The sequence below is a fragment of the Rhinolophus sinicus genome, linkage group LG04 (assembly GCF_036562045.2).
Source record: "Rhinolophus sinicus isolate RSC01 linkage group LG04, ASM3656204v1, whole genome shotgun sequence".
NCBI lineage: Eukaryota > Metazoa > Chordata > Mammalia > Chiroptera > Rhinolophidae > Rhinolophus > Rhinolophus sinicus.
In genome coordinates this window covers 181,421,065-182,555,690 of record NC_133754.1, presented here as the reverse complement: position 1 = coordinate 182,555,690, position 1,134,626 = coordinate 181,421,065, and the positions used below count along the sequence as shown (strand labels likewise).

Sequence of the window (1,134,626 nt, the reverse complement as noted above, 5' to 3'; positions counted from 1 at the left end):
GCAGGGTGGGGAGGGAGCTGCTTCTCTCACCTCCTGCCTCTCTACAGTTCTATTGTAGAGAACTGTAGGGGAAGTGCGGGGCGGGGGGGGGGGGGGGCTGATTTTGGCCTTGGAGTGTGTGGACTGGAGTCAAAGTACTGCCAAGAAAAGTCAAAGGCAAGCAACTGGCTGCATCAGCCCCTGTTGAACAGCAAAGCAGGCAAGTGGCCTGGGAGGGGCTGCTGCTTGGTAAGGGCAGGCAGGAAGGGGCGCCAGGTCCTCCCGTGGCGGGAGGGGACCATCTGAAAAGGAATCCTGGGTGAACAGCAGTCTGGATACCCTGAAGGGTCCCCCTCCACCAGACAGCCAGATCTAGCATGAAATAGACTCTTAATGCCCTGCCAGACTCACAGGGGGCCATGTACAGCCTTAAGTATGTGTTTTATGATAAGAAAAGCTGCAAAGTCGAAAGGATAGTGTCCAAAGTAAAAGTTTAGAAAAGAAACCACAGCATAAATCCAAAGAAAATAGAAGGAGAAAATGAAGTTAAGAGCAGAAATTAATAAAATAGAAAGATATAAGTCAAAAGTTGACTCTTGGAAAAGACTAGTAACATAGTTAGAAATTTAGAAAAACTTCTCAAGACATAAAGATATAAGGCACAAATAAACAGAAGAAATAAATAAAAGGGGGGATAGGTGGCTCTAACTATACAATCTATAGACATTAAAAGGGTAAAAGAATGTTGGAGGTAATGAAATGGGAAGCTTCCCAGAAAACTGTAACTTACCAAAATGCATTCAAGAAGTAAAAGAAAGTCTGAGTGGCCTTATAACCACCACAGAAATAGAATCAGTTTTTAACAAATCTTCCCACAAACAGAACACTAGCAATGCGATATAAACTGAACATCTTCAAAGTGCACAATTTGACATTTTAAAAAATAAACTTTTAAAAGTTTCATAGAAAAATTATGAAAATAATTTTTGCAGAGTTCCCATATAGCCTGAACCCAGTTTCCCTTATTATGAACATCTTATATTAGTTTGGTACATTTGTTACAATTTATGAATTACTAGTGATACATTATTATTAACTGAAGTCCATACTTTATTGGATTTCCTTAGTGTTCAGATAACCTCCTTTTTCCTGTTCCAGGATCCTATCTAGGATACCATTTTACATTTAGTCCTCATGTCTCCAGGCTCCTCTGGGCTCTGACAGTTTCTCAGACTTTCCTTGGTTTTGATGACTTTCCTTGACTATTTTGAGTACTGCTCAGATATTTAGTAGAATGTCCCTCTATTGGGACTTGTCAGGTGTTTTTCTCATGATTAGACTGGGGTTATGGGTTTTAGGAGGAAGACCACAGGTAAAGTGCCACTTTCATCACATCACATCGAAGACATACTGTCCACATGACTAATCACGGCTGATGTTGACTTTGATCACCTGGCTGAGGTATGTTGTCAGGTGTTTCCACTGTAAGGTGACTCTTCTTTCCCCTTTGCAAATTGGGACGTCCCCTTGGGAAGGAAGTTACCCTCTGCAGCCCGCATCTATAGAGTGGGAATTTTGCTCCATCTCCTAGAGGGCAGTGTGTCTACATAAATTATTTGGAATTCTTCTGCATGGGAGATTTGTCTTTTCCCCATTTATTTATTAATTCAATCGTTTATTTGTATCAGAATGGGCTCATGGATATTTATCTTATACTTTGGTTTATAATCCAAAACTCTCATTTTGTTGCTCAAATTGTTCCAGCTTTGGCCACCGAGAGCTCCCGGGTCCTTTTGACATACTCCTTTCATTGCGGTTTTTGAGCAATTTGATAAGTCTTGACGTATATAAATAAATGCCGTTGAACCTATCAACGCAAACCTCCTCGCGAGCAGAACTCAGCCCAGGTCCTGCCCACAACCTGTAGCGCCTTCAGATCCCCGCCCACTCGTCGATCCCCGCCCCTCTTCAGGCCGCTGGGCGGGGCCATCCCCGGGCTGCCCGGCGAGAAGCCTAGGTGGTGGTGGTGGAGGCTGGGGCCTTAGCTCCGACTAGTGAGCCCATCAGGGGGCGGGGGCAGTGTGGGACCCCCATTTTGTGCCATCAAGCTGGTGAGAACCTGCGGGTGGGCGAACCTGCGCCTTTGCGTGGGCGAAATTGGAGACACATGGTTTCTAAGGTCCCCAAAGTGTACAGAAGCTTTTATGGTTCGGGTCATAGGAGAAATTTTGCAGCGGTGCGGGAGGGCAGAAAGAGCCGGAGTGCCTGGGTCGGGTTCGGTAGTTTCTGCCCGAACCCGAAGCCATGACCCTTTCCCTGACCCTCCGAAAGGTTCAGTCATTTTCAGCTGTGTACATGAGGTAGAAATTACGCTTATTACGGACGACGTTGAGACTTAAAGGCCACACGTGGAGCTGCGTGGCCCAGCCGGAGCTAGTGCCCAGGCATTCTTCGCATTCGGCCCGGGTCACCACCGAGACCTGTTACGTCTACATATTCAGAAGCAGGGGCATTTAGCGACTCCCGGACATTCCCGGTACGTTGATGTCGGGTGTGTGGAAGCTGGGCGCCGGGTACGCACGCCCCAAGCCGCGAGGGCAGTAGCCCCCTACCCGCGCGGCGTCACTGTCACCCCTGGCAACCTGCGAAGCGCGAGAGACCCTGCCCTTTAAGGGAAGCCTAAGTCCGGCCTTCTTCGTTTCGCGCGCCCGCCCGCGGCGCCGGTACTGCGAACATGGCCCAGGCTGCACGCGCGTTGTGGCCAGGCGGGCGCGCTCTGGCCTGGAGGCTGGGTGGTCGCCTTGCGCCGGGACTCCCAGCACAGAGCCGAACCGGCTTCGCGGGGGCGGCAGGAGGCCGGGGCCCCGCTGCCACCGCCCGCAAGGGAAGCCCACGGCTCCTGGGGGCTGCGGCGCTGGCCCTGGGGGGCGCCGTGGGGTTGTACTACACCGCGCGGTGGCACCTGCATGCGCAGAATCTCCGCGCGAAGCGCCCCGCCACGCAGGTAAGCCTGGGCTGGACCGAGCTACTGGAAGGGGCTGTGGTGTCAGCGCCGAACTACGGGACATCTAACAAGCGACAAGGTCGGGAATCGCCTCCTCGGTCCGCCGGTGACCTTGGGAGAGTGATGGTTTTGTCTCCGTTCCCTCAGCGTCCTCATCTGTGAAATGGGGGCGCTACTGATGCCTGCTAACTAAAATTGTTGTCTTTGTCTTAAAGGCGTTTTGCTAACTTGTTTCAAGACTTTTTAATGGGAAGATTTGCAGATCACAGAAAAGAGAAAGCCTCTTTCACAGTTTATCACTTTTCAAACATTTTTGTCGATCCCCTCCCATCATCCCTAAATCCTAAGGTTGTGTATTTATTAGTATTGTTAGTAGTATTTTCATGCAACCGATGACCCTTAGACTCCAGGCCTCGAGACAGGGAGGGACACGGAAGTGTCCCTCGAGCCAGGGGGTGGCCCAGCTGCCTTTGCAGTGCTTTATACACAGCACTAGCGCAGCCGTTCTCTGCTGGGATCCCCACCACCCACCCACAGGTGCTTTTTTCTGTATCCAGGGTAACGGGTGGGTGGAGTTTTCTGTATCTCCCTGCCCACCTCCAAGGGGCCAGCCTGTTTCCCATCTGAACATTGACTGCAGCTGTGACTTTCAAACATGAATATGTAGCAAGCTCACTTGGGGCTTTCCTGCTGGAGGGAACCAGGATCCAGGCCCATGGCCCAGATACAACCCTCCCCTCTTGGAGATTTGAGGTAGACCCCACTCTGGCCGATGCTGGGCTACTGGCTGGGTTGTAGCCCAACTCTGTTGCCCTCACTCAGAAGTCCCTGGGGTTGGAATGGGGATGGGCACGTTGAGTTGAAACGATTGCTCTGCGTCTGGGAGGGCACACCTGTGGGTGTCTGGTGTCCCTTTGGAACAGGAGGAAGAAGAGAGGTTTTTATCCAGTGTAGGACAGAGATCAGAAGATTTCTCCTACACAGACTTCCTGCCTGGGGAGCGCTCTGGATGGGGGCTGAGCCTGGGCTGTCCACTGCATGAGCCTGCTCCCCACCTCCCCATACCCTCTTTCTCCACGCCACCCCCCATTCCTCCCAATGTTCTCAGGGTCATCTTAGAAGACTTCTCTAGGAAACAAGTTTGCTTGGGGGCAGGGCCTGGGTTGGGGGGCAGCGCTGGGTACCAGGCCTCAGAAGCCCCCCTCCCTCTGCTCCCCACCCAGCTCTCCCTGTCCGGCCGCCTGCAGCTGACTCTGTACCAGTACAAAACATGTCCCTTCTGCAGCAAGGTCCGTGCCTTCCTGGACTTCCATGCCCTGCCCTACCAGGTGGTGGAGGTGAACCCCGTGCTTAGGGCCGAGATCAAGTTCTCCTCCTATAGGAAGGTGCCCATCCTGCTGGCCCAAGAAGGAGACAGCTTGGTGAGCTTCGGGAGCCCCCCACCATGTCCCGGGTTGTCCTGGAGTACCCTCGAGTCGGGCTCTGCACTGCAGCCCTGGAAGGAACTTGGGCTCTTGGCCTCAGCTGAGGGTTATGAAGGGAAAGTAGCTGGTGTGCAGTAGATATTCAACAAATAGAGGCTGCCTTCCTTCCCTACCAACACCAAACACCAGCCTAGTCTAAGAGCACCACAGAGCTTAACAATGTGGGTTCTGAAATCAGGGTGGTCTGGGTTCAAGGTGTGGCTCTGACCCTCTGGCTGTGTGACTTGAGGACAGCCACTTAGGCTCTCTGGGCTTGCTTCCTCGATAATCAACAGAGGACTGTACTCTCTGGGTTGTGGGGAATGCCTGGCACAGTACTTAGCTCCTAGTATGTAGCTTCTGGAGTCCACCCTGTCCCTCAGTGCCCAGAAGGCCAGGTGGGCCCAGACCCTGCTCCCCATTAGCCACACTTGGGTCTCCCTTATGATGGGCCTCCCTGAGAGTGGGTAGTGTATCCTGCGGGGAGGGGAGAGCTCAGTGGGCATTGGTTTTAGGGGGAAGCCCCTAGGGGTGGGTAAACAGTGCCCCAGTTCCTGTGGAATGCCTGGGCACTGGTGTTATTCAGTGGCCCCTGTGATCCTGCCAGGGCCAGTCAGCTCCTGACCCCCTCCTATGATGTAAACCAACCTCTTCTCCTCCAGCAACAACTGAACGACTCCTCTGTCATCATCAGCGCCCTTAAGACCTACCTGGTATCGGGGTAAGGAGCCTGTCGGACACCCAGGCAGGTGTCAGTTTGTCCCTTCTGTCTCCGGGGAGGCCTCACCTGAGTTTGTGCATGGGGAGCAGGCTGGGCTGCTGTTCACGTCTCCAGAATGGGCCATGGGCATCCTGCTCTGAGACCCCCTTCCTCTCTGCACATCTCCCTCTGAGACCCGGGAGATGCCAGGTCTCAGACCGAGTATCTGGGAGCAACTGCTGTGTTCCTCATCTGTCAGGGAAGTGCTCCTGGTGTCTGTCCCAAATGCCTCTTGCTGCAGGAGCTCCTGTGTCACCTACAAGAGGGTGGGGGTGGGGGGGTAATCACCCTAAAGAGGGGAGGGTTCAGTCTCCTGGAGGAGGAAGGAGTTGGGGTGAGGCTCTGGATGTCCCCCAAAGGCAGCCCCTGGAAGACATCATCACCTACTATCCGCCCATGAAGGCCATGAATGACCAGGGCAAGGAGGTGACGGAGTTCTGCAACAAGTACTGGCTCATGCTAGACGAGAAGGAGGCCCAGCGAATGTATGGTGGGAAGGAGGCCAGGACGTGAGTGGGGCTGGGGCCGGCCCTGGGGAGGTGGCGAGGGTGGGGGTCTTCCCCAAAGGGGCCCAGGCTGAGAGGCGATGTGAGGGGAAAGCAGCATGGGAAACCAGGAGGGCTGGGGCCGAGCCCCAGGCCGGGCTGAGTCTCCGTAAGGACCTGCTGCTTGGGCCTCAGCTTCCCATCCATACACTAGGACGTTGAGATAGTGGGTCTGCTCCCCCACCTCCCAGGCCCTGGCTGAGGAAGCCCACCTGGCCCGCCCTCTGTCCCGTTCGCCTGCAGGGAGGAGATGAAGTGGCGGCAGTGGGCAGACGACTGGCTGGTACATCTCATCTCCCCCAATGTGTACCGCACGCCTGCCGAGGCCCTGGCCTCCTTTGACTACATTGTCAGGGAGGGCAAGTTCGGGACCGTGGAGGGTGCCATGGCCAAGTACGTGGGCGCAGCTGCCATGTACCTCATCAGCAAGCGGCTCAAGAGCAGGTGATGGCGCACGTGTGTGCATGTGTGTATGTGTGACAGCTTTCCCGCTGTCCCCACCTGGGCCAGGATAGGAGGCCCCTGATGGACTTCCCTCATCCCTGCCCAGGCACCACCTCCAGGATGACGTGCGTGAGGACCTCTATGAGGCTGCCAATAAGTGGGTGGCAGCGGTGGGCAAAGACCGGCCCTTCATGGGGGGCCAGGAGCCGAACCTTGCTGACCTGGTGAGTGTGGTGGTGATGGTAGGGGGTGCCCAGATTGAGGGGCCTATCTTTGGGGACAGAGAAGCCCAGGTGGGGAAAGCCAAGATGTAGGCAATACCTACATCTCCCAGCTCTCCTACCTCAGCAGCACCTGGCTCCATCTTTTGTCAGGGGCTTAAAGACTGCCTTGGTTCCCATAACTGACAAGTTCAATGGAAGGGTTGGCTTCAGGTCCGGCTGGATCCAGGGGCCCAAGCTGTGTTACCAGGGCTCAGGCTTTCCTGTTGCCTCTCAACTCCTTGCAGTTGGCCTTAGCCTGAGGTCGGCCAGGTCCTGTGCTCCAGCCTTCACCCAGCAAAAGCCCTGGCCTCCACGTCTATCGTGAAGCAGTCCTGTAGTCAGGGTGGAACACATTGATTGGCAGGCCCAGTCTCAGAGCTGGGTGGTGGTGGAGGTCTCAGGACCTGAGAGTGGGGGCAGGCATTGTCCCAAAGGAAACTCTGGTGCAGGGGGTGGCGGGGGTTTGCCTAGTAGGGGAGTGTGGGTGTGGGGCAGGCGAAACCTGCAGCCACCCCATGCACTTCAAAGCCCTGTGTGCAAAATTAGCCCTCTGGTGGGTCTCAGAGCTCTCAGAGAGGGGAGGTGACAGGCCCCAGGGCACACAGCTGGCAGATAATGGGATGGGTCTGGATGTCACCTCTGGACCCACCCTAGGCGGTGTATGGCGTGCTGCGTGTGATGGAGGGCCTGGAGGCCTTTGATGACCTGATGCAACACACTCACATCCAGCCCTGGTACCTGCGGGTAGAGAAGGCCATCGCTGAGGCCCCGCAGTGAGCTGAGCCTCCCTGCTGGGAGGAACAGGGACACAGCAGAAGACACTGGCTGCAGGGACGAGGGTCGCTGAGCCAGCATGCGGCAATGCTGTCCGGGGAGGGGGCAGGATCGTTCACCTCTTGCCCACCCCCATCCCCCCAGCATTCTTTGTTTCTAACACTGGATGCCTGCTAGAGCCCTGGGACATGAGGTGATGAGGCCAGGCTCCATTTCCCATCACAGTCCCCTGTGGGGCACGGAGGGGCTGCCCACCCCCACCCTGGGCCTCCTGCTCGTCTCCTGTTCTCTGGGGCTCTCAGTGGCTGCCCCCTCTACACCCTATAGGTGGGAATTGGGTTGGGCTCCTGCCTTGGACAAAGGAAGTAGGGACACTCCATTTAGGGAGAGCCCCATCCTTGGTTCCCCTGGTTTCTGCTTTTCCCAAGCACCCCCAGGACTCTGTGTCATATTTGAAATAAAAAGATTGCTGCTCCCCTCCTGACGGTGCTGTGGTGAGCTCTGTGGCAGGGGCTGCAAGTGGCTGCCAGTTCGGATGGCTTTGGAATGGGGTCAAGCCCAGCCCTGCTGGTAACTACTGTTTGTCCAGTATTACTAAGTGGCAGGCCTGGGGTCAAAGGCTTAGCAGGCTTCGTGTCACATGAGGCTTGGGACATCAGCAGCGAGGCTCAGAGATGGTCCAGGGTACAGTCTCTGAGGGACTGACTGGGACTCTGGGTGGTGGCTCCCCTCTCTGAGCCTCAGTTTCCTCATCTGCCAAATGGGCGTCATGATAGTCCCCACCTCCTGGGGAAGTTGTGAGGGTTCAGTGACAAGATGCAGGTCAAGTGCACAGAATGATGTCAGGCTCAGAGCAGGAGCCGGGGTTGTTCTAATCCTGCTGTACAGACCAAGGACACCAAGGTCAGAGAGCAGTGCCTTGCAGGGCCCCTGGCAGCAGGTGGCCACCCCCGGCTTCAATCCCAGGCCTGGGATCTTACAGGTATGGACGCTAGGATAGGATCTATAGGGAAAAGCCAGCTCTGAGAATGAGGGGGGCTGTGGGTAGAACCCCCTTCTAAATGGTGCCCTGGGCTGAGGTCTTTGTTTCCCTGCTTTTGGCAGATGAGGGGCATGGTAGTCCACCACGGCAGCCCTCCAGAGGCCAGACGGATGGCCAGTGCGCCCAACTCCCCCCACTGGGCCCTCTCTGTTGGGTGGTGACTGGACAACCCTTCCAGACCCAGCCTGAAGGGTATTTAAATTTTCTTTAGTACTTTGTAAAAACAAAAATAATTCATATTCCCTGTAATAGCAAACATTCAAATAAAGTGGAAGTGTGATGAGTACTCCGGAAGCAGGCAGCACGACATCTGGAATCAGTGGCTTCAGTTTCTCCTGCATGCCTGGTCTGCCACCTGTCGGTCCTCGTGCCATGGTGGCCATCTGTTTTTGTCAGCATGTGTCTCATTGGCTCATTCTGGACGGCTGCAGAGTGCGCCACATACGTACCGTAACCCACTGGCCAGGCCTGTGTTGTGGAGTACCAGGCGAGTTTCCCTTCCTGTCTCCTGGGGGCTGTGGGAGGAAGGAGAGAAGCCAAGGCCTGAGGCCACACCAGCCTGGGACATGAGGAACCATGGAGGCTGCCTCCAAGGGGCCAACAGGTAGCAGGGTCCCGGAGCCAGCACTGTGTCCAGCATGCTCTTCCTGCTCCAGGGGCCTGGGGTGGTGTGTGCCTCCCTCAGGAAAGGACAGGAACTAGGCCTGGAGCGCCATGATGGCCAAGGGACAGCCTTCCCTGCCTCCCTGCTGCGCCCCGCCCCACTTGCTGTGTCCCTTCTCTTCACAGCCAGCCTTTTCCTGCCATCCTCAAACCTCACCTGGAGTTACTTGGTACCTTGCCAGCTGCTCAAGGAGGCAGACTCATCCTTCCTTGTCTTAGTCCCATATTCCCCAAAGGGAGCATCTGATGTGCCCCGGCTTGGTTCAAGGTGTCCACCTTCTGTCCATGACATTGTGTGACCAGGGGAGAATCTCACTGCCGCACCCTACCCTGTGCTCCCTGCCCTGCTCAGCCCAACAATTGGGATTTCCAGCCTCGGCTTCCCCTTGTGACCCAGTCCCACGAAGGAGGCCCTGGGTGCAGGCGGGGCCCCAGCTACTATCCGTTTCCCCTCTCCCTGTTTTCACATAACACAGAGATGTTTGCTTTTGTCTCCACATTTTGCAGAGGAGGATACGGTTGGTGGTGGAACCATGCAGGGGACAGGGGCCTGACTCCTGACTGGGGCTTTTTCCCTGGGGCTGCTGCAGGCACAGAGGAGCATGCCTGTATCCTCGCCCTCCTCTGAAGGGTCACCTTAAGGAAAATTCCAAGGACTGTACTAGCTAGACCCATTCTCTGTGACTTGGGCTGGAGACCGGCTAGTCAACCCAAAGCTACCATGGGACACCAACTGAGCCCTGCTTCTTTCAGCGAGTATCACCCCCGAAGAGGTGACAACCCTGCCTCAGTTTTCCCAAATGTTCCTTGGCCTGGCCCCCTGGCGTGTTTTCCCATAACCACGAGAGGGCGATAGAGGATACGAAACCCTGTGGGAGATGGGACCATGGCCTGCTGCTGCCACCTTGCGGTCACTCTGGAATTGCATCTTGGCAGTCTTCATTATCCGGGGACCCTGTTTGCCCATTGGTAAAATACGGTTTGGCATGCAAGGGTTTGAAGATGGGCAGGTAGGAAAAGCCACACCTCTTAGGGGAAAGTGCCTCAAGCCAGGAACCCTTGCTCCATCTTGGTCATGCTCAGGTCATGGCATATCCCCTATGGCCTTGATGGTAGCAGAAGGCCTGAGGTGGGAACCCTGCCACAGCCCACAGTAACCTTGGGCAAGACCCATCCTTGGGCCAACCCTTGGAGGTCAGTTAACCTCCGTGGGGTTAGTGCCATCAGGGATGAGAAGATTGCACAGAGTCCATGTGCCCAGTCAACACATGGGCGTTTTTATGCAGCTAGTGGGTCTGTTGTCTGTTCTCAGAACACACTCCCTGCTTTGTTCCCAACTGGTCTCCCAGAGCTCAGGAAGTAAGAAGGGAAGAAAATCGTGACAAAGGCGGGGTGTGGGGGGGTGAGGGGGTGGGGGTGGGGGGCCCTCCTCCCTGGGAGTCAGGAGGGCTCTATGGGGATAGCAAGCCACAGCCAGGCTACAAGAATCAGGAGGATTCTGTTTCGTTTTTGTTTGTTAGATTGTTAAATTTTTAAATTTCACCTTGATTATATAAATAATTGATGTTTGTTGTACATAACCACTTAAAACTTTTTTGGAATACAGCCTTCTAGTTTATTTCTGATGTAGCCTACATTACATATAGCTATATCTCCATATATGTATATATCTCTATATATGTGGGCTCACCGCAGCCCAGCTCCAGGGAAAGCTGTTGTTCACAATCTTAGATGTAGAGGGCGCAGCTCACTGGCCCATGTGGGAATCGAACCCGCGACCTCAACGTTAGGAGCACGGTGCTCAAAACACCTGAGCCACTGGGCTGGTGGGCTGGCCCCTCAGACACTGTTCTTCCTCACCATTCCTGATGATTGTGTAGTATTCCGCAGCAGAAAGTGTTCCGTTGGATGACTGTTCCCTGATTCATTTAACCAGTCGAATGGGAAGGATTTTCTCAGGCAGAAGTGTCTAATAGGGAACAGGAGTTGTAGTGAGGGAACGGTGTGGTGCGATAATAATGGGCCCCCAAATATATGCAGGTTCTAATCCCTAGCAGCTGTGAAAGTTATGTGGTAAAGAGAATTTGTCGATGTGATTAAAGTCCTGATTTTGAGATAGAGTGTTCTGGATTATCTAGGTGGGCCCTAAAGGTGGGCCCTAAATATAATCACAAGTGTCCTTAAAAGAGCGAGATTACACTACAGAAGAGGAGACAGGACAACAGAAGCAAGAGCCTGTAGTCATGGGAGGAAGAGGTCGCAAGCTAAGGAATGCAGGTAGCCTCCGGAAGCCCAGAAAGGAGTCTGGAAAAGCAGGACATGGGTTTTCGAGAGAGCCTCCAGGAGGAAACAGCCCTGCCAACACCTTGGTTTCAGCCCAGTGAAATTGATTTGGACTTCTGGCCTCTAGAACTGTAAGAGAATGCTTTTTTTTTTTTAAGATTTTATAGGGGAAGGGGAACAGGACTTCATTGGGGAACAATGTGTACTTCCAAGACTTTTCTAAGTCAAGTTGTTGTCCTTTCTTAGTTGCAGGGGGCACAGCCTACCATCCCTTGCGGGAGTCGAACCACTCCCGGCAACCTTGTGGTTGAGAGCCCGTGCTCTAACCAACTGAGCCATCTGGCCACCTGGGAGCTGAGCTGCAGCTCATTGACTTCATTCTAGTTGTGGAGGGTGCAGCTTGCTGGCCCATGTGGGGATCAAACCGGCATTGCCCAGAACTTACGCTCTAATCAACTGAGCCACCTGTCCGCCCCCATTTGTGTTGTTTTAAGACACCAAGTTTGTGGTAGTAGCAGCCATAGGAGATTAATATAAGTGGTATAAGCCAGTACAGTCAGAGAAGAGAAACTGCTGCAGAGACCTCGGGCAAGTCCCCTGTCCTGTGTCAATGTCCTGCTCTGTAAAATGAGGGGGTGAGGGTTGGGCTCTTTGGTGCAGCAGGGATGCCCCACCTGGCGGGTGTGGGTGGAGCCAGAGCCCTTTCTCATCAGCCCCAAGAACTGCTGTGGGGAGATAATGATTCCTCCTGGGCCACAGGGGCTGTGCTCATGGGCGATGGCAAATGGCCAAAAGAGATCATTCCTTTGTGGCCCCTACCCTGCCCGCCTGCCGGGAGCAGGAGGCCTATGTTTATCTTACTCCCTAAGGGCACTGGGGCAGGCCTCTGGTTCTCCCTGGCCTCAGTTTCCTCATTCTTGGCTCCTCCCGGCCCTACTCCATCACTCCCCTCCTGCTGGCCCCGCCCCTCCATCCCTGGGCGACCTCTTCAGCCACTGTGAGCGGGCCTTGCTGGTCCGCTCCAGCTTCCTTGTCAGCCCTGGAGGCCAGGGACCAAAGTCCACCTGTGGGCAGCTGGGCCCAGCATGCAACTGCTCCTCCTCTCACCCTTGCCCTACATTCTAACCCGATCAGACCAGTGAGATCAGGACTAGGGGCAGCCCAGCCAGGAGCCAAGGTTGAGAACATGGCCTCAGAGGCAGCAAAGCTGGTTTGAATCCCAGCTCAGCATTCACCTTGTATGAACCTGGACGAGTCCTTCCCCTCTGAGCTGAAGGAAGGTACCGTGCCCACCTTGCTCGTGAGAAAACAGGCTCAGAGAGGCATGAGATTGGCCTAAGATCATACTGTCTGGTGCCAGGATTCAAGCACAGTGGCCTGCCCCCCATCTCCCAAGTTCTCTGTGGCCTCTTAGACCATGAGAGCATCCAGGGACCAGGTGCCCCTCGGTGAAGTTCCTCACAAGTGGGTCATGGCTTGCTTCCGGCCCCAGCACAGCCCACCCTATCTTCACCCCCAGGCATGCAGCACACCAGGGGTCCACTGGTCTGCATTTGAAGCCCTTACTTATGGTGAGGTCCTAGACAAGTCCATTCCCCTCCCAGAGCTTTAATTTCCACCTCTGTAAATGGAGACATTGTGGCAGCAGTACCTCGCAGAACTGCTGAGGGCTAAGTGAGGTCCTGCATGGCTAGCGTGCCATCTGGTGCTCAATAAATGTCACTGTCGGCATTTAGAGATGAAAGGCTCTAGTTTCAGGAAAGAGGGCGAAGACCCCCCTTCACCCCCACCCACCCTCGGGGTTGGACTTCCTCTCAGATGATGCAGAGCCCAGGCCAGCAATGAGCCTCCTCACTGGCAGGCTGGAATGAAAAGCATTCAGGCGGAACTTACACTATGTGTTTGGAATCCTGGATGGGGAATGGAGCTGGGAGATAAAACTGTTTATTAAGGACCAGCCATTTCCATTTCCTGTCTTATTTGACTTCCCAACAGCCCTTCTAGGCAGATCTGGAGGTCGGAAATCTGAAATGGGGCTCACTGGGCTCGGATCCAGGTGTCAGCAGGACTGGTTCCTTCCAGAGGCCTCAGGGGAGAATCTGTTCCTGGCCTTTTCCAGCTCCTAGAGGCCACCTGCATTCCTGAATTTGTGGCCCCTTCCTCCATCTTCAAAGCCAGCGACCTCGGGCTGAGTCCTCGCAAACCGGCTCTTTTTCCCTGCCTCCCTCTCCCACATGGAAAGATCTTGCGATTATTTGGGGCTACTCAGGTAAACCAGGATCATGTCCCTATTTTGAGGTCAGCTGATTAGCAATCTTAATTCCATCTGCAACCTTAACCCCCTTTGCCATGTAACCTAATTCATAGGTCCTGGGGATTAGGAAGAGGATATCCTTGGGAGGAAGGGTAATTCTGCCTACCACACCAGGAAAGGTTTGGATGGGCTTCATTCAACTAGTAACTATTTATTAAGCTCCGAGTGGGTGCCCAGCACCTGCTGGGAACAGCAGTGAAGAAAGCCAAATACCTTCCTCTCACAGGGGAAACATGATAAACCAAGGACTGAAAGCAAGCGGTAGAGTTGATGGTGAAAAGTGCTAGAGAGAAAAATAAGATGGCATGAGAAATGGGCTGGGTTGGGTGGGGGAACAGGTTGCCATTTTAAATAGGGTGGTCAGGGAAGGACTTGGTGACATTCCAGGAGAGACTGGAGGGATGAAAGAACAAAGGAGGCAACTGGAGGAAGGTAGGCTTGTGTGGGGACAGAGCCAGGAGTGCAGTTTCCAGGCTCTCGGCCTCATGTGGAAAGGTGCTGGCTCGGGTAGTAAATGGACATCAGCTGTGGCTGGTCGGCCATCAGCTGTAACCAGTGAGCCATTGGCCATTAATATAACTGCCATGGCTACGCTAGCTAGCAGCCATCAGCTCTAATGCGTCTTTTGGAGCAAAAATTAATATAAGACCCGGTCTTATTTTACTATAAGACCGGGTCTTATATAATATAATGTAATATAAGACCAGGTCTTATATTAATTTTTGCTCCAAAAGACGCATGAGAGCTGATGGTCCGGCTAGGTCTTATTTTCAGGGAAACACAGTAGCAAGAGCCAATTGCAGTTAGCAGGGCAGATTGCACCTAGCAAGCGAAGTTGGTTGACAGAGAAGCAGACGGCAGGTTGCAGATCGTGTGGATCCTGTTTGCTGTGACTCTAACTCAGCCGCCAGCGAGACTATAGTGGCATGACTCCTCTACCTATGGCTCCGTGGGTGTTCCTTTTTGGCCTCACCATGTGCTGCATTCCTATGTGGGGAGCAGGAGCTGAGACCCCGCATGACACCCTGCGTGACAGCTTGCGAGGTTCCGCGCTTCAGCCACCTCAGAACACCTTCCCAGGTTAACTTCTGTGTGGAGAAGCCCCTTGTCATGCAGGGGACCCTGCTCGCTGCGCCATCTGTCATGCAAGGCGTCCGGCGGGGTCTCTGGTCCTGCTCGGTCTCTGGTCCTGCTCCCCACATAAGAACGCAGGACATGGTGAGGCCAAAAAGGAACACCCACGGAGCCATAGGTAGGGGAGTCATACCAATATAGTCTCACTGGAGGCTGGATTCACACGACGTGCGACCTGCTGTCCACTTTTCTGCCAAATGACCGACTCCCCATTTGCTGGCTGCAATACGCCTCTCTGCAATCCGCAATCCACACTCCGCCACTTGCTAGCTCAGCCACCATCTTCTTGCTAGCCCCCATTTTCCTGCTAGCGTAGCCTCGGCAGTTATATTAGTGGCCAATGGCTCACTGGTTACAGCTGACGGCCAACTAGCCACAGCTGATGGCCATCCAATCAGTTGATGGCCATTTATTACCTGAGTGAGCACCTTTCCACGTGAGGCCGAGAGGCTGGAAACTGCACTCCTGGCTCTGTCCCCAAACCCCTCTCCCAGTTGGATGGAAATGAGAACCTGGGAGGGCACCCAGGCCACTGTCCCAAGGGGAATTGTGGATAGGATGAGAGAGCAGGTTCGGAGAGGGGGTGCCAATTTGCCAAGACCCAATGGTTAGGAAATGATTTCTGCCCGTTACCCCAGTGACAAACAGCTGAAGCCAAGTGGCCTATTAGCTTCCTAGGGTTGATAATTCACCACAAACTCAAATGGCCTAAAACAATGGAAATTCACTTCTAATCGTTCTGGACGCCAGCAGTCGGAAATCCAGGTGTTGGCAGGGTGGGTTCCTTCTGGAGGGTCTGAGGGAGAACGTGTTTCCACCTCTCGCCTGCCTTCCTTCAGGTGGCTGCCAGTATGCAATCCTTGGCATTTCTTGACCTGTAGATGCACCCCTCCACCTTTCTGGCTGTCGTCACGTGGCGTTCTCCCTGTCTCTCCTCTGTGCGTGTCTGTGTCCCAATTGTCCTCCTCTGTGACACCAGTCATTGGGTTAGGGCCCGTCCTAATCTGATGTGACCTCAACCGGATTACATCTGCAAAAACTGTTTCCAAACAAAGCAACATTCTGAGGTTCCCAGTGGACACGGATTTTAGGGGGGCACCATTCAACCCAGCACAGGTGGTCTATGCCAATTTCACCGTGGCCACATTCTGTGCCTCCCTATAGCCTTCGAATGGCAGAACCTGGTGGACTCCCCAAACTGCTTCATAATGTCCAGACCCAGGACACCCAGGGCTATCGGGGGACTGGAGTGTGGGTCACTTAATGAACATTTTATGGAACACTTTGTGCATCGGGCACTGTCTTAGGTACAGTCTGTTCACAACTGCAAACAGCCCTGCCCCTGGGGGCCTCATCTTCTGAGGACACAGGTAGAAAGCAAAGAATGTCAGGTGGGGCCCTCCAATATCTAATCACAGGGCTGATGGGGGACCACCAGACCCAGCAATCAGAGAGCCCTGGGGCGTGGTCAGCGCACCCCAAATCCAACAAACACGCATTCTAAGGGAGTGCCTCCGAGAAGCCCAGAGGAAGTGGCTTTCTCGTTTTCTGTGAGAAAATTCAGTTCATTTTCTAACACGTGAATTTCCCCCCACACCACCCGAGCCCAGATCAGCAAAATCACGGCTCTGTGCAGCAGCTTTGAAACAACTTTATTAGAAGGCTCTTTAAATGACAACTTCCAATTTCTCAATTTGCTTTTTCACAAATTCCAGTTATAACTATATTTATATATAACAATAACTTTTGCATTGATCTTTGTATCCTATTTAAATTGTCCTCGTTGGGCCATTCTGGTGGAATGGAAGTACAACTGTGAGGTTGCAGGTTGACCAGCATTACTGAGCAGGGGCAGCAGGTTGGGGTGAGGGGGTGCTGGGAGGGAGGAGCCCACTTCACAGGTGGGGTGGGGATCTGGCTGAACTCTCCTCTAGCCCCACCCCAAACTCACAGTGATTGGCACCTCGCTGCCTTGGAACTCAAAAAGGGTGAAATAAAGAAATCCCCCCAGTCCGAGGAAGGATTTGGACTTCCATCTTCAATGGAACAGACTTCTCCCCCTCTTTCCGCCCCGTCAAACCCTCAGATCCTAAGCTTCCTGGGTGCACGCCTGCCCCCAACTGCCAGAGGACATCTGTCTGTGAGCAGGGACCTCCCCCCTTGCCTTTCTTCTGTCTTTGGACACATGTAACATGGGTGTGGGCAGTGGTGGGAAGCGTTGCTCCCACGGCCCCCCTTCCGCTCCCCACCCCACCTCTCAGGTGTTGGGAAGGTACAATCAACCATGAACATAAATATGAATAAAAAATGAACTTGAAAATGACAGGCTATTAATTAAACAAATCTATAAAAATAGTTAGGACATAACTCTGTTCAAATAAATACAAAATAAATAGGCTCCAAGCAGTGTGATACGTTGCATCAGTGGAATGTGAGGCTGGTCCCACTTTGCCCCAATTGGAACTGGACGTAAGTCCACAGGGGCGTCAGAGACAGACTTTAATGCAGTCAGCCAAGCTTTCTACTCCCTTCGTCTTCCTTCTGGAAGCACAGAACTCACACATTTGTCCAGCTTGTCTTTCTGAACAAAACCCTTTTCTCAACAATACATAATTAAGGCCTTTCCCCCTTTTCCTTCTCACCAAGGCATAGGGGTAGAGACTGCCCTGCCAGTTACAACATCTCGCCCACTGCCCTCATGCCAGAGCGAGGACAGGGCATTGGTTCCGAGCTGGTGCCGTCCTGACAGAGTCCAGGGCCAGCTCAGACCACCAGGAGTGCCCCAGAAGCACGGGGCAGAGGCATCTGGGTTCCAGGACCAGCACTTGCCGTCTGGGAAGCCATATGCATGGACACCAGGCAGCCAACGGGGGGGCTGGGCCCGGCCCCCCGCATGCAGACACACATGCGGGTGCCCTGCTGCCCGTGAGCTCAGATGAAGGTGAGCACACAGCCAGACTCCTCCCTCTTTCCTGCACGACCTCGCCAGAGGAAGTCGGGGTGGTGGACCACCTCTCCCCACGGACTGAAGGGAGAGGAGCGAGAAGGGGTGTGGAGAGTGGGCTGGCAGCCCTCCTACTACATTAAAACAGCAGTGAGGAAGAAGCAAAGTGGGTGCAGGGAAGATGCCCAGCAGGCCAGAGGGCGGGGCCCGCGGCCAATGTTCTGGGTGCGAGGAGGAGATGGAAGAGCTAAGCCGGCTTCTATGCCCTGCTGTTTGGCAGCCACCGCAGGAAACATCCTGTCCCTAATGCACATAAGCCTGTGTCCTGCTGGCCCCTGGCCCCCGAGGAATACCCGTGGGTCCACCCTGGAACAGACACGAGGGCCAGCCAGGGCCAGCAGGACAAAGCCGGTGGGCCCGCCAGCTCTCCCCCTCCCTTGTGGCTGCGTCCCAGGGTTTTCACAGCTTGGCTTAAGTCAGCTTAGTGTTGGCACATTCACAGAATGAGATGACTACACATCCCGGATCTTGCAGGCCCAGGATGAACAAGTCCGCCGGGTGGGGTGGGGCTGCCCTCCATCCCGTCACCGAGACTGCACACCGAGGGTGATCTTCAGGTTCTCGTACACCACGTAGCTGATGCTCACGGCTGGGATCACCTTCATGAAGTTGGGGGCCAGCCCCCGGTACAGCCCAAAGGCCCCCTCGGTCCGCAGGATCTGTTTGAACAGGCTGCTCATGGTCACCTCTGGAGCGCCCTCAATGGAAGCTGCAGGGACAGAGGCCGCACATTAGAGGCCTTTCACCAACTCCTCCCTGGATCCCAACCTGCCCGGGAAGAAGGGCCCCTGGAGCCCGGCCTAGGACCAGCCTTACCTTGGGCCTGCATCCGGGTCCTGACCAGAGCCAGTGGGTAGCTGGCTAGCTGGCCACAGGTGCTGGACATGGTACCACAGGCCAGGAGCACAAACACGCCAGGGTCTGCGCTGTTTACTGCATAGCGCTGCAGCCAGGCATTCTTGAGCGTCTGGAAGGGGGCGGGGGGCCAGGGGTGAGCCACAGTGCCTTGGCGCCCCAGGAAGGGCTTGTGAGGCACTGAGAAGCTGGGGGAGGGAGGTACTGGGGAGACAGTTACTGAATCCCCATCACATGAGATCCCTGACGCCACTGTAACCTGATTCGCTTGGGCCGGGCTGGCTGAGCTCCTGGCCTGCCTGCCCTTTGTTTCTGCTGTCACTGGGGATTCCTGGGTCGGACAGGGAATGGGGATGAGGCAAGGGCAGCACCCTCCCACACAGATGGCCTGACTCCTGTGGTTTAGAGTGTGCTGGAGGCCCAGTGAGCCCCTGGGAGGGGGGCAGAACCTGGGGGCTGTCACGGGCAGGCCGTGTGACAGGAGACCCTTGCAATGAATAGATGAGTCTGGAAGGAGACATTCTTTGTGCTGTTCAGTGGCCTGTCAGACAGGGGCATGGTGAAGAGGGGTTTCTGAATCTCTCCCAGCAGGTTCCTGGGGCCTGGGCCTTCCGGGGCCTCACCTCGTAGACAGCGAGGTCTATCCCAGCGTAGGGGATGATCCCCAGCATGTTGGGCACGTAGCCTTTGTAGAAGGCGGTCACCCCCTCTCTGGCCAGGATCTTCCTGGCACAGTCCAGCATGCCCGAGTACTGGCCTGTCTTGCGCAGGGCCATCCGGGTCTTCAGAACCTGCAGAACCCAATGGGAGCGACACAAGTGTGAGCACGGCCCACTGCCCACCCACACCCCGACATGTGCACCTGCCCCAGGACCACGGTGGCCCCTCACCTCCATTGGATAGATGCTGCTCTGGGCGATGGCCCCTGCCAAGGACCCTGCTACAAGTCTCTCATGGATCCTCAGAGTCTCCGGGTCACTCCCAACAAGGCGCTTGATCTAGAATAGGGAGCAAACACACCGATATGCCCCAGGGACCAGTGCACCCACCCCTGCCCCACCCTTCCTCACGGCCAGTCAGACGCAGCCGAGACTTGGTGTCCCTGGCATATCTGATGCTTCCCAGAAATGGGAGGAACTGGCCCACAGTGGAAATAGCAATAGAGCGGGGCTTGGACCCAGGCCTCCCACTTCCCACCTTGCCCTGCTGTCCCTCAGGGATAATGGCTGGCTCCACGTTCTGGGACATCAGCAGGGCGGCACCTCAGCCCAGGGGGACACTCAGTAGGCAGCTGCCAATTGGCAATTCTCCCTGGGGAGCTGGATTCTCACCTGCTCATAGGCCATGAATTTGATGGCTGACTCGGGGGCAATTTTGAGGACGTTGATGCCGTTGCCCCGCCAGAGTGATTTGGCCCCTCCCTCGCGAATCATCTGGGTGAAGCCGCCCACAATACACATGTTGTTGCTGCGGGACGCGTGGACCTGAGGAGGGAGGGACACGCGGTCAGAAAGGACTCAGCGGCCACAGCGCTGCCACCATCCAACGAAGAGCCTCTTCTCACTGGCCAGCCATCAAGGTCGGCAGGCGGGCTCTTACTGTGTACCTACTGTGTGCCAACACTGTGCTAAACACCTGCAGAAGGATTACTTTATAAAGTTATAAAAAACATTATAACTTTTTATTATGGAAACATTTTAAACATGTACAACAGCACAGAGAATTATATAATGAGCCCACAATCAGCTTCAACAATCATGAAACTACAGCCAGTCTATGTCCCTGTGCTGCCCGATCCCCTCTCCATCACTTTAAATTACATCACAGGATTGTGTCCTTTTACCCAAGGGAAATGCTTTCACTCTACAGCATTCCTGGGAATTCCATGAAGAAAACAAACTGACAAGGCCTTAGGCTCAGAGGAATGAAGTCCTGGGAGACAAGTGACTTGTCCAAGGTCACATAGTGGGACAGGGTCCGAGCCCAGGCCTCGGGCTCTCTTCCCTGAACCGCTCCCCTTTCTTGTTTCAGCACAAGGGGTTTCACATTATCCATCCACAGACTTCAGACAAGCCAGGCCCAGGAGGGCAAAGGGGGGAGGGAAAGGATGACGTCTTTTCTGAGCAGGGCTCCTGGCTCAGAAAGTGCCAGAACACAAGCCAGGGGACAAGGGGGTGACTGGCCACTGTTCAGTCGATGCTGAAGTCCAACAGTGCATCCTCGTACAACCTGATTGTGCAATCCTGCCCCTGACGTTGGTCTAGCTTATCTCTGCCCTGTGGACGTGGAGTCGGGCGTCTGGCCAAAGAAATGGTGTCGGGGCCAGGTGAGCATTTGCTCACACCACCCGTGAGGCGTGAGATGTGCCTAAAGGAAGGTTCCTGCCACACCCCAGTTCTCACTGGGTTCACCTGTCCACACTATGGCTCTGTAACGTGAGTTTATCTGAGGATTAAGGGCCTCAGATAAACTTAGATCAGTGATGTGCAACAGGTTCCCCAGGCCTGGACCTAACGTCACCTTCGTCTGAGCAATAATTCTAGTCTAATTTATCGGGATAGAAAAGCACGGGCCGCAGATAAGGGAGGGGAAAGCAACCCATCGAAGAACCCCAGGAGGTGTGGGGCCTGTTTTCTGCCATACCTGCATGAGCACCTTGAGTCTGTCCAGGGGGGCCGTGCAGGTTCTGGATACGGCCCCGGCCCCACCTCCGGCCACAAGGTGTCTCCACCACATCCCTGTCTGCCTCTCCTCCACTGTGAATTCATCGGGGACTGTCAGATTTTCACCCACATCGAAGATCTACGAGGAAGACCAACAAAGATGAAACAAGCAGGCCCCAGTGCTTGTGGCGAAGCCGCTGGCAGACGGCTAGGTCCATCGCCTTCTACCATCTAGAACGGCCGACACTCCAAGGGATCCCACAGGTGGTGAAAATGCCAAGGGCTCTGGGTGGGAAATGGATGTAACCCCTCCCTTTCACTAAGCAAAGGTGACAAAGCTCTGGTCCCTGTTGGTGGCCTTGGAGAGACCCAGGTACAAAATTTGAGAGCGCAGCTGGAAGAAAGCAGTTCAAAACCACGTGGACAGCCCTTTCAGTTACTGCCAGGGAGCTCCTGCAAGAACAGCGTACAAAGGCCAATTTCAGCTGAGGATTACGAGGCTGGCTGTACGGAAGGATCAAATCAGGGCTGAAAATTCTCCTGAAATCTGATGCGTAACCAGATTTCGCTGGCAGAACACTCCGTGTAAGGCCTCAGCAAACATGAGAGGGCTGCGAGGCCTGCATAAGACCCTCTCTTCTGGGTGGCATCCCGGCTGGTCGGACAGGGCCAGCTCCTCTCCGACCCGGGGGCTGCAGGCCAGACCCACAGGTTAGCTTGCTCCTGCCCTGAGGGCAGTGCACTTAATTTTACCCACAAAGACACCAGGTGTCCCCTGAGGGTGAGGCCCTGGCCTGGGCACTGTGGGAGACAGACCAGGAGGAGCACCTCTGACCTCCGCTCCCAGAGCTGACAGCCAGGGTGGATAAGACTAAAATTGAGGGTGTGCTCAGCAAGGATCAGCTCGAAGGGGGTTTGAGGGCAGGCGGGGGTCAACGTGGCCACTACCAGTGAGGGGGCAGATCTGTATTTCTCCATGACAGCTTTGACGGGTGAAAAAGTAGTTCATATGTGATGGTGCCAGAGAGAGAAAATGACAAAATGGGGTGGTGGGGGAGACACCTAAGACCTGTACCATTTGTTTTCTGTAGAGGGCCCACCCCCGCACCCCACCCGTGCCAGGAAGGCTCACACTGGCTGGGAGGACGAGGAGGCTCAGGGAAGGGGTAGAAGTGGCCTTGAAGGACAGGCAGCTTGTGGGGACAGGAGGGCACCGCTGGCAGAGGAAGCCCGTGTTTGGGTTCAGGCTGCTTAGGTGGGCCAGCGTACGGGAAACGGAGGCCAGCCAGGACCCCCAGCCCCACTCCCGGGCTGGGGACAGATGCGGGGCGAAGGGGACCCTGCGGCTCACCGTGGAATGCTTCCAGTACAGAATGATCTCAGGGATGTTCTCCACAGGATGCAGAAGATGATAGTCTCTCCACTCGTTCCAGTCGATGGTCATCGTGCCGTTCTTATCCATGCTGCGAGAGAAATGCACGGGTGCCACGTGTAAATAGGCCCATCTGTCAGCCACGCTTCCCACCTCCAGGCGAGCCAAGGGCAGGCGTGTGGCCATCGAGGAAACCACAGAAGGTGCCTCTGCCCCCAGGAGAAAAGGCAAGATGGTGCCATACCCCACTTTGTACAAAAATGGATATAATGGCCCACAAGAAACCCGTTCTGATCAGGCACAGCGGTCAAGGAGGGAGGTGGTCACCAGGGGGACATGGATACTTACTAGGTGACAGGGCCCCAGAAGTGGGCCGTTCGTATTCTGACAGACAGACAAAGGAGGATGCAGAGGAGAGAGGAGAAACAACACCAATAAGTGCTTCGAGCGGATGTTACTGACGCAGACACACAGCACAGCACAGCACGAGACGTGCCCTCCGCAGCAGCCGGGAAGCGGGCACAGGAGGCTGCCGGGTCCCAGGGACATGCAGAGGCTCAGCCAGGAGAGGAAGCTGCTGCTCGGGCTGCTCGGTGTAACTTCCCAGCCCAGCAACCACTGCGTTATCCCCCAGGCCTACTGTCGGGCAGCACATCTGATTACAGTGTCACGACCACCTGAAGTGGTGTGAGTCCCTTCCCCTTCAAGACCAGGCAGAGAAGCGTGTTCCTCACTTGCCTTTCACCTACTTGAAATCTCCCCCAACTAGCCTTTACTCTTCGTGGGCCATTGGAACACTTCCAGGTGATTTATAATTTTTCAAACGAGAGCTGCCCTGGAACCTGGGGAGGGGTTACTTATTCATCCCTCCAAACGACCAGAGCCAGAGTTCAGTGAACAGGGTCAGTGCAGTGAGGTGAAGAGTACCAGCGAGTTAGTCCAAGAACTTTTCTTTCGTCACATTGTAATTCATTAAACCAAACACAGAGCCTGGCTAAGCACTCACCTCTTGAGAATTTTTTCTGCCTGCTGTTCGGATATCTTGACTCCCAGGTCCCGCAGGGACTGCATGATCTCCTGAGCATCGATTCTCCCTGTAACAACAGAGGCTGTGAGCCCGGAGCCAGGCCCACGGAGAACCTGAGAGTGAGCCCGCTGCTGGCTCTGGAGGCCACGCTCACCATCATTCTTTTTGTCCAAACTCTTGAACACCAGCCTCAGTTTCTTCTCGTGATCTTGGAGATAGTGGACAAACTCTTCAAAGTCTAGCTGCCCATCGAGGTCTTTATCACCAGCTTGTACAATTTTCTATGAAACAAAAGTAAGATTCCGCCCTTTAGCTCATGCACCCGCTTGTGTCTGGTGGTGCCCTGTACCATCCCCAGGAAACAAGTGCACGAACCCGTGAACAGAGGTGGCCCCAGTGACCGGGACGCTTCCCTTGCTCTACTCCCAAAGTCACCATTTGGATCCCCAAGGGCTGGCCGGAACCCAAGCAAGAGCCCCCCCTGCTTCGCTCACAGGCAAAGAGGAAAAGGAGGCCCTAGAGGAGCCCTGCAGACAGAGGCCAACAGTGGCAGGCTTGGCACATTCCCAAGACCAACGTGTTATACTGCCAGGGTCAGCTGCTTGGCTCCCCTGCAGGCTGTCTGTCCCTGGTGCCGGGCCTCAGCCCACATGCTCCTGCCCAAATGTGCGGATGGCCTTGGAGCTCCGGATTCCATCAGGGACTCTGCAGCTTGCTCTTTTTAATCCTACAAGTGGCAGTGGCCCAAGAACAATTGGGTAGCCAGGGTGAAGATATGGGCAGAGCTGGCCCCTGCCAATGCCTGCTTGGCAGAAACACTGCCAGAGAGAACTCTGGAGGCCAGAGACACAGTAAGAGCCACAAGGAATTATTCACGGGCATGTGCTTGACGGCACAGCAAATGTCTGATCTCAGGGGAGGCTGATGATATAACCAACCTCAGCTCCCTCAACTAGGCACTGAGAAGTAGGGCAGCTCTACTTAGTTTAGTGACCCAAGAAGGCTTGAAGAAACCCTGTTCCTTGGCAGTGAGGTTCCAAGCCACGGATGGGTCCTGCTGAATGCTTTACCTCTAGCAACCCGCTGAATCCTCACAAACAGCTCTAGGAGGCAGGCACTATCATCTCCCCCACTTTACAGAAAAGGAAACAAGCTGGGAGATGGCAAGTCATTTATCCAAGATCACACAGCTAGGGAAGCGGTGGGCGGGATTCAAGTCGAGCCTGTTGGACTCCTGAGCCACCTCCCTAGAGATCCTGCTGCCACCCTACAGGGTCATCTGAAGAAGGTGGGGGACACACATGAGTCAGTCCAACTCAGCCCCACCCCAAAACTAGGGCTGAGAATCTCCTAAGGAAAATGGTTATAGTCTCCTTGTGTTGAACAATTCTCAGTGAGAAATCCATTCACTATCCACAAACCAATATGGGTTTCCAAGCCTTTTGAGCCACTGGGTTTGGAAATTGATGGACCGTTGGTTAGCTGGCGCTCACCGACGATTACAATCACGGTCACTCCCTTCACCACCTGATGATAGCTCCTTGTGACTGCTCAGCCACCAAGGGTGCCAGGAGGAGGCCTGGGCAGATACTGGGTCACCTAAGACGATCCAAAGAGCAATACAGAGGGTGTGGCTGGAATGTGAGACAGATGCTAGTAAGTATTTTATCGAGAATACTATCTGGAGTTGTGTTAACTTCCTGCAGACATTTGTGCTCTCAGCCAAGAATGACACAAATTACGTATAGGGTTATCACTCTAGATTTATGACCGGAGTGGAAATAGAATCTACATGTCATTTAGGGAGGAGGTGAATGACAAGCACGAAGCTCTTTGGTATTCGGCTGCTCTGCCACCAACGCGAGCCATGCACCTTACTGGGGTGGGTGTCCTGTGATACAGACGACCCAAGGATGTGCTTACTGCAGCTGATTTCAAAATATTCTCCAAGTCCTTGCTTGTGCCTCAGACAACTGGGCCCGCTTTCTGTCTCCATCCTAGGATGTGCAAATCACCACCCCTGTCTACCATACACCTCCTCCGCCATCATGAGCACTAGGGGACAGCATGGGATCGGATTCACAGAGAAGTTGGGTGCCCCTTTAGGAGGCAAGCGACCCCCAGTCTGTAGCTATTTCCCCATCTTTAAAATGGTAATGATTTCTGCTCCAAAGGGATCTCTGGGAGGCTCCCCTCACCTCAAACATTGGTTTGTTTCACCCAGGCCACAGCCCTGCCAGATCCAGCGTCGTAGCTATGGTCCCAAGTCTGGACCTCCAATGAGAAACCTCTCTGCCTCTCTCTTCCTCTGTCCCCCAGCTCAGAGAAACAGCCCCGCAGCAGTTGGATTATGCCCCCCTTCTCAGGAACCCCCCCTCGCACCCCGAGCGAGAGAATTCCTTTCCACCTCTCCCACAAGTGCCTTCCCTGTAATTCCAGCATTCCTTGGAAGTCACATGAAAGCCAGTCATTCTTGTGACGTAGCCCTTTTGCCGGCAGAGCCACAAGACAAGTAGGGGAAAAAACTCGCAGATTTCACACGTGTCCCCCTACCAGCACTCATCCATTCACTCAACAAACACTGAGGAAATGCCCACTGCCTTTCACAGCCTGGCGTGGCACCCGGTACAGACCTGCTTCCACTGGCGGAAGGTGGAGAACTCCTGGGAGGGGATAAAGACACTGAGTTTGAAGATGGATTTCAGCTCGGCGGGAAGCCCCTTGGATTCAAAGTACTGGAACTCCGTCTGGGTGTCCCCAGTGACTGGCACATACAGGCACAGGCAGAGCATGCTCACGGGGACAGCCGGGGCTCAGCTGCTATCCGCCACCGGGGCAAGTTCTGGTAGCGTGGAGAATGGGGAATGCTGCCGGACCCGCAAACTTGCGCAAGATATGCTGGGGCGCAGCTGTCATTGGCTGCTCAAGCCCCGCCCTTTTCCTTAATTGAAAAAAGCCCGCCCACTCTAAGTCCAGTCAAGGGCCAATGAGCACAGACGTCTCCTTTGCTCACCAGAGGAGGCAGAAAGATCAGGACTGACGTCATCTCCGAGTTAACTCTTTAGAGGCTTGGTATCCTGCTCAAACAAACCTTCACCCTCTGGCGCCAACCCCTCCAAGTGAACAAACAGCCTTCAGTCTGTTTTTCCACAAGGTCCCCAAACACGTCACACAATACGGTGGTTTTCTCCCCTTAGTCAATCATTCCCAACAGAAAAATAAGTGGATGTAGAGATCGAATCAAGTTCACTGACGAGAGGCCAAGTTTAGCTGTGGGGGTAGAAGCTGGGAGGGGGGGAGCTGAGGGTCCCCAGCGATCCATGAAGTGGCCCCACTCATCCACAGGGGAGCCGCCCCCCACCCCCCTCAGCTGGCTGAGCCCTGGACGCAGGGCTGCCTTGGCCACACAGCCTTCTAGGCACAGTTCTGGCCGGCTCCAGTGATCTTTTCCAGGCCACTCCACAGCGTGAGCACCTCAGAAGCCACCCATTCCCCTGCAGGCTTCCCCTGGGGTTCCCACAGCGCTGAAGAGCTGACATGATAGGGGCAGTACGAGAACACACTAGGCTAAAAGGCTGTTACACGGAGGGCCTCTCTGACCCTGAGGTCATCCAGGGCCTCACTTAAGACCCACAGAGGCAGTCTTCAGAGCCCACATTCTCTCAGAACACTGGACAGCTCAGTGGAATTGTAGCTTTTCCGCCTAGAACTGTGTTTGTTGTTCGACATGGATGCTGTTAAACTTTAAATGAATTGAAATGAAATGAAAATTCAGTTCCTTGGTGGTATGGCCACAGTTAAAGTTCTCCACAGCCGCGGGAACTCACTGAGCACATCCATCATCACAGAAAGTTCTACTGGGCAACGCTGCTCTGGAATGGCCCTCTGAGGTTAGGATGAGAGAAAATCTCAGGTCCTAGAAAGTCAAGATTCGATATTTTCTTCAGGGTGACCCTCTCCAGGACAACCTGCAATCTCTACCTCATTTCCTTCCTGGCAGCAAGTATCAGAGATTCGTGCTGTGGAGGAAGAGAACATGTGACAAAGACGAAAAGGGAATGGGTCTCGCCTTGTTCCTACTACAGTGTAGCACTTCCTAATATAGACCAAGTCGCACAACCAGGAGGCATAAACATGGATGGCTATCATGTGAGGCTCAACAAAAGTAAAAGGAATTTCTTAATTTGATAAAAAGCTTTTTGTGGAGAACTTCAAAAATGGATTTTAAAACAAGATGCTGATGCTTCCGTACAACATTACGAAACAGAGTTTATAAACTTACATGCCACTCCGGCCCTTCTAAAAGAGATCTGATGATGGGTCTGGACAAAGAGGCCCCGGGCTTCACTAGGGAAGGTCCAATGAGGTATCCAGAGGCAGCTCAGGACTGTCCAGGTAGATTCCTGTTCAGCTCCACCTAAATCCCATGACACTCTATGTTGTCCAATCCAGAACTTTCTGCTTTGGGGCTATTTTTACACACATCTTATCTCTACTGTTGGGATCCTTGAAGGAAGGAGGCTCTTGCTCAAACCTTTGTCCTCCTGGTGTGGAAGGAGCCCTTGCCTTGACCATGGAAGGTGCTGCATAGAAGCCGTTTCTGAATGAATGAATCAATGAATGAATGAATTGGGCTTGACAGGCCTCTAAGACCCCGACAAGCAAAGAGACTACTCTTGAGGAAGCCCTCAGGTTTTATTTTATCCACCTCAACCAGATAATTTATTATTTTTTATTTTAAAGGAGGTTCACCTTTACAAATAAAAGAGCTGAATTTTAAAATGCTGATGTTCCTTTGTTAAATTATTCATGTTTGCTTCTGAAATGAAAATAAATTACACAGCTCTGTTGAAATATCTCACTTCAATGATGGCTGTAGTCATTCCAATACAAAATGGGAAATATTTTGACTGAATAAATTAGTTGTCAACTGGAGATATTCATTTCCTAATATAACATATTTTTCAAATAAATTTTGGTAATCATAACTCTACCACTGAGCTTTTTTTCTTTTTGTACCATTGAGTTTTATGATGCATTTACAGGACAAATCTGAGAAGAGATTTGAAAATAATACTAAATAAAACTGAAACCTGTGTTCAATATATAAGGAAAAATTATTAAAATTTTATCAAATAAGAGCAACTATTTTCTAGAAAACACAGCATGGAATCGCCTTGATGATAACAAAGCTCATTACGTTACAGACCAACGGTATCAGATGTTCTCTGAAAAATTCTGCGCGTGCTTGTCCACATGCTATTTCACAACGCTGTTAACTCTATTCCAATGTTAATTTTTGAAAAGGGTTTTAACTCATTTTTATTTTGCAACTGTCACCAAGTCCAATGGAATGTCTTCATTGGACAAACGTAAATTGACGTTTAACCACCCACGCTTCTGAGTTTCACAGGTCACACACAACTCCATTTTCACGTGGGATTCTTCCTACGTAAGCCAATCTCCAGGCACCTAGTGTCCAAAGTAAATGCTTTTTCTCTGGAATTACCGACAGTGGGGCCCAGAGGGGCTCTGGGGCTACCCCTTAATCTCTGAGGTGAGCAAAGAGGCCAGGAGAGGTTGCCTGGTTTGCCCAGGCCCCAGAGCCTGGTGGTGGTGAGGCTGAGCCTCACCCAGGGCCTGAATCTTGGCACAGCAGCCACTTAAAACAGTACCCAGACGTGACGCTGCCAAAAGGAGATTTCAGAATTCAGTTCCCAAAGAACACTTGTAAGGCTGATCCCGAGAATTACAGTAAACTACCTCAAACTGGAAGAAGGCAGGTGTGTGGGAAAAGAGTAACCTGAGCAAGTTTCAGCTTAGCCTTAGCTGAAAAACAAAAGCCCTGTATCTGTGTCACGGCTTCTAAACACATATATAATACAAATAAGGAAGAAGATGAAAGCCGGGCTCAGTTAGGGCCTAATGCTTCCCACCAGCTCAGGCTCTTTAAGATCCCAGAGTAGCGCGCTCTCTCTCTCTCTCTCTCAGTCTCTCTCTCTGCCCCCCTTCTCCCTCCCTCCAGCTGTCTACATTCTTCTCTGCTCTTATTCTAATTTTGTGACCCAGATCTACTTTTGTTTCCTCTCTTCTGATGTCCATTCGTATAATCAGTATTCAGGAACAATGACAGCAACTCTAGATCCCTTAGAATTTAGTGGTATCAGATTTTACTGCATCTGTAAAGCAGCAGTTGGTCTCAGGAGCGTCTTCCCATCCTCCAACCTGCCAATGCCACAAGCTTTCCTCGTTCTACCACTCCGCTTCATGCCAACAAAACAGGAGCTTCCTGTAAGTGCTGCGATACCATGAGTAAGACAGGGCAGGTGGACTACCTGGGGAGCCCAGCATTAGGTCATTGAGTATCTCCCCCTCCTCTGCAATGACTCAGACCAAGCCAGAATACTAATATGCGAAGGAGTCGTGCCAGCATCCGGCTGCTCTAGCCCCACCCACCGGTAAGTCTCTCAAACCTCATTTGTTGCTGTGGCCACAGTGTCATTTGATGATCAGGTTGCCATGACAGCCCAGTGTAGCTGGTTTCCAATGAAACCGGCCTATACTTGGCAATTAGACACACAAGAAGCAAAATTCTCTGAGCTTCTGAAAAGACAGCCCCTCAGGAACTGAAAGCTTGGATGCTGCTGAGGGCACCCCTCCCCACTCCAGGCTAGTGGCTTTCTTCTCTAACTGCAGATTAATTGCAAGAAGAACATAAAGGGGAAAACTGGAACAGTTCCTAGGATAAAAGCTTTCAGGGACCTGACTTACCAGCAGACATATTTAAATGGGGGACGGGAGGCCAAAATAAAGTTAGTGCTGCTGGGAAACTGAGAAGCCTGAGGACCAATGTGAACTTTTCTATAAGGTTTCCACAATGTTTCGGGAGCCTCTTCCTGAGTAATGGAGAGGCCAGGCCCCATCGGCCAGTGATCACAAACCCCAAAGCCTACCTTCAAGAAAAGCTGCACTAGAAAAGAACAGGCTGCAGAAACGTTCCTACCATTCCAATTCTCAGTTTATCTGCTTTTAAAGAGTCCACACTCCCCAGATGTGCTTGCTTTCTTGCTTCAAACCAAACCGGCAGATCCAGCTCCCTTTTGGGGCTCCCGCCACCCCCCAGCCCACTGAGCCGTCTCCCTTCTGAGGAAGAGGGCCGGTGAAAGGTGTGAGTCGAAGGTCCAGCCCCATTGCAGGCCAGGACCTAAACTGTTCAGATCAGAAAGTCCTAATGCGAGGTTACCTGGGGGAGGGCTGACAAGAGGTGTCAGTATGAGTCTAGGAAATGGAGCAGTTTATTATTAAAGTCAAAAGTAGGTGACTTTAAAAGGGAGCCAGCCAACCCCTTAGTCCCTTGGCCACAAGGCAAGCAGGTCTGTAGATAAAAATTCCTCACAAAAAACAGCGCCACCGCCATTTCTGAGCTTGTCTAAAACAATCCAAAGGTAGAAAGTGACACCCCTCGCAACACATCTCAAGCATAACACGGACTCTGAGATCCCTGACGACCAGGATAAGCCCATCACAGACTAACGGTTCTCCTGGATGCTTAATCTTAAATGACTGCAAAAGTTGTTGCCTCAAAAGTCCCTCCTCCCACTTAGCAAAGGAAAAACTGAACATTTATTTCTTAAATGTAGCAATTCAATTCAACGAACATCTTTTAGGAACCTATAGTGTACCAGACGTAGCGCAGAATCTCCGTTAGTTCATTTTTATCCTGAGAAAGGAGAAAAGCGTCAAAATAACCAAAGCTCAGGAGGTGAAAAAGGTCACTCCTACTGCAGGCAAGAGAAATCTCAGCCAGATGGCATTTTCCATTCTAATGCTGAGAACGTACCTGGTCCCATTAAAAACTGCTTTCTTAGGGGAAAGTGAGACAATACAGGGCAAAGTTCCAGACAGATTCGGGTGAAATACCACTTCTACTCCTCCTTAACTGTTTAACCCTGGGCAAATTACTTACCCTCTCTGCACCTCAGTTTCCTCATCTATGAAACGGGGTACCACCACTTACCTTGGCTCTTACAAGGATCAGATGAGATACCCACACTCAGGACATGAGATGGACGGAACGCCCTGGCACTCAACAGTCCCACAGACCCAAGAGAGGCCCCGGCCTCTGCACCTTGAGACTCCAGCCTCTCCTTTGACCCTTCCCTTCCTCCCAGACCCAAAGGCCCTCTGCCCGCCAAGGCAAGGGGTCTGACCTTCGGGATGCAGGACAGGCTGGCCCTGCCCAGCTCCAGGCTGTTGGGTTCAACTTGGAATGTTCACTCTGTTGCCCGCTTAGCTCGGTCCTTTCTGCGTTGTTCAGATACGCTAATACATAAGACAGACTGTAATCGTTTGTCCCTTACTTTCAAATGGCTTTCTGGGGCCAAACTGACAAATCCAAGGCAAGTCTTCTATTGCACTCAACCTTCCTTCCCCAAATGGCCACAGTGAAGTGCTCAGTAGGGTAATAAAGCTGTTACAACGACCATAGAAAGATTTTGGACTGAGGATTTGGCTTCCTCATTGCCTAACCCTTCTCCCGGGTCCCCAACACCAAACTGAATGATTTAAAAGTCTTCTCTTCTTCCCCACACTTCAGTTTTTTTCCAGGAACATGTTCCTAGACCAGCCCCTAAACTAGGAGGTCCTCTTGAAGTTGCCATTACCTTAGGAAACTGGTCTGCAGGTCCGACCACCAGCAAAATAGTCGGTCTCTTTTCCGTGGCCTCAGCCCTTCCATCCTGTTTCCCCAAAAAGCTTGACATCTGGTCTCCGAGAGCAGGAGCTGGGGTGCCTCTGACTTCGTTCTCGTTCCCCTCTCTGGAGCCTTGGCACCCAGCCCCAGGGAAAAAGCTGGACAGAAAATGCCACAGCATCTGCAACATCACGGCTTTCTCCCAACGTCGCCGATGGTGACCGATCACTTTTGAGGAGGGATGTGACCACAATACCAAGGGTCACTGGCTACACAGCTGCTCGCAAGACTAGCCTAGGGAGTTGTAAGGCTGGAAGCTCTGCATGCAGTGGCTGTTTCCTGCTCTTTCAAATTTAGTAGCACTGCTGTCGTGCCTGGCCTGAGAAATAGCTCACTCTAAGAGAGTCCCGCCGGGTTGCTGGCAGTGAGGAGCGAGCAGCTGGAGCTTCTTCAATAAAAACTCTCTTCTGCCGGTAGATGGTGATCAAATGTTTGGCTTTTTTAAAAAAGAAAGAAAGCAATAGCCCAACAGACCTTTCCCAGAGGCAGAAGCAACTTCGAGCTCCTAATTATTCAACTGTCCTCGCTCAACTAATGAGCATCACACAGCGAAGAGCTGAGCATCCAGTCTGCATTCTCACTGCAGCAGGGCGCGGCCAATCACCTCTGCCGACACTACCAAGTTCATAATCCCAGCAACGTCCCTCCAATCACAGGCGGCCGATTCCCTGCCTGCAGCCCTGCACTTCTGCAGGGAGGTGCCGGTGGCAACCTCCAGCTGAGCTCCCGGCTCACCGAATCTACCTGGTGCTGGCTCGTCCGCAGGAGCCCAACTCCCTCCTCTGGATTGTTTCTGGAATGACGTTCACCATCAAGTTTAACATGATCGAGAATCCCTGGCAACACTTCCTAAGACACTTTTCCTTGTTCTGTGATCCCATTCTCTCCAATTATGTGTAACATAACGCAAGCCGTATCATCCCTACTTCTCCTCCCTTGTCTCCCAGGACACGGGGAGCTGCTGGGGGACAGGGACCAAGTGACAGATCTCTACCCCTAGTACCCAGAACCAGGCACAGATAAGTCTGTAGGCTGAATTGAGTAAATGGTTATGAATAAAAGGGAACTAATCTTTGCTCATTTGTTTCTTAATTTACTAGCAGACAAATGCAGGAACAAACTACCATCATCCCTCACAAAGGGACCCTCTGATACCGTGTTTATAACCATTATTCTAAAAACACAAACATGAAAAAGTTTACTAAACTGTGTCAGGAAGAGTATGGGGAACCATCCAGCCTCATATGAGAGTGTACGTCGGTACCTCTCTGAAGAGTCATTTCGTCTTAGCTACCAATATTTCAAAAGCACAGACCTTTGACAGCAATTCCACTTTAAGCAATTTAATCTGTCGACACATTTGCACACGTGAGAAATTGTATGTATATACGCATGATATATACACATGATACACATGTGATCAAATCTAAGGATTTTTTTTGCATCACTGTTTATAATAACACAAGTTTGGAACCAACTCAGTCCTTTAAAAGTGGAGTGGGTACATAAATTATGGCACACCGTACAATGGAACCCTACGAGCACGCAGCTGTTCAAAAGAATAAGGCAGCTCTATATGCAATACTGTAAAAAATAGTATAAATGGAATCACTTCAAAATGGACTCAGAGCTGCTATCCCAGAGGAACTGCCTTGTAGGCCTTACCCCTCCAACCTTTGGAATGTTAAAACTAGGCAAAATAACCTTTGGACTGGGCTGAAAGCAGTACTGTATTCTATGCATGTAATTATTCCCCTTATTTTTCTCATGAATACTCCTTGCTTCTACCTTCTAATCAGAACACTGTTTGGGCTTCTGCCTGCATCAGTGCTTCCCCAATAGCTGTTCTTTTGGATCTCAAATACTCGTTGCCTCTCACTTTGGCCTTTATTTTTAGGTTGACACTATTACGGGATGACTTGTTAAAAATATCTTGTTAAATGAAAAGAGCAAGGTTCAGAAGAAAGGTGATAGGATGCTGTCATTTATTTCTAAGCTTGTACACATGAAGAGTATCTAGGGAAAGGCACACTAAAATTGAAGCGTGCAGGGAGGACACTTGTGGGTTTGAGGGGACAAAGGCAGATGGGAGATTTACTTTCACTGAATGGATATTCATGTCTTGTGAAACTGAATAAGGAGCATGTACGACCACACATACATACAACAATTATTTGAAAAGAAAACACAAGTAGGGATACCAAGACGCCCAAGCTAAGAATAACCTTATTTAGAAGCCGTTTTGTGTGTTGATTACGTAAATGTGCAATCTTTGGAGCTAGACCCCAGGTTCAAGTCCTGGCCACGACTTACTAGCTGTGTGATCTTGGTCAAGTAACTTTAGCTCTCTGTGCTTAATATCTTTACGTGCAAAATGGCAATAGTAAGAGAATCATACTGTTACTTAATAGAATTCTTTGAAGGCTAAATTAGATAATATATAATGTTCTAAGAACAGTATATCGAGCACGCAATACTGGGGCTATATCACATAATCAAAAGGGGCTAAGTAATAAAACTGACAAGCTCAATGACCAAAAGTAACTACACAAAATGGTTTGAACATAAAAATTCCTAAGCGGGCAGGCCATGGGGGCAGTCCCATCCCAGGCCTTCAGCTTCCACAGCAAAGGTCAATCTTACCTTAAATGAGCCTGTCCACTGTTTTTATGCATCTAAGATAACATAGCTTTGAAAGGTCAGAGTAATTTCCTTTCCTAGACTCCTTGAAGGCACAGTCGCTGGTGCCAGAGCACATCACAGAACCCTCGTTATCTGGCTGCCCATATACCATCTCTGTGTGCTGTAAATGTTCATTATTAACTATCCTGCACCCACAAATGTAAAAGAAGTATGTGTTTCTTCAGTTTGCTTTTTATCCAAGCCTAGAGATTTCCCCGCTTTGCTTTCGCCCGCCCCCTTAATCTACCATCAATGGATTTCATGTAACTCTCCTTATGTCTCCTCCTTTGATTCCAGTGTGTAAAATAAGATGCAGATCTGCCATTCTTAGGAGCATTTTCTCAATCTGCCGAGATCTTGCTTCTGGGCATGTCCTCAAAAATCTGGCTCAAATAAACTCTTCTAAAACTTTTCTGTAGGTTTGGATGTTCATTTGTCGACATGACTATTAGCTATTTTATTATCATTATCTAGAAAAAGATTGTGAGTTCATGCAACTAATTAGTTTTTTGTTTTGTTTTCAAATTGGGCACTGTCCCAATTATCCTTTATTTGTAGTCTGCCCTTAACCTGGTAATCGTTTCAGGTTTTTTTCCCTTCAATTTATTAGTGCCTCAGTCAGTGCACTTGAGCCAGCAGAGTCAGGTACACTGAAAACCTAGAGATCAAAAAGCATGGGGTTGGGGGAGGGGCGCTTTGCAACTAAGTAGTTTTAACAATATTAAAGAGAAAGCCACAGGCCCAAAATGGCGTCACTTGTGCTAAACGCCCATGATACCAAACCTAGATTTAATACCTGATCTAATTGCAGTTTCAACCTCTACCAGAACAACAATCTTAGTCAACCAGTCTGGAATTTTCTTGTCAAGCACCAGTAACATTCTGTCGCAGTGGGCCTTCTCCATCCCTCATAGAAAGAAGCAGCAAGAGGTAATCTGCATGGTAAAAACCCTTGCCATTCCCTCCCTATCCCCCCAAAGATGATGTCCTGGTCGGTCTGAAAATAATCCTTTTTCTTTGGTTAACAGCTCCCTTGCCCCACCCTTTTTCCTCTAAAACCTCCCATTTTCTACAACCCCGCGGAGCGCCCTTCTAGTTGTCAGATGGGATATTGCCCAATACATGAATTGCTTGATAAAGCCAATTAGGTCTCCAAATTCACTGGGTGCCAGAGCAGAGACCACAGAACCCTTCGCTGTTATCTTGCTGCCCATATACTATCTCTATGTGCTATAAATGTTAATTATTAACTATCCTGTACCCACAATTTTGTTTTTTAACAACACTAAAGAAGAGCCCATCTGTAGCCAAAAACCCTAACTAAATAAATAAGTCTTTTATAAAAATGAATCTTGTTTTTAGACACTGAAAGTCTGCTGAAATGGAGGAGACTGATGTTTTGGGTCCTCCTCTATAAACATAAGACAAATCCTGTATTTAGCTGGCTACTAGCTTTTAATTAAATGGACTCCTACATACCACAGAACTGAGTTATGAATTCAGGGGGTTCAGCCCAGATGGAGTAACAGGGACCGATTCATCTTCCTGCCAATAACAGTTAAACATCCAGACAAAATATTTGAAACAATGGTTTTTAAGACATTGCACATTGGGCAAGAAAGGGCATTGCCTCCTGGGAGATCTATACAAATGAGGCGAGCCCCACAATTGCCCTAGCTTCCTGGTTGGAGTTTCCAGGCTACGGAGTAGAGAGTGGATACTCAGGCAGAGTCCAGCAGTCTCTCAGGGTTGAAGAGATAAAGCTGGGAGGCCAGGGAGGCCAGGGCAGCTAGAGTTTTCAGGACCCAGTACCAGACAGGAGGGAGCTACAGTGCTGAGGGCCCCCCATGGTCACAGCACATGCACGTGAGGAAACTGCCTGAGGGTGGGAAAAGAACCATCCAAAGGCATCACAGTCCTAACAACTGCTCCTGTCCCCACCAGCCAGAATGGAAACTTCACAATATAGGGGGGTTCAGGAAGGGTATCAGAGGGTTGTTGCCTCAATAGTGAGGCAAAACTACCCCTATACTAAATGCCATTCTTGCCTAACAAAGCTTTAAAAAGCCCTAACAAGCTCAAAACTTAACTACACCCCAGGATAAAGCTCAAGAACATTGATAGGAATACAAAAATCTCCAGGAACCAGAAAGATCAGCTCCAATAAAAATTTAACAGGAATGCAAAGGAGCAGGAAAAGATGACCCATAATGAAGACGGAATTCAATCAATTAAAACTGACCTAGAAATGACATAATGAAATAATTAGTACACAAGGATATTAAAAGACGTAATGGCATTCCATATGCTGAAGAAAATAATGGAAAGATTGCACATGTTACACAGAGACACTGCAGATACTCTAGATGAAAACTAAAACGTCTGAAATAAAAAATACACCAGCTGGCTTTAACAATAGATTAGACAGTACAAAAGAAGAAAAAGATTAACGAACTTGAAGACATAGCGATAGAAACTTTCCAAAATGAAAGAGAGAAAAACAAAACAAAACAGAAAAATGAGCAGAGCATTAGTGACCTGCGGGACAACTGCTAAGAGGCTGATATATACATAATTGGAGTCCATAACGGTAGGGACAGAAAAAAATATTTAAAGAAATAAGGGCCAGATTTCCCCCAAATTTAGCGACAACTACAAATCCACAGATCCAAGAAGCTCAACAAACACCAGGCATAAGAAACATCAAAAAAGAAAAAAACAAAATAAAACAAAACCAAAAAACCTACACTCAGGGACACCACAATTAAATTTCTGAAAATAAAGAGGAAAATCATGAAAGCAGCTAGAGAAAAAAATACCCAATATATACAGAGGAACAAAGAATGACAGGGGACTTCCCAGCAGAAATTGTTAACCCAGAATTCTATACCTAGAAAAATTCCTTCCAAAAGGAAGGTAAAATAAAGACTTTTCAGACATACAAAAACTGTAAAGCAGATTTGCTTTACAAGAAATGTTAGGAATCCTTCACGTAAAAGGAAAATGATATCAGATGAAAATCTAGACGTAAAGGAAGGAATGAAGAGCACCAGAAATGGTAACTGTGTGGGTAAATATAAAAGACTTTTTTCTTATTTAAATTTCTTTAAAAGATAAGCGACTGTTTAAAGCAAAAATAAAATGATGGATTGTGGGTTTATAACACATGTAGAGAAATGTGTGGAAACCACAGCACAGAGGCTGGGAGGAGAGAGATGAAAATATACTGTTTAAAATTCTTAAACTATTTGTGAAGCGGTATAGTTATCAGTTGAGATAGGTGGTAATAAATTAAAGATGTATACTGTGGTATAATTCCTAAAGCAAGCATTAGAGAGAGATAGAAAGCAAACCAACAAGAGAGAAAAAAACGGAATCACAAATAATACTCAGTTGATCAAAAGAAAGGAGAAAGAGATGTTCTTTGACCACGGTGGAATTAAATTAGAAACCAGTGACAGAAATATGTCTGGAAAATACCTAAATATTTGGAAACTAACACAATCCTAAATAATCCATGTGTCAAAAAGGAAATCAAAAGAGAAATTAGAAAGTATTTTGAATGGTGTGAAAGCACACAGATCAAAATTTGTGGGATGCAGCCAAAGCCGTATTTAGAAGGGAAGACATTAGAAAAGAACGGTCTCAAATCGATAGCCTTCAGCTTCTGACCTCAAGAAATCAGAAAAGAACAAATTAAGACGAAAGTAAGCAGAAGAAAGGAAATAATAAACTAGGTGAGGACGAGACCATGGCTTATTTATCCTAAAATCTCCCTTCTTCGGCACCTAAGCCAGAGATCAATGAACATTTGTGCAATTGCATACTTTGCCAATATTTGTATTTTACGGCCTTTTCTTTTGTGCCTTTGATTTCCTTCTGGGTTAACGCAGTGTATCCCTTTCTTTATACCGCAGCAGCACCTGAACCAGCAACATCTGGTAGACCGTTAGTTTCTTTGGCTCCATGCGATTACTATATTCCAGCTCTACCACACTTAGCTTTCTGGGGGATGAGGGACCACCCAGACCCAGACACAGGGCAGGCAAATATAATCCTACTGTTAGCGGAGCTTATAAACTCAACAGAAACTGGTTAAGAGGAGGCGAATGAATCACCTGCAGAAGTAACCCACTCTTCTGAGGATCTAGAAAATAGAGACTTGCTGAATAAAAGTGTGTCACAGGACCTCCCACGCTTGTAGAGAAAACAACAGATTCTAATGGAATGGACCCCCGGTGGGAACCCATTCCAATACCCTGCTGACATGCCCAGATGAGAAGGGCCCCTCGTGCATCACACGAAGGACAGCTGAGGGTTCCTGGGGGAATCTTACACAAAGCAGAGCTGCAGGTCTTACGTCTGTCAGCTGCACCACTTACTACCGATCTATCTTAGAATTCTTATTAACATTCAGAAGACATGTTGTCCGAGGGCTGACTATCAACACTTTTTTTTAAATGGAATAATGAAGCCAGATTTTATTTGACAGACAGCCAGATAGATGTGATTTGAAAGTGAGGACGGGCTGGGCCAGTGAGGTTACATGGAGGGATTTCCCATACATTGAATGAGTCAAATCTGCAAAACTCGTAAGGTTTTGACCAAAACCAGACCCAGAACCCAAACTGACAAAAACATTTAAAGCAGATATACACTATGCCAGAAATTATTTCCTCTGCAGCTATTAAACTGCTGACAAAAATGTTTAGATGTCGACTTAAATACATGCAAGGGCATATGTTGGTTTCTAAATTCTTTAAGGACAATACGGGAGCTAAAGAGTTTGAAGGATCTCTTTTGTACATTGATATATGGCAGTGATTTGTTATTTCAGAGGCATAACTATAGCAGGTGACTATCCCTCTGCTTTGACACGAATCAAATGGAGAATTTAAATGCTTAATCCTACCTGCTGCCCGTGTAGCCATGTGACAGCGGGGTTCCAGAACGTAAGGCAGGACTACTGAACACCTTTCTGCCCTGACTCAGCCTTCAATTAGACAATGAAGAGGAGCAGGCACTCACCTCATTTGGCACAAAAGAAATCAAGGCATCGAAGATGACAAGTGCAGTGATGACAAAGGTGAAAGCCCCTTAATCTATTTCCATTTGAGGAAGTGAAACCAGAAACTAGCGCTGGCAAAAACTCCCTGAAGGGAGCTCCCGTGACTGTGGAAGAGGAAGAGACGTACACCGCAGAGAAAAAGGTCTCTTGGACGGCTTTTGTTTACTTCTGATAAAAAGCCAATCCCCATCGAAGTCCCAAGTTCAAGGTCAATGCCTATTAACAAAGATGTCTTTTTTCTTTTATCTAAAAGCGAGTTAGGAGTATACAAAATTAACGTAATTTTAGTTTGGTTAAGTGTAGCATTTTGAGACGTAACATGAAAATTAAAGTTCTGCAGACACAAGAAAAGACTGCATAGAAACCCCGCATAATTTTTCTTCTTTTTCTGCTCTTATAAGAGCACACCGCTCTTTCCGATTAGACATGTGTCAAGTATAAGGGGGCGAGGAGAATATGGTATTGAGGCTGGCATGTAAAAACCCAATCACCTAAAATGATCAGAAATTTCTCAACCAATCCAAAATGGATCAGTGGGAGCCAAACCACTGGTACAAGTTCAGCCTGCTCGCTGCAGCCACTTTATCCTTATTCATGACTTCCCTTCGCCCACGTGAAGAGGCAAACCAGCAGCTTTATTATTAAAGCAACACTAAATGTTTTCAGTTTCTTAAAAACGATTCCAGGATCACACCTAAAACTGAGACCGTCTGATGGGTACAAACATAGATCTCAGCAGCTGCTTGCTCTATACTCCGGGGAGGACTGTGAGAGAAGAGCCCACACAGGGGTGTGAACCCCACCCAACGGCTGCCTTCTGCAAATACACAGCAGAGCAGCTCAGGATGCGAAGGGCAGCGGGAGAAGTCTGTAACAATAACTGGTTTAAACCAAGCCAGCTCGTAGAAGCAATTCAGGAAAGGCGTATTTTTGCTATAGAACTATTTACACCAGATGCTAGCTTTACTTTTTATAGAGATTAAAGAAGAGACTCTATCAAAAAGAACACACCCAAGAGGTGAATGAAAAAAGTTAACCGTGTCTATAAATGCACCACGAAGGGGTGCAACAGGGGCGTCACCTTTTCCTCTCTGGTTCCTCTATGGGACCCTGGACAAGTCATTCAGCCTCTCTGGGCTGCAAGACGTGGGGACTGAATTGGACAAACCCTGAAAACCTTTCCAGTTCTAATGTCGTGTGGATCCTAAGTCAATCTAAAGGCCTTAAACCCAAGGTGACAGCAGCGCTTTGCCTGTGAGATGGGAGAAAGAACAACAGGTTGACGCAGGTGGGCAGTGTATGTTGCTGGCTGATTTTAACCAACAGGACCATTCAGTTGTGTCAGACCAACAGCCAAGGATTTAACAGTTTGTGCTTACCCTTGGTGATCTAAACTACCCTGTCTCTGCCCACGGCCTCCCTCCCCACCATGGGTATTTCTGTGGTTTTGAGAATTTTCTTACAGGTGGGTTTTTTCTGTTTTAGAGTCACATCAGACTCCAGCCAAGGGGAGGGAGGACGGGAGGAAAGAAGACACGAGGCCTGGGGTTGATGGAATGTGGAAAGCTTCACAAAGCAGGAATAGGGACAGTCACCATCTCCAGTTTCCACTTTGAACCTGGGAAATTCAAGCTTCCTGGAAGCTATGCCAAGAGTTTAAAGCAGATAAGAAGCTCCTTATGTCCAACCGTTGTTATTTACTTATTAACTTCAAAGAAAGGTGCATCTGTAAGGCAACAATATCTTTTTTTTAGGTGTTATGTTGAGTCTTTTATACCTATCATTTCAGTTGCTGCTTTCTGAATACCATCAGGGGTCTTAAAATGCTGAGCTGGTATCACACAGATACGGCAACCTCATAACTGTGAATGTAAAGGTTGTCAAGTTTTAGGGGTTAGTTAAGTATCTACACCCGTAGTAGGAGGCCGTGTATATTGAGCTAAATTGGGCTGAGTCAAAATCCTGGGTTCTGCTACTGGCTTTGCCTTCAACCAGGCTGGCCTCTAAGTCTCAGTCCCACTTCTGCAAAATAACGCGGTGAGTGAGATAATCTCCAAGGGTTTTAACCAAACTCTACGTGAAGCTTCCATTTCCACAATTTGAGAAAAGAGCATCCATGGCTCATGAAATGGGTAGCAAGCTCGCAAGAACCGTGCTCTTAAGGGTCTGTTTCCATCCAGGGAAACATTTGAGCCCAAGACACTGTTATATGTCGTGACTCTACCACTACAGCCACTATTGAGAAAGCTCCTGCGATCAGGGTTTCTTTTTCTGTTTTAATTTTCCTAATATGCACGTGGCCCAGGCTCTACAATCCACAGTCCTCCTCCCAGAACCGCTGCAGGCCCTCTCCGCTGATGGGAGACTATGCACACCCTGTATTCCCGACATCCCCACACGTTCTCCTTCTTCCCGTTCCACTTTTCACCTCACAATCCAGGAAAAATGTGGATGATTAGCACCAATTCTGGGTATCTCATTTTCAAAGACTCAATGAGGGGAAAAAGTCGCTTTGCATTAAACACCTGTGTGTCAGCCACTGTACCCGGCCTTTTATATAATATACTTCATCTAATTTGATCCCCACAACAACTTGATGAGGTCGTTATTCATACCACCATGTTTCTGATAAGGAAACAGACTTGGAGAGGTTGAGTAACTTGCTCAAGGTCACACGGCTAGCACGTGGCAGAAACAATATTTTTGTTTGAACCCAGGTTTATACCACAAAGCCTATATTGTACTGTTTAAAAAAAAAACACAAACAGTTTTGGGGGTGACATCAGCATCATGGAGGAGTGAGAAGACTCCATCCTTTCTCCCCTTACATTTACAAGTCAGACAACTGTAACTCGACAAAGATCCCCTGCTCAGCAAACAAACACGCCTGAAAGATCCACTCATTGGGACACCTGAAGGTGGGTATATTGGAAGGAGTAAGGGAGGCGGGATGGGGAAGGACAGGGAAAATGCCCGCAGACACACTTTGGTGTCCACTGTGGCTCCTGAGAGTCTGGTGGGTGCGGTGGAGAGGTCAGGCTCCAGGCTTCATACTATGGCCTGGAGCAGAAGAAGGGCCGAGTCAGGTTCTCTTCCAGAAAGGGCATCTCCCTTCCCTACTCCCCATCGTAGCCCAGCTGGGTAGAGGTGGCTGGAAACCTTTAGACTACACAATGGTCGGGACAGCCATTATTGGAAGGAGAACAGAGCTGGGAGATCCGAATTCACTTCCTCTCCACCACATTCTCTGGCAGAGCCCAGTGAAGCCAAAAACAGTGGAAAAGGAGGTAGCTCTGGGAGCTTGCCAAACCGGTTCTCCACCACCTGCCACATTCCGCCACCAGAGTGGTGGTGCCCCATAACCGAGGCAAGGGGACACACACAAAGGGGACAGCCACCATACCGGTGGGTATACGGCATTAACCAAAGTGACACCACTCCATGGCAATCCCAGAGGCACAAATAGTGCAGCTAGAACAAGAACTTGCACTGTAACAACATCTACTCAAAAACAAAAGAAAGTACCCTATTAACCTGCTGAATTGTTGAGAGCAAAACAGTATCTGAAAAAGCTCACTACATCAAATGCCCAGAGAAACAATCCATCAAATACCATGAACAACCAAGGTAACTTGGGATCACAGAAAGAAAACGAAAGTCTCTAGACAAAGTCATGGAAGACTGATTTAGATGACAAAGAATTCAAGATTGCAGTCATGAAAAAATTCAACGATATAGAAGAAAACTCAGAAAGTCAGTTCAATGAACTCGGGAATAAAATTAATGAACAAAAGAAGTAGTTTACCAAAGAGATTGAAATGGTAAAAAAGAACCAAACAGAAATTCTGGAGCTGAAAAACTCAATAAATAAGGAAGGCATTAGAGATCATTGGAAATAGAGCAGATCAGGTGGAAGAAAGAATTGGTGAACTCAAAGACAAAAACCTAGAAATAACACAGGAGTAATGGAGAGAACTGAGCTAAAAAAGATGAAAGAACTCTACAAGAAATAACTGGCAACCTAAGGATAACACATATACCCAAAGAAGAGGGGGAGAAGGGAACACTGAGCCTATTCAAAGAAATAATTGATGAGAACTTTCCAAACCTATGGAAAGAACTGGCGTTTAGAAAAGAGGAAGCTAACAGAACACTTAATTACATTAACACAGAAAGACCTTCTCCAAGATAAATTTTATTCAAACTTCTAAAAATTAATAACAAAGGAGGAATTCTCAAGGCAGCCAGGGGAAAAAAGACTGTAACCTATAAAAACCCCACTAGATTATCATAAGATTTTTCAGTAAAAACATTACAAGACAGGAGAGAGTGGAAGGAAATACTCAAAGTATCGAAAGAGAAGAACCACTGATCAAGGATAATATATCCAGCAAAGTTATCCTTAAGGTACATAATGTATGAAGGAGAAATAAAGGTTTTCTCAGACAAACAAAAGCTGAGAGAATTTACCACCACGAGACCTGCGTTACAAGAAATGTTAAAAGGAGCTCTTCTACCAGGAAAAGAAAAAAAGAAAAGAAAAAAGTATACAAAACTTTGAGTGAGGTAATTAACAGATAGACAGAAGCAGTAAACTGCAAATCTAATTCAGAATAGGTTATTAAACACTTAATTATATCATAAAGGTTAACTGTGAAAAAAGGCATTAAAAATAACGTAACTACTGCAATTTGGTAACAAATGCACAACATAAAAAGGGATAATTTGTGACAACAAAATATAAGAAGAGAGGAGAAAAAGGACTGAATAGGAACAGGTGAATGGAGAGAAGAGGCAATCAAAAGAAAAAGGATTATTGTATGTATAAGACATTTTACACAAACGTAATGGCAACCACTAAACAAAAAACCAGAGCTGAGACGTGAAACATAAAAAAGAAAAATGGAGAAAAAACGTCACAGAAAACCACTACACTGAAATAGCAGTCAGAATCACAAGGGAAAAGAAACAATGGAGACACAGAGCAACCAGAACACAAAAGATAAAAGGCTATAGTAAGTTCATCTACCCATAATCACCCTAAATGTAAATAAGCTGAACTCACCAATCAAAAAAAGCACAGAGTAACAGGATGGATTACAAAACAAGTGCAAAAGCAATTGTGATTTAAAAAGTTAAAAATAATTGCAAAAACCGCAATTACTTTTGCACCTACCTAAAATATGTTGCCTGCAGGGCACTCTCCTCAGCTCCAAAGACAAGCATAGGTTCAAAATGAATGGGTGGAAGATGATATACTTCAAGCAAATGGCGTCCAGAGAAAGGTGGGTGTAGCAGTACTTATATCAGACAAAATTGAGTTCAAGATAGGAAAAAAAAAAAGGTAACAAGAGACAAAGATGGACATTTTATAATATTAAGGGGACAATTCATCAAGAAGAGGTTAACAGTTATCAATATATAAGCACCCAATCTGAGAGCACCAAACTATACAAAGCAAGTACTAACAGAACTAAAGGGAGAAACTGACAAAAATGCAAGTACAGGAGGGGGCCTGACTACCCCATTGACAGCAATGGATTCAGCCACAAAATCAATAAGGAACTATCAGCCTTAAGTGACACACTAGAGCAAATGGACACAACAGAGTATTCAGATATCCTATTATAAAGCTGTATACCTGAAGTTTATATGTTATTAACCAATGTTACCCCAATAAATTTAACTTAAAAATAAATTAAAAATAAAAATAAAAGCAGTTTTATTGAATTCACAAACCATACAAATCACCCACTTAAGTGTACAATTCAATGGTCTCTAACATATTTACAGATATGTACAACCATCACCACAGTCAATTTTAGAACATTTTGATCACGTCAAAAAGAAACCCCAAACCCTTTAGTTATCACTTTCCTACCGCTCCATTCCCCTCCCTTCCCAGCGGTATAAATGGATCACATAATATATGGTCTTTTGTGACTGGTTTCTTAGTGTAATGTTTCCAAGGAAAGTCTGTATGTTTCCCATAGTACACTGCCTCGGATGAGGGACCGTGAAAGGTGTGGACAGTTGATGTGAGAAGTGCACGATGGAACCCACTGTTTTCATAGCACAGAGACTACAGTAAGATAAGGTACCTGTTTTCAGATACTTAAAGGGCCCTTGGATCACTTTCGTGTGTTGCTCCTGAAGGTAAAACTTGGGGCAAATGGGAATAGATATAAGCAGACAGACTTCAGTCTGACCTAAGAAAGAACTCACCATGATCCCGGAGGGGTCCACTATGGAATGGGCTGGCTGGCCATCTGTGAAGGATACCCCAGGAGGAGTGCTCCCCAGATGCTGGCCTGTAATGGCCAGTGACCTTTCCAAGATCAAATGCTTTGGTTCTACCAATTCATGTCAGTATAAGAAATGGTTAAGATGAAAAGTCTGCCCTGACTTAATGAGACTAGTCCTCTGTAAGGATAGCTTTGTTTACTGACTCCAATTTGCAGCTGTACTAGAAATGAGTAAATAAGTATCAGCAAAATACAGTGGTACCTCGGTTTTCGAATGTCTCCATTGACGAACATTTCGGTTTACGAATGCCATAAATTTTATGGATCTATGGTATCATTAGATAGTAAAATTCATGCTAATTTGCAGTTTTAGGGGTTGATTTTTAAAGGTGTGGAACGGATTAATCCATATTGCATTACTTTCTATGGGGAAACCGGGCCTCGGTTTTCGAACGTTTTAGAACTGGAACGGTCTCCGGAACGGATTATGTTCGAAAACCGAGGTACCACTGTATTTGTTTCTCTCATTCCTGTTTGGTTTCTGTGAGACATCAAACAATTAATGACTCTGAACATCAAAGGAATTCATCCAACTGAAGCTCCAGAGCAGGCTTCCTCTGCTATATTTGTACATACATATTCCTTGGTCTTCCGATCAAGGTACCTGACTCGACCTTTCCAAATATCAACTAACTAAAAAAAAAAAATCTTATCTTGATGATGGTTACTTCGAGCCAGGAACCAATTCTGCATCAATATAACATAATCAGTTTAATATATGAACTCAATCCAAGCTGCAAAGAGCCTTTTTCTTTTTCTAATTATATTATATCAAATTATGTCTACCCCTTTTCTATGAAAAAGGCTTTTTTTTTTTCCTGTAGACTGTCTTATCTAAGTCCAGCTATTTAGGTAAACACCTTCCCCCCAAATGGCCACACATTTAAAAGGTATAAAGTTTGGGGCAGCCATTAGCTCAGTTGGTTAGAACGTGGTGCTCGTAACACCAAGGTTGCCGGTTCGATCCGAGCACCGGCCACTGTGAGCTGCACCCTCCACAACTAGATTGAAACAACTATTTGACTTGGAGCTGATGGGTCCTGGAAAAACACACTTAAAATAAATAAAAGTTTAAAAGGTATAGAGTTTAACAGAACTGTCTGATTAAGCAATACCAACTTGACCTTAGTGATCTGCCATTCAATGATTTGAAGTCAACAGAGATTGCCTCATGTACACTGCTCAGGTCAAGGAGAGAATTAGGGTAGGGAGGATTCGCATTCTTTGACAGGATAATCTCTGGATAATTTTGAAACCTACTTTGGAAATAGCAGATGTGGTTCTAAATGGTTCTTTCTCAAATTCTCCCAGAAGCCCAGGTTGGAACTCTCTGCATGTTCCTCAGAAACAAATGGTATAGTTAAATGGGAGTGGAGCAGGAATCAGAAGATGGTTCCTGTTCTTTCTCTGGTCTAATTCCTTAGTGGTCAAATGAGTTTTGAAGTTGTTTTATAGTATTTTTGAACCTCTGTAAAATGGGGTGAAAGCACTGTTTTACCTACTACACAAAGTTATTGTGAGGCTTAAACTAGCTGGTGCCTATGCAAGTCTCTAAATCGGCAAACCACACCACCTTCTAGAATCCTCACCCGCATTAAATACCAGCCCCTTAGGAGAGCCCCACAAGACTCAGCTAAAGGGACACTGTTTACATCTAACCCAGCCTGCGTTCTTCCTCTAATTGGCTGCCTGAGTTCCAACCTATGTTTTAAATTTGTTTTAAGACAAAGATTTTGTTTGGGCACAAGAAAATGCCTTAAATAGGCAATGCTATAATTAGCACCAGCTGAAGCCTCATTTCCCAAAGTCACTACCTCTGTCGTCATCTTTTTTCTTTCTTTAACAAACCCTTCCCTTCTTTTGTCCCAGGACCGGCTTCTTGCCCACGTGTCCTTTACAAAGAAAACTGCCCTGGCTGGCTGCCATCAGTTTCTCTGCCCACTTCCATTTGAAGTCATTTTTCCTCGACTACTCCAATTTCTTCTTTAAAAAAAAGGGGGGGGGGTGCCAAAAATTGCTGGTTTGTATCTAAAGAAAACTTGACCCAACCTGTTGTAAGCTAGCAAGGGGCTTTGTATAGGCACATGGCCTGGGTTCACCCATCACCCACTGATAAGCACTCTTAGCTGATTCCTGAGCAAACCCTACCATCTCAGACTGGTCCTAAGGGTCACAGGAAGCAGCCGCCAAAATTTAATGATGTGTCTTTCAACAGCTATTCCTAAGGCAGAGGACCCCTTTCCAACCCATGGGGCCTCAAATTCTCTTTTGGCTTTGCTAGTTCTGCAAAACTACAGGACTGCTTTTTCTGTAGGTGGCTAACATTGATACTATTTCAACAGGAAGTGGTATGGGGGTTCATGAGGCAGAGTGTCTTCCTGTTGCCCAGTTATTTACAAAAAGGCAGATTCCTTCTCTTAATACTTAAACCATTTGCCACAGGACTCACATGTATACCTCTACAGGTAATAAATTAATAAAATAGATCATCCCCAGTCTCAAAGCTGTATAATTTAACTTAGTCAAAAGCTGAAAGAGTTGTAGAAATAGAGCCCATACTAAATCATAACACCAAAAGAATAAAAAAGAACTGTTTCATACAACAGAACTTAGATCAGTCACAGAGTCAAAGATTTTAAAACCAATGTGACCCCCAGCGGCTAGCCTCCCTTTGGTTAATCAAAAAGGTTTCTTTCAACACTGAAAAGAAAAACGATCAGTTTCTCCTTATTTGCCCTTAGAAATTTGCTGCCAAAAAAATGGATTAGGATCAATATCAGATGTGCTGTGAACGGCAAGAACACTGTGACTCTAGGTGAGGCACAAAGCATAGTGTAAACATTTGAATACACTCCCGCAGTCAGATGCCCGCCATGTGTCTGGCAGCATATGCCAAGTGGGTAGGTTCACACAAGCAGAAAGGTAAACCTGGGCCCACACCTCCCTGAGCCCATAAGGCATAGACCCTCTGAGTTTAGCCATACTATCTTTCCAAGTGACTTATTCATCAGATCTGGATGGGAAAATATCAAGCTGTCATTTTGTGTAAAATTAAAAAAAATTTTTTTTTAACTTGTTTCTAAACCTCTTGGACTTTACCCAACGATTGCATCTTGCATATCGTTACCCTTGGTCTTCTTCCTAGGCAGATCCTAAGTAGGTTGAATACCTTGGATGTGGATCCAAGATATCTTGGACATGAGTTAAAAACACCTACCCACCTCACAAACAAATTGGTTTAACTCTCTGGCATTTTACCAGATTTTTTTCATAGTTGGCTCTAATTGTTTTATGTACAAATGGACCAAATGGACTCACTTAAGAGAAACAGGTTACCAAATAAAGTACTCAGTAATCCTCCAGGTCACAAGTAAGGGAAATACTTGGGAAAGGGTAGCTACAGCTACAAAGTCAGATGGGAAAACATACCATGAGAGACAGAAGGGGAAGAAACAGCCTCTGCTTGAGGTTCTTATAAGAAAGGGCAGCACTTCTCTTTCTGGCAGGCCCAGAGATGGACATTCTGTCCCCTCTTTCCCTTGGCCAAGAGCCCACTGCTGAACAAGAGTATCCACATGCCTCCTAGGTGTGCAACACTTTCACTTTTAGAAAGGATTTTCCCCCAGATTCTTTCATGATCTGCCACCCTGCAAGGGTTCACAATCTCACCTTCTGATAAGCATGTCAATGGAGATGTGCCTAAACTATCAGAACTGTCAGTCCTCACCACCCACACCATAGCAGATCTACCCGAAACCCCAATTCCCATTTTTTCCAACGCCCCCTTGATTCTAAGGAACCAGATCAGGGCTGGCATGGAAACGAGAGGGGAAGGGAGGGGTCTGCTGGAGGATGGATGAACCCGTCAATAGTGGGTAACGAAACGCAGACTTCTGAGACTTGGCCTTCTACTTTGGGGAAAGCCAGAGCAAGCTCAGAGGATGCCCACCTGTGCACGAAGTCTTTCCCCCTGGACCAAGCGCCCACAGAAGTCAGGAAAGAGTTCCACTCCCACTAGAGCATAAATTGGGTATCCGTCTGTCAATTGGGGGTCCCACCCAGCTCAAGAGGCCGTCCAGCAGATATGGCACGCTCCAAGGGTCTGCCCTAGAAGCCGGGCCGTTCAGATCTGTCACCCAGAAGCCTAGACCTGTCACTGGACTTCCCCGAGGTGCTGGGGCGTGAAGGGGCCCCCGCACCCCCGGGCGGACAGTGCGCGTCGCCTACCCGGAGTTCGCCCTCGGTGCGGTGCAGACCTAGGCGTCGCAGCCCTACGGCCAGGTCGTTGACACACAAGCCACCGTCGCGGTTGACGTCGAGCGTCTGGAAGAGGCTCCACAGGCGCAGCCGGTGGTCCGGGCCCCCGCAAACTGCGCCGCCGCACGGGTCCACAGATGCTGGCGATGATGCGGGCGACGATGCGGGCGACGAGGAGGCGGCGGCGGCGTCCGGCGGCGGGGAAGCCACGCAGCGGCACAACACACTGCTCACCATCGGGCGCGAGGCACGGGCGCCGGGCGGCGAGGAGAACGCGGAAGACAAGCCGGTGTCCTCAGACTGCGAGCGCGGGATCCGAGACGCCGGCAAACTGGAGGGAGGGGCCGCTTCCGGGAGCCCCGCCCCGCCCCGCCGCTCGTTCCCTCTATGGCCTCGCCCCCAGGCGCGTCGCCGGCCAGTCACAGGCCCGGACTGCCGAGGGGCGGAGCCCCCCCGAAGACTGCCCACACCGCCCAGGACACCCCAGATCAATGGAGAGGGCGGGGCGATTCCGGCTCAGCCTGAAGCGGATTCAAACTGAGAGAGGCGGGCTGAAGAGAGAAATTCATGTCGTGATAGGCAGAAGTCATGTGATTGGCAGATTGGAAGGCACCGTGTCCAATTTCCATTGAGAAACTCTGTTTAGCCTTCAGAACCGAAAGGATCGGAGGAGCGGTCGTTTACGAAGTAGTCTCCGATGGGAAACAGGATTTGTATGAGGAGTAATTGTGAGCTGCGGCTACAAACCAGAGTTTGGGCCCGTGTGTGGAATTAAAAATTAATTGGCCAACGGCTTAAGGCCGAAAGCACTAGGGAATCCTCAGGAGGCCAGGTTTCGATCAACTAACTACCTAAAATCACCAATAAAATAGCTGAATTTAACAGCTTATGCTGTCAAATAATACTGATGATTGAACGACAGGACGATTTTCCAATGGAAGTGAATAAAAGGCTTAGTGGGCGGAGAGCTCTGTAGCGACAGACACACCTTTAGACCAATGATCTGTCCAATTCAATAAGTGGGCGTACTCTGTAGTTGAGCGACAGATCAAAAATCCAGTGAACGACGTGATACTGAGCCGCGACCAATCGGGAGGGCGGATTCCCCTGGAAAAGGACTGGGAGGCGGGAAGAGGGGAAGTGGGCGGATCTCCGCACACCACGGCGGAAGAGGCAGATTCAGGAAGCCATTACGCAGCTGGCTGGCAGCGGCTGGGCCAGTCGGCGCTTGGCCCTACGCACTTTGCGTAGCGAGGGGGGTTACCAAAGGCCTGGTGCTTGGCCTTTGGCAAGCCCGGCCTATCCCCTGTAGGGGGTTGGATGAGGGGCGAGGCGGGGGAAGTAGAGAAGGGGAATTGGGGCGGTTGAGGGGATTATAATTTCTTTAAAAAGGGGGGTGAGGAGAAGCCATGGCCGTCCCAGCCAAGAAGAGGAAGATGAACTTCTCTGAGCGAGAGGTGGAGATCATCGTGGAGGAGCTGGAACTGAAGAAGCACCTGCTGGTGAACCACTTCAACGCCGGAGTCCCTCTAGCTGCCAAGAGCGCGGCCTGGCATGGCATCCTGAGAAGGGTAAACGCTGTGGCCACCTGCCGCAGGGAGCTGCCCGAGGTCAAGAAGAAATGGTCTGACCTCAAGACTGAGGTCCGTCGCAAGGTTGCCCAAGTTCGGGCAGCCGTGGAGGGTGGCGATGTCCCAGGGCCCACTGAGGAAGATGGAGCTGGTGGGCCAGGGTCAGGTGGTAACAGTGGTGGCGGTGGCCCAGCTGTAGCCCCCGTACTGCTCACCCCCATGCAACAGCGCATCTGCAACCTGTTGGGTGAGGCCACCATCATCAGCCTGCCCAGTACCACAGAGATCCACCCTGTGGCCCTCGGACCCACAGCCACTGCAGCCGCAGCCACGGTCACCCTGACGCAGAGTGAGTGACCTCTCCTGCCCAGTCCAGCGCGCCTAAATGGGAAGGGCCAGCAAGAGCTTGGGCAGCCTTGGGAAGCTTGATTATAAAGGGTCAAAGGTCAGACGGGAGTCTTGGAAGACCAAGAGGCCTTCCAAGAGTTCCCCAGACAGAAGTGATCTTGTTCTCTTTGGGAGTTCTTCAGCATGCAGTCTGGACTCCCGATGAGCTGGATTGCTCTCAACTGTGTTTTGTCACCATTTGTGTCCATGACTGAACTGTGTGGTCCTTGACAGAGACCATGTTTCTATCCCCACAGGACTTATCACAGGGCCTGGCACATAGAAGGCAGTCAGGGTATATCTGTTGAATGAGTAGATAGATGGGAATGATAATGCCCAAGTCAGACTCTGGACAAAGATATTCTGGATTTTCAGTCCGACGAACATTGATCGGGTACCACTGAGGACCCTCATGGTTTCTGGTGTTAATCTACTCATTCATCCACTCACCAAACATTAGCACATTTTCTGTGCCAAATCCTGTGCTTGGCACTGGGTTTACCAGGTGTCTAAGACAGGCCAGTTATATTCTAGTAGGACAGATAAGACACATATGTGAGTAATTGCACTGTTAGTTGGGAGAACCTAAGGACTCAGAAGAGAAAGGGGTCTTCCTGGTCGGGGTGAGGACATATAGTTGATGTTGGCATGGAAGGGTGGAGAAGATTAATGTTTCCCCTGTGCATGGAGGCCCAAACAGCCCACCTAGAATCCCTTCAAATGTTCTCAGTTGTGAATAGTGACAAAGCTAGCTTGGGTTGGACTTTTTCGTTCAGATGAGATTTGCATCAGTGACTGTGAACTGCTCCTTTGTGCTGGGTTATGAACTGTACCCATCAGTGGTTCTCAGTGGGGCTTCAGGGAATTGGGTGTATGAACAACATCCCCTGCAGTGGCATATTTCTCAAGGATGTTGAGGTAAGAAAGGGGATTGAACACTGGCCTAAATCAACTGCTATTCTGGGACAGGAAGGGCCTTTAGGTATCCCATTGACCAGGCTGATCAAGGAGACAGGGAAGCATTTATTGGGCACTTTAGCTGCTGCTGCCACACTCCCACCTTTTCTGCTTTGCCATCGAAGTCAAGAAAGCACTGAAGGAGGTAGGATCAGTGTGGCTACAAACAGTTCATATAAAGAGTCCCCCCGTAAGATGCCTGCTTTTTTCTGGCACTATGGGGAGCATGTGGTCCTGCTTTTATGAGCCAGAAGCAGCCCAGTGGGGGGATATTGAGCACGATGGACTCTGGTGTTGGGGAGACCTGGGATTATTTCCTGGACCTGCTGAATAAGCTGTGTGACCTTAAGCAAGTCACTCCAGGTTTCTGACTCTATTTCCTCATTTCTGCCAATCACCATGACAGGACCTCTTGGTGTCATCAAGAGGATTTGTCGAGCAAATGAGTGCAAGGGGCTTAGCACAGTGCATGGCATATAGTAGGTGCTCTACCCTTTTTGCTGGTATTATTATTAGCATCTTTGCTTTTGCCAGATCCGTGACTGACCCTTTGGTTATGAAGTAGATTTAGATTCTAAACCCCTTAGATTCTAGATTGAGGTACGTGAATAACTATAAAGTCAGAGGAGGCCTGAATTCCCCAGAATAAAGCTAAATGGCCTCCTCCCCACTCCACGTGGCCAGCTTCATTCTAGAAAGTGACCTGACACTGCCTTTGCTCTTTCTGTCCACAGTCCCCACAGAGACCACCTATCACACACTTGAGGAGGGGGTGGTAGAGTACTGCACGGCTGAGGCCCCCCCGCCCCTGCCAGCTGAAGCCCCTGTGGAGATGATGGCCCAGCATGCTGACCCCTCAGTCAAGCCACAGGCACTCAAGAGTCGAATCGCCCTCAACTCGGCCAAGCTGATCCAGGAGCAGCGAGTCACCAACCTGCACGTGAAGGAGATCGCCCAGCACCTGGAGCAGCAGAACGACCTGCTGCAAATGATCCGCCGCTCCCAGGAGGTGCAGGCCTGTGCCCAGGAGCGCCAGGCTCAGGCCATGGAGGGCACCCAGGCAGCCCTGAGTGTCCTCATCCAGGTCCTCCGGCCCATGATCAAAGATTTCCGCCGCTACCTGCAGAACAACACGCCCAACCCTGCCCCTGCCTCTGACCCTGGACAGGTGGCCCAGAATGGGCAGCCGGACAGCATCATCCAGTGAGGGCAGGGGTCGAGCCAGCCTTCTGCTGTGATTGGATGACACTGCGGTGGTCTCGTAAGTGGGTTCAGTGACTGGTCTTTGGCTGGGGCCAGCCACGTGGACAGCTCCCTCTCTAGTGGACATTTAGGGGGTCCACTATTTCTGAGAAAAGGAGACTGGGAAGAGGAGTTTTGTGGGGTCCTGGGACCCAACCTCTCCTACCCCCACCGCTTAAGCTGTCTTGTAAGGACCTGAAGACTGGTTAGCTGGGGGTCAGGTGCTGCTGATGGGATATGTGTTGTCATGAACCAGGGCTTGTGACACGCAGGGCTTGTGACATGACCCAAACTCTGTCTAGGACCATTGTAAGAAAGGCTCTCACTGGGGGTTGTCTTACACCCGGGGGTCTGTGCTGAAATGCCCCCACCCGCAGGTGCCATCCTTTTGAGTAAGATACTATCAGTGGTGCTGGAATGCACAGTAATATTTTCTTCCTCCCTTGGGAGGCAGAGTGACTGGGCCTGAGGAGGAAGCCCCACCCCTTTCTCCTCACTGCACCTCAGTTCTCAGGGGACTCTATTTAATGCCATGCTCTCCCCCCACCCACTCCACCCTGTATACAGCAGGGGCCCTTGTTAGTGCCCTGAGCTGCCTCTGAGTTACACCCAGGATGTGCCCCTCTGGGCTCCGGAATGCTGTGTGTGGTGGGGACAGCTTGGCCACCATCTGGTCTTCCACTGCATCCCCGGGCAGCCCTTTAGTGGTTTGTCCCACCCCTTTGACTCAGGTCAAATATTAGGATTTGGGTGCTGTACATTTTAGAGAAAGCAAACCAGTGTGGAAACTTGTCACTGCAGTGACCTGTGGACTCCTTTTAGACCTGTTTCAAGCCAGTTGTATTTATTCTGTCCATGAACCCCTTCTGGGAAGGCCTCCAGGATCTCCAAGGGCTGCTCTGGTCATGCCCTTCCTCCTTTCCTCTCTACTGACTGCACGCTTCCAAAATTCAGTGCATAAAAAAGCCTACTCAGCATCCTGGACTCCCTTCACACATTATCCAGAGCCTCGAGTTCTTTCGAGACCCCTCACTGGCTGGCTAGATGAATCCACAGGCCTGATTGGCCCTGAATATATGAGGTGGGAGCGTCACCCACCTAAGAAGGGGAACCTTTGATTTCTGTGCTGGGGAAGAGCAGACAGACCTGGAGTCCTGAAGGAGGTGGTGGTTCCCTGCTCCATCTTGATGCTTTTTCTTGTTTGTAGGGAGTTTACCCAGATAGCATTTGTCTGTTTCGTTTTCAGAATGAAATCGATTGAATCGATTACCGAGACCCTTGCATCTTCCCAGGTCATTTCCCAAGTTTGCCATCTTACTGCCGGTGCCTTGACCACACGTGACTGATGGTACAACACAAGGCTCCAGATCTCAGCTAAACAATGAAGGTGCTGCCCTTCTGGGCACAGACGTTCAGAATTGCTCAGCTCCACTGTTGCAGTCACGGGAAAGTGCCCCAAAGATGGCTGGGAGGTGACTGCCATGCCATCAACCTCTCTGTGGAGGACATGTGCAGGGCCCGCTACAGAGCGATGGAGAGGACTCAGGCCTGGGAGGGAGTTGGGTGGCGGTGGGGAAAGCTGTTCTCAGCGTGGCTGGAAAGCAGCAGCCCCTGACAACCTGGGGGCCCTCCTGCAGTGGAGTCCGATGGCCCCAGCAAGGTAGCTGCAGGGACGTCCTGAGGATTTTTGATTTGGTTTGGTTTTTCTCTAGTGTTGGTAATCTGAGCCAATATTGTGTCTGTCCCAATTGGTTGTAAAGAGGAAACCTGGATACTTAAACTGACTGGTTCTTTCCAGGTCACAATTTTAAATTAAAGAAATATCACTTTTTTAATACCCATGTCTGTGCCTTTATGGGTTATATATAGAAGAGATATGGGCTGGCAGAAAGCAGGGCTGGCACACTATGGCCCACAGGTCAAGTCAGGCCTCTGCCTATCTTTGTAAATAAAGTTTTATTGGAACACAGACACACCCCTTCATTTACTTAATGTCTTTGGCTGTTTTTGAGCTACAGTGGCAGAGTTGAGCAGTGGTAACTGAGACATCTGGCCCACAAAGCCAAAATATTTATTCTTTGGCCTTTTACAGAAAAAGTCTGCCTAGCCCTGGTTTAGGGCAGTGTTTCAGACTCTGAATGAGAATTACCTAGGGTGTTTGTTAAACATACCCAACCCTTCACCTCCCCAAAACCTGGAAGGTGTCCTGGAAGGAGATCTCTAAGAATATGGATGGTAAACAGGCTCTGGGTGATTCTGGTGAAAGATTAAGAACTTTGGCTCAGAGACTAGAAGAGTCAAACTCAGGTGGAATGGGGATCATAGCCTAGGGAGGGTTGGTTCTCAGGAATTTCTCCAAGCAGAGATTCTCATTTAAGATTGGCCTTCATTCTGGAGGGATCACTGCCTCCCTGGACATAGTTATCGTTCTCTCCAATATTTAGTAATAATAAAAACTGACAATTATGCAGCCCCTGCTCCATCCAGGCCTTATAAGCATTACCTCATTGACTCCTTGCAACAGCCCTGTGAATTACATACTAATATTGTTCTCAGTTTGCAAAAGACAATACTAAGGATCAGAGAGGTTAAACAATTTGCTTAAGGTCACACAGCTACTTTATTCCTGGAGTGGCCCGTGCTCTTAACTACTGCTCTTAACTCAACTAATCAAGTTGTCAGAAGCTGAGCTGCCCCTTTTCACAGTAGTCCATTAAGACAACAAACCAAAATGTAACAGTCAAGCCCGTAATCAGTTACTGTGATGATATAAGCAAGAGGAGAAAGTGCCAGCTCCCCCAGTGTCCCACAGGACAGCACCAGGCAAGGGTCAGATGTGTTGCAGATGGGGAGTCATCTGACTGCTGAGGGAACCCTCCTGCTGTTTTCTGGACTTGTGTGTGTGTTGGGGGTGACGAGAGGGGTGAGGGCTAGGAGTGGAAAAGTACTGAGTACTGAGTCAGAGCAAAGTTTCCCTACTCTTCCCGACAGGGAAGTCTTGGCAGAGGCAGCCGGGGAAATCTTCGGTTGACAGCCCCCAGTAAAGAGGCCTCGCATGGAAGCGCCTGGCCTGGGAAATCAACTATGCATAAGAGCACAAATGGCCGCCAGGGGCCCTGCCTCCTTGACTGCAACTCCCTTTAGAGACTGCAGTGCACTGGCTGTGCCCCAAGTCTGGTAGGGGAAGTCCACGTGCCCCGTGAGGTCTGCCATGGAGAACCTCTATGATGGCCTATGGCTGGGCCTGAATGATCACACATAGGTTTGCAGCCAGTACCTAGATTCCACACAGGTAAGTGCCAGGTCTTTGGCATCTGCCAGCTTCTTGCTGGCTGTGTGCCCTGGCATGGGCTCATTGACTTTCCCCAAGCCAAGGCTTCCTCAGCTAGAAATCCTTCTCTAGTGAGGTTGATGTGAGAAGTCAGCAAATTAGTGCCTATAGAACACTTAGCACAGTGCTTGGCACGTAGTAGGTGCCCAGTGACGGTGGTTGCTTATTTCCGTGAGTTACTGCTGTGTAACAAACTACTCCAAAACTTAATAGCTTAAAACAACTTATTTGCTCCTGATTTTGCAGTTTGACCAGGGCTCAGAAAGAACAGCTCTCAGAGTGTTCATTGGGGCGGCTCACTGGGCCTGGGGGATCCGCTTCCCAAATGGCTCACTCACATGCCTTGCAAGTTGGTGCTGCCCAATGAAAGTCTGCTGGGCCTCATCTGGGGCAGGGAGTTGGGGCAGACCCCTCGGTTCTCCTGGACACGGGTCTCTCCATGCCGCAGCTTGGGCTCTTGGGGTGGGGTTCTGAGAACAAGGAAGTAGAAACTGCCAGTCCTCTTAAAGGTTAGGCTTAGATCTGGCACAGCATCGCTTTGGCATATTCTGTTGGTCATGCACTCGCAGGCCAGCCCAGATTCACGGGGATAGACGCAGGATGGAGGCATGGCTTGGGTACACAGGGAGAACTGGAACTGACGGTGGCCATCTTTGGAGACAAGCTAACATGCTGCTTTTATTACAAATTGGGATCAAGACCTCAGACCCGTGACAGATAGCCTCTCTCCCACATTCCTAGGGGAGCTGAGGACTCCCTCCAGCCCACCAATTAGGAGGCAAAGAAAATATAGGTACACACCCAAATTTTGAAAGAACCTATTGCAGCTACTTTCCATTGCCAGTAGTTTTGAGTCAAGAGATTAAAAGGAGAAAAAGCACGTTAGAAAGGGGCCCATCTGTGCAGACCTGCTTGGAAATCTGTCTGAAAAGACTTCCTGACCCCTGGAGAAATTCCAGACAATAGGTAGAGAGTGGCAAGGTGGTTGCTGAGAGCAACAGGCAGGGACACACCCACTCTTTTGCTTAGAGCTGATGAGCTAAACTTGGTGTGAATATTTAGAGAGAGGGGTGTAGTTCTTGAAATGGCCTGTCCAGTGTGGAGGTCATCCTGGAATGTGCCAGATTTCTGCCAACTCAGGTCACTGTCTCTGTTCCTCTTCTTCCCCCAACCCCACGCCCCAACTCCTGGGCAGCCTTCAGGGGTTTGCCTGGATGTCACCTCCTCAAGGTGCCCTTCCCAGCTACCCAGGATGGAGGCGTGGCTCGTGTACACAGGGAGTACCCACCAGCCCAGGTAGACCCTCCCCTGCTGTGCATTCCCACAGCTCCCTGAACAGAGTCTCTAACGCATCCCACATGGACTTCCTTGTGTTCTAACTGATCCCCTCACTGGGAGCCCCTAGGCGTCAGTGACCTTGTTCAGGACTTTAGCCCAGCTCTGTGAATGACACTTCTATTCCCTAGTTGCCCAAGCTGGAAGCCTAGGTGACATCCTGGACTCTTCCCATTACCTCACCCCTCACATCCACTGAAGATTCCTGCTCCTGACATCCCTCAAATCTATCCACGCTTTCCTTCTCCTAGTCCAATCCTGCCTTCTCTCTCACCTGGTCACCTGGTTTACCCACAGCATCCCCCTCACTGGCCCCCCTGCCTCCAGGCCCTTCGGAGGAGGTTCTTCAGAAGCAAATCTAATCAGGTTGCTCTCTGTGTCATTCCTTGAGTGACTTCCTTTATCCCTCAGGGTGAAGTATAAGCTCCTAAATGTGACCTACAGAGGCCTTTCATGGTCAGATGCTGCTTCCCACCTTGTACTCCATTCCAGCCACACTGAACGTTTATTTCCTTGTCCGTTATATCTCAATAAAACTGGGGAAATTTTTCTTAAAAAAGGAAAGTTTACTTACTTAAAAATGCCAGGCTCTTTTTCTACCCGCCAAACTTTTGCCTTGCTATTCCTCTTACTGAGAACAACTTTCTTCCTCATCACTTTCCTAACTCCTATTAATCCTTCACACCCAGCTTGAGTGTCGCTTCCTCCAGGAAGCCTTCTTGGGTCACACCCTGTGTTTTCTCTCTCGTATGTTCATTACACTGTCCTGTCATCACATGTTTAAATGTCCGGGTCCTGCTCTAAGAGGGTTTCTCAGCCTCAGCATGATGAATATCTGGGGCTGGATGGCTCCCTGTTGTGGGGGAACTGTCCTGTGCACTGTAGGATATTTAGCAGCATCCCTAACCCCTACACACTGGATGCCTGTAACACTTCCTCTCTAGTTGTGACGATCAGAAATGTCCCCCGAGGGGTGGGCAAAATCATCCTCAATAAAGAACAACAGTCCTATAGCAAAAGCATCTGTTTTATTCAGTTACTTTTCAAGTGCAGAGCACAGTCCATGAACAGGTATTTTATACACTGTTCATTGTAGTGTTGGTTGAACTGAATGCCTGTAAAATGTTTTACATTTACCCCAATTGATAGACAAAGAGACTACAGGCAAGACTCGGCTGGTGGCACGTCATTTGTAAGTGGCAGAACTGGCAGTCTACTCTAGGTGTGCCTGGGTGTGCAGCTTTCTCTTTGTGAGTCAACCTGCTGCGAGAGTGTGAGCATGAATCAGCCTTCCGGAGCTGGGCCCCTGGACCTGTGACAGGTGCCTCAGGAGCCCCACCTTGAGTGGCCCTGCCCCACCTGAATGCTGTGACCTTGGGCAAGTCACATCTCCCTGCTAGGCTGTGGGGTATCCCCTCCTGTGCAGCCCCCGCCTCTGAGGGGGCTGAGGATTAAATGAGATCAATGAATGACGTGAGGGGGTGTGAAGCCCCGAAGTCCCACACAGGGCCTGGCTCAGGAAGGTAATGCACATGAAGAAATGAAGAGGCAGGAACGGGCCCACCTGGGGAGCCCTCGGCAGGATTCTCCCAGGATCCTGCTAATCCTGAAGTCACAGCCTCTCAGCTCAGAGTCCTTTGGATTTAGGGGGTCGATGTGTGATACCCCACTCAAGGCTCTGCCAGCATCTGCATGGGGTTGGCTAGGTGGAGGCTGAACGAGGCTTCGGGAAATGTTGACAGTGAGGAATGGGGGTTCATCCTGCCAGATATTCCCTTTTTTACAAAAGCAGCCAGAAGCCTGGGCTTTTATGTCAAATCTCCCAGTTTAAACATATTGACTACTATATACTTGTAAACATTGTGTAAGCCAAACAAAACACACCTGGGGGCTAGAGTCAGTCTGTGGAAGTTAGTTTGCAAGCTCTGTACTTCAGCCTTTGTGGGTCAGTTTATACCCCTTGGGAGGAGCTAGAGGAAGGCAGTTGGAGGCAGCGGTTTGTAGGCAGGAGGCCTGGGTGCCAGATCTCTCTTTCTCTTGTACCTCAGTTTCCCAGTCTATATGATGGGGGTTGGCTACCTGGAAGGGTCCCTAGTAAGGATGCCCCTTCAGATTCCCTTCCTTTGCCCATGTTAGGCCTGACTCCTTGGGAGGAACTGGGCGGGCCTTTTTGCTTTTCTCAAAGCTGAGTCAGTCTTGACAAACGTGGCAATAATACTCACATGCCACCTGCCTGTCAGGAACCAAGCACAAATGGGGACTGGCCACCATAGGGGACTCTCACCGAGGCTGAGGCTGGCAGAAGCACTATGTCTAGGCAGGCCTCTGACAGGGTCCTGTCTGGGAGGGAGTTTGGGCCAAAAGCCTCTATTATCTTTTCTGGCTGTTTTTAGTGCTTACTCAGCACCCAGAGCTCCTTCTGGCTGTGGCACTCTTGTTTTGAGGAACTACCCCTGCTCTACTCTCAGTCCACGCAGTTTCAGGGAGGGATTCCAATTCTGGCTTCAGTGGCAAGTATGTAGCCCAGGACTGGTCCATAGAGTAATGCATCCCTCTGTCCACAGTGATTGGTGAAGCGTGAGCACATGACCCAGATGGACCAATGAGAGTCTACCCTGGGACTTTTGCTCTTTCTGTTGAAGTTTCTAAGCTGATGGGATGAAAACCTGAGGCTCTAGGGAGGTCACGCAGTGGAGAAAGCCCATCTAATAATTAAGCCAACCTAGGAGAGGTTAAATAGAGGATGGAGAAAGATTTCAGCTCTGGGTTTGAGTACTTGAATCCAGCAGTTCCTGAAGTTAGTCTACCTTCCTGGATTTGCTACCGTGAATCTCCGTAAATAAGACCTAACTGAAAAATAAGCCCTAGCATGATTTTTCAGGATGACATCCCCTGAACATAAAGCCTAATGTGTCTTTTGGAGCAAACCTTAATGTAAGACATGGTTTTATTTTGGGGGAAACAGGGTAGTTACAGCACCTGCAAATTTCCAGTGTTGCTTGTGTTATTTTAAGCAAGTGTTTGTCATTAGCAGCTGAAAGAGTCCTAATGCTTTCTCCCCACCTTAAGGATCTGCAATTCAAATTCCAGGTCAAAATATCTTCAGAGTATTTGCCTAGACCAGCTGTTTCTCAAGTTATAACCCAAGGGTCTTTAGCTATAGGACCATTGGGGTTGTTAATGCATATTTCTGAGCCCCACCTTTGACCAATGGAAAGAGATACTGGTGGTATTGGGCATGTGTGTGCACTCCGGTGGCATTTTGAACAAGCTCCCATGTGATTCTGACTAAACCTCAAATTCAAGAACACTGGCCAACCTCTGCTTCTCCTTTCTACTATCCTTCCTCCTTGTTCGAACCACATGATTCCGCCCATCTGGCCACAACTGACTGAACCAGGAGAGGATACCTGGTCCAAGCTGGGCCAGTTGGTTTTCTTTCCCCAAAATTTGCAACTGAGATCCAGAGACCTGCTCAGTCTTTGTGGCTGTTTGAACCTTCTTACACCTCACACACCAAGAAGTAGAAAAGGTTGCTCAGCAGAGGGAGAGGAAGGAGGGAACATGCGAGGAGAGGCAGGACTGAGAGAGTCCGACATAAATGACCTAAATGACCATGGTTCCATAAAGTTTCCAGCCCTGACCCCCATCGTGCGAGCCCTCCTGCCCCACTGCCTGCCCTTATTTTTATGACCCCTTCCACTTTTTGTGGTAACTAACCCAGGTGATTTTTGTTACTTGTTCCCAAGAGACCCTTACCTAAGACGTAGTTTATTTCTCAAGTTCCCAGTTTTCTTATCAGCATTTTGATTCACAACACCCTCCCACCATTTACAGCAGATCTTCACAGAAGAGCCTCTCCCCTTAAACCACTTCTGTCAGGAGGTCTTGGTGGCATGGGGTATTAGTGGCGGGACCTGGGAAACTGGAAACCTGGGTTCCAGATTAGCCCTTGTTCAGCTGTGTGACTCAGGTTCAGCCTGTTCTTTTTTCTAGGCCCTAGTCTCCTCAGCTGGACAGTGAGGAGGTGAATCAGATAGTCAGTCCCCTCTGGCCCCCCCAATGAGGATTTAGAGCTTGGGTGCTGGAACCAGCCAGACCTGACTTCCATTTCTGTCTCCATCACTTTCTGTGACTTGGCACATTATTTAGCCCCTTTGCACCTCAGTTTCTATCTCAACTTAAAGTCCTACAATGGCTTCCCATTGTACTTTGGAAAAAGGCCCTCCTGATCTGCCCTTTCTCACTTCTCCAGCACTGGTTCCTGCCACTCTCCCCCTCATTTATCACATTCCAGCCATACTGGAGCCCCTACACTCCTCCTCCCAACCCCAGGACCTTTGCATATGCTCTTCCCTCTGCCTTGCTTGTCTTCAGCCTCTCTCCCTAGCTAGGACCTAGTCATTCATCAGAGGTCAGATGCCACTTCCTCAGGGAAGCCTTCTGACTCCATATCGTCACCCCTTCTACTGACCTCTCTCTGAGCACAATTGTAGTCATTAAACAATTGTGTCTGCGTGATTATTTGTTTGATGTCTGTCTCCCTGTGGCACTGTGAGCTCCCTGAAAGCAGGGATGAGACAGTTTTTTTTGGAGCTGTGTCTCGTGCCCCTTGCACGGGCCTGGTATAGAGCAGGCACCTCAGTAATTTTGTTAAACAAGCAGTGCTAACAGCATATCCCTCCTAAGGTGTGTTTCCACTCCGCATTTTAACATTTCTGAAACCAGGACATATTTTACAACTGCAGTGACCAGGTAACAACTGTGACATATCCGTCAATACCTGTTACATGCACATCAAAACTTGCAGCTTGGGAGGTCATCCCTGAGACAAGAGTGTCTTGATGACACTGGACAACATTATCTGGAAGAACACAGACCTCAATGACTCTGAATGAAAGAGTGATGCAGAAAAGTCAGACTCTGCACGTGTAAAAATTTCAGGAATACCGTTCACTACATTATTTTGATCACAGTTTCCTTTTTATGTATGCACCATAGTGATACACGATTTTAAAAAATGTCTCAGTTTAAAAGGACACCTTCAATAGCATAAAATAAAATTTCTAAGTGATAAGGAAGTACTGTGTCATATTTCACTGGGTAGTGCTTTTTTCTTTTTTAGTGGCACAAAAATAAATGGTGCATCTTTCAACTGAAGGTGTCCTAGATTTGATTCAATACTTTTTGTGGATTTATGGGGAGCCTCCAACAAGGGACCGACGTCGGACGCGGAGCTCTAAGGGGCCACAAGGGCGCTCCGTCCAGGGGCGCCTTTCCACCCGAGAGTTTCAGGAATAGGGGTTCAGAGAAACTGTGGGGCATGTCGTTCTCCATGTGTCCTGTAGGTGACGCTAGACAACCACAGGCGCAGACCGGGGCACAGCCCAGAGAGCTCCAGGCTGGAGGATGGGGATGGGTGAGGCTGGAGGGAGACCTCAGCAGTATCCCGTCCAGGCGGGGAGCAGGCTCTTCCGTCACCCCTAAGAGAGGACATAGCCAGTTCTACCAGCCCGTCTAGCCCAGAGGCAGTTCTGGGACAGAAGTCAAGGGCCCTGCCCTGCTGTGTGATTCTGCTTCCCTTTCCCTTTCTGGCTTCAGTCTCCCTCCCAAGCAGTGAGGATGTGAGAACCTGTCAAACCTGAGCCCTGATGTAAAGGTCTGAGATGGCTGAAAGTCCTCCCCTAGCTGCCCGGAAGGCCACTGGCTTACCTGCAGAGCCCAAAGCCCTGTGATAACCCTCTCCGTGTCTGACCTTGCCACCTCCACCCAAGGTCATGACATTTCCCTTATTCTCTGGATTGGGCAACTGAGGCCCCAAAAGATGAAAGGACTTTCCCAAGGCTTAGATCTGTGAGTGGTTTGAGCCAAGAGTGAAAGCTAGATCTGTTTACGCCTTCTACCATGTCGGTCTGACCTCCCATGATGGAAGGAGATGCAAATCAAGGTGTGAGAGAATTTCCTACTGAAGAACATGAGCTAAGAGAAGTTCCTTGGTAAGGTATGAATTATTCATACTTGCCAAATTTGTCTTCCTACTGAAACGACAGTCAAGAGATTTTTTTTAAGCCATCGCTTTCTTAGGACACAAAAAGCACAAACTATAAAAGAAAAACTTGATAAGTCAGACTCTATCAAAATTTAAAACTTTTGCTCATCAAAAGTCATCGTTAAGAGAATGAACAAATACATATTTGCAATACGTATGTCTGACAAAGGACTTGTCTCCAGAATATACAGATGTCTACACTCAGTAATAAGGCAAACAACTCCATTTTAAAATGGGCAAAATATTTGAACAGTTTCTTCACAAAAGAAGACATATAATAGCCAATAAGCTCATAAAAAAATGCTCAACAGCATTAGTCATGGGGCAAGTACAAATGAAAACCACAAGGAGATACCACTAAACGCCCACTGGCACAGTTAGACTTTCATCCCAAGTGTTGGTGAGGACACAGAGCAATCGGAACTCTCATATCCTGCTGGTAGGAATGTGAAGTGGAACAACCACTCTAGAAAACAATTTTGTAGTTTTTATCAAGTTATACCTACACTTCCTGCATACCCAACACATCTACTCTTAGGTATTTACCCACAAGGAATGAAAACATATGTCCACATGAAGACTTGTTCAGGAATGTTCATAACCACATTATTCATAACAGGCGAAAAGAGCTCAAATGTCCAGCAGCAGGTGAACGGTTGACAAGTTGTGGTGTGTCCATGCCACAGTACATGGCAATAAAAAGCATTGAGTTATCGACATGTGAACAACACGGATGAATCTCAAAATAATGAGGCTGAGTGAAAGAAGCCAGACAAAAAAGAATTTATACTGTGTGATTGCATTGACATAGAATGCCAGAAAATGCAAGCTGATCTACAGTGACAGAAAGTAGTTCGGTGGTTGCCTTAATGGGGTGGGGCATCCGGGAGGGTAAGAAGGACAGGATTACAAAGAGGTATGAGGAACTCATGGGGGTAAAGGATCTAATCACTGTCTGGATGGTGGTGGCGGTTTCACGGGTGGTCACTTATACCCATAGTTACCAAACTGTACATTTTAAACATGTGCAGTTAATTTTTCATCAGTTATAGTTTAATAAAGCTGTAATAAAAAGTAAGTATTAATTTCAGGAAAAACAAAAAGAAAGAAAGGGATACATGCTAAGCTATGAATAATATTTACGTAAGAAAAATGTAAAGACAGTGATTTTTTTTATTGAGGTATTATATATATTCAGTGAGTTGCACAAAAATGTGTACAAATCTGAAGTGTGACCAGGGATTTAATCTCAGTTGTAACATTTACTTCCACAGTGGATGATGGAGGAGAGGAAATGGGTGGGGGAGGAGAGCTAAGTCCTTTATCAGGTAGATAGTAGGCAGGTAGTAGTTAATGGTTAAAATGAATGTATCAAATAGTGCCAGGTAGATACTAGACTCATGGGGGGGGGAATCACTGCATAAATTATATAAATGTGTAACCACTATGCTGTACACCTGAAACTAATATAAAATGAATGTCAACTGTAACTGAAAAAATAAATAATTTTTAAAAGAAGAGAAAACCCCCAAAAAACCAAATGTATCAAAAGATAGCAGTATGTGCTTATTAGAAATATGAGATGCATAAGTGCTAGGAAAAAAACCCCAAAACTCAAAGAGTCAAAAGTGGTTGTTTCTGGGAAGGTGTCATGAGGACACTAGGGAGGAGCAGACAGGAAACCACCGTGTGTTGTTCTCTTCCTTTTAACACTAGTCTGTTTTGCTTTCCCATGCTCATACCATATTTTATCAATTCTAAGATGCCCATTTGTTCATATTGTAACGTCTTTAAAATTGAGATGCATCTTTTAACAATCCATGGTGCGCCTGACAGCCATAACTGGCAGTGTGTTTAACGATACATGTTACAACTGATGGACTAGAGTCACTGAAGTGTGGCATTATTGCGATACAATAACAATTTTAAAGAAAAATAAAGTGAGCTAATTGGAACAGGTGCTGTTTATTGAACTCCTGTGGCTAAAGCACTGTGCTTCCTGCCCATGTTTTTGTTTAATATTCTAAACAACCCTGGATGATTATTCAGATTTTCGAGACAAGGAAATTGGGGTTCAGAGAGGTTGTGACTTCCTTAATGTCACACAGCCAGTAAGTGATAGACAAGAGTCAAAACCCCGGGGCTATTTACTCCAGAGTGTGTTACCTCTGTTGTGATTAGTTTGAAAGAGTTCCTTTTAGCGTCCCTGTCCCTTCGGTGGTAAGGCCCAGAGAGAGACAGGGCTTTGCTCAAAGTCACACAGCAAGACTAATGCTGAGTTAGACTTAGGCCTGGGCCTTTAACCCCCATCCAGTGTCCTTCTCTTGAACCTAGTCTCTCCCTTCCTTACTGTCACCCCAGGCTCAGGACATCACTGAGAGCTTGGATTGCAGCTCCTAAATGCAGGTCACACTTACGGGGTCCAGGCAGAGCCCTCAGAGGGCAGGGCAGGGCATGGTAGCTGGGGGCTCAGCAGGTCCCGTGAACACAGCTGTGAGTGCCTGGGTCAGCAGCCAGGCCGGGCTGGCCTCAGGACAGGGCAGCCCCACAAGAGGAGTCTGGAGGCATCAATGTGGAAGGAAATTGTGGTGGTGGTGGGGAGGGTCTAGGGACTTGTCTGGAAGCTGTACTTACAGAGCAAGCTCACTCTTTTTACACAACAGTGTGTTTGTTTAGGGTGTCTGCGGTACAGGGCTGCCAGTGGTTATTGTGGTGGGGAGGGGGATAAATCTGGCCAATCCAGTCCATTGGTTTTGCCTCCTCTTTTGGCAAAAGAATTGCTCCCACTTCCTATTATTGCAAAGAGCCCTTGTCACCATTTACTTAGCGGCTATCTCACCAGCCCTTCTAACAGGCCCAGAGAGGTCAAGCCACCTATTGCAGTCACACAGCTAGGAACCTGTCTGACTCCAGACCCTGTGCTCTGACACTTAGTAGCACTGCCTCTCCCACAGTGTTTACATGTATCTGCTGGTACTTGTCCTTTTGGGGCACAGCCCCTTAAAGGGAAACCCACATCCTGTTTCCGGTTCTGCCTCACAGATATGAATTTTCGATAACAGGGTATCAGGAGCTAATCTTTGATGTAAGGCCCTGCCTCCTCCTTCCTTCCTCTCTCCTCTGGCCCTGTTGGAGAGCCCCCAGTAGCCACCAATCTGCACATGGCCATGGCCTGCCTGTGGCTTTTGCAGCATTTTCACACCTCTTGTTTTGGAGCCTCACTTTCCTCTTCTGTCAAATGGGAAGTAGAATAGAGCTGACTTCCTCAGGTTCTTTGGAGCTGATGTGTGTTCCGTGCCTGGCACTGTGCTGGTGGGAATCTGGGAGGAGTCAGGAGACATGGGTATGATCCATGGTTCTGTCACTGACCACCTGTACAGCCTGAGGCTCTCTGCCTCTCTGAGCCTCAGTTTCCTCATCTGTGTGATGGGGTGGTGGCCCTGCTCCACCTTTCATTTACCTAAAGCAGGTGCAGGGCTGCAACTGATGTTATTGTGGTTTATGGTCATCTTCGCTGCTCAGCTTCATTGACTCTCGTCTCCCATCAAAAGAGACTATCTAGAAAACTCATACCGAGGCCCCTGTGTTCCCGAGGGTGCTGAGAATCCTTGTGGGACTGAGCCGAGGAGACTGAGCCCCTGTGGTCATCTACAAAGTGGGCACAGGACTGTCTCTGCTTCCCTGCAGCGTGATGAGAACCCAGTGAGTTGATGCGTGTATATTTCCCAGAGGAATGTATCCCACAGAAAACCTCCCTCCCACAGGTGTGCAAAAGGAAGCAAGCAAAGAGGTTCACGGCAGCAGTATTTGGAACATAGATAAGGGGAAATCTACACGTTTCATTAGCGGCATCTGCAGTGGCAGCTTCCAAGATAGCCCCAGTGTTGTCCCTCGATGCCTGGTATTCAGCCCTGGGACGCCCCTTCCACATGTACCAGAGTCGGTCTGAGTGACCGTGGCAGAGCGGTCTGCTATCATGGTGTGTCACTTCTGACTTGAGGTAATAAAGGACTGTGGCTTCCATCTTGGCCTCTTTCATTATTCATTCTGTGGGAAGCAACGTCACAGCATGGGGACCCCCAGGTGACCTACGGGGAAGCCCGTGGAACTGAAGTCTCCAGCCACAACCAGCAAGGAACCGAGGCCTGTAACACTCACAGGAGTGAGCCCGGAAGCCGATTCTCCAGCCCCTTCAGAAAACGGCAGCCCCAGCCGACAGCTTGACTGCACGTCATAAGACATCCAGAACCAGAAGAACCCACCTGGGCCACTCCCGGATTCCTTACCCTCGGAATCTCTGAGATAATAAATGTTTGTTGTTCTAAGCTGCTGAGCTTTGGGATAATTTGTTATACAGCAGTAAATAACTAACACAGGACCCCATTAGATGCACTCAGTGTACACCTGTTATGGAATGCAGGTCAATGTTAAGAGGCATGAAATAGATCCGTGTCCAAACGTGGAAAGATATCCAAGGTATGCTGCTAAGCGAAAGGAAATCATGCAGAACAATGTGTACTGTGTGATGTTTTTCTGTATAAAAATATGCTGACATTGCAGAGCAAAAAAATCTGGAAGAATACATCCACAGTATTAATAGTGGTTAGCTCTCTGTTGCAGAAACATGGGGTGGGGGGAGCACTGGGGATCTTCATTCATTTCTGTGATGTTTGAACTTTTTACAAAGTATCTGTCTTAGTTTGGTAAACTGGTGGACAAAAACAATATTTTTTAAAAGACTTGACTAAGATGAGCATGATAGGAAAACATAGTAAATTGGCTTCAAAAACCGATAACCCTTGATATTTCAATGTTCAGTCTTGTAAAGTTCAATCAGCTGCAGGGATGGTGGTGAGAAGAGCTTTGCTCCGTGGAGCCATTGGGGGTCTGGCTGACTGAGGCTCTGCTATTGTCACATGTGGCTTCTCAGGTAGCCCTGGGCATAGATATGCAGCTGGCAGATGGGGGATATTAGAGGATAGAGGATGAAGCGAGAGATTTTTCATGGATCAGGTCTGGAAATGAAGCTTGGTCACTTCTGCACACATTTCATTTGGTCAGAACTCAGGCACAGTCTGGCCATGGCTCCTCCTCAATGACCTTGGGACCATCCACCCCACTGCCCCCAGGTTGACTATCCACTTTCATTGTGCTCTCCTATCCGAGACCCTCAGTCACAGGGATATAAGTCACAAGGCCCTTCTGCAGCCCCCAGGCACTGCTGCCACCCAGAGGAAGGAAGTGTTGATATGGCACATTCTAGAAGCATTAACTCTCCACTGAGGCAGGCCCAGCCTGTCTGGGGCGGTAGGTAGGGCCGCCAGTCAGGAACACAGCCTTCTGATCTGGTTCCCCCCACTGCCTTCTCCTCCCAGGGGCAGGACCCATCCCCTAGGGTGGGGCTGTTTGAGGATGAACTCGGGGTCATGGAGCCCCAGGAATTGTTTGCAAACCGCCATGTGCATCCGTGTGTATCTGCAAGCCAGCAGCGCCAAGGTCAAGAAGCATGATGGCTGCTGCGCCCCACGCCCCGCCTGCATACCAGGAACTGCACTGGAGGCCTGCCCCAAAGGAGTGCGGGACGCTCCCATTCACTCTCTGAAGAGGCCCCACACAGGGTGCCTTTAGAGAGGTGCCACCACTCAGCCAAGGTCACACTGCTCCTAAGGGGTCTGCCTGACTCATTAATCCTTACTCCACATTGTTCATGCATTCATTTACATTCAGCAAGTGTTTGTTGACCCCCTACTGTGTGCCAGGCTCTGTGCTAAGGATAGAGTAGTGAGCAAAACCCCCAAATGACCAAGTCCTTTCCCTCATAGAGCTTTTGTTCAGGGAAGGTGGGAGACAGAGAATAATAATAACAACAACAATAATAACAACAGCAAACATATATGGAGGGTGCTTACAACGTGCCAGGCATAGGTCAGGCACTTTATTCTCTGAGTTCCCCCAACAATCCTATGACCCAATGTATTATTATTATTATTATTATTCCTCACAGATATGGAGGCTGAGGCTCAGAGAGGCTAGATAACTTGTTCAAGGTCCGAGCTAGTATGCGGCAGAGGCAGGATTCAAACCAGAACTCAACTGGATTTGAACTCGACTGCCTGTCTAACAACAAAATAAGAAAACATACACAGATAACCAAACAAGGTAATTTCAGATAGCGATCAATGCTAGGAAGAAACTAAAGTAGGAAGATGTGGTTGAGAGAACGAGGGGACACAGGGGGTCGGAGGATGGATGTTCAGGGCAGCCTGTCCCAGTGGGTGACATTTGAACTGAGGCCTGAATCCTAAGGAGCCAGCAGCCATGGAAAGATGTGGGGAAAGACATACCAGGCCGAGAACATGGCATGTGCCCATGCCCTGAGGCAGGCACGGGCAGGGACAGGTAGACAGGTGTGACCAGGGGCCTAGACAACGGGGAGGGGAAGCATGGAAAGGGAGCTCAGAGAGTCGGTGGGGGCACCCTGAGGGCCTTGCAAGCCACAGTAAGGAATCTGGATTCTATGTGAAGAGCAGTGAGACCGTTGTGGGGGCAGAGCCCCAGAAAGAAGTTTCCAGGCTCTCGGCCTCACATAGACAGGTGCTGGCTCAGGTAGTAAATGGCCATCAACTGTGATTGCATGGCCATCAGCTGTGGCTAGTTGGCCGTCAGCTGTAACCAGTGAGCCATTGGCCACTAATATAACTGCTGTGGCTGTGCTAGCAAAGAGAGAAAGAATGGGGGCTAGCAAGAAGGTGGCGGCTGGGCTGGCAAGCAGTGGATGGCGGTTTGCGGACAGTGTGGATCCAGCCTCCAGTGAGAGTATAGTGCCGCCAGAGAGAATATAGTGGTATGACTCCCCTACCTATGGCTCCGTGGGTGTTCCTTTTTGGCCTCACCATATCCTGCGTTCTTGTATGGGGAGCGGGAGCAGAGACCCCGCCGGGTCTCCCGCACGACAACCGTATAGGAGGATTAAAGCAGGGGAGTGGTATTTTTCAAACGGTGTTTCCTGAGGATTTTCAAGTTTTGAATGTTTTATTTCAATAATCTAGTAAAACTGCCAGCCTCCGTAGTGGACCACGTGGACGCTGGAGCCTGGCCTGCCTCAGCGTTTCTGCTTGTGTCTGAGCCAGGTGAGGGCTACGTCAAGGGCTCTAGTCACAAAGAGAAAATAACAAAGACAGGGGAACTGTATGAGTTGTCTATTGCTGCATAACATATTACCCCCCACAACTCAGCAGCAACAAACAACAAAACATTTGTTTTGTTCGGCTCAAGGTCAAGTTCGGCTCAAGGTCTCTCACAAAACTGCAATCAAGGTATCAACATGGCCTGCGGTCCTATCTCAAGGCTTAAATGGGGAGGAATTACTTCCAAGCTTACACACCTGCTTGTGGGCAGCGTTCAGTTCCTGACGGCCCGTTGGACTAAGGGCCTCCGTTCCTCCAGGGTTGTTGGCCTCTCCTGCCACGTGGGTCTTATCAGAGCCAGCAAGTAAAAAAGCAAGAGAGGGCAAGCAAGACAAAAGCCAGAATCGTTCTGTGATCTAATCTCAGAAGTGACACCATTACTTTTTTCTTTTTCACTTACAGTTGACATGCAGTATTATATGAGTTTCAGGTATATAAAAATAACATAGTGATTAGACATTTATATACCTTAGGAAAGGATCCCCACGGCAAGTCTAGTACCCATCTGGCACCATATAGTTATTTCCTTCTCTTTTTTTGGTTTTGTTTTGTACTTGTAATTATTAATATTATTACTTTCATGTCATATATAGTTATTTCAATATTTTTGGCTATATTCCCTATGCTTTACTTTACATCCCCATGGCTATTGTTGTAACTGGCAGTTTGTACTTCTTAATCCCTTCACCTTTTTTGCCCATCCCCTGTCCCCTACCATCTGACAACCATCAATTTGTTTCTGTTTTGTTTTGTTTGTTAATTTTGCTTTTTAGATTCTATATATAAGTGAGATCACATGGTATTTGTCTTTCTCTGCCTGACTTATTTCACTTAGCATAATACCTTCTAGGCCGTCCATGTTGTTGCAAATGGCAAGATTTTATTCTCTTTTATGGCTGAGTAGTATTCCATTGTATGTACTGTGTTTCCCTGAAAATAAGACCAGGTCTTTACCATATTTCCCCGAAAATAAGACCGGGTCTTATATTAATTTTTGCTCCAAAAGACGCATTAGGGCGTATTTTCAGGAGATGTCTTATTTTTTCATGTACAACAATCTACATGTATTCAAATACAGTCATGTCATCTTCTGGAACATTGTCATACATACTAAATGCATTCGTCTGGCTGATGATCTTAACTGGGGCTTATTTTTGGAGTAGGTCTTATTTTCGGGGTAACACGGTGTGCACCACATCTTCCTTATCCATTTCTATTGATAGGCACTTAGGTTGCTTCCACATCTTGGCTATTGCAAAAAATACTGCAATGAACATAGGGGTGCATATATCTTTTTGCATTAGTGTCTTCAATTTCTTCAGATAGTTATCCAGAAGTGGAATTGCTGGGTCATATAGTAGTTCTAGTTTTAATTTTTTGAGGAAGCTCCATATTGTTTTCCATAGCACCAGCAGTGTCCAAGGGTTAATCACTTTTTTTTCTTAGTTTTTTATTGGGGAATATTGGGGGACAGTGTGTTTCTCCAGGGCCCATCAGCTCCAAGTCGTTGTCCTTCAAACTAGTTGTGGAGGGCGCAGCTCAGCTCCAAGTCCAGTCACCATTTTCAATCTTGGTTGCAGGGGACACAGCCCACCACCCATGCAGGAAATGAACCGGCAGCCTTGTTGTTAAGCGCTCACATTCTAACCAAATGAACGACCCGGCCGCCCCTCCTGCAGCTCAGCGGCAGCTCGTTGTCTTCAATCTAGCTGTGGAGGGCGCAGCTCACTGGCCCATGTGGGAATCGAACTGGCAACCCTGTTGTTCGGAGCTCGTGCTCTAACCAACTGAGCCATCCGGTCGCCCCAATCACTTTTTTCTTAATAAACTTTTTTATTTTGGAATAACATTAGATTTACAGAAAAATTGCAAAGATAATACAGAGTTTCTGTATATCCTCACCCACTTTCCCCTAATATTATCATCTTAATTTACTATGGAACATCTGTCCAGGGAAACCAACTTTGGTACATCGTTATTAACCAAACCCCAACCTTTATTCAGATCTCACTCATTTCTACACTAATGTTCCTTGTCTGTTCCAGAATCCAGTCTAGGATATCACATTACATTTTGTCACGCCTCTTTGATTTTTTCTGGTCTGTGACAGTTTCCCCGTCTTTCCTTGCTTTTCGTAACCTTGAGTTTTGAAGCGTACTGGCCAAGTATTTTCTGGAATGTCCCTCAGTTTGGGTTTGTCTTTGTTCTTCTCATAACTATGTTGGGGTTACAGATTTGGGGGGTAGGATACTACAGAAGTGGGTGAAGTGCCCTCTTCATTAGGGGATACATGATGCACATGTGACATCACCTAGGAATGAAATTAACCTCCTCTTGGTTAAGATGGTCTGACAGTTTTCTCCACTGTAAGGTTAAGATTTTTTCCTTCTCCGTACTCTGTTCTTTGGAAGCGTGTCACTAAGTTTAGCCTATACTTAATGGGTACGAAATTAAACTCTACCTCCCAGAGGAGTATCATAAATTATTTGGACTTCTTCTGTAAGGATGATTTGTTTCAATCTCCCATTTATCTATGTATTCAACCATTTACTTATATCAGTATGGATCATATCTATTTTTAATCCTTTGTGGTGTAATCCAATACTACATTATTTATTTTGCTGCTTAAATTGTTCTGTCTTTGGCCATTGGGCGCTCATTCAGGTCAGATCCTGTGTCCCTTTGACATGCTCCTGTCCTTTTGTCTTTTGAGTATTTCTTTGCTTTCTGGCACTACAAGATGCTCCAGGCTCATCGTCTATTTTCCCTGTCTTAGCCTTAGAATCAGCGATTTCTCGAAGGAGCCCTGATTACCTTTATTGGAGAATGGTATTTAGAAACCAGGATCCGGGTGCTGGATGCTGCGTCTTAGTAACCTCTTGCTAGTAGGGTGTCACATAGGCCCTCTAAGCCATCCCATGACTTCCACTGTATCTATTCATTAAGAGCTGGTCCTGAGACCAGGCCCTCTCTCACAGGGCAGGGATCACACAGAGGCATAAATACCAGGAGGTGGGATCACTGGGGGCCATAAAAAGGTTGCTTACCAAAATGGGCAATTGTGAAGGTCAGGACCACCGCTCACATGTATTGGCAAGGGACAGGCAGGGGACACAACGCAACTGTGAAGGGGAATGAGGAAGTCCTTTCCCTACTGATAGGCAACGGTCGCTGAGAGCCTTTGGCGTGGAGACCGGATGTGGTAGCAGACTGTGTTTTGTGTTTTTTTTAATGAGAGATAAAACAGACTATATATTTGTAATCGCGTAAACTACCTCAAGACACACAAGAAGCTCATAAGACTGAATTCTCGAGGAGAGGGGAGGGAACTGTATCTCTGTCTATCCATTGGTATGTAGTGTTTAAGATCTTTGGAACAAAGATCTTAAAGTGAAAGTATTATCTGTTCCAAAAATTAAATTAAAAATTTAAAAAGGTGATGTTATGGCAAGCAAAAGAGAAGATCTGACGATTTCCCTATGGTTTGGAAAAAGAAATGTAGTGGGCAAGCCAGGGCCCCCTGGGGAACACCCAGGCTGAACTCAACACGGTGGAGGGGGCAACCTCATTCCCTCAAAACATCATCTTCTGTCACATTCAGTTTGTGCGGCAGTTTGAATGCTGTGTTCTTGTAGTTTGGTTTGTGCTTAATTTGTAGTGTAGTGGCCAAGAAGACAGGACTCAGGAACCTGACTGCATGTGTCCAAATCCTGGCTCTGCCACTTCCCAGCTGCATCATCTTGGGAAAACAACTCATCTCTCTGAGCCTCAGTTTCCTCTTCTGCAAAATGGGCACAATAATAATGCCTACCTCCTAAGTGGTGGTAAGGATTTGGTGAGTTAATAGATAGCAGGGGCTCAATAAACAGGAATTAGTATGATTATCAAGTTCATACATATTTAGGGAACAGGATAATTGAAATAATCTGTGTCATCTCTGGGGCTCTGAGAGATTTTCCCCTTTTAAATGGGTGTTTGTGTTATTTGAGCTGGAGGATTACTTGCCTCCCATGTGCATATGGCCCATGCCCAGCCCAGTTCACACATGGACTGTCACTGTTTGTCCCTGCCCCTTCCCTTCCCTCTCGCAACCCAGACTGAGATGTGAGCTCCTCAGGGCAGGGAGGGTCTGTTCGTTCTGGCATCCCTGCTGCCCAACCTGGTGCCTGGCACAAACAAGCATCCAATAAACGGTACAAACAAGCATCCAAGAAACATTTGGTGAGTAAATGAATGCAAGCAGGCATGAATGAATGGAAAATCCGGCAGTGCACATGTGACCATGTTATTGATCCTCCCCTTGTGTGATCATGGAAGGCTTCCAGGAGGAAGTGGGGTGGGGGTTGTGGCAAGAGGGGTGTTCTAGGCAGACAGGACAGAGTGTACAAAGGTTCAGAGACCAAGCATCATTTTATTCGTTTGGGGAAGTGAAAGCAGGTTAATCTGGGTGGAAGTCATGGTGAAGGCAGAGGTGGCACGGGAAGAGAGGCAGGCAGGTAAGCAGGGCCCAGCCCACTCACCATCAGGAGGAGGTAGGACTTTGCACTGAGCAAGAGGGGAGGCAGAGCCTGGGGTGGGGCATCAGAGGCTAGATGGGGAGAAAAAAACCCCGGCTGAGCTGGTGTCCCCTGGGCTGCATAGTACTGTGTTGGTTTCGGTAGTGCTTCTTTTTGGGTCTCAGTTCTTTGATCTGTGAAATGGGCACCAAGTTCTTATAAGGGTGGACACCAGACTGGACCACAGTATACATTCCTCTAGACCACTGGTGGACTGGGAGAAGCTGTCTGCCAGTAGGCAGGACGATCTGGCATAAAGTATTACATTCTTAAAATGTTTCTAACCTCCAGCTCAGCAGTTCCTTTCCTTAGAACTTATCCTGAGGCAATAATTTAAAACTTGTGAAAAGATGTGGTTCGGAGGATGTGGCCTGCAATGGCAGAACTGTCAGAAACAGCCTAAGTGTCCAGCATTAGGGGAATGAAGCTGTGCTACCAAAAGTTGTGCTGAAAATTTTTATCTAATGACATGCAGAGGTCTTCACAGCATATTTAAACATTTTTTATTGCAAAAATAATACATGTCATTTTAAAAACATTCAAACCCTAAAGAAAAGTATAAAGTAAAAATTGAAAGGTCCCCCTTTACCTACCCATTTCTATTCCTGAAAGTTAGCCACTGTTAGCAGTTTATTAAATCATCTTTCAGACTCTCATCAATGCATATACATATAGACATACATACATACATATGTATGTTATACGATATATATGTAAGGTGGTGTTTTATTAAGAACATGTATGGTTTCTTAATAAAATATTATCTAATTACATATATTGTGCTAGATTGTTACTATCACGGCCTCCACTGCATATTGCCTCCCAGCACCCAGGCCCCTCTCACGTTGAATTTGGACCTGGCCATGTCACTTGCTTTGGCCAAGGGGACATTAGCAAGCATGATGCAAACAGGGGCGCAATAAAGGCTTGCACTTTAAGGCTTGTCCTCTTACAATTCCCCTCTTGGAATCCAGCTGCCACGCTGTAAGGAAGCGCAGGCTAGACTGCAGAACGAGTAGAGGCCACGTGGAGAGAGGCCCTGGGGGATAAGAGGCCATCTTGGAAGTTCCAGCCCAGCCAAGCTCCCAGTTGAACGCAAGCATATGATTGAGCCAGTTTTGGGGTGGTTTGTTACTCAGCAATAGATAACAGAAACACAGATTGTCCTGAAACTTTAAAAAAATCTTAATACATGCATATATCATGAGCATCCTCCTGTGTCAGTTCATATTGATCAGCTCTCTTTTTTTTTTAGCATAGCTTTCTTTTTTTTTTTTTTTATTGGGGAAGGGGTACAGGACTTTATTGGGGAACAGTGTGTACTTCCAGGACTTTTTTCCAAGTCAAGTTGTTGTCCTTTAAATCTTAGTTGTGGAGGGCGCAGCTCAGCTCCAGTTGCCGTTGCTAGTTGCAGGGGGTGCAGCCCACCATCCCTTGCGGGACTCGAGGAATTGAACTGGCAACCTTGTGGTTGAGAGCCCACTGGCCCATGTGGGAATCGAACGGACAGTCTTTGGAGTTAGGAGCATGGAGCTCTAACCACCTGAGCCACCGGCCCGGCCCCAGCTCATTTGTTTTTAATGACTGCGGTTTTCCATGGAATCACTGAAGCATAATTTACATATCTGTCTCCTACTGACGGACATTGGGTGCCCTGTCGTTCTTTGCCAGGACAAGCAGTGCTACCTCCTTGTGTGAATATCATTGCCTACTGACATTAAAGTGTCTTTAGGATAAATTCCCAGAAGTTAAATTGCTGGGTCAAAAGGTACGCACTCCAAAAGCTTTCACAGATATTGCCAAATCACCCTCCACAATGGTCTTCCCAACTTGCTCTCCCACCTCAGGGGTAAAGGGGGCCAGGCTCCCAACCCTTGTCTATATCTGATGAGACCCAGTTTGAAGAGCCACTTAAACAGCAACATCAGCCAGAGTGAACATGTGAAAATGTTGCAGAAGTGGGCAGGGTAGGGTGAAGGCCCGGATGGGGGGGAAGATCTGCTGTGACTGCAGGGAGCAGGGTCTGGGGCCCCAGCCCCCCACCCCACCCCCATCTCAGTTCCTTCCTCTTCTGCCTGGGCGGCTGTGCTCAGCACATCCTCTTTCAGTGCTGCCTTGAAGGCGCTTCCCAAGCAGACCTGCCTCAAGGATAGGCCCAGTTCCTCCAGCCTTGACCCCACACACAGGGACCCTCTGGCAAAGACGGGCCCCAGCCCCTGGCTCCACCTCCTGCAAACAGAGGAGCCTTCCAGGTTCGCCTTGTGATTTGGACAAACCTCTGATCTTCTGTGAGCCTGTAGCTGCTTTTGAAAAAATGCGGATGATAACATGAACCTCTGGGCTCTGTTTATTCCTTAGCAAACAGTCTTCCTTCCTTCCTTCCTTTCTCTCTTTCTTTTATCTATCTATCATCTCTATCTATCATCTATTATCATCTCTATCTATCTATCTATCTATCTGTCTATCTATCTATCTATCTATCTATCTATCTATCTATCTATCTATCTATCTATCTATCTATCAATTCTTCAGCAAACATCCTGAAGGGGCATCCTGGCAGATTGGCCCCATGGTCTAGTGGGAGGCAGAGGCCAATCTGGAACCGCAGAGATATGTATTTTTATGTACTTCCATATGGGGCTATGTCACCTGAAATGCAGTGTAAGTACACAACCTGAATTCGCTGGAGAGTGGGGTGACTAAATGGCCATTGACTTGACACCTGAGCATGGAGGCGCTACCGAGGGTAGAGGGCAGGTGAACTGCATGGCAATTCGGTGGAATGACTTGTACAAAGGCCCTGAGGTGGGAGTGGCATTTCACATTCCTTCTGGGACTGAAAGAGACTGAAGCAGGGAGTGAAGGGGAGACTAGTCTGAGGTGAGACCTGGAGGAGTCAGCAGGACCATATCTGCAGGGCCTCAGGGCCACCTTGTCGACCTTTAAACTGGGGAGCCATTGACAGGATGGTGAGAAGATTAGATAATATCCTGTGAAGTCGTTAGTGCTCAATAAACGTTGCTTTATGTGTTTGTTTCTTACACTTTCTCCAACCTCCAGGTGTTAGGCTGGAGAATTCCCTTTGATCCACCAAAAGCCTGATTAGTCTGGGCCAGATGTGTTTCTCAATTGGGAAGAACCCCAGAAATAGCCCCAAATCCAGAGAGGGGAGTCCAAATCCAGAGCATGCTGGTAACTTGCCCCAAGGTCAGCAGGGAGGCAATGCTGGGATTTGGACTCTGTTCTCTGACTCCAAGTTCAGTGCTCTTTCATTTCCCTGCTGCTAAAAGCAAGTTTTCATTACCTCCCTGCCTGGATTGAAACCCTCAGTGGCTCCCCTTGCCTCCAGCCTGGCATGATTCTCTCTTTTTGTCCCCTGGCATGAAGCCACATTGAAGCAAAGAACACTGTTCAGTGTTGCCCAGAGGACACAAGGATACCTGCCGCCAAACTTTTACTGCTGCCGTTCCCCCCACCAGGAATTGGGGAGTGGAGGTGCTCCAGTCCCTTTCCCAGTCATTCCTGCAGCCCATAGGGGCCCATTTGTTCTCCTGTATTAGTTTCCTATGGCTGCTGTAACAAATACCACAAACTTAGTAGCTTAAAACACACAAATTTATTATCTTACAGTTCTAGAAGTTAGAAGTCCAAAATGGGTCTCACTGGGGATAAATCGAGGTGTCGGCAGGGCTGTATTCCTTCTGGTGCTTCTAGGGGAGAATCTGCTTCCTTGCCTTTTCTAGATTCTAGGAGCTTCCTGCATTCATTGGTCCGTGGGCCCTCATTCCATCTTCAAAGTCAACAACATAAAGCTGAGTTCTCCCCATGCTGCCATCTCTGTTTTTTCTTCAGTCTCCATCTTTCACATTGAAGGACCCTTGTGATTCCCTGGGGTCACGCAGGTAACCCAGGATCATCTCCCTATTTTGAGGTCAGCTGATTAGCAACCTTAATTCCATCTGCAACCTTAAATGTCGTTGCCATGTAACCTACCATCGTCGCACTAATCCCAGTATTAGGATGTGGACACCTTTGCAGGGGGCCATTTTTCTGATGACCACACCTCCTCTCCCTCCCTCCCTCGGCCTGCCCATCCTCACCATCCTCACCAGGCAGATGTGAGCCCAGGAAGACGTGTATGTCACCCAGATTTCTAGAGAGGAAACAAAGGCTCCTCACAACATACCTTTGTGGAATGTTTCCGAGTTTGAAAGGGGCTTTCACATACGTGGGGGTTAGTATTATTTGTTCTACTCCCCATTTGAGAAAACTGTGGTTAGAAAGGTCAACCATCTGGCCCAAGGTCACTGGCAGGAGTGAACATTGCAGGGCTGACCCCAGGCCTGACCCCAGCTCCGCCACTCCTTCCCCAGCCCTCCCTGCACAGCCTCCCCTCCTGCAGGCCATCTTAACGATTTTCCAAGGCCACTCTGAGGGAGTCTTGTGGCCAATTTGCCCTTATTTCTGGCTTCTGGCCAAAAGTCATGGGGTCATATTTGAAAGACTTCCTCAAACCCTGCCAGTCATCACTCTGGAGGTTTCTGTTGGAATTAAAAGCAGAGACTGTCTCTGACATACTGCCAATGGGCTTTCATGGGTGCAAGTTTCCAGGGGAGCTATTTGGTGATGTGTTTCCAAAGCCTTAAAAATGTGCATTCTTTGTACTGGTCGATGTTACACGAAGGAAACAGACAAATATGCAAATAATGCACACACGAGGTTGTGCACCACAGCATTGTGTAGAACAGCAAAATGTCAAAGCCAACCAAAATGTCCATCAATAGGGTCTTGATGAAATGAGAGGATGGGTGCGATGGCATAGAATTGCACAGTCATTAAAAATGAGGTAGAGCTACATTTAGTGATGTACAAAGATGGCCTCGAAAAGATGCTCTACTCCACAGTCACCAGGGAAACACAAAATAAAGCCACAATGAGACACCACTACACACCTATTAAAATAGATAAAATTAAAGAGACTGATCATATCAAATATTGGCAAAGATGCAGAGTCACTGGAAATCGCACACACTGCTTGTCGCTGGGGATGTAAAATGGTACAACTATCTTAGAAAACAGTTTGGCACTTTCTTAAAAAGTTAAACATACACTTACCATATGATTCCACCATTCCACTCTGAGGTATTCCCCCAAGAGAAATAATAGCATAGGTCCATATGAAAACTTGTACATAAATGTTTACAGCAGCTTTATTTGTAACAGTTTCAAATGGGAAACAACTCAAATGTCCATCAACAGGTGAGTGGATAAATAAACTGTGGTCTATCCACTCAATGAAATCTACTCAGCAATAAAAAGAAATGAACTATTAATCTACACGACATGGATGACTCTCAAAATAATTATGCTAAGTGAAAGAAGCCAGACAAAAAAGAGTGCATACTATATGACTTCATTTATATAAAATTCTAGGAAATGAGAGCTAATCTATAGTGACAAAAAGCAGGATCAGTGATTCCTGGAGTGAGTGAGTGTGTGTGTGTGTGTGTGTGTGTGTGTGTGTGTGTGTCGGTGGGTGGTGGTGGCAGGAAGGATTACAGAATGCCACAAGGAAACTTTCAAGGGTATGGATATGTTTGCCATTTTGAATGCGGTGATGGGCTCATAAGTGTATACCTATGTTGAAACATGCTCTACCCTTAAGTATGTTCAGTTTATTGCATGTCAATTACACCTCAATAAAGCTATTTTTAAGAAAGATGCTCTCTTGCTACATTACTAAATTTTTAAAAAAGGCATGTTCTAACAATATATACAATCTGATTTCCTTTCTGGGGAAAAAAAAGGCATTTGCACGTGTGCATTTTCTGGGTGATGGGATCAGAGGTGAAGTAGACTTTTTTCTTTAAACTTTTCTGTTTGTGTAATTTTTTTTTAACAACCACACACCTGTATTTATAATTATAATGAATAAAAAACAATTTCCATTTTTGCAAGAGGAAAACCAAACAAGCGCCCTAAGAGGGCCTAACTTCCCTCTTCTCTGTCCATCCTCTCCAGCCGGAGGCAGGAGGTGACCCAGACTCTAGGGCTTCCTGTGAGCTTGTCCCTAAGCACAGCGGCTCCCAGGGCAGTGACGAGAGCAGCCCTGCAGATGCTTCCCGGAAGGCCCAGGGGTCAGCATGCGCTAGACCAGTAAGTAAATCACCCACGGAAGGGGCCTGAGCATTTCCTCTGCAGAGTCAGGGCCAGCAAGGAGGGGTAATGTGTACAGGGTTTGCATGAGTAAGGGGCACGCAATCATGTTTGGCTTTTAGGGAATTTAGAAAGAGGAGGAGGTGCAGCCCAGCTCCTAAGGGACCAAAACAAGGACCTGGAAAAAAATAGGACCCTCCTGAGTTATTATTGCCAAGGACTATCTGCTTCATTCTCTGCTTCTTTGGGCATATGGCTACCCCTGAGGGTAGTTCCTGTGCCAATGAAGACTAGTTCTGAGCTAAATTTCCAAGGTAGAATCCAATCGGCCCATCCTGGGTCATGTGGTACCCAGTCAGCCAATGGGGTAGGGTCAAGTATACTACGATGCCTTCTAAGGAGCTCTCAAGGGGTTCTCAGAGAAGGGGTGGGCATGGCCTGGACCTCTAGATAAATATTGTCCACTACATGCTGCAAACAGAGCAAATCTGATTGGCTGGTTTAGCCTGCAGACAGCATAATGCCTCCCTTTGTGGCAGCTATCCCGAGGGGCCCAACATTAGCAAGCCAGCCTGCTCCAGTCCCCCTCCCATGGAGTGGTTCCCTACCTAGGTCTGTGCCATAGCACGTCACTGGTGACACCTGCTCTGACACCTGCCCCAGAGCAGCAAATCTCTGCCCCAACAAGGATGGCAAAAGCCCTCTGAGGAATCTGAACTCGGTTATTTAAGGGAAGGTCAGGCTTTGTCAGTAGGAGCAGTGTGGGAAGATACACACAGAGTAGCACAAAAGAATCAGAATAAAGGTGATTCCCTGGGGCTTTTCATCACCACCGGAGTTCCAGGCCCACAGCTGAAACACGGACACAACCACCACAAGTCACAATTAAAAGCATGCTTTTTATCATAAAAAGACATGCTAAGCAATTTCCATGCAGGAGGATGCTGAGTAGGCAGCATCAATGCCTGCAGACACAGATGGAACATTGGAGAACCTTGTCTAACCACTAGCATTTCATGCTAACATTAGCACTCATCTAGCACCTTCTGTAGGCCAGGAACCCATCCAATCACCTCACATATATCCACTCATGTAACTCTCCTAACAATTCCAAGAGGTAGGTACTATTATTCCCATTTTGTAGATGGGAAGACTAAGGCACAAAGAGGCTCAGTAACTTGCCCTAGTTCACAGAGGTAAGATTCAAATCTGGGCGGCCTGGCTCTGAAGTCATGCTTATAACCACTGCCCCCTGGGCACTAGTGTGTGCCTGATAATGTTCCAGGCACTGGGATACAGACTAAGGCACACATCCCACTTCCCAGGCCTCACTACCTGGGAGGAAATAGCCATAAATAGTAACGACCCACATCATGAGCTGTCACTGTTGTTTTAAGTGCTGCAAGCTTGGTACTCTAAGATTCTCTAGAAAGGGACTGTCCTTGCCTGGAGGAATCAGGGAGGGCTTCCCTGAGGAAGTGACATTGGGGCTGTGGTCCACAGAGCGACAAGAAGTAGGCCAGGTAAAGCGGTGAGGGCAGAGGTCCAGGTGAGAGGGAACAGCATGTACAGCATGCCCCAGATTAGGTACGTGCTTTGCTGAAGGTTACCCAAGGCAAAGGTGACAGGGCATGATAAGGACCCTGCCTGGGCCTCCAGGTGACTGGCCAAGCTCTCTGTGACCCTGCCCTGACTCCCCACTGGGATTCAATCACAGTTGAATCCACACAGCTCTCTGAGGTGGCAGCAGGACAAACCTGTGGATGCAGGAGATGTGTGCTACCAAGTGGCCCGGAAGGGCACTAATCATTTTAGTGCTGGGTTTGAGGGAGTCATGATGATTCAGGGAAAAAGCCACTCACTGGATTCTGGAAGGCAGTTCAGCCAGCCCAGCTACCCATGCGTGGAGATGCTAATCAGAGGCCAGCCTGGGCACTGCTCACCTCAAAACTGGGGCCTGGCGGTTCATGCACACCAGCCCTGGCCTCTCTCCAAGCGCTCACTTGGACATTGGAGTAAAAAAGCAAACACTGGGGTTTTGAGAAGTGCTCTGGCCTCAGCCAACTGATGGATATTGTTCACGAGAATGGTCAATTTCTGGATCCCAATGGCAGCAGCGGGGCTATCACCACAAGAGGCTGGGTCACTCTCGAGGGTCAGGCACCACTCAGCAGGACAAGACAAACAACAGTTGGGGTTCACACGGACTAGCTGGGCACAGATGACAGCAAGGGCGGTGAGGATAGGAGAACTGACTATCTCCTCCTCTCTAAGCAAAGCTGGTTTCGCCTTCCCAGAGAGAATGTTAAAAATGTTCTTGACCTGTGGCCCAGAGGTTCTACTTCTGTAAATTAGCCCCCAGAGACCCTCCCACCAGCGCACAGGGGGGCATTTACCAGGGTACTCACTGTAGAGTGGCTTGAAATAGTTAAAAACTGTGATAACACCCCAAACATACCCTAATGGAATTGGCTAAATCCCGTGTAGATGTCCTTACCACAGAGAATGTTCCAGCAAGGAGCAGCCTCTGGAGTCCCTGTTGGGTAAAACAAAACAACGAAAAAGTGACGTTGTATTATTCCATTTTGTTTTTAAAGATACGATTACTTCAAGCTTGAAAACACTATCTGAAGCATCTTATACCACGCTATTGACAGAAGTTATGTCTTGGGAGGGTCATCATGGGGATTTCTATTTTTTGAACTTTCACTTTGTATAGTATAAAATTGTGCAATGCTTGAATTTTTAAATGAGGAGCATGTGTTAACTTTTGTGTTGAGATCGGTCTTCTCGTTTAATGTAAGCCTTGACTGCTATAAACTTCTCAGACATTTTGGTGTGTTTTCATTTCATTTGTTTTCATTTGTTCTCTGGCTATTCTCTAATTTCCCTGTGATTTCTTTTTTGACCCATCGGTTGCTTACGAGTGCATTGTTTAGTTTCCACATATTTGTGACGTTTCCAGTTTTCCTTCTGTTATTGATTTCTAGTTTCATTCCACTGCAGAGCGTGTGCTGCGCTGCAACCCAGAGACTCCGTGATTCAAGGAGGAGGAGGTTGTCCCAATAGCACGGTGGTTAAGAGTTCAGGCTTGGGATCCAGACTCGAGATTTGAAGTCAGCTCCATCATTCATCCCCCACGTGACCCTGTACGTGGTATCACCTCTCTGTGCCTCAGTTTCCTCAGCTGGGTTTGTTATGAGCATTAAAAGAGTTCCCATGCAGCAAACCGTAGACAAAGTCTGGGGCACATAGAAAGCACCCAGTGAAGGGTCAGCTGGGATGATGGGGGTGGGAGGGAGGAGGAGGAACAGGAGACAGTAGCAACTGAACAGTCTGGGGATGTCTCCACTGAGCCAGCATGGCGACCACAGCACATACGATTGAGCTCTCTGCCTTCCAGGAGGTAATGGGCTCCTGACTCCATGTGTGACCCTCGTGCTGTGGGAGGGTGACTGTCAGTAGTGTTCCTTCCTCCCTCCCCTCCCTCCCCTCCCTCCCTCCCTCCCTCCCTCCCTCCCTCCCTCCCCCCCTCCCTCCCTCCCTTCCTTCTTTCCTTCCTTCCACACTCGCTGTTATGTGCTAGGCCCTGGGTAGGGATAGGAGGGACAGACATAAACTCTTCTGTGAGATGGGGATGATGATTGTCTTAGTCTGTGTGTGCTGCTATAACAAAACACTACAGACAGGGTGGTTTACAAACGACAGAAATTTGTTTCTCACAGTTCTGAGAAGTCCAAGATCAAGAAGCTGACAGATTCGGTATCTAGTGAGAGCTTTCTTCCTGGCTCATAGAGGGCCATCTTCTCACTGTGTCCTCACACGGTGGAAGTGGGGAGGGCACTCCCTGGGATCTCTTTCATAAGGTCACTAATCCCAGGACCTAATGACCTCCCAAAGGCCCCGCTTCCAAATACCTTGTATCAGACTGGGGGTTAGGATTTCCATATATGAATTTTTGGGGGACACAAACATTCAGTCCATAGCAATGACAGAACCACCTGCAGGTGGGTGGCATTTGAGGAGCTCTCAGGAACACAGGAGCACGGACCCCCAGGTCAAGGTCAATACACAGAAGCTGTTGTTTAGAGAAAGAGAAGTGACAGCATCAAGGCCTTCTTTAAAGCCAACCACCTTGCAAGAGAATGGCAGCATCACTTGTCCCAACACAATGTCACTGAGATCAGGACTCTTACCTGCTTGTTCACACTTCTACCCCTAGTTCTTACAACAGTACTTGGATCATAGCGGGCACTCAGTTTTTGTTTTTGTCAAACTGGCACTATTCTAACACTTTACAAATATCTACTCATTCACTACATATAACATCCCTGGAAAAATAGGTAATATATTCCCATTTTAGAGATCAGGAAACTGAGGCATAGAGAGGTTATATAACTTGTCCAAGGCCACACAGCCAGGAAGAAGCAAAGTCAGAATGTGAACCCTGAGTGATGTTTGTTGAAGGAATAAAGGAAGGAAAGGGGGAGGTGCAGGACCTGGGGTTTCTAGATCTGAAACACAGAATCAGAGAGCAGGGCCCTTAGCAAGCATTGTCCTCCACCCTGACTCCCCTGTGGGGAGTCAAGGACTGAGGACTGGGAGGGTGGGACCCAAAGGCTAAACAGGACATTGAAATTCAGGGTTCTCTGCTGGCAACCCTGGGACATCAGGCAGTCAGGAGTTTGGGATTGTCAATGTAAGTGTCCAAACTTGTAGAGAATTTTTATAAGTGTTTATTTGAGCTAAACGGACAATAATTTCTGGGAAGCAAGCTCTCAAAGGCTGTGGAGAATGACAGTTTTGAATTTCTTTTATGCGTTTGGAATTAAGGAGGGAACATAAAGAAGATTAAATGGAAGTGGGAGAAAGCAAGGCAGGCAATGGATTACAGGACAGTTACCCAAACTGTGCTTTCTTAAGGGTGGTTAAGAGCTTCCTTCTGAGGGGCCTGAAAAGAGGTGTTTCAAAGGTGTGTTAACCTAGATGCACAGATACAATGGACATGACTGGCTTGGGGCAAAGATAAGCCTTTTACTAAAAAGTTATATGTCTCAGGCGTGAACACCCACCAGGACCTGCCCAGTTAGGAATTTATGATCAGATCACCCTGTGAGGTTACTTCCCATCACTGGATTTAGTGTCAGTTTCATTACAGAACCCCTTTTTTGTCCACTGGATGCGTCAGAAAGCCCCAAGTGTTAAGTTCCCTACTAGAAAGAGGTTCATAATGAATTGAGTAGAAACAACAGATTACAACACACCGGTATGGTGTTAATAGCCAACATTTGATGAGCGCTTCCTGTGTGCCAGGTAATATACAAAGCCCTTTATATACATTACTACCTCATCCAACCCTCAAAAGAATTTCATGAGGTAAGCATGGCCACTAAACCCATTTTACAGCTGTCAAAACTGAGGCTCAGTGACTCCACGCAACTGGTTCCAGGTCACAGAGCTAAAAGGTGGAGGAAGCTAAGACTTACACCCTGGTCTGATTGCCAGTCCTGGTTGCTGCCGTGTCCCCCTCAGTCCTTCCAATGTCTCATCGCTAAATGGCACCACTGATGATTTTCACGTTTAAAAATAATAGCTGTTGCTGACGGTAAAACCAGGGACTGGGACTAAGAATTCAAAAAATAAGCGGAGCTCAGCAAGGGCTAACGGGCTACGTGTGCCGGTACCTGAGAGACAGGGAGGTGACCTGGAAACACCTCTTCTGGGTAAACATGGCCCTGATCACTGGGTAAAAGGTGTCAGACTCCTGCCCAGTTATGTAAGCTCTGTGTCCACCTGCTGACTCCTGGCCCGCTGGGGGTGTGTGTGGGGGGGAGGGGCAGAAGCGAGGGGGGTGGGACATCTGAGAAGGTCCAGAAGACGGAGTCTAGCTTGGCAGGTCTCCTCGCACACAGTCAGGATGCCTGAGAAAGGCCTCAGTCAACCCTTCCCTTCATGCTGGTCCAGGCCAGTGGGCCAAAGGGACACTTCCCAGAGATGGGACGCCCCCTCAGGAAGGTGTCCTCAGGAAACCCCTCCACAGCTTGGGTTTGACTTTGCACGGAAGGAATTCCACTGGACTCCGTTTCCTAAGTGGCTCTGTGCCATATACTTTTTCCTTGTAATTTGTGTACCTGCGCAAGGTCATTATCAACATGTTATGGGCGAGGACACTGAGGTGAAAGACGTTAATAACTTGCTTGACGTGATAGGGCCAGGGAGTGGCGGGGCTGGGGTTTGAGCCTAGGGCATTTTAGGCAGAAGAAAGGCCCTGGAAACTATGTGCTCATGAGGCATCTTGAGACCCAGGAGGTAGGCAGAGAAGGGAAAGTTGAAGGGGGTAAATTCTTGAATCTTACCAGGAGGCAAAGGTCATGTAGGGATTTGGCCTGGAATAATTACATCGTCCTCTCTTAATACCTTCCATGGCTCCCCATTACCTTTAGGATAAAGCACAATATCACAAACAGGGGCCGCAAAGCCCACCTGTGGGGTTGGGGCCTGCCTACCTATCTAGCCCTGCCCTTGCTTCTCCCAGATCCCGAGCTCCTACATTCTCTCAGCTTAGAGTTTCTCCTCCACCAACTCCCCTCTCTCCCGGCTGACTTCTACCCATTCCTCAAGCTCAGGCTTATGTGCCACTTCCTCAGGAAAGCCTGCCCTGATCACACACACCAGGTCAGTCCCCCTCTGTGTTACCCCCACTCCTTGAACTTCCCCAACCTGCACCATTCTCATCACTTGGGTCACATTGGCGTGCTCACCAGCACAGCCCCAGTCCCAGAGCAGATGGCACGATGAACATCTGTAAGTGAAAAAGGAATGAATGAATGAAGTGAATGAATGAAGTGCTTGGCAGGCCTTGGAAGGCTGGGGGAGAGGGCAGACGTAGGGAAAGGATGGCGAGGCTGCGGGCTGAGTTGCAGGTCATACTAATGGCGGTGCTACAGGAGTAGGGCCAGTGTTCAGAGCCTGGAACACAGGCTGAAGTTTGGACTTTGTGCGGTCAGTGATTTGGAGTCCCGGCTGAATGTGCACGGGGAGATGGAGCCCTGGCTTGGGAAGGTGAAGCCGGCCTCAAAGCAGGAGCAGCAGACGGGCTGCTCTGGGGAAGGCTGCCACGGGTTTCTGGACACGATGGGAATGGGGTAAACACACTCTCATGTTTCAAGCTGGAATCTGGTTTGATTTTGCAGTGTCGGGCCAGGCATTGGGTCTTGGCCTTCACAGACTCCCTAATCAAATCTGCTCAGCAATCCCAGGAGGCAGGCACTGGCCACATGGGGCAATTGAGGCTCAGAGAGGTGGAGTGATTGGCCCAACGTCACATAGGAACTCTCTAGCCCTGCCTTAATTAAGCTGTATCGCAGCTCACTGAGAGGTGGGAGGGATCCAGACCCTTTGGACCCCTCTGGACTGTCCAATATGGTGGTCATTAGCCATGCGTGGCTACTTGAATTTTAAATTTAAATTAAATGGAATTTAAAATTCAGTTCCTCAGTCACACATTTTAAGTGCTCAATAGCTACATGGCTAGCAGTTACCATACTGGACAGTGCAGACAGGGAACATTTCAACCACTGCAGAAAGTTCTATAAATATTGCTGGGCTGGACCATGGAGGTGGACAGGTCCTCAGAGACCTTTTAATTCAATGCTCTTATTTAACAGATAGAGAAAGAGAGGTCAGGAACTGGTTCCAAGTCACACAGTGAGTCCTGACTCCTAATTTAGTGACTGCTCCACAAAAATAGGTTGACTTCTGTCTCTTAGCTGGGGCTTGGTAAGGGGCTTCTCTGAGGCAAAAAGACACCATAAACAAAGTCCAAAGATAATTAAGTGGAAGAAACAGAGGTTGATATCCACAATATGTAATTAGCTACTACAAATAAAAAACAAAAAGATAACTACTCTAATTTAAAAAGTAAACAAAGGATATGGCCAGGCAACGTACAGAGTAAATTCAAACTACTGAAAAATATGAAAATATGCTAGTGAAAGAAATGCAAGCACGGTAGTGTAGGTTTTGGGGGCGGGGGTGGTCCAAAAGGTTGGAAAACATGGAGAAATTGTGGGAATGGGTGCTGTCTTATACTGTTGGTGGGAGTATACACGGGCCCAGCCTTTTTGGAAGGCAGTTTGGCAGCATCTAAATATGTGAATACCCTTTGACTCATAATCCCTAGGCATAAACCCAGGGCCGCCTGACTCCAGATCCCGGGTTCTGAACCATGACTGCCTTCCATGAGTGATGGTCAGGCTTAGGTTGGAAAGAGCAGAGTTGGCTGATCAATGGGGACAATTGTGGACTTGGCTGTGGGAGGTTTAAGCAGGATAGATCACCATGGGTGAGTTCTTTGGAGCCTTTATCTTCGGTGTGACTGGCTCAGATATTAGTGAGGAGCCCGGCACAATTGATACGCCCTTGGTCAGCTGCTGGGGTGGCTCCGCTGCCATTCCAGTTCTGCAAATAATTGGAGTCCAGTCACTGGTGAATCAGCACCGACCGCCCTTGGCAAGCAGGGCTGGGAAGGCAGTTTGGTGTGGCACTCTGTGCTGGGTGTCAGGTGACCGAGAAAGCTGGCCAGCTGGGTAGCTGCCCCTCAGGATGATTTGGACAAGTGGCCGTCTCTACCCCTATCTCAGTTTCCTCTTTCTTTCTGTTTCTTTCCCTTTCTCTCCTTTTTTCCTCTTTCTCTCCTCCCTCCCTCCCTTTCTTCTAATGAGTGCCAAATATGCACCAGGTATTGTGACAGAAAACAGAAGGCCAGGGGCCCTCATTTTCTCTGCACGTAGATGGTTGGTAACTTGGGGGCACAGAGCAGGGAGTAAGCATTGTGCCTGATGTGGGGAGAATGGGGTGCGAGAGGACAGTTGAGCTGAAGCTTGACACATGGTAGGTGTCACCATGTAGCAGGGGGACAAGGCCAGGACCTTTGGGCAGGGCTGCAGGGACCCAAGGGAGGCTGGCAGGGAGAGGCTGAGCAGCTGCTTCCAGAGGGGCCTGCATGGCAGACTAAGAACCTTGGATTTTATCTAGAAAGTGATAGAGAAGCATGGGAGGGCTTTTGTTTATAATATTTTATATGATATATTACTACCTTATAAAAATAATTCATCATACTGAAAAAAATCAAATAATACTCAAGAATATTCATTAAAATAAGAGTAAAAATTTCCCTCCAAACCCTCTCCTCAGGTGGAAGCCTCTGGTAACAGTTTAGTCTGTCTCCTTCAACATTTTTGTCCATGCATACATAAATTACCCATTTTTTCTCCATAAAAGTCAGCTCATCCTGTACATACTGTTCTGACTTGCACTGGCATCATAGCATAAACATCTCCTACCTCAGAACACACACCATCTCCAGCATTCTTCTCAAAAGCAACACAGCATCTCCTTAATGACGGTTCCCTTTGCTCTGCAAATATTTATTGACCCCTATTGCGTACCAGGCACTGTCCCGGGAGCCACGAATGAAGCCAGGAACAAAACACAGTCCTTATTCTCAAGTCCGCCGTCCCCCAGCAGCCAGACATCAGGCTGTTCCTGACATTTTCATATGACATACAACAGTGCAACGACCATCTTGCATGGCTATCTTCTCACGCAGGTGTGAGTATTGCTATTAGGTAACTTACTTTGAAAGGAACTGTGTGCACGTTGAATTTTGATAATTATTGGCAACACTGAGGAGTGTTAAAGTAGGGGGTGACATGATTCAATGTACAACCATCCACCCACCCATCCATCCCTGCATCCTTCCATCCATGTATTCATTTGACAACCATTTATGGAGTGTCTATCACATGGCAGGCCCTAAACTGGGCATAGGGACACCCATGGGTGAGGTCTCTGACCCTGTGAAGTTCATGCTCTAATGAGAAAGAGAAATAAGTAAATAACACGAGAGTTTGTCCAGGTCCAGGTAAGGATTCTCTAGGGCCATCCCACTTTCTCCAGCTATGATTCTGTTCTAGAGGCTGCAGTCCCACTCCATTCCTCTGCTTCCTTCTACTCCTTCCCCACACCTATTGCAGTGCTTATGCTTACTTACCTCCCAACTTCATGAACCTGGTGGCACTGAGTCAAATTCAAAACCCTGGGAATATTCAACACGTTCTAATTGAGTAACTATCATTGCTCATCAAGTGCTGAGTTCTTCCTTGGAAATGTGTTCCCTTTCTCAGAAATGTGTTCCCTTTCTCAGAAATGCGTTCCCTTTCTCTTCCCGTTGTTCTGGCTCCACCCTGGTCTGAGCCACCAGTCTCCCGTTGGGATGGCTGTAATACCCTCCTCACCTGGCAACCTGCTTCTGTTCTCACCCTGACAATCAACCCATTCTCCCCATTGCATCCAGAAGGAACTTCTGAAAAGTATTTTGGATCTTGTCACTAACCTGGTTACATCCTCCAATGGTGTCCCTTTGGGCTTTGAATAAAATCTAAACTCTTCCTAGGCACACAGGGCCCATGTGAGCAGGCTCCTGCCAGACCCCATGCCTCTCTCTCCTCCCTTTACTCACTCCCCTCTGGTTCCCCAAACATGCCAGCTCCTGTCTTTGTCCCCAAAGCTTCCCAGGCTTGGGTCCCCTTTATTATTTAGGTCTAAGCTGAGCTAACACTTCACAGAGACCTTCCTTGACCACCCATCTAAATCGGGACCCCGAATCTGATCACCCTATCTCACATTTCCCTGGGATTCCTTCTCCAGACCACGTGTCTGAATTATCCTGTGGGGTACTGGTTTCTTTGTATGTCTGGTGAGGGACTCAGAGAGGTAAGGCAGGCTATGCTCAGGAATTGGCGGTGGGAGGGGGCAAAAGTGTGGAAGTGCTGGCCTGAAGCTTCCTGCTGACCATTCGCTCAGATCCCCATATCCCTTCAGAACTAAGCCTTCTTCAGGCACAGCCTCTTGAAGCCCTCACAACATTCTGGAAAGGTTGATATTCTTATTCCCATTTTACAGCTGAAGAAACTGTGGCTCAGTGATGGAAAAGTTTAGGGTGCATCCTTCAAGATTCCCTTCTATGCCTGCAAAACTATACCCAAAGTTTGTGTCACCCAGGTGGTCAATGTTGTGTCAGCCAGATTTGGAACCCTGCTGGCTCTAGGGCAAGTAGTCTTAGCATATCATACGGAACTTCTGGAGCCCCCAAGCCTCAGTGTCCTGAACCAAGGCCACACTGCCCATGTGCAGCAGAACCAGGATTCTAATCTGGGCTCGTCTCACCACAAATGGAGCATCCTGTCCTGGCACCACACTCTCTCCCTCCTTCAGGCACGATCTGGCAAATGAAGGAAGGGAAACTTCCTGGGTTCCCAGCCTTGAGGCTGCAGAGATGAATACCCGACCCAAGCTAAGTCTGGCAGCCAGGCCCCCACACTGCTTCCTGTTGGAGTGGCCTAGGGTTACTCATGGTCATAGCTGAGGAGCCTGCCAGGCCTTGGGACATCCTTGGTTGGCTCTCTCCTCTGAAATCCCCTCCTAGGGGCAGGTAGCCACAGGCTCTTTCCCTGTGGAGCAGGCCCAGCCAGGATTAGTGAGGAGAACACGCCCCACAGTGTGGGTAGCACAGCTTAGCACTCTAGAGCCTTTGCTCCAGCGTCAAGACAATACTCAAGTGATATAAACTCCCCAGCCCTCAACTTCCTTGCTGTAAATGGGGATACACAATAGCACTAGGAGTTACTAGTCTTTGTCTTCTTCTATCTGGCTGTGTTTTCTAAATTATGGGACAAACTGGAGAGAGATATAGGTCGTTACCCCTTTTATGGCTGAGAAGCAGGAAGAAATTAGAAATTTGAGTTCTCAGTTACATGTCTGGACCTAACTCATCCCCAAATCCAGTCGATTCTGTCTCTAGAATGCCTCTAAGACCCATCCTCTCATTTTCCGTCAGGGCTGAAGTTCCACTGCCATTATCTTGCCTGGATCACCACAATAGGTCCCTCACCTGTTTCCCATCTTTTCCCCTCTGCGTTACCTGCAGCCAGAGCGAGCGTCTTACAACAAAAAGCAAATCTGTCTGGGTCACATTCCTGCTCAAAATGTGACGGCTCCCTCCTTTGTTTTACAAGACTCTGCAAGATCCAGCCACTGTAGACTTTCCAGCCCCATCTCTTGCCTCATTCCCACCCGTGCCGCCACCACCAATCGCCAAAATGCAGCCAGATGGGAGGTACTCATAGCTTTGGATGGGCACTGCTCTCTCTGGCCTGCGAGGCCTCTGGAGGCTCCTCCTGCCTGAACCCAGCCTAACTCACCACATACACCCTAACTCAGGGTGGCTTAGATAATTTTGTGCCAGAAGCCTTCTGAGTTCTCTTCCCCAACCCCCCCACTGCTTCCACTGGGCTCCCCCAGTCCTCTGTAAGTCCCCTATTACAGTTTTCATCCGCTAGATTTGTCCCTGTCTGCTTCTCTACCTGTTTTTGAGCTTGGAGAGGTTGGAGAGAGTACAGGCCCACTAGACTCACTACTAGGTCCCAGCCTAGCTCAGAGCAGATTGCTCCTAAACATTTGGGGACTGAATGAATGAACTACAATATGTGGAAGGCCTGGTAGGTACGAGGTTACTTAGCGGTCTCTGTACCTGGGGCAGTTAATCTAGTCAAGGCCAGCCTTAACTAGGTAAGAAACTAACCAACAAAAGGTTTAATTAGCAGCTTGGGGTGGAAGAAGCTGGGTCCGTCACAGGTGGTGTGATGAACTGCTCCAAATCACCCCCTTGGCGAAGGCTTTGCAGACACTTCCCTCCTCAGTGCTGAGAACTAGATTCGGAGGGTGTAAGACCTGCTTGATCTAGCACCCGCCAGTTCTCTGAGTGTGTTTTCTGAAAAAAATGGGACTTGCTACCTTACAAGACTGATTTAATGGTCAACGAGCTCGTGTCTGGGAGGATTCTGGAGGGCCATTCCAGCCATAGTGTTCATATTGTTTCGTCTCTTCATTGTTTCTTCTTTTCTTCTGCTCGCGCTCTCTTCCATGCCCCGCCAAACCCGGCTTCCCGCCCCGCGACCTCCCACTGCCTTTCCCGGGCCCCTCTCTCTTTCCCTCTGTTCGGCCGGGACCCAGGAGGCGAGCCCAGCCACGCGGCGCACCAATCCGAGCATCCCGAGCCGCCTCTGCCTCCTCAAGTCCCGCCCCCACGCCACCGTCCACCAATCACGAGCCGCGCCCGTCCCGCTGGGCCACCCAATCGCGGGCGGGCCAGGCCGCCGGCGTCCCGCCCCTCCTGCGCTCGGCGGCGGCTCCGCGGGCGGCGGTGCTGGGCCTCCGCATTCTCGCACCAGCGTTGGGAGCGCCGGCTACGGCGCTGCTGCTCGCGGGGTGCTGGGCAGAGGCGGCGGGCGCCACCGGCCGGCCGGGTGGGCGCCTCAGCTTCTCCGGGGCCCGCGGCGCGGGACCCAGGACTGAGCAGGAGGCGGCGTCCTCGCTGCCCGGGGCCCAGTGCCCGCCGGGAGGGCTCGCGGCCGGACGTTGCCGGCCGGGGGTGTCCCCGACGCGCCTCCCGGAGAGGCCCCCAGAGCTCCCGGCCGTCCTCTGAGGGTGCCCTCAGCCTTCCCAGACTCACCTGCGAAGGCCGCCTGGCACCCAGGTGCGGGGGCGTGTGCGCAGCGAGGGCGCCTCCCCCGGCCGCCAGCGGGGCGGGGGCGGGGCCGCCTGCCGCCCTCGGCCTCACCGGTCAGCGGGTCGCTCTCAGTCTCACCGGTCCGCCCGCCGCGCCCGGTCGCGCGTCGTGAGCTCCGCGGGCACCGCGGCTCGGGATGTTGCCCTCCAGCGCGGCCGCTCGCGCGCTGTCCGCCACCCCTGCCCTTGCCTCCTGGGCCGTGTCCCGCTGTTTACATGCCGGTGAAGCTCTCGGCCACTCCGAGCCCCTCCGAGCCCTGTCTCCCCGAGGGTGAAGCCAGCCGGCCCGCGAACTGGACTGGTCGCTCAGACCTGGGCCCTCCGGACTCAGATCCCGGTCTGTTCTGCTGCCTCCGCCACCATCTGGGCGGGATCCAGCTCTGGTGTTTTGAGGAGGGGGTGTGGTGTAGGGAAAGGAATCCTGGGGATTTCTGGCTCTCCCCTTTTTTGGGCCTTCGGGGCTTCAGACTCAGGGAACTCGCTCATGGCTTTCTTGATGAAGAAGAAGAAATTCAAATTCCAAACCACTTTCACCCTGGAGGAGCTGACAGCGGTTCCCTTCGTGAACGGGGTCCTCTTCTGCAAGGTCCGACTGCTGGATGGCGGGGATTTTGTCAGCTTATCTTCACGGTAGGACCTGGGGCAGTCGTGCTTGCAGAGGAGGGAGGTGATGAGCGAGATGTAGCCACTTGGCGAGTGTGGAAGTGCCCCTTGGGGCCCAGAGAGTCTTGAGGATTATGTGTGTTTGGGGCAGGTTTGCACAAGGCAGGGCTGAGCGATCTGGGAGGTCTGGGCCCGGAGGAAGCTGGCAGGGTGCCAGCACCCATCTGCAGGTGAGCTGCCAGATACCTGGGGGTCTATTTTTTCAGCCCCCCTGTTGGGGCCCTACCCACAACCTGCTGTAAGCCCATTCTGCAGACTTGCACAAAGAGCCCAGCGGGGTTTGTGCCTTGAGGGGCTGAGATGGGGAGGAGTGTTCCAGGCCACCTTGAACCCAGCTGGCCACTAGGGCTGTCATATGATTGAGCACCCTGGCCAGCCACAGGTTCCCAGACGCTCCCTGCTCTGGAAGGCCAGGCCCCAGGCACTCCTGGTCTGTCTGGAGGGAGGTGGCTAGATTTTGACCTGCCCATCCCCTCTGAGTGACTGTCCTCTTCTGGCTGGAGCTGGGCTGCTTTGCATTGCAAATGCCCTTGTCAAAGAGGCTTCAGTCGTCTCTTAAAGAGGCCTGGTCAACTTTGGTTTTGTGTTCGACCCCATCCTGCAGGTCCAGTTGCCCAGCTCATTGCTAAGGGCTACTGAGTTCCCAAGCTACACCCACTGACTGGGCCCACCTGGGATCACATAGTCTTGGCCCCTCAGGGAGAGTGCCTTGGAGTCTGACAGATGGGGGTTTGAGTGCTAGCTCTGTCCCTTTCTGCGCCCAGTACAGGTCTGTGTCTGTTGCGGAGATGTTGATTCAGTAGATAGAAGGCGGTGTAGGGCCTGGCCCTGTGCCTAGGACGTGCAGGTTCCTTTTCCTGCTCTGCCCCTCTGCTCTGTAGGCCTCCCTGTAGGCCCAGATAGCTGGAGCTGCATAACGGTTCTGAGATGGGCTGCCTGTTCAGATGGAGAAACTGAGGCCCAGAAAGAGAAAGTAAGTGGCTTGCCAGGGACCTCTCAGAAGGCAGTTGTCAACTGAACTTGGCCTGTTTGGAGACGTACTGGATGTATCTGGTGGTTGAACGTTCTGTTGGGAGGAGGGGAGGGGAGACACACAGCCTAACCCAGATTTAGGACTCTGATGTGGACAGGGTAGGGTACCTTTTCTGTGCATTTGGGCCTGCTCAGGTCTGGATTCCCCAGTCTACTGGGAGTTGCTTATCTGAGGAATTCAGACAAGGGCTGCCCTTTGCTGTGGGGGTGGTGGGGTGGGAGGTGGTGTTCTTGGTTGCCTAGGAAGCCTGTGATCCAGGGCTACCCACACAGCAGCCCAAGGTTTCAGGGAAAGGGCTGTGCTCATAGCTAGGGCCTGGGTTCAAGCACTCACTGACTAGGTGACTTCAGGCAAGTTACCTAACCTCTCTGATTCCAAGAACCAGCAATTATTGGTGCTATGCTCCCCATTTTACTAGCACCTCTCACTTAGCCCTTTGACTATGCTATGGAGCAGGGTGGAGGTTGGGTGGGTGGGGGGGCTCCTGTAGGATTATTATCCCCATTTTACAGAGTTGAAAACTGAGGCTCAGAGAAGGAGTGATTTGCCTGAGTTAATACAGCAGAGCCCAGATTCAAAGTTAGGATGTGCTTTTAACTACTGTCTGGTTCTGCATTTGAGCCTTAGTTTCGTGTTATGTGAAATGGGAGAGGTCATACCCACCCCTAGAGTTATGAGGGGGAATGGATAATGTATATGCCGCTTCTGGCTCAGACAAATTGTTGCAGCAGTTGTGGTTTTTATGGCAGAGGAGCCCAGCCCCTACCGCTCCCAGGTCTTGAATGGGGGAGGAACAGTTAGAGCCCACAGGGGGCCTACATGTCAGCTAGGGTTGGGGCCAGGATCTTGGATCCCACTGAAGAATTGGTATTCAGCCCCAGGCTGAGGTCTCTCCTGGCATCCCAGGCCCTGGGGCCACTGTCACCCTACCTGTCAGCTTTTTCATTGCCCTAAACCTGCCCCCTCATCTGGGAAAGTCTGGAAAATTCCAGGTCTTGGCCCACAGTGTCTGGATTTCACCTTTGCCTCCCCTCTTCCCTCCTGGCAAGGGGCCATGGATTCCCTGAAGGCAGCCGAGCCCGAACAGCCTTTCCCAGCTCTCATCCTGGATGAAACCTGAGTGGGGCTGGGCGGGGCGGAGCTGACATGAGTCCCCCAAGGCTGGGCACGTAGTGGGTGCTGGGGACCTGTTTGCTGCTGTGCAGTATGACTGGAGGGAGGAGAGACAGCACTTAGGGGGTGCTGGGTACGTGTTTGCTGCTGTGTGGCTGGAGGGAGGAGACAGCACTTAGGGGGTGCTGGGTACCTGTTTGTGCAGTATGGCTGGAGGGAGGAGAGACAGCGATGTTGTGACCTGAGGCTGCTTTAGAACTGCTTTGCATTTTGCTTAGGAGATGGGGGCTCCTGGTATTTTTTTAACCCCCTCAATTCCCATCCCACCCACCCTGGTCTGCAGCCTGGGAGCCCCACCTCACAGCTCACCTGTCCAGATGGCCAAGGCTCCAGTGTTTTGGAGTTGGGGAAGGGGCAGGGGTGACAGACTGTTTAGATCCTGGACTCAGGTTCAGTAGCATACTTACCCCAGCCCCAGGGACCCCGAGATGGCCCAGAGACTGGTGACGTGGGCATGGGTGGTGTCTAAGTGAGGCAGGCCCAAGGCCCCACCCCTGTAACACCCGCCTTCCTAGCTGGAGTGTTTCCTTGTGTGTTGGGTGCCATGGCAACAGCTGGGTACACAGCTCCAGCCTGACCCAGTTTGAGCAGGTAGAACAGGTGGTTCATCGCGCTGTGCCCAGCGTCATCTTTCTCAGGCCTCGTTACGAACCATAATCCTCAAAGCTACCATGTTCTGAGTGCCTGTACCATGCGGCAGACGCCGTGCCTGCAGAGAGTTTTGCGAATGGTATACCTACCAATCCTCTCAGCTATCCAGAGAGGCACTGAGGCCAGAGAGGTGAAGCCACATGCCCTAGGTCACCCAGCTGATAATGCAATTGGGAAAATCACCCTTTTATGATCAGGGTTTCAGCCACCTTTGTGCCCTGACTGTGTGTCAGGCACCTGCTGAGCTTCTCGAATTCAGGATGAGTTGTGTCCTTGAACCACTTCACGAGCTGATGAGGAAACTGAGGTGAGGAGACATAAAGTGATGGGCTGTGTCACTCAGTTAGGGAGTGGCAGAGCTGTGATTTAAATTTGGGCAGGTCCAGCTCTAAAGCCCTGCCTTGCCTTGGTGGCAGAGGGCTGGAAGCAGCTACAGCCCCATGTGATGGCCCCATACCTTTGAAGAAAGTTCTTTCAGTGGTTTGGGTGGCACAGGAAACTCCAGATTTGGATAATTTTGAGGCACCAAGCTAGATCCTGTGAGATCTGAGGATAAGGGGTCCCCGGAACATAGGTGGGGGTGGGGCGGAAGTCACTGGCGTGGATTTGGGGCGAGGCACGGGCTGGCACTGTGGCATAGTGGGCATTTGCCAAGGTCCCTGCCCAGAGGCCTTCTAGGCAGTTGCATCCAAATGGCATCTGGGAGGCCTTCCCAGGGGTCGTGGGAGGTATGCAGGGGTTCCAACCAAGTCTGGTTAGTTGGGCAGCAGGGGGCTGGGCCGTGGTTCCCCTGGTAGGCTGGGAGCAGGCTTTCAGCCTCAACTGGTCTGTCCTTCAGTCAGGAAGAATCTGACATCCCAAAAGGTCTCTGTGCCCAGCTGGCACTGGTCCTGTGGCCTGCCCCGTGCACGTGGCTGGTGGTACCAGGCGAAGGAGCGAGAGGGAGGTGTTGATTTACCTTATAACAAGTGCTCTCTGGAAGAGACAGGCAGAATGTCTCCTCAGCCAATGGATGAAGAAACTGAGGCCCGGGACAGAGAAATCACCTGTTCAGGTCACTTCATGGGAGGAGATGATGGCACAGCTGGGTGGATTCGGGTCTGGCCCTGACCTCTGTCCCCTGTGCCTCTGCATGGAGCGGGCAGGCAGGGCCAAAAAGAGTAGGGGCCCATCAGGGGATCCTGCTGCCCTGGACTTGTGTGCCAGGCTGTCCAAGAAGCAGACTGTGTGACTTGGGGACGCCCTGCCCCCTTCCTTTCTTCTTTGGCAGCTTTGAATTCTCAATTGTCTCTTCAGTGGGATTTTTATGTGGGCAACCGATTGAGAGGGCACGCCTGCTCCCAGTACAGGCACTGCCTTTTCTCCGTGGGCTAGGCCTTGAGCCAGCCAGAATGGGAGGCCTTGGAGAGTTGTTTGAGATTTTGGGGGCATGAAGAAGGTCTTGGACAGGTCAGCTCTGCAGCTGGCAGCCCTGTGCCCGGGCTTGGTGAGGCCAGGTTTTTGCACACACACCCACCACAGGCTTGGCCGGGCCTCTGCTTCCCCAAGGCTCTCTCCCTCCTTCCTTGGCACAGACTGCGGAATGCCACTGGAATCTGCTACCCTGCAAGGCCTGCTGTCACACACGTCTTGGTGTGGAAGGAGGTGGTGTGGAGATGACACGTGGTTCATCCCTTGGGCTCTAGGGGCGGGATGTGAAGGTACCGTGGGACCCCCAAGGCAGGCAGGGCATCCACTTTCCGACACAGAGCAGGAGCTCTGGACACTGAAAGTATGGAGGGAGGAGGAGGCCACACTTACTGAGCACCCCGCTTGGTCCTGGGCTTTCAGCGGTAAGAAGGACCAGGCAATCCGATGTCCATGGAGCCCCCCACAGGGTGGGGGCACGTGCCTGGGGGGCATCACGGAGACGGCAGAGCCAGGCAGGTCTAGAGCGAGTCCTCCCCAGGATTCCATTAGGTCCCAGTGGACCAGTTGGGGAGGGCATTTTTTTTGAGTCTTCTGTCCACTTGTTTGACAGGTGTTGACTGACATATCCCCCCAGGCTAGACATGGCCCTCGACCTCATGGAGCTTATAATCTCGTGATGGGGCACATCATTCCAACAGGGAAGGCTTCCCCGAGGAAGTGACCCCTCACAGGAGCCTTGAAGGCCGACAGGGATTGGATTGGAGAGAGGTGGGAAGAGCCTTTAGGGAGCGGCCCCTGGTTAGACGGCATTTGGTCAGTGGTCTAGGCAAGGGGCTGGCGTGGTTCTGGTGCGAAGAGGGGCGGGGGGGGGGGGTTAGGCTGGACCGGACCGTTCCTGGCCTTCAGGGGCCAGCCGAAGGGCAGGGCAGCGGTGTGGCCTGGTTTGCCAATTAGGCTGATGGCTCTTGGCTGCGGGTGGAGAAGAAGGGGTGCTGACTGGCACCCAATAAGGGACAGTTGGAGTTGGCTGGGCAGTGCCAGCCAGAGGAGGCAGGTGGGTTTCCTCGTCCTGAAGTTCCTGCCCCACACCTAGTGCCTGGTAGGTGCTGAAAGGTGGAAGTTCAGAGCGTGCTCAGTGGCCAACCGTAGCTGGGGTTTTGTTGCCCCATCGTGCTCTAATAGTTTTGACAGCATAAAAATCCAGATTTCCGGAGTCTTTTAAATTGGAAGATCTGGCAACAGTGTTACATGGCAACGTTTGGCCCAAAGGTCTTTGCAGCTGCCTCCTCTATGGGCTGCCTGCTCTAGGCTCCTGCCCCTACTGCCTGCCCTTGGATCCTGACGTGGTCTGTCTCCTTCGTTTTACTCAGGCCAACCTGGTCCCAGGGGGCCCTGTGGAAAGCCCTCCACGTGCAGCCCGGGGTGGGAGTGGGGGGCGGGCATGCGGAGAGAAGTGCTGCTGGCAGGCCACAGAAGCCACCCCTGGCAGCCAGGCAGTGGCACCAGGCCAGCTGCTGGCTTCCCTTGTGGTCAGGCTGTGCTGGTGGGGCCCGTGGTGAAGTCTGAAGCTGCCCAGCCTGTGTCTGGCCTTGGTGTTTGCTCCTTGGACCTCGCCTTTGCAGCCAGCTGGCCACACCATTGGCAGGTGTCACCCTGGCAGCCCCTGCCATCTGCCCGCCAGCCTGGCACCGGCAGAACCCTGACCCCAGGTGATCTGGCTCTGTGGAGCCAAGGCTGTTCCCTGAGGCCTGTTCCTCCCTTCGAGCTATGTCCTGGGAGTCCCTCTGGCCAGGGGTTCTTAGCAGCAACCACAGCGAGTATCTGTGGGCTCTGCTTGGGGGCCCGGGGTACCTTTGAACTCTGCTGGTTCAGTACCTGGGAGTCCTGACTTGCGTTCAGGAAGCCCTGCCTGGGCCTTGTGATAGCTGCTAGCGTGTCTGTTCTTGGATCTCATGAGCCTGGGGACTCAGAGTGTGAAGTCTGGTGACTGCCATGTGGTGACTCTGCGGTCACTTGCCTGCTTCTGGGGCAGGCAGTATAACGCCCAGGGTAACCAGTATAGATTTATCCTTGGCTTGCCTAGACAGCCACAGAAAGGCTTGAGCAGGCGAGAGACGTCAGATTTGCTTAGAAAGAGACCCAGAACTAACATGGGGAGGGGATGAGGGGTGTCTCTCTTCATTATCCACCTTGCCTGGCAAGTGCATTGGGTTTTGGGGAAACCAGACCTGCCTCCTAGGCCGATGTGCTCTGTGACCTAAGGTCTGTCTCCCCTGGGCCTTCTGGCTCGCCATGAGGTCACACTGTGCCATTGGTGGCTTTGGTGAGTAAGGCTTGAAGCTGCCCAGCTTGTGCTGGGCCTTGGTGTCCACCTAGGGCTGTGATTGCAAACCCTTGGTCTCTGCTCTGAGCCCCTTATGGTACCTTGGGCTTGGAACAGCTCTCACATGCTGGCCTGGAACCCCCTGCCCCCCACCCTGCCCAGATGTGAACTGGGAGTGGCCAGCTCGCAGCCCTTGCATCCAACTTGTGCAGCAGCTGGGAGGAAGGCACTCCCCACAGGACTGACTTTCTGCCTGTTTGGTCAGGCTGGTGCCTTGCTCCACACACAGGTCTGGGGAGGACGTTCCCATCCTGCCTCTGCCCTTTGCTGCCTGTGTGACCTTGGGCAAGGGACTTAGTGGCTAAGCTTCAGTGGCCCCCCCACCTAGCAGGGCTGCTGGGGCGGGCCTCACAGTGTTCTTGGGAGGACTCAGTGAGATAATGCCTGTCAGATGTCCAGTTCGGCTCCTGGCACATGGGAGACGCATGGTACTTGCTGCAGTCTGTCCTCTCTTCCCCGGGCTGAGTCATGGCGGTCGGCTGGCTGGTGCACCTCAGTTGCCCCTCTGTGGCAGCTGGCACTTCCCTTTGGCCTAGGACTGACTAGGTTGCTGAGGGGAGAGCATACTTCTCCCCACGAGTGGGGCACTGGCTCTGCCCTCTGGAGGGGTGGGGGCAGGTGAGGAGCACACCTAGTGTCTAAGGGCCAGAGCCTCACTCTGGGGCTCAGGGTCCCCAGTGGAGTCTGTTGACATGAACCGGCCCCACCTTGGGGTGCTTCGCTCTGAGCCAGTGAGAACTGGCGTGCTCCCACTGGGTGGGGCTGAGCTGGGGGAGGTTTCTGCCTGTGGGAAGAGGCTCTCTGCACAGCCAGCTCTGGGACCCACTCTGGCAGCGGAAGACATGAGGTGGAGGGCAGGGGAGCACATGAGAAAGATGAGGGTCCCTCAGTGGGAGTGGGGAGGCCCCTGGCACTCCCGTTGCTTCCACCACACCTTATACTCCTTGTTTTTGGCTTCTGCAGTTGCCTTAGCCTCAAGCTCCCTTTCCCTGCCTCTTCACCTGGCTGAACTGCTCAGCACAAAGGCCACCTCCTCCGGGAAGCCTTCCCTGGCTTCTTTGGGCCTTGCATAACCACTGTGGGCCCTCATCTCAGGATGCTATGATCCCTGTCCACCCTCTTAGCTCCTTCCCCAGACTGTGGGCAGGAGTGGCCTCCTTTGCATCTTAGTCCTGGGGCTTCCTTCCATGGGTTAGCGCTGGCGTAGGGCTTGGACTTTTATTCCTTGGCACTGAACCAGTGTGGGTGCTGATGGTGTTGGGCTATGTGTCGGCCACTGCCAGCTGCTGGGGTCCAGCCCCTCCCCACTGGTCCCAGAAGTATCAGTCCGTGTCAGGAGCAGCCCTCGTCAGCATCCCCGGCAGCTGGGGGAGCCACTAGGTTGTTGGGTGGGCCCTCTGTGGGGGGTGGGAGGCGGGGCTGTGGCTGCCCAGGCTCTGCACTTGGACCTTGGCAGCTGCCCTCTGGCTGTGACCATGGCTAAGTGCCTAGTCCCCTTAGCCTTGGCTTCCTCTTCCATCAAACGGGGTGGGGGTGCTACCTGAGATCAGGACCACCTGCTTCGCACAGGGCTGGGCACCTGGCAGCTGGAAACGGACTAAGCCTGCCTGAGAGCGAAGACAGTGCACAGCCCAGTGTGGGGAGCCGGCTGGGGAGGGCAGAAGTCAGTCCTGTTTGCACGGAAGGCGCCTTCACCTCCCACCACTTCCTCTCTGAGGCTGGACTCCTCTGCAGACACCTGCAACTCCCCCGCCCCCAGCCCCTCAGGGGCAACATCCTGAGTACCTCTGTGTGTCCCTGCAGGGCCCCTCCAGGAAGTAGGTTAGCAGGTGGTGGGAGAAGGGCAGAGGGACAGCAAAGGCAGAATGCTGAGCAGGAAAGAGCCCCGGCCTGAGGGCTTGGGGTCTGGGGGGGAGGGAACATGGGGAGCAGGGGGTGGGGCTGGGACTTCATCTGAGGGACAGCCACAGAAGGCTCTGAATCAGGCAGATTTGTATTTTAGAACCACCCAGGGCAGCCATGGGGGTGACCACTTGGGGCTCCAGGTCGCAGAAGGGGAGGTGGCTCTCAGCTGAGAGGGGTGGCTGTCCACCTTTGTCGTCATGGCAACAATTAAACCTGCAGCCTCCTGTGCAGCAGTGAGAATGAACAAGTGGCTGCTGCTCACAGCAGGGCCAAGTGTCACGAACAATGTTGAGGGAAGGAAGCTGGAGGTGAGAGTGCTGTGATGCCATTTAGACAAAGTTCAGAAGCATTCCGATAAAAACCAGCCATCCTGGTACAAGCCAGCATGCTCTATCTGTGTCGGGGTGCTGGTCATGTCTGAAAGGGGTTCCTGGGGCCTGTGAAGTCCTGCTTTTGGGGGCTGGCTACGCGGGACTGCCCTGCGGATCTGCAGGCTGTGCTCCGACGCTGTTTGCACAAGTCTGTGTCCGAGACAGCCTGAGACGCCCCCACCTGTGCTGGTGCTGGCTGCCAAGGCCCTGTGCGCGTAGTGGGGCACCTTCTTGGCTGCCTGGAGGAAGTCCTTGGGTCTTTCTGGCAGGGTAGCCTGAACCATCCCGACCTGTTCATGAGACCATAACTCATCTTGGCAGCTGCCCACAGTCTTCTTTGGTTGGGGCTTTCCCTTCTGCCTCTTGCAAACCCGGCAGGGGCTTCTGGGCTGGGGGACTTGGCAGTTCAGAGGGAGGGTGGGCTCCTGAGACTGCCAGACCGTGGGCTCTCTCTGAGCCTTGCTTTCCTCATCTGTGAAATGGAACAGTAAGCTGCTTCCTGGTGCTTGGATTAGATGAGTTAACACCCAGCATGGCCTCTGGCACAGAGTAAGTGCTCAGTGAAGGCTGGCGGTGGTTGGTATTTAGGGCAATTATTGGAGAGGATGCAGTGGTGGGTGCAAAAAGGCAAGGTCCACTTTCCTCTCTCCCTCCCTTTAATTCTTTCTCTTCTCTCTTCTTGTGGTTCACCCATTCAGGAAACATTTGTGATTAGAGCCAGGCCACTACCCTGGCCCGGCACTGGCCACTGGGCCTGGCAATGGCCAAGATAGCCATGGTCCCTGACATGGAGCCCATGAGCTGAGGAGACCGTTAGACACACAAGCTCTCAGAAGTGCTGAGCACAGGGGGATGGGGGGTGCTTTGGTCTCTTCTGCATGTTCTGGCCCTGACCCCTCACTTGGGGGTGGGCCTTTGACTGACTGGGTACTCTCCCTGGAGGCCAAGAGAAGGTCTGACCCTGGGCTCCAGCCCGTCCTAAGGGTTTCATGTTGGCTAAAGAGGAATCACATGGACCTGGGAAAGAATGGCCATGCCTATTTTGGATGCAGGCAAGACCGAGACCCAGGCTTGTTCTGGATGCACAGGCCTGGCTTATGGTAAGTGCTCAGTTAATGCGTATGTAGTAAGTGAACGACAGAAGCAGCAATCGTCCGAGGGGTGGTCCGTGGGTCTGCAGAAGAATCAGGTCTCTGGGAGGAGGTGGAGACTGGTAAGTCAGGTCCTCATGATCCCACCTGACCGTGAGCCCTTCTTCCTGTGGTTGAGATCTTGGAAGATGGCTGGAAAAACAGGTCAGAGTCTGTGCCGGCTCTGTGAAGAGATGTGGCTCTGGCTGAGTGGTCGCTCATTATTCCCCAGTCACCTCAGAAGTCCAGGGAGCCATGGGGAGTGCTGTGTGGAGCTGTGGGAACACCTGGGGGTAGATCCAGAGATAGCGATGACCCCTGGCCCCTCAGACTCTGCAGAGAGCAAGACGATGTGGCCTGACCTCAGCTGGGAGGCCCCTTCCCTGGAGGTGGAAATATCTGTGCAAAGAGGTCTAGGGCAGCCCTTACTGGGAGCAGGGCTTTGAAGGTCATTAATCGAGTTATCAAATACTTACTGAGCACCTACTATGTGCCAGGTGCCATCCTCAGACGTGGGAAGCAGCAGCGAGTGAAACAAAGACCTCTAGGACCTGCATGCTCTGGCACGTGGGAGCCTGGTTCCATTTTCCTCGTACCTAAGGCCCAGGCCCAGAAGAGGAAATAATTTGTCCAGCTGCAGTAGTTGGGGGGAGGGTGATTTTAAGAAAGGCTATGGAGTTGGCAAGGGGCTCAGAGGACAGGGACATCCTCGTGACTTGCTTGAATCCAGCCATTCGAGGAAGCAGGCTCCAGGCATGGGGATGCCTCCCTTGTCTCCTTCCCTCCTTGGGTGATTCAAACACCACCCCGGCTTGAGTCAGCCAGGAGCGGCCGTGGCAAGCCTGCGCCACCTGCCAGTCTCCCTCCCAGGACATCCCAGCCAGGGCACGGCCTGGGGAAACGTCCTCATCCAGGGTCCTGGGGTGGGGAAGGGGGCCCTGACAGGGTCTTGCATGCCTGACTTCCTGTGGGACCACCTGTCTCGGAGTCAGTTCTGACGGTGGTAGCCATGACCCCCTGCAGCGTGAGTGCCCTCTGGATAGGTGTCGGGCCCTGTTCTCCCTACACCTTCATAAGAGGGGCAGCATAGTGACTGAGGCCCAGAGAGGGCGGGTCCAGGGGGTGGCAGAGCCTGGCCTGAAACCCCAGCCACTCTGTCTCCCGCACCCATGACTTATGAGCAGACCCACTGGGAGTCTTAAGGGCTCAGGAAGGGAAATTCCCCAAGCACAGCCAACCCTGAAGCTCTGTGTTTTCTGCAGTTGTGGGTCCTGAGACAGGGGAAGTCGCTGATACAGCCCAACTGCGTCTTGCTTTGAATTTCTAGGGCCTCCAGCTTAGCCCAGCTCTGGCATGGGGGCCCAGTGGGAGATTCTGGGGTCAGACAGCCATGGGTTCAGGTTACGGCCTCTCCCAGCCAGACCTGGGGCAGGTGGCTTCTGTGCTCTGGGTCTCAGTTTCCCCACCTGTGACGTGGGGATGATGGTGCCTACCTCCCAGGTTTGGGGTGTGGATTCCAAGAGATCAGGCAGGGAAAGATGTTGGTTCACTCCTCATAACTAGAAAGGGCTCAGGAAACGCTGTGTTATGAACTTCGACAGGAATGTTTCCCATTCTGTCCTCCAACTGGATTGATTTGGCTTGGTCCCCATACCAGCAGGTCTTCATGGGGTTGGCCCAGTGCCATGTCCCACTGCCCGCGCATTTTGCTCCAATCACCACCCTCCTTTAGTGTAAGCCTGGTCTCAAGGCTGCCTCGTTCCTGGTATTGAGACACATGGGGTAGGGTCCGCCCACAGAGCACAGTCCCTGGAGAAAGCCCCAGTCTCCAGCCATCCTACAGGATGGGGTGGGGTAGGGGAGCGTCGGGTAGTACACATCACCCCTCACCTCTTGTGTGACTTGTGGCCTCCCTGAGTGTCACTTTGCTCATCTGTGAAGTGGGTGGTGGCTGTGCCTGCAGAGCAACACCTGGCCTATGGGAGGGTATCCAGGAAGCAGGAGCCAGGCTGGACCACACTGCGTGGTGTGGACCTCTGCCCAGGTGTGTAGGGGTTGGGGGGGCCAGCACTTGCTCACAGCCAGCAGTTTACATTGGATCTCTTCAACGGTCAGCTCCCTCTCAGGCTGTGAGAGCAAGAGGCAGTGCCCACTGGCATCAAGTGAGAAGTGCATCCATGCATTCTCCTGGGTGGTGGGGAAGCTGCCCGAATGGCCTGACTTGGGGGGCAGAGGCTGTGTCCTGTGTCTGTAAAATGGGAGGACAGCACCTGCCTGCGTTAGGTGTGTTTGATCCGTCTCGAGGTGACTCAGCTGGTGAGTGGCAAGATTTGACCCAGGTGCACCTGACTGCAGAATCCTTGCTGCTCAGCCTGAGAGACCTGAGCTTTCCCACCGAGCCTGAGAGACCTGGCTGACCCCCTGCGCCTTTGCTAATGTGGAGTTTCTGAAGCCCCAGTGTACTGTCCACTCTGTACTTCCGAGGGTCACTTGCTGCCACCAGTTTTTATTCCACCTGCCAATCCCAGGGCCACCCTCGGGATTCACGTTTTTGGCAGGAGAGCAGAGAAGGGTGTCGGGGTGCCGGCTGGCTCCAGTGAGTGCTCCCGTGTGGAGCACAGAGTGGTTTGGCTTCTAGGAACTTCTTGTTGCCTCATGGTGTTGCCGGAGGCTGGGCTGGCTGTGTCAGAACTGCTGCGCACGGCCCTGAATTCCTGGCAGGAGCCTGACGCTGCTGGGCTGCCACGCCCGCCACGTTGCTGGGATGAGGCTCTACTGCCCTGCAGCCCCTGGACAGATGCCTCAGCTGGTCCCCGGGGTGGGCCCCTCCCCAGGCGGCTGTGCTCTCTTCTCTTCCGGGAAGCACAGGCATATGTTGTCAATTTAAATTGTTTCCTCATTAGACTCTCGCCTTTCCCTGGCTTCAGCCAGGGACCTTGATTGCATCACCACCGGCCCCTCCAGGAACCTGGCCGAGGCCTGGGGGATCATGGAGTGGGCGGGGCTGGATGCTGGGGCAGCCCCCCCAGGGGCTGCCAGCCAGAGCGTGGGACTCACGTGATGGAGCCTTGATCCCGGTACCTTTCATTACAGGCGCTGGATGGGAGGAATCAGGAACCCAGGGGCACCGCTGGGGTTGGGAGGTCCCGGGGGGCCCACTCAGTTACTGTGGGTATGCCTTCTCTTAGCCCGGTGCCCAGCTCCTGCCTCAATCACTTGGGAGCTTGTTTAAAAAGTCCAGTCCAAGGCCTGCAGCAGTAGTTCTCAGCTGGGGGCAATTTTGCCCCCTTGGGGGGGGACATTTGGCAATGTCTGGAGCCTTTCTTGGTTATCACAGCTGCAGTGGTGCTACTGGCAGGAGCTGCTAAACATCCTACAGTGCACAGGACACCGCTGAAAAAACCAAAACGATCCCGTTCCAAATGTCACTAGTGCCCAGGTTGAGAAACCCTGCCCTACAGTCTGTAGTTCTGGCAGCACCTGGGACTCTTCATTCGTGAGAAGCCAAGGACTTTGCAATGTTGGCTTGAGTCTGAGAAGCCCTGTCCTGCCGGCTTCACCACCCCCAGCCCTTGCTATGGCCGTGATTGAGCTGTTCCCTGCCAGGCCAGGGCTCTGTGCGGGGCATGCCATGGTGACAAAGACATGCAAAGTGCTTGCAGCCAGGCAGCTGGGAAGGTGGAGTGCTGAGGGTGGGCATGGGGTCTCCCTGGAACCCATTCCCTGGGCTGCCCACTAGTGCCCCAGGTTCCCTTCTCCTGACTCTTTTCCTGCAAGGACTGCCAGCCACACTGCCTTTGCTCTCATGTTGGCTTCAGGGGCGGGGCCCTGAATGGTCCCTGTCCACACGGACCTTGGGGGCATGGCAGCCTGTGGTCAGGAGGTGGCTCCCACTGCACTGTCCCCTTGTCACCTGCATGATGGAGCTGGCGGCCAAAGTAAGTGTGGTTGCAGAGTAGAGGCCCTGGTCAGAGTTTGGGGCCACGGGAGCTCTTCCGAGGGAGAACTGGCCTGAGGACACTGGCCTGGTGGGGTGCTCTGCTCTATTTCAGGCCAACCCAGAAATAGCTGAATTCCACCACTGCAATGGCCACTGTGGGCTGCCGTGGGTGGAGGGCTCTCCCTGCCTCCCTGGGATTTGGACGTCTAATTGTATATCTTAAAGCTAAAAACGAGATTCCCCTAAAGCTGCCTTGGAAAGCCAGCCTCTGTAATTACCTGTCCCTGGCAGGCAGTGTGGAGCTGGGGACTCGGGCCCGGAAGCCTCAGGCTCAGGAGAGTCGAGGCCTTCTTCGTCTCTTCCCAAGGGGGCCCGGCCCTGCTGGCAGGGTGAATGTGGGCCCAGCCCTTGAATCAGGTAGATGAGGGTTCGAATCCCTTTTGCCTTTGACCAGCTCTTCTAACCTCACACCCATTTTTCAAGTTAAACTTCAATTACAGAAACACCTTCTTGGACAGAAACAAAAACAATGGCCCTGCTGTCCCCCTCTCCCCACCTTCGTGGCCTCTGCTGATCCTGGGAGTCGGTCCTCACAGTCACTCTGTGGCCTCTGACCTCTTTGCAATCGGAGGACTCCCAGAAGAGGTCATTTTCCCCCCAGGATTGCTTTTTAAAAAAAATCACAACCGATATACTTCCAGTTCAAAAAGAAAAGGACCCAATCCCCTTGCCCTACGCCATACACCCTCATTTCTTCTCTCTGTCCTTCCCTACCCACTAGTGCACGTGGGGTGCCCATGGTTGCGAGCACCTCCACGCGGCACCTTTGTAAGTTTGGGGCCCATATTCCCTCTCCAGTCTCACTTCCCACCCCTCCCCCCCTCACTACTATTTCAGCTGCCTGGCCCACCTCAGGGCCTTTGCACATTCTGTTCCTCATGCCTTGACTGCTCTTTCCTCGGTTTCCTCCTTCAGCTCAGCTCAGAGGTCACGTTCCCCCTTCCTGTTAACTCCTTCCCTGGCCATTTCTTCCTCACTGTCCCCCCATCTGGTCACTTCTTCCTTCCCTGGTTCCTTTCCCCCCATAGCACTTACCCCCATGGGAGGTGTGTTTGCTTCATTTTGTCTGTCTCCCACCCACCCCAGACTCTAAGCCCCTTGGAGGCAGGAATTTCTGTCTGTTTTATTCACTGTTTATGTCCCTAGGGCCTTCAGTAGTACCTGGCACTTAGTAAGTGCTTAATAAAAGGTTTTTGAGTGACTTGAGTCTGACATTTCCTCAAACCTGGCCTGGCAGCTCACACCTTGGGCTCATGGCCTACTGTTTGCCATCCTCATTCCTGCCTTTTTTTATGAACACTTCCCCCAACCCCTGTTCATCTCTCCCATTATCCCTATCCTGGGATAATGCCTGGGACCCCATACCACCTAAGTGGGGGTGCCCAGCTCCCTCTCTCCAGAGGGGCCCTGTAGATGGCTGCAGGGCTGTGCCATCTCTGGCTCTGACATGGATTCTAGACAAAGATGGGCCTGGGGTTGAGACCGGGCTCTGCTCCTCATAGCTCTGTGACTGGGGGTGAATTACTCAGCCTTTCTGAGCCTCCCTTTCCCCATCTGTAAAGTGGGCCATGATAACACCCAACTTTCAATGTGAGAGTTTTAGGTGGCACATAGTAAACTCTCAGGAAATGGCCACTGCTGGGATGTGTATTTCACCTTTGCTATGACTTCCTGGGATGGGCCAGGGCAAGGCTGTGAGCCTCTTCCTGTGGGAGTGGTGGCATTTAATAGTGTGTATTTAGAGCCCTGTGGAAATAAGAGGGAGGCCCAGCACCGATCTCGTGAGCTGCCCAGCTCACCTTCCCGCGGGGGTGGGGGGTGGGGGGGGAGGAAGCCGCCTGTTACCTGAGCCTGGGAGAGCTCCACGTGCCTTTCTCTGGCCTGCTGGAATCACAAGGGGGCCTGAGGCTTCCTGGCTGGGTGTTCCCATGGCAGACACACAAAGGGGAAGGGAGAGAGCCCACAATTTGATATCGGCTTTTGTTCCCAGATACTAATCCTAATTCCTCTGGGTGTTTCAACACGCCCAGCATTGTGAATTGGGTCTCCAGCAGCTGCTTCCAATTCCCCGACTGGCTCAAGCAGAGGGGGTGGGCAGAGATCTGAGGCTTCACAGGGGAGCTGTGGCCACCACCCCCTGCCAGCTTTCCCCACTTTCAAGCTTGGGCCTCTGGCTGCTTGGGAGATATTTCCACTCTTTTTACCCATCCATCCACCTCCACCAGGGCTGCTCTGGCCTGAAGCCAGAATCCATAGTGGCAAGACAGAGCCGCTGTCAGAATCAGATTCAAAATCCTCACCAAGGAAGGCCCTGGAGATCCAGCATGGCCTAAGCGCCTGCTCCCTTGCCGACCACATCCCTTTTGTTCTCCTCTCCAGTCCCATTTAGCCACTGGCCTCCGTGCTGCTTTTCCACTTGCCAAGCATGCCTCTACCTCAGGGCCTGTGCATTTGAAGTTCATGCGTCTGGACAGCTCTTCTGCCAGTCTTTGCTCAGCCCTCAACCTCACTTCACTCGAGGCCTTGCTCAGATGTACCCTCCTGAAGTAGCAACCCCCACCTTCTCATCCCTACCCACCTTCCCTGCTCTGCTTTCTCCATTTTTCTCACTTTATCTGACCTACCAATGTAGGTTTTTTCTTTTCTTTTTCTTTTTTTTCAGTAACAGTTTTATTGATATGTAATTCTCATACACAATTCACCTATTTAAAGTGTACAATTCAGTGGTTTTTAGTATATCGGTGGTTTTTAGTATATTCACAGAATTGTGCAACCATCTCCAACAATCAATTTAAAAAAAAAAAAAGATTTTATTGGGGAAGGGGAACAGGACTTTTTTGGGGAACAGTGTGTACTTCCAGGATTTTTTTTCCCCAAGTCAAGTTGTTGTCCTTTCAGTCTTAGTTGTGGAGGGCGCAGCTCAGCTCCAGGTCCCGTTGCCCTTGCTAGTTGCAGGGGGCGCAGCCCACCATCGCTTGTGGGAGTTGAGGAGTCTAACCAGCAACCCTGTGGTTGAGAGCCCTCGCTCCAGCCATCTGGCCACCTGGGAGCTGAGAGGCAGCTCATTGACTTCATGCTAATTGAAGAGGGTGTAGCTCGCTTGCCCATCTAGGAATCCAACCAACTGAGCCACCCATCCGCCCAACAGTCAATTTTAGAACATTTTCACCACTCCAAAAAGAATGCCCATTAGCAGTCACTCCCCATTTTCTTCCCATTTCCTCCTCCCCTGGCAATCACTACATTCTGTCTGTTATGGATTTGCCTATTCTGGACATTTCATATAAATGGAATCATGTAGTACATAGTTTTTTTGTGATTGGCTTCTTTCACTTAGCATAATGTTTTCAAGGTTAATCAACATTGTAGCAATGTATAAGCACTTAGTTTCTTTTGATTGCTGAATAATGTTCCATTGTATGGATATACCACATTTTATGTATCCATTCATCAGTTGATGGACGTTTGGGTAGCTTTCACTTTCTGGCTGTTATGAATAATTCTATGAACATTTGTGGGCAAGTTTTTTGTGTGGGCATATGCCTCATTTCTCTTGGATAGATACCTAGGAGTGGAATTGCTAGGTCATATGGTAACTCTATGTTTAACCTTTTGAGGAACTGCCAGAATGTTTTCCAAAGCGGTTGTATCATTTTACTTTCCTACCAACAGTGCATGAGGGTTCTAATTTCTCCACATTCTTGCTAACACTTGTTATTATCTGTCTTGATTATAGCCATCCTAGTGGGTGTGAAGTGGTAACTCATAGTTTTGATTTGCATTTCCCTGATGGCTAGTAATGTTGAATATCCTTGCATATGCTTATTGGCGGCCACTACTATATCTTTGGAGAAATGTCTATTCGGATCATTTGTCCATTTTTTAATTCGGTTATTTGTCTTTTATTGAGTTGTAAGTACACTTTATATATTCTAACTACAAGTCCCTTATGATTTGCAAATATTTTCCTTCATGCTGTGGGTTGTCCTTTCATTTTCTTGATGGTGTTCTTTGAATCACAAAAAGTTTTAATTTTGATGAAGTTCAATATATTTTCCTTTTGTTGCTTGTACTTTTGATGTCATAGCTAAGAAACTGCTGCCTAATCCTAGATGACAAAGAGTTACCCCAATGTTTTCATCTAAAAATTTTATAGTGTTAGCTTTTAAACTTAGGTCTTTGATCTATTTTGAGTTAATTATTGTATATGGTATGAGACATGGGTCATACTTCATTCTTTTGCATGTGAATATCCAGTTGTCCCAGCAATTTTTGTTTAAAAGATTTTTCTTTCCCCCATAGGCACCTTTGTTGAAAATCAATTGACCATAAATGTGAAGGTTTATTTCTCAGTTCTATTCCATTGCTCTCTGTGTCTATCCTTATACCACAAGCACACTCTTGATTATTGTTACTTTGTAGAAGTTTTGCAATGAAGACGTGTGAATCCTTTAGTTATGTTCTACTTTTTCTGCATTGTTTTGACTATTCTGGTCCTTCGCATTTCCGAGGTTTAGAATCAACGTGTCAAATTTCTGCAAAGAAGCCAGATGAGATTTTAATAGGGGTGGTGTTGAATTTCTAGATCATTTTGGGAATATTGTCATCTTAATAATACTGAATCTTTCAATCCATGAATTGTGGGATGTCTTTCCATTTATTAGAGCTTGGATTTCTTTCAACAATGTTTTGTAGTTTTCCAGAGTATATATTTTATACTTGTTTTGTGAAATTTTTTCTATATATTTGAGTCTTTTTGATACCATCATAAACAGAATTGTTTTCTTCATTTCATTGTGGAAACTGGCTAGTATATAGAAATAATTAATTTTTATTATGTTGATCTTACATCCTGCAACCTTGCTGAACTCGTGTATTCTAGTTTTTTAGTGGCTTCCTTAGGATTTTCTACATACAACATTGAGTCATTTGCCAAAAGAGATAGTTTTAGTTCTTCCTTTCCACTCCCATGTATTGTCCTCATTTGTTTGATGCTCGTCTTTCTGCTCCCACCAGAATGTAAGCCGCTCACGGCTGTGACGCCAGTGCACAGAACAGGCACGGGTGCACGGGCGATGCTCACTTATTTGAATGAATGAATGGAGCTAGCATGGCTGGGTCAGGTGAGGCCCAGTCCAGGCCTCCCGCTTCCCCTGTGGCACCTGCTTCCTGAGGGCTCCCGCCCGTGTCTGTCAGGTTGGGGACTCTCCCTTCTTCCCCCCATCTCTAGCCCTGCCCTTTTCCGTTCACCCCCAGTCTTAGGGCTGCAGGGCTTGCTGGAGGTCACCTTCCTCACGAGGTTGGAACATTCTGGTGACTGAGTCCACATAGTTCCCTAGTGTCTTCATCAGACGAAACACATCTGGCGGACCTCCCCAGGCCCGGCCCTTGCCGGGCTCAGCTCACTGAATGCCCTCAGGTGCCCATGACTGAGTGGCTGGCACGTCTCTTTTACTGATGAGGGTCAGAGTGAGGGCTGCGAGCCCAGGTCCCGTTGCCCCTTGCCACAGACCTGGCAGAACATGGAGCAAGCCTTGGTCACGTCCTCACAGCCTTGAAGAGCCAGCAGGGAGCTCCTCGCAGAGGCTCTGCCCAGAGGCTTGCATCGGCCAAGGAGACCCAGAGCACAGCTCACTCATGCTCTCCCCTCAGCCTGGCACTGTCCCCCGCTGGCGACGACCCACTCTTCATTTGGGTCTGAGCTTGACTGTCACCTCCCTGTGGCCAGTCACTTTCCCTGACTCACCCCTTCCCTCCACCCTCTCCCGGTGACACTGAGTCATCACTGGGGTGACAGATGTTGTCTGTGAGTAAGTCCACTGCAGTGCTCAGTGTCTGGCACATACTTGGCACTCAGACATGGGTGGGTGCCTCGGGTACATAGCAGGGCACTGCTGGCCCCACAACTTCGGTGGTTTCCACCTGCCAGGCTTCTCGGCTCTGTGGCTGATGAGGAAAGGTGATGGCTAGTGGCTGTGACCCAGCATTCAGACAGCCCTGGCTTCGCAGCCTACTTTATCACTAGGGATGCGATCTGGGCCGGCTCTTGGAGCCTCAGTGCTCTCCGCTGCAGAAAGTGGTAGCACAGAGCCTACCTTCCAAGGTTTCAGTGGGAGGCAAACAAGCCCTGCTCAGGAGATGCTCATCCTGGGCTGACTCTTCCCCCTCAGGCCCACTCTGGCAATGAGCCCGCACTCCTCAGTCCCCGGGTGTGGAGTGGTCACTTCCGCTGTCCCCTTGGCCGTGCCTGTGAGGTGGGATGAGGCTGGAGAGAATGTCTCTCCTGCCGGGCCCTCCCTTCCGTGGCTGAGGGGGGGGAACAGGAAACTGCGCAGGGATGGGAGCTTGTCTCTGCCACGTGCCACTACCACCCCCAGCTTCTGCCAAGGCCCCCGCAGCAGCCAGGAAAGGCTTGGATGAGCTGCTCCCACCGGCTCTCACTCACTCCCAGGGCACAAAAAACGTTTCCCTGTTAAGGGAGTGCTGAATTTGGGGGCTTGGTCATGCTCTCCAGGCCCAGAAGGAACTTGAGGGGATAGAAGGGTAGCGCCCCAATTAGTATCAGGGAGGCTGAGGGCCCCAAATAGTGTCCGCCCTGGAGTGGTGAGTGTTTAGTGTGTGTGTAGCACCCGGAACCAGGCTGCTTGGGCTCCGCTGTTCTGTCCTGCCCCGGGTGGGCCTCAGGGCCGGGGCTCAGCCCCAGAGCTCGGTTTCTGTGCACGTGGAATTGGCCTGGTGGTAGTGACACGTGTGGGAAGGGTTGGCGTGACCGTGGATCCCTGGCATTTGGAGCAGGCTCCAGGGGTGGCTGAGTCTGTCAAGTGCTTGCAGCGGTGCTGGCCCATGGGAAGCCCCGTATGAGCGTCAGCTGTTGCTGTTGTTACTTGTGGTGAAGAAGGGGGCTCTGGAGCCAGGCAGCCCTGGGCTTAGGGCCAGCTGTTTCCTGGCTGGGTGGTACTGGGCCTTGGTCTCTTCATCTGCGAAATGGACTGGTAGTCCAGCCTGGGAAGACTGCTGTGAGGGTCACTTGAGATGGCCAGTGGGAGCTTGGTTGGTGGGAGGTGATGGAAGCAGAAGGAGCCACCCGAGGCCACAGAACGAGATGGGGGACAGCACTGGGAGCCAAGGGAGGGGCAGCTACCTCCAGCCTGACCTCACCCGCCTTGTGTTTTTCATTTTTTATTACATATTTTATGTTTTTACACTTATGCAAGGACTTTCTTGTTACGAAAATAGTCACTTTGTGATACAAAGTGAAAAGCGAGAGCCCCCTTCCCCCCCCCCACCTCCCTAGCCTCCCTGGAGGTGAGCGCTGTCCCTGACATGGGTTTCCGTGGCCTTGACCTGTGTGCTTGTGCTTCTCTGTCCTGTCTGGCCTGCAGGGAGGAGGTGCAGGAGAACTGCGTGCGGTGGCGGAAGAGGTTCACCTTCGTGTGTAAGATGAGCGCCAACCCAGCCACCGGCCTGCTGGACCCCTGCACCTTCCGGGTGTCAGTTCGCAAGGTGAGGCTGGGCTTCTGGCCAGGGCTGGGGGCTGTGAGCTTAAGGCTAAGGAGTGGGTGTGGGGCCCCCACTCTGATGGCTTTAGGCCCATCCCCTGACTTGTCCCCCTGCCCGGGGAAAATGAGATGAGTCATCTGCCCCTTTGCTTGTCCTCCTCCCCTGGCAGTCAGATTCATGGGGAGGGGTTTGGGGGATGTATGAGGTCCCTTGGATCTCGTAGTCACCCTGCTGCTATGTCTCTCTCCCTGTGCAGGAGCTGAAAGGTGGGAAAGCTTATTCCAAGGTGAGTGGGGCTGTGTGAGGGGGTGTGGGATGGGACAGGCGTGAGAGAGGCTCCCAGAAGAATGTCCTGCCCCCTCTCTGTCTGTCCCAAACAGGAGACACTCAGCCATACAGGAGATGTATTATTTTTTGGAAATATCTTTATTGATAGTCTTTGCACTTAACGTAAAGACAGCATATGTTTGTTGCAACACAAATGGTAGACATTCATTGAGTGGAAAGGGGAGTTTCCATCCCCCTTCCTGCTCAGGCCTCCTCCCCAGCCCCCAGCATTGGGATTCATTAGGATCTTTCCAGACCTTTTAAGAAAAAAATATATGAAATGTATCATAGACCCCAAGCAGTGCATAAAACACATGTGCATGACTTAGAGAAATGTAGAGTGAGCACCCTGCATGTATCGTGTACATGCAGACAGGATTTTTAAATACACAACAGGGACTTGTTCTAAATGGTTCTGCAGCTTGGTGTTTTACTTGCCAGTACGTCATGGGTATGTTTTCATGTCATCACACATTTCCTTTTGCTTTAGCAGCAGCAGTGTCCCATTGTGTGGCTGGTGGACGGGTGACTCAGCCGTCCCTGCTGTCAAACATCTGTGTTGTTGCCAGCTTTTCACTGCACCCACAGACAGTTCAGCCCTCCACATTACAACCTTTCCCACTGGGAAAAGTGAGAGAAGACAGCTCTGGAAGGGTTCCTTCTGGCTTTGAGGAAGCCTGCTCTGCCCTTAAACCCCCTTCTCTGTGAGGACTCGGCCCGCCGCTGGGGCCTCTCTGGCGAGATGGCACAGTGGCAGGGCGGTGGGCTTAATCAGTCCAGAGGGGAAACGCCTTCGCCTCTTCACCCTGTGTGCCGGCTGTGTTCCTTCCCACGGACCAGAGCTCAGGAAGCTCAGCGTTCTGCGCTATGCACTCTGCCCTGGCCGGGCGTCGTGTTCCTGTGCAGGAGCAGAGGGCACGGTGGCCAGAACTGCGCTGTGGAAGGTGCTGTCAGAGTGGAAATTTCTCTTCCCATTGATTCACCGCGTTGTGGGTGAGGACAGCTACCCAGCTAGGAAAGAAACTACCAGCAAACAGCTGGAGCATCCCATCTCCACCCAGCAAACATTTATCATGCACCTGGCACGTGTCAGACCTGCCAGGCCCTTCCCTTCTGTTCTCCAATCAAATGTCCACACAGGCTCAGTAACCATGAAACAAAGGCAGAAACTGAGGCCCAAAGAGGTGGCAAGACTTGACACTGATCAGGCCTAGTTTTAGGCCTGGCTCTACCAGTTAAGCCCTGGGCATGTCACTTCCTTTCTCTGAACCTTTGTTTCCCTATCTGTAAACTGGGGTCACTGAGTCACTGATGGCAGGGTTAGGATCTGAACCCGAGTCCCCGACTCTGGCACTTGTGCCCCAAAGTCTGCAATGGAGACTTGCCCGCAGCGAGTGTTCAGTCCACACCCCTGGTTGGTTTGGTTGTTCTCTGAGTCCCTAATCCCAGGCGCCCCTCACCTTCACCTCTGTTGCCCCTCCAGGTCTGCCAGACTTGTCTTCCTTCTAAGAGGACTTCTTAGCTCATGCATCCTGTTCTCGCACTTTCTTCCACTTCCATCCCCATCCCTGCTCCTTTCTCTGCCTCCGAGGAGCATCACCCACTGCCCAACAGACCCTCACTCCAGCCTTCATGAGGGGCTCCTGCCCCCCCTGCAGAGTACCCCCCACCCACCCATCCCAACACCAAGTTCCCACGGGCCTTCCCTCCCCCCTGCCCACTGTCCTGGCGGCTCCCACAGCACAGCCTTGTTTCCCAGGGAACAATGTGTCTGTGTCACAGACAACAATGTCCTTTCATCTCAGGCGCTGCCCCGGTGTACTCTGGGACACGGCACAAAGGGCGCTTTGTGCAGCTCAGGGATGTGAGCTCCTGGCTCTGCCTCATTAGAGCCGCCAACCCAAGCCACCAACCCGGGCCTGTGTCCTTGGGTGCTGGTTATGCAACCAGGCAGTCTGGGCTGTGGTGGCCCAGGGGCTTTGCCGGCCCCCCCCCCCGAGTTAACCCTTGTGCTGCCGGCCCTGCGCCCACGCTCCCTGCAGCCTCCCACAGTCTCCTCTCTTCCTCCCAGCTGGGTTTTGCTGACTTGAACCTGGCTGAGTTTGCAGGCTCAGGCTCCACGGTGCGCTGCTGCCTGCTGGAGGGATATGACACGAAGAACACCCGCCAGGACAACTCCATCCTCAAGGTACTGGGGCCCTGCCCCCTCCTCTGCCCCCTCCCATCAGGGGACAGGGCAACCGTGCTCTTCATCAGAGGCCCTGGAGGGTTGTTAAAAATACAGGTTTTCCCCCTGGACAGGCAGATGTGGGCCCTGGGTCAGGAAACCACCATCTGAAGTCTGGCCTCAGTTTCCCCATCCATAATCGGGGGGCCAAGGAGTGGACCCCATCAGTCTCTCAGGATTTGGTGAGAGCAGCATTGCTGAGGGCCCCTACCTTGTCTTGTGATGCCTGACAACAGCCCCATGGGGCCTGGTGTCTGTTATTAGTCCCAGTTTCGCACAGGAGGCAGTTGAGGCCCAGAGGTTAGATCGTTTGCCTGGGGTCACAGCGGAGCTGGCACGTGAGCCCGCCATTCAGACCTTCATCATTGCCCCACGTGACATGAGGCAGCCTGAGCTCCCAGTGGAGCCTTAGTGACCAAAAGAACCTGCCATCCTCAACCTGGGCACACTGAGTGCAGCTGCTCCGGGGGCCCCACAGTCACATGCAGGGTTCCAATGGCCGGGACAGCTCCCTACCCCTAGGCAGCTGCCTCCCTGGCCTCTTGGAACAGAGGTATCTAGACATCTACCACCCGCACACCTCTCTTCCTTGTCTCCATAGCCTTCCACCTGGCTGAGAAAGCAGTCTCATCCTAACCACACCTTTGCCAGCTGATCCAGTGGGAGTGCCTTGTGCCAGGGCAGAGCCAGGGAGGAGGTGGTGGGCAGAGGTTCTGGAGACTCCCAGGCCTTTTGCAGAGGGAACCGGAGGCACCTGCAAGAGTGCAGGCTGATTGTGGTGGGAGCTGGGACTTGTCAGTCTTGCTCCTTCGGCACAGTGCAGCCTCAAGCCAGGTCAAGGGCATCTGGAGGACAGGTGGCCTGGCTTCAAGGCCAGCTCCATCACATCCTGTCTACAGAACCTTGGGCAGTCACTTCCCCTGAGTTTGAGTTCCCTCGTCTATAACCTGGACCCATCACCTACTTTGTAGGCTGCTACCATGGCCAAGTGAAATAATCCATAAGAAAAGAAAAGAAAAAACAGCCTCAACCTAATGGTCTCCAATTTTTGTTGGTGTGGTTGGAATCTGAGTACCTCTTTGCCACCCCATCACCTGTTGTACCCTCTCAGCCCAGATTTGGGGACCCAAATTTTGCCTCGTTTGCCATTACAAGTCCCTGCCAAGTGTTGGACTATGTGAGTGCCCCACCCCCCATGTCCGGCTCGGTGAACCCCCTCCTCACCAGATGGGCTTCTCGAGCCACCTTCCCTCCTGCCATGTGGGGCTGGTGTTGCCACACCCACCCGAGCAGCGGGGCACTGAGGAGGGAGTGCCCATGCGGCCCCTTCCGTAGGGCTCACTCGGTGTCGTTGTGAAATAACAACAGCGGCTTTTGCCGCTCAGCCGCTTGGAGCCGGTGCCAAGCCAAGGGTGGCCTCATCTGCAGCCTCTCATTGTCCCACAGGGCAGGCATCAGGTGTCAGGAGCAGTCTGTCTTCTGCACGAGGAAACAGGGGTTCAGTGAGGCTTGGTGGCTTCAACAGTGCCAGTGAGGGGGCAGAGACGGGATCAGAGGCCAAGCCCTGTGCAGCCCGAGCAGGGAGGCTGAGGAGGCTGGGCACCGGGGCTGGGTGAGTGGACGCAGTGTGGCCCACTTCTCCCTGTCCCCCAGGTCACCATTGGCATGTTCCTGCTCTCTGGAGACCCGTGCTTCAAGACGTGAGTGTGGGTGCATGAAGCCTGAGGGGTGGGGGCTCCTTTGTCTTCATCTGCCCCCAAGGGTGGGGCACCCCAGTCATATACTTCTTTCCTCCCAAGGCCGCCATCCACTGCCAAGTCCATCTCCATCCCAGGCCAGGATTCCTCACTGCAGCTGACGTGTAAGGGTGGCGGGACCAGCAGCAGTGGCGGCAGCAGCACCAACTCCCTGACGGGGTCCCGGCCCCCCAAGGCCAGGCCCACCATCCTCAGCTCAGGTACATTCCCTACCTGCCCACCCTGCTCTGCCATCAAAGGCTTTTACTTCCAAGGTATCCCCAGGTCCCAAGGGAGATGCGTGCTGAGAAGTGAGGTGGTGGGATGGTGTTTGCGCTGTCCGTGCTTCCCTTAGGCAGACGCTGTTCGAGCCCCTCCCATGTGTCAGGCGCTGTGCCATGCCCTCCGGGTCCAGCAGAAGAGACAGGCGTCAATCAGACAGTAAATAAGTCAAACGCATATCCACCTACAGAGTGCCAAGAGCTGTGAGAGGCAAAACATCCATCTGGGGCCAGGGAAGCCCCCTGAAGAGGTAGCACTTGAGCTGGATCTGGGGTATGGAGTGCAGTGTTCCTGGCAGAGGGACGCGTGCTGTGAGCTCTTGTTCTCCCACTTGCTACGTGACCTTGACTGGTCATTTTGCCTCTTTGGACCTCAGTGTCCTCCTGTAAAATGGGATCAGCAATAGTAACCACGTCCTGGGTTGCTTTGGGGAAGAACTGAGCAAATGTGTGGGCCTTGCCTGCACAGAGATGTACTCTGTGTTTCTAGTCAATTATCATTATTACTAACATTGTGAAAAATTTGAACCAGCCTGAGTCCCCAGAGATGGCACGGCAGTTGGGAGGAGGAGGTGCCACCAGGAGAGGAGGCCCTGGCCTGCCCCCCCCCCATACCTAGTGCTGCGTGGGGTGAAGCAAGGCCGCCAAGTATGAGTCCTGGCACCTGCACCCCTCCTGCGGGTGAGCTCAGAGCTGGGAGGCAGTGCGCCCTCCAGCGCACTAGTGAGTCCGGCAGCACGTGGCAGCCCTCATTTGTGGGATTTGAGCCCTCAGATGCCTCTGTAGCTGCTTTTCTGCACCCCTCCCCTCATATGCGGAAAACCTGTTGGGGACCTGAAAAGCCACCAGGCTCTGGGCGGGACACAGGCAGGCCTGGGGTCCAGCGGGTGGCCTGGCTGTGCTCACCTATGGAGAAGGGATGGGTGAGTCCCACAGGACTGGTGGGTGGGTGGGTGCTCACGCAGCCCTGCATAGATGCGCCTGGTTCCCTTGCTCCTCCCGCTGGGAGCGCTGGGAAGTAGATTTCAAAAGTGGGCTTGTGGGTGACTTGGGACAGGGCTGTCAGCCACTTCCCCTCACCTTTATGCGCTTCACTGCAGCCACACTGACCCAAGCTCACTCAAGCCACAGGGCCTTTGCTTATGCTGTTCCCTCTCTCTGGAAGGCCCTTTCTCTGATGCTCCCTCCCACACCTCCGAAGGTCTGTCCTTAAGGCCACCCCTTCAGAGAAGCCTTCCCTGATCTCAGCCTGAGTCAGACCCCCACATGCACTGCTCCCTGCTCTGCACCACTCACCACAGTTGTGGTTCATTGTGGATCATTTTGTTCACCATTCTTCCTCCCCTATGGCTTGTGACACCCTCTCCCCTGGCCACAGCACCCAGTAGAGCACCTGTGCAGAGGAGGTCCCTGACAGATTTGTGGAAGGAACGAACCTGGGTTCAGAGGGTGAACTGCAGCTTGGAGCAGATCGCTGCTCCTCTGAACCTCAGTTTTTCGGTCTGTTAAATGGAAATACATAGTCTCCCCTGCCAGACTCAGTGAGAGGACAGGCGCCACCAGTAACCCCTGCCCCCGCCCTGCTTTCCAGGGGTGCCTGAAGAGACGGACCAGAACCTGTCCAGCCCTGAGGAGGTGTTCCACTCTGGCCACTCCCGCAACTCTAGCTACGCCAGCCAGCAGTCCAAGATCTCTGGTGAGTGCCCGCCTGGCTCCATGCCCTTGGCCTTCACATGCCCCAGCTCCCCCATCATGAACTGCCGCCTCCTGCCCACTAGGCTACAGCACGGAGCACTCACGGTCCTCCAGCCTCTCGGACTTGACCCACCGTCGCAACACGTCCACCAGCAGCAGTGCCTCTGGCGGCCTCAGCATGACTGTGGAGGGCCCTGAGGGCGGTGAGCGTGAGCACCGGCCCCCCGAGAAGCCCCCACGGCCCCCGCGGCCCCCACATCTGTCCGACCGCTCATTTCGGTGAGTCTCCGCTCAGTGCTTTGCAGTACGGACCCCTCCCAGTAGCTCGTTGAACCTTTGCTTCTTTCCCGGTAACATGGGACAGTAGGGTCCCTGCCTCAGGGTTGGATGGTGACGATTCACCGGTTGATGTTCGTGAGGGTCGTAGCCCCGGCTTAACTGTGCGTGTGACCAGTTCCTTAGCGGTCGCTATGTGGGATTCAGTGTACCGTAGGTCCCCTGCTTAGGCGCTGTGTCCTCATCTATAAGACCAGGTAATAGTGGCACCTGTACCAGAGGGCTGCCATGAAGGCTAGGTGACTCCAACCTGCACAGGCTCTCGCGCGCACTTAGAGCATCCTGAGGGCTGTAGGCACGCGCTGTTGTCATCGTCATGCCTGTCACTGCCCTGACTTGGGACTGCCCACCCTGCTCCAGGCGGAAGAAGGACTCTGTGGAGAGCCACCCGACGTGGGTAGATGACACACGGATTGACGCGGACGACATCGTGGAGAAGATTATGCAGAGCCAGGACTTTACAGACGGCAGCAACACTGAGGGTGAGCTGCCCGTCCGTACCAGTTGGGCGGGGGGATGATGCTGCCTGCCCGTCCCTGCCCTGCTCAGCCCCCACCGTCCCCCGTCTCCCCACAGACAGCAACCTCCGGCTGTTCGTGAGCCGTGATGGCTCCACCACGCTGAGTGGCATCCAGCTGGCCAACAGGTAGGGGTGGAGGTTCAGGGGTGGGTCACTAGGGTGGCCATGGGAGGGGCGGTGCTGAGAGCAAGGTTTCTGCAGCCCACCAACCTGGCTTTGAATGCCAGCTCTTGTCACCACAGTGTGACCAGGGGCCAGTCACTTCTCTCCAAGCCTCAGTTTCCCCATCTCTCAAATGGTGTGGACCACCTCATTTCACCTGGAAACCTGGGACAACGCTCCAGGGTTGGTTTTGAGGGTTCCAAGGGTAACCTTGAACCTTGGAAAGTGCCTAGCAGGGGCTTAGCACACAGCAGGAGCTTCATGCATCTTTATTCTGGACCCTGCTTTCCCTTCCTCTTGGATCTGGGAACCCCTTAAAAATGACGATGACTCATTTATTGAACGGTTATGTGTTGAGCACCAGCCACACACCCGGCACTGAGCTAGGTTCTGGGGACCCAATAGAGAGCAACAGTTTTCTGCCCTCATAATGTTCACAGATGAGGGGGTGGTAGGATCAAACTTGGCCTTGAACTCTCGTTTACAGAGTGCCAGCGCCCTCTCAAGTCATTTGTTTAGTGTTTACCGTGTACCTGGCTGAGTGTGTGTGTGGAGGAGCTTCCCGTGTGCAGGCTTGTTCTGAAGGCTTTTCCCCATGTTTCTGTTGGCCGGGTGGGGTAGTGCCCATGTAACATCTAGAGCCAGAGCTGGAGACTAGCTTGGGCCACCTCAGGGTCCCCAGACTGGCCCTCTGGTGCTGCTATGCTGAACCCTGCTGGCCAAGGCTCGAAATTGCAGCTGCCATCTCCCCACTGCCTCCAGAGTGAGGAGGGCAAAAAGAGAAGTTTTGTAAATACCCATCTCTAGCCTCCCTCTGAAACTGGGATTCAGGGGAGGGGAGAACCCATATTTGTGGCAGCTAGATCATAGCAGAGCAGCTTGCTGCGTTCTGAATGTCTACGGCCTCTTGGGTGGGCCTGGCATCCGTGGGGAGAAGAGCTCCCCAACCTTCTGCTGCCCTCTTGGCAAGCCTCATAATCCTTCTGAGCCTCAGTTTCTTCATCTGTCAAGTGGGGTGGGGTGGCGCAGTCCCTCCCTGTCAGGGTTGCTGTGAGGATGGGCACAGTCCACCCCAGTATGTAAGCCACTGCTGCCCAGAAAGGGCTCGGGCAAAGCCTGTGCCAGCTCTGCAATCCCACAGACTCCGATACGTACACTTGTGTCACCCTGTGCAAATGACTTAACTTCTCTGAGCCTCAGCTTCCTCCTCTGCAGAATGGGCCCGTTAACGGTGCCTGCTTGTGAAGTACTTCCAAGGGCCTGGCCCAGAGGAACGTCGGGGAGGACGAGCTGACCTGTCTCTCCCCACAGGGTCTCCTCTGGGGTCTACGAGCCAGTCGTGATTGAAACCCATTGAGGAGCAAGTATCCAGGCTGGAGAAGGGCCCTGCCTTCATGGGTGGCCAGACCCACGTCATTCCACGAGGGACCTTCCCCTTTGGATCACCATCCACGCCACGTCTCATCTGTGCCTCCTCCATGCACTCCAGCCCCTCTCCTGCCTCAAAGCATCATTCCATTGTCCCCCCATCCGTGCTGGGACCCTCCTGGCCTGGTGGGGCCCGGGCGCCACTGTGAATATTCTCTCTGAACCACTAAAGGGCAGGACACACAGGCCCATGAAGTAGGTGGGCAAGACAAAGATGGCCAGGATGCCCTGCTGGATACCGACCTGCCCCCTGGATGAGGACATGCAGCGGCCGAGGGGCCTCTTGCCCTGTGTCCCTGCTCGCTCCAGGAGCATCCGTTCAGCCATGTCCTGGCCGGGCTTTGTTCCATGGCCCCCTTGCCCTGGGGGGGGGGGGGGCACTTCATCTCCAGAATCCTGCCACCGTGGCCCTCTGCTTAGTGCTTCAGCTATCCCTTCCCTGTGCCCTGGGGGACCCGCTGGCGGCCTCCTCCTGGAAGCCAAGTCCTCAGACCCCACCCACATTCTAGACTGAGACCCCGCCCCCAACGAATGTTCTCCTGCTGCCCTGGCAGCCTGCACTTTGCACACGCTCGTCTTTAGCACAGCCCCGCTGGCCCTCGCCTGCCCTTCCTCTGATCCCTTCCCAGGGGTTCCTGGGTGCTGCCTGCTGTGCAGTCAGCGGCCCAGCTTTAGCAGCCCGGCTGGAACGGGGCACTGCCTCTTCTCCCTCCAGTTAGCTCCAGCTCAGGCCTGAGACCCATGCTGAGAAAGGTTCCCCTCTGCCCGGGGCTGGGTCTTGAGGAGCTGGTTTCCTGTAGGAAGCCTGGAAGGTGCCTCCCAAGCCCGTGGAGGTCGGGGGCCTGACTGGGCTGGGCAAGCACTGCCCCCTTTTCTCCCCTCAGGGTCAGCTGGTCCTGGCCTGGGACCAGTGCTAGAGGGGCAGGTGGGCTGTGACCGGACTAGCTGGAGCTGGCTTCCTGGCCAGAAAAGCCTCAGCCCTCCTCTGAAAGCACCCCTCTCTTTGGGCAAGGGAGAGACAGGCCCTTTAAGGGGGGCTTTTCCAGCAGGGAGCAGTCTGGCTCTGCCCCTGCCCCTTGCTAACGCCTCAGCTCTGAGCACTTTCCTCCCGGTCCTTGTTATTTGCTTGAAGGTGGGTTCTGGCTGCCAGCCAGCCTCTGGACAGACTCCCTTGCCACTCTTAATTTCACTCATCTTTGTATAAGCCCAGCAGGCTGGTGTTTACTTAGCCCTATACTGTTTTTTCCTTTCCTCTTTTTTTTCTCTTTATTTCTTTTTCTTTTCTTTTTTTTTTTTTTTTCAGGGTTCACAGTTTGATATTTTCTCCTCCCCCAGGTGAGGGGAGGTGGTTCTGTTCTCTGCCCTACCCGCTGGCTGGGTCCCAGCAGGGCTGGGGATCTGGATGGAGAGCCAGGATACGGGTTCTCTCTCTCGTAGGGGTTAGGGTGGAGGTGCCCTCCCCAGGGGGGGAGGGGTCCTTTCTGCCCAGCTGACAAGAGTCATGGTCTTGGAGCCTCCTGGCATTGGAGTCAGAGCATTTCTAGGATTTTGTGGTTGTTCTTATTGTTTTTAATCACCTAACTCTTTTAGAAAATGAATGTTAGAAGGTGCCTGCCGAGGCAGGATGGAGCATTTGCTCTGGCTGGAGAAGGCTCTGGTCAGCTCTGTGGGTCCCTTCCTGCCCCGTAGACACCTGGCACTTTAAAAGGGGACCAGCTGCACTGTCCCCAGATGAAGTGACCCCCAGAAGATGGGGGAATGCCGCTCTTCCCTCTGTCTGCATGACCTCAGCCCAGTGGGGAGGTGCATTCAAGGTGTTATTTGGGGTCTGATTCAAGTTCTGGGGCTTTAGGCATAAAGCAGCTGGCTTTGGTGCTGTTGGGGAGACTCCCCCAAACCAGGAACCCCAGCCCCTCTCTAGGCGAGGTCTGAACTTGACAGTCACCCCAGAAGGAGACAGAGCCTGCCACATTCTCCCATGACAGGCCCTGGGCCGGGGTAATTGGACTAACTGAAAATTCGGCCACAACCAAATTGATGGTGGCTGGAGCTGGAGTCCAGAAGCTCCGGCCTCATCCCCATGTGGGAGCTCTTTCTTCAGTCCTCTGGTCCCTTCAAACTCAGTGAATTCGCACTAGGCACCCACAGCTCCTGGACTTAAAAATTCTATATATAGAGAGAGAGATAGAATATATTAGAGATATTTTTGGAAAGGAATTGGTCTATGCAATGCCAGTTTGGAATCTTCTTGGAAGACAGTTTTAACATTTTTACTAGGAGATTTAAAGAAAATAAATACAATATTTTTAGGTTATTTTTTTTTCTAGTCACCCCACAAACTGACCATAGGGCATGATCTGCCAGGATGGAGAATGTCTACGTTTTCCTCTCTTTAGGGAAGTGAGCAGGGAGATGGGGGGGGAAGAAAGGTCTTTTTTTTTTTTTTTAATTCCCCTCTTATCTAACAATGTCGCCACCACCACACCCTAATTCAATGGGCTGTGTTTGTATCCGTCTCAGCTTCTATTGTAGAAAATAACATTGTAAAGGGAAATCAGCCTAGTCAGTGTCTTGGTTTGGGGGACAAAATTAAACGTTGCAGTTTTTGTTTGTTATGGTATGTTGGTTCTTGTTTGTTTGTTTTACCAACTTGACTTTAGGATCAAAGCGTCAGATGGAAGCCAGATGTGTAAGGTGATGGTTGGGGGTGGGGAAGGTGTAGGTGGCCAGGTTTCTCCAAGTCCCGGTGCAGTCACAATTGTGACCACCTTTATTACACCAGAGTCCCGGACAGGAAACGGGCCCTGGAGAGTAGTTTCCTGCCAGTCTCAGACCTCAGAGCCCAAGTTCTAACCACTGCTCTACGGACCTCCCCAGTAGTCAGGTGGCTTCGAACAAGCATGCCTGAAGACAGAAAACTGCCTGTGCCTCAGTTTTCTCAGCTGCGGGCTGTGAGGCTGTGGATCAAATGAGAAAGTGGGTGTACAGCCTGACCTATGGGAGATGCCAAGCTCATTCCCATCCTCTAAAGCCCAAGCCTGCATTGTCTTCAGGCCTAGGCCCATCATCCCTGCCCTGTCTCAAGTTACAGAGCAGCCTGCACCAAGCTCTGGGAAAGGCAAGTCGCCCTGGGCCTTTAATGATCTCAGAAGTGGCAGGAAACCTTAGCGGCTTTGAACAGGCCAGAAGGGACCAGACTACCACGCCTCATCCCTGTCACAGCACTGCATATCCTCACCCCTTCTCAGGGCTGATGTCCAGGCTGATTCTCAGTCCCTGCCTTTGTTCAGTGCACACCTGGGGAGGGAAAAGTTGGCTCCCGACTAAGCCCAAAGTCTCCTGAGACAGAGGGAAGGAATTGGGCTTTAGGCCCAAAAAGGTTGCTCCTTTGGAACACAGTAATGCTAAGTGAAAAAGCAGCATGCCAAAGGGTAGGGAATAAAAAGGTTGCTCCAGCAGTCGTCATACTCAGAGATGGGCTCAGATGACCCAAGGAGGCAGATGCTGCAGGCACGAGTGAACCATGCCAGGTTCAATCTCCACGTGCCCCTCCACCCCCCAAAATGGAGACAGCAGGAGAGCCTCCACACAACCCCTCAGAAGGCCTGGAGTCCCCAGATGCTGAATGCTAGCGTTCTAGGATCTAAAATGTCAATCTTAAAGCCAGTTGGTTGATTCAAAGCTCCTACTTTGTGCCAAGCCCCATTCTGGGCATTGGGGATACAGCAGTGACCACAGACCCTAGGCTCAGGGAGCTCACAGGTGGGCCACATCAAGTAAATCAGCTAATTAAAACGGTGCTGACAAGCGTCATCATGGAGACACACTTGGGGCTGTGGAACACAGAAGAGGGAACCCCTGTCAGGGAAGGTGATTTCCCTGGGATGTGTCGCCCTGATGAGGAACAGCTAGCCCACTAGCTGTGAGGAGACAGTGTTCCAGATTCCAGAGCTGGAGAACACATCAAAGGTGATGAGGCCCAACCTCCCCTTGCTCTCAGAGGAGAGGATCCTCCACGCGGCCTGGAGAGGATCCTGCACACGCGGCCATTCCCAAGACCTGCCTGGACTGGTGCTAGCGCTGCCGCAACACCCAGGGCCCCAGAGGCAGACGATGAGGGAAGAGAGGGTCACCCTGGCCTCATCCCTGCAGTGAAGACAGGACAGGGAAGCCAGGCGCTGGTAAGGGGGCCGCCTACCCTTACAGCCAATCGAAATTAGCCCCATCGCAGCAGGCTTGGGCCAGCCCCTCCTCCTCCCACCCCCAGCTGGGCGGTGAACATTTTTTGCACCCTTCCCTCAACACGCATTAGGGCCTCGGGACCAGGAAATAACTGGCATGCACACGCCAGGTTCTGGTGTCGGCTTCACCACAGACACGAATTGTGATCTCCCGCAAGTCCTCGCCCTTCTCTGAGCCTCATCATTTTCCCCAACCTGAGAAATGAGACTTCCAACTCCCCCCTACCAGATCTCGCTCTGGCTCTGGGACTCTGGGATATTTAGAAATGGGCTTTTCTTCAGGGGCGAGTTCGACAGGACTGAGGCCACGAGTACCAGGCGGTCTGCGTTCCCAACTCGGTCCCATTCTCTATGGAGATTCGGGAACAACTTGTTCCCCAATACCCTTGAGAAACTACATTTCCCGACAAGCAAATGGGGAGGTGGCGCCTGCCTGTCTTGGGCAACGTAGTCCTGGGGCGGCCTTATGTACTACGACTCCCGGCGTGCCCCGCAGCCGAGGGCCCGGATGCGGAACCGGATGTGGCTGGCTGCTCCGGTGAGGAGCGCCGGGGAAATGGTGAGTTGGTGGCAGAGTGCTGGGGTTGGCTCCCTGGTTTGTTTAGGAGCTGGAGCTTGGGCACTCGGAACCAGATTGCTCTCCCGCCCGCTCATTGTACAGATAAAAACGCTGAGGAATCAGACTGCGACGCCGCCCCCTTACCCCATTAGTGCACCTAAATAGAGTCACTTCGTCAATTGAGCCTTCCCTTTTCTCCAGGCCACCGGGACAGACCAGGTGGTGGGACTCGGCCTCGTTGCCGTGAGCCTGATCATCTTCACCTACTACACCACCTGGGTGATTCTCTTGGTATGTGTTCTTCCTCCGCCCTCTCCCACCTTCTCCCATTCCTTGCAGCCGACCCCCACTATGTAGTAGGCACTGTGCCAGGTGCTTTACCTGAATGTCTTATGAAACCTCCGGAACAACACTATGAGGAAGATGCCAGTGGTATCCCCATTTTGTAGATGAGGAAGCTGAGGTTCAGGGAGAAGGGTCGGACTCACGGTCACATTCTTAACCTCTACAGTGTAAAGCCCTGTTCCTGACTTGCTTTCCCTTTGATGGGTCCAGTCCTTCTGGTTATGGGCATGACAGGTGCCAGTGGCTTTTGTGAGGGCATTTAGGATGTGTGTGGAGAAAGGGTTTGTTGGTTAGTACTTGCGTGCAGTGCATTTGGAGGGCAAAGTCTTGCAGAACTTGGTATCGTTTTGGAGAAAATTGTTAGTAAAGAAGATCTTGGAGCCAAAATTGGGAATTAGTTGAGGATTCCTTGTGTACCCTTTGCCCTTGCTAAACTGTGAGGGCATTAGGGCAAGTCCTTCGACTTCTGTTCACTGCCAGGTCCCTAGCACCAACTTAGGGCAGGTACCAGTCAAGTGCACAGTAAACTACTGTGTTTCCCTGAAAGTAAGACTGGGCCTTATGTTAATTTTTACTCCAAAAGACGCATTAGGACGTGTTTTCAGGGGATGTCTTATTTTTTCATGTACAACAATCTATATTCAAATACAGTCATGTCATCTTCTGGAACATCATCATAACGTACTAAGTGCGCCTGTCTGGCTGACAGTCTTAACTGGGGCTTATTTTCGGGGTAGGTCATATTTTCAGGGAAACACAGTATTAAATAAATGAAGGAAGGAAACAAACCAAGGCATCCAAAATGCCGTCTTAAACAAAAGCAAATGCTGTCCCAGTGCTTTGAGTGGGTCAACCCGAGACAGAGGAGGTGGGATGTTGGCTTGAGGGGGCTGTGCAAGGCAGGGAATGCTCACTGGAGCTCTGCCCTCGATGCCAGCCATTCATCGACAGCCAGCATGTCATCCACAAGTACTTCCTGCCCCGAGCCTACGCCGTTGCCATCCCACTGGCCGCCGGCCTCCTGCTGCTCCTGTTTGTAGGTAAGTCATCATGCCCCCAACCCTGGGCAGGGTGTCTCCCACCCCTCAACATGTGGCCACGCTTTGGCACTTGCCGTATGTCTGCTTGAGGTTCTTTGCTCCCAATTCACCCCCAGCATTTTCCTGTTCATGCTTCAGGGCTGTAAGTCAGTCTTCCCATGCCTCAGGCTCTAATGGGATGTCTCCCTTTTTCCGGTTCCCTCCACCAGCATTGCTCTGCTCACACCTCAATCACCTCTCACCCCCTTGTCACCCTGGCTCATGGTTCCTGCACCTCTTTGTCTCCCATGGTTTAGTTTGTGGGCTTCCCAGGACTGTGTCTTTATCATGACTGTGTCCTCAGCTCCTGCACAGGCTGTGGCACTAAGTTGGTGCTCAATAAAGTGGTTTGGATTAGTCAACAATCAGATGACTGGATGATGGAGTCGGTGGGTGGATGCTGGATGTTGCGTGGGCAGGTGGGTGGGTGGATAGGTAGGTGGACAGGTGATTGATTGGGTGAGTAGATGGATAGCTGGGTGCAACTTGTACCCCATAGATTCTGAAACACTAAACGTAGCAAACTGCCTGTGGCAGGCACTCGGTGGTGTGTTTTGAATGAATGTGGGTGGATGTGTGGCTTGATGGATGGCTAGGGAGATGACCAGGTGGTCTGGAGGGTGGTTGGGAGGTGCTTGGTCCCATGTATGTGTCATTGTGCCGTGCCGTGCCCTGCTCTGGCCTTAACAGCAGCCCTGAGCCCCGATCTTACCTGGTCTTTCTGGTCTGTATATTCCAGGAGTGTTCATCACCTATGTGATGCTGAAGAACCAGGTGACCAAAAAGGCTCAGTGAAAGCCCAGCAGGGATGAGGCTGCTGGCCCCTTCTCTGCCTCCCCTCAAGGGCATACCAAGGGCAGGGGCCCACAGGACCTATTCAGGCACTGTGGCGCCCTCAAACCTGGCTGCTCTGCAGACACCCTGAAGGATGGAGCTGTTCAGAACTCACCCCTGACTGACAAGAGCACCCACTCCCCTGCTCACCTTTCCAGAAGCTAGGAGGGAGGAGTACCTGAAGTCTCCCTCTCTCCCCCTTCCGGCCCAGGGCCTGAAAGATGCTGGTCCTCCCTGCCTCACCTTCAGACTCTGTCATTTTTTCCCCTCGGTTCTACCCTCTTGCCTCAGTTTCCCTCCTGTTACCTGCTGATACTGGATTTGGCAGGTTCTAAGATATCACATGACCTCTCCCCACATGTCCTCCATGAAGGCAGCTTTCCCTGGTCTGACATAGCCCCAGATCCCACAGGACTTCTGGACCTGGAACGCCTAGGCGGGGGGACAAACAGGCCCCAGGACCACCGTCAGGCCTCAGGGTGCATTAGAGTGGGCACACTGGGCCCCCAGACCTGCTGCTTGTCTGGAGTCCCAGCCCCTCAGTCCTGACACTGGCCTTGGCCTGCTGGGGAGAACTGAACAATAAACGTTTTGGTGTGTTTGTTTCTGTGCCATCCCTGACCAGGGGAGCTGGGTTGCTTGCAGTCCAGAGAGGGGCTAGGAGCTGGCCTCGCACTAGTCTCAGGTCAAGAGACCCTGGTTTGTGCAATGAGGTGCCTCAGGTGCCTCCTGGATCGTCCCTATGCTGGACACAGGATCAGGAGGGAACTGGGACAGATGTGGTTTCAGCTTGTTGCAGCTCATGGCTGGGGAGTCTGTGGAGGCGTGGCAGGCTGCCAGACCCCGTGTCAGCCTCCACCATGACTCCCCTGTGCCAGCCCAGCCAGCATGCACTAGAACTTTAGGGACCCTCAGGCCAGTTCCCCAAAAGCATAAGCCTGTCCACCCCTTGTACCAGCAGCCGAACTGAGTAGTAGCTATGAGCAGTGAGAGCTGCTATTGAACCAGAGCAAAGTTGGTTCCACTGTATTCAGGTTGACTGGTCTAGTACAGACAGGCCCCAGCCCTAGCCCCCCAGCAATCCCCCTGAGCCTCTCTGGGCAGCCGGCTCTCCCATTCACAGTGCCTAACATAAGCCTCCATCCCATCCCACCTTGGAGTTCTCTCTTCTTCCAGTTAGTGGAGGCGTCACCTTCCCAGAACAGGCCAACTGCAGGCATATCTGCCCTGTCCTCTCCCCATCCTCCAGTCCAGGCAGAACTGCCCACCTGGGCTGTGGGTCCTGTCCTCTCCCACTGCTATAGCAGGAGCCTCCTGTTTCTATGCTCCCCCTCTCATGGGAAGAGCCTCTGCTTCTCAACAAGGTCCTCCCAGCATTTCATGAACATGCACCAGGCTCCCACTTAAAGGATCCTCCATCAACCCAGTAATTCCCTCCAGGTCTCCCCCTCTCCCGCACAGCCAAACTTCCCAAAGGATGTTCACACCTGCTGCCTGCATTTTCTCATTTCCACTCTGCTCAACATCACTCCAGGAGGGCTGCCCCCACTCAGACCACCAGTGACAGCTGGTCTTTAAATCCAGAGCACGTTTCCTTGATCCCTACACCGCATATGGCCTGTAACAAACATCCCGCTGGATGCACCCTCAGAAGCTCTGTTGTGTGTGATGACCCACTCTGCACTTTATGGCTGTCGTGTTTCTCTGTTCTGCCATGAGAGGGTGGGTTCCTCAGGGTTGTCACAGGCTTCCTCGCCCCACACCCTTCCTAGGTGACCTGGTCCTTACTCAGGCTTGCCTCCAGCCTGGCTCTCTCCTGAACCCCAATGTATTGCATATGCACTCGCCACTCATCCCATCGGATGTCATAGTGGCCCCTCAAATTTCATCCTGTCGTGATCTGAGTTCTCCCACCCCCAAGTCTGGCTCTCTCCTCCTTCCCTGCGCCCTTTCATGCTCTGGACACCAGCCAGAAAGCCTGGCAGACATCACTGACCTTAGCTTTCCCACCTCCATCCACAAGTCTCAAATCCTGTCCATTCTCCCTGTCTTCCCCCCAGCCACCTTAGTGATGCAAAACCACCATCCTCTGCCCCAAGTCACCAAAGGCTTCCAAGTGGCTCTCCCCCTGTCCACTCGGGTCCCTTCCAAACTGACTGTAACAACCAGTGATCTTTTAAAAACATCTGGTCATCTTTCTCAAACGTATTGCTTCCCCAGGTCACCACCCCTCTCCCTACCATGGCCTTCAAAAACCTGCGTGCTTGCTTGCTCTGTCCTACTCCAGCCACCACCAGGCTGCCCTTTCGTTTCCTGGGACGCAGCGAGGCCCTTTGCACATCCTACTCACATTGGTTCAACATACACTTATCCAACACTGGTTTGTGCCAGGAAATGAGCCTGGCATGGTTCCTGCCCTCCTGGCACCCCCATTCTAGGGGTAGATGTAATAAATGAACAAGGCAATCTCTGATAGTGTTAAGTGTGATGAAGGAAATCAAACAAAGTGATGTGATCAAGAATGAGAGGAAGGAGCACTTAGAGTCAGCCAAGGTGACAAGAAGAAATACGGCAAATGGAAATCGGGGGGAAAGGACTTCAAACAGAAGGAACAGCACTTGCAAAAGCCCTTAAATGTGAAAGCGTTTTTGATGATTAAGGACCAGCGAGGTGGCTGTGTATTGAGTGGAGCGAGAGCAGTCTGAGGTAGGGCTGGAGAATGGGCAGAAGGGCATGGGCGAAGGCCAGGGGTTTGGGTTTTGTTCCAGTGCTATGGGAAGCTACTGGAGGCTTTAAGCATGAGAGTGACATCACCTGATTTAGCTTTTAAAAGATCACGTTGGCAGCTGTGTTTCTCCCTCATTCACCACTAAATCCTGAGCCTAGCACTGCTCCTGGCCCACAGTGTGTTAAAATATATGTGTTGAATGAATGCATGCCCCTGACTTTCTGTGTAACATAGAGGTAGGCACTTGTCTCTCTAAACCTTAGTTTCCTCACCCGAAAAACAGTCGTTGGGGATTCCATACCAGAATGGGTGGGCGTGACTGGATTTAGGTTACCCACCTCCTCAGCGGCCCTGAGACCCGAGTCCTACACCTCAGGGGAGGAATGGGGGAGGGTCTTACCTCCGGGGGACCCTAACCGATGCGTAACGGCACTGCCCCGCCCTGTACCGCTGTCCGAAAGATGCTGCAGCCGGGGCGGGGAGATCCGCAGGCGATCGCCGGCCACTCCTGCGCGGATTGGTTGTAGCCGTGATCGGCACCGCGCGATTGGTCGATCCAGAAGCAGGGGCGGGGCCTGACTCCTGAGGCTGAGGGGCCGCGGCCAGAGCCGGGGAAGCTGCTGAGGAGGCGATGGCCGCGCCGAGCCCGGGACCCCGCGAGGTAGGTGCGGACCCGAGGGAGGACAGGAGAAGGAAGGGTTGTGGGGCAGGAGTCGGTCTCTCCTCTCCGTGCGGTGCGGACACACCCCCATCCAAGCCCAGGAGAGGTCATGCACTGGGCGGGAACCAGGACACGCCCCACATGGGAACCGCAGGTACGAAGGGATAAATCTGGTGTGTATCCCAGGAGAACTTCCTCAGTTAACTTCCTCGGGAAAATGGAGATGATATGAAGCCCTCCTTCATAGGGCTGTTAGGAGGTCAAGCTCTCAGCCAGTGCTGGGCACGTGGTGGGTGCCCACCACTAAGGGGACAGCAGCTATGATCTCAGCTTGTGCTGACCTTCTGCGCTGGCCTGGAGGAACTCGGCGTAGACAGTGTAATAGGTGACTGAATCCTGGCATCACAGCTCCTATCAAGGGTTCCAGTGCACGGAGCTCAAACTCAACAGTAACAACAGTTAATACCTGCCAGGAAGTTGTTATAGTTCTCATTTTTCAAGTGAGAAAACAGGCACAGAAGGTTAGGTGACTTATCTAAGATCACACAGCTGGTGAGAGACAGTCTTGGGCCAGGTTTGGCTGCAGAACTGCATGCTAATAATAACCATCACTCTATTTTGGGTACTGAATGTATGCCAGGGACTGTGTGGCCCCTCACAGCAACCAGTGAGGTGGCTACCGGCATTATCTGCATTTTACAACTGAGGAAACTGAGGCAGAGAGAGAAAAGAGGAGGGCTCAAAGTAGTGGAGATGGGACTCACACCTGGGTCTTTCTCCTCTGCGATGCTGCCACATGCTCATTGCTTCTTGTGCCTCCTGCCACCAGGTCCTGGCCCCATCCCCAGAGGCTGGACGCAGAGTAGCCACTTCAAGTTCCAGCCGTGGTGGCCTTCTCTGGCGTCTACGAGACAAGCAGCCGCGCCTAGGCCTGTTTGAGATTGACCCGGGGCATGAGCTTCACCGGCTGACATGTATGATGCAGGCAGGGCTGTGGGCTGCCATCCAAGTCTCTATAGACCACCCACTCTTGGTGAGTGGTCAATCTGTCCCACACACCAATGGTAAGATAGGGCTGATGGGCTGTCTTGCTAATACTGCAGAGGTGGGGATCAGAGATGGCTATAAGGGAAGGAACTCAGGGGCTTGGTGCAGGGAGGGAGGGTCATTCTGGAGTGGAGGCTGAGGCCAGGAAGCCAGAAAGCCCAGGATGTGTTGGGGTGTAAGGAACCCCCTGACCTAGGTGGTTGTTGTATGACTCTAGATGGGCCTCTGCCCCTCTTTGGGCCTCAGTGTCCCCATCTATATAATGACTGTGGGGGGTGGGAGTTGTACTCCTTGGTCTCTGAGGCCCTCTCAGCTCTGCCAGGGTGTATGGTGGAGAAGGGACCCTGCCCCCACCCCGCCAGCCCAGCCCATCCTCCCTGGAATTCAGGCTGGGGCCAGGCTGGCTCAGCAGAAAGGGTCACCCAAATGCAAGCTCAGCAGCTGGATGGGCCCCGGTGAGGATATGTGTTGTTTGTGTGTGTGCACATGTATGCACAGTGTGACCTCATCCCACAGGCCAAGCCCTGGCACAGGGACCTAGAGGTCCAGGGAGAGTGTAGGAGCCAGAGGGAGTCCTCTACATCTCATTACCTGCTGAAAATCTTCCATGGCTCCCCAGGAGTCATCATGGCCTCGGCATCCCGCTGGTTCAAGCCCAGGGCCAACTGTCCAGCCTCGTTCACACTCCATCGCTCCCTGGCTCACTTCAGCCACTCTGGTCCTCTTGCCCATCCTGGCAGCCACCAATGCTGTTCCCACTACTATGAGCACCCTGCTCCTCCTCTCCACTACCCTTCAGATTTTAGCTTACAGGTCACCTCCCCCAGGAAGCCTTCTCTGATCTGTCCCTCCCAGGATGAGTCAGGCAGGTCCCTTGGCAGTAAGGCCATCTCCTTTTATTGGGATGGCATCTGGCTTCACTGGGCCAATGTGTGTGTCTAGGCAAATGTGCCAGGCTTTAACTCAGAGACAGGTGCTGGGGACCCAGCTGGGGATGAGACATACTCAGGACCTGCCTCAGGTCACTGTCTCGTCCTCTATCCAGTCCTGGGAGGGTCTGCAGCCCCCATCTACCCAACTCAGGCACCTCCAGGGCAGTCCCTGTTTGCTGGAGGAATCAAATTGGGAGAATGGGATGAGGCCAGGTGCTGGACGTTTGGAGATCCTGGGGCTGGCAGTTGGGGACTGAGGCTTGCTCTGAGCCCCTCTGCCCCTCCCTGCAGGGACCACCCACTGAGGAGGATTTCTCTGAGGTCATGACCCAGGTTCAGGAGGTAGGAAGCCCCAGACTGCTTTGTGGGAGGGGACTGGTACCATCTTTGTTCTCTCTCCTCCTCCGTTTCCCTGTGGGCCGTGGGAGTGATGGCTTGCCTCAGGGCCTTCAGCAAGTGTGTGGTTACCTTGACCCTCCTGCACTAGGGCCAACTGCTCACACCTGGGCCTCCGTGGACACTCTTGGGGGTGCTCTTCCTCCCCTGCAGGGCTTCGAACTGGGCACTCTGGCTGGCCCAGCTTTCGCCTGGCTGCGCCACTCCCTAGGCCTGGCGGAGAAGGACTATCAGGCCTCGTTGGGGCCCGACGGCCCCTACCTGCAGTTCCTCAGCACCTCCAAGAGCAAGGCCAGCTTCTTCCTGTCGTGAGCTGGCAGCAGGGGTGGGGAAGGGTGGGAGTGATGTCCCGGTGGAGGGAGGCATTTGGGGAGAGAACCAGTATGGCCAGGTCAGGGGAAAGTCCCAGCCAGATAGAGGTCAGATGGAGGAGGACAGACAGGGCGGGGGCTGGAGGAGGCGGCGGGAGACAGATCCACACATGGACAGGCTGGATCAGGGAGCCGGGTGGGAGCCTAGTTAGTGACCTCTCCCTTCCACTCCCCCAGCCACGACCAGCGCTTCTTCCTGAAGACCCAGAGGCGCAAGGAGGTGCGGGCCTTGCTCGCCCACCTGCCACGCTATGTGCAGCACCTGCAGCGGCACCCGCACTCGCTGCTCGCGCGGTTGCTGGGTACGCCACCGGCCAGGAATCCGGGACTGCGGGGCATGGGGGAAGGGGTTAAGGAGAGAGCGAGGAGGGGAGAGGGCCAGCGAGTAGGGTGGTTCCAGGAAGGGGGAGTGTGGGGAGCCTGAGCCCAGACAGGACAGGAGACAGTCCGACTGCGGGGAGACTTCGGCGCACGGGGTCCAAGGTGGCAACGTAGGGGGAACCTAGTGGTGTGTGGGCGTGGCCCAAAGGGGCGGGGTTGGGAGTGGACAGTCCTGGGGGAGGGTTGTGGGCGGAGCTATGCCCCAGGACGCTGCCCTTTGGGGGATGAGTCTAGAGGCAGGTGGAGTCCCGACACCGACCCAAGCTGAGGAAGGGTTCTAGGGCCGAGGCTGGAGAGGTGGGCTCCGGATGCAGAGGAACTCGAGAAGGAGGTGTGGCCTGGAGCTGGGACGGGGTGGGAAGGACCCATGGTTGCCTAGTTTGGGGCCCCTCACCTGGCACCCTCTCCCCTTCCAGGAGTGCACAGTCTGCGGGTGGCTCGGGGCAAGAAGGTGGGTGAGGCCGAGGCGAAGAGGCCGGGCCGGAGGGGCAGCTGCAGGATGAGATCTTGTCCTCCCTCACTCCCTTCCCCTGTCCGCAGAAATACTTCGTCATCATGCAGAGCGTCTTCTATCCCGCCAGCCGCATCTCTGAGAGGTGAGCTGGCCTCGCAGGGCCTCCGGCCCCCCCAGAATGTGCCACCGGAAGCACCCACAAGCAGTAGATGGACGCTGAAACTGAGGCCCAGGGAAGAGAAGGGACATTCCCAGGATCTCCTGATGGGTCAGAAACGCCACTCCCACGACCAGCATCTCTTAGACAGTCAGTATGCACTGGGCGTTGTGTGGAGCCATTTGCGTTCATAATCTTCTTTATTCCCATAACAACCCTGAGGAGTAGGCATTGGTATCACCTCCACACTACAGATGAGAAACTGAGGAGGGGGCAGCCCGCACAGGTATTATGTGAGGAGTAAGGGTTCCAGTCTAGCCTTTGACTGCACATTGCCCTCCGCGCCTGCCAGTTCAGACTCTTCCCTCACTGGTGTTCCCCAGGGCCACCAACTTCCCTCTGACCCTCCTGGTGCTATTGCCTAGGGCTGGACCCCGGTGTCTGGGACACCTGCAGGAATGACAACGTGCTGAGAGTCAGGCACAGGCGGGGGTAAAACCTGGACTGGGCTTCCAAAGGCCTGAGTTCAAATCCCTGCTCTGCCCTTTACTTATTGTGTGTTCTTGGGCAAGTCAAAGAAACTGAACCTTTTTCTTCATCTCTAACATGGGGACAATAATGGAATGGGATTGTGCTGAGGATTTGATCAGTCACATGGTGGAAACTCTTGCTTCTTATTATTAACTTGTGAAGGTCCCTGTGTGTCTCAAGTCTGTGTAAAGCTGAATTCTGTCGTGTCCCCCCCACCCCTCGCCAAGCAGGTATGACATCAAAGGCTGTGAGGTGAGCCGATGGGTGGATCCGGCCCCTGAGGGCAGCCCCATCATCCTGGTGCTGAAGGACCTCAACTTTCAGGGCAAGACCATCTACCTGGGTGAGCCATGGTGCACTCACTGCCTGGTCTTCTCCATTCAGGGTGAAGTTAGAAGGGTGTCCCTGGCACTACCCTCTGCCCAAGTCATTAAGAACCCGGATTCTGGAGTCAGGCAGAGCAGAGTTCAAATCCCAGTTCCACAACTTACTAGCTAGTAAATTATTACGCATGAAAATCTGTGAAATGGGACAGTAATGACACCTGCCCTCCTGGGGCAGATGCTTTTGGAGCCCTCAGCACCTTGCCTGGCACACAACGAGCACTCAGGGGGTGCTGATGCTCCAGCAGGGCCCCAGAGGAGCTGGCTCCTCCGCCAGATGGAACTGGACACCGCCTTCCTCCGGGAGCTCAACGTGCTGGATTACAGCCTCCTGGTGGCCTTTCATTGTCTCCACAAGGATGAGAGGGGCCCGGGCAGCAGCCTTGTCTTGCGCACAGCCAGGTGGGCCCCCCACAGGAACAACGGCAAGATGAGGTGATGAGAGCTTGGGAAAGACAGATGTGAGGTGGGCAACCGAATAGGCAAAGCCTTGAAGACTGGAAAATGCAGTGTGTGTGTGTGTGTGTGTGTGTGTGTGTGTGTGTGTAGGGTGGAAGGTGGGAGAAGCCTGGCTGGCAGGGGTAGAGGGTCCAGGTGGACCACAGCAGGGGGACGAGTGGGTAAGATCCAGTTGGACAAGGGCTTCAGTCCAGATTTGAAGAATCCGACCGTTTTCCCAGAAGGGGATATGGAGCCATTGAAGGTTTCAGAGCAGATTTCAGACCCATTTGTTGCCTCAGAAAGAGCTCTTGCCCCTTAACCCCATAATTCCACCTCTAGGACCCTGAGGTCATCACCACTGGCACCACCATCATGTTGTCCTCCCCTTTGTAATGGTAACTGTCACGCCTTGCAAGCTGACCATGAGCTTCATTAAGGTGGGCTCATTCCTATTTTAAAGATGTGAAAACTGAGGCTCAGAGAGGGGAAGTGAAGTTGTAGAATGACTTCTGAGGATTCATGCTAGTACTTGGCTAGTTACTTGGATTTCAATCCTCCAAGACCCACCTCTGTGGTTGAACAGAATTTACATAGGGGTTAAGACAGGTACTTTAAGGAGATACGTCCATCGATTCAGTGCGTGGGAAAGATGAGTGAAAAATGACTTCTACTTCTCCCCCATTCCCACCCCTTAGAGGAAGACCTTGGGATGAGGGAGGCTTGAGCAAAATCCAGGGTAACGGCTCCCTACACCCTGTGGCTGGCCTGGGCTGGGCACATCTTGACCAGAGGTTGGAATTCCTGTCGTGGGCCACAGACCTCCCCAAGTCTGCCTCTCCAAGCTAGCTCAGCTTCTCCCTCGCCCTCTACCCCCAGTTCGTAGTCAGATCTCTGCTGACATTTGGCCAGTAAGCCTGAATTTGCATATAATGGTTGTTGTCATATTGAAATATTTCTGTGCTGGCTGGTAAATAGCCACTGTCCTAGCCCCACCCCCACCAGTTCCCAGCCCCTCATTCAGAACACCCCTCTACACACACACACACACACACACACACACACACACACACACACACTTCACCTCATCCATATGAAATAGGGCACTGCAGGGGGTACTAGCTCGGTGGGGCTTGTCTCTCACTGGCTTATTAAAACCCCTCAGTGACACCCCATTTCCACCTTCCCAGCATCTTCAGGAAGACAAAGGGAACTGAACCTGCTTCAGGCTGGGACTGGGGGCCCAGTCAAAGGCATCTTCTGATTTGGGTTCGTTTTGAGGTTAAAAAAAAATAATCCACACACCATATGCAAACTGCGGTTGGACTTTGTTCCCAAAGTTTAAGCTCTGCCACCCTGAAACTTCCAGGGTTGGACCACCCAAACAGAAGTTTAGGAAATACCCAATGTGGGACTTACCCAAAGTGATGTGGCATGTGAGTGCAGAGCTAGTGTCTGTGTACCCCCAATTCTCTAAACTAGCACTACCCAGTAGAAATGCAATATGAGCCACCTATGTAGTTTTAAATTTCTTAGTATTCTCTTTAAAAAACTAAAGAGAAACAGGTAAAAATAATTTTAATAATATATTTTATTTACTCAGTATGTCCAAAATTTTATCATTTCATCATCTAATCAATATAAACATTTATGAGATCTTTTATATTCTTTTTCTCATCCTGTCTGGGAAATTCAGTAGGTATGTCTTTTACACTCGGCGCATCTCGGTTGGGACTGGCCACATTTAAGAGCTCAAAGGCTACATGTGGCTAGTGGCTACATATTGGACAATGCAGCTCTAGACCATCAACCACACTTCACTCAGCCTCCCAGTTTATCTCACTTCCTAGGCCTGGCACTTAGGAGGTGTGGGGATGAGCGAGGGAAGCACCGCGTTAAGGCAGTGCCTACTAGGGGCAACCTAGCCAGGCTTACAGGGTCAAGGCTGGGGCCCCTTGGAGGACTCACTCCCCCCACCCCCTCCCCTACGGCCCCCAGGTCTGTGCAAGGGGTACAGAGCCAGGAAGAGCCGGGAGCTCAGAACCGACGGCTGCTGCCAGAAGCCCCCAACGCCCTTCACATCCTGGACGGACCCGAACAACGCTACTTCCTGGGCCTCGTGGACCTTGCCACTGTCTACGGGCTCCGCAAGCGGCTAGAGCACCTATGGAAGACGCTGCGTTACCCCGGCCGGACCTTCTCCACCGTCAGCCCAGCTCTCTATGCCCGTCGCCTCTACCAGTGGGTGGAGGCGCACACCGAGTGACCAGCGCCGGCCCGCGTCCTTCCCATCCGGACAATGGGCACACGCAGAGAGCGGGTTCAAGCCTGGGCGGGGCAGCGGGTCGGGCTCCCATTGCCTGCTGTTCCTACTGCTGGCCTCTAGAGGGTAGTATTCCCCAGCTAATACTAGGACAACACAGCCTCATTTGATGGTGATGCTGTGCCGGGCATTGTGTCAGGGACTCCCCACATTAGCTCATTTAATGCTCAAAAAAATGCTATTATTCTCTTTTTACAGACCATGAAATGGAGGCTGAGGGGGTGAAGGGACTGAGCAAGATCCTTCAGCAATAAATGCTGAAACCAAGACTCGACTGTGCCTTTTGGACTCAGGAGCCTGTATTCTTACTCACCAGCTCTCATAGCCCTGTCCGCATGCTCTGGGGAAGAGGGGAGGCTGAAGGCTCCAGCCCTGCCCCCTTGTAGTTCAGATGGGGAAACTGAGGGCCAGAGACTTTAAGGGGCTTATGCGCGGGTATGTGGCAAGGCCAGCCCGAGAACCCAGGCCTCCCTACCTCCTGCTCTAGGAGGACCCACAGGCCTCCCTCTGGGGTGGCCCCCCTCACTCATGCTCCTCTAGGGATGCAGGTGGGATATTGAGGGGCCTGCCGCTCTGGGATGCACTATGCTGTAGTCCACTATTGATCTTGAATAAGCTTTGCCTTCCTTTCAGAGTCATTTTTCTCATCTGAGAAATGCGGGCAGGGGTTGGTGGTCAGACCAAGGACCCTGGCTAAACAGACTCACTAGGAGCAGAGAAGCAAAGTGCCTGCATAGCCCCTCCCTCCTCCAGAAAACTCCAGCCTGGCCTCTGACATCATCCAATCCAGCCATGCCCAAGAGGGCCTTTCCTATAGAGCTGACGGGGGCCTGGTTGTGTGACCAGAGCAAGGTGCTAAACCTCTCTGTGCCTCAGTGGTCTAATCTGTAAGATGGGAAGAATGAAAATGGACCTAATTAACTCATTAAATATTTATTGAGCACCTGCTATGTGACAGGTCCTCTGCTGGGCTTTGGGGACCTGGGGCTGGAGCAAGATGCACAGATTCCACCTTCACAGAAATCACTGTGTGGGGGGCAATGACAAAAGTAACCTGGCGTGACAAAGCCTTGTGAAGGAGCATGGGGCTGTGGAGCTCAAGGAAGGGACCCTCACCTAATTACTTAATGTGTGAGTGGCTCTAACCTCTAAACTGAGACCGGAAGAGTCAGGAGCAGCCCTGGGAGGGTCCCAGGCCAAGGGCACAGCAAAGGGTTGGGATGAGAGAGAGGCTGGCCCTTGAAATAAAGAAACATTTCCCTGTGGTCGGAGTTGAGAGTAGGTGGGGACAGTGTGGTGGGGGGCTGTGTGGGCCAAGAGCTGACCCCCAAAATGGCTCGGGATCTTAGGAAAGCCTCTAACTACACTAAACACTGCCATTCCATTAGTCTTCAAAGAAAAGGAAGAAAAAGGGCTGATGGGGAAGGGAGAGGAAGAGGGAAAGCTTATGCTATGGGGTTGGAGTGTGGGTTCCTGGAGATCCAGATCTAGATATGGATACATAATTCACATCACCCCTCGTTGTCTGGTGCCCTTGGGTGATTACTCAACCTCTCTGGGGTGACACAAACACAGAAAATTTCTAGTCTGGCTCAGCAGGAAGTTGAGACATCGCGTATATTCAGCTCATTTCCCTCACCCCTGGAGGGTAGGTGGGTTGTGAAAACTCAGTGGTGGTAGGGTAACACAGCAGGAAACGGGTTTGCTGTCACATTTCCCAGGAGTCTGGATCCGACAGGGCTGAGTCAGCGCCACAGACTCCTGAGCTCCTAGAAAAGGATGGCTCAGCCCTTCACTCCCTTTGGGTTTCTGGCAATGCTCTGAGGCAGCGCCTATAGCTAAATAAGGAAGTGACTTGTCCAAGATCTCATGGGGTCCAGGACTCCTGGCTCTTCTAACTCACTCATTCATTCAACAGACGTTATCGAGTAACTGGTGTGTGCCAGGCATAGTGCAGGTGCTAGAAATGCCTTGAGAACATGACTGGCCTGACTCTGCCCACACAGAGCTTGGAGTCTAGTGAGCGGGTAGCAAGAAAACCAGTTAATACACAGGGTGATTCCGGACTGTGACAGTACTTGAAAAACAGAAATCAAGGTGTGACAGGAGGGATGGGGGTGCAGTGTTTGATAGAATGGTTAGCGGGGACATGACATTTGAGTGGAATGACAACAAGGAACTGACCATATGAATAGAGTGGTCCAGCAAGTACAAAGGTCCTGAGGTAGGAATGAGTTAAGTGTGACTGGGGGTCAGAAGGGGGGCCAAGGTGGGTAGACGATGATTAAGAGGGAGGCAGGAGTTCAGACCATGCAGAGCCTTGGTCAAAGTAAGGAGAGTGGGCTTTTGCTTCACCTGAGGGTGTGGGACTGTCTGGTGTCAGTCCCATGGTGGATGTAAGAGCCCCATCTGCTCTGAGAGCTCAGGACACTTGGGCATGCCCCCGTCTCTGTGCGGCCCTAGCAAGGAAGGAGTTCCGTCTCTGGAATCGTCACTTCACCAGCCATTGTGGGTGATGGATGAATCCATAGGGAAATTCTCATCATTGTCCCCTTGGGGTTGGGTCTATGAGGAGAGAAACTTGACAAATGAGGACGTGGGGGAGGCAGAAGGACTCTGGCTTTGGGGACCCACTGTGTGCCTTGCCTTGTGAATGAGGGGTCACAGAAGTGACCGAACTTGAACCACCACCCGTGAAGTGTGCCCGGGGTGGGGTAGGGGAGACAACGAGGGCTTGTGCTCAAAGGCGGCCTGGGGGCAGGGCCACTTCAGCAGTGTCCCCTAACAGGATGGGGAGAAGCACAGAGGGCCAGATCACCAGCTTAGGGGACTTGGCTTTGCACCCAGAACAGGGGAGCCTTGGAAAGTTGCTGAGCAGGGAGCACATACCCCACATGGATACCCTGACACTGTGCCCACACCAGAACCTGGAATTTGAAATGGGGCCAGAGCAGAAACACAGGCTGGTTATCCGGCCAGGGCCCTGCAGAGGGAGGTGGTGTGGCAGGGGTGGTCAGATGAGCTTTCTGGCCCACGAACATTTTGTAAAAACACTTTAGGTGGGAAGTACGCTTTCCCTATTGCCTCATATCTGCTCCTTCAACCCCTTCTGACCCCTGAAGCCACTTGAGTTTGAAATCCCTGAGGGACCCCATCTGAGCCTTCAACTAAGGCACATTTCCGCATCTACAAGGGCACTAGACTGGGTTGTCCTGGATTTGGAGGACACTTTGGGAAGGGGGCCTTTGGAAGAGGAAGGCAGGTAGTCAGAGCTCTGGCTCAGGGTTTGAATCATGACTCTGCCACAAGCTTCCTTCTCGGCACTACTTACATTTCACGAGGAGGTGGGCGCTGTTATTATCTCCGCTTCACACAGAAAAACTGAGGCTCAGGTAAAGGTCTTATGGTCAGAGACAGTCCAGGTAGGGTTGCCACAAAAAATAGAGGACGCTCAGCTCCATTGGAATTTCAGATTTTTAATCTAATTATTGATTGTTTATCTGAAATTCCAAAGAAACTGGGTGTCCCATATTTTACTTGCTAAATCTGGCAACCCCACCGGCTTGAAATTCAGGGTTGCCTGAACTCAAGCCCCTGTTTAATTTCCCCCAATTTCAGAAATGGAGAAACTCAAGTCTGGACCGCCAGGCAGTCAGGGTTCAGCGGTACCCTGGGTCTTTCCTTTGCGGGCCGCCCAACCCTAGCCTGGGCGGGAGTTTGGAAGAAATGCTGGAGGACGGAAAAGGTGGAGGAAGATGTTGAGCTCAGACTCCACCCCCGGCTGCTGAGGCCCGCCCGCGGCCTGCAGACCGCGCCCTCTTGCCGAAGGCCTGGCCGCCGGCCGCGCAATTCCGTGTTCAGCTGTGCAGGCGGCGCTCGTAGACCCCGCCCCCGAGCCTGTCTCCTCTAGGTCCTGGCAGATCCCGCCCCCGCTGCCGGCTGCGTGCCTTCGGCTTCCAGCCTCCAGAAGCTGTGGCTTCGGCGCCACTTCTGACCCGCGGCTTCGGCTTCCAGCTCGGCTCACCCGGCCCGCGGGCCATGGAGTTCCGAGCAGCGGATGGAGAGCAGCCGGCGCACCCCAGCCTGCCCAACCCGTTAGCACCCGGCTGGGGGAGGGGGCGGTGGAAACGGGACGAGGGGCAGAAATCTTCCTCCTATCTCGCCCCAGGCCTCTCCAGGTCCTGAGTAGCGAGGTAGTAGGGTGGGTGGGAGTCGGGGCTCCTGGCGCTATCTGATGGAGACTCCCAGGGTGACCTTGAGCCCGGGGCTCCCCATCTCTGCCTCTCCTTCCTCCTCTGCACAGTGGGGTTTGAGTTGGCGGGAGGGTTCGCAAAGGTCACGCATTCCAGCTCCTTAAGGACGGGACAGTGCTGCTTGGTATTTGGGGACTTTAAGGCGTTTGATTCTCGGAAGCCATGTGCCTTGACCCCAGCCTGTATTCTCCCATGCCTCAGTTTCCCTGGGCAGTTTCCTTTGAGGCTTGGGAGCCAGCTCTGAGTTTCTGGGTCTTGACAGGTGCCTGGCTCCTACCCCTTCTCAGCCGGAGCCCTGGAGACAGCAGCCTCACTGCTGCTGAGCGGCAGCGACAGCATGAAGGCTCCGGTAAGTGGGGGTGGGGAGCTTGGAGGTGGCTTCCAGCATAGTAGCCTCAGTAGGCTTGCCCACCCTAGGACTGACTGTCACTTCTGACCCCACTGTCCCTGAGCTGAGGAGAAGGGCAGACTAGCCTCAAAGTCCAGCTCCGATCTGGCAGGCTGTGTGGCCCCAGACAGGTAATGATCCCTCTCTGGTTTTAGTGCCTTGCCCCTCTCCCCTGTAAAATGGAGACAACAGTATCACCTCCTGTGACTATCCTTGAGGTCACCCAGGTGAGGCACCTGCCTGGGAGTGGGCTACGGTGTGACAGTTCGGTTTGGTTGCTCTTGCCGTCACCCAGGAGCCCCTGGTTGTGGGAGAGAGCCCTCGATGTGGGGGGAGTCAACCACAGCTGCCGGAATGGAGGTCTCTGGGTCCCTCCTGCACAGGGCACCAGGTGCCAAGCAGAGCCTGAGGCCTCGGGCTGACCCCCCCCCCCCTCAATCCCACACAGCTGGCCACACAAAGGAGACTTATTTTTAGAAGCTGATGTGGTTTGTGAGCAGAAGAGTGGGCCTCTGGCATGATATGCTTGGGGGGGGGGGGGAATGATGGTGGGGGCTGCTTTTCCACCTCTGGTTTTCAAAGAGCACCAGCCAGATGCCAGGTGGTTCCTGATGGGTGGCTGAGGGACCTGTGCCTTGGGCAGGCTGGGAGAAAATTAGAGCCCAGAGAAACAGGTGGTAACCAGGGTGGCCCCGCACACGATGGCAGCCCCGGGTCATGAACCCCACCAAACCAGGTGGCCCCTCCTTAAAGGCTCGGTGGGGACATTCACAAACTGTGCCAGCAGGGCCAACCTGCCAGGAGAGCTTCCTCGTTCAAATGGCCTTTGTCACATGGTTTCTGGAGGGAGAGCCTCTGGACGGGCACCTTTGAATTATTGAAACCATTTCCTGAATAACACTCCCTGACATCCCCTTCCACTGTCCTTCTTACTCACCTCGACTGCTGACCCAGATCAGGATCATCCGCTAGGCGGACTGCCACTGAGTCAGCTGGGGGAGGGGACGGGATGGTCACACTGCAGCCTCAGTCCAGGGTCTGAAGGGGGCTGATTGCCCTTCCGACGGATGCTCTCCTGTCCTCATGTGCACAGCACTTTGCAGCATACGTAACACTTTCCCCATTGTCCTCACAGTAAGTTCACACTTACTGTGGGCCCCTCCGAGGGCCCAGAGAGGTGGGGAGTCATAAACCAATGCTGCACAACACCTAGGCTTCTGGTGAAGAGCACGGGCTTTGCAGCCTGGATTGGAGGCCCCACCCTGCTATGTGGCCTTGAGTTACACACTTCACCCCAAACTAGTTTTCTTATTTAGAACATGGTGATAATATTGGGCTGATCTCCAGCGCTTCTTGTGCTGTGAGCCTGGTGGTCCACAGGAAGGCCTGCTGAATGGACACTTTGGATTCTGCTGCTGCTCTAGGAGCTTCTGAACCGGAGTTTGGACCCAGGAGGCTGGGGTGCAGCCCCCTTGTAGAAGCTTCGAGGAGCCCCAGGGACTCGCATTGTCCCCCTCACGACTGCTGTCTCCTCAGGGTCGGCTTCTGATCATTACTCTGTGCTCTGTGGGCTTCTCCGTCATCTACACCCTACTGTGCTGCTGGGCCTGCCTGCCCTTCTGCCTGGCCTCCTGCCTGGACTCCCACCTCGCCACCAACTCCAGGCCCACTGTGCCAGGGCCCCTGCACTTCAGCGGGTACAGCAGCGTGCCAGATGGGAAGGTGAGTCGGCCAGGCAGCATGTTGGGGGCAGGCTGAGGCTGCCAGGGTGCCCCCCAACTCTCTGGGGGGGTAGTGCAAACTGGGCTCATTCCAGGTCAGCCCGGACCTCAGGCTAGGCTCCTCTGCTCACCAGCTATGTGACGTTGAACAGTCACTTCACCTCTCTGAGCCCCAAGTTCTAAGAGGAAATGGGTTTTTTAATTCAACAAATATGTATTGCCTGGATGCTGTCAGCTGGGTGCAGGAGGTAAACAAGGTGAGTCAGACAGAGTGGCTGGCCACCTGGCGCTCCCATTCCAGTGGGGGAGACAGACATCATCACATCATGGTGATGTGGGTGCCTCGTGTGTATCTTCAGATTTAACTGTCCACACTCACAATCCATTCGTTCAACAAGTGTGTGTTTGGTCCCTTGAATGGGTCTTGCCTTGTGCTAGTTGCTGCTGGGGAGAGAGAGAACACGTAAAAGTCATGTCCACACAGGCTGTTCCCTCTCATGGGGAGAGGGACGCTGGAGCCCAGGAGTGACAAGGCAGCTGCATCCCTGCCCCATAGCACCTACCACCCCATGTCAGCTCTGCCGGGTGAGCTTTGGAGCACCTACGCCCCTCACCCTGATGTCAGTGGGCCCGTATGGTAGGTTTCTCAGAAGCGTCCCACATCGACACCCAGTGTGGGAAGTCCTGGTTCTGAGTTGGATGGCTCTCGGAGTGTTGGTCAGAGGGAGGTTAGCTCAGGGATCCGGGCTTGGAGGAGACCTCTTTCGGGTCTTCATCCCTCTGAGTCTCAGTTACCTCCTCGTCTGTAAAAGACGGTCCTGCAGCTCCTACCTCTGTAGGGTTGCTATGAAGGTTCAAGGATGATTCATGGATAGTGTTCAGAACAGGTGCAGTGTAAGTATTTGATCAAGATGCAGAAATGAAAGTGGGGGGCACACAAATTCAAGTGCCCCACAGGTTTGGCCAGGTGGGACAAATGTTGGGGTGGGCTGGGTGGATGCTGTCCCATCTTCCAGAGTGGTGGCCAGTATTCGTTTTAGACACTCAGAGCTCATGGGCATGTGGGCTCAGGGTGGCCACATCCTCTGGGGGTGTTAAGAGAAGCGGGATATCCAAGTCCTGAATGTCAAAAGGGCTGATTTTTATAAATTAGGGATTAATTCAATGTTTTAAAGACTTTGTACAGACAAGCAGAACACCTCCTGGGGCTGGTGGTCACTTTGGATCTGAACAGACCCCAGTTGTCAGGACCAGCTCAAACTGAGGGCAGAAGTAGAAAGTCTTGTTCTTTATTGCTGGGATGCAAAATATGGTCCCATGAGTCCTTAAGTCAAAACGATGTTAGATATGAAATGACCCTGAGTCAGACATGACAGTCACAGCCTTTACAGGCTTCCGTAAACCCACCTTCCCCTAGAAGGGCACAGAGGCCTGGGGTGGGGAGCAAGTCTTTTTCTGGGACCCCTGAACTCTGACCCTGAGGGAATATTTGCAGGCTTGTTGGCTCAGCTTCCATCTCTTGGGAATAATGAGATGAGGGTTGGGCCCTCACTGTGCCCTAGGTCTGTGTGGATCACTCTTCAGGCATTTTAAATTAAATCCTCACCACCTAGTCAAGTAGATGCTATTTTTTATCCCCGTTTTACAGATGAGGGAATTGAGACTCAAAGAGGCAAAGTGACTTGCCTAAGGTCACACAGCTAGGGAGGGGCACAGCTAGGATTCAGGCTCAGAATCAGAGGTTCCTAACATTGTCATGGGCACTAAACACTGCTTTTACTTATAAACTGGACACAATGTGAGAGAGGCTTGGATGGAGTGACCTAAGAGTGATTTTGAAGAGATGAAATTCATATATACTTCACACACATATATGACACCCAGCCCATGCCAGATGCGGCTCTAAGCATATTGTAAAAATGTGCTCGTGTAGCTCTAATAAGGAACTCATGATGAACGGCTTGTTAGGGCCTCAGCAGTAAGGGCGGAAGGCCATGAATATGGCTGATGAAGAAGCATGGGGCTCTGAATGTAGAATCTTAGCTCTGCCACTTGCTGTTGGTATGACCTTGGGAAAGTCACTCCAGCTGCCCAGCCTGTTTTCTCACCTGTAAAATGGGTTGATAAAGTATAATACTTGGAGCCGAGACAGGGATCAAGCGAGGTCCGTGGGTGTTACTGGGGGAGGAGCAAGGGGCGGAAGCTGTATGCCCACGTCTTTTCCTTTCTGTCTACCTCCGCCTGCAGCCCCTCGTGCGAGAAACCTGCCGCAGCTGTGCCGTGGTGTCGAGCTCCGGCCAAATGCTGGGCTCAGGCCTGGGCGCCCAGATTGACAGTGCTGAGTGTGTGTTGCGCATGAACCAGGCACCCACCGTGGGCTTTGAGGCGGACGTGGGCCAGCGCAGCACCCTGCGCGTGATCTCGCACACGACTGTACCGCTGCTGCTTCGCAACTACTCACACTATTTCCAGCAGGCCCACGACACACTCTACGTGGTGTGGGGTCAGGGGAAGCACATGGACCGGGCGCTCGGGGGCCGCACGTACCGCACGCTGCTGCAGCTCACCAAGATGTACCCGGGCCTGCAGATGTACACATTCACCGAGCGCATGATGGCCTACTGCGACCAGGTCTTCCAGGACGAGACCGGGAAGAACCGGTGAGCTAGGACCCGCCTGCAGGGGTCTCCCTGGTGGCTGTGGGCCTGCCTTCTCCAGGAGCTTCTTGTCCATCGAGGGTCTGCTCCATCAGGTGCTGGGGATGAGCAGTGATGGAGGCAGACCTGGTCCTGCCCTCTACTGGGGAACAGGAATCAGAGCGACTGTCATTCATCAGATTATCGCATAGGTCAAGGATCCTGAATGGTGGTGAGGGGCATTCGGCCTTAGGAGCACTGACCAGAGTGGGGGAGTGTCAGGGAGCTCTTCCTTCTGGAGGAGATGCTCTGAGATCTGAATTGGTCCCTTCCAGAAAATGAAAGGGACGGTTACAGTACTGACAGCCCTCTTCATGCACCAGACACTGGCTTGCGAGTCTGCCTTCAAGATCTCATTTTATCCGCACCTTCTCCTTGGCTCCTCTCCTGCCTCCCCAGCTCAGGAAATACAGCTGCTAGCTTCCAGTTTTCCAGCCAAACACTTGGGCTTTGTCCCCAATTCCCTTTGTTCTATCACCTACCACACACAATGGACTCTTGCATCTCCTTCTGTGCCCACAGGGGCCACCATCCTCCCCTGCCCTTGCAGCACTCCCCTCACTGGTATCCCTGCTGCCACCCTTGCCCCCTGCCGTCTGAGCTCCAGCTGTCCCAGTAAATTCATCCCATCAGTCACCTGCTCTCAACCCGACAGTAGCTTCACTTCACATGGAGAATAAAGTCCAGACTCCCACATCCTTCCCTCCTCTGGCCTACAGGCCTTGTATGATTTGGCCCCTGCCTGCCTCTGTGACCTCGTCTCCAGCCATATCGGCCGTCTGGGCTTCCTCAGACATCCACACTGGTTCTCACATGCCTTTGCATATGTTGTTTCCTCCACCTAGAACATTCTCCCAAATCTCCCCATAACTGACCCCTTCTTGCTGAATGGCATGGGTGGAATGTCACTTCCTCAGAGAAGCCCTCCCTGACCACCCTATCTGATGATCACCTCCCTTTTTTTTTTTTTTTTTTGGTTTCTTTGTATTTTTTTTTTTTAAAGATTTTATTGGGGAAGGGGAACAGGACTTTATTGGGGAACAGTGTGTGCTTCCAGGCCTTTATTTCCAAGTCAAGTTGTTGTCTTTTCAATCTTAGTTGTGGAGGAGAGTGCCGTTCAGCTTCAAGTTGTCCTTTCAGTCTTAGTTGTGTGCAGCTCAGCTCCAGGTCCAGTTGCCGTTGCTAGTTGCAGGGGGCACAGCCCACCATCCCTTGCGGGAGTCGAACCGGCAACCTTGTGGTTGAGAGGACTCGCTCCAACCAACTGAGCCATTCGGGAGTTCAGCTACAGCTCAGCTCAAGGTGCCATGTTCAATCTTAGTTGCAGGGGGCGGAGCCCACCATCCCTTGCGGGACTCGAGGAATTGAACTGGCAACCTTGTGGTTGAGAGCCCACTGGCCCATGCGGGAATCAAATAGGCAGCCTTCGGAGTTAGGAGCATGGAGCTCCAACCGCCTGAGCCACCGGGCCAGCCCCCATCTGATATTCTTTATCCCCATTCTTTTGTTTCCTTGTCCTCTCAGCTGTTCTCTTCCAGCAGCCTCCTCCGTTCAGGATGTTAGCATTGGGTGTAGCAGGTTCCTGGCCAGAACAGGGTTTGGGAGGTGCTCAATTTGAGTAAATGAATCACCTCATAATGCCTCTGTAGAGGTAGAAATGAGTGGCTCTCAGCTGAGAGAGTAACCAGTGCTGATACCTTGAGAGACTAAAGGCCTGGGGTGGCCACACAGCTCCTTGTTCTGAGTTAGGTGTGGAGCCATGCGAGGGGGAGGGGGTAGGGCTGCTGGGCTGACAGTCTTCCCTCCTCATAACCACCTATAATGATCCCCGTTTCACTGAGGCTTAGAGAGGTTCACGAGCAAATCTGAAACCCCAGAGCAGGTTCAGGGTTTGAATCGAAGACCATTTGACTCCAGGCAACCCCCCTTCCTACTTTCAACCACTGTGCTCTGCTACCTCCCACTATTTCCCCAAGATTGGTCCCTTAGACGCAGAGAGGATGTGGCTAGGGCCCCCGTACCATTGTCCAAAGATTTGCCCAAGCCCTGTGTGGGTGGTGAGGAACTGAACAGAGCTAGGTTTATGTCAAGCTCTACCCCTTGCCTGCTGCTGGGCTCAGGCTGGCTCTGTTCCCTCCTCAGCCTCCCCAAGGGTCCCCTTTGTAGGGGTCAAGTTTAGTGGCCTTTGGCTGGGAGGGTAACCAGTGCTGTGCCTTGAGAGAACTGAGGCTGGGACCCCCACACAGCCCCTTGCTCTGAGTTGAGCGGGGAAAGTGGCCGAGCTGACTGTGTTTTCCCTCCCTGCCAGGAGGCAGTCAGGCTCCTTTCTCAGCACCGGCTGGTTTACCATGATCCTTGCCCTAGAGCTGTGTGAAGAGATCGTGGTCTATGGAATGGTCAGCGACAGCTACTGCAGGTCAGTCCAGCCAGGCCCTGGGCAGAAGGGGAGCTGGGGAGGCTTAGAGGACCAGGGGCCTCACGCCGGAGGGTCTGGGAGCTGTGGAGTGCAGGGTATGTGGGCTTCCGGGTGGGTGGCTAAGGCACAGACACCCCTCAGGCCCGGAGCCCATGGAAAAGGGGCTCAGCCTCTGGGACAGGCTCGATGCCAACCTCCACTCTGCCAGTATGGCCTTAGGCCGGTCGCGCCACCTCCTGGAGCCTCCATTTCCTCCTGTGTGAAAGAGAAAAAATAATTAGACCTTCCTCAGAAGGTTATGGAAACATTTAGAGAGAGATAATCTCCGGAAGTACTTAACATTGGGGCTGATTATATGTTAGTGATATATTACATCGACCTTTTGATGTTATATTTCAATATTATTGTAAGGAAAAAGTTCAGAGAGATCCCATGTTTTCACCCTCTGTTCTCTTTGGAACTTGTTTATTGAGCATGAAGGTGAGATGGCAGGAGCCCGTGCACCCTCTGCTGTGGCACTTGGCCAGACGCTGGCATGCACGGTGCCAGGGCGTAGGTGGGTGTATCACAGGGCACAAAGGGTCCGTCACCATGAGCCCAGCACCAGCAAGGCACTTTGTAGTCTTTACCCTTTTGACCTATGGACTAGGCCTGCATATCACCATTCTCACTTCACAGGTGGGTCATTGAGGTTTACGGGGTACATCTTTAGCCTAGAGTCAACCAGCTTGCAAGAGGCGGAGCTGGGGCTTGAACACTGGCCTTTGGGATCGGCAAGCTGCTCTGTTCCTCTCCTGTCTTTCCTGGCCTCCTCTGGGACCAGGCATGGGGCCTGTAGTGAGGGGTGGCCGAGGTAGTTGCAGGGTCTGGCAGGAGGGGGGCAAGTTCTGGTGCCTCACGCCTGTCCCTGTTCCCCGCCCTGCAGGGAGAAGAGCCACCTCTCAGTGCCTTACCACTACTTCGAAAAGGGCCGTCTGGACGAGTGTCAGATGTACCTGGCCCATGAGCGGGCGCCCCGCAGTGCCCACCGCTTCATTACTGAGAAGGCCGTGTTCTCCCGCTGGGCCAAGAAGAGGCCCATTGTGTTTGCCCACCCATCCTGGAGGACCCAGTAGCCCCATTGCCCAGCCGACCTCAATGCCTTCACCAGGCCTCTGTTCTATTCACACTCCACCAAAAACATTTATTAGTAACTTATGGATCCTGCCTCTGCCACATGTCAAGTGGACCTAGCACTCCTTCCTGTCCAACCCTGGGGACACTTGGAGCCATCTCGGGCCTCCAGACTTGAAGGGGAGAAGGGGTGGCTGTGGTGACCTTTGTGCTCTCCTCCCCACCCCTACTCCCTGAGTAATCTGAATCTTTGTTTGGGGGTTCATCCCACCTCCGGGTCTGTCCAGTGGCCTTTGCCCCCAGGGCTGGTGGTTCCCCACTCACCAGCTTCATGACCTTCAACCTTGCACTAGCCCTGGTCCTTCCTCTCTACACTCCTCCTCCACCCACCTTTGGTGCCACACTTCCCAGGCTGGTTGCCCTGGTCAGGGCAGCCCAGAGTTTGGGGTTCTTTGGGCGAAGGGGCCTTTGAACTGTGACTTCCAGGGCCACTTCAAGTGTACAGGTAAATGTATGTTTTCTGGAAGCCTGTCTCCAGTGTGGTTATGTGTCTAGGGGTGGGCATTGGGGCTCCTGTCCCTGCCACAATCCTGTAACCTATTAACTTGAGGGCAGACCAAGTCTTGGGGCCGCTCCCCAGACCCATGGACTGCTGGGATTCTGGCCACTTAATCTGCCTGCGTGTTTCTTTCTCAAGAGCCTGCCCCCTTCCCAACCAGGTTAGAGAGTCTGGCCTCCATGGCCCAACTCAGAGGCACCCATGGGACTCCGTTTTCTGCTCCCAGTGGGCACTGGGAGGAGGGTCTGGGGCCTAGGAAAAAACGACTCAGTGGGAAGGAAATTCCTCCACCCCACATCACCCCCAGTGGTTCAGGGTCAAATTCCAAGGACTTTGCCAGTTAAATCCCCTATTAACTCTGGAGTTGGTTACACTTCAAGAAAGTAAGGCTGGGAGAAGTGGGGCAGGCCCGAGGCTTGCCTTTTCTGAGCTTGGTTCTTCACCTGTAAAGTGGGAAAAGCCGACTCACCAGCAAACACTTAGCAAGGCCATGCAGCCACCCTGGGAAGGCGGCTGGTGTTAGCCTACTTTACAGATGAGGTGAAAGCACTAGGCTGAGCCAGGATGCAGTCCCAGGTCTGAGAGCTGAGCCTGAGCATCTGCGCCCTGAATCAAGGCGCTGGAAAGAGCCCACAAGGGCTTTACCACCCTCCCTCCTTTCCTCCCATCTTCCTTCATCTGAAGACCAGAGACTGACTAATGGAGGACCAGGGCCCCAGACCTCAGGCTCTCAGCTGGGGTGGAGCCTTGGGGTTCTAGCTTCCAGCTCCAGGAGTCTGCTACTTCACGGGCATGTGACCTGGGCACTTAGTTGCCCTGGGCCCTACGCTTGCTTAGCTTAATGCTCTGCTGACACAAACATGAAATTCTAATCTTTAAAAAAAAAACAGAAAAAACCAAGGGCTGCACATTTTCATCTTGCGCTGGACCCCACAATTGTGTAGCTGGTCGTGCCAGGGAGTCTGGGTGACCTTCTCAAGAGAGGCTGGAGACCTGGCAAATGGCCCACAGCACTGCGTTTTGTGCCTTGCCTCCCCCTACCCAGTGCCAGGGGGACCCAGAAGGCTCTGCAAGAGTGGGAGAAGGGAGGAGAGCCCTGAGCCGGAGAAGGAGGGAGCGCTACTGTGGGAGGGAGAAGGCTGGCAGCGAAACCACAGCTGCTGGCCTGGCAGTGGCGAGTGTCTCTGAGCAGGTGTCAGGCAGAAATAAGTGTGGGATGTAACCTGGCAGGTGGGGGGCTGGTAGGGGAACTTTTGGGTGCAAAGGGAGGGCTCTGGAGTCAGACCTGGCCTCATTCTGGCTCTACTTCCTGCCGTGGGACCCTGGCAGATTAGTGCCTCTCTCTGAGCCTTAGTTTCCTCATCTGTAAAAAAGATATTAAAGTCATCCCTACCTCATGGGATTGTATGAATTCAAAGAGATGACATCTGTAAAGTGCCTGTCCCCAGGGCTGGCACTTGGTATGTGGGAGCCCTTGCTCACCTGGCCTCGCCCTTCTTGGTGGTGACAGATGGGCAGGAAGACCTCCCACCACCATCAGCTCTCCCTGCCCACAGCCTCATCCTTGGGCTCCAAGGCCATGGTCCACTGGTTCTGATGGGATTCAAACTCAACCCCCTCCCAGGTAGTTGCCTCCTCCTCCTCCATCCCCTGGAAGATGCTGGTCCAGCCGTTGGGCCCAGTAGACAGGCGCCTCTGTCCTGGCCCTGCCCCTGGCTATGGTGTTTACTGCTGGGTTGGCCCAAATACTGTCTTTCTGGTGTGGTGACCTGGCAGGAACCATCCACCAGCTACTTCCTCCAGGCAGAAAGATGATCCCTGGCTGGTCTGGTGACAGTTGCCAGGCCTGCCGAAGGCTCTGCCACTGCAGGTCCTATAGCTTCCGGGAGGTGATTGGAGGCAGGAGCTCCTCCGAGAACGGAGGAGTGTGGGAGCGTCTTGGTATGCAGCCCCTCTTTGGGCCTCTGCCCTACCCTGGTTCCTTTGTCCCCTCAGCAGGCCTGCTGGGGACCCACCTACTGCCTCCTGAGGCCACAGGGAAAACCAGGTGAGCCTCACAACCTGGAGGTATCTTAAGTGGCCTCGCCCCTCAAAGGAACTTGGGGCCAGGCCAGGAACTCATACTCAAACCTCATCTAGCCAGGTGAGGGAAGGAACGTCAGTTCTTCTGGGTACTGGTAGGCACCCATGTCCAGTGTCGCCTGACCACTCCAGCCTCTGTCTGTGAAGAACCCCGTACTTCTGGTTCTAGACCCACCGTCCAGGCATGTGCTTATGGAGCAGCTGCTGTGTGCAGGCCCTCACCGGCCAGTGGCTCTCACCGCCTCTTTTCAGAGGCCCATCTGTCTGGCTCCTTCTCTGCCTGGAGGGAGAGAGGCTGGAGTCCCCAGGCCTGGCTCCCATCCTGGCTCTGCCTAGGACTCAATGGGAGTCTTGGGCAAGTCCTGTCCCCTCTAGTTTCAGTCTCTGTAAATTGGGAGCTGGTGTGGCAGATGAGGAGGTCTCTGAGGACTCTTTCCAGGACCCTGTGGAAGGGGAAAATCCTAACAGTGCAGATTGTTAAGGAGCAAGAAGGAGGGTCACACCCAGGACCCCCACCCTGGGGCAGGAAGGGCTGAAGCAGAGGCCATCTTCCCCAGACCACAGGGGAGCAGCTTGGGGAGAGGACCCACTCCAAGTAGGGTCAGGGAGTGGCACCAGTATTGGCCACAGCCACCGACCCATGAAAGTCCTGGTGTGGGTGTGGGCAGGCCTGAGGCTTTGGAGCAGAATGGCCTGTGGTTATTCAGCAGACAGGCCTGGGTGGAATCCAGCTCGGGCACACATGTACGCTGAGTCTCACTTCTCCCTCTAGAACGTTGGGGTAACAGCAGTACCCATCTCATAGGTCAGTTTAAGGATTCAGTGGGGTGAGTTTGCAAAGTGCTTATCACAGGAGAAAACACATGACACATGAGAGCTGTTGCTTTTCTTATCCTCCTTATTATTGAAGTGGTTGTTCTTGTTCTTGGGGCTGTCACAGGAACTCAAAAGGAGTCCGGAGGCTTTGGCTAGAAATAAATGATAAAGATTTATTCAAGGGCTTGCAAACTGGAAAGATAATTAGCCCATACCCAGAGTGTTCAAACAAGAAAGAGAAACTGAGGGTTCTTATAGTACAAAATACATTCTTGAGAACAATCAGTCATGCGTTCTTGGCCTCTGGATTGGTGCCAGATGGTCATGCTCTAGATGACCATCTGAATACTGGATGTCAGGCGGTCCGGATACATGAACATATTTTCCTTAGTCCTTCAGGGGTAGCCAGGGGGTTATCTGGAGGTTTGATGTATATCTAGGCCTTCATGCAGGACTGGAAAGTTCAAAAGTGTAAGTTCCCAGTCAAACAAGAATAGAACCATTTCCTCATACATCAACCTACTTGATTTGAGTAATTTAGCCCCTTGACTCAAGTGACTCTGTTTTATTTCTTCACTCTATTCCTCAGGGAAAGGTAAGCCGCCCTACAGCAGAGCCTCCTGGCATAAGCCAGGGCCCGGGGATGTGGCAGGCCTGAGGGGGGAGCTCCAGGTCCAGATTTGGTCCAGGAACTGGGCTGCTTCACCCTCTTATTTCCAGAGGTCACTGGCCTGGGGTAGGAAGAAGGGCTGGGGACAGGATGCCCCACCCTGGTGTAGCCTCCAACTTGCTGGTGACCTTGGGCAAGAGGCTCCCCTTTTCTGAGCCTCTAGCAGTCAGGTTCATGAGGCTTCCTGCCTGACTGCCCTGGCCCCTGCTCTGTGGTTTTCCATCCCGGCAGGCGGCCAAGAAGGGCCAGGGGTGGGCATGGGGCTGAGGCTCAGGAAGCAGACGGAGGGGGACACCAAAGTGGCAGGAAGCCTCCAATCCACTCGTGGCCCTCCCTACCCTCATCCACTGCCTGGTGGGTGTTGTCTCCACAGCCTGGAAGCTGGACCTTGCCTCCACCACTTTGGCTTTAATTAAAAACAAAGTGGTATTGACTTACCAAATTAGTCTAATGCAAACAACCTGGAAGTTTATAAAGCAAAAAGTGAAGGTAGCACCCATCCCTCCCACCCCACCTCCACTCCCCAGGGACAAGTACTGCCAGTAGTTCCTCATAAATTCTTCCAGACAACTGTGTGCATTTACAAACATATATGTATCGATAGTTGTATTTTTTTAAAAAAAGAAATCATGCTATATATACAGTCCATTTTTTAAAAAAAAATTTAATGGGGAATAGTGTATCTCTCCAGGGCCCATCAGCTCCAAATCATTGTCCTTCGATCTTGTTGTGGAGGGCGCAGCTCAGCTCTAAGTCCAGTTGCTGTTTTCAATCTTTTAGTTGTAGGGGGCACAGCCCACCATCCCATGGAGGAATTGAACCGGCAACCTTGTTGTTAAGAGCTCTATTGCTCTAACCAACTGAGCCATCTGGCCGCCCCTCTAGAAGCTCAGCGGCAGCTGCTTGTCTTCAATCTAGTTGTGGAGGGCGCAGCTCACTGGCCCATGTGGGAATCGAACCGGCAACCCTGTTAGTGCTCACCCTCTAACCAACTGAGCTATCAGGCTGCCCCTATACAGTCCATTTTTTATAAATTAGAAACAAACAAACACGTTTTTAAATATAAAAACATTGTGTAACCATTATTTTAAAATTTTGGAAAATAGTTAAGCCAAAAGAAAAAAAGCAGCCCATAATCTCATCATTCCAGAAATATCCACTATTAACACTTTAATCACCATAATACGCAAAAGATATCTTTCTTTTCATTTGATTTCTTTCCTTTTTTGCCATTTAAAAAAAATATTGTGATACACATAAATGATGGCGTTCATCATACCTGGAAGTTAAACAACATAATGATATAATGAACCTCTTGAACCCATGTCCCAATGAAAGACCAGACAGGTGCTAGAAATTCACACCCCTGGGTTTCCTCCCACATCTCTGCCTCCCTCTCTGAGACAACTGTGTTCTTGAGTTTTGCTTTGAAAACTTTAATCACTCTGATAGGCAAAAGCTATTTCCTGTCCCGGGTTCTGAGAGGTGCCCTACTGCCCACTGTATGCTTAAACAATGTATTGTGTAGTTCATTTGTCTACTGAGTCTTGTCTTTTTCACTCCTTATGTCTCTAAGATTCATCCATGTAATTGCAGCTCATTCATTTCCCCCTGCTATTTAATATTCCACACTGTGAAGGTACCACCATGTAAAAACAGTCAGTTCTACTGTGGGTAGATATATAGGCTGTTCCCAGTTTAGTATTATTTCAAGCAATGCTGCTATGCCCATTGTTGTGTACATGTGCAAGAATTTTTCCCAGGAGGGGAATGCCCATTTTTACCTTTGTTTTGCAAAGGGATTATAGAGATGCAGTTCTTTAACTTGTTTTCTTCACTTAAACATCCGTAAATATCCTGGCCATCCCTTCTGTCAATATGTATTGATCTGCAGCATTCATTTTAGCAGGGCCCCTATCATGGCTATTGTTATTTTTCACTATCACATAAAGTTATGTAAAGAATACCCTGAAAATTATAAGTCAACAACATTTTTAATCTTTACAACGAGGTTGTTGTTCTCCCTATTTTCCAGAGGAAGGCAAGGAAAAGGTAAGTAATGTGCCAGGCCTCACGGCTAGAGAGGGCCGAGCTGGATTTGAATCCAAGGTGGACACTGAGTTCACCCAGAGTGACTACTGGGTGCAGGGCTCGGGAGGCCCTGGGTAGGGAGCCCAGGGAGAAACCCAACTGATTTCAAGCGCAGTGTGCTCCAAGACTCAGTTTCCCCATCTAGGTCATGGTGACAATAAAGCCAGTTAGAAGTGGGCCTGACCCACACCAAAGGGGTCTGGAAGGCTATTTTCTTTGTCACTACGGCGGCTTAAAGGAGTAAGCGAGGCGTTCACGTGGCCGGGCCGGGGGTAGCCAGCCCGTCACCCTTCCCCACCGGCACCGCTCGGGGGCGGAGCCAGTTGCGGCCCCTCGAGGCTCCGCCTGCCTTCCTGGCTTGGGCCTGAGCAGAGTCGGCGGCGGCGGCGCTAGGACCCTGCTGGCCGGGGCTGCGGCGGGGCCTGGGCGGCCGGAGGAGCGGGGACCCCCGGCTCTCCGCACCCGGAGCCATGTGAAGGGGCTCGGGGGCCGCGGGGGGCCGGGCGCTCCCCAGGGGAGGTGAGCAGGTGCTGCGCGGGGGCGGGCAGCGGGAGGGGAGCTGCCTGCTTCTCGGGGGGATGGGAAGTGATGATGCGGGGGCCCGGGTGGCTGCCCTAGACCCACTCTCTAGGCAACCGCCCCCGGAGATCCCGGTCCTCGCGCCCAAGGGCCGTCGTGGGGTTCGCGGGGCCTCCTCCCGCTGACTACACCATTGGAGCTCTGGGACCCTGCCGCCGTTCTGCCTCCCTTCTCTTCCCAGCTGGGACTAGGGCTCTGGACCCCCCAGAGTGCGGGAGTGGGGGAGGTCAGCGCAAAGGGGGCGCAGAGGGTGAGTCGCCCCCACCCCAGGTGGATTCACGGGCTCAGCGCCCCCCATTTAGGAATTAGGTGGCCCCTCCCCCTTCTACCCCGTCCTCCTCCCGCGCAGCTCGTGGGTGCATCCCGACCCTGCGGGAGGACTCCCCGGGCTGGGAGAAGCAAAGCCCCCAAACAGAGGGCAGGGTGTGGCCCTCACCCACAGACTCAGCCCAACTGCACGGCCCACGTTGGGGTTGAGTCCATGCGCCGGGCCCAGCACTCTGGACTGAAGTCTTCCCAGACTGAGCAAGTTGCTCCCCAACAGGCATGCCCTCTGTGCCAGGCTAGGTGACGGGCAAACACTCGGTGGCTTCTGACCCATTCCAGCCCTGGGGGATCTTCGAGGGGGATCCCGTCAGCCTCATCCCTGGGCTGCTCCCTGGAAACAAGGCCCCCCAGTAGGCTCTGCAGAGCACTGTAAGGCATTTTGCCTCTGAACCTCAGTTTTCTCATCGGTGAAATGGGAAATAAGCGCCCCTACCTTGCCGTGTTGCTAGGAAGGTGAGTGAGTGGGTGATGCTTAGCATGGCTTGTGAACACATTCCTGATAGAAGAGGGAAGTCTCTGGGATAGGCATCAGAGGATGGGGGAGTGTTTCGCTGGCAAATGAACATAAATTAACACTGGCCTTGAATAACCCAGTGAGTTACCTACTCATAATTACTCCCATTTCACAGATGAGGACACTGAGGCTCAGGTCACATGGCTTGCCCGAGGACCCTCAGCCAGTAAGTGGTGGAACCAGGATTCACACTTGAACCTGAGATGCTGTACTGACCATGGCCTTCTCCAGAGCAGGATTGTGACAGGGCTGACAAGGTGGACGATCTTCCTGGCTGAGGGCACTGCTCAGGCAAAGGTGGGCAAAAGATGTGGGGGGGAGGGCTGGGAACTGGAGTGCTCTAGTATGTCTGGAGCAAGGGGCATTTGAAGGAAATAGTAGTGAGTGGGGAGGCTCAGTTCAGAGAAGCTCCTGGCTCAGCTGGACCTGTGAGGGCCTGGAATGTCAGAGGCTTCTAGGCTGACGGGGGCGCGACTCTGAGATTCTGGACTCCTGGCTTTTGCCTTAATGGGCTGTGAGTGCAAGGACAGGTCACTCTTCCCTTCTGATGAGCCTCAGTTTTCTGATCTGTAGTTGATTATAGAGTCCCTGGGCCTCCCAGACTGGCTGTGAGGGATGGCCTGGGAGAAACCTGAAACCCGGCTGGCGAGGCGGGGAGCTCCCGTGGAGAGGGGGCGGGGTTGGGCAGTGGGCAGGGTCAGAAGCTAACCAATCAGGAGCGGCGTGGGGGGGAGCCTCCTTTGGCTGGAAGTTCTCTGGCTATTCCCGGTGGCTGTGTAGGAGTAAACGGCAGCTAGGTCAGGGGGCGGAGATAGTAGAGGGAGCTGAGAGGCCCCAGGAGGGGAGGACAAAGCTGGGGAGCCGCGAGCCCAGCTTCTTCTCCCTCTGCACTGTCCCAAACTTAGTGCCCGCTGGACTTGAATCTGCTGGAGGTGGCTGGACACAAGTACTTGTTTCCTTTTGACAGGTGGGGAAAAGGAGAGGAGCTGGGGTCCTATGAGGATGGGGATCGGTTGGGGAGTGAGGAGCAAATCTGGGCTTGTCCCCTCACAGCAGAGGCCACTGGGGCTGGGGCCGAAAGGAAGGGCTGCCCAAGGCTTCATCATCCCCCGAGGCCCCTCACCCACCCTCTGAGGGTAGGGCTGGGATTATAGGCCGTTTGACAGATAAGTCTGTGTCCTTAACCCCCAAGATCTTACTGTTAATTAACGAAGTCATTCAGCGATCCTCCTGCACCCATCTCCAGGGCTCTGGAGGCACAGCAGAGAATTTGAGTGAGGACCTATGTTGGCTGCGCCCTCAGATAACGCTCAGCTTGGCCGCAGATGAGACACGGGAAGTTCATGGCCCACCGCAGGCTTGGAGGATGAGTGGGTGTGTGCAGGAGGGCAGGGTGTTGCAAACAGTTTCTGAGACCTGGAAGCATGCAGTGCAGAGGAGTTTGGGGACCTGTAAGGAATGTTGCTTTATTCCTAGGCCACAGGTACCTAAGGCAAGTTTTAGAGTAGGGGTGTGAATGAGGTTCCTTCTGGGTGGGGGCCAGGACCCCCCAGGTGCGGAACTACTTGCCTAGGACAGCCAGTATATGGAGAGGCCCCTGCTGAGGGAGCAGAGTAGGAGAGAGCAAGGAGCAAGGAAAGAGGCAGGGCTCAGCTACCGCCTGGCTGTGTGACCTCAGGCAGGTTTCTGCCCTTTCTGGACCTCTGTTTCCATCTGCAAAATGGATATAGCCCTGAGCCTTGAAGTCATGGGTGGGTAGGATAGCTGGCAGGGGTGGGAAGGGTGTAGCCTTTGACCAGCTGGACCTAGAGGAGGACACCCAGGCCATAAACCTTTCTGTGGCTTGCAGGTGTAAGTCTGAATCCCTGCCCCCTGGGCCACCTGCAGGACGCTGGCCCCTGCCCCTCAGCAGCCACGAGAGAGAGATGAGTAGCAACAAAGTAAGTCCCCCTTCATTTCCTGTTCTCATCTCAGCCTCTTACATCCCTCTGTAAGATGGGCTCCTTCCGACCTGTCTCAGACGCAGGCCACCACAAGTTTCTCTTTCTCATCAAGAAGCGGCTGATACCTGGCAGGCCCTGATTTTGAGCCCTGCTGTGGCCACTGATCCATGTGGCTTTAGGCAAGATCCTGCCTCTCTCTGGGCCCAGGTCTACCTCTGTCCTCCTAGGCTTGATTGGTCCATATGTGGTAAAGGATTGTCTGAGAAGTTGACTTGGAGTGCTGTGCAGGGGGTGGGGGTGGGGAGGTAGAGGTGAGTGGGAGGCTGGGGATGGGGGCAGTGGTCAAAGATACCACTTTGAGGGAATGTTGTGAGCATCACTCTGGGTGTCAGGATTCCCCATCATCCGTTCATTCATACTTGCCTGAGCATCTACTGTGTGCCTGGCCCTGCACATCCCTTTCCCAGGATCTACTGTACCACAGCCTTGGCAGAGCCTGAGGGTTGGGGGCAGGGTGATATGTGTGTATCAGTCTGGGTCCAATCGGCAGAGAGAAACCACACCGTAATTTGAACAGAGGAAGTTTAATGTAAAGAGCTATTACCTATAATTAGACATTGGAGTAACAAGAAATTGGAACTTTAAACAATACAGGAATAGCAGGTATAAGGAGCAGCCGCCACCTCCAGGCCTGAGGCTCAGGCCTTCCTGGAGAGGGCACAGCTATGGATGGCAGAGAACTCACTGGGGTGCCGTGCTGGTGGAAGCCACAAATCTACCCTCTTAGGCTACAGGGAAGGCTGTTCATGGGAGATAACTCTCTGGAGGCGCCCAAGGTCCATATAAAGTCTGCTCTAGGGAAGGGAAGTTGATGGTATCTGAGTCTTTGCAGGTGGTTGAGTGTACTGCGTGAGCTGAACTCTGGAGAAGCTGTGATCACAGTGAGGCTGACCTAGTCCCAGCCTCAGAGCTCATGGTGGTGTGATCAGTACTGTGATGGGGGTGCACAGGGGGCTGGAGGAGGCCTTCCTGGAGGAGGTGGTGTCTGAACTGGTCTGGAATGAGAAGCAGGAGTTAGGTGTGGTAGGTGGCAAGGAGGCGGGGCACCGAGCCTGCAGGGTCACTGGGCCCTCACCGGCCTCTCCCCTCTCCAGGAGCAGCGGTCAGCAGTGTTCGTGATCCTCTTTGCTCTCATCACCATCCTCATCCTCTACAGCTCCAACAGTGCCAGTGAGGTCTTTCATTACGGCTCCCTAAGAGGCCGCAGCCGCCGGCCCATCAACCTCAGGAAGTGGAGCATCACCGATGGCTATGTCCCCATTCTAGGCAACAAGGTAGGGCAGCCACTCCAGGCAGATCCTCCCCGTAGCCCACCGTCACGGCTCCCTTCTCTTCCTCCCTCCTCTGCTCCACTCCCTCGATCCCTCCTAAAGGAAAGGGTGGACCCTGGGAGTCAAGGCCCTGGCTTGCAGTGCCTTCAGCCCCTTGTATGATGTGTGACCTTGGACAAATGCCCTGCCCCTCTCTGGGCCTCAGTTCTCCAAGTGTCCATGCTTAGCACTAAAATCCTTCCATCTCCTCAGTCAAGGAAAGCTGTCTCTGGTTTTCACTGATCTGTCTCTTCTGGGTTTGGGAGGACACTGGGGTACTTGACAACACAGAAACAGCCCCTGCTCCTGTCACTCTTGGTCCTCTGCCCCTATTTTGTCTTCTTCCTAGCCATTTTACTTACCACCTGGCATTATTTTACCATTTACTTGTTTGCCGTCTGTCTCCCCGACCATGAGTTCTTGAAGGCAAGTGTGGGGTCTCTTGTGCTCATTGCTTTGTCCCAAGTACTTGGCCATTAGCCAGCTTGCTATAAATATTTGTTGAATGTTGAATGAATAGGCTTTGCTTTCTGTCTTTAAAATGGGCATAGTAATTCCAGCCTCCTGGAAGCCTGGATGTATAAAGCACAGGGCCTGGCGTGGAGTGGTTGTGACAGTGTTGACTTTCCTTGCCCCCCCAGACGCTGCCCTCCCGGTGCCACCAGTGTGTGATTGTCACCAGCTCCAGCCACCTGCTGGGCACCAAGCTGGGCCCTGAGATTGACCGGGCTGAGTGCACAATCCGCATGAATGACGCACCCACTACGGGCTACTCAGCAGATGTGGGCAACAAGACCACTTTCCGCGTGGTGGCCCATTCCAGTGTATTCCGTGTGCTGCGGAGACCCCAGGAGTTTGTCAACCGGACCCCCGAAACCGTGTTCATCTTCTGGGGCCCCCCGAACAAGATGCAGAAACCCCAGGGCAGCCTTGTGCGCACCATCCAGCGGGCAGGCCTGGTGTTCCCCAACATGGAGGCCTACACCGTCTCTCCCGGCCGCATGCGCCAATTTGACGACCTCTTCCGGGGTGAGACGGGCAAGGACAGGTACCAGCCTCCTGCCTGCTCCCTCTGGACAGCCCCTGCTCCCCCTCAGTGTGCTCTGCCCAGAGGCCTGTTGCTCCTAGCATGCACTGCTCTCAGGGTGTGGTCATTTCTTGCCATTCTCTGGTCAGGTTTCCTAGAGTTCTCTTCATGTCCGGCTCTTAGCACAAGTCATTTCCAACATGCTCTGCATGGCCTCGTTTCCCAAGGAGGGCTTCCTCCTAGCATGCGTCGTTCTGAGGAAATGAGGGTTCCCAGCATGCTCCGCTGTAAGGTTGCACAGTCTCTGCTGGCATCTTTCTAGGAGAGCTCCCTGAATAGTGTGCCTCTTAGAAAGTGTTGACTGTTCCCAGCACTTCTTGCTTTAAGCATACTGTTGCTCCCAGCATGCTCTATTCTATGCATACATCACTCCCAGCACTGCTCTGACTAATCTCCCTAGAAAAGCTAGGCCAGTGCCATCCAATAGAAATATAATGCAAGCCACATACATAATTTAAATTTTTCTAGTAGCCACATTAAAAAAGTAAAAGAAAAAGGTGAAATTATTTTTAATATGTTTTGTTTAACCCATTATATCCAACATATAGATCATGTACATATTTTGTTTGATTTATACCAAAACATTTGAAGTTTTGGAGCTATTATAAATGGTATTAGAAAAATCTTTTTTGGTTCCTAATTATTCCTTGCAGGTATTTAGAAATATGATTGACCTGTGTGTGTTGACCTTATATCCTGTAATCCTGCTAAACTTACTTATTGGTTCTAGGAGATTTTTGTAGATTCTTTGATGATTTTCTATGCAGATGATTATATAAGGACATGCAAATAAGGACAGTTTTATTTCTTCTTTTACGATATATATGCCTCATTTCTTTCTCTTGCCTTATTGCACTGGGTAGAACTTTTTTTTTTCTTTTAAAGATTTTATTGGGGAAGAGGAACAGGACTTTATTGGGGAACAGTGTGTACTTCTGGGACTTTCCCAAGTCAAGTTGTTTTCCTTTCAATCTTAGTTGTGAAGGGCACAGCTCAGCTGCAGGTCCAGTTGCCATTGTTAGTTGCAGGGGGCGCAGCCCACCATCCCTTGCGGGAGTTGAACCGGCAACCTTGTGGTTGAGAGGACGCGCTCCAACCAACCGAGCCACTCGTTCGCCCCATGGACCTTTAATACAATGTTGAATTGTATTGGAAGTGGTGAGAGTAGACATCTTTGCCTTGGTCCTATGGTCCCTTGGGGGAAGCATTTAGTCCTTCATCATCGAATATGATGTTAGCTATAGGTTTTTGTAGCTGCCCTGTATTATCTAATTTGCTAATATTATGCTACTAATATTATTGTTAAACAATAAAAATATTGTTGATATTTTTGTATCTGTGTTCATGAGAGATATTGATCTATAGTTTATTTTGTTCTGTCTTTGCCTGGTTTTGGTACCAGGGTAATGTTAGCCTCAGAAAATGAATTGGGATATGTTTCCTCTTCTATTTTCCTAAAGAGGTTGTATCGATTTAGTGTTATTTCTTCTTTAAATGGTTGGTAGAATTTGCTAGTGAAACTATCTGGGCCTAAAGAGTTCTTTTTCAGAAGATTTTAACTATGAATTCAATTTATTTAATGGTTACAGGATATGGTTATCTGTTTCATCTTGGGTGAGTTTGGGTAGTTTGTGGTTTTCAAGGCATTGACCCATTTTATTTAAGTTGTCATGTATGTTGTTTTTTTGTGTGGTTTTCTTATTATTCTTTTAATATTTGTAAGGTCTATGGTGATATCCTCTTTTTTTATTCTTGATATTGGTAATTTGTGTCTTTTCTCTCTTGTCAGTCTTGAGAGGTTTATTTTCTTTTAAACTTTTCAGAGAACCACCTTCAATCAAATATATCCAAAATATTTTTTCTTTTTTTCTCCCGTCCCTTGTCCTCCCCTCCCTTCCCTCTTTCTGGAGGGTGCAGCTCACAGTGGTCCATATCGGGATCGAACCAGCAACCTTGGTGTTATTAGCACCACGCTCTAACCAGCTGAGCTAACCGGTCACCCCGTATCCAAAATATTTTCAATTCAACATGTAATCAATGTCAGAAATTATCAATGACATATTCTACATTCTTTTTCTCATACTCTCTAAGAAATCCAGCGTATATTTCACATTGACAACACACCGCAGCCCCTGTCAAGGGCTCACAGGTACCCACATATGTTCCATGTGGCTTCTGTAGTGAGAAGCACAGCTCTAGGCTCTTAGCTCCTTCTTCCATACTTTGCTCTGAACTTGTCACTGTTAACATGACTGTCTCTGATTAGTCACCCCTTGGGAGTTTGCTACTAGAATAGGCACAGCTGCTTCTAGCATGTTCTGTGGTCATGGTCGCTCCCAGCCTGCCCAAGTGTGTCTGGTCTCCCCAGGAGTTTATTCCCAGCATGCCCTCTTCCTACTCTTTCCCTCAAAGGAGCTCTCTCCACACCCCTCACCTCTGCTCAGACAAGCCCTCTGCCGGTATGCCCCTGCTCCCACGGCGGGCAGGATTGGGGGTGACTGCAGTGGGGGGATGAATGGGTGGGTGGAGTTTTTGGAAACTGGGGGGATTGACTGGTTCCCCTGCCTGTCCCACCCCTGCCTGCATGCCCCCTTATCATGCTTGCTCTCTGCCCGCAGGGAAAAGTCCCATTCGTGGTTGAGCACAGGCTGGTTCACTATGGTGATTGCAGTGGAGTTGTGTGACCACGTGCACGTCTATGGCATGGTCCCCCCTGACTACTGCAGGTGAGCGCCCCCCCAGGACAATGCCCAGTCACTGGCTGCGGGACAGAGCTGGGGGCCTGGAAACTGGCTGGAGGGACTGGCTCCTTGGAGCTACCCCAAGCTCAGCCAGAGTCCAGAGTTTGTGTATTAATAATAACTATTATTACTATATGAAAAGCCCACAAGGTGACAGCTATTCTTTACTGAGTGCTGAACATGTCCCAAGCATGTCTATATTTATTATCTCATTCACTCCTCACAGAGACCCTAAGAAAAGTATGTTATTATCCTCATTTCATAGATGAGAAAAACTGAGGAGGACATTTTGCTAGTGCCCTAAGGTCCCACAAACAGTAAAGTGTGGTGGGCAGGCTCTAGAGCCCACAGACCTTACCTCTACCCTACTCTGCCATCCTCTTAGGGACAGGAAAAGGTTTGCATTTTTTTAAAAAAGAAAACATTTGGTGGTCACAAACCTAATCTACTCTGCACCCATTTTACAGATGGGGAAACTGAGGCCCAGGGAGGGGTAGGGATTTTCTCCACTGAGGTCCTACAGCAGGTCAGGGGCTCACAAGGGGAAGGGCCCTGCCAGTGCCCACCCTGCCCTCATGGCCCCCATCTGCTCTGTCCCAGCCAGCGGTCCCGCCTGCAGCGCATGCCCTACCACTACTATGAGCCCAAGGGGCCGGACGAGTGTGTCACCTACATCCAGAATGAGCACAGTCGCAAGGGCAACCACCACCGCTTCATCACCGAGAAGAGGGTCTTCTCATCCTGGGCCCAGCTGTACGGGATCACCTTCTCCCATCCCTCTTGGACCTAGGCTGCCCTGCCTGTGGGGCCGTCACAAGGGATACAAGAGAAGTGGCTCTCCACCCAGCCACTCCACCAAGGGCCATCTCCTGGCCAATCAAGGCTGGCCGGAGTGTCTCCTGTCCAGTCAGGGTCTTGAAGAAGTATATCTTCCAGCCAGTCAGGGCCTAGGGGTAGCTCTTGGCCAATCAGGGATTTGGACTTCTATGTGGTTAATCAGGGGTGTTGAGATTTCTTGTCCAGTCAGGGTCTGAGCATAGTCAATCAGGGTATTTCTGAGTATTGTGAGGCTAAGGACACGTCCTTTCCCATGAGGCCTTGGTTCAAAGCCCCAGGATGGTCCACAAATCACTTCCTGTTGACTGGGACAGTGGGGTCCTGTCCCAGGCTGCTGGGAGCTTTGTGTTGCCCCCTCACTTCCTAGAGCCAGAAAGAGGTTGCATGGGAGGTGGCCACTGTCTAGAAGCCGGCTGGGCATTTGTGGGGTTTTGTGTAGGGGTCCCAGAGGTGGGAGGCCAGCGTCTTGGTCTTGGTTCTGCCCTGAGTGGCCTTGGACAAATCCCTTGACTCCTCTCTGGCACCCTTCTGCCCATGTAAGGTTCTGAGGGTCTGGGGTTCCCTTGATGGGGGGCTCAGCTCCCTGGGGAGTCTCAGATTGTTGGGAGCTCAGCTCCCTGGGGATCTCGGGTTCCTTTCCCCATCTCTTCCTGGAAATTAGGGTATTTTTGTGCAAACTCCCCCAGGTTTGGGGGACTCTGATAAGAATGGGACAAGCCTTCAGCTGTTTCTTAGCCCTCTGCCCAGCTGCCATTAGCTTGGCTCTTAAAGAGCCAGGCCCCGTTTTCTGCCATCCAGCAGCGAGGCTTTCCACCTGTTAGAGGAGCCTTTGGGGCTGAGAAGGAGGGGACCCCAGCCAAACTGGGGTTTCAAGCAGTCCCTTTGCAGTTTCTGGAGTCATCCAAGGTTCTAGCTGGGCTTAGGAGAGCTCAAGGGGGCTGGGAGCTGTGTTGCCTGGGTTCTGTCCCCCCTCACTCTATATCAGGCACTTTATTGCTGGGCCACAGTGGGGTGGGTTTGCCCCTGCTCTTCTGGAGCCTGGAAGGGAAGACTGGAGGGCTTTTCTGGAGGAGGCTGTTGAATGAGAGGGGCCAGGTGGAGGAGGAGGAGACCAGGCAAACGATTGCACATGTGTGTGTGTGTGTGGGGGGCAGTGACTCCCCCAGACTTGGTTTTGTAATGATTTGTACAGGAATAAATGCACCTAAGCTCCGGCTCCATTTCCTGTGTCTCCTGATCGGGCGGGGCTCTCTCTGGCCTGGGGTTTTGGACTTCCTTGGGTCAGTGCCCACACCCTCCAGGTTGGGAACTCACATACAAGCAGGATGGCCAGCTTTTTCAGCTGGCCAGTGAGTCATGCATTTTACAGTTTGGGTGGAGAGCTAGCAGTTCTGGGGGTTGGGGAGGTGTGGGGTTCCCAAACCAAGCCCACCGGGCTTTTCCAGTCCTGCTGCCACCTTGCCTTTGGGCAAGTCATTTACCCTCTCAGAACCCCCGTTCCCTCGCGGCTGAAATGGGACCACACACTGTACTCAAGGAGCTCAGGTTCTGGGGAGGGGAGGGGCCCCATGACGGTTCTGCCCCAGTCTGGCCACTAAGGGCAGTAACGGTTACAAAGACAATACCACAGATGCTATGAGAAGGGCTTTTGAGACCTGAAAGATGAAGAGTCCTGTAGGGGTTGAGGGAAGAGTTTCCTGCAGGGAGAGAAGGAGGGCGGGAGAGAATGACAGCCCTGTCACAGAAAGCATCTGGGGGGATAGGAGGGAGGAGGCCAGAGCAGCCCATTGAGGGGAGCGGGTAGGTGGTGGGATCAGAGGTTGGCTCTAGGGCCTGGGGGCGCTGAGGGCAGGGAGCCAGAATTTCCTGCAGGACCCAGCAGGCAGGAGTCAGGCAGGGCTGCAACCCTGTGAGGGGTGTGGTGAGCTGTGGTTGAGTAAAAGCCCTTGTTTTCGACTCCAGGTTGGCAGAGGGAAGGGGGTCCATGACCTTGGGAGATTACAACCTGTTTAGGCAGATAAGATGCCCTTGGGAGCAGGAGGCATAACAAAGGGTGACTGTGTGAGACAAGGGCAGGCGGCCTGCTGGGAACCCAGAAAGAGCTTTCCCTGGGCGCTGGGCCAGCTGAGATGGTGGTCCATGGAGCTGGGAGGAGAGAATGGCACCCTGCATTTGTCTCTCGGTTCATGGATACATTCTCTCAGTAAGTAGCCACGTGCCATGTGCTGTATTAGGTGCAATTGAAGAGGGAGGGAATGTCAGGTGGGAAGAATGGTCCAAACAATAGCCCATTGGTGGGACCCACAGCCTCGCTGCCCAGCAGGCAGCAAGACTACAGAAGGAAGGAGCAGTGGGAGATGAGAACCCTTGGCACCAGATGGCAAAAGGCCATGAGTGCCAGCCTGAGGGCGACAAAGGCTCAATCCCTCTTGTTTGGAGAGGTCATCCTTGCTCAGACAGCAGGACAGTCAGGAGGCTGGGAGGTTGCTGGGCCTAGAGCCTGAGCCAACCACGCATAGCAATGGTGGTGGTGCTGGGCGTGTTGGAGAAACAGGGACTCCTTGCAGAGACATTATGTGGTGAGCCTAAGGCGCTGCATGGGGATGGGGATACAGGAATGCAGCACCCTCCAGCCCTGTGCAGAGGCTTCTGGGAATCTGCCCACTGGGGGTTATGAAGGGAGATGTGGGAGGGGCTTAAGAGGGGCTAGGTTGCTGGAGGTGGACCCTGGGAAAATTCAGTTTAGCAGCAGCAAGAAGTAGGACTGGTAGAGGATGCTGAGGGCAGGAGGCCTGGGGCCTAGTCCTCAACCCCACAAACTTCCCCCCGCCCTCCCAGAGGGAACTCATGGAGACTGGTACACTCATTGCCAAAATTATCTTCCAGAAGCCACCTTATCACAGTTCTCTTTGCTCGGAAACCTTCACTGTGGCCAGGACCAAACCCACCTCCTCATTTGGGATTCATGTCCCCCTGCATCCCTGTGTATCCTTCTTACCCCTGTGAGCCCCTCCACCCCTGCTCGGGTGTGGGGGCATCTCCCACCAGCTGCAAACCCCACATGTGCTTCCCGGATCAGCCAGTTTCCTGTGGGTGCTCAGTAGTCCAGCTGGGCCCACTTGGGGCAGCCAGCCCCTTAGGGGCCCTGTGTGCTGATGCCTGGATCCAGCTGGGAACCTCAGAGTGAGGCCGGCCCAGATTTAGTCTCCAATGCTGGCTTGTTTTCAAACCTGGGAATTCTTTCTTTAACCATGCTTTTAAAAATTGGTTTCATTTGATATGGTTATGTTTTTAGGTATTTTTAATGTTATAAAATAACTGAAACTATACAAATGATATAAGATAGAAAGTGAGAGCATCACCTATTCTCTGTTAAGAGTCTAAGGTATAACCTTCCAGATTTTTCCTCCATGCAATTTTTTTCTTTCCCTCTCTCCCTCCCCTCTCTCCTTCCTTTCTTTCCTTCCTTCTTTCCTTCCTCCCTCCCTTCCTGCCTCTTTCCTCCCTCCCTGCCTCTCTTCCTCTCTCCTTCCTTTTTTTCTTTCTATAGGTTATATCTGAGAAAAAAAAATCCTGAAATTCTAATATTCCAGCATTGCTGGAAAATCAACAGGTAAAAAATCAATGAAATAGTTAAAACTTAAAATAGGTTTCTTTTTTTCAGTTTTTAAGATTTTTAAATTTATTTTTTTATTGTGGTAAAAAAGGAAGAAAGAAAAGTACATAAGCGTTACCAGTTAACCATTTTTAACCATTTTGTACAGTTCATTAGTGTTAAGTATTTTTACATTGTTGTGAAGCAAATCTCCAGGACTTTTTCATCTTGCAGATCTGAAACTCTATACCCATTAAACAACTCCCATGTCCCCTTGCCCTCAGTCCTGGTAACACCATCCTACTTTCTGTGTCTATGAATTTGACGACTTTAGATGCCCCGTGGAAGTGGAATCATACAGTATTCGTCTTTTTGTGACTGGCTTATTTCATTTAACAGTCTAAGGTATAACCTTCCAGATTTTTCCTCCAGATAACCTTCCAGATAATGTCCTCGAGCTAGTACATCTGTGTTAAAAGTGTTTTATACAAAAAGTGATAGCTGCTTGTTGTATTAAAAAAAAAAAAAAAAACAGAAGAAGGAAGGAAGGAGGGAGGGAAGGAAGGAAAGAGAGAAAGAAAGAAAAGAAAGAAGTGCAAGTCCCACCTCCACCCCATGAGCTCACGCGCACACACACACCCTTCTCAGTTCTGCTTTATTTCATCAACTTGAAGATGCCATTGATTTGATTATAAGACAACACAATTTCAGAGATGTTAAAATGCAAAGAAAAAAAAATGAGGACTAGATTTTACACACACACATCCCTGTCCCTGCATGTTTAGAATTGTTGAAGGTGGGTAAGTCCGAGGCAGCTGGGCTTTTGCCAGTTTTTCTTGCCCTGCCAGCCTCACAGATCTCTGGCTTCCTTTCTCATGTTGACTCTAGGGCAGTCACCACCTCTCCACTCCCTGGCTGTACCACTGTCCCTCCCACCAGTCAGTCCCCACGGGCACTAGGAAACCGTCCTGTACACATTTTGTGCCCGTGTGTGAGATTCCTAAAGGTGAAGGGCACATTTGAAATTTTGATTGACATCTTCAATTTGCTTCCCTCAAAGGTTGTTCCAATGCACACAGCCACCTTTTGGAGAGGGCCTTTCAAACAACTTCTAAGGCAGACCCTCTGACTCAGCACCTGTCCTCCCACAGATGGGGAGACTAAGGTCTTAAGGAGTAAGGACCTTGTCTGATGTCACAGGTGGCAGAGCTGGGACTAGATCCAGGCCTTCTGGTATCTAGACTGCTGCTGTTGCTAAGAAACCACCCACCTAAAGTGGTCTCACTCTCTGGGAAGTCTCACTCTCTTGCTCAAACACCTTCCATGGCTCCCTAGTACCTGTAAGACAAATTCTAAATTTAACCCACCCTATCATCTGAGACTGCTGCCTCCAAGGTCATGGTTTAGTGGTCAAGGGCCGGAGTGCTGAAGCTGCACGGTCCTGGTCTCTGTTCTACTACATTATTGAGCACCTACTGCTATGTGTCAGTCTCCATGGATAAACACATCACTTTCTTCTTGGGAACCGCAGGCAAGCTGTTTTGCAGGTGTGAACCTCACTTTACTCCAGGTTTAAGAACTCACAGACATGGCCTGAGTCTGGTGCGCTGCCCTGTGCCTGGTACTGCAGTAAGTGCTCATTAATGGGGGCTGTTCTTTTTATCAGGCTCGTCAGTTCCGCCATCCGGGTACAGCATTCTGAGTGTCCCACATACTCAGGCTCGCCTCACTGGGAGCTGCCAGGTAGCTTCATGGGGGCAGCGTTGGTTTTTTATAATCTTGTACAGAACCACCAGCTGGCAGAGGATTTCGTGGGTGGTCTTTGGGGTCCTGGAGAGTTTCAGTCCCAGAGGAGTTCTTTGGATCCCTTCCAACAAGGGAGGAGGAATTCCAGGTGGGTCTTGGCCCAGGTGCCTTGGACTGGACCTGAGGAGGGACTGGAGGACTGGTCTGGCCAGCAAAACCCCCTGAATCCGTGCCTTGGTCCCTTCCCTCCCTGGTCTGGCCTCTCTGCCACCAATTTGCTGTGGGATTTTGTACAAAAAGCCTCTTCTATCTGGGCCTCAGTTTCCCCAGCTGTCATATGGGAAGCCTGGTCCTGTCCCCCTGGAGCAATGCGGGCATGGAGGAGGTAACGCTGGAATGGAAAACCCTCAGCAAACTGTAAAGTGCTGTGTGAAGGTGTAGGCACAGCCACCCGGATGGAGGACTCCATCCAGTCTTGCTCTGGTTTCCCATTAAGACTCTGCTCTGGTCCAGTCTCCTCCCTGCCCGGTCTGCTCTCCTTCCCTCCTCCCTCCCTCCTGCCATCGCGAAGCTGGCTCCCGGCATGCCACGCGCTGCTGACAGCCTTATAAATAGTCTCCTTTGCGGGTGGGTGGCTGGCGAGGACAGGCAGGGCACGCACTGGCCCCGGCACCCAGCCGCACCCCACCCCCAGGTCAGTGAGTGCCCCTGTCTGTCTGTGCACGTGGGGGAAGTGCCTTTCCGGGGACTGGGGAAGCCGCAAGCATCTGGGGAGTGCGTGTTTGTGGCGTCGGGATCCTTGGGGTTTGTGTGGCTGTGTGTGTCCATGGTTATGATCTGTGTATATTTGCCTATCTGTTCTCCCCAGGCTCTGCTCTGGGTATTCATGCCACACTGTGCGTGCGTACGTGTGTGTGTGTGTGTGTGTGTGTGTGTGTGTGTGTGTGTGTGTGTGTGTGTGTTGCAGTCCCTCTCAACCTCCTACACAGTCACCCTTTTGTCCTGCCTGGTACTCCTGGAGCTCCAGGTTCCTGTCCTTGGCACATCCCAGCTGGGGCCCAGGGAGGGGGGCTATGGCCTGACTCCCTCTGTCAATGACCTGGGCTGGCAGAGCAGCCTCTGTGATTGGAGGAACTATCCTGTCAGTTTGAGTGCTGGGGGGATGGGATGCCCCCTGGATGTTTGGCCCCTGCCTCAGCCTTCTGAAAGGGCAGGGGCGCTGGGGCCAGCACCTGGGGACTTTCCTGAGCACTGCTCAGCTACCAACCCTGGACTCTTCAGGGCAGCAGGACAGGGCCTGGGGTGCAGGCCCAAAGAAGGGACACCAGCTGCCCAAGGTCACACAGCTGAGTGATAGATTTGGGATTTGAACCCTGGTTGATTGCCAGCCACTGTAAAGGGTGCTCTTGGTTGGGAGACGGGACACCTGGGCCTAAGTTGTCTCTGTCCTTCTGGCCTCTGCTCCTCAGGCTTCTGGGGAGACCACCCTGATCCGGGGGCCGTATAAGGCCTGGGTGCTGAGTATGTAACCCAACTCCATCCTGGACCCCTGGCCTCTGTGAGGCCTCCTCAGGACCCAGGTTATTTTGGACCCAGTAGGTGGCAGATGCCAACAGACAGAGGGGCTTAGGTTACTAGGAGGGAGCGGAGCAGGGTGAGGTCAGAGGCAAATCCTCAGGTGTCACTGCAGGCTGTTCCTGGGCTGGGGACCCTCCCCCTCCCCTGCCAGCTGCTGGACAGTGTTGGCAGCTACTACCGTTCCTTAAGCACACTCAACAGGAAAGAGGCTGTAACTCATGCCTCTCAAGCAGCACAGTCAGCAAAGCTGCTTAAGGACCTACTGAGTGCTGGGCCCAAAGCAGCAGAAAACGGCAGCTCCAGGTTTGACCCCAGCCAGGCCCTGGAGCAAGTTTCTCTTCTCTAAACTTCAGTTCCCTCCGAAGATGGCTGTGAGGATGGAGTGAGGCTCCCCAGCCCTGTGCTCAGCCTGGGCCAGGGGAATGCAGGCCTGCAGTACAACAGAGATATTCAATACAGTGACATTGGGAGAATTTTAGAGGAAATACCTGCCAGTGTGGGAGTGGAGGGCAGAGTCCAGGAAGGCTTCCTGAAGGAGGTGACACCTGAATTGAGTCTTAAACAGTAGCACCTTGGGTAAAGGCACCCAGACATTGGGTGCAACATGAGCTGGGGCCTCGAGGTGAGAAATGGTCACTGTAGGTGAGGGAGCTCCCAGCAGTAGTTCAGACAGCAGCTGATAAAGCTGCAGAGGGGTGGGGGCAAATCGCCAGGCTGTCAGCTACATTTGGGGCCCAGGCTTTATGTTGGGAAATGAGAGGGCCACACATGGAAGAGTTTTAGGCAGGCAAGTGACATAGTCTTATGCTTGTGGGAAAATGCTGCGGATTGCCTGGTGGGGTATGGAGGTAGGGAGGCCACCTGCCTGAAACAAGGAAGTGGCCCTGAGGACACAGACTAGAAAGAAGTTCAGGAACCAGAGGGCTGGGGTCAGCTTATGCAGGGCGGAGATGGGTGTGAGAGAAGGGCATCTAGCTATGGACGCAGGAGGGACTGTTCAGAGCCTGAGGGGTCTCTGCCATATCTGGGGGCTGGCTAGAGAGGCTTGGGCTGGCTAGGTAGGGATGTGGGCTGGGGTCCCTGGGAATCTGAAACCAACAGTGAGAGGGTGGAGTAGAGGCCTGTGGTGAGGGTCCCAGGAGGGAGGAATGCTGAGAGGGTTGAGGGTCAAAGGGCAAGGCAAGATCAGGCTGTGATGGTTGCTAGTAGCCTTGGGGAGGGTGGGTGGAGGCCAACGGTGTATAGGCAGCAGTTCTAAAGAGATTGATGGTAAGGGGAGGTTGAGGGAGGTCCCTGGGCGGCTGTGGAAGCAGAGTGGGGTCCCAGGAGGGGTTGGGGTTGATCTATATGCTGAGGGGATGGGAGGGCAGTGGAGCAAGCTCCTCAAAGGGGTCAGGGGGCAGGAGCCACATGGGGAGTGGAAGTTGGTCCTGCAGGGGGCCAGGGAATGAGAGCCTAGGGACCCCCTTATTTGAAAACTGCAGGACAGTGTCCACAAGAATGGCCCCCGCAGCTTCCACAAGAATGGCCCCCGCAGCTTCCTCCCTTCCGACTTTTGTGTCCTTTTGAGTATCTGCTTCCAAACCACATCCCAGCGGAGGACACACCCAGCTCCCTGTCACTCCTCCTGCCTCCGGCCTCCCCAGCAGCTTTCCTCCCAGCCCTGGGGAGCCCAGCGTTGTCAAGGTGTCAGGCAGATGCAGGACTGCACTGTGTTTTCTGGGATTTGCAAGGGGAGCAGCTGAGCAGTTGCTGGCGTCTCTGTTTATGCCTCTCAGTGGCCAGGAGGAAGCTGCTGTCCTTCTTGACAGGTGAGGCAGCGGAAGCACACAGAAGAAAGATGACTTTCCCAAGGTCATCCAGGCTCTTGGGCCTTCCCTTTACCCAGCAGCCCCCTCCGCCTTCTGAAGGCATGTCAGGGCCTGGCACACACCGGTGGCTTGGCGGAAGCAGAGGCAGGGTGGTGAGAATCTCGCTCACCTTCCCCATCTGTACCCTTGTTTTGCAGAGCGCTGAGTTGGCTCCCCGGACCTTGGCAGAATGGAAGGTATGAAGGCTCCTCTCCTCTCCTTCTCACTGCCTGGGCCTCAGTGTGCCCATCTGTTAAGGAGGTGTGCTTTCGGGAGACGCTCTGGGACTGCCTGAGGGGGCCTGTGTGGGAGCCTTCAGCCTCCTCCTCAGGCCTCTCACGGAATGTGCCAACTTCAAGATTAATTTTAGAAGTGACGAGGCCTCCTTGAGGAGAGCCCCACGGCTCACCTCCTATGCTGGTATTTTTAGAGCTGAATTCCTGCCTCTTTCTGGAGAGGGTGGGCACTGGCAAGGAGAGGCCTGCCCTGTGGAGAAGCCCCAAGTGTGCAAATGCACCTCTGTGGGATGCAGTTTCCTGGTCATCCAGTGGGGGAGGGTCCTGGGGGTGTCTTGGACCCTCCTGGCGCTTATGGGCTGGACTTTGAAGGCGTCATGAGCAGACAGCCTAGTTGGCCTGCCTTCTGTCAGCGCCACCCATCCCATCTCTGGCACTGTGCCTCAGCCTGGGCAGCTCTTAAAGGAGCCCAGTGGGCCTGGCTGCTGCTGCTGCTGCTGCTGCCTGAAACCCGCAGTCACCCTTTCACCCCTGGGGCTCCAAAAGTCAGCTGCCACTGGGCTGTGGCCTCCCCCACACTCAGGCTTGTGCCCATCACACGGTAGGCAGGTGGTGGGAACCCACAGGAGAAGTCATTCTTCTGACAGCTCCTCTAGGCTCTAGCCCCATGGCCAGGAGGGCCCCTGGGAGCTGCCGAGCTCACCTACTCATTAAGACAGTGACAGAGAACCAGAGAGGGGCATGGAAATCTTTCTTAAGGTCTCACAGCAAGGTTCTGCTTCCCCGGAGAAGAAGGGAAGGCCAGCAGCCTGGGAAGAGGCCCTGGCTTCCAGTTCAGGTTCTGGAAGCCCTGGAGCAGGCCCCTGCCTTTCTAGGCTTCAGTTTCCCTCTGTCGGTGGGGCTGTGGTCTAAGTTCTAAGGGTCTGCGAGGCAGAGGCTGGAATGTAAGCTGGCCTCCCTCTGGGCAAGAGTTCCACTACCCACCACAGCCCTCTTCCCCGGCAACTGTCTCCAGGGCAACATATGTTGTGGTTGCCAACTCCACATTTGTACCACCCAGGGAAGGCGGGGGGTATGGGCAGGCCCAGGGCCTGGCAGGGGAAGGGTAGGGGACACAGCAGAACAGGACCATGGGTGCCTGCTGCTCAGCAGGAAGCTCCCGCAGTGAGGAAGACTCTAAGGCTAGAGGTTACCCGCTGCTGCCAGCCAGGGAGGGGGTGTGAGAGTTGGCATTTGAGCCCCTCGGAGTCCCCCCCACGGCCTGTGCCTCTGCTGGTCCCTCTGCCTAGAACACCCTCTCTCCCTCTGACCTGTCCCAGTCTCTGAGTTTTCCTCACCCCATCACCACTCACTCTGGGCTGTGACTTGTCTGCCTCCCTGGCAGGAGCCCGGGCTGTGTCTGTCCCTCTGCCTCTGGCCCAGCACAGGCCTGAGACTCTGGAAGTGCTTCTGGCTATTTGTCAAGCGAGTGACTGAACTCTGCTCCCCTTTTCTCTCCCACAGAGAAGCTGAAGAAAACCAAGATCATCTTTGTGGTGGGTGAGTCCAAGGCAGGCGGGTGAGGCACTAGCAGGGGGGTCTTCACAGGCACTGGGGGGAGCCAGGGCCTGGGGCTGCACCCTGGGCTCTGCCCATCCTTCGCTGGATGTCCCCGGTAGACCCTGTCCCTGCGGGGGCCCCATTTCTTGGGGCTTCTGAATGGGTGGGCGCTTGCAGGCGGGCCTGGCTCAGGGAAGGGCACCCAGTGTGAGAAGATTGTCCAGAAGTACGGCTACACCCACCTCTCCACCGGGGACCTCCTGCGGGCCGAGGTCAGCTCGGGCTCAGCCAGGGGCAAGATGCTGTCGGAAATCATGGAGAAGGGGCAGCTGGTGCCACTGGTGAGTGGGCCCCGGCCGGGTGGGGGGTGGGGGGTGATGGTGGCCTTGAGCAGACGTCAGCCAGCAAAACCCATGACAAACTGGCAAGGCTGACCATGACCTCCCTGACTATGAACCCTTTTGTGGATCCCCATTGCCCTTGGCAGAAAATTCCTTCCAGAAGCTCCCAAGAGTCTCCAGAACCCTGCCTTGCTGACCCCTCCGCCCTCCCACATCCTGGCCTTTCTGTCCCCTCAAACTCATTATACTCCTTCCTGCCTGGAATGCTTTTTTTCCTCTTTAGCTTTCAGACCTTCCTGAAAGGAAGGGCTGATACTGCCCCCTAACTTTATACTCCAGTAGCCCCTTTCTTTACCCATATCACCTGTATCATGCTTGGAAATTGATAAATCAGCTTTGTAATTGTTCCCTCAGCAGACTGTGCATTTCGCAAGGGCAAGGCAGGTCTGCTTTGTTCACAACTGTATCCTTGGGGCCTCAACAGGAGCTGGCTGAGAGGAGGAGCTCAGTTAATATTATTGAATTAATAAGTGATTTGATCCACCAGTCAAGTCTTCTCAGTTCAGAGAAGGCCAGGAGAGGGAGGCTTGCTTGGGACATCTGTGTTAGAGCAGAGGGCTTTCAGCTGTGGGGCAGCACACTCCAGGGCCCAGATGAGGGGGGGAAGAGGGGCTCATGGCCCCTCCTTCTGCTGTGCCCCCAGGAGACAGTGCTGGACATGCTCCGGGACGCCATGATGGCCAAGGTCGATACTTCCAAAGGCTTCCTGATCGACGGCTACCCTCGGGAAGTACAGCAGGGGATAGAGTTTGAGCAGAGGGTAAGGCACCACCTGGTGGGTGGCCTGCGGGGGCTGTGACGTGGGCTGGCCAGGGAGAGGCTGATGTGACGGGCAGAGAGAGAGACTGATCTGTGGGGCTTGGGATAAGGAGCGGAACCAGGGGAGACTTTCTGGGATTCTTTTTGGAAGTCTAGAGGAAAAGTCTAGAATAGGAAGCACCAGGCTGGGGAGTTCACAAGCCTGGGCTCAGGTTCCAGCTCAGCTGCTCAAGGCCTTGGGCCATTATTCTACCTGTGTGAACCTCAGTGTTCCCATCTGCAAAATGGGGAGAGACAGGGCACAGCTGCCTTGAGGGCCATCATGGGGATTAGAGAGTATGTATCCTGCAAAAGTGAGGCTTGGCACCCTGCAAATACGTGGTCAGTGGGGCAGGGAATAGTATAGACAGCTGGAAGGGTCAGGCCAGTGTGGGGAGAACAGAAGCTGTTGGGACAGGACACCTAGGGGGGATGTGGGAGAGGGACATTCAGGCCTGACTGGAGACCTTGAATGCCAGGGAGTGGAGTCCAGTCTCCTTTCAGGGGCCACAGGTGGTCTGGCTGGAGAGTGGGCCTTGAGGATGATGCCTCTGAGCTGTCTGAAATGGGTGCCCACAGGGTGGGAGTGCCTCGCCCCCACACACATGTACAGGCATGTGCATGCACACACAGGCACACAAGCACTCATACATGTGCACACTACATATGTGTGCCCAAGGCCACAGACATACGCATACATGCACACAGGCTGTGTACATGTGTACACACATCTGGCAATGCACACACACGTGCCTCAGGCAATGCACGTACATGAACTCAGTACACCTATACACAGGTATGCACACACATGGGCACACACATATATGCACATATGCCTATACCTCTGGCGTCACACACCATATGGGAAAAACAGATAAAGCTGCAAGTGTCTAAGCGGGAGAGGTCAGCAAGGGTGCTGGGGGGCTCAGGGAGGGCTTCTTGGCAGAGGGACTCCTTCTAGGCCTTGCAGTGGGGACTGAGATGGGCTGGGGACAGAATCAGACCCTCATTCCCACTCCCCATCTCTGTGAGGCTAGGCCCATCTTTAGGCTTCCATAGCGTTGGGCTTCATCCAGAGGTAGGATACTGTATTTCTTGACCTCTAAGTGGCCGCAACACCTCAAGGAAGTATCTACCTTGATTTGGGCCTCAGTTTCCCTATCTGTGAAATGGGGGTTGGCTGGGCTTCCTTCAGACTAGGAGGACATGGACCTAGCCCAGGCATGTCCTGGCCTGGCCCACATGCACCAGCTGTGTCACATCACCTCTGACCCCCAGGGCCACATTCAGAAAATGGGGCTAATGAAAGTCCCCAGCCCTCCTGGGGCTGTTGTGGGTGCTGGTATGGGCGCCAGCTAGGCACAGGGCCCAGCCCTGCTGTGGCCTGCAGGGGTCTAGGCCCTGGTCTTTTTGAGTCTGGACACCAGGGGGCACCAGGTCTTCACCAAAGGAAGACGGGTCGGCCTTATTCCTTCTTGCCCTCCCACGCTTCCTGGTGATGAAACACTCATTCCAATAACAATGACATTGTTCAGAGCCTCCCCGAGCACTGCAGCCCCTCAGCCCTGGTTCCTTTGTCAAGTCCTTACCCAGCCCCACTGGTGTAAGATAGACACCTCTCTGCCCTCAGGGACTTGGGCCAGGCTGGAGAGAGGGACATTAGGAAAATATCCAGAGGCCCTCCTGGCGTTCCTCAGAGGTACTCCAGGCAGAAGTAAAGGGGACTGGAAGAGCATGTCCCAGGGGGCTGGAGATGGTGGTGGGGGTGGCATCCAGGAAGACTGTCCAGAGGAATGAGCGTTTAGGTCAAATCTGAAAGTGAGCACTTGTTATTGGGGGAAAGAGTTCCTGGGAGCTTCCTGGCATGAGCAAAGGCCTGGTATAGGAGGAGGTTGAGAGCCATCCTTCACTGCAGGGAGTCAGTGTGGCTGAAGCAAGGTGAACAAGGGAGAGAGAAGCGGGAAACGAGAAGGGCTGGGGTGGGGGCAGGCCCTTTTAGGTGTGTGCACTTTCTTCTGTGGGCATTGTTTTTAGGAAGGTCTGTCAGGCTGCCTTGGGAAAGGGCTTCAAGGTCTGAGTAGATCTCAAGTGGGGCCCCAGAAGTGGGAAGATGGGGAGGAGATGGCCCCAGGGGGCAGGAATGGGGCCCTTGTGACTAATGCCCCATCTGCAGATCGCAGAGCCCTCGCTGCTGCTGTATGTGGACGCAGGCCCCGAGACCATGACGCAGCGGCTCCTGAAGCGTGGAGAGACCAGTGGACGTGTGGATGACAATGAGGAGACCATTAAGAAGCGGCTGGATACCTACTACAAGGCCACAGAACCTGTCATCGTCTTCTATGAGAAACGTGGCATCGTACGAAAGGTGCGCCCCCTGCAGGCCCAACGGAGCCCTAGGAAGCCCAGCTTTTGCCTGGCTTGGCCTCAAATTGCCGTGTCGTTGGGCCAGCCCTCCTCCCTGGGCCTTGGTTTGTTTCCCCACTGCTTTGATGAGGGGCTGCTGTCCACTGTGGCTGGGCTCAGGAGCCAGGCCCAGCCTCTGGAGGAGGAGCCTGCCTCAGTGGGGCCCACCCAGCATCTCTGTGCTCACGGCCTGTCTCCCTATAGGTCAATGCTGAAGGTTCTGTGGACAGTGTCTTCTCCCAAGTCTGCACCCACCTAGACACTCTCAAGTAGCAATGCTGGAGCCCCTTCTCCAGCTCAGAGCTCCACCCCACCCCTGCCCTGACTCAGGAGTCCTGGCCTGAGCTCAGCGCCTCCACCCTGCACAGCGGGAGCACAGACAGAGGAAGCCACTTTATCCTGTTTTCATGGACAGCTGAGCACTAAAGGAATTTCCGAGGACATTCGGTTTTACTCCTTTTTCTTTGCTTCCATCGGGGTTGATTCGCATGGAATGGCCACCCGGCTTTGAGTCCCCAGCCCCTGCTCCTCCCCATTCTTCCTCAGGCCCCTCAGCTGCCTCAGCCAGCCGCCCCTCCCCTAGCTCACCCTGGGCCCTTCCTCACACAGGGTGTGCTGGGCTCAGGCTGTGCCAGGCCTGGGGACGCAGGGTGACTGAGGCAGCGTCCTTGCTCTCTGGGACTTTGGGTAAGGCAGAGCTGGACCAGAGTCCTCTGGGTCCTTGCTGTGTGGACTTGGTCCTGACCCATCATCTCTCTGAGCCTGTTTTCTGTGCCTAACCCCCACTGGGGACTGAGCTATAGCAGGTAGAGAGGTCATGGGCACTGGAGGGCTCCCTGGTAGTGGGGGCAGCACATGTCAGCTGACCAAGTGGGCAGTGATTGGCCTCCTGATACAAGAAGCTCTGAAGGTCTGAAAGGGCATCAAGATTGGATGCAGGGGTGGTCATGGTCAGGAGTGCCTCCTTGAGGGGTGAGACCTAAAGAGCTTCCTGCCATGTGGCCCTGGACAGGTCACAATCTGTCCTTTCTAAGCCCGGTTCAAAATTTAAATTCAGCTCAGTGCCCCCTTCCCCTCCCAAGGTTAGGAAGAGAACACACTAAGCAAGGGGTGTAGGCTGTTAGTTACTGAGGCCTGTGGGAGCCACAGACCGGAGAGGCCTTGGGGATGTGCCAGGCTGGGGTGCTTTGGGGAGGTCCCAGAATCCACTGGGGAGAACCATCTTCCCTTTTCTTTTCTCTTTCACTCTTTGACCTCATCATGGAGAGAAAGGCTCCATTTGGTGCTCACGTGTCCTTAACACCTGTCTCAGCCCCAGCTGGCTCCCTTTAAAGCCAAGACGGCCCTTGGCGGGCCACACCTGGCTGGAATGAAATGCTGTGTGCGTTGATTGCGCCCATGATGTGTCCCTTCTATTTATGGCAAGTGTGGCTGGTTTTCCATTTACATTAGCTATTTAAACTTTCCTTTAAAATAAACGTATTTAAGTTCTAAAAGGTGAGTCTGTTGAAAGAAGAACATGAAATAAATAAATGATAATTGTCGTGCGGGAGACCCTGCTCGCTGCGCCATTTGTCGTGCAGGGAGGCCTGCTGGGTCTCTGCTCCCGCTCCCCATACAAGAACGCAGGATATGGTGAGGCCAAAAAGGAACACCCACGGAGCCATAGGTAGGGGAGTCATACCACTATATTCTCTCTGGTGGCACTATACTCTCACTAGAGGCTGGATCCACACTGTCTGCAAACCGCCATCCACACTTGCCAGCCCATCCGCCATCTTCTTGCTAGCCCCCATTCTTTCTTCTCTTTCCTCTCTCTCCTAGCGTAGCCACAGCAGTTATATTAGTGGCCAATGGCTCACTGGTTACAGCTGACGGCCAACTAGCCACAGCTGATGGCCATGCAATCACAGTTGGCCATTTACTACCTGAGCCAGCACCTGTCTATGTGAGGCCGAGAGCCTGGAAACTACTTTCTGGGGCTCTGCCCCCACAATAATACAGGGGAGAGAGGAGAAGGCAGGCATGTGGGGTGCGCCATCCTGTCTGGGTGGGGTGCGGAGTGAAGGTCTCTGTGGGGGCAGAGCCCCAGAAAGTAGTTTCTAGGCTCTCGGCCTCACATAGACAGGTGCTGGCTCAGGTAGTAAATGGCCGTCAACTGTGATTGCATGGCCATCAGCTGTGGCTACTTGGCCGTCAGCTGTAACCAGTGAGCCATTGGCCACTAATATAACTGCTGTGGCTACGCTAGGAGAGAGAAGAGAGAGAAGAATGGGGGCTAGCAAGAAGATGGCGGCTGGGCTGGCAAGCGTGGATGGCGGTTTGCGGACAGTGTGGATCCAGCCTCCAGTGAGAGTATAGTGCCGCCAGAGAGAATATAGTGGTATGACTCCCCTACCTATGGCTCCGTGGGTGTTCCTTTTTGGCCTCACCATATCCTGCGTTCTTATGTGGGGAGCGGGACCAGAGACCCCGTATGACTCCCTGCATTACAGTTTCCACAGCTGGTCTCTGTTCCCATGCCAACCCGGATGTGCCAAGGAGCCCTAACTCACTCCTGGGGGTGTCCATGTGGCATCCGTCAAACTGGGCTAACACACACACATGCACACACGCACGCCAACACTAACATGCACACTCCCCTTCTATCTCGGGGCTGTCTGAGGATTTGCATGAGGATGAGTGGGAAAACACGCCAAACATGATAAGGAGATAGAGAAATCCACCTGACAAAATCATCATCTGTGGAGATAGTCCCCGAGAGCAGTTTCCAGGCTGTCAGCCTCATGTGGAAAGGTGCTGGCTCGGTGATTAGATGGCCATCAGCTGTAATCAGATGGCCATCAGCTGTGGCTGGGTGGCCATCAGCTGTTACCAGTTAGCCATTGGCTACTAATATAACTGCCGTGGCTACGCTGGCAAGGCGGTTGGTTGGTTGGCAGAGAAGCAGAAGGCGGATTGCGGCTAGCAAGTGTGGTTAGCAAATGGATTGTGGATCGCGGATCGTGTGGATCCTACTTCCTGTGTCTCGCCCGGCCGCCAGCGAGATTGGGGTACAGGAAGACGCCTTGTTGGGGTACTGGTGGATGTTTGCTTTTGTGTCTCGCCCGGCCGCCATCGAGAATATAGTGTATGACTCCCCTGTCCATGGCTCCGCTGTTCCTTTTTGGATTCCATGTCCTGCGTGACATCATCACTATCTTTATTTTCTTATTACAGTTTCACGAATTCAAGTATGTCCCAGCTTATGAAAAACCTAAGCTGACCCAAATTATTCACCACAGAGTCACTTTGTTCATTAAAAAGAAACCCCAAAAGACTTGAAAAAGTGAAAAAAAACACAACATTTTAAAAGCTCCAGTAACCACCACCCCATCCTTGCCTCTACAAACCTTCCTTGAAAATTTCCTTTGTGCATGTTTGTTCCTTCAGCAATACTCCGGGACACCTGCCATGCTGGCGGGACAGAGGCGCATAAGCCCCGGGCACACTATGATATGGCTCCTGGCACAAGGAGGGGACCCATGTTCACAAAATTCCATCAGACCTACTGAACTGAGACCCGTCTGACCAGCTCAGTGCACAGAGCTCAGAGGGGCCCCTAGTGGCAGGAGGTTCCTTGAGTTGGAGCTCCAGAGTGGGGTCTTGAAGATACCTAGCAGTTCACTTCACTGTGAGACAGAGGCCATGGAAAGGCAAAGGGAACAGCTCTGCAGAGCTGCAGAGGTGGAGAGGACCGGTTGAGTGTGAGAAGGGCGAAGCCTTTAGGACTGCTGGAATGCAGACTAGAGGGAATGCCGTAGCGAGCGACAGGCCTGGTCGGTGCTGGGGGCCAGGCTTGCAGGGCCTTGGATGCCAACCCAGGTAGCTAGGCTTTCCTCTAAGGGCAATGAGAGGTTCAGAGAGTTTTCAATGAAAATTTTCAAATAAACTGAAAATTGGAGGGAATAATAGAATGAACACCCATACGCCCATCACCAACATTTAGTAATTAACATTTTTCCATACTTCCTTCATTGTTGTTTTACTGTTGCCAAACTATTTTAAAGTAAATTACAGAGATGAAAAAATTTCACCCCTGAAGTGTGACTTTAGTGTGACTCTAATAAATAAGGATATTTTTCGATATAACCACAACTCAGAGTTTTGATGACACTAAGGAAACACTAACATCATAATAGATCATCATCAGTCCATATGCAGTTTTTCCCCAAAATGCGTGTTTCAACTGGAGACAATCCAGGACCATGTTTCATTGGGTTGTGATGTTCGTCAAACTTCTTTGACCTTGAAAGGCTCTCCCCCTTTTTTTATGACATTGGCCTGTGAAAGGACTGGTTGTCCTGCAGAAAATTCCTCCTTCCCGATTTGTCTGTTGCTTCCTGTGGTGTCGTTTAACTTGTTCCTCCATCCCCTGAATTTCTTCTAAACTGGAAGTTAGTTGTAAAGGTTTCAGAGATTCAGGCTGAGCCTCTGGGCCAAGAATACCTAATAGGTGAGGCTCATGAAGGGTTTAAAACCGGGCAGGGTGGTCAGATCTGCAGCTCTTCCAGCTTTGAAGTGCACACACAGCTCCTCAGGGTCTTGTTACAAAAGTGATTCTGATTCAGCAGGTCTGGGTTGGGTGGCGAGGCTCTGGCTGCTGGTCCTTGGCCCACAGTTTGGGGAGCTCAGAGGGAACCTGCTCTGTGGAGGAGGCAGCTCCCCTAAGGTCAGCGTGTGCTCCTCCCCTACTGGTGGGCTGAGAGATGGACATGGCATCAGATCCGGGACAGTAGATGCTGTCATACTCTTCATATCTCTAGGGACACTCCAGGAAATGACTTGTTCCATTCTAATCAGCCAGAGGGATGCTATAGTGCCTCTTAACTGCAGGGTCTCAGAGAAGCAGTGCTGCCAGGTAGGCCTTTTGGGGTGGTGGCCTCAGATGCCCCCACTGGACGGCACCCCTAAGTCTTGGCCTCGGGGGCCCTGAGGGCCTGACCGGAGGTCCTGAAGTGGGAGAGGAAGGAAGCAGGGAGCAGAGGAGGCCAAGGCTGTCGCCTCCCAGCCGCGAGAGGGGCCTCGAGTAAACAGGAAGGCCTGGCGGCTCCATGGTGGGGGGGCTTTGGAGGGGTGGGGGCCAGAGCCCTACTGGACCTGCGCAGCCTGCAAGCACACAGATTCCACACTAGGGAAACAGATCCAGAGAGGTTGTATGGCTTGTCCCAGATCACACAGTGAGGCAGGGGAACAGGGATAGACCCTTGCCTACCTTTCCTGCTTCTGCCCTACTCCTGAGTTTCTGGTGCAGGGTGTCCTGCCTGTGTTGCCCACCATGCTTCATGAGGTGCTGGGAGAGTCTCTCCCCTTTTGGGGCCTCAGTTTCCCTATCTATGAATTCAGAGCCCTTACAACTCAGAGGTTCTAGATTCCAGTGGAATCCGGTCCAGTGGAATCCTTCTACCTCTTAGGTGATCTGCAAGGGTCCTTCAGACCGTGAGGATTGGGTTTTATCAGGAAGGCTAATATCACCCAGGAGGCAGCAGGTACCAGAACCATTCCTCGGGGAAAGTGAGGGAGACTTTGAGGGACTTTGCTCTTCTAGAACAGAGTCTGGTGGGATCACAGACCCTGTGACTTCCTTATACCCCTGGGGAGTCATTCCCCCTTTTCAGAGGCCCTGTCCCTGGGCTCAGAATGCCCTCAGCACCCACACTCTGGGGATTAAGAATCAAAACCTATGAGACCTTGAGCTGTGTAGCCCAGTGGTTAATCCCATTCAGTTATTGCATAAGCGCTTATCAAATGCTTATAAGTGCTAGAAGAGTGAGCCAGCACTCTTCTAAGTGATGGGGCCCTTCTATTCTAGAGAGGGAGACACAACATAAACAATGTACAGTATGTGACAGGGTGATGTGTGCCCCAGGGGCCACTTATGGTACAGGGAGAGGACTATTTTAAATGCAATGGGTCAGGGAAGCTCCCACTGACCATATGCCATTTGATCTGCGACTTAAAGAGTGAGGAGCAAGCCCTGTGGTCATCTAGGGGTAGAGTATTTCAGGGAAAGGGAACAGCAAGTGTAAAGGCCCTGAGGTGGACACATGCTTGGCACATTCAAGGAATAGCAAGGAGGCCGCATGGCTGCAGTGGTATGAGCAAGGGGGTAAGCGCAGAAAGTGAGGTTGGTGAGGGGATGAGGTAGCCTCACTACCATTTGAGGGGCCCTGTTTTTTTACACTGAATGAGATGGTTGCCCGCCAGAGGACTCTGAGCAGAGGAGGCAAGGAACTTGACTTAGCTTAACAGGTGCCTTTTATGGTGTGCAGAGTGGGCTAAGGGCAAGGTTGGAAGCAAGGAGAGTTCAGTGAGGAAGTGACTGCAATATTTTGAGGTGCTGGTGGTCACAAGGGTAGTCATAGTGGGGTGGTAAGAACCCCACAAACACTGAGAATTTGGGGGAATACCCAACAGGATTTGCATGTAAGTTGGATGGGGGTGTGAGAGAGAGAGAGTCAAGGTCCACCTCAAGGCTTAAGCAACGAGAGGACGGAGCTGTCACGGTCTGTCATGGAGGGTCTGAGGCAGGAGCAGTTGGCAGAGAAGGAATAGAGCCCAGTTTCGGATGAGTGAAGTCTGAGCTGCTTACTAGACATCCAGGAACCTGGGACCTGGAGAGAGTTCTGGCTGGAATTTTCTATCTGGAATCTATGAAGTTGGGAACCATCAGTATATAAACGATAGTTAAAGCTGTTTGTCTGGATGAGGGCATCCAGAACAGCACTTCTCAAACTTTAATGTGCACCCCCGTGCCCTGGGAGTCTTGATAAAATGCAGGTTCTGACTCACAGGTCTGGGGCAGGGCCTGAGAGACCACACTTGGTACCAGGCTCTAGGGCATTATTTATATTTTACAGACAAGACCCACTGGTGGGTAATGAAATCAATAGAATGGCTGTGATCAGTATTTGAAAGAAATTGCAACAGAATGGATACACATCACGAGGATATATATTGTTTCACAAAACCTTTGTTTCAGTTATTCGAGCCTGAGTCCCAGGGTTTGTACTGGGACGCGAGGTTGTCATGGTCACAAAAGTTTGAGAAAACCTGACTTGGGAGTGAAGGTAAACAGAGAAGGGAAGAGGCTGAGGAGCCAAGTGTGAGAGGATGAGGAAGAACCAGTGAGGAGGCAGATAAGGCGACCAGAGAGGTGGGAGGAAAACCAAGACAGAATGTTCTGGAAGCCAAAGGAGGAAAGAGGTCCAGATTTGATTTATCCTCTGCTTCTCCCAGAGAAGCACATGCGAACCTCAGTTTCCTCCATTGTGAAATGGGGACATGACAGTCTCAGCTCATTGAGGTAACTATGAGGTGGCACTTAGCACCAGGCTGGGCAAGTGTGTGAATGGTGGAGTGATTCCGATTCTGGTCCTGGGTTTTGAGCTCCTCCAGCTTAGCAGGCTGCACTCCCATTGCACAGATGAAGAAACTGAGACCCAGACTATGGAAAGGTCTTGCCTGAGGCCACCCGGCACAGAGCCTGGGTACTCTGCCTCCTGGTCCGGTGCTTTCTTTCCTCTGCACCCACTTTCTCCCTTGCCTGTGTGGGTCTAGCCCTGCTATTCCCACTAGCCCCTGGCTCCAGGCCCATGCTGGAGACGGTCAGCCGCCTGGGGGGGCTCCCTGGGGCCCGCCTGAAATTCCTCCAGTGGACAGCAGCCAGGGTGGACATGCTGTGTCCCTTCCTGGCCAGCCATAAGGAGGAAGCATTGAATCTGTGCACCTGCCTACTGTGGGGTCCAGGCATAGGGGGCTGGCCATCAGCCACATGTCTCTTTGGCGTGTGGCTAGGCGGCACCTGAAAACATCTACATCAGTCGGAGCCCCAGCAGGAAACAGATGGCACGCTCCACTGGGATCAGGAGAGTTTAATATAGGGTCTGTTTACACAGGTGTGGGCAGGGTACAGTGAAACCACAGGGACGGTGCTGAGCCCCCAGGCATGGCAGCAGCGGGGTCATGACCACCCTCGGCCTGAAGGGCCCTGTGGAGAGGGACGGGTCAGGGCTGTGGCCTTCAGTGGAGGGAGGCAGTGACCCTGTAGGGAAGGAGCTGGAGGAATCATTCCCCTCCTCCGCCTTCCTCCCCCTCCTTCCTCTCTCTCGGATCTGTGCAGGGCTGAGGGGCGTGGGACAGGTAGATGTGTCCATTGGGAGGGAAACTGTGTCTGGTGGGCAATGGAAGACAACCACCCCAAGATCTGTACCCCAGCTGTGAAATTGTATGACCACCAAGCTTCCCAGGGACAGGTGACCCAGTCCCGGGACTGGCCTCTTCCACTGGGGAACAGGAGCAGGACTTACCACTTTGTGCCTCAGTTTCCCTATGATTCCATGGCCTCTGCCCCTGCCTTACCTTCCAGGGCACTTTTATGCTTTTGATAAATATATGTCAAAAGTCAAAGGGTCCCAGGCTCTGTCCTGGGGACATAGCAGTGCAGAGGCATTGAGATCCCTACCTTCGAAGGCTTCTAGTCGTGTGGAGATGCTCATACAGCACGACTCCACACAGGCCAGGGGTTGTGGGGAGGCCCAGGTGCTGTGGGAGCTTTAGGGTGATCTCCTGTCCACCCCTGGGGGCCCCTATCTCTTCTTCCGTGGGATCTCTGGGGCCAGGTCCAGGCCCTCGTGTGGCTCCTGTAGGTTTTTCTCTCCCTGGAAGTTTCCCTACCAGTTCTTCCTCATGTCTACCTGCAGCCTCTCCTGCTTTCTGAAGAATCCAATGGGACTTGTTTATAATGTGGGTGGGAATGGATTATGCAGTTTGGAGGGAAGTGGGAGGGAGGAAAGTTTAGGGAAAGCCTCCTACGGGGTCTCTGTTATTCCCCAGATGCTCCAACACCCACTCTGGACAATAATCCCCTTCACCCTGTGAAACTCACAGCCCTGGTGACATCTATCCTCTCCACAGACAGCTCAGGTGGGAGCAGCAGTGAAGGGGGTAAGCGTGGGGCCAGGCAGCCATGGGTCTCCACTTTTCAGCCTGGGGGTCTCTCACTTTTCATAGATACTTGGGTTCCTCCTCTGTAAATGGTTTAATGTCACCGACCTCCAGGGGTGGCTGTGCGGATTCAGAGCTGATAAGGTGAACGCCTAGGGCGGGGCTGGTGCACAGGGAGAGTTCAGCCCTGGGGTGGATTAACTGTCCCTGGTGGGGCCGGGGGAAACCCCATAGCCACCCCATTGTCCTCCACTGAGGCCACCCTTTGCCTTGTGGTGCCCACCTTCCCGTCTCTGAGCCCATAGGAAAAGGCAGAGGACCTGCCACATTTGGGGACCCCTTCCACCCCATCCCAGCCTTCCCAGCTTGCTAGGCCTGAGTGGGTCTCCTGGGACCCCACACTCATGCCTGGCCAGGAACTGGCCTTGTAGCCACAGGACTGGGCAAGCGAACCTTCTTCTAATCCCCACCCAAGGAGCCACACCCAGCCTTCCTGTCTCTCTGTCAGGTCCTGCAGAGACAAACACATCCTGCTGTGCTCCTTCCAGAGGCACCCAGGCCTTCCTCCCAGGCCTCAATTTCCCCATCTGTGACCCAGGACAAGTATAAAGAGAAAAAACACTCCCCAACGCCCCCCTCCCAGCTCCATTCCCTCTGTGGGTCCTGCCAACACACACCAAAATTTGTCTTCTCAAAGCCCGCCTCTGCCAGTACTTTCTGTTCTAGAACCCTCCATGACTCCCACAAGCCTTCAGGATAAAGTCCTGGTATTGGAGGCCCCTCCTTCCAAAGCAGGGCCAGTCTGCCTCTTCAGACTTCCTGTCCTACCACACCCCTGCTGTCCCACAGTGCTCCAACTACTTCCTGCCTCTGTGCCTTTGCTCAGGCTATTCCCCTGCCTGAATGTCCTCCTCACTCCTTTCTTTTACCCCACCCCCACTTACACAGTCTTTCAAAGGCGGCGCCTAAATGCCACCTCCTCCAGGCAGCTCAGGCTTCCTCCTCTGAGCTCCCTTGGGCCTGACCCTAGGTCCTACCCATAACTAGCACCACAGTGGGCACATACTTGGCACTTACTGTTTGCAGAATGAACCAGGAACAGTTCTAGGATTGTCTCCCAAACTCAGGGAGCACTGATGGGAGCATACTTCCTGTGTGCCAGGCCCAGGGCTTAGCACTATAGTGCCCTGACCTCTGGAAATCTCACGAACAGCCTGGCAAGGAAAGCACTGTTATGCCCACTTTACAAACAGGGTGACCAAGGGTTAAGGGAACTATGACCAAGGTCTCATAGCTCAGAACAAGCAGGGAAGCACTCTGAACCCAGGGCCATCTGACTTCAGACATGTCATTAAAGTGTGTCCCCATTTCAATTTGGGGCTGTGTTTTGTCCCCGAAGGATTCTCCGCCCATGGAGGGGGCAGACACAAAGTGTGTGGCTTTGGGCCGCTGCCTTGTCCTCTCTGGGCCCTGAGGTCTCAGCTGTCATACCATGCCAATTTGGGAATGTTCCTTCCCAATCCTGGGCCTCAGTTTCCCTGTCTGAAAAATGAGAGAATGATAGCCAGTGTCATGCTATATATAAGCCAGCTTTGGTGCCCACTGAGATCTGTTCAAATCCCAACTCTACCATCTTCTTGGGACAGTTATCTCACTTCATTAGGCCTCTATTTCCTCATTTGCAAAATGGGAACACTGACTTCATGGGGCTGTGAGCTCCACATGGACTGCCTTGGCCAGCGCTTGACCCCTGAAAGCTCCGCGTGGCTTGGTGGGCTGTTAGGGTGATTGTTTTCATCTGCCCCCTGGGGGATGCCAGATGAACCCCACCAGTCAGCCCTGGAGAGAGAGGATGGGATGAAAAGGTGAGGTGTGTGGGGAGACAAACCTGGAGCCTTGGCCCTCCCACCCCACTGCCTCCCCCCCCCAGGGCCCCCCACCCAGCGACAAAGCTCGTGGCACTTCCTCTCCCGCCTGGCAGGCCGCCTGGCCCAGCCCCTTCTCTAAGGAAGCGCATTTCCTGCCTCCCCGGGCCGGGCTGGATGAGCCAGGAGCTCCCCACCGCTGACGGTCATACCCCAGCCTCCATCTGCAGCCACTGGCCCAGACTGCGGCCACCACTGCTGTCCACCCCAGGGGAGCCCAGCACTCCCTCCCTGCTCATTCCTCGGCCAGCAACCCCCAGCTTGGCCCTGCACCCCTGTGCCCACTTCTCCTGACCCCTCGGCCTACACCTCAGAAGGCTGGAGCAGGGACGCCGTCGCTCCGGCTGCCTGCTCCCTTTGGGTCCCCGCGCGAGCCCACGCCGGCCCCCGCGCCCGCCTGCAGCCCTGCCCCTGGATACCGGATAAGGCCCAGCACACAGACCCCCGAGTGGACAGCATGGACCGAAGCAAGCTCTCCCTGGTCGTGGCCGTACTGCTGGCCGTCTGCAGCCTCAGCCCCACAAGTAGGTGTTCAGGGACCCGGGGTGGGGAGACTCAGCCCCAAGTGTTTCTGGCCCCCTCCCTGTGTCCTGAGGTCATGCGCAGAGCAGCTGACCTAGGGGGTTTGGACAGCCCAAGGCAGACGCCATAGGGTGACCAACCATCCCAGTTTGGCAGGACCAAGAACTTTCAGCTATAAGTCTCAGCACACAGGGGTGAGTTATTTCCCTTAACCCTGACCTCTGGCCCGGTCCTCCCAGTTTCTCCCCTGGAAGCCCAGGTCCCAGAGTGCTGTGCATCCCCCTACTCCCCCACCCTCCTGCCCTCTCTGGGCCTTAAGATCCCTGAGGAAGATGTGGGAAGGAGGACGCAAGACAGTTGGAGCTCAGCTTTAGGTTGTCAGTTACTTCCTTGTGGTGTGATCTTGGGGAACGGCCTTCCTGCCTCTGAGTGAAGTGGGGATGGTAACAGACACACTTCGGGCTGTTGGTAAGGTTGGTGTTGAGGCAATGCTTGTAGAGAAAGCTCTCAGGCAGGCTGGTTGTTTCTGTTGTTATTGTTGTTCTAGGATTAGCTTTAAACCCTCCACCCTTCCCTGGGGCCTGTGAGTGGCTCTCAGACCCTTTCTGAACCCAACACTATCTCCCCTGCCTCTATCCCTCAAGAAGCCGTAGGATGGGGCACAGTCCCAGACCAGGGCTTTTGAGGGGGCTCCTCAGCCTGGGGACTCTTCCAGGCAGGCACTGCCTCTGCTGCCTTCTGAAGCTGATCAGATGATGGGCCGCGAGGAGCCGGGGATTCCCAACCCCTTATCCCACTTACTGCGGCCTCGCTGTGCTCTGTGGACACATCCACTTAAAGTCACAGGATGGCCCTGTGGACACCCCTTCACCCATGGTGCACCCAGGAACTCCCTAAAGGATCTGGGGGAGGTGGTGAGAAGAGGACCAGTAGCAGTAGCCACCTCCTCCCTGCCTTTCCCAACCTTGCAGCAGTTTAAAATCCCTAATCCTTGGTCTCTAAAGCTCTTACCACGGCCTGCTTCACTGACAGACAGGAAGTTGAGCCTCAGACTCTAAGTGACTTAGCAGGGATTTGACCCCAGGCCTGTGGCTCTCTGGAACTCTTGCTCCTAACCACGTGTGATGTGACCACCCCTCTTGATACAGCTCCTGATAACCATGCAAGATGGCTGCCTTGTCACCCCATTTTACAGGACAGGAAGTGAAAGCTGCGGCCTGCCAAGTTCCTATAGCTCAGATAAAAGCCTTACCTGAGCTCCAAGATAGCTACCCTGCTCCCGCATTTCCTCTCTGCCATCTCTCCAGCTGCCCCCGCATTTCCTCTCAGTCATCAGAGAAAGAAAGATTTACGTAGTTCTTTAGGATTTGGTTTTATAGGATCAAAGGCAGTTAGTTGTGTGCTGGCAAATAATTAACAACAAGGATGGGGGGTAGAGTTTGTCAGTTTCTGTGGTGTAAATGTTCCCACACGGCTGATTTCAAGCTTCCAACTCACCACACTTGGAGTCGCCCACAGTGCCCATAGGGACACCCGTATCTAGTGTTTCCATCACACATATACGACAGACATATATAACCTCAAGAGCATAGATAATAGTAAAATGGAGAAAAATCATTACGAAGTAAGGAGTTTGATATTTGTTACCTTTTAAAATATATGTATTTAATTGTAAGCTTATAAAATTTATTTTTTAATAATGGCTGTGTTGAACAGCCAGTTGGAAAAACTCCTGGTAGTTTATCAATGTGCTCCTGAGAGCTGGTACTGGCACCTAGTGATCGCAGGGTTCTAAGGGCATCCCAAACCATCCAGCTCAACTCACCGACAGTCTGGAAGACTGAGGCCCACGGAAGGCAGATGGGGGCCTCGGCCAAGGCTTGGAACCCAGATCTCCATGCAGGGGCAGGGGATGGGAGGGACCCAGGCATCCTTCTTCAGGCTGGAAGAAGGATCCAAATGGCTCCAAAACAGGTTCAAAAACAGGTCCCACCTTCCGTGAACACAGTGGCAGAATCTCTCAAAACAATAACTTATGGAACAACCCAACCTTCGGAAGTCAGACCTAGAGAGTTATTTGACCAGCTCTATAAACGTGTATAGTCCATAGGTACCTGTCACAAAAACCCAACAACTGGAGACCACTCAAATGCCCATCAGCCTGGATCCCATTATGCAGTGGACTATCATGCAGCCATTACCAAGAAAAAGCTAGACCTATGTCTACATGACTGGACAGATGTACGGGACACACTTAGGTGCCCACACAGCAATGATTCATTTCTGCAAGAATAAAATAGTAATAATTCACAATATGCACAGAGAAAATCCCGATGTCACTGTTTTGTTCTGTAGCATCGGGCGGGTTTCTCTAGGGGATTTTCACTTTCTAAGACATACTTTTTTTGTCATGTTGGAAATTTTTGAACAAACATGTAGAGATTTTTAAAAAGCAATTTAACCACATATTACCTTCAGTCCACTCCTCAAAGAAAGGAGATATGAGGGGCAAAAATTGTTAGCATGCTGGTGGCTTGCGTACTGGCGTTTGTCTAGCTTTTTAAGGTACATTTAATGCAGGTGGATCAACGTTTTGGAGTCCTCTGTACCCTTCTTACGTCCCAGAAGTTTCGATATCGTCATGTGGATTCCATAACCATCCCATTGTGGTTCTGAAATGTTCTCTCCTTTAACTGCCAACCATCATTCACCGTAATGAAGCCCCTATTATTGAATATTTGGGTGGTTTTCTCTTTGGGGCTAATTATAAATACTACCTCAGTGCACATTTTTGGTATATGCACCTTTTCCTGTATTTTGGAGTATTTCACTTGGAAAGAGTCTCAGAAGTGGGGGTGCTAGGGTTCATGGCCCACGTTGGGTGGCTGGGATCAAAGAGTGTTTCCTAAGTGTAGATGAATGTAGATGGGCCAGAGGTGTGACTTGGAGTCCCCGAGCCTGCCACCTATGTGGGGGTTTAGGACTCTCTGGAGAGGAGATTATTGACACAGGACAGAGACCACAAATATCCATCTCTTAAAGTCTGCACTCTGGGGCCGATTCCTATTTGCCAGGAGAAAAAAGAGGTTGGAGCAGGAGCTGTGTGAGCCAAAAGAGTCTGGGTCCCTGGGACCAGTGGAGACATGACCTTTAAGATTCTCTCTCACCTCAGCTGGACAGATGGTGACACTAAGAGCCAGAGGGAGAGAGAGTCTTTGTCTCAAGGTCACAGATAGGTCAGTGCTGGGCTCTCTGAGGACAGGCCTGGTCTATTTGCTTAAGCGTCTGAGGGGGAATATGGGCAAGAGGGAAGGAAGCACCTTTTCTGTGTCCATGGTGCATCAGGCAGCTCTATGTCTTTATACCCAGTTTACAGATGAGGAAATCGAGGTTCGGGACAATGGCAGGTCCAGATTTAAACCCTAGGCTGTCTGCTCCCACACCCAGCTTCTTTTCCTGGTACCTTTAATGGCCTGGTGTGGGGGCTTGGAGAGCTGATTGCCCTGGCTTTGGGCCCACCCTCCTAGCTACAGCCCCAGCTTTAGGCATCAGCCCTGGAGGCTGAAGAGGACCCTCATCCAAGGCTGAGCTGACTTCAGTCCCTGTGACAAGGGTACAGAGGGAGAGATAAATGTAACAGTCAATATTTAGAAAGCTTACTGTATGCCAGATGCTGTTCTAGACCTGGTATATGTACTGTCAGACTCAACCTTCACAGAAGCCTGATGACACTCCTGTCACCCCATTTTGCAGCTGAGGAGACTGGGGCACAGGCTGGTGAAGGAATTTGCCCAAGTAACACAGCCCAGGTCTGAGCAGCTGGGGCTTGAGCCCTGGGCTGAACCACTGCCCAAACTGCCTCAGGGGAGATAATGGGGGCCTCTCTGTTGCCAGATCGTCTCACCCTGGGCATTGATCCCTTTCCTGCACTTACCGTGGTTCTCCCACCTAGAGTGCAACTGGGTCAGTTCTGATGAGGAGATTTTTACAACAGTGTTTTGAAGGATGAGTAGAAGCTGACCAAGTTGTCAAATAAAGGAAGACCGCTGGTCTGGGAAAGGGCATGGCAGAGGCAAGGAACCAGGTCTGTTTGAAGGAAAAGCTCACGTCTCCCCACTGACTGGGCATAAATAACTGTGACAGCAGCTGCCAGTTCCTGAGCAATCCTCATGCGTCAGGAGCCTGCTTCGCACTGTGCATGTGTCATCTTACCAACTTGCTCACCAACTTGATGAGAAAGGTGTCATGATTATCCTCATCCCCATTTTACAGATAGTAACACTGAGCCATGGAAAGGAAGCTGGAAGGTGGCAGAATCAGGACGTGAACCTTTGGCATCTGTCAGATCCCTGTACTTTGCAACTCCTCTCTAGGTTGTGGAGCGTTTACAGGCACTGGGGAGTCATGAAAGGCTGGATGGAGAAAGAAGTGTTGAGGCCTCGCTGGCGGTCAGGCCCAGCGGGAGTGGTTGGGCTGGAAGTTAGGGTATCTGTGAGGCTATGATTGGACCCTGAAAGGAGCAAAGGGGGGCTGGGGGGCCCGGTGACTGAAGAAGAAAAAAGCAGAAAAGACCCTTGTCAAAAAAGGATCTGCCCTGGTAATTATGAAATAGTCACAGAAGACTTACTGGGTTACCTCACCAAGCTGACGCACAGCCTGCAAAGTGAGTGTTAGGTGCTGGAGCTGGACTGTCTGGGTTCAAATACAGGCCCTGCCACTTAATAGCTGAGTAACCTTGTGGCCAATTCTTGTACTTTCCTGATCTTCAGTTTTCCCACATGTCAAATGGTTATAGTAGGAGTACCCACCTTGTAGGCTGTGAGGATTAAATGGATCAGCTCAGGCAAAGCCTCAAAACAGTACCTGGTCCTAGTGGGCACAATGGAAGCTGTTTTGCAAATGGGGAAACTGAGGCTCAGAGCAGTTAGGGTTTTGCTCAAGGTGACCAGCTTTTTAAGAGGCAGAACTGGGATTTGACCCAGGACATCTGACTCCAGAGCTGCTTTTCTTGACCATTATCATCTGTGGCCTCCAAAGGTGCTGAGGGTGTCTCTGTGCTGGTAGGACAGGAAGGAGGAGGAAGGGAACAGAGGTGGGAAGGTGGCTCCAGGGTCTCTCTCTAGGCCGGTCACCCAGGCCTCCAGTGGTGCCTCCTTCAACTCTGGTCCCTGGTGGCCCTGGCGTTCCCCTTGGTGCCAGAGGATTGTTTTCAGCTCCGTCTGGGCCCGCCTCCGGCTCCAGGAGACAGGCCCAGGCGTCACACTCCCTCCTGTCTCCCCATTCTCGTCTGCGGGGTGGGGGCGGCCAGGATTCGAAAAGGCCCCAAAATAAATGGACCTCTTATCTGATCTCCCAGCCTGGCCTGTTATCTGATCATTACATAATGGCCAGGCCTGTGGCCTCTCCCGCTGACGCTGACGGCATGGAGGAGGTGGCTCAGGCGGCCCCGGCAATCCGGGAGGAACTGGGGTTCCTGGAAGTCTGGGGAGGGGGCAGGGAAAGTCCGAAGGGAAGGAGGAAGGCGCTGCACTAATCTGCAGGCCAGACCCTGGGTCATATGGGGAGAGGTGGGTCTGATCCCAGCCTGGTCAGCCATGTGCACTGTGACCCTGTATCAACTAGCCTCTCCAGGCCTCAGTATCCCCATCTTTATAGGAGGGGCTGGGACTAGGTAACAGCCAAATGTGTTCACTGATAGGGAAAGGGAGAGGGTGGGGAGCTCTGAGGGGCTTGCTGAATTTACAAGGGGCTGGAACAGCAGGACATTGTGCCAGCCCTTGAGTCTACTGGGGTGAGAGAGTCAGCTGGCCTGAGAATCAGACCCCCTCAGAGATCCCTCACCTGCAGGCTGCCCCATCTCACCACTTCAGCCCAACCTCCCCTGCCCCCCCCATAGACAGTCAATTCTTCTCACGTGACTGAAATCAATCAAATAATTGTGATGAGAAGAGCTACCAGATGCCCTTTCTCATAGAGTCTCCCAAGAACCTCTAAAGGTTGTGTGGGTTCCATTCTTATTGTCCTTGTACAGACAAGGAAACTGAAGCCCAAAGTGGTAAAATCATTCGCTAAAGCCACATAGCTAGTAAGTGTTAGGACTGGGATTCAAATCCAGGTCAGCCTGCCTCCAGAGACCTTGCTTTTAACCAAAATGCCATATGACCCAGGCACTCTGAAGTCCCTGGGACATAGGACAGGACCAGGGCAAGAACTGGTAAGGCCTGGGCCCTCATGGTGGTGAAATGTCCTTGTTCTGAGCTTATCCGTCCCAAGGTGTTGCTGGCGGCTAGTGTTGCATGGCCAGGGCAGCCATCTTACGTCCTTCCCTGACCTCTGGTGGTCCTGATCCCAACAAGGTGGCGGAAAGGTGGGAAAGAAGTCCGGGTTAGGCAAAAGACCGCCCAATAGCCTGGAATTCAGAAGAAGCCTCCCTACCCCCCTTCTCTGAGCTGGCGTCAGCTAGCCATGCAGCCAGTCCCTCCGCACCCATCTTTGATCTCCAAGAAAACAGGAAGTGAGCGCGACAAGATGGAGACACAAACTTCCAAACAGTCTCCCCTTCCCTGTCCTCCTTCCCTCCTCCGGAGCAACCCCCCCCCTTTCCCTGGCACATTCCTTAGGACGAGGTGTAGGGGCCTCATTTCCTCTTCCTCCTCACTGGGTCAGGGTGAAATTCCATTCCCTTCCCTCAGGACCCGCGTTTCCGGGCAGCACAGAGGCCAGCTCCGTGGCCTACTCCGACAGTCGCCCTCCAAACCTGGGCTACCCATTTGGCTCACTGTGTCTCTAAACGCTCCTTGGCCCATTCCTCCCAGCCTCCTTGGGGCTCAAGAGGGGAAGTTTTGTCTCCTGATCTCAGCTGTTGCCTTACTTTGGAGTTAACCAGCTTGGGGGATTGGGTATGTGAATATGTGGGTCCTGCCACACAGTTAAGGCTGCCAGTTGGAGCAAATATAATATAGGATGCCCAGTGTGGGGACAGAGTCTCAGAGAGCAGTTTCCAGGCTCTCGGCCTCATGTGGAAAGGTGCTGGCTCAGTTATTAGATGGCCATCAGCTGTAATCAGATGGCCATCTGCGGTGACTGGGTGGCCATCAGTTGTTACCGGTTAGCCATTAGCCACTAATATAAGTGCCATGGCTACATTGGGGATTGGTTGGTTGGCAAAGAATCAGACAACGGATTGTGCAGCGTGTGGAGCCTGCTTCCTGTGTCTCCAACCCAGCCGCCAGCGAGACTATAGTGATATGACTCCCCTACCTATGGCTCCGTGGGTGTTCCTTTTTGGCCTCACCATATCCTGCATTCTGGTGCCTGGAGCAGGAGCTGAGACCCTGCATGACACACAGTTAAATTTCAATTTCAGATAAACAATGAAAAAAATTTTAGTGTAAGTATGTCCCATGAACTATTTGGGATAAACTTATACTTTAAAAATTATTCATTTTTTATTTATTCATATTTAACTGGCTGTCTGCATTTTATCTCTCAACCTTACACCTAGTAGAACTGTGACTTGGAGCAAGAGATTGTTCCTTTCTGAGTCTCAGTTTCTTCATCTGTGGAATGGATATAATGACATCCACCTCACAAGGTAGCTGTGAAGAGGCAATAAAGCCCTTAGTCAGTGCCAAGCACCCAGTAGGCATTAACAAAGGGAGTAATTGTAACCACCTTGTTCTTACCTGATCCTCTCTCCGGCTGTGTTTCCCCGACAGGTCTTGCAGAAACAGTCCATTGTGACTTACAGCCTGTGGACCCTGAGGTGACATATGTCACAAACCAGGTTTCTGAGGGCTGCGTGGCTCATGTGCCCAATGCTACCGTTGAAGTCCACATCTTGTTCCTGAAGTTCCCAAAGGTGAGTGCCTGATGGCAGGGTCGGGGAGGGACCCAGAGATAGGCCCAGGGCCAACGGGATAAGGGGAGCCTTCTTTGTGGTTGTCCCTGAGCAGCGGGCTAAGGCCTCACCAGGGCTCCTCCCAGGAGGATGACATGGACGACTTACAAGGCCTATAAAGGTTGGCACTTCTGGGGCCAGCATTGGGGCAATCTTCTGGATGCCACCGCAAGTCCCAGGTGGGAAAGGCTGGGTTTGGTTGGCAACCAAGTAGAGCCAGGTGGGGGGTGGAGCAGACCAGGTGAGCTGTTGTGCATGTGTGTCCTATGATGGGGGGCTCGCTGCTTCTCAGGAGACACAGTTCCACTCTAGGCAGCTTTGACTTTGAGAAAGTGCTTCCGTCCGTTTAGTCCAAGTCTCCCTCCCTGGAATGTCCCCTACTGAACATCTGTGACCTGGTCAGCAGCCCCTCAGAGACTGGAAGCCAGCGATGCCAGCCTTGGAGACTATTCTTCCCCCGAGAACCCTCCTGAGGTCCACCACTTAGTTTAAATTCCTCTTTAAAAAAAAACACATTTACTGAGCACTTACTATGTGCTAGGTACTGTGCTATGCTAGGCCTACTATGTGCCAGAAAGTGAGTTAAACACATTAATATATGTTAAGCCTCCCATCTAGCAGCATCTGTTATTACCCCACTTTTCAGAGGAGGAAACTGAGGCCGGCCTAGAGAGGTGAAGCAACACACTCAAGGCCAGAATTCATACTAGATTCCCAGGGTCTCCAAGCCAGGCTGTCACCTGGCTCCCCAGTGAATCTCAGGGTTCAGGCAGCGTCTGGCCCGCCTGGGCTGGTAACCACACCTGGCTGCTATGGACTCGGGTCCTGATAGCGATTTAGTGGTGTCAGCTCAGGGTAAACTTGTGGCCAACTTGCCCCTGAAACTGTTAAGTTGCCCTGTGTTTGTGCAGTGATAAGACAGTGCCCAGACCACCAATATCGGGGGGCCTGCTCCCCACCGCCCTGCCTGCCATGAGGACTGTGGGCCTTGATAATCCCAAAACCACAGATAGCGCCAAACACACGTTATATGGTTTTCATAGCCATTGTAATTTTTTTCAATTTTGGTGATGATCTAGAAAATAAGATTGCCCTCTATAAGTTCATTTTGTTTGCTCTGATGTTCGGGTCTCTGTGCCTCTTCTGGGTGACTGGGATCCCCCACCCTAATCACTCAACTGTGGGCCAGTCAGAGAAAGGCCCCTGCCCAGTACCCCGGTCTGTGGGAGGCTGATGTGTAGACAGACAGCCAGGGTCTAAGTGATTGGTGCCTCTTTAGGCAGCACAGGGCAGGGGTACCCCAGCTGCTGTGGGATTAGGTAGGGCTTCCTGGAGGAAACAACAACAGTGAGGACGGCCAGGAGCTTACTGAGTGAAGGAACAGGATAAAGTGAACGCACAGGTAGGGAAGAGGGCCGCAGTTGGGGTCAGCCTGTGGTTCGCTGGGGCAGGAGCTTACAGGTTACCTTGGGGTAGAGCTGGGGAGATGGAAAAGGCCCCTGTCATCTTATTAAGGAGTTTGGTCTTTATCCTGTAGGCAGTGACAATCATTGGAGGATTTTCAGGGGCATAGCAGGGTGCCACTGTAACTCCATCCTCCTAAAACTCATGACAACAGAATCTCCCTGTCACTCTGCCTCTTCCAGACAACTCAGTCCATGGAACGTCTGGCTTCGCATTCAAGGAGCTAGGCTGCCAGCTCCAGGACTGTCAAGCATGTTTGTTTGAAGGGGTGCTGGAGAGAGCTGGGGTTCAGTAGACTAGGGCTCCAGTCCTGGACCTTTCACTGGCCAGCACCTCGTATAGTGCCTGGCAAGCTGAGGGGGCTTCTTCTCCCCACTCTCCAATAGACACACATTTCTTGCACTCAGGACTCACCAAAGAATTACAGAGTGTCAGAATCTGGGCCAGGGCCTGGCATATACCAAGTAACTATTGAATGTGTGAATGAATGAATGAATGAATGAATGCACTGCTATGTGAGCTGGATGTAGGGGTTAAGAAGATGGGCTCTGGAGGCAGACAGCCTTCACATTGAACTTTGGCTTCCCCACTCATAGCGGCATGACTTTGGGCCACCTCTTCAAGCCTTGGTTTTCCCATAGCAAACATAGAGATGATAGTCCCTGCGTCTCAGGGAACGGTGACAATCCAATGGGATAGTGCAGAAAAAATACTGAGTGCGGGCCTACCCAGAGCGACTGCTCCATGTCTGGTAGCTGTGCTTGTGGTTATTGTAATGGCTCCTCTTTGGGCTCCATGGCTCATCCGTAAATACCCTTATTTCGCCAGGCATGCTACAATGTGTAGAACAACCTCACATCAGTCAACTAATTTGATTTCCAAAGATTATTGCTACCAGGTGATGCAGGGGCTGGGAATGTATTTTCATAGGGGGCAATTGAGGTCCAGCCTGAGGGAGCCCTCCCCCCTCTGCGCCCCCGAGTGCTCCTGGCCGCCCTGCCCTAAGGGTCAAGCCCATGATCTGACCAGACCCTACTGCTATGACACTGAAGGACCTGTGGTCTCCCTGGGAGGCACCTTCCTACCTAGACAGCCCCTAAGAATGGGGTCCATGGCCCAACAGTACCCCTCAACCAGTCATCGCCAGGTGCCTGCTCTGTGTCCAGCCTGTGTTGGGCACTGATGGTGCAGAGAGAAAGCAGACCTGGCCCTGCCCTTGGGCCACTCCCAGGCCAGGGGAGGCAGCCATGGCCATCAGCAGGCCCAGTATTGAATGATGGAATCAGCACTAGGGGGGAAGTAAGTACAGGGGGCCGTCAGCCCTGATTGTGGAGGGAAAGGGGCATTAGGGAAACAGCTCCCAGTGACTAGCTGGATGCAGAGGGGGTCGAGGGCATTCCAGGCAGAGGGCACTCCATGAGCTGGCAGCGGTAGCGTGGGCGGCAGCTGTCTCAGTAATCAGTCCAATCCCTCCCGACATATGTCTGCCTTCTTCAAGTGCTGGCACAGAGACACGGCTTTCCCATCCATCCCTGCGTGGCCTCTGAATCCTCAGATTTCCTGTGAGTGGGCGGCAGATGAGTTGTGGCAGCCAACAGCCTCAAGAAGAGAGGTTCGGGGTGTGTGTGTGTGTGTGTGTGTGTGTGTGTGTGTGTTGGGGAGATTTGCAGACAGAAGAGGGGGCCGCTGGGCCAGAACTCTATCTCACTGGGTCCCCAAAGGGCCAGCTGGAGCCTGGATTCCGGGAGGGGGCTGAGGGTCACATCCTGACCCACAGAGACAGGAAACCGGCCTGGTGTCTCAGTGATTCCCGTCAGGCCGATTGCTCCGATCTGCTTGCTGTCCTTCTAACAAACCCCAGTCAGCTGGGCCAGAGCTGGGGCAGCTGGTGATTCACCCCACTTCTGGGTAAACTCGGGGAGCCGACGATACCCCCACCCAACCATTGGAGCCTGCTGGGCTCTGGCACTGACTCACTCCTGGCCAGAAGGGCAGGCAGGGCTGCTCAGGCAGAGGGAGAGTGGCAGGGGCCCTGGACTCCCCCAGAATGTCCTGAGAGACTGTGAAGAGCTGTGGAAGGCAGTGGTACCCTCAGACTTGGGCAAAGGGGGATCCTGCCCAGAGCCCCACAGTTAGTGGCCCCTCTTTCAGTTGCATCCCTCCCCCAGCGTGCCCTCCTGGAACCTGCACCCTTCCCCCTGGTCCATGCTGTGGGTACTCAGGACTCCAGAGTTCCCTGCCCCAGTGCGCAGAGCCTCCTCCCACAGTGGCCTGGGGCTCTTTCTTGTCCTGTTCTCTAGAGGGAACACTGCAGGGCTGGTGTAAACTCCCCTAGACCTAAAGGGTAGAGAGGTGACTATTTGTGGGGGGTGGGCACAGCAGAGCTTGGGAATCTAGGCTGAGTTCTCACATGAGTGCTTGTGAAGAGAAGGGGGTGGGCTGGGGACCAGGGGCTGCCACTTGTACTCTTGTTCCAGGCCTTGCAAATATTAGGGGTAGGCTTGGTGGAGGGGCATGGCAGTGATTTCATTTGCTCTCTCACTGCTGTATCCCCAGTGTCCAGCTCAGGGTCCGTCTGGCAATAAATATTGGATGGATGGATGGACAGGTGAGTAGATAATGGAAGGAAGGAAGGAAGGAGAAATACATACATGTGTATAAATAAACACTTACTGGTTGGCTATCCCCAAGGGGTTAGTAGTGTTACTTGTTGTTCATCATTGGTTGTTTGGGGGTGTTAGTCTTGTTTTCTGCCAAGTTCATGGAGGACACAGTGTGCCTTCTTCCTCTCCCACTTTGACAACACAGAAGCCCCAGGCTGGGCCCAGTGCTGGCCTCTTGGATAGGCAAACGAAATGGGGATATGGGGAAGGCACGGGCTGGCCCTCAGTTGGGGAAAGTAGTATGTCTCTTCTTGGGGTTTTGGAAGCCCACTCTGTGGCCAGCTGGCTGAAAACCATGATTCCAGGTGCCAAACACTGGGACCCCCAGCAGGCAGGATGGAATCCACGGGCCGCACTGAGCCTAACTCCTCCCTGCACAGATGGGGAGACTGAGGCCCGAGAGGGGATGCCACAGGAGGTGTGTCCCAGTTCCAGCTAAGTGCTGCCCACCTCTATCATCAGCCTCCCCAGCCCCCAAACCATGGCATCTTTGGATGAATGGGCAAGGAGATCGGAGGTCACGAAAGCAGCGCTACTCTGTATTTAGCTGGGCACTGAACCCACTTTGCAGGCAGAATCTCACTGAGTCCTCACAAGTTTATGAAGTGGGCATATTGTTCAGCCCATTTTCCAGCTCAGGAAACTGAGGCCCAAAGAGAGGAAGTGACCACCCAGGGTCACAGGCTAATGACTGAACCCACGTTTGAATTCAGGTCAGTCTGGCTTTGATCCCTTCCCCAGCCACCCTGCCTGGATGTACCATCTTAGTCTGCTGGGGTGGACAGAGGGACGGCTGGCTCCAATCTGGCCGGCTCCAGTCTGGCCCTAGGAGGGTGGCGGCTGCAAGCAGCCCTGAGGCTCCACTCCTAGAAGAATTGCTGGAAGCGACTTTCTATAAGTGGCTACTAGTGCTCAGGACCTCCTCACCGAAATCCCCCTTCCCGCCACTGACCGCTGGGCCAACAATGGCATCTGTGGGACACTGGCACAAAAATAGAAACTAGGTCTCCCGCCCCCCTTCTCAGGGAGGGGGCCTGGGTGACACAAGCTGGCCCAGGTTTCAGAGCTGGGGGTAAGGAGATGGCTGCCTACCTTGGCTAAGCTCTCAGAATTCCCAGGTGCCATTGGGAAGACTGGGAGTTTGGAGGTGGGAGGCAAGGAGGCCCCTTTCCTTGCCTTTGGGCTCCGGGCTGGGAGGGAAGAGGGAAATCAGTGTGCGTGTGAGTGAACGCGTTGATGAGTCAGGGCTACGGGATGGAAATGTTTGCTGTGGAAACCCTGACGAGGTTTTCTGGTAACCAGCTGGCCTCAGCTAGGCCCGGGAGCTGAGACCCCAGAGAACCCCGTTTTCAAGCCTTCCTGAGTGTCCACACTGCCCACTTTCTGTGTGGCCCTGGCCCATGACTGCCCCTCTTTGGGCCTCAGCCCTCCCTCCACTCCAGCCCCCAACTCTACAGGGAGGGACTTGGTGACAATTAAGCGGTGGTTTGGTGTGAAAGCTCTGGGAGAGGAGCTGAGTGTCCTAACAGAGGTCCCAAAGTTCTAGTCTCCTAGTCTCCTCACCCTCTGCATGACCCGACCCTGACCTCCACTTGTCTTTTCACTTCCTTTATCCAGAGCCCTACCTAGTATTGGTTCCCAACTCTGCTACTCCTGTTTCATAGCTAGGGAAACTGAGACACAGAGGAACAGGGACAGTTGCAGGGCACCAGCAGGAATGGATGCTCACAGGGCTTTTGCCTCCCAACTCGGGCTGAGATCCCAGCTGCTCTGTCACCTGTAGCGCTCTCGGCCTGTGGGTGCCCACCAAGGGGCAGGGGATGGATCTCCTCTTCCACTGCAGCCTGTGGTATCTCCAAACCACAGGGCCCATCTGTTTACCATGTGTGGGGTCTCAAAGTCTACTCCCCTGGGTGAGGACACACAGATGGGGCAGACAAGATGCCCACAGGTCCAGGGACTCTGGGCGCCACTCTGGCACGAGGCTAACATGCCCTGGGCCCCTGACTTCCCCACTCCCCAGCAGTTCCCTTGGCAGCTTTCCTCCCTGAGTCTGACTTGCTGCATCTGTAAAATGGGAGAACACCTGACCCTGCTTCGGTGAGAGCACGTGTAACACGCTCAGCACAGGGCCAGGCACGGATTTAGTCGAAACATGTGAAATTACTGACATTTAATGGTTGTGTATTTCACAGTCTTATCGAGACAACATCGGCCCATTTAAAGTGTACAGTTGAGTGTATATATACTTTTTAGTATATATACTTAGTATATAAAGTATATATATACTTTTTAGTATATATACAGAGTTGTGCGGTCATATTATTCAAACTAACAGCATGTACACAATCAAGGTAAAGACGCTGGGGTGTGTCCATTGTCAAAGGTTCTGGTAGGTCGCCTGTCCCCTGGCTTTCCCTGATATCACCAAGGGGGGTCTCCCTTCTCCCCTGTTAATTTCAAGTGGTGATCACAATCCTGGAACAAAATGTCCGTTCTGATATTTAGATGTAGATTTCATATTTTACCAAAATATGATATTAAATCCAGTATTTAATTTTTAAAGTCTTTAGGATGCATAATATTTTAAAAAATTGATGAAACAGGTTTCAAAACGCAAAAGTTATAAACCCATCAGACAACATTAATGAACAAAAAATGTAAACTTATACAAACGTAAATTTCAAATATGTCTTATTCTACTACAAATTAGCATAAAAATAATTATTCAAAAATAAGCAACTTAACTAGCTCACTAAACTGAAAATAAGTTGTGAAACATTGAAAATGGAATATTATTTCCTCTTTTTGTTTTAAAGAACAAACTCACAAACAAAGAGTGATTATGGTGTCATTACGGAGTAACGGAAATATTTCTGGGCAGATTTTTCCAGCAGCTGAAACATTCTCTCTGGCTCTGTGACATCAGTTGGGGAAATGGCCAAGAGAGAATTAGAAGTTAAATCTAAAAACTTTCCACTGATCTCTTCATCTTGAAATCTCTCTCATTTTTGATAAGTTTAAGGAAATTTGGGGGACCAGCTTTTCTCTTTGTCAAGCTTGCCAGCTTTTGAGAGCAGCTGGAGTTTGTGTTTCAGTAAAAGGTTTCCATTCTTTGTCCGTCTGAATTCCTGGCAGAGCTTCTGAGGCCTAAACCTGTTTCAGGTTCAGTAGTAGCTCACACTTCACTGGTTCAGAAAGTCTTTGAGCAGAGCAGATATTCTTTCAATAGAAGCTTTGCCTTTGTGAATCGCTGGATTCTTTTCCTTCTTGGGAATAAGGAGGTATAGAAAAATATGGCTGGGCTGTGGAGTGTCTAGGAGAAGAGGCCTGCCCAGGTCCACATCCTAGCTCCACATTTACTTGCTGCGTGATCATGGGCAAATGACTTCACCTCTCTGTGCCTTGTTTCCTCATCTGTCAGTGAGACTAGTAATGGTGCCTACCTCTTAGGGATTTTGTGAGGATTAAATGAGTCAATATGTAAAGCACTTAGAAGAGTCCTGGCACACAGTAAGCACTATATAAGTGTTAAGTATCGTTGTTGTTCTGGGAGCATTCTAAATGTGTACACTGTGAGCAATTAAAATTTTTAATGCAGTTGGTACCGCTCAAGACATAAATGATCTCAACTTCACATTCTTATAAAATATCAAAATAATGGATTATATCAACAAAAATAAGGGCATTTTAGTACTTTAAAATAGTAAGGCAGGGCGGCTGAATGGCTCAGTCGATTAGAGTGCGAGCTCTGAACAGCAGGGTTGCAGGTTCGATTCCCACATGGGCCAGTGAGCTGCGCCGTCCACAACTAGATTGAAGACAACAAGCTGCTGCTGAGCTTCCGGAGGGGCGGCCAGATGGCTCAGGTGGTTAGAGCGTGAGCTCTTAATAACAAGGTTGCCAGTTCAATTCCCACATGGGATGGTGGGCTGCGCCCCCTGCAACTAAGGTTGAAAACGGCGACTGGACTTGGAGCTGAGCTGCGCCCTCCACAACTAGATTGAAGGACACCGATTTGGAGCTGATGGGCCCTGGAAAAACACACTGTTCCCAATTTAAAAAAAAAATAGTAAGGAAACAGGAATACTATAAACTGGGGGAGCGGTTGAAGCCTTGATCCTGCTTCAGATGGACAGAGAAAGTACACCGGATACTGAGTCACACAGAAGCTTGCAGGCCTGGTACACAGCAAGTGCTCAATAGAAATAACAAAGCTTGATCGACTGTTGGATACAGTTCAGGCTCATCACATGTTTTTCTTTATCTCTTTGGATTTGCTGGGACTAATCACTCTCATTCATTCAACAAATATTTTCTGAGCACCTCCTGGGAAGCAGGGGTGGACAGGCCAGGCAGGAAGAGGGGAGTGAAAGCCGTCAGACGGTACGTGGGCTGTCAGTATTGATGTGGGTGGCACAGTCTGTGCAAGTCTGACTGGTCTCTGTGTGTGTGTCTTTCCCTGCCCCACCCAGGACATATCAGAGCTGGAGCTGACTGTCCAAATACCCAAGCAAAATGGCACCTGGCCCCGAGAGGTGCTTGTGGTCATAAGCACAAAGAAGTCTGTCTTCCTACAGCTGCAAAACCCAGGATTCCCGCTCCACCTGGCCTACGTGAGTGTTACCTCCAAGCCCAGGCTGAGGCACTGACCATGGGAAGGCCCTGCCTGGTGAATCCTGGGGGCCCTGACAGAAAGAACCCCAAAAGCAGCAGGGTCTGGGGTAGAGTCCAAACCTGGAGGTGTGATTCAGATGGATGGCCAACTCCACGCTCTCACATAGCCTCAGTTTTCCCATCTGTCCCGTGGGAGAACTACGGGCAATAGGGGCAGTGATGGACCCGATGACATTCCATAAAATAATCTTGTCACTGTCTTTGAAAAAGTTACATATATTTGAAAATATTTAAGAACAGAGGAAAAGGGTCAGGAGGAAACCTAATAATATGTTAATAGTAGTTATGGCTGTAAAGTAGGATTAGGAGACACAATTATTTTGTAAGATTTGCTCTAATTAATATGGCCTACGTTGGAGAAAAAATATTTTTTAATAATTCAAGTTTTAAGAGAGTAGGTAACTGGCAGGGACCCACAGCAAGGGCACTCAGGGCTGGAGGAAGTAGGGTGGCTGTCAACACTGGCTCCTCTACATGGAGACCCTGGGAGGTGACCCCCAGTTGTGAGCAGCTGTTGTTTACAGCCAGAGAATGTGGGGTGGCGGGGACAGACAACAGCAAAGATAACAAGGGGGAGAGAGACACAGAAAGAAAAATGGAGACTGAAAGAGGGTGGGCCTGTTGTGGGAGAGACAGACAGACACTGAGAGACCAGGGACAGTTGGGGGAGAGGAGCTGGAGACCCCAAGACAGATGGGATCCAGGGCTGCCTGGGAGACAGGCCCAGAGACAGAGATAAATTAGGGGGTGTTTGGGGTGAAGAATCGAGACTGGTGACGGGGACACCACAGACGGAGACGGCCAGCACGAAAGCCCCCAGAGTGAGGGAGCTCCTGAAGCCGACCAGAAGGCAGAGCTGGACGAGCCCAGGCAGTACATTCCTGTTCCCAGTGGGGGATATCGAGGCCCAGTGAGGGACCAGGTCTTGTCAAGGCCTGTCCTCCTCCTCCTTTCCCATCCCAGGCCCTCGGAGGTGACTTAGGCAGGAGAGCTGAGCCCAGAGGGCCCTGGGTGAGGCAGGGAACGTGAAACATGCCCGCCAGGGCTGGAAGGTCACAGCAGCCACGCCTCCTTTGGCCTTCCTCCTGGGGCTAAGAATACTCAGGGTGGGGGGCACCACCCGAGACATGCTAGGCCTTGGCCTGCGCTTCTGGAGCAGGAACGCCACCAGAGAGGCCATGGTCCAGCTGGGGGCACGAGACTCTGGGCCAGATCCAGACAAATGCCTTGCCTTTTAATCCCTGTTACATTCCCATTTTACAGACCATGACTCTGAGGGTTAGACTGGATAAAGTTCCTTGCCTCCGCCACTGCCCCAACCCTTCCATCATGGGGGCTAGGTTCCTCACCCAGGGGCTCATCATTTTGCCGCCTTGTTAAAGTCCTGCCCTATTCAAGGTGGGCCATTCTGTGATGTCTTTCCTATCGCCACTGTCAGGCAGTCCCCTTGAGTATCCAGCCTGAAACCCTTATGCTGCTTCAGCTCAATGCCCCCAGTTTTGGAGATGGAATGCAAGGGAGCTGAATCCAAGGCTCCAACGACTTCCTCTGAATCCTTTGACTTCAACACAGCACCTCTACCAGGAAGGCTTCCTTGTTTCCCTTCCCCCGGCCGACCAGGGTCTCTCCGGGGTGTGGGCAATAGGGGCAGTGAGGCACTGGCACCACCGAAATTCCCATCCCTGTTCACCCAGGGGACCTGTCCTGCTCCTTTGTTTCTTATTAAATAATATTCTTTGTCTTCTATTGTTTCAAATGACGATGCATGGCTAGTTTCTAGATGGTAAGATCCCCAGGGAAGGAACCATTTCTATTTGTCTTTTATGCATTCATTTATTTAGCCATTTCTTCTTTCCTCCCTTCCCATGTGGAGGGAGTACCTGCTGTGTGCCAGGCATCATCCTGACGCCTGTGTTGGGCCTAGAGACAGGTGCAAAGTCAGACAAATATTCCTCAGTCCTACTATGTGTCGAGCATCATGCAGGGATGGGCAAGGCAGACGTTTTCCCTCCCGGACCCATAGAGTGTGAGGGAACCAGATAGCAGCCACCTGCTGTCATGAGTGTGGGTTGAATGAGTATGAGTATGGGGTGGGGGGCGATTTGGGACAGGTGATGAACATGGATATGTATCCACCCAGACCTCCAGGTGTGGAAGGGAGACAGGCAGACCCTAGTTAGGGGGCTCGGGGCTGACTTCAGATCTGCCGGCCTCAGCATTCCCAGCCCTGGCTGCGTCTGCTCAGCCAAACAGCTGCCTCCCCAAATTACCTCCTGACCTCCTGTATGGTACAGGGGACTCAGACCCAGGAACAGTGCCCTGAGCCTCCTTGTCTCTCCTCAGGATCCCGGTCTGGTCATCTTTCAAAAGATCTCAGGAGTCAATGTCACAGAACTGCCAGTCTTCATTAACAAGAGCCAGGTCCTCAACTGGGCACGTACAAAGGGCGCCATTACGTCTACCGCCGAGCTGAATGACCCCCAAAATATCTTTCTCCATCTGGACCAAGGTCAGCTTCCCTGGCAGCCTCTCTGGGCTCAGGACTGGAGGAATCTGAATTCCTCTGGCCCATTCATCAGATGGGGACACTAAGGCTCCAAGAGGGGACGTAATTTGCCCCAAGTCACATATAGCAAGTCAGTGCTTTATTGGAACAGTAGTTACTCCTTCACCAAATATTAGATTGAACCAGGTAAACTTGCTACTTGTCAGTTTTTTTGACCTACAAAAACAGTAATTTCATATTTTTTATTGTGCACATACTATGTGCCAAGCCCTATGCTAGACATTTGGGGACTCTGTGGGCACAGACCCAGACCCTGCCCTCTTGGAGCTGACACTGTGGTGGGGAGATGACAATAAACATATCTACAGATAAATAAATTATGTAAGGTCAGGTTATTAGATACACATGGGAGTGAGGTGCTAGAGGCCTTTGTCCCTAACATGTGCCATGGTTCACACCTTATATAAACCGTGTGTTGACAGATAAGGAAACAGAGGCAGTATGTGGAGGGGTGTGGGGGGGAGGTGGACTTGCGGTGAGCGAGCGACTGGCAGTAAGTGGTGGAGGGGAGATTTGAGCCCAGGTCCTCCCCTGCCCCCCACTTCTTTGCTGCTCCATCCTGCCTGCCCCACCTTTACTGTGGGTAAGGGTGGGCCTCTGTGTTAGGTGCCAGGCTTCTGGAGGAGGGGACTGAGGTGCGCTTGTTTCCGCAGCCCCCAGGTCACCATCCTCCTGCAGTCCCGAACCCCTCATGGACATGGGCCACACTCTCCAATGGACGCCACGCACCAAGGCCTTGGTCCGGGGCTGCCGCTTGGAAGGTGTGGCTGGCCACAAGGAGGTGCACATCCTGAGGGTCCTGCCGAGCCCGGAGCCCAGGTAAGGGGGTACGCCCCCGGGCCAGGCCCCGCCCTCTTCTACTAAGCCACGCCCTGTCCAAAGCTTCAGCCCCGCCCCCGGCCAGATAGTAATAGTATAGTCTCGCCTCCTCTAGGAGCTCAAGCCCTGCTCATTTCCACGCCCATCCCTCAGGCCCACATCTCAGTAAGTAATAGGGCAGCAGCTGCTCTCGGACCCCAGGCCTTGTCCCGGCTGGACCAGTCTCCGTCAGGCCCCGCCCAACCCCGCATTCCCGCCCGCGCTGACGCTGGGGTCTGTTTACCGTCAGGCCCCGGACGGTGACTGTGAAGGTGGATCTGAGATGCCCCGTGGGGGAACCCGGCGCCATGCTCATCCTGCAGGGTCCACCCTACGTGTCGTGGCTCATCAAAGCCAAACACACCATGCAGATCTTGGTGAGTCTTGCTCCGCGATCCCGAAAGTCCCATGCAGGCCTCACCAATGCTCTCCAAAGCCCTGCCCCAGCACCCCTGCCAGGTTGTGTGACCCCTGACGGTGTCTATGGCTCCTTGCTCTACCTCTCTCCCCCTCCTTAGACCACTGGTAAATACTCTTTGGAGAGCATTCCAGTGAGCAACATCCCTGGCGTCGAGCTCCCAGATACACCACAAGGCCTGCTGGCGGAGGCCCGGAGGCTCAACGCCAGCGTGGTAGCGTCCTTCGTGGAACTGCCTGTGGCCAATGAGGTCTCTCTGCGTGCCAGCAGCTGTGGTGAGCACCTGGCTCCCTATCCTTGCCCTCTTGCCTTCCTTTGCCCTCTCTTTGGATCAGTTGCCACAGTGTGGTGAACACCACCACACAGCTGTGTGAGATGGGCAAGTTGCATCAGCCTGTGGGAGCCCCATTTTCCTCATCTGCAACAGGACAGTGAGAGTAGCTAGCTAGAGAAGTGCTTACTGCCTAGTGCACGGTGAGCCCTCAGTGACTGACCACCTGGCCCACCTCTGCTACCCTGCAGGCAGTGGGCTGCAGACCTCACCCCCACCTGTCCAGACCACCCCTCCCAAGGAGAGCTGCAATCAGGAGCTCCTCATGTCCTTGATCCAGCCGAAGTGCTCCGATGACATCATGACTCTGGTACTCAAGAAGAATCTCATCTCGGTAAGGGAACCCCTGTCTCTCTGGCCTGGCTGCCATGGGGAGCTGGTCCCTCCTCTAACCCAAGAAGCTTGGGGTCCTAACGCAGGCAGGGGGACAGATCACATCCCTCTGCAAGCTTCAGTTTTCCCACTTGTAAAATGGAGTCGAAAATGGTACCTACCATGTGGTGAGAATTAAATGAGATCTGACAGGTTGAGCTAGATATTGTGCACAGCAAGTGCTCAAGGAGTAGAAACTAGGTGGTCGTCATTGTTAATCCTAAATGCAGGCTGAGCAGGGTGGTCGTTTAAAATGCTTACACAGTATGATTTCTGCCTGATTCAAGAACAAGGGTATTTATTGTAAAAATAACATAGGCTCTTTACAAAATTAGAAAAGAAGAAAATAATCTCCCCACCCAAAGGCAATGCCTACCAACATTTTGGTGTGTTTCTGTCTAGAATGTTTTCTCTGTGTATTTCTTATATGGTGGAATCATGTCAGAGGCACTTGTTTGTCTCTTGCTATATTCACTTAACGTATTTTTAGAACTTTGACATACGCACTTAGTATCACATTTAATGAGCACATATTATTCCATCATATTGACACACCACTATTAACTCCTCCTCCTTTGTTAGACATTTAGTTTGTTTCCAGTTTTGTAATATTATAAATATGCAGAAAATGTCATTGTACATGAAGCTTTTTTTTTCACATAGGATTATTTTCTTAGGATAGATTTCCACATTAGTGAGGTTGCTGGGTCAAAATGAGTAAACATTCTGGAAGTTTTGATACATGTTGATGACTCATTTTCCAAAAGACGATTCCAATTTTCACTGCTGATTTATGAGAGCACTGTGACTCTTTCTCGACTATTATTTTTGTTTAAAAAAACTTTGCCAGTGTGGGAGGTAGAATGTGGCATTCTTTGATTAGTAGTGAGTACAGGCATGGCTTCACGTGACTGATAATAACCGAAGGCTCTTTATCACTGTGGCTTGGTACTTTTCTTGATGATTTTAATACGATTTTTACATAAAGAAAACATTTTGCCCCTCTGTCCTTCATTCTTATCAAAATCATTTCTCCCAGTTTGTTATAGTTCTTTAAGTTTTGGCTACAGTGGTTTTTAACTTTTTGGACATTTGAAAACATTGGGCCCTCCTAGCTACCCATCTCCTCCTTTGTGATTTCTTCTGGACTTTCTGAGGCAGGAAATCTTGCTGCCAAAGCCTTGACTAATCATTCATGTTCTTAGGGATTTTTAGAATGACATTTAACTGTGGTTAAGTCCATATAGAAGTTTTTTGGGGTGTGAGGTGTAGGGGCCCCTATGGAGCTCTACCTGTTGGCTGCCCATCTCCCCCTCTTCCCCTGCCTGTGCCTGGTCCAGCAGGTAGAGGAGGTGATGCAGTGACCAGCAGTGGCTGGCATTACGGCTGCCCAGTCCCAAGGGGCATGGATGCGTACATTGTTACCCATCAGTCTTTGGAACATTACACTGCACTAAAAAGAATGTGATCTATAAATATGACATAGAAAGACGTACACGTATATGATTTATTATTCAGTGAGAAAATTAAGCGACAGCATGAATGACAGTACTATGCCATTTGTTAAAAGTACCAAAAAATCCACATATTTTCTCTGAGTATATATGTCTGTATAGAAGAAAACACAAAGAAAAGGGTCTGAACAGATTCTGAACCCCCAAACATGGGGCACGCTGCCTCTCATCAACTTATGAAATGTGGTCAGTGTGCAGAGTTTGAATTCCGGGCTCACTGTCACTGCGGCTGCACCCAGTGAGGAGCCATTTTTATTTGGTGGACTGAAGTCCCCTAAAGTGGCGCTGGGCAGCTCGGAACGGCAGCTATCAGGGACAGTATTCTGGAGGAGTGGACGTGAGTGAGCTAGACTCCAGTAGGACCTCTGACAGCCCACTCACCTCTAAGACGCTGAGATTCTTTGATACTGAAAGTGTGAAAAATTCTAAGATTTGATCATTTTAAAACAGGAGCTGACAAATGAGGGCCCACTGTCTGTTTTTGTAAATCAAGTTTTATTGGCACACAGTCACACCCATCTAGGTTGGTGCAAAAATTATTGTGGTTTAGAAGGTTAAAAATAATTGCAAAAAAACACAATTACTCCTGCAGCAACCTATATTTACATATTGTTGTCTATGGTTGCTTTCAGGCTATGAAGGAAAAATTGGGTAGTTACAACAGAAACCTCTTGGTCTGCGAAGCCTAACATATTTACTATCTGGTCCTTTATAGGAAGTTTGCTGACCCTAGGTCTAAGATCCTATGACTCTGACATTGGATTACGCTGGTGGGGTCTGCATGCCCTTGGGGCTGTGAATGATGATTATGTGTAGAATTTGAATGAATTTAAAAATTTTAATAGTTCTGCATTTATTTTAAAATGTTTAAAAAACAATAAGCAAATCAAACTTATGATGTTCCAGATCTTATTGCCTAGGACAAGGCTAAGTATAAAAGCGAGTCAAGTTCAGGAAAAGTATTAAGTCTTAAATGGTGTAGGATGACAAAATCTAATAAAAATGGAGGGGAGCAGAGGAATGGCTGTGATGTGGGGCCCCTGGGTTATGATCAGCCCTTGGTGCTGGGGTGTAATGGACAGGCCCCCAGGAGCCTGGTGCCTCCTGACAGTGCCCCCCACTCCCTAACCCCTGGCTTAGACTTTGAAGTGCAGCATCATGAACCTGACCTTCTGGGACCCCAGCTGCCAGGCTGAGGACAGAGGTGACCAATTTGTCTTACGCAGCGCCTACTCCAACTGTGGCATGGAAGTGACAGAAAATGTGGTCAATAACGAGGTAAGAGCTGGGGTGGGAAAGGTGTCAGAGCCAGCCTCGTTGGTGTCCCCTCCAGGTGCCTCCTTGATCTTCAGGCTGAGGGGCGTTTGGGAAAGTGGGGTGTGGGGCTCAGTAGGAAGACAAGTTCATGTTAGCCATGGTTGGCTCAGTCTCCCCACCTATAGAATGAGCGCATGGGGTGGGATATCCTCTGGGGTCCTTTCTGGCTCTGACCAGCTCCTTGGCTTGTTCTTGCAGGTAGTCGTCAATTTCCTGGCGAGCTCATCACCACAGCGGGTGAGATGATGGTCACCAAGCTAACCCACCTGGTCCGGAGTCCTGGGGGCCCCTTCCTGGCCTGGGAGGGAGCAGGAAACTCAAGCCCTGATGCTGGCGTGCCATTTGTCTCCACAGCCTCCCCTTCTGTACAATGGGAGCAGTACTGTTTAGTTATGTTCTCAGCCTCTCAAGTCAGAGGGTTCTAGCACATATTGGCTGTGTGGCCTTGGGCAAATCACTTAAGCTTTCTGGGCCCCAAGCTCAGGTCTGTAAGTGGTGGCATAAGAAAGGATCCCCCATGGGGGTGCTTATGAGCAGTCACCGAGACGATACATGGAAAGCACTTATTTATTTTTTTTTTAAGATGAGGATGAGGGTCAGGCAACCCCTCCGGACCATGACTCCTGCTCATCCCCCCCACCCCTCACCTTCCTGGCCGGGCGCCTCCAAGACTGACCCAGTCTCCCTCCCAACTCCTACAGAAAAAGGTGCAGTGTATCAGAATGGAAAGCGTCTCCTTACAGCTGGGACTCTACCTCACCCCGAAGTTCCTCCAGGCCTCCAACACCATCGAGCTGGGGCAGCAGGGCTTCGTGCAGGTACTGGACTTGACCTCTCACGCCTGCCAACTCTCGGGGTTTCTTAGAGCCTTTCTTCCCACCATCAGTACAGAGAAGATGAGAATTTAACTTCCTAGAGGAAGGAGGGAGCCAGTATGGTGCATGATAGAGGGAAGAGATAGAAACGGCAGAGCTTAGAGACACTGATTGGAATGTAACCTCCTCCTCCAGGCGGGCCCACTACTGTCCCACCATCAGGGCTCCGGGGCAGGAACTCGAGAATGAATCTAGCTTATTTCATGAGCGCATGCAGGGCGGAGGGTTCAGAGTAACTGTCCATGCCTCGTCCCCCTTCCCAACCCATGCAGGTGAGCATGTCCCCATCGATCCCTGAGCTCATGCTCCAGCTGGACAGCTGCCACCTGGATTTGGGGCCTGAAGCAGAGACCATGGAACTCATCCAGAGCCAGGCAGCCAAGGGCAGCTGTGTGACCCTGTTGTCCCCAAGCCTTCATGGTGATGCGCGCTTCAGCTTCCTTCTCCGTGGTTACATGGTGCCCACGCCCAAGGCTGGCACCCTCAGCTGCACCGTATCTCTGCGTTCCAGGAATTCCCTGGTGAGTGGGGCCTGGGACAGGCCTGGTATCAAGGGTGGGTCTTGGGTCAGGGGTCTCCAGGAAGGGACTTGACAGCCCGGGATGTGAGAGCAGCTGGTGAGGGGCAGAGCCACTTTGGGCTGACCTGTGTAATCTCAGTAAACACGGGACCTCCAAGAAGCGGGATGACAGAGGACTCAATTTCTGCATTTACTAGTCACAACACTTCACCACCCACTCTGAACACACTCACACGGTCATCCCTAGGCCCTTGCACACAGAACAATCCCGGGTGGTATGAACCTAGAGAAGCCTCTGGGGCCACTGCCAAGTGGGCCTCTGGGCTGACCTGGCTCACTCTTCCAAGGTGTTCACAAGAGTAATGGGTGCGGTGCATAGCGCTCCTCGTGGGAGCTGGGGGCCTCCCAGGAACCCACAGGACATTCCAGGAGCAGCCAAGGATTGTCCACCCAACACCCCGCCATATCTCAGATCTCCTAGGACTCACTCAAAGGCTCCCAGCTAGAAAGTGGTCAGATGGGATTCAAAGCCAAGGCCCTGCCAGGGAGTAAACCTGGGAGCTTCCTCCTGAAGGCTGTGCCACTCACCATTCTCTCTTCCTCCCCCAGGAAGCCCACAGGACTGTCTCCATGCGCCTGAATATCGTCAGCCCTGGCGTGCCTGGTAAGCTCTCTCCAGGTTTCTCTGGGGTTCCAGTGGCGGAGATCAGAGTGGGGCACCACGATGGCCCAGAGGGATGGGGCCTAGACACACAGCAGGGAGGACCCCAGAGAGAGCAGCCCTGGGAGGAGGGCAGGACAAGGGCTTCCCAGCAGCCTAGAGTAGGTTCCAGAGCTTTGTCTACTAGATGGACAGCCTTTGCGCGGGACGGCCCTGGGGGACAGCATTCCAGGCCTTTGGCTCTTCTCGATCCCCATGGCTGCTGGTTGCCCTCCCTGGAGGGATGGGGCCTCCAGAATCAGGTCTGGATGGGGTGGTGCTGGCCTCACCTTTCTTAAGGCCCCCAGTGTAGAGGATGCCTTCAGCCCAGAACCCTCCAGCCTCTTTGTTAGTTCCCTCTGGGGCCACGCCCCCACCAGGCAGAAGATTCCCTGACACTGGGGACAGAGGTGCGGGTACAACCCTCTTTACCGCCCTACCTGGGCCAGAATTGAGTCTCCACTCACAACTCACAACCAGGAGAGCAGGGCTAATAACCCCATCACATGGATAGGAACTCAGAGGTCCAAGGGGAGACTGCCTGGCCCATAGTCACACAGGAGTCAGGAGTGTGGAAGAAATGAGGCTTGAGAAAACCCAAGAGCAAAGCTGAAGAGTCCTCAGAGGTGCTCTGGCCGGTCCCTACCATGGTATAAGGCTCAGAGAGAGGCAGGGACTAACCTAAGATCACACAGCGAAGCAGGGCAGGCTCTGGACTCCCAGGCCCCCCTCACTTTTTGCTCAGATTATACCATGCATCTTCCCTAAAATGTATCCCCATCAGCCTTGTGAGGCAGAGGCATGGCCCAGGGGGCCTAGCTAGGCCCTCTGGGTGAACGGTCATAGCAACCATGGCTTAGTCAACACATGGGTGTGATGAACCCATTTACTAGATGAGGAGACTGAGGTTCAGAGAAGTCAGGGCAGTGGCTGAGCTGGGACTCCCACCAAAAGCTGTGCTCCTGGCCAGCACAGCAGGGTAGGGGACAAGGGAGGAGGCAGCAGTGCTGACCGCAGCCATCCCTCCCTTGGCTGCACAGGCAAAACCCTTGTCCTGCCCGCTGTGCTGGGCATCACTTTTGGCGCCTTCCTCATCGGGGCCCTGCTCACCGCCGCACTCTGGTACATCTACTCGCACACGCGTGAGTATCCCAGGCCCCCACCGTGAGTGCTCAGGACCCCTCTACCACCACCTGGGGGAGCCTGACAAAGCCTCTGGGGGAGTGGGGAACCCTGGCCGGGGCCCTGACCTCCGCCCCTGCCCCCAGGTCCCCCCAGCAAGCGGGAGCCCGTGGTGGCAGTGGCTGCCCCGGCCTCCTCAGAGAGCAGTAGCACCAACCACAGCATCGGGAGCACCCAGAGCACCCCCTGCTCCACCAGCAGCATGGCGTAGCACCCAGCCAGGAGCCCTGGGGGCCACCCAGCCAGCCCTTGCCCAGCAGGAGAGACTAAGCAGCCACCAGCTGGAAACTACTGGTCATGAACTCACCCCAGGACCCCAACCCTTCTGCTCGACCAAGGATGGACCGTGCCTTCTGCATCTGCCCCTCCTGCCTCCCTCTCAGAGGCCTGCTGCCAGCGGGGGCACCAGCTTGGAACACCTTGGGGTCCCCCTACCCCATCCTGCAGAACCTTCAAACTCAGTGGGCCTGGGGTACGGCTGCCCAGGACCACGGAGAGACAGACCATTGCCCTGTATGTCCACATTGTTGTAGCAAGTCCCTGTTATTTTCACCCGGATCCTGCACTCAGTGACCTGGGCTGGGCAGGAGGTGAGAACTCAGAACAGACTGCCCAGCCCACCCCGGCCAAAAGCACCTCCTCCATGGCCAGCCCAGAACCGCCAGGATCTGATCCCAGCAGCATCCATACCTGGACGGGCACAACTTTGGGAGGGGGTACTAAAGCCTCGGGGTGCCCACCCTGGGGATGGGGTTGCCTAGCTCCTTCCTGCAACTGTCACATGGAGACCCCACCCTCCTAGCCCAGCAGGAAGGCAGCAGATGGGAGTGGCCAGGCTGCCTGACCTGGGCCCACCCCTATATACTCACCACCAATAAATCAGACCATGAAACCAGTGCTGGGCTGGGCTGGGCTGGGAGAAGGGGAGGAGTCCCTAAAACAGAGGTGTTGGGGACAGCTCTGGGTTCAAATCCTCGACCTGCCACTTAGTGGCTGTGTGACTGTGGGCCGGTCCCATGGCTTCTTTAAACCAGCCAGTTTCCTGATCTGTGAAATAGGTATGCGACTCCTCATTCACAAGGTCTCTGCGAGGAGGTCTGCAAAGCAGTGCCTGGCACATGGTCAACACACATCAGGCCACTCTTCACATTTCACAGACAGGCCACTTGAGGCTCAGAGGGAAGGAGGGACTTGTCACAGGTCACACAGCCCAGGCCCTACACAATCCAGTTACTATACCACTGTAGCCCCCACCCTGATTGTCTGCTGAGCGAGCTAGAGGTCAAAAGTTAAATCAAACATTTTGCTATCTTTTTTTTTTAAAAAAAGGTAAAGGCTTTAATTCAATCCAGCCCCCCTCTGTCCCCAGGACGCCCCAGGCAGGGACCCTCTCCTTTCCCAGAAGGCACTGAGAGGAGGAAATCTGTTGACCAGCACCTGGCAGGACCCCAGGCCTGGCTGCAGCTCACACAATAAGCTGGGCCTGAGGCAGGAAGCAGGGGAGGGGGGAGGGAGATGGACTGGATTGTCAGGCCGACTACCACAGCAGGAGAACTGGGAAGGCCCCAGGCTGTCTCAGCAGGAAGGAGAGGCCAAGGGCACCGCTGGCTCAGAGACAGAGGATGTCTGATCTCAGCCTCCCACCCACCAGCCCTCTATGTCACTGCCCAGAGCCCAGGCCCCTGGGCCAGTCTAGACAGAATCAGCAAAGCAGACAACGAAAGGCACCTAATACAGGAGTTCGTGAAAAGACGCAGGGCAGGTGTGGGAGGCCTTACCGCCAACCCCACTGCCTTGGCTACTGGGACAGGGAGGGCTCCAGCAGTTTCAGGACACCGCCCACCAGGTGCAGGCTTCCTGTGACCAGCACGTGGACGGCAGCCGCCTCACGAAGCACACTGGCCCCGCTGCCTGCCACAGGGTGGGCGAGGAGGCCCTGTGGGGGACTGGGTGGCTGAAAGACAGGGTCCCGGCCTTGGGTGATCCACTGCAAGGCATAGGAGATGCAGCTGAAGACAAGGGAGCCGGAGCTGTGGGTATGGGGCGGGCAGGGTGGCCGCCGCAGGGAGGCAGGCCCACCAGGCTCTGGGCTGGGGGCGCTCCAGAGGTCCGGGCTGGCGTGCTCCTCATCCAGGCGCCTCCAGTGCTGCTGGTGTTCCAGGCAGCGGAGCAGCATCTGGTGCCGTGTCACTGTGAAATTCTGCTGGTCTGCAGGACACAGGGAAAGGCACGTCAACGAGGGGGACAGGACTGGAGGCGGGGGAAGGGCTGGCCCACTGGGAGCGCCTGCTTAATGCCTGGTCCTTTCCATGCATCACCAGTCCTCACAGTGGACGCTATGAGGAAACTGAGGCTCAGAAAGGTTCGGTGACTTGCCCACTAGGACAAAGCAGGTGAGAAGCAGGGCCAGGCAGGTTAGCTTCAAAGCTAGGGCTTTTGCCCACTGAGCACATCTCCCACCCTGGCCTCAACTGTCATCATCTGTAAAATAAATAGGGCCCATCACTAGGTGGACATAAGCATTTCTAGAAACGCAGATTCCGAACTCCCCCGACAGTCTGATGTGGATCCTGAGGAGCTGTATTTTTTACAATACTATTTCAAATGTTTTTCATGTGACCCACAGGAAAAAATACATTTTACAAAGGCAACCCAGTACTCACATATGTGTACATAAATGTCTGGAACAGAATCTTCATAAAACAGTACCTACCCTTACTTTGTCCAAGGCACATAGATATTTTCTATTTCATTTAAAATAAAAAATGCTGGCTGAGACCCACTAAATTGATTTCAAGAAACTTAAAGTAGGTTGTAACCTGCATTTTGAAAAATGTTTTCCCCAGTAATTCTTTTTCAGTATTGCAGTCACATGCAAAGTTCAAAATATACCAAAGGATATTTATATAATAAAACAAATCTAGCTCCTACTTCAGACCTCCAGTTCAGAAGCCCCCACTGTCACCACCAGCGCAGCCCTCCACCCCCTGCCCACCTCCAGGGACCATGCTTGTCAACTCTCACCTGCATTGCCTGTGGGTGACACCTCTGTCAGGTTAGGGCAGAAAACAGCATAGTCAAACTGGCAGGGCTAGAAGGCCAAGGGGTACCTGGTGTCAGAGTCTGAGAGGATGCCCCACCCCCACCCCGACTTCCACACAGCACCCCAGAACCCACATACACGTCCCCATCTCTGGAGATGCACCCCCCCCACCCCAGCTGAACTGCAGTGATGCTGCATAAACCCTGCCCCAGCACTTCAGTGGCCCCTCATCTACCTCAGTAGACCCTGCCTGGCCTGTGGCCTGGGCAGCATGGCCCACTGTACAGATGGGGAAACAGAGGCTTGGGGGGGAGGTACAGCTTTAAGGTCACCCAGCTACTGAGCAGGCTCCAAATTCAGGCTGGGAAAGGCTTTCTGCACCAACGGGAAAGGTTCTGGATATGAAGAACAGCCTCAGCCTCCTGGTCTGTGAAATGGGAAATGACCCCTCGGAACCATTCCAGCCGTGACAGCCTAGGGCCGCCTCAGTTTCCTGAGCAGAGACGGGCCCCTACATGCTTTAGCCCAGTGACTCCTTAAACCAAACTTGAGAAGCAGGTATCCCTAATAGCAAAATGAGGCTCAGGGAAATGCCCTCTCTTGTCCAGGGTCATATGCTAGTGGTTGAAGGGACATGACCAGTAAGGATGAGAACCGTGACCAGGACTAGACTATCCCATGTGCCCTGAAGCTTTTACACTTAATCCTCAGTACAATTCAGGGGAGGGGAATTAGCCTCATTCTACAATTGAGGAAACGGAGGCTCAGGGATGGGGTGGGGTGTCACACAGCCAGAATCAGTGCTGGGCTGCCTGTTGCCCACCCATCAACCAGTCCCTCACCTGCAGCAGCTTCAGCAGGGCGGTGGGATCCCGGTCCCCAATAGAGTTGAAGAGCAAGACACGCACCTCTGGTGCACTGTGGGAGGGGCGAGGAGGGGGTGAAAACCGCGTCTCCCATCCCTTCTCAGCAGGAACCTGCTCCATCCTTCCCCGAGTCCCGCGCCTTCCTCTGGCCCAGTCCCACCGCGACCCCTACCCTGTGCAGCGCTCACCTGCCCCGCCTCTCGCCACGGTGCAGCGCCTGGCGGAACCAGCGCACGCAGGCCTGCATGCTGCTGGAGGTATGCGCGCCGTCCAGGTACCAGGTGAGGTGCCCGTGCCGCAGCATCTGCGAACGGCCCAGCCACTCCGTGTCCCGAAGCCCTGGGGGAGAGGGGCAAGGCAGCTCTCCAGCAGTTGCTGCAGGGCAGCCCTCGCACATCCTCTCCCACCCCAGTCCTCAACTCGCGTACACAACCCATCCACAGGGCCCTCACCTGAGCTCTCTGAGGACCTAGCTGTTCTGCCGCGTATCACTGGAAGCCAATCACTGGCATCAGCTGTTGGGCTGCCTCATCTGGTAGAATCTTCCAGGCAGCCCTCATGGGGCTACTATCATATCAGCCCCATGTTACACGTGGAGAGCCCTTAGCTTAGAGAAACTAGGTCACAGAGGCAGTAAGTCCTGGGGCTAGAATGTGATCTAAGATCTACCAGGCTCTGGGCTGTGTCACGGTCTTGCTGTGGAGCCTGGCACACGATGGGCACATTGGAACCATTTGCTGAAGGGGTTTAACAGCCGTGAGCATCTACTATGTGCTGAAAGCTTAGAGGGAAGTCAGAAGCCTGACAATATCACCGTTCTCAAGAACCTCATAGTCTTATGATGATGACCAAGATGATGGGAATGGCAGCTACCACTGGCGAGGCACTTTCTCCACACCCACCAGGCTCTGGGCTCAGTCCCTTAGTGATGTCACCTCACAGTGGGTCCTATAATCATCTCATTTGGCAAGAGGGGAAACTGAGGAACACAGAGAGCTCACGAACTCAAAGTCAGGGAAACTTACTGACTTCAGAGTCCTTTCTCTTGGGCACCATCTCAAATTGTCCCTACGTCTCAAATAGAAAACCGAAAGAATCACCTGAAGGGACCTGGCTGGACAAGGTCCAACTCACCTTGCCGCATGTGGGATGTGGGCTGGAACACAGGCGCCAGAGGCAGCGGCTGCAGGAGGCTCGGCCTGGATGCCGTCAGCTCCCCGATGCCTGGGGCAAGGGAGGACCGTGTGGGACTGGGTGTGCTCAGAGCCCTCAGGGGCAGGCTTCCCGTATCCCCTGCCCACTTACCTCGGTGGACCTTTTGCTGCAGCCAGCAGCGGGCCAGCTGCAAGGCCAAGGCAGCATTGAACCGCTGGTGCTCTCCTTCCAGGCCAAGGGTCAGAGGTGGCCCCCCTTCCTCCAGGGCTTCCAGTTGTGGGCATAGATAAAGGGGACACTACAGAGGAATCAGGGGAGGTGCTGTTGCCACCTTGGCCAGAAGGCCCTTCCATCTTTCCCCACCAACCAGAACCCACCAAGCCCTGCTCCTAGAACCAAGATGTGCTCCAGCTGGGCGAGCAGCTGGCTCTCACTGCACAGATGAGCAAACTGAGGCCCAAAAGGATAAAACACCTCCCCAGTACATCCAATCAGACTCACCGAGATCTGCTCAGCACGCTCCTTCAGCACTGCTAGGGGACCGTCAGGCTGGGGCACAGTAAAGGCGGGGACACCATGCTGTGGAGGACAGGGAGCATGAGACAGGGGCTGCCAAGGAACCTCCACCTCCAGCTCTGGCTCCCACATCTCTGGGCCTGGCCGTCCCATGTAGTCTCCCCCTATAGGACCTATGGGAACCCCTCGATAGGGAGACTAAGGCCGGAGAGAAGGCTCAACTTGCTCCAGTCACACAAAGAGCTGAGACAAGAACCCATACTCCACTGATGCCCAAAACCTTGCCCTGAATCAGGATACAAAGGACCCTGCCCCAGCTCTCCTTCCCTGAGCATAAGGGCCAGGACGGGGCTGTCCATGTACCTCCCCTCCCTGGGCTGCCTGGTCACCTTGAAGATGCCCCCTTTCTGCCATGCGATCTTCTCCACCGTGTCCCCCAGAAGGCTAGTGTGGTCAATGCCAAGAGATGAGACCCCACATACCACAGGCTTCCTGCAGAAGACAAAAGGGGCATGATGCTGCTGCCCTGGGCCACCTGGGCACCACCTGTCTCCCCAAGCAGCTGCCCTCACCTGATGATATTAGTGCAGTCATAAGCCCCACCAATACCCACTTCCACCACTGCCAGGTCCACCTGCAGAGAACCAGAGGGCATGACAAGGGGGATAGGGGCACGTGGGAGCCCCCAGCCTGCTAAGATTCCCCTCCCCAAGGCCTCAGACACAGGGTTCTGGGGAGTGGGCATGCACCTGCTCTTGGAGGAAGACGTGGAAGGCCATGAGCGTAAGGAAACAGAAGTAGGCGGGCATGGAGACACAGCTTTTGCTATCCTGTGGACAGGAACACATCAGAGCCTGGGGCCCCTGTAGCCTCTGCTCTGGGGAGATGGGATCCTGGGATGTGCAGTGCCTTCTGGGTCCATCCACCCACTCCAGTGCCCTACCCTGCCCACCTACCAGCCCTCCTGCATGGCTACCTTGGTCTCCTCCAGCCGCCGGTAGAGGCGCCAGAAGTGCTTGGTGAAGAGCTCGCGGCTGATGGGCTGCCCATTGATGCGGATCCGCTCACGCACCTGCACCAGGTGGGGAGAGCTGCCAGGAGACCTAAAGTCATCAGAACTCCCTGCCCAAGGCCCCTAGGTCTTCCCCCACCCACCAGTCAGAACTGTCTTTTGTTAACACAAATCTGACCATGTCACTGTCCTGCTGAAAACCCTGCTGCGGCTTCCCCCTGCTCTCAAGAGTCCTAGCTCCTCCCGTCGGCCTCCCAGGCCCCTGTGGGGCTGATGCCACTGGCCTCTGTGCCTCACTTCTCCCAAGTCCTTCGGTAGTTCCCTGTGCCCCAGCCCGTCTGTGCATCCTTGACTGGACCATGAGGCCACAAGGGCTCAAGTCGAGGGCTGGGATTTTACCCAAAAACTTATTTTAGAAGAGAGGTTGTTGGCTTATATTTGAATCCTCAAAGGCCTTCTCATATTATGAGTCCTTCTCTCAATTTCTTTATTTTGAACAACTACTTAGGGAAAATATTAGCCTGAAATAACCTCAGTCAGCTGGTTTCAGATGCGTAGAGGTCACTTGAAGGAACTGGTTATATATAAGGAGGCAAAAATCTTAAATGTCCCAACCCCAAGGACCAAATCCTGAGCAATTAACCACGAGCTTAATCCAACTGCTTTACAGGTGATCGGCTAAGAGGAGACACGTAGAGCCCAGGGAAGAGGGGCCTCCGCCATCGTCTGTTATGAGTCTAGATGCTTGAGTGTGACCAAGAGGGGGGGCTGCCTTGAGGACAGAGCAGCAGCTGAGGCTGGCAGAGTAGAAGGGCTCCCCTCTGCTGCCCATTCAGGATGCAGCACGGACTCACAAACTACCCTTATCATTTAAGCCGTTGTAAGCCATGTTTCCTGCTCCTTACTGCAAAGACATCCTAATTGAAAACTATTTGCATGTGATTTAAAACTGGTATATAGGGGCTGGCCCAGTGGCTCAGGCAGTTAGAGCTCCATGTTCCTAACTCCGAAGGCTGCGGGTTCGATTCCCACATGGGCCAGTGGGCTCTCAACCACAAGGTTGCCAGTTCGATTCCTCGAGTCCCACAAGGGATGGTGGGCAACGCCCCCTGCAACTAAAATTGAACAAGGCACCTTGAGCTGAGTGGCGGTGAGCTCCTGGACAGCTCAGTTGGTTGGAGAGCGTCCTCTCAACCACAAGGTTGCTGGTTCGACTCCCGCAAGGGATGGTGGGCTGTGCCCCCTGCAACTAGCAAGGGCAACTAGACCTGGAGCTGAGCCGCACCCTCTAAAACTAAGACTGAAAGGACAACAACTTGAAGCTGAATGGCACCCTCCACAACTAAGATTTAAAAAGGACAACAACTTGACTTGGAAAAATAAAAGTCCTGAAGTGCACACTGTTCCCCAATAAAGTCCTGTTCCCCTTCCCCAATAATAAAAAAAAAAAAAAAAACACAAAACAAAACAAAAAACAAACAAACTGGTATATAGAATTTTAAAAAAGACATGTGACGATTCTAGATATGTATTTAGTTTGTACAGTCAAATTTTCATTATGAAAATTAAAGACTGCCATAATCTTGAGGCAATGTGGTGAGTGCTAGTTGAATGTTTGTTTAATGAGTAAACATTGGGCAGAAAGACAAGCAGCTCAGTTCTTGGAGGTGACCCTGGCCTCCTCCTTCCACAGCCCCCCAGAGAGTTAGGAGACACCATATCCCTCTGCACCTCAGTACCTAAAGAATCCGGTCTTCAGGCCATAGCTTCGGAGGATACGTTCAGTGAAGGCACAGGTGGAGCCCTAGAAAGAAAAGTTCTTGTCTGGGCAGAGCCCCCCACACCAAGTGGATACCCTCCCCCTGGGTCCCATCCTTCACCTTCCCCTTGGTCCCAGTGATGTGGATGATGTTCAGCCGGTCCAAGTCCTCCACCTGGGATAGACAGACAAGGTCTCCATCTCAGCAACAGGACTCACAGACAGACAGGAGTGGGGGGTGGTCACAGGCCCTACCCACTTTACCTGCAGCCCACTCCGTGCCAAGTACAGCTCCATGGCTTCCAGTTTTGTCTGGGAGTCACCCTTCTGGCTCTTCCTCTGCTTCAGGTAGCAGGCATTGCTTTGCAGGGTGTTGAGTGTGCGTACAGCATCCTGGCAACCACAGTCCCCAGGTAGCAGGTTAAGGCTCACTAGGGGTCCGGTCCATAGGGACAGAGAAACCCAGTGCACCAGTGGCCAGGCCAGGGCACCATCCTGTGTGCCAGCCCTGTTGCCCCAGCCTAGAGATCAAGCCAGCAGTAAGAGAGAAGTGGCATCCATCCTGCTTAGGCAGAGATGGGCACCTAGGGCAATTCAGCCCCACCCAGGGAGTGCCAGGCTGAGCAGATAGCATGACTAACGGGACTAGACTTGCTTCCTGTTCAGGCTTCACCCCTGGGGCCTTTGCCCTCATTCCTTCCAATGGGTCTGCCACTTTATTGGGCCCCTACTGAGGTAGGGCCAGAACCACAGAAGGCTGGGGTCTTAGAACTGGAAGAACTGGAGTGAGGAATTCCTAAAAGCTTCCATGTCCAACCTTGATGATTGGGGTTCCACATTTTGACCCAGAGTAGAGCTGTTTGAAGCCACTAGATGAGAAAAGGAGGGTGCAAGGAAGGGTGTGCCTGCAGTTACCCAATCAGGAAGGAAGGAAGGTCAGTTTTAGGAGAGTCCACACGGGGGGTGGGGAGTGGGGGTGGTGACAGTGAGAATGCCACTTATTTCCCTTCAGGGCCGCAATGGCTAATTGCAGGACCCACCCCCATCAAACTGGCACCACCTGTCTGGCTAGCATCATGTTCTGGTCTCTGGCAACTAGCCTCTGGCATAAAGCCAAGAGGACGATTTCTGTTTCCCAGATTTTCACCCCTTCTCCACCCGATTCCTGTCTGCCCCCCAGTCCCAGGGACTTGGATCTCCATCTCCTGGATCCTAGGGACTACAACCCCAGATCTAGGCTCCTGGATCTCTCGTCTGAATTCCTGAATCCCTTTCCTCTCCCACCCCTCAACTGCTGGTTCAAACTCCCGAGAGTCTGAAACACCAAAACCCCAGCTGAGCCACTGGACCTCTTGGTCCTATCACCGGGCGTCCCTTCCAACTCTAACTGCGGGACACTTCAGCCTCAGAATTCCCAGACCGGCGGCACAGGCTCAACTTTCTAGTCCCAGTTCCCATCCCAGGACTCCAGGATGTCCCGCCCAGTGTCAAGCCCTTGGTACCCTCCCTCGGCTGGCGGAGCCGGATGCTGTGTGGCTCAGGACCGGCCCACGTGTCAACGCACGACCGCAGGCCTGCCGCATACCTGATACTCCATGCCCGGCTTCAGCGGCGCGGGCCTAGCGCTCAACTCTCGCCGCGCGGCGGTCCGGGTCGTTGCACCGCGCGTTGAAACCACTTCCAGGAAGAGAGCCGCGCGTAAATGGCTGCGTGCCCGGGACATTGTCGCCGCGCCGGCGACCTGACGCTGGGCCGGCCTGAGATAGCCCACCCGGCTTCGCCTCGTCCCGCCCGACACGCCCCCGCCCTCCACCAATCAACACCGCCCAAGGAGCCCACGGCCACCAATAAGAATCCGCGGATGCCATCCTTGTGAAGGGCAGGTTCCCAGGCGGAAGGCTTCGCCCATAATTGTGAGGGGCAAGCTCCCGGAGCGGCTGCCGCTTTAGATGAATCTGCACCCATTTTGTCATCCTCCGCCCAAGGATCTGTCCACATCCCCCAAAATAGTCCCAGTCTGTGGCCCTCAGCCTCTGCTCCAGGCCGGAACCTGCTCCAAGAGCAATGGAATGACCTTATGGAGGTCGCTTAACCCCAGCCCCAGATGTCTCAACTCAACGCAGAGACCTCAGGCTGCGGGGATGAGGCTTCTGCCCTCACGAATGGGACAGCCCGATTGCGGGGCAGGAAACCCAAAACAAGGCACCTACTCTATTGGGGACCCTAGCCGACCCTGGGCAGCCTGGAAAGTCTTCCTGGAAGAAAGCAACATACTGGCTGAGTCCCGGGGTAGGGGAAGTCAGCGAGGTGGCAGGGGGGCAGGGAACGATGTGTGAAAAGCAAACGATTGGAGAGAGAGAGAACTAGGCATCCAAGAGAACTACATTTCCAACTGGTTGGGCCTCGTCACCCCAGAGGGCCAGGATCCTAGATTCAACAGGATCTTGTAGCCTGATAAGAAAATTGGATTAAATTTGAATGACAATAAAATGATTTTAAAAGAGATGACAAGATCAGATTTGTACTTGAAGATTTGCTGTGTGGCGAGCACCTTACTATTTTCTAGATGGGATGCTGCCGGGTTCATAAATCATTTAGTAAGCCAATTAGATCTTTAAAAAAAAAGACTGGATTGAAGAGTCATCTGGCGAGGAGGTAGGACAACCTCTATTTGTCTTGGAGTTTTCAGAACTTCCTATTACCTTCTTGGCCCCAACTGCTAGCGTGGAAAAAATAGTTTGGAGATTCCTTTTGCAGCAGAGGCCCAGAAAGCAGGGAAAGGGTGCTGCAAGCTTCCCTCCAAGGAAGTTTCCACAGATGAAAGACAATCCTTCAAACAACTGATGGGACTTCAGTACCTCCCTCCCTCTTTCCTGCAGGAGTTGGGAGTAAATATTTATCAGAGATTGTTTGATTTTGAAATAAACACATGATGTGTTGGGAAGATTCCTTGATTGGCTGGCTGGACTTCCGCTCTTCACATCACAGCTTGGCGCCCCCACCCGGCCCCATGGGAGATAAAGCGGTCCTTTCCTCTCTCCTCTCTTGGTTTCCTTTTTTTAATCTTTGAAACTTTCTCTCCAAATAGACATGTACGTAACTTAATAAATGCATAAAAATGATCATAAAGAAGCTTTAAATGTTTTTCTTTTGCCCCACCCTATCCCACCCCCACCCTCCTCCTTTGGAAATCCTTGACAACCAACTATGTGTCCCATAGTTTTCTATGCTCATGAAATCACAGACACATCTAGACATCTATAAGGCCTTGTCGATGCTGGTGACAATATTTTCTGCATCTTAACTTTCATACTCAACAAAAAGCTTATCGGGATTCCTCTAAGTCAGTGACTTAGCAAATAGTTAAGTAGCGCTTCTCTGGGCCAGACACTGTTCTAAACACTTTCTACATAGTTGCTCATTTAATCATCACAATCCTAGGAAACAGGTATTAGTATTACCATCCTTGTTTCACAGGTGAGGAAACTGAGCCATAAGGGGATAAAGGCATATGGCCAAGTCACAAAATCAAGATTTGAGCTCTGGCCCTGGAGTCCTTCTTCCTAGCCTCTGTGGCTCCTTCCTGCACTCCCATGGGGAGGGGGACACTGCTAACTCAATGGCAGTGGCAGTAACATAATGCACCCTCCATTTGCCTGCTGAAGGGCATTCACATAACCTTCAGTCTTTTGCTGCTGTGGACGACGGCTGCACACCAGGGACTCTCATTCCTGCCGTGAGGTTGCATGCAGTGGGAGGGCTGGGTCATTTCACTCAATGCTGTAACCTTTGCATCTCACCAGCTGTGTGTGAGGAGGGCGCTCCTTTCCCAGAATGTCCCCCAGACTGCTGGGTGTAGAGTCCCTTCTCATTGTCACTCTGCATTTCCCTAGCAGTGGTGAACTTGAGCACCTTTCCATGCATTTGTTTCAATAAACTGCCTACTCACCTGGTCCATTTCTCTAATGTCTGTTTATCCCCTTCTTGTGAAACATAAAAGCACGTTGGGTATCACAGATATTACTCCTCAGGTCTGTCCTCCACATGGCAAGTTGTTTTTTTTTTCTCTCAATCGACTAGTGGTGGCCTCCATTGATTCATGTGTCACAGGGGGCATTGGAACTCTGGGCCATTCCCCTAAGAATAAGGTCCCAGGGAAAATGACCTCTCAGGAGAGATGGAAGGTGGGAAACCCCACTTGTCTATGTTCCTGAATTTTAACTGATTTCTCTCCCTTTGTCCAGAGCAAAGCCATCTGTGTCAACCTTCCCCTCTGACCAGTGACAAGCCATCTCTAGAGTGCAGCGGATTTGCAGTCTGGCAAATGTTGAACTATAGCCCTCAGCTCCAGTGGGAAACAGAAGTAGATGTACAGACACGGAAGGCAAGAAACAGCACAGAAACTTTCAGGGATCCTACCTGGTGTCATCCCAGTTGTATAGGAAATTATAAGTGGTGACTGAGGCCTTGGCAAAGCCACCTAGGGGCCTGGGGCGGGTCACCTGTTCCATAGTCTCTAGGGACAATTTTCATAGCCAGTGATGCTGGGAAATTTATAGGCATAAAATTTAAGGAGGAGAGGATAGAATAAATTTATCTTGTTTTCCTTATCAAAACTTTTCCTTACTTGTAATTTTATTTTTAAATTATAATATTTTTGGATGGATAATACATCATATCATTCAAAAAGTCAGAGGTACATAAAGATATACAGTGAAAAGCTCACCTCTCACCCCAGGTCCCAGCATCCTAATTTCCCCTACAGAAATATTTCATGCATTTACAGAGCTACTTTATGCATTTACAAGCAAATATAAATATACACACAGATTTCCCTTTTATAGTCAGATAGCAGACCATATACGTCAGTCTGCATTGTATTTTTTTCCACGTGCCTTTATACCCTGGACCTTATTCTGGAAGGTGTCATGACGTACATAAGAGCTTCCCCACTGGCTAAATTTTTTTCTAAGCTGTGCAGTGCTCCTTGGTGCGGGAGTACTACTGTGTATTTGGCCAATCTCCTACTGATGGACATTTAGTTTTCTGGTATTTTTTCATCATAAGCAATGTTGCAGTGGGCAACATTTTACCCTCATCGTTTTTTCCATGCGTGAGTATATCCGATGAATTAATTCCAAGTATAACTGCTGGGTCGAAAGGGGTTTGCATTTGACAGTTTCACATTGTCTTCTAGTGGGGTGAGGCTGCTTTCCATCCCCATGTCCCCAGTAGGCCATGAGCCAGCCCTTTCCTCACCAACACTGACCATTAGCCAGATTTGATCCTTGCCAATCGCATAGGTGGAAAAATGGATTCTCAGGGTAGTCATCAGTTGCATTTATTTTATTTGAAGGAGGCTGAGCCCTTTTTCTTATTTTTAAAAACCATTTGTATTTCCTTTACAGTTTGCTCACCTTTGTGTCATTGCTTTTTACTTGAAAAGTCATGAAGGAAATGAAGAAATGTGTAAAGGAGCAAATTAAAGTCACCTTCATCACACCTGGAGAACCACTGTTCTCCAGACCATGAAGGCATTTCCGCTCTCCAGAAAGAATAGAAACAAAGCCATTGTCTGGAGAGAAAAGAAAACAAGGGTGCAGGGAAATTGGCAAGTAGGCCAGTGACCACACCCTGGAGGCAGATCTGCAGGTGTGTGGAGGGTGAGTGAAGGGTCAAGGGATTCTGCTTTAACGCTTACCCTTCCAAAGGGAAAGGATGTTATCTATCCATTCATTCATTCACTCAATCGTTTGATGAGAAATTGTTTCTGTGCCAGATCCTGGGCTGGGTGCTGGGGACACTGGGTTCTAGGGACAGATGACAAATTTCTGCTTGTCCTGTCAGGGTGGTGAGAAGGCAGTAAAGAAGGATATTCACAAATATATATATATATATATATATATATTTGCAAACCCTGATCAGAGCCACCTTTATTGCTATAGGGGCAGGAGGCTAAGGCCCAGAGAGGGACAGAGACAGCTTGGAGTCACACAGCAGGTCAGCAAAGGTACAGTACTGGGTTCCAGAATAGACTTTCTAAACTCAGATCTGCCTAAGTTACTGCCCCTTCTCCTGTCCTCATGCCCACAGGATTAAGAAAGCCCACATGCCCGCTGTGTCCCATCCTCTGCCCACGTCTGGCCTTGTCCACCACTGCAGGGCCCCCATCCCTGCCAGCTGGCAAGGACTTCCAGAATTGGCCTTGGCCTCGTCCACCTCCAAGCTTTTGCTCACATTTGCCTCTGCCTGAAACACCTTTCCCCTGTTCTTTTCTTCTTTGCTTTTTTGGTTGAGCTGCTTTTAGCTAACATTTATTAAGCACTTATCCCTGTACTTGGCATTGCAATCTTTTTTTCTCTTCTTGAGAATTGTGTGAATTCAAGATTATACCCATTTTACAGGTGGAGAAATGGAGACTCATGGAGGTTAAGCAACTCAACCAGAGTGACACAACCAGTATGTAGTAGAGCCCAGATCGAAACCTGGATTTGCTGACTCTAAAGTCTGCCGTTATTCACCACCACCTATCTGGTCATCCTGGCTCTCTGCTGTTGATGTGCTGTGTGACCCTGGGCAATTCGCTTCCCCTCTCTGACCCGTCTGACTCTCAGTCTCTCCTTAGCAGGGTAAGGGCTGAAACGAGCTCTTTACCAGCCCATAATTTCTGGGGATATCTTGGGGCAGTGGGTGGAGTGTCTCAACGAAGGCAAGTCTTCAAAGGCCATCGCACTCTCTGAGAGCCTGGACTAGAGAGGTCCAGCTGTCCCTTCCCTGCCCCACCCAGGGTTCTGTGGAGACCAGCGGAGGGTCAAGCTTTTTGGCAGGTTTGTGCAGAAGCCTAGCATTCAGAACAGAGGGTACACGGTACATTTGGGATAGCCACTCCAGGGCTCTGATCCTCTGATATACAGAAGGACTCCTCCAGCTCCGAATATTATTTACATTCAGTGACCTACAAGGAAACTTCTGTAAAGGGGGGAAGAAAACTTGCCTTAGGCAGATTTATGTATCTTCAGTGGGACAGCTTCTCCTAACCCTTGCCCTGATGCCAGCTGTTAAGATGTTATTTGGCTTATTAGGAGGACAAATGGGCCTCTCTTTGACCCTGCAATTCCACTTCTCAGCATGACCCTGAAAACAATTGGAGCTGTGATCAGAGGCCCACAGGCTCCATCTCAGGTGGTAGGTGACGCAGCTAATGACGCCCGTCTTCCTGAAAGCCTTTGTTCTCGGGCTTCCGGAACCCTCCCTCCCGGCTGTCCTCCTTCCTTGCTGGCTGTACCTTCTCTAACATCTTCCCATTGGCAGGCCCAGGGCTCATACCTCTCGCTCCAAGGTTCTGCTGTCCTGGGTCTGTGATGACATATGACAAATGTCCTTCTTCAGTGACCTACAGCCCTGAGCATCTGATGGCATCTAAACTGGTCACATCTATAACACATGCTCTCTTGCATCGCCACCATGAAACCTGCTCCTCTCCAGGCCTTTCCTGCTTGGAAAACAGCTCCACCATCCACCCAGCTGCCCACGTCTAACGCTGGGCCTCACCCTGGCTTTCCTTCTTCCTCACCCCCAACTCCACCATCCGCAGGCCTGTCCACTCTACACTCCTGCCTTCCCTCCAGGCCACCAGTGCTGTTCTAGCTTATAGGCTCTGCTGCTGCTCTCCTTTACCCTACAACCATTCTCCAGTCACTTTTAAAGAAAATCCAATCCTCATTCTTCACTTTTAAAGAAAATCCGATCTGCATTCTCTTCTGCTTAAGACCCTCCAGTAGATTCCCACTGCACTTGGGATGAAATCCAAACTTTTGATCTTACCATCTTTTACCATCACTCCCAGCCCTGCTGGCCTTTTCTCTGATCCTCAAATATGTCAAACTCATGCCCACCTCCGCCAAAGTCCGCAATTAGTGAGCACTCCTTGTTAAAGGTACTCATGTAATCTTCATGGGAAACTGAGGCACAGAGGGTTACTCAGCCAGCCAAAGGTCACACAGAGTGAATGTAGGACGAAGCCTCAGGGCCTTTGCACTGGTGGTTCCCTCTGCCTGCAACCTCCGTCCCCCAAAAGGTCACATGACCGACTCCTGGTCATTCCAGGTCTCTGCTCCAATGTCTCCTTCTGGCTGCCATCTTTTTACCATCCACCTTTTTACAGTTTTTGAATTTTGAACCACGTAATTAGCATTTCACAATAAATACTTTTTTAAAAGAGTGCTATGAATCACGATAAAGAAAGACTATTAAGGGAACAACCCCAGTGATGAGATGGTATGGACAGTGGGATCCCATTTTTGTTAAAATAATTATAATTTAGAAATAGCCTCAAAGTTATTCCCTAAATGGTAACTGTCATTAGCTCAGGTGGCCAGGCTACAGGTGACTTTTATCTTCCTTTTGCTTATATGTATTTTAGAATTTCCCCCCTAGGAACATGCATAATTAGGGAAACGAACAGACAGTTCCTACCACACTGGGTAGCTGCACCTCAGAGCTCGTCTGGACCAATTCTTGTTTAGCAGCTGGGGACACTGAGGCCAGCAGGGGGTCAGAACTGACCTGGAACCAGGCATGGCTCCCCAGAAGTTCCTGGGGTCCCCACTCGTGGCCATGAGGGGCCTTCGGAGGACACCAGGCATGTGGATGGGGCCTTGTGGTAAGCCAGGCCACAGAGAGACTGACTTTCGGGCCTGCCTCCTCCCTGAGGGGCCTGGAGGCTCTGGGAGCTGGTGAAGGCCCTCTCTGCTCTCAGGTTAAGATTTACCAAGCCTTCTCCTTGCCAGGTGCTGTGCTGAGCCCATTTTATAAGTGACAATTTGACAGAGGAGTCACCCATGCAGGTCACCAGCGAGCAAGTGGCAGAGCAAGGACTCGGCCTTGTCCCAGCTCCAGTTGATTCCTGTGACTACTGACTACTGATTTAGCCCCTCTGACCAAGCTGGGGAATTCCTAGCTAACTTTTTTCATTTGTTACTTGGATTTTCTCAAATAATAGTTAACGTGAGTTCTTTCTAGACATCAGCACTGTACAGAGACCTTTACACGCATCTGTCTCATTGGATCCTCACCCACCCAGTGAGGGAGGTTCTGTTCTGGGACCCATTTCTCAGGAGAGGCAACAAAGTCCTAACAGAGGAAGCGACTTAGTCATTCACAGGGGTCTGTAATATTGGGCCCTGGATTCCACCCCCAGGCCACCCCAGGACCTTGCCCTCACCTGCCCTGTGCCCCGTGAGGTGACCTGGTCACCAGAGCTCAGGCCTGGAGCTGGCTCTTACGTCAAAGGAAGGCCCTGTTGCTGGTGAGGGGCCCTGTGAAATGCCAACACTCCCCAGACCCTTGGGAGGCTGCCCTCAATTCTCTCTCCCCTGGTGAGGGGACCCACACCACATGACCCTGGGCAAGTCACCTCATCTCCCTCAGATCCTGGCTTCTAAAATGAGGAGGCCTAGGTCACCTCAAAGGAGCCACTGCTCCCAAACCCTGGCCTGTGGGGCCACCGGCCCTCTATTATTGGGCAGAAGGTGCCATCTGTCCAGAGAGTCTGGGGAGACATGGCACGACCTGGTGTGCAGCCGCAGGGAACATTGCTGAGCTGCTACAGCCTTGCATTCTTGCCTGGGCTTCTGACTGCAATCTCAGGAGGGAGGGAGGCACTGTCTCGTGGTATCCATTCAATAGACGAGGAAACCGAGGCTTGGTGAGGCGAAGCCACTTGTCTAGTGTCTGTCAGGACGTGAACCTAAATCTCCTGGCCCGTCCCCTAGCAGCCCGACCCGGGGTTGCGATCCCCAGCTCCAGCCAGTCTCTGCTTGAGCTGGGCTGGAAGGCTTCTGCTGCTGGCCTCCTCGGTGAGTCTCCTCACCTCACTGAGCCATGTTGCCTCACCTGTAAAGCGAGGGTCGCAGGTGTGCCCACCTCAGAGGGCTGGATGAGGCTAATTGAGAGGGTGATGGGCCCTGTGAGACAAGGTTAGAAACCTTTCACATGCTAAGTCCCTAACAGCTTGTAACCGCACCTACCAGATCTATAAAATGCAGATAATCGTCTCAGATCTGTGAAATACGATAACAATGGACACCAGGCCCAGCAGGCAGTCAGCACCCAATCAGTGTGGCCATTATTATTATCATTATTAAAATGAGACTGATAGTCCTTCCTCACAGAGAAGTCCGAGAGTTAAATGAGATGAAATCTAGTCTACAGATCATGTAAACAGGCCTGGCACACAGGAAGACCCTCACCGTAGCCTCTGCCACCACCCCAGTTCTGCTCTCAAGACCCTCCTTGAGAGCCTCGCCACAACCCCCCTGGGTGGGGGCTACTGTGGAGCCTCCAGCTGGGTGGGAGGTAGAGCTGTGAAGTCCTGGGGACACCTGACCACCCCAGGCCTTTAGAACAAGGCTTATCAATGACAAGGCTTTTTCCTTGGGGTTCCGCAGTGTGTGGTTATCATCACTGCTGATCGCCTTGGACTCCTGAGGGACATTTCCACTCATATGTACCAAAGAAAGAACTGAGGCTTAGAGAGGCAGAAGTCCAGAGAGTTAAATCAGATGAAATCTAGTCTCCTACCTGCTGTGTTCTCCTACCTGGAAGGAGGCAGATTTAGCGGAGAAGTTCCCCCCAGATGGGCTCAGCCGCTCCACGGTTGCTTCCCGCCACAGCTTCTTGGCCACTGGCCAGGAGGCAGCTAGGGATCTATCACCTTTCATGCCTGGCCTTCCTGCTCCCCAGCCAGGCAGGGCACGAAGGGATCACAGGTGTGGGTACCTCTGCCAAGCCAAGCCCACTCTGCCTATGCTCCAGCTGGGCCAGAGGGGGGAGGGGGAGTTGAGAAGATACCTAAGATCTGCCCTTCTCCCCCTCCCCACCCCCACCCCCAGGCCCTCCACCCTCCTCCAGTGTGCAGGGAGGAAAGTCTTTACCTGTAGGTTCCTGTTCTCACCCTGGGATCTGCCCAGGGAACTCTTATCCTCCCTGGAGGTTTCCAGAATGCAGGACTAGTCAGAATCTCTGTGAGTTAAATAACAACTGGGCAGAGGTTAAAGGTGAGCAGGCAGGGGAGGGGACTCTGAGGAGAGGGCCGCTTGGAAGGCTTCCAGCCCTTGGGCTGATTTGTCAGGCAGATCTTATCACAGCCCATCTCCCCTTACCCTTAGGGCCCTTTTGCCCTGACCATGCCCGGCCAGGATTCCTGGGGAGTGGGGGTAGGATTCAAGGGTGCCCTTGACCTAAGGAGTCTGAGCCTACTGTGGGGAGAGGCTGTGTTTCAGCAAATCATTTGGTTGAAAAGAAGCCAGGACCCATCCAAACAAGCTGGTAGAGCCCGGCAGAGACCTTTCCTGTTTACCCACCTCTTCAGTCCTCTGCTTCAGGTTGTCTGACGTATTTGGGAGATTCACAGGTGCCAGACACAGCTCTAGGTGCCTCAGGTCATGACCCCACAGGTCCTGCCCTCTGGGAGCTTTCGTTTTGGGCCGTGTACTTCCCTCCAGCTGGGATGACACCCCTGTCACATCAGGGCTGGAGGCTGATGCGGGACAGACCCACACCTGCCGCTTGTCCTGGTCTCCTCTCAGGGGTTCTATGGGGAGGTGGGGTGTGGGGGGAGCTCGGAGCCAGAAACTCCAGGGCGTAAGGCCTTCTTTCGTTGTTTTAAAATATGACTTAATCGCATGAATAAAAATATTAATCCAGGAAATCTGAGAAAACACAGAGAGGCGTAAAGGACAGAACCACTCCAAATAACCATGGGTAGTTTAATGCGATTCCTTCCATTCTTCTCATAAAATGAGCTGAAGCGGTAGGTATTTTCCACCTGCTGTGTTTGGAACGTCTTCCTAGCACAGTGCATGTATTTCTACATCCTTTTTCATTGCCCAGCATTCAATCTGCGGGCCCTGCCCTGTCCACGCTGCTCAGATCCCCCCAGCAGCGTGGGCATCGCCCGTCAGCTTATTAGAGGTGCCCCACGCAGACCTTGAGTTAGGGTTTGGAGTGCACTGAAACTGGAGAAGAGCTGCTCTAACTTATTTAAGCTGATGGAGGCTCGTGCTTTTCCAGCTTTTCCACACGCAGGGCTGCCCTGAACGGTGTGGATGCACTGGGCAGAGGTAACAGACAACAGGTGAGGGGTGCAGCCTTTGAGGTTACGGCCTTGGTGTGGCCACTGTACACTCGGCCACATGGGCCTTCTGTCTATGGGATAAGAATCAACATGCGTCTTCCTACTGGATCATTCCGTGACGTCATGGCTCTCATCTTAGACTGTACAAGACTAACTTGATCCCTAATCCTTCTTTTCATGGTGGATGCTACTTATCCTCGGTTCCCCTCCTCCTGTTCTCCTGTGATCCTGCTGCTCCTGGTGGGGTTTCAGTGGCACTCCACCCAGTGGCTCTTGCCAAGGTCACCACTGACCTGGACGCTAAACCCAATGGCCCGTCCTCACTCCCACCCTTTGGACCCACCAGCAGAACTTGTGTTAAGTGACCACTCCTTCCTCCCCAAACACTGTCTCTTCACTTCTGGAACCCTCTCCCTCTAGTCTCTTCATCTGTTGTCTCCCCCCAATTCCTGGATGACATTGGAGTGCCTCAAGGGGCCACGTCCCCCTGTCCCCCTCTTCCGGTGAGGACTCAATGAGGTAACCGAGTGTACAACTGCTCACAAGAAATTTCTGTAAATGGAATTGCTGGTCCAAGAATATGAACCTTTTATAGCTTTTTATCCTTCAGAGAAAACAAATCATACTTTGAACAATTAAACCAGCCCTGTGTTTTCCCACGTCAGTTACCTGTCATTCAAATCCCAATAACTTGATCACCAATGGACACCTTGCTATTTTTGGATTACTAGTTGTACTGAGTTGAATGTCCCCAGGGTTCATGTCCACCTGGAATCTCAGAATGTGACCTTATTTGAAAAGGTCTTTGTAGATACAATTGGTGAAAACGAGGTCGTACTGGATCAAGGCGAATCCTAAACCCAATGACATATCCTCGTGAGACAAGCAGAGGGTAAGAACATCACATGAAGACAGAGTGGGCTGATACATCAGGGCGAGGAACACCGGGACCGCTGGCGGCCTCGGCAGCTGAGAGGCATGCAGCAGATTTTCCCTGAGCCTCCAGAAGGAACCAAGCCTGCCCACATCTAGCTTTCGGACTTCTAGCCTCCAGAACCAACAGAAAGATGTATTTTAAGCCCCATTTGTGGTAATTTGTTATGGCAGCCCTGAAAAACTAATACTCAAGAATTCTTTTTACTTTCACTGGCCTTTTGTGAAGCTGTGATCTGGATCAATTTTCACAAGGACAGAACCTTTCACCCTTTCCTGGACTCCTTCAAGAGGCAGAACATAGAATTTGCTTCAAACATGCCTGTGTGCAACTTTAGACTTGGGGAGCGTTGTTCCTCCAAGGGTCCCAGCTCGGAGCCTTCAAGATCCAACCTTCACACCACCTTCTGTCCTCCTGTCCCACCACCTTAATCCAGGCTACTGTCACCTTCCCAAGCCCCTGAAGATCCTTCAACTCCTGTAGTCATCTCCTCTCTTGGCTCCTGTATGCCACCCCCTACTCAGCAACCTGAAGGACCTTTGCAAGCTACAGACCTCTTGCCATTCCATTGACTGAGGGCCGTCTGCCGCGTCCTGAGCTCATGAGTCAAGTTTGACCACATCTGTCCGCTATAGCACACGGTGCCCACCTAGGTCACCAAGGCAGATGCAGCTTATAGCACACCCTCTCCAGTTCCCTCACTAGGCAACAGGCCCTTTTCTCATCTGTCTTCCCTCTCCCTCTGATACCGAGGGGAGGAGACAGGGAGCTTCATGGCACCTGAACTTTGGGGAGCATGATGGCAAGTGTTCTAGAAAGTACCACAAAAAGGATAAAAAGACACAAGTCCTGCATAATTATGTCGGGCACCTGAACTGGGACGAAGAAACGAGATAAGATTTGATAAATCAAATTTCAACAGTGAAACCCAACCTGTTGGCTGTAGGGTAAGAGCTGGGAGTTGAACACAGAACAGAGCACACGGCCACTTACTGAAAAAAAGAGTCAACTTTAATTGTAACTGGCCAAACTTTGTCCAGGAATGTCTCTAAACAACCGAATATCAGAAACACGATAAAATTCTCCTATCGAAGAAACCAAGTTTTTGCCAGCCCCAGTGCTTCTGAGGGTTGGGCCAAGAGCAGCCCATTTCCGAGGCTGGATGTCCCTCACGCGAGTTTCCCATCCCAAGAGGAAGTCTGGAGATGGGTGAGGGACCTGTGCCCTCTTCCCATCATGCTGAGAACGCTTAGAAAGTCACTGATGGGGTGCACCTCTCCTCCCACCCCATTCCTATCGTAAGGTAAATGGAGACCCTCTGGGCATTATCCAGAAAGCCAGGGAACCAGGTGAGGCAACCCCAGTGCCCTCCTGGACTTTCAGCCAAAGCTTTATTCCAGTCCATTCAGCTGGCATTCCCAGTGCCCAGGGTGGGGATTAAATAAAATACGCACCAGAGAAATAACTCAAATGCCCCATCAGCTCCACAATGTGAGTCACACAGCAGAAGAGAAAATAAAACAAGAGCCCCAATGAAAAGCGACAGTAGCCGGACTTCAGAAGACGCGCTCGAACTCCGTCTGGTTGGTCGTGGTGGGGTTTCGGCTCTGGTTGGTGGACTGCTGGGTGATCTGGCTGCCCTTCCGGCGTGGCGGTGCCAAGTACTCGAACATGGATGTCAGGTGGGTGGACAGCATGCCCTTGAGGTCCGAGGGCATGGGGTCAGACCAGAAGAAGTCATGGTTGAGGGCATCATCGCTGTCAATGCGCTGTGCGGGATCCAGCACCAGCAGCTTGTCAATGAGGTCCAGGGCGTAGGGGTCACGCACGTAGGCCTTCAGCCTGTCCTTCACCTTCCGCTTCTGGCCCTTTACCAGGTCCAGTTTCTCAAACAGCTCGTACTTGTCCACATTTGGCCACACCTGAAGGGGGCATGGAAAGAGGATGAAGTTAATTCAGGGGGTGCGTGGCTTGTCCATTGGTCAAGCACCTGAAGGGACTCAAATGTTTCCATTCAGATGCTCCCAGACCACGTCTAGAAGGTGAACTTGACCCCTCCAAGGTGAAAGCACCAGTGACCCCGTATTTGGCACATCCCAAGTGCTGGGCCCTTTTACATAAAATGCCTGGAATGGGTGTGCCAAGGCTGACACAGGCATAGTTGTTTCACAGAAGAGAAACTCAACTCTGAGATGAAAATTTCAAATGCCTTGCCCAAGACCACAGAACTAAGTGGTGATGGAGCCGAGAGCCTGTGTGGCTTAAAGGGCAGGCCCTGTCCTTCCACCAGCCGCCTCCAGAGGAGCTTTTTGTCTGTTCCACGGCCCACTCCTCCCCTGCCAGGGAGACTTCTGCATCCTACAGGGCCCAGAGGCCCAGGCAGCCTGGCCACCCACCTCAGGGGTGATGGAGCCACAGAGCTGGCTGATGAGGGCGAGCTGGTGCTGCTCCGTGTTGCCCTGCATGATAGGACTGCGGGTCCACATCTCCGCCATGATGCACCCAGCACCCCACAGGTCAATGGGGGGGCCGTAGTCCCGCTCCCCTGGGAAGAAGAGTGCACCAGGAGTGCCCCTTGAGCCCGAGGGCCTCCTGAGACACAATGCCCGGAGGCCGGCGGCTCAAGAAGCCCTGGCAGTGGGGGGCTGAGGCCAGGTTAAGTGCCTAGCCCCTGCCCCCTTCTGCCCACTCGGGAGTCCTCACCAAGCAACAGCTCTGGGGGCCGGTACCAGAGCGTCACCACACGGTTAGTATAGCGGTTAGGCTGACTGTTCTTGGCTAGACTGAAGGCCCGGGCCAGTCCAAAGTCTGCCAGTTTCAGGACCCCGTCCCGGGTGATGAGCACATTCGCTGCCTTCATGTCCCTGTGCAGGATCTGCAAGGGCAAAAGTGAGGGCTCAGTCAGGCTCCCAAGGGTCCTTTAACCCAGCCACCCAGCGGCGGGAGTACAGGCAGACCAAGCCACGGTCTCTCCTCCCCCACCTTGTTCCTGTGGATGTAGTAGAGGCCATTGAGCAACATCTGCATGACCCTCTTGATCTCAGACAGTGTGAACTTGACTAAGACGTTGCTCAGCAGCCCAGCAAGGTCATGCTCGCAGAAGTCAAACACCAGGTATATACTGCCTTTGCAGCGGTTATAGGGGGAAGCTGAGGTGGGAAGAATAGGGAAGGAGGAGCAAGAAGAAGAAAATAAAAAATCCCATATACCACTCATTTTCCCACAACCAGCTCCTACCCCCCTCCAACCCACTGACACCCAGCATCCATTTGTGGGTTCCTTCACTGGTAAAATATTTCCCGAGTGAGTCCTCTGGGCCAGGTGCTGTGGCGGGCCCTGGGGAAGCACCAGCTACGATGAAAGGACCAGAGAAAGCAGTCACAGTTGGTAGGTATGCCTGGGTTAAAAGTGTGTCCAGTTCCAACTTTGCAAACAAAGCCTTAAGTTCTAAGCCTCATTTTCTCCATTTGAAAATGGGAACAAGATCCAAACAACTTACCTTTGGTTCGACAGATCTCAATCAAGTTGACCACATTCTCATGTTTCAGAAGCTGCAGGATCTTGATTTCCCGCAGGGCGGTAATGGGGAACTGGGTGGGATAAAGAAAGGAGGTCAAAAGTGAAAGCGCACTGCAGACCGAGGAACTGGCCACGGGGTCTGTACTAAAGGGAACAGGTTGGGAAGACACAGTAAGATCACAGGCTCTGAAATCAGCTATCTCAGATGCCTTATCTGTAAAATGGGTATAAAGTAGTACGCACTCCTCAAGAAGATGCTTTAAGACAATGAATTGAAATAGTGATACTTAACCACTTCATTATTGGTCACTAAACGCTCCCTAATTTCTTCAACCTTTAAATTTTAGCTCTGTGCCTGTGTTTAACTTGCTGGGGAGTAACACAAATGACCATTAAATTTCCTTGCGAACAAGCACATCTCTGAAAGCTGGACTAGAGCTAAGATGCGGTGGGAGAGGGCACTACTCCTTTTCAGTTGAGTACTAGTCACTCCTTTAAAGCCATTGCATGTATTTTCCTTTTGCATTGAACAAAACTAAATTCTAATGGAAGTGTTTTAACAAAGGCTTTCCAACTTCACAAGCCCAAGCGCATTCAGTGCAAGCGTGAGCTCCCCCTCCTGGCCCCAACCTTGTATTTGCCTAAGAATGAAATACCAAATGCTTTAAAACATTTGAACTAAAAGATTTCATTTGGAAGTCAAATTTACTGGGCTATGGAAATTCTCGAGTTACTATACATAAAGTAAATCTCAACATGTGAGTCCTAGAAGCAGCAGGATGGAAACCCACGTGCCCAGGGGAGATGGCTGGCTGGCTGGCCCACCCGACCCACACTCACCCCCTCCTTCTCGTTCTCCATCAGTACCTTCTTCAGAGCCACTTTTTGGCCGGTCAAGCGGTGCTTTGCCTTAAACACCTCCCTGCAGGCCGAGAGGGGGACCCAAAAAGATTCATCAGGCCGTTTTCACATGGCTCGCCCCTCCCCCTCCAGAGGAGGAGGGCAGAAAAGGGACTCCCGTGCAGGGCTGAGCCTGGTACCTAGGGCAGTGGGCTACCCCACCACCCGCTATCTGCGGTCCCTCTCCCAACCTCTACTTCCTCCCCAGTCTCTTCTCCTCAGCCTGACGTCTCTCGGAGAGATCCTGCTCCCCTCACAAGCTCCTCTGCAATCCTGCCCGTTCCCCACCATGGGCCTCAGGCTCCTCCCCGCCAGCCAGCTCCGTCAGGCCCTGGCGGACTGCAGTGCGGCCTAGCGAGACCAGGGGATAACTCTAGGGCCGGGTGGCTCCCCGACCACCTCTGACCCAGCCCCGGGCGTCCCGACGTCGGCCCTGAGGGGTGCAGGCCCAGGGCACCGGGTCCCTCGGGGCCCATCCTTACCCAAAGGTGCCTTGGCCGATCTTAGCGAGCTTCTCGTATTTGGTCACCTCATCACAAAAGGGACACTCCACCGAGTCGTACTGCTTTGCCATGGCCGCCTCTAGCGCGCCGCCGCCACCCCCAGCCGCCGCCGCCGCCGCCGCTCCCGCTCCGGGTCCCGCCGCCGTGCTCCAGGCCCCTCCGCGGCCGCGCCACTTCCGCCTCCACGGCCACTTCCGGCCTCGAGGCGCCGACCCCGCCTCTTCCGCCCGCCGCCCGCCGCCAGGCCCCCTGGGACTTGTAGTTCCCGGGAGGCCAGGAGGAACCGGAGCTGCAGAGGCGCCTCCGCCGCCACCGCTGCCCCCACCTCCGCCGCCGCCACTGCTGGCGGCGGCCCCGATTGGGGGCGCGGGGAGCCGGGGCGCCGGGGCTGGGGCTCGGGGCGGTGCGTCCCGCTGCATTGGCCCGGGCCGCCGCTGCTGCCGAAGCCGCTGCCGCTCTGGCGCCCGATCCCGGGCCAGCCGCAGTGCCCTGCTCCTCCTCCTCCGACGGCGCCGCCTCCGCCGGGCTGCGCGGGGTGGTGGGCGGGGGGACGGCCCCCAAGCCGCGGCTTGGGGGCTCCCTGGCCGGGCCCGGGCCCGGGGCGGCCGGGCGAGGGGGCGAGACGGGAAGAGCCGACGAGGAGGCGGCCCGAGAGCCCGGGAGGGGGCGCGTTATAAAGGGGGAGGTGCCCGGGCCTCGCCCTCCCCTCCCCCTCCGCCCGCCCCCTCCCTCCGCCCTCCCGTCCTCCGCGGCCGCACCTGCCGCCGCCGCTGCCACCGCCTCCCGCCGGCTGTCCGCCGGCCGCCCTCGGCGCGTCACAGCCCGCGGCCCCTCCTACGCCTTCGGAGGTGGGGCCCCGCACTCGACACCTGGCTGAGGGGCGCCTCGCCGTGTGCCTCAGTTTACCGCGACATGCCAGCTGCCGCAGAGAGCGCCTATCCCCTCCCCCCCGCACTGGCGGGAGGCAGCGAGGGAGCGGCCTAAGGTCCGGGAGGAGAGAACGGCCCCCGCCACCGCCTCCCGGGGCCCCAGCCACCCGCCGTTGACATGGTAACCGACGGCCACCAGGGGGCGCGGCAACACTGGAGGCGGCGAATAAGCAATGCCTGGGCCTTCTAGCGCTGGACCCTGTTCTCTGGGAAGCAGGGATGAAACCTAGAGGACCCCCGCCCCAGCCGAGCTGCGCGAGCCTTGGGTCAGTAATCACAAAAATAGCATTTACTCAGCACCTCTGTGTACTCAGGAAGTACTGGGCGTTTCCTCTGAATCCTGAATCAACAACGTCATAGTAAGGATCACTAACCCATTTTACAGAAGAGGACATTGAGGCTCAGAGAAGTGAGGTCATTTGCCCAAGGTCACACAATGACAAAGCTGGGAATCAAACCTGGTCTGCCTGAAGGGGATTCTCCTGACTCAGGCTGTCCTGGCCAGGAGTATAGCAGTGGTGCTGTTTGAGGCTGCCTCAGCCCTTCCCCAGCATATTTCTGATATCTTCCTGGCTCCAGGGGGCCTCCGGATTCTTTCTCCAGCTCCACTCAACAACCAGCCCCCAGAAAAGCTGTCTTTTACCTCCTCTGTACCCCTTCGATCTGCCCCTCTGCATTCCTTTGCCCATCGATCTTGAGTCCTGGCCTCCCCAGTCCGGCTTCTCCATGTCCCACTCACAGTACCCACCAGAGCATTCTGAAATAGAGTCTGCAGGTATTTCCCACCACTCCCTTGAAGAAAAAAACAAATTGTGACATTTGAGGCTCTTTCCAGCTCGCCTCCTAGGCCACACGAATCTCCTGTTTCCTAACTCCCCAGGGCCTTCCTGTCTTTAGGGCTGGCTGTGCTTCCTAATTGCACCCCAGAACCTCTCTATCTGCATGAAACTCTCCAGCTCTTACCCCACGTGCTTAGCCTTGAAGCCTCCTTGTAGGAGGAGGCAGGAGTGGATCTGTTGACTATCCCAAGAGGCCCTGATCTGAACAAGGCCCTGATCCCTTGTCCCAAGAGGCCCTGATCTGGACAAGGGCTCTGCCAGGGAGGGCCTTGTGGGTCCGATGAGGAGCAGGGAGCCCTCCCTCTCCTGAGGGCAGTGTGGAGCCAGCGAGGAGGGTTTTAGGTAGTGAGTGACATACCAGGGAGTGAGCTGGGATCAGCTTCATGGGTACACTTAGCAGCAGGGAGGCCATTGACTAAAGTGGGAGTGCTGAGGGCAAGGCAGGAGAAAATAATAATTGTGATAATTACAATATATTGAAGGCAAATAAATGGTCCAAGCCCTACACTTAGCACTTTATGGGTATTATCTCAATTCTCACTCAGCCATATAAGTTGAGTACTATTATCACCTCCATTGTATACATAAGGACACTGAAACTCAGAGGTGACATCACCTGGCCAGGGTAAAACAGCTGGCCAATGGCCACACTGGTATTTTGAGCCAGGCCAGTCAGCACTTACCCGTGTCAGGACCCCACCTATCTGGACTGGGCGTGGAGCACAGTCATGGCACAGCACCACTGGATGAGTGCCCTGGATGCTGACAGGAGATGTAGGAGGCGATATCAGCATTGGGGTCTATCATGGGTTTGTGTGGGTGTCACCATCAGTTTCTCAGACCGGGGCCCCTGCCCACTTCCCACGAACACTCCCTAAGTCACATCCTGTGGGCAGAAGCCTCAGCAGAAGTTCCGGTAGTGTCATCACCTCCACCCTACTGTCTCTGACCTGAACCCTAACATTTTACCAGTCACTTCACTTCCCCTCTGGGTCTTGTGTCCCCAGCCTTCCCTGGGGAAAGGGCAGGGAGGAGTGGTCAGAAAGCTGCCCAGGCTGCCTAGGTGGGAGGGAGAAAAAATGAAGCTCTAGCCAGAAACAATTTCTCACTGACTTTGATTTCTGATTCGCTGCTTTGAGGGAAATGCTTCCTTCTTCCCTGGATTGGCTAAGCTAGCCAGGCCGGACATGTGGCCAATACTCAATAAATGTTTGCTGACTGACTACGAGGCTTTGAGAGAGTCTATGGTCCTGCTGCCATTTAACAGTCAGGGAAACTGAGGCACAGGATGGGAAAAGGAGCCACTGGCCTGGACCCTCTTATTTTCTCCCCCAAGCAGGGACAGGGTGGGGAGCGTATGGAGGGATGAGGAAGATGGGCCCGTGGGGTGGGGTGCTCTTGGCTGCTGGTAAGCCTGAGGAGACAAGGGATCCCTGAATGGGGGGTACAGCACAGAGAATGGCTGTGTGATACCTATGGCTGTGTGAATAGCCCTGTAACACCATGGACATTCTGTCCCCACTAGACGGGTACTGACTCTGCCTGGACCTGTATTGATATGTCGTCCCCCTAGAACTTTACAGCACCCCTATTAGGAGGTTGCTAGTATCAGGCCCAAGTTACAGAAGAGGAAACTGAGGCTCAGAGTGTGCCCAAGGCCACACAGCCAGGAAGGTATGGAGCTGGAATTCAAAGCCAGGTCCCTCTGCTCTCAAAGGCTGTCACTATCCTACACTGCCCCCAATACAAGGCAAGTGGGCAAGCTGGGGAAAGGCATCGACTGAGTCCCACAGCAGGCGTGGGTCCAACGTGGATGCGTAAGGCTGCTTCCTCTCAGAGCACAAGGTCTGTTTGGAAGATGCAAAGAAAGACACAGGTGAACATACTATGGATGATACTCTCATATAAATGTTTTATTTCATTGCCACAGGATTGTGTGAAGGATGTGGTATTTGTCCCATTTTACTGATGGGAAAAATGAAGCTCAGAGAGGTGATGTGACTTGCCCAAGATCATGCAGGTGAGGTCTGAACTCAGGTTTGCCTGAGTCCAATGTCTTTGACTATGAAGTTGAAGGCTTCCAGGCCCTAATAGTGCCTGGACCAACTGCAGGCAACTGAGTTTAGACTGGGGAAGAGGGCAAGGGGAGGGGACAGAAATCACAGCAGGGTTCCTGGGGGCACTGTAGCTGAATCTATCCTTGAGGGACTCAACGGAGGCAAAAGATGGAGCCAGTGGAGGGAAGAGCTGCATTCCAGGTATGGGTCCAGCCCAAGGAAAGGCCTGATGGCAGGAGAGCACTTGTGTGTTCAGGGCTGCGGAGCCAAGCGTGGGCAAGGCTGGGCTGGCCTCCAGCACAGGCTGAGGAGGGCCTGTGGGACAGCCAACCACCAGCAGGTCCCCCAGCCGCACTCCCAACGGCCACTTGAGGCAGCACAATGGGGGCTCTGAGCTGGCCAGAGCCGCCACACTGAGTCCCATTCATTCTCCCAGGGATGTGGCAATCGCCCTGGTACCCGGGCCACTGGCAGGGCCCCCAGCGCTGACAAGGCACCTCCACCACACAATATAGTCTCGTTGTGGCCGGTATTCCCGGCGCTCACGCCGTGTGCCTGATGCTGGGGTTTCCTGGCCTGAATCACCCCTATTCTTCCGCAACAACTGCCAGGGCTTGCTGAGGCCATAGTGTACATATGCTCCTTTCATATTCCTCAGGAAGTGGGGGCTACTGTGACCCATTTCACAGATAAGGAAACAGACCCAGAGCAGTAAATTCTCTTATGAAGGATCACATAGTAAGTTGGGAGTGAGCCTGGCCAGGAAGTCAGTGCTGGCCGATGCCACAGCCTCAGCAGTTGGGCCAAGTCCCTGGGACTGCCTCCTGGGACAGAAGCCAGGGACCCACTAGGAAGACCCCCAGCTACCACCAGGCCACAGGCCCGTCTCCCTCTTCCAACAACAACCTGGAGATGAGAGGGGCACCAGCCTGGGAGCTAGGACACCTGGGTGTCTGTCTAGTCTCTGTTCCTCTGTAGCCTCAGTTTCCTCATCTGTGAAATGGGACAATAGCAGGATTTGCTTCACAGGTCTGTTGTAAGGATTCAGTGGATGATCTGTGGAGGCTTCCAGCTCCATGCCTAGCTCTTAGTGCTCGGTAGAAGGAGCTGGAATTGTACCTCCTCTTTTTCTCCCAATTCTATGACCCAGAAACCCCATCCTTTCATTTGAACTTTGAATACTGGTCCCATCCAGCCTGTCTGTGAGCAGGACCCTGGTGTCTAGGTTTCATGGGCTATGTCCCTTTCTCTCTCAAGGCCTCAAGTTCCCCCTCATTCCATCAAGGAGGTTCAGCGGATCCTTCCCCCACCCAGGGCCATCATGTAGCTGCCGGGGGGTTGCAGGAGCCATGGCTGTGGACGTTAGGCCCGCAGCTGGACAAGCAGATTCAAACTCCAGGTAACTTGACTTTTCCACATCTATAGAATGGGGATATTTACCTCTTGGGGCAGAAGGACTGAGCCCTGTAGCTGGAACATACTAAGTGATCAGAAGACCTTAGTCATTATTATTTTTATGGAGGAGGCAAGAAGAGCCCCATTTGACCTTGGACTCCCTCTCTCATAGCCATAGTTGCCAGCCAGCCTCAGAGACCAGGACGATAATGTCAAACTATGCGGGAGCTTCTGTGGGTTGACTGTGTACCTTGCACTTGTGCCCATTCTAGAGATTAGTGACTGAGGCTTCAGAGGCTCCAGTAACTTGTCTGCAGCACACAGAGGTGGGATTTGAAGCCCCTGGTCTTGTGGACCCCCAACCCCAGCAGCTGTTGACAGCGTCTGCAGGTGTCTGGGACAACCTGTGTAGGGGAGGTCTTGTTTCTTCATTTCTGTCCTGCCCATGGGAGTGTACACACACACACATACGTGTACACGTGCGTGTGCATTGTAGGGTGAAAAAGCACCAGGCTGTGGGCTAAAGGACTTGGGAGGGCAAGTTGTAACCGAGTTTGTGCCACCAACCCTGTGTAACCTGGGACAATCCCTCTGTCTGTCTGTGCCTCAGTTTCCCCATCTCTGTACAGTGGGTGTGGTGGACCAAATTATCGCCATTTGTCCCTGGTAGTTTGAAAAGGAATGACCATGCCTTGCTGGGCACCAATTTTGTGCCAGGCTTTGCACCAATCACTGGACACTGTGAGGTGGACGTTGCAAATACCCCTACTCACCGAGAGGAAACTGAGCCTCAGGAAGGTGAGTGCCCTAGCCCAGGATCACACAGTGACAAAGTGGTCAGCCAGGACTCGAACTTGGGTCTGAGCAGTTCCAGGGCCCACAGGCCCAACCACGGCACTCTTCTATAACTGCTGCCAGTCCCTCCCCAGGCAGGCTTAGAATAAACTGCCCTGTGTGCAGGCCTGACTCCCTACACCGTCCCAGCCCAATGGCCAGACCCTCTGACAGCTGTTGACAGGTCCTCAGGGGCCCCTGGCCCAGTGGGCACTGTTCCCAGAGCCTGTGGGTTGTTCCCCAGACCTTCCAGGTTCCACTGGGCTTATGGGACTGCCCCCCCCACCCCCATTGCTGTGGAGGCCAAGGAGGAGGCCCACCACCGGACTGGGGGAGGCCCCATCCCCCGCCCCTGCAGAGATGATGGGGAGGGTGGGGCTGTGGGACTTTCACTGCTTTAAAAATACACAGAGGAAGCGAGTGAGAGGGTGCAAGAAAGGGGAAGGGGAGGTGAGGGAGGCACCTCAACGTCGATATTCAGAGCCTTGAGTGGCCACTTTCCCACAAACCAGGGGCTTTGCACGACTTGCCAAGATGACAGAGGCTCCCAAGAAGCCCAGCAAAAAATTCAGTGAGTGCACTGTCCTTCATCCCTCTGTCCATCTCAGCCTCTCTCTGCATCTGCTTCTTCATGACTGTCTTGTTTCTCTTTCTCTTTCTCTTCGTGTCTGTCTCTATGTGGAGTTCTCTGCTTCTGGATTTCCATGTCACCATCTTTCTGTCACTCTGGCCCAGTATCTACCTCTCTGGCTGGTTTGGCTCTCCATCTCATGCTTCTTTGTCTCTGTCTCTCCCCAGCCTGACTCAGTCTCTCTATTTGTCTATGTATCCTGGTCTCTGGCTCTCTTTGACTTCATGGCTGGGTCAGGGAAGACCACACACTCCACCTTCTGCTTCTGGTCCTGGTTCTCACGGGGTCTCAGACTGGGAGTTGGTGGGGTGGGGTGGGTGTGTATTTGTGTGCCATGGGATGCTGTCCCATGTCCCCACCAGCAGTGACTCTGGGACCCACAGCAACTTAATGAAGGGCCATACCCACCCACTGCTGTTTGTCCAGGTCCGCCCCCTCCTGGCCCTAGCAAACTTCTGCTCCCCCTGGTTCTTTTGATCTGACAGAACGGTGTGTGTGTGTGTGTGTGTGTGTGTGTGTGTGTGTGTGTAACTGCATTCCACAGCTGAAAAGACTGAGGCCCAGAGAACTGCCTGAGCTCATATGGGGCTCTAGACCAGAGCTCAGTCTCATGGCCCTGGACTCTGGGCCTTGGAGTTTCCTGCCCTGCTATTCTTTTCTCCAGATTCCCGGTGCCCAGGGGACAAAACAAATGGTGCTGAGAAAGGAGGCAGTTTATAGTCCTCTCTCTGGCTCTTGGCACAATTTCTGCCCCATGGCATAGCTTTCTGAGAGTAGAGCGTTGGTGTTTTCGGACAGTGTTTGTGAGGAGGCAGAGGCTAGGACGGAGTGAGGGGTGGGCAGGTCTGGGAGGAAAGCACTGACCTAGCAGCCCACAGCCCTGGGAGTCGTCATCCATGCTCAGCCTTGCTGTGTGACCCTGGGCAGGTCTCTTCCGCTCTCTGGGCTTCAGTTTCCTCTCTTGTCAAAGGTGGGCATCTTGCCTATATTCCAGTGTGGTTGTGAAGACCTCAGGAGGCAGAGGATGCCAAGGAAGTGGAAAATGCCAGAGTCTTTTTTTGGTTTTTGCTCTTCTGGATGCTTAAGGAAGTCAGCTGGTAGTGGCCGTGAGGAGGGGCACGCCCACAGCTGGGGACAGGAAGGAAGGAATTTACATGCACCCTTTGCGGAAATGAGATGGTATCACCCAGAGCACTGCTGCCTGAGTCGGGGTGGTGGGCTCGGCTGACAGGAAGGAGAGAACCGCAGGGAGTGGGACCCTCAGACTCCTGACAACCCCCTTCTCATCTAGCCCCTGACCCAGGTGCTCAAACACCGCCTCCCTGCCCCCAACGCGTGCGCACACACACGCATGCATCTTCACTGGCTGGCTGTGTGATCTTGGTGGTTCATTTTCCATCTCTGAACCTCAATTTCCCCATATGGAAATTGGGGGATTACACTTGTGTCATTGAGTTGTGCTGAGCTTTCAGTGAGGTCATATGTGCGGCATGTTTAACAAATGCAGAGGCGTTTTACTATGATTGTCATCATCTTCATTACTTCTTGAGAATGTTCTATGTGCTGGGTACCTATGTAGCTATGTGAAGAAAGTTATTTACATGCTTTCCTTCAATCCTTCCACTGCCTATAGGAGGTGGGTACTATGATCTCTATTTTATTGATGTGGAGAATGGGGCTCAGAGAAGTCAAGTGACTTGCCAAAGGTTGCACAGCTAGGATGTGGAAGAGCAGGGATTCAAATGCAGGGCTGTGTGACTCCCAAGCTGCCAAGTTATACCCTAATAATTAGAGGGACTGTTACTGAGGCCTGACCATCCTTGAGCCCTCAATGAGTTAAACAGCATGTGTTTTTTAAAATTGTTATTACTATTGCAGCTGGCATTGTCGTTAACTCTTTTCCCTCCCCTTCCCTCCTGCCAGAATTCTTCAAGTTCAAGGGCTTTGGGAGTCTCTCCAACCTCCCTCGATCCTTCACTCTGAGACGGTCCTCGGCCCCCGTCAGTATCCGGTCCCATCTAAAGCCTGAAAGTTTTGAGGCCACACAGGATGACATGGTGACGGTCCCCAAGAGCCCCCCGGCCTATGCCCGCTCCAGCGACATGTACAGCCACATGGGCACCATGCCTCGCCCTAGCTTCAAGAAAGCTCATGATCGACAGGCTGCCAAGAAGGCCCGGGAGGTGGACCCTGGGCCCCACTTAGTGTCCCAAGGTCTGCCCGACCCCCCAGGCTTGGAGGCAGCCAAGGAGGTGGTGGTGAAAACCAAGGTCCCCCTGGAGGACACCCCAGCAGTGGGACCGAATCCCTCAGTGGTGGACGTGGGCCCCATGAGAAAGCCTGAAGACCCCAGCACAAATATTGAAGAGGAGAACGCCCCCAAGAATGTGTCCCCAGAAAGGTAGGTACCCACCAGGAGAGGGCAAGGGCGGGACCTGTAAGGATGGTGCCTCTAGTGTCTCCTGCCAATAGTGCCTAGAGGGACCCCCAACATACACATCTGGGTAAACAAACTAACAAATAAACACCATGCCTTAGCCAAGTGCTTATAGACCAGGCACTGTGCTTAGCCGTTCACTTGCAATTAATTCTCAAGAAAAAAAAGAAAAAGAACTAGGGAGGAGATACTGTTATTTCCATATGAGGAATCTGAGATTCAGAGAGGGAAAGTCATCTGCCCCCATCAGGTTCTAGCAAATGAAAACATTAGGATCGGAACTAAGACCCACCTGACTCCAAAGCCCTAAGCAGCCTCCATCCAGCCTGGCCCTTAGCTGCTGCTTGGGCCCCAAGCCCAGTCACTGCATCCCTGCCCTGGGCCCCGAATCACTACCCTTATTTCTGTTGGACAACACTGTTTCACCAGGTCTAGAAAACCATTTGTCACTTAACTTGGTTATAGGGTGAGTTGAGTTCATGCAAAAATACAAATGGTGATGATATAGTCATAGCTCCCATTTAGGAAGCACCCATTTTACTGGGTGTCAAAACAAATGTTACTGAAAATTCTGTAAAATAATCTGTGATTAGCCTCCTTTTACAAATGGAGAAACTGAGACTCAGCCACGGTCTCAGAGCTGTGATTTAAACAGGAAACTGCTGGCCTCCAGTGGCTGCACAGTCATCCATTCCGTTGTACACATTACCTTCTAATCTCTACAAGCCGTGTACTTGATGCCCTTGGGAGACCCCTCAATTCCAACTAAAGGAGCCCTTCAACCCTCAGTCTTTGTGTAAACCACACTGGTCAGATGTGCCTACTGAGATAAAGAGGAAAAAACCTAGCTGAACGAAAGTAACTCTAGGGCTGGTGCTGGGACCTTTCTTGAGTGGCTGTGACCTGAGACACAAGCACAGCTGCTGTGTGCTGAGGTAGGGAGCAGTAGGGAGCAGGACCTTGTAAAGCTGCAGAGTAAATCCAGTCTAGACTCTGCCTCTTACTGACTGTGTACTCTTGGACAAGTCTGTTCCTTTCTTTGAACTTTAGTTTCTTCATCTGATAAATAGGTATAACAATAGCACCGATCTTGTACAGTTGTGGTGAGAATTCCATAACATGTAAAATCTTAGCACAATGCTTGGCACACCACAAACACTCAGTAAACTTATGTTTATGATTAATAAAACTTAACGCTTTCTACCATCCCTCGCTGCCCCACCATCCGGGATGCCCTGCTATTCCCTCCTAAATTCCGCCTCATTCGGGCGTGGAGGAGCAAGGATTGTATGTAGGGGAGAGGGCCTGATAGGCGTTCTGAGCTACCCCAACGTTTGAGATGTACACTGGAAGTTTGAGGGAGCGGGACGGGGCGGGGTGGCGGGGCGTGGTCTTTCCCGGCTGCCCCGGGTACTGTAGAGGCAGCTGGCGTTGGAGCGGGGCAGGGCGAGGCGGAGGGGTGTGTCGGGAGCGTGGCTTTCCTGTCTCGGGACACTGACAGCAAGGGAGAGGGCGGAGCGAGACAGGAGGCGGAGGGGCGTGTCCGAGGCGGGACTTGTCCTTCCCAGCGGGTGGAGCAGCGCCCGATAGAGGGGGGAGGCTGCGGGGGGCGTGGCTTACACCCAGGCCCCGCCCCCGGAGTTCTGCTCTGAGCTCCGCTGTTCGGTGGCCGGAGAAAGGCGGGAGCCGTTGGGGTGAGGAGGTCCCCAGGCTGCAGGCGGTGACCGCGGGAAACCATGACTGCAGTGGGCCGAAGGTACCCAGCATTGGGAACCAGAGGGTGAGTGACCGAGCTGGGCCAGGGAGGGCTAACGGAGACCGTGGTGACCTGAGGGAGAAATCCGTGCCCCCGGGACAACTGACAAATCAGGGGTGCCGGCTTAGCATAAGGGACTTTGAAGGTTTATTTTGGTGTAACTCCATCCCGTTTTGTCCCTGCGCAGGCTGAGCATTGCCTCCTCATAACGGCCCCAGGAGAGAGGCACTATTGTCATTTCCATTTTACAGATGAGGAAAGACCTTTGCTTGCCTGGTTTGACACAGCAAAGATCAGACCCAGAGTTTAATTCCACCTTCCTGGCCTATGTCTTTCAAGGCTCCACAACTCATTTCCCTCCAGCAGAGCCAGGGCCTCCGAGAATGATGTTCTTGAGCTACCTTGAGATGCCTAGTCTAGGACCTAGCCTTCTTCCACTGTGGGCAATGCCTCTGGCATCAGGCGTGGCCCTAAAGCTGTCGGAGGAAATAGACTCTCCCGCCATCCCCTACTTATCTGGAGTGTCCAGGGGTCCTGAAAGGGTGGGTGGGTTAGCAGGTCAGATTGAACTCCCTCCTGGTGCCCTGGGACCCCGCGTTCCACCTGCCCTCCAGGCCAAGTAGGAGGCCAGGATTGTTGACTATTTCCAGGAGCCTTGTGCCCTGGGGTTAGGAGAGCTGCTTTGCCTGTGTGAGCTCAGGCTTGCCCTCCCCTGCTCTGGGCCTCAAGCTCCCCAGCAGCCCAGATGGGTCTGGGATGGCTTCTGAGGATCCATCCAGCTTGGGGAGGAGGGCATTTGAGAACTGCTGCTGAGCGAGACTGGTGGCCTCATTCCCAAGGGGGTTCCAAGGCCGTGGTTTCAGTGGCTGCTCAGGGAGCAGCCTAAGCTGGTTGTCTCTCCCCTACTCCCTGGGAGGCAGGGTGCACCTGGAGCAGAAGGAAGGAAGGGGAAGAGGTGAGGCTGCAGGAGTTTCCTGGTGCCCTGTTCCCTGCTGAGATCATGGGGATGAGGAGGAAGGAGGGAGGAGGGGCCAACCACACAGGGACTGAAAGGAGAATGCCAGCCTGGCCTGCCCTCGCCCCCAGCACCCTCACCCTTGTGCAGGGAAGTAGCCGGTCCAGAGATGCCTGACACCCTTCCCTCTCAGTCCGTCTTACAGAGTTGGAAGCAGAGGCCAGAGGGAAAGGGAGGCTCCCAACACCCCCCACGCACATCCACACAGGAATTGTCAGGTCTGGGTCCTGCCAGAGGTAATCAAGATCCGGCTCACAACCGGCCAGGCCCTGTCTGGCGCTCCCAATGGGCACTGTCCACCACAAGGCCTGTGAGTGGGGGCACCTCTATCTGCAGCATTTTACCAGTGAGGAGAATGAGGTTCAGAAAGGGGAAGGGACTTTCCTGGGGTCACAGATTAAGTGTCAGAGCCTAGATTTGATCCCAGACCTGACCAACTCTCAAGTCCAAGCTCTTAACCACTAGGCCCATTTCAAGTAAAAGCTCAGAGCTGTTTCTACTATTATTTCAAATGACTTTCCATGACCTCCTGGAGAGAGGTATTAGGTGCCTGGTTTGCAGATGAAGACATTGAGGTTTAGTGAGGTTAATAACTTGCATGAGGTCACACAGTCATTTTAGTATTTGTTGAGATGTAACTATGCCCTAGACACTGTTCTGGGTCCCGGGGAAACAGCAGTGAGGACAGCAGCCAAAGCTTCGCTGTCATGGAGCCCCATTCTACTGTGGGGAAGACAGCCGATTCACAAGTTACGGTTAGCTAGAAGAGAAAAGCACTATGGAGAAAGATTTAAATCAAGTTGGGGAATTGGTCTTAGGCAGAAGTGGCTGGTGGTGGCAACTTAGGAAGGTTGTTAGCCAGGAAAAAAGTCTCAGTGAGGAAGTGATGTTTGAACAAAGAAGATGAGGGAACAATACCTCTTGCTATCTGGGGAAGAGTGTACCAGGCCAAGGGAATAGCATGTACAAAGGTCCTCAGGTGGGAGCGTCCTCGGCATGTTTGAAGATTAGCAAAGACCTGAGTGGCTGGAATAGAACACGATGGGGGTCTGGGGAGAGAGGAGTGGTAGGAGTCAGGCCAGAGAGGCCTGATTCTGGCTCCGATACTAGAGGGCCTGGAAGGCCTGGCCAGGACCTGGCTTTGACTCTTAGTAACCGTGGCTGGCCTTGAGCAGAGGGGCGCCCCACTCTGACTTACGTTCACCCGGTTCTCTCCTTTGAGGAGGATTCGCATGCAGTTCTAGTCATTCTAAAGTGTCTTACCCAAGTATCCTTTTCTCCCACCCACAGACCCAGGCTCCTCCACCCCCACTCCCAGGGCTGTTCAGAAGGAAACTGAAACTGGGAGAAGGTGGTACTCTGTAGGAGAGCCGGGGGCACCCTGTGTTGCCTGTGCCCCAGCCTTGGTACCAGGCAGGCACTGGGAACAAGCCAAGACACTCCCCCCCTTTCCTTCTGGAATGTTGATTCTGGTCCAAGAATTCCCAATGCTCCCCAGAGTCCCACGACCCTCTCGGCCCTGCAGAGTGACGTCAGCTGCCGGGCATCTGGTAGTGATTACCCACCGGGGAGGGGGCTGTGGTGGGCCCAGCCTGTTCAGCCTGCTCCGGCTCTGGGCGGCTGGTCCTTGTCTTCCGAAGGGGCCCAGCTGCTCCTGGCTCTCATTTCCTGTGGAGACTTTCTCACAGTCCTTGAGACCCCCGGACGCCTCAGGCTGTGGGAACTGTGCTGTCTGGGGAAAGATGGACTGCCCCGGTACCCCAACCCGAGACACATCCCCCAAACCCTCAAGAGACCCTGTTTGCAGAATGCTGGACCTACATGGGATGAGGGCTGGGGAGGACAGGGGTCAGACATATCAGCAGCTCAGCGCCCCACGGACTGTACAACCTTGAGTAACTCCATTCCCCTCTCTGAGCCTCAGTTTCCCCGTCTGTAAATTGGGGACAATAACAACATCTGCTTCACAGGGTCGTTATGAGGATTGGATGGGATGTGGCAGGTAGAGCATTCATCCTGGACTTGACCTAAGGAAGTACCAGTACAAGGAGCCACTCATGCTACTGCCACGCCCATGTTATAGAAGAGGAAACAGGCCCAATGAGGGGGACTTGCCCACGATCACACAGCTTTCTCTCTCCCAGCCGAGGGCCCTCTCCAGCGCCCCAGAGGCTCTTCTCTCTGTCCAGCCCCACTCCATTTCCTCTTCCTGACATCAGTTCTGGGCTTCTGGTCTGGTTGAAATCTTATTTTTCTTTGCCATCCCCTCCCCACCTTCCTCTCCTCTCCACTCAGGAGCAGTTTCCATTTTCCTGGGGAGGCTGCCTCATGCAAGGAACAGAGCAGAGCCAACCCAGACCTAGTGTGTGCAGCTGTGTTTCTTCAGTCAAGTCATAAGCTTCAGTTTTCTGCCCTGGAACGTGGGGCTTTGTTCGGCACTCAATACATGCCTTTCCTTTTGCTCTTCTTGAGCAGATTTTGAGCCTCAGTTAGCAGATCCCCAGCTCTGCCTGGGGAAGAATGGCCCCCATCTGCCCTCTCCGCACAGGGCTAGCACCCTTTCTGAGCTCCTGCTGGGGAGCTCACCCTGTCAGGAAGACTGAGGGTGCAGAATGGTGAAGAAGGAGCAGGGACGTCTCCAGGACAGGGGTGGCCCATCTTAGAGGCAATGGGGCAGGGCAGGGGCTAAAGCCAAGAGCCTTCCTGGCAGGAAATCCCAAAGGCCCCATGGTGGGGTGTCCCCAGCAAGACGGGGCTTTTGGCCCCAGATCTCTCTCTCTGTCCAGGGCCTTAAGGACTGAGAGGCACAGAGCAGTGTTTCTTCTCTGCCTGGGGTGAGTGAAGGTCAGAGGGAAGGCAGGAAAGAATCTTTAGCCCGCTAGAAGGGGCAGGACAGGAGATCTCCAGGGGGGAGCTGGGGCAGAGAAAGGAACCACATGGGCTAGGGAACCTAGAACCCTTCCCTCTTAGGATCCTCGCGGCCCCTCTGGGAAGACAGTTACCACGTGTCCATTTCACATATGAGGAAGCTGAACCTCAGAGAGGAGAAACAAGGGAAAAGCCAAGTAGCAAGAGGCAGAGGTTGAGGAAGTCTCCATTCAAGGCCATATGACCAGGCCCCGAGGCCCAAGGGAACAAACTGGGGGACAGGTAGAGGGTGACAGGCAGTAGGGCTCTGCTGAGGGCAAAACTGCCTGTGGGGTGAAGGGCCAGGATGAAACAGAATGGCAGCTTCTGTCCACTGCCTCTCCTCCAGGATCCCTGGGAAAGCCTCACCCTTTCTTCTGGGCCAGGATGGAGGCCCTGAAGGTGATGTTCAGATTCAAACCTGCAATGGGGGAAAAAAGATAATGGGCTCTAATTACTGCTCATTAATCCAATTAATTGAGCTAATATATGCAATGAGTGGTATCAGTTATCAGAACAAATCAGTTAATACAGGCAATTAAAGGGGTTGGTTATTTAAATAATTAATGTGGCTGATTAATGTGTCTGATTTAGCAGCATTGTCACTATTATTTATTAATTGATTTCACCACTAATATTAGGGGGGATGTGCCTTTTAAGTCCATAAAATAAGGGATAAGTTAATAAATGAATGGAGCTGAGTTTTTAGAAATGGAAGCTTTGATTCCTGGATTTGATCATTACAACAGGAGGGGGAATGTTCCAGAAATCTCCAAGCAAACTGAGATCTGAAGTCTAAATTGGAATTACTCTGACCCTAAGGGAAACAGGAGGGTCTAGGCAGAGGGAACATCATGTGCAAAGGCCCTGAGGCTGGAGGGAGCTGCACTCTTTGGAGGAAGTGTGAGGTGGCCAGAGTGCAAGGAAGAGGGGAGAGAGGAGGAATGGCTAACAGGGGCCCGGGCACTGAGGGATGAGCCACCATGAGGACTATCCTCAGGGTTGTAGGGGTTGCTGTGACAGTCATTCATTCAAAAAAAATGTATGGGGAGTCTGGCACTGCTCTCGGCCCCTGCCCTGCTCTACCACGTGCCCCTGTGGAGCTGATGGTCTAGTGAGAAGAGACTGTCAGTGCTTGAGATAGGATATATGGTAAGTCAGAAGAAGTGCTACTGAGAGAAACTAATCAGGGAAGGGAGGTAGGGAGCCTTGAGAAGGTCACAGTTTTAGCAGGGTAGCCAGCGAAGCCCTCACTGAGAAGGGGACATTTTCATAAAGACCTAAAGAAGGGAAGGGAGGGAGCTCAATGGATGTCTGGAGGAAAAATATTCCAGCAGAGGGAACAGAAAGGCCCTGAGGTGGGGACCAAAGCCAGCAAGAAGCCCAGCTTGGCTGGAGCAGCGTTGACAACTTGGGGTGGGAGAGGTGGTGAGGCTGTGAAATGTTATGAGGAGAACTTTGGCTCTCACTCTGAGTGACACGGGGGCCACTCTGTTGGGTTGGAGTGGAGAAAGCCGTGCTCTAACTTTCACTTTTATAGGACAGCTCGGGCTGCTGAGGTAACAAGTCACAGGGGGCACAGATGGAGGCCAGTGGCAAAGCAGTGGCCATAGTCTGGGCATGCGATGGCAGTGGGTGTAAGCAGACACGGTCACCTTATGTCTCAGAAATCCTGGAGTGTTGTAGAGGGGCAGGTGAGGGGGGCTGAGTGCCGCCCCAGCCCTCAGCTTCCTAGGCCTCTGCCCTGAGCACCCCCATCCCACCTGATCTGTGGTGCAGCCACCTCCTCCCCAGGCTCTGCTCACGCCCAGAGCCCGAGCCCGAGGGGAAGTGGACAGGAAGCAGGAGGAAATGCTGGGATGATCCCAGTGTCCTGGCCAATCTGTTCCCAGCAGTGGAAGGATTTCCGGGCCTGAATGGCTGGAAACGGAAACGCTGGGATGGGACACCTCACCCAGGAAGAGCGGTGCTGGTGAGCAGGGCAGGGGGCCCGACTCGACCTCACTGTCACTGCTGGACAGAGAGTACCTGAGTGGCCTGGGTAGCCTGCTGTGGCCAAGCTGCAGCGGGAGGGACTATAATTAGAGATCAGTAAGGACTCTGAAGGAGGGAAGGTTAGCAACAGGGACTCTAGAATGTCCGAACAGGGAGGGCTGTCAGACTGCTTTGCAATGAGGAGCCCCTGGCTTCAGGAGCTGGGGAGACCCAGTATGAAATTCTGCCCCGGGGACATACACTTTAACCACATTTTTTTCCCCCAGCTTTTTAAAAAATTGATTTTATTAGATTTATTACATCTGAATTTAAATATTGCATTCCTGTTTGTGAGGAAGCAGTTCCCCAATGTTTGACCGCCCTCCCTATTTGCAGATGGGAATACTGAGGCCTGTTCCAACCAGAGAATAGGGTCCACCCCGACAGAATTAATAATAATTATAGTGATTAACTATCGTTAATAGTGGTTGAATGTTTGCTATTCATGCATTCCTTTAAGCAATAAATATTCCTTGAGCTTCTGCGAGGGAGGTGCCAGACACTGTGCTGGGGGCTGGGGTCTCTACAATGATTAAGACAAAGTAGTGCCCTTGTGGAGATGCCAAGTAATTATCCGTCAACAGATAAATGAGTAGTGATTGTCTTGGGCGGGGACTGAGGCTGTGAGGAAAAAAGGCGGGCAGAAGGAACAGCAAGTGCCGAGGCCCTATGGCAAGAATGAGCTAGGCGAGGAGGCCAGTGTGTCTGGGGCAGAATGAGGGTCAGAATGAGTGAGGGAGCAAGTGGGCGGGGGGTTGGCAAGGTGGGCAACTGGGCACCACCAGGCCACACACAGGGCCCTGTAGGTTGGGGAATATGTGACCCGGTTTATGCCTATTTTTCTGGCACAATAATGGCACCCTCTTGACTCCCACAAGGGAAGAAGCATTCTGGTTTGGTTGGTAAATGGCATGGCCAGCCATCTGCAGGCCATGGAGAGGGGTTTAGATTTTGTTCTTTGAGAGATGGGAGGGTAGGGGGTAGGGTGGGGTGTGCGCCTGATCTGCTTACGTAGGTTTTCACCTTCGTGCTGTCTGGTGGTGGAGTGAAAGCTGGCCAAGGGGTGTGGGAGTGAGCCGGCTCCAGGAGGCCACAGAGGGTGGCCCACGTAAGGCAGAGGGGACACATGGAGAGAAGTGGTCAGGACCTATTTTGAAAGTAGAGCCGCAGGATTTCCTGATGGATTGGGTGTGGAATGTGAGTGAGAGAGGAGGCCCAGATGACCACAGATTGTTGGCCAAACAAAGCAACAAGAAGGATGAAACTGCCATTAACTGAGATGGGGAAGTGGGTGTGGGGATCAGGGGCGAGGTAGGGGAGGATCCAACAGTCCTGCTTTGGATATGACGAGCTCACGATGACGTCAGACATCCAAGAGGAGATGCCAAGGAGGTTATGAGTCTCGTATTGAAGGGGGAGGTCCAGACTGCATCAGAGAAGGGATGGCATTTGAGGCCAAGAGCTGGGGGAAATGATTCATGGTGGCCTTTCTGAGGAAAGATGGTATTTGTTTTGTACCACGGAAAAACAGCCACCCTGGCCTCTGGCTTCTTCAGGCTCCATGCCAGCCACCCCAAAGGCAGAGGGGATCAATTCCTCAGTCCACCGTCACCAGTAGTTGGCACCACAGTATGCGTCTAGGCAGCCGCTGAATGGGTCACTCTGCACTAGGGAGGGAGTGCAGGACCGGAGGGGAAGAGCCTGGGGCCTCTATACAAGTAAGGACAGGGTGGGGAGAGAGCACCCGGAGAGGGCCGTGTCCTACAGCTGAGTGAAGACATTGATTCAGCAAGCAGCCCTGTGTTAAGTACGTATCATCCATCAGCTTCTTGAGTCCTCACAACATCCCGATGAGGCAGAAGCTGTCATTGTTCCCGATTAACAGATAGGAAACCCAGGCTCAGAGAGGTGAAAGGACTTGCCCAGGGTCCCACAGCTGTAAAGTGTGGGAGCAGCCTGGCAGGCAGATTCCAGCAAGAGCTGTCAGCTGCAGTGCCCCCTCCTGCCTTCAGGAGGAGCCTCTGGGGCTCTGAGGGCCAGGTCCTGGCACCAGGCAAGTGGGCGGAGGCTGGCAGCTGGGGAGCCAGGCAGGGGACACTCTGGGGACACTCACCTCTCTTCTCTCCTTCCAGAGCTGCTGGAGAGCTGGACGCTGGCGGGGACTACGTGAAGGTAAGAGGGCTGAGCAGGGGATACTGGAGGGCTGGGAACTTGTTCCATGAAGGGCAGAATCCTTTTCTGAGCCTTGGTAGGAGCCAGATCTCACTGTCTGTCCCCAGGAGGAAAAGGTCTAGGGGTCACGGCAATGTTTGGGGTCTGGTTTCATTCCCAGCATCTTCCCATGCCTGCCGTCATTCTCTCCTGGCTCCACTCGCAGGACATCCCAAGGCTTGTTACCAGCAGACCCCATCCCCCTGCCAGCTGGACAGGACCCCAAGGGTGTCTCTATGCAAAGACCATGGTGCTCTGATGCCACTGAGTCTCTGAGCATGTGCTGTGCTGGGAGGTGGGAGCAGGAAAGGATGACTCAGTTCTTCATCACAGATAATGGGCACAGCTCACATTTGTCACAAGCTTAACCTGTCCTGGGCTCTGCGACTGTTGAAAATGTAGTTTTGAAATAATGATAACAATAATACAACATAACATTGTGAGTGCCTACTGTGTGTAGAGCCCTGTGCTGGCTGCTGGTACTAGAAGGGAGACAGTTTTGATTTCTTTACATGAATGAGGTCTTTGACTTCTCCCCTCATCATTGGGCAGTGAAGGCCTTCCTGTGCCCACTTAACAGATGGGAAACTTGAGGCCCAGAGAAGTGCAGTGAATTTCTCACGGCCACACAGCTACAACGGGGGGAACTGGGGTCGCAGTCCAAATTTACTTGATGCCAAGACCATGGACAAAGCCCTTGGCCTTCCACCTCCAGGGGCAGCCACCCTGAGCCAGGCCTTCTGCTGAGTATGGAACATACAGCAGAGGGTGAGGAGCACCAGGCCCTGTGTTCAAAGGGCTCCCTGTCCATACGGGGACCAGGGCAGAATCACACAATGGTTTGGGCTTGTGTTTTGTAATTCAGCAGATCCTAATTTTAGTCCCAGATCTATCACTTATTTGCCACATGACTCTAGGTGTGTGTGTCACCTCTCTGAGCCTCCGTGTTCACCTATGTGAAATGGGATAATAGTAGCACCTCCAATCCAGGGTTGCTATGGGCTCAATGAATCCAGGGACAGCTGGTTCTGGAACAGAGCAGTCTGGTCTGGCTCTAGACCCCAGGGAGGTTCTATCACCTGCCTGTAAAGTTCTGTGTAAGTAACTAGTAATGAAACGGTATGTGAAGTGTTCAGATTGCTGTCCCCCATCATCACCAGAAGGCTCATGTAAGAAGCCATTGGAGCACTAGAAGTAGGGGATGACCTTTAGCTAAGGAGCTAGTGAGGGGGAGATCAAGGAAGGCTTTCTGGAGGAGGAAGCACTGAATCCAAGCCATTGCAGTTGACCAGGAACATTCACCAACATCCTCTCCCCAAATGAAAAGCTGGAAAGGAGATAAAGATAAAGAGAGATGAGCAGTAAGGTTGGTGGTCTAGGCAGAGGCAAGAGTGTGGGCAAGGTTGGAGAACCAGCTGGATGAGCCCAGAAAGTGCAGCCCAGGGCTGTGGCAAGTGGAGCAGGAGCTGCTCCTGGAGCCTGGGCGCTGGCTCCTTATCCGGATCTTTACACCACAGGGGTACAAGGGCCTCGGCGAGAAGCAGCACCACAGCCAGTGGGTAAAACACACGGCAGCTCCCCACAAATCTCAGCTGTTTGACAAGATACTGAGATCCCCTCACCAATGGTAGTGAAATCCCTGTGAGGAGGATGATCTTTGGATTTTTTCCTTTAGTTTATGGGACTAAAAATGTAATCAAAATATTATAAAAGAAATAGTACCTGCTCACTGGAACTGGTTAAACAATCCCTTAAAGGATGAAGTCAAAGGAATGTTAGTAGTTTTAGCTTCAGGACTCAGAAGAGGGTGGAATCAATACTCAGGTTCCAAAAGTCCATTCCTGCCCTGAGGTACTCAGGTTCCAGACCTCCAGGAACCTCAGACCATGATGTGAATACTGTCATTCTAAGGAAAGGATTTGAAAGTTCCAACACCATAGATTCCAAGCTCCATGCTCAGAGCTTCAGATGTATTTACAGAAAACAAACATACAACTGTGGCCCAGAGAGGTGGATTCGCCTGCCTGAGGTCACACAGCCTGTCAAAAGGATTTGAACCCCTAGACCTGACTGATGCAGAATCAGCAATCACGCTCTTTGCATTGAAGAGTCTATGATTCTCTGACAAAAAGTCCAGATTCTAAGACACTAAGCTTGACAATAATCGCATGCATTTATTGAGTACTTATTTTATGCCTGGAAACTTACAAGCATCAGCTCAGCCAATGCTCACAAGAGTTCTGTGAGGTCAGCACAGGTATATTTTCCAGATGCACACATCTGAGCTCCAAGAGAAGGGGCCGGTGGGGTGGAGGTGGAGACACTGCTGGTAGAACCCAGGTTGCTGCCCTAACCATTGAGTCTTCCTGGCTCTCTGCAACCCACAGGCTATCAGTTGAACATCCGGCGATTCTCAGCAGAGTCCCTGATTCCAAATCAGAGATGAGAAATCCTGGCTCTGGGAGATTTCCTGAGGCCACAAAGGATTTGATCAAATGCACACAGGGATGTTTTCTCGCTTTAGATAGGATATAATTCAAAGTCTCTACCCGCTCCGGGTCAGTGAGGGGTGCAGCGAGTGGGGAAGGTAGGACGCCCCTCGCTGGTTCAGGGGTCCCCACCCTATCCCGCTGCCCCCCGTGACGCCCCTTTTGGCAGTTCCTCTCTTCCGCATCCCCCTACTCCAGGCAGCCCCGGCGCGCGGGGCTGGAGCGCGGGTGGGCGGGGGCCGAGGGGCGAGGGGCGGGCGGAGGGAGGAACAATGGCCCCCTCCCCTCCCCTGGCCGGCTGGAGGGTGGGGTCTCCCCGCCCCGCCTCCCCGCTCCTCCCCCGACAAGGCGATGAGGTAATCGCGCCGCCGAGAGGCACGCGCAGCCGGTGCCCAGCCCGGTCGGTCCCCGCGCCCCTGCCCCGCCGGCCGTCGCCCCCTGCACCGTCCCGGCCCCGGCCGCGGGTCCCCACCATGACCGAGCGCTGCAGCCTGTGGAGCGCCCTGTCGGCCGCCGCCTGCTGCTTCTACCGTGGCTCCTTCGTGCAGGTGCAGGTGAGGGGGCGGCTCGGCCCCCGCCAGGCGCTCCGGGCTGGGACCCCCGGCCGCTTCGCCCCGGGAGCCGCAGCCCCGTGACGCCGCGCAGGGTCTGGTTGGGCAGGGGCTGCGGGCTGCGGGAGGGGGCGGGGTCGCCCCAGCCTCACCTCTGGGCGCCTGACGCTACTCGGGGTGAGGGTCCAGCTGCCACTCCCGGGACTCGGGGTTGCGGGGGCTGCCGTTCTGGTCCTGCCTCCTTCGCAGGAGGGAACTGAGCTGGGGCATTGGGTATCGGGAGATGAGATCCCTGGCGTCCCGTCAGTCCCCCCGCGAGCACTCTGGTCCCTGCAGCTGACCCGGGCAGCCTGGCTCCCCATTGTACCGGGGGCGCTGGGCCGGGTCAGAAAGCTGAGTGAGGGGCAGGAAGCTGAGAGCATGCTGCGGGTGCCCGGGGTTGGGGCCAGAGTGCCTGCCGCCTTCTTGCCCTCTAGGTGAGCTGGGGCAAGCTCTGAGCGCGGGGCTCTTAGCCCCGCTGGCCGGGCAGTGTGGGACGATGCCGTGGCGGTGAGAGGGTTAAACGGAAGGGGGTGGAGGGGAGAACCCGGACCCCGCCTCTCTGCGGAGCATCATCTGGGGATGGCTTTGCTTGGGGTTTCTTGACTAGAAGAACTAGAGGGGGCTTGCTGGGCTCGGGCTGGTGGGAAAGGGTTAAGACCCGGACCGGGGGTCTCCGCGCTTTCGCCTCGCGAGTCCCTGGGGAACGCCGGGCGCGTCACCTCTGCGCTCCTCTAGGCTCACACACACGCCCGTAGCCCGCCTGAATGACGGCCGCGCCGGCGGCGGAGCGCAGCATCCCTGCACCCGCCAATCAGGCGGGCGCAGGCTGGGAGGCGGTGAGATCATCTCTGGCCAATAGCAGAGCTCCGAGATCAGGGATGCTGCATTCGCGCCCCAGCCCTCCCCCTCCTGGGAGCTGGGGACCCCCCAGGTCCAGGGTGAGGAGGAGGGCACAGGCACCCTAGGGTTCCCCACCCGTCGGGTGTATGGGAGGACCAAGTTGGTCCCCCCAGATTCTCCCAGACCATTGATTATGGCTGGAAAAGTGGAGCCTAGTCTCCCACCCATTTACAGATTACGTTCTCCAGGCCCAGAGAGGGAAAGTGACTGATTCAAGGCCACACAGTGGCAGGCAGAATCTTGAGGTCAGGTTCTTTACCACACAGCCCCTTCCCTTTCTTTGTCCCATGTTCCTCTTGCTCCAGCTATGGTACTGGGGCAAGTTCTCAGTTGCTCTTTGTCAAGGAGAAGCACCCAGACGGCTGGTGTCCTCCTCCTGCTCAGAGTGTGGGTATAAGGAGGGACGTCAGGGGCCCTGAAGAATAAGCAAGGCTATGGAGAAGTGCAGGCTTCGTGAAGACTCACATCTCTGCACAGCCCTGGGTCTCTCTGCCTTCCCAGTTATCACTTTCTACTCTGGCAGAGGATGTGCAGAATCCCCGTCCACTCCCTGCCTTTCCTTGAGCACCTGTACATATCACCTACCTCACCATCTGTCCCCAGAGCCCTACCGGCTCCTCAAAGCCCAATTTCCATGGCTTCATCACCAAGCTGCTCCTGCCCCAGCTTTGCCCACCTCAGAGAGGGTCCCATGGTCCTCCCAGGATCTCTGCCTGGAGTCCTCTCTGAGCCCTCTTCACCACCACCTGACCAATGGCTTCCTAAATGCCCTTCCCCCAGCACCCCACTCTGCCCTGCCATTGCCTGGAAAACACTGGACCACTCTCCACATAGCAGATCGAACCTGCCCCAACACTTTAAAAACTTGTGGCTCTGCTGTGGCCTCTGGTAAACCCCAGCCCCCCCAAGGCAGCCTCACAGCGCTGCCACACCTGCCACTGCCACCCCTGGCCCCTTTGAAGCTTCTCACCCTCCCCACCAGGGCCTTGGCTCTTCTCACAGGGCCCTGATTTTGCCACTGTTTTCCTAGAAGCTCTTCCTTGCCCGTCTGCCTGTCTGTCTGTCTTCACCCTGATGCTTTTGCTCAGCTCATCCAGTCCGTCTTCAGGATTCAGTGGAAACATTGCCTCTTCAGGGACTCCACTCTCTGACTAGATGAGGAGGAACACTCTGTCTGCTCCCAGAACTTTCAGGGTGTCTCTGAACGTTCAGAAAACCTAGAATTGCTTTTCAGGGTCTGCATGGCTGTCCCAGGACAGAGACCACCTGTCCTGATGACCGTGTGCCCTCATCCTGTGGCGCAGGACCTGTCCCAGAGTGGGGGCTTAATCAATGTTGAAGTAATGGAGTCAGAGATTCTGGATATCTCTTAAGTTGGGAATCAGGGTTTCTTGGGAGAAGTGTAGATTAAGGTAAACTGAGGCAGTGTGGGAGCAGAGGGGTGGAGAAGGAGCTGCAAATTAGGCTCTGAGATCTGTGGAAGGCCTGAGGAGGCAGGGGCAGGTGGTGGACTGGAAGACCCTCAAACCCTGGTGAGTAGGGGGGTCCTAAGGGAGAGACTGTCACCTGGGCTGAAGCCAGGTCCTTTAGTGCTTCCCTTCATCTGTCCTGCCGTGGCTAGTTCTGGGCCAGATCTAGCTGTCCTGGAGCAGCCATCTTTGAGGCCTGGAATTGGGGGAAGGGAGAGGAAGCAATGTCATATGCCCTCACAGTGATGAAGACATCTGCGGGCTAGTCACAGTACTCTGGAGTATTATCTGCTTTCATCCTTGCAACTCACTCAGTGATGCAGGTTCTATCATCATACCCATTTTACAGAGGAAAAAACGAGGCCCAAGAGCTTACACAGCACAGCCAGGATTGGGCTGGGCTCTGTGGTGGGGGTGCACCTGGCAGCAGGGGCTCCCCTCCCATTGTCCTTGCCTCCACCCCAGGCCACGGTAACCAAGAAACCAGAAATCTCCCCCTGGGCAGGTGGAAGCAAAAAGTCCCGGGCATTATCTCCAGTGAGTGACTTTGGGCTTCCCGCTGGGCTGCGGTTTCTGCATCTGACAAGGATGGCTTGAGATAGCAAGGAGGAAAGAGCTTTGGGAATTGTATAGGACAACACAGATATTTGGGGGAGGGGGACTCTGCCTCCCTTTTTATGTCTGCCTCTTTCACCCTTCCACTGTGTAATTCACTATCCCAAAATGTATCATCGTCGTCCATCCAGCTGTTTTTGTCCATGCCTTTGCCAGGTATCTGCTGCCTTACGTCCCAGATCCACCCATAAAACTCCCCTCTCCCTCCACTTCAAGATCAATTTGGTGTCCTTGGTGCATAACGAGTCTTTTGTTGTTGCTTTCTCATCCAGGAAGCCTTCCTGGACCACTCCACCTCGCTTAGACTTCGTCTCCTCCCTTCTAACCGCCAGCCCGCTCTTTGCCGCTGTCCAGTACTGTGGTGCTGACCGCAGTCTGTTCAAATGCTCATGTGGCTTTTCCTCCCCTCTTAGCGAGGAGCTTCCTTGAGGACGGGGCCTGGTTTATTTATTGCCTCACTTACCCCTGTCACATAGTTTAGGGCCTGGAACACAGTAGGCACTGTTTGGTGGAATTAATTGAGATTTCTTTATTCTTGCCAGGATAGGGACTTCTGGGTAAGGATCGTTTTGGCACCTGTGCCTAAGTGTTTCCAGGGTCCCAGGATGGAAGGAGTTCACCTGGGGTCGGGGGAGGTTGAGAGGGAAGGAGGATGGAGGCTTCAGATTGGATGCCAACTCTTGTTGTTTCCTGCCCAGTTCTCTAAGGAGAAGTACATCCTGGACTCATCGCCTGAGAAACTGCACAAGGAGTTGGAAGAAGAACTCAAACTCAGCAGCACAGATCTCCGCAGTCACGCCTGGTATCATGGCCGCATCCCCCGCGAGGTGAGTGGGCCCTGAGCTGGGACCTCAGCTCTAGACGCTTCCACCCACCGCTCGGCCAGCCCCAGCCCAGAGAGGTTGTGATCTGTTGCTTGGTGGGTTCAATCAGAGTGGACTACTGGGATGAGGTCTAGCTCTTCCATTTACTGACTGTGTGTCCTCGAACAAGTCACTTCACTTCTCTGAGCCTCAGTTTCCTCATCTATAAAATGGAGGATAATGATAGTACCTAACTCAAAGGGCTGTTGTGAGAATTAAATGAAATAATTCATGTAAAGTGCTCAACATGATGTCTGGTGAGCTCAATGAACATCGTCCTTTGTTGTTATTATGTTTGTTTTTTTACTGTTTTGTTAGGGGACTATACACCAGCCTCCTATGTGTTTGGTTGGTGAGTATCAGTCCTTAGACTACTCAGTTGGGGCAAAGTTGAGTTTCCAGACTGACACTCAGACTTGGGCTGATAATCACCTATTTCCTTTTTCATTCATGCTATAAATCTTTGTCAAGTATCAACTCTGCCAGACCCTGTGCTGGGCACCAATGATGCAGAGCTAAAATAGGTGGTGGCTTCCCTTGAGGCTGGTAGTCCAGGGTGGGAGCTGACAGGCGGGCAGGCAGTCCGAGTCCAGTGGGAGAAGTGCAAGAATGGAGTGCCAACAGGGGATGTGGGCGAGCCCTGAGCAGAGGGTGCTGGGGAGAGGGGCCACTGTGAGACTGAGAGGAGTTCACCAGGCGGGCAAGGTGGGCAGGATGTTCCAGGCAGAGAAAGCAGTTTGAGGGTACCCAGGGACGTGCCAGAGTATTGGGTGTTTGGAAGAGTGAGGATTGGAAATTCACTCTGCTCAACATGAGCCCTGAGAAGGAGTAGGTCTGACACCTGAATTTCAGATCATGGGGAACCCAGTTTCCCAGACCCTGTGTCCCTGTGATTTCCATTCCAGGGTATTATGTCCTGCCGTTCCTGAGCCTCTGGCCCCAGACCCAGGGTCTCTGGCTGAGTTACCCCTCCACGTCTGGGTCATTGTGCCCCCTTCCCAAGCTTCTGATATCTCTGTTCACTGTGTCCCCAAGATCCTGAGTGTAGCCCTCTCCTGCCACTGCCCTGCCCTGCCTGCCCCTGCCCTGCCTGCCTGACCACTGCCTCCTGCAGGTCTCGGAGACCCTGGTGCAGCGCAATGGCGACTTCCTCATCCGGGACTCGCTCACCAGCCTAGGAGACTACGTGCTCACATGCCGGTGGCGCAACCAGGCCTTGCACTTTAAGATCAACAAGGTGGTGGTGAAGGCGGGCGAGAGCTACACCCACATCCAGTACCTGTTCGAGCAGGAGAGCTTCGACCACGTGCCCGCCCTCGTGCGCTATCATGTGGGCAGCCGCAAGGCTGTATCAGAGCAGAGTGGAGCCATCATCTACTGCCCTGTCAACCGCACCTTCCCACTGCGCTACCTGGAGGCCTGCTATGGTCTGGGCCAGGGCGGTGGCAAGGCTGCCAGCCCTGCCAGCCCCTCGGGCCCCAAGGGCAGCCACATGAAGCGGCGCAGTGTCACCATGACTGATGGGCTCACCGCTGACAAGGTCACCCGTAGTGATGGCTGCCCCACCAGGTAAGCAAGGATCCCACACTTGGCCTCAGTCTCCCCATTTGTCAAGTGAGGATGTCAGTAATGAGAGTGCTGGTGAGAAAGGGGAGGCCCAGTCACACTGAACTGGGGTGAAATGACTGCCCCGGAGCCTGTGGACCGGGAGCAGGAGGAAGGTCAGGCTGTACTGGTGAGTCTGCACTGGGAGGCAGGCAGACCCAGGGTGCAGTCCCAGCTCTGCTATGACTAGCTGTGTGCCCTGGGCCCTGGCGCTCCTTCTCAGCTTCATGCTCCTACCTATAAAGGGCCCTCACTCAGATAGCCCCCTCTGGCCCAGGGGGTGCCCTGGGTACTGTTCTGTCCCAAACAGGGGGCCTGGTCCCTGCTGCTGGTGCTCCCCCTCCCCACCCCACCTAGGTAGGCCAAGGTGGGCATCTGAGCAGAGGGCTTTGCCCTGTGCACACCACCACACAGGGAATGGGATGTTCTTAGAGACATTTTGCCTCTGGGGCTGGGTGAGGCCAGGCCCTGATCCCAGGAAAAGCCACAGCAGTGAATCATTCCTGAGGCCCTACTATGCGCCTAGCTCTGTGCTGAGTGCTCTCTGTGCCCAATCTCATCAACTTCCATGTCCCCCTGGGCATTGGCTCCTGTTTATACTCCCACTTTATAGATGAAGGAAATAGGCCTAGAGAGACAAAGCTGCTTGTTAGAGAGTGATAAGACAGATTCAAACCCAGGTGTGTGACTCCAAAGTCTGTGCCCCTAATTTCTATGGCTTCCCTGGCTGTTTTCAAAGAGACCTGCCATTCTGTGCCACTAACACTTGGATAGGTCTTATCTCCCTGGGCCTGGGCTGGGTGCTGTCAGCCAAGGAATTGGTGGTTGGATACCCTGTGGGCAGCAGCTACTTGGCCTGTGGTTTGGAGCCGGTGATGGTAATGGTGCCAGCATCCACAGGCCATGTGTGCCCCAGACATCCTGAGCATAGTACGGGAGCAGTGAGGAGGGGCCAAGTTGGCAGGCCTGGCTCCCTGGGGCTTCTCACACTTCCTGCTAGCCACCCTCTCCAGACAGTTCTCCAAGTTGGAGACAAAGTTCCCAGCAGAGAGCAGTTGTACAGGTTGTGGACTGCACAAGCCCTTCCTCCTCTGGGCTGTAGTTTTTGTAGCTGTCAATTGGGAGGTTGGATTTAATAATCACCAAGCCTTTTCTGCCTCTGAAGTTCAGTGGATATAGAATGAAAGCAGAGGTGGGGGTCCAAAGGCTGGGTGAGGACCCCAACCTCTGGTTTCTCTGCTCATGAAGTTGTCTGCTCCACAGCACATCACTGCCCCACCCCCGGGAATCCATCCGCAACTGTGCCCTCAGTATGGACCAGATCCCAGACCTGCACTCGCCCATGTCCCCCATCTCTGAGAGCCCCAGCTCCCCTGCCTACAGTACCGGTATGGCCAGCAGAGGGGATATGGGCAGGTGGGGGGATCTGGTGGCAATAACCTTGTGTGTGTATGTGTTTCTGATGAGTTTTGTTAGAGTGTATGATTATGTGTGTTTCTACCTCTTTTCTGAGAACAAGACACTTCAAGAATTTACAGTAAAAACATGCTAGTGGAACTATTGATATTGACATACAAAACAGACCATGGCTTGCTCATTCGGCAATGATTTATCGAACCCCTACTGGGTACCAGGCACTGTGCATGAAGTAGTTTCCAGTGCTTTCCAGTAGTTTCCAGAATGCAGTAGAGTCTGCTAGAAGCTCACTGTGTTACTAAACCTGGGCTCAAAGGCTGCACAGTGCACTCGCACAGCAACCCAATCCCACTGGTCATGCTCCTACTGCGTGTAGGGTGCACGGAGGGTGCTCTGCTGGGCCCTGCACTGACTGGGAATTAATGGAGTCCTGATTCCAAATGGCTAGCTCAAACCAAGCGAGCCATACTGTGCTTTTTTTTTTCTTTTAAATGGACTTCATTTTTTGGAGCCGTTTTAGGTTCACAGCAGCTTAGGGTGGGAGCGTGCAAACTCCTGGGGGCCAGTGATTTCAGAGTATTGCTGAGGGTTGGTCAGTTTGCTGGAGTCTGCGGGGCCTGGCCTGGGTGGGAATGCAGGCTTGTCATCTGTAGGGTGGGTTGAACGTGTCCTTTGGGAAGGGGGTGGGGGAACCTCACTGGGTGGGAGCCACAGTAACCAGTGCTCTCCCTCTATCTCCTTGCAGTGACCCGTGTTCACGCCACCCCTGCAGCCCCCTCAGCCACAGCGCTGCCTGCCTCCCCCGTCACCCGCCGCTCCAGTGAACCCCAGTTGTGTCCTGGAAGTGCCCCCAAGCCCCCTGGGGAGTCGGACAAGGGCCCCTCCCACACCCTCTGCAAGGCCTCCCCATCACCATCGCTCAGCAGCTACAGTGACCCAGACTCTGGCCATTACTGCCAGCTCCAGCCTCCCGTCCATGGCAGCCGTGAGTGGGCAGCGTCTGAGGCCTCCAGCCGGCAGGCCAAGCACTATGGGGAAAGGCTAGAGGGACTGTCAGAAAATGGAGCCCCTGCGGGGGACAGGTGCAGGGCCTTCATCGTCCCCACTGTGGAATCCACGTCCTCCTTCAAGCCGGTCACCTTCCAGTCACTACTGATCCCCAGTGATAACCGCCCACTGGAAGTGGGCCTCCTGCGCAAGGTCAAGGAGCTGCTGACAGAGGTGGATGCCCGGACATTGGCCCGGCATGTCACCAAGGTTGACTGCCTGGTAGGTGCTGGGTGCCCACTCGGTGCACAATCCAGGGGACATGGGTCAGGGTGGTGAGGAGCTGAGCCCGAAATTTTCCAAGTATAGTCAGTGGGCCTAGATTCTGGCTTCATGGCTGTGCTTTACTTGCTGCGTGACTCTGGGCTGATCACTTTGCCTCTCTGGGCCTCCATTTTCTCCTTTTAAAATAGTAAACGCCAATATATTCTTGCTTCCTCCAGATGTCAGTTTGGCACTGGAACTGGGCAGTCCTGACACCCAATGGTATCTGACTTCCTGGGGCACTTTTTGAGCCTGGTGAAAGTCCGGCGCTGGTCCAGGGAATGGAAAAGACCCGACTCCCGACTCCCCGCCCCCACACCCCCTGGTGGACAAAATAAGCAAAACTCATTACTGTACCTGGGCCCACTAATTGTCAAAGCCCCGGGTGTTTGTTTTGAATGAATCTTTACCCATCTATAGACACCTCACTTTCTCCCTGTGAAGTTTGGAGGGCACTGATGACCTGGTCGCACTGGTCTCTGAATTCAGGAAGCAAGACAAGAGCCAGTGCAGAGATGTTGCTCTGTGAAGAGCACTAAGGTGTGAAGGGAGCAGCCCTGGGTTCTAGGCCCAGTGTGACCTTGGACAAGCCCTTTCTCTCCCTAGGACTCAGGTTTGCCTTCTGGAATAAGGGAGTCCTGGTACTTAACCTTAATTGAATATTTAGCATGTCAGACACCTCTGGGCATTTTTATATTTATCCCCCATTTTACAGATGAGGAAAATTAAGCCTACTTGCTCCATGTTAGAGGGTTAGCAGTAGAGCTGGAATTCAAACCCGGCCTCCCCGCCAGGCTGCCCTCCTAGATAAAGTTCTCTGACTCCCAGATGGCTTGGGCCAGCCACGACAGGAAATTAATCAGCCCTCTTGGCGTCCTTGCAGGTTGCTAGGATACTGGGCGTTACTAAGGAGATGCAGACCCTAATGGGAGTCCATTGGGGCACGGAGTTGCTCACCCTCCCCCATGGCCGGCAGCTACGACTAGACCTGCTGGAAAGGTAAGGCAAGCACCGGCGCACAGGGACTCGCGGGGAACCCGAGGGCTACCTCGCTGTTCTTCTGCTGTGGCCGGTTGGCCAGTCAATCTCCCAGCCCGGCTCCCAGGGGTCCTGGCCATGCCCACTGTCCCATTGACCAATCGCAACTTGTTATCCAGCTCCAAGCAATTCTGGTTTCCCAAAGACTGAATCTTTTCCATCTGGACTCCCCCCTCTGTACCCAACCACTGGACAGTGCAGGGCCCCACCCCTCTGACCTGGCCTCTCTGACAGGTTCCACACCATGTCCATCATGCTGGCTGTGGACATCCTGGGCTGCACCGGCTCTGCTGAGGAGCGGGCAGCGCTTCTGCACAAGACCATCCAACTGGCTGCCGAGCTTCGCGGGACCATGGGCAACATGTTCAGCTTTGCTGCAGTCATGAGCGCCCTGGATATGGCCCAGGTACTGAGGGGCCCATGCAGAGCAGGGCATCATCACGTAGACTGTCTGGAAGAGCCCTGGGATGCGCTCCTTTGGGAGGGCTGTGTGGTGATTCCAGAAGAACTCTGGCACTTTCTCAGCAGTATTGGTGAAAGGGCAACTGGAAGAGCTGAGTTCTCTAAGTGCTGACCTGCTCTGAGACCAAGTCTTTCCTCTTCTCTGGGCCTCAGTTTCCCTACCTGTAAAGCGAATGAGGAGTATTATAGGAATATAAAGAATGAATATGAAGTCGCTATCATTTAGTGAGCGCTTACTGTGTGCTAGGTGCTACACTAAGTACTTTACAAGCACTGATTCTTCAAAACAGTCTCATAAGGGAAACATCTTTATTGTCCCCATTTTACTTATGGAGAAATTGAGGCAGAGAGCTGTACTTGCCTAAGGTCACACAGTCAGAGGCTGAAAAAGTTGGGATTAGAACTAGATCGAATTTCAGAGCCCGAACCTCATCCACACTACACTTCCTTTCCTTTGCCTAGTAAATAGTAACCACTCGGTGCCAAATTCAGTGGTTCAACACCCATCTCTGCCACTTAGTTTTGGAATGACTTGGGGAAGTCATTCCCCTCTCTGAGCCTTAGTTCCTTCATCTGTAAAATGGGTTGTTGTGAGGTCCTCATGAGAGACACTTGAAAAGCAGTCAGTCAGTCACGTCTCTAATACATGAATGGTGACCATAATAATTATTACCCCACATCTGGGTGTCCACTCAGCAGGGTGGCCTGTGGTCCCTGCTGGCCCCTTTCCTGGCTGGTAGCTCACAGTCTGGTCTCCCCAGATTGCCCGGCTGGAGCAGACATGGATGACCCTGCGGCAGCGACACACGGAGGGTGCCATCCTCTATGAGAAGAAGCTCAAGCCATTTCTCAAGAGCCTCAACGAGGGCACAGGTACCTCCCCTACCTTGCTGTGTGACCTTGTACAGGTTCCAGCCCTCTCTGGGCCAGCAAAAACTTTCCTGGTGTGGATGGTGACGAGAGCTTGACTGAGTTCTGTGCAAGCCATTCTCCTTGTACTCTCTGTACCGGGCAACTCCAGGGCTGTCCAAACGTTTTCAACGGTTTTAACCAAGGGCCATATGCGGTAAAATACACAAACAGCTGGGCCACTCACTCGAGGTGAAGTATGTATTGCCTCACCTGGTTTATTTAAGTAAACTAAATATATTTTTGGAATTTGCTGCGGGCCAATTACAATGGATTGCTGACCGCAGTTGGCCGTGGGCCGCAGTTTGGACACCCTGGTGTAAGCCATGTCCAGGTCCAGGCTCGGCCTTTGGGGCTGGGCCAAGGCTGCTGTGGGTTTAGCTGAAGGGAAAGGTCTGTCCCAGGAATCAGGAGCCCTGGGGGCTTTCTGGGACCAAGGGAAGCCCCTTCCCCTCCAGCATCTCAGTTTCTGGGACTACAGTGGACAAGTGGGGCCCTCCAGGTTCTCTAAGTGTCTGCTATCTCCCTCCATGCAGAAGGCCCCCCACTGAGCAACACCACGATTCCTCATGTACTGCCTCTCATCACTCTCCTGGAATGTGATACGGCCCCGGCTGAGGGCCCCGAGCCCTGGGGCAGCACGGAGCATGGCGTGGAGGTGGTGCTGGCCCACCTGGAGGCTGCCCGCATGGTGGCACACCATGGAGGCCTGTACCACACCAATGCCGAGGTCAAGCTTCAGGGTGAGTCACTGGTTGTTATCTGGGGGACGAGACTGTCACTGGTCCCGTGGGCCTGGGCCTCTCTCCCACTGCCTTGCTCTCCCCTTTCCTCCAATTTTCTATTCTCATTTCTCTACCCCTCTTTCCTGTCCTGTCTTCCTGACTCATTTTTCTCATCTATTTTCTTCCTCACTCATCAGTTCAACAAGCAATTGTTAGTGGCAGGCACCAGGTGACACAGAGATGATTCAAAAAGCTGTCTGGCTTAACTTCTCTGAACCTCAGTTTTCTCATCTGTGAAGAGGGCATCCTAACAGGTCTACTTTACAAGTTGTTTGCAAAGTGCTTGGCCTGGGGCCCTGGGGCTGAGACAGACCTGCCCTGCCTTCCAGGAGCTCTCAGTCTAGTTGAAAGGTAGAGAACTCCCTCTCTTGAAAGGAGCAGAGAAAAGTGTCTTCAGACAATCCATCTTTTACTGCTTTAGACATTATTTAAGTCATAAAAGTTTACTGTAGACAAATCAGAAGTTATAGCTGAGCAAAAACAAGATTTAAAAAATCACCCACAGTTACCTGGAGGTAAATGCTGTGAGCATTCTGGTATCTTTCCTGACTTCCTTTTTCAGAAAGAAAAAAAAGATTTTTTTCTTTTGCATGGACTTACCAAATGTATAGATGTTTCTTAGGGAAAATTTTGAAACTTAAACAGAAAAATACAAAAAAGAAAAGAGAAATCACCCAAGATACCCCCAAATTAACATTTTAATCTTCTAGTCATTTAAAAATGATATGTTGTGAATAGTAGGGCAAAGTCTAGGTGTGAAACTGTGGTCATGTCCATCAACAAACCTTGTCAAATGCCTGCCAGAGCTGGGGGGAGGTTACCCCTTGGGGTGGGGCCTGAGGGAAGTGGTGGCTCGGCAGGAGCCCCGGCCTCCCCAGCTGGATGGTGAACACTGTGCCCCACCCTGCAGGGTTTCAGGCCCAGCCCGAGCTCTTGGAAGTGTTCAGCACGGAGTTCCAGATGCGCCTCCTCTGGGGCAGCCAAGGCGCCAGCAGCAGCCAGGCCCGGCGCTATGAGAAGTTCGACAAGGTTCTCACCGCCCTGTCCCACAAACTGGAGCCTGCTGTCCGCTCCAGCGAGCTGTGACCCCCACGGACCCTTCCCCTCTGCAGCTGCAGGCAGCAACGGACACAGAGGGGCAGAGACCTTTCCCCAGAGCACCCCAGGGACACTGTGATCAGCCCAAGAATGTTCTGGGCTCAACGCCAGGAACTCCCTTGCACCTCCAGGGTCCTGTGCGGACTCTGGGCTCCGTCCCACCTGCTACATGCTCACCAAGTCTCCCTTCAGGAAGAACTGGAAGCCCTGTTCCTCCCTCCAGCTTCTGCTTCTTTCCTTCCTGCTGAGGTGCACTGTGTTCCAGCCACGGGAGACTCCTCACGCCTCCTCGCTCTTCTTCAGGCATCTGCTCTCCACCAACACCAAGGCCTCCATCTGGCTGTAAATAAGTCTGTTCTGTAAATAGATGTACAGAGCCATGCTCTTTCTTTCATATAATAAACTTTTATGACTCTTTCTTCTGGCTCTCAGGGGTTTCGGTTGTGGGGAGGAAGCATCTTTTCTCAGGTGAAAGGTGGAAAAATTCATTCAACAAATACTTATTTAGCCCCTGGGACATTCCAGATTGTACCAGGAGCCAGAGTTACAGCCAATACGGAAACCCAGTCCCTGTCCTGGAGGAGCTCACAGCCAGTGGGGGATGTAAGCAGCCAATTCCAACTAGAGGGAGAAACACTGGCCTGCCCCACTCCTACCCCATCCTCTGCCCCGGGAAGCCACAGCTAAGGTTTCCACAAACACAACCGAGGATCCCAGATGTTTGGGGTGGAAGGGCTTTTGAAATCTAAGATTCCACCTCCCTCTGGAAAACTGAGAACTGGAGAAGGGAGTTTCTCTGACAGCAGCAGAATGAGGAAGGCTGGAACCTGGGTGCCCTGACCTGGAGTTCTTTCCATTTCTCTCTCTTCGGTAGTGGGAACTATTAATTTACTTTCAGGCTTTGAAACATGGCCCCAGAAGTCATGTGTATGTATGTATGTGGGGAGCGGAGGGTAGGGGAGCTTTGAAAAGGGCCATAAAGGCAGTTGTCTTGATTCTGTAGGTGGGAGAGGTAGGCAAGGTGGATCAACACGGTTCCAGATCAGGCTGGAGGCTGGGGAGCCCGTTCCCTGAATTTGAAATGTCTGGGGCCCTTTGCCTTCTGAATCCTTTCACTGAGGCTGAGTAACATAGCGCATTAGATCTTTGGTGGCAGCCAGACCTGGGTTCAGTTCTATTGTTTAGTAGCTGGGTAACCTTGGATATGAGGCTTAACCCCTTGGGTCCCAATTTCCACCTCAATAAAACGGGGACAGTAACAGAATTGATCTGTTAGGATTGCTGTTAAATCATTTAGTACATAGTAGCTGCTAGGTAATGGACCACCATGTTTTATGTATAATGGATTATCAATGATCATTTATTACTTTGAGCCAAAACACTTTATGTGCGTACACCTCATTGGAACATCACCATTCCTCGGTATGACAGGTATTGTTATCGTATCATAAGATATATAAGGCACCTGAAACTAATGGCACACAGTAGGTTCTCACCAAAACCTATTAGTGAGCACTCTTATTAAAGAAAAAAAGAGCATAAAAAAAGTCGCTTTTTATGGTATAAGGTGCCGTACAAGTTTTTGCTACAATTGTTACGTCACCCTTGAGGTTATAATCTTTTATTATTCTTTCGGAGCTACTATTACGGTCCCCTAGTTACCGTGGCCATGGAAACGCGGCCAGCTGTCCCGGATTGGACGGTTCGCGGGCTCCCCCTGGAGGCCACCTTCCGGTCCTGCTGCGGGATGACGGGGCGGGCCTTTGAAAGGGACAAGAGGAGAGCCGGGAGTTGTAGGCAATGGGAGGTGGCTGCCGCGGAGCGATGCACGCCGGGAACTGTAGTTCTCGGGAGAGGCGGTTGGAAGCCCCAGACCCAGCTCGGGCCTTACCCGGATGGCTGCTGCCACGCGTGGCTGCCGGCCCTGGCGCTCGCTCCTCCTCGGACTGCTCGGGCTGGTCTCGGCAGCGGCCGCCGCCTGGGACCTAACTTCACTGCGCTGCAACTTCGGCACCTTCTGCGAATGTGACTTCCGGCCCGACTTCCAGGGTGAGGAGTCGCGGGAGCCGTGAGCGAAGGGGTCAGCTGACCTAGGAGCCCACAGACTCCGGCGTTGCGCCGGGGCTGGACCTGGAGGGTAGAACTGAGGGGCAGAACCCCCAAGACTTCCATACGGCCAGGGCCAGAAGTGAGATCCGGGGGCGAGGGTTTAAGGATGACTGTTTGGGATCCAGACAGAGCTCTGCCAGGATGGACAAGAGGCCTTTGACAGCCGGGCCTTGGCGGGGAAGTTTAGGCCTCCACAGTGGACTAGCTGTCAAGGAGGAGCCTGCCTTGAGGATGTGCAGGGGGACCTGGGGGAGACCCTGTGGACCGCTCGCACCCACTTAGGGCTGAGCGCAGTTCATAGGGTGGCCTGGTGTGGGCGCTGCCGAGCTGAATCCGGCCTCAGGGCCTGAAGGCGACTCCTGCAGCCCGAGACCTGATCCCACTCTATTTCCGCAGACATCCTGTAAAATCGCCCAGACCGCAGGGCTCCCTAGACCAGGTTCCAGACATCGCTTTCCCCTTGAACCTCTTCCGTGGTGGGGTGTGTCTTCAGCTCTGACACTGTCTTTCTTGTGGCCCTAGGTCTGGAATGTGACCTGGCCCAGCACCTAGCGGGCCAGCACTTGGCCAGAGCGCTGGTGGTAAAGGCACTGAAGACTTTCGTGCAGGACCCGGCCCCCACCAAGCCGCTGGTCCTCTCCCTGCATGGCTGGACAGGCACTGGCAAGTCCTATGTCAGCTCCCTGCTGGCACACTACCTCTTCCGGGGTGGCCTTCGCAGCCCCCATGTGCACCACTTTTCCCCTGTCATCCACTTTCCCCACCCCAGCCACATGGAGCGCTACAAGGTAAGGCTGGTTGTATACTGGACCATCATTTGCCTGCATCACCCTAGGGAGTGAGTGCCATACCCTAGGGAGTGAGTCTGAAGCCCAGAGAGGGGGATTCACTTGCTCCAGGCCACACAGCCAGTTGGAGCCTCAGCCCTCAGAACCCATCCTGAACAGAGGTTGAGATTGTGCCATTTTACCTGGCAGAGAGTTCTTGCTTTAATTTCTGGGGTGGGGGGACAGTAATGGTACCCACCTGCCAGGGTTGTTGTGAGGGACATGGGATGATAGAATTGCAGGTATGATTTATTGAACACGTACCTTTGCCAGGTAGTCCGCATTATCTTCTCTCTGTAGAGCACTTGGCCCCCATTTGAGGCTCAGAGTAAGTACTCAGTAAACATTAGCTCTTACTACTATTATTGTTGTTGCTGATTGCAAGGTATTTCCATGCTGATCTGTTTCAGCTGTCAGCATTGCTGAGAAAGTTCATGGAGCAGGAAGGAGCTTTTCCCCTTTTATAGAAAGCAGTAGTTGCCAGGGAAGGAGCCCCGAACAGGCAGGTGTCAGGCCTGGATTTGAGTCCCTGTTCTCCTGCTGACTTGCTGTTTGAGCTTGGATAAGTGTCTGCCCCGCTCAGGGCCAGTTTTGCCATCAGTCTCATTAAGGGATTGATGCTCTTTGTGAGACCATATCTTCCTGGGAAGGGGATGCATTCTTGCCTTGGGAAGACGTCTGGGGCTGGGAGAGTGTCTCCAGTCCCCCTCAAACTCCTGCCTCTCTCCTGCAGAAGGATCTTAAGAATTGGGTCCAGGGGAATCTCACTGTTTGCGGCCGCTCCCTCTTCCTCTTTGATGAGATGGACAAGCTGGCCCCAGGCCTGATGGAGGTCCTGCGACCTTTCCTGGGCTCCTCCTGGGTTGTGTATGGGACCAATTATCGCAAAGCCATCTTCATCTTCATCAGGTGAGGCCCAGCTGTGCAGCTGGCATAGTGCGGAGACACTTGTCAGAGAGCTCAGCTATCTAGTCTTAGCCTGTGGTCCCCATGGGCCCACTCGGGCTTTCCTAGATCCTCTCCCAGTCTCACTGGTGACACCGTCATTCAAGGTGGTTGACTTCCCCTTTGACAATCTCAGTGTCCATTCTGGGCTCAATCTTTCTGATCCTCAGCATTTCTTTGCAGAAGCCCTGCTGGGTCGAGTTTTCCCTCTTTTATGGCCAAGAGGACACAGGCCTGGGGAAAACAGGACTAGGGTTCTAATCCCACCTCTAAGAGTCCTCGCTGTTTCCTCAGGCAAATTACTTCACCTCTCTGAGCTCCTATATCCTCTTCTGAACAGCAATAGGAATGCCCCACCATCCTCCTAGAGGCTGGGTGAGGGAAAGTTAGTTAATAGACCCAAAATTGTTTTGTAAACTGTAAAGTGCGTGGCACCTACCTGTGAATTTCCCGGGGTCATGGTTGTGGACACAAGCTCTGGAATGGGGAAGGGGTTCTCGTGGAGTGTTGTCAGTAGGTTTGGCTCCTGCTGGCACTGAGCGGTGCCCCTAGCTCAGGTTATGGTACATGGCATGTGGGAAGCGAGGGCCAAATCCTGCTCCCCACTGAGTCTTGGCCCCGGGTCCACATGGTTTTAGCAACACTGGTGGCGAGCAGATCAACCAGGTGGCACTGGAGGCGTGGCGTAACCACCGGGACCGTGAGGAGATCCGCCTACAGGAGCTAGAACCAGTCATCTCCCGGGCTGTGCTGGACAACCCACAGCGTGAGTTTGGCTCAGGAGCTGCACCCTGGGGAGGTTTCAGCAGGTTGGGGCTTCACACCCAGATCCGCTGATTGGTGCTTCCCAGCCCAGGCTTTGGTGCTCCTGGCTGTCCTCCGACCTCTCCGCGCCCTTCTCCCGGGAGGTGGCTGAGGGGGTTTCGACCAGCAGTAGCAGTGCATCTGCACTGGCACTTCTGTGAAGCACAGCCTCTCTGTCCATTGCTCCTTCCTACAGATGGCTTCTGGCGCTCGGGCATCATGGAAGAGCATCTGCTGGACGCCCTGGTGCCCTTCCTACCGCTGCAGCGGCACCATGTGCGGCACTGCGTGCTCAACGAGCTGGCGCAGCTGGGCCTGGAGCCCTGCGATGAGGTCATCCAGGCCGTGCTGGACAGCACCACCTTCTTCCCGGACGACGAGCAGCTCTTTTCCTCCAACGGCTGCAAGACTGTGGCTTCCCGTATTGCCTTCTTCCTCTGAGTGTCCAGGGGGCATCTACCCTCCTCTACCTGGCCAGGCTGTGCAGGAAAGCCCTGGCGCCTCTGCCAGAGGGATCCTGGTCCCAACCTCCTGGAGAGGGGGACCCAGAACACAAACTGAAGATGAGGAGGAGTGTTGGCTGGGCCATGGGGCAGAGGGCCAGGGCGGGCCCCGGCCTGTGAACTGGTCTTATGGCATCTTGGTCTTTGCTTCCTTCCTCAGGGGAAACCGCTGGTCACCCCAGAACCTCAATGAGCCTTGATCTCGCCCTCCAGCCTGAGCCTTCTGAAAATGTGAATTATAACTCAGGGACTGTGGCTCGTGGCTGCTCCCTCCCTCTTTGGTCTTTTTACCCTTGGCTCCTTGCCCCGGCACCATACCTCAACCCTCCGTCCATACCCTAGGTCCCTCCCAGCTCCCAGCGTTGTAAAGCCAGATGAGACTCCTCAGTCTCCGTGAATGGAGGGACTCAAGCCGCCACTTGGGCCTGGTTTTTAAAGTTTTTAATTTTGTAAAAGAAGAGAACAGATGCAATAAACTTAGGCATGGGACCAGATGAATGTTGGCTGAGGTTTCTAATTGCTGAGTGCCAGTGTGTGTGAAGGTAGTATATTTCCCATCCCCAGCAAGAAGTGAGGGGCTCAGTGGCCCCTTCAGAGAGCAGTGTAACTGCTGGGGCTGGGGTTCTGGCTCAGCCCTCGGTGGCCTCCGTCTTGCTGGAACCTGGGCTTATGCTCTGGGGAGCCTCAGTGTTGCTGGGGCTCAAACTTGGGTCAGAGAAAGTCTTGGTCTTGCTGGAACTTCGGATCAGTCCCCAGCTCTGGCCCTGCATAGCAGCAGCCTTGCTGGGTCCCCCGCTCTGGCCATGAGCAAGCTTGGCCTTTCTGAGCCTCTGCCTTGGGCCCTGGGTGGCCTTGGTCTTGTTGGGCTTTTGCCTTGGGCCTTGGGTGGCCTCAGTTTTGGTGGGCCTCCAGCTCTGGTCCCGGGCAGCCTTGGTTTTTCTGGGGCTCCGGCCCAGGCTTAAGTCTTCCTTGTTTCCTAAGTCTGACGATTGAGTCTTCAGCAGTGAGGAATCGGAGAATGCCACAGTGGAGGCCGAGCTGCTCCTGTATTCCTGGCAGGTAGTGGACGTCTCTGTCTCTGAGGTTGGCCAGGTCCTGTCTGGGAAGGGTGTGCCGAGAGCACCCATCAGGCTGCCTTGCCTGGGCAGCTCCCGGAAAAGGAGGCTTCTAGGCCTTACTCTTGCCTATATCCCGGAGGCCTTGCGTGGCCAACGGGAAGGCATGCCAGACCACGCCAGCCCAGCCCTCCTCAGCAACCTGAATCTCGTAGGTGGGCCAGGGTTATATTTTAGGGGTAGATACTGAGGGTCCCACTTGCCCAGCTGTGGCCTCCACTCTGCTGGCTGCCCCTTGCCCTCTGCATTCCAGACACAAGCAACAGCCTGCAGGGCCCTGGGCCCCCTGCTGCACCCCTCCAAACATGACTAACCCCTACTCTTCCTTCACATCCTGGAAACCCTCTAGGACCCCCCAAAGGGGGCTAAATGCGCCCACAGCCCTGCAATGTATGTCTGCACTGTCCTGGTTATCTGTTTACCTGCATGCCTTCTTACCTTCAGGACCAAGAGCTCCCTGGGGCAGGAACTGGGCCATTCATGCCTGTAACCAGCGTGTGGCAGAGGCCCTGCCCTGGGCTGGCTGCCACTCTTCAGCCCTACCCTGAACTGCTCACACCTGCCTTTGGGACACTGTTTGGAGCAGTATTCCTGGGTGTTTCACTTTTGTCCCTTCCATGCTGGTGCCTAGCAGAACTGGGGGTAAAAGGCCCTTGGACATGCACAGGGTTTGTGGGGTTATTTCAGGGAGAGGCCAAGGAGACAGAGAGGAAAAAGGGCCTGAAGGGAGTGAGGCTGGAGCAGGCAGCAACTGGGAAGTGCCTTGCAGTGAGAGCTGGCGTCCCAGGCCCTGCGCTGGGCATCACCCCACTGAGAGCTCAGCACGCCTCCTGCAAAGCTGGGGTTATACTCCCACTTTAGAGTCACCCAGCTCTAAGCAGCAGAAGCCACATTCACACCCAGGCCAGGGAGGCTCGGAGCCCTGCCCTTTGCCCACTCTGCTGCTTTGGCTCACTCAAGCCTGGCAGGAACACTGGGGACTTACAGCCCAAGAAGGAGCTGGAAGAGGTCTGGTCGAGGTAGCTGCTGGTCAGGGACCTCACCTTGCTAGGAGCGGGCTCTGGCTTCTCCTAGGACAGGAGACAGGCTGGGCAGTCAGGCTGCAGAAAGCCCTGGGCCCGGGGCTGTAGTTCTGGAAGGCCAGCAGGCCTTGGGACCTGCAGTGGCTGTTCCCCCGACTTAAGAGCTTCTCAAGGATTAGGGCTGCGTGGGGACATGGAGAGGCTAAGACTGGACAGGAGGGGTGGCCAGCCTAGACAGGCGTGCTGCTGTGAGAAAGGCAGTATTCCAGAGGCTGCATGGGCCTCCTTTTCCCCATCTGCAAAATCGAAATTAGTCAAGTGTGGGACGGGCTTGTGTAAACCATGAAGTACTGTACCCTAGGGAATGGCTAGCGAGGAAGGCAGGAGCTTTCCATGCCTTCCACGCCTTATCCCATTTCATCTGGGAGAGAACTGCTATTACCATTCCATGGGCCACGAAACCCAGGCTATGAGTGCCTCAGCGGCTTGCCCAGGGCACTCAGCTAAGGTGAGCAGCTGAGCTTGAATCCAGGTCTGCGGACTCCACAGACAGGCTCCTAGTCTCCTCTGGCCCATTCGCACCTGCGGGCAGTGGGGAACTTGGGGAAGGAGGTGGGAACGTGGGGATGGGTATCACAGGAGCCAGCTCCCAGTGACTTCAGGGGATCCTGACATTTTGTACTTTTGTATTCTAATGTGAACTAGAAAAATGTCCAGCTAGCCTTTTCCATTTACAGCCAAGGATGCTGGTATCCCATTTTCTTGAATTGTGGAAAGTTTCCTTTGAATACAAATTTACATGTCATCCATCAGCAGTAGCGTGGCTAAACAAACTGTAGGACAGTCACAGGATGGAGATAAAAGGAGCAGAGACAAGAGGGCACACCGATCTGTCCCCTGAACAATAGGCACGTTTCTCTGCAGTGTTAGCAATCAGAACAGCCTGGTGGGCTGGGCTGGGCTGAGCAAGGGGCCTAGAAAGGGGGAGCCAGGGGCTTCTGGGGAGCTGGGAGTGTGTTCTCTCAGGGTCTGGGTAATGGTGTCATGGGTGTATTCAGCTGTGAAAATTCATCAAACAGCTCATTTATGTCCTTTTCTGTATGTTGCATGCAATAAAAAGTTCTCAGAAATGAATTTAAGAATTAAGAAAATTCTAGCACAAGTGGCCAGTGCACACAGCAGCATTTATGAAGGTTAGTGTGGGCAAGGTTTGGGAAGGCCTCTCTGAGGGGCCACATCCTCATGTGTCCCTTACTGGTACCATCCCCATGTCATAGCAAGATGGCCCCAGCCCAAGTCACACAGCTGAGAGCTGGCAGAGCCAGGCCTGGAAGACCCTGGCTCAGGGTACATTCCACCTGGACCTCAAGGGCCCCAGGCCCCAGCATGTGGCCCACTCACCTCCTCCTCAGGGCCCTGGGCCTCCTCTGGGCGTGCTGCCTCTGCCTGCAGGGTCTGGGGAGTGGTGTCCGGCTTCTCTGAGGTCTCAGGCAAAGGCTGTCCCAGCTTCCAGGAATGCTGCAGGGCCTGGGCCTTCTGGCGCTCTAGTTCCCGTTTCCTAAGCTGCCTGGCAAGCCATGGCCCCAGAGCACGGGGTAGGTCTCCCTGACTCATCCCACTGTCCCCAAGACTGGACAGTGGCCCGAGGAGGCAGTGGGGGCCAGAGGAGCCATAAGCCCCAGCCATTAGCCCTCTGGCCCTGCCGCCCTTGCTCGAGGAGCTTACCCCACAATGCCTCTAGGGATGCTCTCGTGCAGGCCAGCGTCCACGACCCGACTCAGCTGCAACCTGGCCAGGCAGGCCATCTGGCTGCTAAGCACCTCCTCCACCGACATGCCCGGGAAGAGGTTGGTTATCAGTGGGAGCAACTGCCAGGAAAGGGGGTGACCAGAGCCAGGTGTGAGCCAGGACAGAGGGCAGGTGGTATGGTCTGCCCTGCCCTTACAGAGTCCCTTCATAAGGCTGAAAAGGGAAGGGTTTACAAATTGTTTTGAAAGGACTGGACGCTTTTGCCCCAGAACTATCAGGAGACCACGAGAGAGGAACTATTCAGAGAGGGAGCACTGATGGTGAGTCTAGCCATGGGTTCTGGAGCCAGAAAGATGAAGGTCTGACCTCTACGCTGTGTGACCTGGGGCAAAGGAACTGGCTTCTCTGAGTCTTACCCCCTTTGTCTGTAAGTTGGGGGGTTATAATAATGTTACCTGTCTCGTAGGGTGCTGAAGATGGTTAGACAGAGTGATGTAAGCTGAAGTGGTTAGGACAGTACCTGGCTCAATGTAAATGCTCCAGCATGAGCAGCTCTTATTATTTGCTAGGAAACCAAATTTCTTTTAGGGACAGGGAGTATCTTGAGGTGGCCAGGTGTACTGACTCTGGAGCCCGCCTTCCTGGCCCAGCAGGAACCCACCTTCGGCTGCTTAGGGTTGAGGAGCAGGGCAGTGGCGATGTCCTGACGGGCCCCAAAAATGTTCTGCATGAGCTGCCGGCACCTGGCACGGTGCACGTAGTACTGGGCACTCTGGGGATTGTGCTGGATGGCCGTTGAGAAGTGGCTTTCTGCATTCTGGAACTGCCTACAAGACACAGCAGGCCACAGGCTGCTGCTATGAGCTAGGCCACCTGGGGGGAGGGGCCATGGCAGCTTCTGGCCCACAGGGGGAGTTTGGGGAAAACCAGGGTGGTCTCTGCTCCCCGCCATCATGCCCCTCTGCTCTCCTTCTCCCAGCTATGCTCTTAATGGCCCCAACACTCAAATGCTAATATAAAAGCCCAACATAAGTGGACATTTTTATGATCTTGGATTAGAGAAGGCCTTTCTGAGAATGTCGTACATCCAGCAGCTAAAAATGAAAAAAATAATTTGACTGTGAATAAATCCTGTAATCAGTGGCAAAAATACCACAAAGGAAAGCAATAAATAGGAGAGAGATATTTTGCTACATAAGACAGATGATAAGTCAATTCTCCTAGCCTACAAAGAACTCTTAAAACCAAAAAAAAATTTTTTTTTTAAATGAGCAACTTAATAGCAAAATGGGCAAAAGATTTGGGCAGGCCATAATGGCCAACAAACACACAAGAGGTGCTGTACTGCACTACCATGTTTCCCCAAAAATAAGACCTCGCCAGACCATCATCTCTAATGCGTCTTTTGGAGCAAAAATTCATATAAGACCCAGTTTTATGTTAATATAAAACCCGGCATAATATAATGTAATATAATATAATATAATAAATACCGGTTCTTATATAAGACAGGGTCTTAAATAATATAAGACCGGGTCTTATATTAATTTTTGCTCCAAAAGACACATTAGAGCTGATGGTCTGGCTAGGTCTTATTTTCAGGGAAACACGGTAGCAATTTAAACATGCAAAGTCAACTGTGAGAGAGCATTGTTTTCCTACTAGATGAACAGAGTTGAAAAATAGTCTTCATAACCTCCACTAGGGAGGCTTGGGAAACCAAGACCTTTTTCCTGGGAGAAGTTTATAATTGGTTCACTGTTTTTGGAGAACATTTGGATATTACCTTTTAAAACGTTAACTATTCACACTCTTTAAACCAACAATTTAACTTCCAGCAATCTAACCATAGTGTTACTAGTAGTATGAGTGCATGAAAACGTATGTCCTGGGTGCTCATAACTGCATTATTTATAATAAAAACTGAAAATAGTCCAAATATTCAGCATAGAGGACTGTCTAAAGAAATTTACTGTGGTACCTGCATAGAATGGAATACCATGCAAACAGTAAATAGAGAATGAGGCAGTCCATATGTAATGCCACGGGAAGTGAAAAAGCAAGTCAAAACACAGTGATCTCACTTTTATAAAATGATAATAATTGTTAATATATGCGTAGGAAACAACCTTTACCAAACTTACGGGGCGGGGGAGGCGTTGGGAGGTAGATATTAGAAGGAACTTTCATATTGAGTTATAAATTACTGAACACTTAAGTTTTTTAAAAATAAAAAGCACAATTACCACAATATTCAGGAAAAATGTAAAGCCATTTTAGCGAAAACTTAGAAAATAAAATCTGTATTTAGGAAACATAACTGCTCAGGCATCTTGACCCAGGGATCCCAGCAGACGGCTTCCGGCCAGGTCGGGCCCCGCCCCCGGCCCCGCCCCGGCCCCGCCCCGGCCCCGCCCCTCTCCCCGTCCGCGCACCTGCTCTTCTGCTCGCAAAACCCCATCTTCTCCTGCAGCAGGCCCATGCGCAGGTTGGCGCCCTCGTCCTGCGGGCTCAGCTCCAGAGCCTGCCGGTAGTCCGCCTCAGCAAAGGTCAGGTTGCCCAGCTGGAAGAAGCAATCTGGGGCCCAGGGACGGAGATGGGGGCTGAGAGGTGGAGGCCCAGTCTGCTCCACCCCCCGAGCTTCTGCGCACCTTTTGCCTCCCAGCTGATTTCTGAGCATTCCTTAGATTGTAGGCAGTTTGTCGAAGGCAATGCTTCCCCGTGTGTCGGTGGGACAGAGACTCTTAAATGTTTCCTCCTTCCCTTCTTCCTTCCTCCCTCCTTCAGGGGCCGCAAGCGCGCAGCTCAGGCCTTAGGGAGGCGCGGGGCTGCGGCCCCACTCACCGCCGCGGTTGATGTACAGGCCTTTCTCCCGCTGCTCGTCCCTGAGCGCCTTGTTGAGCAGCAGCACGCTCTCCTGGTAGGCGCCCTGCAGGTAGCAGTGCACGGCGAAGTCGTTGTAGGTCAGCAGCAGCTGGCGCTGCGCCTGCTGTACCAGCTCCTCCTGCTGCTCGGGCAGCATGTCCAGCGCTTTCAGGATGTCCTCCACGGCGGCATCAAACTCCCGGAGCCGTCGGTACATGGTGCCCCTATGGGGGAGGGACACGAGGGCCAAAGCACTGCCACTGACCACTGACGGGGTGGCTGGGCTAGCCGCCGCCGGCGCTGAGCCTTCCGACCCGCGGAGCTGGTGGTGTGGCCCCCACATCACACACTGGGTAAGGCCGGTGGGGCCTGGATTGCTACCTCGGATAACCTGCTAGTCACTGGTAATTCGTTTCTCAAAACCAGCTTCCCTCCTTTTTGGGAGCCAGGTGCATGCCAGCCTCTATGCTAAGGCCTTTTTGTACCAGGACAGACGGTTCACCCCCACTGTTTATATGGGAAAACCCAGGCCCAAGGAAATTAAATGGCCCTGAATCACGTTGTCAGTCCTTGGCAGGGCCAGATTCACCCCCAAGCCTCGTCCATTGAGCTGGGCTGATACTTCCACCATGAACTGCCCAGCAGGCCTGGGGCTCCAGGATTCCTTCACGGGCAGTAGCAAAGACCACCTCCCATGATGCCTCGACTCCAGTGGAGAATAGGAACAGATTATTAGAGGCTAGATGGGGAAACTGAGGCCTAAGGAGGTTCAAGGGCTCTCCTGAGACCAAACAGGGGACCCAAGACTGGCACCGCCGCACCCAGTACCGGAAGAGGAAGAAGCTGGGGTCCAGAGGGTTGTTTTCGATGGCACAGTTGATACACTGCAGTGCATGCTGCAGCTTGCCCTGCACGGCTAGGATCCTGGCATCTTGGCATGATTTCTGGGCCTGGTCCACCATCATCTTGAGCAGCACCTTCGCCTGTGGGTGCCTGGGATCCAATAGCAAGGCGCTGTGCAGGTCTTGATAGCAGAGTTTGGGCTGCAGGGAGCCAGGGGTGACATCAGGGGTGCAGGCCAAGCTGAGCCCTACTCTGTCCAGTGGGGGGGCGGCAGACCTTCAGGCCTGTAGAGGCCTTTCTGGGGGCAGGCTGGCACCACGCCACCCATCCTTGGTGCCCCCATTTTGCTGATCCGCCCTTCCTGCCTCTTGAAGGAGGCAGGGAACATTGTGGGAAATCCCATCCCAGGCCCCATCCCTTCTGGGCCTTTTCCAGGTGTGACCTCAGGTGAGCCAGGTCAGCCTTGGTGGTTTCTGCCATGGAATGGGGTCACAGATACTGCCTCCTTGGAGGACTTCTGTGATGGTCACGCGAGGTGTGGGGGAGGGTGTGGCCTCCCGACTGTGACTGTTGTGTCTTCCCTAACCTTCTCAGCACACCCTCCCCCACTCCCTTGACCTTTAAGCCCAAGATAACTCTGACCAAGAACAGATTCAGGCCTGGGCATGAGAGGAAAACATCCCCAGGCAAATACCTTCCACTGGGTGAGCAGGTTTGTTAGTCAGTCAGCAAACAGTTTTAGCATGCACCCTGTGTCCCATAGGATAATTGGCTGGAAGGGAGCAGAGCAAACTGTGGACACCAGGTGTGAGTGGAAGTCGGGAGGGGGAAGACCGCAGTGGCTAGGGGCAGGGCTTTGGAGTAGGTGGACCTGGGTTCAAGGGTAGCACCACTGAGAACTGGCTGTGTGTCCTTGAGCAAGTAACCCAGACCCTCTGGGCCTATATCCTTATCTGTGAAAAGAAGACTACAGGTTGTATCCACTCTAAGGGTTATTGTGAGCTTTTAAGGTAAATGTGAAAAAGTGCTTACTTAGCATGTGCATTGCAGTGGCTGAAGTGGCAGGAACACAGCTAAAACCCCGACAGTCAACAATAATTATCAGTAATGACTAGTCCCATACCTTTGAAGGAGGCTCTCCCACTGACTCACTGTTGGACACAGAAGCCCAACCCTCAGCATAGGGAGGTTCATGTGTCTATTCACCCCTAGGATGCTCCACCCGGTGAGCTGAGGGGAACCCCCACCCAATCTCACCCACACCCTGTTCCTTCCCCCCGAGTGTCCCAGTTCCCAGGCACCAGGCCAAGTCGGAACGTGAGTCTGTGATCCCTTCCAAGGACTGTGGCGCGCCCCCCTGGTTCATCCTCCCCCCGGCTCCCTCCTCTTCGGCTGGATGGCACCTAGCCTCCTCCCCAGGCTCCCCACCTCCAGACTTGCACCCTCTAGCCCACACTCCCCCTGGAAGCCAGAAGGATCTTTCTAAAGCCCACTGCCCTGGAGAGCACCCTTTTGAGGCTCCTGATGTCCCCAGGAAAAAGTCAGGGTCGTCTTGGGTTCACAAAGCCCTGTCCAATGCCCTCCCATGCCTGCAGTCCCCTCCTCCTTTGTGACCTCAAGTCTCTCTGCCCCTAAGCTAGTCCCAGACTATCTGTCCCCATGCTCAGCCCAGAGGGTGTACCAGCTGGGGTGTTCTCAGTAAATGTCCTCTGAGGCAAATAAGGACACAAAGGAAGGCAGCAGGAGGGGCCACCTTATCTAATGGATCTCAGGTGGTGCTACATATACTCAGGAAATCATTCTTCACGTAATTATCTGCTTAGGGATGTCTCCCCTGGGCTGTGAGTTCTGTGAGGGTAGCCATGGCATAGGTCTTTCACCTTGTGGTTTCCAGGGGCCAGCGCAGGCCTGGCACAGAGCCAGGGCTGAGTGACAATGGAGCAAATACCTGACTGGGCCACTGAGTGGTCAGTGCTGGTCAGGCCTCTGTCCATAGAGGACAATGCCCCCACCACACTGTGACGATGTGGCTTCTGAGCTGGCTGATGGTCTAGTTGCCTCCTGTAATCTTGGGGCATGCTGGGGGCAACCAGGCTTGGGGGGAGGGCTACCCGCTGCCTCATCCTCCCTGTTCTACCTTCTGGAAGAAGTTATAGAGCCTGGCCCGGAGGATGTAGATATCAGCGTTGGTCGTGCCATGCTTCACCTCCTTGGAGACGAGTGAGAGGCAGTCATGATACCGTTGGAGGGCCAGGAGACAGGCCATGCTGAGGGCAGAGGGCAAAGGTGCTCTGTCGGCCAGGTGACAGGGCCAGGAAGGGGCTGCTAGAGGACAAGGCCGGCAAGGATGCAGATGGGGCACTCACCATCGGTAACGGAATTGGGGTTTCTCGGGCTGGAGCTCAGAGGCTTGCGAGAAGATACTCAGGGCGTCCAGAAAGGCACATTGCTCAAACAGGCACTGGCCCTGGGGACACAAGGGGCAGTCACTTCTGCTTGCATCCCTGGCCTGGCAGCACTCATGAGAGGGGGTGGGCGACATTGGGGTGGCAGTGGAGAGAGACAAGAGACAGCGACAGAGACCTTTAAATCTGGAGAAACTTTAAGACATAGAGATGGGGAGAAATACAGAGCTGGGGAGAGCGAGCATGAGAAAGTGAGAAACATACAGTTAAGAATCAGACAACAATACAGAGACACAGGAACAAAGAGAAACAGAAAATCTGGCAGGTAGACAAGAACAGCAGAGCTAATAGTAACAGGCTCCAGCCTGGATCAGGGCTCCAGGTGCCAGGCCCTGTGTTAAGGACCTGAAGTTGTTAGTTCACTGGTGATAACTAGCATCCCCCTTTTAGGTGAAAGAACTGAGGCTGAGAGAAGTGAAGTAACTTCCCCAAGGTCACACAGGAAGTGCCAGTATGGGACTCAGGACCCCAACAGATTAAGCATATGGTTTGGGTGCCCTGAAATGTTTCTTTTCAAGAATTGAATAATTATTGACATTAAAGATATTAAAGTTGTCAAAATGGAAAAAAATGAGGACTTTGTTGGTATTTTATGGTTTAATAGTTTTTATTTTGAATTGCAAATGGGGGATACTATTACCTTTTTAGTGCTTAGAGCCTCTAGATTCTAGGTCTGTGCTGTCCGGGGCAACAGCCACCAGCTTCATGTGGCTATACAAATTTAAATTCATTAAAATGAAATGCAATTTAAAAATTAGTTCCTTAGTCATACTTGCCACATTTCAAGGGCTCACAGTACCATGTGGCTAATGGCAACCAGATCAGACAGTGTCAAGTAGATTGTCATTATTGCAGAAAGTTCTATTGGACAATGTTGCAAACTTGTACCCAGCCCTGGTGCTAAAAACCAACTCCAGAGGTGGGAGAGGTCATGAGACAGGCAGCAGGTGGGGTGACAGACACAGGAACAAGGAGGTCCCCAGGGAGTCAGAACTAGTCTTGGGAGCAAGTAAAGCCCCCATAGCTGGAGGGAGAGCCAGAAGGCCTGGGTGTGAGGTGGGTGCCTTGCGTGGGCCTAGGGCAGCTCCAGGCACCTGCAGGTAAAGCACCAATGTGAGCCGTTCCAGGTAGCTGGTGTTCTCTGGCTGGAAGAAGTAGGCCCTTCGCAGGTTCTGGGTGGCTGAGGAGAAGTCGCAGAGCTGGATGTAGGCTTCGGCTCTTCGGGCATAGATGTCTTCCTGAGGGAGAGGGGACCCAGGCTGCTGTCCACTCCCCACAGTTCACCCTGAGGTTTGACTCTCAGTTACCATCAGGGAACTGAGTGGTCCTGAGAGAAGAGTCCTGGCAGGTGTGACAGTGAAGGGAAGTGTGTGCCAGAGACTGCCCATGCCCGTCCAAACCCTTCCCCTCACCAGCTGGGAGTCCAGGTGGAGGGCACGGGAGAAGAACAGCACGGCCGACTCCCAGTCTTCTTTCTCCAAGCACTGGTGGCCTCGGTGGTAGCTGTGGGGGCAAGGGGCACAGGCAGAGGGGCTGGCCCTGACTTTGACCTGCCCAGGGCATATGGCTGGGGCACTTGGATAGAAAAACAGGAGGGGTAGACAGAGATCCAGGGAGAGGAGGCTGGCATTCTTGGAGCTCATCCAGGCCAGCAGCCTTTTATCCACTGAGATGGAAGAGACCTATTACACGGTTGAGTTCACTGAAGCCCAGGGAGGTAGAGTAACTGGCCCAAGGCTGCACAGCATGTTGATGGCTGTGCAAGGGAGGAACCTAAAACCCTGGGGCAAGGTAGTCACTCACTACTCCCTGACTTTGAGGGGCACTGTTAACCCAGTGGTCGTTGGTCTTATATCACCAAAGCTCTGGAACACCTGGCTGGTCCCAAAGATGCGCTGAACGGTCTCTTTTGGGACTGGAAACACCCATGGCTTTGGAATGTGCTGTGAGGGATCCTGGTCAAGCCCCAGACCATCCTAGAACCAAGGGACAGCAAGCTGGAGCAGACCTCAGAGATGACCCCCACTCCACTTACACACTCTCTTCAGGTATTTTACAGGAGGAGTGGAAATGAGGCCTGGTAGGAGGCACAATCTAGGGTCTGATGGCATTCCCAGCCCCATTCCTGTTAGGGATGTGACCACTTCTGTCTCCAGTTCTGCGTTTCTTCCTCTCATATGGTCAAGGTCAGGGGTCAAGTTTCTCATGCTCACACTGCCCTCTGCTCTTCTCCTGGTCCTTCTCAGCTCCAACCTCCAGCTCCTGACACCCAAAACTCTAATGTCTCCAACTCAGGTCCTCCCCCAAGCTGCAGGCCAGGCCCTAGCACATCCTGTGGGACCCTCACGCCCAGCAGGCCAAACTGAGCACCTCACCTGACTTCTGCCCCAGCTTTCCCACCTCGGTGAGCCCACCTTCTCTGCCAGCCAGAGACCTATGCCCCATCAGTCCTCAAGTCCTCTGTCTCACTTCCTAAAGGTCTCTTAGACCCCTCCTCTTCTCTCACCCTCTTGTCTGGCACTGCTGTCTCTGTCAGAACACCGACTCCGGCCACCCCTCTGACCTCCCCACCGGCCACACATCCCAAGCCCTCTGTTCTCCGTACAGCGGCCTGGGACTTTTCTGAATTGTACAACTGATCCTGCCTCTGAGGTACTTAAAACCTTTCCTGCAAACTCAGCCTGAGTCTCTTCTCCCCCGGCGCTCTGCCTATGCTTTCGCCTTCTCCCGCACCTCTCTGGAGTCTGTCATGAGGCCCCTTCCAGGAGGACCTCCAGACCTGAGTTGGCTGCCTCACAGCCCTAAACCTTGACGTTGCTAGGCACCATCTCCACGACGTCTACAGGCTCCGCCCCCTGGCCACGCCCCCGGCATCTAGAGGCTGTTTGAGCCGTAAGCAGGGTAGCCAACTTTCATTAGCGGGGAAGGCTGAGGATACGGTGGGGGAAAGACTTGCAGGATTGCCGCAGCGAGGTAAGACCACACCGGGGACCAGAACAAGGCTCCCTCCTCCCAATCCGGAGGTCAAGCAAGGGCTCTGCGAGTCCTGTAACTAAGCGCACCAGGATATGGTGACGCCGTGCCGCGGAATGAGCGGGGGCGCCCCGCCGCAGCTGCCTCCACGCCACAGCCACCGCCCCGCCACTTCCGCCCCTCAGAAGCATGGCGGCCCTGTCGCCCGCCCGGATTGGGCGCTGGTACCGCCCCTGGGCAGGTGGCGACCGCTATTGGCCGAGGCCGGGGGTGACGTCAGGGGACGGGAGAGAGGCTGTACAAGAGGGCAGCATGCCGTCGTTTCGCCTTTTGCGCGCGGGGCTGTGGTTGAGTCGAGCCATGAGCCGCTGCGTTTTGGAACCCCGGCCCCCAGGGAAGCGGTGGCTGGTGAGTATAGTGGAGGGGGCGACGTCGAGGCTTCCGGACTCTAGCTCCAGTTTCGCCATTGCCTCCCCGGCAAATTCCCCCAAATGTGTCTCAGTTTTCTTATCTAGAAATGGGTCTAATACTGCGACGGGCTCCAAACGTCCAGGAACTCCGCTCCTCCACTTGGGCGCCCTGCCCGCCCAGCCCGCGGGACACCAATGTCCACTCGGCCTTTTGGGGTCTCCAGGGTTTCTGGGCCCCTTCTTTACGACCCGTTTCCTACTCTGGTCCTGCTCTTCGTTTCCCTTCTTCTGCTTTGGGTCCTAGGGGGGCACTGTGAAGTAGAGGGTGGCGAGAGTTGTCGGGCCTCAGCTTCCCTGGTGCCGCCCGCAGGTGGCCGGCCTAGGTAACCCTGGACTGCCCGGCACGCGTCATAGCGTGGGGATGGCGGTGCTGGGGCACCTGGCGCGGCGGCTGGGTGTGGCGGAGAGCTGGGCGCGCGACCGTCGCTGCGCCGCCGACCTCGCCCTCGCCTCGCTCGGGGATGCCCAGCTGGTCCTGCTTCGGTCACGGCGGCTCATGAATGCCAACGGGCGCAGCGTGGCCCGGGCCGGTGAGTTGAGGGCACCAGGGTGAGCCGACCGGCAGGGAGGGTGCAGAGGCTAGAGAGGGGATTCTGGGCTGCTGCAGACCTGTTCACCTCCAGGTGCCTGTTGAGCTCCAGTTGCTGCATGGCCTCGGATATTGTGGGAACCTCAGTTTCTTTACATGTGAAGTGAGGTTAATTGTGGCCCCTCCTTGTGGGAGCCCTGAGTTGGGATAATGCCCTCTGGGCAGATCAGCAGTAACCAGGGCCACCGTTTCCCTGTGCCAAGCTGAGCTGTTCGGACTGACCGCTGAGGAGGTCTACCTGGTGCACGATGAGCTGGACAAACCCCTGGGGAAATTGTCTCTGAAGTTGGGGGGAAGCGCCAGGTGAGGCCCTGAGCCAGTCTGGGTGGGATAGGGAAGCTAGCCTCCCAGTTGGAGTGGGGTAGGGGTGCTGACCCCAATCTCGGCAGGGGGTGGGGTGCTCTGACCCCAGCCTGGGCTGGGAGGGGTGAAGGGTGCTCTCCCAGGAAAGCACAGCACTGACTACCCCTCCCATATCCCTTGAAGGGGCCACAATGGAGTCCGTTCCTGCATTACCTGCCTCAACTCCAATGTGAGTCCACTCATCTGTCCTTCTCTGGGTCGGGTGGGCCAGCATGGGGGCCCAACACTCCTCACCAAAGTTCTCTGGGCCCCTTTGCTTCCCAACAGGCAATGCCACGGCTGCGGGTGGGCATAGGGCGCCCTACGCACCCTGACGCAGTGAATGCGCACGTGCTGGGCTGCTTCTCCTCCGCGGAGCAGGAGCTGCTGCCTCCATTGCTGGAGCGTGCCAGCGATCTACTCCTGGACCACATCCGTGAGCGAAGCCAGGGGCCCTTGTTGGGCACCTGATACCAACCAGTGGACACGGCTTCCTGCCTGACTGCCATCCCCGCACACCCAGCCACATCCACGGAGGTGCCACGCCAACCTGTGGTATTCACTTTTTATATAACTTCTGTGGGCTGCTCCAGGCCTCCTACAGATTAAAGGGGGGACTGTAGCTGGATCGGTCCGTTTCTGGGGTAAGGGGTTGGTCTTCTCTCTGTCTTACTTGGAAAGTAGGGAAACGTCAGGAAGACTAAACTTTTTGAACCTTTTTGGAGAACCAGAGGTGTGGATCTGTAAGATTGAAGATGCTGGCTGAGAAGCTGAGATCTCCTCAGGGGGCTCATACACGTGCCCTGCCTGTGGAGGAGGGGCCCACAGGGCCCAGCAAGACCCCCTCCCAGAGGCTGTGTGGACATGCTTTAGCACACTGAGGCCTTGCCACACCTTTCTTTGGCCCATTTCATAGATGGGGAAATGGAGGCTTAGAGAGGTCCAGCACATCCCCAAGGCCACATAGCTGCAGTATGGCTGAGCCATGATCTGCGCCCAAGGCTGACTGCCATCTTGCTGTCATCAGGGCCCCAGACACTCTTACCTCAGAGCTGCTGTGTGTGTGGAAGATTCCCACACGGGTGGTATGAGAGAGCAGCCTGAGGTCCTCAGGGTTGGGTGGGATGCGGGCCCTTCGAGGCACCAGGCCCAGGTCCCCCAGCTGGTAGGGTGTGATGCTGGACAGCGGCTGCAGCAGACACGCCATCTTGGGTGGCTGGGTGCTGTGGGGAGGGGGCTGGTGTCATCACCTCCATTTCATAGATGAGGCTGAGGTTCAGAAAGGCTTCGGGGAGCCCAATTCCGGCCCAGGGTCACTGAGGACAGCCCTTGGACAAGTCTCACAGCTGCTTCTGAGGTCACATAGGGTTACTCACCTCTCCTTGGGTGGGCCATGAGGTTGGCTCTCCCGGCGGGGACACGCAGCCATCTGAGGGCTTAGGACCATGGCTGAGCTGAGCACGGCCAGCAGTTGCTGCAGCATCTCCTTGTGTTGCAGCTGTAACTCAGCATCAGGATCACCATCTTCTGGCACTGGTTGCATCTGCCAGTGGGGACAGGGGCTGGCCCATGGGGATCAGGCCCAGAGTGGCCCCAACACCCACCTCTGGGCAACTCCACCCCCAGTGCCTGTTTCTGCAAAGTGTTCCCTGGCTGTGGCGGGATACCCATTCTCCAAATGGGAAGACTGAGGCCTGAGGCCTTCCAGGGCGTCAGAGAAGGACTCTATCCAGTCCCATTGAAGCCTTGAAGGGATCTTTGAAGTGCAGAATCAGAAAAGGACAGGCTTGCCAGGAGTCTCTCGGGGGAAAGTTGGGGTCTCTGGCCCTTGCCTGGCCTTCTCCACATGGCCGTTATCTCTGAGCACTTTCTGTCCTTGGCCCACTCCCTGCGCCACCCCCTCATCCCCCATCACCCACTTCCAGGTCACCTGCAGAATGTCCTGTAGGAAGGAGGTGGCCTGGGCCAGGGCCGTCTCCAGGCTTTCCCGAACCTTCTGCTCTTTGGTCAGCTCCCGCTGTAGCTGCTGCACCTCGGCCTGCTGCTGCTCCAGCTGCAGGTTCAGCTCTTCTCTCTGGCTCCTGGCCCCGGGACAGACGAGTCAGTTGCCTCCCTGCCTCAGTGCAGTGGGCCCTGCCATTTCTCTTTAGCCCACAGAGGCCCTCATCCAGCCCCAAGCTTCAGCCTGTTTGACAGAGGAAGCCTCGAGGCCCCTCTAGAGAGGGGAAGTCATGGCCTGTGTCACGTGGCCATAAAGGGATGGGCTCCCGCCTGCTCCCACCACTGGCCCCTCTGGGCCACACACACCTCAGGGCTTCCTTGTCCTTCTGCAGCTGCTTCAGGCGCTGCTCCAGTGGGCTCAGCAGGAGGCGCAGGCGCTCCGCCTCCACTCTGTCCTTCTGTTGCTCGAGGCATTTCTCCCTCAGCATGAGGATGATCTGCGGGTGCAGGCAGGTGGCCATGCCCTGGGCCCACCGTGGGCCCTTGGCCACCCCCACTGCCCCAGCTCCAGGCTCAGCCAGGGCTCAGACCAAGGTACAGAGAGGCCACATCTCTGGACAGCTGCTGAGCAGAGCCCCCAGCTCTCTGGGAGTGGGCTCCACTTCAACAAGTTATGGAGTCTTTAAACCAAATCAAGAAACACTGGAGCTGGGGCCAGCAGCCCAGAGACCCACCAAGGAGGGCCCCATCCCCTCACTGCTGCCTCTCTCATGACTTGGCTCCAGCTTGGCCCTCCCCTGCCGGGCTGTGTTTGCCCTGACAGCGGGGCCCCTCGGGTTCCCCCCTGCTTTCTGTGCTAAACACCCCTGACGAGGGCCTGGCAGGCGCACCTTGTGGCGGCCTCTGCTGCGGCTGGCCATGATCTTCTTGGTGCTTTCCAGCACCTCCAGCTCTCTGCACAGTGTGTCCTGGGCACCCCTGAGCTGTTCGTTCTCCTGCAGAAGCTGCATGCCGTGCCGGGAGACCTTGGACAGCTGCAAGGTCATGGTGTTGTTCTCCTGGATGACCCGCTTTGTTGTGTCCCACATCTGGTCAGTGGCCACTTTGCGGAACTCAGTGGCCACCAGGTTCACACGCTGAATAATCTCCTTCCTCAGTCTAGTCAAGATGGGTGGGAGGGGGGTTGGGCAGAGTGGACACAAGCCTCAGGCACCCCCTTCCTATGTGGGGGTCCCCAGAGACTTAGAGCCACCTCTCTGCTCTTCCCCCAGGAGGGGAGAGTCTACAGGCAGGAGGCTTTTCACTGTTGACCTTTGTACCTTTGGAATTGTGAACCAAACCAGTGTATTATTACCTATGAAATAAATATGATTTAAGTCACAAAATGTGGCAAAAAGAAGTTCAGGGACTCTCCAGTGCTGCATGAGGACGAGAGCTGGGGTGCTTGTTTATTTTTCTCCCACCCTCCGTAAATGAGCCAGGAGTCTGAGGAGCTGCAGGGTAGGGAGTGGGTGAGCTCGTGCAGTCCCCATTAGAAGCCCAGGCAAGCGGCAGCCAGGCCTGGGCTGTTCCTGGCCCCACCGTTGGCGGCCCCCGCCCTTGGCCTGCCCACCTGTCCTTGTCCAGCACCGACTTCTTCTCCAGGTTGTACACGTAGTCCTTGTATTCATTCCCCTGCTTGCGCAGCTGGTCCTCCAGCCATGTGAGTTTCTCCGTGAGCTCCTCTTTCTGCAGCCGGAACTCCTCCAGGGCTGCCAGCTTCCCACCTGCCCCACCAGGCCTGGTGAGGGGCCGCCTGGGGAGGGCAGGGCCCGGGGTAGCGAGGGCCTTGAGCAGTCCCCTTGCCTTCCTACTTCCTCTTGCCCTCCTTGTGGTTCCTGATCTAGCAGGGCCAGACCTCTGTCCCTAGCCCAGTCCTGCCCACCTTTATTGCTTTAGTCTGGAAAACTCTCTTCCTCTCCACTAATCTTACTGAGCCTCGTTCAGTTTTCATTCTGAGAAGTCTTCTTTGACACTCTCCTCCACTCCCCTCTTGTGAAAGTGATGGTGACAATAGCTACTCAACTTGAATACCTTCTCTGGGCCAGGCACTGATGATGTCATTAAGCCTAAAAACAGCTGAGTAACCTTGGCCAAGACAAGGTCACTTACCAATGGGTGTGATAGTATTTCCTGTCTTGTAGGATTGTGGGGACAATTACGGAAGAAGCAGCACAAAGCTATTTTTACGCAAGGTGGACATATTATTCCCATTTCCCAGGTGGCAAAAGAGGGTCAGAGAGCAGTGCTTGCCCCAGGCCACAGAGACAGTGGGAGAGCTAGGACTAGAGCCCAAAGAGCCAGAGCCTCTGATTCCCTGTCCCCACCGCGTGTGCCCCCGGACGCCCTCACCAAGGATGATGTTCTCTGTGGTGAGCTGGTCCTTGGTCTCCTGGAACTCATGGCGCACCTGGGCCAGCTGTGCCTCGAAGGCATCCTTCTCCAGCTCCCTGGCCAGCTGTATGCTTTGGAGCTGCTTGTTGAGGTCGGTGATCTCATCCACCCGCTGGTTGAGTGCGCGCTTGAGAAAGGCCACGATCTCCTTTTTGTTGTTGGCCAACTGCTCAAACTCCTGGCGCAACAGCTTCTCTTGGATGGCCAGCTCATCCCACTTCCGCTGGTACCTGAGGCGAGGGCGGGCAGAGGTCCAGGGGTCTGGGCAAGCCAGGCCTCTGTGCACTGGGCCGCCCCTCAGGACCCTCCCACAGAGGGGCATTTGAGGTTCCTCATGGTGGGAATCCACAGCCAGCATTGTGCTCAGTGCTTATATGTTCATTACATCACTACCTGTAAGTCCCATGAGGGCCTTTGTTATGTTCACAGCTGTGTCCCCAACACCTAGGACAGTGCCCAGTACATAGTAGGTACTCAGTTTGTGTTGAATTCTCACAACAACCCATAAGGAAATGGGTTCTATGATTATACCCATTTTACAGAAGAGGAAACGAAGGCTCAGAGGAATGAAGAAACTCCGAGTTAGTAAGTGGCAAAACCAGAACTTGACCTCAAGTCAGTCTGACCCCAAAATTGAGGCTCTTAACTACAACGCCTACCTACTGCCACAGCCGACCAGCTCTGTACCTCCCTGACACTTCCACACTTTGCAACCCCAAGCCTTTGCATGGCTGTCTTCCTTACCCTCATCCATTGAGTGTTACCTCCTCGGTGGAGCCTTCTTGGCCCTGAGCTACATTTGTGACTCTCTGGTGCCCTCCTTTAGGTTGGCCCTCATCCCACTGGGCAATTGAGACCTGCTGTGTCTGTCTTCTCTACTTGGCAGACCCCTGGCCTTCACCACTGTATTCCTGGGGCCTGGCAGAGGGGCTTGGCAAATAGTAACCACCAAATAACTGCATTTTCCCCAAATACATTTAATATGCTCTCGGCTTGAGGGAAGCTTGTGAATTTTTAAGAGTATCACATAATTGATTAATTGGTTTCCAATGGAATAGCTGGTGGAAGTTATTTGGAAAGATGTTTTACTTCATGCTTGACTCAACCAACATCTTTTGAACGGCTACATAGAAGGCACTGCAGGCTGCAGAGCTGAATGGCCTGCTTTGTGGAACAAGGAAGAGCAGCCTGGCGTAGGGCAGTTGGGACAAGGGCTCCCGTTCTGGGGGTGACTTTCCCTCCCTGAGCCTCAGTCCCGCCACCTGTGCAATGGGGATGTCAAGACCTCTCTCGTACTGTTTCGGGGACACAGCCACCTGGCACACATGACTCCACATTAGCTGTATCTGCAACCTCATTGGGATGAACCACTGCCTATGTCACCTAAGAAGTGTGTCTTTTAAAGGTCACCCTGAGACTGGGCGAGTGCATCATCACTGGGAAGAAACTAAGTTTTAAAATAAGAAAAATGAGAAAACATGTAAATGTGTCTCAGAATGTGTCAGAGAACCCCCTCCCCAGCTAAGTGCACAGTGGTCAGTTCTGAGCGGAGCTTCTGACCCAGCGGACCAACCTCCCTGCCTGCCTACCCACCGGGCCAGCCTGTCCTCCAGGTCTCGGATCTGGATGTGGTAGAACTCCCGGGTCTCCTCGGTTAAAGGCATTTCCATGACCATGCTGGACTCCTTCTTGCCACCTTTCTTCTTGGCCTTGAGTTCCTTGGTCCCCTTGCTTGCCTTTTTGGGAGCCATGGCTAGTGGCGACTGCTACTCCAAGGCCCCTTTAAGAGGCTAACTGGTTGCTAAGGAAGTTGGTCTCATACACAGCAACAAACTGACGAATGAGGCAAGGCTTAAAGGGACCCTACCTTCTTCCTGGAAAGACTGGGCACTGGTGGATGGTCTCTGCCTCCAGGGCTGACAGCACCACAGACGCCCTAGGCTGGGGTGGCCGAGGCAATGGCATCTCAGAGACCAGGACGCCAGGCTCTCGGGGCACTCTTGGGCTCTGGGGAGACCCTTCCCCCAAGTAGAATAAGTGACATGGAAATAGTAGAGTGGGTGAGAGCCCCAGAAACCACCACCCTGCCCCTTTGTGCCCATCAGAGGAGGCATCTTCCCCAGAACTCCCCAGGACCAGATGAAGCAGGTCATCTGGCCCCCAGTCCAAGGAGCCCCTTCCTTAGACCGGCTTAATTCTTTGGTGATGCAGCTACACAGCTGAATCATTCTTTAGGTTCACCCAAAGTGGGGTTGGGGAGGCAGTATGGTAAGCAATAGACATTTTACACAGGAGGCTCCAATATTGGGGTCCCAGGACATCCCCGTCCAGAGGCTGGCTCGGTTTACCACAGGGCTCTGGAAGTACTTCATCTATTCCACGCTGACCCCTGAAAACAAAGGCCTGCTCTGTAGCCTTGGCCTGGGGTGGCAGCATCCTGGGGATGGGGGCGGTAGGTGTCCAACTACCAGATACCCCGGATGGCAGCCGTGTGCCCCAACCAGGCTCTCGCCCCTTTGTGCTCCATTTCCAGCCCCCATCTCCAGCCAGCCATGCCTGTACGCCTGCTTGTGGCCCAGGCATTCCCTGGGGGAATGGCAGGTCCTCTTCATCCCAAGGCTTGGCACTTAGTAAGAGAAGATGCAATCCATCCTGAAAGTCTGATAGCTAGACAAGGGGAAGCTCAGGTTACTGCAGCATCTGGGGATGGTGTAAGTGGCTGTATCTTGTGAACAGAGGGATCCTTGCAATGATGGTTGGGAGATGGGGAGGGAGGGTCAGAAACACGGAGGTGGGTGTTTACTCTTGGCAATGAGGCAGATTGGAGCAGTGATTGGTTAAAAGTGGATTGAAGTTTGTTTGCCCAGGACTGTAGACAGGGTGACACAGGCCCCAGAAGAGAGAGAGGCCTGGCCCAGTACCCAAAACTTGAGGCCAGCAGGAGGGCTGTCCCTTCAGCCCACAGCAATGGCCTCTACTCCAGCTGGACATTGGCTCTCCTCCCTGATCTGAGTAGCTCCCCCTGCAGAAACCTAGCCCAGGCAAAGGATCCCCACAGTGACCCCAGCTGCCCCTCCCGACTCATGCCTCCTAGGTTTATACCTTTTCACCTGAGGCCTGGCTCAGGGCATAGCTTTGAATCCCCAGCCAGATGGAGCAGCCTGGCCTGCAGCCCCTCAGGCTGCCTGGAGCCCACAGGTGTCAGCACTGGGACCTGTACTCCCTCCTGTGTTAGCACCAGGGTTGCTCCTGGGGGGTCAAGGGCCAGGCTGAGAAATGTGGCTGCAGTCACAGGGCAAGGGTGACCAGGCCATCCTAACAGGTGGTGGGGGTGGGGAAGGAGATGCTGCAGGTCGGAGGATAACCCTTCCTGGAGTTTGTTTGGAGATCCTCTCTCAAGCTCCCTATCCTGGGCCACAGGCCATCAGCTACCCCAGCAACACCCTCCCATTGCTGCCTCTCAAACTGCCTTCTGGTCCTACATTGGGGACTGGTGGTGGTGGGCCGAGAGCTGCTGGAGCTGCCGGACTTTGTGGTCTGGGTCTTGAGAGGAGTCGGTGCAGTGAGCGGTGGAGGAGTGAGCAGTGGAGTCGGTGCAGCGCACACAGCCTGGCAGTGAGCGGTGGGCTGGGGCACTGCCACCTCTGGGAGGTTCTGGAGGGAAGGAAGCCTAGACCTGAGCGAGACAGGGAGGCCAGGCACCACTAAACATGCCTGAGGCCTTGCCCGCTTCTGTGGAGCACATGGCATGGGAGATTCATTCACCCAGGGTGTGTGTGTGTGTGATATATAATACTACTCCCACTAGTGTGAGCTCATCAGGACCCAGGCTGTCTTGTTCATGGCTGCATACCCAGAGCCTAGGATGAAAGCTGGCACATAGTAGTTTCTCAGCAAGCATCTGGCTAAGACCAAACGGGAAAAGACTTCCCAGATAGCATAGTAAGGAAATCGATGGACCCTCATCTCAGCAAAACAGTAATTTAACTGGTGAAGATTATTTTTTTTTTAAAAAGAAACAATTGGGCCAGCCCAGTGGCTCAGGAAGTTGGAGCGCCGTGCTCCTAACGCTGAGGACATGGGTTTGATTCCCACATGGGCCAGTGCTGCGCCCTCTACAGCTAATATTGTGAACAACGGCTCTCCCTGGATCTGGGCTGCTAAGTGCTGTGGCGGGCTGCTGTGCTGCCCTGTGCGGCCAGGACTGGCCAGCGGCCAGTGTGAGTGGCTCACAACCATCATGAGCGGCCGGCAGCCGGCAAGAGCTGCCATGAGATGCTGTGAGCAGCCGATTGATGACCAGTGACCAACTGCCTCAGCCGGGGGGAGCGCAAGGCTCGTAATACCAGCCTGGGCCAGGGAGCTGTGTCCTACACAACTAGACTGAGAAACAACGGCTTGAACCGGAGTGGGGTGGGGGAAGGCGGAAGAAGGGGGGGAAAAAAGAAACTCATTTAAAATGTCTGGAGGGTGGACAGGTGGCTCAGTTGGTTAGAGCGCGAGCTCTGGGCAACGGGGCTGCCAGTTCGATTCCCACATGGGCCAGCGAGCTGTGCCTTCCGCAACTAGGATGAAGTCAATGAGCTGAGCTGAGCTCCCAGGTGGCTCAGTTGGTTGGATGGAGCGCGTTCTCTCAACCACAAGGTTGCTGGTTCAATTCCTCGAGTCCCCCAAGGGATGGTGGGCTGTGCCCCCTGCAACTAACAACGGCAACTGGACTGGGAGCTGAGCTGCGCCCTCCACAATTAAGACTGAAAGGACAACAACTTGAAGCTGAACGACACCCTCCACAACTAAGATTGAAAGGACAACAACTTGACTTGGAAAAGTCCTGGAAGTACACACTGTTCCCCAATAGTCCTGTTCCCCTTCCCCAATAAAATCTTTAAAAAAAAAAAAGTGTCTGGAAAAAGTGTCCTAAGGGTATACAGTAAATGGGAAAAACATCCGTTGAAGAAAATCCAACTCTTCATGAGAATTAGTGTGGTATTTGAGCAATGACCACTCCCTTATCTGCTGTGGTATCATAATACATATATTTGCTCTTTGCCCCCAAGTTTCTAGCACAGAGCTCCTGAACCCTTGGAATTTCCTGATTGAGAGGAATATCTTTTATTATTCATAACAAGACCCTTTTGACCATATCTGAATTTATGCTAATGAGGTGATTCCTGGGTGGGGGATAGCTTCAGAATGGCAGCTGCTCACCAGAAAGACCGTGCACATAATTAGAGGGTTAGAACTTTCAGCTGACCCCCCCAGCCCCACCTCCTAACCTCTGGGAAGGAGAGAGGGGCTGGAGGTTGGGTTCAATTACAAGTGGTCAATGATATATAATTAACCTTGCCTACTTGGTGAAATCTCCATAAGAACAAAACTATGGGGTTTGGGGAGCTTCCAGGTTGGTGAATATATGAAGGTGCTTGGAGGGAGGTGTGCCTGGAGAGGGCATGGAGGCTCTGGGCCACCCCACCCCAATACTTTGCCCTATATATCTCTCCCATTTGGCTGTTCCTAAGTTGTATCCTTTATAATAAGCCAGTTAAAGTAATTAAAGTGCTTTCCTGAGTTCCGTAAGTTGTTCTAGTGAATTATCAAACCTGAGGAGAGGGTTGTAGGAACCCTCAAATTTGTAGTAAGCTGGGCAGAAGTGTGGGTAGCCTGGGCACCCCATTGGTGGCTGGCATCTGAAATGGGGGCAGTTTTGTTGGACTGAGCCCTTGACCTGTGGGGTCTGCACTAACTCTTGAGTAGTTAGTGTCAGAATTGACTTGAACAAGTGGATACCCAGTTGGTGTTAGAGACTTGGAGAAATGGTGTGGTGTGCAAAAGCAACATGTATTTGGTGTCAGAAATTAACATATGCCTGCTCCTCCTCCCAGTTCTGTGTTATGGAAGTTTTACCTCGGATGGATGCACTACTCTGGGTAGGTTGTGGTCAAGAAGATGGGGTCTCCCTCCCCTCCCAGCTCCTAGTATGGGGCTACAGTTTCACCTAGGGAGGGGCAGGCTGCTGGCCTTTCTCATCCTCCTCTGCCTGCCGTGTTACAGAATTTCTATGTAAGCAAGTCCCACAGGGAGGACTTTCCCACACAGACCCACTTGTAGGGTGGAAGCTCTACTCCAGATGCAGCAGGTTTAGAATACTTGGACCCTAACGACTCACACCTCAGCTAGCTCATAAGGTGGAGGTTCTACATTGTGGGGGTAAGCTGAGAAGATCACTTGTAGAGCAGGGTGTCACTCCAGGAAAAGGAGGTCTCACTCCCAGCCTGGGTGCAGTGGTGTATGGGTTCTGCTCTGGGGAAAGACAGCTGTGAAGACAAAGAGCTCCATAGTTCTGCCTAAGGGAGCTGATGATTTGGATCAGAGCTTTGAAAACTCCATGCCTAGGGTGTTTTCAAAACCAAAAGAGATCTTGGTAGAGAGCAATTAAGAGGAGGCTAGTAGCTTCATGATATAAGCAAAACAGCTGAGCAGCAGACGTTTAATAGAATCAGAAAAAGAGACAGCCAAGAGGAGCTCTTCTGGGATCATTCTCAGGAAGGCACGTACGAGGCTGCACCCACTCAGAAGAAATCAGTGCAGGACACGGGCAGACTTGAAGGCATTACCCAAGCCATCAAAGATCCCCCCCATCAACATGGGGCTAACGTCTTATTAGCAGGAGGGGCTTAATCAGTTAACAAACACTGAATAATAAGATACTCTGACCCAGGACTGACTCCTAGGAATTCAGACTTAAAAATAATTTCACATCAATAAAGACTGTAAGCAAAAAATACATAATAATTTCACAGTTATCTCTAGAAGTGAGGAAGACCATGCATGTCCAAGGCTGTGCCTCTCATGAATGAGCAGAGAGATCTCAAAGCTATTATTCCTTGGCTGAATGTGGGACAAAAAAACCATAAACTCTCTGAACTGTGATAGCTAGTGGCCTTTAAGTCACATACACACATCCAATAGTAAGGGGTAAAAATCTAATGCACTAAGGGGGCTTAACCCCAACTTCTGACCAATAAGTTATTTATGCCAACTCAGGGATGACCCCTAAATAGCAAGCCTAAAGATAAAAAGCAAGGGAGAAATCTGAGCAGGGACATCAGAAACTGTACACTGTGAGGGAAATAGACTTCATAGAATTAGTTCAGCCAAGTAACTAAGTAAATAGTAACCAAGCAAATAATGCCCCTGGGAGGGGTTGTAAATAGTTAGAGTTGCTACAATATATTATCTAAATGTCCAGTTTTCAACAAAAAGGTGCGAGGTATGCAAAGAAATAGGAAAATATGGCCCATACACAGAGGGAAAACAGTCACTAGACTATATCCAAGGAGGCCTAGATGTTTGACTTACCTGACAAAGACATTAAATCAACTATTTAAAATATGTTCAAAAACCTAAAATAAACTATGTCTAAAGAACTAAAGAAAGGGTGGTCAGTTATCTCAGTTGGTTAGAGCGAGGTGCTAATAACACCAAGGTTGCTAGTTTGATCCCTGTATGGGCCACTGTGAGCTATGCACTCCTTAAAAAAAAAAAAAGAACTAAAGGAAATTCTGAGAACAATGTCTCACCAAATAAAGAATAACAATAAAGGGAAAGAAATTATTTTTTAAACAAATTCTGAAGTTGAAAAGTAAATAACTGAAATGAAAAAAATTCAGTAGAGGGCCTCAACAACAGATTTGAACAGGCAAAAGAAAATATCAGCAAACTTGAAGATAGGTGAATTGAGATTATCCAATCTGAGAGGCAGAAAGAAAAAGAATTAAGAAAAATGAACAGAGCCTCAAAAACCAGTGACACACCATCAAACATACCAACATACACATAATGGGAGTCCCAAAAAAGAGGAGATAAATGGGAAGAATAAAATTTGAAGAAATAATGGCTTAAAACTTCCTGTATTTGATGAAAAACATTAACTTGCATATTCAGTAAGCTCAATGGACTCCAAGTTGAAAAACTCAAAGAGATTCACACCTAGATACATCATAGTTAAACTATAGAAAGACAAAGACAAAAGAATCTTGAAAGTAGCAATAGAGAAACTATCACATGCAAGGGCTCTTCTATAAGATTAACAGCTGACCCCTTGTGAGAAACCATGGAGGCCAGAAGGCAGTGGAATAACATTCAAAGGGCAGAAAGAAAAACTGTCAACTAAGAATTCTATATCCAGCAAAACTATCCTTCAGCTCAGTGTCACTCTTCCACAGGCATCACTCACAGGAGGGGACAAAGTCCCTCATCAAGATCATGTGGATTTGAGCCTGCCTGATGCTGAGGTCTGTGCTCCTAGTCACTGTCATTCTGCCTCCCAGGAACAAATGACTGGTGTCACACTGAATTGGGTGTGCAAGCCTCTTAGCAGGGTCTGGCTGAGACCCTTAGCTTGGACCTGGGCCCCTAGAAAGACAGAGTGACAGACTGCAGCTCAGGGACCTGTCTTGGTTTAGGATGGCTTATTGATTCAGCACTATCTGCGTTGGTTTGTTTCAGAACCACCTGCCCCTCCAAGAATATTTAACACCATTGGAGACTTTTTGGAGGAATGACCTGCAGGCTCCCTCTGTACACAGAAGTCCAGGAGAACCAGGACTTCTGTCAGGAGCATAAAAAAGGCCAGACTTGTTTGCCTTTGGGTAGTAGTGAGGGGGATGGAATGGAAAGAGGTGCCAGGGACCCTGAGTCAAAGGATGTCAGAAACAATCAGGGACAGAGAGACTTGCAAACAACTACTGTGGGCCTGGAGGATACAGATGTCTCTGGGAAGATGGAGCAAACATTATTTACTTTGCTTTAATGTAGACACCGTGTAGAACAATTTAGAATTTAAAAATTCTAATCTTGGATCCCATTCCAAGGTGTTTTGGTTACTGGTGAAGCAACTCCTGACATAAGACAATGAGTGTCGGATGCTCCCCAGCTGGAGGGAGCTTTGTGAGTTACCGCATCTCACTGAGCCTCAGCTTCCTCATCTATAAAATGGGAAGGACCCACCCAACAGACAAGGTATGTGAGGGGACTGACATGGAGCAGGAACTCAACAGATGGTCACTGTCATCATTACCTCCCTTAAGGCAAGTTTCACCGGACAACAGCTGCGTTGGGGAGGTTCAACTTCCATCAACTGGCTCTGACCTGTTAAAATTTCTTAATGCTACTAAGGAGATAAGGATTTGAATGAGAGAGTAACTGGAGACAAGAGTTCCTACAAATAACCCCATTTCCCTATGCCCAGTGTTCTAGCAGGTTTCTGGTGTGACCCCAACCCTAACTTAAGGGTCTACTATGCAGGCTGGGCAAAGCTCATCGCAGTCTCCCCAGGTCATGGAAGGCCTTCGAGACAAGCAGGACACACACCAGCTTCCGATCTGGAAAGAAGTTCATAAGAAGGCTAGACAGTGTGGCAGCAGGGACAGAGGACGAGAGCAGTGACACTGATAAAGTGACCTCATCACATGCCCTGCGTACACCATCACCACATGCTTGAGAAGGGAGCACTTACAAAGGCAGAGCTTTGCAGTCCCTGAGACAGAAACCTTCTAGACAGGGAGAAACGGGGCACTGGAAAGACTACCTCGTCTACAGGCAGTGCCTGTTGCTGCGAGGGGCCCAAGACGAGCTTCACAGATTGTCCCCAAATGTCAGACACCCATAGATCCTAATACAAGTAACAGTGACCTGGATCCAGAAGACTCCAAGCCAAGGCTGGGGGTAGCTGACGTTCTGTCAGGGACCAGTGCAGAAGCCTTTCTCCCGCCACTTCCCACAGTAAAGCCAGACCGGAGTCACCCTGGACACTGAATGGGCGCTGATTTATTTATTAGACTCGAGTGCTTTAGTACAGAACAGTACAGAGATTATACATGTTTGTGCTTCAATACTTTTAAACACTGAGATTCTGATAATTTCAAGGTAAACAAGTTTCAAGACAGACTAGCTTTTTTAAAATATCCTTTTGATAAATTATTTTTATATAAATAACAGACAAAGGAAAAACCAACATATTTGACAAACAAAGTCCTGAAGCATGAGCATCGTTTGGTCAAGGGGAAGGGACAAAACAAGCAGTAACAGTAAGAAACAAACCAATGCAAGTACCTACAGTTCTGTCCTAAGGAAATAAGATCGATATTTTAAGGGGGAGAAGGGAGACAGACCTGAAAACTAATCTGAGCGCAAAAGGGACATTTCAAAGCCTTGAGAAGAGAACACCACAAAGCATCTATCAGGCGGGCGAGGAACCTATTCTGAAAGGAAAGCGGTGGTGGGGGGGTGTTAACTAGCATACACCACATTTGCAATGACATCACGAGACAGTAATATACACATGGTCTGCAGTTTGAGGGTGGCGGGGGAGGGGGCCGGGCAGGGGACATTTTTGTGACTTCCACTGTCATTATATTCCACGACAACAGCAGCAGAACAAATGGTACTCACTCCCGGAGAATGGGAACTGCTGAGTCTTGAGGATGACGAGCCATCCTGCCTGCATTTGCTTCTTTAATTTTTGCATTAGAGCTAAATTTTGTACAGCTAAGTTTTTATACAGAGAATAAAATGATCATTTTCTCTTACAAGCACAACAACAGATGACCCCACACTACAAAAAATAAAGTATTATGAAGCATCTTAAACTGAGGCTAATCTGAGTGGGAAAAGGTCTGTATAAATGCAACGGGCTAGTCTTCCAGCTACGTGACATCTGAGGGGACGGGCCCTCTGACCAGCAGCCTGCAGAACCCATTCTGTTCTGGTCCATTCCTGACCCTTGAGCGTTACCCCAGGCTGACCCCACTAAGAAAGAGGTGATGGGCATGATGCCTGGGGAAGGAAGGAGTCCGCTCAAAGGAGCAGGCCTAACCGCTTCTCCAAGAGACGAAGGTTCCCAGTGGGAGCCCGCTCCTCACTTGTTTCTCCGGGTAGGGTGATCTGGACTGTACAATGACTCCCCCAGGATCCCAGCGCTTGGACACGGGCCAGGCTGGGTACCGGCTGGCACCCAGCCTGACTTCATGTGGACACCCCACCTCCACCCACAGCCACAGCACCGGAGGACGAGCCCTGGGGAAAGCAAAGCGGTGGGGTCCAGCTCAAACCTCCGGATGCCACCTGATCTTCACTTCCAAGCTGATCTGGATGGGAGCAGGCACTGAGGGGTAGGACTGCAGTGAACAGAACAGATTGATCCTCAGTTTGAAACACTCCCAGAACACACATCTCTGTGCGTCCCAACAAGAACAGGAACAATCCAAGGCTGGTTTTGAAAAACACCCAAGCATCTAACTTCCCATACTCAAGCGATTTGCACAATTCGTACTGGGTTATGTACAAGGTCACGGAATCATAACCAACAGGGAGAAGGTGTCCATTCATTCAAACAGTCCCGGAACCTCCCCAGCAGCCACTTACACGTGAACTTCTCCTCTTAGGATACATACAGAAGTTAACTCTTTTTAAAAAACACAATGCATTCTTTTCTTTTGTTTCCAAGGAGGAGAGGGCATCGGTTAACACGAGAACGCAGCGGCACAGTGCCGGCCAGGGCGTGCAGAGCTGGGAGGGACGGAGGGAGAGGGGTCAGCAAAGTAACCAAGGCATCAGGTCAGCGGCAGGGGCTGCGGAGCACTGGGGAAGAAGGTTCGGTTTTTGGAGGGGCGGCTTATTTTTTTAACTACTTATTTCTTCATCTGTTTTATTCAGTTTCTTCAGCGTGTCCAGCAGTTTCTGTGGGGTGAGAATGTGCGTGGATCCTGGGGGGGGCAGAAAAGAGAGTGAGTTTGCCGGCGCTCGTGTTGCACACTTCCTCCTTCCCTGCTCTTCTAGATTCCCACATCTGCCTCCATTTCCCCGCACCCACCCAGGTCTTGGTCAGTGGAAGCAGGGAGGGGACTGGGGATTGGGGTTTGGGGCCATGTCGTAGGCCTGGGAGACATTTGGAGACTGTGGATAAACGAAACACATCCTCTGGCTCAGGCAGGGTCCCAGGCTGCACCCAGGAAGGAGCACGCCTCTCCCTCAGGGCTCAGCGCCATCTGCCAGGGGACAGGGCAGCTGCTTTTTGAACTCAAGGGGAAGCCAGGGAGAGAAATTCCAAACCATAAGGCAGGAGAAAAGGTTGGGAGTGGGGCAGGGGTTACGTGGGGGCCTGTGTGGAAAGAATGGTACCTGATAGGGAGGCAGTTGATGGGCTGAGCACCCTGGGGGAAGCCACTGACCTCTGGGAGCCAGCTGGTTGGTAAGCCAGCTGGTTGGTACTGCCGTGATGGGCGTGAGGGGCGGGACCTCAGGTGTGGAAGGGAGAGGACCGGGGCACCTGAGGCCTTACCTTGCAGAGACCGCGCATTGTAAGAAATTAGAAATGCTTGCAAAAATTTAAGCTAATGGAATCAGATATACTTCTGCAAAAATGAAACAATAAAAAATAAAAAAATAAATGAAGTCCTTTTTCATAAGGAGAGACAGATCTAGTAAGTGCAGTAAAAAAAGATGCATGGACCGTGTGGTTTGGACATGGACTTACTCAAACAGAACAGAAGTGACTGGTGTGTGAGCATGAGGCCTGCACGCATGCAGCAGTGGGCTTCAAAGAAAGAAATCCTGGTGGGAAAGAAGAACTGAACAAAAGAGATCCGTACTTGAAAATGTGCCTCCCTGGAGATGCAGGCAAGGGAATGGGCCTTCATGGGATGAGGGGAACAGAAATGTCAGGATGCCAGATTTCCACCCCGAGGGCAGGCAAAAGGCGGCTTGGCTGGCTTGCTGGGCATGATTCCACATACCAGGGTCTCTAAGCCTTTGACCACTACCTGCTCAGCTGACCCATGACTGCTGGGACCGCAGGCCTGGGACCTTCCCGGTCATCCAGACCGGCAGAAAACTTGTAAAGCCCTCTAGTGAGAGGGGCTTCTTCCAATATGCCGTTCTCTGCAGTTCAAGCCCCAAACACCCAGTCACTGCTGTGAGTGGCTACTTCCCAGAGCTACCCCGTGCAGGGAGTGGCTCAGGGGCTTCCCAGGTAAAGGCAACAGCAGGGCAGAAGAAAGGGTCAGAGAAAATGGCCCCTGACGCCCTCCTCCCTGGCCATCCACTGAGTTCCAGGAAACAGGAAAGCAGACTTGATTTAGAGGAAAACTCAAAAGGGGACTTCTGATCAGATGCCCATGCCAAAACTGCTCCCTACCCTTGCTTACACGCAAATTCAGGATTTGGGAGAGGCCAAAAGAGGTTAAGGAATCCATGCTCTAGGATTTTCTGATATTATCTGATCACTGACCATCTGATGTTCCCAGTCTTTGACTAAAGAAAGAAAATTTCCGGGACCAAGAGTATGGGACAAGCAGCAAGGCCTCCAGGACGCTCCCCAACAGGCACGTTCCTGGGCCCTTCCTCACCTGGTCTGTTAAACGGCCCAGACCACCTGGTGTTAATCCGAATCACCTGAGAGCCAATTCTGACGCCCAGTCGTCTGTACTGTTTTAAAACCATGGCCAAACTTTTCACCACTACAAATCTGGCAAATTGAGTGGGTGAATTTAATCCCCACTTTGCAAATGGTCTCACTTTGAACCCACGTATGCCTTCTGGAACAGCAAGTGAGTTCCACTGCTCTGAGGGTCCCTCTTATTCTACATAAGTGGAAGACTGTGAAATGGAAACGGTGGCCTCTAAAAACAAAGTCATCCAAAAGACTCAAAGCTGTGGGCCAGACAGCGAGCTCTGCTAGGACAAAAATCCTTCTTTCTTCACTAGTGGAATCTGAAAATTGGATGAGTTCTTACAGATCAGCGGGTCTAGTCTCTGCATTCAGCCGAAACAGGCCTACTGACTCAATGTCCAGGATGCCACTTGGGTAGGTGTGTATTTCAGAGCAGCCCAGGTGAGTGTGATGATTTGCCAGGTTTGGGAAACAGTGCTCTGGCCCACCTGGCACCTACAGATGGGAGAATGAAACCCAGAGCAGTGGAGTGCTTGACTGCTGCAGGTTGGTGGCACAGCCAGGCCCAGAAGCCATGCCACTGGTTTCAGTTCTGGGTACCCTGGGGCCTCCTGAGCCCCAGAAGGCGATGTGCAAGGGGAGGGCTTAAATAGCAGCTGGGCAAAGGGTTGGCTCTGAATTCAGTTTCAAATCTGAGTCCCCCTGAAAAATGAAACTGGTCTGACCCCCACCTGGAATAAAGTACAACACTCAATACAAAAAACCAAAAACTTCCTGCCAAGTGTCAGTGCCATACAAGAGGTCTCAGCCAGCCTTTCAGCCGCTTTTATTAGCATCTGACAGCCTCTGGACAGTCCCTAATAATCACCATTTTTAATAAACCACCCAGGGTGTAGAGGTGAAAATCTAATAGATTTTACTTCTCAGGCGTCTGAAGGACGAGTGATTAGCAGGGATTAAGACGAGGTTGGGTGGAGGCTGCCTTACCTGCCATCCACCCCCACTCCCTTCTACACAGACCTGGGGAGCCAGCCTCAGCTCCAGGAGAGGGAGGCGGGGAGAGGACAGCCAGGCGCCGGCACCCCTGCACAGCCTGCTGGGGACTCTCCTTCACTGCTGAGTGGGAAAACTCATCTTCTCTTAAAGGCTACGTTACTGCAAATAGCGACATTTGGAAGAAGACAACCCAGTTCCCTAATGTTCAGCACGGACCTAGGTTTCGGTCACCTGGACAATCACAATAGAAGGGGCAAGTCAGATTTGAATCTACTTTCTGACCTCCCTGGTATTAGGGCTCTGGGCCTCGCTTTCTCTTAACTGAACTTTCCAAAATCCAACAAAGCATTTCAGAAGCCAAGCACGTACAACCAGAGTCTATTCATTCTCCCTTTGCTTTGATGGCAGCTGAGACCCTCTCTGCTGATCGAACCTAAAACATAGGAAAACAGTTTGCAAAGGAGACTTCTGAAGCAGGGAACCCAGAGTGAGTCCTAGGAGGTGCCCGTGGTGTCTGGGCTTGTGATTCTTTCAGACCCTGCAAGTGGTCTGCCATTGCCACAGCCTCAACTTAACACCTGTCCTTCTCTAAGTCTTAAAATACATCTTGCAGCAAACACAGCCCACCCACCTGCCATCTGCACACAGAATGAGGTATCTCTGATTACCAACCTACCAGGGTGCTTCTAAACAATGACTGGTTTTTAACACTGAGGTTTTTAACACTTTTATTCACTGCCCCACTGGCTCGCTTTCTTGGGGAAGGCGCCTGGGCAGGGTGAGAGGTGGCCAGGGCCACAGCCAGCCCCAGTGTCCTGGCTCACAACCGCTTGCTATTTCTTACCTAACTACTGTCCCTCTGTGGGGGAAGGAAAGAGGAGACCAACTGGTGCCTCCTGTTCTGACCTTCAGAGCAAGTCCTTATGGGATGAACATACTCCCTTTATACAAATAAGCACCTTCCGATGTTACCTAGCCACAGTTCTGATGGACCATTCCCGAGGTTCAGAGGTGCGGGAGTGGGCGGGGCTGCGTGCTCTGAGTCCCCAGACTGAATTACTGACTCAGACGGCAGTGCTCGAGGAGCCTTGGGGCTGTGATCCAGCCTCCCGGTGTTCCGCACAGTGGCCCAGTGAGGGGAATGACCCGCAGTGACACAGGTGCTCATGGCACAACTGGGGCCAGAGTCCATGTCTCTCCACTGCTCACAGGTGACTCACAGTCCGAGTCACCGGGCTGTGTGTCAGCCCAGGGGAAGGGACATGTTCAGGTCCATCGTTGATGGAGCACACGAGGTCAGGGACACAAAATGCGGCCTTGTCACAGAATGTGTAAAGAAGCCAAGGCAGGACCAACATAGCAGTGGAGTTCGTCCACATCAGTCTGCCGTTCACACGTTAAACGATGTTCCCGGCACATACGAAGGATGGAAAGAGACGAAGGAACGAGGACAAGAATAAAATGTGGATAATCTACCAAACAGACAATGGGTTCTTAGGTAACTGAGATTAGGTACAAGCATGGTGGGAGAGCGAGACGCTCTTTAAAGGAGCGCATAGCATTAGGAACAGATTTCTACCCAAAGGCTCTCAGATCTTACCAAGAGGCTTCAGTTGGAAAGGGGGTTGTGATTGTTCAACTCTTGAAAGGATCACAGGACAATTAAAATAAACGCAATTACCAAAAGAGCAAATGACTATTAAGTGCTGTATTCCCCAGAGGAACATGAGACATGAGCTCTTTCCGTGGCTGGCTGGAGCTCACCAAGTACATGGTGGCTTGTGGTCTCACCCGCCCCTTAGAAATTGTCCCTCGGGATGAGTGCCTGTCCCAGGAAAAAGGCACTGACGAAGCTAACGACCCCTGACGCGGGGCCGATTCTGATGCTCTCCGCTAAGCCTTCCGCACAATCACCTACCCATGGGCACCTCCACTGGTTCTGCTTCTTGGCCACGACCATCCCTTGAACGCCTGCTAGCCTCACTCTCAAGTTCACACCAAGTTCATCCCAACCAGGATGCAATGTGTTCTCTGCCTGGTACCCACAAATTCACCCCTGGGCCAGCAGGCTTGGGCGCCATGCCCCTGGCATCCCTCAATTTTTAGCCCCCTTGAGAGGACTGTTCACAGCAGTTATTCTCATTTTCAGGTTAAAACCTGGTGGGCTACAGCTGCTGGACTGAGCAGCAGGCAGCCCCAGGCAGCGTGAGCTAGCAAGCTGGAGCCTGAGGCCCCAGGGCAGGGGGTGTGAAGGCAGCGACGGACACATTTTCAATCGGTGTTAAGAACTGCAAGCATTTTCTTGTTAAAGGAAAATCAAATAAATAAGAAACTAAAAAGGGAAAAATAAAAAGAGTGACGGAATAATCAAAGAAAACCCTTCAGAGTGGAAGAGTTTCTTTTCTGTAATAAGCTGCTTTTACTTTGTTTCTTTGGCTCTCACTCCATTGTTGGAGCCTGATCCTCAAAAGATACCCTAGAGGACTCCCTGAAGTCGGGGTGTCTCAGGTCCATGAGAAATTTGGTGGGAGTAAGAATGTGAGTAGAACCTGCGGGAGAACAGAGGCCAGCTGACTGCTTGAACAAAGGTACGTTACAGGAACATGCCAACTTAGGCCTACATTTTACACAGCCAATGAGGTATGAGAAAGCAAGACGGGCACACACATGCACACACACACGCACACACACACTGCAGGATGGCTGGCATGCACAAAGCAGGTAAGTCCACACAGCGGACGTCGGCTGTCTGCGTGAGGCCCCTCCATGAATCCGCATGGGCCACTTTCTCTTCCCAGGTTCCCACCTCCCAACAGGGAACCTCAGGCCAGAGCCAGAGCTGAAGAGGGAGATTTACCCCCGAGCCTGGTTATGACAGCTTCTGCCCAGGAAAGCTGTGTTTGAGCTGAGAATTATCCAACACACGCATGCAACATATATGCAAGCAGCTTACTCATGAGCCCTACGTAGCAGAAAGGAAGAAGCTATACAAGGAGCAATGGCAACCAGACGGGAAGCTTTCGGGAGTGGGCGGGGGGATGTCCAATCTCCCCACTAAATGGCGGTATTTAGAAGGTGGCCAACAGTGCCAGGTCCATGTTGAGACACCCAGGAATGGTCATATGGACTGGGCTGTAAGCTGCTTGCTCTGAGAGCCTGGGGGGGATGGGGTGGCCACTGAGACTTGGTCACCCTCAAGGGGAGGAATAAAATTGACACAGCTTCTTAAGGTAAGGGGGAAAGGACAGAGCCTGGCCAGGGTAGTATGTGCTGAGCGCCTCTTGCCCATCAAAGTCAAAATGCACCTGGTAGCGTGCTAATCCATTTTATCAAGGGCAAGATGGGACACAAAGGAAGGCCTAGAAATTGTGGAAGCTCCTACAGACATGTAAAGGGAGAAAAATCTCCTGCTGCATTAAGTCAGCTCTTATGAGTTGCTTCCTTTCTTCTGGAAAACAAACAGGAAATACCAGAAAGGGTGTGACAGACCCAGAAAGCAGTAAGTCTAGGTTGGTGGGAACCCTTAGCAGAGTCCAGCAGTCAGGCTGATAGGTTTCGGGTAATATCTGCTCGCATACGTTTGTCCATCTCCAACTGGACAGGTAAAGAGCGGGTCACAATTTAACCTTCCTCTCAGTGAGCACCTTCTGGGTGTGAGGCCCAACGCCAGGACACTGACAAGTCCCACCTCAGGCCTGGTTCGGGGCTGTAAGTGGGTGTTCTAACCCCATTTGGTTGGGTAAGGACATCGCAGTCTGCAGACGTGGCGCCCTGGTTCCACGAGACCCCCGGGCAGAGGTAGAGCGGTGAGCCTGGGGCTGATGGAGTCTGTGGTCAGGCACTTCCCTCTACATGCATCTGCCTCTCATCAAGAGATGGTGTAGACATGAGGAAGGAGGCCGTCGCCCCTTAGCTTGTGCCATCCACAAACGGGTTAAGAGACTCGTTGTGCCGGGGCCATGGAGAGTCGAAAACAGAATGAAACACCAAAGCATGGAATGGAGTCAAAGTGCGGTGAAGCAGCCCCTTCCCGCTAGAAAACATGCCTACTCACCTATCAGCACTTCCCACTTCCCGTTGGCCTGGGTCACCTCGTATGCACACCGCATCTCATTCAGGCTCACGCCCCCCAGGATGAAAATAATGAGGCGGGGCCCACTGCGGTACTCCCCCGGGGCCTTATTCTTATGCCAGTGCCCATAGCGGGCGCTGGGGAGTGGGGAGAAGTGAAGGGGGGGAGAGGGGGAGAGAGAGAGAGAGAGAGAGAGAGAGAGAGAGAGATTAATTACATTTATCTGCACTTACAGTATCTAGCACGTCACAGCTCCGTGACTCAGTGACACATTGGTTCTGTGCACCAGTGACCAAAGCGGAGTAACACTTAGTAAGTGTGTGAATGAACTGCAGTGCAAAACCCTAAGTGCTTGGGCTGCCGGGAGAAGAATCACTAAGAGCGCCCATGCTGTGACCCTGTCACACTGAGAAACATGTAGGCAGCAGACAGGTTCAGGTCGGTTCTAAAGTTGGGCTTGTTAAGTGCAACAGCTTCACCCACCATGACGTTCGTCCAGGCGTCCACCCATGGTTGTACATTTCGAGGCTTGTCTGGGACATTCTGCTGGCAGTGAGCAGTGACGACAGTCTAAGGCCGGGCTTCCCAGCACAAACATGCGGGGCCGCCTCAGCATGAGGAGCCAGCAGGAGGGAGACACAGCCCTTGCCACTAGGAATCACGGCTTAACTGGGGTGGGTGGCACAGGTGGGTGGGGAGACGGAAACTACGATGGAGAATAAGTAGCTCAGTGTCACAGGGACAAACGCAGTGAAGGGCCATCTAGTGCTATCCAAGTGTCACTGTGGAAGGCTTCCCAAAAGAGGTGACACCGAGCTGTCTCTGGACACACGGGTTTCAGTTCCCTAGTTCTGCGGAGGTGCCCGCTCTGCCACTGGGCGTCCTCAATAGATCTCCATCTTGTCCTCAGAAAGAAGAATGACAAATGGGCTACTTCTACCGTGTTTCCCGAAAAATAAGACCTAGTGGGACAATCAGCTCTAATGCCTCTTTTGGAGCAAAAATTAATATAAGACCCGGTATTATATTATATTATATTATAATCTTATAGTAAAATAAGACCTGGTCTCACTATATTATATTATATTATATTAATTATATATTACATTATATTATATAAGACCCGGTCTTATTTTACTATACTAATTTTTGCTCCAAAATTAATTTTTAGAGCTGATTGTCCCGCTAGGTCTTATTTTCGGGGAAACACAGTAGGTTAAGAAAATAGGGAACAAAACGCAAATCCAAACAAGGAGAGCAAGTCCCCTCTGGACAGTGAGATCTCGGCCCTTCTTCCTGATCTATAACAGCCATCAGCATTGAAGTCACTTTCCAAGTCTCGAAGGCACTGGGGGCCCCTGTGGGGCCGACACAAAACTTCAGTCACTTTCTCTGCCCGAGCAGTCATTGGAGGTTCTGCCATCGTCATCCAGCCTGGCTGGGGCACTAGCTGGGAGTTTGCACTATACTCCAACGTTGGCAATAAACGTTTGGCCTCCACTGCCATCACATAGGGGTGCACAATGCCCTATGTGCCACACAGGCCTTCAGCGCCCCCAGGAGAAGGCCTGAAAGTGAAGATGGAAAGAGGGGGGGCGGGCACAGTATGAGAAGAGGGACAAAGGCGTATATCCTAGTGTTACACCAGTGCCCCAGGGCGCCCTCCTGGCACTGGTGACTCTCCTGTTCCAAGCTCACGTTCAGCCCTGACTGTTCTCTAGAGCCAAGCAAAGGTCTTGCTGTCAGAGAAATACAGAGTAGCCCCCTACCACCTCAGGAAAGGTACCAGACGCTGCTGTGGGTTGGGGGGGGCAGCGCTAGACTGCACCAGAGAGTGAGTCTATAACAGGCGTCACATTACGGAGTCCCAGGGACAGGCCTGTGGAGTGGAGATACCCCCCCCCCCCACCACAGAGCACAGCAGGGAAGGTTTCTAGATGAGGGAAGAAGGAGAGTGAGAGGAAGAGCTCCGAACACAGACCTCACAAGGCACCGTGGACGACCAAGAACACGCATTGCGTAGAACCTGGGGACAGACTCTCTACTGACATCTTGAAGCTGAGACATGTCTGAGCATCACCAGAAACCCAGTCAACCCAAAGCAGCCACGTGTCCCCCATCTGCGTTTCCGTCAAGAACGGATCTGAGAAATGTGGCTCTGTGCAGACGACATATTCATCCCCTTCTTAATTAATAACTGAAATCAATTTATGAATCAAAAGTGAAGACAGAATGCACCAAGGGCCTGCCACGTGCCAGGCTCTGCTCTCGGCACTGAGGATAAAACACACACCAATCCCTGCCCTCACAAGGCGGACACCCATGTCGGGAAAGACTGACAATCAACAAGATAAATAACCATAGTACACTAAGTGGTGGCGTTATCTGTGGAGAAAGATAAAGCAGGGAAGGGAGATGGGAATTGTCGTGGGGAGGCTGGAACTTTTCCTTTATTTTCTGTAACACCTATATTGAGTGAAATCTCCACATCATACAATTCACACATTAAAGTGTACAACTCGATGGCTTTTAGGGTAGTCACAGAACTGTGAACGATCACCACAATCAATTTTAGACCATTTTCATCAACCCAGAAAGAAACTCTATACCCATCAGCGGTCATTCTCCGACTGGACATTTCATGTAAATGGAATCATATAATATGTGGTCTTTGTGATTTGTCCTTTCACTTAGCATAATGTTTCAAGGTTCATCCACGTTGCAGCTTGGGTCAGTCCTTTGTTTCCTTTGTTTGGCTAAGTAATACTCCATCTATAACTCTACCACATTTCGTTTCTCATTTATCAGTTGATGAGCATTTGGGTCATTTCTACTTTTGAGCTATTATGAATAATGCTGCTAGGAACACTGGCAAACTGTAATTTTAAACAGTAGTTATGGAAGATCATAAAGAGTAATACTTGAGTAAAGACCTGAAGGAGATAAGAGGCAAGCCATGCTGATATATTGGGAATAGATCATTTCAGGCCATGGGAAAAGCAAGTGCAAAGGTCCTGAGGCAGAAGTAAGCCTGGCATGTTCAGAGAAGAGCAAGGAGGCTGGTGCGGCTGAAGTGGAGCAAGAGAAGGGAAGAGTGAGGAATGAGTCACGAGGAACAGACACCAGAGGGGGAAGGCCTCACAGCTGCTGTAAGGACTTGGCCTGCTCTTTGGCTGAGATGAGAACAGCGGGAGTGTTCTTACGGGTCACGAGGCATCACAACAGGACGACTGTGTAGCTGACATCCGAGCAGAGCCGGTCCCACTTCCTGACCCCCTGCCCACTCAGGGCTTCTCACCTACCTGACAGCCGTGGTGCTGAAGGAGGCAGAGGAGCGGGTGGAGATATAAGGGTAGTGCTTGGTGTCGAGTTTGTCCTCAATAGTGTCCTGGAAAGAGACGAGACGGAGGTTAGGTCGGCCACTGGTCTGAAAAGAGCTGCCGGAAACCCAGGTGAGATGACTCAAAGAAAAAATCACTTAGCAAAACCCACGGCCAGGTCTGCACCAACCAGAGCTCCCTCGCCTGCTGCTGAGGCCCAGTGTGGACCATATGCTCCATCACTGGCTGAAACACTGAGTAAGCCTGTAGATCTGCTCTCTAGGAGAAGTTAGAAAAGACTGCATTCATTTCTCTTGTTTCCCTTCCACTTTATTCTTTTGTGAGACTATAAATGTTGTCTTTTATCCAATAAAGTACTGACACATGCCACCAGTTTTGTAAACTAGACACAAGCAGTCTCTCCAGCCAGAGAAAACCTTCCACCCTCCGCTTCCCAAGGGTGTAATTATCGCTGGGTGGCCCTAGGTATCTGCCTCCTGCTGTTTAGAAATCGACAATCCCACTTACAGCTACCATGTGAAGCCCACACATGTGTCTTTGGGGGCTGGGAGGAGGGGCAGAAAAAGGGAGCAGAAAACAAAGGAGGAAATGACAGGGGTTGGCTTTATCTATTGCACCAAGCAAAGAAATGTAATTGGTTTCTAGATGTCTCATGTTCACCCATCGTTTTAGTTTGTGGATTTTAAAAATAGGAAGCTGACTCACTATATATATTTAAAGCATTTATTTTAACATACAATTCAGTACAAACACCTGGACGGCTATGAATTAACAAAGGGACCCTGGGCAAGAGCCTTCATTCTCAGGACCCCATTCCTGCCCACCTGTCAAGTGCAGGAGTTGGACAGATTATCTCCCATCCCCCCTAAAGATCTAGCAGAGTACAATTCTATGCAGGGTTTCCTCACTCTACAAGAAGGGAGGGGAGCGCCACCACAGGGAGCTTTACAAATATGAGACACCTACCATGGACAAGGCACGGTACCAGAGGACACGTCAGTTAAGGGCCCAGGACCAAGGTATAAAAAGGTGAGCGAAAGCACCGAGGAGCATACAGGCTCGTAAAGAGCCTCCCTGACACACGCTACGGGAGTCCCGGGGAGGCCTCTGTGGGGCGGGGGTCAGACGGGTGGGGTGGTGTGTGGGAACGGTGAGACCCGACGGGCCTCTGAAGGAAGGCAGGATTCAGGAAGTGGAGAGGACAGTGAGAACAGCCCAGATGCGGGTGGTTTTGAATAGAAGAGCAGAGGCAGAAATATGTTTGGCAGGGTCTCTGGCTGGCACGGAGGGCTGAGGGAGGGGAGCAGCGGGAGAAGGTAGGCTGGGGTGACATTCTGTAGGCCCTTTCGCACCGACAGCGGTGTCATGTGACACACCCATACCTCAGCGTGGACCTTGTTACTCACTGGACCTTTAGATGCTGTGATACGTTTGGTTCCTTTGGGTGTGCTGTCATCAAGGGGTCTCTACTGTGGGGCAAGACCGTATGGATCTTGGGGAACCGACCTGGCGGTATCTTGGGACTGTTCTTCATAGCCCTCAGGACAAGACATGCTCTGAGGCCAGAACGAGCTTTGGAGACCTGGGGTGTCACCACCTCCTGAGAGCAGGCGAAGCTGGAAGCACGTGGGCCTTCAAGGGAAGAGCCCTGGGCCCTGGCTGTCCCCCTCCACGCCCTCCCACCCCACCGTCACTGACCTCCATGATGTCCTTAATAATCGGGGTCCACCGCGAGAGCTGGTAGGTCTGCTCACTGATGCGCTCCTTCCGTTCTGGCTTGCTCCTGCGGCGCAACGTGGACTGAAAGCAAACACGCTCACGGTTAGACTGAGGCAGGGGCCACGTGGGCCCTACGTGACTGTGCTGGCCTCCAGAAAGTCTTCTCGAGGACTCTCAGAGAGGCAGCACTGGCAAAAAATAATGAGTAGGGGACAGTTTCCCTGGAAAAGCCAAAAATATGCGCCTTTTAGGAATCTGGATTAAACTTGGGTCTCTAAAATCATGAAAAATGGCAAATGTGGATAAATATATGTGCCATTTTAAAACAATCCAGGTATTTAAAAATAATAATAAAGTCGATTATGGGAGAAAATACTATTTCAGGTGTGACTTATTCTTTGATTTTGTTTCAACGGTATAGGATGTCCTAAAGGAATTGGTCCCTCTTGTGAATAGGGTCTAAAATTGCGAGTTACATGTCTCTGGTCTGGTGGCTTCAGAACAAAGTTTTTGGCTCCAAGATTCCAAAAGGAGCGCACCCGAAACTCTAGCTGTATTAGCACTGCTGCTGGGCTGACTCCCTACAGACAGAAAGCACAGTGGGGCTCCTACTGGAGGGGGGGCTCCTAGCGAGTACTCTGCAGAGTGCTTCTGCCGCTTCCTTGAGTCCGGGCGCCCCGCCCCCAGCCTCTTCTAGAGCTCACTGCATGGTCGGGCCTCCCAGACTTGGTCCTGCATCATCACTAGCACAGGGGACTCAAAGCAGGGAACTGCCTGATGCCAAGTGCTGGCTGTCCCCTCCCAGAAGATGCTGAGTCTGCGTGTCCAGAGGCAAAGCCAGACCCACCTGAAGGAGCCGGTAGGACCCCTGTGATGGGCTGGTTCACAGACACAGCTCAGCTCTAACGACTGTGTGGCTCCTTGATGGGCACGCCTGGGTCCTTGGTGCTAATGAAACCTCTATTTTATTTACACCTCTGTATCTTTATTCCTCTGATTTTATCTGCTTCCTCTTTCTCGATGTTGAGTGTGCGTATCATAAGCTGCCTTAAGTAAGTCAGGGGAGAACAGGCAAGGCCCACCAGCTTCCCTGCTGCCGCCCCCTCCCCATCACAGGCTGGCCCTTACGTCTGTCACGATGGGCACCCCGAGATGGGCCATGTTGGTGATGATCTCGCTGTCCTCCGGGGGGATCTGCGCATGCTGGATCAGTTTGTTCAGGTTTTCCTCAGTGATGCCTAAGAGAACAAAGCCCGGTCACCACACCCACCACTGCACACCACGCACTCAGGAACGGTGCCCCTTCTTCTCAGAATTAGTGGAAATTAATCTGTTCATTGCATCAACTTTACTGTAAGACAAAGACAAGATCGGGACTCCAATCCCACCCCACCCCCCAACTCCATCCCAGGCTGTGGCCATTTTGGTCCATGTTCCCTCCGCCCCTGCTTCTCAGCCGTCCTGCCACTCCTGGCCCACGTCAAAGTTAACTTGGACAAGAGAGCCTCTGGGCCCATCTTTTTGCACAACAGACAAACAACTATGGGCAACTATGATGTGGGGAAAAATCGGTTATTTAAAAGCCCAGATTACAAAGTGATGCAAGTTACAAGTATCTGGCAGATACGCGCCAAGAAACTGGCTGTGAAGCTCTCCCCGCTTTGCAAGTGCCCCCTGCTCCCTCACCCCCTCCCTGTCCTCATCTGTATGTCCTGTACCACTGGTTAACCCCAGGATTACCGGGGGACACTAGCCTCTAGCTGCAACGGATCTGCCGACATTACATTTCCCCAAACGTAAAGAGCCACTAGGATCTTCTTGTTAAACACCCTTCCCCTTCCCTTTCCCACATCTTTTCAACTACTTTTCCGCCTTCTTTTCTCTCTCCCAGCTGCGCCTCCTCTGCACCCCACCATTCCTACCATTCTTCAGGAAGATGTAGAGAAGGATGATGCGGATTTTGTCGTAAGTGCTGACGTTTGCATCCAGCAGAATGGGGACGATGGCTCTCATGGGGTCCTTGATCTTCTCCCCTTCGGCATCCGTGCCCATGGCCAGGTCCTGCAGGAAACACAGCGTGCTGGCCTCATTTCTGGTGACAGTCATAGGTGGTGACCATCAGAAAGTTCCTGGCCCGTAAATGTCTGGGATTTGCTGTTGGGGTGGGGAAGGTGTTGCACAGGTACTTCTCTCGCGATGTGTGGTAAGTAGCGCTGATCTCTACATCATCAGCGAGACCAAAGCTCCAAGTCTCACTTTCCTCACACAGAAACCACATGACTTGCCGTCTTGTTTAAAGGTAGGCTGTTCCCTTCAGGGGAGGGCCTGTGCCAGCTCCTCAGGGAAAGGCTCAATCCTGGCAGGTCTTCTAGAGGCACAGAGCCCTGTGGGGGGACCGGGGCTTAGAGGGACGCACTTTCCACACAAGAAATGCTTTGGCATTTTAAGGTGCCTCTGCCTGGCTCTGCTTCCCCTGGCACTAAGGACAGCCTTTTGAGTTTTAACTGCTCAGGCTTTTAATCTTCCAATCATTTCTAGGGTGAGGAGGAAAAAAGAATGGGCTCTCAAATCTGCAAATCCAACCCAAGGAGATGAAAGAAAAGAGAAGGGCTGACAAAAGAACTGAAGATGAGAGAGAGTGAAGCAAGCACCGTCTGCCAGCCTCACGCTGCAACCCAGGCCAGAGCAGGACCCATTCTCGAGAGGCCAGAGAAAGTGGCACCTCAGCCCGTCAAGGACCATTTGGTCTTGTTCTCAGAGACCAGAGGTTGCCCGAAGGTTCCCTTTTTTCTCTGGGGATCCCGGGAGTCCATAACAATCATGATCTCGAGTTCATGGTCGTTTCCCAGTCTGGGTCGGAGGAAGGCAGGTACCTCTCCTAGGCCCTGCCACCTCTCAGTCCTACCACCAGCCTCAAGAGACACTTGTTCAGCAGGATGTGATTCTAATACTCTCTAAAGTCAAGTTAAATGTAACAAATACTACTGAGCGCTTCTGAAAAAATGTGAACTCCCAAGGATTAATCCCAATTGCAGTTTTACTGATCTAGTGATAATGTCTTCTCTGGATGGTCAAGTTCTTTTGGACCCCCTTGTGTTTACCAAGATCACCGGTGAAGTGATGGATTTTAGCAGGGCTGCTTCCCCTTACAAGAGAGGCAATGCGTCAGGGCAGCCGTCAAACCAGAAGACTTCCATCCTAGCTTCACCCCGAGAACTAGAGCTGTTGTTTTTCTGTGAAAAGGGCCCTTCCGCTGAGGCTACAGGAGCATTTAACCCCTTCTTCCCTGAGAAGCTGACCCCAGTGGAGCATTTTTATCACACTTGAAGAAGGAGTGCCAGGATTACAGACTCCACACAACACTCCTGGAAATTGTGGCAGCATTGTTATTTCCCTCTGCGGATGAGGAAAATAAAGCAGGGAGAAATGGGCACATCAAACAAATCAGTGACAGAGACAGAGCTCAAATCCCAAACTCTCAACTTATAGTCCTAATTGTGATCAGTGAGGCTGTGGGTCAATTTCCGTCCTGCTACTGCACTCTCCTCTTTCATCCCCCAGGTCTCCAAAGCTGGTGTGGCCACGACAGGAGGAAATACATTCAGAATACACTATTCAGCCAGCCCTGTGCATGGAGGGCTCAGAGCTCCACACATCTCCTTTCAGCCATTCCAGGGGAGATGGAGACTTTGGAAAGCCAGGCATGCGCAATCCAAACGGCACGGCACTCCAGACCAGCCTCGTCCCTACCATTGACGGTGGAGTGGCACGGGCTGCAGCGGTGAGGGAACATGATCTAGTAGGCTAGCCCATCTCAGTGGCCTATGATTCTGCAGGATGTGCAAGGTCAGATGTTAAAATGCAGCTGGGTAAATGCGCATGGCCAGAAGAGAAGGAGAAGGCCCTACCTGCTCCACGCGGCACAGCTTATCCACGGTGCCTTGGTAATGCTTCATGCAGTCCTCCGCAAGGTGCAGGTGGGTCGAATACTAGGACAAAGTTTGTGATTAGGGAATTACTGATTCATACATCTACCGAGCACCGACGATGTATAAACATGGGGCCAGGCACCCAAGGCGGCTCCAGCCTCATAAAGGACATGAAATGTGTTCAGGCCGGTACACAAACACCACAGGGTAGGAAATTTTGTGTGTCAGGAGAGAGGGACAAACCACATTCTAAGAGTCAAGAGGAAGGGGGGATCCTTCATGAGGGTAGGGTGGCAGGATGGCTTCGCACCACGTACACAGATTCTTTGATCCCCCCCCCCCCAGGAGGTGGAGCTTAGTTCCCCTCTCCTGGAGCACGGGCTGGATTTTGTGATGCCCTCCTCATGGACAGTGTGCAGGAAGTGATGTGTGACATCCCAGGTCAGGACACAGAGGGAAATGTGACTTCCCCTGAGCTCTCTCTGGGGAAGCCAGCTGACATGTCATGGTAAGTCTCAAGCAGCCCTGTGCCAGGTCCATGAGGGGAGGAATAGGAAGGACAAAGAGAGAAATATATGGAGGAAAAAAATCACAGGACATAAGCTGTCTATCCCAGCCTTCCATTTTTGTCTAACAAAAATTGAAGATAACTAAAAATCTGTGGATTTCAAAGCACTGATTAGTGTAGTGGGGTTTGAGAAGTCTTTTTGCAGCTATTTATACCCACGATTCCAATTGACCACTTTGGATCGCCATACCTTGCTGAGCTCCTTCTGGTACTGGGGCATTTTCTTCAGCATCTGGGACAGGTCCCGCATGGTGGTCTGTAAGGGAGAGGACAGCACATGGTCTCACTCCAATGGCCCTGATCTAAGAGGCTGTGCAAGGCTGGGCGCGTAGGACAGGACAGCAGCCCGCACTGGACTTCCCAAGCGCATGCTCTGTAACTCTCGAAATGAATCTGTTAAACACAACATCATGGCTGTTTAGACTGCCAGCCAGGTCTCTGGGTCAAAAAACTACTGATCCAAATACTATCACTGTCTGATTGGTGGGAATGGAACTCTGAAGTCTAGCAATTATGTTTTATTTTTTAGACTAGAAGGTTACTGAAAGCATAATTCTTGCCAGGAAAGAACACTTTTTCTTCTTTCTACTGCCTTTCTGTATACTCTACTCACGCACTCTTGGCATTGAGTTCACACTTCATCCCAGAGGAAAGGCTGCCATTGTGTAGACAGGTGACAAGGAGGCAACAGGCAGGAAAGGTTGGGATCCGCCTCCTGACGGGAGGGTCTGTTTACATTCTAACTTTGTGACCCACCTAATCCCACTCATTTTTCCAACAAAAATCTATTGAATTACTACGACATGACACATACTTTTAAGGGCTAAAGCTACAAGACAAAAAAAAAAATTTCTGCCTTCATGGAGCTCACATCTAGCAGAGCAGCCATCCAACTAAGTGGATAAGCACTCTTTCAAGGCATCAGAATGTGGGTGCACAGAGCAGAGGCACCTCATTAGTCTAGGCAGGAGTAGGGAAGGTTTCCCCCCAGAAATGACGCCTGAGCCAAAGGGCCAGGACTCTACAAGGCTTGGCCCAGGCAAGAAAGTCAGGTGCCGATGGAGCCAGGCAGTGGGGACAAGGTGGAGACAGAGGTGAGACCAGAGGTGTCCCGGAGCCTGACGACCCAGGTGCTGTAAGACGGCCACAGGTGGGGGAATGGGAAGCCACTAAACGGTTTTAAGCAAGGCAGTGACAGAATCAGAGCTGCGTTTCCCTTGACTAAGATGGGGAAGCCACTTCTGATAAACAGTCTAAGGAGAGGCCCAGGTAAGCTAGGGTATGAATGCTAATTCCACCACAAGCTAAAAAAGATGTCCCAGTTCTTCCGGCTTAAAATGAATTGTGATCTAACACAGTAAATACGAATCTTTAGTGTTACAAAAAGAAACTCCCCACAAATATCAAAATATGGGGCTCCGGATTTCAATCTTGAATGCAAAATGAGACAAAATGATTGTAGATGAAGGGAGGACGACAACCCCCCAACTCACTAGCCTTACCCAGAGGAGGTGTCCTCGCTGCTTCTAGAGAGAAAGCAGGGATCAGCTTAAAGGGCACTGAAGGTTAGTGTGGGTTTACCTTCTCTCCAGTGTTCATTCTCTTGCTAGAAGAAAAATCTTTCAGCGAACGGGTGACTTCCCTGGAAGACAGAAGGAGGCAGCTAAGTTTCAAAGCAACACGAAGCACTTCTAATGGATGCTGCAGGAGCAACGCAAGAGTCTTCCTTTAAAAAACAACAACTGTGGGAACTTTTCCTGCCAAATAAGGTACGCATTGAAAGTGATTTCTAAGAGGAGAGAGACACGTTGTTTTCTAAGCCGGGACGTCCAGAGTGGGGGGTACGAGATGATTCGAGAAGAAAATATTAGGACATTATTTATGTTTATCTGACTTCATCCTTTTCAAATCTGTTTTTGTGTAGGCTGCAAAATATACACATTAGTACAATAAAGCATATATTTGATTCATAGATAAATTTAAGCACTGGAACTGTGACTCAACATTTTTCTAAATTTGAGTGATCCAAAAAGTTTGGAGACCACTTCTAAGTAACTGAGCTAATCAAGACTATTATGTTCTCACTCCTCCTGGTGACTTTCTAAGGACATCACCAAATCAATGTGTAGCAAAATGTGTCTTTCTGCAAAAATAGAATTGTTTAAAGGTCTTATAACAATGTTTAGGTACTAGGAACATTTGGAACATTTTCAGGTAGGTTCGGCATATACAGATATCAGTTGTTGCTCAGACAGGGGAGGAAGACACACACCAGCTAAACAAGAGGACTGCGTGGAAGTGGAATATGGATCTTCAGTGGGAGGAACTGCCTTTACATGTTTAGTGTCTATAAAGCATTTGCGGAGAGCGCTACAAATGCTTTCCCAAAACTCTCAAAGCCCCCCCAACACAGGATGGATTTTCTAACTTCCTGGAGTTGGTGGAGCCCGAGCTCAGAGATCAGAAAGGATTTGTCCTCATAGGTTAGCATGTTGGCTGGCGCCTTCGCTGAGGCAGGACTTCATCCACTGAAGAACTCCACCCAAGCTGCCCAGAGGATGCGCCTCTCAGAGACCACAGACAGAGAGAATCATTGTGCCCTGGAGGAGAGTGGAGGAGAGGAAAGGGGCTCTTACTGGGACACCTCTGCAATGTGCTTGTGGCGCAGGGTTATCCACAGGTCGTCGTCCTCGTCCAGAAGCACTTCCTTCACCCGTGCCTCTCCGATGCCACTCGTCTCATACCTAGAGAGAGGATGTCCCCACAAAATTCATCCAGTGCCCTCTGGTTTATAATAGACAAGAGCTCACAGTCTGCAGATGACAAATGCCCACATGAATGATTTCACAAGCCCCATGACCACCCGATGTGTCACTGTCTGTGTCAGGTCTATGGTACGAGCACTGACACAGCTAATTCCTTGGGCAAGGAGAGACCCAAAGCTCTAATCAAGGTTAGCTGACTTGAAGTTCTGTATTAAAATCCTCAGGGTCAGCTGACAGGAGCACCACCTGAGCCACCTGGTCCAGGCGTGAAGTCAGGGTATAGATGGGTTCAGAGTTACTTATAAGGGACAAAGATCATGTCTGTCCCTCTCTGAGAAAGGACTGGATACCATCCTCAAATGTGTGGTGGCTAAATAGCCTCCAGCAGCGACCAGTGACAGGCCCTCAGCATATGATTACATGTAAAATCATGAGCATCTACAGGAAGGTGAGAATTATGGGGACCAAAAGGGAAAAGAGCAGAGATTTTCACTCATATTTTTAGAATCTTCATTTTGAAACCACTACTTTCATTCATGATCAACGTTGTAAAATAAATGACACGAGAACAGTGCTTCCATAAAAAGAAAAACTAGTTTTTAGAAACTAGTTTCCAATAATTACCACCAAGAAAAATGTTTATAATGAAGAAAATAGCTCCTCTGCAAATAGAGTTTAGTGAGAAACTCCTGTGGATCCATTTTGTCATATTTCATGATCAATAATTAAGAAGGTTCAACTCTGAATAAGGATATGCACACAGGCCCAAACTGACATATTCACACATCCAAGCGGCTATGAACTGAGGTGATGTGAGCTATGAACGGAAGATCCAAAGTTCTTGTTCTCCCCGAAAAGGGGCCCAAATTCCTGGTTAGAATTGCCACTGGATTTTGGCAACTCACAGAAAAGATTGCAGATATCAATGCACTTGCTTTTCCTAGGGTTCATGACGTCCTCTTTCTCTAAAGTCAGAGGTGTCTGTGGTTTGTCTGCAGAGCCTAGTCCCTCGGGGGCGTGTGCACCTACTTGTAGACATCGTTCTCAATAGGCAGCAGATCGTAACTCATGGCCTGAAAAGTCAGTTCATGCAGCACCGGGGAACAGGGATCGAAGCCACGGTCCAGGATCAGGAGCTGCGAGCGAGCCTTGTCCGGGCCCTGGCAGGAAGGACACAGGGAGCTGTCACAAGCCACCCCCCACAACTCCAGCTTCTCCAACTAGCGCAGGCCCTCCTGTAAAAGGGGGCAGCAGGAAGTGAACTCAGCGGGAAAACCTACTAAAACTGCACTGAATATAGTTCATTTACTGCTTGACAAGAACACAAGTAAACATGTGAGAATGCAATATGTCTACTATGAGTAAGAGTCCTTTGAAGCAGACCCCAAACTGCGGCTGGGGTCCAGAGTGAGCTCAGGAAGCACAGCATCATCGCCTGGGTTCAGCTACAAACAGGCGACCCACCATCCTGTCTGCCTGGGACTTTCAGTTTTAAAACCAAGATAATGAGGAACTGTGTCTGGACTGCAGTGGGGGTTACGTGAATCTACACATGTGATAAAATTAAATGGAACACACACACACACACACACACACGAGTACATGTACACACTACTGAAATCTGAACAAGGTCTGGAGAGTGTACCAATGTCAATTTTCTGGGTTGGTATTGTACTACTGAGGGGGTTCCCCGGATGGAGGGCTTTCAGTGCCCAAACTGGGGAACTCCTGGCAAACAGAAACAAGTTGGTCACCGTAGCTCCACTGAACAAAACGTAAATCAGCCTGCCCAAGGGCCCGAGCACTTCACTGGAGGCCACGTGCAGGAACAGCGGCACTCACGTACGCGCCGTGAGCAACTGAGCTCTCCCCAGGACTTACCTCCCCCATGGTTGGGTCATCGGCTTTGTAGGCATCGAGTTTGTCCTGGATTAGCTGAGCCAGCAAAGCATTGTCCTTGTATTCCCTGACAAAGGAGAAGTGACACAGGTGACTGGCCCCTGCACCCAAACAATGGCGCAGACTGCCTTCAGGGAGGAAGGCAGGCCAGCATGGCGAGGGTCAAGGGTGATGGGAGCTTCTGCACTGGCCTTTACAAGAATAGAGGCATATATAGCGTGCATAATTAAAAAAATAAAATACTTAGCTCAGTGCCTGGAACATAGTAATTTTCTAGTTCCTTTTTATTTGTTTTTTTAATCTAATAGAAAGAGGTAGTCTCTCTAAGCAGCATCAGATAAACAACCACACATCAGCAGAGGGTCCTATCATCCATTCTTTTCCCACGATCAGGCCACCTGAGCCTGACCCACCTGCTTCTCACTTCCCTCAATTCAAATTCCCTTGGGTCTGGTTTTGTTTTGATGGCAAGTAAGATTTCTGCAGGCAGAGCAGATATCAGTGAGCGCCTCAGTCTAAACCTTTCCCCTTGGGTAAGCCGGACAGTATATCCTGGGGCCCCACCCAATTGTATGTAGGGTGTGGCTGCTGCCTGCCACCTGCTGTCAGCACTAAAGCAGCTCTGTACCCAGCCCCGTGACTCCCAGGAATGAACTCCAGTCTCCCACTACTCTGTGGGACATAGGGCCTAGGCGCCCATTTCTTAACTTCCGCCAGGCTTTTGGTCGGTGAACACAGATAATAGAGCAAAGCCAGGTTCTGGGACAGACCGGGAAGGCGTGTCTCTATAGCTGCACAGCCAGCAGACAATGAGGCAATAAGGACGGGTGGGACACGGCTCCACGGCACTCCAAGTTCAGGCCCGCAGCTCCTCTGGCAGGGGACTTCCCCCTTCCGGTTTCTCCTCGCCTGACTCCTGCTCACACTCCATCTTCACGCTCTCACAGCACTGTGTTCACTCCCGTCAACCCTCCAAAAGTTTCCCAGTGACAGACACTGACGGACAGGATCCCACAGCTGGTATTTGAGGCCCCGAGAAATGGCCTCATCTCGCTCCACCGTCCTACACACACCCTGCGCCAGGCTGCCACGCCTCCTCAAGCTTGCCCTCTGTTTTCCCAACTCCACACTTCTGCTCATACCAACGCAAGAGCCAACTGTCCACACAAAATGCCTGCTGCTCCTCATCAGCCTGGTGAAATCCAAACCTGTCCTTCAAGACCTAGTTCCAAGGTCACTTCTCATCTGAAGCCGTTCTTGAGTGTCTCAGCTTGAAGGGCCCTGGATGCCCAGGCCCTGGGCTCGCCTGTCCGCAGGCAGTCATGTCGCAGGGCCTCACTACAGGTGTGCACCGCTTACGCACGACATGCTGGTGTCTTACCTGCCCTCCCAGGTCAGGGCCTTCTAAGGGCAGGGACCGTGTCCCCAGGTTGTGTCCCCTGCACTTAACACAGCAGATAAGTGCTAGGGGAATGACTATAAAATCTGAAGAATGTGTCCTATAGAGAATTAGTCTCTTTGTATTTTATCTTACTCTGAAACAGCTTCTGTAAAGATGATGCTTTTTTAAAGGTTAGAAAAAGATTAAAAAAAAACTATAGCAAACCTGGGTTGCAGTAACATAGGGGTTCACATTTTATATGTATGTATGTATATTTCACGATAAAATTTAGAAAATAACAAAACCACTGGAAGAATAATTATCAATGTGATGCTCAAATCTCGACCCTCTTGAGACAACTGTCAGAGGACTTTAAGGGCAGAGGATGCGTCGGGGACAGTTCCTCACTCGGGGGCCCGGAGCTGCCTTACCCCCGGTACCGCACAGCTGGGTACTCTTTCAGGGTGGCACACAGAGTTGCGATCTGCTCTGCCAGGCGCTCCAGTATAGGGTTCTTCATCTGAGCCTTGTGGGGGCTGTAGAAGCTTTGGAAAGCGTCAGCAGAGTCCAGGGAATACACCTGAGGAGGAGGGAGAAAATACACATAGTGTTTGCATTCAGGAATGGCGAACTGTCAGAATTTTCTCTAGCCCTGAAGCGAGTCCACAGAACACGTTTACTCTACACATGTTCTGGGTGTCCGCTGTGCCAGACATTGTGCTACACACTTGGGAACTATGAGTGACCAAAGCATGACCGTCCTCGAGGAATGTGAAAGGAAGGCAGACAATAAATAATAAGCATAATGAAAAGTAAATTTTATGGTATGTGAGAAATTAGTAAGTGTCTGAGAAAATAATGAAGCAGGGAAAGAATACCCAGGAGGAGGGCTGGTCAGTGGGGACAGGGCCTCCTTGAGAATGTGACGCTGGACCGTTAGAGCAAGGGCTGGAGGAAGTGAGGAGTTTGTCACCAGCAGGGGGACTTCGCCATGGAGGGACTGGCTAGTGCCAGGGCCCTGAGGCCTGCGACCAGAAGGAGAGCAGGAGATCACGGGCCATTATCAGTGTAAATACATAAGGGACGAGCTAGAAATTGTGCTGTGGCTGTGGGCAAATAATGGAGCTTTTTGATTTAATAATATCCTACCCTCAAAAGTATGTTCTAAGTATTTTTCTTTTCTTTTTCTTTGGAGAATTCTGGAAGTTTAAAATTTTCTCTTAAACTACCTTGCCTACCAGCAATCAGTATTCTCTCAGATCTCATTTATGTAAACTACCCTGATCTTCTAGAAAACCTGAGCCTTTTTTTAAAAAAAAGTTTATTACTTTTTAAAAAATATGTGAACTATAACATAGTTGAACACACTAAAGATGGACTTTATTCAATCCAGGAGGTGATGGGGCTCCCACAGAGAAAAAAAAAATTCCTGCCCTCAGGCTGGGACCAGGCTTTAGGCCAAATGAGATTGTTTTTAAATATTTACACTGCATTTTTTCCATCCTTCTTTACCTAAGAATAGATTACTCTCTGGTGTCTGAAACTGATCTATAAAGATCCAACACGCCACAATCATTTTTTATCTCGACAAAAATGCACAAAAGTCCTGTTACTCTTATTCCTTTGTTTGTTAGGAGAAGACTTTAAGATTTTAACAAATCTTAAAATACTAAGATATAAATTTTGTATATGCTCTCACAAATCTTCACCTTTACTGGCTTAACAACTTTTGTTTTTTTTTCCCCAGGGGAGAGGTTTGCTGCCACAGCATTTGGCATGTGAAGCGTTAATGGCTAATGACGAAGGCTGCCATCTGTTCTCTCAGCACATGACATGCTGAGGTTATCTCTACATAAAAACAGTCTCCTTCACAGCAGATGGGTGTTGTCTGATCCCTTCCCATCTCTCCTTCCACGCTTCTTCTGGATTGGCTACCTTTTGGTTATTCAGGAACCAGCCAATCGGAGTGAACACTGAGAGCAAAGACACATGCACGCAAAGAAAGGCACAATGGCTGAAAAAAAGTCAGAAATAACTGGAGAGTAAGATGAGGGCCAGGCAGACCCCTAAGGAAGACTGCCTCTTTCCATGACATAAGTGTCCACTTACAGCACCTCATTCCCTGGCCCACGGGCTCTCCCACTGTGGGGGATTTCACCCCTCCCCCACCCACTCAGAGCCTGCCAGAACTCCAGACAGAATAAGGTGCAGAGTTCCCGTGCACGCCCTACTCAGCCTCACCTGGGATTCATAGGGGAGAAATGCAATGTTGATTTCCGTCAGAGTTTTGATGACTTTGGCTGCTCGAGATTTTACAAGCTCATTAAACAGGGCATCTGGACAAGCTGTGAGAATGACAAAAGACAGCAGGTTTTCCCATCCATTTGCGGGTTCATTTCAACAGGCACATGTGTCCAGTGGACTCCTTATTCGTTAGGATCTTAAAAAGGCAAACAGAAAGTTCATCCCATTCTAAAACATCCGCTACCTCTAGGGTATAAAAGGAATATAAGCCCACCTACAAGGCCCTCAACATAGAACAGAGATACAACTGGCAGTCAAGACTGAGATTGGGAGCTAATAAAAACTATTTTCTGACATCAAGAAGAAGGGAAAAAAATAACTGTAAGAAATTAAGAAAGGATAAGGCCTGTAATCTAAACAAGCACCACACATCTGACATGCTTATGAAAAATAAAGTAAAGAAAAATAAAATCATTGGGAAACGTGATACAGGCATTTCCCCCGGACCCTCTAAGGAGCTCAGATGCTCAGAAGACCCAGTTGGTGGGGAACCATAATTACTACTGACTCTCCTGAGCCAAACACATGGCTGCAGGGTCCCAGAAACGTGTTATTGGTTTATTATCACTAATGCCATCTACCTGCTTTCTTTGTCTCCCACATCCAAACAGTATAAAATTATTCTTTGCAAGAATAATTTTTGTTTCCCCTTTTTCTCAGTGGTGGATTCTGTGGGTTTTTCCTAGAGAGAGGAACACTGGGGAGACTGTTATTATTGTCCACTCTTTAGCCCTACTCATCTCGCCTTGCTATTAACAAAGATGGAGCAAGATGCTGTGTACTAGGTCGGCTCCACACACACAACCTCCACAAAACAAAACGGATTCTAGGACAATGATGCCGTCCTGAGACCAAGATCATTGCCTGGAATATTTTTGTGGTGGAAAAACAGATGGCATACACCGCAGTTTACAATAGCATGTGGAAGTCTATACAGTGAAACACCAAGCTGGCATCGGGAAATTCTTCTCAGCATTAAACCCTCTAGTCCCAAGAAGAGGTGCTATTTTTCGTCAAGAAGGACTACATGACCTAGTAGGTTTGTATTTGTGTGTGCTTATTTTTGTCTCTCATGCAATTTCTCTTCTGAAAAGAAAAGATCAGGACACACATGGCAACAACACATTTCTTCCCTGTTGTTCTGGCGTGGTTTGGGCTCAGCCTTGCCACGCAGAAACTACCTGGGGAGAGTGGGGCGGCACCAGCTAGCCGTACTTACAATCAGTGAAGAAGACGTGCGCAGCCCGGTACTTGGCGGTTGGTGGGTCTTTAAAGTCACTGACGAGAGAGCGGACAGACTGCGGGAGGGAAACAGAGGGAACTGAAGCCAATTCTAGACGCAAACGGGACCCACATCGGGACTGGGCTTTCAAGCCACTTGTACAAAATCGCGGGGGATTTTGAATATAATTCTAATTCATTTTGGCCATACTGATTTCCGAGGACTTGAAATTAGGATTATTTCAGTATTTAGATGAACAAAAGCCTTCTTAGCTCACTCCAGAATGACAGTGTTCCTTGGAGCCACCCTAAGTTGGGTTCCTAAGAAAAGGCCCACAGAAGAGGAAACTGGTCAGAAACCTTTCAGGAGATTCATACTAATGACGTTCTGGCTATTTCGTTGCATCTGCAGAAGCTCACATGTAAGCCGGTTTTCAAAAGTGAAAAGAAAGCGTGAATACTGGAGGGAACTTATATGGACTGAGAGACCTAGAGGAGGAATTTGCCTGGATGCTGATTTGAACCCTCCCCCGCCCCATGATAAGACAGGTAAATCTCATCTGGTAAATCTGACAGGTAAATCTAACTGGATATTGACAAAAGAAACCTGAAAGCATAAAACACCAAAGCTCGGAAGACGGCTCCCTGACTGGATACAGTGGGCCTCCTACGCAGACAGAGAGATCAAGGGGGAAACTAGCCATGATCCGGAGCTGGCTTTCGGGACAGCCGTGGTATTTTGGAAAGCTAATGTTCTCTTCACTCCTCACTGCGCCCCTCCCTCCCCACGTGTGGACTGCATACTGAAACAGCGTGTTAAATGCATGCTTAACCTAGAAACAGTATGCACTGTGCCACGCAGACACCAAGCCAGCATGTGCAACCTCAGCCAAAGCTCTGCTGGGGGAGGACTTACCTTCTCAGATGGAGTGATGAGATACACAGCCTCCAGGCTGGGCAGTGGTTCCCTGCACTTGTTGATATCTTCCACAACTAGACAACAAAACAGCCAGCCCACAGTGAATGAGAAAACACAACTGGCGATCATAAAACTGGAAGCCATAGTTACAGGCCACCTTCAGACAGGCGCAGACACAAATTTATTAGGTGGGGGGTAGTCACTTGTCCCTTCCTTAGAGTTACCACATTTCACTGTCCCACAGCATTGAAGATGTTAGAAAACCTGAAACCATATCACACTAAATACCTCCCACTTCCCTTTCTGGTTTAAGTACATTCCTTGATCTGCTCTATTTGAAAATGGAAAATGCTACCTCATTCAGTCAAGAACAGTCTTTGGCCTCTTCAGTTTTTTCTCATCGGTCCTAAATAATCCCATGTACTTTGGAATTTCTATGTTGGGCTTATTTATCAACCATTGGACAGTTTTTTCATTTTCCTCTGTATATTAAATGAAGACATTCCAAACATACCTTCTATGTAATACAGTCCCTCTCAATAGTTCAGAGACTAAACATTCTATTTTGTTAAAGCAAACCAGGGGCTTTTGGTTTCCTGGTTTCTTTTACGGTCCCGTCAGCCACGTCCCCCGGAAAGAGCTTTGGGATAGGCCTCCTCTTACTAGTCACCTGACAGCGCTTACGATGGCTCCCCACGCTGTACCGTCATCCCCTGGGATGGAGGGCAGTACTATGGTGCCGTTTTTCCTCTGCAGGTGATTTAGGGATATAAAACCATCACTTTAGAAATATCCCTTGTAGCATTTACAAAGACTTCTCACCCCAAATAATGTTCAAATTAACCCTAAAATCTCACAACCATCTACTTCAGCAATGGTGGTAGATTTCTGAATTTCAAAGAACAATACTATTTCCGCCAAAAATGTTTTGGGGTTCACCACAGGGTTGTTAACTTTTAAACTTTGCCAAGTAAGGACATTTTTTTAAAAGCCACCTTTTGGGGAGGGGAGAGTCTGTGTGCAGAAGGAGAAAGCTGAACCCTCATGGACCACGGAAGTCAACAGATAATGTTTAACGCTGATAAATCAAGAGATAATAGTATAAGTATTTATCTAGAAATATCAAAAATATAACCAGAAGAAAAAGCAGAGTGACCATTTCAGGTGTGATGGGCCCTGGATGATGGGGGAGAAGGGAGTAGGGCAGGGCGTCACTTGCTTTGTCAGAAGCTCATTAGCTCCATTTAGCTTTTTTCCCCTTAATTTTGTGCATTTTTGCTTTGACAGAGAAAAACAATAGTTAAAAAAATATATCATTGACAAAAATAACTTTGTAAGCTCAAAATAGGGGCAACCCTGGTCTTGGATCGCTAAATGACAAAAAGTCACACCAAAAATTATGTACTATGCTTCTGAGAAGCTGGATTTGGAAATGTGCTTTTAAAAATGAAGAAATCAGGGCGGCCGGTTGGCTCAGTTAGTTAGAGTGCAGGACTCATAAAACCCAGGTCAACGGTTCGATTCTCACAGGGGCCAGTGAGCTGTACCCTACACTAGATTGAAAACGACTTGATTTGGAGCTGATGGGGCCTAGAAAAACGCACTGCTCCCCAATAAAAAATAAAATGAAGGAATCATATCCAAGGTGTGAGTGCACCCCCAAAATTATATATACCTATAATTTAATCAAGAAAATCCATAATATATTATTACCATAATTTTACAATTTAAGAACATTTTAACACCAAATAATAGGAAAGACATAACCTTAGAATAAAGAGCAAATCTTTAAATTAAATTCGTTTAGCTTAATGAAAACCTCCACCCTCCGTGTTTTGCGTCCTGGAACTGTGGTATGGTAGTAATTTTGACAAAGACCAGCCACAGTCTGTGAGCCACACATCATATAAAGTCGTCTCCAGGGGAGAAAACTGAGAACTGTGTTACCGCAGGTCTGCTCCACCTAACATTTTGTTCAGGGGAAAACCAAAGGTTAACTTCCTTGTTTGAAATAATACCTCAAAAGAGACTGCTTTTCAATAAATGCTGTTTCAAAGGTTAAAATACGTGATCCCTCTTGAAAGGAGCCCCCGGGTAAGACGAGAGCTGCACACAAGCGTGAATAAGAGCCCTTAGAAGCCAGGTCCGAGTCCTAGTTGAGGTGTGACACTGGCTAGGGACCTTCAGCAGGTGATTTAACTTTTTGAAAAAAACCTATTTATTGTTGAAATTAGAACACATTCCAAAGAGCGAATAAAACATAGACGTGAATAACCGTAAGACAAGCGCCTGTATAGGCACCACTCTCAGGGAGCAGGACCCACCAGCGCTGCGCGCGCGCCCTCACCCCACCTCTACTCCCCTCCTTCCTCAATTTCCTCCTTCCTTCCAAAGAGAAGCAGCATCCTGACATGAATGATGACCACTTCTCTTTCTGGCTTTACCGCTTACGCCTGCACTTCAAATTAGTTCTGCCTGGACCTGAACTTCATATCCATGAAAGCCTACTGTAAGCACCTTTTTGTCTCTTGCTTCTTCTGCTCACCAGTATGTTTATTGGACTCATTCATGTTACTGTGAGTAGTCAGAGGCCATTCGTTTTCATTGCTATGTAGTATTCCACCGTGTGACTCTACCACAATTTATTTTATTGTTCTATGCTTGATGGCCGTTTTGGTTGTTTCCACTTTGGAGCTACTATGAACAATGTCCTGCGAGCATTCCCGCACGTGTATCCCGGGCACACACGCCTGAGGTTGCCCAGGACACCTCTAAGCACAGACTTCCAGCTCACAGGACACGCGTGCCTCCAACTCTACTAGACACGGCCCAGGGTTTTCCCAGCTGTGCCCATGGACGCGCCGTCATGCGGGAGCTCCCATTTTTCTACACCCCGTCATTGGCATTATCAGAATTTAAATAGTCCAGTTTGGTGAGTGTATAGAAATACCTCACTCTGCTTTTAACTGCCTTTCCCTGACCACTAACGCGGGGTGGGGGGGTGGGGAGGGTGGTGGCAATTTTTCATGTGTTTATTGGGCATTTGGATTTCTTCCTTTGTGAAGTACCTGTTTAGGACTTTTGCCCATTTTTTTTCTATTGAATGGCCTGCCTTTTTTAAATGACTTAACCTTCCTTTCGGCATCCTGTAACAGATGCTGAATGGGCATGTAGCACTGGATTAGGGATTCAGTGATGAACAAGCAATCGTGGGTCTCTCTCAGGAACTTACAGTCTTACCACCTAGGTTGTTGGAAGAATCTAAAGTCAAGCGAGGTAACGATGACTAGGGAGCAGGGGCGCCCGGCACGGACGGGAGGCCTGAGTGTCACTCAAGGGCAGAGGGAACGGTGCTCACTTGTTATCCCCTCGGTCATGATGTCCGTCATCTTACAGCAGGAGGACAGCATCCGCATGCTCAGCTGATCCACCACCAGCACCTGGAAGCAAAGACGCCGCTGACAGCCTGCGCGGCCGCTGCTCCGACGCTCTGGGCAGCGACGGCCGCACACTGCACAACGTGCCGCGTAGGACTTACCGGTATTTCCTGTGGGCCCCACGTTTGCTGAAACGCACGCTAGCTTTGATCTCCCACACCCAAACCTAACCTGCTAGGACTTGAAGCGTTTGCTCTCACTGACTTAATTTTATAAACGTACCAAATTTCAAGTTTTCATTTTCCATGATAAATAAAATAATGATTCATAAACATCAAAATAAAAAAAAGAAAGAAAGGACAACAATAATTGATAGCACCCACACTCAGAGAAAGCTGTACCGGAGAGTATTTTCTCAGGGAGTAACTTTCTCCTACAGGGAGAATGGACACTGGTGCCGCCCAGAAGGTGGGGAAGCTGGGGCCTCTGCTGCAATGCCATCAGGTTGCACCGTCACCAGCACGGGCCTCCCCTGGAAGGAAACCCTTCTGCAGTCCAGACGGGAAGGCCAAAAATGTGCCTGGTCTAAAGGCTTCACACCTGCACGTCTTCAGCTAACCTATCCTAGCTCCATTCAGCCCACAGAGGGAGAGGAGGCCAGCAGTTAAAACCAGGCTAGTTTTCATCTCCTTCTTTAAATAATACAAACCGAGGTACCGGAAGTTAGGCACGAGGTGAGCCAGAGAGCGTTTTGCTGCAGTGCAAGGGCCAATCAGTTTCAATTTCAAGTGGCAGCTTCCTCGAGATTCGTTTAAAATTCACATGCCCACAAAGACGGGCACACGGGTTCCCGCCAGGTGGCCTCCCGCCCTGGTGGTGAGGAGGCCGTCCTGCTAAAACAATCTCACAAGACCAGGGGTGAGGCTTCAAAATCCTTGGCCAATCACTCTGCTGCTCCCAGGCCCAACGGATTGGTTGAAATAAACCCTTCCATAACACACAGGGAAGTTCAAGTAAAACTGCATGCTCTCCTGGCCAGTGTGACACCCAGCCCCAGACACCCAAGTGACCCTTAAAACACTGATGGAGGACAGCACGTTGTCCCACTCCCGCATCACCCACTCCAGGAACCAGGGCTGTAATCAGTTTGATTGGCTTCCATACTTGTTTCATGTACATTACATGTGAAACAGCCAGCACTGCTCTCAAAGTTACATGGAACTTCTTCCGTCTTATCTAGTTACAGACAGACAGATGGCGCAGACCGGACCAGGGCTTTGGACACTGCTGCGTGGGCTCCAGGGAGATGCTTTAGGGCTGCTGGAGGGGCCAGAAGGGCTTCCTCTTTCTCTTCCATAGCAAGGAGAATTCCACCTTCTTCTGCTGCGTACGATGCGTTCCAGGTAAGAATTGGTACGAATCAGAGTTCCACTGATAGAACGCCCCCCAGGTGGTCTTTCAGGTAAGTTTTATGACCAGATTTCTAAACCCGGATTGTATGAAATGAGAGGCAGATCCAATTACCTTTTTTTGTACTCTGAGCACAGCAGAGGTCCTTTCCCCCAACGCTCCCCTCACGCTTATGTCTTCCACATGAACTCATCTTTAAAGCCATTAATCACACTCTTCTACTTACCTTCCACTCCCCCTTCTTCTTCACCTTCTTTATCACATCATGCATAATCTCTAAAGGGGGGGAGGGAGGGAAAAGGAGGAAGTGGGGAGGGAGGGAACGAGGGAGGGAGGGAAAGAAGGAGGAAAAAAGGAAAAATTTAACGTAATGTCAAGGCCTTCCAACACCTGCCTATTAGACTAGGTCATTGCTCCCCCGCCGCCCCCCCATAGGCTTTGTTCTCTTTGTTCAGCAACCTGTTTACTGAGCCATAATCAATCCACCATAAAGAGAGTTCTCTTCCTGTTTCCTTAATTCGGTGGTTTTCTAACTTTTTGGTTTCAGGACTCCTCCACACTCCTAAAAATGGAAGGCCCCAAAGAGTGTTTGTTTATGTGGATAAATATCTATTGATACTTCCCGTAGTACAAAGAGTAAAACGGAGAAAATTTTCAAAATTAATTCATTAAAATAAACCCATTACATATGTTCACATAAATAGTATTTTAATGAAATAACTATCTTTTAACAAGAAAAAGATTTTAGTGAGAATATTGGCTTTTTTATTTTAATTTACATTTTTGCAACTCTCTTTACTGTCTGGTTTCACAGACAGCTGGATTCTCCTATCTGCTTCTACAATCTGTTGTAAATCATAGAACATCTGGAAAACTCCACTGTGCACTTGTGAGAGAATAAGAGTGTAAAAGGCAAGTAACAGCTTCTTAACCTTATTAATGAAGATAGTTCTGACCTCACGGACTCCCAGAAGGGTCTTGAGTTTGAGAACCACTGCCTTAAATTGAGTAAAAGGCTGTGACGATACCGCAGGCCACATGAGCCACCCCGCAAGCTCCAACAACAGATGGGAAGAGCGGTTGTGAAGTCTTTCCAACCCTAAGAATATCTGTGAGGTGTCCTCAGCCCAAAATCGTCATTTTGGTAAGCCCCAGTCTCTACAATGCCCCCTCCACACACAAGTGTACCCAGCCATGCAGGTTTCCTAGGAAACACATTCTTGCCACTCTTTCTAAACCCAGGTAATAAACAGGCCTGGAATGACTCAAAGGCTAATAGTTGTCTTCAGCAAGTATGTTTCAAACACGTAAGTCATTCTCTAGAGCACAGTGGTTCCTAATTCTGCTTTTGACTATCTTCAATAATCTGATGTTTGACTATCTTCAATAATCTGATGTGTCATAAATGTTCTAAAATGTTTAAAAACTGTATTCCTGATTATAAAAAACACACTCACTGCAGTAAACTTGGGAAACACAGAAAAGTATAAAGAAGAAAATACCATGTATTACCTACCTGTGTACTTTGTAAAAAATCAAAAAGAAAAATCATCTGTAATCCTGCCAACTTGAAATGCTTAATCAACAAGTTAGTTATTTCCTACTAGCTTTTTCTACGCAATTTTATAGTTAAGATGATGCTGTATATATATAATTTTGTATTATGCTTTTTTTGGTAACAAACTCATTCCCCCAGGTTAATAAAAATGCTTCCTAGGATTTTAAATGCCTGCATAATAGTCCATAGTTAGTCAACAATCATCTCAATAGCCATTTAGATTATTTCCCATGTTTTAGCGTGGTGAAAATGTAGGAACAAATATATCCACTAATAGAGCAGGGTAAGTAAATTAGGTTACATTTGCGCAATGGAATACAATGTACTCATTAGAAATAATGATATGGGAAACTATATATTCATTTATTCACTCTTTCATTCAATAGCATTTGTTGAGTAACCACTGTTTGCCAGTCACTGTATTAAGCACCAGGCAAGAACAGCAGCAGGGCACCACATGGCACCCGGTGGGAAGGAGGGAGGAGGTGATTGGTGGGCTGACAGACTTGGTGGCAGAGGTGAGGAGTTTCCTTGTTGGAGACGAGGTCCCTGGCTAAGGGTGGGCAGAGCGGTGTTGTATATGGAAAGTCTGAAGAAAGAAGGGATTGAGTATCTTCCCAGATTGGGAAAGTAAATTTACCACGGAGATGTCTTAGCATTTCTGGACAGTATTAAGGGCTAATCTGAGGTTCATGACCATGAATTTAAAGTGAAACCAGGCAGCTCAATTGTGTGATTTTTTTCCAAACAATGTTCAGCTGTCCAGGTACAAGCCAGGAAGGAAAGAAGAATTGGTTTCAAGTAGGGTTAGAGTTTCCCCAGGTGAGTACAACACAGTGAGAAAACGCTCACAATATATGGCTAAGGGGAAAGAAAGGCACGTTACAACTATTGTTTAAAAAGTATATATGCATGGGGAAAATTAAAAAAAATATATGCCAAAATGTTATTTCTGTGCAGTAAGATGATGATTAATCTTTACTTGCTAATTTGTGTCTTCATATGTTCTCCGAAGCTTTCTGGATTGAGTACATATTATTTGTTGTAACAGGAAAAAGGCTCCAAAAGAAATGTCAGTGAACACCTTTGTACCAGGGCTTTTCTTCACACAAATTGTTAGGAGAGCTTTCTGGGTGTGGAACGAATGGGTCAAGAGTATAAATGTTCTGGGCTCTTGATGAATTCTGCTAAATTATTTTCCAAAAGCACAATTTCCACCCTCACCGCTACTTTGCATGACTCTCCAAATTAACACGCTAACTGATAATACCTTGAGGTTTATTTTAATCTTTACTAATGTGTCAGCAGAAAACAGCGTATTTCATTACCTTTATTTGAATATTTGTTGCATTACTGGGGATGAACATTTTCTCTCTCTCTCTCTCTCTCTCTACTGCCCAAAATTAATTCACTGACTTTAAATTCAAGTCATCGTTTGCTAGGGGAAGAGACAGGTAGAACTGAAAAATCAGAAAGTATCACAAGTCGTAGAGACTGGGAGTAACGGCTGCAGCTTCCACCCTTCCTACCTTGTCAGGCCTGCTCCGAATCGGGGCATATGTTGGTCATAGGTACTGTTAACAGCCAATTCTAATCCTGCCCTACATGTTTCTAATCCAATACCAAAAAGGAAACAAGGATTAGAGCCCAGGTTAGCATTAAGAATCCAGTTGCTTGGACTACTTCCTCACAAACAATCCCTGGCAATCACATTCCATCTCCCTTACCAGTTTTCTTTGTGTGAAAAGAAAGAATAAAACCTTCCAAGGCTGGGCCAGCCAGCAGGTCTTACTTCTTCATGCCAAATCATGCATATCTACAGCCAAAACATCGTCCCCCCACTCACTGTCTATGCAGATGGGACGAGAGACCAGGGAGCTGCCGCTTCTCCCTAACCGCGAGGGCCATGGCCCTGGGGGGCTGTTTCCCTCGGAGCCGAAGGGGTGAGAAAGTAGGTTCCTTCTCAACTATGTCCTTTAGGTCCTGGGTAACTCCCAAACTCAACAAATCCCTACCGGGCCTGAGAAAAACAGCAGGTGGTCTAAGATTATCTGGGACGTCTTCAGGTATACCTGAGATACCACCTGGAGTCCCAAAGCGCAGGCTCTAGGGACAGCTGCGAACCTCACCCCACCTCGTGACGCGCTGTCCTTACAGCCCCGGCACATGACCGCCCTCCACAGTGACATGTGTCAGGACACCTGAGCCCAGGGTGCGGCAAAACCTGAAGTAGCTAATGACTAATAGCAGTTGCACCGGCAGCTTGGGAGAAGTATATCACCCACGTGCTCAAAACCATGGGGCAGTTAAAGGGTCTCCGCCCTGCAGCCCCAACTCCACACTGCCCTGAACAGATGCATCAGGGAGTGGGACGTCTCCAGGCTGTGAGGAGAAGCGCCCCCATTCTGCTGAGGGCTTTCAGGGAGTCTGACTTTGTGCCACAACGGCCCTCCTCCTTTACTGCTCCGAAGTACAGAGAATTTCCAGAGTTATTCCGGCTTGATAGTGGCCGTTCTTCTGAAAGAATACACCCTCTTGAATAAACCTCAGTGGTGTGAGGATAAATGCTAGTCACTCAGACAAAGGTTGTCCCCACCCCTCAAAATTAAGAAAAAATGCCAAGAGAAGCACTAAAGTTAGACAGATTAGGGAAAATCCAGATTCAGGCATTTGCTGGCTATGTGACCTTGAGCAAGTTTAAAATGTTTTAAGTTTCCATTTTCCCATCTGCAAAATTAAAATGATAATACTTTAATGACCTGTTGTGAAGATTCATGAGATAAAATGCCTAGTACAGTGCCTGGCACATATGAGGCATTCACCAAAAGGTACTGATTGTGATGTCACTATAAAAATATGTTATTCATACAGACAAGGAAATAAGGAAATTATGACACTTTACTTCCATCAATCAGAATTTTCCTTATAATACAAAAACCCGGGCCAGCCCGGTGGCTCAGGCGGTTGGAGCTCCGTGCTCCTAACTCCAAAGGCTGCCGGTTCGATTCCCACATGGACCAGTGGGCTCTCAACCACAAGGATGCCAGTTCAACTCCTCGAGTCCTGCAAGGGATGGTGGGCAGCGCCCCCCTGCAACTAAGATTGAACACGGCACCTTGAGCTGAGCTGCCTCCCGGATGGCTCAGTTGGTTGGAGCGCGTCCTCTCAACCACAAGGTTGCCGGTTCGACTCCCACAAGGGTTGGTGGGCTGTGCCCCCTGCAACTAGCAACGGCAACTGGACCTGGAGCTGAGCTGTGCCCTCCACAACTAAGACTGAAAGGACAACAACTTGAAGCTGAACGGCACCCTCCACAACTAAGATTGAAAGGACAACAACTTGACTTGGAAAAAAGGCCTGGAAGTACACACTGTTCCCCAATAAAGTCCTGTTCCCCTTCCCCAATAAAATCTTTAATAAAAAAAATCTCTTCTATACAATAAATCTTAAAAACAAACAAACAAACAAAAGCCCTATTGAAAGAACATACATATTAAAAATACAGCTTTAAAAGAATCACAAAATATTTAGATAGCAAACTCTGGGTACTTCACAAAAAACTTTTAAAACTCTGACCCACAATACACATGCAAATATGACATTTTGGAATAGTGGCACCAAAGTGTCAGTGTACATAAATCTCAAATGCAAAATATAAAATTGAACATGAGAATCCTTAGGGGACAGAGGCTGTCCTCTGGTTAACTACGAAGAGATGCATTAATGCTGAAGCACAAGTGGGGCCCAGGGAAAATAAAACATTTAATGTCACAACACAGGCACACAGGACTATGTTTTTAATCTGCTGTTACTTAACATTGTTCTGAAAATTCATTAAGACAAGAAAACAAAATGAGGTGTAATATTGGTAAGAAAGATGCAGAATATCTGCCTGCAGAAATCATGGGGCTCAAATGAAAAACTATTAGAAACATTAAAACATTTAGACAGGCGGCAGAAACAAAATAACTCCATAAAAACCAAGAAGAATTTGACATGGCAACAATAACCAGTTTCTGGGAAGACCAAGCCACTGGTTACCAGCATAGACTGAGCTGGGACCCCACCCCCGTCCATTCTACCCACTCCTGGTAATTCTGCTCTGCCCCCCCCTCCCCCCCCAGAAGCCTGTTCCTCTTTCCTTAACAGCACTTTCCATATCTGACGACAGCAGCCACATCTCTGAATGTTACGCTCTGGGCCGCTGAGTCTCCTTGCTAAACAAATGCATCATCCCAGGTGGAATAAGGTAATACCGTGTTTCCCCCAAAATAAGACCTAGCTGGACCATCAGCTCTAATGCATCTTTGGAGCAAAAATTAATATAAGACCCAGGATTATATTATATTATATTATATTATATTATATTATATTATACCGAGTCTTATATTATATAAGACCTGGTCTTATGTTAAAATAAGACCGGGTCTTACATTAATTTTTGTTCCAAAAGACGCATTAGAGCTCATGGTCCAGCTAGGTCTTATTTTTGGGGAAACACGGTAGTAAACAAGATGGGGGAATGGTTGAAACACGTGAAAACAAGCCTTCCAAGTACTCTCAATTTCCCTCCCTCCAACCCACTCCGGAGGGAACCGAGCACTGCCAGTTCAGAGGGCATCCTTGCAGGTCCTTTTCTGGGCACATACAAGTGTGTGAGGGAACGCAAGTGCATTGAGGCCTGGGGAGGCAAAGGAACTTTCAACAAGTCTATTTCTTCGGTGCTTAAGAACTTATATTGGACAGAACTTTGGAGATTATCTAAGGCCAGAGTCTAAGTTCCTCATTTCAGAATTAAGATACTCCCTGCAAAACTCAGCCATCTGGAGTGGGCAAGGCCTCTAACTGGTCAGTCCAGAGAGCAGAAACGGGTCTCTGGATCCCTGTCCAAATGCTTTTCCCACTACACACACATACTGTCCCTCAGGCACTAGCATGGACTAGACTCTGAAATTGAACCCAAGTGTCCTTTTCTCTGTTATACTGCAATGGTCACCTTGACACAGCAAAGCAAAGTGACTCAGATGGGTTTGGAACCATATGGTTAAGGTTCAGATCCCTGCCCTTCTATTTACTAGCTGTGACTTTGGGCAAGTTATTACACCTCTCGGTGTCAGTTTCCCCATCTGTAAAATGGGAACAACCACACATGCCTCATAGCTTTTGTGAGGATTAAATGAGTGATGTGTGTAAAGCACTAATTCAGTGCTTAGAATGATAGTCAAGACTGTTGGCTGTCACCAGCAGCAGCATCATCTATTTTAAATGGTATTTGACCTTCCTAATAAAGAAGAACCCAATGCTTTCCAACTGGTTTCTTATTGCTCCTCCATGGAATTTATGAGACGTCTCCTGTTTTCCAGTTTGTTTCTCTGCGTACACTTCTTTCATCCATTCAACAATGATAATTTATTGAACACTTGCTATGGGCCAGACATCCTTCCAGGCATCGGAAAGGCCACGAAACTAAACAAGACTCCTGCTCGCAAGGTTTTATACCTGACGTGGAAGGGAGATAAACACAAGGAAATAAACGAGATCATTCTAGAGAGTAAGTGCTCTAGGGAAACGGAAAAGGTTAATGAACTAGAGTGTGACGGGGGCTGGGGTCCTCTGAGGAGGTAGCGAGAAGGAACCAACCCTGTGAAGACCTAGGGGAAATTTCCCAGGTACAGGGAGAGCAGGTGCAAAGTCCCCGAGGATGGGACAGGCTAGGAATGGAGACAGCAGGTATGGGGACACATGCTGAGTTCAGTGAGGGAGAGGACACACTCAGGTCGCCCGGTGTCTCACTTAGTCTTTAACGCAGTAACTGCTCGCTGAGGAAGGACTGCGGAAGTCACTCGCTGCACTCTGCTCTTTGTACACTAAGCGCCATTCATTCCCCTTCAACATGACAGTTCCCACCCCATCCCTGCGCTCTCACCCCGCCCATCTCTGGCATCTGGCATAAAATAATAACTTAGCAAACGCCTGCAGAATGAATGAACCTGAGTGACGTAAGTGAGCAGTGCTTGCTGGGAGGGAAATGAGCAGCTCTGCTCCCGGCATGGCTGGGTGAGGTGATTCCACCCAGCGGCTCTGGCAACCACCACACAGCCCCTTCCAACCACCTCTCCTGACACCCCTGGATTCCCAACTCCCAGGTCAAAGACCACTGCTTGGAAAAAAAGTCTCAGAAACTCTTTCACATGGACTGCTGGGAGAGAAATCTCTTTTATCTTGAGGATATGAAAGGCAAACTATAGCTATTCTAGCCAATACAAGTTTGCAAGCCAGAAAGATCTAGAAAAGTTTTTCCCTTAACTCTCCTCACTCACTCAAATTCAGTGAGGAGTGTGGTATTATGTGAGTATATAGATACAAACGCTCAGGTCCAAAGTTTCTGCCATCTTACCATTTCTCGATATACTAATTTTTTAACCAGTGTCTAACTGAGATATCATAACCTCAGCCAAAATTCTTTTAAAAGTTCACATTAAAGAAAAAACTCAGTCAATAATTCAGTTGCAATAAGAAAAAAGTCACCCCCAATAGTAGTATCTAACATTTATTGAAGACTTACTATGTGGAATATGTTGTCCTATACGTTTTACATGTGTCATCTCATTTAAAGCTTACAGCGACCCTCGGAAATTATTATAATCAACTCCTTTTTAAAAGGAAGAAACTGAGGCCCCAGGAAGCGAAGTATCTAGCTATCGCACAATAAAATGCACACAACTAAATGAAATCTACGGAGGACAACTTCCCCAAAAAGCACAAAGCAATTTCTTGACTTCTGGGAACTTGTAGTCCAGTTGAAGAAACAAGACATTATACCCACAGCATAAGATATAAAGTCATTAAGACCCTGATGCACTGCTGGTGGGAATGTGAAATGGTGCGGCCTCCTTGGAAACCAGTCTGGCAGTTCCTCAAATGGCTGAATGTAGAGTTACCATAAGATTCAACAATTCCACTCCTAGGTATATACCTAAGAGAAAAGAAAACATACATCTACACAAACTTATAAATGCATGTTCACAGCAGCATTGTTCAGAATAGCTAAACAGTAGAACCAACCCCGGGCCGGACCAGTGGCTCAGGCGGTTTGAGCTCTATGCTCCTAACTCTGAAGGCTACCGGTTCGATTCCCACATGGGCCAGTGGGCTCTCAACCACAAGGTTGCCAGTTCGATTCCTCGAGTCCCACAAGGGATGGTGGGCTGCGCCCCCTGCAACTAGCAACGGCAACTGGACCTGGAGCTGAGCTGCGCCCTCCACAACTAAGACTGAAAGGACAACAACTTGACTTGTAGAAAGTCCTGGAAGTACACACTGTTCCCCAATAAAGTCCTGTTCCCCTTCCCCAATAAAATCTTTTTTTTTTTTTAATAAAAAAGTAGAACCAACCCAAGTGGCCATCAACTGATGGATGGATAAATGAAGTCTATCCATACAGTGGAATATTATTCAGCCATAAAAAGGAATGAAGCACTGATACCTGCTACAACACGAACTAACCTTTAAAACATGTTAAGTCAAAGTAGCCAATCACAAAGAACCACATTTGTGGGAGTCCATTTACAGGAAATGCCCAGAACAGGCTAATCCATAGAGATAGAAAGTAAATCAGTAGTTGCCTAGGGCAGGGGGGATAGGGAAGTTGGGGTGATATCTAAGAAGTACAGAGTTTCTTTTTGGGGTGATGACAGTATCTAAAATTGTGATGATGCCTGCGTGCCTCTGTGACTACACCAAAACCCATCGACTGTACACTTTAAACGGTGATTGGTAAGGTATGTGAATCATAGCTCAAGAAAGCTGTTTTTAAAAGATCATCAGAGGATTTTAGATGAAAACTTCAAACAAAAAAATAATGCAGGGGTGGGAGATGAGGGTAAAGGGGATCAAATATATGGTGATGGAAGGAGAACTGACTCTGGGTGGTGAACACACAATGGAATTTATAGATGATGTAATACAGAATTGTACACCTGAAATCTATGTAACTTTACTAACAATTGTCACCCCAATAAACTTTAATTAGAAAAAGAAATGCAGTTTCGCTTAAGACGGAACTGCCCCAGGACGTCTTCATCTGAAGACAGGTGCCCGGGCTTACCTCTATAAAATAGCAGTTATCTAAAATTATAATTTCCTATGAATTGTATTGAAATTATACTTTGTGGAAGTGAGAGTGACCAAGAGCGACCACACAGCATCAGGGCAAGAACAGGGCAGCGCGCCCTCTAAGTGGTTTGATGATAGCTGGTAACCTGGGGACGGTCCTGTTCAGGGTTACTTGCGGGTGGTGGGGATGGGAGAGAAGGGAGGAGGCCGGTTGCTTGGGGTGGTCACAAGCTTTAGGCCGTGCAGAGATGGGGGAACAGTGACTTGATTCCACGCCCTTGTAAGCACACCCAGAGGTTGTGTAAGACTCAGATGTCCAATGTTATGACATCCAAACCCTGGGCTGCTGCCAGGATCTGAGAGGAGCGCCTGATAGCCGAGAAACCAAATCCTAAGCCCAGACCCAGAAAGATGCTGAAGACAGTTACAGAGATGACCATTCACTTTCTCTTTCACAAGAAATCCTCATTTTCGATCTAATTTTCCACATTCTGTTTCAAAAAGTTTAGAACCAAAAAGTTAAGGAGCTAGAAAGTCTCTAAAGCAACGCCTTGTGGACCTTGGAACTTTGATTAGTAGAAAGGAAATTTTAAACTGGGGACAAAAAGAGATCAGAAATAGGGGTTCCCTGTCCTACTGTAGTCACTTCACCTCAGTTCCAAAGCAGCCATTTTCTTCTTGCTGAGGCTGCCTATTACACAAGGTTCCTTGGAAAAAGGAGCCGGGAAATGACCAAACATGTGCAAATAAAAACATCAACCAAAAAAGGAAACCAAACCAATTTATATCTTCTTAAAATCAATAGCTCATAGTAGTAAATACTATTTAGTTACATTAACGTGTTCAACAAAAAGACCGAACAAAGACAAAAAGTGGTGAAATGGTAATTAATCTTCCAGGACAGAAAAAAACCACAATTGGAAAGAAGACATTTTTAAAAGAAAGGACTCAAGAATGAGGGCCGTTTTGATACAAGACAATGAGTGATACTATCACGCAGCCATTTGGGAGGCATTTTACATTTGCTAAAGAAACAAAACAAAACCCACTGCCCTTGCCCGGCGCCCACGGCAGCACAGCTCTTCTGCTAGTGGTCCAATGGTCTGCCAGCCTCTGTCTACCTGTTTCTCTGCAAAGAGCTGTCCTTCTCCTGATACAGCCTCTGTGACGACTGCAGATTCTGCCTGGAACTGCAGGCACCGAGAATCACTATCTGTCTTGATCTTGAAAGGAACCCACAATGTGGCCAGTACCTTAAATTGGTAGATGTGGTATATAATGGCCCCAAATCACATGTCTTGACTTAAATGGGAGTTTCCCTAAGGACTAAAGGGTTAGGGAACATACACTTTGGAAAGAAAGAGGGGGAAAGAATGGAATGTTTCATATAAGTCCAGAAACCCAGGGCACACAGGGGACATAAAGATGACCATCTAGTCCAGCAGTTTTCGATGGAAAGTGATTTTACCCTTCGGGGTACATTCGGCAATGTCTGGAGACAGTTTTGATCGTCACAATTGGAGGGTGCTTTGGGCACCTAGTGGGGAGAGTCAGGGACCTGCCAAACATTCCGTAACGCACAGGCTCATACGACCCAAAAGGTCAGCGGTGCAGAGGTAGAGAAACCCTGATTTTGTCCATTTTATAAAGAAACAGAACCTGACAGAGACGGAGTCACTTGTCCACGACAGCGGTGTTAGGAATCATCTTATTGTGAAGCCCAAGATTCTGATCAGCCCAATCTGTTCTGATCGAAGATTTAATCTGCTTCAGGTCTGAGATATTAAAAAAATGCTTCGTCTCACACAGCGTGACAAGACCACAGGCTCAAGCCTCCTCTGGAACGTCAACACAGCCATTCTAGAGGTGTCAAAGTGACATGACAAAAGCCCCCGGGAAGCTTCCAGATGGCAGAAATGGTTTCCCCCATTCCCATCCCCCAACACACACAAAGGTCTAATTTCAGGAGGGCTGCTTCCTTTTCCCAAATCCGGGTAACTGGTTGCAATAAGATACCAGGAAAAGAAAACATCCTGTTGGGTTGTGGGCTCAGGATCAAGCGCAAGAAGAAGGTGGAGCTCCAAGAAGAGAAGAGACATTGAAAATCCAAAAGAAATAGCTGAGTTTGCATGAACTTTCACTGAATATACATGCAGACTGGGTGACTTTCTCATCAGTCTTCCACACTCTACAGAAAAGATTCTGCTTTTTGTATTTTAATACACAGCACCCATGTAGGTGTTTTTTTTGTTTTGTTTTTTTTCTTGTCTGTCTAACTCACCTAGACCAGAGGCCATTCTCTCTGGCCATCGATTTGTACCAAAATGTGTAGGTGGGCTCTTTGCCCCTCCCATTTACTTAGGCGTTGTTTGACTATTACCCTCAGAATATGTGTGTGAGGATAATGTTTTTGGCCCAGCCTTCAGCTAGGGGATGGGTGGGTGGTGGAGAACTGACTGGTGAAGTCTGTCTCTCCAAACTATATAATTTAGTAAAAAGTTCTATGCCTAAGACCATTCCATTGAGGATGCATATTGGGGTACAGCAGGGGGTATTCAGCATAAGAAGAAATGATCTTAAGCTTCACTTGATTTCCTGCTTCCTGGTGAGTTAATGAGCCAATTCCAAATGAAATTCCTGGATTTGGGGTGTCCCAAATATTTTTTTAACCTGTGTCTGTTTAGTCAGATTTTTGTTTGCTGCCCAATTAGCCCTAGAACTCTAGCAGACTGTTTCCATTCTCCTCTGGGCGGGAAAGGAAAAAAGTTGCCAAAAGAGCCAGTCATTTGCTATGTTAAGAAACTAGGATGGGGTGGTCCCCAGCCTCTGGCTGGCAGCCACTCCCCTCCTTCCTTCCTGGACTGCAGTTCTTAGAAGTGATAAAGCCTTATTTTAAAATTCTGAGTCTGTGGTCTTCTTTTGTACAATAGACGTGTGGTAAGTGACTTCGCAGGCCGAGGAAAGCCGAATCTGTAGTGGAGACCCACGCCAGGAGGAGAGCACACTGACAACCAGTGAAATCTCCCCAGAAGGATCCTTAACAGTTTGGGGAACTGGAAGCACCCGGTCCCTCTGGAACCTAAAAAAATGGGGCATAAGGCATCCCTTCTACCACTTCCGGTCACTGGGTGACTGTCCCAACACGGTGGAACACTGAAAATGTCCTCTTCAGAGAGTGGAGAGCGTCCCTGGACTGGGGTACCCAAGACACAGTTGAGAGCGTGAGTTCAATACTGAAAACAGAAGGACTAACTGAGTATATGTATTAATTGTTGAGAACCACCCTCCACATTCGGGCCCCCTTCACCTACTCAGCTCCCAGAAGTCTGGCAGCTAGACCTTTATCTCCCAGGCAGGAGACAGAAAGAGACTTCTCTGGGGCACTGAGCCCAAGAAAAAAAATCTAAGGATACTGACACTGGGGATCCCCGGCAAACAGCCCCTCCAGGACCAGCACATCCATACGGTCAGTGCCCCCTCCCAATCAGCATGGGCCTCTCGTGCTTAACCACAAGCCGCCAACCAGGGTGCGCTACACATCCCAGGAAAGTCCCTACGTGGAAAAAGAGACCAAACAAAACAACAACAAGAAAACCTGGAGGAAACAGACTATGCAATGTAGTATTATTATTATTATTATTATTATTATTATTTTGTTTTTCATTTTTTTAATGAAAGAGACATAAAAGGAGATTGTCCCACAGCTCAGTGATGCCTCTTGTTTTTCTACCCCAGCTTTTTTTCTATGTTTCACTTTGGATAGTTTCTATTGCTGTATCTTCAAATTCATTCATTTTTTCTTCTGCAACATCTAACCCCTAACCCTAACCCTTTAGTAAAAAGTATTTATATAGAGAGATAAAAACAAATAGGGCAAGAGGTTAATTGTTAAATCTCGGTAGAAGGAAAGTGGGCGACCATTATACTATTCTTTCAACTTTTCAGTATGTTATAAATATTTCTTAATAAGAGGTTGGAGGCAGGGAAAGAATGAGCATTACCACTCTATGAGAGACTGACCAGATCATTTCGTCTCAGTTAAAGCCTGAAAAAGCTTACTACTCTAACTTGAATCTCAAAGTTCCTCAAAGAATAAAGAGAGGTGGAAGAGAGAGGGAGAGGAGGAGGGAGGGAAAGAGGGAGGGAGAGAGAGAGAGAGAGAGAGAGAGAGAGAGAGAGAGAGACAGAGAGAGAGACAGAGAGAGAGACAGAGAGACAGAGAGAAGGAGCAAAAGGAGAAAGAGCAGAAGGAGGAAGAAGGGGGATGGAAGTGGGAGGAGGAGGAGGAGGAGGAGGAGGAGGAGGAGAGAAGACGCTGACGGCGCCACAAAACCCAAACACGAAAGTTCAAGGTAACCCACCCTCAGATCACCTGAGGGAAAGCAAACTGGAAAACTCTCAGTGGACACATGATTGACTCATCTTAAAATCCCGGAGAAGCACTTTTACCCAAACACGATGAGGTCTAGAGACTGAGTAATTTTAAGGGGTCGGCCTCACAGTAACCGATTGTTGAAAGCCCAGAGTGTGAAATTAACCCAAAGTGGAGGGAGACTTGCTCAGCTCCAATGTTCTATTTTCCACAAAAACTAGCAACTAGTACCAGCAATATCGATGTGTCCAGAGGCCAGGGAAAGGCCTCTCTCCTTCCTCCCTTGGCTACACCAATGATCAGAAGATGGGTGAAAAGAAACTACGAGAGAAGAGGATCAATGAGCTTGCTTCACCCTGCCACTCCCCGTACGGAGGCTCTGAAAACCATCTACGCCTAAAAGTTCTTTCTTCTTCCCCCTCAGCTGCCAAACAGAAGCAGCTTTGTTCCTGCTGCCATTAAAGGAGGTTTACGAGGCTCATCTGCAACTGGATTAGAATTGACTGGAAAGTCCTGAGCTATATCTAAGCCGAGTAGTATACGCAGCCTTTCTCCCCTCACAATTGTAACAGTCCTGGTACCTTATACTTGTCACTGTGAATCCCTGCCGGCACAGAACATGAAAATAACACTGTCTGTCCCCAGTAGCTACAGAGAAGGAAAAAAATCTGCCAATGTGTTTCATCCAACAGACTCGTACAACCTGGCTTCCTGCTCTGGGTGAGAGTCTGGACTAGATGCTTCTGAGATCCTTCCCAGGGCCAAGAGTCTACAACGTGATGGCACCTTGACACAGCACAAATCCCAAATCCTCAGAGCTTCCCATTTTGATTGACTACAACCATTTCCTCATTTCTTCCTCAAAACAATCCTGAACAATGAAGTTCACAGAGGCAAGGGCTGACGTGAAGACAGGGGAAACATCACAGGAGAAAAACTCCTGAAAAGTTTCTACCTGCCGAGCCTCCCGGCCTGGAGAGTGGAGGCTCGTTCCTACAAGAAGACTCCGTTGCTGGCTCAAGCTTGCTTTGAGGCAACGTGGGGGTGGGCCCTAGACACACAGCTCGTCTAGATTCTCTTTCCTGTCTCTGACTCAAGCCTGCTGGCTCTGCTTCCTACCTACCCTTAGATAGTGCACAAGCACCCGAAACACCGGGCTGCAAAAGCGGCTCTTCCTCAACAAACCTGTTTCTTCTCCTTCTTCCAGACCTCAGTGGATGGCACGGCCTTCCATCTGGCTGCCCAAGCCAGAACACTGGGCATCTTTCCCAACTCCTTTTCCGCATCCTCCACATCCAGTCAATCACCGTGACCTGACACTTTTTCCTCCCAAGACTCCTCCAAGTAGATCTAGCTCTCCACCAGCCATTTCTCCATCCCTGGCAGAGATGCCACTCTCCCCATCACTCTCTCCAGCCTGGACCACCATAACAGCTTCCTAACTGAACCCTCTGGCTTCAGTCTCCCTCCCTTCCATCCATGCTCCACACAGCAACCGGAGATCTTTCTAAGCTAAATACTAACCATGTCTCTTCCTGACTTAAAGCCGTCAGCAGTGTCCCACTGCTCCTGGGATAAAGATAAAAGTCCTTCACAAGGACAGGAAAGCCCTGAGCACCTCTCTAACTCCCTCTGCACACGTTCTCACCCCCCAACGAGACAAGTTAGTTAGCATGTTGCTAGGTAGACTGGGGGGTCCCTGGAGGAATAAACAAAACGCAACTATGTCCTGAAACTCCAGGGTCTGGAATGTCTCCTTCACTCCAGGACAGAGACATGAGAATACGCCTTAAGGTTAATAAATAATCTCAAATCCCTTCTGGCAGGACAAAGGAGCAGATCTGATAGATAGGAATGGGTTGGTTCATTAATCCCTTCAGGATGAGCAAACAGGACAAACCTGATAGATGAATTCCACTAGAAGTCTCCAGCCCCCTCCCCAAGCAGGCAAGGGAAGGTATAAAAGTAAGAGCTTTTGCCTCAGTCACTGGGCACCCCCATTCGAGACCCCCTCCCACTCTGGAGCTGCAACCTCTTCTCCTGCCTCTAATAAACTATCCTCTTTTTAAAACTTTTTGCTTCTCCCTAGTCCGTGTGTCCATTCTGGGGCTTCACGAGACACGATCCCGGCCCACACCCAGACACTGCCGGCAGATCCTACATCATTTACATCGTTTGGGGACTCAAGGAAAATATTCCTACTTCACCAGCATTAGCCAACCGAACCTGTCTCATTTTCTTGCCAAACCTGGACATTGTCCCCCGCAGGGCTGACCAACACCAGCTTTCTCCTGGCTAACTGCCTTGTCCTCCAGGTCTCCCTCAGCCTCCCTCACTCCCCAGGCCTTATTGGGGGCTCCCCCATGTGCTCCAACCTCATCACACCATTTGCCTTTCTTAGGGGGCTTACCCCAATGTATATCACCACTACCTGTCTGAATCCCACTAGGACCAGGTCCACTTATATTTGCACACCATTGTATCTGCTGCCCTTAGCACAACATCTGGCACGCAGGAGTGACTACATAAATATTTGCTGAATGAATGAAAATTTGGTCCCGGAACCCTCTGAGTCATGCTGAAACAGAAACAAACCATGATATATGGCCCTGGGTTTCTCTGACATCTCAGAAATCCTCCAAAGAGGAACTGCTGAAGACTGACTCAAATCCGTATCTTCACAGCTAGGCTCCAGGGATTCTTTTTTTTTTTTTTTAATTTGTTTGTTTTTCTTTACTTTTCTCCATCTCTAATTTTTCTTTTTACTCCCAAGAATAAAATAGGCTTTCCTGTGTGATAAATACTTACTATCTCATTCACTTCCTACAAGGTCAGCTCTTAGACCAAATAATTAGTAGACATTCAAAAGTAAATATCAGTGGCATACAAGAAACAGAAAGAAAGAAATATTGGAAATCTGCCCTCTGAGAGCTGGCAGTTTGAGCCATCAGTAATTATTCTTGCTTCGGAGCCCCAAAGATGTATATTAAGATCAGATCAGTGTACATCAGAAGCAAATTGCTGTTTTAACCAATGCAAACTTCCCCCAAAGGGCATCAGAGTGGGCAATAGCGGCTGCTGTCTAGTGATTATTAGATTATGTGTCTATCAAGTATGAGTGAAGTGATTAATTTCCTTGATTCTTTTAATGATTTATTCAGTAACCTTGAGCCAGTAAACTAATCTCTGTAATTATATCTATAAAATTGGAACCCCTTATAGTGACTCTTTCTTGTTTTCCAAGCACTTTCTTTTTGTGTATTATTTTAGGTGAGCCTTAAAAGAATTCTGTGATGCTGGGATTAGAATTCCCACTGTAAAAAACGGTTAAATAACATGTCCCAGTCAACCAGCCACTAAGCGTTAAAACTGGGACTATCAGCTGGATGTCTAACTTCTAGTCCAGAACTTTTCCACTACACAACACTGTTTCTCTCCGATTAAAAAATAATGATAATTGGGGGGAAAAAGCATGGGGGAAAAAGTAAGTAAAACTCAGACTAGCTGAAATTAAAATGAACTCTTGCATACCTCCCCCTAACTTGAGCTCTAGCAACAGCCCTGCACAGAAGGAACTGACTGAGGCAAGCACGCAAGAGGATCAGTTGGGGATTTTCCAAGCGCTTCTCCTATAGACACAAGGATGAGGGTTCAAAATTTATGACTGTTGAATTGCCAGTGATAACTATAAAATTTGGCCCGGCTACTCCACTGAAGAAAAGGTACTTCATTAGCTGCCAAATACCTGTTTGTCTAAGAGGTGTTGTGTGCCCAAAAAAAAGCCAGAGGGAAAAATCTCTGTACCAGCACTACATATAAACCCTTTTTGGATCCTGAGGCAGATACATCTGATGGGTAACACATGAATGATACCTGAGTCCCAAACCACCTCTTACAGAAATTATGCCCCAATTTAAACTGCTTATCACCCCATAAGAGTAATACCGAGTTCAAAACTAAGGCGGACTATGTTTTGATATGAATGGCAAGAATACTGTATATTAAAAGCTATGGGGAAAAAACAAAACAAAACTATGGGGCTCAGGGGGGCAAAACCTATGGGATTCAACCAAAGCTGTACTCAGATTAAAATTCATATCCTCAGATGCTTTTATTAGAAGAAAAAAATTAACCAGGCATTTGATTCTAGAAATTAAGAACACACACATACAACCCAGAAGAAACTGATTTTTAAAAAAAGACAATTAAAATAGACTGACTAGTCTCTAGGAAGTATTTCCACAAAAAATAACAAAAACAGGGTAGAGTAAGAAAGGAGATCACAACTACCAATGCAGAATACATTTTTAAAAATTATACATATTTAATTTAAAGTCAATAAATTTGAAAAATTTAAGGCCTACTTTATAAGGAAATATAAATTGCCAAAATGGACTCAAGAAATAGAAAGCCTAAATAAATAGTAATCAAATAAATTTTAAAAAACTGTCAAATACTTATCCTCTTCCCCCAAATAGTTTTATAGATAAATCATTTCTAACAGTCAAGGAATATAATCAATAATGTTGTAAAGATTTTGTAGGGGGTCAGATGGGCACTTGTCTTATTAGAGAGACCACTTCATGGATGGTGTAGATGCCTGACCACTGCAGTGTATACCTGAAGCTGAAGCTGAACAATATGGAATGTCGACTATAATTTAATATAGATACAGTCATGAGATGTGGAGCACAGCACAGGGAATAGAGTCAGTGGAACTGTAACAGCTACATATGATATCAGAGGGGTAGTAGATTAGGGGAGGGGGGTTATCACTTTGTGAGGGGTGTAAATGTCTAACTAGTACATTGTTTTGTACACCTGAAACTAATTTAAAAAATGGCTAGCAAAATAAATAAATAAATAACAGTAAGGAAGGGATTTTCCAAGTTATTCCATCTATTCTGGAACATATAAAAAGATGGGAACTTCCCAATGCATTTAAGGAGAGAGAAATTCTGATGCAGAAGATCTGAAAAAGATTTAAGAGGAAGAAAAATAGCATATATATGTATATATATGTAAAATATTTATAAACTATACTGTTCAATTGTTCATTCCAAATATTTATTGCATGCCCACTATGTACCAGCACTATTCTTCTAGGTGCTGGGGATACAGCAGTGAACAAAACAGTCTAAGCGCTCATAAAGCTTACATTTGGCTGGTGTGGCAGGGATAAACAAACAAATAATCCAGTAAGTATGAAATGTCAGATTTGATACAAACTGGACCTTTCCTACACTGTTGGTGGGAATATAAAATGGTGCAGCCACTTTGGAAAACAGTTTGGCAGTTCCTCGAAAGTTAAATATAGAGTAACCATACGACCCAGCAATTCTATTCGTGGGTATCTACCCAAGAACAATGAAAACATGTTTTAAAAAAATAAAATAACTGACTCTGGGTGGTGAACACACAATGGGATTTATAGATGATGTAATACAGAATTGTACACCTGAAATGTATGTAACTTTACTAACAATTGTCACCCCAATAAACTTTAATTAAAAAATAATAAATAAAATAAATGTAATGTAAATTCTTCCAATCCATGAATACAGTATATATCTCCACGTATCTAATCCTTCTTTGATTTTTTTTCTTCAGCGTTTCGTAGTTTTCAGCATATAGATCGAGAATATGTTCTGTTAGATTCACACCTAAGTGTATCATGATTTTTGTTCTACTGTAAATGGTATTATTTAAAATTTCAATTCTAATTGTTCATTGCTAGTATATAAAAATACAATTGATTTTTGTAAATTGACTTTGTATCCTGCAACCTTGCTAAACTACATAGAATTCTTCTCATAGGGTTGCTCCCTTATTTGTGAAGCTAACAATTATGATTTTCACATTGTAATACAGCAAAGAAACTAAAATATTAAAAGTAAACTTGTTAAAATACCAATTCTCCCCAAACTGATTTATAGGGTCAACACAATTCCAATCAAAATCCCAGAAAGATCTTTAAAACAGAAATAGACAAGCTGATTCTATAATTTATATGGAAAAGCAAATGAACCAAAAGACCCAAAACAATTTTGAAAAAGAAAGTTGGAGGACTCATAATACATGGTTTCGTCTTACTTTAAAGCTCCAATAATTGAGACAGACTGGGTGTTGGTGAAAGCATACATATTGATCCATGAAACAGAGCATGGAGACCAGGAACAGACCCACTCATATATAGCCAACTGATTTCAACAAAGATCAAAGACAAGTCAATGGAAAAAAGTCTAGCCTTTTCAACAAATGGTGCTAGAAATGGACATTCACATACCAAAAAAATTCATGTACACACAAAAATGAACCTTGATCATAGCTCACACAATACACAAAAATTAACTCAAAATGGATCAGACTAAATGTAAGGCCTAAAACTACAAAACTTCTAGAAGAAAACATAGGAAAAAAACATACTAGAAAATCTTTGTGAACTTGGGGTTAGGCAAAGATTTCTCAGATAGGATACCAAAAACACAATTCATAAAAGAATAATTGATAAATTGGACTTCATCAAATTTCTTCTGCTCTATAAGAAATACTGTTAATAAAATGAAAAGACAAGCCACAACTGTGAGAAAATATTTACAAATCACACATTTGATAAAGGACTTGTACCCAAAATATATAAAGACCTCTCAAAACTCAATAAGAAGAAAACAAACAACCCGATAAAAAATATGCGAAAGATTTGGACATTTTACCAACGAAGATATACAGGTGGCAAATAAATACATGAAAAAATGCTTAACATTATTAGTTATTACAAAAATGCAAATTAATACCATGAGACACCACTGCCTATCAGAATAACTACAATTTTAAAAACTGACAATACCAAGTACTAACAAGGCTGCTGTTGGAAACATAAAATGGTATAGACACTTTGGAAAACAATGACAGTTTCTTATAAAGTCAAACATACACTTGTCATACAACCCATTAATTCTACTCCTGAGTGTTTATATATCCAAGTAATATATTCACACAAAAATCTGTGTGTGAATGCTTATAGAAGCATTATAGAAGCATCAGTAATTGCCCCAAACTGCAAATAACTCAAATGTCCTTCATCTGGGGAATGGATAACCAAACCGTACATCCATAGCACAGAATAGTAGACAGCAATGAGAAGGGACAAAGGACTGATACAGGCAACACGGATGACTCTCAGATGCATTATGCTAAATTAAAGAAGTCATATTCAAAAAGCTACATACTACGAGTCTATTGATATGACATTCTGCAAAAGGCAAAACTATAGAGGAAGTAAACAGTTCAGTGTTTGCCCGGGGCTGGGGGTGGGAGGAGACGTAGACTAGAAAGAGGCAGCACAAGAGAATCTGAGGGGGTGATGGGTACTGTTTCGTATTTTGATTATGGTGGTGGTTACGTGACTGTCTGTAATGGCTGAAATTTGAAGAACTCGTCACTAAAAAGGGTGAATTTTACTGTATGCAAATCTACCTTACTTTTTAAAAATGGCAAAAATACATATACTAAATATAGTTCAAAATAGACTTGTTATTTGTATGCTAACCAAAGTTTCTTTAAAAGAAAGTGTAGAAAATGAATGACAATTGCTTCTATCCAGGTGTCTGTCCTCTCAACTTCTGACACAGCCTATGTATCATGGCCCCATCTGAAAAAGGTATGTATTTAATCTACAAATTGAAATTACGTTCTTTTTCAAAAGAATGTGATTCTATAATAATAAGCAAACGTGAGGAGAAATTGCTAACAGCTAGGAAACAATAAGAAAAACAAACAGTACATCTGTAATCCTTGCATCTCTGTAACACTGATAAAACTTCAGGGAACAGGAATAAACTCTTGATTATACAACATGGATTTACATAATTGAAACATCATCTATTAACAAAAAATAGATATAAAATGCGACAAAAAGTGAAACTGTTCTTTCTCTTACAATCTCTTTGTAGAGAGCAGAAAACAACTACATTTTATAGAAAAATAATAATAAAGAAAAAATAAGGTAAAGAAATGAGTAGGACTGGGAATAGAAATGGGTCAGATTACAAATCGTCTATGTTTTTCAGGTCGATTCTTCTATTTTCAAGTTCATTTGCACCTCTTTCAAGAAGCTTATCTGAGACTCTGCTTTCTCCCCCAAAACCCTGGCTCCATAGGACAGAGGTAGTCTATTTCTTCGCGAAATCCTCTAACACTTTTACTGATCCTCTTTGTGGATCTTTCCATCATGATAATGTTTACTGAATTTACTGTATGCCAAGAACTGTGCTAAATGCTATACCTCCATTACCTCACTTAATACTCACAGAACACCACTATGTAGGTGCTATTATTACCCATTTTATAGATGAAGAAATTGAGGCACAAAAATGTCCTATTTCTTGCCAAAATCACCTAGCTAATAAGTGGCAGATCCGAATTTTATCCCAGGTAGTCTACTTCCAGAGCCCATTCTCTGAACTGCTATATATGAAGATTAAGTCATTCATTCTTAACTGAGTACCAAGCACTAATTCACACACCAGAGGTAGACATAAGAATAAGACAAGCTCCTACTTTCCCCTGAAGGAACTTCTGATCTAGTTGGGCCAGACCAACACAAAGAAGTACAAGGCACTGAGCATATCCTAAGTGTCTGGGAAGTGACAGGGAAAGCATCTCAGGATTGTCTATGTCTGTCACAAAAGTATGAGTCTCCCATATTTTAGTTGCCCTGTGTTCTTCCATAGTTTCTAGCAGGCTCTCAACAAATATCTGTTGAATGAACAGCTAAAGTTGACCCATCTCTACTTTTGTTGTGCTTGTACCTACTGCCACTCTAAACCTCAACTCAGAAAGATGTGACAAGAAGCCAAAAACTACATTTATCTTCCTCTCCATCATATTCTTCATTCATTCAGTCAGTCAATAAATATATACTGACTGCCAATTAAGAGCTAGGCACCATTCTTGGCACAGGCTACAGTGCTGAGCACATCAGATAGAGACACTGCTCTCCTGGAAGAAACGTTCCTGTGGATAAAACAATCAAACACAAAAAACGAAAACACTGGACAAGATCATTTTAGATAATGTTAAGTGCTATGAAGAAAATTAATGAGGAAATATGATAAACAGTGACTATGGGTTGTTAATGTAGATTGGGAAGATGAGGCAGTGAAGGTGACATTTAAATAGGTGCATGCTGGTTAAAAACATCTTCACTTCACTTTTATTTTTAGAGGGAAAAGGCAAAGCTAGAAACCCCATCCAAAATTAGGAGCCAGAATTAACCGTGTCATCGACAAAGGATTGCAGTATTTTTCCCCAAAATGTATACCTAACTCACTTTTATAGGAATGTAACACTGTTCACACATTCACCACTTTTATATGAAATTGCTTTGGTTTTATTTTCGTAAACAGAGGCTTTGCTTTATTTTGGAAAAGAAATTTTGGCCGCATTACATATTGATTTTTTTTTTAACCTTTATGCTTGCTTCTAAAAAAATGGGGGTGGGGGTAGGGAGGACTAAGGAGCCACCTGGGTCCTGGCAAAAGGATACAAAAATTTGATTTCTGTAACACTAAAGATTTTGTTTTCAAGCACCTTATTCAAACATTTGAAAGAATGTAACATGTAACATTCACATTCCATAACCCTTTAAAAAGAATTAGAAGGAAATGGTATACTATCTGGGATAATGAAGAAATTTTTTGTTTGTTTGTTTTTTACTAATGTTGCAAGGAAATGGACACCAAGTTTTAAAAATCAATTAGCACAGATTTTGGCAAGTCATTTAACTGCTCTGAGCCTCCATTTCTTTCCCAGGAGTAAAATGAGGGTATTGGCATTACAGGATCCCTAACCGCCTTGATTCTCCTTAGAAAACAGACATGATTCAGAATCCTACTGCATGGGGAAGGCAGGGGTTATAGTGGGCACTTTTAAAAAACTTACTCACTTGAGGTTCAGCTTTTATAACAATTTACTTCTGATGTAATAGGTCAGTCAGTAAGGTTATACAAGTGGGGATATTTCCTATACACCAATGAAAAGAATGGGAAAGAAAAAAACAGTAACGATGCCCAAAAGGAACACTGCACAGACAAAACATTTGATAGCAAAAAAGAGAGAGAATGTGTGTGCTATAATAGGAGAGAGTCTTTGGAAAGGAAACTAATTTCCACCATTTTTATTCTATTTCCTTTCTCATTGTCTCCTCCAGAGAAATGCCCAGTTTCAACTTTCTCTTAATTCCAAAAGAGGTACCAGAAGCCACAGCAATCCTTACACAATTTTTTGTTAAAAGAAATAACTAAAATACTGGAGACAGTTTGTCTACACATACCACCAATCTTATTTAGCAGCGAGGACGCCGTTTTCCAAATATTACCCACATCAGCCCTCACTCCGCTGGAGCCGACAACTCACCACCATCCATTTTTAAAAATCCATTTACGTTGAGCCTTTCATCCAAACCCATAAACAATCATTTCCTCCCTGCAACAGTGGTTTGAACCGCCCGAAACAACCAGCCAAGCAAAGGCTGAGTCGTGCAAACAGGGAGACTGCAGATTGCGGTGCTGGGCAGGGCCACTCCTCCCGCCGCACACTACAGCGATCCAGGGAGATTTAAGAGGGTTCAGGACCCCGATAAGACCCCGCCCTTGAAGCCAAGACCCTGGGACGGGAGGAGGAGAGAGGCGGCCTCCGCCAGCAGAGCCAAGCCTTTGGAAAACTGGCGTCTCTCCAGCTGCCAGAAGTGGCCCAGGCTGGGCGCGCGAAGCCGCTCCCAGGTGGGTCTCTGCAGCGGGGGACCGCGGCTCTGGCTTCCCGGGAGGGAGGAGGAAGCAGGAGGACGCAGACCGGGATTTCGCTCGTCACGATTCACGAAGGAGGGTGGGAAAGAGGGAGGGGCTGGAGACAGAAAAAGGAGTGGAATCAGGGCGCTTAGGAAATAAAGAAAGCAAGGAAGGGGAGAGGGGGTATGAGGGGAAGGCAATGGGAGTGAAGAGGATGAGGGTGCAGGAGAGTGATGGGGTGCGGAAGGGAAGGGCAGTGGGCAGCAGGGGGTAAGAGCCAGGTGAAGGGGGAAGAATGGGGTGCCAAAGGTAAAGGGAGAAGAAAAAGGAATGGAGTGAAGGGAGGATGGAGTGAAGGGAAGAGAAACAGGGTTGAAGACAGGAGAGATGGGGTGAAGAGGGAGGGATGGAGCGATGGGGGTAAAGGCGATGGAGGTTAAGAGGGAAGTGAAGGATGGGGATGGAGGGAGGGACGGGGTGAAGGAGGGAGGATGGGGTGGGTGAGGAGGGGAAGGGTGGGATGCAGGGTAAGGAATGGGGTGAAGAGGGGAGGGATGGGGGAAGGGTGAGGAATTCGGGAAGGGGAGAGCGGGGGAAGAAGGGAAGCGGGCTCGGGCCGCAGAAGGCCGGAGGGACTTCCCTCGCAGGGCGGCGCCGGAATAACGGGGCCCTCCCAGCCTTGAGCTCCCAGCCGGGCGGGGCGAGCAGCCAGCGCCGAGGCCCGAGCGCTGCAGGCAGGTACGGCGCCGGGCTCCTCCTGGGCAGCCGCAGCCCCTGACTCTGGCGAGGACGGCGATTCCACTTACTCTCTCCGACCACGGCTTTGAGGCCAATGGGGGCCATCACGTTGTGCGAGTCTTCGGGCTCCGAGCCTCTTCACGAGACGCCCGAGGACTCCACCGCCTCCCGGAGTCAGCGCGCTCTGCTGGCTGCAACCCGCCGTCCCAGAGCCGCGCAAGGGACCGACTGACGCGCGGACTCCGCGCGGGGGCGCGGCGCGAGCCAGAGCGAGGCTGCAGACCAGCCGGAGCGCGCGCGGGGGCGGGGCCGGCCTGGGGCGGAGCCTCGCGCCAGCCGTCGGCGTTACCCGCGCGCCTCTGCCAATCGCACTGCGGCCCGGGGTTCGGCCCCGCCCTCCGAGATGCTGCTGGGCTTGAGGCGGCTTTAGGCTGGTGCGAGAGCCGCGCCCTCCCCCTCACCTCACGCGCCGCGCGCCCCCGACAACCGCGCGCTCCCGAGTCGCAGGGTCCTAAAGACCCCTCTGTCGCCTCCACACCTGATTCCCTGGCCACGGGCTACTGACACTCTGCATCCTTCTGTAACCCAGCTATGGTCCTGTCTTTCCTCTTTCTGGGAGCCTTCCATTTTGAACTCAGGCTAGATCTCTAATTAGTAGTACCCACTCCGAGCCACAACATCACGTGAGGTTTATCACCACCATCTTTATCTCTCTGGGTACCTATATCTATCAATCACTGAACTGTTATGTGTCAAGCTCTATGCTAAACCCCTTACATGCATTATCTCATTAAATCCTCACAATTAATTGGGCATGGTTTTTAATTTCCATTTTCAAATGAAAACTTGAGGCTCAGAGCATTGAGCACTAGACTTGCTCTCTGGCTGTGTATCATTCATCAGCAAACATTTATTGTTCTCTCATTGCTATATGTAAGCCACTATTCTGGGCATTGGAGCTACAGCCGTGTACAAGGCAGACTTAGATCTTAGTCTTGGGGTACTCAAAGTTTAAGAATTTCTAAGTCCCAAATCTGATAAGAATATGCTGCGGGACAACTCTGGTCTCAGTGTCTCCTTCCTGGAGTCCACATTTATCAAAGTGGTCCCAGGTCAATTTTCACTGGAATTTCTTTGTTGATGGGGGAGATTAGTTTTGAAATATGGGACAGAGCTCCCCTTTGGCTTCAAAGAAAAACAAATGAGTAGAGCCCATTAAAAATCAAAAAGGAAAGGAGAGGTGGTAGTTGTAAAATCAATGCGTGCTCATTAAGTTTTTGGAACAGCTGTGTGAGACAGGTTATTTTCTTAACAGTATTAAGAAATACAATAATACCTTACAGATGAGGAAACTGAGATTCAGAGAAGTGCTTTGATAGTTAAATGACAAAGGAAAGATCCAATTTTAGAATCCGAATTCTGAACCATTATTTATACTGAGCCACAACTAAAGAAGCTGGTCTAAAGGAGGACTTTCCCAAGGTCACGCAGTAAACAATGGCTGAGCCAGGACAAGAGGCCACGTGTCCTACTTCACCCATCTTCTGATCCCCACCCCAATCTATCCCAACAGAACCTTCACATGGCTTTACAGAGAGAGAAAGTGTTCATCTGTCCTCTCTTCCTGTATGGTCTCAGCCTTTTACCCAAGGAAGGGATTGATAGCCTCAGGAGCATTTGGTGAAGGAGGAGATAGTTTGTAAACATAATGGGACCTAGGATGCACTTGTGATTCCGCATGCTCCCTCCTTGGTCAGCTGGTGCATGTCAGCAGAGATGGCCCTCAAGGAGCCCGGATTCTAGTTGAGGAGATAAACAGGAATCAGGGAGTCACAGGCAGCACTGAGTTACTGTTCCAATGAATTAGTGCTGAAGCAGAAGAACAGGGGGCTGTGAGAGTGAATGACACTGCCCCTGACCCAGAGGAGGGCGTGGAGATGCAATCAGGGTAGGCTTCCTGAGATGAGTAAAAGGTAGCAAGGGGGGACTGGGCGAGTGTCCTATGCAGATAATACAGAAGGTACAAAGACCAAGTGCCATAAAGGAGTCTGGCTTTTCCAGGAACAGAGTGGGGCTGGTGTGGCTAGAGGGGAGACAGTCTGAGGGGCAGGGTGGAAAGGGCAGCCCCCAGGGGTAGACCTCGCTGCAGGGCTCCGGGACTATTCCGTAGCCTGGAATCTGCGTGCAACCTCTTCAAAGGTCACAGCAAATAAAATATAGCAGCTCCTTATTGTCTGCAGAAGGAAGGACAATAAAAGAAATACTTTCCTGCAGATGTGTACCTGAGATGTTCACCAGGAATGGCAAAAATCAGAACGGATGTTATTTTAAATAGAATGGGTGAAAGAGCCAGTGGGGTGACAGACTGTGAACTCACTCAGGAACTCCTGACTCGGAGGTGTCAGTTTGGAATCTCTCTGGATGTAGACTCCAAAACCTAGTTTGAGAGCTGACATCTCTGAGCCTTGGTTTCTCCATCTGTGAAACAGGGAAAATAAAGCTTCCAGGTCTGTCTCACAGAGTGGCTTTGCGGAGCCAGTGGGATGACCTACACGACGGGGTAAAATCCTCGCTCAGTCGTCACACAGGACTTCCCCTTGCTCTGTATTCTGTATTTGCATATACGTTTGATACACGCCAGACACCGCGCAAAGGGCTCTCATGAATTTTCAATGAATTCTCGCCTACAGCCCCACGAGGTCGATGCTATTATTATTCCATTTTCCTGGGGCGCAGGGAGGTCGAGTCACTTGCCCAAGGTGACACGGCTTCAGCGCAGACCCGGGTCTCGCGCTCCGACTTCCTGATGCCCGGGGGAGAACGTACAGCGCCCAGCCCCAGCGCCCTACCTAAGGAGAGCTTTGGCTGTGTGAACAGCTTGCTGGGAGCGCATCAACAACCAGAATCCCTTACGAGTCCGGACCCAAGCGGGTCCATCACCCGGCGCCTGGCCCAGCTGGAGGGCGGGGCGCGGCTGTGACCGCAGGATGCTGCTCTAGGCTGGTCCGCTGCCCCGCTGGCCTGGCGCACAGGTGCTCCTGCTTTGGCGCATGCGCGGCCTGCAGCCTCTGCAGAGCCCGAGTGCGGGCCAGAGGCTGGGGATGGGAAGAGTCCTGTGATTCACGCACGGGTTACGTGCCAGCTTGGCCGCTGCGCCAGGCGCCACGCAGGTAGGGAGACTGATGCAGAGAGGAGCGGGGAGAAGCTGGGACCAGGCCAGAGAGACAGGGAGCCGCCTGGAGGGACCGAGACGGAGAAGAGAAGGGAACCGAGGTGCCAGAATAGGCAATGGAACCGACCAGGAAGAGACAGAAGCAACTAGGTGCAGTTGTCGCCACAAGACCTACTGCTACCGCGGACGCACTGGTTTGGATCCTCCACACACCCAGGGCCCGTTGGAGAGCCGTGGGTCCAGAGTCTGAGCCTCTTCTCCGACAGCCTCGGACGTGCACCTGCCTCCCTTCCACTTTTAAGCAACATCATCAGTTGCATTTTTCCGTGTTCACCTTCACCTCCTCCTCTTGGCCGCTGGATCTTTAAATTCTGCTACCCTGTTTTAGAAGCAGTTTCTAAAGAATTTAACAAGATAATACTTATAGGGTACTTTATCTGATACTGGGAACCTAATAAGGTCCCAATGAATATTAGCTATTAATGTAGTTAAAAGTGACATGAGGCTGCAAATACAGTTATGGAGAGTTCATTTGCTGTCTTACCTTTTTTGTTGTTGTAGATTCATTGACAGAAAATGAAAAGGTAATTGTCTCCACCACCATCATCCCTGCCACCCCACCCTGGTACGAAGAGCAGCTGGACCAGAATGCTTGCGTTTGGTACATCCTCACCCCCCAAGAGTGAGTTAACAGTTTTGTTGAAAACAAAAAGGCTTTGTTTTCAAAACCCTAGGCCAGGGTCTCAAGCTTGAAGGATTGTAGGGACCAGGCAAACAGGAGCCAACACCACAGATGTGGCCAACTGCAGAGCACATGCCTTGCTCAGAGGGGCAGTGCTTACTCATCTCCAGTCAGTGGTTCTGTGTAGCAACTAAGGGTCTTGATTGTAGAAATGATGTGACATCTTCCAATGTTTAAGCATTCCAATAGATTAAAAAAAATTTTTTTTAATAACACCACACTGACCAAACAAAACACATCTGTGGGCCACATCCAATGCCCAGGCTACCTGCATGCAAACTGTGGGGGACTAATACCTCTTCCCAAAGGGAGAGGTTGGATTCCCCCAAACAGCACGTTTCCAGAGAGGCACTGACTTCTATCCTCCTCGCATAGAGCCCCCTGGTGGACAGGGCTTTGGACAGGGTTGGTGGTGGTGTGAATGCCTGGGCACCAAGAACCAGGGCGTTCCCCCTCTGCCTAGAGGGCCAGGAGAGAGTCCCTCTGCTCAGCCTGGCTCTGGGGTGGCAGATCAGAGCCAGCCACCTTTGAATGGACTGCAGTGTAAGCCTCTGAGGACAGCTGATGCAGGCAGCTCAGTTTTGTGGGGACTGAAAGCCCCATAGTCCTAGGACATGCCCAAGAACAAGGAGGGAGCCACCCCAAAATGCCAGATATTAGCAATCGCAGTGACCTCAGACAGTAGGGGCTTAAAGCTGGTTTTATTCAATTTAGAAACATAAAGAAATATGGCATGTGTTACACTTTGGGTGTCAGAGAAAAATTCATGCCTTTTACATATCAAATTATTGTGGGATCCCAGAGGAAGGACTTTTCATTCTAACTAGGGAAATAGTTTTGTTCAGGTGTGTTTTGTTTTTGGCCAGCTTGGCCAGGAAGCTTCATGGAAGACGTGGCCTTTGAGCTGAGCCCAGAGGCTGAGAAGGAAGAGAAAATCAAATCTAATCAAAGAAAAGAGCATAGGCCAGTGGTTCCCAAACTGTGTGTCGGGGCACCCTGGGGTGCCACAGCAAATAAAATATTCCACAGGAGCACAGTGGAGTCTTTTAAAGTTTGAAGAAAAACACAATGATATATCATCTGTTGGACACTGTGAAAACCACTAGCTGGAAGTATTTCACAGTTTCAACATTAGACTCTACTACATTCCTTTCTATGACATTATGTCTTTGTAAAGCTGGATTTTTGACAATTGATGTGATAAGAAGCAAATAGCTCACAAAAATCAAGATGGAACAGGAAATGAGTGTTGATGTCCGATGTGATTCCAAGGTCTGAGAAGGTGTACCTATCCCATTAGTAAGTAATGGTGGTTATTTATGAAGTATATTAATTTTTTTTCCAATTTATGGGTATTATTTTTTCAAATGGCTACTAAGTCGTTAGGACATAACATAAGTTGTTAAGTTCTAACTGCATAATAAATAGAACTGTTAGGTTTTTTCTTTTTGTCTGGGGCACTATCCAGAGAGTACGGCTGTGATGTGTTTAAGGGGGAGGCCTTATCAACAGCTGGGGGAAAGGTCACAGCCTGGAAGGAAAGAAGGAACTTAGGGGTTAAGAGGAGCCCTGAGCATCAGAGGTGAGTGGGTGTTCCTATGTAGAGGGGGCAAGCAGGTCCCCGAGGATCTGGGCAATAAGTCCGAGCTTGTGGGCAATCAGTCCCTACCCAAACCTGCCTCCTCTGTTCGCCCAATGATAGACACCTGAAATATCTCCCGGGTGGGCAGGTGGTGACGAGGGGAGCCAGGTCCCCAAGATGGTCCCCCTTGTCTACCTGCTTCCTGACTCAGAAGAGAGATAGAGACATCCGATATGATTCAAGACAAGGAGACCAGAACCCAGGTTATGCATAAATGGGAAGTGGGGAAACTAATATCCAGTGGGAAGAAGTGACTGGCTGGGGCTATCACAAGGCAGGACTGGCGCCTGAGCATGGACTCCTGGCTCCGCAAAGCTACGCGTTACACTAGGTCTGCTCCCTGGTGGGGAAGGCTCTGGGTCCTGACTCTGCTGTGGCCTGAGGTGCTAAGGCTGCTTCTGTCAGGGAGAGGGGTGAGTTGGAGAAAGCGAAGGTGGAAGACAGTAGACAAAAGGAGACGGAGGGAGGAAGGCATGGTGAGGAGGCAGGAAGCTGGAGGGGCTAGAAAGACAGCCTGTGTTTAATTTGATTTGGGAGGGGTAGACATCCCTGCTTTTCTCAGGTTACTGAGAGCTTTCTGGCGTCTACTTTTTAGGACACTGGTGCTGGGGTCATGCCTGATGGGGATCCCAAGACACCCTGCCAAAAGCTGGGATGGGGGTTAAGGTGTTGCTAAGTAACATTCCACCTGGGATCTAATGATGCAGCAAGCCTCCTCCCAGCTACCCTCTGAGCCAGGGAAGATCCAAGTTTTGTGGGGCCTGAAGCTTCGACAATATGGTGGCGGTGGAGGTGGGGGCTCTCTTTAAGAAAAAGAAAAAAATTACAAAACCAAAATCAGGTACAGAGCCTCGGAAAGGGCTGTGCTTCACAGCACCCACACCTCTGCTCAGAGGCACCTCTAGTTTCTCCTCCTTCATCCTTTATAACCTAAGTCCCACTGCTGTCTGAGGGGGATGGGAATTTTTACATAAATGTGCTCCCGTGTTACCACCACCCAGATCAAGACACAGAACATTTCCAGAGTTCCAGGGCACTCCCTCGTCTCTCTCCCCAGCCAATTCTCCTTGCTCTCCACCCTCATGAGATAATCATTGTCCTGATTTCTATGCTCATTGATTCGTTTAGTGTTCTTGAAACTTGCTATGCGTGGAATCATAGTGTATACTCTTATGTCGGACTCAAAAAGGCTCTGAGATGTGGAGGTGCTGCAGAGCTCTGTAGTAAGAATTCAGGCTTGGGCTCAGACAGGTCAGACATACTTGGTTCAAATCCTAGTTTGTGCCTGTTTTCTCTTGTGTAAAGTAGATAGAAATCACCATACCCACTTCATAAGAATTTTTTATTTGCGGAATGGGGGGTGTATTAAATGAAATATTGTGCCTGAAACACTTGGCACATAAAAATACTCAGGAAATGGCAGGTGAGATTTTTATTCACCTCAAGTGTGTTCAACCCTTCTCATCCCCGCCCCCAGGCTTGGACTCCACCATCTCCCACTTGAGCTATTACACCAGTCTCCTCATGGAAAAATAAATGAAGTCCAAGAGTACTGCTTTCTACTCTCCATCCTTACCTCCCACATGCCAAGGTTTGAATCCTGGTCCTATGGCTTGTTGACTGTGTGATCTGGGACAAATGGCTCAGTTTTCTCATCTGTAAACTGGGAATAATAATCATATTAATAACTGCCTCATAGCTAATGGTTAGGGCTACATCAATTGAAATATATAAAGAACTTGGACTAGTGCGTGGCACACAGTATGCCCCATATATGCTTGCTGTCATTGTCATCACCATCATAATCGCCATTGTCACCATCGCTATTCTGCAGGGTGGGGAGGGGCTCTGGTGGTCTGACTGCTCCTTTTCTTGACCGAGCCTTTGTTTGCAGCCCCGCTCTTCACTTTTCATTACACAAGTAATACAGTACACCTTTATTGTTAAACGTATCTCAAAAAGGAAATGAAAAGAATTCTTCATACTAAAGCCCCATGGGACACAGTTAAAGTTGTCCTCAGATGAACACTGACAGCCTTAAATACTTTCATTTTTAATGAAAGACTGAAAATAAGGAATGAAGTATTCAACATGAGAAATTAGGAAAACAGCAATAAAATAAAAGAAAGAAGAGGGAAAAATAAGATGAAAGCTAGCATTACGAAATAGGAAAAAAATACTAAAAGAATAAATAAAATTGCTTTGAAAAGACAAACAAAATAAGAAAATCTTAACTAAAGGCAAGTCTGAAAAAAGAAAGCAAAGAGAAAAAGCAAAAATATGCAACGTTAGGAATAAGAAAGGCAATATAAACACAGGTATGGATGTTATTAAAATAATTATTTAAAACTATTATAGTAATAAATTGGAATATGAAAGGAAATAGATGATTTTCTAGCAAAATATAAACTATCAAAATTGACCCAAGAAGTAGAAAATTTTAACAAAGAACCATGGGAGAGATTAGAAAGATAATTAAAGGGAATGCATTCCAAAATACTTTGAGTCAGTAATGGGACCAACTAACATTAAATGCCTCCTAAGATGACACAATGGGAAATATACAACACCACCTATGTAGTATCGTAGCCCAAAATGTTCAACCTGAATCTAATCATGAAGAAGCAAACACAAGTCAAAACAAATGAATGAAGTACCAACACAAATTAAAGAAGAAAAAAATGGTAGAATTGACATTCTACGTGACAATTGACCTAGACTCTAAAAAGAAAAAAATCAAAGTCGTGAAAAGAGGGAAAAAAGGCAGAACTGTTCTAGATGAAAAGATTAGAGATATGAAAACCAAATGCACTGACAGATTCTTGGTTATTAGATCCTGGAGTAAGAAAGCAGTTAAAAGGACATTATTTTTTTTTTTTAATTTTATTGGGGAATATTGGGGGGACAGTGTGTTTCTCCAGGGCCCATCAGCTCCAAGTAGTTGTCCTTCAATCTAGTTGTGGAGGGCGCAGCTCACTGGTCCATATGGGAATCAAACCGGCAACCCTGTCATTCAGAGCCCACGCTCTAACCAACTGAGCCGTCCGGCCACCCCTAAAAGGACATTATTGAGAAAGAGAAAGCTGGACATAGATTGTGTGCTAGATAATATTATTATATCTAGTTCCTGTTGATTGGGATAATGGAATTTTGTTTATGTGGCAGAAAGTCCTAAATCTCAGGAGATACATTTTTTAAAATGTGGTTAGGAATGAAGTGTTTGATGTTTGCATTTCACCTTTCAAATAGTTGAGCAAAAAAATGTTTAGTGTGGGAGGTGTGTGTGTGTGTGTGTGTGTGTGTGTGTGTGTTTGTGTTTGATCCAGAGAAGCAGGGCTACTATGAGTTATATAAAATAAGGGATTGGTAACAGGGACTAGACCTCATGCAATTGTGGGTGATGGCGGAACAGACTGTGCAAGGCCTCTACATCTGCCAGTACTTGGAAAGAAGAGATGGACGTGTCATGGGGAGAGCAAGAACAATCTGGAGTCCACATCTGTCTCTCACCCTCTCCAACCTCATTGCACACCTACCTGGTCCAAGACTCAGAAGCTGAAGGAGACCCAGCAGGAACCAGAGAAGACACAGGCCCAGGTGCTGCCCCAAGCCAGCAAGGCAAGTTAGTAGTTCAGTGACAACCATGTGCCAGCTACAACCGGGCCTAAGGCCTTCCCCTTAAGTGCAAAGCAGAACAAATGTCTGTTCCTTCCAGATCTTGAGCACAGTTATTTTGTAGCCAATCCAACTTGGAATCACACAGGGAAGAGAATTCTAGGAAACTTGGTTCCAGCTAAGTAGACACAGTACAAAGTAGAGCATGAGTGTGTTTGTGTGTGTTTGTGTGTGTGTGTGTGTGTGTGTGTGTGTGAGAGAGAGAGAGAGAGAGAGAGAGCTCACAAATGTGACAAAATGTTAACAATTGGTGAATCTAGCTGAAGAGTGCTCAAGTTTTCTGTAGATTTGAAATTTTTAATAAGTTGGAGGAGAAAAAGGCACCAAGCCCAGATGGTTTTACAGCTGAGTTTTATGGAGTCTTTAAAGATCAGATTATTCCGGTTATACAAACTATTCTAGATCATAGAAAAATATAGAAAGTTCCTGATTCATTTTACTAACATTACTTTAGTACCCAAACATAGATCTATATCTATACCTATATCTATCTATATATGTTTTTTCTGAAAAAAAGGAAAACTGTAGATGATATTCACTTTTGGGTCCCCTTCCTCACCCCCAGGAATAAGAGATTTTGTTGCTAGAAACACAGTCAACTTGATTCATCACATAAACAAATTAAAGAACAAAAGAGATGTATAACTTCTTAGCCAGAAAAAAATATTATTTAAGCATTGAGTGCGTGCTTGTACCATGCTATACATATTAGGAAGGCTATAACAGTTTGTACAGTGGGACCTCTGCCCTTTAGAACTCACAGACGGGGTGAGAGAAACAGTGTTGGGTGCTACATTGAAAATAATTACATTCCAAATGGTGCGGCAGGAAGAGTGAGGGTGAAGGAGAACTCAGGGCTGAGATGTTTGAGCTAGAAATGAAATGTGATAGGAAAACTGAGGCCCCCAAGGGTAAAGGACTTATCCAAGATCACCGAATGTCCACCCAGCCAGGTCAGCATCTATGTTAAGTAATTGCACAGATGGGGAAAACAAAGTCCCTGTGGAGACTATTTTCCAAAACCAGGCTGACCGCACCCCCTGCAGGTAGAGAGGAGAAACAGCAACCCTGAGGGCCCAGACTAGGGTAATAAGATTTGTCTTTTTTCTTGTGCGGCAGGCTCAGCACAGCACTGTGACAAATTCTGGGTTTGTTTAAAATGTTAGAATTTTGTTCACCATGGAATTTTTGGAATTCTTTTTTTTTAAATGAATTTTATTGGGGAATATTGGGGAACAGTGTGTTTCTCCAGGGCCCATCAGCTCCAAGTCGTTGTCCTTCAATCTAGTTGTGGAGGGTGCCGCTCAGCTCCAAGTCCAATTGCCGTTTTCAATCTTTAGTTGTAGGGGGTGCAGCCACCATCCCATGCAGGAAGTGAACTGGCAACCTTGTTGTTTAGAGCTTGAGCTCAGAGCTTGCTGCTCTAACCAACTGAGCCATCTGGCTGCCCTTGTCATTCATTGTGATTTAAAAAAATATTACATTAAACATTTATTTTGACTACTAAGTTTTGGGCACATACCACCTCCCTCCCCTAAATTTTGCACCCTAGAGGAGAGCCTCGTTTGCCTTCCATTTCTATTACCTTATACTCCTAAAACCTGGAATCTTCATCCCCATCTTTATTTCTTCCCCCAATCCAGCACTGGCATCTCATCAGAGGACCTCACCTCGTCGGTAAGATCATAGGCAAGAACCTTCCTCCCTTTCCTCTCCCCCCCTTCCCTTCTCAGCTCCTCTATGCCAGGTACCGTGTTAAGAAGACTGGAGGAGTCTCTGGCCTCAGGCAGTTGTCACGCAGGAAGGCATCCAGAACATGCAATCAAGTATCACAAGAGCTTTAAATGGCTACAAGAAGAAGGATGGCATCTGGGATCAGGGTTATGAAAGGAGTTTGCCTGGGTTCTGTCCCAGTTCCTATCTATATCTGCTGTCTCATCTATATCTGGCCCACAAATAATAAGTTATCAAGCACTTACTATGTGCCCAGAAATACTCTACAAGCATTAGACACCCTCGTGATAGAGGCACCACTTTTACCTTCATGTACAAATAAGAAAACTGAGGCTCAAAGATGTACTTTACTCAAAGTTCCACAGCTGGTAAAAGGCAAAGCAACAATGTGATCTGAGGTCTGCCCAACTCAACACCCATTCTTGTAATCATTAGGCCATATTCATTCAACAAATATTTGTGCATGCCTGCTATGTGACAGGACCTGTTTTATATGCCAGGGATACAGCAGTGAGGAAAATGGTTACCCTCCCCACCCCCATGCAGCATTTACTCTGTGAGGAGGACAAGTGATAAACATGTAATTAATCCAAAAAGATAATGTCAGGTAATAAAAAGTGTTACGAAAAAACTAAAGCAGCATAATGGGCTAGAGAATTTAGGTTGTCAGGAAGCCTGAGATGGGACATTTGAAATGAGACCTAAATGCTAAGGATCTACCACGTGGATATTGGGAGAAGAGTGTTCCCGACAGAGGGAACAGAGAGTGCAAAGGCCCTGGGGTAGGAGTCAGCTGGGCACAATTATGGAGCAGACAGATTGGTGTGCTGGATCACAGTGAACAAGGAAGAGGAATGTCTGGGGCCAGGTCATGTATGACTTAGTAGGTCATGATAACTAGTTTGGATTTTATTCCAAAAACAATGGAAAGCTGTTGGAGGGATTTAAGCAGGAAGGTGATGGGATGTGAGTCACAATTTTAAAAGATCACTTGGTAACTACTATGTACAGTGTCAGGGTAATAGATTTATCGGGGTTATCGCTTTGTAGGGTATATAAATATCTAATCATTATGTTGTTTTGTATGTCTGAAACTAATAGAATATTGTAGTCAATGGTAATTGAAAAATAAAATTTTAAAAATAAAAAAAATATATAATAAAATGTGTAAAAACAAAAGAAGATCACTTGAGTCTATGGTTTCTCAACCTTAGCACTGTTGAAGTTTTGGGCTAAAGATTCTTTGTTCTGGGGGCTGTCCTGTGCACTGTAGGATGTTTACCAACGTCCCTGGCCTCTACCCACTAGATGACAGAGTATACTCCCAGTTGTGACAACCTAAAGTGTCTTCAGACATTGTCAGATGTCCCCTGGAGGGCAAAAATTGCTTCCAATTGAGAATGACTGCTGTGGCCATAAAAGCAAAGAAGGGCTGTGAAAATGTTTACAATTGACAGGAGCTGCAGAGACATCACAGCTAAGTGCACTGCCTGATCTTAGAGGAGATCCTGTAAATAAGAATGTGAATGGTAGATTAAATAAAAGTATTGAATCCATATTAATTAACCTAAATTGAAAACCATGCTATACTTACGTAAGAGAAAATCCTCATGCTTGGGATGTACACATTGTAATATTTGGGGGTAAAGAAACATGATGTGCAAAGCCTCCACTCAAATGATTCAGAAAAAATTATATACACACATACATATACGATGTGACTGTTATTTACGTATACACATAAAATCCCATGTTATGTGTGTGTATGTACAAGTGTGTGTATGTTTAAAGATACACAGATAGATTCCCATGATATAAAATAATAATTTAATCTGAGTAAAGGGTATACAAGTGTGCTCTTTGAACTATTTTTTGTTCTTGCAACTTTTCTGTAGGTTGAAAATTAGTCCTAAATAAAAAGTTTGAAAAATCATTCTACTCTCATACATGACTGGTGGACCGTAATTGGTTCAACCGCATTAGAAAGTTATGCGGCAGTACCCGCATAGCCTGGTCTACCCCGTGACCCAGCCGTTCCACTTCTGCGCATATACCTAACAGAAATGAATTGTGTTTACCGAAAGACTTGGAGCAGAAGGTACATTCTTAATAGCCCCAAGCTAGAAGCAACCCACATGTTTCTCAATAGTAGAAAGGATAAATGAACAGTATCACACAATGGAATACTGCCCAACAATAAAAAGGACATGTAAGTACACGCAACACCACAGGAAAATCTCAAAGGTATGCTGAGTGCAATAAGCAAGACACAAAAGACTGCGTATTATATGGTAACTTCATTTCTTTGCAGTTTAACAACAGGCCAAATTGACTGATGGTGATAAAAATTAGAATACCGGTTAACTTTGAGGGATGGGGTTTCTAAGGCAGAAATGTTCTGCTTCTTGATCTGGATGGGTGTTACCTGGGTGACTACATGTATAAAAATGTATCAAGCTGTGTGCATTTAAGCGCTGTGTAATTTATTGTATGTAACTTAAATAAATAAGAGTAATAAAAGATTACCCTAGCTTCTGTGTAGAGACTAGAGTAGTGGTCCAGACAGAGAGCAGAGAAACCAGTTGGGAGACGATGACAAAGATTGGGGGAGAGAATGGAGGGAGGAGAAATGGCAAAGGTGGAGTGAAATGAGAGAAGGAGGGGCTCCAGGGTGAGCCCTGGTTAAACAACTGGGTAGGTGGTGGTGTGGTGACTGAGGTGGGAGGTCTGGCGGAGGAGTGGGATCCCTGCCCTGTCCCCATTTACCCAAACCCTGCAGGAGTCGGATTTCCCTTTGGTCACCACCAGGGGGCAATGGGTTCCTTCCAGGCTGACCAGGCGGTCGAATCCTGCGTGGTGAGCATCTCCCCCTGGGGGCAGCTGTGTAGCAGGGTGCCTGGGTGGCCTCTGAGCCACCCACAGACACTGTGCTCCTTGCAGAGGAATATTGTAGGATGGGGAGGGAAGGAAATTAAATCCCAGAACCCTGGAATCTGAAAATCATGACTCCAGCCCTTTCACGGTTCCGCTTTATGCTCAGGAGGGAACCAGGCTCTGTAAGAGGGTCACGAGGTCTTGCTGTTGACACCACCCACCTTGCCTGCCTGCACTTAACTCCAGTCCTGACTCAGGGAAGAGATGGGCTCCCTGTGAGTGCACTCTCTAGCACATATGCTGTTTCTGCAGCTTCGCCCTCTTTCTTCTAGGCATCTGCACACCCCTCAGGAAGTGCTTTCTCCAGGACCCTTTCCTGACCCAAATGTGTGTCGGGCTTACCCCCTCTACTTCTCCGATCATAGGTCTTTCTCCCTAAATTATGTTAGTCAATCTACCTGTCCCTCTCCTCAACTCATCTGTGGCTCTGAAAGGCGGGGCAGGGCTAGCCTGGGCTCCAAGAATATTTGTTGAATGAATGAAAGAACAAATGAATGTGTGAGTGACTCTGAGGTTGTAAAAGGACAGCATCTCAAGTTAATCCACCTGCGGTTCTGAAGTCAAAACGATCTGGGTTCAAGTGCTACCACTTATGAGCTATGTGACCTAAGGCAACTCTCTTAACCTCTCTGGGTCCCAGTCTCTTCATCTACTTAGCACACTTGTACAGAGTTGGTGATGTGATGCATATCAGTCCTTTAGCCTAAAATCTACACATGCATAGCATGTGTTCAATAAAAACAAGGGGATTTTGTGTGGTTAAAAAATGTGAATATGTGTATTTGTATGTTCAATTATGTCTGTTTGTGCTATAAATAAACTGTTAGTTAATGCCAGGGAGTGAAATTAGGAGGATAAGATAAAATTTTTAATTTTGTACTTTATATACTTCTGTAGTTGAATGGCTTACCTTAAGCATGTTTCACTTTTGTAGTAACACAAAGTTTAAAGGAAAAATAAAATCCAGTCAGCATATGAAAGAGCTGAAGAGCGTGAGTCATTAGTCATAAGAGAAACGCAAAACAACCACATGAGATACCACTGCCTATCACCAGAAAGGCTAAAATTAAAAGGCTTAACAATAACAAGTGTTGGCAAGAATGTGGAGCAACCGGAACTCTCAGACATTGTCAGTGGAGGTGCAACGTGGCGCAGCCATTTTGAAAAAAATGTCTGACAGTTTCTAGTAATAAGCCATACTTGCCCTATGAACCAGAAATTCCACTCCTAGCTACGGCCCACACACCAGGAGAAATGAAAATGGGTGTCCACAAATGACTTGTGCACAAATGTTCATAGCATCTTTATCTATGATAGCCCCAAACTGGGAGCAACAGGAGAATGGATAAATACTTTGTGGTGTGTCCCTATAGTGGAATATTATATTCCAGCAATAAAACGAATGACCTACTCATAAAGGCAACAACATGGATTAATCTCAGAGACATAATGTTGAGCAAAAGAAGCCAGATCCAAAAGAAAATGTATTGCATTGTTGTTTAATTCCATTTATATGAAGTTCTAGGACAAACAAAATTGATTTATGGTGATAAATGTCCAAATAGTGGTTACCTTTGGAGGAATATGGCCTGACATAGATAACATTCTGGGGTACTGGAAATGTTTCATATCTTGATCTGGGTGATGGTTATATGTGTGTATACATAGAAAAAATTCATTAAGCTATGCACAGATGTTCACAGCAGTTTTATTTGTAATATCTCAAAACTGGAAACAACTCAAATAGCCATCAATAGGCAAATGGATAAAGAAACTATGGTATATCCATGCAGTGTAATACAAGGCAGCAAGAAAAAAGGATGGACTATTAATGCACATGGATGAATCTCAAAATAACGATACTGAGTTTTTTAAGAAGCCAGACAAAAAAGAGTAATACTGTCTGATCCATTTATATAAAATTCTAGAAAATATATACTAACCTACAGTGATGAAAACCAGATCAATTGCTGCTTGGAATGTGTGGCATGTAAAAGAGGGAGGGAGAAATTACAAAGGACCAGGGGAAACTTTGAGAGGGGATGGTTTCTTATCTTTATTGTGGTGATGGTCTACACATGTATTCATATACCAAAAATCATCAAGTTGTATACTTTAAATATGTGCAGTTTATTATATGTCAATTACACATCAATAAAGCTGCAAAAACACTTTGAAAAAACTCATTGAAAATTGTGCATTTGATGTATGTAAATTAGGCTTCAACAAATAAACGACAAAGAAAAGGAAGAAACTGTACCCCTGACCTGTTTCCCAGATTGACACTTCCAGCCTCATCTGGGTCTCACGGGGATCCTTCTTTCTCACTTGGAGCAGCACCCCAGAGAATTTCTACAAATCAGAGCTCCACAGCTCAGCTAACTCACCTGGGATACACAGCTTCTTTATACGACCTCTTCCACGGAGAAGCCTTCCTGCCTCATGCCACACCCTCCCAGGGCCCTTGGCTCAAACCTCTATCACCAGAATTAGAATCCACTGTAGACCTGCCTTTCTTCCACACTAAATGCTGACAATCATCATTAGAGCAGCTGCCACTTGATGAGCCTGCCAGCCCCTGGACCAAGCGCTATACATGGTTAATTTCTCTGGCTCCCTAGGGAGATAGGGATTATTAGCTCCATTTTGTGAAAACCAAGGCCAGGGTGGTGAGAGCCAGTCGGAGCCAGTCCTCACGGGACATAGGAAGGTTGAATTACATCCAGACTCCACTCCTGCTCACCTCTAGGGGAACCAGGGGCTTCCTGGGTGACCGGAGAAGAAGGATTTAGCACCTTTGGAGTTCTTCAAAGTCAGAGGAAGATACCTTACAGAGAGAAAGGCGGTTTACTTTAGGTAAAAGGAATTACCTTCACGTTTTCCAGATCAGGAAATACTTGGAGAAAGTAGGTAACATGGGTAGATAGAGAAAAGGAGTAATGAAGGCCTTGCCTGGGGCTTTTTATTCTTCTGATTAAAGAGCCCCACGGATGCACACGTAGGTCCTTGGTGTAGCGGTGGAGGGAAGGCTCCTGGATGAATGGGCTCAGACACCTTCTTCTGCCCGGGTCTGCCGGTGGCTAGCTGGGGAGCAATAAAAATGTCTGTGTATCAGTCTCCCCATCTGTCCTCCCAGTGAGGATTGGGGTTTTGGAGTGAAGTAGACCCACATTGGAAAGTGGGCTTCCTGAGTTTCCACGGTTGTGACTGCCCTCATTTCTCTGAATGTGCGTTTCCTAATCTGCAAAATGGGGATAATAAGAGTGCCACCCTCATGGGATGGTCAGGAAGATACCAGTCCAAAGGCCTGGCCACGTGCCCAGCATGCAGGGGCCGCTGGGTGTCATACCCGTGTCATTACCATTTTTATTACTACATGTGACAAATGAAAACATCAGCTCTGTCTCTGGCCAGGGAGGGTTCAAGCCTAGTGAAACATGTATCTTAAAACCACTTCAAATCTTGGTAGGTACTTCTGAAGTCAGCACGATCCACTTTCAAGTGCAGGGGTCTCAGCCTTGGATTTGGGGGTGGGGAAAGGATTTTTGTCCCTGGGCAGGATGGGCCACTGCAGCAGAATGTTTAGCATCTCTGACCTTTGGACGCTAAATGCCAGTAGACCTCCTCCCCCACCCCCACAGACACCAGGCATAGTGATGATTAAAAACACCCCCCTCCGCACATTTCCAAATGCCTGCTGGGAGGAGGTACCACCCCTACAGCTCCCTCCTGGCGCAGGACTCCCTGCTCAAGGGTGCAGGTCAAACCCTCCAGGAGGGTGTCCAATGGACTGGGTGACTGATGGCGGCTGAAGGCAGCCTGTGTTGCACTTGCCAAGACAGCTGGGGCCCTGGTGAGAGACTGTTGTCATTGATTTTGCCAATTCTCACAGAGGTACCATTTGGGGTAGAATGGTCCAGTGCTGCAAGCTCCCTGCACTGTGTCCTTAATCAGTCCTTACTCACATAGCGGCCACTCTGGACACTCTTCACATCTCTGTCACTCCCCACTCCCCTTCCTCTTGGTCCTTCTTTCTGTTCGTCCCCCATGCAATGACTTCTGTTGTCTACGCTCTGTCCCCCAGGAGGGTGGGACCCTCATCTCTGTCACCCCTGGCACAGTTAGGCATTCAGAAACCAGGATTATTTTCCTTCTGTCTGGAAGGCCCAGAGGACAAAAATCAGCAAGACTTAGGGAGAGAGGAAGGAGGGCCAAGCTGGGACAGAGGCGGCCCCACCCCAACAGGCCCAGCTCAGCCTCACCGCAAGCTTAGTCACTCCAAGGGCTGGGTAGGATAGCACTGCCATTCTGGCCAGGCTCTGAGTCACCAGCTGGTGAGGGGTGGCTTCAGCCCAGCAGGAAACCAAGCCTCATATAGAAGGGATGCGTGGGGTTCATGGGGCCTGAAACCCCTCCTGGCTGGACCTGGAGGAACTGGGAGGGACTATCCACATTAGCTGGGCAGCACAGGCCAGGAAGTCAGGAACTGGGCCAGGCTCAGGGTCCCTGCCCTTGGGGGCCCTCACGCTGAGGGGTGGGCTGAGATGGGAGGTGAGACTTGTACGAAAGCCACCACAACACCAGAGGTTCTTGACAAGGCACACAGGGCAGGCACATAGCAAGTGCCTGGAGAACACTGGCTGCTATAATCATTTCATCAGGGCAATTTGTCACCATGTGTCAAAAGCCTCAAAAGGAGGTGTATACCAGCACTTTCACTTCTAGAAATTGATCTAATGAAGAAAATAAGCATCCAGTCTTAGGTACGTAGTTTAATGGGCCATACAATGGAATACTATGCACCCATTAAAAATGAGTAGACTTAAAAATTCATTAGTGTGGGAAGATGCTCGTATTATATTGCTAAGTGAAAAACAAAAATGAGTGAGAGTAAGTAGTGGGCATAGTAGAGAATCCCGTTTCGTGTCTGAGAACTAGACAAAATGCAAGGGATTGGGTCTGGACGGATGGTGGTGTGGTGTGTTGTAGCTCCAACGCAGGCAGAGCTGTGTGTGTGTCTTAGCTTCATCTGTTACTTGCTGTGTGACCTTGCATGGGTCACTTAATCTCACTGAGCCTCAGTTTTCTCTCCTATAAGATGAACGCCCCCCAAAAGGGCCTCTTGCCCAGAGCTGCGGTTAAGATGAAAGAGGCAGAGGGTATGAGCCCAGAGCTGGGTGCAGCATGAGCCCGCAATGGATGGGAGCTTTGCTTGTTTTTTTTAAATCATCCCTTTGTGATTATTTCTCACTCTGCCTATTTGCTGGCGCTTCGGCACCCCCTTGTCTGACGTGGAGTGATGACCTGGGGAGGTGGTGAGCGCCTCCTCCCTGGAGGTATGCAAGCAGAACCTCTGCAAGGCAGAGACACTGTAGAACAGACTTTGCTACTGAACGGGAAGTGGAGTGGGTGTGGCCACTGCAGGCAGGCGCTGGCCAAGTCGCTGGGGCCAAGTGGTGCCCACGGTCACATTCCTCTCCAGTGGCCAGGAGAGCACTCTGCACATTGCAGGTATTCACCCAGCATGTGTGACACTAGGAATGTCATGTTGAATGAGGATGGTCCTTGTCATCAGAGAAGAAGATCTATTTAAATAAATAACCACCCCAAACAAAATAATGCTGAATGTGCTGCTTGCGCTGAAGGAGGAGTATAGGGCACTGGGGGAGGTGGGGACAGGAAAGACCTCTCTGACGAAGGGTGGTTTTAGCTGAGATCTGAAGGATGAATGATGTTTGGTGGGGCAAAATGGGGACAGGAGTCAGCATGTGTGTAAGCTCGGACGTCAGAGGGAGCACGGCTGGTTTGAGGACGTGAAAGATCAGCGTGGCCAGAGAAGGGTGAGGGGAAGAGAGGCAAGGAGGCTGGCAGGAGCCCTACATGCCACGTTTAGGGTCTGGGTCTGACTTTATCTCGAGGACAGAGGGACCCCCAGAAGGTTTGAAGCAGGGGAATGACACGGTCATATTTGTGTGTGAGAATAATCCAGTTGGCTGACCAGTGAGGAACAAACGGGAAGCTGGAGGCAGGTAGGGGGCCAGTTAAAGGCTGGGCAGTCAACCAGGATGGCCGTCATGGGGCCTGGCCTTGGGTGTGGCGGAGGAGCTGGCCACCGCAGGAGCAGTAAGGGAGTTTAGCAGTCTGAGCCCAGGTGACAGATGGAACAGGCTGTGAGCTGTAGCTCCTTTCACCACCACCCAACAGTTAATAATAAAGAGGGGCGGTCCAGGCGTAGTGCCAGGGTCCCTTCCGCACAACGGGCCCTGCCAACTGGGTAAACAGTGGTGGACACACGATATTTCTTAAAAACAAAATCCTGATTCATTCACACTCCCTGTTGTTTACCTGAGGTGTTTGTTTTTTTTTCTCCTGGGCTATTTCAGGTCTGACAGGTTTGAGGGGAGAGCAGAGCTGGGGTCAGAGCCAACTGGGAGGGAAAGGGACCAATGGGTCAAGGGAGGTCCATCCCCTTTCTAACAAGACTGGAAAGGGTCCTGTTCTGGGACCCTCTTGGATGTCCTGGGACAAATCCCTTCCCTTCTCTAGGCCTCTGCCCAAGCACTGGCCCCTCCCTTCTGAATCCTCCCTTTCAAAGTGAACTATTAATATTCTCCATGTTTGGGTCCTTTCTAAATGTGCTTTAGAGTGGGGTAGGGTGGGGCAGCCCTGCAGGGAGGCAGGTTGGCAGAAGCCAATTCCTGACAAAGGACTGATGAATCAGGGGCTGTAGGTGGCATTCTCTGCCAGGCAGGGGGCAGGCCCAGCAGATGGGCAGGGGGAATCGTCTTTCCCTGCTCCCAGATCTAGACCATTCCTATCCTTCATCCATGTGCCTGGTATCTTCCACCAGGCTCCGGGGCCTGGGCCAAGAAAAGGGTTGTGGGAGATCCTTGTGGATAGAAAGGACACCCAGAGCCCCAGAAAAAGAGCAGACACACACCCCCACCCACTGCCTCAGAGGTGAGAAATTCTTCCTACAGAAATAAGTCTTAAAGATAATATAAAAGATAGACATTCCAATAGAAAAGCAGGCAGCGGATAGGAATTTAAAAACCACACACACACAGTCAATAAACATATGAAAGGTTGCTTTAATTACTCAGAACTGAAAATTGAACATCACAACAGCATCAAGTCCGGGCAGGGGTTCCCCACCTTGTAGAGTTGAGAAATTCTTCTGATGTCTAACTTCCCGGAATCCTTTCCTCTTCCTCATACAGTGCTAACGACTGCATTCATTTTCCTTTCCTTTAAAGACCGTCATTCTTCCCCCACCCAAAGATCATAACTGGCCTGATTTATTAACATAAAGTAGTGGGATGCTGACAACTTTTAAAGAACTTTACAATCTTCCCAGAATAAAGTAATAAACTCTATGTTCTAGGTGCTCAAGGAGACTCCCACTGGTCCCATCCATCCATGGCAGGGACCCCTCTCTCCTCTTCCCCTAGGAGCCTTGGCATAGCCACCTGGCCCTGCGGTCCCTAAGGACTCATCTCACACTGACACCTTCACCTGGCATGCCCCCTCCATGCCTACCTATCCAGTGTTTAAATAAGGATTGCTATGTGCATACATTACAATATCATCTTTTAAAAATTCTCACAATTGGTGATTTTTCCACCAGAGAAGTTGTGAGGATGGTGGAGACAAGGCAGCAAAAGCCTTTGGCATGACACCTGGTATGGAACATACTCCATAAATAGTAGCTATTGCTGGATCTTCACAGAGCAAATCAGGTTTATTCTTGCCAATCAGGTTTTAAAGCGTCACCTCAGAGAGGCCGTCCTAGACCACTTTCCAGGTGCCACCCCCCTACCTGTCATTCTACCCCCTCATTCTATTTTGTCTTAATGTTTATCACTCTCTGAAACCGTGGCATTCTCCCTCCTCACTGTCTTTCTCCCTCCAGCACGAGGACATCACCTCTACAAGGGCAAAGACCTTGACTACCTTGTATATTGATATATTCCCAACACCTACAGTGTATCACCTGACACACAGCAGGTGCTCCATACATGTATGTTTTCATTTTAAAATCAACTTTATTGAAGTATAATTGACATACAATACAATGCATCCATTTTCAGTTGTACAGTTGGAGGAGTTTTGACTCCTGTACCCTTGTGTGACCATCACCCCAGTTAAGGCATAAACCATTTCCAGCCTCCTCCTGAGTTTTTTTGCAGTCACTTGCCCTCCACCCCATCCCTAGATAATATAATTTTTGTGTGAAATGAATGAATCTTGAATTGGAAGGGACTGGCCCCAAGGTCTTGGGGGGGGGGGGAGCTATTCACATGCGTGTACATCACCCTCTGCTTATAATGCCTTTTCACGATCTCATTTACTGCTCACATATGATGCCATGGCTGCCCAGAGTGGCAAGGTGACCTGTAGGTAGCAGAGTCTCCAAAGCCAAGAGGGAAGGTACCAGGGCCAAGGACCTGGCATCTTGGCAAGTTTGTGGGTGCCCCAGGCTCATGGGCCTGGGTACACCATAAGGACTGGCAAAAGGCTACTTGTGCCCCACCTCTACACCAACTGTCCCAGGCCTCCAGCCGACTGAGGAGACACCTTGGGGTGCCCAGATGCGAGCTACTTCTGCTCCCCCCCCCCCCAGGGTAGAGTGGGCCTTTCAGTCCCTTTAGTTTAGGTCACAGGAAAAATAAAATGAGGTTGGTAGCATCATTGGCTTCTGATTGCTCAAAGAGAACCAGACACTGGCTGTCAGGAGACTTGGTTTCTGGCTGGGTTCGCCTCTGCTTTGCTGTGTGACTTTGGCAAGTTACTCTCCCTCTCTGGGTCTCGGTTTCAGTCTCTCTAAAAGGAAACTGGTAATTCCTGCCAGCTTGACTTCAATTCCACCTGATGACTCTGCTGTGTGAATACATCCTGCTCTTCAAAGACTATGCCTCTGCCTGTTCCATCCCCAGTTCTTGGAATGCCGTCCCCCAGTATCTACTGTCAAAATTCTAGTTTTTCAACTTGTAGTTCAACCTGTAGTACTACTCCCTCTGTGATTTTCCTCAAAACAGAATGTTCTGCTCCTTCCTCAAGCTTCTATATGCTTTTGAGGGCAGGGACTATGATGAATAGAATTGTGGGTTCTGTTTATTGAGATGACGGATCCTATGCCAGGCGCTGTACTAGTCACTATTATCTCATTTAATCTGCATAACAAAGCATCATTATTCTCATTTGACAGAAGAGGAGTAATGCCACTTGTTCCTTGTTCCGGATCACAAAGCGGGCAAGGCAGCTTGGGCATACTCTCATTTCACCCCCAGCGTCTTGCAGAGGGCCTAGTAAGCAGAAGGTGTTTGTCACCTGTTTGCTGAATGACTGCTAAGCCACTGAATTCATGAATGAGTGCCTGAATCACATTACTCAATTTCAAACCTTCCTTCTGTGGTGTTGACAGGAGTGAATTCCCCGTGTTCAGTAGTGTTAACTTTTATTACCATCATTTTCTGCCTATGTCACAGTTACAGTTAGACCTAATTGCAGGGTGGGATGCAGGGAGAAGCAGTGAGTGCTCAGTCACCCAGGTAAGCAGGCAGAAACTGGATGACCCTTGGGGTGCTGCTGTACAGGAGGTCTGAGCACCAACAGCCAAGGAAGGCCTGTGCCACCCTAGTCCATGATCTGGGACTCGGTTGTTAACCGATCTACCCTACCAGCTTGGGAGGTCCCGAGGCTAGGATTGAAACACATTCCTCTGGCACCCGTGACCAACCAAGCCCAGCCCTGCAGGCCCAGCACCCTAAGTTCAAGCGTTTGAATCTGAGTCTTATATAAACTGTAAAGTACTGTTATTTTTTTCCATCCCTCACTTGGCCTGTCCCATGAACCACCTCCTGAGTGAAATACCCATATGCTGACCTTAGGAATGTCCGCCTGGCACTGGGACTAGGAATGCCTTTGGGCCCGAGCCCTCCAGGCCACCTCCCCTTTCCTTGCACTATTGTGCAAGACGAGCCGGCACACCTTCTGGGCAGGTCGGATCAAAGCCAGGAAACTTCCTGAGAACCGGCGGCAGCGAGGGCGGGGCTGGGGCCAGGGGGGCATGGTGCAGGTAGCCGGGAGCGGGAGGAGTGGGGTGCGAACGTCGGCCTAGTGATTCCTACCAGTGCCCCACGTCCTCCTCGGCGTGATTCTTCGTCAGCGCCGGGAGGGGAGGGAGTGACACCCTGGGCACCTTCCGTTCTTTCAGATGCCCCGACCTGCCCATCTCTTTCTCGGGTTCGTTCTGGGTCCCGTGCGCCTGGCACGTCTCTCGCGTTTCCCTTTCCCCGACCTTCTCTTTGTCTCTGTCTTGCGGGCGGTCGGGGCGTCCCCCGCCCCCGGCCCCGCCTGCCCGAGGCCAAGGAGGGGGCGGGGCTCTACTCCGGGGGAGGGGCCTGGCGGGGCGGGGCGCGGCGCGCCCGGGCTGCTGGGCGGCCGGCTGGGGCGCGAGGCTGAGGCGGTCCCGGGACCGACGCTGCTGGAGCGCGAGCGGAGCAGAGGCCTCAGCCAGGGCAGAGGGAGCTGCGGGAGCAGGGCGGGCTGGGCTCCATGGCGCCAGCGGCGTCGGCCTGAGCAGCGCGGGCAGTGGCGGGTGGCGGCCGCATTCGACCGCGCCTCTTCTTCGCCATGGGGGACGTGCTGTCCACGCACCTGGACGACGCCCGGCGCCAGCACATCACAGGTGAGTCTCGCTCCGCTCAGCGCGCGCCGGGGGCCCAGCTGGGAGCTCCCGGGCTACGCCACCATCCCGGCCCACTGTTCGCGCTGTGGCAGGGGTCCCGGGAGAGCCAGGCCCCGGGCAAGGCGGGAGTGGCTGGGGACCAAGTCCATCGTCCCAGCTTGTTTCCTCCACGTCTGGGCGCCCCTTCCCAACCTCTTCTGAGCTCACCCTTCCCCCTCCCGAGGGCACTTAAACCCCCACCACACTCAACTGGAACCTCCCTGGAGCCAGTCCCATCGGATCCCCCAACACACTACCCCAATGGAGCTGTGGGAGGGGTCGCAGTCTCTCTCCGACCCCTCCCCCCCTTCCCCCGACCTCGGGTATCCCCATCCGGAAGCATTACAAGCCCGCCGCTCGGCCAGCATGTACTGACCGCTTTCCTTAACTGTCCCGGTCCGCAGCTCGCCCTGGCCCCAGCCCCAGTACACGTGGCGCAGGCTTCCAGGGACCAGCCCATCAACGCCTGGGACTGAGCCTGGGAAGTGGGGTTAGGGATAGATGGGGTGCACAGAAGGAGTGGGTCAGAACCCCTCTTTTTTGGCTCCGGCGTAGCAGGGTGCTCCTGCTGGCAGCCGTGTTCAGGGGACTGTTGAAGGCCAGAGCCTAGCCTCCTCAGTCTCCTCCTCCAGTCAGCTCTGCTCCCAGCCTGTCACTACACGGTGGCCACTTCTCAGAAGGGCCCCAGGCTCCGAGGGAGGCAACTACATGCAGCCGGTACTGAGGGTCTCCTCTCCCCGGGAGAATGGAGACAGGGTGAGAATGTCAGGCTGCCTGGAAGCTCAGTTCTGTGGCTCACCTCTCTGCCTTGGCTGAGGCTGCCTGGGCGGAACCCCAGCACCTGTTTCTCAGCTGTGAGATCTTGGACAAGCCTCTTAATATCCTGGCACCTTAGTTTTCTCCTCTTTGAAATGGGGTGAATGGTTTCTTCTTTCCTTATGAGTTGTTGAGAGACTTAAGTGAGCTAATTTACGTAGCTTGCTTAGCACAGGGCCTGGCATAGAGGAGGCACCAGTGCACCGGCTGCCGGTCCCTGTGGGGCAGCCTGTGGAAAGAGGAGACCGTTCCCCTGGGCCGTGTTTGCCTCTCCCTGTCCAGTGGACCCAGAACTCTGTGTCCACTTACATTTACCTCGATATGTTCAGCAGACCTCAGCAGCTGTGTTTTGTCTGTTCATCCCCCTTGAGAACAGGGACCAGGTGGCCCTTAACTCCATGTCCCCACCCCTCTGGGCACAAAAGAGGTGCTGGGAAAGGCTTGTCCAATAACTGTGTTCCTGGGTCCAGGGCTTAAGCTTCCCCTTTTTGCCAGGCCTGGGGCTGGGCCAGGGGTGAGGGTGATGTAGAAATGAGTCAGACCCTCTCCAGCCTTGGACCAGCAGGGGAGTAAGTCCTGGAAGTCTTGCTTGTAGGACAGGCCTGGACTCTGGGAGGAGGAAGGCCGGGGCGGAGTCTTCCTGTCCCCTCCCTGCCGGTGGCAGCCTCCTGGGGCTCTGTAACAGTCTGTCCATTCATGACCTCCTGTTGGGGCCCCTCACCCAGCCTGGGTGGGGTGTGCTTCCCCCTCTTCAGTGGGGTTTTTCCTTCCCCCACACCCAGCCTTGGCTCTCCCCTCTTCCCACCTCCTGGGCAGGGAACTGCCTGCTCCCCCTCTTCTCCCCTGCCATTTACAGGGGAGGAGACTGAGACCACAAAAGGTGAAGTGTCCTCTCCTGGACAGGGTTGGGTTTGTTTTGTGGATACCAGGCTGGGTGGAAGAGGGTTGTGCCCACTCAGAGCTTGCTGGCCTCCCTCTTCTCAACACTTCAGTGCTATTAATAACCCTCTTCAAATGCCTCAAATTCCTGGTGCAGGCTCACCTGAGGAAGCTCCTGAGGTGTGGGGGTGGGAGGTTGAAAGGGGAGGAAACCAGCAAGCCTCCAGCCCCCTCCCAAGGAAGTGAGCTGCTGTAGAAATGTCTGCTGGAGGGGAATGAGGGCGTGCCTTTGCCACCTCCAGTGATCCGGCACCCTCCTCACTCCACCCAAAGAGCAGTGGGCATTTTTATGCCAGACAATTAAAATTCCAGTGCCCTCCCTACCTGGGGACTGGTTCTCCGCCCAGCAGACCTAGGGCTGGCCCTGTAGAAACGTCAGGGTTTGGAATATCCGCTTCCCACAGTGCTCTGAGCTCTGAGGCCTGTTAGGGTTCTGTGGCTTGGCCGGCCCGCCCCCGAGCAGGTGAGCAGGTGAATGCCAGCCTGCAAGTCCTGGCAGGGGTCAGGCGCGCTCCTGCCCATGGTGCTGTTTTGCTGTCACGGCGCCTTTCATCCTGGGATTTCAAAGCCCCTGGCAAGCACGGGCTTGTTCTCACACCAGGGCCCCATGAGGCTGATGGCAGGATGATTTCCTCCTGTTTTCATGGGAGTTTGCATGGAGGAAAGAGGCCTGGCCTGGGAGCCAGGAGGCCTGTGTAACCTCGAACAGCTAGGTACTCTGTCCGGGACCGTTCCCCTAGTTGAGAACTGAAGCGGTGTGCTACCTGGTAAGCTGAAGTCCCTTCCAGCTCTGAGGGCCTAATGAGCCCAAAATTTCCCACAAATCTCAGGGTCCCCACATTGACTCCACTGTGTGTTAGCTGGTGGGACCTTGGGCCAACATCTTAACCTCTATTGTCTTATCTGTACAATGGGACTAATAGTCCCTTCCTGCTAGGTCCTGTTGCCAAAGACTTAATGCAATAATGCAGGTAAGAAAGTCAGCCCAGTGCTTGGGGCATAGTAAGTGCTCAGGGTGAGATTATCATTTACTCCCTGTAATTGATTCTCCGGTGGGCAAGGAGAGTGGCCAGCTATTTGGAGTTTGAAGGAGGCAATTGTAGCTGTGGCTTAGGTCCCGTTTCTCTGAGGTTTGTGCAGTCCCGGGGTCAGGGTGGATGCCAGGTCCCTGGATTCAAGAATCCACCAGGTTTTCAGAAATCTTGATGACCTGGTTCCTTCTGTTTTGTCATATGTGTGAGATGGATGTCAACTATCTGGAGTGGGAGGGCAGAGATGGGGAATCCTGCAAGGAACTAGGATGTGGAGGGGTCAGGGTTAGGCCAACCCACACCTTCCACCTGGTCCAGAGGACAGCACTAGGGTAAGAGAGTGGAAATACCTGGGTGGCCTGTGTCAGCGCTGTATGAGGGGTTCTTTGCATATGGTCTGAGACACAAATCAAGATGGAGCAGGTGAGGGAGTGAGCTCACTGTTGCTCAAGATGTGCAAGTAGGGGCTGGGTGCTGTGGCTTTGGCAGGAAACCTGGCATTGCCTGGGAGGCCGGGGGATGGGGCTCTGCCTCTAGGACAGCTCTGGAAGGACTCAGCTGTTGCTCCAGAAGGTCTATTGATCAGGAGGAAATTGTGGGGGCCAAGGACCCTCCCCCCTATATACAAGCATACTGCCCTAAAGGTGATTCCCTGAGGGCTGGTGAGGGAGTCCGCCTGCACCTGTGCTCCTCGCTCTGCCCTTCCCTTTGCTGATTCTTCTTTGAAATAGAATTCACCTGCCATACTATGCATCCACTTGAAGTGTAAAAGTCAGTATTGTTTTATGTATCCACAAAGTTGTGCAACCATCACCACAGTCCATTTTAAAACGCTTTTATCACCCCTGAAAGAAACTCTCTACCTATTTGTACTCACGTTTGTTCCCCCCAGTCCTTCCCGACTCTACGCAAACACTGCAAATGAACAGTTGTCTGATTGCAGGGGCATTGCGCACACAATGTGGGAGTGTAAAGTGAAAAAACCAAAGCTCCCTCCGTCTTCCCTCCCTTCAACCCCCTCCCAGAAGAAATCACTCAAGTTTGATGTGTAGCTGTTTCCAAACATACAGCTCTGTGTACACATGCAGTTAGCTCTGTTTATAAAAAGAGGTCCAATGATATGTTTCTGTGGTTTGACGTTTTTTCACTCAGTATATTTTGAACATCTCTCCGTGCCAGAACATACGAGTCTGCCTCATTCTTCTATCCGTGGGTTTCTTTCTTTGCTTGGTGTGGTTTATTTACCTAGTCCCTTGTTAATGGACATTGGGGTTATTTCCAGTGTTTGGCTAGCAATCACCGCGCTGCCCGAAACTCTGTGTACATACCCCGCACCTTGTTCCAGTGTCACCGAGGCCTCAAAATGGAACTCCTGGGTCCCGTTTAGATGTATTGACACATAGCCTCTGAAAAGGCTGTAAACATTTGACACTCCGTCCTGTTGGTATGAACTCTGTACGAGTATCTTGTTTGTTTATTGAGCAAAACAAAGAATGCCTTTTTCCAAATTGATTTTAAAAACCTACCACTCCACATTTGGAAAATGGCTGTAGGTCCCAGGAGTGAACGGATGGAGGTGTCTGCTTTGGGCCAGCCCCCACCCAAGTGCGTGGCTTCCTAGCTGCTGTCTGAGCTTTGCCGAGAGACCAGGCTGGCCGGAAGCAGTGCCGGGCTCAGCCTGGGTTACTGCCCTTCATTAAGGTCGGGGTCAGCCCCAGGGGTGAAGTGTCTGGGGATTCTGCGCCACTCTTGTGTCTCTTACATAACGTGCTTTTGTTGGGGTTGACCCTGCCCTCCCCTGCCATTCAGCCTCCACTCTGTTCCTTTCTCAGTGCTGAGACCTCTGGCCTCGCCTGCTAGGAGCTGCCTCCTGCCTCACCCCTCCATCCTTCCCACTCCACCCCTCCATCCTTCCCGTACACACTGCCAGAGACCTTTCTAAACCCAAACTGGGCCACAGCCCTCCCTCCCTGCCTCCAAGGAATGAAGTTTAGAGACAAGACTAGGCATCACTCACCATCCTGAGGGAACCACTGTATTCTTTAGCAGTCTTTCCTTTCTGTGTTTATTGGTATACGTTGCTGAGACCATGGCTCAATTTGTGTCTCGCTTCCTCCACTAAACGATTTATAGGTCATTAGAACCTCCCTTGAAGCAATCCCAAGGATTGCCTCTTGTGCCACCTGAGGCATCCCTGGGAGAAAGGCCATTTCCTTAGCCTTTCCCTTAATGCTGGGCATTGCCACACTCCACTGTGGCCAGACAGTTGGCTTTCAAGGGCAAACTGAGTCACTGTGTTTGCTTCCTTTCCCATCTGGTCAGCTCCCTGCTGAGGACAGACTCATCCGCTGGCCCTAGTCTGCCTGTGTGCTCTGGCCTGCTTCCACCTATGGGCATTTTGAGGGAGGCTCCTTCCTGGGAGCCCCTGTCACGTCTGAACATCCACAGGGGAGTAGGCTCAAAGGAGCGGCCTGTGAGCTGGGACGTGGACAGATGACGTTGGCCTCTGGGTATGTGTCACCACTTACTCTTGCTGCAAGGACGCCATTGATATGTCTCCTGCCTGAGAATGGTGGCTGATGGAGTAGGGAAGGGCTGTATCAGGCTCTGAACGATACCTGTAAGATCAGTTGCCATTTAACTGAGCACTTACTATGTGCTAGGCCTTCCTTTGCCTGTATACCTCATTGAATCCTCACCCTCTGTGCCCCTCCCCAATGTTGAACAGGTGGGGGCAGAGCTAGTCTGTGGCAGGCCTACGCCCAGATCTGGGAGTCCAAGGCCTTTGCTGCTAAAACCATGCTCCACTGTGACCAGACGTTTCCTGGTGCCCAGATTGGGCAGGGGACAATGTGGAAAAGTCCCCAAAGGAGGCAGGCAGTGGAGGGGAGGGGATTTGGGAGCAGAGTGGAATGTGTCAGAGGCTCTAGTACAGTTGCACAAATCTATCCCTCCCATCATTACTCAGCCTGAGACTCAAGTCCCTCGTTGGCCCGTCTTGTTCTCCCTCGTGTCGCCCCCTCCTCCTCTGCAGGCAGAGCTTATGACTCACTTTGCCCTGGGTCTCCAGCAGCAGCATCCTGTGGGTTGCACAAATTCCTGAGCTGCTTTTCCCTTCCCCCGCTCCACTCCCCTCCACTTCTCTGTGAGGTGGGGGGAAGAAGGGGGTTCTGTAGCTTATGCTGGGCAGTTTTAAGGAATAATGAAGGCAGATGCCTAGGTTTAAACCCTCGAGGGTGGGGCTGAGCCTTGTCCCCCTCCTGGTGGAATCTCAGGGCCTCATTCTGGAAGCCTGCAATCTTCTGATCTCACAGATTTTTAAAACTGGAAGAACAGGAAGTACCCGCCTCCTCATGGCACCTGGTTCCACCCCCTGGGAACCATCCAGGTTTGGAGATGTACTACCTGTGGCCCACTGCCTGGTGACATAGTAGACGGTAAATTAGAAGAAGCAGGGAGTTGAGAGGTTCGAGGCAAGGCTCTGCAGTCAGACTGCTTGGGTTCGAGTCCCAGCTCTGCCACTAGATGGACTGGTGTTTTGGGGCAAGTCAGTCACCTATGAGCCTCAGCTTCCTGTATAAGAGAGGATGACAGTAGTGAGGATCAAAGTGACCGCCCCTGGACAGTGCAGCACAGGGCTGGTGAGGGCTGAGAACACAGGCAGTGGGAGCTTACGATTGGCACTTCATGGAGGGAGATGTGCCAGGTGTGTCCTGGGGCCTCCGGCCTTGTGCCCTGGGAAGGTGGCCTGCCTCAGGTTGAGGAGCACCAGCCTGTGGCCCTGGATACCTGCAGTTATCAGACCTGCAGTTACCTGGAGGGTGGTGACACGGGCCATGGTTACACAGCAGAGTCAGTCGTTCAACAGCAGCGTCCATACCGTGCCCAGGACTGGGCAGGGCACAGAATATGTGGGCGAAAGACAGATGGGAACACCCCCCCGCCCCCCCACCTGGCCACGTGTCTAGAACTAGACTTGTGGGTCCCAAGCCTGGTCCGGTTGATCATTTGCTATGTGACTCGACCAATGGCTGTGCCTCTCTATGCCTTTTCTCCACATCTGTGGCCCCAAGACCAGTATCTACTCATGGCAATTCTCTGCCTCTGAAAACCCTTTCCTTGGGGTGTTGAGGTGCTCCCCAAAGGCAGGGATGCGTGCTTTGGATGTTAGAAGTTGAGGTGGAGAGTCCCTGTCTGCATGCCTATGAGACTCCGCAGGGGTGTGGATGAGCTCTGGCCCCAGACACACTTGGTCGTTCTTTTATTCATTCGATAAATAGCTGTTGAGCACCTACTATGTGCCAGGCACTGCGGTAGGCACTGGGGGCTCACTGATACACAAACTCCTGCAGGGCGCCTGCCCTTCTCAGAGGGGCAGACCTGCAGGAAAAGTGTGAGAAGGGGACTGGCCTAGTGAGTGAGGGAGGGAACCACAGGGACTAACCTTGGACAGGAGGGGACTTTGTCATGAAGGTCATGGGGAAGCCTCAGAGGCATTTTCAGGCAGAAAGTGGCACAGGCAGTGCAGCTGTGCGTGAGGCAGGATGAACGGAGGAGGCCCCGTGCTGAGAGGGAGGCCTGGAGCAGGGTGGATGGCGGTGGGGCACAGTCTGGGGACAGTGTGTGGGGGGCATTTGGAATAACTAGGCCTCCGTGATGGTGGTGCGCGAGGTTGGGGAGGTCTGATATCTTTTCTTCTTGGCCTTATGGGGCGGATGGACCCCATAGGTATCAAGGCAGCCAGTGACCCTGCAGCCTCTGCTCCCATTCCTGTAATGACAGGAGACTCACTCCCTTCCTAAGCGCCTCTGGGTATGAGAACCTCCTGCCCTTCAAAGGGGCGGAGTGGGAAGAGGGCTGGACCTGGATTCTGAAGACCTGGTTTTGAGATCCTGTCTCCGCTGCCCTGTTGTTTGACAGGTGCCTTCCCTTTTCTGGGTCTCAGGTTCCTCATCTGGAAAGTGGGCATAATAGTCGCGCAGACCTGCTAGTTTGTGAGGGAGCAATGAGATGCTGTGGGTAGATCTCTTTGCATTTAAGAAAGCATTGGCTCCTATTGTCATTAGCTATCACTGTTGTGTAAAGTCCATGATAGGAGCCTGGCCACGGGAGCCCCTCCTTTCAGGGAGGTCAAAACTGTGGGCGTGGCCCAGGGCACCAGGTACAGGGTCCATGTGCGGGGGTGGGGCTCCAGTCAGTGACTGGGTTTCATGAGGAGCAGAGGAAGAATGAATTGTGGTTTGCAAAGTATGAACCCCAGTTTCCCACTTACACATCTGTGGCCAAGCCAGCTAAAGCTACTGTCCATCCTCCCCACATTCCAGGCAGAACAGAGCTATTTGTGTCCAGCTGAGTTTTTTAAGATAGAATCTTCTAGAAGAGGAGTCCTTTGGGCAGGAAACTATCCTCTTGTGTTCCACTCACCTCAAATCCACCCCCCCTTCCAGTAGCCATTTATGGATGCTAGCTAAAGGTGAGAGTCCCAGTGCTGGTGCCAGGTGACTTTTGGTAAGCCCTTCTTCCTCTCTGGCCTCACTTTATCTTTCTGTGCAATGGGCACAGTCTCTAGTGTCCTTCTGGCTCTGACCTCTTGGGAGCCTGTGGACCTTGGGTTGCGTTGAAGGCACAGTGCAGGTACCGAGAAAATATTTATTGCATGATACCATCTTGCTGTGTGAAAGGAAGAGCTGTCTTGTGTGGGGCCTGAGGGCCTGAGCAGGGTGGTGGGGATGAAGCAGTGACACGAGCTCGTGGGACTTATACCAGCCAAGAAGCTCCATCAAACTGGAAGCAATGTGGTTTGTGTTGCAAAGACAGTGGATCCTTATGTTTCACAAAGCACATGTTGGCTTTAAACCCTTGGTCAGCCCAACTCAAGAGTCAGTGAGTCCAACCTTGACTGGGAGGCAGTGCCAGTGAGACACCCCCACCCCCACCCCCGGTGGCCGTGGGCAAGGCACTCTCCTTGGAGCCTCAGCTGTCAGTAAAATGGGAAGGGGATCCCTGCCTCTGGTGTGTGTGAAGATTCTGAGAGGCAGTTGTTCATGGCACAGGGAAGGTGCTCAGTAAGTGGCAATTCCATTTTAGCTCCATTCTGGGAGGAGTTAGGGACTTAAGGGGTGATGGGACATCCAAAGGGGAAGTGAGCTGGCAATTGCACTTGTATTTCACTTTTTGCTTTCTCTTTTTTTGTTTGTTTTTTTGGGAATGTTTGGGGAAGGGGTTGGGAGAAAAGAGAACAGAGCGTAAGCTTTGGGGAGCCTGCAGCCAGCTAGCCGTGCGGAAGGTGGAAGGTTTGCTCAGTTCTGCTCTGGCCACATCTCCTCCTTGGTGAGTTTGGAGCTTGTGGGATGGGCAGTGGCTGCTTTTCTTTTTTTCTGGTCCAGACCCTTCTTTCTCCTAGCCAGTCAGGACCCTTTGCGGTCATCTAACAGATCCCCTCCATTTCATTCCTGAGTAAACTGAGGCCCAGGAAGAGGAGAGGACATACCCAGGGTCCCAGAGGCTTAGATCAGGGCCAAAAACCCAGGGCCGCCATTGAAGCATGAAGCCCTTTCCATTCTTGTGTCCCCTCTTCCACCATGGACGGCCTTAGATAGCAAAGACTGGTCAGGGAAGGAATGAGTGGCTGCGAAGGTTATAATTCTGAGAACTGAGTAAACAAACAAACCCTCCATGAAAGTGAGAGAGAAGAGGCCCTGTGCCTGCCTCACAGATAGGCCTGTGTCTGAGGAGACAGCCCAGGCCTGTCGGTGCGCAGACAGTGAGGTGTTATAGAAGGTTAAAAAAAGCCAAAGCTACAGCCCCCGCCCACCCCCACTCCCATATTTAATGCTTCCAGGAAAAGGGGAGGGGGGAAGAGGCAGGGCCTGACCCCCTAGTGTTACCACTGCTCAGCTCTCCAGGCTCAGCTCAGTGCAGTGACAGCTCACGGTGACTTTTGTCAAGGGGCCTCAGTTCTCTGTCTCTAAAATGGGGAGGATCCTGTCTCTCAAGGAGGTGGCGAGTGTGGGGAACGATTTGAGCCGAGTGGTTGAACACAGGAGCCCTTTCTTTCTCCCTGACCCGAGGCCAGCCCGACTGCAGAATCTCTTCACTTCTTTGAGGCCAGAGGCGTGGCCCCTCTCTCCCAGCAGAAGGGTTACTTTCTCAGTGACCTGAGAGTCGGCCTGCTCCTAGGAGACCAAGCCTCCAAGCCAAGTCAGGCTGCAGCAGGCCGCCCAGCTCAGCTTTCCTGTTTTCCTGTTGAGATTGTGGCAGAATCTGAGAGGAGCTGCTTCTGGGGCCTGCCCCACTGGTTGGGGGCTGGGCTGCTGATCTGGCTGGCAGCCCCCAGGGTGGACCAGCAGACTTCCTGTGTGATTGGGGCAGAGCCCCTTCCCTCCCCTCCCCTCCCCTCTTCTTGAGAGCCCTGTGTGGCTTCTGAGAGTCCGGCTCTGTGGATGGGAGCTCTGTCCAGCCTCCATTCTAGGCCTCAGTTTCCCAGGGTTCAATGAAGAAGTTGGATGAGAGCCTCTGGGAAGCCCTGTGGGTCAAGTTAGGGACCCCGAAAGGCCCTGTGGGTTCATGGCCCAGCCCCTGCAGAAAGGAGTACTCTTTGATGGATTCCACCCCAGGCAGGCTGGGTCGGGGCCCCTCTCGGCGCTCCTTCTGTGGTTGTGGTTGTAATTCTTCTCTGATATGAATACCACGAGGGCTCGGTCATCGTGGGCTCCCCTGAGGTGGACAGTGTGGCCTTGTGGGTCAGAGCTTGTTCAGCAGCTACAAGCCAGGTGCCCCTGGGACAGTCACTCTGGCTCTTTGCTGTAAAATGGGGATGATAATACTTCACTGGGTTGTAAAGTTTAAATTGTATTATGCGATGAATGAATTACATTTCTGTGCTTAACGTAGTGCTGGACACAGGAAATGCTCAATAATCAACAGCTATCATTAACACTGGTTTAAACAGTTTTAATTCCTTAGCGGTGAATGAATGAATGAATGTCATTGCAGGATTTACGTTACATTTACTGTAGCATTTAGGCACCCTGAAGCTACTGTGTTTCCCCGAAAATAAGACCTAGCTGGACCAACAGCTCTAATGCGTCTTTTGGAGCAAAAATTAATATAAGATCCGGTCAGCAATTATTAATATAAGACCCGGTCTTATTTTACTATAAGACCAGGTGTTATATTAATTTTTGCTCCAAAAGACGCATTAGAGCTGTTGGTCCAGCTAGGTCTTATTTTCGGAGCAACACGGTATTTGGATGAAGGGTCTGGTGGGAGGCAAAGTGTGCATCAGGGGGTAGAAGGGGGTGCAGATGCAGGCGGCTGCAGAGCCTTGGCTGGTTCTGACTTCCCCTCTTCCTTCTAGAAGGAGCGGTTTGGGCCCCACCATGTCTGAGACCGCAGGCACGGAGCTCCTGCAGCCACATGTGGCTTCCTTCCTCCTGGCCATATTCTTCCCAGTCTGACTCATCGGCTGTAAGCCCGTTATTCTTGTCCTTGAGCCCTGAGGAGGTGGCCAGAGAATCAGGGGCCTAGGGATTCGCTCTGGGTCTGACCCACCCCCTGGCTCTCCCCCCAAAACCCTCCCCATGGTTCCCCAGCCTCTGCAGCATCACGTGCTGGGCCTCCAGGACTGAACCCCTGGTGTGACAGGCAGGGGACCCGGTACCTGGGTCCTGGTGCCCCCACAGACTCACTGTGTGTCAGGCACAGGGGCACACTTGTCTGAGGGCCCTACTATGTGATTGGCACTCAAACAAGACTTGCCCAGGCCCTGCCTGTGTAGAATTCAAGGAGAGATGCATCGAACAATAGTTATTGGTTATTAATTAAATAACTATCGGAGGGCAAATCGTTTGTGATGAAATGACCAGCCTCCTTGAGAGCTCACATTTGTGGGCCCTGCACCAGGCCCGTGCGAACACATTCCCTGGGATTGTCACAGCAATGCCTGTTATTTGCCCTCCTGTCACAGATGAGGAAACAGGCTCCTGGTGGCCAAGGGACTTGCCAGGATCCTCTGAGTGGGTGGGAGAGCGGGCCCAAGTCCCTTCCCTCTTGGTGCCTCAGTTCCTTGTCGGGTAAAATACCCATCTGAGAGGAGAGCTGTTGATGGAGGCCAGGTCCTGCTGCTGGCCCCACAGGTGGCCTGGGACGTCATTCCTCGACCATTTCAGGACCACGAGCACAGCCTGTGGGGCTGCATAATCACAGTGCCAGACTGGATGTGTAGTCCCCGAAAGCCTTTCTTTGTGTATCCTGAGGCGAAAATATGGGGTACAGAGGCACCGGGACTCAGGCATTGGGTCTTTCTAAAGGCTGGGTAGGAAATGGATGCCCAAGGAGGGTGGGCCTCCGAAGCCCCACCACCAGTGGGAGCACCAGCAGAAAGGCGGCTCAAAGCCCCTGGTGAAAGCTCCCCGCCATTCCACTCGTGGAATTTACCTGAATGTGGCCGAATGGTTACATTACCTTACAGCATTGGTTAAAATGGGAAAAAAGGGGGGTGGGTGGAGCAATGTCAACCAGTAGGTCATGTTCAATGGCATAATATGTAGCCAGTAAGGTGAAGATACAGCTCTGTATGTCTGCGAGTATATATATCTGTACAGGTGCAGAAAAAATACAGAAGGAAATTCGTTAAAATATTAATATTTTATTTTATTTTATTTTTTTTAGGGATGATAGGGAATGGATTATTAAATTTTTTTTCATTCTTTCTTGGTTTCTTTTTCATGGTAAATATATTAAATTTAAAAAATAGTCCTATTGGCCATATTTTGGGGGAAATTTTGATTCTTCTGACTCCAGAATCTGAGCCACGCTGGCCTGAGCGGAGTCCTGCGGGGATTGCAAAGCACAGGGCATGCTTGGGAGAGAGGGAGAAAGCAGAGAAGATTCTGGAAGGGGGAGTGTTTGAGTTGAGTCTTAAAGGACAGGATGGATTTTGGCCACCAGAGTTGGGGTACAGGTAGGTGGAGGGAGTGGCTTTAGCGCAGCCTGGACTCTAGTGGCAGGATGGTGTAGTAGGCCGGGTCTCTTGGCAGCAAGCTCTGACCTCCCTCTTAGACCTGCAGTGGCTCCCACCTGCCAGCATCCGCCAAAGGGCAGGTTCTCAGCCTCTGGAGGCTTGAACTTTCAACTTTGAGCTTCCTCAGCTGCCCCTTTTGTGGCGGCTGCTGTTACATAAGCAATATTTAATGATCAATGAAAATTAGAAAATAAAGGTAAGTAATAGGACGAAGATGAAAATCGCCAGTAATCCTACCACCCAGAAGAGTGACTTTCAGGCCTTTTCCTGATGCATAACCAACAGTGGGTTGTGGGCATCTGCGTACATGGCATCCCCCTGCAGCATGTTGAATGGCTGTGGAGTATTTCATTATGTCCCAGCAGTCTGCGCTTCAACTTTCTCAGCCAGACCCTTCTTGATGGCCACTTGGGTTATTTCTGTTTTTCACTGTTGTAAACAGTACTCTGTGGGACGGTGATCATTTCTGTGGCATTAATGCATTGATTCCACCGTTGTTTGAGAGCCTGGTCAGTGCCAGGTCGTCTGTGGGGCTGTGGGTGCCGGATGGGTGGGGAGGCAGCATGGTCCTTGCCCTCTAAAGGTCCCAGGCCAGGCGTAAGGTCATCTTTGGGAGCCCGGGGAGCAGCAGTAACCCAGACTTGGAGGCGAGGGAAGGCTTGCTGGAGGGCGGGATAGCTAGGTGAGACCTAAAAGGATGGAGAAGAGCAGGGTCATGGGTGGAGGGGCAGCTCTGCAGAGGCCCATTGTGGGGAACCAGAATTTCTCAGAAATTGGTGCTTTTGCCCTGGTTCTTGCTGGCCATGGCAGCAGCGCCCCCATACACACAACACATTGGTAGTTGTTTTTCAAAGTGCCGATACATTTGTCCCTTTGTGGGGCTGGGATCTCCTTCTAGTGGGGGACACAGAAGCAGGGTGATGTACCTGCCCCGGGTGAGAATCTGGCAGACCCAGGCCTCCAGCCTCTCGGCGTGGTCCCCCACCCACCACCTGTGCCAGCTGGAGGGGGCAGAGGAGGCTCAAGTACAGGGCCTGCTCAGCTCCAATTTCCAGGCCTTTTGCAGGTGCTGTATCGGTTGACAGAATCTGCCGGAAGAAGAAACTGAGGATTGGAGCTTAGGTGACAGTTTGGTTTGTGTGACAGGGTGGTGACCTTTTCTGCTGTTGATGTGTGACCTTGGGCTAGCCTGGCTGGCTCCAGACTGGGCACCACCTGTACAGGGAGCACCCTACTGGGATTGGAGAGCCCATGGTTAACACTCCCCCTGGGACAGGGGAAGGGTCTGTCTCCAGGCTTGAGCTGGCCTCTTCCTGTGTCTTAAGATGCCGGGGAGGTGCTAATTGAGGTGCTCAGATGTCATCTTACAATCAGGGACAAATATTTACGTGCTAGGTACTGTGCTCAGTGCCGGGGATATGTCATGAATGAGATAGACCGAGTCCTTGCCCTTGTGGACACTAAGCAGTTAATTATTGAGGCAAAGTTGTGCTTATAACCATGGGGGGCGGGTTCTGACCCATTGAATGGGGGGAGTGACTGTCACGGCCCGTGCTATTGGTACCCCAGGTTGACAGGTGAAATCTGGGGCAATGTGATAAAGCCTGAGTGGTGGCGCCCCTGGACCTGACCCTGTGATGCTGTATTGGGGAGGGAATGCCATCTTATGTCACAGTGGGAGGGCACCAGGGCCTTGTGTGTCCAGTGCAGTGGAGTCCAGCCCATTCATTGGACAGGAGACGGAGAGCCAGGAAGGGTGAGGGGCTTGCCCGAGCTCACCCACTGGAAGTCAGTGCCTGGACTTAGGGCCCTGCACTCCTAACCCTGCATCACCCACTGGAGTCTGTATTGGAATCTATGCATCGCTGCCAGGGGAGACAGTGAGCCCATTCCCACTCATCCTCAAGGGACCCCCTTCCTGGGAAGCAGACACAGGACTTGGGCCTGCTAGCTGAGAACAGAGTTTCCCATGGAGCACAGATGGGGGTTCATGCAGGCACCTGGAACAAGAAATGTGAGCCTGGTAGGGCGTCCAAGGGGATGAGTTCTGGTACCTCCCCTTCTGGCCCCCTCGGGAGCCCGAGGAGACCTGCAGCTGGTGACTCAGGGTGGAGCAGAGGGGCAGCCAACCGCAGGAGTCTTGTTATTTGAATAAACTTTCCATCTTCTATCTGCATAAAGCCTCACCATGCTGGGGGTCCCCGGCATTCCAGCCCTGGATTGGGTTTCCTCTGGCCCCGCAGCAAGCACATGAGTGAATTTTCATATTGGCTCATCTTCCTCCCTTCCACCCCCCCTCAACCTCTCCATCCCTGGCTTTAGAAGGCAGGAGTCCTCCTCCTGCCCCCACCTCACTTGCCTTCAGGACCTGGAGAGCCAGCACTGCAGGGGGTGGTGGTGGTGGTGGTGGTGGGTGTGTGTGTGTGCGCGCGCGCGCATGTGTAAGATGGGCAGGGGGAGTCTGGGTCCTCAGGCAGCTTAGGAAAAAGCCTGGACTCGGTGCAGAGGATGTTGACGTCAGAGGGCACTTGGCTAATGAAATGTGGGCATTTGTGTCTGTTTAGCCATTCTCTGTTAGGGTTGGGCCTCGGCAACTGGCATTTGTTAGTGATTGGTTCTTATTAGAACAGCAGCTGTCATTTAGCAGGCTCTTACCAATAGTCAGGCAGAGTGCCAGACACTTCTCACACATTGTCTTATTTAGTCCTCACAACAACACTGAGGTGGGTACTATTTTTCTCCCCGTATTATAGATAAAGAAAGTTAGGCTTGGGAAGTCATGGTCAGTAGCAGAGCCAAGTCTGCTGGTCCTAAAGTTTTTGTTTTTACTGTTAACCTCCTTCCTGGCACAGAATGTTCTCCACAGCCTCCTTGCCAGTTGGCCATCCATCCAGTCTCTGCCTGCACGCCTCCAGTGATGGGGCGCTCTCTACCTCGTAGGGTCACGTGTCCCACATTGGGCATCTGAGGTAGAAAGCCCTCTCTGGAGATCTGTCTGTCTTTGGTGGGTCACTTGAGAACAGGCTCCGGTTTGATTGGGGCATGGTTTTGACTGGGTTTTTCCAGCATCTATTTTCCCAGGGAATTATCCAACTCTTTTGTTCGGGGAGAAGAGCTAAGTCCTCCCTCCTTTCTCTTAGCAGCCCCTACCTGGTACTCAGCCCTGTACAGCATCATCCATCAGATACTGAGCATGACTGAGCAAACTCGATGTTGAAACCGTGAAGGTATTTTCATTAGCACTCATCTGGATGTTTTAGTCAACGTGATAAGAACAAAAGAGACGTAGCCACACAAGATACCAGGAGAGCAAGACACACGCGGTCCTGCCCTCACGGAGTTCAAAGCACTCGTCATCCAGCCTCACCATAGCTTTGTTCATCCTGTGAGGCGACCCTGGGGAAGCGGAGGCTCAGAGAGACGAGGAACGCACCCACCTGCATTGCCACGGAGCAGAGGGGCTCTGGTCAGCTGAGGTGTGGTGGCGTGAGGTTTGCTGGGGTGTTTGCTTTCAGAATCTTCACTGGGGTTTCTCTCTCCACTTCCCCTTTCTGAGTAGTTAACCAAAAGGGGCCCAGAAAGATTGGACCCCAAGCATGTCACCTTCTCATCCCCTGAGTGGCCCGCTGAGGGGCCAGGTAGCTGCCATTCTAGTTGCTCTTTGCTGGTGCCCGTTTCTTGGCATGAAACATCCCAGAAAACTGACAGGTCCTCTGTGCCAATCCTGATGACAGTAACCGTCTGAGGGAGAAGTTATGTCCAGTGCACAGAGAACACTGAGGTTCAGAGGCGAGGCCACTGGGCCACTGAGCTGAGATCTGCTCTGTGTGTCCTGCTTCCAAGCCAGGGCTCTCTTTGGGGGCAGGAGGATGAGACAGCTGAGCAGGGTTGCACAGTGCAGGGTAGCTGGTCCTCCTGGGGCATCTGGCAGCTCGGGGGGTCTCCAGCTGCCTTTGACCTTCCCTTTGACCCTTTCTTCATGATTCCATTGGCCTGGGGTGTGACCTTGGCAATGTCAGGGCTTGGTATAGGATACCAGCCTTGGGAGCCCAACTTGAGACATGCTCCCAGGAGTGGAAGTGGTACCCTCCATGGCAGGCACAGCGCCAGGTTCCTGGGCGGGCTTAGGGGAGGTGTGGGTAGGCTGGTTCTGGCCCAGGTTGGGGACGCTGCATGGGGGCCTTGGCACCTCATCTCCACCCTTCCCAGCTTGGGTCTGTGCTCCCAGAGAGCAGGGACGCCTGGGTTTTGGGCTCCAGAACAAGCTGCCAACTGTAGGCTGTGGGCACGGGGCTGCTGCCAGGCAGGGAGGGAGGGGCAGGAGGAGATGAGAGGGCTTTTGTTTCCCTCTGTTTGTGTCAAGATGGGAATTGACTTCCTCCCTCTGAGGCCACCACAGAGGTGTAAAGGAAAGGGCAGCCCTGGGGTGGGCATGTCTTCAGTCTGCCCTTTTTCTTGGCGTTTCTCTGGGCCTGCACTTTAGCCACGTCCCTCCTTCCTCAGGCCTCAGCGCTCACTTTTCTCACCAGCCCTGGGTTGCTGAGCCGAGGTGACATGTTTGCTAACTGAGGGGAGCTTTAAAGGCAGCTTTGTGAGAAATCCCGTCCGGCTTCTGGCCCTCCGCCTTGCCCCAAAGCTGCCTTCGTGATGGGGAGGCCCAGCCAGACTCTGTCCTCCTCGGCCTCCTTCCGAGTCCCACGCAGCCTCCTGGACGGCCATTTTGGCGTCCAAAACTCGATGAGCTTCCACCCAGGCGTTGTTCACTCAGCACTTGTTTATCGAGCTCTGGCCTGGGCCAGGCATGAGCTGGGTGCTGGGCAAATGGTGGAACAAGGTCTCTGTCTGTGGGGAGCCGGGTCGACGGAGCCTTTCACAGTGACAGTAATTGTAGCTACAGAGAGTTCCAAGGAGAAGTGGGCACTGTGGTGTCCGAGGCTGAGGGGACAGGACATGTGGGGGAGGGATACCAAGGTGGTTTCGAGCCTGGGGAGGAGGAGGAGAAGGAGGAAAGGGGCGAGGGGATGGCTAGGCGGAGAGGGAGGGCTCTGGGAGAGCATTTCAGGCCAGAGCCGGTGTTCTTCTCTGAGTACCAAAAGCCCACTGACTTCTTTCTCTGCAGCTGCTCGCAGGAGCACGAGGCTACGGGAGCTTGGCTGCTCCTTCCCCACTCCCCTAGCCTCGGTTTCCCATCTGTTCATGGAAAGCTTGGACTTGGTCTCAGAGGACCCTTCTCAGGCCCAGTGGCCTGTTATCAGACGGGGAGCTGCCCCTCAAGTGGGGGATGTCCCAGCAGTCGACTGAGTGCTCGTGAGTCACCCAGTACTCGTGAGTTTTCTCTGTGAATTGTACCGTTTAGGCACTGGGACAGGGCAGTGAACAAACGCCAGCTTGGCTTCCTGTTTCAATTTTGCTCTCACCTGTGTGCTGTTGGGCTCGCTTCTCTGAGCCTCAGGTTCCTCCTTTATAAAATGGGTTTAACAATAGATCTGGTGAGGGTTAAGTGAAATAGTGTTGACGGTGATGGTTAACACAGGGAGCTGCCTCTGTGCCTGGCACTGGGCTAAATGTTAGATGCATTAGCTCATGCCCCAGTTATTATTATAATTATATGCAAATGGACAGCTACAAAACACTGTGATGGAAGAGATGATGTTTGGGTAGGGCCTTGAAGTGTGACTAAGATTTTGAACTGTGGGAAAGAGGGGGAAGGCAGTTCCAGCCAGAGGGCACAGCCCAGTGATAGCATGGAGGTGGGAAGTATCTGAGACAGGCAGGAAATGGTTGGGTTGGGTGATGGGTCGGGGGGAGTGGGACTGACATCCTAGTGGATCCTGGATCCGACTCAGTGTAAAGTGTTTGCAGGCAGGTCCCCTGTCAGCTACTGAGAATGTGGTGATGGATGAGTCCACCGTCTCCCCAGGCCATCAGAGGCCAGCGAGAGCCTTTACAAAGTGCTATGTGTGACTGTCTCCTGTCCTTTCCACAACCCTGGAGTCTGGGTTCAAGCCCCAGTTTGGAGTCTCTCTCCTCCACTTGACAGCTGGCTGGCCTGGGGCAACTCACTGGGCCTCGCAGCCTCTGTTTCCTCAATGGGGGTGATACCTATACCCACCTCCGGGGCTGTTGCCAGGGCTCAGTGTCCAAATTTGGTAAATGCCCTTGCAGAGTGCTAGGCCATGTGGGGAGCTGGGTGTCACCAGCCAGCATCGTGCCTTTCCAGCTGTGTGGCACTAGGCAGGTTCCTGAACTGCCCCATGCTTTCATTTCCTCCTCTGTCCACTGGGGTAATGACAGAACCTCCCTCCCCTGGGCCATTGTGATTGCCCACATAAGGTCCCTCGCACAGAGGTGGCATGCGATGAGGTGGCTGTCATTACTGGGCCTTGGTGTGCTGTGGGCTGCTGTATTTTATGGGGAGAGGTTTTTCCTGTTGATAACTGGCCCCCAGGAAGAGGTGACCCGGCAGAGGGCCCCTTTGGGGCACCTGAGGCCGGCAGGAAGGGAAATCTCGTGGGTGGCAACCACCTTCCCGAGGAAAAGGGACAGCATTGTGCACATTCTCTCATCCCTGAGACCCAGCCACAGCCCCTGGGTTGGGCATTAGCTTTTCTTTCTGCGGTGAGGAATCTCTGGGGTGTGTGTGGGGAGCTTTGTTGCTCAATGGGGGTGGTGTCTCTCCGCGGGGGGTGGCCCTGGCCCAGGATCACTGCCTCTGGCCTCTCACTCTGGGCTTCCTTCCCATTCTTACTATGTGCCGAGATTTGTCCCAGATGTGGTGGGTACTGCCAGGGGGAGTCAGACAGGGAACAGGCCTTTACGCACTGGGAGATCAACTGTGGGGGACTGTGGGAGTCCGTGGGGGGCACCCACCAACCTGGGGACTTCCTGGGGGAAGGGAGGGTGCCTTGGAGAGCTGAGGAATGAGCTCAGCAGAGGAGAGCGGCCTGTGCAGGACCCCCTGGCAAGGAAGGGCACACAGGGGCCTGTGGCATACTGAGATGCCCAAAGGCGTGGGAGCCGTGGAAGGTTTTTGAGCAGAGGTGATTTGGGGGGGATCAGAGGGGGACAAGAGGTAGAGATTCGGAGGCTATGGCAGGCATAACATGAGAGTGGCCTGGCTGGGGGACAGTGACTATTGGTATGGCCTGGGCTGAGCTGTGTGGGCTCCCCGTTAGGAAGTCCATTTCACCCTGACGTCCTTGTTCTGGGGAGCAGGGCGTGGAGGGCTTGGAGTCCTCTTGGGCCCAGAAGTGGGGTCGCAGGGACCTACTGTTGCCTTATAGATGCTCTGAGCCCACCCCTTCTTCAGGGGAGACTTGTAGGGTGACCCGTGTCCTCTCTGGGTGCTCTTCCCCTTCTGGACGAGGACTGGCCTGTGGAGGTGCACTCAGGTGTCCGACCCCGTCCTGGGTTTGGTTCTGGAGAGTTCCAGCTGCTAGCTGAGACTCATAGGCGGGTTGCCCATCCCCTGCCCTGCTGGCCAATGGAGCCTGTCATTACCCACCTCTTCTGGGCTCCCCCCTGATTACAGGTCCTGAGCAGGAGCCGTGTCAGCCTTTCTGTCAGCCTTCCTGACGGTGGCCACCCACAGGGCCAGTGCTGTGCGGGGCCCCTGCCCCCAGAGACTGCCAGTCTGGAAGATGGGGGTGAGATGGATTTGCCCAAACTTTGGTTCCCTGTTAGACTCAGGCTGTTCTGGGTGCATGTCATTTACAAGCTGTATGTCCCTAGAGAAGTCACTTACCCTCTCTGAGTCTCAGTGTCCTCTACAAAGTGGGGACAACGAGTGAAGTCATGCGTGTAAACGTGTAGCACCACGCTGGGTACAGAGGAGCGGCTGATCACACAGCTGTTGCTGTTGTGTTAACACTGATCATAAGGGGAGTCAAGTGGAAAGGCCCTGGGCTAGGCACTGGGGCCAGGCGTGGGGACCCTGCCCTGTCAGGACATGCTGTGGGACTCCAGGAGAGTGTGGATACCTCTCTACACCTCAAGCTTTTCCTGCTTCCCCATGGTGATACTTTGGACAACTGTACGACACAGGGAAATAGAATCCCAGCCCCATTCTGTTGCTGCTGTTCCTTCAGCTCTGGGATGGGTGGGGTTGGTGTCACGGGCGGCCTCCCCCCCTTCCCCTCCCCGGCCCTGCTCTCCAGAGGTCTGGGAACCAGGCTGGCAGGTTCTGGGCCTGCCCCGCCCTACAGAGAGCTGCCTGCCTGGTTTCAGTCTGCAAATCTCTCAGCCCTGAAACTGGGCCGGGCCTGGTGGGTGAGGTGTGTCCTTAGAGCCCACTGGAGGGACTGGATGAGCCGGGATCAGGCCTGGCGCCGTGCCCTCCATTCGGGCCAAACCAGGGCTGGGACCAGTGTGAAGCCCCCGGGGTTGGCACAAGGCTGGTGCGATCTCAGCTAGAAATCTTCCTCTTCGTCCAGGTGCCTCACTGTCAGCATGGAGGGGGGTCCAGGGCCTGCGCTCAGATCCTGCCTCTGCCTCTCCCCAGTGAGAGACTTGAGAGGGGGTCTCAGTTCCCTGGGTCTCTGTCCTCTGGTCTGAAACGTTCCTCCGATTTGACACCCCCTGCCCCAGGGTTGAGTTCAGGATTTGGGGGAATGATACAGGTCAAAGGCTTAGCGCAGGTGTGGCATGTGGTGGGCTTTGGGAGGGCCTCCCAGGCTCTCCAAGGTATCCCCTTTCTAGGTCCGTTCTCCGAGGACTCCTGTGCTTCTTCCTCCCATTCGCAGCTCAGCAAGCCTCTTCTCCTCTCTGAGCCTCAGTTTCCCTATGTGCACAATGGGCCCAGTACCCCCCGCCCCCCGTTCTTGCTCAGCCTCTGCTATCTGAGAGCAGGAAGTAGCATGATCCTTAACATTGTCAGTTTGGAAAATCAGAGATTAGTGTTCTTCCGGCTGCTTTGGCTGCTGTTGGTTCTGGTGCGGGGGGTGGGTAGGATGGTGGTTCCTCTACCTCTGTTTCAAGGGCTTCTCCCTGGGTCAAAGGAACCTTGGACAAGAGGCACTTTATAAATGTCCCCATTAGTGACGTGCCTTCTCCTTCTCAGGGCATAGTGCTTTCTGCTCCTTAGCTTATAGATCGTCCTACAATCCAATCAGGTATATGCCGTTGTGCCATTTTGCAGAGGGGAGAATAGGCTCAGAGAGGGTAAGTGCCTTGGTTGAAGCCACACAGCTAGCAGGTGGCAGAGCTGGGACTTGAACCCAGAGCTCATGTGCCCAGAGAAGATGGTGCTCTGTAACCAGGTGGGGGTGGTACTGAATCCTGTCCTCCACCTACCCTCCCCCTGGTCGTTCTATCCAGCTTGGGGGGCTGTGGTCAGCTCCTACTCAGAACTGACTCACCAACAGCTCAAAGGAGGTGCTGAGGCCAGCACCCTGGTCAGTCCTTGGGGCCAGAATAACACTGATTAGATTGCCGTTGAGATTTCAGAACATTTTCGATCAGCTGAGCCAACAGGGACCCACCCACCCATTTTATAAGTAGAATTATTGAGGCCCAGAGAAGATGCTTAAGCAAGTACCCAGTAGGTATGAAGGTTCCCAGCCAGCTATGACAAGATGGGGGCTGGCAACCCCCGACTTCAGTTCTGGCTCTGACTGCATGTCAAGCTTTGTGACCTTGGGAAAGTCACTTTGCTTCTCTAAACCTCAGTTTCCTCATCTGTAAAATGGGGACAGTAAATTCTGCTTTACCTACCTCGTGGGACCAAAGACTCAGCCATAAAGTATAAGGTTTTGGAAATTGTATTGTGCTGCAGCATGAGGCTGGGGGAGGAAGAGGCTTTGGTGTAAGACAAGGTTTGAAACCCACCTCTTTCCCTTCTAGGCTGTGTGTCTTTGAGTAAGTCACCGGGTCTCCCTATCTGTAAAGTGGGTGTAACAGTATTTTGGCATGAAGCGAGCTATTGAGCATGCATATGTTCTCAGAGGCAAGTACACCTGGTAAACTCTGGGAGTTCTGGGGGCAGAGTGAGGAGGACTGGCTGGTGAGAAGGCCCCTCTAGGTGACCCCTGGTGGTCCCAGAGGGTGCAGGCTTTGGAGACGGGGTTCCACATATCTGGGGGGCAGAACCATCCTAAGGCCCAGAGATCTGAGATACAAGAACCCTTACTCAACCAGCTCGCTGAAAGGCTTGACTCCAAAACAAACCGTGTGTGTGTGTTGTGTTGTGTTGTGTCGTGTTGTGTCGTGTTGTGTCGTGTCTCCCCCAGACCCCCACGTCCTGGGAAGTGGCCTCTTTGAAGCCGGATGGTATCTATTACCCTCGTACTACAGATGTGACGTGGAGATGGCAGCCTCAGTGGCACAGTGGTGGCCAGGCACAGATCTCATACCCAGGATTTGTGGGCTGCCTGCCCTCTTGCTAATGAAAGAATCAGGAGCCCACAGGTAGGCCCTTCCTGTGACAGCCCACGGAGGTGCCCAGTCGATTTTTGTTGACTGACAGAGTAAAATGACCTTTCGTGAGCCACTAATCTTTCTGAGCCTTGGTTCACACACCTGTAAAGTGGAGGGCCTTATTTACCTATATTTACCTCTGGGCCATTTGAAGAATCTGGGTGTGTGTGTTGGGCCCTGTGTCCTAGTGGCGGTGAGTTTACCTCCTAATTCTGTGGGACGTGTTGACAGAGGGGCACAAAAGGGGACAGTGATCGGCTCTGTGCACTAGAAGAGGCTGAAGATCATGCCAGGGGACCCCACCAAGGTCAGGTGGGAACCTGGGTACAGGGGTGCTCCTTGCACACACCTGGCCTGGCTTTCCTAGCCTCTCACCTTTGCCTGTGTGATTCCTGCCTTCGTGTGGGCTTTCCCTTTATCTGATCTTTGTTGAAGACTTATCCACCCATATCATTTTATGATTATCTTCCTGTGGTTTTTTTTTTAAGTCTTTATTGGAGTTTTTCAAACTATAAAAGTTACATCTGCTACTAAAAATTTTACTCTCTTACACATGTTATAAGCTGAGCACTGTTGTGATTAATAGTAACATTTAGGGAGGCCCTGAACCAAACACTTCACGTCCTGTCCTTGTCCTGCAGAGCACTGTGAATGGATTCTGTTGTACCCATTTTACAGATGAGAAACTCGAGGCTCTGAGAGAGCTAGGCAGCTGCAGGGCTGGGGTCTAGCAGAACTGGGATTCTGGCCCTTACCCTGTGCTCCTCATCAGGAGGCTGGAAGCCTGGGGCTGGAAGGCAGGCTCCCTCAGTCCCTCTTGTAACTTCTCCTCCAAGAGCACCTTGGGCTGAGTCAGTGCGAGGAGGGAGGGAGGATGGATGAGAAACTGTGGAAGGTAGGCGAGGCCGGCACACAGCCAGCATCTGGATTGCTACAGCTAGCCGGGGCTTCCCAGGTCCTGGGCCTTTGGAGATGGGGCCATAGCCGCTTCCGGTCTGCCCTCTGGGTGGAGGATGCCTTGTGGAGCCCTGTGGACAGTGGTCAGAGCCAGGATCAGGAGGGGGTCAGCAGGCTGCGGCTTGAACCCTGAGTGCCTCAGTCTGGCTGTGTGGCTTCAGATGAGCCCCTCATCCTCTCTGGCTCAGTCTCCTCCGGAGTGGTGAGCCTTGATCTTGGAGACCCCAGATCCATGGCATAGGTTGTCTCCAGAAGCTGTGGGAGGAAGTGGGAAGAGCTAGTGTGGGCAGGTGTGGAGAGGGGCACCTGAACCCTTGGGGACCACCCACAAACACCCAGGCCGGGATGCTGCAATGGGAATCCAAGTTGTAAAATCCCAGTGGATGGCCGCTGCTGGGAGGCAGGAAGTGGGAAAGTGGGGTGCTGAGTATCCTTTATAGGGAGGGGGCTGCCTGGACCGAGGCCCTGAGCTCAGCAGGCAGGAGCATTGAGGCGCGGCCCTCTCATGGAGGCCTACCCCAGGGCCGCACGCCTGCCCGGGTCTGCAGCATCTGGCCAGAGGGGGTCCCTGTTCAGGGCTGCTCTCCTGTAAGCCCTTCGTCCCTTGAGGGGGCTGGAGCCTCTCCTCCTGCCTCTCCGAGGTCCCTATGCCCCAACTCCTCATCCTCTGCCTTCCTGTGACTCTTCCTTTGTATGAAGCATGCGGCAGTTCCTCCCAAGTTGTCTTAGGACATCTCTCAAGAATGTGCTTGGGGCTACCTCTGCCAAGAAGCCACCCGCGGCCCTGTTCCCCCACAGTCTTCCCTTTCCAGCGCTCCTTTTACTGCCAAACTTAGGAGACTAGGGTCCTCAGCTCCCTGGCACTGCCAGCCCTTTCCTTTTAGTCCTTAACCCCTCGGGGTTGCCATCGCCCCCAGCCCTCACCCAGTGTGTCCTCTGTGGGGCCTGGGAAAGAGCGGGCACTCAGTCATGGTTTGGTGAGTGCACTCCCCCTCCCTGGGGACTGACCTGCTCCAGGCCACAGGAGTTGAGTTAAGGGGATCCAGTGGTGATCAAAAGGGCACCAGGCCCACCTTCCTGGGGTTTGCAGTCAATCCTTAGATACTAGCACCCCTCTTTATCCCAATCCATTTGGCTCCCGAGTTGGGAGAGCAAGGCTGAGTAGTGAGAGACCCCACACTCTCCGATCTATTTGGTTCTGAAATTTTAGGTAGCAAAGGGTTTATCTAAAAACAGACCTCGAGCTGTACAGGTCTTGAATTTGGATAGCAAGGCCTGCCTGTAGTTGAAGTTGGGTGCAATCGGGGCGGAGTCGCTGCAGGGCTCATGGAGTGCGTCCTCTTTTCCTGCTCCTTTGAGTGAGGCCGCCCCACCCCCCAGAGGTCTGCCGGTATCCTGTCTGCCCCAGTCCTCCTGGCTTCCACACCCTGGTCCCACAGCCTCACTTGGATAACATGAGAGGTCCAGAATGAATTTCATCCTTGCCTCCCACCCTGCCTTGGCCCCTCTTAGCCTGGATATTACAGGTTTGTCAGCCGCATCTTTGCCTTCTGGCTCTGTCTGGGGCACCTCATTCTGCTTGTCACTTCCTCAGCCTCCACTGGCTTCCTCTTCAACCCACAGCCCCACCCAATGTGGGCCTGAAGGATGCCTGTCCCTCGATGGGCCTTCACCTGGCTGGCCTTGCCCTTCCTGTCCTCCCCAGTCTAGCCCCGGGGGACTTCTAAACCCAGCCACGGCTGGCCTGCACTCGATGTCTGGCCTTCGCTGACCCGGCAGCTGACAGCATGCTGTGGGTCAGGCAGACCCCAGTGTGAGTGCTAACAGGCCAGCGGCTTCCTCCTGGACCTGGCTCCCCGAGGGTCAGGGCAGATTCTGGCCCTTCTGGAACTAATGCTCTGTCTGAGGCTGGGTGCGCCAGGGCTGGGTCAGGCCTCCCAGAGCAGAGCCGTGGTGGAGGACCCTCGAGATCGGAAGGCCCAAACCTGCTGGCTGGGATAGTACCCGTTGGGAGTCTGGCTGCTTGGGGCGGAGCTGGGACAAAACCCTGGGCTGAGGCTTCCTGGGCTGGCAGCGGAGAGCAGGCTCTCCAGTCCTGGCACCATGAGCCTCCTCATCCCTAAAATGGGAAAACAATAGAACTGACTCCCTAGGGTTTTCATGAAGGTTCTTTGGGATCATGCAAGTAAAACTTGCCCACCCACTGGCTCGGGTTAACAATCAGTGGTAACTACTATGATGATTACATGATGTACCAATAGTATTGTCGTCTACGATCCGATTTTCTCTATTTGGCTCCAATTCATTATCCCATTACCTCCCCCCCGCCCCTCGCCCAATCTTGCCTCATGATTTTTCAAAACAATTCCCATGGTCTTTGAGAGAGTCCTGGTTGTTAATGGCTTTTAAAAAATAGACGTTCTAAGCAATTTCCGTATTTGTTCTCCCCTCCTCCCCACCCCCCTCCAAACAGAATATGGACAGACGTGACCTCATTCCAGGAAAGAGGAACACAGGCAAGGCCATGCCTGTGGGTAGTGGTCCATGGGTTGAGCTGCCTCCAGAGGGAGTGGGCCTGTTCAAGGCCCCAAGGGTGGGATGGGGTACATGCTTTTAGCCTTCCTCCCGGCCACCACATCCTGGCTACTACAAGCCTAGCTACACTGCCTGCTAGCTGTGTGACCTCATGCCAGTGTGTCTCAGTTTCCTCCTCTGTAAAATGGGGATAACACCAGTCCTACCTCACAGAGCTATTGAGAGGATGAAATGAAATGCTGTCCTAGCCAGGTACCTTCCGTACCCAGAGGCCAGCCATGGGAGTGACAGCATCAGGTCAGCCCCTTCTCCTTTGAGAAAGAACCAGGACTTTGAAACCTGGAATCCAAAACTGTTAGAGGTAGCAGGGCCTGTCCGTTATTGAATCCAGGCTTCTCAGTGTGCAGGGGAAACAGGCCCAGAGAGGGAGCTGTACAGTGGGCCGACCCGTGGTCGGGACGGACCGTAATTATTCTGCATCAGGAAGTCTCTCCCAAGGAGAAGGCCCCCTTATCATGGGTCATGACCCTTGCTGGGCCTTAGTGTCCTCACCTGTGATTAGGGATGCTTAGCCAGCGCAAATACTGGGTGTCTAATGTGTGCTAGGCCTGCTCTGGAGGCCACGGTACTCAACCTTCTCTGTTCAGACACTGCTTTAGCGGAAGAGAATCAAACGGCCCGTGAAAGCAGAAAGGTTGTTTAACTTGGTAAATGAGTCCATTTCAGAATATTTATTTTTTATTGTGAAAGGAGTCATGCTTGTAAAATAATTCAAATGCTATAAAAGTGAATAAAGCAGAAAATGAAATGGACTCTGCTTTCCTCATTCCCACACGCAGAGGTCCCACTTTTAACAGTCTGGAGTGTGGCCTTTGGGACCTCTTCCCATAAGTCTCCAGGCATAAATAATTTATATGCATGAACAGGAATAACTTTAAATGAGATGATGTTCAGCATTTGGTTCTGTAACTTGCTTTTCTTTGTGTGACAGAATGTGGATACTTTCCCTTTGTTGATACATGTACTTATTGACCGCCCCCACCTCCATCTTCTTACTTCCGCTGTTAAAATTGTGCACACAGCTGCCAGTCACCCTCCACAAAGGCCGGCCCCATTGCCAACACCCCCAGCCCTGGGTTAAGTTGCCTGTTCCTTTATATCCTGGAGGGTCTGACCGGGGAATCTTGGTTCCTTTTGCATTTGGTCGATGACTGGTGACACCAAGTGTCTTTGCATTTGCCTGTTGGTTCCTCGTAATTTCTCTTTGGTGATTTCTCTGTCTAGGGTCATTGCCCATTTTCCTGTCTGGAGGTTCACCCAAGTGTGTGCAGGAAATGTACAACTCTGCCCAGAAATGCAAAGCGGACGAAAGTGCAGAGCTTGTGCAGTTTTTTCAAGCAGGAATTTGGGGCATTGTGGACGCCCCTCCCTGGGGCAGGGTTGCTGCATGTAAGTAACCATGACAACCTGACGGTCCTATTTGTCCTTCTGTTCCAGAGAGAACCGGAAAGATCCTGACGGAGTTCCTTCGTTTTTATGAGGACCAGTATGGTGTCGCCCTCTTCAACAGCATGCGCCATGAGATTGAGGGTACTGGGACACCACAGGCCCAGCTGCTCTGGCGAAAGGTGAGAGGTGCCCAGGGGGGCATAGGGCGGATCCTGGTCAGGCTCTGATGCCCACTCACCGTCATCTCCGGTGAGTGACTTCCTTCTCTGGGCCTCAGTTTCCCCTTGTTGCCATAATGGTCTCTAAGGGCCCCGCCCAGCTTCCGAATAGACAGATGACCCGGTGGTATTGTCGAGCCCCCTTTGTCACTGTGGGTGACTCCCCCGCCCCACTCCTTCGCTCCATCAGCAGAACTGGGGCCCTGGAGTCATCTTGACAGGCTCAAGTTCAAGCGCAGTTCCTCCTCCTATTAGTTGTGTGCCCGTGAGCAAATTACCTCACCTGGTGGAGCCTCAGTTTAACAGGATGAGCACACCTCCTGTACAGGGTGTCGTGAAAATTAAAGATGCGAGTCAGCTGGGTGCCTGGAGCAGGTAAGGTGCTTGGAGAGCGCTGGCTGCCACTGTCGTCATCAGTGGCCTGTCATTATCCCGTTGTTAGTAGTGGGATGATGTTTGCCCAGTAAACATTTGCACAGTGAGGAACTGGAAGCCCCCTGGCCCTGGCCTGGGGGTCCACATGGGCTGAAGGAGGCAGGCAAAGCCTCCTGGGAAGGGGACCCTGTGATGACTGGCCCTAGAGGACGTGAGGGAATGTTAGGAGCACAGGCAGAGCTCTGAGTGCCAGGCTGGAAGCTGCCTGTACCGGGTCTGAACACTTGGGGTGACAGGCCAGGCCTTGATCCTCTGGGAGTGGTGCAGGGGGCTCCTTGTTAGCCCAGGAAAGCCCTATTTGCGGGTACCGCATGTCTCTGGGCAGGGGTCATTTTCTTTCAGTGATCTTCACCCTCTGCCCCCTGGATGGCCAGGCAGGTGGCAGAAGGTGGGGTGATGAGGAAAAGGGGCTCCAGACCCATCTCCTCTGCAGGCGGCCTGGCCCTGGAATGGCCGAACAGCAGCCAGAGTTTACTTACTCTTGGCTGGCCAGTGGCCCCTGAGCAGTGCCCACCAACTTCCCTCTGGGGAACCCAGCTGGCTGAGCTGCTCCCTCTGGAAGTGGGGTGAGAGCCAGGTCAGCCAGGCAACCCCAGTGCCTGGCGCTCAGGTCATTAGTGGCTGAATTCCATGGCGGGTAGGCGGCACAATTGCCCTTGGTCACCTTGCCACGCCCTCCCACGGTTCTGTTGGCTTCCTCCAGGCTGCCCCGGTCAGCCAGTGCTCAGGCTTCAGGGGCTGGGGCCAGTGCCATAGAGGAGGGACTGAGGCTGGAACCCCGTGGTGTGGTGGGAAAGAACTCAGGGGGACCTGGGTTCAAATCCTCTCAGTTCATTCAACCTCCAAGGCTCAGTCTCCTCATCTGACAAATGGGTCCCTGCTGCCTAAGGCTTCAGTGAAAGGATAAATGGTGTGCAGTTGGGGAGCAGATGGGATTACTAAGGGGGCGTGAGTCCCAACCTGCTGGGCAACCTTAGACAAGTGGCTTTACCTTGCTGGGCCTCAGTTTCTCTGTCTGTGAAATGATATTCAGAGAGAAGAGTCGTCGTGGGCCAGGGGGTCAGAGTAGCTTTGTGGAGCGGGTGGGGATTTCATGGAGCTTTGGCATGGGGGGCAGATGAGGGGTAGACGGACGGGTATGGGGTCACAGGGGAGGTGGCAGAGCAGACAGAAAAGGCTGAGAAGGCCTCACACTGGGATTTTTATTTTGTTCCACTCCCACCCTCCCCCAAAATCAAGTAACTGAAAATGTGCCTATTTACCTTGAGACCAAAGGGGCAGGAGCTGGCGCCACTTGACCTGGTGGCTTCGAGAATTTATTACCCTTTGATATCTTCTCAGCTGGAGGCGTTAGCTCAGAGGGGTGGGAGAGGGTTGATGAGACGCGGGATTACCCTGAGGGAGAGACAGGCGGCCCCTAGTCGGACACACTGACTGTGTCAGGTCAGGTGATGGCAGACGGGAGACAGAGAGTCAACAGCCCTTTACACAGTCAAGTGAGCACTATGAAGGAGATGACAGGGTGAGCTGTGACAGTGAGGGCCTGACATCCTCTCAGGGCTCACAAGGGTTTCCTGAAAGGTCATCTCAGCTGAGGCTCTTGTGGGAGAAGAAGTATCAGACCAAGGCGATGGCATGTGCAAAGGCTCGGAGCTGAGCCTTTAAATGGCCCAGGATGGTTGAGACGGGACGAGAGCTGGGTTTCAGATTTCTGCCTCAAGCCTCAGCTCACTTGGGGTGGAGGGTAGGGCTGTGTGTCAGATGCTCTCAAAGCATCACATAGCCCTCTGATTTTTGGACCCCCAAACTACTGGTCCCCTGGTGTCATGACAGCCTCCCCACCTCCTAACAACAGAGGGCAGAGGTACATGGAGATGTGGCCTGGCCTGGGTGTCTGGCAGGTGCACACATGTGTGATAGGAAAGGAGGCCTTGGGCTCAACCCAGGTTGAACTGTTTCGAGTGGGCAGAACTGGAATTGCCCCCGTTTTTTGAAAGAAATGTCACAGGGAGCCAGGTCCCAATAACACAAGACAAGTGAGGGCCAGTGACTACACTAAGCTTTTACTCTGCATGAAAAATGCCTTTGACATTCAAAGGGTACGTATTCATTGTAGGAAAATAGAATTAACATGTAAGTAAGACGAGTAAAATGAAATCACCCACAATCCCTGAGAAGCTGGGATTTTTGGTCTCATCTTGCCACTCAGGAAACTGGCCGTCCTGGTAGTAATATAATAATGGAAATAATAAAAATAACCATCACCATAATATTAATTGTTTTTATTAGGAACAATAATAAAAAAGGAATAATGCAATAAAAATAGCAATAGTTGTAATAAAAACATAAATAATAATAAAAATAGCAGGTGTTTTGTGTGGGCACGCTTCATCCAGCTGGCACAACTCCGCTGTCTGAGGGACTATGATTCTGTCCTCATCACAGCTGTGGACGCTGAGGCTTGGAGAGGTGGAGTCATTTGTCCAGGTTCCCCTGGTGTAGGCAGTGGCGCTGGGGCTGAAACCCGGGGTCTGTGCTCCAGCCATCACCACCCACTGAAGAGTCCCACCGTGGCATTGGAGAGCTTTTCAGAGTCCAAAATATTTTGCCTGGGCTGTCGGTTGTGTTTTGTTTCCTGCAGGCCTTCTAATGGAAACATAACTCTGCCATTTGAAAGTCTTAAAAATAAAACCCAAACCCACAACCAACCACCCATTACTGGCTGCTCAGGAACTGGGGGTGGACTTGGGGCTGGGGTTCCGAGCCTGACTGGGCCTGGGAGGGCTGCCTGGGTGGTCAGCTGTGCCCTGAGCACAGCCTCCCACTGGCCCTGAGGCAGGCTTCCATCCTACGCAAAGGCCTGGGGGATTGAGGGTCTTCGCAAGGTGTCAGGACAGCTGTATCTGCACTCTTTCTAGAAGGCCTGGGGATTCAAAGAAGAGCTAGGCATTGAGAGGTGGGTTGAGAGTAGGTCCTGGTCTAAATATAGACCACTCAAGAGCAGCTTTGTGACTTGGGCAAAACCCACTGTGTGTGTGTGTGTGTGTGGGGGGGGGACCATTTTCTTTTCCTGTAAATATTTTTATCCCTGGGTAGGAAGCAGGCTATGGGGGTCCTATTGTCTGAGTACAATGGGCCCTCATTTTCCAAGAATGTTTTGGCATTTCCCCTTGAAGAGTAGCGGGGAGGTTGCTGGGCAGAGGGGGCTGCGTGTGAAGAGCCAGGCCTGGGAGTGGGGGGTGGCTGCTCTCATCTGACCCCCCAAAACACAACGCGGAAGCTAGGAAGGATTAGGCACCATTAACATAGTGCTTTCTCCCATTATGGCATGATACATGTTTCTTTTCGCAAAAGACGCCATATTTGTTGTAGAACAGATAGAAGCTGCTGAGAAAGCGAGGAGCCCTGGACTCTCCGAGCTCTGCTCCTCCACGAGTGAGCTGTGTCTCCTTTCCTGAAATTTCCCGGTACTGATCTGTCGGGAAGCACTCTCTCAGGATGGCCACTTCCCCCGCCCCCTCCACCCCTGAGAAGTCAGTCGTGGAGCTGGGAGACTCGCCCAGGCTGAGGAATCCTGCCTGGTCGTGGTGGCTCCGGGTATTGTGTGCTGTGCACACTGCCTGCCAGGTCCTGACTGCCTGCGTGACCTTTTTAAGTGTTATCTCACGGAATCCTCGAGATACCTAGATGAAGTCGGGGCTGTCACTGTCCCCATTTCACTGAGGCTCAAAGAGGTGATAGGACCGGCCCGGAGTCACACTGAGTCAGAGGTGGAGTCAAAGCCAGGGCTTTGCAGGGACGTCTGGGTGTTCCCGCTGCTCACACTGGTCACCCGTCTGCCAGGATGCTGGTCGAACATGGAACCCTCAGACAAATAAATGAGAAACAAAAACTCATAGACACAGACAATAGTTTAGTGGTTACCAGAGGGTAAGGGGGGTGGGGGGTGGGAGATGAGGGTAAGGGGGATCAAATATATGGTGATGGAAGGAGAACTGACTCTGGGTGGTGAACACACAATGGGATTTATAAATGATGTAATACAGAATTGTACACCTAAAATCTATGTAATTTTACTAACAATTGTCACCCCAATAAATAAAAAAACCCAACAACAACAACAACAATAAAAAAACCATGGAACCCCCCAGGCTGAGGCCCCCTCCACCCCCACCCAGAATCATGGAGGCCATCCTGTCAGTTGTCAGAGCTGAGCCACCTTGTCAAGTGTTTGTTACCCCGAGGAAAAACTGTGCCCCAGGTGCTGGGGCCTTCACTGGCCTGGTCTGTGAGCGTGTCCCCTCTGCTGGGGTGACTGCCCTGCACCCTCGCTGTAGTGGAGGTGGATGGGGACGCAGCTTGCTGCAGACGGCAGAGAAAGTTCCAGACCTGTCCTGAGGTAGCTGTACCTGCCTAGGGCCAGGATGGAGTACAGTCTTGTCTGGGTTCTGAATCATGGTGTCTGGCCTGGGTTCAAGTCCTGACATCACCACTGCTCCTCCTGGACCCCGGGAAAGTCCCTTCACTGCTCTGAGCCTCACTTTCCTCACCTGCCGAGTGGGTGTGACACAGCCCTGCCTCGGAGGCCTTCGTAGGTGAGCACGTGGGCACCACAGGCCAGGCTGTCACCTTGACGGAACCCATTCCCTTGTCCCTCCTCACAGGTGCCCCTGGACGAGCGCATCATCTTCTCGGGAAACCTCTTTCAGTACCAGGAGGACAACAAGAAGTGGAGGAACCGCTTTAGCCTCGTGCCCCACAACTACGGGCTGGTGCTCTACGAGAACAAAGTGGTGAGGCCGCCACCCCCCCCCTCCCCCAGCTGTCCTTCTCCACGGTAGTTATCACGCACACCCCGTACTCCTAAATCGAAGACTCCAGACTCCCACCCTCACCCTGTCCTCCAGCACCCCCACTCCACTGTCCCCAGGGCCAAAGCAGAACCTCAGCACCCTTCCGTACCCCTTCCTACCTCCCCAAACCTGCTTGCGCACGGTGCCCTCTCTAAATCACATCCATCCAGGCATCCATCTCCCCCATAACCAACTCACTAGCTCCTCCCCGTTCCTCCAGGTCTCTCTCTTTGCAGGGCCCTTCCTTGCCCAGGCCTCCTCTACTTCGGCTTCGGGCTGGCTGGGCCTCCTGCCGCTCAGCTCCTCTGCGCTCAGCTTCTCTGACTGGCCGTCCCAGCCTCACTCTTCAGCAGCCATTCCCTGCCCAGCCCTGGGTGGTGGTCCTATCCTTTCCTTCCTGATCCCCCCCGTACCTCCTTGCCCTGCAGTGGGTAGATGTGTCCTGCTGAGTGTCCTTATCTTTGCCTTGGGCCCTTGGGGAAGCCCCATCTGGGTGAGTCACAGACCCAATTTCTTCTACCAGACATTTCTCTAGAGCAGCCAGAGGACAGGCTTGAGCCCCCTGTTTCCAGGCAAATCTGTGCTAGCATAACACAGGAGCAACCTGTTGTCCCAGGGCGGTGGTTCTCAAATTGGTAGAATTGCTTGGGAATTGGGAATCGCCTGGAGGGCTTGTTAAAAAACCAGTGGCTGGTCCTGCCCCAGTTTGATCCAGGTGTGGAGTGGGGTCAAGAATTTACGTTTCTAACAAGTTCTAGGCTGCTGCTGATGACTTGGGACCGACCGCACTTGGCAAATGAGTGCCCTAGAGGGTCCAGCCACTCTTGAGAAATGTGTTGAGTAGTGACACCTAGTGGCAGAGTGCAGCATGGCAGCCCTGCTGTATGAGCTACTGCAGAAGAACCACTTTTCTCCCCACTGGTGTAAGAAAGCAGTACCCAGACCTAATCTCCAAAGGCAACTTGTGTGGTTGCTCAGAACCTAGGACTTTGGTGGACAGTTCAGGGTTATGGTCAAAGACCCTGGGCTCCGTAGGCTGACAGGCCAGGTTCATGTCCTAGGTCCCCACTTGCTGGCTGTGTGAACTTGTGGCTAATAATGGTACCCACCTGCTAGATGGTGAGAGTCTGTGAAATGAAGCATGCAGTGCCCGGAGCGCAGTGCCTGGTATGTAACAAATGCTCAGTTAATGGTAACTGCTAATAAGAGGCAGTATTAGTAGCGATAGTGATGATAGTGACAATAATCTCAGCATGCTTACTTGTCCTTGCTGTGCCAGGCACTGTGCTGACCATTTTCTGTGGGTTACCTCACTCTGTCCTCACGCAGCCCTGTGAGGTAGGAACTGTTATTACCCTGGTTTTATAGCTGAAGAAACAAGCATAGGAGGTAAAGGAACCTGACCCTCAGTGTCACACAGATGGTAGTCAGTGGAGCCAGGATTTGAGCCCAGGGCCTGAGTCCAGGTCACTATACTATGTTGACTCTAGTGTTGGTCAGACTCCTCTTCCTCTTCTCTGTCTCTCTTCTCCCTTTCTTCCTTCCCCACCTGAGGCAGGCAACACTGGGTAGGGTCCTGGAGCCAGAGTTGGAGATGGGATTTCCGCTTGGCCATGCCTGTAACCCCTAGGAGCCATCTCTCTTGCCCCCTCCTCAGGCCTATGAGCGGCATGTCCCACCCCGAGCTGTCATCAACAGTGCAGGCTACAAAATCCTCACCTCGGTGGACCAGTACCTGGAGCTCGTTGGCAACTCTTTACCAGGTAAAGGAGCACCCAACCCAGGCCAAAATGTCCTGTGCAAACCTGGGGATTTGGATAGGGGAGAGGGCAGCCCTGATCCTGGAGCTCCAGGCTCTACGTTTGCAGAAAGGCCAGCTGGGCCGAGAGCTGGTGGCATTACCTGAGGCCACGCAGTGAATCTGGGCTGGAACAGTGTGGGCCCCACCCAAGTACCCTGCTTCCTGAGCCTAACCATCACAGCTGTGCAATGGGGATCGCACTCTCTATCCTTTCCCTTCCCTGAGTCCTTGAGAGATGCTGGGGAGAAGATGATTGAGGTGACCCAGCTTTGTAAACTGCTGAGTCAATACTGCATTTGTGAGGAGTTATTCTCGGCGCCCTGTTTCCACCCCACCCTGTCACAGACTCCCAGAAGCTTTGTAGGAACACATCTGCCTCTCAGATGATCTTAAGGGAAACCAAAGAGTGGGCGGGAGGTACTGGGGGTGGCGTGTGTGCCCCCAGATGGGACTTGGGGCTAAAGCGCCCCTGTGTGGCTGAGGGCTCAGCTGGAGTCAGCATTCCTGGATTCCAGCCCCTACCCTGGCTTTGTTTTGCTGTCTTGGGCAACAGGGCACTGAGAAGACTGACCTTGGGGTATTGTGTAGACCCCACGAGGTGCTGTGTGCACCGAGCCCAGCACAGAGATGCAGACAGAGCCAGGGTGCAAAGAAGAACTGTCATTGTCCGATTATTAACAACAGTGGCGAGGTCATCGCTTAGGACCCCTTATCTCGCTGGATCTTGAATATCCGTGCAGTCAAAATAGAGAGAGAAAAATCCCCTTTTATTTATTCTCTATCCCGCACCCCACAAGCCTCCCTCCCTCCTTGGACATTTAAACCACATTTTGGCCTCCACAGATAAAATTTGAAAGGAAACCCAAGAAGGTAATGCTTGACCTTTGCACCCGAGGGCTCTGACCCTGCGTTATTTGTGCCTCACACGCGGAGTTTAGAACCTTCCCCAAGAGGGAGTGCATTACCAGCTCTAAGACATGGGTCTAGACAGGTGCCAGGGGATTCTGAGGCCCCTTTAGCCAGGATGTGAGGGCATTTTGGCTAAAGGATGCTGCCTCCTCACCAACTCGCTGGTTACCCCAGGACAGGCAGACCCTCTGTGGGCCTGAGCCTGCCCCTCAGATCGGGACCCCAGGAAACTACAGAGGGCAGCTGCTCAGAGGATGCTGTCTCCACAGGGACCACATCGAAGTCGGGCGCCGCCCCCATCCTCAAGTGCCCCACGCAGTTCCCACTCATCCTCTGGCATCCTTCCGCACGCCATTACTACTTCTGCATGATGACAGAAGCCGAGCAGGACAAGTGGCAGGCTGTCTTGCAGGACTGCATCCGGCACTGCAACAATGGTGAGTGGCCTTGAGGCCCTGGGGCTGTGCGGGGTGAGCTCAGGGCATCACCTGGGTTATTGCTGAATGGCGACACTTACTGGCTGAGTGCGGTGTGGCAACCCTGCTCAATGAGAGGCTCTCATTTTCCTTCTGGGCTTGCAAGAAAGCATTGTGATGCTATCCTTAACCTCCTTCCTTGATGGAAACAATTCTGTGTTGCTCAGGAAAAAAAGTGGGCAGTTGCTCTCAGATGAGTGTGCTCATTGTGCCCTTGGACCCTGGGTCACAGAATCACAGTCCTGATTCTGCCACTTTCTAGTAATGTGACCAAAGAAGACTGACTTACCTCTGAAATGGGGATATAATCCCTCCTGTCTGGGGGGTTTGTGAGGATTCACAGTGGAAATGCATTCAATTGTAAAACAGTTTTTATTTATTATATCCCCTTACCACTGACCTCTAGGTAGTCTGGGAAATTCGCTTCCTCCCTCAGGCCCTCAGTATTCTCATCTGTGAAGTTAAGAGGTCTCTTTTAGCTCACTCATTCATTCAACAAACACTTTTTGTGTCTGGGCACTGAGGATGCAACAAGGGAGGAAGATGTGGTCCTGGCCCCAGAGCTGCCAGCAGCCTGGTGGGGGAGACAGATGTTAAACAGATGAGGACACCAGAGGTGATGAGTCACAGCTGTGCTGGGTGCTGGGGGAGCCACCCGGGAGCCTTGAGGGTGTGAATGTCCAGGGGCGGGGCATGAAGGGGATCAGGGTGGTTCCCGTGAGGAGGTGATGGTTCAACTGAGACCTGAAGTTAGAGAAATAGTCTTCTAGGAGAGGGAGGAGAGTCCCAGAAAGAGGTAGCAGCAGCGTGGGGGAGGCCAGAGGCAGGGCAGTTTAGAGGAGGAACGGCAGGAGGCCCTGAAGTGGAGAGGGGGTGACCTGAAATGGGGCTGCAGGGGACACTGGGTTAGGTCAGGAGAGCCTTGCAGTGATCTGAGGGTTTGGATCAGAAAGGCTTGTGATTGTCTCCTGAGGGTGGGTGGGACCCTGAGGGGTTGTCTGCACTTGGGGAAGGAACAGCCTGTCCTGGACCCTGAACTGCCTTCCTAGCGACCTGGCCTCGGGGCAGCAGAGGGAGGCAGCTGTGCCCACCCCGACCCACCCTGCTGGCCTCACACACCTTGGGCTCAGCTCCACACAGAGGTGGACAGATGGTGTGGGCACCCACACCTGGAGGCCAGCAGCTGTGGTGCCTCGGCTCACTCCCACCCGTCCTTTCGACTCGCCAGAACCGCCTCTGCCCTGTCTGGAATCTGCCAGGCAGAGGAACCAGGTCTTCAGTCAGGCCACCCCCTGCCACCTGGGCTGGGCCCTGCTGCCCACAAAGAGCCTCCTGTTCCCAGGTCCCTGGGGACTGTGGGGCCTGGACTGGGTGGAGGCGATCTGGGCTCTGGCTGCCTGGCCTGGGGCACCCTCTCTCCTCCTCTCTTCTCCCTCCCTGCCCCCGCCCCCGCCCCCAAGGCCTGGCCCAGCTTCACCCTCTCCAGGTTTCCAAGACTAAGGGCTGACCTGGCAGGGTGACCCCAGGCCAGGTGGGGGATGGGGACAGAATAAAGTGAGGACGAGTCACCATTCGGGACCCCATGGGGGATGATAAACTGGGGCTTTGTGGGGTTGGTGGGAGGAGTAAATGAGCTAGCGCTTGGCTCCGTGCCTGGCATATAGCGAGTGCTCAGCTGGGAGGCCAAGGGGAGCCCCTTGGGTGTGGGTGCTGCGGGCAGGAGGGGATGACAGGGAGAGCTGCTGGGGGCGGGGAGGAGGAGGGAAGGGGCGTCCTACGGCAGGGCAGGAAGGTGTTCCAGAGCTGACAAGGCTGGTTTTAGCCAAGCCTTTCTTCTACCCTGAGGACTGTGGGAAAGTTCTCTTCTTTCTTCAGCTCGGGAGGCTGGGCCTGGAATTTGTGGAGCCTGGAATTGCTCACTCTGGGGGCTGCCAGGAAATGGGGGTGGGGTGGGGGGGAAGGAGGCCAATCTGGGTGGATGCCAACTCATCCCAGGGCCCCCCTCACATCCTGCATTCCTGAAGTGGCTGGGGGTGGCTAGAGGCAGCTGGGGCACTGAGCTGAGCCCTGAGGGTGGGCCTGGGGTACAGAGGTCAAGGCCTCTTCCTGTCTGCTGCCCAGGCCTGAGGAATGCAGTTTCCTTTCTCAGCCTGACCCTGAGGACACCACAGGCAGGAAGTCTCCAGGTCTGGCTGGAGTCAGCAGGTCTTGGGTTCAAACCCCGGGGCTGTCATTCCCTAGCTGTGTGTCCTTGAGCCAGTAACTGCCTCTCTGAGCTTCTTCTCATTGGGGATGTGGGGCTGAGAACAACTGTTCCTCACAGGACTGTTTTGAGGATTAGATGAAGGAATGTGTTGGAGGTCTTGAGGTGTCAGCCCAGGGTCAGTATTTTAGTCTGCTCTGGCGGCCAGCACAAACTGAGTGGCTTAAACAATAGAAATTAACTTTCTCACAATTCTGGAGGCTGGAAGTCCAAGATTAAGGTGTCAGCAGGTGAGGTCTCTCTCCTTGACTTGCAGAGGGCTACCTTCCTCGTGTGTCTTCACCTGGTCCTCCCTCTGTGGGCGAACGTATTGTGTCCAAATTTCCTTTTTGTCATAAAGACACTCGTCATATTAGATTAGAGCCCAGCGTAAGGACCTCATCTTACCTTAGTCACCTCTTTAAGTCCCTATCGCCAAATACAGTCACATTCTGAGGTACTGGGGGTTAGGGCTTCAACATATAAATTTGGAGGGATGCAATTCAGCCCTTAACAGCCAGGCTCATGGGAATAGCTCAGCAGGGGTGACCCTCACTTTTGTAAAACTCAGCAGCTCGGCGTGTAGACTTGAGACGTCCTAAGTGTCTGGCCGGCCAGAGCCAGGGCCCGGAACATGGGCAGCTTCCTTCCTGCTGCCCCAGCCTCACCTTCCGGCCACCTGGAAAGCGCCCCGGCCTGGCATCCCTGACTGTTGCCTGTAGCATGGAAATGCCCCGATGTGGGAGAGGCTGCATGTAATGCGGAGCCTGGATTTTTCCAGGCAAAACCTGGTCTCTGGGAGATTGTGTCCCTCCTGAGAGCCTCAGGGCGGTAGCACTGGCTCGAACACCCCTCCTCTTCTCTAGTCACTCCCGCCTGATGTCAGGTCCCTGAAACGCAGGTGAGAGACTGCCCCCATCCCCATCCCAGCCCAGGAAGCTGCCACTGCAGAGATGGGGGCTGGGCCTCAGTTTCCCCACCGCTGAGCTACCTTCCAGCTCTGACAGGCAGTGATTCCTGCCGTCAGCCGGATGTGTGAGGGGAGTGGTCCTCCCCACACCACAGAGGGGCTTTTTCTCTGTGGGGGTGACTCAGCCTATAGTCATTGCAGTGGGAGCTGGGGTTTCGGAGGCACAGGCTGGTGTTTCCCTTCCCTCAGCTCTGGGGACGCAGTGGTCACAGGCACGTGGCTGCCTGTCTCTGTGGTGTTTAACCACGTTCTTCCCTAAGTCAGATTTTGCAACTTCCTGCAGCTTGCCTCCCTAGCACCCAGGGGCTGGGGGTTCACTGACCCACCTCGCCAGCACAGGGCAGGTGGGCAAATTTATCTGGGCTACGGCCACCATCACTGCCACCACCACCACTGACAAAAATAAACATGGCATTTTCTAGTCAGATCCGGACACCCAGCGGTGACTGAGGCAGACCCAGGTCTGCCCACGGAAGCAAAAGCCATTACTCAACCGCCCTTATGAGTCAAAGGCGATGCAACTCCACGCTGGGGCTGCACTGCGGCCCCTGGAGGCTCCTAGTGGGTGTGTGAGTCCAGGACCAGTCACAGTTCCTACTGTTCACAAGGGGAAACTGAGTCCCTTTGGGGTCAGTGATCCAGAACCAGGTTTGGCAAACCATGTGTCCTGGGCTGAATTCGGCCACTGCCTAGTATTGTTAACCAAGTTCATTCACAGATGTCTGTGGCTGCTTCCGTGCATGCTGCAATGGCAGATTGGAGTTGTGGCAGAGATCATCTGGCCTACAAAGCTGAAAACATTTACTTTTTGGCTCTTAGCAGGGAAAAATTTGTAGGCATCTGATGTAGAGAGTAAGGGAAGGGGACGGGACTCCACGAGGATCTTGGGGTACCTCTGGCGCCCTCTCTGCAGTGTTGGGCAGCCTCCCTGGGAGGGTGGGATGGCTTCCAGCCCTGGTTCTGCCATCACTGCCCTTGGACTCTCTCCGGTGGCCCGACATCTGTGAAGCAGGGTAAATGACAGTGCCCATGTCTTGGGGTGATGGGGAGGACTTAAGGAGATAGGGGATACGAAGGGGGCCTGCCTTGCTTCTGCTGCTGGTTGGTGTCACTGCGACTACTCCTGTCACAGTTACTACAAGGGCAGTGGGGGTCACAGTGGGGGTGTGCATGCGTGTGTGTGTGTGTGTGTGTGTGTGTGTGTGTGTGTGTCCATTGGGCTTGCTGGAGGCCATTGCGCCATCCCTCTGATCTCCTCTACCTCCTTCTCCTGGGCAGGGATCCCTGAGAACTCCAAGGTGGAGGGCCCCGCATTCACAGACGCCATCCGCATGTACCGCCAGTCGAAGGAGCTGTACGGCACCTGGGAGATGCTGTGTGGGAATGAGGTGCAGGTGAGGCCAGGAGAGCTGGCAGGGAGACTGCGGAAGTTACCTCGGGGTCCAGAGGGTGGGTCTGGGCACAGAGATGGGGCTCTGGGGTGCTGCCGGTTTGGACAGACAACAAGCACAGATTTGGACAAATGGAGTCTGAGGTGGGTCATGCAGCTGGAGATGCTTGTTATTTTTTTGTGTCATTTACTGAGCACCTGCCCTGGGTCAGGTTCTGAGGTGCTGCTGGGAACAAGAGGAACGCAGTCCTGGCCCTCAGGGAGCTGTGTGTCTAGCAGGAGAAACAGACAGATAAACACACACACTTTCATGCAAGGGCAGGGGAGGAGGCGTGTGGTGGTGCAGACAGGGCGGCAGCATGTGCCAAGGCTCTGAGGTGGGACCCCTGAGCCTGAGGATCCTGCCGGACACCCAAGCAGATAAGCTCAGGGGAGAGGGGAGTGGCGATATGGAGCAAAGGGCCAAACCCCGAGGAAGTAGGGACCTGAGTGGCTGGGCCTGATGGGACGGGGAGAGGAGCACACCTGGATGTGCCCCAGCCCCTGCCCCGGCTCTGCCTCCCCGTTCTAGATCCTGAGCAACCTGGTGATGGAGGAGCTGGGCCCTGAGCTGAAGGCGGAGCTCAGCCCGCGGCTGAAGGGGAAACCGCAGGAGCGACAGCGGCAGTGGATCCAGGTGGGTGGGCTTGGGCTGGGGGCAGGGGCTGGAGGCTTCCAGCTGCCCAGCACCCTCAGCCTGGTGCTGACCCCGAATCTTTGCCCGCAGATCTCGGACGCTGTGTACCGTCTGGTATATGAGCAGGCCAAAGCGCGCTTTGAGGCGGTGCTGTCCAAGCTGCAGCTGGCCCGGCCGGCCATGGAGGCGGTTATCCGCACCGACATGGACCAGATCATCACCTCCAAGGAGCACCTGGCCAGCAAGATCCGAGGTACCTGCTGGGACCACGGGCCCCGGGCCTGGGCGGACCTCCTGTCTCTTTCGTGGATCCGGGTGCATTTCACAACTTGATTTATCGATTGTCTTAAAAAAATCGAAATCAAATCTGAGCGATTGTTTTTCTAACTCCTGTGAATTGGCTGGTAGCTGTTATTTCTATAAACCCAGATCTTGAAGACCTAAATTTTTGTCAGGTTCAGCCTTCTGCTCATCTTCTGTCAATCACAGATTTCTACCACATGTCATTTGACCTGACCTCAGCCTAACTCTGTGACGACGCACTTTCACGACATCTAACTTTTCCGAGTCCGTTTAAGCTCCTTTCGGTTCCCAGCCAGATGGGATCATTTCGCTCCCTGCGCCGTAGCACATTGGCTGTGGGCAGTTTTAGCTGTCCGAGAGTTATTCTCTACTAGCTGTATTCATTGTGAGCGGGATAAAACACTGAGAACTGACATTTATTTTGTGGAACAAACAACACTAGCGGGGCAGAGGCGAGAGAGGGACATCAAAACATCCCAGAGTCAAAATGCTGTGGTCAGAGTGTCCCAGGAATGGCCCCTGTCCACAGGGGAACCGCCTTTTACGTGGTGACACTGAGGCCGCACCATTTCTGAGCAAGTTCGGGTTCAGTGTTTGCAAAACCCAGAGGCTCAATGAATCTACGAAAGTGTCTTCCATTTATTTTCTAAACAAAGGAGCAAGACCCTCAAAGATGTTTTTCTCTACCTTTAGCTAAGCAGAAAAACTGGCAGCACCTTTGGTTTAGCAGTTTTGTAGTTTCTTGCCATCCCAGGTTCAGAAATATCAGGGTCCAATCTGCCTTCCATGTTATTTTGCCTCCATGGCTTTCTTATCTCGATCAGCTAGCTGTCTCTAGAATCAGTGTTTGCTACTCTTGTCACCAGTGGTTTTCTTTAAAAAATAACCCAACAGCCTGCGTCTAGCCTCGGGGTCTGGGATGGCTGGGAGATGCCCCTGGAACGGCGGCAGCTGACCAGCTCTCTCTGGGCGCAGGCTTCATCCTGCCCAAGGCGGAGGTGTGTGTCCGGAACCACGTCCAGCCCTACATCCCGTCCATCCTGGAGGCCCTTATGGTGCCCACCAGCCAGGGTTTCACTGAGGTGCGGGACGTCTTCTTCAAGGAGGTCACCGACATGAACCTGAATGTCATCAACGAGGGCGGCATCGACAAGCTGGGCGAGGTGAGGCTAGCCCCCACCCTGGGCAGGGGCGCCTCCTGGGTTTGGGTCAGGCCCCTGCTGTCAGCCAGGGCAGCCAGTCCCCTCCTGGCACAGCCTGTGAACAGATATTCTGAAGGGCCGAGTGCGTGAAGCTGAAGCAGCTGGCTGTCCTCTTGGGGCCGGCAGGTAGAGGAAAGGGGGAAGATCACCCCTTCCACCAGCCTTTATAAGCCAGTCGGGTTGCTAAAATGTCAAAGAACTTAACAGAGAGGGAGGGAAGGAAGGCCAGGAGGAGGGGAGGAAGGAAAAGCAACTTCAGCTATGAGTAACACAGGTATGGAGGTAGAATTAAATACATGCATGCCGTTTCGTGTACCCCACAAATGGAGACGGCCCAGCTCTCTCACTCTCCCTCAGTTATTTGGTTCTGGGGATGAACGACCTTCCACAGACCCCATATTGGGGTACTTGGCTGTCTGGAGTCCCACATGGTTGTCAGGTGCAGATAGAATTGATCCTGTAATCTTAGCCTCCCTAAGATTTCCATACCTCAAATTGGAGAGTCCACAGACAATAATCACAGAATTTGAGAACCAAAAAGGACCTTAGAAATCTTGAAAAAACATCTCTTGATTTTGAGGCTGAGGAAACAGGCTCACAGAGGATGCATGACTTGCCCAAGGTCACCCAGGGCCCCAGAAGGGACGTGAACCCTTTTCCCAGGTTGTGCTGCTGGACCACGGTCTTTCTGCCTTCAGATCTTCATCCTGTTCCAGGCCCTCCAGGGCTTGCCCTTGTGGGCACCCCACCCCCCAGGTGGCCTTCCGAGGTGCTAGTGCTAGCCCCAGGGCCTGGACTCTGAGGGCCCAGGCAAGGTGTGGGTCTGTGGGGGGCTGCCTGGCCATGCAGGTGGCCCCAGCTCAGGTGCCACGTACCCCTACCTCCCGCAGTACATGGAGAAGCTGTCCCAGCTGGCCTATCACCCACTCAAGATGCAGAGCTGTTATGAGAAGATGGAGCCGCTGAGGCTCGATGGGCTGCAGCAGCGTTTCGATGTGTCCAGCACGTCCGTGTTCAAGCAGCGAGCCCAGATCCACATGCGTGAGGTGGGCCCGAGGCTGCTGCCCCAGCACATCCCATATCCCTGCTCACCCCACACCCGCCTTCCACAGTCCCCATCTCCTGGGAGAGCCGCCCGACCTTACTCCCTGGCCACACCCTCATGTGCCAACTACAGCCACACAGGCCCCGCGTGCTCTCTCCTGCTCTGGTCTCCCATCTGCTTGGGACACCTGTTCCTCCCTTCCCCTGGTTAATTTGGACTCATCTTTTAGGTCTCGGCCCAGAGACCCCTTCCTCCGGGAAGCCCTCCTGGCTCCCCAAGCCCTTTCCTACAGGACCCGTTTCCTGTTTCCTTGAGGCAGGGAAGGCCGCAGTGCCCAGCAGTGCAGTGTGCCAGCACACAGTAGGCACTCAGTAACGATGTGAGGGAGTGAACACAGTGAATGAGCACACAGGCCGCCCGCCCTCCCGGGCAGGCCTGGGGCAGTTGGCCGAGGAGCCCCTCGGAGGCGTGCAGGAAGGGCCTGTGGTCGCTCCGGGGCCTTCATGAGCCCCACGCTGTGCTCCACAGCAAATGGACAACGCCGTGTACACCTTCGAGACGCTTCTGCACCAGGAGCTGGGGAAGGGGCCCACCAAGGAGGAGCTGTGCAAGTCCATCCAGCGGATCCTGGAGCGGGTGCTGAAGGTCAGTGGCCCTGACCCCTGGCCCTTGACCTGTCCTAAGTGTGGCCGAGCCCTGAACCCAGTCCCCGGGCTGGCACCAGGATTGCTGTCCCTACGGGCGGCGCCAGCCACCCCCTTGCACAGCTGAGGAAGCTGAGGCTCAGGTCAGACCTCCAGCCTCCCATCCTCCTGCCAGGGGCTGGTGGGGCCCACTGACTTACAGCCCTCCACGCTGTCCCCTTTCCTGGCAGAAATATGACTACGACAGCAGCTCTGTGCGGAAGCGCTTCTTCCGGGAGGCGCTGCTGCAGATCACCATCCCGTTTCTGCTCAAAAAGCTGGCCCCCACCTGCAAGTCGGTGAGTGTGCCCGGCCCCCACTCAGCCCAGCCTGCTCCAGGCCCTTGGCCCTGGCCCCCTCCTGGTCCCTGAGAGCCAGAGTGGGCCTGACGAGTGGCCCCGGCGGGGTGGAACCTGTAGGCCCTCTCTCTGCCGGCCGCCCTGACCGCCCCTCTCTCTGCCCCGTGCCCGCCCCGCCCCGCCTGGCAGGAGCTGCCCCGGTTCCAGGAGCTGATCTTCGAGGACTTTGCCAGGTTCATCCTGGTGGAGAACACATACGAGGAGGTGGTGTTGCAGACCGTCATGAAGGACATCCTGCAGGGTGCGTGGCAGCCGCTGCCGGGAGGGAAGGCTGCAGAGCTGGGTGGGGTCGCCCTGCCGCCACCCGGATTCTTATTGCCCGGAAAGTGATGAAGGCAGCTGCCCACAGGTCTTCCTGGTGGGGTCAGAGCTTGTGGGCTAGGTTAGATCCACTGTTAGTTATGTGGCCCTAGGAGGGTGGCATCATGTCTCTGCTTTTTGTGGGTCCTTGGCATTTCGGGGAGTGTCAGAGTGACAGGATGACACGGTGGTTACCAGCTTGGGCTTGGGGTTTGGGTCACGGCTTCTTCCTAGCAGCGAGGGCTGGAATAGATCACATCCCAGTCATGACACCTGAGGCCCCTGGGGGATGATGCTGGTTGCATTTGGGCACAGTGTTGGGTGTGGTGGCAGCGCAGTCCCCGTGGTAAGTGTCCTGACCCCCGCCCTTTGGCCCCACAGCCGTGAAGGAGGCTGCCGTGCAGAGGAAACACAACCTGTACCGGGACAGCGTGGTCTTGCATAATAGTGACCCCAACCTGCACCTGCTGGCCGAGGGCACGCCCATCGACTGGGGTGAGGAGTATGGTGGCAGTGGTCGTGGTGGTGGCAGCAGTGGGGATAGCGGCAGCCCCGGTTCCCGTGTCCCAGAAGCAGCCACCATCTCGGAAAAGCGACGGCGTGCCAAGCAGGTGGTGTCCGTGGTCCAGGACGAGGAGGCAGGGCTGCCCTATGAGGCTGGTCCCGAGCCACTGTCACCTGCGTCCCTAGACAGTGTCACTGAGCTCCGTGGCCTGCTGGCCCAGAATCTGCGTGCTGAGAGCCCCCCGCTGGCCAGCCCCCTGCTCAATGGGGCCCCTGTGCAGGAGAGCACCCAGCCCGTGGCCACCCCCAAGGCCAACTCACCACCCGCCTCGCCCCTCCGGCAACTCCCGCCTGGAAAGGCTGTGGACCTTGAGCCCCCCAAGCCCAGCGACCAGGAGACCGGGGAGCAGGTGTCCAGCCCCGGTGGCCGTCCCACCATCCACACCACCACCGAGGACAGCGCAGGGGTGCAGACTGAGTTCTAGGCTGGTCGTCCCCGAGCTTCTGTTGGACAAGGCACATGGGCTCCTCCCTCTGAGGCACTGGCAGGCGTGGCTCCGGGCAAGAGTACCGAATGGTCTGTGCCTCTGGGTGGAGGTGGGGCTGGGCGGGGATGGGCCCACCCGAGTCACTTTACTGGGTTTGGTCATATTTTGTTGCTCCCTGTTTTCTCTTCTGTGGGGTTTCCTCTTTGTGCTGGGGGCTGAGCACAGCTGAGGGGGCTGGGGAGTGTCCTGGGACCCCAGTTCCCTGGGTCCACTCTTCCTGCCCTTCCTCTGTGCCTGTTTCCCTCGTGGGTCTTGCCATCCTTGCAAAGAGGGAGGTATAGGCACTGTCTGCTGTGACTCAGAGCCCACGAATTCTCTCCCCTCACCCGGGGCTCATTGGAACCAGGAACTTGGAGCGCTGAGGCCCAGCTCTGCGCCCCTCCTCCCTCCCTGATCTTCCCCACTGGGCCCAGAGGCCAGTTTGGGAGTGGACCTTGGGCTCATTTTCCCTGACCCCGGGTGAGGGGAGATACAAGGAGGGGTTCTGCAGGCTGGAGCCAGGCTGGGGGATGCGAGGGGAGGGCTGCCGCATGAAGGGGGATGGGGCTGTGGGCCTGGGGATGAAATGAGAAAGGTGCAGTAAGTGCTGGTCTGGGGAGAGGAAGTGTCAGAGGGCAGGAAGAGGGGCAGAAGGAGCGAGCCCTGCCGAGGTGCTGCTGGGAGTGTGCGAATGGAGGCAACAGGGTAGAGGGAGCGTTGCTGGAAGCCAAGCGGCCTTCAGGCCTGTCTCGCCCCCACTTCCAGCCCCGGCTGTCTCCTTCCGCTTGCTTGCTGGGATCCAGTCTTTGGGAGTCCCTCCGTTCCCCTGCCCTTCTGTACCCACACATGCTGGGGTACATGCTGAGGGGATGGTGGCACGTTGCTCACGTTGCTCAGAGGCAGGCTTTAGTGGGTGTGGATTCTATTGTCTTCTGCGGGCCACCTCCAAGGTACGCACTGTCCATGGAGGGAGCTGGTGGGGCTCCTGAGGGGCCATGGCTCCCCAAGGCACTGCTGGTGGCCTGAGGATTTAGGGTCAGGGTGGCTTGGCCCCTGCTGCCTGAGTCATTAAGTCACCTCACCCTTTACGAATATGAATCTCTTCGAATATGAAGGCCGGCCATCCTTCCTCAGCTTCTTGTTCTTGGGGGTGAGGGTAAAGCTGAGGCAGCCCCAGCCCGGCAGCCCCACACCCCTTCCCTGCTCTGAGGAGAGGGTGGGCAGGGCAGAAACTGACTCGTCAGGGTCCTCAGGGTGGGGCCCCCACCCAGCCCTGCATCCTCTGTCCCCTGGATCTGCTTCCTGGGCCCTGGCCTTGGACCCCCAGGATGTGTGGTGGTGGCTGGTGCTCAGGGCCTCCCCCCGTTTTCCCCAGCCCCAATCTCAAACATCTCACTACATTCCATCTTAAGATGCTCTCCTTTAGTGCCTTTCTTGGGATTTTCCAATCGTTCTTCCCAGATTGTATTGAAAATATTATGCAAACTGTTTAAGCTTTTACTAATCAATAAATGCTTTATTTAAAGCCAGTGGCTTATGTGTGGTGCCAGCAGTGGACGACCTGGGCTGAGACTGCGTCTAGGGGCCCATGCACCTTGGTTTCTGGGGCTTGTCACTTGACCGAATATCTCTAGGTCCACAGTCTTATCCCATTTTACAGAGGAGGAAACTGAGGCTCAGAGAGACGATGTAGAGCATGTAGGTGACTGGCCTGCCAGCAGGTCAGACAACTTCCTTAGCTATTAATAGATCTGTTCGGGGTGCTCCTCAGGCAGGGAGGGCTACAGTGAGGCCAAGAGGGATGCCAGCAGCTTTCAAGCCACTGGGCCCTGGGGCACCCACCGTGGGAGGGGTCCTGCGCTCAGGCTGGCCCTAAACAGCAGTGCCAGCGCTTTCAAGACTCCTGATCACACAGCTAGCAGTTACTGAGCATTTCCCGTGGGCCACGTACCTTATGTGCAGGACCAGGAACCTCACAGCAGCTCTAGGCGGTGGCGCCATCATCATCACCATGCCACCCAGGAAGGTGGGAACCTTGGGTGAGGTCATGGGCACAGGGTCACCCCCCCACCCCCAAAACTGGTGGGGATGGGTTGCCTCATCCATGGGTAAAAACATGTCCCTCGTATGGCAGCCAGTTGCCATGGGGGACATTGGCTTCCCTGGTACCAGCCTGTCCATGGTGGCTTGTTGACAAGGGCTGGGTACGAAACAGCCTGGACTGTGGGCCCGAAGACCAGAGATTCACCTGCAGTCTTGCTGTTTCCTTGGCAAGTCACTAACTCAGCCTGAGGCTCCTTACCTATGAAAGGGAATCATCAAAGTCCTCTCTCCCAGGGCCTGTGAGGATTCAGTGCTGTGCTCTGCAGTGTCCCTCCCACCTCAGACCTCAAGGGTGAGTGGGGAGAGGGAACCATCCAAGTTCCCCGGGCGAAGAAGACATCGACGTAAGAGGCCCCAGCGCCTGCCTGAAAAGCAGGACTCGCACCGCCAGAGGCTTTCACCCACAGGATTGGTGGATGGTCCCAAACTGAGGCCCAGGGTTCTTTCTGCCAGCCCGGGGCCTGTCCCTGCATCCAGCGGGCTCTCGGCGCTGCACCTGGGTGAGCACTCAGTGCCCCCTGGTGACCACCAATCTGCGTCAGGGCCCCTGGTGACCCGTATGGAAGGATGGGAAAATCAAGTCTGGAAGGCTGGCCAGGGCCAGAGGTAGCTGGAGGCAGAGCCCAAGCGCCCTGAGCAGGCCTGCCTCTAGCCCAGAGAAAAAGCTGCCCTTGGCTCAAAACCATCTGCCAGAAAAGGCACAATAAATGTGTGACTCCAGCAACAAGCTTGTGCATGGCCCCTAGACTTGTGCAATGCACGACCTGCTCAACTGCACCAGTTCCAAACCCAGCACCGCCGTGTCCCAGCTGGAAGGTCCTGGGCATTGAGTCCCTCATCCTCGGCTTGCTCGGCTGGGATGACGACAGTGGAGCACCTACAAAGCACAACCCACTCCAGCTGCCTCTCCATGCCCTTCTCCCAGAGCCCCCGTCTCTCTACCTGTAACGAGGGGAGGTTTCAATCAAGTCACATTTGGGAATGCCTCTACCTCCTCCCCCTCCTTTAGACTGAGGTGCAGCCCCCTCCCGCCCCACCCCAGGCCCTGACCCCGCCCCTCCCCAAGCTCCATCAGGACCCAGTGATGACACTGAAGGAGCAGGCTGGAGGTGGGTTTATTGGTGTTCCTGATTTGGGTCTGCAAAGCTCATTGCCTGCCCTGAGCTGTCTGGGGTGAGGTGGTGCAGGTCTGGATAGCAGGGGGGCCCAGAGTGTTGGGGAGCAGGAGCGAGGAAGGTAAGGAAGGGCCCACGTTGCTTGTGGCACACTGAACACACGCCAGTCCGTCAATCCAAGGCTAGCCCGTGGTGGCCTGTGGCCACTCCGCACACCAGCTCCACCTGGGCTTCCGCTCCCCTCAGCCAGGGCCCTCCTGCACTCCCACCAGCCCACCCAGTGGGATGGCACTGTCCGTGTTCCCCTGATGAGGATACCAAGGCTCCTGGGGAGGGGAGGGCAGAGCCACACTGGCCAGGATACTCAGTCCTGTGCTCAGATGGTGGCACAGCTGCCTCTCCATGTCCGAGCCTGTCCTTGCGCCGTGAGGGATCCGCTCTTTCTCCACAGTATTCAGGTTATCGGTCAGGAACACTCCCTGCCCCCGCCTGGCCCAGGCGTGCTTGGAGAGCAAGGGTGGGGTGCACCCTCCGGGGCTGTGGGGAAGGGCGCAGGGCAGAGGGGGGTACCAGTCTGGCTAGAGCAGGGGGTGAGCTGGAGCCCTGGGCTGGCAGGTGGTACAGGTGGGGCCAGAGGGACCAGGCTGGCCCTGCGGAGCTCAGCTGCTGCGATAGACGCGCAGGCGCTGGATGATTTCCTGACGGCACAGCGGGCAGGTCCGCAGTGGCTGGCAGCACTGCTGGCAGCAGCAGACGTGGCCGCAGTTGAGGAAGATCATGTGGGCCTGAGGAGAGAGAGTGGGAGCGTCCAGGCTCTGGCCCGTCTGGTTTCCGGGGATGCGTAACTGAGTCCCAGCCCCGGACCCCTTGTTCTTTACCTTACAAACCGGATAGTGTGGTCATCCTAAACCACTCAAACATCACGGAAACAGATGCCACAGCAAGTGAAAATCTAGTCCTGCCTTCTGTTAGCACTTTGGTATGATTTCTCCATATTTTGTTAAAAATCTATAAATACCCACAAACCCCTACCCCTTTCTAACCGGGATTATATTTTCCCATGTTTCACTACTTGCTTTCTGTATGCCCTGTCTTAGACACGCCCCACGCCCGCTTTCGGCGTGACAGCTGTGGTGCCCTTCGTGTGGGCCTGCTGTCGGACGTGAAGATTGTTCCCAACGTTTGTTTTTTATGTGCACGTGCCCAGCCCCTCAGTCTAAAATGACTGCAGCATTCTGGGTCAGAAGCCACGGAGGTGTGTGACGCTTTGCTTGGCATTTCCTCTCTGTAGGAGTTGATCCTAAGGAAAGCATCAAGTGCTCCCAAGTCAGTTCAGGGCTGCTTGGTACAGCACTGTTCACAGCAACAAGTTGGAAGCCACCTAAGGGGCCCCAAAGCAGGACTTTCGTTCAATTTAGAACCAGTGAGTCCCTCCACATCCTGCATTCCCTGAGTCTGGTAAGATCTCCGGGTGATCAAATGCTGTAACATGGTCGCCTTTTCTCAGTAGGATGGCATGGTAGAGAGAGGATTATAATTTTCTACACTATGTTGTTTAATTTTTACAAGTTAATTTTGCTGAAGTTTTGTTTTAAAAGACTGTTTTAAAATAGCCTGTTCAGAGGAAATTGTATCATTTAACAACTTGGGAAATTTTCCTTAGTGTATTTGTTAAGTAGGGTAAAAACTCTCTTTTGGGGGGAAAAAAAAAAAAAAAGGCCCAGAAAGTGATGTCGGCCTTGGTCACATTTGGGTCATGGGATCGTGGGTCATTTTTATTTCCTGTATTGTTTTTTCTTTCCTGTATTTCCCACAATTTCTAATGAACACAGTATACTTATATAAGCAGAAAAGTGCTAGGAAGACTGCACGTGCCCGGGAGGGCTCGGGATGGCCACAGGGGCGGGGCAGGCGGGTGGGGGTGGGGGCGGGGCAGGCGGGTGGGGGTGGGGGCAGGGCAGGCGGGTGGGGGTGGGGTGGGAGGCTCCTGCCCTAGACATACCTCCCGTTCCAGGCACACGACACATTCTGAGGTCTGCACTTCCAGCTCTGCAGGCGGAGCCGACGGACTCACTGACTCAGGAAGCTCCTCAGGGGCAGTAGGCTCCAGGGCCCCGAGGACCTCACCCTTGGGTGGTGTCGGCAGCTCTGTGGGGACCAGAGAGAGAGGCTGAGCCAGGGTCACTCCCAGTGATCTCAACCCCTAGGGATGCCCCTGGCCCTGCCTGCCCCAAGTGGACAGTGAGCTGGAAGGTGGGGGGTGTCCTGCCCTCATAATTGGGGGAAGGGTGGCCTTCCCACGTACCCTTATTTCTCTTGTCTGAGCCACGTGCCCCATGTGTAAATCGGTCGTGCTGGGACGCTGGCAGGGACGCTACAGCACTGGTTAAGTGGGGCCTCTCACCCCTCACATCCCCTGGATCCTTAGCGGCCACCCTGCAAGTAGGGCTCCTCACTTTCTGAGAGGCTCAGAGACGGGAAGCCACTTGCTCAAGGCCACAGGGCCACCTGCTGGTAGAGCTGCGGTGTGGGAGGTTGGGCTGGACTGGGCCACACTCTCAGCTTCTCTCCCGGGTCACCCAGAAGACAGGATGAAGCAGAGGGGCAGGGAGATGACTGAGCAGCCCCCAAAGCTCTCCCCGCAACCCCCAGCGGGCCCACTGCTCTGCCTGGAGCCATCATCCAGCCCTGAAGCAGGACGTCAGGACTGGCCCTTACAACAGTCATTGAGAAAATGCTCTGGAGAATGGCAGTTTGGCAGCTTATATTACACGTTAGAATCAAAGGGGAGATGTAAGGAGGGTTACATGAAATCCAATGGAGGTAGATTAAGGGGGTGGGAGAAAGCAGAGGGAAAGTCTCTGGGACTGGATAAAAAATAAAACGGAGAGACACACACTTCTTTTTCATTGGTGGGTACAGGATAGTTAATAATTAACACTTTACAGCACAGAGATAGTATAGGGACAGCAAGATAACAATGCCGGGTTCTGGGGTCTCTGCTCTGGTGTTGGGTGTGCCCTGAAGGGTCTGGAAAGGAGATTCCTCTGATATTTCAAAGGTATGTTATCTTAGATGCAAAAAGATAACAGACAGGCTCACTTAAGGTAAAGACTGACCTTTGTCAAGGAAGCTGGAGGCCTAGGATGTGACTACTTTTTTAGTTAGGAATTTTTATGTTCTGACCATCCTGTGTGGTTACTTTCGGTCTCTGAGTTTGTAGAGACTGCCATGCAGGTCTCCCCTGAGCCTGTCAGAAAAACTGAACATGTTTAAAAGGCTGTTACAACAACACTAGACACTCTAAGGGTATCATGGTGTCCCCAAACCATCACTGTAAAGAGTCCCTTCTATATTTAATATAACGCATATCAAGTCCTGGGAGCCATACGAGAATTACTAGGAAACTGCCTGAGGATTTCCCGTGTCTTCTGGGGCTGGAGAGGAGCCATCCCGCCAAAGCTCCCTTCCGTGCAGGGTGGGCACGGCCAGGAAGAAGCCCTAAGCAGCGCAGGCGTCACACACTGGCCGCCGGGACACTTGGAGGCGGGGAGGAAGAATTTGCTGATTAGCTCTGAGCAGGGAGCAGCTCTTGCTAGCGCTGGGGATGGTGGGAGATGGGTGAGAGGCAGCCATTCTGGACGCTGAAGGGGCTCGGAGTGAAAAGACACCCGTGACTCCTGCTCGAGGGAGTTTTGCCGGTTAGGGATTGGGCAACCACAGTTCCTGGTGCCAAACTCTTCCTGACCTCCCCTCTGAGAGTGACAGGGGTTGGTGCTGGGGGGACATCTGAAAGGTGTTTGTTTTGCACATTACTTGATATTAAAGCTGGAAGTTTAATGGCTGTTTCCTAGATAGAGTCAATGTCCCTGGAGTAAAAGTGGCTGGAAAGTTGGAGTCTGCAGACATCACGGAGGCCAGATGGCCTCCTCCCTGTTGGGCAGCCTGAAATCCTATGTCACCCCTGCAGTCTGGTCTGGCACCTCCACCTTCAGCCTCTGATTCAAACAGACAGACCCTGCCCGAGACAGGCCGTACTATGGGGTCGCCCAGCCCAGCAGCCCATGCCTGCCCTCTCCTTCTTCCCGTTCTAGGCCCCAGGCTCCCTTTCCCTTGTCAGGGGGCGGTGGGCAGCAAGGCCCAGTGGTGCAGCCATTTGCCCGCTGTGTGATGTTACAGGAAACATGTTAACCTCTCTCTGCCTCAGTTTCCTCACCATTCAGATGAGGGTAACAACAGTGCCCACCTCCTGGGGTTAAAACAAAGGTGACAGGACATGGCACATGTGAAATGGTCAGCAAATGCCTGGCACCTGGTTTATGCTCGGCGCACAGATGCCTGCCCGTGTGTCAGCCGTGGTACCAGCCTTCTCCTGGCCTCCTGCTTTTCTGACCTGCCTTTATCTGTCACACCCCATCACAAACATCCTTCTGTGCCCAAACCACAGGCCTGCCCCAGGCACAGCGTTAGGCACTGGCTACGGCTGGTTTCTCCTGTGACCGCAAGGATCCTGGGTGTGGTCCCTGATGTCTGCAGGGCAGGCTTAGGAAAGGTATGGGACAGGGAGCCAGGAGGGCCCCTCACTGCCACAAGGAAACTCTGCTTTTCTCCATTTCTGTGGCCTGTTTTTCTCATTGGTGAATCCTGTTCCTTTAGGTGGGAACCTTAAGGACTGGCAGGGCCTAGCACCGGCCCTTAGGACGCGACTGGAAATGCACACAGGTCACTGCCTCCAACCACAGCCCACACCTAAGGTCGGAGCCTCTGCTCAGCGGAGGCCCTGGGGTCAGTACCTGGCTGGATCCTGGCCGCGTCCAGAAGCTCCTGGACTCTCCGCAGGATCTCGTGCTGCAGGCCAGCTTCTGAGACGCCCACCTGCATCAGTGCAAAGAAAAACAGGTTGTGGCCTGGGCTGGGCAGGAGCCCGCTACACAGCACAGAGCCACCGGGACCTCCTCAATCCTGGCTTCTGGCACTTTCGGCTGGAAATGTGGAGGCCGTCAGTGTGGTAGAGGGTGAAACTGAGGCCAAAAGGAAGCCAACACTAGTAACAGCTACGGATTAACAAGTGCTTCTGCTGTGCCAAGGACTGTGCTGACAGCTTCGCCTGCATGACCTCGTGTCACCCCCATGACGACCAGTAAGCCAGGACCCTCTGTCCCAGTTCACACGCTTGAAGCTGAGCTGTGGCGAAGTGGCAGTGCCTGAAGCACAAAGGCCTTCAGCCTCCAGAACACAGGTTCTTGAGCTCGGGTGACATGGCCCCTGGGTAGCTCTTCTGCGTAGGGACAGGCGGCCCGCAGAGGGTACACAGCATGGACTCTGGCACTGGACCGCCCGGCGTGCGTTTCGGCTCTGCTGTGTGACCTCAGGCTGATCACTACCTTAGCGTGTGTCTCAGTTTCCTCATCTGAAAAAGGACGCCACCCGCCTGCTGGGGTGGTTGGGAAGACTCGATGAGCTGGAATGTGAGAAGAGCTTGGAAGAGCACCTGACACTGGCAAGTGCGAGACACGTTAGTTATCATCGTTACTCGTCTCTTCTGAAGAGTAAATGCGTCAGTGCGATGTGCCCAGAACGTAAGCAGGCCCAGGCAGTGCTGCTGGCACGACGTCTGTAAAACGGCTGGGGGAAGGGGTCAGGGCCACACCAGGTGATCTCCAAGGCCCTGCCTTGGCCCTACAACGTGAACATCCAGTCTGAGTGGGTGGGAAGTTTGAGGTCAGCGGGACCCATGTCCCTGGCTTTCCTTAGCCAGACGGCATGCCGGGCCCCTCAGCTGGTTGGGGGCAGATGGGGTAAGTGTTCTGGCCGTCTGCAAGCAAGGGGACCCCGGCACATTTGATAACGTAAGAAGAGCAAGGTGACGCCTTGGCCAGGTTGAGCCAGTGGCCTGCCCTCCTGCCTAACCTCCCCGACAGGCTGCTGCCCACCTTGGCCAGGTCCCTGGGGCTCATCCGGCTGAGCACGTCCAGAGAGATGCGGTGATGGGCAAAGATGGGCAGGTAGTGCTCGGCTGACAGCTCCACCAGCAGGGCCGCCAGCTGGCGCTCCATGCCTTCTTCCTGCATGGCAGACCCACGAGACAAGCCAAGAAAAACAAGAAGCCATTATGTGCAACAGCACAAAAAGGGTCTGAATATATATCACATGATACGTAAAATGTATTCTTGGAATTTTTCCTACAAAAATGCATATGTAAGCGTATAGAGATAAATGCACAAGGAAGTTCACTGCCGCTCTATGTGTAAACTTGAAAATTGTAAGTAACTGAAGTACCCATCAAGAGGGGACTGTTTAAATAAATGAGGGTTCATCCATATACGGCATACTATGCAGCTAGCTGTCTGGAAACATTGAGAACTGTATGTATGGACACGGACAACTGCCCATCACTATTGCTAAGAGAAAAAGGAAGTTGTCAAAATAGTATGTATAGAAAGACTTTTTTTTTTATCTGAAATAAATAAAAAAAGTGTGTGGGGGAGAGGCCGGGAGAAAGGGAGAGGACCACATCTGTCCTGTCCACAGCAGGGACTCGCAGACAGGGCTGTTACCCACCTGAGCTGGTGTGCACAGCAGGCCCTGCCCCGCTGTGGGCCCACGGGTCTCTGCTCCACACGACAGTGACCAGTGGCTGTCTCCCCCTCACTAGAATGAATGCTCCCTCTGTCTAATTTCTGTCCCCTCCCGAGGCCTAGCTCAGGACTTGGCACACTAGCCACCAGAAATATGCACAAAATTAAACTGGAAAGATGAAGCAGCCAGGCGTCGCTGGGGCTTGGAAGGGCCCTCGGAATGGAGCCTTCTTGGCTCCTGGTGGGCGCAGGTGCCACCTGTCCTCACCTGCAGCTTCAGGGACAAGGGTTTCTGGTTCAAAAGCCGTTGATACTGAATCAGCCAGTAATTTTCTTGCTTGGTCTCACTTTTGGCTTCTAACTCCGTCTGCCAAGAACGAAGCAGACACTGTTAATTATGTCAGTAAATAAAAACAATGACAGTGACAACTGTGGACTAAGCCCCTCTGAACATGTGATTGGAGCTTGGTATTGTACAAACAGCTTTCCTACAGCTACCGTATCGTTTAAACTACTGAAACGGGAAAGGCAGGAAGCATCCCTATGGGCGATTTACTGCTGAGAATGAGCTCAGACACCGCACACCTGGTGGGGAGCCTGAACCTGGGCTGCTGACACCTGGCACCTCGCTCTGTGCGTCACTAGTCTGCGAAGGGCATCTTCTCATCGTTTTGTGGAAAGCGCAAAGCACTAAGCCGGCACCGCCTTCTCCCACAAAGCTCAGGCGTGTCTTCTGGGTGCCAGGCAGGGACAGACGCAGGATTCCCAAACACCTGCAGCTTCTGAGTGGCCTTTACTGTTCTGACAAAGCCAGAAAATTATAAACATGCTATTGAAACAGATTCCTTTGTTCCATCATTCAACAAAGACTCCTCGAGTGCTGTCCTGGGCCAGGCACTGTTCTAGAGGCTGGGACGGAGCAGTGAACAAATGATACCACCAGCATCAGCAGCTCACACTTTGGGTGCTACGTGCCAGACTGTGCTGTGTGCTGAGAGGTGCATTTAACTTAATTCTCACAACTTGTGAAGTAGGTCCTGCTTCACAGGTGAAGAAACTGAGGCTCAGCATGGTTAGTAGCCTGCCCAAGGTCAAAGAGCTGCCTAGTGTCAAGGCCAGGATGCAGACCCGGGTCCGTCTTGCTCCGGAGCCTGTGCTCTGAACAGCTGAGCTGGCCTATCCAGGGCTGAAGCCTCACACTGGGGTCATGGGGAGTGTGTGGAAACACAGGCATTTCCCTAGTCCACTTGGACCTGACTGCCTTTTGGTGGTCCCTCCTGGACCTTGTCACGCCGGCTCCTGTCTCGGGCCATGGCTCTCCCCAGGCTGTGGACATACCTCTCTCCGGGAACCTATGATCCTGACGTAAGTCATGTTATGTTGAGGAGGTGCTCTGTGCCCTAGGCAGCGAGTCCCCCGAGGCCCTCCCAGCAGGAGCTCAGGGCCACAGCATATGGCTGCTCCTGCACAACGCCAAGGGCACGGTTCCCACATCACTACAATCCACAGGCCATGGCAGCGAGGTGCTGTGAGGAATGGGCAGCTTGTGATTAGCACAAACATGCCACTGGGCTGGTGCGGGGCCCGGAAGGAAGCTGGTCTCACGCTTCTCTGTTGCCCGCACAGGGCCTGGCCCACAGCGGAGCTCAGAAGACGTTTGGAGCGGTAATGATGGCACGCGAGCCACTCGGTCCCCCCAGCCCCAGCTGGTGGGCGGGGCCTCCATCCTCACCACTCAGGTGCACTTGGGTTCCGGAGGACACGACCCAACCTACTACCCCTGAACGGGGCTCTGCCACCCCGATGATGGGCCAGGGTCAAACCATCTGGGACAGGGGACACTCAGGCAACTCCTGTCAAAGGCCTATTAAACAGCCTGTCCTGGACACAGCATTTGTCCTGAGTAAATGCTCAGCTGTCCTTAAATACTTAGCTACAAAGATGATCAGAGAGCACTGCTTATCAAAGTAAAGAACCGGAAGTAGCCAAAATGTTCCGCAATAGACTACACGATGACCCATCCAAATGCAGCCATGAAAAGCTCACAGTGGAATATTTTAGTGACACGAAAAGGATAGATGAAGACGAGCTGGTCATCCGGGGGCACCGTTCTATGCTTAAAGCATATACATGCACTGCTATCAATATGCACCACCGTGTTTGGAAAATGTACATCATCAGCAGACAACTCTTGGAAATGAGCTTCTTATCCTTTGTGTTTTCCATTTTGCCTTTGATGAACAGCTATGACTTGAATAATGAAAGTGTTTCTAAGAATGGCAAGTGTGTTGGGGGAGAGCAAAGCCCAGCGCGATGCTGACGCAGAAGCCCAACGCACCAGGATTTCCCGGAGCTCTTCCTCTCGTTGCGTCTTCTCTTTGAGCAGCTGCTGGAGCAGGGAGCTGAGGGCCCAGCGCTGCTCTGAGATCATCTCCTGTAACACAAGACCACACCCAGTGCTGCGGAAGCTTGGCACCCGGCACCCGTGGCACCGGAAGTCCCGCAGCTCTATGACAGGATCCCTTCACTCAGTTCTCAGCTGGGGACCCACGGTGGGCTGACTCAATTCAAGGCTCTGCCCACAGTCTCAGGCTGAGAGTTGGGGGGACAGAGCCGAGGGGCCCCTCTGCCGGCATCCCCTCCTCACTCCCTCCTAAGCCTGCATCCACTTTCCCCATGTGGCTAAGGCCAGGCCTGGGATCTAGTGACTGATGCCGGTGGAGTGGTAAGAAACAGCAAACAGGAAATGAGAAGGCATGGGTATCTGACTCGTACTGACTACAGACCATGTGGGGGAAGCACGTGGCAGGGAGGGCTGGTGTGTCACCCCACACCAGTTGGGAAGGCTCTACACAGATGGAGGCACATGCAAACCAGAATGGAGCCCTTGTTTGTATCCACGTTCCACTCATCTCTTACTCTGGAAACCCCATGGAGGCCCTGGAAATGGGAGCCCCGCAAGCTCTAACATGCAGGAGACAGGGCACCTGTCAAGCACGGTGGTTACACCTGCTCTGAGAGCTTCCACAACCCCTCGTCTCTGAAGACCATTTCCAGGCTCACACAGGGCTTTCTGTTTGCCAGCTCACCCCTCTCTGCCTGCCCTGGCACAGGCTGGGTCTGGAAGATTAGTTCCATTTTATGGATGGGAGAAATAGAGGCCCAGGGAGGGGAAGTGACCTGCTTGAGGTCACACAGCACATCCAAGGTAGACCTCAGACCAGGACTGCAGACCCCAGCATTCTTTCACTGCATTGAGAAGCCCATGAGACAACTTAAGACTGCTCCACGAGGACAGACATAGGGACAGTGACAGACAGAAGGCTCTGCTCAAAAGCCTGGGATGGGGCACATGTCCTCACACACCATTAATCTAGCCCCTCTGTGTACAACAGGGGAAACTGAGGCACAGAGAAGGGAAAGGACCACCATTTTCCCCTACCCGCCTAGGTCACACAGCAAGACTGTGCTGGGTCAGAACTCAGGTCCCAGGCTTGCAGTGTAGATGCTCTGTTAGTCCCTGCTCCCTGCGCCTCTGGGAGCAGGACACCCAGACTGGCGTTCACAGAGAGGCTGCCTGCGAGGAGTGACACAGCAACGACTGGGCCCGCTCCTCCAGACATTCCTTGGACACCAAGAAAGCTCCTTCCCCAGAGGATGTCAGCCCATGAGTTGAACCAGCGGCCCAGAAGCATGGCTTAAAGAGACAGGGAGCTCCGCAGCAATCCCACTCCAAAACAAAGAAAATGTGGAGATGGAGATGTCGCCTGGGTGAGCCTTGGCAATGAAACCCTCCTTCCTCTGACCCTCCTACCTGGCAATAGGCTGACCCAACAACCCCTAACCTTGGCCTGTGCTCCCTCCAGCCGTCTGGGGCTGGGGCACCCTCCAGCATCACAGCCACAGAGGAGACCTGCCCTGTCTGCTGGAGAGCAGCTGCCGAGAGAGGCCGGGGGGAGCAGGGGATCTCATCAGGGGCGGGGGAGGGACGGGGCAGAGCGGGGAGCCCTACATACCTGTAGTGCCTCTGTGTCCAGGGATTTCCTCTTTAACTCCAGCTGTGTCAGCTGCAATAACTCAGTTTCTATTAACTTAATCTAAACAGAAGACGAGACGGTTTTTTTATTCACGTTAATCACTTTCAATTCTATGCTGCAGCTCTCTGATGGCCAAGTGGGGTCTAAGAATCCTTTCTGGGGGGCTCTGGAATGAAGGGACCTGTGTGCCTTGGGAAGCTCATCCGCAGGGGTTTCAGAAGAATTGGTTATTTCATGGCCCTGAGTGCTCTGCGGGGCAGACACACTGGTCCTGGTCAGTGCAGTTATCGGGAGCCGAGCACGGGAGTGGGTGCCGGTAAAGGTTTGTGGAACAACGAAGGGCTTTCCTTCAAGGCTCAGGCCAGAGTGATGGCCAGACACGACTGCTCCTGAGCCTCTTACTGGTCCAATTCTCTTGCTTCCTCTAAACAGCTGTCACAGAGGAGAGCAGAGGGTAATGGAAGTGACTGAATAAAAATAACAGTCGTAGTAGGAGCTGATATGTATGGAGGGTTCTGGGTGCCAAGCCTGTGCTGGGCACTTCAGATGCATCAATTACCCTCTGGCTGTTCGGAGGTATTATTGCTTCCATTTCACAGACAAGGAATCTGAGGCTCAGAGAGGTTAAGTAACTTGCCCAGGGACACAGAGCAGGTGAGTGAGCCCTTTCTCTGGGACGTCCCTGCTTGGAGTCTGAATGGGAACAGCTGGCCTGGTGGGTTAGAAGCACCCACAGTGAGAATGTCTAGCGGCCACTGCATACCCTCAGGATGTGACTGGGAGCTTTTAGTCTTGCGGGTCAGACCCCACAGCTGGCCTCTGCCCTGTGCTTATGACACTATGACCCTTGTCCCTAAATTCCTACGTCCCCACCATCCCCTGGTCAGAGGAACGAGCTTCATGTGCAGCAATGTGGGGTTGAAATTAAAGAGGGAAATAAAAAGGTAAGTTGGTTTTGGCCAAAAAAGAAAAGAATAAAAAGAAAAAAAAACATGCAAAATGTGCTGAATACGGTGTGATGAGCGTCCCACAGCCTGAAAGCTCGCTTCCTCTCCAGCCTCCCTCACCGCTCCTCACCCGCGGGAAGCCCAGCGAGTCAGACACAACCCCCCTCCACGGAGGCAGCCAGGAGGCCACAGCAGTGGGGCTTGGCCAAGGCCGGCCTGCCGGTCAGCCGTAGGGCCTGGGCAAGAGCACACACCCCTCCTCCAGGCCCAGGTCACCCCTCAGCTGGCATCAGGTGGCAAATCCAGTCTGTCCCAGTTCCCCAGGATGAGCTGATGGCGACGTTGGAGTTTGAGCCCCCAGAGAGGGAGTCGTGCCTGGGGCGTGGTCAGCACAGAGGCTGCCCCAGCAGTCAAGGCCAAGAGCTAGTGCTGTCCTTCCCCTCAGCCTGGGGCAGCGTGAGGAATGGTGAGACCAGGTCACATCTGCCAGGCACTTACAGTGAGTGCTGCCTCGAGGCACCCCCCAACAGCCCGTGACCTAGGTTCTGGGAGGAAAGGGGAGACCTCCTGCCGAGCTGGCACATGAAGGGGCCAGGCTACAACCTTAACTGCTGCCTGTCCAGCCACCTCTGCATGTCTCTGAAAGCTGACAGGGCAGGTCTAGGTGGGGGGACACGACCCCCATACTTACCTGGTTCCTGATCTGCCGATGCATCAGGTCTTTCTTCACCTGGAGAGCCTCAAATGCGGCCTTTTGGATGGTGCTCTGCAACAGAGATCACGGCCTGCTCAGCAGGGCCGGGCGGCCTTGCCTTCCCAGTGGGCCACCCATGGCCAGGACCGCAGGAGAGGACAGGTGCAGCGGGCTTGGAAGTGAGAAGTGCGAGTTGCTGCCGCCCTCTCATGTGGGCCCCTCCTCCGAGGTGTGGTCCCCTCTGTCCTTTTCAGTCCGTCACAGCATGGGGAGTGGGCCCACCAGGGAAGGGGGTGCTTCTTGAGATTTTAGTGACCAGAAAAATCACCACCCAGAGGCCTCTCTCTGCTCCTCCCTTCCTGATGGTTTATACTAAATGCGCGAGGCATCCTGGGTTTTACCCTCTACCTAGGACAGGGCTCCGTGGAGAGTTCTTACGCTCTGCCCTGGCCTCTCTGTACCCCTCCTGCACCCCTCCTGCACCCCTGCCCTCATGCCCTGGACAAAGGCTCACCTCCTGCAGGATCTGGCTGATGGCTTTGTTCTGATCCATCTGCTGCCACGACAGAATCTGCTGGAATCGTTCATCCATTTCGGCCATGCTGCCAGAAAGAGAGCAAATTCACTCTCGCAACGTTTTCTGAGCACCTACTATGTGCCAGGCACTTGGGAGGAGATCAAGATAAACCATTTATTCATTCAACAATACTTATGGAGCACCTGCTGGGGACCATGTCGCAGGCTGGGTGCAGACATGGAATTTGTCTGAATCCCATGGCCCTGAAAGGAAGGTGACAGAGTCTGTCTCGGAAGCTGGGACAGATAATCTCTGGGTCCTCTCATCCACCCTTCCACCGGAACATGGCCTCCTAGGTAAGCCACTCAGGCCTTGAGAAAGCTGCCCTTCCTGGGCGCTAATGTCTGCACTCCCCACCACGTGTCTCTCGCCTGAGCAGTGGATCTGCTCTCACGCCCTAGAACAAGTCTAGTGCTTTTGGCACAAAAATCCAAGCCCTGCAACCTCATGTATGTCCATACTTTGGTACAATCTTGGTTTGGAGTTTGCTTGTTTTAAAATAATAGCTGTTATTTACTGGACCTTTATGTGGTAGATGTTATGCTCATTAAACCCTCCAGCAACTCTAGGGGTGACTTCTGTGACTTATCCCCATATTTTTGATAAAAAATTGAGGCTCGTCACTCGGCCAAGACTTCAGAGTTACTCAGAGGCGTGCCTGTGCTTCTGAGCACAACGTCACACACCAGGAAAGGAGGGAGGAAGCCCGCACCTGAAGACACAGGGGAGGCTGGCAGCTGTGTCACCTGGATGGGAGGAGAGACACGGCAGCCAGGGCTGCTGACCGTCCCCATCTGGGGCTTCTCAGCATCGACTGGGCTTTGTCACTTGGCTCTGCCGGACCCCGGGGGCTCCTCCTTCAACAGCAGACCCCAGTGCTGTGGTGAACTCGGAGAGCCAGACTCAGAGTGGCCATCAGCATGAAGGCAACCCTGTCACCGTCCCCTCCAGTGCACCCTGCTCCCGACCTGTGCGGCCCCTTGGAGATGATGAGTGCAACATGGTCACAAGCCTACCCCCACTCTGCCTGGGTTCGAATCCTGGCTCCCACACTTGCTAGGTTTATTCCTTTAGGTGTGTCACATAGTCTCTCTGAGCCTGAATTGTGATTGTAAAATGGGGCTGATAACAATATGGTCCCTCAGAGGTTCGAAAAGCTAATGTACCTCACTTAGTCGAGTGCCTGGCACACAGGCAATGCATGAGAAGAGGAAGTGATTACAGGCATCCCTCGGAGATGCTGCGGGTTCAGCCCAGGCCACCGCAATAAAGCAAACACGGCAATGAAGCGAGTCACACGAATTGTTCTGGTTTCCCAGTGCATATAAGTTCCGTTTACACTACAGTATAGTCTAAGAGTGCAGTAGCATTATGTCTAAAAAATGCACATACCTGAATGAAAAATACTTTATTGCTAAAAAATGCTAACTACTTCAGCCTGTTGGAAAAATGGTGCCAATAAACTTGCTTGAGGCCTGATTACAAACATTTAATTTGTAAAAAAAACACTATCTGTGAAGTACAGTAAAACGAGGTATTGTCACTTTATCATGGCCCTACACAGACTGACAGCTAGAAAAGTCATGAAGACCAGTTACCACTTGCCCCTGACAACATGGCTGAGGCTGGGGTGGCCTGGGGCAGGGGACTCCCTGGGCCCCGAGCCGGCTCCCCCAACTCCCTTCCTCAGGAAGCCGCTCCTTACCTTACCTGGAACAAGCCTGCTGGACCAAGTTCTGCCTCTGCGACTCATAGGCCATCTGGATTAGCTGGTTCTTATAGCTCTCGGTCAGCATCTGCTGCATGGCGGCTGAGGAAACACGGGAACGGGGGCTGAGACAGGGGCCACTCCTGGGGTGGCCTCGTAGGTTTCACCTAGCTACCCACCTGATCGTCACCCTTAAAAGAAATGTTTTTCACTGTAGAAGTAACTTAAACTTGAAAGTTGACTAATTGTACGACACTGAAGAGCACACACAGCATCTTCTATGATCTTGTCACCAGAGATATTATTACATTTTGATATATATTCTTCCAGTCAAATGTTAATGCATGTTTATGGATTTTAAAAAATTAAAGTAAAAAAAGTGAAAGAGAATTGAACAGATATGTGTGCACCCATGTTCACAGCAGCAATAGTCAAAGAACCAAGAGGTGGAAACAACCCAAGTGCCCACTGATGGATGAATGGATAAACAAAATGAGGTCTATACATACAAGGGAATATTATGCAGCCTTCAAAAGTAAGGAAATTCAGAGATAAGCTACAGTATGAACGAACCTTGAGGACATTATGCTAAGTGAAAGAAGCCAGTCACAAAAAGATAAATATCATATGATTCCATTTTTATGGGGTCCCTAGAGTAGCCAAATTCAGAGACAGAAAGTAGAATGGTGGTTGCCAGCGGCTGGGGGAGGGGGAATTGATGAGTTGTTGTTTAGTGGGTATAGATCTTCAGTTTTACAAGATGAAAAGAGTTCTGGAACTGGAGGGTGGTGATGGTTGGACAACAATGTAAATGTACTTAATGCCACAGAACTATACAATTAAATGTGGTTAAAATGGTACATTTTGTGTTACCTATATTTTACACACACAAAAAGATGTTATCCTACTAAACACATCACTTCTAACTTTTCATAAATACGTCCCCTCCCAAGGGGTCACCCTCAGCACTGTCTGTAGGTGACTGACAGACAGGGCTGTTGACCCCCGCCTCTCCAGTCAGCCAAGCTCCCTTCCCACCATCCCCGCCTTTCCCCACCCTGAGACTCACAGGCAATCTCTCGTCTCCGCAGGTTCTCTGTCTCCTCCTGGGTTATGGACATCAACTGTTCCATTCTTATTCTAGAAAAACAATCCATCCATTTATTGAGCAAATGTAACATTTCCTGGAGGGAATCCCATCAGATCAATACCACTTCCTTCAGGAAGTCCTCCTGGATGTGCCAGCCTAGACGTGCTCCTGCTTCATCATGCACCTCTACTGGGGCCTATTTACCTTCAATCTTGAAGCTACAATTTCTTGCATAAAAAGACGAACATTCCCTTAGAAAAATGGGCCAGGGAAACAAACAGCCATTTCCCTGATGCTTCAATACAAGTGACCAATAAACATAGAGAAAGATGCTTCATATCACTGATAAGTCAAGAAAATAAAATCTTTTTTCCATCTATCAGATTGGTTGAAATTAAGAAAACTGACAACCATTGGTGATGGCAATGAAGATGGTGAAATGGGCACTTTCATCTACTGGTACAAGAGTGAAAACAGGCAAAATGTTTTTGGAAGGTAATTTGACAATACCTATCAAATGTCCTTTGACTACGTCCTTCAAAAATATTCACATAAATGCATACGGGTATATTTAGATGATAGTCACTGTAATAGTATTTGTAATTGTGAAAAACTGGAAACTTAAATGTCCATGAACAGAGGGCTAATTAAACAAATTATGACATAATCATATGATGGAATACTCTATAGCTCTTACAAATAATAAGGTTTGTGGTGTGGGAATACATCCATGATATAACAAATGAAAATAAAAAAGGTAATTGCGTGTATATATGTGCATGTTGCGTGTATGTGCGTGTTTTTGGTTTTTGTTGTGTGTTTTTTCACACTAAACTGATACTAGTGGCGTGGAGACATGATTTTTTACTGGATCTTCAGGATCTGACTTCGTTAGAAGAAGCATATACCATCTGAGCACTTCTGCCTCCTGCCCAGGACCACAGCTGCTCAGGGAAGGCCGTACGTGATACATTGCTGGACTCCAGGCCCAGCCCAGGCCCCGCAGAGAAGGCACTTGGTCCTTGTGTGCTGACCTGGCCCCTGGCACCATGCAGCTTGGCCCTGACCGCCCAGGCTCCCAAAGCACCAGAGCTGAACTGGGTGGGATGCCGGGGCTTCCCTGCAAGCTGGTGGGAGCGCACTGCAAGAGGCCCGCCAGGCACCCAGGCAGCAGCAAACTCTGTTCTGCTGTTTTGGGACCCCCAGAGAACCAGGAGGGGTCCCAGTAACACCTCAGGAAGTGAGGGGGGCGCAGGTTGTCCGTCCCAACTATCATCTTTGCTAATTACTGAACTGGTGCATGTCAAGGCCGTCAACTTAGAAAAATACAGAAAACGCAAAGGGAAAAATCAAATATCACGACAAATTCCCACCTTTCAAAAATATTCAGTGTGAACCATTGGGGTTGGGTCCTTTCGCTTTCTGAACACAGAAACAAACAGAGTATCTTCAAGAAATGATACACTGTACACCCTACTTTTCCACTTAGAAATATAGTGTGTTTCTTTTACTAAGGAGTAGTCTTCTACAAGACACTGAATGGCTACAGATTATTCTTTTGTACAGAATTTATGCCACCAAATTCTTTTTCCCCCCAGAAATGTAGATTTTTATTCTATTTTTTATACTAGAAATGTAGTTGGACATTATATCCGTATGTATTCTTATTCACACCTGAATTTTCCTCAGGAATGTACATGTGTTTTAACAAACATGCAGAGAGTGATTTTTCTAATTCAATATTCCCACTCCTGACAGCTTTAGGAAAGCTTTCTGCCATAATCCTTGAGAATCACAAGACATTCTCTCCCCAGAGGAAAGGAGGTGCAGAGAAGGTGCTAGAGCAGAACACTTACCTTTCATTTTCCAGCGACTTCAAAATCTCGGAACTTTTCTTTTGCCTGTGGAGAAATCCATGAAAGGTTCCTGCAGTCTCCCCCAGCAGGCCTGTTTCCGACAGCACTGCCTCCCCTCATGGTACCGGCTGTGCAGAGGGGGCCTAGTGACTGGGCTGGGGGCCCCTGGGCCCCACCACTGAGGGGCTCTGTGTCCTCAGGCCTGCTACTCAACCACTCCAAGCCCCAGTTCCTTGTCTGTGACTGGGAAAAATAATAATGACAAAAACATGGAGTATTTGTAAAGAGTGAGTGAGGAAATATACATGGAGTACGTGGCACATAGGAAGCACCCAACAAATGGTGGCTTTGCTGGATGCCCTTGGCGGTGCGGGCACGCTGAGCTGCACACGGCGCTTGCCGGCTCAGGCACCGTGTAACTGCTGGATGGCGGAGGAGCAAGCAAAAAGGAAAAGATGAAGTACCACATAGGGAACAGAATCAACAATGTTGCAACAGCTATGTATGTGCCAGGTGGGTACCAGACTAATCCGAGGGAGCGCTGCATAAATTATATAAATGTCTAACTGCTATGCTGTACGCCTGACACTAATATAAAATAATAATGAATGTCAACTGTAATGGAAAAAATAATCATAAAAAAAGAAAAGCAAATGGAAGCCTGGAAGGAACAGGGGATGTGGTAAAAGCAGTTCTGGAATCTTTCCACAAGAGACCCCGACTAGACTTTCTCAGGCTTCTTGACATGTCTATCTGGCCCCCTTTCTCCCAAGCCCCATCAAGACCTGCTCCCAGCAGCTCCTACCTTGGACAGGATTTGTTAAGACAAATCTCCCTACACGATGAAAGGCTGACCTCAGCACAAGGGGTTACGGAACCCAAAATATCAAAGCAGATGTGATCTCAACTGTCTTGTTAAACACACTCATTTTACAGATGGGAAACCTGGGAAGCCCAGGTCCAATCAGTGGCAGCCCCACGACAAGAAACAGAGCTGGTCGTGCCCAGATCAGTCTTTTCTCTTTAAACTGGTGCAAGATTGGATCCTAACGATGGAAACCTTGGGCAGGAGTAGGGCCTTCGGGGCAAGCAGACCCCCATCCTGAGCTCCTCCAGGGTAACACGTGGCAGAAGGTCTCTGGGTCTGGGGGCCAGGAGGATGGGGCCTGACCTCTGATTGTCCTGCAGGAGTTTCTGGATCCGGTTGGAGATGTTCTGCTCTGTCTGCTTCAGCTGCTCCTGCAGCCGCTGACGTTCTGCGTTGAGGTAGCGCTGGTGCTCGCTCAGGCCCTGCTCCAGCCGGGACTGCTCCTGTGGCAGGACAGGCAGAGGTCCTGAGCACAGGGACCCCCTCAGACACTATAGGGCAGTGAGGAGGCCTGCACTGGGGTGAGGAGAGCAGGTTTCCTGTCCCTGGCCTGCCAGCCCTTCCTGTGTGACCTTGGACCAGGTCCTCCCTTGCTAGGCCTCAGGGTGTCCGTGGCACACAGGAGGCTGGACCAGGCAACCTGCAAGGGACCCCCAGACCCCGGACGCTGGAAGTGAGCGAGCTTCCTCCCATTGCCTTCCCGCATCAGAGGGACCTCGGCCGGAGTCAGGAGGCCCTGGCAGGGGTGCTGATCTGCCCGGCCGCTCACGAACCTCCTTGACTGTCTGCAGGATCTCGTCCTTCTGACTGTTGCTCTGCTGAAGGAGCTGGGCGTGCTCTCGCTGCCCGAGGTCCAGGCGCCGTTCAAACTCAAGCTTCTCCAGCATCTTCTGTTGCTGCAAGAATGTAAATGCTGGTGACTGTTGGCACAGCCTCTGCGAGCGTGTGAGCAGGGTGAACCCACCCCAAAACTCTGAACAGGGCAGGGGGCAGGTCAACTCCCCAGGGCCCCACTGTAACAGAACTGGCTGTCTGCTGGCAGAGGCTCGTGGTTCAGAGCCTGGGGTTGGGCTCAACCTTTCTGAGCCTCACTCTTCTCACCTGTCAGTGGAGCTACTCTACCACCCACTGAGGCTGTGAGAGGACGTGCTGAGGCGATGGGTATAAGAGGAAAGCGTTACCCTCTAATTTAGAGGCAGGAAGAACTTGTTTCCTCAAGTCTTTTATAACAGTTGAGATCTTTAATGAAAATAAAAGTGACAGAAGACAAAAGGCATTTTCTTACCTTCCTCTTCTCATAGTCTGAGAATCTATTCTGGGGGGAAAAAACAGTGGTCAGAGAAGGTGGGCAGCCAGGCACCGTTCAGACTCCGAGACCCAGCCCAGAGCATGGCATCAGCATGGTGGGGGTGGGGGGTGGGGACGAGGGGCTGGGTAGTGTAAGAAAGGGACCCAGACGGTCCTAGTGGACACCAGAGTTGAGAACCAAGTGGCTTGGGCCATCGTAGGAAGGTCTTCAAGGCAGTTCTGGGCTACAGCACTGAGAAGACGTGCTGCTCCAAACAGGAGCCCAAGAAATGGGATATCTGATGCCCTTGTACGTTTGCACAACACACCTGTGGTACCCAGCTCTAGCCCACCAAAACACTCCCAAATGCACAAGGGTGTCTGCAGAAATCCCTGCAGAATTGTTCAAAACAGTGAAAGCACTGGAAACAACGCCAATGTCCATCAACAGGTGATTACTCAAGAAGCCCAGGTGCATCCACACAACGGATTGTTACACAACGGTCAATGGGCGAGTGGGGGTGGCCTACAGGGAAAACTGCCTGCCAGCTTCCACTCTATGTGAGGCATGAGTCCACTCTTGTAAAAACAACATCAAGGAAACTTGTCATTGAGACAAAAGTCAGAAAGGAGTTTGTTAATCAGTTCATGATGGTTATCTCCAGTGGGTGGATTGTGGCAGGGGGGCATCCACTTACGGGGTCTATTTCTGTATTGTTTACATTTATAACAAAGAGCACGAATTACTTCTGTAGTCAAACATCAACTCTCTCTCTCTCTCTCTCTGCGGCCCAGCCCTTCAACTTAGTTCTCTGCCTCTGAGACCAGGACCAGTCTCTGTCTGAGCTGTAGAAGCATCCTATGAGGAAATAAGATTTTTCCTACCCTGATGTAGGAATAAGATTTTAAAAATTAAATCTTTAATTACACAGAAAATATCTGAATATATTCTCGTTGTGAAAAATTAAAACATGGCATAGAAAACTAAAGTAACCACTGATCCCTCACAGGCCTGACCTTCCCCATTCCCCCATCCCCCACCCCACATGCCAGCAGGCAGGTGCACCTTACCTGCCACTCCACCTCCTCCCTGGAGAATCTGTCCGTGGGCCCATCAGGGCTGTCCTGGGAATTCTTGGCTCCCTCCTGCTCCAGGACTGGCAGCAGATACTGAGAAGGGGGATAGTATTCCAGCCCTGACTCTGCAAGAGACGACACAAGCTGACCAAGAGGGAGGAGACAGGCCAGGTACCAGCAGCCACCAGTTCCTGCCACCCTTGCCTTCCTCCTTCCTCCCCAGCATTCTGTCCCACCCCTGCCCTAGACGGGCCCTTGGGGTGTTCACCGGTCCTAAAGCATGAGCCTGGACTATGGTCAGTGCTTAATAAGCATCAGCTGAGTGAGTAACTAGGCCTACACCCTGACTCTTCGTCATCCAAGCGAGGATGAGGTGATAGAAAAAGCCAAGACCCAGTCTTACCCATGATTTCCTGTGAGACCTTGGGCAAGATACTTGCCTTCTCTGGCCCTAAAGAGTTTCCTCCTGTATAATTTCAAAGGGTTCATGCCCTTTACCCATTTTCCATTGGGTTGTTTGCCTTATTCCTGCTGATGTGTGGGTGCTCTTTACATATTGTAGCTAATAGCCTATAATACATGTGCAACTATCTTTTTCCGGGTGCTAACTCATCTTTTTAACATTGATGATGGTATCCTCTTGAGGTAAAGGAGTTTTAGATTTTAATGTAGTCAAAGTTATCTCCCCCTACCCCCTGGGGATAAATAGGCAATTCACAAGAAATACTAAAACTGGGCAGTAGGCATATGAAAAAATATTTAAAAGAACAGACTCTCTTGCTCATCCATCAGATTAAAAGACTTGCAAAAATCCCAAGTGTTTGCCAGGCTGTGGCGGGGAGGGTGCCCTCAGATGCCCCTCACAGGAATGTGAGCTGGCACGGCCTCTTCAGAGGGCAACAGAGAGTGCGTGTCCCCTTCCACCTACCAACCCTCCTGTTGCCCCAGAGGAATACTCGCACTGTGCCAGACAGGCGTGGGTTACACTGTTCATAATAGTGGAAAACTGGAAATGACTTGTGTTCATGATAAGGGGACGGCTACGTAAGCAACGGGCGCTGCCACCTGAAATACTTCATAGCAGCTAAAAATGAGGCGGGTCCATAGGTTGACATAGGAATAGGCTGAAGACCTATTCTTGAGTGAAAAAAGCAGGGCGTAGAATCCTGTAGCATCAAATCTTTTGTGAGTTTTTTCTTTTATGCTTTTAAAAGAGCAAAACTCAAAATTTCACATACATATGTATAAATGCTACACAGTTTAAATAAATTGAAGGATTCTTTCTTAAGCTATGTAGTAGGTATACACATGTTCACTGCTGTATTATTTATGTCTCGTGTATCCCTGGAGAGTGGATGATTTTATAATCTTTTTAAAGAAAGGAAAGGGTTTGGTCTAGCTCAACCATTGGCCAGGGTACATATCAGAATCACCCGTTGCTCAGAGACTAATTCAGTAGATGTGTGGCCTGGTGAACTGTTGTGTGTGGTGTGTGTGTAACATTTTTTCCCTTTTAACTGCAGTATAACACACATACAGAAAAAAGCACAGTCTTCACGTACAGCTTGATGAATGTTTACAAGTGAACACGGCCTGATAAGCAGCAATCAGTGTTGGTCAGAGGGATCCAAGGGCACGCCAGCGTCTGGCTTCTCTCAGCCCACACGGCGTCTGGGAGGTCCCCCAAGGTTGTGGCTACAGCACTAGATTATTCTTGATTGCTGCGTCATATTTTCACGTGAGGTTAAGACAGTTTGTCCACTCGATTGCTGATGGACATGGGGCTGTCACAGAAGGTGCTGCTATGGATTTTTCTGTCGTGGGCCTTTGCCCTGTGTCCACTTGGCGTTTCTCTTGGGCATCTACTTATGCACGGAATTGATGGGTCACAGGGTATTGGAATGTTCGGCTTGAGTGGATCCTGACAATCATTTTCTGAAGAGTTTTTGGTTTCCACTCCCACCTGCAGAGTCTGGAAACTCCTGTTGCTCCACATCTCTGCTAATTCTTGGTGTGGACAGACTAATTTTGGCCATTTTTGTGGGTGTGCTAAGGTTTACGTGTCTCTTCGCAGTTTTAATTTGCATTTTCCTGTTGACTGAAGTGATGTTGAGTAGACACTATTGGCCATTTGGATGTTCTCTTTTGTAAAATACCTAGTCACGTCTTTTGATAACGCCTAGTCCTTACTGATCTCTAGGATTTCTTTTCATCTTCTAGAAACAAGTCCTGTTGGATATGTATGTATTGTAAATGTCATCTCCAACTTTATGGCTTGCCTTTCCTTTCCCTAGCAGGTGTCTTTGGAAAGAAAATTTTTTATTTTAATGAAATCCAATTTATCAATCTTTTATGCTTAGTGCTGCCTGTCTCCTATTTAAGGAAGAGGTTAAGGTTCTTTTCTTTCCACGTGGATAACCAGTTGATGCAGAATCATTTATAGAAGAGACCCTTGCTTTCCTTCTTCACTGCTTTGCCATGGCACCTTCTTCATAAACCAGATGACTGTATGAGTGAGTCTTGGCTGTGATCTAAAAGTTCCACAGGTGACAGGAGCCCCTAACTGAGAACACCCAGCTGAACAGGAGTAACTGGGTACAGGCATACCTCGTTTTATTGCACCCAGCTTCATTGTGCTTCACAGATGTTGCTTTTTAAAAAAATAAATAAATTGAAAGCAAGACCTTCCACCAGCAAAAAGATTACCACTCACTTTATTGCAGTGGTCTTGAAAGGAACGTACAATATCTCCGAGGTATGCCTGTATATGCTTTCCTTTCCTGGCACCCAGACCAGTGGTGGCCCTGGGGTTTAGCAGCCTCTGCTGCATTGCCACTCCTGCAAGTCCAGTCCACCACGGTTTCTATCCTGGATGACCCCAGGACCTCCTAACGGCCCCCTCCTCCTCCACTCTGCTTCCTCCAGTCCCTTCTCCTCCCTGCAGCTGGAATGACCTTTGCAACAAGCAGATGTGATCAAATTCCTCTCCTGTATGATGGGGACTGGGCACCTTCCCCCTCACCCCCGTCTCGCTTCCCCTTCCGGTGTCCCCAGGCACTGGGCCTTCTATCCACCCTTCTTCCTCTCCCCCGCCCCCCAGGCCCTTCCATGCGCACCTCCTTCTGCCAGCAACACGCTTCTGTCCTGTCTAAGTCCTGGTCATCCCTCAGGTTTCAGCTGAGCCACTTCTCAGACACAGCTTTCCCGAGGCCCCTACATCTGATTCCCCGCTGTACTCTCAGAACCATCATCGGTCGTTAGATTTCCTCGTGTCATCCTCCGTTTGGCCTGTCTTTCCTACCAGACTGTGGCCTCCTCGGCCTCTGACGTTCCCCCAGCCTGGGGTGGCCCAGGGAGCCGCCGCGCCCACGTGTGCTCACTGAGCAGAGGAGGCAGGCTGCCTGGCTTTACCTTTGCAGAGGAACTGCTGAATGGCCTTGGTACCGGCACAGCACACCTCCTGCGGGGGGTAGACCATGGACGAGGCGTCGAGGCTCAGAGTCTGCAGACACAAGGGGAGCCCTCTTTACACGGTATTCACGGCACTGCTCAACACAATCAAAAACCACCTGCGTTAGTCGTTAATTTGTGGGTACTGTCTCCTGCCTGGCGGGGAAACTTACCTGTCTTGTTCCAGCTGCGTTCCCAGTTCCTAAAACACTGACCAGCATGCAGCAAGCACTCAATTAATGTTCTTGGATAAATACACGAGTGAATGAAAAAGGGAAGTTATGGGACAGCACAAAGAATAAGAGTCCATCTTTGCAAAAAATATCATACTCACATACTCTCACATTAGTATGTTTATAGAAAAAATTTGGAGCAATACATATCTGACTCAAAGTGTTTTCCTCTACGGGTAGGTTCTGGAGTACTTCGTACATGAAATATTTTATTCATATTAGAATTTTTAAACAACATGCAGTATGATTTTCAAGTAAGAAAAAGCAAATATTTATACAAGCGTACACATGCACGCGTACAGATTTATGAAGCCCAGGAGAGAAGGACCTAGGTCCACACAAACGCCCACAAAGCTGCCCATGGCCATGGTGTGAGTTGTTGTTTAACCAAGCCCTCCTGCCAGCCTCTCACTTCCCATAGCCCTTTTGATGCCACCAAGTGCCGGCACGTGGGCCCCTTTCAGGAACTGATAATCTCTGTGCCCGGAACAGACAGAGAAGCCTCAGGGGCCAGGGGAGTCCTGGCAGGGACCAGGCCCGGGAAGAGCAGCTCAGACGCCCCTTCCTCGCCTTGGCCAGCAGAGCCCCTGCCCCCGAGGGTGCTGAGTGACCGTCAATTGCAGGGGTGAGGCAGGAGCCTGCTCTGGAGCCAAGGAACTGACTGCCTGGGGTTGGGAGGCCCAAGGGCATAAAACCTCATCCTGGGGAACTGAATCTAAAGGAAATTAATCTGACGTGGGTAATATGAGTCACTGAGTAAAAAGTGTGGCAGTGTAAGTGCATGGACTGTGGCTGCAGCGCTCAGTACGGTGGCCACGAGCCATGTGTGGCCATAATTAAGTTTCCATTTTAATTGACTACAATTAGAGAAAATGTCAAGCTCAGTTCCTCAGTTGCACTAGCCGTGTTTCAGGGGCTCAGCAGCCACAGGCGGCCAGCGGCTACTGTATCGGACGGTGCAGATTATAGGACATTTCCATCATTAGCAGGGGACACAGCTCCCGGACAGCACTGAACTAAGTCACACAGACTCCAGCTTGTCACATGCCAGCTGTGTGGCCCTTCAACAGGCCACCTGACTTCTCTGAGCTGCAGCTTCCTCAGACTTAAACGGGCACAGTGTCACCAGCCTGGCTGTTTAATGGGCAACAGGAGCGTTAACATGTGGGAAAGAACTTGGCCTCAACTAAGAATGGCTGCTGTTACTGTCTCGTCCTGAAAACAGGCTTGTCCAAGGTGCCACCAAGAAGCTCAAAAGATTTTCATTTGAAGAATCATTATGAAACGAATCACTCACAGAGCTCTTACGAGCTGTCTCAGAATGGCTTTAGAATTAGAAAGACGGGCGTGAGCTGCACTCACTTTTCAGTATGGCAGCCACTGAGTACAAGTAGCTCTTTAATACAAATTAATTAAAATTCAATAAATTCAATAAAATTACACATGTACTTCCTTGGTCAAAGTAGCTACATTTCAAGGGATCAACAACCACACGTGGGTAGTGGCTACCGAGGGATAGCAGTCACTGACCATTTCCATCATCGCAGAAAGTTCTATCGAACAGCACAGAGAATACCCACGTGTTGGCCTGTCTCTCCAGCCTGACCAGTCGGTCCTTTCTCAGGCTGGCCGCCATGGCAGCAGGGACCAGCCACCGGGGCCAGCCACCTCCCTCCCTTTGCTGTCTCCACGCTCACCCACCCACTGCTGACACCGACACCAGTGGTCAGCAGTCTGGCTTGAGAGCTAATGCCTGGCCGCCGTCAGAGGGTTTCAGGCTGTTTGGTCAGAATGGATAAGGCCCTGGTCCGGAGGCCGAGTTGCACAGAGGTGAGAGCCCGGGCCCTGGATTCAGACGGCCTGGTTTCAATCCCATCTTTGCTATTACTAGTTGTGTGGCCCTTGGACAAGCTCCTGAAACTGTCTGCGTCTCAGTTTCTTCATCTGCAAAGGAGCACAACAGGATTTTTGTGAGGATTCAAGGAGCCGACGCAGGTCAGGTGCCTCGCCTGAGCAGGCCCCCTGATAAATGTGAGCCGGCTTGTCTCATGACTGTAGGAACCCGCCTTCCCTGAGTGGGTTGCATCGTGCAGTGTCTGCTGGGGGCTGAATTGTGTCCCCCCACAAAATATGCACGTTGAAGTCCTAACCCCCAGTACCTCAGAATGTGACTGTATTTGGACATAGGGTCTTTTTTTGGTTATGATAAGGTCTTTTATTTTATTTTTCAATTACAGTTGACATTCAATGTTATTTTATATTAGTGTCAGGTGTACAGCATTAGTGGTTAGACATTTATATAATTTATGCATTAATCACCCTGATTAGTCTAGTACCTGCACTGTACATAGTTATTACAATATGATTGAAGTTGTTACAATATTATATTCCCTAAGCTGTACTTTACTTCCCTGTGACTATTTGTAACTACTAATTTGCACTTATTCCCTTCACCTTTTTCACCTAACCCCAACCCCCCTCCCATCTAGCAACCATCAGTTTGTCTTCTGTACCTATGAGTCTGTTTCTGTTTTGTTTGTTTGTTTATTTTGTTCTTTAGATTCCACAAATAAGTGAGATCATATGGTGCTTGTCTTTCTTTGTCTGACTTATTTCACTTAGCATAATACCCTCTAAGTCCATCCATGTTGTCACATGGACATAAGGTCTTTAAAGAGGCAATGATTTCAAAATGAAGTCACTAGGCTGGGCCCTAATCTAATATGGGTGTCCTTATCAGCAGAGGAAATCTGGACACAGACATTTTCAGAGGGAAGATGTGAGGACACAGGGAGAATATGGCCATCTACAAGCCAAGGAGAGAGGCTCCGAAGATACCAACTCTGCTGACACCCTGACCTTGGACTTCCAGCCTCCAGAGTCTGAGAAAATAAATGTGTGTTGTTTGACCCACACAGCCTGAGGCACTTTGTTATGGCCGCCCTGGCAAACGACCAGTGTCCCTGGAAATGCTCAGTCTCCCCTCCCCGGCACCCCCTTATCTGAGGAAACTGTTTCTGCAGCTCCAGCTGAGGCTGCTCCCTCCCTCACAGCGCCCTGGCCTCGTGATCTGGACCCTTCACTTCAGGCCCAGCGACTTGCAGCTACACAGGCTCCCCGCTCTTCCGCTAATGCATCCTGTGCTTTCCCACCCTCTGCGTTTCCTCACACGGTCCCCACACCTGGAATATCTTAGCCTCGGCTACGTCTCCTAAGCTTATTCTTCTTTCAAGGTCTGGCTCAAATACCACCTCTTTCAGAAAGTGTTAACCCCATCAGGATTTGGCCTTATCTCTTCACTCTAAAAATATGTTTTTCTGCCACCATTATGACAGCAAAAGCCAAATAATTACAACTGTTCACATATCAGTCACTTCGCAAGCTCCTAAGGACTGTGTGTTGAGATCTCTGTGACCCCAGCACCCTGTGACCAGGACAGGCATTCAGCAACGTGGGAGTGGGGAGGTGGTCAAGCCAGAGAGGACCCCGGGCAAGAATAACTTACCTCTAGTGTTCGAAGATGCGCCAGCATCTGGGGCAATCTCTGAATCTCATTTTCACTGATGTCGAGAGTACGTAAGCTTCGAAGTTCCCCCAAGGTGCCTGGAAGCTCCTTCAGCTTGTTGTCTGGAGAGATCCCAATGGCACAGCTCAACACCCCAAAGCCCCTTCACCAGCTTCCTGTCTCATACCCACCAGGACTCGGGGGGAGGTGGGAGCCTCTCTGACCCTGACTGCGACGCTGTGAGGAAGAACACGACGGTGGAGTTTCAGTGACCGGGGCTCAAGTTCCCATTCCACCACTCACCAGCGGACTGACTTTGGAAAACTGACTTGACCTCCCTGGGGCATAGATTTCTCATCTGTAAAACGCGATAATACCATTTGGCCTCATAGGGATATTCAGGGACTCAGGGAGATTATGCACATGGAGTCCTCAGCACAGAGCCTGTCACACAGTAAGTGATCAGTAAATGGGGCAGCATTATTTTTATCATTATTCATGTCACATTTAGGTAGACTGAGGCATTCTGTGCAGAAAATACTTAAAACAGCCAGGAGAAATGAAAGGGCTGGGGATACAGTGAGGCAGGCTCTATCAATGCATTAGAATCCTGGTTCTGTCACTGTCACACAGGGTGGTCTTGAGCGAGTCACTGCTCTCTGAGCCTCATTTTCTTTACCTGGGACTTGGGGCTAACACCTCTTCCCTCTCCCTACCTCAGGCCTAGTCACAAGGCTCCCTGCAAGCTGTTCACTGGGTGTGAAGTGCTACTCAGAACTGTCCCGGTGGCTCCTGGTTCCCTCTCACCCTGTCAGTCCAATGCTCTTATCACCATATTCATTGTTATCACACGAGTGACAGAGTCTTAGAGGCCTAGCTGTCAATGCCATTTGCCCTCCTCCCCACAGGGCCCCTCCTCGCCCCCCCATGGTTACCATGGAGACAGATCAACCTAACAGGAGGTCAGTCCAGTGTATAGAGACACCTCGGGACTGGCTGCCCTCATGCTCAATGGCTTCTGGGAAGATACCAGCTTGGACAGCCCAGAGCTGACCAAGGGTCACGTGGATAGGGCTTCCTTGGCCCTACCTTTCACATTGAGGGTCTGGAGCTGGGTCAGGTTCCCAATGGAATGTGGGAGGTATGTCAGTTGATTCCTTTCCACATTCAATACCTAAGAAAGGAGAAAAAATGATGAGACCCTCCTACATAGACAATTGTGATATCCTTGCTTTGGGACAGGCTTCACCCGGGTACCACATACAAACTTTTCCCTCTTCCTGACAGCTCTGTGAGGAAGGTGTAAGTTGTTAGGATCCCATCTGAGAGATGAGAAAACTGAGGCTCATGCCAGTGAAATCATGTGCCCAAGAGAGCAAAGCCAGACTTTGAACCTGGTTCTGGCTGAGGTTCCATCATTTACACAGACCACAAAATGCCCAATGATGGTCCCATAATCAGGAAGGCAGGGAGAAGGGGACGAACAGATTCAGGGATCCCGGTGAGACAGCACGTGATAAAGCTCTAGTCGTCCCAGTGTTAGGAGAAGGAAACTGAGCCACCTGAAGGCAGTGGGAGAGCCCGAGCTCTCAGGGCCGGCAGCTGGAAGCCGGCTTTGTTGGATTCTGAAGGTCATGCTCCCTCCAGGATGATGTGCTGTGAGGTGAGCAACGCCAACAGGATGACACATTGAACAGTCGTGAAACACAGATACAATGGAAAGCTAAGCGGCCATTAAAAATAATGTGGCAGATGAATAGTTGATGAACCAAAGGATGGTTATGAGTTACAGTCAGATATTCAAGTTACAAAACAACAAATGAAGCAATTCTATAAAAATATACACATAAAAAATGTCTCAAAAGCTCCAACACCAAGGTATTCACGATGGCTCTAAGTGGTGGCAATGACTACTGCTCTGTGGCATGTTTCTGTGTGACCTCAGGCAAGTCTATCATCCACCTGGACCTGGGTTTTCTCTTCTATAAAAGGCGGTAACCTCCCCGACATGGTAGGGTTGTTCATTCATTTCTCAGTCTCCTCCACGTACAAGGCAGTGTGCGAGGTAAGGACGCTGCCTGCAGAATGCCTTTCAGCAGGGGAGCCAGTCACCGGTAATTATCCTGCAGTTAGTGTGCTCGGGGGGAGAAGCCCGGGTTGAGACCGAGGGGAATAAGGTAGCACTTCTTAGGGAGGTCGCGGAAGATCCTCAGGGACATTTGGGCTGACAGATGATGAGTCTCTCAGGCAGAAGGAAGAGGCTTGTGGACAGGCCCGGCCGGGGTGGGCACAGAAGGCCAGAAGAGTGTTAGGAGCTGGCTGCAGGCAGCGAAGGGGAGAAGAGGGTAGGAGAGGAGGCTGGCAAGACACGGGGGCCCATCGTACAGGGTCTGATTGGACTCAGTGAAGAGAAAGGATTTTAATCTACGTGTGAAGGAAGGTCGCTTCTTTCTCTGTAAACTGGGGACAATCAACACCGGCCTCATTGGGAGGCTGTGAGGAATCAATAGATAACGCAAAGGAAATGCTTAGCTCTGTGCTGCCACAGACAAGTGGAGGGGCTGCTACGAACCAGGATTAAAAGGGAGAGTGAGTCAGAGTGCCCAATCCAGCATTTTTAAAGGTGCGACGTGTTCTTTTCCTGTAAAGTTGTGGAAGCGCGTGATGAAATCCCGAAAAGGACAAGCCAAAAATACGGCAGAGAGACGCCCACGGCCCAGACCGCAATGGCCAGGGTGTCATTGGGTGTCTTAACAGCAAAGGGCCAGAGGCCCTGGCGCCAAGTGTCGCCCTGGCCAGAGCACACGCAGAACATTCCAGGCCTGTGGAGGTTCAATTTGTCACTTAGGGATCAGAGGGGGGTTTTCTGTTGCCTGTAGCCATACCTGGAGGGCCGTCAGCTGTCCTATATCCTCAGGAAGGGCCGTCAGCTGATTATCATGAAGATCCAGAACCTGCGGAAGGAAACCTGTCAGTCACCGAGACAGCCCCTCTGACTTCTGGCCCCCGAGAAGTAGGCACATGTCAGGGGGTGCCTCAGACTTCTGGTGTTGGAATGGAGAACACTCAACCATTCCTCTCCAACAAAACGGTCATTCCAGCTCATTTCCTTTTTAAAAATATTATACCATTTTATCCTTTTATTTATCAAATATGTATTTTTACTGTTGAGTGAAAAAAGTATGCATTCATATGTTAAAAAGAAAAAAATCTTCATAGTGTAAATAGATATTTGCATAGAAAAAGACTACTAAATATACAATAAAATACTGAGAGTGGTTCTCTTGAGTGTGAAATCATGTTTTTCCTCGTTTTCTGCTTAATTGTACTTGGTCATTTTTTAACAATGAAAATGAGCAAAAAAGGCATCGAATATATATATATATATGCCTACATATATACACTATACATATATAAAACATAAATATAAACAATTTTTAATGTTTTTTTCCGACTACAAAAATAACGCATGTTGGACAATACAGAGAAGTAAAAACTACCCCATCCATACAAATCCGAGTTAACCATAAGAAACACTTTGATGCCCATGCTGCTAGTCTTTTCTCTTCGTGTGTGTACCCACTGTCACAGCCCATGGTCACATGGAACAATCCTGGGGTCATGCCTCCCATACTGTGTGACTCCATCCCAGTCTCTATTCTGGAGGAGCTGACTGACAGGAGGGAGTCGCCCCAGGTCACCAGGCTTTCACACACCAACTACGTGGCACCTGGCGTCGTCCTGTTCCTCCCTGTCTGGGACCATCAGTCTCTCTGCCCTCTGCTAGTTCACTTGCTATGAGTCTATGGTTTGCCTTTCCACCTCGCTGGCAAGTTCCCTGAGGGCAGGGCCTGTGGCTGGTTCTCTTTGTAACCCCACCCCACACACAGCACGTAGAAGGTGCCAAGAAACCATGCTGATCAAACCCCAGACTGACTCTGTTAGGCCTGTCTGGCATAAACTTGAACAGAGGAGACACGAAGGGAGTAGGACGCTTGGCTGCCACCTGGAAAACCATGCAGAGTCCCCCATGCCTGGGAGAAGTGCCCCAGTACCTTGATGGTTATGAGACTCAGGAGGCTGCAGGACTTAGGAAGCAGGGAGGTGAGGTGATTCGTGTGGACAATGAACACCTGTGTGGGAAAGATCAGCTGCATGTTAGGGGGAAGATGAGCCCCTGGGGGACGGCTGAGGGCCGCAGTCAGCTCAGTCAGCTCAGGGGAGCTGGACGCACAGCCTAACGCAGGCCTGCCCTGCCGTGCCCTGCCTCTTCTGCTCTCCCAGACACCACAGCGGGCGATGGGATCTCCAAAGTGGAATCAGATGCCCTTCAGACCTGGAATTTCAGGGTGAAAGGGACTTTGGAGGCCTAATTATACTTCCCATTCTGAGAAGAGATCCCCGTGCAGTTGCCCTGATCTTAACCTTCCCCAGCGTCAGTGTCTTCACATGGAAAACAGAGGATAATAAAGTCCCTGCCTCCGAGGGCTGCCATGATGGTTAACAAGCTAATAGACCAAAAGCACTTGGCCTGAGCTGGCACGTGGCCCCAGTGCTCAATCCATGTTATCTGTTGCCATTTTTGTTAGGCTCTGACCCTGCATGGGTGCTTCTGTTGTCAAGAAGCTCACTGCTCTGTTGGTCTGGAGCACCTCTCACCGCCCTTCAGCTAGGTAATCCATTTAGAATATTCTTACCTAGCTGCATTCAAGGCCACACAGACTTTCTGAACAACTATTCATTCCACTCTTCATCTCCCCGGGGTGACCAGAATGAAGTGAGTGCAGTTTTTATTATTAATAACAATTAGTATTTACTCTGTGGCAGGCATTATACTCTGTGCATTTATATCTCTATGTCCATCTACCTCTGTCACTCGTCGAGTCTCACTGTATCTCTGTGAGAGTAAAGCTATGAATACCTCACTTCATAGATGAAGAAACTGAAATGTAAGAGTTTAAGGAAGTTGCCCAAGTCATGAGGAGCAGAGCCAGGATGCGACCCAGGGCCACCCAATGCCAAGGGCGGCACTCCTAACTGTGAGAAGACCTGCTGCAGGCAGAGACGGTGAGAATCAGAGAGCAGGGAGGTGCCAGGAGAGCTCCTGAAAGGCCCACCTCATAGCAAACGAACAAACATGCAATAAACAAGTCTCTGAAAACAAAGACTCGTCTCACCTTTTTCTGTAGAACTTTGCATGTTGCAAAAGCCCCAAATGGAATCTAAGATAAGATAAAGAAGAGTCAGTGCCTCCTTGCCAGTTTTAAATTTGTTTTCTGACTGGCACACGTGTGAGGGAGAGATGGGGCAGAAGGCGAACAATGCCAAATGCTGATGTGGAGAACAGCACTAAGCCCAGGAAAGGCTGGTGAGGAATGTGGCTCGGGGTGTGGTCAGCCCTCCCTTCCAATCAGCTGGCAGGAGATTGTCCTGCCAGGCGCTAGTCCGCCCACCTCATCCCCATCCCCGTCATCATTTCCATCAGGGGGTAAAGAAAGATCTCTGGTGCTTTGCAGCGGCTAGGGAAACCCAGACTCCCCCAGGACCCTAGGAATCTGTGGGTACATTTTCCAAGTAGACTCCTTGACTCATTGGAGACTACGTTGAGGCCTAAGATCATCTCGATTCTTTTGGACAAGAACAAAATCTAAGGAAACACCTCCATTAGCGCGTCTGGACCTTTTAAAGCCCCAGTCCACATCTATCAGTCCCAGGAACACATGATTCAAGAAGAAAGGACAGATCAAATTTGCAGTCAGAACACCACCCCAATTTACCTCTGAGAGCTCACATTTAGAGATGTCAAGAATGTCATCTGCCCCAGCTTCTTTTGCCTAAGGATAAAATAAGTTATTTTAAAAAAGTGTTCAAATCATCCTTGCAGAGTGGACACACCAGGCAAAGAAACAGGATTACAACTCCACAGAGGACCACAGACAGCATCTGGTTCAATGCGTCCATTTTGTAGGCTTTAAAGGGGCTTGAGGGCCAGCAGGGAAGAGCAAATGAACAAGGGATGACAGGTGTCAGTCTATGGTGGGAAGTACAGGGCACTCCCGTATTTGACAGGTAGCCTCCTCAGTCTGCTCTGAGTCAGACATTTCCTCTGGGGGTGGGGAAGGCTGATGGGAGGGAGCAAGGCTTGTTTGGGGAGCAGTGCAGAGCCCTGTTTTATAGGGCAGAGGCGGAGATGGGGATGGACTCCGAGGAAAGCCGTTTTCCCTCACCAGACACATCTGGTACTCCAGGCGTTTCCGGGCCTCCTCGCTAGGTTTCCTCTTCCTGAAAAAGAGCGGCATCCTTCCTTTTTCCCGGAGCAATCTTCACGACACTAGGGCATAGGAGAAAAGTTGGGGCCCGGGGAATTTTTCACAACCCCCCGGCACCCAGGACAGGTAGCACAGTAACACAGAGCATGAAGCTGGTCTGCTGGACTGTATATCCCTTAAGGGCAGGGGCTGTGTCCATCTTGACCATCACTCTGTGCCCTGAGCCAGGCAGAGCAGGTACTCAATACCTTTTGTTCTGTGTTGACTAAACAATAAGCACCACATAGTGGTGGAAGGAGCACAGTGGCAAGCCAGGTGACCTGGATTCCAGCCCACATTTGCCATCAGCCACTATGAGACCCTGGCATGCCTTTGCTCTGTTCTGGGCCCCCATCTCTTCTCCACGTTAAACAAGGGGGTTGACCTAGAGAGGTTTCCTCAGGTCCTGTCCAAAGATGCTCTTTGAGGAGTCTAACAGGCTGGCCTGATGAATCGCATCTAGCCTCTGAAACATTGTCAGGGTGGTATCAACCAGCCATGACCTTGGGTAGCTCAACTATATCATAACCAAAGAGATTTTTTATCAGAAAAATTCAAAAGCAATTCTCAGGCACCTTACCACTCTCACATCTGATTCTCTTATTACATCTGATTCTCATCACACCTCTGTTTATAGTGATGAAACTGACAATCATCGAGTTCAGTGAGCTGGTTATACAGCCCGGATGTAGCAAAACCAGTCTGGAATTCTGCTTTTTTGCGTCCTGATCCTGTGGATTTGCCCAACTCTTTGGCGCTCAAATAACTTAGCACATACTAAGTGCACTGTCCCAAACTCGGAAGCCAGGGGCTCACTGCCTGCCCATTATCTGCACACATCAGCGCTTGATAACGGATATAGATGGGCCAGGAAGCAACCATCCATGGAAGTTTATGGTGAACAGCACAGGCTTGGAGGTGAAATACAACTGTGATTGAATCCGAGATCTGCCACCTGCCAACCATGTCACCTTGGTTCACCTCTCTGAGCCTCCGTTTTCTCATTGGTAAAATAATGTTACCAGCACCTGATTCTATGAAGATCCAGTGATGTCGTGTATGTAAAGCCTGTATAGCTCAGTACCTGGAACATAATGAGTGCTCAATAAATGGTAGCCACACGTCTAACAAACAGTTACTCAGGGCCCACTACAGTTAAGGACTAGGGAGCAGAGGGCTAGGAAGGAGCTACAGTTGAAGAAGACACACGCACAGTCCTCAGGGGGCGGGGTAGAGATCACAGGTCTCCGCCCACAGGGGCATGAGCTGTCTGGGGAGCTGCCAAGACTGCGGAGCTGGCACTTGTCACCCCACCAGCCTGCAAGGATGGGGAGTAGTCTAAAAGCAGCCGTCCCCCATCCTACCCCATCACCAGCTCTTCATCTTCTGCTCCCCAAGGACTAACCCTCCCTCCCCCCCTCCCCGAAGTCCAGCTCCTTCCATCTCCTCCCCAGCGATCATATCTCCCTCAAGTCTCCCGGATCAGCTCTTCCCAACCTGGTCCCATGTCCATCCCTCATTCACCCCATCCCCCAACATCCAGCAGAGATGGGGAGAACCACACCCTTCTTCCTCTGGCTGGAGCGGGGAGGGCCAGCCTGACCTGGCTTTGTGTCTGGACAGTCCCTGACGATCGTTCCCTCTGGTGACCCTGAAGGCAGGCCGATCACTCGTAGGGCTTGGTCGTGGACGCCAGTCGCAGACCACCTGGCGCGAGCTCCCTTGGATCCAGAGACTGGTGTCCTCCAAACGCAGGAGCTGGGGACCGAAACTCAGAATCACAGAAAGTCATGCAGACCAGGATGACGAAGTCTGAGACTCTGAGAACCGCAGAATCTTAGAATTAAGAGTTAGAACGGATTTGGACCGGAACAAATTGTTTTGATGACTAAAAGGCACACATCACGAGGGAGTTAAAAGGGATAAGGGTCGCTGTGGCCCTGGGGTCTCGGAATGAGGGTGCGGTCCTCTCAGGGGAGGGGCGGGGCTCTGGGATTAGGTGACAGGGACCATGGGTGACCCTCACGATAAGGGAGAATGGGGAACAGCGAGGCCCGGGATCTTGGGAGCAGCCCTCTCTTGTCTGCCTCCCCTGGGCAAACTGCCCTGAACTCCCTTCCTCGCCCCTAGCCCCAGCTCACCGCGGTGCCAGGTTCTCCACCGGTCAGCCTCTGGCGCCTGCCCACAAGCAACATGGCGACAAAGGCGTCGCTGGGAGGCTGGGCGGAGCCGGTGGTTCTCGCGACAGCCGCGCTTTCCAGCCTATATCCGGCGTAGTCGAGGGTCTTCCGGTCTTTCGGCTTTCGGCGTGGAGGAGGCAGCGGTGCAACTTTCTTCGGTCGTCCCGAATCCGGGTTCATCCGACACCAGTCGCCTCCATCATGCCGCCTAAGTTCGACCCCAACGAGGTCAAAGTCGGTGCGTGTATTAGATGTGGCCGGGGCTGCGGGATGGAGCGTCCCTTCTTTCTCTCCGCCGCCCTTCGGGCCTGCGGCCCCTCCGCAGTTGCCTTTCCCACGTCTGGCTTGAAAGCGGCTGCCTGCTAGAGGCCTTTCGGGTGCTGGCGTCAGGGCGCTGTGAAGTCCTGACCGAGTCTCACTCCTGGGACTCAGCTTCCCCACGTGCTAAAGGGGAGGGAGGACCGGACGCCCGCACGCCTTAGGGTAAGGCTTGTCTCCGGGCGCTTCCCCCGCTAGACTGGGTTGGCTGGCGGTTTGGATGCATCCGCGCCGGCCGGTGTGGGCCTCGGCAGCCTTGGCTGAACCGAAGGCCTCCACCGCGTGGCGTTTGGAGCTGTCCACGCCTAAGCAGGAGGTGGCTGCGGGAAGGGGGTGGCCTGCCTCGCTCCGCGCTGAGGCTCGAGGTGCCGTTTTGAGAAGCGTCAAAACAGGTGGTGTGGCCAGCCCCGAAAAGATGCGGAGAGAGGGCTGTGCTTCGGCGGCTCCTTCTACAGAGGCATTAACCTTTTTTTCTCCCAGTATACCTGAGGTGCACCGGTGGGGAAGTGGGTGCCACATCTGCCCTGGCCCCCAAGATCGGCCCCCTGGGTCTGGTAAGTCATTCTCGTAGAGGACTTTTCTTGTATGAGAACAGTTCTGTGGTGGCTTGTGCAAACACGGGCTATCTGTCCCCGATTAGACCTGAGGCACTGAATTGGCACTGGGGGCGGTAGAAAGGTTATATACGAAGATCAAACCCGGTTCCGGGAAGCAGTAACTTACTTTCCAATGCCTCGACCATTGCTGTTAGTGTACCGGTGAGATGGGCTGGGAGAGGTCAAGTGTGAGGGACTTGGAAGTCGATGGGCTTAGTGACATCCTGTTTCCTACCATGTTGCCCCAAAAATAAGACCTAGCCGGACAATCAGCTCTAATGCGTCTTTTGGAGCGAAAATTAATGTAAGCCCTGTCTTATTTTTCTATAGCATAAGACTGGGTCTTGTATAATATAGTTAATATAATACTGGGTCTTATATAATACCAGGTTTTATATTAATTTTTGCTCCAAAAGACACATTAGAGCTGATTGTCTGGCTAGGTCTTATTTTCGGGGAAATAGGGTCAGGGATTGGGCGTATCGCTGTTGGAAGATTTTTTTCTCTACAATAAACCTGGTTAATCTGACTAGCTTTACCTATGACCAGCTTCATTTACCTGCTTCTCCGTTTTACTGAATTTGCAGTTCCCTAACTATCATTAGGCCTTTATTCCTGCATAGTGGTGCAAGTGCTGTCAAACTTGGTTTTGTTTAAGCACTCTTAGTATTCTTTCTTGGCCCTTAGCTCAGTTGGCATTCACTGGTGACACTGGTTTAGGCTAGTGGTCACTAGGAAATTCTGAAGTAGCATGTGCCCAGGTCACATCCCAGTAGCTAGACTTGGATTGGTCTGGCACCGGACACTGATACCTTTAAAGCTTCCCAGGTGATGGAAGTGTAACCAGAGTTGAAAGTTCCTACATTACCACATGGGTCCTTATGAGAGGATAGGTAGGAAACGGACTTGGTCCCATATGGCCCTAGGTCTGCATCTTACAGCTCTGAACAAAGTTCACCTCTAGCCTCATTTTCCCAATTTATATATACTGGAGTGATAGTCTTGATTGGGTAGGTACAGTTGAGTGTTTCAGACAGTTTCCTGTGTGCTTGATAAGGAGGATTTGTCAAGTAAGGAAGACCGGCAGGTTTTCAGACTGCTTAAACTTTGGGCACAATATGATGACGTACTTTTATTTCTACAGTCTCCAAAAAAGGTTGGTGATGACATCGCTAAAGCAACCGGTGATTGGAAGGGTCTGAGGATCACAGTGAAACTGACCATTCAGAACAGACAGGCCCAGGTACTTGGTTTGAGGGAGGGCAGAGGTAGTAGCAACCCCTGGGATTCCTGGGTGGAAGGTTTTTGCTGACATGGCTACCTGCCACCAGTGGTTGAGAGCAGTTTCTCTGTGGGGAAGGCTTTTTCAAGAGCATGGACCACGGTTAAAGACATGGGCTCAAATATTAACTCTTGTCACTCGTGTGACATTGGGCATGTCACTTAATGTCTCCTAGGCTAGGACATGTTTCAGATGATGAAAATTATTTGAGAATGAGCATCAAATCCAGTGTGGCCCATGGTGTCTAAGAACCAAGTTGCGTGGCATATTGTTTTCATTGTAGAGAGGGGCAGGGTTTATTCACATTGAGAATCTCTTGCAGATTGAGGTGGTACCTTCTGCCTCTGCCCTGATCATCAAAGCCCTCAAAGAACCACCAAGAGACAGAAAGAAGCAAAAAAACAGTGAGTGGCTTTTTCCCTGATACAGGGTTTGTGAGTGGTGGTGTCTACATAGTGCTTAATACATAGCTGCATGTTTTCTTTTTAATGAAACCTTGGGATAGCATGGGGATTTGATGTTAGACTGTTAAGTCAGGCTCTACCAAGAAGTGCTGTGCAGGAGGGAAATGGGCAGGGTGAAGCCACTGAGAATGATGACCACTAATTAGGAGAGCACTTCTGAGCTGGATGTCACACTAAACAGCTTAACCAGCCCCAATAACTCAAGTTTGTCTTCTCATCTCTAAAGTCTCTTCCACATAGGATTAGCAAAGACTTGCTTTTGCCCTGAGCCCAGCCACCCGCCACTGCACCCGACCAGTTCTGTTGGCTGGTGCATTCCAGTGGTGAGCTGATAGTAAACCCCAGCTTAGGAAACAGGGTTGTTCTTCATGTGGATGACTCTGTGCCGAAAGCGTGGGAACAGCCTAGAAATGGCTGAGGGAGGACGTGTGGTCTGCTCTGGCCTTGGGTTGTGACATAGTCTTTGCTGTTTTTTCTTCTCTGCAGTTAAGCACAGTGGGAATATCACTTTTGACGAGATCGTCAACATTGCCCGGCAGATGCGGCACCGATCTTTAGCTAGAGAACTCTCTGGTAAGAGAAGGACAGTGTGGAACCACCTTCATCGTGATGGCGGTATATTCACTGAGTGGTAGCATTTTCCCACTTAAAGTGGGTTTTATTCTGTAAGACCCTAAATTTGGGGTGCAGTGTCCCCTGGGTTTGAAAGAATGGCTTAATCATGTTGAAGATTTTGGGCTGGGTGTGTTTAATCTGGGTATCAAGGGTCCCATGGAAACACTGCATTCAGGGCTTATGTAATTAGGCTGGTGCGAAAGTAATTGTGATTTTTGCAATTATTTTTAATCTTTTAGACTGCAGTTACTTTTGTACCAACCTAATAAATGGAACTCCGAATTTGGGGTTAGAGGAGCAGGGAGATTCCTGGTATTTTATAAAATAGTTCCTCCTCTCTGCTGTGAAACTCAAAGTATTTCCCCAGTGGTATCTGAGGATTGTGAGGGGCCGACAGCCCCCTCTGATGCCACCTTTTCTGAATTACAGGAACCATTAAAGAGATCTTGGGGACGGCCCAGTCTGTGGGCTGCAATGTTGATGGTCGTCACCCTCATGACATCATAGATGACATCAACAGTGGTGCCGTGGAATGCCCCACCGTGAGTGACTTGCATTAGTTTCATTTGCTTAAAATCAGGGTGAAAGCTGGAGAGGAGCTAATGTAGTCATGGAGATAAACTGGAAAGTTCTAGAAATGGTCAGTAGTGGGGTTGAGAGATAAGATCTTTTTTTGCTGTCCTATCACTGATAGGATTTCTTTTTTCTTTCCCACAGAGTTAAGAACTACAAAGGAAAATATTTCAATTAAAGATCATTTGGCAACCAGTGGACTCTTTGTTGTAGTGTCCTCCCTGGGGCACCTAGCTCCCTTGTGGTCGGATGGTTGGGGCCAAGGTGGCAGAAGCTGTGAAGTAGCCATCTAGGCAATAAGCTGTGGGTGACAGACTTCTGCCCTGTATGGGACTAGCGTAGGAGACACCTAGAAAGGAGGTCTCAGTGCTTTTTGTAGACATTCGTGGAGCTTTTCATAAGAAATAATTCTTGGCCAGAAGGAAAACTTGTAGGTCAGCATAAACTCACCTCAGACTAATTTAATCATTAGTGGGTGGCCCCGGGGCCTGTAATTCAAGGCTTTGATACTCATTACAGTGCACAGCTGGGGTTCATGTGAAAGTGGGGGTGACGTTTACTGCTGAAGTCAGCTGCAGTTCCTTGCCTGACCGTTCTCTGAAGCTGTTTAAACCAGTAACACTATCTTCTAATGGGTTTTCCTTATCTTTCCCAAGTCCTCAACTCCCCCTTAGTTTTGTTCTTTTTGAATCAGTTTGAGCTTGTCATTCTCACTTTATTAGACATGTGAATGGACACCTGGGCACTGACTGGGACAGGCCATAGTAGCTGGAAGGGACGTCTGGTCACTACCCTAAAGGCAGTTGGGAGTGATTAACCCAAGAACCTCATTTCCCCGCCATTAGCCATTTCTTTGCTCTCCCATGAATTTTGTCAGCAGGCTCTTGAGTAGGTGGTTTTTAATCACCCCAGGTGGAATCCGGGTTGGAGTAACACACTACCCTTCAGTGGAAAGGATGACCTGAGAACGCTGAGTGAGGGAAGGAGAAGCATTCCAGGACGTGCCGAGCCACCCAAGGAGTTCAGGCTTGAGGCCTGGCGTGAGGATAGTTCAGGGCACAAGTAGTAGAAGATAGTAAAGGGAAGTCAAATGCCTATCTAACCCCAAGTCAGGGAAGCACACAGGACTTAGAAGTGCTGAGATGAGGTCACACCAGTTGGCTGTGAGGTCGGTATAAATGTCAGGGGTGGGACTCAGTTCAGTGCAAAGGAAAACGGAAACAGGCCAAGGGGAAAATCTTGCTCTAAGGAAACAGCGATCTCCAATGAGGGGAAAGAAGTGAAGACAGGCCACCTGCCTGAGTCAGGGAAAGCATGGCTGTCATCAGGTGGTCCCTTCTTAGTCTCCACAGAAAGGGGATGTGCCTTCTGGAGAGATTTCAGTAGCTTTTGACACCTTCAACTTCACTGTCCTTCCAAGACTGGTTTCTTTACAGCAGTGACAAGCACTAGACATTGGGCATGGCAGTGCTCCCTGAGTTGCATCTGTATTTATGTTTTCATGTCGTTAGCATTAGGGAGTGAATCCCTTCCCAACCCCCAATGGGACTACAGCATTTAATGGTTGGCCCTAGAAGCCCTTCCTTGTATTTACTCCCCCGAATCAGATACCTTAGTGGCCCCGTTATAGAGAAAGGCTCCTTCCTAGCCAATGTTCTTGGTTCTTTAGCAACAGCCCTCATTAAAGGAAAGAACAGAACCCAAAACACCTAGCTTTTAAGTAGGCACCAAGTCGGTTTTCATTGACCACTTAGAGAGCAAGGTTTCGGGAGTGCCTGCTATGCAAAGCACTGTGGCCCATTGAAGAAAGGTAACTAAAGTAGACGAATAGGAGCGGGGCTGTTGAAGCTTGTGGAAGATGTTAAGGAGGAAGAAGGAGACCTTCCACATGTAAAATTCTGACTTTATTAAAGGTGCTTTTTGCACGTGGCTCTGAGCTCCTAAGTTAGATATCTCCAGATGCATTCAAAGTATCTGCATTTACCTGTCGGGTCCCATCTATGTTGGTCATGTTCCCAGTTCCTCTCCAGCATGGAGTCTCTGATGTCTGATGAAAGCTGAGCTACACCTGAAGGCCTTCCCACACTGGCTGCACTGGTAGGGTTTCACACCAGTGTGAATTCTCTGATGCTGACTCAGGGATGAACTCTGGTTAAATGCTTTTCCACACTCATTGCACTCGTAGGGTTTTTCTCCAGTGTGAATTATGTGATGTCGAATAAGGGCTGAGCTCTCACTGAAGAATTTCCCACATTCATTACATTTATATGGCTTCTCCCCAGTGTGGGTCTTTTGGTGGATGATGAGATTTGTGCTTTGACTGAAGGCCTTCCCGCACTCGCTGCACTTGTAGGGCTTCTCTCCCGTGTGAGTCCGCTGGTGGTTGGTGAGGTTGGCGCTCTGGCTGAAGGCCTTCCCGCATACCTTACATTTGTAGGGTTTCTCCCCTGTGTGGATCCTCTGATGCTGAATAAACGCTGCGCAGTAACTGAAGGCCTTCCCGCACTCGCTGCACTTGTAGGGCTTCTCCCCCGTGTGAGTCCGCTGGTGGTTGGTGAGGTTGGCGCTGTGCCGGAAGGTCTTCCCGCAGTCACTGCATTCGTAGGGCTTCTCTCCAGTGTGGATTCTCTGGTGCTGGACCAGGGCTGAGCAGTCACTGAAGGCTTTCTCACACTCGGTACACTTGTAGGGCTTTTCTCCAGTGTGAGTTCGCTGGTGTTTTGTGAGGTTTGCGTTCTGGCTGAAGGCTCTTCCACATTCGCTGCATTTGTAAGGTTTCTCTCCGGTGTGAATCCTCTGGTGCTGGATAAGCGAGGAGCTCTGGCTGAAGGCCTTGCCGCACTCGCTGCACTCATAGGGCTTCTCCCCAGTGTGGCTCTTCTGATGCTGGGAAAGGGAAGAACAGTAACTGAAGGCTTTGCCACATTCATTACATGCGTACGGTTTCACTCTGTGAGATTTAATGATACTTGAAGTCTTCCTGAAGCTCTTTGTTTGCGTTTCACCTTTACGGGGTCGCACTTCCATGGGAACTCTCTGTTGGGGAGAGAGGACTGGTCTCAGGTTGAAGCTTTTCATCAGTTCACTGTTCCTGTGATCTGACTCTCCAGGCGGCATCTCTACACTTCTGTCTTGGAATGAGTCTTCAGAAATGTCTTGCTCTGGTGATTTAGATACAATCTTCCAGTCTGAAAAAAATTGAGAGGCAATTAAATTCTTTTGGAAGAGAAGATACTACTGAAAAACAAAAGGCTGACGGAGCTGAGCTGAGCTCGTGCAGACAGTTCACTACTACACTTCCTTTCACCCAGAACATAACTTACGTTTCTGTTTTAAACCATGAATAACGACCAAGGTGGCTTTTCAGAGACAGCACCCTTTAGGCCCCTTTTCTAAACTGGGAAGGGATGAAATTTACCCTAATCCTCGGCCTCAGATGCAATACTCCTTTTATTTCTTCCTGATATTTATCTCTCGCTTTTGGCCAAGTACTACTGTAGTCTCAAGCTGTCTTAGTTGCAAAATTCTCTGGTTTTGGGCAATCTAGCTACCAGGTTTAAATAATTCACTTTAAAAAGCTGATGGTGAAGGACGTCAGCAACATGAATTTTCACTTAACAAGATTTTTAAATGGTTCATTCTAGAGTTGGCAAGAGCATACACTGGTACAGCTGCATAAATTGGAACCTTTCTGGAAAACAATATGGTTGTACTTAGTCCCCTTACCTTCTGTCCAAAGCCCCCACTTTTCTTCCGTCCATCCATCAATTTGTTCTTTGTACCTATGAGCTTGTTTTTGTTTATAGACTCCACATGAGTGAAATCAAATGGTATCTGTCTTCCTCTGTTGGGCTTACTGCACTTAATATTCTCTAGGTCCACCCATGTTGCAAGTGGCAAGATTTCATTTTTGATGGGTAATATTCCATATGTACTACATCTTCACCCATTGATCTATTCATGGACAACTTTACTGGATATATTTTCAGTTGGTGGTTTCTTTGAAAATTTTGAGTATATCATTCCACCCTCTCCTGCCCTATATGGTTACTACTGAGAATCTGACAATAATCTGATGGGTTTTCCTTTGTAGGTTACAATTTTTCCCGACTGCCTTGAGAATTCTTTATCATTAAACTTTTGATAGTTTTAATGTTTTGGAGGTCTTTTGGCATTGAGATAATTACATGGTTCCTGTGCTCAACTGTCTGATTCCTTCCCTAGGTTTAGGGAGTTCTCATCAATTATTTATTTGAATAGGCTCTCCGTTCCCTTCTCCGTCTTCTGAGACACCCATTATCCTTACGTTGCTCTTTCTGATGGAGTCAGATGGTCCTTGTAGTGGAGTTAGTTCATTTTTTAAAAACTAGTTCTCTCTTCAGTTTGAATCATGTCTAGATTTCTATCTTCAGGCCTGCGAATTCTGTCTCCCATCTGGTCTGCTATATGTCCAGTGCTTTTTAATATACTCATTTACTGAGTTCTTCAGCTTCAGAATTTGATTCTAGTTTCAATCTCTTTGGTACTCTCTGTTCATAAATTTTATTCTGAGCTCAATGAACTGCCTCTCTGAGTTTCTTTGTATCACTGAGTTTCTTCATGACAAATCTTGAAAATCCATCTTCTGTGACTCTGAGATTGGGTCTGGACATGTGCAAATTACCATGTTACCTTGGTTGTTCGTGGTACTTGGATTGTTCTGCCTGTGCGTTTGAGATAGGGGGCTCGTGTTTAGATACCGTTTTGATCTTCATAATTCAGAGGTTGATAATTAGGTCTTTGTTTCTTCTTACCTGCACTCCTTGCGCCTGCCTTGGAAGTCATGGTGGATGTACCAGCTGTGTCTGGGTACCCTGAGTCTTGGCAGAACCACCATGGTGGCAGGGAGCCAGGGTCACAAGCCTACTGTGCTGCCTTCTGTTTCTAAAGACCAATAGCACCATTGTGATGTTCCAAGCATCTCTGCTGCTGCCAGGCTATGCTGCAATGGCGGGGGGCAGGGGTGGAGGGTAGCCCGATTCTTTGGCACCAACGCTGCTTCTGCCCTTACCTTCTGGGCCACAGTGTGGGGGGTATACCCCAACTCCTCCCCTGCTGTTAGGTGGGGCTGCAGCATCTGTGGACACCTCCCCTATGCGTTCCAATACACCTGCCTTCAAATGTACTGATGCTTGGACCTCGGGAATCTGTTGGATTACAGATGTCAACTTGTAAATTTAAGGGGAGATACAAAAGGAATCTTCTCACCCTGCTATGATGCTGTCACTCTTTCCATTTTCTTATATTTAGTTTTGGCCTTTTCTTGCCCACTTAAAGTCAGTTTAACTTTTTTTTCCCCAATGCTGATTTAACTTTTGCTTATCTGGGAAACTTTATCCTTCAATTCTGAATGATAAACTTGCTGGGTATTCTTGGTTATAGCTTTTTCCCCCTTTCATCATTTGGAATAAATCATACCATTCCCTTCTGCCCTGCAAAACCAGCTGATAAGTCTTATGGGGGATCCTTTGTGTGTAACTAGCCACTTTTCTCTTGCTTTTAAGATTCTAACTTTCGGCATTTTAATTATGGTGTGCCTTGATGTGGGCCTATTTGGGTTCCTCTTGTTTGGAATTCTGTGCTTTCTGGTCTTGGATGTCTGTTTCCTTCGCCAGGTTGGGGAAGTTTTCAGTCATTTCTTTAAATAGGTTTCCTGTCTTTGTCTCTTCTGGGACCCCTATGATTCAAATGTTAGTATATTTGATGTTGCCCAAGGTCTCCAAATCTACCCTCATTTTTATAATTCTTTGTTATTTTTGTTGCTCCAATTGGTTTTCTGTTAACTTGTCTTCTAGCTTGCTGACTCCTGCATCAGCAAATCTGTTGATTCCCTCTAGTATATTTTTCAGTTACTCAGTTTGATTGGTTTTTAATACTTTCTTTCTGTGAAGTTCTCAGTTCATCTATTCTCCAAAGTTCATTGAGCAGCCTTATAACCAGTGTTTTGAATGGTCTGTTTGGTAGATTGCTTGTCTCTGTCTCATTCAGTTCTTTTCCTGGGATTTTTGTTTTGTTGTTTCATTTGGAATATATCGTCTCATTTTGGCGGGTTGTTTCTATGAATTAGGCAAAACGGCAATCTGTCTTGAAGGAGTGGCCTCGTGTTGGCGCTTCCCTTGGTGTAGATGGTGTGCGGTGTGTTTGGCAGGCGAGCTGGAGCTGGATGGGGGGCAGGGGGTAAGGCATACAGGGGCCACCTTAGGCCGGTGGAAGCTGGGGCAGGCATGGGCCCTGGAGTCCCATGCAAGCCTCGCTTGGGCACCTTCGCAGACTTGGTAGGGCTGCAGTTGGCGCAGGTTTGGGAGCCCCAGGATCAAGCCCCAGTGGGGCTGCTTTGGCAGGCCAGCTGGAGCTGTAGTTGGGGGGCCTCAGGCCGAGTGAAGTCCTAGGGGCAAGCACACGGGGGCCCAGAGCTTTGGCTGTAGTGGGTGAGCCACAGGGAGGCCCGGCGGTAAGCTGTGCTGGGACCCCCTTGGAATCCCAGCTGGAAGCTGTAGCAGGCTGAAGGGACTCGGGTAAGCTGTGTCGTATGGGAGCCAGGAGCTGTAACGAGTTCTGGGGACAAGCCACAGCGCTGGTTTGGGCCTGGGGTCTGCCTAGAGAGCTGGGATCATGGTCTCATCCAGGCCATCCAGGGAGGAGGGGGGCAACAAATGATGCACTCCCTTCCTGCTGTTCCCCTCCCATTTGGCAGATGCTCTAGGGTTAGTAAATGGGTTTCCTTCCCGAATAGTCCCGGTGCCTTTTAAACCACTTCCCCAGCAGGGTCAAGTTTGCAAGTAGGCCCTCCAGTGACCCCTCCCTACCACAGATCAGTGCATCGGGGGTGGGGTTCCCACGGTGTCATGGCTCAGTCTCCCATTTCTGTGTGGTCACTCGCTTGTTGCTTGTGCAGTTGTTCAGTCAGCTCTGTTATGCAGGGGGATTGCTTGTCTATTGGTATAAATTTGATGTGTTCGTGGGAAGAGGTGAGTTCAGGGTCTCCCTATGCTGCTATCTTGGACTGATTCTGAACCCTCTTTGGGACCTCATTCATTTTAAGAGAAACTTGAAAAATGTAAATTAGTGTACAATATATGGAAATGTAAACGAGGCGTAAGGTCCCAGACACCTCTGTGTCCTACATAGGTGTTTGGAGGTAAGGGAGTGGAGTTTAGGGAAGGCTATGGAGCTTTTCACAATGGTCAATTTTCCTGAAGAGATTCTTTCCATTTCGACCTTATTTCCCAGAGGAGAGAATAGCAGGATTAGTTCTAGATATCCTTGATTTGAATTTCCACACAGAATCTTGACCCAGAATGTCTGTGTTCAAATCATGGCTCCACCTTTTACTAGCTGTGTGACTTTGGGCAAATTGTTTAATCTTTATATTTGTATTTAATCTTCATATTTGTATTATCTGCATGTAGCTCTCATGCAGAATTACTGTATTTAAATGAATTAAAGCATATAATGGACCCAGAATGGTACGTGAGAACTAGTGTTAAATGAGTGCTTGTTATTATCTTAAAACAGCTTCCCGTTAAGCAGATTTCCCTCTAAGGGGCACATGTATACCTCTAATGCCCAGTCTACCGCAAGCACAGACACCCCCATTTCAGGTTGAGAGCATCTCTAGTATCTGACCATCTATCTGAGTGAAAAATGGGAGAGGAAAAGTGACAGGAAAAGCAGTGGGAGACAGGAGCAATTCAATCATGCGATGTTCATGAATTGTCCTACCTCACAGCCTACCTCCTGAGTGCAAGGGAGTTTACTATCTAATAATATCCCAAACTGAATATACCCAAAACGGAACTGCTGGTTTTCCCTTGTAGGCTAGTGTCTTTGTCAGTTTTCCCATTTGTCCAAATACTCAGGCCAGTTTCAACCATTAATGCCTCCTGCCCTCACATCCAATTCACTAGCAAGTCCTATTGGCTTTAACACCCAAACAGGTCCTGAATCCCCCTTCTTACCAGCCACCATCATCTCTCACTGGAACTTCTGCAACTGACTCTTAGCTGATTTCCCTGCTTCTACTCTTGAACCCTGAAAATCTGTTCTCTACATATCTGCTGAATTATCTTTTTAGACACAAATCAAGTAATTGTCTCTTCCTGCTCAAAATCTAAATCCCTTACCACGGCCTCCAAAGCCCTACATGACCTACCGCTCTCTGTCTGTTCAGTCCTGGGGTCTTCAGAGCCTTCATACAAGCTAAGCAAGTTCATTTCCCACTCGGAGCCTCAACATATGCTGAATGTTTCTCCCCCAAATACTCACATGACCGGCTCACTCTCTTACCGTCTCAGCACCAATGTCACCACCTCAGTGGTTTCTCCTATTCCTCTGATCTAAAATCGCCCCCCACCCCAACCATATGTGCATTCAAACCTTTGTGCCCCCAGTCACTGTTCCCTTATCAAATGCACTAATAGTTTTCAAAGAGGCTTTTGTTCCACGAGTTTCACTGGCTTAGAGCTTGCTCACTTACCTGGACAGGTACTCCTTAGGCCCTTTCCCTCCAGCATCCATGGGCCTTCCCTTTGCTCCAACTGGGAGTTCATGCCAGGCTGGGAAACTGGAAGTCCTAGTCAAGGGAGAAAGAGCCACCCAGAACTCAGGGGAACGAAACAGGCCAGTTAGGTCGTGAATTTCATTCAACAAGCAAATATTTATTGAGCACTTGGTGCCGGGCACTGGGGATGGAGCAGTGAACAAGACAGACGTGGTGCCAGTGTCTCGGTAAAGCATTTTTGGAAAGAGCTAGAGAAACAGCCTCTAGCAGGGGGTCAGCCAGAAGTTAAACTAAGCCCATAAAGCAAGCTACTTAGGAAGATGGGAACTTTCCCTACTGAATATGGAGGGAACTGGCCTGAAGGTTACCCCAACCCTCTTGAGAAATAAGCAAATGGTAAGGTGCAGCCTTGGGGAGCAAATGAAAATGCCTGTTTCCCAACCAAGAATGCAGGGGCCTTTCCCTAGGGGATGAGGAGGACTAAACATTGTCCCTTCAGGATGTCAGCAATTCGGGATCACTTAACACTGGAAAGAGCCACAGGTTTTCAGAATTGAGCAGATTCTGTATGTTAAGTGGTTTCCTTACCCAATAGGACCAGGTTCCTGGCCTTGTCTGGTCTCCCCTCCTTGGACCTGTCCCTTAGAGCAGGACCTGAGTAGCTCCACTCTTCATGGGTAAAAGCTACAGTCACAGTGCTGAAGGGCATGGATCCCTGAAACAACAAGCACATTTCTTCTTGCCCAGTGACCTTAGGAAATGAGGCGGAGAGGGGGTAGGGAGGTTGGCGCCGTGGGGCGAGGTGGGTAACAGGTCTGCAAAGGGTCTCTGAAAGGATTCAGGACTCTGGTGAGTTCCAGAAAAGTACTTACTATGTGCCTAACACTATGGATGCTGACACAAATAGAACAGTCTCTCTTGCCTTCACATTTGTAATTCTTGTAGACTTTACATACGAATAAACAAAATGTACACACACACATGAACATTAACTGGGCAGAAACTAACAGCTGTTTGGGAATTAAGAGCCAATATAGAAAAAATTAGAACGTGTGCGTTTACACAATGAGGAATCAGATGCAAATTAGCAAAGAAAGGTAAAAGCTGAATGTTTTCAGAACATTGAATAAATATCCCCACGAACTCAGACATCACACAGTAGTACAGCAGGAGAGCCAGGTACGTAACGTAACCATCTGTAATAACGTTGAGATGGACAAACCCATTTTATAGGATAATAGAAGAATCCTGGGTAGAGCTGGGGGCAAAGGGGGGGGGGGGAGGACAATCATGGAAGAGCACAGAGAGAAGGAAATCCACGGCAGGGGCGGCACCATGAGCAAAGGCATAGAGCAACTAAAGCCCCCTGCAACTAAAGATTGAACATGGCACCTTGAGCTGAGCTCCCAAATGGCTCAGTTGGTTGGAGTGTGTCCTCTCAACCACAAGGTTGCCAGTTTGACTCCCACAAGGGATGGTGGGCTCCGCCCCCTGCAACTAACAATGGCAACTAACAACGGCAACTGGACCTGGAGCTGAACTGTGCCCTCCACAACTAAGATTGAAAGGACACCAACTTCACTTGGAAAAAGTCCTGGAAGCACACACTGTTCACAAATAAAGTCCCTTTCCCCAATAAAATCTTAAAAAATAAAAAATAAAAAAATTAAGTGTTATCTGGGGGATCAACAGCGATTTTCTTGTATGTGTGTTTATTTTTCAGGTTTTCTATAATGAACATGAATTCCTTTTGTGATTAAAAATCAAACCAAAGAACCCTTAATATGAATTTTTTAAAAAGAGGCTGCATTGCAGTAAATTTCCAACTTACATGGGGCCCAGCTGTGAGACCAGCCACCATTCCTTCCTCTCTTGTGCTCTCCTCTTGGATCACTGTAGTGTCTGGAGAAGGAGGTTCTGGAGGAAAAGAAAGAAACCAATGACACATAAAAGTCTATATAGCTCACAATATTCTCATTCTGAAGAGGGTTCAAAGGACACTGGGTTCCAAGCCACTGGGGCTGAATTTGCAGACCTGCAGTGAGTGGGATGTAAAATTTCCCATTCTCCTTCCTACCTTGGAAATCCCATCAATTCAGTATAGGGAGGCATTAGGTGTTAACAGACTCAAGTATCCCCCACCAACCACTTACCTGCAGTGTGCAAATCACGTAACCTCTAAGTCTCATTTTTTCTCATCTGTAAAATGGGGATAATAATCCCTTGTAAAGTTGTTGTTGTGAAGATTAAAGGAAAATGCAGAGTTGGCACAATGCCTAGCATGTAAGTATATAGTTTACAAATACTACCTATTAGTTCTTTAAGTGGCTGCAAATTTCAGACTTTTGCCTAATCAGAAGAAGGGGTAATGATTCATCCCAGGAACACAGGTTGGTTCAACATGGAAAAATCAATACACCATATTAATAGAAAGGAAAAACCACATGATCATCTTAGTAAACACTAAAAAGGCCATCTTACAAAATCTGACTCCATTTCATGATAAAACATAATAAACTAGGAACAGAAAGGAACTCCCTTCACTTGAGAGAAGGCATCTACTAAAAGCGCAGGGCTAACATCATACATAATGGTGAAAGCCTAATGCTTTGCTCCTAAGATCAGAAACAGGACATAACGATGTCTGCTCTTGCCACATCTATTCAGTATTATGTTGGAAGTTCTAGTCATGGCAATTAGGCAAGGAAAAAAGGTACCCAGATTGGAAAGGAAGAATTAAAACTATTCATGATACATGATTTTGTATATAGAAAATCTTAAGGAATCCCCAAAAAACTCACTTAACCAAGTTCAGTGAGGTTGCAGGATACAAGATGAATATACGATAAAGAGGCAACCCACTTAGTGGGCAAAAGATATGAATCGACATTTCTCCAGGTGGATTTCTATACCCCAGCTAATAATCCAAAAATGAAAATTCTGTAAGATAAAATAATTGAACACGAAGTGCAAGACATGTTACCAAACATTGAGCAATGCAAACCCTATCAAAATCCCAGATGACTTTTTTACAGAAATGGATAAACTAATCCTAAAATTCACAAGGAAATGCAAGGGACTCAGAATAGTCAATCTGGAAAAAGAACTAAGTTGAAGCACTCATATTTACAATATGAAAACTTGTTACAAAACAACAGTAATTAAACATACAAATCAACACAAAAGAACTGAAAATAAACACTGGACAACTGGTTTTCAAGGTCAAGAAACTAAATGGAAGAACAGTCTTCAAAAAATGGTGCTGGGACATTGGATATCCACATAAAAAAGAATGAAGTTAGACTCCTACCTTGCACCACTAATAAAAAATAACTCAAAATGGATCAAAGACCTAATGTAAAAGCTAAAACTCCTAGAAGAAAACAAGTATAAATCTTTATGACCTCTAATTAGGCAATAGCTTCTTAGCTATGACACCAAAAACACAAGCAACAACAAAAAATAAAACTGGATTCAATCAAAATTAAAAACGTGCTTCGGGAGGCCGGATGGCTCAGTTGGTTAGAGTGTGAGCTCTCACCAAGGTTACCGGTTCAATTCCCGCATGGGATGGTGGGTTGCACCCTCTGCAACTAAGATTGAAAAAGGTGACTGGACTTGGAGCTGAGCTGTGCCCTCCACTAGATTGAAGGACAACGATGTGGAGCTGATGGGTCCTGGAGAAACACACTGTTCCCCAATATTCCCCAACAAAAAACCCCCAAAACCTACTTCAAAAGACAGACACTATCAAGAAAGTGAAAAGATAACCACAGAACGGGAACGAATCTGCAAATCATATCTTCTAAGGGTCCAGTATAAAGAATTCTTACAACTCAACAAAAAAAGACAACCCATTTCAAAGGATTTGAATAGATATTTCTCCAAGCAAGATGTACAAATAGCCAATAAGTACATGAATGCTCAACATCACTAATCACTGGAGAAATGCATATGAAACCACGAGGTACTTCACACACACTAGATGACTAAAATAAAATGATAAAAAAAGGGAAAACAAGTATTGAGGATGTAGAAAAATTGGGACACTAGACATTGCTACTGATAATGTAAAATGGTGCAGCCACAGCGGGGAAAGTTTCCAAGTTCCTCAGGTTAAACAGTGTTACCGTAACACAGCAGTTCCTCTCCTAGGCATATACCCAAGAGAAATGAAACCATGTCCACACAAACACTTGTGCACCCATGTTCACAGCATTATTCATAGTAATCAAAACTGGAAACCACCCAGATGTCCACAACTGAGGAACAGATAAATAAAATGTGGTATATCCATATAATGGAATATTCTTTAGCCATAAAAAGGAGTGATGCACATTCATGTTACAACATGGATGAACCTTGAAATATACTACGTGAAAGAAGTCAGACACATACATTGTATGATTCTATTTTTATGAACTATCCACAATGGGCAAATCCATAGGGACATAAAGTAGATTAGTGGTTGCCTGGGACTGGGGGAAAGGGGGATACAGCAGTGTTAGTGGACAAAGTAGAACGAGAAGCCAGCTCTCTGGCAAACCGTTCCATCCACCACTCACCTCCTTCCTCCAGCATTTGGGTCTCACCACGCGCCACCGCCTTCCAGCAGTTCTCTGGGCGTCAGCTCGATTCACTGCAGCTCCAGCCGCGCTCTGCAGGCCTGTTCCAACTACTGGGCTCTTCTCCAGCCTCTCCCCTGCGAGTCCGGGTCTAAGCCTGCGGTGCTGGGCCCTGGAAGCTCCGATAGGGCCTATCCAGCCGGTATTTCAATGTCTCCCCAGCCACAGCCAGGCCTCGGCTAGGGAGCCCGAGGCGCAACCAACGCCTGGGTCTCAAGCAGAACAGCACGTGAAAAAGCCGCTGCCCGCTCTACTGGCCGGAGCTCAGAAACTGCGGTGGAAGATACTGCCAGACGCCAGGTCCTGCTCCCGCGCCAAACAGGACGCGCCTGAACAGCGTCATTTCCGGTAATGCGCACATGCCTCCCGTCCCACCAGACTCCATTCTCCAGAAATCTCAGGGCTCTCTTCCTGGTCAAAGCGTTTTTTTCTCTCGGTTCCTGCTTTGTGACTCGCACACCTCGTGGACTGTGTTTCTCAGAGACGCTTCCGCCAGTTCTTGCTCCCAGAATCTATTTCCCATCATGCTTTGTTGCCCATGCTTTTTAGGTCCACCGGAACCCAACGGCAGGGGCCTCTGAGACAGGAAGCTACTTGGGCGCGAAGGGTCCTGGGAGTGGTAGTTTTAGCGCAGGAACAGATTTACACTGGGCGCCTGATTTCTTTTCAGTGGTTCAAGTTCTGAGCTGCGGAAGGCGGGAGTTCTCTCCTTCCAGGACCTTCAGTTCAGGCCCAACCCCAGCCACCTTCACGATCCTCTTGAGCCCTACTGAGAGTTTGGGATGAGTAAAGGAAACGTGGACCCCTCAGTGTGCACAGGGCAGCCACGGGGTTGGTGGCCTGGGAATTCTCAAAGTATAAAATCTATCAGCAGGAGGGAATGTAAGTAATTTCATGGGCAGAAACACACTTTAATAGTGTTTGATCAGCACTGTTGCAAGAGGAGATTCCTGAATATTCTATCCCTTGGAGGCTTCCTTGCTGCACCAGGGAATATTTCCACAGGCTTCCTCAGAGCGCAGATGAAATTTCCCCTCAAGCCTGTTGTAAATTCTTCACTACCCAAGGAATTTTCTGATGACCAATTCAGTTAGAGGCATTTTGACGTTAAGCTGGGAATGTGTTAACTGAAATGCAGAAATGAATTTGGGGAGAGGGGTGTCCTAAATTCTCTTCATTTGTACTCTCTGTCCTTTTTGGTCACAGCTGGTAGTGTTTTTGCCAATATAATTCTCTTAACTTTGTGGGTCCTCTATTAATCTTACTGGGAGTCACGCCATTAGGCAAGCCACACCTACAGATCCCTTTGAGAAAAGCCCTTCTCTACTTTGGGCTTCTGCAATTTGGGGCTTACAACTTTAGAGGTCAGAAGTCTGAGAGGGATCTTGTTGGGTTAAAATCCAGGTGTTGGCAGGTTTGTACTCCTTCTGGAGGTTCTAGGGGAGATCTACTTACTTACCTTTTCCAGCTTCCAGAAGCTGCCTGCGTTCCTTGACTTGTGGCCCCTTCCAGCTGGTGCAGTTCTGCTCGCAGCCACAGGCCAGCAGGTGCTAATCCCACATTGGCCACTAGGCAGTAGCCGAGGGTTTCCTGACTTAGTACTGCCACCACACCCTGGGCTACTGAGAGGTGGCCTAGCGCTTGAAGCTTCAGCTGATGCAATCCCGCCTGTCGCCATTGGGTAGCGCAGTCCTTGCCTCAGGTTTGCAGAAGCCAGGGTTCTCCTGGGAGTTATTTTGGGGATGGGCGGTGGGAAATGGGAGATGGGGGGGATGTTGGTGGGCAATGCAGATTTCTACCTAGTTATCCAGTGCACTAGTTATCCAGTGCAAAGACCAGTCTTCTGTGGGCTAGGTAAAGCTCAGCTTCTGCTGCACCTGACTTCTGGGGATGTTCTATCCTGCCCCTCTTCTCCATGGCCCTGTGTCTGATGGTGCTGGGCTGGGCTCCTGGGACAGATACAGGACTGTCAGTGGGGTTGGCTCTTGGTCCCTGAAGCATCTTGTGCCCCAGAGGAGTCTAAGGGGAACCTCTGAAGAGCATGTGTGTTCACAGTCCTTGGTACCTATAAATGGGTGCTGGTAGCAATCAGAAGGTGGTGTGGATAGTTGCTGAGGGAGTGGGATAGGAAACAGGATATGAGAAAACATGTAAAGACTTCAAATGTCCCTTTTAGAGGCACCTCTTGAGCCTTACACCAGCCTTGCATGGAGCTCCCCTTCACTACCACAGCCTCACCACCAGCAGCGAACATCGATTGAACACTTACTCTTGACAGCCTCGGTTCTATGTGCTTTACATAATTATCTCCTTTCATCCTCACAACAATCCTATGAGGGAGATAGCATCATTGCACCCATTTTACAGATGAATAAACAGACTTAGAGAGGCTACGTGACTTGGCCTGGTCACGTAGACAGTGAATAGTACAACCAGAATTTGAGCCAAGTTCACTGGCTCCTACCATGTTGCCATGGCTCCTGGTCCCTAGATTACAGAGGACAGAGGCCAAGGTAGGGTTGAACCCACAATAACGTTTTCCTTGCTCACAAGTTTAACCATCTCCCTTGCAGCCTGGGGGTGGGGTGGGGCTGATCCATCCTCCTGCCTCCCCTCTGGTCGTTTGTCAGCTCCTGTTTGCAGAGGCTGGGGATGGCCAAGCAGGAGCTAGGAGCAGCCTCTGCATAAGGGTCCATGTCAACAAGTTACTCAGGACAAGATCAGCCTTCTGAAAGGTGGCTCAGAGTGGGCGGCCTGTCACATTGAGTCACACTGAGTGGATGTGAGCAGCCTAGGTGCCAAGGCTGTCCCAGTCACCAGACACCTAATGTGTGCCTGGACCTGTCTGAAGGTCCTGCTCCCTGATCTTTGGTGCTGACTCACTAAGAACAGATTTGGAGACGGTGGGGAATAAGCCCGTCTCAGACACGGCCAGTGTGTAACTTTCTGGGGTGCAGTCCAACAGGAGGGAACAATAGCCTTGATAATGCACACATTCTTTGACCAGCAATTATGCCTCTAAGGTTTTATCCTAAGAAATTTCTGGTTGCCCACGCACAGGTCTACCTGTAATTCTCTCTCCCCGACTCAACCATCTCCATTATCTCCATCATCTTCTTTATCTCCATCAGCTCCGCATCTGTTTTCCGGGGCTAGTGTAACAAATACCAGACTGAGTGGCTCAAACAACAGAAATTGACCTCACAGTTGGAAGAAGGAAGGCCGAAAGTCTAAGAACACGGTGTTGGTGGGTTGGTTTCTGAGGCCTCTCCTTGGCTTGTAAATGGCCATCTCCTTCATCTTCACATGGTGTTCCTTCCATGTATGTCTGTCTCCTACTCTCTTCTTATAAGGACAGCAGTCCTTATGAGGTGGATTAGGACCCACCCTCATAACCTCGTTTTACCTTAATTACCTATGTAAAGGCCCCACCTCTAAATATAGTCACGTTCTAAGGTGCTGGGGGTTAGGGCCCCCTAAAAAGGGGGACACCATTCAGTCCATAACCATCTCTCTCTTCAGCTCTACTTCCATCATCACTACCATTTCCACCTCTATCCACATCACCTCCATCTCTATTTTCTATCTCATCTCTGTCACTATCATCTTTCTCATCTCCATCATCCCTCTCATCTCTCCTCTATCTCACCTGTCTTCTCTCTCCTCTCTCTCCTCTCCCTCCATCGTTTCCCTCATCACTTTCTCTAAATCTGTATCTACATAATAGAATGATCAATAAGCAGAAAACTGGAAACAATCTGTTTCCAGTGAGGTTGATTTGATGTATTTATATAATGAAATCATCTTAAGGTCCACAACAATTTGAGCACATGCTCTTGACCACATAGCATGACTCCAATAGCAAACACATCATCATTAAAAGGATGGAGAAAGCTTCCACTTCAAGCTGGAGGACTGAACTTATACACTTAGTTCCTCTTTTCCTCCAAATCCCATGAAACAACAGTGAAGATGTGTAAAAGGAAACAGGTCTGTCACAGAACTAAGAATAGGTTTTGTGTGTGTGTGTGTGTGTGTGTGAGACACCATCTACCACAATGAAACCCTAGTTCTTCATTGCTAATTGTGGACAGCCAAAGCTCACCAGCTATTTGAGCTAATACAGCAGCACAAAAGAGAGGGACCAAGATAAATGACCTGATCAAGGGGTTCCAGAGGAAACAGAGAACAGAAGACAACTTTTGAAAAGTTAAATATATAAGCATTATTTATAACAGTGAACACAGGGTTGGTGAAGAACTCTCGTACACTTCCGGTGGGAAAGCAAAATGGTACAACCACTTTGGAAAACAGGTGGGCAGCTTAAAATAAACACAAACTTACCATACGACCCAGCAGTTCCACTCCACACAAAACTTGCATGCAAATACAGCTTTCTTCATAACGGTCAAAAGGCGGAACTGGCCCAAATAGCCAATGGAATGCTACTCAACAGTAGAAAGAAATGAACCAGTGATGCATGAAACATGGATGAGCCTAAATCCTGCTCTGCTGAGTTAAAGCCAGACTCAAAATTGACCGACCTAAGTCATCAAATTGTATGCCTACAATTGTGGAATTTTACGGTATATAAATATGTCTTAATAAAACTCATTTTTTTTAAAGTGAAAGTATGAATCCTCACAGAATCCCCAAACGGTACTCCATCAAAAAGTATAGGATGCTGTGAAAAAGGAATGGAGAATAGGAGAGTTTTAAATGACTGTCAAAAGACCGGTCAAAAGAAAGCTGGAGTGGTTGGTTACACTGAGATCAGACAAAGTAGACCTCAGAACAAGACTGTGACCAGGGTTAAAGAAGGGCATTTCATAACGATCAAGCACAAAACAAGCAGGAGAATGTAACAATCCAAAATGCGCCCACACCTGGTAACAGAGCTTCAAGGCGCACGAAGCGAAACCCGACAGAACTGCAAGGAGAAACGGGTCCACATTTGTAGGTGATTTCAACACCTCTCTCAATAATGGACAGAACAGGTGGAGAGAAAACCGAGAAGGGCGTAGAAGGCCTGAAGCCCTCTATTAAATGTGACCTAATTGACATTTGTACAACAGTTCACCCGACGTTACAATGCGTTTCTCAACCCAGGGGACCACCGTGCAGGCACTAAGGAGAGTGTAGACAAGCAGTTACTGTCACAGAACGTGCGCCTGCACACGAGCTCGCCTCTGGAAGGCCCCGAGGAATCTGGAGTTTGCTGAAGCTGAGAGCTGTCCTGTGTATTAGCACATTTTACTGAAATCAGAGCAGCTGCCATAGGTTCTTCCAGAAACGAGCCTGAGGCTCTGCTCTCCCCACCCCTTTGCCCTGGACCACACGGCATGTGCACGCCCACTCTCTGGCCTCATTACAAAGCCTAACAGGAGGTGCCACGGTGGGCACACGCTGGGGATGCACAGCCTGGGACATGAATAAGGCATGTTACGGAATTGAGAAGTAAAGCCGCAGATGTTCTTGGCAAGGCCCAGTTTATGGAAGGGACAGGAAAAGGCTTCTCAAACTCACAGAGAGACCATGACCTGATTTTCTGAGTCAAATCTTTTCATTTGGCAAAGTTCCTTCCTGATAATGCAGCCACGTGAGGAGAAACCATGGGTCATAACCCAGCCTCCAAAATCACCTCCTCCAGAAAATGGGGAGCCAAGAGTCCCCCTCCTCCACTGTCGCGTTCGTGACATGAGGGAGACGGCACGTGGAGGACTGGCCACAGAGCAGCAAAGACCGTCTGAGGTGTCCCCTCCTCCGAGTCTCAGAACAACAGTGGGAACGGGACCCAGGGCTGGAACCTCATGCCTGTGGCTCGAGGGGCCATCCTGAGCTGGGCAGGAAGGAAGACCCCAGATGATAAGGCTCCAAGGGCTGCGGTCCTGGATCCGGCTCCCTGAGCGTGGGCTGGGGATCCGGACTCTGGCTGAGGCCCCCCGTGAAGTCACAGGCAGGTTCTGTTGCCTCCAAAGCCCAAACCAGTCCAGCTAGGAGGGGCAGCTGGTCCCGGGAAGGGGCTGTCATTGCCCCTCAAAATGGGCTGTGATTTGCTCCAAAGTCTTTCCTTTGGTTTCAGGGATGCAGAACAAAGTGAATAGGACACTGACGGTGCAGAAGGCGGCGGCGAGCCAGAAAGCGCCGTAGGGCCTGAGCACCTCCTGCAGAGAGAGGGGAGAGGCCACTGAGTGGACGTGGCACGGATCAGGAGGCATGGCCCCAGCCTGCCCTGCGCCGCCTCAGGGCAGCAGGGGGCACTGGTGCAGCTCTGCAGAAACCTGGGCTGAGCGCTGCCCAGTGTGGACGCTGTGTGGCTGGGGAACTGAGGCTCACAGTGATGTAGTGGCCGCCCCCACGTCAGAGACCCACTGTCAAGTGACAGCCGCACTCCGGACCCACAGACCCACCCTCTACACGTCGCTTTAGCCTTGCCCTTCGAGGTCCCTGCCCCCAGAGGAGCCTCGGTGCTAGAGGTAATGGCTGAGCTAACAGCAGGTTGAGATGGGCCAGTGTGAGCACACAGGGACACGCAGGCCCACAGGCATGGAGGGAAAAGTGAGCTGCTGCCTTTGGTCCGAGCCTGTCCACCCTCCCAGCCCAGCCCTATGACCTCGCAGGCACCAGCACCACAGGCCCCTCCCTTCTCAGCTCCTCTTCCTCTGGGACCTCCCCTTCTCGCAAAGCCCTTCTCTTAGCCTCTTGGGCACTGTACGCCCCTGGGTCACTGTTAGGTCCTTTGCCACCTCCTCCCTCCTTTCTGTTGGTCCCCTCCAAGCTCCCAGCAAGTAATTTCACCTGTAGGCCTCTGCCCTGGTCTTCCTGAAATGCTCCCCAGGGCAGCCCTGCCTGAGTGGGCCTAGGCCCTGGACAGACTCCAGGCCAGCCCTGGGTGTCCACTCCTCTCAGGATCTCTCCTCCTGCCCCAGCCCAGCCTCCTGGTGCGTCATTCGCCCACCACTGTTCACCGCCAGCCCAGCCCTTGTCATAAAGGGGATCCTATCCATCTCCTTCACTGCTGTCTGGTGCCTTGAACAGGCCAGGATGCGGTACCAGGTGCCAGGAGACCTGGGGGGAACAAATAACTGAACAAATGGCTTCTCTGTCTGCTCCAGCACCATACCTCTCACCCTACCCCCCGGCTGGGAAGCCCCTTAGGCAGAGACCACGTCTGTGTCAGTCCATCCATGAGAAGATGGCAAATGTTGAACTCAACTGAGGCTCCCATCAACCCTACGAGGAAGGTACTGTCAGTTACCCTCCTCCATTTCCAGCCAAGGAAGCTGTTTCAGAGAAGGTAAACAGCACAGCCAAGGTCACACAGCCAGGAAACGGCTGAAGCAGGGTTAGAGCCCAGGCCTGTCGACTCCAAAGCCAGAGTTTTTCTGACTTCCCGACCCATGTCCCCAAAGTCCAAGGGGGGAGACCTGCCCTGCTGTCCTCCACCAAAACAGCCTGAAGGCTCCTGAGTGGTCACAGCCTGGGTCCTCAAACTGCCCCAGCCCGTGTGTCTCCCCGTCACCCCCGACCAAGACAACTGGTGTCCCAGGATGGTGGGGCCTCAGCCTGCACACAAGGCCGCTGATCCTGAGTCTTTTGCAATAAGAGTAATTCTACAAAGCGCTTCTCGGCTGACTCTGAGGGGAGGCATTGGAGACAGGTCTCTACTCACCATGAGGCTACTGAACTCTTTTGTCACCAGAAAGGCCATGAGCCAGTTGCTGAGGACGCAGACGCCAGTGGCCACACCCTTGACGTGCAGAGGGAAGATCTCAGACATGAGGAGCCAGGGGATGGGCCCCCAGCCCATAGCGAAGCCTGTGGGAGCAAGACAAGCATCAGAAGCCACAGACCGGGCTGAAGCCTCACGGGCCGAGGGGCCCTGGATTCGTCTGGGTCCCCCAGGTCTGCACCTTCCTGCCGGGAGGTCTTAGCCAGGCCCTACATGTCTTACACACAGGTCTTTCCGCCACAGAACGGGATAATGACGGGGTCTTCTCAGCGTGCTGTTGCGGGGATTAAGTGAAAGGAGCAGAGAAAGGCTTAGCTCGCTGTTTGGCACATGCTGAGTGCTATAAACGCAGAGGTGGGGACCTGTATGTGAGGTGAGGCCAGGAAGGCCTGGACTCGCTGGGAGCTGTAGGAACCCAGGGCGTCCCCGTCGGCCCCCACTCACCTCCCCACCCATGGGGCCCCTCTCACCGGCAGTGAAGAGGCACATGCTGCCCACTGCCAACCAGGCCAGCTCTACACTGGCATTGGTGGGCTCCATGGAGACAGGTGCCAAGAGGTCCACATGCGAGGAGTTGCTGGGGCCACCCTGGGTCAGCCTGAAGTAGGCGCCGAAGGCACTGGCGCTGAACACCATGACCACACCTGCGGGGGAGGTGGCTGTGGGTAGGGTGCTGGGCGAAGTGGTCCAAAGCCTGGGCGTGTGGCACCTGGAGTCTCAGTGCAGTGTGGCCACAGCAATGTGGCCTGGAGGCCTCCGAGAGGGGCAGCGAGCGGTACCCAGGAGCCCTGACTGGGCCGTACCCACCCAGCCTGGCCCTGGGCTTGGACCTCAAACCTCAACAAGCTCTGAGAAGCTCCCCGAAGCAGACTGTCTGGCCCGAGGCAGCAGGAGCAGTAACAGCGGCAGCAGCACTATTTGAACCCCCTTCCCCAACAGCGCCAAGTGCTTGTGGCCTCCACACGAGCGAGGGCCTCATGTGGACCATCTCCTGATCCTCACCATGGCCCATCATTACCCTTATTTCAGAGGGGAAACTGAGGTTCAGAGAGGTCAAGTCACTTGCTCAGAAAGACCACTAGCTTCCAAGTCACTTTACTTCCTGGGCCCTCAGTTTCCTCGTAAACCGGGGCCCTGATGGCGCCTTCTTTGTAGGTTCACTGTAAAGGTTCCGGCGTGACGCAGTGACGCTGTCATGCAGGCCTGGTCTGGAGCGAGCGCTCAGTGAGAGCGCCCGTTAAACCTCGGTCGTGTTCTCAGGGACACTTGGCCTCTTCCTCCCACAACACGGCGGCCTTGGCAAAGACCCCCCAGCACGCAGTGGGGAGCTTGGCCTGGGCCATCCACCTGCACAGGGCTGAGCCCTCACCCTCGGGCCTCACCTGAGGAGACCAGGAGCAGCCTCCGCCCAGCTCTGTCCATGATGAGGGCCGCCACAGCCGTGAACAGCACCTGGATCGTGCCCACGATGACCGAGGCCAGGCTGCTGTCCTGCAGAGATGGGCCGAGGCGGGTCAGGCAAAGCCCCTGGGACTAGGCCACACCCACATGGCATCTGGATGAGGCAGGGCAGAGGCCTCTCTACCTTGAACTTGGCCTCCTCAAAGATGGTCTCTGCATAGAACATGACAGCATTGATCCCCGACAGCTGCTGGAAGACCATGAGTGAAATGCCGATGATGAAGGGCTTATAGATGCCAGCATGCCTCAGCTGGGCCAGGTGGAAGCCCTGCTCAACAGAAACGGGGCATCAGTACTTCTCTCTACCCTCTCCCAAGGGGCACCCCGGCTTTGAGCCTACTATCCTAAGGTCTGGTGGAGGGGTGAGCCTCAGCTTCTTGTCTTGGCCCCACCTAGGCCTCAGGTCCACACAGGTCTTTGTATCATTATAGCTTCTCCATTTGTAAGGTGACAAGATCCTCACCTCCTCATGTCCTGTCCAGACTTGTTGGGGAGCCACAAAAAGAGTACATGGTCCAAGGGCCGGGGGTCCAGAGTCCCGCCAGCCTTGGTCCTGGGCTGAGCGCCACCTCTGGCTCCACCAAATCCTCACCAGCAGGCACATACTGACTCCCATTTTAAAGATGAAGAAACTAAGGCTTAACAATGGGACAGTCACACAGCAGGTAAGTGGCAGAGACAAACTTCTCCCCTGCCCTACAACTCCCCACATAAAAATCTAAGTCCTCAATCTACCCTGCAGTTCCCCTGGACCCGGCCCAGCCTTTCTCTTCCTGGGACAGTAAGATCAAGGTTCAAGCTTTCCCAGGGATCTCCAAGGCTCGGATCCAGCCAAGGAGTGGGGTTCAAGCAGGACTTTGCCTGCTTGCACACAGGACAACACTGACCCCTGTGTGTGTGAGTGTGAGCACGCACGTGTGCAGGCTATGCTGGCCTCCCCTGGCTGCAACGGGGTGCTACCTCACTGAACACCCCCCAGCTTTGCCTCCCATCTTTTTACCTGGTGCTCAGCCCCAACAGCAGGCTCTTCCCAGCCCTGCTCGGAGCCCCACAGGAACTGCGCAGCGGCCATGGCTTCCTGGCGCTTGTGCTGAGTCAGCAAGAAGCGTGGGGTCTCGGGCATACAGCACATAAGCAGCAGCATGAAGGTGGGGGGCACACAGCCCAGCACGGCCAGCCAGCGCCACTCCAGGACCCAGCCTGGAAGGAAGGTGTCAGACGTCAAGAGCTGGAGCCGGCCTGGCCTTCCTTTCCCCATGAGTGCCTGTCCCCTTGCCAACCCCAGGGGCTCAGCTTAAAGGGTGGGGGCCTCACTACCTCTGCATGGCTACCCTCGTGTTTGTTACTGATCTTGTCATTATTGTTGTTGAAACGTTGTAGAAATGATGGTGAATACATCTGCTCAGTAAACATTTACGTAGCCATTAAACAAAGAATGAGGTCCTCGCTATGTGATGATGGGTATGACATGGCACCATTTGTGTAAAAGGTCGGGGCAGGAGCACAGAGATGCAGTCATACATGCAGACTCTCTGGAGGGCCACCAAGAGGCAGGCAAGGCTGGCTCCCTAGGAGAGGACGGGGGACAGGGTTGGGGTAGTTTTCACTGAACACCAGAAGATCAAAAGTCACAGAAATTGATCAATGAAAGTTCAGATTATGACGAACTAGAGATAATTCTATGGGTGCATCAATACCCACGTGTCTGTCCCAAATGTCAGTGTCTGTACACAGCAGGGCATTGGCACACTGCTGGGCCCTCAAGGCAGCCAGACTGCTGGCAGGACTCTGAATTAGAGTCAGGATGGCAAGTGGGTAAGATGGAAGACCACAAATCTGCATATCAACCACTCTAAAGACTCAGAGGGTACATGACCTGGGCCCCGCTTCCTGTCAGGCCATAAACCCCTAACCCCCAACAGTTCTCATGCCATCCCTTGATTCTCATTTGGCGTAGGCACTTTTCATGTGTCACTTAAACCCTCAACAGCCTTGCACTTAACGACAGGGACAGCAAGGCTCCCAGGGGTTGTGTGACTAGGCCAAGGTCACACAGCTAGTAAGTGGCAGAGGCCGTCCCCTCATCTGGGACTGTCAGACTTGAAGCCCGTCCTCTTTCTACCCCAGTTCTGGTGGAAACACATCTGCCTCTGGAAGCTTCTTCACGCTGGCCCAGCTCTGACCCTCAGGTCCCCTGGCACCTGCCTCCTTCATGCTGCAAATCCAGTACTGATATTTCTGAGGGAGGCATGCCTGGGCCCTCCGTTGTTCTGGGCCTTGCCCCTGGAATCCTGTTTGTCACCGTACGTTGAGGTACTGCCCTAACCTGTCAGCCATCCCCACACCCCCGGAATGGGTTTCTGCCCCTGAAAGAGGAGAACATCACCTTGCAAGCTCTCCCTGGAACTTAGTCACAAGACCCACACGTCCCAGGGTCTCACTCAGGGAGGTGGTCTGGAAACCTAGAATCTTGGGCATTTGGCTGTGTTTCCTTGGGCAAGTCCTTTGACCTCTCTGACCTTTATATCTGTAAAGTGGTCATGCGGCCATTAACAGGGATCAAAAGCGATAACGTGAAAATTCTACCTGCCAGGTAGGCTAGGAGGATGCCTGTGACCACCATCAGCTGCACACAGGAGCCGAGCAGCCCCCGCACCTCGGGGTAGGCAATTTCGGAGATATAGACCTGTTGGCAATTAAGATGAGAGCCTCAACTTGGGCTGCTGCAGGCCCGCTGGGCCCCTAATTGCAATCTCAGGTCAGCAGAGCCTTCCTCATACCTCCCCGCACCCCACCAAGTGATCTGCAACAAGTGTTTAAAGGGGAATAAGGAAATACATATATATACCCAGCTGCTGTGTGTGGGGGGGGAATGGGTGGGAGGGGGCACAACTTTCACTTAATTGCATGAATATCCTTGATAAAATGCAGTAGGTCTGGGGTGGGGCCCAAGATTCTGCCTTTCTAACTAGCTCCAGGTGACACCAGACTGCTGGCCCAATGACCACACTTTAGTGCCCTTGGCGTGAAAGCAGGAACTCTTTGCCTCAATTGCTACCAGTGACTGTCACTGCTTCCTCTGAGCTCAGGCGTCACAAAGGCATCATCTGTGCTTCTAGGTTATTCCATACCTTATCACATGACATAGACAGGCGTATTCTTGCCCAGTAAAAAAATCCAAAACATAAAATCCAACCCAGTTGCTGCCTAGCAAATGTGGGTGAAATGAATGGCAGGAGCAAAGGGATGATCAGGGAGGACCCTGAGCCATTGCTTTCAATCTCAACCAGGATGGGCTGTGGGTGGTTGATCACCAAGCTCATGATCAAGTCCATTGGTTACCCAGCAATCCCAGCTGCCAGGGTCCAAGTCCTCCACAAGCCACGCCAGGGCTGTCTGTATGTGCGAAATCTTTGAATCCTCACCCACCACATGAGGTTCCCACTGTACAGGGGAGGGAACTGAGGCGCAGAGAGGGCCTCTGGCCCAGTAAGTGGCAGAGCTGGGATATCACCCAGGTGTGTGTAGCTCGTGTCATCCTGGGCAGTGCTGGTCAGGCCCTGGCAGAGAGAAGCAGGGGAAGCAGCGGGAGGACTGGTGTGTAAACGGGAATCAGGTCCCAGCAGCTTTTGCTCTTGGGTACAAACCAGAATAGGATTTTCCTGCTAAACTGTAGTCAGTGGTCTGAATGACAAGGGGGATCCAAACCACACCGTGAGGCTTCTGTTGACCATTCACAGATTCCATCTTATTTGTAGAGCAAAAGAGAGATGGGTTAATTGATGGCACAATCTTGAGTTTAAGTATTAATAGCTTCACCACTGACTAGTTGTGCCTGGACAAAAGCCTTTACGTTTCTGAAACTTACTTCATCTGCAAACCGGGCTGACAACAGTCGCTCCTTCCTTACTTGCAAGAGTAAGGGAGATAAAGCAGATAAGGGGCACCCAGGGGCCCCAGCGGGGAGAAACACGCCCTCAGATCTGTTCCTTGCCCTTGGTCCCAGGGCGCAGACACTTACCGGGGCCACTAGTGAGGCAATGCCACAGGCGAGGCCGGTGAGGAGGCGGCCCCCGAGCAGCATCCACATCTCCTGGGCCGCGGTGATGACGGCAAAGCCGGTCACGAAGGGCACGGTGCAGAGCAGGAGGCTCAACTTGCGCCCGGCGCGGTCCACCAGCCAGCCGCCCAACACGCCCCCCGCCGCAGCGCCCAGGGTCACGATGGCCTAGGGGCGACCGCCGGCTGAGGAGGGGGCGCCAGGGGGTCGTGGCCCAACCTTGCCCTCCACCCCACTCCCGGCGGCCTCAGAGCGCAGCGGATGGGGGTCCATGGCTGGTGGGCTGGGAGAAGGCGACCCCTGGCAGGGGACGTACTCGGCGGAGGGTCTCAGTGCCTGCCTCAAGCAAGGCAGGGAAAGGGTCCCATCGCACGTCCGGGAGGGTGGACTTGGAGGTGCCCCGTGCCCGTCTTAGGGGTGGGAGGAGGAGGGTCTCAACCAGAGGTCTCACCCCGAACCAGGAGGCGGCGTTGTTGTCGAGGCGCGGGGCCGGGGGAGCGGCGCGCCGCAGGCTCGGGATGGCCGGGGAGCTGTAGCCGAGCGCGAAGCCAAAGCTGAGCGGGCCCAGGGCAGCGGCGAAGACTGCGAGGAAGACGCGGCGGCCGCGGGGAGCGCTGCCGGGACAGGGCGGTCTATGAGCGGCGCCGGTCTGGGCTCAGCGGGAGGGGCGAGGCCAGACCCTTGGCCCACTCACCTATCGGGCGGCCGCAAAAGAGGCTGGGTATCTTCCTGGTCCTCAGGCATCATGTCCGCGGCCAACGCTTTCTGGGTCCGCTCTGACTCCCGAACTGGCACTGGCCCCGCGACTGCGGCCCGCACGGGGCTCTCCCCGCCGAGCAGGACAATAGTTGACTCTGGGCAGCTTTGGGGCCGGAACGGGCGTTAGTGTGGGAACAGCCAATGGGAACGCAAGGCGGAGTTAGTGACTGCGCTAGGAGCCGCCCTTCAAATCAAAGCAGACCAATGGAAGCAAAGAGCCTGTCGGCGAAGAGCACTGGAACCGCCCCTAGAACGGAGCCATCCAATGTATAGGTGGGGCGTAGTTTGTTTCCGAGCCTCCAGCACACTCATCCAATAGGAGTGTGGTGCGAGCAGGAGGAGGGGTCAAAAAGCTGCCTCAAGCCAATGAGGATGGAGAGCAGGGTTGTATTTGCGTCTGGAGTTGCTTCAGTCTAGCTTCAACCAAGTGTACTAGGAGCCGGACAAAGGCGGAGCACGTGGGCCACTCCCAGCACTTCTCGCGCGCACTCTGGGGACCTGTAACTGTCCTCCAGTGGTCGGCTCTGCAGTTCCTGCTCCGCGTTAACAGCCTCTCTGGGGCCTAAGTTGGAGAAGCGTGACTCTTCCGCCTGGCCCAGCTCTGCCCACTGAGAGCCGCAGGGCGGGAGCTCTCCAAATGACTGCCCTGGGATGCTCTTTCTCCTCTCGGACGCAGAGCCTGGCTCGGCGCTCCAGCTGGGCTGCTGGGGACGGAGGCGTGGCCCTGCGCGCCGCAGCCTACTATTGTGTCGGTCACCACTTGTAGCTTTCAGATTGCAGACGGCTTCAGAGCCTACGACGACTACGTAGGCCCTCCAGGTGCTGAGGACCTGTGTTGGGCGGGGTCCCCCATGACACATGTGTGTGACTGATCTGGGCTTACATGATGAGCTCCACGCACCCTGTTAATTTACACTCACTTCATGGTAATCCTGACTCTTGAATCTTCATGTAAATACCTCCCAACTTTGAATTCCCTGTGTTAATAGCCAGCTCTCTTCGCCTCTAACTACCTCAGCGAGGATGAGGTCAGGGCTCTGGAAAATCGCACCATTTGTAGCCAACACTGGGTTCAGGCAGCTGTAGTGGAGTGCTGTGTAATTCTGGAAAGAATCAGGACTATGGGAGTAAGAGGCTTAGCTTCTACTCTTTCTCTGGGCCTGTTTCCTCATCTCTAAGAGGGGATGACAACAATATCTATCTTCCAAGAGAGTTTTGAGAAGGGGCCATGCACATAAAGCCCAACACTTGCGAAGCACTCAAGTGCCAGCCAGTGTGATCAGGATTGTTTGACCTAGTGCAGTCACCTGACTGTACTATATCTTTAAAGACTTAGGCAACCTCCCCTCTGTGCTTACTCAGCATCTTGTGCTGGAGTTATCAGTTCTTATTACAGCACTTATCACTGCTTTGTGATCGTCTTTTACCTCTCTCCCTCGCCTAATGGACGTGACCTCCTCCTCTGGACAGGACTTGGTGTTTGCAGAGTGGATACATGCCTCAAATTCCATGGGCAAACTGCTCCGGTAGATGGTTTATTTTGTAACTCAGCCAGTGGGGTATATATGGAGAAGCTTAGGTAGACAGGATGCTCTGTGAGCCCAGCTAGTTCCAGGCCCTCTGAGCCGTAGACCCCTACAAACCTGCTCCTGCCCTCTGGCTGGTCGTCTCCCTCCCTGGGGGTGTACTGCTTGACCTTTATAAGCAGATATTGCTGCCAGAGCAGCCCCGCCCCCACCTGGTTTTTGCAAGCTAAGCACCACTAGTCTGATTAGTAGGGTCCAATTCTTGTCCTTTCTACATTCATTCATTCCTCAGATCTGTGACTTTTGTCAAACCATGGGGTGGCTCCGATGCTGCCCCTATTTTGGAAAAATGGTCTAAAGAGCCCTGGGTTTTATATTCAAGGATGAGAAGCAAGAAACCCCAGGAAAAAAAGATGACAGGGAAAACACACATGCAAGCTCATAAAGCTTCCAGTTTCATTTAACATGAAAAACACCAGCCAGATGCGTCACCAACTGACACAGGCCTGGCTCTGTCTGGTGGACAGGGGAGAGAGCACAGCTCTGGGGTCAGAGAACGCACAGGTTCAAACCATTCCCCCTTTCTGAGCCTCAGTTTCCTCCTTTGAAAAGCAAAAAATAATAAAACCTAATTTACAAAACTTTTGGTGAAGTCGAGATCTAGTATGTAGCTGGTCTTATGTTTTCCCCTATCTATGAAAACGGCATAACAACACACAAAGGAATAGTGGAAATGCTGAATGCTGCCAAGAGACATTTGGTTGTAAATGCCTCACCTGGGTCTACCTAAAAATCACTGTCTTTACTGTATTACTAATTTACTTTCTTACTCTTGTCTTCTGCTGAAGGGAACTAGGCAGCCTTCAGCTTGGATTCGTCATGTTGAATCCTTTGTGCGACAGGCAGGGAGGCAGGATGCAAACTTCTGTCAAATCTGTCAGATCAAGGTCATGTCACACACAGCCCTCTGCATTTACGAATAGGAACTAGTTGCAGAACTCCTCAGAGTTGCTTTAACAGGGGAAATGATTTAAAGTTTCTTTTGATGGGGAATACAGGCAAGAAGAGATATAATAAAATGCAATCTTCAGACTAAAGCCAAAGGTAAATTACCTTCTTCACACAGATTACATTTTTTACAATGTCAGTGAAACTAGATTTTCCCCCTTTGATCTGTCATGGCTAGAGGCTGACATTTCACCATGTCATTTGCATTTGGACAAATCCACATTTTCTTTTCACCTTGAGGAGGGAGCAACAGATGGCAGATAAATGACAAGAGGAAGGATAATTATTTGGTTCATGTAAAGAGCAAAAGCAGACCTGGATGAGAGGAGGGAACTTGAGAATGATAATTTTGGTAACTGTTCCCTGGTTATATGATTTGAGAGTGACAATAAAACCAAACAAAATAATCGTAAGACTCTTTACAAGCTCCTATACCTTATTATTTTTCGTGAGACACAGGAAGAAGAAAACAGGAGCTTCTAAGATCTAACCATTCAGCTTCTCAAAAGTCAACAGTCAGCTACATAGCTGGTTCCAATCACAGTGAACTGAAACAGTAATGGGCCAAAGATACAGAAAGAAAACTTATTTTATAATAAATTTTAAAAGCAATGGCTTTTTTTTATAAAAGAAACACATTGTGACATAAATCAAAACTAATGAAAAAATAATTTTTTCCATCTAAGTACGAGTATATAAAATATAAGAGAAGGTTGCAGTAAGATAAGAATGAACATTTTTTGATTTATTAAAGTTTCTATCTAAAACCTCAATGAAATCTACCACCTGTATTACAAGGGGACTGATGGTTCCTGAACAGAAAGAAACAAAGGTCGAGAAAGATGGCACTGGACACTGGAGAGTGACCCAAATTGGCCGAGTGTGCCAAAGGTTTGGTCCAATAGATCGTGGACAGGCTTAAAGCCACATTTTGTTGAGAAATGATGTTAGAACTGGTTAAAAAGTATAAAGCCTCCATAAGAAAATTAATGGTGGCAAACTCGATTCGGACTCTGTTTACTTCAAGTCAATAATGTCTTCATCGGAGGAGGCTGTGAGCTGAAAGGGGCTGCCGGCCCAGACTGGGCTGCCTTCTCTGTCTGCCCCAGGGTCCTGGTCAGAGCTTGTTGAGTGGTAATGCCCCTCGGGATTGGCTTCGGAAGTAGAAGGACTTTCCAAGGAGCCCGATGTGATCCTAGAAGAAAAAAGTAACTAGAAAAGGATCCCTGGGGAGGGGGCACTGAAATGGGTCTATTGTGTCTGGCAGTTTCCTGCTCCTTTGAGCTCTAGTCTATCTCCCCCCCAACCCCACCCATTCCTGGGGGAAAGGAGGGGAAGTGCAGGAGTCACCCTTCACCCCAACAGAGCTTGAGTTCTGCAGTCAGGTAGCCCTAAGTCATGGGTTGTTGTGAGTTTTAAAGGCCAGCAGTGACACATCGGAGGTGTTTGTGAGACACTGTTTACCTTTCTCAAGTGCCAATATTGATAATGTCACTATCTTAAACCTTCCCATAGCCCCCTTGGCCTGAGGACAAGCCTGAAACTCCTACCCACAGGACCACAGGCCACAGTTACCTGGCCCTGCCGACCCCTCCAGCCTCTTCTCAGCTCCTTCATATGTCACCGTGTCTCTCTTGCTCAGCTCAGTGCCACTTCTTCCAAGAAGCCTTCCTTGACCACCCCCTCCAAGTAGACGTTCTATCCTCCCCACCTCCATCATTTATCTTTTTTTAAATTTCTTTACAGCACTTGTCACTATTGGAAATGATTTAATGTGCCTATTTGTTTACAGGTTTATTGTCTGTTTCTCCATACAAGAATGCAAAGTCCATGATTGCAGGGGCCTTGTCACATAGTAGGGGCTCAATAAAAGTTTGTCGGATTAAAGCATGAGTAGTGCTGCTTTTTCTCTGCCAGGCCGATGCCTACGTAGTTTATAAGACTTGGCTCAGCCTCTCCTGATGTTTGAGACCCTCCCTAGCCCAGGTGTGGGTGGATGGCTCCCCTCGTTCTCCTGCATCACTGCCACCCTGGAATGCTGTCCTGCCCAGAGTGTACTTATTGGCCTTCCCACTGGCCTGTGAACACCCAAAGGTCATCTCCAACACTCAGCTCAGTGCCAGGCGCTCCAGGAATGTGGGCTGAATGAATTAATGGAGCAGGCACGATGTTGCTTGAGGGACACAGAGAATCTTAGGGGACAAATCAATGGGATTCAACAAGTATACACTGACATGTGACTCTGAACTGCCATCCCGAGAGGCTGTAGCTGTTTCTGTTCCCACCAGAAGTATTGGAGAGTGTCTTTTTCCCCGCACTCTTACAGAGCACTTTTGTTTTTAAACAAAATCTCTGTCAATCTGGTGAGCAAAAAAAGAAAAGTCTCTCGTTGTATTTTAATGAGCATTTGTGGGATTGCTAGTGAGGTCCCCCATTTGTGGGGGCCCCTCCCTGGCAGGCTGTGCTCTCTGGGGAGCCTGCGAGAAGAACTGGATGCTGACCCTCTGCTGTAGCTGGTCAAAGGGCTGGCTTACGACATCGTCAGTCAGCAGACAGGGCCTCGTGACAGTGCTCTGACTCGAAGGGCCACCACCCTGAGCAGGGATGCTGGGGCTGCTTCCTCCTTTACCTGTCGCTGCTAGTTGATCTCACTGTCCCTGGCTTGGGGCCTCCTTGGCTTTCTTCTAACTGCTTCCGGGCTTTTGATTTGGGCTTTGGTGCTCCTTCTGACCTGGGTCCACCTTCATCGGAGAGGCCTGGATTGCAGGGGAGAGTCACAGATCAGAGGGTCACCATCACAGGACTGCCATGGAGACAGAATGTCCTTTTCTTCTTGGTTGGGAATTGGTTCATTATTGGGATAGAATCAGGAAGAAACAATAAAGTATATATTTTTAAATAATTGGTTTTCTTACTGGTGGGATGTTTTTCTTTCTTATGATAAAGAATATATGTAGGGCCAAAAAATAGTTAAAAAATCAACTAGACTCAGAAGAGTCTAATGAAGGAGAGAAAATCTCCTACAATCCTACCACTGGAAACTAATTCTCCAACCCAGAGGTTCAATTTCGGAAAAGCACAGTGGCTTGTAAAACGGGATGGAGATCAAGCTTTCATAGGGAACAGTGGGTTAAAAATAGCAATACAAATATTTTGAAAGCACAGTGGAAGGCACCAACTTCTGGAACCCATGGACTTTGCCAGTGTCAAAGCCTGCACTGTCACGTGGCCCCAATCCCCTTCTCCAGTTGCTCCGGAAATATGACAGCAGGGCAGGCATGTGCTAAGGCCACTGTCCTTACAGTTTTATGCCACGCAGCTCCCAATTCCAGTTTTCAAAACAGTTCTTAAGGGCTTAACATATCACTTCCTTTTTTCCTCACGTTGTTTTCATATGTCCGAACAAAAAGCTTTATAATGGTCTAGACTTTTCACAGTTTACCATGGTACTTTACGTTTCTCTGATCTGGTCTCCCATCTGTAGTTTGAGAGAGAAGGGCCTAACAGGTATCTTATATCTGTACCACCCACGTAGACCTGCCCCCATGGTCTAGGGGCTTTGAAAAGTGATAACTGAACTGCACCACAAATATGGACAAACATGGTAAATTTAAACTTTTGGGTATACAAATATAAAATGTTATCCCAGAACTGTAGGATGGAAACCCTTCTAGACATTTTTTTTCTAGGAAATCATACATATATAGAGACTTATATTTTTAAAAGTTGTATCAGACCAGGCACACTATTTACTGCCTTTTGTCCTTTACCCATGCTGTGGGTGGCTTTCCACACCAATAAATATAGATTGACACATTATTTTTGGGAGTGAAATGTATAGTATTCCTTGGTGGAGGTGCACTGTAATTCATTTATAAATCCCTTATTAAAGGGAAAAAGAATTTGGATAGAGAATTTGAACTTTATTTCTTAGGCAAAAGGATGCCTATTGAGAGTTACCACTCAATGGGAGATTAGAGCTCAAGAAAGTTTTCTAGTTTTTGCAAGTGTGATATTGTACACAGACAAGGAGGGGAAGTTAAAGCTGGGGTTCTTAACCCAGTTTCTTTTTAACTCCTTGCTTTGGAGGAGGATGACTATCCAGGGTAAAATCAGCTGGTGTATTTACAAACTGCAAAACAGAAAAATCGAGAGCCATTACCCAGGAGCTCCCTGCGGGTCCTGCTTGCTATTTCTTTAATCTCCATTCGGGACAGAGACAAGGAATGAGTGACCGGAATGGCAGCGATGCCAACCCCGATGGAGGTGGGCGGGGTGATGACCTTGGAGACTAAGGGCGATTTCAGAGGTCGCTCAATGCTTCTGCCGACAAGGTTTCTGAGTGGAATCTTGTACAGACTTTTTGACTGAATTTCACCTGAAATATGATTTAGAAAAGAACATCAGAACTTTAAGAAAAGTTCCTATTATTTACAAGACAGTAATTTCTGGTCCCTCAACATAGTTGTTATAAAGGAAGATGTTACGTCACACGCTGATGTCCTATTAGGAGCAATACAGTGATGATGCCTGATGGCTTTGTTTTCTAAGGGCACCATTTCCACGGGTAAATCGGATTAAATGCACCCACTACTGGTTATACCTGCACAGGAGGAAAGAGCAGACAAGAACCACAAACAGCTGCTGCTCAGCCAGCTGCACTGCCGCCCGCTTGGGGAGTCCCGCGCTTTATAGTAAAAAGGAATCATAAAGACGACTGATGTGGTGAGAGGTTGGGAAACGCTGTGTTCAGAGCGACCAGTAACCACAGCAAAGGCCTGTGGGATTCATGGGCGAAGGCAGACGGAGCGAAAGACTGCGTGTGCTGAGTAAGGTGTAGGTTTCATGGCCATTACCTTTAGCTATAAAACCCACTACGTGGTTAACATCCGTGAAGGAAAAATAACTGCTTGGCAAGTCAGGGTATCTCTGGTCCTCAACTCCCTTCTCCCTACTGAAACATTTTTTTTTTTCATCATGGGAACTTTTGTTATTGTTGTTAGCACAAAGTTTCTTAAGAATGCAACCAGTGCATTCAGAATGCAAGTTTTTTTTTTTTAATGGCTTTAAATAGTGACTTTCATACGCAGTAAGCACGTGTCGGTTTTTGACAATGAGCTAGAGAAATCAGAATAGACTAAAAATATCTATTAATAAAACAGTAAAAGTTGACTTTACCTTCCCCCAGGGAAGAAGGAAGCACTGGGGTGTCTCGGCCTGGGGGTGTCTGAGGAGAATTGTGGGCACTGGCCCCCTTGGAGCTGCCTCCAGATGAGGCCTCATTCACAGCTGCGGTGGCCGTGAAGTAGATATCCGACTAGAAAAAAGATAAACATGACCGCGCTGCCTGGTTTTACAGGCCCTGCACCCACCGGCCCTCCTGTCATCACTGCAAAGCCCCTAAATGTTCCCTCCCGTTCAGCTCCTCCCTGGGGCGTGCAGTGCAGTAACAGTGCCTGCGGTGGGGGCTCCCAGGGCAAAGAGCCGCACAGCCAGTTCAGACCCTTCCTGAGTATTCAGTTCCCCTCATTTCCTCCTATTTGTTGATACACCTTCTGCAAACACAAACACAACACACACTTCCCTAACAGGAATCTCAGCCACCTGGGGAGTCAGAATTGGAAAGGATTTGTGGACTCGGCCAGGTCCACTTACGGACTGGGAAATGGGCCTCTCATGCACTGAGTCCACACATGCTTGCACACACCCGTGACATGGGGGCCCGGGAGGTGACCGCAGTGCTGTGTGCGAGCCAGCTCGTACTGACGCATGTGGGCTGATTTTCAGGGATTTTGCAATCCAGCGGTTAAAAACAGCCATTATTAAACTTAAATATGCGTACATTATATTAAAAACCAAGGTACTAAATATCCAAATCCCGCCGTTCCTAATTATTTTCCTACACTTACTATTGTCTATGCCCTTGAGGTGATTTGCAGCAATAGTGTCTGAGTGGTGGAAATGCCATATAGCAGTGGCTCCTGATCCTGTGGTGTCACACTGGAAGCTTGAAATCAATCAAGGTGGGACTATTTACACCATGGAAACCGACAAATGCTACAAATCAGAGCTTGATTTGTTGTTTTTTTGGCTGTCTAGACTTAAAGTGATAGAGAAGTGGTAACAAGACTAACTGGAAGGTATGTTGAGTCTAAATGGAATGCTTAGTGCTGAAACGAAAAGTTTTGGTTTAAAGATTGATTTGTACTAGGGTGAGAAACAGTTTAACAGTGGATCGCATATCAGACTTAATGACAACCTTATTGGAAAAAGAATTAATGGCTTGAGCTCTAACTCCAACTGTAAAATCATAGGTTGGCTACAGATAAGAGTTCAGCAAAAATTAACAAAACATTTTGTGAGAGCCAAGTGGCTCAATGGACTTGAAGATAAAAATCTCTATATTTTATTATTTATAAATTGTAAGCTATTTTAGTATCAGTACAATTTATAATCAACTAACGTATGTGTGTATATACACATGCACATCCATTTTCTGCAGGGCTGGTTAAACATTTACAGCTCACCACGGGGGACGTGCTTGTGATTAAGAAGGCACAGTCCTTGGTCTCACAGAAGTGTCAGTGTGGCAGGGCAGGCAGACAAATACACAGTCACCCACCACCAGACGTGATGCCTGTCAGGATGGAGAAAGTGCCACACAGGGTGAAGCAGGGGGACGGGCCCAGTCTGGCAGGGCCAGGAAAGACTGTGGCGCTGACTCAGGGAGGGGACTAAAACCACCCTCCTGGATTATGGACCAGTGATAGAAGACACCTTGGGAAGCCATCTTTGTTCCTGCACCCCTCGGTTTTGCTCACATTCTGTTACTAGACACAGATTACTCAGCCATAGTTCATGGGATTCAAATTCAAACTGAGGACAGAAGGCGGCAAACGAAGGAAGTGCTACTGCAGCTCTTACTTTTCTAGATTTGGACTGTCTTTCAGTAGTGACCCAGTGTGATGGGTCTTTTCTGTTGGGCCCTCCCCAGCTGCCCCCTCAGCACTGAATGACTCTTAAGGAGGGGCCTTTTGAAGCCTAAGGGGCCGCACATGAAAACCCGTCCCACGAGCCTGTTTTCAGCTTTTTCATCTCCTTTCTGGCACTTGACACACAAGCAGTGCTGTCATTATCCCCTACGTGGACGAGAGGAGTGTCCGTGCTCACCTGAAGCCTTCTGATGCTAGGGGCTCCCACAGGCCCCCAGAGAGAAATAAAACTCCAGGTCTACTCACCCTGGAGGCCACGAGCTGCAGCTGAGGCACGACCGCTGTGTGGACCAGGTTTCCGTTCACCACCAGGCGGATCTCCATGGAGTCAGTGGTGAAGGCCAGGAGGTACGGGAAAGCACAGACTGCAAAGTAACGGGGCGCGTCAGCTCCCAGGCCCCTGGCTGTGGCTGTGGAGATGCCATGACTGTCTCACATCCATCCTCGCTTCTCTGTTAACATCTATCTCTCCCATTCCTCTGGCTGCTTCTCTTCTTCCTTCAAGGGGCATGTCCCTAATTTTAAGAGAGCCCTCACTCCTAGGACAGCCTCCCCATAGTGGCTGAGCTTCTGCTTGTAGTGGGTGTGCACCGTCTCCATTTCTCGTTGCCATCTTTTCCTCCTGCAATCCTGTAACCAGATCTTCTGGCGGCTCACTGCCGACTTCTCCCCTTATGCTCATCTGGACGAGAGCTGACACCCCCCTCCTTTGATACCTGCCCTCCTGCCTGGAAAGCCTGGCCTGTACTCACTCTTCATCCTGTCGGTTACTCCTCCTCTGCCCTCCTCCTGTCACATGTGTCCAGGCAAGGGCTGTGTCTTACGTAGTCCTCCCTGCCCCTCACAGTGTGTCTTGGGTTCAGTGGGTTTGCTGAGTTATTTGTTAATGGCCAGCCCCTCTTCTTGACATCATTGTTATGACACACTGACCTCCAGGCACCACAATGGCCCTGGTTGCCCAGTGATCCCACTTTTGCCTTTTTTACTGGCCGCTTCGTGCTCTCTCCCCTCCCTTCACACTGGCCCACTGTCTCTGCCCTCTCCTTGGTGAACTCATCTGCTCTCTTGACTTCACCCTGGTGACTCTTCCTAGCACACCCACGCCTCTCACCTTGATCTCGGAAGTGACCTCCAGTGTTGTTACTCAGGATCTGACAGCTATTTCAACCTTTCCGTCATTTTTCTTTTCTTTTTTTTAACCATATCTAATCCGTCATTAAGCTGAACCAGGCCTTCGGTGTCTTGGATTGGTTCCTCTGCTTGCCTCTCAAAACCCTACATTTACCTCTTAACAAATACTTTTACTTTGAGGAAAACAGCACTAACTCGAACATTCTTGGCTTGGGTCTGGCTCTCACCAGGCATGTGCCCAGCTGTGGCTCTCGAACCACAGAAGTGAAGCACCACCACATGTGCCCTGACATTTGCGTGGCAAAGTATCCGAGTATCTGTGATTCTAGATTTTCAAGCTTCGAAGTACATAAGAATGGCACTGAATGCATTGTGCTTCTCCTCCAAGTCAGTCAGTGATTTAAGGATGGAACTCTTGCTCTTGAATTTTAGAAAAAGGAACGCGAGGCCCAGAAACGAAAGGATACTGGAAGCTGTACTGTACTGTACTGTGCCCCAGTACTGAAAGCTGAGATTTAATTGATCTTAAATGCTCAAGAGAAGAACTGGGAGACACAGTGGAAGACAATAGTCCCAAAAGGGGAACAATAAAAGCAATTACGGAAGAAAAAGTACATTGAGTACTCATCATAGCCACATAATTTATGGCAATTTAGCAGCAAGGCAGGGAGTTTGCTTACATAGGATCGAACAGTTCAGACGAATCTATGCAGGGGGAGGGGGTTACGGTGAAAGGGTTTTCTTACCAATCGCATAAGGAGCCTGGTTCCAACAGAACTGGAAGTCTGACGCAGAAGGTTGAACCAAGAAAGAGCCCCCATTAAACGGACAAACTTTTTTATAGATGCAACTGTCTGCAATGAAACAAGAGTGACTCATTTTTCGTTAGCGACAACACTTACATCCCTGTACTTAGATAAATGACAACCAGGCACCAAGAATAGCGTGCTATGTGCTCGTTCTTTAGAAACAGCTGGTACGAATGCTGTCACGATGCTAGATTCTCCAGGTCAGGAGGCCGGACCACTGTGCCCACCAGAACGATGCCTGCTCGAATCAGTAAGCTTCGAATGTGGCACAGAGAGGACGTCATTTACATTTGCGTCCATGCTCCCTTTTCATTTTGGGATTCACTCTCCCATTCTAAAGAATGGCTCTACTTTCTGTTCTTCTCTCCCACCTAGAACCCTCCATCCTTTCAAGAAGTCAAAAGAAAAAAAATCTACATCAGTTTTTAAAGCATTCTGCCACAAGTTTTGCTTAGATTTTTTTTCAACAAAGTAAAAAGACCACACTTTAAAGAGATTGACATCTTCGAGAAGTGACTTGAAACCTGTGACCACTATTCCCCTTTGTCCCCCAAAACCTAGGACAGAGGGCAGTAGTGGCCTGGCCACCGAGCACTGGCATCTAAGGACCTCGTCGGCACATGGGCCGTGTGGCCTGTTCCTGCTGCCTTGGGTGTGGCCTTTCCCATCAATGGCCTATTAAACACTGGTGATTTTGAGGAGGGTTTAGCTAGCTCTGTGGCCAAAATGTCACAAAAGAGCCATTTATTGACGATGAGGCTTCTCCCCGTGACTACCTTCTCCTCACTTATTCCCTATAAATCTCAAATTTTAAAAGATGTTTACCAAACAAATTTCTCTACTAATAATTAGCTTTCCCGTACTTATTAATCAGAGATTAATGAATCAAAGTATCTGCCCCATGTGATATAACTAGCATTATCACTCTAAATCGATACAATTGTTGGCTGAAAAATTGTTTTCCTGTTTTTGTTAGACTGGGCAGCCTTACCCAGGAACATATCTTAGTACTTTTAGATCTTTTTAGCCTTAAAAAGATCCTTTTTATTGTATAATATTAGCTTTGAAATGCTGAAAATCCTTAAAGACCCGATTTGGCACCTTTGGTCTGCCACCTGACCCAAACGAACCCCACTGAGGCCGGATACCTAGGTTTAGGCTGACGTCATTAATGCCTGAGAAATAGCAAACAGTAGAATAGTAACTGTGGTTAAAGTTTTGGGGGCTGGAGTCAAGAGGCCCCCAAATGTGAACCCTGGCTTTGCTGTTCTGCATGATCTTGAGAAAGGCAGTTCACCTCTCCAGGCCTCAGTTGCCTTATCTCCAAACTATAGGTACCTGAGATTTAAAGAGACATCGACTAGAGCGTACCGAGCACAGCACATGGCACGCAGTGAGGGCTCCCTAAATGGAAGCCACTGTCACCCCCATATGTTGGAGATAGGGCCACAGGCAATGGCTTTCACGCCATCTCATCAGGAGGTCTGGGGCGAATTGGGAGATCCAGGTAGGACGGCACGTTTTAGATGCTCCCTGGAGTGCAGTTAAGGATACAGGAACAATCTAAAGTTAAGTCCCTTTAAATGGCCCCCCAAAAGAACAGTTGATTTTAGCAAATAACGAGAGAAATACATCCTTCACTTACAGTTGTAACACAAGAGCAGACCGGCTTCTCCGTCTTCGTACACATCAATAGCTGCAACAAAATTAACCTGCAATGATAACGGGTAATGGTAGTGGCAGGCTGGGCACTGATGCTATTCAAGATAGTCCCAAGTTATGAGTGTTTGGCAGTGGCCCTCAATGCTCTGGAAATTCAGGAGCTGCGGGGTCATTTCCACCTCACCAGCACCCATAAGCCCCATTGGAGGCCATGGTTACAATACACGGCAGGTATGAAAGAAAGGAATGGCTCTCCTTTCTTTCTCCACCGGGATTTTCCCATCATCTTTGCATCCCTTTGAGAGCATCTCTGCTCTCTATTAAAATGACTCATATATAGGTAGTGTGCGCCAGTCCACAAGGCTTTTCCATGTGGGTTATTCCTTTCACTCTCACATCAACCCCGGAAAGTAGATGGGTGTTACTCCTATTTTACAGATGAGGAAAGTGAGGCTCAGAGAGGTGAAGTCACGCTAATCCTTGAACTTGTTAAGTGCCATAGCCAAGATCTGAGCCAGGCCTCTGGTTCTTGTCCTACCTTCCCCCTCTTGCCCTCCGCCAGGCTTCCTCCTGCCTCAAACATGGAAGGTCTCTGAATCTTCAAATCACCCAAGCATGTCTTCACTTCTATGCTCTCTCTCCTTCACCTTAGGGAGGCAGCATGACGCAATGTAAAGGGACTCAGGAGACTTAGTTCTGTGACCTGGGCAAATCCATCTCTCTGGGCCTCAGTTTCTGAGACAAGGGTGCGTGACCTGATTTTCAAAACTCCGACCCTTTACAATCACCTGCTCCTTTCACTTCCTCACTAGCGTCCTCAGTCCTCAGCCCTCCCACACTGTCAGGAAACAGCTGGCTTCTCCCGCAAACTGAAGGCCTTTGCCCAATGCTTATCCCGCAGCCTCTGACACGTGACATCTCTTCCCTCTGCCCTCTCTCCCACTTCAGATTATTCTATTTCTTGGCTCTTCTCTCATTTATAAAAATACCCACTGTAATAGCTGCACATTTGACTCTGCCTAAAACCTCTAAGTTGACAACCTCAGGCACACATTCTCCTCAGAATTCCAGTCCATACTGCTAAGTCTTTTGTTTTCTCAGATGCAATCGATTCCATATCCACAAAACGCAGGAGGCCCTGTGGGGTGGGGAGCAGATAGGAGCACGGACTCTGGTCAGACAGACCTGAGTTCAAATCCTGCCTATGCCACTTGCTGCCTCTGTGGTCTGTGGCAAATGGCTTACCCTCTGGCCTCAAGTCTTCATCTGTGAACTGGTGTCATGATGATACTTTGCTGGACTGTAATGAGAATTCCATCTACAAAGCAAAGATTTTTGTATAGGGCCTGACACCTGTCAGCCCTCAGTGAAGGCTATTATCTTTCTCTCACACAGGACGAGCTTTTCTAAATCTCCTCCTTTTTGTTAGCAGAGCTACCCTGAAGTTTCAGGGGCTCCCCTCTCACCCACGCCCAGCAGCGTTCTCTTCAGTGTCCCTCAATTGTCTTTCGTGTGCCACTGCTGCCATGCCAGGCTGGGCCCGGCCTCCCAGGCAGGTGCATGGGCCCGTCTCCCGAGGCTCAGCTCATCTCTCTCCTGACCTTTCTCTGCACCGCCCAGGATGGCGTGGGCTCCTCCCCCAGGCCCTCTGCCCAGTGAGCCCTTCTCACTGCTGTCACCAAAGCGCAGCCCTCTCCTCTAAACAGTCTCACCACAATGCTGAACCCCTCACTGGCTGCCCTCAGCCAGGGCTGCTGTCTTGGCTCTGGCAGTTCCTCCAGTGGAACCCCTGCCCCTCTCCCACCTGTCATTACCTGGCACTGTCCTAGGTGCTGTGAGGCATACAGAAATGAATAAGGCAAGGGTTCACCCCTCTAGAAAAAAAATCGGAAAAGCACACATGTACCTAAAACAAGGCACAATGGGGCAAATGCCACAACCAGGAGAGGTGGGAGCTTCCGAGGGGTGGGAGACAACGAGGCCCAGAGGTCAAGAGCACTGACGTGGGGGTCGCATCCCAAATAGCTCCTCCATTGCTATGGGTCCTACCCCTCCCCTGTCATCATCTGCATGGCACGTCTCGCTGTCCCACATTCACTTGTCTGTTTGTTTACTGGCGCTATCCTCCCCACTAGAATATGAGCTGCACCGAGCAGAGGCCACGCTGCTGTGCTGTTATATCCCCAGATCCTGACCAGGGCCTGCCATGGAGCAGGAGCAGAGTAAATACTCACTGGACGCGCGACCGAATTAATGCAATCCCGGCTCTGTCACTTTAGAGGTGAGTGAACTTAGGCCAGTGGTCCCACCTCTCAGAACATCACTGTCATCACTAAAACGGGAGCTAGTAAGAGCACCTACCCCTCGGGGACTGAAGAGTCCAGGAGGTCACTTATGTGAGTACCTGGTACCGGGCCTGGTACTTGGTTAATGCTCAAGAAATGTCAGCTGGTAGCATTCTGTAGCTATGGACCAGCACCAGTGGGTACACAGTACACAGGACCCCTGAAGGGATCCTCCCATCCCCACCACTTTGACTTAGAATCACTTCCGCTTCAGTTGTCCTCGTACTGGTCAGTTGGACGACACTTATCTCAGCCAGAGGCTTCAAGCCGTAGTGGGTATGTATGTGTCCACTTTGCCAGACTGTGAACTTCTGGAGGGGAGGGGCCCAGAGCTACCAGCTTTGTAGCTGGGACCTGAGGTGCCCATCACGCTTTGTGACGTGGCTGTGGATGCCACGCACGCTGGGTTTAGGGGCCTGGTCTTCGGAGTCAGACAAGTTCAGGTACGCCTCTGCTAGTTACTAGCTGCGTGGTGTTGGGTAAATAAGCAAATCCTTCTTTCTGAGCGTCAGTTTCCTTTTCTGCAAAAATGGGAAGTGAACAGTATTTTCCCCACAGATTGTTGGGAAGATGTTGTGAGAGAAGTGCTTTGGGGCCTGGTACATAGAAGAGGTCATTCAGTGGTGGCCATGTTCTTATAGTTACGGGAGGGTTAGCCTCAGTGGGAAAGGTGGAACTAGGCCACCTGGGAGTTTAGAGGTGAGGTGTGTGCATGTGTTTGGGGTGGGGCGGGGAGAGGCAGGCGGCAGTGACAGTTAGAGGACGTTCAGGCAGCCCTCCAGACCAAGGTCTGTAATTGATGGCAAAACACTGACATGATGGTCCATCAGGGGACTCTCTCAGGAAATGTGCTGATGGCGGACCAGCACGGCTGTATGCAGATGAGGCTGTGTGCGGGGCAGGCAATGGCGGAGCTCTGCTTTAGTACACAGCTGGGACCACGGACAGAGACCACAGCTCGGACTTAACCCCTTCCCTCCCGCAGGCACTCCACAGCATTTCTTTCAGACCTTTATTAACACTTAGCACAGGGAGACCCATTTCATGCTTCGATACACGTCGGTTTCTTCCCTGGGCAAGGGGCCTGGCAGGCATCAGTCTCTGCAGCACTGTTTCTTGACCAGGCCATGGAATCAACTAGAGAGCTTTTAAAAAATGTATATTCTGGGTTCTCGCTCCTAGAGATCCTGATATAGTAGGCCCAGCATGGGACATAAGCATTAGCTTTTTAATTTGTATTTGATTAAAAAGTTCATTTTATGGGCATCTAAAAATGAGAAAAGTAACACATGGTGGTTGTGAAAATTCAAAACACAGACTCGGAACAAGTAAAGCCTGTACCCTGCCTGCTCCAGCCCCAGCTGAAAGAGGAAGCCACTGTAGGTCAGCATCCCGCCTTCCCCATGTGGTTCCTGTGTGGTGCAGCTCCCAGCTGAGAACCTCGGAGGACTAGGGCCCAGCCAATAAGCCAGGTCCTGTTACCAGGCCTGCAGTTCCTTCCAGGGGAGACCTTTGTTTTGGGAAGGCGGCCAGTGCTGACTGCTGGAGCTGGGGCAGTAGGTCACAGGAGGCGTGCGTAAGATGAACTCCATGCTGACTTGCAGAAAGCTGCTTCGCTGCTGCTTCCTAAGGCATTTCCGCTCTTGGGCTCGGATTGTCTTAGACCCTGGGGGGGTTGAGGCCTAAAAGGGGAATCGAGTGGGCCTGGCTGAGGAGAGAGGAGGAATGGGGGCAGGAAATTAGGCCACCCAGTCCACAGTGGTGCCGCGCACACAGCAGGCAGCCAGTGAGTGTACCTCGAATGGCACGGAATCCCCAGGGACTTGAGGAAGGCTGACCTGTCTGACTCCTGCCTCCACTGCACTCGGGGCCTGGGCTGCAGGAATATTTTGGTAAAAAGCCAGCCCTGATCCCACAGGCCATTTCTGCCTAACTATTCGGAAATACATTGTTCAGGGCCTTTTCATTTCTCTCGGGCTTACCTTCCCAGTTAGACAGTAACTTCCTTGCAAAGACTGAGCGTCTGAGCGTCTCTGCCTGCTCAGCAAACACTCAGCAGCTGCTGAGCCACCAGAAGACGGGCTATGTACACTGACCCACCCAGACCCAGGAAAGCGTTTAAAAATTCTTTTAAAAAACATTTCCTCTTAGGGAAAAGCTTCGTATTTTTGTTTTAAAAAGCATATTGAGGGGCCGGCCTGGTGGCTCAGGTGGTTAGAGCTCCATGCTCCTAACTCCGAAGGCTGCCAGTTCGATTCCCACTTGGGCCAGTGGGCTCTCAACCACAAGGTTGCCAGTTCAACTCCTCGACTCCCGCAAGGGATGGTGGGCAGCGCCCCCTGCAACTAAAATTGAACACGGCACCTTGAGCTGAGCTGCCTCCGGGATGGCTCAGTTGTTGGTTGGAGCGTGGGCTCTCAACCACAAGGTTGCCAGTTCAATTCCTCGACTCCCACAAGGGATGGTGGACAGCGCCCCCTGCAACTAAAATTGAACACGGCACCTTGAGCTGAGCTGCCGCTGAGCTCCCGGATGGCTCAGTTGGTTGGAGCGTGTCCTCTCAACCACAAGGTTGCTGGTTCGACTCCCACAAGGGATGGTGGGCTGTGCCCCCTGCAACTAGAAAAAACGGCAACTGGACCTGGAGCTGAGCTGCGCCCTCCACAACTAAGACTGAAAGAACAACAACTTGAAGCTAAACAAGAACCCTCCACAACTAAGATTGAAAGGACAACAACTTGACTTGGAGAAAAGTTCTGGAAGTGCACACTGTTACCCAATAAAGTCCTGTTCCCCTTCCCCAATAAAATCTTTAAAAAAAAAAAAAGCATATTGAAGAAAAGATGGAAAATTTTAGAATTGTTCTTCTTGGCTTTCAGAAAAACAACACTCAGACGTTATTAAAAAATATGTATGTAACAACCTGTTTTTAACCCTGTTTTTCCTGAATCTTAGAATCTTCATGAATCTTAAGAAAAAAATCCACAGACACTCGAATGAATGATCAGAATATTAAATATAAGTAAATAATTATAATCACTAGAAAAAGCGGGTTAACTCGTAGGGAACTAGTTCCCAGGGAAAGCCTTGCTTGAACAAGGACCTGCCAGGTTGTGATTTTTCTGCCCCTTAGGCTGGTCACACAGACACTTTTGAAAAGCAAGAAGGGGCAAGACTGTCATTCAGACGTCACCTGGAGGAATGATCACAGTTGCCCAGCCACTGGGATTGAGAGGACTTTTAAAGCTTTCTAGCCAGAATTGAGATGTTCTGGTATATACCAGTGATTTTAACACTTGTCTAAACATTAGAACAACCTGGGGACCATGTAAGAATTCCAACACCCATGCCACACTCAAGACCAGCGAAATCTTGGGGGGTGGGACACGGGCAAAGGTGGCTTTTGAAGCTCCTCAGAGGACTCCAATTGCAGACAAGTGGAGGCACCACAAAAATATACAGAAGAGAAACGACAGACTGACCTGTGATGGGTAACAGCTGAGGGCAAGAAGTCCTCCTCATTATATCTAGAATCTTCTTTTTCTATTTCTTAAAATCTTGCTCTCATGTTGTTAAGTCTTCTTAATACAATAATTAGCAATTTTGATGAATATTTATGTAGGGCATGGGCTCATACAAGTTATGTTTTTTTATTTCTTGCAAAGCATAATTAGAAAGAATTCTGCAGTCTCTTGACCTAGCTGAATGGGGGCAGCGTCCCTGTTCTGCGGTGTCCTTGGCACTAAGCCAGAGTGCTGGCCCTGCACTGTGCACTCAAGTGCCTCCGTGTTAGCAGGCCTTGCCCTGCTTCACTGCGATAAACGACAAATGGGCGGACGAGCTCTGTGATCTGCTAAGTCAGTGTCCACGTGCAGCAGCTCCAGGGTCAGGCAGGTCCCCAGGTCTCAGGGTGGGGAGTGCTCACACAGTCACCTTTAGAGCTGCAGTGCACTTTCGAGTGGGTCCTAGATTTTGTCCAAAGCCAGGCCATCACTACTCTATGCAGCGTGAGCCAGGGGCATAGACAATAGACACCCAGTGCTGATCTGCACTTTCTCTCTCTCTTTCTGTCCCTTCTTCCTTTCTTAGTGGGCCTCTAAGGGGTGGAGACAGGGTCTGTACCCTCCCCAGACACCTAGGCCCCAAGCTGGGAGTCTGCAGGGCTACCGAGAGCAACCTCGTCCTCCAAAGACCCTCCAAGCATGCATTAACAAGCACTCTCCTTTACTTAGTTACCTATATTTCCCAATTTGCCACTTCACTTCTCTTTTATGGGGAAGGATGGAATGGTAGGGAGAAGCTGAACAGAGTAAAGGGGTAGTTATATTAGGTTGAACCATTTTGACTTAAAAAATGGTGACTTTATGTGGTTCAGGCTACACAGTGTATCACATAATATTGATCTGACAAATAGTGTAGTTTAAAAGAAATCCTAATCATGGCATCTCAAAGGTAGATGACACAAGTCCTAGTCTTCTTTGATCCCACCTGCCCCGGCATCTGTCCACTTACCCTGTTGGCCTCCACGTGGTGTAGCCTGAAGGCCTCCCCCGTGCTCTCGTTCACCACGTCGAACTGGTGTCGGTAAGCCACGCAGATGAGATTGTCACTCTCTTCTGTTGGCCCGTCTACTAAGGTCATCACCACAGGAGCGTCAGACAGACAGATCTCCTGTGTGGTGTAGGAGAAAGGGGTTAGGACACAGAGCTGCCATTTTCTTTTCAAGCCCTGACTTCCTGTCCCAGCCAGAAGAGGGCGCCCCTCTCCTGGCTCCTGCAGACCCTGTGCCTGCACAGCAGGTAGCAACAGGAAAGGGGCAGGGACCACATCAGATGTCTCCTTCCCACAACCTGTCCTCAGGACTGAGACCTCTGTCCACTGCAAAGCGGAGAGGCCAGGAAGCAATTTTACAAAACTGATTCAATGGTGTGGTTTGCGTTAGCCCTCAGAGAGTCAGGTCCTGTCCTGTGATTTAATAATAGTGAAAAAGAATAATTGCTAACTTTTAGTTTTGAGCACTTAACACAGTGCCAGGCACTGTTCCCACTGAACCCTCATAACAAGCTTGTGAAATAGGTAAGGCTTATCTTATTTTACAGACGAGAAAACTGAGGCTCCAAGGTCATGTGACTTGCCTACGGTCACATAGTTTATACGTCCTAGAGCCAAGATTTGAATTCAGGAAATCTGATTTCAAAGCTTACATGCCACATAAATGTGCAGGCTCTATATAAAGATACATTAAAATTGCTAGTAATTGTATTAAGATTGACTCCTAGAGCAAGATTTTAACTTATTTTAATGTAACTGTTATGCTGCTCTATCCCGCTAAATGGAATATTAGCAGAAATTGATTTGCATAATTCAGGAGGCTTTAACTCGAAGCAAAAATAATTTCTCAGCTTGCCCATAGGCATACTCTGCCTTAGTAGGCAATGTTTGGTATATTTCACACCTCAATGTACCATGGTTTTCAAACAGCTAGATAGATATGGTCAGATCAGGGAAGGAACTTGACCCTCAAGGAGGCTTGTCTCACAAGGTCCCACCCTAACTGAACAGCAAACCCTAGAAGCAGGGCTGCCTCGCCCACTGCTTCTCCCCCCACCCCCCAAAGCCACTGTCTCCTGCCCGCGTCCTGCGTTAGCCTCTTAGAGGGCTCTTATTCCCACTCTTGATGCCCTATGTGCTCCTCTGTCCAGTGGCCAGAATGATCTTCGTAAAACATGCCACTTCACTGCTTCAAACCTTCAATGGCTCCCACCCCCACCCCCAGAGTCAAAGCCAAAGTCGCTGCAGTGGCCTGGTCCCCGTACACCCTGACTTTCCTGCCTGTTCCCTCCGCACCAGCCACCCCCGCCTCTTGGCTGTGCCTGACCAGGGCCTGGAACGCCCTTCCCCAGACACCCTCATCACTCACTCCCGTATTGCGTCTGGATCTCTGCCCAAAGGCAACCGTCTCAGAGAGGCCTTCCGGGACATCCTTTCTAGAACACGTCCTCCACCTCCCCGCTCCGTCACCCTGTTTCTTTACCCTTTTACTGTTATCCTCAGGACTCGTACATTTATCTGCTTATTTGTGTTACCCTGCAGCTAGAAAGACATCTCCATAAGACAGGCTTCGTTTTGTTCTCCACTGTGTCCCCAGAGCCTAGAACAGCACCGATGGGCAGTCATCAGCATGAACGAGCTGGATGGGGCAGGAAGAAGCCCCGTTTGCCTTTGTCCTCTGGCCTCGTACAACAGGAAGGGGTTTCCCTGGTGCATCAGTGACCGTGGGACAAGCCCGGAGGATGACAGACTCTGGGTGGATGGAAAGACCCGGCCTTGTGACCCCTCGGCCAGGCGAGCAGGGCTTTGAAGAGCAAACCCACCCTGATGTACTGGAATTCTTCAACAGGCGACTCAGGCAGGGGGGACAACAGCGAGATGCTGGCCCCCCCTCGTAGCTTGCTGTGTTTCCTCGTGATCAGGAGCAGTTTATTCCGAATGGCAACGACGATTCTCAGCTCTCTGCTGTGGTGAGTGTTAACGGCATACAGGTGGCAGCCTGGGAAGGGAAATGAGGGGTGCTGAGCACACGGCAGAGGTGGGGAGCCCCCAGGCCTGGACAATTTGGCAAGAGCTAACTAAGACCCCCGGAAATGAAGCACAACCTAGTGAAATGACTAGATGTTCCTGCCACCAAGAAAAATGGAGACTTGGAATCAAAACTGGGTTGAGTTATAGGAGAATTAAGAAAGTCACAGTCCCCGCATTGTAGTTTCTGGTCTTAGCACCATAACCACCACAGGACATTATTAAAGTGCGGGGTGATGAGAGCTTCAGGAACCAAAGTCTAACAGTCCCTTCTCACAGGTTTGCTAGCAGAGCTTAACCCACCTCCCAAACATGGTATCCAGGCCTAGGGGGGTTTCCTCTGGTCCGCAACATGTTTTTCTATCGTACAAGCATCTCTCTGTTGTTTCCAAGGTGAAATCAAACCCATAAAATCAAATTCCTACTCACTTTAATTTTCAGTAAAATCTGGGCAGTCTGGGAAAAAGATTAATTGAACAGAAACCAGCAAAACAGGAAGAAGCAGGCCACCTTTGGTTTTCTCCAGCTTGTTTTCCCTGCAGTCACACTTGCTCCTCACGGCCTGTTTGCTCTCCATGCCCCTTTGCACAGCGCTCAGCCTGAACACAAACAGGCGGGCGTCTTTTCCTGGTGAGGTGAAGCAGACAGAGGAGGAGGTGAACGGAAAAGTAGAATGACCCGGAAGAACTAAAAGGGCTGACTGTGTGGGGAAACCACTGCCAGAAGCATGGGGATTTGAGGTGACTGAGAATTCGGGAGAAACCCCACACTGTCTGTCCCCAACAATACATTTAAGGACATCCGTCCCTCTCTCCTTCACCGTCCCCTCCTCAGAGAACCAACGGGCCACGAAGGAGCCCTGAGCACTGGGCACCAGGAGAAGAGAGAGTTGGCATGACCTATGCAGGTCAGACCCCGTGACCCTGCCAGAGAACCCCAGGCAGAGGGGGACTACCACCTTTGTCTGCTCTGAGGATCAGAAGGTCCAAGGTCTCGAGCACGTGCATCTGCTTCACTGGCACAGTTCTGTCGAACACTGGCACTGACGGAAGGTCGTCTGGAAAAGGAGACCTGGTTACCCAACACTGCAACCCAGCCCCCGCTCGCCAGAACCTATAAAATGTGCCTGCAGGTAGTTCTGGACCCCAGTTCTCTCTAGGCAAGGAAGGAAGTCAGCTGCTAGAGCTTGCACAGGGCTGTACAGTAAGTAAGTTCAATCACTACTCTCTCAGCTCTGGGAGAAGGCCTGACGTTCCCTTCCCAAAGGCGTTCAGAACTCTCCTTAGGAGTGTAGCAGCAGGGCCCGTAAGCTATAGTCTTCTCCTCAGTGTTCATCGAATAAAAGTAGCACCTCTGAACCTTTTTACTGGGGTTGCAACACCCAGCTGAAAAAAAAAAAGAATAAGCTCAGCCATTTCTCCTAAGTCTTTTCTAATTTTGATGTAGTTTTTTTCCAAACCTTTTTTTTTTTTAAATTGGGGAATACTGGGGAACAGTGTGTTTTCCCAGGACCCATCAGGTCCAAGTCTGGTCACTATTTTCAATCTAGTTGTGGAGGGCATGGTTCACTGGCCCATGTGGAAATCGAACCGGCGACCTTGGTGTTACGAGCACCGCGTTCTAACCAACTGAGCCAACCGGCCGCCCCTTGATGTAATTTTTGAAATTGTGTATCTTAGGTTATTTTGTTTAGTTCTCAAGAAAGCAAAATTAAAATTTCCTTTTGTATTTAAAATAAATACAAACATATCCTATTCGAACATCCCCTGCGTCTGGATCAAGAGTAGTTTACTTACAAATTTCCACTATTTCTCCATAGAGGAATATGAAATCTCCTTTTTAGACAAAAATAAAATAGAGACGTATCAGTTAAATTGCCCAAATAACAGGAAAAAATTAACTGTAGTGGAAAAGCTCAGGAAGATGTTAGGTAAATAAACGGATGATTAAAAACATTGCCATTATATGTAGGATTTGTTTCTAAGCTTACTTACTGGGATCTCAAATCGCTAGCAATTACTTTGCTCCTGGGGAACCCCAGGACCTAAAGGGCTAAAAAGATTATAAGTCTGTTCCATAAGTAAAGGGTATATTGTGAGCGCGGCACAGAATCAGGGCAAGGTGATGAAGTCTGGGGATGGGGGAGACATTTTAGGCAGGAGAAGTGGCTGCTTGTTGTTTATTTGTACTTCCTCAGACATTTGGGTCTTCAAGTGCTCTGTGTGGGCTGGGCTTGTTTGTCTAGTTATAGTTTCGGTGCCAGGGGCCCTGAGCATCTCGCCTCTTCCAGAAACATATCTGGTTGGGAGTTCATCCCTCTGTGGATGGTGCCAGAAAGGGGCAGAGACTGTGGTCCTGAGGGCTGATAATCACCTGATGAGGGGGCCTCTCCCACTCCTCTAGGCCAGTGAGGGATCTGAATTGGTGGGAACACAGAGCCTGCTAAGCTTTTACTCGACGGAGGGCTCGTCTCTAGTTCCCCACAATGAAGGGGCAAATCTAAGTTGTGTGAGAGACCGTTTTCCTTCCTCTTCTACCCCAATAGGAATTGATTCTCAGGCTCTCTCTGCTTCTGCGGGGACAGACTTGATTTTTCAAAACATGGGATGACCACTTCAGTACCCGTCATCCTATCTGACTAATAACTATGATTATTTCATTTTGTGGATGGCAGCTAACAGACGCTGACAGCTTCCTACTCAGCGGGCCCAAATGCTAAGTATTGCACGTGTCACATAATTTAAATGTCCCAATGACCCCATTAGGTGGGAACTTCTAACACTCCCATTTAACAGGTGAGGAATCTGAGGCTCAGAGGTGCTAATAACTTGTCCAAGGTCATGTCTTGAGCATGTGGAATCCCAGTGTGTGCGAGGACAAAGCCTGTGCTCTTAGCCAGTGTTGCAGCCTAATAGCATCCTGTATCCCCATGGATTGATGGTGTTACTACAGAAGCAACAGTACTGCCAAGAATTAGTAAGTGACAGGAGCACTTCATTTTACATTTAAAACGGGGATCCTGTGTAGCTGCCCAACTACGTACAGAGTAAATCAGCATTTATTCTCCATCAGACCTTTCTCAGGTGGCTGAATAGGCTGATACACAGCACAGGAAAAGAGGAAGGGGCCAGGGTATGAGAAAGTGCCACGTGGATTTAATGACAGTTTCATAACTTTTTTTTCTTTTAGTAATCTCTTTATGAAAAAACAATCCTCTAGAGCTCGCTTTTCTATGATTGCAAAACCAAAACAAATGGTGATAGCCTGTTTAATCAGTATTTGGTCTCCCCTCAAAGTAGGTTTGGCTACGCTTAGAATACAAAAGATCTTGATTTCTTAATGACCTTGGAAGGGGCAGACTCTCAAAGGCTAAGTCTAATGACATTAAGCAGAGGTTAATGGGATAGAGTGAAACTCAGCCTGAAACGAAAGGAGAGATTCACTCCTGGAAACAATTCGTAATGTGATTAAGTGCAGACAAGAAAAAGATAAACAAAGAAATAACAAGAGAATTATGGCTTCAAAGCATAACAAGGAATATGAAGAAAGCCTTACGGCTTATTCTCTTTTTAGCAAAAGCAAACCGGGAGGCACCACTGCATAACCAGCCACGAAAACGATGATGTGAGTCATACATCCAAGCTGGTGGTGGGTGTCCGTGGCACTACCTGTGTGAGACGACTCATAAGTGTGGAAGAAAAGAATTGCCTGGCAAATCACAATAACCCTACATCTGACACCGCTATTAAACTGTGGATCCATGAAGATGAAAATTTCAGAAAGGGACTTGGTAATCTTGGTTTAGATTTCACATTTTCAAAAAAATGGAAGCCAACTCAAATTGATTCCCCCCCCCCCTGTTTTTAGGCAAGCCTTACGAATACTCACTATGAAGCACACATTCTCTTTCCCACAAAGGCAAACCGATGAAGTATTTAACATTCTTTTAATCACAACAACATTTTTTCATAATTATTTACTCAGGACTGTATTTTTGGAAATCTGGGTTAAGGTAAAGACAATAACATTGGGAGAGTTTAATTTAATTTTAATAAAATGTAGCTGGTTTAGTGCAAAGAGCGCAGGACTGGGAACCAGTCTGGGTTCTAGTTCCAGCTGTGCGACGAACTAGCTGTGTGATCTTGGGCAAGTCACGTCGTTTCTTTAGGCCTCAGTTTCTTCATCTATAAAACTAAGAGACTAGACTAAACCTCTAAGGTGTGTGTGTGTGTGTGTGTGTGTGTGTGTTTATATAAATTCTTTTATTTGGTTGTACTTTTTGCAAAAGCTACAGATTTTGTTACCTGTTAGTAAGTTCCCAGGGGTACAGTAAAGGTAATAGCTGCCATTTAATAAGCTATTGCCATGTGCCCGACACAGCTTTCAGCACTTAACATATGCAGCAATTTAACCTCCAGAACCCCTCCTTGTCGTTACGATCATCACCCCCATTTTGGTCACTTCATCAGTTTTCATTATTATAAACTATTTTTCAGCCACTTAAAAAAATTACCCCCACTTTAGGCCCACCTGCCTTGTCTTCCTACACAAGGCCCCTGACACAGGACTCAGCACATAGCCGATTAGTAAATACACTGAATCAGGGTCTGAGGAGGGAGTAAAGGTCACAGCCAAGGGTGGGAAGATGCTGCAGTTTTAGGTGTTTACGTCACTCTCACTGCCGTGGCTTTTGGGATTCTCATCAAACATCACCATGGTAACCAGAGCCTGGGCAGCCTGCTTCTGTGCAGTGGAGCATGTACCCTTGCAAGACGCTGTCTCTCTGCCTATGGCTTCCTCTGAAGCCCCAGGAGACATTTGGTACCAGTGTTTAGCCCCTTTAACATTCATCAGGAGTCTGGAAAAATCCACAGGGGCCTCCCACAGGAAGGGACCACACGGTCCTTGAGTCAAAGTAAATCCCCACCGGAAGTTGAGCTCCCTCTGTAGCATCCTCTCCAAGGGCATGTCCAATTGGTGCCTGACCTGTGGTGACAGGGAACTGACGACCTCCCCAGGCAGGCTGATCCACCTGACTGTCAAAAGGCTTGATTTTATATTGAGTTGAAATCTGTCTTCCTGTCAAAGTCTTTTTGTTTTTATATCCATCAAAAATGGGTTATCTAAGAGTCTTATTGTTTGTTTTGGACACCAAGTACTTTTTGAATTAGAAACCTTATAAAACAAAGAGCGTTGACAGACAGCATGTCCCTCAGATGAGTGGCTCTAGATAACGTGTTCTTGTCGACTGCGGGTAAAATGTTGGCATCATGATAAGTATTGGCCAAAAAGGAGGTTCCTTTTGCAGGTCACTCGACATCCACAGACCACTCAGATCTGGGGCAGAGAAGAACCTCTTATGTACGACTCACCCTCCGGCTTGCTATTCAGAATATATTCCCTCAGCTGGTGGGAAAACGAGGGGTTAATTTGATAAGGAAACGAAACTTCGCTAACCTCACTGCTGAGGGCACATTTATCTACAGGGAGTTGACTGGCGGTCACCCATCTTAGAAGTACTGTAAATCACACAAACAAAGACATTTGAAGGAGCAGCTACTCACTAACCATCCACTAGCAAGACGCCAGCATCAGTGGAGACCAGCAAGGCCTGGCCCCAGGGATCTGCACACACGGCTTCGTGAGGGAAATTACTGCAGAAACACTGGGGCTCCCAAGGCTGCGAGGTAACACAAGCATGGGAACGTAAGTGCACCAGCAAGAACACACCGCGGCCCGTCATAGGGAACTGTACAGCACATCGCCTGAAACAGCAACACAGGTCCCCTCCAAACCCCAGAAGCTACATCGGCTCTGGACTCAGCTCCCTGTCTTAGGAAGGAAAGTCTCCTTCCAAATATGTATGCCATAGGAAGCGTTTCTGGCGTCATGCCCTGCCTCTATATGGTAAATATTCTTTGGGGGCAATCGAAGCGTTGGTCAAGTTTTCTACGCAAACATTTTTCTTTAACACCTGGAAGTTAGACCAATTGGTGCCTATGTTTTGGAGAATTCACATTAGTTCATCATAAAAACAAGTCCCACAGATCCCTGTGTTGCTGATTCAGCAAAATTATTAAACCATGCACAGTGCAAGAAGTTGAGACTTAATAGGAAAATGCTTATTGACCCATTCAAGGCTACAAAATCTTTTAAAAAATCACATCTGTTTGTAGGGACACGGCAAGTGGTGCCGACAAAACCTACTCATGTTCCCCTGCATGACATATTCATACCATGTGAACGCTTGCCCTGAGTTTCAATTTCACTTCAGGCAGAGAGACTTCACCCCCCTCACACTGCCTCAGAGCGGAGTGTGGACACCTGGAGTCACGGGCATTGTTTAGCAGGTTCTTAGTCCCACCAGAATTGTGGACATTTTCAACAGAACCGTTACCTTCTCTCCAAAGCACGTAGTTTGGCCGTAAAAGACAAAGAAGTTTTTGGAGATTCTCAGGGACAAGCTGAATTCTTACCTCCCCACTTTCATGCTCAATCAGATGTCCCGCTGGGGTTGTGCGAGAGCCTGTGTGTATTCACGGAGGTGAGTTTGTGCACGCTGAGTGAATGCACGCTCTGAGGTCCCCTTCAAGGGTGTCATTTGGGATGAGGGTAAATACTGTGTGTATTATCGCGCTCTTAGAAAAGTATGTTCTCCCTTTAAGAAACCCACACGCCTCAAAATGAATATTCTAATTGCTAAGATGAGGCTTAGACTGTTCTGAAAAGATCACATAGGGAATGTGAAGACATTTTCATAAAAGGGCTACACAGTGCAGGTTTAATTGGAATGGCCTTTCCCCAAGAAGACTTCTGGAAATTCGGAGTCTGTGAGTCATAGCAGGAGGACATGAAAAAGCAAAGCCAATATAGATGTCAACTGGGAGACAGACGTAGACATCAGAGCATTAGGTGAGACCGAGGTGGGAAAACCTCTCTTCATCACACAATCTTCTCTGACCCGAGGACACAAGTTGAGAACCTTATGCAGAACAGGTTCACCCCGAAGACCTAAAGGCCCTAGTGGAGGATCCATTGGGGTCCTAAGGAGGTCTGTGAAACCCTGAAATTGTATTCAAAATGCGATATGTACCATTTGGACATTTGAATGGGTGTGTGTGTGTGTGTGTCCATCGCTTTCAGGAGTTCTCAAAGGGGCTGGGGACTCCATGACGAGAGGACATCATGAAGTGTCAGAGACAGGAGCTGAGAGCTGGCCCACAAGGCTCTGGGCTGAGCGCTAATGGCATTGCCACTGTACTGGACTCCCTTCTGCCATGTGAGGGGCTCCGTGCAGATTCCCCAGGGCGAGAATGTGTTCCCCAGCCCTTCCTGCCTAAGCACAGGACTCTTAACTTCCTCCCTCTAAGCACATCAACACAGCTCAGGAAATGATGGTGCCCAGGAGGTTGACAAAGTCCATTCTTTGGAAACAAAACAGGCTTGGGAGCAGCACGGGGGACTCTGGCCTCGGCTGAGCCAAGTGCACACCAGGCCATAGGGCCTCGAGAGCAGTGTCTCTCCAAGGACGGCCCACTGGGAGGTTATGAACTGATCCCCTGAATGGAAGTGCTTTCTTTGTCGTTCACTGGTGAGTGAGTCACCATTCCACAGACCTCTATTTTTCTGTACAGCTAAGAACTTCTTATAAAGAAGGTTATTAACCTTACTGGAATTTGGCATTTATACATTTCTTGGCAACACTATAAATTCTATTCACATGAACAAGCAGACAGTGGGAATTTCTGCAACTTTGGAAAAGATGCTTTGCCATCAGTCTGGTCTTAAATTGGTTGGGTTTTTTATTTTTTTAGCATCGATTGTATTTTGAGCTTATCATTTTCCTGAAAACAGACTTTCAAGTGTGTAGGGTCTGCAATTCAGATAGAAGTCATCTACACCATTACCACTAAAGTGAATGCATTCATAATTCTGCTGCTTTTTATAAGGACACTTCTCTAGTGACGTGCTATGCATTTGTTCCATTTAACTTTTACACATTCTGAATGTAGACGTAATTAAGTAAGGTGTTGCTTTACAAAACAACATCATGCAAATAGTAAGTTCATACTGCAACTTGTTTATTATTTTTTTCCTCTTCTCTTCTTGATTACCACCTAGTTCTTTTTCCAGAAAAAGTGGAAAAGAGAAGTAGATACACAGGCCACAGAATTTTTTTGTCTGGCTGAACGAACTGTCCAGTAAGCACTGGTTTCTCTCAGCATCACCTGGGAACCTGTTAGAAATGCAGATTCTCAGGCCCTGCTCCAGACCTCCTGCATCAGAAACTCATGCACACGAAAGCCCGAGAAGCTCAAAACTGCCCCAGGGCCTTGCTGTTTCAAGTGTGCCTATGCTCAGTAGCACAGGCACCACATGAGCGCTTGGCACTGGTTAGGATGTCCAGGCCATCTGGAAACACACAAGGCCCGGGGAGCACTGCTGGATCCAGTCTGCCTGACCAGGCCCAGTGCAGCAGCTCTGCTCCACGTAAGCGTGAAAAGGCACGTGCATGGTATGGAAATAGGGAAGCTGTCACTAAATGCCACCCAGCTCGTCTGGGGCTTCCCACGAGGGCTGTGCGGTAGACAAGCTCTTCTTCCCCCTGCCCCGCAAACCTCTTTCCAAGAATCTGAGTAACTTCACTGAGGACAAAGGACATTCACAATTGAACTTGAAAGTATCATCAACTCACCTCTTTTTTACAGATCCCTGAAGTCACCAAGCTGGACGGAGCGTCCCCTCTCACAATGGATTTCAGTTTCAGCGCCTTACAGGAAAAGAGATTTCCTTTAAAGTTTGTTTTCAGGCAGCAAAAGAACAGCAAGATCAACAAGTATGACTTGAAACAGTTTTAATGAAACAGGAGTATTTCAGACTAAAGTTTCAGATTCCCACAGGGCTTCATCACTGAAAATAAGGATGGAGTCAGCCTGATATGGTGAAATCCTAATGACAATGTCCCAACCCCAATGACTCCTTGGCATTGTCATTTCAACCAATCAATACACCAATACAGAGATTTCCAAGTGAAAACAGTTCCCAGGTCCTTCCTGAAACTTGACAAATCAAGAGTCTCTGAAAGTAGAGTTGGGGTATCTTTAACCAAGGACCAACATTGGGGGCCCCTTGTCATAGTGCCGGGGAAACAGTGATCTTTGCCTCAAAGCAACCCTTGGTCACCTTGCTTATCTATAGCTGGCAGCTCTCCTCCTCCCTATTGTGACATGGGTTCAAGGCAGAAAGCTGTGTCACCTCCCGGAACTGAGAACTACAAATGTCATGTGGGGCAAGGCAGAGCGGGAGCGATTTCTTCCAACATCTGGAATGAGGTGATGAGTGGGAGCCGCCAAATTGTGACGACAGCTTCCAAGCAGCCGGGTGGAAATTCAGGTCCTCTGCGAGGGCACTGCCACTCTGCGCTTACTCCTGCCAGGGCGGGCTTCACGATGCTTTTCCCAGCGTGGCTTCCCACCCTTCAGAGAATTCCCAGGAGGCAGGCAAATGGGACGTGATCCCTCGACAGGAGGGGGCCCAGGCTGGGCCCGGTGGTCTCCTGCTTCCAGTCAGTAGCACTGCCTCTTCTCCAGAGTGCTTTCCTTGTACTCACGCCTGCAGAGAACTACACCTACACACTTATCCAGACCATCACGATAATCCTAAGAGGCATGATGGAGCTCCTGCAGGAGTGCGCAAACCTAAAAGTGTCTGCAGGGGGCCATCTGGCTTGGATGGGAGGGACTCACAACGACTCACACAAAAGGTTTCAGGATAAAACCCACCTGCCCTATTCTAACAAACTCTGCCTGGCGGGCCTCCTCTTTCTTCCGCGCCGACTTGGGTGATTCTGGTAAGACATCACTAAAAGACCGTCTATTAAGCATGTTCTAAAAACAGAAAAACAAGTTATGAGTTCCACAAATGGTTGTCAGTCTCATTCTTTGTCTCGTCTGAGTGCATAAACCTATTTGTCTGAACAGTCCTACTTCTACCTCCCGTATTCATTCACTCAGTAAGCGGCGATGGAGGGCCACTCAGGTGGCAAGGTCTCCGCTAGATGCCAGGGCCAGAAGAGCCAGCAGGTGTGCAGCCAGCGCCATGTGACGGCTGAGCGCGTGGGCTTTGCAATGAAGCAAACCAGCAGCTCCAACACTTCCATCTTCCTCGGGTGTGAGGAGCTGCCACGCTGCACAGCTGGAGGGGGGGCAGTCTCATTGAGTGGCCCCCCTGGAGCACCATGCACTGAATTCTTTGCAAATGACACCCCCGGAGCTGTGCAACTCTGTGGCCCTCTGGGTAACTTTGGGCGAGTGACTTGTTAATTTCTGAGTCTCAGTGTCTTTGTGTGGTTGCTACCTGTCTCCTGTGTGGGTCATGGGCACGACATGAGGAAATACATGTAAGGGGCGTAGCACAGTGCTTGGCACATGCTTGGTAAAGGTGAGCTCTCTCCCAGACCAGTCAGAGAATTGGGCGCACTCATCAATCAGCAAGTATCGACTGGGCACCTGCCCCTCTGCCAGGTTTGGGGAATGTGACAGACATAATCTCTGTCCTCGTGGAGCACAGGGTCTTCCGGAGGAGACAGATTAAGCCACCGAGTCCCTGACTGGCACAGGAGGTCATCTCTATGGAGGGGAAGTACGAAGTACGAAGAGCACTTCACAGGGGTTTGGCTTCACCTGGGGGTCGGGGGAGGCCTGCTTCAGGGTGTGATGCTTCAGCGGGGACCTTAAGGACACCGTGAACTCATCCTGGCACCTCTCTGCGCCCTGCCCTGACCTTAGGGGAGAAAGGAACTGCAGATTACCGGTTGCTCCTCAGGGCCCTGGGGTTAGTCTGGCCCAGTCCCTGCCAGTAGCTGGGTGTGCTGACCAGCCGGAAGCCAAGTGCTGCCTGCACAAGGCTGGTGGTCACTGTGCTGACGGGAAGGGACCAGCTCATTTTGATATTCCTCGTCTCCCCTGGGCAAGCTCCTGAGACCCGATGCTACGTTTATTTACAGACATCACTAGCAATCCCTTTTGCTGCAGTTTATGAACTCACGGATTCTAGAGGAGCCAGCCCACTTGCTCTGTCTTCCTTGTTAACTGTGGGGATGATTTTACTCTGCATTAACGAGTCCCTGACATCTGGTGATCTCACACCGAATCTGGACGCCCCCAGAGAACACGGGTGTCCTAAGGGGCTCTGAGCTCCGCAGGAGAGGTGCCGGGTCTCACCAGTGTGGATCTACCTTCAGCCTAGGACAAGTCTGGCACAAAGTGGATTTTCATGAAATGTAAATGCTTTGTTTCAGTGCCTGATTAAGGGGCTGGCCAGGAAATCTCCAGAGACCTTACAAAGCACCTAGTCTCTCTCTACAATCCCCACTGTTGCCTGTCCTCCAGCTTGGTGGCACTGGTAATGCTGAGTGGTACCACGGAGGACAGCGCCCCCCCAGAAACATTCTCCAACACTCTAGGGGTTCCTGACTGACATCATGCCCGCAGCCTGCCCCTCGACTTCCACAGGCCCTGGTTTTATGAAAATCCTGTTCCTGTGTATGGACAGTCAACATCCCTTCTTGTCGTGGTAACCAGAGGACATCAGCCATAGTGGCTGCAGTCCTGTGTTGACAGCAAGGGTCAAGGTGACGCCTATGCTCTTCTAACCAGGACTCATCGCCAGGACTTGTGTTCTCCACTCAGACCCCGGAAGGAAAGAGGACCGTGGACCCAGGGTTACCTTATGCAGATCTGGCATCAAATCCTGGTATAAAGATCGAATCAACATATCCAGAGTACGTCGGCGTTTCTGGGCAAATGTTGGCGTTTCCAAAGTGGCTTTTTCACCATTAATTACTAAAATAAATCAAGTTTTAAAGGGAGTTACAAATATTAACATTAACAAGGAAACACTTCATAGCGAACACCATCCACTTTGCTAATATGGTATTACCATAGATATTACCCTTCCTTTATAGAAGAACACTTAAAAACTCTTTACATTTCCCTATGCAAGTCGATAGTCCATAGGTTTGTCTATCTTACCTTTCATGTTGGACTGCAAGTTTCCTGAGCAGAGGGTACATCTAATTACTTAAAGACTGAGTACACACCTAACCTGCCCCCATCTACCATTCCACCCATCCACCCACCCATTTGTTTACTGATCCATCCATCTACCCAATCACTCATTCACCCATCCATCTATCCACCATCCATCCACCTATCCATCCATCCATCCATCCATCCATCCATCCATCCATCCATCCATCCATCCTTCCACCCATCCAACATGGGCCAAACCACCAGGATGCCATTCAAATGGGATTAAATATATATATTTACATATTTTCTGCATATTGCTAGAAAAATTAACAATTGCTTGAGTACTGAGATTCTTAGCCTAATAGAGTTTCTTCTGGGAAGAGCAGCTTGTGGTTTAATGGACTACTGACGCTAAGAGTCATAAAGTGGAATGTCCGGTTACACATTAGAGTACAGAACAAAAAGTGTACAATAGAGGTTAGGAGCTTGAAGTCAAGACAGTTATGGGTTTAAATCCCAGCTGTGCTGCTACCTGAGCATTTTCAAGCAAACTATTTAGCTTCTCGGGGCCTCAATTTTCTACCTTGTAAAATGGATATACCTGTATTTCCTTATAAGGGTCGTTGTAAGTGTTTAAATGATATAATACACGGAAAGAGTCAGCCCAGGGCTGGGCACCTCGAACTGAATAAACTAGCTGTTATTAACTATTATTTTTCGCACACAGAGGGCCAAAGGAAGGACAGTGTTCATCGACTGAAAAATTAATTTCTTGGGGACAGGCATTTCCTAGATGGCATCTGTGTTCTGGGGGCAAGCTGGGTTTACTCGTGGCAAGACATCGCTTAAGGAATTTAAACTACGCATGTCTATTATTTTCTCTAGCATGTGTATGATTTTTTCTAATGGAAAGTTTTTGGTTGAGGATATTTTCTCCTTAGTAGCCCATAAACATCAATTTTAAATAACTTGTTTTGACCGAATCAGGGGCAAAGGCCACAATTTCTCTTGAAATGCCATTTCCTGTTACCTTGGCATTTTCCCACCTGTCCCACCACCTCCCTCCTGTTACATCCACTTTGCAAGTCAAAGAGACTTCTGACCCTTGGTTTCTACCTTCTCACTCCCTCCTGGTCCTTCCTGGCTCCAGGCTCTGTTTCTTTTAACATGCTTTCCTCATAACCTTTAGCTTTGTGTTCTCCCACTATGATTGCTCTGCAAATCTTCAACTGTAGATCAACTGAGCCCTTCATTTCCTTTCACCCCAAGCCTCTGGGTGCTGAAGAAGGTCACTCTGTTGACTGACTCTATTGAAATCAATGGATTCCATTAAAAACTTGTGTCCTTTGTGTTGCTGAGAGATCGCTAACCCACGGTTAAAGGACTACGAGCTAGTAGTGGTCCCTTGCCTGCTACTGGCGCTCCATGAAGGCTGCTTACCTCCTGGGTCCCAGGTTTCGAGACCTTTTCTTGAAGGTGGGTAGGATGGTAGGTACAGATGAGGACACTCGGGAAAACCTACTTGACACGACCAGAAAACTGAACATGTTTCATGTGAAGAATTAACATGCAGTGGAATCAATGAGTAAATGATGATTTTTTTTTTATACAGCATCTCGGGAGAATTTGAAGAAGTGTATTCTGATGCAGAACACGTGGCAAAATATTTCAAAATAGAACTTACATTTCACTAGCAAAAAGTCCCTGAATTCCTGGTGGTCTGGAAACACCGGCGGGGATGGTAAGGGTGGGCCAAAGAGTGGTACGCTTTCTTCTGAAAATATTTTCAGCCTACGTAGAGAATATTTCAGGATTACTTGGTTTTTCTTCAGAGATCACCAATATTTGGAACCTTAAATTGGTCCAGTTGCCTATGTGATGTGTTAGGAATATTCGTTCCACAGAAGGGGCCTTCTCTGGGCTGCCAGAGCCCCGGCCCCCATGCAGGTCTCCTTTGGGTAGAGACCTTAGGGTAGAGACCAAGTCTTCCTGCATCCTTTGTGGGTCCACCCCCCAGCCGTGGGCAAGGTCAGGCACCCCAGGAATGGCAGTGAAGGCCACCACCGAGCACCCACTGCATACCAGCAGCACACTTGGTATTCTAAGATGGCATTGGGACGGATACTGCCCAGGTAGTTTCATGACCTTCATTCTACAGACGAGGCCTGAGGCTTGAAGAAGATAAACACTTTTTTCAAAGCTTCAAAGTTAATTAAGTGACAGAGTTGGGATCCCAACCCAAATCTACTTGGCTCAAAGTTCATGCTCCTTTCACAACATCACGATACCTCTTAACAGATTAGTTTTTGAAACAGGAAGGATAAAAACCGAGGAAAGGGGGTACTCTGATCAAGATAAAAAATATCAACTTTGTGCCCATTGTAGAGTCCAGTAAAATTCCAAACTACCTCTGACCCTGGGGTTACTGCACAGGGCCTCGCTATATGGAAAAGTTTTCCCAGAAGAGATGGTGGCCTTGAGGAAAGTTCTAAAAGGTGAGGACACATCAAATGAATTAAGAAATATCTCTATCAAGAGTCTTATAAAATTAATGCCAAATGAACAAGTAAACATGAGAATTAGAACAAGCAATCAAGATAGTCATTACTTACCTGTAGTTGTCATTTTGTTGGTCATATCTCACTAAGGCAAAAATATCTGCGGTGATGGTTAAGGAAATGAATCAACAACCCCGATGCTCGCTGTCAGTGGCTGGTGCTTTGAAAACGCCTTGTGCAGAGTCATCCTAGACCTGCCTTTTCAGGGCACCTGTCACCCTTAGGCTGAGATGAAACCTGGATTTCTCTGAAAGAGACAGCCCAGGAAGACACTGGTTCAACCTCTGTGTGTTCATCCTTTGGGGAAAGGGCTAAATCTCCAATCTGTCAGAAAAGCAATATAAATAAAGCTATTAAAAAAACTAAGTAGCTAACCAAGCAAAAAGAGCAATTCCCCTGCCTGGAAATACAAACATCCCGACAGGAAATGAGTCATAGGTTTCATCTTACACTTTAGGAAGAGAAAAGCAATGTAAGTGTTTCTACCGTACATCTTCCCTCTGTCAACTTCTGGCTTTGGTAGACCAAACAAACCAAAACAAACCAATGTGGCTGCTGGCTGCCTCGGAGTAGAATCAACTTTTCCTGTGTCGGGCATGCTGGGTTAAAACAGTTGCACACCTCCAGCCAGCTTTTCCTCCTTTTCACCATTCCTCCTCTCCTATCATTTCCCAGCCCCCAGCTTTCCTTAGCTAGGGCTCAAAAGCCATCGATTCCTGCAAGTGTTTCCATATCTAGACTCATTGGAAGGAATCTGCATTAACTATCTGCATGGACCTCTCCAGACACAGATGTGCCAAGCCCTAAATCTAAACCAAATAAGTAAAGGAAATTCTAAAAATAATGACTACCCCTCGGTCACTAAGTGTCACCTCCCTCCCCCTTCAGCACTGTACCTGAAGAAGTTTTCTGTTCTACAAGAACAGCTGCAGTAAGAGGGGAGGAAATACTAGCCCTAAATCCCAGTGAACAGAGCAAGACAGCTCTTAATAAGCAGGGATGGGAGCAAAAGCAACTCTTATTAATGTGTAGGCGCATATCTGTTTGCTGTCCTGCTCTCATGGAAGAAATCTGGCAGTTTTCAACTTTTGAAAACTTCCATGCTATGTTGTTAGGTTTCAATGAACAAGTGAAAGTATGGAGAGCAACCTACTTCCCGATGCAATGAGTCATAAGGATTCTGTCTCCCAACATTTTTACCGGAGTCTCCAGGGACCACGAACAACTAGACCAGACTTTATTCTGAAAATGCCTATTTGTTGCCTTTTGCTGATTATGTACAACCAGTAGAGGCACCACCTTTGGGTTTCACTGTCATGGCGTGTGACCCAGAGCAACAGGGCTGCAGCTGGGTACCCGCTGGGCTGGCCACGTTCATGTCCCATGCCCGTCTGACTGAGCTAAGCTTGGACGTGACAGAGAACTTTAGCAGAACCTGCCGGCAATGTGAGCTAAACAGGGACTAGAGGAAGCAGAATGGAAGCAAAATATGATTAATTCTACGATTCCTCCAATCTCAAGAGACGGCAGTGCTGCAGCGATTACTAGTGCAAAGAATCAACAAAGAAACATTATTTTGGTTTTTTAGCTTTACTGGCAAGTTTTTATAACTAAAGCAAATTTCTCAGTGGATTCACTACCTATGTTCTTCTAATTCTTTTCTTATCGATGGATGGTAGGAAGTTTCCCTCATTTCACAGACTACCTGAGGAAAGGGAGGATATTTCAGAAATCAAGAATCCTCTGGGAATTAATCCATCCATTATTTCAATGGATGGAGAGAGAAGAGGGAACAATGCTGAGGAAAAAAATCCCAAAAGGGGTTTGTGAAGAGAAAAGCATCTAAGAATCTAGCAACGCAAACCAATTATAACAAGCAAAGCAATTATAACATTTGGTTTAAGTGTAAAGTCCAGTGAGGCTGACCAATAGCTCACTAAACTGGAACGTCTCACAAAGGCCCAGGATACGTGTAAAATGGGAGCGGATCATGGAAGGCTTAAAGGCCGGAGAAGGTTCCTCTCCTTCCTGGAACACAATGGTGACGATATCGTTTCCGATGTGACGCTTCCTCTCCACCTGGATGTAAGCATAAATAATATCACTGAGAAAGTCACTCAGACGGGGCACGTCCACAGTTAAAACACTAACACAGTATGACCAAGCACAACTTGCAGAGAGCCCGGAACGTCAGTTACCTTTGACCTCTTGCCTCCCACATTTTATCAGCCGTCTGTCTCCTGGCTCTTCTACCCATCTCTACCACTGTGCTCCCAGTTCAGGCCCATGTTGTGCATCCTTACGGACGCCTTCTGACTAGCCTGCTTGCCTCCATTCTCTCCGTCTTTGCTGCTCTGATTGTGTTCACCTCTACTCCTACTTTCTGTCCTTCGCCTCACACTCAAGGCCCCCAAATAAGAGGTATTACATCAGAATTCCCTGCGGATGGGGCTCAAACATGTATATTTTTAGCAGTGCCTTAGCCTGTTCTGAAGCACATACTCGGTGAAAATAATGGCACTATCTAATCTAACCCCAGGTGACCTTTCCAAAAAGATCTCTTAGACTTGTGGTCAGCAATATGAATGGCCAGACAGAAAATATTTTCAGCTGTGAAGATTGTATTATCTCTTTGCGACCACACAGCTCTGCCGCGGCAGTTCAAAAGCAGCGATGGATAAGACGCAAACGAGTGGGCATACCTGTGTTCTAGTAACACACTTTATTTAACAAAACAAGCAGTACCTGAGTTTGGCCCATTGAGTCTGGAGTTTTGAGGCAAGGTCTGGCTGGAGATGTAATTTGGGTCATCATTGGAATATACAAGCTATTTAAAGCCACGAGACGGGATGAGATCATCAAGAGAGTGAATAAGTGTAGAAAGAAAAGAGAAGAGGACCAAGAACGGAGCCTGGGGCTTGGCAATGCACAAAATGTGCCCACGGTCACAGAGCTAGTTCACGGCAGAGCTAGGATTTGGCCCAGATCTGGCTGATCACAGAGGCTTTCCTCCAGTACCAGATGCTGCCGTCAGGGAGTGGAGTGCTGGGAGACCAGAAGGTGTTAGTGGGGCTGCACATCATGGGATGTGGGGAAGAAACCGAGGCTGCAGAGGGGCAACCTCAACACCCCCTCCCTTTATGGTTTGGTAGGTGATGGAGGGAGGGGGGAGATGGAAGGAGTTACTGTCATACCAGAACCTACAACATCTTTGTGAGTTTGTTTCTTTACATCAGATTTGTGATGTAGCTCAGACTGCTCCACTAGCGTTCTAGGTGTCAAAAAGCCACGAGGACGTTATGAGGCAGCCTAGCCTCTGACTTTCTGACTGTTACCTGAAGCCCCCAAGAGACCACACAGGTTACAGAGAGAGATTCCCAATGAGTGGTCCTTCTCTGCTCCCCCACCATCAGGCCCTGTTAAGGTTCACTATCATCCTGCATTTCTTTGTCTTTCGTCCCACCTGCAGCATCTTCCTGGTAACAGAGACAAGCTTATAGTTTTGATTTTCTTCACATCTACGGATGCTGGGCACGTGGAGGCCTCAAGCATCACCCGGGAACCAGCCAAGATGTTAAGAACACCAGGGCCCATCTGGGAATACTTCCATGCTTCTGGTGAGTGCTGTTGCACCTTAATATGCTAACAGCCCCCTCAGAAGATAAAGTTAAAGGCTTTTGAGTTGGGCAAAGGCTGAACTGGCGCATGCATTCTTCCCGCCTCTCTGGCTCACGCCACTTCCGGCACAGGCCATGGGCAGTGTTGGTGAATACACAGGGCTGAAAAGGCTGGAGTTGGGGGAGGAGGAGGATTGTAAGACATTTCAATGGAAGTTCTATGATGCTATTATTGAGATGTAAGGGGCAATACAGTTTATGATGACGGGGAAGGCCAGCTCGGTCTCTTTTGTCCACGTCACCCCAAGATCCTACGAGCTTCAGCCCTTAAGAGGTGGAACCTGGTGGCAGTCACCCAGGTATCCTCCTTGTAGGTGGTAACTCAGCCACTTAAGCAGTTTTCCTGGGCCCAGGTACTTTCTGCATCCACCTGTCCTTTCCCTGTCAGTCTCTGAAGCCAGAACAAACTTTCAAGCTCCAGTGGGTCTCCACTACCTGCAAGACAACCCACCAGCTCCTCATCCCAGCCCCAAACCATCAAACTAGCTCTTCTTGCCCCAATCGATCTGCCATGACCGCAAAGCACCTTTGCATCTCACGACTGTAACACCCTGGGGTGGGTGAGGCAGCTTTTTCCCCCAACGTGGTCCAGCCCATGCAGACACTCATTAACCTGAAAAACCCTTGTCAGCCATTACTCAGGATCTGACTTAATTTATGTCCCGGATAATCTCGTGCTGACAAGACACACTGAGAGAAATCACAGAGAAAAGGCAACATATCGGCAAAATCGTCTCCCAGAGGTCCACAAAACCACACTCACACACATGCAAACACACACGTTCACCCACAGAGTCCCATGCACAGTATTACCTCTGAGCCTTTATTTCTTTAAGGGGTAACATCAGTGAGGATAGTTCTTCCTAAGGCTTATTTAAAGTTCAGATATACAGACTATCCCTAAATTGGTGCCCGCCGTTCAGCTCATGTGTTAACATGTGTACTCTCTAACTCTGGAATCATAACGATGCCTTCTCCACAGTCAGGGCACGGTTTGACAGGCTGTGTGTTCACACGTACCTGCTGTTTGTTCTCTTTGGAGTACGGCAACATGGTGGACACATGAAACACGATCTCGTGCCCTTGGTACACAGTATAAACCGAATGTGTCCCTGTGGTGTCATCTGGAAAACACAAACGTGCATTTGGTGGGAGCAGAGAGTCCTGAGACCAGGAGGAAACTCTCTAGGTGCAGCCGGTCAGTACAGTCATAAAGATCCTTCTGGATGGTCCATCTAAGGGGAAGTAAGAGCATGGATCCTCCCCACGCGGAGAGACCTCTCCCGCCCTCTCTAAGTCACTTGTTGTCTCATTCATGCCTCCCCTCGGAGCAGAGGAGGTCACGAGAAGCCCGGGCTAAAAACGAGAGTACATTACAATTCCTTGCATTCTGGTTATTGTTGGTACAGAACAAAGTGAACACAAGGAGACATGAAAATGATTACCTTGCCCGTAAAACAAAAAGAAGAAAACACTAGCGAAATTCTATCCTGATTAAAAGCACAGGCTTTGGAGTTAGGCAGACCTGGATGCAAGTTCTCATTAGCGATGTTTCTTTTGACATGTCACCTCACCTTTCTCTGAGCCTCAGTTTCTTAATTTGAAACCAGAGATAAAAATCATATCTAACCCGTAAGGATGTTGACCAGATCCTCCGTGCTTGGCAGGATAAGTGTTCAACAGATGGTAGTTATGATGGTAACAGGCTGACAGTCAGCAAGGGGGAGATGAACGAGCAGGCATGCCAGGATTCACCAGGCACACATGAAGCCTGTCGTGGGGACCCCAGGATTCACCATGCACACACGGAGCCTGTCATGGGGACCCCAGGATTCACCATGCACACACGGAGCCTGTCATGGGGACGCCAGGATTCACCAGGCACACATGAAGCCTGTCATGGGGACCCCAGGATTCACCAGGCACACATGAAGCCTGTCACAGGGAAGCTGGGGACTGACACCTCGGGCCACATACATCACCCCTGCACCCGTTGGGTAAGTCACTCACAGGCCACTTCTTACAAGGTGCCTAACCTTTCCGTATTTAGAATCTGCACTGACGCCAACGTGGGCTGGTGGAGAGCTGAGGCTCCCAGAGCTAAGAGAACCCGGATTCGAAGTCTCTCAAATTTAGGCCACATGAGCCTCGCCTCACCTGCCTGGCTCACCTCAAAGACTGACTGTGAAGAGCAGATAAAACAACAGGAGTAAAAGCGCAGGAAACAACTACAAACGCTGCCCAATTATAAGAGAGCTTCAGTGATTCCAAAACTAAACTTCTTGTGAGCTCAGTTACCTTCATCCCCTCAGACTCCCACCCCCAAACTGCTTCCCCTCGGACGTTCCCAATCTCACTACCGGAGCCAGGTGTCCTCTGTGATTTCTTTTTCCTCTGTATCCCCATGTTCCACCAGTCACAGGTAGATCCTGTGAGTTCTACCTTTAAAACCGCTGTGTCCCAGGTCCGCTCCTTTCCGTCCAACCTCCCAACCCACCATCAACTGAGGCAACAGCCTTGTTGGGACTGTGGCAGCAGCCTCTTAACCACCCCCGGGACCGTTCTCCACATGGCAGCCAGCACATTCTGCTCAAAGGTACAATCTGATCCCATCACGCCCCTACTTAAAGCCCTTTAGTGACATCAATTCCATTTAAAATAAAATCCCAAATTAGGAATGTGATCAAACTCCCTGCGGATCACCCTGCCCCTTTCTCCAATCCCTCTGCTCCCTCCAGCAACACAGGCATTCTCTTAGTTTCTAGAACATATCATGCTCTTTCCTGCCTCAGGGACTTCTCAAATGTTCTCTGCTTGGAATTCTCTTCTCCCTTCAAGACACTCAAATCACTCCCACTCACCACTCCCTCTGGGAGGCCTTCTCTATCTAATCCCCCCGATTAGTCAAATGCTCCCATGGCACTCTGTACTTTTTCTTCTTAGTTCATCCAAGTACGTGGTACTAAACTATTTGATAATTATCTGTTTAATGTCTGTGTTGTCCACTGGACTATAAGCTCCTAGAGAGGCACGGACCATGTGGGTTTATCCATTGCTCTGTCCCCAGACCCTCACACAGTCCTGGCACACAGCGCTAAGAATTCCTGGGCAGACCATGACTCCTGCCACCCCTAGGGGCTGTGAGGGCTGACTCCATCTGGTAAAGCTCCGTGGAGCCACTAAATGTGCCCAGTGACCCCGTGTCAGCCTGGATGTGAAGCTCGAATCCCTCTTATCCTCTTAGTCCATCCCTCTCGCCATCTTGGGTATAAATTCAAATACCGATCAGGCTGAGAACAAAAGTTATACAAATGGCAACAGAAATCAAGAGACAAGCTTACTTTTGGTGTCCAGACCGCCGCGGTAGCCTGTCCAGCCCTTTAGAGTGATTGTGTCACCCAGGAGGTTTAAAAATTTTTGAAAAGCGTCACTTCCGATTTCTGTAGGAAGAGGTAAACAGTGGAGAAAGCATGGTGTCAACTCGTCTTTATTTTCTCATTATGCACTGAAGTCACGTGAAAGTGAACTAGACGCTGCAGATGTATGCAGTAGGAGAGAGTGGAGAAGTCGCGCTCCCTCCTTCTGGGAGCCCAGGCGGGGGGTCCACAACTCCCAGGAATGCAAGGAAGGCAAAACGACAGAATCAGACTGACCAACCTTACGCCTGCCAGACGGGATCACAGGTATTTAGGATTGCAAGATGAAAACATTGCTACTGCTTCCACTAATAAACAACAGGTATTTAACATGAAACGTGCCAAATAACGGGAAAGGGGCACCATTTTATAATTCTCCCAATGCTAACAAGCACAGCAAAAAATCTTCCTCTGCTGCTAAGACTATGCGGAACCAAATTCTTCAGATCCCATGTAATTTCCCAGTGAGACTGCCTCTCTGGTGCCAGTGCCTGGTACTAATTAGGTGGCTGAGAAATATTGATCAAATGAACAAAACTGGGCCACATCTGCCCTACAGAATTGACCCTGAAAATTTACCCTAACATTTCATAAAACTACTGGCTGTTTCTTTGCAGTAAAGACTCCAACTCAACTGGCAAGTTCAGTTTGGATTGTCAAAACCGCAACCAGGCAGAACAGGGTTTCCGTGCGCGGACAGGAGGTGGGGACACTCACCGTTGCTGAACATCTCATCATCAGTGAGCTGCCCGTCTTTGGCAAAAAGAACCCCAAACTTGAAATTCACAGAGCCCTTACAATAAGACAACAAAAGGTGGTGACTTTCATTTTATCATCAAAGCATACACAGTTATGAGATGTGCTGGTCATTATTTAAGAAAACTGCCAAGTGACCAGAACGGACACTGGGGGATTCCGTCCTCCCCTTCATCTCAGTTTTGACCAATATTAACATCTGCAGTTTTCAGATATGTCCCGGACATGTGTATTACTTTGATTTTTTGCCCTTTACAAATCACACATGGAGTTCATGCATTCTGGAGCAACGAGCATAATTCAGACATGGGTAATAAATATATAGACAAAAACGTAACGGTCCCTTTGCCCGCTCCCTGCCGTATTCCACCCACTGCCCTGCCCGAAGTCTGAGGTGCATCCTCTCAGCCCCCTTCTCTGCATTTACATCACCATGTCCAGGAATCAGCTGACATGTCATAGCCTCAGAGAAAGCTTCCCTGTTCGTTTTATGTAGCAGATCTACTCCTTACACCACATTGTTGCACTTTCTTCACAGCTCTCAGGACTATGGATATCGCCATGTTCATGTTTGCCTGTTTACCTCTTTAGTTTGTCTTACCCACCAGCTTGTAAGCTCCAGGAAGAAGGGACCCTGTCTTGTTCATCAGTGTATCCCCAATTCCTCAAATAGTACGTGGTACGCACATACTAGTAAGAGCTCAATAAATATTTGTTGAATCAATGAATGAATGAACAAATGAATCTACATATAAATCTTTGTTTATACAAACAACTGGGATTATACTGTAAGTAATGCCTTGTGAATTGCTTCTTTATGTCAGTAAATGTTAGGTCATGGAAATCTTTTCACACCAGTAAATAAATGTCTACCTCCTTCTTTTTAATGGCATCATAACATTTCATAATTCATTCAACCACTGCATAATTCACGTCTTCAACCAACAAGTATTTCCCCCATGCCCTCTATCCGTATGCACTGTTCTAGGATTTGGGGGTGCTGCAGTGGACAAAACTGAGCAAATTCCTGTTCTCATGGTGCTTACATTCGAGTGGGGGCAACAGATAAACAAATAAATGAAAATACATGTGCCAGGAAAAAAAACAAAGCCATCTAGAAGGGCGGAGGGTGTGAGGCAGAGGGTGAGAGGCAGGGGATGCTATTTTAGGGTGATCAGGGAAGGGGGTGACCCATGAGGACATCTGGGGAAGAGCATCCCCAGCGTGGGAACAGCAGGCTCTTCCTGAGAAAGCGGGAGAAGAAGGAAGTCAGTGTGGATCGTACGCAGTAGAGGACCAGGCCCTGCCGGCCCCAGCAGGCCATGGTAAGCATACTGGGTTCTACTCTGAGTGGGGTGGGAAGCCATGACTGTTTTGAGCATAGAGATGACCTGATTTGACATGTTTTAAAGGGAACATTTGGATACTGCATGAAAGCTAGAATAGAAGGCAGGCGTAGGAAGCAGGGAGATGAGTTGGAGACACTGCACAGCCCAGGCAAGAGACGATGGGGGTGGTGTCAACGGATTAGCGTGGTCGTGATGGAAGAAACATTTGAATTAGGGACGCAGCCTGAAGAAGACTGAGCAGGATGTACTGATGGATTAGATATGGGGTGTGTGAGAGAGAGAGGGGTGTTAAGGATTTTTCCAAGTTTGGTCTGAGCAACTGGATCAATGATATTGCTATTTACCGAGAGGCATCATATGCACAAATTATGATTTACTTACTCAGTTGCCTATTTATAATATTCGAGATATTTCCCTATGTTAGTTACGTACTTAGAAAACCCAATACGTTTTTTAAAGTGGGGCAACAGGGGCTGGAAACACACAAATAAACATGGCATTCTGTAAATGGAGTGTGTGATAAAGTGCAAACACCCTATCTTTAATTCAATGAAAATAAAAACCTCATTACCCCGATCGCAAGGTTAAAATTTGAATATTTCCAAGCAGATTTAAGTAGCTTGATTGGTTTTGTATCTTTGTAACTAGCTGCATAGAAAATTCAGAAATATACCTTGAAAAGACACATCAGCAGAGTCTTTCAGTGGGAAAAGACTCACACTGTGCAAATCGAGGTTTGATGGAAAGAAAGGGTTGTGTTCGTGGTGAAGGGAGAAGCACATGTATAAATATGGAGGCAGAGCACAGCTGGGAGCCCATCTCATAAAATTACTTACCTCTTGCTCTTCAAGAACCAGCAAGTCCTGTCAAACAAAGTTTGAAAATTTATGCCCACACTTAATGGTGATCATTTTGACTTTTTGTGAAAGCTAAGCTTTAGTTTACTGAAGTTTACACCATTCCCAGCCCCCCAGAAGTGCTTTTAAAATTCAAATTTAGCTCTGCAGATTTTTATCAAATACCTGGTCATTTTGGAAAGTCAGATTATACCAGAACTTTCTGGAAACACAGATGGGGCACAACAGTGGGAAGAAATGCACAGACACCTCGGTTTCTCTATCCCTTTAAACCTAGCTTGTCACACTTTGCTTCTGGAAAGATCCTGACCAAGAAAAATGTTTCTACAGTATAGCTGCCAGAAACTGACACTGAACATTTTTAAATAGCATCAGCCACCTTCCCACTTGGTGAGAAGATGCCTTCTGTTTAATGCAATGGGCTTATTTCCTGTTTACTTTTTGGATCCAATGATTTGCAAGAACTCTTTCCTCTCTGCCTAAAGCCTGCTGCTCAAGGCTTCCTACAGAAACCTGATTGACAGCTGTCAAACTACTGCTGCTAAGGGGCTCACTCACGTGCACACTCACACATGAGAGGACGGGGGAAAGCTCATGAAGAGTCCTTGATAAAGGAAAGAAAGTCAAAACACAAATAAAGGCAAAGCAGGAAGTGTCTTTTGTTTGGTAAAAAATAGGCACAGAGTTATGGTATAAACAGGCAGAAGGTTCTTTTATCTCATTTTCTTGTCCCCGTTTATTTTATGGAGGAGAGAAAGCAGATAAGGATGACCGAGTAGAGATGAACTCAGCTGAGGGGACCTGCTCAGCAGCAAGATGCGGAAAGAAGCATCTTGGGCTCGTGGGTTTTGGGGCCCAGTGTCTGGGGGGGGTCACCTCCAGGCTTCAAGAAGGAAAGGACTAAGAACTATAATTTGTACAAATGATGTAATAAACGTACACTGGTACAGGCATATTCATACTTCTAATTTCTTTTTAAGTTTGCTATAAAAATTACTTTTAAGCACAGCATGGCTTAAAGTTTAACCTCACACACCCATTTTTGCCTCAATTCCTTCTGGGGTGGAGGCAGGGTACAAATACTATTTTAAAAATTAAATTAAAACAAAAGATAGGGGAATTCACAATTCTATACCTTTGGGGTAAGCTGAGAGCCAGTAGCTTTCTTTTAAAAGCTAACTGTATTTAAAGGTATGAAGCAAAGATTGCTCGTCTTCCCATGCTATTTCCCCAAAAAGCAGATTTAAGCACGACATTCCTTGGCGGAAAGACTCTTCTGGCTCCCTGCCCTCCTGGATGGAATCCAGCCTGTCACTCCGGCCTCTTCCCTGCCACCCGCCCTGGCGTACCCAACTCCTTGAAGCTCCTTGACACACAGCTGGCACACTGCTAGTGCTGGCCATGTTTATATGTTTTAAGGGGAGCATCTCAGAGCGAAATTGATTAGCTTGGTTGACATTTTTCTGATGGATCATTACATAGATTGTGACTCAAGTTTTCTTCTCCCAGTGCAGACTGTTTTCCCTGAACAATAAGTCCTAAGAAAATAGGATGGCTTTCTGGACACCCTCTGTCCGCTACCCAGCAGAGCATCCTCCATGAGTTAGAGCTCAAAAAGCACATTTTGTATTTTACTGATTAAAAAGAATCTCACTTTCCACACAATTCCACATCACTCGGTAAAAAGACTGGCCTTTAAGCCAATAGGATGCTTCTGAGCAACCCCCCGCCCCCTTTTTGGTTCATGGAATGAGGCCCATGGAGTTCAGTGGGTATTGGTTGTGGCGATGCCCCAGGATCACTCACAGAACTTCTGAAAAATACAGATTCCTATCCCCTATTTTAGACCTAGCAGATCAGAAGCTCTGATGGGTATCGCAGGCGAAGAATCACGGGAGATCTGTCAGTTCTAATCTAACTCTGTGATCAAATTCACACACTTACGAAGCATAAAGTTCTCTGTTACCTTTTGTATCTCAGGATGAAAAATTTCCCTGGGGCCTTTCTCAAATTTGTCCAGATTCATGGCACTGCAACAGAATGGACAGAATGAGCCACAGTGTGGTGGAAACTTAAATAATGTGGAGTCTATCTCAGTTCTTCAGAGAAGCTAAATCATATCTCCTAGAACCAGCAAGGGAGGGCCTGGCCCACAGGAGATACAAACCAACGAAGGAGGGAGCAGTGAGAGACTATATGAAAGTAACCAGACACCACATCGTACTTTCCTTATAGAACTGGCCCCTAATGACACTCAGGTAATAAGAGAGGAATCGAGAGCAGTTTCGGAAACCTTGACTATTCTTCATGAATTTTACCTTTATTTACTAAAAAAGTGATTCACTGACATTTACATAGCAATTAATGATAAAGTGAAATATAATTAAGATGACTTGATATAGCTTTTTTCCTTTGACAAGTCCTCTGCCACTTACAGCAAAGACCGTCCTTAAACAAGGTCGTTCTTTTGTTTTCCTTTGGACAAGCAATGTTAATTTCCGTTAGCCTAAGTCCCTCCAGAGGTAAAACAAGGACATCAAACTAGAGAATCTCTAAGGATACTTTCAGCAAGGATTCCTGTATTTGTAAGTGAAAGGTTAAAATAATAGCTCATATTTATAGCATCCTTACTTATTCCAGGCACCCTGCTAAATGCTTTCCATGGATTATCTTCTTCTTTAGTTTCTATGAGGGAAGTACTATTTTATCCCCATTTTAAAGATGAGAAAATTGAGGCTCAGTCCAGGATAACAAAGCTGTTCAGTAGTAGATAGAGCCAAGATTGAACTCAGGCTTATCTGACTCCATAGCATTTATATTTTAATTTCTTTTTAAGTTTTCAAGTTCATGATTGTAACAAATGAAGATAAACTCTTTCCGGCAATTGGCAGTAACTAAGAAGCTTTAATTCTTCACAACTTTAAAAATATTATCTTGCTGAAGCTGGCTCTGCTATGAGTGGCAGGCTGAGAAGTGAGGGCTGTATTCATGTAACTAAATGAAATTATAACTAAATGAAGTCCCTTGTCTTTAAATATAAAGAAGAAATGAGCCGGAGGAACTCCTCGTGAGGAAACAAAGATGCACGGAAATCTTAAGCCACTATAATTCAAAGTGTTACTTTCAAAGTAAGTTAAGATTTAGAAGCAGCAAGATATTTCTTTCTTTCTGCCTAACAAAAATGTGAGCCTCTCCCCTGATGCTTTCTCAACTAGGGCTTCAGATGGCTCAGAAGAAAACTCTGAGGTCTACAATTTGGAGACCAAATCAAGCTTGACAATGAGGTATGTAGTTTTTTTACTTCTTAATCTCAGTGCCTTTTCACCAGCCAGATGCAATCCTAGCCATTAGGGTCCAGTTTGTCACTCTAAGGGACACTTTGGCAAGTGTGAGTTGTAGCTCAGAGTAAGTCACCAGAACACGGTGATAAGCTTTCATGGTCACGTGAGATGGCATTAGTGGTTAACCTCCCAAGCCCTGGCGTCACATGAATCCAGGTTTAAATTCCAGCTCTGCGGGGTCCTGAGCTGTGAGATCTTTGTCAAATCTCTTCACCTGTCTAAGGCCCTGAGTCCTCCTCTGTGGAATGGAGATAATAATAGAGCTACTTTGTGGAACTGGCTTAAAGATTTACTAAGAGAATGCTTATAAAGCAGTTGGCCTGACAAACAGAAGCTATTGTGACTGGCATGTAACATCTTAGCTGGTGACAAAGTCACAGGCCCGATCCAGGTGGTGGCATTCTCTAGGGGAGGCTGCACCCAACATGGGGGAGATATGACAGGGATGGGGAAGGTGGGGGCACGAGAGGTGGGCGTGGAGCAGCTAGATGTTCCATTCATTTAACTTTTGGGTTGGTGAAGAATAAGAGCATTCTTCCCTGAGAAGCATTTGCTGACATCTGAGTTTCTATTTCAAAGCAGAAACATGAAAGGAAAAACATTTCCTGGTTTTCTTTACAAAACCAAAGTATCTGCATGGATGCAAGAAAAAAGCAGTGGACAACCAACGCAGGGCGGAGATGCTTAAGAGCAACGCGCAGAAACTGCCGGACCTGGACTCGGGCCTCAGGGCCAGCACACACCAGCTGTGTGATCTCGGCTTTCTCCCCGAGCCTCTATTTCCTCATCTATGAAATGGGGGTGACGAGAGTACCTGCCTTTTAGGATTGCTGTGAACATTACACAAGCTAATGCATGTCAAGTGCTTAGCAAATGTCTGGTACATAGCCAAGGCTCAAGAAAATAGAAAGCTAACAGTGATCACAGGAAACAAAATGTACAAAGACTCCTGGTTTTGGGTTTCTATTCCTCTGTACTCACCTTAAGATGGACTTCACAGAGAGCGTTTTGGTGGGGCTGTAGGGAAGGCATATTTTCTGGGTACCCTGGAAAGTCAAAACACCAAATCAGGGAGAAGTTTGGCAATTTCCATCTCTGAAAGAGCCTTACCTGGCCATTTAAAAGAAACCTACATCCAGTCTTTCTCATTTTTCTTCAAGGGGCCTGTGTTTGAGTAAACATATTCCATGTGAGAAAAAACAACCTTGCTCAGTCTTGACAGCCTCTTCCGCCATCCCCCCAACTCCAAACAGTACAGGACTCTTTAACATACTGACTGACAGGTCCTCAGGGTCTCAGGTGTTGTGGCGAGCAGGTGAGCTGTCTGAACCAGATGAGAGGGAGGTCTGGTCTCTGAGTCAAGAGTCAGAGAAGCCTTGGGGATTGTAAGAAGACAGTCTCCACATGTTCAATGGGACCCAAATGTGATAGTTCCAAGTCAAAGACTTTGAACTAGAAATCACTCGACTCTTTCACAGAGGTTTGCATAATGTGTACTTTGATATTTACCTGTTTACTTATTTAAAGTCTGTTTCCTCCTCTCTAAATGGGTGCCCACTGTGACTAACTCATAGAAAGTACCCGTAAGTACTGGTTGAATGGGAGAGAATGAACGGAGGACTGCCTGAACGGTTCAGTCCCACGTCCAAAGCACCCAGATACAGATGAAAGCTAGTCTCCTTATAATTTCCACTAAAGAGACAATACAGATTTATAATATACTAAAGATTTACACCACTTGGTTAGCCAAAGGAATTAGGACATAGTCCACATTTAACTTTCCGACTGACTAATAAATTGGCAGTACAAACAGCTAGAGGATGGTAAGCACATTTCTCGCAGGAAACGGGCAAAGAGGTAAATGTGACTTTCCTCCTGTTTTGGGGGACACATCTGCCAACTCATCTGTCTAAGCCCCGAATAGTGCCTAGGAGTGGAGCTCCCCAGCCTTTCAAGCTCACGATCTCTTTCAGTCAACTTTCAGAGCATGTCCTTGGAGAACGTGGTTATCTCACCCACACCCCTGAGGTTGCATTAGATAGAGCCCTTCTCATGGGTTCTCCGTAGCCAAGGAAATTTAGGTTCAGCCTTTTTGTGTGTGTGTAGTTTGTGTTACAGACATTAAGAAACGTTTCCAAATATGGGGTAGTCTTATGACAGGAATGTGCATTTTCAAATTCCACACAGCCCACTCCTTGAAACCTGAGTTCCTTCTATGGCCTTGCTTTCTCAGCGGCCCAGCCCACCTCACACCGCGGTCACCTGTGTGGGCTGCTAACCTGACGAGGAGGCTCTTGAATCCGACCTTCTTGCTCAGGCCCTCCCTCGTCTACCTGTTCTTCTCACTGAACATTCAGACGCAGTTTTAAAGGGAAGCCAAGGGCAGCTGGAGGGGAACTGGATGGAACAGAGCGAGGACCCGCCCCTACCTGGGTGAGAGTAACGTCCCCATGAGCTGCCTACGTGGACGCGAAGCCCAAGGCCTGTGGGGTTGCCGATTTGTATTTTTCTTCATCACAAACTAGTACAGCTCTTCCCCCCCATCTTCTCCCTTTCCAGAATCGCTCTCCAATAAAAAGGCACCTTGCAGCTCGATGCTTTCCAGTGGAACCCACAAATGCAAAGGAAAAGCCCAGTCCATGTGCATAGGAGGCAGCACAAAGTGAGCACAGCAAGGACAGAGGTCCATGTCGAACGTCACCCCACACATGCAGCCCGGGTGGGGGTTTGTGTGTGCGTGAGCGCGTATACGTGTCCAGAAGGAGTTCAGCGATTATCTTTGAGTAGTTGGATTTTGATCCTCTCCTTTTTTGATTTGCTGTATTGTCTTGATGGAATTTTTACAAGTATGAATCATTTTTATTTCAGAAGAAGCCTTCTCTTTGTGTTTAGAAGAAACATAGCAGAGACAGGCAAGACTGTTTAAAGCATGGTTTATACATGTGGCTATTTCTCTGTTTTGTAAGAGAACGTGAGCTCGTGGTGGGGTGAGGGGTGCTGAGTCCACGTCTTTGGACTCCCACAGCCTCCGGCAGCTGGCTTGGGGCTGATAGGGGCTTAAGAACTGACCCCTTATGCCGACCCTGATTTGTCAGTTCCTCACTGCCCTTCAGCTACGCCTCCCTGTAGGTGGCAGCAAATGCTTACCCTGCCCTGGCACATAGTTTCGGGCCTAGGTAAGTGGTCTGGATGAAGGCAGTAGCATTTCTCCACAGAAGGGGACAAACACTCATTGCGCCCAGCCCTGGACTGCTGCTTCATGTGGCCCTGGGGTCTAAATCCCCTGCCTTGTCTAAGACCAGCCAAGAGTGATCCCCAGGGCATGCCTCATTTGCCTGTATCTGTTGTGCCTTCCGTCTGGAATGCTCTGTAAGTGGCTGGTTCCTTGTCATCCTGCAGGTCTCTTTAAACGTCATCTCAGAAAGCTTTCCCTGAACCATCTTATCTAAAGCTGGTCTCCTGTATTATTCTGTGTCTTTGTTTCCTTCAGAGTGCTTATTACAATTTGTAGTGTAATAGAGACAATATCTTTGGAAATCAAAATAAGCAAAAACGTCCCCCTGCCTTTGCTCCACTCTTTCTCCCCTAGAACCTGGCAACATCCCAGGTGAGGAGGTGGAGTGGCTGTTACTTCCTGAGGGAAGAAGATATAACACGGAGAGGATCTAGCCCAGCCAGGTAGCGGAAGTATGCAACCTACCCCCTCGTGCGTTGGTGGAAGGAAGGAAGGTGGGAAAGCTAAGCGGTTATGTGCCGGGGGCCTTGGTTTCCCCATTCCGAGGGCAGGTCTGGAAGGGAGTGGAGAGGATGCTGCAAGGATCTCACGGTAAAAACGGAAGCCCCTACGAGCTTCTGGACTGGAGGGTCACTTCCCAGGCACGGTCAGCAAGATGAGAGGCATGAGCGTAAGGCAATCCTCCGGCCTCCTGCCATCTAGCAGATACACCAGCGAGGGTGTAGAGCTTGTGAGAGGCTCGGCAATGGGCAGAGACCTGGGATCCAGCCAAAGACTTTGCAACAAGGGGCATGTGGCTGGGACTACGGATTTCAGGGGCCAGGGCTTTCCAATGACAAAGCCAGGGGGACCAGTGACGTCTCAGTGGTTGCTAGTTTAGAGACCAGACCAGTCACTTCACAACAGAAACCAGAAGGAACCCAGAGGGCCCCATGTGGATCCAAGGTCCTCTTTTCTGGCCACCATGATGTCTCCTAAACCCTCTCCCCACGCACCCCGAGTATCAACTTCAAGAGGAGCAGGGAGAGGGGAAAGAACTCGAAAGACTGATTATTTGTCCAAAAGAGTTATCCAAATGAAATATTTAAACCGGAAGAGATTAGAACACTGTAATTAGCAAACGGGGGGGGGGGGCGAGGGGGGGGCGGGAGGCAGAAAACAGCCTCCCGGTGCAGAAGCTAAGAGGCTTTGGATAAGGGCATTATTACTTCTCAACAGGTGAAAAATGAGAAAAGACTGTCATGCACGCACGTGGAAAAACGGGCCCCTGGTGCTCCAATGGTATCTTCTAAAAGGGATGCAGAAACTTGGCTTCAATTAACAACTATGCTGATGGCAAGACTGACCCGAACTGCAGTGGCATGGGGGCGGGGTAAGTGCCGGAACTTTCCCGCAGGACGTCCTTCACGGGTAAGCTCTAACTCTACGTCACATCAGACTGTTAGCTTAAACATGCTTAGAAAAGGAAAGCCGTTTCTGACACATTCCACAGAAGTTTACATGAACAGAGGCAGCACAGCACACAATTAAGTGGTGATGAAACTTGAGGTGCAAGCCAGTTACTTACTGTTTTCCGCCAAAGAATTGCACGATACTGAGGGACACGCTGATTGTTTTGGTCAGAAAGGGTCACAGACAAGAAGAAGGGGCTCTTCTCGGCATCATTTCCAATGTAATTCTGATGGACTGGAAAAGAAACAGGTTTAGAACAGTGAAGATGTAACTGGCTCTTGTAGTCCCCGGTTGTATGGACACCTCAGGTGATATCCAGCCCTTTCCACACGACCAGGGAACAGGAATGCCAAACGCAGCTCAGGACAGAGCCTGGCCATTCCATACCAAGCAGGCAATCCCATTCCCTTGCCAGTGGTTGGTTCAGGAATGAGCATGTGACCCGATTCTGGCCAATGAGATAGGAGGAGAAATGTGTCAAGGGGTTTCTGGAAAGGCTTCTTCATTCTTGAAGACAGTCTTCTCTGAACTCTGGACAGAGGTGTCTAGAAGTGATCACCAGAATTGCTGCAACCTCCTTGTGACCCTGAGGGGGATCAGCCTTGATGACATCACAGAACCCACCAACCCCGGTGCCTGCCCTCCCTCTGGGTTTCTCGTTACATCCCTTATGTTTAAGCCAGTTCAGGAAGCTGAAGGCATCCAAACTGATGGCACCGTTTTTCTCTATAGTCACCACTGCTCCAGGCTCTGCGCTTTCAAGCTTTTGGGAAGATGACAGTTTTCTCACTGATTTCTTACTTTATAAAGAAATATAAAGGAATATTTGACCTTGCCAAATAAGTGGAATAATAGTACAGTATCAGAGTTTTTGAAAGATACTATTTGGTGTCTTTCATAGCTCTCTACAAACAAATGTATTAGCCTGATAAGTTTATCTAACTCATTTACAATAATGATTATTCTTCCACACCTTCTGTCATTAACCACACTCCTGTTTTCTACCTTTCCAGGTATGTGTGTTCTACTAATACCTGAGTTCTTGCTTTGTGTCAGGCATCAGACTTCATTTCCCCCCTGCGTATCTCATTGAAAAGTCTGTCCAAACCTACGAGATGTGTAATAGTAATGCCCCCTACTTTACAGATAAGAAAATTAAGTCTCAGAAGTGGAGAGTAACTAGGGTAAGGTCCCACGGCTAATAATGACGGGACGAGGATCCGAACCCATTCTACCGTCTCCACGAAGGCCGGGATCACGGTACTGCCAGGCACATGGTGGGTGAGAATAAACACCTGTCACCAGAGCCTACAGGAAGATGCCTCTGGTTCTATATTGGCCCTGGAACTCAGGGAACCATTTCTGCCCCTTATTGCCTTGAACTAAAGTGTTCAAAACCCACTGTAGACAGGGTACTTGCCTTGTTAAGTCTAAAGCTGTTTTCCACCCTGCAAATTCTTCTTATGTCTCAAATCACTTTCAGTTGATCTAATCTCCTTTAACTCCCCAGGGACAAAAACAACTGGCCCCCCCAAAAAAAAATTACAAGAAAAACTCGTGTAGGGCTGAGACTCTGAATCGAATCTTCAGAGCTCCAAAGCTTACGGCCGACCTTGAAATGAATTGCCCTGCCGTCAGTGTCCCTTCACAGATCAGTTTCACACATACAGCCTGCTAGAAATTACACCAACACTAACTTCCATTTTGACTGTCCTTTCTTCCCGAACACAGTCATGGCATAATTACCTTGTCCTAAAAAATACTTGAAATACCATCTGGTGTGGTATTCTGGGTTCTCTAAGTGCACGTCTGTTCTTCGCCACGTACCTGGCAGAGCAGTCGCATTCTGTAAAGCAACAAAGTTGTGCCATTAAGAGGCTTACTTAGAAAGTAAACAAGAAGCTGACAATGAACCAGAGGCCAAAGAAAAGTCATTGTTAAAAGCGTACAAACAGGGCTGTAACCACATGTTATCATTAGAAAAGTCTAATCGACCCAGTCTAAATCGACATCATAGAAGCCTTCTGGAGGCCGTTGGGGTGTGGGAAAAAGAACAAAGTGAGCCAGTGAATTCAGCTATTTCTTTTTAAATTACAGTTTATTGGGGTGACAATGGTTAGTAAAGTTACATAGATTTCAGGTGTACAATTCTGTAATACATCATCTATAAATCACATTGTGTGTTCACCACCCAGTCCGTTCTTCTTCCATCACCGCACATTTGATCCCTTTTACCCTCATCTACCACCCCCCTCCCCCCTTACCCTCTGGTAACCACTAAACTATTGTCTGTGTCTATGAGTTTTTGTTTCTTCATTTGCTTGTCTTGTTCCTTTGTTGTTTTCAGTTTTATATACCATATACCAGTGAAATCATATGGTTCTCGACTTTTTCTGTCTGACTTATTTCGCTTAGCATAATAATCTCAAGATCCATCCGTGTTGTCGCAAATGGCACTATTTCATCTTTTCTTATGGCAGAATAGTATTCCATATATGGCAAACCCTCAGCTAATCTCATAATTAATGGTGAAAAACTGAAGCCCTTCGCTCTACGTTCAGGAACAAGACAGGGTTGTCCCCTTGTCACTTCTGCTTTTCAACATAGTATTGGAAGTCCTAGCCAGAGCAATCAGGCAAGAGAAAGAAATAAAAGGCATCCGAATTGGGAATGAGGAAAATTGTCACTTTTTGCAGATGACACGATGCTATATATACATAGAAATCCTAAAGACTCCACCGAATTCAGCTATTTCTAACTTGAATTTCAGGTTTCTCTCCTTTCTGGCTGGAAGCTTCTGCACTATTTGGGAGCTGGTGCCCCCTAGAGGCACGCTCTTCTGTTTGTTACCCTGTCACAGGCACATTTCACCTGCAACAACACATCTCTGCAGCAGAGTTCATATTCTTTGTAGAACTTTAAAAATTTATCATAAAAATAAGTCAATGTGGAAAATAAAAACACAATGAATAATCTGAATCCTCCATCCAAAGATAATTACCAACGATTTGGTATGATTTCGTCTCATTTTTTCCCCACATGGACATACATACGTATTTTTCTTACCCAAATGGAATCATAATGAATATACTGTTTGAAACTCCATCGACTTCCACATTGTGCCATGTGTATAAGGCAGACTTCTAGCATCTACTTTTCTGGCTCTGACATGAATCTAGTGACTTACTAGATGTCTGTGGATAGTTCCTTTATAATGTTGAAGACGTTCCCTTCCATTCCAAGTTTACAGAGGCTTTTCTTAGTTTTTTACTGAAAGCTTTTGGGGGGCAACTATTGAGATTATAGATTAAATGGGGAAAGCTTAGCAATGTAATGAATTATACTACCAGCTCTCCTGACGCTGAACAGTTCTTTGATTTCTGGAATACATCCTACTAGAGGTCATGGTGTATAGGATTCTTTTGATATACAGCTGGATTTAAAGCAACGATTGATGCATCATGTGTGTTAGTGAGATGGAGCCTTAGGTTTCTTTCCTGTACATATTTCTGTCATTCTTTCAGGGTTATATTGCTTTACAAAGTGAACTGGGGTGCTTTCTATCTTTCTCATGGCTCTGAAATACTGACATTCATTGAGAGAGCACTTAGGGCCCAGTACCAGGCCGGGTACTTTAGCTCTAGCGTTATCTCCACCAACTTCATGAAATAGGTTGCAGCAGAGATAATAAGTAGTGGAAGTGAAAGTGAAATCAGTTCCAATTTCAGAGGTTTGTGTTCTTTTTAAAAATCTTAACCATGATATCATCTTCTGTGTCCTTTTTTATGTTCTACCTTTTTAACCTATCAAGAAGTAGAAAAGTAGGTTAAAGTTTCTTAGTATTTTGGTGCTTTTATTGAATTTTCTTGAATTTTTAATAATCAGCTATTGATATATTGGTAGGTCCTTTACCAGATTCACGGACTGGTAACATTTTATCCCATGTATTGATTTGTTCACTTCCTTGTCTCTCTTTCTCTCTCTCTCTCTCACACACACACACACACACACACACACACACACACACACAATTTTTTCTCAATCATTTAAGACTAAGTTGCATTAACAACAGTGCTTTATTCCTAAAGACCTCAGTGTATATTTCCCAGGAGGAGAAGTATCTTCTTACAGGACCACAATACGGCTTTATCAACTGTTATAAGTTCAACCTGGACACAATACTTGAATCTACCATCTGTATTCAGATCTTGTCAATGGACTTGGCAATGTTGTTTAAGCATTTCCCCCTTCAGGGCAGGATCATTTAGTGCCGTGTCTCTTCAGATTAATCTGGAACATTTCCACAGACTTCCTTTGTCTTTTAGCCCACTGACATTTGTGAAGAGTGCAGCATACACACACCCTTTTAAAAAGTAAAGCAGGCCTCATTTTGGGTTTGTCTGATGTTTCGCATGACTGGCTGCAGGTTACACGCACCTGGTCGCAATACTGCGTGTACGCGATGCTGCCCCCTCAGTCTGTTCCTCAGTGGCGATGCTAATGTGAACCACCTGTTCCAGATGCTGCCTCTTAGTTTTGATCTCTTGGTGTGAGTCAGGAAGAGCATATAATTGGATTTTGTTCCTTGTCGATTTTCCAGATGGTTCACTATCAACAGCTATTCATTTTATAACCAGAAACCACTGGCGGTCCTCCCAGTCCACAGTTCTTTCTACTATGTCACCACACAGCACGTAGCTGCAGCATAACCCTGGGGTCCACCAGCCAGGTCAGACATCAGCTGACCAGCAAAGGTCGGGTCCAGACGAGGCAGCTGGCCTTACATAGTCAGACCCACAGTGGGTGGCGTCATGGTCCCAAGGCCCTGGATCCTAGAAAGCATCAGCAGAGCCTGGAGAGGGGACGCTAAAGTCACCAGGTTAATTAAGCCTCTCGAGCCGCCAGCACTTGCATGGCACAGAGAGGTTTCTTTCAGGTAGCAGCCCAGATCTTAGCTTAGTGCTTTTAAATTTGTTCAGATGTGCACCCTTGGGCACCTTCTAGATCTCCTCCTCAGGATCTCTGAGCTTAGGGCCCTAGAATCTGCATTTTACCAAACATCCCAGGTGATTCTGCTGAACACTGAACTTTGAGAATCAGTGCTCTAAACAGGGGTTCTAGAGGAATCCAAGCTGGGCATGAACCTAGATGGATGCAAAAAAAAAAATAAAAAATTATTTTCCCCAACTTCTAAGTTAAATTTAGTATTTTATTCAACTATGAATATATGCAAAAAACTTCATTAGGACGAACAGCTCTCATAACCATGTCACAATAAAAATCACAGACATGTTCAGAACTCATTCTAGTGACTGTAGATAGCTTGAAATGCTGTTTACACTCTTCACTGTTTAAAAATTATGATAGTTATGAGACCTCCTGCTGGATTTGTCATTTAATGTATTAAAAAGAAGCATGTATATTATGGCATCCTTTATTAGGCTTAAAAAATCGTTTTGATAACTATTTCAATACAACGGATTTCCCTTTGTAATCCTGGGTATTTCGTCTCATGCCTTTAAAAACATTATCCTGAGAAGGGGTCTAGAGGCTTCACAGACTGCCAAGGTGGGTCGCAGGTGTAGAAAATGACCCCACACTCTAGACTCCATGGTGTCGTGCCCCTCCCGGAGGTCTGCACACAGCCAGCTGTGGCATGGAGTCACACGGGAGGCCCAAACACAGCCCAGCAGCTCTGAGGACGAGACGGCACTCTGGCCAGTGGCATACCCTTACATCTATGCTGTACAAACTGTCAGTGAGGAGTTCTTTTTGTAATGATCAAAAAATTACCGAATTAACTTCCATCGTCACTGAATACTTAGCTAAACTGGAGGGGAAAAAATCCAACACCAAAAAGTTGTGAGTCTCGCAGAGCAAGACACTTCCCATGCCTTGTTAAAAGCACATATGATGAGGTGTAAAGATGAAAATACACACAGGAAGTGACAAAAGAAATGGGAACTAAGCCAAAAAAAAAAAAAAGACTCTCTTTCCAGGACCCCAGAAGAATGACTTTGAAAGTGAGTTCCAATTTCTGATGACATCTAATCGAAGTAGACGGGAAAGAGCACAAACCTTAAGGTACAGTGCAGGGGAGGGAAAATAATTTTCCTTCTACCCTTCTAAGTTCTTCTGGCTGAAGAACTAATAATCAAATTAGCACGAGGCAGATTAACAGGAGAAAATAACCAAATTTAGTAGGTTTGCATATATGGGGGTTCTGAGAATATGTGACCTGAGGCCAAATCGGGCAGTTGAGGCTTATATGCCATCTTGAGCTAAGGTGAAACGAGGTAGTGATGTGGGCTGAAGGGAAGGTAGGCAATCACGGTGGATATGAAAGAGCAAGATTTGATAAACAAATTCTTGCTGGCGACCCAGAAACAGTGGGACACAGAGGGGAGTCTAACAGACAGACTTTGCAGGTTCCTCTCTCTGCCACACTTAGTTCATATTATGCTAAGGTGATCTCCCTTCCTGGAGCAGGTTTTTCTAACTCAACTCCTTTAAGCAGGTAAGCGGGAGGTAAGAGGCTCTTCTTGAGTTTTATTTCCTTAAAAATCACCAGCTTAAAAGAATCAATACCCCCCAAACAGGCATATTTTGGGGTGGCAAACCTCTGTTCCCCCTAAACAGCTAAATAATTTTTAACAATATATATACACCCTTATAATCACTAGCTGGATCAAGATAGCAAACACTTTGGCACCCAGAAGGCGCCTCCATTCATTTTCCCAGTCAATACCCAATCACAAGCCAAAAGCTTCTCACTTTCCTGACTTCTCTCACCACGGATTTGTTTTATCTGTTCTTGAACGTCAGAGCATGAAGTCACATTGTGTGTATTCGTTGGAGCCAGGCTTTTGGTCCTTCGGCATCATGTCGGTGACATTTATCCACGTTACTGGTGTAGCAGGAGCTCACGCTTTCCCGCGGCCACGTAGCAATCCACAGGATGGACACCACCATCCACAGATTCACTCTTCAGTCGCTGGACATGTGGATTGATTCACGTTTTGGGTTGTTAAGAATAAAGCCACTCTGAACACTCTTGCGCCTGTCTTTTGGGGGCATAAGCGCTCATTTCTGTTGGGTGTACTTCCTGGGATGCAGGAGGCAGACGCTCAGTTTTGGCAGATATTGCCAACAGTTCTCCAGAGGGGACGCACCATTTGACACTCTCAGCAATACAAAGGAGCATTCCAGTGGCTCCACGTCCTCTGACCTGCTCTTAGCATTTCAGCCCTTTCATTTGAGCAGCTCTGCAGTGGGTGTAGTGGTACCTACTTGTGGTTTTAATTTTGCACTAAGGCCTAACTGTTTTAAGTATGACCTATTTTACAGAAAATTCCAGAGACACAGAAAGTTTGTCTGCAGCACTTCAAGGTGACAGTGACACAGGGCCATATCTTTTGACTTCAACAAGAAAGTTAGGGGGAAATATTCTGATGAGCGTATTTTCCAGTCAACTGAAGTTTCCCATTGCAAACACATTATTTTATGGCCTTTCAGATAATCATTTGCTGCGAGGTGTTATGGGGAGCAATGAACCTTAATTCTTCTCTGCTGCAGACACACCTGAACGTGCCCGCAGTATGGAGGAGTCCTGAGACTAAGAAAACTGGAGCCATTTCTGCCTCAGATTCCAAAGCCCCCGAAGGCTCCGTGCTGCCGTAATTGTCTTTTGTACCCATTTATTCTTGTGGGGTGTGAAGGAAGAAGACTGAACCTGGCCAAGATACTTTGAACTGAGTCAAAATCCATACATAGCACCCTCATTTTATCTGAATGTTCTCTAATACTTGACTAAGCAGGGAACCCATACAACACAGCACTCAGACCACAAATGAGACCCAATTTTCTGTAACGCCTGGGATTTTTCAGTCTTTTCTAGACTTGCATTAATGAGGGAATGCATTTAAACTGACTTTACTTCAGTTTCTAGGTTAAATTGCTGAGAGAACATTGGCAGTAAAGAAGATGGATTTAAAAAAAGATAAACTAAAAAGGGTTTGTATTGCACATATAAACATAAGCTGGTTGAAAAAAGTGAAATCACACAAAAATTAAAATTCTTTTTTCTCGTCTATCCGCCATGCCGCAACCTACTTTCTTTTCCTGTAATAACCATGCTACTGGATTGTTTTGGATAGTCCCAGATCTTTTCATGCATTTACGAAGATATAAACATATGTATAAACACTGTATACATAATATATACATATAACATTCACATTCATACACACACATACACACAGATGTACATGTATGATTTGTTTCCATAAATGGGACAGTCGTATAGATATTATACCAAAACTTGTATTTTTGCTAAACAAAATATCTTAGAAATATTTCTATGTCAGTAGATATAGATCTACCTTGTTCTTTTAAACAACTATACAGATTCCTTTTTAAAAAATTAAATACTTCAGTTGAGTATCGATGTATAAAATATGAAAAGAGCAGAAAAGGACCTAGGGTGGAAGGTTATGGTTCCCCAACTTCTTTCCTGGCCTCCCATTTTCATTCTGCAGAAGAAATTAGTATTAATTCTTAGGTATCCTTTGCATTTTGACAACTACATGTATCTTTTTTGTTGTTGTTGCTGTTTTAAGGAAATGGGATGATATCATACAAATCATTCTGGAACTTGCTTTTCTATCACTTTTTTAAACACTTTTCTATGGTTTTACATCTACTTCATTTCTTCTAAAGCTGCTAAGCATTTCATTGTACAAATGTATCAGAATTTACATTTCCTCTACTGATGGAAATAGGGGTAGTTATCAGGTGTGTGTGTGTGTGTGTGTGTGTGGTTTTCTATTTTAAACAATGCTACCATACACATCCTAACAGTAGAACTGCTCGCCAAATGGTACCGTGTTTCCCTGAAAATAACACCTACCTGGAAAATAAGCCCTAGCATGATTTTTCAGGATGACATCCCCTGAACATAAGCCCTAAGGCATCTTTTGGAGCAAACCTTAATATAAAACCTGGTCTTATTTTCGGGGGAACATGGTACACACATGTTTAATTACTGCTAATTGCCCTCCCAAAAGATTGTACTCATTTACATATCCCCCAACAGTGTATAAGAGAATCTTCCTCATGCTAGGGAAGATAGATTTGTAAAGAGCTGAAAGATCGTGCCCCTGCTCCGCCATACACTAATTGATACATATAAGTGAGCTGAAAGGAGGTCTCCAGTGGTCCAGCCAAGGGTCACACTCACTTTAATTAATAATCGGAATGAGCACACAGATGGCAGGAGAAGCACAGGGAATATAAAGCTTCTCAGTGGGTGAGCTAATAGGACAAACGACAGAATTAAGATGTCAAAAAATCTCTTGACAAGTAGCCATTATGGGGACACACTGATGAGATTAAATTCAGCGTGGACAATGCCAAACCCTACACGCAGGTACAAATACAAATTGCACAGGTACAGTTGGGGAAAGCCTAGCTGCTACAAAGCAGGAATCTGTACCCATTTCACCTATTTTGAAACAGAGGCTTATGGATGTTGAGTCATAAGTGGTAGAGCTGAGGTCTGAACCCCGGTTCGTTGGACTCAAAATTGTCCCCACTACACCATGATGTCGCCTCACAGCTAAATAACAGCACAGGTGGAAAAGACTCGTATGGGGGGAGATAGCGCAGTGTGGTGAGTAAGGCGTCGTCAGGCTTTATAAAAAGGGGAGGCTGTCGGTGGCAAGGACAGGACAGCCTGCTACGCTCTGTAGCTGTGCCGGGTGCACCTGGAGCCCTCGTTCAGTTCTGAGCCGTCCAGTTTCAAAGGTTCAGTAAGGACCTCACGTGCCCAGGGAGCAGACGTGAGGTGATGGTGAATGGAAGTGAGCCCAGTGCGCCCGGGTCTCAGGAGCAAGGCAGCAGGTGTCCTGGGATGCCTGAGGGCTACCATGTGAAGTGGGCTCAGCCTTGCACTACGGGCTACCGAAAACATACACAGAAACTCTGGCTGGAAAACACAGACAGATAAATTCTGTCCAATTAAAAAGAACTTTCTAGCAATTAGAGATGCTAAACAATGAAAGTGATTGTTTTAGGGCTGTGGGATTATGGGAAGTATATATTTGGTCTTCGTCTCCAGTTCCTGGTGCAGAGCTCCTAAAACCCTTGGAATTTCCTGGGTGATACAGGTGATAGAAGCATCTTTTGTTGTAATGAGGTGACTCTTGGTGGGCCCCTAGATAGCTTGAGGATGGGACCGGGCATTAGAAAGACCAAGCTTTGATGAGAAGCTTGGAATTCTTAGCCCCACCCTGAAACCTAAGGGGAGAGGCGAGGGGCAGAGATAGATTTAATCGCCAATAGCCAATGATATGATCAGTCATGCTTATGTGATGAAACCTCCTTAAAACCCCCTGCACCGTGGGGTTCCGGGAGCTTCCAGGTTGGTGAACACATCAAGGTGCTGGCAGGGTGGTGCGCCAGAGAGGGCATGGAAGCTTCGTGCCCCCGCCCCTCATACCTTCCCCTGTGCGTCTCTTCATTTTTGGCTGCTCCTGAATTGCATCCTTTACGATAAACGGGTAATAGCAAGTAAAGTGCTTTCCTGAGTTCTGTGGATCATTTTAGAAAATTACTAAATCTGAGGAGGAGGATTGTGGGAACCTCTGACTTTGTAGTCAAGTGGAATGGAAGGATGGGTAACCCGGGACCTGATACTGGCTACTGGCGTCTGACGCGAGGGCAGTCTATGGGACTGAGCCCTTGAACCTGTGGAGTCTGACACTAACTCTGGGTAGTTAGTGTGGGAATTGAACTGAATGGTAGGACACTCCGCTGGTGTCAGAATTGGTTGGTGTCAGGAGGGGAAAACCCATCAAGAGAGTAGCAAGTCTGTGTCCACTGGAGACACTCAACTAGGGCCAGACAAGCTGACTGTCGGCAAAGCTGTTACAGGGCTTTGTGCCTTGGGGACGGGACTAGCTAGGTGAACGCTGAGGCAGGACGTGTGGTCCACGGTGACGTGCATGGAATGGAAAGTAAGCATTCAGGAACGTGGACAGCAAACTGAGATTTCTGTGACACCTCAGTACATGTTCCTTAAACAGAGTCCAGCCCAACCTGGTGTTATTAAATTTGGGGGTGAGTTGCGTGAGGTGGGTTCTGCATGCTGCTCAATGGGACGCACAGAGTTCTGCCACAGATCAGAAGTAAAGCCGTGGGTCCTTCCCCACGAACAGTCTGAGAAGCGCTGCTCAGAGGCCTCGGCCTCACTGTGCCTGATGAGGCCTTGTCTGGTCACCCCATCTACGCAGGGCTCTTCCTGTTACTTTGCACCATGGCCCCCGTTTGTTTTCTCCACAGCAGTTACAAAACTTGCATCATCCTGTGTATCGGGATTACTTATTTGTCGCCTGCTCTCCCTGCCAGTCTGTGAGCCCACGAGGGCAGGGAGCTCAGCAGTCTTACTCACCCCTGCACGACCAGTGTGGCCCTGAGAAACGATCCAAGGAATGTGGGTTGAATGAACGACTTGACACATTATATGAAAAGCGCTCCTGCTATAATTTGGGTTTTTGGTAATGGTGGGCCAGGTTATTTGACCAACCCTCCCACTGAAGAAATTCAAAGCACTAGGAAAAGATTGAAAATCATCTCCTTCAAAGCACTGGAATGCTTACCAGATCGTATGGAATTACCAGCCCAAACTGAAGGCAAGTGGGAACCCCGAGAGGTAAGGGGGGCATGGAAGCTCTCCTTAGCTTGAGGATATGTGTCAATCCTGGCACATGAAACTTTGGTTCTGGTGAATTCGTGGAGCAAGTAGGCAAAGAATCAAACCCCCAGGACCCACGGAAGTAGGTCAGTCTCACAGGAGACCCAGCCCTCTCCACGTTAAGCTAGGACCCAAAGGGCTACACATTCAACGAAAGGGGACCAGAAAAGACTACTCTGCCCAAAGGTGCCGGGAAGGCTGCCCCGGTGCTGAGCGGGCCGAGTGGGCAGTGTCCCTGACGTGCTGTGACCATAAGCTGGCCTCCCCGTACATCTGCAGCTCCATTCTAAATCCCCCAGGCGGTGTAAAAGTCTCAAGCTGGGAATTTAGTCTAGAGGTGTCTGGAAAAAGTGAAGGCAAATCCTCCCTCCGATGCTGGTTCCAATTCTGATATGTGTTTTTTCCCCACACCACCAAGCAATTCTCCGACACCAGCTGGGTGTCCTACAATTCAACTCAATTCTGACACCATCTACCTGAACCACAAACAGCACACAATTAGGCTGCCAACACCCAGAGAAACACAGGATACCATGAGCATATGCCAGGAGAAAACGCAAACAACAGACAGAGAGCCACAACAAACTTCACACTCTGGAATCACCAGTCACAGATGAGAAAACCATTATACGCACTATGTTTAAAAAATAAAAGGCAAATTTGACATTTTAAGATGTCAACAGTAACTATAAAAAATGACCAAGCAACCTTGGGTTAGCCGATGGTTTCTGAGCTACAACACGAAAAACATAGGCAACAAAAGAATAAGTGAATTAGACATCATCACATTTAAAAGCTTTTGTACTTCAAAGGACACCATCCAGAAAGTGAAAAGACAACCTACAGAATGGGAGAAAATTTTTGAAAATCATATATCTGATGAGGGTCTAGTATCCATACCATGTAAAGGACTCTTAAAATTCAATAATAAAAAGGAAAAATACCCAACAGTGAAATTGCTTTGCAATTTGTTTGCTCATGGGTTTGAAAAATTTTAAGCATCTATATGGAATCTTCTAACGTCCTAACTGCTTTAACTAACTCGGAGCAAGCCAGTTTCTTTTTTTTTTCCCCTTTGAGTCTCGGGTTCCCCTAAGGTCTTTTATCAGGCTGTGCGTCAACGCTGGCCAGAAGCTTTTAACAGAACACCATCAATATAAAACAGAGCCAAGATGCTCCAACTGAGCCCTCATGCTCAGTGGCTTTGGTAGAAATAAAATTTAAAACCATATCTGAGCCTTGGTATCGTATTTCGCAGAGAAGCAATCCGAGACAGGACTGTGTTTTGAATACAACAGACCGCAGTGATTTGTGAAATCAATCACTCCACCAAATGGTTCCAAAGATGTTACGTGAGCTGCCCACGGCCATGCTGGTGAGTTGTGGAGCCACCATTTGAACCCATGAAGGCTGACTCTAGAGCCACTCCAGACTGTCATGGTCCTCAGGAGATTTCCAATCCCTGACCAGGTCCCAGAACATGTCCTCTGGCAAATAGCAGGACCAGCTGACACCACCAGGTGAGGACTGTTTGATGACCAAAGGGTGTGGTCATCCTAGGACCCCATGAAGGCTCCATTTCTGTCTTTCCTCTAGACACGGGTGCTGGCAGGGGCTGGAGTTGTGCTTGTGTAGGGTGGGGAGGGTCCAGTGAAGTTTGTTCATTTTCAGCTGGGCTGAAGTTCTGCAAAATGTTGGCAGCAGAGGATTTCTTGAGGTACAGTAACCTCTGGGGCTCTCTGACACTTAGGTTCTCAAAGCAGAAATTCAGCATGGCGGCCACTAGTTTTCTGAGCACTAGAACATGAGGACTGAATGCTTCTGCTCCCAACTTAGCTCCTGGGACACCCTGGGCTGCCTGAGTCTGTGGTGATAAGATTGTCTCATCTCAAGAGCCAGGCCATTTGGGGAGGGCTGTTTTCAAGCTTCAGAGGCAAATTTCCCTTCTTCTATGTGGGTCAGTCAACATCGTTCTAGACCAGAAGCATGTGGGCACTATTCAGAGGTCCAGCCCAAGATGGAACTGCCCCTTTGCCTCACAGAACAATGGTGAGGGCACACGTCTGGGTGAATGGGTAATCTACGTTAAGGCAAAGGTTAAGATGGGCAACAACTTCCTGTATGAGGTGGCCTTTTGAGTTAAATCTATAGCCCTTCACCAAGAACTTGATTAAGATGGTCAGGAGGGCAAGGCCGGCTACACCGCACCAGTTATGGGAACCACCACCACCACCACCATTATCACGAGAACAGCTATCGCTTACTGAATGCGTTCTACACCAGGCACAGTGCTAACAGCTTTCCAGGTTCAGCTCACTGAATCCTCTCAACCACCCCGAGACAGCTTGCATTTTACAGATGAAGAAGGCAAGGCTCAGCAAGTCTGGGTCACTTGCCAGCGTCACACGACTGTGTAGGAGGTGGGGAAGCTGGGACCTGAACCCAGGACTGTCTGACTTCAAAGCTGGGGGCTGCTGCAGCACAATGAGGAGCTACTGCTCACTGGGGGTCGACCCCGAGGGACAGAGTGGGCAGTGGAAGTTTTAAAGAAGAAAGAAAAGTGAGGCGAGCCCATCCCTGTGGCCCGGCAAGGATGACCAGGAGAGCCCAGAATGGGGGCTTGGGCCCGAGGAGTGGTAGACAGTAATGGCCTCCTTTTCTGGTATCTTCTCTGAATAAAGATGACATTTTAGAATCACAGTACTTCTCTGCATCTCTCTCCCGGACCCTGATATTGCTCACGTGGCAGTGCCGAGGTGACCAGCCTGGGATTCTAGGGCCCATTCGCAAAGGGTGTCCTGGCTGCGAATTTGCCTTTTGGTCTCATCTCATATGTCTATCTGGTATCAGATCTTTTAAAGGGCATGTGTCATCCTATTAATAGCACTTTCCATACAAAGAATGGTAGTTTCCCTTCGTGTCTGCTTCAAGCAAAGCTCTGAAAAGCTCTATTCAGCCCTCCCAGGCCCCATTGAGGCAAGTCTTCCGTGGTCGCGAGGGTCACCAACTGCTCCCTGCTGTATCACAGAACCACGTGCCTGGTGACAAGACAGGAACTGGGACGCTGCCTTACCTCATCTGAAGAGCCATTCTCCACTCTGAATCTCCCAGCCCTTTGGATGGCTCCGTCAGCATCACTGGAAATAAGCTGGGGAACAAGACAGTGCTCAGTTAGGTCGCCAGGTTGTCACTTGCAATGCCCCTTCTACTTGTTTCTGTCCTATAAGTAAACCAAATCCACAAGAGCTTGGCGGGGGGCAAGGGGGGACCCCCCGCCTAGAAGCTAATGGTCTTTTTGAAGCTCTATCGGCCAAGTCTCCTAACTCGGCCCCCACAGTCTGAAGAGTGAGGACAACGAGCATCAAATCTAAGTCTGAATGTATCCCAATACTGAAAAATATTAAAGTGATGCTCCTTGGAAAAACAATCTTAACACATATCACATGTGGACAAGTGCAGCTCACAGATGGCAAAAGCGGAAGCCAAGTCTCGAGGTCAGCCACCTTCCCAGGAAAGCCTAAAAAGACAGTTAATGGCTGGTAGAGACTCAAAGTTCTGCTAACATCACAGAAAGCCTGTGCTTCGTTCAGTTTTAAACAGTTTTCAAAAGGCCGATAGGTCCCGTCCACAGCAGGCAGACTGTATTTTAGCCCTGGCTATGCGATGCTGGCAAAGCGAATCTTCAAAGGGTTCCATGCTAGAAAGCAATGAGTGAGAAGATCGGGGCGTGACACAGCAGTCCTAAAACGACTGACTCGAGATTTAACTTATTTTCTCCCAAATCTTCTAGATTTCTCAGGGGCGTCTTGGGAAAATGACAGGTCTTTTTTTTTTTAAACCTTTTCAATCTGCCCACAATTTATAGCCAAGATCTGCCAATGATTTCCATATCCCAGAGTCATTAGAACACAGTGGCCCAGAGGGTTACTTCTCACCACTGTAACTCTGGGCGGACCCAGTGAAAAGACCACAGTTTTAAAAGAAAGATTGTTATTTCACTCTTTCACTTGTGTTGAGAGAGATAAAGATATGAAAATGGAAAAATTTCATGTAAAAACTACATATTTTTCCACAGAAAATAACTTGAAAAAGGTTGATAATTTTTTCCATGATAAATGTAAAAATAATAGTATCTGATATTTACTGAGTGCTTCTACATGCCATGCACTCTTCTGGCCTTAACACGTATTATCTCATTTAATTCTCCTAACACCACCACAAGATAGGTACTATTATTATTCTCATTTACTAATGAGGAACCCAAGGCAGAGAAAGGTAAAATAACGACTAGCTAAGGCCACATAACACGGTCGACCTGGGATGTGAACACGGGCAGTCAGATGGCAGAAGCCCTTTTCCTCACCTAACCCTACCCTACCTAACCAGGCTCCACGGAATATGCACGATAAAGTCCAGTTTTGGTACCTAATCTTCAGCTTGTACAAGAAATTCTAGAAACAAATAAAAAGATTTTTATGTATGCATTGAGCCAGTTATGATGTCAGATCATTACTCTGTCCGTTCACTGAAGATGAGTAACAGTGGCTGTGTGGTCAAGAATCTGACCTTGCCCAGACAGCGGTCCGCCTTTGCCCCCGGCTCCTGGGACGTAATCTCTAAGCCCAGGGAAGGCCCTGCATGAGTGTCTGTTGACCTGAGGACTTGGAGTCATGTGGGACAGTCACATGATTTAGAATAGGGGCGTTGGGTCACACGGTATCAGACCTACCTGTGGATACCAAGACTCAGGTGAGCTTCCCTGGGTGGCTGTGCTCCAGGCGTACTGTCGCACATTTTTACCAGGAGTCCATGCTGCCCGTGACCCCAATGGGAGAGGACTGGGGACTTGCGTTTGGAACTCGCCTGCACTCTATCGCGCGTATCTGCTCCCTCGGCTGATTCTAAAATGCATCATTTCACTGTAATAAACCATAAGTGAGCTCAACAGCTTTCAGTAAGTTCCGTGAGTCTCCTTGTAGCAAATTATGGAACCCAAGAGTGGCCTTGGGTACCCCCAAACTCTGCAGCTGGTGTCAGAAGGGAGGGATCTTGTGGATTGGTTCCTAATTTCAGAGGGGACAATGCTAAAGTACGAGAGCAAGATGAATTTAGGTCTCCTGGGGTCACTGCCATTCTCACAGAGGAAGTAGAGTGGATTCAGTGTTAATTTCTTTGCTTGTGCACTTCTACTCGCTGTAAAAATAGCAAATAGGTTTCAAGCCAAGTATTATTGGTACAGGCAGCCTCGGGGGCTTTGGGAGGAACAGTCTGAGGTCTCATTTGGACTTAGTGAGAAAAAAGAGCTGCAATCAATTAATGTCTGACATAGGTATCTAAAGAGAGAGGGTGATGCACGCACCCCAGAATTAGAGGTTTTAGATAGAGCCCTGCTAGGACTCAAAGGATTGGGAGAAGAGTGGGTAGTGATTCACGCCTCCATTCACACAATACTCATAAATTAAATGTCAACCAGCTGTATTCCAGACACTGCCAGGCCAAGGCAGCCATGCCCTTTTCTTTGGCTGAGATTAGAACAGGAAGCTTATTGCTTATCTTGCTTAAAAGGCTCAAGAAGAAGAAAGGAAGAAAGGTTAGGAGGAACTTAGCTCCCTCTGCACTTACGATCACGAAACCCGTCGTCACGAACTCAGACTTCAGGCTAACATGTTTAACTGTCCCCTTTACCCTCTCTACCATCACTATCTTCCTCCAAGTCACTGTCACCTCTCACCCGGACGACTGCAACCGCCTCCTAACCGGTTGATACATCCACCCATGGCTGCTTCTCTCCAATTCCTCACACCGCAGCCTGGCAGGTCCCAGCTCACGGCAAATCTGATGGTCCCGCCTGCCATCTATTCCAGCACCGCACCCCTTCCCACCGGAGGGCTTGCACACACGGCACTCCCTTGCCTTCCCCTAGTGATTGCATCGCAGTCCCCATTGTTTGAAGATACCTTTCCTGACCTAAGTGCCTGGGAAAACGAGCCCCTTGTAAGTTCTGGAGCGCACCTCAGAGTTGGGACTGCCAACACTCTCTGCGTGAGTCCTCCATTCGTGCCTGTGTCTCCTCATGCACTCACTCCCTCTACTCCCTGCTGAGAAGCTCCACCAACACAGGACTAGTTTCTTCTTCTCACCACTGCGTCCCAGAGCTGAGCACACTGCCTCGCAGAGTATACATAGTCACGAAATATTTAGCAAACCAGACGTAGGTGAATAAATGAATGCCAAATTCTTACTGAAATGACCAAAGGAATATAACACTGGGGACAAGATCTATGCCAGGCCTGGAAACCAGAGAAAGTTCATTAGTCACACAAACATTTTAAAGGAAATTCTCCCAGGTCTGTCATGCAGGAAAGACCAAAGTGAAGAGACAGGTCAGAAACCCTGAATCACCGTGTGCAAGGGGAATTTAGCCTGATGTAGACTTAATCAAATCCTGCAGGTCAGACTAACAGCCCGAGCTCATGTTGGCAAGGCCTGCCAGAGGTCAGGGTGGGTGCCAGGGCTGTAGGGGGGAACGCGACCTACAGTCACACTGGGTGAGGGATCCGACTGGCACAGGAATGGCAGTCCCAGAGCTCCCTGCCCCACCCCCAACTTTGCAGCTGGCTTGGGCAGCTGGCTTAATAAAGCAGAAGGTGCCAGGGTGTCTGGTGTCTGGTGAAGACTGGTACCCCAACTGATGTGAAGAGAGGCAGGGCTCTAGCAAACTGGGGGCGGAAACGAATAACACTGCAGAAGACAAAACCCTCTCAACATGGCATAGAAGCTGTTTCTAGCAATAGTTTTCTTTCTTTTAGTCTCATAAACCTCTGGTCCAGCGAGTTCAAACTGTACAAATCGATAAACTCTTCCTTTAGTCGGAAGGAGATTTGGCTCCGGAATGGCACCCATCGCAATCAATGTCCAGTGTTGCAGGCCCTCTCCCCCAACTCTTTCTCCGTAGTACAGAGTTCTGGCTGCCACCAAGATCCATTCGTGTCCACGGTAACGCGATTAGAGCTGGACACATGGCGAGACCACGTTTCCCACCAAGTGGCCATGTGACTTCATTCTCTCCACTAGAAGGTGAGTCAAAGTCTCAGAGGGAATGGGGGGATCGAGGCCCTTCAGAGAGCAAAGGTGCCTCCCGCACACGTCCCTTCCCTTTCACTAGCTAAACCCTCAGTGACCAGAGACCTCGAAGTGCATAGTGAGGACAGTGGGTTCATCCTGAGCCTGCTGTGTGGGCAGAGAATGACTCAATGCCTGGCTGGATGTGACCATGAAATACACTTGTTCTTTACTGCAATTTGATATTCTCAGCCAATTAATCTACCCTATAAGGAAGAACAAAGAGAAATATCATCGAATCTATGACAAGTTCATAAAATAAAGTATGGAAACTGATCTGAGATATCAGAGCATACGTTCTATGAAACACAGTTACTGCAAAAAGCACACAAAAATTTTAGGCAATCGCTAATTGTTATAATAATTTGGGAGGATACTGGATCTATGAAAATGAAACAATCTGTGATCAGTTTTCAGTGAAAAGCATGCTTTCTGATTTTTGAAATGTAGACCACATTTCACAGTGGCCATACCGAACCAAAAATTAGATACTGGGAAGAAAACGCCCCCAAAAGAGTAAATTAGAAAATCGGTTTGTAGACTGGCCTGAGAGGCTTAGAAACCCAGTAGAGAGCAGGGCAGTCTGAGCTCTTACCCATCCACAGACCGGCGGGAGGAGGAAGCTGGTCGGCTCCTCACACAGGAGCGTCTCTGGCCCTTTGCTATTCTTCCGGAAGAAGTGTCCACAAAGGACATTCCCACCTGCTCTGCCTACTGGGAGTCAGTGACCGTAAGATGTTTTTTAATCTGATCAGGACGTGGATAAAGAGGAACCTGGCCTGGAATCCCCCCTCCCAGGTCAATGGGGAGAAGAGTACAGACATTGCAATAAATACGAATGGCTTACACTCCCATTAAAAGAAAAATAGACTAAAAGATTGGGAACATAAATGAAATCCAATTAGCAGCAAGAGACACATTAAATACAATAAAACAATCATTAAACAGAAACGCAAGAGAAGAAATGTTCATGATAAGTTGGAAAAAAATGGTGAGAGAATAATAAAATCAGATGCTAGCACTTAGAAAAAAAACAACCAAGTTAAAAAAAGTTATAGTACGTGGATAAGTAAATCCACTGACTCCCAAAATATAACAATTATAGATACTTACTGGAAAACAAAAACTATTATAAATAGGAGCTTATAAAATTATAATTATTATTGGGAATTTTATTTTGGAAAATTTTATTAATGGGAAATTTTAGTATGTTTCTTCCTGATAGGTCAAGGTAAACACTAGTAGGAATTTACAGAAGAATCAAATTACAGAAATTAATAAGCATGAATTTAATAGACAAATATTTAATTTATCAAGGTACAAACAGAATACACCCTCTTTAAGAACATCTATTAAACTTTTAAAAACTGATCAAGTATTGGCTAGAAAGCAAGAATGAATACATTCTATAAAATAGAAACAGGAAAGATAATTTTTTAGCATATTGCAACTGATAAATTAATGTCAAAAGATTAAAAAGTTGGGAATTAAAAAATATACATCTGGAAAAACTCTTGGGTCAAATAGGAAAACTAAAATTGAACAATATTTAGACATCCAGAACAGTACATGTCAAAACATATAACGTGATAGATGCTATATTTACAGGAAAATTCATAATCTTAAATGCTTTCATTATTAAACAAGAAAGAATAAAAACAATGAACTATGTATGCATTAACCTCTAGAAGATACAAAAAAGAACAATGAAAGAAACCCAAGGAAAGCAGGGGGAAGGAGTCAACAAAAGATCAGAGCAGAAATGATAGATTTAGAAAGACAGTAGACTCAATAAACACATCCAAGAGATCAACAGCAAGTCTGATTTTTATACCACAAAGAACAACACAAATACACAAAGCAATAATAAGGGAAACATAACCTCTAAGAAGAAAGAGATTTTTAAAAGCATGAGAGAATGCTACATGAAACTATGCAAATATTACCCAAAACATCAAGGGAATGGAAATTTTCTAGGAAAATATACATAATAAAAAGTATTTTAAGAGAGAAAGAGACCTGAATATACCAATAACTATTTGGAGAACGGACCCAGGTGTCAGAACCCTGCCCCACAGAGGCGGGCCTGGCTCTCAGGCCAGTTATCATGTCGGAGGGGGTAGTGGATTGGGGGAGGGGCTTATCACTTTGTGACGGGTGTAGATGTCGAACTATTACATTGTTTTGCTCACCGGAAACAAACAAAAACAAACAACAAAACACACACACACATTGTCATGTGGCTCGTATCTGCCAGGCACTGGGAGCGGTCCCTTTAGAGTTCTTGCACTGTCCAATACTGCAGCCACCGGCTCCATTTAAATTTAATTTTAAATTAATTAAATAAAAGAAAACCACTCAGTTCCTCAGTTGCACTGGTTACATTTCAAGTGCCCAGTAGCTCCGTGTAGCTACTCCAGTGGACAGATCACAGTTTTCCATCATCACAGGAAGCTGTATTGGACAGGGCGGTGACATGCTGGCCACTGATGCGACTCTGGGTGACCAAGATCAAATCAGTTTCTCAGGCTGAGCCTCCTTTAGTTAGTTAAATACACGAAAACTAGTGGAAATTCATGTAATTGAACATCCTGAATAGAGGCTTTGGTCCAATCTCAGCCCAAACTGTCACTGATTCATTTAAACTAAACAGCATTCAGTGTATTAGATGTTTAGTTTCTGGAAAACAGTAACATCCAAGCAATTATATCCATTTGTATGATTAAACAAATGAATTTAAAAGAAAAAAATTAAAAAACCAGGAAGAATAAATGTCATTCATTAATTACTGTACATAAAAGTATTATTATTTTAATATTATAGGCAATTAAATGAGAGTGGTTCCTAAATTAATATAAACATGTAATTTTTCAAAAACTAAAGGCTCTTCTCTCTACTTGATGGCTTTGTTTCTTTGGGCTGGTGTCTGTTTCCATTCTAAAGGTGGGCTAGGATTCCTCGCAATTTCTGTTAATCATGCACTGTGCACTTGGCATTCAGGTATAGAAATCACAGAAACAGTATTTTAACCAGAAAAAAAAAATCTCCAAAAGTTAACGTAAAGTTTATCTTTAAAACAACATTTCAGATGCACTCTACCCCTATCTCTTTTCTTTAAAATGAGTGGTTATGAGTATAGGTTTTGGTGTCCAAGTAAATTGGGTTGAAATTTCAGTTCCACCCTTATTAGCTGTGTGATCTTGGGCAAATCACTTAATTTCTCCTCTCTAAATTTCAGTTTCCTTATCTCTAAAATGGGGACAAAGATTACAGCTACTTCTAGTCTCGTGGAAAGGATTCAATTGAACGTGAACAGTGCTTGGACTCAGGAAGTGCCTAATAAATGTTATAACAACACATATAATGATAATATAATCACAGTTACTAGAAACACTCTGCTTAATATTAGTTAGTATGAATAAACCATTTTAATGCTGCCTTTAAACTCATGGACACTCTGTTTAAACATTTGTCTATCTAGCAAACAGTATTGAGAACCTACTTTCCAGGGCCTGTGCTAACTGCTGGACTTAAAAAGACAAATGCAACATGATCTCTGGCCTGAAGGGGCACAGAGACTAGTGAGAGAGACAGGCACACACATATAAGCAGATAAATCAGCACACAACCTGGTTAAGTGCCACCACAATAGAAGCAAGAATGGGGTGCTTGGAGGTCAGAGGCTGGAGAGACCAACTCTGCCTGGGGGAGCTGGAGGTTTCATTGCTGTAATACAATTTATTCTGGACAATGTATGGGACCTTTGAGAAATGATTTCCAACATAAGCAGGGTTGTTGTTTTTTTACATTTTAAACTACAAATACTGGTCAAGAAGACCCATTTGACTTTGTATATGCACAACACACACACACACACACACACACACACTGAATTAGACGTTACTGCTCAGAAGGATGAAAGAAAGTTTAAATGTTTCCATCAAAAAGTGTGTGTGTCTGCGTGTGTGTGTGTGATGCCTAAATACAAGGAGAATGAGTGAGTGCCACTCTCAGGCCATGTCCCCTGGTCACTCTAGGGAGTGGGGTGCAGGGCCCAGAAGAGACGTTCTTCCTTAGATCCTATTCTGCCTGTTCCAAGGGACAGGGAAAATATTTGGGGGGTTGGGCAGCTGGAGTGCTGGGCACCTGGGTTGGTTAGAAGATTCTCCAGCCAGGTGAATAAATGTTGGCTGCAGGCCTTGGATCTGGGCTCAGCCCTTTTTTTATCACCACCAACCGCTGGCCACCATCTTCAGCATCCATCACAAGCATCTATCTGATGTCCTGAGCTCACAGCCTTCTGCTCTGTCAAACCTAATCACTTCACTTGACTCCACGGCTTTGCCACACACTACAAACATGCTCGCAGTCACACTGGCGTTGCTTCGTCACCACAGTACCTAGCTTATAGTCACTCTGGCTCTTTTTGGTGCACGTTCTAGCTGGGGACCTGTGGCTAACCACGGCAACGCTGCACTTACCAACACCCAGCTCTTGCGTCCTGCTCACTCCTCCTCATGCCCACTCAGTCAAGTTCAGTAACCCCAACCATAAACTCTCACTCTTCCTCTTCGTGCTCAGAGAAACAGAAGCGTCCACGTGACTAGGCCTACAGCAAGCTCATGCTACCGCCATGGCTAGCTCTTCACTACCACTCCCCAATTCTTTTCTCCATTCCTTTCTCACTTCCCATTAAATCTCCCACCTCATCTGCATTGTGTCAATTGCCAAGTCACCACTCCAGAAACACCCTTTCTTTTATGAGATGACCTTTCCACCTGTTTTACTGAGAAACGTGAGGCAACTGAGTACTGTCACCTAATTCTACATCTCAAAATATGAAGTCGGACAATTAAGTTCGCGAACTCATCCTAGGAAAAGTGTTACATACCTCACTGCTGACTATCATTGTGGTCACCTTCCAAGTATTCCCCTCGGGAAGCTATGCACCTATGCCAGCGCCTAGTCCACCCTTTAAAGCAATTTTGGAACTTTTTCTGGAATGGCCATCAGAGCTGTCATTGTATTACCCTTGATGTCCTGAATGTCATCAAAATGTCTTCCTTTCAATATTTCCTTTATCTTTGGTACAGAAAGAAGTCACTGGGGGCCAGATCAGGTGAGTAGGGAGGGTGTTCCAATACAGTTATTTGTTTACTGGCTAAAAACTCCCTCATAGACAGTGCCCTGTGAGCTGGTGCATTGTCGTGATACAGGAGCTATGAATTGTTGGCGAAAAGTTCAGGTCATTTTTGTCTAACTTTTTCATGCAGCCTTTGCAGCACTTCAAAAGAGTCAACTATTTGGTTAACTGTTTGTCCAGTTGGTACAAATTCATAATGAATAATCCTTCTGATATCAAAAAAGGTGAGCAACATCGTTGCAAAAAGTTCAAGAACTTAATTGTCAGACCTCAAATATCAGTCTTGGTTTCCTCATTGACATAATATCTGACTAGCAGTCCCCGATATTCAACTTCCAGTAAAATACCTGTGAAGATTCAGCACAAAAGATGACAATTCGTGAGCCTGAAGAAAGACTGCCCATCCTGTGGCCAAAACATCAGGACATTTTCCACTTATTATCTATGTAGACAATGGTAAGTGCTGGAAAACATATTTAGTCACTGACTTCCTTGCCTGAAACAGAGCAAACCTATGGTCAGCATAGAAAGTTGGAGGACACTTAATTTTTCCCTCCGCTATCTCGTTTTGGCTAAGGGACATTGGGTTTACATGAAGAGTAACCATAAAACTCTGGGGTCATCCTTTGTACTGCAAGGGTTCTGCATTTCAAGGTAGCCTCAGGCGTACTGGCACCTCTTTTTCACTCCAAGAAACCACTGGGCAAGAAGTAAAAAGGAGGGAAAGTCCACCTTAGAAACTGCAGTCTTGATAAGCCAAGTGCCCCAGGTAGGGAGGGAGACCGGAAGAGCCCTGGGAGCAGAGCGGTGACCACCAAAGGGAGGTTGGGGCTGGGGAGATTTCACCTCTTCATAGTCTCCATGTTCTTTCGTCTATACAGAAAAACATGCTTGTGTAAAGAGCTAGCCAGCATTACTTCAGCACTCCCTTCCCACAGCCTGGAGCCCCCTAGGCCCCTGCTGTATATGTTAAATTCTGCAGCCATTGGTTCAGAGCAGCCAAAGCCAAGCACGGCTGCTCCCCCAGCAGAGCTTTGCAAGAGAAACACCAACTATTATAGATACTGGAAACTGATCAGGAAACTTTGTACAACCAGCAGCCATTCAGGTGTCTAGCTTGAGAAGCTGAAGTTCCCAGAAGGACAATGAGAACGGAGGCCAGTGACAGGTACAGTCTTTTGAAACATATAAGGTCTGAAAAGCTCTCTCTGTTTGAAGATTTCGTAAAAAAGGAAAGAAAAAAAAAGAAAGAAAACAACCCAAGATGGGAGCTATGAAAAAAATGCTACATATGATCCTGAAAACTAAAAAATGAAGCGTACCTTTTTTTACTATGCAACCAAAATACAACTTTGGTAAAAGCAGTTGTTGTTGTTAATAAGACAAAAGGCGTGACCTTTGCAACAAGTGTATAAAGCTTATGGATGTGGGGGAAATAAAACAAAAAGAGGACCCAAATACGCAAGTGTAGGACTGAAGTCCTCACCTGAGGAGGAAAGCAAAATGTCCACTGCAGAAATCGGAGACAGTAGTATGTTCGTCATTTGAAATGCTTTCCCAGAATGAAAGGGCACAAAATAAAATGAAAATAATGAGAAAGTAAAGACAGTTGCAGAGCACAGAGAAAAAGATCGGTCTCACTATTCTGAAGGGGGAAAAATGACCAATAATTAAAGATACAGCGGAAGAAAATATTCAGCCTTAACAAAAACCTGCATCTAAGAACCACCGAGACACAATGTTTTAAGCAAAATTAATGAAAAGACAAACACGCAGAGAAATAATGAGAAATATTTTTAAAACAGAAGAATAAAGAAGATCTGAGAAAGCTCTAGGCAGGAAATGCCTCGGACTTCTCTTCAGAACACCCAAGAGCAGAGGGTACTAGATTGAATAGTGAACCCCCCTACCCCCCAAATTCATATCCACCTGGAATCTCATTATTTGCAATTTACATCCACCTGGAATCTCATTAGTTGCAAAGTGGGTCTTTGCAGGTATAATAAATTAACTTAAGATGAGGTCATACTGGATGGGGGGGTGGGTGCACTCTAAGTCCAAGGGCTGGTGTCTTTACAAGAGAAAAGAGAGAGGGAGATGTAGATACAAGCCGTGGGAAAGAAGGCCGTGTGCTGCAGCTACAGGCCAGTCGGGTTGCGGCTGGTGACCCCAGGCCCCGAAAGGGGCAAGGACCCACTTTCCCCCTAGAACCTTCAAGAGGGAACATGGTCCTGCTAACATCTTAATTCTGGACTTCTGGCCTCCAGAACTACAAGAGAAAAAACTTTCGGTTGTTCCAAGCCATTCAGTTTGTGGTCATTTGTTACCGCAGGCCTAGGAAACCAGATCAAAGTTTGTGAAGTTTGAAGAGAAAGAGGTGATGAGTCAGAAATTTAAAACCAGCCACGTTGTTCTTGCGGAAGGCGTAACTTGAGGTCATCTCAGGAATGTAATGACTGAGTCAAGACACCCTGGCGTACTGCCGACAAACCTTAACTGGAACTCGAGGACAGGGATTCCTGCAACCGTGATATTTATTGCTGTTCCGGAATAACAGCCAATGCCCAGCCTGTGCAATTAGACATAAAGAAGAAATGAGATTTGGATGGGAGGAGACAAAATTGTTTGTAGGAGAGTATCATGCTTTGTTTTTAAGTAAAGAAGCAGAATAAAATATATAAACCCATTTTGTATATAAATTTAATTACTAAAGAGACACACACTAAATCTTCAAAAGACATACACTAAATCTTAACAGTGCTTATCCAAAGGTGATAGGATTACAGATGAATTTAAACTTTTTTTTGGGGGGAATATTGGGGAACAGTGTGTTTTTCCAGGGCCCATCAGCTCCAAGTCGTTGTCCTTCAATCTAGTTGTAGAGGGCGCAGCTCACTGGCCCATGTGGGAATCAAACCAGCAACCCTGTTGTTCAGAGCTCGCACTCTAACCAACTGAGCCATCCAGCTACCCCAGATGAATTTAATTTTTCTGCACTTTTCAGTATATTTCAAATTTTCTATAATGAGCATGTATTTCCTTTTATGATCAGAAAAATATCAGCGTGCACATACATGCACATACAAAGACTGCGAAGTAATACAAAACATTTAAGAAGATAAAAAAAGGATTTATCAGATACCAGATTCTTAGAAAAACACACCTTCTATTTAGGATGGTGCAAAAGTAATTACAGTTTAAAAGGGAAAAAATGCAAAAACCACAATTACTTTTTCACCAACCTAATAGCTCATACATGAACATCTGGCAGTGAATGAAGTGCCTTGGGGATACAACAAAATAACCATGAGCCCTCCCTACTAGAAAAGGTAGGAAATGACCACCTGTTATATTTAGACAGTGTAAAATATAACAAGTGTCATAGAGAAATGCTAAGAGCTGCAGGGTTCTAAAGAGTGAGAGAGGACTTTCCCCATAGTGAATCCGGGAAGGCTGCATGGAAAACCGAGGCCTGGCACACGCAAGAAGGCATTCTAGAAGGATGGAGAGGCACATGGAAAGCCCAGAGACCTGGGGAATGGTGGGTAAAGGTCTGTTTGGCTGGATGGTGGGCGACAGGAGTGAAGGCTCCAAAAATATGTTGGAGTGAGACTGTGGAAAGCCTTCAATGTCAAGGTGAAGAGTACCTACATTATCCCATAAGCACAGGAGAGATGCTGAAGGTTTGCTGTTTTTGTGTTGTTGTTACTTGTTTGCTTGCTTGTTTGTAAGTAGAAAGATGAGGTTGATTTCATGGTCCATTTGGGAAAGTATTCTTCACAGCATTAAGGAAATCAAAGCAGCCAGACTCAGGTTCATTACAGCTGAGGATTCTGACAAACTGATGCAATCTTACCAAAACTTGTTGCATGCCACTTTGAGAAGTCAGGGAGAGCAAGAGAAAGTGCCAGAAGGTCAGGGAAAGGGAATGACACTAACAGCACAAAAGAAGGGAGCACACAGAAGCAAACATTCCTGTTCTTTTCCTATCTCCTTAAGACCAAATGAAAAACACACAGGAATGAAGTCACTTTCATAAGGGAAGCTTGTGAAAAATGCGCACTGTTCCGCCTAGCCTAGACATACAGAATCACGACCAGAAGTTTAGGTAAACTCCTCACGTGATTATGTTGTACAATAAAGTTGGAGGGCCAGTGGAACAGCCTGGAACAATGGCGAGACACCAGAACTTCTAAGTAAACACGAGCTACTGTGAATGAGGTGGGGGAACAAGCTCTACAACTTACTAGTTACGTGACCTTGAACAAGTTAATTGAACAACTGAACCTCAGTTACCTCAGCTGTAAAGTGGGGGTAATAACAATATCTACATCTCAACATGTAGCTGTGAAATTTAAATTATTACCTACATATTTCCATGTGTAGCTACATATATATGTGTCATCTATCTCTCAAAAAGGCTGTTTGGTACCATAAGTAAATATCACGTGAAGAAGAACAACTTAGCCATGAAGTCTATTTAGAACATAGAACCAACAGGATTCGGGAAGAGATTGCATGTGGGCTATGGGTCATTTCCTGGTGTCTGGAATTAGCAACTGAAGGGACGGTGGTGCCATTCACTCCGTGGTTTGAGCTGGGAGAAGAGGGATGAAGGTGAGTTCAGTTTGGGGCATGTTAAGGGTCAGCTGCCAGTAGAGATGCCCAGTGGGCATTTGGGCAGATGCTGTGGCTAGAGATCTGGGCTGAATAGAGGGCCCTGAGTCACCAGTCTATAGGCAGCAACCGAGGTCCTGCGGGGAGGAAACGATTTGGTAGCAAGGAGGTTTGCTGACCTTGGCAAGAGTGAGGAACAAGAAGGGGAGACATCCCAAGGTGGACTTCAGAAGGGAAACTGTGGCACTACCGCGGGGATCAACAAGAGAGTGGCTGAGATGTACCCCCAGAGTAATGGAAAAGTCTTCACATCTATTAAGCAAATGCAGTTTGTGAGAATATTTTAAAAGATGGCAACACAGTGATAACTGTAACAGACCAATTAAAAAACTGAGGCCAAAAAGGAACCCAAAGGAACTGCTTTAATTAAATGGGTGAAATAGTTCAATATAGCAGAAATAAGAATATTAGTTGTGGCTGAACAGTAACAGTGGGAACGTAAAGCTGGGAACCCTGTGTGGTCAGTCAGTCATGGCACCCTACACGGATTTGGGGGCACGATTTTCCTTAAGTCCATTCAGTGGGGGAGACGGAGAAGCACTTTTAGGACTCAGAGATGTTCCTCTCTTACAAAGAGGGTGAAAAACTGCTCCAACCGTGGAATGGATGTGGCCCCGAAGAAAACGGATGTGAAAGCTGAAAGACAAGGCCCTCAGGTTGGGGCACTGAGAGAGACCGAATGCAGCCTCAATTTTCTGGGTCCCGCAACCCCAGGGAAATCAGCCCAGGATGCCGCCAGGGGGCAGCTGATAAGTTAAAAGAGGCAGATTTATTTGGAAGGCCTATAGGAATGAGCTCCAAATGCTCAGAGCCACATGGGGAAAGGTTGGCAAGAAGATAAAATTCCTTTTCAACTTTAACAGCTCCAACAGAAGTAAAAGAGTGGTTTTCAACACACGCGCACACGCAAGTGTGTGTGTGTGTGTGTGTGTGTGTGTGTGTGTGGCTGTTAAATACCAGTTTTGATGGCAGACCTGCCTAAATGCAGAAGGAAACACAGGTTCTTAAAAAAGCACTTTCGGAAAACTGAAAATATTTTCTATTCATCAGAGCAGTAGACGAAGGTAGATAACAGTATATGTTTTTGATCAAGTTTAAGATTTATTTTTGCTGCAATGGATGAGCCATGCTGCTGAGCCTGGTCTGAGGTGGGTGCGCGAAGGCCCTGGTGATGTAGGGCAGAGAGCCCTTTGGCACACATCAGATGCAGGCAAAGGTTATTATCAAACAGGTGCCGAGAAAGACTGTGCTTGCGACACACATGAGAATTTTGCCTCCCGGGAATACAAGAAACCACAATCAAGGTAGGAAACTTGACTTCCTATGCTGAAGAACTAACCAAGCAAACCATATGTTAACAGTTTGTATCTCTGGTTATATATAAAAAATGAACTGTTACACACTGATCAAAATTTGCAAGTATTTTTGCAGCATACCAGCGTACTGGGGTACTGTGCCCCACCAATTGAAGACCACAGAGTCAATGAACAGAAACACCCCAGGCAGCCAGCATAAGGTGTAGGAAGGAGCCAGAGACGGTGAGCTGAGCTGAGGGCGTTGCCACAGCAGCGGGGATCACCGTGGAAGAGAAGGTGGCAGTAGGGGACAGGGACACTTGTGTGGCTGCTAGAGGAACATGAGCAACCCTGGAGCCACAGATGGGACGGAGTGGAGCGTCTGCAGTTCTACTTTTGAAACTAGAAAGCATGCTGGTGCTGAATATCATGGAAGTGGCTGTTCCCAAGATTTTTGCCTGGGAAAATTTGGAGGACTTGTCTGGTATTTGTATTACAGTGTGTATTTATCAAGCAGATCTGGGATAGTTTTGTTCCCCAGCTATCCGCACCATTCACACACAGCTCGGTGTTCAAGGTGGTCACCAAATGGCCGGTCAGGAGGTGCAAATTCGCCCCAAGTGTTGTTGATTCAAGGAAAACAGGTGATAAAATAACAGTTATCAAAGAGTCAGGAGAGGAGGAGACAAGGGCCCAAAGCATTCTATAAACCGGGTACAGAGGATATGCTGTTAAGGTAAGGGCTGGATACAGAAATACTGTGTTTTGTGTTTTTTTTTATTGTTCATGCTCTACTTTATTATTTTTATTTTTCATTTTTGCTCTACCTTATTTAAAAAATATTTAAAGCAGCTACTGATATAGATCTTACTCAAAGGATAAAATTAGATACTGAGCAAGCTCAGAACAAGGGAAAATTAGGTGTGGGTAAATTAAATGGAAACGAGAGAATAAGGTCAAGATGCATGCTATAAAGGCAGTTAGAAGCAAGCCATAACGTGGGTTCTGAGCTTCCGAGAGGCCACTGCAAAGAGGAAAATACCGTCATTTGCAGGATTCCCGCTGCCTGTGAGGTTAACAACACAGCCGCTTCTCAGGAAAAGCATGCTACTTCTGCCCCAGAAAAACTTTGATCTCAGAGGTCCTCTTAAAAAAGACACTTTGTGGCAGACTGAGAAAAATCCTCAAGAGGATCCTACAGCAGAACATACCATCCAGATCCCTAAGGCTATTTCCCACTCCGTCCATCAGAGCAAGCTGAAGGCAGAATGCCAAGGCACAGAGCCACAGAAGCAGGTGTGCGAGGGGCCCGGAACGGCAGGCCAGGTGTCTGCAGCTACCTGCCTACCTTATGTTGGGATTCATCCAGGAATTCAACGTAAACCACTTAATGGCACGGACATCTCTTTGGAGAACTCTTTATAAATGTTCTTCTTAAAACCAAGCTTGTGTTAACATTTGGATGAAAGGGAGTTTGAAATGATTCGTTTGAGCGAAAACCTAAAGCAGAGTTCCTCTCTGCTGTCGATTAAGAGCAGAGGCTTTTGCTGTGACAATCAACCTAGATTCCTTAAAAAACCACCTGCAAGCAGTGGGGCTACAAGGGCAAGAGCTCACAGACTAAGAGATTGGGCCCAGCGGCTCTTGGAGCCAGACAGACCTGGGTTTAAATGTCACCCCTCCTCCACTCACTGGCTGTGGGACGTGTCTGAGATCCTCAGCGAAATGGGAATTCATTCAATATCCACATTTTCTTCTGAGCACCCACAGTGGGAGGCATAATCGAATCACATCTAGCACCTATGGTTGTCTGTGAGGGCCAAATAGGTAAATGCATCTAAAGTATTTATCTCAGTGACTGGTACACAGTAAACATTCAATAAATGCTGAAACCAGTAACAGCAATAACAAAATAATAATCATAATAAAAGATTTCTGGTTCCATTCTAATGCATAAATAAATTATATGATTTAGGTCTCAAAGTTCTACATCACTGAAAACGGTTGCAATAATTTTAGCCTGGAAGCGGTTCAAAGTCAGCTTTCAGCAGCGCCCACAAAAGCACCAAAAATACCCAAAAAAGCACCCACAGTTTTAAGCCAGGCTACCTTACTGGTGAATGCCCTAACATCAATATTGTGGCACCTCCATGAGTCGACCTGCTATAAAGACTTAGATCCAAGCCAGTTAAGTATTAAGAACATCTGTCAAAATTATGGCTTTAGCTGGAGAATGTTGAAGTCTTGTTGTTTTGATATTCCTGGGGGAAATACGCTGGTACCTTCACTAATCCCTCACTTTGATAATAATACATAGAATATAATTTCTCCCATAAAATGCCTATGGAAACAAAAAAAAAAGCCTCTTCAAGTCTAACTAGAGAACAAAGCCGAGCGGTGCTAGGGATGCCGGAGAGGCAGCTGACTCACTCATCAGCCAAGAGGCATCTTTCTGCACGACAGTCCCACAGGCACAATTCAGATCCGAGCCTGAGCAAAAATACACATAACTACGCAGCGGACTTCAAGAGTCTTCAAACAGTCAAACGGCAAATGTTAAAATCTGCAGATGCCAAGCAAGTTCACCGTAAACCGTTCTTTTGACAATAATGAAATAGTACAGACAGATGCCCTTTGAGGCCCCCTGGGTCCATAACAACAAAACCATGCCCTCCTCAGAGAGAAGCAGTTATATGTTTCTTTTCGACACAGCAGGGGAGCATGGAGCTCATCCCATGCAGGCTTGACTCATTAAGGTACAAGTTTAAAAAACCGACAATAGCCTACTCTGCTTTATCCTGACTCGAAATTACCTGCCGATTGTGACTTCCTCAGAAGTAGCGAGATGTAGGCCAGAGTGAAGTCTATATCGAGCCCATACTGTTTATCATTCATAACACATCAGTTTCCTATCCATTGAGTCAAAGGCCAAGAAAATATCAATAAAAGCTACAAACAATCTTATGCTTTTCCTGACAAATTTTGATATAAAGCCATGAAGAATGGTCGATGGGAGCTGTGCCTTGCTTACAATGCTGCTATGAGAGGCCAGACTTTCCATTCATCAAGAAGAAAAATGGCATGCGTTTTAGGCGGAATGCACCCCGAGCTAATGAATCTAACTGTATTTGGGGTGGGGGATCACAGAGGCTTGTTTTTCCTTTATTTATTTTTGACGGGTTAGGCTACTCTCTAAATTCAACCAAATTAAACTATTCAATTCGTTCAACCAATATTTACTAAGTAACTACCGCTAAGTATTGTGCTTGGAACTAGGAATACAGTGGTAAGTAAAGAGCCGGGGAACATTATTCAGCTATAAAAAGGAATGAAATTCTGATACATGCTATAACATGGATGAACCCTGAAAATATTATGCTAAGTGAAATACACCAGACACAAAAGGACACATATTGTATAATTCCACTTACATGATGTCCCTAGAATAGACAAATTCACAGAGAGGTTACCAAGTGCTGGGGATGTGGGAGAATATGGGGTTATTGTTTAATGGGTACAGTTTCTATTTGGGATGATGAAAAATGTTCGAAAAGTGAATAGTGGTGATGGTTGCATAACAACGCGAGTGTACTTAATAGTCCTGAATTGTACACTTAAACATGGTAAATTTTATGTTGTGTATATTTATAATCATAATAAACATTTAAAAAGCACCACTGCTGGGAGAAAAGGGCTGGAGCGAGGCAACTGTGCAGTCAGGGGAAGCTGGTCTGCAGAGAGGAGACACGCAGAGAAACGTGAAGCTGAGACATCAGAGGGACCAGAGAGAAACAGAAAATAGCTGCTGGAAGGCTTCGCAGTCACACAAGGCCCAGCTGTGCTTCCTGCACTGCGTCTCGGTGAGATTCCTCCACATCCGTTACGTGAGCTGGACCAAGTGGCTCTCTGTTCCTTACAACAAAACACTGCCTGACTAAGGCAGGGAACAAAGCTGGGGTCCAGGTAAGAAGCACTGTGGAGACAGAGTTTGCGGCACTCGGTTCCTAAAGCTGGACTCTAGCTCCGTGAGAGCAGAAACTTTTTCCTTCTCCCTCAGTGCCTGACACGTGGTGGTAAACCTTCAATAAACAGTCACTGAACGAGGGCTGGGAACCTCTCGCATTGGTCTACAGAGATCTGAGTGTCCACGTTCTCACTCACGAACCTTTACACCCAATCTAAACTGAGGGAACTTAGCCCCCAAATCAGCCCTCATTCCTGATTTGAATGGCCAAGCTTAATTCTTCACAAGGACTCGTACCTAATTTGTTCAAGGTCAGGAGAAGTATATGCTAAAATTTCAACTTTACAGAATCCTGGGTATCCTGTCCCTCTAAGTTTGAGTTCCAGCATTCCCAAGATTTAATTGGGTCCCCCAAAATATTCATCAAACCAGGGGTAAGAAATGGTTAAACTTACTTCCTCATAAACACAGAACGCATAAAACAGTTTTTAATTTAATAATGCTCCGTTCATGGTGAGAGAGAAATCTCTCCTTCCCTCTTGGAGTCAGAATTTCAAGAGCTCCTTAGATAACCAAAATGGAACTTGCTTCATTTTTCTCAACCATCCTAACCACCATGTCACTTCTAACATGGGAAAACTAGAAACAACCTAATTTTACAAACGGAGGGAAATTGTTACTCAGTCATTTTTTATCACCATGTTGGGCTATCACATGCCAATTAAAATGGTAACACTGAAGACTGTATAACAACAAGAAGACATTTAAAAAAACACCAGTTAAATGAAAAACGATGCATGTAAAATGAAATATATAATTTGATTACAAGCAAGCAGAAATGACATTTGTAGCTCTCAAGATTGGAAGGTACCAAAAGAAGATGAGAACACATGCTGCAAGGTGGTGAAATTATACATGGGATTTAAAACTATATTTAAAATGTACTTTATATAATATCTTAAAAAGTCAATCACACACCCACACACATACACTCATGGCTCCAGAGTAAAAACTTGAACAAATGGATTGAAGAACTATTGGTCTCATTCGTCTGGGATTTTCCAAAGCCAGGGTTTCTTCAAGTGTGGTCCTGGGGTCAGCAGCACCCATTCCATCTGGGCACTTGTTAGAAATGCAAAGTCTGACTGAATTTACAACTCTGGGGGTGGGGCCCAGCATTCTGTTTTAATCAACTCTCCAGGTGATTCTGATGCCAGTTCAATTTGAATGTACTGCTCTCAAGTACCTTCCCAAGTTGACATTCCAGGATTTCCACACGTCAATAAAGGGCCCATTTTTCATCCTGTGTTGTCTGTCTCACACAAACACCACTGTCACTCATTCCAAGTGCTCCCTGCTACTTACTAGATCAGGCTCAAAGTCTTCACCTGAGAGTTCAAGGTTCTGCTTTTGCTAATAAATTTCATTTTTACTATGACAGCTAGTTAACATGGACTGTGCTTCTGCATGTCACCTCATTTAATCCTCCAGCAACTCTGTAAGGTAGATAATATTAATATCCCCATTTCACAGATGAGCAAACTGAGGCCAAAAGAAGTTCAAGATCATACCACTAGTAAACGATGAAACAAGAATGTCTTCAGAGCACAAGCTCTTAAGCACCACTAAGGTTCAACGAACTTCACGGAGATAGTAAGTGATGGAACTGGTATATGCACGTAGGCTTTCTGATTCCAAAGCCGAGTTGCTTTATAACCACTAAGCTCTGCTGCCTACACTCTGCTAGGCAGGGCCACTTGTTCACTGCCCTTCAAATACACCACTGCCCCAAATCACGCTGCTTGCAAATATCTACTATCTTACCTTGTTTGCCACCAACCCACATCCTATAGCCTCCTTCCAGGCCGCTTCCCCAAGATCATGGCCAGAATGGGTGGCTCCCTCCCTTCCCTCGCCCCCCACCGTGCCCTATTGTACACCTCTCACATTATTTATCAATTCCCACCCTGAATTACATTTATGCACACGCTCCTTCAGGAGAGGTGGTGGTCTGAATGTCTGACACAGAACAGGCATCGATTGAGTCAGTCAATGAGTTTTTTATGTGACTAAATTCATTCTTTAGATATTTTATGTATCTTATCTGCCCAGCTTGAGGACAGTATGCTCCTTAAGAACAAGGATAAAATCTTTCATTTATGTTATATGTTCAAGATTATTCATCCCTGGGCCAGCCAGGTACATAGTCAGGCCTGTACTATATGCTACTGCTACACAACTCTGGCACAAAATTTTCTACTAGTTAAACCCTGTAAGAATGCAGCTTATATAAATGGGGGATAATTGGGGGCTACACAAATGGATCGTATCTACTCAGTTTTTGGTTAAGTAGACAGAAATAAATTTAACGTTTTTAATAATGTTAAATAATAACCAAGACAATTTTATGAGCAGATTTTCCTGAAAAATTGTTCAAATTTCCATGCAATTCAGAAAAAAAATCACAATTCAATTCTGTCTTTAAAACAATTGAGGCTATTTTATGCCTTCCTTATGCCTTTTAAAAAATGAAAGCATACTATTTTTAAAAATCTTAACACAAACCCCAATGTCCCTCATTAAAGAAAATGTGGACGTTTTCATTCCAGATATCTATCATCTATTACAGTCCAACAAATATACTTTTAACAGGAAAAAAAAAATCTCATAAATATTCTAACTCCTATCACATACCCAGGGAGCAAAGGTACAAAAAAAAATCAGAATATGTATTTCAATAATATTTAAACCTCAGAAACGAGATTTATAAACTTTTTGGAACAAGATATTATAAAAACCAAATGCTACCTTTCCTAATTCATAAATCATTTTTAAATAATATACATCACTGACAGAGAAAAATACCAAGGCACACACATTTTTAACAAACTGAAAGACACAGATGAAAAGTACGTAACAAAAACAAATAAAGATGATCAGATTATTAGACCCTTTTAATGGTCATTTATTCGCATCCAACCCTCATACTGTATTCACATGGTCTAACAGTAAATATACAACAAAAGATCTGATGAGCTTGGCGAGCCTCTCTAAATTCTAAATCAATGTACTACCACTGAACAGACAGTGTAAACTTACCAGCTCCACAGATCCATAATGCTTCCTACTGAAATCCCCACGTCTACAGCCTAGGTCTTCCGAGACAGAGCTGGAACAAAAATGCTTCATCAGTATTACACATAGCGATCTGGCCACAAACCTTCTGCAAAAATCGACTACCATTTGCAAAAAGGGCTGCTATGGAAAGGGCTGGCCCCAGCTCCTCACTGCAGGGGAGCCTCCTTGCAACAGACCCAGTCCTTAGCAGCCATTGCCGGGCTTTCATGGAGCCCTCAGTCAAAAGGAAAACACCCGAGTCATCCCTGGAAGTCTGGGCAATGATTGAATTAAATATTTAGTCATTAGGAATCGATTGCAATTTCCAAGGCTACTGGTGGTTTATAATTTCATATCTGTATAACCAGAGCGGATAGAAATCCTGCAGTAAACTTGAGGCAAGGGACAAAGCTTGCAATTATCTTTCGTTTAAGAGAGCTTCTTTGTCCCAAATATTCCACATAAAAATAACCAGCATTATTTGAGGCTGTATAAGAGAAACAAAACTTTAAATAGGAGGAAAAAAACTTCAAAAATCCTGGTCGGCTCCCCCCCACCCTTTATTTTATGACAATATCACAATATGAAAAAAGACCAGGACTAACAAAAATATCTAAAAATCGAACTTCCCAGTATATTTAGTGTTTTACACAGCAGTAGCTAATACTTTCCCACCCCCTCCCCTCAAAAAACACTTCAATCAGATAAGAAAAATCACATGCGTTATCAAAGACCAGCAATTAAAACAAGGGCAAAATTGTTACTACATTATATCTCGAATGCACATTCAAAAGACACATATCTTGTTTACTAGTTAGTGTATTTGGGACCCCAAACAGTACTCATGGAACCACTAGGGATCCGCAAATACCAATAGTTTCAGTAAGTTTTGTTCTAATATGTCATGCAAATAACTCTAAGAAAACATAGAAAGTAAAATTACACAGGAATTACAAGTTTAACATAGCCAAAATGTTTGAGCTCTAACATGCAAAGACAGGTGCGTTCAGTACCTTTTCATCCTCCCCTAAAAGGCAAGCTACATTTTCTAAATGACAGGCCTCTTTCACGTTTCAGAAAGAGACTGACTGATGCATCGCACCCACAGAGCTGACTCTCTGCCAGGCCCTCTTTGATAGGCTCCAAGAAAGACAGCACGAGAGAAATGAGATTAGGGGGCCTAATGATATTCTGCTTCCACCATTTCACAGAGATGGCTGAATTAATCTTATATGAGAAATTTAACCTTTTGTATTCTCACTTCCTTGGCAGAAAATGTGCAACAAATTAACGAATGCAGCTTGGAAGGGTGTCCTAGATACTACCCCGGCTATCCTCTTTGAGTGACATGATTGTCTACCAAAAAAAAATCTCTGAAAGAGATTTAAAAACTTCCCTGCATGGCCTATTCTGCTCGGTGTGAAATCCGTCCTCTATGCCCATTTTCTTAGCTCATTTTGAAGACCCCCTGGAGAATGCTGCCATTGCCCTACATAGCAGTGTCAGGACCCTTCCCTGGTGACCTGAGTTCCTGAGTTTCCAAGAGAGAATGGACTCCAGGGGGAGGAACGTCCATGCACTTGGGCAGAGACCGGGAACAGAGCGGGCGCTCAGTGGCTGTTGACTGAAAGCTCTGTGTGCCCACATCTCAGCCACCTCTTCAGTTTCTGCCCGGCCGGCTACGCAGCCAACACCAGCCGCAGCCTCTAACGCGAATGGCGGGCCAGTTACATGAAGAGAGCCGGATGCCAGGCTCTGGGCCCCTCCCTTGCTGCCCTCTGCACCACGCAGGGGGTTCTAAGACACAGTGCCAGCTCCCTCACTTTGCCAACAGCCAGAGACACACACACACACAAAATGACAACCCTACGTCCTGGAGCAACCACTGCCTTAGAAGCCTCAGAGAGGGAGATAATGTCCTGGGAAAACAACCAAGACAGATACAAACAGAACATCTGCTATCAGTTGCCCTTTCCGCCCCTCTAATTACCTTTCATCCGACACACTGCAGAGACGGCTGGCTAATGGTGGCACCAGGCTGAACTATACCAGGTGTGTTTCTAGGCCTGCAGGAGGAACTCCAACCAGCCATGTTTAAAAACCCTCTCCACCCCCTCCCCTGCCCAGGCTCTCTGGTTCCTCGCCATCCAGCACAGGGTTGTGATTAGAGGGGCTCTCCCAGAGCTCCGAGAGGCACTTTATTCTCGTCCAGGTCCCCAGAGTCTGGCCCACTGCCTGGCCAGAGGGGACATGCAGTAAATGTTTGTTGCCTTAATGAAGATACTGGCGCATCCTCTGACCTTTCTAGCTGTCAGCACCCCTGTGAGCACGAAGGCACTGTGACCTGTCCACACTGTCCCTGATCAGTCCCTGGTCATTATTCCACCAGTCCAGACCGTCTCGGCCCCGAGGCAGACCCTGCTACGCACACGCCAAAACCTGTTCTCGTTTCCTCACGGGCTTGTGGCTACACTACATTTCCTAGCCCTTCGTGCAGTCAGTGTGACCATACGACCGAGTTCTGGGCAGCAGTGCTGTGCCCCACTTCCAGGCACGTCCATGAGGGGCACGCACTCTGCTCCCCAGGGCCAGCAGGTGGACAGGAATAGAAGGACCTGTAGAAAGGCCGAGCTTCAAGACAGAAGGAACCTGGGTCTCTGAATGAGCACGTGGAAGGGCACACCTCCAGAACATCTGGACTGGAACATGTTGGGAGCAAGACATGAACATTCCGTTGTGTTAACCACGTCGAATCTGGGTTTACCTGTTCGAGCCGCTGTGTTATCTGAACTAATGCAGAAGTGCGTATCTTGCAATGGGTGCTACCATAGCAACAACCTAAAATATAGTAGGCAGGCAGTGGCCACTGAGGACATTGATCTCAGAGGCTGAAAGACGGAGATCTCTGTTACATGGTAGCAGAGTATGTGGTAGGACTTACACCTCCAGGAATTTAGAAGATGGACATGTGCCTGCTGAGCCGTGGTACTCGGGCAAGTGGTTAGACAGATCAGGGTGATGCTGTGTGCCGGATGGCTGGCCTTGGCCAGGTGTTTTCCAAGGAAGAGATGAGCCCAGGCAGGAACTGGATGGATTTCAAGCAAAGACAGAAGGGAACAGAGTCCAGAGACCAAGAGCCTCACAGACTTGAAAAATTGTTCTGTTTCTGGACCGCAAACAAAAAGAGTTCTGGCCAATGAAATGGTAGAAATGATAGGCTCCTCCTCCAGACCTCGCCCGTAAAACTTCCCATGAACCATTCCTGCTCTCTTTTGTCATCCACTGGCTGGAGGGAGGGGCCTGTGCAGACCAGGGGCGGTGAAGCCACCCCTGGAGGAGCCCTGGTCCCTAAATGACCACCTAGAAAATCCCAAGCAGGAGGACCCTCAGTATGAATGAGAAATAACACTGTTTTATGTCACTAAGATTCAGGGTTTATCTAGTATAACAGGCGATTTTTATCTTCATTGATACAGCTCTCCACAGGAACAGAAAGTAGTGTAAGAATAACCCCCACAAAAAGGGATCCTCGGCGGGCTGGTGGGCCAGGATGACTCCACCAAGGGTCAGCAAACTATGGCCCCCATGGCCTGCTTTTGAAAACAAAGTTTTATGGAAACACAGCCACGCCCTTTGGCTATAGGTCCTCTGTGGCTGCTTTGCGGTTACAATGACAGACTCGAGTACTTGCCGTAGTGACCTGTACGGCCCACAAAGCCCCCACTATTTCCTATCTGGCCCTTTAGAGAAAAGTTTGCCCCACACCGCCCTACAGTGTCAGGAATCCCTGTGGTTGGTTTCAGGCCTACCCATAAACTGTGACCAGTGTGCCAATGAAAATATCCGCTAGCAGTGATTATCAGACTTTAGAGTCCCTCACAGTCCCTGGGGGAGCTTTCTAAAAATGCAGATCCCCTGGCCCTATTCCCAGAGGTTGTGAATCAGCCTGTCTGTGACTTGTACAAGCAGCTGGGGAAATCCCGGTGCAGACGGGCCACAGACAATGTTTTGAAAAACACTGCTCTTCCAGATGACTCTGGAATTCCTGGGCAACCTGCTAGCGATTCCACGGCACTTTTATAGGGAAGGACAAAGCCTTGATCAAGCTTTCTATCATGGGATATAGTCCTGAAGAGCATGTGCTTCAGTCAAACGTGGGCTCTCCACCTCTCCAGACATGCGTTCCCTCATACGTAAAATGCGGTTGGCAGTATTGCCCACTTAGTAGCGTTATGAAGAATAAATCAGAAAGAGCAGATAACTCTAAGCACAATGCTTATCATGGAAAACTAGGTTAGCTGTTACTATTGTTCTTATTATGAGTGTGAATTCTTCTCAGGTTGTTAGAGAGAGCCCTGGGAAGGGGTGTTTGGCATAAGTGATTACCAACTTTTTAAAGAGTTTTAAATAGCTGCTTTCTTCTCCCGCTGCAGCAGAAAGGGAGACGGGGGCCACGCAGCAGGCCTCCTAGGGGGCGTATCACAGCTCGGCAGGCCCTCTCCTCCCTACAGTGCTGACCTAGCAGAGGGACCTCACCTAGGGAGTGCCCAGGACCCGAGAGCATGTCACCAGAACATGGCAGGTGCCAAACCGCACCAGAGAGCTCGAGTTCCTCACATGCAATGTGCTCTAGGCTCTAAATATAAATGCCTCTGTTTAGCAGATTAATACTTGAGGGTGCTGGATCACGCTTTGCAAAGCATGAACAGAGCTGAAGACTTTCATGTTAAATCTCTAAGTAGGGCCCAGGATGAAAGCAAAGGTTTCCAGCTCCACGCAGAGGAGCTGCCATTATGTAAGTCAGATTCCCGGAAAGCAGGGCAACCTCCTCCAAAAAGGACTAGTTATGGAAACTAAATATAGAAAAAAGAAAGAAGCTGAAACTCAATGAGATCGGTCCTTACTCACCTCACCCAGAGATTAGTGACGGACCCTAACAACTGGCCAGACCCCACTAATCCAGGCTCAGTCATTTCCAGCGCTGCTGGAAATGTCAAAGCCAACAGCAAGAACGAGGATTCTTCCTGGATCCACAAAGACTTGGTGAGAAACATCAGGCAATTTCTCAGAAGCCGACTGACAGCAGAGTTCAATGTCAGGAGCTCCAGGACAATGCCTCAGCCCCCTTGATATTGTGGTTCCCTGAAAATAAGACCTAGCCGGACAATTAGCTCTAAGGCGTCTTTTGGAGCAAAAATTAATAGAAGACCCGGTCTCATATTATATTAAAATAAGACCCGGTCTTCAATTAGAGCTGAATGTCCGTCCGCCTAGGTCTTATTTTTGGGGAAACATAGTAGGTAGATAGTAACAGATAGATGGAAGGGATCCCCCTATTCTAGGGACAGACAGAAGGTAAAAAATGTGCCAGACTACAGATTTAGGCTTGGAGGGAGTCCAGGGCCCCCAGATAACAGGTTGTAGAATAGCTTATTGCATAAAAGGGGCCAGTTGTCTCTCTCTGAAGATGTGACACAAAGAAGCAGAGATGCCAATTATAGCTGAGATGCTATTAATTTCTAAAGATGAAATGGAAGATTTTCTGTCCTCTTTCACTTATTTATAAATATTTTATTGGGGGAAGGGGAACAGGACTTTATTGGGGAACGGTGTACACTGTTCCAGGCCTTTTTCCCCAGTCAAGTTGTTGTCCTTTCAGTCTTAGTTGTGGAGGGCACAGCTCAGCTCCAGGTCCAGTTGCCGTTTTCTAGTTGCAGGGGGCACAGCCCACCATCCCTTGTGGGAGTCGAACTGGCAACCTTGTGGTTGACAGGATGTATTCCAACCAACTGAACCATCCGGGAGCTCAGGGGCAGCTCAGCTCAAGGTGCTGTGTTCAATCTTAGTTACAGGGGTGGAGCCCACCATCCCTTGCAGGACTCGAGGAATTGAACCGGCAACCTTGTGGTTGAGAGCCCACTGGCCCATGTGGGAATCGAACCGGCAGCCTTCGGAGTTAGGAGCACGGAGCTCTAACTGCCTGACCCACTGGGCCAGCCCTTCTGTCCTCTTTTGAAGAGATTTAAGACACCAGCTTTAAGAGATTAGAAGTAAGCAGGAAGAGGGAGGTGGGTGTGGTTATAAGAGTGTAAGGGTCCCAGGAAATCAGAGCCCCTTGATTCTTGCTCCAGACAGCTCTCTGCTGCCCTACTGTGCTTCTGGGGTCGCAGCCCCGTGCATTCCTGTCCCACTCTCTTAGGTTTACCACCCTGTAGTAAGTTTCACCAACCACAAAGTGGTCAGACATGCCTGGATTTAAAAGCTCTGTGACCTCAGGCAAGTTACTTAGCCTCTCTGAGCCTGTTTCCGCATTTGTAACATGGGCTTAAAATAAAGCCATCTCCATGGAAGGATTAAATCATAAGGTGCTTGGGACAACATCTGACACACAGTAGCCACTAAGTAAATGCTGGTTATTCTGTCAGGGACCTTATATACCTTGCTCATCACCACACCTTGTGAGTCTTACAGAATGTCTGGTTCATAGCAGGCTGCTCATAAATATTTGTTGAATAAATGAATAATGAATAAAGGATAACCTTTGCTTGCTTCTGCTCTACTTAAACCCAGGCGGGCTCCTGCCCCCTTTTTTTCCCCCTCCCCCAACACCCCCCGTCCCCAATCTATCATTAGATATTCTGACATACCTTCTCATTCTGGAATGCATTCCTCCTGTAGTATTTATGTATCCACTAAGTTTCTGACAAAGACATGTGTCCCTGGACCTTATCTGGTTCTCTAATATTGAGAAAGTCTTCCAGTAATTCCCTGTGAGGTTCCTTTCAATAATGATCTCTACTAGTGCCTTTGAAATTCTACCTCTAAGTAAAAAAAACAGCAACCATACCAAATTCTGGTGAGGATATGGAGAAACTGGACCACTCACACGTTGCAGGTGGGAATATGAAACGGTAAGTAAGCTAAGCCTCTTTGGAATATAGTTGGCAGTTTCTCATAAAATTAAACATGCAGTTACCATATAACCCAGCAATTGTACTCCTGGGCATTTATCCCAGAGAAATGAAAACATATATTCACAAAAGCCTGTCTACAAATATTCACAGCAGCTTTATTCATAGCAGCCCCAAACTGGAAAAGGCCTAGATGTCATTCAGAGGGCAGATGGTTAAACAAACTATGGTCCACCCACACCACAGAAAACTACTCAGCAATTAAAAGACACCCACTGCTGATACAGACAACAGCTTGGCTAAATCTCCGGGGAATTATGATGAGCGAAGAAAAGCCAATCCTAAAAGGTTACATACTGAATGATTCCATTTATATAACATTCTTGAAGTGACTAAATTATAGAGGGAAGGGGGAGGGAGGTGGGGTTATAAAAGGGCAACAATACGGGATCTGCAGTGATGGAGCCATTCTGTATCTCGTCTGTGGCAGTGGATGAACGAACATACAAATGCGATAAAATTGCATGTAAAATGGGAAATCTAAGATGCAGGGGTTGTGTTGACGCCAGTCTCCTGGCTGCGATACCGTACTGTAGTGGTGCAAGACGTTACCATTGGGGGGAAGTGGGGAGAGGGGACATGGATCTGTCTGTGCTGTCTTATAACTGCATGACTCGATGAGTCTCTCAAAATAAAATTTAATTAAGAAAAGGAATGGCATGTGAAGTCAAAAATTCTTTCACTCATTCAATAAGCAGTTACTGGGCACCTCTGAGCAAGTACCAGGTGCTAAACCTGAGAGGTGTGGCCCCTGCTGTCAGCGCTTACAGAGCAGCAGGAAAACATAAGTACACAGGACTTCACAGGAACAAAAATATTGTGCCAGCAAAGAACACCTGTATATAGCAAATCTGGTAAATTGGCAAACGGCCTCTTTTTATCCCCTTCAGAAGCAGCATGTGCAGCCCTCGGGGGTGGGTGCCCACAGCAGAAGCCTGGGAGGTCCGCCACGCTCTTCTCAGCTCAAGACCCACCACGCAGAAACTTGGGAACCGCTGCCTACAAAATGATTCCTGCGAAGTGGACTGTCTGCACATCGGCTCCCTGTCTGCACCACACTCTTCAGTGACCTTGGCTTCTCCTTTCCTGTAAGGTCAAGACCGGAGGGTTTTCCAGCTCATTGTAGGATTTGGTTCGGGAAACATTTCTCCCAGGAAACCTACACATGCATGGCCAGAGTCTTAAGCAGACACTTGTTTAAGGAAAAAAATCGGCAGACAGTGTATGTTGCTGCCTGCCTCCCGACACTGCAGCGTTTACTTCTTTGGGGAAATCCCTCCAGAGTCCGTCTGCCAGGTTCTCAAAATTTCCCCACTGAGATTCACTCACAAGTTCTGCCTCCAACTGTACCCACACTCTGGAGGGATGCATGCCACCCAGCGTGGGTGCTTCCGAACTGTGCCCCAGGTGGCGAGAATCCTAGAGAACACCAAAGTCATTCTGAACCTTCCTACTCAGTGTGGGCCGTGGACCGGAGCTGGTTCGAAACGCAGGCTCTCGGGCCCCACCTCAGACCTAATGAAACAGAATCAACATTTTAACAAGATCTCCCAAGGATTCGGTTGCACATTGGAATTTGAGAAGCACTGATTCTAGACCTTGGCTCTCAAACCTAGCTACATATCAGAATCACCTGGATGTTTCCTCTATTTGTTTTATTATGAACTATTTCAAGACCCAGAAAGCTAAAGAATAACATAATGAACATTACAGATAGACTTGCAACCCCTGTGTACCTCTTCCCTCCCCTGAAACCACCACTAAACAATTTGGTTTAAGCTGCCTGCTTCTGTTTCTGTATTTGTACTGACTATGTACTTATTCGTAAACAATATACAGCATTGTTTAGCAGGTTCTAAAACTTTACACGTGCCTGTCTTCCTGCAACTAGCTTCTTTGCTTGAACAATTTGTCTTGACGTTTGTCCATCTGTACCTGGAGCTCGAATTCATTTCCTTACACTGCTGTGTAGTATCCGACGGCATCACCACCACTGGTTCTCTCTTCTCCTTCTGTTGCACATTTCAGTTTCCAATGTTTAAGCGACGCTGTCACGAACATCCTAGTCCGTGTCTTCTTGTACACAAGTGCAGTCACATCCCTAGAGCCACACCTAGGTGTGCAATTGCTGCGTCATGACATGTGCATCTGTGTTTTGTCTACACACTGCCAAACTCGCTTTCCAAAATGAGTACAGCCAATTCTCAAAAAACGTTTCGTGCAACGTCGTTTCCTGATAACGTGGAGACGCTACAACCTTCACCTTTGTTTATATCTATCGGCCTGTGGTAACATGGGTTTTGTTGTACGTCGTCTTGCCACAGTCCCAAGAACCTGTTGATGACGGTAAGTGAGGGTTTATCGTGTGCCAATTTACACACCCATCAGCAGCGTGTAAGTTGTATGTGCTCCATGTCCTAGCCAATACTTGGGATTGTCAGAAATTAGTTTTTGTCAGTCTGAAAGATATGAAATGGTGTTTCGCTGAGTTGTAGTTTTAATTTGCACCTCTCTGATAACTCAAGAGCTTGAACGGCTTTTCCTACGCTTCTTGGCCATCTGGGCTACCGTTTTTTGTGATTTCCTATTCCAAATTCTTTGCCCAACCCCTTTTTGTAGGTTGTTTGTCTTTTTCCCTTTCTTTCTTTCCTTCTTTCTTCCTTCCTTCCTTCCTTCCTTCCTTCCTTCCTTCCTTCCTTCCTTCCTTCCTTCCTTCCTTCTTCTTTTTCTTTCTTGTTTGTCTTTTTCTAATTGATTTGTAGCAATAATTTGTGTATTCTGAATACCAACCCTGTGTTGGGTAACGAATTACAGATGTCTCCTTCCAGAGAGCGGTTTTTCTTCTTTTTAAATCGTGTTCCTGATGTCTATTGTCATGCAGAAAGTTTTAACTTCTAACGTAGACATTTTCAACCTTTTCCTTTATGGTCTTTGTTTTTCTGACGTAAGAGATCATTCACCACCATGATGTTATAAAGATAGCCCCCCATGATTCCTTGCAAGTTTTCAGGTTTGCTTCATACATGTTCATCTAAATATATAAATGCCCAGTTCTCACCCCAGCTCTCCTCAATCAGAATCTTCAGCAGTGGGATCTAAGCACCTGTCGTTTGAATGAAAATCAGTTCCAAAGGTGATTCTCAGAAATGTCGGCCGACCCGTTTCCACCCAGTGGGTGCTGATGTTACCGTCTCCTCTCCAAAGTCCCAGGAAAACATATCCTCTGACTCCTTCACTGGCTCATCCTTTCTCTTTTTGTTCCCATACTTGAAATGCTCCCTAAGGTCTATTCACGGAAGGATTTGTCCACTCTTACTACATCAACATTATTGACACGTCTCAAATATACCTCTCCGGGCTTAATTACACTGTTACCTTTCCTAATTCTCCCAGGAGCGCCAGTAGTTCAGTATGGTTTTTCCAAAATTCATCCAATAACTTTGTTCTTACTTTGTCAGTGCATGATTGTTTTCACAGTCTCCAAGCTATGGAATCACCTTTGACTTCTCCCTCTTTCACACTCTACAGTCAATCATCGGATAGCATCCGCGCTCACCTCCCATACTTATCAGTGCTCACCTCCCATACTTATGCAGCCCAGCCCCTCAGCCTCATGGGTCCTCACTGCTTCGTCCCCAGATTCCTGCAATAGCCTCGTCAGTCTTTCTGCCTCCTCATCCTGAACGATAGCTCTCCAGGCTCTCCTTATACACTATCAGTGGGAAGAAACCCAGTGTGCCCTCAGGCCTCCAGTGCTTCCTGTGAAACAGTTCTTTTCTACTCGGAGTTGAAATCTATCACACCTCAATTTCCACCAGCTGGTCCTCCATCTTCACCCTTTCATTTTTACGTAAGTTCTCTACCATCACTTCTAGTTTGGCCCACTCTCTCCTTCGCAGCACTCCAGCTGCACTGCCTGTCTTCCCTGCCCTTCAGTTTTCTAAGACTCTTCCCATTTTAGGCTCTGGAATGCTCTCTCCAAACTCCTTCTTCTTCCTGAACATCCCTGGCCCCTGTCCCAGACTAGAAATTACAAAGAGAAGACTGGATTGACATTTGTTTCCCCCACTAGAGTGTAAGCTTCACAACGGTAGGTGCCTTGCTGGTTCTGTTCACTGCAAAACCCTTAGCACCTAATGTAACAGCTGGCACAGAGTTAGGTCTAGTGGGGTTTTGTTGAATGATGAATGAATGAATGAGTGAATGAATGCCAGCCAAGCCTCTGATGCTATATAAAACAAGTTAAGATCACTTCTACAGGAAAGTCCTTCAAACATCTGAGAAGAGCCATCACATCCCCTGTGGCTTTTCTTCTTTAGAGGGGCCGGGAGTGACATGGGAGGGTAATGTGAACAATCCTATGGGCTACTCTGTAGCTTTCTCTAGGGTCTGGCCTAAGAGACAATCCCATTTGTTCACAATTCCACTTTCAGCTGCTGTTGGAAGTGAGCTGCATTGTACAGCATAGTCATGAAATTTGTTTTTGAGTCAGACATAAAAATATTGTAAATGTTGCCTCAGGTTAATCTAAAAAAACTCATTTCACAGGTTCCAACAATGCCAGTAATATAAGCCAACAAAGAAAATGCCATGGGAGCCATCGTAATAAACAAATTGTGACGTCATTCACTAGCCATTAGATCCTGACAAAGTTTACATTTCCTACGTCTAGTGGTCGGTGTCTTCCAATAAATTGGTAATGCAATAAAATACAACCGACTGACACTGTAACATTAAAAAGAGGATCAGCTGCAAGTGTCAAACTCATCCAACTGTACACTTAGGATTCTTGCAACTTACTGCATGTAAATTATAACTCAATAAAAAATTATTTTAAAATGTCATACAGAGAAAATACATGACTCTGACTCTAAACTTAAGGTAATACTGTAGGTATAGAGAAATTATATGTGCATAGGTGTTGCCTGATATTTATGTAGCCCTGTCTAACCCACCACTAACTCACTGCCTTATCTTAGGCAAGGAACAGCTCCTTCCTGGGCCTTGAGGTCTACAACTGTAAAATGGGGCTTAACAAATTAGTTCAACAAATACTGATAACCATGGTAACTTCCTCATAGGGCTGCTGGTTTTAATGAAAAAATACATCTGAAGCACTTAGCGTGGTGTCTAGCTTGGGCACAATAACTATTTGAATAGAGTTTGTGCATCCACACTTCTCATTAGGAAGCAGAGTGTGCGTGTGCTTGAAGAAAAACACAAAGAAGGAAAAAGGTATCTTTATGGAAAGTTAGGGACGAGCTAGAATTTGCTGTAATCTAAAAATTGTCTCACTTTAGGAACATAGCTGTTGGGGAGGAAAACCTTTTCCTCTACCCTGTTACGTTCTGTGACTGAGACCTGTGAATTAAACCGACAAAAGACAGATTAACAGGAGAAAGGGCACACAAATTTTACTTTTAATTTTATGTGCACAAGGGCACCATAGAATAGCAAACCCAAAGAAGCAGTAAGACATAGGGGCTTATGTACCATTTTAACAAAGGGTAATAAATTGTAAAATGACTGGACGAAAGAAAAGGAATTTGCAGCTTCTAAGAGTGGTAAGTCATGGGAAGGTAAATACGTGGGAGAAACTAATGGTAGATGAGGGTTATTTTGTAAGGTTTGTTTATGAAGACTCATCTTGGGGCCTTCTCTGTCTCCGGTGATGGAGCTGTTCTCGTCTTGGTACAGGAGAGGGGTTGGGGCACCTTATAAAAAGAAATTTATACCCTGTTTTTATGCAGAAGGGGCAGAGAGTTCTTCATGTGTCTGCTTTTTCTCAATTGCCTTCAACTCAAAATAATCCTTAGGCCAAAGGGGCAAATTTTTTTTTTTTTTTAAAGACTTTATTGGGGAAGGGGAACAGTGTGTACTTCCAGGCCTTTTTTTTCCAAGTCAAGTTGTTGTCCTTTCAATCCTAGCTGTGGAGGGCGCCGCCCAGCCTCAAGCTGCTGTCCTTTCAGTCCCAGTTGTGGAGGGTGCAGCTCAGCTCCAGGTCCAGCCGCCGCTTTCTAGTTGCAGGGGGCGCAGCCCACCATCCCTTGCGGGAGCCAAACAAGCAACCTTGTGGTTGAGAGGACGCGCCCCAACCAACTGAGCCATCCGGGAGCTCAGTGGCAGCTCAGCTCAAGGTGCCGCGCCCAATCCCAGTTGCAGGGGGCGGAGCCCACCATCCCTTGTGGGACTCGAGGAATCCAAGCAGCAACCTTGTGGTTGAGAGCTCACCGGCCCATGTGGGAATCCAATCAGCAGCCCTCGGAGTTAGGAGCACGGAGCTCCAACCGCCTGAGCCACCGGGCCGGCCCCAAAGTGGCAAATTTTGAGGTGGCATATTCTGATCCCCATTCATAGCCAGTACCAATATGTGAAAAATTCTTAGTACCGAATATAAAAATCAATGCTTCTAGAATTGACTGAATTTTACCTTGAGGTAATCTAGGAGAGGGCCCAGGCTCCTGTTAAAATGATCCCTGTATTATATTCTAATTTTCTGGACCAGTTTGGATCCTCTCCAGGCTTACCTGTGCTCACTTTCCCTCCAGGCACATTCAGACCCCGCAGTAGAAAAAAAGCTGCTTACTCTGTGCTTTTAAGGTCAAACTATACTTTTGAAAGATTTTCTGAAATGTTTACTGCACTAAGCTGCTCTGATTCTGAGATAGTCTGAGAAAATGAGACAACGAAGCCAAGGCTGAGGGAGCGTGGTGAGGGAAGTCGGGGAGATAGTCTTTAAAGAGAGCAAAATAATAAACGAAACATAGAAATAGAGGAGGCAAAAGTATTTTTAACTAAGGACATTTATTACTACAGGAAATGACAAGAAGACAACCAGCCTGCTTCCAAGGCCAAAATGGGTTTTGTGAAAACGAGTGTTGGCTGAGAGGAATTCAGGGCGGGCCAGCGGAACCCATTTCCTTTTGCCTCTTAGAAACAACGATTAAAAGAGTAATACTATCTGGTCCCTATTTATAGTGTGTCCTTACAGTGTTCTGCACTGTATTTTCAGATGAGGTGAGCACCAAAAATGGGTTGCTGGTCCTTGAGGGCTAGAAAATTGGAAAGAACAGAAAACGCGGCTCGTCAACGGAATACAAATCTTGGTAATGGCATCACCTCTTTGAGGAAACATGATTGCTTTTAGCAGTTTTCCCTCCAGGCAATGCAGAGCTCCGTGGTGAGTACGGCACCTGCAGCTTCTGTCCCCAGAAATTGGCCAGGATGTCCCGGCACAGCGAGACCATACACAACCTGGAGAAGACCCACATTCTTCTCCCTTCAGTTCAGGCCACCTCCCTCCCTGGGGACCTCACTGCTCCTGCACCTTCAAGTGTTACGTCTGTGCTAACGGCTGCCCCGACCAAACCTGCAGCTCAGACTTTGCTCTCCAGCTGCAAACTCAAGCTTCCAAGTGCTGGGCAGCATTGAACGGACACCCGAGCAGCCCGTACGCCATAACCTGGCCCAGATCACATGTCCTCCCACTGCCGCACGCGCATCAGCACAGCTGCCATCTTCTTCCTGGTCACCCAAGGCACCGACTCCAGAGTCATCGTCATATCTTCTTGGACATCCAGCACCTAATCAGTCCCTAGGCCCGGCTACTGCTCCTGCACAATGTTGCTTCCAGAAGTTGTAGGTTTGTATCTGTGTATTTGTATTTCATTCTTTGAAGAGATAACACACTCACGAGGTTCACAACTCAGAGAGTCTAACAGGCTGGAGAGGGCAGTCTCCCCTCTCTGCCGCTCAGCCCACTTCCGTAACTCCCACAGAGCTGTGTGCATTTACCAAGAAAGAGAAATGCATATCACCCCCGCCCTTTTTACACAAGTGGCAACATACTATACACAACTCTACTCCTCATTTTTGTTATTTTTCCATTTTATGTATCTTGGTGATCCTTCCAAAGCCGTCCCAAAAAAACTCCTGTATTCGTTTTTATGGCCACATAGTATTCCAATGAGCAGAGGACCCTATTTTATGTAATCAGTTCCCTAGGTAAACAGTTTTCGAGCTTTCGTTATGACTAGTAAGCAGCAATGCATAACGTTGTATGTGCCATTTTGCCCAGGACACGTGTCTCTGAGTCCCTTGACCCTTTTCCCCTTCCACTTCCACTTTCTCCGCTTTAGCTCAGAGCTTCCTTGTCACAGAAGCCTTCTAAGGGCCATCTCTGCTCTGTGACCCTTAACTTACACCCAACGAACATTTAGTGAGCAGTTTCTATGTGTCAGATACTCTGCTAAGACAGGGAAGAACAAGAGGATGAAAACGAACAAAACCCCCCCTAACCAGACCCCCACAAATCAATCCTCTCCTGTCTCACTATTGTGGAGTTTTGGGAGCTTATAAAAAAAAAAAAAAAAAAAAAGAATCACACTGCTCCCTTCTCTGTGTTGGCGATTGGTTGAGAACAGGAGTCAGACAAAAGGAAATCAAAATATCAGTTTCCTTACTGTCAAAATTTCATTGGCAAACAAAGCCTCACACCAAAACAGGCTTCCTATAACTTCCCCCCAAGCTTAGACCTTGGACCAGCCCCCTTGGGGGACGGTCTGGTCTGTAGAGAGGCAGACACTCGCCTGCCTGGTTGCAGGGGAACTGCTGTGTCATGACTGTCAAACTCCAAAAGGGGAAACCGAGGCAGATGGGCCTCCACACCTGTCTCTAGAAGACTCAGGTGTGTTTTTCCACAGGGAAATACAAGAGGAGGCAACACACATGCTCTGTGGGCAACCAGATCCCAAAACTGAGAGAGGAAAGGGGAAGGGGACAAGTCACCCGTCCAACCTCTTTCTTCCGTGGGAGTGGAGCAGAAGTTTCTTCAGGGAAACACGAGGACAGGGGAATGGAGTGTCCCCTAAAGTAAGCTTGCAAGCTGGAAGCTTGCTTTCCAGCACTGTGTTTTAAAACCAGGCAGGCGGTCCTTCACTCAGGAGCAAACAGGTCTTTCGAGGCTTTTGGAAGCTATTTAAAAATGTCGAAATACAGAATTGTCTAATAAATGTATAATGCCTTAATGACCAAGTCTTTCAAATATATGACAGCTTTCCTCAAAAGATCAAAAAGTAAACCATCGCTAATTCAGCCTGAGGAGGGCAATTAAGTGTGAATTATGCTTTTTCAGAAATCCAACTTTCTGGTAGCACATTGTAACTAATCATGGGAAGGACTGATAGTAAAACAGAATTAGCAGATAATTCAGAAGGGTTTAAGAATGTTTCAGACGTTCTGCTCTCCTGCCTGACATCCTTGTAAGGCAGAATGGCCCTGAATAACCATCTTTCTAACAGCTTTCCTTTGTTTTGTCCTAATATACTGAGCTGAAATACCTCTGTGAAGAAATTTTACCTTATTCAGGGTCAGTAATAGCCCTGAAACGAGGATACGAATTAGGAAAAGTGATGAATGCAGAGGCCTGCAACCTGCCTTCTACCCAAGCCCCTTCCCAACTGAAATGACATTCTCAAAGGTGCACCGTGGTTTCCCAATCATCAAATCCAATGGTCAGGTTTTAGTTTTGATCTTCAGATTTTCTGTGGCATTCGACACCTTATGCCAGATCCCTGGGGATTCTAATTAACTAGGGTCCACGGTCCCTATTTTTAAAAAACACTTCCTATGTTGTTTCTGTGATCAGTGACAGAGCGCTGCCCTTCTTGACACTCCTCCACTGGCTTCCATCATCCACTCGAGTCCTGTTCTCCTCCCTCCTGAACAGTCTCCGAGGCTCTGTGCTGACCAGGGCCACCAGGCACTCTGCCCTCTGCCCCTGGTAACTGACACTCCCCCACAGAACCGGAAGGGACGTGTGACCCAGACTGGGCAACAAGGTCCTTCACCAGGGCCATTCTAACGGATGGGGAAGATTATTCCTCTCAAGCTGCAAAGCTGTAAGGATACAGCCCACGCTGCCTGAGATCGCTCCGTGGGCCGCACGGGGAAAACTCAGGACAGCAGGAGACAGGCCAAGAGGCAGAGAGAAGCAGGACTAAATAAAGGAGGGGAGGCTGTGGGAGGAAGAGAAACACGGCCTGACTCTGCAGCCTATGAGACCTTGGATCTAGTCACCCCTGAAGCCAGATCGCCCTTTCTGTAGTTTGCTTACATGGATCTGTCCATTTTCCTTTTTGGCTTAAACTAGTTTGAGTCAGTTTTCTGTCACTTACAACCAACAAGCTCCTCCGTAGTCCATCGCTTAATGGGTTTACTGGCCTCCTTACTGTACATAGCCGTGCAATTAACATTTAAAAATCAGAACCCAAACCATCACTGTCTGTCCTCAAAATCCACTCAAAACCAATGTCCCAAGGATTTAATGCAGCATCTTTCATACTATGTCCCCCAATTTGACTTTGCAGACTTCCTACTACTTCATCACGTGAGAGAAAACCCAAGATATGGCCATCTAGAAAATCCTCCTGCCCCCTCTCTACCTAGTAAAATCTATTCAAGAAGGAAAAAAGAAGAAAGGGAGTTTTACTTCATTTTCAAGGTCATTTCACATTACTCTCTTCAAGAAGACTTTCCTAAGTACTCCCTGCCCCCAAAGATGTAACTGTACCCCTCTTCGGCCTGATGGTATTTATCTAATGATCTTTGTGTTATTCTATTTTGGCTTTTGCTGTCCCATCTCAGGGTCCTCTTATTAATGGCAAGACCAAACACTCAGTTGCTTGAGTCAAAACTGAGGCTCCCTTTCTCACCCCATCAGCCATACGTTTATCAGGCCCATGCCACTCTTCCTCTGCGATATGTCTTCAATCAATCCCATTGCTCCCACCACTCACCAGAATGCTTCCTATCTCCTACCTGCCCACTTTCATAGGTCTCTCTGCCATCAGCCTTATCATACTGCAGTGTAGCTGCCCACTGACACCAGCTATCTTTCCAAAAAGCAAATCTGATCATGTTACGCCCCAACCTAAAGAGTCGGACTGAACTTCTTAGCAGGGTGGTTAAGCCCTCCCGCTCCCGGAAGAATTCTTGGCTGCCTCCCCAGACTCACTGCTCCCCACTCTCCAAGAAACACAGGCCAAACCAGACTGTTCATGGTTCCCTTACCCCCCGAAGTGTTTCAGTGCTGCTGGCGTTTGCACATATATCTGGGAAGGGCTCCCTGACAACTGCCTGGTAAAGTTCCCAGCCCTCACGATTTTGTCCACTGAGAAATCTCCTTAGACTGCCCTAGGTAACAGCACTTCCATAAGCCCCCAATTCACTGGAAGGAGATGCTTTCTTTGCATCCCCAGCACCTAGCACAAGGCCCAGCTCTGTGCTTGGTCCACTTCACTGGTGCCCAGTACAGTACGGTTGTATTCATCACTGGACAGTGCCAAGACGCCCTGTGGACACTGCTCCTGACCGCACGGCTGAGCACGCTGAGGTCAGGATGTGGGCGCTGCAGCTCCACAGACCTAGGTTCAAACTCCTGCTGTCACCTACAAGCTGTGCGTCCTGCACAAGTCTCTTCCTCCTTCTGGACCTCAGCTTCCTTCCTTGCCTGTAAAATGGAGCTAACAGTAGCTACCTCGTCAGGTTTTTGTGTGAAGACTAAATGAGGAAACACATTTTAGGATGTTTGGGTGTTTGGTATACAGGTGATCAATAAATATTTGTTGAATGAATGAATGAATGAATGAATGAATGAATAAGCGGCACACAGAATGGCAGTTCTTAAAGATACATTTTCTAGCCCGTTTTCAGAGAACCCAAAATCTGGATCCCGGTAGAAACAGTTTCAAGTCTGACCTTTGAGGCCCCTGAGTCTGGGGTCCAGCCCTTGGCCGGCCCCCGCCCACCTTCACCAGCCCTGCAGCCACCAATCACCAGCGCTGGGTCCCGCCCCCAACCAGATTCACCAATAGGGCCAGGAAGGCACCTCCTCACGCTGTTTCCGCTGCGTCTCATAGGCTCTCCCTCAGTCCTGCCCGCCCCTTTGACCACGGTTTCCGCGCAGTGCACTGTGGGGCTGGTAGTCTAGAGGCGGCGGTACCGGTCGGACTACTGTGAACTGTAACTGCGTGGGGCTCCATAGCGGGAGCAGCCCTTCTCCCCCACCACCTTTGGTAGATGGAGCCCTGGCGTTCTCTTCCTTCCCTTGCACAGCGCCAGCGCTGCCCAGGACGCTGGTTACCAGTGGCCTCCAAGAAATGGGTGCATTTCGCTCAGAAAATTCAGTACGCACTGAAATTTTAGATTTTTGTTTCAGATCAAGGAGACATTCAATCCCCATATTCTCATAAATGCACGTAAAGGGCCATTTGTGGAAGGTACGGTGGTAGCTCTGAAAAGCTAGCAGTGACTCTAGACTTCCCCTAGCTCCCCTGGAGAATCCACTACAGAACTAGCAATAATAAATTTATCCAAACTCTGTGAAGCCTGTCTATTTCAAATTGCATTATCATTAACATCACAAAAGCTAACAAAGGCTCCCCATCACCTAAGATATAAAGTTCAGACCCTTTAGCTAGGCATATAAGGTGCTTCATAAGGATTTTGTATTTACGTGTGATCACATTTTTAAAGCAGCCCTTCTCAACATTCGCTGCACATGAGAATCACCTGGAGAATTTTACAAAATACTGGTATTTATGCCCCACCCTAGACCTCAGAGTCCTGGAGGGATGCTGCAGTTTCCGTGTTTTTAAAGCTCTCGGGGTGACTCTCTTGTGCAATGGGGCTGAGAACCATTGGTTTAACGCCTATCAACACTGCTGGAACACGCTGTCATGGATCTGAGCCTTTGCTCTGAGGCTCCTGTTTAGTGACCTTCTTGCCGCTTTCCTGCCTGGTGATGCTCATCCTGCCTGGCGAAGCTACAGTGTTACCCCTTTTCTTCCCCGTCCTCCAGCAGATTGCTGATTCCTACCGCATTTGATACATGCTTCGTTTCTAGCAGCATCACTGGCGTTATCTGGTCACCTGTCTGCCTCTCTGGAAAGGCTGTGAGTTCCTGGAGGGCAGGCGTCCTGAAGAGTCCTCTTCACCCACTCCGGAGCCACTGAATGAGACTCTCTGGGGGTGGGCCTCAGGCCTCAGTTGTTTCTTAAGCCCTCCCCCCACCCAGGTAATTCTGACCGTGCCCCTCGCTAGGCATCATCTTCCCAAAAGAAAGCATCAGTGAATATTTATTGATGGATATTGAACTGATGAAGCATCTCATTTGTTGCATTTAGTTGCCTTTGGTTCCCCTGGAGAGCTAAGCACCCTGTCTTGTAGTATCTTCTTCATTCATTTATGTATTCATTCATCCAACAAATACTAGTGCACACCGTAACAAAACTCTGGGGATTCAGGGGTAAACAGGGAAACATAGTTACCACTCTATGGGACTTAGAATCTATTAACATATTCATTATATTTTAGTCATTTCTGTTACTTCTTCTGAATAATAATGGATTTTTCCCCCTTTTAGATACTATTTGATATTCCAGTGTGAGAAAATCTCTGATTCTCTTATAGACCCAAAACGTTGCTGGCACATAGAAGGCAGTCTGTCTATGCTGATGGCGTCAAGGCGCCACATTGCTTAGCACTTATCACAGTTTGTCAGCATTTGTGTGACTGTTTGATTAATGGATATCTGTCCCATGAGCTGTACATGCCCTGCAGACAGGAATTGAATCTATTTTGCTCACGATGCCTGACACAGGGCCTGGCTGAGTAGGTGCTCAATGATTATTCCTAAGTAAATAAACACACGAGTAAGACATTGTTAAGAACAGAAATCTCCCCCCTCTATTTTCCCCAAACAGGTAACGTTCTTCCTGAGGGATTTCAAGTTACGGTGAGCACGAGCCCAAACAAGATGGTGCTTTTTTTACTTACTTACAGGTTGACCTGGGACTCTACTTCAGGGTCTTTTGTTGGCCATGTCTGGAGGGGCTGGATGCCAAAGGAGAGCGATGACTTTGCTTTCCACAGAAGGGTGTGTGCGATCTGACCGCCACAGGACCCCTTCGTCAGTGGATCCATCAGTGGGCCTGGAGGCTGAGGTGCTGGACTGAAGCAGGAGTTGGGAAAGGCACTGGGAACAGAGAAGAATGACAGGCCAATCACTGGCTGATTCTTGCACTCCTACCCAGAGGCCAGTCCGTTAGTACGTTAGCGGGGAAGCCAAGGCAGTCCCCAAACCCAGGTGCCCCACCTAGACTGCACCACGCCCTGAATGATGCCCGAGCATGATACGGGAGAGGAAGGCATCATGCCCCTGGAACCGTCCAAATGCAGTCACACCCAAGCGTGTCATCCACACTGCCACGTCAGTGGGGTCTAAGGGGAAAGGAGGACATTGAGCATTTAAACCGTCACAAACCTCCTTAGGAAAATGCAACATTCATTCAGGAAGAGACAGCTGTATCTAGAGTGCTTTTGGAGAATAGTTAATGGTGGGACCTTATGGCCTTTACTCTGTTAGTCTAGGGGAGCTTGGATTATCTCCTGATTTCCAATGAAAATTTCTGAAAGCCATAAAAAGGGCCTACACTGGCAACAACACTAGACAACAAGGACCAAACCCACATTTCAGGAGTAATGGCACAGGGCACGTAAGCAGTGGACGCTTGCTGAACTAATACATGGGTTCCTGGGAATAAACTGAGACCTGCATCCCTGAGGCCTGCGTGCGCCTCTCTCTGCTGATACAATGAGGAAGGTGGGGACGGTGGCTCTGGGGTGACAGCTGCTTTGTCAGGGAAATGGAGGCATCCGGCTCCTTCTGACTGGAATTATTTTCGGAGCCAATTAGCAGCGTTCTCCCCTCACATCCACCTCAAGGGACAAACAAGCAAACAAAATCCAATGACTTGGAGATGGAAAAATAAAAAGCACCCTTAGATAACACTTGGGTCGAAAGGGACTCTTATAACATCTTCGTAATAAAAACTGTGACAAGGCAAGAGACAGAAGGCTGAGTGGTTCGGGGCAGTGTCACGGAGGAGAGGCACCTGCTCAGGAAACACTCTCTTGATGCCAGGTTGGGTGCCACGAGAAGTGACTCCATACAGCCTGGGCATTTGGAGCCAGACAGACACTGCCCATTCTCACGCTGCTACAGTGCTACCAGTTGGGCTGCAGGCATGTTTTTTTTTTTTTTAAAGTCACTTGCCAGGTCCTCCTGGCATGCGTCCTTTCTAAATGATGACCCGGTCCCCACCTCACCCACCCATCGCCTTTCCTGGCCTGGGAAGCCCACCTGCTGCAGACCTGACCCAGACTTCTAGGTGGTCTCCCCCTCGGCTGGCTCCCCCTTGGAAGCAACTAGATAGACATGAAAGGCTCAAGCCTTCCTTCCACACATGACAAATGGCAAGAAGCCAGGGTTCTGGCACGGTCTCAGTGTTCTTTACTCAGTGGAATCGCAAGTCTTCTGAAACTCAGTGTCACTGAGGATTATGTCCGCCTTAGCAGTAAACAAACAAACAACAAAGCAGGGCTTCTGCACGGGAGACATATTCTTTTTTGTCTTCTGAAACCGCTAGAATTTTTTAAATTACAAAAATAATAACTTGCTTGTGAGAGATTAAGAAAAGTGCTCTTCTTTTAATCATGCAAGTGAAAAAAAAGTGTTCCTCAAAGAAACTGATAAGGGAGTGGCAGAAGCAGGCCAGTGACATGAGGTTCCATTTTCATTTCCCCCTGGGAAGGCACAGCGTCAACTTGCGCAAAGCTGGGCTGGGCAGCCTGGTCGCCACTTGCCTCAGGTGATGACTGAGCATGGGAAATGTCAGCAGTCAAAACGAGACGTGTGGATATAAAATACACACCAGACTTTGAAGACTTAGTACAAATGGAAACGAATCTATATGATCTCATTAATAATTTTTATATTGATTACATGTCGAAGATAAAACAGATTAGAATTCATTTTAATATGGCTCCTAGAACATGTAAAGTCACGTCCGTAGCTTGCTTTGTATTTTGGACAGTGCGGCTTGAGGTAGATGGAGCCTCAGAACTGTCCCCCTGGGACAAGGAGCCGAGGACCATGGGTGGCGTGGGATGTAAACTCCCAGCTCCTTGACGCTCTCTGCACACGGGGCCAGGACAGCCCACCTCAGTCACCCCAGTGTGGGTGCTGGAGTGCTGGAGTGACAGGGACAGCACACGGGGGGGGTGAGGGGACAGTGTCCACAACACTCCACCTCCACTCGCTATCCTCTTCCCACTAAGTTTGGTCCGATTCTTATCACTCCTCTCTCGACGTATCTGCAAAGCTTTATGTGACACGTATACGTGGACTAGACAACGTTCTGTGACTTGCTTTTCTATTTAAAACATAGTTGCAGACATCGTTGTATCTCAGTAAATACAGGCCATCCTTAACATGCAATATTACAGAACGAGACAACCTTATACAAAGGTGACTTACACAGTGGAAAGTTCGCGAACTTAATTGTCTACCTTCGTAAGTGCTCGCATTCTGCTTAGTTTCTTTTGATCTTGGAATACTGAGATTACCTCATTGTCTTGGCATGTTATTTTCTAGCCCTTTAATTTTTCAATTTTTGTTTAAAAACACTTAAATGCTAGTTCTTTTAAACCTTTCCCGCCATTTAATCTGACCTTTTCGCTATAACTTTACCCTTAGAGCTTGAGATTTTTAATACTTTCATCTAGTTCTTTAGCTTCATTTTCTAACCTCGCAGATTCTGTCTCATCACTGTTAATTTTAATCCTTTTACTCATTTCTATTACCATTCCCGGTTTTAACTTCCTAATTTAAAAAATGTGCATTCCTCTTAATCTTCTGACATATTTTATCTTTATTGTCTCACTATTTAAAATATTCAGCAGTTGAAGAACTTCTTGGAAAGATGGCAGAGTAAGCGCTCATTTGCATAACTCCTTGGAACCCATGGAAATAAGCACAAGCAGCCCAGTATAGAGAAGAAAACTTACTGAAACAAGAGAATGGCCAGATTCTGTGCTATAACTCTGAAGATCTGTGGACAGATGGAAGCAAACACCAAGTTCTGCGTATCCTGTGCAATGTGAGGGAAATGAGCAAGAATGTCCTTGGGGCCTGACAATGCCCGATTTGCAAGGAAAGCTGGAAGCTAGGGTTGCACTGGGCAGAAGCTGTTTCTTCTCCTTTTTTCTTTTTTTTTTCCTCACTGCCCCAGCTTTCTAACATGAAGGGGACACCTAATCTGAGGAAGGGCTGAAGAAGAGAAGGAAAAATATACCTTAGGAGGCATGTGAACCTCTTTAAAGGTGTTAATCTACAGATTTGAATCCACAAAAAGATCCACAAGTCATGGGAAATCACAGCAAGCCAGGCCCTCTTTGGAGCGGCCCGTTTGCCCTGAACTTGGAGAGGGACAGCTGAAAATTCAGGAGAAGTCCTGCCATGAGGTCACATACACCACAGGCACAGGGGACCCTGCCGATGGGAGGGAAAGCCTGGGGAGAGAGGGAAACCCGATGGCACGTTCCCACTGCCCCCAGACCCTTTCCACCTCCCAAGAAGGATCAAGGCCAGACCTCCAGCTCAAGCTCTGAAAGAGAAGATTCACCATTGCTCAGACAAACAGGGAGGGGCGTCAAGGTGAATCTACCCATATTGTTAACCGGTCAACACAGACCTGGACCAAACTGCCTCCATTCAAAGATGAACATGCGGGAATAAACTAGCACAGGACCCACGAAATGAGGTTTGCAAAAGGCAGAGGAAGAGTACAGATCAGAAGATTTTGCACAGGGATCAGATGAAAAATGTAACAGCTTTGTTTTCTCAAGAAAATGCAAGAACAAGAAGTCTCTCAAAACAAAACGTCAAATAATACATCAGGCTTCACAGGCTCTAGGAGAAAACTACCAGAATATGGCAAGAAAAAGGTTGATTCAGTGTGGAAGTGCTTTCTGGGAGCGGGCTGGGCCTGAGGACAGGAAATGAGGGCGTCCAAGAGCCGATCTCCCGTGTGGCGCGCTTTTGTACACATGGAGGTTTTAACTGGACTGAGAAGAGCCCTCAGAAGCCGATTTAGTTTCTCCTCTCACGTTGTGACTCCCAAGCCCTCAGTGTGCCTTGAGTGTTGAATATTGGGAGTCTAAAAAGACGGCACACATGAGACACGTGGCCTACTTCACAGATAGCCAGCCCTGTGCTGATGGCCACGGGAAGCAACGGGGTCCCTGAGAGAACTTGTCACGGAGCTCCGGAGGGCGACCAGCAGCTGCAGTGGCCATGGCCAGGCCTGCTGAGGCCCAACGATGCAGCAAGAAACAGCACGAAGAACACCACTGCGGCACACACGCCGCCTCACACGCTGTTGGGCCGACCCCTGAACGCAGCACAACCGCGGAAGAGGCCGCGAGGTCTCAGTTCCGGCCCCTTCACCTTGGCCGTGGCCGGTACCTCCTGTGGGGCCTCCTGAATCCATCACTGCGCTTCGCCCGTTATTCCACGGGGAGCAGAGGGAACTTCTGGGAGCCGCACGCCCTCCCTTGCATTCTTGATCGTGTACATTATTCCTTGGTCTGATTGTTGGCTGAAAACAACCTTAAACCAAGCAGAAATCACCATTCTTGCCTATTCTTAAACCAAGATCAGCTTTTTGGGGTCTGAGCTGTCTCAGCAGGAGCACCCCCACAGAGCTGGGGGGCGGTGGGAAGACAAATTCCCTCTGGCCCCCAAATCTAAACGTTCCCCCCACATACAGCTGCTGCCTGTCCTGTCACCTTCCTCTTCCATGGCACACAGCACAATGGAAGTCGCCCTGGTTACTCACTTCTCTACTGGTAGCTGGTCTGCCTTCGTCTTCGAGGGCAGGGCCCCCATCTGTCCTGTTCCCCGTGTCCCCCCGCTGCCCAACACACAACGCTCGACAAATACCTGCCGAATGAAGTAGTGACTATGTGAACGTCTAGAACACGAGAAAAAGACACCCCTGCCACAGAGACACTGACTCGGGCTGTGTGGCTTTCTGGAGTGAGGTCATGGTGGCTTCAGGCAGACCGCGGTGGGACCTGCTCAGTGTCTCTGCCCGCCTCTGACAGGCAGGGGCTCTGCAAGGCCTGTGACATGTACATCTGCAAAACATCAACCCAGGCCTGGTCATGGCACTGACACTAGAAAACACTTAATGGCCGGCAGCTCTGCTACAGACACTCTTCCCTCTGGTCACAAAATGCAAGGCAGGCGTTTGCATCCTACTTTCCACTTGGGCTAAAATTATGGAACCACTGCCACTTCAGGTTGGAAAGTCCATTTCAGGCACCCATCTGAGGTGTGGTTTTCCATTTTTACCTCCTCGCCCACTAAAGCTGCTCCAAGGCTGGCATGCCATGTATGCACTGGCACCCCAGTGTACAGGAAACTCCCTGCGTGTGCTGCCAACTTCTGGCCAATGTGTCAAATTTATTTTTGCTGTACTGAAGAAAAGATGCTGTTTGTGGCAGATACCGTGGAACGACTTGCTCAATACCCATTTCAATCCCATCCCAGTGTGCAAAGGTGGGAAAGCTAAAATGTACACATCCCAACCTCCTCGGCAGTTCCAATTTCGATTCCACAAATCAGATGCAATCACGAGAGACTCGGATTTGGAAGGGAGCCAGGCAGATTCAGAGAGAGGATACAGGGCATCGTTTTGCTTTGTAGGTCATGGCGGAGCTGTGTCGCCTGTGGAGTCAGCAGCTTCTTGGTTCTAGGGCTTTCCGAGGCAGCAGTGGCAGCTTTGGGGACCAAAGCAGAGCTGGTAGTGTGGTTCCGCAGTTGGCTGAGGTGGCAGCAGCTTCTGGATTGATCAGCTTCTTGTTACGACTGGCAGCTTTCCTGATCACAGTGGAGGGCCATGGTCTTGGGGGCACGGAGCTGCTTCTGGAACTCGCACTGGAGTCGCTGTCCAGCCCTGCCAACAACTTTGTAAGCACCGAACTCCCCATATCACTGTTAAATCTGCTCTGCTTGTAGCAAGTAGAATGGATTCTGTTGTTGGCAACAGATTACCAACTGCTAGGCCTTCTGTAGTGGCGTCTGTCCGGTTGGATTTTGAGCTGAACAGTGCATGTGACCCTCTGCAGAGTGCAGAGCAGGGCACAGCCTCCTTCTGGCGGGTATGGCGTATAACTTCCAGTGGGCGATGGAAAGAGACTGTGCTTTTATGGGAATACATAGGAATTCTGCCTTTGGAGTGTAAACGAGGGCTTGCTCAAAGCTCTAGGTACTTCTGCTCACACAGCAAAGAGGTGCTGAAGGGCAACCAAAGAACAGCACCCCAATCCTGGATGCTTCTCAGGCCACTGCTGAATGACTGTGCTGTCACTGTCACTGACCTGCGTCATGCTGTTCACGGGCTTTTCGAGTGAGCCACCAAAAATTGTATCAACTCGTATGCATTGTGGAAAACACAGGAGTTGAGAAACACTAGTCCAACCTATAGATGCTTTAACATCTCCAGTAATAAAAATGTGTCTGCATCTTGAAGTCAGCCATGGTAGCTCAGGGAGCACCGACTGCTGGGGTTTCTTTCATGTATGAGGTCACCTGTTTTATTATCCCTCATACCCACTGTGAGTTTAGGTCTAGCCTGGGGCCACACACAGAGTGGGCCTCAGTCCTTTTTCATGATACCTTTTCAAATGTGGGAAGGCAGCTATTATGTCCTCTGTAAATTTTCTCTTTTTCAGGTAAAGCACCCCCTACTGAATCTTTTCTCATTCCTGGATCATTCCCATCAGATATAAACATCTTTATAAAACAAAAGCAAACAAAAACAACAACAACAAAGAAAACAACGACAACCCCAAACCAAACAAACCAAATCAAATAAATAATTTTTCAACTCACATCCCCTCCGCCCCTGCAGAGTTGACTATATTCATCGTTTCCAGTTCTCCTTTCATTGTTTTTTGAAGCCAGTCCAGTCAGACTATCTTCCTCACTATTCCCAAGAGCCAGCTCTTGTAAAAGGCCACCAATGACACACCTGACACTAAACCCAATGGTCAATTCTTATCTCTTCCTTCTGCTTGACCTGTCAGCAACATGACACAGAAAATCATTCCCTCTCTCTTTTTCAAAAACTATTTATACTAATTTCCTCAAATTAAAAAAAATATTTAATAGTATCATGTATCCATGATTCAATAATTTCATGTTTAAGTCTCAAAGTCTAAATTTTACTTGGGATTGATATGAATAGTTAACCAAAGTTCAGCAAACCACAGTCATTCTTCCTGACTCACAAAGTTTATGTATTGATTCCCTTTTTGTAAAGACATATGGTATCCCTTTTACCCACAATTTCTTTTTTTTTTTTACCTTTCCCTATTTCACTGTGATTCACAGTCATATTAAAGAACAAAACAAAAACCCTAATGCTTTCTTCCAACCCTTCTTACCTGAGTGTCCATATCTGCACCGTCGAATATGGTAGCCCCAAACCACACTTGGCAATTGAGCACTTAACATGTGGTTAGTCTGAATTGAGATGCTGTACGTGTAAAATACACATCAGAGTTTACACAGTACAGAAAAAAAAGGTAAATTATCTTAATTATTTTTACTATGGACTACATGTTAAAATGACAATATTTTGGATATTGTGAGTTAAATACAATCAACTTCCAAGTCAGAAGTATAAACTGGCATCAATCTTTTTAACAGATGGTTAGTATTGTAGTGATGTAATTCTGATGGATTTTTCTTTTTAACTTTTATAAGCAATCCAACAGCGAGTAGCCTATGTACACCTCCTTGAGCAGGCACACACTGCATTGCTAACTTGTATTTGTTTACTGTCTTCAAGATCCTAGCTCTAGAGTCAACCAGATGTGTGGTCTATATTTTCCCACATCTCTACACTTGCACGCTGCTTTAGAACTGCCCCACCCTCCCCAGGAAAACAAGCAGTGAGTCTCACTGATAGGCCAAATCCCTTATAATTTTCCTACAGTATTATTTGTCAGACTTCATCTCTGTTCAGATCTTCAGGTCTGGAAAGCAGACAACCAAACATAATTTTTCATATTGACCTTCCACAGCAAAACTAATTTGACTATTGTCTTCCTCTAAGAAAGGAAGCTGGTTTATATTAACTTAAACTCTTAGTGAATAATAAAAGATTTCTTTCCTTCTCATAGGAGAACAGACATAATATGAAAATTAATTTTCTTCTGTTGGCCCTAAGAGCCCATTATGTCAGCCCAATAAGGACAGCCCTTAATAGTCCTTCCCAGGAAGTCTGCTGTTTTTCCAAAAGAAAACTGACAGCAGCAGATTTATTTGTGATTAAATACTTACGAGCTTGACACAAACAAAAAGACATAATATGGAGGAACGAAGACTATGAAAACAGCTCACATTAAAATACTTGTTCACAAAACTACCTAAAAAAAAAGTCTCCTGGAAAAAATGAAAAAAAAAAAAAAAAATCTAAGAATCTAAGAGTCAGGAGAAACATAAGGAAGAAGGCAACCCAAAGCATAATGGATAATTGTTCTTTTCTGATCCTCTCTTGGCCAGGCAAACCACATTCAGGCACAAGTAAGCATTTGTCTTGGCATCGAATTTGTTCTCACAAGGCATGAGTTATGTACATTACTAATAAGGAAGTTACCATGTAGGAAGCAATATTTGGGAAAGTAGAAAATGTTTTCCATTTGTAATTCCCAATCTTCTGTCTATGTAGGGCTCTGCACCCACTCTTGCTAAACACAGTAAGCATAATTTAACCATTGAACTAAGGTAGTCTTTTACAAGAACTAAAATAAATACAGAAACCCCAATTCTGTGACTTTGGAGTGGCATGTGGGTATCGGTGTCTTGGAAAGCTTCCCAGATGTAATTGCACTCTGCCCCTCTCCCCTACCCCGCCTGCCCCACCCCAATCTAGTATCCATCCCTCTTCTGGTAATAGCACTGATTTTTTTCCTTTGGGCAATCACTGTCTCTTGGTCTCTATGGATGGAAGTGATCTAATCCCTCAGTTCTGGGTTGGGCATATGACACAGGCTCAGCCAATTAGCATGTTATACTCCCTTCTGGCCAAAATGATTGGCTCAGGGATGAGCATAGAACCCAAGAGATCCAATGAATGTCAAGCCTGGCACATGCTCTAGAACCACTGAGAAAGAGGCCCTATCTTTCTGCTGGGGTTGTCCATTGGTAGAAAGTAAGCCTGGGATAGTTAATTTTCTTTGCCTCCATGAAGAAAGACCTTGAGAATAAAGCCAACCCAGAAAAGACAATTGACATTATTGTCAATTGCCTGGGAAAGACTGATGCCATTATTTGAACACCTGGCTCTGCCCTCTCCCAAAGCTTGGGCTACCCCAGCATTTTGCAATTGCATGACCGCACGATTCTCCTTTGCTTGTTACCCATAGCCTTCGATAATCTTTGAAACAAAAATTAACAACTGGTAAGGCCCCAATCAGAAAAGATGGCAATGAGTTACTAGTCCAGCTTATGGCTAAAGAACTCTTCAATAGTGATCACAACTGGACGGCCGGAGTAAGAACCACTTGACCGAGTCTGCACCCCACAATCCAAGCCCCCACCTTTCACCTGGAGTCAGAACTGCAGGCATTGCTGCCGCAAATGATTATGAAAGCAGAATCTTGAATGGGTGGCAAGTATAATGAAGTAAGCTCTGACTGTGCAATCAGGGAAAGACAATAGAGCTGCCCAATACTACAACGGCTTGCCTTATCCTGTAGTGGGCTCCCTGCATTACCTTCGAGGACTGCTTTTCAAAATGGACCAGCAGTGCTGGCATTACTTGTGAGTTAGTGAGAAATACAATTCATAGACCCACCCGACCTAGTGAATCACTGGGGGTGGGGCCCAGGAAACTGTTTAAGTAGCCCTCCCAGTGAGTCTCATGTGTTAGGACTGAGAACCACAGTATCCAACTAGAAACTCGTTCTCAGTTTCCTGAGCTCCATCCCCAGAGATTCTGATTGAGTAGATTTGGGCTCGAGCATGAGAATTTGCACGTCCACCAAATTCCCAGGTAATGCCCATGCTGCTGGTCCAGGGATCATACTTTGACTACCACTGTCTGCGGTGTTGACCTAAGTGATGTGTCAAGTTCCCTTCAGGGGAGATTCTCTGAGCTTTAGAATTTGCCTTGCAAAATCAATCCTACTAGTACGTAACCCTGTTAACACTGTGACGGAAACGGGGTCCGGTGTTGTAGCCAAAAGGACCCAGCTCAGCAACAGAAGAGTAACTGAAAATAACTTGGGTTCATTGACTGTGTTTCTGAATCACCACAAGGTCACCAAAGATAACAGATCTATTTTTTTGAAATATATCTTTAAGCAACAAAACAATAGGGAGACCTATTGGCCTCCTTCATACAAAACAGGTGTTTCTGGCACCGCCCACCTCTAAACACCCCATAAAAGTTTTTTTCCAGCCAGTCCTAACCAGCGCCCTGAGCACCTATAGTCCTTCTTCTCAATCCCTCTTCCTAAATCTGCAGCTCGAACATGCAAAACAGCAAGGCAGGACCTTGCTCCGCAGGCACAGGAGGAAAAATTGAATAGCAAAGCTAGCAATTTAATGAGGCAAGGGGAAGGAAAGGTTGAGAACTTTCATATAAATGTTAACCGTTTTTGTCCATAAAAGTTGCCATTTAGTAATGCTTTGTGCCAGATACTGTTTTTTAGCACTTTGCATAAGCTAGTTCCTTTAAAGCTCACATCAGTCTTGTGAGATATGTGTCACTGTCATTTTACAAAGGAGTTAACCAAGCCTCAGAGGGGTTAACCACTTGTCCCAAGCCACACACACAGCAGGTGAAAGGACAGAAATTTGAACTGAGGTCTGTCTGAGTCCAAAGCCCTTGTTCTTGAAAACCATCTGAAATACCTTCCTGTAAAAATCAGGACACATATATCTAGGGCAAGTGGTCTAACCACAGAAGCGTCTCGCCCTGTGGCCTCCCGATTCCCCAGCTGGCCTCTCACCGCCACCTGCCTGCAGGCCTAACACCTGGGCCACTCCTTGCTCCTTTTTATTCATTATGCATTGTGTCTGCCCACCAGTTATCAGAGCTGATGTGGGATATTTAGCAAAGACAGTTGCCATCCTGAAAGTAATGCCTTCCCTCCCCCATATCAATAAGATGAGTAAGTAAATATAGTTAAACCAGATTCTAAAAGGCCCTGAACACGAGGCAGTGGCATTTAAACTTGATCTGATAGGAAATGAGAAGTCACTGAGGCCTCTGCAATAAGGGAGGCTAACCTGGCAACGCGCCCACAAATGAGGAGAGGCTGTTCCCCACCCCCCTGCTGTCCATCAGAATCAACTACCGGGCTTCCTTCACATCCCCACACCCCATGACCACCTTGGCCTTTCTGGAACAATCGGCCTGGGGTAAGGACCCACACACTCATATAGTTAAGAACTTTCACAGGTGATTTTTCTCCTGTTAGCCTGAAGAGTCCATTATGTCTGTCCAATACAAGGTAGCTCTTAATAGTCTCACTTAAACGTGCAATAATGTAGATTAATGGATTAAAGAGGTAATTTTTTTTTAGAGCAACAAAAACAATAGGAGAATTATAGCTAAACATTGATCTCTTTTAAGTTAGGGAAGTCTTTCCTAATTAAGCATAAACCGGAGGAATAGATTTGACTATATTAAAAAAAAAAAAAATCATAGTAAAAACTTTAACAAAAAAACACCACAAATAAAGTTAAAAGGCAAATAATGAACTGCAATAAATATTTGCTACATATTTGACCAAAAAACTTCATTCCCTTAATAAGTAAAAAGTGCTTCAATTCAATAAGGCAAAGATAAACATTCCAAAAGGAAATGGACAAAGTGCATGCATATATATTTTATTTAAAAAGAAATACAAATTACGAATAAACATGAGAAAAAAGTTTCACTTCCCTACTAAACAAAAAGTCAAATTAAAACACAGGTACCGCGTTGGCAAACATTTATAAATGATAATGCTTAGCACTGGAGATGAGAAAAAACAGACACACATATATGCTTTTGGGGGAACTGTACAATGGTACAATTTCTGTTTCAAAAGCCTTTAAACTGATCATTTTCTCAGATCCGATAATCCCTCTCACTTCTACGAATTTTCCTGAAGGAAACAGAGCACCTCTTCATACACAGGCTAATGCACATGGATTCAATGTGTCTTTAGTAAGAGTGACAATCTGGCAAGAAACTGCACGTACAATAATAAAGGCGGATTAGATAAATTGTCCTCCAGCAAACATGAATTATTTTTGTCACCAGAAAATTGGTAATCATTATTTCTAAGGCTTATACAGTAATATTATGGTGTGTTCAATAGAGAAAAAACACCGCTGGAGGCCAAGACGTCCTTTAGTCTTTCAGGTGAGTAAGGTCATGAGGAGAAAGGAGAGGATGGTAAAAGTGAGAATTCAGAGCAAGAGAAAAACTTTCTATTTGGTGCTGTCCAATATTGCAAACATTAGCCACATGTGGCTATTTAAATTTAAGTTAATTAAAGTTAAATACCATTTAAAGTTCAGTTCCTTAGTTGCACTAGCCATATTTCAAGTGCTCGGAGTGACAGGTGGCTGGTGGCTACGGTTTCAGACAGCACAGATTGGAGAATGCTTCGCAAGCTCTCCTGGACAGCGTTCCTCTAAGCTTTCTCCCTCACACCCGGATCCAGCCTGCATCCGGCTTTGGGCTCATCTCTTCAGCCTCATCTCTTGGTACACTCTTCCGCATCCTCATGTTCCAGCAACACGAGAGGAAGCACCAGAAGGACAGAGATCGTATCTGTGTGGTCCTCCCAGACAAATAGGATCTCCCAGCATATTATCCAGGTAATTATACACAACAGCATGCGGAAGAGCCGATAATGCAGATTGTTAATACAGCCCTGAGTTCATCCTGGGGTTCAGGGAAGACTTCCCAGGGGAGGAGGGGTTAGGCAGTAACCACAGAAAAGAGCATGATATGAGTAAAGGCACTGATGAGAAAAAGCACAGCATAAGAGAATTACCAGCTGGTCAGGCATTTCATCACTCAGCAGATAATGACTGTCTGTAATGGGCCAGGCCTGAGCCAGGCTCTGCAGACAGAGCAGGGACCAGGACAGCAATGGCCCCTGTCCTCATGATGCTTATACTCACTCTCATCCAGCACTGCAGGAGCACCAAGGATGAGGCAAGGTGTGCAAGGACTCAGACCTCATATTAAGGAGACTGGTTTGTTTTTCAGCCCAGCAGTGGAACCCTCTTTTTGGCCTCCTGGCTTCTATCTCTCCTTGTTCCCTACCCCAGTCCCCATCTGTGGGAGATGGAGAGCTCCTGATGGCCGGCGCGGGGGAGGGGCGGGAGAGAGCGGTTAGGCAGCGGGAGGGGCACAGCCGACAGTTTGGGTAAGACCCTTCCTGCAGCCAGTGAGGATGTGGATTTGAGAGAAGAAAGAATAAAGACGGGAAGTCTAGTGGACAGGCTGCGGGAGTCATCTAGAAGCGCGGGGGGAGCTGCAAAATAGCAGGGCCAACATCAGCAATGTTGGAGCAGGAGAAGGCACTCCAAGTTAAGAAAATGCCCTCGGAGGGAACCGGGCTGGCAGAGCAGAGGGAGCGCCGCCAAACCCGGCGAGGGAGGGCGTGTCTGTGGGGCAAGGTTCCAGGGAGGAGGGGGAACCGAGCATCTCGGGAGAGTCCGCAGGCCAAAGGAAGGAGGCCAGCCGGGGCACGGGCACCCCCAGCGGAGGAAAGGTGTCGGCAGGTCAGAGGGGCGCGAGAGACCTCACCTGCAGGGGGCCACACGGTGCCAGGATGGGCGGGGCTGTGAGGCAGCAGGTGTGCGTTACCTGCGGAGCGAGGATGGGGAGGCTGGAGCTGGCCCGGGTCCTGGGGCAGCGCAGAGAGGCTCCCCGGAGGAGGGAAACCTCCCTTGGACTTCAGCAGGGCTATTTCCCGACCTTGTCCTTGAGCAATTTACAAGCGGCGGGCAGGGCGTTCTCCACAGCCCGGATTCCGCCGAGAGCCAAAGCTCTGCTCCGGGCCTGCCATAGGACCAACGCTTTGCGGGCGTCTCATCTGGTCTGGATTCCCGACGCTCGCCAGGTTCTTCTCTGGGGTGACACCCTTCGCACCTGCCGCTCGTATGCTCCAGCCCCCTCGATCCCCCGCCGCTCGGCCCAGGCTCTTCGCCGGATACCCTCAGACCTCCCCCCCAGCGACCGCACCCCGCGCCGCGGCCTCGCAGCCCTCGGTTCCCTCCGACCTCCACCCCCCACACGTGGCCGGCACCCCGCTTCTGCCCCTCCCAGCCGCACCCCTCCTGGCCGCGGTACCTGGGGCTCTCGAAGCTGCACCCCCTGCGCCGCAGCGCCGCCCTCTTCTGCCGCAGGAGCGCAGCGGCCTCCCCACCGAGCTCCTGCTCCATCGCCCCGGGGCGGGGGCCGCGGGCTCGGGCGCACTCGGGTGGGCTCGGGCTTCGGCGGGCCTCGGAGGGCCTCTAGGCTCACGCGCCGCAGCCCACGCCCCGCCCCGAGCGCCTCCGCCCGGCCCAGGCCCCGCCCCTGCCCCGCCCCGAACTTCAGCCCTGCCCAGTCCTTGCCCCTAGCCGAGTCCAGACCCCGCCCCGAACTTCAGCCCTGCCCACTCCGTGCCCCTCAGCTGCGTCGAGACCCCGCTCCGGGCCCCCCATTCCCGGAACTTCAGCCCAGCTTACCCCACGCTCCTCAACCCAGCCAGTGCCTCGCCCCGTCCCCGCCCCGCACTCTAGCCACGCCCATCCCACCCTGGTCCCAACCCGGTTCCCAAAGCTTGTTCTCCGCACCTCTGTTAGGCATGCACACACGAAAGGCCCATTCAGCTGTGTACTGTCCACGGCCCCGCCCCTCCCTCTCTTTGCCCCTCTGCACTAACCCAGGCCCAGGTCACCTACCCCTCCGCTACAGAGCTCCCGTGAGGTCCCCGCCCTCACCCCAAGGGTCGGCTCACTTGAACGTCGCTCCTCCACACCTCAGTACCCCCAGGGGCTTTGTAATGTAGCACGGCGTCCTCTGGGAGCCGCCCTTTCCAGTGCCCCGCCCACAGGCACGGCCCCGCCTTTTCTCACCAGAGCCCCCATACTGCGCTCACTCGCGGCCCTCCTCAACCCTGCGGGGAACAGAGCTCCGCCCTCAGCCCCGCCCCTCCAGGCCCCGCCCGCGATCTTGCCCCGCCCACGCCGGTGGCCCCGCCCATTCCCCCCCCCCCTCCGCGTGTGCCCGGGCGGTGGCTGGCTGCGCGCAGGGGCTACATGCCCACCTTCAAGGCTAAACAGGCATTCTGCCACACAGTCTGAGTTAGCTCGCGGATCTCTCCATCCACCAAGAAGAAGTACTGCTGTCTCCTGGTGGTCGTTTGTGGCACCTGACGCAGTGAGGCTGAGGGGCTGGAGCTTTGTAGGCTACCAATCGTGGGTTCAAGTCTTGCCTTCATCACTGTCCAGCTGTGTGACAACCACCACCTCCCACCATCCTCCTTCCCAAGTCAGATACATCCGTCTCAGAATCTTTGAACACTGCACCGGGGCTGAGGCAGCTACCCCATCTGGGTAAAGCTAGGGGGTCACTGTGCCATCTAAATCGTGAGGTGAACTAGGGTCCCTCAGCTATCAGGGCTTGTCTAGGCTAGGGAGGTGTGGCCATTCTAGCCTGGAACTGGGGCGGTGGAACAGAGCCTGAGGAGTGTGTGTGGGGGAGCTTGTGCTTGGAGAATCGGCCACTGCAGCTTTGGAAGTCACTAGCTGGGAAACTGAGGCAGGCAGGGCCGGGGCTCCCTTGATCACCTTGTATCATGTCCCTCCCTGGTGCAACTCCCTCAATGACTTGCTTTCCCAGTAAGGCCTGGACTCCTTTGCTTCTGCACCTCCCAGCAGAGAAGCCAGTCTAGGGAGACAGTGAAAGGGAGAGAAAAAGATGTAGGGGCTATCTACTTCTCATTCTGGCTCCTTGAGACTCCACTTTGGTCCTCCCCTCAGGTTTCCAGGAGACAACCCTTGTAAAACAGCCCACCCCCACCTTGTAAGACAGTCCCCCTTTTTCTCTTAAGCAAGCTAGAGTGAGCTTCAGGTTTTTGCCTAACTTCATGAACTCCCCCCAACATATCTTTTCAGACTTGGATCCTATTACTCCCCCATCCTTTACTCAGTGAGACTGGGTTGGCTGCTTTCCCCAACCTCCTCCTCCTCCGTTTCCTTTCTGTCTCCCTGCCTGCTCCACTCTCCCTGTGTTCGGAGATCTCTGAAATGAATCTCCAAATGTCCACTGCCTTCTAAAGCTTCCACAGATCCCCCCACCTCCCTCTGAGTGCCCACAGCACTGACTATGTCCCTTCCTGAGGGCACTGCTCATATATGTCATTTACGTTCCAGTACCTCTTAACTGGGATGCCCCACACATCCTTCATGCCTGTAGCTGGCACAGCAACTCTTTGCTAAGTGAAATGCACGTGACTTTAATGAATTGAGCAATATTCATTGGAAAACACATTTAATTTCAAAGTAAACAAAGATGTTTGTACATTAAAGTATTTAATTAGTGAAACAATTATCAGTGTAACAAGCTGAAAAATACAGCAACTTGATACAAGACTGAGGTAACAAAATACTTCACCCAAAATCTAAAGAATCCCCAGAGGGCTGATGTCCAGTGGTTATTGCAGGTGAGACACTTTATAGGAATTAGAGAAAGTCTTTACACAACTGCATGCAGGGGGTCTGCTGGAAAAAAAGACAACCCAGGAGAATGCAACAGATTAACAAGAAAGGAATTAAAATGTAGAAACTGATTTCCAATTTACTTTGAAGAATACATAAGAAATTGAAAACTACTCTCTACACAACATTTTGAATGCTAAGTGAAAAACCATGCATTTTGGCACGAAATTTATTAAAGATTATACCATACTAATAAATTAATTACTATTGTTTCATTACTGAAGGGTCACAGTTGTTCAGAAATGGGTAAAGAGATAATGGTTATAGAACGGACAGTACACTCGCACGCAGAAGGCAGGGCTGCGAGGTGGTCCATGGGAAGTTCCAAGTTCTCCACACCCAAGAAAATGCAGCTGTCACTCACGCTGCATTGAACACTGAAAGTAAGCCCAAAAGGCCTCGGAAGTAAATACTGCAAACATTAGGACCCTGCTCTCTTTCCACCTTGGAGTCCTACGCGTTCCCAAGCAGAGCTCTGCTCCTGCCGGTTCTGGGCCAACCAGCCTCTGGGACCACCTAGTTCTCACTGCCCCTGAACTGGCAGGGCAAGAGGCTCTTTCATCTGTGCAGCCTTTAGAAACCTTCCTGGTGGCAGCTGCACAGGGTTGTACTTGTTGCTGGGAGAGAGGCAGGGACTTGCTAGAGGAGATGCAGCGTGAGAACTATTTCTTCATTGAGTGGTCAGCTCCTCCAGGGCAGCCATCAAGTGTTTTGTCCTTTCATATCCGGGGTAGCGCCTGGCACACAGGAAGCACTCACTAGAGAGGCAGATGAATGTATGGGTGGTTATGCACAGAGAATCTTTTCTTTCAAAGGGACTCTGGTAGTTGTGTTTGTTTTTCTTTTTTAAACATTTTAATCACCTAACATGCCAGTATGATGTGGGACTCATTAAAGTCATTGATGAAGTCACTGAAAATAAGTTAGGTTGTGTTTTTGGCAACGTTCTCCTGGTTATAAGCATCAGTAACATGGGTGGGAGCTCTAGGCTCCACTTGTGGAATGAAAGCAGACCCTGCTTGCCGATGGCTTCCCATTTTCATGGACCATTTTCCACCTGTAAAATGGCATTCTAAAAAATACAGGTGTTGGGAGGAAGATGATGAAAGAAATACTGGCCATCTTGGCAAGAAAAAATGCTTTATAAATTCAGTTGGCAAGAGAGAGCGGGTTCTTTCCCAAACAGAATCCCCTCAAGTATCTTCCTCTTTCGATTCCACAGTAGGACAGTGTGATCAATGGGCTTCTTCAGGGAAGAGAAAGGGGCCACACTCCCTCACCGGGCATACTCAGAACAATATTTCTACTGTTCTCCATCAAATAAATCCTCCAGGAAGTGTTTCATTCGTCAGAATGCACTCGGTAGATCATGAATTACAAAACACGTTCAACTCAAACGGGTGAAAATTACTCCCAGGAATCGGTGAGGGAGCTGTTCTTGGGGCACCAGCTACCTACTCCAGTTTGTAGACAGCATTCTGTAACTCTCCTTTTGGGGTGCCGTGATGTTTGCTTGAAGGAAAAAAAAAGATACAGCACATGCATGCAAGACATGTATCTTCAATGGTGTCACAAACATTTGTGCACTGTGGACCGTCAAGGAGAAAAAAGCAGAAACACTTCCCTCCAGGGGGAGCATCCACCCATGGACGTCCCCGCTGGGGTCTGTGCCTGGCCCCTCCGTCCCTGCCTTGCAGCTTGAGGGACAAGCCGACACTGAGCAGACAACCTGAATTTCATTCACTTGCTCGGCCCCAAGCCCCTGTCTCAGGACTTCTCTGGTACCTTTGAGGTGCTTACCAGTTCTACGGGGGCTTTGCCAATGAGGTCTGAACAGATTCTTCAAGAGTCCAAGCTAAGAAGGTTTCTAGGAGGGGGTGTGGGATCCTTTTCAATTAGCGAAAAGACTAAACACTTTGAAAAGAACGGCGAATGTGCTGTCTCACATTAGACTCAGAAGAGAACCTAATTTGTGAAAGAGACGAACATTTTGTAGAGGGCAGAACCTCATCTGATTAAGTCGAGCCTGAAATTCGCAGGTTTTTGGATCGACATCTATAATATTTCATGTGAGAAAAGCCAGAACAGTCGAAGAGTGGAGAAGCACAAGGAAAAGAAGTGGCTGATGTTCCACTGTTGCAGGTTCCTCCAAACTGAAGACTTAAAAACTAACAGGTAGAATCAGATTTGAACGTAAGTCAGAGCGTTCACACTGCACAGGTCTGGTGAGAGGCGTTTGGCGTGTGGTGTTTTCATTCAGCCTCCAGAGGCTAATTTGAAGAGTCGTTGGTATGAATCGGGTGCCCGCATCCAGACCCTGGCTGCAGGTGGGTATGCAAAGTACCAATGGCCAGTGTTTGAAGGCCTCCACTTTACCATCTGGAGTTTCTCCTGGCATGAGAGCATTCTAGAACTTGCTCCAGAGCAGGGGTAGTTATTGAGCACACAGAGTAAAGCTCAACCACAAAACAAGCTCCTGATGACAACTCCTTTCCTCACCAATTCATTCAAGGTTTTAGAAAAGTTGTCACCATTTGATCAAAATACAGTGGTGGGTCCTTTAGTCGCTTTTTATCTGACCTATCACAGTTCACTGGTTAAGATGCTCTTTTGAAACATATTGCCCAGAAACTGTTAGGGGTAGTTTGATGTCTGATCTCGTGTGAGCCATGAAACTATGATAGCAACACGGACCCAGAAATTCAGCTTCTTTCAAAAAATCATTTTTGGGTTTCCTTCTTAGAATTAGGGCACCCAGATGAGAGAGATGGGGGAGGGAGGGGAGCTATGGTGATAAAGCTACCACAAATGAAGTTAATTTTTATTCATTATTTTGAATAAAAATGTATTTGTGCAAAATAAAAGTCACTTAAAATATGACAGTAACAGAAAAGGACGTTGTTCGTGTGAAGAGCTCGTAACTGAATGCAGGACGTGGGCTGTTCACTCCCAGGGCATTGCTTTCTCGTCACCATGGTCATCAACAATTGTGCCCTTGGATTTGGATGATGGAAAACTTGCTGGTGACTGGGTTCGGGGACAAGACGAGGGAGCTTAAGGCCTCAGTGTCACTCAGCTCCCCAGTGTAATCAGGAATCCCAATGGGCCCTGGCCTGGCAGTGGAGGCAAAGGGTGAGATGATGGGAACAGAAGCCTGGCCTGTGGGAAGAGGTTGGCGCAACCGTTTGCCATGAGCATGGCGGCCTCCAAGCTGCTTCTGAGAAGCTGGGGAAAGCGTCACAACTTTCCATTCTGGCCTGGGCGGAGGGGGTGAGAAGAGAAGGGCCTTGGGCCACGGGAGAGGGGCTGGGAGGAAGCAAGCAGGCCAGGGGCCCAAGCCCCCTCCCCCCCCAGCCTGAAGCCTGTCTCAGAAGAGCCGACAGCAACAAGGCCTGGAAGGGACCCGGGCCCAGGGAGCAGCCTTCCAGATGAGTAGCACCCATAGGAACAGAAAACAAGACACAGTTTAAGGCATTGTTTGTTTACAGTAAAACAGGAGGGATCTGGGCTCTCACTCTGACCTTCCTGGGTGACAAGGCTGTCACTTCAGGTGAAAGCAGGGCCTCAAAGCCAATGAAGTGTGTGATGTCACGAGTCTTGTGCCAAAATGCATGTTTCTCGAAGAGTTCACACTTGCTCGCCGCTCGCAAGCACATGTATACGGCATGTACACGCAGAGGACGCTTCGGGGGTTGTACAAAATCTGAGGCCGCCCTGTGGGCAAGCAACCCCATGCACTTGGGGTGTAAAAAGCCAGTTCACAGCCAGTGCCCTCTCTCTGGTCCCCCACACAGCTTAACACTGTCCACTCTTTCGTGCAGGAGAGAGCAGTAGGGACCCAACGTGGGCTGAATGCTCTCTAGTCACAGCAGCAGCTGGTGGATGCACGAGGGCCCAGAGAGGGAGGGCGGGTGTTGCTGCAGAATGAGTCATGACAGTCGCTGGGGACTGGTGGTACGGCCTGCTCTGGAGGGCCCTCTGGACTATGAGGCCACAGGCCACGTCCCCTTGGGTCCAGCTGTGAGTCTCCCAGCACCTGGGCCATCAGCCTGTGCCCAGGACCTGTGCGTCACCACCAGTTCCAGGCCGGGCTCCCAGAAGCCTCTGAAGTCATGCCACGTCCTGCAGAGACTTATTCAAATGACATAAGGTTTGCAGGTACCTAGGAGAGAAAGCTCAGCCTTTTGTGAAAGTTCCAACTTTTTGGAAAGGGACCAGAGGTGGTCCCTAAGGGAAGGGACCAGGCCTTCCCCATTCGTCTGTGAATGAGCGGGTCTGGGGGGAGAGGGCACAGCAATAATGACCACTACCATCTGCTAAGTGGCCGCTGTGGGCCAGGCACTGCTCTGAGGACTTCACGTGCATTGCATCCTCAAGTCCTCACATCCACCCCACGAGGCAGGTACTAGACGTATCCCCATTATAAAGATGAGGAAACTGAGGCTTAGAGAGGCAGAGTACACAGTGCCTAAGTGGCAAGGCTAAGACCCAGCCCACACTCTCAGCCACTATCTCTGGGTCAAAATACAACTGCTCTTGGAGTGAAATTACACGGACCCCAATGGGCATCTGCGTTCGGAAGGGAAGCCAGCGGGAGGGGCGCGGGGGAGGTGGCAGGTGTGACGAGAAGTAACTTCATCAAAAACAAATCCATGTTGGTGTCAATTTGCTCAAACTGATAAATTGGAAACAATGCATCTCCTTGCCCCAGGGGACAGTTTTAAGAATGGTGACAGGAGCACTGTTCCAAACAGCACAAAGCAGGACATCGTTCTTGGGATCACCAACAGAAGAATTGATAGAAAGAAAAAATCAGTCCAAATAAATGAATGAAAGTTACACACATTGACACAGAAGACTCTGAAGAATACACTGCAGGAAAAGAGCAAGTCACAGAAGAAAATAGACAGTTATGGTTCTATTTCTAAAAAGAAGTTTAAAAAATGTACCCTCACCATACAATGAGGAATCAATACACTCCCTAACATTTTACAAGAACGGTAAACAAGCAAACCAGGAGCGTGGGTATGGGGTTATGAGATTTAAGTGTATTCAGTGTTAGTATCATTTTAACAAATACAATTCCCCAAAAAGAAAACTAATCTCAGTCGCTGAGATTTCCCATGAGAGGAGATGCATCTCTGACTGCCTTGCATGGCACCCCCTTGCATGTCATCACACGGCTGGCCCGGGGCATAGGGAAATAATCCTCTGCTGTGGAATATTCCGTTCTTGCCAACTTTTTATTATGACACACAGCATAGAGCGGAAATATTTGGCTGAAAGTAAATTAGAAATAAAAAGGGGAAAGAGTAGAGAAATAAAAAATCCCCCTCCCTTAGGTCTAAAAGTAGGACAGAAACACTCAAAAGGAGCAAAACCTTGCCACGGTACCCCACATTTACCACATGTGAAATTCGATTGTCCTTCTGATCAAACACCTGTTCTGCCAAATGGGTTTGACCCAGTTCCCTGCGACCCGCTGTGGACCTGCTGCCACCCTCAGGCTACCCCCTCACCTCCCCCGAGGGCAATGGGCTCTTGCTCAGAGGAACCATCAGTGATCCCAGCTGGGGCTGCCTCAGTGCCAAGGCCCTGTTCCCTCCCCTCCCCCACTGTCCTGGTGGCCCTCCTCAGGGCTGTCAGTCACTGTCAGACCTGGAGCCACCCCAGCCTCCTGCTCCAAGAATGGCATTCAGAGCTAATGAGGCCCCCCCGCACACCCCCCCACATGGTGTGACCAGTGCAGAGGAGGTTCAGGACATTCTTCCTCTCTTGAGTGACCAGAGGTGGCACCAGCCTTGTTCATGCCCTCACACCTTGTTTACTTTGCATCGTCTTGGGGTGACTGCCCATCAAAACCCCTGGTCTTCCCATCATGGAGCGGGGCAATTACAGTTACAGTTTCTTATGTATCATTTTGGGCACAAGTGTACAAGTGATAAATATGTGTATCTTAATACAAACGAGGTCGTGCTACACGTTTTTACATTTTGCTTTTTCACTTATCCCCTTTCAGTGCTCACACTCGGGTCTGCCTCTGTCTTCCTAACCGCTACCGGATGTGGCATAACAGGGGGTGACTGAGGGTCCCCGAGGTTTCTCTCAAGGACAGTGCTGCCCGGAACATTCTTACCCACGTGCCTTTGTACACACGTGTGAGCATGTCCCTCGCACACGTTCCTAGCAGGCAGACGGCGGAGTCGAGCGACTGAAATGCAGCTCGTTTTGAGCTTTGCTGAGGTAGCTCAAGTTTACCCCTGGATCAGTCCGACTGTTCCGTTTGCCAGGGATTTTCTGCCAACTCTGCTTTCTAGTTTCTTATCCGCTAGAATCTGATCAGCTCGTCATATATGTCCTCATTTATGTTACAGACATGCCACCACACCTCCCTCACACTTACAGAACTGCTTGGAGGGGCCAAGAAGTCTGTGACTGTGCTGTGACAAGCACAACAGATGTCCCTCCTCTCCTGGGCCCACACGACAGCCCCCTGGGTGTGAACTGGCCTTTGCTCTCACACTTGGGGCTGCTGCCTCCAGCGGCGCCCACACTTCCTCCTGGAAGCTTCCTCGTCTATTCCAAGCTCTCTGAGAGGAACCCAACTCCCCAGCTCCCTCTCCTGGCTGAGCCTAGGTGCCTTAGGGAAAGGAGCACCAATGCTGGCACCGCAGCCCAAGGGCTGCCCACCCGACCCCCAGGGTGAGGAAGCTCCAGCCTGCCCCTCCTGTGCCCGAGTGGGGAGGCAGCAGCCATTCCTCTCACAAGCCTGGATGGCAGAGGCTGTGCTTCCAGGCCCTTAGCTCAACTGCAGGAGGCTAAGCAAGCAGAGGTTCCCCGGGAGGCGTGAGGCGGACAGCTCAGGGGTAGACTCGGTGTGGGGCAGATGCACACTGACCATGGGACCTTAAACACGTGGTGCCACTTCCTAAGCGTCAGTGTCCTCAGTGCAAAACAGAGATGGCAAGAGAATGGGCCTCACAGGGGTGCTGGGAGGGCGGGACCGGCTCCTGCACGGGAAGTGTTTGGAGTGATGCGCCTGCTTCTGGCTCAGTGGGTGTGGTGGGGGAGGGGACCGAGCCACAAGCCAGGCCCAGCAGACCAGAGCCCCACTCGTCAGCAGCATGGCTGGCTCTCGATACATGAACTGTTATTATTCCTATGGGTGGGTGATGGGCGGGCGGGAGGCCCGTTAGTCAGTTTGGAGTTTTCCCATGAATCAACTTTAGGGGAGATGATCTACATAGATGCTGTGGCCTGAACCTTGAGGCGATACCGCACCTGCCACCTAACTGTCCGTGGGCAAGACACATGGAGCAGACTCAAGGTTCCGGTCTGAAGCCGGGCCTTGTTCGAAGCGGAGCAGGCGGTGCCCTGCTGAATCATGGGAAAAGGCTCATCCAAAGAGGGCGCCTGGGGCCTTAGCTGACAGGCGGTGATGGAAAGTGGGAGACGGTGTTTCAAGAGTGACAAGGAGGATTGTGGTGACTTTACCTGAGGCCTGTTGCTCTTACACGCATCATCCAAGTGCTTGTGCCACAGTATTGCATGGAGCCGGGAGCCGGTCTGGAACTTGTAAACATTGCCTGATGGGCAGAGAAACCACGGGTTAAGAAGAGAGTCACAGGGGAGGGCGTGTCTGTGACTGTGGCCTGAAGATAAATGTGAACATGGGGGACTAAACCCATGAAGGAAGGTCAGGAGCAGCCCAAGGCCAGCATGGGGGCTGCAGAGGAGGCGCCCAGCCCACCCCAGGGCTCTTGACCGTTTTGCGGCCCATGATGCCTTTGGCTCTGGTGGAGCTTGTGGACGTTTCTCAAAATAATGTTTTCAAATGCATAAAATAACATATTAAAAAAATCAGTATAAAATACAGTTATCAAACTACTAGGAAACCAATGAGTGATGTAGTTCTGTACGTGCTTCCTCATCAATGTACAAGGTCAGGAGGTCGGATGCTGCACTGTAACTTCAAAGAGACGGCGTAATGGATTCTGAGATGTCTGCGACAACTCGTGATAGGAAAACATCTGTGGCTTCTCTGGTAGACAAAATCATAGGCATTGTGAACATTCTGGTAGTTTGACACTCCTAATTAAAGGACTGGAGGTCATGGAAAACAAAGATGTAATTTTTTTCCCACTTAACTTCCCAGAGACCTTGAATTCTACCCATGGACCCTGGCCACCTGCTGTGTCCCGTTTCCCTCTGTTGGTGACAGTGCTTTCCTCTGGGCTAAAGCCCAAGAGTGGCTTGTGGTCCCGTGGCCATGAGGTCTCTAGGTCAAACTTGTGTAGGCACAGCCTGTATTTGCTAAAGAATCCACCTCTAATCCGGGTTCAGAGCCTGGAGGAAGAAACTCAGGTGGCAGCCAGGCTGAGGGCAGCTGTATGTGGGTTCGATCACCCAGAAACAGAGCTGGGAACGTGGCTCCTCTCCTCTGCATCCCCAGGGCATTTGGAGGCTCCTGTTTCTTTACTGTCCTGCTAAAAACATTAGGAGCCTGACACTTGAGGTGCTGTCTCTGGACCAGCAGCATCCGTTTTGCCTGAGAACTTGTTAGAAATGAAGAATCTTGGTCTTCACCCCAGATGCATCGAATCTATGAACAGGATCCCCACTGATTTGTATGCACACGAGCCCTGCACTGGAACATTCCTGTGGTGTGAAGATGCTTGGCGACTTCACAGTGCTGGTGAGTTTGCCTGGCTAGAGCCTAAGACCTGGGCAACGTGGGGTTTGGTCATGTGACTTGGGCTACGGAGGAGATTGGCATGGCCATTCTGAATGTCAGTGCAGATGGGGTCCCTGGACGAGGTGGCGCCCAGAACCTCTCCTTCTTCCCAGCACGGTCATGGGGAAGAACCAGGAGGATGGGAGGTGACTGCGCATGTTAACGGTGGGGCCTTGTGAAAGGCTTCTTCTCTGATTTGGCCTTGGACCAGGGCCCTGCCAGAGTCTCATGGCACAGGGGCATCCCGGAAGCCTCGCAAGACGCTTGCAGCCACGTGGTCACTGTGCCACCAGCATTATATTATTATTCCAAGCCCCTAAGGCTACCGCTCCAGGGGTGGCCACAGGTGAGGCCACACAGGGCTCCTGCATGCACACTGCTCCGTGGACACACCAACCATGATCTAACAGCTTTTATGGACTAGTGAGGGGACCTGGCAACATCAGAACCTAAAGCAAAGGGAAAGCAGCAACCTCAGAAGTTCCTACTATTTCAAGGTGCATATTTAGCAAAAGAGGAAACGGTGGAGATGAGCTGCAGGCCCCAGCTCCGGGCCCACTGCCTACCTTTGTCAGGGTTATTCAGCTGGAAGATATCCGGGTGCTCGGGGTCGTCAGGCAGCTGCACCATCCAGCCCACGATGGAGACCTTCTTGCCAGGTGTGGATTTATACTGGAGAACAACAGCATAGGCAGGAGGTCCTAGCCTCCACTCCCCAAGGAAAGCTGACCTGGGCCACGCAAGCCTCCTTCCCACCCCACCGCCCTCCCCTCCTCCACCCAGCCCCCGCAGTTCCCACGAGAGGAAGTCCCAGCACGGAGAGTCCTTTCACAGGACTTACGTGTTTTCTGTCTGTGCCCCGCAAGGACTTGGCTCTGTAGTACAGGAGGGTGGCTCCTGAGAGTGTGACCCAGTATCTGGTCCACGACGACATCTACACAGGAAGGGCAGGCAGAGTGACATGCTGTGAGTGGTGGGAGTCCCCTGGCTGCCTGATACCTGACCCAGCCACGTGGGTGGGAGGATGCGCCCCTCTTCCCAACCAATGCCAGCAAAGGGCACGTCTTTTCCCTGGCGCCCCACACCCCTCAATGCCACCTGCACCCAGGACCTAAAGGAGGGAGACGCCTTCTCAGTGCCTCTGAGCTCATCTGCCCTAAGCCCTACCTCCCTGCTCTGCTCCTTAACTCAGAGAGCCCTTCCTTTTTTCACCTCATCTAGGACAATGCCGAGGCATAACTTTTGTGTTCAGGTGACCTGGGCCCAAGAACGTCCTGGGGAAAAACATTTTTAAATTATGGACATGGTAAGCCGTAGCCTGGAAGAACCATAGTGTTTTCCAGGGGTGCTCTGGCGGAGAATGAACGGCAATGCAGTTGGAGAATTTACAGCTGGAGGTGGGAAAACCCACAGGCCCAAGCTGCAGGCGTGGCTTCTGTTTCTCCAGCTGTAAAGGCAGGAGCTTCCCACTCAGGGGCTCTGCTCCTCGGTTTGGGGAAAACACTTCGGTGGGCCTTCTGGTCCTGCAGAGGTGAAGCAAACACCCTCTCTTGGAAGGAAGAGGGTTGCGTGTACAGGAGCAGGCTGGTGGGCGTCACAACCCACAGGGCCCCCGCCCCACATTGGGTGGAACTGCGTCGCCAAGAATGTGAAAGCAGTAGCTTTCTGATGACCCCACAGGTGTGTACAACACACATGTGTATGCATGTCGGACTGAAAGAAGCTCCATGAAACAACACTTGGCTTTACTGTCAGGAACTCCATTATTTTTTATTCTATTCTACTCCAAAAATATGGGTCATGACCCACTAAACTGATTTCATCACTCATTTTTGGGCCAACCAGCATTTGGGAAAACACTGCTTTCAGGGACCATCTTGCTCTGGCCTCAGAATGGCTGAGGCCTGGACTCTGGGTGTGAGAGAGGCAGGCAGTCTGTACAATCGCTACACATAAGGCCCTATGTCACAGGATGCTTTGAGACACTCTGGGTCAAGGACAGAGTGTGACCCACGGCTGGGGGAAGACTCCTCCCCACCCATGAGCCACCTGGCTTCTCAAGACAGGGGAGTGTCTGGAGGCAGCCTCTGGACTGGGCCCTGGCATCTTCATGGTGGGCCTCTCCAAGGGGCAAGTGGCTGTGTGGCAGTGGACAGGGGCAAGCAGGGGCCAGAGCCAGAGAGGAAGGGCAGAGCAGATACCAGCAGGTACTACTAGATGCAGGTCACAGGCAGGTCACAGGCAGCTTGCTATAGATGCTCCATGGAAACAACAGAGAGGCTTTTGCACAGGGCTGAGGCCCTGCCACGGGTGGGGTCATGGAGCCAGGGGCATCTGGTCCAGCACGCCTGGCCTGGGGGATAGTGGTGGAGGCTGAAGAGCCTCCTGATGCTTTGTCCCTGTCTTGTTGTGACCTGCTGTACAGTGTTGCTGGGGGAGAGGGTCTGGATGGGAACATCCCCGGCTGTGCAGACCTCCAGGGGCAGTATCCACCCCACCTGCCCGGGTCCCCAGGTCCACGTGCCCTCAAGACAACTGCACACTCCAGTTTGCTGCATGCTCACTGTGCATACTGCTGCATACGGCGTTCTTGCCAAGTCCTCTAGGACACAGGCCCAGTGGCACAGGCCGGAACGCTGGTTGGCTGGTGTCCAGAGCCCACACCCTTCACTGACGCCCGTGCTGCCTCTGGACAGAGGGGGCCTGCACTTACCGCGGGCTTCCGTCCTTCCTTGAGCAGAGTCTTCCTTCTCAGAGGCCCCTCCATGGTGGGCACTGCTGCTGAGCTCCCCAGCGTACAGGTGCACGGGCCGGTGGGGCTACGGGGACAACACTGGTCAGACATCGCCCAGAGGAGCTCAGCTCACGCACCCTGTCACTCACTGGGGCCCACGGGTCCCTCACTGCCAAGCCCACATGCTGCCACAGGTCGGAGGACTCAACAGTGTTGGGCAAGGCCAGGGAGGGAGGGCCTGAGGCCGCAGAGAGCTCACCCACCCTTAGAACCGCACCTCCCTCATCTTTCTGAGTGCTGCAAAGCTCTCGGCTTGGTGAGCAAGTTCCCCGTCACCCAGGCCCCTAGCAGCACTCACCCCCCATCCTGACCTTTGTGGTGGCCCTTCCTTGTGTTGGCAGGAGACTTGGAGGAGCATCGAGGAAGTGGGAGAGGTGGGGTGGAATGAGAAGGTGGGGGCAGGTGTACATACACCGCCACGCGCTGCACCTGTTCCTCAGTGCTCCTCTGTCACCCTCTGCCACAGGTAAAGGCGTGCACGTGCACCGGCCCAGACCTCTGTCCTGAGCTCCAGCCACACGTGTGCAGGAGCCGTTGCTCACTGGACGTGAGGCGCCTCCCTCAGCCGGTCACCTCCCCCAGGCTGCTCTTCCTCCACAGCCCAGTGAATGGCACACCATCCACCCGGCTGCTTGAGCCACAAACCGAGGGGTCTTCTTCTCTCACCCCTCCACCCCTGCAACGGAGTCAACCCCAAGGATGCCTTGATCCCATGAACCAAACATGGCTGACTGTCCGGCTCAGCCACCTTAGCCACTCCCCCACCTGAGGGCAGAACCTGATCTTCCTCTTGCTCAGCCCTGGCCTCACACCGTCCCCTCCTGCCTTCCCCCACGTACTCCCCACACCGCAGCCAGGAGGACCTGGTCGCCACCACCCTTCCTCTCCCTCCCCTCTCACACCAACCCGTCCATTGTCTGACACCATCCTTACCCTCTGCCGGGCGTGGCTCCGCCCACCTCTCGGGCCTCATCTCACACCCCTCTCTCCTTTCTCACTGTTTCTAATACTGACTTTCCTTCATTCCCAGTCACCTTGCTCTTCCTGCCTCATGGGCCCGTGGGCTGGGGGCGCTCTTATTGCCCTTCCACCTCCCCTCCCTTTCTTTTCTATCACTCTTCCAGTCTTTACTCCAGGGAGGCCTTCCCTGCTTTCCCCTCAGCACACTCCCACCCACCCCAGACCACTGGCACCTGGGATTTTCTGCCTCTTCCATAACAGCAGCCTCATGGACTGAGACAGAGGCCGTGTCCGTCTCATTCGCAGCTATTAGCACAGGGCTTAGCATCCAACAAGCACCTTACAGTTTATTTATTGAATAAACGAGCACATGAATGAGTGAATACCTGTAGACGCAGCTCCGGGTTCTGGGAGAATTCCGAACTGGAACCCGCCAGTTGGGCCCCAGCGTGGCATAGAGCCGTCCCCTGATTCAGAGGAAAAAGGGTGAGTTTTAGCAAGAAACTAGAAAGACCAGATACTCTGAAGGGGTCCAGAGCATCTCAGACTCTGTGGTCATTAGCTCAGGAAGCGGCAACCCCACTTCTTACCCAGCCTCCTCGGTCACGCTGCAAGCACACCTGAGCTGCCAGGTCAGTGATCAAACAGCCCAGAGCCTCCATCCAGCAAACCCCCGGGTCTCCAGATAATTATTTCCTTAACTTTTTAAAATGAAATGTTCACCCTTCTTCCAGTGGCAAGGCGGTGACTAAAATCCAGGCACACCCTCTTACTCCAGTGTGAGGTTAAGATGTTCAATAGAAAATGCCCGAACACTCCATGGTAAACCCAACTGAAAGTGCAGACACAGAACTATGGGCCGCCTTGCACGTCGACCCAGGGGCAAGGGTTGCAGTGTCCTTCACCAGGTACCACTGAATTCCTGTTGGCTCCGTCCTCTCCACCGGTCCCTGCAAACCTGCTCTGTGACCTGCTCTGTCCAAGAGTTCGTGCTCTAGGATCTCTCCGGGGGCTGCCCGGCTGGCTTCTCTCTCACCCGGTCACCAGCAGTGAGCCTTTCCAGGGGCAGGTGCCGCTTCCAGGGTCAGCAGGAAGCTTAACCTATTTGGGGGGAGGCTCCCATCTTTCTCTCCTCTCGTTACCCTTCCCTGTCTTAGCAGAACGACTTCCTGTGTCCGCTTGGTCCTCAGCCTTCTCCCCACCCCTGCAGCATGCTCTATCCCTGGGCTCCAGCTTTCCTTGCCCATTGGCCAAACAAGGATGCAACCCAATTTACAAACTCAGACGAGGTCCAGATTTCCTTTGCAAATGTTCCCTCTGCTCTCCACTGCCAGTCCTAGTGGCTGCATATTACCCTGTGGCCCTGGACACCTGCGGCTGGTGTGGGGACATCCTCATTCCTTGTGGCAGGTACATCACATAGCTGAGCTCAGGTTCCTCTGCGAGGACTCCTCCATCCTCCACTCAGGAAGGGACTGTTCTTGAGGCCCATCTTGGGTCCGCTGTCCAGGGGCCCAAGTTCAGGGCTGGTGGGAGTCTGACGGTCATCTAGGTCAAGTGCTCTGGGACCCCATTGCAGCATGTGCTTGGTCCCCCAAATCCTCAGATGTTTAATGGGTCTCAGCCCTTTCCCCACCACACCCCCTGGCAGGTGATGGTCACAGGCTGACCCCCCACCCCCACCATGAGTTGTGGCACAGACCAGGCCCTGGCACGCTCGATGCCCAGCCCACAGGCCGACTGCCTCCTCCCTGTCTTCCATCCAGAAAGGCTTGCAATGCAGCGAGTGAACGGGACACTCTACAGGTAATGATGAACTTGCTCTAATTTATGAAAAGCTTCAGCAACTTCACCATGACTGGCGACACCTGTCGTGCACCGCACACCTGGGCGTGACACCATGACATGTCACCACCCTGTGCTTAAGCAGGCTAGTTGCAGGGCACAGTCCCAGGGATGCGTTGCTCCCAGCCATGAGTCAGGGCAGGGGCTGACAGCAAACTTTCCTATGGTGACACCCTGTGTGCCCAGGGGGTCGCCTCGTTTGACCGGACTCCTGCTCCAAGCTGCCTCAGGGGTGGAGCTGGGCATGGCGCCTCCCTTCCCGGATCTGGATCCTCTGGCCCCTCTGTCCACCTCTCTTCTCGTGAATCTTCTTTTCCCGGAGCCCAAGGAAAGTGTGTGACGACAGTGGACTGCCGGCAGAGCCCAGCAGCTCCTCACCGGGCGGCGTGGGGGGTGCTGCTACCTTCTCTTCACCGTTCTCCCCCCTTGTGGAGACAGCATGGCTGCCGCTTAGCAGAGGCTGGGCAGGACGGCCGTGTTGCTGGAAGCGCTGCGTCAGCGTTTCACCCAGTCTCGCCTTTCATGCAGTCGGTCCTCACCTCCTTCCTGGAGGAGGTGCTCCCAAGTGCACTGGGCTGGTGGGGGGTGCAGGGACGCCGCGGTCACTGAGGCAGCTCACGGAGGGGTCACTAGTTATTGAGGGCCCCTGCGTACCAGGCCACACACTCACTCTCCCATGGGAGTTTTGTTCAAGCACCATTATCCTCCTCAGAATGGGGAAACTGAGGCTCAATAATGTGGACCCTTGAACGAGGTGTGAGCCTGGTTAGCCAGGACTTGAACCCAGGTCTGCCTGACTCTGTAGCCCAAGATCTCCCACCCCTTTCGGGTGGGGACAGGCTGAGGTGTCCCGTGTGGCACTGGGCATCGCCATGGGCACTGGGCCCGTGTTTGGAGGCGGCACTGCCCCTGCAGATGCCTGCTGCCAGCTCACGCCGAACGGGCTCTGTCAGTGTCTCAGACTGGACGGCCACACTGTTCTTAGGCCCTGGATCTCTGGGGGGTGGGGGTGGGCGTACCTCTGGGGTCCCTGGGCTTCCCTGAGGGAGTGTCCTGATGATTTTTGCTGCCTGGCAGTTAAGAGCAGCTGCTATTTACTGACTGCTTACTATGAGACAACTAAGTGCTGTCACACACTGTCTCTCCCAACTCTGTGAGGGGGCACTGTTCTCACCCTGCCTTAGAAGAGGAAACTGAGGCTCAGGGAGGTGAAGCCACTTGTCCCACCCCACTGGCCTGTCACTAGGAATGGAGACGCAAGTGCTCACAAAAGGAGGCTGGCTTTCCCGGGTTAGTGGAGGGCGCAGTCAGTCAGGCCGGCAGCCTGGGGGAGTGACCCTGGCCTGGAAGAGCAGTGTACCAGTGACTTTTCCCCAAGGCCAGATTTTAGGAGACTAGAGTCAGGGCTGTGGCAGCCATCCTTCCCTCCCAAGGTGAGTGCCGCAGGCCTGGAGGAGGGTGTGACCGGCGGGTGGCTCCGGCTGGGCCCAGGCAGACTAGCTCCAGCACAGAGGAGCCAGGATCTTCAGCCACTGGGGCCAGATCACTTCCCTGCTTTGGGAAGATTTGCTATTCGAATGTTCAGGGCCAGAAAATGCAGAATGAATGGGCAGCGGTATCTGACTCCAGAAATCATGGGATTTATCTGACTGACGTGGGAGCTCCTACTCCAGAGCCACAGGCACTCTTCCCAGGATCGTGCTGGGAACATGTGGCTGAGCAGAATGTATCCCAGGAAGGCCATTTTCCTGTTCCCTCCCAGGGATGTACCTTGGGGGGGTGGCATGGAGAGGGGCTGTAGCAAGCAACCCTCGTCATGGGAATCTGGTCTGGGGAAGATGTAGGCTGGCAACCAAGCAGAACAGCTCAGTCCCAAAGGCTGTGAAAGTTGAGGGGGTGCTGGTGATGGGGTGATGGGGTGATGGGCGATGGTGATGGTGATGAAGGGGACGATGGGTGCCAGGTAATGAGCTAAGCAGTATTCACTCATTATCTTGTTTAATCAACAATACTGGGAGGCCGGCACTATTCTTACCCCCACTTTACAGATAAGGAAGGTGAGGCCTGGAGAGCTGGAGTAACTTGCCCAAGGTCACAACACTAGAAAAAGGAGGGGTGGGTGCTGCTGTTGAGGTGGAAGCAGCCAGGGTCCTGCTTGAGCCAACAGCATCATGGGAATTCACACTAGCCAAGGCAGGTCTGAAAGGCATCTTCCTTGCGATAGTTTTCTAGGTCAACATTAGGTACCTGGGGGTTCCTGTTACTGGTCTAGGAGGCTGGGGAGCAGGGAGAAGTCTTGGATGAAAACCATACTGGGGCCTCAGTAATCTCGTCTTAGCAGAAACAGGGTCCCCCGATTCTTCTATCTCAAGTGCACAGAGCCCCTGGTGGGAGCGTAGCTGTGAAAGGGTCCAGGGACTGGTGCTGTCCTGCACCAGCAAACCCTGGAAGGGACGCCAGCCCATCAGGGTAGGGCTTGGCCTAATGATTCCCCCTCATCTGTAGGCAGGAAGCTGCCCGCCTGAGTTCTGGGCCCTGGGACGTCCTCAGACAGTACTTGTGAAAGGACTTTTACTGCCTGTGAGTCCCTCACTCTTCTCTGGGCACTGTCCCTGACCCACTGAGTGGGTCCAGAGGAACCATATTTGTTCTGCAAGTTTAGCTGAGTGGACATAACAACACCTGATCTGAGCCAGGTCAGTCAGATTTTCTCTCCAGGCAATTAGGGACCACGTTTGAGAGACTGAAGGTCAGGCTCTGCGGCTGGGTGAAGCCGTAACACATCAACTCGGGAGCTGTGAGGTGTCCATGATCCCTCTGTGAGCTGAGGTGTCTAGAAGTCTGGTCCGCAGGGAGAGAGGGGAGTATAGCAGATAAACAGAGAAGGGTTGACATGAGACAGGAGAGTCCTGCCCCCTTCCTAGGACCTGACCCTGGAGCTCAGAGGTATTGGCCAGAGAGGTTGTGGCAGAGATTTCTTGGCTACCTATGAAACCGCACAGGTGAGGCAGGGCCCCGCCCCCTGCAGGCGCCCAAACAGGTCAAGCAGAAGGCCCTGGTACCGTTGCCCACTGTTCGCGCTCAGAGGGGCCTAAGCTCCTGGGTGGAGCCTCACGTGCCAGACTTCAGTGCCTTCTGCTCAGAACAAGGCAAGAGATGGGCTCTTTGAGGGGAATCAGAAGCAGAAGCCCCACCCGTGGCAGAGCAGAACGGCGGACCGGAGCAGGACTGACCTGAGGAAACCAGACCGAGGGGTGACAGATGAGAGACGTGAGCCTGGGGGATTCTTGGCCCTCAGCCAAAGGGCGGGCTGAGGGCCAAGGACCTCTGTGACAGTCACCCTGAAAACAGACACTCTCACAGTTGCACTTCAGTCAAAGTGAACCCCTTACCTCCAGGATCGCCTCCAGAGCTTCACCTCCCACTCCCAAAATGCTGCAGAGTTTGGGGCTCAAGAGGCCCCCCCCGTTGTAACCTGGCAAACCCAGGGCATCTGCCCGAGACCTCTGCTTTCCTCAAGGAAGGAAAAGAGTGGCATCACAAACCGATTTCAAGGTAGCAGGCTTGGGGCTCTCCTGCCATGACTCCACCGTCCTGGGGTCTCCCTAAGGATGTTGGAAGATTCCACCAGCTAAGAAGAACAAGTAACCTCACACAGACAGAAACTGCGTCGCCCCACCTCCTAGACACCCTAGAGCACCTGTGGGGCCAACTGCTGGCAGCATCCCCTTAACAGGCCTTCCCCCCAGTTCCACGCATTCTGGGGGCCGACCAGGGCCGGTGCACATGCCTTCACTGTAGTCCAACCATCCCATGATGACTGAACTGCCATCTGGGGAATTTTCTCTTCACCCCACCCAGCCTTAGAGCCCTGGGCTCCTACAAAGTGAAACTGAGAAAAATCCCAAACGGAGCAACGCCACGGATGTGCTAAGTATTTCCTGTGGGCGTCCTCACTGCAGGATCAAGGGACCTGAGACTCAGGGAGGTTGAGACACGTGCCCAAGGTCACTGAGACAGGACGATTCCTGAAGGCAGGCCCCGCCCAGCATGACCGCTGCGTCCGGAAGCCAGACCGTGGTCTTGCACTACAGGGCACATCGTGAACTTCAGGGGCCAGGGCACATCCTGTGGCGACGCATTAGAGACACCAAGCATTCCTGGGCCCCCTCTGCCATCCTGGCACACGACTCAGGCAGCAGTCTCCTCAGGCCCAGGATCCCCTCGAGGGCCCACTGTGGTTTCTTCACCAACTGTCCTCGGGCTTCTGCTTCACCGTCACCTATACCAGGAGCCACTCCTGAACCCGCAGTCTGACTTGGTCCCCCTGCTGGACACCCCATTGCATGCGACACGTCTTCTTCATGAGCCTCTGTAATGAACTTGGTGACGTACTTTCATATTTCACCTCTTAAAAACTGATCAGTAAACATTTCTGACGATATCTTCTTTAAAATAGTTAAATGTCAATTTTTTTTTCTGGGTGTAAAAGAAACACTCACCCACTGTGGCAATTTTGGCCAATACAGACAAAAATAAAGGAAGAAAATCACTCCTAACCCTACAACTCAGAGATAACCCAGAGGAATGACATTATGTATTTTCTTGCCTATGTATATGCTCCTCTCTAGCATCCCTTTTGTTCTTCTTTTTAGAAACATTATTTAATAATTGTAACTCTTAGGGTGACCTTCTTGTTCTCATTTTTAGAGCCAAAGTAGGCACACGGCAGCACGCGCAGCTTTCTACTGATGGGCCCGACTAACACATCCTCTTCCCCCTTCAGTTTCTGTGAAGCCCAAGGTTTGCTCGAGGTCTGCCTGGTGCAGCGTCCACAGTCCCTGCTTTCCAGTTATTAAGTCCATGTGGACAATGCCTTTTCAGGGCCACCTCCCTCCCCTTCTTGGGAAAGTATAGTGTGACAGAGGGCTCTTCTTCTGTCTTTGTCCCCATTCCCAGGACACTGAGGAGGCTGGGGGCATGAGGAAGCGTCTTAAGAGAGAAGGCCTCCCCCCGCCCAGTGACTCCAGCCTCTGGCTCTTGAGGGCCTTCACCCAGGACCTCTACTCTGTCCTCCTCCTGGGCCCTGAGACAGGGGAAGGTCTTCAGGGCAGCCCGGGGGGCTGAGGAATGACCAATGCCTCCCTGGGTGTGGCCACCGACACCCCCCCCCCGACCCCCAGTGCACAAGCCCTATGACCTTGCTGAGGCAGATCAATGAGGGGACAGGAGGATGAGCAGCAGCAGCAGAAGGTCCCCTTTGTGCCCCGAACCCTCATTCCGCAGTCCCAGCAAGAACAGGGGCTGGTGGCTGTGCCACCGCTGCGCCTGGCCCGCCCCACAGAGCGCAGTGGGGCCGGTCCCAGGGACCCTGTGGGCTCCCACACGGGCACTCTTTAAGGATGGCCACCTCAAGAAAGCACTGGACACAGCCCGAACTCTAGCTGCCACCCAAGGATCGCCTTTGGGCCGCCAGGCTGAAATGTCTGTGTGTATAAACTCGGGAAAGGCAAACCTGCCAGTCTTGGCCAAACAATGGGGACCCTCCTGTCCGTCTGCTCACAGTGGCAGAAAGAGTGATGCAGAGGTGCCCTCAAGATGATGGAAAGTTGTGTGCTTGTGGCGGGGGTCCTTGGCCTGGGGCCTCCCTGCCCTTCACGCTGGTCTCTGGCTTCACTTCTCTTCCTGGCCTGGGCCAAGTCTGTCACCAGGGCCGCGGGGCTGGGCGAGTCAATTCAAGGTTGTAGTCCCTAAGCTTCAGGGCTGTGGAGCAAGGTGTTAACAACCCATGCCTCCAGCCTGGCCTCTGGGTGTGGCCCAGCCCTCTCCTGCTCCCTTGGCTCTGGTTCTGAGGCCATTGTCCACCCATGCGGATATGAAGACGCAGAGAAAACTGCGCTCTTACAGCGTCTGCTGGGCACAGCTGGCGGGGTTTCCAAGAGGGGAGGCTCACTTTGCTGAAAAGTGCTTTGCAGACTCTTTCGAGGCAGATGCTGGCCTCTGGGCCCAGGCAGGGTGACACTTGGGCTTCTGGGGAAAGGGGAATCTGCCCCCCTTTACAGGGTAGGAGCAATGTGGCCTGGGGGAGGCCGGGGTACAGGGAGGACTCAGTGGGGCTGAGCCCTGGTGGGCAAAGGTTGGGAATAAGGGGGGCCCAAGCAGCCACCTGAACAGTGGTCACTGAACTGTGAGAGAAAAAAACATATAACGAAGATTTCAGAGTGTGTGAGGTAAATCCTCCCCTCTAGGAAACTCTAGAACGCTCACGTGCTTTTGAAGGAGCGGATTCTTTCTGATGGACATGGAAGGAGGCTGGCGCAGGATGGAAATGGAGACTGGAGGCCGGGCCACAGGAGCTGGAGGCCAAAAGGCAGCTGTCATCGATTGCCAGGGCGGCCTGGGTCTCCGAGGGGCAGGAGGGGATCTCCTAGCCCCACGGGCACCTTCCAGAGCAGGTTTTCTCCTGCTACGCTCAGCAAGGAGGGGCTGGAACCGGCGCCAGGTCCCAAGAGAATGAGAAACAGGACATTCTCCCTGCAGGGTGTCCTGAAGGCTGCTGGAGGCAGGGCTGGGCCTGCACAGGTGGCTGAGCCCTGAAACCAGCGCTTGCAGGAGATCTCACCCCCAAAGCACCTATTACAGACATTTGGATGGATAGTAAATCTAATGCTACATTCTAAGTGAAAGAGAGAAAAAGAAATGCAGTATCTCATGGTGTTCCCCACTGAACTGAGGACAGCGTATCTCGCTGGGTCAGAAATTCTTTCACCATCTTCCTTCCTAGGAGTTCTAATCTCAGTCGTGGGTGCTCAGCAGGAACGGTTTCTGCTGCCCTCCGTGATGAGCGTGGTGTCTGGCAGGGAGCAGGTGCTTAATAAATGCCTACTGAATAAATGAATGAGTGAATGAATGAATGAATGAATAAATGAAGGAAGGGAGGGAGAAAGGAAGAGAGGAAAAAAGGAGCCAATGACTAGGTCCAGGTCTGGGTGATATTCAGGATCTTGGCACTGTCTGCGTTGCCCCCTCGGTGTCCCCTCAGTGGGGGGGAGAGATGCTGGCTGGCCTGTAAGCCCCGTCCTCAGGGTCTCCCAGGAGTCCCCTGACTGGTGCTGAGAAAGTCAAATGTCCTCGGCTGATCTGGAGTCTGCCGCTGGTGCCTACCTGCTTCTCATCTCACTGCGCGGTGGCCCCCGAGCGAGGGCAGTGGGGCCCACCCGCCTGAGCTCCCCAAATGAGAACAAATATCCTTCTACGAGTCTTGGAGTTGAGAGAGAGGGAAGGGCGTTGAGGGCCGATGTCATTATTGCTCCCCATTTTCTGCTCTCCATCAAGGGCTTCAAGGACAGACAGACTGACTGACCGATGTGGGGCCAGTGCCCTCCGGATGGGGCCTGGAGCACAGTGGTGGAGAGGTGGGCTCGGGGGTCAGGAGGCCGTGGATTTGGGGCACGTCTGCCCCAGCAGAGGACTGTGAAGCAGGACAGGTCACTTCACCTCTCTGAGCCTCGCTGTTCACAGGCACAGAACGGGGCCACTATGAATAAGCACCGTGTAGGAGTGCCTGAGGATTCAGTGGGACCAGGACAGGGCCTGGCACACAGGCGACGCTCCGCAAAGACGCTCATCACCGTGTTCCGTCCCTCTGCCCTGTGGGGACGCTGGGAGGGATTCCCCTCCTCTGGCCATTTTATGATTATGGGGACTGAGGAGGGAGGAGGCTTCCGCACCAGAGGAGGAGTGTGCATGAGTGTGCAACACACGTATGTGTGAGAGGTATGGGTGTGCATGTGTGTATGTACACCCACATGTGTGAGAGGACATGTGACTGTGCACACGTGAGGTATGTGTGTGCACGTATGTACCCCACGTGAGAGGATGTGTGAGTGTGCACAGACACACATGTATGTGAGAGGTATGTGTGTGCATGCGTGTGTATGCAGACACGAATATGTGTGTGTGTGTGTGTGTGTGTAGTGTGTGTGTCTTGTGAGAGTGTATAACTGTGGGAGTGTGCGTGTGTGTGCGTCTGTACACACAGGCCCCACATGCTTGTGCAGGGGCCACTCTGAAGGATGGTGCAAACCTGCCTCTCGCAACACTATGTCACTGGATTTCTCAGAGTCGGCGCCGAGACTATGGGAGCTCCCATTACAGAGTCCCTGGTCTTCCCAGAGCCCAGCTGGCGCCTGGCACACAGAAAGCATCAGTACGTGGAGTAGGTGCGGGGGGGGGGGGGGGGGATTTCCTTAGCAGGAGGCCCAATTCCCGGGGCAGATGGGCTCCTTGCAGGGAGTCAAACCCGGGGTTGAGGGATCCGCTCCGCTGTCACCAGTGCCCAGCAGGGGGGGTGTCAGCCCAAGGCCCGAGGCCATGTGGATGTGGGTGCAACACTCTCAGACCCCACCAGGCGGCGCCACGTGCCCATCTGCAGATGAGGTTCATTCTCGGGCTTCTGGTTTCAAGAACCCACATTTCAGACCAAATCTGCTCCCAGGTTTCCTCAGAAGCTTGGCCTGAGGCAGAGGCACTGGCCTTGGGCTCCTGGGTTGGCTGGGACCAGATGACAAGTGGGGCTGCTCAGGCAGGGGGCTGGACCCCCCATCCCATCCTCGTTGGTCCTGCCCCTGGGCCCAGCTACCAGTGGGTGAGGCTGGGGGGCCGGTCCCTGCCTGGAACTGTCTGCACCTCCCTGGGGCCCTGAGCACCTCCCCTGGCAGGGAGGCTGAGCTGAGGCCACACTCACCTTTCCAGCCCTGAAGACATCTCTTCACTAAACTCTGAGCTCTCACTACTGCCTGGAAAAGGAACACAGGTCAATGAGCAAGGCAGCCTCACCCCAGAGGGGCCTGTTCTCCTGGCTCACCGGGCCCAGGCCCCTGAGCTCCACAGATGTGCCGGACAGACAGCTTCCTGACCCTGTGGGTGGCACTGCGACTAGGTTTGTGCTGCTTCTATTTCTGCCTCTCTACTCTGGGAGGGTTGAAAGAACCATCCATCCCACTATTCCCAGGTGGGTCCTCTACTCCCTTCCCACTGCCTCCCGGAAGGCTGCAGCTGCCGGCCCCAGGCCCACTGGGGTCTGGGTCCTTAGGCCTCTGTTTTGGCCTGGTGTCTCTACCACTGCCTCCCTTTGGGCCCGAGCAAAGCCAGTACTAGAACAGGCTCACCTGGTGACGACAGAGGCCAAATGAGTGAGACGTCTCCCTCAAGGGTCAGGGCCTGACTAGACACTGATCACAGAGCCTCGGCCTAGCATTAGACACAGCCTGGAGGGCGGGCCCCTTCAGTCCAGTGTGCACACAGGGAGGGGCTCGACCCTCCCCTCAGGCCACCTCTGGCCACAAGGGCAGCACGGAGATTTCCTCCTGTCACATCACGTGGCCAACTGTCTGCGTACTCCTCGGTTCAGTGCTCTTTGCCTGGGCTGCCTGCTGGCACCGCGGCTGGGCAATGGGAAAGGGGGAAGGAAGAGGTCTCGGCCCCTTGGGATACAGTTACAGGATAGAGAGGACCAGTGCAGCTTCAAACAGGGCACATGCACATGGTGACCTGCTCCCAGACTATCAGCTCTAAACAGAAATACACCTGAGTTTCCCGAGTACAGGAGCTGAGAACTAAATGGCCTGATCATCTCCGGCCTAGAGACTGGGCAGCACTGCATCTGACTGTTTTCTGTCTCAGGGAGAGCAGGGCCTGGGCTCAGGTACAGCTCAGGAAGTTTCCAGGATGTAAAACACCTGTTGGGCGGCCCAGCTGAGGGCTCTTGGGCAGGCATTTCCCAAACTGGTTCCTTAGAACCCCATGTCACAGGACACTCCCAGGAGAGGGTTTCATGAGCAGATAATGTGGGACCCTGCAGACTCTGCTGCCTTCCTGGAGACCCATGATGCCCTCAGCATATTAGCATCTCTGAGAAGAGACCTGATCCTCTGGTTTAACCAGCCTTTCCCTGACATATTGCCCCCAGAACTCTTCTCCCAAAGCATACCTCTGAACCACGGTGCTGTACACCCCTGATGAGGTCCTAATAGGATGACCTCTTCCCAAGAAGGACGTCAGACATGAATCCTGCTTGTCACAGACTTTCTGGGGGCAGGGAGAGCTGCCCGTTGGAGTGATACTGCCTCAGAGACTGGCCTCATTTCACAGGGATGTGGGGCATGAGATTCTTGCCCATTTTCCCTGTCCCCACGCTCGTGGGCCCTCCACCCTACAGGCCTCGAACCCCCAGCCTGCCAATTGTCTAGCCTGCCACCAGCCCCAGGAGGGCTCCGTGTGAAGGGAAGCAGACACACACAGACACGACGACTACAGAAGCACAGGCACGTGGACGGGGCTCGGCCAGCAGAGAATGCCCTGGCCCGATGGCAGTATGACAGGCGACCTGGGCACTGCAGAGGGACGGGTCTGAGACCAGAGCTCAGCACTGCTCAGCTCTGACTTGGACCTCGCCCCTCCCGGCCTCTGCAGCTCAGTTTCTGTCCCTCCCGTTGCCATGAGCTCATTTCTGGCAGAAGCGCAGACATGCAATTTCATCCCTGAAGATCACTTTTTCATCCTCCCTAACTCTGACTCCTCAGCGTACAGACGAGGACACACGCGAGAACCCGGTGGCCCACCAGCTGAGGTCCTCAGGCAGCTTCCCCACCTTTACGCTGCATGCTGGGGCCTGTGGCTCCCCAGGGACAGAAGCCCCACTGAGGCGGCAGCCAGGCTGTGACAACTGCCAACCAATGACGGCGGGTCTCAGGCGTGCGTCTGGCTGCCCCTTCCACTTGCCTGCCATGCTCAGGGCCCAGGGCCACCAGAAGCACAAGGACAAGCCCAGGGCCCTTCGTGACACCCTGGAGGCCAGGAAATAAGGCTCTGGCGACTCCTGCAGGGGCGAGGGGCCACCGGGCGCTGCACAGTGACAGACAGACACGAGTACACGCCGGCTGCAGCCCCCCGCTGTGGTGTGCAGGCCGGACGCTTACCTAGGGAGAGTCCATTGGTGACAGCAGAGGAGGAGGTGAGGGCGAGGCCCCTGCGGGGGCTGCGAGACTCTAGGACACTGTCATCCAGCAGGTGCCTCGCTTTCTCCGATGGGAATGTCGCACTTTTACTCTCAACTACACTCAACTGACACATCATACTGGAAAATGGAAAGGAAGAAAGAAGGCAAGCTCCTTATCTATGGAGTAACAGCGGTTACACCTGCCCTGGGGTCCTGAGCAGATGGTGCACCTGCAGGAAGAAAACCCCCACCCAGAACCAGGCACAAGCCCAGCCTCTGCCCTATCTCATGGCGTGACCTTGGGCAAGTCTCCTCCTTTTTGTGGGCCTCAGTTTCTCCATGTGTCAGATGGGGACCAATGATATTCGCCCTACCTGTGTCCCAGGATGATTATGAGGCTCGAGTGAGTGGGTGGTGCTGTGAGCAATGGGGCTCACCAATGAAGGGGGACGTGACCCGTGGTCATGGCTGGTTCTGCAGTCACACACGCCTGGTTCAAATTCTTGCTCCACCCTGTCTCAGCGTTGCGAGGTACTTCACCCCATTCAACGCGCTGGACTCACTCGTACAATGCGCTGAGACAGCACCTACCTCCGAGGCGGCAGGGGCTCAGTGAGATAATGCCTGACAGCCACGCAGCACAGTATCTAGCGCAGAGCAAGCCCCGAATACTCAGGGGGAAACCACTTTCCCTCTAGCCTGCGAGCGACTCCAGGGCCAGCCTGGGCTGGCTGAAGCTTGTGTCTTAGAGGAAGGAAGGAAAGAAGGAAGGAAGGAAGGAAGAAAGGAAAGAAGGGAGGGAAGAAGGGAGGGAGGGAAGGAGGGAGGAAGGAAGCGAGGGAGGGAAGGAGGGGAGATGGGAATAAGGCAGGAAGGAACAAGACAGGGAGGGAGGGATGGCCCCTCTGCTCAGGAGCCTGTGCCCCACACCTGGGGACACAGGCGTAGCCGTCCTGACCATACGAGGACCACATGGCAGCCGCACAGAGCGGGGGACGCGGTGGCAGGCTCCCTCGAGCACCTGGCAGGCGCGTGAAGTCCCCTAGAGCTGCCCTGGATGACGGTCGCAGCGCCCACTGGACTCTGGGGTTTACACAAGGGCGGCATCACGGAGCTTGGGCACACTTGCGCAAGGAGTCCCACCCTTACCTCCCTGCCCTTCCCTGCATGCCGCCTCCTCTATCAGCTACTGAGCCAGTGCAGCCCCCAACAGCGACAGCACCCACCTGCAAAACCCCACCAGTGGTAATCCCACCAGTGATAACCCAACAGCAATACTACCACCTGCGACACCCCCACCAGTACCTAGTGTGTGCTGTGCAAGCCCCACCCACCTCTTCCTGACCCTGTGCCAGTCTGAGGAGGGGGCACCGGGCAGGGATAGCAAGAACACCGGTCAGCGCTCCTCGGTGGGGTGGGAGGGCCCCAGTGGGCCAGCCCGTCAGCCCAGGCCCCACACTCAGCCCCTCTAGAGCCCGAGGGGCCCAATGCATTACCCACTTGTTGCCCAGGCTGTGGCTCTTCCTGTGTCTCGGGACGGGGGGTGTGGGGAGGCTGCCAGCAACGGATGCGTCAGGACAGGTGGGTCGCCGGCTGAACCTGGCAGAACTGAAGCTGGTGGAGGGGCCTATGAACAGAGCAGAGAGAGAGCGACGATGGGGGCTGTGGGGGCTCAGAGGGGATGAGCCCGGGATAAGGCACCCAGCCCTGCTGTCCTAGGGGACAAGGTTCATACAAGCCCCATCTACTCCAGCATAACCAGCTTCCAGGACTGACATCCGTTAGGATGGCCAGTGGCCTGTGGTGCATGGTGCCCCTAACTGGGCATGACATATCCAAGGCCACCCAGCTGGGTGACAGAGTTGAGACTGAACAGTATGTCATCTGAGTCCAAGTCTGGCCCCTTACCTCTGTGCCCTTCTACAGACATTTCCTTTCCTCTACCCACACATTCAACAAAAAGGATGGAGAGGTTATGGGAAGGCAGAGGATCTACTAGTGAGAACACAGCTACTAGGTAGGCAGGGGCTCTGACCCCAGGCCTGAAAGGTACAGTCTGGATGACCTTGGACGGGTTATTTGACTTACTCACTGAGCCTCAGTTTCCTCATCTGAAAAATGGGAATAATTCAATTCACCTTTCAGTCATGAGGTAATATAAGCAGTTTCAGTTAGCATTCATACTTGTTTTTATTACGTTAATTATTACCATATCCTCCTCAGCCCCAGTCATGGGGACAACAGGAGGTCAGCAGAGCCGGGGGTTGGGGCCACAAACACGACTGAGCACCATATGCAGAGACGGTGGCAGAATCCATGCCGGCCAAGTCCACAGCCATACATTGAGGGGTGTGGTCCCGACCACTATTGTATTCTTTTCGTTTCTGTGGCTTGGGAAGGAAAGTCTTTAAGGGAGGTGACCCCAGATGCCAGCCTAGCCTTAGCTGCCTGGGCCGGACACCGGAAGTGGGGGCTAGGGCTTCTGCACTTCCTGTAGAACAGCTCAGACACACAGCAAACCAAGGGGCTGCTGCTTGGCCTGTGAAGCTCGAGGTCCATCCAGGGCTCCAGGTCCTCCGCCACAGGAGGCTATGGATCCGCAAGGGACCTAAGGGTCCCATGTCCTCCTGCACGCTTGGCTCATCACTTTTAATGATAAAATAATGACCCCCGTCCCCAGCCTGTCCACTGTGGACAGTCTGGCTCCCTTCTGGCACTTGAGACGGGGGAAGGTTCACGAGGCGGGGAACTCACATCCCCTCGAGCTCTGAATCCCTGCGCTCAGCTGTGTCTTACCCTTCTGCCAACCCCTCCCACCTTCTCCTTCATTTCCCCAAGGCCCCACCACCAGTGCCTTGCCCTCAACAACTATTCCCAAACGTCCCCTCTCTCCTTAAGCCCCCTGCACAACTCACTGGCCCTTTCCCCTTCTCTACTTCCCTGAGAACACTGTGGTTCTCACGTCTGACCGCTCTCACATCTAGCCTTGCAACCGCCACACGCACCTCCGTCCACTCCAGCCTCCTGTCTGGCCTGGGGCGGTGGGACCTCCTCTGTCCAAGACCAATCTCTCCTCTCCCGTCCTACCTGTTTCCTCTGAGAATTCCCTCCATCACTTTCCCCTTCTCCCTCTCTGCTCCCTTCCTGCAGCCTATAAACATACTCTAGTCTCATCTTCTGTAAAAGAAGGCCCCTTGGCCCCAGATCTTCCTCCCGGCAATCACGCTTCCTCACACAGAGGGCTGCACTCCTCACTGCTCCGCTCCTGCCCCTCTCCCTCATTCCTCAAGTCACTAAAATCTGGTTTCCATGCCTGGTGACATTTCCATTGACCTCATTTTTGACAAACCAATGAACACGCATGGGCTTCTCACCAGAGCCTTTGGCATCTGACGCTAACGATCACTGTGCAGCCGAGGAGGCCCCCCCACACCGACACTGCCTCTGGGGGCGGCTGCCTGGGCCACCTGACCTGGTGGCAGGGCACAGGGGACACTGTCCGAGGTCCCAATTCCAGCCTGCATATGGCATCTCAAGTACAGGGCTCTGACAGACCAATTCATAATACTATCGCGTTGCTTAACGATGGGTGTCGTTCTGAGAACTGCGTCAGTAGGCTATTGTGAGAACATCACAGAGTGCAACATACACAAATGTGGATGGGACAGCCTGCTACACACCTAGGCTGTATGGGACGGCCGACTGCTCCTCGGCTACAAGTCTGTACAGCACGGATTGTACAAAACAGCACGAGATTAAATCAAGGACAAGAGAAAATGATGCAATCAGCAGACAAGGTAAACACGGGGTGTATGAGGCTGCTGCTGGCGTGATACGGCACAGTTTTACAGCAAACTTCATAAGTAGAAAGAGCACATGCTAAAATAACGATTAGAAGTATAGTAAATACGCAAAGCAGTAACACAATCACTTATTATCATTACCAAGCCCTATGCACTGCACAGAACTGTATGTGCTGCACGTTTATACGAACGACCGTCAGAGCGGTAGGTTAGCTTACACAGCATCACCACAGACACGTGAGTGATGCCTTGTGCTATGACTTAGGACAGCTATGACGTCACTGCGCCGACAGGAATTTGTTGGCTCTGTTATAATCTATGGGACCATCGTTGTATATGTGGCCTGCCGTTGACGTGGAAGTCACATGTGGCGCGTGGTGGTAATGAGCTCAGCGAGGCCTGGCCTGAATGGGCTTCACCAGCCCAGCAGGGCCCCTGGAAGGCCTTTGAAGAGTGTGTGGAGGTACTGCAGTTGCACCTAAGCTCTGTGTGCATTCTCTGGCGAGGGCTTCCACACTGTCAGTCAGCTTCTCTGAGGCTGTAATTCCAGACCAGGGCATGTACGGAACCCTCCGGAGAGTATGTGGAAACAGGGTCTTGGGCTCATCCCTGCACGTTCTGATTTTGTTGCCTCAGGTGGGGGTGGGTGTTGCCCGCCCATGACTCTTTTGTGCACCCTGGGGAAGAACTTCTGCTCCAAATGCTGGAGCGAAGGCGAGCTCTGTCCTGGAGGAAACGTCTCGTGCAGTTGCTCCGCAGAGGAAAAGGACGAATGGGAGCCGTCCTGCTTTGTTTTCGTTTTGCACATGTTGCTCAATAAAGTGAATCCGTGCAGAGGGTGGGATCCGCCTTGTTTATCAGCAGGATTATAGTCTCTCTGCCTGAGTCACTCTGGCTCCCACCCTGGGTTCTCAAAGGATTTTGTAAAGGTCAAAAGGCATGGCTCCTCCCCCTGGGGTTTGGAATGGAACTCAACTCCCTGGTGTTGTCGCAGCAATAACAACGCTGAGAATTACGGTTGAAGGTCCCGTGCCTGGCTGCTTTGCTTGGGCTGCAACCCATGACATGAGTCTCTTAGCAAGTCTGTTTGACAGGTAAGGAAGCCAGGGCTTATATCTACTACATGCAGGACGTGAACCCAGGGGTACAGCACAATTGTGAGGAGGCGGGGAAACTCTACAGTTCAAAGGTTGGACATTAGTGAAAATCTGAGGAAGGAGGAACCAGTGACACTTTTGAGATGCTGATAAGCAGGAGGCATTTCCTCCAGGAAAACAATGAATAAGGCCCACTTGCTCTTGAAAAAGGGAAAGCGAAGGGGACTGACTCCTGTATGCACCACCTGTGCGCCAGGCTTCTACCAACACTTCAGTGCCCTATGCATGCAGTTGCCTCCCATGCAGTTGGTGCTCTGACTACTGCCCGTCTAAAGGGATGCTCGGAGCACACCAGTCACACGCTGGAGGGACGCTGGGCACTCTGAGGGCTCCTCTGGTCCCCTCCTTGGGCTTCCTGTTCCCTCCTGATGGACTCCCTTTCCCATCTGTCTCCATGTGGTTCCTGCTCCTGGCTCACCTCTCCACTTTCAGGCTCTCTCAAGCGTCTGTACTTGCCCTCGGTCTCCCACTCAGCTCTTGACTCTCCCTTCAGAACGAGGACTGGATCTGCTCCCTCTTCTTGCTGCTTGGCACGGCCTTGGGAGGCATGCCTGGCCTCAGATGCCCCTCGGTTTAGCTGGAGGAAGGGTGGGCGGCCCAAGCAGAAGTGGCTGTGATCGCCCTGGGCCCAGTGTCAGAGCTAATGCTGCTCCGGGTTTCCTGGGTCTCGGCCACTCCCATTCCCTTGTTGACCGACAGCCTGGGTCTGACGCTGAAGCAGAAGAATTTCCATTCAGCTGGGACCTAGGGATGGGGGTGGCCTCTATGCCAAGAAGTGACACTCTCTGCTACTGAAAGGCCTCACGTTCCCGCCCCAGCAAGCCTGGGGTGGCCACCACGTGACAGCACCAGGGACACGTGTCTTCTGGGACAGTTTCAGAGCTGGGTGGCTGGCAAGTTTGTTTCTCCATGTCTTCTGGGAGGAGGGCGGTATGTGGGCAGTGATAACGATCGAGGGCTCTGGCCTGGCTCAGCGGAGTGTGGTCCCGCTGCCGGCCCGATATGGCACGAACAGCTGGAAAAACTGACCATGTGTCTTGACTATCTCTGAGGATTGCTCTATTTTTCCTCAGCATAATTTTTCCATGAATAATCTTTAAAGCGCTTTAAGTGGCTGTTTCTTTAGCAGTTTTATTGGAACATATGAGAACTGGCAGTCTGTGGGGAATGAGATATCATGTTAAAAAGTCTGGTTTTCATTACATTTTTCTCAAGAAACCAACATGCTGCCCAATGGACCACTCATTGATTATAAAAGACTACAGGGCCTTCTAATCACGGCTGTGGAATGGGCAGGATTACCAACGATGGACGACAACAGCACGGAAGTCAGGATCCAGAGGCAGACAGGCCTGGGGTCCCCCTGGTGTCTGTCACTTGCAGGCTGAGTGAACTAGGGCGAGTGACCTTGCACCTCTGAGCCTGAATGCTACCTCTCCAAAACAGGAACAGGGGTCGGACCTGGCAGCCTGCCTGTGAGGAGGAAGGGGATGCGTGCCCCTCCCTTCTTTCCACAGCGAATGTTTCTGCCCCTGGGCCAGCCCCTGGGCCAGGTGCTGGACAGCCGGGCTGAACTAGAGAGCCGATGTGCCACCTTCATGGAGTCGAGCGGGGGAGAGAGGCAAGTGACCAGATAATTACACCCAGGGCAGACACATGCTTTGATGGGAGAATCGTAACGATAAATCCGGTAATGGCAATAACTACTGTGCCAATAACGACGGTGGTAAAGGTAACGAGCATCTACAAAGTGCCAGAAACTGTGCTAAACGCAGGCATGCAGGGTCTTATCTAAGCCTTGCCATAACACTGCCTCGCAGGCACTATTATCTCAATGCTGCAATGTGGAGCCTGAGGCCAGAAGGGTGAAGGAGCTTCCTGGGGGCAGCTGGTGAGCAGTGCATCTGAGGACACAGGAGGGTCTCACATCCAGGCCGGCACAAGATTTTCAGCAGAAGCAGCGGGGCATGCAGAAGGAGCAGCACGTGCAAAGACCCTGAGATGAAAGGCAGCAGAACCTACCAGAGGAACTGCAGAGAACCAGCCTGGCTGAAGAGCTGAGGGTGGGGAATGTGTGTGGGCGGGGGGCTTGGCCAGAGCTGCGGGGCCATGGGGAGCCTAGAGTTTCACGAGGGGAACGTGTGAAGAGTTTTAGGAGGGGCAGTCATGTGCTCAGATTCGCACAGTAGGAAACTCACTCTGGCTGGACAGCACGTGCTTGTGGCCAAGACCACAGGCCGGGCAGGAAAGGTGTGGCCGAGTGGTATCTAGGAGGTGGACCACGGGTGGGCTGTGGCGGGAGAGGGGGCTCCGGGTAACCCTCAATGGAGGCTGGTGCCACTCACTTAGGGAGCAGGCACGGGGGAGCCGGTGAGAAGTGCAGTTTGGGACTGATGTGGGGAGGCCATGGGTAGATGGGTGCGGTGCTCAGGAGACGGATGGCAGCTGGGGACAGATGTGTAGACCATGTCAGCACAGGGGTGTGTGGAGCCAAGAGGGGGCGAGATTATCCAGGGTTGTAAGCTCAGGGAGAAGGGGGAGGCCTGCGACAGATGCAGGGGAGACCAGTGTGTGTGCGATGAGAAGAGAACGGCTGCAAGGAGCGAGTGTGAAACCAGGGTCACTAGAACAAATATTTGAGGAAAGGATCATTTTAGGTGCACGAGGAAAGTGATCTGTGCTTCATTTGTAATTCTAAAGGAAGACAGCTCAGAAGCTCTTCTTCTGACCTCAGCAGCCCCGGGTCTCAACTGTCACTTCTTCCCTCTCAGAGGCGGCCCTTTGCAGGCAGCACCCACCTTCGGGGCTGAACACACAACAACGGTCCCCTTTTCTCTGGTCTGGGTCTCCAGAGAGAGCAAACCGGGGGGCCTATTGTGCCACCTTGGTCAGCCGGCCAGTCAGAACACGGCCTGGGGCCAGGGTCCTCTTGTGCCCACCCCTGTGGCCCACAGGAGACAAGCCTGGAATGCCCCAGAAATGACGTCTTGTTCATCCTGGAAGTTTTGGGAGAAGAGAGAGAGATGGAGGGAAAGCACTGCTGATCTCCCATCTTTCAGGGTTAAATTAGACAGCGGTGAGGCCTTTCCCTGACAGAGCCCAGTGCTGTACAGAGTTCTTACCCCTGAGCTCCTACGAAGAGGGCGGTCACTGGTCCTCCTGCGTCAAGGCCTCCCATCACTTGCTCTCAGGTGGCCTGCACCTTGCATCACAGCACCCGCCCATTTGTAACTAAGGGTGTGTGTGATTTCCTGTGGACGGGCCGAATCCCCATCAGACACCAGCTCTGTGTCCCAGTGCGCAGCACAGGGCTGGGCGAGCAGCCGGGGTGCGGCCGAGCGCGCCAAATGGCCCGGTGTGGTGCTCATGGCTGCAGAGGCTCATGAGACGGGAGCCTCATTCCCACGGGTTTCCAGCAGCATCCAAGAGGCTCTGCCCTGGGTCAGCGCTGCCCGATTTAAGTAGTCTGGCAGCCCCGCTGTTGCTCACCAGGGTGCTTTCCAAGTCTCGCACATCGGAAATTAATGGGAGGCAGCTGTGGCAAAGGAGAAACTACTGGGAGTCACAGGCTTGTGTTCCAGTCTTGCTTCTGTCTAGGGCTGAGCTGGAAGCACAGGGGTCAGTCTCTGCAGCCTTCTGCGCCTCTGTGGCCTCACTGCCATGATCTGGAGCTCTTAAAGTGCCACCCTGAGTGTCTGACGCACTGTCACCCCAGCTGAAAGGGGTTCTGTCTCTCAGCTTCTTTCCTACGCCTGCTCAGAGTCCTGTTCCCAGACCAGGGACTCGGCCCACCCTGGGTCTGCCAGAGCCCTCGGCACTCTGGGACACGGCCTCTCACAGAAAATCTGTTTTTGTTGAAACCTTCCTCTGGCCAGGTTTCATGGTGCAGCCTGGGAGCTGGTCCCTTTTACATTCACACACATTCTTTGTTTCTCATACATGCAGCTCTCACGGGTCTTTATGTGAGTGAAGATCACCGGTCAACTGTGCTGAGGCCCAGACGCTTTCTCCTCGGAGTCAGAAGGCCCAGGTTCCCAGGCCACAGGGAGCGAGGAATGCCAGGGACGCCACTGGTGCCATGAGAGGAGCTGGGCCACAGTGGACAGAACCGGGCTTGAGTCTCGGCTCCTCTCATGACCTTGACATGAAAGGCGACTAAGATGGGAGACTTCAAGACCAAAGCAGATGTGAGCGTCCAGGGCGAATGGGTGACAAGTGGCTTCCCAGCCCTTGAGCCCCTCGCCTAGGGGCCCCTCACCCATTCTGAGAATATAAAAGGATAGAGAGAGGAGCACATGGAAGGAAGCGTCCCCACCCCTCACCCAAAGGGTGCTCTCTTTTCCTACTCAACCATCATGGTCTTATGTGACTCAAAGTGTCTGCAGGAAAGTCACAGATGTGCCCAAGCTGTCACCCGAGGCAGGGTGCTTACAGCATTGCACAGAAACAAGGGGTGGTGGGCCGAGCACCGAACACACGGGGGCCTCACGGGCCTCCTGCTTCTCCTATTGGATGCCCGTGAGACCAGTCCAGACCCCTGGGCTCAGCAATTGGCTCTGGCCCTTCCTCCATGCCTGAGATGAGGTACCCTCACCTGGAGAATAAGGATACCGGCCCTCACCTCACAGGGTAGGCGTGAAGGTCCCAAGTGAACAGCGGCAAGTTCTGAGCACCGCTCCTGGCAGAGAGCACAGGCTCAGTACATGCTAGCTGTCACCATCATCACCACCATCCTCATCTTTGAGCCTGTTTCCCTGCCATGAACCAGCTGTGTGGTGGTTTTAACACGTGCACACTTTCTCTGCCACTGCTCCTGTTAGTGGTCGGGTCTACGTCCCCTCTCCTTGGTTCTGGGCAGGCCTTGGTGACTGCCTTGACTGTGGCAGAAGCGAGGCTATCTGACTTCCAAGGTAGGTCCCACAAATGCCATGATGCAGCCTGCACACTGTTCCTGGGACATCCTGTCTGGGGGCACACTGCCACACGAGAGTCTGACGACCCCGATCTGCCATTCGGTGAGGAAGTCCGGGGCACACGGCAGCCACATGAACATGTGTGTCCCGCCCCAGCTGCAGCTCTGGCCCACAGCCAGCACCAGGCCTGTCCAGATGACTTCAGCCCCCAGCCATTGAGTCCCTCTGTCTTCGAGTGTTTCCAGCTGAGGCCCCAGACACCGTGGAGCAGAGACAAGCTGTCTGGCTGTGTCCTGTCCAACTTCCTGACCCGCAGAATCTATATGTGTAATAAAATGGTGGTTGTGTGCCGCTAGGCCCTGGGTATCTGTTACGCGGCCGAAGTCCTGGTATAGCTGGCGAGTGGTGAGCTCGTGCTGAGGTGAGGGCCCCTGGCTCCGTTTGCTGCCTCCCACTGTCCCTCCATGGGGACAGCATCAGAGCCTGCCTGTTAGGGCCACAAGCTAACGTTCCCGAGTGGTAAGCGTGTGCCAAGCACTGTGCTAAAGGCTTTTCGGGCACAGCCTCAGCCCTGTGAAGGAAGCCAACACGAAGTATTTATTCCTACTCCCATTTCACCAACAAGAAAACTGAGGCATAGACGGATTAACCCGATGGCCCAGGGTCCCACAGTGAAGTGCTGGGGCCGGGGCTTTGAAGTCGGGCCTACCTGACTCCAAGCAGGGCTGTTGCCCACTGGGCGATGGAACAAGGAAGACAGAAAGGTGTGTGGGGAGCAGTCCTGAAGGTGCGAGAGCAGAAACCCCAGGCGCAGGCTGAGATTTTCCATAGACTTGCTTTGCTGCCAAGGACTCTTCAGAGAAAACCTGTCAGTTGGTTAAGCCACGTGGAGGCGGGGCTAACAGAATCTGGAAATGTCTTCACCAGTTCCAAGGCACACACAAACATGACTTGCCTTCTCTGGGGGTCAACGCTCTTTATGATTTTTGCTCTCCAGGAAAATATTAGTTCATTTATATAAACTAAACATTACATACAGGGGGAAAATTGAAAACGTGGCATTCCTGGCCGTTTTTTTTCTCCACAGACCAGAAACTGAGAAGGTTTCTCCATTTCCTTTCTCACAGTGTATTTGTTGGTGCAGAACTGCCAGCATAGCCACTCCCCAGGGCTGGGGGGTGGAGAGTGGGGGCAGCTCTCTGGGGGTGCAGAGGCCATCACAGAGGCAGAGGGTGCAGCCTCAGCTCAGGACCACTCTGACATTAACCAAGGCTCCGAGGGACCCAGGACCAGGGCTGCTCCCAGTGCCAGAGCCAGTGTCTCCCGCGCCCAGGCAGCCAAGCTGGTTAGAGAAGCAGGCGCAGCTGCGAAGAGGAGTCAGGGAGCTCACACGGACCTCCTCCTAGCTCCCTGATGTGCCACACATGCCCCCCCAGTGGCTCCTGCCCCTGTCCCCCAACTAACATGTCGGCTCCATGAGGACAAGTCTTGGCTTTGCTCCACTGGGTACGTGGCCCATGGCCCATAGCAAGTGCCTGGCTCGCAGCTGTCCCTGGGCATGGACGTCTTGAGTGAAGGAACGAATGAACGCATCTTGGGGCCTGTCCTTGGCCGGTGTGGGGGTGCCTGACTGCTGGAAAGGAGCCCAGAGTGGTAGCTTACGCCCCCTCCTGAGGCGCCGAGGGAGGCTGTGTTCCTCCCATTCCTGGGACTGCAAGAGGCACACGTCCCCAGTCTGGTCGGGCCACGCAGCCCAGTCTAATTGCCAGATTGGGGAAATCCTCCCTGGAGCTGCCCCTACAGCCCCGCCCTCCATGGGACCCCTCGGCTGTCCCATGGGGGCCACCTCTCTGTCACCTGAGTCGATGTGAAACCTTCCAGATGCTCCCGGGCCCTCTGGTGATCAATGAAAACCTTAACATCCTGCTTCCAGGGCTGCACCAGGGGTTTGGGAAATTGGTGGAAAACACTCTTGAGAGCCGGGGCTTGCTCCACTGCATGAAAACTGCTGGCAGCAGCACTTCTCCGAGAGGGAGTGCGGAGTCAGCAGTCGGCCCACTCTGGAACTGCCTCCGAGAACCAGGTGCCCACAGGGCCCAGCAAGGAGCTCAGAGGCTGGGGCTCCAGGGACAGGAAAGGCAAGCACAGGTATTTACCCAGTGGCCCTGTGTGCCAGGCTCTGAGAACTCCAGACGGGTCCTTACCTCGGGGGTTCATTCTGGTGGGGAAGGCAGAGCTGGGACAGACAAGCACAGTTAACTGTCTGATCACCACAGAGGGACGTGCTACGGAGAGGGGAGAGAGCTGCAAGGGGTGGGATGGGGTGCAGGGTCGGCAAACTCTGTGAAAGGCCAGCTTGTGAATGTTTTAGGCTTTGCAGGCTGGAGGGTCTTCTCCCAACCACTCAGCTCTGCCACAGGCAATAGGTCAGGGATGGATGTGGCTGTGGATTACCCCCTAGATGGCCAGCCCTGGTGTGAAGGGCCTGACGGGTCCAGGAAGGGTGGGGATAGGGTGGATAAAGGCTTCCCGGATGTTGATAAAAACAACATCCTCCTAATAACGGATGTTACACTTGATGAGTGTGTTCTGTGTGTCAGGTTCGGTGCCATGGGTTTTACACACTCAATCTCAGTAAGTTCCCACAACAACCCTGAGGGAGGTATTAGTGTGCCCACTTCACAGGTGGAGACAGTGAGCCTTTAGCGGAAACTGGGTGTTCTGTTTGATGCTTAGCCTTGACACTCACCAGTCACTTCCTCTCCTCAGCCCAGAGGCGCTGGGTGCCACACCATTCTTTATGTGAAGTATTTATTCCTGTCCATTTCACTTTCACCGAGTCTCTTCATGTGAGCCATTCAAGGACAATTCAGTTCCCTGCCAGGATTCTGACTGATGCTGGAGGCTCGCTAACTTGCTGCATTCTGGTTTCACATGGCTAATGAATGACAGAGCAGCTGGAGGTGATGGTGGAAGGGTCGGGTGAGTTCGGCTGACCCTGGAGGAGGCAGGGCCAGGGCTGGGGCCAGCTCGGGCACTGACATTCTAAGCAGGGGTCACAAGTAAGTGTAATTCCTCCTTTCCTGCCTGAGGGCTCGGTGAGTGGCCCAGTCCTTGAGGCCCCCATTAGCCGTGTGGCTGCTGGTCTACCGCCCTCCAGCCACGCAGGGGGGAGCTGCTGGTACAGACCTGGGCCAGGGGCAGGAAGGAGCAGTGGGACATGAATCCTGCAGCCCTGCTGGGAGCACAGAAAGGAAGGGTAGCCATGGGGACTTCTCGGCAGCCAGAGACGTGGGTCATCCTGCTAAGGCACATGACCCGGGTAAGTCTGGCTGCAGAGACTTCTTATTCAGACTAGTCGGGAGGAGACACAGAGGGCAGAACACTGCGTGTGTCAGCCCACTCTCTACTCCAGAATTTTGGCGTCATCTCCTGAAGAAATAGTCTCCAATGGTTAGTGTTTCCTATTGTCCCTTCTGTGGCCCTAAACAACTGCTTTAGGAACCTGCTACTTTTCCGACATCCCTCTGACAGGATCCCGGCCCATCCCCCAGTGGTCAGGTTTAGGTGATGGAGCACCCGAAAGGAACACTGCTGACTGAGAGGGACAAACAGAGGCAAGAAGGTAGAGACAAGAGCAGCACCAGGAGCTTTCCTTCTGGTCACCTTTGCTAGTGGGTCATCTGTCACGTGTAGAAGGCGGTGGATTTGGGGGGAGACTGCAGAAGATATGTTAGTATTGGGCTCATGGAACCCTGTGAAAATCAAGCTTAGGCCAGGGCTCTGTGGATCAACCAGTGTCTCCCTCTGCTAAGTTACTCGGGGTCCCCTGGGGTGCCAGGGGCAGGGTGGAGCCAGCAGAGGCTGGGAAAGAAAAGGAGCGTGGAGAGAACCCTGGTGGTCAGGGCAGAGGCCTTGCTTGCTAGGGCTCAGGAGAGGCTGCAGCGCTGCCCTTTGTAGGCTCTGTGGTCCTGTGCCCAGCAGGAGATGTAAGGGCCATACTGGCCTGGCTCCAGACAGTAGAGAGAGTGTCTTGAGCAGGTCACAGGCTGGGGGTGGCACAACACCAGGCAGCAGCTTGCAACACCCACCTCCTCACCACTCACTCACTACATGTCAGGCCACCCTGAGTGCCTTCCGGATAGCATTTCCATTTGACGTCTCAACGATCATGGCAATGAGGTTTTTTTAATCCTCATTTTACAGGTAAGGAAACTGAGGCTCAGGGGGATGAAGTTGCTTGTCCAAGGCTGCAGAGACCTAGAACCCAGGTTGGTGTGACCCAAGCTCACACCAGGAGGAGGAAGAACAGTCAGCCCCTCGCCCCCAATCTGGTCCTTCCCTGGGCACAGCACAAATCAGCCCGTCACTGAGAGGTGGCTGAACACTGGTGAGAGGAACTGGGACAGCGATAACGACGAAGCACTTTCACAACGTGCCCACATGGCTGCGCGCTTTGCAGGCCCAGGCATCGCAACAACCCTGCAAGGTGAGTAGCCCCTCCGTTGTGTGAATGAGGCCACTGAGGACCAGAGCGGTCACGTGACAAAGCTAGGAAACAGGACAGCTCGGGTTGATTTCAAAACCTGGGCCCTTAATCACCAGGGAACACTGTGTGTGCCCCAAATATGTGAACGGAACTGATGCTCCAGGAAGGTGACCCTTCTGTGTCTGGTGGCACCAAATACCCTGGCATCCCCTGTACCCCTCCAGGGCACGTCCACCCGCGCCTGGGCAGGAGGCCTGGGGATAAGGGTCCAGGTGACCCGGAGAAGATCCTGGGGTTTTCTCTATCTACCCTGGTTGTGCTCCCAACATGGGGTTCTGATCTTGCCTCTCTTGGGGCTTTTGGGTCCCAGGCTCTTCCAGGGAACCCCAGCCCGGAGGGCCCCCGGGGCCCCATGTGATGAGGAGCCTGGACAGGTTGGTGTGGGAGGACTATGCGCAGGGATAGCTGACTGTCAACCTGCAAACTGAACTGCAACCTTTGGCTCCACAGTCAAGGCCAAGGCGGGCAGACATATTAGGGCTAATGACAGGTTTGCCCCCACTCTATGTGGTGTGGCTACAATACCTGCAAGATCTTCTTTGGAAGAGACTAGTCTTGGAGAGCTGCTTCCTGGTTCAATTCTGAGCGACAGTCTGAAAACAAAGATTTTCACAAGGTCAGATGGGCTCTGGCATCTCCGAGGGGGCCTGAGTATACGTATGTTTGTAATTGGGAGACTGGACGGCTATACAGGACCATGATGATCACAGAGCCCAGGAACCCTTCGAGGTCTGCTCCAGATCACAGCCAATTCCTTCTGCATCCCCAGGGGGCTTCCGTGGCCAAGAAATAATGGTTAACGGTGACACAGCAAAAGGAGTAGTCACGCCCCTCATCAGCTGGGCACCAATGTTCATTCGCAGGCCAACCCTGTGAGCCAGGTACGCATATGATCTCCATTTTACAGGTGAGAAAACTGAGGGGTAGTGAGCTTAAGTAAGTAGCTCCCCAAGTTCATAGCGCACCAAGTGGAGGAGCAGGGGAGCAACCCCCAGGGTGTCTGACACCAAACCCGGGTTTTTATCGTCACATGGCACCCCCTTTCAGATGCCCCCCGAGAGGCAGGAGGCAATAGACACATTATGAGGATTGGCACCTCAATATTACTATTATTTTAAAGCCTCAATTAAGAACTTCTGGGTGAAAATGACAGAGTGAAGCCAGATGCCAGGCTCTCCCTCTCCCAACAAAACCAACACACAATTATGAGAGCTTAGGAGTAAACAAACTGAGCAGCTGCTACTCAACAAGGGAGCGGGCACTAAAGAAGCCATGAACTTCAGACCAAGAGCTGTAATGGCGCGGCTGTTGTCCTGCCCTCTGAGGCTTCCAGGAGGTCTGTGTGGGCCTCCTTACCTAGCCCTCCTCTGAGTGGCTCCAGATGCTGGGCAGAAACGGGTGGGACGGGTGGACAGCAGGGAAGCTACAGTGATGGAAATAAATCCTCTATGGGGGTGGGGGGGATTTCACAATTGAGGGTATCCTTTTCTGGAATGGGATACAGCCCCAACAGGATGGAGGAAACCCTGATTGATACAGGTCTTTTCAGAGAGCCCCCATATCTGGACTGCTTGCTCCCTGCCTCCATGGAGCCTGGGCTCTGTGTTGCCCCAGGCAACAGACGAGGGAAAGACTAAGAACCCAGGGACCTCACAGCTCAGCAGCAGGAGAACCAGCTGATCTCACACACAAGAGCAGTCAGACGTCACCTCTCTCGATCACAGCCATGGGACATCCAGACGGAGCCTGTCCAAAGGGAGCAGACGAAAAGGAATGGCACAGCAGCCTAGCAAACATCCTCTCCCAGGAAAAGGAGAGAGGAAGGAAGGCAGCAAATTGTGCAGCCCAGGGTGCAGCCCCCAGGAGGACAACGAAATGCCCCCAAGTGCTCTGAGCAGGAGAATAACTCACGCAGAACACGGGGTGAATAAAACAAGACCTAAAAAATGAAATGATAATACAAGGAGTAAGATGGAAAGGGAGACTGGAGATCTAGGGGAACAAAGTAAGGACTGAATGAAAACCTAAATAGAAACATATCATTGAAGTGACGGTCGATGACAAAGATGGAGATTATAGCCATTAGAAAGAAGCTAACGGGTATGGAAAGCAGAGTCCAAGATATGGATTCCTGGAATTGCTGAAAAAGAAAAGCCAAGAAATGGCCCAGAAGAAGGAGTCAGAGATATAAATGCAAAGAATTCCTCTGAAATGAAGAAAGCACACCATGTTCCAAAGAAACTTGGTATGTATGGGACCCCCACTCGGAAGCATTCCCCTTGTTAAGCTTTTGAACTTCAAGGAATTCTTCACCCACCAGGAAGACAAAACACGACACTTACAAGAGGGAAAATGACTGGCTTGAGGCTTCTCTACAACAACATGCAAGGCCCGGAGGGTGTGCAAGCCCCGGGGGAGAGACGCAAAGGAGCGGCGCCCCGCAAGTCAGCTGCGGACACTGTAATGAAAGAAACCAGAGCTTGCAGGACTAGTGAAAACCTACTTCATGATGAAATCCAGTGAATTAAGGGACTGATTTAAAATAAAGGCGCCAGGAACGGAGAAGCTGTGGAAAAACAACAGGTGGCAAGAACTGGATCTGGTTAATAACACCAAACAGTAGGAATCGAGATTCCTGACCATGATGAATACGTTATAAACTTGGACGACGTAGTAATAATATAACAAAATACTGGAAGATGGCGCAGGATGTTCTCATCTTTCATAACCAGAGTGAACTGACCCTGCGTACGATGGAAATCTAGTTAAACCAGAACGTATGGACTCAATCCTCTTGATGTTTTCCTGACCTCCTTCATGAATCTTAGAAGGCTCATCTAGGAAATCATATCTCTTGTGGTGGCAAAATATTTATTTGAAGAGCAGCAATTCCTTATGGTTTATTCCAGTTCCTTTTTTCTGGTTAAATTAAAATTAAAGTTTAATATTTTTAATTAAAAATAGCAAGTGTAGCTTGATCCAATTTTAATAAATTCTGTCCTAGCGTCCGTCCACCTGTCCATCCTTCCCTATGCATATCTACACTTGTACTTTTTATGCATAGAAAAATGTCCAAAGTTATGTCCACTTAATGCTAACGGTCATGCTTCCTAGGTGGTGGGAATTAGGGTAATTTTTCTTAAATAAAACAAAATAGACTAAAGGTTGAGAAAAACCAAGCACTGCGTGGGCCCCTTTGGCACAAAAGCTCCAAAGTAGATGGGGGTAGGGTCATCAAGGTAATAGCTAAGCCTCTGTGTCCTCTGGGGTGGGAAGCAAAGTTTCTAGCTGGGCTCTAGAGTGTGGATTCCTCCAGTAGAATCATAAGCCCTGAACGTCTCTGCCACTCAGAGCCAGGAAGGGACCCACTCCCTGGGAAGGGACTTTCTCAGTGGTCTGAGCCCAGGGGCCTGGGGGTGAGAACGCAGCCTTCCTCCCTGAGTCTGTCCACTTGGACCCCAACAAAGGGCCTTTGTAAAGTCCAGGCTGACTGTTGTTTAGCATCAAGTTGGGGTGGGGGGTGAGGGGTAATGTCCTTCTGAAGGAAAGGAGTAGTTACCCACAATCTGCGCCTTGTCCAAGGATTAGCTCATGGTCAGAAGTATTAATAGGCCGTTTTTCTCCTTAAGGGATATTAGTGTTAATGAAAAATTACTGTCTCTTTAATTGTACTACTGGCACATGAATGGAAAATATTATCCCAGAACCTAAGTGGGGATCATTTTACACTCCAGGGTACTTTTTTTAGGAACAGCAAATGCTTCGTAAGTAAAATGAGCTCAGTTTGTGGCAAACATAACTTTAACGATAATCTCTGGCCTTCAGTTATTGTTGTTACTATTATGTAATAGATCAAAATTTCATATTATATTCTATTTTAACAAAATATTATACAATAATAGCTGAAGCCATTATGTCTGTTCCCCAAGTTATAACCCATCATTAGAAGCACCTAGGGAGCTTTAAAAATACAATTTTCCAGGACCCACCCTAGACATCTGGATGGTTACAAGGCTCCAGGTGACTGGTTCACAGTCAGGGCTGAGAACCATGACTGCAGAGCCGGCAAATGTGGAGCTGCTTGAGCAGCCACTCCTGGGGTCCTGGTGAGTGAATCACAGGTAACCTGGGGGGTGTCTCTAGGGGCCACAGTTCTCTACAGTTTTTAGTAACTTAGATGAAAACCAAGTAGTCAAGCTGATCACATTTTCAGATGCAAAACTGGAAGAGATAAAAAATATATATACTGGGTAACAGGATTCAAAGGAATCATGGTACACGAGAAGCGACCAATAAGAAGAGATTTAGAGGAATACATGTCAAGTTGACAGGTAGGGGGTAAGCGATGAGTGACAAGAAGGCTGAGACCTGCCTTGCTCTACCAGCTCACATGAAAAGGTTCTGAGGCTCTCGGTTGACCTCAAGCTCAAAATGAGTCAAGAGGATGTCCAATTAACACGGCAGACATAGCTGATATGAAAAACCCTCCTTCACCCTCTAAATACATAGAAATGCTGGATAAATTCCCAGGGGCCACAAATGAAGGAAGAACCAAAAGCCAGAGCAGGGTGAGTGGAAGATGAGGCCAAGGGCCCACAGGGGTCTTCGTGGAAACTGGGTGACTCCACAAGCATCGCATGGGACAGAAATGGGGCCTCAGCCAGTGCCAGTCAGTGAGTATCCTGCAGAAAGCTGGGAGCGCAGGGCGCTGTCTCGTCCACGAAACAGGCTCGTGGAGAAAACTCCGTTTGCCAGCCTGGAGCTATGGCTTGAAAGCTGCCCTTCTACCCAGTACTGTGAGTCACTAGTGAGAACCTGGAGCACCAAGCCTGTATGTACCACGCACTGCTGTGGAGTCCAAGTTCACATTACCCAAGCGATGTGGGAGAGCCATGCTGAGGAGTTCACAAAACACCTTTCTCAGAGCCGTGGCACCTGTGGGCCTGGGGCAGAGGCTGGCAGGAGGCGGTGCTCAGACTGCACCACTGAGGGCTCTGTGGGGTCAGGGGTCACGGGTCACATCACGTGCATGGGCTTGTGTGGCTGGGGCGTGGGTGCGCTGCAGTGGTCTTCTATAAGCCCTACAGGGGGCGACTCACTGGTCCCAACGAGGGCCAGGAGGCAGTGGGCACTCACTTGTAGTTGTCGTCTTCCACAAATTTCTGGAGCTCTTCGATGTAGCGTACGGACTTCAGGTACTTTTGCACATGGGGCAGGGTTGTGAGGTGATCTGCAAATGGGGGACAAAATCCAGAGGCTTCAGTCTCTCCCCATCTCTAGGCCCCAAATGAGCAGTGTACAAATCACTGATTTTGGCACTAGATGCTCCTTGGGTATTGGGACACATTCAGTCTGTCTACAGTTGCTGATGGTCCCTTGGGCCAGGCCCTGTGCGGGGCACTGGGCACAGAGGGGTCATCAGGCCTGGATTCTGTCCTCGAGGGGTGACCCCAGATGGCGAGGCCACAGACACCACACCTCGAGGCCACCACACTTCCTTTCTGGGGAAAAGACGGGTCTTTGGGGAAAGCTGGCCTCCAGAACACACCAGAGCCACCTGTCTGTGCCCGAAAACCGATTTCCCCGGTGGAACTAGGCAAACCTCTGAGTTTGCCCATCACTGTGTGACAAGAATGCAAGAATAGATGAACAAACCCTATCCAGCCTAGTGTGAAGGCCCAATCCACGTCCTGGCACAGATGGAGAGTCTGGCCCGTGGCGGCAGCTGCTGCATCCTGGGAAGACAACACTGGAGCACCTGTTCTGAGCCAGGCTTTATACCAAGCAATCTAGGAGTCACCTGCTTTAACCTTCACATCTAACTCATTTGGGGGACATAATATACCCATTTCACAGAAGAAGCCATAGCAACTTGCAAAGCTCATGTCACTGGGAAGTGGCAGAGTCAGGTTTTGATCCCAGGTCGCCTGAGGCCTCTGCCACTGGATCCCATTTCCTAGCGTTCCTCAGCAGAAGTGGTGTGTGCCACAAGCAGGTCTGGCCCATAAAACCCCCTCTTCTGTGATTCTCTCCCTTCCTGTATCTGCCAGCTGGAGGTATTGTTCAGTGGAGGACTCTGCGGCCAGGGGACATGGCAGAGCCACCAGACGGAAGAGCCTGGGTCCTGAAGTGGCTTCGAGGAGCACTGCCCAGAAGCTGCCCACAGAGCTCTTCATGAATGAATGGCTTGGGAGCCAGACAGACCTGGGCGCTGCCACTCAGCACACGCATGAGCTCAGACAAGCAATTGACCTGTTTTCAGCAACAGCTTCCTCATCTGTGATACAAAGACGGTAACATCTGGTTTGCATAGTCTTTGAAGATCAAATGTGTGTAAAAGATCTAGCACATGTTTTAGTATCTAGCACAAGGTATTAAAATGAAGAGTTGTGTGGGGACTACCTGGTTTCTAGAGCTTTCTGTCTGATGATGTGCTGGACCCCAATTTCAGTGATCAAGGTTTCACAATTCCAACAATCAGGGGTACTAACCATAGCTGCAGGAAACTTGTAAATCGGCGATTATTCGGAGAATATTGTTCATCTGATTGGATCTTTGTTCGTTTTCCATGATGCTGCCTGAGGCAGGATATGCAGAATCGATGTAGATTAGATCCAGAAGATAGATCCCTAAGAGTAAAGAAGGTATTTAATGATGGTGGGCGTCACCATTAATCAGACAAAACAGCACAAAACTAGCTCTGCTAGAAGGTATAAAGGGTGACATGAAAAACTGAGATACTCTTTGGATTTCCATTCCAATCCTGACTACTAGTTTTTCACATAGATTGCTCAACTGTAAATCACACATCTGAGCAACAACCAAAATAAATGCTGGCAAGATTCTAGCATTTCTGGTTCATACACTCTCTAGCAATAAGGGTTTTTTTCCCTGTAACCCAACTGGAAAATAACAGGACATAAAAGGGATGAATGAATACTTGTGTTTTTCACCAACCGATGAAGTTTAATAGGTCTAAGGGGTCGTGTCCAGCAGAACACGATTTGGATTGAATTCAGTTTTTCATTTATTCACCTAGCTGTGTATCCATTTGTCTATCTATCTATCTACACACACACACACACACACACACACACACACACACACACCATAAATTAACTAAGGGACAAAAGAAGAAATCAAAAAAAGCAAGTCCTTGGTATAAAAGCTAAGGCTAGACAGAGAATTCTCCTGAGGGTGCTTAATAAGAAAATAGTGTGTGACATACAAACATGGCTATGCCCGGCCAGTGTTGAGCTGCGGCATGGCCGCATGGCATTGCCCCAGGGGGAATTCAGGACAAAGCACCTGGCCGGGGACTGGCTGTGCAGCGTGTGCACGACACAGCGCTCGGCTGACTGGCTTGCTGCAGGGCCGCCTTCCGACCCTTGGGGGGCATGCGTGGACAAGGGGTGGCACATTCTTCCAGCAGCCCTCCATGAGTACTGCCACTGCACCCATAACATTGGCGGGGTTGAGCAGGAGTATGACGTAAAGCAGAATTCAAGGCAGAAAACATTGAGCAAGGCAAAGAGGAGTGATTGATATTAATGAAAAGCACATTTGATTGAGGAGATCCAATGATTACAAATTTCTACGCACAAAGCCACACTGCATCAAAGTATACAAAGCAGAAAAGTGCCAGAAATGAAAAGTGCATTCAACAAAGCTGTAACTATACAGGGAGCCTTGGGCATGTCTCTTCTAGAATTTGTGTGTGTATGTGTGCATGTGTATGTACATTAAAAAACACACACAAATACATACATGTGTGTATGTGTGCATATGTGATTATAGTATTTGAGTCACAAAATTAACAAGCTTGGCGTTATACAAATGAAAATGTAATTCATTTCAAATACCCATGGAATGCTTATAAAACTTGATTATATACTAGGCTGTAAAGAAAAGCTCAATAACTTTCAAAAAGTAAATGTAACATTATTCACATTCTTTGACCTTACATTACATCTAGGATTTAACAATAAATATAGAAAAAAGTCTAACCATTTGGAAAATCCACATGCACACATAGAGACACTCACAAGCAACTCTCAATTCAAAGAAAAAACAAAAAATCTAAAATAAAAAGTCTTTTCAAAGACAATGACAATAAGAACATGACAAGTCAAAATTTATGGGATCAGACCAAAGTGGTAATCAGAGGAAAATTTATAGCCGTAAAAGTTTACTGTTGAACTACTAAGAATCATTACAAATAAAATTAACCAGGTACTTAATGTAAAAGTCGCGGGGTTTTTTTGTATGGATGGATGAGTACTGCACTGACTTACACATTCATTATGTTATTTATCCTTACAACAACCCATTTTATAGAGGAGGAAAAGGAAATGCAGAAGGGATGTGTAACTAGCTCCAGGTCACACCGCTGGCAAATGATGCAGATGGGAGTCAAACTGAAGCCTGCCTCCCTGAGGACTTGCTCTTGCCATCACAGTAAACCGCTGCTGCTGGATACCATGAGTCATTCATCTGCTTTTAAAATAGCTACACATTGTGACGGGAAACCATTAAATCACAGAAACATATGCTGGTACTTCTCAGAGGAGCCATTTCCACTTCCGTTCTTTCTAAAGGCATCATATTTCCAAAATTTTAATCCTTAGAAATAATTTCTCCTGTGTAGAAGCTCCAAGTTCGGTAGTTGAAATCCACAGAATGCCTCTTTCTCTTGCCCTTGTTTTTCCTCTCCTCTCTTAAAAATGTAACTCAGTTACCGCCCCAAAGACTCAGCAATGGCAGTCCTGAAAATCCCATTACTGCTTCAAACACAACAGAAAGTCTCTAGTGCTGAGCGTGAGGTGACGGGATGAGGGACATGGGGCTGCTTTGTTTCACGTGAGAACTGGGTGCAGACCTGAACCCAGCGGCCTCTGAGTGGCACAGTGAACAGTGCCCAGGAAGAGACACTGAGCAGCAGGACACGGGGAAAGGAGAGACCGGATGCTTCCCGAGGATTTGCTACAAGGTGGACACCGACCCTCCTTACCTCATGTGACCCTCCCATCAGCCCCATGAGGGTTACAGAGAAAACCAAAGCTCAGAGAGATTAAGAAACCTGCCTAAGGCCTCACAGTGAGCGTGCAGGATTTGAACCCGGAGCTGTCTGGCTCCAGCGCCCATGTTCCTGCCCACTCACTGGCCATCAGAAACACACGGGGAACTGCCTTTTCTCCAATAACACCCCCAGCATGGAAGCCTCGTCCTATTCCCCCCTGTGAGGACGGGTGCGGGCCCCTCTGCTTCCCCTCAGGTTCCTGGCTCTACAAACAGAAGCCAGGAGAACTTGCTTTTGAAGCGTTGCCATATTGTTAGCCCTTCTTTTACCCCAGCCACACACCATGTCCCCCCACCAGCCCCTGGGGGCACGAGGAGCTCACTGCTTCATAAGAGCAAATTCCACTGCCCGAGTGTTCATCACCCACCTCCACAAAGTATGCCGCCTCCAGCACTGGCGACTCCCGGCATCGGAGCACACCGCCAAGGCCACAGTGTGCCGAGGGCTGAGGGGACCTCCCAGGGAGGCCTCCTGGCCCCAGGGACCCGGGCGACCTTGATCCTCCGTAACCTCTGGGCACAACCTTCATATAAACAACCTTTCACTCCCACAACAAAAACTCCAAAAGCAGCAAATCTTCCACAGTTAATAGTACGCAAATCCAGGGAAATCTTTTCAGTATTATTAGCCTGTAACCAGAAATACTTAAAAGCCTAACTCATAATGAAATCATAAAAGAGCCACCTCCCACTTGTACTGGCCAGTGCTGTGCTAAGCCTATACAAGCCCTCACCACAACTGCAATTATGGACTTATTTGTATCATTCAAGCATTTACTGTCTGATTTCCCCGTCAGACGTAAAGCCCCTCCAAGTAGGAAGTGTGTCTTGCTCCACCAACTCAGTCCGCAGCGGCTGGAACAGAGTACACAGGAGCTGCTTGGTAAACATTAGTTGAAAGAAGAAAAGCATGAATGAAGGCATATTTTATTTATTCCATACAATAACTTTATGAAGTACATTGTTACCCTCAGTTTATAGCTGAAGAAAGTCAGGTGACGATAATAAAACTGAGCACTTACTATGTGCCAGGTCCTAAGCTAAAGGCTTTGCCGAGAGATGGACTCGTAACAACAGCACTGTTGTCAGGGTGGATTCACCTCTATTTAGAGAGAAGAAACGGAAGCCGAGAGAGTTGTATTGCTTATCTGAGGCCACACAGCTGGGAAGTGACACAGGCAGGATTTGAATACAGGTCTGTCGAGGCTGCCATATTGTTAGCCCTTCTTTTACCCCAGCCAGTCCTCTGGTGCCTGGCAGCTGCGAAGTAAGCTGAAGCCAGAGGTTCCCCAGCCTGCTTTCTCCTTTGGGATCAACACTGTCCAAGAGGGCGCACGGCTATACTGCGGCCACCTCCCCCTGCTACATCTTCCACCTCCTGCCACTGCCTCCCTGGCACGCATCACGGCATAGCTGTCCAGGGCCCATCCTCAGTGGGCCCACCCAGGCCTGGAGGCCCTGCCAACTCTGCCACGTGACAGGCAGCTGTGTTGTGAGTGGGAGAGTGTGGGGCTTAGAGCCAGGAGACTCGGAACCTGAGCTCTGCCGCTTCCCAGCTGGGTGGCCACAGGCAAGCCTTTTCACCTCCCAGGACCTCAGTTTCCTTGACTGGGATCGGGGATAATGATGGCGGTCGTGAGGAGTCTCCTGGCTCAGGGCCTGGACCACTGAGATGCCCAAGAAACTAAGTTGATCCGAGCCTGGCTCCACGGCGAGGCCCCACTTGGAGCAGCCCATGGGAGGGATGCACTGGCTGGGTTTGCCATAACCAGGGATGGCGCCCAGATGCCGAGCACGCGGTGGCCACCCACCTCAGACGGGCCAGTGCTGGGAGCTTCTATCTGGGTTGGGGCAGCACAGCTGGGACATCTCAGCTCCTTTCCTATTTATACAGTTACCTCAGCAGATGACACTGTGTTATTGGCCTTGTTGTGACGGACAGCAAGTGGGCCAGCTGCTGGCCCTGGCTGCCATGGAGCTGAGCAGTGTCAGGGACGGGGTCCATACTGGGAGGTTCAGGTGCATTGGAGGAAGCAACCGTAACAGTGACAGCCACTCTGTGACAGGAAAGGCTGGCCTGGCTTGTATCCGGCTGCTAGGTACTCTCATTTCCCAGATTACAGAATGGGACCTTAGAGAGGAAAAGTGACTTGTCCAAGATCACACAGCATGCAAGTGGGAGCGTCAGAATTTGAATTCAGGCATGTCTGACTCTGAAGGTTTGGCACAGAGAGCAATGCCAAGCCCTAGGGAATGGGAATCACTGGCTGGCACAGGGACAAGAGTCCCAGCCACAGAGCTGGGGGTGTGAGGACCCCTGCTGTGGCCTGCTTTCCCCCAGTGATGCTGCTGGCAGCCAGCATCTGGCCCAGCACTTGCCCGCCTGTAGACTGGACCTCCTCTGAGATGGACAGCTACCCAGAATATGCTTCTGCTCTGCTCCCTCCTTCCATGTCCCACACAGGGCCTGGTGTCACTGCTGTGGCTGCAACAGAAGTGCCAACCAGACTGCCATGGTGGGGCAGAGAGCCCAAGGGCTGGGAGCAAGTAGCCCTCAGCTTGCTCTGCTCTAGATGCCCTCCACAGCTGGGCTGGTCCCAATCCCAGGGGCATGTGGCCAAACCCTCTTCCTGACAGTGAATCCAGGCCCCCCACCAGGGTTTGTCCACAAGACGCCCCGGCCCCGAGGAGGGGGTGCCATGCTGACAAAGGAGGTGCTCTCCTGAACAGACACCTTCTCTTACGCTGCAGGACACCATGCTCCATGGAGCGGAGCCCACTTGAAGCTGGGTGCTCTCGGCCTCCCAGAGCCAAAGCCCATGGCTGGCACCCGGGCTTCACCGCAAGCCCAGAAACTCACTGCTCTCTTGTTTCTCCCATCGCCACCCGTCTCACTTCCATCCCGAGTCTGGTTTTGGTTTTTCTCACACAGCTATCTATTTAATAAGGAAAATTCTGCTGCGTTGAGGGGAAAAAAGCCCTCCACAGCAGAAAAATATGCCACATTTCCATTTTATTCTTTCCATTCTTTCTCTCTCTCTTTTAAAGTTTGAGATGAAAGACTTTTTTCCATGTTCTCCTGCTCTGCCTTAAAAAGATCACTTTCAAATTTCAGAAATGAGGAGGGCTGGCCCCCAGAACTATACTTGTGTGGTTTGATCACATAAACTGTCCTGATAAATTCCAAATGAAATAACAGAGCAGCAGCTCATTAGGTTTTTTTTTTTCTTTTTTTAAGAGAGCACAAAGCAATTCCATCTACTGCAGGGGGAGGTCTCAGCATGTGGCTCAGGACCCCTGTCAAGATGCCAGAAGGCTGTATTAATTAGTACCTGCTAATTAATATCAATCATGTAAAACACAGACTGCAGGAAAAAATCCTCACTGAAAGAATATTCCTTATGTACAATGTGCTGGAAGCTTAAGGACACTGAGACAAATGTTTCCCAGGTCTGCAGAAAGGGGGCAGGCCCAGGCAGTCACGTGTCAGGTGGTCAGAGCCCACGTTTCTGGGAGGAGCACATGGCCTCCTTTATTTCATGGTGTGGAGGCTCATGAATCACAGACGCACGTGGAGTGGCAAAGTCTCACAGCCAGCCCAGAATCTGGGATCCGGGGGAGTCAAATCTCCTCCTGGCTCCTCAAGGTGAAATGAGGCCCCAGTCATAGATCCCCTCATGCCATGGGGAGTACCTGGTAACCTCCAGGTGCGATGGGGTAACCTACTATTTGCAAACGCTCTCCTAGAGAGCTGTGGGATCACACAGCACGCGTTGGTATTCTGATCATCAATGAGAAAGGGCATGAGGAGAGGGCATTAATCTCATTATTATTGGGCTTGTTTTGTGCTGGACTCTGTGCTAAGTAAATTACATGTATTATCTCATTCAATCCTTTAACAACTCTATTGACAATAAAGAAGAAACTGGTACTTTCGTCTGTCTAACATCCACTCCCAATTCTTTTGAAAATAGTCTAGTCTTCTCTTTTCCTTTGGGGGAAATCATACCTCCCACACATAATCCATGTGGTTTTGGTAGGTCTAGAGCAATTCCACTTCCTCCCCTGCCCCAGGGGTAAAAATGAACCATTTGGGAAAGAAAAAAACATTCCAATTCAGAGATAAAACAAGAAACTGAAATTAAAATAACAAACTGTTTACATATAGGATGCAGTCAAAGCCACATAACTACTCAAATAAAAATCCATAGCCTCAACTGCTTATATTAATAATTATGAAAGATAAAAAAGAAATGAACTTAGTGTTTATTATAGAGAACTAGAAAAAGAACAAAACTAAGCAAAAGAAGGTAGGAGAAAACAATTGAAAATATAAAAGCAGAAATAATGAATTTCAAAAAGTAAGTTGGTTCTTTGGAAGTCAACAAAGTAGACAATCCTTTGGTATGTGTGATGGAAAAGAAAAAAAGAAAACACGGATTTATAATGTTAGGCATGAGAGAGAGAATGTGATTCCAAATACGGAGGAGATGTGAAAATGGTGATATGTAATTTTTATTGCGATGTATTTGAGAATCTAGACGAGACGGGTGCTTACTAGGGAAATCTATCTTCCCAAAATTGTCTCAAGAAGAGACAAAAACCTTCAATAAAGAGAAAAATAGCAACAATATTGAGAAAGATACTATAATTAAAAAGTACAATATCCAAATGGTTTTATGGAACCCATCCATAAAACCTTAAAAGAAAAACTGATGTTATTTAAATTATTCCAGAGAATAAAAAAGTCAGAAATATTTGCAGTGCTTTTTATGACTTCAGCATCAGCGTTATACCAAAACCTGACAGAAAAGGCATAAAAAAGAGACGGATCTCATTAATAAATAAAGATCCATAGGTTCCAAATAAAACATTAGTAAGTAAAACTCATCAGTGTTTTAAAATAATATTAGCAAACTGAATTAGCAGTATGCTAAAGATTGATAAAGCAAAGAGGTTTAATTACAGGAGTGCAATCACATTTCAGTAAATGATCTTGAGAGACGCTGGAAAGTCATTGATAACTTTAATATCCATTCCTGATAAAGTACTGAGCTAGGAACAGGCTTCCTTACTGTGATGAAGAATGCACGTTAGAAAAGTTAAAACGATGTTCTTAAGATGAAATCCTATTATTAGGAACAAGTCAAGAACACCTGACATACTGCTATCATTTAATACTATTCTGAACGCACAAGCCAATGAGATAAGACAAAGAAATGTGTTATAAATATTAAAGACACACATAATATTGCCATTATTTTCAGGCAATTGAATTAGTTATATTAGTTACATAATTAGATAATCTAGGATAGCCAACTGAAAAACTATCAGTACTAAATAAGAGAGTTAAATTAAAAGTAAATATACATAAATCAATAGCATTCTTATGTACCAGCAATCATCAGTTAGAAAATAGGGGGAAAAGAGAGCATGTACAGTAAAAATAAAACTATAAAACCCCTGGGAGTAAACTTAAAATGAAACGTTTAAGATCTATATAAATAAAACTTATTTGATAGAAAAATTATATAACATTTATTAAAATTAAATATGCACATATCCTGGGTTTATTAATTCGTCTTTGAAGAACCTACTTTACTGAAATAAAAGCAGAATAGTTACAAGTATGAACCTTTTCTCTATAACTCTCTATTTTAGTTGTCACAATGAGAATGTAACATTTTGATGATTACAGTAAAAATGAATAAAGTAAACGTATCTTAAGGATATGAAAGAATATGTAAATAAATGAGGAACTACACAATACTCCTAGATGGCAAGACTCAGCATTGTAAGGATGTCAATTATTGCCTAATTAACATATGAATTTCATGAGTCCAAAATTGATTTCAAAACTCACTGGCAATAAAAACAGGACATTTTTGAAAAGAAAAATGACACAGGGGGATTGTCCTAATTAATGTATAAAATTCATATAATTCCAGAGTTGACTTCAAAGTTCACCTAGAGGAGTAAATACATGAAAATAGAACATTTTCATTAAGCTGGGTGCCACTGCTACAGAACCAGACAAACCAACGACACAGAGTGGGGAAACCCACAACAGATGCATGTGGTTAGGGACATTCAGTGAAAGATAAGAGGGACATTTTAAATCAATAGGGAAAGAATGGGTCTTTCAATAAATGATATTGAGACCAATGATTATCCATTTAGGAAAATATAAAGCTGGGCGTTTACTACTTCATTCCTTAAAACAGAACAAATTCCAGATGAATTAGGGATTGAAATCTAAATAACACGTTTCAGAATAAAACATAGGAGAATCTTTTTATAACCTTGGGGTACACAAAAGCTTAAGTGTGACACGAAACTCAAGTCATGAAGGAGACTCACACACTTCTTTCTGCAGGATCAAAGCAAATACCTTACACGAAGTTGAAACACAAACGTCAAAACAGGAAAAATATTTGCAACTGAAAGGTAGTCAATAGTTCTAATATGTAAAAACCTCCTATAATAAAGGCAAATAATGTTACAGAAGATGATCAATAGAGATGTGAAAGACGCCCAAGCCTCACTAATAATCAAAGAAGTAGAAATTAAAACAAGTTTCTGTTTGTATGTTTTACTTTTGTGCCATTTATACTGGCATAGGTCAGAAAGGTTGCTAATACTCGGTGTTGACCAGAGTGTGTGACAACAGTCACTCTTATACAAGACTGACTGTGGCACAAAGCAACAGAAGCTGTTGGGAGGAGAACTTGCAGCATCCAGCAAAAATTTCAAATATGTGTTTTCCGAGATCAAGCAATTCCATTTCTAGAAATTTATTCTACAGTAATACTCCTACAAATTGGCAAAATAAACAAGGGCTATTCATTGCACCATAGTATGTAATTTATAATTGTGAAAACTTGCATGGTTTAGATAAATTTTTTTATCAAGTAGAGGAATATGATGCAGTTATTAAAAGAGTAAAATAGATTTCTAAGAATCAACATGAAAAGATATCCATGATGTGTTTTTAAGTGAAAAAAATCAGGTATGATTTTATGAGAGAAAGAGGATGAAAATGTATCACCTAATCTGTTAATGGTAGCCATTTTTAGGAACGGAATTTTAGGGTTATTTTCTGCTTTATACAATTTTATATTTTTTCAGCTTTCAATTATGGCATGTATTACTTTTAGAAACATAAAAGAGCAAGATCCTTGCTCCCTCCCTCCCTCCCTTCCTTCTTTCCTTCACCCTGTGTTCTTTCAAAAACCCAATCAGACTGTGCTCTTCCCCAGCTTCAAACTCCCCAACGACTTTCCATGCCGTGCAAGCATTTCTGGCCTTCTGGGTCCAGCCCATGTTTGCATCTCTGGCCTCTTCCCCCACTCTCTTCTTACAAGACACCGGCCTCATGGACCGCTCACAGTTCCCTGAACCAGCCTTCTGCTTTGTGCCTCTGAGCTCAGCAGAGGCGTTTCCTCCCCTGGCCCATTAGACCTCCTTCTCTGGCTGTTACCACGTTTCCCCGAAAATAAGACCTGGCTGGACAATCAGCTCTAATGCGTCTTTTGGAGCAAAAATTACTATGAGACCTGGTTTTATCTTACTATAAGACTGGGAATATAATATATAATATAATATAATATAATATAATATAATATAATATAATATAATATAATATAACATAATATAACATAACATAATATAACATAATATAACATAATATATAATATATAATACCGGGTCTTATATTAATTTTTGCTCCAAAAGACACATTGGAGCTGATTGTCCGGCTAGGTCTTATTTTCGGGAAAACAGGGTAGTTGGCTCTTCCTGGGTACTCAGAGCAGGGTGCCATTTTCTCAAGGACAGCATTTATTACCCACTCCCTGAAGGCAAGGACTGTGTCTTATCCATCTCGAGGGTCTACCACCAAGCCTAGCACAGAGGAGGGGCTCAAAAAACGTTTGGGGGGATGACTGGAACACACATGACTCTTCAATCTGACATCTGAAATTCCACTGGTCAGTGGAAGAGTAGCCGTAGCGGCCAGGTACCTCACTCCACAGCCCCTGTTAGGGTCAGCCGTGTGTCCTGATATCGCCAAGCTAAATACCCGCCTTTCTCTGAGGGCTACAAAGGGTTTCCAGAGTAGCTAACGTCACCAAAAGGAAATGCAAGATGATTCCCCCAGTGAAAGCCTCAGAAACCTGCCTCATATTGGGTAGAACCGAGACTGCCCACATGCCAAGGAAAACACCCGGAGCTTGTCTTTCCAAGCCTGGCTCAGAGATTCGCTACTGTGCACAGAAAGGCTCCCTGGACGTCCGCGGACACCAGGATCCTGGCCAGAGGGTGAGCTCATGGCCGGCCGGCTGCTTCAGTCACCAAAGTATTTTCCATTTCCACTAATTTGCGCATGTATCTGTGACCACACTTCACCTAGTCTTTAAGTGTAACAAAAAAGAATGGAGGCAAAGGCAACAATGTCAGGTCTGGTCATTACTCAATGGAAAGTGTAACGAAAACCACATTCTAAGCCCCCATCACCAAATCCTGCATTCTCGGGAAAACAAGCAATAGATTTTCGGCGAGTTGGCTAGAGCCAAACTGACCCTCTCTTTCTGAAAGCAAATTCTTCTCTGATTTTGCTGAAATGGAACACTGACAGGCTCCTTGGGTTCCTCTGGAGTAAAAAAGCATCTGACCACTGACTTACTTGTGTTTTGATTTCTCCCTGTCTTGCTCAATCGGGATGGCAGGATTCTAGCCCTGTCCTAGAAAACGGGCTTTCGGGGACCAGGGGCTCCCCCTACTCCACAGTGGGGGCCATCTCTGTTGGCTCCGCCCTTCTCCAGGACACACTGGGTACAGGAGGCACTCAACCCAGCTAGATGCAGCTGGTCCAGGGCCAGCCCAGCCTTTTCCAGCCCTACTCCACGGTCTGGGCCAGCAGGCAGAGCTACTCCCACCCAGCCTGTGACCCGGTCTCAGCAGGGCAGGAGAGCACTCAGCCCCACCAGCAGGGGACGCTTGCTGGTCTGGGATTGGGCCTGTTGAGTGGGATGGAGGGAAGGTAGACAGCAGGTGTCACTGGCTGGGGTCACGCTGCCAGGCCCACCATACCCTTGTGCTGCCTCTCCCCTGGCTGCTAGACTCAACACCCTTGGGAAATGATTCAAGAAACCCGACCCCGAAGAAGCATTCACCTCCTCGAGACCCAGCTTTCTACTCCGGTTGGTTCTACAGCATCAACTTTACGCAGCCCTGGCTCCTCCCCTTCTTCACAGCTCACTGTGGTTCCAGCAGACTTTGGGGCCTATGCTACCTCCCCGGGACCTTCCTGGCTACACCATCAGGGGACGCTGTGCAGGGAAGAGCGAGGTCAACGTGGCAGGAAACATGTCTGCTGACCAATCAGCAGTGGTGGGAGCACAGAGGAAGGTGGCAAGTCACTGTGGGGAGAAGGAAGCTGCAAGGGCACAGGGTGATGTGCTTCGGAACCGGCCACCGTAATCGTGAAAAGACATCAGTGCAGCAAAAATTCACTGACTGCCTCCCACATTCTAGACACGGGTACAGGGGAGAACCAGGCAAGCACGGCCCCTGACGCCATGAGGCATTCAGAAGAGGCATTAATTACACAAATAATAAGGGCATGAAACTGCTAAAAAAATAATACTCTAGTACATACTTACTTTGGAGAATTATCCTCAGATGCCAATGAGACCCACCCCCCAGAGGAATCAGTGGCACCTGAGACAGAAATGGGTTCGTCGTGTGTTCAACTCTCATGGGCTTCATTAATCTCCTCCCCACTGCCTTAGTTACTTAACTCCAGAGATGTTAAGTAACCTGCCCAAGGTCACTCAGCACATACATGGCAGAGGTCGGATTGAGCCCAGGTCGTTTGGCTCTAGGGCCCACACTCTTATCTACTCCGTTATATGAGATGCTCATCGCTCAGTACAGACAGGAAAGGAATGACATTAAAACCTAAGACATCTGTGTTCAAATTCTGGTATTGTCACTCGTTTGTTCAGTGTGATCCTGTGTGAGTTTTTCAACTGCTTTCTACAGCTGGAAAATGAAGAAACGACCGGTAACTTTCTCACAAAGCTGAGGTGAAGACTGGGAGATGACACACAGGAAGGGACTAGCACAGCATCTGGATAAAGCGTGCCCGGGGTATATGCCTGTTTCTGGAAACCTTCCAGAGACCACCCAGCCCCTCACAGAGCTGCCCCTGAATTCTCACTAAAATTTCTGTGGATAGGAAAAAGATGAAATCCACCTCACGAATAAGACTGATGGGTAGATAGCCCTACTACAGACTCTAGGAAGAAGTGGAATATACTACAGGTAGATGTACAGAACAGACATTGAGCGAATCTGGACTTTATCTCTTGAAATGCAGACAATTTTGTCCCCCTCAGGGCCTGTCCTCAGAGCCAGTTTCTAGTTCTACACAAACTAGAAACTGGCCTGAGCGAGGGGCTGAATGCTCCAGCTGGGTATTCCCGCCCACCTCCACCCCCAATCTTCTCACACTCATATGCAGTTTGCTACCCCCAGGAAAGAAGTGGAGCATGTCCAGAGGGAAACCCAAATGCTCGGATGAATCCTGGAGATGACAAATTTTACCATGTTCAAGGAAACATACAGAGGAAAGGAAATCCAACAAGGACACATGGAAAAATACTGCCAAATAACGGGATCTGGACTGCATGGAGAAGAAGCTAAGTAAGACATGAGAACGGTCTATTCCAGGATCCAGAAGAAAGTTTCAAGACAAAGCTGTCTTTTCAATCAGTACAAGAAGATGAGGGCGTGACAGGAGAGAACTGTCAGAGATAAAATTGCAAGAGGATGACAGCAAGAGAGATGCACACGATGAGAAAAGAATGAAAGGAAAGTAAAAACACGGCAGAAGAATTAAACAACATCAGAGGCAGCAAGGAGCAAAATGGGAATCTCGCATCATTGGCGTGGAGGGCCAACTTGGCAGGGTCTCCCTCAATGCCAAGGACAAAAGCAAAGGAAGAAAGAATACCAGGGGTTAGGGGGACCCGAGAACAGTGAGCTGACTCAGGGAAGGGCATCTTCCCAAGGACCGTGTACCAGGTCCCAAGAAGGAGATCCACCCCGGACACATCCTGGATAAATGTTTGAATTTAAAAAAATCTTGCAAAGATCCAGGCAAAAGAAAAAAAGCAACCGCCTCCCCAAAACATAAAAGTGACCCCGCCCCTCCAAGTGACTTGTAGGAGCCCCATTCTCTCTGCTCTAACTGCAACTGACACTCCACCAGACCCACACAATGGCAATGATGGCAACTGCTTCCTGTGGGAGGAAGGCAGGAAGGACTGTTTATTCATGAAATGCTAGTGGACATCTGGTCATTTGTCAATTGCTTTGATTTTTTAAGAAGAAAAACATTGTCCCCTAGTAATTATGGTACATAAGTATAAAGATCCAGAGACTCAGCATATGATTTTGGATGCCATAAAATTTGGTCAATGCACATTTTTTCCACATAAATTTATGGGGTTGTTTCACCACTTGCAGACTGAGGGCCACAGAAAACGCCAGCCTCTGGACACGCAATTAAGAGATGACACGTGCTCAGCCACACTCCCTCGTCAGCAGTCTGTGAAGCCAGAACCCCTCCCGCAAATGTCGCCCAGTGGCTGGGTCAGAAAGCAAGCGCTAGGTAGCTTTTATGGCTGTGTCAGACCTGATGACGCTGGCGAGCTCTGAGGGTGAGGGCCTTTCTGCGGGGCCCAGCAGAGAGGCCACCAAGTAATGGGCTGTGACAGCACAGGGAGAGGCATTTCTGTCAAGTCCAGTGTGGGGTGTGGGTGCTTCCTGCCAACTCTCTGAGCACCGGGCACCCAGAAGGCAGGAACCTGTGCTTGGCCATGGAGTGGAGCTGACAGAAGTGGGGCGGGGTGGGGAGGTACCCTGGGGACCCCAGTAAGAAGGTCCACGTGGAGGTTGAAAAAGCTCATCTCAGCTAAAGTGGAAAGTCCGCCTCAGGGCAATGGTGAAGGAAGAGTAATTTGCAAATGTCCTATTTCCCAGGCCTCTGTGGGCGCTGCTCTGGGCAAAGGTATGCCCCCCCCCCACACTTCGATCAGGGTTTCCTGACAGGAATCTGGCCTGGATCTTAATTTCAGCAGGACTCCCTGGTGACCCAAAGTAGTCTGTCCATACACAGGGTGGGGGGAGGGGCTCCAATACGGCCCTGGGACAAGAGCGGGAGAGCGGGAGCCCTGGGCAAGTGAATGCGGGTAACTGAGCCCATGGGCATTGAGCTCCTGCTATGTGCCAGGCGCTGGGCTAAGAGCTGCCCCTGCACAATCACGTGGAATCCTCACTTTACAGAAGAGGGAAGTGAGGCTCAGAGACGCTAAGTTGTTTGTCCAGGATCACACAGTGAACGAGAGCAGAGCTGAGACTGCACCTCAGGTCTCGCTCTGGAGTCTGGGCTCTGACCCATGGTGTGGCCCCGCCTTGCCCTTCCTCGTACTGGTCCTGCAGGACAGCACAGGACATGCAAAGCCTGCGGAGCTAGGGCGGGGGCACTACCATTTGTGGGGTGACCTTGAGCCAGCCCGTGTGCTCTGAGCCTTAGATCTATCTCCTCAGCTCATCCATCCACAGGGCTTCAAGGAAAGCATCATTAACCCTTCTTCTAGAGGGGGAAATGCGCTGAGAAAGGGAGGGTGACTTTTCAAAGGTCTCTTGGCCAGTAGTTGGAGAAGCCAAGATTTGAATCGAAGCCTGGCTGGCCCCAAACCATGCTCCTTCAACTTCCCAGCCATGGCTGGGTGGGCTGGAGGGACCGCCTTTCAGCTGTGAATTTCTCCGTTCTGGTGCCTGCCCGCTGAGACCCTCAGTCCAGGACTTGAGGGCTGAGTCCTAGGCCCCGCCCTAGGAGGGGCAGATGTCCTCTCATGGAGTAGAAACCTCTCCACGCCAGAACAGGACCTAGTTCCATGTGGATTACCAAGAGCTCAGGCAGAAAAGTCTGATTTAAGCTCCACCAAACCTCACTCCAACTGGCTCATGGGCCCCAGCTCAGCCACATCCCCGGGCTAAGGCCTCCAAAGCCAAATGCTTCCTTCAGTAAGAGGCGTCCAGTCCGGTGTCAGCCCTGCCTCGGCCATGAACCTCAGGACACAGCCCTCTGAGACACACTAGTGCTGGCCAGTGTGGATGGGTTGGGCTTGGAAGCAGGACGGCCACCCTCTGGAGCAGCAGCTGCTCCATGGAGGAAGCCCTCTGGAGGCCAGCCTGGGAAGCCCGTCCCATTGGTGCCACTTAGCGTGGGGGCTCTGGAGCCAGGCAGTCTGGTGGGAGGGCGACTCTACCCCTGACTTGCTCTCAGTGACCTCAGAACAGTCTCTCTGCCCCTCTTCCCTCAGTGGCAGGGGATGGGCAACAGTGATGCCTCCCTCATGTGGGGGTGAGATGGAAGGAGCTGAGGAGTCTGTATGTCCCTCCCGAACAAGGTCACTGCTCAAAAAAGGTTCGAGCGGTGATGATGACATTAGCAGAATACACTGTCTGGCAGGCCCAGTGCACAGAGAAGCAAAGACCTGGACGCATCTTCACTCGTCCCCACTGCCCCCTCCTCTTCCAGGCCCTCACATCCTGTCACACCAGCGGCGGGGGCTGAACGAGGATGTGACCACCTGGAGAACAACTCTTCCCTGCGCCTGCCTCCTCTCTGGCCTCTGCCTCCGCCGGAGCTGTAAGGGGCTCCCTGGTTTGGGGAAGAGGATTCCCAGTGCCCGGGAAGCCTCTCTCCTCTTCAAGGCGGTTCATGGAGTCGGGAGCTGCGGGTCTGAACGCCCACTCTACCAGGTGGCCCTCTGGGCCCCGTCTCCTCATCTGCTCCCACCTCAGATGTGCAACCATTCGGAGGATTAAATGAGACATTATACGCAAGCCAGCAGTGCCAGGCACACAGTATGTTTGCTGATTTATCTGTTCATTTGTTCATTCATTCGGTCAGTCATGCACCCATTCGTTCATCCACCAAACACTCGCTGAGCACTGTCTCTGCCAGGCTCTGCACCAGGCTCTCTGTGCTCTGGCCTGCCCTCTCTTGCATGGAGTGGTCGCAGGGAGAGCCCCAGGCTGTGGTTCACTCAGAGGGTAGCAGCCTCGGAAAGCTGCGTAGCTTCTGTCACCCATAATTTCTCATCTGTCAAAACGGCGAGAACTGCGCTACCTCCCACAAAATGTTCTGTATTTCTAAGACGTGTGCTCAGAAAGTAGAATTTACTGTCACAGACCTTTCCCCGTTTGTGTGAAGGGACTTGGGGTGTTGCAGCGACTGACAAATGACAGGTTACGGGCTTCACTGTCAGCTGTTCTATGTGACTTGGGCAAATTGTTGAATTTATCTGAGTCTCAGTTTCCATTGTCCCATAATTCCAACTGTGCAAGGCTGCCTTGAGAATCAGAGCTATTGTATGCAAGCCTTTACTATCCCCTGGAACAATACTAATGACAATTATAACACTGATGACAACACCTATTACCATTCGCGATGTGCCACGCTTTTCAGGCATTCATTTATTCTAGAAGCTAGGGACGCTGCATGAACACGACCAATACAGCCTTTGCGCCTAGAGGAGGAGTCAGACAGTAAACAAGTAACTGCCCAAGTGATCACTGAATAAAAACTGCAATGGTAAGAACAACAAAGAAGTATAGCCCTCCATTTGGGTCAATGCCACTTACATATAGCATTTTATAAATGAGGGAATTAGGGTCAGAGAGGTTACGCAATTTGTCTAGGGTCACACACCTGGAAAGAGGTAGCGTATGCCCCAAGTCTCATTCAATGACGACTGTTATGCCTTTAATGGCACCAGCAGTTCCGGCTCATCTACCGAGAGCCCCCCATCCCCAGGCTCCTCCCCTGGTCCGAGAACCACTGCTCAGAGCACCTGCGGAACCAGAGGCAGCCTGCGGGTGAACCCACTTGCTGAGCCTCCATGCACTGCTGTGACTACAGCCCTTGCAGGCAGGAGTCAGAAAGCTGAGGGTTTGGTCCCATGGGGCCACTCAGCCCTGTGAGAAAGGCACCGGAAGAGAAATGAGTTTCAGGAAAGCAACTGCCCAGTTTTTGAAAACTTAGGGTAGCAGGTGTCACTAGTAGGTGACAACCCAATTGAGATGCCTCTGAGGCGCCCTGGGTGAAAAGATGCGGATTGCCACAGGGCCCAGTGGGTAGGTGTGCCTGTCTGCTGGGCTCTGCCACTGACCAGCACTGTGGCCCGGGGCTCCCCGTCTGTAAAATGGGGAGAATAAGGGCAGCTCCTTGGAAGGCTGCTGTGCGGCTGCAGTGAGATCAGGCCAAGTGCTTTCCTCGGTGCCAGGCAGCGGCTGTCCCCAGGCAGATGCTGGCCGGTCAGCTGGTCCTCCCTCCAGCCAAGTAGATTTCAGTAACGAAACAGAACCTCCCTGGGGTGCGAGGGCTAGTTCTTAGCTTGCTTTGTTTACTGTAATGTTATTTTAACTTTACTCACATACACAGCACCGTCGTGATTTTTGCCAACATAGCACCTACAGTATAACATTTTTCGTTGCGGTAAAATACACACAATGTAAAATTTACCACCAGTGACATTTAGTATGCTCACGATGTTGTGCAATCATCACCACTAGGGTTTTTCAGAACATTTTTATCAAGCCGAAAAGAAATTCTATACCCATTTACTCCCTGCTCTCCTCCTTCTAGCCTAGGCAACTAACTAATCTACTTTCTGTCTCAGTGGGTTTACTGACAATGGGCAACATTTCACAGCAACGGAATCATTATATGGCCGTTTGTGTCTGGCTTCTTGCACTTAGCCTCCTGTTTCCAGGGTCCTGTGTGGCAGCGTATGTCAGTACTTTAATCCATTTTATGGCTGAGTAATATTCCATTGTGTGCATATACCATGATTTGCTTTATCTGTTCATCAGCTGGTGGGCACTTGGGTGGTTTCCACCCTTCGGCTACTGTGACAGTGCTGCTATGAACATTCATATACAAGTTTATGGTTGAACACGTCTTTTCAATTCTTTTGGGTATACACCCAGGAATGGAATTGCTGGGTCACCATATTATTTTGTACTTAAAGTTTTGGACCGAAATCATGGATTCAATGAGCTAATCACATTAAGAGAAATACTTAGCTATCAAAGTAAGAGAGGTTACCCAGGTGCCGTTGAAAATCGTGAGGCCCATGGGAGTACACATCACACTCTGGGGAGCTCAGAGTTCACGTGTCCCCATGCGAACCATGCACACAGCTGCCAGCGCAGGGCCGCTGTGGGGCAGGGCCCTGAGGCTGAGCCTGGGTTGGGAACACGGTGTACCTGAGGGGGCGAAAGCGCTGTTGGAGGGGGCCAGCCGAGGCTCAGTGCTGGAGAGCCAGTGTCTGTTAACAGGCCTGAGGGGTAAGCTTTCAGCCCATGCACTCATGGGAACGTGGGGCACAGCAGAGAGAAGGGGTGCCATGGAAGCAGTGAGGTACAGGGCCTAGGGCTGTGGCCGCCAACAGACATGACATCAGAGCAAAGGCCCAGAACGGGTGTGGGGCTAGTCCTGGGCTGTCTCATCCTCCATTATTCTGGAGGCAAACTCTCCAGGTGCCAGGAGGAGAGGGGCTGGCCTTCCAGTTTCCTTCAGACATTCTCCAGCTGGGCGTCCTGCCCCCACTCAGACCTCTGGTTTGGTAATTAAGGGACGCCTAGAAAGAAGGGGTTGTTTTTGATGGGGACTCTTTCATCTCTGACTTAAATTATACATCATGTACTAACGCTCTAATTCTGATGTCTTCTAGAATTCAAATGAGACATAAACATATTCCCAGAAGCACAGAGTCTGCATTCATTACTGGGACCACCTTGAACAAATAAGAGGTGTCACCAAATCTATTTATAGTTTAAACATCTTTCCACTGTCTTTCCCTTAAAATCTATTGAGGTGGTTCCCACACAAACAGGGAAGAATGTCTAGCCCCAACAATCATTCATTTATTTGGGCTTCGTGTCTGGGGGCAGAGCGCAACCACGTCACACACGGGACCTGGAGAAAGAGGACGGGAGCCCTGCGCAGACAAATGTAAATTAATAAAAGCTGCCATTTAACATCCATTACATCATTAAATTTAAAATAAGACCAATGTTGTGCTCGCTTCGGCAGCACATATACTAAAATAAGACCAATGCTGGAAGCTAGTAAGGCTGTGGTGAAAGAGAAAAGCCCGTCCGTTGCTGGCCGCCGGATAAGCTGGTACCGCTTTGTTGAAGTGCATTAGGGATTCCAAAGCCAGAAAAATACTGGTGTCCATTGACTCAGTAAATCCTGCTCCTAGGAACTTATTCTGAGGAAATCATTTTAAAAGAAGGGAAAACATTGTACACAGAAAGACATTTGTTGCAGGGAAACCTATAGTGGTTAAAAACAAAACAAAACAACAAAAACTAAAAACATTCTAATGTCAAACAGTAGGGAAATAGCTAAGAAAATTAAAATGAACTACATGACAAAAATATGGAAATAAAGACATGGAAACATTAAGTGCTGGAACGGTGGAATTTTACATGCTTAAAAAAAATTACAGCAGTGTTATACAGTTGTTTGTGCATTTTTTAAAAGATTGTATTAATCTTATGTAAGACAAAACTTTCCTCTAATCACTGATATTAACCATCGGATTTAAGTTTCTCACCAGAGTAACAAAAAATACATATACATACATACATATAGATTTGTTATATATGTAAATATAAATAAATAGTCAACAAGCCCCCAAACAAGAATGATTTCCTCGCAAAATACTGGGAAACCTCATTTCTTTCCTCTTCCCAGTTATTTAATTGGTTACCCACCGTGAGGGGCACATGAAATTCGGGTGAGCCCACAGTGATTTGTGGCATCTTATTTACAGCCAGGAGAATGGAGCTGGCAGCCCCGCCCCCGAGGGAGTCCCAAGGGCCAGCTGACCTGCCCACCTCACTGGACCTGCTGAGATGGCTCCCTGGTGCTCTTGCTTCCCTCTAGACATGCCCGCCCCTCCCATGGCCTCCAGAGTCCCTGCCCCATCAGCCTTCACCCACACAATCAGGTTGGACCACTCAGCCCGGCATTTCAGGCCTTCCGTGGTGTGCCCTGTCGCACTTACCACTCACAGTGCAGGGACCGCTCACTCGTCCACTGGACGCCATTCCTACTCTTGGAGCCCAGACCAGGGTTTCTCTTAACCTGCACACGGGCGGGTCTGTGAGGATGGACTCACTGGCCTTAGCCCCTTGTGGATGGGTCCCCTGTGCCCTGCGAGGTGACCAGGCCTCTTGCACTGAGCCCTGGGCATTTGTTGCTGTTGGGCAGCAGAGCCTGCAGCCTTTTCTACCCCAAAACCTGGCCTGCCACCCTGAGTTACTTCCCAGCACCTGGGGAGAAGATGGCAGGAGAAAAGGCAGGAGGCCTGTCCTCCCAGAATATTCCCAACAGAGCAGCTGGCATTTAGTGTTGTGCCCATTTTCATCAGCAGACCTTTGTGGGGCTGGATTTTCACAAACAACTGTGAAAAACACCAAGTATTTTCTGGAATGGGCTGTCAAATACATGCTCCAAAATGACAAATTCATATGAAAGATGCATTTACATATAAGTTAAAAACATGCAATAGAATTTTATGATGTAATTTTTCTGTGTTCAAAACATTTTAAATAAAGATTACATTTTTAAAACTTAAAAAATCTATGTCAGCAAAAGGCTGCCAATTGACCTTACTTGGGAAAAAATATCCTTTATCCTGAGATTATGCTCTGCTTACATTGTTGGTGTTAAAATGTTCCTTCCTCTAGAAGATAATGATGATAGTTTATATTTTTTTCATTTGCCATTAAAGAAAGAGTTGGCAGCATATGTGAGAGTCTCTAAACTTTCTTTTTGAAGTTCCCCTGGGCCATGAAATCGAAATCTGGGACCCACTAGCCTGAGATCACACACGGTTCTCTGGCAGCCGTCAGATTGTTGGTTGGCATGGAGCGTGCCAGAGCTGGAAATCCCCAAGGGTGGCTTCTGAGCAAGGAAAGTGAGATGGCCAGGCAGAGAGGCAGCTCTGTACTGCTGCAGGCTAGAGCATCCCGAAAACTTACAAAATATTTGAAGGTTGAGTAAGTAGGAATTTCAGTTTGGCACAAAGATCTCAAGCTTGAGTTCACCTCTTCCCTTTTTTTTTTCCTGTCAGACTTTATGTATTCCTGTGGGGTTGATCACCTGGACCTCAGTCTCCCCTGTTCCCCTGGCCCTCTGACTCCTTTCCTTGGTCAGGTGCGGGCCAACAAAGCCCCATCTCTGCATTGATCTCGGGAGGCATCTCCCAGCCTTTGCATAGGCTGCCAAGTGCTGCTGGAGGCATTGACCCAACACTGCAAATCCCCAGTTTCCAGCCTTGGCAAGGCCCCAGCCCATTCCACCATCCTGCCCCTCCTTGGGGCCTCTCCTATTCCCTTGGGAAGCTGGTTTTCCCCAACAGCTGCCCATCATCCCCATCCCCAGCTGTTCCTCCCCGTGGGCACCCTGCTTCCTAAATGAATGACCTCGGCTTCCTGTTCTGCCCTTCCTCTTTCTCCATCCGCCTTTCCCTCCAGGGCCAACACCCTCGCCCAACTCCTCCAGCATGGACTCCCTGACTGGCGCCATGCTTATCTGGGTATCTTTGCTGTCTCCCTATCTACACTATCTTTTTTTTAAAGGTTTAAAAGAACATTATCTTTTCTGATTAAAAAGGGAATTTATGTTCATCTTAGAAAAGAGATTAAAAGCATAATGAGAAAACTAAGCGCCTGTAATCCCATGGCTGTGGAATAAGCACTCTTAGAATGGAGGTGCAGCCTTCACCTAAACACACTCGTCTAGACAAGCCAAACACATGCTGCCATGTGGTTCCGGTGGACCGTCCCACTGATGGAAGGCCCCAGGGGACTTACTGTCCAGTGGAAGTGGACAGAGTCCCAACCCAAGTTAGGTACTGAGGCCAGACATGCCAGGTGCTTTCTGTGAAGGCCCCAAGAAGTGGGCAGGGGCTGCCGCAGGCCCTGCCACCCGCCTGGGCACATCCTATGCAGGTCCTTCCTGATCTCACATCATCAGAGCTATCCATCGCTTTACACAGGTGCCCGGACGGCTCCAGGGTCTGGGAGTGGGAAGCCGCAGCCCACACATTTGACCCCGTCAGTCAGGCACTCCTCTTCCTGGGCACCCCAAAACCAACTCTAAAGGCAGGAAGATAAGCAGGTAAAGGAAAAGGACAGACCTCCTAGGGTGGAGAGGAGGGGCTGGCCGTGATGAGCAAGCCCCAGCTTCCCCCATCTTTCCTCCTACAGGCTCAATGCCATAATGGCAACAACAATAATAACAATATAAAAGCTGACCCATGTTTGGAGCTCACCATGTGCCAAGTTCAACAACACCTGTCATCTCAGTGTTTCCCAAAGTGTGGACACCCTTTACTGAGAGAATTGTGGGTGGTCTGGGGATGGATATTTGTATCTATTTTAGCATGTATTAGAAAAACTATAGCATATCAACATCACAGATATGACTAAAATAGAAAAAGTAAGAAGACAGAAGGAATAGTGAAGATGGCCACAAAGGCCTGAAGTTTGGAGAAACACTGCGTTGTCTTACTGGACCCTCACAGCAGCTGTTCCACACTCATATCACAGCACATAGGGAGGGTAGGTGGCTCCCCAGGGAGTGGTGACTGGGCTTAGGACCCCAGAGGCTGGGTCCTCCTCGCCCTGGTCCCTGCAGGGCAGGCTCTGCTTCTCCTCCCTTTGCCTTCACTCTGCTGACCCACCTGATGCTCACCTGTGGCCCAGGGCAGACTCTCTGAGCTCTGGCCCCTGGTGGGTCACGCCACTGGCTATTCGGCATCCATCTCCCACAGGTCTCTATTATTAGTCCTGTCCACTGAGGCATCTGTGGCCAGAACAGCCAGCACAGCAGGTTGGGTTCAGGAGCATTTATGTAGCCTCTGGGTAGGAGGAGACTGGGTACTGTGGTCTGGGTGCTATGGAGGATGCTGTGGGCGGGGTGCTATGGATGGGGTGCTGTGGACGGGGTGCTGTGGATGGGGTGCTATGGATGGGGTGCTGTAGACTGGGTGCTGTGAAGGGTGCTATGGATGGGCTGCTGTGGACTGGGTGCTGTGGACTGGGTGCTGTGGACGGGGTGCTGTGGACTGGGTGCTATGGATGGGGTGCTGTGGACAGGGTGCTATGGATGGGGTGCTGTGGGCGGGGTGCTGTGGACTGGGTGCTGTGGACGGGGTGCTGTGGACTGGGTGCTGTGGACGGGGTGCTGTGGACGGGGTGCTGTGGATGGGGTGCTGTGGACGGGGTGTTGTAAACTGGGTGTTGTGGAGGGTGCTGTGGACTGGGTGCTGTGGATGGGGTGCTGTGGATGGGCAAGTCTGCCATGGGCCTGGCAGTCACAACCTCTGGGAGCCTCCCTAGTCAAACTGACCCAGGAATGGCAGGTCTAGAAATTTCTCCTAGCCACAGGCCACACCAGCAGCCTCCTTGGGGCAGGGGTACATGGTGGCTCGTCAATTCCTGCCTTGCCAGGCTGCTGCATGTCAGCAGAGCACAGCGTGACCCACCTTTTAGCCAACGCTTCCTCTGAGGCAGGGCAAGCCCAGACAAGGCACCACTGACCCGAGGTCAGACGGGACTCTCCGGGAAGGACCATCTTCCATCCCTTGCAAGGACAGACAGCTGAGAGGCGGGGCTGAGCCACTGGAGTGAATTACAAAGAGAGACAGAGTGATCTTGTGGGATCTGTGGGACCCAAACTAGGGATCCTTGTGTCTGCTGGGACCAGAACAAGAACGTGAAGAATTCAGATGAGGTATGAGCTAAAACCTCTGGTCAGTGAAAGTGCTGCCCACCCACCAGGAACCGTGACCCTAGCGTATTAATGATAATCTAGTGGTAAGTTCCATTTGCTGGGTGCCTGGTGGGTGTCAGGGCTTATCATCAACGAGCTCCGTGGAGTCCTCGGAAGCAGCTCCATTATCATGCCCACTTCACAGATAAGACCTGCCCATCTGCAGGTCCGGCTCCCATAACACTCCCTGCACGGCCCTCCCTGCCCGCCTCCGCGTTTCCTCTGTAACAATCAGTGGCTCTGTAATTAAGGGCGTCTAATCCTAATGATAAGAGTGGCTTCCATTCTCTGAGGGCTGCCTGCTCGCTCCATACCACGTCTCCTGAACCCTCAGGGGGGACCCACTTACAGATAGGGGGCCTGGGCTCAGATAAATTAAACTTGTCCAAGGTCCTCTGGCCAGCCAATGACAGAGTGGGGTTCAAAGCCATGTCTGCCAGACTCCTTCACCTGTACTTGTTGATGATGTTGAATCATCACCTGCCCCAACTCAGCAGTGAGTCCCTCAGGTCAGGGACCAAGTCTGCTCTCCTCCAGCCACGCCCACAGTGCTAGCACCATACCTGCTACACCACAGGCTCCCAGTAAATATTTCTTAAATGAAAGAAAGGGGGATAAAAGATGTATAAGTCAGAACGCTTTTGGTTGCAAGTGACAGAAACTCACCTGAAACCAGCTTCAAAAGGGGGAAGGACTATAAGAAAGCTAGAATGGCTCACAAGACCAGGGGCTGCACCCCAAAATCCAGGCAGTCCCAGGACAGCCCCAGGGATGGTGGGGTGGGGGTGAGGGATCAGTGGGAGGTGAATGCTGGGTAAAGACAACAGCCATCCTGGCAGGTTACCTTGTCAAACAGGAAGTTATCTCAGCTATCCAGGTGTGATTTAAGTGTTTTGTCAAACTCAATTACTATTCATTAAAGGATAGTTAAAAATACAGCCCTGCGGTGAACTAAATGCTTGTGTCCCCCTAAAATTCGTATGTTGAAATCCTAACCCTCAAGTTGATGGTATTAGAAGGTGGGGGCTTTGAGGGGTAATTAGGTCATGAGGGAGCCCTCAGGAATGGGTTAGTGCCCTTATAAAAGACCCCAGAAAGCTCCCTCACCCTTTCCCCCCATGTGAGGACACAGCAAGAAGACAGTTGTCTGTGAACCAGGAAGTGGGCCCTCACCAGACACTGAATTGACCAGGGCCTTGATCTTGGACTTCCCAGCCTCCAAACCTTTGAGAAACGGATGTTTGTTGTTTATAAGGCACCTAATTTATGGTACAGATTCTCCTCAATTCGTGAAGGGGTTATGTCCCAATAAGCTCATCGTAGTAAAAATATCCCACGTCAAAACTACATGAAATACCACTGCAGAGCGTCGGCTACTGAGCCGAGTGACCACATGCCCAGCTGGGAGCGGCGGCCGCTCCCAGCATCACAAGACAGTACCGTACGGCGTGCCACTAGCTGGGAAAAGATCAACATTCACAATTCCACGTAGAGTTTCTACAACGAGGGCACTGTTGGATCACTGTGCCACAGGGGACAGTGAGGCCCACAGGGGTTGAGCGGCTCCCCCAAGGCACACACTTGGTATGCAGCAAGCTAGGACTTGAACTCCAAATTCTTCTGGGCACTTGGGTCAGGCCTCTTAACCCCTGCGCTTTGCTGCCTGAGTGGTGAGGAGGCGGCTGGGGAAGCCCCGGGCGCGTGCCGGGAAGAGGGTGGGTACTCAGTAACGTTCACGAGACCTGCCTCCTGCTTCTTCTTTCTCTTTCTTTCTCTCACTTCACCAAATCACCTCCGGTGCCACGGCTCCCTGGCTGGCAGTGCTGGCGGGTCTCACTGGTTTAGATGCCGCAGCAAGCAGAGCTGAGGGTGATTTTCTGCCACATCTCTCCCACCCAGTGAGCAGAGGCTTCTTGGACAGTCCTGCACCTTCCGGGCACCTGTGGGAAGTTCAGCTGGCCAGACCAGTGACTCCCAAGCTAGGGTCACTAAGGTCATTACGACTTTACTGAGGAATTTGAGTCCACTGGGAGTACAGACATGAAATGCTTTATTCTCTCCACCCATGCTGTGTTGATTCCCCTTTCCAATTTTGGGCAGTTGGTCCCTAAATGAAATCTGGGCCAGATTCAGTAACTTTGCAGTCACTTTCCACTATTAGCATAGTCACATTTCAAGATTTAAGACTTGGTTCTGTTTATTTGAAGACTTGATTGAAACTCAATTCAAAGCTCATTTCTTCTCTCCCTTCCCTCTCGCCCCTCCTTTGTCTGCCTGAACAGACTCTAGCAGACCTCACTGGGCCCACGCTGTGGGAGAAGAAAGATCTGCTCACACAGGGGTGACCTGTCAGTGGTGGGAGGTCTGCTCTGGTTCTCTCTGATGCAGGTGGCACCTGAGGGCGGGTGGTCTCCACGCAGGTGGTGATCTGGGTCTCCTAGGGACATGTCCAGCTGTGTCCTGGCCCTTCCGTCACGGAAGAGCAGCCAAGTATCCTTTCCCTGCCACGTGGGGCATACGTCCCAACCCCTTCTCTAGGCTCGGTGTCCCACTGCTTAGTGCGGTGGCCACCTGGGTAGCCATACTTCCTGCCCGGCTGCCAGGCTCTGTCGTCTTCACATCTGGGCTAGTTTTTGGCATTGTGTAAGGGCCAAAGAGAACTAGAACGGGAGTGTGGAACCCACTTCTTCTGATACCCAAGTCCTTCTGAGTTCTGGCGATTCCCCAGTCCTGCCTTCAGAAATCTTTATACCAGGAACAGGCACCTGTTTCTACATTTAATATGATCCAAACTTCAGGGTCTAATGTCAATCACCCTCTTCTTCCTCAAAGAGAGAGAGGGGACTGAAAAGGATGTGGCCCTCCTGCTCTCAGCTCCCAGGGGTTCTCCCATATTCCACGGTGAGTCTGAGTGTTTGCAGTTCATCACATGCCCAGTCCCCCTCTCGCAGGAGGCACACCCGTCTTCGAAAAGGACTCTCCCAGAGCCTCCTCACCGGCCTTGGGGAGGAGAAACAGCTGTCTCATCTCAAAACTAGACTTGATGTACACCCAAAATGTGGGGGAAGGGGATGAGCACTGGAGGTGGGGGCAGGAAAGTCATGTGTATTATATCGTTACTCTCAGCTCAGACACTCCGGTTAGCTATGCTTGCTAACAGTAAGGGAGTAAGGCGCTTTGCTTTTACTTTATACAAGCAGCATGTTTCCCAGAGACAAGTTTATACTTCAACAGTAAAGAAACTAAGAACTGAGTCGGATGGTGGGGGTGGAGGCAGACCTCGCTCTGAGTGACCCTGGGTAAGACTTCTGACTTGTCCAGGGCTCCGTTTCCTCATCTGCACAATGGAGATTAGAATCACCAGACCCACGACAAGAAGCTGTGGGCTCCTTGAGATAATAAAGAGCTTCCGGTTGTACCTGGCAGCACAGAATAATCATAAACTTCACAATTCTCAAAACCCAGAGTGAAGAAGCAATACAAAAGGGGTCTTGGATGGGGAAGGATCTCGGGCCATTGGCTCAGTGTCCTGAAGGCTGTTCCAGCTCTGGCAGAGGAGCCCAGCTCAGTGCCAGGCACACGCAGACCTGTAACACATTTTTTGAATGGGTGGTGTTCCCTTAATCCCAGGAGACGATTCATCTGCTACTTATTAATGAGGTGTTCTGAACACAGATTTAAGTTGCATTTGGTCCAGCAACCAAAACAGACTGTGAGTCTTAAAAAAAATAAATAAATAAATAAAAAATGAGGAGGCAAGACCCCTGTGTGGTGGAGGGTGGGCGGTCTCCCATTGCGGAGGGGCAGGGGCGGGGCGCCCAGCCAGCAGCTGTCTGTCGGCGCCTGCTGGGGCTGGATGGCAGCCGTGAATACTTTCTTCAGTGAAGCTCCTCTGTGTGTGCTGAATTACAGCATTCACTGGGGGGGGGGGGGGGGGGGAGCGGGACAAGAGCATTTCCTAAGTGGATACCAGGCATCAGCTGGGATTGGGGCAGGGGCGGGGGACCTGGCTGGGCAAACGCTCTAGCAGAAAAAGAACGCAAAACCGGCTCCTCCAGCGGCCTCCCTCCGCCCCCCCCGCCCCCCCCCCCGTGCTGGGGTGGGCGCAGATGAACGCAGACCACAGACCTCCGCGGGGGGCAGAGGGTGGGAGGGAGGTGAAGAGACCAGACCCCAAACAGGCTGAGCGTCTGGGGCGTCAGCTGGGATTTGCCCCTTCCCAGCAAGTCAGGGCTCAAGCATTCTGTTTACCAAACACTCTGCATACATAGAAACCAAGACACTCTGGGATCTACGTTAAAGGAAATGGGGAGGGTCCCCCCAGGATGATTTTGAGGTGTTGGAAGCTTCTGTGACAATGCCAGAGAACAGGGCCAAGGCCGGGGGCTGCCCAGAGCGAGCCTGGCATTGGAAGAAAGGTGATGGCAGGCCTGCAGGCGGGCTGGCGGGGACTCGTCCCTGCGGGTGCGCCCCACCCCACGCAGCAGCCTTCGGCCTGGCAGGTAGTGGGAAGGGGGTGACGTCTGCAAGGAAAGGCAGATCTGCGGAGGGGGACGCCACCGCAGCACGCTCTGGAGCTCGTGAGAGTAATCAAAACCAGCTGAAGACTGAGCTGCTCTTCCAAGGGCTGCCAGAAGAGGGGGTTTCCAGCGGCAGAAGCTGGGGGTGTCTCTTTACCCAGGGGCGCTCCCCACCACACTGCTCTTCACTCTGGGGGTGGGGGGGGTAGGGAGACTGAGGGTGGGCTTCGGGGAGAAGGGCAGCCCTAGGGTGCACTGTGCCTCCTCCCCTGTCCTCGCCCGAGCTGCTCTCCCCACAGGCCACTGCCCCTCTGCAGATGTGGAAGGGGAGAAGGGCAGCAAGGCCAGCCGGCCAGGGCCTAAGCGCCTCACACACAGGCGTCCTTACTGACCACCAGAACTCTGTCAGACTGATGCCTTTTATCCCCGCTTTACTGATGAGGACACTGCGCAGAGAGGTGACATGGATTGCTCCAGGCCACACAGCTTGTCAGGAGTGGAGCTGGGATCTGAACTTGAAGGTTTGGCTCCAGAGCCCACACTCTATACCAGTACCCTGTCCTGCCTGGCGGGATGCTGCTGCTGCTGCCGATGGTGAAGAAGAAGACATAAAGCACGCACTATGTGGCAGGCACTTACTTTGGATACCTTGTGTCATTTAATTCTCATGACTAACCTATGAAATACAGGTACTATTTTTACTATCCTCAATTTAGAAAGAGGGAAACCAAGGCCCACATGATAAACTACTTGCCCAAGGCCATTCAGCGAGAGAGGGCAGGCCTCCAGCTCAAACCCAGGTCCCCCTAACCCTCGCACCCACCACTGTGCCACCAGGCCCTTCACTTATCTATCCAACAGCAACACCAACTGAGTACCCACTGCTGTGTGCCAGGTACTGTGCTGGGCGTTGGAGACCCAGAGGTGACAAGGTGACCCTTACAGCCTGTCAGAGGAGAGGAGAACACCAATCATATCTTCATAGCAATAAACCTAAAATTGCAATTGTGAAGGAAAGTATACGCGGCCTGAGTGATGCTTCAGGGGAATATTTTTTGGGGGAGGGAGGAGCAGGGAGATAATTTATAGAAGTGATTTCTGCAAGATGATTTATTATATTTTTCAGGTGCCTTTTATTTCCTGTTCTGTACCAAGAAAGCAACTGGAAATCAGGGACATGTTAACGACATTGGTTGTGTGGATAAAAAAGGGGCCACATACTAAACCTGACAAGCTCAGGGGAGACCTGCACGGCGGGCTCTACAAACTCAGAGACCAAAAGTAACCACACAGGATGGTCTGAACATAAAATTCCTAACTAAAAGGGGATCCTAGCAGGTAGTCATATCCTAGTCCTGTAGCTTCCTTGACAAAGGTCAATCTTTACCTTGGATGAGCCTGTCTGTTGTCTTTTTGCATCTAAGACAACATACCTGTGAAATGTCAGAGCAATTTCCTTTCCAGACCCTTCAGGGCACACCCAACACCAGAGCAGAGACCACAAAACCCGGCATTGTTATCTTGCTGTCCCTATACCATCTCTGTGTGCTGTAAAGTGTTAATTATTAACTATCCTGTACCCACCAACGTAAAAGAAGTGTGTGTGTCTCTGTTTTACCTTTTATCCAATCCCAGACTTTTCCTCACTTTGCTTTCTCCTGCCCCTTTCATCTACCACTAGTGGATTTCATGTAACATCCTCATTTCTTCCCTTTGATTCTAATGTATAAAATAAGCTGCAAAACTGTCACTCTCCGAGCATTTTCTCTGTCCGTTGAGACTTTGCTTCCCGCTAATTGTCATCAGTTTGGCTCAAATAAACTCATAAAAATTCTCTACAGGTTTGAACGCTTCTTATGTCGACAGTTGAATGAAACTTGTTTCGCAGTCCAGACATCACCATGCTGCTTAAACCCTACGTTTTCCCAGGTCAATGAAACTCAGGCATTTGGGGTAAGAAGGGGAAAGAGCAAGACTAAAAACATCAAGCCAGCTCCCATGAAATGGCTGGGAAAAACCAAACCACATTTCCCCACCTGATACATAAGCAGTACCTGTACGCACGTGAACCAACCATCAGAAGCAGGTACAGTCACTGCAGGGCCATCGCGGACTCACCTTCTTGGCAAACTCATCTCTCCAGCAGTGATTCCCTCAGTGTGGTCCTCATGAGAACTTGTTAGAAATGAAAATTCTCAGGCCTCATCCCAGACCTACAGATTCAGGAACTCTGGGCTGGGCCCTGGTGTATTGTGTGTTAACAGGCCCTGAGGTGATTCTGCGGCCACTACAGCGTGAGAGCCGCTGATCCAAGATCGGCCGAAGTGATGAGAACAAGGGACCCAACACTGACTGAAGGCCTACTATGCGTCAAGCACACAGCCTCTCAGCTAACCTTCATCATAACCTGGAATAAACAGCACGAGCCTACAGATGAAGAAATGAGACTCGGTAGCTTCCCTCCGTTGCCCAACCTCACACTGCTGGGAGCTTGGACAGCTTCAAGTCTGGTACGACTGTGAATTCTGGGTTCAAACAGGCCCACACGCCAACCCTGGCTTTGCCACTTACTGGCTGTGTGGCTCTGAGTAGACTCCCTGACCTGTACCTCTCTGAGTCCGAACTACCTCATCGCTTAAAATGGAAGACAGTGAACTGAACCGCTCCTGGAAGGTTCTGTTTTGAGGACTCCATGGGAAAGGCCTCCCGCCATGCCAGGCACACAGCGAGTTGTAACAGATGACAGCTGCTTTGTCAGAGCACAGATCTTGTAAGCCCAAAGGCCTTGGAGCGCCCCAAGCTGATGTGGTCAAGTGCAGGCACTGAGGAATTTGGAGATGAGGCAAGTGAAGGACAGAGTGAACACTTAGTAAGTGGTGACAATAATAATGACTGTGATATTTTACAGTCTCACTTTCCTCATCTATAAAAGGGAATAATCACTGCCCTCCCTCTCCCAGGCCTGCCATGAGGCTCAAGGGAGAGAACCAATGCCAAAGCACTCTGGGAACTGGCCCTGCCGTGTGGAGAGGAGGGGCTAACACTGAGAATACCACTATCACCCATCTGTACTTGCAAGGAATCTGCGTGGACTTCTGTCCCCCGGCGGCCCCACCCACACCTGGCAGGATGGCCGAGTACAGCAATGCCTCCCTTCCTGCACCTGCCTGGCAGATGAAGCACTGGGGGAAGGGGAAGGGCAGGGCCAGGCAGGGGCACCTGGGAGCCAGGTCAGTGGAGGACGGAGTTACGTGGGATCCCCAGAGCCAGCTTGGAGCAGGCCTGGGGGAGGCCCTCCATGGCCCGGATGCAACCTCACGATGTCAGGGCAGCTATCTCCCCTTCCCTGAGTCTCCTCTCCTTTCTCCTCCAGAGTTAGACTCCCAAATGGCCTCCTTGCTGCCCGAGCCCTCCTGTTTGGGATAAAGGTCTTGTCTGATACAGACAGACAATGTTCCAGAAACAACAATTTTTAAAAATAGTATATAGGATGGGGATGATTTTAAACAGCTTTGGAAATTTCCCGTGAAGTTTTTATTATGAAGATACAAAGAAAACCAGCAAACTGAAATTAAATCTCTCCTCTTTCTGCTCCTCAGTCCCCCCTCTTGGGGACGGGCCCCAGCATCAGCTGCAGTATGAGAGCACAGGGACAAAACCAAATGAACATTCCTTAAAATACTGTTATGATGACAAAATGAAAACCAGGCAACTAAAAGTCTCAGCAAATTGGCTTTGAGTAAATTGACCTGGAGCCCAAACTCTGGTGCTCAGATGGGGCTTAATAAATATTTGTTGACTGAATAGCAAATGTGTTTGACTGTTAGGTGATGTCCAGACTTGAGGGAGAAGTGCTGCCCCGACTCTGTCCCCTGGCAGTGGATTGAGGAGTCAGGAATGAAATGCATCATATATGAGCTAACAACAGGCTCTCAAAGCTGCTTTGCAATTGAGCATGTGCCCTGTGCTGACATTTGTTTGGCAACCATGGAACAGAGAGTGTCTTCAAAGGGCTTTCCATGCTGCCTGGACATCCTCTGTGACACTGGGCACCACAGGATGAGCGGCAGCACGACTTCAGAGTCCTCCTATGAATGCAAGTCTCCTCGCTGCGCAGCTCACCAGGGCCAGGGAATACGGGGTTCCCCTGCCAGGCGCAGCGCAGTGAGTCACAGGATCTGACCACGGTGCCTCCAGGAGAGGAGAGGCCCACTCTCAGCTTAGAGGCAGGCGTATTATTAAATCTGGATGGACGGAGGCATCTGGCAGTTCCGCAGGCTTCCTGATGCTCGGACACTCCCCTAGGCTCTTCCATGACCAGCTGACCAGAAGAGGAGGGGCCTTATCTTTATATCCCTTAATCATGGCTCAACTTCACTGGAACCTTATCACTGACACTGCTAAACTTCCTCGAATCTCAGAAGTCATCAACTAATAAATGTGTCATGTTCTAATGAAAAACAAAAAGTGCCTTCAATTAAACCCTGACACGCTATTAACTTTAAGATGCATCCTGATCCCAGAGTTCTTAGAACAAGAAAAAAAGTGTTAGAACGGAAGAAATGCCGTTTGTTTGCAGGGCAACCGTGTCCTGCTGGCTTTGACAGAGGTCTTAATCCCAGTGCCATTACTTCCTAGCTATGCAGCCTGGAGCAAGGAACTTCACTTTGCTAAGTCTCTGTCTTCTTGTTAGTTGAACGTAATGGTTAGAATTCCCTCATAGGTTTTGAGAGGAGAAGGGAAACAAAAGTTACCCATAAAATGTAGAGCTTGATGGCGAGTCCATCACAGGTGAATAACGTGTCCTAACAAGGCTTGTGGGGACAACACGTTTTGTCACCTTCTGGTGCTCAGGTGGGTACACTGGGCTGAATGAATCTATGCATTATAGGGACTGATATTTCCCAACAGACTACGACCCAGATCAGGGAGGAAAGAGACATGAGTGAAGAACCACCGACCAGCTGGCTAAGTTGACGGTCGGGCAACAACAGCAGTGAGTACAGGAGGTTTGGGTGAGAAGATAAATTCAACTGGGACGTAGCGACTTCCAGTTCCTGAAATGGAGGAGTGGACTGTAGTGAACTAACTCTCTAGTCGATAACAATGATAAAATCTGGACAATATACAAAACAAATTGCTTGAAAGTACTTGAGAACAGCACAAGGCAACAGAAGCTAGAGGAGACGTGGTCCTTGAAAGACGGGAAGCAAACTAGAGCACTTCTCAGTTTATGGTGAGACCTGGGGAAATAGAACTAAAACAGAATCGAGCAGTATCACCAGCTGAGAAGGAGGGGAAGAGGTTAGACATTGAGGATGAAAAGGAAAATGCCAGAAAGGAGAGAACCACAGAAGGAGGAGCTCCAAAATTACTGTAAAACTTCCCCGCCAAATCCTTAGTTAGCCTCTAAATTGTATATGTGTAGAGAGAGACTCCAACATGTCCAAAAGCTCCCCAAAGAAAGCATAGCTGGGAAGCAGAGAGTTCAGCAACTGCATGGAAGATGAAATTTGGAGTTCAAGTCCTGCCAAGTTAAAGGGGCTTAGCAAACATGTAAGGCTTCCGATTTAATTCCACAAAGGCCATGCCCAGGGCTAAGTGTTATACCCTAGGGCTATGGGCAAAACCAAAATAAACCCACATGAACAAAACCTAAAAACCAAGCCCCACAAGATCAAGTAGATTTTCTAGCAATTTAATGACCTGCTAGAACAAAACACAACATCTTTAGAGGAAGACAATAAAACACGCAGTCTTTTCAATGGCTCGCCCAAAATGTCCAGTATACAATTAAAATTATATAGACATCAGAAGAAGCAGGAAAATGTGACATATATCAAGAGAAATAACAGTCAATAAAATGAGACCCACTGATGTTGGAATTAGTAAACAAGGACTTTAAAATGACTATTATAAATAGCATACAAGGTCTGACACTTACGTTCACGAACTTGCCACCGTACGCTTACATTAGCAGCCCTGTACAAACAGCTCAGGAAGGTTTAATAACCTTGGTATATCAGTGTCTCACAGCTCTGTTCGTGTCGACATGTGGCGGTGTCTTGCTGAGTGGCATTCATTATTGTTGTGGCATGTTTTTGTGTGTCATTGTGAGAATGTCTGAGCTTGAATTACAACAACGAACAAACATTAAATTTCCTGTTAAACTTGGCAAGAGTGAAAGTGAAATCAGGGACATGTTAGTCCAAGTTTATGGGGATAATGCTATGAAGAAAACAGCAGTGTACAAATGGATTGAATGTTTTTCTGAGGGGAGAGAACAAGTCACTGATGAAGAGAGGTCAGGGCAGCCAGTAATGAGCAGAACTCATGAAAACATTTCAAAAATCCGTCAAGTTGTGCGTCAAAATTGTTGGCTGACTGTGAGAAGCATAGCAGACCTAGTAAACATCGATAGAGAAACAGGAACATCTTAACTGAAAATCTTGGCATGAAAAAGGTATGTGTAAAAATGGTCCCAAAGGTATGTGCAAAAATGGCTCACCAGTGAACAAAAGCAAAGAAGTGTCCAAGTTTGCCAAGACCCTTTTGGAGGCAAGACGATGTTTTGGGCTGTGTTATCACTGGTGATGAAACATGTGTGTCCCAATATGGCCCTGAAACAAAGTGTCAAAAGTGCACAATGGAAGTCAGCCAATTCTCCATGACCAAAAAAGTTCCGTCAGTCCAAATCAAGAGTCAAAACGATGTTGCTCACCTTTTTTGATATCAGAGGGATTATTCATTATGAATTTGTAACAAATGGACAAACAGTTAACCAAGTTTACTATTTTGAAATGCTGAAAAGGCTGCGTGAGAAAGTTAGACAAAAATGACCTGAACTTTTCGCCAACAATTCATGGCTCTTGCATCACAACAATGCACCAGCTCACAGAGCACTATCTGTGAGGGAGTTTTTAGCCAGTAAACAAATAACTATATTGGAACACCCTCCCTACTCACGTGATCTAGCCCCCAGTGACTTCTTTCTTTACCAGAAGATAAAGGAAATATTGAAAAGAAGACATTTTGATGACATTCAAAACATCAAGGGTAATACAATGACAGCTCTGATGGCTGTTCCAAAATTGCTTGGAAGGGTGAACTAGGCACTGGCGTTGGTGCATAGCTTCCCAAGGGGAGTACTTCGAAGGTGACCGTAGTGATATTCAGCAGTGAGGTATGAGGTAAGTTCACGAACTTAATTGTCTGACCGCATATACAGGATTTTCAGGAAATGAGTGATAGAATAAACAGACAGATAGAGAATCTTAGAAGAGAAATGGGACCTATAAAAGTTAACCAAGTGTAAATTCTAGGGCCAAAAAATACAGTACCTGACATAAAACACATTTTGGATGAAACTAATGGATTTTGTAGAGGAAAGGATCAGCAAACTTGAAGATAGGTAATAGAAATGGTCCAAACTCAAGAACAGGGTGGAAAAAAAGATAAAAATAAATAAATACACGGAGTTTCAGTGACTAGTGGGACAACACCTAGTGTGTAAATGGAATTCCAGAAGGGGCGGGAGGAGAGAATCGGGCAGAAAAAATATTTGAAGGAATAATGACCAAAAATTTCCCCCACATTTCCAAATTCAGTGAGAAACATCAGCGCATAGATCTAAGAAGCTCAGTGAACCCCCAACCCCACGGAACAAATACAAAGAAAACCACATCTGGTCACAATACAATTAAACTACTACAAATCAAAGATAAGGAGAAATTTTAAAAGTTAGAGAGGAAAAGACCCACTATGGACATAGGAACAACAATAAGAAAGACAGCTGACTTCTCATCAGAAACAACGTAAGCCAGAAGACAATGGAATGGCATTTAAAAAGTTCTAAAAGGGAAAAAAAGTCAATTTGGGATACGTGAAGCTTGAAATGCTGGTGAGACTCTGAGGTGGCAAGGTAACAGCAAAGCTCTGGTCCCAGCATCCCCGATTGTAACACACGCTAGCCAGGCACTCTACACACCTGCCACACACACAGTATCTCAACATTCCCCAAAAGAAAAAATGTTGTAACTGTCAGGAAGGCGATAAGACACGAAAACACATGAAATAATTCATACAAACTGTGGGACACAATTAAGATTCTTCGTATTCTGCCACCATGGAAACATCACATATTTTTCATCCTGATAAAAACTCTAAAAAAGAAAAACGAAGATTCCCTTCTCCTCAAATGCTTTAGTCACATGACACCTTGGTCCAATAGCTGTTGGAAATGTGGGAACAGTGCTCCCTGAGGAGGTGTGGGGGCGGGGGGGTTCCAAGATCCAGGATCCCTCAGGGTGGAAGCCTGACCAGGATATTCTGGGTAAGAGTGAGGAGGGGTTGGGACCAGGAAGAGCAGCGGCAACAGCACACATTTCCTGAGCAACTGCCAAGTGCTGAGCGCCAGGCGTGGCGCCAAGCCCCATCTTCACCCTCACACTAACCCCGAAGAGTGAGTGTGATCATTCGTTTTTGTTCAATGAGGAAACAAAGTCTGTAAGAGAATCAGAAAGTTGCCCAGGGTAGTGCCAGGGGTGGGACTTGAGCCCAGGTCTGTTGGACTTGGAGCCACAGCTCCTCACCTGCAGGTGTCTCACGCGTGTGTTTGCTCCACTGCACCGGCCAGGCCCACACACGCCAGTGCTCGGGGAACTCACAGCCAAGTGACCGAGGCAACGGAAGTTACTACAACCAACATCTACTGAGCTCTTGCAATGCACTAGCCACTGTGTGTGACACTTAATGGGTCCCATCTTATTTAATCTTCACAGCAGCCCCGCGAGGTAAATCCTGGTACCATCTCCATTTCACAGATGGGGAAAGTGAGGCTCAGAGCTACTGACGGTAGAACTAGAATGTGACTCCACAGCTCAAGCTTCCCAGCAACATCCTCGACGGTGCAAGGCCACCGAAGGGGCAGGGGCTATGCAGAGATGGACAGGCAAGGCCACCCGGGTGCCCCTCGCCGCCCCTTGCCTACTTCACGAGATCCTAGGAACTGGGAATTGTGAAAGCAAATTTGTTTTCAAGGGTCTTGGGCTGCACCTATTCCCAGAGGGCGGAAGTCCCGGGAACCCCCTCTGCCCAGCGAGTCTCACTGCCTCCAACTGCCGCTCTTACTGGGATGGCTGCGACCAGCTCCCACCGGCTCTGGATGACTGGTCTGAGCTCCCACTAATCCAGGCTCCACTCAACAACTGGGGCTTTTAAAAATAAAAGTGTGTCTGAACACTGTCTTGCTTAAACACGTTCAGGGGCTCCTGACTCCCTTTTGGATACCGTCCTACCTGTTACAAGGCCTCTCGGCTCCCCTCTCCTCAGCACAGGAACTTCTCGCAGCTCCTGGGAAGGACTCCCTGCAGCTGCTTTGCCTCAGCTCTGCTCCAGTTACTACTGCTGGGTAACAAATTACCACCCGCACTTAGCAGCCTAAAACAACCGCTTTCATACCCTCATGGATTCCAGGGTTAAGAGTTCCCCTGTGTGGAATGGCTTACCTCCGCTCCTGAGGTCTGGGGCCTCAGCAGGAAGGCTCTCGATGGCTAGGGGCTGGAACCATCTAGGGGCATCTCTCCTCAGACATCTAGGGCTTGATGCTGGCTGTCCTCTGGAACCTGTGCTCTGCCTGACCTCTGCATGGCAGCTTCTGGATAGCTGGGCTTCTCAGGCTCCAGCTTGGCTCGGGGCTCCTAAAGAGTGTGTCCCCGTGAACAAGGCAGAGACTGCACTGCCTGTTCTCACCCAGCCTTGGAAGTTAGGTAGTGTCACTTCCCACAGCATTCTGTTGGTTACAAGCAAGTCACAAACACACCCAGATTCAAGGGGAGAGGGCAGAGGCCCTATGTCTCAGGGGGAGGAGTGACAAGGTCTCACTGTGGACCAGGAGACACTGTGGGGGCCATCTTGGAAAATGCAGTCCTGCACACGGACCACCCTCTCACCAACCTCACCAGCTGCTAAGTCTGACCTGTCACTCAGGTTTCGGCGGGGAGCCTGTCTTGACTGCCCTGCCCGGGCTTCACCAGGCCTCCGGCTTAGACATCCCTTAGTGCCAGCACTTCTCATGTACCCCAGTCTGTCTATCTGTCTGTCTCCCCTCCAGACTGGAAGCTCTGTGAGGACAGGGACTTTGGCTTCCTGGTTTTGGCTCAGAGCAGGTTCCCAATAAACACATCCTGGAGAAGACAGACACAGAGAGAGAGGAGGAAGAAGAAAAATGAAGGCGACATGCCAGCCTGCAGGCTGTCGAGGGCGCAGCTCAGAGAGAGTTCAGCCTCACGTGCTTCTGCTCATCTTGAGACCCCAGCTGGCCAGAGTGCCGAAGGCTCTACCACGGCCCCACGGGGACCCTCCAGGCCCTTGGGAGAATCCACAGTGGGTGGGCATCGTCACTCCCACAGGAGATATGGGAGGTTTTCTGTCCAGTCCAGCAGTCTGGCTAATGATGTGACCTATAAGATACTGGGGTCTTCTGGCAAAGAGCCACCTTCTAAAAAGGGAAAGGGGACTGACAAACGGGAAGGGGAGAAGGTCTGAGCAGGCTGAAAGAAGCTGCGGCAACAAGAAAGGTTTGCTCCCTGCAAAGACAGGAGCGGCCAAAGAAAGGAGGGGGGGCCATGATGGACGGGTCTGCCCAGGGACCAAGAACATGATACACTGTGCCTAGGGGTGGGGAGAACCCCATTATAATTTCTCACCCAATTTGTACCCAAACATCAGTATCACCACCATCATCATCACTGATTTTTTTTTTAAAAGGAAAGAAGAGTGACCACCAATATTTCACACAGCTGTTGTCCAGGCAAAGGGACGCCCTTGGGCCTGGCTGCTCCCCTCGCCCTCCTCCCTCCTGTACGACTGCTTACTTTGTGGGTCCAGGGCTTTCTTTTCCCTTCTTGCTCTGACCCTACACACATTCACAAGCTCTGCCTTGGTGATAGACTGCTGAGAACTCTGATGGATCCCCATTACTTGTTCCTGACAGGGACAGGGGGAGGGGGGGTCACAGCAACCCCTGGCCCACCTGACCCCAGAGTCTGATTTCAGAGCCCTGAGGTGTCCTAGCCCTGTACCAAGTGAGGTCACTTTCCCGAGTGACCTCACAGAACCCCCGCTACTGCCCTTGGCGGTAGATCATTTGTATTAGCTCATTTGCTGAGGCACGGAAGGGATGCCCAGAGAGGTGAGGTGACTTCGCACTCAAGGCCACTCAGGTGGGAAGTGACGGAGCATTTCTCCAGGGCCGCCTCACATGCAGCCTGTGGCATTCCACTCTCCCAGGCTCCTGCCCCCGGTAACTGTCACAGCAGATGCTGCTGGCCTTTGTGCAGACAGCCTTGGGCTCCTTCCCCAGGGCTTAAAGATGGGAGTAAGGCCTCCAGGAAGGCCATCTGCGTGGGGGGCTGCCCTGCCTGCCCACCTGGGGCTCTATGTGGCAGTGCACAGGAGGGGGGAGTCAGAGGGGTGGGCCAGGCTCCCTGTTGCCCGCGCACATCCGTTGCTGCACAGCTGGAGCAGATCTAAACCCATTACCTGAGTCAGAGGAGGAAGCTGTCTAGGAGCTGCCCGGCTTTGGGGAGCAGGCGGGCCAGGGAGCAGAGCTGGCCAGGCTGCGCGTGCCAAGGAAGGAGGGGGCCCTCCGAGGCTGCCAAAGCGGGCTGGGGCGGGAGGGGCCAGGCCAGCTGGGGCTGGAGCGAGTGTGACATCACCGGGCGGCCCGCCTCTGTCTGGGGCTGAGGGGAGGCCCGAAGCCTTTCTGGGGCCTGGGGGATCCTCTTGCACTGGTGGGTGGAGAGAAGTGCCTGCAGCCAACCAGGGTCAGGCTGTGCTCACAGTTTCCTCCGGCGGCATGTAAAGGCTCCACAAAGGAGTTGGGAGTTCAAATGAGGCTGCTGCAGACCGCCTGAGGACGGACGAGCCTGAGTCCCAACCTGCAGAGCATGACCCTGAGGCAGCCGCCGGCCCCCACCACAAGAAGAGGCAGGTTGTGAGCAGTCCCGGAGGAACCCCCGGCCAGCCCCCGGCCCGGCCCCGCCGAGCCCTGCTGTGCAGGCAGAGCAGAGCCAGCAGAGGCCAGTGAGGCAGAGCTGCTTGGTGGCCAGGCCGGCCTGCGACCCCGGGACCCCTCCTGGAGGCCATGGACAGGCTGCCCTGCTGACGGTCCAGGGGAAGGAAGCATGTGAGGAGCTGCCCTGGGAGCCAAGCAGGAGGGAAGAGGTAAGGGGCCAGCTGTGTGGCACTGAGGGACAGGGGGCGAGAGGTAGCAGCTGGCCCCACGGCCTGGGGCTCAAGACCCCTGACCCCTCCAGCTGGGGGTGTGTGTACAGCTGGGTCCCAGAGGGGGCCACTCCTGCTTTCACTTGGAGCCAAACGAGCATTTGCCGGGGCAGGACCTGTGGACATTTGGGCAGAGGGTAGCATTCAGGGCATGAGATCGTGGGCTGGGGTTCCGAGGCTTCCTCAGTAAGCCCCACTCTCCTCCTCAGACAAAGAGCCTTTGGGTGACGGCAGTGGCTCTGGGCACAGCTTGGCGCTGGCGTGTGCATGAATATGTGCCATGTGGAGGTGTGTGCTGGAGGGAGCAGCGGACCAAAGGAGTCGCAGAACAGCCGGGGTAGCCCGGGGATCAGGAAATCATTTTGAAGTTTGGGGATCGTCTGTACCCCAGCTAGGGAGGATATCCAGGCAAAAGCAAACGCTGTCCTGTGGGAGCTGGGAGCCCTTGTTCATAAAGTTCCGGGGAGCTGAGCAGCCTGTGCTCACACCCTCAGCCGGGAGGAGGGGGCGAAGGGCTCCAGCACTAGAAGGGATGCGCCAGCAGGGGATCTGCCACTGTGACTCGGGGCAAAGTGCTGCCTGGGCTTTCCGGGCATGTCCGAGGGCACCTGATCCCTCCTCTCACTGGATGGCGCCCTGGGTCTCCAGCAGGCTTGACCTGACTGGGAACTAGGGGAAGGCAGGCTTCCCCAGCACCAGGCAGGGGGGACAGAGCAGGCTCCACTTCCGAGTGCCTTGAGAGTGCTCAGCGTTAGATAACATTTCCAAACAGAAATTCCTCCGACCCCTCCCTTCTCCTTCTGTGATATGTGTGTCATGGGTCAGCTATTGACTCTGCTGAGGGATTATGAGAGCTCCCAGAGGCCATTTCGGTTACTTAGAAAAGGATCTCCTTTCACCGGGGCTCTGAGGAAAGTTGAGAATGGCACTTCCGAAGCCGCCCAATGCTCCCCACATGCACTTTTCCAAATCGAGGCAGAGTCGGGTGGTGATCATGAGCTAGGTTCAAATCCCAGCTCTTCCACTATGAGCCAAATGACTCTGGCAGAACACTAAGTCTCTCTAAACCTCAGTTTCCTTTTCTGTAAAAGGGGATAATAATGTCTTAATAACAACTAATACTTATATGGCACTTACCCCGAGCTAGGCACTTACCAACTGGTAGAATCCTCACAACCACCCTGTAACATAAGTACTGTTATCCATCACCATTTTACAGGTGAGGAAACTGAGGCACAGCAGGTAAGTGATGTGCCCCAGGCCACATGGTTAGTACGTGCCAGCCCCAGGACTTGAACCCAGTCCCCTGCACCACACTCCCCTGCTTTCTAGGAGGACCCCATGTGGCCATGCCTGGGAAGGCGTTAGCACCGTGCCTGGTGTGTGGCAAACCTTCCCAGAATGTTACTCACTGATTATTAGGAACCAGAACACTCGGAATTGCAGAGGGAAGAGCAGAGGCCCAGATTCTCTCTCTGTCCTAATACATCCTGTTAGGGTGTCAGAAAATCCACAAGGTTGCCCCTGCTGGGGGTCCTCCAGGAGCCTGAGGCGGGTGGCGGAAGGGAGGCTATGTCTGGGGCGACTTGCAGCCATGTCCGGGTCCTAGCAGCCCACACTAAGGAAAAGGGCAGATGCACCGACGAAAGGAGCTTAGTATGTCTGGCACCAGCCCTAAGTACCAGCATCCTGCCACCTGCACAGGCACCACTTGTCTGCCAGCTGGTGTCCCAGCCAGGGCCGTAGGGGCTGAGGGCGGAGAGCTATCTGTGCTGCAGGAGGTCCACAAAGCAAGAGGACCCATGCCAGGCAAAACCCCTGCCCCAAACCCCACCCCCATCACCAAGTCTGGCCACATGGTAGCCATGTCTGTGGCTCTGACATGAGCCAATACAGGACGGTAGCTTCTCTCCTGTGGCCCCAGAGGTCTCAGTGGGCTCCCTGAACTCCTGGGAGCATTTTGAAAAGCTGACACTGAATATTTGCTTGTCTAGCACAGGGCTCTGGGGCTGTAGAACCATGGTGCGTCACTGTGCTCTCTGGGCAGCCCCGGCTGAGCAGAGGCTCTGACTTGACTTTGAGTGTCCACTTGGCTAAGGAAGGCATAGACACATCATCTCATTTCATCCTCACCACAACCCTAGGAGGTAGATTCTAGTTTTAGCAACCCATTTTACAGATGAGAAAACTAAGGCTCAGCGAGGATAAGCAACTTGCCCAAGGTCACACAGTTGATGATTATGTGGAACTTGATGCCCGGTCACTCTGGCTCCAAAGTCTGTACCTTTTCCCACCTCACTCTACTGCCCCATTCAAGGTGTCGTGACTCCTTTTTTCCTGACCCTGTCACTGGGTCCTGGCCCATGGCCCCCAGCAACCGAGTCTGTTTTGGTTGCTGCCCTGCAGAACGCTGCACCAGCCCACCTGAAAACCACGTGCTTACCCGATTCGGACGCATCACTTGCTTCCTACCTCTGAGACAGAACAGGCATTATTGTGACCCCTCTTACAGACGAGCCTCAGCACAGCCACACACAGCGTGCCTGTGGTGACGTGGTCAGTGCAATGCAGCGGGATTCCCAGCCAGGCCGCCTGACTTCAGAAACCCGTACCTGGTGCTCTGCGTTGCTCCCCCCCCACCCCCGCACCCCCTCACACACCGTCAGCGCCACAGAACTCTGGCACCAGCTCAGTGGGGCAGAGCCTCGGGCAAACATCTGTCCGTGTGCCTGAGACACCAGCCACATGTTTCCTGCAGCCCTGCTTGTGGACTCCGAGGGCTGCAGAATCCGAGTGCAGGTCCTCGGGACCTAGACTGGGACGCACCTGAGCAATTCCTCAGACGCCATCAGAGCTGCGGCACCTGGTAGCTACGTTAGAACAAACAGCAGCACCACCCAAGGCAGGCACACTCAGCTCTGGCCTCTGAATCACAGCTCATTTCATCCGAAATGACCTCAAGTGATAGCAGTCAGGTGAGGGAGAGGCTCTTTTTGTGCCCACAGCCCAGCGGGAGGAGGCAGAAGGTGAACCTAATCATCACACAAACGCACAACAGCAGGCTTGTGAAAAGGAAGCGTGTGGCACTAAGGGTCCTGCAAGATGGGGGAGGGGGGTGCTGTCCCCACTTTACAGATGAGGAAACTGAGGCTCAGAGCGTGAGGCACCTCTGCCAAGGTCTCTCCACTAGGGCCAAAAAGCAGGGATTCAAACCCAGATCTGGGCTCATTCTACACCAGCCTGCTCCCATCCTGGACAAACACACTGGAAATCTCAAGAATGAATCAATTCATTGAACAGCATTTCTTTTCTGTGAATTTATATAAAACACCCCAAAGAGAAGGGTTATTCAGCCCTTCACTTTGGAGTTTGGCAGCTTGGAGTTTGTGGTGATAGGTCACATCAGAACCTCACTCTGAGGGTAGATTCTATGACAACACCGTAATTCCCTCACTTCCGCTGTGAGCCATATGACGGATTTAATAACAGCTTTGGGGGGGCACTGTAAACATTACATTATAATGTTGTAAAATGCTGTAAAACATTACAATGTCCGTTACATGTACACATCATTTTAAGACATTCTGATCACAGAAATGTTGACATGTGTGTGCCTGGTGGGGTGGGGGGAGGCAGGCCTCTTACAATCGAGCTATTGTGTTAGGTCTATTCTCTGGTGAAATCAGCCTGTCTGGGGGCCAGCAGCCCCAGGGCCTCAGCTTCTCCCTGCTGCCTCGTCCTCCAGAAAGGCAGGCCCAGGATCACCTCGGGAAAGGCCAGAATGAACTCTGTTCTTATCTCCAAGATATGCCTGAGGACCCACCCAATTCTAGGAATGCCCAGACTCCTGCCCAAGGTAGTCCCACTCCCACCTCCACGAAGGAAAGGTTGTATGTCTTAGTCACAGCTGAGCCCTCGATACTCACTCAGGGCCAGCAGGGAAGGTATCTGTGCAGTGAGTGACAGAGTGAATGAAAATGAATGAATGAAGCCTCAGACCCAGGCCAACAAGCCCCTCAAGCCTGGGGTACCACACCATCCCCTCCGCATCATCCAGCCAAGGTGTCTTTTGGGGATGCCTCCTGTCCCTCCACGTGCTCCTCCGGATGCCGCCACAGCCCTGATCACCCTGCAGGACCAGAGCCTGGTCTCTGTCTCCCCTCCTCCTGTGGGGCCCTGGGGGGCAGGCGCCTTCTTTGTTCCTGCCCATTCTCCAGCCCCCAGCATAGTGGCTGGCACAGGGAAAAAGCTCAGGAATATGTTCAGTGAAGGAAATCCTTGAATTCTAGTTAGTAACCCAGGTGCCATCGTGGCTATTGGGTCATCAGAGGGGGAGTGGCCCTCACCTTGCTTTTAAGAAGCTGGCAGTCTGGGGGTAGACAACCAGATGAGTACAAACAGTGTCTTGGGTGCTGTGATGGAAGGAGCCACTCCTGGGAGCTGGGGGACGGAGGGGCCTTCACTGCCAATGGATGGCTTCACGGAGAGGTGGACTTGTGCGGCCAACTTAGAGAGGAAGACAGGCATGACGGGCAGGTGCTATGCAGAGGCAGGGAGGCATGACAACACCGGCTCTGTTGTAAGCAGCATACTGACAAGACCAGATTTAAGTTTTAGAAAGACAGGCCTGATGCTGCGCTGTCCCAAAGGCAGGGAGGCCAGTTAGGACTGGACAGATAAGAGACCTGGCTCTGGAGTAAACAGACCTGGTTCCAAGCCCAGTTCTACCACCTGGTAGCTCTGTGGCCCTGGACAAGTGACTTCATCCACTGCCTCTATTTCCTCATCTGTGAAATGGGGACAATCATAGCCCCTGCCTTATTGTTGCTGGGATCAGTGAGGTAGGCACAAAAAGTGCTTGTCCCAGTGCTCGAAGGATAAGCCCACACCAACAGGATGAGAAGCCTGGTGCCAACCACTCTGCCTGGCCCAGAAGAGCAGCTCCAGGCAAGGTTCAGTTTTCCCGAGAAGCCACCTGGGCAGCGCTGTCCACACAGCCCCTGGCTTCTTCCTCTTATCTGAAGCTTCCCCAGTTCCAGGGCTCCAGAGCACACCAGGCCTTGCCGGAAATGCAGCAGCCAACTCAGAAGCCGGGCTCTGAAATGGCTTCTGCAGACTGTCCCCGCCTCTGCACTGCTGGCCCAGGCTCCTGGCACAGAGGGCTCAGTGCACCGGCTTTGGGGGAATTTCAAAATGGTTCCCAAATAACGCACCATGAAAAAGTAACAGCAGAACCCCTGGCTCCCTGGCAAACCCCACTGCCTAACCACATCCCCCCCACCCTGTGGTCTCACAGTGTGACCACAACTCGCCCTTCCCTGGAGCCAGCAGCTCCCCAGGGGCTGGAGCGCTGAGCCCAGGGCATCGGGCACATTCAATCCCCCAGGGCTGCTCTCGCACGCAAATCTGTCTGATCCTACTACCTGCTTCTCTGGCTCACACCTGTGCTCCCATCAGCAGCGACAGGGCTGGACCCAGGTGGTAGCCACACACAGGGGAGTGGCTGGGAAGGCTCCATAACGGGCGATGGAAGGCTGGGAGGATGGACAGATGGTGTGTTGAAGGTCTATGAGACCCGACGTGGCAGAGTCTGGGAACTGGCACCAGACTCCCTGGGTGCCCGTGTGGCCTGGTGGTGGGAAGTGATTCACAGGATCCCAGGCTGGTGGGAGGGGACGTCCCGGCAGTTGGAGATGCGGCTGTTCCCTCCCTGGCCTGCAGGCTGGCGGTGAATCACCTAGGACAATGACGCACAGTCCCCCCTCCAGGTGATCTAAGGCAAAGATGCCACTGCTCATCCTAGAGGCCCATTTTGGGGTCTCGCCACTTGAATGATGAAGAAGCTCTTTCTAATATCCAACAAAACTCCCCCTTGTGCTGGCCTGAAAGCCATTTCTACTTCTTCAGTCAGCAGTGACTAAGAAGGATGTGCCATTAAACAAACAGGCACCTTTTATTCATACTGGTGGGGAGCCCATCGGGATGGAAGTCGGGCCTCGTAGCCGACTGCTGAGTCCCAGTCCTGATCTGTACTCCACGCGCCCTTAGGCAAGTACCCAGCCTTTCTGGACCTGCCTTTCCTCTACTGCAAAATGCAAATAATAATACCTTTCTCCCAGGTAAGGCAACCATGTAATTTGTTATTCAATCAGGGCACTTTTGAGACTCAAGGGGGTGCTATTAATAATTCCATAAAACAGCACACGTCAGTGGGGGACAAACCATAACACATGTTCCCCTCTTCAATGAGAGAGTGCAGCTGGGCACACAGTAAGTTTACAACAAAGAAGTGACAGCTGTTATCATCTAGAGTCCAGGGGTGTCCAAACTGCAGCCCGCGGGCCAACTGCGGTCCGCAATCCATTGTTAATTGGCCCGCAGCAAATTCCAAAAATATATTTAGTTTACTTAAATAAACCAGGTGAGGCAATACGTACTTCACCTCGAGTGAGTGGCCCGGCTATTTGTGTATTTTACCGCATATGGCCCTTGGTGAAAAACGTTGAAAAAAGTTAGGATACCTCTGCTCTAGACTATTGGTCAGATGGTCAGCTGGGCCCTCTAGGGCCTCTTCTGGAATTTTCCTTTATCTGGATTCCTCCCACACCCTGGATTACCAGTTGGTTTGGGTACTCCACTGATACACCATACATCTCAACCAGCTTTGGTAGGAAAAACTGTCAACTTTGAAGTTTTGATGTTCTCATCTGCCCTGATGCTGGTTTAACAATCCGGATTGGTGCTCAGGTCCACCAGACTCACTCAAACACAGCTCAGGTTCCTCGCTTCCCAGAACCTAGATGTCGGGAGCCAGACAGGCACACGCAGGGCCAGGCGGCAATTCCAGATGCCCTCACCACCCTGGCGGAGGCCCGCCTGTCAGGCCTCCTGCGGTGCCGCTGGCCTAGGCTCTACCTGCCTTCATCTGTGATCAGGCACGATGGAGCAGGGCTGGCGGGGGAGAGAGAGATGGGTTCTGTGAGCCCTTCAGACAAGGCTGCAGCCTGCACTGGTAAGGCAGTATCACCCTGAGATATGGATTTAATTCAGAGGCCTCCCTGGGGTCAGCAGTCCGAGGGATCTCAAGAACTCTGTCTGACTGCCTGGGCTGGAGTCAGAGAACACTCTTGAGGTTCTGTCACTTTAGCACGTTTGTTTCTATACGTTCAGCAATGGCAGACTTCGGAGTTCTGTTACCAGCTCTGCACTTCATCGTAGCACTTTGCTTGGTGACTTTGGGCGAAATGACTCATGGTCTTTGACTCTCAAGTTTACTCACCTGCAAATGGGCATAACTGTCACCTCTGCTGTTAGCCTTAAAAGCATTTTTGTGGGAATCAGAAAATTGCTATAATGTAAACATACAAAACTGCAAGGACAACAAGTGCACAACTTGGGCCACCGTGCATGGCAGCCCTGAAGTAGTAGGGCTTCCCTCCCAGGGCTGTTGGGAAGATTGAGATAGCATATATAGAGTGCTTCGGTCATTGGTGATAATTGACTGTAGTTATTATTTTTAGTATTTTAACTTTTTACATTCCTAACCTTTGGGGCGGAACACTCACACGAGTGCCCCAGGCCAACAGCTTCTGCCACAGGATAGGACACACAGCTATGTCTTATCAAAACAATTCTTCCCACAAAGTGGCCCCTTGCCTAGGCTGCGTGCTGAGAGGGGCGTGGACACGGTGTGTGGCCCCACTGCACCGAGCCAAGCGGGGACACTCATAGCTGCCCACTGGAGGCTGGGTGGGACGCAAGCCCTGGCTGGGGAGGCCACCTCCCAGTGTGCAGAGGCCATCACGTGGCTCAGCCACATCAGCCCCACTTGTGGGGAGGGAAACCTGTGCATAATGGAAACTCCTCACAATACAATGTGGAAAACCCATTTCAAGAATCGTTTTGATTTTCATCTCGAAGCCAAGGCAAACAGTTGGATTTGCTTTTCTTTGTTGATCATAGGAAGAAACTGAGGAGCATGGCTTTGACTGGAGTTGAGTTCTTCCCCAGGTCTAAGATGGCTGGGGGCTTATTTCTCTTGGGATGCAATTAGTTGAATAAATATCAAGAGAGCAAAAGTAAACAAACTCATTACTGCCCATTAAGAACTGCCAAACTAGCAAAAAACTGAGGGGGGGAGGGGTGGTTGGAATCTTGAAGGAAAATAAATGACTCGGAGGCTGAGGGCTGCGCAAAGAGCACGGCCTTTGGTGTCAGCTGAGCCGAGCTCTAGGCTGGGTGAGAGCTGACTCTAACCTGCATTGTGCTCCTAGGAAAGTCACTTAGCCTGTCTGGGTTTCTATGTCCCCATTTGTAACCACCTCAAGAGATTACCTGGGACAATGTATATCAGACACCCAGCAGTGTCCTGTTCCTTCCCGTCTTCTTGTAACCCAAGCGGCTTCAAGTCACTGCCACCAAACCCCGGACCTCATGGAAATGCACCAGGAAGAGATAGAATCCTATAGCTTCAGGACGGGTCCCACTACTCACAACGTGACCTTGAACAAGCTGCCTGTCACCTTTCTGAGCTTCAGTTTCCACGCCCTCAAATGGCATCACGCTACTTACTAACTAGCTCTGAATGTTGTAATGATTCAATGAGATAATACCTATCCAAAAGGCCTAGGAACCTAAAACTTGTTAATTATCAGGTCTGGTTCACTTTTTAATAGTACAATTGCAAGAAATGTTCTTTACAGGCAGCACGGTCTCTGATGGCATTTGCATGCCTCTTGCCTCCCCACGCTGTGCTCAGCTCTGTGTGGCATGCCGGGGACACTGAGGCAGCGAGGAACCATCAACCAGCGGACTGCTTCAGGGCTGGGAGGGGAGGCACGCAGACCTCCTGGTCAGAGCCCCGCTCTGTGACACGGAACAAGCGCCTTCTCTGTGAAACGGGATGATTGATAGCCGTATCTCAGGGCGATGGGACGGGTTCAAGGAGACAGTGGAAGGTGCTGACCACTGCACGTGGCCAGCACTCCTCACTGTTAGGCCGACTTTGTTGTCCTGGCTATAATGCCACTAGCACGCTACTAGTTTCGGAAGCGCTCCGTGTTCCTGACCTGGTATACCAGGAGGGTTGGCTCACCCCCTTTCACAGAAGGGCAGCCTTTGGGATCTCAAGTCCAGGGCACAGAGCTGCACCTGGAAGCCGTGAGAACGCCACCGGGGAAGGACAGAACTCCATGATACAGAGCCTCCCTGCCTGCTCTTAGAGACTGCCCGGGAAGCTTTGGAAGGCACCCTTTCCTGGAGTCAAGTTGCCTCCCCGGGCCTCTGGCAGTTTCTTGGCCACGGCGGAGACCCACGCCGGCCTCAGCACCAGCACAGAAAGGTGTTTGTCACCAGCTGCCACAGGTGAACAGCCCTGAAAGGCAGCGGGCGGGCCCACCCTAGCCAGGAGGGCGGCTCCTCCTCATTGTTCTGGTCCGGGCGTGGCTGCGGCGTGTTGGAAACCAGGCAAACACTCACAAACTCAGCGCGGTTTCCACTCACGTCACTGCAGCCCTGCCTCCTCGCCCAGCCCCAACCCGAGGTCCGCAACACCTTTCTCTGCCTGGCTCAAAGGCCTGAGCTGCCTGTCAGAACCATGCTGGGGCGTTGCCACCCCGGTGGAAATCAGCGCAGCCCACTGGCTGGGCAGGTGGAACGCAAACCCAGGCTGCGCACCGGAGAAGTCCCCAAAGGGGCCCTGGGAAGATAGAACCTTCCGGTCTTGTGTTGTGATTGTTATTTTAGCATAAATTAGTGTGAAATCAGAAAGTGGTGCTGCCAATACTTTACTACTAAAAACCAGATTAAGTATCATACATTTCTATGCCGTCATTAAGAGTTTGAAGGTTTGTGGATGAGAAAGGGGCCACATACCAAACCTGACAAGCTCAGGAGGGGCCTGCGTGGCAGGCACTACAGACTAAGGAGCCGGAAATTAACCACACAGGATGGTCTGAACATAAAAATTCTTCATTAATAGTGGGCCATCACATCCCAGGCCTCCAGCTTCCACAGCAAAGGTCAATCTTACCTTAAATGAGCCTGTCCACTGTTTTTATGCATCTAAGATAACATAGCTTTGAAAGGTCAGAGTAATTTCCTTTCCTAGACTCCTTGAAGGCACAGTCGCTGGTGCCAGAGCACATCACAGAACCCTCGTTATCTGGCTGCCCATATACCATCTCTATGTGCTGTAAATGTTCATTATTAACTATCCTGCACCCACAAATGTAAAAGAAGTATGTGTTTCTTCAGTTTGCTTTTTATCCAAGCCTAGAGATTTCCCCGCTTTGCTTTCGCCCGCCCCCTTAATCTACCATCAATGGATTTCATGTAACTCTCCCTATGTCTCCTCCTTTGATTCCAGTGTGTAAAATAAGATGCAGATCTGCCATTCTTAGGAGCATTTTCTTAGTCCCTTGAGATTTTTGCTTCCTGACAATTATCGTCAGGTTAGCTCAAATAAACATCATAAAAATTCTCTACAGCTTTAGACGTTTCTTATGTCGACAGGTTGGAGTACATCAGACCAGGGATAAGTCCCGGTTCTGCTTCCAGCTGTGTGATCTTAGGCAATTCACTTAGCCTCTCTGGGTCTCTGTTTCCTCATCTGTAAAATGAATGTAACAGTATCTACATTAAAAAGACACTGAGAATTCAGTAAAGTAGAAAAACACTTGGAAAATGTTTAGTGCAGGGTCAGGTACCTAGTGGGCACTCAGTAAGTAGACATTATGAAAGTCATGAATAAATATCATAAATGGCCTCCTGTGCCACTCCCACGCCCTCAGGCATTCACTTGCGGGCTCTGCAGCCCCCACCTGCTAACTCCCTCCCATGGCACTCCCAGCAGCTTACAACCATTGGTGGGCGTGTCTTTCTTTCTGTCCACAATATTTACTGAGCTCCTAGTATTCCAGACCACACGCCAGGCACTGAGAGTGGAGCTGTGGCCAGAACAGACATCCTCCTGCCCTGGCGGAACTTACACTCACAGGAATGGGGTAGGAAGACACTATATGTCTGATGGTGATGAGGACTCTGGAGGGGGAAGGAAAGTAGTGAGGTCACAATTTTAAGGAAGCAGGAGGGCTTCACTGGGAAGGTGATATTTCAGCAAAGTCCTGAAAGAGGCAAGGCAGTGAGCAATGAGGAAACAGTGCTAGCTAGGAAACAGCAGGTGCGTAGGCCCTGATGAGCTTGAGGAGCAGCCAGGAGGACTCTGCAGCTGGACTGGTGTGAAGGAGGATGAGAGGAGTGAGGGATGGGGCCAGACGAGGGGGCCTGAGACACCTGTGAGCTTGTTCTCCAAGATGAGCAGCCACGAGGAGCTTAGTAGAAGAGTGACCCGATTTGACTTTTTTAAAAGCATCATTCCGACTGCTGGGCTGAGGACAGACGGCAGGAGGCAGGCACAGGAGCAGGGAGACCAGTTAGGTCCAGGAGAGAGGTGACGGTGGGTTGCACCAGGTTGCAGGGGAGGTGGGAGAAGCAGTAGGATTTTAGGAATAGTTCCAGGATACGGCTATTACCATTTGGTAGTGACTTAGATGGGGGGGGGGGGGGGAGGAGGAGGAGGAGGAAAGAGGAGAGGAGAGAAGGAGAAAGGAAAGGAAAGGAAGGAAAGGAAAGAAGGAAGGAGGAAGGAAGGCAGGGAGGGAAGCAGAGAAGGCGGGAGGAAGTGAGGGGTCGAGGAGGACTTCAAAGTCGTGGCCTCAGCAACTAGAGGAACGAAGTTGCCATTTACTGACACAGCAGAAACGGAAATGAACAGGCTGGGAGGGAGGTCCGGGGAACACCGGGAGTCCATTTCTGGACAAATTACATCTGAGGTGCCCAGCAGACAGCCGAGCGGGGAGGCCAAAGGTGTAGCTGGATGTACAAGTCTGGAGTCCAGGGATGAGGTCCAGGCTGGAGAAATAAATGTGGGAGTTATCAATGCTTGACGGTCATTAAAGCCACCAGACTGGGTGACATCACTGAGGCAGAGAGGGGGACTGAGCTTTGGGCCCCCAGCCCCCAGGACAGGAACAGGAGATGAACTAGCAAAGAAGGCTGAGAAGGAACAGCCGATGAGATCGGAGGAGAGGGATGGCGTTCAGGAAAGGAGGTCCAAGAAGCGAGAGACCAGCCATACCCCACAGTGTTGAGAGGCAAAGTATTGACGAGGACCGAGACCTGGCCATTTGGTCTGGCAAGTGAGGCCACTGGTGATTCTGTCTAGAGCACTTGGAGTGGAGTGGAGGCCTGATGGGAGTGGGCTCAAGAGAGAACAGGACAAGAGAGGCTTTCTGGAAAGAGTAAAGAGTGAAACTCTTTGAAAGGTTTTGCTAAAAAGGGGAGCACAGAAATGGAATAGTAGCTGGAGAAGGCTATGAGGTCAAGAGAGGATATCCTTTAACTTGAGAGAAATAACAGCATGATCGTGGGGACGACGGGATCATGCGGGAGAGGCAGGGGAGACGCCGGAGCAATGCCCTTGAGGAGGCGAGAGGGGGGATCTGCGCATGTCCATGCCCTCGCTCTTGGCCTGGCCGACTCCTACTCATCCCTCAAGGGTCAGCGTGTAGGTCACTTTCTCAGAGAAGCTTCCCTGACCCCTCCAATGAGGTCAGCTCCCCGGTACTCTTTCATAGCATATACTGCTTCCGCTTCACGGCACTTAGGGACTGTAATGATGGGTAAGCCCCGTGAGGGCAGGGGCGGGCTCTGTCCTATTTGCAGCCATAGCTCCAGCAGCCAGCACACTGCCTGGCAAGCCACAGACGTTCGATAACTATCTGGGGAAGATATGCATGGTCCAAGAACAGAACTGGGACAGCTCTGGAGGCATGTCTGTTTTCTGCACCCGCCCAGCGTAATCACGCTGCAGCGATCCGGACCGTGCAGTTACTGGCTGTGGCAAATATTTGGATTTAGAAGAGCTCGATTGTTTGTTCCTGTTTGGGCTCTGCAGCTCAGCTAACACACAGACCAACGCCATGGGACTGGACACATCCTCCCACTGACATAGTCCACCACAAACTGGACACATTCCATACTATTTCCAGCAATTCAGTCATGTAACAAATATGCACTGAACGCTCGCTTAGCGCAGCATCCTGGGGATACAGGATTGAAGCGAGTGCCTGCCCTCGTGCAGCGTGGGGTCCAGCAGAAGGGCTCAGAGAGAATACTGCTTCATCACAGCTGCGATCGCTGTGACAGGGAATGTCCAGGGCTATGAATGTGTAGAATCAGGCAACCTTTCCCGCCTCCCCTCCTGGCTCAGGCTGCGGGCGCTGGAACTGGCCGTAGGAGCCGCCGGGCTGTGGCCTCCTGCCTCCAGAGGCCCCGGTCTCCTCCCCTTTCCTTTCTATCTCTGCTGGGGCCTGCCTATTTCCTTCTGTTGCTTCCAGCAGGGCTGCCTCCTGAAGCTGCATTCTTGGAAAGATCTGCCTGGTGAAAAGGCTGAGCTCATTTATGGCACAGGCCACTGGCAGCGATGGGACCATTACTGAGTCTTCCCTTCTGTTTACTTCCAGGTTTTCATAGGCTCTGTTCACAAAGAACCACCATTTTGCAAGGACCATGAGGCCGCTGTGCGTGACGTGCTGGTGGCTGGGACTGCTGGCCGCCTTGGGAGCTGCCGCCGGCCAGAAGGAGGGTTTGGAGGGCACCGAGGAGGGCTCGCCGAGCGAGTTCATATACCTGAACAGGTACAAGCGGGCTGGCGAGTCCCCGGACAAGTGCACCTACACCTTCATTGTGCCCCAGCAGCGGGTCACAGGCGCCATCTGCGTCAACTCCAAGGAGCCCGAGGTGCTCCTGGAGAACCGCGTGCACAGGCAGGAGCTGGAGCTGCTCAACAGCGAGCTGCTCAAGCAGAAGCGGCAGATCGAGATGCTGCAGCAGCTGGTGGAGGTGGACGGCGGCATCGTGAGCGAGGTGAAGCTGCTGCGCAAGGAGAGCCGCAACATGAACTCGCGGGTCACGCAGCTGTACATGCAGCTCCTGCACGAGATCATCCGCAAGCGCGACAACGCGCTGGAGCTCTCGCAGCTGGAGAACCGGATCCTGAACCAGACGGCCGACATGCTGCAGCTGGCCAGCAAGTACAAGGACCTGGAGCACAAGTACCAGCACCTGGCCACGCTGGCCCACAACCAGTCGGAGGTCATCGCGCAGCTGGAGGAGCACTGCCAGCGCCTGCCGGACGCCAGGCCCGTGCCCCAGCCGCCCCCCGCCGCCCCGCCCCAGGTCTACCAGCCGTCCCCTTACAACCGCATCACCAACCAGATCTCCACCAACGAGATTCAGAGTGACCAGAACCTCAAGGTGCTGCCGCCCCCTCTGCCCACCATGCCCACCCTCACCAGCCTCCCATCCTCCACGGACAAGCCGTCGGGTAAGTCCTCCCGGGAGCCTGCGCCATCTGGGCCTCAGAGTCGGGCGCCAGGCTTCCCTTGGCTGTGGCCCCGAGTTGGGGAAAAGCCACGGCAAGTTGAAGCTGGGCCAAGAGACTTGCGTAAACCCCCAGAGATCCCTTGGGCCCGGCCGCTGGAGCTGGTGGGGTGCGAGGGGGACCACATTCCTTAGATGGGTGCTCCAAGGTAGAACCAGGAAACGGGGAGTCTCAGAAGAGAACAGGTGCTCTCTGGCTTGTGAAAGAGCCCCAGACCTGTGGTTTCCTGGGCTCCGCATTAGATGCTCCATGTTGGCAAGCAGAGTGGCTCTCCTGAAAGCTCTTGTACTGTGCCTGGCGCAGAACTGGCATTCAGTGAATGCCCACTGAACAAACAACAGGCCAAAGGAAAAGAAAGTGTGACCAAGTTCAACGTATGATAAACACCTTGTGGGGTGGGGGTGGGGATACGATTACTTTCTAAAGCCCATACATTTCCTAGAGTCTGCTGTGGTCTAGAATTTTCAATGATTCCATAGACTCTTAAATACGTTTCACCTTAAAACATGGTTAATTCTCCGAATATCACTGTGGGGAGGAGGGAGGTAGCTAGTGGGTTCTGAAGCTTGACCGTGATATTGGCGCCGGACCCTTTCATGTACATTAATTTCATCATTAACCCCTGCAGCTCCTTGTGGAAGGTTAACTGAGAGGATAAGGGACTTGCTCAGAGGGGGAGGACCCTCAGGTTGGATACGATTTCGGGCCTGTTCACTCTAAGTCTAGGGTTGACTGCTCTGTGCTCTAGGACTCGGGGCTCCTCACTCCAGGGGGAGCACGAGCCCAGCCCCCTGAAGCTCCATCTCTCCTTCATCCAGGACCCTGTGAGCCTTCCAAATGCTGTCATAGGAGAACTAGATTGATCTTTGCAAAAATTAACCACATATCTGCTCAAAGTCAGTGATTTTGGTACCACTTTGTTGTATAAGCAGAGAGGTATTTTTACTGAAACTATCCTGTTTTACACTCATTTCACACTTCTGAAAATAACCACCACTACTGGGAAGGGCAGCTTCTTGCTGGTTCCTGAGAGGGGCAGAACCTGAGTGCAGGGGGCTCCCTGTGCAAAGGATAAGGTGGCACTGTTTGCAGGTCGCCGGGGGCCTGGGCCAGGGCATCCACCCGCCCCGCGTGCAGCACCTCACGGGAGAGCCCTCTCCTGGGAGTGCCGGTTGAGAACACATGCTCTGTAGCCGACTGACCTGGATTCCAGTTCTAGTTCCCCCACCGATTAGCTCTGGGACAGTAAGCAAGTCACTTCACCCCTCAGAGCCTCAGTTTCCTCACCTGTCAATGGGGAGGGATTAAAACAGCCTACCTGAGGATTAAATGAAATACTGCAAAAAATATGTTTAGCACAGTGCCAGGCCCATAGTAAGTTTCAATACATGGTAGCTATGAGTCGCCTTTGGTCTCGGTCTCTTCGTCTTAAAACAAGGAATTTGAAATAAATAAACGGTCCCTTTTTAGCTCTGGCATTCTACAGCTGATGACTGGTTCAACTGTACATGCGTCTGTTTTAAATCAGAAGTTCCAAAAGAGAAGGCAGAGTGTGCTAATATGTCTTGGTAGAATACCCAGAGGGTAGAACATGCCCTTGGGCACCCAATGAAGGCTCAGCTGCATGTTGTTATAATCCTGATGGGAGTCAGGCCAACCCCAGTGGTTACTCAATAGATCTCCTCTCACCTAAGCATCTCTGGTTTCTGACTCAACAATTTCAGGATGTTGCTGAACTGGAACTGAGCTGACAGATGTACAGTGTAGTAATGAAGACTTAGGTTTGCATCCACCCCTTGTTAGCTGTTTGCTCATGAGAAAGTTGCTTAACTCCTTTGAGCCTCAATTTTCTCCTCTGTAAAACGGGGGCAAGAGTCATAATATCACAGGGTTGTTGTGAAAACTCAATGCAATCAGAAATGTGATATGATGTCCTATGGGGCAGCCAACAACGGCAGAGACCCTACTCCGTGCTGGTCACAGAGCTAGACTTGGGGAGCAGGTGAAACACTGTGGTCCCTGACCTTCAGGAACTCAGCCTGGGGGAGGTGGCAGATGCATGAACGCGCTGGGATCCACCCAATGCCCACCAGTTCTAGCTCCTAAAATCAGCACCTCAGGTCTGACAAAGGATTTCTCTGAGAGGAAGCATTTGTCAAAGTGAAAATTTCCAGAATGTTGTGAGAACTTATGGGACCAACATAACAAAGTACCTGAGATCAGAAATGCACTGAAAATCATGGGCTGTGCGGTTACCATGGTAACACCAGGTGTGCTAAGGAGCACAGGAGGAGCTCCGGGGACACTAGGGTGGCGTAACTGAGTCTGCAAGAAGTAGAAGAGGACAGGGGGGCAGAGGTGGGTACTTCAGTGTTGCATCTTTACGGATGCACAGCAGGTTACCAGGTGGCCATGGGAGTTGGGAAACTAGTGACTGGTGGGTCCCTGATGGAGACGCGTCTGTGCCAAGACCCAGGGGTGCGGCCTTAGTCCTGGCACCTCAAAAGGTTCAGACCCTGCGTGCTCACTGTCACAGCCCAGGGCTCCTGCACACACCCAACCCCTTTCCTCCCACCTGAAAGCGAACCTGCTTGGGAGGGAATGGCAGATACTTTATTATGGAGACAACTTGAATGCGCTCTAATTTACTCTTTTTTCTCTTAAAGCAAAGCCTCCCAAATGTTGGGTATTGGTTGTCAGGAATAGATCCCTTATGACCCATCTGACCACTGAGTTCCCACACCAGGCCTGAGCGGCCGAGACTGAGCACCTGGCTGTGGAAGCCGAAGGGGCAGACAGAGCCATGAAGAGCTTGGCTGGGGGCCCTTCCCTTTCCTGGTACTGGACTAAGTGGGGAGGAAAAGCCAGACTGTCTCTCTCAGCCAATCAGCAGCGAGCTCTTATCAGGCCTGTTTGGAGAGCTGGGGGGCAGGTTTGGTCCTGGAAAACAAAACCTTCTTCTATGCTCTTGCCCAACAGATTCTTTGTTCCTGGAGACATCACTCAGCCAGAAGCACCTTTGCAATTAAGCACCTTTGCCCTCAAGTTTTGGCAGCTTCTGAGTCTTTCATTCTGCAACCACAGAGCCATCCACCCTTCCTCAATGTCTAGGCTGCTCAGCCCACAGCGTCCCCTTCCCCGGGGACTGAGGGAGCCATGGCCGCTTATCTGAGGCTTGACTCACCATCGTGTTCCCAGCCAGACAGTAACAGGCTGGCCCCAGGCCAGGCCCAGGCCTAGAGCCTGAGTGAGGGAGACCCCGGCAGCTCCGGGCTTCCCGGGGCGTCTCCCCTGGGTTTTGCTGTCTCTGTCAGGTTTGGCCAGAGCTGGGAGCACTTGGGTTGGGACGATGCTTGTGACAGGGCCTGGGCCGCCTGGTTCCATCTCCGGCCCTCTCTCCTTGGGGTCCTGCTGCGGCTGCCCTTCCTTCCTCTCTACTCTTCACATCGCCCAACCTCCTTCTCCAGCTCTGTCACACACACACCAGTCAGGTCTGTTACACAGGAACGTTGCGGGGTTCACTCTCTCAGAAGCAAAGGAAGTGACAGGCTGGGTCTCAGCTCCGGCCTTCTCTCAGGTGGTTCTGGGGGGCCTGGGACGCTGTTCAGGGCTCAGTTCAGCCCAGGCACAGCCACGCACACGCCAGCCTTCCTGCCACAGCACCCACCCGAGACACTGATCAGAGAAGAAGAAGCAGTGCTACCTCCAGCTGCCACAGCGAGGGCTTGTCTGAAATGAATCTTTAAAAACCAAAAGGAGTAGGCACATCCAGCTGTTTTCTCTCTTGGAAAGAATGTAATCAGTTTGTTTCTCAACGGAATGAAGGGGCCATAAAATCTTAAAATATTAGAGCTTGTGTGAGGCCTCTCAGCCACCCTGGCACAGCCCTCCCATCCCAGAGCCTCAGTGGCAGAGCCAAGATTGGTCCCTGGACTTGTAACATCTAGGATACTGCGGTTCAGAGAGGTTAAGCAACTTAGCCAAGATTACACAGCTAGTAAGAGGCTCCGCCAAGGATCAAACCCAAGTCTGTCTTAACCACTCTGGAATATTGCACATTTCCATGGAAAGGCTGGAGGGGAACTGGTGTGAAAATCACTCTATAAACGCTTGACTTGGCCCCAAGTGCCAGCTGCCTGGGACCTGACCCTCTGTCACTATTTCATGTACCCGGTTCCAAGCATCTCCTTGTAAAAGAGCTCTGGGAACAGTCGGTAGGCTTGTTATTAGAACTTTCTAACAACACAAGACATTGTCACCGCGAATCCACTAAAACAATACCACCTAGAAGGAACCAACTAAACCAACCATTTGTGGTCAGCTCACTAGTCACACAAAGGGATTGTCGTGGTGACTTTATGTAGTGACTGTATCATAATCCTGAGATGCCACCCGCACAAAAACAAAGCAGAACTAAAAGGTAGCGTCATATTACAGAGCATCTAAAACAACTGAGCCCTCCCACAGAAAACATGATATGCACTTGATTTTCTAGTAAATGGACCCAACTGAAGTTATTGATAAATCTGATTTTTAATTTGTATCTAATCTGGACAAATTCTCTCGAGTTACTTCTAGTCAGCATTTCAACATATAGCTAAGTCTAACTCCTGATTTCTTTAAATATGTCAACCTTCAATATATAAACATCAGCAGCTATGATCTGCTTGTGGGCCACATTAGGTGGCAAGCATGTTGCCTCACGGATATTGTAACACACAGAAACTGCCCACCGCTCATAACAGACGGCCGATGGTCAAGGAGGCATGGACCACCTGAACAAGTGTCTTCCTAGGTAGACTTCCCCCCTTTTATTTGATTTCCCCCTAGGAGGTGGGAAATACGTACATTAGGTTGTGGTTCCCTGGCAGAGTGGTATGTTTTCAAATAGAGAACGAACAAGACATAGCACACTGTGGCTTCCATTCCTCCTGGAGGTAAATAATCGTCAACCCAGGTGAAAAGCTGTTTGTTGGGCAGATGTGCAGACCAGCTCTAGCCCACTGGGCTTCCAAGCCTGAGCGCTGTGGGGAGCTGGAGATGCATCTGGAAATTGTGAGGATGGCGAGGGTGTCTCCAGTCACCGGTGACTGGGCCTCGGGGTGCAGAGGCTGAGGGAAAACCCCATCAGCTCTCCGGCCTCCGGAGCTTGTGCTCTTCACTGCACTGTGCTGCCTTGTTTCTAACATGTTATTGTTGAACAAAGTAAGGTTCCCAAATTCATTGCAAACTACGTAATCCAGTGATATTTCAAAGAGCATTCCTTGCTAGCTTCTTCATAAACAAAAGCAACTTCAGTTCGAGCTGGGTCAGCTTCCTTCTAGCTTGGCTTTCTCTTTCCCCCTCATGGGGTACCTCGGGGACTGGGTCAGAGAGAGCCTTTTGAGTGTGATGGCGGGCTCTTCCTCTATGACTCAGGCATTTTCCAAGGAAGACATTTGGCTGAACACTCAGGCTATTTACAGCCCAGGAGATAAACTATCAGCTTGTTACCGTTAAAAGTGGTGATCTGGCATCTTGTGGCCTGAAAATCCCAACAGTGTGGCACTTGGCAAACTGAAAGTAATCTAGAAAATCCTGGAACTCAGGCATTTGTATCCAGCTCACTAGTCACACAAAGGGATTGTTGTGGGAAATGTACTCAGTGGACTGTATCGTAACTCTGAGATCCTCCCCCAGAAAAAGTGATAAAGAAAGCAGAGTTAAGTTAGCACGCTACGACCGTATCTAAACAAAGCTGGTTAGGGCCACTGAGTGCCATGGGCCGTGCACTGCTGTAAAAGGGACTCAGTGTGCTTCCCAGGGGTCTCTACTGGCACTGAGGAAGGATGCAGACCACATGGGGTCCCTGTTTCCAGATGGATTTATTGTTACTGGTTCTTAAACTGGAAAGAGCAGAATGAAGACGACAAAGGGAATGCAGCCAATGGTGGCGAGAAGCAAGGAGATAGAGGATGGCGTGTGGGGCACTAAGCGACTCTCGGTGCTTGACTGGGAAGGTCGTCAGATAATCACTGCCCCTGAGAAGGGTCCCGCCCCCAAGGAGCCCACAGTCTGGTGGCGAGACAGAGCCGAACAATCCTAACACGGTGTGACAGCCCGAGCACCGCACAGGGCTCGGAGGGCAGGGCTGAGTTCTATCCCCAGATCCTCCCCTTTCCGGCTGTGTGGTCTCTCGGAGCCTCAGTTTCCTCAGTGTTGCAGGGGTGCGTGAGGATGAGACGAGAGAGCGTGTAAAGGCTCTACTGCGTGGTAGTCATCCTTCTTATAATACACCAGTAGAGATAAACATGGAAGGTGCTACGGGAACCCTGAGGACGATAAGCAGGTCTTCTGGGGTTGGGGAGACTTCCTGGAGGAGGGAGAGGCGGGCTGAGGGCCTTGCAGATATGCTCTCAGAACCACTGCCAGCCATCACCAAAAAATCGTGAAGACCAGGCTTGGTGCCGGGAAAATGATCTGTTTTCCAAAAGAGAAAAAGGATGAAATACTAGAAATGACATGCCAACTGGCTTGTGGTAAACCCCAGAAAAACTACAAAAGATTATAAAGAGGGGTTTGTGAGCATTTGGGAAATTAAAAGGTGAGCAAGGAAAGCCACCATCCGTTCCTAAGAACAACCCCAGGAGCTGACTCCCTTTCTTGGAAAGGGCCGAGGGGCTGGCCTACCACAGGACTGCCCCCGCCCCCCGGCTCGTGCGTTGCAGGCGTGGGTCTGAGGAGCTCTTCCATGAGGTGCCTGCATGCCAGCACCACCAATCTCTGGGCTGAGAGGGTCTCGGTATGCTCGTCACTGTGCCCAGGCAGCCCCGTGTGCTGCCCACTTCCATGGCCAGTGACAGCGCCCCCCCCCCCCCCCCCCCCGTCACCCAGGGAGCCTCGGGCACCACTGAGCCCCACTCCCACTGCACACAGCGAACCGCCACAGCCCCTCCTGGTCTAACCTCTTCTTTTTAAATCCTGGTTTCTCTTCCTGCCTAAGGGTATTGATAGGATCCTAGAGGGGGTCCAGGTGTTTACAAGGGTTCTTTGGGGAGCAATACTGCGCTGTCTGTTTATCCTGAGGTCAAACAGGCAGAAAAAGGGACCCCTTAAGCTCACGTGGGCCCTAGGCGTTCTCAGTTAGGGGGCTTCAGGGCATATCAAATGCACTGAAATACACCCACCTCACACGTCTGCTATAATTCTTACTGTGAAAAGTTTGAAAGGATTTTAATAATTTTGCTGTTGAAATTATTTGGCCAAGAGTAACGCAATTAATTTATGGTTGGCTCAGATTTCTCAGCAAACACCAGGCATGTTCAAGAATTCTGGGGAAGTGAGAAAAATCCACCTACACATTGTTTTCAAAAGTAATAGCATTTTTATGAAGACTAAATTTAACAATTAATGAATTTGACAAGATGTTACACTCTGCAGAAATTTAATTACACACTTATAAGTTTTGAGTTTGTAGTTCTTTTCATATTTCAGAGCTAATCGATTTTTTTAGGCCTCTAACACTTTCATAAACTCCTGAAAAGCTCGTCAGCGCCAGGCTTCGTGCCCTTCGTCTGAGGGCACATTAAGCGGCCTCAACAGCAGGGACGAACATTTGGACCCTTTCCCCAGAAGGACTAGAAACAATACTCATAATATCAACTCTGAGACCATACAGGAACTTGAGATGCCTTTGGGACCGCACCAGCTGCTCCTGTGTTTAGGTTATTGTTTTGTACTCTAGTTCACTGAAAAGTGGCGATTGACGTAGACTATATATGTTCATAACCAAAACGTCATTTCCCCGAGCCTCCTGGATAAAGGAGACTCAGGCAGCACATATAACTTCCTTGCCATCCCTGCCCGGTGTGTGCTCTCCTGCCCTCGCCCAGGACTCCCAGGATTTAATGCCGACCGGGGCAAGATTTGCACCTCAGTAGTCCACGTGCCCCAGCTCTTGGATAGGTTAATTTGGCTAGGACATTCCAGATCCAGTTTCAACAACTAGTCATTTTTCCTGTTAGAAAAATGTTTCTGGGCGTGGCAAAAAGACTTTGGAGACAGACCATCAATGGGAATAACTGAACACAGCACACGGTTCTCACGCAAAAGCAGCGTGCCAGGGTGATCTCACAGAAGCCTCTCCCCGTGCCCATGTCTGGACTGACACATCCCTAGAACGATTCCTACAGGCCACAGCGTCCTCTGTATGGCTCAGGTGCTCAGGTCCTCAGGTACGTGGGGGAGAAACGGCCTGTCAGACACTGGCCAGCCGCACAGTCTAGTCCAGCTCATGGCCAAGAAGGACTCTGCTCCTTGCCCCAGCCCCAGACGCAGCCGGGGAGAAGAGGCACCACTCTTGCCCACACAGGCCCACTGTCTACCCAGTTCTTAGCTCCTGCCTCAACGGGAGCTGCCAGTCAACCTGGTCAGACATTCATGGGCCATGTTTCCCCGGTAGGAAAGGTGACTGCACTGGAAGTTGATGCAGTCGGTGGGGCGGTTCATTTCTCCACTGGGGCCTGGGTGGGTAAGTCAGGCTGAGCGGGTCTGCCTCAGCCCCAGGGAGGAAACTGGGAGCAACACTTAGGTCATGGCCTGGCTGCAGGCTCCAACTCCACTTGACTGGAAAGGCCCTGTACTGGGAACAGTGTGCCCTGGACTGGCCACCCTGGGAGGCTATGACCCCAGAGAGGAGCAAGGCAGCAGGCAAGGGACTTTGGCACCCAATCTTGATCACCTCAACACTTACTAACCAGGTTTGACATTGGGGTTTGGAGGCCCAAGACCTGCATACTTTGTGTTCCCATTGCCATGTCCCTTCTCCCTGAGGCCTCCTGACACCAGGCCCTCTGTGCTTTCCACACCCTGTGTTACTTCTCTAGGAACCAGCAGACTCAGCTCAGCCATGGCGGCTGCACTTCCCTCCACGTGGAACATTCCAACTGCAGCTCCGACCAGAGTGTAAATATGGTCTTTATAGAGATGCGGCCTGGTGCTCCCTCCACGCCGAGCCGTGGTGCTGCCGAGTTAGTGCTGGCCTGGCGCTCCGGGCAGGGCTGCCCTTTCAGAAGAAGAGCCAAGTGAAATACCGCCGGGGCACTCTGCACTGTTCCAAAGGGACAGCTCTGCCCACTGCACAGAAAATGCAGTTTCATTGACAAAAAAATATTTCCACTCTTCATTTCAGTGTATTTTTGTGGCCCTCTTAACTGAAGTTCTGACTTTTTAAATATGCCTTTTAGGAAAACATCTGTCAGTAAATAATCTTACATTCAGTCTTGGAAATTCAAAAGCAGATACAGTAACTTGTCTGAGTGTGGGTGGGGGGGATGGGAGTGGACAACTTCAAAACTACCAGCTTCTATCACAAAGGAAAGGAAGAGAGAACCCTCACTGGCACCTGCGCTGGGGAGCCTCGTGCTGGATGTTCTCATGTTCATGAGACCCTCAGAAGAAGTAGGTTCTTTCCCCCTGTTTACAGAAGAAGAAACTGAGATTCGAGGAACTGCCCGAAGTCCCACCACGAGGAGACAAGGCCACCAAGATTGGAGCTGACGCCAAGTGTGGGATCCTCCCCCAGCCCCACACTTCCTCCCGAGCCCCCAAAGATGAACAACCCACCTGGGCCTCCAACACAACACTGTGCATATACAACAGGAACAGCTTTCTCACCAAAGCAGGTGTTTCGAATCAGCCATTTTAATGCAACCACATGACAATTCTCCTGCCGCCATTTTCTGCTCCTCAAACATTTTACTGCTGCCAATTTTTCAATGCTAAGTATTTTTCTAATTTTCATCCATCATTTAACTTTCTGACCTTTGCCACTGGTGCCTTTAATGTAGGAAAAGAAATGTGTTTGGACACTGTAATAGCAGAAAATACTAAACACTGCTACGCTATTTCATACCTATTCCGTGACTTTAGAAAGCGCGCCGCACCTAAAAGCCTTACAAGAAAGAACTGCCAGGTTTGCCTTAAAAAAAAAAAAAAAAAAAAAAAAAAAACTAAAAGGAAGGGAAAACTTCTACATCATGAAAGATATTAAAATAGTTGGAAAAATGGGCAAAGAACACCAAAAGGTAAGCATAGAAGAAAAATCATTAATAAAGATTTTTTTTTAAAGGGTATAAAACCTTAGCAAAGTAGAAGTTCAAATTTGTATTTTTTTTTTAACCTGGCTGACTGGCAAAGATTAAAAATAGTCTTAAGGACACAGAGATAAGTCACCCTGGGCCCCCGACCCTGGTTCACTCTGGCTGGAGGAAAAGAAGGAAGCTCCAGAGTGTGGGCTCTGGACCTCCAAGCCCACCCTGGTTCAGATACTGGATCTGCCCCTCACCAGCCACTCAGGGGTGTCACCTAACGTCCCCATGCTCCGATTTCCTCATCTGTAAATGTATGGATAGGGCGTCGGATATGGCGCGTGCTCAATGCACACTGGCTAGTAGGCGTATCTTACCATTACTACTGCGCTGGTCAGGACTCTCTTAGAGCTCGGGCTTCATAACCTGGGGTGTGGAGATCCACTTACCTTCTGCAATTATAAGCAAAATGGTGTGAGTCTGTGCATTGTTCTGAATAGAGGGTCTAGAGCTTCCCTTGGTTCTTAAAGGAACCAGTGACCCCAAAACATTTTAAAACACTTGCGTTTTAAAGAGAGCCCTTTGTAGAAATGTCAAAGGAAAAGCTGAAACCACTGATGGCACCCACAAAAGTAGCTCAGGCTGGAGGCACGAGGCGGACCTGCCCTCTCCCAGTGGCCTCCGAAGCCGCTCCCCACGTGGCGCCTTCTTCAAAGCTGCCTTTCCTTCTGAGAACTCCACAGGAGCCCTGCGGCAGCGCTACAGTAAGAGGTCTGGCTGCCGGTGAGCAGTGGGTGTTATTCTGCAGGCTTTGGCGGGGTCTTCCGGCGCCAGCATTCGCATCAAACGGTCTCTCCTGTGCTTCTGCCTCTGTAGCGAGCTGGGCGGCCTCCCACGCCCACTGCATGCTCTGCTCCAGCTGTCAGGGACAGACTCCTATTCTGTGTCTTGGTCCCTGGGGCTGTGGGCCGAACACAACCAAAACCTTTTTCTCTGTCATGAATGCTCTTTCTGGAGGTCTGGCTGCCCCTTCCCAGGACGGAAGAGGCACACGGCAAAGAAGGAAGCAGCTGCTTGTGCCACATCTGCTACCGGGAGGAGCGGGGGTACTGCCCCACCCCTTGGAGGGACAGAGGGCTGGCGAACAGGTAAAGGGGAGACAGCCTGTCCCTGGAGGACGAAGAGAGGAGCCCCCCTGGGCTACGTGTCAGTGACGAGCACCCACACCGACCTTTCTTCTCGGTGCTGCACAGAGAGATGAGCCAGGCAGCCCCTGCCTCCCTGCAGGTTCCAGGTGGGATTCTCAAACACAGCCGCGCAGGCTCAAGAAAAGCCCATTTGAGATGTGTAACAAAGACCAAGAAACCTAAACTTCTCCTGTTTTACCATTACATATGGACTAATGAGGGCCAACCACCAGCCAGGAAGAAATTTGAGAAGTTCAATCTACACAGGGGAAGCTGAGTACACCTGCCACCTGCGTTACCCCTCCCCCCACCCCTCCTACACACACACACACACACAGGGAAAAGGACTAGATTCCACAGGAATTCAAGTTAAGAGAAGGCTGCTGTGATAGCTCCTCCCCTGCTGGGCATCAGAGTAGCCCCCACCCTGCCCTGGGCTTCCACTGCCAGCACAGTACCTGCCAAAGCTGCAACTCAATAAACAGTTGCTGAATAAACATACCAATTAATCTAAAGAACAAGATGGAATTTTCCTAGCACTTTTGATCTTAACCATCTCAGTTTGGGGACTAGTCTAAAGAGAAGCTGAAGCAAAGTATGTCGATTTTATTTGTTTTAAAATACGCAGTTCCATGGCTAGGTCCTGAAAACCTTCTCAAGTTTCCTCAGATGAATAAGGAAGAAGAACCCAGTTTATTTGAACCTTGGTGACTCGAGTTTGTACTTCCTTGTTGATGGGACCGACATCCAAACACAGGAAACCGCCAGGGGAGACGGGCGTGGGGATGGTGAAAGGCCTGCAGCAGCTGTTCAGACTCCCAGACACCCCTTCCTCCTGACCGGGCTGCCCAAGCTCAGTGAAGTCACAGAAAATCACAGAACACATCTGGTCTGAGTTTCAGGAGAGAGCCGCAGATTGGGGTGTGTCCTGGACATCGTCCTTTAAACCCGTGGGCTCGACTACAAAACCACCACCTCAGAGGGTGTGACCTCCGCACACCTGGCCCTCAGTGAGCTTCCCTTGCAAAACACACCGATTGAGCTGAAAGGGAACTTGGTCCTTCCAAAAGATGTTTGGAAGCCAGTGTCTGAATCCTAGAAATGTCCTCAAATTGCTGGCTACGTGGCCACAGATGGGGCACTGCTTGGGCCCCTGTGACTCCATGGAAATTCATTTACTAAAAACTGCAGCAACTGTCACCGAGCACTGTCACTCACAAGGCAAGTGTGGAGCCAGCACTGAGGTGCCGCTGGCCAGTGTCAGTCCACAGCCTCAGGAAGAGCAGGGAGCCCATGTCCCCGACTGGGACAGCGCGTCGGGATCCGCACAGGCTGACGAATACTGCTGCGGGTTAGCGGGCACACAGCTCCTTCTGCCAATTTAACCAACGGTAAAAGAAAAATCACTCCCGTAACTCCACACAAATGAGCTCAGTAATCCTTAAACGAGGTCAAGTTGAGCTCCCTTCCACAAGCTAGGGAAACTGAGGTAAGGAAGCTTGCCCAGATCACATGGTGAGGGATTCAGGGGGAAAGTGGGCTTGGAGTCCAAGCATCCTGACCTCCAGCCTCGGCTCTTGTCTTTATATCCCATTATAGTGGTTCCCCCTTATCCTCAAGACCCCCAGTGGATGCCTGAAACCACTAAAGTCTAATTTATAAATTAAACACAGTAAGCGATTAACAATAATAACAATAAAAGTTATAACAAATATTCTATAATAAAAGTTAAATGAATGTGCTCTCTTTCTCTCAGCAAACTAGCATGAATTCCTTTTTCCTTCTTCACAATTTCACAGATGGAACATTCATTCTTATCATAGATATCAGCAACCTTAGCATATAATTTTTTTTCCTTTCTTTAAGTTAAAAACTTTCACCTTTTCACTTAAAGGAAGCATTTTCCAGCTTCTCTGTGGCATATCTGAATTGCCAGCATCACTCCTCTTGCGCTGTGGGGCCATCATTAAGTAAAATAAGGGTGCTCTGAACACAGCACGAGCCTGACGGTTGATCTGATCACTGCACTGAGTGACTCATGGGCGGGAGCGTGTCCAGCGTGGAGATGCTGGGCAGAGGACTGATTCACATCCCGGGAGGGACGCAGTGCGACAGCACACTTCATCGTACTACTCAGAACGACACGCAATTGAAAACTTATGAATTATTTCTGGAATTTTCCATTTAATATTTTTAGACTGTGGTTGACCGTGGGTAATTGAAACCGTGGAAAATGTAAACTGTGGATGAGGGGGACTACTGTACTTCCCCTCACTGTAGCTAGAGCCCTGTCGGAGGCTGTGCCTGCTTAGGGTGCAGCCAGGGATGGGGTGGGGGTGTGGATGTAACTCGGTGGCCACATGAAGACAGGCAACAGGGCGGTCTGTGATATGTGCCCATCTGTGTCCCAGGCCCGTGGAGAGACTGTCTGCAGGCCCTGGAGGATGGCCATGACACCAGCTCCATCTACCTGGTGAAGCCAGAGAACACCAACCGTCTCATGCAGGTGTGGTGCGACCAGAGACATGACCCCGGGGGCTGGACCGTCATCCAGAGGCGCCTGGACGGTTCTGTCAACTTCTTCAGGAACTGGGAGACATACAAGGTGAGAACTGTGGGCTTATCTGTGCTGCCCACAAAGAGCTGCCCACCTTGAGGCCTGAATGACCAGAGACAGAACCACTCGGAGGGAAGGTGGGAGCCGACCTGTTAGGGCCTGTGCAGCCCAGTGTAACCATCTGAGGCAAGGACACTGACATCCATTTCTGCAAACCCACCAGGGATGGCGAGGACCAGTAGCTCCTTCCCTGCCTGCCACTCGCCGCGGCTGCAAGACCACAAAGGGTGTGTGTGTGTGTGTGTGTGGGAGGGGCTGTCCAGACCACCAAGCCCCACAGATCGGGGGTGATTTACAAATGCTGGTGTGCAGTGGCCCCTCCCTGCAGCCCGGGTGTGGGGAGCACCTTACTCCCAGCTGGCGCTTTCTTGGGGGAAGACCCAGAAGAGGCAAATCCCAAGGCTCCCAGGTCCCGGAGAATCTCCCACGGGCCTGCTGTAGGAAACTGTGAGAATACGTGGGTCCTGATTCCAGGGCTCATCCTCTCAGCTCCCAACTCCCGGGGGATTGAATGCTCACCCTCACAATAGGAGAGGCTGCTGGGCTCGGCTGTGCTCTGCCCTTCCTCTGGACAAAGAGGTGGTACTATGGCCGGCCTGGCAGAGCAGCTCAGGGCCCTGGGCCCCCGCCACGGGCCAGGCTCCCTGAGGGCTTCCTTTAGCACCTCCTTTAATCTCACAGTCACCCTAGGAGGGAGACACTGGTAACGACGCAGTTTATGGATGAAAACGTGCAGTCACTTGCTCAGGGCCGCACAGTGGGAATGGCGGGGCAGTGCCCAGAGCCTCGGCCTCAGACAGCAAAGCAGACTAACTCCTCGGCCAGGGCGCCTGCCCGTGGCTCTGCCATGGCCCCTGCCTGTTCTGGCTGCCTTCCGACCCACCTCCTTGCCAACCTGTGTCTTTGCTTTCTCCTCTTTCCCCTCCGCCTCCAAACGGAGTTTCCTGAAGACTCACGCCCTAACTCCTTCCTCCTCTTTTGTTTTCTCTTTCTCAGAGGCAGTAGAGCACAGTGGGTAAGACTGGGTTCTTGGCTCAAATCCTGACTCTCACTCAGGCACTCTGTGTCCCTAGGCATCTCTGGGCTTCAGTTCACCCATTCTAGGGAGATAATAACAGCACCTAGCTCTTAGAGTTGGCTTGACGATTAATCAAATAACCTACGTGAAGTCCTGAGACCAGTACAGGAGTCAGTGAGTGAAATACTAGCTATTGTCAATATTATCAATGAATCCACCTTTTTCAGTGGATTTTCTTTCTTCAGTGGCCACCACTCAGCTGGTGACTCCCCAAATAACATGTAAAAACAATAATAACCAAACCACTGGATTTTAGACTTAGGAGAGAGCCCGGGTGGCTGTGGCACGTTTGTCACAGCTCACACCTGTCTGGTGCTTTCCAGTTCACACGGGACCCTCACACAGCCCGCCCAGGGAAGGGAACCGAAGCTCAGAGAAGGGAAGGGATTGTCCAAGGAGTGCTGGTTGCATGCCTACTGTGTGCCGGGCTCTCCCTTTACCACATCCACGTGTCCCTACACAACCGTGAGGAGGGCAACAAGCACCACTTGTGCTCACACAATGCCCAGCACGAGCAAGCACTCCCTAACAGCCTTGACGATGCATGACGGGGCTCAGGAAGGCGAGTGGCTCATCAGGTCACAGCCAGGGAGAGCAGGGATTTGAACCCGGGCAGTGTCCACGGCTGAGCCTCCCAGCTGGGCCTGCTGGCTGAGAGCGCTGCGTGCTCCTCACTAACGCTCTCCCGCGTTGTCCCCAGCAAGGATTTGGGAACATCGATGGCGAGTACTGGCTGGGCCTGGAGAACATTTACTGGCTGACGAACCAAGGCAACTACAAACTGCTGGTGACCATGGAGGACTGGTCTGGCCGCAAGGTCTTTGCAGAATATGCCAGCTTCCGCCTGGAGCCCGAGAGCGAGTATTATAAGCTGCGGCTGGGGCGCTACCATGGCAACGCGGGTGACTCCTTCACCTGGCACAACGGCAAGCAGTTCACCACCCTGGACAGAGACCATGATGTCTACACAGGTAGGACCAGGGGAGTCAAACCCAGGTGGAGGGCAGGGCAAAGCCATCAACCAAAGCCAGAGCCCCGGACTCCAATGCCTGCCCGCGAAGGCCCACTCCTCCACGTCCGCCCACAGATCCCCTTTGCAAAGCTGGGTCAGTGTGGCACTTATAAAAAGGGACAGGGAAAGGGGTGTACAAATGACACATTCAAGGGCCAGTCTGGGTGCACTCGCACCACCTCCACCTGCGGCACCAGGTATCAGGGCTGCATGTCCCCATGGGCTCTGGGCCACCCGCCCTGGGTAGCAACCCTGCCCCCCGCCCCCCGGCCCGCTGCTTCATCTCTCTGGGCCTCGGTTTCCACATCGGGAGCTGAGGCCAGTGCGTACTTGCACAAGGTGAGAAAGTCAGAAAGAATGTACCTGAGTATGTGCTTTGTTGGGCCGTGCAGACAATCGAGGCTTGGGCCGGGGGCTCTCTTTGTGATCCCTGCAGCAGCACGCACTGTCAATGCCCAGCTGCTGGGGCGCTAACGGAGAGAAGCCAGTAGGAGAGGTGAAGTGCTCTGTCCAAGACCACATGCCTCACACTGGCTCTTTACTAGGAAGTCTTTATTAGACAAAAACAAATACCAAGGGAGAAAACAGAAAGTTATAACCCCACAGTTAATGTCTCCCGAGGCCCCCACCCAGTTTCTTGAGATGAGGCCCTCGCTGGCTGCAAAGTCAGCCAGGCCTAGCTCCTCCCGGAGGGGCTAAGCCGCCTCCAGGCCAAGGCTGCCTGTTCTCGTGGGCAAACCTGGCCCCTCCTGCCCCAGCTCCCCATCTAGTCCTGGTCTGAAGGCCAGTCCCTCCCCTCTGAGGACCGTCCCAGGAGCTACCTGCACTCCAGGCAAGCTCTGCTGTCCAGTACAGAGGAGGGAGGGCCTCACCCTAAGGCCCCATGGCAGCCACACTCCAGCAGACCATTCGGCACCAGGGGACATTTAGAGACCTCTACCGGCTCACTGGTGGAAGGGCAGGAAGACGAGCCGTAGAGCTGATGAGACTGGGGACACAGGGGCTGGTACAGGGTGAGGACTGTGACTGTGACCCCCGCCGTCAGGCCTGTCCAGCAGCACGGTCAATGAACGGTGAGGAGCTGAGCTCCTGGGCCCTGGTGGGTTCTCTGCTGGCAGGTGGGGTGCTGGCTGTGGCTGCCAAGGGCTCTCTCTGCTCTCCAGCACTGCCACTTGGTCCTGTGGCCTCCAGTCATGGCCCAGAGGAACCCGAGAAACCTTCTGGGAAAACCTGGGCTGAGTCTCTCCTCAGCTTTCTGCCTTGGCCGGCCTGCTCCCGCCTCACTGCATCCCAAGGCCTCGGCCGGAGCAGGGCTGCCAGCTCCCATCAGGCCCCCCCACACACAAACGTCACTGGGGCAGCCCTTACCCTGCATGGGGGTCCCCTTCCTAGGCCTGATCAGGAGACTGGGATCCCCCTCTTCTAGCTCAGAGCAGCCCGGGCAAACAGTGGCTCCCCTCCCCCTCCTTCCCGTGAAGGGCTGAGCCCCTGCGTGCTGCCTGCACCTTGCACACTCTTTTACTGCTGTTCTGGACTGTTTGTCCTTGGCAGCAAAATCCAGCGTGATATGACAGTGCCAAAAGGTTCATGAAAATAGCTTTCTTTTGAGAAATAATAAAAAAGTATATATTTGGCTGGAATACAGGCTGGGGAGGAATAGAGAATTTTCTCTTAAACACTTCCTTTGTCATTCTATAAAGACTCTTGATCCAATAGTTTCAACTCTTAAAAAATTTTGTAAGACAAACTCTTTCGCCTTTGCCCTGCCCACCTCGGGTCATTTCTGTTTTCTAGTAAGCCTGTGGTGTGGAGTCCCCCGCACTTGCCCTGCACCAAGCCCTGGGCTGAGTGCTGAAATGCGCGCCCTCACTCAGCGCCCACCGCAGCCCGTGCGGGGGGCGTTATATTTATACTCATTGCACAGGCAGAATTCAGTGGCTTGCCCGAGCTCACACAGCTCGATAGCCAGAGGCCGAACCTCATAGACAGGTCTGAGCAGGTCTGAGGCCTGGGCCACCTCTCAAGCCTTCTTGCTGCAAATGCCCCCCACAGAGGGTCCTGCCAAAGTCCCCAAGCAAACTGGATGTGGGGAAAACCTAAAGCCTCCTCCCCGAGACCTTCTCACTCCCTTCTCTCTTGCAGGAAACTGTGCCCACTACCAGAAAGGAGGCTGGTGGTATAATGCCTGCGCCCACTCCAACCTCAACGGGGTCTGGTACCGTGGGGGCCATTACCGGAGCCGCTACCAGGACGGCGTCTACTGGGCTGAGTTCCGAGGAGGCTCCTACTCGCTCAAAAAAGTGGTGATGATGATCCGGCCCAATCCCAACACCTTCCACTAAAGCCAGTGCCCCTCCTGACCTCGCGTGGCTTTGGCCAGGAGCCTGCCCCGGCCACGCTGGCCCCCGCACAAAAAGCAACTGCCCGCCAGTTCACCTTGGGGCCGGGAGACTGGGACACTGGATTCGATTTCCGACATCACTGCGGCAGATAATGGAACTGAACGGATACAGTATTCTCTGTCCCCACCACTTTTCTTCATGTCAGACAGCCATGTTTCCAGACAGGACAGGACTGCAGACCAGCCTCACTTAAATAAATGAAATCCCTACGATAAAAACACAACTGCAAAATACCTTCCTAACATACAACTGTATGAGCCGACCTTGTGCACACATGTGCACAGCACATACATATGCATTTAGGTATATGCCACATGTCATATATCTAGATACATATGAAGGTTTGCCTTATATACCTAAATACACACGTATTCTGTTCTCACATGTTGAAGCTCTTACCAACAGCATTGCTTTTAGGAGACGAGCGTTTCATTATGTTGCGTTACTTGAGTCTAAGAGCAGCTCACAGACTGTATAGCTCCGATTCACAGAATTATCCTTGGCGTCCATGAGCCTGGATTCTTCCAGGAATGTCTACAATGCTATTCTCTCACACAGGGTTCTCAACTTCCTCGCTTAAGAACCCCTTTGGGCACCTAATCAAATTTCAGAAATCCCCCTCCATCTCCATTTCTACACTTTTCCCAGTCTCAGGACTTTTGCCATCCACCCATCCATCTGACCACCCGTCCGTCCGTCCGTCCGTCCGTCTGTCCGTCCATCCATCCATCCATCCACTCAGTCACTCGTTCGACACCGCTCAATAAATGCCTTGTGTGTATCAATCCTTAGCCACTCGTACTTCCAGACACCTTTGCTGCTCTTCTCTACTCTGTACCTACCTTCTCCTTACCTTTGCTGTCACACCGTCCTTTCTTTCCAGGCAAGATTCCTTAGCCTCTGAGTAGGAAACAGTCTGGGCTCCAGGTTTCTGGTCAGGAAAGGGATGGCCAGGCCCAAAAGCTAACTGCTGGCCACATAGATAATGTATTCGCAGTTTTGTATTTTCCATTCACACTTTAGCCTACGTGTCATTTTAACCTTCACAGAAATAATAGCCTACCTTACCCAGGAGACATTCAATTGAAGAGATGTCATCATCTGGTTGTTGGGACCCCCAAATGGCTGCAGACCAAAGGTCCCACGCTCTCAGGCCAACTAGAGTCCTCATCTCGTCCCCAAACCACACCTCCCCGGAGAACGCAGGTGCCACGAGAATGAGAACGTGTTACATCCTGTGAGTTACTGAATAACCAGGGGCCACCAGCCCCCTTGGCTGATGCATTACAGCGTGGTGACTTTCCAAGTCCTGTTGGCCACGAAGTGTCAGACTCAGGACTACCAGGACCATTGCCAAACAGGCAGCAAGAGATGAGTGAAGGCGAGGCCCTTCCGGTGGGCATGTGGGTCGGGGCGTGCAGGATGCTGGAACACACGTGGTCCTGTCCAAGTCTGGGTGCGTGCCCGTTACCTCAGCAATCTCACACAGTGTACCATGTAGCATGTTTTGTGTACATAAAAGGGAGGGTTTTTTTTAATATATTCCCAAATTATCCTTGTAATGACACAAATCTGCAATAAAAGCCATCAGTGCTATTTGAATGTATCTCTATGCTGTGTCTTCCTATGCTCTGTCATTCCTTTAGAATGTCTTCCTGGGACCTCCTATATCAGAGCCTCTTGAAGTAAAACCAGGAAGAGAGTCAACACCAGGGACTTACACCATTATCACTGAAATCACACCCTCCCTTTCTTTGGTTTCCGCTTATGCCCCCAGGAGTCCCATGACAGTAGCTCAGGCCAAGATGGCTCTCAAACACGACCTCTTTACATCCCGCTGTGTCCTGGACGTCCTGGAAACACCTCATAGGCAGTGCAGACAACACCTAAAGCCCTTTCCTCCAGGTCTGGCCCCATTTCACCAAACGGCACCATCTACTCAATTGCTCAGGTCAAAAATAAGGACCTCGCCCTCCCCCTCCCCAAGCTGAACTGCTCCCTCCAAACAAGCCGGCTTCTCTGCCTCAGAGCAGGCGCTCGTCTCCTCTCCCATCAGCTACTGCAGCAGGCTCCCCACAAGACCAGGCCTGTGCCTCCGTCACCCTCTTTCCAACCCAACTTCCACACTAACCCCCAGAACCACCTTCCTGTAAAACAAATCCATGCATCGGGAAGTGTCTCTAGGCATGACAGGAAAGCCCAAAACCATGAAGGAAAAGACTAACGGACATAACTAAAGAAAGCCCCAAGTTCTCTGCCCTTCGAAACACAAAACAAAATATGACTGAGACTAAAAGGCAAATATTAAACAAGAGAAAAATGCAAGATTAATATTCATGCTACCAAGAACTCTTTCGAATTAAGAAGAAAGATACAAACACTGCGACAGAAAACTTGGTAAAGCACATGATCACATTAGAGGACTCAGTAAACAAGGAAAAATGCCAACCTCAGTAATAACCAGAGCGGTGCATTAAATCAAGCCTAAACCAACACATGGTGCCTAGATGAGAAAAACATCAGTCTCCATGTTGACAAGGGAAGGGAGTAAAATATGCTTTATATGAAAGTATAAATTGATTCGACTGTTTTGAAGAGAATTTGGCAATGCATGTATCAGAATTTAAAATGCACTTATCCCTTCTTAATGACCATACAAGAGCTTTTTCTAGCAAAATTGTGGTTAGGGAGAGCCCGACGTTTACTGACACCTACTATGTGCCTGGAATTGGACTTGTTTTCCTATGTGACCCTCATACCAGCCTGTGAAGGAAGGTTGTTCTCACTTCACTGAAGGAGGAAAAATGAGGCTCGTGGTTAGACTGCTGGTAACAATGCCCCAAGAGCAGTTAGTTAATCCAGAAGGTTCTGGGTGACAGGCACTAAATATGAGTTCTCAACTCCCTTCTCCCAAATCCTAGTCAGTTTTGGGGTTTACAGTGAGATCTGGGTGCTATTCGATAAAAGTATTTCAGCGTTGGCCCAGACCATAGCCACCTCTCCCCACATACTTGGGTGGAACGTGTGGGATAGAAGGGTCAACGGCAAAGGAGAACAGGGTCCAACCTCTCTGGTCACTGGTCTTGGGCCCAAAGCCCAAAGCGGAGAGCTTGGGGAAGCCCTGCTGGGCAGGGAGGAGTCCCCCTTTTTCTAAACTACCTGGCATCTAAACAAAAGCAGGCTGTGACACCAGCTGTTTCTCCCAATCCCCAACCCAAACCCCAAAGCTGGCTACATGGAAGGAGAGGAAGGGCAGCGATGTGGAACCCGCTCTCTTTAGAGCTAAATGGGGGGCAGGGGCAGCTTACCAAACCCACAGCATCAAAGCCGAGAATAAGCCAAGGAGAGAGCTGAGCCCCAGCGCACTGGCCTTAGTTAGCGCCCAGTGAGCCGCTCCACCCCCAGCCAGTCTGCACCGCTGGGTCTGACACCCACGTCACACTCCCCCTCCTCCCTGAGCATCCTGCCAGTGACCTTTAAGGCTCACGGTCACAGGAGTCCTGCTGCTACTAAGGTCTCCATGGTGAATGCACCTGCACACCAGAAGGAAGTCAGTGAAACCCGGACTTACCTGCTTCAGCCAAACCCGCACCTCCCAGTTTGAGCTGTACCTTCGTCACCTGCTGGGCTCATGTGAGGAACACGGCAGGAAGACGGTGACGTTCCCCAAGCAAGTGACATTGAACAGGACCCCCTCCCCTAAGTCTTGCCAATTTGAGCAAGATGGAAAGAGAACCTTCCAACTACTGAAAACAATGTTTATGGGCGTCTACAATGCTCTTAATCCAGATGCTCTTTGGGAGCTCAAAGGGGTCTTCCCTGATCTCCCAGCACCACCACTCATCTGTTTTACAGCCTTGTAAAGACTCAGTTACCGTAAGAGAGAGCCAGCCAACTGCATTAAACACAGAGGGACATTTTAAGGGTAACAAAATGTTCAACAGGCACTCTTTCTGCCTCGGTTATGTCTAGACTCCAAAGTATACTGCCAAGTATCCCACATTCTAGCAGGTGCAAGACCGTCCCTGCAGGGGGATGACCTCAGATTGGTCCTACAGCATGAGCTCCTTGCCCACCCACAGCCTGTGAAAGAAGTGCAGAAAAAGCATCCTGGGGTGGGGGATGAGTTAGTTATCCCCCCCACCACCGGGAGAGTGGGATCCCCCTCACCCTAAGTCAAGTGCGAGGGACTCCCACGGCCCACCCATTCGGAGAGTCTGGCATGGGCAAGCACAGGCACGACGACCTGCCTCATGCCCCAAGTCTCCGGGCCCCAGGCAGAGCGCAGTAAGGCACTGGCCCCCTGGAAGCCAACAGCAAGCGCGCTGATGGGAGCAGGGGAGGCAAGAGCACGAGTGTCCTAGGAACCAGGGGTCAGCCTGGGTGGGGCTGAGGCTGGGCACAGTGCAGCCGCCCAGGAGCCAAGTGAGGAGCCATAAGTGCCCAGATGGAGCAGCATTACTCGCTTCGGGCAGCTGAGTCAGAGGTGCCCAGAAGGGAAAGTCTGAAGCAGCAGCAGCAAAAATGGGGGAAAAGACAGAGCGTGGATACAAGGTCTGGGTTACGACTAAACCAGCCACAGAAGATGACCCCTTTACCCCTCACTTCTCCCTCTCCCCTGTTCTAAACCCAAGGACCACACCCATCGGCCGGCAAGTGGGGAGGCAGCAGGACTGCGCGATCCACAGAAGAGGCTGCCGTGTGCCCCCCTCTTCCCCAGGCCGCCAAGTCCGATTGCGACATTGGACTGGCTGGAATGACGTGACCGTTAGAACGTGACCATGAGATGGTATCCTCTGTCCATACAGAAGGCAACAACTGGGCTTCCTCACGCCTAGCAGAGGAAAGGCAAAAGGGCCGGCTAAGTTTTCAGCATCAACTAGGACTAAAACTAGCCCACAGAGTAGACTGGAAAGGACAATGGGGAAAAATATAGTTGGTTTCTTCTTACACCTGACTGGGTCCAGCTCATTTAATAAGCTGGTTACATAAGGACACGAGGTACCTCCCGGAGTCCACGAGCAGGGACACAGCTGGGCCTCACGAGGGCCAGGAACCAGAAACTGCCAGGAAAGCCTTCAAGAGGCTAGGCAGCAGCTATCTCAGCGTCCCTCCCTTGCCGTTTCCTCTTCCCTTGCTTGCAGAGACTCTTTCTCTGTTTCTCATTGTGCGTCCATCTGCTTTCCCCAGCGTGGAACTCCTGAGCTCACGTGTCCTCCTGGTCTGAGTGCCAGGAGACTCACAAGCCCCTCTCCATTCTAGCGCTAACTGCGACTGGCCCCTTGGGGAGGGGGCCCCTCAATCCTATCAACTCTGCCTCAGAGAGGAGTAGGTGGTAGGAACACTGCTGTTGGAGTTCAGTGCTGTGGGAGAAGTGGGGGAGCTCCCAGGTTCCCAGAAAAGGAGGGGTCACAGGCTGAGTCTGGATTCAAAAAGTGTCTAGACTAAACTCCAGCTGTTGTTGGTCCCCATCCCCTCCAGGGACCATGTTTTGCCAGCTAGATGGATTCCGTCCCACCACTCATTAGACTGTGTCCTATTCCCCAGCCCCTCCTCTGCTGACCCGGCCCTATCCCAGAAGACATGGCCAACCCTTCCATGCCCAGCTGGGTCACTAAACAGACACCTGGCTGTGCCCAGAGGGGGCTCTTCCTGCCCTTGCTGCATACATGGATTTTCTCAATAGTCTCTGTGGATATGGGAGCAACAAGGTCCCCACTGTGGGGAGTCTTCCTGGCAGCATTTCGCTCTGGATAACACTCCTACCATCTCCCGTCTATGGCATGCCTTCCATGTGCCAGGCACCGTGCGTGTCTTTCTAAACACTCACAACAACCCCATGAGGTGGGTTCTGTAATTCCCCGCCCTTGGACACAACAGAAACCGAGGCTCAGAGATGTAAGTGACCTGACCGAGAACGTGCAGCCTGGGACACTCGGGACTGGAATTCCTGCCTTTGCAGCGTTAGATCACTGTCCCCATGGATGAAACGAAATGACTAAGGCTCCTCTCTCCCCCATCATCACTCCCTAGAACGTCTAAGAATCGTGGGGGCATGGAGCCTCCTGCCCACGGAAGCAGGTATGTGCGGTAGCTGGCCAGCCTGGCTGTGCAGACACAGCTGGATGAACAGTAAGTAGGTCCCCAGATGTCAGAACATCAGCTCAGGGGCGTTTGCCCAATTTACTTCAGAGCAGTGGGCAGGACACAGAATAGAGGGCAATGTGGAACATATTTCACAGCTCCTTGGGGCTTCCACCCCTTTCCCAGGCTAAAGCTGCTGGGCCCTGCCTTTCTCCCTTCCTCTCGTAAGACAAGAGAGCTGCCTGTCCTACAACCTGCAGACTTGGCCCCACACTTTGGCACTCAGAGTGTCCCATTTATAGCTGTCACCTTGTGCACCAATTCTATCAGGTACAAGTCCTGGCCCACGTCGTCTGGTAACTGGGTCCCTGATGAGGTGGCCCAGCTCCCAGCTCCAGGCCTCAGACGTGGAGCTTGCTTACCTCCCAGATTCCAGAGGCAGGCCTGAGCCAGGCCTAGTCTGGGATTCGCCACTAGTGGACATAATGTCACCATGACATTCAAATGTCCCCGTCTTTCCTGACCCAGGGCATCCTGAGCCAGTTCAGCCTACACATGGAAACCCACACAGAGATAATTCCTCCCATCTGTGCAACCTTCCCAAAGCACTTCCACACGTGGGACCTCCAGGGTGGGCGGGCCATCTGGCTGTCTCATCCCCGGCTCATCAATGGTCACAATAAATATGGCTCCATGGGCTGGTCTATGGCTGCTCCCTTCCCCCACTTTAGCATGTGAACCCTCCTGAAGCTGAGGGGCATCTCACAACAGAGGAGAGCTCCCACACCTGCCCTGACCCTTAACAGCGCTGGGGGTGGCTCAGAGCCTGGGGGATGGAATCAGAACTCCCTTTCAGGGCTATGTGATGACAGAGGCCGACAACGAGTCATCTCAAAGAGGGGAAAGAACTAGAAGAAGCACATAGCTTCCTTGGAACCCAAAATGCTGACCAAGGCCCAGGCAAATGTGCCTGGGGAATGGATTTCTGTCAGTCTGCTCGCCGGAACCCAGGGAGAGAGATTAAGGACAGATATGATATTCAGCAGGCAGAAGCAGGAGCAGAGGGCAGCTGAGCAGTTGGGTGGGAGGCCTGGCTGCCTGCCCCGGGCCCGGGAGAGTCCAGGGAGCATATGTTTGAAGTAGAAAAGCAGCTCCTCTGCCAAGAGCACAAAGGATTGGTGGGTAGAGAAATGTGTGTTAAAAGAAGATGCCATCTTTCCCCTCTCATTTTATTATAGATAAAATGGCTGGTAATATCCGATGCTGGTGAGAGGGAGAAAACAGACGCGCTCACACTCTATTGCTGGAAGTGTAACTGCAGCTTCTCTGAGGGCACTCCAGAGCCGCTATCAGAAAACAGGTGCAAAGAGCTCTGTCCCAGCAATTACACTTCTAGCACTCCGTGTTTCAGAAATACTCTGAAAAACGAGTAAAGACACATGTACGAGGATGTTCTTTCTCCACTGCATGATCTGTCAGGGGGAGAAAGGAGAAACAACCTAAATGTTTATCAGTCGGGCCACGGCTAAACAAATCAGCATGCATCCAGGCACCCCCACAACAAATCACCCGCACATCTGTGGGTGCCAGGGAGCCACTGGGGAGAGTGAAGGAATTCTGTGTTTGTGTCACCGAGTATCTACGACACTTTAAGCGGAACAAAAAGGTGCAAAACAATACACGTAAATGTTCCCATTTTGGTCAAAAAGCACAGTATCATTCGTACACACACACACCTACCCCTCCACCCCCGGGGACGTATATTCATTATGCAGACGAAGCTCTCTGCAAAGATACACACCAGCTGTTCACAGTGGCTGCCTCTGGGGCGTAGGAGAGGAAGAAGGAATTTTCGCCTTTTACTTTATAGACTTTTTTCATAGTGTGAATGAGTTTTACAACAAACAATGTGTTACTTTTGTCATTTAAAAAGTTTTTAAGAGAATGAGTGGGTGCTGAATGCCACTGCTGGGCACAGCCTCTCGGGGGGCCCTGTGTTCCCTGAGCAGGCGTTCCGAGACGTCTGAAGGTCCAGACACATGACACTGCAAAGGCCGACATACACTGGCTTAGGGCCCCGCAGCCTTTCTGAGGGTAACTTTCAGGCTCTTCTCAGGCACCTTTCTTCCTGAGAGAGCTGTGAGAATTCATCACCTCTCACAGGGACGACCACACCCTCTGTCCCACAGGATTTCCTCCCCTCAAAATTAGCTTCTCAGAGGAACCTAGCACTTCCTGCTGCCCTACAGGTCAATCTTAGAGTCTTGTGTGTGCTGAGTTTTACAGCTGGTTTTGTCCCAGTACAGATGGGGCAACAGAGTAATAATGTGGGGTAATGATAAAGATTGCAATGTACTAGTTACGCCCTGCTGTGTGACAGCTTACCCCCAAACTTAGCAGCCTGCAATAAACAGTAATTATACATTCTGCAATTCTGCTGGTCAGGAAGAGGAGTGTATCTCAGCTGGGTGCCCCTGGCTCAGATGTTTCAAGTCATGCGCTCAAGCTGTTGGCCGGGGCTGCAGTCTCATCCGAAGGCTCCACCCACTCAGGGAGAGTCTGCTTTCAAGCTCGATCCCTGACCACATGGGCCTCTCCACAGGACGGCCAAGTCATGGCAGCTGGAGTCCCCCAGCTTCTGTGATCCAAGAGAGAGAAAGAGGGAGCAAGCACCCAACACAGAAGGCACAGTCTTTTCACAATCCAATCTCAGAGGCGATGTCCCATTATTTCTGCCATATTCTATTTGTTTGAAGCAAGTCAATAAGCTCTGCCCACGCTCAGAGGAAAGGGATTACACAAGGACACAAATACGAGGGGGCAGGAACCCTGGTGGCCATCTTTCAAGCTACCTACCACACAAAATCCTTCAGCTGCTTGGAGCGTTGTCTTCACTCTCCCTCTCTGAAACGGCCCAAAGGCCCAGGTTACTCTTGAGGACGGAGAAACGCAGTAGTCTCTACCCCTAACCCTTTTCTTCCATAGGGCTGGCTGACCCTGGGAGGGCCCTCGGTCTCTACCTCAAGCCCTTGTTCCACGCAGGAGAGTCCCTGGAGACATTCCTTGTAGCCCACTCTCCTGGTTTCCCTAGAGGGTAAAGACCTGTTAGCGGGAACATCTGGCACATTTTGAGGTGAGTGGTTGGGCACTGGGGTCAGACCTGGGTTTGAGCACTGCTCTCATCTCTTACTTTAACATGAGTCTTTTTTAGCTTCTGCAGCTGTGAAATAAATTAAAAATAGTGCCTCCCTCAGAGGAAGCAGTGTTGGGAGGATTAAATGAGATAGTGCATGTGAAGTGCTCAGTGCTATGCCTGTCACATGGTGAAAGAATAACCGTGAGTGGTTGCTATTATTATTAGCTTCTAATTAGAAATCCAAAGACTAAAGGTCAAAGAGGACCAGGCATCCTGCTGAGTATGCAGACTTCCTGCTAGGAAAACACTTTCTCTTACACAAAATGGGCTTATCCCCTCACCTCCTTTTAGGGGATCAGATAAAACTTTCTGACCCACAGAAAAGCTGACTACAAGTCCTCCCTATGCCCCAGAAGGGACAAATGTGACAAGGTGCTCAGCTCTGGGCAGCAAAGCAGGCAGGAACAAGCCCTCCCCACCATGTTTTCCTCCCACACTGTTTGTCTCCATGGAGACAGAGATATTAAATGGAAGAGGGATGCATTAAGTTAAAGCTGGGTGGGACCCCAGCCAGAGCATGAGAACTAGAGTTAAACTTGGTATCCTCCTGGCATGTGACATCGGGTAAGTCATAAGTCAAACTGTGGGCTTTTTTTCATTCACAAAATGCGGATTTTAATAACATCCACTGGCTTTCTGTAAAATTGAGCAGGAGTGGAAGTCCCAGAGAATTGTAAATTTTAAGGTAACAAATTCTAAGATTGGAAAAGTGAAGGCAAAAGTTTTCTCTTGGAAGATGGTATGTAGCTAACCGCGCTATAAAATAATGGAAAAGGTTTCCTTCCTTTGGGACAGGGTTATGTCTTTGTGATTATTCTGCTGACTGTGAAGTAAGTTTGAGATGAGTCAGAGGGCAGCTTTTCCCTGCTTGCTGGGCCCCAGAGAGGGAGGATGCCTCGTTTTGGGGAAGGGGAAACTTGATCAAAGGCTTTCCTGAGCCAGGGGAGGAAGGGCGACAGGTCGCCGCTATAGCATGTGGTCATCGGGCAAAGAGAAGAGGCAGGGCCCATGGGCTCCAGAGCAGGCATTCCAAAATGCAGGCTTAAGCTTTGCTTTGTGGCACTGACACCCCCTTATCCATCACTAAACTGTGCTGCCCCAGCTAAGGAAGGAGGAGCCTGGCTCCACATAGGCCCAGCTGGAGAGACTGGTTAGGAAAGGCAGGAGATTGGGGGGGTGGGGGGACAGAGGTTTGGGGCCAGGCAGCAGGCTGAGGCACCATGCAGCAACCAGGATGGAGCTGTGGAACAAATGAGTATTCCTTGGGGATCCTTGGAAACACGTGGAGTGGGGAACTGAGAAAAAAAAGAGAAAAAAAGGCTGGATTTCCTGCATGGGGAATGGAATTTTTTCAGTTGGGCATTAAGGGAAAGGATTACCCTTCATGCTGGCAAACTTGGGGACAGCTGGACAATATTGTGGTAACCTGATGTGGGAGCCATCGGGCTTGGTCCTGGGTAGTGGTGGCCCCACCAAAGGGGCACCAGCCACTCGGACCCATGTTCTGGGAAGCAGAAGTGCTGCCCACATCCATCAGCTCATCCCTCCCGCACATCAAGAGAGCACCGTACGTGCCCTTTCATCTCTGCTTTCAGGGGGCCCACCGCTCAAATGCACACATGGAGCTCCAAGGCAAAGTACAGGGACATGCAGTGTCTCCATCAGGTAGGAGGGGCATGCTCACTGACAGCTGTGTTATGTCCTTCCAAGGCTGTGCTCTAAAGTGAACTGTTTTTAAGGGCTTTCCCTCCTCCTCCAGCAATTTCTGAAATACAGTGATACACCACAGGCTCCTTTCTGCATCGTTCCCCTACCTGGTCTTCCCTCCCCCAGCCTGACCTCTCAAAGCCATTCACATGAGGTAGGCAAAGGAGTGTGTTAAATGCAAATCCAATTGGCCATGCCCTTGCTCAAAACTCCCCGTGGTTCCTGATTGCTCTTGGGGTCGGGGTCAGAGCCTGGGCTCCCACTCCCAGTGTTGAGGCCCCAGGCGATCTCACCCCTCCCTTCCACTCCAGCTGCTTCTCATGATAGCCTCCCCCTCATTCTCTACTCTCCAGCCAGTTTTTCCAACAAACATGTTTTTCCCCACTGGAGGGTTCTTGCACAAGCTGCTGTCTTTGTCTGGCATGCTCCCACCCTTCACCCTGCTTATTCATCCCTTAGGGCTTCGCTCCAGAAAACTTTCTCTGGTCCCCCAGACTGGGTTGTGTCCCCCTTCATTTGCTTCTTTGCCTTTCCCTTCATAGTGCTCAGCTCACTTTTGGTTTCTTGTTCAATGCCCGTGATTGGATCTGGGATGTGGGCTCCCCCAGAGCAGAGATGCTGTCTGGTGAGCCCATCATCGGATGGAAGTGCCCATTGGTCCTCTGATGACCAGCAGTGCCCCCCCCCATCGTGCAGAAGGCCTGGCACATGCCACCCTCAGGCTGCTGTAGGAGCCCCTCACTCCCTGGCTTCTCTGGGGCTTTGGGGCATAAGCATAAACACTTCTTTGTGACCCATGACCTCTTCTCTTTGAAAATCCTTTTAGACATCCAACAGCTTAGGTCTATTCCCTTGTCACTCAGAAACCACTTCACTTTAAACTTCAGAATTCATCTTTGAAAATAGAGGCTTACTTGTTAAAAATGGAAAGGTTTGCTTATTTGGAGGAGTAGCTTAGGTTCTAGAAATTCACTTCATAGTTTAGAAGTCTGGGTAAATTCACCAAGAATGTCTAACTGCTCAGAACTGTCAGAATGCCTAATTTTTGTTCTGTGAGAGATCACAGTTTCCCACACTGCCTATAGTTACTTTTAGAATCAGCGCTAAACATTTCAAAATCCATTGCATTCCTAATTTTACTTAGCTGTTTTCTGGAGGGAATTATGGTCACTCTGTAAGTCAATAAAGGTATTAGAAATACATGGCATAGCCATTCTTCACAGAGCTCTGCCTGCTTTTGTGGTCATTTTAGTCTGAACTAGGTTTTTACAAAGAATTGCCATCAGATAAAATTAAGCTGCAAATAATTGACCTGACACTTCCTACCACTATTTTTACACTTTCAAGTAACTGAAAGTTTTGGATACAAAGAGAGTCTTATTTTCAAAATGTAGTTTTCCCCTCAGTGTTTTTTAAATTATATTTCACGAGAAACTCAGTGCACCAAAGTTTTCAATGCAGAAAATTTGCATTGAAATTGAGTTGGAATACACACCCACACGGTTAATAACAATTGATAGTTCTACATAAGGGTATCTTTCAGGGAGTAAGAGACACATATGTGACTAGTCCCAGGAAACCAGTTAGCACAGAGCCGTCCACAGAGGTTTAAAAGAATCATTACAAAAATAAAACTTGCTATGGAGGCAAATAACTGCTAAAGCAGCATCAAGGCCTCAAGCAGTGGAACTAACAAAGCAGCTGGAAATGGCTCCTAAAGCATGACTCCCTTTCCCCAGGGAAACACCTACTGTGACCACTTTGCCAAGGGTAAAAATATGGTTTCAGACATTTTTTTCCGTATTGTACTTTCCGGGAATTTTGTCACTATTCCTCTTTCGATAAACAAATCCATCCGCGGGACAGGTTGGGTTTTCGAGAGGAATCCAGCACTGACACCACCACCTGGATTTGGGCAGAGTCTGTCCCTGGCAAGCAGACAGGCAGGTAGGGCCCTGAGCTGCCCTCAGGATACATGACCCCAGGGAGACTGAGATAGGATCATGCTGAGCTCTTTTTAATGATACTTTGGCGTCCCCATGGTAAACCTTCACACACTGTCCTGAAAACTGGAGTGGCTTCCTGTTCTCTCCCTCTGACTTGGATATGTCAGGAGTCATTCTGATGCAAGTCTGAGAATGCAGTCCATTGGCCTGAGGAGACAGGGAAATCACTGCAAGGCTGAGGGGCCCGCAGCGTGGCAGTTAAGCTGGGAGGGCTGTGCAGGAGAACAGAGGCCTAAGGCGGCGTCTCTCGGGAGGCACCTGCCAGGAAGAGGCAGCTGAGATGAGGTCATCAAGGACGAGGAGGGCTGCAGCTGTCCAGAAAGTTGGTGGCAAGGGGCCCAGGGCTGGCGCAGGCTACCTGTCCACTGTGAGTACAGGTCTGCCCCACAGCCTAACGAGAGGACAGGACGATCTGTCGTGGGGGAAGCTGGGGTGCATATGCTAGGTCTGATGACAAGAGGCACAGGTCAGAAAGGGGAGCTGGTATTGGTCCGGTTTGCCCTTGGCTGAGACCCAGGAACAAATGCCTTCAGAAACCTAAGACAGCACCGCTTTGTGGTCCAAGAACAGAGGGCGTCATAATTCATCCCACTTCATACAGTGCCGATGGAGGCCATCCACAAGTCATAAATGGCTGAGGATGTACAGGTGGCAACTGCAAGGGAGGAGTAGGAAAATAATGACCTGGAGAGTGGAGATGGGGAGTCAGGAGAGGGCAGTGTCCAGAACTTAGGGCCTACAGCCAGACCATCTGGACCAAGTCCTGGCTCTGCCACTTCCCAGTGATGTGACCCCAGGCAACCTCACAGGGCCTGCTTATTCGCTAGGCTACTGCGAGCAGTCACTGCAGTAGTGCATGAGAAGGCGCTGCAAAGGGCCAGCCAGGCATAGAGAAGGCAGACAGTACACGGCAGCTCTCCTGCTCAGAGCCTGTCTTTCACGATCTTGGAGCAGTGGCTACTGGAACCAGTGGCCCGCACTAGGCTACCCGCACCCTGATACCATCGCCTCACTCCTCACTTGATTAGCCTTGGGCAAAGTGGAAAGGGGCTTGGGAGCCGTGCACTGCAACACACTTGACACGGGGATTCGCCAGTCACCAAGTAGAAAGAAAGACATTGCAAGGCATCAGGAGAGAGCAAGGAAAGGCTAACGAAACATGAAAAAAGAAAGTATAGGATGATATTCCATTCAATAATATGTCTAAGGACTAAACAAATGTGAAAGACTTTTCCTCCCCTACTAAGAGGCCAGGTCTCTCATATTGTGTCCAACTAAATGCTGTTTTCAAGGATCATGCATAAAACAGAGCAATTTAAAATATTAAAATCCAAAACAGAATCAAAGATGTATAAAATGAATGCAAGGGAAAAATAAAACAGATTTCACAGACTTGATATCAGACAAAGAAGTAAAAGCAAATAAAAAATGGAATGAAGACATTTTGTAGGGGACACATCACAATGAATCGACAGCTGTTACAAACTTCTATGCAGTAAACAGTGAGGGCAGACTCTTAGAAATGCGGGGAGTCTAACGTACGTTCTTGTCCTTGATAGGCCAAGTAGTCAAAAAGCAATAACCTACGTATTATAATGTCATTCTGAGAGTGCTTTGAGAGATTACACCTTCTTTTCCAGTACCCAGGAAACATTTACAAACACTCATCTTATATTAAACCACAAGACAAATGTCAAACATTTAAAAAAACCCCAGAAAGCATATATGTCACAAATTCTAAACCAATGTAAGAAACTTAAAGACTATGTCTTTAAAAACCAAAGCCGTTCATAGCAGTATTATGCATAATAGCTAAAAAAAAGTGAAACAAACTCCTATGTCCATCAAATGATGACTGGGTAAGTAAAATGTGGTACATCCATACAATGGAATATTATTTGGGAATGAGAAGGAACGAAGAGCTGATCGTGCTCCACCAGGGATGAACTGTAAAACCTGATGCTAAGGGAATAAAGCCGCTCATAAAAGACCACAGACTGTACGATTCAATGTAGAGGAAAAGCCCAAAATAAGCAAATCCATGGAGACAGAAAATAGACAGATGGTTTGTCTAGGGCTTAGGATGGTTGACTGGAGAGGGGTCGGTAGAAAAACAAAGGGAGTGACTACTAAGGTATGGGGTGTCTACATGGGGTGATAAAAATGTCCTAAATTTTGTGGATGGTGACACAACTCTATGAATATACTAGAAACCACTGAAATGTACACTTTAAATAAATGATACAATGAATTATATTTCAATAAAGCCATTAAAAGAACAAACCAAACCCTTGAAAATTAAAAAAACACTAACTTAAATAATACTTGTATAAAAGAAAAATTGCAACTATAATTACAAAACATTTAAAGAACATCAGTGAGAACACCATACATCAAAACAGTAGGACAAAACAAAAGTAGCAATGAGAGAAAAATGTATATGCCCTTAACTGTTTTCCAAATTAAAGCGGAAAGAATAATATTTATACACATGAACCAATAACTCAACTGAAGTAGTTAATAGAAATAACGAAACAACTTAAGGAAGGCAGGAGAAATGAATTATAAAAGACAAAAGTGGAAACTCCGTATTTCATCAAATTTAGGATGTCATCTGTTATAAGATACACCATTATTTTATGTACCACTAAGAAAAACTGCTGCCGATTAAACCATGTCACAATGCTTTGTCACCATTGATTGCAAGATGCATCCAAGTATCAGAGGTATTAAAATGCGGAGAGAAAAAGCACAGCCAAGGCTGACGGAATATAGTAAATTAGAAAGCAGACAAATAATGTGACTGATAAAGAAATACAAAGTCTAATTCTTTGGAAAAACCAACAGACATAATTCTGGCAAAACAAATTAAAGAAAAAGAAAAACGCAAACTTTTAGGAATACAAAGCAAATATAACCATACACAGGAGGTTAAAATTTATAAGAGAATACCATATAAAAACTGTGGTCAAAAAAAATTAAATAAGGAAAAAACTACGTTAATAATTTTGAAAGCTTAGATCAAATGGACAATTTTCTACTAAAAATAAACTCTCCAAATTGGATTTAAGAGACTTAGAAAATCTAAATAAGCAATGCTTATGAAAGAAATTTAAAAGTTGTCAAAAATGTATCTCAAAAAAATTGCTCTAGATCCCTGAAAATATTAAAGGTTACTTCTATAAAACCTTAATTGCCCTTGTTATTAATACTATTTTGATCATAAAAAGGGTAGAAATATTTTTTCATAAAATTAGCATAACCCTGAAACCCACACTACAAGAAACATTTTTCACCTATCAAATTGGTAAAGATTGAAAAAAGAAAAAACAAAACAAAACATGAAAATACAAAGTATCTGTGCACGTGGGGAAAATAGGTAATTTCATCCCCTTCCAATGAAAGTATGAGCTGTCACAATCTCTATGGAGAACGTTTTAAAGATATACATGAAAGGCATACAATTTTGCTTGTATTTTAACCCAATAATCACACTTCTAGGAATTTATTATAAGGTAATAATCATAACTATATGCAGGAAATTTTTGTAACAAAGATGTTCACTGCAAAATTTTACTAGCAAAAATGTAGAGACAACTTAATTGTCAATATTAGAGAGTAGATTCAAGTTTGACAAATCTATCCAATGGGAACGTAGGTAATAAGATTAAATGCTGACAACAAAATAAATGTATATATTTAAATGCACCCAAATGAATGAAAGGATATGAGGCAAAATAGGATTATCTCTAGGTGGGATAACATATTATAGTAATTTTCTTCTCTTCCTAATTCTTTACAACAAACATGTATTAGTTTCTAATCAGAAAAATCAATAATTGTTCTTATCATTTTGTTGGGACAAATCTTATAAGCTCTATTAATAATGTCCCGGGAACCGAAACAGAGGGTTTGGGCCAGAGTTCCCCCAGTTTGGGAGGATGTAGATGGATAGTAAGAGTCTGAGACCCTCCTGGGCTGCAGGAGGGATTGGCTTGGGAGTCACGGGTCCCTTGTATCAAAAGCAGAATGTCCCTTGTTTCAAGGCCCTCATCAAAATCCCAGTCCTTGGGAAACCAACAGCCTGTTTCAATCCAAGGAGCCAACCAGTGACTTTTTTATCCATGGCCCATGCGGCTTCCTGGAATTTTCTCCATTAGAAACTGTACAAACATCTTATTTGGCACTGAGCAGGTTTCTTAACAAAGAATAAGCCAATTCAGACTCCTACCTAGATAAGGAATACTGGGAACCATCTTCAGGCTTCGGATATAGTCCCGAGTCCGCTTGTAATTATCTTCTTTAGACATCAGATAGTCCAATTTCTCAAAGGTGGTCTTGTCTTTTCTATTCAAAAGCTGGCGTGAGAAGAAAACAGTATGAGAGAGAGAAAAATCAACCAGAAGAAGCTAAAAAGCAAGGGGAAGTGTGGGTGGAGACTAAAAGGAAGCATCCTAAATGGCATGTCTATGGTGTGCCAAATCCTGTGCACCACGAAAGACTTTAAGAGGCTGTTTCAATCCCACTCCTAGGTATCTATCCGGAGAAATCCAAAACTCCAATTCAAAAATCTTTATGCACTCCTATGTTTATTGCAGCACTATATACAATAGCCAAGACCTGGAAACAACCGAAATGCCCATCAGTAGATGACTGGATTAAGAAACTGTGGTACATTTATACAATGGAGTATTACGCAGCCATAAAGAAGAAAGAAATCTTACCATTTGCAACAACATGGATGGACCTAGAGAACATTATGTTAAGTGAAATAAGTCAGAAAGAGAAAGACAAATACCATATGATCTCACTTATATGCGGAATCTAAAGAAAAGAATAAGTGAATGAACTAATCAGAAACAGTTTTGGAAACATGGAGGAAAAACAGAGGGTTGCTAGAGGGGCGGGGGGGTGGGGATAAGGGGAAGGTGAGAGGTTTTGGGAACGTACAGAGGGATAGTGGATGGGGGGAGAGGGGTTCACACAGTGTGAGGGATATAAATGATAAACGTCTAAGTTTTGCTTTGTCTTGTGCACCTGAAACTAATTAATTAAAAATAAATAAATTAAAAAAAAAAAAAAAAAAAAAGAGGCTGTTTCATGCAGAGGTGGAAGGTTTCACGGCCTCAGTCTGTCATTATTTCCCCAGAGTCTCACACTTGGAAAATATCCTCCGAAGCTACCTAGGCCACTGTCCTAGGTCCCTTGCAGAGCACCTGCGTCCATGGTGCTCTTCGGCCCTACACAGCACAGAGGTCAGAGAGTAAAGCAAATTGCTCTGTATCCCCGAGTAATTCACAGCTGCAGCAGCCCTTTCCCTGAGTCCACAGCGAGCTCCGTGCTCTCTCCTCCACGTCTTTGCCATTCTAAAGGCCCCAGGACATTTCACACTTCACCTGTGTGTGCTATGCACACGGCCAGGCCATCTCTCCAATCTAGGCTATCTCCTCCACATTCCCTGCAGTCTGTGTCTGTGACATATTTATACTGGTTATGGTATTTTAATCAAAAGGAGCCAACATTACCCATAGGCAGTCATCTAAGGGATGACTCAGCTAAGCAAATACAGGAGGAGCAGGTACCCACAGCATAGAGTTTAGAGGAGCAAGATGCTTTATGACTGACATCTCTAGTATGCAAGCTGGTCACCAGGGAAGTGACGACTGAGTGTGCAGAAGGAGACTTCTTGAAGAAAGGAATAGAACCTTGAATCCTGGTTCCCCAGATGTGATGCTAAGGACTCATGTTGTGGTGGCCCTGCGTGTCCCAGGTCAAGGCTCAGTGCCAGAAATGGCACAGGTTCCTTGAATAAAATGGCTTTGAAGAAAGGAGTCTAGGCTGGGAGGCCAGGCTTGAAAAGAGGCTCCGAGGGAGGGTCACTCAGGGAAGGCTGGCTTTGGCACAGCACGTGACCCATGTTGGGAGCTCTGCCAAGTTTAGCTTCCAGGACCCAGGGCCTCTGGGATTTTAGATCAACGGCTGAGCCCAGGAGTATAAATGGAGAGGGACCCTCGGCTGCAAGCATCCTTGGTCACATTTGCTGTTGAGACCCCAACACTAAGAACGTGCAGACCTGCCACACCCATCAGATGGAGGTCAGCCAGCCACATCATCAGCAGAGAGAAGTGCATCAGTACCAGCACCCCTTTGGGTTACTTCAGTACAAACGCAGTGCAGTTCCCAAGACCTGGGTTTGCAAATCTCAGGCTCAGGCCAGGCTTGGTGCATCAGGGAGCCTGGGCTGCCGGGGGCAGGCCCTGCCCAGTTCTTTGAGCCTCAGACTCTGGAGTCACAGAGGATGCAGCTGTGTGACAGCCCAGCTGAGCAGTGAAAGATTAAGGACTCCAAGAAGGAGAGAGACAAGAATAAGCTAAAAGAAAGCTCCCAGTGCTGAAGAAATTAGAGAATAGCAAGCTTTTATTTCCTGTTGAGAAATTCAGGACATATCTGGGTGGGGAAGCTACACAGACACTGGGGACAGTGGCTGCTTAACTTGCTCATGTGAGGCTGTTACTCATCACACTAACAAATAGACAGGAAATAACACCAGCTCCCGTTTGCTGTTTGTAAAGCACTGTAACATACAACGCAGCTGATCAGTACAAAGCCCAGTGACAAAGATGGAGCCAAGATTATTGCGTCTATTTCAGGTTCATAATCACAGGATTAAGTGACGTGTCCGAGAATCCTTGGGGAACGCAATTCAATAGGGGAGAAAGATGTATGTTATAGCAACATGGTAAGACAGGAAATAGAGACCAAGAACCCAGACAAATAAGTAAATTATGCATGAGTGAAGTGTCAAGGAAAGCTATATAGAGTGAGGCATTTGAAATGAACATTTGAGGATGAGAAATTCACTAAATAAACCACATATATCCAGATGAGAACGAGATACTCTAGTTGTGAACTGCCCCACTGTAAAGTGGGGCGGGTCCCTCACACCCTGGGCCGGGAGGTCAGCTCTAAAGCCCACTTCGGCCATCACCCACGTTCATCCAGCAGTCAAATCCCACTCTGGCAGCTCGGCCATCCTGGGACCCAGTGCTCACACCACTGGTTCTTCGGACCTGGCTGGGGATTGCCCACGTCCCTGCCACGTTCAGCCCGTCTGCCTAGCCTGTCGAGTGCCTCTACGTGTGGCCCCACAGAGGGGAGCAGCATGCCATCTGTGCCCTGACATGGCTGCGATCAGGTCAATATGGGGGATGTTCCTGAAAACCGCTCTGCAGATTTGACCTCAAACCGACAACTGGCGTTCTTCGGCCGAGCGGGACGACCAAAACCAGCCACACTTTCATGCTTCCTAAATTTAAAACCACGTTCCTCCAGGCCACTCTTCCCTCTGCTAACCTTGCCTGTACACACATACTCCTGACCAATCCCCGACCCCCTCACCACTCACACACACATTCAGAAGGTCAAAGTCACTGATCTGCTCCATTCTGTGTCCACAAATGCAATTCAGGGTCACGTCAGATTTCTCAATGATAATGCAGAGGATGCAGGAAGACATGAAAAAACGATTTCCCAATCATGTTTTTGAAAACTACTTGAGAACTTCCTGTAGCAAAATGAAGGAACAAACCAAGTACAGGAAGATGAGGGTACAGGAAACAGTAGATCCAACCCAGGGGCGTAAAGGGAGGCCTGGGGATGCAGACGAACATCAGGCCTTACAAATGCCTGGCCCGCGTCCTATCAACCCCGAAGAGATGTGTCCAGAGAAAGAAAAGGCTCCACAGAAAATCTGATAGGACCACACATTTGTTGGAAAGAAAAAGATATACTTATTACATATAATAAAAAATCAAAATAATGTAAATTTAAGATGTATGTATATTACACAAAAATCTAGTAAATGATAACTATTTAAAATATGTTAAACATAATATAATGTATAATATATAATAAAATATTACATAACATATATAAAATATTTATATATATACCATATTTTGCCGTGTATAATGTATACTTTTTTGTCCAAATTTGTGAAGGAAAAATTTGAAGAATGAGGGGAGGTGCTTCAGGGAAACTAAACCCACATCTATCATACGAAGAAGACCCCAAGTACTATCTAAAGTGACTGGATCAAGTAATTGTAGCAAAAGCACATTGGTGGAAACGTGGTTGGAACTACCAGAAGAACATGCTAATTAACCGTAAGTGTTTGCCTCTGGCGAAGGAATAGGGTAAGGAGAGACAGAGTGATGAGTCTCATTGTGTTACTAAGCCTTTCAGTACTTAGCAATTTTTCAAATTAATGCACATGTATTATGCTGAAAAAGTTCTTTAAAGATTTAAGTTTTTAAACATAGGGTTTGTTTATTCAAAACATAATAGCACTTATTTATACATGTCTTAAACTTTTATTACAAATAAAGCCATAAACTGAAAACCTTGTATGAATTGAAGGTCCTTTAGATTTTAGAGTTTACAGGAAGCCTCAGGCAGCAATCATCAGAAATGTGTACAAGAAAATAAATTATTTGCCTACTTGAGTCAAACAGATAGTAAAAGCATTCGTGTTCAGGAAAAGAGGTAAGGAAATAAGGTTGACGGAAAGTTCACTAAATACAACAGGCAACTTCACAGGTAATAATGTTTAGAAGTCTGGGGCACCGTGAGATTCTCTCCCATGATATTTACTACGACTGTAATTATTAATAATTGTGCGATTACTTCGTGTCTCACTCAGCTAATGCTGCAGCCCATCAAGGCAGTGGCCGTACTATCCCCTGCATCTGGAATGGCCCCTGAAACAGGAAACACGGCCTGAATATTTGTTGAATAAAACAATGAGAAAACTAACGATGATAACTTAAAAATGCAGTTCCTTGGGAAATTTTGAACACTCCAATAGTTCTTGGGTAAAAGGCGAAAAAAGCCAAGATTATGGACTATTTACAAACCACAAATGATGAGAACACTAGGTGTTAAACTATGTGATGAGGCCTAAACTGGACTGCGAAGGAAACACGTAGGTTTAAACTCTTTTACAATTAAACAAGTGAGACTGTAAATGAACTAAACAGTCAACTCAAGAACCTAGGAAAACAGGGTGGAGGGAAAATAAGAAATTGATTAATAGATAAAATTAGAAATTGATATGTTAAAAACAAAATAAAACTATGAAACTTAGCACAAAACTTATGGGAATTATAACAAAACCCAAGAACTAATTTTTATAAAATATCAATAAAATAGGTAAAACCTCTACTAATAAGGCAAAAAGCAAAAACAGACAGCATTAGGGTTCAGAAAGGGGCTATAACTTCATATGCAAAGTGAATTAAAATTACAAGGTAAAAATCAAGTCCCTGCATATTGATTGTAAGTAATTCCCATGGTACCAAATGGGACTCAAAGCACAGGGTCGAAAGCCAGGAAGACCGCACATCCTGATCAAACACTGAGGCCGTGGGCTGCTTGTGCGGACTTCCCTTATCATGCTCCGAGAGTCTGTATATGGCACTTGGACTAATGATGAAAAAAAAACCCTCTTCTGGTAAACAGTTCAAATCTGGAAACCGCATCCATGGAGGGGGGAAAAAAGTCCCCCCAGATCTTCTTTATGAAGGCTTTGGTATCTTGTCCCCTTGCCTTGAGAGAATAACATTTCTTGATACGTGGAAATGTTTCTCAACAAAGAGCCTGTTGCTCCAAATATGTAAAACTGGCTCAAAATTCTACTTCAATTCCAGTGTCTACTGTTGGTATGGAAAGAATTTTTAGTGCTGTGATGGGTAATCTATGGACGAATGGATTCAACAGGCTGAGTATGGAGTGAGTAAGGAATGAAACTAGGGCGCTTGAAAAAAGGAATTTGCACCTCTTTGGATACAAACTATCAGTTTCTGAAAAAGAAACTAAAAAGTCATAGATCTAATGTGAAATATTAGGTGCAATGGAGACTGGCACAAGTAGCAGCATTGAGAGGAAACTGTGACTTTGAAATTTCGTAGGTGTCCTGGCCAAGCTGTCCATATTTGTCTTTGACTAAGGCTATTTTAAACTCTGTACAGATAAAAGATAACTTATAGAACATTTAATAATGCAAATAATTCCTGTCCACAGAAAGGTAAATTATGTGTCATAGAATGACATTGATTATCACCCTGGGAATATCCATGGCAACCCTAGGAGACATTCCTACAAAGCTAAGGGTAGAGCCAGAATGTTCAGACTGGTCCCTAATGTAAGCTTGCCAAGTGCCATCCTGGGTCCAGAGTTGGTCTGCATGGGTGAGGAGTCAGGCACCAAATGTGCATTCCCGTTTGTTCAACCTGGTTGAGCTAAGGGAAGGAAGGGTCAGAAACACTGCAGGAGGGTTCTAGAAAGAGAACAAACTCCCTTAGGGGAAGGAGGAACTTCAGGAAAAGGCAGTCCCGGAAACGAGCCTTGAAAGATTTCAGTCAGCGGCAATGGCACTGGAGAGGCCAAGAACGCCCAAGCAGTGGCCCGGCGGTGGGGACACACACAGACGCTCAAAGGAGCAGCAGTTTAGTGGAAATGCAGGCAGGTGTTGCTTTGACAAGACTGGAAAGGTAGGAGAGATGGAAATTCGCCATTTGACAAAGCATGTTTTGACACAGTGACATAGCCATTTGGGTGCCATGGACGTGTGATGACCATTTTGACTGCTTATTTGGATACTTCAGCTCAACTTGCAAACAGGGTGCCAACCACAAGCAGCTAAGCATGAACAGCGAATCCTAACCAAAGGGGAAGGAATGAACTGACCGTAGCCCTGTGTGAACCAGAAATTCCTCTGACCGTCTCTTCTGCACATGACTTGGGACACTGGGTGGTTATACTGCTGGTGGCGGCGGATGTTCCACTGACCACAGCTGACAGGTTCAGGGTTTGTTTTAAGGGTCAGGAAGTAGGTGTGAAACCTTCCGGTATCTACTGCCACTGGCAACGAGCCTCTACTGTGTCCTCCGCACGGCAGGACGCTCCTGACCCACAAGCATTCATGGAGCTCCACATTCCCCAATACGAGTTTCTCTCAAAAACACCCACTGAGACATGCCAACCCTCTCTTTCATCCATGCTCAGTCTCTTTCCTAAGGGATCACCGAAGTCCAGGCTTAGAAATCCCAATGATGGTTAAAACTGGGCTGACAAAAACATTACTATTGTAAGACTGGAGGTGGTGAAATGAAATTCAAATGATGGGTTAAAAAGAGTGGTCTCAAAATGGTCATGGCAGAGCGCCCTGCTTTGGAAGAGTGGTGAGCACAGACTCCTAAGTGAGGAGGGGATGGGAGAGTGCTACCAACTGTCTTTCGTCTGGGAAGTGAAAACACCAGAGCACTGTGTTGGGGTGACCACTCCATGAGTGGTGTGAGGAAAGCAAGGAGACCAGCTAGAACATGACAACACCAGGTCATATGGAAAAGGGCCTGGTCACGGGGATGGCAGAGGCCCATTTAAGAGCAGCCAAGAAGAGTTGAAAAATAACAGCAGCAGCAGAATAGCAGCTAATACTTATCTAGCCCTTAGCATGTACCAGGCACTGTTCTCAATATTTTTTCATACAGTTACTCATTTAATCCTTACTGTCAGAGGGAGGTCCAAGGCTGAGCTGGCGTCTGATTCAGACCCCACAGCCACCTGAGATACAGGCCGGGTGAGAGTTGTTCATAGGTGACTTTTTCCATTCATGTTCCCTTGGGAATCTCCCAGGCTGAACAGAAATTGTCCGATGGGGTGACATTCGATGTCTCTCTGATTTCTACGGGTAGCTAAATTCCAGCCCCCCATGTACATGGGCTGCAGCCTGGACTCCCCCCCGTATGCAGCATGAGAACGCCAGCCCCTAGCGGCAGGGTCTACACAGTGGTTTCTCTTCGCTCTGCTCACTGTGCTGCCTCAGAACGTTCTCTATTTCTTGTACGTCGCGACTTCCCTTTCTTGACTTCTAGCTCAGCTTAGTTTCTTGGTTTTTAATTTGGTTGTGTCTTATCCAGCATTTCTTTGCTTTTGTGTGGAGCAGGCAATCAGGAGGAAGGGGCATATTCCTCACCAGCTCAGTCTGCCATATTGTCTCGAAGTCAAAACACCGGCTGTTAAGAGACCCTTGTGGCACTATCACCTCTGGAAACCAAAGTCTGATCTCAGACGTGCCACGTTGTGAGCTGTCACAGGAACACGTGAGCAGACGGCTCTGTGCGGCAGGCACTGGGCCTCGACTCTAGGGCTCCAGAAAGAAGCTGAGGGGACAGCCGAGGAGGCAGCCACCACTCAGGCTCAGAGGTGATGGCTGAAGCTCTCTGAGCCAGCGAGACCCCCAAGGGATGGGAAACAGATTGTGGAGAGTGGGAGCTGGGGTCAGAGCCTCCAGAACACAGAGAGCCAATGGGTGGGAGAACAAAAGCAGTCAGGGACCAGCCAGCTGTCAGAAGGGCAGGAAAGGAGCCACGCCAAGCGAGAGATTTTTCAAGAAGAAGGTGATGAATGGTGCCCAATATTATGACAATGTCAGGGAGGATAAGGGTGGCAATGTCAGCAGAATTCATGATTGGGAACTTCTGAGAAGCAGTGCAGCCAGGGCTACTGAGAAATGTCTGGGGAAGGGGTAACTAGAGGGTGAAAGTGTTGGTTTCTTCTGCCTTCCATCTCCTCACCCCCTCACCCATCTCTCCTCCTACCTGAGCCAAGGCTCAGGAAAGGCTGAAACAGGCACCCCACGCCTGTCACCACCTTCTCAACAACATCAGAGCAGGGCTACTAGGACACTTCCTGGATGAAAGACTCCAAAATCCTAAATACACACATGTGCCTTCCCAGGGTAATTCGCAAAGTAGCCATTCTCTGACCTGCGGCTCAGTGACCATGCACCCCAGGTGTCTGGAAGCGAGCACCCCATTCCCAGCCAGCTCCCCTTCAAGTCCCACCATGCAGACCAGGCCACCTGGCCATCGGCTGTGAAGCCCTCCCAGCCAGAAACTTCTGTTTGCCTTTGCTGCTGCAGATGAATCCAGCTCTGAATCAATTCAGTAGGAAAGAACGGATCATAACAGGAACATGCACAGAGCAAGCAGAGCGTGCGTGCATGCGTGTGTGAGAGAGAGAGAGAGAGAGGGAGAGAGGGGGAGAGAGAGAGAGAGAGAGAGAGAGAGAGAGAGAGAGAGAGAGAGAGGCAGCACATGACTGTAGTTGCTGTGATGAGTGACTCACTCATACTCCAGGAATTCCATACCCCCAGGTCACTCATAAATAAGTAAGTCTCCTCTTGGGACCAGGTTTCACCATCTTCCTAGTTGCTCAAGCCCCAAACCTACGACTCATCCGTCATTCCTCTTTTCCTCATCTGCAACATCCCATCCGTCACAAACCCTCCGCCTCTATCTTCGGAGCACCACCCTCGCAGCCTGCTTTTCTCCATGCCCACGGCCACCGCCTCCATCCCACCCCTGGATTCTGCCCTAGCCTCCTAAGTAGGCCCCGTTCCTACTCTCACCGCCCCCCCCCCCAGTACTTCCCACTCAGTTTGTTTTCCACGCAGTAGCAACAGTACTTAAAAAACAAAAATCAAAAGAAACTGTAAACCAGATCACACCCTCTCCCGTTTCAAAACCCCTCCTCCACTTAGAGCAGAACTGAACTCCACTCTGGGGCCATGAGCCCTTCCCGGCCACAGCGCCTTGCACCAATCCCCTCCTGGGCCCTCACTGTGCTTCTGCCCCACCGGCTTTTGCGCTTCTTCCCACTGTGGGCCTTTGCACTGGCTGTGCCCTCTGCCTGGGAGGCCCGTGCCCTTGTCTTGGCACGGCTGGCTCCTTCTGTGGCTCCGGTCTCCACTTAAAGCTGTCCTCTCATCAGGCCTGCCCTGAGCACCCAGGCCTTCTCGATCACGTCCTCCTGCTCTGCCTTCTGCATCGCTTGCTTTTATTCCCATCTGACAGTTCTTCATTCATGACTTCATGCATTCACCAAACATTTATTGATCACTTCTTATGCCAGCCAGACTAGGCATGTGTTTCTTCTCCCTCAATAACAGGTCTGTCTCCTCTGAATAACATCAAAAGCTCGTGGAGGCAGGGGCCTTGAGCATAGCCTCAGGGCCTGGCATGGAAGAGGCATTCGATAAATATTTGATTTGCAGAATGAATAAATACACACGGTAATGTGTACTCAGGAAATCAGAATTGGCCGATACAACTTCTTACTAAGGTCTCATGGTTTTGAGGCAGCCAGTATTCCAAAGTGGCCCCAGCGCTGGGATAAATCAGACCCTATCCGTATTTTTCCAGCCAGCAGAAGGTGACTCCCTCCCTATCTGTGCATCCAGCCATTTATTAAGGGCCTACTATGTGCGGGCCATGCTTGGCGTCAAGCGTGGTCCTGTCCCAGCTCACTCAGCTGCTGGCACTCAGCAGCCAGCCATGGCCGGGCCAACAGGCTACCCTATCCTACAGCTAATGACCAACCGGCTGTCTCTGAGGTTACCCAGGGTGCAACCAAGCGGCAGGTCTCCGCCCACACCTGTGACTGCCTCTGTCCGAGTTCCCCGGAGACCCAGTGTGTCGGTGCCACCCAGCGAGCCAGTCCTGTGCTGCAGGGCAGTGTGCCAGCCTCACTTCTCCAGGCCTGCTTCTCCCTGCCCTGTGCCCAGCCTGATTCCAATCGCAGGTCCCATCCCTGACAAGCCTTCCGGCACATGGGCCAAGAACACGGGCTCTGGGCTCAGGTAAGGCTCGGCTGCATCACGTGGGCTCTGGCTCTCACCAGCTCTGTGATCTTGGACAGGTCACTGCACCTCCTGGCACCTCAGTTTCCTTCTCTGATGAGCAAAGACTATAACAGCACTCACCTGTGGGGCTGCTCTGGCAGTGCCCAGGGCTGCTCTCCTCCCTGCTCTGTGGGCCCAGAAGGTATCACCGGGACCAGGCCAAGGGATATGTGGGGAAATGGGATATAGCTCTTTTCGGGTCACATTTCTGTGGCTAATGTTATTACCAGAAATTCACAGCAAGGGAAGGATACAACTGAGCACAGCAATCATATACAATTCACTCGACAAGCACATACTCAGTGGGCACCAGGGCCACAGAGAACAATCTGCCCTTGTCACGAAGGAAGGAAGTCAGAAGGGGGAGGCTGACCTGTAAACAAACCACAGAGCACATGCTGTGTGAGGACAGGCATGGAGAGTGTCAGGGACACCATGTGGTCATCAGTTCCCCTGGGCTGGGGTGATTTGGATAAAGGGGAAAGGTGATGTTTGGCCCCCGCCATTTCCCAAATGCTCTGTATACAAACCAGTCCTTTAACAACCAGGACAGGCGGGTGAATGGTGGCTTGCAGGACTCCCTATGGCCCTCACTAACGATACAACTTATGGGGTCCCTGAGAGTCACCCCAGCCCTGGCAGTAAGGTCTGTGCACCTTGAGATTCTTAATTCCTTCCTCTGGGTCCACACAGAGCTCCGAGCAGTCCAAGAAACAATAGCAGCATCTAAATGATGGGAAAACTCATTTGAAAAAGAATCTCCATGCGAATTTTGAAAAAAGGCTCACAACTCAGATGGAGTCAAGGAATCACAGGGCTGGCAGTCACTGCAGAGACCAGTGGCTTCCAAACTTGCTTTCCACCTCCAAAGCCACTGCTCAACTGAAATCCACCCAGAAGCTCAGTGCATAAAACTGATACAAACAGAGCTGTGCTGGTGGAAATAGTGCCCAGCCGTCTGCCTGCCACCTTCTCTCCTCTCCCCAGCCCCCAGGGGCCCCCAAGGCAGCTCCAAGGAACCCCTGAGGCTCCAAAAGCACTGATGGAAAAGCACTAATCTAGGCCAACTTCTCTGAGTTGCTACGGAAAACAAGGCCCACAAAAGTCACGCTCTGAACTGCACCTGAGCACAAATCCAGTTTTCTGATTCCAGGCTAACACTTCTCACTCTGCTCTGCTAGGGCTAGAGCTGCGGAAAATTGCACTTTAAAGAAACGAGGCTCAAAGCTCATCACCTACAGCATAATCGCTAAATAGTTTAAAAGCCCCTGAACTAGCCAAGTACGAAACAGAGCCCAGCCCCACAGACTGGCAGAAAGAAGTTCGGAAATGAGTTGCAGAAGCACAGCTGACAATTCCATATAGTTTCCTTCAGTTCTGGGGGACATAAACAGGTCTTGAAAGGCTTGGGCTGTGTGGCTGTGAGAGACCCTGGACCAGGCGGGCCAGGGGGTGAATGCCAATGAGCTATGGAAACAGCAATTACTTTCCCATGTCAGGCACGGTGCCAAACTAAGGAGGATAAAGAGGTCTGAGATATTTTTAAAGTATTTTTACAGCAGAAAACTTTCCTACAGACTCAATTATATAACTATCAGACTCCACCTCTGGGCAGAAATTATCCATGGACTTCAGGAAAAAAAATCATTTTTCCCTACACGAGGGTCACAGGTTTCTCCAGAGAAACTCTGAGCTGGACGGCCAGCAACACACGGCAGCTGCAAACCATCAGCCCAGAGAGCTTCCCAAGGGCAGTCTGGAGCCCGCCAGGGGAGAATACCAGCCAAGTGGAGGGCAGAAGGCATGTCGCTGACCCAGCCATCACACACGATGTTGGAGGGGACAGAAAGGTCCACTCTAGGGGGCTTCCAACCCTTCCTCGTCAGCGTCCTCACAACTTCCCTGTGGCCCAAATGGGGCTGAGATCACTGAAGGGAGAGGACGTCTAGGGAACATTTCATTAACCCCCAGTCATCCTCTGTTGTTGACAAAGGGTAGACAATCAGAGGAAGCCTTCTGAGGCTGAAGGGATGCAGAACCTCACCAATGAAATGACAACCCAAACCAAAGGAATAGACTTAGGGAAATTAACTTACAGCCCAGGTTTTTGTCAGCCTGAAGATGGGTGCACTTTGTAATGCTGACACCACAGACATGAGAGAATGAAGGTTGTTGAGTTCTAGAAGTTTCTGAAAAAAAGATATGGAATAGATTATTTTGTTGCTATAAACAACAGAAAAACACGCTCAAGTGTTACCAAATGTCATATTTATGAAATTCAATTACGCTTAAAAATATCTCCTGTAGAAAATACAGTTCTAGGAAGTTCATAGAAACCATATGCTCTTTGTCTTTCAAATTGTGAAAAGGTGAGTCTGCATCGAAACCATTTGCAAAATTTCATAAGCTGACAATCTGGTTGCTGGACAGAAATGTGGCTCAGGATAAGGCTGGACACTGCCTTTTCTGTCCTTCGTCTGGATGAATCTGAAGGGTCCCGGCAGCTCTTATAAAGTGAACCCTGAGCTGTGCCAGCCACGTCAGCGTGGGTCTTTTGTGATCGTCTCAACCCCCGGAAGGAAAGCGGCCGAGGACAGAGGTCCTCCATCAGCACCGTCCCTCTCAGCTGGGCGGACAGAGCTCGGGCTTCCTAACCTTGACCACGCACCTTTGAACCAGCCCCTGAATTAGTGGGAACATTTGGATTCAATTCAGTCTCAGACAAGTTCCTTACTATGCTCCACAGAAGGAGACGCACTCGAGAGTAGTGCAGAAAAACATAATTGGTCTGTTCTTGGTTTTGTGCTGAGGGAAACCTGCTAACAGGACTGAGGTTCCCCTTCTCATTCTTGGGAGTCAGTGAAGTTTGGGTGCAGCGAGCAGGCTCCAGGGAACCGAGACCCTGGTTCCAAGCCGGCTCCCACTGGCTGTGCGCCATCAGGACCTGTGTGTCATCAGGAAGCTACCTGATCCCTCTGAGCCTTGGCGTCCTTCCTCATATCTAACATGAGCATGTTGGCTGCCGGAGACCGTGCGTACACACAGCCTAGACCGGCGCCCGGCACCAGGGTGTGCGCTCAGTGCCATGCGAACGGCTCATGCTCATTCTTTGCCAGGGAGGCTGGGCATCCCCCTACTGTCACTTGTCTTGGGTCCTCCCAAGCTCAGACGCCGCTTCGTCTACTAGGTCTTTCCTGACCATGTTCCCAAATCTGGGAAGGTTGGGGACCCCATCTGTCTGTCCCCACAGCAGTCTGAACTTCTCCTTAGCTCACCGGACAGCACTTGCTTTCACTCTCCTCTCTCACCCTTGCACCATGTTCCCTGAGAGCAGGGACAAAGTTGTATCTGCCATCGTGTCTCTAGGACCTAGTACAGCACATAGTAGGGCCTGGTAAAATGAATGAATAAATGAAAAGCCCTTATGCCTAGTCTTCATGGCTCTGTTCCCACTTGGAGAGTCCCCCCTTCATTTCACACATCTTACAGCATTCTCTAATTGCTTCCTGTGTGTAATAATAGCGTCTCTGCAGGGACTAAATCTCTTCCTGTGTATCTGAATTGCTCTGCCTGCCACAGAATTTCTTTAGAGCTGAAGGCATGCTGGGAGATTATGTAATCCACCTCTTTCATTGTATAGATGGGAAACCACGGCCCAGAGAAAGGAGGGGGCCCACGTGGGAACGTTCCCAGGGCACAGCACAGAGTGATGACCCACCATCAAAGATGGCAGAGATTAAGGAGGGAACAGTTTAGGTTCCTTGGGTGGGGACCATGAATTCACTTCCAAGCTGAAAGCACCAGGTGGGCAGGACCTTAATCCTACTTTCTCACAGGGCCCAGCGTGACCTCAATAAGAGCAGCCAGTGTAGTTAAGCCTAGCCTGGGCCCACATACTTCGGATGCACAAGACATACGTGTCCGTCGGGCCTGACGTGCTTACAGACAGATGCACTTAACCTTTCCATAAGGGGCAGAGAGCAGCTCCCTGGGGGCAGAGAGACATGCTCCCTGACTCTGTGGGGCCCTGGGCATGGATGCCTCTCCAAGCCTCCCCTTCCTCCTCTGGAAACGGGATGATAATAATGCGAGCACGAAACAGTCATTTCAGGAAAGCACCTGCTGTGGTGCCAGTCTCATGAGGGGCCTCGTGCAGGTCAGCTGGCCTAGAGCACGGGTGGGAAAACAACATGCGCACACCGAGAAACCAGAAAGCATGGGACCAGACAGAACCGTGCTCTGCTGGCAGTCAGGCAAGCCCGGGGTCGGGGGCAGTGGATGGGGAGGAACTGGTCCGCGGGATCCCAGCCTGGGCTGGCAGACATGAGGAAGAGGAGGGGAGAGGTAGGATGCAGACATGAGCCTGGGACCCAACAACTGACACAAACAGAACCCATCAGGCTCAGGCCAGGGGGCAAGGGGTGGGAGTGGGGGCAGCAGGGTCATCCGCCCAGCCCTTAGGCTCAGGATGGGTGGGTTGAGCTCTGCTGACTGGGGACAAAACTGCAGGATGTGATGGCATCACAAACATCAATGCTAACTAAGCCCATCAACCCCGGGCACTGGCTAAATCTGAAGTAGGATGGCGAGATCCCGGGGGAGCCCCTGGGGCCTTGTGGAGAGTGTGAAAGGCCAAAGGGAATGGCTGGCTGCCAATGTGAGTGGGGCTGAGAGGCCGGGTGGGCAGCCAGGCGGGTCTCACCGCTGCCTCTGCCAAGGGAGATCAGGTCACAGACCCGGCGTGAACCCTGCCCCCCAGGCCCAGAGTAAAGCTGCTCCCAATTATTGAGGAAACACATTTTCGAGACAAAGAAAGGAAAGGAAAGGAAGGGGAGGAAAAAAATAGCTTACCTTGGCTATTTTCACAAAATGGCTCAGGATTTCTGCCCTTATTTTTAAAGTCTGTGCTGTTAGAATTTCTCGTACAACCCAAAAACTGACCTGTAGAGTCAAATACACATACACAGACACACACATACACCAGAAAAGCTGTTAAATGCCAGGCCAACCATGTCACCCTTGCCCACCACTGTTACGGGATTTCCAAGAGGCTGAGACACCGGGAGAGCACAGCCGGTGACATGTGGCCAAGGTTCCTTTATGACCCCGGTTCTGCAAAGGGGTCCCATGTCCTCAGCACCACCTCTCCAACATACACAGTACTTTTACTGTCACCCAGGGGAGTTATTGGGCCTCTCCGACATGAGTCTCTCTGAAGGTGCTGCAGGGAATTTTGCGATGAATCAGCCAGGATTCCTGCTCAGAAGGATTCCAGTTGTGGGGAGACCACGGGTGGACGGATGGATGAATGGATGGACAAATGGCCAACGGGATGGGCATACCGGCAATACCCCCCAGGAGATCCATATCGCCAGCCAGGCCCAAGACAAGAAGGATTTACCAATATTGACACAATTGTAAGAATTTCATTTTCTAGGATAGGTTCACCCAAATACTCATCTATAATAAATGACACAAAAGCGTCTTTCAAAGATCCAAAAAGCAGTGCAGGTTAAGGGGCCTGTTTCTCGAGACAGCAGATGCCAAAAGGATATATTGGTCCTGTTGAACATCATTCATGCTACACCTCTCACAAAAATGAACATCCCTGAACCCCTGAATCCTTTGGTGGGAACAAGGAAGTCATCTACCAGTGTCCGTTGACTCGCACGACACCTCAGTGAACACAGAAGAGGCTTCATGCCAAGAAACTCTGGGAAGTGGTTAGTGTTCTTGCTTCTGCTTCACTATTTTAACAACGGTTTGGTGTGAAACCCAGATGCCCACGAATGCAATAGCACTGCAGAGCAGGTGGAGAGCTGGGCAGTGTGGGGATGTGTGGAATTAAGAGGAAGGCAAGGCACTGAAAACCTCTAAGTTTTACAAAGAAAAAAAATAGGTAAGAATATTCCAGAGTTAACATAGGTGTGTTTACTGCTGCAACCAAATGTATTCTCTTTACTGAAATACTGTTATTTTTCAGTGAGAAAACAAGGAAAGAGTAACCAAGAATCAAAACTTTGCTTTTCATATTAAGCAGAAATATCACAGAAAAGTTTTCTCAGCATAATTATCTGTGGTTGCCTCCAGGACATGCCCGGGTTTCCACAGAATCATTTTTTCCAAGGAATTGCCTAAAATTAAGTTCAGACTCAAATGTTTGCTAGCCAGTTACGGAAGAAAGATATTCTGACACCAAGTGATATACCCATAAACCTTATATTTTAATACATGCACATGTTTATGCTACAAACCTGAAGTGTGATCGTTTATATGTACTGTATAAGTTAATAGATTCCTGTGTGCCAAAAACCTCACAAATACTTTAGACGTAATTAGGGAACGTGGCAGCATGGTGTACAGAGGCAAGTCTGGGTCAGTTGAATTCAACAGACTTTCATGAAGCCCTACTGTGTGCGGGCTCAGGGCACTGTGAGCCCAGACCCTGCCTGACATGGAGGTGATCAAAGGAGGAGGCAGGTCCTCCAGAAATTGCCATATCAAAAGGCAGCTGGTGATGGGGCCTGAACTGGAATACGGGGGAGCTGAACAGGAGTATGGGGGCCTGGACTGGAGTACGGGGGAAGTGATGACAGAGGAAGCCTTCTTGGAGGCGGCAGGCCTTGAAACCTGGGTGGACTTGAAACAGGTAAAGATAGGGTTGAGGCGTGGCTGTATACGCCACGGCCAAGGAGAGCTGCACAGGCCAGGCTGCCAGGACTGGTGTTGCACGTGCTCTGTGGGGTGGGGTAAAGATGGAGACTGAAGCTGAAGAGGAGAGCGAAGGCCAGATTGTGGGCATCTGGAGCAACAAGGTGAGGAGAAGAACCCAAGACACTGATACCTGGGGAGCGTCCCAGAGCCTTGTGCGCAAAGGAATGACAGACAGCTTAGATTCTTCAGCAGGGACCCCACCAGGACAGCGGTGCAGTGGTCTGAGTGAGAGACGGGAGGCCTGAGCGGGGGCCATGAGGAAGCAGATGGAGAGAAGGGGCCGGTAAGAAAGATGTTACAAAGGTAGGACCATCAGGTTTAAACATTCTTATTCTCTTTTCTAACTACAAAATTTAAGAGAAGATTAGTGCAGAAAACAAGGGAAACAGAGAAAAGCACAAAAGATAAATCATTTGCAACCTCATTCTCACATCCAGACCACAGCGAGCAACAATGCGCTGTGTACCCTTCTCGTCTTTTTTCCCACACATAGAACGGACGTCTGTCTTTTTCCATTCAATTGATAATTATTAATCATAGTATCATAAAGTGAATAGTCTTCTACAACATAATTTGTAGCAGCTGCCAAGTATCTCATCTTAGGGCTGTATTATCATTAAGTAACCCTATTTTGAGCAGGTTATTTCTAATTATTTTGGTGTAATAAACAGTGCTGTAGTGAACATACTTATATACACATTTTTAATTAAGATCTTAGGATAAATTCCTGTAAAGTGGAGTGAATAAAAGTATGTGCACCTTTTTTCAAAAGTTATATAAAAATCTTGGCCTCCAAAAGGTCTGTTTGTTTATCCATCAACAAGTTTCAGCAGATCTATGTTCCCACACACAGGGAAATGCCAGTTATTACTGCTCTTTTTTTCTTTACCAACCTAATGGACAAAGTAATGTCTCACTGTTTCTATTTTGCATTTCTATCATGACTCTCAGTTAACTTTTTTTTTTTTTGCACTTTGTTTTCAGGGGTTTTTTTGGTTACAAATATTTATAGGTCATTTGAACTATTGGCCTTGTGAACACCTGCTCAGGTCCTTCACCTGGCTTTCTATTGGGATATCCGTCCTCTTACTATTGATTAGTAAATGGTCTTTGTATAGTAAAGAAAATACATTAACCCTTTGTGAGTCATATATTGTACCAAGAGTGTGGAGAAGTTGGTACTCTTGTACACTGTTTTGGGGAATATAAATTCATAGGACCATTCTGAAGAACAACTTAAATATGTCTTTCAAAATGGTAAAGCTATATGCTCGCTAGAATATTTATTTTACGAATATACAGAAATTTAAAGGAGCATCTGTATAAGGGTTCACTGAAGCACTATTTATAAAGCAAAAGAATAGAAAAGAAAATGCCCATCAATAGGGAACTGATATCATAAATAATACTTTCACCTCAAACTTTCCAAGAAAGTTGCTATGCAAGGAAGTGGGTGAAGCTATGCTCCACCTTCATGAGGGCAAAATATCCACATAAATTACTTGGAATTTTTTTGTACAGGAGTTTTGTCCTGTCTCCTCCACTTCTTTGTTCCATCATTTATTTATGTCAGAATGGACTCACATGTATTTATCTTATACGTTGTGTTATGAGCCAGGATGATACTATTTATTTTGTTGCTCAGATTGTTCCAGCTTTGGCCACTGAGAGCTCTTTCAGGTTGGCTCCCGTGTCTCCCCTTTGACACCCCCCCAGCATTGCTTCAGTCGTTTGCTTGTTTGTCTGAGCACTTCCTTACTTTCTGACTCTATAAGATGCTACAGGCTCATCCTGTCCATTTCTTGCCGCGGTTCTAAACCAGCCATTTCTCCAAGGAGACTTGGTTCCTTTTAGTCGATATTCAGTGGTATTAGAAACCAAGACCAGGTGCTAGGAGTGCTTATTGCCATCAAGGTATCGTTTCTAGGCCCTCTCAGCTGGCAGAGCAAGGGTGTGCGTGTGTGTGTGTGTGTGTGTGTGTGTACGTGTGTGTACTAACCCGTGTAACACATATCTATAAATATTTCTATATGTACCCATCTGTATCTATATTAAACTAACTATGAGTTTATACTGATGTCTCCAACTCCAATCCATCGCCATATGGACCAACCCCTCCAGCCACCCCCTTCTCACCTTTTTCCCTGGGAGCCATTGTTCTAAGCATCACCTCCACCTGCTTTCTGAACCTCCTCACATCTACCAGTCAAGCGGCGACACCCCACCTTCCATTTACATCCCCACAAAACTGCTCTTGCTGAGCTCACCAGCACACCCACACTGTCTAGTTCAAAGGACTCTTTTTCAGTCCTACCTTACTTGACCCATTCTCGAAACACTGATTGGAGGCACCGCCCTTTGGGTGTCCTTCCGGCCCCCAGGCTGCTCTTTCTCAGCCCCCTCTCCTCGGCCTATCCCTTAAATGGCAGCGATCCTCAGGTTCTCACTTGGGCCTGTTTCACCGGGATGGTCTCATCGACTCCTGTGGCTTTGAACCCAGACGACTCTAGTATCTGCATCTCCAAGGCCAGACCTGTCCCCTGGCTTCCAGACTCAAATGTCTAATTTCCTGCTGCAGAGTCCAGCCCACGTATCCAAACCTAGGTCATCTCCTCCTCTGACTCCTTCTGAATTCACGATCTCACAGGCCGGTGCTGCCAGGTCACAAAGGAGGACCCCCTTGCTCTTCCCTGTCACCTCCCTCCACATCCTGGCATCACCATGAATCCAGCAACTTCACATTTCTAGCCTTCACCTGGATTAAAGGAGCAGATTACGATCCAGTCTCCTGGCCTCCCTGCCAACAGCCCACACCTCTCCGCTGGTTTCCCCATCCTAGCACTGGTCCCCCTGGGCTGGAAGCACCTCCATCACGTCTGTCTCCCACACCAGACTAGATGCTAACAATGGCTGCGGTTATATCTAGTGAACTGTTCATGCCCCTGAACCTAGCACGGAGCCTGGTATGTGTTCAGTAGATGTCTATTAAACAAACAAATGCATATAACCAGAGTAATAAGCCTCAAATGAAAGTGGGTTTATATAATGGGGAAAGAATAATTGTTCAGAGGTAGCATTTGGAAGGGCGAATGCTAACACTGTCTCCCAGACCTACAATAAATGAGGTCTGGAAGAACAGGAATCGTGTTTAGAAAAAACAGGAGGCCCCACAGTACAGGCAACTCACCAGCTATGTGACCTTGAGCAAAATGCTTCACTTGCCCAAGCCTCTGTTTCCTCATCCATAAAATGGGTTTAGAATATCTACCTCAGTGGACTATGTGAAAACTGAATTAGATAATGCAGATAAAATGCTTAGCATAGTATCTGACTCAGTAAGCGGAACCTGGTGCTCAATAAATGTTTTCTAGATAGTTGCAATTAAAACCGAGAGGAAGTGGAAACAGTCAGTGACCACACTGATGACGCGTGAGAGTTCAGAGGGCAGACAGGACTTGACAGCATGGACAGAGCAGAGAGCTCAGAGAAGGACGGAAGAGGGTCTGCAGTGGGCACCTGTGTTTTCCTTCCTGCCCATCATTCTCGGCTTCTTCCTGTCAGAGCACCCTGACTTTCCCTGAGGAACTGCCACTCCTCCACTCTCGGTCCACGTGGCCTGTCCCCTACCCCCACCCGCCACCACCACCTCTATGGGAAGCCCTGTTTCTGAGACCTTGCCAAACACAGCCTCCCGTCTTCCTGGTCAGAGTGATTGGATCAGGATGGACAGATGGGACACAAGCCAGGCAATCAGAGGCCCTGAGTCTCAATTACACAACATCAGAAGATAGAGCTACTGAAACAGAGGCAGGACTTGTCTTCTGGGGCTGCCCTCAGAATAAGATGAGCTGGGAGCGGATGGCAGCCGTCTTGCACCCACAGAGGAGGGGGCTGCCTGAGAGGGGAGGCAGCGCAGAAGAAAGCAGAACCTGAAGGTGGAGTGCCAAGGTCAGCTGGTGCTGTAGGAGCGCCCTAGCAACATGAGACGTCTAATCGCTCCCTGGACTCTGTTACAGGAGCCACTGAGGCAAGTTTGAGCTGGGGTTTCAGTCATTAGGAACTACGTGTACATATGAGTCCACGAAAACAGTTAAAGCGCTCCTCCAGGGCAAAGTGTTGGGACCCTTTTGGCCCTGTCTAATGTCCGTTAACATATAACTGTCCTGAGACTCAGAGGAAGGGACTTGCCCAAGGCCTCAAAGCAAACTAGCAGCAGTGTCAGAACTGGAACCGAGTCCTCCCCGCGCCCTCCTCCTCTTTTCCTAATTCTTCAGCATCTTCACGACACAGTCCCAACCCTACAGCCAGCAAGTAGGCCCAGGCTAACTGCTGTCAGCTCACAGCCCCCACCGCCCTGCACCGTTTTTCAAAGCTAACATTACTTGTTTACTATGTGTCAAGTGCTGATCTAACCTTTTACATACATGATTCTCACTGAATCTTCAAACCCACTTGAAACAACTGTCCCTGTTTTATAAATAAGCGTCATACAGCTAACAAGTTGTACAGCTGGGACGCAAATCCAGGTCTTTTCCTGCATATTCCCTGCAACCACAGCTTCTCAGCCTGCTGTCCACAGACCGCTCACCTGTTCCTGCACAGACTTCAGCGCTAGGAACAGCAAACCCGCTAAAATTAAATTAAATGCAAAATTATGTACCTGCGGGTTTATCTGGGGGCAGTTTCCTATATGATATTATCAGACTCTCAAAAGAACCCATGATCCAAAAAAGGCTGGGAACTTCTGGGTTTTATGGTAAACTCCTTGGGGCCAAGACACAGGCCTGGCCTGTAACAGACACTTAGTGACCTTGGCCAAGCTCTTCCATCTCAGCCATTCTATGAACAAATCCCAAGGGACTCGGGCCCCAGGGAGAAGCAGGCAGGCCCGCAGGAGCTGACCAGGACCCTGGCCGCTGGGTTTCTGGTTTGGCCAAAAGGAGCCTCAAATCCCCTGGCAACTTCGTTCCAAGCAGCTGATCTTCACATTCCCCAGTCTTTCTCCCTAAAAGGTTTGGATGCTTACTGCATGCCAGACACTGTGCGAAGAGCTCTTCATGTGTCACGTGTGCGGACTGCTACTCTTCTCGTTTACAGATAAGGAAGACAAGGCTCAGAAAGGTAAGTGACCTGCTTTCCTTTATCTGGAGTCTGATGAGGAGCCTGTTCTCACATATGGAAGGCTGCCAGGAAGGGATGCCAATCCAGTCACCTCACAGACAGCAGCGCGGTGGCTGCCCAGGCCTGGCCACTGGCCAGCTGTCCACTCGGAGCCACCAGGGCTGTGTCCAGAAGCTGCTTGGTCTGAGTAGCGGACAGGAAGGAAGACCATTTCTCAGAGCACTTTTGGGAAAAGGCGACTTTACTCTGGCTCGCTTCACTGGTCTGATCTGCACACAACGCATTTGTTCCCCAAACGAGCTGCACCGCCCTGTGCCAAGCTGACCTGGCCTCCGCGTGCAAAGCAGATTACATCAGAGCCCCGCGTGGCCCTCCTCCGGGGAGCGCTGCGGCCGGTCGGAGGCAGAACGGAGCTGGCTCCTAGTCAGACAGTTTGCTAAGGAAACTATGAGTCCCCTGGTAGTGTATGCACATCTGGTTTTCTTGTTTTTGTTTTTGTTTTGTTTTTTAAAAAAAGACTAAGCTCAGTTGAAAAGGAAAAGATTTTGAAAAGAAATAAAACAGAAATAAAAGGTTTCAGAACTTCCCTTTTCAAAACAAACGGTGCGCAGCCCCCCTCCCCCTCCCCCCACCCCACAGACATATCCAGGCCTTTCTAGTTCCTACTGCATCTCACAGAACAACAATAATGCTAACGCCAGCCTTGATCGTAGGGCCGCAGGCTGGGGCTCCCTGAGTCTCCTGCTGGACTCAGGGTGGTGGCTGAGGCTGGGGAGGCCTGGACAGGCTGACAAACGGCGATGCAGAGGCCCAGCATTTCTGAGAGGGAAGGCCCAGCTGCAGAGAAGGCCCAAAGGGAACCCAGGCCCATCCCAGAGGTCCAATCACGCACGTTATGCAACCTCTAGGCCAATGCCCTCATGTGACACCAGAAAAACAAGAAGGAAAACTGTCCACAGCACCATTTTGGTGTCTGATCTACCCGAGGGGGTCCTGCAAAAGTCTGGGTTCTGGCAGGTCTGGCTGGGTAGTCAGAAGCCCACCCCACTCGGCTGGTCCAAGGCCCCCTCATAATTCTAATAAGTAGGGATGCAGATCTTATACCTGGAGCAAAGGTTCTGGTTGGACCAAGTCAGTTTATAGTGGTACGTATGGGGCCAGAGACCAGGCCATCAGGAATTCAAAGAAATTCAAATGAAGAAGTGTTTCCTGAGCACCTCATTCATTCACTCCACGTATGTGTCCTGGGGTCTACCAGACGCCTGACACTGGGCAAGGAGTGAGGGACGCCGGGACGAACAAGGTGCACATAATCCCTGCCCTCCTGGAGCCCACACACTGGTGAGGAAGATGGAGACCAATGAGTTACACATAATGAGGGAGGATGAGTAAAGGGCCACACGTGAAGACCTTATACAGGCTGGGGATTCACGGAAGACCCTCCCCCCCGCCAAAGAAGTGACATTCTGGCTGAGCTCTGACTGGGCGGGCGCTGAACAGGGAAGAAGAATTCTGAGCAGAGAAGACAGTGCGCATGGGGCCTGACTGGACAAAGATATGAAGTACCGGGAAAGAGAAGGAAGGCCAGGGTGGCAGAAGCCCACAGAGCTGGCGGGGAGGCAGAGATGAGGCTGGAGGGGTAGAGAAGCCAGCCCTATCATGCAGGACCTTGTGGGGCAATTGAGGTGCTTGAACCTTAGCTTACGTGGAATTGGGGGCCACGGAAGCAATGTAAACACAGGAAAGATGGGTTCAGTTCTACCTGCTGTGTGAAAAAAGGGATGCGATGGCACAAGAATGGATGAAGGTAGGGGGTCAGGAAGAAGGGTCTAGACCTGGGGCCAGGTGCGCGGGACTGAACCCTGGCAGGGCTCCCAGCCTCCAGGGGACGACACTGCTTCCTGGACAGTCACATGCAAAGGGTGTTGCTTACCTGGTTGAACCTCCGGGTAAAGGCCACAACATTTGGGGCGAGACTATGTTTCTCCTTCTTACTCCATCCACAGCTGGCTAGTTCCTAGGAAGCAAAGAGTCAAATTCAACAGTGATACAAACACACCAGGGGCATCTAATTGGAATGGGACCTAAAGGTGGGGAAGGACTGAGCCTTGGTGGGAGAGGATACCCTCCTCCGGAGAGGAGGGCCGGGTCTCTAGGTAGGGGTGCTTCCTGGGACCCCCCCACCCCCCAGCCCAGAGGAGAGGAGGAGTAACGGGATACTTTCTCCACAACTCCAGCCACATTTCCCAGGACTTCTGTGCCAAAATATTCTTAACCCCACCACTGCCACTCTGCCAGCTCCCATGGGACCAGAAGTCCCTTCTGAATGCCAAGTGTCTGAGAGAGAACATAATGTTTTAACTAGTGGGACTCATCCACCCAGGCAAACCTAAAATTTAAATCTGGCTGAAGAATCTCAGAGTTCCTCAGCTACGTGACGGCCTCCATTCCTGGAGTCAGGAAGTCTCGGGTCCAAGTCCACTGCATCAGAGAAGCTTCTGGGATTATCTCATTCCTTCCTGAAGATGGCCCCTCCCATCTCCCATATAACCAAAAGGTGGAAGGAGAGGTTCCTTTTAATATCTTCTTCAGGGGCCTTGTCTCTTTTCTTCCAATAGGTTTAGCATTATAATTTGATCAAATGACCTAAATTTTACCTATCAGTGAGGCTGGTTTCTACTATCCAAGGGAGATAACAGAGCAATCTAATGGGATTACCTGGGGGGCTGGGGGTGGTAGATGGTGTATGAAAGCACCAAGCAAAAGCCACTATCCAATGCCTAGCATTGTTAGCCTGTGCCCTGGGGAGCCCTAGCAGAGAATGGAGGAAAGGGTAGATTCAAAAATTCTCTACTCCTAAGTTACAAAACCACCTTTTAATTCATACCAGGCTTTGGTATTACTAATAACGTTATTTTGCCACACACCTGGAACTTTTATAAGATGGTTAGTGAGAGCTAGCTGCCCACCAGCTGGAGCAGACACAGATGCGGGCCTGCTAGGAAGGCAGGGGAGCAGCGGGGACGGCTGAAGGCAAGGCGCTGGCTGCGAAGTGAGTTACGGCCGTTTGCCGTGCCCTTCAAACCTTCAAATGCACCTCGGGACCAAACTATAAACCACAGACAGGCACTTGTGGGAAGCCTAGCTGAAGGCGATGGACAGCTCTGGATACAAGATGAATGAACTGCACTTGAGAACGAATGGGAATCCATCAGGAGCTAAGAAACACAGCCCCCCTTCCTGGCTGCCTCTTCTGTAGGTGGTACCGTCGCCCTCCCAGTTACTCACAGGAGAAAACACAACCCTGCCGCATCCTTCACCCTCACAGTTTAGACCCCAAGTAACAGTAATGACAACGATATTAACTAACGCTACAGTTATCAAGAATCCCACACATGCCAGGTGCTGGGCAAGGCATTTCACGTGTCACCTCATGTACGTGTAATTCTCACCACTTCCGTTTTAACAAAGAGGAAAGGGGATCAGTGTTACTCATTTTCTTAATGCACACTTTAATTCCACTTCTTTTCAAAAAATACACATGAAATCTCTGAGATGCAGAATTTACCTCTGTTCACCACGATTCTCTCATTCTGAAAATGTACACTGGAGTCTCTTTTCAAACGTATATTTGACCTACCTCAGTGACATTTACTTCTCCCACCCTGTCCCACCTTCAGAACATGTATTTTAATCATTTTGCAAACATATATTATTGCCTTTTCTAAGTTTGATTGTAAGGACAAGAGCCTCTGTCCCCTGCGGATTCCAAAGCCAGTCCCAGAAAGGTGTGGGTTATAATCAGATGTAAAAGAGAATTCATAAAACTGATATGCAAGGACTGAGGTGTGGTTGTTAACCATTTTCCAGCTGAGAGTTGCTCCCTTTGTTTTCTTCCTGAATTCTTTAATAAACAGCAAAAGTTATATACATATACGTGTATGTGTGCACGCGTGCGTACATTTCATGAGAACCTGTGGTCTTATTTCCACACCGTAACTTAGGAAAGCATCCTGAAAGGGAGCAGAGTGGCCCTTCCCCTTAGACCAGGGGTGTCCAAACTTTTTTCAACGTTTTTCACCAAGGGCCGTATGCGGTAAAATACACAAACAGCCGGGCCATTCAAAAGAGGTGAAGTACGTATTGCCTCACCTGGTTTATTTAAGTAAATACATTTTTGGAATTTACTGCGGGCCAATTAACAATGGCTTGCGGGCCTCAGTTTGGACACCCCTGCCTTAGACAGACCCGGATCACATCCTGGCCCTCCAAACACCAGCTGCATGATGCTTCTCTTCTCGGAACCTCAATTTTCTCATCTTAAAATGAGTATGCTACTATTTTTATCTGTGAAGCTCGTCATGACAACTAAGTGAGATTAAAACACGCCAGCACCCAGCACGTGAAAAGTACGTAACAGCGGTTATCGCCCCACCTCTTCCCAGGGTCATGCTGCTGTAACCCAACCATCCTCTTCCTTCTCCCACACCACACTCCTGTTGCCGTCTTGACTTATTTAAAAATCTATGACTAGTTCCCTTTCATTTTGCCGATGGCATGCAGGCAGGTACTTAATACATCTGCCCTGAATGTATTTGATTTGAACATTCCTGAGACCCTGATACAAACACTGTCTGTGCAGTTCTTGCGTCTGGACAATTCCCTAAGGAAGCGTTTGCACTGGAAGACACATAACATTTAAAATTAAAACCTCCACAGAGTAAAACGTCGTGGAAGAGGTTCCCTGATAAAATGGAAGGCAAAGGACTTAGAGCCAAGAGACCTTGCTCCAAATCCCAGCCCACTTATCTCCTGCGTGACCTCAGGCATCAGTTTCATCACTGATGAAAGCAGGGATGCTGACGTTAACTCGGCAGAATCGTGGCCGAGACCAAGGAGAGCCGGACAAAGGGGGTGACATGCAGGGCAGAAGCCTGGCTCACAGCAGATGCCAAGCGGCATTTGCCGAATGAATGGAGTACGAGCGTTCCTTGGTGTTGAAACCTCCCAAATTCAGTGCAGAAATATCTATCAAGATGTCAAAAGAAATAAGACCATCTATCTACACAAAAACAAGTCCTGGGCCCAACCTCCTTGGCACCGTTCCTCTTCTGTGTAATCCTTATAGCATTACAAGAGATTCCATCTGTGTGAAGTGGGTTTGGAAAATGTGAGGTAATAGAACAAAACTCTTCCAGTCACTAAGGCCTTAAAAAGGCCCATGCTATGGAACTGATCTCAGTGTAATTAAGTGAAAATTAACCAGAAGAGACAGGGTGGGTTTTAGAAGGGAGACAGGGGTTGGGCTGAAGCTGATAAGGCTCTAGTAGCCCTGGGTCATTGACGAGCCTCTCAGCTGCCCTGGATGTGAAAGGAGAGTGACAGCCTGTACAGTCCTTTGCCACCTCCTTCTGGGCCTCTCCTCTATCATATGTCTGTGCTCCGGGCTCATCAGGGAGAAAAAAGATGTGAGAAGAAAACTTTCTGCCACAAAACGTACAGATGTACCTGCCTCCTCTCCCCTCCTCTGGCTTTAATGGAAGAGACGCCCTTTCCTCTCAGGATCCACTCCCCTCCCCCTGCTCCGCAGGCCCGTGCTCTGACATCCTTTCATCCCCTGACCTTCCACCTCCTCCTCTCCGATTTCTCCTTCCCTCTTTTTAGCGTTTTAATGTGCATAAGCCTTATCCATTGACAATAATACTGGTGGTGATGATAATAATGATGAGAGTAGTAACAAAAGACATCGTTCCTTGACTTCCCGTCTCCTGCTAACTCTTTCTTCTTACGGGAGAATTTTTTGAAACAGTTGTCGGTTCTCACTGTTTCATTGCACGTCCCTCTCCCCCTTCTCCACTGAAACTGCCCTTTTCTCTACTGGACACAACCTCCTGGCCAGGCAACCCTTCTGCCGTATTTTTCACTCTCTGTCCTTGCCTTCAGCCATGGGTTCTCCCGCTTGTCTTCTCACCTCTCAGCACCCTATGCTCAGTCTTATTTTCCAGTTGCTTTTTTCTTTTCTGACACATGTCCCCCACTCCCACCTAACTCTGTTCAGTGTTGTCGTCTATGTTCCTCGACGGCTGTTCCCCCCTGAAGATAACATATACTGCCATGGCTTCCATCACGCGGAGATTGTGCAGCCCAAGGTTCTCTCCTGAGCTCCAAACCAGGACACTCAGCCACCTCCGGGCCACGCCTTCCTTGGCGTCCTACAGGCATCTCAAAATCAGGAGGCCTAGACCAAAAGGCTGCCTGACCATTTCCTTAAATAAAAACACAGGGAACAATATGAGATTCATTGAGACATGCATTCTGACAGTCAAAAGAGAATGCTATTGTAAAGAAACTGCCTAGGGGAAGAAAAGCCCTGGCTGCTGTAAAACACCTTTGTCTTCCTCCCCCACCTGCAGGCATTCGGAGGTGGCAACACAGTCAAACCCTGGTTTCAGCCCACCCTGCAAAGATGCTCTGGGCCTCACTGCCAGGAGCAGCCCCCCAGCCACCAGCTTTGTGCTCAGGCGTCTGGGAGTCAGATGCCCGGAAGTGACCATGTCTGGGGTCAGTAAGGTAAGGCCCTAGAAGAGGAGCCCTGGGGAGTGGGACACATTCTCCATGAAGACCCCCACAGGATCTAGGCCACCCGGCCATAGGAGCCTGGTGCCAACACGTGGCGCTTCTGCACAGGTGCTTAATCCTGACTGCTGTCTCCTCCAAATCACATTCCTAAAACATGCCCACATGGAAAATGCACCACCTCGAGGAAAGGGCACTAAATCTGACTGCGGGGACCACCACCAGGCTGGCAGCCAGCAGCAGCACCACATCAGCATTTTGCTCAATAGCAACCGTTTTTTCTTCCTCTTCCCTCCACGTTTCTCCCCATTCTCCCATCCTGTCGTCTGGAACAATCTTCAAAACTGGTGGGATAATCACACACTTAGTCAAAGCAGTTCTAAAAACACGCCAGGGAATGGATGACCCACTGAGGCAGTGGGGAAGGACAGTGCCGGTTAGGGGGTTGGGGGTGCGGTCTGACTAAGGAATAAGGCATTCCAGGACTGTCACACCTCACTGTTGGGTAAGTAAAATGAGACAGCAATTTGGGAAAGCTGTTTAGCAGTTTCTTATAATGTTAAGCACACACTTACCAAATGACCCAGCCATCTCACTAATGTAAACATTTGTCCACACAACAAAACATATGTGCGTGTTTATGGCAGCTTCATTCTCAATTTCCCCCACATGGAAACAAGCCAGAGTTCCAGCAATTGGTGAAGGGATAAACAAAGTGTGATACAGCCCTCTCATCAAACACTGCTCGCAGGAAAAAGGGATGATCCACTGACATATGCAGGCATCAGCATTGATGGATGTCAACAGCTTTATGCTAAGTGAGATAAACCAGACCCAAAACGGTATATGATTCCATTTATATGACATTCTGAGCAAAGTAAAAACTATAGGGACAGGAATTAGATCACACTGGCTGCCAGGGACTTGGGGGCAGGAGGCAAACTGCCTACAATGGGGCACAGGGACGTTCTGAAGAGAGAGACAAGTTCTCTCTCTGGATTGTGGGAGTGACGTGAGACTATACATTTATCAAAACTCACCAAAGGGTGAGTGTCACTAAATGAAATTAAACCTCAATAAATACGACTTTGAACAAAAAAGAAAAGAAAACGGTCCAACCACACAGGACTATGAAGGGAAGTCCCACAGTAACAGCTGCACAAAAAGACTAAAGAACAACTGGTTCAAACTGGAGCAGACGCAGGGCCCTAAAGGGAGGAGTCTGGGAAAAAAACTGATGCAATTAAAAATAGGAAAGAAATAAAAGGACAATAGAAAGCTTGAAAAAGTTTGAGGACATGAAGTCAAATGATAATAGAAAAAACCGCAATCATAATCTCTAAGAATAACAAAAAAACAAAAATTCCTACTTGTATATATTAAAATGTTATATATTTAAATATATTTACATGTAAATAGTATATATACTTGTTGAAGTATATTTTTTAATAGTTGCACACATTTAAATATTATATATGTATATAAATTCCAACATTAAGTAGTTGAAAGAGAATCTGTGGGTCCTTGATTGAGGCATATTGTCCCTTGAGTGGCCCGGGGTCGTTAGAGAATAAAATACAATCCTGGCATGTTACTTAGCATGGCTCTGAATAATATTTACACAGTGATAATAATAATAAATGCTGTTTGTTGGTTTTCAACTTTTAGAGGCAACCTAAGGAAAAGTGTGATGGACTTGGTCGTAGCTGCAGAATGTCAGAATGTTAATTTAATTGATTTGACAATGAAAAAGTACAGCTGTCAGAAGAAAGTGGCAAGTGGAGAAGGGGAGGAAAAACATATTTAGTGAGCAGTCAAGAAACACTACATAAAGCTGATGAAACTAGAACTGGAGGTTTCAGTGCACCAAAGCAAGTTCCAAAAGTCACCAGGAGAAGAAAAACAGTTTGAAGAATTTACCTCTGGGGAGGAGAATGGCTAAGCGATGAAGCCTTTTTTCATAAGGTCTTCTGCACTGTTTGATTATCGTGTTCAGAGCTACTTTGGAACAACTTGCAATAGATGACATATTACAATATTACTCATTGTGGTCCTTGTAAAATTAAATTTTAACAGCAGAGCACTCAGAAAATATACAACATTTTTACAAAGTCAAAATCCGCTTATAACTTGTCAGTGTCAACAGCTGTAAATAACAGATAGTCTCCACTTGACCACGAGATGCTTCTGTGCCTTTGGATGGAGTAATCATGAGAAAGTCGTGGCCAGCTGGGCCTCTGGGAAACATGCCTGTCCTACAGAGAGAGGTCAGGGCTTCAGTCAAGTGAAGCTCAAAGAGGCCGCAGCTATCTGGGGAGTCAGGACAGCCTCCTGGGGGGCTCAGGGCAGGAGCTGCGTAAACCCTCACTGGAACAAAACCGGCTGTGACGAAAAATGGAAGGAAAAGAAAAGGGAAGGAGGAAAGGCAAAAGGAGAAAGGAGGCAAGGGAAGGGAGGAAGGGTGGATGACAGAAAGGAAGGGAAGAAGAAAGAGCGGGATCGGGAAGGGAGGGAAGCAAGAAGCGAGGGAAGGCGCGGCCGAGGAATGCCAGGCGCTGTGCTGGCTGTTCCAAGAAGACCAGCCGGGCCGGGAGCTCAGTGTCTGTCCTGTGGGGGAGGCGGCCATGAACATAAATTATCGCGACTCAAGGCAGCAAAGGACAACTGCACTTTCCTGCTTTGTTTCCCGAGACTGAAGTCCTAAAAGACATTTCCTAGAGCCAAGCCTTCTGAGCGGCTGTCGGCTGTCGGGGGGCTGAAGAGTCTTTCACTCTTTGATGATGATGATGATGATGATGATGATGATGATGATGAGGAAGAGGGGAAAGGGTGAGAAGAAAGAACAAAGAAGGAAGGAAGAGAAAGTAAAAAGGAAGGGGGGACAACAGTAATTGACAGTGTGTAAAGCACATCTACATTCATTTCTTTACCGGGGTTACAGTCCGGGTTAGGAAACGCAGCAATGAACAAAACAAACATGCTCTTGCTTGCATGGACTCAGGTTTTACAGGCGGGAACAGATGAGGAATCTGTAATAAGTCAGACAATAAATCCCTTGAAAAAGTATTAATCAGGATGAAGGAATGGAATGTTTGGACGGGATGCCTCAGGACGCCTGGCTAATAAGATGACACTGGAGTGGAGATAAAAATGAGGTGAGGCAAGGAGACCTGCAGGTAACCTACCAGGGAAGAGGGTTCCAGGCAGAAGGAGGTACAAGTGTAAAGCCCCTGAGTCGGAGGAACATGGACTCCCTGAGAACAGCAAGGTGGGGGATAGAAAGGATGGGGGTGGGGAGGCCAGGTCATAGCCCGGCCAGGTAAGAACTGGGTTTCATTCTGAGTAGGATGGGGAGGGAATGAGCAGGCGCAGCACCCAAAAGCCTCACGCTGTGTTGGGTGGGTTCTACTGCCCTGACAGCACGGGCACGAGAGTGGCAGACAGATGCAGCACGAGGCGCTCGCTCTCCCGTGGCACCACGCCCGAGTTTGTACCACACTCGCACACGTGTGGTATAATTTTCTCACGTGACAGCACTTCACTTTAGTAATTTGAAAGGAACACCTGCCAGGGGCTGTGTGTGGGGAGAAAGGGAAGAGGCAGGGCCCAGGGAGGAATGAGGCCTCCGAGGCTCAGGCGCCTGACTAGACAAACCGCAAGAGGGGAAAGAGTCACTGGGGACAGGGGGGCACCTTCTGTGGAGTCAGGGCATGTGACGAGGGGCGATCACTGAATGAATAGAAGAGACTCGTCTTTCTCAGCTTTCAGTCATCCTGGTTTCCATAGAGAAGCAACGCAATTAACAGCCACTGCTGTTCCCCCAAATCCCCAAACCACTGTCTGCTTAGAAACATGTCAATTTGGGATCATGAAGATGATGCAAATTTCCCATAACATTCCCTCTCCAGTCCTTGCACCGTGTGCTCTGCACAATTAGAACCAGCTGTCAACTCAGGGCCGCAGCCAACGCGCCCTGGGAAGAGGCTCCTGTCCCCATGACAGAGGAAGGGCCCCAGAGGAATGAGCGAGCAGCCCCCAGCAGTTCCACCGGCCAGATCAAGCTCAGTACGAGCCCCACAGGGCTGTCCGTTCCTTTTCCACTCTTTCACGGGGGACGAGGCTCAATTTCCTTTCTCCATATTATTGGGAAATACTTTTTTCGAAACAGCATCTTTCAGATGTTCTCTTTTTAAAAAGAATACACTGGTGTTTTGATGAGGGACCTAGTACATGTTCATTACAGAAAACTTGGATAACACAGACGGCCCAAAGAAGAAAATTTAAATCCACATTAGCTTAATACCCAGAGAAAATGAGACTTTACATTTTGGTCAATAACGATGACAGTAACAACAACAGCTAACATTTACTTAAGTGCCGGCACGAGGTTTTTACACACATTTATCCATTGCTCACTGAATTCTCACAACAACCCCATCAGAGAGGGACAATTATTTCTCCATGTCACAGATGAAGAAACGAACATTTAGTTGGAAAAGTTATGCAATTTGCTCAAATCCTCATGTGTGGTCAGCATGAGAGCCAATCAGAAAGGGGCAGGCCTGTTGGTATCAGGAGCCTGAGCCCTCAGCCACAGAGCACCTCCGTCCCCAGGACGGTGGCCACTCCCCACTCACAGGTGCAGGGGCACACACACGCGCGCACACACACGCACACACACTCTTGAAAACTGAGCTCCTGCGGCATCTGTGGTTTTATAACCTACTTCTGTCCTTACTAGGCTACAAACATTTTCTCACATCTGCCCCACCCCTCCTTTTGTAGAATTCCTATTATATACACATGACATCTCCGAGAAACAATTCTCATATTCATCTCCTTTTGTTTTTCCTCTGAACTCTAGGAGAACATTTTAGCTTGTCTTTTAATTCTACTTTGGTTTTATGCAATGTCTAATCTGCGGCTCACTGCTTCCCTGCAATTTAAGTTTGGTAATCACATTTTCAGCACAATTCAATCCTTCTTCACCTGGATCTTCACGTGCGCAAGGTCACCCTGGACACTGCTGGGAACACGAAATGAAATAAACTTTTCTATGTCTGGTAAATATGCTAAACACCACGTTGGAAACTGGAAAAGTTAACTCAAAGGTTCCAGGGGCACAAGATTTTACCAGTGCACTCTCTCAGACTTTTAAAGAACACCTAATTCTTATGCTAAATAATTTATTCCAGAGCACAACAAGTGATGGAAAGAAGCCACAAGCCCTAATGCGTAATAAACACAGATCAAAGGGGAAAAAGAATCATCCTACAGAACGAGAGGGAAAAAGAATCATCGTACGTGACCTAGCAGGTCTAAGAAATATAAGAACAAACTAATGTTACGAAAATTTTAACATAATAACAGCACATCAGTAAATCAAAGAAGAAAAAGTGGTATGATCCTCTCAGATACTGAAAGGTAATTAACAAAATGCAACATTCATTTGAGATTTGAAAAAGAAAAAAAAGAACTTCTTAGGCGTTTAGTAACATCTATCTCAAATCAGCAGCCTCGTTATACAACGAGAAGCACTACAGGAATTTGAATTAAAACTAGAAACAACAGGTGGTACAGCCTTTCTCAGCTAAATTCCTTACCTGAACCACAGAACACAGAAAATGATGGGTGTGACTTTCTTAATTCTCCTGAGAATGGTACATTCTTACATACAATGGACCTTCAGGTATTAGGCATAATTCTCTATGGATCCCTGGTTGAGAAAGGCCCAGAAGCCATAATCCAGTGCTGGCCAGTAGAAATACAATGAAGCTACATATTTAAAATGTTCTAATAGCCACACTAAAAAAATGGGGAGAAAAAGACCAACTTAATTTATTTTATTTAACTCAATATACCCATAATATTATCTTTTCAACTTATAATCAATATAAAAGGTAACAAATTATTATTATTTTTTTAAATTTTATTTTGGAGTATTGGGGGACAGTGTTTTTTTCCAGGGCCCATCAGCTCCAAGTCGTTGTCCTTCAATCTACTTGTGGAGGGCACAGCTCAGCTCTAAGACCTGTTGCTGTTTTCAGTCTTTAGTTGCAGGGGGCGCAGCCCACCATCCCATGTGGGAATCAAACCAGCAACCTTGTTGTTAAGAGCTTGCGCTCTAACCAACTGAGCCATTCGGCCGCCCCTCCAGAAGCTCAGTGGCAGCTCGTTGTCTTCAATAGTTGTGGAGGGCTCAGCTCACTGGCCCATGTGGGAATCGAACTGGCAACCCTGTTGTTCAGAGCTTGGGCTCTAAATGAGTTATCTGGTCGACCAAAGGTAACAAATTATTGATGAGATAGTTTGCATTCTTTTTTGTAGTAGGTCGTTACAACGAGGTGTTTTTTACATTTACTGAACACCTCCGTTTGGACTAGCCACATTTCAAGTGCCCATAGCCACACGTGGACGCCATATTGGAAAACACAGCTCTGACCAATACATGAGGCATGACATTGAAATATAAGGTGGGGTCAAGCAGGAGAACCAAAGACAAGTCAGGAAGCCCCCTCAGCAGGGCCAGGGTGAGAGAGGGAGCCAAGGCGGACAGCTAAGCACCAGAGAGGAAGGTCAGCTCAGGACCAGCAGGGAGACTGAACAGGTGATGAACCCACGACCTAAGTTTTTATGTCCCCATTACTTAAAGTCTGTCCCTGCCTCCATTCCGCGGCTCCCTCAAAGGGAGGTGCAGCTTGTCACTAAGAGGTGAGGTAGATCCAGTGGCAGCTGTTAGAGGGACTCGGGTTACAGACGGAATGAAAAGATGTTTTAAAGACTGAGGAAGTTCACAAATATGTGGTGATGGAAGGAGAACTGACTCTGGGTGGTGAACACACAATGGGATTTATAGATGATGTGATACAGAATTGTACACCTGAAATCTATGTAATTTTACTAACAATTGTCACCCCAACAAACTTTAAAAAAAAAAAAAAGAGGCAGAAAAAGCGGTTGACAAAAAAAAAAAAAGACTGAGGAAGACACATGCAATTCACATGGGCAATGTTAAGGTTTTATGGGGACATCCTAAGTCAGGAGTCCTGGGTTCTAATCTCGGCTGTGCCCTTTGAGACTTTGGGTCAGTCCTTTCCACTGTGGGGGCTCAGTTTCCTGCCTGTAAAATACAAGGGCACTGAATGGTCTTTAAGATTCTCCCCCTCCCCACCCCCACTTCCAATTCCCCCTTTCTATGAGCCAAAAAAAAGCAGAGGTCACATGCATGGCTTTATATAAAAATACTCTTGAGTAAGACCTGTCCCTGGAGACTGCAAATGACTGCAGTGGTTTTCCTTCTCCAAGTGTCCTGAGGGGGCGTGGAGGCTGAGTGTGACACAGTCAGAAGCAGTGGGAGGCTGCAGGGCACTGTGCTGCTCTGCAGGGGTGAAGCGGACGTGCCAATCGGGTGAGGCGGGAGGCAGATGGGGCCGATGAACAGGAAAACACAAATGACCATCGACCTCGACCATCAGACACTCATGTTCCAGAAACAGAAAAGGGGAGGGAGCTGGAGAAATGGGGAGAGGAAAAAGGAAGGGGATTGAAGAGGGAGGGGAAGGGAGGGGGGGGGGGGTAGGGGAGGGGGAGGGGGAAGAAGGTGTTCCCAGTTAGAAGGGTTAAATTCCAGGTGGCATCAGGCTGTCTTCTGAGGTGGAAACAGGGTAGAGTGGGCAGCGAGGGAGGGTGTGAGGGCGCTGTGGACGGCAAGCTGTCTGGGGCAGGAGAGGAACGTGGAGAGACAAATAAATGCGTAGCACACAGGAGGCGTCCCACGTTTCCAGCCAAAGGCAGCCTCTGAAGGTCTCCACGCCAGGAGCAGACACACGGGCTGGTCAGACACCAAGAGGCAGCACTAGTCACCTTACACCTAGGACACACCCAGGGAGGCTGAGACTCAGACCATGTGGCCCAAATCTCACCAGACAGGAAGAGAACACAGTGGGAACACACTGAGATAACCAACCATCGGCCCCACCTCCTTCTCACTTTGGGAGGCCGGCAGGGTCCTTCCAGAGGAGCGCAGTCCTGTATCCAGGCTGAGAATAATAATAATAAAACAACAGCAGCAGCAGGGGCTAGCAGCTGGCTTACTGTATGCCAGGCACTAAGCCACTTTTCTTACATCAGACCACTTACATTTTTAACTATGGCAGCCATCAAGAAGGGGTATTATTGCTCCCAGGTCACACATAGTAAAATGGAGATTCAGAGAGGATAATTAACTTACCCAAGGTCACACAGCAAGTGACGAAATGGATTCAAACCCAGGTCTGCATGACTCAAAAAGCCAGGCTCTTTAACCACAGTGCTCTCAGCCTGGCCAAGCATTACTACCACAGTTTTCACCAACATGTTGAATAATACTATCACAAAATGGATGGTACTATAGGGGTTACAAAGTGAACAAAAAGACAGGGAAGGAAGAGAGCTACAAATTACTGCATGTTTCCCAAGCTCTTGATACTGTACAATGTGCTTTTATCTACTTTACTTTGAGTAAGTCTCAAAGCCAGACCATGAAGTAGATTTTACTATTTCATTTTGCAGATGAGAAAACTGAGGCTCACAGATGAGAGAATTTATGCAAGTTCATCTAGGTTGTAAGTGGCAGACACCAGAGTCTGAGTTTTTAATATAAAAAAGGTCCCAGAGGGAGACTGAGCTGGAAGGTAAGGTGACCAGCCAGGGTCCAGGGTGTAGACAGAAGTCACTCAGGAAAAGCTAAGGGGGCGGGGGGCTGTAGGAAATGGTGAGCCTGGAGGTTGCCCAGGGGCTCAGGGCTGCCCTGGCCCTAAGGACACCCCCCGGCCCCTCCTTACAGAGTCAGGCCTACCTGTGGAGCAAGGCAGAGCAGCAGGAGGGGGCCATACGGTAAGTCTGCATTCATCAAAATAATAGCTTCATTCAATGTGTCACTAAGAAAGAGTCTCCCCCCACCCCCACCCCCAGTAATTGGTTTTTATCACAAGCAGCTTAAAGCCCCTGGACAGAGCAGGATTTCTGGAAAACAGCCAGACTTTTGATAAATTCCAGCAAGGCTACACAGCAGGCTGTTACAGGGGTGCTGGCTGTGGCTGTTTCGACATTTGAACCCCTGGGTGGTGACCACAGACGGCCAGTGCACAAGCAGACCAGGAGGAACGGTTCTTTCACAGCTATTTCCTCTCCTGAAAGGCTAAAAGGCAAAACCAACTTTCAGATGTTTCATCTAGACAAGGATACCTATTTAAATTAAAAGTGTGAGGAAATCTTGCAGACACTGGAGCCCCCAGCCGCTGATGGTGTGAAACCACCTTTTGTCGGACGTGAGACCATGGTGTCAGTGTCAGCTTGCGCCCGGCCAGCTCCTCGGCTGTGTGTCCATCCAGCCCCATCTAACCAGTCACACCAAGCCAGTCTGCACTGTGTGCCTCCTCTGTGCCAAGCGCTGGGCGAGGCTCGTGGGCGAGGGCAGTGAACAAGGCGTCCGCCTTCCAGCGAAGAAGACACGTATTAATGATGAATGTGGTACTAAGTGCCTAGGCACACGCTCGGAGTGTGAGGAGCGTGTAACTGGGGTCTGGCTTAGCTAAGATGTGGGGGCCAGCAGCGAGCCCCCACACGGGGAGAGGACTGGCACAGAGGGCAAGCATACCAGGCAGAGAAGAGCGAGTGCACAGGACGAAGCTCCCGGACCTGCGAGGAGGCCGAGGAGGTGACGCAGGGAAGTGAGGGGGAAGGCCAGGAGACGCGCTGGGGAGGAAAGGAAAGCCAGGGCTCACGAGGCCTGCACACCCATCTTAAAGGCTTGGTACTGGGCCTCAGGGCGCTGGAGAAAGCATCAGAAATTCTGAAGAAGCTCAGGGATGCGGGTAGAGGTTTGAAAACTACAGGGTGGGTGACAGAACAGGATGGGGTAGAAATGGGTGTAGAGAGACCACTGGAAGACGAGCATATAAATCGAGGAGGAGGTGAGAGCCAGTCGAAGCTGGGAGGTGGCACTGGGCACAGAGAGAGGTACAAGGAGAGAGACAAGGGACAGGGACTGGTTAGGAGAATGTGGTAGGCAGGTGTGCCGTTCCGGAGGTGACGGCCACAGCAGGCTTCTGGGGAAAGAATCATGGGTTTGCTTTGGGGCATGCCGGGGCCATGGGGCCTGTAGGACTTCAGCTGCTGCTTGTTCAGCTTCCTGAAGGAAGCACAGCTCTGCCAGCTCCTAGAGAAGCAAGTCCCAAGAGCCCTGGACACGGCATTCTAGAGCCACACAATGGACCACTCTATGCTCTAGTCTATATTTCCACGATGCCCTCACCTCTCTCTCGCTCCCTTGCACTAGCCAAACCAATCTGCTCACTGGCGCCTGCATACGGCCACTTTCCCCAGTGGCCTTACCTGTGTTCAAGCTGCTCCCTCTACCCGGAAGGCCCTTTCTTATATCCAGATCATCCCAATCTTTCCAGGCCACGAGCAAACAGGACCATCCAGGAGGCTTTGCCCATTGGCCTGGCTACTAGTACTGGCTCCCCTCCGGATGGCACTTAGTCTGTCCCTCTTCAGTGTGGCCCTGGTCATGATTTACATAAATTTCTTACATTTCCCATTAGACCAGGGACTCGTCCTTGAGTCCCTGAAACACCAGGCAGGAACCTCGCACACAGTCAATGTGTGTGGACGACTGAATAACAAGCGTGGAAGCCACCATCCCAGCAGGCCCCGGGAATGCCTAGGCAAGCCATCTGAAGATCATCTGGAAAAAGTTCTCCTCTCGTGACACTGACATCTATAACGTCACTCAGAGACCTCAGACATCTGGCCCCATGCGCATCAGCCTCCTCCAGACGCCACGTGGCCTCCACGGGTGGCCTAAACCTTGCCTGTAGCACCTCTGCAGCGAAGACTGCTCAGCCCTGCGCCACCGCGTCCACATCAGAGCGCAGTGGCTCTGAGCCCCACAGCCTCACAATCACCTCCCGGCTGTGAAATGGACCGCGTGGGGAGGCAGTCTGAGCCCCGACTGTTCCAGGTCCAAGAGGAGGGAAGGGGTATGCTCTGCAAAGTGGGGCAAGGCTGGGGAGACAGGCTGGGCACGACATGGTGAGGGCCTTGCCCTCTTCAGAAAGTTTATCCACAGTGTGGAGGGGGAAAGAGAGAGAGAGAAAGAGAGAGATCACGGCCCTTTTTATAAGGAGGTTTTATCCAAGAACCTCATATTTTCCACTGAAGAAAAAAAAACAATCTACATTTAAAGATTCAAATTTTCAAGACCTACACTCAAAAGAAAGCAACCATCTCCAGCCATAAGTTAAAAGTTTGCTTTAAACTCCCACTTCCCAAGATAGTCAGGGCTTCAGAGCCCTCCACGCCCTGGTTGGGCCCTGCCTGTCTGCCAGTCTAGTCGGAGGACAAACAACACAGCTATTTGTAATGACAAGCAAACACTAATGAATTTCGGAGCATGTCTGGTGCTTGCGTTTATGGATCATAAAATCATCTGGCTGCTTCTCCCCGTGCTGACACGCCAATGAGGCAACCCCAAGTATTTACAGGCAGGAAGGGGCTGCCAGGACCACTCTGTGAGGGAGGCAGGGGGTGCGGGTGGGGGGAGACTGCCTGTTAATCTTCCCATTACATAGAAACCCATTTTTATGCTCTGACATCCAGACTAAATCTTGGCATGAAAAATGCTATTAAACAGTATTTTTTCCCCAAAAAAATCTTGGGGTGGAAGGGAGGGTCAACCTAAATGTCTCAATTGCATACAGGTACAAACCTAGTCAAAATAACTTTTTAAATATCAGCCAGGTATAAATAAAGGATTTAAAACGCAGTCCAATTTTTCCAGTTAGACATAATTTGTCTACTCCACCCTACTGAATTCTAAGCGTCTAGAGGAAGGGTTCTTCCACACACATCCCCGGCCACCAGGGCAGATGCCCTCACTGCCCAGCCAGAGCCCCCTCCTGGCCACGCTGCCAGGGGGAAGGGACAGAGGTGCTCTAGGACTCCTTCCAGCCACCCTAGCGGACAGCGGGAGCCGCCACTGGCTATCTGGGGCCCTCCATCAAGGAGTCGCACATCCGAGACCACAGCAAGAGGTGTTAACATGCAGAATGAGCTCCCCATAAGGGATCTTTCTTAATCCTAAATAAATACGTAAAGCTCACTTTCTAATGGCCAAGTGTTCCCACATCTGACCTAAGCCACATGCAAATAAAGGCCGTGTGACGTGGACATTGGGGAGCATTAACTTGCAGGAGGCGGATCGCTCTTTCCACCCACTCCTCCCAGGCCCCCCACCCTACCTCCTCGGAATCTGTTCAGAAGCCTGCACAATCTGAACACGAAAGGCACTGGTCTCAGAGTCAGAGGGACCCAAGGCACAAACGACGTATTAGGGCAACAGGTCACTGAAGGACACTAGCTCCCCATCACTTGCATTTTGGGGGTGTCTGCCAGCTTTTGGCCATGCCCACTTCTCTGAGAACTGCACCTAGTCCTCAACCCCATCCCAGGGGGAGTCACCTTGCACGACATGAACCTGCCCCCCACTAGGCCATTACGAGGTGATCAAACAATACATAGAACGTTTAAATAAAAAAAAAATTGTTACAGTCAAAGACACATTGCCATTAATGCCCCTCAAAATACTCCCCCTCGCTTCAAACACACTTGTCCCATCATTCTTGCCACTTTCTGAAGCAGTTCTGGAAGTCCTCTTTTGTGAGTCTCTAGTTGCGCTGTCGTGGCTGCCTCGATGTCCTGAATCATTTTGACTTTGGGGAAGAGCAAAGTCACACGGTGCCAGATCCAGTGAATAAGGTGGATGAGGACACACTGTAATGTTTTTAGTGGATAGAAACTGCCATATACCAGAAACGATGTATGACACAGAGCATTGTCATGATGGAGGATGATTTATGGCACACTTCAAAACACACCTTCTCTCAACTGTAGCTCACACCCGACTGACTGCACCGAACAAGTTGAAACTTGTCACACGGTTACTAAGGTTCAACGCGCCGCTTCCCATATTGAAGATCCCTGCCTTTCCATTGGATGGCGTGCGGCAGCAGCATTCACTGTATTTTGTGATCACAACGGAAAGGCTCCGTGTCACACATCGCTTCTGGTACGGCAATTTCTGTCAAATAAAAACATTATGGTGTGTCCTCATCCACCTTATTCACTGGATTTGGCACCATGTGACTTCTGGCTCTTCCCAAAGTCAAAATGACCATGAAAGGTAAATGTTTTGAATCGATTCAAGATACTGAGGCAGCCACAATAGCACAACTAAAGACACTCAGGAAAGAGGACTTCCAGAACTGCTTCAGAAAGTGGCAAGAATAATGGGATAAGTGTGTTCACAGCAAGGGAGACTATTTTGAGGGAGATTAAGGGCAATGTGTCTTTGACTGTAATATTTTTTTATTTAAACATGCACTGTATTTGTTTATCATACCTTTTACTAATTCCCTGTGTTCAAAGCTGAATCTAGATGGAGGGAGAGAGAAAAGAATCGGCCTCCAGGGCTCAGGTACCTGGGCAGCCATCTTGTGTTCCCCTTGCCTACCAGGGAGTCAGAGGAAGCCAGTGGAAGCCAAGGAAAGAGACATGAGGAAGGACAGAGTGAGAGATGAAAGACTAGTGTTTAGCCAGGTTTCCAGCCCCGGATTCCAGCCTTTCTCCACTTCCAGCTTCCATGAGACACCTCTTGACGCTTACGGCAAATTCCCCTTTTTGTTGGCAAAGTCCCCTTTCGTCAAGCTGGTTTGAGCTGTTATCTGTTACCTGAAACTAAAAACATCCTGACTCACCTGGTCTCCCACTGCTCTGTTCTCACAGCCCTTAGCCTGGGTGGCCTCAATGAAGGAAAGGACGGGGAAGGGAAGAGGAGCTGAGGGCAGGTGAAGGCCACGCTGGGAAAGCCCCTCACTCAGGGAAATCAATCAAACAGGACTCCAGGGACCTCCTTGGAAGAGTCAGGAGCCCGGAACCATAGACCAGGACATGGCTTCCAACTCAGAGCTTCCAGAATCTGTTGGCATTCCTGATGTGCAAAACCGCTTCCCGCTTCCTTCCAGAGAGGTCAGCAGTTAGATTTCAACAAAATCAGGGCTGTGGGCTAATCCTTCAGGGAAGTAGAAAGGGTGGGGGTTAAGACAGCAGCTCATTCCACAGGCACCTAGAGAACATTTGCTCCAGGCCAAGGAACTTTAAGAAGGGAAAGCCACCCTGGACTCTGAGGTTCAGGGACTCAGAGAAATGAAGCGATTTACATGAGGCTACACAGCAGCAGGTGGCAAACCCAAGGTTTCAACCGAGGTCAATGTTGGCCATACACCAAAACCGTGCTCTCAACCCAACCCCATGAGTAGATTTCGCCGGCCAACTCTTCTTTCCCTAAGGACTGGAGCAAAGAAGCATTTGGGACCGTCAATAAAAATAATGAAATTGGCTTTCTTTCCCCACCCCTACCACCAAAGGAGCTATTCACCACCACAATCCTCAGTGAAGGTGGTCCTGTTAGGGGGAGGGTGCGCTGTCTGATGGCACCTTTGTGGATCTGAGAGGCACGCTGGGCTGTAGGTGCCGGGGGATCTGAACTGTCCTGCACAGTGAAGGTGGACGGACGGTACTGAGGGACATTCAACAAGCTGGAGAAGCCGGTAGAGGCTGGCATCAGCTAAGGGTCCACACGGATGGTGCCTCCAATGGGTGTTTTAGAAATAGTGATGCCTACAGTGCCCGTGAGAGCTGCTAACTTGACTCCCAAGGTTCCCTTTCCATGAACTCTCCATGGCTCCCTAGCACTCGGTGTGGCAAAGGTGCTGTCATACGACGTGGTGCAGTGTAACAATGGTGCCTATGACAGGAGGAAGCCTCGGAAACTTGCACAAATCTGGAGAGAAAGCCCTGGCATTCCTAAATGCATAGGGCTGGGATTCAAGATTCAAGACCAGTTTACATCCATCTCAGAGAGACATGTGGGTGATGATGATAACAGAGGAAGAGAAGAAAGAGCAGTAGCAGCCATCTACTGAGCACTGATTGGTGCAGCCAGAGTGCTAAGCCCTCCCAGTGACCCTGTGAAGTAGGGACTACCGCCATCATTGTTTCATGGATGCGATAACAAAGATTTAGAGATGTTAAGGGACCGGCCCAAGCTCACACCGCTGGTCCCTCAGAGCCAGATCTCCAACTCAGCTCTGTCTGAACCATAACTCATGCTACTAACCAATATGCCACACAATCTCCCCGAAGATACAGTGCTGGAGCCCTGACTCTTCCTCTTCCTTTCTGGAGGGTTCTAGGCAACCACAGGTCCTATCCAAGATGCGTCTCTCCTCGCAATGTCACCCCATCCCAGCTGCTCTGGTTATCACCGGGGCCATTTCTCTCACGGCTGCCCCTTCAGGTGTGTTGTTTTCCCGGGTCCACAAGTGTCCCAACTTCCAGGGACACTTTGGCCACTAACGAGTCTCCAGTGGCAAGTCAGCCCCTGGGACCCCTTCGCTAGCACAGGGTCCTCCTATAGACAGGACAGGATCATGCGCTCCTGGGAATCTGCAATTCTGCCGGAAGGCAGGCAGATTCTTCACAGAACAGCCCAATTTAAACCTTCTGAGAAAGAAATATTCTATTTGCAAAGTCATGCTCCTGGCACTGGGCCTCTCCTTTGGGTGTCTCACAGGCACCTCAAAGTCAGCAAGTGCAAACCCAGTTCTCCAAGTGTCCCTGCACCTCTGTCATCTGCTTCCCTCCACCAGCCACCCAGGTGCCCGGCCTATGCATGTGACCCAGCCACGTGCACGGCTCCTTCGGTCCTTTGTCCTCCCGGTCTTGCTCTGTCACCTAAGGCCTGGGTACACGCTGCTCCCTCTGCTGGGAATATTCCTTCCTTCGCCTTCACCTGACCAACTGCACCTCCCTCCTCGGGTCCTGGCTTGGATCCCGTTTATTCAGACCAGCTTTCCTGACCCCAGCACTGCCCCTGGCCCCCGGGTGCTCCGACATGCACGTGTAACGCTTCTGAGAGCAGTCCCTACCCTTCTTTGTGACGCGCTTGTCAACTTGCCTTCCCTCCCGAGACGGTAGGGCAGGACCTAAGAATCTACCTGGTTCGCCGTTGTATGTCCAGCTCCTAAGTACCTGGCCAGAGCTGACATCGAATAACTAACTGTTGGCTAAGTGAGTGATATTCTAGATTAACTAACAAGAAGTAAAGTGATTGGGAAAAACGGGTTTTCCAGATCGTGGTAAGTGCAATTCTTTAAGTACACTCACTTTTTCTTTAGTAAGACAAAGATAATTTTCTGAACAAATACTACATGCTCAGCACCACGCCAAGCATTTGAGAGACAGACACACTAGGTCTCTGCCCTTAAGTTTCAGGGTCCTTTGGAACCTAATGAAAGCTACGGGCTCCCTCCCCAGTAAAATGTGCATAAACAAATTATGTGAAATTTGGTACACAATTTATCTTAATATTAAATCGAATGAAAAAAATCTTTTCAGAGATTATTTCTCTCTCTTTTTTTTTTAAAAGGGTGGGGGTTTTTTTTGTGGTTTTTTTTAAAGATTTTACTGGGCAAGGGGAATAGGACTTTATTGGGGAACAGTGTGTACTTCCAGGCCTTTTTTCCAAGTCAAGTTGTTGTCCTTTCAATCTTACTTGAGGAGGGTGCCATTCAGCTTCAAGTTGTTGTCCTTTCAGTCTTAGTTGTGGAGGGCGCAGCTCAGCTCCAGGTCCAGTTGCCATTTTCTAGTTGCAGGGGGCACAGCCCACCATCCCTCGCAGGAGTCGAACCAGCAACCTTGTGGTTGAGAGGATGCATTTCAACCAACTGAGCCATCTGGGAGCTCAGTGGCATCTCAGCTTAAGGAGCCATGTTTAATTTTAGTTGCAGGGGGCGCTGCCCACCATCCCTTGCGGGAGTCGAGGAATCGAACTGGCAACCTTGTAGTTTAGAGGACGTGCTCCAACCAACTGAGCCATCCGGGAGGCAGCTCAGCTCAAGGTGTCGTGTTCAATCTTAGTTGCAGGGGGCGGAGCCCACCATCCCTTGCGGGACTTGAGGAGTTGAACCAGCAACCTTGTGGTTGAGAGCCCACTGGCCCATGTGAGAATCGAACCGGCAGCCTTCGGAGTTAGGAGCATGGAGCTCTAACTGCCTGAGCCACCGGGCCGGCCCCTCTCTCTCATTTTTCAAGCAAAAAAAAAAAAAAAAAAAAAACACAACACATTAATACCAACTTCTTGAAAACAATCAGAAGAAATCCAAGCTGAGCCAATAAGAGCAACACAAACGCTGGTGGGAATTGCAGTCTGGCACGAGAGAGGCAGTGCCGGGGTTGGCATGTGGACCCTCGAGCCAGACCACCTGAGTTCGAATCTGCTTCTGCCCCTGACCAGCCCTATGACTCTGGTCAGATCAATTAACCTCTCTGGCCTCAGTCTTCTCGTTCAAAAATGAGGACAACAAAAGGGCCTTCCTTTTATGATTGCTATGGATGCTCCATGGTTCAATTCATGTAAAATTATGAGAATAGTGACTGACACAGAAGCAGTCAATAAAGTTGTAATTATGATAATTATTAAATATAAAGAGACATTGTGGAACACTCCTTGATATCCAACACAGACGATGCTCTTTGGCACATGACACCTTGACATTCAATCAACTTGACTTTTCTGGTTACCAAGAGATGCTGAGAACCTTGACTCCCCAAGGAAGGCCGTGGCACACGACAGCGTCTCCAAGAGCCTACTCCGGAGAGTCAGCAGGCGTCAGGCGTCAAGGACCAGCACCCTTCTCCAAGAGTTTTCCAGCAGAATCAACACCACCTCATTCGCGGTCCTCTCAGCCCTCTGAGGAAAGCAATGGGAAGGTCTGCTTCACAGATGGTTGTCCCGAGGAAGGACTGTGAATCTATACTCCCTCTGCGTGTTCTGCTGAGCAGAGGAGCCTTCCAAAGAGGACAGTGCTTCCAGGTATCTCCAGATTTCTGCTGCTGAAGACTTAGCATGACTCGCCACTCCCAGGCTGCACAGACGTTTCTTCCAGCAGTAGAAAGTTTACAGACTTGTCCAGCCCAGTCTCCTCTCAGGGAGCAGCATGGCCAAAACTGCCCATTTTTCGGAAACATCTATAATAGTGAATTGAAAGATTTACGTCATTCACATGGCCAAAAATATCTAGTAAGTAAGCCAAGTCATGAATGAATTCCTCTTTCTCTGTTTTGTGTGTTTTCCTTTACTTTCAAAGAAAAAAAAGTGAAACTTCAGCCTGAAGTTCAGTCAAGTACTTCAAGATTTGTCCTTTAACGAGCCAGTCAACTTCTGGGTAGTCGAAGCGGCTTTACGTTCTGCTCCATTTCATAGCAAAACCTCCCGAGAAGGTGGTAACTCATGGCCCCAGCTCTGATGGAATTGCAGGCTTTCCAAGCAGGCTTTCAGCACTGCTGCCGTCTTTGACAGCAATGCACGCAGGCACAGAAGGTCCCAGCCCCAGTGCAGGCAGGCCTTCTTGCTTTATCAAAGCGCCAGAGCCAGATGTGTTGCCAAAGCTTCAAAGCAGACATTTCATCTGTACACAGATAGCCCTGACATTCCTTTCAGTCAAAATTTAGCTTGGCAAAGAAATTGTTTGCAATTTTGAAGACTTGGAAGTTTCCCGTAAGAATTCTTCCTGGACAGTGACAGCATGCAGATAACAGATACCAACAGGAGCTGGCTGCAGCGAGACCATCGTGGGCAGTTTGTACAATGAATGTCAGAAGAAATGGCACAGCAACTGATTCTTTCCATGACCTACTTCAAAATACCAGAAGATGGGTCAGGTATTTTAGGAAGGACACCACTGGACCCAGAAACTGCCTTCGTCTCCTTCCTCTGCTCGGAGCCACAATTCAGCTCAGTCGGGCCAAGTGATGTGGCTTCAGCAAGTTCCCTCCAGTGAGAGTGGCTCCTTTGGCTTGGCGACGCAGTAAGCACTCTTGGAGGGTATTTCAAAACAAAGCTTTGAAGTCCAGATTTGGGTCAGTCCAGATTTGGGGAAATTTCCAGCCTTTCTCAGTGAAGCTTTCTTCTCCCTCATGAGGTCTTTTCTCCCCTGTGAATCTTTGGCGTATGGGTGCCCCTGGCCCCTCTCAGGCATCATGTGATCAGTGACACAAAAGTATGACCAGAGATTCTGTACGCTTCATTGCACTCTTTCCATTTTATGTTTTCTGACGTACGCTAGGATCCACGTAAACACAAACAGGTGTGCATATGATAAAGGTAAGGTGCACTTCCATACATTCCTTTTGAAGAGAAAATATTAGACAGCACAATATACATAGTGACAATGAAATTGTCATTACCCAGATGTATGTGGTAACATCTCATGCCATCCTACATGCTTTTGGAGTAGAAGGATACCTTAATATATAATGATTTGAGAAAGATAACTTTTTTCCACAGAAGATAGTTTTCAAAATAAAGAATTATTTTCAAAATAAAGGAGGCTTTTGATTCTGTCTATGACAAAGTAACTAGTATTGGATTAACTATAAAAATTGGATACTGTAACAACAAAAACCTTGTCCTTTAAAGATATCAGATGGACGGTAGCCAAAGCAGCCAAGATTGGCGGGCCCAAGACCCCAGAAGAAAGGGAAATGCACTGAAGTGACTCTAGGTTCACTTTGTTTTGTCCTCTGACAATACCAAGTGCTGGCAAAGGTGAGGGACAACTGAAACCCTCGTACACTGCTGATGGGAGTGTACACTGGTCCAGCCACCATGGAAAACAGTTTGGTGGTAATGCTATTAAGCTGCACATACACATTCCTTCTGACTGAGCAATTCTACTCCTGGATATTACGCTCCAGAGAAATGAGTGTTTATGTCCAAACAAAGGATGTCATGTTCAAGGACGTCTGTAACAGCATTATTGATAATGGCCTTAAACTGGAAACAACTAAGATATCCATCAGCATTGGAAGGGATAAATAAAATATGGGCTATTCATACAATGAGTGGAATACTATGCAGAAATGAAAACGCATAAAACTCCTGCTACACGCAAAAACGTGACAAATCTTGTGCATATAATGTTAAGTGAAAATAGGCAAAAAGTATATAGAATATGATTCCATTTATATAAAGTTCAAAGACAGACAAAACTACCAATACTGACAGAAGGCAGAATAGCGATTCCCCCCAGGGGTAGCTAATGGTTTGGAGGGGCCGTGAGGCAGGTTTCTTGGGTGTCGGTATGTTCTGTATCTTGATCCAGGGGCAGTTACATGGTTGGCTTACTTTGTAAAAATGCAATGAGTTGTACCCTTAAGATCTGTGCACTTTACTACTATGTGTACTTTTAAAAATCTGTTTTAAAAAATAATTGACTTTAACAAATAAGTGTTTAACGCAAATGCAGCAAACAATGTCTTGTGGAGATTTTATGTGCAGAAGTAAAAAGTATGATAACAATACTACAAAGAATAGGAGAGAGGTAAATAGAAGTACACTGTTACAAAGTTCTTATAGTATACATGCAATGGTATATTATCACTTGAAAATAGACTGGTATGTTAAAGATGTATGCTATAAACCCTAAAGCAACCACTAAAAGAAATTATAGCTAGTTATCCAATAAAGAAAATAAAATGAAATCATGAAATAGGCTCAATTACTTAAAAAGAAGTCAGAGAAGAGGAAAAGGGGAACAAAGACTAGAATTAAATCCAACCAATATCAATAATCACATTAAATATAAATACCTCAATTAAAAGGCAGTGTGTCAGACTGAATAAAAACAGAGGACTCAACTATATGCTGCCTATAACAAACCCACTTTAAATATAGATACAAATAGGATGAAAGTAACAGGATGAAAGAGATCTTAGTCTGTCCAAGCTGCGATAATAAAAATGCCATAAATGGAGTGGTTTATAAACCACAGAAATGGATTTCTCCCAGTTCTGGAGGCTGGGAAAACCAAGCTCGAGATGCTGGTAGATTCGGTGTCCACTAAGGACACATTTACTTCCTGGTTCATAGACAGCGACTTTTCACTGTCCTCACCTGACAGGAGAAATGAGCGCGCTCTCTGGGGTCTTTCTTGTAAGGGCACTAATCCCCATTCTGAGGGCTCTGCTCAAGGGCCACAGGTCTTTTTCTTTATTATGACACATCCTTTAATGTCCTTTGAAGTGGCTATGTATTTTTTTGTCTGGCTGGTTGGGGTTTTTCATTGGTTGTGTTTTTAGTGAATGCTAGCAGGAACCCACCACCTTGGATCTTCTCTTCCAGGCCACGCGTCCTAACACCATCACTGCGGGAGTTGGGACTTCAACATACGCACTTGGGAGGGGTACAGACATTCAGACCCAAGCACATGCTAACACTGATCAAAAAGAAAGGTGGCTATATATCAAACAAAGTAAATTTTAGGGCATAGAGTATTACCAGGGATAAGGCAGGTCATTTTATAATGATAAAGGGTAAATTCAATAGGAGAACATAACAATTATAAATGTTTATGCTGCTAATAATAGAATTTCAAAATGCATGAAACAAAAACTAATAGAACTTAAAGGAAAAATCAACAAATCTACAATTATAGGAAATTTCAATACTCTTCTCTCAATAACTAATTGAACAAATAACTAGAAAATCAGGATGCAGATGACTTCAGTAACACTATTAACCAACTTGACCTCAGTTATATTTATAGAACATGATGCAAAAACAGCAGAATATACATTTTTCTCAAGTTCACTCAGAATGTAGTCAAGATAAACCATGCTCTATGCCATAACATTCATCTCAATAAATTTAAAATAATTCAAATTGTACAAAGTATGTTCTCTAACCACAACTGAATTAAAAACCAATGGTATAAAATACCTAGAAAAATCCCCAAATATTTGGAAATTAAGTAACACATTTCTAAATAATTCATGGATCAAAAAGAAATCAAAAGGAAACTTAGAAAGCATTTTGAACTGAATAAAAATGAAATCCCAAAATATCAAAATATGTGAGACAAAGTTAAAGCTATGCTTAGAAGGAAATTTATAGAACTAGATACCTCCATTAGAAATAAAGAAAGGTCTCAAATTATTGACCTCAGCTTCCCCTTTATGAAACGAGAAGAGCAAATTAAACCCAAAGTAAGAGAAGAAATTATGAACAGAAAGCAATGGATTAGAAAACAGAAAAGCATCAGAAAAAAATTAATGGAATCAAACACTTTTGTGAGATCAATAAAATCGATGAACTTAGCCAGACTGATGAAAGAAAGAAGACTGCCATTGTTCAGAGACATCATCATCTGTAGAAAATCCTATAAAATCTACCAAAAAAAAAGCTACTAGAATAAAGGAGTTTAGCAAAGTTATAGGATGCAAGATCAATTTACAAAAATCAGTCATATTTCTATAAACTAATCACAAGCAATTGCAATTTAACGTAAATAAAAAAAAAACACAACAGCATAGAAAACGAAAGACTTAGGAATAAATCTGACAAAAGGTGTGTAAGACCTACACACTGAAAATATGTAACATTACTGGAACAAATTAAAGACCTACATACACAGAGATAATACTGTGCTCATGGTTGAGGTGACTCAGTGTTAAGATGTCGATTCGCCCCAAATTGAGATTCAACGCAATCTCAATCAACATCCCTGCAGGCATTTTGTAAAACTTAACAAGCTGATTTAAAAATTCGTATGGAAATGTGAAAAGCTAGAATAGCCAAAACAATTTTGAAATAGAGGAACACATTTTAAGGACCACCTGATTTCAAGACAGTGGAGGGAGTGGGAGAGCAGGCATTGCAAGGAGCACGAGGAAACTTTTTGAGTGATGTTTAGTATCTTGATTTGATGACAGTTTCACAGGTATATACATGCAGCCAAACTCATCTAATTGTTGGCTTTATTTATGTGTGGTTTATTATATGTCAATTATACCTCAATAAAGCTGAAAACAGTCTCATTCAGTCCTCATGCCCCGTTTTTGTTGGTGGTCACATTATCATCTGCATTTCACAGCTGTGGAAACTGAGACCTTGAGAGGGTCAGTGACTTGAGTGTGGTCACACAGGTACACACCTAGGTCCTTCTCACTCCAGAGCCCAAGCTCTTAAGCTCTGGGCCGTACAGAAAGAAATGCTTTCCCATCTGCCTCTCATTCATTTAACAAGTATTGACAAGCACTAATCTTATAATGTGCCAGACACGGGTTGGAGGAAGGGCTACAGCAGTGACAGAAAAGGTCTTCCCTGGAGAGCTTTACACACTGGGGGCCCAGAGCCCTTCGAAACTTGACTTACTAGCACTATCATCACTTTTCCTATTACATCCCTGACTTCTCTCAGAAGAGAAGCACTAACTTGTGAGTTTCTGCCATGTGCCGGGCCACGTGCCTATGCAATCACCTCTAACCATCACAACAGTAGGAGATGGTATCATTTTACAGATAAGGGATGAAGGCACTGGGAGGTGAAGGAACTTGCCAGGATCACACAGCTAGGGAGTACCTAAGCCAGGTTCCAAATGCAGGCTTTCCTGCCTCGGAAGCTTACGACCCTCCCATCACACCAAACTGCCTGGAAATATGCAGTTGCTCCTCCAACAAGAATCCAAACGAACGCTGTTTTCCTCGCAGACAAAATCACAACCAGGCGCCCAGTCCCCATGGATAAAAACAGCTGTTCACCACAGGTTCTGTTTTGTGTTATTAAGTCATCTAAAAGGAAATTTGGTTTCTAACCAGAACTAATGTCATAGTCACTCTCAAGAAGAGAGAGAAAATGAGTCTGGAAGTTGCAAAGTTGGTTTCATTGGATCATACATGCTGCTGGCCTATGTCTGCAGGCAGACCCGACTCCTGCCCCAGGAGGCTCTCCCGCCCTCCGCCCAGAGAGGGACTCCAGCCTCTGTCTCCATCATGAATGGAGCTCGGGGAAGCCCTTTTCCATGTTGTTCCCATTGTCATAAGAAATCCTTGCAATGGAAATGGCAATTACTAGGAAGTGAGAAGCAAATAACAAATGCAAACTCAGAGCAACAACACACGAGGGACAGCTGCTGGAGAACATCCGTGAGCGTCGCCCACACATGCCTGGGCCCCAGCTTCAGGGCACCTGGGCCACCCCCATGACCTAATTCAGTTTTGTGAACAAAGGGAGGCAGTAGAGCGTAGAAGTGCAGAGGATTCAATTGGGTATTATTAGTAGCAGTACCACTGTGTTCTAAATGTACTGGGCACGTAACATCAGGCCCTGTGCTGGGCTACAGGAGGCTGCATGAATGTCACTGTCATGACCCCTGTGGCCACGGAATTCACAGTCCGGAGGTAGACACACTGGACACAACTAATTAGTCAGACTTCTAGAAGTCTGACATTTTAGCACAAGAGTGCAAAGCACTGTCCATGCAAGTAGGAGGTGGTGAGGTGGGAGGAACCGGAGGAGAACCTGCCCCACCCTGGGGCTCTCTGCTGCTCACTCCGCCTCCTGAGGAAGGAGGAGGGGTCGGCTGGGAAGGGACGTGGTGGCACAGCACGTGGAAGGAGCTGAGATGGGCCGAGAGGGAGGCTGTGGGCCTGGAGGCTGAAGGGCTGCAGCGCCTGCAGAGCTGGGCGGCTGGGGAAAGGAGGCCTATTTGCATCCTCAGAGCAGCTGAGAGCCTCGGAAGGCGCTAGGCATGATGGGGAAGTTGTCACTTCACCTCTAGAAAGATGTCTCTGGATGGAGAGAGAAGGTTGGGGGGCAGGGCAGACCGAGGGGAGACGTGATGGGATGAGAGGTGGCAGCAACTTAGGTCAGGCTGGGGCGGTGGAGGGAAATGGTCTAAGAAAACTGCCGACCATGTGACCTGAGAGGGGTTTTAATGATGTCAGCGAAACCGATCTCCTCTGGCAACGCTCTTCCCTTCTCCCAGGGCCCAACACTGTGATTCCTAGGAGCAGCAAGACACACAGGGTTTGTCCGCCATCCAACACTGACCTCGGCCTTCTGGAATGCCCGCCTCTTCAGAGCAGGCAAACGGTATCCAGACAAAAGGCCAGAGGGTCAGGCTCCTGAACCCACAGGCAGTGTTTTCCTGCATTGCAACGTGTCATGCGGCCCAGAGGAAACCACTTCGGAGGGGAGAGGGGAGCCTTCCACTCAGGCAGGGCGGCCCTTCTGCAAACCAGCCGGTTCTGGTCAAGCCAGGCTCTCGGGTCTCAAGCTCTGCTGCGGGGAAGGGTGAGACCCAATCACCCGAGAGTAAGTACCCCACAGGGACATGAGTTCTAGCAGGACAATGTCCCAAGTCACTTGTTAATGCTGCTCCCACCTTGCCATTCTCACCGTATCTGCCTTTTCCTTTAAACACCAGGTTCCCTCCAGGGCCACAGTGAGGAGGCGAGCAGAGAATGGCACACACACCGGCCACCCCTGCCTGCCTCCCAGGACCACCTGACCCACGTGGCAGGTATGTGACACACTGGCTCACCTCACAGGGCTCGCAGTCTAGCTTTCCTCTCGAGGCCCTCACGCTACCTCCTGGCACCTCCGTCTCCCTTCACATTCCCGTCAGCTCTCAACCCCAGGACGTACTCTCGCCTTTGGCTCTGGCTCATGGTCTTCTCTCCTCCAGTTCATTCTCCTGCTGTCGTCTCCAGGGATGTTACTAACTGGGTGGTGTGCCTTCTCACCCCTCACCCCTGGGTCACACTGTGCCTCAACCTCCTCCTGGAAAGACCTTTATCTCCCCTCCTCTTCAGCCACACACAGGCACAGCCATCAACCTTTCACACACAGCCAGCAGAGCCACCCCGCCTCTAAGACCCAGAACTCAGAAGCCCTCTTTCTCCCTCCATGACCTCCGGGCGCCCTCTGGCTCCCCTGCTCCTGACCAAACCTCTGCTCGATGTTTGGTCCCTCGGCCCTTCTTGAGTTTTCCACGCCATCAGCCCTCTCCCCACCCTGCTTGACTGCCAAGTTACGGGCTCCCTGGGCCTGTCCTATCCCTGGGGCCACTTTCTCTGCACTCTGCTCTTCCTTCTGCTCTCCAAATGCACAGCCCACTGCCCTCTCCTGTTTCTTCTTGTCTGGGCTCTCAGGGCAGCCTCAGAACCAGGCCCACACCAGGCCCCCCCACCCTCCGTTACTGCCACCTTGTCTCACACAGACTATTGCAAAGCCTGCCAACCAGTCACCCTGACTCCGGTCGGTCGGGCCTGAGGTTCGAATAAACTTCCTAGGACACACGTCTGTCCCACCACCCCCCATCGTAATCCCCCCAGTGAGCCCCACGGCTAACAAGCTAAAGCCCTGCCTCCAGCCCATCCCACCCCCAGCTCTCCAGGACGCCCCACAGCCGCAAACACTCCTTGTCTGCTTCTGTTTGCATTCTGCCCCTCAGTCTCGCTGGACAGTGCCAGTGTCCCCTTCGTCTTTGTCTCTCCGGCACGTAGCACAGTGAACTGAGGACGGAGTGAAGGTCGGTCTGGCCACTGAGACATCTGGCAGTGGGGAAGGAGCAATGTCGGCAGGCGCAGCAAGAGGACAGGAAGACACAGCACGTAGGACAGCTTTCCACCCCATTGAGTTTGGTACCCACGGCCGTTTGTCTGCACCGTGCTCGGGCCCACTGGACACCCATCGCGCCTCTGAGACTCTGCACAGCCCCAGTGCCAGTGCCAGTTGGAAGGGAATGATCCAGGACTCGAGGCGAGCTCCTCAGGATGCCAACATCCCTGGCAGCAATGCCCGTGGGGGGCACAGAACCAAGAGAACGGCAGGCTCACCCTTCCTTCTCCCCAATCACCAGGCACCAAAAGGAGTGTTCAGTTTTGCTCAATAAATTCTCTGCCTTTTCAATGAGTTATTCTTCATTCTGCCTGAAATGCCCTCCCCAAGTCCCATCCCATCCCCCAAATCACCCATAAGATATACTCCCTTCCAGCCTTCATGCCGAGGAAGCTGAGTCCAAGGCGGGCAAGTCTCCCTGCTCAGGGCGCCATAGAAGCCTTCATGAGGCCCCAGCCCCCCGCCGTCCAGGGGACCAGGATGTGAACTCAGGCCTCAAGGGCTCCAAGTGTCGCACTCTGTCACTCTGCCTCTCAAAGCATCGCCTCCTGGGGCCACTGGCTCCCACACGGACATCGCTGAGCGTTCTGTTGGGCACGACCTCATGTCACAATACACTGCCTAGTCAAACTTGCGCCGATGAGAAACAACAGCCACACGTTACTGGGGACGTAAACGCAGACAGGCTCTACACTCAGCTCTCACACGCCCCTTGCAGGGGGAAAACAATGATTTCCCCCTTTTACACACGAGGAAATCGAAGCACAAAGAGAAGGAGCAGTGGCCTGTCCGACGCCCGGGCTGGGCAGGGTGAGGCTGGGGCTCCAGCACAGCTTCGTCAGATCCAGGCCGCGCTCAGACACTGGACAGGGTCCGTGGGCCCAGCAGCCTGGCCCGGCCGGAACCCTGGCTGCGTACAGCACACACCGTGCTCCTTTTCAGCCCATTCTACGCACAGCACTTCCCCTTGATGCGGCTCCACACTGAAACTAATGACAAAAACAGTTCTGACATTTCAACTGGCTTCTGAGAAACGGCTGAACTTTCAGTTCCATAGGCTGGGAGTTGGACACCATGATAGATTTATTTGGTAGGGAATGCTGGTGGGAACAAAATGCCACCCTGAAAATGTCGCTTCTCACAAGGCTGCTGCCACTGGGACCCCTCAGGAAGACGTCCTTCACAATGCAGCCCCTCGCTGAGCTCGGGCCACCAGGAACCCTCCCAGCCCTGCAGCCCAATCCACCATGGTGAGAGGGTTCTAGGCCACAGCTTGTAAGTTAAACACAGCTGTGAGCTATTAGGCTGCAAAGTTGTATCTGCCTTAGCTCGCCAATTTCTGATAAAATTTTCACTTGTTAGAGTCACCAGGGAACGGGGCAGTCATGGCTCCGTGTTTGCAAACTTCCATTTTCCTCGCACTCTGCCAATCCTGAACTCACCGTCTGCCTGGCTTCCTCTCAGCCCCGGGATGATGCGTTTGCTGTCCCCCTCGCAGGAATGAACAGAAGCCACACTTCGACCCTCACTTATGAACAGCATTTGGAAACTGGAATCTGCAAAGGCTGAGCTCACCAGGCAAAACCCTCGCTGTGGGGGAAGTGGTGACACCGCAAAACCCTGGTCGTACTGTTCCCTTACTTGCCCCCCGCCCTCGGCTGTGTGCCTGAGCACAGCCAGATACGGTCCTGCTACAGCACTCCTCTCACTCAGTCATTCAGTCATTCATTCATTCTTCAGTCAGTCAACAAGTAGTATTAGCTGCGATGCACAGGCAACGGGACTACAGCGGGCTCTTGAGGTGCAGACCTCCAGAACCCCCTGTGCGTACCCCTCCTTCTGCCCCCACACATCCAAAGACCTCTGGGAGGGGAGGCCAGGGAGGGACGCCCCCGGGGGTGAGTGGTAGGAGTGGAGGGAGAGAAGAAAAGGGACTAAAGACAAACAGAAGCGCAGAGACATGTTAAGCTATAAAAGCAGTCTGCTGGTGAATAGTAATATTGATACTGTGACTTTAAAACTATTTTGTACGTGATGGAATAATACGGAAAAGTAATTACTCAACGTTGTTAAGAACCAAAATTGTCAGTGTCCAAGACAACATATAAAAGTCCGGGGAGTGAAGTGAACCACCCATTGACCTTGAATTGGAAAGGTCAATAGTGTGTCAATCAGTCCCTACCAGATAACGTGCTGCAACAGACACGCTCAGATCTCAGAGGCTTACGGCAGCAATGTTCGCTTCGTGTTCATAGGCGTGTGGAGTCCAGCTGAGCTCTGCTGGGGTCCGCCGGCCTGGGCCAGGGTGGGCTGGAATTTGGCCTTTGGATTAGCTTCAGTTCATCTGCAATGTCCTCATGTTGGGATTCGGGCCAAATGAGCAATCGCTGCCGGTACGTCACGGAGAGTGGCCGTCCCCAGAGGCGTGCGGGAAGCTCGGCAGGCCTCCCACGAGCTCCCCACTTGCACACTACCATTTGCACCACAGTCACAAGGCCAAGCCCAGGGTCTATATGGTGGGGAAACAGACACGGCCACAGGGACGTTGTGACGAGGATGAGGAGGGAAGGAAGAATTGTGGAGAATTAACGCCACCTTCCCGAATCATGAGCTCATGATTTTTCCTTTAAAAAAATTAATATTTCCTAGCCCTGCCCACCAAAAAGCCTAGAAAGAATGGCAGCCCAGTAGCAATGAAAATCCTCTCTCCCAGGCTGGTTTCTAAATGTTACTCTCCACGCAAAGGAACCAGCACCCCTGGAGGAATACCTGATTCCAGGTCGGCAGCGGCAAATGTACAACGTAACACGGGCATAGCGCTCTGCCAAAGAGCAAGAAAGCCATGAAAAAAACGAATGGGATCATGTTAAAAACATGCAGCAGAGGACATGAAAGGACGCCCATTGGTTCAAGACAAGACAATTCATGCATCAAAAAGAATGGTAACTACAACTGACTGAAGTGTGGATTCCCAACCTACTCTAAGCCTCCGGAATCAGACTCTTGGAGGATTGGGCCCTGGCATCTGTATGTTTGTACAGAGCTCCTCACGGATTCTGATGCTTAGCGAGGGCTGCATGGCGCCATCCGCAGCTTTCCGGGTCTGTGGGAGCCCAGGTTCCTCCCAGGGCCCATCTTGCTGGCTTCTGCTTCCTGGCAAGTCTCGTCTACAGCAAACTTACAATCGTCCCCCCTTCATGTCCTTCCAAATCTGGGGTGGTCCAGCCACAATGTGGCAGGCATCTTCAAGAGGAAAAACTCCAGTTTTCAATCTAACAAAAATTAAAACAGCAAAACAGCGAGGGCAGCTCCCAGGGTGCTCCTTTTACCCTCAGTTTTGACAATGCCAACAGGGAGTGAGCGCGTCCATTTTTAGCTCACATATCATCGATCCAAGACATTCAAGTTTGGGGTTTCTCCAGAAACCTCAGAGCAATTACCTCTTAATCCTCACTCTGCATCAGAATCACCTGGTAAACTTTACAAAACAGGGCTGACTGGGTTCTGGACCCTGGCCCAGAGATTCAGATGCGATGGCCTGGGGTGGAGTCTGGCACCCCGTATTTCAGAGGCCGCCCAGGTGGCTCTGTGCGGCAGCCACAGCTGAGAACCGCTGCTGCAAGCTAAACTCTTGAAAGCAAAACATCTCCACCTTAATGTCTTGTCACAACCTGAAACCAGATATGCCTGGGATGAAGTACGTTCCAAACGACAGAGCCCTGGGGAAAAGTCTGCGTCTGCCCCTCGCTGTGTCTCTGAAGAGTTCCCCATCCCTTCCCCCTACAACCAGCCCGAGCTGCGATCCCAGCCTCCTGGGGTGCATGTAGGTTCAGGGCTCAGGGCTCACAGCAGGCTGGGCTGCCCTCCTCCAAGCTCAGGACAAAGCCTAAAGATGCCAATGTCTGAACCGCTCCAGAACGAAGCTAAGCAGAGAACATGGTCAAAAACAGCTTCAGCTGAGAACTAAGGTGACCACCACACCGCTGCTCCCCGCAAGGCTCCAAGGGGTAGTGAGTCGTTCTTTGTTTTTGTTTTGTTTCTTAATTAGAAAGAATGGATGACACCACATCGGAAGAAAACAGAAGATAGGAAGTCAGCCAATTCTAAAAAGAAAACATAGCTGCCTGCTCCCCAAACCTAATGAACAGAACACGTGCACACACGCGTACACACATGTGTGCACTCACACGTGCACACACACACACATACACACACAATAATATAAATCATTTTTACATAGATGCTGATCGCAGCTAACATTAGTTTCCTCCGACTTTGTGACAGGTTAGATGCCAGGTCCCGGAAGGCCTTCGTCCGACTTTATACTAAAACACGCCATTTTTCTCAAAGTCTTAACAGTTATCATACTGTAAGAAGGCCATTATGGCAAGAGTGTTCTGGAACTCACACCACGGTTGCGGCAGACATCTTTGGACATTCCTCCCCACCTACACCCGACTCACAAGCTGGGTCCCCTCAGCTGTGCTTGCTTGTCTTGGCCACTTAGTCCTGACCTGGGTCACTGAACCCACCACAGACACGTGACTCCACTGGGCTGCACTGAGCGCTGCAGGTCTCAGTCTGGCAGGCGGCTTAAATGCGGATCATGTAAAGGTGGGCCCTTTGGGTAGACCGTGTTGAACCACACGGGCAGACAGGAAAGAAGCCAGGAGAGAGAAGGAGAGGGAAAGCGGAGGCAAGATGCAGAGACGGGTTGGCTGTCCAGGCGACCTCGCCTCCATGCCCAGATTCTGTAAAATGCCCCTTTTATCCTTGTAATAAATTCCTCTTCTGCCTATTACAGCTACTCTGAAATGCATTTCTGTTACTTGCTAACAACAACAAAAAAGAACCCGGACTAAAATAACTATAAAGCCTCATTACCAACTGCTAAGCATTTCCAGGGACTTTTTTGATCAATTTTTTTAAGTCAACATTTTTTCTCCTTATGAATATGCTGTTTCTAAAAATGTATATTATAATGTAATGCAAATATGTATGTGTTTTGCTGTGGCAACTGGTTTCAAAATCAGAAACAAGACAACCACCAGAATTTGGGATCAACAAAAAGAAAGCTCTCTTAAAAAACACGAGCTCACGTCCCCTTCTTGACAGTCACCATTTTCAGCAGGAGGAGCCTGGGAGAAGTCATTAGTTTGGCAAGGCCTGACTCAGGTGTGGAGGCCGTGGACACCAACTGCCCCAGCCCTGCTAGAGTGGGCCAGAAGCGGCGACATTATTTGGAGAACCCAGACACCCGGCTCAAAGAACAAGCACCATCGAGAATGGAAAGTTCCTGTTCGCTTTCTTTAACAGGAGTGTCAGTCAGTAACATGCATTTATAAGGACTTCAATAGCAAAACCAAGAAACTGAGTCACTCCAACATGGCCGACTAAAGCTCTCTTTCCGGCCACAGCATTAGTAGAAGAGTATAAAGGACAGGGTACCGACCTCCGGCTGGATGGCTTTAAACACGGGTATGTCCATTAATGTGATCTGGCTCTGCAACAGAAGAGAAGGGGTGTTAGAAGACACAAGGACGACTGGCAGCATAATAACACATTCTTATGTGTTATTTTTATACCTTGCCCCTTGAATAAAAATCAATATTGAATAGAGTGAAAAAATAGGCAAATTTCTAAAACGCCTCTCCCTCTCTTCCTGCTTCATAAATCTTGATCCACACCCTTCTTGAACATCCAGTTTAAGAATTGGTAATAGTAGTTTGGAGGGTGGGACTGAGAGGAAGGGAACATTTTCTAGTTTGGATAGTTTTGTATAATTTAAGCTTTTTTGTTTGTTTCAAGCATGAATTATTTTTGTAATTTTAAAAAGTTGATAATATTAAAAACTAGAATGCTAAACAGAGACACTACTACTCTACACTTAATTTCTTAAAAGAATTGTAGCTGACGGAAGTTGTACATTTCTTCTGAAGTCTGAGCCTCCTCTAAATTACACGGTAGAGTGCGAGTCAAGATGTGCCCTCAGACCAGTGTTGGATTGCTAACTGTTTATCCCACCTGCCCACAGTGAGAAAACTACAGAACTTGAGAGTAAGCGCTTGGAAACGTTCACAGCAAACTGCCACGCCATTTCTATTATATGTTTTCAAAGTATCCGTCCTCTACAGACCGGAAATGAAAGGAACTGGTCCTTCGCCGCAGCTAGCTGGAGAAGCTCTGATGTTGTCAATATAGAAAACACACATTTGGTTACAAGGCTGTTCCCGTTGTTAGAAGCTCATCGGGCGGCAGTAAAAGAGGCATCACTGCTGACGATTTTGCAGCCCAAGGCATGGACTGAGTGATTTCACGTGACCTGTCTCCATGTGTCACATGAGATGCCAGGCATCAGTGAACAGACGCCTCTGACAGGCCAGGGAAAGGAGAGCTGAGGGCCACTGGATGCCTCTTAATTCGCAAAGACACCCTCCCCTGTCCACTGAACAAGGGTCGTCGGGGAGGGCATGATGTCGTGCAACCAACGTGGGCACTGGCATGAGCGGGGCTGTGGTGGACGTGTGATACCACACTTAACAGCAGTGCTCTCGGGCACCTGACGGCCGCTCCCAGGCTCGGGTGACACATCTAGAAAATAGTAACAATTATCCCTATCTTACAGAATCTTTGTGAAAATTCAAAACAAGAGGTGCAGAATACCTGGCACCTGGCAGATACTCTCTATATATATCTATGTGTGCGTGTGTATTTGTATATATATATACACATATAGATTTTCTCTCTGGAGGGAGAGAGAGAGAGAGAGAGAGAGAGAATGAGCGAGCATCTGTCAGGTGCCAGCATTCTGCATCACTTATCTTGAATTTTCATAAATTTCATATATATTTATATACCATACATGATATGACAATTAAGTTCACAAACTTGTTGCAACAATATTGTTAACCTTTTTTTATATCAGAGGGCTCATTCATTATGAATTTGTACCAACTGGACAATCAGTTAACCAAGTTTACCATTTGGAAGTGCTGAAAAGGCTGTGTGAAAAGGTTAGACGACTTGAACTTTTTACCAACAATTCATGGCTCTTGCATCACGACAATGCCCCAGCTCACACGGCACTGTCTGTGAGGGAGTTTTTAGCCAGTAAACAAATAACTGTATTGGGACATCCTCCTTACTCGCCTGAGCTGGCCCCCGATGACTTCTTTCTTTACCCAAAGATAAAGGAAATATTGAAAGGAAGACATTTGGATGACATTCAGGACATCAAGGTTAATACAACGACAGTTCTGATGACCATTCCAGAAAAAGAGTTCCAAAATTGCTTTGAATGGTGGACTAGGCACTGGTGTCGGTGCATAGCTTCCCAAGGGGAGTACTTCAAAGGTGACCTAGTGATATTCAGCATTGAGGAATGTAGCACTTTTTCTAGGATGAGTTCGCGAACTTAATTGTCATACCGTGTGTGTGTGTGTGTGTGTTTTGACAAAAGGGAAGTCATATAGATGGGCTCATGTACTGGCATGTGAACTTATGGTTTCTGACCAATACATGAGCTAGGAAATAAGGGACCACTGATATACATGCATAAAAGTCGCTCTAGAGAATATTTAAAGGAGGTTGTTATACTCAGTCAGCAAATACTGTCATGAAAAAAAGCCTCATGTCAAGAATACATTGGAGAAAAATGGCAACACACACACAGTAGGACAGCTGTCACCATAATCTAGGGCTTAGGTGCAGAATTACAGTTAGTTCTTAGCACAACTGAAAGGCAGTCCACAGTCACTGGGCCCCGGGGAAGCACGGGATGCAGACCAAAGCACACCATCCAGCACCAGGGCTGAGCCGGCGAGGGAAAGCAGCAGGCGGCTTCGGCGCACAGCCCCTTTGTCCCCTCCCAGGAGGTAGTGCTCTTCATGGCACAATGGTGACATGCTGCCACCAATGGAAGCTCGGCAGAGACAGCAGATGGCACCGGGAACGAAGAAGCCCTTAGGAATCCACACCTGTCCACCTCTAGGCCCACCCACCAGTGGCAAGGGGGCACTCACTGGACATCAGCACATGTGGGTCTGGCCTCCCAATCTGGGTGCCGGGTGACTACTGAGCCCTGAGGCCTACGGGCCTGCGTGTCTGGCCGAGGCAGTGCAAACAGACTGGCATTTCTCCTGCCAGACCCATGGAGACTGTGGGCCAAGCGCTCCTGACATTTGGATTAATTCTGCCGTCCTGGGGAACAGAACGGCCTTGTGAAAACAGGAGAGTTGAGCAGAGAGCTCAGAGGGCCTTGGAAATCTCTCCCACAGTTCAAGGTAACTCCCTATCCAGAACCGGCAGGATGTTTGCAGTGTCATTTAGGAAAAGAACCAAAAGTCTGCTAATGTGAAAATGAGAAAACTTCCTTTCCATCCTGCCATCAGTTCTAGGGTTTGCTACTGAATTTCCAAATGATTTATTAAAATAGTGACTTTATATTTCATATTTTTTTGGATGGTCCAAGTTGCAAATATTCTGATCCCTGCTCAGACTGTAAATCAGAAAATGTGTTCAGGTGTGTTATTCAAAGCAAACAAGAACAACAGAAGTCTCCAGACTTAAAATAGACTGGCTGGTCCCAAACACACAATCTGAGGGTTTTAGAAGAATCTCTCCCATTACTATCCTCTCAATTCTGACCAAAAAAGGCGCAGTGTCCAGAGCAAGAATATACCGATACACAGCTAAAATAACCCGACTATAAATTTCATTATATAATGTTATTTTAATACAAATCCAAACATGTGTAAAAGATTGCTGATGAGCAATCCTTCCCCAGAAGTTTGAGCCCCCAAGGCAGACAGTTTTACGAAAAAGGGAGGGTGTGGACCGGGGTGGGAGCTTGAGGGGCGGGACCAAGTTCTGTCCTCAGCACACCAGCTCTCAGCCCTCCCTGGGGAAATGTCCCCTCTTCCTGGAGAGAGGTCATCTCCGAGGGGTGTGGCACAGCCTCAACAGAAAGGTGAGCCAATGTGACTCTTGCTCTAAGCAGCGGACCTACTATGGTGGGGAGCACATCACTAGACTGATGACGACACTCGTCAACAGGCATCTTAATGGCTTCTCCTGATTCCTGGAAATAAAGCCACAACACGGGATGTCCAATTAAGCTAGTCACTTGGCAATGCCTTCCTTAATCCTAACCTCTTCCCCATCTCTCCCTTCCTCCTAGTCCAGGGCCCCCTAAAAATCCAGGCTTTTTAGGAAAATGGACAATCTCCATGTATCCCAAAACATTTCTACAGATACGAATCTTTGCGAATGGAGAGAACAATAGGACCACTTCACAATGTGGCCCTAAAGAAAAGGTGATCTTATGTGGACAAGTGAAAGCTGCTTAGCCAAAAAGAAAACAAGAAGTTTTTGCATATTTTGAATATAGTGTTTCTCCCCTCTCACAGTGGCTGACTAAATCTAAATAAGCAGTGTGTCTTCTAATAGACGATCTCTTTCAATTTGAGCATAACCAGCAGGGCTCACAGAACAAAAAGTAATCAGCTCCAAAGATACATTCCTGCTTCTACTCCCAGAGCTACAGGAAGCACGTGTCAGGCAATTTTAGAATTGTAGTCAAGGAAATGCATATTAAACAGGAAGATACCATTTGGCATCCATCAATGCCATCACGACGATGGGACTAGAAACTGCTGTTCTTTTTGGAAAGTAATCTGACAGGAATTCATAAAGAAGTTTCCAGCTTTTTGTTTTTTTTAAAATGTCAAACTTACAAAAAAGTTGCCAGAATAATATGATGAACTCTATAACCTTTCACCTAACTTAAGTAATTATTAACATTTTGCCTCATTTGCTTTATCACTATGTATACAATTATATATGCACATTTTTTCTGACCCATTTGAGAGTAATATGCAGACATTACGACTCTTAACCCCTAAATCCTTCAGCATGTCATTTCCCAAGAACAAGGTCATGCTTTTACATAACTTTAAACTGATTAAATTCAGGAATTTGTCATTAGTACAACAGTTTATCTAATACATAATCCATATTCAAAATTTGCTAATTATCTCAATACTGTTTTTATAGCAATTTTTTTCTTGATCCAGGATCATGCATTGCATTTAGATATGATCACCTAAAAAGTGAAATGAGAATACTGTTGACACACCAGTCCCTATACCTAGAGAAACAAAAGCACTGGTATGTAAGGAGAGTGTATACAGAGATCTACATTTAGCACAGATATAAATATAGATGTTTACTGCACCATTATTTTTAGTAGTAAAAATCTGGAAACAATCTAAGAGGCCATCAAAAGGGACTTGTTGGAAAAAAATCATGGTATATCTAGACTCTAGAATATTATGCAGCCATTAAAATAGAGAATCAGATCGACACATACTGGCCTGGAAGGATGCCCATGATCCATTGATGATGAAGACAAGTTACGGATTGCTTTTTGCTCTGTGTTCAGCCACTGGGGAGTAAAAGGACTGGGATTTACCCGTCGAGCACCCCCAGGAAAAGAATGAGGACCTCGTAAATGTTAACCCATTTTACTGTAAACTCACACACATTTACAGAAAATTACATTAAACAAATGCATGGTCTGATAACTTATTATAAGGTGAACACTTTGTAACCACTGCCGAGGTCAGGAAACAGCCACCCTAAGCGACAGATGGATGGACAAACACATGCGGTCTATACACACAATGGAATGATGCAGCCTTAAAAAAGGAAGGAAATTCGGACACCTGCCACAAGACAGATGAACCTCAAGGACATTATACCAAGTGAAATAAGCCAGTCACAAAAAGACCAATACTGTGTGATCCCACTTAGATGAGGTACCTAGAGTAAGCAAATTCATAGAAGCAGAAAGGACAATGGGCTGAGGGTGGAACGGGAGTTGTTTAACAGGTCCAGAGTTTTTGGCGAGCAAGATGAATACACGTCTATAGATTGGTTGTTCAGTAATGTGAATGTACTTAACATTACTGGCCTGTGCACTTAAAAATGGTAAAGATGGTAAACGTATGTTACATAGAGTTTACCACAATTTTTTTAAAAAGCCACCTCAGAGTTCTTCCATGTGCCTTGTTCCAATCACAAGTCCCTCCCTCCTGTCAAAAGTAACCACTATCCTGACTTTCCTCAAGTTTCTTTATAATTTTATCACCCAAGTGTGTATACCAAGGCATTACAATGTCATCTTGTGTGTGTGTTTTTAAAAGTTGATGCATATTTTTAAGTTTCTTTTAATCTACAGGTATTCTCTCCATCCCTTTATTTTCCTTACAGCGTATTTGCTGAGGAATCCAGCCATTTGACCTACACATTTCCCCACATTCGTGATGGAGGTCAACACATTCCTCTGTCCTTGGCATTTCCTGAAAGTTGGCAGCTGGAACCAGAGACTTGATCAGACACAGGCTCCATCCCTTGGCAGGACTGGAAGTGATGGTATGTTGTTTCATCAGAAGGCACAGAACCCCGCTCCTTTTGTGATGGGAGCGGCTGCTGATGTCCAATGCTTACATCTATTAGTTCACTGGCGTTATAAAATGATGATATTCCAATTCCATCATTTCTTTCCCATTTAGTCACTGAAATAATTTAACAGAGAGAAACTTTCTCTCATCTATAATTTGGTTACACAATACAGATCAAAAGAAAAAGGCAGGACAAACAGTGGATTCTGTCCTTATATTCCTGTTTTTAAGATAATACATTGGTTCCCTATCATCATCCAGTGAGGACCCATTGTTTGATGGGTTTCAGTCAATTGCTATGACTATCCTTTTGAAGTTCAAATTGTCCCATCATTGGGCGTGGGAGCCTCCTCTAGCTGGCTCCTGAATCCTTTTAACATGACTCTACAAGTCCTTGATAGCTTCCTCGCTCATACTGGAAAGATATACCAGGCTTATCTTGAACATTTCCTTTCCTAGACTTGGAATCAACCAGTTCCCCGGGAAGCCCTGTTTCTTTTAATGACAAATAATATTTCAAGACCACAATCTGGAATTTATACAGAGATTTCAAATTCAAGTTCAGAACAGTTTTTTTTCCCTAACTTATTTACTTAGCCTCTTTTGTATTGTATCTGTATCTCCTTTCTTCCACATCAAAAATCCTGGTCTGTAGGACACAGGGAATATAGGGTTACAGCATCCCCAAAGTATTCATTTATTTTATCCTACATTGTACACACAACGGTCTCAGAATAATAACACTAATGCTACCACTATCACTGTAATTACTGAGAAAAGTTATGAAATTTTGCATACGTTCTCTCCATTCTCCTCCATTTTTATAGTTCATACTATAATAGTCATATTATATCTACTATATGGGCATGCAGCCATTGCATACGATGCCCTCTCCTTTTAATCCTCACTTAGTCTTAATTCTACTGTAACTGAATGGTTACCGCTCTCCATTAATCTTTATAATGATGTTTCTCTAATTGTTTTCACTGTCTTAAGCTTGTTCTCTAGTAGATTCCTCAGGAAGGGCTCATGGGAATAATATTCTCTGAGGCTTTGCATGTTCCTAATAGTTTATCTGTGCCCTTTATACTTGAAAGTCAGTTTTGCGGAATATAAAATCTTTGGCTCACTTATCTTGACTTATCTGTTATTTTATTTTATTTTGGCAAAAAGTGTTTCTGTCAAAAAGATGGATGGTAATCTAATTTTATTTCTCTTAAAAGTCACTTGTTATTTTGCCTAGATGCCCACAGGATTTTCTGTTTCTTTAACATGCAGTAGTTTACCAAGAATATGTTGACATTGTCAGCTTCAAGGCGTGCTCTTTCAATATATAGTTTTAATTTTTGTGTGTGTGAAAGTTTTCTTAAATTATAGTTTAAGTATGTGTTCAGTTTCCTTGCCTTTTTATTTTCCCCTTTCAGGGATTTATATTATCTGTATGTTGGATCTTCTTTGCCTATCATCAATATTTGTCACTTTTTCTCAAAGTCTTATCTCTTTCTTCATTTAGTTTGACCTTAAAATTTTTCCTCCCTTAAGGCACTTTGTTATGTTGATCTATTCTTGTGTTCTTCTAGTTCGATTTTCATTTCTAAAATCATTTTTCAATTTTCACTTCTTTCCTAAGTTGTCACCCTCATTTCTGAAATTTTTCTATTTCAGATTTATGTTGTTTATGCCTTACAGCGTGATCTTAATGTCTCTTAGTTTATTTTGAAATAGAGTTACAGTTTTTATCTGTTTTGTGGAGTGCCTTCCTAGCTTGGTTTCATTATCTATAGGGATTCTCTCCTTACTCTTTTTTTCTTATAATAACTGAAAGATTTGACATCAATAATTTCCTGTTGCTTATTTTTATGTAGAATTAGTTTTCCTGAACTTATTTGAGGGAAACATTGTTCGGAGTAGTTCTTCTAACTTCATATAGCTCTCCTTTTGGTTGCTTTCATGTAGTGTTCAAATACACACAGTTGTTGTTTGAGATTACACACACACTTTTCTTTAGACCTTTTTTTTCCTTAACCTAACTGCCCTGTCCTGAGCACTGTCACTCCACTCCCACACTGAACTTCTCTTTGGCATGGAGACTTGGCCTGAAAGTGAGCCTTAGCTGGTTGGTTTCAGGAGATTATAAGGCCTAGTGCACACATCTCATCCACTCATCAGGTCAAAATCCCTCTCAATTCCAGTTGCTGTTCTCACATTGACCTGCCAAACTTTCCAGTGAATTCCTATTGGAAATTTTGGGGTTCTCCAATTCTCGAGTCTGGCAAATGCCTCAACGCTTACTTCTTGTTTCTCTTAGACAGATGTTGATGCTCTACAGGTGTTACTGATGTGGGCGGTGTGCCCCCAGCCACTTGTATTTTGGGTTGATGGGGATAACTTGTCACCTAGTTTTATTGTAAACATCGTTAATGTATTTCAGGGTTTGCTGTCTGGTTGCTGGGTACTTTTACGTGGGGGGTTCAGAGAGAATAAGAACCACGCTGCTGTCACTACCATCTTCCCAGAATCGCTTAAAGACTTTTTATGGACTTCTGTGTCTGGCTTTTTTCCTTCTTTCATATTATTAGACAGGAAACTAAAATACCAGGTGGTCTGGTTCAATTCCAACACCTGGCAACTCTAATGCTTCCACAGCGACCAAAGACTCCAGGGGACCCGGCTTCACATCTGAGCTAAAGACGCACTGACTCTGGCAGGGGCAGCCAACGTGTTAGCATTGCACCCTTAGAGCATTCCCCATCCTCCCTGCAGCCTGCCAGCCTCAGAAAATTGGCCAGGGCAAGCCGAATGTATTTCAGGGGGAGGCTAGAACGCCAGGACCGATGTCTCAGCAGGCAGTCCTGCCGGGCAGGGTCATTCTAGGTGCAGCCCACCGTACCTCTCTGCCACTCCGCATGGTGAACAGCTGTTAAGGGGTTTTTAAGCCTCATGATTGCTTCATTCCGTTCACAAAGCTCAGAAATACAACAAACAAAAGCAAATAGAATATAGCAGCTCAACCACCAGCCAGCAAGGTCCACGAAGTCTTCTAAAGGAGAAGTAATGCGGCTTGGGAGCTACGAGTCTGGCTACAAGTCCAGACTCACTGCACTGCCCAACACAGTGGCCACCAGCCACAAGTGGCTACTGGGCATTTGAAACACACTCTGAGTTCAAAATGCATGTTGAGTTTTGAAGACTTACTTTGGAAAAAGAATACAAAGTATCGCAATACTTTTATGTGGCTTATCCATTGAAATGATAATATTTTAAATATACTAAGTTAAACAAAATATATTTTTTGAAGTAAGTTCGCCTTTTTTAAGGTTGAAGGTAGAAAGTTTAAAATTGTACGTGTGGCTTGGATTATATTTCTGCTGGCCAGCTCTGGTCTAGACTGTCACACAGCCTGAGGTTAAATCCCAGATAGGTCGTGCCAGTTACTGTGTGACAAGGTGACTTTCCTCTCTAAGCACTGACTTGCTCATCAGTATATTGGGAATAATAAATATACCGACTTCATAAGGCTCTTGTGAAAAGCAAATTAGATAACGTGTGTGAAACATACAGCAGAAGCCGTAGACACGGTTCTAAAACAGGAGCTGCCCTTGTTATTATCATTGAGTAAGTGACGAGTAGACGAAGGTGGCAGCCTTGGCCTGCCTAACCCCCGATCCAGGTAAAGGAACTGATCTCTTAGATCCTGAGTTTCTTTATTAGAAAATGAAGAGCTGATAATCTGCCTCATCAGGTTGTTCTGAGGAGCAAATTCTTTCAGTCAACGTGTGTTTATTGAACACCTCCCATGAGTTGGCATTATTCCAAGCACTGGGGAAAGAGCAATGAACAGGTCAGATAAAGTTTCTGTCCTTCGAGTTTATATTCCTGTGGAAAAGATACAGCACAAAAATATGATTAAATAATGTAATGTTGGGTAGTAATAAGAGATATGCAGAAAACAGAGCAGAGTGAGGGAACAGAGACTGATGGAGAGACGCTACCTGAGCCCGAGAGCTGACATCTGAACAGAGACTCATGTGGAGAAGAGCCATCAGGACTGAAAGAAGAATAAGCACAGAGCCCTGAGACAGGGGGATGCCAAGTGAGTCTGGGCAAGAAAGGCAGCCACAGCACAGCTGGGGAGCAAGGAGATCGGGGCGGAGAGAAGGGTCGGCCAGACCACCGTGGGCACTGGAGGCCTGGGAGCAACTCTGGGTCTCATTCCAGTAAGACGGAGCCGCTAGACAGATCCACGCAGGTGTTGAAAGGATCCCTCAGACACACTGAAGGACGAGATGCATGTGCCAGGCTCAGCACGTCCTGGCTCAATGTACATGCGGGAGCCAGTGATGCCGGAGCAATGAGATGGGGCCCAGTTAGCTCCCGTAATGCCCTGGAGGGCACGAAACCTGCTCCAGCAAGAGAGACAGGGAAGAAACGGTCATGGTGGGAAACACCGCCGTGGTTCTGCAGAGAAATGCAGCCCTGGGACAGTGCTCAGAGTCAGGCTCGAGGTCACCCCAGAGCCAGTGGACTCCCTGTGCCCCCAAACTGCAAAAGGAAGAAGTGAAGTCATAGAAAAACGGGGAGCCAGCTCTGCTCCACCACAAGGACGGCCCCCAGTCTGACCAACAGCAACACGGGTTGAACGAAAGCAATTTTTTTAAATGTATCATTACAAAAATTGCCCAAATAATATTGTCTGCCATTGTAGAAAACGGTCATTGTAAAAATGTAAAAAGTACAGATAAATAAAAAGAAGAAAAATAAAATTCCAATTACCTAGACTCCTGTAACCAGAAACTACAGTAAATAATCTGTTTGGCCATATACATCCAAATATTTATGAATATGTAAACATCAAATCTAGACCTCTTCTTATGCAAATATAAATAGGTGTGTGTTGTACATGCTTTTTAAAAAATGGCATTATTCTCTCTAAATTGTGTTATAACTACTCCTCTCACTTATTATTCACGTATATTGGGCATGCCTCCCAAGGTGGTTAATTTCTAGATTGAAAGCATCCCGTTTAACACTGCATGGTATTTCATAAAGAATACTTTACTCAACAATCCCCTATCGTTGGGTATGTGGGTTATTTCCGACCTGAGCACTGACCCCCACCCCTGCCCCCGCCAGCACACACATCAGTTCTGTTACTTACAGCAAACTCCTCGGGAGTCACTTTCAGGACATCGAAGACAACGGCGTCGTAGCTCTTGCTGGCATAGTCGCAGCTCTGGCCCTCCAGTGAGTCGGAGCTGCTGCTGCCCTGCAGGGAGAGACGGTGCCGCCTGAGTGTCGGGCTGACTCCAGGGTGACCGACTCCCACACCTCACAGCTGAGGAGGCGAGAGGGACAAACGCTCCTAGGGCTCAGACAGCGCTAGGCACTTCACAGGCATCACCTTCTTTACTTCTCTTACCAAGGCTCTGAGCACACACGACGACTAGTCCCACCTTAGAGCTAAGGGAGGAGAGGCAACGTCACTCCCCCTAGGAAACGGAAGAGCCAGAGCGAACGTCGCTGTGTAGCTTGCTGATCCCAGAAAGCATCCCCTCCATCACTGTACCCCACCTGCTTCCAGCTGGCTGTGTGGTGGTGGGGCCAAAAATACAGCCCTCTCTTCCTTCGGGGAGAACTGGCCTCCACGTCTCAGGAGGCCTGCGGAGCTCACCTGTTTTGTTGCCTCTTTTAAACATTACCTGTTTTCACCTCTTTTTTTCCTGTGATTTGAAGTCACTGCAGGAAATTATTCCACGAAATGTTAAGTTACACTGGCTCTCAAGACCTATCTCATGTACGGGCCACTTGGAATTCAAAGTCAGTTAGCTGTTGAGTTGAGAGGCTACCAAGTGGCTCTGGGAGATGGGCGTGACCGTTATAGTAAGTGGAGCCTGTGATTAAGAAGAACACAGTCCCGCATGCAAAGAAAGGGTTTCCCATAAAAAAAGCAAGTTAAAACTCCCCAAGTGTGGCCGGTGTCAGGAAAACCCAACACTGTGGGGATCCCAGAATGCTGAACACACCTGCTCTTCAATTTTATTGAATTTCATCAAATTGTACTTTGGCAATCACGCTTACCACCCCAAGACTGTGCCCTGTTCACAAACGGTTTCATTTGTCTCGATCCATGAAGACGGATTTTGTGGTTTCCATTAAACTCAACATCTTGGAGTGGGATTTAGAGAATATATGCTTTTATTAATTCCTCTTTATTTCACTCTTTCCAAAATGGCTATATCTGGAAAAACTTTGCAATCTTACTGGAAACTAGAGTGTTTTTAGGCCAGTGAAGGAAACCAACAGTCAACAACTGAAAATGTGAGGTTAAAAGGAGGAGCGGAAACTTAAACCTGTAGCTTTCAATAGGCCTGTGCCGTTTAAAGGTTTTACAAATGAGTCTACTTCCTCTACCAAACACTCTCAGATAATCGTAAGCAACAGTACACTGTGGTGGTTAAAAGTGCTGAAGTCAGACTGATCTGGCCAACGAGCCAGCTCCACACCGGCTGCTATCTGACCTCAGGTGAGTTACTTGTCACCTAGTAACTGAGTCTCAGCCACCGTCTGTAAAACGGCGCCATTGGAACCCACTCCCCAGGGTTGCAGTGTGGGTTATAAACAATGAAGCTCCCAAAGCAAGTGGCAGAACCCCCACCACCATGGGAGATGCTGATTCGAGGGGCCTGAGTGGGCTCAGGGGTGGCTATTGTAAAAGTTGCCATCCCATGGGTGATGGGACAGTCTCCACTGAGGAGAATCCATGTTAAACTTTGCAAAGCAATGAAGACTCACCCTGAGTGCCTCTGGAACCGGCAGTCCATTCTACCCCTCAGTCTCACACACAGACCCTGAGCAGATGACACCTAGAAATCACTCCGCACTTCCACACCGCCATCCAGGAGGCAGGCGAAGGCAGGGGACAGGGCAGTGGAGTGTCATCACGGTTAGGGGCACAGCTCGAGAGTCACAGAGGCCTGGCTTTGAATCCCCACCCACCGCTGATCAGCTGGCGATTTGAAGCCTGTTTATTCACCTCTCGCTGCCTTAGTGTCCTCACCTCTAACCTGGGGGTGAACTACAGCCCATAGCTGACGGGGTTACTGTGAGCACTAAGTGGGTGGTGCCTGTGGAACATGCCAAACAGTGCCTGGTATACAGTCAGCACTAACTACGGGTGTGTGTGTGTGTCAGTGGGTCATTAAGTCACCGAAATGTATTGAGCACTTCGATTATACATGCATTCATTCATTCATTCATTCACTCAACAAATATTTATCGAGTAACTACCATGTTCTGGATGCACATATACGTGTATATGTGTATATACATACATGTACATATACATAGTATCTATACGTGTGTGTGTGTGTGTGTGCGCGCTCTAGATGGATGCAAATTGTAAACAGAAACAGAAGTCTGATTCCTCTTGTTACCAACCAGAGTCCATTCCTAGGATTTCAGGTTTTGTAACTTTCCTGTAACACCCTTTGCCTCTGCCCCAAACACACTCATACAAGGGGCCTTATTTAATCAAAAGCTGTCCCGAATACATTCGGTGCTGGTGGTGGTGGTGATGCAGTAACTTTATTTAAACCTATATTGGCGCCATCAGGAAATTTTAAAAGGTACCCACAAGTTTGCTTTCAGAACCAGAGATCAAAATAAGGAATCTTTTGAAAGTTTTATAAGAAATGAATTAGTTCCTGTGAATTTCTAGCTGATTACACAAGATCATTTCAAAGCCCAGCTCGACTATGGGGCCTTGTGAGCTCAGAACACTGAGCGCTGCCAGTTTGTCACAGGAGCCAGGCATTGGACATGTGGCATCCCTGAGACTCAGATGACACCCACTCCTCCGCAAGCCTCTGCTCCGTGACTGAACCTGGAAAGCAAGCTCCAAACCCCCAGGGCAGGGGCCCTAGCCCAGGTCACTCTCAGACCACCGGTCCTTACAGCCATTTCCTAGTGAGCAAGGTAAATAAGAACACAGGGCCAGTTGGACTCACTTCTGTCTGACTTCATTCCGGAATGTGTGACTTATTTATAATCAGCGGCGGCTTTTCTTGGGAAAGGTCTGATCTCTTCTTGCCACCAAAATGGAATGTGGCACTTGCTATGACTGGACTGGGCAGGTATTTGTTTTTCTTTGAACAACTTCAGAAAACACACTGATCCTCAGGGCTGACTGCCTCCCAAATCTCACACCTGGCGTGGCCAGGGGCCTCGGGAGTGCTAAGAAGGGTGGTATTCATGGAGCCCGCGGCCTTGCGCTCCACGATGCAGCTGGGGCCAGGGTCAGCTGAAAGGGGCCCCGCCCACTGTCCCCTGTACCTGTGGAGTGGCAGAGGTGACCAAGACGCTAGCCATCAGACCATTCCTCTTGTACATAGTCTCCGGGCCACAGGGAGCTTCAGGGCAGCTTCTGTCGGTGACATAACCTGTCTGAAGAAGTCCTGCAAGGCAAAGGGACTCATCAGACCAGCCTTCCGAGCCAGCTTGTTCCCACCCCTGGGGGCGAGCTGTGCGAGGAGCAGTGAGCCCAGAGGAGACCTGGAAAGACAGGCTCTAAGTCAGCGGCCTTCGGGCTCAGTATGGCCCACAGGTGTAGCTGTTGGGCTTACACAGGTCTGAATATTTTTTTAAATGAATCACCAATGTTTAAAAATTGAAAGGTTTCAAACAGAATTCTGGATTTCTGACTTTTCTTGAACATAGAAATACCTGGCAGTGCTGGGCCCACATTCCTGCACGACGACCATCAGCCGGGCTGAGAACGGCTGCCCACCTGGCCTGTGCCACCATTTTGGTACGTGCCTGGCCCTCACAGGGACCAGGGTTCATGACCTTTGTTTTACAGTGAAGGCAGATGGAGAAGACAAACTACTGTGTTTCCCTGCACACCAGCCCGTCTGTTTCATCAGCGACAATGTGGACAAGGGCTCACACTTGTGCTCATCCCGTGCCGTGTGCCTCACACACCTTAACTCATGTAACGCTCACAGCGGTCCTCAGGCAGGTCCCACTGTAAGACCCACATCACACGTGAGGAATTTAAGGCACAGAGAAGGTACGTAACTCGGCTTTGGTGCCTTTGCTCATGCTGTCCCCCGATCCCATCATTCAAGACGCTGCTCGAATGCCATTCCGTCTGGTTATCGTGCCGGGATCACCCAAAGCCAAACCGCTGGCTCTCATGCCAGTGTGTGCACAACTCTAATAGAGAATTGTCACATCACTTAACATCACAGAACTGTAGCCACACCAGCCTGCTAGCAGGAAAGTGACCAGGAGAGTAGGGGCGATATAATGGGGGAGGAAACGGAGAAGGGAAGGTACCAGTTGGGAAGCCAACAATTACCCCGGCAAGAGAGGAGGGGGGTCCTCTGTGCTAAGGTTGTAGCAGCGAATTCAGAGAGGAGACAGACGGAGAGACAGACAGGGGTCAGGGAGAAGAAGCTGAGGATGAGTAGCTTCTCGTTTGAGGTACCAGAAGGATGGCGTGTCCACCAAGGAAAGAAACAGACATGGTGTAGCAGATGTGTAGGGAAAGCTGAATTTAACTGGGGACATGCTGGATCTGGGGTGCCCATGAGAAAATCAATCCCAGAGAGCAAGGTGAAGCCCACAAGTCACTGGGAAAGATGGTCTGGAGGCAGATGGAAAAGAATCAAGTGTCAGCCTGATCTGGGCTATCTGAACACCCGTTATGCTTCCTATGGGCAGCCTACGCTAGACAGGCAGAGCGCTTGTTTCCGATCTGACTCCTGCACGTCTCGCCACTGACAAAAACAGCTTAATTTATGGGCAGTGGTTCTCATACAAGTGATATTTCACATTCTAAGAAAAACACAGAACCAAGCAGAATGGAACATCCTTTCCAGGGCCCAGAGAAACTCCCACCCATCCACCTTCAGTCCCTAAGGCCTGGTCAAGCCCCAACTCCTCCTCAGACACCAGACTCCCATCGAGTGGATCAGCCTGGCCCAGGCCCCTCCCTGAGAACCCCTTCCCTAAAGATGGGGGCCGAGCCTCCCAGGCCAGACTGATTGGACCAGAGTGGCCATGATTTTCCTGGAACTCAGGACCCTGAGACACCAGTCTGCTGGTCAGCCAAACCGAGGCACAGGCACCCTCAGGAGTGGAGGCTGGCCGACTCCCGCCCGGTGCAGGGACCGTCTGGTCAGAGTGGGGAGGAGGCAGACGCACAGAGGAAGCTAAAGAGACAGCCATGTCTGAAAGAAAAGGAGAGCAGTGGGCCTGGTTCCCATGTCCAGGGCTCTGGAACAAATGCCTCTTTTTCAGTGTCAGGTAGTTAAGATTTCCAAAAGACCCTGACCAAGGCTATTCCCTAAATTCCAAGTTCATGCCAAGCCACCAGAAACCTGACCCTGAAAACACGGGGGCTCATCTGAGCGGGGAAAGATATGCACCATCATTCACTTATCCACTCGTCACTCACGCACCCACTCACGCACTGAACTCCTGCGTCACGCAGGCAGGGTTCTAGGGAGGAGTTCCTGACCGCTGCTGTGCCTCGGACCCGTCTGGCAGTCTGGTGAAGCATCTGGGCCCCTTCTCACAGCAATGTTTTTAAATGCAGAAAATAAAATTACACAGGAAATCAATTACACAGGATTACTCAGGCAACCAATTATATTAACATACAGTCATTAAATTATTTCAAAAACAATGTGTAATGTAGTAAGTAATACATGTATTTCTTCATGTAAGGGAATATGCATTCCCATACTTATTATTGCATTCAATAACCAGATCTATTGGCAGATCTAACAACTACCATAATTTCAAAGTAGCTATGAGCATAGACATTCTGAGATGTCCAGTTATTATGTGATACGAAAATACCTGTGATTTTTGTGACAAAGTCCACGGTACTGTTAATATTACTGTGATTCATTGTCTACATGAGTAACTGAGAGAAATGCCAAATTTCAGGTAGAAGTGTGTAAAAATAAAGATGTCATTTTTCTCCCGTGCAAACTCAGAGACGCATGGTCAAGAACCCCATTCCAGGCACTGAGGACACGAAATGAGCAGGCCCTCTCCCCACAGAATTTATATTCCAGGCAGGACTCAGAAAATACACGTGAACAAAAAAGATAACTTCAGATAATGAAAACTGTCCTGAAGAAATAAAATAGGGCAGACAACGGTATTTGCCAGGATGGTCGGGAAGGGCTGCCTGAAGCCAGGACATTTGAGCGGCAACCTGAGGAAAGAAGGAGTCGGCCATAATAACCAGGGCAATGTTCTTCACTGAGGGCACGGCAAGTGCAAAGGCCCTGAGACACAACTGAGCTTAGAAGCTCTGTGATGGAGGCCGGTGGTAGGGCTGCCGCTGAGGCAGAGGGAGGCAGAGGACAGACAGGCTGGGGCCCGAGCACGAAGGGCCCTGAAGGCCATAGTGGGGAGTTGGGTTTTGTGTGGAGTCACTAGAGGCTTCTGAGCCGAGGAGTGACACGATCTGATCTGTTTCTGACAATCGTGTGGCTACCGTGCAGAAAACTGGATTGGAGAGCCCAAGCCAGGAGTGGTGAAGCCAGGGGGGCATGAGATGGCAATGGCCTGGACTGCTGGCCACAGCACAGATGGATGCATTTGGCAGGGGGCCAGGTAGGGAAGCAGACAAGACTTGCTGATGGAATGCATGCGAGGGGAGAGGTAAATAGGGATGACGTCTCAGTCTGGGGCTGTTACGACTGGGTAGATGGTGGCCTACCAGCTACACGCTGCTAAGCAGTTCATTCATTCGTTCCCTCAACACCCATCCACTGAGACTGCTGGTGGAGCAGCAGTTCTGGAGAGTCGAAGATGACACAGCCCTGCCCTCCAGGGTCCTACAGAGTAGTGGGGGAGAAAACCCAGTAAGTGGATACTCACAGGACATGTGCTGTAACAGATCATAGGTTCACCTTGGGGGTCAAAGTCGACATCACTGAGAAGAGCCATTGAACCAGGTCTTAAAGGATGAGTGGGAGTGTTCCAAGGAAAGGGCGGGCAGAGAACAGGAAGGGCCGTCTGAGCATGTGGGGAAGCACGAAGACATCAAAGGCCACCCGAGAGGCCAGTGTGCCAGGAGCGTAAGGGAGCGGTTTCCCTTCTCATTTGTCCCTAGCCCCGTGTCTCTCCCCGACTACCCAGGCATGAGTAACTGAGAGAAATGCTAAATTTCAGGGGACACAGCAGCACGAGGCAGGCACGGAGTTTGTTTTAACAGGTGGCCCTGACACCGCAGCCACAGCACCAGCACGTTGTCTCCTGGCCACTCCCTCATCTGTCCAGCAAACTTGGTGAAACTCTTCTCAAGCCCTGCACCGCTGTGCCAGCCCTTGGGGCCTCAAGGAGCTCACGTGCAGTCTGATCACGACTGTCATCCTGACAATCTATTAGACACTTTGTTTTGGCTCTGGCTAAGGATTTATCAGCATTTAAAAAACCATTTTACAGATGAGGAAACACTGACCCCCCTGCATTGACTGTGCCCTCTGCCACACGGGGAGGCAGCCTGGCCTAAAGGTAAGAGCACCAGACGTTTTAGTTGGGCCATAATTATCTGTACGCACCAAAACCCTACCTTTCCCCCTCTGCCTGCTTCTCTCACCACACACACACACACACACACACACACACACACACACACACAATCTCATGCTGCTAATGCCTCCCTGAAAACCAAAACACTGCAGAAGAAAAAGCGATTCTCATGATGTAACTTCAGAAGAACGTGGCCGTTGTGTGAGAACCACAGAACAATCCCACGTCTCGTTTCTGTATGACAGAATCTGCTCTGCTGTGTGCGGGCTCCTGACCAGGGGAAGGAAAACCCATATGCAAAGTTGGTTCCCTTCCAAACTCAGAATTCTGCTTCAGTGTTTCAAGTTCAGGAAACCAAGAAAATAACATCAGACAGTCTGGTGCTGACCACTGTTGAAAAGGCAGAATAACTACTTTTTCCTAAGTTTAAAGAGGTTGTTTCAAAGAAAATACACACATCCAGGAATGTTCAATTACAAGAGCGTGATCTCTTCCAAATGTTTCAGGCAAGTATAAAAATGGAGTCCGAGCCCCACTTCAGAGCCTGCTTCCTCAGCGTGGGGTGAGCTGCTCTCAGCAGATGTGGTCAAAGCTTGTTTCACCTTCCTGGGTCTTGAACAGACGTTACAACAAAGACAGACAGGAAAACAAAGAGGGTTTCTGCCTACAACCCCTCTACCAATTTTAGGTTCACTTCAGGAACAATAAGTGCACGCACGCGCGCACACACACACACAGGCTGTCAGATTTACACAGTATCGCAAAAGGTAACCCCCAGGGTAACCATCACTCTTGGGCTGGACCACCTCCCAGTCGCTCAAGGAAGGCCCTGCTCCGCGGGCTGGCACGGTGTTATCTCTGCCTCCTCCTGACCCGCTCCGCACTAGCCAAACCTCTTTTCCTGGCAAGCAGCAGTGTCTGGCGGCTTTCAAAGAGGCCTGCCCACGTAAGCACAGCGCCGTCACTCGCTGTAGGGCTCACCGCCATCCTCACCCACTCCTCTCAACCCCCCTGCCAAATGCTCCACGTCCAACATCTCACCTCTCTCACTGAGGGAGGGGGAGGTAACGAGCGGGGAGGGCTGGATGGCTGGGGAGGCAGCAGTGTCCACATGGAGGGCAGCAGCGCGCTGGGAGGGAGGGCTGGCATTAGAGACCGAGGGTCTGCAGACCCCATGAAAAAAGGGTAAAACTTGGGAACCGGAGCAAACCTGGAGAAAAGGGCCAGGAAGACAGCATGTTCTTGGGAAACGGAAGCACCTGCATTTATGGAGCTGAAGCAGGGCAGGCACCCTCAGGCAGCAATCCACGGGGTCACGTGACAGGCGCTGACCCAGCGCCCCCTCCCCCACCCCCACCCCCACGCCCGCACACTGAGTGCTGCAGCCGGGGAGGCAGACAGGAACAGGCCCATTTCGTCCTCGGAAACCTCCAGTCCGGCCTGGGTGCTTCACATTGCCAGTCAGGTAGGAGGACTTCCTGAACTTCTCATGTCAAAGTAATACACGTCCATGTGAAAATGATAGACAGTGAGTAAAAAGAAACAAAATAAAAAAGGAAAGACTCCTCTGCACAGCCCCTAGTCCCAGGCCCGAGGTTCCACGGGCCACATAGCGTGAGGCAGCATTTATGCGCACGTCCGCATATAGGTATGAGGAGATACAAAAACAGGTAAATACATGAAAATGCATTTTAGAGACCTTCCTTTTCAACACTAAAAATAATTTAGTTCTCTTTTTGGCATCTGCTGATTAAGAGGAAACCCTTAATAACAAAAGCTATGATAAATCACCAACATTGAAATGAATTTGTGGTTTAAAAGTCACAGCAATATCTACAGCCACTGGGAAAATGGTGAGACGTATTTACAGCACCTACTCTTCGGTCTATGGACGGACGGCACCCCGAGCACAGCAGGGCTTGGGGAGGCCTCACATCAGCCTGTAGCTCAACACCCTGCTCCCCCGAGGAGCACGACCCGCAATCGCAGGCCTGGCAAAGCTCAGAGCAGGGCAGCTACAGCACAGCCTCTGAGGCAGGGGCCAGGCTCCTCTGCGGCTTAGCGAACAGATAAATCAGGACTTGAATTCTCACCTATCACTTACTTTGCGCCCTTGGCATATTGCTGGACCTGGCCAAGCCTCACCTTCCTCATCTGTATAATGGGGAGAATCGCGGTACCTCCCTCACAGTGTGGAAGGGACTCACAGGATGAGGTACATCATGAGTGGCTGGCCAGTACCCCCTTGAATGACAGCTGTGACTACAGCACCTCCTCACCCTCCCTGGGGCGGGTCTTAGCACAAGACTACAGAAACCAATGTGAAGTTAAGGCAGAGGGAGGAACACGAATGAAGAATATGCATTTCTCTTAAAACCGGGAGAGGGTTCTCAAAAGAGAACTAATCCTCTGGTTGGCAGAACAGTTTTATTTTAAACCCTCTGTGAAGAGGCTGGCTAGAGCTTCCCCATGCCCTCCGCGTGCACAAATAATTACTCTTGAAACCAAAGGTTCTTTCCTTCCAAAACAAAGCTGTGGAAACAGATGGAGGAGAGAGAGCCTCACCCGCAGCCACTAGTTGGTACGTAAGGCCTGATTCTTCCGTCAGAAGGGCAGGCAGATTTTTTTCCATTAGGAAAACGGGAGGTGGAGGGGAGGGCTTGAAGGGAGCTTTGGGAAATGGGGGTGAACAGGAAAGTGAAGAAATGAGGGTGGTCTACCCAGGACACGCCAGACACCCACAACAGCCCTGGGCATCCTGGTGGGTGCCCGTCCATTCTGGAAGCCTGGGTAGTGAAGCTTCCCTTTTTGAATCGAGGATCCTGGGAAACAGACCAGGGACACGCTGCCCCACTCACTGTCCCCGACACTGCACAGCCCCTCACTCAGTCAGTCCCCTGCTTCACCTGAAAGTCTGGGGAGCATGTGGTCTGCGCAGAAGCAGGCAGTGTCATCTGGAAGCAGAAGAGCGGCTGGCTGTTCCCACCCCGGGCAGCCCTCGGCAGCCTCCCGGCTCACCCCTGCCTCCTCACGGTTTATTCTTGACACAAACAGTGTGAGCCTTTTAAAACATAAAACAAAACCTCACAAGATTTACACTAAAAAGGGTGAATTTTCCTGTATGTAGAGCATCCCATCTGCAGAAAAACAGGCTGCATCCTGGATCTTCCTCCAGAAGCAAGCGAGAAAAATGCCCTGGATGATAAGGGGACGACGTATGCCCTGGGCAGCAACCTCATTATACAGACACCGGCAGTGGAAGAGGAGAAAGAGCCCCACCAAGGGCAGGAAATAATGCAGCACCACTGAGGACGGAGCTGAGGACAGCCCGGGGAACTGCTGGCAAGAGCGCCCTCAGCGCCGTCAGGGAAAGGCCAACCTGCAAAGGGAGAGACATTCTCGGTTCCCCCAGTGCCAGGTGGGGCAGAAAAGGGAAGGCGAGAAATGCAGGCAGGAGATGGAGGCTGGCGTTTTCTGGGCAGCCTGAGCATCTTCTCAGGCTCAGACGAAGGAGTTAGTGGAGGGCAAAATATTAAAAAGGCAAGAGAGGGAGGACATGTGACGAAGCAAGTTTCGGAGCAGGGGGCCAGGGTAGGACTGTGTTAGCAGCCCCCCGCCCTGGACAAAGGAGAAGGGTGGCCACCACTCAGGCCACCGCGGAGGAGGGCAGCCCCAGGGAGGCGGGAGAACCTGCTTTCCACGGGGGTGGCAGCCAGCCTGGCACCTAACAATACCCAGGGGCTCAGTGAGCTCTCTCGGGTGAGACGCTTTTACTCGGCAGGTATGTGAAGCAGAAGCACAAAACCAGACCATACATATCATCCAATGAGGATCTGACGTGACCTTCTGGACAGACTGGGGAACTGTCACAGACGGGAGGAAACTCATCAACAAGTAAATGCAGGCAGGGATCCTGCACTGAATCCTGGAACAGGACGAAACCATTACCAGGACACTGGTGACATCTGAAATGGGTCGCCAGTTTAGTTCATGGTATTTCCCTGTGCTAATTTGATAACTGTACTATGGTTATGTAAGCTGCTCATGGGGAACCTGGGTGGAGGGTATATATGAATGTTCTGTATTATTTTGCAACTTTTCTAAAAGTCTAAAATTATTTCAGAATAAAACGTTTAAACAAATGTAAAGGGATTCTACACCCTCACACCGCACCCCCCGACACACACAATCCCAACAAGCAGGCCTAAAACCAGGGGCTCGCCATTTCCCAAGCGAACCCTCATGTGAGCTGCAGCTCCGGGTTCCCGAGGTTCAGGCATTTTCCACCCGTGACATGTGGGCCGAAGGCCAAACATGTAGTATCTGGTGGACAAACAATGGAGACAGGACGACTTTACTGTAAGGACCAGGGGATTCCCTCCCTCCCTCTGAGTCCCGGCCAAGGGCAGAGGACTTAACTGGTCTGACTGGTAACGACTGGGCCACATCCATTAGGAGCATCACTGAGTGCCAAAAGGTCACACACCTGTTCAAGGCCCACCTGTGCTCTCCCCACTGCTGCTGTGAGATCCGTGAGGCAAATGGGGCCCTGCTTGGGCTCGGCTTTCTCTGACTCCCACATGTACCCCTAAATGTGCCCACCTCGCCTGCACGTTCCTGGACACTGCTGCTGGCCAGAGGAAGGTAAGGGCCCAAGACACAGATCAAGCTTGGGGGTGTAGGAGGCCCCCTCGTGCTATGAGCCTATCACTTGCTTCAACCAGCTCCGACCAGAGAGGCCTGGCTCGTGATACAGGTGCTTTAATTCTCCTTTGCTGCTGTTCCTTCTCTGTTCAGATGCTTCAGAAACCTTGAGGTGAGGAGTAGGTTGGCCCCCATTGTTGGTAGAACAGGACACCCACATTTTTGGACCTTCCTGCCTCATTAAGCACAGCCTAGCACGTCCCACCAAACAGGAGGATGGGTGTCTCCAGGGAGTAAGGTGGGCTGGGCAAGGTGTGGCCGGAGCAGGGGTGTGAAAACAGTCTGAGCGGCAGCCCGGAAAGCCTGTTAGGAAAAGGGCATGCCCCGTGAGGCTGGGTGACACTTAAGGGAAACGTCCCCCTAGCACCAAGTTGTCTTCAAGTATCGGTCCACATTCGGCGGAGAATACTGCAGGGATGAAGGGTGAAGTGGAGCCACCAAAAGTGCCCCGAGGAAATGACATTTTGACATCAAACTACAGAAAGATTTGGTTTCAAGACGATGAACTGGGTCCATACATTTTGCCTTTCCCTCTTCAAATCTTGTTGAAATGACCACAGAAATAAAAAATAAGAATGAGAAATCTTCAGTGTTGAATACAAGCAAGGATGACATCAACAGACCAGAAGTGAAGAATTCCTAGAAGATTTGAAGCAAATGGAATTGGATTGAGGAGGAAGCTATGAGTGTTAGACATCCGGCCATCACATCAACTATTTCCTCTCCCCGAACAATAACCGGCTAGAAAATGTAATGGCACGAGAGTCCACTAGTGAAAGGAAAAAATATCTAGAAATAAACTTTAAAAGAAATGTACAAAAATCATTTGAAGCAAATTAAAAGACAAAAAAGAAAAGAGGGTTTAAAAGTCAAAAGAGAGTTGATTCACTTCTCTTGATAAGGAGACAATATTGTAAAGACATCAAGTCTCCCCAACTGACCTATATATAAAATATAAGCTCATTCTAAATTCTAAGGGGACTCATTCTGGAAGTCAACAAATTGATTTAAAATTTCATCTGGAAGAACAGGCAAAAATAGCTAAGAAGTTTTCAAAAAAGAAAGTATAATGAGATGGCACGTGTCCTGCCAGGACACTGCATGGAAGAGATGGACACATCAGCGGGACAGAACACAGCCCAGAGCCAAGACGAAGCGTACGTGAGAATTCCTATCTGATCACGATGGCATTTCAGATGGTCGGGAAGAATGGATAATTCAATAAATGCTAATGAAACAATTTACTATTCACTTGAGGGAGGATTTGTTTAAAATCTTACCCAATATTACATATAAAAATAAATTTTTGATGGACTAAAGATTTAAATGAAAAAATTCCCATAAAAACATGAGAGGAAATACAAAAAAAAAATTTTTTATTGGAGTCAAAAGTTCTCTCTAGGGTGATACAAAAGCCTGGAAACAAAAGAAACTATTGGCAGGTTTAACTATGTTAAAAATTAAAAGTTCTGATTAGGAAAAGACATTATAAAAAAGATGAAAGACAGTCAATAAGCTGGGGAAAGGGTGTTTGTGAAGTCACGTGAGAAATGATGAAGTAACATCCTTCATATAGAAAGAGCCCTCCCACCCCCATCTGAAGAGCTGTGGCTCACAGCAGACATGTGGCCTTGGGCAGAGGCTTGTCACCTGTAAAAAGAGAAGCTAAGAGCAGCACCTCTTACAGGTGTGAGGTGTATGGTATGAGAATTACATGAGATGTTGTTTGTAAAGCACTCAGTTAGCCCAGAGTCTGAGCAAAGCAAGGAAATCATCAGACAGGCGACCAGAGAGTAGGTTCCAGGAAGTTCACTGACTGCAATATTAGCTACCAAAAAAAAAAGGCTGGAAAACCTCATTGATGTGTTTCAGCCCATGCAGCTGGAGCGCACCCACTCACGGGGACAGTAAGCCGTGGTTTGAAAGGATGAGGCAGATCAGTATTTACAAAGATGTCTACAAATTCAGGACATAGTCACATTCATTCATTCGTTCGTTCGTTCATTTACTGAAAGTCTAATATGTGTCAAGCTGCTGGGCATAGAGCATGAAGGAAAAGCCAGAAGTCCCCCGGTACATTCTAGTAGGGGAAACAGACAATAAATAAAGCATCCAGTAAAATACACGGTGTGTCAGCTGATGCCAGGTAATAGGGAAAAAAGCAAAGCAAGGAAAGGAGAGAGGCAGAGTGGGGGGAGCGCGGGGTTACAATTTTAAAGAGGGTGGGGGCGTCTGAGAAGGCCTGAGCCCTTTGGACATGTTTTTAAAAATTTACCAGCGCGTATGCACACTTGTACATGTGAACACATAAAAGTACAGAAGGATATCCATTCATCTGTTTATGTCATTGCCTCTTAAAGGTCGTTGTACAGCACTTTTACTTTCTACTTCTTGTACACTTTTCAATTTCTTTTAAAATTACTATAGAAAATTAAGTCTCCACACACAAGCACTTCAAGGCTGGCTCACCGGCAGGTCTGACAGACTTGGGAGGTTGGAGTCGGATGCCTGGTGCTGTAGCGCCACCTGGTGGCCATTGTCTCACTGCTCGATCTCATTTCCAACCGCAAAAAGCAGCTGCAGCAGCGAGAGGCGCAACTGTGTAAAAACCCACTCGCCCTGCGGACGGGGACAGGAAGGGAACGGGAAAGAAACAGTTTGATTTGCTGGGATGGAAGGCCATGGTGAGGCTTATTTAGCTTAGATTTTCAATCCCAGTTTTATAACGATGCTTCATTCTTCTGCAACTGCCGTGGAGCAGTCAGTCCCATGGGGCAACTGAATGAGCGGGACGGCTGAGCAACACAGATCTGTAACCCAGGCCATGCGCACGCGTCCCCTAGAAGGCTGTGGGATTCATAGAGTGGCAGGACGTCAGGTGACACGATGCTGAGGAGGGTTCTTCCCCAGTGGGCGGGCCTGGGGTCATGGTCCCCGAGATCTGGGATGAACAGCCACTTCCCTGCCCTTCAATGATTAATCACTAACTGAGCATGGACAGACCACTAAACAGGTGCATCCTCACCAAAGCCCGGAGGGGACTGAGGCGTAGCCCATGGGTGATGGGGAAGCAACGCTGCTCACCCCAGGGCTCTACCTGGAATACTGGTCCCCCTCCTCCATCCTTCAGGTCCCCTGTCCGCGTCGTGCCCCTCCCGCTGTAGCCGTCACTCTGACATAGAAATGCTGCTTTCTCCTGCCTCACCCTGCTCGCTCAGCTCTGTAAGGTGTCACACCTACCTCATTCACCCCGAGACACGGGCTTGAAGTCCAACAATTCTGGGTTTGCATCCTGGCTCTGCTACCTACCACCTATGTGATGGCTGGCAAGTCCTCGAAGCTCCAATGTCCCCCTCTGTAAAGTGGGGGTACAGGACTGTACTCCCCTCGTGTGAGCACTAACCAACAGCCCCGCTGGCACTCACGGGTACTGGCGGGTGCCAGGCTCTCGGCCAAGCACTTACAAGTGTTAAGTTCCTGAACTGAGGCCACCTCTGTGGGGTAAGTGTTGATCACAGCGCCTGGCACAGGTAAGTGCTTAAATGTCATTTTATCCCCAGTTTGCAGCATAGTCTGCTGCGTTCTCAAAAAAAGAAAAAAAAATGAATGAATGAATGAACGACGAACGACCCCCCGGCCTGCTACGGCCAGGGGCAGGGGCAGAGCAAGACTGAGATGCCTAAGCCATCCCATCAGCACCCCAGCCACCTGGCTCTGCTGCCAAAAAGGAAAAAGGGCTCAAGGATTGCACAGGGACTTCCAGGAGAGAAGATGCTCTGGCAGATGCGAACACCTCTGCAGCACTGGAGAGGGTGGGGAGGAGGGAGAAGTGGTACAAACACCTGGGCTAATGGCTCAAAGGGGCAAGGGAAGGGGCACCAGTGGGCTCAGGTTCAGCTTCAGCTCGAGGGGAACTAGACACCCGAGAGGGGCTTCAGCTAAAAGTGGGCGAGACTTGATTTAACAATCCCTCCAGCCCAGACCCCTTCCCGGACTCCCTAAAGACTGACCTTCAACACACCCAACAAGCATCGCCCCATTCGAAGACCACGTCCAGTCCCAGCTTTCCATTTGCTTCCTCCCCCTATTCCCTTGCATTCCAATCCACTCCCACGTGGTCAGGGCCATGGCCCTCACACAGGAGGGCCGGTCAGGAGACAAGGTCGTGGAGGGAAGCTGGGTGTGAGGGAAGGAAGGGGGCTTAGAGGCACCCAACCCACTGAGAACCCCAGGCTCTGCCTGCAGGGGTGCGTGTTCTGAGATGCAGTCCCTCTGCCAGCCCCTTCCCATCTGGCCCCTTGGAAGTAGCTTCCAGCCAAGGAAGAAGAGATGTGCAGCCCTAACAGGCAGGTAGGTGCCAAAGTGTCGCTGGAGAACGCCGGTGGCCACCCCACCCTGCTGTCTCTCACAGCCACGTGTGCACAGGGACTGGTTCATCTCCTTCCTACTCTCCTTTCCAGTTTCACTCTAGATGTCACTTCCTCCGGAAACCTTGCTGTGACCTTGATTGTTATGTTCTTCTTCCACAGGCTTTTGGAGCACCCAGACTGCTCCGCACAGCCGTCCTATTTGTGGTGAATTATGTGTTTGTCTTCTCCCTGGACTGTCACAGCTGGGACACCCAGTAAGGGTCACGCAAGCAGCAGCAGGAGCTGGCCCACGGCTCCCGGGCCTTTTCTGAGCAGCCCTGACTCGGGTTATGAGGAGCAGAGCCTCCCTGCTGCTCGAGCAGGACTGGTGCTGTTGTCTGTTTATGCTTCGGTCCAGAATGCCAAGCCCAAAAGTGGGAAGAGAGATGTTAACAAAACCAACAGCCTAAGCCTTTGTCTTACAAAAAGGAAAACTCAAATGTCCTTGCTTAAACAGTGACACTTAAAAGATAACCCCAAAAGAAACAAATGACAGAAAGGAAGGTGCAGATACACCTTCTAAGGTGTCTCTCGATATTTAATTCTTTTTAAATTATACTAATACTTTACTGGACTTCCTGTTTAAACTGCAGAAGCCACATATCCCTATTGCTATTAGTCAAACCCAACAGGGTGGACAAATAAAAGGCCTTCAACCCACCTTTCCCGCAATGCCCACCCTCTTCCACCCGCCTGAAGTAACGAGCAGCCAGGGGGCACTCCTCCCAGGCTTCCTGCCAAGCACCATAAGTTATAACCAAGTGGGATTCCCACCAAGACCAAGGTCATGCCTTCAAATGCCTGTGGGCCCAGGCCGATCATGTCCCAGTGAAGCCGCAGGTGGAAGGACAGCTGGGCTGGGGCTAACTCTGCCACTTAGAGCTTTCCATGGGGAACATTTGTAAAGAACCGCTGGCCATACACAGCACCACGAGGGAGAGCAGACAGCGAACCTTGGGCAGGGCAGCAGAGTTGATAAGAGTTCAGATTTCGGTGCCCTGGTCACATCCTGGGCCCTGTGTCTACTGGCTGGGTGACCATAAGAAAGTTACTTAGTCTCTGTGCTTTGTGTTCCTCCTCTCAAAAAGGTGACCCAGTAGTACTTATCTTGTTAACTCCATGTGAGAAGAGAAGAATTTAAAGCACTTAGCGCTGTGCCTGGCACAGCACACAGTTACTGTCTGTCACCACGGGCCACCAGTTTGCAAGCCCTGCTGGAGGTGTTGCTCTGCAATTTGTTTTTAAACATAACAGCATTTCATGGCCTTCCCTCATGTCAATCTAGAGAGCTGGCTCCTTTGTAATAGCCGCCTAACACATCACTGATGCTTACACCCATGCCTTCCGTCTTTGTGCCACTGCAAACAGCGGTGCAGAATACAGCTTTGTATCGCTTTTGCAATGGTGCTTTATTTCTGCATGGCAGACTCCTAGAAGTATGCTGCTGGGTTGCCAAACATGGATATTTTAGTATTTATTAAATATTTTCCGATTACGTTCACCAAAAGTTAGAACAATTCATACTTCCAGCAGCAATGTCATGGTACCCACGTCTCATTCACTTGCTAACACTGGTTTTATCAATCTTTGTAACTTTTTGCCAGTTAAAAAGGTGAAAAAGAAAGTTATTGTTTAAATTTGCATTCTGCTAATGATTATCTTCTGAGGCAGAGATCCCAACTTCTTTCTTCTTCCTTTAGCAAGAGAACTACTTTTAGCCAAGCACTCTCGATGCTCCCTTGCAGCTCAGTGTGGCTAAGCTCTACTCAATGAGATGTAAATGTTAGTGCTGTGTGAGACTTTTTGAGAAGTGTCTGGGGAAAAAAAGGGCACACCCTTCTTCCCCCGCTATTTCCTTCCGGCTTCTGGAATGTAGATGTGATGGCTGGAGCTCAGGCAGCCATCTTGAATCAGGAAACAATCTGTTATGGATGGCAGCAAAATATAAGGAGCGTGGGTCCGTGATGACTTTGATTTTACCTTACCAACCCTAGACTGCCCGCCTCTTTACTTTTTTATGAGGATATGAGCCTTATATGTTTAAGCCATTGCTATTCAGGGATAACCTACAATATGCAACAAAATCTAGTCTTAACTAATATACCTTTTGATGCCCAAAAGTCAAAATTGAACCTTTATTTCTCTTTCTGTAATGCAAATAACCATGCCTCTGTGTTTTATTTGCCCTATGTTTATTTAAGTATCCTAAAAGTGGAACCCTTTTTCCCCACTCTCTCTTCCTTTTTCCTAAGGCCTTAGGTTTTGCAGAGATGGTTTAAAATTTTATTTTCAGCCTATATGCTTTCCCATACAGGAGTTCCTCATCTATTTTAAAAATTCTTAATAACACACAATAAAAATTCCGACTCACAGGAGCAATATCCACTGACATTAAATTCTATGCACAGTTACACTGCTGCTCAGTTTCCTGCACTCTTCACTTCCCCTTTCTCAACAGCTCTGCTCTAACTGTCCTTCGGATACAGAACTTCACCGGGTATTTTCCTCTGGTACGTTTAATAGACAGCGTATGTTTTGTGTCCTCACATGTTTGAAACGTCTTTCTTTTGCCATGACGCGTGAGTGACATCTTGGCTGGGTGTATAGAGGACGCGGCCCCCCCTTTACCAGTCCACTGTCTTCCAGGCTCTAGGGTTGCCCAGGGAGAGTCTAATTCTCTTTCATTTGAAAACAACCTGTTCTTTCTTCCAACAAAATTTTCAGTTTTCTCTTCCTTCTTGAAGTTTAGGGACTTGAATAGAAAACAGGTGTGAAGCGTTAGTGTTCGTGTGAGCTGAATGAATCCATTTAATCTGAAGAATCAAATCTTTCTTCAATTCAGTTAAATGTGCTTCTGCTGTTCTTCTCCTCCTCCTCCATCGACTCCCTTTTCTCCTTCTGGAACGCCCATTACTCCCATGCCAGGTCTCCTAGATAAGGTCTCCAAGTGCCTCGCATTTTAGTTATTTCCATGTCATTCTGCTATTGTTCTGGGTTGTGAGGCAGTTCTTCTACTTGACCTTCCAAACCACTAATTTCAGTTCTTCTATTGCTTTTTCAATTCAGAAGCCATGTTGTTTAGTTCCAGAAAGCCTCTGGTACACGTCGATCTTGTCCCTGTGGACGTGCCCTCCTTGTAACTTGAAGTTCTTACGCATCCTGTCAAATATAATCCTGCCTCAAAGTGTAAAGCTCGGCTTCCCTCCCTTCTGTGGCCAAGTCCTGCAAGTGTGTTGTCATTTGTCTTTGCCGGTTGAAGGATGCAGGCGCTCGAATCTCCCCATTCACCACAGACCCCCTGAGCTTCTGCAGCGGTAGCGAGCCTGAAGCCCCGGATGGCCTGACAGCCTTTGTCCAAGGGGCCCCCGTGAAATGAGCAAGGCCAACTGTGATCTTCCTGCTGAGAAGTGGGGAGCAGATCCTCTGCCCATCGGTCCCGTGATGACGGGAGAAGCAGTCCTCTCCCAACGGCATGGACTGGGAGCCATTCTGCACGGATGCCCTGGGACCTGCAAGATCAGGCAGGCCCCCCGCACCCCCAGGGCATAGGCAGCAAGTAGGCAGCTGCAGCCCCTCTCGTGGCCTCAAAAGCACACAGTAGAGAGGAACTAGACTGCATGGGACACAACAGTGAGCAAGACACTGCCCCTGCCTTAAAAGGAGATAAGGCGAGAGGTACAGGGTACATCACAACAGCAGGACGCAGTGCAGACTGTGGGCAGGCCATGAGAGGAGGTCAAAACAAGTGTTCTGAGGGTTTAAAGGAAGGAGGGTTCCCGTGAGCTGGGAAATGCAGAAAAGCATTCTTAGAAGAAGGCAGAATCTCAGGGAGAAACAACTGCAGGGGAGAGGGGAGGAGGGTGGCAGGGGATTGACCAGTAAATCATAGTCTCTTGAAGACAATGATGACGGTTCGTTCATCTTCACATTCCTTCACCCCATCCTTCCATGGCCAAGTGTAGCCTATGCAATGCGCTGGCCCTTTCTGATGAAGGGACGGCCGAAAGTGAGGAGGGGAGCTGAACTGGACAGACAGAACTAGGGGCACCTGACGTTGAGAGAAAGGAGGTTGCCCGAGTAACCCAGCTGTTGGGGAGCAGATACAGAACATCTGCCTTCTGGTCATGGGAGCAAAAGACCGACAGCACCACAGGGTAGCAACAAGAGGTTTTACACAGGAGGACACACAGAGAGAAAGGAAGGGACAAATCCTTGATACAAGAACCATGGAGAAAACCCGAGTGTAATCCGGAGAGGAGTCCCTGGAAGGCCCCTGCGTGTGTGGCTGGCTCACTGAGGATGCCTGAGGCCCCGAGGCCGCTCTGCAGCATCTCAGCCCCGCAGGCTCTGCTTGGTACACGGCTCCTCTGACCCACACATGCTCCCCTGCACCAGCGTGCACCTTTGGGTGCCCACACTGCGGCCTCTGCCCAAGACGGCACATTTCACTCAGGTCAGTGAACTGACTTACCAGGAATACACGTCGTGCTTCACAATCCCAGGCCAATGGGATAAACCGCCCCAGCACGTCTTTTCCAAACAGTAGCCACTGGAAAAGTAGGGGGAATCATTCGAGTTACACCAATGTTCCATATGGTAAGACTTGTTTGTCAAAACTCAGCCAAGTCAGACTTAACTGTAGTGCTATAAGATCTGAATGCAACCTGTTCTTTGAAATGTCAAATGCTTTTCCCAAAGTCAATATTTGATCCTCATTCGCCTACGGGTGGCAAAGCCTGTCCTAAACTCATCGGAATTAACTGAAACTTCTCTGGTGACTATTCTCCTTTCCCATCATGCAGGACATGGATGCATGCCATGGTAAGTGGGTGAGGGTCTCCTGCAGTCACAGGTAAGCGCTGACTCCACGGGGAAATGCAGGCAGGCAGGCCCAAAGTACCAGAAAGGCCACAGGTACCACCCAGCAAGAAAGGGACTCGGGGGCGCCCAGAGCACATGGCTGTCAAAAGAGAGTATGTGAAACTAATAGAGAGAGAGAGAGAGAGAGAGAGAGAGAGAGAGAGAGAGAGAGAATATGTGGCAAGAGAGGGAGTGCCTGGCACGGCCCGAGCGGGGGCAGAGCAGGGGCAGCCGAGAGGCCCGCGGGCAGAGGAGCATCCTGCACTAGGTGCCTGCAGAGGCCCCGCCTGTTCGTTTTCTGTCCTCCAAAGCACCCCGCTCCCCACACCCCCATACCTCACTCCACAGCCGCACAACATGTCACTGAGGAAAGCTGACTTCAGCTCCCTCGGGTCCCTCCTTTACCCTAAATGTTTCTGCCTCTTTTTCTGGTCCTCTCCTTCTACCTCCAAGGAAAAGCCTGCGACACAGGGCCCGTCCTGCGCCCTGTGGCCACCTCAGTTCCTTCCACTCTTGTGGTCCTTCCTTCTGCCTGCAAACATCTTCAGTTCTCCCCAGTCGTCCAAAGAGCTTCGACCCTTGAACTCCAGGCTACTTCCCATCAGCCCCCAGTGATGTCCTCACCAGCACCCGCTTAGTAAGCCCCTACCTGAGCACCGGGGCCGCACTGCAACCTCTGGGTCACCTCCTAACTGCTAAGGCTGTGACCTAAGGCTCTCCTACCTCTGGGCAGCTTTCAACATGGCTCACCAGTCCCTCCTTCTGGAAACTCATCTCTCGGCCCCTAAAAATGACTCATCCTTCTTTTCCTCCTCCCGTCTCCTTCGCCTCTTCGGCCTCTCTTCTGCTTGCCCCCTTCCTTTTGCCCTCTCACCTTCCAGAGCTTGCTCTCAGCCCCTCCCCATGGGGGCTCCTGGAACTCAAGTCACTCAGAGGCCGGCCCCCGCCTCCCTTGCCAGCTTCACCACCACCCGGTCCCACACTTCATGCTCCAGAAACAAGGAAATCGACCCAACACAGAACACTGGCTAAACTGTTTGAGGTTCAGCCTGTCGCCCACCTGCTTCCCAAGGCCAGGCCTCTGCTCCGACTGTCCCCTTCTGTTTTGACCTTGAGCCACAGCTCACCAAACTTTTTGATGTTTCACTACCAATTGAAAAATAAAAAATTAAGCAAGCACCTCTAACATACATATTTTTTGTAAATTAAATATATATTATAATGTTCCAACATGCTATCCACATTATAAAACAAGTACAAATGATCAAAGGAAGAGATAAAGATGAAATAAAGGTTCACGTATTTTATTCATCAACAATATAACAAAACTTCCATTCTCATTAATAGTTTTAGTGAGAGCGATGCGATAAGCTTCCTTTTTTTCAGTGTTTTAAGCAAGCTTTTTATGGAAGTGAAACACATTTACAGAAAAGTGCATACAAGTGCACAGGTCAAAGCCTTCTCACAAAATGAACACACATGTAACTAGCACCCACGTGGACAGACAGGACGCCGCCGGCCCCAGACACCCGCTGCACGCCCCCCCCCATCATTACCTGCCTCCCAGGGGCGGCCACTATTCTGACTCCTAACAGCATAGGTTACTTGTCTGTTTAAACTTTATACGCATGGAATCGTACAGTGTATAATCTTTTCTGTCTGAAGGAACATTACGTCTGTGAAATTTTTCATTGAATCATTGTTCATTACCTCTCCCTGGTGACAGTGTTCTTCCCTGGGGGAGTTTACCGCACGCATCTGTCATTCACTCCTGACGGACACTGGAGTCTCCAGTCTGCGTCTCACAGACAGGGCTGCTATCAACAATCTTGAACATACGGGGTCTGACTACTAAGTTCGCGAACTCATCCTAGAAAACGTCCTACATAGCTCATTGCTGAATATCACTACGGTCACCTTCGAAGTACTCCCCTTGGGAAGCTATGCACTGATGCCAGTGCCTAGTCTGCCCTTCAAAGCAATTTTGGAACTTTTTCTGGAATGGCCATCAGAGCTGTCTTCATATTACCCTTGATGTCCCAAATGTCATCAAAATGTCTTCCTTTCAATATTTCCTTTATCTTCGGGTAAAGAAAGAAGTCACTGGGGGCCAGATCAGGTGAGTAGGGAGGGTGTTCCAATACAGTTATTTGTCTACTGGCTAAAAACTCCCTCACAGACAGTGCCATGTGACCTGGTGCATTGTTGTGATACAAGAGCCATGAATTGCTGGCGAAAAGTTCAGGTCGTTTTCATGTAACTTTTTCACGTAGTCTTTTCTGCACTTCCAAATAGTAAACTTGGTAACTGTTTGTCCAGTTGGTAAAAATTCATAATGAATAATCCCTCTGATATCAGAAAAGGTTAAGAACGTCGTTTGGACTCTTGATTTGGACTGATGGAACATTTTTGGTCCTTGAGAATTGGCTGACTTCCATTGTGCACTTTGATGCTTTGTCTCAGGGTCCTATTGGTACACACGTTTCATCACCAGTGATAACACAGCCCAAAACATCGTCTTGCCTCCAAAAGGTCTTGGCAAGCTTCCTCTCCTTAGCTTTTGTTCATCGGTGAGCTCCTTTAGGGACTATTTTTGCACACACCTTTCTCATGCCAAGATTTTCAATTAAGATTTTCCTGTTTATCAATGTTTACTTGGTCTGTTATGCTTCTCACAGTCAGCCAACAATTTTGACACACAATTTGACGAATTTTTGCAATGTTTTTGTCAGTTCTGCTCATTACTGGTAGCTCTGACCTCTCTTCAACAGTGACATGTTCTCTCCCATCAGAAAAATGTTTAACTCATTTGTACACTGCCGTTTTCTTCATGGCATTATCCCCATAAACTTGGAATAACATGTCCCTGATTTCATTTCCACTCTTGACAAGTTTAACAAGAAATATAATGTTTGTTTGTTGCTTAATTCAAGCTCATTCTCGCAACAGCACACAAAACCATGCAACAATAGTGAACGCCACGCAGCAAGACACCGCCACAAATGTCAACACGAACACAGCTGTGAGACACTGATATACCAAGGTTATGAAACCTTACCAAGCTGCTTGTACAGTGCTGCCAAAGTTAAGTGCACTGTGGCAAGTCCGTAACTTTAATCGCCATACCTCGTACCACCGGCCCACACTCTGCCTTTCTGTTGGGTTGATACCTACAACTTTATGACCCCTGCTGGGTCATAAAGTAAGTGTATGTGCAGCTTTGGTAGATGACGCCAGTTTTCTAAATTGGGCTCAACCAACTGACACTGCCACTGGCAGCGTCTGACAATTCTGGCTGCTCCACATTCTTGCCAGCACTTGATATGGTCTTTTGTTTTTCTCATTTTTCCAGTCTGGTGGGTAATGTCACAAAGTAATACAATCCATTTTAAAGATGAAGAAAGTGAAACTAAGTGCCCCTCTCAAGCTCACAAACCTAAGGTGAGTTGGAACAGGAACCCAGGTCTTCTGATTCCAAATAGTGCATTGTTTCCACCTGTAGCAAATTACTGTTTGCAACATAAGCACCTAAAACAAAGGGCTAAAGCAGAACATGCTTGTGGACTATGCCGATCCCAACACACCATTCACGACAGGAAAGAAAGAATAAAATGGTCTTTCTCCCACTTTGAGACAGACACACAGAAAAAGTCTGGAAATATAAATCTCAAGTATTAACAATATGATGGCTGCTTTTTTTTCTTGGTCTATCTTTATTTTCTTATTTTTCTTCAATTAACATTTAGTAATAAGGAAAAGAGCTAGTTTTTTCAAGTTGAGATATAATTTACATGCCACAAAATGCACCCTTTTAAACTATAGAACTCAGCAGTTTTTAGCATATTCACTAAGCAGTGCAACATCACCACTATCTAATTCCAGAACATTTTCATCGCCCCAAAACGAAAACCTGTATCCATCAGCACTCACTCCCATTTCCTCACCTCCCTGGCAGCCACTCATCTGCTGTGACATGGATTTGCTTCTTCCAGACATTTGATACGTAGAATCATGCAGTATGTGGCCTTTTTTGTCTGGACTTTTTACTTAGCATGTTTTCAAGGCTCATCCATGTTGTAACATGAATCAGTACTTCATTTTTTTATGGCTGAATAATACTCCACTATAGGGATACACTACATTTGTTTATCCCTTCATCAATTAACAGGTATTTGGGTTGTTTCCACTTTGGCTATTTATGAATAACACTGCCATGAATATACATGGACAAGTTTTTGTGTAGACATGTTTTCAATTCTCTTGGATATACACCTAGGCGTAGAATTGTTAGGTCGCCTGGTAACTTGATGTTTAAACTTTCGAGGAACTGTCAAACTGATTGCCAAAGAATCTGCACCATTTCACATTCCCACCAGCAATGTGTCACCTGCAGAAAGAAGATGCCCAGCAAACGTCTCCAGGCAGCTGGAAAAGATGGTGCCCAGCGGAGTCGCCTACAAGTGGTCCCAGGTGGACTGTAAACCTGCACAGCATTTTATTAGCTGGAAACACGTGTGCAGACATATTGGAGGGCATGGACCCGCTTTCAAATCTCTCATCCTTCGCATCTGTAGGGCTCTTCAGAGTCCACAGTGTTCACATGCAGGATCTCTGGTTTGAGCAGAAATTCTCTTCCTGCTTGTTCTGTTAATTATGGTGTGTTGTACCTTTCAATATCACCTCACTGGTGTTCTCTTTTATAATTATAATCACAACAATTATTTAGAAATAATTTTGTATTTGAATGGTTGCACTCTCCCCGTCAATCCTTTCCTACTCTGACGTGGCCATTCACGCTCTTCTACTATGATTCATCTCTCAGTGGCCGCAACACACCTTCTTGTGATTTTTCCCCCCAAAAAATGGTGCACAGCTGTAGCAAAAGCTACACACAAGGTGTGCCCTTGCATGACTGAAATGAATTTCTGTTACTGTCAAATGTGAACTAACACTTGGCTGAGTACAAAAGTCTTGGGCTACAACCTTTCCCTCAAACCTCGGCGGACTGCAGCACTGCCTTCTGGCTCCCATGTGCGCGCAAGCTGAGCCCAGCCTCATGTTGCTCCTTTGATTTACAGGTTCCTTCTGCCTGGGGGCTAATGGTATCCTCTCTTTATTCCCGAAATTTAAAAAACACTTCACCTGGATATTACTTTAAGCTAATTTACCAGTTTTGTGGTTCATGGTGAGCCCTTGTAATGTACAGATTCAGGGCCTTCCTCAGGTCAGGAGACGGAGGCTTCCTTCGATTCCGTTTGCTCTGGTCTCCCATCTGGTCCATCATCCACGTCTGGGGTCTTCACTGCTGCTTTCCTGTCCCTTCTGAGCTCCGCAGTTTGTCCTCTGCCCGAATCCTTCACTGTCTACTGTGCCACTGATTTCAAATGGCGGCATTACGTGATTCCTTTTGTTCTTTAAGTGCTCAAGCTCCTCCTCCTCTCAGCTTGTTGACTCATCAGCTCAACTTTCAGAGCATCTATAACTTCTCCGAGCGGACAAAAAAGGTGATGTTTGAAATTTACTTCAGTTTACTGAGTAAAAGGTTTGGAAACTTTTCCCCCAAAGCCTGCTTTTCCTCTATTTCTTGCACGCCTTGTTTATTCCCCTTTATACGTCTGGATCTTTTCAGTGGGTCCTTCTAGCGTCGGCTTTTCTATTTGTTCATTCTTGAACGAGGACAGATGAGTCCTGGCCTGATATTTACCTGAAAACAGTGTAGATGGATTCCCTTCTGTCCCCTCTCTATACATCCTAATGGATTCAGTTTCTTGGATGGGACTGTGGGCTAAGGTCCAGTACCATGTCTGTCACTCATCAACTGTGACCACTCCTTAGTAAATATTTTCAATTCTCTTGCCTCCGTTTCCTCCTATAAAACTGGAAAGTTGAGCTAATCTTTAAATGTCCTTTAGCTCTACATTTTTATGACACTCTTATCCATCATATAGATGTAAAGTTTCATTAGTCTAGAATTAATTATCAAGAATTTTGCTAAATATATGTATAAATAAGTAATACCCTCTTTCTTAAGAAAGACTTACTGTACTTCATTTCAAATGAAGTGAGTCACAAATATTAAGCTCACGAAATAGATTTCATTTGATTCCATGTAAGAAAATAGAGAATTATCAATAACTTACCAAGAGCTGGCAGAGTATATGCCCCAGGGATGCACTGGGTAGGAAATGTGTGCAAGACGGCAAAAGACACACACAGCCAGAGAGTTAGCTCTCTCCCCCTCCCTCCCTCTCAGTCTCCCCAGCATCCTGTCAGTCCCAGGACTTCAGCCTGGTCTACACTTTGAACACCAGGCAGAAACACTGTGGGAACTGACCGTGACATCGCTGGGCCCACATTGTAATGCGTAACACTGATGGAGAGCTTCCTATTGGCACACACTGTGGCACGCACTCGGCGTTATCCCACTGAATCCTGCCAACCACCTGTTTGGGAGACTCCGTCCTGCATGGTCTCTGGCTCTCTAACACGTCTGCCAAGAATGCAGAGTCCTGACCACCCTTCCGCAGGCCACTTCTCAGGGCCATACTTCAGGGACAAAGAGCAGGCTTGCTTACTGCCTGTCATAAAGCTGCAGGCTCCCAGACTCACCGTTCTCAGCTGTGGCACAAAAGCACAGCATCCCCCCGGGCCCATGGCATCACCCCCATGGGGCCTGGGGGAAGGGAAACCAACACGCATGCTAACGCTCACGTTAGTGATAAAGCTCTGTCTCTGACTCAGGAGCTACATACACAAAAAGAGGTATAAGGAGACAGAGAAAGGTCTCCTTCCTAGCCCCCCACAACCGGAGTCCTGGAACCCACCTCTCCTAGGTCCCACTACAGAGTCGCCTGACATCTTCCCTCCTTCAACTCCGTCTTCTGTCCTTTAACTCAGCCGCGTCTGGAACCCACTGCAGTACACAGTTAAGCTTCGCAATGCTTCTCAGTATTGAAAGTCAAATATCCCAACAACGTAATCATCATTCCTTCTCTCTCCTCACGTCTCATGAATTAAGCTCCTGTGTCAGCAATAAAGTCACCTCTTTTCCACTCATATAGTTTCCTGCTCTTACCCAAGCACCATATGAGATTAATAAATCGTGGCTTTATAATAAGTTCTGAAGGTTCAGCTCTTTATAGGCTATGTAACACCGGGCTAATCTCAACTTCTCTGAGGCTCCACATCCATTAAAAGGGGCCAGTAATTGTGAGCTGGCCCCCAATAGCCATCCTCCCCTTCTTCTTTAGGAAAATAACTTCAGAGTCTTTAGCAGGACATGAGGCTTCCCTGAATACAGATTACATTTCCCAGCTTCCTTTAGTGCTAGATGTGGCCATACAACCAAGATCAGGCCAATGGGATGCAAGAAGTATCATGAGCAATGTCTTGCAAGTGGTCCTCAAAGGCTAGAATGCAAGTTCAAAGGCTAGCGCTCCAGTAGCCACTTCAGGCCATGATTTCGGAGCCATTCCCAAGATCGCATCATGAGGTGACAACAAGACAGAAGGTCTGTCACCATGCAGGCTCTGTACCTACTCTGAGCTTATTGATTACCTCCTGACTTATCACACATACAGAGACCTCTATGTTATTTATGTCTTTGCTATTTTCAGTTTTCTACCCCTTGCACCCCAACCTACAGAAATGGCTCCCTCATAAGGGAAGTGATAAGGGTTAAATGAGACTATCCATCACAATAGATATCCACTGTTATATTCCCACAACAAAGCACCGTTTTTACACAAATGCAAACATTTATTGAAATGAACCGGATTCTGGAAGAATGAAGGCCATTTCGTTGCTGTAAAAAAACTTAATCTTTGTACCAATTTATTTTTCCACACGAGCATCACTATTTTATCAAGTTTTATAGAATATCTCATTTGAATTGCATTACATCTTTACCAACATTACTGTCACTATTAACTGTGTTTAGACTTCCCTGGAAAGAGCCAGAAATCGACTGACTGCTTAACTGACTGACTGATTTTCACCCAATTCATTCAAAACACATTTAATAAGAGACTACTCTGTAGTAAGCCTTGTCAAAAAAATCAGCCTTTGGAGTAAATAAACAAATAAACAAATATTAGGTAAATAATCTCGAACACCATCTCCCCCAGTGCCCCCCAACATGCCCAGGGAGACAGAACTGATGAAAATCTGCATGTCGCTGAAGACCCAGGCTAACGTGCTGCTTCGTCCTTGCACCTCCAGCTGTTTATTCAGAACCGCTTGCCTCTCTTCTTCACAGCCAGTAAAACTCCTCTGATCCAGGTTCCTGGGCCTGGTGCTTTTTCATTTTCTCCCCTGTCACGTTGTCTGCATTTCTCCCCTGTCACACTTACCCTCCAGGTGTTCGAATCTTTTCACCAGTGGAGCTGATTTTCCCTCCCACATGGTGATGTTCACATCGCTGGGTCTGTTACTGTTGCAGTTCTTCTCTATTTCATACATTGGCGGAGTTTGGTCCAGTGCAGACATCTGCAGCAGCACTCAGACGCTGATGGTGTCACTTATCGAACCATTACTCTGTGACAGATACTTCGCTAAGCACCTTATCCATAATAACGTGCCACTGCGATCACCTTACACTAATTCTCTAAGGAGGGTATCTTTGCACACCCATTTAGAGTGAGAACACGGAGGCCCACCGAGGTTAGGTAACTTATCCAAGGACACACTGTCAGAAAGAGGATGCTCACTGGCTGTGGTGGGGAGTCCCTGGGCAAAGGCAGGGTGTGAACCCAGCTCAGTCTGCCCCCTGGTCTGAAACATTTCTTTACGTTCCATCCCACAAGAGCTGAACGGCACTTTACGTTCTGTACTGGTACGCAGACTTCTGTCTATCCATCTGCTCCCTTCTCTTTGCCTAAGCATTGGGGCGTCTCAGCTCCACAAACAGCAATCCCGTTCTTCTTCCTTTCCTGAGCAGCAAATGGCTTCACACAAGGGTGGCTGGCCCCAGAATTAAGGACAGCTGCTTCCCTCTAGTTATCCCTGATTCTTTCTCCCCAGCTTGGCTTTCAGCACCAGGGTCAGTGGCAGCCGGGTCTCCGCCTCCATCCTCCACTCTGAGGTCTTTGGGTTCAGGGTAATACTTACAAAACATACGTTGGGTCATAGGTCAGTTTCCCATTGGCTTCCCAGATTAAAGGCTCTTCATTGGGTTCTATAAACTAATCTCAGTCAGGCTTCTAGGCCCAGGGGGATGGGCTTCCACTTTTGCCAATTTATGACTTTCTCTCCACCAGAAATCTGGGTAGATCTCATGTACTCAAACTGAGACCCCACCTATAAGTTCTGGAAATTCTACAGCAGGCTCTTCCCTGCTCCCCAAGCTCAGGATACACAGGGGACCAAGGATGCACTCCCACGTCACAGGGCTCCCAGAACACGTTCGTCTAGGCTGAATGGTTTCATCATCTTCCCAGAACTTCCTCCAACGGTTCTGACAGCTGTCTTTCCTCGGATCTAGACATGCACCTGCCCACAAAGGTCGCAGACCCATCCTGAATCCCAGCATGTTCCGCGGGATCCCAACTTGCCTGCTCAGGAGCCAGTGATTTCAGCCCAAAGGACGACCAGCAGAAGACGTGAGTGGACAGTCTGAGAAGGTTCTGAGGGAGGTGAAAGGGTTTAGGGGCTCCCTCAGAGTCTCTTGCGCACAGAAGCAAAGGTAACTGTAACGACTTCTCTCACGTGAGACTGGCTCTGACATTAGTGAAAGTCAGAGTGTCGACGCGGGGCACCACGGCACTCAGCTTCAGGAGGCGGGGGGAGAGCTGAGGGGCCCCACCATCACCTCCACTAGTTTCCACACCATCGCTTCCTCCTCCTGCTCCTTCTCGGACCCTTCCACTGTGATCCATCCCTCGTGCTGCGCTCCCCAGCAGTCTACCCAGGATCCCCCGCTCACTACACATAACCTTCCCAAAGAGTCCAACACCCCTCCTACCACTTGAGGGGCCAGCTACAGAAGGATGACCCCAATTCTCTCTCGACCAGTGGGAACATCAGAACCATCTGCGAAAACTCTTCAACATACAGATGACCAGCCTCGCTCCTCCAAACCCTGCAAAGGAGTCAATGCTCCAAACAGCGAGAAGCACTGCGCTGGCCCAGACCTCTGCGAGCTCCAGGCGCGCAGGCCAGTTGCCGAACGCTGTGCCGCGGACCCCCACTCAGTCCCCCTTTCATGTTCCTTACCTCAAGGATTGGCCCAGCGCCTCACGCCGCTACCGTGAGAAGCCCTGACATTGCCCACCCTCCCGTCTGCTCAATATCCAAGGACAGAGGCCTCTGCCTGGGTTTCTCTTGAACCTGCCTTCTCCTCGCCATCGCCATCGCCAGGTTCAAGCGTAACAGCCCCTTCACTCATCTCCCAAACGCCAGTGACCTCCCACACCATCCATCCTGCACCTCAGGAGTATAATGGAAGGTGTTTCTCTCTTCCTGTCACTCCAGAACAATTCTCCACTCCCCGCGGGGAAACAGCTGGACTCCAAAGCATGGCCTGTGAGTCCCTCTGACTCCGGGTCCCAAGCCGCTTTTCCGGCCTCAGCTCCCTCAGCTCGTCCCGCCTCCCTCTGCCACGAGCACCACACTCCAGCAGCACCACACAGCTCACCCTTCCTGACACAGCACGCTCTGTCCTACAGAGTTTCTGTACAGTCTGTTCCCTCTGTCGAGGTCCCCCTTCACCTGGCCAACTGAAAAATCTATCTTTAAGATCCTGTGAGTCTGATTCGGTCCCAGAAGCTTTCGTTTCCACCACTTACCAGCCCTGACACAGCATCAGCGTCATTTATTTACTCCTATCTGTCAGGTCTGTGGGCTCCTGAGGGCGCGGAGTCAAGCTAGTTACATGCTCGCTCAGTAAATGTTTACTTCATGAATGAAAACCACTAATGAGATCAAGGTGTTCTTCAATCCCCTGGAGAAGCAAAAGCAGCAACCAATCTGTAAAGCAATAAAAAGGCCAACTGCTATCTTGGAAACCATGGCCGGTAATATTCAGTAATGATGCTTTGGTGATAGATGGGAGTTCAGAAAAAGAAGAGTCAGCAGCTGTAGAATCTGTCAGAATTTCCAGTGCAGGTCAGGAAAACAATGCTGTGACCACCGAGGAGTGAACGTTCTCGCGTCTCCTCGTGCTCGGTGCCCCTGCCACACCAGCTCGCTGTCACTTCTTGAATCCACCATGCCCTTGCCCCAGCTGGGACCATGACAGATGCAGCTGCCACCGCTTCACCTGGCTAACTCCAACTCCTCTTTCCTCTGGGAGGCTGGCTCTGATCCTCCAAGCCAGGTAAACTCGTCTGGTTTACGGTCCCTAAGCACCTTGTACTCCTCTTTGTAGCCATCGTCGATGCTGTAATTAATTTTTTATTACTTTTATTGTTTTAGACTTATTTAACTTTGCTACTAGGCCGTAAGCTAAAAGCGAGCAAGGACCAGACTTGTCTTTCCCTCTGCTGTGGCCCCACTCAGCACAGTGCTGGCGCTCAGCAGGCCTGAGCAGGCCCTGGAGGGACGATGGACAGATGGACAGGCAGGCAGGCCTGTAAGACAGGGAGGAACAAGGGACACGGATGCCTCTGGTTACTGTCCAATACTTCATATCATCCAGCTCTCTTTTATCTGACTCAACTCTCGCAAAGCAATCTGATTTTAAAACTGGGGATTTCCTATTGAAGAAAGGACGCACACACGCCAGGGAGACTCCTGTTTACTTGGAAAGCAGGCGTCAGAGCAAACTGACAGTCCTGGTGCTCTGGCTTCATACCCAGTGATCGCACTATACTACCAGGCTGCTCTCTCTGGCCACAGTATGCTGGCTATATTGATCAAACTAAGTTCCAAGAATCTCTCAGCCCTTGAGAAGCCCCCTAAGATCACGATGAAGCCCCCTGAGGTCAGTATATGTGTTGCTAACAGACCACCAGGGGCATTGCCTTTTCTCAGCCAGCCACCCTCACCGGACACCGGAGCTGTGCCCTATGTCAGGTCTTAGTTTTCTTCCCAAGCAGTCACACTGCACACGCAACAAAGGACACTGAAGCAGAGGTTTTCATCACAGAGAAATGCTCTTCATGGACGTGGTCTATGAGCTACGTTACATGAGCTGCAGGCAGTTGTTGAGAAACTGCAATATGCAAATAGATGTGCCAAAGTGCATGGGTTTTGCTGGGTAGAGAATCAGGACAGCTGACTATGAAACCCTGGCAAAGTCCCCAGTCTCATCTGGAACGTGGAAGCGTGGACTCAATGATCTCTAACCTTTAGGAGGGACTAACAACACTAGTCTGCTGAGCGCAAAGGCCACAGCAAAACAGCCCAGCAGCCGGTATCCCCAGAGATAAGGTAGAGAAATAAACTAACTGCAGCAACCAGCATCTTCTGGAAACAGCAAAAGAACGCTGCATATCAATCAGCAAGTAACTTCCAGTCACATTCAAAAGCTTCCCAACAAGAACAAATTCTAATTTTAGTTATCAGCCAATCAGCATGGGCATCAATGATCACTACACGTGAGCCGTTAATAAAAAAGGTCAGGGTTTCCCGGTCCCTAGAATGAAACCGGACCTTAAACCCATCACTCCAAATTGAACTCAACGACTCAAATTCAATGATCAGGAAATTAAAATAACTAAAACCAAGAGCAACTATTACAAATACTTTTTTCAATGAACCTGTTTCCTTATCTCACCCGTGACTCCTCCATTGTGTCAGAAACCACATTCGAGGCAGCCCAGGGTTTGAGAAAAGATACTAAGGAGCTCTCAGCTTCTCCCATAGGTACACCTTGGGCAGTTTACTTCTCTGAGCTTCCATTTTCTTCTCTGTGCTCCAAAGCCTGCCCCCTCAACCCTGCAGAATCAGTATGAGGCAAAACACACACACACACACACCAAAAAACCCACAGGTGTCAAGAGACTTTGTGACATGTTGAGATACTTTTGTGATGAAGGAACCTCAGATCCAACAACCTTCTCATTTTATAGATTCCAGTCAGTTCCTGCCGAGGCACTCACTTCATTTGTTCACTTAACAAATATTTACGGAGCACCTACTATGGGCCAGATACTATGCGCCAGGCATTGAGGACCCGATGGTGAGCAAAGCAGCCACAGACCACGATTTGATGGGGCTGCATTACAGCGCAGCAATGGAGACATACCAACAATTACATTGAAGAGCATATTGTTACACCCCACAGGCCACGCTAATGATTTGGTCTTCTTTCTAAGAGAAATTAGAAACCACGGAAGGGTTTTAAGCAGAGGGCATGACAAAATCAGATCACTTACTAGCCCTGGGCAAGGCCATGAACGGGGCGGGAGGAACAGAGGCCAAGTACGTAGGGGAGCCCCAGGGCTGCTGGTTACACAGGGTTATTACATGCTACAGCGGGGTTATCAGAGCTGGACGGGGAAATAACTTACTAATGCTAGTGGACTGGAAGCGTGGGAGATATAGTGCCTACAGGGGGAAAAACAAACAAAACAAGGACACAAAATAAGAAATACCTTCAAATAGTGAAAGTCACTAATTCCATATAATAGACTTTATTGCCACAAAAAGAGACATAGCAAATTCTCCTGAATTTATTAACTTGTTTTCCATAAATATTTAATTACCCAGAAATGTACCAAAAGCACAGATTTCCCTTGACCTAGTTATCCAGCTTATACAAGAGTGGGTGAGAATTACTGCATCCAATAAACACGAATTTAATTATGTTCATTATTCTTTCTTTCATCTCCAATAAGACGATCTTGGACCGTTGCAGCCCAACATTTAATTTTTCTTCTGATTACTAAAGTAATTGTCGTAACCTTAAAATAACACCTTATAATAAAAATATTGAAATCCTAAAAAGGGAAAGTATAATGTTGCGTTAGTTCATATAAAGACCCATTACTTATGTGGAATCACAGAACAATGAGAAAGAAATACCTGGGAACACCAGCCTCCAGTCCTTGGACGGGCCTGAGACAGGCCCCACCCGCAGGGTGACTCCGTCCTCTCCCTCGCGGGTACCCTACTGCTGTCGTGGGCTTGCATCGCACTCCCAAAGCAGGCTGACTTCTGCCTGCCACCCTGGGTGCCGCCCCCAACACCACCACCACCACCCGTACATCTGAGTTTTAACACATTCCTTGTGCAATAACTCACATAACTTCCATAAGCAATAAATTCACACCCTTCCCTACAGAGCATCCTAGAAGCTTTCTGACACAGCTTAAAGAGAACGTTATTCTAGCTCCCGTTTACCAGGTGTTCATGGTGTCCCAGGACTCTGCTAAGTCCTGTTCCACAGCATGTCCTTGAAGCCTTGTAGGCCCATGAGCAGTAAGTTCTGTCAGACTTCCGGTGCCCCCGCGGAAACAGAGGAGTGCACTTGCCCCAACCACAGGGCTTGTTGAGTGGTGCAGTGAGGACTCGACCCCACTCATCCTGACTCCAGAGTCTGTTCTCTGTGCTGCCCTATCTGCCTCTCTGATGCACAGGAGATAAATCTCCTGCAAGGAACACAATGGATTTGAAAGCTCTGCAGAAAAACTGTGGAAGGATTTGCTGCTCGACTCTCCCATCGGTGCAGGTGAGACAAACCTGACTAATGGAAGTGATCTGTGCAGGTGATCAAAGAAAAGGCGCTGGGGATGGCGCTAGGCTAGAAACCACCGCTGACAAGGGCTTGTGCAAAAGACAGGGCGGATACACCAGTGGACAAACCCACAGCCCTGTGGTCAACAGGGCCTGTGAGGAAAGGACTGTGAGGTTTCTCGGATACCTCGGCCACCTCCTTCACCTTCACCACCCAACAGCACCACTGCCGCTCCACTAGACCCCAAAGAAAACAGCCAGAAGTGCTGCTTGGTGCTCCCCCAGCACTGAGGACAATTAAAATGACGATGAACACTCTGTAAGCACCAGTTTCCTGCCAGGCCCCGTGCCAAACATTCCACCACATTATTTCACTGAATCTTCGATAACAGCCCCAAATTAGGAAACACTGCTATCCCCATTTTATAAATCAGTAAACTGAGACTCAGAGCAGGGAACGCACTTGCCCGAGGTCACAGAGGCTGTGTGAGAAAGAGCTAGGATTTGAACCCAGGTCTGCCTGGCTCGAGCCTGAATCCACTTGGCCACTTCACCCGAGGTCCTCCATCACAGCCAATCACCCTCTGGTCCCCTTCTGCTTGCATGTGACTCCTCCACCTACCGACCACCAGCTTCCCAAGAGCAGAACGGAGCTCCTTCGCCTCAATGTGCCCGGCGTCCAGCAAAGGGTTTCGCCCCCAGCAGCCCAGCGAGGCTGATGAATGAGTGCCCACAGGAAGGAAGCGAGCGAAGCCTGCTCTCTCTAAGAAAGTGCTCCCAGAAATGCTCCAGGATGGCCATCACAGAAACCAAGCCAACCAACTCTCCCCCCACCCCGGTCAAAATCTATAGACCCCCTCTCCGCTCCCTCTGGCAGGCGCCTCCACCATCCCATCCCAAGGGAAGGATGAGCAGCCAGACTTCCGAGGAAAGGAGAGGAGGGCTCCAGCAAGCTGGGCAGCTCCTTTTCAGACGTGGCCTTTTTCTCTGCTTCCCCATCTCGCCCTGGAGCATCTGGAGCAAATATTTCTTTCCTTTCCCATCCCTAAGACTTCGGAGGACAAGTGTCACCAGCCATACGCAGTCTACAGCCAGCACATGGCACAGGACACGCCTGTCTCCGAGTCAGCACTCAGATACCTGGGGAATGAAGTAAGAGTCCAGAGTCTGGGTTTCACCACACACCTGATGACTTAGCAGTAAGAGTGTGCCCTCATCTAGCAGCATGACTTGTCTGAGCACAGGTCCATCACAACGTCCACCAAAAGCCTGAGCAGCACTGGAAGAAGGAGACTTTCCCTATGCAGGGAGGAGACACAAGCACAAAGTAATACGCACGACGACGACATACATGTCCTCCCACAAGGTGTGCATACAATGACAGTCGAGGCAGCAACACGGGCGTAGTGCCTTGTGCCGAGAATTGAGTGTAGGTTTCACAAAGGCGGGGAAATCGGAGCTGGGAAGCCATTCCCAAATCACCCAGGGCAAAGCCATGGTTTCCCGCCTCCATGACCCCCATCCTGCTCACTCCCCCAGCATCAGGCCCACCATGCCGCTCTGTAATCAGGGACAGGTTGTGAGCATGTCAAGGGCAAGGACTTTGGCCATTCCCCACGGCTCCCCCTCAGCTGCCCAGAAACATCTGCTGACAAAGAATAAAAGATTCTACTTTACATTATTACCAACATAGCAGCCACCCCTCAGATGACCTGCTATTTGCTGCAAGTACTTTGCATGCGTGGTCTCATTTCCTCTACACAAAAACCCCAAAAGGCAGATCCGATCATCATCATCCATTTTACAGCTAAGGCAACTGAATTGGTAAGTTGTCCCAAGTCATACAGTAAGTGACAGAGGTGAACTTGCCCCAAGTCACACAGTTAGTGACAGAGGTGAACTCTGAATCATGTGTGAATGGAAAATCAGTTTAGAATTACTAGTGAACAAATCCCTTTTCCTTTCTCTGTCCTCTGCCTTGAATCCAAATACATGGATTGCCCTTTAGTCTATTGTTCACTGGGACCAAAGCCATTTCTTTCCTAGAGGAGAACAAGGGCTGTCTCTTGTTATTCTTCTAAACAATGACTGCTAACCATTACTGAGTAAACATTGGGGAGGGGAGAGGGAGATACAAAACTGTGCTTACAATTTCAGTCAAACACATTTATTAAGGAAGAAATACATGCACCAAGTGGAACATGTGCCAAAGTGGGAACAATTTTCAAAATAGATCAAGTTAATAAATGAAGGAGCAAGAGTATGTATAGAATGCTATTCTTTGTGTAAGAGAGAGAATATATATTATAATAAACAAGAAAATGGTAATAGTGCTTGCCTCTAGGGAGAAGGGCTAGTAACTGGAAGCTCAAGGTAAGAAAGACAAGCACTTTACAATTTGTTTCTCTTTCAACTATTTGCCTTTAAAAAAATCCATGTGTGACCTTTTTTTTTTTTCACTTCTTAAAAAATAAGATAAAGACACCATTTAAAGAAAGCACTTACTGCAAGGCCTTTCCCAAATGCTCACACGCATATGATTATAACCATGAAATATTACACGTTTATGAACATAAGCTGGATGAACTTTATTTGCAGTGAAATAGGACTGTTAAACAACTTTTGTCATTCATGTTGAGGTTCACTAATTTCACTAACACTGTTGCTTTTTCTGTAATAAGTTATACTTTTTCTGTAATAAGTAAAATGCATTTTGAAGACAGAGATACAACAGACATGTAAGCTGCAAGGACAATTTGCCACACCTTCTTAAAGTTCTTCACGTCCCTTCAACAAGTATTTAATAAGCGCCTAGTATGTGCCAGGCAAAGTGCTAAACAGGTATTTTTAAAAGAAGAACAAAACAACAGGCCATTAGTTTCCTCCCTCCTGCCTTTTAATATGCTGGCACGCTCAGAGAATGCCAGAGCTAGGACCACTCTTGATGTTCACATCATCTAACACCATCCCCACTCAACTAAGAAAACCAAGGCCTGGAGAGGGGAAGGGGTTTGACCAAGGTTACGTAAGTGAAGGCCTCACAATTACCAGTCCTGCTCTCCTTCCGTGCTACATGCTGTTGTGTTGTGTTGAAAGACGGGCAGGCAGGGCAGGGCAGAAACAGACCCTAATATATACTGAGTGCTGAGTGCCTAATGTATCAGGTGCTTTCACATATCTTGTCTCCTTTGTTCTTCATAACGAGTTCTCAAGGTGAGCATAACCACCCTTGTTTTACAAATAAGGAAACCAAAGCTCTGAGAAGCTAAAATTGGTGCATGAGGTTTCAAATGCAGACCTGTCAGACTTCTAAGCCAGAGCTCTTACCCTCCATAGTGAAAAGGAAAATTGATTTCAAAAGGTAGACTGGGCCATATGAGATGCAGGATTTTCCATTAATAAAGTTTCTCTCTCAACCCTGGATGTTGTCACTGCAATAATTACAATCAAAAAGCCCCTCATTATCCAACACATGTTCTACCTCTTGTGTGCCACCAAGTTTGGGCTTTCCTTCCAACCCACTGGGCGTGATGCTTATCCAGAGGGCAGCGATCTCTGAGAGCCATTATAGTTTCTGCCGGGATAGAATGGGACAATTTACACACGCTGCTTCAAGATGCTCTGGGTACCTGCCACATGAGCACAGGCCCCAGTAAGGACCCGGGCCTGAGATGCCATCCTCATGATGCCACTGGGTCACCACCACAAAACTGGTGGTAGTGAGAGAGGCCAGCACATGGTGGTTGGTCCCCAAAAGCCCCATAGCTTCTACAGTGAAGAAAAATGCAGCCAGCACAGGAGAAGCCTCCTCCGGTCTTCTCTTCTGTCCGTACCACACAGGTAGGAGGGCTTCCAGTGCTGACTGATCCAACTGCTAAGCAGCAAAGGCCCCGCACCACGAAAGGCCGCACACATGGGCACAGAACACTCTCCTGAATAGCAGAGGACCCATGACCTTGCTTTCTTCTCTCTGCCCCTGTAGTGCTGGCATTCCCCTGTTTGGTGTCTTCCTTCTGGAATGTGGTAAAATCAGGGTTTGTCCTGGGACGCAGAGGGGGAATTCCGTAAGGCTCAAGCCTGAGCCTCATGTTCTACTTCAGAGTCCTTACTGGGGTTGGGGTCTAAAGGTCAGTAAACAACTCAATGTTCCTCTGCTTTACATCTCCCATTGTTCCCTGCCACAGCTCCCTCCGAGAGCCGAGGAGCAGTTACCATCTGACACAAGAATGAGTCTTTTGGGGACTCCCTGCCACAAACCTCATCCCAAACTCAAACAAGAAAATAGTCTAGAAAGCCTCTCCTCTTTAGACCCCCCAGCCCCCAAATCCAACCTGCCCATCAGCACAGGCAAGGGAGACTCATAACTTTAACCCACAGGCAAGGGAGACTCATAACTTTAACCCACGATGTGCTCAGGAAGCGCGGTTCCATCCTATCCTCACAAGGCCCCTGGGAGGCACACCAGGCAGGTACCATGATGCTCATTTTGCACAGGAGGAAAAGACTGTCCAAGGTAACACAGAGGCAAAAGCTGCTGAACCCTCATTCCCTTCTTCCCCCTCACCAGCTGCCATTTCGGGCTTCTGGAGACAACACTGTTAAGATTTGAGGCAGCATCTGGTATCAGGAGCCAGCAAGGCAGGACCCTTCAAGCTTCATACTAACTACTCTTCAAGCACACACATTTCTCCACAGCTGATCATCAAATGAAAGCCAACCGCCCCCCCATTCTATGCGTGACCCCTGCAACAGCAACAGGACAAGTCCCTAAGACGTGAAAAATGGTACATCCCATCTAAGGTACAGCGTGGCATAGGGGAAGCTGCCGGCCTAGTAACCAGGGCAGCTGAGACCCAAGTCCAACTCAGGGGAGGTACAGGCAGGCCTGGCAGGCCCTTCGTCCCAGCAGCGACCCCCGAAGCCTCCAGAATCCTCAAAGAGCCCAAAACTCCTGCTTCCACCCAAACCCCAAAACAGCACAGAGGGCGGCATTCCCTTTCCCAGCGACCACTCACCTCTGCCCGCTCCTCACCTGAAGCCCCGCTTCCGGACCTGCAAACCATTCGGGGCCCCGCCCCCCGCGCCTGCAGGTCTTCCTAGCCCCGCCCCCTGCACCTGTCGTTTCCTCAGGCCCTGGCTCTCCGGCCGCTTTGGCCTCACCTCGCAGCCCCGCCCACTAGCAAATCTGTGGTCCCATCGGACCCGGCCCCGCGCACCTCCAGCACCTCGGCCCCTCCCAAATGCTCCCGTCCCCCCACCTGAGGCCTTTTGCCACCTGCACCTCCACTCCCGCTAACCTTCATATCCTTCAAGCCCCCACCGGACAGGCGTACCGAAGGCCTCCGGCCTGGCCCCCGAGGCCTCATAACCGCCCGACACAACCCCCGCCCCCCCGGCCCCGCCTCCCTCCCTGAGGCCCCTCCCCGGCCCACCCTCCTCTCCGGGTCCCGCCCCCCGCACCTGCAGCTCCCTCCGGCCGAGCCCTCAGGGCCCCGCCCCGTCCCGCCCCGCGGACAGCTCTTCTCACCGCCCGCTCTTGTCGCTGCCGCCGCCGCCGCAGTCCCGGCCGGTCACCTTGACGCGGGCCGCAGTGGCTGCCGCCGCCTCCTCATGGCCCTGAGAGCGGCCCAGGCGGCAGCGGCGCCTTCGCTCGGAGACCAGGGCCGGGCCGAGCCGGGCTGGGGATGAGGCCGGGCGCAGCTGGAGCGCGGGCCGACGCGGGAGCGGAGCCGGTGCCCAGCCGCAGTAGGAACCGTCCGCTCTGGGCCTGAGCGGCGGTCCGCCCAGCAAATCGGCGCGCGGCTCCAGACCAGAGCCCCCAATCAGCTCGTCGCAAAGGCGGAGACACGCAAATCGGCCGTCTGGGCGCGCCAGTGCGCAGCCGCTGCAGTCGTGGTCCTCCCGAGACTCAGCCTCGGCTCCAGCCCGCAGACACCCTCTCAGCTTGCAAGGATGCTCCGCTGTCCGCACACCCCCCCTTCAGTGCCCCGCCACGCCCATCCCCTTCCTAGATATAGCAGCGCATCTTATTCCCCGCACATCCTTCCAGGCCTCCTAAAATTTCCCCTAAAAATTCTTACCTAGGATTTACTATTTTCAACAAAAAAGGGTTTTGTGAGAGACACCACCTCAATGTCCATTCTTTACAACTCCGAAGTAGGCACAGAACACAGAACCATAAGAAACCTCAAAAGGCCTTGGGTCCAACCCATTTATTTTACAGCTGGGCAAATTAGGTCCCACAAGGTGAAGGTACTTGCTCAAGACCACACAGGTGCGAAGCTGAGAAATGAGCCTCGCTCCTGACTCCCTGCTCCCACATCCTTTACTCTGCCGGTCAGGATGAGGCGAGCAGAGAGGTTAAGTCATTTGATGCAAGTCACAGAGATAATAAGTTACAAATAGTCGAAGCCAGATTTGTGAAGCCTTGGAAATCACACACACACACACACACACACACACACACACACACAAACAAAACAAAACAAAACAAAACAAAACAAAACAAAACAAAACAAAAACACCCTCTGTTCTGCCTCCCACCAAAAGGAGACCGTATGTCCTGACTTACTCTGGATGGTTCTTGGACACATAGACAAGTAGAACAACATTTCATCAATTTTCAAATTCATTTTGCAGTAACACCAGAGTATGGAAAGATTTGGTTACTGCACTTCCCAAGCTTATGGAAGAAAAAAGAGATAAACAAAAATATTAAAAAACAAATAGAGTCAGTAGAAATTAAACCATTTCTAAGTCTTCAGGGATCTGTGAGGGCAACTTCTGTCATTTTGCATTCAGAAAGGAATAATTATCAAAGAAGATACTTAACTATTTTACTTAAACAGAACAGGAGTGTGGGGACAGAGCCAGGAGTGCACTTTCCAGGCTCTCGGCCTCACATGGAAAGGTACTGGCTCAGGTAGTAAATGGCCATCAACTGTGATTGCATGGCCATCAGCTGTGGCTAGTTGGCCATCAGCTGTAACCAGTGAGCCATTGGCCACTAATATAACTGCTGTGGCTATGCTACCAGCGAATGGGGGCTAGCAAGAAGATGGTGGCTGAGCTAGCAAGCAGCGGAGTGTGGATTGCAGATTGCAGAGAAGTGGATTGCTAGCAAGTGAGATTGTTTGGCAGGAACAAGAGGATGGCGGGTTGTGGATAGTGTGGCTCCTGCCTCCTGTGTCTCCAACCCAGTCGCCAACGAGAATATAGTGGTATGATTCCCCTATCTATGGCTCCGTGGGTGTTCCTTTTTGGCCTCACCATGTCCCGCGTTCTTATGTGGGGAGCAGGACCAGAGACACCCCCCCCCCCCCCGCAGGCTGCCCGCATGACAAAGAGACAGTGAAATGCAATGGTTCTGCTCAGAGCCTCTGGATTCAGAAATGCACAGGGTGGGGGTTGAGTGCAAAAACTGGGGATATAGACTGTCTGAGTCTAAACTCTGGTTCTGCCACCAGAAAGCTGTGTGCAGGTAAGCAAGTTACTTACTATCTCTGTGCCTCTTTCTTTATTACAAAATGAGTATGCTGAAAATAGCACTCTCTTTAGAAAGGCGTGGGGAGGATTAAATGAGATGATACGTGGAAGAGGGCATGGCACCTAACAGGAGTGCAATAAACATTAGCTGCAGTTTCTTTTACCTGTGTGACTTAGGGCAAGCTCAGAGACGTTTAGCTCAGTGCTTGCAATCTATGCTTGCTAAATGGCATTTATTGTTTTTATTATGCTTGTACATAGCATCTAAGTTTTCTTCAATGAACATAAATTGTTTTGTAACATATCAAAAAGCTATTGTAAACCTAATTTTAAAATGAGAAAAGGATCTGAATGGACAGTTCTCCAAAGAAGATACACAAATGGCCAATAAGGCCATGGAAATATGTTCAATATCATTAGAAATCAGGGAAATGCAACTTCAAACCACAATGCGATACCACTTCATACTCATTAGGACGGCTATAACAAATAAAATGGTCAATAACAGGGTTGGTGAGGAGGTGGAGAAATTGGAACCTTCATATACTGCTGGTGGGAAGGTAAAATGGTGCAGCCACTTTGGAAAACAGTCTGGCCGTACCTTAAAAGATTAAACATAGAGTTACTCTAGACCCAATAATTCCATTCCTAGGTATAAAAACATAGGGCCATAAAAACTCTTGTACAAAAACGGTCATAGCAGCATTATTCATAATATACAAAAAGTGGCAATAATCCAAATGTCCATTAACTGATGAATGAATAAATAAAATGTGGTCTATCCATATCATGGGACGTTAAAACATGAGTACTGATACATGCTACAACACGGACAAACCTTGAAAACACGCTAAATGAAAGAAGCCAGATCACACACCATGTTTCCCCGAACATAAGGCCTAACCGGAAAATAAGCCCTAGCATGATTTTTCAGGATGACATCCCCTGAACATAAGCCCTAATGCATCTTTTGGAGCAAAAATTAATATAAGACCCAGTCTTATTTTCGGGGAAATATGGTATGACCCCATTCATATGAAATGTCCAAAATTGGCAAATCTATAGAGACAAAGAGTAGATTAGTGGTTGTCTAGGGCTGGGGGAGGGGTGGGAGAACTGGGGGTAATAGCTAAGGCACCTGGACTTTCTTTTTGAGATAATGAAAATATTCTAAAATTGATTGTGGTAATGATTGCACAACTGTGGATATACTAAAAGCCACTGAAGTGTATGCTTTTAATGGGTGAATTATACAGTACATGAATCATGTCAATAAAGCTGTTTTTTTAAAGTTGTCATAAAGTCTGATAACTCACGTCACTCCCTTGCTCAAACATTGCGTGACAGGATGCAGAGATCATCTCAGCGGGCTTATGAGGGTTTTGGTCGCCCACTGTGACAGCGTGATGAGCTGGTAGAGTGGGCCAGCCCTCAGCGTCTCATACGTTTGAGTCCCTCTCAATGAGGGAAAGCGTCTTTTGAACCTCAGGAGGAAAGCAGAGTTGGAGAAGTCACCAAGGGGGATCCTCCAGGCCAGCTGCATCTGCATAGACTTGTACTTCAGTGAGAGCCAAGCTTTGGGACAGTTCAAGGAGCTCCTTTCATTAGAGATGCTGATCAACAAGGAAGCTGTGGTATAGGGGCCCTAGGATGACCCCCATCATTCCCACCTCCTGGTGTCCAGCGCCGTGTGTGATCCCCTTCCCTGAGTGTGGACAGGACCTGACTTGCTTCTAACCAGTAGAATAAGACAGTCTTTAGGATGTATGTGATTATGCTAAGTAAGATTATAACCCATCATGCTAGGAGACTCTCTGGCCTTGAAGAAGTGAGCTGCCATGTTGTGAGCTGCCCTATGGAGAAGATCACGCAACAAGAAGCTTCTTGCCAATGGCCAGCAAGAAATGGTGACCCTTCGTCCAGCAGCTGCAGGAACTGAATGATGTCAATAATCAAGTGACTGCAGGCGCAAACCCTTCCCCTGTCAAGCCTCAGATGAGACTGCATCCCTGGCCAACACTGAAATTACAGTCTTGTGAGACCCTGAGGCAGAAGGCCCAGCCAAGCTGTGCCAAAATCCGAACCCACAGAAACTTCGAGATAATAAATACTCGTATGTGTTGTTTTAAGCTGCTACGTTTGTCATAAAATTGTTACACGGCAATAGATAATGAATATGGAGGCACAACCCACCCTGCCCTGGTGCCCAAGCGACAGCTTCTGTGCAGAGGCCATCAAGCACCGGGTGCAACAAGGATTCTAGAATGTAGAGGTCCTCCAGATCCTAGGGGGCATCTGGGGACAGAGGAGAGGATAGAGAAAAGAACACCATCACTGGGGACAGATAGCAGTGGCAATGGTGACGTGCCCCAAGGGGAAACAACCATCAATATGGGAGGAGCAGGAGGAGACTGGAAGAACAGGAGTTTAGAATGAAGTTTTCAATTTGGTCAGTTCTTGGAAATAATGCTGGCTTTGCCACTTCCCAGCTATGTGGCCTGGGACAAGTGTCCAAACCTCTCTAAGTCTCAGTTTTCTCAATTATAAGAAGGTAATATTCAAAGTACCTACCTTGTAGGGATCTCCTGAAAAAAAGTGAGTATTCCTCTAGTGGCCATGAGAATGCGCCATGCAGACCTCCAACTATTGGGAGCTCATTTGACCAAGGGCCCAGCTGCTGCTCTCTAAAACTCATCAAAGCATCTGCACTGAGGCAACGCTACACGTAGACTGTACCCAACACCAGACATGGCAGCATGGCAGGGATTCTAAGGTGGGCGTGTTCCTGGGTGACGGTGAGACGCCTCTGATGATCAACTTTGACTCAAGAACTGCCCAGCAGCTCTGCTAAACTCCTTGGATGGCATGGTGGTATACGCTGCTTCCACACACGGCCCTCCCTCTCTCCTTCACTTGGGGTCAGACTTGCATCACAGTCTGGTGGGTCTTTCAACCCTCTTTAGCTCCCTGCCCATTTCCCCTAAGAAAATCCTTGCATGTTTAATCCTGTGCTGGCACCTGCTTTTCAGTGAACCCACACTGGCACAAGTAGCAGAGTGGTTGGGGAAAATAGGTGGTAAGATGTGGATTTAGGACTGGTTCACCTACTGCCCAGCAGGCAAAGAGGTTGCCCATTTGGTGGAACATGGACATTCCCTGGAACAGGTGGTGGCTCAAATGCTAAAGATTTTAGTAGTGGTGACCTGTGACAGTACCGTCGTGGAGGGGAATACTATGGTAGGTGCTGCAATGCTGGGGTTTGAAAAGTATGGGGAGAACAACGTCTACAAAGACAGAGGAACTAATTGGTTGGTTGCAGCTCAGTTGTATCGTGGAAGGGTAATGGGGACTGAGGGCTAGTAAGGAGCAACTCATGGCTAAGTGTGAGAACCAGAGAGCTGTGCAGGTAGCTGACAAAGAGGCCCTCATCACCTGTGGGAATGGAAGAACAGGCACATTAAGTGGCAGGCTGACGACCACATTGTTAGAGTCTAGAGCTCCAGAGACGTCTGAATGCTCAGCCAAGGCGAGTCTCTCAGGCGAAGGTCAGGGCCCTGGTGGGGAAAACCTAGGATCCTAAAACAAGGATGGGGACATCTGGATAGATGTTCTAGAGGAGGTTGGCTCTGCAACATGCACCCAGGCCCCTCCAGGCTTGCCAAGCGGGCACACCCTTCCTTAGTAAGAACCGGAGCCACCACTGTGCTGGCAGGTGCTACAGAAGCCCTTCCCCACAGACAAGTGCCCTGCCTTCTGTGCTGCTCCCACCTCCTCTCCAGGCTGCCAGGCTGGTAAGTAGGGTTAAGCTCTAGCATCACCCGGCTGGGAATGCACTGGACCTGATAAGAGAACAAAATAGACTACATACTTTAAGAATGCAGGAAGTAGCCAGCATGTACTGGCAGAAGCCAGGGGAGTGACCCGAAGGTTGAATTTTGCAGGTGCTCAATCAAGGAAGTGGGAATGTAAGACTAGATAAAATTCATTGACTTGGGGACACCTTCTCAGGACATGGGCTTTCACACCCTAGCAAGGACCCCAGCTACTGGAGTAGCTCTTAGAAGCCTGGAAGAAAACAATAGCCAATTCTCAGTGAAGTGGAAATACCTGAGTTGCTCCGGTTGATGGTAGAAGTAGAGGGCATGCAATTAGGTTGGGGCAAAAGTAATTGCATTTTTCACAATTTTTTTCAACCTTTTAAACCACAATTATTTTGCACCAACCTAATAAAATAGACATACAGGCAATCCTCATTATTCGTGGTTTCCATACTTGCAAATTAGCCTATCACTAAAATTTATTTACAATCCAAAAATTAATTCTCACAGCATTTTCATGGCCATTCAGACAAGCGAAAAACTAGTGACCCAATATGCACATTTCCAGCAGAGGTCAAACAAGGTGACACTCCACCTTCTTTTTCAGCTCTCATACTATAAACAACTGTCCTTTTCGCAGCCTATTGAGTGCCCCATTTTTTAGCTTTTTGTTGGTGATTTCTCTGTTGAAAATGATGCCCAGTCAGTCCTGAGGTACTGTTTAATAGTCCTAAACTGGCACCAGAAAGGCTGTAGGTACCTTATGGAGAAAGTGCATGTGTTAGATAAGCTTGGTTGAGGCATAAGTTAGAGTGTTGTTGCTCGTGAGTTCAATGTTAAGGAATCAACAATACATATTAAGGTGTCTTTAAACAGAAGCACACATAAAACAAGGTTATTTTTGATTGGTTCACAAAAAATGTTGTGACCAGAGGCTCACAGGAACCTAACCCTTTATGTCCCCTAGGAGCAATGGTTCAGGATTTACTAATTTAATTACTGTTCAAAGTGACTTGATAGGGTATAACTCCTGCAAACAACAAGAGTCCACTGTACTTCTCATTGGTAAACTCTAACTAGTAACCTTTCTGGCAAGGAATGCTGGGAAGTGTAGTTCTCCTACATGTCCAGACCCTGTGATACATGGGAGAGCATAGAAAGCGGGGACAGTGCTAAACGGTTAACAGACAATCCAGTACAGTATGTTAAACCATTTGAATGCTTCAACAAAAATGTTAACAGTTGCCCTGAGGTTTACAACATACATCTTTAATTAATCAGAGTCTATCTTCAAATAATATTATATAACTTCACATATAGTGTTAAGGACCTTCTTACCCTAAGGAAACACGTAATGACGAAAGGAAGCAGCTCCTGTTCCTAAGGCTGAAAGGACAAAGGAAAGTGAAGGTTATGATCACCAATTCCACTGTGTGTGTGTGTGTGTGTGTGTGTGTGTGTGTGTGTGTGTGTGTGTGTGGAGAGGGGGGGTTTCCCTACACAAGCGGGGTATCCTACAATTCAACTCAATTCTGACACTATTTACCCAGAGATAGCCTCAGATTCCACAGGTTAGGAACTCAGTCCCCAAAACTGCCCCTCATCTCAGATGGCAGTCGCAAGTCTAGTTGTCACCTGTGCTTCCAATCAATTGGTTATAAATCAGAAGTTCCCATAACCCCATCTTTGAGTTTGATTAAGTTCCAAGAGCAGCTCACAGAACTCAGGAAACTCACTAGGTCACTGATTTACTATAAAGGATATTAAAGGGTAGAAATTAACAGCCACATGCAGAAATACAGAGGTCGAGGTCCCAAAAGAGGAGCTTGGAGCTCAGCATGGTGACATGTGGAAACATTCTTGTTCATCAACCTGGAAGCTCTCTGAACCCCTCCTTTAGGGTTTTTATGGAGGCTTCATTACATAGGCATTATTGATTGAATCATTGGCCATTGGTGATTGGTTCAACTCCAGCCCCTCTCCCCTCTCTGGAAATCAGGGGAAGGACAGAATGTTCCAATCCTCTCTTTATGGCTGATTTCCCCAGCAACCAGTCCCCCACCCCCATCCTTAGGGGATTTCCAAAAGTCACCTCATTAATATAAACTTAGTTGTAGTTGAAAGGGGTTTGTTATGAGTAACTCATTTCACCACTATGGCTCTGAAGTATTTTTCAGGAACTGAGGACAAGAGGCCAAATATGACAAAAGATGATCCCATTGCTCTAACAGCTTAGGAAATTCCAAGGGTTTGGGGAGCTGTGAGCCAGGAAGTTCCGATGAAGACCAAATATATGTGAGAAACATATTTTGGTCATCTGAATCACCATTTCTTAAAAATCACAATATTACAGAGATTCTGGGTTTTCAGAATCTAAAAGTTCAGAAAAGAAGCCTAATGAAGCTGAACCACAGAATCATGAGAAAATGATTTGGTTATTGTTTTAAAGTACAAAGTTTGGGCACGGTTTGTTACATGGTAATAGATTCCTAATACAAAGATCTTCACTCTCCCTGAGCCTTCTGAGAGGTCTATCCATAAATCTCTTCGCAAAGCCCTCTTACGACCATCAGTCCTTTTCTTTCCAAATCCACCTTTCTGTGACCACCTAGCCAAACCATTCATCAGTGTCCAGGAATCTATGCATATCTGCACTTCTGGTCACCTCTCAGGCCACGCAAAGTGGACAATCAAATGCATTGCCCATTGACACCGTACACTCTTGAATGGAGCTGTCATTTTTCAGCAGTCCTTTCCCAGTAGGTGCCAGCATGGGTGTACATTGAGGCTCTATGTTTGGATTGAGGTAAAGGAATCGACACAATTAAGAGTAGGTGTTAAGGGTATTTGAGCTACCTATTCATACAACTTACTTGTACCTTCTGGACATTGTTAAATCCAATCTCTTATATATCATTTCTACTTGATGTTGGATTGCTGCTGCCCATGTCCCACCTTACAGCTTGGTGGATCAGATAACATTTAGTTTCATCGTACGCAGCCCAGTCACATGGTGACTCCATGTTCCAGTCAGTATTAGAAAATGGGGACTTTAAAAAAATTAACGGGGATAATAAATAATAGTACTTACCTACCTCACAGAGTTGTTCTGAGGACTCAAGGAAATAATGCATGAATAGTGCTCAACACGTTGCCTGGCACCTAGTAAATGTTTCATAAATGGCTGCCATCATTGATTGGAACTACCAGTAGTAGTAGTAGCTTCCCACGTGGGTCTGCTGAAAATTAATGTGCTAAGCATGACATATTTTAGCATACCACTCATGTCTCATTGAAATTTAATATGGTGGCGTTCTAATTCTATACGTCAGGCTTTACACTTAATGACCTCAAGTCCGTGGTAGACTCAGACTCGCCTCCAAAGTCAGGTTTCTAGGTGGACAAGGCTGAGGGCTGACCCCAGGCCCTTGTGACATCCCCAAGGCAATCTGCCCTGGGAGCCAATTGGCTGAGCTTCCCTTGATATAAGCCTCACTCTCTGCAGCAATTTTCTTTATGAAAAAGCCTTTTCAACTCTGGCATTCCTATAGTAGACATTGCATAAGTATTCACTGAGTTCTACTGCCTCCCATGGCCAAAGGGTAAGATCCAAATCTCTTAGCTTGAAATAAAATACACTTTAACATCTGGCTCGAACTACCCTATCCACCTTCACCTCCTAATTGATAGCATTTATAAAGCACTTACTATGTTTCATCTCATTAAATACATGATCTCATTCAATGAACATTATCTATAGGTATTAAATATAGAGGCCATTACGTATATATTATGTAATATAATATCATGTTGTCTATACACGTGTAAACTTTACCCTAAGTAGTCTCACACAACATGTTATTTTATATGTTGCTTTTCCACACTAATAATATATCATGGATATTTCTCCATGCCATAAAGGTTTAGTGACACATTTGTATCATCATTTTAAGTGTTCTCCTACAACAGCCTTGTAGGAATGTACCAGATTTATTGACGGATGTTATGGCGGCCTCCTACTTTTCAATAGTATTATCAACCCTGGGATAAATAAATGTATACATCTTTGGTTACTTGTTAGATTATCTTCTGAGGTTAAATTCTTAAAAGGAGCACGGCTGTATCAAGGGGAATGCGCAATTAAATTTTTGAGACATGATACCTATCTACCTTCCAGAGATGTTATACTGACTTATATTTCCAACATCAGGGTATGAATTTCCCATTTCCCCCACCCTCGTCAATCAGTGCTGGGTATTGCCAACTGAACTGAAAAATGGTCTCCTGTTGTTGCTTTGATCACTTTCAATAGAGGGAAAATATCTTTATTATGTACTTATTAGCCTTGAGTATTTCTTGTGTAGATTGCATCTTTAGTTCCTTTCCCTTTTAAAAACTGGACTATTCATCTTTTTGTTAATTTTAAAAGTTCTTGTTCTATATGTTGCAAAGGTTTTCTTCTAAACTTGTAGTGTTTGTTTTGTTTTCTTTCACTAAACATATTGTACATTGCATATAGTCCAATCTATTTTTCCCTTAAGATTTCTTCTTTTTGGTCTTACCCTTAAAAAGATCTTCCCCACTGCAAAAGCAAATATCATCACCTCCTTTAAAAACAAAAACTGGCTTTTTCCCCTGGAAAAAACAACAACAACTGGTTCTGTCATGGTTTCATTTTTCTACGATGAACTATTTAATTCACCTGAATTTTGTTTCAGGGTCTTGCTCCCTCTTCACTTAGCTGGGCCTCCTCCCTCAGACTGGCTCTGTCCTGATCCCTCCTCCCTCCAGCAGGATATAGGTTCTCAAGGGACCTCAAAACTAGTCCCAGGTGATTTCAGCCCTAAGGCTGAGGTCTCTAGCCAATGCAGGACTAGCAGCATTTCAATGCTTTTCCCCGGTGCACCACGGATGGCAAAGGCTCCTGACAAAGTAATCCTTTCCCAAGACAGCAGGAGGGAGTGGTGTCCTGGAATCATGATCAAGCCACCCAAGTTTTGCCGTCCAGAACCTGAGAGAGCACATTGTAGTTCCAGGACAAATCCCAGGTACAGAATACCGTCGCTGGGTCCTCTGCCCTCTGAGAGTCCTCAGGGTTACCAGGCCCTGCTGCTGGCTCTCTGGGGGGGGGGGGGGGGGGGTGTCTCAGTGAGGCTATAAGCCTCAGCTAGCTACACAGAGCCCCCACAAAGGACGTCATCCAATTCTTTCCATCTAGGCTTCGACCATTACATCCACAGAGCACCTGACAATTTATAAAAGGAAACATTTCTACAGGTAAAACTGTAGGCAGAGAAGTGCTGGTTTCCGTCAGGGGTGGAAGTCTCCCGCAGTCACAGGGCCTGCAGGGGTCATCCACTGACCAATCAATCAACAGAGCCTAGAGGCAGGAGGTACCTGGAGGCCGGTTCTGGGGAAAGGGAGACCATGAAGTAGAGGGGAAGAGGCAGCTAGTCGTTTAGTTATTGAACACCTAATAGCTTTCCCATTTTACCACCAGCCTGGCCAGGGGCCAGCGGGCAAGAAGGGGTGAGTCAGGCCAAAGTATGGGGAGGCAGTTGTGTTGAAAGGGCAAAGAGGAAGTGGTATGAAGCCAGCAACCGGCCCCTGAGCCTGTCCTCTGCAAAGATGATACACGCAAGACGGGAATCTCTTTTCCCAGCTGAGCGAGCCCCAGCGCTTGTGAAGTTAAGAAAGCCAGAGTCCCTGGAGAGCAGAAGACTCAGTCAGTCATACAGGGAGGGAAGTGCTCAGAAGGAATGGTATGAGGAAATTCGGATGCAGGAGTCCACTCTCAGAATCCAGATCTCTCAAATTAAAGGTGGTTTTCAATTCTCACATTAATGTTTGGAGAGTGAAGGGGAGAGTGAAGGAGCTGAGGGGTAAAAACCAAACCAAACCTGAAAACAGCTCCAGGGAGCTGGATATGCGATGAATAGAACATCTGGCAGAGATGGACTAGTTACAATAACAGTCACACAAAAGTAATTTGTGTGCCAAAGAAGTGTTCTTCCAAGTTATAGATTCCACCACCTCCGTTCCAACAAAATTCTGTCAGAAACATGTCTCCTAATATTTGTTAAAGGCCTGAAGTGGAAGGAGGTGGGCAGACAGAAAGGGGAAGGATGTGCCCGTGGCCAAGACACTAGAGGAAATAGCCCCGTGTCACAGTTGGCCTAGAGAAGCCCCAAGTGAGGGCTGGAGAGAGAGGGACGGCTGTCATTGCATAGTGAAAGCACGCTATGGTCCTGTGGAATAGACCAGAAAACCAAGGAGGCAGATTTTGGGCTCAGGATAAGGAAAGACTTTCTATCATGGAAAGCTGTCAACGATGCAGAATGTGTTGGAAGGCAGCCAGTTTCCCCAAGCAAGTGGAAACTGGAGAGTACTTAGACGGCTGTAGTCCCAGTATTAGGAGGCAGGGAGCAGACAGTCTTGGAGGTCCTTTCCCACTCTTACGAGACTGTAAGGGTCTTTTGCTTCCATGTTGAGCACTCTGAAGCATTCAAATTGACTTAACCTCTGATTTGCACATTTTAGAGCACACACACACACACGCACAGGGCACGTGAAGACGGTGCAAGCAAACCTGCAGGATCCATTCGAGCTCAGAGGCTTGGGCCATGCACAGCCACCAGTGGGGCCTAGGAGAGCCCAAGGGACAAGAGGAGCAAATCTTGTGTGGAGACGCAAAGAAGAGTGCCCAAGGGCTGATCAGACTGCCAAGGCTGGGGCAGAAAAGTCTGAAGGAATGCTTGGAGTGCCAGGACCTCATTGCCCCCCATCAGCAAACTTAAAGTGGGCCCGTGTACCTAGCCAGATGGGATCGCCTAGCCACCAGCAACACCTGGCTAGCAGCCCCAAAGCACAATGTCACTATCCCCTAGAGGCCCAGCCAGACTGATTAGAGCCAACCTCCATTAGGGCAGAGGCAGGAACAAGAAAAGCCCTAGTGAACAACCTCTTTCAAAGATGAAGGACAGGGGACCTCTGCTTGCTGACCCAGTTGGAGAGGAAAGGGCGGCAGCTTGGTCCGGGCAGACTCAGGCAGGTTCCCCGTGGGTGACTGCATTATAATCCACTGTTCATATAGACAGACTCCCCCGCACTGCGCTTTTAGAGGAATAGCACGTTCCTGCCCAGTGCAAGCTGGATCAGCAAGCTTTATTGTACACCTTTCGCCCCGCACCGCACAGCAATCAGCCAGCGAGGGCTCACTGCACTCCCCAGGGCTGAAGTTGTGCAACACAGGTGGCTGCTTTTTGCCATTTGTGTTCTGGAAAGTTTTGAGCCCTATGTGCTGACAAAAGGTATGCAAGCTAGGCCAGTTGTGAAACACAAAAGGAAAACATCACCCGAGATGTTTAGCTATGAGTCATTGAGGCTCGAGGGCTTTTCAAGGAACTGGTCCAGGAAACAGAAATGAAGGCCAGCTAGCAATGAGGGATTGGTGGTGGTCCTTTGGCATTACAAAGGATATCATAAACATCCCCAAAACTGGGCGGGCTTGGCCGATTGTATGAATTACAACTGGAAGAAACTAAAGTGAAGACAGATCATGACTTCAGGACAAATGGAAAGAGCCAGCTACTGCGCAATGCGGTCAGGACGGCTACACATCTGCTCTCAGTGTATCTGCTTCAGGTGGTGGTCCCATGTCCAGGACACATTCCCTGGTAATAGTCCTATAGTCCGGCTAGAGAAGCAGCTCACCCGACTCTTGACCGCTGGGCTACTTCTCCAGCCTTAAGGAGAAAACAAACCTATCAGAAGCCACTGCCTCACAATTTAGCTAAGCCACGCAAGTTCAATCCATCATTTTAGACAAACTGGGTAAAAAGGGTACGTGACCTGCTTAGGGTCACGGTCAAAGGCGTGGATACACACCACGTCTCCAGACTTGCAAGTCCATGCACTTTCTCCATCATGCCCCTGAGTAGCTCAGGAGGCCCCAGGCCCCCAGCCAGCAAGCAAAGCTGGTTCCTGCATGACCTCTTACACTGTGCACCAGCTCACTGCCCACTCGCCTGTAAAGGAGTCCTAGTGAGAAGGGCGAGACTGCTTTCCAGCAAGGAGCAAGTCAGCTCTAGTAGCATAAGCAGCCAAGTTTAATCCCCACCCGCCTTCCAGCCACCTGTCCTGCTCGACCGTCCCAGAACACATGCATTTGCTCACTCCTTCAGTCCTTACCGTGTACCTGCTGTGGTAACAGGCCCTGTGTTAATCATATACAGGTGACAGGGACCTTCCAGGATCCCTACTGTCGTGGAACTTACACGCCAGAGGGCGAAACATTAATTGAATAACCTCATGAATCGATTTACAACTACCAATTGAAATATGTACTCCAAAGGGCAGGAACACAGCTCAATAAAAGTCTCTGTTAAAGGGGCCTGACCTCGAAGGGCTGGTGTAGGGAAGGGCTCCCTCCCTGAGCTGAAATCGAGGGAGTTAACAGGCTAAGAGGGAGAAGCTGGAGACAGCAGAAACAGCACCGAAGCCCCAACCCTGTGGCAGGAGAACAAGGGACACTCCAGGGAGCCAAAGGAACACTTCTGCGGGCAAGTGGGGAGGGGATTCACCAGCGATTCCTTCTGGGGAAGCCTGGGCACAGGCCGGGGCCCCTGACAACTCAGTCTTCACCGCACTCAAGAAAGGTCAGAAATAGACCTGCTTCTTCCTCCTCTTCCCAGCACCACAGTGGCACAAGAGCTTCTTATGAAATCCTAACCTTTAGAAAACAGCAGTTACAGAATCTGACACTGCAGATGTTTGTTACTGCCAGTGAAACCCAGAGGCCAGAAGGGGCAAAAACACAGGGAGACCACAGCGCATTTGCTCTAGCAGCATTTTTATTTACAAACAGCAATTTCCATTGACTGTATTTATACCATAAAAAAGCCATTTACAAGCAAGAAACAAGAATTCAGAACAAAATTAAGCAGCACTAAAATATTCATGTCACAAATCTAAAACAAAATGAATACAAGAGTAAAATATCATTTGAATAAATAGTCTTAAATTCATGCTATAAAATAATCCTTAATGGCAAGTTACTAGTTGATACAGCATCCGCTTAGCTAGCTTCATTTACTTCACATGGTGATGAAGTGTGGAGTTGTGAGGTTACCAGTTTATATTGCAAGATAATGACATTGTTAAGTCATTCAAATTGCTCAACCATTTATAACGGAAAAGAATGTTAGCCCTACTAATAAAAGTGGTGAGAGAGATGGTTTTCACATTAGGAAAATGGTCGTTCTCAAAAAAACCAGGTGAGTTTACCTCTTACTATATAGTCAGGGCAGCAACCAAAGGCTTGGGCAGCAAGGCCGAAGGTTGAATTCACAGCATACTTGTCACTGAGGGGCAGCAAGAGGTCCGTTTACTGACTCTGCAGCCAGGCTAACTCCAGGGCTTGGTCAAGAACTACAGCAGCCCTGTCTGTGCAGACCCAGAGGGAAACCAGAGAAAACAGGTTCTCTTCCGGGCCGAGAAGTCACGCACTGGGCAGAAACAGTGGAAGCACTCTGGCACTTACTGAAAAAGACGTATGTGGCATGTGACAACCATTACAAATTTGGAACAATGTGAATGACTCTTCTGAACTTTCAGTTCAGTTGCACTGAGTAATATGAAATCTATGATTTATGTACTAGATAGTTTCATATAAAGAATTTACATAATTCCCCAATACTTTCATATATAAAATTTAATAAATAACCCTGACCAGTCTAGAAGCACCATTCAAGGGGCGTGTGCCCTTGGAAAATAGTTTAGGTGTTGCATATTTGAGTCCCTTTCAGTGGAGGCTTCACAGGAAACCATGACAGAATTTAACAATAACAACGACAACAAAAAATAATAATAATCACAGTAACTAATAGAAAAAGTTGTTAAAATAAAATACATTGATTTCTTTAAAGTAAAGCTCATTCACATAGATGACCCCCCCTACCCCCAGCCCTTGTTTTGTGTTCCTGCAGATTCTTCCTAGAATCTAGGCTGTGAAAACAACAGTAAAAACAAAACCACACACGAAAATATGCAGGCCTACGGTCTGGGCTAAGGGAAAACAAAGACTTGGTTATAACTGTTCTCATTAGAAAAGACATCTACTCATGCTCTGGAAGATTTAAAAATGATTAATTCAGATCTACAGTATATTCTGCTTAACAGTGAACCGACAGTATCCTTTCTGCTGTTAAAAAAAAAAAAAAAAAAAAAAAACAAAAATCTGCCAAGGCAGAGCCAATTGGGAGGTTTTCCACGGACCGAAAAATTAACTTGTCTTCATATACTGTATTTACAAATATAATTTCTAAATGTATTTACAACTTTAGTAGAAATTAGAGGGTAGAGAACTGATTCGAATGAAAATAACTGTTTAGAAGCACAAACAGTAAAAGTATAAAATTCTTTGTTTTCACAGTTTGTAATAACAGGTAAAACCCCTATAGAAAAGGACGCTGCCACTGTCTTCACATTGTCTGTGTGGAAAAGGTAGCTCAAGAAGAGACTCAATTATGAACAAATCTGTAGGAACTCAGCATATATTTTACTGTAAAAGATTTCTTCACATATCACTTTTCTCTTAATTGATTTTTGCATTTGTTATAAATGAACCATCTAATCTAAAACTGTACAGAAATAGGGACTTTGCTTTCCAAAGAGTCGCTCTAAGGAGTTACACAGCGTACTTCGCCTGCGGAGATGGGAACTTCGGGGAGCATGTTTCTGTTCTGTGGTCATGTCAATCCTCCTGGCACATCCTCGTGTGACAAGGCACAAGTAATTGCTGCTGCCCGATCTGAATGGAGTAAATCTGCCACCTGACACGCACACTGAGAAGCATGACGGCGCGCACGCTCAGAGGCCACACGTGGTGCCGGCCTCCGCGCCGACCCCTCGAAGCCCTGTGGAACCTTACAGTACTGTGTTATGGCTTGAGAATTCATTCTTAACACTGCTAGCAGTGGAAAGGATAAAGTGTTAGCAACATGAATGGGAGCAAGTGGAACTCGCAAAATGTGGAGTCATGATCATTAGAGAGAAACTCAATCCATTTTCTGCCCCTTAACAGTCCCATTACAATGTTTGAACCTGAACTGTACAATCAAAGCAATGTATATTTTTGTCAAAGACAATTTTGGATAAGTCACTCTTTGGTAAACTCAAACCAGTTAAACAAATTTACACATACAAAGAACGCCGTGTAAATAAGGGTAAGATTGACACGGTGACAAGAACTGGGACCTTCAAGGAGCTTGCTCCAAGTGTTTCCCCTCCTACCTTGTCTGAAATATCATGGAATGCTCTGGAGACCCCTCACGAGGTCCCAAGCCTGAGTGAAAAGGAGGTTCCTTCCCTGAGCCTCACCTCTCACGTCCTTGATTTGGACATTTCTTGTCACAAACGTAATGTTGTATCACAACACAAATTTTTTGCATTTAATTCTTTAAAAAAAAAAAAAAAAAAAATCAAAACCAAACTTATTCGTGTAAGAAAAAAAAAAATCACAAACATTTACCTGAAACCCCAGAACATATTTAAGTGGGTAAACACTTGGGGTCCAGCCTCCCCTTGAGGCACGCGGCTTTGACAGGAGTTGAACAAGTGCTCCAGGGAGAGAACAAGCCCCTTACTTAGGCAGTTTGACAGGAGAAGGCATACGATATACCCGATTTAGCAAAAGCTGCTCCTGGGAGCAGCAGGATTCGAGTGTAATATGTATGTAGTAACACTGACATGTGGTGCAGCAGTTCACGTGTGAACAGATCCTGTGTGCTAAAGAGATGCCACTGCACGGCTACCACCCCTGGGGGCCATCACGCACAAGGGCCTGAATGATTGGTTTCCTCAAAATAACCCAAAAAAAAAAAAAAAAAAAAAATCCCCCCAAAATACCGCCCCCAACCCCCACCATTCTTGGTATTTTAAGAGCCAAAAAAGCATGGAAAACCAGCAAACGTCTGCTTTTGTACTCCTCTGAGGTTGGTCTTTTCATTTGTTTTTTCTTTTAGGTGGTTTGTGCTGTGCTCCTGTGGACGCATTGGCTGTGAGGTGCAGAGCCAAGGTTATCAGAGAGTCTGGAGCACTGACATCCTACAGGCAGCGTCAGCACAAACTCACCCCCAATTTGCTCACAAAATGACTGCCCGAGTATACAGTACCGAAGCAATCTCGTAAAGCCCGTTCTGTTTACTAGAAGCACACGGTGAACAAAACAGAGAACTGAAGACGTTTCCTAAAGTTCTAATAGAATATTATTCAAATAGGACTCAGGTGTGTTTTTATACAGCAATGTGTTTGCCAGCACATGCTTTTGAGGTCTCTTTTCAAGCTCTGAACTCAAGAGAGGAAAAAAATAGTAATTCACTATTACCATTCGATTTCACATTTTGTACAACTATACTGACCTAAAAGATAGATAACATAAACATAGCACCACGTGACCAAAAAAAATAGTGACATACAGATTTGGTGACACACAGAGTATCTCAGAGGGCTTTTGAACTGTTGGTTTCTTGAAGCAGGAAACACTGAGAGAGTGGGGGAGCCACTGAGGCTCTCGTTAGCACACACAATACTAAGATATATTGCTTGCAATTCCCATAGAGTATATCTTTACAAAAGTACAAATTCCAAGTTCTGCAGTTTCCCTGGGAACTGCATGTAGAAAAAGTTGCTGTGCACCTGAAACTGGCTGTTTGAAAAGAGAAAGAAAAACAACAAAACCACAACACTGCGTGGAGAATATTGTAGACGGAACTACAAATCCCTTTCCTTCAGTGCGAGTAGTAACTCGTGGTAGAGTGATTCGATGTAGTTACCTGGTATGTTTCTACAGTACGGAATGCAGGTAGATTCGTAGGCCAGTAAAACACTGAAAACCACTGCTCCTTTGGGGTTGGCTACTAAAACACTACAATATGTAAAAAGGTCAGCACCACGGGTCATCCAGCCTACTACCTGGACAACGAACAAAAATCCCAAATGGTTTCCAACTAGAGTTGAGTACATTTTATGGCATTTGGTTTATGTATTTGTTATGAAGCAGAGCTATGAACACTGTGATTTGCTTTGCTTGCTTTTGGACACAATGATTATTATATATGAAAACCTATTAACATTCTTTTGTAAGGGAAATAAAGGGGCAAAACCCTAACATATTAGGTAGGGACGAGACAGAGTCAAAAGCCCTGTTCACATTGCATTAAATTATATATTCCTCTTACATTCACCTCAACCAGAATAAAATCAAATTTGAGAATGTATATATACTATATATATAATAATCACTTTATTATATATATATATAAATTGTCTAAAAGTAACTTTAAATTAGAAAAGGTTACCCATTTGTATCAGCTGACGGCATCCTAGTCTCTCTCTATGGAAACGCACTGGTGCCAGCGCGTGATGGCACCAGAGAGAGTATGCCTCTTGGCAGAGAATGTAGGGTCAACCAGTTGGCATAGCGAAATCACTGGCAGATTTGGGACTAAGAGTTCAGCCAAAGAGGGATACTGTCAGCCTGTGTTTTCCCTGGATACGATGCCCTTCATGCTTTGAGCTCCTTCGGGGGATAGTGGGGAAAGGATATAACCAATGAAGTGTTCCTTCCAGAAACCTTAGAAAAAACTGCCAAAAGACCAAGAGATTTCCAGATGGTTGGGAAAACTAAAGATAACAACAAAGCAAATCACAAATATGCATTGATTAATGTGCTTTGTCTCGGTGCACTTCTTTACCATCTTAATCAGGAGCATCGGACACTGTGTGAATTTCCATCCGGGAATCTAGGGCCATCTCTGAGGCTGATGCATCGTTTTCTAGTTTCTGTTCCACGTACACATCTGTTCTCTCGGGGGACTCGATGCGACTCCTGACTTCGGCTACGCCGGGGTGGTTTTTCCGCAGGTGCTGGTTGAGGGTCCCCTGGAATGGAAAGCACTTCCCACAGATCTCACAGCGGAATGGTTTGTCATCAGTATGGCCCCGGATGTGGTACTCCAGTTGGTCCTTCCGTGTGTACTTCTTCCCGCAGAACTTGCACACAAAGGGGGTGATTCCCATATGGAGTCGCATGTGCCTGTCCAGGCTTCCTTTCTGGTTGAAGGACTTTCCACAGTAAATACAGATCAACCTCTCGTTGTACGGGTACCAGTGACCTCTTGCACTCCTCTCCCGGGGGCTGCCCTCGTACCCGGGGTTATTCAGCACAGCTTCGCTGTCAGAACCCTGCACCAAGCCCTGCAGATCACTGTGCAAATGGACAGACAAAGCCCGCTTTTGGCGGGCACGCCCTCCACGGAAACAGCTCAGCATGGACCTGGACGGGCTGGAATTACTCAAACTTCCAAAAGCTTCTGAGACGCTGGCTGGCTGCGAGGCTGCCTGGGAATAGGAATATGCGTGCTGGAGCACAGAGCCATAGGGACCCACGTTCACTGCCACAACTTGCTCCCCGTCAACCATCTCGGTGTGGTAGCCGTCGTCTCCCAGGGAGGAGCTGTCGGAACAGCTGGGCCGGTCGGACTTCTCCATCTTCACCTTCACCTCAGTGATCTGCCTCTCCCTCACCAGCAGGTCCCCTTGCTCATGGTCCCCCTCTATCTGAATCTCGTACTCAGACACGCTCCCGCTGCTCCCTCGGTCCGAGTGCCCTTCCTCCTGCAGGCGGCTGCGCAAAGCTTTGCTGGGCGTCGTCTCCATCCGAAGATCGCTGCTTGTGCTGGGCTGCCGCACCTGAGAGCAATATGGGGGGGAGATCTCCACGGGGTTGGCGAAGAAGCTGCCGTCCTTAACTCCATTCCGACTCTCTGGGGTCTCTTCAGCACCGACGGTGACAGAGTCGACTTCTCCAACACTGATTTTCGAATGAATGCTCTCCAGGATCTGCGTGCACTTGTCGATGACACACTGCATCTGAAGGAAGCTGGCTGCCGTCAGGAAACTGACGACATCCTTCAGCTGCAAGGACATTCTTCCAGTGTAACAAAACGAAAGCAACTGTTCAAACACATTGGGATTTTTAATCACTGATATTGACAAGCCACTCATGGTACTTAATGCTGAATGGTCCCGGAAATACGGGGAGCTGGCAGCGAGGACTGCTTTGTGGGCTCGGAATGGCTGACCCTGAATGTGGACAATGATGTCACATAGTTTCCCTTGCAGGCGGAGTTCATTTAGCTGGCTCAGAACGGTGCTGCTGTACTCGGGCACATCGAACTGAATAAAACTGCTGCTGTCCATTTCTACTGACATGAAGCGCAATCTGTGGAAAGAGAGAGTTTCGTAATTCACCATGACTCCTAAGTACAAGCAGCATAAACAGAAGCTTGCAAACATACCACCACCATTTTGGCTACTGGACCACCATTCTTCCTCTTACTTATTTTCAGTCTTTCATGTCTTGGTTAATTCATCTAAAGCCAAATAACCAAATGATCAATTAGCTTAGTGCCCTAATTGCCTAACTTTCATCTTGATCAAAATTAAAACACACAGAGTAGGGCTATTTCGACTCTGATTGAGAATTTGGTATCATTTTAGGAAAACTATTACCGTTTCACAGTTTTGCGGATTTGACATACTTAGTAAAAAACGAGTACATTCATCAAAGTATGTTCTGCCTTATGTGTACATTTCCAACTGGTGTATTTCAAGCATACAGCACACTGGATGCAATGAGTGGAGCTGAACCCTGCTTAGTTAAGAATTTGAGTTGTCTTCATGTACATTTTCCCCCTTCATCTCTGCGTAGCAAATGTCTCAGTGGAAGTGTTGGGCGGGACCGAAGTCCCTGCGAGGGTTTTGAGTCAGTAGCAGCAAAATAAGAGTGACGGCCATCACGCGTACGTTTCCCTCCGTGAGTGCTCACAACACCGGCCCACCTGGTACAGGCTGGCTGCCTCTTGTCTAGAATCCACAGCACTGCCTCACTCAATACTGCAGTCTATACATACAGCCCAGGCCGCCTCCTCGGGTCAAACATAATAAAATTAGATCGAGCAATTATATTTTAGGTTTTAAAACCCAATCAATAGAAATGCAAACCTCTTGAATCGGTACTGAATCAAAGACAAAATCAAAAAGGAATAAAACTACTTCGAAAATAAGGAAACTCACATCAAATCTGCAGCAAGAAAGGTTTAGGAGTGAAGCTTACTTATGCCTTCAACTTACTTGCGAATGCAGCCAAAAGAAGAGACCGACAGATGTGTGATTATGTGATAAAGCAAACACAGTACATGTTAACAAGTGAAGAGTCTAGACAGACGGTGGGTATGCAGGTGTTTACTGTAAAATTCAACTTTTCTGTATGTTTGAAATTTTTCATAATGAAATGTTGAGGGTTTTGAGACAAGAACAACAAAATTTAAGAGGGAAAGTCAGTGAAACGACAAAAAATAAAAAATGAAATCACTCACAAGGTTAGAAAAACAACAACAAATGAAACCCAAAGAAAGCAAAAAAGTAATTCATACAGAGAAAAAAATTTTAAATTACAAGACAAGACAATGTGCAACTAAATCTAAGACTCTTACAGAAAAGTATCAATTGGTTGCTGTGACTAGATCACACCAGAATTTTTTTTATCACATCAGCATTTGAGTCGAAAGAAGTTATTTATTAAAGAGGAATACTGTGTCCTTATTTATCCTAGATTTATGACTGGAATCTATTTGAAATCTGTATGGAATGAACATATTTTTAGGATAACATAAATTGGCAGAATTAAATAAAAAAGACACAGAAACACTAAAGCACAAATGATCTTCAGGCCTTTCATACTATTCTAGATGCACGTTAAAACATTTAAAGCATCCTGGTTCATACGGCATAAAGCTGATACTACAGGTGGCAAAGAGCAAAAGGAAAATTGTCACTTTACTTCAGTAAACAGATTTTAAAGTCCTAAAGGAAATACTAGAGAATATAACCTATTAAAATAATAATATAGTATGACCAAATGTAAAGATGGCTGTATGTTAGGAAATATAGCAATATAATTTGCAAAGTCAGTAACTTAAAGGAGAAAAACCATATGGCCAAATCAATACTACGCCAAAATGCACTTAAAGAAAGCTAAAATGCCCTTTCAAAGTAAGGAAAAAATATTCAATAAGCTAGGAATGGAATATTTTCTTAATATAATAACAGCCTCTACTGCAAACCAATGGCAACATCATCCTTAAAAAGGAAACATCGTATCTGCCTTTACCTCACTGTGTTTAGTAGAACACACGCCCATGAGCTAGCCTCAATATCCCTATCTCCCAGGGATTAAAAAACACATTAGCATAATAACCCATCTGAAAAGTCCTGCAGACAAGAATTCTATTTAACTCAGCAGTTTGCAAACTCATTTAACGGTGAAACTCTTTTCTCAAGGTACCCATATTAATATTCCAAAGAATTAGTGTTCCCTGGCACACACTCTAGTAAACACTTTTGTGAAGGCCTTCCCGTCAGTGCCTGGGAGGACAAAAGGTTGTCTGCCCATCACTTCTCTTGCTTAAGATTGTTCTGGAAGCTCCAGCCAAAGCAACAAGAGAAAAATTAGGGCATATAGCATTAGAAAAGAGGAGGCAAAATTACTATTCAAGGCAGATATGACTATTTACATCGAAAACACAAGAGAATCACTTGGAAAAAATCTGTTAGAATCAGGATCTAACAACTGGAGGGTTGCAAAAAGTACTGTATACAAAAAAACAGTTAGGTAAGATAATGACAAGTTACAACCAACAATAGTAACAGAAATAATAAAATACCTAGAGGATAAACAAAAAATAGAATCTACAAGAAGAAAACTGTAAGATTTTAATAAGAACAAAAACATGTCTAAAGGAAGACACATATCATGCTTCTGGCAGGAAGATTCCATACTATCAAGATGGATACTGTCCCTCAAAATTAATTCATAAACATAATGTAGCCCAATGGAGTACTTCCTTAGAAACCTGACAAAATGATTTTTAAATTATTCTAGAACATTGCCGTCCAACCAATATGTAATGCAAGCTATCATATGTGTAGTGCTTTCTAGCAGTTACATTGTTTAAAAATATAAAATGAATTTTAATACATTTTATTAATCCAATGTATCTAGAACATTATCATTTCAACAATTAATATCAAAAAGTCATTTAAGTCTTTGAAATCTGATGTGTATGTTACACCACAGTGCACCTCAATTTGGAATAACCACATTCCAAGTGCTCAACAGCCACGTGTGGCTGGCCAGTGGCTACCATATTGGACAGTGCAGCTCTAGAAGAATAAATACTGAAGAAACTTTAGAGAAAGAAATATGCAGCCAAACATCTAGATGTCAAAATGAGTGATTAGGTTATAATTCATTTGGTAAGTATGTACTGTCTTCAACATGCCAGGAACTGGGGATCCGGGAGAGCTATAATTCTCCTGTTGTAAATTGCAATAAAAGCTATGAGATCTTTCAAAATGAGGGAGTGGTCAGAGAAGGCCACTTGAACAAATGATATTTCAATTGAGACCTGAAGGATGAGTAAAGGTTAGCCAGACATGGTGGGACTGGTGGTTGCTGCAGGGAAATCTTCCAGTTTTCCAGACAGAAGGAAACCCATGTACAAAGATGAGAGCCTGAGTCAGGGAGGCAGGAAATATTGGGGTGTCGTGGTACAATTGGGACGAGGAGCAGGGAGAGGTTCAGAGGCCACGTAGGGCTGTCAAGGCAGGAAGAAATCAGACCAGGATGGGCCTCATGGGCCATTTGCAATCAGTGAAAAAGGAAGAATTCTTGAAATAGATGCTGCTTGGATAATACAAATAAAGTTAGATCCCTTCTTCACAACATACCCAAAAATAGCTTCCAGAGAATGCATTTTTAAGCACACAATGACAGATGCCAGAAGAAGAAACACAGACTTAACTATTAAGTAAAAACTTTTGCGCATATAAAAAATACCTTATATCCAAAAAGGACAAATTATGAAAAATACAGGCTATATGGCAGAGAAGTATAAAACTCTTACAATCAATAAAAGCCAAATATAATAACTGAAAAATAGGCAAAGAATATGAATACTTGGCTAAATAAAAATTAAAACAGCCTTTAAACACAGATAAAATCCTTAACAACTTCATCAATAAAGAAATAAAAATTAACATTAGACATATTCTTCTTTCTCAAATTGGCAAGACTTAAAAACACAACCCAGGCTGACAGTCTTATAGGGAGAGGGCTGCTCTCATATTCTCCTGGGAGACAAACATAACAAAAGCTTTAAAATGGACACTTCTCTCGTTTCAGCACTCTGTATCATAAAAGAAATCATGAATATAGCACAGAATTTATCCATAAATACATTCAATTACAATAGCAAAATGATGGAAACAACCTAAATGTCCAACGATAAGGGAATTATTATAATACAGTACACCTATATGCTGAATACTATGTCTTTATTAAAGTGATGTTACAGAAGAATACAAAGTTAGCTCCACAAACTGTAAGCCCCACAAGGGCAGGGATTTTTATCTGTTTTAATAACTATCTGCCAGATTCCTGCCTGACAATAAATATTTGCGCAATGGATATTTAATAGCACAGCAAAAAATCAGGTAAAGATCAAATGCCAATGAGGAGAGATCTTTCTGGATAATAGAAATGGTCTAAAACTAGATTATGGCGATAGTTGTACAACTTCAGAAATTTACCAAAAATCACTGAATTGTATACTTAAGATGGGCGAATTTTATGATATGTAAGTTATACCTGTTAAAGCTAGTAAAAAGAAAAATCAGGTAACAATAAAGGTAGGATATTTCTAAAAGTATGTATGCATATACAGACATTACATATACATAGAAAAAATACTGCAAGAGTGTAAGGTGGTACAAATAATTTGGAGGGCATTTAGTAATACCCACCACAGTACAAACGCACAGCCCCCAGGGCTGTGCCATTTCAGTCCTGGAATTTACTACCTTATTGTTAATAACAACAAAAGATTCAATACAAACTAAATGCCTATCACGAGGGGACTGGTTAATAAATGATGGTCCATCCACACTATAGACTACTAGACAGCTAGAAAAAACAAATGAGGAAGCTCTTTGGCACAGATGAAACCATCACCATGCTACACCGCTGAAGGAAAGGGTAAGGTGCAGGACAGTACGTACTCGTATGCTGTCTGTATAAAGCGATATGAGAACACACACACCGCTGTGTCAATACACAAATCCATGGATAAGCGCCGACTATTTCTGGAATGATATACTAAGACAACCTCAACTGTTTCTTGCAAGGGGGACAGGGTAGCTGGAAGGCCTATTCGCTTTCAGTAATCTTTTCAGTAATCTTTTCAGACTCTTAAAATTTCTAACTATGTGAATGCATTACTTATTAAAAACAAGAAACATTTTAAAAATTTTAAGATATCTCATCCAGTTTTTAAAAGGTAAGAAAAGATTACACTAAAACCATTAGGAACATGCATTTGGGGTCAGATCTGGGTTCAAATGATACCTGTTTTCCACTTGCAAAACCTTGGGCAAGGTACTTTAGAACCTTTCCAAGTTCAGTTTTTTAATCTTTAAAATAGGAATAATACTAGTCCTTGCCTCATGGGTTGTTATGAGGAATATACGATGGAAGTAGGAAGCACTGAGCAGTGGCTGCTTGGCACGTGGTAAAATCAAGGTTAGTTATTATACTCTTTTTAGGGAGGCAGGGTGGGGTAACACAGAGAACTGGCTTTGAAGTTAGACTTGGATGTGAACCCTGTTGGATATGAACCCTGGCTCTGCCACTTTCTAATACAAATAATAACAAGAACACTTACATAGCTATGTGGCCTTGGACAAGCCAGTTAACTGATTTATCAAGAAAAGGTCTTGGAAGAACTACTTCCCAACACTACTGCTTAATAATGAAATGAGGGAAATTCATGCAATGAATGTGCTATAATAGCTTACATATAATGAGTACGTACCTTGTGCTAAACACCTTATATGTTAATTAATTTGATCCTCGAGGGAAATGCTATGATTGTTCCCATTTTTATAGATGAAGAAATAGGAAATGAAGACACTTGCCAAAAGTCCCACAGCTAATAGATGACCCTAGTCTGGTTCCAGAGGTTGTGCTGCCTTCTAGAAACACAGATACTGCCTGGCAGCTGCCAAGTGTCCAAATGTTACCTATTCATTATGGCATTTCCATGACACAAGAGTGTGCAAACAGTGACTTTTGGAATTAAAAGGCAAAAGGAAGGTGGGTTCAGGCTTTTTAAAGGTACAGAGTCCTGGACAAAAACCAGCAGAAAAGGGAAAATAATAAAGCATTTCTGAAAAGAGTCTGTAAAACGGAAAATAGTTTCACAATGAGGCTTCTTCCTCTTGTATGTGACTTTTCATCTTCGTCTCATAAAAAAAGTAGAGAACTATACATGAAAGAAAAACACTAAAGAGCTAGAGAGATCGTGATTAACACCTGAGAGGGATTCCATTTTTCTGCAAAATGAGAAAGGAAGTGCTTCATTCTCCTCTCCTTCACTTCACACTTCCTTTTGGTGGTGACAATGAGATTCAAAGACTCCTGCCTAAAGCTGTTAACAAGAAACACTCTTGAGTAAGAGCTTCCAAAAGACTGACATGCAGGGAATTTGCAGGGAATTTAAGTCCAGGCTAAGAGGAGTAAAAGACATAATTAAACCACAAGTGCTACCTACACCCAGTGACCTGATTTATCAGGTCCAGTGGTCCCAAGGCAGAGGAAGTCACACCCTCTTACAGAGACATCAAGTTCAAGTACGACCCTCCACTCTGTAGCAGCAGTTCCCCAGCATGGGCTACTCATTGGTTTCTTGTAGGTCTTGACTGCTCCCCTGCATGGAATGTCAGAGGGCCTACACCTAAGTTACATCAATGTTTAATTTATCTCTAAAATAAACTATATGCATGTGGTCGAACTTCAAACCACAGTACAGAAAAATATATAATGAGTAGCAAAACGCTTTCCCAGTTCCTCTTCCCAAAGATAATCACTGGTAAGAGTTTTGGGGTGCTCTTTCAGAGAAAACTGTAAGCATCTATTAGCGTAAACTGTTCTGTACTCTGCTTTTTAAAATGTACTTACTACACCTTACAATCCTCCCACAGCAGCACAAACTCACTACTTCATCACCACTCCCGACTTCACACTACTCTGTGCATCACACTGCACTTAACCAGTCCCCACCTGATACCAGAGCAGGAAATAACTTAAATAGTCATAGTATTTCTTCCTAGCAGAGGAAGTTTTGGGTTAGTTTTCCATTTTGATCAATAATGCCAAATGACATCCCAAAAGGGGGCAGCAACTATCTTTCCACAAACAGCACATGGGAACTGCCCGTTCCCCCCATAACTGCCAACAATGGGTATTAAACTTTCTCACTTTTGCCAAACGGATAGGTTAAAAAAAAACAAACGGTATCTCATTGTTCTGATGTGCATTAACATAATTATAAATGAGGCTGATCATCTTTTATCATGCTTAATGGTAATCTGTCTGTCTTTGAATTGCCTATTCATATCCTTTGCCCATATTTGCCTTTTTTATTGAACTGTCAGAACTCTTTGCAAATTAAGGAAATTAGCCTTTTGTCACACATGCTGCAAATCCATATTAGATTTCACTGCAATCACTAAATGGCATACTAACTGGGAATTTGAATTATTTTTCTACATTTATAGGACATACTCATTCGATTTCAATCTTCTGCATGCACACAACCAAAGGGAATTCAAAAATGAACAAGAAAGAGTCCCAGTCTTGCAGTTTGATACAAGCTTAATACAGATGCCTTCCAACTCAGAGAGATATGGGAGTGGGATTCACTTTTGATAATGCAGAGAAGTGATTTATATTAGCTTTTCATTTAGACTAAGTTTGCAGCTGCTTGAGAAAACAATAGTGAATTTGATTATTCCACTCACTAAATACATCAGAATCAGTAGCTTTAATTAAGCAAATTAGTCACTGGTCTTTCTGTCATATTGTATGAAGCAAAAAACCATCCCCAAATTAGACATTTATATCGCTATATTTTAATTTTAAAAAAAGCACATAGAAGCTATTTTTCTTCAATACCATTAATACATATTTTAACAATACTTATTTTGTGTTTGTTTGTAAAAGCTGTACTTTGGATAAGAATGTGAAATACTTCTTTTAAAAAACATACATGGAGAGGACATAGCTGAAATGCCCCGTTGGGAAGTTCCAACTTGTCAGCCTCTCTACCTCTTCGTAGGTCTCATTCAACCAATGGCCAAACCTCCTGCTCTTCCAATTACTTTAATTTGAGGATACTTTCCCACGCCTAAAAGCAGCTTTCACAGCCTCTGCCATGGTCAGCTGATGAGACTCTGCCACCACTGGTCTCAACAGTGGGTTCTGGGAAGGCCCACTCTGAGGCAGGCAGTCCAAACCTGTGTCCACTTCCAGGTGGGCCACTTCCACACTGGCCTCAGCAACTGTAAGAGGGGATCAGTGGCACCTCCCACAGGACCCCACTTGGGAAAGTCCATCACCATCATCAACAAGCAACATTCACTGCCTGCCTGAACCAGGCTGGGGACGGCTCAAGGCCTTCTGCACCTCGCTGCCTAAATCCTCTCAGCCTTCCCCCAGAAGGCACTACGTTAGCAATGAGGAAACTGAGGCTCTCAGAGGCTACCTTTCCCAGGACTGATCCAAAGGCTGCCCATCTAGACCTTCTAAGCAATAAGCCCTCATCCTGGTTTAATCTGGCCCAGGGGGAAGGGAGGACCAGCAGAGGGAGGCAGGAAGGGCTGAGGAAAAGGCAGGTTACATTCCTGCCTGAGGGTGGCAGCCAGGAAACTGGACAAGGACAGGTGACAAATCCCATTGCTGCCCAGGCTCCTGCTGCTTCCTGTGAGTGCATTTTAGGAATACATACCAAGCAACTTCAGCTCTAGGAATTTACTACAGCACCCTCTTTCTAGATCAAAATCTCCCTCTTTTCTAGATCAAAATCACCAGTAGAGGTAAGGGCTCAGAAAAAAAGTCCCAGGCAGCTGGCCCGTCAGCTGAAGTATCTGTCTTCCATATTCACAGCTTTTATCCACCCCCCACCCCACCCCCGCAGAGCCCCAGGCTTGGCTGATTTTACCTGCTTTAAGTAAACAGCTAGCTTTATATGCTAAAGCCTCAACTAATTAGAAACCACTGATCTAGGGCTCAAGGAACTGGTTCTTTTAATGTCTGAAGGTGAAAGTCACAGGCAGCAGATGCTGCCAAGAAGACACAGGTTCAGCCCAAGTTCAACGGAATTCAAAGCAGCCCTGAGATTGTTCACAAAGCGAGAGCAGACTGTGAGCGGCTCTCGGGGACGGTCCAAGCACCGCAGCCAGCAGCGACGCCGCTCAGGCCAGGGCCAACACAGAACCATGAGGAGTAGAGGGCGAACAGGTTCGGGAAGAAAATGGACACGCCACGGAGTGAAGGCAGACTGAGCCTCGGGAGGCCGTTTCCCCAGTGCAGAGCTGTCCTGCAAATCACCGTACCAGCCAGCCTCCCACAGACCTGAAGTAAAAAGTGAAGGAGGGGGGCCTAGACAGAAACATGCATGCATGTTCTGAAAAGGAAACTAAGGTCTGATGCAAGACCATATGACAACAAGGCTTAACAAGTAAAGCTGCTGGAAATCTTTGTAAGATCCCTCCCTAAAAAAAGCTACAGAACAGATCACCACACCCTGAAGAGACTGTTCTGAAATGCAACAAACGGGGAATGATGCCCGTAATCCAAGTTTCAAAGCTAAAGTTTCAAAGCTCGCTAAGAATAAATGCATTTTACCTGAAGGAGCTTTAGAATAAGAAAGCCACTTCGCAAAGACAGGGAAACCAGCTGACCATAACCTTACAGACACGCTGATCCTAAGCGGTGAACAGACACCAGTTAATCAATACTCTGCTCTTCCTTTCACCCTCCCCCTCCCACTAAATTTTGAGCAAAAGAGGCAAAAAGGCAACAACTGCCCTTATGTATAACACTACAGGTTCATGTAACATAAAACACCCGATTATTGGAAATACAGCTCTCCGAGTTTTCGAAGGTGCTGCATGTTTAGCAATTTCTGAGAAAGCACCAGGGAATATAAGGAGGGTCCTATTATTTTTCACTTAGTGCCATTTTATTCTTAGGACAGTATTTAGAAAAGACTTGATTATCACCAAAAAATAACTAAAAGAAAGCATGAATGAATTTTTTTATAATAATGATATAAAGGCCTTTCCAAGTATCACATAAATCCCAGAAGCCAAAGGCGAAGACAAACACATTTGACAACATAGAAGTTTACGCCAAAAAAATAATCCCCCCTTTAAAAGCCAAAAGATATACGACATAGTGAGGAAAAGTACGTGCACATTTGACAAAAGGCTACTTTCCAAATTCCTTAATTTATATCATTACTCAAACAGATTGAGGTGACACAGAAAATATTCCAGAAGAAGGGGCAAAGGATACGTACAGTTCAAAGAAAAGACAAATGACCAAAAAAAACACGTATAAAAAGATGTTTAGCTTTGTTCATGACTAAAGACATGCAAATTACAAAGAGAAAATGAGACACCATTTGTAACCCAGACTTGCGTACTGTTTAAAAGGGCTGGCAAGTGTAATCCTGAGAGATAATCTGGTAAATTTGATCAAAATGTAAAAGGCATTTACCATTTGATCCACAACTAACTGCTAGGAATTGAGCCTACAAACACACAGTACTTGCAAAAGTTAGTTAGGATATACGTAACAAGGACGTCCACTGAGCACTTTTACTTGCGAGAGAAAGAGAGAGAGAGAGAAAGAGAGAGAGAGAGAAACAATCTCAAAATCCACAAGAGGAGACAGTCCCAAAAAACCCCCGTCAGCAATGAAACATTATGCATCCATTAAAAATAATACAGATCTGTATGCTTTGACAAGGAAAGAGGTCTAATATTTGGCCCAAACCAGCAAGATACAAACAACACATATGTATATATGTGATTCCCTTCATGTACTTTTCTTAAAAGAATAAGTATATGCTGCTGTAGCCATTCTGGAAGGAATCGCATGAAACTAGTAATGTTGGTGACGTCTGGGAACAGGGATTAAGGACTGGAGAGAGGGAAGAGAAACAGACTTTAGGTTGTGTTTTTGAATTTTTTTAATCACATAGCTGTGTTATTCTTGCTAAACGTTTTTTTCTAAGGATTTTATTTAAAAATACATAATTTTTTTAAACCAAAGAATCCAGAGAAAGATAGGCTGTAAATGGATAATTACAGCCATCAAGCAATTATGGAGGCAGAAAAGAACTATGAGGAGCAATGATAAGGCTGATTACTTTTGACCAAAGGGATTTTAAAAAATCAAAATAGAACAAAGAAAAACTTCATGGTGGAAGTAATATCTGAACAGGATTTTGCATTTCAAATGGAACAGAAAGAACACTCCAGATGGAAGGAATGGCAAGAGCAGAGAAAGCAGAGTGAAAATGTATGGCGTCTGCGGTGGTGGCCAGGGCCCAGGTACAAGGGGTGATGTGGGAAAGAGGGGTACCACAGTCGGAATGTGGAGGACCTTGAATGCTAGATTAGAAAACTCAAACCGAATCTGGCAGCAGCCAATTTGAACATGGGTCCAGAGAAGGCCTGAACAGGGCTTGGAGACTGAGGGACGCTATCCATTCTGGGACGCAAGTTGTTCAGCCTCAGACAAAATGAGTTCTGGGTACCCATCGAGCACCTGGGCAGAGCTGTCCAACAAGCGGTGGGAAGTATGGGGCTGCAGCTACCAAGAAACATCAGACCTGGAGCTACCCCTTGGGAGTAACCAAACGCTGTTCCAACTGAGGATGGATGTGGTAAGAAGAGGTTAGCTCAGCAGAGAAGACAGAAAAAAGAGAGCTGATTACAGAAAAGGTGTTTGCTCCTATAAAAGTAGTGTTGTAACATGGTACCTCCTGAAAAAGGCAACATCCACACTTAACCCTCTCCTTAACACATCGTTTCAATGACTAGTACAACTAGTAAAAGAACACATCATGCGGTCTTTTAAGCTGTACGGAAACTGTAAAATGAAAACCAAAACCAGTGACATCTTCTCATACTGCTGACCCATTTTTGAAGCGAACCTAAAGATAATAAAGGACACTTAAATATCATCTGGGCAAAACACCCCCATGGGCCTTGAAATCCCCTGTCTCGGGTAAAGCCCTGGGGCCGGTTCCCCGTAATGACAAGCAGAACAAAAGTGCACAACCTACGCGGTTAGAGATGGGCTGCGTTCTGAGCGTCCCGTGCTGCTGAGCTCTCACTCTCGGTGGTCAGCGCTCTGAGGCCAGGAACGGTGCGCCCAGAGCCCAGAAGTGTGTCTGGCAGAGAGAGGCTCAGCGTCGGTCAGCTGACAACCTCAAGCAAGCTGGTGGCTCAAAATCCATGAATGCCACCATAGCTGCACCCTCAGCTTTCCACACTTCCTGCTGAAGACCCAACCGCGTGGGACCATCTCTGCCCAACACCTAACAAGGTGGTCCAGTCCCCTCTAGCCCATCAACACTCTTACTGGCTCCGCTTTGTTTCCAAACACTCAGTGACTCTTCCAAAAAAGGAAAGTGAGGTTACAAATCTGGAAGCTGTCTAAGGCACTGGGAGGTACCCATTATTCTCAACCAAGATGCTCAGGACCCAGAGCCAGGCGTGCACCTGCTGGCTTCAGTCACCTGCTGATACCGGAGACACAACTCCAACGAGGCATTCCCTCCCAGGCACCCCAGACCTGAAGATCCCCAACTTTCATTCTCAGACAAAGTCATTAAAAAGACCACAGATGGAAGCACCAGGGATGACAGTAACAACGATATAAAAATAACTTTTGTAGGTATTTCTGCCTGGGTCTAGATCAAAATGAAAATTGAGCTGTCACCAATTACAATTTAATCCTTTAGGAAGCGGCCGCCGAACAACGCCAGGGCTGCAAGAAACATTCTGGTGCTGCTGAAACCCCAGGCAAGAAAAAAATAAATAAAATGGCATTCCGTGATGGATATTCATGAAGCACTCATCCTAATTTAAAAGAAAACAAGTCTAGAGTTCTTACTGCATTAATTCATGTGAGCCTGAAAGAACATTTTTATCCAAACTGTGAGATTTCCTATCAAGGCATTAACATTCTCCAAGTCTGCTCAGACACACTCATCCTGAGAGTGTGGTTTGGTTTGACAGCAGGGTTTGTCTTTCAGTCACTGCAAACATTAGAAGCTTCTTCTGAGCTTTCCTAGCAGGATAGGAACGGCCTCTTCAGCTTTACTGGCAATGTCAAAAACCAAGTTACTGAACCGCTGTGTACTGTATGCTAAGTAAGCGCTTTACCTGCTCACTGAATGTTCCCCACAGCATGATGAGATAGATATCGCACCTGTCCCCATTCTACAGATGACGAAACAAACTCAGAGAGGCTAAGAACCTTTCCCAAGGTCTCTAAGACAGGCTGAGTCGGGATTTGAACCTAGATTTGTCTGTCTCCAGAGCCGGAATTCTTATCTCCTGTAAGAATAAGATTTTAATCCAGGCACATGGGTGAGATGCAGGGTTTTTATTGGTGCCAGACTCTTACTGATGAACTTGGAAAGAGAAGTCTCATTTAAGGATGCATCATTATACCAACACAGTGATGATTAAGGGGAGACAATCTATCTGCTGGTACTTTGAGTAGTTTGTGACTGTTTCTCTGCATAATGTCCGTTCTTTTTACTTCTACCTATGAAATGGGCGAATAGATGCTTTGAATTCGAATCACGAATTAGAAAGATGTGCTTCTGATGAAAGAACAAGTTTTCTTCAGACAAAGAACTCAAAAATGTCAAGGAGGGCTGCTTTTATTGTTTACTGCTGGCACTTCAGGGGACACTGGACCTGGAAAATACATTAAGTTCCACCTCTTATGACAAAAGGATTAGAAAAGCTCACCTTGAATTGCTTTCTTCCATGAGGTTTTTCCAGGCCATCATTAACCAGAAAATAACCATTAGAAATTCAACTGCATTCAGTTGATGACCTTCACTAAAGCTAAAGTCAGCAGTTTGTCAGCTACAAAACATTAAATGGACACAATTAATAAGTTTGAAAAATACTAAGCAGAATTTAAACTAAAGTAACATGAAAATTAATGGGAATAAGACATAATGATGGCATTCTAGATCCACCATACTGGCATTTCTGATAAGAGCTTCAGCTGGAAGGTAGAAGCGGGATCGAGAGACATGCAGAAACCCACAACTCAGTAGATACACTGAGGTTCCGCAGCCTATCATTTCTCCACCTTAATATATTTACACCTAATATCAATAATAATGATGATGACGATGATAAAAATGTATTAAGCAGTTACTAGGTGCTGCAAATTTTGCTACCTCCTTCATATACTTTTTTCACTTTAAAATTCACAGCGACCCTATGAAGTGGGTTTTATCCCCACACTACAGATGAGAAAACAGGCTCAGAGGCATATAAATTGCCCAAGTTCACACAGCTAGTAAGTAGGCTTGATGGAATTCAAACCCAGGCCTGTCGGATTCCAAAGCTGATGGGCTTTCTTCTCCCACAGCCTCCAACCGCAGAATTACTTGAATTTTTTTCTTTTCCCATAATCAAGAGTAAACATTTTAATGTTTCAAGGACTCATTTTACGTTATTGGCACCCTAAAGAATGAAAACTGAAAATATCCACTTTGAATGGCAGTATTAGACATAAATGATATATGACAGAGAAAACTGGTAATAACAGAATCTCTTTTAAGGGGGGGCAAATTTTTAAAAAAATTGTTAAAAATTGATTAACAAAAATCAAGAAGTATTTGAAAGCCTATTATAAAAGTCCAGGTATAGTATTAGATACTACAAGGGCTCAGAGAGCTGTATTAAGACACAGTGCCCCCCCAAAACTCCCACTCCAGTTGGGACAAGAACAGTTCAATAACCAAGGAACCAATGTTAAATCCTGTGCTTTAGATTCCGAGTGCCGCAAAGGCATGTGGGTAGGGCAGTCAGGGAACACCCTCTGGAGGAAGTATATCTTCAGCAGGGTCTTGAAGGAAGTGAAATGGAGAATTTACACTGAGGAGAAAAAGGCCAGCACTTAAGAAGGGGAAATAACAGAAGCAAAGCCCTAGGGGCAGTCATAAACTAGCTTCCGAAGGGAAGAGACTGGGAGATGGAGAGGCAGGGAAAAAGGCTCAGGCAGGTGAGGAGGGGCCGAACCAAAGAGAGCCTTGGAACGACAGGGTGGGCAATGGCTGGACATACCGTGGCAGGCGACAGGCCACGACTCAGCTTTGCAGAGTGGTATAAATGCCACGGCCTCTTGGCTGATCTGGCCTCTAAGCTCTCCCTTTCCTCCTGCAAATGATCATGAGCCACCCCCAGTCTCCTGCCCTCACCACTGCCTTTAGAATAGTTTCAACTTTGGCCTAGTATTCGAGTTCTTTCAGGAACTAGCCCAACCCATCTTTCCTCCTATTCCCTTCCTTCTATGAACCCTTCTCTACATGGAGACTGGTCTACTCACAAACTCCATAAGATCACTGGGCATGACTGCTCTTTTCCTATCTGAATCAGACTCATCCTTCAACAGCCAGCTCAACCCTCACCCCCCCCACGAAGCCTCCCCTGACCACTTGTCCTATAACGACCTCCATCTCTCCTTCCTCTTAATTCTACAGCACACAGCCTTGCCTAATCAATTACCTTTTCACAGGTAAAGTCTCAGCAACTGGTGTAAAGCTGCTCGGGGGCCGTGTGTCTTCTACTACATGGAACAGCATCTTGACATTTAATAAGCAAGCAAACACTCCACTCTTTTTTTGACTTCCTATATTAAGTTTGGCATTAGCATAAAGGAAGGATGGGGGAGGTGTAGGGAGAACTTCTAAAGTCAGAGACCAGCTAAGAAGCTGTTGCAATAATCCAGATGTGAAGCAAAGAGGGCCTGGACTAGGGAACAAAGAGAAAATGGGCAAATATAAACAACAACAAAAATTTGCACGCAAAAACTCAGTGGGATGTGATTGACTACTATTAGGAACAAAAGCAAGAGATGGACTATGATTAACGTAACCTTTAGAAACGCTTCTTGGAATCATTTTAAAGCCTGTCTGAAACCAAGTGTATTAAGTGACCAAAAAGTCCATATTTGCAAAAAGTCTTCAGTGAAACTGCCCAATAGCTTGAATCAGGGACAGCCCTTCCAACTTCAGACATACACAGAATGGTAGAGTAAGCAAGGGTCTTTAGAGAGAGATTCTAAACTCCTGACTTATCAGATGGGGAAACTGAGGCCCAGCGTGGAAGCGGCGTGCTGAAAGCCTCAGGACTGACACTCCCAGACTAGTGCCGTCCTGAAAGCACAGCCGTCTAGCCTAGAAGGACACTGTTACCCCCCGCCAGCCCAGCCCTGCGGAATGGCAGGACCTACTGAGGACGAGAGTGACCATGGAGACGTCTAGGGCCAAGCACGACGCGCCGCCGCCTGTTTACCTGAAAAAAAGGCGGTGGCGTGGGGCAGGGTCTCGGTTGCAGCCACCAGCAGGGCCAACCCCGCCGGTCGGCCCTGTTATCCAGGGGTTTCAACCATCCGGCCTCCCATACAAAGGGGGAGGGCGCCCAGGGGCGAAGGGCCCGGAAGCAGGGGATCCCCAGACGCCCGAGACAGAGGCTGGAGCGCTCGGGGCAGCTGGCCGAGCGCGACACTCAGCCCTGCCAGCGGCACCCGGACTCCGGGCCGAGCACGGTTGGCCCCTCGGGGGCGCACGCCTGCACCGAGCAGGTGCCCTGGGCCTCCCGACCCCGCCCGGCCTCAGCTCCAGCCCGCGCAGCCGGCCGGCCCGTCGGACTGACCAGGCGCGGAGGCTGCCGCCCCACCGCGCCCAGAGGCAGCCGGACAGCGGCCGGGGGCTGTCTCCGGCCTCGACGGCTCCGCCCGCGCCTCGCCCGCCGCTCGCCGCCCCTGGCCGGCGCTCCTCACCTGCCGCGAGCGCCGCGCTCACATCGCCTGCCCGCGGCGCTCCCTCCGCCGCCGCCGCCGCCGCCGGCGCCAGGCCCGTCCCCGCCGCTCCGGCTGCCGCCCCAGCCCTCACCCCCCGCCCCCGGAAGCGCTTCCCAGTCCCGCCCCCTCGGCGCCAGCGCTTCCGGGCAGGCACGGACCGGGAGCGTGGCGCTGCGGAGTGGGCGTCTTGCCGGGGCTCCGGGTCCCGGGTCCCGCCTCAGGCGCGTCCCGGGGCCTCGCCGCGGACGACTGGGAGAGCGGCAGCCTTGGTGCCGACTCCGGGAGGGAGTGACAACGGCTCCGCTCTCCAAGCCTCCCGCCCGCGGTCTCTTCGGCGCCCCCTGCTGGCGGGAGGAGGGCTCCGCAGCGGGGCGCACCCCCGGGCTCCTGGAGCGCAATGGGTGAGAGGCCAAGACCCTTCACCCTGGGTCACCCGGGCCTGCGCTCAGCCCTCCTCTTCTGAGTCCCTCGCTCCCATAGCCGGTCAGGCACCTGCCTTTCACCCGAGCTGCGCCTGGCTTGGCAGCTGAAGGCCGTAAGGTGTAGTGGTTAGGAACATGTACCTGGGGACCTGCCATACAGGGTTACTTAATGTAAGACCTTGGGCAGATTTTCTCTCCCTCAAAACGGAGATAAAAATTCCGAACTTGAGGTTATAAAACCCCTGTCACAGAACAGGTCTCAAAAAATGTGCATTGCCAGATTCTTAGAGACACCCCAATCTTGACCCTGGGATGGGAGTGGGAACCTTGCCCAGCACTTTAACTCTCCGCTTTTGGCGAATTTAACACCCTTTAAAGAGCTCCCCTTTGCATTTTGGTGGACTCCTCAGTAATTGGCAGAGGTCTATTTTCCTTTTTCTGACTTTGTAATAAAAATAAACTAGGAGTCAAGGACACCAGCAGCTCCTGTTTAAGATATAAAGCTGAGACTTCAGGATGCCACCTCATCCTTTGCAAGTAGGAACTTTCTCCAGGATCCATCCAGTAGTCGTCTTCCAATAACAGCTACCATTTGGTAAACACTGTGCAGGGCACTTTGTAGATACTTTATAGACATGACTCCTTTAATACACAACTCCAGGAGGTGGCCATCTGTTATTATCTCCATTTTATCCACGATGGAACTGGAACTCAGAGGGTAAGTCATATACGAGGTGTTATCAAAAAATACGGTGAATGCTGCTGCCAAGTGCCATCCAACGGGAAGGCAGGGATCTTCAATACGGGAAGCAGCACATCGAAACTTAGGAACAGTGTGTGACGTTTCAGTTTGTTCAGTGCAGTCAGCTGGGTGTGGGCTACGGTTGACACAGTTTTACGGTTTTAAAGTGTGCCATAAATCATGTATCACAAACAATGCATTAACATAAAATGGGCAGACGGTTTCATCCTCCATCATGACAACACTCCATGTCACCTATTGCTTCTGATATGCTGGTATGGCAGTTTCTGTCACATAAAAACATTAGGGTGAGGGACGGCCGGTTAGGTCAGTTGGTTAGAGTGCAGTGCTCTTAACAAGTTGCCGGTTCGATCCCCACGTGGGCCACTGTGAACTGCACCCTCCACAACTAGATTGAAAAAACTGCTTGGCTTGGAGCTGATGGGTCCTGGAAAAACACACTTAAAATAAATAAAAGTTAAAAAAAAAATTACAGTGTGTCCTCATCTACCTTATTCACCGGCTCTAGCACCGTGTAACTTCCAGCTCTTCCCCAAAGTCAAAATGACCATGAAAGGTAAACGCTTTGAATTGAATCAGGGCCATGACAACACAAGGAAAGATACTCACGAAAGAGGACTTCCAGAACTGCTTCACAAAGTGGCAAGAACAATGAGATAAGTGTGTTCAAAGCAAGGGGGAGTACTTTGAGGGGGACTAATAGTAGTATACCTTTTGCTGTAATACTTTTCTTTTAAACATTCACCATATTGTTTGATCACACCTTGTATCTAAAGTCTACACAGCTAAGTGCTGGACTTGGGAGGAGCTCCCCGTCTCTCTGACTCCAGGCAAGAACTTCTTATGGTAATAGAATATTCCGAACACAGAATTTTAGGTAACCAGTTTTTCACTGCAGACTCCTGGGCAGTCTCACTCTAATTACTATTCCTCTTGAGTTGTTTCCTTGAGATCTTTCCCCAAGAGCAAGTTCAGTGAACCCAAGGTCATAGGAATGCATCATCTTGTCAGACCAGGTTTCCTCAGGACCAGCGGGCCGATTCACACACCCACATGAGTGAGTTACTTTGTCTCTACAGACCAGCAGTGGACCTCATCATTTTAATTGAGTTTTGCTAAATCTGTTGGTAAGAGGGTCTTCCTGGCTGTAATGCAGTGTTTGTATGTCATTATGGACTATATAGACTAAAATGTTTCTAAGTATTTAACCTTTGTGCCAAGTGTTATTGGTCATCTGTCCATTGGGTATTTCCCTCTTAAATTTCTATTATGCCCCCATCTACTTTGGCCATTAAACTCATATATTTTCCAGTCCCCTGCTCTTGTTGTTTAGCTGATTGTGTCATAATCCCTACCAATGTATTTTAGTTAGAAAATTGTCACTTCTCCACAAGTGGGGTGCATGTGTTACTGTTTTCCCATAATCTTTGTGGCATTTTAAATGGTTTAGCCTATCTGAAATCAAGAAGAGTCCAGAGGGTGATATATGGGCCTCATTTTAATTTATTCCACAGTTATCCAGTTTCTCCAGCAGCGTTTATGAAACGATCAAATTCACATTTCCTCGTGCTGGGGTTAACCTTCAATCCAGTCAAGGGGTTTTGCCGTCCATAATGGAGGCCAGCATTTGCGACAGTGATTGCTGGTTTTTGCCAATGTCTGTGTTCTGCGTTCTCTTCTTTTAAGGTACATGGTAGAAACACATCTCCCAGCCTCCCCTCCATGTCACATATTAGATAGTGTGTGAAGTGCTTGTAAAGTGAATTCCTTTCCCTTTCTTTCCTCTTCTCCCCTTTCTAGGACAGTTGTGGCCCGAATCTCCACTTTTCATCTATCCCAGATTCCTGAGCTCTTGGAGCGTCGAGATAGCCAGGTTATCGGATCCCAGCGTCTCCTTCGCCATAGGAAGCCCTTGCTGCCAGAGCCAAGCTATGCTATACGGCTCTGGCCCGCTTTGGCAAAACTTATTGTCTGTGTTGGCACCTGTCGGAGTCTTTACAGGACACATGTAAGTCATGAGTATCCCTTCAACAAAACCATTCTGTGAATTATGTGGGGTTTCCTCACTCATGCTCCCCTCACCGGGATCTACCTGGTGTGTCCCTACCACCTGCCTCACCACCTGAGTATTCTGGACCAGCAGGGGGAGTCCGTCTCTCCAAACAGTCCCAAGATGCCCACTGATTTCTAGAACATCGCCATGGGTCAGGGTTCCTCCCAGCTAGCCACCTCTGCCTTCCCACAGTCGGGACTGAGCAGTAGAGTGCTGTGGCTAAGAGGTTCGGCAGATATCAGTCCCAGTGCCCTCTCAGCCACACAAGGGCTTGATCTGATCTGGGGCAAGACAATCACCAAGCTTTGGCCTCCTCGTCCGTGTAGAGGGTGATGGCTCCCACCTTGGTGGGTAAATAAGATAATATACTAATGCTTCCAGCATGGCGTACTCAATAATTACGCTTGGTCAGCAAGAAAGCAAGAGAAAAAAGATGGCTCCAAGAGCCCGACCCATTTCCATGAGGCCTTTTCTCACTTTCGGAGAGATGGCTTCCTCTATCCGCTCCCCGTCTCACCTGTCCAGTTCACTCATTGCCAATCTAGTCAGTGGGTTCAACTTGTCCAGGGTGCTCTTCGCACTGGCTTCCCTCTGACCCGAGTCCTGCCGACACCCACTGGGCCCCAGAGCTGCCTCTGGAGTCCTTGCCCGCTGTCATTTTCTTCCCGGCTTGCTCTCTCCTGGTGTCCCGCTGATTCTCCAACACTGCCCCTGGCAAATGACTTTGCTGGCACTCTACTTCTGCTTTGTAGTTAACTGCAATGGTAATTAATTACCTGTACAATTATGAGTTTAATATCTGTGTTCTCCACCACGAGCCTGTAAACTCCAAATGAGACCTTGTCTGACTTCTTTCCTGCTATTTCCCCAGTGCTTGGTACTCAGTAAATATTTGTTGAATTAATAGATAAGGAGTGATTACCTGTTTTTGCTTCTAAGTCTATATTCCTTGAAGGCAAGGGCTGTTTAATCCATTTTCTCTGCGCTCTGCAGAGAACCTGCTACTGAATGGGCAGCAGTATTTGCTGAGTGAAACAAAGAATGAATAAATGATGGAACTGAGAGAATGAACCCCCATTTCTCTTCTGCTTTTACTTGCATCATGCCTTACGACCGAGTCTCCCCATCTGTGTAAACGGTCTCTTGGACCTGACCAGCCCCTATCTTGAAGCTTTCCTTGACCCGTAAGGACGATAGGTGAGAAGAGAAAGCCCTTTCACGTTTGTAAGGAATTCTCATTTGAAAAATGAGTTTTTCAGGACATAAGCCTGGATTGTCTCTAACCCCAGTTCCTGCAGAGGACATACCAACCTGGTCAAAAATGCTGGCTACACTTCAGGAGAGGGTACACAAATACATCCAGGGCCACTTTTTTGGCCCAGTGCATTTTCCTCTCTATTTTCATCAAAGCCATGAGTCGCAAAGTTTCATACTGACACTCATACATACTGTGGTAGGCAGTGTTGTATTGGTTAAGAGAATGGAGGGATCCTTGGGGTTGCTTTGGGTGAATGACTTAATCTTTTTTACTTCTTACTCATCTGAAAATGGGGCCTAGTATTACTGAATTTCCTCTTTTAATAAAGGATGTGTTCTTGTCACATTTAAACATTCTTGGAACCAGAAGACATTTTACAATCAATGAATAAATTAGTCTGGTTGTGTTTTTTGCCCCAAACATGGTCAACAAATCCAGAGTGTGTCTCAGAATCAATGGCATTCTCGAAAGATAGGTCTTAAAGTGGACTGTTGTAACCCACATTTTCTCATAGGCAGATGTTTAACTAAAGTCAGTAAAGTGAAGACATCTGCAAAGATCTAGCCTGGTTTAAAAAGGTGACAGTGCTCTAAGTGTTATAAACCCGGCATGAACCGACCAGGCATGCCTTGGATTTCAATGGAGCGTGCATTCACACCGTCACGTGTGTTTAATGTAAAGGCAACAACCTGTCCGTCAAACATTAGACCAGAAACATTGCTCGCCTTCACTCAGAAGTCAGAGGGCTTTGCAGGATGACTTTGATGACTAAGACTTTTAAAAAGATGCCTGGGGAGACAGAACCTTTTTCCCTTAAGTAAATTTCCCTAGAGCAAGTAGTTCCATTGGTCTTAGACGTGACTTCAGTACTCTTTTGAGTCAGGAGCTGGTTAAAAATAAAGTCATGGCATCTGATTGTTTGAAAGCCTCACTAAAAGGTTTTGAATATGAGGATGAGGGGAGAGGGTGCCTCTTTAATCTCTTTTCCTGCTAGTCCCTTAGTCCTTCCCTCCTTACGACAGAATCAGAATGGAGAGGAGCCCTTTGGGAACAGTCCCCAGAGAGCTGTGGGATGTTCCAGGCATTGTGGAGGAGGGAGGAGAGTCCATCTTTGTTTCTTTTTCTTTTGATCAACTTCATGTCATGAGGTGTAATGAGTTTTGGGCAATGTAAACATTTGTGAACCAGCACCGTGACCTTTGCTTTTGTGACTATTGCTGAGCGTGAATGAGGCGCTCCGCGGGGGACTCCCAGAGTCCCAGGGCAGCTCCTCTTGCTTGTTCATGCTGCACAAGTCAGTGACAGAGGGAGTCCCCGCGGGAGAGGTGAGACCACCATGCTCAAAGCAGATCAGCTGGGCAATGCCGGAGAGACCTCGTCATGATATTACGGTTGCATATTTTGTCATTTAACGAGTGCCAATTACGTGCCAAGCATTGCTCTAGGTGCTGGCGACATAGCAGTGGACAGGAAAACAAACTTCACGCCCTTTAGGACCACACATGCTCTTAGGGAAAGAGGCAGAAACTAACAAAATGCATAGTATGTTATATGGGGAGCGGGGCTATGGGAAAATAAATAGGGAAGGGAAAAGGGGAGAAGACAATGCATCATCCAATGACAGAGTCTTATACTAGTTTGAAATTCTTACCTTACTTCTATGTCAGACTAGAGGATACTCAGCTGCAGAGTGAGGAGTGGCTCACGGCACCCACCTTCCTCTTCCTCCCTGCTGACTTGGAGCTGGGGTTTGCCTGAGCCCTGGGTACCTGCTCTGCTCTGATCAGTCCTCTTCTGTTGGGCTCCTCCAGGAGCTGCTCCTCCCCAGCTCCTGTGTCCCCTCTGTCCCTGGTCTCAGCTCTGTTGTCCTGCCCACCATCTCTGGTCCAGAACTGAGCTGGCTTTGTTTTCAGATTCAGTGCTCCCACCATCACTAGGCATTCTTTCCCCATTCGTTTTTCCAAGACGGGGCCACACGGTAAAAACCATGAGACCCTGGGCAAGGTAACCAGACTCTCGGAACCTCGGTGTTCTCATCTGTAAAATGGGCGTGGTAGCAGCACCTGGCCCAGATGGTTGTTATGAGAATCCCATGAGATAATAGATAGAGGTACAGTGGTTTTCAGAGCCTGGCACATAGTGGGTGCTGACTCATCAGGAGCTGCTAACAAGGGAGCAGTGGAGCTAATAGAAGCGATGCAGGGGGCAGTATGGCACGGAGGTGCACCCCTGCTTTGTCTCTCCCTCCCCTCCCCCCGCCCGTCACTGTCAGTCTGGCTCCCCTTTCATCAGGAAGCTTAATGCTGTGGCATCTTTGCCTCTGGCCACTTAATGAGAAAAACTCTTCGACTGATCTGCTCCCTCCTTCCCTCCCAATCTGCCTGAAGAGCAGGCTGTTCAAAGGGGAAGACCCCTTCCTTGTCAGTCAAGACTCAAGAAGACTGGGGTATCTTGGCCCTGTCTTCATGTTTAGTGCCCCGGTTTGTAGACACTGTTTTTCTCCTCTCTGAAAATAAGTGGCCTTGCAGAACACCCAGGAGTCGTGGCACTCATCACCTCCCTAGTCAGTGAGTTAACCTTACCCAGGGTGCTCGTTTGCACCGAGAGAATCTCAGTATCTCTGCATGGATCCCTTCTCCGGGCTGGAACCAAAGCACCTTTGTTATTTCCCAGCTTGGAAGCCTGGCTTAGCTGACAATTCACACTGTAACACTTCCTATTTTTTCACCTGCCTCCAGTTCTCACAAGACATTCTGATGAGTGAGTAACCTCCACTGTTCCCCTCGTCCTTGAAGCTCCTTCCTGCTTCCTTCTCCTTGAGCTCCGGGATTCTGACCAGGTCGGATATGCTCCTCTGCTCTGGCGCCTTAGGCAGACCTTCTAGCCCTGACGTCTTGTTCCCAATGGCTCGACTTCCGTTCAGGCAATAGACTAGGAACACAGTTTCCATGGTCAGAACTCCCTGAACAAAGCTCAGATGCTTAACCTCTCTGAACGTCTGTTTCCTCATCTGTAAAATGGGGACAAGTGTTCTGATCCCAAAGGCTTGTTGGGACCAGCACAGTAAGATAGATAATGACTGTAAAGCACTTTACAAAGTGTCTCCTGTATGATGAACACGGGAAAAGCAGTCGCTCATGTGTTCACATTGGGGTTTATTAGGTTGGTGCAGAAGTCACTGCGGTGTTTGCAATGACTCTCGCACCAACCTATCAGGATGCGCCTTACTCTCCTGCTGAGGCTTCTCCATCACAGCCAGCTACCTGGGACCCACACTGAGCCCTGGGCAGCTGCTGGCCTGTCCCGCAGGCATAAGCCGCTTCACACAGGGGCCTTGTCTCGCTGGCTCACAAGTCTTAGAAGTCACCAGCATTTCCTGTTGTCAGGGCTTCCTGTGACAGAGCAGGGACTCTGTCTCATTCCTCACTGTGGTCCTGTGCCAGCACCAAGCTGGGCACAAGGCAAGTGCTCATGTTTCCAAACGAGGAACAGAGGAAGGACAGAAAGGGGTCAGGATCCCACTGGCTCCCACTAGAATGAGGTGGCTCAGAAGTAGGGAATACAGACTCACAGCCTCCTGAGTGGGCAGCATTCCAGCTGCCCTGCCTGCAGGCAGACCATCCCCTACCCTGCCAACCCTCCTTGGTCCTCACCCCACCTTCTCTCAAAACTGCTGCTCACCCTGCCTTTTCCCAGAGCTGAAAAACATGCAGTTTACCTCTAAGAAACGAGCATCATCAGTGCCCCAGGTGCTAAGGGCCACATGTAACTGACGGCGTTCTCTCTCTCAGAGGGAGAGTCCAACCTCTCCTCCATCAACACATCAACAATACTGTCCTAACAAGGTGTTCCAGAAACCCACCCATGGGACAGCCATTCCTTTCAATAAAATGTGTGGTGCTCTTCCTTAAGTTTTTCTGATACTTCAGCCTCTATACCCCCTCCAGTTAAACTTCCTCAGCAGAAATTCCCTCTTGAATCCTAAAGCACACTCCAAAGACAGTTTCAGGGGACTCAGAAACTCAGAAGAACAAATTGGAAGCCAAAGTGTAAGCATGGCCCTTTCTTTGCTCAGTAGAATTCTAGCCATACTGTTGGCTCAAGAATGTCTCCAAACACTCATGCTTTCCCTTGCTCCTGTCACATGCCTATAGATGACAATGCCGTTTCTAGCAGGACGAGGACATGTATGACAATCTCATTCAGAACTGCACTGGTCTGCTGTGGAGTATGCACTCTAATGGAGGCGGAGCCGCAATTTTGGGGACCATCCCATTTAAAGAACAAATGAATTAAAAATGAGCATGGGGAACTACAATGACACAGAATGACACACATGAAGCTCCGTGACAGGACGTTGAGCAAAAGAAGCCAGACACATGGGATTTATAGATGATGTAATACAGAACTGTACACCTGAAATCTATGTAATTTTACTAACAATTGTCACCCCAATAAATTTAATAAAATAAAAAAATAAAAAAAATAAAAAAAGAAGCCAGACACAAGCGTATGTGCTGTTTAATCCCATTGATATAAAGCTCAGAAACAGGCAGAACTAATCTATGGTGGTACCGGTCAGGATAGGTTACTCTTAGAAAGAGCAATGAGGGGAATTTTGAGCCCCATGATTTTTGATCTGGGTACTGGTGACATGGGTACATTCATTTTGTGAAAATTCATTGAGCTCCCCATTTATGATTTGTGCTCTTTTATGCTCGATCATACTTGAGTTATTAAAAAAAAAAAGTGCATGTGGCCAGCAGGAAATCCTGAGGTCCAGGACTGAATCACGCAATGATGATGCAAACTTTTGTGTACATTTCTTTAAGTTTAAACTAACTCACAGCGCGAGGAAAGAACAACACACAGTGCCCCGCTTTCTTGTGTCCATAGGGGTCATTAAACTCTACGGAGAGAATTTCCCTTTCCTTGCCAACGGGGGGGGGGGGGGGGGGGGCTCTCATCCAGGTCTCTTCCTTGATCCTGTTGAGAGCTGCTAGAACATGCAGCTGCTGACTGGAGAAAATCTAAGAACATGTAAGTTTCCCTTGAGGCAGATAAGGGTGGTATCTGGGGAGGGGCTCCCAACCACAGATTCTGAGGCCACCCTTCCATGTTGCAGAATTTCCCCCAAGTGCCACGCTGATCACAGAACACGCTGCCTCCCAGGCATTCTGTAGAACAAGAAGTTAACTTATATCCTGCCCAAGGCAGGGGGATTTGGGGGGTGTGGACTTCTGAAAGGGGTAGTTTATGACTCTGATGGATTACTTAGAGAAGAAGAAGAGACTTTGTTTTTAAAGATGGCCACGCTAGTCATTTTTCTAAGTTCAGAAATAAAATCCTGCTGAATTATCACTGGCCTCCATTTGCAAAGACGGTGGAGAGACTGGGAGAAGCAGAAGCAGCTTGGCCATGCGAGTGACTGTTGTATGTGATCTGGTTTGAGACCAGGGCTCGGTTCCTGATCTCAGGCTGTGACAGCTGCTCAAGGAAGGGCTGGTGGAGGTGCAGCAGGGTCCCCTCCGTGAGTCAGCACATTTCAGTCCCGATGAGGGGAGCAACTTGAATGGGACAACCTTCAACACCCAGTAATTTCTGAAGCAGTTCCTGGCTTGCGGGTGACTGGTTCAAAGACAAAAATAATCTGCATTTGCTGTGTGATTGAATTTACAAGAGGGACTACACCCAATAATGGGAGAGTTTCATACATGGTCAGCTCTCACCAGAACAAGAATTTGATGTCTCTTATCTCAGTGACTATTCAGGTCTCCCGTCTCACCTTGAAGCTGCCACACCCAAACCTTCCTAAAGACCGCAGAAGACTATTCTGATTTCAACCGAGAAACCTGTTGGGTGCCAGGCGCTGTGCCGTAAGGAGCATAGGAGTGTAATGAACAGACACACTCTTCTGGTCCTCACAGAGCTTAGCAATACGCAAACAAATGATGCCTGCATGCGTGACACACAACCTGAGCTTTATGGGGGCTCTAAGGAAGGACAGATGATAGTGAGACGGGAAGAACAGCGAAGGCTTCTTAGAGGAGGTAGCATGAGAAATGGCCTTTATTCTAGGCGGAACTAATGGGCAGGATTCTGGCAGGAGCAGACGACAAAGTGGGCGTTCTCCGCAGAGGGAACGTCAGTAATACTCAGAGAGAGGGAAGTGGAGTGCAAGTTCAAGGAATATGGGTTTGGGCTGGAGAGTAGCATACGTAGGATGGAGAAATAGTGAAAACAAGCCAGGAAGGCAGTCTAAGCCTAGAGTCTGGAGAGTTTGGACCTACTCTGGTAGGAAGGGGGGACCCCCTGGAGGTTTCAGAGCAGCTTGGTGACATGAAGAGTGAGGTTGACAGGTGTATGTAGGATGAAGGGGAGTGGGCGAACAGGCTGGCTCAATAATCTAGGTGAGAGAGAATGAGGCTGGGTGGCGACAGCCACCTTCCAAGGTGTTACAGAACCGGACTCGTGTGTGGGGACGGGGGTCTTCAGATTCCCTGCCAGCTGTCCTTCCCTCATGACCTTCGTGGCGGGAAAAGGGTGAGCATTACCCATTCTTGACGACACTGGTGGAGCAATTTTTGATTTACATGAAAGGAATTGCTAATTGGAGTTTGGCTGGCACGTGTGACTGGCGGCTACGTGACCAGAGCTGGAGGCAAAAATCCCATGAAAGAAAAGCAAGCTAAGAAGGAGCCTCTGCAATTCTTGTTCTCTGACGACCGTGCCCGGGCTAACACAGCCCCTCCTTAGGCTGCCAGGAGTCTGAGAGTGTGGCCCCACTCCATCACTGACTTTGAACTGGGCCTGTCTGGGCAGTGGTGACCTCCCTCTGGGCATCCTGGGTGGTTCCACACCCAGGAGACCACGTTGGCCAGGCCAGTATTTGTCGCTCAGCCCATGTCGGGAATGCAGCACCAACCACACATCCTAGGTCACCTCCTTCCATTGGGGTCATCGTCCTGAGCTCTGATCATCACCTACGGAATCAAATCCACACTCCTCAGCCTGCGGCCTGCGGCACTGCGTGACCCTGGGCACCAATATGGTGTAACTGTCATGAGCTGGGGCTTCAGAGACAGATGACCTAGAATTCTGGTGCTGCCACTTACTGAACTTCTTTGAGCCTCGGTTTTCTCTCGCCTTTCCAGCTGGGTTATAATAAAGATCTAAAGAGGTATCATAGGTGAAGAAGGTAGCACAGAGTCTGGCGTACAGTAAGTGCTCAGTAGTTGATGCCATTACCATGGTAACAACTTGGCCCCCAAACTGTATATACTTCCCAACTGTATTTCCACAGCTCCTTCCATATTTCCCCACCCACCTCCATGTCTTGCTTAATACTTTTCCCTCTGGGTAAGGTTGGCCTCTTCCTCACTCCAACCCACAGTATGCAGGTCAGAATTCCACCCATCCTTTCAGACACTGCTGGCACTAGGCAGGCTTCCTACCCGCCTCCAGCCTTCCTGTTCCTGTGTGAGTCTGTGCTACTTCTCATTGGCATGAGCAAGGGGCCAGTCTTCTCTGCCTCTAGAATGGGAACTCCAGGGGAGCGGGAGTTTTGTTGTATTTATTGCTGTATGTCCTTCACCTAGAACAGCACGTCCTATTAGGCTCTTGTATTGTTTTGGAAAGCACGACGCTGCCTACTAGACAGTGTGCTCTTTGAGGGCCTGTTACTGATTTAGTCTATAGCTTCCATATTGTCCTTGTGAATTCAATGTGCCAATGTGCTGAACTGTGGTGGACAAATAAGAAAAGGGTTCTGCTCGAAACGGGGGATGGGAAAATCCTAGGAGGCAGAACTAGGAATCACTGATCGGGAAGCTTTGCCCTCTTTTGCTTTTTGGGGTGACCCTAACACGTTAACTGAAAACCCAGAAAAGCGGGTGAGATAGAGGGTAGCTATGTGGCCATTTCAGGAAATGGCTATAACTTAGGTCTTGGCTTACAGATGAATTAATTAAGCTCAGTGGCTTAGACCATATCCACAGCTAAGCGTGTCGTGGGTAACATCCACAGTTAAGTTGGTTTAAGCAGTGCTCTCTTGAAGTTGATGGTTGTATCTTATTTACAGGTCTGGATTCATAAGGTTTAGCCGTTTATGTGACACAGACAGCAAAGGACCTGTCCTGAAATGTCCATTTCTTTGTTTCCTGGAGTGTTTTTCACAACCTCTGAAGACAGCCAATCACCAACCCAGGGCCAAAGCTAGTGGTCAATACATATTTGGTAAATAAATGAGAGAATGAATGAAAAAAGGGATAGGAAGCTACTTTTTTTTTAGATCCCCCACGTCTGCTTTAATACTTTTCAACTCTGCTTTTTGAAGAATAAATATAAATGCATTTAAGTATTACTGAATTTATAATAGTGTTTCGTGATTTTGAAGTTTTCTTGATCAACTATTACCATGTTGAAGGGGCAGCTCTGCAAAATTTTCTACTACTCAAAGAGTTGACCCTTCTACTTGAAAAGACGCAAACCTAAGATGCTCCTGGAACCACTCCCAGCAGAACTGCTTAACACCTTCTCGGCAGAGCTCCTTGTGTGAGTCACAAGCTCACTGCTGCCCGGTCTCCTTTCAGATAGTCAGAAAAGTCTCATGCCATGCTCCCTCAGAGCTGACTCACAAGAGACCAACTGTTTATATTGCACGTAATCCCCCCAGTTGTCTGGCCCAGATTCTGTTTCCTGACTACAAGATTCTACTGTTACATACAGCTCAGATAGGCACAATCACAATTTGAATGTTGTCCAAAGCCACTCTTGGTCCTTAATCAATTGCCACAAATTTTAGAATTACATGAAGCACCAAATAACATGTAACCATCTGCTTTCGACTGTGCCAAAATCTCACTGAAAATATACTTTCTTCTAGAACAGGCTTCTAGAAGAAATTAACAACAACAAAAATGAGTCACTTTTCTTCACTCTACGGCTGGTATGTTTCATGAGGAGTGTGGCAATTCAGTTTATTCTGCTTCCAAAGCAAGTTGTCAACTGTGAGTTATTCCACTGATATTTTGGCTGGAGGCAGACACTGACTTTTCTCTACCAGAAATCACTGTTTGCTAAATCCCACTGCCCACTTCTGCCTGACTTTTCTTCTTAAATAAGCCACCACCCAGTATTACAGCTAAGTACTTACTCAGATATAAAATCTTTCATTTGGCTTAGGAAAGAGGACCTATACTTATCTCGAGTTCTCAGCTCACAGTCAATTTCAGCAATTCTTGGAAGATATTCAGTCAGAAGAGGGTACTTCATAAGATTGGTGGGTTCCCATACTGCCTAAGAAGTCTTTGAAGAAGCAACAAGTCCATGGCTGTAACTGGTGGGTAAATATTGAACAGTAAAATCTGCATTTATTATTATTTTTTTAAATTCAGCAGTGTTTATTGACTGAAGGTCAGGACTGTGCCAGGAACGGCCACTTAGAGACAATGAAGACACAGTTCCTGTTTCTGAGGAGCTCACTGTCTAACAGGGGACCTGGGTGTACATGAAGAAGAGATGGGACATATAAAATTACAATGACAAATGCTACAGCAGGACAAAGTTCAAACTGAAATGGTATCACTAAGACTGGTGTGAAGAATTGTCAGAGGTGCTCAGGGAAGAGATTAGTTTTGGAACAACTAAGAAGGAGTTTTCCAGGAAGACAAAGGTTAGGGAGGGTGGATGGGAGAGAAGATGAATATTCTAGCCAGGGGATCATCCATGCGAAGACAGAGAGAACCCCAAGGAGAGCAGCCAGGACCCAAGTGGGGATCGGCAGACAAAAATGAGCACGTAGGCTAACGTCAGGTTGGAGCCCAGGTGCCAAGCTGAGGAGTTAAGTTCCCGTCAGGTGGCTCATGGGAAGTGACAGGATTAGATGTTTAGGAAGGAGGAAGGCCTGGAGCAGTGAAGTGGTAGGAGACACGCTAGGAGTGGGGGCTCTGGTGAGGGAGCGGCGGTCCCAGAGGCTGACGGGAACAGGCGGCCTGCTTTGGGCCCACCAACCCAGAGATAAGCAGGTATTGCTGGTGCCAAGACCCACAACGTCCTGGAGATAAATACGAGGGCAGTGGTCAGGGGGCCCAGATTAGCCCTTGGCCTTTGGAACCCCCCTCTAGATTACATACTTCAAAATTTAAGACTCAGAGCACCAGCAGACAGAGTGGGGATTCCTCTGGACCTTCTGAACCCTGGGACAAGTAAATCACCAGAAAGCAGAGCCCGGGATTCGGGCCGCCTGGTTTGAATCCTGGCTCTGCCGTCAGTCCCCTTACTAGACAGGAATGGCCCCAGCACCCACCTTGCAGGTGGGGGTGAGGGTGGAGTTAATCCATGAAAGGAAATGGGAGCTCTGCAAAGGAGGGAGCAGGTGGCCGGCCGTACCACGGGAAGTTAAAGCTGCTCTGGTCAGAGGGGTGGGGTGGGGTCATGCTCCTGTTCCCTGCCCATTCCTTGGAGTAGGCCTTGATGGAACTTTTCTACCAGTTTGAAAGTCACTGGGCTCTCCATTCCTGGGTTCATTTCTACATGTATTTCCTGAACCCACGAAGTTCAAGCAGGGTCAGCAGCTGATGCCAGGCCTGGAACGGTCTCTGGATGGAGTCTCTATTTCTCCAGAGAGCAAAGTGCACAACCTACCTACAGGCACCAGAAGGCGAATCCAGCCGAGGTTGGTGCTCCCCAGCATGGGAAGCCATGCTCGGGGCCCTGCAGGTGGAGGGGGACCGCGGGTGAATCTCAGCCTCAGACACAGACAGCCCCGCTGGCCCAGCAGTAAGTAAGGGCTTAGAGAGGGGTTTCCCCAAGCAGGGAAAAACATCTCTCCGACAGAATAGGAAGCTGTCATCTTCCTGCCACGTGAGGCGGCCTGGAATAAAATTCTACCCCATGGGACTTTTATAAGAAATAAACGAGTTAATGCACGTTAAGTACTTAGCACATATTAAGCATGCCACGAATCTTCACTTAGAGCTGTTATTTTTGGTCCATAATCCCAATTCTTCTCACACCTATTAAAGTAGGTACGGTGTTCAGTGGGTTGAGTGGGTGTTCAGAGCCCCATAAATACATAGAACTACAGTTAAATTTTTCTTTTTGTCCAAGAAAAATTCTCTGTATCTCCTGAGTAGACAAAAGATGTTTTACACATCATGACACGCTACAGAAATGAGGTAAAAATTAATCCTTTCTAGTTTGGTTCAAGGTCACTGCTGTCCTTTTAAAGCCTACAATTTCTGTGCCAGATCCTGCAGGAATTTTAGCAGCTTTTACCAACTTGGCATCCGTCCACCATGAGTGAAGGGCTGTGCAGTTGAGGATCTTTTCAGAAAACCCTGAAAAATGAGGTTTTATCACAGCATTGCTGATCCCAAAGTAACAAGATAGGGGTCGTTCTAGAAGCAGCTTGTAGCTTCCATGAATAAATATTAGCTATTAGGCAGACCAGTGTACTCTGGGGAGTAATTGGTATCTTATTAAGTTATAAATATATTTAATGGCTTTAATACTGGTTTCGTATTTTGGAGTGTGAGGAGGAAAAAAACAGACCTCAATCACTGGAGTTTAAGTAAAAAGGCACTATTTTTTATAATATATATTTACCTACAAAAGTGCTTGTGAATTCCGATTTTATAGAGCCTAGACACTCCCTCAAAGGACAGCAGCGATTCTCCTGTAATTGTATCTGGCTACTCGCAGTGGTACGAGAAAGTGGTAGATTATAAAATCAAATTGTTTGGTTTTGATTGAAACTAGTCAAACCAGTTCAGGGAAAAAAAAAACAAAAAAGAAAAATAACTATGAGAAGTCTCTCCCTACTCTCACTCCCCTCCTGGTTTCTCAGTAAGGGCAAAAAATACCACTTGTGCCCACCTTCATTTGCTGAACTCGAAACACAGAACTCTGACCAAGTTTCTTAAAAAAAAAACACAAGATAGAGTTGGAAAGGACAGAATTCCTCTTTCCCTTTCTGCACTGAGAACATACTTACAATCATTTACCAAATAATAAAAGACATCAAGTTCAAGCTTACCTCATTTCCTGTTGCTGACCTAACTGATCCATTGACTGTGGGTAAATTCTAGAGGGTGCAGGCTCCAGGACAGCCAGGCACGGAGACTGTCTCAGGGAAGGCTCCGGGGGTTCGGTGGGAAGTGGTCCCCGAACTGACTGAGGAAATCTACATAAACTGCACAGGTGTCATATGCTCCATCTGCGTGACACCCGTCACATCCCACTCCGCTTCTGTTCCCAAATACACATGAGCCACTTCATCTTTTCCTTCCTCCTGACGGGAAACGCAGTGCTTCTCATCTTCACACCCCAGAGGTCCCGCCCCTATGGAAGTCCTGCTTCCTAGGGGGGCTGGCCTGCTGGTAACTGGGGGCCTCAGCAGGGTGCCCGGGAGGGGTGAGAGTCAGGCTCGGAGGGGTCACCATGCCACAGGGCCTGAGCTGCTCACCCTTGGTCAGGATGGACAGGCCCCACCTTAGAACGAGGCTAGAAATGGTTCTTCTGGACTTCCGCACAAAGAATGGCTCAACTTGCAGAGGCGATCTGTAGTTGGCTTCGAAATCAGCCATGGGGAGGGGGAAAAACCCTCACAACAAACAGTGGTAACAGAAGGTTTGTGTGGGAAGATGGTTAAGTTTGGTCTAAAACAAGCAGTATCTCTGGTAATGAGCTGTTGTTAGGAAATATGTGGGGCCCTCAGTGCCTGCAGCACTTTAAAAAGCACTGCTGCTGTTTCTTGAAGGTTTTTTGTTTTCTTTTTGGGGGGGGTGATGGGGGAAGAGCAAAGTGAGGTGAGGCAGAGACCCACCTAAAGAGCATGAAGGCATAGAGAGAAGTGGAAAACACCAGCCACCTCCTCGTGGTGCAGCCACCACGTCCTGATTTGAATCCCAGTCACTGTCCTGCCCTCGGTAACACACCTGCTGTCTTGGAATCACGGCAGGCTCACGTGTGAAATGAGGAGACAGACCCAAGGCATCAGCCAGGGTCCTGGCATGAAACACGGCACACTCCGCTGGCCTGACTGTGGAGACTTTCATCAAGGGACTATTTACAAAGGGTGTGGGCAGGGTTATGGGGCTCCTGGGAGGACAGTGAAGCCCCAAACAGGGAGTAAGGACAAGGGGTGTGGTTACCAAACCCTTGGGCCCCTGACAGAGGAGCCTAGCCACCGTCAACCCAGGCCTGGCAAGCAGCAGCCAGGGGGGTGAATTCCCCAACTTCTCTCCCCTCTCATCTGCCAAGCTCTTTCCAGCGTGTCTCTGGAAGACCCTGACCAGAAGCCAGAAGGACACATCCACACAGGCCAGCTTCTAGAGCAAAGCACAGGGTGGGGAGGGGATCTAAAGGTGCAAACAGAGAATACCCAGCACACCTAATGGGGCTGGTGGGGGTTAAAATGAGACAATCGTAAGTGCCTGGCACAGCAAAATGGTCACTCACTACCTATTTGATCCGATTATCTATTTGGCATTTGCTAGTAAAAGGCCACAATATACCTTTTATTCTCAGGTGGCAAAAGCCAGAATGAAAACAAAGACATGTGGTCATATGCCCAAAGTGAAAAAACTGTTACAAAGTTGACAGATAACATTTATTAAAACATGTCATACAAAAGGGCATGGTCTCTTCTATAAGAAGAAAATATTAAACAGTAACATTCAATTAAGTAAAACCATGCTGTACACTGAAGACAGCAATATATAAAGACAAAACTATTCAACTTTTGCAACACAGGCATAACATTTCACAAAATATCAATAAGATATGCACCTAGTGATAATCTGTTATCATCAAACGGTTTTGTGGTCTAAGAGTCACCTGACTTGCATAAATAAAGTAATGTTCTGGAAGAAACATTGGGAACCTCATAAAGGGAAAGAAGGCAGCAGCAACTGACAATGTGACACAGGCTTCAAGCAAAACTGAAAAAAAAAAAATCACATTTGCAAAATGTGTTCCAGCATCTTCCCATAGAGCACTATCAGTAGAAATCTGAAATAAGAAACAGGTACCTTTAAATATGTAAGTAGCAAAGAAAAAACCCAAACAAACCCTGGTTTCAATGAACAAAGTCAGTCACCCATGACTGCAACCTAAATCACAAAAGTAAGTGCGGTACAGACGGAGGCTGGGGGGGGGGGGGGGGGCGTAATATGTTGCTTGGTTTCCAGCATTCCTAAATTATCAGAGACCTTATGAAAGCACACACCTGGGTTCGGTGTGATGGCGTCCTCTCCACCCTCAGTGACCAGGGGGCTGCAGCAAATCCCCTTCCCTAGGGAGAGCACAGCTCTGCTGTTTCTGCTCTGCCTCAACTTCACTTCCCAGCAGCTTGGGGATATGCGAGACTAAGCAGCTTTCCCAAAGAGCTAGAAATCAGCTCAGGGTCAGTTTAGTTCGGCAAATGCCTACTAGAATGGAGGAGACCCTTTGGGGCAGGCTCTTTGAAAGTTGTGGCCAAAAGAAGGGACCGGAGGCAGGTGAGATGTGGAAACCGGAACCAGCAGGGCTGGGGCCAGAAAGGACCCCTGAGGGGAGCCCTCACCATGGAGGAAAGGCTATCGCACTCCGTCCCTAGTTACACAGTGACACCTGCTTTAACAAGTGGATTACTGTACTGCGTGTACCGAAAATTAAAGGCTTGGGGTAAGTATTAATATTAAATACCCTTGGCAGTGCCTTGAAGCCCTTTCCCACCGGGATTGGAGAAAAACCCCAGTTAAGACTCAAAGTAGAGGACAAATACCTTGGTTGTAGGCCACTGACGCGATCCCTGAAAGGCTGTTTGGAAAATGTTACCCCATAACTATCCAAACTTTGGAAGGATAAAGATTTTCTAAAGCTGTACTGAGGCTCAGGAGACAGACTATCTATCCAACCCAGGTGGGCAGGGAAAAACGGTAGCAATACAGTATGATCTGATCCTAAACAGCGGAGTTTATAAAAATTCACTTTTAATATCCAAACTAAGGCAAGCCCCATCTCCCATGTCTCTGAACATGGCTGCATTTCAGATGCCCAACCATCTCACAGGGTCGGATGACCCGATTAGCAACCCTAATTTTTACGGAAACCCCAACTCTCATGAAAAATGTAAAGCAGCAGATGTGAGGAACTTACACTTTAAATTCTACATCTAGTAGCTGATGTGCATATGAGGATTTCAGCAAAAGATATACCTCTCCTCACGTGAAATAAGTCACAGCACCACTGACTGCTTCCAAAACTGTCACCCAAGGGTGCCCACCTGTCCTGGCTGAACAAAAGCTTGTCATCATTACTTATGACAAGGGTGCTGGCTGATTTCAGCAAAACTGAAGGACCATGATTTTTCCTGAATATTTTCATTTCACCTCTCAGACTCGTCTCCCCAAACGTCCCAATGCTCACTTGAATGTCATCTTTAATGGGACACAGCATATCAAACCTTCCAAACAGGCAGAAAATGGTTTGCTAATCCCATGGAAGAGGGTGATCAAACAAAATGGCTCCACTGCCTCAGTACTGAAATTACTAGGAGCAATAAAACAGTTTCTCGTCACACATAATGGCCAGGATCACACCTAAAACCCAGCGGCTTCTGACATGAGAAAAAAGGAAAGGAGCCACCGAGCTTGATTGTACAGTCACCTCTATACACTTCTGTCAGGTACACAGAGAAGGGAGTGCTAACTGGTGAATTGTCAACACTAAGAGGATAATAATGTGGCAAAGAACCAAGAGGTAACATCTAGTTTCTAGGTTATAAAAAGCAATATATCTATATATATATATAGATATACATATATGTATGTGTATATATATATATGTATATGTATATATATCTATTTATAATAAAGTTTTAAATACAAAGTGCTTTTTTATATCGAGAATGATACAGTGTTCATGAATAGATCCCTGTTTTGTAATCTTGATTACAAGAGTTAACTGGTGAGTAAGTCCTTTCTCTCCCCTTTCCAGACAACATTCAGCAGGTAAACGCCTTGGTGGTAGGAGCTGAGGACCAGAGGCCATTGCCAGCAATGTCTATCACATTAGAGCAACACCAAACTTTTAAAACAAAATTTCGTCCCAAATCCAAGAAGTTATTTTTATTTTAAGGAAGAAAAGTTTCCACTCGGAGTAAGAGAGCAGTAAGTTTCGGGGAAAGTTGACACGAGAGTAGCACCCGTCCTACCCTGGGGTAACATCGGGTATCTTACACAGTCAAACATCCTGAGTATAAGCTTGCTTTTTACCTTCAAACATCTGACTGATTGGCAGAAAAGGTCTCAGAATAGCTGCTTATCTTGTTTTTGCTAGGGATGGCTATGAGGACTTGTACATTTATGCAGCTTTACCTGTCATTTGGGGGCATGAATCTGTAGACTACTTTCTAAAATGAGGACTCCTTTGCCCCTTTTAAAACACATGCCAGGACTTCTAAAGAACTGGTAGTATTAGCTCAGTGCCCTCCCCTGAAAGACTATCGCCCCCACCAGTGTATTTTCCAGACTCCTCTTTTCTTGGGCAGCTTTTTCCCCCCTCAAGTGTAACCTGCCACTCAAAAGTCTGCTATTCGGCAACTCACTCTGCCAGCTGGAGTGTCACTGCAGCACTCCAGTAATCCCTGAAGTTCACAGGTAACTCTCAGCTGTGACTTCTGGCTCCTGCTCACTAACTGTGGTCACTGACTGACCTCTTTGGGAAGCACCATAATCTAAGACAGCAAAACGGCTGCAGCAGCCAACGGTCCCGTGGTCAGTCCCAGCAGGCTAGACGTCTGCCAGCCGTAGAGCAGATCCCACTGTGGAGATGCTACAATGAAACCAAAAGGATTGGGGACAGCAAACCAATTAGGCATACCTATCTCTGGCACACTAGAGAATTATAATTAGGTGCAATTGTTCGAACTAAACGTTAATATTAAAATATAAAACTTTGCCTTATCAAGAGTCTGAAACACATTGTGACAGTGGCATCTTACAGAAATTGAAGCTTGTACCATAAGTTGTTTTATACTTAGAATGGCGCCCTCTTAGTATCTCCATAGTTTTAAGTAAAATACCCTTTAGAAAGAATGAAACCAGACAAGAGAGCTGTTAATCAATTTCGCATCCTAGGAATCACATTATTTGTAGCTTTTACAGAAGTAGCATTTCATTCATTGAAGCAGCTACCAAAACAAATCCACATTACCTAAGTATCTATAGTAAGAGCAAAATAAAATTCCAACGTGACCTTGTAATGAGCGCTCGAACGCTGCTGCCACCTTAAGTGGAACTGGTGGGCTAAACCCAGTCCCAAGTGCAGACCCCTCCTTCACCAGGTCTGCCTGCCTCCATCACCACAGGCCTCAAGGTTTACACTGCCAGCTGGCAGGTGCGTTAACTTACCCCTATTACCTACTCCAGGCCTGGACTGGAACATACAAATCTGACAAATTAGATTTTTTTAATTGGCCTACTTAGAACTGGTCTTTCAGAAATATCTTCCTTTTTTTTTTTAAGCTTCTCTCATAATAGCAAGTAGCACATATCATCTGTGCCCAGATTTGCATAATTACCATCGTTTATTTTTGTGCCTGCCACTCAAGGGCCAGCTCCTATTTTTAGTTAGCCTCAGCCGTATTCTGCTCAGCTGTATTCTGCTCAGCCTTTGCAGCTTCGTAAGACTTGGTACAAGAAGTCACATGCCTGTGGAAACTGTCCCTCCACATAAACCTCCTTGCACAGATGTTACACTCGTAGGGCTTTATGCCGGTGTGGATTTTCATGTGGCCCACGAGATGGTGCTTCATTTTGAATTTCTTGCCACAGACGCCACAGCCGTAAGGCCGGAGACCGAGGTGCATACTCATGTGGCGATCTCGCTGGCTCTTGTGCGTGAAACTCTTCCCACACTGACAAGGATACAGCTTGTCGGTGGCTGAGAATCCTAAGTGGGAAGCTTCTTCTTTAATCCCTGCTACCATTTCAATATTCTCGCTGTAGCCCGCTGCGAGGGCAGCCTCCTGTCTGTGTCCAAGGAGATTTCCATCCGACCGCTCCCCGGAAAACTCTTCCATGGAAGAGCCATAGAAATCCACCTGCTCGTCGTAGTTGCTTTCATCGGCCTGCTCGTCAAAGTCGGCTTCCCCTTTTTTCTCCCCGAGGTGAAAGTCCTCCTCCACTCCCGAGGGCTGGACGGCGTGCTCCGTCTGCACGGTGCTGATGGACTCGGTGACCTGGTGCTCGTCGTAAGCCGCGTGCACATCCACGCCCTCGCACGCCTGCTCGAAGCGCTCGGGCTTCACGTGGATCCAGCGTTTGTGGGCCATGATGCTGGGCTTGCTGTACAGAGGCCGGGTGTAGTGAAACTCGGCACTGTCGCTGGCCCCCTCCTCCCCGTCCTGGCTCGCCATTTCAGTGCTCAGCCGGTCATGCTCCGTGGACGAGTTGCTGGGAAGGTACTCGTGCTCGGTGAGCTGAGATGACAGCTCGTCTTTGGTGCTCTCCTCTTCATTCTCTCCATCTCTCAGTTCCTGGGATTTGGGGAAGTCAGCGTGGCCCCCTGAGCCCAGCTCAAAGCTCTCTACCAGGCCATTGTAATTACTGCTGCTTGGAGACTGGTGGTCACTGCTGTGATTTAGCTTCTGATAAAGGACTGTCGGGTTTCCCTCGAGAACCTCGGTGCATTTGTCCACCACATGCCACATCTGGAGGAAGCTGGCTGCTGTTAAGTAACTAACAATCTCGGGAGCAGGCATTACTAGACGTCCCGTGTAACTAGATAGGAGAATGTTCTCAAACACTCTCGGGTTCATCACATCAGGCAAGACAATCCTCCGGCTGTTTTTCAGGAGGACCTGGTCACAAAAGTAGGGCGAACTGGCAGCAAGCACAGCTTTGTGTGCCCGGAAAATGTGGCCCTGCACAACAATGGAGACATCGCATAGTTGTCCTTGCTGGCGCTGCTGGTTTAGTTTCTGCAGAATGGTGCTGGAAAAATCAGGAAATTCTACTCGAAAAGAGTTTGTTCCAGGCTCCATTTCATCACAAATCTTGTTCAGTGCTACAAGAGAAAGAAAAATTAGTACGAATTCCAGCCCAATTGATCACTAAGCAAACTGGGGCAGGTTCCACGGTCCTGTAACGTCCCCGTGTCTGCGGGCACTAGTGGGTGGGGCAAGGCTCGCAGGTGTGAGCTCGCCCAAAGCAGGAATCACCCACCACGCTTCACAGCATTAACTCTTGATTTTGCCTGTGTCTATGAATGAGAGAATAGAATCCAGAGAGATTAGATTTGCGAACCAAAGAAATCGCCCAAGTAAAACAAAGTGAACATTTCTAGTCAAAATAAACATGCATGAAAATGATATTATTTTTAAGAGGCCTCCGACTTCACCCAAACTTTCAAGTTGGGATGTGGAAGAAAGTGAGGATGGAACAAAGTGAGGCAGAAGGCTGAGGCAGGAGCGAACTCGGCCACTGCTAGGATCCAGCGAGGGAGCGAGGAGCAAGGGGGCTGTGCCAGAACAATCGTTTGGGTCCCTCAGCACCACAGGGGTGAACTCGCAGAGACCCCGAACAATGTGAGTTGCTCTAGATGCCATCAGAATTTTGGTCCTTTAGGAGCTTCTGATAATGTGAAACAAATGAAATGGCAAGGCCAGGTATTCCTTCTACATGGCGGTCTTCAAATTGTTTCAAAAGTTACAGACCAATGAGGATAGTAAATATCGTCTCTGTTACTGAATGAACTCAATCTGAAGACGAAGTTGTAAAAAAGGGATTAGTTGTGTTGTTATTGTCCATCTATTTTGTGGGGTAAATCAGGCATGAGGGACACTTTCTAACAAAGGCAATCAACAAGATGAACTTTATACGCGCTCCTGCTCTGTGTCCCATAATTCCATTGTAAATCCACACAAACCACAAAACCCAACAGGTTTACCAGGACTATTTGTCACCTGGCTCTTGTCTACATCAAAACACTTCTAAGTACCAGGTGTGAGACAGAAGAACCAGACAAGCCAAACAAAGATTGCAAGTCATCTTCGGGACAGGGAGAGCTGCCAAAGGAAGAAACTAATGTTTCTTGAGTCATTACTATATACCAGGGGCTGTACACCTTTTTTCACTCGATGTTTACAATGACTCTGCAAATGTAGGGATTGATATTCTCAAGTTCAGCTATTTCAATTAATTTACCAAAGGTTAAAATAAAAGCTATTTTTTTATTAAGTTGGAATTTGAATCTAGGTTTCTATTATTCTAAAGCCTATTTTTCCTAACACATCATTCTGCCTCATCTAAGACGACGCCAAAATACCAGATTAGTCATTAATAATTTCAAGAAAACTGAGTTTTTAGAATGAAGTATTAGTTTATGGTTTATACCTTACAACATTTTATCATAATTATAAAAAAAGACCAGGAAACAAACGAATTATTTGCAGTTTCTAAAAGTTAACCATGTAAATATATAGACTAGAGGTCTGTAAATTCTGAGAACTACATCTGGGTAAACAGATTATCTGCTAGAGCTCATCACTGTAGAATTTGCTTTTAGCTGTTTGAAAAACAATGGGAAGAGGGATTAATACACACATGTGAAAAAACTTACAGATGCTGCTGTAAAAACACGTCTCCACTATCTATTCCTAGTATGTTCCCCCCAAAGTAAATCACCATTAACAACATCCAGTATATTTTTCTAGACACATCTCTTTGCATATAGCAGAATAAATCCTATATATCCTTTAAGAGTTCCTACCTAAATAGGTTCATTAACAGCATTTTATTCTGCGCTTAGCTTTTGTCACTTAATGTATGCAGATCTTCCGACATGCTATAGACTGATTTCTTTTCCCTCCCAAAAACTCATGTTGAAACCTATTCACCCAATGTGACTGAGAGGTGGGGCCTTTGGGAGGTATTGAGGTCATGAGGGCAGAGCCCTTATAAATGGGACACCTCATAAAAGAGACACCGGAGAATTCCCTGTGTCGAAAAGACAGCTATCAATGAGCAGTGCCCCTCACCAGACAATGAACCTGCCAGCACCTTGACCTTGGACTTCCCAGCCTCCAGAACTGGGAGGAATAAATTTCTGTTTATAAGCCACCCAGTCTATAGAATTTTGTTATAGTAGCTCAAATGGACTAAGACACCACATTAGTACAAAAGAACTAGCTCATTCTGTTTAATGGCTGTACAACTTCCTGCAGTACGGGGTCATCAGAATTTAAGCAGTTTTCTTTTTACAGAATTTTAATTGTCCAGGTTTTTGAAATTATGGACGTCTGCTGTGCACAACAATCTTGGCAAATCTTTGGAAATACCTACATGTTAATCTCTCCTGGGGGAATTACTGGAAATATCTGTAGGTTAATCTCTACCAGGGGAATTACTGGGTCAAAGGGCTGTGCATTTGGCATTCTGATATAGATTACCTAACTACTTCCTAGAAAGGTTGCAGCAAGTCACACTCCTACCTACAGTGACGACACCGTCTACTCCCCCACATTCTCACCAACACTGGATATTATCAAATAGGAAAAAAAGGTTGGCAAAACTCTAAAGTGAATAACCAATGATTCAACTGTTGTTTTCATCAATATTTCTTTAATTATGAATGAGATCCTCTTTTCTCATGTTTACTGGTCATTTGTTTTTCCTATAAATTATCAGTCATCCTTTGCTCAAATAAATTGGGTAATTCATCTTATTGATTTGTAGTTTGTTTGTAAATTCAGGAAATTAACTTTCAATTTATGTAAATTACTCAATCTTTGCTTTTATGGCTCCAGGGCTTTGTGTTAGACATAGAAACACACTCACAACTCCGAGGTTATTTTTAAAAAGTAACAAGAATTATTTAGGTTTTTTCCTGGTACTTTTTTTTAAAAAAAGCATTTAAACCTTTAACATACAAAGAGTTTATTTTGTCGTAAGGAATAAGACTGGGACCCAGCCCTTTCCCCTCCAAAACGGCTAGACTAGTTTTCCAACACTGTTAACTGAATATCCATTTTTTCCTCAAGATTTCAAATATCTATTGTGGAATTTTAAATGACTGACAATAAGACTTACAAAGTTCTACAAAAATAAATGCCGTGAGATTACAGAAAACGGTGAAGTAGGAAGCTCTAGAGGTTAGTCCCTCCACCAGAACAAACAGTAAGTTAATAAAATGATCAGAATCAACTATTTTGGAACTCTGGAATCCGATCAGACACTACAGAAACCAAAGCAATGCTTGATGAAGGAAGAGGCTGCTGGAAGTTGCTGAGAGAGCAGGGTGCCCAAACCAGCCTCCATCTCCATTCCTCAGCCCTGCCACAGCCCGTGGGACATTGGCCCACGTTCCTGCAGTGGCTTGCTGATATCAGGGTGGACAAGGAGCATGTCCTCCAAAAACAGGGCTTTGCATCCTGGCCAAGCTGGCAGACCCACAGCATTGTTTTGCCCCCTTCAGGTTGCAATGGCTTCCCCAGTAGCATCTATCGTAAGATTTTAAAAGACAAACACATTTTCCCCTGTGCCCCTGGTCAAGGCATTTAAGGACATCTCTGTGAGGTCATAGGCTGACCTCACAGATAATGCAACAGAAACTTGTGACTACATACAACAAGGAATACTACTGAGTTTGCAAAATAGTTTGGAAAAATCACCATACAAATAGGCAAATGTAGCCATCAACAAGTAAGAAAGAAATCTCCCAGGAGGGGAAGAATCTGATTTTAAAAGTTACCATATTAGCATACTCAAAATGTTCCAGTTCTCAACCAAAATTACAAAGTATAAAAAGGAAAAAACTGTGTATGGGTGGGGGGGAGGGAGAAAGAATTAGACAGAAACCATCCCTGAGGAATTAGACATTGATATTACTAGTCAAAAATGTTAAATCAACTGTCTTCTATATGCTCAAATTGCTAAAAACATACAAACAAAACCCACCCTTATGTGACACAGAACTAAAGGAAATCAGGAGAACAATGTCGACAAAGAGTTATAAATTATAAAAAGGAACCAAGTAGAAATTCTGGAGCTAAGAAGTGTAATAGCTGTGTTGGGGGCTGACCTGCACCCCCCCCCCCCATTCACATGTTGAAGCCCTTTACCTCTATACACCCCAGGGCCCCAGAATGTGACTGCATCTGGGTCTGAGGCCTTTAAAGAGGTAATTAAGTTAAAATGGGGCTTAGGATGGGCCCTAATCTAATCTGACTGGTGATTTTGTAAGAAATGAAATTTGGACACACCAAGAGACGTCAGAGGTGTGTGCAATGTGAAGACACAGTGAAAAAGTGGCCATCTGCAAGCCAAGGAGAAATTCTCAAGAGAAACCAAATCTTCCACAACATCACGATCTGACTTTTAGCCTCTAGAATTGTGGGGGGAAAAAAGGAAAAAGAGTCTGTTATTTAAGTCACCTAGCCCGTGGCAGACCTAGGAAACAAATACAAGTCGAAATTAAAAATTCACAAAAGGAGTTCAATGGTGGATTTAAAGCAGGCAGAAGGAAAAAAAAAAATCAGCAAACTCAAAGATAAAGCAACTAAAATGATCCAGTCTGAGGAGTAGAAAGAAGGATGAAAGAAAAATGAACACAATCTGAGGTACCTGTGGGACAAGATACCATCAAATGTACCAATATGCACACCATAGGAGTCTCAGAAGAAAGAAAGAACAGAAAAGGTATTAAAAAAAATAATGGGGGGCGGGCAGATAGCTCAGTTGGTTAGAGCACGAGCTCTGAACAACAGGGTTGCCGGTTTGATTCCCACATGGGCTAGTGAGACGCACCCTCCACAATTAGATTGAAGACAATGAGCTGGGCTGCCAGTGGGGCAGCTGGATGGTTCAGCTGGTTAGAGCACGAGCTCTTAACAAGGTTGCTGGTTCAATTCCCACATGGGATGGTGGGCTGCACCCCCTGCAACTAAAGATTGAAAATGGTGACTGGACTTGGAGCTGAGCTGCGCCCTCCACAACTAGATTGAAGGACGATTGATGGGTCCTGGAAAAGCACATGTACCCCAATATTCCCCAATAAAAAATAATTATTTAATTAATTTAATTTAAAAAATTAAAAAGAAGAAAAGAAATAATGGCTGAAAACTTCCCAAATTTAACAAAAGATACACCTACATATCCAAGAAGCTCAATAAACTCCAAGCAGGAGAAAGTTAAAGAGATTGACATGAGACATATTATATAAGTCACGTAGAAAGCCAAAAACAAGGAAGAATCTTGAAAACACAAGAAAAGCAACTCGTCACATAAAAGATTAACAGCCAATTTCTCATTAGAAACCATGGAGGCCAGAAGGCAGTGGTATGACATACGAGGTGTGATCAAACCATATGGTGAGTACTTAAATTAAAAAAAATTTATTACAGTAAAGACACATTTCCATTAATCCCCCCGCTTCCACCCCCCGCTTTGAACAAATTTATCCCATCGTTCTTGCCACTTTCTGAAGCAGTTCTGGAAGTCTTCTTTCATGAGTGTCTTTAGTTGTGCTGTCATGGCTGCCTCGATATCCTGAATTGATTCAAAATGTTTACCTTTCATGGTCATTTTGACTTTGAGGACGAGCCAGAAGTCGCATGGTGCCAGATCTGGTGAATAAGGTGGATGAGGACACACCGTAATGTTTTTATTTGACAGAAACTGCCATATACCAGAAGCGAAGTGTGACACAGAGCGTTGTCATGATGGAGGATGATTTACAGCACACTTTAAAACACACCTTCTGTCAACGGTAGCTCACACCCGACTGACTGTACCAAACAAGTTGAAACTTGTCACACACTGTTATTAAGGTTCGATGTGCCACTTCCCGTATTGAAGACCCCTGCCTTTCTGTTGGATGGCACTCGGCAGCAGCATTCACCGTATTTTGTGATCACAATGGAAAGGCTCTGTGTCACACATCGCTTCTGGTACAGCAATTTCTGCCAAATAAAAACATTACGGTGTGTCCTCATCCACCTTATTCACTGGATCTGGCACCGTGCGGCTCTGGCTCTTCCCCAAAGTCAAAATGACCATGGAAGGTAAACGTTGTGAATCGATTCAGGACATCGAGGCAGCCACAACAGTGCAACTAAAGACACTCACGAAAGAGGACTTCCAGAACTGCTTCAGAAAGTGGCAAGAACAATGGGACAAAGTGTGTTCTAAGCAAGGGAGATTATTTTGAGGGGGATTAATGGCAATGTGTCTTTTACTGTAATAATTTATTTTATTTAAACAGTCACCATATTTTTTTATCACACGTCATATTTAAAATGCAAGAAGAAAAATCTGTCAACCAAGAAGTCTATATCTGGCAAAGAATGAGGAGAAATTAAGATATTCCTAGATAAACAAAAGCTAATGGTGTCATTCATTATCAATAGATCTCATCTATAAGAAATGATAAAGGGGTCCTTCTGAGATAAAAAAACACTAGATAGTAATTCAAAGCCATATGAAGGTATAAAGACTAGTGATAAAGGTAACAACATAGGTACGCATAAATATAGAAGCTGATATTATTACACTTTTGGTTTATGACTCTTTTCCTATTTGACTTAAAAGGCAAATGCATAAAGCAATCATTATAAATCTATGTTAATAGGCACACAGGTATTAAGATGTAATCTGTGACAACGATATAAAAGGAGAAGGACAGAGGTGTATAGGAGCAGAGTATTTGTATACTACTGAAACTAAGCTTGAACTAGTCAAACTAGGTTGTTACAAGTTTACAGTGTTAATTGTAAACCTCACAGTAACTACTAGGAAAATAACTAAAAATATATACATGCAAAGGAAAGAAGGAAATCAAAATGGAATGTCAAAAAAAAAATTTTTTTTAAAGGTAGTAAATGGAGGAATTGAGGAACAAAAACATACAAGATATACAGAAAACAAATAGCTAAATGGTAGCAGTAAATCCTTCCTCCAATTAAAAGACAGAGATTGGCAAAATCTTATTTATATGTTGTCTATAAGAGATTCACTTCAGATACAAAGGCACAAAGAGGTTGAAAGTCAATTGATGAAAAAGATACTCCATGTAAAGAGTAACCAAGAGAGCGAGTGGGTGGCTATATTATTATAAGACAAAGCAGATTAAAGAACATTATATTGACAAAAGGTTCAATCTATCCAGAAGATATATCAATTATATATATATGTATATACATAGCAATAGAAATATAATGAAGCAAAATATATGAAGCAAAAATGGACGGAATTGAAGAGAGGGACAGATTTACTGGTGGAGACTTCAATACCTCACTGTCAAGAACGGATAGAAAAACCAGACAGAAGATCTACAAGGAAATAGATCTCAAACATTATAAATCAGTTATACCTAAAAGACACACAAAAAAGAATGAAGTTCTGATATATGCTACATGAACATTGAAATTATGCTAAAAATAAAACATCATGCTAAGCATTAAGTTAAATAAGCTAGACACAAAAGTACAAATGTTGTATAAATCCACATATCTGAAGTACCTAGAACAGGCAAATTCATAGAGACAGAAAGTAGATTGGAGGTCACCACGGGCTCAGGGGAGTTATTGCTTAATGAGGAGAGTGTGTCTGTTTGGGATGATGAAGAACTTTGGGAAATAGTGGTGCTGTTGCACAATACTGCAAGTGTAGTTAATGCCACTGAATCGTATACTTGAAAATGGTTAAAATGGCAAATTGAATGATACATGCTTTTACCACACATTAAAAAACTACTGGAAATAAGGCATGTAACCTTAACTGTGTCAAGGTGGCAACAGTACTTTCAATTTAACAAGTATCTGACCTCTGCCCTTAATTTTGGGTGAGTGTGGCATTTCTACCTATTCCCTGATCTTAGTAATATGCAAAACCTGAACTTCTACAGGTTTTCCTGCTATATAAGCAACATTTACAAACTTACAGGCAGTTGTGATATATATTAACAGTATAGTTGCTGTTTTGTTTAAAAGACTTTCATAGAAGTAATGAATTAACTCACGAAAAACAACAACATAAAACACTCTATGTAAGGTACTGTGGGGGATTTCTAAGATGATCAAGGAATTTCACGGCCCAGAGTTTATAATCTGGCAGGGGAGATAAACCACATGCGCACAATCCTGTTACTCAAGGCAAAGGCTGATAAAAGGCACAAAAGAATTACAAACCCAGGAGGAATTCAGAAGAGGAAACCTAGTGTACCCGAGTTATGTATCTTGTCACTATAAAGTTTGGTGTCACCAGGGTAAGAGGAAGACGTGAGGGCAGCATATAATTGTTCCCATTTACCACATCCCAACAACTGCGCCCCCAAAAAATCTAAAAAATATGGAAACATTGGCTTGAGTCCTGGAAAATAGGGGTTCAAGTTATCTATATTTAATTAAGGATATAGCAGAGATGGGGCCAGACTGCAGGGAGACCTTGCCCTTGCAACTGCACCTGCTAACAGGCAATCCTAGGATGGATACCGTGTTTCCCCGAAAATAAGACCCAGCCGGACAATCAGCTCTAATGCGTCTTTTGGAGCAAAAATTAATATAAGACCGGGTATTCTATTGTATTACGTTATATTATATTATATTATATTATATTATATTATATTATACCCGGTCTTATTTTACTATAAGTAAACCGAGTCTTATATTAATTTTTGCTCCAAAAGACGCTTTAGAGCTGATTGTCCACCTAGGTCTTATTTTCAGGGAAACGCGATAATAGCAGCAATCATGACAGAGAACAACTAACACCAGCTCACTTGGAAGATCCATAGCTAAAAGGCCAGGGCGGACCACGGGACAGGTCCTGCAGATTGGCAAAATTCAGAGGTGGCTGCACTGGGATACCAAAGGTTGCCTCAGCAAAGATTTTTTTTTAGAAACTTGACATGAGAGGGTGGGGCTCAGTAATAGCGCCAGGAAGGAGGCAAAGGTATCACCCATCGTTTGCCAGCTGGGACAGAGAGACTCGAGGAGGTCCCTCTGGTCATCGCAATTTCACCAACAGAGAAGAAAGTGCACAGAGCTCAAGCTCCCCTGAAAGTACCTAAGACCCAGCCTCTGGACTCAGCCATTCCACTCAAGCTACAACCTGGTATTAATATGGTTCAGCCTGTCCTCCAGCAAAAGAGCAAAGAGTTGATTCTACCAGTATTCCGGTATATGATGAAGGACCAAAACCAATCCACCCACAAAGGGAGAAAATTTCAGAATATTTCCCTCTAAAAAATTAATAAACAGTAAGTAAGTGGGATCTGTAAGTAGATCCTACAATAACAAAAAAGAAGGAAATACTAAGGGATAAACAGAGTACAGTTTAGATAGCATTTTTAAACTAAAGTTTTCCACCAACTTACGAAAACATGGTCTCTATGAATGAAGTATAAAAAAGATGAGACAGAATAACCGAATGATATGTAAATTTTGAAAAAAAGCTGACTGAATTACAGACGTAAGGACACTAATAGAGCAGAAATTTTAACAGGCAGTAAGAAGCAGAATTGCAACTGCAGAAAATGGAATCAATGATGTGGAAGGCACTTTGGGGAACTTCAATCAAAATGCAGGAGGAGGATAAACTATAAACACAGCAAGAGAAAAGATAATAGAACAAGAGATCAGAGACTAGAGATCCAACGTATGGCTAATTAGTGTCCTTGAGAGAAAGAACAAAACAAATGAAGTAGAAGGAATAATCAAATAAAATATTTAATAGAAGAAAACTTCTCTTGAGTGGAAAACCTCAAGCATTCACAAGAGTCTTGTAGTGGGGACAAATTAGCCCCAGACAAAAGGCAATTCTGTTCCTGCTAAATACAGAAAGCTTAATAACAAGCCTCAAAAGGATCAAACTATTTTCAGTAACTTAATTGTGTTCCAGAACAAAGCTTGAGAATATTTGCAGAATATAAAAATATCCAGAACCCAGCAAGGTAAAATTCATGTCTGGCACCCAGTAAAAAAACAAAAAATAAAACAAAAAAAAAAAACACCAGGCATGCCAAGGAGCCTGAAAATATAACCCATAATAAAGAGAGAAAAAAAATCAAGTAATAGAAACAGACCCAGAATGACAGATTTATACAATTGGTAGAAAATTCTATATTCCATATGTTCAAGAAAATAGAGGAAAATTAAGCACATTAGGTAAACAGGGAAGCTGTAAAAAAGACCCAGGTGGAATTCCTATGGTTAAAACAAAACAAAACAAACACTGGATGGGAGTATCAACAGAATTAACACTGCAGAAGAAAAGATTAGTGAACTTGAAAGCATAGTAATAGAAACAACCTAAAATAAAACACAGAGAGAAAAATAAAAGAGAAGGGGGAACAGAGTATCAGTGAGCTGTGGGACAACTTCAAGGTGTCTGATTGGAGTTCCTGAAGGAGGGGAGCGAAAGGGGCCAAAATTTATTTGAAGAAGCAACAGCCAAAATCTTTCCAAATTTGATGAACATGATAAACCCACAGATACCGTACAAGCAGCTCAACAAAGCCCAGACACAAGAAACATGAAGAAAACACCAAGGTATATCATAATCAACTCATTTAAAACCAGCAATGAAGAAAAATCTTAAAAGCAGCCAGAAAAAAAAAAAAGACCCACTGTGTATAGAAGACCAAAGATAAGAAAGGCTGCAAACTTCTTGTAAGAAACAATACCAACCAAGAGAAAGGAGACAATGAAAGACATAAAACATCATTAAAGTACTAAAAGAAAAAACTGTCAACCTAGAGTTCTGTACGCAACCAAATAACTTTCAAAATGAAGGCAAAATACTTCAGAATTAATCACAAAAAAAGGTCAAGTGTAAACAAACAAACAAACAAAAAACCCCACAGAAAACAAACAGGTACATGAAAACAAAAATAAGTCAGGCAACCATATTTCATATCAAAGTAAAATTCAATGTAAAAAGCATCAAATGGTATGCAAGTTTATTGTTAATTGATGAATTTATAGCTCACAATGAGGGTTACCTTGTGAACTTTTATCTGTAAATGTAGTATAGTCTTCAAAAAACAACAGTGACAAAACAACAGTGACAACAGTGTTTAATCCTTAATAAATCAAGCAGACAAAGGACTAATTAGGATCTAGAGGTTTACATTGGTATCATTAATAAGGCTAATTTAACTGAAACATACAATCTCTGTAACCCTACAAATAATCCACCTCCTTTTTCAATTTCCACAGGAGATTTACAAAAATGAGCATGTAAGTGACCACATCAATAAATTCCCCAAAACAGAAATGCAGACATAGAGTCCATCTGATTACATGTGATTATACAATGTAATAAATCTAGAAAATTAAAAGCGCAAAATTTTAAAAACCATTAAATTAAGTAGTCTTAATTCCTAAAACAATGAAGAAATTAAAACTGAAATGTCAAATTCACAAAATTAGGAATAAGAAATGGAATATAATCACATTATAGAAACTTATTAAAATAGAAGATAATTCCACACTAATAAATTTTAAAGTTTCATTAATAAAAAGTATTATAGAAAAATGTAAGTGATCAGAATTGGCCTGAAAGAAAAAAAACCTGAGCAGATTAATAACTGCAAAGAAATTACAAAACATATGCAAATGATTTTCAAAAGCACACCAGGCCTTTTGGGGAAAATTCAGTAAAACAAATTTTATGGGAAAATTCGGTAAAACAAATTAATTCCTATGCTACATAAACTGTTTCAGAGGAGAAGAAAGGGGCAAGGGAATAAGGGTAAGAGAAAACTTGCTAATTATTTTTATATAAAATCCTGGTATCAAAACAAAACAACAAAGAAACTATAAGCCTATCTCATTTAGTAACATAGAAAGAAAAATTACAAATCATATGGCATTCTGGTCTGTTTAATCTCTTGTGGGTTGTGAACATGACATATTGAAGAATAAATTGAATTACTGGTCCCATCACACTTAGGGTAAGAACTTAAGACTATGATAAAATTACCACCAAAAAGCCATCTCACAAACTCTCCCTCAGCTCTTTCATTCAAGACCATGCCTGGTGGTGACACAAACATAATTACCTGTGTGTCTTTCTGCAAGTCACAGGGAGTGATGGGAGATAAACCTGGAAAGGATGGGAGGTGACACAGACATCATTACCTGTCTTTCTACAAGTCACAGGGCGTGATGGGAGATAAACCTGGAAAGGATGACGGGACTACCCTGCCAAAGGCTGAGTCTGAGCTTCACATGTGGGCACTGGGGATCAGCACTGAAAATTTCGGAGTGACATGTGAAATATGTCCAGGAAGGACAATCTGTTGATGGATTTAAAGAAGGAGCAGTTCTCAAGTACAGGCTACGTACAAGATTTCAGCAAATACAGTCTAGGTTTGACGGCAATGAAAGTACCAGTGAATATGGAAAACGGAGGTAGAATGGATGGGACTGACTCAATCAGTAGGCAGGCAGACTGAAGAGCAGTGAAAGGTAAAAATAATACCGTCAAGAAAGTAAAAAGATAACCTACAACAGGGGGGAAAACATATGCAAATCATATCACTTTTAATTTTTGAATAATTTTAGATTTATAGAAAAGATGCAAAAGAATGCTGCGATTTCCCATATGCCCCTCACCCAGTTTCTTCTAATATTAATATCTTACATTACCATGGTACATTTGTCAAAAATAGAAAACCAACATCATTTCAGTTTTAATGGTCAATGCCTATGTAATTTTGCAGAATTAAATATCTTTTGGAAAAGTGTTTTCGGTCTCTAGACCATGGTCAATCAGCACTCCTAAGTGGAACACTCTAGCCAAACAAAGAACTTAGTAAAACCTGTTTTAGGATTTCTAAAAAACAAGCTACCTATGTTATGAATCTCCCTTTACCTATTTCCCTTTAATTTGGAACCATAGCTGAGTGTTTTACCTAAAACTTCAGAGATTAAAAAAAGAAAGTATGATGTACCCCTATGTTTATTGAAGTATTATTTACAATAGCCAAGATATGAAGCAACCCAGGTGTCCATCAATAGATAAATGGATGGACACACAGACACACACACACACACACACACACACACACACACACAGGAATATTATTCAGCAATAAAAAAATGAAATCTTGCCATTTATAACAACATGGATGGACCTAGAAGGTATTACACTAAGTGAAGACAAAGACAAACACCGTATAATTTCACTTGTATGTGGAATCTAAACAAAACAAAACAAATGAACAAACAAAACAAAACTAGACTCATAGAAACAGAGAACAAACTGATAATTGCCAGAGAAGAGAGACGTGGGGGGATGGGTAAAGAAAGTAAAGGGGAATAAGATGTACAAACTTCCAGTTATAAAATAAATCAACCATAAATATGCAGGGTACAGCACAGGGAATATAGTCAATAATATTGTGACAACTGCACAGTGACAGATGGTGACTAGACTTACTGTGGTGATCACATCATAAGATACATAAATGTCGAATCACTATGTTGTATACCTGAAACTAATATAATATTGTATGCCAACTATAATGAAATTTTTTTAAAAAAGAAGGTATGGCTCTAGCCACTAACGCCCCACTTATCAGTCATCCTGCCATTACATTACAGTAAAGCCAAAGAAATGTTTTTAACTGCACCCTCTCTCATATTCATTAGAATTCAGGATAAGAAGCTCAAATCAAGGAGGCAAAAAGGCACTTGTTTCACGAAAATTATTAACTATATACCAACAAGTTTTTTTCCCCTCAATATGTTACAAATAAGACACAAATCTTTCTATTCTTATTGTAGATATAAGTAAGGTAAAAAGGAAAAATTCATGAAAAATATATATAGAACATATTCAATGGATTTTAGGAGGAGCATTTTTTTCACATTTTTAAGTTTCTGCAATGAGGATGTGATGGCCTGGTAGACACTGTAATACTTGTCACTGCCTGAGAGAGTGACAGAGCATTCCTGAGCGCCTCATCAATGTTTTAGATGGCACAAAGGACGACACTGTGGAAAAGCATGGACACAGCTCTGAACTGAAAGTATTCAAACGAGAAAGAATGTTAAGAAGTTTACTGAACACTTTAAACAATTTATTCCACTTATTTTTTCTTTTTATATATGCACTAGAATGATATTTAGAATGTCTAAATAAGTCTAAACATTTTTTCAAAAAGAATTTTTAAAAGCCTAATGATAAGAAAGCATATGGCATAGCTTAATTAGCCGTGTTTTCCTTTGGTGGCACATAAAATAATCGATGGTATCTAGGGACTCAACACAGTAGCAGTTTAGCAGCTAGTGTTTCCCCGAAAATAAGACCTAACCGGGCCATCTGCTCTAATGCATCTTTTGGAGTAAAAATTAATGTAAGATCCGGTCTTATATTAATTATTAATATATTATATTTAATATAATATAATACCGGGTCTTATATATGACCTGGTCTTACATTAATTTTTGTTCCAAAAGACGCATTAGAGCTGATGGTCCGGCTAGGACTTATTTTCGGGGAAACATGGTACATCTTATAAGAAAGCTTGATAAACTACAGGCAATCTGATAAGCTTAAATAAGAGAACACAAACAAGGGCCTCACCCGTGAGAACACATAAGAAATAACATAATTTTGCATTATTTTAATAAAAAAGACTATTTTCCCAACCCCATGAGTTTTCTTCATGTGAAAAGTAAAATCTTCCTTCAAAGAGCTTGTTAGTTCCAGGTGTCTCCAATGAGAGATTTTTTTTCTTTTGTGGTACTGTGGTAAAATATACTTCACCTAAAATTTACCACTTTAACCATTTTGAACTGTACTCTTAGTGGCAATTAAGTACATTCACCATGATATGCAACCGTCACCACTGACCATTTCCAGAATTTTTTCATCATCCCAAATGACAACTCTGTATCCATTAAATAATTTCTCTCCATTCCCTCCTCTCCCAATACCTGGTAAACTATATTCTACTTTTTAGATACTGTGAATAAGCTTACTCAAACAATATTTGTTCCTTTGCATCTGCTTTATTTCTCCAGTGAGTACTTTTGTAAAGCAAGTAACGAACCCCAAAGTATTGTTTCTTGTAATTTAATTGTACATCCTGACAATTTCTGAACTAAGTATACAGTTCTCCCAGAAATTCTGCTCCTGTTCCATGAGCCCCAAGGGCAGAGAATCTCCGACTGACCCTTCCTTAGCCTGTAGTTAGGCCTGATGAAGCAGGCTGTTGAGAGCCCTGGAGGCCACCCTGGGCTATGGCGCAAAGCGAAGAAGGCTGCTCTGCAGGCCTGAGAAACCGTGGATCAGGAAAGACAAGGATTCATCAAGTCACTTTGGCTCTGAGCTGGCCTCGCGTTTGCCTGCCAGGAGATCCTGCACCCTAACGCTTAGGTTGGGCAGACACCTGTCAGCGCTCAGGCCAGACTGCAGTCTAGTCACTGTCAACAGCGCAGGAAGCTTCACGGGTCATGAGTCACCTTCCATGGCTCAGAGGTCCGAGCAGGCCTGCCCCGCCCCGCCCCGCCAAACCCAGTTGGAGAGGCAGAAACAAGAGAGAAAGGCAGAGAAAAGGCAGAGAGAGAGAGAAACTCAGATGGCCAACGAATGAGAGTAAGGCGTGAGAGGGAAACAGAGGGTCGAGCCCAGAGGCAAGGTGGGGACAGAAATAAAGATACTCACAGATGGGCTCCAGAGAAACAGAGTGGAGGCAACTACAAAGTTGACAGGGCCGGGTTGAGAGGCAAAAAGGGCAGGTGACAACAGGTGACAACAGACAGCAACACACGTGAAACACAGAGATAAATAGAAATATCCGCGAAATCCGGGCGCAGTTGGTTCTCCCTGTCTGGGCTCGAACCCGAGGCAGCCAAGCCGCGCCCACCCGGCGCCCGTGAAAGGCCGGCGGACGGACGGGGGCTGATCTCTAAGCGCTCAGGTCCGCCGAGGTCCGCCACCGCGGGGTGACCTTGGGCGAGACGCTGCCTCGGGGACGTTTGTGTCGCGTTATGCGCGCCGGGATGGCTGGAGACCGCAAAGGTGGGACCCGGGGCACCGGGACTCCAACCGCCTGCGCGCTGCCTAAGCATCCCGGTCGGCGGAAGAGGCCTGGCAGGACCGGCGGCGCGCGCCGGGACCTCAGAGAAGCCCTTAAACCTCTCCGGCTGCCCTCCCTGTCCCCTCGCTGCCCGTTGTCCCGACTCTGCCGTACCTGCCAAGGGCTCGGCGCTCACACAGCCGGCCCGGGACACTTTCCGCCACCCGCACCAGCCCCGTGTAAGCCGTCGCCGCCGCGAGCGCCTCAGCCTGCACCTCCCGCCCCCGGAAACGCTTCCCGATCCCGTCCGCCGAAACTGCCAGTGCTTCCGGGGATGAGCCGGAGATAAAGCGGTGTGAGCATGCGTGACCCACGTTCTGGCCGAGGCGTCTGCCGAGCGCTCCGCGGTAGCTGGCGCCTGCGCAATATAGCGTGGAGCCGGTCAAGCCGCGCCAGGGACTTTGCGGCCTCAACTTTGACCGACCTCAGCCTGCCTGGCAGAAAGGTATCAAGTCGTTTTCGCCTCCACCGCACCTTCGGCACGTGGTGGGTGTTTGGTACATGTTCAATGAAAGGACCAGTGAGCGCCCTCTGTGTGGCAAGCGTTGTGCTCGGCGCCCCTAGGGAAAACCTCGTTTTGCTCAGGTACCAGAAGAGACCCTTGGGTCTCAGGGGAGGGAGTCCTTCACCCCAGTTGGAGGGAATGACTCATAATTGATCAAAACTAACCATGGTAATCTCATTCTAATTACCCCGGTAGTTGATAGTTGGACGAGGCAAAGTCATGTGACCAACTCCTGGCCCATGATACTTACTGCAGAAGTCACTGAGTGAGGCTTCTGGAAAAGATTTTTTTGTTTTTTAACCAATTCTCTAGGACTTCTAGTTGAGTACGCTCCTTAAGTACTTTGCAACTTTTACTATTTTCTTCCTGCCTCTGGCGGTTGGACGTTCAGTCACTGTCATGTGCTTGTGACAAGCAAATGCTAAGGCCGGTGAAGCAGAAAGACTGAGAAAGCCTAGGTCTCATGTGACGTTAAGCTATAGCTCCAGGATTGAATGGCTTACCTCTGGATGTTTTGTTGTATGGGCCTAATAAACTTCTTACTTGGACTATGTTTCTGGCAATTTTGTAGACTATATATGTCTAAATACAACAACAACAAAATATATAAAATTGCTAGGAGAAATATTGAAAACACCCTTTTAAGTGCACCCTTTGAACTTGAAAGTCAGGCCAATGATCTGAAGCCAGGAAGAAAGGAGAAACACAGGCCTGGGAAGATAGAGCTGATATTCAGAAGTTATGCACAGGTACAGTCTACATCTGTTCCGATCGGTTGGTGCATGTGCTATACTGACAAATATTTTGAAAATCATCTCTGGAGGTAAGTAAACCGTGATGCTGCTACCAGCTGTAGGGTCATCTGCCTGGGTCCAGGCAGGATGAGAGCCAAATTGGAACATCAGGTTAGGACCTCAGAAGGAATATATCTTCAGAGGAAGGATAAACTAGAGAAAATCTTCCCTGCAGATGCAGGCAGCAAGAAAGTTATCTCTCTCTGCCTTGGTTCTGAGTGGAGAATAAAACATTTCCCTAGTAGATGTATGACCACACTGTTTGCATGGTCTAAAAGCCCGCAAGTTGAACATTTCAATGTAAAATGGGCCTGGGTATATAGTACTTATGGTACTTGGCCAAAGCAAACACAAGTCCTCTCTGGAAGAACTGTCAGCACAGATCTCAAAGAATTCCCACAGATAGGCTTCCAAATGAATATGAACTCACAGTCAAAACCCAAGAGGAAATAAGCAAAGAAGACAAGCAGCAGAGACAGATCCATTTTTAAATGTATAGCTCTTTGGAAGGGTTAAATACCAAATTAGATACAGCTGAAGAGAAATAAGTGAACTAAAAGATAGATACGAAGAAAATCCAAAAGGCATCCCAAAGGCAAGGAAATGGATAAGAGTGAGAAAACACATCATAAATTTATCACTTTTGTTTAAAAGATAATAAAGTAAATGAGAGCACGGCAGTTGTCAGATGTTGATGGCTAAGAATTTTCCAGAATGGATGAAAGAGAAAAATCTTCAAGCGACACAATGAATCCCAAATAGGATAGGGGGAAAAAAACGAAAAAAAATAAACAGATCCAGTCTGGTGAAAATGCAAAACACCAAAGTACAAGAGATGATTTTAAAAGCAGACAGAGAAGTAAGTCTGATAATCTACAATGAAATGACAGTTATACCAACCCCTGACTGTTCAACGGCAAGAATGGGAGCAACGATAACAATAATATCATGAAAAAATGGCATTAATGAAACGGTCTTTTTTTTCTAAAGTAACCAATGTATTTTTTAAATTATTATTTTTTAAATAGGGAATAGTGTGTGTTTTTCCCAGGGCCCATCAACTCCAAGTCAAGTTGTTGTCCTTTCAGTCTTAGTTGTGGAGGGCACAGCTCAGCTCCAAGTCCAGTTGCCATTTTCAATCTTAGTTGCACCATCCCATGCGGGAATTGAATGGGCAACCTTGTTAAGGGCTCACTCTCTAACCAACTGAGCCATCCCGCCACCCATGAAATAATAGTCTTAGTGTGATGAGAGAAAATAAGTGTCTACCTAGAATTGTATACTCAGCAAACAATGTTTCAAGAATGAACACACAATGCTTTTCATATCAACAAAATTAAAGAGTTACTACCAACAGAGTTTAACCAAAGGACCTTCTAGAAGACACATTTCAGGAGGCAATAAAATCCCAAGAGGAAGCTCCGAGGAACAATAAGGATGGGTGGGCAAACAAAATGGCAAACATGGGTAAATATAAATAAACATCAAGGGCAGAAAACGCGAATACTTTGTCATTTGTGGGCTTAAAAAAGGTAAAAAAAAAGAATGGAATGATAGTATATAAAATATAAGAGGATTATTGAAGTTAAAGCATCATAAAGTGTACATCAGTTATCTATTGCAGACCAAGGAGCCACAAAACCTCAGCGGCCATACAACTGTATTTGTTGATTGCTCACATGCCTGGTGTCTGCTTGGGTGGGTTAGGAAGCTCTGAGGAGCTTGGCTGGGCTTGCTTGCAAGTCTGGGGTCAGCTAATCCAGGATGGCCTTCGCTGCGACCCTTGACTCTTCTCTGTGCTTCTCTCACTCACCAGCCAGGTAGTCTGGATATGTTCTCATGGCAATGGCAGGGGCCCAAAAGAGAGCAAATGAAAATGCACAAGCACATTTTCAAGACTCCTTACATATCATTGGCCAAAGCGTCACATGGCTGAGTCCAGAGTTATAGTAGGAGGGAGCTATGAAGGATTACGGCAAAGGGTTTGCTTACAGGGGAAGTGAAAAATTGGACTCATTAGTTCAATCAATCTAACATCTTTGCACTGTCCATAAAGATATTAATTAGCGTTAGACTTTTAATTAAATATGAATGTTAAAATTTTGAGGTTTACTATTGAAAGAATAAAAAATAAGAGTTATTGACCAAACCAGAAGGAAAAAAAGTGACATTTAAGAAAAGAAGGAAATAAAGGCAGAAACAAAGGAACATAAAAAGTGGAAAAACTACAAGGCACAAAATAAAGTGGAAAAAAATTCAAGTGTGTCAGTAATTGCAACAAATATATTTTTAAAAAATCTAAACCTTCTAGTCAAAAGACAAATTGCAACTCCAGGTTTTAAAAAAAAATCAAACTTAATACACACACTGTTTAAAACACAAAACGGAAAATTTGAAGTAAAAGCATAGTAAATGAGATTCTTCTGGGTCTGTTAGCTATATTAACATGGCAAAAAGCATTGCTAGAAATAATGTGCTGAATTGTGTTATTGTTCTCAGTAATTTGCAGTCCCTCCCTATAGGAAGCCTGTACTTCCAAGCCAGTGGACTTCAAGATTGGTCACTGAAATGTGAATGGAAGCTGAGCTGAGCTTTAAGAACCATTGTTCTTTCTGCCTCAAGAAGATCACGTTCCAGGTGGGATATGCTTTCTGCCTGGATCCTTGAATGAAGATAACATGGAATGAAGAATGGGTAGTGCTACAAATGACCCACAAAGGATGTATCACACAAGTGAAAAATTAACCCTTATTGTTGTAAACCAGAGATTTTTACGTTAGGTGTGGTCATGTGGCTTCCTTTGAGTAATGTAATATGAAACGTGTCACTTGCAGGTGGGTGCGTTAAGAGTGAGTTCATGATTTGTGCTGTCATTCGGTTTCTGCAGCCTAACTTAGCAAAGGATGACTGATACAGATAGGCTATTTGAGAAGGAGAAAAGTTCCATTCAACAGAAGTACATAATAATTCTAAGTTGTATCCACATAATATTATAGCTTCAAACTGTGGTCTAGAGAAAAAAATTGAGGGAACTATACAAAGAAATTGACAAATTCACCATACAATAGTGGAGATTGTGGAATTCATTAGTGCTATCCACCCCATATTTGAGTTAATATTCGTACTTGGTCTCGACAGCTTTTTTAGAAAGTCATTTTAATAGATATGTTGTGATATCTCATTGTGGTTTTATTTTCCATTTTTCTAATGAATAATTATGTTGAACATCTTTTCATGTGCCCATTTACCATCTACAGATCTTCTTCGGTGGAGTGTTTGCTCAAATCTTTTGCCCCTCCTTCTTTTTAAAAACTGGTTTGCTTCCTTTCTAATGGTTGAGTTTTGAGGTTGTTTATATATTATGGACATAAGTTGTTCATCAGATATGTGATTTGAAAATATTTTCTTCTACCCTGTGCATTACCCTCACCCCAGGGAACCACTGATTTCTTTTCTGATTCCATTCCAGAATGGAATCTCATATAGTATGTAGCCTTCTGAATTTGGGTTCCTTCACTTAGCATATAATGCATTTGAGATTAATCCGTCTTGTTCTTGTGGTATCAGCAGTTTATTCCTGTTCATTGCTGAGTATTCCATTATATAGATATACCACAGTTTGTTTATCCATTTTCCTGTTGAAGAACATTTGCATTGTTTCCAGTTTTGGGTAATTATGCATAAAGCCACTATAAATATTCATGTATAGGTTTTAAGTTTTCATTTCACTTTCATTAATACCTACTAGTGGGATTACTATATGTATACGTTTAATTTTTTTTATTGGGGAATATTGGGGAACAGTGTGTTTTTCCAGGGCCCATCAGCTCCAAGTCGTTGTCCTTCTATCTAGTTGTGGAGGGCACAGCTCACTGGCCCACGTGGGACTCAAACCCGCAACCCTGTTGTTAAGAGCTTGTGCTTGTATATGTTTAACTTTTTAAAAAATTGTCAAATTGTTTTCCACAGTGATTGCATCATTTTACATTTCCACAAGTCAAAATATTATCTACATTTGGACATTTAAAAACATACATGAAAATAATTAACAGGTTAAAAAAGACTATAATGAAATTTTAAAATATTTAGGATTAACGGATAATGAAAATGTCCCTCAATTCTTATAACAGGAGAAAAGTGTAAAGGTAATGAGTTAATTGCTTAACTTAAAAGGTTGGGCAAAAGAAACAAAATAAACCCAAGGAAAGTGAAAGAAGGGACATAAGAAAGATAAGATCATATATTAATAAAATAGAAAACAGAAACACAATAAAGATCAATAAAACTTAAAGTCAGACTTTTTTGGAAAGACTAATAAAATTGAAAGGTATTTGGCAAGATTAATAAGACTATATGTATGTATAAATGTGTAGGTATATAGACACGTATGTGTATATAAATATATATGTATATAAATACACACACACAATTTACCCCAAAACCCAGGAGCTTAAAACAAGTTATTTATTCTCACTCATGTGTCCGCAGGTCAGCTAAGAGTTGACTGATGTAAGCTGGGCTCACCTGGGCAGTCTGCTTCAAGCTGGAGGCCAGCTGGGCCTGGCTTCTCGTTGCAGGTTGGACTCAGGTCTACTCATGTATTTTCATTCCGGGGCCCAGCTGAAGGGACAATAGCTACCCAAGAGAAGCTTTTCTCATGGAATACAGAGGTGCAAGAGATCAACCCTCACTGTGCAAACACATTTCATGCTTTTGCTTCTATCATCTCTGTTAACATCCCATTGGCCAACCCAAGTCAGATGGTCAAGAAGTAGGAAAGTTCATTTCTAGTGGGGGAACTTCAAAGTCGCATGGTAAAAGGATACAGGAAGGGGTGAAGAATTGGGGCCAATAATTCAATATATATCGCCACTACTCTGTATGCTGGAATGAGAAGAATTCAGGGGGGCCCAACAAAGAGAGGAGGTGATGAAAAGGAAGGATGAAAGGGATAGAGAAGCCTGCAAAATGGTGAGAGTCCAGGGAGCTTTGTGGTGTGGCCAGTGAGAAAGCTCTGGTGCAGGAAGCATGAAAGTTCATTTAAGATAAAGGATATTTAATATGTAAATTTAAAGAGCTTTTTGCTTGGATGCTTGTGATGTTAAACCCCCCTCTGTCATCCTGGACCTTCAATAAAAGCTGTTAGAACCACAATGGCCCTGTAGGTGTGTGTGTGTGTGTATGTGTGTGTGCAGATACATCAAAGGAAAAGTCAAGTGCCTTTGGAGAGGACGAGGAACAGGGACAGAAACTGAACCAATTCAGCATAAGCCGGCGCTGAGATCCAGAGATAAGCAGTGAGAGGTATGCTCTGGCTACTTGCAGGTATCTAGGAGGCACCCTGAACTCTCCACAGGAGAAGGGATGGTGGTTTTAGCTGACATGACGTGCATTTTAAGGGGCTGGGAACCTAGGTAAAACCTGGGTTATAATTGGGAGCAGGATCAATTTCTAGTCCAAAGGAAGTTAAACTCACATCCCTGCCATTCTACTTGGGATCTTAATTCTTCCTGATACCACATCATCGCTGGCCCCAAAGAGTTGTATTCTGATCGTTAGCTTCATGATGAAGGGTCTTCCTCTCTGGTAGGTAGCTTCTTCGTACCTCCCCTGGGCGCCACCCCCTCCATATGGACCACCAGCTCTGGGCCTCCACCTTCCTGGCAGCACACAGCAGGCACTGGGCCAGACCCAACTCCTTAGTTGTGGGTGGCCCGCCTTCATCTAGGTTTGTTTCTCCATCCTGCTGATTTTTCAGTAACTTTCACTTATTAGTGTATTAGGCAGAACAATAGCTTCCCAAAGATGTCCACGTCCTAATCCCCAAAACCGGTGACTATGTTACCTTACATGGAAAAAGGGACTTTGCAGATATTACTAAGGTTAAAGACCCAGAGATGGGGAGATTATCTTGGATTATCTAGATGGACCCAGTTTGGTCTCATGAGTCCTTAAAAGTGAAAAGCCTTTCCCACTTTGTTCTAAGAGATGAGATGGAATAAAGAGGATGGATGTGAACAGTAGGACTCAACCTGCTGTCTTTGGCTTTGAGGATGGAGGAAGGCAGTCACGAGCCAAGGAATGTGTGTGGCCTCCAGAAGCTGGAAATGGTCCTCAGCTGACCTCAACCAGCAAGGGAACTGTCGGTCCCCTAACCTGCAAGGAATTGAATCCCGCCAATAACCCAAAGGGCAAGGAACTGGATCCTCCTCTTGAGACCCATGTCAGACTTTTGACCTACACGCCCTCGCTACAGGATGGCCCTGCAGAACTGTAAAGTAATACATTTTTGTTATTTAAGCTGCTAAATTTGTGGTAATTTGTTTTGGCAGCCATGGGAAACCAATACAATTAGCAAATTTTTATTGAGGGCCTGCAATCGTCCAGGCCCCATGCCGGCCGACAGGATTCAGTGGTGAATGAAACAGTCCCAGTTCCTGTCTTCACAGAGTTCACGGCATAGCATGGAAACAAAGAAGTCGAAAGGCCACTTCAATGGGAGCTGTGGGGCACGAGAGCGTAGAGGAGGCCTCCAGCGTGGGCTCAGAGGCCAAGAGGTCTTCCCAGAAGAAGTAACGTCCAACTGGAAGCCTAAAGGATGACCTGGCCAAGTGAAGAGGTGGGACAAGTGTAATCCAGGCAGAGGGGACAGGCAAAGACCCAGAGATGAGAACACACACGTTATGTTTAAGAAACTAAAAATAGTTCAATCTGGTGGGAGAAAGGAGTAGTGGAAATGAAGCTGGAGGGGAGGCCAGGGGTCGGATCACAGCATGCCTGGTAAGCCACTTGGGGAACTTGACCTTGATCCCAAGGACAAGGGAAATATGCAGGGGTGGGGGAGTTTCTGCTAGGAGGAACATGTTTAGGGATGTTTTGAACGACCACGCTGGCTGCTATGTGGAGCTTGGAATGGAGGTAAGTAAGAGGGACCAATGAGGAGGGTGGTCCAGCTACCCAGGCGTGGGGCTTGTGTGTGGGGTGGGGTATATTTAGGAAACTGAGGATCGCTCCAGCTCTCAGGCAAGCATAGTGTCTTTGTCTTATAGTGAGTTACAATGACCTTCACACTCGCTCTTGGTAGGAGTAAGCCCTTTACATTTATCATTTTATTGAATATTTACAACAACTCCAAGTAGTAGATGCTGCAATTATCCTCATTTTTCAGATGAGGAATCTGGGGCTCTGGCAGAGGTATAAGCCAGAGTTTATCACCTGGGAGAGGGAGCCCCCAAAACGTTCTATCCCTAGGTGCTGAGGGCAGGCTCTGGAGGTGGGGCATGTGGGGTGATGGGAGGACCCTGCCACTAGTCGGAGGGGGCACGCTGCCCTTTGACTACCCCTCATATGACTCAAGTCTGACTACTGATGCTTCAGTAACCTGATGGACAGACTGGCTCTGGCTTTCCCTTGTTCCCTTGAAAGTGTTTTGGTTACACTTTTGACAATCACCGTGTCTGCAAGTGGCCAATAGTAAGTGTTGACAGAGCAACCACTTTTGAAGACTGTGTTCCTCCAGCTATGCTGCTGGGCTCAGAGAAGTGGAGTGACTTGTCCAGACAACCGGGAAGAGGCTGAGCGGGGATGGTTGGTTTAACCCTCCCCTTCACAAAATGACTTGTTCCAAGTTCATGACCATTATATTAGGTTGGACGGCCATCACAAAGCCCCACAGACTGGGTGACTTAAACAACAGAAATTTATTTTCTCACAGTTTTGAAGGCTGGAAGTCCAAGGTTAAGGCTTGGTTTCTTCTGAGGCCTCTCTCCGTGGCTTTACCGATAGCTGCCTTCTGACTGTGTCTTCACATGGCCTTTTCTCTGTGCGAACACATGTGCCCCTGATGTCTCTCTGTATGTTCTAATGTCCTCTTCTTATAAGGACACCAGTCAGATTGGATTAGGTGCCACTCTAGTGACCTCATTTTAACTTAATCACCTCTTTAAAGCTCTGTCTCCAAATACAGTCACATTCTGAGGTACTGGGTGTTAGGGCTTCAACATGTGAATTTTAAATAATTCAGTCCATCTGGCCACTGACTTGAAGTAATGCTACGACCTCCTCTGAGACCCACAGGCCTGTAGAATGGAAGGGTTCAGAGGGCTCCAACATGCACCCCATTTTCCACCATGCTATAGACCTGGCCACTGAAGCATGAGAAGGAAAAGGGGCTGGCCCAGCTGCGCCTTGCCCCAGATACCTGAGTCCCCCAAAGGTTCCCAGCATCCATGCCCCTCTTCCCACCAACAATAAACTGACTTTCTTGGGGCCTTCACCACCGGTCCCATTGTCACTGTGGTTTGAGGTGATTCAGCTCCGGGATGGGCTTTGATTTGCTTAAGCCAATCAGCTTATCCAATTTTCCTGCCACCACGGTGTGTGCAGGGACAGGCATACGAGCCTGGACACACTGGGACTCGTGAGGGAGCTAACAGAAGAAACCCTCTTTAGGGGATGGTGTGGGAGGGTGTGAGGTCGAGCTCTATTGTAGACATTTTATTACTGTAAGAGGAGGGTCAATGGTTGCAGGGACCCATATGAGGGGGCTGGAAGTGAACTTGACAGCAAGAAAGACCAAAAAAAAAGAGCCAGAGAAAAATCAGTTTCTTGGCGAGTCTACACCTATCCTCACCTGACCAAGGTCCTGTGGACCCACACATTGCCTTTATTGTTTGTCAGTTTGAGGCTCTGCTTTTGTTTTGTTTTGCCTTTTTACCATCAAGATAGTCTTAGTTGACATACAGTTGCTGGGGGAGTGGTTATGGTTCCCAGTCACCGCCTTGTTCCTCCAGGGTTCTGGCTTTCGGGTATGTGTGCAGCAGTACCAGTAGGAGTTCAAAGTTACGTGGAATAGAAATGGAGTCTGGCTAATTTCAGCAGAAAAGGAATTCACTGCAAGGGTATTGGTGGCTCACAGAGTGCCTGGGAGGGAGCGCTGGAAAATCAGGCTCAGTGACTATGCAACCATATCCACAATCAGGTCACAGAACTGGAGTGGCTAGGATGCAGCTGCCACCACCATTGTCACTGCCCACGGACATTCCAGTTTGCACTGTTGCTGTCCCTGCTGCCTTGGAAGCCAATTTTGCTGCAACTTGCCTACCTGAGCCTCTAGTGACAGATTCAAAGTCCTCTGGCTGGCCAAGTGTGGTCCTGTGCCTGCTTGCTAGCTGCAAGGGAGTCTGGGCAAACAACTAACTGGCTTTGGAGGCTCCTACAGTGGGAGGTGGGTTCCATCTCCCTCCAAGGTTCATAAAGTGGGGAATTCCTCAAACACAGGGTGGGGGGTCTATGTTGGGTAGTCAAAAAGTAAACCAAATGTTCAACATAAGGCATAAGGAACGGAATCAAATGGGGACAATAGCTTTGGCTGTATTAGTGGCAAATTTGAATTGGAGCTTCTGACTCCTCTCTCTCTGAGTGTCTCTCCCAGCCATGCAGCCCCCCGCCCTGGGGCACGGATGCTCTGCCTTGCTGAGCAACCGTGTGGCAGCAGGAACAGACACAAGGGATGAGCTGTTCCTGAGGGCAGGTCCAAGGGGAGGCTGCTGTCTGAGCTGTGACCTGTCCCCCACCTCACCACACGGAAGAGGGGAGTGGAAAGGAGGATGGGAAGGGTCTTATTTTGATGCTGGTTCCTCTTTGGGGAATGGATGGGAGTTGCCTTCTTCAAATGGAAATAAAGGCAAAAAAGAGTGTGGTGGGGTAGGAGGGGGGCAGCAGGGAAGGGCATACCTTTCCCAGTGTCACTAATGCAAAGTTGGATATCTACCGGGATCAGGAAGGTGATGCCTGTGAGAGAAGTGGACCAGGCATTTGCACATTGAGTGTGTAAGATCACATATTCTTAACTTCTACATGAATATATACACTTTTTTATTTTTCCTTAAACATTTAGTCCGCTCTGTATTTTTTGTTTTGCCACTTTTGATGGACACATGGCATGTGGGCTCTCTTCCATATGGCCCTTACCCCAGATCCTCTCTTTACACCTCCCCCCCCCAACTCTGGGTTCTGGGAGGCTAACCCATATGGACACTTTTGTCTTCTGGCTTCCAGTTGGTGTGGCCCTTGGGGAGCACCAGAGGAGACTGAAGGGAGGGAGGAGAGGTTACTTGAGGATTCTTTGCCAGGCTCTGTTCACATGGAGTCACCATGGCTAGCTGCAGCCCAAACTCAGCTCCATCAATAGTGCTTTCTCTCCAGGGCCCCCCCCTACATCCCTTCAGACCTAGGGTGGTAACGGCCCCCCCAGTGTTAGTAGCACTGGGATACTGTATCATTGCCTGTTGCTTTTCCTAAACCCTGTCCATACCTTTATAAATAATACCATTACTAAACTCTCCTTAATAACTCAGCATTGAGTGTGCTGTTTCTTGCCGCACACAGAATGATATATATGCAATTGGAGGTTTCTACACCAAAAGCAAAACAATGGCTCACACACACCAACCACACAGGATTGGAGTCAGTCTCAAACTTCTGAATGTGCGGGAGACAGCAGAGAATGGTAGGAATTGTGACAAACTGGAAAACATGTGACCTCTCAGACTTCAGCCTTTTGTTGCCATGACAACAACAGTTCAGTTTTGCTAGTTCTTCCCATTTTTCTAAAGTAGCAAAACATCCAGATTTTTAAGTGAGATCTCCTTATTTTTACATGTTAGGTTGTAGTTTTAGAAATTGTGATGGGTTAGCAATCAGTGGGCTGAACTTGGTCCTTGGAGTTACCAGTTTTCGGTCTCTGCTCTCAGCAGCACACAGCATCCTGCCACGTTGCAAATCCTACATGGTAAGAAGAGCCTGTGTGAGGACTGCCATGTACTGGCCACTGGGAGAGCCTCAGGGTCCTGGGGGAGGAGGCCTGGCCATGCCACCTCCTCCAAAAAGTCTCAGCGGTGGAGCCCACAAACTCACATCCCCATGACGCTGCTCTGGAGCCTGCAGCCTTGCTGCGCCTGCCTGGTCCATCGTGTCTAATACGGGTGTCAGCAGAAGGTAAATGAAATCCACTAGGCTGTACTTTGCACACAAAACATTCTGTGGCAGTAACTAAACAGAATGTTATGTTTTAATCGGCTTTTTAAAATGTTGCTTTAAAAATCATTTTATTGTGCGAAAGCTGGTATCCTAAGAGCTATAATTGCTTAACTAACAGTATGCTAATGCAATACCCTCCAGTCTAGATGTTCTTACCAGCTGGGGCATTTGTCTTGATGCTTTTAAACCTATATATTTTCAGAGTAGAAGTGCTGCATTGCCTTCTACCCTTCAAACGGGGAATCCCAGCAGCTGCTTCTCTAGAGGGGATGCTTTTTGCTCTGGCTTTGAGAGAGAAACAAAATGATTCATCTTTCCTTTATTTTCTCTGTCTGTCTGTCTGTCTGTCTATCTACCTACCTGTCATCTATCTATCTACAAACGTCTGTATACTGCTAAGCATTTTGCAAACATTAGCCCAATGAATTTTTTCACTAACCCCTTGAAAAGGTGCCATTTTTATCTCTTTTTAAAAGATGAGCAAATTGAGGCACAGAGAGGTGAAGTAACTTGTTGGAAGTCACACAGCTGGTGAGTGATGGAGATGGGAGCCTGGCTCCCGTATCTGTACTCTAAATTACCCTGCTGTGCTGCTGCTTCTTTCAGCCTGAAGCCCTCGGCTCATCCAACTTTCTGTGCTCACCCCCGCGACACCTTTCTCATCCCTTGGATCTTCATTTATTCCTTCGTTTTATGAACATGTCCGCTGTGTGCTAGGCCCTATGCGAAATGCTGAGGGACCCCCACTGAGTTGTTCCAACGTGGTCCCTGAAACTGAGTTTAGAAAGGGACACAGCCTAGCAGCCCAGTCCCACCACCCTTGGAGATAAAGGAAGTGCGGTTAGTCCGGCACAGGCTGTGAACACCTTTGTTAGAAGATGCCCATTCCGCCAGTTGTTTTACTGCCATCTGTGGGAAAACGGTCATACGAAGATGCACATCTATGATGACCATGAATGTGAATTGTGCCCTCAGAGTCATGTACAACCTCCACAACTATATGTGGTGGACCCCATGAAGTGGGCTTTGGAGGACAGAGATAGGGGTCACCCAAGTCTGGAGGTAGAGCCAGAGAGACTTCCTGCTGGAAGCTGAGATTTGAAGGTTGAGTAGAAATGAGTGAGGAGAGTGGGGACTGTGTTTCAGGCAAGGGAACACCCTGTGAGAATAGTGATGGGTGGCTTTGTGCTGTGGCAATGTAGCTAAGCTGGAACTACGTTTCCCAGAATGCCCTTCCCTGTGTGCTCTGGGATGGGTTGGCTTCAAGAGAACATCCTGTGAAGTGAGGCAGGCAGAGATGAAGCAGCAGCCATGGTTAGTCAAGTGCTATTACAGCTCACACAGATGCAAATGCAGGGGCAACAGACTTAGAAAAATGCTTGCCCAGCTCCTGTGTCTGAGGTCAAATCCCAATGTTAAATCCTTAAAAAAACAAAAAAATCACTTCTAGGGTCTGAGCGAAAGAATCAATGGAAAGACTGGCAGGAGCTAGGGCTGGAAGGGTAAGCAGGGTTAGATCATGAAAAGTCCTGGAGGCCATGACTCTTTTTGTTTTTCTTTTAATTGAGATATAATTCACATCCCATAAGCTCCATCCTTTTAAAGTGTACAATTCAGTTGTTTTTAGCACATTCATAAAATTATGCAGCCATCACCACTATCTAATTCCAGAACATTTTCATCCCCCCCAAAAGAAACCCCATACCATTAGCAGTCACTCCCCATTCTCCCCTCTCATGAATCCCTAGAAACCACTTAATTCATTTTCTAACTCTTTGGATTTTCCTGTTCTGGACATTTCATATAAAAAGAGTCATATAATATATGACCTTTGTGTCTAGCTTCTTTCACTTAGCATAATATTTCTAAGGTTCATCTATGTTGTCACACGTATCGGTATTCTTTTTTATGGCTGAATAATATTCTATTGTATGGATATATGACATTTTGTTTATTCATTCGTATGTTGATGGACATTTGGATTGTTTCTATCTTTTGGCCATTATTAATAATGCTGCCATTGAACATTTGCGTACAAGTTTTTGTGTGAACATCATATGTTTTCAAATCTCTTGGGTGTATACCTAGAAGTGAAATTCCTGGGTCATATGGTATGTTTCCCTTTTTGAGGAACTGCCAAACTTTTAGTGTCCTTTGTAGGTGGCTGAAGAGGTGGAGGGCTGCAGCAACAGCAGACAGGAGCAACCGTATGGACCCAGATTAAGATAGGAAGGGGTAGGAATGGAGAGGGTGCAGCAAGCAGAGGGGGGCCACTCATATCCCATTGGAGCTCTAATTCTTGATTCCAGGTCCTCCTGGATCCTGGTGACATTTCTGATTTTCCCTGTTTGAAACATGGAATTCCCACTTTGGGACATTAGCCAGTTCAAGTGAGTTTCTATTGTTTCACAACCAGAATATTCTCACGAACATAGCTAGCCTACGTCCTAGTTCTCCACTTTGTCCTGATGTGGCATCCAGCAAGGCCAGATTCTGACATGACCTGGGCAGGGAAGATGACAACTGGGTCATCTCTAAGGCCTAAGAGATAAGGATGAGGGTTGGAGGGAGCCAGCCCATGTCTCCACAGTCCTCTCACAACTACCAGCCTGGGGTCCTGAGTGGTGAGTGAGGGGTTGGGGGGTACTTGCTATAAAGGAGCAAATGTGACTCCCTGGCTTCCCAACCTTCCTGGAGAAGAGGGGGCAAGCTTCTTGGTTGGCATTCTAGGCCCTCGGTAGCCTGGTTCTACCCCACTTTTCCAGGTCCACCTCCCACCCCTCTCCCTTCACCCTCCAGCCGTCAGATCCTCCAATCCCTTTCCATATCACTGCGAGCTTATTTTTCCAGAAGGGGTCCTGTAACGCAGTGGGCTCTGGAACTGCCTTACTTTAGTTCAAATCCCAGCCCCACCTCCTAGGCATTACATATCTTTGGACAAATAACTTAATCTCTTAGCCTCAGTTTCCTCAGCAGTAAAATGGGGATAATACTGGCCTCAGAGGAATGTCTAGGGACTCAATGAACGTGCCCCCAAAGCCCTCAGCACAGTGCCCAGCACCTGAAATGCAGGATGGGGAGGAGGAGAAGGGGGCGGGGACAGAGAAGCCACCGGCTTCCCAATAGTTCTTCAATTCCTGGTTCCAGCTCCTCCTGAGGATTGCACACCATTTGTATTGTTGCATATAGTGAAATTTGGGGTCTCATTTCATTGTTTTCCCCTATGGAGACCCAGTTGTCTCACAATCACTTTTGGAAAACTCTCTCGCTCCCCCACCGCTCTGCATTTCTCACGTGCCCGTGTGTGAGGCCCTGCTTCCGGGCTCTCCTTCTCCACCGCTGCGCTGACACCATGCATCTTAATCACTGCTATTTTGTAGTAAGTCCTGACACCTGCTGTCTGCAGTTTTCATCTGTAAAATGGGCTGCAGCACGATAAAAGCCCCCACAATAAGGCCATGTAGGCCCTCGCTCGGTACATGGTGAACACTTGAGTGACAGGCCGCCACAGTTACCACGCATATTCTGGTTTTCATCCTGGGTTGGGTCTCCAGAGATTCAAGTCGGAGTCTTATTTATCTCTTGACCCCGGAGAATGACACAATGAACAAGTCACAAATCTAAATTGTGTTTCCCCCTAAGCACTAGGCCTGTTTTTCCTTGATCCCCCTTTTTTCTCCCCCTGCCCAGAGCTCAAATTTGGCCTCCAGCTTGCCTCCGGGAGAGCTGCAGTTCAACACAGAGTCAACAGATGGCGCTAGAAGCTAAGGGAAGGCTCCCCCTCCCTCCGGCCCTCCCTCTAGTCCCAACTTGGAGTTCCTTCTCTTTCCCAATTTCCAGAGCCAGCTCCGTTTCCCAGGCTGCCACTACAGCAGGGGTGAGGGGCCTGAGGCCCAGCCCTCTGCGGGCTCCTGGGAACACAGACCCACTTTGGAGAAGTAGAAAGAAAGTCTGAGACCCTGCTGGGAGCCCCGGGTGGCCCTCTACCCTGAGCACGTCCGACCTCCACACCCTGCTCTCCCAGGAAATCACTTTGTAAATAGGGCAGCGTGGGTCCCCAGTGAGAGGGTTTTTCCTCGGAAGAGCCACTTCATCTGTGAACAAGGAAGCTATGAAACCTCTTAGAGCAGCCCCGTGACCTCCCTGTCCATCCTGTGTAAAATATGAAATAAGAGTTTTAATTACCAAGCTTGGAAGCCAGCCGACATGTTTAATATTTAATGTCTCCAATGCTTGCGCCCCAGGCGTGCCGGCACTGACAGAATCGGGGTTTCCCTTGGGTTGGCTCTGAATGTACTTGGAGAAAGGCCAGGCTGCTGCCTTTCCCCGCACCTGCGAGCCTCCTATAGCCCGGCCTGGGCCCAGGCCTGCCCTGGGCCTCCCACTCCCTGAGGGACTCCTGCCAAGATGGCCGAGCCGGCCTGTTGCCCACCCTGGGGAGGACCCTAGGACCTGGAGCCCCATGAAGGTCATCTAGTGCTGACCTTAGCCCAAGGCCCTGGCAGAGGATGGGCGTCAATAAAGTCCAGCAGCCTGGGAAGACGGAAACAAACAGAGGCAGACAGACCTGACTTTGAATTCTGCTTTCCTGCTGTGGCTCAGCCTCTCTGGGAATCACTTTTATAATTTGTAAAGTGGAGAATATATTTCCTATGTTATAGACTATGACTATTACTAGACGGCCATTTTTGAGGCTTCGCATGTGCCTGGACCTCTGCTAAGCCCTTCCCATGTCCCATGTCTTTGTCATCTACAATGGTCCTGTGAGATGACTAAGTTGGGACATGAACCCAGGACATTCTGACTCCAGAGCCTGTGACTCTGAAAGCCTATATGCAAAAGCACTTTAGAGATTTGGAGAAATGTGAGCTTGAAAGGGACACGGCCATCCACTCCCAGACCCTAATTTGTCCTACACCATAGTGGCCCCTCATGCTCCAGAGACAACCGAGAAAATTGCTAACAGTGTCTCAAGACAGCAGCCCAAACAAAATCACCCACATGGCTGTTGTTTGCCCCACATTTCTATTTCCTAGAGCGAGGTGGTAGGCATGCCAGCTGCAGCCAGTGGGTTGACTTGGCACTCTCCGTGTGGACGGAGTTTCTAGGCCCATCTTAGTTGGCCATGCACCTTGGTATGCATTTAGTCTCATGCACCATCCCTTGTCCCGCTGGCTGTGACCAAGTTAGTGCTTTGTGCATGGATGAGAGCAAGTGATAGGGTGGGGATATCCCGCAGTTGGGTCCACTTGTCTTAAAAGGTAACAGAGGCCTCATCACTTCCTTCTGCAGCACATCCAGGCGAGAAAGTCAGGAGAGAAAAGGAGTGGGAGGTGGCAATGAGCTCCACTTTACAACCATCAGATGGGCATGTGCTGGGGAAGACACGGGGACCCAGGAACCCTTGTCCTAGCAGGTGTGTGACCTGGTGGACATTGTGGAGAGCATATACCCCACACTCCAGCAATTCCACTTCTGGGCACACTCTCCAGAGCATCTCTCACACAGGTAGACAAAGAGACTTGCCCAAGGGTATTCCTCGAAGCATGTCCTTGTAACAGCCAAGGGATGGAAACAACCCGAGTGCCTACTCATAAAGGAACAGATGAATCACAGAGGAATCTGCAAATGATGCACACCAGGCACCGGTTCAATAGAATGAATGAGAAGGACGTGTATTAACGCAGGCAGATCACAAGAACGTAATGCCAAACAAGACGTCTGGCAAATACGACGTAAATATTCTGCAATATGTATTTTCCTGGCTACACACTCACTCACACGTTGACAACATTAGAAGGTTTGCCTGTGGGGACAGGGAAGAGGGAAGGGAAGAGATTCAAGAAGGGGGATGAAAGAGACAAAAACGAAGCAAATGAAAAGACAAGAAGACCCTTGTCTTTTGGGTCTGTGAGCTGAACTGACGATGGTGAGCAATTGATTGCTGCACCTCTGAGGTCCAAAGCAAAAAAAGCAAAGAATGAAAGGAAAGGGGGCCAAGTTTTCCATAAGACCCGGAAACTGTTGGTTGTCTGGTGATTTTTCCAACCTTATAACAGAACTGGTGACTGGGCTCTTGCTGGGTGCCCGGCACATTCCAGGTGTATTATGTGATTATCTCACTCGGTCCTCAAGGTTGTAAACCCTACCACCACCACCCCCATCCTGCCTCCCAGCCTGAAAGACTGTAATCAAGGCACGCTATTAGGGGTCGGAAGATACATTTCTCTACGCCAGCCTGGAGGTGGCGCTGTTGCAGTTGATCCAGGACAGGTGAGTGGCTTGAGCTTGTGAGATGGGGGTAGGAGAACATTCAGATGATGATGGCGGGCCCTACTGAGTTTGGGTGAGGCCCTGCTCACCGGCTTGGGGGGCAATACAGAGCAGGGAAGAAGGCAGGGGCATTGACTCCCTGCCGGGAGAGCGTCATTTTGGACTAGAAACCTGCCTTCCAACCTTCCACCGTCTTCCATCTGAAGGAGCGAGACTGCCCACCCTCCAGGAGACTGTTTTGTAAATACCCTGGCTCTGTGAAGAGGGTTCAGGGTCAGGATTCCAGGGCTCTGCAAATAAACCTCGGTCAGCTTAGGCTGAGTGTTTTTCCAGCTGTTTACCTTCCCTGAAAAGAGCTGGCCCCACCATAGGAAGGAACAACCACCCAGCCCAGTGACACATGTGCCGTGCAGGTATGGAAAGGGTGCGGAGGCCAGGGCACCCTGCAGCAGTCTGAGTCAAGGACCTGACTTCAGGTAGCTTGTTTGGATGCGATCCCAGGAAGCAGGAGTGAGGGGGCAGGGAGGATGAGGGAAGGCAATGTCAGGAGACAGTACCGAGACTGCAGCTGTCTGCACCAGGGGCTGACTCCTCCAGGGCCTCTGTGAAGTGTACAGAGCGCCCCCCACCTAGAATTTTCTCTCCAAGGATGGGGCGGAGCACTAATCCATAGGCTCCTGTCTCCATTGGAGGGATGACACTAACTCTTCACGTTTCCAGGCGGCTCTTAAGCACAGGCTGAGCACAGAGCGGTGGCGATGAAGAAGGGAAACGACACGGAGGGAGCTTGAGGTGGGACGCTGTCAGCGCTAGGGGAGGCTGAGCCTGTACGGAACTGTCCACCACAGCAGCGGCTGAAATCAGAAGAGAGCTGAGAGGATGGGCTGCAGGGTCCTGAGGTTCCCTGAGACGTGCCCCCTGCACTGAATGTCCCACTCCCCTTCTGGGTCAAGAACTGCTAGGGCAGCCCAGCCCTTCTGGAACCCAAGTCTCTCTTCTGAGCTTCAGACCTGCAAACATCATTTACCTTTGACATCTGACCTTCTGGATGCCTCACATGTCCCTCAAACTCGAAGAAGTCAAAACTGAATCATCACCTTTGTGGCAAACCAGCTTCTCCTAATTATCCACCCAGCATCACCCAGGGGCCCAAGTGGATAACCTAAGACTCACCCTTGACTTCTCTGTTGTTCTCACTCTCTGTGTCACATTAGTCACCAAACCTTGTAGATTCCATCCACCTGCCTTCTCTCTCCCTCCACCCTCTCCCTCCCTCCCTCCTTCCCTCTCTTTCTCCCTCTCTCCTCTCCATCCTTCCTTGCTATCAAACCAACACAGATTAAAAAGAACAAGACTGAATGTATTGGTGAGCACCCACTCTCATATTTTGGTGACAAAAAAGCATGTTGATAATTTTTTGGAAGGCAATGTGACAGAAGACATCAATAGTCATAAATGGTCTTACCCTTTAGTTATTCTTCTAAGAATCTGTCCTGAAACCATAATCCTATACACACAAAAACCTTTGCACAGAGATATTTTATGGAACGATATTCATGACAGCATTGTTTATACCAGCAAGACCCAAAAACAATGACAAAAAAACCGAATACAATCTAGATGTTAATGCGGTAATAATGGTTCATTTCACCTTCGTGCCTCTTCTTCTGGCTGGGCACCCTTCCGTCTTGCTGTTTTCTAGGTGTCCGCCCTGTGCCATCTTTTCTTCTCATGCTTCACGTTCTCTGAAGAGGTCATGAACTTCTCACCTGTGTATCCAATAGCCAACTAGACATTGCACTTGAATAACCCAAAGCCACTTCCACTTCAAGAGTCCACAACTGAACTTCATGTCGTCAGCGTCCTGTGACCAAGTGTCCAAACTCAGGAAATGACACCCCTAGTCCCCCAGGTGTCCAGGCTAGAAATATGGATACATCCCCCCTTCTTTCCCCTTTCCACAATTAAATCATCACCAAGTTTATTGATTCTATTTTCTAAATGATTCTCAAGAACATCCATTTGTCTCCATCCCACTGCCACTAGCCAAGTCCAAACTACCCTCATTTCCTACCAAGACTACAACAGCCTCTTATAGGCTCTCCCCCATTTCCATCTTGTTCCTCTAATCCTTTTCCTTCTCTGAGCCGGAGTGGACTTTCAAAAGCACAAATCTGATTATGTCTTGAATACATGGGTGCTGGGCCTCGCTTCTGAAGCCACCAACATGGCGCCCTGCGGGTACTGGTGGGGTCTTCAAGAGAAGGAGGAGGGTGTTTCCACATCGGGGTGAGTCGTCACTCCTAGCTTGGCCTGAAACTCAGCAGTTCAGCTTCCAATGAGATGAGCTGGCTCTCTTGGGAGGTGCCACCACGTGGCAATGTCTGTAAGCGTTCTCTCATCAATTCACAGGCATTTGTTGAGCGTGTACTATGTGCTGAGTCATGCATGCTCAATGGGGGTGATATCACCCCCAAGGGGTGAAAATTCATTCCTGGAGGGTGAAAAACTATTTAGCTACTGCGATGTTTTGTGGCCCTCCGAAGCTCAACCCTACTCAACAACATCTTCGTCTTCAGTATTTAATTTCTCTCACCAGGGAGAATTTAAATTAAATTAAAAATTTCTCCTCAGAGAAGCAGTAATGAAAAAAAGGTTGAGGAACACCATGGTGATACAGTAGTTACTGAGTCAGACATGGTTCCTCATGTGCAGAGCTTTACATTCTGGCAGGGAAGACACACATTAAATTATTATATGACAGCGAAGTGAAAGAAACCAGACACAAAAGGCTGCATACTATAGATTCCATTTCTATGACATTCTGTGAAAGGCAAAACTATCGTTGCAGAAATCAGATCAGTGGTTCCAGGGGCGTGGGTCCGGGAGGGGATTGACTCCAGGGGGCACGAGACAACTTTCCGGGGTGGCAGAAATATTCTATATCCGGACTGAAGTGGTGTTTCCACAACTGTGTGTGTTTATCAGAACATGGACCTGTACACTGGTGAATTTTACTACATACAAATTATACCTCAATAAAGCTGCCTTAACATTATTATACAATAAACAATGTGTTTTGCTTTGTGGTAAATTCGTAACGGTGAAAACAAGAAGTAGGCAGCTGACCTGGTCCGGTCAGGGATTCCTGGTGAAGCTCTGCTGAAGTGAGCTCTGAACGGGAGGGAGTACACATTAACTGGAAGAAGACAGCGTGGTAAGAGCGGCTCCTGCTGCACAACTCTAGGGGGCGTCAGTACCATAGAAATCAGTGTGTTCCTGGGTTGTGCAATACAGTGGCTCTGGCAGAGCAGCCCAGAAACAGGGAACAATACGTGCATAGATGCTGAGGCAGGACGGCATGTGTGTGCTCCAGAGGGTGGAGGGAGGCCAGTGGCCCAGGAGTCCAGAGAACAAGGACAGGAGCAGCTGGTGATGGGGCTAGTGAGGTAGGCAGCAGCCAGACCATACAGAGCCTGGTTGGTCTTGTGTAGGTTTTGGAAAGGGAGTGGCTTGATTAACCTTACATTTGCTAAAGGGCACTACTGCAGGGTGGCAAATATTGGCAGGTGGCCAAGTACCTACCAATTGAAGTGGTCCAGGTGAAAGATGATGATTCCTTTAACTAGGGTGATGGCAACAGAGGTGGACAAACATGACCAGATTCTAGAAATATTTAGGAGATAAAATCACCTGTACTTTACGGTCAGTTGGACATGTGGGAGGGGTTCAGGGGACCTCTGGCTTCAGACCTGCCCTACTGGGATTATGACGGTATCTTGCCAAACCAGACGACTCTTGCAGAAGGGCCAGGTTAGTGGGGGAAGATCCTGGGTCCAGTTTTCTCAAGCGGAGTTGGAAGTGTCTATGAAGGTCACGAGTGATGGCATGATGGAGACACCTTTTGGGGTATCCAAGCACCTACATGTTTCTTCTCAGAAAACTGCTCCCCTCTCCATCCAAGAGTGAGTTCCTGAACCCCAGGCATATCTAGTGGGATCCAGGACCATTTTGTGCAATTACTCTACTTGATGAACTATAGAATCAATTTCTCAAGATAAAAAATTCCTGTGGAGACTTTATTGGAATCACATCAAATTTATAGATTCTTTGAGGGAAGACTGACAATTTTGCAATACAATCCAAAAAACAGGATCCATTTCTCCATTGATTTAAGTAGTTTTTAAAATGTTCTTTAGCACACACCTTTGCACATATTTTGCTAAGTGTATTCCCCCCTCAATGCTGTCTCACTTGTTATTGCTGGTGTGGTGTGGAGAACAGATATTGATCTTGGTATATTTATAACCTTGTGTCATCTTCTTTATTCGATACTCTGATAAGTTCTTGTAGTTTTTCAGTTTATCTTCTCGGCTTCTCAGGGTGGCCAAACACATCATCTGCAAATAATGGCAATTTTGTCTCTACCTTGTTGATGTAGGTACCCTTCCTTTCTTTTTGTTATCTTAATGTCTTGGCTAGCACCTTCAGAATGAAGGCAAGTAACCACTGTGGCAGGAGACACCCCCGAAAGTGTTGCTACCTTGAATGTGATGTCTCCCAAACTGACATTTGAAGAACACTGGTCTTCAGGATGCTAATAGTTTTATTGAGGGGAAAAAAAAGTTCTGGGTCCAAAGAACTTTAAAACATGCTGGGTTAAACAAAGACAAACTTGTTTCTTTATTTCAGCAATAATCAGAAAATTTGATGCTATTATGCCTTGTGGATGTCCAAGACTAATAAACATATCCTCAACTGATTTGACCATCTACCATTTTCTTTCATGCCTTGCTGTTTAACTTCTCCTGGAACAGTGTTCTAACAGGGTCATGTTGGAATTGCTGCTCTAAGGTGTCACCAGTAAGTATGATGTTTGCTGTGATTTCTAGAAAAAAGATGTCGGGTGAGTGAACAAATAGCTTTTATCATGGTAAGACTATTTTCTTCCACTTCTGGTTTACTAAGAGTTTTCTTAAAAAATAGAAATGGAAGTTCAATTTGATAAAATGATTTTCAGATATCTATGATTTTCAGATAATTTTCTGCTTTTCAATTTTAAATTTGTCAAACTCCATCACAATGCATTAAATGTGGTTGAAGATATTCCAATGGATAAACTGCAGGATTGCATGACTGTGGAACAAACAGGGTGAAACTGAGCAGCCAGTAGGCCAGGGGTTCCCTGGGTCTGGCTGTGGCAGCTAATATGCCCCATCTTTAGCTGCAGTTTGCTGCCTCCTGGTGGTTGTTTGCTGCTATGACTTAAATATCCTTGGGGACTATTCTGAGTTCTGTGGCTGGCTAAGACTTCTAGGATAAGAGCAGCAATTCTAGGAATTCCTGGGTTGTTTGATACTAATTATGTCAAACCAATGTAGGGAGATTGGGCTGGAAGAATACTGAGAACACAGGGACACACCCTCTGTCCCCCTGCTCCTTGAGTTTCCTGCCCTGCCCCGCCTTACTCTCCATTCCTCCCACCCAGAAATTAAGATATTTAGTTAAACTTGTTTGAGAACTTGAGCTTAGTAGAGAGCTCAAGCCAATTGCCAATTGCATCATCAAGGGGTTTTTAATTATTTTTGAAATTATTACTAATATCTAGCCATTTTTGAGTGCTTACTATGTACCAAACATTTGGCTAAGTTCTTCAAATGAGTTATGTTCATTTAATCCTCCCATCCCTATGAATTAGATATTAATATTTACATTTTGCAATTTGGAAAACAACCACAGAGAGGTCACGTCACTTACCCAGGTCACTGAGCCAGTTCCTGGGAAGTGGTGAAGCCTGTTCAAAACCTGGTGGTTTACCTTCAAGCCCCCACTCTTGAGTTAAACTAACCTTGCTTTCCAAGAATAAACCTGGTAATGACACATTATTCTTTTTACCTGATTTTTTTTTAATATATTATTTTTCATTTAGTTGAGATTTTTCAATACAGTTTTCATTTTTGTGCTTTATTTGCTTTTGGTATCAGCATTATACAAGACTTATAAAATGAAGTGGAAATTTTCCATACACTTGAGTGCATTTCAGTGCTTTGAAAATTTTGGAAAGACTGTAGACAACAGGTATTCCTAAAATGTTTGCTAATTCATCTGTAAAACCATCTGGTCCTAGGGCATTGGACAATGGCCTTAAACTTATTTGCTGTATTATTAGTCTTTTCTGATGTCTCCCTATTGAGTATATTTGAATCATATATATTTTCCTGAAATAATAATCATATTTACCTAGAAAAGTTCAGCTTTATTAGCATAAAGTGATACACAGTATTAGCTTATAATCTTAAAAATCTTCTCTGTATTTCTCTTTTTAAAAATCCCACCTTAGTCATGATGTATTTCTGTGTTTTATTTCTTTTGTTTTCTTCATCAGACTTGCCAGAAATTTAATAGTAATAGTAGCAGTAGAGAAATACAGTAGCAAACATTTACATAGTGTTTACTTTTTGCTGAGTACTATACCAAGCTCTATTGACTCATTTAATCATTGTAACAACCGATGAATTAGGAACCATAGTTGTCTCATTTTATAGATGGAGAAACTGAATTATAAAATTAGTAAGTGATTTGCCTAAGGATACACAGCTAACAAGTAGTGGAGCTGAGATTTAAACTTAGGCAGTTGCTGCTTTTATATTTACTAATTCTTTCCTCTTTAATTTTTTTCTTTTAACTCTTTGAGTTGAATGTTTGGTTCATTTATTTGTAATCTTCCTGTTTTGTTAATAAAAGCATTTGAGGTCATAAAGTGAGTATGGCTTTGGAAATAACCCATGGGCTCTAATATTATTTATCTTTTCAAAGAACCAGCTTTTGATTGTATTGATTATTGTGTTTCTGTTCTCAGAAAAGGTAGAAAGAGAGAACAGAGAAGAAGAAACACCCCACACTCTCTGACTCACAGAGGCCTCTTTTTCCAATTCTCTGTCCAGGAAAATGGGGATCTCTTGGAGTTTTTGCTGCCTGTACCTGCTGCACAGTTCAGTACTGGGGCCACCCTTGGGTGAAAGCTGGATGATTAAAGAGGAACAAAAAACCCTGAAAACTTACCCTGAAAGAGTCTTCCTTCCAGCTTTGGCCCCCTTTGCCAATCCACTTGCTATTTTCAGTCATCAGGCAGTTGCCCTTTGTATTGTGTCCAGACCTTTTTGTTGTAATCAGTGAGAGAGAGAGAGAGAGAGAGAGAGAGAGAGAGAGAGAGAGAGAGAGATCAGCTGCAGTGGCTTACTTTATCGTGGCCAGCACCAGAAGTCCAGTGTAGATTTTGCAAAATTGAGTTGTTATGTCACACGTTTAAACTATTCATTGACACTTCCAAATTATTCTTTAAAATGGCCATATCAATATTCATTCTACCAGCATTATACAAAAGCCTTCCCTCTTACCAACAACTGATATCCAATTTTTAATTGTTTTCCTAACCCATTGGGTGAAAAAAAAAAAAGTATCTTGTTGATTTGATTTCAAGTTTCATGTTTGCTAGTGAGGTTTGAACATCTTTTTATATATTTTGGGCCATTTATATATCCTCATTTGTCAATTATCCCTTCCTATCCTTTGCCCATTTTTCTATTTGATCATTTGTCCTTTTATTATTGATTTGTAGAAATTGTAGTTTCTACTGTTTGAATTTTATTGAGGTTTACGTTGGGATTCATTACTTAATCAATTTTTCTTTATGGTCTGTGAACATTTGGAAAAAAAGGTATACCTTGTTCAAATTCTGTCTATATTAAAACAATCTGGTCAATTTTGTTCAATTTTCTATATAATTTTTTAGATATTTGATCTGTTAAATTTTGACACAGATGTTTTAAAATCTCCTAATTTGGTGGTGGTTTTGTAGAAGTCTCCTCATATTTCAGTTTTTGTTTTATACTATGTTATTTTCAGTGTATTTGTCCATATGTGTGATTCAGATTCACAATTAATCAATTACTCAGTGATTAAGAGCAGCCATTATGGGGCTGGCCCAGTGGCTCAGGCAGTTGGAGCTCCATGCTCCTAACTCTGAAGGTTGCAGGTTCGATTCCCACATGGGCCAGTGGGCTCTCAATCACAAGGTTGCCGGTTCAACTCCTCCAGTCCACCAAGAGATGGTGGGCTCCGCCCCTGTAACTAAGATTGAACATGGCACCTTGAGCTGAGCTGCCACTGAGCTGCCGAATGGCCCAGTTGGTTGGAGCACATCCTCTCAACCACAAGTTTGCTGGTTAGACTCCTCGATTCCCCCAAGGGATGGTGGGCTGTGCCCCCTGCAACTAGCAATGGCAACTGGATGTGGAGCTGAGCTGCGCCCTCCACAACTAAGACTGAAAGGACAATTTGACTTGGAAAAAAGTCCTGGAAGTACACACTGTTCCTCAATAAAGTCCTGTTCATTTTCTCCAATAAAATCTTTAAAAAAAAAAAAAGAAAAAAAAAAGAGCAGGCATATGGTATTAGGTTACCCGGCTCCACATCTTGGTTCTTTCCCTGACAAAACACGTAGGTGTGGATGATTTACTTAAGCCTCAAGTTCCTCAAGTTCCTCATATGTGAAATGGGCTGAGGAATAGCATTTATCTCCTAGAATTGTTGTGCAATGAAACAGAATTATCTATGTGAGTGTTCACTAAATGGGTATTATTACATTTTCTCAATGATTGTACATTTTATCAGTTAAAAAATATCCCGCAGTTCCACTTAATGCTTCTGCCCTTGATTTATGCCCTTAAAATACGGGCATTACCACACTCTCTTTATTCTATTTGGAGTTTCCTGACATACACTTGTCTATTTTAAATATTTCATAATTATTTACCTTTAGCTGTAGCTCTTGTAAAGCACAACTGAAGTAGACAGTTTCCCAAGAGATGGCCACCGTAAATTCTTTCCTTCTCCATTAAGCACATGTAGCTCCACCCACCAGGAGGTGGGGTCTATTCCCCTCTGGCTGAATCAGGGCGACCTGGTATCTTGCCTTGACCAATAGAAAGCAGAGGAAGTGACGTTGCGTCAGCTCCAGCCCAGTCTTTAAGTGGCCAGGTAACTTTCGCTCGTGTTTGGGGAAGCCAGCCGTCGTACTTTAAAGCCCTTGAGGCTGTAATGTTAAATGATAAAGCACACTTGGGGCCAGAGAGGCCACAGTAGCAAAGCACTGAGGCACCACACGCGTGAGTGAGGTCTTCAGGGACTGCCCAGCCCGGCCCAGCCTCCTGCAAAATGCAGCTAGTGAGTGACCCCCGCCAAGCCCTCGTAGCATCTCTGACCCATGGAATCGTGAGAAATAAGTTTAGTGTTGTTTTAAGCTACTAAGTTTTGGGGTGGTTTGTCACTCAGCAACAGATAACTGAACCCAGGATAGAGCTAGATTTTTCTTTTCTACACAACCCGAGAATCTTTGTCTTTTAATAGGAGAAGTTAATCGTTACATTTTTTACAGGTGTTAATAATTGGCCTTGTTTTTGACATGTTATACTTTGTTTCTTTCACTTTTGTAGTTTTCTCTTTTTGTTTGACTTTTAGTGGCTTGATCTTCTTTTTCCTTCTTTTTTGGGTCATTCTATATGCTTTTCTCTTTTAATATAAAGAATTACAAACGTATTCAGAATTATATTGCTAATAACAATGTCAAAATTTTAAAGTATCTATAATGTACAAACAAGATTTGGCCTTTAGCGTGTTTTAGTGTCACTTCCCTTACCATCCTCACTTTAAAAGCATTATTAAATTAACATGTATGGTAAATGATGCATTATTTTGATTAACTTTTTTTAGTGTATGTGTCTTATATTTCAAGAATCCTTTTTGAAATAGTGCATAAAATTTTACATTGTTAATTATTAGTTAGAATTAACTATAAGCTTAACAGTTCTTAAAATGGAGTAAAATGCAGCTGAGCCACCAAAAAAAAAAAAAAGCTTAACAGGTTTAATTTCTTACCCATGTTTCTTGCAGACCACATTTTTAAGAGTTTGTGTCTTGACTACATACTTCTTTGAATTGTTTTTTCAGAAAGGATATATTGGTGGTACAGGTCTGAAATTTTCTTTCGTCTTCTTATATGAATATTGTTATTCTGCTGGAGATGGAATTCTAGCATCACAGTCCTTTCCGCTCAGATCTCTTAAATGTTTTCTGCCTCACACTCAGTGTAGTAAATGAGCTGTCCACTGACAAGTTGTTCTTTCCCCTGTTGATCTATCTGGAGATTTTTAGTTGTTTCCCTGTAGTTCCAGTTCTTACATTGCTATTCCAACAGCAGTGTCATAGGATAACACTGTTAAAAGGGAAGTTTTGGCCATGCCCTAAGCAATAGACATCAGATACCAACAGAAATTAGGAGACCAGATACCTCGTGGAACCTGCAGAGAGTTGATGGTGAGAAATTTGTTAGACAACTTTCCAACCTCTCACCACACTGAATTTATGACAGAGGCAGGGTAGTGGTTACTGAAAGGATTTGTGGAATGGCTTTTGGAGAGAGCTGTTGGTGTGATGTGAGTCCCCGGTCCCTAGTGGGGAGAGGCAGGGATTACCTGTCTCTTACCTGAGGCTAGTAAGAGAGGCTTCAAAGGAACCATCTGGAGAGCTTGGTATGCGGAAGTTAGGACCTGAAGTTAGGGCCCACAGTGCACTTGGGTCTGAATCCCACCTGAGACATCTGAAGGGCTAAGGTGGGCTGATTGGCTGCTGGAACCAAAGGACAGGCGTCTTTCTGAGGGGTTTTCGCTCTCGTGGCCTGTCGTGGCTGAGGATACATAGATGCTTCTTGTGGACAGGATGTGGGGTTGTCTTTGCCCTCACCAACGGGCTGCATGGAGGCCTGGACACCATGTCAGAACAGAGCTGAAGGTATTGCCAGTTCCTCCGAGCTGAGGAAGGCGTAAGCCCGTGGCCAGAATAGAGGGGTATTTACCTGGGCCAAGAGTACGAAGGGGAGAAATCCTGTGATTAAAGGTCTTTGCAGAACCTATGTAAAGACCCAAGAAAGGAACTCAGCTTTGAACTCTTGCCAGATCTGGAGAGCATGACGGCAGGCCATGACAGGACAGGCAGGTAGTAGCTTTCTTGCTCCCCTTCCCTCGCTTTCCTCACCTCCACCCCTGGGCCGGGAGGACCCAGGGTCAGATCAACGAGGAGAGTAGAGGGTGGGGAAATGGGGAACACGTTGGCCAGACCTTCATCTGTGCCTGTACTAAGCTGTGGATGGAGGGAAGACATGCCTTATACACCCTTCCGGGGTAGAGAGAATCTGGCAACGTTCTGCCTCTAGCAGAGTTCCCTCCCTTTATTTCTCTGGGAACATCTGGTCTTAATGTTTCCTCTAATCTCCATACCTCCTTTGGATCCCCACCCCTAGCTTTTAGTAAAAATCGAAATGTTACAGTCTGGCGTTGGCTGTGCTTTGGGAGAATTTGAGGGGTGCCTATATCTACATTTGGGGTAAAGCAATGTGAAGAGAGCCACAATATCCTGGAGAAGAGGTGACAGGCAGGAAGGGATGCCTGGCAGAAACCCCTGAAGCCACGGGCCTGTTTGCGAGGAGATGGGTCTGCAGAACACATAAGCATCCCTCAGAAATTTCTGCTACACGAGAGCAAGGCAAGTCAGTGAGTCACTGCCCCGTGAGGGCTCACGTCGCTGTTTTATGGATGTCAAAGGGAGGGGTGGCCTGGGAAGCTAGAGAATGTGAGGAAAGGTCAGTTTCACAGGAAGATTAGAAGGCTTGGTTCCTCTGCTAGGTAAATGCCTGAGAGAAATGAAAAATGTGTCCGCAGAAAAACTTGTACATGGGTGTTCACAGCAGCATTATCCATAATATCCATAAAGTGGACACAACTGAAATGTCTATCAACTGATGAGTAAATGAACAAAACATGGTGTATTCATATGTGGAATATTATTCTGCAATAAAAAGGAATGGAGTATTGATACATGCTACATACAGCATGGATGAACCTTAAAAACATGCTAAGTGAAAGAAGCCAGTCACAAAAGATGACATACTATGATTCCATTTATATGAAATGTCCAGAATAGGCAAATCTGTAGTGACAGAAAAATTAGTGGTTCCCAGTGGCTGGTGGTTGAGGGTTAATGGGGGTGTGGCAGCTAGTGGGTATGGGGTTTCTTTTAAGGGGTGATGAAAATATCCTAAAATTAGATAGTGGTGATGGTTACACAAGTCTGTGACTCTATTAAAAACCACAGAACTGTACCCTTTAAACAGCTAAGTTTTAGGGTATGTGAAATATAGCTCAATAAAGTTGGAAAAATTATATGTGGTGAAATGTAAAAAAAAGCGAGGAGAAGGAGAAGAAAAGTGCAGGACTAACTAGGAGTGAGAGAGGCGCCAGGTAGCGTTTGGGCATCTTAGATGTGAAGGACGGGCAGACATCCAGGTGGCACTGTCCTGCTTTCAGCTGGCAGTTAGGAATGAGGCCTGGCAGGTGTCACGACAGGCTTCCCTTGCACTGGGAACACGGCAGATGCCTCACAGAGAGTCCTTGACATGGCCTTGGGGACATGTGGTCCCGCAGATTTCCTCTCCTCCAGTAATTCCACCTTAACACGCATGAGGCTCTTGAATTTGGCACTTTGAAAATTAATGACAAAAAAAAAAAAAAATTAATGACGAGAACAACAACAGAGTCACACTGAGGCATAAGCCTTTTGCAGAGTTCCCACCCTCTACATAAATACAGGAGGCCCCCAGAAGCCACGCTTCCTAAGGGACTCCCTGGCAACAGGGACTCCCTTGGCGGAGGCAATGGCCAAGAACTTCTCAGTGGACACGGGAAGGGTGGGGAGGCCCCAGGTTGCAAGACGAGATGGGAAGTCTCTTTGATGCAGGCAGACCAGTTCTGGTTAAGCCTCCTACTTAAGCATGAAGCCCTGGAGAGTGACGGGTAATAAAGACCCCATAACACCAACAACGTGCTTTTCTCCTAAGCTGCTTGGAAGTGGGCTTTTGTTACTTACAAATGAGTCTTAACGGAGACCGTTGAGGTGGGCGAACTGCATGCAGCTTTGTCAAACAGCAGCCCTCAGACCCTTCACATTTCGTGCCCCCTCAGGAGGGGTGGCTTCCAGCCACCTCAAGAAGTGGGGCAGGTGCGGTCAGAATGCTGCAGTGATGTCCTGCATAACTGGATGTCTCTTTTGAGCCAGTGTCCCCCGGGCTCGCCCCCCTAGGCTTTTCTGCAGTTCTCGCCCCCGGGGGCCTCTGCATTTTTCAGAAACCTCGTTTCGAATGCACAGGGTTCCGTGGTCAAAATGTGGCCACAGCTGCTACTGTGCTGCTCTTACTCCTCTGTCTTCCCATTAAAAATCGTATCAATCACAGAAGAAATACATGCTTGGTGCAACAGAATCAAATAATAACACAATATAATAATAATAACAAATCAAATAAAAACAAAAAGCAAGACCCCACTCTTACTCCAGGATAACCTGTTAGTGGTTTAGTAGGTCCTGTAAGAATTTTGTCTACACATACAACGCTCACTGGTTTTCTTTTCCAAATTTGGGATCTTACCAATTGTCTAGTTGTACAAATTCTTTATTAACTTAGTAATGTATTGTGGGCCTTTTTCCAAATGAGCACTCATTAGCTACCTCCCTCTTTTAGAGGCTGTTTAAAACAGCACTGCCCAATAGAAATAGAACGTGAGTCACACATGTAATTTTACATTTTCTAGCAGCCACAGTGAAAAAGAGAAAATGAAACAAGAGGAATTAATTTTAATAACATATTTTACTTAACCCAATAGGTCCAAAATATTATCATTTCAACATGGAAACAATATATAAATATTAATGAGGTATTTTACATTATATTTAAATATTAAATCTCTGAAACCCAGAGTGTATTTTACACTAATAGCACATCTCAATTTGCACTGGTCGGACCAAGTGCTGAGTAGCTGTGTGGCCAGTGGCTGCCATGGTGGGTGGCACAGACTTTAGCCATAATGTATTTAACTGTGTGCTTGCTGATGGAAATAGAGATTGCTTCCAACTTTGTTCTTATAAGCAATGCTCAATGCGCATTTTTATGCTTACCACGTTACACGGGAATGTGATTATTACTGTAGGATAGATTTATAGAAGCGAGGTTTCTAGGTCAGAGAGTTTATGTATTTCATAGTATAATAGATATAGCTAAATTACTCTCAATAAGGCTAAACCAGTTTATACTTCCACCAACAGTACATGAGAATGATCGCTTTCCCACACTCCTGCCAAATTGGATGGCATGCCTTTAAAAAAATTTTCATCTCTCTCTGCCTTTTTGTGTCTGTAAACTAGTGCACTGCATCGCATCGCAGAAGGGGACACCCATTTCAAAGCTGCATTTTTCTCTGTTGGCTACCGCGATCAGCCAGATAAAGGATGTGTCCGGCTGCGTAGCTAACAGAAAACTCAGTGAATATTGGCTCAAACAAATAGGAGCTTATTTTCTCATGTAAAACAATGTCAGGAGGAAGGTGACTGAACATGGGGTGGCTGACCCCATGTTCAATGATGGCTTCAAAGTTCTTTCTGTCTTTCGAATTCAATATTTTTAGCAGCTTTTCTCTCCTGATGGTCATCATCTTACTGTCACAAGGTGGTTGCCACCACTCCAGACAGCAAGTCTGCGTCCGAGACAGGAAGGAGGGGGAGGTGGATGGTACTAGCTACTTCTTACACAGAAGCCATCCATAATACTGCATTTCATTGGCCAGCACTGGATCACATGGCTATCCTGGTTGTAAAAGACCCTGGGGAAAAAAGAGTAACAGCTTTTGGGCCTGTGGTAGAAAGTTGCAAGGGAAAATAGAATTTGCAATGGCTGATTGGTTAGCCTAGAATAGTCTTGCGACCTCATCCACACCCAAGGGCAGCTCTAAGGCTTTCACGTAAAGAATCCCACTCTTAATCCCAGGGTCACCTCTTTCTGGTCCTGGTCCCAGTAGCCTCTAGCGGTATTCCCAGTCTGGCCTCGCCATGTCTACCTTCTCATTGTAGTCTGCTTCGAACCACCAACCTCAGGGATCCTTCTGGCTCCTACTTGTGGCTGGGGAAGAGGAGCTTCTAGAAAGAGTGCTGGTGACAGGCAGCCTCTGGCATGGCTCCCAGTGATCCCCATCTTGGTATTCGGGCCCTTGTGTAATTAATTGCCTCCCCTTGCGTGAGACTCGCTTCTGATGAATACAATATGGCAAAAGCAGGGAGATGCCATTCGTGTGATTAGGTCACAAAGACTGACTTTCGTCTTGCTGGTATTCTCTGTGCTGCCTTCTCAGCTTGTATACTTTGATGAGGCAAGCTGCCATGCTGGAGAGGCCCGCGTGACAAAGAACTGAGGGTGCCACGTGACAACAGCCCCTGAGGAATGCGTATGGCCAACAACCACACAAGTGAGTTTGGACATGGATTCTTCCCCAGCTGAGCTATGAGATAGGTTGAGGGCCCCATGGGGCCGACACCTTGACTGCAGCCTGTGAGAGACCCAGCTAGGCCACACCTTGTAGGATTCTAGACCTACAAGGAGCTATGAGTTAACACATGTTCTTGTTTCAAGCCCCTAAGTTTGGGGGTAATTTGTTAACGCAACAACAGGTAACTGATAGAGTGCAGTTGGAAGACCATCTCCTTGCCAGCGACCAGCTCCTATCTCTGCATCACTTCCTTGCCCTTCAAAAATTCACCTTTCTCACACAACTGTAGGGCCAGGGCACCTGTGAGTGACAGGAAAAGATAATTTGCAGGCCTTCAGAGAGCCCAGAAGTCCTGCACGAGCCTTTCCCATCTTTTCACACTTTCTGATGAGATTCTTGGGACTTCGTCTCAGGTCAGAGGCCGGGATGGAGACACTTCCATTGCTGAGTAGACTCACATTTCCAGGAGGAGCATTCCTGGCATCTCTGCGTCCCTCACTGATTCTGCCCCAGGGGCGGTGAGCCTTGATTAGTGCATTTGGGGACAGGAACTGAGCATGCTCCACCCAGCCCCTTCTGGGCTCTCTTGACGCCATGGTCCTGCCTGTAGGGACAGCGCCTGATGGCTGGCCCAAGCCGGGGTGTGTAGGTTTCCTCAGAAGGCTGTGCCCCTCCAAGGGCCATTCAGTCCAGAAGGCGCGTGAGGAGGCCCACTGGGTCGCTCATCTCAGCCGTGCCCTCCATTCCGATTTGATCAGTAATTCAGCTGATGTTTGATCTGTCTGCGTCTTATTTCCCGTGGGTTCCAATCTCAAAGGGAAAGAGAGGGGTTTTATTTGTTGTGTCCATCCCAAATATCAACATATATGTTCTAAATAATTGTGCTTTTTGTGAAGATATAAAGCAAGTTTTGATAGAAGGGAAGGATCAGGCAACTCGGTCATTGTGGGTGGTGTCGTGAGGGGTGTCGGGACGGGTTGGGGTGTGCGTTTCTTGGTTGTACCTTTGTGTCCCTGGGTGTGTCAGTGTGTCCCTGATATTGGGGGTGACAGTGAGTGTGTCTGCATCCGTCTGTTCCTCGCATGTGTCAAGGACAGTGGCTCCTGGGCTCCCTTTCCTTCCAGCTCTTGCTTCCCGCCTGTGGGCCAGTCTCCCATGGGCCTGGGCCTGGGTCTGGGAGGGTTTTGTCACCACATAGGGTCCCCAAGGAAGCTCTGACCCCACAGAGAGTGTCTTGCTTCTCCAAAGCACCTGCTGTCCAGAGCCCCACTGGGACCGCACGTGGGGGGTGGGGGGCAACGCCTCCCCCCAACCCCCCACAAGCTGCTGCGGCCCCTGCTGCCTCCCAGCATCCCGATCTCTGTTCAATGCGTGATTTTTTACGATCGATCTTATATCCGGCACAATCAGATTTATGGCTCCTGCATCTTATGAAATTACACAGATGTTGCTGCTCTGCTTCTCTCCAGGACAGTAAAAGGCAATAACATTCTTGCAGATTTCGACAGCAGGCAATTCAATAAAGGGCCATGTATATTTTATAAGTACAATAAAGACAAGGCTCTCTGCCCGCACTGTGGCTCACCAGGGCCCGGCACTGCACCGGGCGGCCACCCGCACCCCCCTTCCTGTCTGTTTGTCGATCAGGTCTCTCCCACTGTCACACAGGGGACCGAGGAGATTTATCCCCTTTCTGATCCATTATTTAAGTTTGGCTCTGGGGACCCTGCAATGGGGCTGTTTAAAATTTAAAGGTGTTTGTGGAACTTAATACTTTCCTCCTCCTGATTTGCACTATAAAATTTTATCTATATTTTTGTTGCCCCATAAAATGTTTCTATCTTATCGGGATGGCTTGTCCTTTTACAGGCAAGACCGTAAATACCTGATGTGGTGCGGGTTGGTGGAAGGTCTCACAGAGGAGTCCTCTGGGGAGACAGGAGAGAACTCTTTTCTGCTGTGCCACTGACACCCTGGGTGGCCGGAGGGAGTGGGGGGTGGGGGGGCGCCACATCTCCCTGAGACCCGGTTTCTTCACCTGTAAAGTAAGGAGAACCATGGCGCCCACTGCACAGGACTGTTGTGAAGGTTCAGGGAAATGTGGCACCAGAGTGTTTCACTGGAGCCTGGCACAGCACAGGCCCGGCGGTGGGAACAGTGGAGGGAAGGGGCTCTCTCTCCAGGGCAGGATTGCAAGGTACCAGGCCAGGCTGGGAGTGGATGTCTGTGCCAGCTCGGCAGGCACTCGCCTCTCTGTGCTCATGCGTAACGTGGAGACAGCCAGGTCCCATTTCAGAGGGTTTGTGTGGATGGATGACTTCGTGCCGCAAATTGACGAGCTTGGTGACCTGCACGTAGTAACCACTCCATAAATGTCAGGTGTGGCTGTTGCTGCTGCTGCTGCTGTTACAAGGCAGGGGTGGGACGGGGGCGAGGCAGACAAGGTGCCCAGAGAGCAAAAAGTAAGGCCACCTTGCTCTCAGGTACGCAGGTGCAGGCCTGGCACCTGCGAGCGAGGCCTCCTTAGATTTCGTGTCTCACCCTGGCCCTGCTCTCGGGGTCTTTTCAGTCTTGGCTGGTGGGTAGACTTGGCTGAACAGAAGCAGCTCCCCTCTGCCCCCACATAGGCAGTTCACCATCAGTAGAACCAACAACAACTAGAAATCTGGACATTACTGGAACAAGGTCAGACATACTTTGTTCCCGGGGCTCAGCCCAGTCCATCCCTCTCGGTCGATACTCACTGGTGCCTGCTCTGTGCCAGGTGCTTGCTGGGCGCTGGCAGCGTCAAGGAGAGCCAAGCCAAGCTCTTCCCTCAAGGAGTGTCCAGTTTGGTTGGGGGGACTGACACATACATGGGGTTGGTGGTTTGGGGCTGTAGTGGGAGCACAAAAGGGGGGGTTCTCTACGTGTGCGGTGGTGGTGAGAGGAGTCCAGAAGGGCTTCGTGAAGGAGGTCTCTTGAGCTGAACCAAGAAGAATGAGAAGGAGTTGACCAAAGTGGGAAGGACGTTTCTCCCGGGGGAGCAGCATGAACGAAGCCGTGCGGTGTGAAATACACTGACTTGCAGGTCAGTGTCTGGTGAGGAGACCTTGTCCTTGCAGCTTCTGGTGTGAAGGTCGTCAGCAAGCTGAAGTGTAGCAGGAGTTGGTCAGTGCCTCCGAGGGCCTGAGCTGGCTGGGTCCTGGGGACACTGAGGGCAGGAGTGTCCGTCGAGGTGGGTCCAGTCTCTACACAGAGCCCAGAGCCCAGGGGTGCGAGGCTGGGCAGCCTGACACACTGCTGTGACTGACCTCACCCTGGGCGGCGGCCCTGACAGTCTGACTGGAACTGTTCCAGGGTTTACTGCAGTGGTTTTCAAATTTGGCTTCAAACCAGATTGATAGAGGACTTTATCTGGTCCCTTCAGGCCCCAAGAACTGGGGAGACAATGAAGCTGAACTGCAATCTAGTTACAACAGAGACCTCTGCTCGTCTCAGCAGGAGCTCTGGGACTGGGGTGGCCCTTCAGACACACACACACACACGCACGCACGCACGCACACACAGTAGAATGTTATTCAACCTTGAAAAGGAAGGAACTTCTGACCCTTGCTACAACATGGATGAACCTTGAGGACGTGATGCTGAGTGAAATAAACCAGTCACAAATGGACAAATATGGTAATGATTCTGCATATATGAGGTACTTAGTTTAGAGTAGTCAAATTCAAATTCTTAGAGACAGAAAGTAGAATGGTGGTTATCAGAATTTTGGGGGGCGGCTGGGGGAGAGAATGGAAAGTTAGTGTTTAATGGGTACAGAATTTCAGTTTTGCAAGATGAAGTGCTGTGGGTGGAGAGAGGTGACAGTAACAGAACCATGTGACTGTACTTAATGCCATTGAACTGTACACTTAAAAATGGTTAAGATGGTAAATTTTATATTCTGTGTATTTTACCACAATTAAAAATGAATTAGTTAATGTTTAAAAATCCTCAGCTGGAGGTGACAGGACAGGGAGTGTCCTGGGCACCCCCTCTTCTAGGCAATTTCCCTTCCCTGCGTGTCTGTGTGAGAGCAGCTATTTTGTACAAGGTCATCCTGACCCCTTGGCCTCAGATAATGGCCAAGAGGTGTGTCACTTGGGTCCTCAGGGAAGCAGGAACTGAGAATTAGGAATGCAGATGGTTTATCGGGGACTGGGCTTGTGAAAGGAGGTGTGGGGAGCTGACAGACTGTGGTGCGGGCCTGACAGGCTGTGCTGGCGCCGTGGAAAGCTCCAGGATAAAGGTTGTCAGTGGAGGAGTCCGCTTTGGACCCCTCTACCCCAGCCTTGTGGTGCCACAGTCATTGGCTGGGGCCATCCCGAGACCATGACCTTGGTTGGCAGCTGAGGCAGGCCTGAAAGAGTTAACAGGTGGAGGCTGGCAGCTAACTACCCTCCTTGCAGCAGCCGCAAGTTTTTCCTTAAAGGGGGGTCTGAGCAGGGCATCCCCCTGTCTACCCAGCATCTACCCAAGCTGAAGTGGTGAGTCCTTTCTGGGAACTTTATCTCGGATAGAAGTTCTTGATTCAGGCGCCCCGGATGGCCAGAGCTGTAACGTGGCCAGCTCTGGAGCACTTGGTGGCAGGTGTTCTGTCACGTGGACATAGGGACTGAGAGGAAGCCGGTTCAGAGTGGGAGAGGAGGGTGACGCTGGTGTGCAGAGAGAAGCCCGCAGCACCCCGTTTCCTCCGGCCCGTCGTTAAGGCTCAGCTTCCCATCCTCAGTTTGGCTGGTTACCACACTTCCCAAGATTCCACCAATAAATCCCCCCTTTTGCTGAAACTACTCATTTTTTAAAAGTCACGATAACCCAGAGTTTTAAGAGTTCTAACTAACACAGGGATGATTCACTGGGGCTGGAGGAAGAGGAGCAAGTGGAACAGAAACAAGGATGGAGAAGAGGAGAAGGTGGGGGCCGAGGGGACCCTATTCTCCGTGGTGCAGCACGACCTCACCCACGCGGGTCCGAGCCTTCCAGGACTCTGGCTGCCGATTAGTAAAGCTGCAGAAGGAGCCCTCCCAGAGGCTCCCAAGGGGCTCCCCCCTCAGGCCTTTGGGGTCACACACTTTGCTGAATGCTCAGTTACCAATGGGCAGGAAATCTGTTTTTCTGGCAGAGACTAAGCAAACACAAAAGTCTCACCATCTTTCATCCAGCCCTGGAACTGGTAGACAAAGATTTACAAAGTCAGTTAACTCAAACAGAAGTGTACTCGAAAACAAGAGAATGTTCTGAGCTAGAGAAACAGGTATCCCCAAAAGAAGGAAGCAGACGAAAGCCAAGGCAGGAAGAAGGAGCCACTACAGCCACAGTATGTGTTGTTGGGAGGTGGGGGGGCCCTCCTCAAAGGTGAGGGTCACCCAGCACCCCAGAATGCCAGCACTACCGAAGAGCAACAGTGAGCTCAACAGAGAAGGGACGTCACCGAAGGAAACAGATGAGTGAGCAGTCAGAAAAGGACTTCGAATTAAGGATTTTTAGGGTCCCAGATAAAGGAGGGAATTCCATTCATGGAACAATGACAGGAAGTTATCAAAATGGCATTCATGAAAAGGAATCAATTAGCTTGTAAATAAAAAAAATAGGTCATTGTTGATTTTTTTTTAAGTTTGCTGAAGCATAAATGAGTGGGCTGAAATAAATTTCTAGAACATAGAATAAAGAGAAAAAGAGAAGGAATGTATGAAAGAAAAGTTACGAGAATGGAACCTGGATTCAACAGTGCAAACATCTACCCACCAGAATTACAGAAACCATAAAAGTGATGTGCCCCCCCAAGAGATAAATTATCTACAAAGAAATGAGACTCAAATGGGCATCAGACTTCTCATCAGCTCTGTTAGACACTAGAAAAAAAAGTGTAGGCATGTCTTTAACGGGCTGATCAGAAATAACTTTGAACCTAGAATTCTGTACCATCATTCAGATTTTAGGACATATATCAGACATATAAGAAAGCAGAAGGTGTGCCATTCACAGGCTGTCCTAAAACTAACAAAAGATGAACTCCAGCTAGAAGGAAAATGAAGCCAGAAAATGCTAACACCTGCTGGCAATTTCTAACAACTAGTGATAGTAAAACATTATTTTAAGTAACAAGCTGGAACCACGATTCATACCTGAAAGTGTGTGTGTGTGTGTAAGAAAGAATAAGAAAAATCTCAAATTTCTTTGTTTTTGTTTTTTTGAAGCTGAGTCACATAGGTTAACTTTAGACATTTTATGAAAAACATGTTTAATAATGGGTGCCAATAATTTAAGGGCAAAAAATTTTAAAGAATAACCATTAAAAGAATAGATACAGAATTATGACTTTCAAAAGCTTGTAGAGAGCAAAATAGAAAAAGATTCATCCACAAAAGAAAAAATGTGTGTGCGTGCGTGTGAGTGTGTGTGTGAATAATGAGGACGGCAGGTTCATCAATTATCTTTTGTTGAGTAACAGATTACCCTCAAATTTAATGGCTCAAAACATGGTGAACCTTGAGGACGTCAATGCTCAGCGAAATAAGCCAGACACAAAAAGACAAATACTGTGCGATTTCACCTCTGTGAGGTAACTGGAGAAGTTAAATCTGTAGGAACAGAAAGTAGAGTGATGGCTGCCCAGGGCTGGAGGGAAGGGAAGATGGGGAGTTGTTTCATGGGTATAGAGTTTCAGTTCTGCAAGATGAAAAATTTCTAGAGATCTGATGCACAGCAATGTGAATATACTTAACACTACTGAATTGTACACTTAAAAGGGTTAAGGTGGTAAAAAAACAAATCAATTTGCTTAGCTCAGGATTCTGTGAGTCAGTGGTTTGGGCTGGGCTCAGTGAGGCAGTTCTGCTTATCTGGGGTCGGCTCATTCATGGGTCTGCAGTCAGTGGCCTTGTTGACTGGGGGCTGGTTGGCCTACAATGGCTCACCTGGGACAGCTTGTCTCTGACCATGTAGGCTCTCGCCTTCCATCAGGCTAGCCCAGGCTTATTCTTATGGCAATGGCAGGAGTCCCAAGAGTTAGGGCCAAGCTCAGAACCAGCATACTGCTACTCTCCTGTATTCCATTGGTCATAGCAAGTCACAAGACCAGCCCAGATTCAAAGGACGGGAAAATAGGCTCCACCTCTTGATGGGAGGAGCTACAAAGTTACTTGCAAAAGATTTCTGCCATCACATTTTCTGTTTTCCATTTACCATGCCATGGTAGATTGCCAAAATGGGCACAAATTATATTTACCTCCCTATTATCCCCATTTTACAGATGAATAAACTGAGACTCAGAGATTTCGGTGATTTGCTCAAGGTCCCACAGTTAGTGAGGAAGTGAGGAAGGACGTGGGATTGGAACGTAGTTTGTCTGATTCCAAAGCTCTTGTCCTCAGCACTAGTAGAGGCCAGGTGGAGAATCGCCCCTCCCCTCCTAAGGCTGATCACGTGCCCCCAAAGGCTTTCCTGCCCCCCAACCCCGCGCCACGTGGAATAGGAACACGGAATTCCAGGGGAACGTGAGCCTGCCTAGGCAGCTGCATTTTCTTAGTGGCCACTTAATTTCCAACTGAATTCTCTTTAGGAAAATCCTGACTTTGCATTAGATGAACAACAGGGCAAGGAGCTTTTGATTCATACAGAGAATGTGTGGAGTTTTGAGAGATGCAGGACTGGGAAAATGGAAGAGGGAGGCAGAAGAGTGGGGGTTCGGGGGAGGATGGGGACAGATAGAAATAGGAGGAGAAACCAAGGTGTCAAAGGAGGGTGAGAGAGAGAAAGGATGGATGGATGGATGGATGGATGGATAGATAGAAAGAAATGTAAAGTCACAGAGAAGTATTTAATTGGAGACAGAAACTGAGGAAAGGTTAAAGTGTGAACTGAAAAGAAAAAAAACAAAGTGAGGAGAGAAAGAATGAGAAACAGAGGCACAGAAACAGCAATAGAAAAAGGGAATATGACAAAGGCACAGAGGGAACAAAGGAGAGAGAGGAAGGAGAAAGTCGTTATGAGAAAGAGCAGAACAGATGGAGACAGGCAAGAAGGGAGAGAGAAGAAAGCAGAAGGGTGGAGGCCGACTAGGGATTGCCTTTGCTCTGCTGTCTGCAGGGAGGCTGACACCAAGGGGTGGCCGGCTTCTCCAGGTAGCCCCCACTTCCCTGCCCCCTCCCCCCCCCCACCCCGCACCAACTAGAAATCAAAGACAGGAGGTATTTGGGTGCAAGTATTCCTCATTCAAAACAGAACCGTGAATGTATTCTAAAAGCTTTTTAGCTGTGGCCTGCTCTGCATGTTATTAATTTCTTTATTACAGATCTTGTTATTTTCAGAGGTCCCCAGGGACCCATTAACAACGGGTTTTTATGGGAAAGAAGTCGGTTAAAGTGGTGGGAATAACTGCTCCTCAGCCCTGAGTCAGTAATCGGAGTTGCACTGAGGATAATGTAGGCTGTTTTAATTTCCAAAATAGCAACAGTTCAGACATTTAATTGCAGTTTTATGCCCTTTTTTCATGCTGCCGAGTGTAAAATATGTGACCAGTAATATATAATGGCTAACCACTGAGCCACAGACTGCCCCTGCTTCCCCATCTCTCCTGGAGAGGGGTGCAGGGAGGGAGGGAGGGAGGGAGGAAGGAAGAAAGAAAGGAAGGAAAAGAGGGAAGGAAAGTGGAAGGAAAGGGGAGGAAAAAAGATCATGGGTACGTTTCACTGAGCTCAAACCGTTATACTGATTCAGTTCTTTCAGCCTCTCCCTCTCTCTCACATTATCCCAGACCCTATTTCTAACTCTGTATTGTAAACTTGAAAATTTTCATAATTATCCCCGTTTTTCCTGCTGCCTCAACACCTCCCACAAAGAGGTTGTGAGCACCCAGCCCAGGTGACCACAGGTGACAAACGCACCAGCGTGATAAGGTGGCTTGTGTCACAAGTTCCCCTTCCTCCCCTCTCCTGACCATGATCTTCAAACGTACCAGTGAAATGAGCATAATGAATGCACCAATGAAAACACTCGTAACAGTGAGACGCACCGGTGAAATCCCCCTGCATCTTCTCTAGCGTCCCCCACCCTGACCCCCCATAAAGGCACTTGCCCACAGGTCCTTGTTCTGCTTGGTTGAACCTGCTCCCTTGGGCTTTATCTCTCTAGGATCCATGAGTATAATGAACTTTGCTTTCCAGAACCTCTCTGTGTCCCCTCTTGTGGCCACACCTGCCTGACCATCATCTAAAAGAAAAGAACAATCTCCTAGCATGATAACGGACGTTCAGGAGCTCTTTTCTGTGTGCACGTGTGAGCCTCTTGGGGGGCTCACCCAAGATGGGTGCAGCGATGAGCACACTGTTGGTGACCGTTGGGTCTGTTGAATTGAAAAGCTACTTGTCTCATGGGTACCACCAGCCTCCATTTCTTTTCTAATATCTTCTTCCTTTGGGGGTCAGGCCCCAACCACTTAAAATGTCCCGATTTGTAAGCGCCAGGAGAGTTGATGCTGCACTAGTTCTGAAGCCTAAAGCAGTGTGTGGCATATGGTGAAGACCTATTGAGCAGGTGACAAGGATTTTCCCCTTTGCTTCCACCACCCCCACACCCAAGAAGGGAGTGTGAGCTCTTCTTTCTCCGTGAGCAGGGTGCCTCACATTAATAACAAGCACCTCTCCAAAGTTCTCGATTTTACACAATGCCAGTTGAGGGAATTTGTGCCTAAGTTATGCATTAACTCTGTTTTCTGAGAACTGTCCCTTGGTTCCCAGGGAGGGCACCCAGCCATGTTTTACCACATGACTTGTGCCCCTTGGGCATAGCCAATTGGACCGGGTGTGCCCTCCTGGCTGAGCCAATGAGATTCTCTCTCCATACAATTTGGAGCTTGGACCGAGCAAATCAGTTTCCATCCATGGCTTGTAAATCTCTGAGCTATAGAGCCGTCACAGTCCCTGTGCTGTTATGTTCTGTTGTTGACTTGGTTAAGCTATGAGCTACCTCTCCCAGAATCTCCTTCCCTGAGGACTGTTGACTAAAAAGGAAATTAGGAGGTGGAAGTGCAGTCACTGCCATTATTCCATGACAGTCTTTGTGGTCAATGTGGTGATGGCAGATGCTGAGGTGTCCAGTGAGTCCCTCCCAGCCTGTCCTCCTTTGCTCCACAACCAGCCCTTCTCCTCTTCACCAGGAGCAGCATAAGATGTACTGCAGTGAACGCACAGAGAAGGCAGCTACGAAGCAACAGCATCCCACAGACCCCCCTCCAAGCCCCCCATTGTGGTCCCACTTCAGTGGCCTTAGTGCTTCCCTTCTTAGATTTCTTCCGAGCCTAAGTGTCAGGCATATTGCTCAGTGACTGCCTCTGACCCTCCAGTTCCCCCTCTGGACCTTCACTTCTCTAGCTCTGTCCACAGCTGTGTCAGGCCTAATCCCTGTAATAAATCCATCTCCCACAGCACTCACAGGGGCTCTGCTTCCCGACCGAACCCTGTCTGATGCAGTCATGGGTAGTGGCGGTGCTTCCAGGGGAGCAGAACCTTAAGGATGGGAGCTGGCATTTGTGCTCCGATCTGAGTCGATTTAGAGGCATTGAGGGGTAAAGGGGACACCTTTGCCTAAAATCAATTTCTGATTTTAGTGATTTGAGTCCTTGGCATGCAGTAGTGAAGCAGTTATTTAAATTCACACCCTTAGATCCCTGGGGTCAAGGCCTGTAGAAGGCAAGCCTTAGGTGGAATCGCTACTGCTGTGGAACACTCCAGTGGAAATAAAGGGTATATGGACGACGGGATGGGTTGGTCGCTTCTTAGTGCATCAGAAAAATTATTGGAGAAAAAAAATGAGCTCAGGGTTTTAAATTCTCAGATCAAGACATGGGTCAAGATCCAGAAAGCACTTGTGTCTGCCCCGCAAGAAACCGTTAACTCCTGGACATGCAGGTTGAGATTTCTGAGAACTAAACCCAAACTGAATGGCAAATGCCAAGTGAGTTCACACTTTAGCAGGTCTCATGTTCAAGTTGGAGGCATTCACTGAGAAGCAGGGTCACCCTCACACTTGGCAGCACTCACCAGTGAAGCTATCTGCTCCCAGGCTTTTCTTTGCAGAAAGTTTTTGATTACGAAGTCAGTCTCTTATTACAGGTCTCTTGTTCAGGTATTTAACTTTTTAATTTTTTAAAAGATTTTATTGGGGAAGGGGAACAGGACTTTATTGGGGAACATTGTGTACTTCCAGGACTTTTTTCCAAGTAAAGTTGTTGTCCTTTCAATCTAAGTTGTGGAGGGTGCAGCTCAGCTCCAGGTCCAGTTGCTGTTGCTAGTTGTAGGGGGCACAGCCCACCATCCCTTGTGGGAGTCGAACCGGCAACCTTGTGGTTGAGAGGATGAGCTCCAACCAACTGAACCATTCCGGAGCTCAGCAGCAGCTCAGCTCAAGGTGCCATGTTCAAATCCTAGTTGCAGGGGGCGCTGGCCACCATCCCTTGAGGGAGTCAAGGAATCGAACTGGCAACCTTGTGGTTGAGAGCCCACTGGCCCATGTGGGAATCCAACCGGCAACCTTCGGAGTTAGGAGCATGGAGCTCTAACCACCTGAGCCACTGGGCCGACTCTTTAACTTTTTAAAAAAGCCAGTTTCAGTAGTCTCTGTCTTTCTAGGAATTTGTCCATTTCATCTAGGTTATTTAATTTGTTCATAGTATTCCCTAATAATCTTTTTTTGTTTTTTTTTAAGTCTGCAAGGTCAAGTAGTGCTCTCTCTTTAATTTCTGATTTTAGTCATTTGAGTCTTCTCTGAGAATGGGACTTTGAAGGGGCACCAACCCGTTCTGTTCTGGCCCTTCCACTGGCTGCCAGGCTGCTGGTTTTTACTGTAATTGCAGTGAAAGGGCTACTGAAGAGCCAGGGAAGGGGGGAAATGAGAATCGTGAAAGTTAAAATGCTATAAAGTTTGCTGTTCTTGCTGAGGTTCAGCTATTGGTTTTTGTTTTCTTTTTTAAATAAATGCTTTCCAGATTGCTGCAAGCCTTTGGTTAATTTCCAGAGTTCTGAAAAAGTTGTTTCTAATGATTTTGCCACTGTTTTCATTCCTTTTATGGAGGAGGGAATTTTCAGAGGTTCTTACGTTGTCATTTTTGCTGACGTCACCCCTCTTGTTTTTTAGAGGTACATAAAATAATAATAATAGTGTTCCTTACAATTCATAGCATCTTAGATTTGATAAAATATGGTAAGCCTTAGCTGTAAAACAACTAACTAACTAATGGGAGAGTTAAAAATAAGGTGACACTAAATGCTAGACAATAAAAGAAAATAGATGATGGGGCTGATACATAAATATCTTAGTCCTTATATTGTTATGGAAAGTTATAGAGATATTGATTATTAACTCTTTCCTTTGTTACATCAGCTATTTCTGTTATGATGCAAGGATAACTACTTAGATTAGATAAATAGAAAATATAACTTCTCAATCAATAAAATGGAAGAGGGAAATGATTAATTCAGTTGAAGGCAGAAAAGAAAGAATAAAAAACATAGTGAAGAGAAACACACAGCTGTTACAAATCCAAATAAAATAACAATCACAGTAAGTATAAATAAATTAAATTCACTCATTAAAAGACAGGAGTTTTTCTAGTTGGTTTAAAAATTTAGCTGTCTTGTATATCTTATTTACAAGAGACAAACCTAAAAGAATGAAATGGGTTGGAGTAAATGTAGAGAAAGAGATATATAGTAATAAGTAGATACCAAAATGGAGCTGGTATAGCAATGTTAATGCTGAACGAAATAGAAACTTTAGAGAAAAGAGCAATATTAAGAAAAGCAGGTTATAATTAATGATAAAAAGAACAACTTCTCAGGAAAATATAACACTGAACTTGAGGTAGCCTAGAAGGCATTAAGCAAAAATCAACAAATCCCCAATTACACTGGGAGATTTTAACATACTTCAGCTGGAGTAAGAAAAAAATAAAACTAGTAAGGGTAAAGAAGATACAGGAGACTAGACAACAGAATTAACAAGCTTAATATAAAGAATCCAAGTAGAATTCTAGGTGTAGTAAATGGGGAATACATATTCTCTTCATGCATGTGTAGAATGTTTATAAATATCGACCCATTCTAGCACATAAAAGGAGACTAAAAAAAATAACAAGAAGCACTATATACAGACCTCTAGCTAACGAATTAAAGATTATAATAACAATTACAAATATTTATAACTGAACAATTAAAACTATACGTGTCAAAACTTGCCAGTTGCCACCAACGTGGAACTTAGAAAATTGTAGCCTTAACATACCTTTATTAGAAAAAACAAAGTGACTGAAAGTAATTGAACTAAGTTTTCAACTTAAGAGGTAGAAAAATGAACTAGAAGGCAAACAGAAATTATCAGTAAAATAAAAAGTTACTTCTTTGAAAAGACAAATAAAATACGCATCCTTTGGCAAGGTGAAAGAAACTAAAAAGAGAAAATTTTAAAACAGGACATAAGTACAAACTCAATAGAGATGAAAAGGATCATGAGGGAATACTTTAAATGACTCTATGCTGGGGTGCCGGGTTAGGTCAGTGAGTGCGTGCCCTTAGCAACAAGGTTGCCGGTTCCATCCCCACACGGGCCACTGTGAGCTGCACCTCCCACAACTAGATTGAAACAACTACTTGACTTGGAGCTGCTGGGTCCTGGAAAAACACACTTAAAATAAATTTTAAAAAATACTTTAAATGACTCTATGCCAATAGATTTAGAAACTTGTCAATAGACATATTTTTTAGAAATCTAAAAAATGATGAATACTACTAACTTCAGAAGAAAAAAGAAAACTCAAATAGACCCATAACCACTTAAGAATTTGATCTACAATGAAAACATCAGAACCTGGATATTTTTCAGGTGACTTTTACCAAAACTTCAAGAACTCGGTAACTCTTGTCTTAAACTGTTTCGTGAACAGAAAGAATGAACCGTCATCTCCGTTTCCTTTTCTGTGGTTGAGATAACTTTTATACCAGACTTGGATAAAACTCTAAGAAAGAAAAATGATAGGCCAGTCTCACTTAGGGACATAGATGCAAAATTTCTTTTAAAATGTTGGCAATCGCTGCTCGGCCTTTTGGCTAAGATCAAGTGTAAAATGTTGGCAAAAGGAATCCTAAATTCTATGCTAAATATACACCAAGGCTAAATCCCATTTATTCCAGGATAACAAGGATGGTTTAATATTAGTAACTCTATTGGTGCAATTCACCACATTAATAGATTAAAAGTAAATATCAATAGATGGAGACAAACCATTGGAAATAAAAATAAAATATTTAAACTCTTAGAAAGCTATGAATATTTTTTAAAAACACACTTTTTTTAACCTACCAAAAACCTACAATGAAGATAATAAGTGGTGAAATATTAGAAGCAATCCCTTTGATTTTGTATTGGAAAAAAAAAAGTGGAACATCAAAGACATCCATAAAAGAAATAATTGATAAGCTGGACTTCATTAAAACTGAAAACTGTTCTGCAAAAGACAGTATCAAGAGAATTAGAAGACAAGCCACACAAATGGGAGAAAATATTTGCAAAAGACACGTCTGATAAAGGACTGTTACCCAAATATACAAAGAACTCTTAAAACTCAACAATAAGAGAGCAAACAATCTGATTTAAAAATGCGTAAGAGACCTTAATAGACACCTCACCAAAGAAAATATACAGATGGCTGATCAGCGTATGAAAAGATACTCCGCATCATATGTCATCAGGGAGATACAAATTAAACAATGAGATACCACTACATGCACATTAGAATTGCCAAAATCTGGAACACCAACAATATTAAATGCTAGCCAGGATGTGGAGCAATAGGAACTCTCATTCGTTGCTGGTGGGAATACAAAATGGTACAGCCATTCTGGAAGGCGGTTTGGTGGTTACTTACAAAACTCAACGTACTATTACCATGACACCCAACAATTTCAGTCCTTGGTATTTACTCAAAGGGTTGAAACCTTACGTCCATATAAAAAACCTGCGCATGGATGTTTATGGCAACTTTATTCATAATTGCCAAAACCTGGAAGCAACCAAGATGTCCTTCAGTAGGTAAATGGATGAAAAAACTTTGGTACATCCAGACAATGGCATGTTATTCAATGTGAAAAAGAAATGAGCTGTCGTACCACGAAAAGACATGGAGAAATCTTAAATGCATATTGCTAGGGAAAAGAAGCCAATCTGAAAAGGCTACATTATATATGATTCCAACTATATGACATTCTGGAAGAGGTAAACTGTGGAGACAAAAAAATAAATAAAGATCTGTGGTTGCCAGGGGTGGGGAGGGGGGAGAGATTTTTAGGGTAGTGAAAATATTCTGTATGATATTATAATGATATAGGTCATTATACATTTGTCCAAACCCATAGATTATACAACACCAGGAGGTAAACTATGGACTTTGGGTGATCATTATGTGGCAATACAGGTTCATCCTTACAAAACAAACAAACAAACAAACAAAAAAAGCCATTCTGGCAAGTGATGTTGATAATATGATAGGTTACGCATGTGTGGGAGCAGGGGCAAATCTCTGTACTTTCCTCTCAATTTTGCTGTAAACCTAAAACTGCTCTAAAACAATAAAGTCTCACACACAAAAAGAGAAAGAAAAGAAGAAATACATGGAATAGAGATAAGAAAGCAAAGTATAAATTTGACTTTTAAAAAAAGTCAATCGAGCAAAGCACTGTGAGAAATAAGCAAAACAGAAAAAGTTTTTGCTCTTATAGGCTTACATTTTAGTGGAGCAGGCAGACAAAAATAAACCAATAATTTATACATCAGCCCTAAAAAGAAAAATAACGTAGGCTAAGATGGATAAACAACAGTGTGTGTGTGTGTGTGTGTGTGTGTGTGTGTGTGTGTGTGTGTGTACACGTGTGTGTTGCTTTACATAGAGGTCAGGGAAGGCTTGACTGATTAGATGATATTTCAACAAAGACCTGAACTTGAAGGAGTAAACCAGATAGGATAAGGCAGAGAGAATAACAAGTGGAGGCATCTTTTATATGACTTTCTATGTAGAAAATCCAAAACCATCCATTACTAGAATAAGAGAATTTAGCAAGGTTGCCAGATACAAGATAAATATTCAAAAAACATGGGGGTTCCTATACAACAGCAGCGACCAATTAGGACAGACCATGTGAAAAAGAAAAAGATTTCATTCAGCATCAACAAAATTAACAGAAGACACACAAGACCTCGGTATAAAACAAATTATGTATTTTATTGATCTAATAAGATCTAATCAAATGAGAGCTAATAATATCAAATAAATAATATCTAAATAAATGGATTGTGTTTATGAATGGAAAGACTCAATATTGTAAAGAAAGCAAGCCTCTACAAATTGACATAAAAATTAAATAGAATTCCAACTAAGACACAGCAGTTTTTAAAAAGAACTTGGTAAACTGAACTTAAGGTTCCTATCAAGATAAGGACAGCCAAGACAATTTTGAAAAGGAAGACCAAAGGAGCAGAGAGCTGCCTAACCATTTTGTATCAGGGTGACACTAGCGGCTGAAACAGACAGACCTCAACATGTTTAAGGCTCAAACGTGATTAAAGTGTATTTCTGGCTTGTGTAAAATCCAGAATAAAAGCTCCTGATCAGTGGGCCTCTCTCGTTCAAGCAGCGATTCATTGACCTGGGTTTCTTCCATTTTTGGCTCCCATCTTTCAGGGTCACCATGCATGTTTGCATCAAGCTGGTCGAAGGGGAAAGAGAATGCAAAACTGCAAGTTCCTGTGTAGGAGGTTTTGTAAGCAATGCCTAAGTGGTGCACATTGTTTCCATGCACCTCGTTCACCAGAACTCACTCATGTGGCCGCACCTACTTGCAAGGGAGGCTGTGACATGGAGCCCAGCTGTGGTTCCAAGAACCCGAGGAACAGGATGGTGAAGAGTTAGCCAGTCTGTCACACCTGCCATACAAGTGCGTATATCAAGATTTCTTATACAGATATAATCACGAAAACGGTGTGGTAGTGATACAGGGATAAACAGGTCAATAGAACAGAATGCTGAGCCCAGAAACTAACTTACACATGTACGGAAAATCTGTGTATTGGTAGTGATAGCTTCACAAATCAATGGGGAGTGGGGAATATGGTGCTGGGACAGTTGGTCATCTGCAATATAAAATAATACAGATGGGAGGCCATATGTAAAAATCTAGGTGACGTGAAGGCTAAATGTAAAAAAAGCGAAGGCTTCACAATAATTAGACGAAAGCATTAGAGAATATCTTATGGTTTTGTGTAGGGAAATACTTCGTAAACATGGGGGAGGAGAGTGAGAAAGAAAGAGGAAGCACCAACCATGAAGGAAAAGACTGATGAATTTGATTCTCCTTTCTGCTTCATTATTTTGTCTATTTCTGTGCCAATATATAATATCCTAAATAATAAAAATAGAATTTTTTTAACCATAAGGCGTGAGAAAATATTTCAAAGTAAAAAAACTGTAAAGGATTAATATTCAGGTTACATAAGGAGCTTTTTTAATTAAATAAGATAAAGACAAACAACCAGCAGAAAAATGGGAAAAGGATATGAACAGCTAGTATGAAAAGGAGAAAATGGAATTTCCCATAAAAAATGAAAGATGCCTAACTTCACTAATAATTGGGGAAGGATAAAAAATGATCAACAATAAGATACCACAGCACATCCATCAAATGGGCAAAAATTCTGGCAGTATCAATTATTAGTAAGGATGTGGGGAAATGGACTCTTGAACACCGCTGGTGGGAGGTTAAATTAGTGCAACCACTTTGGAGATCAATTTGGAAATACAACCTGACAATGTACGCAGCACAGGACTCAGCCATTTCACTCCTTGGTTTATACACCAGAGACGTTTTGCTCTTTTCCACAAAGCGACATGCCCAAGGATGCTCATTGCAGGATCATGTGCAATTGCAACAAAATCGGGAAACAATCTGTATGTCCACAGCCAATAGTGAAGTAAATAAAGAAATTATTGTGTTTTCATATGTGCTACTCTTCCTCAGGTAAAATGAATGAACTAGGGCTACATGTATCAACGTGGATCTCAGAAAATAAATGTTGAGTGAAAACAAGTTGAGAATGATTCCATCCATGGAAACATAATGGTGTAGGGCAACTTATTTAAATATTAAAAATAACGCTATTTTTATGGACACTTATATACTATAAAAGTATGAAAATGTGGATGGGCAAGATACACACCAATTAATAATAGTTACCTATGGGTAAGTAGTAGTGAAGAAAGTGATGAAAAGGGATCAGGAAGAGGGCAAAATCAGATAGAAGTAATACGACAAAATGTTAATGATTGCTCAATATGGGTGATGAGCCAAGGGTTTTATTATATTACTGTCTATTCCATATATATAAAATATTTAATATTTAAAACTTTAATGAAATAAATATTTTAAAATCCCAGGGAAGGATTCTGATTGGCTGATCCTGTGTCAGTTTTCCATTTCTGGACCAATCAACTGAGTCATGGAAGAACATGGCAGCTCTCCATATAGCCATGTGTCGGCAGAGGGCTGGCATGGAGATAGTGTCCTTGAGAAGAAAGGGGAGCTGCTTAGACAGAACCAAGGATGCCCACTGAGTGCTGGTCCCAGGGACCTAAGCAGCCAAAATATCTGGGAAATTAACCAGGGTGCACATTAGAATCCCCGAGGAGCCTCCTTTAGGATTCAAACCCAAAACTGCTGAGTCAGGATTTCCCAGGCATTCACACTTCAAAAAGGCCCTCCTTTTGGTTCTGATGGGAAACTCTAGTTAAAGAACAGTCATCTATGGCCTTGAGTTCACACCACCATGTTGAATCCCTGGCCCTGGCGAGTGAGCCCTAGTCTTTACCCACCTGTCATGTCCCAGGGATTGACTCTTTTCTTTCCATAGACAGCCTGTGGACAAAGGAGAGGGAGCACACAGGTGGATTTATTTTCAGGAAAGCCCCACTCCCAGACTTCATCCTCCAGTAACACCCTTGGCTTTAACCACCACCTTGGTTCCTCTGGGGTTTGGCCTTAGGAGGTAGGTTAGGGAGAAGAGGAACTTGAGCTCCTCCCAGAGGCCAAAAGTGTTATCGTTGGGGATTTGCCAAAGTTCTTTTGCATGGTTAGAAATAATGAGTAAAAAGGACTGCCACAGCACTTACTGAAGGGCCAGACCCTGTGCAGAAATGATGTACCCAAAGTCCCTAAGCTTGGGGGTGGCAAAGTCAGGATTGAAATCCAGGTCTGTCAGACTCTGAAAACCGTGCCACAGGGAATCTTGGGTCATTAAAGATCCTACATAGTGTAGCAGCAATCCACCTCCTCTCCTTACTGTCTGCCCATGACAACCCAGACAGTGTACTCTTCTCCAAGCACAGGGGGCACCACGTGGTGGTGGTGATGCTGTCGATGGCTTCCTGCCCGTCTTACTGTTGCCCTCTCTGCCTGCTGTCCCCTGAGTATCCTTTCTACCAAACCACTTATGTGGCAAGGCCTAATTGTTTTTCAGGGCTCTGAGGAATGTGTAAGGCCATTGGCTGCCCTGTCTTCCCCATTCCACTGTGCACTCTCAAAGGCGGGCACTGGCTTACTCATCCCTGTATCCCCAGCTGATGAGCAGAATGAGGGGATGAGTGAATGATGATGGCAACCAAATGGTAGCAAAGCAGAGAAGGGGGATGCGGGGGCCAGTAACCATAGTAACGATGATGTTGCTGTGAGATAGTGCTAGGAAGATGGTAACCATGGCAACATTGACAGTGAAGCTTGTTTGGACAGTACTGGCGCTGTCAGCTATCCCTGTTCATGCCAAGCCTGACCTGTTCAGTGGACAAACAAGATGATGAATGCAAGTAGCAACTGTTGCCCTACTCCTATGCCAAGACCCCCCACCCAGGGCTGAGTTTCACAGTAGTCACACCTTCCTAAGTGGTACATGAGATTCTAGGTACACCATGTTAGGGGCAAGAGGGTCTAGACTGCCTGGATGTATGTATATGTACACAGGCAAGAGGCAGGCAGATGGACAAATGTGTAAGTTGTGGTTGGCGCTAAGGGCAGTCTTGTAAGTGCCAGGAGAAGGGTCTGCTGCGAAGGTGTTAGGGGAAGGGACAGTCCCATATATGTACGTGGGCACGACCAGATGAGTTAGGGGGCGAAGTGTGGGGAGGCAGTCCGCCGCGTGTGTGGCAGCAGTGTGGTGTGTCTGGGTGGGGCGCCGTAGGGTGTGTGTGTGTGTGTGTGTGTGTGTGTGCGCGCGCGCTAGAGCTCTGTCGTGGGGGCGGGGTTCCGGGGCTGTGGGGCGGGGACCTTTGGGCCCACCGCTTGCAGGGCTGGGCGGGGGGTGTGTGTGGGGGTTTGCTCCGCCCCATCCATCACCCAGAGCACAGCGAGCAAGGCGGATATCACCGTGTCAGGGGCGGCTCGGCTCGCAGATCTTATCCTCTTCATTTCCGCCTGAGCCGAGCCCGCCCGCGCTGGCTCCCTGAAGGCTCCATCCATCATGGGGGGAAAGAGGGAGGCTACGCAGGGGTTGGGGGGCTCTCTGGCGGTTCGGAGAGGGAGGGGTGGCAGGAACCAGAAGCACCAACGGACACCCGGGAAAGCATGGGAGGGTGGTCTGGGTCCGCTTGTCCACGTGGAGGAGGGGACGTGCTCTCTGCCCTGGAGAAGACCACGTGCAGGGGCGGGATTCGGCCCCAGTCTGAGGCATCCAGCAGGTTGCTGGGGTGCAGATCCCTGGGTGCCTGGCCTCGCTCTCTCATGCTGGGGAGCAGCATGGGGAGGAGAGCGTTTCTTTACTCCAGCCCTGGGGAGGGGGGTGTTGAGCGCTGGGCCTGCACCTGGACCCTCTGGGGTGACCCGGCCCGGGCCGCGAGCGGGCGGGGCGAAGGGCGCCCCGAAGGGAGGCCTTATTTCATTTCCCCGCGCTGCTGAGGTTTCTGCGAAGTGTCTCTCTCACCTCTTTAAATTTTACGGCGCTTGGCTTGTGGCCGACGGGCCCCGCCCCGGGGAGGAAGCGGGTGCTGGGTCTGGGAGCCTCCCCAGGCTGAGGGGTAGCTCCAGCAGGCAGGGCGCGGATCAGACCCGGGGCACCCGGGCCTGCGGGGTGCCCAGCCTGCCACCCCCCTCTGGTTTTCCCGGGCCTTCCTGCAAGGGGTTTGGGTTGTTGGGGCCCAGAGGGCGGGGCTTGCCTCTGAGCTTCAGACCTGGCCCCGCCCCCATTCCAGGCTTCTTCACCGGCCACACCTCCCTTATCCTACTACCAGCAAGCTTTGGGATGTGTATTGGGGTGACGCGGCCTTCTGGAAGAGGCAGTAAGAGGAGCAGAAATGGATACCAGCCTTGGTGTCCCAATTGAGTTGCCAACTTCCCCTGGAGGCAGGATGATGCCTCCTAGTCCTGAGTCAGGGTCAAATATCCCAGTCCAGCCATGCAGAGGAGCCAGGAAACAGGTCTAGTTCCTGATGGGCAGGCCTGGCACCTGCCTGGAAATCAAGATGGAGGCTGGAGATGAAGGGAGGGGAATGGGGAGACGTTGGGTCTCAACATTGTTGGCTCAGGAGGCTATGACTCATTACCAGGATTAGTTTGGGTGGCGTTCGCATGTCCCAGGTGTGGGCTGGAGATGTGTGTGGTCTGGAAGGGAGTGAGGAAGACGAGAGGAACATGAACAGGAGATGAGTGTGAACAGGAAAGGGGGCGTGAGGGAGGAGAAAAGCATGAGCAGAAGAGCCTGGAGTATCTGAGGGTCCTGTCCAGTGGGGGCGGCATGCCTGGAGACACAGCCAGATAGGATAGAGGTGAGCTTTGCACACAGTTCTGACTCCAGAGCCACCTCTCGTAGATTTGCAATCACCCTGATTCCTCTACAATTTATTTCTGATTGATATAGCTCCAGGCTACACAACCCAGCAGTCGCAGATACCTTTGTGACAAGCACATAACCAGAAGGAAACAAGGCACGAAACAGAAATTTGGCTTCACTAGCCCTGGAGATGAGGGGCCAGTGGCCCCATTGTGAGAGACACTAGCTGCCCCCACTGTCCTTTGCAGGGGCTGTGGGACACCTGGGTTGGTGTGGCTCAGAGCAGGGGTTGGGGTCAAGGGCAAACCGCAGCTGGAACTGCCCACCTCGTGGTTAAAGACCGTTGGAAGCTTCCAGGCTGAAGAAGGCTCTGAAACATCCTTTTTCTCCTGGAAAGGAAATATCCTGGTTATTGCCTCCAGGAAACTCCACCACTGGCATCTTATGAGGAAAATTGGTCACATCTCTGATAGGGCCACTCCACCCCTATTTCCACCCCTACTTTTGCGTCCTGTCTCCGGGCTAATACCCCTTCCTTTTCACGTTCCTCACATTCAGTCTTTCACCAAGTCCTGTTTGTTTGCCCTTCTAAACACCTCTCAAATCTGTCCCCTTCTCTCCTATCCCTGCCACCACAGCCATTGTCCTTATTACTGTGGTTTCTCCTTACATTATGGCAACAGATTCCGTCCTGGGTTTCCGGGCTCCTGTCCATCCTCGGTGCTGTGATGACAATAGGGCCATGTCGCCTACTGCACCCAGGAGAAAGCCAAAGTTCACAGCATTGTATTCAAGGTCCTTCAAGCTCTGGCCTGGCTCCCCTGTATGGCCATCTTTTCCTGCTTCCCTCATCTTGTACTAAAGTGATCTTGCCCCTTCATGCTTCTGAGCCTTCTGCAGTTGGTTCCCTCTGCCTGGAATGCCCTTCCCTGCCTTCTCTACAGGGCAAAGTTCTTGTCAGCCTTTGAGGCCCAGCTCAATATCTCTGCTCTGGGAAGCCTTCCTAGAGGGAATCCATCTTCTGTACTCTCATGGCCTCTGTGCTCCTTGTTCCCGGGTTGTAATTGGCTGTTAGGACCTGTCTGTCTTGCAGCAGACTGATTGTTCACTGAGGGCAGGGACCCTCATTTATCATAGGAGCGTGAGGACCTGGCCAGAGGAGGCAGGAGGGGATTGCTGTGGAATGAAAAAGGGAAATCTGGTGTTGTTTGGGGCCTAGTACCAGGCCACCCCCAGGATGCTTCTGGACTTTTTTGGGCCTGGGACCCTGGGGCCATCATAATTGGGGAGTGGGTAAGGAGAAAGGGTCTAACGAGTGGCATTGTGGGCTTGCTTGTACATTACCCCTTCACATAAATTGTCTTCCCTCTAAGCTCCCCTCACATTGCCCCTAAGGCTGCAGAAGACCTACCTGTAATAAGGACTCAAGATTCAGGAATGTTCCACTCACTGCCTGTGGCTTTTGCTTCTAATCGCATAGGGTGACTGGTTGTCATGGAAACCCAAGAGCAGAAAGTGCCTGCTGGCTCCCTTCCCAGGGTGGGAGCTGTGGGCTGAATGCCCTGTACAGGCTCTGGCTGAGCCGGTGCTGAGATGGCAACTAGTGCTGGAAGGCAGGGGCCTGCCCAGGTTGGGCTAGACTGGGTCTCCTTACTCTTTCCCAGCAGAAGCTTGTGGGTTCATCCCAGAGTGTTGGCCTGGGCCTATACCACGTGCTTCAAGACTGCAAGCCTGTAAGCTTGTTTCTTCTCCTTTGGAGACCAACAAACCTCAGATTAAACACTCAGGCTCAAGCTCTGGAGTCAGAAAGCATGGGTTCTAGTCTTGACTCATCCACTGGTTGGCTGTGTAGTCGTGAGCATGACATTTAATTTTCTGAGCCTCAGTTTTTCCTCATCTGTAAAATGGGGATAACAATAGCGTCCTGGGATTTCTACTTTGGTGAGATGGTGAATTAGAGCTCTGAAAGTCCCTTCCACTAAAATTGAAGTATATTCTGCATTAATTACAAAACAAAACAAACCATTATTTTTAATGCATTGCTGGTTTTGTTAGAAAGTAAGAAAAATCTCCAAGAACTAAACACCCTCTGCCAAGAAAAACACAAGACAATGGTAAACTGAAACTAAAACATGGTGTGGTAACTAACAGGTAAGCAGGAAACTTAGGCTAAATGTTGAAATAAGCACTGTGATAGGCAAATTCAATCTAGGGCAGAGGCAAGGTGAGAGAACCTAACTTGAGACTCCTGCATTGAGCCAGGGTCTCTCAAAGGTGGTTAAAGTAGTCCCAGGCAAATAGCAGTTTCTGATTCCTAGCAGAAGCAAATGCACCTGAGTAGGAATGCACCTCCAAGTTAAGCTCTCAGGATTCCCACAGATTAACTTCAACAACGACAACAAAAAAATGACCTCACAATCAGTGCTCACCAAACCACAAGGAAACAAGGCACTATGTGTGAGAGTCAGCAATATAATAAACAATATATTTAGACACCTTAGACGTAGTTTGGCTATTGTAATTACCAATTACATTGTAAATACAGAATATAAAGCAATCATTATGAAATGTTCAAAGAAATAAAAGGTGGAATCACACCACAAAAAAATGAATGCAGAATAAAAGCCGATCAAAAATGGCCAGGAAATTTTGAAGATAAACCAAATATAACTCATATAAATGAAAATTATAATCAATGATATAAAAATGTCATCAGATGGATTAAATAGATTGGATACAGCTGAAGAGATAAAGTATAAACTGGAAAATAGATCTGAAGGAATTAGTCAGAATACCACACACAGAGCAGGAGATGAAACTATGAAGAGGAGGTAGAGAAAGATGGAAGAATGAGAAGGTCTATGCAACTGAGACCCACAAGGAAAGAAGAGCGATAGCCAAGGTGAGGTAATATTTGAAGAGATAATGGCTGAGAACTTTTCAGAATTTATGAGACATAAATCCACACCTATACACAGTGTAACAAATTTGCAGAAGACCTAAGATAAAGAGAAGATCTTCCAAGCAACCAGAGAAAAGAAACAAATTGGTTACAAAAGAAAATGACATTTAGATTAAGAGCTGACTTATCAATAGCCACAATAGAAATCCATAAGAAATGGGAAACTATCTTCTAAGTACTGAGACAAAATAATCATCAGCCTAGATTTGTATATTCAGTATAACTATCTTTTGAGAATGAGAACTAGTCATTTTGACATGAACAAAAACAGGGAATTCACCAGTGTCAGACTTTTACTAAAGGAAAATAAAGAACAATGATCCCAAAAGGAAAGTCTGATATACAAGGAGAAATGGTGAGTAAAGAGTGGTAAACATGTAGGTAAATCTAAACCAAAATTATCTTATAAAATAGTATTAATAGCAATAATAATGTCTACTTTGTGGGCACAAAGGGAACAGAACTCAAATTCTGACTATCAATTGTGTACAAGTTGGAAGAGGTGATTGGAGCTAATATGGTTTAAAGTCCTTGAATTATTTGGGGGGAGGGATAAGATAATTATTAAGTTTAGACTTTTTTTAAATTTGAAAAATAAAAATGTAAGGGTAATCATTAAAATAATAGAAAAGGAGTATGTGACTACAAAATATATAGAGGGAAAAATGAAATAAAAGGGGGAAATCCCTCAATTTTTAAAAAAGTAAAAGGAGAAACAACCATGGAAAGATTGATGTTTCAAAAAGAAGCACAAAGTTAGATCACAGATACAAGTGAAAATTTATCACTGATCTTAAAAGAATGTAAATGTGCTAAACTCTCTAGTTAAAAGACAGAGATTATGAGATGCAATATTTTTTAAATGTAACTATGTAGTCTATAAGAGCCACTCCTAAAATATAAGGACACCAAAAGGCTAAAAATAAAGGTATTCAGATGTTACATTGGAAAAATACCAGCCAAAGGAAAATTGGGGTGGCTTTAATTAGTATCAAAAGAAAGTCATTAAATTAAATATTATTGAAGAGATAAAGTTCCTAATAATGATAAAATTTTTAGTGCACTTGGAAGATAAAAGAATTCAACTAATAGCATAGCCTCAAAATATACAAAGCACAAATGAATAGAAATACAGAGAAAATTTAATGAATCCATGATTATTACAGATTTCAGTATATCTCTTGCAGTTATTGATATCTCAAGCAAATACAAAATTAAGCTATCAAAGATTTAAACTATAATTAACAAATTTGAACAAATGGATGTAGGTAAAATCCTAAATAAAACAATTAGAGAATACAAGTGTTTTCATGCACATATGAGAAATTTATAAGTTATCACATACTAGAACGTCATGCAATTCTCAACAAGTAACAACTGGTATCACACAGGTCACCTACGATACAAGTAGGTTAAAAGTCATTGATAAAATAATGAATGAAAAATGTCCATGTTTTTGGAAACAACTGAAATGCCCATCGGTAGATGACTGGATTAAGAAACTGTGGTACATTTATACAATGGAGTATTACACAGCCATAAAGAAGAAAGAAATCTTACCATTTGCAACAACATGGATGGACCTAGAGAACATTATATTAAGTGAAATAAGTCAGACAGAGAAAGACAAATACCATATGATCTCACTTATATGTGGAATCTAAAGAAAAGAATAAACGAATGAACTAATCAGAAACAGTTTTGGAGACATAGAGGAAAAACTGAGGGTTGCTAGATGGGTGGGGGGTGGGGATAAAGGGGAAGGTGAGGGGATTAGAAAACAGTCAGTAACCACAAGATGGCCACAGGGTTTTGAAAACTAATTTGGGGAATGTAATCAATAATGTAAAGATTTTGTAGGGTATCTGATGGACACTTGTCCCATGTGGGAGACCACCTCAGGGATTATGTAGATGCCTCATCACTGCACTGTACACCTGAAGCTGAACAATAATAAATGCCAACTATAATTTTATGTATATATATGTATGTATATACTTACAAGAAGCAGAGTACAGCATTAGGAATAGAGACAGTAGAAATGTAATGACTCTGTGCGATGTCAGAGGGATAGTGGATGGGGGGAAGGGGGTTCACACAGCGTGAGGGATATAAATGATAAACGTCTAAGTAAAAAAAAAAAGTCCATGTTTTTAAATTAGAAAAAAGATCACAATGGAACATATTGAAGTACTTAGAGATGAATGAAAACCTTACATATCAAAAGTTGTGTAAGCCAGCAAAAGTGGTCATTTGAGGAAAATGTAGAGCCTCACTCAAATGCTTATATTTTAAAAAAGAAAGGCTGACAATTAATGAGCTAGCAGCCAACAAAATTAGAAAAAGTACATTAGAACTCAATGAAAGTAGAAGGAAGGATATCATTTAATAAAATAGAAAAGTAAAGACACAGTAGAGGGAATCAACTAGGCCAAAATTGGTTCTTTGAAAGACTAATAAAATAGATAAAAATCTGGCAAAATTTAAAAAACACACGTATACATAAATAATATTAAGAATGAAAAAGTGAATAGTGCTACAGATAGAGAAGAGATTAAAAAGAGAATATCTCATACAACTTTATATTAATAAATTTAAAAACAGGCAAAATGTACAAATTCCTTGCAACATGACTTATCAAAACTGACTTAAGAAGAAATAAAAATCCTGAATAGGCCCAAAGCCCTGAAACATAATTGACTAGGTAGCTAAAATATTTCCACATAGAAAACATCAAGTCCAGGGGCCGGCCTGGTGGCTCAGGCGGTTGGAGCTCCGTGCAACTAACTCCGAAGGCTGCTGGTTCGATTCCCACATGGGCCAGTGGGCTCTTAACCACAAGGTTGCCAGTTCAATTCCTTGAGTCCCACAAGGGATGGTGGGCTCCGCCCCCTACAACTAAGATTGAACATGCACCTTGAGCTGAGCTGCTGCTGAGCTCCTGGATGGCTCAGTTGGCTGGAGCATGGGCTCTCAACCACAAGGTTGCCAGTTCACTTCCTCAAGTCCCCCAAGGGATGGTGGGCTGTGCCACCTGCAACTAGTAACGGCAACGGGACCTGGAGCTGAGCTGCGCCCTCCACAACTAAGACTGAAAGGACACCAACTTCACTTGGAAAAAAGTTCTGGAAGTACACGCTGTTCCCCAATAAAGTCCTGTTCCCTTTCCCCAATAAAATCTTTAAAAAAAAAGAAAAAGAAAACATCAAGTCCAGATGATTTTAAACATTCAAAAAAATAGATATTACAATTTTGTACAAGCTCTGCCAGAACACAGAAAATAGGGAACACTCCTCAGCTCACTTTGAGAAATCAGTCTAACCTTATGACCCCAAACCAGGACAACCTCATCCATGTGCCTAGATGCAAAATTAAGAAAGAATAATAGAATACTGAGTCCAACAAAATATTTAGAAATCATGACCAAATGGGTTTATACCATGGATCTAAGGGTAGTTTAACAAAGTATATTATACATTAATGTAATACTAATATCAATATATTACATATAATAATATATTGTTACATGTTAGTATATCATATATTACATGTCATATAATGTTATTTATATATAAAAAATTATACGCAGTAACATTAACAGGTTAAAGGAGAAAATCTATGCAGAAAAAGCATTTTATCAAAATCAACATCCTTTCATGATTAAAATTCTTACCTTACTAGAAATATAAGGGAATTTTCTTGCAAAATTTAGCAAAATCATACTTGGTAGTAAAAAATAAAAAAGCATTCTTCTTAACAAAACAAGAAAAGGGTCCTAATTATATGCTCCTAATGAGCATTTTATTGGGAGTCCTAGCCAACATGTTGAATACAAAAGAAGAAAAAGGAAAAGGAGAAGAAAAAGAAGGAAGAGAGGAAGGAGGGAAAGGTTTAATGATTAGAAAGGAACAAAGCCATCATTTCTGGATGATATGATTGTCTGCATTAAAAATCCAAAATAATGTACTGAGATATTAGTTAATAAGAGTTTATCAAGGTGACAGGACAGAAGATAATATTCAAAACTAAATTGCTCTTCTCTACAGTTGCTTATAAAACAACTCAGAAAAAGACAACATTTAGGATAGTGACAGAAAGTAAGGAATGTAAACATTAATAAAAGATGTGCAAGGTCTGATGCAGAAAATAGCACAACTCTACTGAAAGACATTAAAGAAGACTTAAATAAATAGGGAGATTTCCCTTGTTCAAGGAAGGACTCATTAGCCACGTTTTATCAATTCTCCCCATAATGATCTATGTAGAGTGATTGTATTTACAATTAAAATCCCAACGGGATTTCTAAAAAGCATTTTACAAGCTGATTCTAAAATCTATGTGGAAGAGCAAAAGTCCAAGACTAGCTGTACGCTCCTGAAGAAAGGGCGATTAACACATGCCCCAAATGCAATCAAGATTTATACAAAGTGTTAGGACTTAAGGTAGTGTGGCATTGGCACAGGATTAGACCAACAGACGAATACAATGATAATGCTCATATTCATGGAAACCTAACGTACAACAGAACTGGCTTTTCAGATCACTGGGAGAGAATTAACTATTCAATATAAGGTGTTTGAATAATTGGTTGTCCATACGAAATTGGAAAATATGAAATTGGACCCTTATCTCACCTGTACCCCAAACTAAATTCATGATAGATTAAAATTTTTAATGTGAAAGTCAAAATTTTAAAAAGTCAAAATTTTAAAATTTAGGAAGAAACTGTAACAGGATATCATCATGACTAGAGTAGGGAAGGATTTTGTACATAAGACAAAAAAGGGCATAAACCCTAAAAAAATATGACAAATTAGGCTACATTAAAATGAAGAACTTCTATTCCACAAATTGGAAGAAATTATCTGCAATGGATTTGTATCCAGCATATATTTTAGAAAACCAAACAAACCCTAGAAGTAAATAAGAGAAAGAAAAAAGCCCGAAAGAAAACTGAGCAAAAGACATGAACAGGCATTTCACAGAGAAAACACAAATGGAGACTAAGACTTATGAATAAGTGCTCAACTTCAATAGTAATAAGTTAGCAAATTAAGATCAAAATCGATAAGTACTGTCAAGGATGGTGAGCAATGGGAACTCCTTTAACTGCTCATAGGAGTGTAAATAGTGAAATCACTTTGGAAAACCATGATCTTGCCTTAAAAGGTGACCCTGTGCCTATGCTGGCAACCCAGTAACTCCCCTACCAGGTTCCGTTCTGGAAAACTCTGGCCGTGTGCATTAGGTGCTACGGAGATGGGCGCTCATATTTCATTCTGGTGAGGCTGGGAAAGCCCAAATATCTGTGGTAGGAGAATTGGTAAATAAGTGGAGGGTTATGTACCGTGTTTCCCCGAAAATAAGACCTACCCGGACCATCAGCTCAAATGCACCTTTTGGAGCAAAAATTAATATAAGAGCCGGTCTTATAGTATATAAGACCGGGTCTCATATAATGTAATATATTCTATAAGCATTATATATAATACTTTATCAGCATTAGAGCTGATGGTCCCGGACAGGTCTTATTTTCAGGGAAACACGGTAACAATGATAATGGTTACATGCAACTATGTGGATGAATGTTGGCAGCTGTATGAATAAAAAAAGGAACTAGCAGAAAACTATGCATAGTATGATGTCACTTATACAAAGTTAACAAAAATCAAAATTGAATGAGATATAATTTTTTGGGCTCAGGAATTAGCCAACACGCAGGGGGGAATCACAGTAGTTTGCCTCATCTTTCTGCTCAGTGGTCAGAGTCCTCTCTGCGATGGTGCTGCTGGCCAGGCCCACTCCTGAGCGGTGCCCTGGTTCCTAGGAGTCACCACTGAGACAGGTCCCCACTTCCAGATTTGGAAAGGGCTCAGGGAGTGTGGCCAGGCTCCCGGGGGCCCAGCTCCCACACCAGCTCATACATCTGGATGCCCCATGGATGACCCCCACTTCTTCCTGCTGCTTCTCTTGACCGGCCTGATAGTCATCAACTTTCTAGGCTCCTAATCTACAAAATTTCTTGCCTGGACTCTCAGGGCAGCAGGGAGGGGCTTTAATCTTGCAAATAAACCCACCCCCTTCCCTTCCCTATCCTCCCATCTGTGCTGACTGGCTGTGTGCATTTCGCTGACTGCTCTGAGCTCTGCCATTCTCCTGTGGACAGCACAAGACAAGGATGTGAGAGGCACAGATCATGCCTGTGACAGGGCTGGCCTGGCCCACGAGACGGACGGTGGCTTTCTGGCCATCAGTCTCCCTTTCTCCCTGCTTCTCTTGTCCTGGCGTGTCTGAGCCAACCCCTGGTTTGCACCCGGCTAGCAGCTTAGGATGGGCCGTACCTCTCAGCTCTGCTGTTGAGTCCTCTCCTGGGAGGAGACCTCCTTCTCCATCCCTCAGGCCGTTCCAAGGCACTTCTTGGCTTAGAGCCTGGTCTGGTGAAGCCCCCCCAACCCCCTCAGAAAGGCAGAGTTGCAAAAAATTGGGGGCTTTTCTTGCCTGTCCTGGCCTGCCTTCTAGGCAGAGTTGCTTGTTTACACTGGTTACCTGCCTACTCTCAGGATCTGCCATTCACTAGCTCTGTGACCTTGAACAAGCTCCTTCTCGTGTCAGAGCCTCAGTGTCTTCATCTGTAGAATGGGGATAATACTGCTTGAGTGAGAATGAAATGAGATAATGCCTGAAGGCACTGGCCCATGAGAAGTCGTCAGTATACACACAGGCGCTATTATCACTGCCCTGGTTGTGTCCTTGTCATTATTATTATTACTAGGTGTCGGTAGGGTGTTGTATAAGCAAAAAGATCAATAGCTGTTAAGTTACCTTCCTAGAGTTTCAGCTTCCCTGTGTTTTGCAGAGTGTGACTCCAGCTTTCTGCCCTTGTCACAGTCACTTTGTCTGTGGACATTTTTGTGATGGGTATAAGCTGATTATTTGCTTATTAGTAACTCAGCACCAGTAATTCACTTTCTCAGTTGAACTCCGTTGCTTATGAAGTACCCCACCGCCTGGCCCTGCGGCACAGCCTCCCGGTTCCAGCTGTGGGTGAACCCGAGGGGTCTGTGGGACCAGAGGGGCGTCTACATCAGGCAGGCGCTCATGGCCACCGGAGCTCAGATGGCAGACATTGCTCTTGTGGTGATGATACGTGTTGTCCGTTGAGTGTTTTACGCCAACAATTATTTTAGTTTGTTCTCAGGAATCTCTGACAATACCCAGTTGAATGGAATCTGCAGGAAAAAAATGCCCCCCAAGCAATGCCCCCTTTTAAATACCCAGAATCTGTGCACATGTTCGATAGTTTTCACAAACCATATTTCTATAAACAAAGGGGGGTGATGTTGCAAAACTGGGATGGGGGAGGCACAGAGGTCACTTTGTGTTCTGTTGAGAATCATCCGAGCTACATTTTTGTTTTTTGAACACTGATTTTTATGCCAGGAACTTGGAAATACTATCTCATTTATTCACCTGTTGAAATGGTGTGCGTTTTAGTATTAGTATTAGTTAAGTGACAGAGGCTTAACTCAAACTAGCTCAGGCAAAAAAAAAAACAACAAAAGGCTTTATTAGTCATGTATTTGTTAGCCCTTTAATGCCTCCATAAACTGAAGCCTCGGGGCTGCCTCTCTGTACCCATCCTTCCTCTTACCTGTCTGTGCATTGACCATGGTCTCTAGGGCTCCCCCCTGTGGTAAGGAGCCAGCATCCCTGTAACTTGTGATGTGAGAAGGTGCCCCAACTTCACCTTGGCACCAATTACAGCGAACGGAGGGCTCTGGCCAGGAGGCCTGGGCCACAGGACTCAGGCCAGGCTGACGAGCAGGGACAAATTCCCACTACCCGTGCCTCTGTGACTGCTTCCTGAGGTCATGGAAGGCCCAGGTGTCTGTCAGCCTCAGAGTGTGGGGAAAGGAAGGCTGGTGCCACAGGAAACACAGCTGCTGGAGGCTTCCTTGGCCTAAAGGCATAGGGGAGCTTTGCCATTGTCAGTGGCCAGGATGGCCCCACACACCCCCTTCAAGGCCCTTGGGCCCCTTTTGGTTCAACGTTCTGGGCTGTTTAGCCGCCTGCGTGGGCAGAGTGAGGGGCACCCGTGAATAATATTAACCCTACTGTTTGAGTGCCTGGGGTCGGATGAACACTGGGCCTGGTCACCTACTCGTGCGACCCTCATGATGGCTCTATGCTCATCCTTCAGTTCATAAAGAAACTGAGACTTGTCCAAGGTCATGACCAGTGAGTGGCAGAGCTGGGACTGGAGCTGGACAGCACTGTATTATGCATTCCCTGAAGCTGGGTGGGTCGGGACACACCCAAACCCCGGAGCCCTAGGCCCCGACCAGATCAGTTGCCCCCACTGGTAGGTCCCAGTGACTGAAAGGATCAGAGTGAAACACTGACCCCGGATCAGGGACTCCCTGCTGTGACCCACCTCCCCTGTTCTGGAAGCATCCATGGGGGCAGGGCCAGCACACTCTGAAGGTGGCCCTGGATCTTGCTCTGGTGAGGGAGGCCCCTCATGTGCCTGGGGAAGGTGGGGCTGCCCTGCATTCTGGGCAGGGCCTGAGCCTGCTGACCTTCCTCAAGAAGGGATGGAAAAGAAGGGGCAGGGCTAGCGGGTGGGGGGAATGCAGCGGTCCCCTCCTCACCCGTGTGGTCCTCTGTCTGGGCTCAGGGAGGGCTGATTCCCCAGGAGCCAGGGTATTGAGGATAAACAGCTTCCTGAGCCTCAGTTTCCTTATCAATAAAATGGAGGCAGTAACAGTACCTGCCTCCCAGCCCAGTGTGAGAAGTCAGTGGGAAGAGCCAAACGAGGCTGGGAGGGGCTGAAGCAAGTGCTCAAGAAGAAGTTACTAGCTTTCCCGCTCACGTCCCTATATTTTCCTCCTCATGCGTCGCTGTCACTGCCCCAGCTCTGCCATTTCCTAGCTGTGTAGGCTCAGGCAGGTTACTTAACATCTCTGAGCCCACTTTCGTGCTCTGTAAAATGGGAATGCTCACACCTGCTTCTCAGGGTTCTGAAGAATGCCCTGGGTGGTCCCTGTGAAGCGCCTACACAGTACCTGGCGCACAGAAGCCTCCGAGGAGGAGGGTTTCTTCCCCTTTTGGCTGTAAGGCCAAGGCTCCGCCATCCACGCAAAATTGCCGAGCCAGGCAGCTGCTTCAGCTCTCACCTACCTGACTCTCGGTCACCACCTTGTGGCCCGACAGGTGACTGCAGGTTTAGTAGCGAAATTCTAACTAGCTTCTGGTCTGTCTGAGGGATTTAGCAGCAAAGCACACCAAGCTTCGATAAGGGAGACGAGGAGTGAAAATGGGGTGCGGCCCATAGAAAGGTGCTTGGGTGTTCTGCGGCAGGTGGGAGATGCAGTAGGGCCCGCCTGCCACTGGGCCCATTCCCACAGATTCTGTGCTAAGAACTTTCTGTGCATCACTCCTTTCTAATTTGGACCAGAATTTTCCAAATGAAGACATAAAAGCTCTTGGGACCATGGTGGGCACATCGAGGGCTCCAAGAAATTGAAAATGTACATTTCCTTTATCTAGGGAGTGGATACAAGCGATTTTGTTCTTTACTATTCCTCTTTAGGCCACAAATAAGTACATTACATATACTCCTCTGTATTATTTAAAATTTCATGTGCTGACTTTATTCCCAGCCAAATCAGAGGATGGGACATATGTCAGGTGTCCTCCCACTGCCAAGGGCCTGACTGTTCCTGGGCATGCCCGGGCACTGCAACCCCAGAATCTCACTTCCTGCCATCTCTGGCCTTTAGACCCTGAATGCAACCTCACTGGTCCCCTGCAGCTCCCGCCTCTGATGATTTGTTCTGGCTGTTTCCTCTTCCAGGAGGCTGTCCCTGACTTCCCAGGCACAGCTGAGCAACGCCACCACCCACGCCCTCTGAGTCCTTTATACCTCTCTCGTCACTTCTATGCTCCGCCCAGGCAGTCCTGGGCCTGGGAAGGTCTGCCATGCACGGGATGAGCAATCGGGGGGCTGTCTCTATTCTGCAGTCAAGCCCCCAGGGTTGCTCTGAAGTCAAAGCCATAAGTAGAATCCTCCTGTCCATCCATCAGTGCCTGGGGTCAAGGTCTGCCTGGCATGGGGTCGGGGGACACCCAGAGGCCTAAGGCGGCATCTGAGGCAGAGCAGTGCTGGCTGCAGCATGGGAGCTCCTGGGAGAACAAGAAGTGCAAGGCGTTGCCCAGAGTGTGGCGCACAGCCTGTCTCCAGGAAGGGCTGCTCCTCCTGCCCACACAGGCGCTATGTGGAACCCTGCAGCCTCCTGACGCTCTGCCTCTCTGCCTCACTGTCCAGCAGGCTGGCCATCAGACGGCAGGCCAGCCCCATGGCCCGAGTCCAGGAGCAGACTGTGACTGGCAGTGGTGGGCACTTGGCTAGTGTGTCTCCTGTTTGAAGCTGCCTACACCCTCTCCTATCTCCAGAGACTCAGCCTACATTTCCTCCCCCTCCCATCACTTCACTTTCTGGGCTAGGGGAGAAGGCAGGCAGGAGACATGGGAGCAGTGGATTAGCACAGCCCCTCCCCTTCAACCCTTACCCACACACACATTTTTCAGGATTTTAAGCAGTTGCTGTAGGCAAGAGTTGGCAGCCCACTGCTAGGTGGTTGGGGGGAGCTTGGAGGCCCCTCTCACATGAGCCTAGGCCTGGGGCTTGGACACAAAGACCCAGTTTAGTCCTGCCTCTGTGCTGTGCAGTCTGGGGCGAGTGACCTAATTTCTCTGAACCTCATTGAGGCCATTCTGAAGGTAGGAATTTCCTTGCTCCCCAGGTCCCTGGGCCTGAGAAAAAGATAACAGGGCCAGAGAGTGTGGGCTTGGGGAGCCAGTCCCGGTGGTCGCAAGGCCATGGGGTTTGCAGCCAAAAATGGTTTTGAACTCTGGTTGTACTGCCCCTTATTGGCTTTGTCATATTGAACCACTTGCTTCCTTCTTCTGAGCCTTGAGTTTCCCTTCTGAAACTTGGGCCCTTAAAACCTGCCTCTCAGGGTGTTGTGGGGTGCAAAGGAAGAAATGAACTGGAAGGCCTCAACATGTCTAGATTCCCAGAAGCCATGTGGCTTCAAGACAAATCACCCAGAGGTTTCAGGAGAGAGTACATGGAGGAGCGTGCCTCCAGGGGGCGCTGGTGCCCGCCGGCAGCGGTGGCTTCCAGGTGATTCCCTGCAGCTGGAGTGGGGAGAAGAGGCTGAGAAGGAGCAACCAGGGGGAGGGGGAAGGGAGAGATCCTTAAGACATCAGGTCTGTGGACATGAGGCCCAGAAGCCTCCCGGAGGCACAGACAGATGAAGGTGTGCAATGATAGACCCATGTGTGGTTATGCAAACATCCTCGCCAAAACAGACACATCCATATATGCAGCTCTAGACAGCCTGCGGGTAGACTCAGCAGGCTGATACCTGCAGATACCCAACTTCCTGTGCAGTGTACCCAGGCAGACGGAGCCACAGAGCTGTTCCATACACACACACACACACACACTGATTCTCCTCAAGGAACTCTGAAGAACCTTGAGATGTGAAGGAACACACTTTTGACCCCTGCCATCCCCACCCATTCCCCACCCCTGCCACCAGCTCCTCTGGATCACAGGGCCATGGCCAGTCCCAGGTACTCATGATTACTCAGCGTTTGGCCTCTGCTTCTTCCCTCTCCCGTGTTGTATTCCCCTGGCCAGCTCACCCACCTGGTGCCTCAGTGACCACCCACCTCGGTGCTCAGTCTCTGGTGACTTTGAGGCTCAGCCCTGCTCTAGGACATGTCCACTTGGATGTCCCCAGAGACCCTCAGCTCCACAGCCCCAGAGTGTGCCAGACACCCCCATCTCGGTGATCCAGGAGCCTGCATGTGACTGTGACTTCCCTATCTCACCATTATCTCAGGGAGCTGTCCTCTTCTTTCTCCCTCTCCCCACTGTCAGCACCCTCTCAAAGCAATTCACCTAAGTGAGAAAGGTGACCCACTCGACCCCCCCATCCCCCTCTAGTCCACCAGAGCTAATTGGATCTATTCTCCACTCAGCAACAAGACCCTGGATGGTCTAGCCCTACCTCCAGCCTCACTGCTTCTCCTCTACCCCCAAACTTAGCTATTCTTGCAATTTAGGAGAGTCACAAGATTTTTGCCTGCTCCTGAGGTTTTGTATAAGCCTGGAGCACTCCCAGACACTCCTCCTCATCATCCAGTCCCTGCCATGCTAGATAACTTTGGATCTCAGCTTGACATGTTGCTTCTTCCAGGAAGCCTTCCACGATGCTCCATCAGTCCAGATGAGGTTGGGTACCCCTGTCACAAGCCCTCACTGCCCCTCAACTGAGCTTATCTCACACTGTTACTTCCTTGATGTAAGGACCACTGAAATCCCTGGTTTTCAGCCTGGCAGCTGACACTTAAGAGGCCCTTCACATTGGTTGGTTGAATGAATGAATGAACAAGTGTCGGGGAGTAGGATGGAGTAAGATGGGATGGATGTGTTTAAGGATTGAGGTGGTTCAGGGTTGGGATGGGAGGATGGGAGATGAAGATTATAGAATGAGACCAGAGAATGGGGTGGGCCAGACAAGGGACCCCAAGCGTTCCTCCTTGATCGGCTGTCCCTGGTGGTCACCAAGAAATCTGCTCCTAAGTCTAATGTAGGACTCGCTCAGGCCCAGCACAACCCCTCCCCCCAAGGAGAGGCACCACAGGCGTGTACAGGTTGGTTTATTTACAAATATACTGATGTCTCATTTTTTGTGGTTTCCATTTTCTGCTTTTGTGGGAAGAGGCGAAAGGTGAGAGTGGAGGGCAGGGTGGGGGTGGTGATGTGGTAAACGCTAATAAATAATTTAACAATGACAAGTTATTAAATAAAATGTGTCTGGGGATGGCGGGTAGGCAGTGAGTCTGTACAAGGAAAACAGAGGAATGGCCAGTGGCCCGGTCCCCACACCCAACTGGGCTGGGTTCCCTGGGGAACCCCAGTGGGGGGAAAGGGACACCAGCAAAGAGGCTCATTGGAGCCAAAGACTGGAGGAACTTTCTTGCTCCCCAGCCCCCCAGGCCGTGTGTGCCTGGGAGTGTGGGTCTGTGAGCCTCCGTGTACGACCGGGTGTGAGTGTGTGTGTCCATGTGCGTGCGTGTCAGCGTGAATCCCCTTCCCCACAGGGTGGACTGAGCCCCAGAGCTGTGGGTTCCCCCAGAGGGCAGGTGAGATCCTCACCCCAGGTGGTGCCCAGAGCTCAGGCTGGGGCCAGGCAGGGCGAGGCCAGTTCTCCCTCTCCAGAAGATGTGTATGTGTGTGAAGTAAGAGGGGCACCAACTCCAGGTGGGTGGGCGAGGAAGCTGAGCCCCCTAAAGGAGAAGAGGCTGCCCCAACCCTGGGCTGGAGGCCTGACCCTACTGGACCCCGCTCCTCTGGACATGGTGGACCCCTTCACCTCTGCCTCCTCCAGGAAGCCTCCCAAGATTTCCAGCCCACTTGCACTGACCCCTTCTCTTACAGGCTCTGCTGGACCCATGGCTTAACCCTTAGAACCACAGTGTCCCTCTGTCCATGGAGCAGGCAAGGCAGATGAGACTCTGGCTGGAGGCGCCAGCCTACCTTCTCATCCCTCCTCTGTCCCCTCTCATTCGCTGTTACCTGGGGCAGATTCCTTTCTCCTTCTGAGCCTCTACTTCCCCTGCCCGCCACTCACTTTCTGCCTCTTTCTCCAGAGACCAGACCCTTACTTCTCTACCCTCATGCTTTCCACCCCGGAAGGAGGATCCTGGCTACTCACTGCCCCCCAAGTCAAGGCTGCACTTCCTCCCATTACATGGGAAGAGCCTGCTCCTCTCAGCCCACCCCAGTGAGCTTGCTAGCACTGTGCTTCTGCTGGGTGACCCTGAATACTTGCCTCCCTTCTCTGGGCGTCGGGTTTCTCCTCTGAGAACTGGGTCCTCCATGAGGTCTGGGACAGAGTGTGTATTTCTCTCCTTCTAGGAGAGAGCCACTCAAGGGCAGGCCCTTTGTTCATCCGTGTCCGATGTGCATCCAGGGCTGGACAGAGTGAACATCAGTCTGGGAGAGCCTGGGGGAGGCTGGGGGCTGCAGGCCTCAGCAGACTCACTGAAGGGGTTACCTAGCCACAGCTGAGGGGGTGACTCGAGCATGACAAGCTCTTGGAGGTCCCTTCTGACTTTGACAATCTGTAGGTGATGAGCGTGGGCATCCCTGTACCAGCTCCTGGCAGGGGGCAATGTAGTGGCGAGGGCAGAGCCCGGGCTGGAGTCTGGGTTTGTGAGACCCTGGAGTGGCAAGAGTGACTGAGACAAATTAAGCCTCTGACCTGGAGGTTGTTCACCAGGGAGGATGAGGGGCTGGCATGGAGTCAGTCCCTGCTCGTAGCTCCAGCTCTGTCACTGACTGGCTGTGACTGGCTGGTCCCCTCCCCGCTCCTGGCCCAGATTTTGCAGCTGCAAAATGAGGGGCATGGAACAGATGACCCATTCCTGATGTTCCTTCCAACTTGAAGAGTCTGGGAGAGAAGGCCTGGTCTCCTGGAGACTGGGGCATCTACCCCTGCCCCTACCCCAAGTGCCCCACCGTGATTCAGACTGTGTGAGCGTGAAAGGAGAAAGGGGAGCACCTCTCAAGAAACCAGCATGGCTGCCTAAGGGACTTGGGTGGCCCAGGATCAAGAGATGGCACAGAAGGACTGAGGCTGCCGAACGACCGAGGACATCAGCTGAGATCCTTGTGGAAGTTCTGTGCGGAACAATTAGAACCCAGAAGGGCCAGGCTGGCTGCTCAGCCTGAGAGCTGGCACTGAGCCACGTCCCCCCTCTGACAAGTGCCCTGGTGAAGAGCAGGTTCGACCCCAGGAGCCAGGAGGGGTGGAGAGATTGGCCAGATCCCTCTGGAGGGACTGAAGTCTCCCCAGCGGACAGAGGAGCCAAACCACAGAGCAGGTTGCTGAACTTGGAGAATCCCAGTGAGGGCCAGGCAGAGGGGCCCAATGGCGGAGGGTCAGCCGTCGTCCCATTTGCTCAAAGGCAGACGGGCAGACCTCAGGGCTGCGAATTAGAATTCAAGGCAGGGCTGTGAGCACCTGGCCGAGAACAGTGACCTCCAGAACCCAGCGAGGGGTTACTGCGAGCAAGGCCCATCAGCCTGACCACACTTTCTCTTTGGCAGGGCTAGAGTTGAGCAGGTTGGGGGTGGGGGTTGGTATAGTGTATCTGGCTCCCAGCGGGGCACAAAACTGGGCTGGAAGTGCAGTTGGAATATCATCCAAGGAGGGCTGCTTAATGGGCCAGCACCAATCAGGGAGAGGCCCCGAGGGTCCACAGGCTTTAGGTGAGAGGCACAGAGCCAACACAGAGAGAGAAAGAGATGTGGCTTAGCTGTCACACATGTGTGTTCAGGGGATTCAGTTACAGAAGGGCCGGATGAGTTTCCAAGGTTATGTGGCCTAAACCATTCATTGGCTCTCAGGCCACAATAACAGAGGCAGGGCACCTATAGTGGGGGAGGTGATGGGCCTGCTCACTTTGGCTGGCTGATGTCAGTGGGATGATTGGGGTCTATCTGTTCCATACCTTTAGAAGGAAAACTGGAGCCAAGCTTGGGGTACAGTTTTAAGAGGAAGAACTGGAGAAACTGGAAAAGCCTGGCTTTGAAACATAAGGACCCAGGGCTGAAAATGATAGAGGTAAAATCAGCAGGGCCTGATGAAGTGGTGGGCTCCTTGTCACAGGAGGTATGCAAAAAGAGAGGCAGAGGGGGCTTGGGCAGGAGCCAAACATAAGATGGAGTATCAAGTGGGTGACTTATGAGGTCCCTTTCCACCTGGAGTTTATGCCATTTTGTCCAACTCTGCCTGGTTCTGGAGGCTCTATCTCTGCCCTTGGTGCTGGTTGGGTCTGGGACTGTCCTGCCTGTCCAGGGAGCCCCCATCTGGGCCGAGTCCACCTGCTTCATGCTTACCCCCTCCTCTCCCCTTCCTCTTCCTCTCCTATTGCTATAAAGAAGAGGGGGTCCTTCCTCTACCTGGCCTCTTTCCCTTCCTGACACGGCAGGGTTGCCCAGCAGAAGCCTCTGTCTCTTTCAGTGTCTCTACATCACTGTGTGCGTATCTGCATGAGTGTGCCATTGAGTGTGTGTGCCTCTGTCCCCTCGGGTCTGCCTGGGCTCCGTCTACCCTCCCCCATGACTGCCCCCCAGGGCAGAGCCGTGTGGGCCTGGCGCACCTGGTAGGCTCTTCCCCATTTCTGTGCCAGCCTCTGGCTGGGGGGGGGTAATCCTAGGCCAGTGCACCTGCCTACAGAGGTGGGGGAGGTGGGCGCCAGCACAGGGAACAGGTACACACGCTCCTCACAGGTTACAGGCACGGCGTACATCGTCCTAGGCATGCACGGGGGCCTGCCTGGGCCGAGGCCTGGGCCATGGAGGTCGGCTGGACACAGAGAGGACGTTTAAAAAAATAGAGAGAATTTCAGCTTCCCAAAAAGGAGATGAGGAGGGAGAAAGAGGTGATGGGGGCCAAGGTGGGGCTGGGAGGCGAGTGACTGTCCAAGAGCTCTGGGTCCCTGTGGTGACACGGTCTCTGAGGGCAGAACACAGCCCCCTGCCCAGGCTGTGCCTGTCTGCCTGTCTGGCTGTGCCCAGTGGGCACTTTAGCCAGGCCTGGCTGGCCGAGGGGAGGGCACCGTATGGCTGTCTGTAGAGTCTGTGCAGGCGGCAGGGCTGGAAGTGGCGAGGCTGGCCACCGTGGCCCTCAGTCCTACCCCAGGACCCTTGCCCAAGCGTCCGTACGGCCCAGCTGGCTCTCAGGAGGCGAAGTAGGAACTCTGCATGGAGTAGAGACGGTCAATGGGGTTCCCCACGCGGGCCTGCAGGGAGCCCACATCGGAGGAGCCGAGGAAGCAGTCACTGAGGCTGGTTAAGGAGGTATCACTGTCGATGTCGTGGAAGATGGAGTCGTTCCCTGGGGGGCAGAAGGGGCGTCAGTACCGGGGTGCGGGCTGGGGCTCCTGGGGGCCCCATCGGCCCTACAGGTTGTATGGCTGGAGGCAAGGGAGGGACAGGGTGACCTGCTGGCAGTGCCTGACCAGCGGGGTTGGGGGCCATGGAAGGGTCTCGAGGTGTCCCCTTCCTGTCAGGAGGAGGCACGTAGGCTGTGCTGGGCCTGGGGTGGGAGGTGGCTGTCATGGCCCCAGGCCTGCCAGGCCAGGCAGGGGCAGGGGTGGTGCTTGGGTGGGCAGGGGGTGGGGCGGCTTACCATAGGGGTTCATGTGGTCACCTGGCATTTGGGGTGGCGTGAGGCCCTGCTGGAAGGGGTCGCTGCTGCCGTAGGGGCTCTGCTCCATGGCCACGATCTGCTGCTGTGGTGGGGCCAGTGGCGTGTAGGAGGCCATCATGCCCTCCATGCGACTTGACAGGACCTCTGGGGGCAGAGCACACCTTTACCCACCGGCCCTGCCTGCCTGTCCCAGTAGCCCCCATTCATGTGCCCCAAGGGTCCCCACAGACCTCCCACACGCCCCCCAGTCCAGTCCCTCGGACCTTCCCTGGACTTCCCCAGGGACACCCCTCCCCCACCCCTGCCAGGGACCCCTGAGCCCAGTTATCTGGTCCTGCCCCCTTCCCCAGGCACACATTCCAGCTCATCTTCCAGAATCAGTTTATGGAAAGTCAGAGCCCTCCCTTCCCCACCTCCCCCCATCCTCCAAAGGCCCTGCCCTCTAGGAGGTCACACCCTCTGGGCTGACAGGCACCTAAGCAGGCAATAATGACTCAATGGGTGGATGCATTGAGCACCCTACATCAAGGTGGGCCCACACCCAGGCCAAAAGGACCCAGAAAGGCTTCCTGGAGGAAGGGGCTCCCACCCCCGTGTGATTTCAAGAACCAGGAGGGGTTCAACAGGCCAGCGCAGGGGGCAGCTTGCCCCAGCAGAGGCAGGGAGGAGAGAAACTGCCCAGTGGGAGCAGGGAGTCCAGTCTGTGGGGCCGGAGAGGCCAGGTGTGGGGAGACACGAGAGATGGTGTGTGGGGGCTGAGCTGAGTGGGGGTCCCCCTGAGGCTGTAGGAAACCAGGGGAGGGTCTTAGCCAGAAGGAGCTGGGAAGGTGGAGGAAGAGACAGGACAGGTGGGAGGAGGAAGTTAGACAGAGGCGCTGCGGTCCAACTAGGAGCCTGAGGGACATGGACGGGGAGACACGCAGGACTTGGCCACAGAGTGGATGAAGTACGTGTGGGACAGGAAGGGTCAGAAGTGAATCTTGGGCTTCTGGCGTGGCAGTGGGTGTGCAGTGGTAACATTTGCTGCGACCAGGTCGGGGAGAAGCAGCGGGTGCTGCCTGCACACGGCAGCAGGGGCAGCGGTGCGGAGTACAGGATGACTGTGACGAGCTCAAGGGGACCGGGGACATTTTAAGGGTGACAACTCGGGAGCTGGCTGGCAGACCTGACACACTGGCTGCAGCCTTAGGAAGCTGGGCTGTCTTGGGTGAGGGGGCAAAGGGAGGAGAGAGGAAGAACCAGCCTCCGAGGCCATGACCTTGAAGCCCTGGGTTGGGCCTGGGACACTGGCCTGGCCCCCAGAGTCCTGCGTAGAAGGTTCCTAGAGCCCCTGTCTCACCTGGGAGCAGGCAGCTCTGGGGCCCCACCCCACTTCAGCACTCCCAAAGAGTTCCCTGTGCCCTCCCTTCCAGACTTCGAAGGCTCAATGTCCCCACGAGGCCTGGGAGGCCAGCCCTGGCCCAAGATGTGGAAACAGCATTTTAGCAAAGCCCATTGTTGGGGGGAGCCTGGGCCCTGCCCCTTAAACTGCCCCTCACCATCCAGCAGGAGCCTACCCTGACTCCCTAACAGCCTGCAAACTTTCTCTGGCGATTTCTCTGGAGACTTCCTCTGGATTCTATTGTGGGCAGCGGTCAAAAGTACCACTTAGTTGCCGCACCCATGGGGCTGAAGCCTGGCTTGCCCCTTACTAGCTGAGTGATCAGGACAGGTCCCTTAGTCTCACTGAGCCTCAGTCTCCTCATCACTGAAATGGGACATTTCCTCATGGGGATCTGTGAGAATCAAATGAGAGCGAGGGTGTCGAATGGTGAGACCACTGACTGGACACGGTGGCGGTGAGTAGATGATTGCAGTACACTGTTCATTCTGGAAAATCTGCCACCCCTCCCGGCCGCCCGCCCTGCCATCTCTCCTTCTGTGTCCTGTGCTACCGCCTCTCTACTTGATTGATCTTAAATGGTTCCAAAGCATTAGTTTCCTGAGCTCTAGCTGACTTGGTTGGAGGTTTCTTAGGAGTCTTGTTATGAGAGGCTGAGCCGGGCGCCCTGGCCCTGTCTCACCTTGGCCCCGGCCCCGCCCCGCCCCCGGCCCCGCCCTGTCTCACCTTGGCCCCTCCCCGGCCCCGGCCCCGGCCCCGCCCTGGCCCTGGCCCCGCCCTGTCTCACCTTGGCCCAGCCGCTGGGAGTTCTGCTGCTCTTGCTGTTGCTGGTGCCGCCGCGCCAACTTCTTCATCTGCAGAAGACACGGTTCATGCCAGTCCCCATCCCTTGCCCCTTCCCCGGCCCCCATTCATTCCCTGCCCCACCCACATCAGGCCCTCTGTCTTCTGCCTGTACCCCCTACCCTACTCCTGTCCAGTGGGGCTGGCAGGTGGCCTCTCACCTTTGCTCTTTGGTTCTGAAACCAGACCTGGACCACACGCACACTGAGGCCCGTCTCTGCTGCCAGCGTCTCTCGGACCTGCCGGGGGAGAGGAAGACAGGTCAGGCCCCTGGGGAGGGGACGGAGCAGCTGGGACTCGGGGGAATTGACAGATGGGTGGGGAGGTGGAGGGACAACCCCATGCTCAGCAAGGGTGGAAGGCGTGGTGTCTGGAAAGGCAGTGGGTGTGGGTCAGCCCCGCCCCACTCCAGCAGCCTCTCACCTTTCGGCAGGGCTTGGAGGAGACCTCAAAGGAGGCCTTGAAAGCTCGTCGCTGCTGCGTGGTGAGGATGGTCCGGGGTCTCTTGGGCCTCCGTGGGTCCTTGCCGTCATCCCCGCTGCCCTTGCTCTGGCTGCCCTGCCCCTTGGCCGGCTTCATGTCCCCATCCTCGTCCTCACTCTTTACTGTGGGAGATACAACCAGCCTGTCAGCCTTGGACCCTCAGGCAATCTGCTGCCTGCCTGATAGGCTCTCACCACCTCCCACCAATGCCTGCCATGGTTGGCCTTTGGCACCCTGGAGACCCCAGCCCAGAATGACACCCTTCGAGAAAATCAGTTCCCACTTCACTAGCCCAGTGCCAGCTGGGCACCAGGGCCCAGAGAGCCTTCTTCCTTGAAGCTCCAGGGACTATGAATGGATAGGCCAAGCCCACACTCCAGACGTTCTCACACAGGAGTGTTCGTGACCATCACACACACACATGCACACTCACCCACCGGCACCTGCACAGGCAGCTCACAGGTATATTCACACACACACTCAGGTGCGTGCTCACAGGTAGGATGCCCAGGCATGCACACACCTGAACAGGCACACACACACGTGCACACAGAAGCATGTGTATTCACCCAGGGACACACCACACATACCATGTACAGCTGGCCACTTCCATGCCCCAGAGTTGTGGTCTCAGAGATGCCAGCCCCAGATGGACAGAATAGCCTCCCCCAACCATGTGCCTCCCACTGCCTCTGCATCTGAACTGGTCTCCTTTCTCCAGGCCCGTCTTCCTCCGAGGATGAAGCTGTCTCCTCCCTCTGAGCCCGCTCCCTACACCTGATGGCACCTGGCCAGCCTCTGCTCTCCCACAGGAATCCAGGCAGCCATTGCCCCGGAATGGACGGAGGGACAGATGGATGGGAACTCACTACCTCCACCAGGGCCCTGGCAGTAACAAAGCCCTTCTGCTGGGCAGATGCTGTGACTGCAGGCTCTGGGTCATTCCAAGGGCCCACACAGACTAGGCCATCTTCTCTCCACACTCCCTACTCAGTCTCCCCACTACCCCAGGAATGACCAGGCGCCAGCCATCTGCCTGGCTTTTCCGGGCTGGGCCTGCCCTTCCTGCCAGGAGAGCTCCAAACTATGGTCCTTTGGGGGTCAGAGCCGCGTAAAGAGGCGCCTTCACCCTGGGAAATGGGGTCTTTCCCTCCATCACAGAGGGCCTCAGGCCCCCACCCAGCTGGGAAACAATAGCTCAGGGCTGCTGCTCCCCACTGCTGAAGGCTTTGGGGGGGTCCAAAGGCAAGAGGACACATCAGGTCCCTGCTTGCCAGATATCAGCAGCCTACAGACCTGGTGCTGGCAGAGACCCCATGGTGCTGTGCCGGGGGCGGGGGGGGGGGGGTCAAGGCAAGGATAAGAGAGGGTAAGGGTGCTGGGCCCGAGATCAGGGTGTGTGTGCACATGTCAAACCACAGTACATGTGAGCATGTGGGAGACGCATGTACGAGTATGGCCATATGCATCCGTGCTTACTGCGTGTGCGTGCGCTTGCATGTGTGTGTGTGCGCACACCTGGCTGTGAGCTTTTGCCTGCTGGGCATGTGAGCACATCCCCATGCTCAGGACTATAGCACATCTATGTCCATGTGCTATAGTCCTGAGCATGGGGACCCACATGTGCATTTTATGTGCTCGTGCGTGTGTGCATTTGTGATCACACGCATGTACACATGTGCACAGGTCTGTGTGGCAGCATCCACAGGCTGCATTTGTGTGCCTGTGAGGCTGTGCGCACATGAGGGTCCACGTGCCCCTGCACGTGTGCACGTGTGTATGCGAACAATCAGTGCACACACGCCTTCGGGTGTGGGGGCGCGGCCTGTGCAGCTCCGGTCCTGGGGCACAGCACGCGTCTCTGGCAGCACCCCGCCCAGCCAGCCGCCCTCCGGCCGCCCGACCCCCAGCTCCAGCCGGGCTCACCGGAGTCAGACTCGTCGGGGCTCACGGAGCTGAGCAGGTCCTTCTCCTTCTCGTAGTCGCCCTTGCACAGCAGCTGGCCCTCCTTGAGTACAAACTCGTCGCCCTTGCGTAGCTGCCGCTCACACACGCAGCAGCAGAAGCAGCCCAGGTGGTACACGCACTCCAGCGCCCGCATCACAAACTCGGTAGGGGCGATCTTCTCCATGCAGCCGCTGCACTTGGCCGCGAAGAGCCTGCAGGTGCACCGCGTGGGCATATTAGCTGGGCTCAGAGGCCGCCGCTTAGCGAGAGCCCCTCCCTCCCGCCACCCTGACTCTCCAGCCCAAGTGGGAGAGGCCCTCCCTGGGCACAGAGCCAGACAGGGGAGGGTCGTGTAGCCCTATTCTTCTGGTGGCCTCAGGGTGAGCTCTGGGCATCCTGCCCAGAGATGCCCTCTCTTTGGTGCGTCAATTCAGGGCCCTTCCCGCTCAGAGACACAGTGGCCACTAGAGGGCAGAGTGCAGGGTCAGCTTCAGCCTTCCCCCAGAACTAGGTCGGCCCCTGCCCTGAGGGGAAGGGCAAGCAGCCCACAGGTCTATTCACCTTCATTCCAAGACCCCCTATGCCTCCTCCCTGCTCCTCCTTCACCCCCACATCCAACCGACCCCACCCTGTTCAACCTACCACCCAGCCTGGGCCCCTCCTCTCCTGCCTGAGTGGCTGTCCCAGTCCCCTCCCTGGGCTCCTGGCCCCTCCAACCATCTCACTCACCCTCCAGGACAGCCAGAGAGATCTGTTTACAACACACACCTGATCATGCTGCTTCCCTATTCCAGACTCTTCCATGGCTCCCTAGTACCCTTGGGAGAACATCCAGGTTCCCGAGTCTGGCACTCAATGCCCTTCACGATCCTGCCTCTCTTCTCACCCACTCTGTTTCCCCAGGCTGTGCCCTACGGGTCAGCCTGCACTTTCTCTAGAGCGTCATCACACTAGCCTTTCCACATGTTCTTTCTGTGGCCCTGGGCTTGGCTGACACCTATTCTCCCTCATTTCAGCTGAGGCATGTCCAACATGAAGAGATGTGCTTACTGAGCATGCCAGCCGCTGTCCTTAGCACGCTGCCGGCAGAAACACATTTAACCCGTGCAACTGCCCTATGAGACAGGAATGAATATTAATCCCATTTCAGAGATTAGGAAATTGAGGTGCTGAGAGGCGGAGCCACTTGCTCAGTCACATGGGTAGTAAATGGAGCTGACCCTGAGCCTGGACCTAATCCAGTCCCTCCATGACAAAGTGGAGCCACCCTCCCTCTCTGGAGACAAAGCCGGGTGGGGGGCTCTGCGCCTTCGGCCAGCATGTACAGAAGGTTCTGAGCAGCACAGCCCCTCCTCTGCCCACACTACTGTCCGATCCTCCCGGTCCCCATCGCTGTCACGTGCCCTGCTCTGTGGGAACTCAGCCTCAACAACACTTTGATGGAAAAAATTATGAAGAATCAAATTATTGCTGCTGGGAGGGAATTAAAACCATTTTTCATTCCCCGCGTTCCCGGGCCACGTCTGCGGGCGCCACCTTGGGAGCGCTGCACACATCCCATCCCTCTTTATGGCCCGCCATCACAGGCACAGATTACAGCTGCAATTCTCTACTAATCGGTTCTGGAACAGAAACAGCCATAAATGCGAGGCATTCGGCCTGCCTCCCTTCCCGGGGCTGCCATCAGCACCGCCCACGACTAGCTGGTGGGGTGCAGCGGACAGGGCCAATCCGAGTGCTGCCTACTCCCCTGGTACAGGCCAGGGCACTCAAATTGGGGGCATCCCCAGCAACCTCTGTCACCCAACTATTCTACCCAGCAGGCTCCTACTTATCCTGCGAAGCCCAACTCCAACGCCACTTCCTCTGGGAAGCCTTCTTCGATGCCCCAGTCTGGGGGAGGTGGCTTCCTCTATGCTCACCTGACTCTCTCTGGCCTCAGTTCCCTCTCCTATAAAATGAGGGTGCCAACAGGACCTCCCTCAAAGGAGTCAGTGATTCTGAGCATGTAACTCGTTGAGTAGGGATCACATCAGAGTGACAGCAGGTGCCCCGTCAGCTCCCAATCTGCAGGGATTCCACAAGGCAGGAGGCCTCCGTGAGTGTGGGCATTGGCTGAGGCTCGGGCCAGGCTGTCTGCTGCAGGCAGACAGGACCCTACCATCAGCCCACACCATGCCTGACTGCAAAGGGAACCTGAGCTGGATTCTGGCTCCGATTTGGCCCCTTGGCTAGATACCTTTGTTCAGGGTACAACCTACCCAACTGTCCATGGCAACCTCAGGCAGAGCCCCCTGCCCCCCATCCAACTTTGCCAAGGGGCTAGGGAAGGAGCCAGGGTTGCAGAACCCGCTGCCCTGCTCCCCTCACTGCCCCTCTGTCTCCTTCCCAGGCTCTACCTCCTGACAGTGGGGCCCCTTAGCTCTGCAGGCTGGGCTCCGTGCCCATGAGTGGACAGGCACTGGCCACATCTCTGTGCCAGCATGGCAGGGCCAGGGTCTCAGGGGGTCAGCACACCCTGGGTGGCTCCCCAGAGGAGGTCGTCGTAGGCTGGGGGAGGGGCAGCAGGGCGGGTGACCCGCATTTGCAGGCGCTGCCACTGTGCAGGCTGCATTCAGAACAGCCGTGCTAATGCCTTGGCAGCAGGGGGTCGATTGCTACTTTCTCCAAACTCATCAACACAATCTATTATTAATACTTCTCCAAAGGCTCAGTGCCGCCATTACGGAGGCAGCGCCAGTCACTCGGGGCATCATCTGTTATCTAGATTGCAAAAACTCGAGAAATAAAACAAACCGCACACACTTTATAAACGGAATGTGCCATCCCTTTGGTCTCCGAGCTTTTCTCTTCCCAATAAAACATCAGGGGGGACGCATGAAATACTCGCTCCCAATTATGGGGTGCCTTTGTCTACCATGCAGGGGTGAGCTGCTGTGTGCGTGGGAGGGGTTGGGGCACCAACAGTGGGGTCGCTCCTCTCTGTGAGCCCCCACTCCGTCTCTCAGTCCCTCCCACCATGGAGGGCTTGGTGGAAGCAGCCATTGAGAAACAGGCCTAGCCACAGGCAGGTGGCATTGGCATCAGATGGACTCAGGTTCAATGCCTGATGCCACACTTCTGGCTGGTGACTGGGCAAGTAGTTTCCTCCCTCTGAGCCTCAACTTACTTATCTATATAATGGGCTCAACAACACAGCCTACTTCTCAGTGTGCAGTGAGGTGTCAGTACAAAGTGGTGAGCACAGAGGGAGTGGTCAGTGGGCTGGGGCAGGTTTCATAAGGCCAGGAGCAGCGTTTCCAGGAATGCTGCAAAGCCTGACCAGAGAGGCAGAACTGCACAGTGGGCTGGGATGAAAGGCTCCAAGCTGGCCCGCTGTCTTTCCCCTCCTGCCCCAGCGGCTCTGGAGCCTGCTGTGAGAGGCCCTGAACAGCACCACAGTCAGTGGATTTGGAGCCCAGGTCTTCATCTCAAGCCTCACTCAGCCACTCACTGACTTTGTGGCCTTGGGCAAGTCAGAGTCTCAGTTGCCTCATCTGCAAGATGGGGACAATAGTCCCCATTCCCCAGAGCTGTGCTGGGGATTCCAGATATGTGTGTCCCTGCTGCCCGCACTGGCGCTGGGAGGGGGGATGGAGCGGGCCCTGAGGTCAGGGCATGGTGGGGGGCCATGGGGAGGCTGTGGCTTCTCTGCTAGCTGCCTGCCCTCTGGGTGCCAATCGCTCCGCCCCAGTCCAGAAACTCCAAATCTAGAGGGAGGCTTTGTGACCACATTACAAGCATGTAGGCTTGCTGGTAACCCACACAACCCTACTCCCCCATTTTTCATGTAAACTGCCAACCCTTTCCTCATGCTCTGCTACTGCCTAGATCATCATCCCCTCACGCCCAACCTCTGCCTCGAAAATACCTGCTGATTTGGAAGGATCTGGCTTGGGTGTCCCTTCCTCCAGGAAGCCCCCTGCCCTTCTCCTCTCCATTCTTAAATAGATGCCTCCCTCTCTGAGTTCCCTATCCTCACGGCCCCCTCCACACAGTAGCACTTAGACTAAGGACTCCACTTTACATATTTCCACGTCCACCTTCCCCTTGGTCACCTCTGTATCTTCGGTGTTGAGCACAAGACCACACACACATCAAGATGAGCACTAAATGTTTGTTGAATGAATACTAAACCAACCCATACCGTCCTGCTCTGCCTGAAGCAGGGCAAGGCAGTCCCCACCCCAGCCTGGTCTGGTGGGAGCCCTGTCCACCTGCCCTAGGGAGACAGTGCTGCCTGGGAGGGGAGCAGTAGGTGTGGGACCGTGGGAGGGATGGGAAGCTGGAGCAGGCAGACTGGGGTTCCATCCTGGCTCCATAACTTTTTCACTGTGTGACTTTGGTCAGGACATTTAACATCTTTGCATCTCAATTTCTTCATCTGTAAAATGGGACTGACGGTACCTACCTACAGTGCCGAGGGCACACCACAAGCACTAGTGTCTGCCCTTCTTTTGTCACCCTTGCTGGAGTCTGCGGCATTCCTGGGAGGAACCACCCAGGAATGACACTCGGTTTTCAGGCCCCAACCATGCCTCCCTCTCATGATCACCCTGGGTCCTAGGTCGGTCCTTCTGGCTTCTGTCTGGTCTAAGCTGGACCGAGCACTCCTGGCTCAATTCTCTGTCTCATTAACATTACTGAGCACAGATAAAGCTCACTTATCACCTACATGTACCACCTCATAAATCCTGAACCCTAAAAGGAAGATGCTGTTTCCCTCACATCGAGGTGCAGAGGGCGGGTTCCTCATTCAAGGTCACAGGGCAGCATCGTCCTAGACTCCCTCCCTGCTGTGTGTCCAAGTGTGCTTCCCTGTCAATAACCTTGCTTTGCCCTCTGAGCACCACGCCCATGTCTGTCTGCCCTCAGGGATCTAAACATCCTGGGGCAGGGGCCTGATTCAACCTGAGTTCTCATTACTCAGCATAAGCCTGGTACCCAGTAGGTATGGCTGAGCGTTGGGTTTTTCTTAAACCAAACAGAACATCTCTCCCTCACAAACACCCTCTCCACTCCCCCCACCCCCAACACTGTGATTGTGGAGCAAGTAGTTCCCTTTTTAGGGGTGTCCTTCCTTTGAAAAGTCCCAGGCTATGAGATCACATCTCCATCTCACTTGAGTGTTTGTTGGTTTATTTGTTTAATGCTCAATTTACAAAACACATCAAGGAATAAACAAAACCTTGCAACCAACTTTTTCTGGAGTATTTGAACATGGATTACAAATCTGATTAATTCATTTCTCTAAAACCACTGACAACTGCAGAGATGACAACTTCCTAGCACTGGAACCTTACACAAGTCCCTTCTCCTCTCTGAGCCTCAGTGTCCCCATCTGTCCAATGGGGATAACAGCCAGGCCCATGAGATGGGCTAAATAAGTGGGGATCATGGTCGCTGTCATCATCTCTCTAGGTCTTCCAGCACCTGTTCACGGTCCTTGCTGAGTGGGAGCTTCTCTGCTTCCTCCTCACTGCATTGCCATTCCCACACCCCATCACCGCATTTTACAGTTTATATAGCCCCTCGCTGGGTTCTCAGTCCAAGAGAGCCCATCAATTTCAGGATAAGCCCAAACATCCAATTGTGGCACTCAAGGCCCCCCTACACCCCTGTCACACCTGGCCTCAGGGCCTCTGCTACAGTTGCCATGCTTCTCATTGCTCCTTGAACAAAGCAAGGCTCTTCCTGCCTCCTTGGCACTTAAAATTCCATCTGCCTTCAAGGCTTGTCTTCTCTCTCTTCCTTTGCTTCTTGTTTAGACTCTTTTTCATTTTTCAAGACCCCATTCAAGTGTCACCTCCCCTGGAAAGTCTTCGCTGATGCCCACAGACCCAGATATGTGTATGTCTGAAGCCCCCACTGCCCTAGAAATCAGGAACTGGGTCTAATTTACTCTCACCTCCCTGGGCTCTGGCATTGAGGAGGTGGTTAATGAGTGTTTGTTAAATGAATGACCAACCTTGTGAGAAACGGAATAAGCAGCCAGGTAGGACAAGAGAATATTGGCTACTCTGCTTTGTGGGGGTGGGGAGGGCAGGGTGGGGGAGAGGGGAGGTCTGAGAACGCCACCAAGTGGCAAGATAAATGAACTCACCCTCTGCTGTCCTCTCCCGTCACAACTATACAACCTGGAGTGCAGTGTCCTAACTTTTTATCAGCGAAGCTCTCTGCGTGCCTGTTGATCTGGGGGTCCTGCAGAAAAACCCCAACAGCACCCTACTACACAGGGAAAGCCCGAGGATGCCATGTTGGTATTAAATGACTCCCCTGACCATAGGTGATTGGGCCAGGCCTGAACACTTGACTCAAGGTGGGCCATTCAGACCCCCTGTCCTGTGTCCCTTCCTTCTCCTGCTCATTCAGGAGCTCTTTGTCGGCCCTCCCCCCCATCCTCAGAGGTGTGGCTTTCCACTTCTGCGGCACCAGCTGCGTGGCCTTGGCTCAGCCACATCCCTTCTGTGACCCTCAGTTTCCGCTTCTGTAAAATGTGGGTGTTGATCCCTCCCTCATCTGGTGATTGAGAACCTGGTGAGTTTTAACCTGTGTGAGAAGGTCTAGCCCAGTGCCTGGCACAGAGGGCATCTTGGCTGGTGTGTGCTTCCTCTTCCTCCCCAGTCTCTCACCATGGTGCCTGGTATAGGCTCTGGAACCTTCCCTTCCTCACCTCTAATTTAAATCTGAAGCCCCTGATCACATTGTTGGGTCTGTGCTCTCCCTATCTACCTGTCTGTCTGTCTGTACCTTTGAGGTCTGGGCTTCTCTGTCAGACCCTCACGGGGCCCTACTGGGGACCAGGCAGATTCTGAGCCTTGTTTCCTTTAGGGCCTCTCCAGGCCCAAGTGCCACAGTCTCTGGAAACACTCCCTCCATGGGGACCACCAGGCGTGGTGCCTGGAACTGAAGCCCCCTGTCCCCACTGGCTACACCTTCTCACAGTCACCCAGCAAACCCCCATGGAAGCTGGCTCTGAGTCAGGCTCTTGCAAGATGCTTGGGGAACTGAAAGAACCCCAACAAAATGCACATAAGCCATCAAAAACATGCTTGGAGAACAGAATCAGACCAAATCTCGTCCCACAGAGCTGGCAGAGCATGATGTGCTTTGATGGGTGATGCTCTGCAAGCTGGGGGGCACAGAAAGGTCAACCTAGAGGACAGCGGGGGACTTCCTAGAAGAGGTAGCATGACACACAGTTAGGAACCTGCTGCTGGAGGCGGAAGGAATGGTCAGGGGTCTGAGTTCCAGCTCTGCCGCTTAGGAGCTGTCTGACCCCCGGGCAAGCCAACCCCACTTTCTGAACCTGTTTTCCCATCTGAAAACTGGGGACCACAACCCCCACTTCTAGGAGTCACGCTAATGTGTTTACCCCTCTCTGTGCCAAGCGCCCTTCACCAGCTGGTGGGAGGGATCCCGGGGTGGAAGGGTCTCACGCAGAGTCGTCAGGCCCGGCCCGACAGTACGTGCTCAGTATGGCGGTGGCCTTATCATTGCCCCGGGCCTGTGACGCCTGTGATGACGCCTGTGACGATGAACTGGCGCTCAGGGAGCCCAGGGGACAGGTCGCTGGACACTCTTGGGGGTCCAGCTGCTGCTGCTAGAATGGGCCTGTCACTTGTGGCAGCTGAGGGGGGAAAGCACGCGGAATGAGCGCTTGGTCTCTTCCCTCCCCAGCTCGTTGACATCTCCCCCACGTGCCTGCCGCGTCCTTATCATTCCGGGCGTAGCTGTTTTTTATTTTGAGACAAAAAGGGGCCTGTTGATGGGGATCCAACTCAAACCAGCTGCAAACATCTGCTTTGATGCGGCGGCGGTGGCGGCGGCGGCGGCGGCAGCGGCAGGAGCCGCAGGCGGGGGCCCCGGTGCGCGCGTCAATCACGCGGCTGGAATGCGCGGCGTGGCCGGGCGCTCGGACCAGCGGCCGCCAGCGCGCGGGCCTCGCAGGGCCTCTCCGCAGCCTCGTCGCGCCGCCGGGGCCGCGCCTGCCGCGAGGGCTGCCCTGGTGCTTCCTGCGGGGCGCAGACCCAGCTGTGCGGGGCCGCTGGTTCCTCGGCCCTTTGATCAGGACCGGGGCGCCATCGGGAGCCCACAGCAGGGGCTGGAGGTCACGGGCCAAGGCCAGGGAGGGACGGGCACAGCCGGGAGCCTGGGATACACGCATTCGGTGATTCCACACGTATTTATTTAGCGGCTACTAATGTGCCAGGCACTGCCTGGTGGCTGGCGACAAAACAGGGAGCCAGTTCTGTCAGGACAGTCCCTCCCAAACCTCCCGCTTCCTTCCGTTCTATTGGACCAGGGCACAGGCAACAAATACATACATCAGTAGCATACAGCGTACAACAGACGGCGACAATGTGATGGGGAAGAACTGTGGCAGAAAAGAGTGATGGGGGTGGCAGGGGTTTTACAAAGGGCAGTCAGAGGCTCACTGAGATACCTGGGGAAAGAGATTCACCGCTCGCCACAGAGGGACGGCAAGTGCAAAGGCCCAGAGGCTTGAGTGTATCTGCGGTGTCGGAGAAATGACAAGGAGTTCCACGGGGCTGGAGAAGAGACGAAAGGTGAGTGGCAGGGGAGGGGGCACATCACGTGGGCTTTGACTCAAGGGAGGGCTTTGAGCAAAGGGGGGATATGATCCAGCTGACATTTAACTGGCTTCAGCAGGCACTGTGTGGGGGTGAAGTGAGGGAGCAGGGAGATGCGCTGGGAGGTGCTGTCAATAATCCAGGCAGAAGAGGATGCAGGCTCAGACAGGTGAGAGCAGGGGAGGTGCTGCGAAGTAGTTGGATGCAGTTTGAAGGTAGACCTGGATGGGGAGGATGTGAGGATGGAGGCACGGGTGAGTCCAAGATCAGGGACCTGAGCAACCAGAGGAATGGAGCTGCCACTAAATTAAATGTAGGGGGGGAGGGGCGGGGCCGGGGGAGGATCGGGAGTGCAGCTCTGGACAGGTTCCATCTGAGCTGCCTTCTAACAGCCATGTGACTGCGTCCAGGGGGCCGCTGTGTCTACGGGTCTGGAGTTCAGAGAGGCCCATGCTCGAGATACTGCTGGGAGCTGCCAGGAGAGACACACACATGCAGTGTCCTACCGAGGGAGTTGCTACGGGCACACGGCTTGCTGCACCTTTGGGGCTCTGATCCTTGGAGTTGTTGAGACAAGACCCAGACTCTGCCCAAGAGTCTCTTTTCCATTTGGAGATACTGGGGCTTCTTTGGGGACCGGACCTCTCCTGGTGACATCAGGAAGAGACAGTGGCCCAGAGCAGGTGGAAGGTGGAGGGTCACATCCCTCTGGCTGGCCTCCCACCTGCCCTCCAGACAGCAAACAGTGCAGGAAAGCCTGGGCAGAGAGGCCTGGGAGCATCAGTGAGCTCTGGGCCAGGCTGGAGCTGAGGGCTTTACTCGCAACAACGTTCCATTAACCCTTGGGTTGAACTCGTCCCTCTTTTTTCTGCCCTTCATTGGCGAATTCAATTCATGGGAAGACTAATTTATTCATTCGTCCACCTAACATTCATTAAGCACCTACTATGACCCAGGCCTTATGCTGGGCTCACAGTAGGAGCCTTCTCCTCCTACCTGCTCATCAACCCCCTCTGAGTGGATCCCAGGTGCCCTTCCCCCACTCTCACTGAGTCACCACTTCCTAGCTGCCAAATCCAGCAGCCATTATTATTGTTATTATTACTTACTGAGATTTATTGAGTGTTTCCTACATACCAGGCCCTGTGCCTTATTTGCACACAGACTCCTCCCCTGTAAGAACCTTGAGAGGTAGGCACTGTCACTGTCTTTTCACGAGAGAGGAAAGTGGTGCTGGAGAGGGTAACAACCCCTCAGTGTCAGAGCTGGGATTGAAGCTGGGGGAGGGCAGAGCGGCCTCTGGAGCTCCTGCTCACGCTCCCTGCCTCGCTGCCCGGTTTCCCGGACTGCCCTGTACTTGAAGCCCTCTCCTGCCTCAGCCTCCTCCGCACACAATGCTTGGAATGACTCTGCACTTGCTCCCTCAGCTCAGAGCTGCTGGGCCTGTGACCTGGTGGTCTGCAGCTGGGGGTGCCAAGGTTACAGAGGTGAGGGGCTGATAACACAGGTGGGATGTGAGAAAGCCCACACCACCAGATGTAGAGGCTTTGGATTTCTGTCCAGGGTCTTGTGTGGCCAGAATAGGGCTGAGGGATCAGGGCAGGGCCTGAGCTGGTGCAAACTTGGCCAGGTGGCGGGCTGGGCTGGGCTCAGGGAAAACTTCCCTGAGAAGGGTCTATAAAGAGTGCAAAGGATTGAATGGGGGAAGTGGTCAGGCTGGGTTGGGAACAGGAGTGTGTCTGATTCCAGAGTCTGGGCTCTGTCTAGGGGCAGAGAAGCAGAGAGATGATTCTTGGAGGGAGAGTTCGAAAAAAGCAAAGGCATGAAGAAAATGGAGGCCGTCTGCAGGGTTAAGGAGACAGTGGGTCGCTCAGGTTGGAGCACAGGTGAGAAAGCAGAAGCATCAGGCTGGAGGCCTTGAATGTTGGGCTAAAGAGGACAGATCAGGCTTCTTTTGTTCCCATCTACTCATCCATCCATCCGTCTATCCACCCACTCACACAGCCACTCCAGCCATCTATCCATCCATTCACCCACTCACCGAGCCGGCTAGCCCGCCAGCCAGACAGCCACACACACACATCCACGCACCCACACACCCATGCATTCATCCATCCATTCAACACATACTTAGGCACTCGCCCTGTGCCAAATCTTATGCCACACTTCCTCCTCTTGAAAGCAGAAACTGCCTTTTAAGGTTTTCACTATAAGACTAGTTGATTCTGTAAGCATTTACCAAAAACCCACCATGACCAAGCACTGTGCTAGAAGATGAGGAATCAGTGGGGAACAAGACCCAGGGTCACTTCCCCTCCTGGTGTAAGGAACAAAGAGGTCTCAGAGGGAGAAATCTGGGGCACCACTGGAGAGCCTAGCAGCTGACCGAGCTGACATTCTGGCCCCATCGTTCTGACCCCAAGGAATTTGGACTCCCAGTACATAGACCACAACATTTTAATTAGGGTTGTAACAATATTGATAAACTTCCTTTGATCAAGTGTTTTCTGGAACAAACTCCATTAAGGCAATCTAATTTTTTGATCAATTTTCTTTCTAGTATAGTTAAATAATTTACGGCTTTTTCCATTTTCATTTTTATTTTACTAAAATTATTTTCATTAAGATAAATTATTTTCCATGAAAAACTTCAATAAAGGTTGGCTCTACATTCAGGTTTGTGCTCATATTGCATCTCACTGATTATCAAGACTTGACTCTTCCCTTAATTTGTAGGTTAATTTGTAGCCAATGACACATTTTACCATGGATAGTTTCATTGTTATCAGTTGTATCTTGTACTGGTTAATTTACCAAGTTAAATTTCCCCCCAGGCTCAGGTAGGGTGGTTTTCAATGTTATCAACAAAATGACTAATGTTTATGATCACCAATTTACCAGGCAGCCAATGAAAACATGCTCAACGTCAAAACCATACACACTAAGTGTGCTCCTTCTCGCCCTTCGGCCTTCAGCCTTTGGAGACTCAAAGAGAGTGACCCCTCCACTTACACCTCCTTCTCCTGGTTAAACCCTCCAGATTCTGGTGGCTGTTTCTCCACACTCATATCACAAGTCTGAGTTGGTCCAAACAGCCCTTAAAATAAAGCGTGGCACCCAGCAACTCAGTCCTCCAGTGGCAAGAAGAGCCATCTCCTCCCTTATTCCCCACCCTATACTCCTCTTGATGCATCCAGAGATAACATTAACTTTGTTAGCCTACTCACTGAGGGCCTCACTGCCCAGTCTCTCTCTTGAGATTTGGATTAATCCCCCCCACACACACACACCTGTGTTCCTGCTGTTACGTTTTTGAACCCCACCCTGGCATACATTCCTACTAAATGTCAAACTCACAGGAACCTGCTCAGAGCTTCACGCATACGGGCCTCACCAATGCCTCATGACAACCCTGGGAGGTAGCAGTCTCTTCCTTCTGCAGGTCACCCAGCTGGTGAGGTAGGGCCAGGGCCCCGTGCCAGGTCAGCACTGCCTGGTAACCACTATGCTCTCCTGCCTTCCTGGAGGTTGGGAAGGTGGTTGGACAGGGGCGCAAACGCCCTAGCAGTTTGGGAGCCTGAGACCTGCTCCCAGTCAGCGGCCTGGCTGACTTTTTGCCTGGACACAACCATTAGTTCAGTGCGTGAGCAGAACACGTCCCCCAGTGGAGGGGCCTGAGATGAACCTGAGAAGTGGTTCCTGAGAGGAGCAGGACTCAGTGCTGGTGCGAGGCCGGAGGGGACATTCTGGTGGAGGAACCCTTGCAGGTGTGGCTGGCATTTATTTCATTTCCTATCCACAACCGGACCGTCCCTTTGCTAGGTAGTAAGAAGAGGCTCTGGGAGACCACCTACCTGGGTCTCTGCTCTCAGGGTCCAGCCGGCTGGGGGCGGGCGAGGGCGAACGGGGCGGGTCAGGGCCGGACGCCCGGGCTGGGCACCGCAGCGCACCGCGACTCACGGGGCCCCGCCGCCTGCCGGTCCGTTTAGTGGGTAACTGATCGCCCCGCGCCCCGCCCCAGCCGCCCGCCGCCCGCCGGAGCCGCTTAATCACCGCCCGCCCGGCCGCATTAGCATAGTAATGGCCTTTAAATTGAGCCTCTTTGTTTTTTAATTAAGCTCCCAGCAGGTACAGAGAAGAGCGATTATTGAGGAAGCTGCCAGCGCTAATCGCCCGCAGTCATTTGACAATTAAAAAGCGCCTGGCTTTAACCCTTTCCCCGCGCCCGCAGCAGTTCCCCCAGCATTTATCCAGCGCCGACTGTGTACGCGCCTTCCCGGGGAGATCCGCGGACCGCGCACCTAGCAACTCGGAGAGGGCCTGCCAACGCCTCCATTTTGCTGAGGAGCAAACTGAGGCGCAGAGAGGGAAGGTAACTTGCTCAAGGCACACAGGTTGGGCGTGGAGGAGCCGGGATTGGCAGACCGGTTGCTAGCGACATCCAACTGTCTGGGCTTTGCGCCTCGCATTGCTCTCTGCTTGGAGCACCGCCCACCTTGTGAGTCCGGCAAAATCCTCGTGCTTCAAGGCCCAGGTGGGCACCTCCCAACCCCCATGGCAACAGCCCCCTCAGAATTCCCAGGGCATCCTCTTTCCCCGTTAGTTCCTTCATTCCCCAAATACTGATGGGGTGCTTTCTGTGTGCCATGCACAGTGCTGGGCTCTGAAGACAGCGGTGCGCAAGCCAGAAGTGGGCTCTGTCCTGCCCACATGGACCGACGTGCCGAGAAGGCAGCAGGTGAATTGGACGAGTGGGGCAATTGCTCCTTACCCAGCTCCGGCTGGGGTGGGGGGTTGGGGGGTGGGAAAGGCCACTTTCCTGAAGACAGAGGTCTGGGCTGAGACTGGGCAAAAGGAGGGTGCTCAGCTCCGAGAGGTCAGGAAGCGATGGAGAGGCCAGGCAGCAGAGGAAACAGTGAGCGCAAAGGCCTGCAGACGGGGCGCCAATCACCCTATGGAGGGTGTGGGGGGGGCTTGGGGAGGGTGCTGGTGGGAGGAGCTTGGAACAGGAGGAGGCTGGGGAGTCACAGGCGCCAGTCTGAGTGTGCAAGAGTCTTACAGACTTTAAAATTTTGGTATTTTAAAAATAATTGAATTTCTTTTTGAATAGATACTGATTTAATATTCAGATGCCAAGGGTGTTCCCTTCTGTCTCCTCCCCCCATTCCCTAGGTTCCAGGTCCCCTCCCCAGAGGCAACCAAAGTCTCCCATCTGAGCCTCCTCCCACGATCCCTATGAAATACGTGCACACGCTGGTGTGTATCCATTCCCTGCCCCCTGACTTTTTTTTTTTTTGCAATGAGAGTTTGGGGGGTTTTGTCCACATTTTTTTAATGCAAATGATAATTTACAAACTGTTCTTGCATCACCTTCTTCCCCCCTCCCACCTGCGTAACTGTGGGAGAGGACTCCCCGTCTTGGCCTGGAGCATCCAGCTGCCTGCACTTTATTGTATGCGCAAACCCTCATTTATTTAACCCATGCCCTGTTGATGGCCTTGTGGCCACTTTAAATGGGGGAGTGGCTTGCGCGATTTACAATTTGAAAAGATCATTTTGGCTGCAGAGCAGGGACCCAGGGTGTGGGGAGCACAGATGGGGCAGCAGGTGACCAGCTAAGAGGATCACTGTTGTTACCCTGCAGGTGAGAGGAGCAGGAGTGGGAGAAGGGGGGGTGTTATCTGAGAGCCCTGTGGGCTGTTAAATGGACTGGGCTCTGGCGGATGGGAGAGCAGTGATGAGATGGGACACATGACGGTGGATGGGGCCACTTGGAGACACCAGGTGCACAGTCATTCTGGTCTCACTGCACTGAGGGCCAGAGCAGCTCTGATTCATCAGTGGCTGCAGGATTTCCCCCCAAGTCAGGCTGTTGGGATCTGAGCCCAGCCCCCCGCCCGACTCCAACCGGCCCAAGCCCCATCTCTGCCGGCTCATACTTCAGAGGGACTCTGAACCCCCCCTTTGCTCCACTCCAGGCTGAGCTGGTGTTTGTGAAGAGGGCAGCCCACAGAAAGCCTGGCAGCTGGCTTTTTAATGGACGTAGGTAGAGGAGGTGCCCTAGGGCCAGGGTGTGGGGGTGAGGAGGAGGATTCTGGACAGACAGAGGGACAAATTCTGCCCGTGCTCACCACTGGGAGAGACACCCTTCTCCTCTGCCCTTGGCTCCCTGGTCCGGAGACAGACTGTCCATATCCTGGAGCCACCCTCACCTTGTCCCTTACCACTGTCTCTGACTCGGAGCTAGAGGTGTCCCCCTAAAGAGAAGCTGGGTGGGAGCAGCCAGGACCACCCTCTGGCTCTATTGTACACCAGGGAGGGAGGCAGTGAGCACACAGCCCTGCAGGCAGTGAGGGGTTAACAGTCTGCCCACCCCCACCTATCAGCCAGCATCTTCCAAACAGAGGGACAGACAAGGCAGCTGTCCAAACAGGCCTGTGTACCTGGCCACAGCCGCAGAGAGGACAGGGCAGTGGCTGTTTACTCTGCTCCCCTCCCCCACCACGGTCACACACTGGCAGGGCATTTCCATGCAGTCTCCCCTTGGGGATGTGCCCTCCACCCCTGCGCCTCCCACCATCCCTGAGCAGAAGGCTCCTAAATGTTCATCTTGAAGACAAGGAATGTCCTTGCTCAGGGCTCTGGGCTGGGGGGTCTCCAGGCATTGGTGACTGAAGCGGCTGACTGGTCCCACCGGACCACAGTCACCACGAGCTCCGGACAATGCTGCCCAAGGCCCACTCTGCCAAGAGCAGAAACTGAGCATCTTGGAGCCTGGGGACCTGGTGAAACTAGGGTGCCTGCAGAATTGCCATCTCCACTCACCTCTTGGGACTATGTCTGCTCCGGGCAGACAGGGCTCCCGATGGGGACTGTCAGGGTTCCCAGGCCCCGTGCCAGCCTGCCCTCGACCTTCTCATAGTTCTGGGGACAGCTCTGGAGACAGCTTCACCTTAGCGTCCCAGCACGTCTCAGGCCTCAGGACACGCTGACCTCATTAACTGGCCTCCAGACCCACATCTCCTCCTCTGTCCCTCAGGCCACCAACAGCTACCTTCACCTCTCTGAGTGACCCCTGCGTTTTCCCTCTCCTTCGACAGCTGTCCCCACATGTGACCCATGGTCAGGATCCTATGTAGCTCTCAGATCTGACTCTCCCCACTGGGGGTGAGTTGTTGGTGGGGCCTGGTATGTTAGGTGACCACAAGGCCCAGCCAGCCGCATGCCACGCCCTCCCCCTTTCACTCACTCCCACAGGTCCCCTCAAATGTCTTTTCCCTTGGGAGGTACCCTGCGCCAGCACTGACAGCACTGTGTAGGGTGCCTGCTGTGTGCTTGGCTCTAGGCCCAGCTCATGCATTATTTATCCCATTTCCCATCAACCCTATAAGGCAAGGTTAATGTCTCTACCCATTGCACAGATGACAAAACAGAGGTTCAGAGAGCCAGCATGCTTTGTGCCAAGGCTCACAGCTACAAAGTGTCAGAGCTCCTAGTAAGAGAGAGGGTCAGTGTGTGATTTGGCAAAAGACAAAAGAGCCTCTTGCTTGTTATGGGAGCAGAGTTCCGAGTCCTGTGCCTGGCACAGGCTGGCAGTGAGAGGTGCACAATTTTGACCAAGTCCCTGAGCAAGGCACCCCATGTGTCTGGGGACGTCACCACCACCAGGCTAGCACCTGCCTCACAGCTGGCATGATTTGGGTGAGGGGGTACATGATAAAGAAAAGCTGGGCCCCCAGCACTTTCCTTGTCCTGCTGTACAGAGGGGCACCGAGGCTCAGGGAGGGAAGCTCTTGTCCGGGCTCATCCAGCTGGGACATGTGCAGTTGGGATTCTGTCCCTGGCTATGTACCACCCCCCACCCCCCGCCCCAGGCCAGGCCCTGGATCCCTCCTCAGCACCCCCCACCCAATGTGACATCTTTACGGCACATTCTGGGCCTGCGTAGGCCTGGAGGGGCTGAGGGGGAGGCAGGACACCTCTCAAGTAACGGATTGTAAATTCCTGGGCCCCGGTTTTCCATCCCTAACAACCTCCTCCCGGGCTCGCAGCGCCTGTCCCTTCGCAGCCAATTTAAATGAGGGGTCCCAGACCCTGGGTGGAAAGCATTCCAGACTCGGGAGAGGGGCAACTATTGTTTCTCTGGGAAAAAATAAAATAAAATCAACCAGCGCTCTGCAGCTTCTAATCACTCTCACATGTGCTTCATGATTCCTGCTGAGGACAGCCCTCTACAGTGTGCACACCCCACGGGACACAAACGCTGCTTCTCCCCGGAGCCAGATCCCCATTACACAGTGGGAGAAACTGAGGCTGGGCGAGGGAATAGAGAGCTACCATGTCCTGGTCACCCAGCTGGCTCATGCCGGACACTGGCCTCATTTAATCGCCCTAATAACCTCACATCAACTGACGATCCCCATTTCACAGAGGGGACAAATGAGTACCTTGCTCAAGGTCATTAGCCAGTGCATGGCCAAGTGCATGGCCAACCCATGATGTCCTCGGGTAGACAGGCCCGGTGGGATCGGAACGCTGGTCCTTCCCTCCTGAGCTGGAGACCTTTGCCCTGCGCAGTGAGGAACATCCACTGTGCCTTGGAAGGGTCCTGGTCCCAGCAGCTCTGCCCCAGGCAGGTCCCCGCACAGTCGCAGCTGGGGCCCGAGAGCACCAACGCTGGGTTTTAATAAGGAAGATGAATTTACTTGAAAGCCCACTTTGGGAGGAGGGGGCAGCGAGGCTGCCACCAGGGCTGTGTCTGCCTTTCTGGTGGGAGGGGAGCGGAGGCCTGGCCAAGTGGCCTCTCAGCCGCTGGGGGCCTGGGCTGTGGGGGGCCGCTGCCCCGGGGCCTGGAGGGAGCTGGCTCCGCGCACCCGTGCTCTCTCCCCGCGTAAGCCCACAGGATATTGCACTGCCTTTGTGTGCCTGGTGACCCAGCTGCTGGTTATTGAAAAATTCCACCGCTCGGCGCAGGGCAGGCCCGCTGACCCTTCATCCCGGGACGCGCCTATCTTTCAAAAGATACGGGATTAGAGAGCCAGACCCGACCTGGAGCAAAGCCCCGTCTGGGGTGTCTGTGTTTTCGTGGCCTCTCGGGATACTGGCTGGAGTGGGCTCTTGGCGCAGGATTTAATTAGTTGAAATCAGCCTGCGATTACTGTGGCGACTATTTACCCAGCCACTCTGCAGTCTGAGCCCTGCTCGGAACAAAGATGGGCCCCTTGGCCCCGCTGGCCAGGCCAGGGGCCCCAGCTGAGCCCTGGCCCAGCTGCGGGGAGGGGAGGGCTGCGGGCCTGGCCAGGCCTTCTGCTGGCGCACCTCATTTAGCCAATATTTGTGGGTTTTCGCAATGCAAAGCATCTACGTGGGGCTTTTAAAAAATTAAAGCATCTCAAGAAATTTATGGTCGATTTCCGAGCGCGCTCCCCTCCCCCCAGCTCATGCTTGGCGGCAGTGGTGGTGACGGTAGCAGACAGAGCCAGGGTTTACTGGGGTGGGACTGAATCCTGCCCACAGGACTGGTGAGCTGGGCACGGGGACTGTGCCTAGGATGCCAAGCTCTGGGCGACGTGGGGAGATGCCCACACCCCATGTGTCCCTTGCCCCCTCTGCCACCTTGGATGCCCCCCTCGCTGCGTGTCTGTCTGTCCTGCACTCCCCTCCAGGCAACCACAGTGGTAGCAGCTGGCTTGGTCAGGGAGAAGAGGTGTGTGTGCACAGCTTCCTGAACCTCAGGCCGACCCACCCCCAGGTGAGCTCTCCTGGTACACAACCCCAGCACAGTACACAGGACTCCACTAATACACACACCTCTCTGTACACACACATGTGTACACGCGTATGTGTGCATACCTGGATTACACATACTAGTAGTCTACAGGCCCCTACCCATATCCACCTACGCGTGCCTGCCAACACTTGCGTGTAAGTTAGCACTATAAGTGCACGTATCTGTACACACACGTGCAGCTACTCACACCCACCTACACATCTGTGTCTGCCACACTCTGCTGTTCAGACATATGCAAATACAAGGGTCCGGGCCCATGTACACATACACTGTCCACACAGACTCACGTGCACACGGACACATGCCACCTCTTAGGACGGCACATGTGTACAACTATGTCTGCAGGCTGATCTCTGAGCAAGTTCACCACCTTTACCCACATGCCACTGCTTACACCTGCGTACACATGTGCTTGCACCTGTGGGGATGTGCACTGCCTCTGCTCATGTGGGCACGTGACTAGCCACGCACGGCCACTGGGGCTGTTTCAGGGATCTGCTCCTCAGAGGGATGTCACCCAGATCCAAGGTCAGCAGACTGCTCTGGGGGACCCAGTCCTGCTGGCCTGCATTCTGGGACGTTGAGGCACAGGCCAGAGATACTCTTGGGCATTCTGATTCGGGAGATAGCCCAGTGTAAGGTTTCTGGAAAAGTTGCCAGGTTGGGGCCCCAGGCGGGGCTGGGATCCTGGCCCCTGTCAGTTGGGCAGGTCCTGCCTGCAGTTGTCATTAACCTCCAGCCTTCTTCCCTCTCACCTGCCTACCCGCCTCTGTCATGGTCACTGTGACTCCTGTCTGGCCTTGTGGCTTGGGGTGCTTGCGGGTCACCCTGGGGACAGGGGCAGGGAAATGGGCTGCCCAGACTCTGAGGGACTCTGGGCTCCTATGGGCCCTCCTTCCACCGTGCCCCAGCCCCAAAGACACACGGCCTCACAAGTACATAGACACAGGAACACACACAGAACACGTGTCTACCAGTGGACATAGCCATGTGGACACAGAGTCACATATACATAAGGTGACTGGAATGCTACCTCCTTACACAGGGAGACAAAGGTACACACAGGCACCTGCAGACACAGTGCACGCACATGCACACACACACACACACACACACACAGAGGAGTACAAAAACCCAGGTATACACTAACGCGCAAGGCCATAAGAGATGCAGGACAAATAAGGACACAGAGACACATGAAAATAAAGACACATAGGCCCACACAGGTGCCAGGGACACCCCTGGACATATGTGTACACACACACACAAACAGGAACTATAGACCCAAGTGAAACTCTTTCTCAGGAGAAAACATCTAGGAAGGTTTGGCTGTCCTGAATGTGGCTACTGGGTTATTGCCAGGTGGGGACAGAGGTCAGGCAGACAGGGGTGTGACTGGCCCACAGGCTGGGGTTGCTTGTGGCTAGGCCAGCCCCCCACCTTCTGCTCCTATTCGAAGGCTGCCTTTCCTCACCAACCTCAATCTTCCCGCAGCCTCACACCCATGGAAGCCAGCCATCCCTGTGTCTGCCTCTGGGCGCAGCCCTGCTTTAGGCCTCACCACCCTCCGCTCCCCCGCCCCATCCTGTCCCAGGCACCAGCAAGTCCCAGCCTTCAGCCAGCACCCTGCTTTGCTTTCCTGCTTTGGACACACACTGTCACCTAGCCACCCTTTATTCCTGCCAGTCTCAGTCTACTGCCTGGATGCCCTCTCATCTTCTCGGCCTGTGCCAGCCACACTCTTCCTCCCCACCCCTCACTCCCACCTCCCCCTCCTTTCACCCAGAGACCCCCTTGGCTGGGCTGGACGTCAGGCCCACCACAGTCTCCGCGTCCATTTCTAAATGGCAAACAGGTCTAACTGCATCTCCGTTTCTTTACCCAGTGAAGCATCTGTGGTGGTTTCACAAAGGAGGAAAAGTGTGAAGGCTTTCCCTCACACTGTGGGCGAAAGGAACCGGTTGCCTGCAGGCTCCTGTCACTCTGTGTGAGCATTACCCTTTGCTGAGCACTACCCCAGGTGGAGGTGAGAGCTGGGGTCACAGAGGTGGGGACTTCTTTGGAGTCTAGAAGATGTGGATTCATCTTAGCTTTCTGACCTTGGGCCCATGACTCTACCTCCAGAGCCTCAGTTTCCTCATCTGTAAAATGGGAGATTATAATCTGCCTTTGCAGCATTCTGGTGAAGGAACGATGAGATGGTGACCAGCTCCCAATATTGAGGCCCCTGCAGGCCATTGGCCTCAATAAGAGTCTTTGTCCCTGAGTCCCAAACACCAAAGTACTTCCTTGGGATCTCTTCCTTGTCCTTCCTCTCCTAAGTGGCCCACCTACCCCTTTCCCTGGCTGCCGTGCTCTGAGGAGACGCTGTCTACACCCGCTGCCACCACGTCTTCACCTGTGCTTCCTCCCCAATCAACCTGGCTTCAGCTTCCTCCACTTACCCAAAACTACCATTCAGCTGAAAACACACACCATCTTCCAGACCCGATTCATTCATTCGTTCATTCATTCATTCAACCCGACAATGTTTATTGAGCAGCTACTCTGTGCCAGGACCGTGCAAGGGGCTGGACATCTAAGCTCACACCCTCCTTTGCCATTTGCCACATTTAGCCATCCCTTTCTTCTGGAAATTATGGTCCTGGTCTCTCCCCACATATTTGCAGATTCCTGGTTCTCCACCTGCTCTTAAATGCCAGGGGCTCTGTCCTCTTATGGCTTCAGTTGTTACTTTTATGCCAAAAGCCCTCGAGCCACCACCACTGTAGCACTGACCCCTCCTTCCAGCCCCCTCCTCCCCTGGGCTCCAGACCCCTTTACCCGCCTGCTTCCTGGGCCCCCAGGGCAGCACAGCACAATGTGTTTACATCCCCGTTCCCGTCGTGCGGCACATGTGCACAAGATATATGTACAAGGACGTTTGCTGATGTATTGTGTGTGTGACAGCGAAGCGCTGGCCACAGCCCAAAGGGCTGTCAGTGGGGGAATGGGTTCATAAATCACAGCTCACCCATTCCCTGGACTGTTACGTCGCGGCTGCAAAGACCAGGTACATTCACATGCACTAACATGTTCTTAGCATGTCGCTAAGTGGAGCAGGCAAGTGCAGAACACGTACGGATCCTGTAGGAAGGCAAAGGGGCTGCATGTGCACTGAACATGCTTGCACACATGTAGGAAAGGTCTGGAATGTTACCCATCAGCCAACTGCCTCCAGGAAGGGGTGGGGGAAGGGTGGACTGTCCGATTTTGCCAGACTTACCTCTGCTTTGTCTGGATTTATTTACAACAAGCAACAATGACTTTTATAATACATATAAAAAAAGAGAGAAAATGCTCCATTTGTCATTTCCTCCTAAGCGCTGCTCCTTCTGCCCAGCTTTTCTGGAGGTGACACCCGCCATGCCCCCGGGGCTGAGGGCCAGTAGCACAGACCCTCGGTCCTCTCTTCTTCTTCTCCTATTCTGCCCATGTGGCACCTCTGTCTACACCCCCCACCACCACCAGGCCTTACGCTGGCTTCCTGCCTCTTTGGGAGTGAAAATCAAACTGTCACCTTGCTCAGAGGTCTTCAGAGTCTCTGCACTCAACAACAGGACAGAGCAGTCCCTGCTCCTTCAGTGTGGCCTCCAAAGTCCTAAGCCAGCCGAGCTCTCCTTCCACATTTTTAAATATGCATGAAGCACTTATAACGGTGCCAGCACCGTGGGAAGGCTGCCGACACGTTAGCTGTTCGCATCCTCACTGCTGGTACTGTAACAACTTCTCTGTCCCACTTCCCTTCGTCCTTTTGTCCTTTCTTTCTCTGCCCTCAACTTTCCACCCTCCCTCTCTCTCATGGCCTCCCCTTCCTCTTTCTAGAAATGGATTTGAGGCTGCAGCCACACAAAGGCAAGCTCTCCCTGATCTGGCCCCATTCACTTGATCAGCCTCCCTCAGCTACTCTGTACGCTGGAATCTTCTGGCCCACCTCCGTGCATTTGTTCTAACCCATCCCTCTTCCTGCCCCTCCAGGGCTGTGGGTTGAAGGCTTTCCATCTTTCAGGGTTAGATTCAACTGGCACTTCCTCCAGGGAGCCTACCGAGCACCCCCCTTCACCTCTGGCTGCCCACACACCCTGGGTCCCTGGAAGGTGGGGCGCCCAGTAGCCAGACCTGGGTTCAGATCAAGTCTCTCAAACCTGTTTTCCCATCTGTAAAATAGGGCAAAAATAGTAGCTACCTCCCAGGTTATGAGGATGACTGAGTCCCAGGGCAGAGCCCCTTAGCACAGGGCCAGGCAACCCACATACCTGAGCTATGATGCAAATGATTCCTCCGCCTCCTATTTTGTTTCACCAGCACATCACAGCCCCTCAACGTATGGTTTCTTTTGGTTTTTGGTCAGCGTTTGCATTAACCCTGGAGACAATGGTGCAGCCCTCAGGGAGGTCCCTCACCCTCCTCATTGGGTGTGTGTGTGTGTGTGGGGGGGTCTCGTGCAGGGGGACACAGCTGAAATGCCCCAGGCTGGCACAGGCTAGCCCTGCTGAGAAGGTGGGCTACTCAGGGGCTGGTGGGGAGCAGCTGGTGCCTGCTCTGTTCAAAGGCCAGCAATTCTCCACGGCTGGTGAGGGGCAGGTGGGGGTGTCAGGCTGGGTCCCTCCTCCTGAACACACACTATGGGGGGTGGGGTCCAGATCAGAGACTCTGTGACCCCGCCCTTGCAACTCAGCACTGGGAGCATTGAGAAGCCTTTGTTTCTCTGGAAAAGAGGGGCCTCCCCCCTTTTCCAGATCAGTCCTGGAGCAGCCCTCCTGGCTTGCAGCCGGACGGAGCCCACGCTGGGCCAGCCTTTTTGCCAACACTCAGTAAATACTCAATACTGCATTAAAGCAATAAATAGTCATTTTAAGGAAACCAAGACTCAATTTAGCCACCAGAGTCAGGAGCAGCGGTTAGCAGGGCTGCGGAATGTCACTGCACAGCTGGTAGCCCCGCCCCCCTGCCTCCTGGCCCCAGCTGAAGGGGGAGGCCCAACAATGGTCTGTGCCAGGCTGCACCGACCCTCCCCCAAATCAGGTTTCCGTGGGGTTGGGGGATGAGGAGGGGAACTGGGTTCAGCTGGCTGGAGGAACATAGACAAGCAGGAGGGTACGATGAGAACACCCCACCCCTCCCTGGGGATGGTAACAATAACAACAATAGAAACACTGTTGGGAAGAAGAAACCAATCCCTGCTGAAGGGCACTTGCTCCGTGCCAAACACTGTGCTAAGTACTGTATATACAGCATTTTATTTAACCCTCACCCCCTCTAATGACATAGAGATCTTTACCCCCATTTCGCAGGTAGAGAAACTGAGGCCCAGGAAGGTGAATTACCTTGGTCAAGGACAAAAAAGATTTTGTACAACTTGTGCATTCCTTAAGCACCTAGTACAGGCCGTATCATAGGTTCTACCTTGTGACATATCCCCATTTTACAGACAAAGGAAATGAGGCTCCAAGTGGGGAAGGGACTGAGCGGTGACACTGCTGGGCTCCCTGCTGATGGCTGCTCAGCCTGGTCCAGAGGAGGAGGGCTGCGCTGAGCCCCACCCTGGGACTGTCCATCTGATCAGGTTGGGGAGTGGGCTGGGCTGGGTGGGTACTTGGGGGGCCGGGCCTGTGATTTGGTCTCCAGAGCTATGTGGGCAAAACAAACAAGGCTCCTCTGTGAAGGGCTGGGGGATTTGTGCTCATTGCCATGGAAACCACACAGAGTGCGTGGGGGGAGGGGAGCGTGGTGCTCAGTTCCCCTTTACAGATGTAAGACCCCCACAGCCTCAGACCTGGGGCCAGCTGTGGGTGGCCTGGAGGCCGCTGGAGGCAAATGAGGGGTGGCTGGACTGGCATCCCTTCCACCTGGTGTCTCCCTGGGCTGGGGAAGGAGGTAAGACCTTGGCACAAGACTTAGGCTGGGCTCAGAGGGCGCTGCTGGCACCGGAGGGTAGAGGAGCCCTCTCAGGCAGGATGTGCCAAAAATACCAGGCAGAGATAAGAGCAACAACACTCCTACCCACTCTGCTAAAAATAGACTCGTACTGGGAGGCAGCGTCTGGGGAGGGGGATTCCCCATTGATGGTCTGGCCCGCTGCCCTTGTGTAGTGGGTGGCCTGATCTGAGATGAATCCATTTCACGGGCAGGGCAACTGAGGCGAAGGACAGGGCAAGGGCCCCAGCTCGCTCTCTCAGAAAAGGCACTTTCCATTATGAGCACCAGGTCTGTGCCAGGCACTGCCTGGCAACCGATCTGCAGGTCTGGTTTCATCCAAAACAAATTGAGAAGATGGTAACAATAGCTATAGTTGTTAACATTTATTACACACTCTATCTGCCAGGCACCATTCTAAACATCTTATGTGTTTCATCTCATTTTAGAAAAGAGGAAAGGATTATTATTATCCCCACTTTATAGATGAGGAAACTGAGGCTCACAGAGGTCCCTTGCCAAAGTCACACAGCTGTGGGAAGTGGCAGAGCTGGGATTTGAGCCCAAGTCTCTCTGACCACAGAGTTCTTAAATTTTACGTTGTTCAGCTAAGACCAGTGAAGCTCAGAGAGGGGCATTCACTTGCCCCAGGTCACACAGCAACAGAATAAGAATTGGAACCCAGGGTTTTTTGACTCCCAGGTACAGGCCCCTCCCCAGGTCCCAACTGAATCATGGCCAATGCAGTCTTTGCCAGCAGTGTCTGGATTGTGCCCATTTGTTCTTCCTGCTTGGCAGCCCTGTCCCCACCCTAGCCTCCTCTGTCTGTCTGTCTGAACCAAGGGTACCAGCTCCCTGCCTGTCCCCTGTGGCATAGCCCCACCCAGAAGGTCAGGCCAGAGCCTGAGGCTGCCCTGTCTAGACACTTCTCGAAACTCGGCAGCGGTGGCCGCTCTTAAGGGCCTGGCCTGGCTGGGCCCAGCAACAATGGGCCCTCTGTGCCCAGCTCGGGGCCTGCTCCAACAGGCTGCCCACCGGCTCCCAGCCCAGCCCCAGCCCCACACACTTCCGCTGTTCCTCCCCAGGTTCCTGTGCCCACCCTGGGAGCAGGCATCCTTCCCCTGAGGGCAGGGCGTGGGAGTCCCACATGGCTAGACCAGGGAACTGGTTCTGCAGAATTCCCAGGGTTGTGCTCTCAGGCTGGGAGCCAGGAGGTCTCCAGGGGCAGAAACCAGGCCAGAGGCCTTGTACAGGCTGTGACATTTCAGTCCCTGCCACCACCCTCAAGCAAAGAGGCTCCTGGTCCCACTTTGCAGCTGAAAGGAAATTCCTTGGTGAGGGTCACTGGGACCTATAAATAAAACGTTTCCCGGGCAGGTATAGTATGATAATTATTGTTATTAGACTGCCTTGTGCTGGGCAGTCACTCGCGCAGGCCCATGCTAAGCACCACACGTGAGCCATCTCTCTCAATCGGCACCGCCTCCAGCACAAGGTACCACATTAACCCCATTTGTACAGAGAACAAAACGCAAGCTGAGAGGTAAAATCAATTGCGTAAGGCCACACAGCTGGCAAGTGGCAAAGCAGGGACTGGCAGTGGTGCTCAGGTCTGCCCGACTCCAGATTTAACTCGCAGGGTGCTGGGGGCGGGGAGCAACGTGCAGGAGGCTCTGCTGCCCTGCAGGTGCCATCCGTGCCCAGTGGGCCAAGAGCTGGGAGAAAGGCCCATTCCCAGCCATTCCGCCTCCTCAGTCGCCACATTGTTGATTCATTAGGTAATTTCCCTGGAAGCACCAGCTGTTCAGAGAGTGGGGAGATGAGTGATTGAGGTGGCTGGGGGCTGCAGGGGCCACTGGGCTGGGGGCACCGCAGGCCTGCTGGGGCAAAGGTCATGCCTGGCCAGGTGTCCTCTCTCCCTACTGTGATGACTGCACCTTACAGGGAACCCTCAGGGCTCTGAGGACAGTAAGGGGCAGGCCCAGCCCCTCCCACCAGGGCCTGGCATTTCCAGGTGCTTGCTCAATGCTGGGCCTCAGCCCCACCGCAGGCTAGTGGGCGGGGAGGGGTGGGCAGGGACACCACCCGGCCCCACAGAGCCCCAGGCTCCCAGGGCCCAGCTGAGCTGGAGTAACTGGGGCAGGAGGGAGGCACCTCCCTTGTCTATAGTTCCTCTGAGGGCCCAGGGCCTCCGGGCTGGCCCATTAAACCTACTTGCTGCCCAATAAACAGACAGCAACCATGTGCTGTGGCTCAGCTTCGGTGCCCCCGCACGCCAGCCCTCCGCCCACCGCCCAGAACAGCTGCCCTGGAGACATCTGCCTGCCCCATTCTGAGCTGCCAATCCTGCTCTGCTCCGAAACCCACCCTGGCCCTGCTGGAGCTCCTGGCGAGAAGCCAACAGGACCTCAAAGGCAGCCCTGCACGGGGTGTCCACCCGGGCCTGAGTCACCTGCATGGGGTGTCCACACGGCCCTCGGAGGTTGTCCTTTGCGGGGAACTTTCCCCACTCTTCTTTCCCAGGCTACCGCTTTCCCCTCCCAGATCTCAGACCTTGCTTTTTCGAGGACGCCTGCCATGGGGTCCCCCCTGGTTAAGTGCTCCTGCCCCAGCAGCTGCCTGTGTGCCCCTGAGCACAACACCTACCAAATGCCCCGACACTGCCTGTTTCGTCATTTGTGTCCCCAGTCCAACCTGCCCCACACCAGGTGCTCAGGGACTACTGGTGTCAGGTGAAGATGGAAGGGAGAGCTAGATAGAACCATGAAGAGAAGGTGGCCCAAGCGTACACACGAGCCTTGTAGTTGCTCTGACCTATAGTATTTCAAGGCCAGTCATGGCGCTTACTGTGTTCTCAGCTTCCCTACACGCGTTTTACAAATATGAACACAGTTAACCTCACAGTGGCCTGTGGAGGTGGGTATTGTTACTATTCCCAGTTACCCTTGAGAAAGCGGAGGCACAGATAGCAAAGTCATTTGCTGGAGTCTCAGTGGTCGAGCCGGGGTTGCACCCAGGCCACCCGGCTCCAGTGTCCATGCTAATCGCGATACTATTACACTGGCCTCAGAAATCACTGCTTCGGCAGCTCCCAGAGGCTCTGCACTGACCATGGAGAGCTTGTGTTGCCTTGGCCACACCAGGACAACCTCCAGGTTTAGTGCAGACGCAAACACGGGCCACCCTATAAAGCCAGTGTAGACACTCACACAGCCAGAAGATCAAGCAGGTTCCTGCCCTGATCTGAAGGTGGAAAAGGCCGGAGGGGCCAGGCCGGGCTCTGCCGGGGTGAGGGGGGTGGGCGCCTGCAGGGCTGGCGCATCCCTAGCCCAGCTGGGGCACAGGAGGACCTCCTGGGGGTGGCGTGAAATTGCCATTCTCTACTGAGGGGCTGCTGCTGGAGGGAGCCTTCCGGGCCCAGCTGGAAGGGGTTCAGCGGGTGCCCCTGGACATGTTCCGCCCAGACCCAGGACCCTCCTCACCACCTGCCCAGCACTGGTGGCCAGGACAGGAACCAGACAGGCCTGGGGCACAATTCTGAAGCTGTCATGCTCTGTGGGAGCAGGGGGCTCATTCACGCCTGTGACAAGGGCCCTTCTGAGGCCAGACAAAAGGCACCAGCTTCCAGCAACAGAGAGTAAGTGTGCCTAAGTGTGTGCATGTGTATGAGTTGGCATGTGTTTGTGTGTGTCTGTCCATATGTGTGTGTGAGTGTGTAATGTGTGTGTGTGTGTATACACCAAGACAGGAGGCCCAGCACATCCACCCTCAAACACCCTGCCCCAGTCCCAGGAAAGCACAGCCTTTCAGCGCCCTGAATGGCCCTCCCCATCCTGCACCCCAGCCCTGGGTCTGGCCTGCCCTGTCCCATGGTGGGGCCTCTGGGTGCCTCTGGCCCCAGTGCAGACTTCCTGCCCCTGCCAGGAAGTCCTCCCTCCCCACCTACTAAACTCGGCCGGAGAGGGGCAGGGGGCTCTCTGGATTGGGACGCCTGGCCTCTCCTGCTGCAATTAATGCAAATGATTTTCTGAGGTTTTGGCTTGATAATTTGATTATTTGTTCAGCATTTATCTTAAGCAAAGTGGATGACAAATAACTGCAAACTAATGTGATAAAAACCATTTATAATGCTGCCTTGTTCGGAGGCCTTCCCCTAACTATTTATGACAAGGTAATAATGCTGCCGTGTGCGTCCGCCTGACTTTAAATTGGTTACTTAGAGGCATGATGGATGAGGGGCGAGGCCACCTTCTTCTGAGGAGAGCTCCTGATTTCTGATCTCATTTTTGAGGATAATGAATTATATCTAATTAGTCCTTCCCAAATCTAATCAGGAGGTGGGAATTTGGACCGGAGGGAGGGGGCTGACAGGCAGCAGGGAGGGCAGAGGGTCAGCAAACGGGTGCCCCAGGCCCTTGGAGCCCTGCTGCCTGGGGGCCGGGGGAGGCCAAAACGAAGCTGGCTTGCTTCCAGCCCACTCCCCATGCCCTGGCCAAAGGGACCTAGAGCTGACAAGTCCCTCCCTGGCTGTAGACCCTTCCTGACTCCCTTCCCCCAAACTCCAAACCTGCCCTGTGGTTGGTACCTTTTGTAGGCTCACCTCTCCTGCCCCATTGGCCTCATTCTCACCCCTCCCCCTGCTCCTACCCAGCCACCACTCTCCTCCAACACAGTCTCCTTCCTTATTCACGCCTCCTGAGCTCCGCACCCACTGGAATTCCCTTTCTGCCCTCCACATCTAGGAATCTCCAACACGGCCATCACATCCCTTAGCCCCTTTTCTGAGCAGATGTCTCCCATCCCACTGCTACTTCCCCCAAGTGAAGCCCCAAGCTCCCTTCACTGGACTGCTAGCCCACGCTGGACCTTGATGCTAAACGAAGGTGGCCCCCTTCTCCTGGCCAGACATAGCCCTGTGCCAGGTGAACCCGTGCAAGATGAATTTCAGTCTCCTACTCACTCCCTTGGCTGCGTGACCTTGTGCAACGAACAACCTGCACATCAGTACATGGACAGCCTTGGGTGCTCTCCCAAAACAGGAGCTCCCTGGGGTGCCTTCCCTATTTTCATATGTCCCATGCCTACTATGGTGGCTGGCCCACAGCATGAACTGCTTGCCAAAGGCCTGCCTGCTGAGTGGATGACTGCAGCACAGTCCTCCCGCTCTAAAAACTCTGGCCCAGGAGCTGCAGGACCAGGGAATTCATGCCCCTGGGGAAGTAGTGAAGGCTCTGCAGTGAGCCCTGCTGTTCCCTGTCCCCCCCCCAGTCATGAGGCTTCTGGGATCCCGAGGGTCTTTCCCTCTCCTATCCGCTCGCCTCCGTCCCAATCCAGGCAGGCAGCCCCTGCTCCCATGCATAAGGCGAGCCCAGAAACAAGTCGCTTTGGGGTAGCAGAGTTACACATTATAAGCAGAGTTCTGTTTGCAGAGGACTAAAAATATGATCAGATTCCCAAGTATACTTTGCCTGTTTTGTGCATTTTGTGTGTCAGATAATCACCCGCCCAGTCTTCAGAAATGCTGTCTGGCGTTCTCCACGCACTGCTGTGTTCATGTTCGTTAATGTCTGCATTTTCCTCCCCTTTTGTGAGAAGAGTGCTTCTTCTGACTAGGAGTAGTGCTTTTATTTTGCCCATTTCCCACCTATTTTACCGTTTTAAAAGCTCAGAACAAAAAGTAATAAAACCTTAAAAAAATGCACGCGTGTGACTTAAAAGACGGCAATGGGGCCTGTTGAGGGGCTGGGAGGTGGCCAGTGCCATGTCAGAAGAGTGTGATTCCTTCTGTCATCAGATGGGCAAAAGCCAGGTCCAGATGGAGGACATTTTGGGGGCATCGGTGCATAACATCTCCAAATGTGGCCACAGGTCGGAAGGCCAGTTCAGCTGGTCCCTGGCAGGGGCGATTTTGCTCCCCTGGGGACTTCAGCAGTGTCTGGAGGCATTTTTGACTGTCATGACGAAGGGGTGTGGTGCTAGTGGCATCTTGTGGGTGGAGGCCGGGGTGCTGCTGAATATCCTACAACAGCCCCCCACAACAGAGAATTATGTGGTCTACAAGGTCAGGAGTGCTGAGGGTGAGAAATGCTGCCATCCAACCTCAGTTTATACTGGTCGGAAAGCTCAGCTCTAACCCGCAGAGGCACGGAGTCCTGAGGGATGGACAGCAGCTCCGTGCCACCGCCCTCCTGTTGGGCCCTAAGCCCTATCTGCCTGCCCCCACGCCCCTCAAGTTCCCTGGAGTGCCACATCCATTCTTTCCTCAGCATACGAGCCCCAGAAACACCTTCTCCAAGTGGCTTCTGAGCCCTTCATCCTTGTCAGCTTGAAACCATGAGTGGGGGGGAGAGACAGCCTCTGCTGAAGATCAGATGTAATATTACACTTCATCAAAGGTCTAATGAGAGCCTCTGATGGGCAGGCACCCGGCAAGGTCTGACACCGGCCCATTTTCCATTCCTCATGTGAGACACCTGCAAAAAAATGAATTTGGTAACAGGAAGAAAACCAATCTTTGCTGATGAACTCATCAGCCTCCTGTGGTCAGATAATGGGAATCCTCCACTGCATCCTACTTCCCCTTCTGTCTTGGCTGCTAGGATGCTCAGAGCTCCACTGAATTCTCCTCTTGGTGGGATATTAGCCTGGGTGCTCGATTTACTTCTCCTGCACTCTCCAGGGATTTGATCCACTGCTTTTATTTTAAGAATCTTGGAAGCTGCCTCCCACCCTTTTAGAAAGTAGCAGGTGTACACCACAAACTAAGAAACACACCACCATCCACGGGGCAGGGCAGGCCAGTCACTTTGCGGGTCCCCTTACCCCCTAATATCACTTTCAATGACCTAAACAGCAGCATTCAACCTCGCACATACACCAAAAACCACGGGATGGTACGCTCTGAAATGGTGAGTTGTGTGTTATGTGAATTATATCTAAAAGAAAACAAAACAGCAGCATTATAATCCTATTTCCAACTGAGGCTTAGAGAAGTGAAGTGATTTGACCAAATCTCCGCAGCTCTGCTGTTAGAATAAACACAGGACCGGCTGCTCACTCTGCCCTGCCCCTCCCGGCCTCCCCTCTCTCACTCTGTGTTCCAGCCATTCTGAGCTACTCGCAGCCCCTGGGATGCCACACTACCAAGCCATTCCTTTGCCGGGGCCCAGTGCCCACCCCTGACTCCATGAATCAATGGAATGATTCATTCATTCAACAAATATTTTTTGAGCAGCGTCTAGGTGCCATGCACTGTTCTGGGTGCTAGGGATACACTGGGGAACAAAACAGAAAACCCCCTCCCTCTGTGCCGCATCCCAGAGGGTGGGGGGCAAAGCCAGGATCCCCATCAGTGCCGTCAGTCATCGAGGTGCTCCCCTTCCTGTCTGCCTGTCTGTCTGCCCTCTTGGGACGGAATTCCGCTGTGCTGGGCAGGGGACCCCCAACTTCTAGCACCCTGGCCAGCTCCCTCAGTCCCACCCATCACTGCCCCCATCTTGCCTGTCCCCTTCAGGAGAACCAGCTAGGGAGCTGGGGCAGCGAGGACTTAGATCTTCCTGTCTACAGGGGCCCCCACAGAAGGGCTCAAGGGCAGGGCTATTGGGGCCCTCAGGGCTCAGCTGGGGACACCCTCCTGGTTTGGGGACCTCGAAAAAGTTAATTAGACCACGAGAAAAACACAGCGTTATCACACTCATCCCCCCACTTGGCTGCCTCCTCCCAGGAAGTGCATGTAGAAGGTATTCTCACTGCCATTGCACAGGATGAAGGGACTTGCCCAAGGTCACACAACTGGCAAAAACAGACGCAGGATATTATGTCACAACTCTCCCTACTCGCTACTCTTCCCACTGGCCCACTCTGTTCCCTGTGGCATGCTCCGAGCCTGGCATCCAGGAGGCACTCAATAGTTCCTTTATTTCCTTCTCCAGCGCCAGCTGGCTCAGGCCTTGGCAATCAGGTCAGAGGGCAGAAGGCAGAGGTCACAGGGGAAGGCCATATTCTGGGACATGTGGCTACAATTCGGCAAGAGTGATGCCAGCAGTCTCCCTCCACGGGCTCCAGCCCACCTCAGCTGGCTGTCTCCACCTCAGGCAGGTATACCAGGCCAACCTGTGGACCTACCACCTGCCCACCCATCCATTCATCGTTCACACCAACTACATTTGGGCACCTGCTCCCTGCCGCACAGACACATGGCTCACAGCGCTGAACCAGACACAGTCTCTGCCTTCAAGTTATTTGCCGTCTCTGGGGAAGACTGGCAAGTAAACAGACCGTGACAATACATGGGATGGGGCTGAGTGGGGGAGCAGAGGGGCCACAGGAGCCCAGGGAAGCGGCAGTGAACCAAGCAGAGTGCTGGGGATGCTCCCTGGCTAGTGCACAGCAGCTGAAACCTGCAGGAGGCACAGGAGTTACCCAAGAGGGGTGGGCACTGGGCCCCGGCAGAGGGATGGCTTGGTAGTGTGGCATCCCAGGGGCTGCAAGTAGCTCAGAATGGCTGGAACACAGAGTGAGAGAGGGGAGGCCGGGGAGGGGCAGGGCAGAGCGAGCAGCCGGTCCTGTGTTTATTCTAACAGCGGAGCTGCGGAGATTTGGGGTAGTAGTGATGTGGTTAAAGCTGCCTCGGTTACAGCACAGTAGGTGGGTTGGCAGGGCCAAGCCTGCAGGGCGCAGGTTGGGGGGGGGGGCGAAGCCCTGGTACAATAGGGAGAAGAGCCAGGGCAATGATGGGAGGATGGAGAGAAGGGGGAAATCCCAGAAGTGATTAGGGTGAGGTGAGTACCCAGGCCTGGGTGATTGGATTCACGGGAGTGGGGAGCAGAGGTGAGAGCTACCAAGACAATGCCCTGGTTTTCAGCTTGGAACCTGGTAGATAGAGGGCCATTCAGTAAGCAAAATCCAAAACCCCAGGCAGTTAGGGACAGGGCTTGGGAAGGAGATGGGTGTGGCTAGAAAGGGCCCCAGCAGGGATCCTTGTGACAGAACTGCTCTCTGTCTTATCTGTGGTGTGTACAGAACTTACACACGTGATAGGGTTGCACAGAACTACATCACACACACACACACACACGAACGAATACACGTAACACTGAAGAAGTCTGAGTGAGATGGGTGCATTGTATTGGTGCCAATATCCTAGTTGTCATATTGTACTTTAGTTGTGCACGTTGTTACCATTGGGAGAAACTGAACAAAGCGTACAGCAGATCGCTCTGTATTACTTCTTACAATTATCTGTGAATCTACAATTATCTCAAAATTAAAAGTTTAATTAAAAAACATGGACTTGGAAGAAAAAAGGGGAGGGGGGATCGGTCTCAGACAAAGTCAACTCCTGGCACACTTGGACCAGCCCTTGGCTCTGCCCCTGCCCGTGGGCCCCTGGTCCTGTAGCTCATTTCCCACTTCAGTCTTGCCTGGCCCCGGGCTGGACCAGACCCCTCACCTCATTCCCACAGATTCTTTCTTGTCCATCAGCATCGTGTCCCTTTCTCCTCCCCGGTCCCTGCTGTACCCCCCCCCCCCCCCCGTGTTTCCACAGGGAGGCCCAGCCTCGCCAGGGAAGCTCAGTCCCAGGCCCGGACTTGAACCCCTTCCTTTTGTCCCCTGTGCAGGGCAGGTCTGCTCTGTGCCCACCCACATGCAGACTGTCACACACAGGTGGCACATGTGCACATGCAGACAGAGACGCACACGGCACACAGACCTGCTTACAGAGACCATGGAAGCCCGTAAAGATGTGTGCACGCTCACAGATCGTGGGTGAGGACGTATGCACCCTGCAGCCTCTGACCCCGCCCGGCTGCCTCCCCGCCCCCCACCTGCAGGAAGGCTTCCCTGCCAGGTGCAGTTATCACGCCCCAAACAAATCTCAGCTGATAAGGACACTGCCTTTGAACCGGAGCCCTTCCCTCCCCTGTGATCAGATAAGCGGGCAGGGAAGAAAGAGAAAATCCCCGCTCTTTCTCCTTTTCAGACTCCTGCTGCGCTGCTGCTCCACACAGAGGGGATGCCTGGGGGCCTGCAGCACCCCCTCCCTGCCGCGCCCCTCTCAATCACGCTGCGGATCACAGGCACGGTGACAGGTGGCTCCTCCGGTTTGGGTTTCAATCCGAGGAAGCTGCAGCCTCAGGCAGCCAAGCCGGGGCCCCTCCACCTGGGTCTGATGGGCAACTGGAAGCCTCTACTGTGGGGACCCTGGGATCCCCAAGCCTTATGAGATGTCCCACCTCAGGGACCTCTCTACTTCAGGTACCCTGGCTTGTGGCTTTGTTTTTTTGTCTCAATGGCCCTGGCATGTAGGGTCCTTCACCTCAAGGACACTGGTTTATAAGATTCTCTCATTTTATGGGATCGCCCAAGCCCAAACCTTGGCTTGTAGGGGCCCCCATTCAAGCTTGATTGTGGGATCCTGCATCTAAGACCCTCACTTGTAGGTCCCCACATCCCCCTCAAGGGCACTGGTTTGCAGGATCCTTCTGTGTATACCCTGGCTTACTGAACCCCCAGCTCAGGGCCTGGCTTCTGGAGACCCTCATCTCAGAGACTCTGGTGCGTGGGTCCTGATCACCCCATATTTCAGAATCCAGGTCTTCAGGATCCCTCTCCTCCCTACAAAGCCAGGCGCCAAGACCCAGCAGGCCTCAGGAGAGGAACTGGGGGAGAGGGGTCAGGCGGGCAGGTTACAGGGGCAGCGTTCCCACGGCCCTGCCTGGGGTTGAGGCATAATTAGAGGTCTCAGGTGTGTGTGTGTTGTGGGGAGGGGGTGGGCTTGAAGGCCCTTCATTTTGTTTATCCTTCACAAAGACCCCCAACAGGGGCCACCATCCCCCTTGAGACCCGCTCTGTGTCTCAGCTCTGAGCTGCCCCTAGTTCCCTGGACCCTCCCACACACACACCTGCCAGCTGCCTGCCAGGAGGGCAGCAGCCCTCAGGGCCCTGGGGACCTACATGGGGTCTGTGGCGGACAGGCCAGGCTGTCCTGGAGCACAGGGTGGGTCAGAGCGCCTCCCGCTCCTGCTGGCCCTCCTTCCAGGTACTTCCCCCGCTCAGCTGACTCAACAGAAAACTCCCATGATTTATTTATGCCCAGGAGCAGCCGCTGCCCAGGCTGCAGATGGAGGAGGATCCATTGAGCCCCAGAGAGGAGAAGGAGAGGGGGAGAGGGAAGAGAGAGAAGAGGGAAAGAGAGATACACACGCAGAGTGAGAGGGGAGCGGGCCTGTCTCCACCCTGGAGCCCCATCCAGGCCCCTGTCCCCACATCCCCACACGCCCGGCCTCCTTCCCATCACCGCCTCATCTGGGCCTTAGCAGACCCAATTACTTATAATAAACAATTCCGTTTATCTTTATCAGAATCATTATCTAAATTGGCTACATGACACATACTGTTCTCTAAGTGCACCCCGGGGAGGAGGGGCCATAAAAGCCAGGTTCTGCACGCCGTAATTATCCCTCTATGGGCCATAAACCATTACACTAGTGTTTAAAATAGGTATGGCGAGCAGTTTCCCGGCCGTCCAGGGCTGCCCAGGGCACCCACGGAAAGGATGCGCTGCAAGTTTTGCTAAGGCCAACAACTTCCAGCTGCACGGTGGCTCCGAAAGGGACCCCTGCGAGGCTGGCACTGTCCTTGGGGCAGCAAGGGCGATGGGCCAGGCCAGAGCCGTGGGCAGGCCACGCAGCCAGCGAGGAGTCTCGGGGTATCGAGGCGCTCTCCTGCCACCCTCCTGGCATAATCAATGTCCTCTTCCCAGGACTGCTGGCTCACTCTCCCCCACTGCTGCTGACTTGGGTTTTCCTCACTGTTTGCAGAAGCGCCTCCACCGCCCATAAGGCTGGTCTCCCCCTCGCTGCCCCCAGGGAGGCCCACGTCAGCATCTCACTCATGATTAAAACAAAACACTGGGCTGCCCCCTCGGAGCAGCCTTTCAGCTGACCGGTCAGGCCTGTGACCCTGGCCTTGTCTTCCCACAGGCCTCTGCTCTCTCTGGCCTGCCTTTAGAAGGGCTGACCTGGGTCTGTGTTCCCACAAACGGCCCATACCCCTGGCAGCCAGGTCCTGTATTTGATGTGCCAGGACAAGCGGCCCAGACACCTGGGAGGGCAGGAAGCCCTTTACCTGAGGCCTCCTATGCCTGGCTTTCATGGAGACTCAGAGGTGGTCAGACAAGTGTTCCCGGCTGTACAGACCAACAGGGACAAAAGGGCGCTGTAACAGAGGGGTTCCAGGTTGGCCTCTGCCTAGCGACACAAGGAGAGGGGATGGACAGGAGTTCACCAGGCTGAGAAGAGGAAGAAAGAACATGCTTATCAGCAGGGACAGCAGGTGCAAAGCTTTGGCGGCAAGAAGGAAACTGACATCTGAGAACAGTGAAATATTTTGTATGCCCAGAACAGGGGTTCTTAAAGCGAGGTTCCCCAGAACGACGGCCTTAGCATCACCAGGAATCTTATGAGAAATACACATTTTCAGGCCCCAGCCCAGATTTACCGAATCAGAAACTCTGGCAAGTGTTTAGTGTAACAAACCTGTTTGTACAAACTAGAGTGTATCATTTAACAAGCCCTCAGCGGGGGTGGGGGGGGTGGGGGGGGCGTCTGATAGCTGCTCGGGTTTGAGAACCCTGGTGCTAGTGCTTACGGCTTACATGGGAGGGGGCTGGGAGGACAGGATGCAGGGAGCTACGGCAGGAGATGCCTCTGGGAGGTTCCTAGAAGATTCTGACTTCTTGGAAGGGTCCTGCAGGCTTGGAAACAAGGGAGTGACAAGTCCAGATGGACATTTTTAAAAGTGTGCTCTGACTTTAGGGTGGAGGGGCCAACACAGTTGTTCAGGGGAAGGATCGGGAGGCCGGGACTAGGCATGAGCAAGGGGACAGAGAGAAGGGGACAGATTTAACTGACAGTCAAGGGATCCAATGGCCAGGATGTGTGAGGCGAGGGAGAAGGAGGCATCTGACCTAAGCACCCGGAGGATGAGGGCTGCCTCTTGCCGAGACAGAAAGTAGGGTGCTGGACGGGTGGGAGTGAGGACTGCGACTTCCGAGCAATGGGGTCTCAGGGCCCTGGAAAGACCTCACAGGAGCAAGTCAAGAAGTCACGGTGCCCCATCCGGGGGGGCTCGGGGCCTGGAAGTTTCTGATGCTCAGAAGAGACTGGAAGTCATTGTCTCCCTAACCCAATTACTCGGGCCCAGCTGGCAGCCCCCTCAATCCTGGTGAGGTGCATGGTCCTGGGCACCCGTCACTCTCTCGTGCCTCCAACTGGCAGCCCAGCATCTGTCTACCCGACTCCAGCCACCATCTTTAGCTGGAGAGTCACGGCCAATGCATCCGTCCGCTCATCTGAGCCCCACTCTGCCCATCCCTGTGCTCCTTCTTTCTAGTCACTCTTTCCCCTACCACTCCCTGAGCAAGGGATGATTGGCACCATTTTACAGACGAGAAAACTAAGACAGAGGCCCACTCACCGGCCCAAGGTAATGCAGCAAACCAGTGAGAGGAGTTGACATTTGAACCCAAGTCCTGCCCTCACCACACCACCAGGGTGGCACCTGTGTTTTCCTCCTGCTTCAGAGCTCTGGCCTGGCCTGGCCTGGATCTCCCAGGGCAGGAAGGAGCTAGTGCCCATGGCGGGCAGACTCAGGGGGCTGGGACTTGCCTTCAAGGGAGGCCCGAAAGCCTCGAGGCCCCTTTAATGTGCCCATAACTCATTCCCTGGGTTCACTAATGTTCCCGGCTATTAGTGCCGGGCACAGCTAAGCAAACTACGAAATATTCCTCCGACTCAACAATCAATTTCCATATTGTTACAAATGGAGTCCACGCCTGCCATGGTTCATTTTTCTTCTAGGTCCCCTTTTTTTTTTCTCCTTTCCTTCTCTTTCCCCAGTACAGTGAGGAAGTCATTACCGGGTGTTATGAATTTCACAACGTGCTGAAGAAATAAAAATGCGTACTTCATAGAGCAGGGCCACATGCTGGAAAGCTGCCCTTCCCATCACCCAAGGAGTTACCAGGGTCAGGAGAGCAGGAGAGGGAGGGCAGAGATGGCAGCTGCTGTGTCCCCTTAAACTCCCCGAGTCCATGCCTGGAACAGCCCTGGGCTGGCTACTCCTGAGGTGTGGGGTTTCCCTAAGGACACAGGGTGGGCTTGTGGAGTGGGGCCTGGGGTTGTGTGAAGACCTCTGGGTTCCCCCAAGAGGGCTGAGAGGGATGTCCACAAGCCGGAGCTGCACAACCCTGAGCAAGCGGGTCCTGCAAGCTCTGAGCCTCTTCCCAGTGTGGCTTCCTGAAAGGACCAGCCAAGTGATGGTTCCCCCCTCAGGAGCCAATGACCAGTCCCCAGACCAAGCAGGAAGTGGTCCATACCTCTGGGTGTCTGCATACATTTTCCATTCACTGACAATACCCTTCCCCTCTCGTGGTCTTCAACTCTCCGTTCCCAATTCATGTTCAAACCTAGTTCCTGTGCATCCGTGCAAAGCTGTTGTTCTGTGCAAGGAAGTTCACTGCGGCCTTATTTGTAACAGTGAAAATCTAATGCAAACCCCCTGCCCATTGTTAGGGGCTGGTTAAATGAACGCTGGGCCCGCGGACAGTGAGAAGGGGCTAAATACATCAATGTAAAAGGAACTGCCCAGCAAGTGAAAAACAGAGGTTGCCAAACAGTATGTGTGGCATGATTTTATTTTGTCCCAAAGTTACCAGCATTAGAACTAAATGTAAATGTGTAGAAAAATGTCTGGAGGGATTTATCCCTCCTCTAAGAAAGTCCACCTCCTCTAAGGAAGTTTGATTTGGGGAACGCTGTCTCTAAGAGCTGCACTCTGGTCATCCCGCAGAACTGGAACCTAGGGGCCAAGGGGCTTGTCTTACAGAGTGCAAACTGGCCCTGGCCTCGTGGGAGTGGAGTATGCTGCACCCCGTCACCTGACTGCCTGTCTCTCTCCCCTACTAGGTTGTGACCCCACAGGGCAGGCTACACCTTAGGTTCCACTGCTGTGTCTTATTTTTCTAACACGTGGTCTGGTATAAAGTGGGCCCTCAGTGAATATTGGATGGATGGATGGATGGATGGATGGATGGATGGATGGATGGATAGATGGATAGGTGGGTGTATGGATATAGATAGACAGGTGGATGAGTGGGTAGATAAACTGATGGGTGGATAAAAGGGTGGATGGATGGACAAACAATGAATAGATAGGTGGATAGGTGGGTGGGTAGGGGGGTGGATGAATGGATGGATAAATGGATGGGTGGACAGATGGATGGCTAGATGGATAGGTGGATGGATGGAAAGGGTGGGGTGGATGGATAAATAAGGTAAGAGGGGTCAGCATACCTTCCTGCTTTTCTAGGCCCTCAGACAGTTGCCTTGTCGACATTTTCTACTCTGGGGCATCAGCCCACATCACAGGGGACCAAATCGAGGTCTCTTCCTCTTCTCAAGAAGAACGGGGTTTAGCCTGATGTTTTGCCCCTGGTCACACTGCCAAGAAGCCAGGGAACTCTGGCCTCAAATGAGAACTGAGCCAAGATTCTAACCCTCTACCCTGGGTTAGTAATCCTCTCAGGAACTATTTCCCATGAGCCTAGCGGGTGCCAGGTATTGTACTCAGCATGCTGAACAGTCCAGGGGGGCCTTGCCCTCACCATGCTTCCATCCCAGAGGTACAGCGTTTCCCTCACCTCCTCTCTCATCAGCTTCTCTCCCTAACCTGCCTCCACAAAGCAGTTGGGGCGCCACTGCTCCCTTGCTTAAAGCCCCTTTGTGGCTCGAGTCAACTCAAACTCTTGAACACGGAATCTGAGAATTCTGAGGCTGTGTCCCCCACCCTCCCTAGCTCCACACGGAGCATCCTCCTGCAGCCTGGTGCCCTGCCCTCCTCCCTGTGTGCTCCAGGGCCCGGAGAGCAGCTCTTCCACCCTTCAGCCTCACAAGCACCATCTCTGACTTCAAGGGTCTACAGAATTGTCTTCTTGTGGCTCTTCCCCCCTCCTAGGCTGCCCTATATGATTGTGCAGGATGCTCCCCAGAGGGGTGAGAGGGGTGAAATCTGCCCACGTTCCGCCTGCTGAGCCAGGTACCCCGTGGGGAGGCTGCGTTAGGAGTGGTTCTGCTCCCTGCCAGGCATCCCTCAAACAGTCTGGTATCACCGGTGTCCAAATATGTCTCCCTTATCAGATGGGGTGTTCCCCAGAACGAGTGCAGGTCTGAGTCCTCCCTGTGGCCCCCACAAGGCAGACCAGGCCCACAGGAGGCGCTGGTGAAGGGGCTGCCCAGGGCCAAGTGCAGAGTTGTGGAGAAAGGCGCCCAGTCGGTGTGGGGGAGGTGGTCTCTTTGAGAGGTGGGCTCTCTGGGCTGAGGAAGGCTCTTCACCAGGGGGCCTCCAGTGGGGCGGGGGCGACCCAGCTGGGCAGAGATCAGAAGCGAGCTGGAAGAACAGCCTGCTGCCGGGGGCCAGGTGGGAGAGGGAGCAGGGGCCTCTCTGGGGAAGACTGACAGCATGTGGGCTGGAAGGGCAGGAAAAGCCCCCAGGCCCGTCCCTGTCAGCTCTTGGCAGGGATTCTGAGGAACTCAACATAATTGCTGAAAAGCCCTGTCTTGCTCCAGAGAACCCCAAGTGAAACATGCGTCTCCACCAGTACCTGACTCAGGAAGATATACCCAGGGCTTCTCTCAGCGTCCACCTTGAGCCCAGCTGGGTGTGCATGTGAGTCTCCTGGCACGCTGCAAGGGGCGTAGTGGTCCCATTTTACAGAAAAGGAAGCTGAGGCTCAGGGAGGGGCTAGGAAGCGCACGGTAGGATTCTCACTCAGTTCAGCTGCAGGCAAAGCCTCTCTTCCCCTGCGCTGCTTCACGGAGGGCACTGCTCTGTGCATTTCACAGGGGGCTTCAGACGTAGGGAAGTGATCCCCAGGGATAAGTGTCCTGAGGCTGCAGGAGCAGCCCCCTCCTCCAAGGGGACTGTCACAGCAAGGCCCAAGCAGGTTGTTTTGGGGAGGAGGATGGAGGGGGCTAACATGTCTCTCCCCTTTTTCTGCGACTGACCCCACCATCCTCTGTCGCCATTAAGCTTAAATGCTGACTTGGGAGGAGACTGCCAGTCAATCAATAGCTCACCCAACAAACTGGTTTTTCAAAACCACAGTTTATGGATTTTTCTTCCCATCTCATTCTTTAATCCTGACAGCTGCCGAGCTGATGGGGGAGACCCTCCAGTGTGGGAAACCGATTCTGCAGCGATGACCTGCTGGTGGGGTACAGAACATGGAGGGCCCGGGGAGGCGTGTGCAGGCCCGAGAGCCGGTTACCTGGCAGGGTGAGATGGCTCCCACCTGGTCTCCAGATGGCCCTTTATCAGCCTGGCCTCCTCTCTGCTGCTGGGGCAGAGGGACCGGTCTGCTCCGATGCGGAACGGGCAGTGCCGTCCAGTGGTTAGGTCTCCAGCTTGGGAATCGACCAGACCTGCTCCCTTTCCTGGCTGGGAGACCTTGGCAAGCTACTTGACCCCTCTGAGCCTCAGTTTCCTTTGTGAAGTGGGTATAAAAGTGGCATCTACCTCATAGGGCTACTGTGGCAAATCCAGAAGAGAACACAGTGCCTGGCATGTAGTAACTGCTCCTGAAATGTTACATTGTATTGTTTCTAGCTAATCCCTTTTTGAGACCCTCTGAGACCTTCACCTACCAACAAGCACTGGGGAAAGATGAGGGAGCACCCGTGACATACCTTGACATATCCGTCCCTGATCTGTGGAAAAGTATTTTTTTGATAGGTGACCGTAAATCCCAGGATGCCTGGCACAGTCCTGGTTTATACCGGTGGTCCCAGCATAATTATTAATAACATCTCCTTTCACTGTGAAAGTGTCTCGGTTTGGACAATGAATGACATGGTGACCTAACTGCTCAGCTGTGTCAGGGACAAATAGGATGTCACTAAATCTCGTAAATAATCCAGGAGTAGGGGTTGTGCTCCCCAGTTAGAGTAGGCAGCTGAGGTTCAGAGAGGGTGTGTGACTTGCCCAAGGGCACACAGCTGGGAAGTGACTGAGCAAGGCTCATGCTGAGCCCTCATCTGTGTGACCCCACTGAGCTGCACTGCCCACATTCATCCCCTCTGGGCTCTATCAGGAGTCAAGGATGGAGAGTCGGTGCTCCCGGTGGCAGATGGAGACCCCAGTTCCTCATGCAGTAGTCTCCACACTGTCCTTACCCCTCCACTGGCAGGTTACAGAGAACAGACCAGCTACGGGGAGAGCTGCCCCCAGCCGTGCGCACACACGTCAGCCTGGCCCAGGATAACAAGCTGTGAAGATCTTATCAGACCCTGATGGCTAAAGCTGATGCTCTCAGGCTGCCCCCCGCCCACCACAGCCTCAGCCTCCTTCGAGGCTGGGGAATCCTGTTTTCTTTCCTAAGTGGAACATCAGATTACCCAGGTCTGATTTCACTGCTGTTTGGGGGTGGGAAGGGGGGCAGTTCACTTAACACCAGACGGCTCTCAGGACAGGGTGAAGCCACCAGGGGGCTGCTTACTCATCACCTGCTGACAGTGTCCCGCCCACGCTCAGGGACCACGAAGTTTCAATCCATTTTCCCTTCCACCTCAAGGTGGGAGTTTCTGAGTACACAGGAGGTCCCTCTGTCTCAACCCACCAGGATGGGCAGTTATCTGAGATGTTACCTGAGTTAGCTGACGGGCAGGGGAGTTACGCGAGATGACCAGAAGGACAGCACTTCGTCCCCTGGTTTCCGTCTTTCACTCCCCCATTCATTCAATAGACCCTCCCCAGTGTCTGTGCTATAAGTGGAGAGCCTCACCTCCAGGCAATGGCAGGGCAGCGGGGACAGTGGCAAAGCCACGCGATGAGACTGGGGCAGCTGGGGCGCCCCGAGGAAGCAGGGCCAGGCCTGTGCAGGTCACTGCGCAGGCTGAATGGGGGGGTACCAGAGCTGGGGCTTTACAGGATGAGTGGGGTTTACTTGGGAGTGTGGACAGGGAACAGAGGCATGAAAGACAGCTGAGTCTCCAGGGAAAGAGAGTTGGGGGTAAGAACTGGGCATCTGGTGATAGGACCTGAGGGGTACGTGGAAAGAAAACTGTGAACAACCTCGGCACCTGCATCCAGACCAGGATCTCTCCTGATGGTGCCAGGAGGTCTTAGAATGTCTGTAAGGAAAGGTCGACAGCCTGGGCTATGGTGCTTCACTTGTTCATTCATTCATTTGTTCAGCAATCTTTCTGGGGTCTGGGGTATGCCAGGCCCTGTTGTACCAACAGATCGACTCTGAGTAGAACAAACCCAGCCCCTGCCCTGTCAGCCTCCTAGGCTGGCTGAGGACACACATATAAACACAACTGCCATGGCATTAGACGCACAGGAAAGCTACGGGGTAATAGAATTGGTCTACTTGGAAGGGGGTGTTGGGGGAAGCTTTGAGTCTCATTAGGCCCCCAGCAGGAACGTGTCCTCTCTGAGACTCATCTGTAAAGTGGGGATAACCTCCCCGAGTTGTGAGAGAGTGTGTGTTAAACGCTCCACCCAGGGCCTGGCCCGGGGCAGGGGTTCTGTGAGTGTGAGCTGTTCCCACGACTGCTCACGTTTAAGTGGGCAAGAGGCTGGTGCGACTGGTGTTTTGGACAGCTCATAGCAACCGTGCGGCAGCTGGACTGGACACAGCAGACACCTGGGGGAGGTGGGTTCACTAATGTTCCCGGCTATTAGTGCCCAGTGGGTTATAGTGATAGACTGGCCGAAGGACAGAAACGAGGGCCAGTGATGCTGAGGAGGGTGGGGGATGAGGAAGGAAAGGGAAGAAGGACAGAAGAATAAAAAGCAACAGGTTCTCCCTGCATCGGCACGCCCAGCCTGGCCCAACCCAGGGAGACCATACTGTGTGTCAGGCACCATGGTTAAGAGAAGGGCCTCTGCAGGTACACACACCTGGGTTCATGTCTTGGCCCTGATGAGCTATGACCTCAGGCAGGTGTTGTAAAACTCTCAGAGTCTCAGTCTGTGTCTCTGTGAAATGGGGTAATAATGGTACCTACACTTGGCACCTGAGGATACAACGAGACAACGTGTGCAGAGTGCTTGGCACTCTGCTCAGCACCCAGTGAGTGCCCAGTAAGGGCAGCCTGAATGATTTCTGCATCCCCAGAGTCCTGGACCAGGCTCCACTGTGCTCCAGGAAAGGGCACCTTCCTAACCAGAACTTGGGGCCTCTAGGCCACCGGGAGCCCAGACACACCCTCCCTGGAAGGCTTGAGGAGCAGCTCCCTCATCATGCCCCATGCAGCCCACCTGGCCTGCCCCGTGGAGCCCGGGGACCCAGGACAGAGGGACTCGGTCTACCAGTCTTATATGATTTTCCCGCTCACGTTCAGGCGGATTGCTTAGAAGAGCTTCCTGAGCCTTTGTAGACTCCTTTCCCCAGAAGATGTTTTAGCTTATCCAGAACAAGTCTTGGGAGTCTGGCCCAAGCTGTCCTCTATGGGCAGGCAGCTCCTGGGAGTAGGCTCCCGGTGGCCTCCACGGCCCCACCCTGCTAACCAAGGGCAGAAGGTTACTCCTGGCCAGCTGGCCAGCCTGTGGACTCACTGTCAGGACAGAGGTGGCTCCGCTGGGGGAGCTGCCCCAAGGTGGTGGGGAACATCCACCTCGCTCTGTGGACTTCGGCGTCCTCTCCGCTCTAGTCCAGCCTAGCAAAGGACCAGCAGAGCCTCCAGGAACCCGGGTCTGGCCACACCTCCACGCTTAGCCTTTCCAAGGAGGGGAAGGAGAGGTACAGGCAGGACCAGAAGGGGGCACATCCCTGACCTGGGACTTGAGAGGATACATTTGGTGAATGTGGCTGTGGCCCCACAAGGACTTGTCACAGAGATGACAGGTGTGGCAGAGTCAGCCCACTGTCAAAGGCCCAGGGCTGGCATTGTCTGGGCCCTTAGATAGGTCACAAAAACTGGTGACAGTGGGAGGGTTGGCCTCCCTGACTCTGAAGCTGCTCAGAACTGGACAGGGCAGTGACCTAAAAGCCACTTGGAGAGATCCTGTAACAAGGCCTACAGGCCATGGAGCTCCGGACAGTGGAAGCAAAAGGCTGCCTGCAGGTCCTTCTGCCTGAGCCGTGGGTGCCACCATCAGCACCCTCATACCTCCGCTCCAGCCCCCTGCGCCAGCCATCAGGGATCCCCAGCCTGGAGGCAGGCAGCAGGCACCTGGGCCCCACAGCTCCGAGGGAGATCCCCCTTCGATGGACACATCCTTAAATACAAACAAGGGTGTGTTCCCTTTTTTTCCCTTCTTCTTTCTATACATTGGACTCTAAAATCTGGGCCATCCCGCCACCCGCATTAACTGCGTTAAGGAGGAATTATAAAAAGAAATCAAATTTCCCATAGCATTTGAACGCCATTAAAATGCCAAACAATAAACTACCAGGCTGCAAATTAGATCAGTGGAAATATCAAACACATTGAGGTATAAAATCCATAATTGCATTTAGTGGCAGCCGTCCCTGGGGAGGCCCTGCTAAAGATCATCACAGCCCCACATATGAGAAGCTATTGACAGAAGAATAAAAATCGACAGGCCAACCAAATAAACCGCGCAAGCTTCATTAAATATTCAGCAACGGAAATTTGACTATCCCAGGCCTCTCTCCTCGGCCCCCTCCTGAGCCTTCCCTGCCCAACTGGGGGGCTCGGCCCCTGTCGCTCCTCAGTCACTGACAGTTTGCACAGGCAGGACCAGGGGAGGGGGCAGGCGAGGGTGCTGGGAAGGGGGGTGAGGCTGCAGCAATGACGGGGAGGGGGGCTCCTCCAGGATTATTATTGTTGGGCGGTGTTATTAGCTTTCACCCTGGAGTAGGTGGCCCTGAAGTCTTTAATTAGGTCATTACGGGGGTAATTTCCAGGGAGGTTTTAACTCCTTAGCAGCTGAAGAGCCTCCAGCCAGAGCCCAGATGCCCAGTGGAACTTAAGGTCCCCCCCCCACCCGTGGGTAAAACAGAGATGGTCCCCAGAAGAGGGGACAAGGCTTTGTTGGAGGTCCTGGAGGATCAGAGTCATCTGCCCCAGGACAAGACAGATGCTGGAGGGGCAGGGTGACCAGGAGACCCCTCACCCAACCCTGGAGGGCTGGTCTCAGATTCAGTAGTACCCTCATCAGGCAAAGTGAGACCCCAGCCTCCCTGGGCTCCAGCCTATGTGGCCCCCACCGTCTGAGGTGTGGCTGGGGCTCTGCGCCCCGCCCCCCCACCCAGTTGGCACTGTGCTCTCCCCTTCGCTCCTCTCCTCTCTCCATTTCTCTTTTTCAATTATTCTCACCCATCCCCTCCTCGCCACCCAGCCTCTCCCAGTTCCTTCCTCTCCTCATTCCTTTCTAATTCTCCTTCCCAACTCCCTTCCCTCCAGCCCGGTCCCGCCCCTGCCCTCCCCCCCTCACCTAGGAGCCCGCTGCCATGTATAATGCATGCTGTGGAAGCACCCAATAGGATTAGGCACCTCCGCCCGTCTTTGCGGAGAGAAAGTTTATGTAAATGACTGATGACAGCGCTATTGTGTGAGGAATATCAATGGAGTAATTACAGTTACATCGGGCGCCCGCGCCGCCAGCCCGTGTTAATTTTTCACCGGCTCCCCCGGGAGAGATCGGAGCGCGCTCGGAAGAGCACAGCTAATAATGGGAGCTCGGAGCCGCCGCTGCGCCACGCGCCCCGAGGTCTTTCTGAGCAGACTGCTAAGCACTGGCTGTCTCCCCGGAGAGCCGAGAACAGAGATAAAATGATTAAAAACTGCCAAGCGGGCCTGGCAATCACTCGCTCTGCTGTCAGCCTGAGACAAGACAAATCTCTACGATCTTTCTCTTCCCTCCTCTCCCTTTGTGAGCCCCCGAGCTGGGACATGGGGGGCTGGGTGGGGTCGGGGTCAGCTCCCCAGGGTGGCAGAGCCGAGGGCAGGGCAGAGCAGCAGTGGCCTCCGGGCTAGGGGGTGGGTGGGTGCAGAGGCTGCGGGGATCCTGCAGGCTTTGGGGGCCCACGGGAACCCAGCCTGCCTGCTCCATTTGCTCTGCCCTGAGAAAGTCAGGGAGCACCTGTCAGGGCACACCTGTTGGGGGCCATGGGCTTGGGCACACCTGTGAGGACACACCAGCTGGGGCACACCCACTGGAGCACACCTGTAGTGACCCACCTGCCAGGGACACCAGCGGGGGCTCACCTGAGCTCCAGGAACATTCCCCTGCCTAGCACTGTGCCATCTTGACCCCCCTCCTCACTTCTAGGCCTTAGACCCAGCCTGGGACCTTGATGAAGCTCCTTGACCACAGGCCCAAAGCAGATACCCCACATGAGGCCGTGGAAGAGAAGGGGGGAGTGTCTGTCTCCTCTCAGGGTCTGGGCCCCACCTGGGGAGGCTTCCTGGGTATCCACACCTTTGGCTCTGAAGCTAAGCCTGGGCCCAGCACCTGAGAAGAGAAAGGAGGACGAGGAGGAGGAAGAGGAGGGGAGGGAAAGGTAAGGAGGGGAGGGGAGGAGCTGCTGAATGTTCCCACCTCAGAGAGGGAGTGGGGAGGGCACCCGCATTCTACTGCTGCCTTTGCCGCCCCAGAACAGGCATCCATCATCACACCCCACCCTCCACCCTCAGACCATGATAAAGGTGAGAGGAAATTCCTGCTCAAACCTGGGCTGGGCTTTTGGAGCCAGCCACAGACGACGTCACAGGCCAGGAGGGGCTATCAGCGGTTCCACCTGTCACACCCAACCCCTGTGCCCAAACATAGTGCAGTGCCTCACTGACACGTGTATCCCCTCCCCATGCTGTACATCTCACCCCACAATGGCCAGCACCCTCTCACACACAGCATCCCCAAGACAGACATGCATATACATCACACACCATGGAACTGCACTTGTCCACACACACGCTGAGTTACACGCAGCACGCCCTCCCATGCTGACACAGATACTGGCACACAGGTACAAACGTGCGTGTGCACCGAGACCCGAGCTCACTGACACGGTGACAGGCAGACACTGTCATGGGCACAGAGGATGGTGTGTGGACACACGACCCCCCGCAGAGCAGCACATCCAGGTGCACACACACTGACACAGGTGCTGCCCCAGCCCCCACGCCCCCAGTATATGCTGGCATTCAGAATGTGGGAGAAGCCATGGATCCTGGGAGGGCTCTGGGCCTGCCCCTCCAGATGCTGCCTGTTCCAGAACACTGCGCCTACCACCCACCACCCAGCAGCTCAGCTGCAGTGAGCCAGGCAGGTACTGCAGTGACTAAACTGTTCCGACAATTTACAGCAGTGATAACCCCCTGACAGACAGCCTGGTACTAAAGCTAAGCAGACGTGGGGCCGGCAGCCTCCAGCTGGGGACAGGGTGTCAAGACCAGGTCTAGCGGGTCCAGCCGAAGCCAGCTGCTTTCTGCCCTCTTGCCCAAGATTCCCTGGGCTTCTCCCAGGAAGCATGGCTGGCAGAGAGGGCTGCCATCTCACAACCCTCCGCGTGCACACACACAAAATACCCTTGTTACCACATACCACCACCATGGGTGGACTCACGCAGACACGTGCCTGGATGCACGCACACAGACGTGGACGCCTGATGCCCACTGACATGTGACCCACACATGTACACTGAGTCCCCACCATGGGCCAGGCGCGCACGGAACTCAGGTTCATGGATACCCACACAGACTTCCACGGGCACTCAGGAGTGCACACCAGAACCCTGCCTTGCGGCACGCCCTCCTCATGTCCTCTGCTTCCTCCTGGCCTTGCCCATCCCCCCCTGCAAGATTCACAGTGAATCTCAGGCTCAAATCTGACCCAGGCACTCCTCTGCTTAGAATCCTTCCATGGCTGACAGTGGCCCCCAAAGTAAAGGCCAGACTCCCCAACACAGCCCTCAAGTCCCTGTGTGACCTGTCCTCTCCCTGCACCCCCACCACAGCCCACTTCCAGGCCCTTGCATATGCTGTTTCCCTTGCCCAAAAGCTGCTCTCCTTCCCTGTTTACCTGGATAGTCCCTCTGCCATCAGCATGGACAGCTCTTCCTCCAGGAAGCCCTCCTCCACATCCCCCAATCTGGGAGAGGAACCCTGTCCTCAGGGCCCTCCATGCCCCATGCTTCTGCATCAGAGCTTTTATGGAGTTGCTGCCAGGGACGTGCCTCTCTTTGCACTGGATGGTGAGCTCTTTAGGGACATGGCTGTGTCTGACTTGTGTCCTCACTACCTGTGACAAGGCACACAGTAGCCTCTCTGTAAACACTGGAAAGAACACAAGTGGGGTCCTAGTTCCTATGTGAGACCAAAGCCTCCAGGAGGGGCATCGAGGGAAAGCAGTGGCGTGAAGGATGCTGTCAGGCCGCCCTTCTGCAGGAAGCGGCCATTGCTCTGTCACTCGTTGTCCCCAGTGCCCATTCCTAGGCTGTGGGAGTGGATGCCTTCCACTGTCCACCACTGAAGGGCCGGCAGCCCACAGGGCACTGCCTGGGTTCAAACTGGGCCTCAGTGTGTCACCTCCTTTCCCCTTGGGGCAGTGCCCACAACACTAAGAGGTGCCCAAACCCTAGGAGTTATTAAAAGTCAGGCCTGAGTCCAAACCACCCACTTCCCAGCTGGATGGCCTCAGAGCAGCCACTTAACCTCTCTGAGCTCCAGTTTCCTCAGTTGCAATTTTGTAGGAAGAAGAAAAAGGAGGAGAAGGAGGAGGCAGAGGAGGAGGAGGAGGAGGAGGAGGAGGAGGCAGAGGAGGCAGAGGAGGAGGAGGAGGAGGAGGAGGAGGCAGAGGAGGAGGAGGAGGAGGAGGAGGAGGAGGAGGAGGAGGAGGAGGAGGAGGAGGAGGAGGAGGAGGAGGAGGAGGCAGAGGAGGAGGATTGCAGTGCAATCCTGGGAAAATCACCTCCCCTCTCCAAACCTCCCTGCTGGCAGGGTATATTTGCAAAGCAGCTGCCATTTCTCCATTTGCTAGAAATCTTGATTTGGATTTTTAGATAGCCCAATTTATAGGGGAAGAAACTGAGGTTAAATGGCAGAAAGTGATGGAACCAAGACCCAGACCACCAGGCTCTGAAACACACGCTTCCCTTTGAACTTCCAAGGTCATGAGTGACTGCACTGTTCCATCAAGCATGCGTACAGAATGTGAGTACGGTCCGGGCTTGTCAGTCTCTACACCTTTGCCCAAGCAGCACCCTCAGCCCGGAGTGCCCTTGCCACAGCCTCTCCTCCGATTACAATTGGTTTTTCCAAAACTTCTTACATTCACTTCCCCTGTGGACCTGTTCCCGATCTCCCCAATCCCAACAGTCCACTCCCTCTTGCCTTTGTGTGAGCCCTAGGATGTTCTGCCTGCTCCCTTGTGTGACAATGGTTTGTGGGCAAGGAGCAAGTAGACAGTAAGCAGTGCCCTAGAAGAGGAGTCGGGGGGTGAGGGAGGGACAGGGCTGGAATCAGACCTGGTTGTGAGGCGGCTGTGTGGCCTTGGGCAAGTTGCCTCCTGTGCCTGAGTTTCCGTCTCCTTTTTTATACAATAGGAATAAAATCAAACCTACCTCTCAGGTGTGTCATGGGGCTTCACAGGGTGTAGGTGACAAGCTTAGCCAGAGCCTGGCATGCAGCAGGTGCTAGGACTTGGAATCAAATCTGCTGAATCGCACTGACCTGAGGAGAGGACAGCCAGGGACAAGGTGGGAAGGGGAGGGAGAGAGGGACACTGTGTGTCTCCTAACAGGCCGCAGTCTTCCACGTCTCCAGGCCTTGGCCCACACCATTCCCCAAGCCTGCAAAGCCCTCCTCCTCGCCTTTCCCAACTCTGTCCAAATGCCCAGTGCTTCGTAAAGGCTTTCCCGCCTCCCCAGGTAGGCAGCATTCATTACCTCTTCCTCCAGGTGTCTCCTTACTAAGGACCCTCCCCTCTGTCATAGCCCTCCACCCACAGCATTAGCCTCGTGGGCCCTGCCTTTCCCTGGTTCTGTCCCCTGTGAGGCTGGCGCTCCAGCGAGGTCAGGACCAGCTTAGTCACTTCTGTTCCCTGCTCCTTGTGCAGGGGGTTAGGGGGGTGGAGGTGGGGACTGGCCCTAAGGAGGTGGGAGGGAGGGGGAAAAAGAGGCCACGTCAGGTTCGGGAGGGCCTGGAGGGGGTCAACTGGACTGCTTGTGGTTTGTTTTGTTAGAATTCTTATTAATAACAAAAATAATGACCATCACAATAACAATAGCTTTAGGAAACATTTTTTTTCCTTGAATTTTATATTGTCTTTAGTAAGGAGCTTTGTGCTAAGTGCTTCACATCTTCCCATTGTTAGTCCTTCAAATGACCTGGAGAGGAGGAAGAGTTGTACCCACTTTACAGGTAAGGAAGCAGGCTCAGAGAGGTCAAGGGACTCCTCTGAGACAGCACAGCTCACCGGAGTAGAAATAGAGAGGGCCTAGGGCCTGGTACTCTGGGGTGCTGATTAACGGGTCACTGCAGTAGGTGGGCAACTGATAATCATGATGGCCGCTGAGCACCTACTACGTGCTGGGCCTGCTCCTGGCATCTGTCTTCCTTTGGCTAGAACCCACCCTGCTCAGCGCTCCAGGGCCCATCGGGCTGGGGCTGGGTCTGCCCCCTAGATCATGAGCTCCCTGACGGCAGGGCCTGCATCCGTTTTGCTCCCCAGGCCTCTAGTACCCACACAGGGCCTGGCCTGGAGGGGGTCCCACATGTAATCCTGGAATGCTTGTATGAAATGAGATGTCATCTTTGGAGACTGGCCCATCCAGGCCTCTCCATGGTGCCCATCACTGCTGGGCAAGGAGGCTTTCCTGGCCTCCATGCTACACGGCAGAACTTTCTAGATGCTCCCTCTCAGCCCATCCTGCCAGAGTCAGGAGCTTCTTCTTTGAGCCCCCCTGCCCACTCCTCATCCCCAGAATACTGGGTGTGACGGCCTCGGCGTCAGCCCAGACCTTCCTGGAGCAGGGGTCCTTCCGGTCACATGGGTGAGCGGGGCTTCCCTTCCTCCTCCCTCCCTCCCTGCCTGCCTTCCTCAGATACTCACTGAGCACCTACCCTGTGCCAGGGGCTTCCCTGGGATACCACAAGCAGGAACCACAAAGGGGATCAGGCATCTCAGAGGCCTAGGGGGGTGACTGACCTAAGCTGTGTGACCTTGGACAGCTGACGTCCCCTGTCTGTACCTCAGTTTCCACATCTCTGACATAGGAATAATACCAGACCCTGCCTCACTGACTTGTCAGGGTATGGTGAGATAACAGAGTCCTTAACTCGGTACCTGCACAGTGTGAAGGCTTTAGAAATAAAAAGTAAAACCCTTTGCTCCTACCATGCTGCTATAATTGTGTGCAGAGAGAACTGCACAGGGAGCGGGTAGCCTTTTAGGGGGAGAAGGAGCGGTGGAGAGATGACACAGTGGACCCCCTGACCTTTGCCCTCTTCCTGCCTCCTAGAGAGTACTAATTCTGCCCTCCCATGCCCCATTCTGCCCCCCACCCCCGCTCCACTATGGGCCGCCTGGCCCCTACATCCTGGGCTTTCAGGGAGAGAGGAAGAACCTTGGCCCAGCTAGATTCTCCAGGACGGGCCTCGTGTCCTCCCAACCATCCACTAGATCCATACTTGCTGCCATCCCACCTTCCACCCAGAGTCACCCACCCACCGGTGCCATGCCATGCCAGGCAATGTGCCTGGACTCAGGAAGAGCTGCACCACTCAGTCATTCACTCAGCACACAGACACCAAGCCCTGGGCCAGGCTTGGGGGTATCCTGGGCAGAGGTTCTCAGACCTGTGTACACAGGTGCCCCCCAGGGGCTCCGCGAGGGCTGTGGATTCACAAGCTTCACCCTGAGAGTACAAGTCCACCCACAGACCTAGGAATGTGCGTGTTTAACAAGCATTACAGGACAGACCCAAGTCTTAGGGGATAAGAGTATGAAGCCAGGGAGACTTCATGAAACTGGTGACTCATGCCAAGCTTTCAGCCAAGGAGGACTTTTCCATAAGCAGACAGGATGATGGAGGCCAGGGGACATATCCACTTGCTCAGGCACAACCACTACAGCCTGAGCAAGACCTGGATATGGACAAGTGTCGGAGATGAGTGGAGAATAGCAGGTGAGCTCAGGGCTGCGGTGGAGGATGAGAGGGGGCGGGGCCTGGCTGAGGAAGGCCCGGAAGGCCCAGATGAGAGCCAGGAGGAAGACCATGACAAGCCTCAGGCCAATGGAGCAGGGAGCTCTCAATTCCTATAGGCCTTGCTCTAGCTCCAGCCCATCCAGACCTCCATGCCACGAGGCCAGATCCTGAGACTCAGGGACGAGGACCAGCTCCATAGTTTGCAGGGCTCAGTGCAAAAAGAAAACCCAGGGCACTTGTTCAGAAAGTATTAAGAATTTTAAGAGGGCGACGCCAGAGCATTAAACCAAGCAGAGTCCTTCGGAGTGTGGGCCTGTGTGACTGCACAGGTCATATGCCCATGAAGCTAGACCTGTCAAGGACTCAGCCAAGTGGGGTCACCCTTGCTGGGACCAGACCAGAGTACTCAGGACCTGGGGGTTCCATCACCGCAGCTCCAAGCCCCAGGCCTCTCTGACTCTCCCTTTGCCCCCGTGCTCTCCCCTCAACCCTCAGAACTGCCTCCTAAATTTGGCTCAACTCTGTCCCCTCTCCATTCCCCTCCACTGTCCTTGCCTCCAAGGAGACAGTAGCCTCCTCCTGCCAGTCTCCCATCTCCAATCCCATGCATACGCTACCAGTGTCATCTCCATAAAGTGCCTCTCCAGTCCTGCCACTCCCCTGTCCAATAACCTTCGATGGCTCCCTCCTGCCCACAGAATAAAATCCAAACCCTGTTGCATAGCTACTGGCCCCCGCCCCCTCTGCAGCCCCATGTCCCAGTAGCCCCCTAGGCAGCCCCTCCAGCCAGGCTCACTATCCCAGCCCACTTTTCTCGGCCCACCAATTTAACCCCTAATATTCCAGCTACCAGTGTTCCTACCTGGAATGCCCTCCCCAGCTCCAGCTTCCCACCTCACAGGCACCAGCCCAGGGTCACCCAGCACATACGCTTGCTGTCTTGCATTATAACCGGATCCCTGCCCATGGCCCTTCCCACTAACAAAAATAGCTGACATTTACCGGCACAGGTCTTTGCATTCATCACCTAATTTAATACTCACAACACCCCTAGAAGCTAGGCTGTTCCATTTTCCCCATTTTACCAATGAGGGAACAGAGGCTCAGGGAAGCTGAGGCACTCGCCAAGCGGCACACAGTTAGAAAGAGGCTGAGCCTGGAGCCCGGCCCAGCCAGTCTAGCCCCCGAGCTGTTCCTCCCCTTTACTCCCCTATACTTTCTTTCAGTACTAACTGAGCATCTACTATGCATCGTGCCCTGTTGCAGCCAAGGGACGGTGCACACAGAGAACTCTGGCAAGGAGACTGCCCGACACATATAACCAAGACCAGATGGACCAACACAAAGGACTATAGGGGCATCGGTAATAATATCAGCAAGAACCACACACCTAACACGAGGACATTGCATCTGCTGTCTCTTTTAAAGTTCATCATTGCCCGAAGGCAGGTGTTTGGTCCTCAGTAGACTTTGAGGGGACCAAGGCACAGAGAGGTGAAGTATCTAACCCAAGGTCACACAGCCAGTAAGTGGCAGAGCCTAGATCACACTCTGAATCCTGAGGCTCCAAAGCACTGACATCTTTTCTCTGTCTACCTGGCTAAGAATCGGGTTAAGTTCTCGGTTTCCCAAGGAATCAGCTCTGGGGTCACAAAATCAGAGCAGAGGCCCATGTTTCCAGGCACAGGGACTGTGCGGACAGGATTTGTGCGGAACTCTGCCCCATCCCCACCCGCCCTCTTTGAGGGGGAGCTCTCCCAGGGCAGGGTGGGCCTGCCCCATCCTGGCCCAGCTTAGTCAGGACACAGCTGAGCCACTCAAGGCCCCCCGCTGGGTTCCTGGTGATTGGCAGCCCACACGCACCAGTCTCTTACCTAATACCCTTCCTGACCTCCTGCCATGAGCACTCACCAAGCAGAGCACGAGGTGGAATCCGTGATACTCCCTGTGCCCCAGGGGAAGATGTTTCCTTTTACAAGTTATTATTATTAGTACTATCATTACTGTTATTTTAATTTAAATCGTTGACGTTTGGGGAGATGTTTCTTGGCAGCCACAAGGGCATGTCTGTGGGAGGATGGCACCTCGGTGACTAGGCTGAACTCTTGCCACGTGGGATGGTGAGACCAGTGGGCGGCCAGCTCCAGCTTCCTCCAGGGGTCTGCCGCTGCTCACTTATCAGGCTGACATCCCACAGGGGGGCCGCTGCCCTGCCTGCTCCTCTGGCTCCAGACCTGCCAACTGGAACCAGACCTGGAGGGGTGGGTGGGAAGGGGCACGTGGGAGGGGGCCGAGCCCTCACCACAGGCCCCTTTGCAGTTCAAAGTGACACACTCAGGCGGCTGTCCCCTTCAAAGGGCAGACAGCGCCTGCCTGCCCCGAGCTGTTGTAGCTCTTGTACCAGCAGCCGGAGCCGAGGAGGCAGGATGGGGTAAAGGCGGCCCTGTGAGGGCTGGCCAAGCTCCCATCCACGGGGTGGGGCTGCTCCCCCGTCCCCTGCGCAGAGCAGAAGGGCACATTCCAGTTGGCCAGCTATACCTTGCAGTGCAATCCTGGGAAAATCCCCGCCCCGCTCCAAACCTCCCTCCTGTCAGGGTATATTTGCAAAGCACTCAAGAGGCACAATGCTTATGACGAAGATGAGGATGCAAAGTCTCTCTGAGAAACACCACCCGAAGCCAGAACATTAGAGTGGGATTCCCATCAGCGCCTCACTGGCTGTGTGGCCCAGAGCAAGTTACTTAAGTGCTCTGTACCCTCGCTCCCATCTGTAAAGTGAGGCTAGGATGGGATGATGGGTGCCCACTTGGCATGAGGCAGGTCACAGACACACTGCTCCCCTTTATGCCGAAATACACCCCACATATTGCCAGGATACTTGTTCAGCCCAAGTGAGACCCACCAAGAAGTCTTGGTGGAGTGTCCCCCAAGGCTGAGGAGAGTCCAGAGGACAAGTCTTGGCACCTGCAGCTGCTGGCTCCATGCTGGTGCCAGTCCCAACAGGCTGTGTGACCCTGGGTGTGTGGCTTCACCTCTCTGAGCCCCAGTTCTGTCACCTGAAAACCAGGGTAAACAATAGGGCTTTTAGGAACTCTCATCAAGATCTGGGGGGGCCAAGGGCTCAGCCCAGAGCCTAGACATAACATGTGCCCAGTAAATGGTAACTCTTATCACTGCTATCTGAAGCTGTGTGACCTTGGGGAAATAACTGCACCTCTCAGGTTGAGCTTCAGTGTTGCCAAAACAGGAAATGATAATAACAATGCCTGCCCTGGGCCAGTGAGAAGATTCAATCAGACCTTTACTACAGGCAGCACACAGTGAACACTGGCCATTAATTCTGAGGCATTCATTCAACAAATTACAGTGAGCTCTGGTGGCCAACCAGCAACAGGCACTGAACCCAGCAAAGGGCCAGAATCTACCCTCTCAAAAGATGGCTGAAAGTTTTCTCCTGACAGAATGCCTGGCCTCCAATCCCAGTTCCACTTACTAGCTGTGTGACCTTGGGCACATTATGCAACTTCTTGGTGGCTCAGTTGTCTTATCTGAAAATGAAAATAATGGCACTAGGTCCTGGCGCAGGTAAAGAATGGAAGTGCTTAGAGCAGTGCCCGATGGCCAGGAGAACTCGCGAAGCATCAGCTAAGATCTCATTATTGCTGCTGCCATCCTGTGCTCTTTGGGCTGGTCCTACCTGTCAGTAAGCCCCCTGCAGCCAGGCCCCCTTCTGCAGCTCACAAACTTGGGAAGTGTTAACTCCTGAGAAGCGCCCCGTATACCCTGCAGAATGGAGGTTTCTGTGGCCTTTCTCCCTGGTCTGTTTTCCCAGCAGCTGGAACACTTAGAAAAAAGTTCCCAGCCTGCTGGGCTTGTCAAAGCAGGGCCAGCTTTACTAGAACCAGGTTTGGACGGTAATTCTGCGGTCATAAGAATTATTTTCTTTACATACTGCCATAGAAAGGGGACCCCCCTGCTTTTTTGCTTTTTTTTTTTTAACCTAAATGAAGACACCATCAAGAGCAAATATGCTGCTGGAGTTTTTAATAAAAACATGATGGAGGAAAACATTCAAAGCTTAATAATCAGACGCAATTTGCGTTGTGAACAGAGATGTGTCATTCCCACTCTCCACCCCCTTGGCTGTGCTCTGTGCGGGACTGGCTTTGGGGCTGGCGACTTCAGGCCTATGGCAAAAATAATGAAGAGCAGTGAGCTCAGAGATAGCCTGAAAAATATCCTGGGAAAGAAAAACATATGCCAAAGAGTGTGTTGTAAAAGTCATATTTCATGCCTGACTTTAGAGAATGTTAATAAGGATTAGAACCATACTCCAACAGAACAACTATCAGTCAAGGCAAGGTAATTAATTCTGCTTCAGATCTCTGCTTGGGAAAATGAAAGCGGTAAGTGTTGTTTCACAGCATAGAGATTCCATCACACTAGAACAACCCAGAGAACTTCCAAAGCCATGTCCTGATTCCAGCTGAAAGAAACCTGGCTGTTGCTGGCAGCCTCTGCTGATCTGTCGCCCTGTAGATTTTGGGGATCTTTTCCGAATTGTAACAATATCAAACTTTTTTTTTTTAATTTCAGGATTGGCTAATAAATATGATTAAGATAACACGTCCCAAACCACATGTCCTCTGCTTGGCCTCCAACATGTGGAGGACAGATGTGTCTTCCGTGTATAGATAACCCAGCCGGCTGCTCCCCGGAGGCAGGGACCCCGGGAGATGGAGCCCCGTGAGGTCCCTGAAGCCCATTGCTCCCCCTCACCCACTGCTTTAGAGAGGAAGGGCCAAGCCCAGGGTACCTGGGAGTCAGACACAAGAAGGATGGAGGGATGGTGGGATGTGGCACTGTGCTCACCTGGCTTTTGTCCCTCAACGTCCCAATTTAGAAGATAAAACTCAAACCCACGTGGCCCATGTTATCCAAAAAGCTCTCAAAATCATTTCATCATGGAGGCTTACCTATTACCCCCTTTCAGGAGCCAGAATCGAAGGACCTTCCCCTCCCAGTGACCTCAGTCCAGGGAGGACAGAGTAGGCTGCTGCAAAAGCCAGAGTCTGGGAGAGGGTTCTAGAAAGAATTGTGGAGTGGCCACATAAACCTCTAACCTGGCGGTGGGCAGACTAGGGTTCCTGCCTCTGTTTTGCTACATCTAAGTGAGCTTTTGGGCAAGTCCTGGCCACACCTGGGCCTCAGTTTCCCCATTTCTACAAGGATATTGAAGAGCCCTTCAGCTGGGACATTCTAAAGGAGCTCAAGGTCCTGGTGGTGGGTGTGGCCATTGCACCCTCGCTGTGGTCACTGAAGAAGGTTGTTGGAGGCTGCAGAGACAGCCAGGCCCTGAAGATCAGGGCAGGGAGGCCTGGGCCTGTTGGTGTCAACAGCCAGCTGGGTGCCAGTTCTGGGAAGAGGAGGGCAGCAGGCTCAGAGTCCAAGGCCAGTGTGGGCTCCCATCCCCAAAGAAAGGCTCTGGGCCAAGGTATGAGTTAGCCTCCTTGCTAGCTTTCCTTTGGGGAGAACCAGCTGAGTTCTCCTTTCTCTGAGTGAGAAAGAGGAGTCCCTTAGAGTTAGCCCATTCTAGGCAGCAGGGCTCAAGTGGGCAGGGAGGGGAAGGGCACTCTACCACAATGGTAGAATGAATGAGTGAATGAATGAATGAATGGTCAGAGGGAGATGGGGGCTTCCCAAAGCCATCCCAGAAGTCAGGCTGAAGGCAGAGCACCTCCCTGAGAAGAAAAAGGCAATTAATGGTCCCTGGGGGAGGGGCACTATGACCTGGGTGAGTATCAGCTGCCTGCTGGGCAGGGGTGGGGTAGACAAGGCCACTTGGCAAAGGTTCCTGATCAGTCAGTGCTCAGAGGCTACTCTGGGCTGGCAAGGAGGGTCAGGCTCCTTCTGAGCTGGATGGGGTCAGACGAAGGTGGAGGAACTCTGTCGCTGGCTGCCTGGCCTCTTTTCAGCTGGGGCCGACTGGGCATTGACTGCCGCGTCCCTGGTCCCCTATTACCACTCAGGCTCAGGCCTTGGCCTCCCCTGAAGACCCGAGGCCTCTTCCCTGCCCAGGAGCCCGGGCTGCCCGGTAGACGCTGCGAGCCCAGGGCTCGGCCCGGCAGGGCTGATATGAACCATCTGCGTTGTCTTAGGCCGCCCCTCTGCCCACTGTCCCTCTGAACTCGGCTGGTTCCCGCGGGCCGTTTGATGCCTCGCAGGGTCATAGACCCCCGCACACAAATCACCGCCGCGGGGCTGGGGGTGGGGCGGAGGCGCTGAAACCTAATCCGCAAAGTTTGCTCTGCCGCAGGCTCGCTCCTTCCCTCGCTCACTCGTCCACCACCCCCCCTTTCCAAACAAGGCTTATTTTTCTTGCCAAAAAAACAAAGTTGGTATCAAGTGTTTCGATGGAGAAAGTCTCCCCCACCCCCGGCCTGGGAGGCAGGGCCGGGGCTGTTGGCTGAGCCTGGAACTGCAGAGGGGGCTCCGGGAGAGGAGAGGACGGGAGGGAGGTGAGCTCCGGGTTCCCGGTCTGTCGGTCAGTCCCCTTCCCAGCTCTGGCCTGTTCCAGTCCCACACTTAATGGCCGAGGACCCCACTGCCTCTGACCCATTCTGTCCCCCTGGTCGTCCCCTACCCAGATAGGGCTCCCTCCATCGGGGTTCTCTGTCCCTGCGCGGAGAGAGATGGAAGCAACACTTCCTGCCCCTTCTCCCTCCCCATAAAACAGCCCTTGCCTGTCGCTTTTACGAGGTGACACCCTGCTCTCAGCCCGATCCTCCCGGTGCTGGAGCCTGGGCTCGAGAGGGAGGAGACAGCGTGCAGTCAGGCGTCTCCAGAGCGCTCCCAGCGCGCACTGGGGTCCCCGGGCCGCTGCCACTGAACACAGCCTCAGGGCTTTAAAAGGAGGCCAAGGAGCCGGGTGTATTTGAGGCAAATTCCTCCGAAGTGCCCCTCCGGCTCCCATGACTCAGGCCGCGGGTCTGAGACCCTAGAAGCCAGCCGGTGGTGGCCGGCCTGGTCCTCCGGAGGGGCACAGAGCCGAGCCGTGGGGGTGCGCAGGTTTCATTGGCGGGGTGTTGGTTTTGGTTTTGCTTTTTTCAGCCCGTGCAGCGACCCGGAACCGCGCGCGGCCGCTTCTCGGATGCCCGCGGCTTCCCGCTGTGCCCGAAGGCGAACGCCGGCGGCGAAAGTACGTGCCTGCGGCGCCTGCTCTGCTGGCTGGAGTTGTAGGTGTCCAAGTAGGCAGCCGGGCAAGGGCTAGGCGGCGACGTCGAGGGGCCTGGGTGCCGCAGGAAAGATCTGCAAACTGGGACAAGGGTGGCAGCAGCGGCGGTGGTGGCGAGAAATAAAGGCGCCACGGGCCCGGTGCAGAAACGGGTTTCCGCAGGGGTCGAACAAAGGAATTTGCCCTCGGAAGAAACGGGTCGAGTGAGCAGCGGGAATGGTCAAGCCCGGAGACACGCAGGAGGGCGCGCATCGACACCAGTCCCAGCTATCCAACGAAATCCGCCCCGCGGAGGACCCCAGCCTAGCATCTCCATGTGGCCTCTCACTTCTTGTCAGTCTGCTCTAATGGGGGATGGTGGGTGTGCACACCCCAGTGCCATCTTTCCTGGGAAGAGGGGACAGTGCAGGCCCATGCTCTCCATCTGGGGAGGCAAAAAAATTCCCCCAAACAGTATCCTCTATTCATGGGTCCGTTGCCCCCATTTTCCAGAAGCTGACAATTGAGGTTTCAGTAAAGCGACCCCCTCCCCCACCTCTGCTGCAACGCTTGGCGGGCTCGGGAAACCCAAGCGCGCTCTGGAAAACGAAAGGCGCCGGGGGCCACAGGGCCACAGCCCCCGCCTCCTGCCCTCGGAAGGGGTGGAGGGGACACGGTTGTAAGGTGCTCGGCTTCTTTTCTCTGCTTGACATGAATAAGGGGATTAGGACGGCAAGTTTCCGTAGTTCACTCCGTCGGACAAAGGGCCCCGCAGTTCGAGCGGCGCAGCCTCTGATTAAACGACAGAGCCCTGTCACTCAGCACCATCCTAGGTACTTGTGTTCGTGACATAATCTTATTAGAAGATAAAACCGGCGAAATCCTTCTCATAATGAAAAGTTACATTTAATGGCTGGATTCGCCCCCCACCCGGTCCCCGACCCTGCCGGCCTCCCCCCGTTGCTGTTGGATATGGCGCGCCTGTAATTGGCATTTAAAGCACCAAGTCCGGGAGAAAAACGGGGTTTAGAGTTTTTGTAATCCCCCTAAACTGTCTTTGTTCGAAATCTCCACAGATACAAGTCTGTTAAGAGTAAATATTTGTGGATTGATACAACCACATTTCCCCCCTGCAAACCAAATCTGAAAAAAATCCGCCCTCCCGCTGCGCTGCGGCCGGGGCGCAGGAGGGGGCGGGGGAGGGGGGCCTGGGGTCGCCCGAGCCTCCGCGCCGAGAACTCGGCTTTCGGGGCCGCCTCACCGCCTCCAGGAGCTGAGGGACTTTGCACATTTCTCAGGCGGGAAAAAGGTCTTAGACTCTTTTTTCAATTTTCTGTTCCCTCGATAAACAAACCTCTCCAACTCGCTGCTTTTGGGCCTGCCCAAGGGGGTCGCCGGGAGAGTTTGGGGAGGGGTGAGGGCTTTACTCCATTTCGAACGAAAATGCGAACTCTCTCTGCCAGCCTCTCGCCCTTTCAGACGGTGTAGCTGTCTCAGAGGGGACTCACTCCTCCTGGGCCATGCGAGTCCCCACCTGACAGGGCACCCCAAGTCCTGCCCAGGAAGAGAGCCCAGAGCCGCCAAGGGCCCCAGAAATGCGAAGGAGTCCGAAGGCTGCCGCGGGGGCCCAGGGCTCCCGGCTCCAGCCCAGCCCGTCCTCGGATCGGGTTCCTTCATAAATCAGCGGCTGGGTGAAAGGGCTGCGCTTTAGAAAGGGCAGGACCGTGTGCGCGTATTAGAGCGCGCGGTTCCCAAATCCGGGCTAAACCCCTGGTGACACCGAAATTCATCAACCACCGCTGGCGCCCGCGGCTCGGCCCGGGAACCTAGGAGCCGGTGCACCGTGCTGTCCCTCTCGGGGGAAAGGAGCAGGCCCCCTCCGAGAGAGGTGTGCCTGGAGGAGGGCACGGATGGAGACGGCAGAGAGCCACCCCGCCCGCGCGCCCGGGGCGGCGAAGGAAGCTCTCCCGCCGGGAGAAAGGCAGTTATTCTAACCTCTTTTCTTCTCTAGCAAAGGTTGGCCCTACAAGGGCATTCCGGCGAGAAGAGGGCAGTGACCCCCACCCCTCCCAACCCTTGGGCAGTTATCCCCCGCAAACCTTCCAGGCTGGGCGCTCTAGGGAGAATCCCAATTGTCCAGAGCTGGAATCTGGGCCTTCGGGAGGGTCAGGACGGGAGGATTTCGGGATCCCATTGGCTTTGGGAGTCAGACCTGCCGGTGGAAAAATCTGCTACAGAGTAACTCTAGACCAGGGGGAAGTTACTTAACTCCTTCAGCCTCGGTTTCCTCAACTATACACGGAGCTAGAGCGATAAAGGTCAATGCACATCGCAAGCACGCAAGGAACGCCAATTCCTTTGCCTTCTACACACACTACTGTGGCCTGCCCCTCTGGGGTCAGTAAGGCTCTGCTCCTGCGAGTTCACATCTACACTGGCCACGTTCAAGAGTCTGTTGGAGAGAAACGGCACCTACATCCCTCAGTAGTAGTGGAGGGTCCATCCACAGGCTGCACAGACTCCAGATCTGGGTGAAGATCAGGAGGGTGGGCTAGGCCCCTCAGGGAGGCCTGTTTTGGAGGCTACACTCTCTGGGCCTCCCACGCAAGGCAGACAATGCATTCCTGCCAGGCAGGGCGACTCCCTGCTCACTTCCCAGCAGGCAGGCTGGAAGGAAACATACACTGACTGAATGCCCAATGCAGGCTGGCACCTTTGGGTTTGTTTCACTTTATGCTCTGAGACAGATTCACTTTATCCCGTGAGTTTGGAATTATCACCCCTATTTTACAGAGAAGAAAACTGAGGCTCAAAAAGAGCCATCAGCCCTTCCCTGAAGGCCCTTGGTCTGTGTCACTGGAAGACAGAGATGTTCTCCATCCTTGATCTGTCATTGCAATCTTACTCTTTCCTTTGAGAAAATGTGCACCACGCAGGGGGATCTCCATTTGGAGGAGGTGGACCCAGAGCACCTTGATCCTCTCCTTCTCCACAGGCTTGGGCAGCTCCAGGCCTGGGTGGGCCAGCACCCACACCCCAACAGTCCAGTAACTATGGCAATCTTGGAGTTACATGACAACAGTCATTGAGTCCCAGAGGAAAGCAGGAGGCAGGAGAAGGGTACCAGCAGTCACCACACCCAGCTTGTCTCAGCCCAGTGCTGTTCCTCCTCTCCCATCATTGCTGTTACAGCACCCGACAGAGGCATCTGATGGGGGGGGGACCTCTGGCAGACCTGCGCCCCTGCATGCTCACTCAGCTTTCTGCATGTAGCCAGCAGCTCCTTGGGCTCCTCAGTCCTGCCAGCCCTGGTGAGCACCTCTGTTGCTCTGGGCAGCCCTCAGAACCTTCCCCAGCTGGCAACCACCTCACAGTTCCCAGGGAAACCTCTTATAGCACGGGCCAGCCAGGAAGCAAACATCTTTGTTTCTTCTGGAACCGGACTCCAGGAACCGGGTTTTTCCTTCATCGACACTTCCCCCAGTTCACCGAGGGCAGGGCCAGCCAGGTGCTCTGCCATCAGCCAGCACTCTTGGTCCAGGCCAGTCTGAGCCAGGCTCCCAATTGAGACAAAGCTCCTCCACCCACAATGTACTCACACATCCTCCGGACCCCAATACTCCCCCTAACCCTCTCCTGGGCCCCAGGGTCCACCGGGCAGGTCTAGCGGCTGCCAGTCAAGAAGCTGAACAGAAATGGATGGATAGACTATTGCCCCGGGAATAACAAAGGAAGGGCCCACGCAGAAATTTATTTGTACTGATCAGGAGAAGCGAAGGTACAGGGCAGCAAGGAAGTGCTGTCAGCCAGGCCTGAAACCCAAGAAAGTTGCCATTCCGAACACAGTGGCCCCTTATCCCCACCACTCCACCACGCAGCAGCAGTTAAAGCAAACACAGGCCCTTCACTGCCCCGTCAGTTACACCTTCCCCCCAAAATTACACAAACTTTGAAAGATTTCTCTGAGAGAAGATGGATGCTTCGGGAGACTTGAGGTCAAGGCTAGGCTGTTTAAAGTATATTATTAACAAATAAACATTTACTGCAAAAAAAAAAAAAAGAGGAGAAAAACCCTATAGGCCACCGGGGAACCAAATCATGTTGCTCTTGGCTTCAAATGACAGGAGACATTTATGACATGAATGGAGAACACCAGCCGGTCGATGAAATGGCAAACGTCTGCCACTTTGCTTCCTCTGCCTTCGTGAATCAACTTTTTCAAATATGGTTTTCAGCCTAGTCCTCCCCTCACTACCACTGCCTCTCCACTTCTGACTACAGTGGCAATAAATATATATAATTTTGGTTTTGCTCTTTGCTGCCATCAGCACAGAATCTGGGGGTTGGAGAGGGCTGCGTCAGCCAGAGCGCCAAGGGCCTAGGGTCCTCCAGCACTCCCAATTGATTGACAGCTCGCACAGGCGCCTCAGCTGAGTGGACCATCCCTCTCTTCCTCCCTCCCCTGAAGCTGAGGCCTGACTGTGGTGTCCTACAAATTGGAAGTTATAACTCATGTCATTGAGAGTATCTTCCATTCCTCAGCCTAACTAATGCCAAAGTAGGACTGAGTTGTTTTATTTGTTCCCCCCTCCCTTTTTTGTTTTAAAAATCTCACAGCCGCAGGACAGAGGAAGTTCCCTGGGGAGGCACTGCCAGCCCATCAGGGACCAAAAGAACCTCTCTGGGCTGGAGGATCCTTCTGACCACCTAGGCTGGTGTTGCTCACCTTTTAAACCTCCTCTTCTTTATGAGACACACAAGAGCTCTCCCCCATGAAGCCCCCTCTTCTGAATCCCCTCTCAGCCTTGGAGATGTTGGTTGAGCTTTATTTTTCTGTCATTTGAATCACAAAAACAATAATCTTGAACAGTTTTCAAATATGAAATTATAACATTGAGTATGTTTTTCCAAGCTATATGCCGACCCTAGAGACTCCAATTGTCCCCAGTGGAAAGGTCTTTGCTCTGGACCAACCTCCACCCCCCACATCCCCCAAAGAGAAATAGGCCGACAAGCCAGCCCCAACCCTGCTGCCTGCCCTTCCTGATAATGCATCAGTTGGCATCTGTTGTCACCCCTACAACCATAAGTTTTTCTGCCTCTCTGGAGGTATGGGAGTGGAGAATGGATCCCATGGAATATAGAACACTTACAGAACGAAGGCCCACTAGGTGCCCTGTGTAATTCTCATGATGTCGTGAGAAATGATATCATCACCTCCAGTTTGCTAATGGAGAACCCAGAGCTCAGAGATGGGCAGCCACCTGGCTAAGATCACACAGCTGCTGAGTGTTGGGGCTTCGAGGTGAACCCAGATCTTCCTCAGAGTCTAAAGCTCTTTTCATCACTGAGGGAGGCAGGACTCTCACTGTGTCCCACTCAGGCAAAGGGAATGGTTTTCCCAGGGGTGCCCCTCATCTTCCCTGCATAGAGAGGCTGATGGCGAGCCTAGCCTTCCAACGGCACTGCTCTCTGGCATGGGACCCATGGGCAGTGTGGTGTGTGTTCTTGAAGACAAGACATTCCTTGCCACACTGATGGTGATAATACTAGTAACAACTATAATTTCCAGGCAACAAGATGCCAGGTCCTTTGAGGCAGGTTATCTCGACTCCTTATAAGTATACTTTCCCCCAGGCGGGTACGTCCCCATTTTACAGAAGAGGCTCAGGTGGGTGCCAGGGCTTTGTGGTCCTTAGCCTGGCTCCAGTGAATAGGGTAAGAGGGAGCTGAGGGTCACCAATCACATACCCCAGAGGAGATCCTCACAGCCTGCTTCCCCCACTCGAGAAAAAGCCGGCAAACAAATTAGGCTACATGAGCCCAGAGCCTGGGGAATACAGGGTGAGTCAGGAGTCAGCTGTGAATAATGCCTCCGTTCAGCAGCAGAGGACTGCAGCCTCAGGAAGGCCTTTGCTTACCCTTCCGCCTGCAGCTAAGGGGTTGGGTTTAAACGGAGAGGCGCCTTCCCAGGGGCTACACGGTCCCTAGGCTTGGGCTGGCAAAGTGAGCCCTTCAGGCATCAGCTCCCCAAGGAGAGCCCTGGAGAGGCCTTTTCATAAGTCAAAGCGCTGGCTCTTCCTTACAAGGAGACCCATTTCCAGGACAGACCCTCTACCCTTACCCTCATTGAGGGCAGGAGAGTCTACAGCCCTGAATGAGTCTGATGGGGGCCATGCCAGCTGGGGTACCACCGGGGGAGGGTGTGCTGCTCGTAACTGGCACCCTGCACTAAGGCCTATGGGAGGCCTCACAAGCTGGGAGAAGCAGCAGCCAGAAAAGACTGGGGCGGATTTTGCTCTCCCTGCACCACACCGGGGCTCTGCTCTGCTGGTGCTCCTAGGGGAGGTGAGCCTCCCAGGAAGGCCTTTCCCGGTGTAAACACTTCCAAGGAAAGGAATGTGCTGGAAGAGCGGGGTTGGGCCACTGAAGCTACATACGACCAGCTGGGGTAAATTAAAAAAAAAAAAAAATCACCCCGGGACTCGGGAGACTTTTTGTGAAACTCAATCAAAGCCTCGGTGACCCCCTCCTGCCGAGGTGGACGCATCCTACCTGGGCAGATGAGCCCAAGTGAACCCTCGCAGGCTCAGCGGGGCCCTGTAACTGAGGCGGAGAAGCGAGGCCGCCCGGGCAGGCCCCGCCGGCGGAAGGGCGCCGCCAGCCCCGGAGGCCGAGGTGGGCGCACGGCCCGGGCGGGAGCCCCGCGTCCTTCCGAGCACGCAGGCTCCCGCTCGCACACCGGAGAGTCTCCGGTCGCCAGACCTGGGAGCTGTCTTACAAGCGATTAGACTCCATTTTGTGACAGATTTTTGGACTCTCCCCGCCGACCCTCCCCCCTTCCGGAGCCTCCTCCAGGAGGAATTCGCCACCTCCTCAGGATAGAAACCTTTTCCAGACGAGCGACAGACGGCAAAAAAAGAGTTACATAATTCTATTTGGCCAAGCTGCCAAGAAAAAAAATTGGGGGCGGGGGGTAGGTAATGTCATTTTTTCATGTGTTCCCCGGTGGAAGAAGGAGTGGGGTGTTCGTGATTTTACGTTTGGAGGCCGCGTCTCCTCCCGGTTTGTAACCGGTTTCCTGTCCGAGAAGCCCGGGCGGCGGAGGGGCCAGAGCCTCGGGCACAGGAGAAGGATCTGATGCTTTTGGTTTTTTCCTTAGAAGAGGCCCCCCACTCAAAACAAAAAACAACAACAACAAAAACCCCCAAAAAACAGGTAGGAGAAAAAGGAGGCTTTCCGAGTTTTTCGTGAAGATGCCACATGCCGGCCCGGGCTCTCTTTGCTCGTGCAGGGCGTGCCGGTGGATTTGATCAAATGCTATTAAATGCGCCCGAATGTCAATTAATTACCCCCGTGGTGCGTAAAATAATGCTTTGCTTCTGGGTGTCCCGGGTCTTTGAAAACAAACAGAGTTGAGGAAGAGACGCTTCACAAAAATAGTAACCTCTTTCTATGAACCAACCCGGCTGCTCCTCGCAGGGAAGACACGTTTTTCAAAAGTTACGGTGGTGGTGGAGGGGGTTTGTTAATTTCCCAATACGGCTGACGCACAGACAAAACAACACCGAGAAGGCACGTTTCTGTGCCCACTTGCCCGGATTCTCGTCTGAAAGCATTTACACACAGATGCAATAAATATGCCTCTGCGATCCTCAAAGAAAAAAAATAAATTGTGAAATATATTTTTATTGTGCAAAGAACATCGCTTCCCATTCAGCCCCTGCTTGCCTGGCTGCACGGGCTCTCCCTGAGAAACACTGATGCGAGACCCGCCTGGGTATTTGTCCCCAGGATTGTCTTGATAACTCCTCCTCAGCCCCCAACCAGCTCGCCTAGTGCAGATACCTAATTGGCGTTACTGGAAGAAAGAGGGGGCGAGGGAGGAGGGGGACACCGTGAGGGGCGTGAATAATGCCCGCCTGAATACTGCAGCCCTGCAAGACCCAGACTAGGGACTGGAGACCTGAGATTCGCCCAGATCCAAAATTCACTTGCAAACATACCCCTCCTGCACTGAAGAAGAAAGCTCTTAGGCGCTTTTTTTCTTTTCTAAACAAATATACTTTTGACAGAGCAATCACAAATGTTTAATTGTTTTGTAAAATGAGGGGGTTGGCCGCTCAACTCTAAGGGGAACATCCAACTCGGATTTTGTGACTTTATAGTTCTGTGAAGAACCAGGAGTATCCTCTCCTTGTTTTAAAAAGAAGCTCCGTAGACGACTGGGGGTGGGGGGAGAACTGGCAGATTTGAACAAGAGGTTGAAAAGAATCTTTCCAATATGTAAAAAAATTTTCAAAAACCTGCACAAATGACCCAGAGACCCATTTCCAGTTTCCTGGGCCTCCTGTCCCCACGTGTTGAGTTGTCCAGGCCAGTGGCTGAGCTGAGTGGGAAGTGGCACTGCCAGAGCCCAGCTCCGGCGGGCAGGCAGAGCAAGCAGGGCTACAGTACCGCAGGATGTGGGTGGGCTGGAGGCTGGTGAGCCCCACCACGGGGCTGGCTCCCTGAGTTCTCCCAAAGCCCCTGACCACATTTACCCCAAACTCCTTGCCCCATTTTATTTGTGCTGCCCTATGCCTGCCTGTGGCGGAGCTGACTGGCGGCCTCACCTTCGCCTTGAACTAGAATCCCATCAGTCCGGGCACAGCGCAAACCCGATCAACAGCAGTGTGTCCAGTTGGGGGTGGGGGTGCTCCAGACAGAGGGGAGACCTCAGATAGGCTCTGGGACCAGCAAAAGAGCTGACTCTCTGAACCGGGCCCCAGTTCTTACTTGCAGAGACACCAGGCAGCAGGAAGAACACAGGAAAAGCACAGCCTGGTTAGGCCCGAGTGTGGGGCTCAGCCAGAGTCCTTTAGAGTAGAGCCTGATGCCCTCGAGAGGGCTCTGGCCTGCAGTCCCACTATTTTCAGGCCTCAGCCAAGGGGTTGTGGAGGCAGAGAAGGGGCACAGCAGCTGCTCCAATTCCCATCAGGGCCTGGATTTAGAGACAGTCCCTAGGCAGAGCAGGTAGGCTGCACTGACCACCAGCCACTGGAAGCCCAGCCTTCTCCCAGAGGCATGGGCACAGTTCCCTCTGAGCCCCAACCCACCTGAGCAGCCTACCTACTCTGTAGTCCCAACTGAAAGGGTTTTCTGGGCCTCATTAGAAAGTTTTCGCAGGCACCCACTTGTCTCGGCAATGCTGCCCTGGGGATCCCCACATCCCTCTTTCGGCTGTTGCGCCCCTCTGCCTCCCTCTCAATCATACTGCCAGGCACAAACCCATATAGAAGGAAAAAAATAAAACCTTCATCTACTTTTAATTGTCCCAAGTCCCTTGCCAGACAAATCCACAGTCTCAGCTAAAAACAAAAGTCAGCAGGTAGAGCTCAACCCACAGCCTCTGGCCTCAACCCTGAGGCTTGAGCTACACCAGGGCAGGACAGGCCACTCCTCCCCAACACACACATTGCAAGAAAGAAGGCCTGCTGGGGAAGGCTGACTTGGTCAGTTCCTCACCCCCACGGGGAGCCCCAGATTGTGGTTTGCCACCTCTTGAGGTCCTCTTTCTAGACAGCTTCTCCAGCCAACGAAAATTTTAAGTGCAAAATTCCCGCATGGACCGGTTTGGGGAGAACGGACATTTTTCTCTCCATCGCAGATTAAAAGTGCAGCAGGCAGACTGGCAGGAAAGGAGTATGGGGGCTGCTCAGGCAGTTCAGCACTCCTGCACGCCACCTCCTTGCTCCAGGAATCCCAGATACCCACAAAGCCTGCCTTTGGGTTGGACAAGCACACCACCAGGGCCGGACTCCCTAAAGCACTGCTTTTGTTTGGAAATCAATTTTTGGTCCCCAATTCAGGCCTCAGTGGGGCCAGGCCTTGTTCTAGAACCGCAGCATCTATCCCCCAATCGGCCCAGGGCCTTGTCCTGCACCCCAATCAGTGGCTCAGCGCAGGTTTTTCCGGACAAAGGACGGCAACTAGGGGCTGCCAGAAGCCCCGGGTCACCCCACCAATGCCGGCCCTGCTAAGATGGTTCGTCTCTGCCGGAGACGCGCAGCCCGCGGAACCCTCGGAGCTGACGGGCCCAGCGGCACGCACAGCCGGTGGCAGCGCGGACGCCGGCCCGGCTTGGCAAGGGGGGGCGGCCGGGCTCTAGTGCCGGACGGCGGCGGGGAAGGAGGAGGACGAGAGGCGCTTACTGTTGGTAGTCTTGTTTGCAGTACAGTTTCCGATCCCGGAAGTAGCAGCTGGTGGTGAGGGCTTGCTGACACGCCGCGCACTGCAAACACTCCTCGTGCCAGGACGACTCGTTGACTCGCATCAGGAAGCGGTCGGAGATGGGCCGCTGGCAGCCCTCGCAGACGGCGGGATGCGGGCAGTCGGAGCCTGCAGCGCACAGGGCGAGAGCCGGGCCGTCAGCGCCCACCAGCCGGTCCCAGGCATTCTGGCCGCGCGGTGCCGGCAGCCCCGGCTCCAAGGGCGAGGGCAGCCCCAGCGCGCCGCCCACCGCCTGCGCTCCCCCGGCTGCCGCGCCAAGGGCCGGGCAGCCTCATCTAGTTCGCCCCAGTCCGCAGACTCCGGCGCAGACAGGCCACGGGCCTCGAGCCTTGGCTCCGCGCTGCGCTCTCCCCTTCTCCGGAGATCCAGCGCTTGGTGTTAATACGTAAAAGAACGAGCACCGCGCGGGGTGGCCGGCTGGGACGGAGACAGGCGAGGTGAGGCTGGGGCGCTCGCTGGCTGACACGCCCCACAGTGGCGTTCGTGGTCTTCTGTCCCCAATCTCCCCAAAACCTGTGGTTTGGGTGACTCAGGGGATATTTTTCTTTTAGAAAGTCCCCCTCCCCAAGTGACCCAGCACTACTCCCAAGCTTGCAAAGGTCCTCCACTTGGGTCCTCCATCACCCCGGCCACCCGTCTCCTCCCTCCCTCCCGGAGTGGCAGCTCTAGAACCGCGGCTTGATGAGGATAGGGGGCGGCGGCTGGAGCTGTCCTGTCCGTCCTCCGCCTGGGTGATGTCCCTGCATACCTCTGACCCCGCAGGATGCCCATCTAGCTTGTTGCCCCTCTCGTGATCACTCCAGGAGTCTTCTGTGTTCCCCACACCCCCATGTCCTGCAAACCATTTCCTTTATCCGTTGGCCCGGACGCCTATTTCCACCTCGGGACAGGACCCGGCTCCCTGCCCATGACCACTCGGGCGTTCCGACCCAGCACTCACCCAGTAGCACCCCCAGAGTGGCGGGCCCGGGGCGCAGAGCGTGCTCCTCCATCTTGATGCCGTCCAACATCTTGGCGCAGTCCGTCTGCCCGCGGGGGAAGCACCGCTCCAGCGACTCGGGACCTGTTGCTATATCCATGGGACGCGGGGCGCGCTGCGGGCCCCGCCGGCCAGGGTGCTTGCCCGCCCGCCCGCCTGCCCGCTCGCCGCCGCCGCCGCCGCCGCCGCCGCCGTGGCCCCGGAGCCAGGGAGGCGCGGCCCCGGCGGGATTGGGGCTGCGGCTGGGGCCGCGGGTTTCCCCCGGCGACCGTGCAGCGGCGACGCGCTGGCCCCGGGCCCCGGCGTCGTGCGGGCGGGCCGGGGCGGCTGCAGTCCGCGCCGCGCTCTCCTGGGTACTCGCAGCCACGCGCGCCGGCTCCTCTGTCACCTGCTTGTCAGCCTCGGAGCCGGGCTGCGGCGGAGGCGGCAGACGGAGCCGCGGGAGGAGACGGCGGCGGCAGCGGTGGTGGCGGCGGCGGCGGGCGGGGGAGGGGG

The 1,134,626-nt window shown here is 50.0% G+C and overlaps 29 protein-coding genes, 7 long non-coding RNA genes and 1 other non-coding gene across 116 annotated transcripts; 21 read left to right on the top strand and 16 right to left on the bottom strand.

The window, feature by feature from the left end:
* Positions 1-2,196: 2,196 nt before the first annotated feature.
* On the top strand, positions 2,197-7,713 carry PTGES2 (prostaglandin E synthase 2). Of its 4 annotated transcripts, none has more exons than XM_019728688.2 (7): positions 2,197-2,515; positions 4,207-4,404; positions 5,109-5,167; positions 5,566-5,715; positions 5,995-6,195; positions 6,302-6,419; positions 7,113-7,713. In XM_019728688.2, the coding sequence occupies exons 4-7, from the start codon at positions 5,603-5,605 to the stop codon at positions 7,233-7,235; spliced, it is 555 nt and encodes a 184-aa protein (XP_019584247.2). In that variant the 5' UTR covers positions 2,197-2,515; positions 4,207-4,404; positions 5,109-5,167; positions 5,566-5,602; the 3' UTR covers positions 7,236-7,713. The 4 variants fall into 4 exon arrangements, with proteins under 4 accessions (XP_019584247.2, XP_019584248.2, XP_019584245.2 ...); XM_019728689.2 differs by having other exon boundaries at positions 2,228-2,515; positions 4,269-4,404; XM_019728686.2 differs by lacking the exon at positions 2,197-2,515 and adding an exon at positions 2,675-2,983.
* Positions 7,714-16,303: 8,590 nt separating this feature from the next.
* On the bottom strand, positions 16,304-50,990 carry SLC25A25 (solute carrier family 25 member 25). 6 transcript variants are annotated; one of them, XM_019728679.2, is made up of 11 exons: positions 50,624-50,990; positions 23,744-23,870; positions 23,569-23,656; positions 22,911-22,946; positions 22,542-22,653; positions 21,171-21,329; positions 19,859-20,011; positions 19,418-19,525; positions 19,151-19,318; positions 18,489-18,639; positions 16,304-18,381 (listed from the first exon to the last, which is right to left on the bottom strand). In XM_019728679.2, exons 1-11 carry the CDS (start codon positions 50,888-50,890, stop codon positions 18,197-18,199), a joined length of 1,554 nt encoding a protein of 517 aa, XP_019584238.1. In that variant the 5' UTR covers positions 50,891-50,990; the 3' UTR covers positions 16,304-18,196. The 6 variants fall into 6 exon arrangements, with proteins under 6 accessions (XP_019584238.1, XP_019584240.1, XP_019584242.1 ...); XM_019728681.2 differs by lacking the exon at positions 50,624-50,990 and adding an exon at positions 32,253-32,876; XM_019728683.2 differs by lacking the exon at positions 50,624-50,990 and adding an exon at positions 26,223-26,473.
* Positions 50,991-51,825: 835 nt separating this feature from the next.
* On the top strand, positions 51,826-56,781 carry NAIF1 (nuclear apoptosis inducing factor 1). 2 transcript variants are annotated; one of them, XR_002137099.2, is made up of 3 exons: positions 51,843-52,573; positions 54,303-54,829; positions 56,057-56,647. XR_002137099.2 is itself a non-coding variant. In XM_019728677.2 (2 exons), the coding sequence occupies exons 1-2, from the start codon at positions 52,063-52,065 to the stop codon at positions 54,773-54,775; spliced, it is 984 nt and encodes a 327-aa protein (XP_019584236.1). In that variant the 5' UTR covers positions 51,826-52,062; the 3' UTR covers positions 54,776-56,781. The 2 variants fall into 2 exon arrangements, 1 of the variants encoding a protein (XP_019584236.1); XM_019728677.2 differs by having other exon boundaries at positions 51,826-52,573; positions 54,303-56,781.
* A 20,363-nt stretch (positions 56,782-77,144) lies between these two features.
* Positions 77,145-86,546, top strand: LOC141571192 (uncharacterized). The gene is made up of 3 exons (XR_012495958.1): positions 77,145-77,208; positions 83,290-83,424; positions 86,022-86,546. It is a non-coding gene; the product is annotated as an uncharacterized LOC141571192 (long non-coding RNA).
* A 10,147-nt stretch (positions 86,547-96,693) lies between these two features.
* Positions 96,694-130,604, top strand: EEIG1 (estrogen-induced osteoclastogenesis regulator 1). The gene is made up of 11 exons (XM_019728675.2): positions 96,694-97,683; positions 119,155-119,275; positions 119,529-119,558; positions 121,671-121,787; positions 123,480-123,526; positions 123,626-123,783; positions 125,435-125,539; positions 125,622-125,817; positions 126,235-126,356; positions 126,451-126,520; positions 127,868-130,604. The coding sequence occupies exons 1-11, from the start codon at positions 97,538-97,540 to the stop codon at positions 127,911-127,913; spliced, it is 1,158 nt and encodes a 385-aa protein (XP_019584234.1). The 5' UTR covers positions 96,694-97,537; the 3' UTR covers positions 127,914-130,604.
* A 2,071-nt stretch (positions 130,605-132,675) lies between these two features.
* On the top strand, positions 132,676-135,643 carry DPM2 (dolichyl-phosphate mannosyltransferase subunit 2, regulatory). Its single transcript, XM_019728676.2, has 4 exons — positions 132,676-132,784; positions 132,986-133,075; positions 134,067-134,169; positions 134,948-135,643. Exons 1-4 carry the CDS (start codon positions 132,692-132,694, stop codon positions 135,001-135,003), a joined length of 342 nt encoding a protein of 113 aa, XP_019584235.1. The 5' UTR covers positions 132,676-132,691; the 3' UTR covers positions 135,004-135,643.
* Positions 135,644-138,319: 2,676 nt separating this feature from the next.
* Positions 138,320-146,123, top strand: PIP5KL1 (phosphatidylinositol-4-phosphate 5-kinase like 1). Of its 5 annotated transcripts, none has more exons than XM_019728672.2 (10): positions 138,320-138,431; positions 139,261-139,464; positions 140,702-140,752; positions 140,960-141,114; positions 141,355-141,479; positions 141,975-142,009; positions 142,099-142,154; positions 142,931-143,043; positions 143,332-143,485; positions 145,520-146,123. In XM_019728672.2, the coding sequence occupies exons 1-10, from the start codon at positions 138,402-138,404 to the stop codon at positions 145,785-145,787; spliced, it is 1,191 nt and encodes a 396-aa protein (XP_019584231.2). In that variant the 5' UTR covers positions 138,320-138,401; the 3' UTR covers positions 145,788-146,123. The 5 variants fall into 5 exon arrangements, with proteins under 5 accessions (XP_019584231.2, XP_074187179.1, XP_074187181.1 ...); XM_074331078.1 differs by having other exon boundaries at positions 143,329-143,485; XM_074331080.1 differs by lacking the exon at positions 145,520-146,123 and adding an exon at positions 143,864-144,392 and having other exon boundaries at positions 143,329-143,485.
* Positions 146,124-149,701: 3,578 nt separating this feature from the next.
* Positions 149,702-158,957, top strand: ST6GALNAC4 (ST6 N-acetylgalactosaminide alpha-2,6-sialyltransferase 4). Of its 2 annotated transcripts, XM_019728665.2 has the most exons (6): positions 149,702-149,938; positions 150,360-150,446; positions 152,022-152,207; positions 154,454-154,866; positions 157,211-157,318; positions 158,244-158,957. In XM_019728665.2, exons 2-6 carry the CDS (start codon positions 150,435-150,437, stop codon positions 158,431-158,433), a joined length of 909 nt encoding a protein of 302 aa, XP_019584224.2. In that variant the 5' UTR covers positions 149,702-149,938; positions 150,360-150,434; the 3' UTR covers positions 158,434-158,957. The 2 variants fall into 2 exon arrangements, with proteins under 2 accessions (XP_019584224.2, XP_019584225.2); XM_019728666.2 differs by lacking the exon at positions 157,211-157,318 and having other exon boundaries at positions 149,794-149,938.
* A 6,069-nt stretch (positions 158,958-165,026) lies between these two features.
* On the top strand, positions 165,027-175,267 carry ST6GALNAC6 (ST6 N-acetylgalactosaminide alpha-2,6-sialyltransferase 6). 12 transcript variants are annotated; one of them, XM_074331066.1, is made up of 9 exons: positions 165,295-165,478; positions 165,773-166,008; positions 166,185-166,366; positions 167,316-167,443; positions 167,919-168,009; positions 169,167-169,346; positions 170,024-170,430; positions 173,088-173,195; positions 173,815-175,267. In XM_074331066.1, the coding sequence occupies exons 4-9, from the start codon at positions 167,436-167,438 to the stop codon at positions 174,242-174,244; spliced, it is 1,224 nt and encodes a 407-aa protein (XP_074187167.1). In that variant the 5' UTR covers positions 165,295-165,478; positions 165,773-166,008; positions 166,185-166,366; positions 167,316-167,435; the 3' UTR covers positions 174,245-175,267. The 12 variants fall into 12 exon arrangements, with proteins under 12 accessions (XP_074187169.1, XP_074187170.1, XP_074187176.1 ...); XM_074331068.1 differs by lacking the exons at positions 165,295-165,478; positions 165,773-166,008 and adding an exon at positions 165,027-165,168 and having other exon boundaries at positions 173,811-175,267; XM_074331070.1 differs by lacking the exons at positions 165,295-165,478; positions 167,316-167,443 and adding an exon at positions 165,030-165,168 and having other exon boundaries at positions 173,811-175,267.
* Positions 165,044-188,636, top strand: AK1 (adenylate kinase 1). 4 transcript variants are annotated; one of them, XM_074331077.1, is made up of 7 exons: positions 165,044-165,168; positions 182,975-183,013; positions 184,556-184,591; positions 184,769-184,932; positions 185,636-185,752; positions 187,964-188,155; positions 188,398-188,636. In XM_074331077.1, exons 2-7 carry the CDS (start codon positions 183,007-183,009, stop codon positions 188,464-188,466), a joined length of 585 nt encoding a protein of 194 aa, XP_074187178.1. In that variant the 5' UTR covers positions 165,044-165,168; positions 182,975-183,006; the 3' UTR covers positions 188,467-188,636. The 4 variants fall into 4 exon arrangements, with proteins under 4 accessions (XP_074187178.1, XP_019584221.1, XP_019584222.1 ...); XM_019728662.2 differs by lacking the exon at positions 165,044-165,168 and adding an exon at positions 179,938-180,082; XM_019728663.2 differs by lacking the exon at positions 165,044-165,168 and adding an exon at positions 182,456-182,777.
* A 10,378-nt stretch (positions 188,637-199,014) lies between these two features.
* On the top strand, positions 199,015-227,877 carry ENG (endoglin). Its single transcript, XM_019728648.2, has 15 exons — positions 199,015-199,627; positions 207,344-207,486; positions 216,128-216,268; positions 218,673-218,838; positions 219,549-219,714; positions 220,004-220,130; positions 220,272-220,446; positions 220,694-220,836; positions 223,529-223,666; positions 223,904-223,942; positions 224,407-224,523; positions 224,853-225,101; positions 225,710-225,764; positions 226,841-226,942; positions 227,069-227,877. Exons 1-15 carry the CDS (start codon positions 199,561-199,563, stop codon positions 227,191-227,193), a joined length of 1,953 nt encoding a protein of 650 aa, XP_019584207.2. The 5' UTR covers positions 199,015-199,560; the 3' UTR covers positions 227,194-227,877.
* Positions 227,878-228,293: 416 nt separating this feature from the next.
* Positions 228,294-246,848, bottom strand: FPGS (folylpolyglutamate synthase). Of its 5 annotated transcripts, XM_074331061.1 has the most exons (17): positions 246,697-246,848; positions 246,268-246,355; positions 245,932-246,148; positions 235,598-235,726; positions 235,455-235,508; positions 235,314-235,378; positions 233,539-233,653; positions 233,312-233,392; positions 233,135-233,196; positions 232,952-233,054; positions 232,548-232,625; positions 232,197-232,344; positions 232,026-232,115; positions 231,080-231,230; positions 230,868-230,943; positions 230,007-230,073; positions 228,294-229,190 (listed from the first exon to the last, which is right to left on the bottom strand). In XM_074331061.1, the coding sequence occupies exons 3-17, from the start codon at positions 246,052-246,054 to the stop codon at positions 228,781-228,783; spliced, it is 1,752 nt and encodes a 583-aa protein (XP_074187162.1). In that variant the 5' UTR covers positions 246,055-246,148; positions 246,268-246,355; positions 246,697-246,848; the 3' UTR covers positions 228,294-228,780. The 5 variants fall into 5 exon arrangements, with proteins under 5 accessions (XP_074187162.1, XP_019584208.2, XP_019584209.2 ...); XM_019728649.2 differs by lacking the exons at positions 245,932-246,148; positions 246,268-246,355; positions 246,697-246,848 and adding an exon at positions 236,919-237,114 and having other exon boundaries at positions 233,312-233,434; XM_019728650.2 differs by lacking the exons at positions 245,932-246,148; positions 246,268-246,355; positions 246,697-246,848 and adding an exon at positions 236,919-237,114.
* A 2,544-nt stretch (positions 246,849-249,392) lies between these two features.
* CDK9 (cyclin dependent kinase 9) lies at positions 249,393-253,937 on the bottom strand. Its single transcript, XM_019728647.2, has 7 exons — positions 253,305-253,937; positions 252,763-252,844; positions 251,903-251,993; positions 251,386-251,552; positions 251,107-251,278; positions 250,800-250,948; positions 249,393-250,325 (listed from the first exon to the last, which is right to left on the bottom strand). The coding sequence occupies exons 1-7, from the start codon at positions 253,742-253,744 to the stop codon at positions 249,960-249,962; spliced, it is 1,467 nt and encodes a 488-aa protein (XP_019584206.2). The 5' UTR covers positions 253,745-253,937; the 3' UTR covers positions 249,393-249,959.
* Positions 253,938-254,386: 449 nt separating this feature from the next.
* SH2D3C (SH2 domain containing 3C) lies at positions 254,387-288,341 on the top strand. Of its 6 annotated transcripts, none has more exons than XM_019728642.2 (12): positions 254,387-254,520; positions 261,934-262,411; positions 272,292-272,331; positions 279,135-279,263; positions 280,414-280,868; positions 282,168-282,292; positions 283,066-283,589; positions 284,515-284,630; positions 284,904-285,075; positions 285,893-286,004; positions 286,577-286,783; positions 287,736-288,341. In XM_019728642.2, the coding sequence occupies exons 2-12, from the start codon at positions 262,065-262,067 to the stop codon at positions 287,909-287,911; spliced, it is 2,403 nt and encodes an 800-aa protein (XP_019584201.2). In that variant the 5' UTR covers positions 254,387-254,520; positions 261,934-262,064; the 3' UTR covers positions 287,912-288,341. The 6 variants fall into 6 exon arrangements, with proteins under 6 accessions (XP_019584201.2, XP_019584200.2, XP_019584202.2 ...); XM_019728641.2 differs by lacking the exon at positions 254,387-254,520 and adding an exon at positions 259,802-259,950; XM_019728643.2 differs by lacking the exons at positions 254,387-254,520; positions 261,934-262,411 and adding an exon at positions 264,080-264,227.
* Positions 288,133-289,948, bottom strand: LOC141571191 (uncharacterized). Its single transcript, XR_012495957.1, has 3 exons — positions 289,815-289,948; positions 289,586-289,684; positions 288,133-288,263 (listed from the first exon to the last, which is right to left on the bottom strand). It is a non-coding gene; the product is annotated as an uncharacterized LOC141571191 (long non-coding RNA).
* On the top strand, positions 289,752-293,605 carry TOR2A (torsin family 2 member A). 4 transcript variants are annotated; one of them, XM_019728635.2, is made up of 5 exons: positions 289,755-289,972; positions 290,555-290,820; positions 291,593-291,768; positions 292,443-292,570; positions 292,805-293,605. In XM_019728635.2, exons 1-5 carry the CDS (start codon positions 289,819-289,821, stop codon positions 293,047-293,049), a joined length of 969 nt encoding a protein of 322 aa, XP_019584194.2. In that variant the 5' UTR covers positions 289,755-289,818; the 3' UTR covers positions 293,050-293,605. The 4 variants fall into 4 exon arrangements, with proteins under 4 accessions (XP_074187165.1, XP_019584194.2, XP_074187164.1 ...); XM_074331063.1 differs by lacking the exon at positions 289,755-289,972 and adding an exon at positions 289,979-290,111; XM_019728637.2 differs by lacking the exon at positions 289,755-289,972 and adding an exon at positions 290,003-290,471.
* On the bottom strand, positions 293,538-306,334 carry TTC16 (tetratricopeptide repeat domain 16). Of its 2 annotated transcripts, none has more exons than XM_074331059.1 (14): positions 306,233-306,334; positions 304,974-305,146; positions 304,583-304,673; positions 304,265-304,408; positions 303,072-303,172; positions 302,843-302,972; positions 300,691-300,905; positions 299,842-300,086; positions 299,433-299,574; positions 297,659-297,824; positions 296,974-297,116; positions 296,650-296,815; positions 295,212-295,296; positions 293,538-294,210 (listed from the first exon to the last, which is right to left on the bottom strand). In XM_074331059.1, the coding sequence occupies exons 1-14, from the start codon at positions 306,332-306,334 to the stop codon at positions 293,741-293,743; spliced, it is 2,373 nt and encodes a 790-aa protein (XP_074187160.1). In that variant the 3' UTR covers positions 293,538-293,740. The 2 variants fall into 2 exon arrangements, with proteins under 2 accessions (XP_074187160.1, XP_074187161.1); XM_074331060.1 differs by lacking the exon at positions 306,233-306,334 and adding an exon at positions 305,904-306,150.
* PTRH1 (peptidyl-tRNA hydrolase 1 homolog) lies at positions 306,333-310,884 on the top strand. 3 transcript variants are annotated; one of them, XR_012495956.1, is made up of 6 exons: positions 306,333-306,551; positions 306,924-307,143; positions 307,373-307,505; positions 307,689-307,734; positions 307,833-308,099; positions 310,487-310,884. XR_012495956.1 is itself a non-coding variant. In XM_019728638.2 (5 exons), the coding sequence occupies exons 1-5, from the start codon at positions 306,333-306,335 to the stop codon at positions 308,013-308,015; spliced, it is 768 nt and encodes a 255-aa protein (XP_019584197.2). In that variant the 3' UTR covers positions 308,016-308,263. The 3 variants fall into 3 exon arrangements, 2 of the variants coding, with proteins under 2 accessions (XP_019584197.2, XP_074187166.1); XM_019728638.2 differs by lacking the exon at positions 310,487-310,884 and having other exon boundaries at positions 307,406-307,505; positions 307,833-308,263; XM_074331065.1 differs by lacking the exon at positions 310,487-310,884 and having other exon boundaries at positions 307,833-308,263.
* On the bottom strand, positions 308,162-313,688 carry CFAP157 (cilia and flagella associated protein 157). The gene is made up of 9 exons (XM_019728634.2): positions 313,512-313,688; positions 311,877-312,148; positions 311,098-311,251; positions 310,376-310,643; positions 309,852-309,982; positions 309,475-309,625; positions 308,921-309,087; positions 308,590-308,767; positions 308,162-308,285 (listed from the first exon to the last, which is right to left on the bottom strand). Exons 1-9 carry the CDS (start codon positions 313,667-313,669, stop codon positions 308,214-308,216), a joined length of 1,551 nt encoding a protein of 516 aa, XP_019584193.1. The 5' UTR covers positions 313,670-313,688; the 3' UTR covers positions 308,162-308,213.
* An 8,038-nt stretch (positions 313,689-321,726) lies between these two features.
* STXBP1 (syntaxin binding protein 1) lies at positions 321,727-381,139 on the bottom strand. 2 transcript variants are annotated; one of them, XM_019728630.2, is made up of 20 exons: positions 380,908-381,115; positions 355,496-355,545; positions 353,841-353,922; positions 350,480-350,556; positions 349,562-349,640; positions 348,280-348,383; positions 346,470-346,618; positions 344,640-344,724; positions 343,788-343,918; positions 342,630-342,737; positions 341,575-341,635; positions 340,184-340,249; positions 339,405-339,485; positions 337,419-337,557; positions 336,625-336,734; positions 335,476-335,577; positions 333,739-333,824; positions 330,419-330,573; positions 328,788-328,913; positions 321,727-323,683 (listed from the first exon to the last, which is right to left on the bottom strand). In XM_019728630.2, the coding sequence occupies exons 1-19, from the start codon at positions 380,942-380,944 to the stop codon at positions 328,804-328,806; spliced, it is 1,812 nt and encodes a 603-aa protein (XP_019584189.1). In that variant the 5' UTR covers positions 380,945-381,115; the 3' UTR covers positions 321,727-323,683; positions 328,788-328,803. The 2 variants fall into 2 exon arrangements, with proteins under 2 accessions (XP_019584189.1, XP_019584190.1); XM_019728631.2 differs by lacking the exon at positions 328,788-328,913 and having other exon boundaries at positions 380,908-381,139.
* On the top strand, positions 379,827-393,737 carry LOC109445867 (uncharacterized). 3 transcript variants are annotated; one of them, XR_002137098.2, is made up of 4 exons: positions 379,827-380,095; positions 384,573-384,693; positions 387,873-387,986; positions 391,714-393,737. It is a non-coding gene; the product is annotated as an uncharacterized LOC109445867 (long non-coding RNA). The 3 variants fall into 3 exon arrangements; XR_012495952.1 differs by lacking the exon at positions 379,827-380,095 and adding an exon at positions 381,904-384,161; XR_012495951.1 differs by lacking the exon at positions 379,827-380,095 and adding an exon at positions 381,909-384,009.
* An 11,459-nt stretch (positions 393,738-405,196) lies between these two features.
* Positions 405,197-454,053, top strand: NIBAN2 (niban apoptosis regulator 2). Its single transcript, XM_019728629.2, has 14 exons — positions 405,197-405,428; positions 433,680-433,810; positions 438,949-439,077; positions 440,795-440,900; positions 442,117-442,284; positions 446,814-446,929; positions 447,497-447,601; positions 447,692-447,854; positions 448,880-449,067; positions 449,997-450,152; positions 450,680-450,796; positions 451,026-451,133; positions 451,323-451,434; positions 451,875-454,053. Exons 1-14 carry the CDS (start codon positions 405,374-405,376, stop codon positions 452,480-452,482), a joined length of 2,262 nt encoding a protein of 753 aa, XP_019584188.2. The 5' UTR covers positions 405,197-405,373; the 3' UTR covers positions 452,483-454,053.
* A 1,672-nt stretch (positions 454,054-455,725) lies between these two features.
* On the bottom strand, positions 455,726-492,239 carry LRSAM1 (leucine rich repeat and sterile alpha motif containing 1). Of its 5 annotated transcripts, XM_019728617.2 has the most exons (26): positions 492,099-492,239; positions 491,561-491,715; positions 489,877-489,980; positions 489,427-489,483; positions 488,827-488,871; positions 487,705-487,782; positions 486,535-486,603; positions 484,739-484,823; positions 483,650-483,771; positions 479,873-479,963; positions 476,456-476,586; positions 475,383-475,412; positions 474,871-474,993; positions 474,401-474,540; positions 473,230-473,274; positions 471,353-471,423; positions 470,286-470,385; positions 468,513-468,600; positions 467,996-468,070; positions 466,337-466,417; positions 464,659-464,754; positions 462,589-462,687; positions 461,676-461,807; positions 460,536-460,617; positions 457,745-457,890; positions 455,726-456,527 (listed from the first exon to the last, which is right to left on the bottom strand). In XM_019728617.2, the coding sequence occupies exons 3-26, from the start codon at positions 489,946-489,948 to the stop codon at positions 456,402-456,404; spliced, it is 2,184 nt and encodes a 727-aa protein (XP_019584176.2). In that variant the 5' UTR covers positions 489,949-489,980; positions 491,561-491,715; positions 492,099-492,239; the 3' UTR covers positions 455,726-456,401. The 5 variants fall into 5 exon arrangements, with proteins under 5 accessions (XP_019584176.2, XP_019584178.2, XP_019584177.2 ...); XM_019728619.2 differs by lacking the exon at positions 466,337-466,417; XM_019728618.2 differs by lacking the exon at positions 487,705-487,782.
* Positions 492,240-492,241: 2 nt separating this feature from the next.
* Positions 492,242-496,185, top strand: RPL12 (ribosomal protein L12). The gene is made up of 7 exons (XM_019728627.2): positions 492,242-492,375; positions 492,936-493,009; positions 494,196-494,294; positions 494,656-494,737; positions 495,284-495,370; positions 495,842-495,954; positions 496,130-496,185. The coding sequence occupies exons 1-7, from the start codon at positions 492,339-492,341 to the stop codon at positions 496,133-496,135; spliced, it is 498 nt and encodes a 165-aa protein (XP_019584186.1). The 5' UTR covers positions 492,242-492,338; the 3' UTR covers positions 496,136-496,185.
* LOC141571418 (small nucleolar RNA SNORA65) lies at positions 495,075-495,202 on the top strand. The gene has a single exon (XR_012496161.1). It is a non-coding gene; the product is annotated as a small nucleolar RNA SNORA65 (small nucleolar RNA).
* A 1,682-nt stretch (positions 496,186-497,867) lies between the features above and the next one.
* Positions 497,868-509,921, bottom strand: ZNF79 (zinc finger protein 79). Of its 4 annotated transcripts, XM_019728623.2 has the most exons (6): positions 509,090-509,919; positions 506,678-506,723; positions 506,356-506,441; positions 505,113-505,239; positions 504,501-504,596; positions 497,868-499,173 (listed from the first exon to the last, which is right to left on the bottom strand). In XM_019728623.2, exons 3-6 carry the CDS (start codon positions 506,383-506,385, stop codon positions 497,993-497,995), a joined length of 1,434 nt encoding a protein of 477 aa, XP_019584182.2. In that variant the 5' UTR covers positions 506,386-506,441; positions 506,678-506,723; positions 509,090-509,919; the 3' UTR covers positions 497,868-497,992. The 4 variants fall into 4 exon arrangements, with proteins under 4 accessions (XP_019584182.2, XP_019584179.2, XP_074187155.1 ...); XM_019728620.2 differs by lacking the exon at positions 506,678-506,723 and having other exon boundaries at positions 509,090-509,921; XM_074331054.1 differs by lacking the exon at positions 509,090-509,919 and having other exon boundaries at positions 506,678-506,767.
* A 3,428-nt stretch (positions 509,922-513,349) lies between these two features.
* Positions 513,350-524,066, bottom strand: SLC2A8 (solute carrier family 2 member 8). 2 transcript variants are annotated; one of them, XM_074331057.1, is made up of 10 exons: positions 523,097-524,066; positions 522,854-523,016; positions 522,364-522,570; positions 520,929-521,028; positions 519,343-519,542; positions 518,467-518,532; positions 518,264-518,372; positions 517,352-517,525; positions 516,822-516,967; positions 513,350-515,313 (listed from the first exon to the last, which is right to left on the bottom strand). In XM_074331057.1, exons 1-10 carry the CDS (start codon positions 523,147-523,149, stop codon positions 515,176-515,178), a joined length of 1,356 nt encoding a protein of 451 aa, XP_074187158.1. In that variant the 5' UTR covers positions 523,150-524,066; the 3' UTR covers positions 513,350-515,175. The 2 variants fall into 2 exon arrangements, with proteins under 2 accessions (XP_074187158.1, XP_019584175.2); XM_019728616.2 differs by having other exon boundaries at positions 518,467-518,610; positions 523,097-523,439.
* Positions 524,067-526,419: 2,353 nt separating this feature from the next.
* On the bottom strand, positions 526,420-650,396 carry GARNL3 (GTPase activating Rap/RanGAP domain like 3). Of its 7 annotated transcripts, none has more exons than XM_074331030.1 (31): positions 650,208-650,396; positions 635,768-635,962; positions 614,939-615,008; positions 592,712-592,786; positions 579,633-579,732; positions 578,002-578,120; positions 574,181-574,245; positions 571,825-571,888; positions 569,838-569,864; positions 567,614-567,689; positions 566,822-566,920; positions 564,501-564,604; positions 561,774-561,882; positions 559,858-559,903; positions 558,930-559,036; positions 556,941-557,056; positions 554,996-555,100; positions 553,909-553,983; positions 550,782-550,893; positions 547,010-547,048; positions 546,172-546,270; positions 545,724-545,840; positions 545,009-545,184; positions 543,147-543,305; positions 536,273-536,339; positions 534,565-534,672; positions 532,934-533,097; positions 530,874-531,012; positions 529,858-530,073; positions 528,325-528,451; positions 526,420-526,890 (listed from the first exon to the last, which is right to left on the bottom strand). In XM_074331030.1, exons 1-31 carry the CDS (start codon positions 650,297-650,299, stop codon positions 526,713-526,715), a joined length of 3,345 nt encoding a protein of 1,114 aa, XP_074187131.1. In that variant the 5' UTR covers positions 650,300-650,396; the 3' UTR covers positions 526,420-526,712. The 7 variants fall into 7 exon arrangements, with proteins under 7 accessions (XP_074187131.1, XP_074187133.1, XP_074187132.1 ...); XM_074331032.1 differs by having other exon boundaries at positions 532,934-533,052; positions 650,208-650,395; XM_074331031.1 differs by lacking the exon at positions 547,010-547,048.
* A 1,981-nt stretch (positions 650,397-652,377) lies between these two features.
* Positions 652,378-941,782, bottom strand: RALGPS1 (Ral GEF with PH domain and SH3 binding motif 1). Of its 13 annotated transcripts, none has more exons than XM_074331044.1 (20): positions 903,845-904,096; positions 865,505-865,626; positions 862,332-862,439; positions 851,164-851,214; positions 814,503-814,586; positions 805,586-805,675; positions 802,831-802,923; positions 790,223-790,349; positions 698,867-699,004; positions 697,512-697,605; positions 692,901-692,968; positions 679,454-679,580; positions 677,934-678,091; positions 675,701-675,752; positions 665,496-665,576; positions 664,069-664,174; positions 662,197-662,289; positions 661,922-662,027; positions 660,116-660,207; positions 652,378-656,783 (listed from the first exon to the last, which is right to left on the bottom strand). In XM_074331044.1, exons 2-20 carry the CDS (start codon positions 865,559-865,561, stop codon positions 656,754-656,756), a joined length of 1,755 nt encoding a protein of 584 aa, XP_074187145.1. In that variant the 5' UTR covers positions 865,562-865,626; positions 903,845-904,096; the 3' UTR covers positions 652,378-656,753. The 13 variants fall into 13 exon arrangements, with proteins under 13 accessions (XP_074187145.1, XP_074187148.1, XP_074187146.1 ...); XM_074331041.1 differs by lacking the exons at positions 652,378-656,783; positions 903,845-904,096 and adding exons at positions 656,797-657,394; positions 941,692-941,782; XM_074331039.1 differs by lacking the exon at positions 652,378-656,783 and adding an exon at positions 656,797-657,394 and having other exon boundaries at positions 903,778-904,096.
* ANGPTL2 (angiopoietin like 2) lies at positions 739,684-774,604 on the top strand. Of its 2 annotated transcripts, none has more exons than XM_019728615.2 (5): positions 739,684-740,132; positions 753,716-754,578; positions 768,301-768,494; positions 770,285-770,555; positions 772,739-774,604. In XM_019728615.2, exons 2-5 carry the CDS (start codon positions 753,762-753,764, stop codon positions 772,936-772,938), a joined length of 1,482 nt encoding a protein of 493 aa, XP_019584174.2. In that variant the 5' UTR covers positions 739,684-740,132; positions 753,716-753,761; the 3' UTR covers positions 772,939-774,604. The 2 variants fall into 2 exon arrangements, with proteins under 2 accessions (XP_019584174.2, XP_074187157.1); XM_074331056.1 differs by lacking the exon at positions 739,684-740,132 and adding an exon at positions 751,093-751,195.
* LOC141571190 (uncharacterized) lies at positions 844,284-845,734 on the top strand. 2 transcript variants are annotated; one of them, XR_012495949.1, is made up of 3 exons: positions 844,284-844,403; positions 844,516-844,611; positions 845,597-845,734. It is a non-coding gene; the product is annotated as an uncharacterized LOC141571190 (long non-coding RNA). The 2 variants fall into 2 exon arrangements; XR_012495948.1 differs by having other exon boundaries at positions 845,545-845,676.
* ZBTB34 (zinc finger and BTB domain containing 34) lies at positions 921,085-958,883 on the bottom strand. 4 transcript variants are annotated; one of them, XM_074331051.1, is made up of 3 exons: positions 941,692-941,779; positions 938,640-938,759; positions 921,085-924,903 (listed from the first exon to the last, which is right to left on the bottom strand). In XM_074331051.1, exons 2-3 carry the CDS (start codon positions 938,696-938,698, stop codon positions 923,379-923,381), a joined length of 1,584 nt encoding a protein of 527 aa, XP_074187152.1. In that variant the 5' UTR covers positions 938,699-938,759; positions 941,692-941,779; the 3' UTR covers positions 921,085-923,378. The 4 variants fall into 4 exon arrangements, with proteins under 4 accessions (XP_074187152.1, XP_019584161.1, XP_074187154.1 ...); XM_019728602.2 differs by lacking the exons at positions 938,640-938,759; positions 941,692-941,779 and adding an exon at positions 958,246-958,883; XM_074331053.1 differs by lacking the exons at positions 938,640-938,759; positions 941,692-941,779 and adding an exon at positions 941,871-941,952.
* On the top strand, positions 941,883-950,460 carry LOC141571189 (uncharacterized). The gene is made up of 3 exons (XR_012495947.1): positions 941,883-942,113; positions 944,698-944,905; positions 950,363-950,460. It is a non-coding gene; the product is annotated as an uncharacterized LOC141571189 (long non-coding RNA).
* Positions 958,884-959,798: 915 nt separating the features above from the next.
* ZBTB43 (zinc finger and BTB domain containing 43) lies at positions 959,799-981,531 on the bottom strand. Its single transcript, XM_019728600.2, has 2 exons — positions 981,399-981,531; positions 959,799-965,261 (listed from the first exon to the last, which is right to left on the bottom strand). The coding sequence occupies exon 2, from the start codon at positions 965,236-965,238 to the stop codon at positions 963,820-963,822; it is 1,419 nt and encodes a 472-aa protein (XP_019584159.1). The 5' UTR covers positions 965,239-965,261; positions 981,399-981,531; the 3' UTR covers positions 959,799-963,819.
* A 3-nt stretch (positions 981,532-981,534) lies between these two features.
* LOC141571188 (uncharacterized) lies at positions 981,535-987,737 on the top strand. 2 transcript variants are annotated; one of them, XR_012495944.1, is made up of 2 exons: positions 981,535-981,869; positions 985,106-987,737. It is a non-coding gene; the product is annotated as an uncharacterized LOC141571188 (long non-coding RNA). The 2 variants fall into 2 exon arrangements; XR_012495945.1 differs by having other exon boundaries at positions 981,535-982,612.
* Positions 987,738-1,001,273: 13,536 nt separating this feature from the next.
* LOC141571373 (uncharacterized) lies at positions 1,001,274-1,008,798 on the bottom strand. The gene is made up of 3 exons (XR_012496123.1): positions 1,008,712-1,008,798; positions 1,006,959-1,007,052; positions 1,001,274-1,004,296 (listed from the first exon to the last, which is right to left on the bottom strand). It is a non-coding gene; the product is annotated as an uncharacterized LOC141571373 (long non-coding RNA).
* Positions 1,008,799-1,052,885: 44,087 nt separating this feature from the next.
* Positions 1,052,886-1,134,292, bottom strand: LMX1B (LIM homeobox transcription factor 1 beta). 2 transcript variants are annotated; one of them, XM_074331028.1, is made up of 8 exons: positions 1,134,093-1,134,292; positions 1,133,074-1,133,260; positions 1,062,087-1,062,319; positions 1,060,101-1,060,282; positions 1,059,839-1,059,916; positions 1,059,622-1,059,688; positions 1,057,433-1,057,597; positions 1,052,886-1,057,138 (listed from the first exon to the last, which is right to left on the bottom strand). In XM_074331028.1, the coding sequence occupies exons 1-8, from the start codon at positions 1,134,229-1,134,231 to the stop codon at positions 1,056,981-1,056,983; spliced, it is 1,209 nt and encodes a 402-aa protein (XP_074187129.1). In that variant the 5' UTR covers positions 1,134,232-1,134,292; the 3' UTR covers positions 1,052,886-1,056,980. The 2 variants fall into 2 exon arrangements, with proteins under 2 accessions (XP_074187129.1, XP_074187130.1); XM_074331029.1 differs by having other exon boundaries at positions 1,057,454-1,057,597; positions 1,134,093-1,134,291.
* Between the last annotated feature and the right edge of the window lie 334 nt (positions 1,134,293-1,134,626).

Bases quoted from the DNA above. Each gene is read 5' to 3' on its own strand.
- DPM2 (XM_019728676.2), top strand. From the start codon at position 132,692: ATGTACTACGACTCCCGGCGTGCCCCGCAGCCGAGGGCCCGGATGCGG. The intron at 132,785-132,985 runs GTGAGTTGGTGG...CCTTTTCTCCAG, and splicing joins TGAGGAGCGCCGGGGAAATG to GCCACCGGGACAGACCAGGT. The intron at 134,170-134,947 runs GTAAGTCATCAT...TGTATATTCCAG, and splicing joins CCTGCTGCTCCTGTTTGTAG to GAGTGTTCATCACCTATGTG.
- CDK9 (XM_019728647.2), bottom strand. From the start codon at position 253,744: ATGCAGCGGGACGCACCGCCCCGAGCCCCAGCCCCGGCGCCCCGGCTC. The intron at 251,994-252,762 runs GTGAGTGTGGGT...TATCCCACCCAG, and splicing joins TGGAGAACGAGAAGGAGGGG to TTCCCCATTACCGCCCTGCG. The intron at 250,949-251,106 runs GTGAGGACTCCC...TCTTCTTCCCAG, and splicing joins GCCCCCAGAGCTGTTGCTTG to GGGAGCGGGACTACGGCCCC.
- SLC25A25 (XM_019728679.2), bottom strand. From the start codon at position 50,890: ATGGTGAGCAGTGTGTTGTGCCGCTGCGTGGCTTCCCCGCCGCCGGAC. The intron at 22,947-23,568 runs GTGAGTGCTTAG...TCTGTCTGTCAG, and splicing joins GCAGAAAAAATTCTCAAGAG to AATACGAACGGCCCACTTCT. The intron at 21,330-22,541 runs GTGAGCCGCAGG...TCTTCCTCGTAG, and splicing joins TGTACTGGAAGCATTCCACG to ATCTTCGATGTGGGTGAAAA.
- FPGS (XM_019728649.2), bottom strand. From the start codon at position 237,056: ATGTCCCGGGCACGCAGCCATTTACGCGCGGCTCTCTTCCTGGAAGTG. The intron at 232,345-232,547 runs GTGAGTCTGATT...ATTCCTCTGTAG, and splicing joins AGCGTGCTGAGCAGATCTCG to TGTCCCCTTTATCTATGCCC. The intron at 232,116-232,196 runs GTAAGTGGGCAG...CCCTTGCCCCAG, and splicing joins GCAGCAAAAGGTCCACCGAG to GCATCGGGGAGCTGACGGCA.
- LRSAM1 (XM_019728617.2), bottom strand. From the start codon at position 489,948: ATGCCGCTCTTTTTCAGGAAGAGGAAACCTAGCGAGGAGGCCCGGAAA. The intron at 486,604-487,704 runs GTACTGGGGCAC...TTCCTTCCGCAG, and splicing joins TGAGTCTCATAACCATCAAG to GTTCTGGATCTTCATGATAA. The intron at 479,964-483,649 runs GTAAGTTATTCT...TTGTGTCTGCAG, and splicing joins CGCATCTTCGAACACTAGAG to ACTCTGAGCCTCGACGCCTC.
- ZBTB43 (XM_019728600.2), bottom strand. From the start codon at position 965,238: ATGGAGCCTGGAACAAACTCTTTTCGAGTAGAATTTCCTGATTTTTCC.
- ZBTB34 (XM_074331051.1), bottom strand. From the start codon at position 938,698: ATGGTTATTTTCTGGTTAATGATGGCCTGGAAAAACCTCATGGAAGAA. The intron at 924,904-938,639 runs GTGAGCTTTTCT...CTCTTTCCACAG, and splicing joins ATGGAAGAAAGCAATTCAAG to ATTGCGCTTCATGTCAGTAG.
- AK1 (XM_074331076.1), top strand. From the start codon at position 184,183: ATGGGTGCCTGCTGCTCAGCAGGAAGCTCCCGCAGTGAGGAAGACTCT. The intron at 184,241-184,555 runs GTTACCCGCTGC...TCTCTCCCACAG, and splicing joins GGAAGACTCTAAGGCTAGAG to AGAAGCTGAAGAAAACCAAG. The intron at 185,753-187,963 runs GTAAGGCACCAC...CCCCATCTGCAG, and splicing joins GGATAGAGTTTGAGCAGAGG to ATCGCAGAGCCCTCGCTGCT.
- CFAP157 (XM_019728634.2), bottom strand. From the start codon at position 313,669: ATGGCTCCCAAAAAGGCAAGCAAGGGGACCAAGGAACTCAAGGCCAAG. The intron at 311,252-311,876 runs GTGAGGGCGTCC...CTGGTGGGGCAG, and splicing joins CACAGAGAACATCATCCTTG to GTGGGAAGCTGGCAGCCCTG. The intron at 308,286-308,589 runs GTAAGAGTGTCT...TCAATCTTACAG, and splicing joins ACACACACAGCAGCTCTGAG to ATCCACACCTCTGGTTCTCC.
- ST6GALNAC6 (XM_074331067.1), top strand. The intron at 170,431-173,087 runs GTACCAGCCTCC...CTCTGCCCGCAG, and splicing joins GGTGAGACGGGCAAGGACAG to GGAAAAGTCCCATTCGTGGT. The intron at 173,196-173,814 runs GTGAGCGCCCCC...TGTCCCAGCCAG, and splicing joins GTCCCCCCTGACTACTGCAG to CGGTCCCGCCTGCAGCGCAT.
- GARNL3 (XM_074331030.1), bottom strand. From the start codon at position 650,299: ATGGAGCAGGAGCTCGGTGGGGAGGCCGCTGCGCTCCTGCGGCAGAAG. The intron at 571,889-574,180 runs GTGAGTACAGAG...ATTCTGTTGCAG, and splicing joins TCTGTGAAGTCCATCTTAAG to TGCCATGAATCTGGACAAAT. The intron at 564,605-566,821 runs GTAAGCTTGTCT...TGTGTTTTCCAG, and splicing joins CGGCGGTCTGGACACCAAAA to ATGACACCACAGGGACACAT.
- STXBP1 (XM_019728630.2), bottom strand. From the start codon at position 380,944: ATGGCCCCCATTGGCCTCAAAGCCGTGGTCGGAGAGA. The intron at 348,384-349,561 runs GTAAGTACGGCT...TCATTCTCACAG, and splicing joins GCACGTCTTCTTCACTGATT to CTTGTCCAGATGCCCTGTTT. The intron at 346,619-348,279 runs GTGAGGCTGAGT...CCTCCTCCTCAG, and splicing joins TTCTCCCCTATGAATCCCAG to GTGTATTCCCTGGACTCTGC.
- RPL12 (XM_019728627.2), top strand. From the start codon at position 492,339: ATGCCGCCTAAGTTCGACCCCAACGAGGTCAAAGTCG. The intron at 492,376-492,935 runs GTGCGTGTATTA...TTTTTCTCCCAG, and splicing joins CCCCAACGAGGTCAAAGTCG to TATACCTGAGGTGCACCGGT. The intron at 495,371-495,841 runs GTAAGAGAAGGA...TCTGAATTACAG, and splicing joins TTTAGCTAGAGAACTCTCTG to GAACCATTAAAGAGATCTTG.
- TTC16 (XM_074331059.1), bottom strand. From the start codon at position 306,334: ATGCTTCTGAGGGGCGGAAGTGGCGGGGCGGTGGCTGTGGCGTGGAGG. The intron at 299,575-299,841 runs GTGAGTGGGGCC...CCTGGGCCCCAG, and splicing joins CCTGTACATCAACCGCGGCG to ATTGCTTCTTCCAGCTGGGC. The intron at 296,816-296,973 runs GTAAGCTCCTCG...ATGGCTTGCCAG, and splicing joins ATCCCTAGAGGCATTGTGGG to GCAGCTTAGGAAACGGGAAC.
- SLC2A8 (XM_019728616.2), bottom strand. From the start codon at position 523,149: ATGATGCCTGAGGACCAGGAAGATACCCAGCCTCTTTTGCGGCCGCCC. The intron at 521,029-522,363 runs GTAAGTGTCTGC...AATTGCCAACAG, and splicing joins TTGCCTCACTAGTGGCCCCG to GTCTATATCTCCGAAATTGC. The intron at 518,611-519,342 runs GTAAAAAGATGG...TCTGTTGAGCAG, and splicing joins CTGTTGGGGCTGAGCACCAG to GGCTTCCACCTGGCCCAGCT.
- ENG (XM_019728648.2), top strand. From the start codon at position 199,561: ATGGACCGAAGCAAGCTCTCCCTGGTCGTGGCCGTACTGCTGGCCGTC. The intron at 220,837-223,528 runs GTAAGGGAACCC...CCCCTGGCTTAG, and splicing joins TCAAGAAGAATCTCATCTCG to ACTTTGAAGTGCAGCATCAT. The intron at 226,943-227,068 runs GTGAGTATCCCA...CCCTGCCCCCAG, and splicing joins GTACATCTACTCGCACACGC to GTCCCCCCAGCAAGCGGGAG.
- TOR2A (XM_019728635.2), top strand. From the start codon at position 289,819: ATGGCTGCTGCCACGCGTGGCTGCCGGCCCTGGCGCTCGCTCCTCCTC. The intron at 291,769-292,442 runs GTGAGGCCCAGC...ACATGGTTTTAG, and splicing joins GCCATCTTCATCTTCATCAG to CAACACTGGTGGCGAGCAGA. The intron at 292,571-292,804 runs GTGAGTTTGGCT...TCCTTCCTACAG, and splicing joins TGTGCTGGACAACCCACAGC to ATGGCTTCTGGCGCTCGGGC.
- ANGPTL2 (XM_019728615.2), top strand. From the start codon at position 753,762: ATGAGGCCGCTGTGCGTGACGTGCTGGTGGCTGGGACTGCTGGCCGCC. The intron at 754,579-768,300 runs GTAAGTCCTCCC...TCTGTGTCCCAG, and splicing joins CTCCACGGACAAGCCGTCGG to GCCCGTGGAGAGACTGTCTG. The intron at 770,556-772,738 runs GTAGGACCAGGG...TCTCTCTTGCAG, and splicing joins AGACCATGATGTCTACACAG to GAAACTGTGCCCACTACCAG.
- ZNF79 (XM_019728620.2), bottom strand. The intron at 504,597-505,112 runs GTAAGGAAACCA...TCCCTTGACTAG, and splicing joins CAGGAACCTGGTCCTATTGG to GACTTCCAGTTTCCCAGCCT. The intron at 499,174-504,500 runs GTAAGTGAGCAA...AATTTTTTTCAG, and splicing joins CCTAAGGAGTACCTGTCCAG to ACTGGAAGATTGTATCTAAA.
- PIP5KL1 (XM_074331078.1), top strand. From the start codon at position 138,402: ATGGCCGCGCCGAGCCCGGGACCCCGCGAG. The intron at 138,432-139,260 runs GTAGGTGCGGAC...TCCTGCCACCAG, and splicing joins CGAGCCCGGGACCCCGCGAG to GTCCTGGCCCCATCCCCAGA. The intron at 142,155-142,930 runs GTGAGCTGGCCT...CTCGCCAAGCAG, and splicing joins GCCAGCCGCATCTCTGAGAG to GTATGACATCAAAGGCTGTG.
- EEIG1 (XM_019728675.2), top strand. From the start codon at position 97,538: ATGGCTTTCTTGATGAAGAAGAAGAAATTCAAATTCCAAACCACTTTC. The intron at 125,540-125,621 runs GTGAGTGCCCGC...CCTGCCCACTAG, and splicing joins CCAGCAGTCCAAGATCTCTG to GCTACAGCACGGAGCACTCA. The intron at 125,818-126,234 runs GTGAGTCTCCGC...ACCCTGCTCCAG, and splicing joins CTGTCCGACCGCTCATTTCG to GCGGAAGAAGGACTCTGTGG.
- ST6GALNAC4 (XM_019728665.2), top strand. The intron at 152,208-154,453 runs GTGAGTCGGCCA...CTCCGCCTGCAG, and splicing joins GCAGCGTGCCAGATGGGAAG to CCCCTCGTGCGAGAAACCTG. The intron at 154,867-157,210 runs GTGAGCTAGGAC...CCTCCCTGCCAG, and splicing joins GACGAGACCGGGAAGAACCG to GAGGCAGTCAGGCTCCTTTC.
- RALGPS1 (XM_074331041.1), bottom strand. From the start codon at position 865,561: ATGTACAAGAGGAATGGTCTGATGGCTAGCGTCTTGGTCACCTCTGCC. The intron at 851,215-862,331 runs GTAAGTAACAGA...CTTCTGTTGCAG, and splicing joins TGACTCCCGAGGAGTTTGCT to AGCCAGATCACATTAATGGA. The intron at 699,005-790,222 runs GTAGGAGTCTGA...CTTTACTCTTAG, and splicing joins TCCCAGTATTCCTTATCTAG to GGATCTATCTTCTGGATCTA.
- NAIF1 (XM_019728677.2), top strand. From the start codon at position 52,063: ATGGCCGTCCCAGCCAAGAAGAGGAAGATGAACTTCTCTGAGCGAGAG. The intron at 52,574-54,302 runs GTGAGTGACCTC...TTCTGTCCACAG, and splicing joins CACGGTCACCCTGACGCAGA to TCCCCACAGAGACCACCTAT.
- PTRH1 (XM_074331065.1), top strand. From the start codon at position 306,333: ATGGCGGCCCTGTCGCCCGCCCGGATTGGGCGCTGGTACCGCCCCTGG. The intron at 306,552-306,923 runs GTGAGTATAGTG...TGCCGCCCGCAG, and splicing joins CCCCAGGGAAGCGGTGGCTG to GTGGCCGGCCTAGGTAACCC. The intron at 307,735-307,832 runs GTGAGTCCACTC...GCTTCCCAACAG, and splicing joins TTACCTGCCTCAACTCCAAT to GCAATGCCACGGCTGCGGGT.
- LMX1B (XM_074331028.1), bottom strand. From the start codon at position 1,134,231: ATGGATATAGCAACAGGTCCCGAGTCGCTGGAGCGGTGCTTCCCCCGC. The intron at 1,060,283-1,062,086 runs GTGAGCCCGGCT...TATCTCCCACAG, and splicing joins CCCCGACGAGTCTGACTCCG to TAAAGAGTGAGGACGAGGAT. The intron at 1,057,598-1,059,621 runs GTGAGACAGGGC...CTCTGCCCCCAG, and splicing joins CTCCCAGCGGCTGGGCCAAG to AGGTCCTGTCAAGTCGCATG.
- PTGES2 (XM_019728686.2), top strand. From the start codon at position 2,714: ATGGCCCAGGCTGCACGCGCGTTGTGGCCAGGCGGGCGCGCTCTGGCC. The intron at 4,405-5,108 runs GTGAGCTTCGGG...CTTCTCCTCCAG, and splicing joins CCCAAGAAGGAGACAGCTTG to CAACAACTGAACGACTCCTC. The intron at 5,168-5,565 runs GTAAGGAGCCTG...TGTCCCCCAAAG, and splicing joins AAGACCTACCTGGTATCGGG to GCAGCCCCTGGAAGACATCA.
- SH2D3C (XM_019728641.2), top strand. From the start codon at position 259,914: ATGACAGAGGCTCCCAAGAAGCCCAGCAAAAAATTCA. The intron at 283,590-284,514 runs GTAGGTGCTGGG...GCGTCCTTGCAG, and splicing joins TCACCAAGGTTGACTGCCTG to GTTGCTAGGATACTGGGCGT. The intron at 286,784-287,735 runs GTGAGTCACTGG...CCCACCCTGCAG, and splicing joins TGCCGAGGTCAAGCTTCAGG to GGTTTCAGGCCCAGCCCGAG.
- NIBAN2 (XM_019728629.2), top strand. From the start codon at position 405,374: ATGGGGGACGTGCTGTCCACGCACCTGGACGACGCCCGGCGCCAGCAC. The intron at 433,811-438,948 runs GTGAGAGGTGCC...CCCTCCTCACAG, and splicing joins CCCAGCTGCTCTGGCGAAAG to GTGCCCCTGGACGAGCGCAT. The intron at 447,602-447,691 runs GTGGGTGGGCTT...CTTTGCCCGCAG, and splicing joins GACAGCGGCAGTGGATCCAG to ATCTCGGACGCTGTGTACCG.